The following is a 1,075,991-nucleotide window of genomic DNA, read 5'->3' as shown; positions in this document are numbered from 1 at the left end:
TAGGAGATGCCAATAAACAGGGGACGAATGAAGGAACACAATTCTTAGGTGAGATACCGCTCCAGGCACTGTGGTGACCGGGGACAGATGAACCAGTCTCAGCCTCCAGAAGTACACACGGGTAGTGTGCATGGTTGGTGGGGAGGGAGCAGACGGCAGACTATTCCACCTCTACAGATCTTAGCACAGGGCCTGGCACTGGCTAAACCCTCAAATGGTGGCTTTTTATCATTATGATTACCACCAGGCCCAGTAGTGTAAGATATCTGGGGGAGACGAGGCACCACTGAGATCAGCTGAGACCCGGAGAGTTCTGAAGCCAGGCAGGCCCAGGGGCCTCTCTTCCTGGTGCACCAAGTAGCCACTGTGGGCTGTGGCTCTGTGGTCACGTCCTGGTTCTCCTTTCTAGATGGCAAGTCACCACCTGCCAAGTGAAAAGGTAATCTGAGTTAGCCCTGCAGAGATGGGATGGGGATGGACTTCGTAGCTAACATTTATTGAGTGCTGATTGTGTCCTGGCCCTGTGCTTAATGCTTTACTCATAACAATCAATCCCCGCAACAGCCCTGGATAGGTGATACTTCAATGATCCTTATTCCATAGATGAGGAAGCTGAGGTTTAAAATGTGCCCAAGCTAGTGCATGACAGGTACCAACACCCATGCTCTTCACCACTCCATCACACTACCTGTCTGTGAACAAGAGGATTACACCCATTTCCCCACCCTTGAAAGCAAAATTGCACTGGAGATACGGAGCACTCATGCATGAAGGGGTTAATGTCAGCATGGGCAGTGAGGGCTCCAAAGGGAGCTCTGGCCTGGGGTCAGGAGCCTGGATTCCAGTCCAGTTCTGGCCCTAGCTGCAGAGTGAAGTTGGGCAAATCGTTGTGTGACTTTTTATTTCTTCATCTATAAAACGGACGTAATGATCCTGCTGTGGGTGGGTGGCTGGAGTGTCGATGAAATCACTTGGACGCCACAGTGCTCTGTCCACGGTAAAGTGCTGTACAGATGTGAGGGGTCAGCTCTGGGATTAATGCACACAGTCTTCAAAAAAGAAAGAAAAATCAGCATGGTCTGGAGAAGGCAGGAGAGGCTTCAGCCCCGTAATGAAGTTAACTCAGACTCTGGGGTCTATGGAGGGTTTGCAGGGGGCAGGGGGGGTGCAAATAGGAGGAAGGGGGAAAGCAGCCAAAGCAGCTCTAGAGCTAGGATGGCCCCACATGAAGCTAACACAAAAGGCAAAGTGCATTCTAACCAAACGGTCAGGCTTCTTTCTTATGCTGTTCATATTCTCTGTGAATATGAATTCTTCTCCCACTTGCAGCCATGCTGTGCTGGACATACCTTATTTTATTATGAATGACTAACCATAAGGAATTTATCTTATTAGTTCTATATCTTTTATTGCTTATTAAGTACCACATCAACTGGGAATGTAATTGATTTTCTTAGTACTATAGCAGATATGTATACGTATAGCTGATTCACTTTGTTATACAGCAGACACTAACACACAATTGTAAAGCAATTATACTCCAATAAAGATGTTAAAAAAAAGAACTATAATTCTATATTTCTTCGAAAGAGCCACATCAACTATGATTATATAATAGTTCTATTGTTCTATTTGACGCTTAAAACCACAGGTTGTGAACTGGTGGCCATGGGCTCAATTTGTCCCACAGATATGTTTTGTTCAGCCTGCCTGGTGCCAACCTCCAAATTAAATTAGTTAGCAATATATTTGATAATTAGTTGATTTTACATTAAAATCCAGAATTCTGGCTTCTTTTAAAATTTTTGGAAAACCTGACAACATGGGGCTTGCATTCCCTGTGCCAGTGATTGATTTGCATGAAAAGCGGGTGGCTGCCTTCAGTCAAGGCCATGTTCTCTAGTTTGCCATGATCCCTAGCATCCCTATTGTTCCCCAACACCAAGCCTAAGAATCATTTGCCATTTATCATCACATATGCACTCTGCCTTTTCTTTCTTTTTTAAAATTTATTTTATTTTATTTATTTAGTTAGTTAGTTAGTTTTGGCTGCATTGGGTCTTCATTGCTGCACACGGGCTTTCTCTAGTTGTGGCGAGCGGGGGTTACTCTTTGTTGCAGCGCGTGGGCTTCTCATTGCGGTGGCTTCTCTTGTTGTGGAGCATGGGCTCTAGGTGGGTGGGCTTCAGTAGCTGCGGCACATGGGCTCAGTAGTTGTGGCGCATGGGGTCAGTTGCTCCGCAGCATGTGGGATCCTCCTGGACCTGGGCTTAAACCCGTGTCCCCTGCATTGGCAGGTGGAATCCCAACCACTGCGCCACCAGGGAAGCCCTGCCTTTTCTTATAAGAAAGAGAAAAGTGGAATAGATTGAGCATTCATATCTCAGCTAAAAATTGGGGGAAAACATATATAGATAGAGAAGGGGAGCATGTTTCAAGAAAGATGTGGAAGAATATATTTCTACATGTTTAATATACAAATTAAGTATACCTACACTGAAAAAATGAAAACTAAAATGCCACGATGAAAAAACCTAGTCCCCCTCAGTTATGCATGTTACCTGATGGATGAAAGGATAGCTGTATTTTGATTGGTGGGCTTGATTGTGGTCCAATTTATCAGTCCAAGATACATATGCATAAAACAGCAGTTTCCTTTATTATTCTGGCAGGGAAGTCGTATGTGCACATTTCATATTTTGTTGGTTCCGTGTAAGTATCTGATAATATCGAATTCACTAGAATCTAAAGATGTTAAGTCCCCAAAGCACGTTTCTTTCCTAGAAATGACTGGAAATGATGCATGTTAATATTGTTAATTTTGTACATATTTCACCTGGGAAGCCAGACCATGTTCCTAGGCAATCAGGGCTCTCATTTTAAAATTGGGCCTGGAGGTGGGAACTGTGAACTCAGACTGATGGAGGACAGGGAGGGCATCCGGCCTGGGAGCTGAAGGGGGACCAAATGGTCCCAGCTGCCGGTGTGGGAGGGATGGGGCAGGATGCCAAGCAAGACATTTCGCCTCCTGCCAGACTGTGTTTTGAGGGTTTAAGCGATTTCCTTCTATTCAATATGAAGTTGTAGAAATAGCCAAGAGGAAGTTTTGTGTCATATTGGAGCTGGTCTAAATTGTTTACCACGGCTTCAGTACAATCTGCGAGATCGGGACGTGTGGAGATGGGGGGATCTATGTCCCAGCTCTTGAAGGACTCAGCTAAGTTAACGGGCTGTTCCATTTTCCTATAAACCACCCAAGTGTCCCAGTAAACTCAGTCTCCAAAAGCATTCTCCAGACTGTCTCAAGCAGCTGGAAGGGGCACAAAAATCAGTGAGAAGCATCCCAGGCTGTGGTTTAGGAAGAAGTTACGAAGAACATAGTGCATGTCTTTCTGAACCTGTTTCCTCGAGACGTGGGGATAACACCTCCGTTGAGGAGCTGCGGTGAGAAAGTTCACAGGAGACACTCAAAGCTTGCATCTTCATCTGGTTTCAGGAGCATAAAACGCAGAATAGAGCTATCTAGCTGACTTGGAAAATAATTAACTGGAATATCCAGAGAAAAGGGATGCCCTTTGGGTAAACAAGAGAAAACAATGACAGTGTAATCCCACTAGTGCCTTCCACGGAGGATGCTTTTGTTCTGATGAGCACCTTGATGTGTCTGGCTATGCCAAGGGAGACCATGGGCTGCTAAGAGTTGATTTGTTCTGCATGAGAGATGAATTTGAAAATCGGACAATCCTAGTGGGAAGAGGACAAGAAAAAAGAAGGAGGGACGGTGTGTCAAACACCTCTTAGCTGCCACTGCCAGTGCCCGTCCCTTCCTCCATCATTTACGGGCACCACAGGCAAGGTCATCCAGCTGCCAGCAACTGCTTCCCTTCACCTGAGCGCTTTCTCTGGCTGCTGGAGCCTGCTCTGCCCACAGCATAGCGGACTGGAAGTGCTAGGGAATCAGTGCTGACCCCCCAGCTGCTCTCAAAAACTTGGGCCCCCTTTCCCATTTGGTGGGAACTTCTAGACACCCAGAGTCCCCATCCCCGTCACAGCCCCTCGCCTCTTACCCACACTGAGCACCTCTCTCTTCCTGCCCAGGGCCTCCCTGCGGATGCTGACCTCTGACACTGTGCCTAATCCACTGAGCCCGAGCAACCTGGAAGTGCAGGAGAAATAACACCACACAAAGCAAATACTTAGCCAATGGAAGCCAGCAAATACATTTCTCTCCCTTCTTCAACCAGATGCACCGTCCTGAGAAAGTCATTTATAAGCCCTCTGAGAGATGCTCTCACAAGACTGAGTGATCAATCATCTAATGCCTCTCATTGGCTCTTCCTCCTTCCCTGCCTCACTTCCCTTTTCTTCACTTCTTCTCCCTAGGATTTTACTCCCTAATACCAAAGAGGCACCTAAGACTAACACCTGAGTGACCCAGGATAAGCTAGGTGGTGGAGTTTATCTCTCACACCCATGATCTTAACAGGGTTTCTAGAGTGCTTGTCACTTCCATCTCACCAGGTCCCATTAGCATGATGTTACCAAATAGGGGACCAGCATTATGATCTGTGTCATATTAGGATGACAAGGCCCCTATGGACTATAGTATAACAGAGAACAGGAGAGTTAACATAGCTCTGGAGCCAAAAAATGAACCTGGACTACTCTCCTTGCCATATGAAAGCAAATTGCTTTGGATTTCCCCCTGCATAGAGACTGTGACTGCATTTGCCAGATCATGGTGCATCCCAAGTGTCAAAGGTTGTATTGATATATTCCAGTAGCTACCATATCTGACTTGGCAGCCTCATTTGAGGCTACCATCTGGCCAAGTTTATAGCAATCCACTATTATCCACCACAATCCATTTGGTTTTTTCAAAGGCCATACAGCAGAATTCGTCGAAATACAATGGGACCCACTACCCCTGCACCATTTAACTGTTAATAGGAGCTCTAAACTCTGCAATACTTGCTGGGATGTGGTATTGTTTCTGATTTACTCTAGGAGGTAGAAAAAGGAAGGTAACTTCAAGGACTTCCACGAGACCTTTTCATAAGTCAGGTAGCTAATACAAAGGTTCTGCCAGAAGCTAAGTGTCATGTGATTACATAGAGGAATGGGCACAAAATGTGTTGGTCTTTGTATCTCACAATGCTCACCAGAGAGCACCCATCACAGAGGGGACATGCAACAACCAGACGGACAGAGTGACTCATCCTGTGGATGTTAGCTAGCGTCTTGCCCTGGCTACCCCAGGGCTGACATGGTGGAGCCTTAAGAAGAATGACAGTGATGGCCAGGGTAAATGTTAGGCAAAGGCTCAAGAACATGGGCCCCATCCTTCTGAAGCAGATCTACCTCCTGACATTGTAGAATGGCCAACCTGCCAGCTGCAGAGACTGACACAGAGCCCTCAAAATAGTACCATTCCTCAAAGAGATCACCCAGCCACTTGATGGCAAGTTGATTTCTTCAGACCCCTCCCTGGGCAATTCTTCCTTACCAGGATCGATACCTATCTGGATATGAGTTTGCCTTCCCTGACCAAGTACCTTTGCCAGCACCATCATTCAGTGGGTAGCAGAATGCTTTATATATCAGTGTGGTGCCCCATACGCCGTTGTCTCAAATGAAGGGGCTCATTTTATGGCAAAAGAGCTGTGAAAATTGGTGAATGACCAAGGAACCCACTGGTTGTAGCATTAACACATCACCCAGAAGCCACTAGCTTAATACAATGGTGGAATAGCCTGTTAAAGGCTCAGCTAAGGCATCAGCTTAGGGGCAATACACTGCAGGGTTGTGGCACTGTCTTCCAGAACATGGAACCCATGGTCACTGTATGGTCCTGTGTCCCCAGTAGCTAGAATACTTGCGTCTGGGAATCAAGGGATAGTACTAGGATTGAGCCCTTTCTCTCTCTCTTCCAGTGATCCACTGAAACCCTAGGCTCTTTTGGGGTAGAGGTCTGATTTGCAGGGGAAGAATTCTTCCAAGGGATATAGTAAGGCCACTAAACTTGAAGCTGAGAGTACCACCTGGTTACTTTGAGTTCTTCATGCCAAAGAGCCAGCAGACAAAGAAAACAGTGGCTGTATGAGTGGGGATAAGAACTCTGATTACCATGAGAAGTGTTAACAGTGACTACCTTAATTATGGGGTCAGAGAGGAACTCAGGTAATTTCTTGGGGATTTCTTGGTGGCCCCATATTCCATAATGATGGTAAATGAGCAAATGAAATAGTCAAGGCAGCTAAGAGAGCAGACCCTTAAAGATAAAAGTCTCAGTCACTCTGCCAATCAGCATTAGTCAGCCCCAGTCCAGACCAGCGTTTCCTAACCTGTGGCCAACGGGCATCAGAATAATTTCATGGGGAAAATGTTAAAAGCATAGCTTCCAAGTCTCTACTCAACACCTACCAAATCAGGATGTCTGCAGGCAGAATCAGGGAATTGGAATTTTAAGAAGCTCCTCTGGTCCATCTTATGTGCACTGAAGTTTCATTGCCACTGGCCTAAAGTTTCACATCTATATTTCTCACAGCACCTGGTTCTTGACCTCTATCTTGGCATTTCTTGCCTTAGGACACTTTCCTGTTCACATATAAGCCCCACAGTGATGCATTTGCAGTTTCTAGATCAGACAGGCTGCCAAGACCTCTCTTGGATGGATTTTCCTATTTACCATACCCTTGAAAGAGCAAGAGATCATGCATTCTGTTCAGTTAAAGCCTTTAGAATCCAAGATTTTGGAAACAAAGCAGCCCAGAAATGGAAGGGACCTTGCACATGATCCCAAATCCAATCTAATCCATCTCTGCTGTGCAAATTCAAAGAAATAAGACAACCAGGGGATCCCCTGCTTACCATTTGGCTAAAGAAGGGGGCCTGTTGGAGAGGATGTGGGCAAACCTCTCTCCTGGGAGCTGTCTGCCTTCCATCCTACCCCAAACCCCTCGTCAATACATCTGATAATAACTGTCCTTTCCCCAATATCTGTAAAGAAGGGTGTGGTAAATATGGGAGTATTCAAGTTAACTGCTATTTTTGTCTCAAGGAGGATGAGGGTTGATAAATGTGTCTTTGTGATAAGCCAGAGAGGGCAGGACGTGAAATCTGTCCAAAGTGATAGGAGCTTTATCACTGACAAAGGACCGATGTCCCCAGAGGGTAGGGCCACACTTTGCTTTTGAGCGTGGTCAGTAAGTGGTACCACTTCCAAAGAATACAGCCCCTCTCTCTCCCCCCTTATGTGCCTCACTGACTCCTGTTCTGACTCTGTTGGCCTTGACTGCAAATCTGCAGAAGAGGTCTTGGATCAGCAATAGATTGCATCTTCTTCTTTACTCAACCCTATAGGTTCAAGTGTTTGGTCAATGGCACCTGTAAAGGGTGTCCAGGTAAGGAAGTTTCTTTTGTCACAGTGAATGGGGATGCTACTGGCATTTGGCAGGCAGGGGCCAGGGATGCTGAATTCCACAATGCAAGGGGCAGTCTACACAATAAAGAAATAGCCCAGCAAAAGTACCAACTGTGCCCACACTGAGAAATACTAGCAGATTGTGACTTTCAAACTTTTTTTGACCAAGACGCTTGGTCTCACAATCTCATAAACACACACTACTGAAACAAAAGTTTTATGCAACAGTATTTGCCCTTATTACATGTAATAAGCTCAGGTATTTTCTACTCTGTTCTGTGCTATTCCACTGAATTAAAAAAAAAAAAGAAAAAAGGCTGGTTAAAACCTACTAAATAGATTTCATGACCTACAAATGGGCCAAAACCCATATTAGGATGTAATCATTTCAAAACTCTTAATCAGCACCAGCGGTGGGAATATAGAGGGACCCTTACTGTAAGAATCATTTGTCTGCTCTCACCCACACTACTTGACTTAGTAAATTTCAGGGTAAAGTGAAAGCCCCAGTGACTTCTGATGGGCTAAACTTGTCTTGCTCTGTCTCCCGAAGAGATGCCGAAAGAGAGACAAACAATTGTCCATCATTGAAGCGTGCGGTTTTCACAGGACCCTGCTCTGAGCCAGGCGGCCCATGTGTTTTGCATTTCCCCACAGTGGGAGCAGATGGATCCGACCATTCAAAGGCTTTTGCAGGGTAGGGCTGAGGACCCTGAACTCAGCTGAAAGGCTTTAAGAGAATACTTCTCACCTTCTCTGAACTACAGCATGACACCTATGGCAGAGGGCAGCCTGGCTCTCCAAATCAATCCCAAACCTCCCTGCAAGCAGACCAGGTTCTAATATGGAGGAAGAAATGCAAGAGTAGATGCCACCCGGGAGGCCGAGGGCAGGGCCAGGTTCAATGGGTGGGGCTGTGACACTGGATGGTGGGATACCCAGCCACCCTTTGACACCTCCTGACCACTAAGGTCAGTCACAAACTGATCCGTTCTTCCAGCTGCTTCCTCTAATATTTTTACCACACTCTTAACAACCATCATATCAATATATTACTTTTTTTTATTTTTTTCGGTATGCGGCCTCATTGTTGTGGCCTCTCCGTTGTGCAGCACAGGCTCCAGACGCGCAGGCTCAGCGGCCATGGCTCACGGGCCCAGCCGCTCCGCGGCATGTGGGATCTTCCCAAACCGGGGCACAAACCCGTGTCCCCTGCATCGGCAGGCAGATTCTCAACCACTGCGCCACTAGGGAAGCCCAACATATTACTTTAAATGGTCTAAATGCTACCACTTTCAGAAAAATGTGGCCCTCCTCCTGCCTCTCCAGGGACAGTCCCTCCCTATATAGTCCCTTCCTATATGGACAGGAAAAGCATATATATATCCTGGATTTTGCGACTTGTTTTTCTCACATGTAGAGCTCTTGAGAAAAGCATCTCACTCTCTCTCCAGCACCCCAGTGCCACTGAGGATTCAGACAACCCCTCGAACACTCCCCACACCTGCTCCATGCCCTGGGAATCCCAGCCCTGCCAGGCCTCTAATTCTTAATGACACATGAAACATCATACATTTTCCCACCAGAAAGCTGACAATATAAAATGTTGGCTTGCTCTGGCCTGAGCAGGTCTGTATTCTTACAATCTAAACAAGATCATGATGACTGCGTAGGTAGGGGCTTTTGTAGCTTCCCTACCACTTATCTCATGTCCTTATCACAACAACCCTGGAGGCGGCAGGGCACGTCTTATTATCCCTTTCAGAGATGAGAAAACTGAAACTTAGAAGGGTTAAGTAGCTGACTTTCTCAAGGCCAGTAGGTTAAAGAAGGGCAGAGCTGGAACTTCAACTTGGGTCTTCTGGCCGCCCATGCATATTCCACTCACAGTTCACTGTCTCCACCACCGCCTGGGTTAGGCACCCAGGCTTTATTCAGAATTCCATTCACCTACCTCGTTATCCAGGGGATACACGAAAAGACAACTGAGAGTTTTTCACCTTCACGTGGGAAGTTGGAGGAGTTTCACAGGACTTCAGTGGGAGATGCAAGTTTCCAACAGCAAGTCCAAGGAAATCCCAACATGCAATTTTCACCACCTCAACACTTGTGCTTCACAAATAATACTTGCCAAGAAGGATGATTGCTGATGTGGGTGCCTTGCTGTTTGGTGGGAGCTGGTCCTTCAGGCCCCCAATTCCAATAGCTGCCTGTGGCCTGTGAATAAAGAGGAAAGATCAGAGCTGGCATTGGTGTATTTGGCCAGACAAGTCTGTGTCTGAGAAGGCAGCAACTCACTACGGGTAGCCAGAGACTCAGTGCAGAGCCGTGAAACTAGAGACGGGTAGATCGCTAGAAGAGCTCCTGGTCTGTGGCTGTTTTGTGAAGGAGCGAGTAGCCTCTCCACCTGAGAAATTCCTAAAAGTCCTCGGGTATTCAGCCCAGGGAAATGGCTGATGGTTATACTGATCACATGAGTTATCAAGAAAAGGTTAAATTGTGCTCTGTGGGTTCTTTTTAGAAAAGTTCAGAAGTGTAAAACATCTTAGCAAAGACTCTCATCAAAAACAAATAGAATCAAAAGTAATTTTTTAAATTAAGAAGGGCAAGCTTTAAAAACTTAGAAAACTATTAGAACCTCTCTTTGCCCAAATTTTTACATAGGTGTGTTACACAGGATTTTTTTGAAGCCAAATTTCCTCTTTTATGTTTGTGAACCTCATGAAATGGAACACCTACCTTCTTCAAAAGATACTTTGAAGCCATAAAAATGTTCATACACTATGACTCCATAATCCCCTTCTGGGAAACTAGCCTAAGAAAATACCCTGAAATATGGAAAAACCATATGCAGAAAAATACTCATCAAAGACTTGCTTAGTGAAAAACTGGAAGCAGCCCAAATATTCAAAACGGGGAGGGAGGATGATAAAATAAATTAGGGTATAAGCCTTGAAGAAATATTCTATAACCATTAAAAATGATGGTATGAAGTTTATGAAGGATCAGAGAAAATACTTACGATAAAGTATTAAGTATAAAACAGTCTGGAAAAATATTTGCACACACATGATTTATAAAAACAAGCAGGGAACATAAAAATGTACTTGTCACTGTGTCAATGTGGTAGGAACGGATTTTTACCTTGTTTTCAAATTTCTCTAATAGTATTATATCTCTTCCTTTTTAAAAGAAGTTCAATCCCTAAAAAAAAAAAAAGGAAGGCAATAGATTCTATTAATGTTTTAAGTAGGAAGAAACACCATGAGTAGAGGTTGGGGGGTAAGTTAAGATGAGAAATTGCCCATCTTACTGCCCAAATATTGTGTCTTTAGAATGGTTTCATGTTTTATGAAATAAATATAAAATATATGCCAAAAGCATATATAAAAATATAGTTTTGTTTAAGGCACAGAAAAGTTCAAATTATATTACTGCAGAAACCATTCAGGGTTTAAAGCTTCTCTTATTTCTATGTTTTCAGGTTACTATGGATCTACTTACAAGGGGCCTCTTGTCAAGGAGCATTGAAATCATGCTTAGTGTCTGTTTACAGCTTTTATTTCATCTGCAGCACTCTATATGCCATGATCAAGTGGATATGGGTGTTGGGTTTAGAAAACAAATCTCATTTTCTCCCTCCACCATACAGGACACTTAGAATCATGGAAGAACTGGAAGGAAACTCCAGGTCATTCAGGTAGAAATCTCCTTAGCAGGATCACATGTCCCAATGAGGTTGGGGGGAGGGCAGACATGCAGCATCCCTGAATCACTATGTAAGTGTGACTCCAGAGTCAAAATTCTGCTCAGGGGCAAAACAAGGTCAATTTACAAAGGTGGAAAAAACCCACACGAATCCAAATCCAAATCCCTGGGAAAAAGCAAACTGTAAATGTAAATCAAAGGAACATAGTTCTTGACTCAAGAAAAATAAGGGGGAAGGCATAAAGACACCTACCTGTTGGTACCTATTACTGTATAACAAACTACCCTAAAATTTAGCAGCTTAAAACAAGAATCACTTTATTGTATTTCATGATTTTATGGGTCAGGAATTCAGGCAGGGCTCAGCAGAGAAATGCTTTTGCTTTTCATGGCATCTGAGGGCACTCAGTGGTACTTAGCTGGCAAATGAGTCTAGAGGATTCAAAGATTCCCTCATTTGTCCGAGGCCTGGGGAGGCTGGCAGCCTGGGCTGGGCTGGATCTGTTGACCACAGCTCCTACACTAGGTCTCTCTAGCACAGCAGTCCCCCTAGTATATTGGAGCTCTCACATGGTAGCTGCCATGGCCCAGAGCAAGCCTAGACTTGCTAGCCTAGACTGAAAAAGCCTAGCCTAGATTTTAGAGGCCTAGACTTCTTGCAAACTGGCTGGAAATTCCAGAACATCACTTCTGTCATATACTATTGGTCAAACAATCAGTAAGGCTAGCCCAGGTTCAAGGTGGGGAGGAGGCAGTGCAAAGTCGTAGAGGTGGAGTTCGTGTGTACATCGCTGGTGATGATGGAAATTGGTACAACGTTTTGAGAAGGCACCTTGTCAATATGTACAGAATACATAAAACCATTCATCCGTTTTGGACCCCTGTCTCAGTCCTGGGCATCCATCTACCCTAAAGAAATAATTATACTAGAGACATGAAAGATTTACTATTATCTATCAGAGTGACAAAAATAAACAAAACCTAAACGTTCAACAGTAGGAAAATGATTAAGGCTTAACACCACTCTGGAATAGTAAGTAGCTATTAAGAATGTTAATTATGTAAGTTTTACATAGAAACATGGAAAATATTTACAGTGTGGTGTTAAACAGAAAAAAACACCAAAGGTTATATGCATGTAAACAGGGATCAAAGGAGAACAGACAGGAATAAAAATAGTTTTATTAGGGTAATGACATTAGATCATTATTTTTCCTATTAGATTTTTTTCTTTAAAATACAAGGAACAGAGAATCATGTTAAACAACACCACGGGGGATGCAAACAGCAAAATCCAGTTAGTGTGGGACACTAACTCTACAGGATAAATGATCAGTTTTTTTCAACAAATAAATTACAAGGAAAAAAACAAAAGGAAGGGGACTTTAGAGGTTTAAAGAGACTTGTCAACCCATTGGAATAGTTGGGCATTATTTCAATCCTGATCCAAACAAATGAATTGCAGTGACAATATTTAAGAGACTTAGGGGAAATTTGAACTCTGGGCTTTTGTTTATCTTAAGGAATTATTGTTTATCTTGTTAAAGATTATAATGGTATTGTGGATACTTTTAAAAGTCCTTATCTTTTAGAGATAACTACAGAAATGTTTACAGATTAAATGATATGATATCTGGGATTTGCTCCCCAAAATATGGAGTGGTGGAAGCAGTGGATGGGGTGAAGATGAAAGGAGATAAGGAGTTGGTAGTTGGGGGGAAGGGTGGTATTATACTGTTCTCTTCTGCATTTCTTTGAAAGTTTCTGTAATAAAAAAAGGTGTTCGTTTTCAATGTCATTTAAGGTTGCTGAATGAAGGGACAAGCCAGGCTGTGCCTTGGAGGGATGCATCGGACATTGGTGTGGAAAGGATGCCACAGGAGCCTGGGGGTGAGGAAGGCCTGAACCTGAACAGTGAGGCACTTAGAAACCCAAACAGGTTCTTACAGACAGGAGACCTGGCCCTGGTCCCAGGTGGCTGCTTCAAGCCTTGTACCCAAAATCTCAGTTTCCTCAGCCATTAACCAAGGATAAAGATCTTACCTTGAGATGCACCAGTGAAGCTGTTTGATGCCTTAAAGATTCTGGTACCAGTTTCCAAAGGTGGATGTGTGTTGGGAGGGGTGGGTTCCCCCCACACCATCAAGCAATTCTCTGCACCTGGGTGTCCTAAAATTCAACTCAATTCTGACACTGCTAGTAGCAGATTCCACAGTGAAAGGTTTAGTCCTACAAGATGGCTCCCCTCCCACCACTTCAAACGCCGTTGCAAGTCGATGTTGTCACCCGTGCTTCTGACCAACTGGCTATAGAGTGAAGGTTCCAACGACCTCCTTCTTGGGTTCGGTTAATTTGCTAGAGCAGTTCACGTAACTCATGAAACATTTTACTAACTAGATCAGTGGTTTATTATAAAAGGATATAACTTAGGAACAGCCAGATGGAAGTGAGGCATAGCACAAGGTCAGGGGAAAGGGTATGGAGCTCAGAGCATCCAAGGCCTCTGGGAGTGCACCATTCTCCCCAGAGCTCCACGTGTCCACCAACCCTGAAGCTCTCTGAGCCCCATCCTTCTGGGTTTTTATGGAGGCTTCGATCATAGGCCATTGGCAATAGAACTCAACCTCCATCCCCTCTCCCCTCCCCAGGGGTCTGGAGGTGGGACTGAAAGTTCCAACTGGCAACCAGCCCCCATTCTTAGGTGCTGGTCTAAAAGTCACTTCATTAACACAACAAAAGACACCTTTAACCCTCTCAGCACAGGAAATTCCAAGGATTTTAGGAACTCTGTGACAGAAATGGGGATGTAGATCAAATATATATTTCATATTACAAATATCATAGCCCATTTTGGGCAGAAAAGCTGTTGGGTGCTGTGCATACATTAGGAGCAGCATAAGGGCACAAGCTCCAGCCATGCTTGGCCAGGTCACCCAGGGCCCTGGCCTGTCCTGGTCTGTGAGAGGACACACGGTGACCTCAGCTGCTGATTACTTGTCAGATTACAGGAAAGGAGGGGATACCAGAAGCCAGAGTCCCAGAGAGAAGCCAGCAGGGCCCCTGTCATCCACCACCTAACAGCAAATCCTGTGGGGGGCAGGGAAGGGAGAACAGTCCTGTCCTTGACCTTTAGCTACAGAGGCCTCAGAACTGGAGAAGATCATGAACTGTTTCCAAGCGGACACAGGGGTCCAGGTAGGAGGGACAAAGAGCAGCTGCCTTGAGCAGGCGGGAGCAAGCAGTGGCTGCCACGGGCACTCTCGCCTCCTTCCTCTTTCCCGAGGAGGAAGGATCAAAGCCTGGCTCTATATTCCAGCTGTGCCACCTTGGGCAAGTCACTCCACCTCCTTGACCGGCAGTGTGTCCTCTACAAAGTAGAGACAGTAATAATACCTGTCTCAGAGGGTTATTAAGTGGCATCAGAAGACCTTTAACAAATAGGAGTTCACTCCCCATTCATCACCCCTCCAATCAGAGCCCTGGGTAGTAGCTGTCTCCATATTCTAAGCAAGGGCCTCACTTCAAGGGAGATATTGAAGATTCAGAAGCCTCATTAGAGATCTGACGTGCTTTGTCTGGGATGTGGCGAGGAGCAAAGAGATTATTAGAAGCTCCCCAAGTGACTCCTGTGGGCCACAGGGCTGAGAACTCCTTGTGATACTCCTGATAAAAATCAAGTGAATGAATAAAATCAGCTGTTTTTCTTATTGCACTTTAGGGCCAAGTGCAGCTGAATGGGGGTCTCGGGGTCCAAAGATTTGGGAAATTAAAGAAAAATTTAACCCCTCAGAAACTAGGGTCAACTCTGGAACGTTGTCACGTGTTTGAAGCTTGGAGATTTGGCCAAGCCTCATTTAAGTTTGCTTTTCTTATAACATGATGAATAGTTCTGTGTTGGTTTTCCCCCGCCTCCCTGTTATTTTGTAACGGCCCTTATTCAAAGGCTTGAAAAATTTGATGAACGATGTCTCTCTGATACACATGTCTAAGAATAAATTAGAAAATATTTGAAATATATTTAGGAAAAAAATGCCATTTGGTACCACAAGAATTGAGGGTTTGTAGAAAGACGCTGTTCAGCATAAATGTCAGGCATTCTTTTTGGATGAATAAGCCGCTGCAGAGGTCCCATCACGACTGGTCAGTTCATCCCTCAGTTCAACTCCTAAGTGCTCATTGATTCTGTGGCAGGCGTTCTGGCAGGCGTTCTGGAATGGGGTTGGAACTCCAACACACGCACAGAAATGACATGGAAACTCTTGGTCCAGTCCTGGGAAATGGATGCTTTCTTTCCTTTCTCAAAGCCAGAGGGATCTGGCAGTGTTTTCTCAGACTTCTCTCTTTTACTCTTGGAATCTTCATGCCCCTGGAGACTTAATGAGTGGTTCTCAAAATGTGGTCCCTGGACCAGCAGCAGCATCACCTGGGAACTTGTCAGAAATGCAAATTCCCTGCCCACACAGCAGACCTACCGAATCAGAAATTCTGGGATGGGGCCCAGCCATCAGTGTTTTCACCAACCTTCCAGGAGATTCTGATCCACTGGAGTCGAGAACTACTGATTACGAGCGCAGACGGATCATGAACAGACTTTGCTTCAAAGTCAGCTCTGCCACTTATCACTCAGGTAAGTCACTTCACCTCTCTGATCCTCTGTTTCCTCTGCGAAAAATAAGAATAATAGCCTACCACTGTAGGCTCATTCGAGGATTAAGGGAAGGGATGCAAGTAGACTGTTTAGCACTGTTCTTTGCAGGGCTGGGATTAGGGTGAAGCGAATGAGGTGCCTACAGTCCTGTGGTTACCTCCTTAAATTCTGCATCCAGATATGGCTCACTTACCTCACCCTTGTCCCAGCCCTGGTTCTTGATATTCCAAAAGTGCTCTGTAGATGGCTGCTACTATTTTATATTACTGAGGGGTCATCCATCTTCAGGGCCTTGACCATGCAAAGTTCCGGAGTCAAAGTCTTTAGACAGTTTGGTGTAGAGGAAAGAGCACTGGTTCTGGAGTTCACAGGCCAGGATCTGACCTCTAGGAATGCCAGGCAAGGAGAGGGGTAACAGAGAAGAGGTGAGGCAAGCCCAGCTCCCCTAGACAGGCTCCTTTCACTGGGAAGGGCCCTTTCTTCCCTGTTTCCTTCATTCTGAGAGAAACAGAGGCCACTCTTGAGTTTGGACCGTCTCCCATCTGTGATCACTGTATTTTCTGTAGCAGTAGATACTGAAAAAGCATTTGATGAAATCCAACATCCATTCTTGATGAAAATTTCAGCAAATTAAGAATTGAAGGAGAGGGCTTCCCTGGTGGAGCAGTGGTTGAGAGTCCGCCTGCCGATGCAGGGGACACGGGTTCATGCCCCGGTCTGGGAAGATCTCACATGCCGCGGAGCGGCTGGGCCCATGAGCCATGGCCGCTGAGCATGTGCGTCCGGAGCCTGTGCTCCGCAACGGGAGAGGCCACAACAGTGAGAGGCCTGTGTACCGCAAAAAAAAAAAAAAGAATTGAAGGGGAATAGAAGAGGACTTCCTCCTTCTGTCAAAGGGCCCCCACAAACCCCACTGCTAACATCTTACTTACTATAAGATGCCCCTCTCCATCTAGGATTAGGAACAAGATAAGGATGTCCACTTTCACTGCTATTCTATGCCGCACCAGAGGCTCTAGTTAGTTAACTAAGGCAAGAAAAGAAACAAAAGGCATCCACATTGGAAAAGAAGAAGTAAAACTGCCTTTATGCACAGATGACCTGACTGTCTATGGGGAAAATCTGATGGAATCTACAATAAAGCTACTAGAACTAAGGAGTTAGTTTAGTGAGGCTGCAGGATACCAAATCAATGTACAAAAATCAACTTTATTTCTGCATACTACAATAAAAATTGGAATTTAAAATGTAAAAATAATGTCATTTATAATAGCATAAAATATGAAATACTTAGGTATAAATCTGCAAAAAATGTGAAAGACATGTGCTAAAAAATATAAAACATTGCTGAGTGAAATTAAATAAGATCTAAATAAATGGAGAGATAACCCATTACCTAATCCAAGGGCACAAAGATTGACCCCTATGTTTCTTCTCAGAGTCTTATAGTTTTGATTCATTTTGAGTTCATTTTTGTATATAGTGTGAGGCAGAAGTCCAACTTTGTTCTTTTGCATGTGGATACCTGGTTGTCCCAATACCATTTGGTGAAGACCCTATTTTTTCCCCATTAAACGGTCTTGGTACCATTACAGAAAATCAATTAATCATAAATATGAGGGTTTCTTTCTAGATTCTTAAATTCTGTTCCCCTATATATATGTCTATCTTTATCTGAATACCACACAGTCTTGATTGCTATAGATTTGTAGTAAATTTTGAAATCATGACGTTTGAGTCCTGCAACTTGATTCTTCTTTTTCAAGATTGTTTTGGCTATTCAATTTGGACAACTGATTTTTTTTAACATCTTTATTGTAGTATAATTGCTTTACAGTGTTGTGTTAGTTTTTGCTGTATAACAGAGTGAATCAGCTATATGCATACGTTTATCCCCATATCCCCTCCCTCTTGCATCTCCCTCCCACCCTCCTTATCCCACCCCTCTAGGTGGTCGGCAAAGTACCCAGCTGATCTCCCTGTGCCATGCAGCTGCTTCCTACTAGCTATCTATTTACATTTGGTAGTGTATATACGTCAATGCTACTCTATTCGTCCCAGCTTATCCTTCCCCCTCCTCGTGTCCTCAAGTCCATTCTCTATGTCTGTGTCTTTATTCCTGTCCTGCCCCTAGGTTCACCAGAGCCATTTTTTTTTAGATTCCATATATATGTGTTAGCATACAGTATTTGTTTTTCTCTTTCTGACTTACTTCACTCTGTATGACAGACTCTAGATCCATCCACCTTGTTACAAATAACTCAATTTCGTTTCTTTTTATGGCTGAGTAATATTCCATTTTTTATATATGCCACATCTTCTTTATCCATCTGTCAATGGACACTTAGGTTGTTTCCATGTCCTGGCTATTGTAAACAGTGCTGCAATGAACACTGTGGTACATGACTCTTTTTGAATTATGATTTTCTCAGGGTATATGCCCAGTAGTGGGATTGCTGGGTCATATGGTAGTTCTATTTTTAGTTAGTTGTGGTTTTTTTGTGGTATGCATGCCTCTCACTACTGTGGCCTCTCCCGTTTTGGAGCACAGGCTCCAGACACGCAGGCTCAGTGGCCATGGCTCACAGGTCTAACTGCTCCGCGGCATGTGGGATCTTCCTGGACCGGGGCATGAACCCGTGTCCCCTGCATCGGCAGGTGGACTCTCAACCACTGTGCCACCAGGGAAGCCCTATTTTTAGTTTTTTAAGGAACCTCCATACTGTTCTCCATAGTGGCTGTACCAATTTACATTCCCACCAACAGTGCAAGAGGCTTCCCTTTTCTCCACACCCTCTCCAGCATTTATTGCTTGTAGATTTTTTTATGATGGCCATTCTGACCAGTGTGAGGTGATATCTCATTGTAGTTTTGATTTGCATTTCTCTAATGATTGGTGATGTTGAGCATCCTTTCATGTGTTTGTTGGCCATCTGTATATCTTCTTTGGAGAAATGTCTATTTAGGTCTTCTGCCCATTTTTGGATTGGGTTGTTTGTTTTTTTTGATACTGAGCTGCATGAGCTGCTTGTATATTTTGGAGATTAATCCTTCATCAGTTGCTTCATTTGCAAATATTTTCTCCCATTCTGAGGGTTGGACAACTAACTTTTTTTTTTTTTGACAACTGATTTTTGACAAACCTGTAAAGGTTGTTTAGTGGAGAAAGCATGGCCTTCTCAACATATAGAATTCTGGAACAATTGGATATCCATATGTCTCGATTTTTTTACTCTCTTCTGCCCATGACCCCTGCTTTTGGCTCAACCCCTATTTTCTGAAATGCTTGTATTCTTCTAAAGTTCTTTTTCTTATTCCTTTTCAAAAACATAAATTTAATTAATCTTAATTAAATTTAAATCTTCTTGGTCTGTGCTTTCTCTTTTCGCAGGCTATGCCTTATCTCTCCACTCATAGATGATTTCTGAAATCTGGGAGTGTGACCAGCTTAAAGGGAAAAACTGATGGGAGCCAAGGAAGCAGCCTATGAATCTGTTCTCTGTGTCTCCCTCAGTCAGTGGCCTTCCTTCCCCCTGGTCAGCTCTGGGGAAGGACCTAAGTAGCCAGAGCTACAAGGATTCTGGCACCTGCAGGGCCATCAGGCACTGGGCAACTTCTCTAACTTGGTTTCTGAAGGAGTCAGGGCCTCCTCAGCCTCCACGTCTACTTTGTCCATGAGCATAACATATGTCTTGTGACATAAATCAAGTATCTAGTGCATGGATGTCCAGCTAACCTTGCAAACAGGCCTCAGAGGTCCTGATTTGGCCACTTATAGGGCAGGAAGTACCAGGAGAGCTCTGTGTGGCACAGGATTCTCACAGCGTGGCCCCCGATCCAGCAGCTTCCGCACCACCTGGGAACTTGTTAGAAATCAAATTCTCGCACCTATTGAATCTGAACATCTGGGGTGAGGCCTAGCAATTTGTGTTTTATCTAGGCCTCCAGGTGATTCTGAGGCACCTGGGCAGTTAAAATGCTTACCTGCTGGCACTAAATTACCAAGATTTACCTGCTTCTGCCACTTGCTACCTGTCACTTAAAATCTCTGCATCTCAGTCTCCTCATGTATACAGTGGAGATAATAAAGGTACTAGCCTCCTAAAAGCTCTTGTTCAAATTAATGGCATGATCCATGTAAATTACTCAGGAAGCATTTAATAATCATTAGCTTATAAATGTAAATTTCCTTTGCCTTCCCTGCTTATGAAAATTCATTGTCATGTGTAACAGTAGTATAAAAATTTCGTAAAGAAATTTGTATGTAATGGTCCTACTCGTTTTTATAAGAAGCAAGGTAAGTGTTATAATTACCTTCACTGTCCACTTGTAGAAACCAAGACCCAGACGATGAACCGTCTTTCCAGGGTGACAGACAGAAACCACTTCTGACTTGAACACCTGTGTATTTGCATCACGTAATGAGTTCTCAGAGTGCAGGACTGGAACCTTAGTTGATACAGGTTTAACTGTTTTAACTGAGGTACTTGTATTTGTGTACTACGGAAAGAAAGATATGGTTAATGGTGATGCTGTTAATTATATATAAAGTGCTTTGCAGGACCCAGCTTAGCACCTTACTCATCACTGCTCCCTGAGAGTCCTCATTTTTTAAAGTTGTGAGGCTGTTTGGGTGGACTCAGCTCCAACTTCTGGCTCCAAAATTTCTTAGCTGAGCATGTGACCTTGAACAAGGCACTTGCCTCTTAGAACTTCCTTTTCCTCTTCTATAATACGGGGCATTATCCCTGCCCTGCCCAGCTCCTAGAGCAGCTTTGAGTCTCAAATGAACTAATAGATGTGGAAGCACTTTGCGAACTGTAACGTATGTGCACAAGTAGGGAATTAGAAATCACAGAGGTGGTGAGGGAAGAGTTTGCTGAAGACGAATACCACCAGCCCCCACCAGCACTCAGCAGCCCTGTGGTCTGGCAAGGCCAAAGCTCTGTACGGCTGGTGGGAGGCAGGTGGGGACTGGTGGACAATTAGTCAGGATTTGTGGTCAGTCCCATGTCAGGGAGCAGCCTGCCAGGACAGGGGGAGCTCAGAGACTCTGCCCGGCAGAGCCACAGGCCGATGCCATCAAAGGTATGAGCCACTAGCTCAGAAAAAAACCCACTGCTGGCCTGCTTCCTGGCTAGCCAAGGTCGCTCTGGAGTTAGGCCCAAGGAATCCACTTGAAATAAAACAAGTTCTTGTCCCAGTTGCCAGTTCACAAGAAGACCTTGGGTGAGACCTTCACTGCACTGGGCCTTAGTTCTACAACACAAGCCAACACAAGGTGTCTGGTTTGCACTATCCCACTACCTCTGTTATTATTCCTCCTACGTCAAGTTCTTGCATCCAAAAATCTTCCCTGCCAGTACTTTTCCTGAGTAATGACGAATGTGTTTGCCCCTTTTGTAATATTCAGTGACACGTAACAGAGCTTCCAGGAGACTCTTCCTAGTGGTTGAGGTTGGAGCTGGGAACCAGCTTGTCTGGATTGGAATCCTGGCTGGCTGTGTGGCCTCTGGCAGGTTGCTTAGCCCCTTTGACCCTCGGTTTCTCCATCTGCAAAATAGGAATCATAAGCATACCCACCTTACCAGGTTGAAGGTCACTGAGATGATGTGTGAAGGGTTTCGTCCAGCTCCTGACAGAGGAGAAGCTCAATAAAACACTGTTATTATTTTCTCCAAACACGAGGGTACATAATGACCACCCTGAACTGACTTCAGAAACACGGAGACACCTGACACTATGAGGAGCCTATGAGCCCTCACACAGGAACTATAGACTCTTTCTTTTAGGATTTTGAAGGAACTGGAAATAGTCCGAGGAACCCAACACCCAGGGACCCCCATCCTGGAAACTACTGCCCTGGAGTCTTAACACTTCTTCCAGCTCTGACAATACCTCAGCTCTGCTGAAGGTCAGCCAAACCTCTTAAAAGAAACCCGTGTAGTCAGTGGCAGCTGGGCCACTGGCGAGTCCAATGCAGACCCCAGGAGGAGCGGCCACAGCCCAGAGTCCTGTCTCCCAGGAGCAGGGCCCCTGGACAAGTGGGGGCACATCAGAGGAAGGCTTGCAGCCTCCTGTTTAGTGTGTCTGGGAACTGAACCTCCACACTCCCTCCCACCTCTCTGATCTGAAAAGGTCAAGAGGGAAGGAAGTGGTTATTTCAAAGGCTGGGCGAGCCTGCTTTGCAGAGGGGCCTGAGTCCTGCGTCCCCCAAGGACTTGTTGAGACAGAGAACTTTGCCTGTTTCCTTTCCTTCATTTCCTCCTTCTGCTCCTTGCAGGCCTGTTCTAAATATACTTCTTAGAAGTCAAGATATGGGATGGCAAGAAGCAGAAACCTAGCTACCAAAGAGAGAAAACTTGGGTTCTGGGTGGGGTGGGAGTGGTTTGGGGGCTCAGCCATGTGGTGAAGTCTCCCATGGCAAACGTCACAGCTGGTAGGAAGAGCACACAACCCTCCCCTCCGTGGATGCCTCTCACCCATTCTCTCTGGCTCCTCACACCAACCGCCTGAGACATCCAAGGCAGGGGTTCTAAGTTCCATTATACAGAGGAAGAAACTGAGAGGCAGAAAGGAGGTGATAACACTTCAAATCATGGTTAATTATGTTGAGTACTTACTAATTTGCTAATAAGGTACTGAGAAGGATCCCCACAAAGACCCTACGAGGCAAGTACTATTATTACTATCCCCATTTTACAGATAAGAAAGTTAAGGCACAGAGGAGAAGCTTAGTTTATTTAAGCTTACTTGCACATCAAGTAACTATCAGACACCAGAGCCCACACTTGTAATCACTGGCTACACCAGCCCTGCCCAAGGGACCACACGAGTCCATGGCAGGGCCAGGAGCCAAGCCAGGTTCAATGGTCTTTCCCTGCTACCCCTCTGCTTCTGTGTGGTCCATATAAGGCTGGCTATTCTAACAATCAGATGTACACAAAAGAGGGGCCAGCTGTGTGGGAGGGAGTGAGCACCCCATCACTAAGGGGCATACCAACCAAAAGTACATGACCCCTTGGTGGGGTGTTACAGAGGTGATTGAGGTTGAACTTAAGGTTCCTTCTAGACACGAGCATCTACACAGGATGGAAGGGGACGATGAAACCCATTGTAGGTGAGAAACAAACCTCCAAAAAAGATTTCTAGGTCTCATCTTTTCTTTCTGTTCTCATATCACTCATTCATTTGTGTGTGTGTGTGTGTGTGTGTGTGGTACGCGGGCCTCTCACTGTTGTGGCCTCTCCCGTTGCGGAGCACAGGCTCCGGACGCGCAGGCTCAGCGGCCATGGCTCACGGGCCCAGCCGCTCCGCGGCATGTGGGATCTTCCCAGACCGGGGCACGAACCCGCGTCCCCTGCATCGGCAGGCGGACTCTCAACCGCTGAGCCACCAGGGAAGCCCTCACTCATTCATTCTTAAGCTACAGTTTACAATTTACTATGTGCCAGTTTGCAGTGTCATGTAACAAGGGACAAGACAGACACAGCCCCTGCCCTCCTGGAGCTTATATTACAGTGACCTACATAACCCAGGTTGCCTTCCTGCAACTTCTTCTACTAAGACAACGTTTCCCCCTCTGGACCTTGGCTCATCCTGTTTCCCTTCTGCCAACTCCTCCTGTGGAAATCAAACCCAACTCAAATGCCACCTCTTCTAGGACACCTTCACTGGCATTCCCAACAACAGTGTCATTCCTCCTGTTAGGCTTCTGTGACCAGTACAGGGTGTTTACATATCTCACGGGGAGTTGTGTTGAACTGCTTTGAATTTCAGATGTTGGGGGGGAGTGAAGAGCTCTTCTACAAGACCACAAGCTTGTGGACAGCAGGGCAATTGTGTCCTAGTCTGGCTTTCCAATGCCGGGTATCCTGCCACAGAGAAGATGCTCATTCACTCATTCAACAAATATGCCATGAGCACCTACGATGTGGCAGGCACTGTTCTGACTCTGGGTTTACAACTGTGAACAAAACAGACAAAAAGCCCTACCCTCGTTGCCATTCCAGTGGGAACAACTAAGTGGACAAATTGATAACTGAATGAATATGTGTTGAATCCTGAAAAGCCTTTTGAGACCCTACGCCTAGGAAAAGGTACATTTTAGGACTGTTTGTATATCCACAAGGCCAAATATTTATCTAAATTAAGTGAGCTCTTGAAGGAAGCCTACCTTCCTCTGTGGTGTGAGTGTTTAAAAATCACCAGAAAGAGATTGTGTTAGAATTAGTTGTTGCAAAATGACCCTGTTTGGGGATCCACAGCCATTGAGGTATTAGTCTGAGGCTTGGATAAAATAAAATAAAATAAGCTTTAGAGTCACAGAAAAGGGCTTCCCTGGTGGCGCAGTGGTTGAGAGTCCGCCTGCCGACACAGGGGACACGGGTTCGTGCCCCAGTCCGGGAAGATCCCACATGCCGCGGAGCGGCTGGGCCCGTGAGCCATGGCCGCTGAGCCTGCGCGTCCGGAGCCTTTGCTCCGCAACGGGAGAGGCCACAACAGTGAGAGGGCTGCGTACCGCAAAAAAAAAAAAAAAAAAAAATAGAGTCACAGAAAAGATTCTATTTGAGGAAACACCAGGCCCAGGGACAGTAATAACAAAAATAATCACAGCAAACACTTACACAGCACAGATTATGTGCCAGGCCCAGGAGAAGCCCCTGGTTCCTGACAGATGACTAAGCTGTGTCAGAAGGAAGGGGAAGCTACCAGAGGGGTGACCCTGACTGGAACTGTCCCTTAAGATCGGGCCATTGTTCACTTGGGCTCTGACTGTCCCATGAGCCACAGCGAGCTTGCAGCCTGATGCCTTTGAAATTCCCAGGAATCCAATGGCAGAAAAGACAAGTCTTCCCAAGTGGAAGGAAATTTGATTCCCTAAAATAGAAAAATCGTGCTCAGAGGAGCAAATTCCTTGTTATTATGGAGGCATCTTTACTCCCTGAAAAGAAGATTGGAAAGCACGTTTATTGAGAGCCTATTATATACCAGGCACTGTGCGAGGACCTGATGTGAACTATCATTTACTCACTGCTGGGCGCTATTCTAACATGAGGCCACAGCCAGGAATGAAATACATACATACTGTCAGTCGCCAGGGCTGACATGCAGCCAGGATATCCCTATATAACTGTCCTACGTGTTAAAGTATTTCCATGTTTCTGTTTTACAGAGCAGCTGCCCTGAGCCTCCGAGTGCCCCCTCCCTGCCCCAGCTGCCAGGCCCTCCTCCCATCCTTCCCCTCACTCCCCTAAGATCCAGCTACTCCAGAGTTGACTCCAGCATAGCTGGGAGCCCAAAGACCTGGCACCTGTTGGCTGGTACCTGTTAAATGTCCCATTTATCACCCTTGCCTGGTCCTCCTGGAGCTGCCAGGCCATGGGCATCTCACTTAATCCCCAGCAGCCCAGTGAGGGGGAAACATTGACCCTCTCAGACTCCTGCTACCAGCTCCTTAAATGCTGCTATACGCCAAGCTTCCTCCTTTCACCATTGCCCTCTCCTTCCTCACTGTGTCCTGCAGTGAGCTGATCCCAGCTGGTGGTTTCATACCTTTTCCACCCACTCATACCACCTGACTTTGCTTCCCCAACCTGGACCTCTTTCCTAAGCTGGCCATATGGCCGACTGCCTGCAGGACATCTCCCTGGGAAGTCCTACTGCCACCTCAGACCCGAGGTCTTCCCCAGTAACTGAGGTCAGCTTACCTCCCAGACCTTTCCTGCCTCCCCCACCTCCTCCTGGGTTCCCATTTCTCTCATTCCTGCATGCATGTATCCATGCCATTAACACCTGGAGAGCATCCATTACATGCCAGGCACCATGCCTGACACTGAGGATGAGGAAGGGAGCAAGATAAACCCTCAAGGGGCCTACAGTCCATCAGATGTCCAAGCTAGAAAGCTGAGTGTCACCGCCAACTCCTCCCTCCTTCAGCCCCAGTGGAAACATTAAACAAGTCCCGCGATTTGCCCCTTTCCTCCACCTCCACTGCCAAGGCCTGAGGCCAGATCCTCATCCTCTCTCACCGAGGCCTCCCTCCCCTTTGGCCTCTCTGCCACACAGCCAGAGGGACGTCTCCGGCACACATCTAAAGCTGCCCCTCCTCAGCCTAGAGCCCTCCATGGCTCCTCATTGCCCTCAGCAGAAGGTCCAAGCTCCCTGGCCCATCCTGACCTTGCTTGCTCCAGTGGGGTTGGCCTGGTGGGAGATGAGCTTTTGGGTGGTACAGCCGTTTGCTCCCAACCACCTGCTGATTCCTCTGCAGCGGGGGTACACATGCACACAGACCCACACGGGCACACAGACACACACAGGCACAGACACACGTGCTCAGGTGCACATGAGACATAAACGAGTAAGCCCATTTATACCGACACACATGCCTGTAGATGGAGTTGCCAGATTTAGCAAATAAAAACACAAGGTGCCAGTTAAATCTGAATTTCAGGTCAACAACAAAGTATTTTTTAGTATAAATGTCCCCAATATTGCATGGGACCGACTTACTATGCTAAAAAATAATCTGTTGTTCATCTGAAATTCGAATTTAACTGGATGTCCGTGTTTTATCTGGTGACCCTGCACATCAAGGAAGGCTTACACAATCCCCCCCTCACAGAACCCAGCTGATACACACACACATATCACACACTGACAGTTCAATCCATGTGTAAATGTGTACTTCACACGTCACACCTCAAAGACGAATGGGCATCTCACCATCTAGATCGAAATGTGGCAGGGCCATGTGATTGGCCAGCTGTGGAGAGCTCTTCAGGGAAATGTTTATTCTGTGAATAAATGCCTAATTGACAAGAATTCCTGGATGTCCAAGTTCCGGAACCTTGTGTGCCCAGAGTGGCCCTGTGGAATTTGAAGGCAGACAGAATTAAGCTCAAAAACCTGACCTCAACACATCTGCACTGTTTGTCTTTGTGCAAGTCACTCAGCTTCTCTGAGCTTCCATTAGCTCATCAGTAGAATGGAAATGTTCCATTAATAAACAAACTCTTTAGGGTTATGGTGAGAATCACTAAATGACATCATATATGTAGAAGACTTTTAGAGTTTTGGGTACAAATCAGTTCTTATAAACTCTTATTGTCAAGTACATACACAAAATCAAAAAAATATTAATTGCAATTGGATTCAGAGATGGAATGGCCCCTCAGAGCATAAGTAAAGCACAGAAGAGGAGAAAGCCATGAAACATTGGAACAATTAGACTTAGGCAGTTAAACAGGGTGGGGGGAAACTTTTGGAAGTGATTGGCATGTTTACGGCATAGAATGTGGTGATGGTTCCATGGATGTATACTTATCTCCAAACTCATCAGATTGTATACATTACGTTGTACAGCTCTTTGTACGTCAATCACACTTCAATAAACTGGTTTTTAAAAAACAATAAAGTCAGGCACTAGTATTAATTAAATACTACAGGGTGACATCCTCAATAGGTCAGGTTCTAAATTCAGTACAGACAGGGAAAACTGACTATGTTTAAAACACTTCGAAAACACTTTAGGATTGTATATACAATGTTATGCAATGTCAAATAATCATTCTTATGCACACTGGAAATTGAGAACCAAGGAAATAGAATGAAGGGAGGAACAAAAGGAACTTCTTTATGCAAATGTCTGGGCACATTCTACTTTTCAAATGACTAGCAAATGCCTAGTGGTAGATGGCAGGGGTGGAATTTCAATGTTTCTGCCTGCCTGCAGGGTTTCCTCTAATCTTCTTAAGACATTGAGCTTCCAAGTGGTTGACAGTAGTGTTGTTCATCAATTATCTCCCACCTTGAACACAATACGATTGGACATGCCTGTTCCCTTGAGGTTAAGTGAGACCATGTGATGTGCTCGGGCCAATGATGTGAAGTGATGTGTGCTAGGGCTGAGGCATTCCAGTTCTGCTAAGTGCTAAGCAACTCTTCATCGTCTCCCCCAGCTGCAGGGGCCAACAACATTCCAGATGATGAACGCTGAGTATCTAAGAGAGGTCAGTGTTGGGCAGAGACTCCACCAACCTACAATGGATTTATAGCTTGAGGGAAATGAACTTCTGTTTTAAGCCGTTCATATTTGGGAGGTGTGTGTTACTGCAGCAAAATCCAGCTGACCCTGACTAATATGTTTAATAATCTTAATACAAATTCATAGATTTGTTTGTTAAGATTTTTTTTTTAATGTCATTACCTCTTATAGGGGGAGGAAAGTTCTAAGTAAACTTGTAAGTTAAATAAGACTGATGTGACTTCATGTAATTATACACTGCCAGGATCATACCTGGAACTTTGCTAAAATCCAAGAATGAAATATTAGATTATGGATCAGTGAAAGCATTTAGGAGTGGGTAATAGAAGAAATTAGTACCAAAAGGCTCTGGACCAGAGGGCTAGGAGGGAGGAAACCAATGTTTACAGAGTGCCTTCTATGTGCCAGATACTGTGCTGCATGCATTGAAAATATAATTTCTTTATTATTCTCACTAAAACTCAATGATGTAGAAACTGAGGCTCAGAGAGGTCAAAGATGTCTAGTAGCAGAGAAAGGGTTCAAACCCACACTGGCCTTACTCTTACATCGATGCTCTTACTGGAGCCATAGGGAGGCTGAGTTTGGCAGGACACACTGGCCACCATTTGCTGCAGGGGTGGTTGCAATTTAATGTGGAAACAGGCTAGCATTCAGTTTTTCAATAGCTCAGACATGACAGTCTCTGGGCGAGGACTAGGGTGTCCAGAGGGCTTGCCCCACACAGAGTGGCCCTGCTTATGACTTCCTGCTCTGCACCCACAAGGGTCCCGGGCTTCTTGGGAGTGTCCTCGGAGGAGGAAGCAGCATTCCAGGTCCACATGCAGACAGCTGTGAACTAGGGTGACTCATGCTGGGACAAGAAAGCCACTTCTTTGCCTGGATTCCCTGTCCCCAAGTCCTAATCTGGGGAAAGCTTTCTTAAGCTCCCTGAACACAAGACTCTGTCTGGGTGGCTGGCGCATGAAAGGGGAGGGAAGCCAATGACGTCCAAAGAGAGCAGGGTCCAGAACAAAGAGGAAATTCAGGGTGGGAGATCATTTTTTCTCCCTGGCAAGGCTCCTGCAGCCATCTGGCTGAGGGGGCTGTTATTCAAACCTCTGGATCGTAGTCTGTTTGTTTTTGAGCAGTTTGCAGCTGATTATTTTCATCAAGTTCCCTGTGACCAACCGCGCTGGCTCTGATACCAGGCAAACCTGTGCAGCCAGCACGTCCTGTCAGCCAGGTTCACAGTTGGTTCCCCTCCCAGGGAGCCAGCAGCATTGTTCTCTTACCAAGAAGTAGCCCCTGGCCCAGGACAGGGCATTCACCTCTGGATGCCTGGGCCAGCCCTCCAACTGTTCCAGCTGACATCAACCAGACAGACTGGAGGGAAGGAGGGGCATCTGGGACATCAGAAAGCCCCCGATGGCCAGACCAGCTCCAAGGGCCTTTAGTGTTGTCAGCTCTGAAAAGGCAGCACCAACCTTTTCTGGGTGTCATCACTGCAGAAAGGCAGGATGGAGACATCTCAGAGAGGACTGAGTTCAACGTTCAGATGTGATCTCCATTACTTTTTTTTTTTTTTTTTACATCTTTACTGGAGTATAATTGCTTTACAATGGTGTGTTAGTTTCTACTTTATAACAAAGTGAATCAGCTATACATATACATATATCCCCATATCTCCTCCCTCTTGCGTCTCCCTCCCACCCCTCTAGGCGGACACAAAGCACAGAGCTGATCTCCCTGTGCTATGAGGCTGCTTCCCACTGGCTATCTATTTTACGTTTGGTAGTGTATATATGTCCATGCCACTCTCTCACTTTGTCACAGCTTACCCTTCCCCCTCCCCATATCCTCAAGTCCATGCTCTAGTAGGTCTGTGTTTTATTCCCGTCCTACCACTAATCTCTTCATGACATTTTTTTTTCTTAGATTCCATATATATGTGTTAGCATACGGTATTTGTTTTTCTCCTTCTGACTTACTTCACTCTGTATGACAGACTCCAGGTCTATCCACCTCATTACAGATAACTCAGTTTCATTTCTTTTTATGGCTGAGTAATATTCCATTGTATATATGTGCCACGTCTTCTTTATCCATTCATCTGTTGATGGACACTTAGGTTGTTTCCATGTCCTGGCTATTGTAAATAGACCTGCAATAAACATTTTGGTACATGACTCTTTTTGAATTATGGTTTTCTCAGGGTATATGCCCAGTAGTGGGATTGCTGTGTCGTATGGTAATTCTATTTTTAGTTTTCTAAGGAACCTCCATACTGTTCTCCATAGTGGCTGTATCAATTTACATTCCCACCAACAATGCAAGAGTGTTCCCTTTTCTCCACATGCTCTCCAGCATTTGTTTCTAGATTTTTTGATGATGGCCATTCTGACCAGTGTGAGATGATATCTCATTGTAATTTTGTGGGGGTTTTTTGCTGTACGTGAGCCTCTCACTGTTGCGGCCTCTCCCGTTGCAGAGCGCAGGCTCCAGACGCACAGGCTCAGCAGCCACGGCTCACGGGCCTAGCCGCTCCATGGCACGTGGGATCCTCCCGGACCAGGGCATGAACCCGTGTCCCCTGCATCAGCAGGCAGACTCTCAACCACTGCACCACCAGGGAAGCCCCTCATTGTAGTTTTGATTTGCATTTCTCTAATGATCAATGATGTTGAGCATTCTTTCATGTGTTTGTTGGCAATCTGTATATTTTCTTTGGAGAAATGTCTATTTAGGTCTTCTGCCCATTTTTGGATTGGGTTGTTTGTTTTTTTGTTATTGAGCTGCATGAGCTGCTTGTAAATCTTGGAGATCAATCCTTTGTCAGTTGCTTCATTTGCAAATATTTTCTCCCATTCTGAGGGTTGTCTTTTGGTCTTGTTTATGGTTTCCTTACTCTTGCCATCAGGCAACTGAGCCTCCTTTTCTTCCTCTGGGGATCAGGGATAGTAAAGCTTTCTGTCCCTGGGCTGTTGTATGCAAATGTATACACATATAATATCATAGGCAGACCTCGTTTTATTGCACTTTACTTTATTGCACTTCTCAGGTATGGTGGTGTTTTTTACAAATTGAAGGTCTGTGGTAACCTTCAATGTTGAGAAAGTCTGTTGGCACCATTTTCCAGCATTTACTCACTTTGTGTCTCTATGTTACATTTTTAATTTTTTAAATTTTTCGCTGCATTGGGTCTTCCTTGTTGTGTGCAGGCTTTCTCTAGTTGCAGTGAGCAGGGGCTACTCTTCGTTGGGGTGCACGGGCTTCTCACTGTGGTGGCTTCTCTTGTTGTGGAGCATGGGCTCTAGGCACACAGCTTCAGTAGTTGTGGTACGTGGGTTCAGTGGTTGTGGTTTGCAGGCCCTAGAGTGCAGACTCAGTAGTTGTGGCACACGGGCTTAGTTGCTCCACAGAATGTGGGATCTTCCCGGACCAGGGATCGAACCCATGCCCCTGCATTGGCAGGCGGATTCTTAACCACTGTGCCCTGGAGAAGTCCCTATGTCATATTTTTAGTAATTCTCACAATATATCAAACTTTTTCATTATTATTATATTTATTATAGTAATCAGTGATTTTTTTAAACATCTTTATTGGAGTATAATTGCTTTACAATGTTGTGTTAGTTTCTGCTGTATAACAAAATGAATCAGCTATACACATATATTTTTTTTTTAATTTAAGCTTCCTCCACGTCTTTTAAAAAAATAATTATAGTTGTTTATTGACCATTTATTCTATTTTTTTAACATCTTTATTGGAGTATAATTGCTTTACAATGGTGTGTTAGTTTCTGCTTTACAACAAAGTGAATCAGTTATACATATATTTATATCCCCAAATCCCCTCCCTCTTGCGTCTCCCTCCCACCCTCCCTATCCCACCCCTCTAGGTGGTCACAAAGCACCAAGCTGTGATCAGTGATCTTTGATGTTACTACTATAACTTGCTGTAAGTTCAGACGATGGTCAGCATTTTTTAGCATTAATGTATTTTTAATTAAAGTATGTACATTGTTTTGGACATAATGCAATTGCACACTTACTAGACTACAGTGTAGTGTAAACATAACTTCCATATGCACTGGGAAACCAAAAAATTTGTGTCATGTGCTTTATTTCAATATTCTGTTTATTGTGGTAGTCTGGAACTGAACCCGAGATAACTCCCAGGTGTGCTTGTATATGTAAAAGGCCTAAGACCACATGTGTACATAGCAAGTTCTTAACAAATATTATTAGTTTCCTCCTTCCATTTCTTCAAGCATGTGCTACGCTGGCCTCTCAGCTCTCCTGGCTTGAAGGATGGGTGAGGCCTGGTGTTCCTTGCTTTGGGGAATGGAATGCAGGGACTGGGGGCTTTCCTTCCAGAGGCAATAAGAATGGTCCATGTCTTCAAAGTAACTGTGGTGGCCACAGACTGATAACTTTTTACCCAGAAAGTAAAATCCAAACGGTTTGGTAAGATGTGAGCTCAGTTACTCAATCTGCCTTTCGGACATCAGCCTGTCCTTGGGGTCAAATGAGCTCTTAACAGGCCTGGCATTTTGTTATCTGCTTTCTCCTGCAACTGTTTTTCAGTAGAGAAATCCCACCTGTGCAACAGGAACACATACTCAAGGTCCTTCAGAATGAGCTTGTGTGTGTGCCAGATGGGCAAGTTCAATGGCAAGGTGTGTATGGCCGGGGGTGCCATTTTATTTTATTTTATTTTTTATTTTTTTTCCCGTTTGTTTGTTTTATTGACACCTGGATGCTCAGGCCTTGACCGCGTACTTCCGGAGTGGTACAGCCGCTCCTTCCGCTGCTGCTTCTTGGTCTTCAGGTTCTCTTCGTATTTGCTGAGCCGGCGGCGCATGGCACGCATTTTCTTGGGCCGCAGATCCAGGGGCTTGTACTTCTTGCCTTTATAGAATTTCCTGAGGTTCTCTTTCTGAGTCTAGTTACTGACGGTGAGTACACGGGCGATGGATTTGCGAACAACTCGGATCTTGGAGAGTTTGGAAGCCGCGCCGCCTGTTACTTTAGCCACGCGTAGCTGGGACAGCTCCACTTTCGGGTCCTCCAGCTGTTTCAGCAGCTCCTCCTTCTTCTTGCCGCAAAGGTCTCGAGCCTTAATCTTGGCCATGACTGTAGAGTCAGCCTCCGCTGCCTTCTCGGAGGGAAAGAGAATGGGGCGGGGCTGACCTCCACAACTACCGGGGGTGTCATTTTAAAAAGGAAAGAGGGAGGGGGCTCTGTCTGAGGGGAAGGGAAATGCTTGCACTTGCCCAATGCTGAAGGAACCTTGGGTAAAGTAGCAGGTGTATTCATGCCGCTGACCTGCTCCCAAGCTCTCCAAGAGAGGCCCAGGGAAGGAGAGCTCTGCAGGGGAAAACAGAGCTGGAAGTAGCTTTCAATTACTTTCAACGGCCCTCTGTGGGAAGATAGAAAGAGGGTGATCAAGGCAGGGGGCTCTTGGAGACTGAGGTGCTCAGAGCTGGCAGGAGCCTCTCTGACTTGAGGTGTGGGTGTGGACAACTGTGGAAGAACAGCCAACCACTGACCTTGCTGAAAGAGCCATGTCCTGAGCTTGGGCTGAACTGAGGGGAGGCAGCAGTGTCGGATCTGAGTTGGGGACGCCTTGTGTGCAGCCCTGGCCAAGTCATGTCCACCCTGCAGGCCTTGGTTTCCCTTGTGTGAAGCTGGAGGATTAGACTGTGCCATCTCTACGCGGTTTCCAGAACTGACTCGTGTAGTCTCTGATGCAGACGACAGGTGACGAAACCAAAGGAACGGAGGAGGGTGATTGGTCACTCGAGTCCACCACACCCCTTCTCTCTGTCCACTGGGTGTCCCATGTCGTCCACACTTATGTATCGAGTTGCTGACGAAAAAAGACTGCTCACCAACACTCACACAGTTTTACAGGTTTGTCCACCATATAATTCTGTTCATTCCTCCCAACAACCCTGTAAGAAGATAATACCTACAGTTGATTGAGTGATACTATGTGCTGAGCATTACCCTCATCCTTTTACATATCTCGTCTTACTTAAACCCCAGCATACTCACATGAGGCATGGGTATTATTGTCCCGGTTTTACTGATGTCCACTTGCCCTTGCAAACGTGAGTTCCTCTAGACACGCAATAACTGGATGGAGTCTCTGAACCTGACCCGTGTACTCTCCACTCAGGCCCTAGGCCCTGGGCCAGCTCCTGCCTGTTTGCATTAGGCTCCTATTTCCTCCCAGCTGTCCTTGGCCCTGGTCTCCCTCTTACCAGAGGGGACCTTGAGAAATCATTCTCCTGATGCAGCAGGAAGAGGCCACTCAGGTCAGGTGGGTGCTAAGGGAGATGCTGAGTCACTTTCCACAAGTCTGCTCCTCCCCAGAGAAGGGCTGGCCCACCCAAGTCTCCCAGGACAGTCTGAACAAGTATCTGATCTGGAAATTTGGCCCAACGTTCTTCCTTCCTTGCTGGCTCAGCGGATCCAGGGCCATATCTGCTGGGCCAAGTCCTCCACCTGCGTCCTAGATCCTGAGGCTTCCCTCTCCTGCTCAGCCTTCCCTCCCTGGCAGCCCTGTCCCTCCCTCTCTACTGGCTCCTTCCCACTGGTTGCTACTGAGGGTCAGTAGAAAGAGCCTGGACACAGAGTCAGAAGACTGGGAATCAAAGCTGCTCTGTCACTTACTAAATGCATGACTCTAGACAGGTCAGTCACCTGGCTGAGCCTCGGTTTCCTTTCCTGGAAATTGGGGTTATGAAGGTGATAGGGCCGCAATTCCTCTCCAGTCTGATTTCCAACTGCCCCCCATCTTGCCACCTCTGCTCCACCCAGACCTGTCTCCTGCCCATGGATTATTTAACAAATCCATTCAATAGGTAGACTGGCACAGAGCACACTCCATAAGAAGCTCCACACAGGCCCTGCTATCATGGAGTCCACTGTCTAGAGGGTCAGGGAAGTAACAGACAGGCAACTATCAGACAGTGCACTGCGAACTGCGATGCCAGAAGCCAATGGTGCTGGGGTCATGTGAGGAAAGACATCCATTCAGCCCTGGGATGCCTGCAAAGGCCTCCCAAAGGATGAACTATCAAGCTGAGATCTGGTAGGAATCAGCCCTCTGAAGAAGAGGAAGAGAATATTCTAGGCAGAGAGAATAGCTTGAACCAAGGCCCAAAGACAATAGAAGGTTAGGGGACATGAACAAACATGGTTTGGTATGACTGCACCACAGCACGTGCATGGGTGTGTGTGTGCGTGTGTGTGTGTGTGTGTGTGTGCACTCATGCATGTTGGAGCAGGAGAGAATGGAGAGGTGAGCCTGGAGAAGTGGCCATGGACTAGCTTATGCAGAGCAAGACTCTGGATGGTACACATAGAGAGCAGTGGGGGAGGATTGGAGGGATTAGAAGCAGGGAGGGGACATGGTCAGGCATGATTTTGAAGATGCCTCTGTCTGCCATGGCAAGAGGGGATCCGATTTTTTAAAAAATGCTTGCCACTACCAGGCATCTATGAGGATGCGGGGCCACTGCAACTCCCATACTCACATATAATGGGATGCATACCTGTAACCTGAACCACTGTTTTAAAGAACCATTAAGCAACACCTAGGAACGTTGAAGATCTGGATATATATATTTTTTAATCTGATCCTCTCAGACATGGGTATTCTTAACCCAGCAACTCCATTTCTTGGTTCCTACCCAAAGAGACAAGTGTGAGGCATGTCTATGTAAGGATATTCACTAAAGTACCATTTGTAATAGTAAAAAAGTTGAAATGACCTATCCAGGCATCTGTAGACGAACAACTCGGTAAAGTGCAATTTGCTTATCCGTTGGAATACTACTCAATGGTTAAATGAATGAACTGGGTCTCCATGTATCAAGGACAAATCTGAAAATATAATGAGCAGTGGGGGAAAAAAGGCAACTTGCAAAAGGATATGAACCTAATACTTTGTGGTTTGTGGATCATCAGTAGAAAAGATATAAAAATACATGTGGAAATTCATCACACCAAATTAGGATAATATTTACTCTGTGGACGGAGGGTTAAGGGGTAGGGTAGGAATTTAGCTGAAATTATAATCTTATATTTCTATACAAGACAGAATTGAAGAAAATATAGTGAAATATTAACACCTACTGAGTCAAAAGGGTGGGTATCTTGTGACTTTTGCATTGTTTGCTATACTTTTGATATGTTTGAAGTTTTTGGCAATTGAATTTTAAAACGGATTCGTGGACAACAAGGCAAGGCGGAGGCAGATCTGCTGGGGAGGCTTTTACTGTGTCCAGGTTGGGGAGGCTTTTGCTGTGTTGAGGCTGGGTAGGCTTTTCCTGTGTCCAGGCTAGGGAGGCTTTTGCTGTGTCCAGGTAAGGGAAGCTGGTGACTCGGACCAGGGGAGGGCACAGTGGGGAATGGAGAGAAGCGGATACAAGTGAGCAATACTCAGAGGCAGAATCAGCACAACTCTCTGCCTATTGGGATTCTTCCTTCTTTCTCTCTTTATCCGCAGGCATCTACTCAGAGTTCTGCCTCTATAGGAGGCTTCTTCACCCACCCTGGTCCTCAGAGATCTCTTTACTAGGACATCTTCTAGGTAGGCCTTGAAATATCAGTCGCTCCTGGAGTCATTTCATGCAATAATACCTGAACTTGTGGTGTCCACATGTTTCCTTTCTCCAGTAAAACCATGTGTTTGAGCAGGGCAGCAACCCTCTCTTACGCTCTTGACGGGTGTCCCTCTGGCATGTCTATGTGGCTAATTGCTGTATCCCATGCCGCCCTCATATCATGTCCGTGGTTAGTGCCAGAGAAGTTCTAGTTGAATGAACACATGAATAGATAAGCGAATGACTAAACAAGTTCCAGAAAGAATTGCTGAGTAAATGCAAGGAGTCAATTGGCAGCCCAGAATTCAAACCGCAATTTTGCCATTAACAAGTAGTAACTTTGGCAAAGTTGCTTCACCTCTCTGAACCGTTTCTCCAGCTATAAAATGGAGAAAATGCCCATATTTCATGGAACTTTCCTTGTTCCTAGCCCAGAAAGTGTGGCTTTTCATTCCAGTGGATGCAGCCCCTTCTGCAGACAAGTGATGGAGCCAGGAGGACCTCTGACCCAAGATGGGCCAATTACACTCTCTCCCAGGAATTTGGAACACAGAGACTTAGTCAAGTGACTTGCATTCATCAAACATTTGATGAGCAGCCTACTCTAATCATGCCTTGAGCTTGCACAGTCATATATTTTAGCCAACATGCTGCACTGCAAGATGAGAGCCTGAGGACTTCCCTGGTGGCCCAGTGGTTGAGAATCCGCCTGCCAATACAGGGGACACGGGTTCAATCCCTTGTCCAGGAAGATCCCACATGTTGTGGAGCAACTAAGCCCGTGTGCCACAACTACTAAGGCTGTGCTCTATAGCCTGCAAGCCACATCTACTGAGCCCGTGTGCCACAACTACTGAAGCCCGCGTGCCTAGAGCCTGTGCTCCACAGCAAGAGAAGCCACCGCAATAAGATGCCCACGTACCACAGTGAAGAGTAGCCCCTGCTTGCTGCAACTAGAGAGAAAGCCAGCATGCAGCAATGAAGACCCAATGCAGCCAAAAATAAATAAATAAATTTATAAAAAATGAGAGCCTGAGGATGTGGGGGAACACCCTCTCTCCTGCCCCTTATCACAGCCTGTTTTCTAGGGCCTTTGTAGACAAGCCTTCTCTGTCTTACAAGGCCAAGGTTGACTTCCTCCTGTCTTCCCCACAGCACAAAACCTAGCGCTGGGCACCGGGAAAGCACTCAAGTGACATTGTTTCAGGTGAATTGTGTTGGATATGAATGGAAATGGACCAGGACTCATGAGGGAAAGAGAAAGCGAGCTGGTGAGTGCAGACAAATTCAAAGCATAGGAGGGATGTTTTAAGCAATTGGAGATATTTAACTTGTTGCAGAAAAGGCTCATGGAGAGCAAACAGAAAAAGCGATCCAATGTTCTCTGTGGCTAAAAGTTACAGAGAAGCAGGTGTGGCTTCACACTAGGAACAATTTGCTGTTGGAACTGCTCACAGGTATGCTGATTGTCTTATAAGTTTCCCTGTTTGGGGACATGTGCAAGCAGAGACTGGGTACCACTTAGCAGCTATTCAGACACTATATGAGAGGGCTGGTATAGTGACCTGAAAAATTCCTTTCAATTGGGAGTGTCTAAGTCTATGCATTTATTTGTTGGTGCACCCTAGAGGAAATTGTTAGTCAAAGTTCTAGTTATTAGTGAGACCTCTCAGAAACTTTGGCCATGTGTTCTGAAATACATATCAGACAAAGAGCATCCATGGAATAACTGTTACGATTTATGATTTCAGTTTTTATTATACAGTTTTATTAATGTTGGATAAAGTTTTAAGAGAAGCTTTTTTGCCCTAAAAATGTTAATGGGTTGCCCGTCAGCTTCAAAAGAAGAAAAATAGCTAATAGAAAAATTATATAGTTACAGTGTTAACCCCAAATTGGAAAGAAGAAGCAAAGTTCCAGCAGAGTACAGGGCATGTGCTCAACACATGGGCTTTGTCGGGCTCTCTCTGTTTTTATAGTCTGCCCGAAGTTACCAAGAGGACAAAATCAGGATGAAGGTCAGGATTACAGAATCCAGTGGGACCTTGTTGTGTATGTGAAACCAGCTAACTGAAGACAGAAAAATTTCCAAAATTGTTATAGAATAAGAATTCCCCCTTCCCCGTAATGATACCTCCACTGGTCCCCTTCCAGTTTACCTCTCCCATCAGCATAACAATCCACTCCCTGAATAAGCAGGACCATTCTCAGAAGAGGCAGAAAGAGAAGAGCTGGGGGGGCTTTCAGGAAACTCTATCCTGATCCTATCTTCTTCTTGGGCCTTTTGGCATCCTGATGCTTGCCAATTAGCCATCCCCAGGTGGACCCGGCCAACAGGTAAGCATGTAAATCCATACACTTAGTGTCCATGATCTACGCATCAAAGTCAGAGAGAGAAATATACATGGCAAACAGGAATGACGAAGGATCCTATCACTAGACAAGTACCTATAATCAAGGTTTTTATCCTTGGTTGAGGGAGACTTTAAAAACCCAAAAACTTCCATTTGAAACCACTAAAATAAGGATCTCTGGGGTGGGACATAGATATCAGCATTTTTACTTTTTTAAAATGAGATATACTTTACATACCTCTGAAATTTATAGATCTTAACTACTTATCTTAATGTGTTTTGATAAATGTGTATACCCATGTGACCTACACCTCTATCAAGATATGGAACATTTCTATCACCTCAGAAAGTTCCCAGCTGCCCCTTCCTAATCATTCCCCAGAGCTCAAGATGCAAACATTGTTCTGATTTTTTTCTACCTAAGATTAGTTTTTCTTGTTCTGGAATTGCATATATTGAATACATAGAATGATACAGTACTCTTTTATGAACTGACTTCTTTCACTTGCATAATGCTTTTGATTTTCATTCATGTTTTGTATCTATCAGTAGCCCTTTCCTTTTTCATTACTTAGTTGTATTCCATTGTATGGATGTATACAATTTATTTCTCCATTCAGCAGTTGATAGACGTTTTGGTCACTTCTAGTTTGTGGTAATTCTGAATAAAGCCTCTATAAACAGTCACACACAAGTCTTTGTGAGGACATATGTTTTTATTTCTCTTGGTTAAATACCCAGGAGTGATATTGCTGAGTTATACCATAAGTAGAGGTTTAACTTTATAAGAAACTTCCAAACTGTTTTCCAAACTATGCAGTTTTTACATCCCTACCAGCAATGGATGAGAGTTCCAATTGTTCCATATCTTTGTCAGCACTTGTTATTGTCAGTTTAGTTTTTTCAATAAATTTTTATTTTAGAACAGTTTTAGATTTACAGAAAACATTGTAAAGGTAGTAAAGAGAGCTCTTACATATCCTGAACCCAGTTTCCCTTATTATTAACACTTACATAGTATGGTACATTTGCTACACTTAATAAACCATTATTTGTACCTTATTCTTAACTAAAGTCTATTCTTCATTGAGGTTTCTTTGGTTTTTATCCAATGTCCTTTTTCTGTTCCAGGATTATAAACATATACCACATTACATCTAGTCATCATGTCTTCTTAATCTCCTCTTGGCTGTGACTGTTTCTCAGACTTTCCTTCCTTTTGATGACCTTGATAATTTTGAGGAGTATTAGGTATTTTATAGGATGTCATCATTTGGGATTTACCTGGTGTTTTTTCTCACAATTAGTCTTGGGTTATAAATTCTAAGGAAGAAGACCACAGAGATAAAGTATCATTCTCATCACATCACATCAAGGGTACATACTATTAATGTGACTTCTCACAGTTGATGATGACCTCAATCACCTGGCTGAAGTACTGAGAAAAAAGTCTTTCAGTGTGTCCATATATTTACCTTTTCCATTGCTCTTTATTCATTCTTCAGTGTCCAATTTGCTATTATCCAATCTAGTGAATTTTTAAATTTCAGATCTTATATATATATATTTTAAAATTAATTAATTAATTAATTAATGGCCACATTGGGTCTTCGTTGCTGTGTGCAGGCTTTCTCTAGTTGCGCGAGCGGAGGCTACTCTTCATTGCAGTGTGCAGGCTTCTTATTGCGGTGGCTTCTCTTGTTGTGGAGCACAGGCTCTAGGCACACAGGCTTCAGTAGTTGTGGCACATGGGCTCAGAAGTTGTGGCTCATGGCCTCTAGAGCACAGGCTCAGTAGCTGTAGCACATGGGCTTAGTTGCTCTGCGGCATGTGGGATCTTCCCGGACCAGGGCTCGAATCCGTGTCCCCTGCGTTGGCAGGCGGATTCTTAACCACTGCACCACCAGGGAAGTCCCCAGATATTATATTTTTTAGTTCTAAAATTTATATTCCATGTTTTTGCTTGTTTGTTTCCATTTCTCTGTTAGAGATTACCCCATCTGTTCATTCATTATGTCCATCTCTTCCTTTACTGAACATATTGATAATAGCTATTTTAAAGCTCTTATCTATTAATTCCATCATCTTATCACCTCTGGACCTGTTTTTGCTAACTGTTCTTTCTTCTAGCTTGGTGCACATTTCCCAGCTTCTTCATGTTTCCAGTAATTTTTGTTTGTTTTCTGGACATTGTGGATATGATGTTGAGAGTCTAGATTATCTCATTTTAAAGATTCTCATTTTTTTTTTCCTGGCAGGCAGTTGCCTTTATTTTAAAGACAGAAAGGCACAGCCTTTCTGGGGTCTCAACTGAATGCCCAGAGTATTTGGTGATGTCTCTCGAATATGGCTAGTCAGAAATCCGGTATCTGTCAGTGCTGTGAGACGACCAAAATCTCTGTTGACCTTGTAGCCCTCCAGTAGCTGTTTCCTGCCAAGTCTCTCAGAGTCTCACTCTGTGCCTGTACAGCTTAGTACTCAACAAAAGACTTAAGGGAATTCCATGAAAATTTCACATCAGGATTTTTTAAAGCTCTCTAAGTGATTCTAATGTACAGCCAAGGTTGAGAACTATTGACTATTAATTCCCTAATTGTGAAGGAGTTGGAAAAAATGCCCTAGTACCAAAGAAAATGCCGAACCCCTCAAGGTGGACTGGTCCTAGACAGTCATGAAGGATGTTGATAAACAGAACTCTACACTAAAATGGCTCTAACCTAGGAGACATAAGGAACAGAATTCAAGATTAATCAAGTTTAGTGTACCTCCTGTCCTTTAAAAGGATCAGCTATTATAGCTCATTCTTGCTCAGTTTGAGTAGTCCTCCTTTAAGACTTTCCTGTCACCTAGACTGTAAAAACTAAAGTGATAGCTGGTCAAAAAGAATTCCCAGTGCACTAAAGCCAGCAGGTGGAGGAAAATGGATCAACCCTTAGTGAATCCCTGTCAGTTGTCAGGTTCCAAATTCAGAGGATATAAGAGGAAGAAGATGTCACTCCTGCTCCCAAAGTGGCTTCAAATCTAGTGGAAATTCCAGTATATATGGAGCTAAATCAAGTACATTTCAGACTGTGATAGGTCTGTGGTATGGCAGAGATTCATTCAAATTGCTTTTAGGAGAACAGGTATGTCGAACTTTGGGTTTGTAAAGGCTTCACAAAGGAGTAGCTTTTGAGCTGGGTCCCATTAAGGATAAGAATGGTGAATGTGGTGAAGTGAAGAAGGGAAGGGTATTCTAGGCAAAGAGAACATATGAAGAGAGAATAAATGGAACATAAGGGAAATTTGGTAAGTTCTTCAATGGAAAGATGAGGAATAGAAGCATAGTTTATAGAAGAGCAGAAATAAGATGACTTTACTCTTCCTATCAGTTGAGATGAATCAAATTTAGGAAGTAAAAAAATAACTTATAAACAGTTCCTGTTGATTTGTAATGAATGTCACCTTCTTTCGGACTGGAGTGGATCTTAAGCAGAAGTTTAACAAAGGTCTGCCATAAGTGGGGGAAATCTAAACAGTGTACAGAGAACCAGAGATGTGTGACCATGCGAATCTAATCTGAAGATTATAACCTCACTAAAGTTACACATTGCATTTCAACAATAAAACTGCAGAGAGTGAACTTTACACATGGACGGAGATTGTTCTCAGTGTTTCGTATAGGTACAGGCACTGCAGAGAAGCAGAAATCACTGAGTAGACGGGGAAGCTTAAGGATGAAAGACACTTGGCCATATGTGCTTTAGAGATCTCCCCTGCAGCCAGAAAACAGGAGTCTAAGGCCTGAGTTTGCCATTTACTGTATATTATGCCCTTAAGAAAGTTTTTAAATTCCTTGGACCCTTAGTTCCCTCTTTTATGAAACGGGCACATTAACTAACGCCTGCTCACCCTGCTGTCTAACCGGATTCTCAGGAAAGACTAAATGACCTACTTTGTGGGGAAAAGGCTTATAAGGTTAGAGCCCATTTATGATGCAAAGAGTTATTATTACTACTAATAAACAAGAAGAATGTGTGACAATGCCCAGAATTTCCTGTTGAGACAATAACTTCATGAAACCGTTAAGAAAACTAGGATGTTTGTTAATTCCACAATGAGAGTTATGTGCTGGTATTGTTTCAACCATCTCCAGGGAATAAAGGGTTTGACAGCAATAAAGAATGAGCCAATTTGTCCTAAAGATTCTTGTTCTCTTTAGAATCATTTCAATAGCTTTTTGTGCCTTACCAAGACTTTTCCTGCCAAACCTGCCGTGACTGATGAGAACTGCGTATTATTCAATTAATTTTTTCCTTAAAAAAATTAAGGGAACTCTTTCCACATGATAATACTCATATAATTCAGGTCTGTGAATACTCCACCTCCTCCAAGGCAGCTCTCAGGCACAATGCTGGGGTCCTGAAGAACATCAGTGACCGTAGAAATTTCTTCTACTCACCAAGAAAAGAGGGAAATTCATGCCTGACACCAAACCAGTCTCTTGGAACCCCTCCTTTCCCCTTCTATAAGCTCAGGACAAGAGGCTTTCATGTGGATACCACTTGGCATTTAGAAATTTGTCAAAGAACTGTGTGGGCAAAGCCCTCTAGGGGATACACACTGCCCTTCAGAAATGCAACACAAGGATCCTTTCTTGCTGGGTTAATGATGCCTGGTGGTGATTTTGATGACCTTTGGGATGTCATTTTCACTTCATGTCATCACACACAGTAGCTGACCGCCCTTCCCCACATCTTGCCACAAAAAGCCTGTGGATTCTGGTCCCAAATGGTGACCCAAAGCCTCACATTGAATTTCTCCTTTCAAATTTACACTAAAATCATCAAACTACTATAATAAATGGGGAAAGTCTGAAACTTGAAAAGAGCTATTCTACAGCACATCTCAAATTTTAGTGTGCACACAAATCACCTAGGAGTCTTGTTAAAATGCAGATTCTGATTCAGTAGGTCTGGGATGAGGCCCAAGAATTTGCATTTCTAAGAAATTCTCAGGTGATGCTGAAACTACTGGTCCCTGGACCACACTTTAAGAAGCAAGAAATCAGAAGGCAAACATGAACAATTCTTCCAGAACTCAAAGGAAATGGTTAAAGAAAAGTTGGAGAGCCAAGAGCTGCAATAGAGCTTTCTACATATAGAAGAAGAGAACAGAGGAGATAGAGGGAAAAAAATTGAAGTGGCATGTATGTTTCAACTTTAGAAAAATGTGTTAGTCTAATTCATCATATCAATATAGCAAAGCAGAAATACTACATAATTTTTTTGATAGGTGACAAAAATCACTTGAGAAAATTCAACATTCCATCATCATCATCATCATCATTGAGAGAGAAGAATATTTTCTTAAAGTGACAAATGTACTCTATGTAAAATCAAAGCCAGTGGGATGCTTAATGAGCCATTCCATTTACATAAGTAACCAGAAGGATATCCACTCCCATCAGTGTTATTAACACTGTTCTGCAAATCCTAAGCCAGACAACCAAATACAAAAATGAAATTAGGGGTGATATTAGTGAGGGTATGTTCAGTTTCATGTAATCATGGCTTAAACAAAATAGAAGTGTCTTCCACTCTCACCTAAGTTGGAGGGAGCAAACCAGGCTGGTGTAGCAGCAATTCTAGGACTTCAGAGATCCAGACCTTCTTGTTCTCTGCTCAGTCATCACCAAGGTGGCTCTCATATTGTAGCTCTGCTATAGCTGTCACACATATTTGATGTCTCAGACCTCATGAATATTTAGTGCTTCCTTGGTCCTTCTGTCCTTCCCATCTATGTTCAGCCCATACATGCTTTACTAACTTTATCTATAACATGTTACACAGCTGCTTGCTTCTATTGTTCTCTAAGGCAGAATTTAACATTTTTAATAACATAGCAATACACATTACACAAAATAAATATGTCATTTTAACAAATAAAGCTAAACTAGAATAATAAATGTATGATAATAACTAGGCATGCTTTAAAATGAGTGATAATATAAACTCATTCAAACAAATATTAAATTGTATCATAAAAGGGCAAGAAATTTAATAGTATGCTAGCAGCTGAAGAAAAGACAGATTAGTGCAGAAAAGAAAGCTCCTAAACAGTCCCAACTATATATAAAAAGTAGTAGATGCTAATGCTATTGTTTCCAAATCATTAGAAAATGATGTCTGGTGGTACAACTTGCTAACCATATGGGAAAACTTAAAATTAGGTGCCTACCTCACACCATTCACAAATTCCAGATGCACTAAAGTTATAAATGAAAAAATGAAACCATGAAACTATGACAAGAAAATACATATACATGTTTAAATAATCTTGGGTTGGGGGCTTCCCTGGTGGCGCAGTGGTTAAGAATCCGCCTGCCAGTGCAGGGGACACGGGTTTGAGCCCTGGTCCGGGAAAATCCCACATGCCGCGGGGCGACTCGGCCCGTGAGCCACAACTACTGAGCCTGCGCGTCTGGAGCCTGTGCTCCGCAACAAGAGAGGCCGCGATAGTGAAAGGCCCGTGCACTGCGATGAAGAGTGGCCCCCACTCGCCACAACTAGAGAAAGCCCACACACAGAAACGAAGACCCAACACAGCCAAAAATAAATGAATGAATAAATAAATAAAAATTTTAAAAATAAATAAATTAATTAAAAAAAATAATAATCTTGGGTTGGGAAAATACTTAAACCTGCCAGCAAATATGAAACAAAAATAGAAAATATCAACCAATTTGACTCAATTTTAAAGATCTATATACATAATTCTTTAAAAAGGCCAAAATGGAATTGGAATAATAAACTAAGGAGGACCTAGCTAGCCTGGTTCTTTATCTATGAAGATGGGCTGGTGGATCTCACCAAACTCTATTTCTGCCTCTATGCTAGCTGAAAGATGATATGCATATATAAATTTTACTTGTTCAAAAAGTATACAGTCAACATGGATGAACCTCAAAAACATTATGCTAGGGCTTCCCTGGTGGCGCAGTTGTTGAGAATCCGCCTGCCAATGCAGGGGACACGGGTTCGTGCCCCGGTCCGGGAAGATCCCACATGCCGTGGAGCCGCTGGGCCTGCGAGCCATGGCCGCTGAGGCTGTGCATCCAGAGCCTGCGCTCTGCAATGGGAGAGGCCACAACAGTGAGAGGCCCTCATACCACAAAAAAAAAACAACCCCCAAAAACATTATGCTAAAATGAAAGCAGTCAGACCTGATAGGTCACATGTCATAAAATTCCTTTTTTATGAAAAGTCCAGAATAAGCAAATCCATATAGACATAAAGCAGATTAGCGGTTGCTGAGGACTAAGGGGAGAGGGGAATGGGGTGTGACTGCTAACGTATATGGGGTTTCTTTTGGCTTGATGAAATATTCTGGAATTAGTGGTGATGGTTGCATAACTTTGTGAATATACTAAAAACCACTGAACTGTACACTTTAAAGAGGTAAATTTTATGGTATGTGAATTATATCTCAAGTTTTAAAAAAAGTGTATACTGCAATTCACACCCGAGGGTGGGTTCAGTTCTCAACTGACCCTGCTGTTACCTCTATAACATAGTGAGTTAAAAGAATTCCCTTAGGGTATCATTAATACCTGGTGCTTGAATAAGACTCACTATAGGGATGTTTACATCCTGATGGCCAGGGTGGGCTAGCCAGGGAGACGCCTCCTCACTTTACGGCACTGGCCCCAGAGAAGGCCTCCTGCATTAGGATGAGCCAACCCACACGCCCACTACCAGCTTATATCTAGCCATGCATACTCCCAACAACTCAAAAAATTCTGCTTTTAGTTTACAAATTTGAGCAAGTATGTACTGAACTTCCAGTGGGTGGATTTGGCCATCTGTGGTTTCAGAGTATTTCTGAGCTTTTGGTTCCTAAACCATGGCCATGAACTCATAAGGACTGGACACTCTCCCAGAACTCCATCCACATCACTTTCCAGCAACTCAGTGTCAGTGGGCTTTTGGTCAACGTGATAACATGTAAGTTACAGACATGGTTTGTCAGAGCTGGAAAGAACCTTAGAGAGTAATGTCTCACCACCCTAACTCTCGCCTCCTACAATCACTATTTAATAGATGAGGTCCAGAAAGGAGAAGGAGTCATCCCTAGATTACCCAACAAATAGAGGAAACTAGAATTAAATTAAATTTCTGTGTCCCAGTCCTGAAAGCACATGTGGTTGTACACCCAATTATTTCTGTTGCAATATTGGCCTTAGCAACTCCACTTCTAATTAAATAGTCTCCCACACAGTGAAAAGAGAATGGAACAGCACAAGACCAGCAACAGGACAAGGTCTTAACCCTTTCAGGATGCTCCTGACAATGTCAGAAATTTGAAAGCCACACTCAGGACAGCTTCCTCAGGCAGACACTGCTGAGGACATGGACCTTCTCCAAGTTTCCTATGACTAAGTAAACGTATCCTTGTCCATAGATGGAATTAATAGGAGGGACCCAACTATCTGCAGAGCAGATAGAATACTGTAGCAGAAAGGAAGCATCCTTCCTCCTTGTCTCCCCTGTCAATGCAGCAGTTTCTCCTATGATGTCAGGTGCCCTTTAATTCATTCATTCACTCATTCAACCAGCAAACACTTCTTAAACATCTACAGTGTGCTTGGCCCTGTGCTGACATTGAGACATGGAAATGGGTCAAGCATATGCTCGCCTTCAAGAGGCTCCCAGTCTATTGGGAGACGTTCCTATTTGACCAGCCCTGACAGAAGGGGAAGGCTAGAGTCAGAAAGTTTGTGCTGAGCACCATGGAGACAAAGGCAAGGTCATAATTTGGGTGTCAGGAAGGCTTCACAATGTTGATCCCATTTAAGGTGCATCTTGAAAGTCTTCAAATGGCAGAGGAGGGAGGGGAAGCTTTTCTGACAAAAGGAACAGGTGAGCAAAGGCACAAAGTATAAGGGTGCATTGTGTGTTTGGGAAAGGGAAGGAGACCAGGGTTTCTGGAATGTGGTTATGTTTCTGGAACATAACCCTGGAGCTGGGTTATGTTGGCCTGTTCCCACTGAGTCTCCATCACTAAAATATGGATTTCTTGGGGTCAAGCTGTGCATTATTCCCTTCTGAATTTCCAGCACCTACTCAGAACTCGGCAAACTTTTTCCAAGTGAATGAGTAAGAGAAAAGAATTAATGTGTATTAGGTACTAACTATGTGGGAGGCATTATACAGAGTGCTTTACTTATATGCAATGATGATGATGATAAGGCTCATATAAACCTTATGGATTTGGTATTATCATTATTGTTAATATTATTATTATTATCTCCCTTTAATAGAAAATGACTAAATACAGAGGCGTGAAATAACTTGCCCAAGATCACACAGCTAGTAAGGGGCGTAACTGGTCTTCAAACCCAGATCTCTATCAGATGAATGTACTCTCCTTCTTCATGTCTGTCTCCCCACTATCCTAGGGGCCAAATCTGTGTCAACTGCCTGTAGTTTGCTCTCTTAAATGCTGTTCTCTCACTGTAGTGAGAATGAATGGTAGGAGAAGGAGGGAGCGGCCAGGTGGTAAAGAGCCTTGACTACCAGGCTCTGAATCCTGGACTTGATCTTAGAGATGATGAAGGTTTAACATAAGCCAACAGGCGAATTCCCTAGCGGTCCAGCGGGTAGGACTTGGAAATTTCATTGCGAGGGCCTGGGTTCAATCCCTGGTCGGGAAACTACGATCCCACAATCTGTGCCATGTGGCCAATAATAATAATAATAATAATAAGCTAGCAGATGTGGTCTGAGTCCTTTCAATACTTAGCATGAGGTTTGCCATGGACTTAGAAGCCAGGAAAAATTTTTGGGGAAGGGGAAAATGGAAATCAAAACTCCTTTGCTCTGTGTCAAGATGGGCACAAGCAGATATCTGAGAAGTGGTGAGCGGGACAAAAGCCCTAAAGGGTTAAGGCTTCCTCCACGTGATAGTCTCAAACATCTGGCTCTTTTCTATTCTCTAAATTTGGAACAACTAGCTATCCACTTCCTCCTAATCAAGATAAGGTCAGGGTTGAGAATCCAGGCAATTGTGCTAGGTCATTTAATTGCCTTCCTCTTGAAAACCTTGAGCCAGCCATAGGGAAATTCTCTAGCCAAGGCAAAGAATAAAGGTCAACGAACGTGTAGCATCCTGATGCCTTTTACAGATCCCAGGAGCCACAGGAGAAATCAATTCCAGTCAAATGAGTTGCGAAATTCTTTTAAAAAGTGGAGCCAATAAAAAAAAAAAAAGTGGAGCCAATATTTTTAAGATTCTCCAAGTCATGGAAAAATATATACTAAGAACATGAAAACAATACCAAGTGTCTCCAACAGCACGAAATTTACTTCTCATTGTTGTCTAAGTAAAACCAGACTAATTCAGTCGGGGCTATGTTCCCTAACCCACCATAAAATGATCTGTTGTGAAGTATTAATGGGAAAAATAAGATTACCAGTCATTTCTACTTTTCCTGGATGCCCACAATTTTGTTATTAACCACGATCTCTTTTTCAAAGCTTTTTTTTTCTGACTATAAAAGTAATACGTATTCATTGTTGAAACTTTGGAAAATAAGGAGAAAAACAAAGAACTAAAACTCACTATAACCCACCATTAACAACTCAGTATTTTTTTTCTGTAACAAAAATTGAGGTCACACTGTATATAGAATTTTATATTATTTTTTCATTTAGCATTTGTCAGTAGCTTAATCCTATATACATAGTATTCTTCAAATACATCATTTTTATCATTTATATCAGATTGATCAGCGTGGATGTGCCATTATTAATTTAACTAGTCATCAGGCTGTGGACACTCAGGCTGTTTCCAGTCTCCTGATTTTATAAATGAATGTGTAAAATGTCTTGATACAAATATCTTTGTTCTACTCTCTAAGGGTCTCTTTTTGAAGTAAAATTACTAAACCAAGGGGTATGAAAAACGTAAGGTTCTTGATAGATATTGCCAAATTGCCTTCTATTTGTTCAACAAATATTAATTTGGTGCCCAGGGCCAAGCATGGTTCTGGCCACTGGAGAGACCACAGAGAATGAGACAAACTCTCTGCCCTAGGGAGCTATATTCTAACATGGTACCAACTTTTCTTCCCACTAGCCACGTGTGAGAATGCTTGGCTCCTCCTCCCCTCATCAGCATCATGCTCTTTTAAGAATCAACTTTGGGTAACACAGTAGTCAAAAAGTGTTCTTCGGGCTTCCCTGGTGGTGGTGCAGTGGCTGAGAATTCGCCTGCCGATGCAAGGGACACAGGTTCGTGACCCGGTCCGGGAAGATCCCACATGCCGCGGAGCGGCTGGTCCTGTGAGCCATGGCCGCTGAGCCTGCGCGTCCAGAGCCTATGCTCCGCAACGGGAGAGGCCACAACAGTGAGAGGCCTGCGTACCACCAAAAAAAAAAAAAAAAAAAGTGTTGTCCGATCATGCTCTTTTTTTGTATTAAGACATTTGCCTCTTCTTATTGGTAAAAGTTTTAATATATTCTAGATGTTAACTTGCTGCCTGCCGTATGTTATGAATATTTCTCATTGGCATTCTGGATATCTATGATGCTTTCTAACTTCATTTGGCAAATCTTGAGCACCTCCCAGGCATGGGGGATGGAGCTGTGGACAGAAACATACATGGTTCTTGGTGGAACTGGCAGCGCCACGGGGGAGACAGACCTGCTTTACGAGAGAATGAGGCACGGGAGTGAGGGACAGTGTGTGAGGACCTATCTGGTGGCTGAGGGGAGGCTGGTGTCTTGGGGAGGGCTCCTGAAGGGTGGAGGCTGACAGCGGGAAGTATCCAGGGAGTGCTGGATAGGAAAAACCTACAAGGAGTGAGGGAAGCAGAACAAGAGCAAGGAGGTGCTCTCCGGTAAAGTCTAACTGGTTCCTGATCCACAGCTGGCTTGGGAGCATAAACTGCACAGCAAAGTTTCTCTCCTCGAGGTGAGGGTAGGCGGCCTTTTGTGAACCCACCCAGATCATGGTTAGGAGATGCTTGTGGAAGGTGGGGGAATGTGACCTCCCTGGCAGGTGGCTCCCCAGAAGAGGCAGCTGTGGTGTCAGCAGTCAGTACTGTTGCTGCAGCTGGAGATGGATGCAGGAGACTGGAGAAGGGGTCTGCGTGGGGCACTGACGGTGTGTCCTACACACGTCAGAGAAGCAGAAAGGCCAGGGTCACAGGAGAGGTGTGGGAAGGGCAGGCAACACGATCAAGACTGCAGTTAGCTGACAACTCTTTGGCTTCAGTTGGGAGAATGGACGGCAGGAGTCCAGGAATGACCAAGAAAGTCTGGGGCTTGCAAAATGCTTGATCCCTCACCTTGAAGAGTCACTGTGACCATGATTATCATACCAAAGAGAAATCCTATAACATAGAAACCTGATTAACATTGTTCAAATCCACATTTCCCAAGAAATCGCAGAGGAACAGGTGAGCAGAAAGGACAGCATAACAATATAAAGGGCCAACTCCAGGTGAGAGCTAGAGGTCTAGACTATGGGGGTCCAGAAGTGCAGAGAAGTGGGTATACTGAAAACATATTTAGGAATTAAAAACCATGGTATTTAACTGAAGATTGTATATGGAGCAGGAGAGAGGGAAATATCAAGGACAACTCCTGGATTTCTAATTTGAGCATCTGGATGGTGATGCATCATTCTTGGAGAAGGATTGGGTCAAGTGGAAGGCTGGGGGTGGGGGTGGGGAAAGGACCATGCGTTTGCAAATAACAGTTATCCTTAGACATCTTTAGGTTAATAAATGCCAGCAAAATGTGGAGCCATGAGAAGAGACCTGGACTAAAGACTTGGGTTCTTGATCCAGTTCTACCAACAAATAGCGAAGGTCCCTCTACCCCACTGAGCCTCAGTTTCCCCACCTGAAAAATAGAGATAATAAGTCCTATTCTAACTACTTCACACTACTGCCATTTTGATCAAATAAATGGATGGAAATTTAAAAAATAGATAAACAGCAAGGACCTACTGTATAGCACAGGGAACTATATTCAGTATCTTGTAATAACAAACAATGGTAAAGAATCTGAAAAAGAATATATATATATAATACATATAAACATATATAACTGAATCACTTTGCTGTATACCTGAAACTAACACAACATTGTAAATCAACTATACTTTAATCAAAAAAATAAATTTTAAAAAATGTGTGCTAATTTATAGACTGCAACCAAACACAAAGGTATTATGGTGATTATCACTAGCAGTCATTAGAGGGCGCCTCAGCCATGACACCCCAAGGAATTAAGTCAGAGCAAGACATGAGGTCAACAGACCCAGAGACATAAATTTAGGTGGTGGCTATGTTATAAAAACAATTATACAGGTTCATTTATAATCATCCTAACAACATTTTTTTCCAGGCAGGAAAACTTTTTTCTCTGTCATTAATGTCTATCCCGCTTATTCACCTAGTGCTTTCAACCAGGGTCACCCTACTCCCATCAAAACCTGCTCTCAAGAAATCATCCACTGATTGGCATTAAAGCAAAAGTGCCAGTAACGCCTGAAGTGTTTTCTTCCCAGGGCGTGTGCCCCTCCTCAGCAGAGAATCAAATCCTCTGCCAGAGGTGAGGCTTTCTAATGGTGGAATTGGGGTCCAGGGAGCACATGCAGAGAGGGACTGAAAGTGAAGCAAGCCAGTCACAAAAGGACAAATACTGTAGGATTCCACTTCTGTGACAGATCTCAAGTGTCAAAGTCATGGAGACAGAAAGCAGAATGGGGGTTGCCAGGGACTGCAGATAATGGAGAGCTAGCATTTGATGGGTATAGAGTTTCAGTTTTGCAAGATGAGAAGAGTTTTGGAGATGAATAGTGGTGATGTCTGCACAAAAATGTGAATAATGCCATTAAACTGTACCCTTAAAAATGGTTAGGATGGTAAATTTTTTTGTGTATTTTACCATAATAATAATGAGGCATTGAGAAGGTGCAGGGTCACATCATTATACATTTGTCAAAACCCCTAGCACATACAACACCAAGAGTGAACCCTAATGTAAACTATGGACTCTGGGTGATAATGATGTGTCAGGGTACGTTCTTCCATTGCAACAAATATACAGTTGACCCTTAAACAACGGAGGGGTTAGGGGCGCTGACCCTGTGCGTATTTGAAAATCCGAGTATAACTTATAGTCAGCCCTCCATATCCAAGGTTCCTCTGTTATCTGTGGTTCCATATCTGGTGATCCTATAGTACTAGAGTATGTACTATTGAAAAAATCCACGCATAAGTAGACCCATTGTAGTTCAAACCCATGTTGTTCAAGGGCCAACTGCATAACTCTGGTGCTGGGTGCTGACAGTGAGGGAGGATGTGCATGTGTAGGGGCAGAGGGTATATGGGAAATATCTCTGTACCTTCTGCTCAATTATGCTGTGAATCTAAAACTGCTCTAAAAATATTTTTTAAATAATCATAATAATAAAGAGGTATTGAGGTTTGTGGTGCTCATCCTGATGCTCAGGCAATCACACCCCACAGATGGAGCCTGCTACTACACACCACACACACACACACACACACACACACACACACACACACACACACACACACACGCGGCCCTGCACAGCCTTCTGCAATCAGCTAGGCTAGGAGCTGGTCCCAGTCATTTGGGCCCATTTGGAGTTCACTCTGGAGCTTTTAATATTCAAAGGAATCTTTGTTCTCGCTGTGGAACCGTTTCTCATCCCATTTAGCTCTTACATAAGACATACTTTGGATCTGATATACGGGAAAAAAAATTACCCATTTTATTCATTTTGAATAAACTAAAAATAACTATCCTCCCCATTTCCTGGAGCCAATAAAGACTGTTTGGAAAGGACAGAGGAAAGACAGACATGAAATATGAAAAAGAACCTCAGGCTGGGCCGACAGAAGCCTGGGTTTAAAATCTGGCTCTGACCCTCAACTGCTGGGTGACTTTGGGCAAGTCCCTGCCCCTCTCTGGGTCTCAGGCGCCTCATCTACCAAATGAGAGGATTGTGTTGGAACATCCGGCCTTTGAGATCCCTTCAACTCTGACATCCTACTTTTCTGAGAGAAGTAAGACAAGGAGTTGAGGCATCATATTTTGCTAGCCATCCAGGAAATGAATCACTTTTATGATTCAGAAACTTTTCCAAATTGATTTTGATGTGATCCCGTGTGATAAGAAATAGCTAATGTCACCTCTCTTCCCATTCCTGTTCTAATGTCTAGAAATAATCATTAAGTCACAGTCTCTACTTCCTCACCTCCTGCTAACTCCCCGGCAGTCTAGTTTCTGACTCCTCAATCCTTTGAAACTGTTCTTGTCAAGGTCACCATAACCTGTGGAGGAATCAACAGACATGTCTCAGACTTTTGCTTCCTCCCTGCACCTCTCAGAAACATTTCAACACAGGGGACCTTCCTATCTTTCTCAAGACACTCTTCTCCCTGGAGCTGAGAGGAAAAATGACTTTGCACTCCCAGAGATCCGAGTGTCAAGGCCAGGACTGTACCCACAGTGTTGGTGCCAAAGCCTAGTGCCTCAATCCTGCAGGTACCACAGCATCACTTGCAACCATTTGCCTTCCCATTGTCATCATTTTGCCACCAAATTCTAGATTCTCTGGGCGATTCATTCATTCACTCATTCATCAATTATTTATTGAGAGTCAACTATTTACTGGCACTGTATAAGGCAACGGGAATACAGTTGACCACTGCACAGCATGGGTTTGAACTTCACAGGTCCACTTATATGCAGATATTTTTTCTATAAATACTAAACAACTACACAATCCATGGTGGGTTGAATCTGAGGATGTGGAACTCCAGAGCTGACTGTAAAGTTTTACTCTGATGTTCGACCCCAGAGGGAATGGGCTCCCTTAACTGCCCCCCATCTCATGTTCAAGGGTCAACTGTATGGCAAGACCTGCATGACCCCTGCCCTCCTGGAATTTATAATTCAGTGGAAGAGTCAGGCATGAAGCAGGTAAGTACAAGATACCTGTGTAATTACAAATGTGATGAGTTCCCTGAAGAAAAGGACCAGGTGCTGTGAGAGAGGAGAGTGAGGGGGGACTGGCAGGATGTACATGAATGCCACTTGGAGGGAGTGATGGGCGAAGCTAAGATCTGAAAGAGGGGGAGGAGTGCTCCAGGCAGAGAAAACGCTGTAGTTGGGGCCTGCTGGGGGGGCAGCATCTTGAAAGGGCAACCTGGGGAACGTGGCATGGTCCTGTATCAACAGTGCCCTGCTTTTACCTAGATCAAGGATTTTGGAGTGGCCTTGGAGGGGCAGAGGAAGACTCTGGTGGAGCTACCCCCACCCCTACCCCCAGTCACCCCTTGGCACCACTACTGGGGCCAGGGCCAAAGGAGGTTGCAGCTGGACCACTTAAGGGCCTGAAAGGGGCCAGAGAAAGTGAGAGGGCAGAGCAGTGTGGGAGATGTCTGAATAGCTGGATCCTATAAAACCTGGGAGGATGCCCCAAGAGTCATCTGATTCTTGCTTTAGAAAAATAGTGTTTTGATCTGCAGAGACTCATGGGTGGGGGCCAGAGGGCAGAAGGGTAACTCATGGAGGCCAGTTCTTTTGAGATGACCCTGCTTATCTTCACCAGGCACAGAATTAGAAATATTCTGCCATGAGGAGAGAATAAAATATTCTGCCATGAGGAGAGAATAAAACCCTTTCCCTCAGCTTCCTTATGAAAGGCAGACGCTCCCATCATTATGAAGCCCTCAGGACCCTTCGAGGTGACCTGGTCCTGCCTCCCCAATGCACAGATGAGGAAACCAAGGCTGGCGAGGTGCAAGGCCACCCAGGCGGGACCACGAGCACAGCCACGGGCACAGGTGGGATTCTGCTGGTCTCCAAAATTCACACCTTGGCCATGCATTGCCCTTGGATGCCACCTGGACCAACCCATTTTTTTTTTTATAGGTAAGGAGACTGAGACTCAGAGAGAGAAGGTGGCTTTTCAAGGGCTGTAACCTGATCCCTAGAAGCCCATCTCTGCTCCTTTCCCTGCTCAGAGCTGCTTCCTTGTGGGTAGCAGAAGAGAAAGTGTCCCCTAAATAAATGCCATTACCACTGGGCTGTGAACAAAACAATGTCCCCATGGCTGGGGGCAGCCTGGGGCCGTGTGAGGAAGTTGCTTCCTTGGAGCAACTGGTGTGGGAGCTGGAGCATTTGTTGGCCACCCCCTGTCCCAGGAACAGAAAACTCAGGAACCATGTTGGGCAGGAACCCGTGGGAACGAGGCCGGCACTCCCCTCTCCAGGGGGCCCCTCAGCCCCTGATTATGCTCCCAGTGAAAGTCTTGCCGAGCAGAACATCTGTATTGCGCAGGGAACTGGCGCCGGGGCGGCCCGGCTGCCACAGGGGCTTGGCGGGGGTCCACCAGTTCTGGGGCTGTCACCTCTGACCCCACAGAGACCGTGTCTCCCAGGGTCCACATTTCTGACCCTGGAAATCTGGAGCAAGTTAGGGGAAATTTAGACAGATGTTGCTTTTTCCAGTTTCCTGTGGAAATTAAGTGACACAGGGAGGCATATCATTCAGGGCAGGAGATGAAATATGTGAGGAGAACAGAGGAAATAATACATGAGGTGTTTGTTTGCAAAGCAGTTGTCTCTTCCTTGCTCAGGGCTTGTCAGAAGGAAGTTGACCTCTCACAAGGCAATAACAGCAAAGCAAGTCCTTCTTTTTCTAGAGAATCTCAACTCAACCCTCGTGGACCAACTCAGGTCCCCTGCTTCCCATCTGCCAAGGCAGAGTGGTGGCTGGGTTCACCCATCACCCTGTACACACCTTCACAGTGATCTTGTGACTTGGACTTGGAGGACAATTAGTCATTATATCTGTCTCCCTTGCTAGGCTTTGGCCAATACTGTGCCTTAATCATCTCATATCCACAGCGCCAAGTAGAGGGCCTGGTACAGAAGAATAACCCACTAAATGTTGGAGAACTGGATGGCGGGGGGGGAGAAATGGAAGAAAGGAAGGAAAAAAGTAGAAAGAAAGGGGGAAATATAGGTTTCTTCAGGGTATTTGCAAGTCCCTAACTCCTCCCTATTGATTTGAAGCCAACACCTGCCTCTTAGAATTAACACACCTCAAGAAAATTCATTCATCAGCCTGGAATAAGGCTGAGCTGAGCACCACAAATAATAGTGGCTTAAAGAAGACAGGAGTTCATTTCTCACTCCATAAAAGTCATCCCGAGTCTGAGGAGGAGGCTCTTGGAAGTCATCACAGGCCCAGAAACCTTCTGTCTGGTTGCTCTGCCATTCCAGGGGTGTTGTACTCATACTTGTGCTCCAAAATGGCACACCACCAGGTCCACAGCCAGGGGAGGGGCAGAGGGCAAGGAAAGGCACACTCTCCGTTGAAGAGCATGACTGCATTTTGAGTGCATCACTCCCCTCACCTCCCAGGGCCACACTTAACACAGGGCAGGCTGGGATTTATGGTCTTAAGCTGAGCATCTGTGTGCTAAGGTTCTATTCCTATGAAAGAAAGGGGAAATGGATTTTGGAAACAACCAGAAATCTCTTCCAAAATAACAAGTAACAGAAACTTTAAAAAACATTACTTCAGGGACTTCCCTGGTGGCACAGTGGTTAAGAATCTGCCTGCCAATGCAGGGGACACGGCTTTGAGCCCTGGTCCGGGAAGATCCCACGAGCCGCAGAGCAACTAAGCCCGTGCGCCGCAACTACTGAGCCTGCACTCTAGAGCCCGTGAGCCACAACTACTGAGCCCTTGTGCCACAGCCACTGAAGCCCGCGTGCCTAGAGCCCATGTTCCAAACAAGAGAAGCCACCGCAATGAGAAGCCCGTGCACCTCAACAGAGTAGCCCCTGCTCGCCCCAACTAGAGAAAGCCTGCGCGCAGCAACGAACACCCAATGCAGCCAAAAATAAATAAATAAAATATAAATTTATTTTTTAAAATCCCATATTTCAAAGCCCCAGTATTTTCACTATATATTTGGCCATCCCAACAAACCTGTGAGGAAACTGAGGCTGGCGGGGGGGTGTTGGGGGGTGGAAATGCCTTTGGGCAAGGGCACTGAGGGCAGTTAAGGAACAGGACAGAAACCTGAATGTGTGGTTTAACCTGGGATTTCAATTTAGACTCTCCCAAATGCTAGAAAGAGAGAAAGTGAGACAGGAGGGAAAGGGGCAGGGCATAACCATTAAAAGAATGACACAACCATTAAGAACAAGGATACCATAAAAACTGGTTAGAACCTACTTAGCTCCAAGTTGGTGGAAGATTAGACTCCCAGCAGACCTTGAGCCTCACTATGTGCTCATTGTAATACATTAGCATATGTAAATGACATGCCCACAGGCACCATGACAGTTCCGAAGCTGACCATAAAAGGTCAAAAAGTGGGCAGTGCCCCAACCCCTGGAAACCCCTGCCCCTTCTCCAAGATAGTTAGAATATTCCTCCCACTCATTAGCCTGTGAAATTACCCAGCCCATAAAAACTAACCACACTCACACCTCAGTGCCAGTCTCACCTTTTGAGACATACCGCATTCTGTATACGGAATGTGTATCTCTCAGGGCCGCTTTTGCCTTCTGAGATGACCCACACTCTGAGCATTCAGGGAGTGTGTATCTCCCTGAATAAATCTGCTTTCACTTTACTATGGCTCGCTCTTGAATTCTTTCCTGCTCGAAGCCAAGGACCCTCACTTGGTGGCCCACCCCAGGGACTCATTCAAGACCTGGCACGTGACCCTCCGCTCGTGCCCCATTTTTTCCTACAACAAAAGGAAGCTGAGATCATGCAGGTGTTTACAGGAGATCTGAGGGTCTGAGTTGAACCCCAGCTCAGTGTATCTGCTGTTGTATGTGTGTCCCCAGAGCTAGTGTTCAGAACAAATGGGTGAGTGGTCAGCTTTCCCCAGGCTGGTCAGGCTGCACCTGGAATGCTGTGTTCTGGGGACCAGCCCTTAATGGGAACACTGAGAAACAGAGGATGTCTGGGGCCAAGATGGGCTGGGAAGTGTCTGGATGTCCCATCCTATATGGAAAGAACCACAGCTGAACATTGTGGAGAAGGGCAAACTCTGGTAGATGTAATTCCTTATCTTCTCATCTCTGTCACAGGGAGGACTAAGTGACCTCATCTGTGTGACTCTGTGGAGCAGGACAAGGACCAGTGGAAAGAAGTCACTGGGAGGCATAACCAGCTCCAAGAAAAGGCAGTAACCAGAGTGGAAGGCAGCCGTGGCAGGTGGTGAGAGCCTGCAGGGCTCTCAACAAGGCTGGAGATGCTACAGAAAGGATTCTTCTAAGGCAGAAGTTTTTACCTGGAGGCTCCTGTGGGCGTGTGCAGTCAGCTGTGATTGTGTGCAGGGCAGCCACATGCACACACACATGCATATGCTCTCCTAAAGATGAGGGCCATAGCTTCCTTGAGATTCTCAAAGGTGTCTGTGATCCAAGCAAGATTCAGTGGGCTGGTCACTGGGAACCTCCAGGGTCCCTGCCCACTCTAAGATCCCACGGCCCCAGGGTAGATGCACAAACATCCCGACGGGTAAGGGATAAGGAAGCTGGATTTTTCCAGCTCTATGCCTCTGTCTATACCTCATTGCTGTTCCGTCCCAGTCCTGAGGCCAGGGAATGACCTGGAGGGAGCCTTAATGACTGTCCAGACCTCAGACTTCAGTATATTCTCTCTCCATCTCTTGTAACTCAGGTACCCTGTGCTGACTCTGGTCTTGACAGCTCCTCCTGCATTGCCACAAGATGGTCACCAGTCTCATAGTCACAAGGTGGCTGCCAGCCAGCACCTCTCGGAGCTATATCCTTCCAGGTTTAAATCCAACAGAAACAAATGAGAGCTTGTGTCCTAGCATTTGCATGAAAGTTCTGAGATTCAGCAGCTTAGGTCACATGCTCACCACTGAACCAATCGCTCCGGTTGTGTTAACTGACTTAGACCCATGAGTTTTGCTGGAGTCATACAGACCACAGAGACTAAGAGGGGAAGGGGTGGATCCCAAAGAAATACTGGGGCTCTTGCCAGAGTAAAGGGAAGTAGAGGTCAGGGAGACAAACCACATCTTTCCAGCTTTGTGGACAGCAGGGGAGAAAGAATAGCAGGTTGGGGAAAGAAAAGATGATGAGCCCAGGTGAGAATGTGTTGTTTTTTCAGGGTGGATGGGACAACCAGAGGGAAGTGCTCAGCGGGCAGCAGGTTGGGGGAGATCCAGGCTGGGGGGAGATCTGCGAGTTGCCAGTGTGTACATGGCAAGAGAGAGGCTTAAGAGGGCGAGTAATGCCGTCTGCTTTGGAAACCATTCTGGGCTCCCTGTCTCGGGAAAAGCACATCCAGTCTAGTGAACGTCTCTTCCTTCCTTTGCTCCTCAGGATTTGGTGGTGGGACAGCCCCTGCAGCCCTGAGGCAGGCAATGCCCCAGCTTCCATCTTACAGCTCTAGCTCTTTCTTCTTGTCTTAGATGCTTTGCACCTTCCTCTCCCTTAGCTGATATTAGGACCTGAATATATTTGACAGCTATCTGAGCTATGGATACAGCAAAGGCAAGAGATCGAAGCCAGGTCTTGGTGCCAGGCCACGATGTGACAGAGCCAGGACCCTTCAGGGCTGATATGCATGTGCTGGGAATGACACAGGCCAGCACTTCACTAGAGACAGAAGGACAAGCAACTCCAAATGGGGATGACGTCGATGACTTCTCCCACCTCTCCTGGTAATGTTCTCCCATGCCCTCGTGCAGTGGGACTTATGACAGCACCAAATAAGGGAGGTTTGTGAAATGTTGCAACAGGAGGAGGGGACTCGGTGGCCACATAAGTCTTGTGGTATGGCCTGTCTCTGTGTCCTGGTGGCTTCCCAAGGATAATAAATGTCACTAGTGTCACTGCCAGCCAGTGTGTTCTCTAACTTCATTATTTTTTACCTGGTAGTTCCTGGGACACAACTGTTGAAAAAAGTCCTGCCAAAGTGTGCCTACCAGATTTCCATTCTTCCCTCCTTCCTCACCATCAAAACCTTGAGTTTGTTTAGGATGGCAAAGTGCCAGCCAAAAAGCCCACACTTGTCGGCCTCCTGTTCAATGAAGGGGTGATAGGACACAGGACTGGACGGAGACTGTGTGAATGTGGATATTACTCCACAAACATGTGCTCTCCTCTGCCACTGGGGATGGAGGGTGAGTACTCACCCACTGATGTTGGACTTAGCTCCATGACTTCCTCTGGAGCGTTCGCAGAAGGAATAAAGCAGAAACCTTAAATTTGCTTGCGCAGTTTGGCTTGCTTGCTCTGATGACTCGCCATGAGAAGAATCCTCCCCAGCTCATCTCTGCTTGTTCAGCCTGGGTTCCAGAACTAGTGCACTTGGAACCAACCTAGACCAAGACCGGCTGGCCCAAGTTTGGAGTGCTGCCCAGCTGAGCCTGGCCAGCTGAGTTTGGGGGTGGTTGTTACAGAGCATTACTGTGGCAATAACTGACTAATACAGAAACAGGAAGGGTCTTCTGGGAAAGCTCTTTAATGGGGGACAGACTCAGTTAGCAGGTCTTTTGCTCTTTACCCTTCTCATTCTCCTTCAATGATGACAAACTAAATGCTTGGTGGGGGGTGGGGGAGCATATTACAAATATAGGGTGACAGGCACATGCTAAGCATGGCTGAATGGGAAGACAGAATGAGCACCATCCCTAATAGCACCACAAAGCCACCAAATCAGCCCTGAAATGCCTAACTCTGGATGTCCTCTTATGTAACAAAAATAAAGCCTTGAATTTGATTAAGCCACTGGTTTTCAGGTTTCTGATACTTGCAGCTGAATACAGTTCCTAACTGACAGACACAGGTAACCGTTGGCATTGAAGCCACATCTGTGTTTGCGATCTCTAGGGGTGAACATAAAGGGTCCCCTAGGATCCTGGGGAATGTGGCTCAAGGATGTTGGAAAGGAAGCCCACAGAAGTCTGGGCTGAGTGGAGAACTAAGAGATGTGGTAGTCAGGAGCCTACCTGGAGAGGAGGAGAAAATGCCAGGAGACAGGGGTGGACCAGGCCAAATGCAACGGTGAGGTGCAGGAACATGAGGAAGAAAACTTATCAATGGATTTAGCAAACAAGAGGTCCTGGACCTTGGCAGGGGTGGTTCAGTGCAGCGTTGTGGACAGAAGACAAACCACAGAATGTGATAGAATCTGCAGCTCTGGGGGATGGACACTCAAGGGAGGATGATGCAATGGGGGGAAGCTGCCCTTCGGCCAGCTGCAGTCTTGTCCTGACTGCAAAGACCATTTTTCCTCGCTGCCTACAGGATGACCTCTAAACTCCTCAGCTTGGCATCCAAGCCCCCCACAAGATGTGGACCCTGCCAGGACCTGGCCTCGCCTCCCAGCCTCTCTTCCTCACATTCCAGTAACACCACTGCCTGCCATTCCTGGCCAGGCTGCCCTCCCCTTGGACCGCCTTCCCCCTACCTATCCACAGGCTGCTCAGCCTTTCAAGATGGCACAGATGTCACCCCTCTCTGAGAAAGATGAGATCAGCCCTTTCTTCAGGCTCTTCCCATCTCTCTGTTTCCACCTTGAATCATAATCTCCTGGGTCCAGGTGGGAACAGGGTCTGTGTTGTCTGGCACTTGTACGGGACCAGTAGCCTTGGTGAGTGTCATCAGGGGCCGGTGACAGTCTGCCCTCCATGAAGTTCCCAGGTCAGGGAGACCATGCAGGCATCTTCAAGTCCACATCTGTCCCTTCTACTCCCACAGAGAGGGCTTTCGAGAGCTCAGGAAGGAAGCAGAACAATTAGCAGGGAAGCCTGAGGGCTTTCTTCCCTTCCTTCTCCTCTCTGAAGCCTTCTCAGAGGGCAGCTGCTTCCTCCCTCTCTTTTTAGAACAAGACGACATGATTGTGACCAAATTTAGAAAACATCCCAAAATTACAATAAAATACAACCCATATTTTAAAATCCATTTTGACAGCTCCGCCCGTTAAAAGGAATGTCTCTTCTGAGGGGTCAGCAGCCAGAGCGACAGCAAGGCAGGCTCTGCCATGTCATGGGTTGGGAGGCTGGCGGGGGGAAGGGGGCCCTTCTCACCAAAGACAGACCTACCATATCAACCAGCGGGTGGGGTGATGAGACCCCAGGGGAAGGGCAGGGCCAGGCATGGGGCAGAGGGGTCCAAATTCAAGGGAGCATCACCTTGGCTTCTTGTTTCTGCCAACAGCTGGAAAGGAAGGATGTTCTAGAAGCCATCTCAGAGACCAGCCACGGTGGTTGGACCCCTCCTTAGCATGATGCTACTTTTAGCACATTGTTCTGTTTTGTGGAGCACAGAGGGAAACCCAGGTAACCAAACAAACAGTGTCATCCACCTCATATAATAATAATAGCAACCAGGTACTGGGTGAGTACTATGTGCCAGGCACTGTGCTAGGAGGGTTTTCTTTTCCTTATTTTTTTAAATCATTGCTAGGAATTCTACATGAGTCATGTTGCATCAGAGAGATTATCACAAGAGAAAAAAAAAAAAAAAAAGATCTTTGTGGGCCAGAATCAAGGAGAGAAATTTGTCAGGAACAAATGTAAAGGTGTGATTTGCAAGTCTGGCATTCAAGAGGCAGTTTAGTAAGGCTGCATTAATAAAGATATAAAGGCCAGATTAAGGGAGGTCATAATCTCACTGAACTCAATTCCCATCAGTTCAATTGGGACCCATTCTCTCTGAGCCTCAGTTTCTTCCTCTATAAATTGAAGCTAGAAAATACCTCCTTTGTAAGACTGTTGTGAAGATTAAACAATGTATGAAAATATCAGTTCAGTGCCTTTTAAGTAGCACACTCTTAATAAATGGCAATGACCATAACTGTTAAAAACCTTGGCATTTAAAATGGAGTTGTGGTTTTCTCCCAGAGAAGGGAAGAATCTGGGGGGTGCATATTGTTGTCACACATCTACACCCCTGTTATAGGCAGAGGAAGGAGACTAATTCTGCATTTCCCCAAAGGAATGAACCCTGTTCATTTGGCAAAAGCTAATACTGAGCCAATTCCAGCCAAATAAAAGGAATTGTAATAATGAAAAAAGACTGGAAGGAAATGCTTCCAAATGGTGCTGTCATTGGGTTGTGAGAACTTAAGTGATTTCTTTATATTCTTGTATAGTTTCCAAATTTTCAGCTGAGCATATATATTTTTTAATAATCTGGAAAAAATAAAGTGTTTAAAAAAAAAAAAAAAGAAGATGGGACTTCCCTGGTGGCGCAGTGGTTGGGACTCTGCGCTCCCAATGCAGGGGTCCTGGGTTTGATCCCTGGCTGGGGAACTAGGTCCCACACGCATGCCGCAACTAAGAGTTTGCATGCCACAACTAAGGAGCCGGTGAGCTGCAACTAAGGAGCCCTCAAGCCACAACTAAGGGGCCTGCCTGCCGCAACTAAGACCCAGCACAACCAAATAAATAAATAAATAAATATTTAAAAATTTTTTTAAAAAAGAGAGAGAGACATGTCAGGAATGCTGTAGTAGAAGTGGGAGACCAGACTTGATTCGAGATTCTGCCAAATGTGAATCTCATTTCCAAGCTTCAGAAAACTGAAATCTGGGACTTCCCCGGCAGTCCAGTGGTTATGACTCCATGCTTCCAATGCAGGGGGCACAGGTTCGATCCCTGATCAGGGAACTAAGATCCCACGTGCCCTGAGGCATGGCCAAATAAAATAAATAAATAATAGCTGTAATATTAGAAAAAAAAAAAAAACTACATTAAAAAAACTGAAATTCATTCCCAATACAGGCAACGCAGTAGGAGGGCATCCTGCCCTCACCCTCAGAGGACAGGGAACAGGCACCTGACAAAGTACCACTTCCAGCTCCAGAAACACAGGGACCGACTGCTCCAACAGAAGGTGTCACCCAGGGTCTCAGCAGCCTGTGAAGTGAGGAGGGAGCTTTCCCCCCAGCATTAGGGTAAGCCTGGTCTCCTCACTGGGCCACTTACCATCAGAGTGTGGCAGAGTTAAGTCTTCCCTCAACTTTTGATTACGAAAACAACCTTGGGCTGGATTCTAAAAGGCAGGAGTGAGAGGCAGGGGTGGGTGATGAGACAGATATTGGTACCAGCAGCAGCAGATGTGGCTTCTGGGTCCAGCCGTGTCTCCCCTCCATGTGTGATGCTGGGTAAGCCCCTTCCCTCTGTGGGCCTTGGGGTCCCCATCTGTAGTTTCAAGAGGTTGGACAGAATGAGTTCTAAGCTGTTTTATAGCTCGGAATCAGCAGCTGGAAGCCACAGGCCCTTGGCCATCCTTTTTTGAAGTCTCCATGGCCCAATGGACCTCGGAAGTCTTTCAATCCCATTGTTCTACCCCTGCCCTTAATGAAGCCACATCTGGAGCATATCTCCTCTGATCCCTGTTTTGTACAGTTCCTCACAGCTGGATCCCCATAAATCAATTTGTTTTGCAGACAAGTTCCCAGAACTGTCCAGAATCCTACCCAGAAAAGGCAGTTTTATTTTGCCTCAGTTTCTGGTTCCAAAAGGAGTGAGCTGAGCCTAGTCTACCTCGGGACAAGCTCCCCGAGTCTTCCAAATCCCGTGGCCCACTAGGGTTTTGCAGAGAGGCTGAGGCTATTGCTCCTGTCCCCTAACCGCAGGCACAGAGGATGAACTGGTCTGGTGGCCCCCTTCTTGGCCCCTCTCGAGGAGCAGTGCCCCCACTTCATGGCAAAAATATTGGACTGAAGTGACCCCAACCCACTGCTGCTCTTGGGTTCAAAGTTTTCCCAGAGATGAACTAGTTATGAGAGGAGAAGGGTTAAAAAGTGAATTTCCTTGAGGATGGAGAGGGAAGGAGGACTAGGAACCACAAAGGACTCCTGCTTGTTTGTTCTGCCATAAGGCACTGAATCCAGGACTTCTATGAAGAGCAAACATTCTGCGGGTGGGAGGTGAGATACGTGTTTTTTCTGACAGCTGCTCTGGTCCTCGGGATATCTCTGGGATCGAGCAACAGAGAATCTGTGGTCAGGAAATGTTCCCTGAACCTCTATTCTGCTGAGTGCCCTGAGCCTGCCTCATCTCATTTAATCCTCACAACCTCCTAGAGTTAGGTCCTAGCACTGCCTCTATTTTACAGAGGAGGAAATGTGGCTCAGAGAGGTTAAGTAACTTGCCCGAAGTCACAAAGCTGTCAAGTTCACCAGACCAAATTTAAATCCAGGTCTGTCCTTCTAAATATTCCAACGTCTTTTAAATCTACCCTGCCAAATAAAGCCAAACCCAGGCCCCTAATTGTTTCCCTACTAACAAGACTTTGAGCCCAGACCCCATTTGGGAGAATTTTTAAAGATAATTTTCAACAAATATACTTAGCTTAAATACATGTACTTAGCTTAAAAAGCCTAATAGTACTCAAGGTTTATAATAACATCATCAGTCCTTTCCCACCCCTCCCCAACCCTACCCAGATCTGGCTCTCAAGAGAGCCCCTCCTCTCAACATTTTCAGCAATTTCTTCCAGTATTTGCCTCAGAACTTCAAATAACACATTAGCCCTGCTTTCTCACGATTTTTCAGTTTTAGACCATTATTACTGACTTCCTATTATGGAAAATGAAGTTTCTCTTATACCATTTCTCTCGCTCTTGCTGTCCCACCGTACAGCCCACTAATGTCGTTTCACTGCCCTCAGAGCATTTGGGGGATCCTGAGCTAGATGAGACTTCTCTGCAGGGCTGGGGAATGGAGTCTTGACCTTCAGTTAAACGCAGAAGATTTAATGCAAGCGTCTGTCTTTACTCCCTCACAGAACTCCAGTGAAAACCACATTCCATAATGATGTTTTGAAGAAGGGAGGGCTGACAGCCTGGAGGAGAGAAGATTGAGACACATACCCTCTCTCTTTGAATCTCTGAGGGGCAGAGAGAGCACACATGCTGGGTGGCCTCCAAGCGGGGGGTCCAGAGCAATAAGGAGGCTACAGAGAGACAGATTTCAGCCTCATAAGAAGTTGTCCAAGAACACAGCGGATGACCTGTGAAGGGGGGAGCATCCCCCCCACCAGCAGTGGGCAAGCTAGGGCTGGCTGGCCACTGCTGGGGACAAGGAGGGACTCCTGCTTAGGAGGGAGTTGAACACATGACTTGTACAGTCTCTGCAAATTCTATAACCCAGTAACTTGCTCCCTTTTATAACAGTTGGCAATCAGAATCCAGTGGTGCTGTGCAATCACTCTTGAGTTAATAACCAGAGCTGCCCAATAGACACACCCATCGGGCAATTTCTTTTTAGGACACTGAAATAACCATCTTAACAGTCTGATGAGCAATCAGTTCCACTGACCCTTGCCTTGTAAAAGAAGGTTCGAGATGATTCACAGAGCAATCATGACATGGCAGATGGGGCAGAACTCTCAGTCCCACAGGCTTTAAACCCTCCAAAGACAGCAAAGTGCTGGATGGGGCAACCGCAGGGGATCTGGCCACGGACTGTGGGCCTCCTTGGCTTTGCAGCAAGAATCTCAAAGGGGAAACTGAAGAAACACCCCTCACCCTCTTCTTGAATCCTGCCTTCCTACTCTTGCCTTGTTTTAAAGAGAAAGAGGGCAGAGTGTGGGTGTGGGCAAAACGGAGTCCACCAGGACAATGGCACCTGGAGGAGCAGGTCTGCGCCCCCAGCGGCTCTGGGCCTGGAGCTCTATGCCTGGCTCTGCTCCCTGACTTGGCACTTGCCCAGAGACGTGACTCTGCTGTGGCTCCTGTACTCTCCAAGCAGACAGACTCTCATTAATTCTCGTGCCATGACCAGCAGTGTGCTGTAACTGGACTAAGAGTGAGGGGAGGGCTGTGGCCAGGGTGTACAAGCTGCCTGACTTGGGCAAGTCGCCTCCCCCCCACTCCAGGAGGTACCAGGTCCCAGCAGTTACAACTGAGCTCTGGAGTAAGACCATCTGGGTTCAATTCTAGCACTGCCACTGATTAGCTGTGTGACCTGAGACAAGTTCTCTACACTCTCTGAGCCTCAGTGTCCTCACCTTTAAATTGTGGATGGGGGAAGCTGGGAGGAAGGGAGGGGAGGACCAACACCTACCTCACTGGGTGTTTTCAGCATTAAATTAGCTCATTTACATGAAGTGCTTCGAGCAGTGCCCAACTCGTGGTATTTTTATTATCAACAGATGCTGATAATAAAAAGGAGACAGCAATCCTCACTCAGTTGACTTTATAGGAGCAAACAAAATAAAACTCTTGAAAACGAAACTCTAAAGTTGTGTATAAGTGTGAGAAATTTGGTGTACAGTGCATTAAATCTCACAAACATTAGGAGACTGTAAGAGGTCAGCATTTCCAACCCCACTTGCTAAATAAACATTGTGGCTATGATACAACAAACCATGTGGCAAAGTCTTTAGAACTTCTTATCAAGATAGGAAACTAATTTTCCTTTATAATTTAATGTAATACAGCAAAGCCAATATTTGAAGATACATTTTTTTTAAAAAGAGTACCAATTTAACACTTTAAGAAAAACACACCCAGGCCAAATTTAGAACACTGATTACTACATAGACTGACAGGTATTGACAAAGAAAACGCTGTCCCTAACTTGTTGCGTGATCTCAGGCAACCCCCTTCCCTCATGGGCCTCATTCCCACCTCCAACCATCAGCCACACTGGGCAAAGGATGATCGCTGGGTGTCTTCCAGGTCTGCATCCCATGGACCTGAGATTTGGAGAATTTTTTTAGATCAACAGACATGCCCACAACTAAAGCATTGTGATGTTTCCTGAGCTGACAACACCATCTAGTGTGTGTGTGAGAATAGACACCAGTGACCAGGCAACCAGGACCTGCATTCTTATTCTCACTTGAATAATCTGCTCTTCAAAATTTGATCCACAGAGCAGCAGCACTGGCATCTTTGCGTGCTTGTGAGAAATGCAGAATCTCAAGGCCTATCCCAGACCTACTGAACCTGAATCTACCTTTTAACAAGATGTCAAGGGATTCCCATGCACATTAAATTGTGAAAAGTACTGCTTTTATAGGAGGAGAAAAGGGAAGTTAGTTAGCACAGGAAATTTCCCTTTAACACATATCTAGAATTGACCCATATAAATAAAACAAATCCTTCCCAACTCACATGTAAGGAGATTGTCATGCAATGAAGGTTCAGGTTCTTGGGAATTTTTACAAGTTTTCAAACAGGAATCTTCTGGAATGGTAAGTAGGCATCTGATGAGATGGGCATCCCTGAACCAGTTTCAAATGCACCTGCATTGTCTACATTGTTATTAATGTAATAATCATACTGATGAGTCTTTGTTTCCACAAATTCAACATGAACTTGACCACTGTGAGCTCCCAGAGGCCACCTCAGGTCCCAGCCACATGGCCCATCACAACATGGCAGCTGATTTCTTCAAAGCCAGCAGAATCTCTCAGCAAGCGACCTCTAGAGGCTGAGGTTTGCAGTCCCACAACCTCAAGGAACTAAATTCTGCCAACAAACAGTGGGCTTGGAAGAAGAGCCCAAGTCCCAGATGAGATAGCTGCCCTGGCCAACACTTTGATTTCAGCCAGTGAGATCCAGAGCAGAGAACCCAGCTAAGCCATGTCCAGACTTATGACCTACAGGAACCACTATATTTGCTACTATATTTGAGGCAATCTATTCTGCAGCAATAGAAAACTAATAAAGATTTTGGTACCTGGGAGTGAGATGACACTGTAACAAATACCTAAAATGTAGGAGCAGCTTTAGAATTGGGCAGTAGGAGGAAGCTGAAGGAATTCTGCAGCACATAATAGAGAAAGCTTAAATTTCCTTAAATAAACAGACTGTTAGTAGAAATATAAAGGTTGAGGATGCTGCTGGTGAAGGTTAAGAAGAAAGTGAGGAACATGTTATTAGAAAGTGGAAAAAGGAGATCCTTATTATATAGTGGCAGAAAGCTTAGCAAAATCGTCTCCAGCAGTTATGTAAAATTTTTAAGGGATGAACCTAGTTATATAGCTAAGGAGATTTCCAAGCTGTGCTGAAGATGCTGCCTGGTTTCTTCTTGCTGCTTATGGTAAAATGAAAGAGGAGAGAGATTATTCAGAGGGAAAACTGTTATACAAAAATTAAGTAGGACTGAATTATTTAGAAAATTTTCAGCCTCTCCATATGGCAAAAGAGGCTAAAAATCAGAATGGCTATTGAAAATGTGGCATAGAGAAAAGACTGAGTGTGTGACTATACAATCTTTTGTTAAAACCTCAGAAAGATCAAAAGCTCAGAATGTTCAGTCACACAAAGGGCCCTTTTAAGAGATAAAGAGTGTGTGCATGTCATGGATCTTCTTGACTACACCAGGGCCATCCAGGAAGCTTTAGGTCATTATCACTCAGCCTTCTCAACAGGAGGCCAAGAGAGAAAAGGGATTTGTTTGAAAAGATCTAGTGGATGTGGTTTCTGCCTAATGGAGTGAAAAGCAGTGAATCCATGAAAGACCACAAAGTTTTTGAGAATTATCTCAGCAGAAATCCTGCCAGCTTGGGGACTTCCCTGGTGGTCCAGTGGCTAAGACTCCATGATCCCAATGCAGGGGGCCCAGGTTTGATCCCTGGTCAGGGAACTAGATCCCTCATGCCACAACTAAGACTCTGCACAGCCAAATAAATATATAAATAAATAAATATTAAAACAACAAAAAAAGAAGAGAAATCCTGCCAGCTTGGACTAAATGGGACAGAGAGAGAGAACAAAATGAAAAGAGGAGGTTGGACACCCAAAATTCTACTGGTGGGAAGCAGGCTCACAAAACTACTCAGCTGCAAACGTGTGTTACTTTTCATAAAATAATAAGGATGACAAGAAGGTGGAACCACATGCCCAGAGGAAAGAGCCAAAAGCCCCTGATGATTATTCCCAGGTCTTGAAATTGAATCAAGAAGTCAAACATTTACCTGCTTTCAAAACAATTATGGACCCATGACTCCTTTTGACTTTCATTTCCCCCTGTTTGAGCCAGAATATCTATAAACATTATTCTATGCCTTCCTACCACTGTATGTTGGGAGTATTGGAGTGGATAAATGGCCTCTTCAGTGTAACAGATGGAGAGCAACGGTGTCCTAGCAGCTGCATACACTGAAATGATACCCAGGAGCTGCACCTGGACCTGATTTAGATTTTGGGCTTTTAGCTGATGAGATTTAGATTTAGATGATGAAAATTTAGACTTTGAACTCATGCTATAATGAGATGAGACTCTTGGGAACCTTGGGAGGGAGTGAATGTATTTTGTGTGTAAGGGATGTGAATTATTGGGGATCAAAGGTGGATAGTGATAGGCAGAATTCTAAGATGACCCCCCCAAGATTCCTGCCTCCTGGTACACATGCCAAATATAATCCCCTCCCCTTGAGTGTGTGTAGGGTCTGTGAATATGATGGCATATCACTCCAGAGAAGGAATTACCTGGATGTAATTAAGGTCCCTAATCAGTTGACTTCTGAGTTAACAGAAGGAAGATCATCCTGGGTCAACCTGACCAGATCAAGTGAGAACTTAAAAGAGATAAGAATCAGCAACAGACACTCTCCTACTGGCCTTGAAGAAGAAAACTGTCATGTTGTGTAAAAGGCCATATGGCAGGGAATGGAAAATGGCCTTTTAGAGCTGAGGTCCTCAGTTCTACAGCCTCAAGAAATTGAATTCAGCCAACAATCAGTGAGATCACAGATGAGATCACAGCCATGGTGGACACCTTGACTGAAGCCTTGGGAGACCCTGAGCAGAGAATCCAGTCAAGCTATGTGCAAGGGACCCTGGTGGCACAGTGGTTAAGAATCTGCCTGCCAATGCAGGGGACATGGGTTCAAGCCCTAGTTTGGGAAGATGCTGCGGAGCAACTAAACCTATGTGCCACAACAACTGAGCCTGCGCTCTACAGCCCACAAGCCACAACTACTGAAGCCCAAGCACCTAGAGCCCGTGCTCTGCAACAAGACAAGCCACTGCAACGAGAAGCCTGCGCACCACAATGAAGACTAGCCCCTGCTTGCCGCGACTAGAGAAAGCCCGCGTGCAGCAATGAAGACGCAATGCAGCCAAAAAAAAAAAAAAAAAGCCATGTGCAAACTTTTGACCTACAGGAACTGTAAGATAATATATTTAATGTTTTAAGCTACTAAGTTACAAAGCCTTCAAAGCAGCTATTAAAAATATATTCAGGGCTTCCCTGGTGGCGCAGTGGTTGAGAATCTGCCTGCCGATGCAGGGGACATGGGTTCGTGCCCCAGTCCGGGAAGATCCCACATGCCGCAGAGCAGCTGGGCCCGTGAGCCATGGCCGCTGAGCCTGCACGTCTGGAGCCTGTGCTCCGCAACAGGAGAGGCCACAACAGTGAGAGGCCTGCGTACCGCAATAATAATAATAATAATAATAAATACATATATATTCAAATAATTAAAGAAAACTATAATCAAAGTACTAAAGGAAAATATGCTAACAATGAGTCAATATATAGGAAATCTCAACAGAGAAACAGATAGTACCAAAAAGAACCAAATGGATATTCAGAGTTGAAAAAAAATGACTATGAAAAATGACTACTGGAATAAAATGACTACATAGCTCAATAGTTTGACATGACAGAAGAATCAGTGAATTTAAAGATAGATCATCAGAAATTATCCAATTTGAAGAACAGAGAAAGGGGCAGAAAAAATATTTGAAGAAATAATGGCTAAAACCTTCCCAAATTGATTTTTAAAACATTAAATTACATTCCAAGCTCAATGAACTCCAAGTACAATAAATACAAACCACATTTACACATATCTTAAATTGCTGAAAGACAAAGAGAACATCTTAAAGGCAGCAACAGAAAAATGATTCATCCCATACATGTAACAAAATGATTAATGGATGACCTCTCAGTCAAAACAATGGTGACACTATGGTAGTGTAATCCCAAATTCACAGTGCTGAAAGAAAAAAATCCTTGTCAATAGCATTCTATATCCAGCTAAACTATCTTTCCAAAAACTAAAAGCATAATAAAATCATTCCCAAATAAACAAAAACTGAGAGAATTTATTGCTAACATATCTATCCTAGATGAAATACCAAAGAAAGGCCTAATGCTGAAAGAAAATTACACCAGAGGGTTACTCAGATTCACAGGAAGTAATGAAGAGCATGGAAAATGGTACATAGATGGGTAAATATAAGAGACTGTGTGTATATTATATGTGCATATTTTTTCTTTTTCTCTTACTATTTAAAGCAAGACCTAAACCACTCTGTTACTGAGTTTATAACAAATAGATATGACATATATGTCCATAATAGCACAGAGGAGGAGACAGGAGCTATACTGATATAAATTTGCTAAATTTTACTGGAATTAACTCAATACTAAGACTGAAGAAGATTGTAATAACTCCAGGAAGCATAATATAATCCCTTAGGGCAACTGCTAGAAAAGTAACTAAAAAATATATCTGAGAACTTAACAGAGGACATTCTTATCCATATCATGCAGATGAGGAAATGAGTGCTAGCAGGTGAAGCAACCTCCCACAGCTGGGGCTGGCCCCCAGGATCCTGACTCCACACAACAGGACTGGAGGCCAATCCACACCTTCCAGTGGGGCAGGTGGAGACCTACCCAGGCTGAGACTCCTCATCCATTAGTGAAGGGAAGATTTCCTCAAAATATTGTAAATTGCCTTACAGACTGAAAATATCTTCCTGGACACCCTGAATATTTGTATTAGTTCTTCCATCCTAAAAATTACCACATAGAACCTGCCAGCCAGAGTTAAGAGGGATGACTTCTCAAGCAAAGCTAATTACCGGCAGTGCCCGGTGAACACACCCCAAAATGCCAGTGTAGACTCCCAGCACTCATTATGAATTTGATCAGCATTAATTTTCTGTCTGCCTGAATTGTCTTCCTATACCCTGGGAGGGGTGGACACCTCTTCAATGGAGCTCAGACTGACACTGCAGGAAGGGTGGGAGGAGGGGGCAGGGCAGGACTTCTTACCTCCATTATAGGCCGAGGGGGCATCTCACCTGCTTTATAAGTTACCACAATGGAGGAGGGAAGCTTTGGCCTCACAGCATATTGCATTTACAGGAGAACTGAGCTGTGCTGGAAGGAGTTCATATTGTATTCCTGCCTGCTGAGGAGCTATTTAATCCTGTAAAGATAAAATAACTAAATTATTGAATATTTATTTTTGAACAAACACCTACTGATGTTTACTGTGCTTCACATTTTATAAAGTGCATTTTTGAAAACAGAAATTTAATGAACCCATACTGTATGCCAGGCACTAAGCTAAGCCCTCACCTGCTCTCTTTTATTTAGTCCTCACAAGTGCCCCACATGCTTGGTTTCATTATTCTCATTGCACAGATGAAGAAACTGAAGTTCAGAGTGGTTAAGATGCATCAGATTGATCCAAGCCAGGTCAACTGGATTTGTTCCTGGCTAATTGTTAAACGCATCCCTCAAAGGGGAATGTGTAAAAAAGAGCCTGAGACAAAATTCGATGCTTTTTAATCAACTGAAGACATGTGTCATCTCTCACATCTGACTGACTGCAAAAACAAAGACTGGCAATGTTCTTGCTTTTTTAATAAAAATCACTCATATTGACTTCATCAAGTTGACAAGTTCTCAGAAGTAGATCTAGGATCGTTCACAAATCAGAATTATGAAGAGAAACTGCAGCAGCTGCTGTGGCACAAAAATCTAACATGGATTGAAATGACCAAATATTATTAATGAACAAATTTGAAAACTGAATTTCATATACAGCATAACATTTCTCCCTGACACTAATGTGTGATAAAAATTAAAAATGATATAAACATGTTTTAAAGTCATTGTGGTAATTACTAAAAGTAGCCAGCCATCCCATAGCTAGGCAAGTTTATATTAGCCCAGTACATCAAATTGTTCCCTTGAAGTTTCAGTTTTGGTGAGTCCTCTTTGAGTAACATAAAGTTTTGACTATGACAGCAACACATAACCAAGTAGCACTCTTTATTAAATAAATCTAGATTATCTCAATGACCTGAAGGAGTCAATATAATGTTCCAGTGTCCACCTATCTACAATGAGAAAAATCTAACCCAATGTTTGAGGTATTATCAATTTATGCAAAGTACACTGAGTCTAATTTCCATGCAAACATCTTCATACCTGGGAATCCTTTCAAATACCAAAATAAAATATTTACCTTTTTGCTAAGGGGAATAAAAAGACATAACAGTAGAATACACATCTTGATAGAAAAATAGTTAAAGCTTTTAATTCTCTGAATACCTAGAGATAACATTTTATGACTACCCTTTGAAAACAGGGTATTTGGGAACAATTTTAAAGTTTTCAAAATCAGTACAAAGCTTATTCACATTTTTATTAATGCCAACATCACTTTCACAAATCACAAAACGATTTCCTTATGAAAAGAAGAGCAGCCAAGTTTTTGGTGTGTCTGTCTCTGTGCTTAGCTAAGTCTGTTAAACATGGAGTCCAGGGGCTCCCCCCCATCTCCTCTAGATGGGCTCCGTAGTACAGTGACACTTCATACCATGTGTTCCTTGAAGAACCATTTCTGATGATCTGAGTTGGTACAGTCTCGTAACAGTGGTACAAAACTGTCGCTCAATTCCTTCCTCTCAGCCTGAACACATTTCTTGGACTGTACATGAAATAAAGAACCATCCTACAAAAGATAATAGACATTGGGAGTTCAAGATAATTATAAGCAATTCCTCAGAAAGTATCTTTTCCTTAAAATGTGTTGTTATGTGCTCAGGGTGATTTTTATTATTTCAGAAATATTTATTGAGTAGTGAGTATCTGCAGGTATGAAGGCAGTCCATGACTGTGCATAGAGAGGGCCAGGTGTGTAGAAACGTATGTCATGCTTGTCTCTCCCCAGAGATCTTCATGGGGTCCTTGACTCTACCGTCAGGGCCGATGGTGCCACCTGCTGGCCATCCTGGGATCGGTCAGACCCTATATCTCACCCTTACTGATGTTCTTTCCCTTCAGGGTAACCAGGACCAAAGATCCTTTATTAATCTCTTCCACTTCTCTTAGGTCAACTAATTCCATCTGTGGTAGTCTCTTTCTCCTATGTATTTAAGTGGAGAATCTGGAAACTTGGCTTTAGTCCCAGCTCAGCCACAGACCAGCTAGTGAGGGGACAGGTCACCAGAGAGGAAGCGGGTTTGGCAAACAATGCCAATTCCCAAACCCCGAAGGACAATGACCCTCTCTAATGCCTCTTCCATTTCTTCTTTCCCCAACTGTTGCTGAGTTAACTCGGCAAGTCTCTCCCCAAGTTCTGGAGTTTATTTTTTTCCCTCCATCTCTCTCTGGTGTAAGCTGTACAGCCCCAAGGAACTTCATCATGGTTGAGCAGCAAAACGGCAGAACAAGTGGCATACCTGTTCCAGGGAAACAGAACCCTTGGAAATAAAATTAGATGCAAAAGACTCTCAATAATATTAATCTAGAAAGCCCTTAAAGGTGGTCATAAGTTGCCTTTAGAATAATGTGAAAGTAAATAATTAAAATTTCCCTCCTCTCACCCTTCTAAAGAAACTTGCTTAAATGGTCACTGAAATTAAAGATTTTTAAGGTAAAATTTTAACGACATTTCAAACCAATTTCATGATTTCTATCTTGCATTACTCTTCTTTGAAGGCTTACAATGGCTTCCAGTTGGAAGAAAGAAGGGAAGGACAAAACTTTGGGGGTTTACAAAAATATTTTTCCCTATTATTTTTTATATCACATAGACAGCACTATGGTGCCTGGCTTTTCCAGGAAACCTGCAAATTTCGTTGCTAATCATAACACTTTCTACAGGAAAGCATATTCCAACTTCTAATTATACTTAGAATTAATCCATTTATAAGTAGTATAGATGAATCTTTCTATCCCTGGGGCCAGGCTGGGAATGAAAGCTTTCCATTGAGATAAAAGTGAACTAATTCTTTCTTTTGAATTATTTTCTTTGGATTTATTCCCTCAAGTGCTTTTTTAGTGAGTCTTTGGAGATGACTGATGTATGAGTCCCACCACAGGCTTACTGCAAACATGGTAGAGGTAGTGCCTTTCAGGCGTGAAATAACACCCAGTTCCAAATCAACAATGGCTCTTCTGATAGAGAACCAACTCCATCAGATAGGTTTTCTTGGTTATTATATGAGTAACAATTAATGTCTGTAGAGCTTTACAGCTTCCAAAGACTCTTTCTGGCCATACATCTACTCCTCACTAGAGGTAGACAAGGCTGTGATTATTGTCCCCACTTTAGATCTGGGAAAAATGAGACTTAGATAACAGGAGTGGCTTCTGCTTGGATCTAACCTCATGTCCTTACACTTGGCAATTTGTTTCACTCGTTTGAACCCCATATGATCTCTGAACTCATTGGCGACAGCGCCTCTCCCCATTCCAGGCAGTCGCAGCTCAAAGTATAAGGAGGACAGAAAGACTGAAAGGGAGTGGACAGTGAGGAAAGAAGGAGAGTGCTATCGGTGCTGGATGCCATGGGATCCCTTGGGGTCACTGTGAAGCTCCTGGTCACCTGTAGGGGCCACATCCCTGAGACTTGCTAGGGACTAGCTTTACTTCCAGACTCCCCTCTGCAGCCCATGGGACCAGGAGTGACAGCAAGGAAGGCGTGAGACAGCTCCCTTACCTCCTGCAAGATGAACTTCTGATCCTCTGGGGTGGCTCCCTCGCAAAGATGCATGATGAGGACATCCATTCCGGCCTCCACCGCCACACAGCCTTCTGGCTGGTGGGTGTTATAGCGTATTTCATTCTGGGACGTGTACTCGAAAAACTAGAAACAGGGTGGCCAACATGTGCCAGTTACCCTCTGATGTGCAAAGAGGGAAGTCTTTAGAAAGAGGGATGAGAACCTGGGGTCACCAGGGCATGGGTGCTGGGATCCAGCCTTCTCCCCTCACCCACCAACACCAGCCTGTGTCCCTGGAGCACCACGTACACCTCTGGAGGGGTGCTTAGCAAGCATGAATGGAGGGGCCCTTTCTCATGCCCTTCTCTTTTGCTAGATTGTGAGGGCGGGGCTGGTTCCTGGGTCACCCCACACCCGCTGTGCCTATCCCCGGGCTGTTGCAGAACAGCAGGAAAGAAGATGGCCCGGTCCCAGCACTCAGGGGCTCTCTGTGACCTCGACCAGCCACTTCCTCTCCTTTTCTTCATTCCTTTCCTCCTCCTTCCCATGAAATATAATGGAGGCAACCATGCCTTGGAGACTATAAAGTTCTGTGTACAAGCAGGCAACAGGACTAACAGGAGGACTTGTTCTTCAGAGCAATGGTTTTCCTACCCTAGTGTGCCTAGGAAAAATGCTGATTCCAGGCCCCACTCCCAAAGAGGGAATGAGGGTTCCTTCTGTCTGAGATGGGGCTTAGGAAGCTGAACTTTTACACTTCAAACAAGACACACAGCCACCCATCCACTCTGATCCATGCCCTTGCTTCCAGGAGATTCTGACACAGGTGACTGTTCTTAAGGCATATGCAGCACTGCCTCTCAAACAAATCTCCCTGAAAGCTGGTCAAGACAAGAGATGGGTTGGGGAGGAATGGGATGGGTCTGAGAATCTGCATTTCTAAGCTCTCAGGTGATGCTGATGGTACCAGGTGGGGACACCTTTGAGGAGTGCTATTCTAAAGGGGGTTGAAGAACCTGAAAATTTTAAGGTTGTAGGGGTCCGAATTATGAAAGCTTACTGTTGACCATAATGGGGCATAATATTCAAATGGAAGTGGGGTGATTCCAGGTTGGAGGAAAACTTGAATGCCCACCCCTTGTCTCCAGTGTGTGACACCTTACTTAGGACAGCAAGGCTTTGAAGGTCCAGACCAATGCTTCACTCTCTCCTGCATCCTCCGCTGGGCCCGCCCTGGCAGGTTTGCCTGCTTCCCGGGCCAGGGTCCTGTTATGGTCCTCAGAACTTCCAGGTCTTGCTCCCTTGCCCAGCTTGCAGTTCAGCACTTAATCTAGACAGATCTACCTGGGCCCTGACTGATGTAACTGCCCTAAAAACTGCTTTGTAATGTGGCACTACACATCAAATCCTATAATTTCATTTAAGGACTAATTCTGGAGAGACCTTCAAGATGGCGCAGGAGTAAGACGTGGAGATCACCTTCCTCCCCACAAATACATCAGAAATACATCTACACGTGGAACAACTCCTACAGAACACCTACTGAACGCTGGCAGAAGACCTCAGACCTCCCAAAAGGCAAAACTCCCCACGCACCTGGGTAGGGCAAAAGAAAAAAGAAAAAAACAGAGACAAAACAATAGGAATGGGACCTGCACTTCTGGGAGGGAGCTGTGAAGGAGAAGTTTCCATGCACTAGGAAGACCCTTAACTGGCGGAGACAGGGGTGGGGTGGGGGAGAAGCTTGGGAGCCACGGAGGAGAGCATAGCAACAGGAGTGTGGAGAGCAAAGTGGAGAGATTCTCGCACAGAGGATCGGCGCCGACCGGCACTCACCAGCCCGAGAGGCTTGTCTGCTCACCCACCAGGATGGGCAGGTGCTGGGAGCTGAGGCTCGGGCTTTGGAGGTCGGATCCCAGGGAGAGGACTGGGGTTGGTGGCATGAACACAGCCTGAAGGGGGCTAGTGTGCCACAGCTAGCCGGGAGGGAGTCCAGGAAAATATCTGGACCTGCCTAAGAGGCAAGAGGCCATTGTTTCGGGGTGCGCGAGGAGAGGGGATTCAGGGCACCGCCTAAACAAGCTCCAGAGACGGGCGTGAGCTGCAGCTATCAGCGCAGACACCAGAGACGGGCATGAGACACTAAGGCTGCTGCTGCAGCCACCAAAAAGCCTGTGTGCAAGCGCAGGTAACTATCCACACCTCCCCTCCCGGGAGCCTGTGCAGCCCGCCACTGCCAGGGTCCCGTGATCCAGGGACAAGTTCCCCAGGAGAACGCACGGTGCGCCTCAGGCTGCTGCAATGTCACGCCGGCCTCTGCCGCCACAGGCTCGCCCCGCACTCCGTACCCCTCTCTCCCCCTGGCCTGAGTGAGCCAGAACCCCCTAATCAGCTGCTCCTTTCACCCCATCCTGTCTGAGGGAAGAACAGACGCCCTCAGGAGACCTACACACAGAGGCGGGGCCACATCCAAAGCTGAACCCCAGGAGCTGTGCGAACAGAGAAGAGAAAGGGAAATTCCTCCCAGCAGCCTCAGGAGCATCTGATTAAATCTCCACAATCAACTTGATGTACGCTGCATCTCTGGAATACCTGAATACACAACGAATCATCCCAAAATTGAGGGGGTGGACTTTGGGAGCAACTGCAGATTTGGGGCTTGTTTTCTGCATCTAATTTGTTTCTGGTTTTATGCTTATCTTAGTTCAGTATTTAGAGTTTAGTATCATTGGTAGATTTGTTTATTGATTTGGTTGCTCTCTTCCTTTTTTTTTTAATATTTAGATTTTTTTTTCCTTTTTCTCTTTTTGTGAGTGTGTATGTGTATGCTTCTTTGTGTGATTTTGTCTATATAGCTTTGCTTTTACCATTTGTCCTAAGGTTCTGTCTGTCTGTTTTTTCTTTCTTTGTTTTTTTTTGTAGAGTTTCTAGCGCTTTATCATTGGTGGATTTGTTTTTTGGTTTGGTTGCTCTCTTCTTTCTTTCTTTTTTCAAATTACTCTTTAATTTTTTATTTTTAATAATTTTTTAATTTTAATAACTTTTTATTTTATCTTATTTTTTCTTTCTTTCTTTATTTCTCCCTTTTCTTCTGAGCTGTGTGGCTGACAGGGTCTTGGTGCTCCGGCTGGGTGTCAGGCCTGTGCCTCTGAGGTGGGAGAGCCGAGTTCAGGACACTGGTCCACAAGAGACCTCCCAGCTTCACATAATATCAAACGGCGAAAGCTCTCCCAGAGATCTCCATCTCAATGCTAAGACCCAGCTCCACTCAACGACCAGCAAGCTACAGTGCTGGACACCCCATGCCAAACAACTAGCAAGACAGGAACACAACCCCACCCATTAGCAGAGAGGCTGCCTAAAATCATAGTAAGGTCACAGATACCCCAAAACACACCACCGGATGTGGTCCTGCCCACCAGAAAGACAAGATCCAGCCGCATCCTCCAGAACACAGGCACCAGTCCCCTCCACCAGGAAGCCTACACAAGCCACTGAACCAGCCTTAGCCACTGGGGGCAGACACCAAAAACAACAGGAACTGCGGACCTGCAGCCTGCAAAAAGGAGATCCCAAACACAGTAAGTTAAACAAAATGAGAAGACAAAGAAACACACAGCAGATGAAGGAGCAAGGTAAGCACCCACCAGACCAAACAAATGAAGAGGCAACAGGCAGTCTACCTTCCTGAAAAAACTTTCAGGAAGAAAGTTTTTCTACCTGAAAAATAATTCAGAGTAATGATAGTAAAGATCCAAAATCGTGGAAACAGAATGAAGAAAATACAAGAAACAAATACTGTATGCTAACACACATATATATATTTTTTAAATGGTTCTGAAGAACCTAGGGGCAGGACAGGAATAAAGACACAGATGTAGAGAATGGATGTGAGGACATGGGGAGGAGGGAGGGTAAGCTGGGACGAAGTGAGAGAGTGGCATGGACATATATACACTACCAACTGTAAAACAGATAGCTAGTGGGAAGCAGCCACATAACACAGGGAGATCAGCTTGGTGCCTTGTGACCACCTAGAGGGGTGGGATAGAGAGGGTGGGAGGGAGACGCAAGAGGGAGGAGATATGGGGATATATGTATATGTATAGCTGATTTACTTTGTTGTAAAGCAGAAACTAACACACCATTGTAAAGCAATTATACTCCAACAAAGATGTAAAGAAAAAAAGAATTAATTGAATAAGTCATCTGAAATGCAGATCTGTTGGTGTTTTTTCCCTCTTTTTTTTTTTTTTTTCTGACTAAAGATGTCAGTGGCAGGGTTATTTATAGTCACAAAAACAGAGAGGGAGGGAATCAGTTACCTCAACAGTAATTAATATAGCCACACAAAGGAATATCAAGGGGCTGTTAGGAATGATATTCTCAAAGGGTGTCTAACAACACAAGTAAAGTATGATTAAGTAATGGAAATAAGAGACTGTAAAACATGTAGACATTATAACAACTAATTAAAATACATAATACCAAGATCGTGCATTAAAAGACATGGGGGGACTTCCCTGGTGTTATAGAGGTTAAGAATCCACCTGCCAATGCAGGGGACATGGGTTTGAGCCCTGGTCCAGGAAGATCCCACATGCCGCGGAGCAACTAAGCCCGTGTGCCACAACTACTGAGCCTGCGCTCTAGAGCCCGCGAGCCACAACTACTGAAGCCCGTGCGCCTAGAGCCCATGCTCCGAACAAAAGAAGCCACCGCAATAAGAAGCCCGCGCGCCGCAATGAAGAGTAGCTCCCGCTCACTGCAACTAGACAAAGCCCGTGCACAGCAAAGAAGACCCAGCGCAGCCAAAAATAAATAAATTAATTTTAAAAAAAAAAGACATGGGAAGTAAATATATCTTAATTATAATGGTGGTCGCTCTGGGTCCTGTCATTTACTACTTGCTTCTACTTTTTATATTTCCCAAATGTTCTGTGATGAGTATATATTACCTTTATAATAAAAAAGTCACATATTTAATGCTTTAAAAACACACAGATTTCCCCTCATCTCCCTCTTTAAAGGCCCACACCAATGATCCCTTGAGCACTGAGTGTCCCATTGTCCATTGTCCCAGAGCTTGAGAATTTCAATCTATTAAAGCAACACCTACCTGGTTCTGACCCATCCCATGACAGGGGTACAGAATGACCTGATGTCCTGTGATCTGGTGTTCACTGGGAGGGTTATAGTCAAGGCAGTAATCTTTTAGTCCTTTGTTCTGGAGCTAAAGAAAACATAAAGGTGTTTTAGTCCAGATTCCACCTAAGGCTGTGAGGGCGCGGGTAAATGGAGTAAGAGGAGTGGCTGCCTCAAGAACTGGACTCATTGCTAAGAGCCCCTGCCATTTCTAATTTTAAAAGTGTTTTCCCATCCTATACCACAGGCAGGAATCATAACCTCCATTTTAAGATGATACACCTGAGGAGCAGAGAGATGAACTCTTTATGGCCTGAGAGCTCATACCACTTCATGTCTCATTAGTGCAGCCTTGTTGCTGCACTAGGCCAAACACAGCTGGCTTGTCACCTTGCGTATGTACCAAGGATCTCCTGCTATTGCGCATCTGCAAAGGACACCCCAATTTAAAGACTCGGCATTCCACAGATCAGAAGTCCATCATTGCAGATTACAGAAACAGCATAATACAGAGCCAATGATTCACACACAAAGTCACACAACAGGTAAGCGGAGATACCTGAGTCTTGAATCCAGGACCTCAGACTCCAAGTCCAGTACTCTCCCCATCACTCAACATTGTCTAATCTAATGTCATCTCTAAGGTACTTTTGGATCTAAATCCCTTTAATCATTCTAAGAGCAAAAAACCATGGGAGGTTCCATGCTCCCTCCTACCTTCCAGGAGCCTCCAGAGAAAGACTCAAACATCTTGCAAATCCCTTTCTGGAGAGTTTAAAGAACCTCCTTCTGAACCCCACTCTTGCCCTGGCCCTTGTCCACCTTTGACTAGCCTGGTCCTGAGGATAAGACTCAGCCATATAGAAAGAAGAATCCACAATCCACTAGCTCATAAAACACAGAACAGCATGTTCTTGATGTCCCTTTGCTTGTGAAGGAACCTGGGAACAGGAGATGTGAATAATCAGAGCATCTTATATTTAGAAGAACTCAAACGTCATTAAGCCAAGTTGTCCCCACTCTTGACCACCAAAGAACCTCAACCTCAAATCAGCTCCCTATGTTCAAAAGATGTGGTCTACCAAAGAAACTACCAAAAATACTAAAAAAGAAGAAAAAAAAGGGAGAAACCCCTAAAGATTAAAACAGATTGATTAAGCTAACTATATCAAGTTGGTGATAGACATAGAGAATGATTTTGAATGACTTTGGAGCATAGTATGTTTGACTACACCTCCTTAGTGAAATATATTTTATAAATAAATAGAACTGCAAGAAATCTTAATCCTCATTCTGCATCACACTGTCAGTGGGAGGGTGGAGCAGAGAAGAGGGAAAGCAAGAGAGGCAAAATCTTGGTAATTGTAGAATCTCAGAGACAGGGTTCATTACACCACTCTCTCTGCATTTCTGTATGTTTGAACATTTTCATAATGCTAACTGAAATGAACACACCAATACCCTGCTTTGTATTTATCAAGACTTCCAGAATGGAACTCAGCTCTTCTGATGAACACAACACAGCAGAGGAGGCCTCCCTAAGTTGGCGGAGTTTCAAGCAAAAGCCAAAGGTGCTGGACATTTTAGTTGACCTCATCCCAACAACATTGCTTTTAGGTTTTTTGAAATAACACAAGTGACTCTCCTTCCGTCCTACTGCTTTTGTGGATCCCTGAGTTGGGAATTAGTAACTGGTCCAGTTATTGAGACTTGAAGTCATGTGATAGTAGTATAAAAAAATAGGACTTGGGAACACCAAGTTCCCAAGCCTCAGTTTCCAACTGTAAAATAGGAGGCTGTACTCACCAATTCTGAGATGCTTCCTGTGCTGACATTCTGGACCTGAGGCCCAGAGACTCAAGGGGAGAAGGAAGGACAGTGGATGAAAAAGGGGGAGGGGTGTGGGAGAGGCCAGCTGTCACCGTGAAGGGGTCTTTCTTTCACAGAGTTCGTCAATCAGACCCGGAGGCCAGGAGCACCCTGCCCAGCATGGGCCCACCTCGCTCACCATCCCGAAGAAGCCAGGCCTGTCCTCAGGCACGTGCAGTTCTGGGTACACAGTATTCAAGAACCACTTGAAGTCCTTACACTGGAGCCTTGCACGGAGCTGCCTCCTCTCTGTCACATCCCCAAAGGGTTCCTGAGAAAATGGCAAAACGGTGAGCCCCTGCAGGCCACAGCGCTTCCTATCAAAGCCCCTCTCTCACTCACTCAGTAAGCTTTTATTGAGCACCTATTGTGTGCGTAGCCTGCATGGGGCACAGAGGATAAGGAACGGCCTCAGACACAGTTGCAGCACCTTAGTAGGAGAGACTGCTGCACAAACAATGACACCCCCAGGTGCTTTCACTGCAGGGAGGTGTGGCCAGGTACAGGAAGGAAGAACACAAAGCACCTGCAGATGGGACAGGGAGCTGAATTCTGGGGCTGCACCAGCATCCCTGGCCCCATGTGTCATCCATGAGCATGTGATCACAGACCAGCAACAAGTCAGTAGCACACATATGCCATAATGTTCTGATTCACCACTGATACCTGAACACTCACTTCCAAACATAGGTAAGTATTCTAGAGGTAATTATGAATGAAAACCTTATATGCCCAATCTATTGAAGTCTAAATATATTCTTCAGATAGTAAGAGCAAAATGCTGCAATAATAAATACTTGTAGAAGTTTAGTTTTATGGACAAAACCAATGATTAAGAACTTCTGAATAATTAAATAAAGCAAGCATCTATTTAGCACAGCAAATGTGCAACCACAAGAGCAATGCTGAGTGCAAAGATATGACTGTCCCTGCGTTATGACATTAAACTATTAAAATTTGACAAGTTAAACATTTAACAACATGGTAATGATAAGGAAAAACATTTGAATAAAATTTCAAGTTTCTCCTTATTTCCCAGAAGTTCATTCTTTGATGAGAGTCACTATGCCCTCATCTTCAACCAAATATCCATTTCAACACATGGCCACTGGTCATTCAGACAAAAGGTGCATGCAGTGCCCCTCTTTCTAACATATTATTCTTTGGGAACCACCAGGAGGGATCTGTGGGTTTCAGACTGGGTGACAGGGAAAAGCAGATGTTTCTACCCTGCAGCCCTGGGCAAGAGAGGAAACAATGACCCTGGAGCCCAGAGGCAGACAGAGACCAAAGGGGAGGTCAGGGTGAGGGTCCCCAGGGTTCCGCAGAGCAGAAAGAGATCCACTGGGGTGGACCCAGTTCTACCTGCATCAGCTATGAGGCCTTGGGCAAGTTCCTTAAATCACTCTCTCTCTGAGCTTCAGTGTTCTCACCTATAAAATGAAAATTTCAGAGCTACCCTGAAGGGCTGCTATAAGGATTCACAAGAAGAGAGTTTCATCAAGTGGCCAGGAAAGAGGTCTTGGGGCAGACCTTCTTGTCTTGCCACATGGCCCCTTAGTTATGTGAACACAGGTAATTGGGAACCCTGTCCTGGGGTATGCAGAGGTGGCCTGTCAGAGGCAGTGGGGCTCTTTGCTAAAATGTATTGGTAACCCCCAAATCAATACTTGTGGTGTCTTCACGCTTTCAGTCATTCTCAAACATGATAGTCACCGAATGCGCACGTTCCCAGCTGAGGTCACGTCTCAGCTCTTGTCCTGAAAGCAAGTGTCCTGTTCATGGTCTATTTAGTGGCACGGTTTTCCGATTGATCTGCATTGTGTTGGTGATTTCACTGTTTTAAATGGCCCCCAAGCGTAGCGCTGAAGTGCTGTCCAGTGTTCCTAGTGCAAGAAGGCTATGATGTGCGGGAAGGAGAAAATAGGTGCATTGTATGAGCTTCACTTGGGCGTGAGTTCAATGTAACCAATCAACAGTATATATTAAATAAATTATTTAAACAGAAACACACATAAAACCAAGTTACGTATTGATCGATGGACAAAAATGTCCACCTGTGAGAGGTTTGCAGGAATCTACTAACCCTACACTTCCCCCACGAACAATGGCTCAATAGTTGGTTCCAAATTCAGTGATTGCAGTGACTGTATGGAGTATTAACTGCTGCGAATGGTGAGAATCAACTGTCTGTTGTTATTGTAAGTGAAGGAATAAAGTTTTCCCATACAAGTGTCATGAACACCCAATTTCCTCTCTATTTCTCGAACTAGACCTACTATGGTAGGAGGACAGAATTAGCTGCTATTGTTCGGATGCAGCCAGATGGAGTGTGGGTAGGCCAGGGAACTCACCAAGCGGGCCTGGGGGTTGCGATGGTAGTAGAGCTCTTTAAATTCATCCATCCACACTTCAGCTGCGCGGACACTGTTGGCCAGAGCCTTGTTGCGGGAGTAGGGAGCTTGCCTGGGGAAAACGTGGCCAACGTGCGAACACGGGTGTGTCTCCAGGGTCCCCCCGCACTGCCAGATCTGTACACAGAGCGGGGAGGAGGTGTGGGGTGGGGAGTGAGTGGGAAGTCAGCTGCAGGTCCACAATGCCCAGAGCAAGGAGGCTGGACACACGGAGGTCATGGTGAACACTGCCAAGGCCTCACCCTCCATGGGGCAGGGGGCAGCATACTCAGGACACAGGATGCAGTCAAAGAGCAAGAAAGCAGCCCCAAAGATAACTAAGCCATCAGACCCCAAAGTCCATGCACTAAGGTTCATGCACTTGACTCCTAGGAGCACCCACAGTGGACCTCGCTGGGAACTTACTTACTTACTTATTATGTAAAGCACAGGCTGATTACCTGGTCTCCTAGCCACAGAAGATAGGAAAGCAGCAAGTAAGAAGAGAGGTTTGGAAGGGGGACAGGAAGAGCTTCTAGAGGCAGACAGAGCAGCCTGACACCTGAGGGAGAGGTAGAAAGACCATTAAAAGCACACCCCAAAACTCAGCAGGTGGAGTCATCTGGAGCCTTTTCATGCTGGAGCAAACAGCTGAGAATACCCCACTGTCCCCTGGATGTACGACCAAGGATAGCATCTGGTGCTTATAATGGGGGCGGGTGAGTCCTCAGTGGAGAGTCAAAGCCTTGTTTATTAACTCTTTTAAAGCAGGAAACCATATAAAATATTTGTAAAGTTTAAAATTTTCCATTTAAAAGCACGAACAACGACATAAGGTTTTGATACTTAGAATGCAAGATTCAGTTAATTAGAAAATCCACCCAAATGCTTGGGCTTTCCCAAAGGGGCATCTGTGGATCACATACAGCAGAATCAACAGATGGGCTCACTACAAAAGGTAGATTCCCAGTCCCTACCGTAAATCTGTCAAATCTGACTTTCCAGAGACTGTGCCTGTTAATCTGCATTTTTAACAAGTTTCCCTAACAATTCTTCTATGTGTCAAAGTTTGAAAGTCACCGTGCCAAATAAAGAGGTTACTTTATCAAGCAGTTAAGCATATCAAGGCTCCAAAACATGGGATCAGGAGGCAGGAATCTGTGTTTTAGTTCAGTCTCTGCCATGCACTCTTTGAGTGACCTTCAGCCAGTCACTACCCGCCTCTGGCCTCTGTCCCTCCCCTTTGTGGAGTGAGAAGAAAGAACTAGGTGAGACTTGCAAGACCCTTTCCAGCCCCAAATCTATTAAAAGTGTATTTTTTTTTAAAGTTTACACAAGAAGACAGGCGTGATTACAGGATATGTGTGCCTCTGTCATCTTTGAGGATCGTTGGATAAACTGCCAATATGGAGGAAAAGTCCACCAGCCTCTCCTAGCAAATACATCCTTCCCAGAGAGAAAGAGAACAGGTTAAGAATGGGTCCAAACAGAAGACTGGAATACTTACTCTAAAGGAGAATTCGAGGTTTTCTCCGCCCCAAACTTCCATTCCTGTATCATAAGACCCCAGGTATTCAAAATATTTCTTACTCACGGAAAACAGCCCACCAGCCATGGTTGGAGACCTAGAAGCATGTGAATCATAATTCAAGGTAAGTAGCAGGAAACCATCACAGTTAGTTGAATCCCTTCTCACAAGCCTGGAGTCCATTCATCCATATAAGCATACCCTGAGTTCACACTCTGTGCATGGTGCTGAACTGGGCTGGAGGCACAGATGTGCCCCACAGCCCCTGGCCTGGGGAAAAGCTCTCAGACATCTCACCAGGCAAGCACAGAGCAAGGTGTGGGATGACTAAGGCCAAGCTAGGGCCCAGCGGGAACGCAGAAGCATCCATGAGATGCGAGGGGGACGGGTAGGGCTAAGTTTCTCAGAGGAGGCACGGTATGCAGCACAAAGGGGAGTTAGCCAAGAAGAGGAAAGGAAAGGTCTTCCGAGAAGACAGGAGCATGAGCAAAGGCCTAAGGGTGAGAGAAACCCTTGTACTTCTAGGAGCACAGACAACAAGGAGAGATGAGAAGAGAGAGACCAGGTTCCAAGAGGGTGGCAGGAGTAAGGGTGCAGTGGCCTTGCTCATGCAGTCACAGTGCAGCCCTCACAGATGTCCTTTAGGGGCCAGTAGAGGCCACTCTGGCATCTTAAAGCTCCCCAAGGGCTTGATCCTCTCCTGCTGGAATGGCCTCCCCTCCAGGACCCAGCTCTGGCCTGCTGCCTCAGCCAGCCCTGTTTTCTCCCTGCCAGGTTCATCTAGGAGACAGCACTGGCTTCAGAAATGGCCCAAGGCTTCCATCTTACCCCCTCAGAAAGCTACAGGGTCAACACACCACAGAGATGCAGAGGAATAAATTAAAAAGTGGGGAAATATATAACATGAAGAGCCTAACAGTTCAAAATTTTAAGATCTTCCAGTAGTGCTTCCGGGCCTTGACAAAGTATTGGCTTTTCCAAGCCCTGAGAAAATGAGAACAGGACATCAAGACTATGGAAGAGAAGGTTCTAGGCTACAAAGCATTTTCATGTGTGTTCATCCTAAAGGCTAGGAAATAGGTAGGGTGGATATGCTCATACCTATTTCACAAGTGAGAAAACTGAGGCCCAAGGATATTACAGTAGGGGAAGGATAGCTGGCCACAATGTCCCTGAGCATGTGCGTGCGTGCGTGCATGCGTGTGTGTGTGTGTATGGGGGGCGGTTCGTGTCAATATCACAGGCTGCATATGTGACCCTTGATATGATCCTTTCTACTTGGTGTCTCAGTTTCCAAACCTGTTAAATGAGGGGTTGGGCAGGATGCCGCCCCTCAGGGCTCCAACAGAAGCCTACATGTCATCCTTGAGTCCTCCTCCCCTCATTCCCATTCAATTCCTCCCAATTTTCCCACCACAAAGTCTCTGGAGTCCACCATGTCCCTCCATCTTCTCCTGCACCATCATCTCTGAGCTGAAGACTGCAACGCCTCCCAGTGCTGCCCGTCTGCAGCTCCATCCGCTCCAGGCCCCCATCCCTCATCATGTGGCATCCAGCACAGACTTTAAAGAATGCAGCAAGCTAAATAAGGTCACTTCCAGCTCAAATCCCTTCAGTGGCTTCTGAACACCCACAGTAAAGTCCAAACCCCTTTCCTTGGCCTTCAAGGCTGGATATGACTTGGCCCCATTCACCTCTCCAGCCCTGTCCCTCAACACCGTCTCCACAGTCATTTGTCTCCAGCCAGCACTGAGTCATCTCAAGGTCTGGACTCAGGTGGAAGGATTCAGAAGGCCAGCTGCCAAACATGGGTGCAGATCTACGACACCACTTCTGGGTCAATACCCCAGTGATAAAGCTGAAGTCTGACCTCCACCGGCCTGACTCCCACATTTGTCTCCCATTTGGTGCTGAACTTGGAAGGAGAGGAAGAAGCCAGACTATGACTTCAACACCTCAAGAATGAGGGCAACGCTGCACCGCTTGAGCCTTCTCTTCTCAGACCCAGGCTCACCCACTGGCCAAAGTTGGTCCCTGTATCCCCAGGTCTACTCATCCCCTGCAGCTCAGAAGGAGCCTGACAGTGTGTCCTCAAAATATTAGCCAGGGAATTACCATAGCAAGTCCAGTCCTAGGTATCTACCCCAGAGAACTGAAAACAGGAACTCACACAGATAATAGTGTACCGCTGTTCACAGCAGCATTATTTACAATAACCAAAAGTGGAAATAACCCAAGTGTCCATAAACAGACAGATGGATAAATAAAATGTGAATGCATACACAATGGAATATTATTCAGCCATTAAAAGGAATGAAGCTCTAGAAGGACTTTGGAAATACTTTGTTAAGGAAAAGAAGCCAGACACAAAAGGATAAATATTGTGTGATTCTACTTATATGATGTACATAAAATAGGGAAATCCACAGAGATGGAAAGTAGAGTAGAAGTTACCGGGGGCTGGAGGAGGGGAGGAAAGGGAATTATTGCTTAACAGGTATAGCGTTTCTATTTAGGCTGATGAAAAAGTTCTGGAAATATGTAGAGGTGATGGTTCTACAATATTGTGAATGTGCCTGATGCTAGTGAATTGTGCATTTAAAAAATGGTTAAAATGGTAAACTTTATGTTATACATATTTCACCACAATTTTTAAAATAAAATTAAAAAAATATATATATATATACACCAATATAAAATCTACATATATAGCAATGATTTTTAATAAAAGTAAACAAATACTCTGGGAAAAGAAAGGAGAGGCAACAGCTAACCATCCCTCCTGAGGGCCTTCACTGACAAGTTGGCCAGATGCATGCTCAGAGAAGGCACGCTCAGAGAAGTCAACCCCTGACCTGATGACATCGATGGGGGACCGCATGTGCATCCTCTCCCTCTCGGGAACCACGTGCCACGTGAACACCAGCCTCCAGTCGAAACCGCCAATCTGGGGCTCCCCAGCGTTCCCCAGGTACTCGAAGGTGTTCCAGTCGATCACATCGATCACAGGGCACACCACTGCCAACTCCTTTTCATGGATCCTGAAAACAGTCAGAACAGCCCGTTGCTCCACTGTGTACAGGCAGCAGGAGGACAACTAGGAAACCTGAGAATTAATTCTCCTTAGCCTTCCACTAGAAGGAGGAACACCTGTCTGAGAAAGGCCTGCTTCTCTTATTCCAGGGGTCTACAGCCAAGTCAGCCCTGGCAGGTGAGCAAAAGGGGGCTGCTGCTGGGCGGTGGGGGGAGGCAGGGAGCTAGGACTCTGTCCCTGATATGAAAAGTCCCACAGCTTTAATATTCTGATTCCATCTAGGGATATTCTGGTTAAATTTGAATCCTGCTATGAAAGTCATGATCTCAAAATTAAAGCTACATTTTAAAACGGAAAGCACATTTTCAGTTTCTCAAGACTGCAAGAGATTTCTTCATTTAATTAAAATGAAACATCTTCAAGTCAAGAAATAATTATCTCCCTATGAACAGAGATGCGCCCAGACCGAAGGGTCTGCTTTGGAGTTAGAAAATAAATTTTAATCCTGCCTCTTATTTGCTGTGTAACATTAGTGTTGTCACCTAACTGCTTAGAGCCTGTTGCCTCATGGGTTACACTGGAAAAATATACCTACTCATAGGTTAATGTGGACTCCCTACGGGAATGTTTGTAGGAGGCTGGCAGAGAACCCGGAACTACTGTTATATTTTTCTTTTAACCTTTTTTTATTATTAAATGTTACACGTTGTGGAAAATGTGATAATTTCCTTTTGCAAGCATCAGCCTGTGCGTCGACTTCAGCAGTTCTCTCCACAATCATTCTTACAAGCGCAGCCATCCCAGCAGGCTTCCAGACTGTGTATCTTTGCATTTGACAGCACACCAGGAAACATGAACTGCGACTGAACCATGTGTGAACACTAGGTTTCTCTGGGTTACATTTTGGGGGCAGTTCTCTAGAATTTGAGACCTATAAATCATAAACTTGTGACTTGCAGTCCAGCTGGTTGGAACCATGGGTAGTCTAATTTTTACAAGAAAGGGAAAAATGGGGGGAGCCTGCACTGGAGTAAAGAATTCTAAATCATGGTTAGAGAACGTGCAGGCCCAGTAGCAGTGGTTACTGGGTAGTGTTTCCTGGCATCTTATGAGCCAGGGACCAGGAATGCCAAACATCCTGCAGTGTGCAGTCCAGCCCTACACAGCAAAGAATGGTTCTGCCCCAGATGTCAACAGCAGCTTATAAAATGCCAGGAGCACCACCCAGTTGATGTGACAACCAAAAACATCTTCCACTTCCAAAAGCCCCTGGAGGAAAGGTGTTACTGTGCCTGGTTGGGACCACCTGAGGGACAGTCTACGCTCCAGTGTCTCAACTCTGGTGCACCCTCAAGTCTTCAGGGAGCTTCTGAAACATCCAGAAGGCCAGGATTCACCCCGGAGATTCAGATCCAAATAGTCCAGGAGTTTTTAAGGTTCCCCAGTTATTTCTAAAGGGTAACCAGGGGAGAATCCCTTTGTCTCCAGGTATGGAGCAAGGACGTGATTATGGGGAATGCTGCCTCGCTCTCTCCAAAGGGTGGGACGGAGTGAAGTGGAATTCTAGATGGCATTAATGAATCAGCTGAAGGGGAAAAGTGCCCCTACCATGACTTCAGACAGGCCTAGAGGCAGCCCTCTGTATGCACAGTGGGAGAAGGGGGGAAGGGTGAACTCACTAGTCCAGGTTCCAGAGTGAGCACCTAGCTGTCACTATGTTCTAAGTAATCTCAGAGTCCATCACTGGCCTGAGGAACCCTGAGTCCTTTCTGCGGGTGAAGCTCACCAGAGCTGAGGGGGAAAATGAGGCAGCAAAAGACCGGGACAGCAGGAAGTGGCAGAGCAGAGCTCGGTCTCATGCAGGAAGAGAGGCGAGGGGGTCCCTAGCTCTTCCAAACAGACCCTGACAACCAAGCATTGGATGCCAAGGGAAAGCAGTTTGCCAAATGCACAGACTCTGATCCTCCAGCCCTTCACCCACTCCACAGGGAGGGGACCAGAGACCCCCCCAGACTTTCCTCTCCCACCCGGAGGAGCTCTGGGCTTGCCAGCTCAGCTCCTGATGCAGAATCAGTAGGATGGAAAGGGAAAGAGAGAAGAGAACAAAAGTAGGCCCAGGGGCAGGTGGGACGGTGAGTGTAAGAGACTGTGAGACAGCAGGGGAAATATCCTTGAAGACACAGCCATATTTATACTTTCATGACTCTATAAAAAATATATTAAAACAATATTTTATGACTATATTGGTAAAAAGACAAACAATCCAGGCTAGATTCATTATTATGATATTAATTTTCCATTCTGATTTTAAAAGAAATTAACATAAATTTTTTTGGGGGGGGGGTCCCTTAAAGTTTCATGGGTGGGCCGTAGGTATTGTAGGTACTGCATGTAATGAATAAGTCAGCCCAGCTTGAAGGAAATACACCAAAATGTATACCCTCTAGGAGTGCAGTTCTGTGTGACTGACCGTATTTTTTTCTTGGTTTATCATACTAAGTTTTCTACAATAAACGTGTATAATAAGCAGTAATAAAAGCAAACGCTCATCTAGGACCTCCCACATGCTGGCATGTTCTAAGCACTGTCCGTGTATTAAGTCAATTAACGGCCTCCACAGCCCCAGGAGGTAGGGACTGTTACCACGCCCAGGGACACAGGCTTTGCCCAAGGAGCATCTGAGCCCAGCGCCCCTGCCTCTCATGCCGGTTTGGTCAGGGCCCCCGCCTCCCCCCCGCCCACCACCGACGGTTCACGCACCTCTGCAGCAGTGGTTCCAGCCACCCTTCGTGGCACTCGCAGTGGCAGTCCAGGAAGGTCAGCACGTCGCCCTTGGCCGCGGAAGCCCCCAGCAGCCGTGCCCGCACCAGGCCCTCCCTCTTGTTGGTGCGGATCAGGCGGACCTTGGGCAGCCTGGCCAGCTCGGAGGCCAGGCGCTCCTTCAGGTGCTCTGGGGAGGCAAGCAGGACACCGAGGGTCACCGCCACATATCCCCAGCCACGTCCTTGCAGGGCCTCCCTGTCCCCAAAAGAAGACTAAGTAGACACGAGCCTCCTTTGCTCTGCACCAGAGACGTCCTCACTGCACCCGGAACCCAGGCTGGAAGCCCCTGAAGGTCAGGGAGGCTGGGGTGGAGGATTCCAGAACCACCAAACGCTCCCGCTCAAAACACACGCACATTGAACTGTACTCCTGAAATGAGTGAATGTGTCATGTGGATGTATCTCAATAAAGCTATTACCTCCCAAAATTACCTTGACTCATAAACATTTAAATAAAAAGCACAAGAACAATCCAACCACGATTTTTCCAAAAAATCGTGTTAATATAAACTTTGTTCATTTATGTTAATTATGCAATACATCATAAAATTTTAATTTATATGGAATGATATTAACATAAATTTTATTTATAATACAATTACATTAACACAAATTTTTCTCAGAAGCACGTTTCAGTTGACACAGTAATAATTATAATAATGGCAGCCAACATGAGAAAGCCTACTGTGCTAATTACAGTCCAAGTGATTCATATAACTCACATGAGTCTTATAACAACCCTATGAGGTAAGTACTACTACTGTCCCCATTTTATGAATGAGAACACTGATGCCAGAGAGGCTAAGTGACGTGCCGAGGTCCCAGACAAGTAAGCTGAGGAGTCACAATGTGAACCCAGGGACTCTGGCTCGAGTCTGCAGGCTTAACGCTGCCTCCAGAGCTTTCTTCTACAGCTGCCCATCCTTGTTAAACAAATCCAAAACTTGTCAGGAGGACATGCTTATCCCATTTTGTAAGAGAGGAAATGAGTCCTTAAGAGCTGAAAGGACGTGCCCACAGCTAGAGCTGGCCCCAGGACTCCCAACTTCACACACAGGCTCTGGGACTAGAGGTCTCGATTCATGCCTCTCGATGGGTAGGTGGAGGCAGGTGAGATCCAGTCAGGTAAAATAAAAATGAGAGAATCTCCCCACATCAACATGGGCTTCATCTCAAAGTCCCCCTCAATCTTCAGTGAAGGGAAAACTTTGTAAAATGTTCTAAGTTGCTTTGTTGTCTGTGAAATGTTTCCCTAAGTACTCTTGATATCCAAGCAAGAAACAAAAAACATTCTTTGGTTGATTTTTTTTCAACCCTAAATATAACTGCATATAAGCTAATGGCAGGAATAAGGGCGGTGACTTCCCAAGAAAAGTTAATTAGTGGCAGTGCCCAGGGAACACACAGGAAAACTGTGTTGCAGCCTCCCAGCACTCATTATGGGTTTGGTCTGCATCAATTTTCTGTCTGCCTGAACTGTCTTCCCCCATCCTGGAAGGCGCTGACATCCCTCATCAGCTGAGACTGACCCTGCAGGAAGGGTGGGAGGAGGGGGTAGGGCAGGACTTCTTACCTCCAATACACGCTGAGAGGGGCATCCTGCTGGCTTTACAAATTACCACGATGGGGAGGGGAAGTCTTGGCCCCACAGAGCCTTACATTTATGGGAGCACTGAGCTGTACTGGAAGGGGTTCATACTGTACTCCTGTCTGCTGAGCAGCTGCTTGATCCCATAAAGAGAAAATAATCTGATATTTGCTTCTGAATGAATACATTTCTGAAACGCTTTTGGCACTTTGCAGTTTTTTAAATAGTTCATAAAAGCAGAAATTATCGTTGAACAAGTGCCAGCAATGGGCCAGGCCCTGATGTAGCAAGCTACCACCTTCATCTCATTTAATCCTCAACAATGACCCTGAAAGGTAAGAACTACGATTATGCCATTTTACAGGGCTGGAAGGCAAGGTTGAAACTGGTTAAGCTCCTTGCTCAAGGCTATACGGCTGCAAAGTGTTGGAGCTGGGATTCTAGGCTATGTGGTGTGACCCAGAACCAGCATCTACACAGACTTATTTAAAACAACCCTGGGAGGAAAGGAAATGGAGATGCATGCCTACTATAAGCTGGCTGCTACGTGGGGTTCTGTCCTACACATGATCTCATTTATTCCTCACTACAAGTCTCTGGTATTAATGTAGATAAACCCATTTACAGATTAGAAACTAAGGCTCAGAAGACAAGTGACTTGCCCAAGGTGCCATGACGGGTTATGGTAAAGCTCGCCTAAGACACCTGACCCCAGAATTCAGCACCTTGTAGGCTACACTAGGTCTCAACCCCCAGTCTGGCTTTCCTGCTGCCATGGGGAATGCCAGCTGTCCCCTAAGACTCACTCTCCCCATGCTTTTCAGCTGAGCACATGGCCACCCTCCATAGAGACGACGTTCTTAGCCTCCCTCACAGGTAGATGTGGCCAGGTGATCCTGTTCTACTCAATGGAACTGAGGGCAACTTGCAGGTGTAGCTCCCAGTCCCCTTGAAACCCTTCTGCTGACAGGAGTGAGCAGGAGGTGAAGACCCAGCCTGGGCTATGCAGACAGAGGCAGTGCACCATCCTCGAGAAGAAGGAGACTTAGGGCAGGAGGAGCTGGGCCCTAATAGCGTGGAGGGGCCACACCTGCCCTCGACTATTACCCCAGATTTGTGATGTGGGCGAGAAATCAATTTTTATCTCATGTAAATCACTGTTACTTTGAGTCTCTGTGAGAACAGCCCGGCACACCCACCAATTAGGACCTATACACCAGGCTCTGAAGTCAGACAGACCAGCCTCAGAGCCTGAAGCAGCAGATGCGCAACAAGCAGCGGCTCTACCCTGATGGGTGGTCCAGGGGTGGTGACTTGGTTTGAAATAGGCTCTAGCAACCAAGGCCACAGCTCTCCCTCTTGGCAGGGCCGTGACATTTCCCCTCACTTAAGCTTAGCTGCCCTCACGTCAGCTAGTGGCCAGAGATGTGCTGGCTGACTACTGCTCCATGGACACGGCTAACCCCAGCCAGGCAAGGCCACGGCAGCCCCTACACCCCTCCCCCTTCCATCCGTGTCCGCCCCCAACGTCAGCCTTGCTCCACAGCGCAGCAGAGAGTCCCCAAGACCTAGCGACGTTCCAGCTCTCCCGATAGCCCTCAGGCAGCTCCCAACAGGCTCCTATTTAAGCTAAACCCCTTAGATTGGCCTCCGAGGCCCCACCTGATCTGGCCCCGCCCACCCTGCAACCTCATCCCCCAGGTCACCCTCCACCAGCCGGTGGTCTGATCTGGAGAATGGCTGCTGTTTCAGCTTTTGCACCTGCTGCTTCCAGCCCGGCCCCTCTCCCCAGACCTTCACTGGGCTGCCCCCTTCTCCACTCTATAGCTTCTGGCTTAAAGGCTACCTCCCCAAAGAGGCCTCCCTGACCTCCACCAGCTAGAGTAGGCCTGGTGCCCAAGCCCTGCTGGCTCTCCTGCTCCCAGTATTCTTTCAGAGCACTTCCTACTCGTGCTATAGTATAGTATCACGTTCTATTATGGTATGCTATGTTATATTGTGTTGTACTATGTGATGCATATATTATGTTCTTTATATGTTTATTGACCATCTCCACCCACCTGTTTAGAATGTGGGTTTTATGAGAGCAGAGATTTGTCTTGTTTCCCACAGAATCCCCAGCACCTAGCACACATTCAAAAAATGTTCACTGAATAATAAAGGGCCAGCCTTGGACTGCATGTGAATTGCTGGATCCCAGGTCACTGGTTAGGTCTGTAGGGACAACCACCACCCTTTCAATGGAATGCCTCTCCCTGGCTTCAGTTCTTCTGTCTAGGCTGCCCCTTTTTGATCTCATCCCAAACTCAACATGTTCAAGGCCAAATGCCCCCCTTCCCCTGCCAGACCTGCCCCTCCTGCCCTAAATGGCTTTTCTAGCTCTGGGACCACATCATCATTCACCAGAAGACTCAAGCCAGAAGCCCGAGGGTCCTCCTCACACCTCAGTCAGTTTCTGGGCCTGTGGATGCCACCTCCTGGGTATCCCTCCTCCGCCGCGCCTGCCCTGCCCTGCCCTCCCCTCCCACCCGACTCCCAAGCCTCCATCTCCCACCTGGGCCACCTCCACAGCCCCCTGGCCTCCCTGCAGAGCTCCCTAGTACCCCATTCTCCACACTCCAGCCTGGAGGAATTCCCCAAAGGGCAAAACTGGTCTCCTGCTTGAAACTCTGCCTTGGTTCTCCCTGCCCTCAGGACAAAGCCCCAACTCCTCATCCTCCAGTCGAAGGCCTGAGCCCTCTCCCCCCACCCCACCGCCACTCGTCTCTTGCTACTCACTGCAGCAGCTGGCCCTCCGTCCTTCCTGAACTACTTGCAGATCCTACACAGTCCACACAGCACTGCACCTCTAAGTCTTTCCATATTCTGTGCCCTCCACTTGAAACGCCTCCCTCCACCTTTGCCGTCTGCAAACCCAGCCTTCAAGATTAAGGTCAACCATCCCCTCCTGAGCACCCAGGTGGGGTGAGTCCCGTAGCACCATGTGGTAGAGCCCTCTGCCATCATGTCTGCCTCCCCCAACCTGGCTCTGAACTCCCTGAGGGGAGAAGCCAGGCACAGAGGGGTGCAGGAAGCCTGTCCTTCCAGGCCTGTTCTATATGTCCCACGTCACACTCTCACCTCCCAGGCACAGCCACAGAAGGGCAGGCTCTTCCAAGAGCCCATGTCAGGGGCTCACCTCGATCGCTGTAGTCATCTACAAGGATAACTTCTTCTAGCAGGGTGTCTGGGGATGTCTCGAGGACACTGTAAACTGTCCGAAGGAGAGTGGACCAGGCTTCATTATAAAATGTTATGATGACAGATGTCGTGGGCAATTGATCATAATTGTATTTCTTCTCTTTGCACCTGCGAACACAACACAACTTCAGGAATCAAGACCATACTGTTGACTGTATGTACCAGGCCCAGGCTGGTGCTGGGGATGGAGTGATGAAGGGGACGTAGGTCTCGGTCCTGGGGCCTCCCCCTGGGGAATGGCAAATAGCCTGCTGGGATCTTCCAGAGTCCCCCGTGTTCCATTAGGAGACCCAGCAGATTCTTTAAAAAGGTTTTAAATACTTAACGAGCTTGAACTGCAGATGCTGTTTTTAAGCTTTAAAGCAATTTTCAGATTTGTGCAACATGCAAACTCAGCAGAATCAGAAGGGAGGGGAACTGTCACTTTTCCCCACCCAACAGCTCTCCCATCTGTCCACGCCTTTCCAATACCACTGAGGCCTTTGATCAGACTGAGCCCTTTCCTCCCTTTCCTGCTCGGCACACTCTCTGTCCTCTGTCAAGAAAAACTCACCCCGCCTTCTCTGGAAAAGCCTGGGGACACCTGTGTGGGGCAGGTGCTCACCCCTCCTTGCTCCTACAACACCTTGCTCACGTCTCCGTTTCAGCAGGTGTCACTTTCCGTGCTCCAGAACTCACCACCACTTGAGTCTCCCCCTACCTTCTCCCAGCATCTTTCCTACTCTGCATCCCAGCAGGGGCTATGCTTTCAAAGGTGATGCACTGAATGCATAAACTGGAACCATGGCTAGGATGCGTGAACATTCCAGGAAGGGCTCTGTAGAGAACACTGACTACCCCCCAGCCCCCATACCACTGCCACCACCCACCCAACCTCCCGTTCCATTCTGTGGCAGTCTCGTGGTGAGGTGGGTGCTGAGCCCACCCATCTCTCTGGGGTTAGGGCTTGGCTGGCAGTGATAAGAACCATTTAGCTCCCTCTTTCCTTGGTAGGTTTTTCTGTTGTTTTGCACAGAAGGTTCCAGGTTGACACAGAATTCTCTCCTCAGAGTAATGGATGACAAACTCCCAGTGTCATCCCAGGGAGTAGGCAGTGTCTGGAAATCAGGACATGGCTGACAGCAAGATAGGGGAGGAACAGAAACCCACAAGGGACACCAGAAGGACCAGGGTTTGAAGGCTGGCCTGGCTAAAGGCCAGACCAAGGGATGGGGTGGAAATGCGAGAAGAAGATAAATGTTGAAGACTGACCAGCCTCCGGGGGCAGAAAGGGAAGGTCTTACGGATAAGCTAAGTGCAAGATCAAAGAGATGGAGAACCAATCAGGGTGATGGGTGAAACCAACATCTATTGACTATCTACCATGTGCCAGGCACTGTAGCAGTGGGCCCTGTATCAGTTGGTCACTGATCATTTCCTGATCACCTACTATGTGCCAGATAGGAAAAGCCCCTGCTTCCCAGAGCTTACAATCAGGGGGACAATAATCAAATAAGCAAACATATCAAACATTTCAGAAAGTTAGGGTGCTATGAAGAAAAGGAGGGGGATGAAAGAGAGAGCAACTACAGAGGGGAGTAGGAAGGGGGAACGGAGGCAACCACAGAACAGGTAATCAGCGAGGGCCCCTCCAGGAGGTGACATTTAGGATGAGGCCTGAATAATGAGGGACCCAGTCCCACAAAAAGCAGAGGAAAAGCCTTTTGTGTACACAACTTATTTCTTTTTTTTCCTTTTATTTTATTATGAAAATTTTCAAACATGCAAAAAGTAGAGAGAGAACAGTATAAGGAAGTCCTGTGTACCTTTCACCTAACTTCAGTGGTCCTTAACACATGGTCTCGATTCATCTTTGTCTTCACCCACTCCCCCCATCCCAGACTATTTTTAAGCAAAACCCAGCATACCACAGCATCCATAAGTATTTCAATATATATATCTAAGAGATAAAGATTCTTTTCATAATGAACGCAATATCACTATAACACTTTAAAAGTGAGCAATTCCTTAGCGCTATCATATCTCCAGTCTATAAGCTTTCATCAAAATTAATGGTGTGTCTTCCAATGGTTGGAAGACACACCATTCTCTTATGAACCAATAAGAAAGACAAATGCTACCAATCACAACTGCAGGATGCTCTGATTTTAAGAGACATCCTAATTTCAGAAATGTTTAAATACTTTTTTTAAAGTGCCTTAGAGCAGCGGTCCCTAACCTTTTTGGCACCAGGGACCGGTTTCGTGGAAGACAATTCTTCCACAGATGGGGGTGGGGGGTGTGGAGATGGTCCAGGCAGTAATGCAGGCAATAGGGAGCAGCAGATGAAGCACCGCCCGCTGCCCTGCCGCTCACCTCCTGCTGTGCGGCCCGATTCCTAACAGGCCCGGGGTTTGGGGACCCCTGCCTCAGAGGGAATTCCCTGGCGGTCCAGTGGTTAGGACTCTGCACTTTCACTGCCGAGGGCCCAGGTTCAATCCCTGGTCAGGGAACTAAGATCCCACAAGCTGCACCACGTGGCCAAAAAAAAGGAAAAGACGTGCCTTAGAACCGATGAAATGTAGTACTTTATTTCACTCTCAAAACCTCTTCCTATGTGAGCATTTACTGTTCCTATTTTAAAGACAAGGCTGAGAGGCAGGGGAGCCTGGACAGTTCTCAGAGTGCCTGCAAGTGTGTATGTGCTTGGCTGAGCTCCTTGTGTCCCTGTGCCATCTTGTCACAGGGTTCTGGCTCATGCCTTTGACCCTGCGGGAGGCTCAGGTGGGCCCTCAGAATCTAAATAAAGATCCCTACATCCCCTCTCCTCAACCAGCCCTCCCTCCCATCAAGAAACAGGCAATTTCTCCTCTCATCCCTCTCAGGTTCTTCTAAGTAGCTCCATGTCCCTTTTCCTAAGTGCCAGGACAGTTTCTGTAGAGGGCTCCAAGGCTACCCAGGCAGCAGCCCAGGCTCTGCCGTCACTGGGGTGGCCTTGCCACATGAACAGGCTTATCTGAGAGTCTCTGAGAGGGGCTGGCTTTTCTCAGCCCCCTTTACATTCTCATGCCTGCTTCATCTGTAGGCTGGAGGCATGACCACGCTGTAAATAATGGTGCTATGAATATTTGGGGTGCATGTATCTTCAAATTAGTGTTTTTGTTTTTTTTCAGACATATACCCAGGAGTGTCCTGAAGCGATAAGGCATTCCCACCAGCCCTAGCCAGCGGGACCTGAATTCTTGGACACACTGGTCTTCTGAATCACGGAAGTGGTTACTTAGCGCTGTGCTCCACAGAGGGGAGTCCAGCCCATATTCAAGGGGAGGAGAATTAGGCTCCTTCTTTTAAAGGGAAGACTATCAAAGAATTTGTAGGTATATTTTAAAACCACCTCACATGAACAGAATGCAGGAGGAGTAACAGTATGTGGCTTCTAAGACCAGGTCATAAGACACCAAAGATTCCTCTTTGTTCCCTCCCATGGACCATCCATTCTGGGGAAAGCCAGCCACTATGTAGTGAGGACACTCAAGTGTCCCATGAAGAGATCTATGTGGAGAGAAACTGAGGCTTCTGACGGCCAGGACAGCCCAGACAGACTTTCCAGCATATGATGGGCCATCCTAAAAGCAGATCCTCCAGCCTCAACAGCCCCAATCAAACCTTGAGATGACAAAAACCCCAGGTAGCATTTTGACTACAGTCTCATGAGAGACTCCCAAGCCAGACCACTCAGATAACGCACTCACAAATCCCTGACCCACAGAAATTATGCAAAATAATAAACGTTCATTGCTGTTTTAAGTCATTAAGTTTTATGGTCACACATACGCTGAAATAAATCCCAAGGAAACTATCAGACAGGCCTGAATTGACATTTTATAAACCAACAGGCCTGTACTCTTTTAAAAAACGTGACTGTCCTAAAAGACAATGAGAGTCTGAGGAACCATTTCAGACTAAAGGAGACTAAAGAGGCAGGACAACTAAATGTCCTACTTGATTCTCAATTAGATACCGGGTAAGGAAGAAAAAAGTTGCTCTAAAAGTTGGGACAGTTGGAAACATCTGATATTGTATAAATTTCCTTAATTTGGTAACTGCCTTCATGGCATCATGAGAGAATGTTTTTTAAAAATACACACTGAAGTAACAAACGATAAAAGATTATCATCTCTGTAATTTATTCTCAAATGTGTCTAATATTATAGGACATAGAAAGAGAAAAATTAAGTAAATGTGGCAAAATGAGTGGGTCTAGGTGAAGGATATAGAGGATTTGGGCTATTCTAGCAAATTTTCTCTAGGTTTGAGTTTTTCAAAATTAAAAGTTTAATACAAAAAGAAGAAAAGAAAATTTTTAATGTTGCAAAGGGTGTACCCAAACACCAAGCCAATTCTGACCTACACGTATCTCAATCTTAGTGGCCCTGTCCAAGGCCCTCTCCCTTCTCATTCATTCCCACTTCTACCAAAACAGCGGCCCCTGAGGATGTGGAGAAAAAGGAACCCTTGTACACTGTTGGTGGGAATGTAAGTTGGTGCAGACTGTGGAAAACAGCATGGACATTCCTCGAAAAACTAAAAATAGAACTACCATATGACCCAGGAATTCAACTCCTGGGTATATGTCTGAAAAAAAACAAAAACACTAATTTGAAGATACATGCACCCCAAGTATTCATAGCACCATTATTTACAATTGCCAAGATATGGAAGCAAACCTAAGTGTCCATCAAAAGATGAATGGATAAGAAGATGTGGCAGATATATACAATGGAATACTACTCAGCCATAAAAAAGAACAAAATTTTGCTATTTGCAGCAATGTGGATGGACTTGGAGGGCATTACGCTAAGTGAAATAAGTCAGACAGAGAAAGACAAACACTATATGACACCACTTATATGTGGAGTCTAAAAAATACAACAAACTAGTGAATATAACAAAAAAGAAGCAGACTCACAGATACAGAGAACCAGGGGTTATCAGTGGTGGCGGGGTGCAAATTATTGGACGTAAGATAGGCTCAAGGATGTATTGTACAATATGGGAAATATAGCTACATTTTGTAATCAATCTAAATGTAAAGTAACCTTTAAAATTTGTATAAAAAATCTGAAAAATTTTTAAATTTTAAAAATAAAATAGAACAAAATAAAATTAAAAAGAATAAAAAATCAGAGACTACAATTTTTTTAATTAAAAAAATGTTGATGAAAACAAAAACAAAAAACAGTTGCCTTCCTCCAAACATATGTTAGAGCAAATGGAAAACACACACATATATGTATAAGAATATTAATAATTATGTCTGGATTTAATATTCTCTGAGTACTAGACAGGGTGCATAGAAAAGCCACCATAGCCCACTAGAAGCATCAGAAAGAATTGCTTATACTACCTGAAACAAAAATGTTTTTGTGAAACTAAAAATAAAGATTTTTTTATCTTTAAAAACAAGGTAAAGCTAAAATTTAGTTTCACATATGCACCAGTCCAAAGAGAAATGAGTAGAAATAAGGACAATGAGGTTTTCAAACATGAAATTTATTCAATTTAAAGAACTGTCCTTTAGTTTGAAATCACATCCTTACTGTTTTGGATTAAAATTTATTTCTTCTCATGATGGGAGTAAATAGGAGAGCAAGACAAGTTCTGTTTGACCAAATAGAGTTGGGACTGTATGTCAGCCCCTCCTCAGTGTTTTTGTTTATGTGTTTTCACTGCTGTGCAAAATCCAGAAGTTCAAGGGCACTGTTCTCAAATGTCCAGGTGGTCTATTTGTGTGCTCTTAGATTACAAGATACCAATTTAGCAATATACACTCAGAGCTTTCTTTTTTTAATTATTATTAAACTTTTTTTTTTTTTTTTGCGGTACGCGGGCCTTTCACTGTTGTGGCCTCTCCCGCTGCAGAGCACAGGCTCCGGACGCGCAGGCTCAGCGGCCACGGCTCACGGGCCCAGCTGCTCTGCGGCACGTGGGATCTTCCCCGAATGGGGCACGAACCCGTGTCCCCTGCATCGGCAGGCGGACTCTCAACCACTGCGCCACCGGGGAAGCCCTAAACTTTTTTTTTTTTGTCCATGCTGTGTTGCATATGGGATCTTAGTTCCCCGAACAGGGCCCTCAGCAGTGAGAGCTTGGAGTCCTAACCACTGGCCCGCCAGGGAATTCCCTACACTCAGAGTTTTAAAATGTTCCTCTTCTCATTCATCTTATATCAATATATCTAAGAATTTCTCACCCAAGTGAATAATAAGAGATAACCTGAAGGAGGCTTGTCGTAAAAATTTTTCTTTGTAACATTATTTATAATAGTGAAATTCTGTAAACAATTTAAATGTCGGAGGATAACCGTTCATGGTTGCATGAAGAAACACTACATGGCCATCCAAAGCCATGTTTTCAGAGACTATTTAGCAATAAAAAAAGGACAACCACACTCTGACGTTTAAGCAGAAAAGCAGGGTACAGATCTATAAACAGCATCATGTCAGTTCTTCGAACAACAAAGTGTGTGCCTGCACTTACACATAAACAGTAAACAATAGAAAGAAATATGCCAAGAATGTTAACAATGGTGATCTCTTGAGCAGTGGGATTATCACTGATTCTTATTTAATTCTTTATATTTTTCTGCATTCTAAAATTGTTCTATAGGGCTCCCTTGGTGGCACAGTGGTTAAGAATACGCCTGCCAATGCAGAGGACACGGGTTCGAGCCCTGGTGTGGGAAGATCCCACATGCCGCGGAGCAACTAAGCCCATGCGCCACAACTACTAAGCAAGCCTCAGGCTCTAGAGCCTGCAAGCCACAATTATTGAGCCGGCGTGCCACAACTACTGAAGCCCATGAGCCTAGAGCCATGTGCACCACAACTACTGAGCGAGCCTGTGCTCTAGAGCCTGCGAGCCACAATTACTGAGCCCGCATGCCACAACTACTGAAGCCCATGCACCTAGAGCCATGCTCTGCAACAAGAAAAGCCACTGCAACAAGAAGCCCATACACCACAACGAAGAGTAGCCCTGCTCGCCACAACTAGAGAAAGCCCGCGTGCAGCAACAAAGACCCAACTCAGCCAAAAATAAATAAAAATAAAAATATTTATTAAAAAATAATAAAATAAAACAGTTCTATAATGAACATGCATCATTTTTATAATCACAAGAAAGATTTTTAAAAAGCTGAATCATATTTCTTTAGCTTCCCATAGCAAATGTCTTCACTGAGTAATATTTAACATTCTGCCCTCTCCATTTTTTGTTGTTGGCGTGGTATAGTTTCTCCTTTGTTCTTTAAAATATTGCTTTACAATAGCCAAGACATGGAAGCAACCTAAATGTCCATCGACAGATGAATGGATAAAGAAGATGTGGTATATACACACATACACACACACACACACACACACATATATATAATGCAATACTAAACAGCATAAGATAATGACATTTGCAGCAACATGGGTGGACCTAGAGATTACCATACCAAGTGAAGTGAGTCAGAAAGAGAAAGACAAATACCATATAATATCACTTATATGTGGAATCTAAAATATAACACAAGTGAACTTATTTACAAAACAGAAACAGACTCACAGACATAGATAAAAAACTTACGGTTACTGAACGGGAAAACGGGTGAGGGAAGGATAAATTAGGAGTTTGGGATTAGCAAATATAAACTACTATAAATAAAATAGGTAAACAACAAAGTCCTACTGTATAGCACAGGGAACTATATTCAATATCCTGTAATAAACCAAAATGGAAAAGCATATATATATAGATAGATAGATAGATAGATAGATAGATACACATATATATAACTAAATCACTTTGATGTACACCAGAAAGTAACACAGCATTGTAAATCAACTATACTTCAATTGAAAAAAAAAGAAGATAAAACATCCTTTAAAAGCATTCTCCGTCATGAAGTTCAATATATCCTTCCTGAATATCTCTAAATTTGCTTCCAGGCAAAACACTTTCCCCTTTTCCTGGGTGATAAAAAGCTGTGCATCCTTCCATTAGGCAAGGGCAGCTATGCATCACTCAGGGTTCCACGTCTGCATAGGAGATAAAAGAGAGCTCAGAACAAAATTCACTGCTAAATCATAGTAAGCCATCCTTTCCTTAACTTTCTGGTATAATCCATGTGCTTTGTAAGGGCAGGGGCTGAATTGTGTTTTTCTCTGTATTTTCTGCATGCTTTGCACTGTACCTAGTAATAATAGTAACATTTATTGAGTGCCTACTACATGATAGGCAGTGTGCTAAGCATTCTACATGCATTATTCCCTTTAGCCTTAATAACAACCCTACTGGGTGCAGACTACCATAATCTCCACCAGTACAATATATGTCTATGTATTTTATGGATATGAATGAATGGGTGTGGCAAATACTTCCAGATCTTCTTTTATATTATATTTAGGTTATCACATAAACATCTTTTAAAAAATGAAAATTCAAGGCTTCCCTGGTGGCGAAGTGGTTGAGAGTCCGCCTGCCGATGCAGGGGACACAGGTTTGTGCCCTAGTCCAGGAGGATCCCACATGCCGCGAAGCGGCTGGGCCCGTGAACCACGGCCACTGAGCCTGTGCGTCTGGAGCCCGTGCTCCGCAATGGGAGAGGCCACAACAGTGAGAGGCCCGTGTACCGCAAAAAAAAAAAAAAAAAAAAAAAGAAAATTCATATCCTTTGGAGAACAGGACAGGGAAGTCATAATATACATAGGTGTGTTTTATTGATCCAGAATGCTTTTTCCTTTCTTCATCTTACTGTACTTTGCTCTTTCAGAAACCATGCCTCCTGGACTCTCAAGCTGTATGGTTTGTGCAGGGCTGGAGACACACACACATACACGCATACATACAATGTGTGTGCACACACTTGTGTATACATATGCACATATACACACCCCTCTAAGAAGGTCACATGCCCCAGGCCTGACCAATCAACATTTTCCTGATGAAATCAGTTGAGTCCCTGTATTCAGGGCCCAGAATAATCTGAACCCAGTTCTAATCCCAGACTTCTCTGTCTTAGAAAAGACTTTTCTTTTATATTTAAGTCAGTTTGCATTGAGTTTTCAGTCACTTTCAACCAAAGAACCCTAACTAATAGAGAAAATAAGTCTTTTTTTAAAGTGAATATAGGATGTCCACTCAAGGCAGTATGAAAGATTTAAAATATCTGGGAACGCCTCTTGGTAGAGGACCCCCAAAAAATTCTTGATAAAATACTTTATAAAAATCTTTTAAATGCATGGATCAGCTTACAAAAAAGTAAAAGAAGTCCTCGGAGTACAGAAACAACAAGGAAATCTATGAACCTGGATATTAGAGATATCGGAGCATAAAATAAGTATGCTGACTATGCTTAAATAAATAAAAGAGGACCTCAAATGAATGACAAAGAAACAAGAATGACGGCAAATTTAACTCAGTATAGACATCTCACAGCAATGAGCAAGCCAGGGGACAGTGGAACACTATCTTCAAATGCCAAACTATCAACCTGGAATTATATACCCAATACCCAACTAAACTATTTTTTGAGAACAAGAGCAAAATAAAAACATTTTCAGATAAATAAAACTGAATGTTTACAACAATAACCTTGTCTACAGCAAGAAATACATAATATATTTCAGGAAGAAGAAAAGAATCCCAGAAAGATGTCTGAGATCCAAAGATGACCATTCAGGAAAGAATGATGGGAAGAGAAAATGGTAAACGTGTGGATAAATGTAAACAAATACTGCATTTTAAAAAATGTCTAATGTGTTGGTTTAAAAAGACAGAATTAAAATAGTGGAGTAAAATGACACACAAATTGGGAAAGAAGGTGATCAATGTTAAAGCATTCTAGGATCCATAGTTATCGATTAACTTTAGACTTTTTTCAGTTAAATATATACTCTCAAATTTACCACTAAAGATTGAAAATAGATAACTGCCAAATTAACAGAGAGAGAAAAATGGAACCAGAAGGTTCTATCAATTTAAAAAGCAGTATGGAAAAAAGGGAAAAAACATAGAAAAAGCATAACAAATAGAATAATCTATTATTCTATTTGTTATGCATAATAACATATGGATAACATGTTATACATAATCAAACACTAAAGTATTAGTAAGCACAGTAAGTATAAATGGACATAACTATCTAGTTAAAGTCAAAGACTGTCAGTCCGGATTTTTTTTTTTAATGACAACACAAAATCCAGCAACATGCTAATTAGAGAAATGCCTAAAAGCTAAGGTCACAGAAGAAGTGAAAGTAAAAGGATGGGAGAAGGTATCATGAAAACTCTAATCAAAAGGAACATGTTCTGTAGACTTAAAGTACTGATTCAAAGAAAGGACACCACTCTGACAACAAGATGGGTCTAGTAAAAACTTATAAAATAGCCTCAGTTTACAACCTTGTTGGGGAAGCAAAGACACATCAGTCTAATCTCCACACCATGTGTGATGTTTCTCCAAAAGTAATGTCAAGAGAACAGACAAGCAGGCTACCTCTCTGCAAAAAGAGAAATCTTAACCAACTCCCTCCTGCCAACCCCAGCAAGACACAAACACTTTCTTTTGCTGAATTACCTATTTAGAGCTATTTTGAGACTCTGCCATCCTAGCACCCAAGTCCTAGTCCTTAAACTTGGATACACACTCTGCAACTATAGCACTAATATGGCTAAAACCAGAGCAAGCGTTCAGGAAATGCAAACACCTGTGTGTATTATTTACACACTTTTCTAACCAGCAGTTCACAACTCCTTGGCAGTGGCAGAGAATAGCTGATGTTCACATGCGTGGCATCCCCATACACGTGCGGTGGAAATGCACAGCCCCAAGGGTGCTGTCACTCCACCTTTCTCTCCTGCTAGAGAGGTCAGAATGCAAATGAGAATAACAGTATAGGATTATCTCAAGGCTTCCTTTATCTGTGAAAACTAAAACTTCCTGTAAGTATTGGTACATGATTAGCTACCATCCACTTGTGACTCACCTTGTAACTGACTGTGATGTCACCACTAGTTTCATCTGCACTTGACCTGTTATCAATCCCCACTTTGTCTAATTCTGGTATTCTCCCACGCCCTCAAAAGCACCCACCCTTAATCTTTGGAGTGAGAAATCCAAAGGCTCTAAGCCAGTAGCTTTCAACACTAGTTGCACATCAGCCTCAGCCTAGGCCCTACCCACCAAAACTCTATTTAATCATTCTGGGGAAGATCCCTCACATAATTTTTCAAAGTTCCCTAAGGCCATAAACCCAGCTATCTGGCTCCCCACTTTGGCCTGCTGCCATTTCACAGTGAAAGTTCCCTCCCCTTGCTAAGCTCAAATAAGACGGTATTTGTGAAAGAGTTTTGCAAACCCTATACTTACTATACTACCATGCAAGAATTCCTTGTCATCCTCCTCCTCCTTTTCCTCCTCGATTCAGTGCCATAACTAATAGAAAAAAAGCGATGCACTTATCTACTAGCATGTGAATTATTAGCCTCACAGAAGGGCCAGGGTCTACACCAAGTCTTGAGGAGTTAGAGCCCATACTTTGAAGTGTCTCTATTAGCTACCAAGGCTTGCAGATGAACCAGAAGAACCAAGCCAAACAGTCCCTTGCCTATGATAACACATTTATCCCCTGCTGTGCAAAGACTTTGGTTAAAAACGTGTGTGGGCCTTCGTACATACTCATGTCTGAATATGTTCTCACCCACTTACCCGTATCTTTTTCAGAATCTATTTCTATACCTGGAAAAGTCTAGAAGGATAGATACACAGCAAAATGTTAATAGTGGTTCTTCCCAGGATGGTAGGTTTATGGATGATTTTTCTTTTTTTTTTTTTTGGCTTCTCTGTATATGCAAACTTTTCTAGAGTGAAAATGTATTGTTCTTATAATTAAAATTAATAGATAAATAATTGCCTCCATCTCAAAAGGGAGGAGGGAATAAAAGATCTGGATTCTAGATCAGCTCTGCCCCAGATCTGTGTGTTACCTTGGCGGCATGGCTTTTCCTCTCTGGTTAGACTGGATGCTCCCTCAGGACCTTCCTCCAATGACATTCAAGGATCCTAACCTCACTGCTGCTTATTAATTAGTTCCAACCCTCCCCCTCACCCAGGACCCCGACTGTGAACTCATAATCTGCCATTCTGGTTTCTCAGACTAAATCTCAAGACCTTATTAGGTCCTCATGCCCGTATGAACTATAATAAAAGTGAGGCTTCGTGAAAGGCCTTGACACTACTGGCTACATCTAAGTTATACCTCAAGGCCTGGCTGGGCTGAGACCGACACAGATGGAGCTCACCTTTCTCTCTAGGCAAGAATGACCCAACAGGCCTTGCTGCAGGAATTAAAGACAGGAGGCATTCACACTCCTTATCATGCTGGGTTTGGATTAACTTCCTAGGGTCATTGCAATAGCAGGATCTATAAGCAAATCCTGATAGGACACAGGGCAGCTGTGTCACCATGGAGATGGGACACCATAAGCCCCACAGGTCATCACAATGTTTCAAAGAGACTTCACAACCTGGGACAACAGAGGAAGTTGGAACCCGGAAAAGAAAAACCTAATGACCAATCCCTGGATGACTTAAAAGCAACCTCCTGAGTGTATTGTTGGCAACAGGGGAGGCAGGAAAAACTAATAAGAACTGAGTACACAGTGTGTTCCCAGGTGTTAGGTGTTTTATTAACTCCTAGGTTGTGTTGTTTCTACTCATCCCCTATTTTGCCGATAGGGAAACTGAGGCTCAGAGAGGCTAGATAAATTGCCCAACATCACAAAGCTGATGAGCAGAAGAGCCATGATTTTATTTCACATGAGCTGGGTCTGAACCCTGAGTCTGACCTGAAAGCTTCCCCTAGACCTTGCCTCAGTGAGCACCCTTGGTGTTTCAAGGAGATAAACATATATTCAGCCATTTGGCTGAAGAGGAGGAACTACCACCAACCCCAACAAAGCTCGACTCAAAAAGATAAACAGTGAAAATGCCTAAGGTAAAAGCATAGGCTAGGCATGAGCAGATCCTGAAAAACAGCAGAGACGGTGAGGTGCAAATCCATTCAAACTTTGCCAGTGAGGGCAGAGGTGGGGCCTCCTCCTGCAGACATTCATGCTCTCTCTGACCAAGGATGCACAGAGCAGTTGCCTAAAATCCTGAAATCAGCACAGTACCATGGGAGCCAGGAGGGTCACAGTCCCCCAAGGCCAGTTCCACCACTTTCCAGCTGTGGGGCCTTGGGTGAGTCACCTGACCTCTCTGGGCCAATTTCCACACCTGTAAAGCAGGAAGGACAAGGAGCAGAGAGGAGTGGCTGATGCCTGGTACATACAGGATGCTGCCCACTTGGCTCCAGAACCCTCTCTCTGAGCCCTCTTTCCCTCAAAGTCTTTAAGGAGGGGGCTCCAGCAGGGACCTGGAAGATCCCTACCAAAAGAGGAAAGGAGATAGAAGGCCAGGAGGGCCATCCTCCACCTGCCAGCTTGTTCCCTTCTTTCCTAAGCAGTGGGTACAACCCCTCCAGACAGCAGCTCCAACAGGAATTAGGCCTCTGACCACACAGGTTCCAGGACTGTGTCTCCCACAGGAGTGAGCTCTGCTGGACCACAGCCAGAGGAGCCCTTCCCAGCACCGCTCCTTCCTGACTTCCTCCACTTAAAGGTCAGGAGTCCAACTCCCAGAGAGAGGGCAAGGAGGCTTGTGGCTTCTGACTTGCCCTTCCAGGCACCTTTCATCTCACCTGCCCGGCAGGCCCTCCCCTCCTGGTTGATTCATGGGCCCTGGTGCACACAGTTGCACACAGGTGAGTGAATGCAGCCTGTCTAGAACCCCACAGGTCCTTAGCTTTGCCAAAGCAGGATGTTACAGGCGTAACTGGACTGGGGGTGCCTTTGGACCCAGAAAGGGCACCCAAAGGGTCTCATCTAAAACCTGTCTGCAGATTTGTCAACTTCTGAGATTTTTCATGTTCATTTTTTAAAACTTTCTCTCCCACTCCGCAGTATGAACACTTTCATTGCCCCCTTCCGAGTGACTCAATAAGACGCGAGATCCCCAGGTCTTTCGTGACCCCGGTTCCACCTTGCCACTTCACAGCTGCAGAAACTGAGGCCCGGGGACTCCGAGGGCGGTGCTTCTCCCGCCACCTGGGGACTCACAGAGGGTTCCAGCGCTCGGGCAGGCGGCGGTGCAGCGAGATACGGTCGCTGAGGTAGATGTTGATCTGGTGTAGCCGCACGCTCTCCTCCTGCAGCCGCAGCTCTTCGCCCTGCAGCTGCAGCCGCACTGCCTCGCCTCGCGCGCCCAGAGCGTCCTCCCGCACCGGCGGCCGCGGCAGAACCGGGTCTCGCCGCCCAGAGCGCGGGGTGCGTGGGAGTCCCGGCTCGGCCATCCCGGACCCGCGCCGCGCCCGCAGCACCGGGCCCAGCCCGGCCAGCGCCAGCAACGCCAGCAGGGCCAGAAGCGCCTCCCGGCCGCGCCGCAGCCCTCGCGGGCAGCGCCTCCGCGCCGCGCGCCCCCACATGCGCCCGCCAGCTGCGGCCAGCGCCCGGCGCGCCCAGAGGCGGTGGCGCAGCCCGCGACCCGGATCCCGGAACCGGCGCGCCGCCCCGCCCCCGGCCCGCCCCACCTGCGCCCCGCCCCCTTCCCGCCCCGCCTGCCCAACGAAGGGGCGAACTTTTACAGGGTCCTCAGGAGGGCTCGCTGAGACAGGCACCTTCTTGGTGGGCTGTGTGCTTTATTAAAAAGGTAACGGCCGTTAAAAACCTCAGCTCAGCGCCTGGCAAGTCGTAAGTCCTCCGTAAATGTTGGCCGAATGCGCTGTGCAGGGCGCTATGAATTTCACTGCCAATATCTCATCTGACCCCTACACAGTCCAATAAGAGAGGTACGTTTTACAGATGAGAAGACTGGGGCACAGTAAGGCTAATTTACACCGGGCTATCTCATGGAGGCCTGCAGGCATACCGACCTAAGACATACTGCTCGGATCCCTTGAATAACAAACCCTCCTCTGGCTCCCTATTAGTCGGTAATGTTTCCTCACTTTACAGACGCCTCCAAGAAACTTATCAAAGAAACGAACCATCCTCTCAGAAAAACACACGCAAACACACCCATGATTGCACACACCCCAGGCCATCCCTTCACTTTAAGTAGCCCGGGTCTTGGCTAGAGGTTTCCTTTGGGAGGATTGGGAGAATGAGGAAACCACAGGGGTGCCGGAAATATTTAATAGGGTCCAGACTAGAGTGAGGCACGAGGCTCTCTCCAAGGCGGAAAATTGAAGTGTGAGCCAAATAAGCCTCCGTAATCAAAATAAACAATATTTTTCAAAATCAAAATGAATGCTAAAAATCCATGACAACAAAATACCAAAATTTTAAAGGCAGAATCTGACCCTGTGCTTGCACAGCTCACTTCACTCACCTCACCCTAATCCCAGCCCCGATTCTATATCTTGATTTTCGTGAGGATTACATGGATAAATACATATGTAAAAATTCATCAAGTTCTTCTTTAAAACCCATGCACTTGACTTATGAAAGTTATATCTCAATTTTTAAAAAGCAAAAAATAAAGAAATAAAAGAACAAAGAATAAAAAAAGGAGAACCCCTAGCCTCCAGGATAAGTGCTGAAGTCCTCAGCTTGACAGGAGAGACCCCCAGAATGTGACTCCAAATTCTGTAATGCCTATTCCCAGCCACTGGGGGATAGGGGAGGCACGGTTTCACTCCAGGCCTTTGCATAGGCTGTTCTCTCTGCTGGAAATGCCCTTCCCCACCTAGCAAACTCCTACCCATCCTTCACGACCTTGCCAAAGCCACCTCCTCCATGGCCTTCAGCAATTCCATGTTTTTTTAGGTAAACGTATTTAAAGATCACTTCATCCTTTTGTGTATTAGTCAGGGTTCCACAAGATAAATAAAAGCAGGAAGAGATATATTAAGAGATTTACTGCAAGAAATTGGCTTATACAATTGCAGAGACTGGTTAAGCAAGTCCAAAATCTATAGGGCAGGTCATCAGGAAGGACAGGCTGAAACTCTCTGACACAAGCAGAAGCTGCAATCCACAGGGAGAATTTCTTATTTTCTAGGGCAATCTCAGTTCTGCTCTTTACGACTTTAACTGATTAAATCAGGCCCACCTAAACGATCTCCTTCCTTAAAGTCAGCTGATTGTAAATGTTAACCATATCTACAAAATACCTTTATGGCAACATTTACATTAGTGTTTGATTGAATAACTGAGGATTAAAGCTTAGCCAAGCTGACATATCAAACTGACCATGTCTATTAGTTTCCAAGAATTGCCATAACAAAGAACCACAAACTAGGTGGCTAAAAAACAACAGAAATTTATTCTCTCACAGTTCTGGAGGCAATAAGTCTTATTAGCAGAGCCACATTCTCCCTGGAGGCTCCAGGGGAGAATATGTTCCATACTTTTCTCTTAGTTACTCGTGTTGCCAGCAATCCTTGACATTCCTTGACTTGTAGATGCATCACTCCAATCTCTGCTTCCATGGTCATATGACATTCTTCTAGTGCGTTTGTCTCTGTGTCCCTTCTACGCTTCTTCTAAGGGTGCTGGTCACTGGATTTGGGCTACTCTAATGATCTCATCTTAACTTGATTACATCAACAAAGACCCTATTCCCAAATAAGGTAACATTCATAGGTATCAAGGATTAGGACTTCAACAGATCTTTTGGGGGGACACAATTCAATCCATATCACCATCATACTTCTTTGTTACAGCCCTTGCTACATTAGGTTGTGTTTAATTCATACCCTGGCCTTGTAAAAAAAAACGAATGTAAAGGATTAAGAGTATGGGCTGTGGTCACTTTATGATCCCAGAAGTTGGTTCAGTGTCAGACACAGTAAGTGCTCAATTCATGGCTGGCTTTCTGTCTCACACTCACTTACGTAGGCACCTGTTTGAACTCAGTGGGGAAGTACCTGATGGAGGGCACAGCCTGGTTAAGTGCAGAGAAAAGTTACTCCCAAAAGGTAACAAACATGAATTCTTTAGGTCTTCTTGCTGGAAGGGCCTCAGCAACTCAGTCTGGACATTTTCAGAATCTGCTCCTAGAAATCCCAAGGGAAAACCATCCAGGAAAGTAAAAAGGAGGCTGACTGGACAGGGCTCCAGTTATTCTCCCTGAAACCAGAGCATTGACACATTTATTTGCTTAATCCTTTGAGCTTCCTTATTAGATTGTCACAGCCTCCTCTCTAATTACCAGAGGACTCGGTAACCATGCCAAAGGAAGTATGTTGTCCAGGCCCACAGCTGATCAGTAGCAGAACAGGAAATAGAAAAGAATAAAAAGGTATGGTACAAACTGCTAGATGTCTGCCAATATCCAATCTTTTCTTTTTCCTTCTCTAGAATCCTTTTTTTAAAAATGTTTTTGTTTCTCTAGACCCATTGTTTTCCAAAATAAAGACTATATTTCCCAGCCCTCCTTGCAACTAGGCATGGCCAAGTGACTAAGTGTGCCACCAATGGGCTATAAGTGGTGGTGTCAAATGGGGCTTCTGAGTAATGTCCTTAAAAGAAACTTCCTTACCTTTCCTTCTTGCTGGCTAGATTGTGGCTATGAAGACTGGAGCTCAAGCAACCACCTTAGGTAATGCACTGAGAATGGTGAAACACCATGGCAGAAGGAGTCCAGTTCCCTAACATGTGGACACTGAACCAGTCCTGCTGGCCTCCTTCCAGGCTTTGTTTATGTGAGAGAGAAATAAACTTCTATCTCATTGAAGCCACTGTTTCTATGGATTTTCTGTCTTAGGCAGCCAAGTCTAATCCTCACTGATACAGATGATTAATTGCACGAGAATTCTCCCCAGATCTGACTCTGATGGTACGGTGATTTTAAAACCAGGCTGCAAATTCTTTGATACTCCCCTCCCTTGAAACAAGGCAGACTTCTAACTCCTTCAACCAATAGAATATGGTAGAAGTGAAGTTCTGTGACTTCTAAGGCTAGGTATAAAAGGTATAAAAGGCCATGAAGCTTCCACCTTGTTCACGGGACCACTGTTCTCGGAGCCTTGAGCTGCCAGGAAAGAAATCTGACGATCCTGATGCCATCATGCCAGAGAAGCCACAGGCAGACATACAGTCAACAGGGTCAGCTGAGCCCAACCTTCAGCCACCCTAGACAGCGCAAGCATCAGACAGGTGAGTGAAGAAGCCATCTTGGAAGTGGCTCCTCCCCAGTCATTCAAGTCATCTCACCTATGGCCCCAGACGTCACAGAACAGAGAGGTGCTGTCTTCAAATCCCTGACTCCCAGAACCCATGAACATAATAAGATGATTGTTGTTTTACACCATGACGTTTTGGGATGGTTTGTAACACAGCAGTAGATAACTGGAACAAATGCATGATTTTAATCAACATATTTCAAGAGGAAATATTATTGAGCATCTAAACATGTGCCAGGTACTGTGCTATGGATTAGGCAAACTACAATGAGCAAGTGTCGATGATAAACAAAGCTGGACACTAGTTAAATGGGAAAGACAGATTTGAATCAGTAACATACCATTTCAATAGGGAAGGAGGTCCAGTATGAACTGATTCAACTTTGATTTGCATAGGGGTAACTGGGAATTTTAAGTAGAGTTGAGGAAATGAAAAATTACAAAGGATCGGTCAGCATAAATGCTGATTAGCCCAGACATGTCTGTTGGCTTGCAATCATTGAAGTCAGGATTCTATCCTCCCACTGAGACTGGCAGACAGAAGGCCCTATCCTTCCTGACGATCGCATTTTAAAGGAATGACTGGGACTTCCCTGGTGGTGCAGTGGTTAAGAATCCACCTACCAATGCAGGGGGGACACGGGTTCGAGCCCTGGTGCGGGAAGATCCTACATGCCGCAGAGCAGCTAAGCCTGTGCGCCACGACTACTGAGCCTGAGCTCCAGAGCCCATAAGCCACAACTACTGAAGCCCGTGCGCCTAGAGCCCATGCGCCACAACAAGAGAAGTCACCTCAATGAGAAGCCCACACACTGCAATGAAGAGTAGCCCCAGCTCCCTGCAACTAAAGAAAGCCCGCACACTGCAACGAAGAGTAGCCCCTGCTCGCCACAACTAGAGAAAGCCCGCATGCAGCAATGAAGACCCAACGCAGCCAAAAATAAATAAATAAAGGAATGACTTTCAGGTCCTTGAGAAAGATACTCCTGAATTGTAGGAGATACATACACATCTCAAAGGGACAGAGAAAGGATTCACAATTGTAAGCCCTTTTTAGTAAATGTTCTTAAAAAGGGTGGTCGGGGGGCTTCCCTGGTGGCGCAGTGGTTGAGAGTCCGCCTGCCGATGCAGGGCACACGGGTTCGTGCCCCGGTCCGGGAGGATCCCACATGCCGCGGGGCGTCTGGGCCCGTGAGCCATGGCCGCTGAGCCTGCGCATCCGGAGCCTGTGCTCCGCAACGGGAGAGGCCACAACAGTGAGAGGCCCGTGTACCACAAAAAAAAAAAAAAAAAAGGCAGTTGGTTAGGTGTTGGACAGAGCAAACAGCAAATTCTTTGGGTAGTCTTCAGCTTTCTCAGGCAGGCACTTAAGGGGTGCTAGCGTCACAGTCTTGGAAACTATGTTAGTGTTTAAGTCTTTTTTTTTTTTTTTTTTTTTACAGGTTTTTTTCTTTTTTTTTTTTCCGGTACGCGGGCCTCTCACTGTTGTGGCCTCTCCCATTGCAGAGCACAGGCTCCGGACGCGCAGGCTCAGCGGCCATGGCTCACGGGCCCAGCCGCTCCGCGGCACGTGGGATCTTCCCGGGCCGGGGCACGAACCCGTGTCCCCCGCATCGGCAAGCAGACTCTCAACCACTGCGCCACCAGGGAAGCCCAGTGTTTAAGTCTTTTAATGTGAGGAGAGGTGGGTGGATGAAATCATTTGTGTTGAGAGTCTGTAGTTTTTACAGGCCAAGGTTGAGCCCTAGTCAAGATGAAAGCTCAGAGGAACCTGTCTAGAGTTGGGTCAAGAAGAGAATCTTTGTCACAAGACAGATACTTCTGACATCATGGTGCTGAGAGTGTAATGGAATGGACAGATAATAAAAAGATACCTTATTAGAGTTGTGATAAGTCTTTTGAAGAAGCATTGCAGGGTGCTAAAAGGACTTATACTAGTAGAACCTGGTTTAGTTTAGGGGTTTAGGAAGGTTTCTCTGAAGAAGTTATGTTTACACGGATACCTGGATGTTAAAGTGAGATCAGTGATTTGAAATCATATTTTAGGTTAATCTGGAACTCCCTCTGCTGCTGCCCGGGTCAGGGAAATGAACAGTTTTGTATCTCCTGTAGAAAGATAATGTGTAGTAAACTGGGAAGCTAGTCCAAAGCTTTTTATCAAATATTCTCTATTTTCAAAGGGACCACAGCCCAAAAGTTAAGAAGCGTAAGTCTGGTCTGATTCTCTTATTTTACAGGTGGGGAGCCTGAGACACAGAGTGGGGAGGCGGTCTCGAACAAGTTGGTGGCTCAGGCAGAGTAGGATCTAACTTGCCATCTGCTTCAATTCACAGCCTCTGGTTACTGGCCTCTCTGGAGGATATGGCCCTTCCATGAGCAGCTCCCCCAGGGCTCCAGGAGGGGGATGGCGTTTAGGGTGAACCATGCAAAGCAGCTCCTACCCAGAACTGCTGCTGCTATCAGACTAGTGGGAGGTGACTCCATGCACAAAAGAGAGTCCACTGGTTGGTGCTGGAAGGCAGGTGTGCTAGGAAAGGCTTGGAGCTGTGTCTTTTGGCCTCTGTCCAAACACCCAACACATTTAAGATCTGTCAGATTAGAAAACAGACAAGGATTACAACTTGGATCGGCTTACCAAATTGGAATGCTTCCCAACAGAGGCTCAGTTGCAGAGAAAAGAGTGATGGAATTAGGCCTTATAAGACCTGGGTTCAAGTCCCAGGTAATGGATACAAGCTGTCACCTATTGACCACGTATATGTGCTGTAAACTGCTATCATCTCACTTTACCCCCTGACAATCTTGCAAGGTTTCTTCTCTGAGGAAACTTGGGCTCAGAGAAGTGAGGTGGTTTATCCAAGGTCACACAACATACAAGGGGCAGAACAAGGATCTGAGCCCTGGTCTCCTGACCCCTAGTTCAGGATTTCCCACCACACACCTCACAGGCTGCTGTGAGACCAAAGACCAAAGACAGCTTAGCCTTGTGGGTCAGAACACAGACTTGCAGCCCGCTTGCCTGGGCTCAAACCCCAGTCCCATCACAGATTGCTGTGCAGCCTTAGGCAAGTCACTTAACCTCTTTCAATGCAACGTGCTCATGTATAAAATGGTGGTGATAATAACAGTACCTGAGTAGGGTTTTGGGAAGGATTGAGTGATGTAGTCCACACAGACAGCCTCCCTGGACACAAAGCAGGGTGGAAAGAGCTTCTGCAAGGGCAAATGGAAGATGCCTAGTGCTTTGCTACTCAAAGTGTCGTTCTTAGACCAGCAGCATTGGTACCACCTGGGAGCTATTGGAACTACAACTGTTTGTTAACAGAGGTAAAGTAACAAGAGTTACTCTGCTTACCCAGAGTAAGTACTATGTAAATGTTATTAATGATGATAAGTTGGCATCCATAGAGGGCAAATCCAGCTGGGACATTAATTCTTTTCATACCTCTTCCCAAATTGACTAACTTGTCCTCTCCTTGGGTTTCTTGTTAGTTTGAGGAGATAATTTGTTCTTTGACCACACCATCTCATCTGCTGCTCAACCAACAAATAGATTTCTGTAGAAGGCACTTTTGATTTGTCATATTATCTCCCTTCACAGGGGATCATTACATCCCTTTTAGAGCTTAATAAGTTATATGGTAGTGGTACTTCAAACATTAGTGGGGAAAAGATGGCCGATTCAATTAATGATTGGGGCAACTTGATAAACATTTGGAAAAATAAAGTTAAATGCCAATCTCACACCTTACACCAAAATAAGTTCCAAATGATCTAGAAATGTCAAAGTAAAAAAAGAAAAATAAGAAAATCCAATGATGAAAGTACTGGATGAAAAAACCCAGAGACCATTATGGAAAAGATTTATAAATTTGACTACATAAAAATTTTTAAATTCTGTAAAGCCCCAAATAATATAAACTCAAAAGACAGAAGACAAATCAGAAAGACATATTTGCAGATGACATTTACCCAGTATGTGAATCAACAGGGAAATAAAAAGAACAAACAGAAATAAAAATGACCAAAGGATTTGAAGACAGCTCCCACAAAAGAGATATAAAATGGTCTATAAATGTATCGAAATATGCTCAACTTCTCTACTTAAAAAGTATGCAAACTAAACTTACTCCAAAATATGTTTTTCACCTATCAGATTGGCAAAGATTAAAAAGGTTATTAATTTCAGTGTTGTCAAGGATGTGAATAAACAGGCACTCTTATCCAGTCAGTAGGAATGCAAACTGGTACAACCTTTTGGAAAGCAATTAGGTAACATTTATTTGAAATGTTAATGTTCGTATCCTTTTGATTCTGCAATTTCACATCTAGGAATTTATCTAACAGAAATAGATTCATAAGTGCTCAAGAGATAAGCTTACAGGAAGCTTATAGCAGTATTGCAGGGGTCCACAGCCCTCCCCACCCCCCACCGCTGTGGACCGGTACCGGTCCTCAGCCTGTTAGGAACCAGGCCTCACAGCAGGAGGTGAGCGGCAGGCAGCGAGCAAAGTAAAGCAAACGAAGCTTCATCTGCCCACTGCTCTCCATCACTCGCATTACTGGCTGAACCATCCTCCTCGCACCCTCCCACCCCAGTCTGTGGAAAAACTGTCTTCCACAAAACCAGTCCCTGGTGCCAAAAAGGTCGGGGCCCGCTGCAGTATTGTATATAAAAGCAAAAAGTTGGAAACAACCCAGATATCCATTAATAGTAGACTATAAAACGAAGTACTGCACATCCATACACTAATATACCACTGCGTCATTAACAAGAATGACATTAATTCTAAGTGTTGAACATACAAATGTGTTTAAGGTGCATTGTTAAGTCAAGGAAATCAAGTTGTAGAGCTGTATGAATAGTATGATCCTATATGGGTAAAATACATTAATATATAGAAAGGAAAAACCCTAAAGAAATATTCACCAAACCATTAACCATATTATATTTATTTCTGATTAGTGAGATTCTTTGGCCCTTTCATTTTCATTCCATTTTTTTCCCAACGAATATTTATTGATTACCTATCACTTGGCAGGCAATGTACTAGATTCAAGGGGTATGATGGTAAACACCCAGAGCCATTGATCTCAAGAAGCTTACATTCTATATTTCTACAACATTGGAATTCTTTACAACACATATTATCATTTTATTAGGAAGATATTTTAAGGTAAATAAATACTCTTTAGAGATTATTTTACTTCCATACCCTCCTTTCTAATCCATTGCACCAGTCTCTGATCCCCCGTCCCTCCTTTCCAACCTGTTTCCTCTCTTTTCCTGCAACTACCCAACTCACACCCAGTTTTTCTGCCCAACTTGTGGTCAAGCTCTCCCATGAAGCTGTCAGTGACACCCTCAAACTGTGACACTTTCCTCTGAATTGATAACAAAAGCTCACAGACCACCCCGTTCCACAATCACGTGGGATTCCCTGGGGGCCAGGGGCTGTGTCCCTATCATCCAACACACATAATGTTTGGCACACAGGAGGCACTCAATTAATGTTGGTTGAACAGGGATTGTGTCGGTGATGGAGGTACACCACTCAGACGGCCCTTCAAGAGAACCTGCTGCAGGGAGAACAGTTGACTGAGAGCCTCTAGCTGCTATGCCTTTGGGTCCTCCGTGATATTCTTGCTGAGGCTACAGTTCCTCTGGTTTCTCCCAGTCAGTGACCAAGCATGGGACGGACACCAGAACCCAACCATTTCTGTTTGATGCAGGAAGACTTAGCAGACTCCCTTTGCCTGGGGACTCCCCATCAGCCTGGTCGAGTCATTCCCAGAACTGCAGGGCAGTCTGAAGCTCTTCCTACCCAAGCCTCCTCCCTTTCCACTCTCTTTTTTTTTTGTGGTACGCGGGCCTCTCACTGTTGTGGCCTCTCCCGTTGCAGAGCACAGGCTCCCGACGCGCAGGCTCAGAGGCCATGGCTCACGGGCCCAGCCGCTCCGCGGCACGTGGGATCCTCCCGGACCCGGGCACGAACCCGTGTCTCCTGCATCGGCAGGCGGATTCTCAACCACTGCGCCACCAGGGAAGCCCCCTTTCCACTCTCTTTTCTCAGTTGTCAGACCTGCATCGGGGTCTGAAGGCTCTCCTTCCCTTTTCTTCTTCCTTCCACCTTTATCCTATACAAGCATTTCTCCCAGGAAAAAAACATTATGGCATTTGATTCTTAGAGGACCCAAACCAACATAGGGATCAGTGAAAAGATACTGGAAGAGAGTTCATAAATAATAAGACTGTAGATACACTTGCAGAAGAGATTTATGTATAAAGATGTGCTGGATCCATTCTTCCAAACCTTTGTGCACACAAATCACCTGGGAATGGTGTTGAAATGGATTCTGTTTCAATAGGTCTGGGGTGGACCCAAGATGCTGTATTTCTAATAAGCTCCCAGGATGTACTGATGCTGTTGGTCCAGGGACCAGAGTTTGAGCAGCAAGGTGCTGGAATCTTTATTTGCCCCGCTCGGTCTCTCCTCCCTGGGAGGCTCACTGTAAGGACCACATCAGTAGGCTCTGAACCTCAGGGTAACAGTTATGTTTGGCCAATAAGGAGCACTGGCAAGAGATCAGAGGGCAGGAGGAGGATGAAGTCAGAGGCTTTTATTCCTCTGGGGATTGCTTCCTACTGGGTTGCCATAGGATGGCTGCATCCCTCTACCAAAGGCCAGACTCCTATCAGGTAGATCTCTCCAGTTTTCTCTCTTACAGAATTCCAGTAACTGCTCTCTCCCTTTCCCCCTTCAGGCCTGGGGTGGTGATGGCTCCCTACTGTTACCAGCCTCTGAGTACTGCATCACCTCGTTGGGGAACTAAGATCCCACATGCCGCAGGGCAACTAAGCCCACGTGCCACAACTACTGAGCACTCGGGCCACAACTAGAGCCCGTGTGCTACAACTAGAGAGAAGCCCGCGCCTGGCAGCAAGGAGCCTGCATGCCACAACTAAGATCCCTCTAACCACAACTAAGACCCGACACAGCCAAAATGAAAATAAATATATATATATATATTTTAAAAAAGGATGCAGTGGATCTACATTCACCTACGTGGAAGGATGCCCAAGCCATTTATTTAATGAAAAAAGGACGGGGGAATATTCAGAATAGCATGCGTAGTAGGAACCCACTTCTTTAAAAAGTAAAATAGTAAAATATGCATTTGTTAAGGCTTGGATTGCAAGTGACAACAACCCTGCTCAAAACAAACCTAACCAAAAAGAATGGGGGGGGGGTCTGATTCCATCTTTTTCTATCACTTGTCTCTGCTCTTCTGTGTGGTGGCTTCACTCTCAGTCAGGTTGTCTTCAAGTGGGGGCAGAGCGAGCCCCAGCCTGGCTTATGACGTCCTGACAGCTGACAACCTTTAACAAAAAATCCTGCACTGAAGGAATTGGAATGAGCTTGGACATATGCTTATCACTGAACCACGTGGACTGAGAGTGGGGGAAGGAGGCTCCCCAAAAGAAAGAGGGTGTCTCTTCCCCAAGTAGGAGAGGCAGGACAGGTATAAGCAATAGAGATCCACTCTAGAGGGAATATTTGTAGTAGACATTTGTTATCCTTTTTGGCTGCCCAGCATGGGAACCCCCTTCCTATCCTGGAGAGTCTCCTACCTTCTGGGGCACTCACAATGGAGCCTACCTCCTATTATACATGCTGAAAATGCTAGAAATGCACTTTCCCAACTCCCTTTCTGCCAGGCAAAACACATGACCTGGCCAGGCCATTCAGATGCTCCCATCTCTGCCTTGGACTCTGAAGGTGGTGACACCAAAAAGGGCCTGTGCAGACTCCATCCTGGTATAGGGTGCAGGCTGGTATGATTTGGGACATTGTTCTTGGTTGTGGGGCCTCCAAGGCTGGTTCTCTGGCCCCGTGGGATCTGTGAGCTATGAACAAAACCTCGTATTAAATCCCCTTTCTTCTTAAATTATCCAGAGGGTTAATTTCTGCTGCTTGCAATCAAGAACCTTGATTAATGCCTATAAGTAGGTGTGCATGTTTGAATATGTATGAAATATTTTTGGAAAAATAAAATAAATGTGAATATTGGTTACCTATGGGAAGTAGGACTGGGAAAGTGGGAAAGTAGAGGAGGAGGGAAAGGGGCTTTTGCTTTATGCCTGTTTGTATTGTTGGAATTTTTTTTTACCATGTATATTACTTTTACAGTGAAACAACTAGTTAGTAAAATATAAGAAAAGACACCTGAATAAATACAATAAGACAAGGAAGCAATTGCTCAGGATTTTCAAGGAACCAAGTCTTCATTAGACATTCAAAAGAAAGTCATCCTCAACTCTGTTGTGGTGAACAGAGCCAAATGTGGAAATGAGTGACAGTGTTTGTTTAATTAATTAACTATTTATTTATTTTGGTTGCACAACTTGCGGAATCTTAGTTCTCTGACCACGGGTTGAACCTGTGCCCCCTGCAGTGGAAGCTCATGGAGTCCTAATCACTGGACCACCAGGGAATTCCCCACACCTTGTTTTATTGTGCTTTCCTTTATCGTGCTTCCCAGATGTGGCATCTTATAGACTGAAGGTTTGTGGCAACCCTGCATGGAGCATGTCTACCAGCACCATTTTTCCAACAGCATTTACCCACTTTGTGTCACTGTCACATTTTGGTAATTCTTGCAATATTTCAAACTTTTTCATTATTATTATATCTGTTATGATGATCCATGATCAGTGATTTTTGATGTTACTATTGCAAAAAGCTTACGACTCGCTGAGGGCTTAGATGATGGTTAGCATTTCTGGCAATAAAGTATTTTTAAATTAAGGTATTTACCTTGTTTGTTTGTTTTCTTAAAGACTATTGCTCTCCATTACTCACAGAATAAATCTCTGGCAATGAAGCATTTTGCAGCCTGAGCCCTGTGTACTTTCGAGACTTTTCCTCATTTTATGCTTCGCCTAGAAGACCTTATCTTCCAGCCCTGCTGGCCCATATCCTAAGGGCATTACCATCTTTGATCTGCCAAAGCCATGACCCTTATTCCTTCCTCATGCCCTCATCAAGTTTTGTTCTGTATTATAATTCTATATACTAGACTTAGTCACTTAACATCAAGTTAAATGACCTAGCACCTACCATATATCTAGCTTTTTGCTAGGCTTTGGGACCATAGCTCACAGTCTGTGGAAAACAATTACCCCAGATCAGGATGTTAAAATCTGCTATCGCGATGAGAACATAGTGTAAAGCAATTGGCTGGCAGGGCTGCTCTCCTTAGAATCTTTCTCTTTCCCTCTGCCTGGATTGCACTCTCTCCAAATGTTAGCATAACTTGACTGCTCCATTCCTTCAGGTCTCTTTGCAAATGTCACATTCTCAGTGATATCTTTTCTACCCAAACTATTGTAAAATAACATCCCATCCTCTAACCCATTTACTAGGATTCTGTTATGTTCTATTTATTGTTTTAATAACACTCATCACCATCTGACGTACAAGTTACTTACTTGTTTGTGTATTTACAGACTCTTTCCACTGTCAGGTCCAGGACAGCAGGGATTTTATTTTGCAGCTTCTCCAGGGCATAAAAACAGTGCCGGGCACACAGTAGGCACTCAATAAATACTTGTTGAGAGTAGAAAGAGAATTGGACTAGATGTCAGAAGACCTGGATCCTAGTCACAGCTCTCCCAAACGACAGTCCTGTGGGCTTTAGCAAGACACATCCTCTTAAGCCTCAGGTGCCTCCTCTGTAAATTGGGGGTGATCATCTCGGCCCTTCCCCGCGGCTGACAGCACTGCTGTTAAGGATCAAACAGTGCGTCTCAAACTTTAACGTGTCTCAGAATCACCTGGAGGGCTTGCTAAGATACCGGTGGCTGGGCTCCATACTCGGTTTCCTATTCAGTACGTCTGGGTGGGATGAGAAAATGTGCATTTTTAAAATGTCCCAGATGCTGCTGCTTCAAGAACCACTGACGAAGAGAGATGAAGATACAGGAGGCGCTTGTAGGCCTAAGGCCCGTCCCAGACAAGTATTGCACTGATGGCCCGGCAGGACATTCTGCGAGGGCAGAGTGGACGCATTTGTTCCTTAATTCAGTCAACGACCATTTAGGAGGCGCCAGGTTAGTCCCGGGTGCTGGGAGGTCAGCGGCCCGTGCCACAGGCCAGGCCCGTGAACGCGTGGACTCAGATCCTGGCCCAGTGGTTGGGAGCTCGCAGTGTGAGGAGGGCTGGGGCGGCCGCTCGGACCTCCGCACGCGGCGGGAAGTACCCGGAGCAGCGGGGAGGGCCGCAAGCGGGCGCCGAAAACGCAAAGGCAAACTCGGGAACTCGGCGGCGGACGCAGCTCGAAACTTCCCGGAACCCGCTGTCCAGCCCCCGCCCCCGCCCCCGACGCTGGCTATTGAGGCGTGCCCTCGCCCTGGGCGCGCGCCCGGCACACAGTAGGCGCGCGGCCCGGCCCTCCGCACGCTGCTGACACACAGTAGGCGCGCGCGCGCGCGGGCGGGCGGAAGGGGGGCGCTGGCGTGCGGTATCCGGGGGCGGAGCCGGCAGAGCCGGCAGAGCCGGCTGGGCCAGCCGCGCAGACGGACGCGGGCCGCTGGCCGCGATGGGGGAGGGCGGGCTGCCCCCGGCCTTCCAGCTGCTGCTGCGCGCCTGCGATCAGGGCGACACGGAGACGGCGCGGCGGCTGCTGGAGCCGGGTGCTGCGGAACCGGCGGAGCGCGGCGCGGAGCCCGAGGCGGGCGCGGAGCCGGCGGGGCCCGAGGCGTCCGGGCCCGGGGCGGGGTCGGCGGCCGGAGCGCCGGTGCCCGTAGATTGCTCGGACGAGGCGGGCAACACGGCGCTGCAGTTCGCCGCGGCCGGGGGCCATGAGCCGCTGGTGCGCTTCCTGCTGCGACGCGGCGCCTCGGTCAACAGCCGCAACCACTACGGCTGGAGCGCGCTCATGCAGGCGGCCAGGTGAGGGGTCTGGGGCGCCAGGGCGTCCGGGGTGGTGTCCAGCGGCCCCCGGGGCGCGGGCGGGCTCAGGCGGCCGGACCTGCCCGGCGGCCCCCCGCAGATGCCCCGGGAGGTAAAGAGTGAAGGACTGGTTTGAGAGAATTGTAATGGTAAATTTTGAGTAGCTTGGGATACAACGAGAAGTGGACGCTCTTTCTAAGAAAGTAAAATCCGAATCTTAGAAACATTGGCCTTTCAAAACACAATCTGGAGACAGCAAATAGAATCTTAGAGACTTAGAACCTTAGTGATGTCCATTTATTACTTCTTGCAACAAGGGTTTTCTAAGAAACTACCTACAACCCTAGCTTGGCGTTCGGGATGCTGCGGTACCCAGATAAAGTTCCCACTGGAGCAGCTCACATGCCATTGGGTAGGCCAGGTAAAGGAACAGCTTTCATGGGGAAAATTGTGGGAGCTTTTGGAGAGCAGACTCAGTTTCAGGAAGCGGGGGAAGGTTTCTGGTAAGGATGATGTATGTATTCAAGTCGAGACCTAAGGATACCTAAGAATTGGCCTGGATGGAAGAAGTGGTAGGTGAGAAAGGGGTGATAGGAGGCCCGTGCAAAGGTTTGGAAGCCAAAGTGAAATAGGCATTGGTAGGACTGCTAGAACGATGTTGTGGCTGGGAGGGCCTGGGAGTAGTGGGAGATGCACCGTGGCAAGGCCACGAAAGGTGAGCTATCCTAAGGACACTGGGAAGTAATGGAAGTTTCTAGGCAGAGCAACTGACAGAATGAGATTTATGTTTGCAAAGATCACTTCCACTGCACTGTGAGGATGGATTGGAGGGGTGAGCTAGAATCAGAAAGGCTGGTTAGGAGGGGATTGCAGCAATCCAGGAAGAGGTGATGGTGTCCTGGACCAGAGCAGAGATGGCGGTGCGAGAGCAAAGCAATGAGTTTGAGATGTACTCAGGAAGTAGGATGAACCGGACTTGAAACTCTGGTATAAAGAAAGTCTGGTATACAGTGAAGTCTCTCACTCCTGTCAGCCAACTACTTAGGTCTCACCCAGTTTCTTGGAGAAATTCCCCAAGGAGGGAACAAGTCATTTGTAATTTTGATGGATATTGCCAAATTGCTCTCCATACAGGTTTATTAGTTTCCTGTGGCTGCTGTAACAACTTACTACAAAGCCAGCAGCAATCACATCACTCCAACCCCTGCTTCGTCATCACATCTTCTGCCTCCTTTGCCTCCCTCTTCCACATTTAAAGGACCCTTGTGATTCCACTGAGCCCACCTGGATAATCTCCCCTATCTCAAGGTCAGCTGATTAGCAGCCTTAATTCTATCTGCAACCTTAATTTCCCCTTTGCCATGAAACCTAACATATTTACAGGTTCTGGGGATTAGGATGTGGAGATCTTTAGGGAGCCCATTATTCTGTTGACCACAGTAGTATTAACCAGTTTACCCTCCTGGCAGCAGTGTATGTGAGTGCCTTTTTTTTCCTGCACCCGCTCCAACAGAGTATATTATCAAACTTTTGGATTTTTGTGTCTGATGAGTGAAAAATATCTCAGTGTGGCTGTGACTTGCATTTGTTAAATTGAGTGAAATGAAACATCTTTCCATATGTATGAGCCATTTGTTTTTCTAAAAGGCGTTGAAATCACAACATTCTTACCCATAATCTTCTCATTGTGACCCGATTATATTTTATTTCTGAGTTCATTTCCAAGTGTTACATGGTTGTTCTAGTTTAATTTGTATTTCTGGAAAATTTTTATTCTGCATTATTTTCATCGTTAAATATATCGTTTTCAACTGCTGTGTGATATTCCACCCATGTGCACTACTGTGGTTTGCTTAACCATTCCTTAGCCCTTGGGTATTTATTTCAGTCTGTAAACACACCTAGGTAATGCATCCCAGTTGTAACACTTGGGCTGCCCATTCACACGGGTAATGCAGTGTTTTGTGCACCTATCAGTGTGTTGTGACTCTGTCTTAAGACACTTGATCTCTTGCCTGGAGCAGTCTGGGGTGCCCATAAAACCTTTTGGGCTATGGACCTTACTTCTGAGGTTCCCTTTCTCTCTTAGTGGCCCCATCCACTCTTCCAGGCTTTAAAACTCCAGTAGGTCCTCAACCAAGTACCCGTCTGGGCCTTAGCATCTCTCCTTCCCCTCTGCGTTAGTCCAGGCCACACATTTATAAGTGGCCTCCCACTGCTCTCTCTTCTTCCAGGTGTGCCTTCTGTAATCCATCCTCTGCAGAGCTTCCAGATCTTTCTGAAATGAATGTTTGGTTGTGCCTCTCCTGTGATAGCTCCCCTAGTCAGAGCCCTTAGCATGGCATTTGAGGCTCTCACATTCAGACCTCTTCCCAAATCCTTCTCTTCTCCTTTCCCCCTGGCTTCCTAAATTCAGGCCAAGATTATATCATCCAGGCCTTCTCTTGTGTCTCCCTGCACGTTCTTTGTTTTTGTTTTTTAAAGTTAACGTTTATTGAGCATTTACTGTGTGCCAAGAATTTCATCTCCACTTTATGAATGAGAATTTGACATTACAAAATCTGCTCATGAGCATTCAGCTAGTCAGCAGATTTGGGGAGACAAGCCGCAGAGCCCTCACCATATAACCATGTATTGGAAACCTCTTCCTCCCCTTCTCCCCTCAGTGAGTGAAGCCCCCCGCTTCCTCCCAGCTTAGCTTCTTCTGGGAAGCCTGCCATGATATCCCCCCTGTTCTCTGGTCTCTCAGCCCTGGGCAGGCCTCTGCAGTAGTGCCCACCACTCCCACGTTATAGCTGGTCACCTTTGTCAGTGACACCCAAACCTGGCCGTACATCAGAATCATTGGGACGCTTTTCCAAATCAGATTCCTGAGTTCCCTTTCAGGGATTGTGATTCAGAAGACCCAGGGGAGGGACAGGGACTCTGTGTGACAAGAGGCTCCCCAACAACGATTCTCCCACATGGTAGGATTGGGAGCCACTGCTGCGCACCTAATCTCTGAACTCCCACCTGGAACGGAGGAGCCCTTAGTGAGCCCCGGGGGCCTTGCTGAGTGAGATTTATGTCTGCAGCACCTGGTTTGCTGCAGGGTGTCTCAAAGACCCTGATCACCAGTTTTTTGCTGTTAACCAAGTTCTGCAGGATGGTCAAAGTCATCTGATTAATTTCATCTAATGAAATTTGTTAACCTTGATGGGACAGGAGACTCAAGTTAAGCTGAACTCTGCTAACTAATAATTTAACCTTTTTAGAGGGTTTTTCTTCTTCTCTACAAGTTGGTGTTGTAAAAAGAGCTGGAATTTGTGGTCCAAGTGTCCTGACTTTGTCACTTGCAAATCGAAAGGCTCTGGACTAATTACGTTCCTCTTTTTTCCTCCATTTATCTTACAGGTGCTATTTTGGAAGCGTTAGCTATGACATACTCTCTAGTTTACTATGGTAGAATGGGATAGTCCTATGAGATGATGAGAATTGACTCAACCTTTAGCTGAGCCTAGACAGGGCCTGGGTACTTTAAAATTTATTGTACTTCAGTTTGTGATACTGACCATCTGGACTGTCTGTGCTGGGTTGTGCTCAAGCATTCGCTTGCCTAACCTGCATCGAGAGCTCAGTGTTGAGGAATAATATGTAGGGAGACTTCCTAAAGGATACACAGTTTGTCTGACCCTTGGGTCAGGACGGCCAAGCGCATGGCTGTGTGTCAACACGTTCCAGTCTTATGCTCTTTCTCCTTGAAAGTAGATAGGCCTCAGAGATGGCACTCCCGGCAGCCACCACTTTCAATGAAGTGAGCATCTATTTATCTCCCCAGCTCTCTGTGTTCCAAAGCTCGTCATTGCATCAGGACCATTAGAGGCCCTGTGCCTGGACTGCACTTTGGTCTCTTGTGAGTGTTTTAGCATCAGAGATGGTTTCATTCATGTTTTTTTTCCTATTCTTTTTTTTTTTTTTTTTTTGCAGTACGCAGGCCTCTCACTGTTGTGGCCTTTCCCGTTGCGGAGCACAGGCTCCGGACGCGCAGGCTCAGCGGCCATGGCTCACTGGCCCAGCCGCTCCGCGGTATGTGGGATCTTCCCAGACCGGGGCACAAACCCGTGTCCCCCGCATCGGCAGGCAGACTCTCAACCACTGCGCCACCAGGGAAGCCCTTTTTTTTCCTATTCTTAAAATGATAACCTTTGTTGAGCACTTAGTTTGTGTCAAGCACTGTGCTAAGTACTTCAAATGAATTAACTCATTTAGGCCACACAGAATCTGAGGAAGTAGGTACTGTTGCCTTCCCCATTTTACAGATAAAGAATTGAGGCTCAGAGAAGTTAGGTTACTTGCCCAAGGCCACTCAGCTAGTAAGAGACAGAGTCAGATTCACACCTAGGCAGGTGCTCCAGAGCCTATGCTCCCAGAGTCTGCTCTCAGCCATGAATCCTGTAACTCACCGTTTTCCTCTTGGTGTTGGCCACAAGGAAGCCACTTGCCAAATTTGCTAAACGCTAAAGGGACAGCTTATTTGGTGTTTACCTGGGCTCTAATTTCACCCTTGGCTTCCTTACTTTCCTTCTCCTGCCCTTCTCCGCCTGCTAGCATGGCAGAGCTGCCCTCTCAGCCCAGGGCTTTGAGTGGGAGTGTGTGCCAGGTCTTTCAATACAGGTGTTAATTGCTGAAATTAATTGGTAATCGTAGCAGCTGCTCAGAAAGCCCTGAGTGTCCCTATCTTCAGTAGTTACCTATTAGAAGCTTAGCATCCACAAAATTATCTCAGCCTTCATTGAATCCTTTTATATTTTCAGCCTAATTGAATGACCTCTTGGGCTACTCATGAGTTCAGAAAGCATTCCAAGTGTCAGCATTTCTGCTGAAATTCAGCGCTTTTCCTCCTTTGTGAGTTTGTTATACCAGAAAAAGTGGGGTTTGGGATTTTAGGGTCTAGGTTCAAGTTTTGACTCCATCACTTCCAAATTGAGAGATTCTGGATTATTGCTCTCCATTGTAATCTTCAGTTTCCTCATCTGTGAAATAGGCATTGTCAGTTTATCTCAGGGCTTACTAAGATCCAATAGACAAAAACAGGATTTTTATCTCTTATCTGCTGTCAGGGATTATGCTAGATTTTATCTCATGCTTGATGACTAAGTAGAGAAATCTTTTTTTTATTTTTTAATATTTTTGGCTGCATTGGGTCTTAGTCGTGGCGTGCGGGGTCTTTGTTTGCGGCTTGTGGGCTTCTGTCTAGTTGTGGCGTGCGAGTTTTTTCTCACTAGTTGTGGCGTGCGGGGTCCAGAGCGCATGGGCTCTGTAGTTTACGGCATTCTCTCGTTGAGGCGCGAGAGCTCAGTAGTTGTGGGGTGCGAGCTTAGTTGCCCCGCGGCATGTGGGACCTTAGTTCCCTGACCAGGAATCGAAGTTGCGTCCACTGCCTTAGAAGGCGGATTCTTTACCACTGGACCACCAGGGAAGTCCCTAAATAGTGTAATCTTTTAAAGTTATCTACTCCAATGGAGGATACACCAGTTCTTCAGCCATTTCTGTTGCCTGTCTGGGGACCAGCCTCTGTGTGGTTATGCCAACTGTTCATTCACTCACTCATTCATTTCACAAAATTTACTGAGCTCTGCTGTGGGTCTTGTCCTTGGAGAGTGCACAGTCTAACAGGAAGACACAATTATAGAAGGAGGGAGGGCCCAGGTACATCAGTAGGGGTGAGGACAGGGGATTGTGGGTGTTCAAGTGAGGGACACCTGAACTGATGTGGGGAGATGATCTGGAAGCTGCCCAGAGGAGGTGAGATCTGAGCTGAATCCTGCAGCAGGATAACGGGTGTGCTTAGACCCGTAGACAAGGACAGGAGGGTACTCTGGTCAGTAAGGGAGGGTGGCAGAGGCATGGGAGGAGTATAACTGCTGAGTGCAGGTGAGCATGGCAGTGCAGTGTGGGAGGGGGAGGAAGTAAGGTTGACAAAGTTGGCAGGCCTTTTCAGGCAGTGGGAAGTGGGGGAGTGGCCATGAGGTTTAGGTTTGGGGAATATCATTATGGAGGATGGGCAGGGAGACAGGCTGGGGTTGCAGCTCTCCACGTTTTTGCCAGATTCTGTCCACTCTTGGAGAAGAGGCCAGACAGGCCCAGTCCCCCTGCAGCTGGGGAAGCCAGTTCACCAAGCTCTCCCTCCGAGCTCCGCAGGCTGAGTGACCCGGTGCTGTTCAGGTTCACGTCTCAGAAGGTATTTGTAAGTTCAAAACAGAGTTCAACCTTGGCTCTGCCTCCACAGGGAGGAGGGAGGCCCTGGGTTTAGATGAAGCACAAAACCGCTTCCGTAAAGGAGGGAAACGCCACAAGAGATTCATTGGAGAAGCTACCTCGCAGATGGAGACCTCATGCCAGCATTACGGTCTTGTAAAACCTGGCACCGCTGGCCCCTCTCTTCTTGTTGTTCTTTCCTTTCAGTCCAAGGCTCCTTCCAGCTCTGAGCCCAGAAAGATTGCGCCAACCCCAAACGTTGCAAAACAGAACTCTTCTGCCCTCTGGCGGCAGACAATGGAAGAGATTTTGATGGGAAAAGGCATCTGTTTTCCTCTTCCTGGTATTAGAGTTGGTGGGTGCGTGTCTGTCTCCCCAGCGTCCCAGCCAGGCAGTCGCTCAAGCTTCCCTGGAGAGGGTCTGGTCCAGATTGGATTCTCAGCCGCCAGCAGGGGACATTCCAGCCAGAAGGTGGCAGCAGGCCTCTGGCGAGAGGTGCCCCCCGCCCGCCTCTGCTGACCACAGCTACGCCACACTTCTTGGCATGGGGTCCGCTGTCTCATCTCGAAGGACCTTCTGTGCATGTGTGTTTGGGGCTGGGAAGGGTAGATATGAGTCAGACATGGGTCCTGCCTGTAGGGAATGAGAACACAGAGAGGGAGCTTACCCAGCTCTGAAGCAGAATCACACGAACTCTCTGCGATGTGGGAAGCAGCGTGGTGTAGGGGAAAGCGGGAGGGCAGCAGGATTCAGACAGACCTGGGTTCTGACCCTGTGGCCACCTCTAACCAGCTGGGTGACCTTGGCCTGTTGTGTGATGTAAAATGTTTAAATGATTACGATTATAATAGCTAACATTTATGTGGTGCTTCCTGTGGCCAAGCACTGTTCTAGGTGCTTTATGTATATTTTATATTTATATATATTAATTCATTTAATCCTCCACAGCCCTTGAAGTAGATATAATCATATCCCCATTTTAGAGATGAGGAAATGAAGGCACGAAGAAGCTAAAATTCTTTCTCCAGGTAACGCAGCTAGTGGGTGGCAGAGCTGGATTGGAAATGAGACAGGGCAGTGCCTTGCCTTTGTGATGGTGTGTATGCAGGGCCAGCGCAGTGCTTGGCAGCAGAAGAAGACCTTTGATTATAAGCAGCTATTACAACTTTAATAGTTAACGATTCAATAATTAAATGATTACATGAGCTGTCTCCTCATCACTGCCCCATGTTTAGTGTCACTAATTGTCCATCTTCCTGGCAGATTTGGACATGTGAGCGTGGCACACCTCCTTTTGGATCATGGGGCTGATGTCAATGCCCAGAACCGGCTGGGGGCCAGTGTGCTCACCGTGGCCTCTCGGGGTGGCCACCTGGGCGTGGTGAAGCTGCTCCTGGAAGCCGGTGCCTTCGTGGACCATCACAAACCCTCAGGCGAGCAGGCGGGGGACAGCAGGGATGAACTCCTGGACGTCACGGCCCTGATGGCCGCCATCCAGCATGGACATGAGGCTGTGGTACGTCTGCTGATGGAGTGGGGTGCAGACCCCAACCACGCGGCCCGCACTGTGGGCTGGAGCCCGCTGATGCTGTCGGCACTCCTCGGGAGGCTTGGCACGGCCCAGCAGCTGGTGGAGAAGGGGGCCAACCCGGACCACCTCAGCGTGCTGGAGAAGACCGCCTTCGAGGTCGCACTTGACCGCAAGTACAGGGACCTTGCAGACTACCTGGACCCGCTGACCACTGTCAGACCCAAGACAGGTCAGGCTGCGCCACCGCTAAACTACCCGCTCGTCCCGCTGTGGCCTCACAGAGGACCCCAGATTGTGTTTAAATGGCAAACGCCGAGGGGTGGCCAAACAGAAGGGCATGTGGAAATCACAGTCCAGCCTGCGGGGTAGTGGGACTTAAGATGTGCCATGGGGGAGAATCAGGCAGGGGTGCCTGCCACGTGCAGGTTCCTGGCCCACCCTCCCTCCAGAGAGTGATTTGGTAGCTCTCAGAAGAGCCTGGAAACCTGCACAGCAAGGCCCCTCCTTCCTAACCAGATGATTCTGGTGCAGGAGGTTCTGGGATCCTTCTAGAATGGGTCAGCAAACTAATGTAAAGGACCAGATAATAAATATAGTATTTTAGGCTTTGTGGGCCACACAGTCTCTGTCGTAACCAATCAGTTCTGCTAGAATGAAAGCAGCCTACGTGATATGTCAAGGAGTGGGTGGGGCTGTGACTAGGAAAACCATCATTCTAAAAACAGGCACAGGGGTGGTTTTGGCAACCCCTGCTCTAGAACAGTGTGTCTAACCTCAGCTGCCAATGACCAGTCCCCAGAGACTAATTCACATAAAATTTAGCCTACTTTTCTGTTGTGTTTTTTCAACACCTATTAGTGTATACTGTTTCTTTTTTCTTTTTGCCATCTTTCTGGCACTTAAAGAGATGTCTAAACTTGCCATCTTTCTGGCACTTAAAGAGATGTCTAAACAATCCTTAGCAAATCTGCTACAGGACATATGTTTCAAAGCCTCTAGTTCATCATGTGCAGTAGAATCATGTAATGCAGAGTCACACAGCCTCAATACCCTCTGTCTGTGATGCTCTGATTTCAGTGGCAGGCCTGAGACAGCCTGGGCTGTAAGGCTGGGCTGCGGCATGAGAGCACGTAGGACTGAAAGGTAAAAATTGGAAGAAAAGGTCATCAGACAGATAGGCTAAAAAGACTTGAAAGTGTTGAAAGGTTTGAACCATCCAAAGAATATGCAGTAGTACTGTCAATCACTTTGTAAATCAACTACACTTCAATTAAAAAAAAATTCAAATGGCCAATTAAAAAAAGTTCCATCAATCAAAAGATGCTGCACATTTGGGAAATGCTTATTAGAAATACACTATCGGGTCAAAAAACTGAAATAAACATGTGGAAAAACCCTGTAACAACAGAGAGATGGTGAAAATGAAGAGAACGCAAAACAGAAAGGAAAAAGTAGTAGTTTAGGAAAACCAATCTGGAGCCAGGAGACCTCTTTACTTTGTGCAGATTGGGCAAGTGAGGTCCAGAGAGAATAGAGGCTGGTCAAAGGTCACATACCGGTTAGAAGCTGAGTGACACTCAGAAGGTGAGGGAATCCATGGGCAGAGCATGGGGATGTGACTCCGCCCAGTAGCAGCACTTGTAGGGCCTCTGGGAGCTGGGCATGCTTGTAACTCTCTGAGCCTTCCTTTGCCTCTTGTGTAAAATGGGGTTAATGACAACTACCAGGTGGTCATGAGCAGAAAATAAGCTGGCCTCTGGGGTGTGAGCCCTTGGGCTGGAATGTAATAGCAGTTCACTGTTAGGTCCTGGGGAAGAGTTGCAGTTGGAAGGTAGGGCTCCAGCCTCACACAGGGTATTTTCCTTGATGCAAGGCTGCTGCCCTCCTTTAAAGGCTTTGGTTCTGTTTGTCTCTGTAGCCAAGATCGGGAAGGGAGCTGTCTTCTCTCGTCCCTGCTCTGCCAATAGGCAGACTCTTGCCTCACCCCCCCACCCCGGGGAGGTTGGCTTCAGCCATGTTGCAGGTGAGGGAGATCAGACAGCCCCCTCAGGGCCTCCACCCTAGAAGTCGACAGTCTGGAACTTGCACCCTGCCTGTAGCCACTGAGCTGTGCCTCTTGTACTGCTTATTCTCCTCCTTCCTCAGATTTCCCCCAGCTGGCGTTCTGGGGTCTTAGCTCCCCACGTGCCTCCTTAGGGACTGCCCTGGCACCCTGGGAAGGCGATGCCCTCATCTCCTCAAGGTGCGGTGGGGCAGACACGGTGGTGGGCGTGCCCAAGGTCACCCTCTACCAGGATCCACCCAGCCTTGCCTGTGCTGGCCAAGGGACTTTGGACCAGCTGCCTGCGTTCTCTAAGCTTCTGTTTCGTCATCCATAAGTGGGGGACGGGAGTACCCCCTGCCTCACAGGACTGCTGTGAGGATGAAGTGAGGCCATCCCAGCCCAGAGGGAGCACGTGAGAGATGCTGGCAGCTGCCTCACCCGTTACTGTAGCCATTCTATTTGATGGGACCGGGTCATGGTTACGAGCTGACTTCCCCATCGTGTAGACCTGGGTTTGAGGCTCAGCTCTCCCACTTTGTGGCTGGGCGGCCTTGTGTTCATTGTCCCTCCAGGACTCCAGTGTCCTCTTTCATAAAACAGCCATAATAAATGCACTTACCTTGTGAGGTCCTATGAGCTGTGGTAAGATAATGCCTGTAAAATACATACTCCAGTGCCTGGCACATAAAGAGCAGTGAGTGGAAGCTACCAAAATGGATGTTTATTGACCATTCATTCATTCTGCTACTCTGCAAGTATTTGAGTGCCTACTATGTACCAGGCACTGTTCTAGGCACCAGCAAACAAATCAGACCTAATCCCTGCCCTTGAGGTTGTTGGCCTCTGTAGGCAAGACAGCCAAGAAACAGGAAATAAGCATATTAAATAAAATAAGTTACGTAGTACGGTAGGTGGAAGTACCATCGTGGGGAAGAAAACAAACGGGCGAGGTGGAGGGTGTGGGAGCAGTGGAGTTGGGGTGATATAGGCCACCGTATGAAATAGGGCTGTTGGGTGGCCCCCTTGAGGTGAGAGTTCAGCCTACTTGCAGGAGCTAAGGAAGTGCTCCATGCGGCCTCTCAGGGAAGAGCCTTCATGTAGGACAGCAGCAAAGGCAAAGGCTGTGTTACTCATAATGACAGATTATTAAATGAATAACATTAGGCCCCAGCTTTTTTTGTGAGATGCCAGGAAATCCACCCCCCACCGGGGCCTTGGAGATCCCCAGCTCTCTCCCTTGTATTAGCTGCAGGACAGGATATCTTTGAGGCTGTAACTGTCCTTGTGACACCTTCCCCACCCCAACTGTGGTTGTTCTTTGGGCTCTGGAAGGGTCCCTGGAGTTGCTCTGATACTGATGCAAAAACTGGAGCCTGGAGTGAGGAAAGGACCAGCCCAGGGTCATTGGGCATCAGGCACAGGTGCCCCAGCTTCCTGGGGTAAGACTAGACTGTCAGTGATCCATTGGCACCAGAAGGTTGCTTAGCCACCAACACTAGGGCCAGGTGACACACTCTTTTCTGTCAGAGGGTCTTGGCATGAGAAGGCCCTGGTCCACAGCAAATTAGACTCTGAAACACTTAAAGGAACGAGACATATTTTTTGAAACCAAAATACAGAATCATTTCTTAATAGTATTTCAAAAGCAAAATTAGACACTTGGTTCCATGGCCCTGTGTATACTTCCTTATAAGAGCCCTGAAGTTAACTAATACGTTTTCTGGGGTGGGTGCTGGTCACTGGGAAAGATAACAAAAATTGCTCTTCTTTTTAGAATAGAGCCTAAGAATTTCTGAAGCATTTTCCCATCTATATTATCCACCCCTGCAACAACCACATGGTCCCCATGTTAGTGTGTTGTCCGCAAAATAATGATGAGGAGACAGATCTCTCTGGAAACATGCATTCAGATTCGGGTACTCTGACTCCAGATTCCGTGCTCCTTGTGCCACGCTGCACCTTCCTCCCAGCTGCCGGAGGGGGCTGATCTGGACCAGGGATTTGGCCCAGAGTCACAGGTTTCCTCCTGCAGCTGCTCCATCCCCCCCGGAGTTAGTCAAAGGAAGTCCTACATTTGCACACCAGCAAAGAGCCTGGTCATGAGGAGGGATGCTTTCTGACAGGAAGGAGCAGGGTACCCGCTAGCTCAAGCTTCGAGGAAGATGACAGAGAGCAGATGAGGGAGGGGCTAGCCCTGGGTGGGCGCAGCAAGGCCCAGCACGAAGACATCAGTTGGGCAGTCGCCTGCTGGGAGCTGCATCTGCAAGTCTGGGGTAGGGGTGACTTCCAGAATCATTCAGATGGCTGCTTATTTGGGAAGGAAAGCAAATATTAGCATTGGCTCTTCTGGTGGCCACGACCATGACCTCCTCTGGGATTAGCTGCTCAGTGTCTCAGGGGTCCTCTGCTCTGGAATTACCTCATGGTTGTACATTTAGTTTTTATAATAAAAGAATCATTGTCTCTTTTTAAAATCTTCATAGGAATCCAGATTTTTCCAAGACTGTACTTTTCCGTTCTATCTGAGAAAGGCCATCCCAAAGTTTTGAATGCGTAAAAATGACTGCTTTATGAGTCGTGGGATCGGGAAATGGTCTGCTCATACATGTTTTCTTGGCCAGATGACTTCCCACGGTCTGTGTCGGAAGCATTTTCAGACACTCTGACAATAACCCTTCCAGAAGGTCTGCTGGAGTCATCTCAGGTCTCTGATTAGACTGCTTTTGAGAAGCAGATCATTTTTAAAGCTAGGCTGGGTTGTTACACCCTTGTGACTTTTCTGTTGTTTCAAACCTTTCCGTGGTTAACTTGTAAAATCTTTGTTTACCCAGATGAGGAGAAAAGGCGACCTGATATTTTCCATGCATTGAAAATGGGTAAGCGCTTTAGAAAATCTTTTTGGATATTTAAGAATACAGTGCTATTTTTTTCCAACCTAATTAATATTTACATAGTCCTTTTCAAGGCCACCCAGAGTATTTGAGAAAGAAACAGGCATTTGGTTGTTTCCTGACTCTAGTTTCACCCAGGGAGGTTCAGACCCTGGAGTCTGGTAGTCATGCTGTTTTACACACAGATTCCAGACTGCTCTCTCAGGCCCCCTCTACCTCTCCGGCTAAACCCTGTGGCTATGTCCTGGTTTTTACTTACCTCTGAAATGCCTGGCTGCCCACCTACCCACTCCACTCTCTTTGTACTGAAGGGCTGTTGAGCCTAATATTGCCTCTCCTGAAATAGACACCCCACCTCCAGGAAGCTCGCCCTTCTCCTCACCTCTCAGGGAGACCTGAGCTCTCCTTCCCCATGCACGTTGCCCTTCATCACCATTCTTTTAAGATATCAGTAACATTTCTCTCTTTTGGTAAAGCTGTTTGTGTGCTTGCCTCCGTCCCTCCTAGACGGGATTTGAGAGTGCAGGCTACCTCTGATTCATCTTTGTAGCCCCTGCGATGCCCAGTAGCCCAGTGCAGAGGCTGGCTTAGCACATCTGTTCTGTTACATGAAACCACTGGGTAAATAATCGTGCGGTGCCAGGCCCACGGATCACCGGGACTTCTGCTTCTGCTTCTGTTTGCAGGGAACTTCCAGCTGGTCAAAGAGATTGCCGATGAAGACCCCAACCACGTGAACCTGGTTAATGGGGATGGGGCGACCCCACTGATGCTGGCAGCAGTCATGGGGCAGCTGCCTCTGGTGCAGCTACTGGTTGAGAGGCATGCTGACGTGGACAAGCAGGACAGCGTGCATGGCTGGACGGCCCTCATGCAGGCCACCTACCACGGGTCAGTGCCAGCTCCACTCCCTCCGTGGGGAAGCTAAGATGTCCCGAACTGAAATAGCGTTCCTGATGGGCTTCTGGTACCGAGATGCTACAGATAAGCCCCCCAATTATGAAGATGTTGAAGCATTCAAAAAAGACTAAAAGCCACGCAGGCTCGGTCTATCCTGCAGTCCTACCCTTTGTGTCCAGATTTCCTGTTGCCTTGGCACACAATTTCACCTGTGGCCATGAGAAACCATGCAGAAGGAAGGTTTTATACTGAAAGATAAGTTGCTGTGGGTTGGTTTCAGTTGAGCAAACAGATTAGTTCTTTTGGAGTTTCACACTGATGTATATAGCAGCCCCCCTGTTGCCCCTGTTGGGAATGAACATCGGCCATTTGTCCCACTGGCTTCTCGTCTGATGGTGAGGCTTGTCCTAGCCCTCGTTTTGCATTGGCGTTGGCGTCGACTGGTGCTTCTGAATCCCTTCTCATCCAGTCATCCCTCTGGATGCCGCCTCCTTGGGGTGGGCTTGACCAAGAGGCAGGGATCTGCATACAGCCTTATACCTGCTCAGTGATCTGATTCCAAGTTAGGGGCTCCACCCTTGTCCTGCTTCAGGTGATCAGAGCAGTCTCCTGCATCCTTTTGAAGTGGTTTCTTTCCTCATTTGATAGGCCTCAGACTTCCACATCAAACACCCTGGCCTGCAGGAGGCCTCACGTTTCAGCTGCAGGAGTCCTGATTTGGGGCTAGAGGGGCAGGGCCTGCATGTGGTCCTGGGGACCAGTAGTTTTGGGGCAGAGCCCTTGGTGTTTGTTTTGTTTGTGGAAGGAGCACTCAGGCTTTGATTTCTGTCATGGCTGTCCACAGTGTAGGGAACAAGGGCTGGGAGACACAGCTTTCCAAGCCCTTTTACAGGTGCAGAGATGCTGCTGTAGTTAAAGCCACCACTCATGTTGCCCAGAAGCAAGGCCATGCTTTCCCTTTCAGTGGGTCTCACTCTGGCTTTTTCTTTCTTCCACAGGAACAAGGAGATTGTCAAATATCTGCTAAACCAAGGAGCTGATGTCACTCTCCGTGCAAAAAACGGGTACACGGCCTTTGACCTAGTGATGCTGCTGAGTGATCCTGGTGGGTTGTTTCTGGAAAAGAGTTTTAAGCCTGCCGGTTTCTCTGGCTGGGAATGGAGATAATCACCTGTGATTAAGCACTTGCTTATTCAAGGGGGAAGCCACTCTCAAACTCCCAGAGCTCCCCACACAGCCTCAGGCAAGTCTTCACTCCTCCCAAGGAGGGTGGAGCTGGGACCAGGTAGTCCCTAAGGCCTCTGTGGGCTCCAGCCTTCTGGGAGTCTCAGGAGGGAAGGCCTTGGCAGTCTGCACAAATCCTAGATTGTTATTTGTGCTCCCAGCCAGAAACTGATTTACTCAAGAGGAAACAGGCCCCTCTCACGAGCAGAATCAGACAAAGCAGTGACCCCCGTGGCTTAATTGTATAGGTGGAGGCTCAAGGTCAAGGGTCCTGTGCTGGAGGTGTCACCATTACTAAGCCCCCAGCTGGCACCTCAGGCCCTCCCCTTTGACAGGCCTTCCTCTGGGACCTGGGGCTTCCAATTAGCCAGCTCAGGGGGCAGGGTCTGTCTTACCTATTGTCTCTCTCGTGACCCCCGAGTTTCAGCCCAGAGCGGGAGAAGCTGGGAGGCCCTCCTGGCCCGCAGGCTCTGAGCCCTGAGCCGGATTCCAAGCAGCTGGCGGTGGAGGGGAGGACTTTGCCTCCTCGGTGTCTGGTGGAGGGACTCCTGCGGCCTCCCTTAGCTGTGGAGGGGGCAGGCCGAGCGCCCTTCCTCACTGCCAGCATCACCTCCCTCGCCACCCTCCCCTCCTGTGGGCCCCATGCACCACAGATACGTGCTGGTCCTGTGGTGTCCTTGAAGAGCAGCGAGGGCAGCAGAGCTTCTCGTCTGCTTGTAGAGGGGAGGAGCCTGGAGTCTGGGAAGACTTGAGCCCTGCGAGAGAGGTAGGGCCCTCCACGCAAGTGCAATGATCTCGCTCCTCACGTGCCGAGGGTTCACATCATTCAGAATCAGTCTCCCGGGGACCCCGGGCTCCTCCCACACACGCTTTCCTCTGACAGACTCGTTTCTTTCCCTGTGTCTCTTCCCGCCCCCCCGCTTCTCCCCCACTCCCTTTCCCAATAAAACAATCTACCCCAATGGATTTTTTTTTTCCTAGTGGGTTTTCAAATGAAGTTTTTGCCTGAAATTTTCAAAGAAACACATGTTTATTATTGAACACTTGGAGAGAAAAAAAGGAAACAGTCATCAAGAGCGAAGCATATTAATAGTTGGTAGTATTTTCTTCTCAGTCCTGTTTGTTGTTTTTTCAATAGCCTAGTTGAGTTAATAATAACTAATACTACTTAACCTTTCTTAAGCACTTACTGTATGTTAGGAATTACCTCAAATCCTCCAGATACCTTTATGTGGTGGTACTAATGTCACCTCTTAATCTACCTGCAGTTACGTGGCCAGGGAGGAACAGAGGCAGAATTCAAACCTTGGTCATCTAGCTGTAGAGCCTGTACTTTTTTTAAAAAAAAACAACAGCTGTTTTATTTTACTTATTATTTGTTTTTAATAAATTTATTTATTTTTGGCTGCGTTGGGTCTTTGTTGCTGTGCATGGGCTTTCTCTAGTTGCAGCAAGTGGTCTTTGTTGCGTTGCACGGGCTTCTCATTGCGGTGGCTTCTCTTGTTGCGCAGCACAGGCTCTAGGCACGTGGGCTTCAGTAGTTGTGGTGCACGGGCTTAGTTGCTGCGCGACATATAGGGTCTTCCCGGACCAGGGCTCGAACCCGTGTGCCCTGCATTGGCAGGCGGATTCTTAACCACCGCATCACCATGGAAGTCCCGAGCCTGTACTTTTTTAAACCCACCACCCCTCTGCCTTCCTGGTAGGACAGGACTTCTGGCTTTTATTTCTGGTTAAGTGGGCTAAGCCCTGCTCACCTGTTTGCCACCTTTTGAAGAGCCAGTGGAGAGGCAGGGACGCCTTGATCCTGGAGTAACACAGGCTCTGGAGCTGTGGGGCTGAATTCTCAGGCTGATGGGGGTCATCTTGGGCCCCTACCCCATGGCCCGACAGACATATTTGCAGGTAAAATGCTGCCTTTTGTGTCCATAGACACGGAACTTGTTCGACTGCTGGCATCTGTCTGCATGCAGGTGAATAAAGACAAAGGCCGGCCCAGCCACTCACCACCCCCGCCCCACTCGAAGGTCCGACAGCCCTGGAGTGTCCCAGTGCTGCCTGATGACAAAGGCGGACTTAAGGTTTGCCTTTTCTTGTCTTAAATGGAGTCAGAGAGCCAGGCCAGAATGGGTGAAGGGGGGAGATGCTTGCTGCTTCCTTGTTACCCAGGGCTGATGTAGGCTGGGATGAGGGGCCCAGTAGGGGCAGGAAGTAAGCTGGAGGTGAGCAATAGGGAACGGTGGGGACGAGGGAAAACTGGGGTGATCGTAACCACTTAGTGGCCTTAGTGGCTGCTTTGCAAGCATGTGGGTCCATGTTGCCACATGTTCCCATCTTTTTCAGGAGAAACTAGAAACCCAGATTTTGATGCAGAGACACAATTTGTAAATGTAGGGAATTTAAACATTTTTTTTTTGCATGATGTAGTACTGAGCTGGCCAACCTTGAACACCTCTTCTTCCAGGCCATCTGTCTGTTGCCTGTGCTTTAGTGTGGAAAGTATTTGCTGATTGCACCATTCTAGGATCTCCCTGCGGTCCACAGACCCCCGTCAGCTTCTTCTGGAAACGTCAAAACCAAGCTCCAGTTGCCTATTTCTAAACTGCAAGCTGAATGTTTCTCTTTGAATTTCTTATCCTCCCAGCCCTGCTCTGCTTGTTGGAAATCAAAATTATTTTTTTCCCTTGTCCTGGCTGGGGTTCTAGCACCTTCTCAGATCTGCAGACTTAGCATTCTTCTGATGTTCATCGCTCACTCAGGCCCCTGGATTCTTCCTCACAGTGTTGTTTGCATAGATCTCTTCATTCCTGCCTCACTGCCATCTCTGTGGGCCAGGCCCTCACAGCCTCCCTTTGGCGCCGTGCCGGTAACCTCTGAGCTATCATGGGGTTATGTAGACACCCTAGGGGTGGCACCTGTCCTCTCTTTAGGTGGGAAGGCATCAGCTCCAGGAGCAGATGGTCCAGGCCTTGGTGTGGACACCCTGACACCTCTCACATTGTTACTGGAATAGGGGGAAGGAGGTTATGCAGTAATAGACGTTAAGGTGTTTGGTATTGCCTCTGTGTCCATCTGTCTGTCCCTGTTTGACTGTCAGACATTGAGCAAGTTGACATCCCTGGGTCTGTGTTTCTCTATCTGTGCAATAAGGAGATTGATTAGAAGAGGGTAAGCAAATAGGGTTCACTGCCAACTCCAGCCTATTGGAAAGGCCCCCTAAGGGCTGGGTCAGGAAGGATTTAGAGAGAACCATGGCTTTTGGGAAAGGGTGCTATGGTTGATTGGTAACGCCCGCAGTGGGCCCAGGAGAGGGGAGGGGAAGCACGTGTGGAGTGTGGTCACTGTCCCTGGGCTAGGTGTTCTTGAGGCATGACCTCTGCTCTGCACTTCCTTGGCAGTCCTGGTGGAACCGAATGTCCAATCGGTTCCGGAAGCTCAAACTGATGCAGACACTGCCCCGTGGGCTGTCCAGCAACCAGCCATTGCCCTTCTGTGATGAGCCAGAGCCAGCACTGGACTCCACAATGAGGGCGCCCCCCCTAGACAAGACGAGCCGCTCTGGGCTCCCCGACGTGACCCCCACGACCAAAGACAATGGTAAGAAGAAGTTGCATGTGTGGTAGATTTCCAGAATGGTCAAACCCTGAACCTTTTTGCCCTCATCCTCTTCCCTTTGTCCCACCTCCTGGGCTGATGCCAGAGGTGAGATGCTGTTGGAATGTGACACTGGGGCAGAGTGGCTAGTCTGGCAAAGAAGGGACATAATTGCTGCCAGTGTGGTAGAATGGGGAAGCTGGTGGCACGAGTCCCAGGCTCCTGTCTCTCATGCCCTGTTGAGAGACCACTGGCCAGTCACTGCCTCTCTCTTGCCTTCGGTCAGTGATTTTCCCACCTGCCGAATGTGATTGTTCTTGCACTGACAGTGTTTTGAAATAGAGTGAATTACCAGGGTTGGGCTGGGGGTAGTGAGCTCCCCACCACTGGAGGTATTCAACAGATTGGATGACTTTGCCAGGGCACTGAAAGAGATTCCCACACTGATTGGGACATCAATTAGATCAGATCCCTTCTAACAGTCAGACTTCCCACACCCAGACTAGATCCTTTGGCACCACTGATTGAGACAGACTATTGAGCTGGAGGTACCGCTGTCTGACCCAGCATGACAGTGGTTTATGGAAAAGCTGAAAACACGCTCTAAGATACCTTTTAAGTGCTTTCCTTCTATTCAGATATAGAATACCAATTATTATTAAATATTTAATCACTCAGGAGAGTTGGTTTTCCAGGATGAAGGCTGACCTGGTCACTTGTCCTCATGCCATGAACTCTTTGCGGGGGGGTCATTTCAGGAAACTTCTATTTGTTTCTCAGGTCCTGGGAGCACAAGAGGAGAAAAGGAAGATGTGTTATTGACAACCATGGTGAGTGTGGGGCTTTTCTAAAAGCATTTCAGGTCTCTACCAATCGTTAGGGGATTGATTTCTAAGGAGGGATGTAGAAGTTTGTCGTTCTCTGTGGTAGTTACAGATGGGGTCGATATCAAAAGGTGTAACAGTGGGTATATTTTGTCACCGAGAAATCAGGACAGATGCCAGCCCTAAATTGCAGGTAAGGCTATGCTGGTGCTTAGCAGCCAGAGGTAATCCCCGATCATGTTCTCAGGGAGGCAGTACTGAGAACAGGGGCCTTGTAGGGATAGGAATTGATGGGTGACATTGAACTCACCATTTTGGTTATGGAAAGCCAAGGAGAGAGGAGTCAAAGAGGAGGGTATGTTTCCAGCCTGAGAGAGGCCTCAGTTTCGTCATCTATAAATTAGAGATGTATCAGGATTAGGTTCAGCTATGAGTAACAGAAAATCCCCAATAACTGGCATAACTATATGACAGCATCACATTTCTGTCAAGTAAGTGAAGTTCAAGACTAGTTCATTGTTCCGTGGAGTTTGGGACCTAGGTTCCTTTTACCTGTTGGTCTCCCAGCCATGGCTACTACTACCAAGGTCACCTTTTGGTCCAAGATGGCTGCCAGAGCTCTGTCCATTACTACCTCATTCCAGCTGACAGGAAAGATGCGGGGAGAAGAGGTGACCGTAGGCACCTGCCAGGTGTCTTTAAAGAAGTTTCCTGGAAACTCACACATCACTTTTGCTTACATTAAATGGGCCAGAATTTAGTCACATGGCCCATTCACACTGCACAGGAGGCTGGGAAATGAAGTCTTTGCTCTGAGTGGTCATGTGCCCATCTAAATATCAGGTGTATCTGCTGAGGAAGATATTGAGGATGGACATTAGGTGATAGCTAGCCTTCTCTAACTTAGGGGATGCTATCTCATGTTTGTGGTTTTTAAATGAGATCATCCCCAGGAAGTTCTTAACATAGTGGCTGGCCCAAAATGAGCTCTCATTTATCTACTGTGTGACCTTGGACATGTTACCTCACTTCTCTGGGCTTCATTTCTCTTCTCTGAAGTGAGAGTCTCCTGGTTGGAGTTGGGTTCAAGTCCCTTTAGCTCTGAGGCCCTAATCTGGAGGCTGGCCAGGAGAGGGCAGTATTGGAGAGAAGAAGGGAGCAGAGGAACCCCCAAAAGACTAAGCTGCCCCGGGACCTGCGGAGCCCTGACCAGGATCTGCCTGCTCTGCCCTGCTGTGTAATAGGTGTAAATTGGTGTCTGCACACTGACTGTGGGACTCGTACCGCCCGACATTTGATAATGTTATTAAATAGCAATAATTATTTTCAGTATGAAGACAGAAATGCTGTTATTGAAATTTTGGAAGATGCAGTAAAGTATAAAGAAAAATAAAATTGCCCTTGATCACACATCCAGATATAATCATGATTGACATTTTGTGGCATATATCTTTTGAGTGTTTTTCCTAATCATTTTTTCACATCTGTGAATATGATATCATGTTTTATATATAATAAACAAATACTTAACACAACACTAAGTATGTACCAGCCAAATGCTTATTAAGTATTTGCAGCACTTTACATATATTCACTCACTTAATATCCCCAACAACCATGCCAGGTCAGGCACTGTTATCTTCCCCATATTGTGCTGAACCTGGTGTATTAGCAATTTGTCATGACCGTCTTTTCTGTGTCAGAAACACTCTTTGGTCCCATCACATCCAATGGCTGCAGGATGAACATTCCATCATGGGACTGTGCCCTCATCTCTTTATCTAAGACTGACCTGCTGGGCTTTGGGGTTCCTAGTTTTTCATTGCTTTAACAGCTCTGATGAATACCCTTAGGCAGATGAGGTTGTCGAGGACCAGAGGGGACAGCCCTTATTCACGGACTCTCAGAAAAGCAGGACAGAGCCAGGGTGGGAACCCAGGCTGCCCAGCCTCCCATCGTGTTGCTCTCCTGTCCCACCTCCTCATGCCCTCTAGAGGGCACCAGTGTGCCTGCCTGCCCTGTGGCAGATGGAGGATGGCCACGGTGCTCTGCTGAGTGGGCGTTTGCAGCCATCCTTGCGGACATGCCCACCTGCCTGGCTCCCGAGACAGGTTTAGCTGTGGTATGCCCTTCCCTGCAAAGCACCATCTGGCACCAAGTTCACTGTCTTTTCTTAATTAAAGTTAGCTTGGACTGTGTGAAAGCTTTTCCTTGACAATCCACCAGTCATCATTTGTGTGGATTTTATACTGACCCCAAATCACATTTTCAAAACTTAAATTGCAGTTAAAAATGTCAGCAGTGGGAGGTGTGGCTGGAATAGGAAGGAGGTGGTGGGATGGGGGATGGGAGGGTTGGCTGGGTTCACAGAGAGCCAGCCTGGGCCTTCCAGTACCCTCATCCCCTCCTCCTGAAACCCCCAGCTCTGATCACAGCAGTGTCCTTGCAATTCTGCACGCTGGTCTTGCTCCTCTTGCCTCCAGGCCTTTCTACATTCTCTTCCCTCGGTCTGCAGTGCCCTTTCCCCCAACCTCTCTGTTGTCCTTTGGGCTCAGCTCAAGTGCCCCCCCACCCACAAGATGCCCTCTCTATCTGCAGGAAGAGGTGGCCCCTCCCCTGTGCTGCCCCATCACAGCACACGTATCACCTCTTGGGTACCCCACGACTCTCCATACTCCCCGCCCCTGTTGTGTGTTTCTGCTGTGGACAGACGCAAGAGAACCTAGGAGTTGGAGCAGAGCAGATGTGGGAATCGCTTGGTTGCTGGGAAGAGAGCTGAGGACATCATGTGGGTTTCTGGCTTGGGTGGAGGGGTAGGTAGTGCTGCCGTTCTCTGAGAAGCAGGGGAAACCTGGAGTCTTCCTCGCAGAGCCGGGAGCCCTCTTGGAGCTTGCCTAACCCACAGCCTGTCTTTTTCAGCTTCGGAATGGAGCCCCCTTCACCAGACTCCCAAGCGACAAGCTGAAGGCAGTCATCCCCCCTTTCTTACCCCCTTCCAGCTTTGAGCTGTGGAGCTCGGATCGGTCCCGGACATGTCACAACAGGAAGGCAGACCCCATGAAGACTGTGCGGCCCCAGAGAGCCAGCAGGGGGCAGCCTATGGGCGGCGGGAGCACAGACACCGTAAGTTGTCCAGCTGACATGCTTTACACGTCACCACTCACTGACATTGTGATGTGTTGCAGGCAGAAGGGACCTGGGACCCACTAATCCGGGGGGCTGAAGATTTTTTTTTTTTTTTTTTTTTTTTGCGGTACGCGGGCCTCTCACTGTTGTGGCCTCTCCCGTTGGGGAGCACAGGCTCCGGACGCACAGGCTCAGCGGCCATGGCCCACGGGCCCAGCCGCTCCGCGGCATGTGGGATCTTCCTGGACCGGGACACGATCCCGTGTCCCCCGCACCGGCAGGCGGACTCGCAACCACTGCGCCACCAGGGAAGCCCCTGAAGCTTTTTATTCTCTTTTAAATGAGTGATATTCTTTTGTCTAATGAAACCCTACCAAAGAACTTAATAATGTAAGCAGATTAAAATGTTAGAGTGAATGGAGTGAAAATGGTAGTCCCCCTCCCTGGAACACAGGTTGAAGACCTGATCTAATTCACCCTTCCCTTTAGTAGATGAGGAAAGAGCCCAGAGAAGGGAAGTCAGTTGCTGAAGGTCACCCAGCCAAGTTGGGGCGGGGATGCTGGGACCAGAAATCAAGTTCTTGGCCTCTAATCAAGTTCCATACTACATTGCACAGGTCCAGGACCAAGCTCAACACTGGGAGGCAACTATGTGTGCTAATAGTATTCTCTTGCAACCAGAAAGTGTGACTTGTCTCCTTTTGACCACAGTAGTTTCTGACTTTGTGGCCCTCAGTGTGTCTCTGTGATATACTGAGGTAGTCCCTCTCGTTGTGGGAGCTGATCTCCATATGTATAGACTGTAAACAATGTAGGTACAGTAAATGGGCAAACCGAGGACAGGGATTTAGGACCTGACCCTGCTGCTTTGTGTCAAGTGATTGGAGAACCTCAGGGCCCCCGTCTCTGTCTGACCCCCAATGCTTGCTGCTGCCTCCCTGGACTGTTGTAATACCAAATCACTAGTTGGAAACCAAGGGCCTGGTGGCTGGAGGTACTCAGAAATGGACAGAGTGGGTTTACATTAGTCCACCACATGGGAGCAGGTGGGTGACCTGTGGGAAACAACGTGACAGGTGCTCAGCCTGAGTTAATGGTCGGTCAAGTTGTCAGCTAGATAGATGTGAACTGCCGTCCCTTGGGGGACTCCTAGCAGGATGAGCACCGGTGGGCAAGGACATGCCAGTGGATGTAAGCACCGGCTGGCACGGGCCAGCTGAACTCCAGGTCCCTCACCACTGTGATCTATGCATCAGGAGGAATGAACAGCAAACCCTAACTGTGATATCCACCTTGTTCTTGCAGACTCCCGTCAGGCCAGTTAAATTTCCATCTCTCTCCAGAAGCCCAGCCTCTCCCGCCAATTCTGGAAACTTCAACCACTCACCTCATTCTTCTGGTGGCTCCAGTGGGGTAGGAGGCATGAGCAGGCACGGTGGGGAGCTGCACAACCGCTCAGGTGGGTACCTAGGCAGGCCACTCCGGGGAGGTGGGAAGATCCCTTGGGGTTGAGGGTGTGAACTGGGGACAGTCCTAGAGACTACTGCATACAACCTGTCTTTCTCATTGATGTGCCTAAAGGATTTTTCAGTGAATTCACAATTCATAGTTTCTTCTATGCATTTTCTTAGGGCAGGGGAGGGGAAGAAATAGTCTATAATGCTTTATTTTCCTGGAAAATTTTACAAGAGACTAAGAGAAATACATGGTGTTTTTGCGGTATTTAAAATCCTTGAAGATGAAACCTTAGATATCTTCTCATCCTGACCCTTCAATGAACGGATGAGGAAACTGAAGCTAAGAGTGGGTGTCAGATTTGCCCAGAGACACACAGCAGATTTCCCCAGAGACAATTAAGACTCAAAGCAAATTGCCCCACAGTTATTTTGGGCTTATTGGCATACTTTCTTTTTCTTTAATTTTAAATTTTTTCACATCATTACATTTGTTTACCATATTCTTCCAGCAAATATTGTTGACTACTTATTAGATGTGAGGCAACGTCTAGGCGATAGAGCATTTAGCAATAAAAAATTCAAAGTCAGTTCTGTAGGAAGTTGTATTCTGGTATAAACAGGTAATTTTTAAAAAATCTGATGATAGTAAATACTATAAAAAACAAAACAAAACACCAGAATATGGGAGTAGGTAATGAGGCTGGTTACAGGGTATTTTCTAGTCCTCCCCAAGGGCATCCAGGATTAACCAAAGCCAGCTTTGCAGGAAGGCACCCTGCTTTATGTCATTACATAAGGAATGCATGCTTCTTATGGAAAAGCTTGAAAACCAGATAAAGGAAAAAAAAAAAAAGAAGAAGTATAATCTCACCCACTAGGGATCATTGTTAACATTTTGGTGTATATCTTCGGAAAGTACTTTAATGCATATTTATGAAAGCATAATCATAATTTATTAAGCACTTACTCTGTGCCAGGCACAGTGCCCTTTAACTAGGTTATCTCCTTCAGTCCTCCAACAACCTGTGAGGTGTCCTTTCCACTTTACAGAGTAGGGAACTGGGACTCGGGGAAGTTAAATAACTCACCCAGGGTCACACAGCTGCGAAGTAGCAGAGCCAGGACCTGCACGCAGCAGGCTGACTTCCCAGTATAGTCTGCTCTGTAACTTTCTTCCTCTTTGTACCCATTACCGTGTTGTAAACACCTCTTTATGCCAATACACATGTAGCTACAGCATCTTTTAAATAACCAAACAGCCTTCCACTCATATGAGGTGTCAGTTTTAATTCACCAGTTCCCTCTTGTTGAAGACCAAGGCTGTTCTAGATTTTTGCTCTCGTAGATCCCACTCTAAGTAATGGCTCCATAGCTCTGCACTTGCCTGCTTGCTTAGTGATTTGCTTAATGTAAGTGCCGTTGAATCAGGGTGGCGGGGTCAGTGGGTTTGCCTATTTTTGAAGCTTTACACTTTGCCCTCCAGAATGGCTTTACAGCAGTGCCTGCCACCTAGTAAGTGCTCTATAAATGTTAATTATCAGTGTTCTCCCTCTAGTGCCCTCCCGCACTCTGGGTATCATCACTTTCACCTTTTCCTTCGTAATAATTCAAGGTTGCTGGTAGGTTTGGGGAAACAGAGAGGGAACTTGGCAGTCGGGATTCAGTCAGGGAAGCTGACCCCCTGAGTATTATGGAGTGAGAAACTTACTGACACAACTGTGGGAGTAGCTGGGGGTGTAGAGATCCAGAAGCGGGGGCTGGATGATGGCAGAGGAGCCCTGGCGTGGCAGCATGTGGAGCTGCTGGCAGGTGCTGCAGCGGGGCTGCTGGGTGAACCCAGGGCAATGCGTGCTGTCTGTGCCCGCTGGTGGCTGACTGAACCGGCCGTGGCTCGGGGGAAAGCGAGAACAAACTGGAGCCTTGACGGCCGTCCACCTGCCAGTTGTCATGCACAGTCCCCCCGTGGTTAGCCCTGACCCAGAGCCAGGGGCAGGGGTCTGGGAAACGGGGCTCTGGCTCAGCCAGGTCGGCACCTGATGTCCACCGCCCACACTGCAGTGCTCTGGACCCAGGCAGTCATTCCTATTCCTGTTTCCTCAGGTGGCAGCATAGACAGTGTTCTGTCCCAGATCGCTGCCCAGAGGAAAAAAGCAGCTGGATTATCTGAGCAGAAGCCCAGCCATCAGTCAAGTCCTGTTGGGCCAGCACCTGGCTCCAGCCCATCTGAGCTCCTGGTCTCCTCTGCAGGCGGCAGTGTTCCTGGTGGCAAGGTGCTTGTTCTGTTTCCGTCTGCTCCTCTGACGCTCACGGGTCCTGTTCTACCATGGTCCACGCCTGGGGAGCACAGGCGGTGCCCCCGTTGTGGGATAGGACTAAACCTCCCATCTGGCCACACCTGGGCTTTCTGAGAAGGGTGGTTGCCGAGATCATACCCTGTGCCCTTGGTCTCCTGCACACAGTGTTCACCTCTCGCCTGATCTCCAGGAGACCTCCAGGTGGGAGGGGTGCCAAGGTGTGATGCCAGGGTGAGCACTAAGTTCTCCAGCCCTGTACTGGTCATCCAGCCTCACACGGCACGTGTTTTTGTTCACTGATTTAGAGCAAACGGGTTCAGAGTGTGGGTTCAGGAGCAACTGCCTGGGTTCTAATTGCAGCCTCACACTTTAGCATTTAGAATAGGGCTGGTACCTGGTATGCCTGTGTAAGTGTCAGCTCTTCCTGTTGACAGTCGTAGCAGTAGTATTTGTACTCCTTCCTTATGCATCCACTGTCCACATCTTTGGAGCATCTGCTCTGTGCCTGGCACTTCCAGCAGTGAGGATCCAGCAGTGAACCAGGGGTTTGGTGACCGTTCTCAGGATGTCACTACAGACACAGCCGTCTCACACTGGTGTGGTAAGGTCTGTCGTGGAGAGGGGAGGATGCTGTGGGGGCATGGCTGGGTTTCTGCCGAGGCTTGAGGGTGTCAGTGACATCTAGACAGGGCTCTGAAGGATGAAGTGCCAGATGAAAGGGGCAAGGGTGGGGCAAGGGGGAGACTGTCCCAGGGTGAGGGGACGGCACGTGCAGAGTGCCAGAGATGAGATTGTGGTGTAGGAAAGGAGCCAAAGGAAGGTTGGTGGGCAGGACAGAGCCAGGGCCTCACCTCCCTACTCTGGCACCTTTCCTCCATTAGTGCAGCCCCAGAGCAGTCACCACGTTGGTAGCAAACTGTGGGATTTGCAATGCGTGGACAACCCCACATGCCTCTGGGAGGGGAGGTCTTCCAATGTCTTCAGAATCTGCCCCCTCCACCTCCTGAGTCCCTCCTCTGGGGCTGATTAATGGAGTGAGCCCCCAGAGTGTGGGTTCCTAGTCATGAGCGTGAACTGGCTCCTTTACCAGATGGCTCTCCAGGTGCCCCACAGTGGGGCAGTATAGCCCATTTCCTCCTCTGAGAGGACCCCAAGTCCAGGCACAACACCACTCTTCATCTTATTTTCTAGATGTCTTAAGCTTTCTCTCTGAGAAAAGTTAGATCGTCTGAAGGCCTCACCCTTGGACCTTTGCCCAGAAGTGCCTCCAGAGATTGATGTCTTAATGGATGTATGAGAAATAGTCTTTATTTTCTGCCCAACCACTGTTGGTTATACAACTCTTTTTGTTATTCAGAGTCCCTTACGCAGTTGGACCTGTGTAATTAGTTTCTGTACAATATAACTCCAGAAAAAATTTCTCTCTATACATTAGCATATTTTCTATTATGTTCAAAATTACTTGTGTAATAGGATTTATGTAATTAAGTTCCTTTTAGAATTCAGCCTCTATGGAAAAATGTCTCTACTGATACTTCAATACATTTTATTTCATCAGTAAGAATTCTATAATTAGCATATTTTACTTTTTGCCTTTGCTGCTAGGAAACTCAGCTACTCATTAAGGTAAATCTGCTACTCTAGAATTTTGATATAGTTTTCCTCTTCTCTGTTGTCTAAAATTTTCTGTTTCTATTTTGATGGTCTTATTAGATGTGTTATATATTGTTAGCTTCCTTTAATTGGTGTTGGAAATAGGGAGGCATCTAAGTTATAAATTATATTAACTATTACCTCACTTGGATGCACCTATCCTATTTAATCTATATACAAGTGTGTTCTGATGAAAGGAAATTGTGTCTAAAGATGCACTCAGGAAACAGAAGCCTGGGGAAACGATTCAGTTTAATGATCACCTGATATTCTTAACATAAGAATATGCTGTAATCCTGGGGAGCTATTTAAAAATTCAGATTACTGGGTTCCACACAGCATAACTGAATGAAACTCTTAGGGTAGGGTTAGGGGAATCTGTTTTTCTCCCCAGAGAGTGTTGCAGCCAGCCCAGCCCAAGTTCTTAGAAACCACTGCCCTAAACCAAAGGACACAGGAGTGGGCTTTCTGTCAAAGGCTCCAGCAGCAAAATGGAGACCTGAAGTGCTTTTCAAAGACTCCTTTAGGAAGAATTAGAAATTAGTATTCAAAATATGAGTCTCCTGAATCTGGGTTTTGTACTTTGCTTAAAACAAGCACCACTGCGATGGTGGGATATTTGTAAGGCATGGCTTCTCACGTGAAGTGTGCCTTTGGAGACACAGAATTGGGGGGAGTGGGATCAGAGTATGCTTCAACACTTCCCAGATCTCAGGAAGCCCAAAGGCCCACTGGGAATATCAGCTTTCTATTCCCATCCGAAAGCACAGTGGTTTAAAACAGAAAGCATTTCTTTTGCTTGCAAATCTGTGGCTGGGCAGTTTAGTCTTGACTTAGCTAGGCAGTTCTTCTGGTCTGAGGGGATCACTTAGATGTTTGGCTTTTGGCTGGGGTGACCAAAAAAACAGGGCCATGTATGTCCACAGCAAGCTTGGGTATGTTCTAATGGCACCAGTCAAAGGCATAAGTTGAAAACCAATCAAGTAACCAAGTCATCACACCCACTGCAGGAGACCACACAGAGTTACATAGCAAAGGGTATTGATCCAGGGAGGGGTGGAGATGATGCCATTACATGATCAATCTGCCACACTGGGGATGAGAGGAATAGTTCAAATATTTCAGAACATCCCAAATTTTACATTTATCTGCTCCCTCCCCAATAATGCTGCACACAAGGCCTAGAGTATTGTGTTTCTTTGCTCTTGGCTGGGATAGATCTGTTTCTTAGGGATATACCAGTTATCTCCTGATTAACCAGAAGCTTTATTATGGAATGTCTGTCTTTATAGAAAAAGCAGAAGGAAGAATTCATTAATAATATAGGCAGCTTATTGACAAAGTCTTTTAAAACGTAAGAAAGGGACTTCTTTTTCCACTCTGGGGTGTAGTTAGCTTGAAGGAGCATTAAAGGCCTAGCAGAAGGAAAGGTGTACCCATTTCCAGGCAGGAAAACTATTTGTCATGGTCTCTACTATTCTAAATGAGATGTCCAATTTTTAGCATAAAATATAAGACGTACAAAAAGGCAAGAAACACCACACTCCCAAGAGATAAGGCAGTCATCAGAATCTGATGTAGATGTGAAACAGGTTTTGGAATTATGTGATAGGAAATTTAAAAGAACTACAATTAATATGTTAAAGGCTCTAGTGGAAAATTTGAACAGCATGCAAGATCCTATGAGTAACAATTTCAGCAGAGAAATGGAAACTATAAGAAAGAATCAAATGGAAATGCTAGAAATAGAAAACATGTAACAGAGATGAGAAATGCTTCTGATGGGCTCCTCAGTAGACCTGACACAGCCAAGGAAAGAATCAGTGAACCTGAAGATTGGGCAATAGAGATTACCCAAACTGAAACACAAAGTAAAAAAAGAAGTTAAAGCAAAAGAAAAAAAGCAGAGTACTCAAAAGCTGTGAGATAATATCAAATACACTCACATACAAGTAATTGGAACCCCTGAAGAAAGAGAGAGAATGGTGGTGCAGGCGGAATATATATGTATTTTTTAATGACCAAGAATTTCTCCCCAAATTAATGACAGATGCCAAACCATAGGTCCAGGAAGTTCAGAGAACACTAAATGGGATAAATACCCAAAAAAGAACACTTTGTCAGAGTAATTCACCACATTAACAGACTAAAGAATAAAATGCAGAAAAAGTACTTGGTAAAATTCAAACTCCATTCATGATCACAACTTTTGGCAAATTGAGAATTGAAAAGAAATTCCTGGACCTCATATAAGATACCTGTACTTAGCATCATACTTAATGGTGAAAGACTGAGTGCTTTCGCCTAAGATCAGGAATAAGGATGTTGTCTCTCACATCCAAGTCTCTCAACTTTGTGCCAAAAACTACAGCTAGTATAATAAGGTAAGAAACAAATAAAAGGTACACAGATTGCAAAGGAAGAAAGAAAACTATCTCTATTTTTAGATGATATGATTGTCTGCTTAGAAAACTCAAAAAAATCTACACAAAAGCTCCAAGGACTAAGAAGTGAGTTCATCAGGGTCTCAGGATACGAGGTCAATATGCAAAAGTCCCAATTGTATTTTTACACACTAGCAATGAACAATTAGAACAGTTAGACTTTTAAAATATGAAACTTAAAATATCATTTACAATACATTTGAAATGTATTATATGAAAATAAAATTATGTGAAAATGTATTATGAGAATGAAATACTTAAGTATAAATCTAATAACGTATATGCAGAATCTATAGGTTAAAAACCACAAGACATTGGTAAATCAAATAAGCTTAAATAAATAGATATCAATTTTTTTGTAATTTGATCTATAGATTAAATGTAATCCCAATTAAAATCCCAGCTAGCTCTTTTTGTAGAGATCTAGAAAGTGATTCTGAAATTTATATTTAGATGCAAAGAAACTATAATTGGCAGAAGAATTATGAAAAAGAGAATCATACTACCTAGTTTCAAGACTTACTATAAAACTACAGTACGGTATTAGGGAAGGACAGACACATAGGTCAATGGAACAGAATAGAGAGGCCAAAGAATAGTCAACTGAATTTTTTTTTTTTTTTTTTTTTACAAAGGTGCAAAGGCAATTCAACAAAGAAAGGGTAGTCTTTTCAACAAATAGTGCTGGAACAATTAAATATGCAAGAAAATGAACCTTCACATATTTCTCACAGCTAATTCAAAGATTAACTCAAAATGGATCATAGACTGAAATACAAAATGAAAAACTATAAAATTTCTAGGGGACAGTCTGTGTGACTTTGGATTTGGCAAGGAAGTTTAAGATATAGTACCAAAAGCATGATCCATAAAAAAAAATGTTAAATTCGACTTTATGAAAATTCGTATATTTTGTCTATAAGAGACAGCATTAAGAGAATGAAAAGACAAGCCACAGACTAGACAAAATATTTGTGAATCATGTATCTGATAAAGGTCTTGTATCCAGAATAAAGAACTCTCAAAACTCAACAATGAGAAAACAACCAATAAATTTTAAAATGGGCAAAGTATCTGAATAGATAGTTCATGAAAGAAAATATGCAGATGGCACATAAACATGTGAAAAGATGTTCAACATCATTATTTAGGGAATGCTACTTAAAACCACAATCAGACAGCACTCTACACCTATTATTAGACTGCCTAAAATTTGAAAAAAAAATTAAGTTACAAGTGCTGTGAGAATGTGGAGCTACTGGAATTCTCATTCATTGCTGGTGGGAATCCAAAAATGATACAGCCACCTTGAAAAAGTTTGTCAGTTTCTTATAAAACTAAACATACATATAGCATGTGACCTGGCTCTCTCACTCCTAGATATTTACCCAAATGAATTTTTTAAAACTTCTGTTTATACAAAAATCAGCTTGTGAACGTTTACAGCAGTTTTTTCATAGACACCCCAAACTAGAAACATCTCATAACAGGTGAATGTGTAAACTAACTGTGGTAACATCCATGCAATGGAATACTACTCAGCAATGGAAAAGAACACACTACTGACACATGCAGTAACTTAAATGAATCTTAGAGGCGTCATGCTGCGTCAGACAAAAAAGTGTACATATAGTTTGATTCCATTTATATGACAGTGTACAAAAGGCAAAACTATAAGGATGGAAAACAGATCAGTTATTTCCATGGGTTGAGATGGGGGGAGGGGTTGACTAGAAAGGGACAGCACAAGGGAATCTGGGGGATGATGGAACTGTTCCATATGGTACTCTGTTGGTGGATACACAACTCTACGTATTTATCAATACCTGCACAATTGTACACAACAGTTATTTTTACTGTTATGCAAATTCTAAAAAAATCAACCAGGACCTAAGGATGTACACAGACTATGACAACAGATCTAGTTGTATTACAAGTGAATGACATAACTGCAGTGTAGGAGGTGGGAGAAAACATGTAAATGGATATTGTAAGAGTAAAGACAAAAAGAACGGTACAAAAGTATTCTAGTTGATTTTTTTTAAATTGGGGTATAGTTGTTTTACAATGTTGTGTTAGTTTCTACTGTACAGCAAAGTGAAGTAGAGTTCACTGTACTATACAGCAGGTTCTCATTAGTTATCTATTTTATACATAGTAGTGTATATATGTTAATCCCAATCTCCCAATTCATCCGAGGTGTTTTTTTTTTTCTTGCAGGCGTTATGCTCTAGCAGTTGTGAAGCTACTTTACATATATATACCTTTTGTGTACATATACACTTTATATATATACTAGGGTTGAACAAGTAAGTAAATATATTATAGATAATGAGCCCAGTTTTTAACTGTCAGAGATTGAGTCAAAGGGGAAATGCTGGAACTGATCCTGTGGGTATTGGATTGGAGTCAGAGGTATCAGTATGAATCAGTATGAATGTATGCATAAATATACATATATACACAGATTGATAGACATAGGAATATACTTATTGTAGAGCTATGTGTGTATGCATGGGTTAGTAGACTTCATATATTTCCTTGCTCTGTTCACTGAGAGGACCTAGAAGCAGTGATATCCCAGTAGCCGTGAGCAACCTACTATCCAGATTTTGGTTTCTAAATAGCACCCTCCAATAAAAGGGACCAGGGCATAACAGTAGTATTGGATTATAACCCAGGGAATACATATCCACAAGCCCGTGCTGATATGAATAAATAACTGAATAAATAAATCGGGGGAGAAGGAACAAGTCTTCTGTACAGAAGAATTCCAAGTAATAAACGTGGAAGGAATAAGGGAAATAGCAAAACACCATTAGAACATCACAGTAGTAATTGCTCCAGAGAAGATGCACCAAAGAATGTTAAAATTAGCAGGGAAAACTTTTAAGAAAAAACAAAATATTTAGCTCAAAATGTCTCCCCAAATATTTATTGGTTATAAAGGGAAAAATAGTAACTTCACAATGGAGAAACCTGACAGCCAACACCTTAACTAAGTCATCAAGGCTAGCATCAGTGATAAGGTACTGATACTTTGTATCTCCTGGTGCGATGCACTGAGAATGGCATATCACCTCAGTGGTCATCAACCTCAAAATCCATAAGTAACTCTAATTATGAAAAAATAAGACACACCCAAATTGATGGACAGTCTCCAAATACCTGACCCTGACTCTTCAAAAGCGTCGAGGTCATGAAAGACAAGGCAAGACCAAGGAGTTTTCACAGATTGGAGGAGACTAAGGAGACCTAACAAGTCAATGCAGCATGGATCCTGGACCAGAATAAGAATCAGTGTAACAACCAGTGATATTTGAGTACCGTATGTAGTTTAGCTGATACTGTCCCAGTGTTCATTTCTTAGTTTACATAATTGTAAGTCTAAGAGTACTCACAAACATAGAAAACAAATTTAAGATTACCAAAGGGGGCCAGGGAGGGACAAATTAGGAGTATGGGATTAACAGATACAAACTACTATACATATAATAGATAGGCAACAAGGATTTACTGTATAGTCCCAGGAATTATACCCAATATCTTGTAATAACCTATAATGGAATATAAACTGCAAAAAAACCCTACCTGGGCTTCCCTGGTGGCGCAGTGGTTGAGAATCCGCCTGCCGATGTAGGGGACGCGGGTTTGTGCCCCAGTCTGGGAAGATCCCACATGCCGCGGAGCGGCTTGGCCCGTGAGCCATGGCCGCTGAGCCTGCGCGTCCGGAGCCTGTGTTCCGCAACGGGAGAGGCCACAACAGTGAGAGGCCCGCGTACCACACACAAAAAACAACAACAACAACAACAAGAACAAAAACACCCTACCCAAATCACTATGTTGTACACCTGAAACTAGCACAACATTGTAAATCAACTGTACTTCAATAAAATAAAGTATTTCAAAATAAGAAGGACTTTTTGTGTGCAACACACACACAAAGGAAAAATAATACGTGTTCTGTGGTGAAACATTAGAAGTGACTGGTTTAGATGAAGAAACATGGAGAGCAGAACGGGCCTTCGTTTGTAATAAGCCACACTTCCATTTTAGAGCTGGTTAACTGAGAGGTTAGGGGACTCAGCCAAGGACACAATATTGCAGCTGTAGGGGCAGGACTAGGACCCGGGTTTTCTGGCTCCTATGTGCCACTTTTTCCATCCCATTCCCTGCCTCTCTGCTCCAGGGGAGGATTTTCCTGTAACTGTTTTGATAATACTGTTTCTGCTTTGCATGTTTTGTTAAGTAGATGTCATAGTCCTGGGTAGATATCTTGTTGAGTCAGATATCCCCCGTGTTCCCTGTTGTGGGTGTCTGTCTGAATCATGTCTACCCTCCAGGTGATGGCTTATGTATTTGTCTTATTTTTTTTTAACTTTATAATCAAATTTATTAATACCCTCTGGAAATAAGAAAATATTACACATTTACACCATGAAGGATAAAGGCCTTTCTAAACTACAGACACACAGAGACAGATAATGAGGGCTTATAGCTTGGATTCTAAGATTTCAGTCACAGGTCAAGAGTAAATGCAGAAACCCCAAATCTCACCAGTCCTGGTATGAAAGAGTTGTTTTCCCTCCCAATGGGCAAAGGACTCAGTTGATTTGGGCTCAAAATTGTATTTGTCTTATTCTTTTCAGCAGAAACTGGAGACGAGCAAAAGGCCTCCGTCTGGAACTTCCACTACCTCCAAAAGCACCTCCCCCACCCTCACGCCTTCACCTTCTCCCAAAGGGCAGGCAGCCGAGTCCTCCGTGTCCTCCTCCTCATCCCACCGGCAGTCCAAGAGCAGCGGGGGCTCCAGCAGCGGCACCATCACTGATGAGGGTGAGTCCCCCGGGTCCGGAAAGCCCACCCTTTCCTCTTCACCATGGTAACCTAGCAGGTGCCCTTCTTTGCTATAGCCGTCCTAGGTCAGGTGTTTTATCGTTTTTTCAGTCAAACAAAAACACCTGTTTTTCCCCTTCCCTGATTCTACCTTGTATTTTTGTCTTCGCTGAGCTTACATACCTAAAAGGTGTATAGTAGTTTTTGAACGTAGGTGAGTTTTGTTTATACATACAAACAAACACCTGTAGAACTGCTTCTCCAACCCCAGTTATGTACCTTTCCCTGAACCTTGTACAAATCAGAATTCTGTCAGTTGCAAGGGATGGAATCTCCACTCAAACTGATTTAAGCAAAAACAATACCAAAAACTGATAATTTGTTGGCTCATATAATGGAAATATCTAGGGTGTTCTTCAGGCGTGTCTGGATCCGGGTGCTTAGGGAGTGTTTCTCTCCATGTCTCAGGTAAGCCCTCTTCAAGTGATGGCAAGGATACCCGCAGCAGCTTCATGCTTACTTCTTCTTCCTACTAACTTAGCAACCCCGGCAGAAAGAGGGCTACTTTCTTAGTAGGTCCAGCAAAATCCCAGGGGTAAAGGTCATTGTCCTGTCTTGGCTATATTTATAACAACTTGGGTTGTTTGCCCATCCTTGACTATCTCTGTGTCCCCAAGGGTGGAGCATGTCTGCCTTTGGAGCCAGTGTTGGGGTCAGGTCTGTGTGGATTGGGAGCAGGAGAGAAGTAGCTCCTCAGAGGAAAATGGAAGTGGATGGAGGGCAAGCAAAAGCAGGAGATGTAACCAGGAGAACGTTGGAACTTGCATGAGTGGGGATGATGAGGAAAGGAAGATGGACCGGGCGGCTGGGCAGGAGTGGAGGCTGTGCAGTGAGGCCCCAGATAAAGATGTGAAGATATAAAAGATAAAGGAGAGAAGAAGCTCATCCTTTAAAACTGCCCTCTGGTGTCTCCTGGGAGCAGGGATGGGGGAGGAGGGAGCAGGGCTTTGATGAGAGACGGGGCCCAGGCAGGTGCAAATCAAGGAGTATAAATCAGAGAAGGAGGAAACTCTCATTGTGTGTGTGGTCCTCACAAGCGCATTTGCAGGCATCTTGCTGCAGCTACTGGGAGGGAGTGCAGAGCAGGTTCTGCCCAGCAAGTGATAAGTTGAAATCAACTGCACAGGCTATGGTCTGTACTGAGTTGATAAATGTACACTGCCATTGGCATCTGCTTTATTTGGGGCTGCTTTTATTGTTTTGTGATATCTAGTGCAATCATTTATAAAAGCTTCAGAGATTCACTAGCAACCCCATTCCTCCCTAACTGTGTTTTCTCTTTTTTATATAATGTTTTTTTTCTTTTTCTTTTCTTTCTTTTTTTCTTTTTTTTTTGGCCACACTTTGTGGCTTGTGGGATCTTAGTTCCCCAACCAGGGATTGAACCCAGGCCCTTGGCAGTAAGAGCGTCAGCTCCTAACCACTGGACCACCAAGGAATTCCCCCTAAACTGTGTTTTCTGTGTGGAATCTTAATTTCCCTACCCATGACCTCTCCCGCCTCAGAGGCTTTCAGGAATCTAAACTCCTACAGGTTCCGTTTGGGATTTGTACCCCACCTTTTTCCAAAAAAGAGTTGAGACAGTGGATATCAGAATGCACTGTCTATGCCCACTTTGCTTCCCTCTCATTCATTATTAAAAAAAGGTTTGCAAAGCCTAGTTGGGATAAAAACAGGAGGACCTGACAGCAAATTCTTTTTAGATTACCTTCTCTGGCTTAGAAAGCCTAGTTTTCCCTCCTGGGGTTCCTGGGTCCCGAGGCAGCCAGACGCTTGTCCTTCAGGCATTAGATTATCACAGACCAGAGCCTGCAATCTATCCCCAAATAGCCATTCTTTATGATATTTTTGTGGGAAATCTGTAGCCTCAGTCAAGGACTGCATGCAAGCCTTTGCCCTGCTCATCCTCCCACCTGTGTCCATCTGTTCTTTCCTCCTGGAGGAAGTGGTGGGGCGGTGACGACGTGGCCTTCTCAGCCTCACTTTCCTTCTATGAAGGTGACTGGGGCAGGCCCTGGGTGCTGTAATCTGTGCCAGTGTCAGCATAACTCATCATCAGGCTGGGGATTCAGATACATTCCACAGAATAACATTAAATGATTGTAACGCAAGGTGGGATCAAACGTGTGTTATCAGCAAGGCATGAAGCACCATGGTGGGCTTCACTGAAGAGTGGCCCTCGTGCCGGGCCAGGAGGACTGAGAAGAGTGGGGGGCTGGGGGCCGGGAATGGTGGCCCAGAGCCGATTGTTACATTTGTAGGAAACAGTTGAGCTGGCAATTAAACACAGCTGTTTAAAGTCAAATTACAACAACAAAAATATGTGTAAAAAAAGAAGACAGGGACTTCCCCAGCAGTCCAGTGGTTAAGACTCCACACTTCCAATGCAGGGGGTGCGGGTTCGATCCCTGATCGGGGAATTAAGATCCCACCTACTACATTGTGGGGCCAAAAAGTTTTAAAAAATAAAAATGAAAATGCTTAAAAAAAAAGAAGACAAAAAAAGTCAAACTGCATGAACTTATAATTAAGCTGATTATGTTACATGTAAAGGTATGTGGCATTTAAAACAAAATATATTATTTACTAATTTTTAGTGCATTTTACTAATACCTGTTCTCTTAAGGTTCTTTATGTCTCTTTTATCTACGTGGTGGGAATAGTGTGTATTGATGTGTTACTGCTGTGCATCTTTCCCAATTCCACTTCCAGGAACATGATGTTGGTAGGTTAAAATTGACCACAATGGGGCATTTACACCACGGAAATCAGCAAATACCCACTAGGGCTTGATTTAATGTTTTAAAGAGCATCTGGATGTCATCTAGACAGAGACAATGTTAACTATACAGGTTAAACTTTAACTGTTTAACCTGTTATATTGAGAATAACATTAAAAATTGAGAAAATATTCTTCAAGGTTTTGAAAACCATTATCTGATTCAGCAAAGTTGCTCACATGAAGTTCTAACGTATGTCTTCATTATTTCATTTCATCTCACATGTTCACGTAAACGTAAGCATTAGTGAGCCTTCGTGTAGGAGCTGCACTCATTGGCTATGTCTTCAAGAGTAAAGCAAAAATCAATGAAGGCATTCAGTGAGACACCTGAAATGCAGTGAAGGCATTGGCTATATGGAATTTATAATACAGAGTATTGTGTAATTTATTATTATATGTAAATTGTGCACACACATCCTTAAATCAGTAAAATCATGTACTTATATACGTGCGTACATTCCCCCTCCCAGAAATCCAGTTGTTAAACATTTACCAGCACACAGATGTGGAGAGAGACTCGTGAAGGGAATGACAGGAGCAAAGCATGATAGGCGTCATGAACCTATGATAGATTATGTATGGGTTGGGACTCGTTTCATCTTATACATCCTAGCTCATTAGCACCTCTTCTGTGAAGCCTGTCGGGTCCCTTGGGCTGGTCAGCTGTCCTCTCTGTCCCCAGATCCCCTTATTCGTGCCCTTCACCATATACTCATCACCAGTGGGAGAAGTGGCAGAGCAGTGTGTGGCAGAAGCCTGGTAGCTAAACCACTGTGTTTGAATCCCTGCTGTGCCATGGACTAGTGGTGTGACCTCACCCGAGATATGGTACCCAGCTTTCTGTGCCTTCCTCATCTGTAAATGGGGACAGTAAGAGGGTCTACCTCATGGGGTTGTTAAGAGCAGATGCATCATCCATATAGGATGCCTGACAGTGAGCACTGTGCATCAGCTGTCATCCTTGTCATTATATCTTCCCAGCTACACTGAGTTCCTTCACAGCATGGACGTTTCCATCCTTGCATTCCCAGCATGTAGTAGGCACAGTAGTAGCCACTGTTGAATGATGAATGAGTGAATAAAAGGACCTCTGACCTCCTAACCTCCAGTCCACTCTTTTGTAAGCTGCCCCCGCTGCCCCCAGGACCTTTGCACTTGCTGTTCTCACTGCCTGGATGCTGCCTGGTGCTCTTTGCCTTGGTATCTGCACAGCTCACTCCTTCATTTACTGCTCAAATATCTCCTTCTGAGAGGCCTTCCCTGACCACCCTATATAAAACAACATTCTCACATCCCCTGTCAACCTCCCCTACCCTGCTCTGTTCTTCCTCATTGCCTTGAGCCTGACAGCCTGCTTATGGTCTGCTTTGGTCCCTATTGAGTTCCCAGTGCCTAGTCTGATAAATCCTTATTGAATGTGTGAATGAATGTTTCTTAAAGCGCCCCCCAGATGCTGCTTTTGTCTCCTTCTTTATCTTCCCTTCTCTGATAACTTGATACTCAAAATCTTCTGTTTTCCCCTGGTCTGTGCCCATCTGACTCTTCTGTTCCATTCAGACACGCCCTTCCTTCGGGAAGCCCACAGCCTCCGAACACTTGAGGCAAACCTTGACTCTGGTCTGAAGCCCACCTACCTGTTCTCTCCAGTTCTTTCTCTGTCTAACTGAGGACTGCTGGCATTAGTGTTTACTGCAGCTGTAGCTAACAACAGTCAAGAAATCATAATTAAAAATTGTTCTGGGACAGGCAGGAGGGTTTTAGTCCCAGCAGCTAGAACTCCAAGAACTTGATGGTGCTGCCATTAGAGAGTCAGCCATTGGAGCCTGGCCATGAACTGCCCCCCTATCTTCTGTCTTCATAGCCCAATCTGGGGTTTTGGCAAATGCTGAGAGCCTGCCCTAAGGGAAGAGTATGGTCAACAGGTGGCTCGGGACCCACCTTCAACTTCATCCCCAGGAACACAGCTTAGATCTGCTTTCTGTGTTGGGGGTTCTGGTAGAATTTTGAAATAAGATTACCACTGTTTTATGAAAGTTTGAAGATCACTCTTGACACATTTTACCAAATGCTAAAATATCGTATTTTATATTCTTTCCCTCTTGAAGATGAACTGACTGGAATCCTTAAGAAATTATCACTTGAGAAATATCAGCCCATTTTTGAGGAGCAAGAGGTAAGGATGTTCTTTTTGAATGTCAATTTATATCTTACCCTGAAACAGTTGTCTAAATATGTAGGTTGTCATCCTGTAAGCCTAGATTGATCTTTTTCACTGAGGTAGCTGAGGAAATAGAATTCTTGTTCAGCACATTTGGTTCAGTTCATAACAGTGAAATCCTGGGGACCTTATGGCTCGTTTTATTATAATAGAATTTTATAATTTTGAGCTCTGCTGTCTCTAGTAAAGTTTGTTCCTTTCCTTTTAGTTGAAGGGGATTGCCTGGCAGGTTCTTAGGTTTAAAGCAGGTAAAAAAGCAAATCCTAATGAATCTGTGTTCAGTGTCTGGATATAAATAGTCTGTGTTAGTCTAAGAGAGTTCCTATTTGCTTTAAAGCATTCACAATCACATTTTTTAAAATTAGTGTTCTGCAGTTTGGCAGTTTCTCAAAATGTTTAGCAGAGTTACCTTATGACCCAGAAATCCCTCTCCCAGGTATATACCCAAGATAACTGAAAGCATGTGTTCACACAGAGTGTTCATAGCAGCACTATCCATAGTAGCCAAAAAGTGGAAACGACCCAAATGCCCATCAATTGATGAGTGAATAAATAAGACCTGTTATCTCTATACCATGGAATGTAGCTAGGCCATGAAAAAGAAGGAAATGCTGATACACACTACAACATGGATGAGCCTTGAAAACACTGTGCTAAGTGAAAGAAGTTAGTCACAAAAGGCCACATATGGTATGACTCCATTTATATACAGTGTCCAGAATAGGCAAATCTATAGAGACAGACAGAAGATTAGTGGTTGCCAGGGAATGTGGGGAGGATAGAATGGGAGTGATTGCTAATGAGTATGGGTTTTCTTTTTGGGGTGATGAAAATGTTCTAAAATTAAGTGTGGTGACGGTTGCATAACTCTATACTAAAAATCTTTGAATTGCACACTTTAAATGGGTGAATTGTATGGTAGGTGAATTACATCTCAATAAGATGTTAAAATTTTTACTGTTGGCCAAATAAAACTCCTCAGTGGACCCATTAGCCACCAGGGTGTAATCACTGGCTTAGAACATTCTGGTGCCCAGTTTAGTACGTGACAACTGTCATAGTTATTGTAGCAATCACGAGAGTCACTCACTGTCCCCAACAAGCTTGAGACGCAGTTGAGGAGTTTGGTTTTTTTGGGGGGTGGGCAATACACAGTATATTGGCATTCAAAGTAAATACAACAGATCATGTTTAAATTTAAAAGGGTCTGCCTCAGAATAAAAGCCAAAAGCCAATATAAAAAAAAGGCATGTGGTTGTGAAGAAAATCCAGTCTCTATAAAAATAATTCAAGCTAAATTATGGCAAGAGAAATGTTCCTCACTGGGCAGATGAACTCAACCTAGTCAGTTTGATTTAAATATTATTTACATTTTCTCTATTATTTGAGAAGGCAGAATTATTTGGTCATTTAGAATCTTATCTAATTCATAAATTCCAAAATCTGAGGAGTTTGTATTTTTGTTCAAGAAACAGTAAAGGGTGCTGTGGCTTTCTTCCTTGGTTTGCTTTTCTGCCCTATCCAGTCTGTCCTTCCTGCCTCCTTGATGTCTTAAAATTCAGTAGCGATTTTTCTCATCATCACAAAAATCTTTACTGTTTGCTGATGGCTGGCTGCCTGCTTTCATTTTATGCGTTCCGTGCTTTCTGAGGAGCTGGGTGTGCGGTCTCTGCCACAGGTCTGGGATGGTGGGGGAGGGGAGTATCCAGCAGGGCCAGGCGCAGGTGGTTTCCGTCAAAATCATGTCACCATTTCCTTCAGCCCGTTAGCACCTTGTGATCTGTAAAGTCCCCGAGGGATTCAGGGAGCTTATCATTATCAGAGGGGCCCTCTCTGCATCTCAGGGAGAGCTTGATGTTGGATAAGGGAGCAGACCCTTCCTCACTAACTCAAACCTGGTTCAAGATTTTTTTTTTAAATCCAGGAAAGTAAAGTGACTATTAAAAGGGATCAAGACGGAAGAAATTTCTCCTGGAGCTGAGGCCTAGGCAGGGATGACAGAAATGTTAGAATTTCTCTGGTAAAAACCAAGGATTGAACAGCTTTGAGATGCCCCTTTTTTTCTGGTAAAAACCAATGGCCCTTCTTTCCTTTATTGCTTCTGCTTGTTTATTTTCTCACTCTGTCTTTCCACAGCCTGCATCTCTCTTGTCCTTGGGGGCGGGGGGAACATGGTGAGTACTGCCATACACTCATATTTTCTGTGCAGTATCCAATACTGTGAAAAGTGCAGCAACATTGGAATTAACTTTCTAATAGCAAGACTTGGATCTTTTACCACTCTAGTCACCCAGATTACTGTCTCAGAGACTTCCCTTACTTGTTTCGTTTTCAGAGTCTTTCCAGAATGCACCTCTCCTAAAAATCCCAGGCCTAGAGCTGAGGAGAGTTTGTTTTTTTGTTTTGTTTTGTTTTGTTTTCGTTTGTTTGGTTTTTATTTATTTTAGGCTGCGTTGGGTCTCCGTTGCTGTGCGCGGGCTTTCTCTAGTTGCGGCAGGCGGGGGCTACTCTTCGTTGTGGTGCGTGGGCTTCTCATTGTGGTGGCTTTTCTTGTTGCAGAGCACGAGCTCTAGGCATGAGAGCTCAGTAGTTGTGGCGCAAGGGCCTAGTTGCTCGGCGGCACGTGGGATCTTCCCAGACCAGGGATCGAACCCGTGTCCCCTGCATTGGCAGGAGGATTCTTAACCACTGAGCCACTAGGGAAGTCCTGAGGGTTCGTTTTTAATGATGTTTTCAAATAAACTTTCAGCATAAAGCCAGGAATTGGAAGTAGTAAATCATAACTAATTCACTACTAATAAGCACTAATAGCTCATTATCATGATAGTCCTGTTGTGGTTGGGAAAAAGAGGTGTGGCACCGAGCAGATAGTAGCAAATCCCCCTTTCTCTTCCCAGGTGGATATGGAAGCATTTCTCACGCTCACCGATGGTGACTTGAAGGAGCTGGGTATTAAGACAGATGGATCCAGGCAGCAGATTTTGGCAGCGATTTCTGAACTGAACGCAGGCAAGGTATTGTTCTCAATCTTTTTTTTTTTTTCCCTGTTTCCAACAGCTGAGAGCTTCACTAGGATCCTCGGCCCCAGTGTTCCAGGGACCTTCATGGTCTGATTTCATCTCTCCCTCACACCTGGTGGAGGCCAACCCTGCTCAGTGTTGCGGCCTCGCCCGTTGCGGAGCACAGGCTCCGGACGCACAGGCTCACGGGCCATGGCTCACGGGCCCAGCCGCTCCGCGGCATGTGGGATCCTCCCGGACCGGGGCACGAACCCGTGTCCCCTGCATCGGCAGGCGAACTCTCAACCACTGCGCCACAGAGGAAGCCCGGGGTCACTACCTTTGAGTATGCCTGTTCCTTTTCGAGATCTCTCTTCCCACAGGGTGGTTTCTCCTTAGATTTGGCTAAAACATTCCCTTCGGCCATCTCACCCCACCGGGCTGGGTTTTGCCCTCCGGAGCACAGTGGAAGTTGACTAAGACAGGCCCCAGAGTCAGGCCGACCTGGGTTTGAATCCCAGCTCCTCCACTTACAGTGACCCTGGGCAAGTCACACCCTCCTCTGAGCCTCGCTTTCTTGTCTGTAGGGTGGGGGTGATGGGCTCGCTGCCGGGACTGAAATGCTCAGCAGAGCACCTGGCACACCGATCTGTCAGTCAGTGTTGTTGTTGTTGGCATCCTGCATTTTTGTCTCATGTTCAACTTCTGTTTCACCAGCTTTAGAGCTAAAGATTAGCAATGCCCCCACCCACCCATCCACCCACCCAAAGGCACATATGCAAGAAACAAACAAGCAAACAGAACACAGGAGAAGTGAGGCACCACTCACTCTGCAGACAGTTGTACAGTCGCTCTTGGGCTATTCACATTCCTTTGCCTTCTGCCTTTTTCCTAACGTGGGCTGGATTTTTTTTGGTCTCTTATTCAAGGAATAACATATAAATACTTGCATACCTGTTGCTCTTTCACACTTAGCCTAACAGCTCCCCACTTGTTGGACAATAGTGACAGGTAAAATCTGGGATTTGACCATCGTAAATAGTACCAGAATGGACATCTCTGCCTTTTTGCTTTTTCTTCTGTTGTTTTGTTCTTCAGGCTGTGTTCCACAATACAAGGTTATGTTAGCGATCATACCGTTTTATGGTTCTTTCTATATATTGCCAGGTAGGCACAGAAATATTGAACAGACCTGTAGTGACAATCTCAAGTAAATATCCACGTAACGTTTTATCATTCACAGATCACTGTGCATACCTTTCCTCAGTTAACCAGGGAGGCCGGTACCCTCACACTCTCCTTGTGCAGCCCAGGAGCAGAGTCGGGGGCGGGGAGGGGGTCCTCCTCACTGGTTCCTGCAGCATCACACTGTGCAGAAGCAGCTCCTCCAGCCCTGCAGCCTCGTCGGGTTGGGGGCTGGTTTTTCTGCCATCGTGGTCGTCACCATTTTGCCCGCGTGTAGGCTGTGAGGTCGTCCTTCAAAGTGATGTAGTCAGCATTGCTTCAGGTGTCTGCAAGCCTAAGCATTTTCCTGCAGGTCTTTGCTGTGTGTTCTTTCTCCTCTGCATGTGGCCTGTTCCTAAACACTGCTCACCTGTCCTGGGACCCTTGCTGCCTCACTTTACAGATAGGGAGGCAGAGGCTCCGAGAGGGGCAGTGAGCCCCAACTCGGAGACCAGCACCGTTTCTGCCCTGCCCTTAGACGTGAGCAGCAGAGGGTGGGCAGGTCTCGGCTGCTAGGAAGGGTTCTCCTAGGGAACGGAAGCCTCAGAGTGGGTTACCGCGGGTGGATCACCTGAAGCCAGCACTAAAGTCTTCAGAGCATTGATCTATTCGTGAGAAATCTCCCTTTAACTGTCTGCCATGTCCCAGGCACTGTGTGGGTGTTGGGCACTGAGTATCACTCAGTGCCCAGCATTGCTCTGAGCACATCACATCTAGTCATTCGTGTAACCCTCACGAAAGCCGCTGAGGTTGTTTCCAGTTTACAGATGAGGGAACTGAAGCACAGAGAGATCAGGGAACTTGCCTAAGATCACACAGTCAGTAAGTGGCAGAGGCAGGAGTAGAACCCAGTTTGTGTCCTGGCCTCTCTGCTATCCTGCCTCGGTATAATCCACAGGCACGGGACAGGCAGATTGTGTTGTGAGAGCTCCTGACTTAGATTGGGGACTGGTAAGGCAAGGGCCTGGAAGACATCCCCAAGGAAGGGCAGGAGGGCTACGATGTGAAGGAAGACAGGAACCACCTGGCAAATGGGGTAGAAGAAAAGTGCAGGCCAGGCAGAGGGCAGCACATGTGCAAAGGCCCTGCACTGAGAAGATGTGTGGTGCATTTAAAGAACTAAGGGAGCATGGAGAGAAAGATGCCTGGTGTGAGGGGAGGCCAGAGGGGACAGATTAAGGCCCCCGGGGTGGTTGAGGGTGACCCAGTCAAGTGTGCAAGGGCTTTGGGGTGGGGACTAGGTGAGTGATGGTCAGGAGGCTCTGGCTCAGAAGTTAGGACCCTTCCTCCTCCTGGCCTCCAAGGGCCAGATGTGTGAGCCAGGGGGAGGAAGGAGGTGAGGAAAGCCAGGCCTAGGCCAGTCGAGAAGGACAGAAAAGGTTGTAGATGTAGGGCCAGTGAGGACCTCAGAGGGCATGGAGAGACAGGAGCTGGGTGTCCCTGGAGCCTGGCCTGGGGCTTGGTAGATGGTAACCGCTAATGCTTCTGGAACCTCCCCTCTGCCCTCTGTGGTTATGGCCTCCTTGGTCCGGAATCATAAAAAGAAAACAGACTGAGTTGTTTTGCAAATCTTAGGAAACTGTCATCATCACAGTGGATGATGTGACATCTCAAGCCCACTCCAAAGAAGGACATTTGTCTTAAAGTCTGTACAGACTAGAACATTTTTTTCAAGTTTTCTCTCAAATTCATTGCCCCCCTTCTTGTTTCTGTAACAGCTTGTATCCCATACTAAACGGGGCCCCATCAAGAGGAGTAGAAGCAACAGCCGCTGGTGGTTGTCATAGTTCGGGCTGCATAACAAAATACCTTACACCAGGTGGCTTGTAAATGGAAATTTAATTCTCAAAGTCTGGAGGCTGGAAGTCTAAGATCAGGCTGCCAGTGTGGTTGAGTTTGGTGAGGGTCCTATTCCAAGTTGCACACTGCCACCCTCTCATGTGTCCCCATGTGACCCATAACAGAGAGAAGCAAATCTCTCTTATCTCTTCTTATAGGGGCACCGATGGTGTCATGGGAGCCTGACCCTCATGAGCTCACCTAATCCTAATCACCTCCCAAAGGCCCCACCCCCTAATACCATCACAGTGATGGCTTAGGGTTTCAACACAGGACACAAACATTCAGCCCAATACAGTGGTCTTCCTTGGGGGCCTCAGCTGATCATCTCCCAACTGAAAGATCCAGGTGCATCCAACATGCCACGCCACCCATGTCCTCCCCACAGGTAGCATCCACCCTGCAAAGTCAGGCGAACCCACGTGGAGATAGGTGCAAGGGGAAGGGGCCGAGCTGAACTAATCGCTGGAGAATGGCCCTATTATTCAAGGGTCGGTAGTGCCAAAGTCCTGTGGAAATGAGGACTGTGTGTCAAGTGCATCTTAGAGCAAAGGTATGATTGGGAGAGATTGAATATCACAAAAGCAAGTGTACCTTCCCTCGTCTAGGTTACCATTGCAAGTCTGTGCTGGTTCTTAGAAAGAGCAAAGAACTTCTCAGGCCGAGTGTGGCTTCCAATAGCTCTTTGGATGCCTGGGGCCTCGGCTCTTCTGGGCTGGACCCGCCTGACCCCAACTCCTGTCTCCTTGATTGCTCTAGGGCAGGAGCTTCTCCTAATGTTCATCCTTTTTCTTTCGAAACTCAACCTTGGCCAAAAGAGTTCCCATTGTGGCTCAAATGCTCTGTACACATTTGAAAACTCAGGACACTTGGGAGAGGAGATGCCCAGCTTTCCTTGTCCCCTCACCCCCATGTCTTTCTAGCTGTGGTCCACAGCATGCTGGAGGGTTGTAGAATCAATTTAGTAGTTCGTGAGTAGCATTTTAACAAGCAAAATAGAACAGAGTAGAAAATATCAACATTCTTTGCAGGTAAGAAGGCTAAAGCTTGTTTCAATGGTATGGATTTCCATGTAACAGGGTTGTGATATAAAATATATTTCATACACAATCAAAAAAGTTTGAACATTTTAGCCAAAAAAATTTTTTTAATAGATCTTTATTAGAGTATAATTGCTTCACAATACTGTGTTAGTTTCTGTTGTACAACAAAGCGAATCAGCCATATACATACACATGTCCCCATATCCCCTCCCTCTTGAGCCTCCCTCCCATCCTCCGTGTCCCACTCCTCTAGATCATCGCAAAGCACCAAGCCAATCTCCCTGTGCTATGCTGCTGCTTCCCACCTGCCAACTATTTTACATTAGTAGTGTATATATGTCGATGCTACTCTCACTTTGCCCCAGCTTCTCCCTCTCACCCCATGTCATCAAGTCCATTCTCTATGTCTGCCTCTTTATTCCTGCCTTGCAACTAGGTTCATCAGTACCATCTTCTTTTTTTTCTAGATTCCATATATATGCGTTAGCATACGGTATTTGTTTTTCTCTTTCTGACGTACTTCACTGTATGACAGACTCTAGGTCCATCCACCTCACTACAAATAACTCAATTTCGTTTCTTTTCATGGCTGAGTAATATTCTATTGTGTATATGTGCCACATCTTCTTTATCCATTCATCTGTTGTTGGACATTTAGGTTGGTTCCATGTCCTGGCTATTGTAAATAGTGCTGCAATGAACAATGTGTTGCATGTCTCTTTTGAATTATGGTTTTCTCAGGGTATATGCCCAGTAGTGGGATTGCTGGGTCATATGGTAGTTCTATTTTTATTTTTTTATGGAGCCGCCATACTGTTTTCCATAGTGCTTGTATCAATTTACATTCCCACCAACAGTGTAGGAGGGCTCCCTTTTCCCCACACCCTTTCCAGCATTTATTTCTAGCTTTTTTGATAATGGCCATTCTGACTGGTGTGAGGTGATACCTCATTGTAGTTTTGTTTTGCATTTCTCTAATGATTAGTGATGTTGAGCGTCGTTTCATGTGCCTCTTGGCCATCTGTATGTCTTCCTTGGTGAAATGTCTATTTGGGTCTTCTGCCCATTTTTTAACTGGGTTGTTTGTTTTTTTGATATTGAGCTCAATGAGCTGTTTGTATATTTTGGAGATTAATCCTTTGTTTGTTGTTACATTTGCAAATATTGTCTCCCATTCTGAGGGTTGTCTTTTTGTCTTGTGTATGGTTTCATTTGCTGTGCAAAAGCTTTTAAGTTTAATTAAGTCCTATTTGTTTATTTTTTTTTTATTTCTGTTACTCTATGAGCGGGTCAAAAAAGATCTTGCTTTTTTTTGCGGTACGCGGGCCTCTCACTGCCGTGGTCTCTCCCGTTGCAGAGCACAGGCTCTGGACGCACAGGCCCAGCAGCCACGGCCCATGGGCCCAGCCGCTGTGTGGCACGTGGGATCCTCCTGGACCGGGGCATGAACCCACACCCCCTGCATCGGCAGGCGGACTCTCAACCACTGCACCACCAGGGAAGCCCCTGTTGGAAGATTTTTAATTGCAGCTTCAATTTCATTACTTGTGATAGGTCTGTTTATATTTTCTAATTCTTCCTGGTTCAGTCTTGGAAAATTGTACCTTTCCAAGAATTTGTCCATTTCTTCATGGTTGTCCATTTTATTGGCAATATAGTTATTTGTAGTAGTCTCTTATAATCCTTTTATTTCTGCAGTGTCAGTTGTGATTTCTCCTTTTTCATTTCTAACTTTATTGATTTGTGTTCTCTCCCTTTTTTCTTGATGAGTCTGGCTAAGGGTTTATCAATTTTGTTTATCTTTTCAAAGAACCAGCTTTTAGTTTTATTGATCCTTACTATTGTTTTCTTCGTTTCTATTTCATTTATTTTTGCTCTGATCTTTATGATTTCTTTCCTTCTACTGACTGGGTTTTCTTTCTTCTTCTTTCTCTAGTTATTTTAAGTGTAGGGTTAGATTGTTTATTTGAGGTTTTTCTTGTTTATTGAGGTGAGATTGAATTGCTATAAACTTCCCTCTTAGAACTGCTTTAGCTGTGTCCCATAGGTTTTGGGTCATCGTGTTTTCATTGTCATTTGTGTCTATGTATTTTTTATTTCTTCTTTGATTTCTTCAGTGATCTCTTGGTTATTTAGTAGTGCATGGTTTAGCCTCCATGTATTTGTGTTTTTTACAGTTTTTGCCTGTAATTGATTTCCAATCTCACAGTGTTGTGGTCAGAAAAGATGCTTGATATGATTTCAGTTTTCTTGAATTTTCCAAGGCTTGATTTGTGGATCACACAGACCCAAGATGTGATCTATCCTGGAGAATGTTCCATGTGCACTTGAGAAGAAAGTGTATTCTGCCACTTTTGGGTGGAATGTTCTATGAATATCAATTAGATCTATCTGGTCCATTTTGTCATTTAAAGCTGTGTTTCCCTATTTATTTTCTGTTCGGGTGACCTGTCCATTGGTGTAAGTGGGGTGTTAAAGTCCCCTACTATTATTGTGTACTGTTGATTTCTCCTTTCATGGTTGTTAACATTTGCCTTATGTATTGAGGTTCTCCTGAGTTGGGTGCATAAACATTTATAGTTGTTATATCTTCTTCTTGGATTAATCCTTTAATTAATCCTTTTTATGCAGTTTCCTTTCTTATCTCTTGTAACAGTCTTTATTTTAAAGTCTACTTTATCTGATACGAGTATTGCTCTCCAGCTTTCTTTTGATTTCCATTTGCATGAAATATCTTTTTCCATCCCTTCACTTTCAGTCTGTATGTGTCCCTAGGTCTGAAGTGGGTCTCTTGTAGACAGCATATATATGGGTCTTGTTTTTGTATCCATTCAGCCAGTCTATGTCTTTTGGTTGGGGCATTTAATCCATTTACATTCAAGGTTATTATTATTATTTTTAACATCTTTATTGCAGTATAATTGCTTTACAATGGTGTGTTAGTTTCTGCTTTATAACAAAGTGAATCAGTTATACATATACATATGTTCCCATATCTCTTCCCTCTTGCGTCTCCCTCCCTCCCACCCTCCCTATCCCACCCCTCTAAATGGTCACAAACCACCAAGCTGATCTCCCTGTGCTATGTGGCTACTTCCCACTAGCTATCTATTTTACGTTTGGTAGTGTATATATGTCCATGCCACTCTCTCACTTTGTCACAGGTTACCCTTCCCCCTCCCCATATCCTCAAGTCCATGCTCTAGTAGGTCTGTGTTTTTATTCCCATCTTACCCCTAGGTTCTTCATGACCTTTTTTTTTTTCCTTAGATTCCATATATATGTGTTAGCATATGGTATTTGTTTTTCTCTTTTTGACTTACTTCACTCTGTATGACAGATAAGTCCATCCACCTCACTACAAATAACTCAATTTCGTTTCTTTTTATGGCTGAGTAATATTCCATTGTATATATGTGCCACATCTTCTTTATCCATTCATCTGTTGATGGACACTTAAGTTGTTTCCATGTCCTAGCTATTGTAAATAGAGCTGCAATGAACATTTTGGTACATGACTCTTTTTTTTTTTTTAACATCTTTATTGGAGTATAATTGCTTTACAATGGTGTGTTAGTTTCTGCTTTACAACAAAGTGAATCAGTTATACATATACATATGTTCCCATATATCTTCCCTCTTGCATCTCCCTCCCTCCCACCCTCCCTATGCCACCCCTCTAGGTGGTCACAAACCACCTAGCTGATCTCCCTGTGCCATGAGTCTGCTTCCCACTAGCTATCCACCCTATGTTTGGTAGTGTATATATGTCCATGCCACTCTCTCACATCGTCACAGCTTACTCTTCCCCCTCCCCATATCATCAAGTCCATGCTCTAGTAGGTCTGTGTTTCATTCCCGTCCTACCCCTAGGCTCTTCATGACATTTTTTTTCTTAGATTCCATATATATGTGTTAGCATACAGTATTTGTTTTTCTCCTTCTGACTTACTTCACTCTGTATGACAGACTCCAGGTCCATCCACCTCACTACAAATAACTCAATTTAGTTTCTTTTAATGGCTGAGTAATATTCCATTGTATATATGTGCCACATCTTTATCCATTCATCTGTTGATGGACACTTAGGTTGCTTCCATGTCCTGGCTATTGTAAATAGAGCTGCAATGAACATTTTGGTACATGACTCTTTTTGAATTATGGTTTTCTCAGGGTATATGCCCAGTAGTGGGATTGCTGGGTCATATGGTAGTTCTATTTATAGTTTTTTAAGGAACCTCCATACTGTTCTCCATAGTGACTGTATCAATTTACATTCCCACCAACAGTGCAAGAGTGTTCCCTTTTCTCCACACCCTCTCCAGCATTTATTGTATCTAGATTTTTTGATGATGGCCATTCTGACCGGCGTGAGATGGTATCTCATGGTAGTTTTGATTTGCATTTCTCTAATGATTAATGATGTTGAGCATTCTTTCATGTGTTTGTTGGCAATCTGTATATCTTCTTTGGAGAAATGTCTATTTAGATCTTCTGCCCATTTTTGAATTGGGTTGTTTGTTTTTTTGTTATTGAGCTGCATGAGCTGCTTTTAACTTCTCCATAGAATCTGAATGAGATCCTTGCTGGGTAGAGTAATCTTGGTTGTAAGTTTTTCTCTTTCATCACTTTAAGTATAGCCTGCCACTCTCTCTGGCCTGCAGAGTTTCCACTGAAAAATCAGCTGATAACCTTATGGGGATTGCTTTGTATGTTATTTTCTGTTTTTCCCTTGCTGCTTTTAATATTTTTTCTTTGAATTTAATTTTTGTTAGTTTGATTAATATGTGTCTTAGTGTGTTTTTCCTAGGGCTTATCCTGTATGTGACTCTCTGTGCTTCCTGGACTTGGGTGACTATTTCCTTTACCGTGTTAGGGAAGTTTTCAACTATAATCTCTTCAAATATTTTCTCAGACCCTTTCTTTTTCTCCTCTGGGACCCCTATGATTCGAATATTGGTGCATTTAGTGTTGTCCCAGAGGTCTCTGAGGTTGTCTTCAATTCTTTTCATTCCTCTTTCTTTATTCTGCTCCTTGGCAGTTATTTCCAGCATTTTGTCTTCCAGCTCACTTATTTGTTCTTTTGCCTCAGTTATTCTGTTATTGATTCCTTCTAGTGTATTTTTCATTTCAGTTATTGTGTTGTTCATCTCTGTTTGTTTTTCTTTAGTTCTTTTAGATCTTTGTTAAATATTTCTTGTATTTTCTCCATCCGTGCTTCCATTCTATTTCCGAGATTCTGGATCATCTTTACTGTCATTACTCTGAATTCTTTTTCAGGTAGATTGCCTATTTCCTCTTCATTTATTTGGTCTTGTAGGTTTTTACCTTGCTCCTTCATTTGTGACATATTTTTTTGCCATCTCCTTTTCTTTTTTTTTCTTCATGAGTGGGATTGTATTCCTGTTTTACTGGTTGTTTGGCCTGAGGCTTCGAACACTGGAGTTTGTAGGCTATTAGGTAGAGCTGGATCTTGGTGCTGAGATGGGGACCTCTGTGAGACCTCACTCCAGTGAATATTCCCTAGGGTCTGAGGTTCTCTGTTAGTCCAGTGGTTTGGACTCGGAGCTCCCATCGCAGGAGCTTCCGCCCGACCCCAGGCTTGCAAATCAAGATCCCACAAGCCATGTGGAGTGGCAAAAAAAAAGGGGCGAGATGTCAGGAGGCCTTGGCTGTAGAGGGCAGGGCCTAAGCAAGGACGAGGTTTGGGCGGTGGGTGGGGCCAGTACTCAGGACCCACAGGGCTGGAAAAGGCCCTGGGGGCTGTGGGGGGTGGGGCTTAGTCTCAAGGAACAGAAGGGACACAGGTATGCCCCCCACCCCTGGTCTCAGAGGGCAGCGGACCTCACCTGGGAGTCCAGCAGGCTTCCTGAGCTCAAGTGGGTAGGGCAAACTCCCTCCCACCTCTCCTGCTCCTCTGGTCTGGGAGGGCCCCTCCCGCCTGCCTCTCCTGATTTCCCCGGCCTCCCTCCTATGCTCCCAAGGACGTGTGTGGCCTGGACGGGGCCTTGGAGGGCAGGGGACCCACCTGGGAGCTCAGCAGGCTCCCCGGCCTGCGTGGGCCAGGCGATTGCCCTCTGCTCCTCTCATGCTCTTTCTGGAGAGTCCCTCCCACCTGCCTCTCCTGATCTCCCCAGCCTCAGGGGCACTGATCCTGTCTGGCCTCCACTTCTCCTCCCCCCTCAGTCCCCCTACATCCTACTGGTTCACTCTCGGGTTCCTCCTGCCTCCTTGAGCGTCAGAATCCCCCACCAGCGGCCGTCAGTCGCCCTAGTTGTGGGGAGACGCTAACTCCTCATCTTCCCACACTGCCATCTTGACTCCGCCTCCTCAAAATTTTTTTTTAATGAATATTCGCACAAAACCTGGCTCAGCCATAAAAATATCAGCAAAGCAGTGTGGACCCTCAGCCTGCAAACCATTTGACTTCCAGGTGAGCCCACCCCAGTATCCAAGTTGTGATATATACTCAAGTCAGCTTATTAGTCTGTTAGTTTCAGACAAGTGCTATATTGGAGAAGGTTAAACAGAAATGATGGCCTGAGTTTCACCTTTAGTTGGTCCCAAGCCATTGCTTCTTTCCGTTCCCATTTTTTTGTGATTATTCAAAGTTGTGCATATTTGTCTTACTAAATTTGCACAGTGCCAAAAAGGCGAAAAAAACTTTCAAAGGAGTCACGATCCAACCACCCAGAGGCCAGCACTGTTCGTATTTGGTAAGATCGCTCTGTAGCATTTTGTGCTGAATGTTTTTCTTTATGTGGCTGAGATAAATTTGGATCTATAATTTTACATTCTACTTTGTTTAACAGTAAATATATGCAGTTACCCATGTCATTAAGAACTCTTTTAATGTAATAAAATAAATTTGCAAGGATGTACTAAAATTCTTTTTTTTTAATCCCTACTTGTTGGATATGCAGATATCCGAACTTTCTATAAATAGTGCTACAGTGAGCAACTTCGTGTATAAGGCTTTCTAATTATCTCCTCAGAATAGACGTCTAAAAAAAGTGAAATTATGGAGTCAAGGAGTCTAAGTCAAGGTATATGGTACTTTGTCCTGAAATACCTTCCAGCAGGAGCCAGTGAACACCTCCACCAGCTGTGGTTATAAGTTCCAGTGTCACCTTTGCCAGCATTGGGTACTACCAATTTGCTTTTTAATTTTTATTAATTTGATAGGCCAAGAAGTATGCCTTGTGTTGGTTTGTATTTCTTTAACTACTAGATAGACTGAACATTTTTTCTACTTTTAATGGCCATTTGCTTTTTTTTCCTTTTGAGAATTATCAGGCAGGTCCTTTGAAACTTGGGGGTTTTTAAAGGGCAGTTATCATTATCATCTCCAGTCAGGTGTGGATGCACGAAGTGATTATGGTTGTCATCATCTATGGCTCCCTCCAGAGGTTAGGAAGCATAGTGTGCTGGAAGCCTGTCTCGCCCTGACCTCATTTCTCAGGCAATTAAGGCTAAGGTGGTGTCTAATAATGACATGGTTGTCATCCCCTCTATTTATTTTTTAGCCCTCTGCAGTTTGCACAGTGTCACCCCGTTCATTATCTCAGGTTGAGCCTCATCACAGCCCCAGAATGTGATACCATCCCCCTTTTACAGATACAGAAACTCAGCAGCATGGGGTCATGCCTGGGACAGAGTGAGTAGTGGATTAGGGATTCGGGGTCCTCTGACCCCACCTCCCCACCTCCAGTGCTCTGTCCTCTTCCCTCCTGCCTTTAGATGTGTGTTGATGGAAGCCTGATGGCACTTTCCCAGCTGTCTTGGAAGAATGACTTGGGAGGCTTGTGTGAAGGGAGGCTCTTCTGCCCTCCCAAGTGTCCAGGAGGCCTCGTCAGCACTAGAGGTCTCTGCTTGGGGATCTGGAAAGGGCAGTCCATGAAGTAAAAGAAGAGAAAGTTTAAAGTCTAGGCTCATTCGGTGGAGTTTTTTTTTTTTTTTTTTCCACTCTTGGCAGAAAACAGTCTGCCAGAGATTATTCATTTTTAATTTGCTTTACATTTTGACCACATTTATTTCTTAGTTTAAAAAATACATGTTTAATCTACACTGCTGCCCTCTGAGGTCGGGATATGCTGGCCTCCTGCTGCCCACCCACAGCCCAATGTCAGCAGCAACCATCTGAGGTACAATTATCATCCTCATTTTATAGATGAGGAAATTAAGGCCCAGAGAGATGAAGTATCTTGCTCAAGGTCACCCAGCTAGTAAATGAGAGGGTTGGGATTTGAACCCAGGCTGTATGATTCCAGTCTCTGTTCTTCACCTCTATATATCACTGCCTCTCGCCTACGTATTCAGTGAAGATGTTCTTTGGGCTTAAAAAAACATCCACATCCCCCCTCTTTTCCCATCTCAAAATATGTGTGTAAAGGGCAGCAACTAGGAGGTGGGGTCTGCAAGGATGGGGTGAGAAGTGAATCACTGTGAAGACGAATCTGTCATCTTTTGGACAAGGGGGGAGTAAAGGCAGTTCAGACTCTCACTCTGTATCATAAAGTTCGGCTCCCTCTGAAGTCCCTGGAGATATGAAGGCTGGAAAGATGCACAGGGCAGGGTAGGAGACGTCCCCTCCGGGCCGAGTGACCCAGGACAAGTCATTCTTTCTCCCTGAGTTCTGCTGCCCTTCCTTATCTGGAAATTGGACCCCGGCATCTTGGGGGCCTCTCCAGCCGTGGCATGCTGTGTTTGTGGGTGCGGGGGGAGATTCTGACTCAGGATGTTTTTATTAAACTCAGTACTCTTTCAATTAGGTAATTTGTTTTCCCCAAGATGCCCATGGGTTTTTCAAGTATGAGTTAAACGTTAACAGCACTGTGTCAATTGAATTAATGGTTAAAAGATTTAACAAGACTTTCTGTGTCTGTTTTCAATTTCCTCCACAGGGACGCGAGAGACAAATTTTACAGGAAACCATTCACAACTTCCACTCTTCCTTCGAGAGCAGCGCCAGCAACACCAGGGCCCCTGGAAACAATCCCTGTACGTGACCTTCCTTCCTGTGGTCACCAGTGTGAGCTTTCTGAATCTCAGTACCCCCTTCACATGGCCGGTGCTCCAGCCACCATCAGACCTTCCCCATTCCCTGAAACACACTATGTTTTTGTCACACCACTGTGCCTTAGTCCTTCTGCCTGGAACACCTGTCTTCCCTTCCCTGATGTAGTAGTTGGTGATGCTTGTTGCTGTAACAAACTCCAACACGGTAGAGACTTACTCTCCCATACAATCCAGTATGGCTGCATCCACTCGGCAGAAGCACACGGTGATTCAGGGAGCCAGCTCCTTTCATCTGTGGCTCTGCCATTCCTGGGGCTTCAGACGGTTTGTTTCTGGCTGGCAGAGGGGAAGGGGATGGTGAAGAAGGCACAGCCATTTCTTTACTGCTTTGCTCTTAACTGCTCACATTCCATTGGTTCCTCCTGCTCACGTTCCATCGGCCATTCATAGTCACGTGGCCCCACGTGTAGTCGTTGTCCAGGAAGTGTAGTCGTTGTTAAGGTAGTGGCTTCACAGCAACAGCTCCGTACTTAGATGGGGGAGCACATATTTTGGCAGAAGTTTAGCCACTCTTCCACATCTTCCCTTAGAACTTCTAACTTCTCCCTAATGGTCCAAGTCACCTAACAAATGAAGCCTTTCTCAACACCCTTACACAGAACTAACTCCTCCAGCCTCTGGGGCCCTTACTGCTCTGTGTGATAACTCTGCTCTTGCACTTCACTGCACCTGCTGCAGACAGCGTACAACAGCTGTTCAGGATGTATATGTTGAATGCGTACTTCTTTCTTGCAAAGGCAGCCTTTTATGTAAGGAAAAATGGCGAGGCTCAGGGTGTGATCTTGAGGGATCCCTTTTCCTTCCTGGCCTTCAGTTTCCTTGTCTGTCGTCAGGCAAGACAATGCTCTGATATTCCACGCTGCTCACCCCATATCACAGTAGGGCTTTTCCACTTTGAGTGGGAACAGAAGACCCTAATATGTTACACTGTAGAAGGACTTGGGTACTCACATTTTCTAGGCAAAGAAGTGAAGAATTTAGAATTTCTTCTAAGGCTACATTCCTCAGAAGGGAATCAGCCTATGTAGTTTTCTACTGTGTCATATTCTATGAAAGGGACTCTGACTTTTGAGTCCAGTAGGTTTCTGAAATGTCTTCAAGTGCGTAATTCATTCGACCAGCACCACTGGATGCTGCGGGTGCAGAGATGAGTCAGAGCCAGTCCCCACCCTTGAGGACCTGTACAGCAAGAGAAGAAAGGAATGGTGGTCCCAGCCTCGAGGGGCAGCACAGCAGAATGGAGAGAGCGTGTGCTCTGGACTCAGGCTTAGGGTTCTGGTTCAGCCCTGCAGCTAGCCAGCTGTGTGGCCAGGGATGGGTAAGTTGGCGCTTAGAGCCAGTGTGCATCAAGCACGTGGTCCGTGGCGCTTAGAGCCAGTGTGCATCAAGCACATGGTCCGTGGGACATGCGCAATGGATAGCAGCCTTTGCAGAACTCTCATCTTTACCATGAGCTCTGCCTAGTCGCATGCTGGTCTCCTTGGGAGATGTGGCCTCTCATCTCTCCCTCCCCCGGCCATGAGTGCCCATTCACCCTCTGCTGGCTTCTAGAGGGAGTCCTGACCATGTTGCCTGGAGCCTCATCGTGTTCTCCCTCTGTCCGTTAATCCAGCGGGTGCTGTTCCTCCTTCATCCTCCCATCTTCCCACCCATAAAAGCCAGCTTCCCACGTGACTGGAGAGAAGAGGTTTTGTTTTAGCCATCACTGACAGACACCTTTATAAATGTTCCTCACATCCCAACCTTCTTTAAGGAGACACAGTCATTGAGCACCTTCTGTGTGCAGCCGCTGGAACCCGGTGTCATCTGTCCTCACCAGAAGCCTGGAGGCTGGCATGGTTTGACCTCATCTTGCATGCTGGGGAAACAGACACGGAGGACTGGAGCTGCATGCCAGTTGCCCAGCCCGGAAGGAGTAGAGCTGACTGAGAACCGGATCTAGTGGGCTCTGAGGCCATGCTTTTGCCACCAATTCCTATAGACTCCTGGGGCTAGAGGCACCAGGGATTCTCGCTGTTTTAATGTACTCATATCTTCAGAGGCTATTGATAGGCCTAGGGTTGTTTGCCCCTGAAATACACATGGGCCCCTGAGTTAGGTGCTGTGAGGTTTTGTACCCACTCTTTGCTGTCCTCCTGGTCTTTTCATCACCCCTATATTTGTGCAGCTTTCACTTGGGTAACTTTGATCGAATCCCTATGATTGAATACCTGCGATACACAGGAGCTGTGCTGGGGGTCAGCATTCCACAAATGCACACCTCCACGATCTCATCTAATGACCCCAGACAGAGCAGGGCTTATTGTTCTCATTTTGCAGATGGGAAAACAGGCTCAGGACAGATGCCTTTTTTGTCTTTTTCACTGGATTCAGTGGTTCTAAGGTTTTTTTCCCAGGCAGTTTGTGTGCTGGTTGGTGAGAGATCCCCGACGCCCTTTCTGGACCATGATCACCTCCTTCCTGGTGATACTCCAGGAGGCTATTCTGGTCCACAGTGTTTTCCTTGCTTGAAGACCATCGGCATTTCCCAAAGTGTGTTCCTTGGAACCCTAGTTCCACAGGATGTTAATAGGTTTTTCATAAAGGAAAAAAAAGGGGGAGCAAATGTATACATGACAGTGGGGTGAGGCTCTGTGATCAATAGGTTTGGCAGACACTGGGTTAAAGCCCAGTTACATGACGCTTGCTGCAGGACACCTCAGAATCCTTATCATGCCACACATGGGGGCGTGTCTCTTCAAGGGGGCCATGTAGCTTGTAGCATTTCCCATATGTTTGATCACAGAATGCTGTTTCATGGCACTCTTGCAAGACTGAGGTTCATTGGACACCATTAGGGAAGCCCTGCTTTGACTCGGCAGTGGCAGTCGTGAGGCCTCACAGCACCTGGGAGTGGGCCCAAGGGGTCCTCAAGGCCTTCAGCTGGATCAGGGGTCTTTGGTAATTGCTTCTTTTCTTTCCAGCATCTCTCTGCTTGGCAGTGGGACATCACGGTGAGGGAGTCCCCTGACTGAGAGAACCAGGATCCTGCTCATAGAGCTCTGCATCCAGGGCGTCTCCTGCAGGGTCAGAGGCATCATTTCCCAGTGTTGGTGCGGTGTCCTGCCTGGCGAGTGCTGGGTGTCTAAGCCCTGTCCCCCAACGGCCAGGAGAAGGTTCCCACCTACTTGCTTCAGTGCCAGACCATTACATGGAGGCTGCAAGTTTTGCCAGGAAAACATTTACTTTTTCACTTACTACATATTTACTGAGCATTTACCCTGTGCCCACCCTGTGCTTGTGCTTTGGATCCAGAGATGAAAAACACTCATCTCTGCCCTCAAAGAATCCACAGTATCTTAGAGGAGACAAGCATGTAAGTCAGACGTTGTAGTGCCCGTAAGGAGTCTTATAGTAAAGGCGTGTGCTGGGCCCACGGCTCTGAGGACGTTGTGGGTGATGGCTCAGGTTCGGCCTGGATGGGCCGCATTGGAAAGACTGGGTCTGAAAGGGTAAGGCAGCACAGCTGGCAGGTGGGGAAGGGCAAGGGCTCCCCAGATGGGGGGACGGTGTGTGAGAAGGCAGGCGACATATAACATTTCTGGGTTAAATATTATCGGGGGGTAAGTTAGATACCTGTTATTCCAATTTTTGGTTCTTTGAAATGCATAGCAGCAGCCTGTTACCTGGAAGAGCACTGAATCTATAGTCAGTCCTAGCACTGGGTTTTGGCTCAGCCACCTCTTAATGGGTAACATATTTCTTCCATTCCTTGAACCTCAGTTTCCCTTTCAGTTACAAGGGGATAGTGCTCCCCAAGGCGCTGAGGATCAGATGAAGGTGAAAGCCCTTTTCACACCATGTGGAGCTCTGCAGATGTGAGAAATCTCCACGACGGTTGCCTGTTTGAAATCCTCTGTTTCTCCCCCGCCCCATCCCGCCTCCTGCTTGCCTTGATGTAGCCAGGGCTGGTGGGCTGGTGCCAGAAGCAGCAGCCTCCAGCCAGAGGTGGCAGCAGCTTAGGTGGCTCTGCTGGTATCGGAGCCCCGAGGAAGTGAGGGTTAGTGGTGAATCCCCACCCTCCAGCTGTGGCCGACTCTGGTGTTTGTGTCACTGGGATTCCCAGCAAGGTGGACAGAAAGAAGGGAGGCCTTCCAGCCTGATCACAGGGGCTGATCCAGGGGGCAGAGAGGAAGTAGGAAACCCCTCCAGTTTGCTCTTGCCTCAGAGCTGCCTAAGGACAGTGCCGTGCAGGCCAGACCCGGGCTAGACAGCTGTGAACATTTACGCTGACCTTCCAAGAAAGCACCTCTTGAGGGCTTGGGACCCTTCCTGGGAAGATTCTGCAGCCCAGACTGAAGGTGTTGTGAAGCACCATCTGTGCTTTGTTCAGGCAAGGTAATCATGTCTCATTAACCAACAGATCCTGTTCAGCATGTAAGGAGACCTGATGCTTTCCCTGACAAAGTCCATACCAAATTCTGAAGGACTGGCCAGCGACTGAATCTCCTCCCTGGGGGAGGTGGGTGGTGAGTCCCCTCTTCAGCTTCCTTCCTAAGGTGGGGACCACCCAGGGCCCCTCCTCAGGGCCCTCCCTACCCAGTGGGTTGAGCCAGCCCCCATGAGTCTTAGTTCCTGTTGGAGCTGCCTCCCTAGGGCTCATAGACACAGGCCATGGCCATCCTCTTCCGGGAGACCTTGTTCCCACTGTCCAGGTGGCTGGGGTAGGGTTTGGCCTCAGCAGCGCCACTGGATCCTTTGATAAGAGACCAAGGTGCTGTTTTGTTTCAGCTCTACTGTGTGTTTCCACGTTCCTTACCATCCAACACCTCTTTTTGTTACTATTTTATTGTTTTTCCTTACAGGGATTTGATTCTTTGAAGGATTTTTGTTTGCCAAATGTATATTAAATAATGGTGAGTTTGTCTTCTCACTTTGATTTTGCTCATCAAAGGTATAAAATGCTGCTCAGATTTCTTCCAGTGAGAACTGTTATGAAGCAAGTGCCTATGGTGTGCTGAGCGCTTCCGTCGCCTCACCTCCTTCACGATAATCTTGTGAGGCAGCCTTAAAATCCCCTTTCTACCAATTTGGTGAGTGTGGCACACAGATATTAACCTCACCAAGGTCACCTTGTAACAGGTGATGGTCGATTTGAATGTAGGCCTCACCTGTCAATTCTCTCCATGCTGTCATGCTGCCTTTCAGCACAGAGAGAAATGTTGAATTGGGATAAGCCCAGCCAACACAAAACAAATAAAACCTTGTTAGTCTGTATGGCTTGTTCACAATTTTTTTTTTTTTTTTTTTTTTGGTGGGGAGGTGTTTATGAAATACTATAATACTATACATATATGGCTTGGAGATTCTCTTTGTTTCTGCTGAGAGTCTTTACAAGTTGGGGGCTCCCTCATCTCCACCTCTTCTGCTTTCAGTGTCTCATGTTGGCTGTGCTCAGCCCTATAGAGCATTCAGGAAGCAGAAGGTAACATGGGTCCCAGGCCCAAAACAGGTGGAATGAGACCAAGGTCTGTGGGTCTTCAGAGTGGGGAGCAAAGATACTGGGGAGACCATGGGAATAGGACCAGCACTCCATGAGGAAAAACATTCCAGGGACCAGGGCTACCTAGAGGGGAGAGCATCCCCCAGATGAGCCCCAGAGGCTGGTCAAGCCCAGGGCAGCTGGAGAGGGGAACTCAGACTTTAGATGAAGATTGGACCAGGCAAGTGGTTCCCAAATGACCCAATGGTGGAGGTGATAGGAGAAAAACAAGTACAAGGTAATGAGTTTACCTGACACTAAATATACTCATTTTATGGGGTTGGCCTTGATCCTGACACAAGTCCCTATTTGAGGGGAGAGGGTGGTGGTAGTGGTGGTTTTAGTTTCATGGATATGTGAAACCCAAAAGTCTGAGAAACATTGCTCTAGGTCACTTTTGAGGTCCCTTCCAGCCTCCTGAGTCTGTGAAAATCTATAAAAAGAAGGGGGAATGGTTCCTCATTAAGTTAAACATCGAACTACCATATGACCCAGCAGCTCTACTCCTAGGTAGTATACCCAAAAGAATTGAAAATAGGTATTCAAATAAAAACTTGTATGCAGATATTCACAGCAGCACAATTCACAACAGCCACAAGGTGGTAATAATCCAGATGGCCATCAACAGATGAATGGATAAACAAAATTTGGGATTATCCACACAATGGAATATTGTTCAGCCATGGAAGTAGCGATCCACACTACAACATGGATGAAACTTGAAACTATTGTGCTAAGTGAAAGAAGCCAGACACAAAAGACTATATGTGATTCCATTTATATGAAATGTACAGAATAGGCCAATCCATAGGGATGGAAAGCTGAGATTTGGGGATTGAGGAAATGGGGAGCCACTGCTTAATGGTTAGGCGATTTCCTTTCGGGGTTATGAAAAAGTTCTGGAACTAGATAATGGTGATGGTGGTACAACATTGTGGATGTGCTTAATGCCAGGCCACACTTTAAAATGGGTAAAATGGTAAGTTTTATATATTTTTGGCTATAATTTTAAAAGAAGGAAGAAAAGGGGCGCTCAAGACCTGGCTGGTCTTCCACCCTTCTGTCAGTGTTCACCTTCTCCACCTTGTCCTTCAAGGTGAAGGATACATCACCATTGTAGGGTATTGCTCTCCCTCCCCCGGACACGTGTATGTACACACACCTTTCTGTCCCCTTCATCAGAAGGGTCTAGATGGGCTGCTGGTCTCAACCAGAGCCCCACACAGAAAATATTCAGGAATGTGGTGGGGCCACCCTTGTCCTGGCTCTGCGGGAGGCAAGCCCCTTAGGAAGGTGGGAACGCTCCCTGAGGCAACACGTGCTCCCGGCCCTCCAGCTACTCCTCTGGCTCTCATTTCCTGTCTCCACGGGGCTGGGGGCTTCTCCGCTTCACTTGCTCGCAGTTCTTTCAACAGAATAATTGTCTTCACTTTCCTCACGATAAGAAACACTCCCTTTGGGTCACAGACGAGGGTTTTCAGAAGCGCTTCCGCGTTGGCCTCAACACTCGCTCCACCGAGGGGCCCCAGCCCCATCGACGCCCACTTCCGCCCACTTCCACCACCGGAAGCGCCCCTGCGCTTCCGGTGAAACGGCCCCAGCCTCCCTCCGCCCAGTCCCGCTTTCCGTGCGGTGCCACAGGTGTCCACACAGAGTCTGCTCCTGGGGAACCCGGCCTGTGAGCCGGGGCTTCGTAAGTGTAAGGCTGTGCGTGTGTGGAGAGGAGCTTCAGCCATAAAGAAGGACCTAGAACTGGAGACTCCACACTAATGTTGCCGCAGGTTCTGTAGCTTGACCTCATCCGTGAGGGACCCTCAGGGCAAACTGATTTTACTAACCCCTCATGAGGGACAGTGGCCGAGAGCCTGAGTCAGACAGAATCCTCCGAGGGAATGTCCGTCAGGCCACCAGGAGCCGCAGGCTCGCGGGAAGGCCGTGTGCATGGTGACAGCTTTCTCAGGTAAGCGAACTCTGTTTCTCGCCGTCGGACGGAACGAGGGTTGACGCACTCATTCAGCAGACAGCCGCTGATGGGGCACTGGGGATGCCCAGAGGGCAAATCAAAGCCCCTGCCCTTGTGGAGCTTATGATCCACTGGGATGATAACAAAACCTTGCTCCCAGGGCAGGACAAGGGTTAACTGAGATAACGCGAGTCAAGTGCTCAGCACTGTGCCGGGGCCTCAGCTGGTTCTCTAATTGCTCATTCCCTCTCCCTGTTCCTTGAGGGTCAGGGCCACATGAGCTTTTCCTCACCAGTTGCAATGCAGGGGGACGCTGTGCTCTGCTGGGGCTGCAACTCATTAACGCGGCCGCGTTAATGAACCCTGAGCTGGTAGCAATCAGAGGAGCTAGGTTATGGACCTGTGACAGGGCCAGGGATGCACCCGCCAAATGAATTGAAAGAATGACGGAAAATATTTGTTTATTTCATAGCAATGAATTTAACAACCGTAACTCAGTTTACAACCCACAATTGTATAAGGAAGAATTTAGAGCAAAAAAAAAGCACAAGATGCAGACTGTGTTCTTTAGACCTGTGGAATAGCTGTCTCTACTTTGATCCACTTAGCATTCTCGGATCACATTTTTTTTTGGTTTTTTTACTTAAAAGTTTTATTTTTATCTTTAAACAATTGTACAAGTCATTATCAGTGAGTATAAGTTGATATACATAATGTAACACACTGACATTTTTATATCTATTGAGCTTCAAGATCAGATATAGCTTTCCCCAGAGTCCCATGGGGGTTCTAGGATGCACAGAGCCTGGGGCTGTGGCCCTAAGGAGCCCTTCCTTGCCTGGCAGAAATTTCCCACCCAGAAAAACCCTCCCTGCTGACATTTCCAGTGGGCTTTCCGAGTTTCTTGAACTTTCAACTAAGCTTATAACGGGAGGCCTATGGGCATTGCACTCTGCTTTATATGTTTGTTTGTTTGTTTATTTGAAGTATAGTTGATTTACAATATTGTGTTATTCTCTGTGTACAGCAAATTGATTCAGTTATTCTTTTTCATATTCATTTTCTGTTATAGTTTATTACAAGATATTGAATATAGTTCCCTGTGCTATACAGTAGGAGCTTGTTGTTTATCTATTTTATATATAGTAGTTTGTATCTGCTAATCCCAAACTCCTAATTTATCCCTCCTTCCCCCTTTCCTCTTTGGTAACCATAAGTTTCTATGTCTGTGAGTCTGTTCTGTAAATAAGTTCATTTGTATCATATTTTAGATTCCACATATAATGAGTATCATATGGTATTTGTCTTTGTCTAGTTTCCTTCACTTAGTATGATAATCTCTAGGCCCATCCATGTTGCTGGAAATGGCATTATTTCATTCTTTTTTAGGGCTGTGTAGTATTCCATTGTATATATATACCACATCTTCTTTATCCATTCATCTGTTGATGGACATTTAGTTTGCTTCCATGGCTTGGCTATTGTAAATAGTGCTGCTATGAGCATAGGGATGCATGTATCTTTTTGAATTAGAGTTTTCATCTTTTCTGGATATATGCCCAGGAATAGGATTGATGGATCATGTGGTAGCTCTATTTTTAGTTTTGTTTTTTGTTTTTTGTTTTTTTTTTTTTCAGTACATGGGTCTCCCACTGTTGTGGCCTCTCCCGTTGCGGAGCACAGGCTCCAGACACGCAGGCTCAGTGGCCATGGCTCACGGGCCCAGCCACTCCACGGCATGTGGGATCTTTCCGGACCAGGGCACAAACCCACGTCCCCTGCATCGGCAGGCGGACTCTCAACCACTGCGCCACCAGGGAAGCCCTATTTTTAGTTTTTTAAGGAACCTCCATATTGTTTTCCATAGTGGCTGCACCAATTTACATTACAGTGTCAGAGGGTTTCCTTTTCGCCACATTCTGTCCAGCATTTATTGTTTGTAGACTTTTTAATGATGGCCATTCTCACCAGTGTGAGATGATACCTCATTGTAGTTTTGATTTGCATTTCTCTAATGATTAGCAATGTTGAGCATCTTTTCATGTGCCTACCAGCCATCTATATGTCTTCTTTGGAGAAATGTCTATTTATATCTTCTGCTCATTTTTTGATTGGGTTTTTTTGTTTTTTTGTTATTCAGTTATATGAGCTGTTTGTATATTTTGGAAATTAAGCCCTTGTCAGTCATATCATTGGCAAATATTTTCTCCCAGTCTTTAGATTGTCTTTTTGTTTTGTTTATGGTTTCCTTTGCTGTGCAAAAGCTTAGATCCCATTTGTTTATTTTTGCTTTTATTTCTATTGCCTTGGGAGACTGACATAAGAAAACATTGCTACGATTTACGTCAGAGAGTGTTTTGCCAGTGTTCTCTTCTAGGATTTTTATGGGGTCATGTCTTATATTTAAGTCTAAGCCATTTTGAGTTTATTTTTGTGTATGGTGTGAGGGAGTATTCTAACTTCATTGATTTACATGCGGCTGTCCAGCTTTCCCCCACCAGTTGCTAAAGAGACTGTCTTTTCTCCATTGTATATTCTTGTCTCCTTTGTCAGAGTTTAATTGACTGTAGGTGTGTGGGTTTATTTCTGGGCTCTCTGTTCTATTCCATTGATCCATATGTCTGTTTTTGTGCCAATACCACACTGTTTTGATTACTGTAGCTTTGTAGTATTGTCTGAAGTCTGGGAGCATTATGCCTCCAACTTTGTTCTTTTTCCTCAAGATTGCTTTGGCAATTCTGGGTCTTTTATGGTTCCATATACATTTTAGGATTATTTGTTCTAGTTCTGTAAAAAATGTCATGGGTAATTTGATAGAGATCACATTAAATCTGTAGATTGCTTTGGATAGTAAGGCCATTTTAACAATATTAATTCTTCCAATCCAAGAGCATAACTTTCCATTTCTTTGAATCATTTTCATTATCCTTTATCAATGTTTTATAGTTCTCAGCATAAAGGTCTTTTACCTCCTTGGTCAGGTTTATTCCTAAGTATTTTTTAAATGCAATTTTAAAAGGGATTGTTTTTCTTTTTTACTTTCCCTTTCTGATATTTCATTGTTAGTGTAAAGAAATGCAACAGATTTCTGTATGTTAGTCTTGTTTCCTGCTACCTTACTGAATTCGTTTATCAGTTCTAATAGTTTTTGTGTGAAGTCTTTAGGATTTTCTAAATATAGTATCATGTCATCTGCATATAGTGACAATTTTACCTCTTCCCTACCAATTTGAATACCTTTTATTTCTTTTTCTTGTCTATTTGCTCTGGCTAGGACTTCCAATATGGTGTTGAATAGAAGAGGTAAGAGTGGGAATCCTTGTCTTCTTCCAGATTTTAGCAGGAACTCTTTCAGCTTTTCACCATTGAGTATTTTATTTTATTTTATTTAAAAAATTTCTTTTTAAATATTTTTTTTGATGTGGACCATTTTTAAAGTCTTTATTGAATTTGTTACAATATTGCTTCTGTTTTATGTTTTGGTTTTTTGGCTGCAAGGCACATGGGGTCTTAGCTCCCAGATCAGGGATTGAACCTACACCCCCTGCACTGGAAGGCAAAGTCTTAACCACCGGACTGCCAGGGAAGTCCCACCGTTGAATATTATATTGGCTGTGGGTTTGTCATAAATACCTTTTTTTTATGTTGAGATATGTTCCCTCTATACCCACTTTGGTAAGAGTGTTTGTCATGAGTGGATGTTGAATTTTATCAAATGCTTTTTCTGCATCTATTGAGAGGATCTTGTGGTTTTTGTCTTTTCTTTTGTTGATTCAGTGTATCACATTGATTGATCTGCATATGTTGAACCATCCTCATGACACTGGAATGAATCCAACTTGATCATGGTGTATGTTCCTTTTTATGTGTTGTTGGATTCAGTTTGCTAATATTTTGTTGAGAATTTTGCATCTGTATTCAACAAAGATATTGGCCTGTAATTTTCTTTTTTGGAAGTGTTTTTGTCTGGTTTGGGTATCAGGGTGATGGTGGCTTCATAGAATGAATTTGGGAGTGTTCCCTCCTCTTCAGTTTTTGGAAGAGTTTGAGATGGATCAGTGTAAGTTCTTTGGTATAAAAAGAAAACATATATCAAGGTACAGGAAGCACAGAGATGAAACAAGTGAACCCAAACAGACCTACACCAAGACATATTATAATTAAAATTACAAAAGTTAAAGATAAAGAGAGAATTCTAAAGGCAGCAAGAGAAAAACAAAGAGTTAATTACAAGGGAACCCCCATAAGGCTGTCAGCTGATTTCTCTACAGAAATGTTGCAGGCCAGAAGGGAGTGGCAATATATATTCAAAGTCCTAAAAGGGAAAAACCTGCAGCCTAGGATACTCTACCCAGCAAGATTATCACTTAGAATAGAAAGAGAGATAAAGAATTTCTCAGACAAGTAAAAACTAAAAGAATACAGCAATACTAAACCTATCCTGAAAGAAATCTTGAAAGGTCTTCTCCAAATAGAAAAAGAAGAAAGAATCTACCGGGAAGAGAAAATCACAATTGGAAAGTAAATCACTTAAATAAACCAGTATATAGATTAAAATTTTTTTTTTAATTTGTGAAAATTCTGATAACTACAATGGACAGCAAAAGGAAGAACATGAAGATGTAAAAGAGGACATCAAACTCATAAAATGTTGGGGAGGGGAGTATGAAAATGCAGATTTTTTTTTAAGAATGTGTTTGAGCCTATATGACTACCAATCTAAAACAAGTAGATATGGTAATGGGTTAACATACTTGAAAAACAGGGTAACCACAAATCAAAAACACAATAGACTCACAAAAACCAAAAAGAAGAGAACTCAAGCATAATACAAAAGAAAACCATCAATCCACAAAAGGAAAAACAAAAAGAAAAAGAACAGAGAAGAAATACAAAATCAAATGAAAAACAAGGTTTAAAATGGCAATAAATGTGTATCCATTGGGACTTCCCTGGTGGTCCAGTGGCTAAAACTCTGCACTCCCAATGCAGGGGGCCTGGGCTTGATCCCTGGTCAGGGAACTAGATCCCACATACTGCAACTAAGAGTTTGCATGCCACAACTAAAGATCCTACATGCTGCAACTATAAAAGATCCCACATGCCACAACTAAAGATCCCACATGCAGCAAGGAAGACCTCACATGCTGCAACTAAGACCCAGTGCAGCCAAATAAATAAATAAATACTTAAAAAAAAATAATTTAAAAAAATGTATCAATAATTACCTTAAATATCAATGGGCTAAATGCTCCAATCGAAAGACATAGGAATGGCAGATTGGGTAATAAAACAAGAGCCTACAATATGCTGCCTACAAGAGACCCACTTTAGGACAAAGGACACCAATAGGTTGAAAGTGAGAAGGTGGAAAAAGATATATCATGCAAATGGAAATGACAAGAAAGTGAGAGTAGCAATACTCACATCACACAAAATAGACTTTCATACAAAGGCTATAAAGAAAGATAAATAAGGATACTGTATAATGATAAAAGGATCAATATGAGAAGATGATTAACACTTATTAACATACATGTGCCCAATATAGGAGCACCTAAATACATAAAAAAAATACTAACAGACATAAAGAGAGGAATACAATAATAGTGAGAGACTTTAACACCCCACTGACATCAATGGACAGATCTTCCAGATAGAAAATCAATAAGGCAACAGAGATTCTAAACGACACAGTAGAACAGTTAGACTTAATTGATATTTTCAGGAAATTACATCCAAAAAAGAATACACATTCTTTTCAAGTACACATGGAACATTCTCTAAGATAAACCACATACTAGGACACAAAACAAGCCTCAACAAATTTAGGAGGATAGAAATTATTTCAAGCATCTTTTCTGACCACAACAGCATGAAACTATAAATGAACTACAGAAAGAGAAACGAGGGAAAAATGGTTACATGGAGACTAAACAACATGCTATTAAAAAACCAATGAGTCAACAATGAAATCAAAGAGGAAATTTTAAAATACCTTGAGACAAATGACAATGAAAGTACAATCTTACAGAATCTGTGGGATGCAGCAAAAGCAGTCCTAACAGGGAAGTTCATAGTGATGCAGGCCTTCCTCAAAAAACAAGAAAAATATCAAATAAACCTAACCTACCACTTAAAAGAATTGGAAAAAGAAGAACAAACAAATCCTAAAATCAGTAGAAGGAAAGAAATAATAAAGATCAGAAAGGAAATAAATAAAATAGAGATTAAAAATAATAGAAAAAAATTAATAAAACCCAGAGCTGGTTTTTTAGAAAGGGTAAACAAAATTGACAAACCTCTGGCCAGGCTCACCAAGAAAAAAAGAGAGGACCCAAATAAACAAAATAAATAAAAGAGGAGAAATAACAGCTGATACTGCAGAAATACAAAAAAACGTAAGAGAATACTATGAACAAGTATATGCCAACAAATTGGACAACCTAGAAGAAATGGACAAGTTTCTAAAAACATACAGCCCACCAAAACTTCATGAAGAAGAAATAGATAATATGAACAGACCAATCAGTAGAAGTGAATCTGTAAACAAAAGTCCAGGACTGGATGGCTTCACTGGGCACTCTGCATTTCTGATTGTTAATAACACTTGAATGGTGGTTTCCTTACTATAGCCTTGGTTCTCAAAGAGTGGTCCATGGACCAGGAGCTTTGACATCCCCTGGGCACTTCTAAGAAATGCCTTCCTGAGCCAAAATCTGCATCTTCACAAGGTCCCCAGCGGATGCATATGCACACTGCAGTGTGAGAGAGGGTCCCTCCAAGGCACCTTCTGTGCACTAGTCTCATCACACATGACATCCATATGAGCACCGTGATGTTGTCACCTCTCACACAGAGGGGGAAACAGGAACCAACAAGCAAAATGACCCACCCAAGGTCACAAGATGGTTTAAGTAGAACTGAGACTCACCCAGGCTTGTCAGCAAACATTTACTGTGGTATTACACACATGCTAATTCAATCCTCCCATCCATCTAGAGGCACCACTATTACTGCCCATTTTACAGATGAGGAAAGAAGCACAGAGAAGTTAAGCAACTTTCCTAAGGATGTCACACCTTGGTCTAGACCCATATATATGTATGGAATTGACCACTTAGGAATCCTACGTGAGTACGTGGTCTGCCAGGCAGGGCACAGTGGAACAGTGGGCCCCACATGAGGTCCAAAGTCATGAAACCTGGGTTTGAGTCATACTGACACCACTGAGGGCTGAGAGGGCAGGTTGCCTCATCTCTGAGGCTTTGGTTTTCCCATCTGTGAAATGGAGGAAATAGCAAATGCTACCTGGCAAGGCTGTGGTGAGGAGTAAATGAGGTACTAAATGCTGGGGTGTGTTGTAAACTGCAAAGTGCCATGCACATGCTAGTTAGTGGCTTTATTCTCCAGGGCCCCTGGCACAATGGTGGAAGAGGAAGAAGCTCAGAGAATGGGAAAGTTGCAGTAGGTGGAACTTTGGGGTTGTCATGGGAACCAAAGCTCTGAGGCTGATCAAGGCAGGAAATACCATCTGGTTTTAAACACCAAAAAGCCTCGACTCACACTGGACTTATTTCTGTAAGCAGCAGAATTAACATCATCCTATAGCAGCAACGTCAGCCCAGAGCAATCTGGAGATTGTCTTTCCCCTGATTTCCCTGGTCAGATCTGGACAAGGCACCTCAGGAACTCATTATGCATTAGCTGTCACTTCCCGAAAAATGTGGACAAGTCATTTAGTAAATCTGAGTTTAAATGGAAATATAACATAGCTGGGAGACACCCTCTCACCTCCTCCCAAGCTCTGCAAGCACAGAGGGAAAGCTGGAGGTAGTGTCCAGGGACCACAGGGGGAGGCTTGGGACCCCAGTCACAGCTGATGCTGGAAGGGCATTTAGAGAGCATCTTGTCTTTTTTCCTCCAAATTACTGGTGATGAAACAGGCCCAGAATGGGATGGTACCTGCCCAAAGTCACACAGCAAATCAATGACAAAACTGAAATTTGCACCTAAATCTCTCAATTCAAAGTCACTGTTTTTCCACTTCACCAATTGCATCTTCCTTTGATATTTGTTCCAGCATCATAGTGCCGCTCCCTGGGAAACATTAGGCTTGGGATTTCTCTGGTTCCCCACGTACTCTGTGAGATGACGAGCAGAATGTTTCTTGCGTCCTACACCTCCCAGGGATTCGACGCAGGAAGCCATCATTTCTTTGTTATTTTCTTGGGAGAAACAAGATTTCTGTAAACCACATGAGCCCAAATGAATCAAGACAAAATTTTTAAAAACAAGAGGGCTGAAGCTTTGAGTTTTCAAAATCTATAGGAATATCCCAGTTTCATTTCAGCCCCCAAATCCAGCAAAAGTCTCCTGCGAATGAGGGCTTTTTCATGGGGGCTGCTAGGAAACATTTGAGCAGAGAACAGTACTGGGAATGCAGGCCCAGGATAGCTGCTGCCAGCTGGCTTGCCCTCTCTGAGCCTGTTTTTCCTATGTGCACCGTAAAGCAGGTTTGATGTGACTTTCCAGCTCTGACATTCTGTGACTTGATAACCATTTTCTAAGACAGGAAAGAAGACCAGTGCTCTGTCACCCTGATGCCTTGTTCATCAGCTGCCAGGTACCTGAGTTGAAAGGCATCAGCACTGGCCCTTCAGCTCCTTTCTGGTTAGGTCCTGGGAATTTCCTGTGAATGAGGTTTTGTGGGAAACACTGTACAGTCTCAAAGGAAGGAGGCTGCTGTCCCCAGTCAAGGCTCCAGGACCTGTAGCCTAACCTGGCAGGTGACACCAAGGGTAGCAATGTCAGAGCACATGCCCATGGTTGTGTTTACCCCCAACTCACCCCTCCACACCCTCAGACACCCAGGCTCTGTCCTGAAATTTCTTGATCCTGTGTCACACCATGGGGTTATGGACAACTTCATCTCCTGGAAGTAGAGTGGGAGAAGCCTCACTCTTAGGGGATGCCCCTGGCCATTTCTGGGTCCTGTTGTGTTCGTTGGAAGCTGCATCTCCTGGGGTTCTCACTCACTTCTGCCCTTTGGGGTAGGTGAGTCTTCTCATCTTTTTTCCCACTTAACTGGAGCCATAAGAACCACTTCATAGCTATCTCAAGGGACCCCCAAGCCTCAGCAGCTGGGTTTGGGGATCCCTGGGGCTACCAGGCTGCAAGAGTGCCCAAGCTGGCGGAGGAAATACCTGGACTGCACCATCTGCAATTTGTTTCCAACCTGGTTCCCAGGGCAGGAGGATGGGGACTGTGGCTCTGTTACATTTCCCAGGAATTAGTGTTTCAGTCTGAAAGAACTGGAGAAATACCTAATGCTAGTCTCCACACCAAATAGCTCCACGTTTTCAGTCCACCTAAGGTCAGGGGCAGAGCAATCCTAGCTGTTTGACCCTTGGGAGGTGAATCTCTTTGAACCTCTGAATCTTTCAGTGTTCCCAGCTATAAAATGGAAATAATAAATATCCTGTGGTGGTTGTGAGAATTAAATTAAAAAGAGTAACCCCAGTGCCTAGGTGTTTAAAAAAATCTATAAAAGTTGCAAAGCACCTCCATTCTCTGATTGACAGTTCTTAGGAAAGGGATACACAGTAAGTCTCATTTTCCAGGTCAAGTGAAACCACTGCTCGAAGAAGTGTGGTGACTTGTGAAAAATCACAAATCAGCTGCATCTTAGACTGGGGTCTGTTAAACATCTAAGTCCAAAGCTCTTTTTGTCTCACCACGACCATGAAATATATCACTTTCTAAACCCTGTAAAGAAATTGTGGGAGTGAAAATGAACTTGGGACATGTATATTTCCTTGAGACATGACACCTGAGGAAAGTGAGAACTGAGAAATGCCAACTTTCAACTTTTTATTTATTTCCTTTTCTTGCCATTTCCTGAGAGGGACCTGGTTTGGAAACCAGTTTTATTACATGCAACTTTCCTTCATATTCTGCCTTGCTATTTCCAACTTTGGTGTTGTTTTTGAAGACAATGTCTAGTTATGTTCTCTGGGAAGTTAACACCCCAGAAAACAAAACCTTCTTTAGAGGTGAACACTCAGCCTGGGGAACAGAGCAGAGATTCTCCCTGAGGCAATAGCTCAAAACTGGGCCATTCAGGAAATCTGGAGAAAAGACCAAGTTTCTTCTTCTCTCTCTCTCCCTCTCTCTCTCTGCAGTTACAGGCTTATAGAATTGCAATGTAGAAAACCAAGGGGACATGACTTGTCCAGGGTCAAAGACCTGGTAAGTGGGAACAAACTAAGAAGATACAAAAAGCACAGAGCCCTGATTCGAAAAGATACATGCACCCCAATGTTCATAGCAGCATTACTTAGAATAGCCAAGACATGGAAGCAGTGTTAAGTGTTCCTCAGCAGATGAATGGATAAAGCAGATGTGGAATACACACACACACACACACACACACACACACACACTGAAATACTACTCAGCCATAAAAAGAATGAAATTTTGCCATTTGCAACAACATGGATGGATCTGGAGGGTGTTATGCTAAATGAAATAAGTCAGAGAGAGAAAGATAAATACCGTATGCTATCACATACATGTGGAAACTAAAAAAATAAAACAAACTAGTGAATGTAACAAAAAAGAAACAGACTCACAGATATAAAGAACAAACCAGTTGTTACCTGGGGAGAGAGAAGAGGGGTGGGGCAAGATAGGGTAGAGAATTAAGAGGTACAAACTACTTTGCATAAAATAAATAAGCTACAAGTATATAACAACACAGGGAATATAGCCAATATTTTATAATAACTATAAATGAAATATAGCCTTTAAAAATTGTGAATTACTATGTTATACACCTGAAACTTATATAATATTGTGCATCAACTATACCTCAATAAAAAAGGGGAATCAGAAATAATAATAATAGATTTGACTAAATGAAAGATTTCTTTTTAAATGAAGGTCACAACGTTAACAGATAGGGAGAAGATATTTGTAATATTTAAATCTGACAAAGGATTAATAACTGGCTTATACAAGAAATATTTGTAAACCAAGAAGAAACAGTTTCAGAGAGGCAGAATCATGGATGGTTGACAAGTACATGAAGAGATGCTCTGCCTCACCAGGAATTGAGAGAAATGCAAGTTACCATAGCAAGAGTCCATTTTATACCCATCAATTTAAAAAAATTAGAAAGTTGTATAATGCTTAGTGTTGGCAAGCATGTGGGCTGTGTTAAACTGTCACAGCCATCTAGAGAACATTCTGGCAGGTTTTAGGGATGCTAGTTATGTGGCTGCTAAGGTGCCAGCCCAGGACCTTTGTGCCCTGAGATCTGTTTCTTGTCCTTCTCCTGCTCTGCTCTGTATCATGGAGGTCTGGTTTCTGCAACTTGCGGTTCTGAGGCTCCTCATCAGCTGAATTCCACTGAGAGGCACTGGCAGGAAGCTGGAGGGTGGGAGGAAAGGAGAAGCCAGGGTATCTCTCTTCTCCTCTCTCAGTCTCAGGTCTCCCTGGGGTCAGAACAGGTCAGTGATGATTCCAGCTTTACCAGGTAACCCCTCCTCTTTCTGGCCCTCCAGCCAGGGAAGGTAGAAGTTTGCTGCTGTTGCTCATTCCTGATTGCCTCACTGTCCCCATGTAGCTTCTAGCTCTTTCATTCTCTCTGTAACCAATTCCGTGCATTCCAGTCCCCCTCTTTTAAATACCCAAGCAGTTCGTACTTCCTGGTTAGGCGATTCACATCCTCATAATGCAGTAGTCCCCACCCCAGGTATATACTTTAGAGTGAGTGTTCTGCAGGTGCCTAAGGAGGGATGTACAGGGACATTTACAGATGTACAGGTGGTATTTGGGAAAATGGAGAGGTGGAGGTAGCATGGGCACCCATTGCCAGGGGATCAGATGTTTTACAAGGATAGATAGCATATGATCTGTATCGGGCACATTGGAGGAGTGACCATGTTGGGGTTGGGGGAGGCATGGGGATTGGGGATGAAGGGAAAACAAAGCAGGAGAAGAACACTGCATGGAATCGATGATGAGTGTCTCAAGCCGAGGAGGTGGTCAACTCACCCTCTGCAAATGAGGTTTAAAAAATATACATTATGTCTTGAAAGGATGAGTGAGAAAAGAATATGATAGTCCAGGCAGAGAGAATAACATATGAAAAGGTGCAGAGGCCTAAAAACGGCCCATCTGGGGAACAGCCAGAAGTAGGGTGTGGCTGGGACATGGGTCTGTGGTCAGTACTGTGCCCGGTGGAATCACAGAATGTCAGCTACATGTGAAAGATCTTAAAGACCTGTCCAACCTCTCATGGTATAGATGGGGAAACTGAGGTCCAGAGAGGGGCAGGGACTGGCCCAAAGTCACACTGTGGTAAACCTGGTCCAGAGCCCAGGTTTCCAGACTCCTATTTGGGGAATTCCCTCTTCTTTCTTCTTCACTAAGTCCTTCACTCTGTGTCGGGCACTGTGCTGCTTCTGGGGACACAGCCTCTGCCCACTTATGGGTGGGGGACAGACACAGAGTCCTATAGCCCTGATGTGTGGTGTGGTGGTCTGTGACACTGGTGGCCCCAATGAACCATGTCTCCCAGTATCCATGCCATTTTTATGTCCTCCCCCCTTGAATCTGGGCTGGGTCTGTGACTTGCTTTCCAATAGAGTGTAATGGAGGTGACAATGTGCCAGTTCTGGGCCTAAAACTTAAAAGAGGGTCTGGGATTTTGCTTTTGCCCTCTGAGAATCCTGAGCTGCCATATAAAAAGTCTGGCTACCCTGCTGGAGACACCATGTGTAGAGGCCACATGCAAAGGAGTGGCTCCAAGACTAACTGGAGACATAGAGATTCCCAGATGCCCACCCTCCCTAGCTGAGCCCAAACTCCAGCCGACCTGCCAACTGGACGCAGCCACATGAGTTACCACCAGCAGTACCAGCAGAACTACCTAGCTGAGCCCAGCCCAGATGACAGTCATAAGCAAACAAAGTGGCTGCTTTTTTAAGCCACAGAATCTTGGAGTGGTTTGTCAAGCCAGCAATAGATTACCAAAACATGCGTCATCAAGTGAAGGGCGAAATAAAATTGAGAAGGTTAGGGTAGATGGAGGGCCAGAAGGAGAATGAATCTGACCCAGAGGAATTGGAGAGCTGAGCAGAGGAATAGGAGAAATGATGGAAAGTGAAGAAGATGAATCTTGGGCATCACCAGTGTGTTTTCAGCAGATGTCTTTCTGAGGACCACTGCATGCCAGACCCTGGGCAGGAACTGAAGAGGAGACAGAGAAGGACAGACACAGCCCAGTGGAGAGGCAGCCTTGAGCACCAGTAGTGATGGTGCCAGGTCAGACGTGCTCAGTGCCTGCAGGAGGTTAAGGGTGAAGGGCAAGTGTTCAGAAGACAGAGGAGTCATCTCCGTGGAGGGAAAAGCCAGGGAAGGCTTCACGGAGAAGATGGAATTTAATTTGGACCCAGAAAACTGGTGCAAAGTTGGAGGGAAAAACTTTCCAGGTGGGGGGTTTTGTGTGCACAAAGGCACAAAATTGGGCTGTTTGGGCTGTTAGGGAGATGGAAGTGGCCAGTATGAAAGCAGATCAGATGGTCACAATGAAGATGGTAGTCCTGCGTTCTGTCTTGGGTAAATTCCTCAAACACACGTCTGCAGAAATATTTTAAAATTGAAGCAAATCCGGGCTTCCCTGGTGGCGCAGTGGTTGAGAGTCTGCCTGCCAATGCAGGGGATGTAGGTTCGTGCCCCGGTCTGGGAAGATCCCACGTGCCACAGAGCAGCTGGGCCCGTGAGCCATGGCCGCTGAGCCTGTGCATCTGGAGCCTGTACTCTGCAACGGGAGAGGCCACAACAATGAGAGGCCCGTGTACTGCAAAAAAAAAAAAAAAAAAAAGAAAAAATTAAAACAAATCCCAGTAACACTCTAGTTATGTGAGTTAGGGAGAAAATGAAACCCAAATGAGTGGGGTTTCTCCCAGATTAGTTCACATTATCATCATGGATTGGGAGACAAATAAATGCCTAAGAATAGCCACAGAATGTTAATTTTTCATTGATCATACTATCATTTTCATGAACACTAAAAAGGTAGACATTTAGCAAGAAATCATTTTTGCAGAAAGAGAGAAAAGAGGTATTTGGAAGGGTGTGGCATCTCTTTTCATGTCCCTTTGATCTTCTGCCCATCGGTTAGGAACTGTGGTTCTGTTGCGTATCATAGTAGGGGGGTGGTAATGTTTAGGGTAGAAGGCCCTAGAGGCTCTCAGACCAAGATTAGAGTCCCAGCTTTGCCCATTTCTGATTACAAAGTGCTGAGCACAGGGTCAGGAATATGGTAAATGCCCAATATGTTTCTTGTTAAAATTGCTCACGATCATCATTCCCCACATTTTAAAAAGAGAAAGTTGAAGCCAAGGAGCTTTCCAAGTGCCAGCATATTGGGAACAGAATGCAGTTCTCATGTCTCTGTCTCTCCTTTGTGACTCCCATATCCCTTCCCTGCCTTACCTGCTGTTACATGTCAGCGGTGCTGAAGTGAGAAAGATCGAACTCTGTGACTTCCTTCTGGGTTGTTCCTTGAGGACCTCCAAAGTGACATAAAGTCACATGACCCCTTGGACACTCATACCCAGCATAAGGTGATGTCCAGAGAAGAACATGCAAGCCACAGGGGAGCTTGCCAAAAAGAAATGGCAAAGAAGACAATATGAGAAGCTGGAAAATCAACAGTCCACTTAACCTTGAAGCTGTGATACAGCAGGGAAGACCAATTGGTCCCTTAAGCCCAGAATGGCAGCCCACAGTTTGTCACTTTCCCTGTGCTACCTTGGGCAAATCATTCAAGCTCGCTAAGACTCCAATTTTCTCTTCTGTAAAATGGGCATAAGAATGCTTCACAGAATTGTTAATGAGATAATTAAATGAGGTAATATATGCAAAGGGCATTTACACTCTTGGTTATATTGAATAGATATTCAGGGGGTACACCCCTGAAGTTGTGTCTGTGCCTTTCCCTGCAGAGGGGATCTGTAGCTCCCCCACATTTCCTAGAGGATCCCTAACTCCCCCCAAATAAGTTTATTTTTGAGACATAAGGGTTTTATTTTGTTTCTATTATAAGATAAAATCTAATATTGGGGAAAATAATCAGAGCATAAATAAAAAGGAAATTGAAAAGGGAAGTCAATAGTAAACAAGAGAATCCAAAGGTAGTTTTTTAAAAAACATTTTGTTGTTTTGTTGTTGGATTTTTTAAATGAACTGAGTCATCTTCTGGCTGAATTTCTCAAAATTAAGATGTAACAGGGAGAAAAACAGAACCAAAAGCAATAACAAGACAAAGAGCAAAGTGATACAAGAAACTTTTTTTTTTAAATAAAAGGAATACTTGCCATGGTAAAAAAAAAGAAAATTCAAACAGTACAGAAGGATGTAAGGTGAGAAATAGGTCTCTTTCACCCCTCCATTACCTCTCACTCCTGGTCCTGTTAGCCAAAGGTCGCCACTCCTGACAGTAAGAAACTTTTTATTTGTTGTTTTCACATTACAAGTGATATATCCATCTTTGGAAGGAGCAGATGAAATTTAGAAAATTCCCAGAGGTATCTAATTTGCCAAAAGAGAATTAACTTTGTATAAAAGAATTAAGTGCTTTCCAAGATTCTGACAAAATAAAGATATCAATCAAACTCCCCAAAGGAAGTCCAGATGGCCATGCAGTTGAACTTTATCATGCTCATTGGCCTGGCAGTCTCCACGTCCTTGAAATACCCAGGAAAACCATCCAACAGAAAGCAGTATCTCATACATATAGTGAATTCTTTATTGTACTGACCTAAAACTGGAAAAAGTCCTGTAAAATTGTTACCTGGTTCAGAATCCCTGATGAACGTAGGAGCAAACTTCCTTCCAAACCAATCCGTTTAACATGGACAGGGATCCATCTGAAGTCAGGGGCTCTTAGGCTTACACAGTTGTGCAGGGTGGTGTGATATCAGAAAAGGACAGTATCATTAATCACATTAAGTGGATCATCCCAAAGCATTTGACAATGCATGATATATTTCCAAACTTTAGAAGCACTTGAAAAATAATAGAATATGCTGGATTTTACTAAAATCACCTATGAAATTTGAGTGGCTGGAATATTAAGAAATGGGCAAAGAGCAACTAGAGTATCACTTAAGTTAGATGCCATCTTTTCTCTGTCCTTTGTTATTGAATGTAATATAGAGCCGGGTTGGTGGGGCAGAGAGGGAATAACAGATTTCATTAGGAAAAAGCAAATGAAAAGACTCACTGTTATTATCACAGAAGAGGCTTGGAACAAGATGGCAGGATAGGATGTACTGCTTCTGGTCATAGGGTGCTCCTGAAAACTGGGCTATAAATCACATCCTTGAAAAGCAAATCATATTTACCCAATAGGAAGGATGTTATCATTGAAGCTTGCTTTGCTGATCAAGGATTCAGCACTAAATGAATCCTTTGTGACTTTTCCAACCCCAAGCTATGCCACCCACAGGGAAGCAGGACCTCTGTGACTGACTCCAGCCCTCCCAACCATCACCTGGCCCTCAGCACCCCTGCAGGAAAGGGTAATCCTCTCCTCCTTGTGAGGAACCTCATGAAAAGCCACACTGAGAGGGCTTCCCCATGCCACCTCCTCTCCCCGATATAAAAATATGTGCAGAAGTCATCCAGGTAATGGTGAATAATGCACACCTATTCATTCAGCAAACATAGATGTGTGCTTTGTGTGTGCTTATGGTCTCACACACGGAGAGGGACCCAGAGATGTAGAAAACTAACTATACATTGTAATGTGATACCACAGAGTCTTTCTAGAATATGCTGAGATAAAAAATGAAATACTGTATTTCATCTAATCCAAGACAACAGTATTTTGTGTTATCACCAAGGAAGAAAAGAAATACTGCCAATTATAAAATGCCATCAGTGGCAAGGTGCATCTTTATTCCAGAGATGAATAAAAATGTGTCTTACAATGGGTGAAATGTGGTAATTAACTTTTAAAGAAGTGATAAGTGATATCTCTCAGCATGAGCCAAGCCTTGCTATGGAAGCTGAGAGAAGGTAGCAATTATTTCTGCTGGAGTGACTGGAGGAGGTATCACAGGGAGGTGACATTTGATCTGGGTCTTGAAGGATTTTGCCAGTGGGAGAAAGAGTAAGAAGAATATTCTAGGTTGAAGGAATAGCATGAGCAAAGGTATCGAGGCAGAAAAGGGCAGGCATGTTTATGGGCCATCTAATTTCTTCTAGCGTTAGAACACAGAAGGTGTGGGGAGGGAGACCTGGTTACTGAAGGAGGAAACATTGAAGCCAGATTGTAAATAGCCCTAATCCTCGTCTTGGGAGTTTGTACACACAGAGAACAGAGAACCATAGACTGTTTTGAGCTGGGAGAGACTTGATTAGAGCAAGCTCTGGAAAGGTTAGTCTGGCAGGGTAGAGGAGGGTTAGGTTGGAGAAGAGTAAGATTCGAGGCAGGGATACAAGTTAGACTATTGCAGCCAGCCAGGCTGGGGGTGGGTGGAGAGAAAACCGAGGGGCTGTACACAGATCCATGAGAGGAAGTCAGATTGTAAAAGGCAGCAGCCATACGACCATGAGAATAAAAGATCTACAACCACACGCAGCATTGAGGACGAATCTCACAAACACAACGTTGAGTGAAAGAAGCCAGACACAAAGGAGGATAGACGGTGATTCCATTTATATCACGATGAAGAAAAGGCAAAAACCAATCTGTAATGTTAGCTGTTGGGATGGTGGCTACCCCAAGGGAGGGTAGTGACTGGCAGGGGACGCTAACAGGGGCTTCTGGGTGCTGGTAGTGTTCTGGTTCTTGCTGCTGTTTATATGGGTGTGTTCACTTTATGAAAATTAATTGAGCTGTGCACTTAAGATTCTGTATTTTTCTGTATATATGTTGTAGTTCAATACAATTAACCCCCTCCCCGCCACACACAGAAATTAGGGCCATGGAGAAAAACATGAAAGTAGGGGTCTGGAATGGAGGAACCTGCTGGAACACGCAGGCACTCAATCTCAAAATGAGCTGAGGCTTTGGAAGAACATCACAGACCTCCCTAGAGGCTTTGTAGGGTACACTTGGAGCAAGCAAGAGAGAATGATGAAGGGAATGCAGAACTGTCTCACCTCAAGGCTTGTGACAGAGACACACTAGACGTTTTGGTGGAGAATGACCAGCAAACAGAAATAGCAGAACGAGGATGGTTAAGAGGGGAATGAGAGATGAGAAGACTCTTAGAGGCCATGTAGATACTTTCAATGAGCCCATGTCTCCAGGTCCAGATGAAGTACCTGTGAGGGCTGGGCATGAAACTGTGGGTGGGAATCAGAGAGAGCATCTAAGGATCTCTGGGGGATGAAAGAAAGGAAGGGTTAGGCGATGGGGGATGCAGCAGAGTTTTGATATTCTGAGAGACTAAAAGGGTGACCTCAGCAAAAGGGGATTTGGGTGTTGATCTTCAGCAGAGTTTAAGAAGGACCGATTATACAAATGATGTGTGATCACACAGAGAAGAGGCAGTGGTCCCTAGGAGTGGACGTGGGTTCACCAAAAACCAGCCCAGACATAATCACCGGTAGTTGTAGAGTTACTAATCTGGCAGGTCAGATAAATAAGGAGACAGTATGCATCAGGGTTTCAGAAAAAACTTTAGCAAGGTTCTCATATTTTGGAGTGCAAATGGAGAGACATGGAGACATGGAGAGAATTTGGAAGTTGGGAGAATTTTCAGTGGGTTTGGTCACAGGGCCAGATGGGGCAGAGGCCCCCAGTGTGGATAGTCACAAAGCTCTATCTTCATCATTCTCCTTTTTAACATTTTGATCAATGCTTCAGGTTAAGGAAGAAAATCAGATTGTCCAGCAATGATGGCAGTAACTGACAGATGGTGACTATGAAAGAGAACAGTGCTAAGATGCAGGATGCCCTCAACAGGCTGGAATATCTGGACATAATTATGAATGGAATGTTTCAAGCCTGTTCATAGGTCGCTGAATTAAACTGCTGATAAACAGGATCAAAGAAATCTGGCTTGCTGTTCCTTTGAAACAGCACAGCAACTCTACAGAAATCAAACCTAGGGCTCTTGGAGAATCACAAGCTTCCTATGATCCAAAGGGGTGATATGGCTGTTAGCAAAGTGCAGGTAACTCTGGACTGCGAGGACAGTGGGACAGCAGTCCAGAGTCCTGAGCATAAAGGGATGGCCCTGCTATTCTGTGTGCTTCCTGGCTTACGTGGAGGGTTTGTGGTCACTTCTAGGTATGGTATCATCTTTGAAGATAGCCAAGACAGACTTTAGATTGGTGGCCAGGGAAGACTGAGGAATTTGGGGATATTTCTCCTGGAAGACTTGATTTGGATGGGAGTGAGGAGGTACCTGTGAACTGTCTTTGGTCAGGGGCCACCATGGGTGAGGGGGAGTATCATGGACTCCAGCAGCAAATTGGGATCCACAATGAATGCTATAGAAAGGCTATAGGTGGAGCCTAAGAAATAATGTATAAAAACCCCATCATTCAAATAATGGAGTGGGAGCCTCAGGAGGCACTGCTCTTGCATCTGTGGTGGTATTATTATTATTATTATTACTATTAATATTGTTATTAGTTGTTTACCTAATAAGTGCCTAGTACTATCCATCATCTTACTTAATAAGGGAGTTAATTATATGTGAAGTTCTTGGAAGGGTCCCCAGCATATGTGAGCGCTCAATACATATTAGCTGTTGTTACTGTTTAATCCTTACAACAACCTTGTTGTTGTGAAAGAGGAATCATTTATTCCCACTTTAGAGATGAGGAAACTGAAGTTCAGGAGAGTGAGTGACTTCCCAGAATTGTACCACTAATAATTGGTAAGCCAGAATTTGAACCCATGACTGCCTGACTCCAAACTCACCATTACCCCTAAGGTTTAGTGAGTGGTTGGACCAGACACTTGGTAGGATGCTTCCCTGTCTAAGGCTCTGTTCCTAAACTGTGCCTCTTATCCATCTATGATCCCCTTTGTAAAGGATCTTAATGTTTTTGAAACCTCTAAATGGGAGGTGGTATCCTTCTGGAGACCTCTCAGTTATGAGCTAAATTTCCCACCTATGTATGCTTAGGACCTGTCCAGCCGACATGGAGCAAGGTGATTCCGCCATCTTCCACTGTTCTCAGACTGTACAAAGAACAGGGGTGGGAGGAGAGGCTCCAGGCTCTGCTGGTCCACCTCAGGCTTGGCACTGACTCCTGAAAGGTTTAGTCAGACTGTCTCCAGGCCAGATGCTCTCCCCTGATAAAGGAGAGCGAGCTTCATCTCTACTTCAGTGGGGGATCCTGGCCAAGTCATCTTACCTCTTTCTTGTGTTGACCCTCAGCAGCATTCTTTACTTTTTAAAGACTATTTCCTCCTCAGTTATATAAGGGCATCTTCAAGGAGAGGCAATTGCAGGAGTTTGCGGTGGGACAGATTGGGTTTGGGCCCCGTTGCTGCCTCTGCTGAGTATCATTAGGCATGTCATTTAATCCATCTGGACCCTCAGTTTAACCCTCAGTCACATAATTTGCAAAACTGGTATCCTAACACCTATTTTTCAGGCAGTCATGAAGATTAAGATGATGCATACCAAGGTGTCTGGCACAGATTGGCAGGTGTTTAATAAATGGTAGCTTTATTATTACTCGAACTGTGTCACCAGACCACATTTGATGCCTGAAACCTAACTTTACGGTTTAAAAAACATGCCTTGTGAAAAAAGAAGAGCAACTTAGATTCATTTAGCTAATCTTTTTTGGATCCATCATTCGTAACTTATCCATTAAAAAAATGGAAATGAAAACAAACAATGTACTTTAAAAAAAAAAACAGCCGAGCTACTTGGTTGAAAGAAACATTTCAATGTAAACATGAATAAGAAATACATGGGAGATGTTTGCAAAGATGGCTTTTTTTTTTTTTTTTAAGAAAAACTTAAAAGAAGACCTTCCAGTTGTTGGGAGTTAGAATAGAGGCAGGCATAGATGACAGGTTAGACTGGGAACAGGGTGTTGGAAACTGGACCCAGTTCCTGGGAGGAGGCAGCTGCAGGGACGCAGATCTGAGCAGCTGGCACCAGAGTGGCAAGGGTTGTCCAGCCTGATATAGAAGGAGGACAGACAGCAGGCGGAGGCCTGGTTAGCCTCCCATTGTCGGGATCCTGCTTAAAGGGATGCGGTGTCCTGCTGACAGGCAGCCAGTGGACCATGCACACTCCCCCCAGATCCCCAGAAGGGGAACAAGCATCATCTTTCCACACACACAGCCCCAACCTCTAAACTAGGGTTTGGAGACTAACTACTGGTTCTTGTGTGTAGGGAAAGGGCATGGGAGAAGGATTGCTAAGGAGGCTGGATTTGGGGAGGAAGATGAGAATTTAAGCCATACAGACCTGGACTGACGTTCATGTTTTATCATTTTCTAGAGGTGCGATCCTGAGCATATTCCTTTCTAAAGTCTCTACTATGTTCCTTGTAAGTTGCTTACCACAGTCCTGGGACTTGGCATCTGCCAATGCATTTTATTCCCATTGATAATAGGAAGAACAATTATTAACCTAGCCATTTCTCCCCACCTCCTCTGCTTGTAGTCTGGTTCTTGTTACCATATGTGGCTCATTGTATCAGCCTCCTCACTGGTCTCTCCGCTTCCTGCCAATGACTCTTTACTTGACAGGCAGATCAGATCACATCACTGACCCACTCAGTTCCCTCCAGTCATTCCCCACTTCGTCATGTGCAAGCCAAAGTCCTCACAATGCCCAGGTCCTACCAGATCTCACCTGCCTTTGACCTTGGGTACTACCGCTTTTCCCCTTTGGCTCACTCCGACTCCAGCTACACTGGCTTCCTGACAGTTCCTTGAACATGCCAGGCACACTTCTGTCTCAGAGCCTCTGCCCTTGCTGTTCTTCCACCTGGAACACTATTTGCATGTTTTGCTTACTTACCTCCTTTAGGTCTCTGGTGAAAAGTCATCTCATTGAGGTCTTTGGTGAAAAGTCATCTCAGTATGTCCTTCCGTGACCTCCTGGTTTCAAATTGCAGCCCCACCCAGTCAGTCTCAATCCTCTTTCCTGCTTTATTGTTCTCCATAGTACTTTTCATAAACTGACATACTAAAATTTCTTCTTCTTCTTTCTGTTTATGTCTCTCTATCTCCACTAGAATGTCAATTTTATGAGGGCAGGGATTTTAGTTTGGCTTGTTTATTTCTGTATCCTCCGCTCCTAGGACACTGCCCAGCACACAGTAGACACTGCAAAACATTGATTGAAGGAATGAATGATTATTATAAAGCAAGAGGCTGAACTCCAGCTTTAGAAGAACATGGAGTGGAGACTGGTAACCAAGACAGTAACTCAGACCCAAGGGAGAATGCCGGGGATCCAGTTACCCAAACTGGAACACAGGCCAGAATAGGATCTGGGAACCAGAGGGATGCCCAGACATCAGAAATGGGGCATGAGATCACAGCTTGGCCTGGAGCCAGACTGTTGGAGAGTGAGATTGGAGCTCCTTGTGTCAGGGCTGGTCCCAGGTCAGGTGTCTAGGGGCCAGGTCACCCCATAGGTGGAGACAGAGAGGCTGAAAGGTAGTTGCCAGGCAGGGCCTTCAACCACTTAGTAAATGTCAAGCAAAGTTATTCCAGCTTTCAACTTATTCCCAGATACAGGTGTCAGCGGATACTCCATATTGGCATGGCTTACAAGGAAAACACAAACGACTAAGGGAAAAAAAAAAAGGAAAAAAGTGAAAATGCTCATTCAGAAACCTGAGCTGAGGAGTTGAGGAATGGTAGATGCTGGAAGCCTATGACTAGGGGCTATCTGTGATATCAAGATACCAGCTGAGGGAGCATCTGGGGATTACATTGTCCTCTGGACCACTTTTTTTTTTTTTTTTTTTTAGTGGAGATGCACAAGTGAGCTATGCCCTTGCAAACCCTCCAGCTTGGAAAGGTTAAGTGGAGCCTGGGAGGTGGTGTCTGCAGAAGCCTAGAAAGAGGAGTTGGACAGGGAGAATTTGGCTTGGTTTCCCCAGAACTGTCCAAGTTACTCTCCAGGAGTTGGGCTTGGCCTCTCCTCTCCATCTTCATGCTTCCTGACAATAACCTAGCATATGATTCAGGGCTGCCCCTGCCTCACTCCAGAAGAGCGAGTCTGTGGACAACATGTGGTCCAACTCCTTCACTACATGCCCAAGGGAACCAAGGTCCAGGACAATTCAGAGTCAGGGCAGTTAGTTTCCTTCCCACAGGGGAACCTGTTCCCCATCCTGACTTCCACTGCACTGTGTACAGAGCTCTTGCTGGCTCTGGGTTTCAGTCCTCTCTCAGTAGTTCTGTATTCTTCAGTAAGCTATGGGACTTCTCTGTGTATTGGTCTGTAAAGTGAGGATGATGAACACAGTGTTGGTTCCTAGGGCTATTGTGTGGGTTCCATAATAAGGCAGGTAGCAAGTGTTCAGTGAAGGTTAAATTACCAACCTTGTTAACAAGGTCATCCATATTGCCCACAATGGTTGGTTCAGGCTCAAGGAGGTTTTCTGATTTGATGTCCTATTGTGTCCCCCTTATTAATCACCTCTTGGGATTTTGTATTTCCATGCCCACCGTTCCTATTCTTCAAGCTTGGAGAGGTACATGGGGCCTGAGGCTCTAGGTCAGATTACAGGACTGCTTTGCTTAATTAAGGCTAGTCAGTGCAGCCAGTGTGACCTGTCATAGAGAGGGCGAAGTCGAGGGGAACATGGATCCTCTCTGGCCTGAGGACTGTACTCCGACCTGGGGAGGCAGGGGTGGGTGGGTGGGAGATTTCTAGGGCGGAGCCCCCTTCAGGAATGGGGACGTGGGGAGGTCAAACGCCTGGAGGGGGCAGTAGCACACGCAAGGTGAAGACCATCATCTCTTGGGGTTGGCAAAGGGCGGCTCAGTCTGGTGGGGAAGGAGGGGGCTTTCGGCCAAGCCCAAAGGGCTGGACACCTCAGAACCAAGGGGAATTCGAACGCTGTTGGCATCTTTGGCCGCCCCTTCTGGCTCAGTCAGGGTCTCCTAGACACCCGCGCAGAGCAGGGGAGTGTAGGCTGCAGGTGCCTCTAGGACGCCTCCGTGGCGCGCTCGCAAACCAGACGTTCCCAGCCAAACCTCCAAAAAGCAGTCCCAAATCACCTTGCAGGTGCTACAGGAGGCGCTTGGAGAAGCGGCGGCGGCCACTGCGTGTGCCAGCACGCCGTCCTCGTTCCCTCAGCCGCTGTACCCGGACCCTCAGGTCCTGGGAGGTCGCGGGCAGCCCGCGCGGCGGAGGGCCGGGGGCGCGTGTGTGCGGGTGCTGGGAAGGCGGCCCTCCCCGTGGCCGCCGCAGCGCCAGTGCCTCCCCTCCCCCGGCGCGCACGGCCTGTCCCTACCCCGGAGGCGGCCCGAGCTGCCGCGGAGCAGGCTCGCCTTCGCCTCCCGCGTTTCCTACCTCCCGCCCTCCCCCAACCGGGCTCCAGGGGCTGCCGCCGAGCGGCTCCCGGCGGGAGAGCGACTCAGAGCGTGCACGGGGGCGGGCGGAGGCGGCCTGGTTCGGGGCGGCCGCGCTGGAGAGAGGCGCGCGCGGAGACGCCAGCCCCCCTCTCCGCGTTCGCTCGCTCGCTCCCCGCCTCCCGCTCTCCGCTCGTTCCCACCCCTTCCCGGCGTGATTGATCCGTCACGGGCGCCGCCGCTGCCGCCGCCGCCGCGGCCGTTCTGAGCCGAGCCGGAGCCCGAGCCGGAGCCCGAGCCGGAGCCGGAGCCGGAGCCGGGGCCGGCGCCATTGCGCGGGCGCCGCGGGGAGAGCTTGGCGCGGGGCGGCGGGCCGGGCCAGGCCATGCGGGCCGAGTGAGCCGGCGCCCGCAGCCCGCGGCGCGGCATGGCTTCCCCGCCGAGCTCCGGGCAGCCCGGGCCGCCGCCGCCGCCGCCACCGCCGCCCGCGCGCCTGCTGCTGCTCCTGCTGCTGCCGCTGCTGCTGCCGCTGGCGCCCGGGGCCTGGGGCTGGGCGCGGGGTGTCCCCCGGCCGCCGCCCAGCAGCCCGCCGCTCTCCATCATGGGCCTCATGCCGCTTACCAAGGAGGTGGCCAAGGGCAGCATCGGGCGCGGCGTGCTCCCCGCCGTGGAACTGGCTATCGAGCAGATCCGCAACGAGTCGCTCCTGCGCCCCTACTTCCTCGACCTGCGGCTCTACGACACCGAGGTGAGTGCCGGCCGCCCGTGCCGTCGGGGCTGTGGGGGCGATGGCGGAGGGCGTGTTGGACAGAAGCAAGCTTCGGCCCATGGACAGAGCCCTGATTGAGCCTGCCGAGGGCACCGCGCGGGCTGGGGCTCAGTGCTTACCCTCTGGGTCCCGCCGGGCTTGACTGGCACAGCCGGTACCAAGATTTGCTGAACGTCTTCCTCCTCTGGGATTGTATGTGTGTGTATGCTTGTGGGGTGTGGGATAGAAGACTAGGGTCTCCTTTGCTCAGAGAAGGAGTGGAGAAGGTGGTAACTGAACCTCCCCAAAAGCCTGCAGTGGTCGCCCCTGCCCAGGTCCCGCTGGTGGGGCTGTGGAGTGCTAGGTGGGAAGAACAGGCGCATTGACTCTAAACTGGGCCATCAGGGGCTAGAGAGGCCACGGGCCTGCTCTCGGCCCCAGGAAAGCCGAGCTGTTCTTAGAGGTCCGGAGGACTCGGGGATCCGAGGGGCTGGAGGGCGCAGCAGGGCTGGACGAGCTCGGAGCCAGTACCACTCAGGCCGGCGTGGGGCCGCCGGCTCTGCAGGGCTGCTGCCAGCATGTACCCGGCGCTGCCTATGGCACGAGCAGTTTTCTGAGGAGACCCCCTCGGGCTGGTTGGTCAGACAGTGCCCTGATCAGGGCTCGCCCGGGCGCGCGAGGGTGTTCAGCCGCGTCGCTGCTGGTGGCTGGGCGGCTGCAGGCGCAGTTTCTCCGGTCGCAGACTTGAAGCACGGACTTGGAGCGCAGCACCCGGCTTGCCCTCCCTGCCCCCTTCTCTGAGGGGAGCCGAAGAGCCGAGAGCTTTCCATCCCAAGCCCCCTCCTCACACCCTCAGCTTGCATTCCGGCTGCAGCAACAGTGCACACCTTCACCGCCTGCCCGAGGGCTGGGGTGCGCCGAGGGGCCTCAGAGGAGCGATCGAGGGCCGCACCAGGTTGGGTTTGCGAGTTTTTCGGGACTGAGGGAGCCCTTACGCTCCGGCCGCAGCATCTGAGACGCGGCCTGAAGGGGGCAGTGATTTCCTGTGCAGTACGCTCTGTTGGCGCCTCTTCCACCGCGCCAAAGCCCGGCCGAGGCGCTGGGCTTGATTGACCCGGCTTCCTGGGGTTCCCTGGGCGCTTCTGCTCGAGTCCTGGTGCAAACCCCTTTCTGAGAGGAGGGTCGCGCTGCCACGTTGATCGTGCAGCCTAGGCTACACTTCCTTCTCTGTGTACTCCCGCTTTTTTTGGTCCCCGGAGAAAGAACAGAAATCTGGATTGCATCTTATTCCCCATCTCTCCCCTTCACTGATGAACCAGCCTGCTAGCACTGCGCTGTAAATAAAAGGTGAAGAAACGGGTGGCAGTTGGTGGCGGTGTACGCAGGCTGCTGCAAGCAGAGAAGCTTCCTCTGCCCCGGGAGGATGTAAGCTGGGGAGCTGTGCAGAGCCAACCCATGTGGAATCATTTCCGAATGACATTCCTGTCTTCTCCAGAACATTTCAAGTTCTCTGGGGTAGTTGCCCGGCACACATAAACGGAGAGGGCAATGCAATTATACCGAACCATGTCTTCTGGATACTGTTTCTCTGTTGCTCCATCTGTATCTATCTATCTATCTATCTTTTTTTGGGGGGGGGGAAGGACACAGAGAGCCGGTTCTTTGGAGACAAAACCATTTATGGACAGGGCAGCCCTGCTTGCATCATCACCAAATATTGTCAGCTGCATAATGTTTTCACCATCATTTTATCACCTTCAGAAAGCTTCCCTGAAAGAGATTTCATATTAGCTTGTTAGTGGCAGCAAAGGGAAGGGTGCTCAATTTCAGGGTGTGGGTTGATGCTTTTATATTTTATTTTTCAAGTGTGTCTTGATGACTTTCTGAGTGAGAGGGGGCCTAAAGTCAAGAGGATGAGGCAGTCAGAAGGCACTTCAGCTCAGGGGAAGGAGGGCAGAGGGTATAATCTCAGCATCACGCAAGCAGGGAAGCCTATCTCGCCATTTGAAGGGGCACCGAGCATGGGCTTTGGGGTGGCTTTAACCTGGCTTCTGGTCAGAAACCTAGTATCTTCCCTGTGGGTGACCTTGAACAAGATATTGATCTCTCTAAGCCTAGATTTCCACTTCTGAAAAACGGGGACTATTATATGTACTCCCCAGGGTGGTATTGTGATGCTTAAGGGAGATAACAGGCTGGAGTAGAAAATGCCTTGAGCTGGCAGGTGCAGCGGCCGGTGCTCTGTCTGGCATGCTGTAAGCACTAAATAAATGTTTCCTGCCTTCCTTCCTTCATTTTCCTCTGGTGTGGATTCATAAGTAGGACATTGTGACTTCAGATGTGATAAAATGGTCACAACTAAAATATTAAGACTGCTTGTTTGTTTTGCTCACTTCTGAAATCTCATGAAGGCTCAGTGAAGTTACCACCAGAAAAAAAAGAATCTTGGCTTACAATCAAACAAATATGTTATCTCTTGCCATTAAGTGTCACGGTTGGGAGAACACCCAGGTGATATAATACTTAATTTTTTCAAGTGGTCCGTCTTTAGAGTACAGGTACTTTCTCTCTAAGCCGAAGTAATGGATCAGTCTGGGTAATTGCAGCAAAATCCACAGTGATCTAAAGGGTGTTTGGGGCTTGTGTTAGAGTGTGTGGACCCTGTTTTATTCAGATAGGATGTCTTTATGGATTGTGTGTACCCCGTAGTCACTTGCTGGGTGTGTCACTTGTTGTCTGTAGACTTGAATGCAGGATGGATGTGGTGAACACATTTTGGCTGGCTTTGCTAACATTTGTTGTCAGTCAGTGGCCAGAGACAGTGGGCAGCTAGGGTGGACCTCTGTCCACACAGTCTTCAAAAAGATGGAGATTTAGCAAGACATGGGTTGATCTGATCATTGGGACTAGTCTGTCTCAATAAAGGAGCCTTCCGCACACACTTATTCAGTTGCCCCTCTCCTGTAATTAGGATAGCAATAAAGCATTCAAAGCCCCACTCAGTGCCAAGTGTTTGTAAAAATGAAACATCCCAGCAGAGCATCTGCTAGGCAGGACCTCTCTTCTCTGGTGTACTTCAGATCACATCAGCAAATACTTCTTTATGTATTCCAAGGAAGATTTGAGTATATAAAAACACAAGCAAGACAATTCAAAAAACAGATAAAAGGAAGCATCAGAAACCACATAGAAGCATGCAAGTTACTAAACCCAGAACCTGGGCTAAGATGGTTACTGCATTTTTGTAAATTAAATTTTAGCTCTGAGCCTCCTGGCAGTCAAGGTTAAAAGGTAAACATGGTAGATTACATTACTTACGTGTTTGTTTAAAAGACTCTGAGGGACAGTGTCTTTTTTTTTTCATAAGTTTTGCAGGTTCAGAAATGTTCTTCATGTGATTGTTTCTCATTCATTGGTAGCCACATTAATAAAAGTGAATAATAACAAAGGGATGAGTTAAAAAGTAATGTCGGCTTTTCTGATTTGATTAAAGTAATTTTCATTTTGGAAAAATAGAAAATTGTAGAGAAGCATTGAAAAAAAATTGTCTAGGGCTTCCCTGGTGGCGTAGTGGTTGAGAATCCGCCTGCCCATGCAGGAGACACGGGTTCGTGCCCTGGTCCGGGAAGATCCCACATGCCGCGGAGCAACTAAGCCCGTGAGCCATGGCCGCTAGGCCTGCGCGTCCGGAGCCTGTGCTCCTCAACAGGAGAGGCCACAACAGTGAGAGGCCCGCATACCGCAAAAAAAAAAAAAAAAATGTCTATAATCCACCTACACAAAGGTAATTGCATCTAATAATTAGTATTATTCCCTTCCAGTTCCTGGTGTTTACTATTTTGTGTGCTCGAAATCTCTATGCACCCTTTTATATTTTGTTTCATTCAGTTAATGTTATAGCATGGTTATTTTCCCATGTCCTTAAATCTTCTTTGTAAAGATGAATTTTAGTGGCTATTTACTATTCTATCCTATGGGTGCCCCATAAGTATTAAATCATTCCCCTACTGTTGGATTTATATGTTTTCCCCTTGTTACTATTTTAAATTATTCTGTAATAAACTTGGGAAAAGTTCACGGAGCCAAAGGAGCACATTCCAGGTGTGCACCTCTCAGAAGGTCTACCCTGTTGTAGGGATCCAGCTTGGAAAACCCAGAGAAAACCTAGTGATTGGTGAGCACATCCTTTTCTTGAGTGGTTTTGCAAATATCTGTTCTCTCATTCATTGTGCTTTAGAGAGGACCTAAGCGACTGTTGGATGGAGGCCGAGCTTTTCAGGAGGTCTGAGTACAGCTTAGTAGCCATTGGGCACCTACTGCAGTTGCTGGTACTGCAGAAAGGAGTAAACCCAGCACTGGGCTTAGGAGAGGAGCTGGTGCACCGGGGAGAACAGAGCAAGCACATGCTTGTCATTTTCAATGCAAGGTAGAAAGTAATCTGTCTTGATGGTTGCACATTTCTGTGACTATACTAAAAACCATAGGACTGTAGACTTTATAAAAGAATGAATGTTATGGTACGTGAATTGTATCTCAATATAGCCGTTCTTTGAAATAAAGAGATAGAAAATGAGCTCTTTTAGAATCAGGCTCACATCTTTGTGGTTATACCTCATTGCCTTGCATGGTACCTCGCCCTTAGTAGTTGTATTGCTTAGGAACCTTGTTGCAGGTGACAGAAACCTAATTTTAACTGGTTCATGTGGCTGAAAAATTCTGGAGTGGGCTGTATTCAGGTATGGCTGAATCCAGTCCCTCTTTGTCTCTTGGCTCTGATTTCCTCTGTGTTTGGCTTCACCCTCAGTCAGGCTCTCCCCACTTGGCTGTACAGATGGCCCCTAGCAGCTGCAAGTTTACACACTCCCAGTTTAGAAACTCCAATAAGAAGAGTGTTTCTTTCCTGACGTTTTCAGCAAAAATTCCAAGCTCAGCTCTCATTGGCTTCAGTTGGGTCATGTGTCTATCCCTGAACCAATAACATGATGCTGACGGGCCTGGGATATCCGCCGGCCTTTCATGGAGGAAGAGGGAGGTGAGGCCAGCCCCATCCAACCACATGAATACAGAGTGGGGAAGAGGTGATTCCTCGAAGTACATCAGAGGCTGTTAAAGGGGGGTGGATGCCAGGTGGGTCTGATCACAGATATCCACTTGGGGAATGCTAAATTCAAGAAAGAAGCAATAGATGCCAGGGACATTAAGAGAAAGGGAAGCTCACATCTAGGTCTCCTGGAGGAGAAGAAGTCAAGATGAGTCTGGAAGGGTGAATATAATGTTGACACAGAGAGGTGTGGGCTCAGGGAGATGGAGGTTGGATCCTAGGAAGGATCCCCAGGATCAAAGGATAAAGGCCACAGAGTGTGAAGTGTGTCTGGGGAGCGCTGACTTGTTATGTTTTCACCTGAGTGCAGGGTTTGTAGAGGGAAGGGCAGCCTGGTGGTGGGTATGAAAGGCCTTGAATGCCGTGTCAAGAAGTTTGGACTTTATTCTGGAGTGGTGAGGAGCTGTGGGAGGTTTTCAAACATGCGTGTGACAAGATTAAGGCTGGTAGGAATGTAGAGGCTGAATGGTAGACAGGAGAGGGTGGAGATAGAAAAGCCAGGAAGCTATCGTAGCAGTTGAAGGGGGAGATACTGGGGCCTGAGCAGAGATGGAGAGCCAGTGTGAGGGGATGGAGGCACTCTGAGGCCTGACTGGGCAGGAGGGGCAGCAGAGGGGGAGCAATGAGAGTGGGGGCATCTGGCAGGCAGGATAGTAACTGAAGTCAATTGCACTGCAGGGGAATGAGGAGAGAGAGTCCCTGTGGGGATGAGGCTGGGCACAAAACCAGACCCTTCAGCTCCCCTAGCTCCAAGCACCTGTTAGATGAGCTTCTTAGCATGTCACGGGGCCTGGGTTTGTATCCCCATTGGGTACCACGTACCTGCCTGGTGACCTTAGGCAAGCCACTTTGCCTCTGTTTCTTAATCTGTAAAATGGGGCTAATATACTAACTGCCTGATAGGGTGTGGGGAACAAATGAGACCATCCGGGTAAAGTAATTCAGTGCTTGGTACACCATGAATGCTCAGTAAATATTCACTGCTGTTTTGTCACTATTCTCATTATTCCTGTACCGTGTGGTGATGATTATGTTTACCTCACAGATCTGTAGTAGGGATAAATGTGATGGATGTGGAACCTCAAAACATGATGTAAATGTAAGGCCGTGTTATCTTGCTTTCTAATGCCACATTGCTGAGAGAGGTGTCGGAGAGAGAGGATGCGAGTTCGAGATCTTTATTCATGTGTATCTCCCAGCACATCTTACATTTTGCTGTGTGTCATAGCCATCTTTGTCTGTTTCTCCCCCACTGGACTGTAGGTGTAGCTCTGTGAGGGCAGGGCTGGTCCGATTCCCTAGTGGTTTTACATGCAGTGGGCATCAGTGAATGTTTGCTGAACTGAACTATAATTGAATAAATTAGAATCTGCCTTCTGAATTAACTTCCCATAGGATGAATGGTTTCTCTGGATCACTTCCCCAGGGTCTTTGCTCCACCTCCCCATCACCATAGGACTTAGGGGACCCCATATATCAGGATCAAGCTGAGCTGTCTTCCGCATGTTCCCACCAGCAACAACCCCTGAACTTCCCTGGTATGAGGGAAAAATACCCTTGGCCATGCCGTGCCTGCCCCCGACCAATTCCTCAGACCTAGCCAGGCACCCAGTATAAGGTGGGTGGAATAACACACTAGGGCCTGTTTAGAACTAGGTATTGGGCTAAGCGTGTTAGCTCGCCACCTTTATCTTTAAAGAGCTCTTGTTCATGTGTTTGGCCTCCCCTCCTGTGGGATAATCAACTTCTTCATGAAGAGATGTGAGATTTCAATAGGGAAATGAACAAGCTGGAAGTGTAAGATAGGGGTGAAAATAGAGGTGCTAAATAAATATAGAGAGAGGATACATAGCTTTTGTTAGTCAGGGTAGACTAGGCTATGCTGTGAGCAAACGAATCTTGAAATCTCTGTTGCTTGACACAGTCAAATTTATATATTGTTCACCCAAATCCAGTGAGGGTCAGAGCCTCCTGGGAGGCTCTCCTCCAAGTGAGAACACAGGGCCCCAGGCTGCTCTTGTGTTGTCACTCTCCCATCTTTTGGCTTCAAGAAGATGGGGAGTAGGAAGGAATCCACAGGGAGGGCACACTAGATTTTGACCATCTTTACTTGGAAGTGACATGTATTATTTCTATTCATATTTCATTGACCAGAAGTAGTCATTGACCAACTTAACTTGAAAGGAGGCTGGGATGTGTAAAGGAGCATGTGGATGTCTTGGACACTTGTCATTTGGGGTCCTTCAAGAAGTACATGCCAAGATGGATTTACAAGTGCCAGAGTTCTTGGGGGTAATACCAGTGAAAGATAAAAGAGGAGGTAGGGAAACCCTCAGACCACAATGCTGTTCTGACACCTGTGAAAGGAGAGGGAAAGGAGGGAGAGTTGGGAGGAAGAGTCTCAGAAGGTCTTGGCCAGCCCATTGGGGTGCTCCAGAGCAAAGATTGCCCATTAGAGGAGTCACATATTAGAGACCAAAAGAGCCAGGCTCTAGAATCCCTGTGCAACTTAGTCACTGGCTGCAGGCTCCCTGGGAAGAATGTGTCCTTGGCTTAATTAAACACTGTGACAGATGTTGAAGCTACAGCTGAAGGCTTAGCTGATGGCACTTGTCCTGTAGGTTCTCTTTTTAAAGGAGACGTGAGTGGCCCACCTAGATGGCTGCCACAGCTCCACCTATTTCTGCCTCAGTGTCCTAATTCTACACGCGCTGATGGAGAAAATTTTCTGCCAGGCCCTTTTCTAGGCTCTGGGATACAGAGTTGGATGTGACATGGACCCTGCCCTTGAGGATCTCACGGCCTAACTGCTGGTCACCTAACCGTGGTAGGTAGGGGCCAGGGGAAGATGCTGGAGAAGGCATACCCCTTCTGGAGGCACCTGTTTGGTCATTCCCCATGTTGTTTGGGAATGAAATGTAAGTGGCTTCTTACTGCTGACTTTTTTGGTTATTTATTTTGGTTCTAGGAAGGTGAGAAAATTAAATGGCATAAGTTGCCCAGTGAGCATCTGTATTCATCTCCTTTATTTTATTCTTATTCTCTCTGTTTATATAATGATGTGCAGTGAGGCTGGTGAGATGTCTTCCTCTCTGTACCTTACTAGGAACCAGCAGGTGTGCCAGGCTGAAACCATGGAAGTGTGAGCTTCAGATGGGGTCAGCAGTCTGGGTTCTGGTGCTAGGTTAGTTGCTAAGACCTCAGCAGTCTAGGTGCTGGTGCTAGGTTAGTTGCTAAGTCTTTGCTCCTCTATGAATTGCAGCACTGATTGAGGATCTTTGCTCAGTTGTAAGCACTGCAAGAGCAGACCTGGGGTGTGTCTGGGTCCCTTGTGCACACCTCTGCCCCTCCAGGCAGTATCTCAGGGCCAGGCACAGAGCAGGAGCTCGGTAAACATTTATTGAACAAATAGATCTAAAAGCCTGAAGCTCAGCTCTCTGATTCTAAGAGGCTTAATGGGTGTAGTTGTAACAAATTGAGGAAGTGCTTTGTATGCCAAGCCATGTGGGTTGAGCTTTCTGCTTGCTCTTTATTTGTACTTTGGTGCTTTGGGGTCCCAGTAGTTGTGGAGTGCAGAGGGAAAAGGGTACTTGTTGGATGTTCCAATGGAAGATTTTGTGCAAAGCTAATGTTAGTCTCTTCTCCCCTGACAAACATACACAGCATCCTCCAAGGTCCTCCAACATCAAAACCTGGGAAAGAAATACTTTCCAGCATCTGACAAGCATTATGGTTTTAGGAGATTAGTTTATTGGAGCAATGTTCGAACTGGCAGTTGGTGGGTGTAGGAATCAGGTTCTGATACCCCACTCCCACCCCCAGGGACCGTGAGAGCCACAGAGATGGGAGTGGGCTCTCGTCCTAGTAGACACTGTAGGAATGAAGCCAAGTCATCAGCATTGGTGAGCCAGGTGATCTAGTGGCAGGTCTGAGTATAGTGAATAAAGAGGTGTCCTGGGATCCCCTGAACAACAAGACATATTCCAGGTGCCCTGCTCCTGGGCTGGAAGCTATTGCTCTTTGTCCTTCCGTGGTCAGGACTGATTCAGGAACTGGGTAACCTCAGTCTGGAGTGACTATTTCTCTGACCTGGTTTTGGTCTGGAGCCCAAATCAGATAACCAAGTTTATTAGAATCATGTGCAAAATAAGAGTAAATTGGTTATGAGCTGATGTTTGAAGGTCTGGGAATTCTTGCTTGAGTAAAGGGCATGAACATTGTGACACCTTTGGGGGCTGATTGGAGTGTTCTTTTTTTGCCAACTTTCTCAGTCTTTTTTGAACAGTCTACATTGCTGGAAGGATGAAGTGTCATTGTCATGTAGAAAATTCGTGGTAGATCCAAAGTACTGAGTAAATGGATTCATCTGTCTTCATCAGTGCCCATGTCCCACGGCTGCTGGCTGAAGCAGACCCCTTTCTTCTGCCATTTGGCAAGGACATCCTCAGTCACCGTTCAGATAAAATCTAGCCATAGAAGGACTGTGGAGTGATGCGTTATTGCTGCTCTCGGGGCGTAGGGTCAGGAGGTGGCAGAGAGAAAATGATATTTTCACACGCTGCTCATGGTCCACTTGACTTTGTTCAGAGGGAACTGATTTTGAAAGCAACAGCCATCCTTACAATAATCACTATATTGTCCAAATTGCTTTGGTTCTGGAACTGCCCATTCACTGAAGCTTTTCTGAGAATGCCCAGAATTGTTTCAGGGATTTAACTGGCAGACAGGGACCTAGAAGCCCACTCCAGGGCGTATGATCAGAGCCCATGCAAATGCTCCCACCCAGCCCGTCTCAGAGCCCCTTGCCTTTGATAGAAGAAGAATTGGCTAGCCTGTCACTCCATAGAATGTCCTCTCAGGGCCACACTGACCCTTCTGACCTCCTTGCTGGACTCTGAATTCTAGAAACCTTGGGAAGCCTTTGGAGAGCTTCTAATCTTGTCATTTAAAAAAGGAGAAGGTAAAGGAAACATTATGTGCAAGTGTGTAGGTGAAAGAAAAGAGACTACAACAACCGTAACTCACCTTTATCCTGCGCTTAGCACACGTGTCAGTCCTATGTCAAATACTTATTTAATTCTCATGCCAATTTGATGCGGTAGGTGCTATTATTGTCTGCATTTTACGTATGAGGCTTAGAGAGGTTAAGTGACTTATTTAACATCACAACCGACCAAGTGGTGCTCTGGGATTTCAATTGGATGGTCTGACTTTGATCTCTGCTGCTTAAATACTAAAGTGAAACAGCATCTTCATATGGGAGTTATCTTCCTCCCATGAAAGCAAGTGGCACGTTTTGTCAGTAGCTGCCGCTTCTCTTTTTTTGGATGAATTTCACCCAGCTGCTTGCCTCTCCCTCTAATTCAGCCTCATCTTCACCCATTTCCCTGTCCGCCCACTCAGACACACAGCGGCGCTGAACTCTCTACTCACTTTAAGTGTGTCTGTCTACACATCTAGCTCACACGGATCCGCTCTCTGCTTCCCTTGCTCCGGCAGAGCTTGTCACCTCCTGTAGTGTTTACTCGGAGTGTCAGTGTTTGTCTCTGTATGTGTGTCTCCTGTTAGACTTAGAGAGCAGCAGTAGTGCTTCCTTTATAGATGTAGCTCATACTTGCTAAGCATCTACTTGGTACCAGGCCCAGGGCTGGTTATAGGGCATGTGGAGGTGAGTCTGAAACAGCAGTGCTTTCAAAGAGAGGCCACCAGGGATCGTTACTATGCAGCATAAGGAGCGTGATGGTGCAGCCTGGGGCTATCACCCAGATGCAGAGGACCTTTAGGACCACTGACCCAGCATGCTGGTCAGGTGGCCTCCCTTTTTTATACCCTGACTCATAATTGTTCTGGGAATGGGAACAAGACTTCTCCCTGTGCCCTTGAAGGCCCTGTAGTCTGTCCTGTTCACTCCCAGCTTCATAGCTCAGTACTCTCCCCTTTCCCTCTGGGCCTAGACATGTGGTCCTTTCAAGTTTCTCTGATGATTGTGCTCAGAGTGTGCACAGGACCTTTGCACAAGCTGTTTCCAACATCTGGAATGCTTTTGCCATCTTTCTTCATCTTTTAGATACCAGCTCAAGTGTGCTTTCTCCATTCTCCCTGATTGGGAAAAATCCCCTATTACAATTTCTCTAAGACCTATGAACCTTTGTAGTGCTTATCACAGTTGCAATTTTAAATTGTTGGATTATTTGATCAATGTTGGTCTTCCCCTATTCTGCCAGGGCACTGTGAACTTAGTCTGTTTTGGATTACAATAGTGCCTCGCACAGTTTCTAGCACATGGTAGGTGCTCAATAAATATTTGCAGAATGAATGGATGAGTGGTGAAGGATTGTTTATAATGGCTTCTATGTGTTTTTCGATGCCCGGACAGTGTGGGGAAGACACCTGGACACTGTGGAAAGACCATCGCATATGGAATCAGAAACCTGTGTGTGTGTGTGCTGTTGCTGCTCACTCCTTAAGCCTCAGTGTCCTCATCTGTGAAATGGGGATGATCCTTTCTCCGAGGCTTATTTTGAAGGGTGACATAGAACATGCATGTAAAACATTAAGTACAGGGGGCTACGTTGAGTAGGCACCCACTAAATTTTATCGTTGTTATTTTATTATAATGCATATGAAAACATAAAATGCTGTGTAGTCACATAAAAACTTGTTCTTATTTCAGTGGGAGATTGTGTGTTTGAGGCCAGCCAAGAAGTATGATATCTGTGTCTGAGATTCACTGAATGGGATTCTAAGTGAAGTGGTTGTTTCTAAATCCCTGTCCATTTCCAGAAGGATCTGAGGTGCACTGAGAGCTCAGTGGTGAATCTCCTCTGGGCCTGGGGCTGGGCTGTTGACCCCAGTGGACTCCTTATAGCTGAGTGTTGTCACTGCTGGCTATTGTCCACCGCCAAGCCTGGCTGTGAGCTGGGCCAGTGCATGGGGACAGGCACGTCATCTGTTCTGCACCTGCCATCTCCCTGAGCCCAGGACACAGTCTGCAGGCCCTTGGCGATGTCTGTGAGTGGATGAGTGCCTCTGTGTCCGAGCACCTAGCACGGCCCCTGGCACATTGTAAGTGCTTAGCAAATGCTTTTTGCATGAGTGTCGCTAAACACCATGTACAACATAACCATTTTGGATAAAATCACAATGGAGCCTCTAAATGGAGCAGAGGGAGAAGACACGATCAGACATCTGTGAGGAACGGATGGCTCCACCTGCATACCGGATTTGAAGGCAAGAGAGAAATGTTTTGGTGTTTCCCTTGTCAGGAGAACATGTTTCCCTTTAGGCTCCAGAGACAAATCTTTTAGCTTAAGGGCCAGGTGGTTCAGTGGAAAGGGCTCTGTGCTCTTGCCATGGGTGACCTGTCTCTGGTGCTCATTAGGGGATGACCTTGAAGTAGTTGTTTAACTTCTGTAAACCTTGGTTTTGTTGTCTATAAAATGGGAATAATAATAATGCCTGCCCTGCTTGTCCATGGAATTATTGTGGAGATCATTGAGGAGGGAGGGAGGGAGGGAGAGAGAAAGAGAAATAGATTAATGTGAAACTGCTTTAAAAAGTCGTAAAGAGTTGCAGTATCAGATGTGTCTGAAACTAAACAGAAAGAGTAATTAATTCTGGGTTGTCCTCTCAGGGCCTTTGGATATTTCCAATAACATCTTTATCAAAGACACAGAGATGCTGTTCACACAGGTGATTCATTCAACTTTCTATTAAAGAAGGTGGGCACAGTATTGGATAACAACACTGTGGAAGCAGTTAGCCAGGGAGCTGAGGTCTTCTGACCCAGCAGGCTGTGTTACAGAAGCATCTAGAACAAGAAGTGATTAACATGTCTTCCTCTCATCTGTCAGATGTCTTCAGAGTCCAGCCATTCGTCTTTGGCAGGTGTCAGATCCAAGACCATCCACAAGCAGGAGTTAGGGCAGGAGTTTGGTGGTGTGGGAGTTAGGGCTGTCTGCTGCAAGCAGCGATTTGGGATCCAAGCCAGCAAATCATGGAGGTTGCTAGGTTTGGGGGCTGGGGCAAAGACTGGCACGTCCGATTGAAATATGAAATGCCCAGACTGGGCCAGGAGTGGGAGGCTGGGATGCCCATGTGCTGAGCTAATAGTATTTATTTTCTCCAGAAAGAGCTTTGGTTCTTGCCAAAAGATGTACAAGTATTTCATTGAGATCTCAGAGTTCTGGGCCAGGCAGTGTGGAGATGACGGGTTTGGTTTGAGAGATTTGGGGACCCCAGTAGTCCCTCCAGCTATGACATCCTCAGAAGAGCACCTAATGGGCTCCTGTGGATGCTGGTCTTGAGACCATCTGATTGGCTTTGTTTTGGCCACTCTAGATCCTCGGCAGGCTGTGGCCCTAATTCCAGCCTGGTGGCTCCACGGTGGACAAAATGACAGGTCCTTACTGAGCCCCTACTATGTGCCAGGCACTACACTGGGTGCACGCACACGCGTATCGGAGAAGGCAAGGCTCAGTAGAAAGAGCTTGGACTTCCGAGCCCGAGAGGCCCAGGTCCGGCTCTCGGCCCTGCTGGGTGACCTTGGTGAGGTCGCTTCGCTTGGGGCCTCGCTTCCCAGATGTATAACATGGAGGTTTGATAGCAGATGACCAGCATTGTTTTGAGAACTAAATAAGATAAAAGCATTTGGATCTGGTGCCCAGTGGGTGTTTAGCAGATGCCACAGAGCACAGTACCCATTGGGGATGTGACACACTTCTGTTCTGGCATGAGGCGGGGGCAGAAAGTTGCAGAACTGTTCTCTGAGAATTGCTGTGAGTTCTGGCTTCCTAGGCTGAGGACTTCTGCTGAGTTTTAGTTTGAGTCACCTGGATGGCTCTTTCACTGCACACGTATAAAAAGCCAGGTGCTTCTAGTTTGGAGAGCCAGGGAGGTGGGTGTAACTGGAAGAAGGTCCTGCTCTGGTCTGGCTCTGTATTCAGATGATTCTAGAAGCCGCTCTCTTACTGTTAGGAAGCTTCAAGGTTGCTGGGGTCAGTGGCCCCTGGGAGGGAGAGGAATGAGACTCTGATCCCTCCCTCTGGGGTTTGAAATTGTTAGGACATGTCTGAGGGGTGACATAGCTTTGAGCAGGGTCTGCTGCAGGAAAGGGCAAAAAGAGCTCCAAGGGGAGCTTTGCTTGGAGTGGGGGCCCAGGTCATGGGGTGTCGAGGGCAGGCTGGTTTGAAGATGGGAACTGATGCTGGAATGTCCCCTCCTCCTCTGTGACACCCTGGGGAGGCTCTGGGGATGGTGACTATGTATATAATATAAACTGAAGGTGCTCAGTGTTGAGAAGTTTAACCCTCAGTTTCCATCTTGGTTCTGACACTCCCTTGGCCCAGGGTTGACCCCCTCAGGGGGCAAGGCCCTGCCCTGGTTTCAGTGCAGACCCCAAGCAACTGTGGCCAACACGGCAGCTGAAGGGAACCAAAGCCGGCACCTGGGCCTGGCTCAGAGTTTGATCTCAGGGTCACCTCGAGGGGTGCTGGTGAGGTAGACTCGCCAACCTGTCAGCCTAGACCACCTGGAGGGCCGGGGCGCACTGTGGTAGGTGCTCCCAGGAGAATGCCTGAGCTGCCCTATCCCTCTTGTCTTTGAACATTCAGATAAATATGACCTTATTTGTACCCCAGTCTGGTACAGTGTGAAGTGCAGTTGGTTTCTCATTTAGTTCTGATAATAACTTTATTTAGTAGATATTATTTCAACAACAAAACAACAAGAATTACAGATTTTGTGTAGTGCTAGAGTTTATTATTTATTCCAAATGCATCACCCAGTAATAACCTGGTAAGAGAGGAATTCTTCCATTAGCCCCGTTTATAGATGGGAAAACTGAGGCTCAAAATGATGAGCCCTGGGTGAGACTGTAAGCGGAGACTTACTAAGTCTAAGTCTGCCAGACTCTAAGCCCAGTGCCCTTTGCACTGCCCACAGCTGCCGGGCACACTCTGGCCTAGGCACATGGGTTTTGTGGTTCTGCTCTCTGCTCTGGGTTCATGGGGATCCAGCCAGAAGCCGGGAAGCCATCCATCATGGCTGTTCCCGAAGGTCCTTCAAGAGAGGTGTGTGTACAGATGCAGTTGGCTTCATGGATGATAAAGTGCTTCCGACTTTATCCTCCTAAGCACCTCAGGAAGGACTGCCAGAGGTGGGCATCCGCAGCAGGTAGATAGATGCTCAGAGTGGCTACAAGGTTGGACCAGTATCCACATGCAGGCCAGTGTCAGCTGGCCACATGGGAGAGGTGGACATTGGGCTCCATTCAGGAACGAGAATGATGCACCTGCCTCATGCCAGGCTGTGAGCATCTGAATGTGATTCGGATATGACATGACAGTGTGGGTAACTCATATGTGAGCAAGTGACCCTGGTTGAGTGCCTGACTCTTGAGCAGGACTGCCTTGCCATCATTTACCAGCTATGTTAATTTTTGGCAAGCCACTTCATCTCCCGTGCCTCAGTGTTCTCATCTATACAATGGGGTGATAATAATAGTACCTATTTCATAGGATAGTTATAAAAACTAAATCAATTAAAATTTGCTGATGTCTTCGACCAGTGTGCAAAACATAGTAAGTGCCATAAAAGTCTTGTCCAGTAAAATAAAAGATAAGAGGCTGATGTGAATAGACTCTTAGGAAGGCACAAGTAAGGGCTCTAGGAGCATGAAGGGAGGGCTGATGCATTCTCACTGGGTGCAACCTGGGAGGGCTTCTCAGAGCAGGTGACTTTTGAGCTGGGCTTGAGGGAGAGAGGTGGAGATGTGGGAAGAACCCTGTGGGAGGAGGGAACTGCACTAGCAAAGATAGAGAGGTGGGACTTTGCGGGGATAATGCTGAGCCATTCAGGTGAGGCAGGCGCATAGGTGACTGACAGCAAAAGACATTGTGGAGAGAGAGCAAAGATCTGGAAAAACAACCATCTTTGGGCCTGCAGTATCTGAAAACATAGTTTTAAATCAATCAGTGTTCACTGAGGGCCTCCTTCAAGGTCCTGGCTTCTGGTACTTGCTTTCAGCGCAGAGGCTTCTTGTTGGCTAAAGCTGGAGGATACACCCCCATGTCACCTGGGAGCTGGACAAGGTCATCTGCAGAGACATCACAAAGATTAGGGCTCAGGGGAGAGAAGGTAGATCAGGCAGATTTAGTTAAATCTTGGCTTTGTTACTTCCTGAGACTTCTTTTGGCAAGCCCCTCCCTATCCCACTGAGCCTGTTTTTCCTTCTATACAATTTGGATGTGGGTTCCTGCCTGACAGGGTGTCCAGAAGGCAAGGATGAGAGGAAGTATCCTCTGAGAACGTTGAATGGGAGTAGGACCCAGCCATGTTTGATTAGATTCAGGAGAGAGCCTGCCATGATACCATTCTAATTTTAACAATCGAAAAGTGACTCAGGGTCTGAAGAGGGCCCGAGAGTGATTTCAAAGCTTACTCCAAGTTGGGTCTGTAGGTGGACGTAATAGGTGCAATCAGCTTTACGTTTCTCTTAACGGCTTTCTTGATAAAGGGAAGCAGAGAGCAGCAGGGATCCGTGCTGGAATAACTGTTGGGAAACCTCGGCAGCCAAAAGCCAGGTTGGCAGACCCGGTCCTGCGGTCTGAGGGCAGAAGGCTGGTGCTGACGTCCCCAGGGTTTTCTGTCAGGCTGATGGGCAGCGGGTCTGGCTACAGAGGTTTCCCTTTTTGACATGGGGTGAGCCATAGACTGCACTGGTCCTTGGGGGCCTGTCTCTGTTTGAGTGTAGCCGGATATCAGGCAAGGATTAGTACCACCCCCTGCCCGCACATTCCCCAGCAGGACAGGCTCTGGGTTTAGAGACAGAAAGGCTCCTGGGGGCGGCTGTTGTTTTGGAGTCTAGTGATTGAGCAGAGTATCTTAAGAGGATGGAGTTCTTAGGGCCCAGCTGGGATATAGAATGGCTTTCCTTTTGAGACCTGCCAGGTTCCAGCCCTTTTCCCATCTGCTGCAGATCACTTCTTCTCTGAGCAGTGACAGGCCATTCCTAAAACCCATTTGGATGGAAGAGATTCTGAACAGAGCTGTAGAGTGGTTTTCTCACAACCGCTGATAAAGAAGTTGATGTATAAAGACTCAACTGGATTTTTACCAAAACGACTCCCTTCTGGGTGTTTAGAGAAAGAGAGTTGTAATGCCTTAGGGGGAACTGAAGGGAATGGAAGGGATGTGTTCAGAATATAGGTGTGGATCTTGGAAGGCTTGACCTCGGGGTCTTTCCATTGGAGCTGGGCTCTCTGAGCCTCAGTTTCTTTATCTGTAAAGCGGGGAGGGTACCCTCTCCAGCTACCCTCCCAGGGTGATTTTTTGCTTAAATTGGATAATGACACTGGAGAGCCCTTGAGAAAAGTCAAGATGGGACTATCTGGGATTGTTAAGTATTTCTGTGAGAGAGCCTTACAGTGGTATTTGTCCAGATACATAAAGAAGGAACTCATGAAAGCTACAGAAAAAGCAGTATTGTGAAAATAATAGGAACTAAAGTAGGTCTCATTTAGGTTTTAGGAAGAAATAGGGCAGTGGATGTAAAGATTGAGGTATCTATTCTTGTTTTTAAGTCAGAATTGACTTTTTAGGGCAGAAAATGGGCAGTTGGATTCTTTCATCCTGTATGAGTTAGAAGTTAGAATGTCAGAGGAGATAAAGGGCCCACCAGAACAAACAAATAAATATATCCTGAAAAGATTTTCTTATGTGGTTTGGATGTGTATAAGAAGCCAGTTTAAAAGTTTTCAGTTCTTTGAATGGTATAAATAATGATAACTGAACTAATAGTGTTAGGAAGAGCATGATAGACTCCTTTGGAGAAAAGCCAGGTTAGGAGACATCTGCAGTGCAGAATATTTTAGAGGATGACACTGACCTCTGCGCTAGCTGCAACTGTTTGCTTTCTCCAGTCTAGCTCTTCTTCTCTGGAGCTGTACAAGATCCTCCAGAAACTGGGGATGTGGGAATTCTGGTTATAGTCTGGGTCCTCTGGGAGCAGGCATGAAATTGCCCAAGTGAAACCATAGCATATCTCATCATCAGCACCACCAGCATCCTCAGAGTGAACACATTCCATAGGCTTAGCCTCTGTTCTTTACAGTAGTAAATCGTCGTTTTCATCAAGGTCCTAGGAGATAGGCATTCTCATTGCTCCCGTTTTTCAGATGAGAAAGCTGAGGCACAGAGAAGTTTAATAATCTGCCTAAATTTACATGGGTAGTAATTGACTAATTTAATCCCAAGCAGTGTGGTTCTAGGGCCCACATCCATAAACATTAAGCACCTCTGTCTTTGTTTCTGGCTTTCAAAGGGACCTCAAAAGATCAAGTGGTCCAGTTGTCTGCTTTCCCACACATAATCTTATCATTATCCCTATTTTACAGATGAGAAAGCTGAGGCCCGGTGTTATAGACTGAATGTCTGTGTCATCCCCCTGCCCCCCCACCACAATTAATATGTTAAATCCTGACTGCCAGTGTGATGGTATTTGGAGGTGGAGCCCTTGGGAGGTGATTAGGATTAGTGTCCTTTTTAAAAAGGAGACCTCAGAGAACTCACTTGCCTTTTCCATCATGTGAGGTTATAGCAAAAGATGGTCGTCTGTGAACCGGGAAGCGATTTCTCACCAGACACCGAATCTGCTGGTGCCTTGATCTTAGACTTCTCAGCCTCCAGAACTGTGAGAAATAAGTTTCTGTTGTTTATAAGCCACCCAGTCCATGGTACCTGTTCTAGCAGCTCGAATGGACTAAGACACCAAGAGAAGAAGGGACCTGACTTGCTAAAGCCACACAGTGAGATTGCAAGCAAGCTGGACCCAGGTCTTCATTATAGGAATGACCTCCTCCAGAAGTTTCTGCTCTGCCTTTTGGGTGTCTTTCCTCTTTCTGAGAGAGTGAGAGCCACGTCAACATGTGGCCCAGATTAGGCTCTTCCTTCTTACCCCTGGCATGCTTTCCACTCTCCTCGAACCAGCAGGTCATCCTCTTGTTGCTGGGCTCACTCTGGCTGCCAGGACCCTTCCCCGGCGTGCCCCTCCCCACTGTCCACAGAATCTGCCCAAGGGTTACAGGTAGGTTGGCAGGAACCTTCACCAGCTGTGATTCCAAGGTGGGTGCTCAGAGCATGCTCAGAGGGTGGTCTGAACAATTAGAAAAAGAAGAGGGGATCACTCTGAGTTCTCCAACAACATGATGGGCTGCACTGACCTCACTTACTTTGTTGAGAAAGTTACAAACTCACGAGGTTAGGGGAGCTGGGAACCTAGCAAATGTGAACTCCATGAAGGTATTTGACAAAATCTCTTGTTAACTTTTCAACCAGGTAGAGAAGATGGTCCATGTAGAGGCATCTGTTAATTGTTTGAATCTCAAACCCAAAAGATGTTAATCTGGGAGTAGTCTGGGATGGTTGTCTGCAGGACTCTGTTCTTTGCCTGGGCCTTTGAATTATAGATGGTCTCCAACTTATGGTGGTTCGACTTATGGTGTTTTTACTTTATAATGTGCAAAAGCAATATGCATTCTGAGAAAGCGTACTTTTTAAATTTTGAATTTTGATCTTTTTGTGGGCTAGTGCCGTACAGTACTCGTGATGCTGGGCAGCGGCCCTGAGCGGCATCTCCTGGTCAGCCACACAATCACGAGGGTGAAAACTGATATACTTAAAACCATCCTGTACCCAGCCATTCTGTTTTTCACTTTCAGTACAGTATTCAATAAATTACTTGACATATTCAATACTTTATTAAGAAATAGGCTTTGTGTTAGATGACTTTGTCCAAATCTGTAGGATAACAGAAGTGTTCTGAACATGTTTAGGGTAGGTTAGCCTAAGCTATCATGTTCAGTAAGTTACATGTATCAAATGTATTTTTTTTTTTGCGGTACGCGGGCCTCTCACTGTTGTGGTCTCTCCCGTTGCGGAGCACAGGCTCCGGACGTGCAGGCTCAGCGGCCACGGCTCACAGGCCCAGCCGCTCCACGGCACGCGGGATCCTCCCGGACCGGGACACGAACCCGTGCCCCATGCATCGACAGGTGGACTCCCAACCACTGCGTCACCAGGGAAGCCCTCAAATGTATTTTTGACTTAATATTTTCAATTTATGGTGGGTTTATCAGGACTTAACCCCACCGTAAGTTGAGGAAGATCTATCTATCTATCTTTCTATCTATCTACCTATCTATTTTCTATGTATCTGTATTTATTTATTTATTTATTTATTTATTTATTTTCGGTATGTGGACCTCTCACTGTTGTGGCCTCTCTCGTTGTGGAGCACAGGCTCCGGACACGCAGGCTCAGCGGCCATGGCTCACGGGCCCAGCCACTCTGCGGCATGTGGGATCTTCCCGGACCGGGGCACGAACCCGTGTCCCCTGCATCGGCAGGCGGACTCTCAACCACTGCACCACCAGGGAAGCCCTATCTGTTTTTAAAAGAAGATATATATTCTTTCTTTAATCAGTGACTTGAATAAGGTCATAGAAGTCATACTAGTCAAATTTTGCTGATGATATCAAGCTGAGAGGATTAACAAATATTTCAGATGACAGAGCCAGAAAACAAATTTCCTCTTACATTCACACCATTGCTCCAGGATTCCAAGAGTTCTCTTTCAGGGTTCACTACCTCAGCTGGCTCGTGGGTTCTGAAAACCAGCTGCTTAAGGACAGGATGAAGTTGATGAGGCTTAAAGGGAGTAGATGTGAAAAGACACTGAGGCTCTAGTTGACCATGACTCATTTTGCTCTCTGGAGGGAGGGAGCAGCTGGGGTCTGCTGCTCAGCGCCTGTGCTGACGTAAATGCAGGCCACTGGTAGTCCCTGAGTCTGCTGAGAATGGGGCCTCTTGAAAGGCAATGCCCGCAAGACCACTGAAGATGTCTACAGACTAGAGAAAAGCTCCTGTTGGTGACCTTGGCTTTGACCTTGGCTTCATCTCTTGTTACCTTCCCTCCTCCCCTCTCTCCTCCCTTCTGCAGATGCTTATTAAGTAAGACCTCGGGGTGCCAGGCACCGCAGTGGGCAGTGGTGGGCAGTACCAAACAGGTCCCTGACCTCATGGAGCTTATGAACCAGTGTCTTTCTACAACATGTATGTAGGTGGTGCCAGAGGTCTATGGGATGGTGCCATCAGACTGGTCCTGGGGGAAATCCAGGCATCCTGAGGTAGGCAGCCATGCGGTCAAGAGCTGAGGAACACACAGGTGAGGCCAAACAGGGGACCCTGGAGTGGAATGGCCTTCTGTTCTGGGAAATAGTTCATCCTGCCTTGGGCTAGGTAGTTGGGGAGGGGGTGGTGGGGCAGCAGCTGGCCTGGAGGAAAACAGAGAATTGCATCCTTAGGTCAGGGAATTCAGGCAGAGGCCATCACACGGACAAAATACAGATCTCTATGGACAGAAGCTTTGGTCTGGGGTGACGTTTATCTCTACCACAGATATTGTTTTTACTCTCTGTTTTTGAAAAATGTTATTGTAGAGTGTAGCAAAAGGTATTTGGTTTTGATCTTTTGGGATAGGGACATTATCTTGGAATCACAGGCCCCCTTTCCAGGATGAGGACAAATGTACCAAGGAATCAATAGATATCATTGAGTAGCACGAGCAATTTCTGTTTGAGGACTTTAGTCAATATCATGCCAGTGGACTCCATCTCCACTGTTGGACCTTTCCCAGCTGGGAAGAGAACGGCATACTTTCAAGATCATTTGCATCTTTTGAAAAGCCATCCTAATGACTGACTTTAGTACTTGAAGAGTTTGCATTAAGATTTAAAAAAAAAAAAAACCTTGTAGTGTCTTTATCTTATTATAAAAGTAATTTATGTTTATTGAAGACAATTCAGAAAGTGCAAATTAAAAGAAGAAAATTAAAATCACTCATAACCCCACTATCTAATATAATCACTTTTGATATCCTGGTATATATTCCCATACTTTTTAAAAACAAAATTCAGATTATTTGCTGTTTGTTACCTGCTCTTATTTTCTTTAAAACTCTATATCATGAAGAACTTTCTGGGCCATTTCAGAACCTCTACTCCATATTTTTAAGTGGCTTACCAATATTCCAGTAGGCCATATTTTGATAATATTCTCTTGTTGAAATGTGGGTTGTGTGCATTTTTTGTGTGATTCTTAACAATGCTGCAGCATACAGCCTCGAAACAAAGTGTGTGTGCTTCTCTATGATTAGTTTCTTAGACTGTAGCATTGCCTGAGCCAAAGGGTATGCAAAATTTAAATATTTTAAAACTTAGCTATCTCTGCCATTTCTGGAAAGCATACCATGGACTAGAGTCAAGTGCTTTTATATGCATCATCTTGCTTAGTTTTTATAACGTAAGTAGGCACTATTATTATTCTTCTTTTGAGATAAAACATCAGAGTCTTAGAGAGTTTTAGTAGCTTACACAAGACCTCAGAGCTAAGACGTGGAGGGAATCAGGCCCATTTACCTGCCTACAGGACCGACAGTGGAATCCTGTACTACTTACTGCTAAGCTGTCTATCCTCAGACAGCAATGGATGAGGTGGGCGAGGCCTTGTTCTGGAGCACGTAACTGGGAGATATTGCTAAATAAAAAACAAAAACAAAAGCTCTGCCAATTGGGTAGTTGATAAGCTTTTATTTTGCACTTCTTTGTTTATCAGAAAGGTTGAATGTATTTCACTGTTTAATGAGCTCTGTTTTAGTGAATTGACTTGTCATATCTGTCGACTATTTTCATGAATATGCATAGCTCTTTCCTATTGATTTGTGAAACGGCTTTTTATGTATTACAGTTATTTACCCCCCACCCTCAATGTGTGTAGTAAATATTTTTCCAGTTTTTTTCTCTTGCCTTTTAATTTTATGTTATTTTTCAACATGGGTTTTTAAAAAAAATCTCATGTAGCTAGATTGATAATCTTTATGGTTTCTGCTTTTGATGTTGTGCTTAGAACATCCTGCAAATAATCCATGGTTTTATAAATAGCCCACTTAGATTTTCTTTTGGTTACACTAATGATTTAAGTTTTTAAATATTTAACACTTTAGTACATTTAGTATTTATTTTTTAATAATGTGAATGAACCTCTGATGATATATATTTTTCCAAACGGTTAATCCAACGTTCCAATACCATTTGTTGAATAACTTATTTCTCCATTTACTTGAAACGACACCTTATATACAGTTGGTCTGTTTCTGAATTTCTAGGTTTCTAGGTTTTATAGGTATGTCTAGGTCAGTGCACTACTATTTAAATCACCTAAGCGTTATATTACACTTTAATATCTGATAAGGTGAGTCCTCTCCATAATAGTACTTCTCTTTTCAAGGATTTTCTTAACTATACTCACCCATTTATCCTCATGCTAGAAGCTTAGAATTATTTTGTTGAGTTCTAAAAATAATAATCATAAAGTTGATATTTTGGTTGGAACTTGGCAAACTCAGAGATTGATTTGGGGAGAATTGAAATCTTTGCATTATTGGGTCATCATATTCAAGGAACAAGCTGCATCTTTTCTTTCATTCTTACCTTTTTATATCCCTCTTGAAGATTTGGTAATTATTAATTCATTCCACAAATATTTCTTGAGCAGTTCTAGACATTGTAGCCCTTTTCATATGAACCTTACTCGTTTGACTAAGTTAATTACTCAGTGTTTTATATCTTTGTTACTGTTGTGAGCGATATCTTTTTACTTTATAGCGGCTCCCCTTCGTCACTGTATTTTCTGATTATTGCTGGTGTGTAGAAAGCTTTGATTTGTGAATATTTCATAAACAGCCACCTAATTGAGCATTCTCACTGGTCTGAATAGTTTTGCGTGGGCCTTCCAGGTAGTCAGTCATCCTTTTTTGCAAGTGACAATACTTATACCTCTTCCTTTTCAATTTTTACCTGGCTTCTTTGTCAGTGGATTGAATTATCATCAACTGTGAGAGCAGAACTGGGTAGATGCTGTGAGCACAGGCATTCTTGTTTGATGGTGTGACTCCTGTTCACTGTTGCTGGGCATGCTGGCTGTTGTTTGTGACAGGCTTTGGTGTGTCCTGCAGGTACTTTCTTTCTCATTTACGAAGAGGGGTTGGTTTTATTGTTTTAAATCAGAAATGAGTAAATTTTATTAAATGCTTTTTCAACATCTCCTGTATGAACTGTTTGCATTTCAAAAAGTTATTTTAGCAGGCCCAGTGGGAGACTTCGTATCTGCAGCTAGACTGTAAACACTTGTGTGAGTGGGGTCTGTTCTCAGAATCATCTAAAGTCATTCCTCCCCAGCTGTATTGAGACCCTATGGAGAAACAACGAGCTAAAACCATCCAATCCCCCACTCTCCCCCCGCAGTAGGTACTCAGACAATGTGTGTGAGAGTCAGTGGATGCACATTCGGTCACTGGCATGAATTCTAGAAGGATATTAAAGAGAAGCACTCAAAATTTAGAGGTGGGAAGGCTGGGGAGCCTCACCTTTCCTTGTGCACTAATTAGGAGGCCATCAATGTAAGGAGGCATTTCATCCAGTTTTCCAGATGAGGTTAGTATCATGTTTGCCTCATCGAGGAACTGAATTACAATGCCATAGACTTAAATTGCGGGCCATAAAGTGTTTGTCAAATACTAATTGTAGCCTTCCTGAGGTATTACCAGCCTCATGATTATGTCAGTTGTCGGGATGGCAGGCAGCCTTCCCAGCAAAGCACCTTGCAGTAAAGGTGCGGCTGTAATGGGGTGAATTTTGTCTGGGGAATTAGACCTGCTTTCTGAATTAATAAGGGATTCAGGTGCCAGGTGAGGAGCCGAACTGTGGTTGGAAGTGCCCCCAGGATGGTGCCAGTTGATTTGGCTGAAAACAAGTTCTTCTAAAACAATTTGGTTGAAAACAATATGATCAAGGTGAAAATTAGTTCCAAAATGATGAGTTGGCAACAAATGAATCATTCCCTCTTTGCTGGATTTTCACATATGGGTAGTTTTGGTGCACTATTCATTTATTCAACAAATATTAACCATCTACTGTGTGCCAGGTACTGTTGTCAATAGTCTGGTTTCAGCAGTGGACACAACAAAGACCCTGTCCACAGAGAGCTTGCATGCTGATGAAGGAGACAGAGAAATGATGCATAAATTAGCATACATCTTAGCTAGAGGGCCATGAACCATGTCAGGTAGTGATAGAGCTAGAAAAGACAAATAAAACACAGTAAGGGGATGAGTGATAAACATTTAGAGGCTGGATGAGTTCTATTTGAAATTGGTATCTAGAGAAGGCCTCTGTGAGGTAACATTTGAGCAGAGATTGAATAGAGGGAGACAGACAGCCTTTGGTGTCATGTGATGTCCAGGCCAGTGGAAGAGCAGAGGGCAGGGGCCCTGAGGCAGTTTCCTTGGGGAATTCAAGACCAGCAAAGAGGCCCTTGTGGCTGGAGCGGAGTGATGAAGTGCTACAGGATCAAGCTGGTGAGGGGGAAGGGCTAGATCCCATAGGACTTGATAGCCATGGGATGTTCGAGGATTTTGCACAGAGAAATGATGTGATTTGACTCGTGTTTTAGGGCCATTTTCCAAACTCTGTCTTTAGGCATTTTGGGTTCATTTCTGAAATTTTTTTGGCAGAGCAGGCATAATTGGCTGAAAATGAAAGAGATACAGAAAAAGTAGCTAACCACCACCACAAAAACCAGAAAAAAATTCTGAAAAATTGGCACCAATGCTTGAATACTTATAAGATGTTGTAAACCTGTCTCAGATGCCCTCAGGTTATTAATATGGGAAAAGTCAAGGAGTAGGACTCTTCTGTTTTGAACAGATTATTGTCTGGATCAAGCCTTCATCTGTCTGGTCAGTGTGGAGTTTGCCAGACCCCTTCCTTTGGTCAGGAGCTTGGGTCTGGAGGCATACAAGTGGCTCAGACTCATCTTCGTGAGCTGAAAATAACCACCACAGATGGCAGGACTTGGGCAATGAATGGTAGTACAGTTGGGCTTAAAGTAGTGCAAAGAGCCCTCTTGGCCGTGTGAAATGATTGTTTCATCTTTAGTGCTACCCTTATTGTTTTATTAGGCCTGTAAGGCAGGAGAGGTTGGACTGAGGGCTTACGTTGAGTGAATGACCATCTGAGGTCCTGGATCCACCATAGAGGCCTCCTGTGCTCCTGAGCACCGTGGCCACCTCTGTACCATGGCATCTTCTTGTAATAGTATAAAGATCTGTTTCTGTTTTTGTTTGTCCAAATAAATTGGGACCTTCTTTAGGCAGTGTGTTTGGGTGATAGGTAAACTGCTGTAACAAAGAGACCCCAAAATATAGTGCCTTAAATCAGTTAAAATTTTATTTCCCCATCAACTTACAATCTGACTGGTCCAGGCTGGTAGGGCATCTCTGCTCTACAAATAATTCAGGGATCCAAGTTCCTTAACTCCTGCTGTCCCACCATGCTGATAGGATTTGCCCTAATTGGTGTGATTGGAACAGGGTCACTACCACATCTGTGTTCCACTGGGGGCAAGGGGAAGAGAAAGTACAAAAATCCAGAGCAAGCAGCCTGTCTTAAAGCTGAAGGTGGTCCAGAAGTTGTACATATCACTTCTGTTCAATCTGTTAGAAATTAGTCACATAGTCATGCCCAGCTGCAAGAAAGGATGGTTACATTTGATCTCTAGCTTGATGGTAAATGCGGAACTTAAATTTAATGATGTGGTATTTTAGTTTCCTATGTCTGCTATAACACATTACCACAAACTTAGTGGCTTGAAACAACACAAATTTATTCTCTTACAGTTCTGGAGGTTAGGAATACAAAGTGAGTCTTGCTAAAGTCAAGGTGTTGGCGGGGCTGGTTCCTTTGGAGACTCTGCCAGAAGAATCCATTTCCTTGCCTTTTTCAGCTTCTAGAGGCTGCCTACATTTCTTGGCTCATGGCCCCTTCCTTCCTTGCATCAGTCAAACTTCTTGAGTCTATTGTCACATCTTGTTACTCATTCTAGTCTCCTGCTTCCATCTTTAAGGACTTCTGTGATTACATCAGGACGATCCAGGATAATCTCTCCATCTCAAGATTCTTACTTAATCACATCTGCAGAGTCTCTTCTGTCATGTAAGGCAACATGGTCACAAGTGTCTGGGATTAGGACCTGGATATCTTTTGCTGGGGGAGGGTATTATTCTGTCTATCACAGGTGGGAAGTGGTTTTACTACTAAAAGAAGGAAAGGGAGAAAGGATATCAGGGGACAGGTGCTTACTGCCTGACACACAGTAGATGCTCAGTTAATGCTTAATGAAGGAAGATGTGGCTGGGTATTGAGTGCCATTCCTCCATACCATCCTGAAATTCACTGGTTTAACCAGTACCTCTTTATAGAAGAGCATAGGGTGCCAGGTATCCTGTGCTGATCCTTAAGGATATACTCTAAGTTTGGACAGGAGAAGTTAGGAGGAAGCCCATGGGGCAGATCAGTTGTCCATACCTGTTATTGCCAAGTTCTGTACCCTTGATGGACTCCATCACTTGTCCCCACCTTCAGAATGATGGACATTTGGACCGAGTGCCTTACACAGACACATAGTTCTACAGAGCCAAAACTGAGCCCACCACCTGGGCCCACCAGTGTGGCTCCTTCTCGTGGTTTCCCTGTAGTGTTCTCCTCCTGGTCACACAGGTTGAGGGCCTTGGCTTCCTCTCTGGCCACTCCCTTTCCTTTACCACCCCCCTCCCCATCAGCCTCCACATTTTCAGATCTCGTAGTATTCACTCCTCGTCTGTCTTTGTAGCGTTGCTGCTCATAGAACTGGCCCAGGCCCTCATGCCTGCGGTTGGCACACTCGCCACACTTCTCCTGGGCCCTTTTTATCTAGTCCTTCCTCCGTCAGGCCTCTCTGTCCATGGAGGCTCCTGCTTTGGTTTCACTGACCAGAGAGCCTTGCCCTCCCGCTGTGCTCAGAAATCTCCACTGGGATCCCAGTTCCTTTCAGGTGAAAACTCACCTGCTCTCAATCCCCATGTGTTTGACCAAGGTGGGAACATGAAAAGGGCCCTGGAGTCAGAGCCTCCAGCTCAGGGTCTCATCCTCGGCCATGGATCTGCTGTGAGGCTGGGGTAAGACGTGTCTCTCCTCTGAACCTCAGTTTCCTTCTTCACAATATGGGAGAGTCTGGCCAGCTGAACTCTCCTTCTAAGATGTGGTGATTCCTTTGCAACATGGTGACCAGGACTCCTGCCAGCCAGAGCCTAGGGAGCCAGAAAGACAAGAGAGTCTGGAGGGAGCTGAGGCCGGTTTCACCACTGCCCCCTGCAGAGCATGCCCACAGGTGGCTCCTGGTTGCCTCCCTGGCCTGGGAACCCTCCGGTTCAGGAGACCTCCCCTGGTCTCCTGTGCGCTCCTGAAGGCAGGCTGGGCTGCTGACTCTGTGTCTGAGACCCTGCTCGGAGCTGGCACCCCAGGGCCCCACCAGCCCTGGGGTGCCTGCAGGGCTGGTGTTTGGCAGTTTGAGGGTTTGGCAGTCCGGCTCTCCCAGGTTGCACCACTGCCCCGTCACCTCTCTTCTTGTCTCGCCTGTCATCGGCTCTCCAGTGGAGGTGTCTCATCTCCTTCATCCAACTTGAGCAATGAGCCTGTACTTGGGTGAGTTACATGCCAGGGCCTGTTTCCGCTGCTAGGCTGGCTTCCCTGGTGTAGGATCTGGTTCATTTCTGCTTCCTGCCAGGCCCCCAATCCCATCCTACCCCATCCCACTGGCCCTCAGGACCCCTGAACCAGGAACAAGCAGGAGGGTGCAGGGTCATGTGATCCCCCAGACGTTAATGTGGCTTCTATGGCTTTCACAGGTGAGCATGCTCTTTCCCCTCAGAAGATTGTTGAGGAAATACCTGTGCTTTCTGGGCTGTGTTGATGGGTTTATCCAGCTTGTCAGAACAGGTGAGGTCACTGAATCTGGACCCGGGAATCCAGGGGAGGACTGGTTCTACATTCCATTCAGCAGCAAATCTTTTTGTTTTCTGGGCACTGTCCTGGGCACCAGAGGGAACTGCTAAGCAGAGTTTATAAAGCCTTTCTGTCCCCTCCCTAGAGGATGATAGAGACCAAAATGACCAACTGTCGTGAGCCACGCAAGGCTGCAGGCTGGGCCCGTGGTGCCTGAAGGATGGAGGGCCTGACTGTTAAGCGAAGTTTATAAACCTTTGCTCCTTCCCAAGAAGATTGATGTTGGGTGTGTGGATGGCATTGGCAGTGACTTGTGGGCCCCAAACAGGCTTCCTTGCTACAGAAACCATTACCATTTATCTCCTCCACAGGCTGCCTTGTGACCTTCAGAGAGAGTGGCTGAAGAATTAGCACTGAGTGTAGGTCAGACAGGGGCTTGTTTGTTGAGCAGTGCTTTACAGCAAAACCAAAGTGGTGCTGGCAATAACGCAAGGTTCCCATGTTCAGTTATGCCTCATTTATTCAGGATCTTCAGGACATGAATTGAACCAAGGCACTTATTTTCGCGGAACTAAGGTTTCCATATTTAAACACCAGAAACTGTTTTCTTTGAAAATATTGGACATTTTGTATTTCTTTCTAAAATACATATTTTTTTAATTTAAAAAATCTTAAATTTTAAAATTATAGTTGATTTACAATATTGTTCTAAATTTTTTTTTGTTTTTTTTAAAACATATACAATTTTTTCATGTGTATGTTTATTGTAGCAAAAACCAAGAAAATACTTTTAAGGAAAAACAACTTTTCCTTAATCTGCTCCTCTCAGTAAGTACTATTAACGTCCCACCTTCTAAGAAGTGGTACTGTTAATTTAATCTTTTATTTATGATTCAGTATCTTCATCTCAATCTCCAGTTGTCTTCTAGTTTTACTCTGGGGAGTTACATGACAGATGTAGGGTTTTATGGATTTTTTGCCTCTGCACTATGATTCTTGAGTATAAAGAGTGCTGTGTGTGGTTGTACCTATTTTGTTGTTTTCTCATTCTCTTGGTGCCTGCTGGCACTTTCTGCTGCTGTATGTAAACCTTCCTTGTATTCCTTTTCTTTCTCTCCATGCACCATACCTTCTTGATTCTAAGATGCACTTCTTCCCTTAACATTTTCATGTTGCTGAAACTGGGACGTGTCTTGCCAGCAGGCCAAGGAGTAAGTTCTAATGAAGGTTCTCATTGTCTGTGTCTAGACGGGCTTTCATCTATTTCCATCTCAGTTGCTGTGGTCACTTATTTTGCTGGAGATCTTACACTCACTTGAATTTTAACTTTCATTTGAATTCCTAAATGATTGCTCATTATGTGTTCTAAAAGATTACACCATAATGAAGTAATAAAATTATTGTGAATGCAGAAGATTGTCTGTCACATGCCAGGCAAAATGATTAAAGGCAGCAGAAACTGCCAAATCTCTCAGAATAGATCTTAGGATTTTCAGAGTTAAGGGAGGTAAATGTGGCCAAATTTGTGTGATGGAGGAATATCAAGTGCCCCAAATTATTAAAAGCTTGGGACTGTTTTCAAGAGAAACTATCTAGTTTCCACCAATAGATAATTTGATTAAGGAAAAATGGACCTGCAAATAACCAACTAGAAAAGTCAGATCAAAGCCTCCTATCCTTTGGATTGCCTGAGAATTATTCTTGCTATTGAAAGATGCCTAAGGGGTCAAGATCATGAAGGTTAGGTCATGAACAGCAGGGTGTCAGCACAATGCTATGCACGTCTGGCCAAGGCAAGCACTGACTTGGAAGAACCTTGAGAATCTGAATCTAAAGAAGGCTTAGATTAAAACTTAGTGTATTTTGAATAAGAAAGTAGTTTGGATAAAACTGTACTTTTTTTGGTCAGTAAAAATATACTTTTGTGTTTTCACTTAAAAAAGGAAGGTAACCTGACATGTACTACAACATGGATGGATCTTGAGGACATTGTGTTAAGTGAAATAAGCCAGTCACAAAAAGACAAATACTGTGTCATTCCACTTATATGAGGTATCTAGAGTATCAAATTCACAGAGGCAGAAAGTAGAATGGTGGTTGCCGTTGAATGGAGAGTTATTGTTTAATGGGTATAGAGTTTCAGTTTTGCAAGACGAAAACGTTTTGGAGATTGATTGCACAACAATATGAATATAGTTAACATTACTGAACTACACACTTTAAAATGGTTAAGATAGTAAATTTTATGTTATGTGTATTTTATCACAATTTATAAAATATTTCTGTGTTCTCTTGGTGGGAGTACCATCATCCACCCAGTTCTATAAACTGGAAACCTTTGACCCCCTCTCTTGTGCCCCATCCAGTGATCTCTAGACCTTGTAGATTTTATATCCTATTTCTCCAACTGTCCCCTATTTACCATCTCTTCCATCACAATCCAAGCTACCATCATCTTCCCCAGACCGCTGCAATGACCTCTTCACCATCATCTCATGGCCTACTTTCTGTCCTCAGATCATTTCTCTGGAGTGAACTGTTCAAAAATCTGATTGTATCAGGCCCTCTGTTAAAAGCCTGTAGTGATTAGGAAAATGAAAATGAAAACCACAGTGAGATGCCACTTTACATCCACTAGGATGACTATAATCATAAAGTCAGATAATAACAAGTGTTAGTGAGGATGTACAGAAATTGGAACTCTCATACATTGATGATGGGAATGTAAAATGGTGCAGCCACTTTGGAAAATGGTCTAGCAGTTCCTTAAATTATTAAGTGTAGAGTTACCACATGAGCCAGCAATTCCACTCCTAGATATACACCCAAGAGAAATGAAAGCATATGTCTACACAAAAACTTGTACATGAATGTTCATAGCAGCATTATTTATCATAGCCAATAAGGTGGAAACAACCCAAATGTCCATCAACTGATAAATGGATAAACAAAATGTGGTATATCCACAAAATAGAATATTATTTGTCCATCAGAAGATCAGATGAACAAATAGCTCCTAGACACAGGTGGTTATTTAATTTGAATTTAATTAAATAAAGTAAAAAATGTAGTACTTCAGTAGCACCAGCCACATGTCAAGTATCCAATAGTTATTTGTTGCTGGTGGCTGCCATGTTAGACTACACAGATATAGAACATTTCCATCATTGTAAAAACTCTATAGATAGTGCTGCAGTAAGATCTTGTCATGACAGTAACTCAGTTTCAAGCAGTATGCTTCCAGACTATATAACCATCTTACATAGTTTCAGCTCACTTCTTAAAAAAAAGAAAAAAAGAAAAGGAAAAAAAATGATGTCATGATACATGTTACAACATGGATGAACCTTGAAAATATTATGAGTGAAATAAGAAGCTAGTCATAAAAGACCACATAATATGTGATTCTGTTCATATGAAATGTCCAGGATAGGCAGAGCTATAGAAAGTAGATTAGTGGTTGCTTAAAGCTGGAGAAGTTGGAGGTGGGTGGTTTCCAAAGGGTACAGTGTTTCTTTTTGAGATGATTAAAGTGTTTTAAAATTGACTACGAAGATGATTGCACATGTGTGTGAATATACTAAAAACCATTGAATTGTACACTTTGAATGGATGACCTATATAGTGTGTGAATTATATCTCCAAAAGGCTGTTTTTTTAAAAAAGGCTTAGGTGATCTCCTACTGCTCTTGGGGGAAAAGTCCAGAATCCTTCAGTTGGCCCTTGGGATCTTGCCTGCCTGGCCCTCCTTTCCTAGTCCCATTTTAGCTAGAGACTACACATGCAGCATGCTGCCCTTTGCCTGCAGTGCCTCCCCTCCCACCTCCATGCAGTCACCTGCTTAGTTCTTCTAGATGAGTTCTGCTTCTACCTAGTTGAGATCCCTGCTCAAACATCACCTCTTCAAGGATGCCTTTCCTGACTCCTTGTAAGAGGTTCCCCATGATATGCACGTCTGTGCATAATTGTGTGTGCCAGCCCCCTGTCCCCAGTCTGTTTTATATGTCTTGTATTCTCAGGTCCTAGCAATAATGCTCCATACGTATTTGTGAAATGGTGAATCAGTTACATTGTTGGTATTAAGATTTATGGTATTAATATTCTGCCTTCTTCCTAAAATGATTCAATGCAGCTTAAAACAGAATGAAATAGCAGCTAATAGTATGACTTACCAAGCTATATTGATTAGAAAGGTATGTTCTATAACCAAAAAGAGATGGACTGATCAGAGGAACAGAACAGAAACTCCAGGAACATGCCCAAATAAATACAATCATTTCATATATAAAAAAAGTAAAATAATTGAGAAAAGCTGAGTTATTCCACAAAAGGTATTGAGGATGACTGGTTAATCACATTTAAAAAGTTAAAATATTAAAACAACCCAATTCAAAAATGGGCAACCATTTTTGGGAAAGACTGATAGATTTGGATACAAAATTTTAAAATGTCTGAAAATCAAAACCACTGTATGTTGAGTTGGGCTCCCAGGACAGGGACTCTTAGATGTGCATGCGAAAGTTTTACTTGGGAGAGTAGAGAGTTAAGACAGAGGATGGCAGGAGGGGCCCAGGAAGAAGCCTACCAGCATAGTGATTCGAGGGATGCCTCAGTTGACCCCCTGGGGTCCCTGGAGCTGTGGTGGCCCTTTAGGGATGTCCCAAATTGAGGCAGTGGGCCTGGGTCTTTGTTTCCCTGAATTATCTAGTCACTGGTTGTGGGCTTCCCACTGGGATGAGGCAGTAGTTCCCTGAGCTGAGGGCAGATTCCAGTAAGGGACTCAGTTGTGAGCCATCGGCAGTAGATAGTCCCAGAAGCTGGGGGATGGGCTTTGGACCCAACCAAGGGGACCTGGGTGGAGCCCCACAGGATCCACTACAGCCATAAACAACAGCCAGGGTAAATATTTACCCTGCATGCAGAGATCTGCACGCAGGAGGTTTACACCACACGGGTATTCTTTGGAACAGCACCTGTAAGGGAGAGAGGGAGGCAGGATGGGGCTGGTGGAGAGGTTGAACTTCCAGACAGCTGCATCAGAGGCCTCAGCTGATGCTACAGGGAACTCTGAAGCTAGGACAGCCCTCCCAGATTTGTCCTGAATCAAGGCAAGGTGCCTTTATAGCTTGCATGGAACAATTACTGGGTAAGGTTTATCCCTGGGGAGGGGTCGTACACGTGAGTGAGGCGGCTCACTTTGGCCAAGGGCTGCCCTGGAGAGGGTTCATGTGAGGTCAGCAACCAACACTTCCCGCGGCTGGGGGGATGGGTGTCTGGGTCCTAAAGGGGAAGGTCTGGGAGGTGCATCCGGCATCCACCCCTTCCAGTGCTTCTGCCATCTGCATTCACTTTCTTTGACTATAAGTTCAACCATCTGGAGTGTCTTTTCCAAAATTCTGTGGTCTCTTTTCCTCAGAGACTTATAAGAGGAAGTTAGTGGGACAGACTGCAGCCTCCACCACTACAGCTGGTCTTGGCAGACACCTGATACTCATCATCTCTCTCCTTTGCTGTCTCTTCTGGATACCCCAGCATCTCTCCTGATGTAGCTGGCTTACTAGGTGGGGTGATCCTGAGGGCTCTGGACCCCTGGTCACCATGTTCTTTGGGAGCCATGAGTGCTACACTGTCCACTGTCCATTTATTGTCAAAATTAGGCAAAGGGCTACTAAGAGATATCTCAGTGAATCATCTGGGGACATAACCACTGAGTGGGTCTGTGGATCTAGTGGTCTCATTATGACCTGGACCTGGGCCAGAACTCCATTTATTGGCTTTCCCCCATATAATTCCATTCTAACAGGGGCACCATGACGATCCTTTGGGTCCCCAGATATTTGTATCAACTCAGACCCTGTGTTTAATGATCTTCAAAATGCCTGGGTCTTTCTCTTTCCTAAGTTTATGATTATAGGGAATAAATTCTGTAGGTCCCTCTGGGGAAAGACTGGGGGAATCATTATTATATATCCTTGTTGTGGTGTTACAGGTTCCTTCCTCATGAGAATCCCTAGCCTCTCCTTCAGACAGGTTTTCAGGTCTGAAAAAATATCTCAGGTGCATAAACTGGGGAAGGGATTATGATTTGTTTAGTTAGATAGCTGCCTTCTGCCTCCTGATCATCCATTCTAGATATTTTTTTTTTGGTTGTATAAATTAAGCAGTATTCTTGTTGGCTGCCCATCTGTCTTTCCCCCTAGGAACACTGTGTTCTGTTAACCATCTCCCTAGATCTCTGGGGAGCAGGCCCCTGTGACTGCCACTCTGACCCCACTGCTCATTATGATAATTGCACCCACCTTGCTTCTAACAGTTAAGTGCTGCTGTACAGCCTCTTATCATTTGGGACCCTGTTTTCCCCATTGCTGTCAGGCAGTCCAGTCTGTAGCAGCATTTCCCGCCGTCAGCTCTGGCCCACAGAGAAGAACCACTGCTGAGCATCTCCACCACGCTGGTCCCCTCCACCAGGGTCCATCCCCCCAGCAGAACATGGTCTGCTGGTGGGCTTCCCAGCCTTTGTAGTATATTCAATCTAGTACGCTCACTTTTCTAAGCTTTTTGATCCCTTCTTCCACTGTCTTCATGAGAGTTATGGCATTTCTGCTTCACTTAGTATAGACCAGGCTTCTAAGAGCCATTGTGTTAATACCTCTTAGGATACTTGCCAGGGTCTTATATCCTGTATCATGGGAGGGGCTTCCCATATTGATAAATTTGCCTTTAACTAGCTTCATGTTCCATCCCCCTTGACTTACCACCCTCAGAATCCAGGTCCATACATAACCTTCTTGTTCCTGTGGCACATGTTGGCTGGTCCTCTAGGTCATGCTTAGCAGGCCCAGAACATCCCTATATGGGCTGTGTTGTGATTTGACTCTAGTTTTTGGTCTGGTGGTCAGGAAAGGAGGTGGGGGTATGAGTCTTGAGGAGTGAGCATATGTCATATTGTCTCTGCATCATCTTCAAGCAAGGGGACAGCACTAGCCCATGACTACAGGCCTAGAGGGCTCAGGAGAATGTGAGGATTCAAGTTTTTGACTGCAGTGACCAGGTGTCTCCCTTCCAAGTCTGATGGTCCCATTCCCCAGAGTCCTGGGTCTGACCCTCAGCCTTTTGTGTGCTTCACTTACAGGAGATGCGTCTCTTTGTATAATACCAAGGAGGATGTCTGATTTTCACACTTCACTTAAATTGGTGATTAATCATTCTCGGCCTCTCTTCCCCAAGCACAATGATTGTACCCAGCAACAGTCATCTGATTCCAAGTTCCTTATAATTACTACTCCCTTCGTACCTCTCAAATGCCTGTGATATTGCCCCTACCAATGCCTCATTCCCATTCACCATGGTGGAAGTTTAACAGTTTCACTGCTTCAGCATGCCATGGACTGTGAGTGTTCCACCTGTCACCAACCATGGGGTTCTCAGTGCCAGCTCCAAAATCTCATATTACCTTCTGCTTGGTAGAACTACTTCTGAAGTCAGCTCCTTAGATTGGTTCCCTGGGAAACTAAGACTTTGAAATTTGCATCCAAGAATTTTTTTTGGCAAGTGCTCCCAGGAACACTGCCTGTAAGAGAGTGAAGGAGGCAGGGCTGGGCAGAGGGGGAAGTGGAATTGCAATGCAGTTGCAGAGAAGCCTCCATCAGTTCCCCAGGGAGCTCTGGAGCTATCCTGAATCAAGGCAAGGGTCAGGCTTTGGTACTGCCATGCTGGATGCAGGCTGCTCCTGGGGAGGGGGCACAACCTAGGGCAGAATAGTAACTTCCAGCCCAGGGCAATTTCTGGAGAGAGACATCTGTGAGTCAGCAGGAGTCAGCCCTCCTAGCAGCTGGGCAAATGAGTGTTTTGGTCCTGAAGGGGAGATCTGGGCAACGCACCATAACATCCATCATGATAGTCAAAATATCTTAATGTGCAAAAGGAAAAATAGGAAAGAGATGAACACTCCAAGCAACAATAGTCAAAAGACCCACCATGTAGCCTTAATAATGGCCCCTGAAAGGTGTCGACATCCTAATTCCTGGGACCTGTGAATGTTACCATATATGGCAAAAGGAACTTTGAAGATGTAATTAGTTAAGAATCTTGAGATGGGGAGATTATCCTGGATTATCCTGGTGGGCCTGATGTAATCACAAAAATCCTTGTAAGAAAAAGGCAGGAGACCAGAGTGAGTAATAGGAGATGTGACAATGGAATCAAGAAGTTTGAGTGCTGCAAGGAAGGGGCAATGAACCAAGGAATGCAGGCAGCCTCTAGAAGCTGAAAAAGGCAAGGAAACTGATTCTCTCCTCGGAACCTCCAGAAGGAACCAGCCGTACGGACATCTTGACTTTAGTCCCGTAAGATTTTGCACGTCTGTCTCCAGAACTACAGAGAATAAATTTGTGTTGCTTTTGGCCACTAAGTTTGTGGTGATTTGTTATGGCAGCAATAAGAAACGAATTCAGACCTGAACAGGAAATTCACCAAAGAACAAATACAATACAAATGCAGTTAAAAATACATACCGTAGTTACATTTATATCTACTAGCTATCAGTGAAGTTCAAATTAAAGCAATAAGATACCACTTTTACATATCATATTGGCAAAAATAAAAATGGTCATTCTCATTGTTAGGGAGGATTAAGGAAATATTTATTCTCATAGTGCTGGTGGGAGTGTTCTATAAATTGGTATAACTTTTCTAGGGTTATATGAGAATATTTATCAAATGACTTTAAAATATGTATCTTCCTTGATCTAGAAATTCCATTTCTAGGACTTTATCCTGAGGTAATGATTGGAGTATAATCTAAAATAGTGAAAAATGGGAAACTCCTCAATAATCAAAAAGTGAGGATTGGTTGAATAAATGTTGACCTATCTATACAATACCTTCTGTATCCAGTTTTGACATAGAAAAATATTGACTTATTTTTAAATGAAAAAGGCGGGTCACAAAATAGTATGTATAATATAATCCAGATTTTATTAAAACATGCATATAAAAATATCTTAAAGGATATGTACCGTAATTTAAATAGTGGTAATTTCTGGTAAGTTATAGTTTTTATATTTTAATATAGTTTTAATCTATATCAGAAGTCAGCAAAGTATTGAACCTGTTTTTTTTTAAGCCTGTAAGCTAAGAATGGTTTTTACATTTTTAAAGCATTGTTAAAAAAAAAAAAAAGAATATGTGACAGAGACCATATGGTCTGCAAATACTAAAATATTTACTATCTGGAACTTTACAGAAGGAGTTGGCTGATCCCTGATCTGTATAAGTTCTAGTTCTCTGCAGTAAATAAAACAATGTTAAAAGTGTAAAACAAACAAAAAGAATTTGTAAAAATTTCTGTAGTGTAGTCATTTAAAGTAGATAGATCAATTGGAGAATTCAAAAAATACTAAAGGGGATCATAAAATGAAGAGAGGAGTAAAGTGAGTACAGAGACATGTGTGCAAAAAATCTTGCACAGTTGCTAAAACTGAATCAGAAATTTGGCCCTGTGCTTCCTAGTGGCCAAAACAAGTATATATACATGATCCATAATATCTAAAACACCCCAGATGCTGAAGAGAAGATTAATAATTTTTCTCAGCTAAGATAATACCACCTCTGAGACTCTATAATGTGCATTTTTTTTTTTTTCAGTACATGGGCCTCTCACTGTTGTGGCCTCTCCCATTGCAGAGCACAGGCTCCGGACACGCAGGCTCGATGGCCATGGCTCACGGGCCCAGCTGCTCCGCAGCATGTGGGATCTTCCCGGACCGGGGCACGAACCCGTGTCTCTGCATCGGCAGGCGGACTCGCAACCACTGCACCACCAGGGAAGCCCCTATAATGTGCATTTTTGATGTGATCAGATTGAGAGTATTTTGTCCAGAGGGAGAATAAATTGGCTTTGGATCCATGGAAGGACAATTCTCATAAAGGAAAGTCTTCAATTTCAGGGCATGACATCACTTTTGCTGCCTCAGACCTCTTATCCTTCCTTTCTGTTTCTTGTTGCTTTCAGGTACGGGTCTTCTGGGTGAGTTGGGGTCAGACAGCTTGTATGTGTGTGTCTTGTGATCACTATCAGCCACACTGTTACTGTGTGGCATTCATGAGATCACGTGTTACCTTCCTCCATCCCCAAGCCAGGGCTTTTTCCTTTCTGCATTACTTGAGCAAAGTGCTCTGCACACATAGCCCTGTAGGACACCGTCACTGGTTCTTTGGAAGAGACATTTTTTAGGATGCCATGTTGAAGGAAGAATGGCTCTGCAATAGTTGCTGACTCTGCCTTTGGAGGGTTGACAGAGTGATGGACTGGAACAAGCATTTGTCTGTCCGTGGAGGGGCTGCTGTGAGGCAGGTCCAGGTGACATCATCTAATGGAAAAGTTAGCCCATTTTATTTGTGTTGGCCAGTTCACTTCAGCATTCATTCATTCAACATTGAGGCATAAGGCAGTGGTTCTCCACTGAGGCTGTACATACAGAGCACCTGGGGAGATTTGTAAATAAGTAGTGATGCCCAGACTCCACCCAGACTTGGTGAGTCAGAATCTTCTGGAGGCGGAGCTGCAGGCATATGTATTTCTACACACATCTCCCTTGGTGATTCTGTTTTTTTAAAATTTAATTTAATTTATTTTTTTATACAGCAGGTTCTTATTAGTTATCCATTTTATACATATTAGTGTATATATGTCAATCCCAATCTCCCAATCCCTTGGTGATTCTGATATGCATCTCCAGTGAAAAAACCACTGGTGGTGGACCTTGGGTTTGGAGTTTGAATATTGATTTCCTTGCTTATTAGTCACATGACTGTGGGTGAATGAGTTAACCTTTCTGAGTCTTAGATTTCTCATCTGTGAAATGGGTTAAAAGGAATATATGTAAAGTATCTAGCATGCTTAGCACACAAAATGGGCTTAGTAAAAGCTGTTGTGACTGTCATGGTCAGAATCATCATTATCATTGAGTTGGCGGAGTTGATCTTTTTCCTGGAGCCTGTTTCTAATAACTGAATGTTAGTCTTTTTGTGTGTCTTTTTCATATCCCTTTCTCCTTAAACTGGGACCCTTCTTTGTATCTGAATCCCAGGCCTGGGGCCTCAGTGCCTTGAGAAGTTGCAAATTCAAGATCATACAGGGCTCAATAGGGGTAGGAAGGTAATAAATGAGTGAAGAGAACAGGGGTAAGAGTAATTGATGCAGACACACTTCATGTATTACCTTTGTCAGAATAGTTTTTAATTCCATTAAGAAATACACTCTCTCCATTTTTCTTGGAAATGTACCGTTCCGTGGTTTGTTTTGTTTTCTCACTTTTAATCAAGACATAGGTACAGAAAAATATTTCTTCACCATAAGAAAAACAACATTGCAAGTGCAATGATAAATGTCAGCTGACACTTACTGTTGGGTAAAGATTGGGGTGCTGTGGGGACACGGTGGATGGGAGAGCCCTGCCCACCCGAAGGGGCAGTGGCTACTCAGATTCAGCTGATCATTACCACATGGGAATGTGGCCAAATTGGACAAATCTACTGATTTTTCAAGGGAAGCAGAAATGTAGGTTTTTTTAAAGTGTTGGCTTAGTTTTTAAAAATAGCACTATGTGGAGCAAACAAAACATATTTTAAGGTTGAATATGGCCCAAGAACTACCAGTTTGCAACCTCTGATCCCGGATCAAAGACCTGGTTACTCTTGCCAGTACTCCCCACCCACCTACCTATTAACAGAACTCCCAACTGTTGATTGATTCTTTTCTGGATCTCCCCCTATTTCATGTTTCTATAATCATTTCCCAGTGCTCTGCCCTCTTGCCGGGACACCCTCATTCCTAAATATTCTTGGGAAGTGCGTCTGTCCTCTGATAGGTTTTCTTAAAATAGATGAAATGAGTTAAGGCATAACTGGTAATTGGCTCACTGTTCTCTGGCAATGGAAAAATATTCCTTGCCAATAATTTCTCTCAACACTTTTTCAAGCAAAGAAACATATGGGGTAATTATTTTTAGATCAGAAATAATTTGGGTGTTATAATGTCAGTGTACGTAAACCTGGTAAGATTATAGGAAGGTTTTAAAATGAGTTTTGAAACTAGTGACATATTAATTAAATGTTGAAGTACTTGCCCACTTATTACTCAAAATATTAGCTCGACTGTTTTTTTCTCCTCTTCGTCATAAGACAGCAACGCAGGCTGGGCTTAGCCTAGTGATGGAGCCTGTCGGATGTGAATGCAGCATCTTGGCCTCTGCTCCTTGGTCCTGCATTTCCTTCAGAGTTCTCCCTCCCAGTATATGACCCCACCATCCATAGATTTCCACAAGCTGGAGGCTAGGGGACATCCTCTACAGCCCTTCTGCCTCTCCACCATGTCCATCCTAAATATCTGCCTAGATCCATTTATTTCTCCTCATCTCTGCAGCTGTCCTGCTCCAGGCCACCATCATCTGGCTCTTCGGCAGCTGCACTGGCCTTCTAACTGTCTCCCTGTATCCACTGTCACCCCCTCTTAGTTCATTCCTAACACTGCAGCCAGGTAGGATTTTCAGAACTGAAATCTTATATATCACCCCGTTGCTTGGGACCCGCCCAGTGGCTTGAATTGCCCTTTGGATAAAGAGTAAAATCCTTAACATCATTTTAAGGTCCTGTATGGACCAACCCCACCTATATCTCTACTGTTGTCTCTCGCTTTCTGGCTCCAGCCTCTGCACCTGTTTCATGTCTTCGCAAGTGTGCTGTGTAGTGTGTTCTCTCTTCTCGGACCACCCCCCACATCCCACTGCCCCTCACCCCATCCCTCCGAGCTCAGCTCTGACCCCACTTCCTCAGGGGGTCTCCCTTGAGCCCTCAGATCAGGTCCTTCTCTTTCTGCTCCGTATTCTCTAACATTCTGTGTTTTTCCACAGCACTTCTCAGCTTGTGATTATACACGTATTTCTGTAACTCTTAGACCAATACTCATTTTCACCACTGGTATGTGAGCTCCATGTCAGCACCCTGTTGAGTCCCCACTGTCTGGCACATAGAAAGAACTCAACAAAGATTTGTTGAGTGAATAAATGGTGGTAAAGAGAATACTTCTTCTTTCCCATCATGGGCCCTCAAAGGAACCTACACATGAGACAGATATTTAAGCAGACAGTTATACTGGGGGTGAGATGGGCTGTGATGTAGCTGTGTACCAGATGCAGAGGGACCCAGAATGAGGCTTAGCTCTGTTTCCATGGTGCCCAGTGAAGAGTGGGCACTAAGAATTGCTTGTGATAGTCATGAGTACCCCTACCAGGGCTGCACAGGTGACTGCAGTTCTGTGTCTGTGCACATTTTGTGTGGGCGTGTGAGAGGGATGGTTGTGGCTGTAAGATGGAAAGACCATTGAATTTAGAGTCTAAAAACCAGAATATAGGTCCCAAGACAGTCACTGATGAACTTTGTGACCTTGAGCCAGTAACTTAATCTCTCTGAGCCTTAGTTTCCTCGTGAGTGAAGTGGGACCACGGGGGACACCTAAAGTGCTCAGCGAGTACCTGGCACACCACATGCTTTCCATAATGTTAGAACTAGTTTCTCTGTGAACTAAAGGATCCACTGTGTGTGGATCCCCCTCCCTCTGATTAGAAAAAAAAGATTCTTTTAAGTATTTATGATGCCAAAGACCAGTGTTTTCCATGGCCTCACCCCAGTGATTGAGACAAATGGAGATTTGAGTGTGTGTGTGTGTGTGTGTGTGTGTGTGTGTGTGTGTGTGAACACATGCCTCTACACTGAAAAACCTCTGCGGAGGCCCTTTAGGCATGGAAGAGAGAGGTTGTGCTAACAGCCAACAGGAACAGAGAGATGTTATCATATCCTGATGGCTTTTGAATTCATATCCAGGAGAAGTTAGACGTTTCTCCTTTTAAAGCTGGCATATACAAAGAGGAGACGGTTGAAGATACTTAATTCTTCCTAGGAAGCTCAGAGGTTTCATTTCTTGAAATCTTGCTCCAATTTAATTGATCTTTTCAACCAGTTTGCAACTGTGCATTCTATTTTTTTTGTCAACGTTTATACCAATATTAGTTTTTTTCAGCCACTTATTTTTTTTAAAAATAGTCCCATTTTGTAGGTCAAGAAGGCTAACTGGTTAAAGAAAAGGATCCTCTTGTCTCTGAGCCTGTGTCAGAAACCCTGGCTGCACTTTGGAACAGCTGAGGAGTTTAAAAAAACATGATGCCTGGGGCCACCCACACCAATTAGGTCAATATCTCTGGAGGTGGGGACCTGGCATTGGTGTTTTTAATGTGCAACCAGAGTTGAGAGCCACCACTCCTGGGAACCGGGCCTGGAAAGCCTGGCTGTTCAGACCTCAGAGCCACCTGGTGGCCACCTGGTAAGGTCACCTTGTGGCAGCTCTTCTAACCTGCATTGCCTGGGAGAGGACCAGCAACCTCAAAATTTACACCTGGGGCTTCCCTGGTGGCGCAGTGGTTGAGAGTCCACCTGCCGATGCAGGGCACACGGGTTCGTGCCCCAGTTCGTGAAGATGCCACGTGCCGCGGAGCAGCTGGGCCCGTGAGCCATGGCCGCTGAGCCTGTGCGTCCGGAGCCTGTGCTCTGCAACGGGAGGGGCCACAACAGTGAGAGGCCCGCGTATCGCCAAAAAAAAAAATGTATACCTGGAAAAGGAGAGTGAGAATTCCCACTCACCTGGGAAACACTGGGCAGAGGCTTTAGCTTGACTGAGGAAGACTGATAGAAAGTGGGCCCCAGACTCTGTCTGAAGGAGAGCAAGGAAGAGGTGGGTATGTGAAAAGGAGGGAGAAAAGAGGCTGCTGGGAGAGGGGAGAAGAGGACAGGTCTGTGACCACGAATCCAGGTTTATGTCCTGATTCTGCAGCTTGTTGGTAAGAGCAAGTCACCAAACTCTCGGGTACTCAGGTCCTCATCTCTCAAATGAGGTTAATTCTGCTGAAAAGAGCTCTACAACTCTGAGGATGTTCACTCCTTTAATACCTTAGATGGATGAACAGTAGGAAGAGTCCATGTCAGAGCTGAGTGTGCAGGGATGAGGTCAGAGGGACGATCCACGGCTTTCCATATTCTTTAGGTCTTGGGACTGAAATGACCTGGAATTCACCAGACAAAACTGAAAAGTAGTGATAGACCAGCTGTGGTGTGCCAGGAATCATTCTAGACCATGGAGAATAGAGATAAACACATAATGTAACAGCCCTTTCACTAATGATAATAAACTGTTTGACCTTATTTGATGATAGAAACTTACATACCTACAGTAGACAGAATAGTGTAAGGAACCCCCCCATGTGCTCATCACCCAGCTTCAACGGTTATTAACTCATGGCCAGTCTTGTTTTATGATTATCCCCATTCACTGCTTCCCCTCCCTTATTATTTTGAAGCTAACCTCACATATTCAAGCGTGTCATTTGTAAATGTTTTCATTTGTATCTCTAAAAGATAAGGACTCAAAATTATGATCACACCTTTAAAAAATCAGCATAATAATTCTTTCATGTCACAAAATATCCAGTCAGTGTTCAAATTTCCAGTTGTCTCATAAATGTCATACATTTTTTAGTTTATTTTGAATCAGGTCCACATATTGTTATTGGTTGATATATCTCTTAAGCATCTTTTTAAAAAGGATATGGTAAAATATACATAATGTTAAATTTACCATTTTAAACATTTTTAAGTATATGGTTCAGGGGCATTAAGTACATTCACATTGTTGTGTAACCATCACTGCCATCCATCTCTAGAACTTTTTCACCATCCCAAACTGAAACTTTATACCCATTAAACAGTCACTCCTCATTCCTCCTTCCCTCCAGCCTCTGGGAACCACCATTCTACTTTCTGTGTTTATTAATTTGACTACTCCAGTTACCTCATGTGAGTGGAGTCATACACTATTTGTCTTTTTGCGATTGGCTTATTTCACTTAGCATAATGTCTTTAAGGTTTATCCATGTTGTAGCATGTGTCAGAATTTAATTTCTTTTTAAGACTGAATAATATTATATTGTATGTATATACCACATCTTATTTATCCATTCATCTATTGATGGACACTTCAGTTGCCCACACCTTTTGGCTATTGTGAATAACACTGCTATGAACATGGGTGTAAAATATCTCTTAAGCATCTTCTTTTTTTTTTTTTTGCTGTATGCGGGCCTCTCACTGCTGTGGCCTCTCCCATTGCGGAGCACAGGATCCGGACGCGCAGGCTCAGCGGCCATGGCTCACGGGCCCAGCCGCTCCGCGGCATGTGGGATCTTCCCAGACCGGGGCACGAACCCGCGTCCCCTGCATCGGCAGGCGGACTCTCAATCACTGCGCCACCAGGGAAGCCCTCTTAAGCATCTTCTAATCTGCAGGTTCCCCCTTCATCTCCCTCCTTCTTTTCTCTCTCTCTCTCTCTCTTTTCTCCTCGCAATTTATTTGTTGATAAAACTAGGTCATTTGTCCTGTAGTGTTCCCCACTATCTGGGATTTTGTTAATAAACTTTTGGGCTGGTGAAGTATTTTACATTTTGTCATTTATACTGTACTTATTCTATGCCAGGCACAATTCTAAGTACTTAAAAATATATAAACTGAGTTAACCTTATGAGGGAAGTACTATTCTTTGAACCTCCATTTTAAAGATAGGGACACAGGTTAAACAGAGATTAAATGACTCACCCTCGATTACACAGTTATCAAGTGCAGAGGAAGATTCTGTCTCAGCCCATCTAGTTGGATTATGCTATACTACTCTTCAAGCTAGGGGGTTAGTCAGTTAAAAAGAGGTCATAATTTTGATTCCTGGGGAGACAGGACCTAAACATGTGCAAAAAAATTTAAAACACACATGATGAAAAATAGAGATGGAAATTCAAGTTAACAGAGGGAATGTTACCAGACCACACCTAATTATCTTCCAAATGAATAAGGTATACTATGAATGTCAGTGGCAAGGAATGGAGGAGATATCTCTTCATAGCTCTCAGAAGTCAGTGTTAACATATGAACTACCTCAGGGTATTTTTTTAACATAGCTGTGAACGCTTATTGTTGGGAACAAATCCAAAATAGACAGTCAAAGTATTTAGCAGAAATAAAGCAAGGTAAATGGCTACCTGTCTTCCTGAGAGCCCTTGGATACCCCCTTTTCAAAGAGGTTCATATGTTTTTGTGATTGTAAAGTTTATACTTATTTTTGAAACAACACAACACCTTTCTGGAAAATGGAGAAAATCATTAATCCCACCACTCCATCAGATCTGTTTTTCTCAGTCTATTTTTTTCTGGTAGGCATAAATATATACATATTTTTTTAGTTGTTGCAGTGCTTTAGAAGTGTCTGAAACCTTAGTCTCTGGGCTTGTGAATTGAGAGGAAAGTATTTTCTTTCTTTTGCTGCTGTTTGTATCCCACTTTTCCAGTTAGCTTTGGTTAAAAGGAAGACCTAGGCATCGTTGCGGGTTCCTTTGTAGCCATTGGATTCCTGGGAAGGACTGTGAAGTAAGTTGGAGGCAGGGGCTGTGGTGGAAAACACACTGCCCAAGGGTCTGGAGCACCGTCCTCCTCCCACCCCGCCACAAGTTCTCAGTGGGACCTCGGAAGGTCACTACCTCTTTGGGGCCTTACCGGGTCAAACTGGTTGACCGCTGGGCCTTTCCAGCTTTGAAAGGATGCTTGGATGCTAAGAAAATCACAATTTTTTTAACAAAAAAGCTACATTTGTCTCTGAGCTGTAAGGGAGGCTTTAAGGTTATATTTCTGAAAAAAAGAACACATCTTTTGTAGGAGAAAAATCGGTCAAATTGAGTCCTCCTGAATGGAGAGTTAAATCAGTTAGATTTAAATCAAATCCACCCAGCCTTGCCCTGTCCTCACTGAGAAATGAATCAGGAGAAATCTACCTTTGAAACTGACCTGGATTCTGAGACATCCATCACTTTTTAATGGACCTTTTAGGATGTGGGCATTCTTTGGGCTCTGTGTTTTCTGTGGATGCCTGTGAATGAAGAAAAAGTATAGCCAGCACGACCCATTTAAAAAGAGTCAATTTAGGAAAATGGAAAATAACTCAGACGCCTAGAGGAATGATTAAGATTATTACCAGGTATTAGTTCTCTGGGGTCATCCAGAAGTTAGAATATTAGCCTTGGTAGGAAAGTAGAGATCGTCTAGTCCGGCTGGTCTGTGGCTGGATGCCAGAGTGGCTGCATCTGAGTGCCCTGGGAGGTGGGTGGTGGGTGGGAAATCTTGCTGAAAATTCAGATTCCTAGGCCCCACTCTCAAGAGGTTCATTCTGTGGATAGAGGTGAGGTCTGGGAATCTGGATATTTAAAAGCTCCTCCATTGATTATGATGCTAACTAAGCTGGGTTTGGTAACCACTGATCTAGTCCAAACTCATCCTTTTACAGAGAAGGAAATGGAGACACAGAGAGGGGACAGGGGAGGTGTCACCTGGTGGCAGAACTGGGTCTGGAGAGGTGCTCTCAGATACTTACCATTTCATACCCTGCTAAAGTAGCAAATATGAAGGTGATGTTAAAACATGGAGGTGATTTTTAAAAATGCTCTTAAATGGTAGAAGTATATCCTGCATGGTTATGAACATGTGCATAAGGATAGAATGGGGAAGGGGACTTGGAGAAATAATTCTCTATTTGGGTACCATGACTGTTGGCTATCTTTTTTCCTATTGTTGTGAACTTGCTTAGAAAAAAAACCAAGCAAACATTTAAATGAACATTTAAAAAATAATTAGAATTTCAAATTAATATCATTCTTACATAGGGAAGTTGTATTTGAATAACTGGGATCTCCTTCCCAATGACTAGCCCCCATACTATGGCCAGCACTCAAGGTAATGAGGTGGAATATTTTAACATCATTTGGGTAAGAACTTTTACATTTATTTAACTTGTGAACAAAAGGTGGGATTAGAGACCTTATTACCCTCTTGTATTTCTTCTCAATGTAATTAACCTAATTCTTCCTACTGTTGATAGAGTGAAGAAGAGAAAGTAGGTGGCCTATTCATAAAACTGGCACATCCAGCACTCCGGGCATCAAGGGGGTTAGGGCACAATTTTATTACCCTCCTGCCGGGAAACAGGCACGGGGCCAGGTGCAGATTTCATGCCATCTCCCGGGCCCCTGTTATGCCCAGCTGAGGAAGCAGAGAGTCAGAGGGCTTACAGCACTTGCCAGAATCCCAGAATTAGCGTGGGCTAGAGCTGAGAGCAAACTTGGGGCCCTCTGTTTCCAAAGCCCACTACATCTTCTGTGCTGGTGGCCTGTACATTTCCTGGATTGGGTTTTCTCTGGAGGAGAATGGTTGAGCAGAGAGGAAGAGTTGGAGAAAGAGTATAGCAGGCCTGAGAGATGCTTGTCTGGCATTATCAGGCAAAGTAACATAAAAATTATTTTGATAACATGAATTGCCGAATCCCAGTGTCAGGTGCTAGAAGGCAGGGATTCCAAACAGGCAGCCTCCTGGCCTCTATTTGAGCATTTCTAGCAACGAGGAGCTCAGTCCCTTAAATAAAGCCTTCCCTAGATGCAAGCTCCTTAGGGCTTGTGTCTGACAGGGCCTGTGTCTGAGTCTTCTAGTCTCCCCAGCACATTACCTATGTTTGCTCAATGTATTGGGGGGCATCCCTTATTACAGGAAGGATATGATTCCTTAAACTGCAACAAAATGTTCTCCCTGCTCCTTCTAATCATTGGGCCTGGGATAGATCATGAGTGATCCCTGGATGGAAAGTCAAGAGACAGAGGTTCTTGTCCTCAAGAACATCACACAGCCATTCAGAGCCTCAGTTTCCCCATAGGTTAAACAACATTGCTGGTATTACTGATGGCTGAGGACTTATCTCTGATGCCCCATGAAGCCAGGATGGGTGTGGGAGGCCCCTCTTGGAGATAGTACTCTGAGATCCCTGCCAGCCTTGGGACCCTGTGCCAGCCCAGTGCTGGACAACCCACTTTAAGACAACTTGTAATACCAGAGAGATAGTCTTATGTAACATATAAGTAGATACCTGAGAAAAATGTCACCCACAAGCAGCTGAGCCAAAACTTTCTATGATGTTCTTACAGATTAGCTTTAGGGATTTTGAGGATATATCAGTTCTCCAAGACTATCTCTAGGTTCAGTGATTAACTAGGAGGACTCACAGGACTCAAAGAGAGTCATACTCACAGATACGATTTATTACAATGAAAGAATATAAAGCAAAATCAGCAAAGGAAAAAGGCTCGGGGCAAAGGCCAGGGAAACCAGGTGCAAGCTTCCCAGAGCCTCTCCCAGTGGAGTCACATAGATGCACTTAATTCTCCAGCAATGAATTGTGACAACACGTGTGACATGCCATCTACCATGGAAGCTCACTAGACACTCAGTGCCCAGAGATTTTACTGGCAGCCAGTTGCCTCAGCACCCTCTGCTGAGCACATACCAAAATTTCTAGACCCTCTGAAGAAAAGTAGGTGTTTAGCATAAACCATATTTGCACAAACAATTTAGGCACAGTGAGCTACTCTTACCAGGGAATGGTGGGAACCTTCCCCATATCTAAGCTCCCAGATGCCAGCCAAGGGCCACCGTCACGAGCAGGCCTTTCTAAGGATACAGTCTCAGGCCTGCTCCACTAATCCTTTACTGCACAGAGGAAGTATTGCCCAGTGGTCCTCACTGGGGACCCTGGAGCCAGGCTGCCTGGGTTCCCATCCTGGCCTGCCACCTGCTATGTAGGTAATCTTGGGCAAGTTATTTAACCTTTCTGTGCCTCTATTTCCTCATCTGTAAAATGAGAATAATAGTACCCACCTCATAGAATTGGTTGAGGATCCAATGAGTTAGTCTATGTAAAGCACTTCAACAGTGCCTGGCACGTAGAAAGCACTAAGTAACATCTACTAGCTTAACTGCTACTATTATTACTATTGTGGATGTAATTTGAGGTTCTATGGTGCTAAATATACATGCTTGGTTACAGTAAAGAAGCTTTCCGAGGAACCATACTAGAAATGTCCTACCCAGGCCGTGTCTGATTTGAGGCAGGTCTGGGAATCAGGGCTTTTATGCACCCAGGGGCATTTAGAGCCTTAGGGTGAGGTGAGGACTCCGTTACTGCTGGTCTCCTGAGCATGGGGGATCCACACTGGAGAAGATTCTCAGGAGGAGCTTGATGGCGGTGGGAAAGGCTGAAGGCACAGGGTAGCCCTCCAGCAGTCCGACAACAGTGACGGGGTGAACAAGACGCCTTCGTCCCGCTTCTCCCTATGAGGTGGGAAGAGACCAGCCCAGCTTCTAGTTCTAGTAATGTCACCAGCTTGCTCAGAGACCTTGGGCCAGCCCCTGCCACTCCTCGGGGCTGGACAAGGTGTTCCTAAGTGCCCCAGCTCTGACAAACTGTGCTTCTAGGGGCCTTCCTGGAGCTGAATCTCGATTAATATGCCGGCAAGTTCTGAGGTCTCCGTGTTAGAACCCTAACTGACACAGGCAACGCAGACATGCTTCAATTCCTGGCCTCCTTTTCCTTATTCACTGTCTTGTCCTTTCTGCTCTTTGCTACCCACATCTGTGTCTGTAACTGTCCACTACATCTTTTTTGGAGGTCATGGTTACGACTGGGTCAATGACCATGTGTCTTTGTCTGCCAGCAGCCAGGAACTGCAGTGCAAAAGGAAATGTGTTCTGTTTGTAGTTTTTTTTTTTTTTTTAACATCTTTATTTGAGTATAACTGTTTTACAATAGTGGGTTAGTTTCTCCTTTACAACAAAGTGAATCAGTTATACATATACATATGTTCCCATATCTCTTCCCTCTTGTGTCACCCTCCCTCCCACCCTCCCTACTCCACCCCTCTAGGTGGTCACAAAGCACAGAGGTGAACTCCCTGTGCTATGCTGCAGCTTCCCACTAGCTATCTAATTTACATTTGGTAGTGTGTATATGTCCCTGCCACTCTCTCACATTGTCACAGCTTACCCTTCCCCCTCCCCATATCCTCAAGTCCATGCTCTAGTAGGTCTGTGTTTTATTCCCATCCTACCACTAATCTCTTCATGACATTTTTTTTTTTTTAGATTCCATATATATGTGTTAGCATACAGTATTTGTTTTTATCCTTCTGACTTACTTCACTCTGTATGACAGACTCCAGGTCTATCCACCTCATTACAAATAACTCAGTTTCATTTCTTTTTATGGCTGAGTAATATTCCATTGTATATATGTGCCACATCTTCCTTATCCATTCATCTGTTGATGGACACTTAGGTTGCTTCCATGTCCTGGCTATCGTAAATAGAGCTGCAATAAACATTTTGGTACATGACTCTTTTTGAATTATGGTTTTCTCAGGGTATATGCCCAGTAGTGGGATTGCTGGGTCATATGGTAGTTCTATTTGTAGTTTTTTAAGGAACCTCCATACTGTTCTCCATAGTGGCTGTATCAATTTACATTCCCACCAGCAGTGCAAGAGTGTCCCCTTTTCTCCACACCCTCTCCAGCATTTATTGTTTCTAGATTTTTTGATGATGGCCATTCTGACCAGTGTGAGATGATATCTCATTGTAGTTTTGATTTGCATTTCTCTAATGATTAATGATGTTGAGCATTCTTTTATGTGTTTGTTGGCAATCTGTATATCTTCTTTGGAGACATGTCTATTTAGGTTAGGTCTTCTGCCCAATTTTGGATTGGGTTGTTTGTTTTTTTGTTATTGAGCTGCATGAGCTGCTTGTATATTTTGGAGATTAATCCTTTCTCAGTTGCTTCATTTGCAAATATTTTCTCCCATTCTGAGGGTTGTCTTTTGGTCTTGTTTATGGTTTCATTTGCTGTGCAAAAGCTTTTCCCACTACTGGGCATATACCCTGAGAAAACCATAATTCAAAAAGAGTCATGTACCAAAATGTTCATTGCATCTCTATTTACAATAGCCAGGAGATGGAAGCAACCTAAGTGTCTATCATTGGATGAATGGATAAAGAAGATGTGGCACATATATACGATGGAATATTACTCAGCCATAAAAAGAAACGAGGGGCTTCCCTGGTGGCGCAGTGGTTGAGAGTCCGCCTGCCGATGCAGGGGACGCGTGTTCGTGCCCCGGTCCGGGAAGATCCCACGTGCCGCGGAGCGGCTGGGCCCGTGAGCCACGGCCGCTGAGCCTGCGCGTCCGGAGCCTGTGCTCCACAACGGGAGAGGCCACAACAGTGAGAGGCCCGCGTACCACCAAAAAAAAAAAAAAAAAAAAAAAAAAAAAAAAAAGAAACGAAATTGAGTTATTTGTAGTGAGGTGGATGGACCTAGAGTCTGTCATACAGAGTGAAGTAAGTCAGAAAGAGAAAAACAAATACCATATGCTAACACATATATATAGAATCTAAGAAAAAAAAAGGTCATGAAGAACCTAGGGGTAAGATGGGAATAAAGACACAGACCTACTAGAGAATGGACTTGAGGATGTGGGGACGGGGAAGGGTAAGCTGGGACAAAGCGAGAGAGTGGCATGGACATATATACACTACCAAATGTAGAATAGATAGCTAGTGGGAAGCAGCCACATAGCACAGGGAGATCAGCTCGGTGGTTTGTGACCACCTAGAGGGGTGGGATAGGGAGGGTGGGAGGGAGGGAGATGTAAGAGGGAAGAGATATGGGGACATATGTATATGTATAACTGATTCTCTTTGTTATAAAGCAGAAACTAACACACCATTGTAAAGCAATTATACTCCAATAAAGATGTTAATAAATAAATAAATAAATAAAATAACTTTCTGCATCAACAACAAAAAGGAAATGTGTTTGGGTGGCATCCCACCCCTGCTCTCTCTCTAGATCCCTGCTTGTTCTGACTGAGTGCCACATGCAGAGAGGTCCAGACCAGTCAGGTGCTCTATTCTCCAGGTGATAGCGCAGGTGAGACTGCATTGGATGAGATTTGGGGTCACAAGTGACATAAACTCAGTTCACGCTGACTTCAGGGGAAAGAAGGAATCGACTGGGTGGGAACGGAATCATTCCACGAACGGAATCACACCAGGACTTGGTTCCTCTCTCCCCTCCCTTTTTGATTCTGTGTTGGCTGCATTCTCTTGTAGCTTTTGTCCTCTTTTCTTGGTGGGAAGATGGCAGCCAGCAGCTCTCAGCAACACCAGGAAAAAAGTGATTCTTTTTGCTAACAGAGCAAACAGAAGTCCCCAGATTGAGCCTCAGTGGATTTGTTGGGGTCAGTGTCTATCTCTTGCCTCTGTCACTGTCACCACAGGGATACAGTTGGCTCACATGGACTGAGAGCAGAGGAAGGCTGTTCCCCAAGGAAAATATGGGCTCTGTTTCTAGGAAGAAGAGGGCGTGGGTATAGAGCTAATTCTTTCCCTCTCCTTAAGGAGCTCAGAGTCTTGTTGGGGGAAGCAGACACAGAAACAGACATAGAGACATGAAGAGGGGCCCCAACTAAAATAAAGGCAGAATAGCATTTTTACTCTATTAAAATCTTCGTATCAGTGAATTTTAGGAACAGAGATAGAGAGAGGAAAGTCCACTACACAAGTGGAACTATGATGCCTGTGTGTGTGTGTGTGTGTGTGTGTGTGTGTGTGTGTGTGTGTGTGTGTGTGTGTGTGTGTGTGTGTGTAGGATCGGCAGAGCCTAAGGGTGGATTTCCCTTAGGAAATGAACTATTTATCAGTACATGAAACTTTCATTAATGTTTTTCTGGTCTGCGAGTCTGGAAGTGTCATAAAGAACTTGTTGACTGGTCAAGCAGATTGTACTTAATGCGCCCAGGAAGCAGAACTGTTCCCAGAGCTGTCGTAAGCGGGAAGTAGCGGTGCTGGAGCAGCCTTGCTTCTTGATGGATTTCATTCTTATGACTCCTCATAGTGCCCCTCTTTTCCCCTTGCATGAGGCCCTCCAGTTCCCCGCAGCCCATCGACCTACTTACTGCAGGATTCATATGGAGCCAGGCTGGAGGGCAGTGGGGGTGGTGCTGCATTCTTGCCTTTCATTCACAGAACACTTACCTGGCCAGGGACCCACTGGATGTTGAGAAGGCTAATTTGGTCCCTCGCCTTAAGGGGCTCATGGTCTTGTTGGGGGACCAGACAGAAAAACACATAGGAACATAGGAAAGTGGCTCCAACTGAAGTGAAGGCAGAATGGAGTGTCTGCCTTATTAAAACTGGTGCAAAGATCTTCAGGAACAAAGATAGAGGAAGGAAGGGAAACTAACTTTTTGAGCACCAGTGATGTGCAAGTAAGTGCATACTAGTTTCTTCATTTACATTGGATGATTTGTCTTACAATAACTCGCTGTTTTATGGATCTGTGGACACCCCTCCTATTAAAATTACCTGTATGTGTAGGAGTATGGTATGTGCACATGGTGTGTGGTGTGTGTGGGTAGTGTGTGTGTGTGTGTGTGTGTGTGTGTGTGTGTGTAAGTGTGGTATCTGTGGTATATGTGTGTGTAGTATGTGTGTATGTATGTTACAGCACAGATCTTTGGGTCTCATCCAGACCTACTGATTCATATTCTCTAAGTGTTTGTATGGAGGTGGAGGGGAGAGGTGGGAAGCCCAGGAATCTGCATTTTAATAAAGCCTCCAGGCTATTCTATGTGTACTAAGGTATGAAAATCTCAGTGGAGGTAGACCTTATTTATCCCATTTTACACATGAGGAAACTGAGGCTCCAAAAGTTTTAGGAACTCAGCCAAGCTCAATCTGTTAATGTCTTACTCCAAATCCCATGTATGAGACTTACTGATCTGCTAGTGGTTCCCTCAGGCACCCTGCCCCATCTCAGAGCCTCTAAGCTACCCATCTGCATAGCCTGCATGTCACTTACTCTGCTTAAATGGACCCTCCTTCAGGAAGTCTTCCAGGATGCCCTCCTGCTCTCCCTCTTCTCCAGAGGGTTAGACTTCTCCCTTCTCTGGGCTCCCAAAGCACCATTTGCCCAAAGTCTAGGCTGATCCTTGTCTGTTTGTGGCCCCCACCCCCACCAAACATCTCTCACACTTCCTGTATCTGGACCATATCTGGAACATGGTAGGACTGGTGTCTGTGGTCCCTCAGCATCGCTCAAGGAGTGACAGATTCTGACTGGCTGCAAAGAGGGCATCAGGGTGATTTCATGGAGGTGGGGGAGGTATTTGAGCTGAGCCTTGCACGATGAGGAGAAAACTAGGGCAACCTGCCCCTTCATGCTGTGGGCAGATTTACTGAGTGTTAGCAGCTAAGCGTAGGCAGCAGGGCAAGCTGCGGAGTGTCCATGACTAGGCTCAGATCAGTTTAGGGGGTTAAATTCAGCTCAGCACTCATTATTTGGGCACCCCCTGGGTGCTGGAAGTGCAGCAGACTCAAAGGTGATTTAGGTCCTGGTTCTGCTCTTAGCAAGAGACTTCTGGCTGCTTGGAGGAAATTACTATCAAGTTGTTTAAATGTTTTGTATGTCTTTGGTTGTATTTTCAAAGGTTCAAAACTTTAAAAATTATTCAAGTAAAATGGAAGTCTTAAATGTTGAAACTGGTAGAATTTAACCAAGACTCCCTTTTTAATGCATGTGATCACGAGGAAAAGAGGTAAGAATTGAGAGAGCCTCAGAGCTAATTCCAGGTGATAGAAGAGGCCTGTCCTGGCTGCCACCACAGTGTTGCTTTTTCTGGCTAGGAGAGAGGACCTGCGTGGCCAGAAGCACGTGGTTTGTCCCCAGGCCGGGTGGGGGTGGGGAGTCCCACATCAGCAGGGTGCCTCCTGTTACAGGGAGGCTGTTAATAAAGGAACCACTGGAACCTTCAGAGGGAGAAGCTAGCAGTGGAGAGGCTGGCACTGAAAGTGGGCAGCTGGACCTCCAGAAGGGGCTCCTGGGTCTGGGGAGAGGGCAAGTGGGCGGCTCGCCCTGAAGCAGAGTGTGGGAAACTAGTATTTTCTTGACCCATCATAAATGGGTCTTGTATTTGAAACTTTTTTCTCTGCATGTGCCTGTGTGAGAGGGATGGTTGATGACTAGATATGAGGCTGAAATTTATGCCAGGTTAATTAAGTTGTGTTTGTAGGAAAATTGTGTCACCGCAAGGCATGCTGTTTCTTTTCTCCCGGGGGGTGGGGTGGAGGGTTGGGGGTGGCACTGGGTCCCATCCATCCCAAGGCAATGCCAGTCTCCTGGCAGCTGCCATTTTCATGGGTGTGGTGGTCCAGGTCACCCCTAAGGTGCAAGGCAGTGACAGGTATCCACACACACAGTGGATACTTTGGGTGAATACGGCCTGTTTCTGTCATGATTGCTGGATGTCTAGGAGCAAAAGCCCCTGCCGGGGAGGACACTGTCTTGAGACATCTTAGGCATAGGGCTCCCAGCAGTCTCCATCATACTCATCTTAGCTGCCCATGGGCCATCACAGAGTCTTCTGAAAGGAAGAAAGGAAGTATAGGGCGACGGGAGAGGAGGAACCAGCCCTGGATGGGGAATGGGGCCCTGGTTCCAACCACATCCCTGACAGCTTCTCTGTTCTCCTGGACAAGTCACCTTCCTCTCTAGGTCTCCTTCTCCAAGTTTAACCTAGAGGGTTTGAACTAGATAATCTCCAAGTGCGTGCATAGCTTGGACATTTTGCGTCTGTGATTAGAATTGGACTGTAAGCATTTCTCATTAATCTAGAACACACTTTGGGTAACTGTAGAGTTATTACGTATTTTATTCTGGGTCTCTTTCCAGGTCTTTTCATCTCTTTGTTCCCATTTTGTACCCTTATTTTTAGCTCCTCTTTTTTCCTCACTTTCTTCAAAAAGGATTTGGGAGACAGACCTGGGTTTGAATCCAGGCTGCACCACTTCCGTCTGTGTGAGCTGTGGCAGATTATTTATAGCTTATCTAAGCCTCAGTTTACTCATATGTCAAACAGGGATAATAATAAAATCTATCCTTTGGTTGTTAATTATTAAATGAGATACTCAGGTATACCATCTAATATTATCTAGCATATAATAAGTATATTAGATTTCTGTTGTTGCTGTCACAAATTACCACAAATTTAGTGGCTTATTACAACACAGATTTACTATCTCACAGGTTAGAGGTCCAACATGGGTCTCAGTGGGATAAAGTCAAGATGTTGTCAGCATGGCTGCATTCAGGAGGATAAAGGGGAGAATCTTGTGGAGGCTGCCAGCATTCCTTGGCTCGTGGTCCCCTTTGATCTCCTAAGGCAGTGATGGGCACTTGAGTCTCACACTGCATCATTCTGGCATTTACTTCTCTGCCTTCCTCTCCCACTTTTAAGGACCCTTGTAATTACAGTGGGGCCACCCAGGTAATCCAGGATAATCTCCCTAGTTCAAGGTCAGCTGATTAGCAACCTGAATTTCATCTGTGGCCTGGTTCTCCTTTGTCACGTAACCTAACATATTCACAGATTCTGGATATTACGATGAGGACACACTTGAGGGACCATTATTTCTGCTGACCACAGTAAGCCTACAATAAATAGTCATGTTCATGAATGTCATTACTTTCACCTTTACCTTGGGAAATAGGAGTGAGGGGACACCAGAAATATAGGGGGTGGGGTGTAAAGGTTCTCAAAGCAGCCAGATGCACCTCCTCTTTCCACAGTCATTGTGTGCAGAGCCACCAGGTCATTCCCGTGTGTGGATTTCATCTTTCTACCAGGCTGCCTGCAGCGGAGGGATTGGACTTACTCTGAGTCAGTGCAGAGACCTGAGCTTAGAGGACTTGGCACTGGAGGAAATTTTCAGTTCAGTAATGTCTGATGGAAGTTTTTAATGGTCACAGCTCTTCAAAGTTGGGATGGGTCACCCTTGAAGGGAAGGAGCTCCCTGTCCATGGAGGTGTGTAAGCAGAAGCCAGACTAGCTAGATCAGTGTTTCCAAATGTCCCGTACCACCAGATTCCTGGTCCTCACCCCAGACCCACTGGACCAGAGCCTCCAGTGGAGGTCCTAGGACTCTGACTCGAAGGAGATGCTTCTACCCCTGAGATGCCTTGCTCCTGAAATTCCTTTTTGCTTTTCAAAAATGAAATGAGGGACTTCCCTGGTGGCGCGGTGGATAAGACTCCACGCTACCAGTACGGGGGACCTGGGCTCGATCCCTGGTCAGGGAACTAGATCCCACATGCATGCCATAAGTAAGAGTTCGCATGTCACAACTAAGGAGCCCACGTGCCACAACTAAGGAGCTGGCAAGCCACAACTAAGACCAGGCGCACCAAATAAATAATTAATTAATTTTCAAAAAAAGAAATGAAATGTCTGTTTAAATCCCTGTCTCTCCTTTGTGAGGGACTGACTTCTCTCCAAGGGTGTGCTTCCGTTTTCTGAGAGATCTTGAGGCTGAACCCTGTGCTTACCCTGAAACAACCTGAGGGCCTCCCTTTGCAAGTTACAGGAGACTCTGAGGGTTCGGGAGAGAGCTGGGCAGCCCCACAATTCATTGCTCTGCCCACAGAGGTAATTTCTGTTAAATTCTTGGCCTTTCGTTTTTGCCCAGTATCTTGATGGAGAATTGAAATTGGTTTTCTTTCCCCAGTGCATCTTTTCACATGAACTTAAATTGCCAGTATTTCTGGCATAACCTAATATGTTGTCATGCCACCCAAGTCATTTTTCATAATGAAAAAAGGTGGGGAGCACAGGACTGCTTCCTTGACGAGGTTTGCCATCTTCTGCCTTGGAATCATTGCTGGAGCATATTTATGTTGCAGAAACCCAGGCTCTGCAACACATGGAATCAGAATGGGGGGAACGTTGAGATGTGTAAGGGAGTTGGGGTGCTAGGGGCATGGTGCGGCGAGGCTGTGGTCTGCATGTTAAGCACACTGCGCAGGTGATTTCTAATGCACACTGAAGTTTAAGAACCACCACAGATGCTCAGTTTCATGGGAAAAAAACAGCTAAAGAGAGGAAACCTTTACCCAGTCTATGAAGACCATCTTTTACTTCATCTTCTACTTTCATGTCTTCATCTTGCAAATACACGTGTACCCACTCTGCTCCGGTCACACTAGGTTTGTCTGCATTCCCCGAACATGGCCTGAAGGTCCACATCGCCTTGCCTTTGCTTGGGCAATTCCTGGTGCCTGGTCTGTCCCTTTTATTTTGATTGTCACATCTAACCTAAAGGCTCAAACTACAGATGCCTCCTTCTGGAAGCCTGCCCTGATTCCACCTCAGGAGGTAGTCATACCTCTTGCCTTTCTGTGTGCCTTTCCCTTTGTTTGAGCTAGAGTATGACAGTTAATTGAGTTGTGTTGAGAGTTCCAGGTAGTATCTCTGGCTCTGTCTCCCACACCATTGTTCTGGGAGTTAACTGGAGGGCAGTTACTCCCGTTCTCTCCCTCTACAGCCTCTCTGCCCTTACCTTGGCCTCCTTATCTCTCCCAACCCCAGGCTTTGGCACCTAAGGTCACTCTCTAGATGTGTGTGGAATGCAGGGACCATTCTGCCGTTTCTTACCTCCTAAACTTTGCCTGGTGTGCCCTCCCAGCTTCAGTGGCTGTCCCAAAATGCCCTGTGGTTGCTAGAAGCTCTGAATGTGCCAGTTCTGTGAATCCCTGATGAAAATAGAGACAGAGCAGTATGCTAATCAGGGAAAGATTGTCTTTATAGAGTACAGCTGATAAGGAAATTTGCATATTCTGGTTCATTGTTGTATTTCCAGTAAGTTACATTATTCCTTAAAGGAACTGGGGTCCTTAAAGGAACTGGGGCCTGGTAACTTACAGGAAGATTTAGCAGGAGATGCACCGTCAAAAGCAGGCTGGTCCCAGAGAACGAAGTTAGGCTGAAAGCTGGGGGATCACAGGGATGCAGATATTTTAGGTCAGTAATAGGAAGGGCTTTGACTGTCAAAGCTGCCAGAAATGAAGAGGCTTCCTCTTGAGGTGGTAAGTTCCTCATCATTGGGGGTGTTCAAGCAGACGCTGAATGAGCTCTTGCCCAGAGGTTTGATAGAGGGTGAGAGACATGGCTGTCATGCATTCCAGTGTCAAGAGTCGCTGATTCTGTGGCACAACCAGATTCTCTGAAGTAGTGGGAATGATGTTACTATCCAAGGCCAACATTCAGGGGAACCCAGCTGGGAGGTGAGATGAGGCTTTTTGCCCATCCCCTGAGCAACCCTGAGGTCATCTGTAATCTCCTGCATGCTGATGAGGTTCCCCCTAAAGGCCCCGCTGACCTTCTCTGGGTCCCTGTCTCTAGGCCACTCGGCTCCATATGGCAGCTATGAAAATGCACCTCTGCCATCCCCACGAGTGGCAAGCGTAATTGACCACAGCTCCAGCTGCTGCCTTCTGAAATCTGTCACCACTCTTGTGCTGAGGCCAGGCTTCCCATGGACTGCCCCCAGCCAGCACTGAGCTGAGCGGGGACACTAGAACAAGCCCAGTCATGGGAGACATGTGTCTCCCCTGATGACACCTTGGGTTCAAGGACCCCTCCATCAACCTTGCTGAGCACCCCTAAAATGGCACTGCAGTCCAAAACTTGTCCATCTCCTCCCCTCAGGGGAGATGTGTCTAAGTTTTGGTGCCATGTTTTTAAATGGCCACACTGACATTTATTGAGCACCTACTATGTGCCAGATGCTGTATATACATCATCTCTATTTCTTCACAACTGCCTTGAAGGTATTGTTACTATTTCCATTTTGCAGATAAAGAAACAGGTTCAGAGAGGTAAAAGAGCTTGCCTAAAGTCACACAGCCGTAAATCATTGTGACCCTTCTGCTAGAACTTACTTAGTTCATTTGTGGAGTACGCTGTGACTTTCGTCAGGCTGGGGGTGACAAGGATAAATAAGACCCAGCCTTGCTTCAGAGAACACAAAACAAACTCAGTCTGGCATATACACATCTCCGGAGCATCTTAGCATCCAGCCAACAACTGTGGTTGGGTATGAGCACTCGCTTCACTGTACCTAAAAGTCAGTCAAGGCCACGTGTAAAGAAAGTGCTGAGTAATTGCTCTTGTCCAGGCTAATTCAGCTTCATAACCTCAAGTCTGAAGTCAGTAGTGTGGAGTACTTTAAATTAGCGGTAAAATTTCAATCCAATTGCTAAACTGCCTAAATTATCAAGTTTGCTCATTGCTAGTTGAATGCATGCATAATTAATTTTTTCTAAAGTCTGGACTAAAAGCTGCTGAAATCAGATCTTTTTCTTGAATTAGATTCAGATGTCACAGGGAAGTCTTTGGTTTTATGATGTAACCCAAAGCAGCGCACAAGTTTAAAGAATTTTTAGTTGAGATCTGTATTGGGGAGGGAGATAAGTTAGAGGGCCCAATATTTTTAAAATTGAAATTACATTCTTACTGATAGAGAGATGAGTCTCCATGAATGACAAATACGAATCAGAATATTGCCATCACTTTTATTATGAGGATTGATAGCTCACATTTGCTAAAATCTTTTAGAATGTCAGTTCCATGGGGCAAGGATATCTGTCTTCCTTTACCTATTTATCCCCAGTGTGTAGGATAAATAGTTACCAGCACATAGTAGACACTTAATAAATATTTGTTGAATTAATATATTAGCTAATGTGATCATAGCAGTACCCCTGTAAGATAGAAACTATTATTATTCTCATTTTACAAATGAGGAGGCTAAGGCTTAGAAAGGTAAGTTGTCTTTTCCAGGGTCACACAGCCAGGAAGTGAGAGTTAAGGCTTGAATCCAAATTTTTGGACTCCTTGCCCTGTATTTCTCTTTTCTTATGTATGTAAACACCACAGAAGTTCGTGAGGTATTTGTGAATTGTGAATCCACTCACTTATGATTTTATGGCTATAAAATATTAACATAGTATTTAACAATGGTTTATGTACTCCATAGCAGTGCTGTACAATAGAACTTTTTGTGATGATGGAACTGTTGTGTATCTGCAGTATCTAAAATGGTAGCCACTAACCATATATGGCTAGTGAGTACTTGAAAAAGAAGTGAGTACTTCCTCTTTTTTTTACAAAAAGAGACTTGAGGCCCAAGAGAAAAAAGGACTTCCTGGGGGCTTGCTGTGAATTAAGACTAGACGTGGGCCAGGACCCCAAGGTCCTACTTCCTTTACTGGCTCTTTCCCTTTAGTGTTTGGTTCTTGCTGACTTGAAAATTTAGTTTCCCAATTCCCAGTAGTCTCCTAACTTCCCAAACAAATTCCCTTTGCTTTTCTTTTATCCTTCTACTGTCTCTGTTTTGATCATTTCTCTGACCCTGTTGCTGCTGAGTTAAAGAAATAAAACACGAAAGGAAGTGGAAATTGAGTCAATCCTACCCTGGCCAGTCACCGAGCCTCTCCTGAAACTCCTGCAAGCCCCAGTGCTGTGCCTGTTACCTGTTGCCCGATTTCCACAGCTAAGCCTCGGTCATGATGAAAGCAGGTTTCTTGTATTAAGCACCACTGTGCTGTGAACATCACCTCCACGGCCCCACATATTTCACTGAGTGATTTTGTCTGTTAGGTGGGGATGTCCCCATTTTACAGGTGCAAAAATTGAGACCCAGAAAGATTAGTGTTATGGGGATTTAAGCCAATGTGTGATTTCAGATTTGGGCTCATGTGCCTCATTTTGGTGCTTCTCATCTGGCCATCCTTCATGTCCATTGTTCCAGGATGTCTGGATGCTCTTGGCTGTCAGTAATAGGAAAACCACTCAGAGTGGCATAAACCATAAGGAAGTCCATAGGCTCACAGTGAGAAGTCCAGAGTAGGGGGGGAATTTGGGGTCAACTCAGTCCTGTAGCAGAGCCATCTTATCTGTAAGATACAGTAGGCACAAAGTCTAGATAGAGCCCATGGTACTTTTAAAAAGCCACAAAAATGCTTTAATTTTTTTTTTTTTAATAAGAAGAAAGAACTTTGAAGTTGGAGAAATGCGTTGATATGTGATATTAATAATTCATCTTGGGACTTCCCTGGCGGTCCAGTTGTAAAGAATCCACCTTCCAATGCAGGGGACGCAGATGCCATCCCTGGTCAGCGAACTAAGATCCCACATGCTGCCGGGTGACTAAGCCCGTGAGCCACAACTACTGAGCCCGTGTTCCTCAACTAGAGAGCCCGTGTGCCGCAAACTACAGAGTCCACACAATCTGGAGCCCATGCACCACAACGAAGAGCCCGCGTGCCGCGACAAAAGATCCCACATGCTGCAACTTAGACCCGACACAGCCAAAATAAATAAATAGATTAAAAGTTACCTGGGACTTTCCTAGTGGTCCAGTGGTAAAGAATCCGCCTTCCAATGCAGGGGACGAGGGGTCCATCTCTGGTCAGGGAACTAAGATCCCACATGCCGCGGGGCAACGAAGCTCTCGCACTTCAACGAGAGAGCCCACATGCCGCAAACTATAGAGCCCACGCGCCCTGGAGCCTGCACGCCACAACTAGAGAGAGAAAACCCTCATGCCACAACTAGAGAGAAGCCCAAGCACCTCAATGAAGAGACTACGCGCTGTAACGAAAGATCCCACATGCCTCAATGAAGATCCTGTGTGCCACAGCTAAGAGCTGATGCAGCCAAAAAAATAAGGAAAATAAATTTTAAAAAACATTACCTGAAAAAAAAATTCATCTTTATACTAGTGTAGTGGTAAAATGTAATTTTTAGTACACACACATTCACATTTATTTGTTTGTTTATGGAGGAAGGGTCCTAGAAAAGCAAAAATACCTAGGCCCACCCAAGTCATAATGGGGTTTTGTCCTGTAACTACAGGGAACTTTTCATCATAGTTCACTGGCCCAAATTTTCCAAGCACATTCCTTCAGGGAATTGTGTGTTCTAATTGGCTTACAGCTGCATCAATTGTGATCAAGGAAAAGGGGCTGAACCACAATTTGTTTAGAAGCATGGGCCAGGATCCTGCACAGATCATGGCTGTTATATGGGGTGGTGGGGGGAAGCCCAAATGAAAATCAGTGTCTGTCAGGGAAAGAAAGATGAATGCTATGTAGGAAACCACCAGTGTCTACTATATCCACTTAAAAAATTGGTGGGCACAATGTTCACTGCAGCACTATTTACAATAGGCAGGACATGGAAGCAACCTAAGTGTCCATCGATAGATGAATGGATAAAGAAGACGTGGCACATACATACAATGGACTATTACTCAGCCATGAAAAGAAACGAAATGGAGTTATTTGTAGTGAGGTGGATGGACCTAGAGTCTGTTATACAGAGTAAAGTAAGTCAGAAAAAGAAAAACAAATACTGTATGCTAACATATATATATGGAATCTAAAAAAAAAAAATGGATATGAAGAACCCAGGGGCAGGACAGAAATAAAGATGCAGACATAGAGAATGGACTTGAGGACACGGGGAGGGAGAAGGGTAAGCTGGGACAAAGTGAGAGAGTGGCATGGACATATATACACTACCAAACGTAAAATAGCTAGCCAGTGGGAAGCAACCACATAGCACAGGGAGATCAGCTCGGTGCTTTGGGACCACCTAGGGGGGTGGGATAGGAAGGGTGGGAGGGAGGGAGACGATGATATGGGGATGTATGTGTATGTATAGCTGATTCACTTTGTTATATAGCAGCAACTAACACAACATTGTAAAGCAATTATACTCCAATAAAGAGGTTAAAAAAAAATTGGTGGGTAGAGGATGTTGAAGCTGTTAGGGGTATGAGGAAAATAATGGCCACTGCTTTCAGGTTTGGTTTATATGATCTAGTCTTGAGGAGAAGAAAATTGCCTGTGATTTAAGGAGCTCCTCTCAGTAAATGTGCTTGCTCAGCTTAATGATTAGAATCCGCTTGGGTATGAATAAGAACAAGCAGAAATTCTAGGCTCATCATGTGATCACTTCTAGTCTTTTCTGTGAAAATTACGGCTCTTTATTAAATAATAGCATAAACCTGAATACTCTCTGTTTTCTCTTTATGAGTAAAAGCACACATCATTTTGGAGTACATCTGAAAAAGTGTAAATTCAAGAACAAATGAATTGCCTCAGTCATCAACCTCAATGCAGTCCCTGCTTAGATGAACTCTAGTGTTTGGTACCAGGCGTGTATAGGAATGATCCCTTTCCTTACCCAGAATTGGGGACTTACTCTTGGTTTTGACTTCATTTCAAATTTGGCAACCAGTTTAACTGTTCTCGGAGGGGAGAGGGGCTCAGCCCCACTCTTACAAGGTGTGTGTGTTCTCCTAAGCTGCACGGGAGGAAGACAGGAGAGCTGCAGGTGAGAGAAGCTGGCTGGTGGGGAGCTCACACTCTGTCACACGGCAAACCCTTGCCCTTTCCTTTCAGGGAAAATGTCATAAGGAGTAGTTGGCAGGAGGTGTTGGAGGCAGGGCCGTGTGCGAAGGCAAGTTCCACTTTCAGGGTGGTTTGGGTCACGCAGAGCAGAGAGGGAGGTGGGACTGCACAGAGAAAAAGTCAAGTACAATGGTGTAGCTAATAGAAAAGCTTTGAAATTGTATGTACTTTTTATATAAAGGAGAAAGAAGAAAACGTGTTACCACTTAAAGTGGGCAGTTTCACAGCAAGCTCAAGTGTTTTGCAGCCAAGAGGTGCCCTGGAGCTGGTCAAACCCCAACAAATGCCCGGAGAGGGCTCTGGCCTCAGCAAGTGGCAATTCCGGGGGAGTCATAGCCAGTAGGCAGCCCAGATAATTAGCTCCCTTTCCTTTGAAAATTTGTGTATCTCTTTATAACATGTGGCTTTAGGACACCTGGGTGGTAGCAAAAGTCCTAGGTTTGAAGTTAGCCTAGGCTTCTGGTTCTTTCTTCTCTCAAGCTTTCCTGGTCTTCAACCACCTCATCTGTAAAGTCAGGCTAAAATTAAAAGTTTATTCTTGGATTCAAGTGGGCTCCTTTTAAACACATGTAAGTCATTATTCTTGTATCTCACATCTTGTAACTTTTCAAAGTGTCTCTTCTGATTGCTGTTTGTTAATGGTGCTAAGGGAAAGGTACATTTTTCTAAAATTCTCTTTGTTTGAGAAACATCCTTATCTGATTAAAAGCCATTTAGCTATGATTCATGGAAACAAAAAGTCTTGAAACAGTTTTTCAGCAGAAAAGTCAGGCTGCCAATGCCCAACGAACGTCAGGCCCAACTGAACAGGCCAATTTAAGACTTCAGGCTCTGCCTGAAGAGCTGTGTGACCTTGGGCAAGTGAACTTCACATCTGTAAAATCAGTTTTTTCCTTGGTAAAATAGAGGGGCTGAGCCAGATGGTCTCTGAGGTCCCTTCCAGCTTATTCGGTTTGTGATTTTTGTGGTTGACTGAGCTTCAGGTTGTGGTACTGCTGAGAGTCTCAGAGACCAAGGAGAAGGACCTTGGGGATTCACAGATGGTCAGCAGGCATCTTTATCCCCTTCAAAACACCCGTGATGGGTGCTCACCTGTCATCTGCCCCGTGTGGATGCTTCCCTGTGACAGGGAGGACACTACTTCATGAAACAGCTTTCCCCTATTCAGCTGCTCCAGTTGTTAATCAGGTATTCATAATGAGACTAACAGACCTGCAGATGGACACAGCTTACAGAGGCCTCTGGAATGCAGTATTCCACATGACTGTTCTAGATGATTCCTGCATTAGCCAGAACAGTGGACAAGAGATTGGGGAATAACTTATCCCAACTCTATCGCATTCACAACACCTAAACCCTTGACATGGCGGCCTGTTTCTTGGGTGCTTTGTGACTGTTCTTCCAAGTCTCCCTATCTGGGCCCCAGAGGCTGGCTTCAAATGGTCCAGGCATCCCTCCTGGGGAGGGGGTGAGGCTGCCAAGGGAGATGATGCAGCCGATCACAGCTTGTTGGCTGCTTGGCCTCCAATCTCCAATAGCTTATTCAAAGAGGAAGCCCAGGAATCGACGTGGGCTCAGAGCATCATGGGGACATCTGAAGTCGGGGCCACTCTGACAAGCTGGCCTATCAGGGGCTGAGGCTAACCTACCTGAAGCCAGAGTCCACATCCTTTTGGCTCAGCTGCCTCATCTCATTCAAGAAAGGGGATTTCAAACTGAGGAGTGTTCGTGTACCAGGTCCTCCTTATTCCCAAGGCAAGATGATCTCAGTGGTATCTTAAAAGTCACTTCCTTGTAACTTCTCTACTGGCTCAGCTGTCCAGGGGAATCCAGAAAAGTTCCAGCCAAGGCAAAAATGAATGTTTGTTGACTAAATGCTTCTCTTCCTCCAAAGAGAAAACATTTTAGGTCACTTCATGATGGATGGAACAGAGTAGTCAACTTTATACAACCAACATACAAATTGGACTAAAGCCCCTCATGCTTGGTGTTTCTTCAGGTAACAAAAATAGCAACAATTGTCTAGAAATTATAATGAGTGAGACCTTTTTAAGTACAGGTATTTACATTATTTAAACTCAAACCTCATAATCCTAAGAGGTAAGTATTTTTGCCTCTGTTATACAGCTAGGGAAACGGAGACACAGAGAGGTTATGTAACTTGTCCAAGATCACTCAGGTAGCAAGTAGAGCAGGATTTGAACCCAGGCTCTTAACTACCTCACTAAGATTTCACCTTGAGCTAAACCAGAGGTCAGACTCATTTCCATATCCTTTTTAAAAATAATAGCTTTATTGAGATATAATTCACACACCATGTAATTCACCCATTTAAAGCATATAATTCAGTGATTAGTGGCATATTCACAGGGTTGAGCAACCATTACTATAATCAATTTAAGAACATTTTCATCATCTTAAAAAGAAACCCTGTACCCATTAGTAGTCACTCCCTATTTACCCCCTACCCCCAACCCCCCTAGCCTCGGTCAACCACTAGTCTGCTTTTCGTCTGTATGGATTTGCCTATTCTGGACATTTCCTATAAATGGAGTTACCCTATATGTGGTGCATTGTAACTGGCTCTTTTACTTAGGATTACATGTTCCGGGTTCATTTCCAGAACTTGGCTGGAAATGGCCTGCCTGCAGTGGCCCTGCCCTGGTTGGCAGGGATGGTCCCTCTGCTGTCCTCCCTGAGCCCTGGCTTCGCTGGTTATACATACCCCTGCTCAGGCATGGGAGGGAGGTGCACTCGGTGTAAATGCCAAGCACTACACATCGTGTGCTCCTTGACAAGCCACTGAAACCTCTCTGAGCGCAGTTTCTTCATCTATGAACTGGGCATAAACCAGTCTCTGCTTCTTGAGGTTGCTGTGAGGATCAAAGGAGATAGTTGCGTACATGCATTCCTCCAGACTGTGATAGGCCTTGAGGCCAGTAGTATATAGATTCGATTGGTCTTGGGCCTGTCTTAGAAATTCAGAGGCTCTGAGCCCATAACTATGTGTGTCGGTGAAGAGGAGTGATCCTAACCATCACTGCCTCTGTGCAAAGCCTTCCAGCGTGTGGGACAGTCACCCTGTTTTCTCAATGGACTTTGTCAGCAGCCTGGTGAGGGGGTCATCATGGCCACCTGCAGAGAAGGGCACAAGATCTTCCCCAAGACCCCGGGAGGAAGTGGCAGAGGTGACTCCTTGCCGAGCCTGCCTTCTCTCTGCCTCATGGTCTCCCAGCACGGTTCCTTGGGGCCTGGACCACATGGGGTCTGAGCACAGGAAGCCATTGGCAGGAGGAGGAGGAACCGCAGGTGGTGGTGTGGGCATTGGGGGGAGCATCTCCCCAACAATCTGGAGCCCTGAACTGGGCGTTGACAGTCTGGGGTTCCTTTACCTGAGTAGGTGAGTGGAGATGAATGTGGAGGTGGGTGTGGGGAGAGGTGGTGCTTGGAGAGAGCACAGGCATCCTTTGGCAACTGGGGTACAGGCTAGATTTCAGCCCCCTCTGCAGGGACCTCAGCTGGGGCCTTTGCATGTAGCCCAGCAGTGTGTGCTGGCCCAGATACAGGTTCCCAACTGTGTCCTGTTTCTACCAAGGGTGGTGCTTCCTGGGTGGGGAGACAGCCAGCAAAGCCCCAGGGGCTGGGAGGAGGGCTTCTGGGGCTACACCAGCCAGACAACAAGGGAGAGGTTGGGTGTTGCAGAAAACCTGGCAGAATATCAGGCTGATCCCTCCTCTCTCATAACCCCCAGTACACATGGGGAAACTGAGGCCCAGAGGGAGAACCACCCTTGTCAAGGTCCTACCATAAATCAGCACAAGCTACCTTCCTGTCTACCCTTGACGTGGGTGTCTAGTGTGCCTGGCTGTTCACCTCTGTGCGTTTGCTAGGGCCCACCTGTCCCCAGCCTAGGCATTCCTGCCATCCACTGCCATCCTGCGCTGCCCAGCAGCTCCTCACTGCCTCCTCTCCCCTCCGCCTGCCCCCAGCGGCTCTCTCACTCCCCACCCTGCCTCCGGCCCCAACTCTCTCTGTTTTTGTTGCAAGCACCCACCCACATTTTGTTTAATATCTCATTTCTTTTCTCCTAGAAGGCAGTATTTGAACAATTAGGATAATTTAAGTTTTTCTCTTTCACAATTCTGACCAAAACATATCAAGCTTTCATGGAACTGGGGCAGGACACCAGTGTCTCAGTGGGGGTAAAGTTCAAGTTCCCTCTGGACTACCACAGGCTGAGACAGTCAAGGTCAAGGTGTCTTTTACTTCCCTTATTCTGTCTGCATCCTTGTGGTGAGCGCATGTCTGCTGAGACCTGTAGGCACTCACCTTGCTGCTGCCAGCCTGTCCTTCACACACACCTGTGCTGTTTGCAGGTGAGGCCACACCCTACTGGGGCTCCCCATTGCCCTTGGGAGAAAGTCTAGCTCCTTCTCAGTTCACAGGGCTTCTGCCATATCACTTGCCCTGCTGTGCCTGCTTTAGCTCTTGCTGTTTCCCCATCAGCCTTGGCTCTCCAGCCACGTGGAATTACTTACAGATCTGTGCACCAGCTGAGCTATCTCACTGAGTGGAGGGAGGGCATGGCCTCTGCAATCAGACTGTGTCTTTGAATCCTGGCTCAGCCACCTTTCCCATGAGGCCTGGGAAGTTCCAGAACCAGTCAGAGCCTCAGGGTTCCCATCTGGAATCTGCATAAGAAGAAGACTGTGGGGGCTTCCCTGGTGGAGCAGTGGTTAAGAATCCGCCTGCCAATGCAGGGGACACGGGTTCAAGCCCTGGTCCAGGAAGATCCCACACGCTGTAGACCAACTAAGCCCACGAGCCACAACTACTGAGCCTGTGCACCTAGAGCCCGCAAGCCACAACTACTGAGCCTGTGTGCCACAACTACTGAAGCCCGTGTACCTAGAGCCCACGCTTCGCAACAAGAGAAGCCATCGCAATGAAGAGTAGCCCCCACTTGCCGCAACTAGAGAAAGCCCACACGCAGCAATGAAGATCCAACACAGCCAAAAATAAATAAATAAATTAATTTTTTAAAAAAGAGGACTGTGGTAGGCAGAGTCATGGCCCCTCAAGATGTCCACGTCCTAATCTCAGACCTGCGAATATATCACCTTACATGGCGAAAGGGACTTGGCAGATGTGAGTAAATTGATGATCTGGAGGTGAGGACATTATCTTGGATTATTTGGGTGGGTTCAACATCATCACAAGGGTCCTTATAAGGGAGAAAGGAGAATTCAAGTAGAGAAGGAGATGTGACAACAGAAGTGGGAGAGTCAGAGAGAGATTTGAAGACGCTGCACTACTGACTTTGAAGATGGAGGAAGGGGCTGTGATCAGGCAGCATGTAGAAGAGGAAAAGGCAAGGGAATAGATTCCCCCTTTAGAGAGCCTCCAGAAGGAAAGCAGCCCTGCCAACACCTTGATTTTAGGCCAGTGAGACTCATTTTGGACTTCTGACCTCCAGAACAGCAAGATAATCATTGTGTTGTTTTAAGCCACTAAATTTGTGGTAATTTGTTACAGCAGCAATAGGAAACTAATTCAAGCACCTGCCTAATAGGCTGTGAAGTTTCAGTGAGTCAAGACAGGTGCTTAGAGGAGTGCCTGGCACATAAGTGCTCAGGAAACATCAGTAGTTGTTATTATTATTGTTGGTGGCATTGTCAGATCTCTTTTAGAATGCTGCTGTCCCACCTGGAATAGCCCCGTCTGCTCTCCCCATCCCACCCAGCCCTCACACTTGACTATTCTGTCCGCCCTTCCTGACGCTGCTTGGATGTTGCCATTTCCAGGAAGCCACCTCTGACCCTTTCCTTGGCACGTTGGAGCCAGACCAGTGCCTCCTCCTTATCCCCTCAGCCGCCTGTGCTATGCCCTGCAGCCCCTCTTACCTTGTGTTGTAGTTTTAAGTTCTTGTGTCCATCTTCCCCTATACTGAACGATTCATTCGTTCAACAAGTGTTTATTAAGTGCTTATTATATGCCAGGAGCTGTTCTCAGTATGGGGGATATACATTTCACAAAACTCATAAAAATTGCTGCCCTCATCTACTTTAGTGAGGAGAGACAGACAAGCAGATCAGTAAATTACACAGTCAGATAGAAGGTAAGTAACATGTAAGAAAAGAAAGCAGGTAAATGGGATGGAGAGTGTTGGGGTGGTGGAGGTGTTGCAGCTTTGCATAGTGTGATCAGGAAGGTCTCACTGAGAAGGCTATATTTCAGTGAAGACTTGGAGGAGACGAAGGAGTGAACCCTGTGGCCACCTGGGGGAAGAGCCTTCAACACAGAGAGAATAGCAAGTGCAAAGGCCCTGGGGCTTGGTATGTGTTGTGGGTTGAATTATGTCCCCCCAAAAGATATGTTGAAGTCCTCATCCCCAGTATCTGTGAATGTGACCTTATTTGGAAGTAGGGTTGTTGCAGATGTAATTAGTTAAGATGGCATCATACTAGAGTAGGGTGTGCCCTTAATCCAGTATGACTGGTGTCCTTATAAGAAGAGAAAATAAGACACAGAGAGACAGAGACATACGGAGGGAGAGGGGACACCGTGTGATGACAGAGGCAGAGATTGAAATGATGCATCTACAGGCCAAGGCATGCCAAGGATTGCCAGCTGTCACCAGAAGCTAAGAGAATGGCATTGAACAGATTTTCCCTGGAGCCTTCTGAAAGAACATGGCCCTGATGATAGCTTGATTTTGGACTTCTATCTTCTAGAACTGTGAGAGAATCAATTTCTCATCTTAACCTCCTTAACCCCCTCAATTGTGGGTAATCGTTACAGCAGCCCTGGGAAGTGTGTTAGGAGCAGTGAAGAGGCCAGCATGGCTGAAGAGTAAAGGAGGTGACATTAGGGCGTACCTAGCTAGAAGCAGGGTCACAGGAGGTGGTGGGCAGCACAGGGGCTTTGACTCCAAGTGAGATGCGGTGCCACGGGAAGATTTTGGGCCGAAGAGTGCCGTGGTCTGACGTGTGACCTGACTCTGAGTATCCTTTTTTCTCTAGCAACTTGCACAGACTGTGGCATGTAGCCGGCACCTAACAAACTTTATTCCTTCCTTCCTGTCAAAGCCAGGGGATCTGGCTTGGTGGTTATAAAATATATGTGCTGTAGATGGGGTGAAGGAAGAGTGACTAGGTTCTTGGAATATGGAGGGTGCTCTGATAATTATTATTTAGGTTGATAAAAGGATACATTTTTTTTACTTGGGATGCTTGCAGGCATTTTCTTAGTGGCAAGACAGTTTTTGTCTTAAAATCTTAGAGTCAGTTGTTTTGTATTTTGATTAAAAGTTGTGTATTTTTAATGTAAGCCCATAAGGTATTGATTTTCAGAGTCTTGTTTTGGCTGATGTATCCTATAGATAAGCTTCCATTCCTTCTCCATGCGGTTTTCTGCACCAGATCTTTTGTAGGCATGTTATTATGGGGAGGCATTGATATTTGCCTAGTACAATATGCCTTCTCTTTGAGGAAATGAAAAAATCATGACAAATGGAAAGCCATTTTTTAAAGTGACTTTGTTTCTTGTAGTTTATGATTCAAAAATAAGGCCTGAGAGAAGGGACCCTAATTTTCTGTGCTAATTATTTGGCTCCACATGTAAAGGAGTGCATTTCTAAGGAAGGAGCCCTTAGTAGGCCCACAGAGTCTGATGATAACGATGGTCACTTTCGTTCTCTAAAATGCTCTGCAGTTCACAGCGTGATTCCCTGCTTTGCATTTCAGACTACTAGCAACCCGCTGGGGCAGCGAGTTCACATCCATCCCACAGATGGGGGGACAGAGGCTCAGAGAAGCAGAGTCACTTTCCTGTGGTCACACAGTAGGATGCAAATTGTGTCCAGATTTGACTGGACATTCAAAGGACTGAAATTAAACAAGATGAGTGTTCTGAAGGCAGAAATGGATGGAGAGCCACATGATGCTGATGCCATGGTAACAGAACAAGAGCTCAGAACTAGAGGGCAGGATGGGGGTGGGGCTCTTCTGAGTCCTGGTTCCCTCTGTAACCAGCTGGGTAACCTCAGCCAACCCATTCAACCTCTCTGAGCCTCCAAGTTTCCTCTCTGAAGTGGGGAAAATTGTCCCCATGCTGCCATTTCCCCACACTGCATTCCAGGAGATAATAGAGAAAGCACTTTATAAATTGTGAAGGGCTCTTCATAAGCCAAAGGTAATTGCTGTGCAGATAAGAGCTTTGATTGTAGAGTCCATAATTTCTGAACATTAATAACTGTAATAGCTCTTTTTTCTTTTACTGAGCCATTACTGTGTGCCTGCCACTGTGCCTAATGCTTCACATGCATTATGATCTTTAATTCTACTTATGGTACTATGGAGTGGGCACTAATGTTAGCATACCTGTTTTGCAGATGAGGAAACTGAGGCTCAGAGACATAAGATAATTTGAGGCTAATGCTGAGGGTCACACTGCTAGTGAAGTAGAATTTAAACTGAGCTGTGAACGACTTCAAAAGCTTGTGAGCCTCAGCTCCCTCTTTTAGCGGGAAAATGGGTCCTGAGAGGAACTAGTGCAAGCCCTCGATTACAGATGACGAAAACATCTGTAAGAAGGAAGCCTCAGGCTCAAGGTCACCCAGAGCCAGTGGCTCAGACAGAATTTGAACTCAATTCTTGCCTCTTCTGCCATTAAATTATCATCTGCTCTTTTGCCCCTGCTTGACCTGAAGAATATTTCTTTTCTCATACCATTTAAAAATAAAGGGGCAGACTGGCGAAGAGAAATCAACAACCAAGTGTAATGTGTGATTTTTAAAAAGTTTAATTTAATTTTATATTGGAGTACAGTTGATTAACAATGTTGTGTTAGTTTCAGATGTACAGCAGAGTGATTCAGTTATACATATACTTGTATCTATTCTTTTTCAAATTCTTTCCACATTTAGGTTATTATAGAATATTGAGCAGAATTTGGGATTAAAGAAAATCATAAAAGACATTTTGAGGACAATTAGGAAGTTTGGAATACAAATTTTATTTTAAATAGCATAGGTATATAGTAGGAATGCTGTTATGTGGGAGAGGGTCCTCATTTTTCTGAGATACATCCCAAAGTATTAGGGGTAAAGTGGTTTTATGTTTGCAACCTACACTCACATAATTCAGGGGGAAAAGAACAGAGAAAGAGAGAAGCAAATGTGGGAAAATATTAACGATTGGTGAATAGATGAAAAATATATTAATGTATTAATTGTATTATTCTTTCAACTTTTCTGTAAATTTGAAAAATTTTAAATAAAATGTAGCAGTGGAGAGAAGATAATTCAAGGCGTTGAGGCAGGATCGTCATTTGCTGAATGCCTTTTGTGGGCCAGGCACTGGCATGAGCTATCTCATTTGTTTCTCACAGCCTCTCTGTAAAGTAGATGTTGTTATCCGCATTTTGCAAACAACCCAGCAAAAGCTCAGAGAGGTTAAGTGACCTTCCGAAGGTCACACAGCAGGTGAATAGTGAGCTTCAGGTCTGCGTGAAGCCTTGGAAGCATTTAGCTAGACTCCAAATGAACTCTCTACCTTCTCCCACTCTTTGACTCTTCCTCTTCTGGCTTTTTCATGATGGGTGTACATACAGAAATTACTTTTCATATTCCAAGAGGAACCTAGGGCTCAGTAAAACACCCTACAGTATTAAGCAGGGTCCTCAATCAGAAGAAAAATAGGAACTCCAAGTATCAAAAGCTTCATTCACTGACCAGAGTACCCACAGGAAAGAGAGTTCCGGAAAAATAAATGTTGACATTTGACACCACAGGAGCACCAATTTAAAAAGACACTTTAAACCAAAATTGACTTCACAAAAATCAATATTGAAAAATCAGACTTGGATTCCGATGAAATATCAGTCTCTTGATGTTTATTGACTTGGGTAAATGTTGGCATTTTACAGCCCAGAATTAAAATACTGGAATTTTAGAGCTAGACAAGAGCTCTGAGATCATCCTGTTATCTGCTAATATCTCTTTGTGGACTCTGCTTAGCTGGACAATGTTTTTATTATGTTTAATTATCCCATCTTAAACTGTGTTTAATTTTATAAATCTCTCCCAAGTCTTGGCCCCATGGGCACAAGCTCTAATAAATATTTTATTTTCCAGAAGAAGAGCCAGGGTAGGCTTAAACTGAAGATGTCACTACATAGAGTAGGAATCTGGCCTGGGAGTGACTGGCATGTGTTCAAAGCTGGGACTAGAGCTGGGTTAGAAGGCCGGGCACTCACCACTACACCACACTTCCTCCTCCTTTCCTTTCTCTTCTGGATTCCATCAGTCAGGTCACAGGTAAAGGAGCGAGGAGTGGTTAGCAATGGCTTATTCACCAGAACATAGTGGGGAGGTGAGAACCAAGTTAACTGGATTTCTACTGGGGAAAGGGGAGGAGGCAGAAAAAGAGAGGGAAAGGGCGAGAGAGAAAGAGAGAGAGAGGAATAGGGAGAAAAGAGGTTCTTTTTCTTTGAATGGAAGCATCTTTTTTCATGGTTTTAGGATAAGATGCAGAACAGGACATTAAATTAGAGATACTATTGTTTCATTCTAACATGCTTTCATCTGCCTAATTAAATACTGCATACAAACCCCAACTATTGTGATCAAACAATCCCCACAAAGTCAAGATTATAAAGAGGGCACAAGAACAGTAATTATGTTGAGTCTGGCTCCCCTTCGGAGGGCCCCTATTATTAAGCCGTTTAGAGGGATCTTGTGGAGTAAGGGTGGATGCCTTTCTCAAGGTCTGAGGCCAGAAAACTGGGGTCGCAGGATCAGTTCACCCCAAGGCCTGACTGCAGTGGGGACACAGTTCTCTGACATGGGTAAAAGACACATTTCTGAATGATGGCAAGAACTTTGGGGGAGCACTTTCTGTGTTCCAGACACTGGGCTAATTAAGCTTTTTATGTACCTTTAAGTCCTCGTAGACAACCCAATGGGATAGATATCGTCCCATTTTATAGCTGAGGAAACCAAGGCTTAAACCACTCAAGGTCATACAGTCTGTAGGTAGTGGAGCCAAACTCAACACATGTCTCTCTGTCTGTAAGTCCAGGTCTCACAGGGAGATCCAGGCTTCAGGGAGATGGTCCCAGCACCTCACAGCCTCGCCCCCTTCCATTCCTGCCTTTGGCCTGAGGGCTCACTGTTTGACAAGTGTGTGTAGCCCCTTAATGCCTTCCTGCCCTCCAGAGGCTGGTCCCTCAGCCTGGACTCCTAACCAACCCCTCACCCAGCAGCCCACTCAAGGATGCCCATGAATGACACTGCTCTCCTGTTGAGCCTATCCCCATTGCAAGTTGGGGCTCAGTTTCGTGAAACTTCTTTGGGTAACAGATGATCTGCGTCTCCCATATTCACCAGAGGAGAGGCAAGGATTTCGGAGTGATCTAGTCAGAGAATGGAGGCCAAAGAAATCCATTTAGGAGCCCGGGTTATCTGATCGTGCATATAAGCCAGAAAATCCCATCTCCCTTGTCACTCCTCCTGCTGAGTGTTGGTATTTTGTGTGAACCACAGCAGGGTGTCTAATGTACATGCTTTCATCACGAGTTCAACAAACACAAGGATGTAACTACGAAATCAGAGATCTTAGAGGCCCTTGGGGCCACAAAGCAAGCTGTGTCCCCAGCTCTCCCCAAGCTGCATTTGCACCCCCTCCTCCAGGCATCCTTGGCTCCTTCTTGACTCTCATAGAACTTCTCACACTGTCTTTTACTTCCCTGTGCCCTGCTTCACCTCGCCCTCTGGACCCTCACCTCCTTCAGAGTGCAGCCTGGGTCTCATTTACTTTGGTTCCCCCAGGGCCCAGCCCAGAGCCATGGCCCCGCACGTGCTTGGTTTTCAGCATAATTTAGTATTCACACACACACACACACACACACACACACACACACACACACACACACACACGCCTGACAGAAACTTGCAGTCAGCCGTCATAAAGGGGGTTTACAGTGCTGAGCTGGGAAGTTGTTTAAATGCCACACGGCACCTCCTGATGATTCCAGGTCTCAGTGGTACCTGGGGGAGCCCGAAATGCCAGTGTGTGAAGTGAAACACCCTGGCAGAGGGACTGTGATGGGCGGCTCTGCCGTGTGAGAGCGGGGAAATTTAAAAGTGCCTAAATCAGAAACTTTAGTTCAAAAATATGGGAACATATTCATACATCCATACCTCACTTATCCAGAGGGCATGGGCCCAGCACCTCAGCTATCCAGAACCTAGCCTGGAACCTGCAGGTCTCTGAACAGCTGGAAAAGAAGACTTTTATTAGACTCACTCAGTTTATGAATGGGAGCTCTTCTTAGGGCTTCACTCTGTGCCTACTTATACTTGTTTTGTGCACTGTTCTCACCAGCAAGTTATATTTGGTTTCCAGTCTACCGCAAGTCACTCTTTTGGGAGTGGATGTCAGGTTGATGGAGGTGGAGAGCCTGCAGCAAGGAGTGACAGCTTACCACCTGACTCAGAGGGTGAGAGAGGGGAAGACATATCAGAGAAGGACCTATGGACTAAAAAAACATTGGGGGAAATGAAGTCATAGGGCAGAGTTACAATCCACCTCCTGTGCTTTCTTGGGGGGAGGCTAGGATGCTTCATGCGCCCCTGGCAGGTCCACACTTGATTTCATAATCTCTGTTGGATTTTGTAAGTCATCTAACCTTTCTGAGCCTTGGTTTCCTTATCTGTAAAATGGAAATAGTCACTTATTGGGTTCCTATGTGTTCTTCACTCTTTTTTGTTTTGTTTTGTTTGTTTGTTTTTTTAACATCTTTGAGTATAACTGTTTTACAATAGTGGGTTAGTTTCTCCTTTACAACAAAGTGAATCAGTTATACATAAACATATGTTCCCATATCTCTTCCCTCTTGTGTCACCCCCCCTCCCACCCTCCCTATCCCACCCCTCTAGGTGGTCACAAAGCACAGAGGTGAACTCCCTGTGCTATGCTGCAGCTTCCCACTAGCTATCTAATTTACATTTGGTAGTGTGTATATGTCCCTGCCACTCTCTCACCTCGTCACAGCTTACCCTTCCCCCTCTCCATATCCTCAAGTCCATGCTCTAGTAGGTCTGTGTTTTATTCCCATCCTACCACTAATCTCTTCATGACATTTTTTTTTTTTAGATTCCATATATATGTGTGTGTTCTTCACTCTTTACCTGTGTCAGTTTATTCAATTCTCACATCTGATTACGAAGTGTGCACTATTTATTAGCATTAAGAAATGGATTACTCAGCCATAAAAAGAAATGAAACTGAGTTATTTGTAATGAGGTGGATAGACCTGGAGTCTGTCATACAGAGTGAAATAAGTCAGAAGGATAAAAACAAATACTGTATGCTAACACATATATATGGAATCTAAGAAAAAAAAAATGTCATGAAGAGATTAGTGGTAGGATGGGAATAAAACACAGACCTACTAGAGCATGGACTTGAGGATATGGGGAGGGGGAAGGATAAGCTGTGACGATGTGAGAGAGTGGCAGGGACATATACACACTATCAAATGTAAATTAGATAGCTAGTGGGAAGCTGCAGCATAGCACAGGGAGTTCACCTCTGTGCTTTGTGACCACCTAGAGGGGTGGGGTAGGGAGGGTGGGAGGGAGGGTGACACAAGAGGGAAGAGATATGGGAACATATGTATATGTATAACTGATTCACTTTGTTGTAAAGGAGAAACTAACCCACTATTGTAAAACAGTTATACTCAAATAAAGATGTTAAAAAAAAAAAAAAAAAAGAAATGGAAACATAGAACAGATGTAAGGCTGCCCAAGCCCACAGGGCTTGTAAATGGCAGAGCCGGATTCCAAGCCAGGCAGCCAGGCTCTGGTGTCACATTCGTGCCCAGGCTGTTATTCTGGGAGCAATAATTCTCCCTCCCTCACAGAGCTGTTTAGAGGGTTAACTTAAACCTGTGTGAAGAAGGTGCCTAGTGTTTCGGGCACACGCTGAGTGGTGTGAATGAAGGGACTCAGGCTGTGTACCACACCACTTGTTTAGGAGAGCAGGGGGTCAACAGTGATTATTCCTGGAGGGTGAGGGGGGAGAGAAGGGGAGCGGGCAGGAGCGCACATTTCCTACTTGATACATTCCTGTATTGTTGGAACTTTCTAGAAGCATGTGTTACCTTAGCAATTTAAAACATGTTCATGGGGGGAAAGAGAATGAGTTGTGAGCAGTAAGAACATGTGTAAAACCTGCAGGTGAGTCTAAATTTGTATACATTTTAAAAATGAATCTATCAAAAAATACTTGCAAGTTTGGAAATTTAAAGATACATACTCGAATTATCTAGAAATTCACTCCCGTGGAAGAATCAGTGCTGCTTCATGGTCCCACTGTGGACATTGCCTATTGCTGCACCGTGGGCTTGTAGTCGCTCCTTGTTTCTCAGAATTCTCACGCCCAGAGCAGCTCTCTGTGCCTCTGAGGGCTGTCGCTGTCACCCTGTTCATCTGCAGGGACAGGAGTGATGTACTCTGCTGTGTCTGTGCCTGCTGGGAGCTGGTGACCCAGAGGTGAATGGAACAACATCTCGGCCTCAGGAGCCCATCAAGTGAGGGCGACAGAGGTGGACCAGCCAGGTTCAGGCTGAACTGAGGGACAAGCCTGGGGGTATGATTCCTTCTGTGGAGGGATCAGGAAAAAGGTGTCTGTTGAGCCCAGAAGGAGAGGATTTTGACAGAAAAGACTGCAGGGCAGAGAAGCTGTTCAGGGCTAAGAGAACAACAGAGGCTGAGAAGCAGGTTTATTTACCCTGAAAGTCTATTTCTTGGTGATAAAATAACTGAGAGCTGTGTTTAAAAAGAGCCAGCCCCTGGATGAATTGAGTTTACAGCCTCAATTTCTGGTCAGGTTCTAAGGCTGATCTTCCTTCCTTCCTTACTCCCTGTCTCCCTCCCTCCCTCCCTCCTTTTCTTTTTTCCTTCCTTCCTTTTCTTGTTTTTAGGGTACTGGGGATTTGTTTTAACCAGATATAATCAGACATGCAGACATGGAAATGACTGTCGTGAAGTTAATACTTGCAACCCCCAAGAAACAGGAAGCACAGCACTTCCTACATAGGGAAGCACCATGGTTGGTCAGGAGGCAAAGGGAGCGGGGAGGGGGGGAAAACATGGGCAAGAGCCTTTACTGTGGTTTCCACAGGAAGGAATAGGCCAGGCAGGGTAAGCAGGTTAGGACTGGCTAGTTTGAACAACTGCAGTGGGCTCTGGGGCTTAGGGCTGTCCCTAGATGTCTAATACCTGTTCCTGGGGTGATTAGGGCAGGGGGACAGTGCCCAGAGCCCAGGAAAGTGGTTGGGTGTATGGGCTCTGGATTAGTTTGTATGCTAAAGGCTCACAGGCTAGTTGTTGACTATCTCTAGGAATTGGCACACCCTGGAAGGGGCAGTCCCTCCAGGGTCAACAAGGCCCCAGATGTCAAAACATCAGAGTATAGAACATAAAAGAGATTAGTTAATCCTCCTTCTTTTCCTCTCTCCCTTCTTTTCTTCCTTAGTTCTTTCCTCCTTCCAACTTTAAAACATATCACAAAATATTTGAAACATACGGAAAAATATATATATAGCTACAGTATAGCTTATACCTACAATTCAAATTTGAAAATGTGAATATTTTCCCTCCAGATCTCATTTTCAAGAACTAAAGCACTGCAAACACAGCCAAAGCCACCTCTTTACCCTCCTGCATTCCCACTTTCCTCCCTTCTTCCTTCCACAGAAATAATAACTGTCTGGAAGTTGGTTGTATTTTTCCCATCTCTATTTTTATATTTTACTACAGTTATGTTCATAAACAATATATAGTATTTTTAAAGCTTTATATAAACATCATACTGTAAATAACATTTTGTATCCCATTTTGTTATACTCATTTTAGTTTGTCTTTTAATAGGTGGTTTTAATTGGTTTATATTTATTGTGATTGCTGCCATATTTCTACCATCTTATTTTGGGTGTTTCTTCTGCCATCCCCTTCTTTCCCTCTGCTGACGTGGTTATACTCTTAACATTTTAGCATACATTCTGAATTATATTTCTTTTTTCTCCTAAAATCTAAAGTTAGTATCTTTCTCCTCCACTGAATTGGACAAGAATTGTAACAATGTCTAACAAACCCACTGATACCTGCTCTATATTTCTTATTGTTTCCTAGAATGTTGGTTCCACTAATTAAAAAAAATTTTTTTAGTTATTATTTTTGTTTTTTAGTTAACAATTTAATTTGCCTACACATTTTACCAATGTCTTTGCTCACCATTGTTTTTGTTTTTGTTTTGCATCCCATTCCCTTTCCTGGGTTCACTTTACTTCTTGCTGAGTTCATTCTTAAGTTGTAGTCAGGACACGTGATGGGGGTCAAGGGTGGTCGACTTTCTTAACACTTGGATGTCTTAAAATGTCTCTGTTTCCTGTCACTCTTGAGTAATAGTTTAGCAGGATATAGAATACTAGGCAAACCAGTAGTCACCTTTAGAACTTTGTCATTTGGATCTCTTATTGTTAATGAGAAGTCTGCTGTTCATCTGGTTATTGATTATAAATGGTCTTTTCCTGGTAGCTCTTGAGGCCTATGCCTAGAACCAGCTTACTGTCACTTCCATTGTATTCTGTTGGCCAAATCAAGACACAAAGCCAGCCCAAATTCAGGAGGAGGAAAAGTAATTTCCATCTTTTGATGGGAGGAACTGCAAAGTCATTTTATGAAGGCCATGGGTACAGGAATGACTGAATAATTATGGCCATTTTTGCATTCCGTCCATCACTTGTTTCTGCTTTTTTGTCTTGCCACCCCAACCATCCAAATTCATGTAGCCTGCAGTGCCAGGCAGTAGTAGAACTTTGTTTCAGCTTTTCTCATGAATAGAGGAGGCTGTCTCCTACCTGCTTTGCTTCAAATAGTGAGCTTGACTCTGGTCCCCCTTTGCACTGACTGTGGCTCTGCATCTGCCTATTCTGGGGATGCTGTGAGTCTCTGTTTTCCTGGAGAATTCACACTGCCAGTTACCTTTGGCTGTTTCACACTCAAGAGCCCATCAAGCTTACAGCTTCATCTCCACCTACCACGTTGTGGTCTTTTTTTTTTTTTTCTGCTTGAGAATTTTATCTTATCTTTGAGTAATGTCACATCTGTAAATTTTCTGTTTTTGTATTTCAGCTATCATTTCTCTGTGCTTGGTATGGTGGGGAGGAGGGAACCTCAAAACATGAATTTAATTTGTGATACACCTTGGCTGGGATTCCTCTGTTTACTTTCTTCATAAAACTGTGCTTGTCACTTTCTCCAGGAAACAGATGAGGATGTGACAGCCATATTAGAATGTACATAAGTATGAAAATGAGAACAAAAGCTCAGACTTTCAAGGTTATAAGCAACGTTCTAGTGCTTTAATCCCTCTAATGCCTGTGCTGCAAGTGGCCATCTAGTGCCTGGACGCTTCCAGGGAAGACTGGTCTGCCACCGCTTCGTCCTATCTCTGAATAGCCTTGGTTTTAAAAAAGTTATTCTTTTTCAGCTGATATTTGCCTCCTTATAGCATGTCTGCCCCTGCCCGCCCCCCATTCCAGTTCTGTTTTTCCCCTCTGAAATCAAATAGACCACATTTGTGTGCTGTGCTTTTGAGAACCCATCAGCCTGTGGAGTCTATGACTGGGCCCCTTCTTCTCCAGGCTGAACAGCTCCACGTTCTGCAGCCTGAACTCATGGGATATGATGGCTCATCCTCTCCCCACGTGGCTGCCACCATGGACACTCCATACATTTCCCCCTCTCTCTTATAGGCAGAGTCTGGATAGAGCCTCAAAGGTGTGTTTAGATGGATCAGCCAGGAACCAAGCAAATCTGTTCCCCCACCTCCATGATCTGGGACCTTTTCTCCTGTATGTGCATCCATGAGCTACCTAATGAGATGGACTCCCATGGCTCCTTGGTCAACCATTATCCATTCATTCATTCATTCCTTGGGTGCACCAGAGATGCAGTGGTGAACAAGACTGCCATGAAACTTGTGTTCTGGTGTGGGAGACAGATGTAGTGTGATCATGGCCACAAGGGTTAGGTACATGGTGATACAGGACTTAATCAGGTTTGGGGAGGTTTTCCATAAGGAAGCGATGTCCTCATTTTCTTAACATTTCCAAATTCAGATTCTCAAGAGAGCTCATTGCTCCATGACCTCCAAGGTTAAAGGTCGGTGGCTAGTTTATGGGTTGGGATTGCATACCTTGTCCAATCAGCTATGCCTGGGATGTTCAGAATCTTTGCAGATCATTCGTTCATTCATTTATTCTCTACCCATCCATTGATCCATTCCTTGAGTACACTCAGGATGTGACAAAGGAATTCATGGCAATCTGCATTGCTTGGGAAGCCCAAATAGGAATTATATAGGTTAGGGATGGGGTAAAAGGTAACAGGAGATGTGGTGGCCTTGTGGCTGGAGGGAACATGGCACATAAGAGGGTCTGTGGCTGGAGCCTTGGGCATGAGGGCAAGCATGTGGCAAGGTAGCAGAGGTGACAGCAGTGGCCAGACCGTGCAGGATCTTGTAGGCTGTGGGCAGGATTTTGATCTTGATTGTAATCTTTTTTAAAAAAAATTAATTTATTAATTTATTTACTTATTTTTGGCTGCAATGGGTCTTCGTTGCTGCACACGAGCTTTTTCTAGTTGCCGTGAGCTAGGACTACTCTTCGTTGTGGTGCGCTGGCTTCTCATTGCGGTGGCTTCTCTTGTTGCAGAGCACGGGCTCTAGGCGCGTGGGCTTCAATAGTTGTGGCATGCAGGCTCAGTAGTTGTGGCTCGCGGGCTCTAGAGCGCAGTCTCAGTAGTTGTGGTGCACACGGGTTTAGTTGCTCCGCGGCATGTGGGATATTCCTGGACCAGGAATTGAACCTGTGTCCCCTGCATTGGCAGGTGAATTCTTAACCACTGCGCCACCAGGGAAGTCCCTTGTTTGTAGTCTTTAACCTGGATTAGTGTGGGAGAGACATGAGAAAGATCAGTGTGGCCACTGGTTAGAAAGTAGATGGGGATGGGAATAGCCTCATAGGGAGCAGGTGGGACTGTGTTGATGTTGAAGAAGATGGAGAGGAATGGCTGGATTTCAGGGAGACTGGAGAAAGGAGGGGAAGGTGTGAGAGAGGTTTATGTCAAGGATGCACCTGCATTAGTTTCCTGGGGCTGTTGTACAAATCAGTGGCTTACGACAACAGAATCTATTCTTTCACAGTTTTAGAGGCCAGAAGACCAAAATCGAGGTGTCAGTGGGACCATGCTGTCTGCAAATTCTAGGGGAGAGTCAATTCTTCCTTTCCTCTTCCAGCTCCTGGGGACTGTTGGTGTTCCTTGACCCACATCTGCATCGCTCCAATCTCTGCCTATGAGATCACATTGTCTCCTTTTTGTCTCATCTCCCTCTGCCTCATTCATGAGATGTAGGGCCCACCTGGATATTCCAGGATAAGCATCTCTTCTCAAAATCCTTAACTTTATCACATCTCTCGCCTAATAAGGTAATATTCACTCCTTTACCATGTAAGGTAACATTCACAGGTTCCAGGACTTAGGACATCTTTTTGTGGGCTGCCATGCACCCCACTATAGTGCTTAAAGATAATGCCTATTTAAGCTAGCACTTACGTAGTGCTGACTGTGGGCCAGGTGCTGTGGCCTAATTGCTTCAGATGTACCCGCTCATTTAGGCCACACAGCAGCCCAATAATAAGTACTGTTGTCATCCTCTCTTTATGGATAAGGAAACTGAGGCTCAGAGAGGTCAGACTTGCCCGCTGTCACATCACCATGAAGCTTTGGAGCTGGGATTTGAACCCATGCAGTCTGGTTCAGAGCCCTTGCTCCTAACCAGTAAGCTGTACTGCCTCCCTATTCTGGATGGATGGTGGAAGGATAGGGCTTCCCAATGAGATGACACACCAAAGAGAGTCTTGGGATGGAGGAGAGGACAGAGTTTGGTTTGGAACATGAAGAGCCATAGCCCCTGATGTCTGCACCCCTCTGTCTCCTCCTGGCATGGCCAGCCTTCTTCAGAGCCACCAGCCCCACTGTCCAGGTGCCTAACCCTGAGGACTGGCTCCAAGGCCCTTGGTGCCCATGCAGACAGCAGGCAGCTGGGAGGACATCACATGATGTTGAGGACTGAAGGGCCCTGCTAGCGGTACCCATGGAGACTGGAGCCCAGCGGTGTCCCAGGCTACTCTCAGTAGCCCAACCCTCCTGAGGGGGTGGATCCAGGAGGCTTCCGCCCACCTGCCCTCAGCACCTTGCCCCAGACCACGCTCTCCTCACTGCCAAACACCTGCCTTGGAGCCTTGTCCTTCAACCCTGGTCTTGCTCCCTCCCTGTTTAGGGCTTAGGGCTCAGCCCATTCGGTTGAATTATGGCTGGGAGCAGGTATGTGCTCTGCTTTTTGGGGAAATCACCCCACTAAAAGTTGGGAGACCTCTCACCCCACTTTCACTTGAAACATGGGCAGGCTTCAGATTACATGGATGGAAGGGAATGGGCATTCCAGGTGCAAGAAATTGGGTGCAAGCTGGGGATCAAAGACACAGAGGTGGGAACAGCTGGGTTATGTTTGGGAAATGACAGTTGCAAGATGACTGTGATGTAGGGTGCCTGGAACGGGTGGCAGAGGGGATGGAGGGGGTCAAATTCCAGGGTGTCCGGGATGTGTGAAGGGACAGAACAGTGGTTTTATAAGAAATGATTCTATTTCAGTCACAGAGATTCTCTACTGGTGCATATTTTTTTGCACTTTTTTTTTTAATGGAACATAATAATAAAAGAAAAATAAGGGTAGCAGGCACGGTGCTTAGGCAGTTTATATGTATTTACTCATTTGATCCTCACACCAACTCTAGGAGGATAATTCCCTTTATCCCCATCTACAGATGAGGAAATGTGTGCTGTGAGGTTAACTGATGTGCCCGGGGCTCAGGGCTAGTTAACTGTCACATGGTTTGAAGCCCAAGTTAAAGGAAGATTTGAAAGCGGGTTTCCTTGAGACGCCCCTCACCTGAGCCCCAGATGGCCATCTCTAGACCCCTGGAAGATCAATTAAGAAAAGCAGAAGACTTTTGGCCCTCTAAGGCATCATGGTGATTACTGACCCTCAGGCTGGGCTTGTGAGTTTCCTGATCATGTTCGTGCGGGCATCCCAACATCTCTGTAAGGTAGGTAACTACAACCCTGGCAGGTGAGGCAGGGGCCCAAAGCCCTGAAGAGAGAAGGCTCAGCACGGCGACTGGGGTGCTGCAGATCTGTGGTGAGGCCCTGGAGAAGTTCAGCTTGCACTGGGCCCCTTTGCCCTCCCTTTCTGGACAGTGTCCCTGTTCATGCCAAGAGCTGTACTTCCCCTGGCCTCCCTGTTCTGGGGCTCACAGCACCTGAGGCTGGCAGGTGGTGCATTTAGATGCAACTCAGGAACTGGGCCATCCCCAGCACCAGTGTGATTAATGGCATGTAGTGGGTGTTCAGTATTACTTGTTGGATCAGGAAAGAATGATTGACTCCTGGGAGTCAGGAGGTCTGGACTGAGCACCATTCCTGTAACCAACTAGCTGTAGGTCCTCAGGAAAGTCACTTAACCTCTCTGAGCCTCCGTTTTCCATTTGTAAAGTGGGTATGATCATGTTTGTCTTGGAAGTGGTGCAGGTGACTGTAAGAGTCAAAGGGAAAGTGTGACACATCTTTTGTAAGGTGGAAAGGGCTTTGCATCAGGAATAGTATCACTAGCATCTTTATTACTATTGTTATTGTTAGTACTAGTATTCAGTTAGCATTCAATTAAGTGCATAGTCAAGGAATGGCCTTCCAGTGCAGGGTTCCAACCCATGAAGGTGTTTCCAAGTGGTGGGCAGTCAACAAGCAATTTCTCAGGACCTGTCCCATGCATAGCCTTCTGCACATTGCAGTTGGAAGAATGAAGCTTTGAAAACACAGTTGTCTGTAACAAAAAGAAACAGTAGGAGCCTAAGGTGGACCGGTGGCCATTGCAGCAAGGGTAAGGAGAACATTGGACTGTGGACCAAAACCCTGAGAACTTTGGAGAGTCTGTCATCTTCAGATCCCACAGAACCCCAGATGTCCTGTGCAGAAATAGTTACTCAGTAAAATCTGAAGAATAAATGTGTATGGGGTGGGGAGGAGCTGGGGGGTGGGGTGGGAAAGGGACGGTGGGCAGAAAAATGAGTTGGCATCTCAGATGTTAGTGTGCATCCAGATCATCAGGGATGCTAATTAAAAACAGACCAGCCCTAGAGATTTCTGTTTGATGGTCTGGAATAGAACTTGGGAAGTGGCATTTTAATGCGGCCCCCAGCTGGTTCTAATGCAGTTGTCCACTGCCCTGTGCCTGGAGCGGGCCTCCGTTCCTCGGCTTCCAGTTGTCAAAACCCAGCCAAACAGAGCTCCTTAAAAATGCACAGAACACAGTGGGAGAGAACAAATCTGAATGCGAGGTGATATTTTCAAACAGAACGGGACGTTATTTTGGTATGTGTTGGTGGGAAGGTTCTTGGGGTTTAGTGAACTTGAGTTGATTCTGTGGCTCCATGCTGCTCTAATTATGGTCCTTGAAGCTCTCAGTGGAAAATAAAAACCAGAATATTATTTCTGAAGATCTTGTGTGCTACCCTGGAAGGTCTGTTTTGCAAAATTAATCAGCTTTGGGCCAGTTTCTTAACCTGAACCATTTGGGATTTCTGAGCTGCAGTTAGAGAAAGCATGGGTAGGGGAAATAATTTCTTCTTCTGGTCTTTGTTCCCAGTGCATTGGCATAGCTCCACTGGTGTGCCGAGGACAGGGCTGAGATCCAAAACTCACAGACGTGATCTTTCCCCTTGAGGGAGGACCAAAAAAAACAAACACACAGCTGGAATGTGAAGAGGAAAAGAAGTATAGTTGGAAGGCTTAGTAAGGGTCTTGAGAGAATAATACCAACCAAGGGGAAACCGGATGAAAAATCAATTATGAAATTTCTAGGAGTAAACTACTCCCTAAAAAGTAATTAGAAATATTAAATTCCTCCTCTCTCCTGCATGAATGAATGTTGGCTATAGAGGAAACACAGTGGAAAAGTTGTTCCAGACCAAAGTCTTTGCTTGAGAAGGTTCACTCGGGTCTTGGTTGCAGCAGGCAAGGAGGAAGTTGCTATAAGAATTATTTATAACCTTCAGGGATCTTGTTTATCTCCCTTAAACAGGGAATGCCTTGGCAAGTGAAATGAGGTGCGTTGTCTGAGAAAGGCCAGAGAGAGCAGGCTATTTATTTACATGCGACTCACTTCTTTCTTAGTCTACACTTGTTAGCAGTCTTATTAGCAGCAACAATAACAATAATTCTGGCAGCAATCCCATACATTTGCTGAGTCCTGGAGTTTCCACAGCCTGTTGTCCAGTGTTTCGGCTGTCCCTCCCTACAGCTTTCTACAGCAGGTAGAGAAGGAATCACTGCACTTTATAGGTGATGATGCTGAGTCCCAGAGAGGCCTCCCAGCTGTACCCAGGACTGTGCCTGCTCTGACTGTGGAGCCCTGGGCTCTCCACTACAGATTGTGGCCCCCCTACTTTGTGGAATCCAGTGGCTCTTTGGGCGTGTTTAAGGAAGGTAGAAACTGAGGCAGGTACAAGGTAGTTTGCTAAAAAAGGAAAGAAACCATGCCTCTGTATGAGCGATTCAGTTCCCTTTCCTCCATGTTTTCCCTCTCCCACTGAATTAATTAACAATTGAGAATTGTTCCCAAGTGCCTGGGTGGGTTTTTTGCATTTTATTATTATTGCAAGGAGTGTTTCCTGAGTGATACTAGAAAGGGCAGTTGATTAGTAAAACCTTTCTAAAACCAACTCGGCAGCCCAGCCAGGGGCCCTCTCTGTCGCTGAATGGGTCTGTGATGGTGCGCTACTGGAGATCCCATTCCCGAGCTGCAGGGGAGCGGGGAGACCCTAACGCCCACTGCCCTGGGCAGCCACGCCTGTGTGTTTGTCCATCCGTGAACACACTGAGCATCTCCTGGCTCAGCCTCACCCTCGGGGGCTCACGGTCCCCAAGGGAGATGTGAACACCCAGGAAATGCTCACAATGACCAGCCCCTGGCCCATACTGGCCTTGACGGAGCTTTTGCAGACATGGCAACAGAGAAAAATAAGGATGAACTAATGTTATTTTAAAGACCATTCTTTACTTTGAGACGGTGCTCTTCCTTTTCTCCTCCTCCTTCCTTGTTATCATGTCCTTTAAAAAATTAAATCATGGTGATAGATGTTAGGATTTGTTTGCTCATTTTGTTTTGTTCTTTAATGTCCTTACTTGAGAAAATAAAATTTGACCACCTACACTGGCATTGTGACTTTGAGGGGCAGAGAGGGATTTTGTGTTTTATGATAAACTAGGAGTCTGGGCGCTGCCAGCATGGAAGTATGGGAGGTCCATGGGGCACAGGAAGGATTGGGGGCAGAAATGGACATCGGAGCTGCGCCTTAGAAGGCAAGGTGAGAGGGTACTCACCCAGGAAGGTGTATCCCAGGAGGAGGGGCTGGTGAGCAAAGGCAGGCGGAGCTGAGGCCAGCTGGGCATCTGGGGGTGCCGATCTGGAAGGCCACGTGTGGCAGGTGAAGGAGCTTGAACTAAGTGCCTTTGGCCATGGAGGGCCGTGAAATCCTTTGAGCAGAGAGTGAAATGAGGAGCTTGTCATTTAGTGAGAACACTCTGGAGGGAAGGTGAACAGCAGAGGGGAGGGAGCAGGCCTGAGAGCAGAGGGGCCTGCCTACAGTCCAGGGGAAAGATGATGAGGCTGGACAGGAGCACATGGCAGTGGAGGCAGAGAGGCTGGCACAGCGCTGCAGGTGCTCAGCCAGTAACCCTTCAGGACTTGAGGCTGGCCGGACCTGCAGAGGGGAGAATTAATGCTAATTCTGACAGAAATATCAACAACAGTAATAGTTACTGAGCTCTGCCGTGCACTGAGCACCTGCTGAGTGCCGTCCCTACGCCGAAGACTTCCAGAGAGAAAGCAGTTTTCTCAGGGTCTGAATCTATAGCCTGTCTCTTACCTGTCACATCTGCATTCTGCCTTCTGGGACATTGGCTGGGTTTGAGGGGAAGGTGGTGAGTGCAGGTTTGGGTCTGTTGGTCACCCAGGTGGAGACCAGGTCAGTCAGGGGCTGAGGGTGGACAACAAAAATGGAGGTCGGGGTTTAGGGTCATCACCTGCAGGAGGTGGCTGATGCAGTAGGAGGGGTAAAATCGCTTGGCAGAGAGAAGTAGGGGCCATCCTGCCTTTCCAGCCCTCCATGCCTCTCTTCCTAGCTGTGATTTGGGCATTTGGTTGTGTATTTCCTGCAGGAGTCCCTGGGATCATTGAAGTGAGGAAAGGGGAGATTTCAGGTTCTGCCTGACCCTTTCTTTTCCTTTTGTTTTTTTCTTCAGCTTTTTATTTTTTTTTATTATTATTATTTTTTTTATTTTATTTATTTTTTATTTTTTTTATTTTTATTTATTTTTTTTTTTTGTGGTATGCGGGCCTCTCACTGTTGTGGCCTCTCCCGTTGCGGAGCACAGGCTCCGGACGCGCAGGCTCAGCGGCCATGGCTCACGGGCCCAGCCGCTCCGCGGCATGTGGGATCTTCCCGGACCGGGGCACGAACCCGTATCCCCTGCATCGGCAGGCGGATTCTCAACCACTGCGCCACCAGGGAAGCCCTCTTCAGCTTTTTAAAATCATGGATGAGTTCACAAATATAGCTGTAGAAAGAGTAGGATAAACAGCCTCTGTGATGCCGTCACCCAGCTTCAGCAATTAGCAAGCATGTACCTGCTCCTTTCCCAGTCATTCTCCTAGAGTTCATGCCCCAGCATTCAAGCGTTCTCCACTTTGGGCCCTTGTCTCTGTCCATCTCTCTTACGGTCTGCTTTAGCCAGACTGAGCTGTCGGATCCTCACCACGCCTCTGCCCACTCCCATCTCTCCCTTACTCTCCTGCCTCTTCTAATCCAGAACACTCTCCTGTCCCCCTTCTTCCTCCCTTCGGAAAATCTTCCTGGTGCTGACCTGGGGTGGAGTCACAAGGATTGGTGTGTGTCCTGCACTTACATCTGAGCCTCCTTGGGCCAATCACAGCAAGTCTGTGTAGCCTGCACGGAGCCCATCAGCACCCACTATATACTGTGTGTAAGGGGTCTGTGGCCACATGCTCCATAGGACAGAGGCAGTGCCCATCATCCTGGCATTCAAGGTGCTATGGACTGAATATTTGTGTCCCCTCCAAGATTCATATGTTGAAACCTAATCCCCAATGTGATGGTATTTGGGGGTGGACCTTTAGGCGGTGCTGATGTCATGAGGATGGAGCCCTCATGATGGAATTAGTGCCCTTATGAAAGAGACTCTATAGCTTCCTCTCCCCTTTGGCCATGGGAGGACACAGTGAGATGGCCACTGTCTATGAACCAGGAAGCAGGCTTTCACCAGATACCGAAACTGCTGGTACCTTGATCTTGGACTTTCTAGCCTCCAGAACTGTGAGAAATAAATAGAACTAAATATGTGTTGTTTAAGCCACCCAGTCAGTGGTATTTGTTATCGCAGCCAGAACGGACTATGACACAGGCCATTTGTTATTCAACCCCAGTCAGGTTGAGAGAAAACCCCAGCCCCCTCACTCAGTGTTGAAACTCCAATATTGCACTTGTTTCATGGGAGGTTTTGTTGTGTTTTATTTTTTCTATTGTCCATTTGGCCAGAGTGTCTGGATCTCTTTTAAGGCATAGCTTTCTCTGTCACAGGGGCCTAGAGCACCATTTGCAGGTGCTCCTGGGTGTAGGACCCAGGTTGAGGGGCAGAGGCTCTAGTTACCTGCCTTCCACTGTTGCTGAGCTACAGAACCCTGTGTTCAAACAACATTTTCTAGATGCCCAATGTATAAAAATCTATCAGCAGAAAGGAACTCTCCTGGTTAAATGGCGGTGGGAACCCAGAGCCTGCCCAGTGGGGTCATACCAAGTCAGTGCTTTGAGGGGCCTTCTGAGGAACTGAGTTTGAAATCCCTAGGTTAGAGTCCTTACCCTCAAGGCCACCAAAGACCCCACCTAGGAGTGAGACCCTCCACATCTCTCACCACTGATCCAACAACTGAGGGTGCCCATCCTATGTCATGCTCAGTTTGGCAGCATGGCACAGAGCTCTAGTTCAGTACCAGCCCCAAGAGACATGGTTCTAGCCTTTGGGTATACCCACTCCCAGGGGCAGCAGAGCCAGCTTATGGCAACAACAGGCTTTTAAATAAAAGACAGAGTGAAATCTACAGAGGACACGGCGAGTGTGCTGTGACTGAACAGAAAATCCTGTCCATCCCACATGGCCTGTGGGTGGGCTCTGAGGCTGAGGAGGTGTGTGTGCATCCATGAGCACTGGATGAGTTTTAGGTCCATGCCTTTCCAGCCATGGAATAACATGCAAGGCACTTGGTGAGCATCAGCTGTGTCCACGCCCCTGGCTGGGCCCTGCCATGACAGCTGAGCTGCAGAACCCTATGTTCAAACAACATTTCATCTACAGTCCACCTCACCTACACCACGGTACACCTCACCTACACCACGGTAGATCCATTACACATAGACTCATGATGCACAGGTTTGGAGATTTTTTTTTTTCCCTTGCACATATGAAGTTTTATTTTTTCAGCAAACAGTAATTAGGGCTTCCCTGGTGGTGCAGTGGTTGAGAATCTGCCTGCTAATGCAGGGGACATGGGATCGAGCCCTGGTTTGGGAAGATCCCACATGCCGCAGAGCAACTGGGCCTGTGCGCTACAACTACTGAGCCTGCGCGTTGAGCCTGTGCTCCGCAACAAGAGAGGCCGCGACAGTAAGAGGCCTGCGCACCGCGATGAAGAGTGGCCCCCGCTTGCCACAACTAGAGAAAACCCTCGCACGGAAACGAAGACCCAACACAGCAAAAATAAATTAATTAATTAATAAACTCCTACCCCCAACATCTTCTAAAAAAAACAGTAGTTAAAACTAATGTAGGGCTTCCCTGGTGGCACAGTGATTGAGAGTCTGCCTGCTGATGCAGGGGACACGGGTTTGTGCCCTGGTCCGGAAAGATCCCACATGCCGCGGAGCGGCTGGGCCCGTGAGCCGTGGCTGCTGAGCCTGCGTGTCCGTATCCTGTGCTCTGCAACAGGAGAGGCCACAACAGTGAGAGGCCTGGGTACCGCAAAAAAAAACCACAAAAAACCAAAACTAATATACACAAGGGAGACAACAATGCCACGTTTTAACTTATTTATTTCAGCTGACTGCAACAGCCAGCCTCCTAGTCAAATTCCTTTGTTGTTTTCTGTTATGCACTGTGTTAACAATACATCTCCCTGTGGAATTTTACATTCATCCTGTTTCTAGAGAATGTGGAGAGTTTAGTGTGAGTGTGGTGTCGGGGTGGAATACCGCGTACTTTGTACTGCAAAGTAGGTGATGCGTTCCTGAACTGTGGAAAATTCAGACAGGCCTGTCTTCCTTCCAGTTCGAAAGCCTTCTCCTCCAAGAAGCTTCTTCTGGTCTCTTTAGTCCTGATCACTGACCACCACCACCTCCCATCCCCACCTGAGAAACCCTTAAGCAAGGTGGACAGATGGTATAATCAAAGTGCCTAGTTCAGTGCATGGCTCTTGGAACTATTTATAAATGTATACTCCTTCCTACTCTCCCCCAGCCATGCGCCCTTCCCCTCTTCCCCTTGCCCGATTCATTCTTCTTCACTTCTCTGAGCATTTTGCTGGAAGTTTCCTTGTCTGTGCCGTCACCACAGGTGTCTCAGAGTTGCTTGCTGCCACTTCTCCCTTGGTGCCCCCTCACCCCCAACCCCGACCTCATGACGTCATGGGTAACTGCAGAGACAGGCTGGCCCCAGGCCAAGCTCCTCTTCTGCTTTGTGTCCTTGAGTTGGTTATTTAAACTCTCTGAGCTTCTGTTTCCAAATCTGTAAAACGGGCATGCTGTGAACATTCAGTTACTTGAGATGATGTTTATGAAGAGTTTAGGATTTTATCTGGCATGTAGTGAGCCTCAGGAGTTGAGAGCTATTATTATTATTTCTTTCGTTGTTATTGCCACCCTGTGAGGCACTCAGTCCATGTGTCTTGTCCTTGGTGTGTTGTTTATGGTGGCAAAGTTCCCCATTTAAAATTAAAATTCAGTATGCTCTGTTGTTATGCAGGAGAATCTAGCACATTCATTTGTGTATTTTAGAGCAATGTGAACAGAATCTTGGTGGGGTTCAGGGAATCTTGGGCCAGCGGGGGTGGGTGGGGGTCTTTGTCATCTCTGACAAGCCCTACACCTTGGATTCCCCAACAGTAGAATGCAGAGCTCAGCTCAGAGGACCTCCTGGCACTCTTCCTGACCTGACATTTCCTAAAGTATGAGTATCTGGAGACTGAGCACTGCATGGGATGGGTCCCCATCAGCTCCTGGTTGAGGAAGGTGGGTCAGTCCTGGGGTTTCCTGGAAAGCTTCAAAATGGGGGCCACCCCTCACTCTGTGCCTCCTTAAGCCCCACTTTTGGGCTTTAGGGAGCAGAGCTGCCAGTTCCATGCCCATCACGAGCAGGAATGCCTGGCGTGACGTCCCAAATCTGCTGCTGTTTGGGAGAAAGGTCTTGACAGAATCTGTGAAAACGTCCCTCCAACCAGCAAAGCCACTGGTGGATGTGCCTGGCAGAACACAAGAATGGAGACTGGGCGTCAGGGTCAGGAAGCCTGGTTGTCATGTCAACAGATTGGCCCAAAATAGAGAGGGGCAAGTCCATATGGTGCCCGTCATGACCACACCACTTGCTCCTTCAATGGCAGGGCTGGGGCTGGACCAGGCTTGTAGAGGAGTAAAAGTGGGGGGACTTGTGAGGGACCAGATGGGGTGGGCACTCTTCCAATGGCTTTGAATTAACCAATTTAACCCTCACAACAACTGTATGCAGTAGACACTGTTGTTATCCTTGTTTACGGGGAAGGAAACGGATGCACAGAAAGACTAAAGAATTGGTCCAAGGTCAGTAGGCTGTTAAATGGGGGATTTGAACCCGGGCACGTGGTTCCAGAGGTGGACCCTTGACCATTATGCTGCAAAGGTACAGGAGATAGCCCCCACTTAGAAAGCCACGCTTCAGGAGCTGCCCTGGGCCTTTCCACCCCAGAGGGTGCTGGGTTAGCCCATAGAAAGGGCATCTCACCCAGTGAAGGCTTCCAGGAGGAAGCAAGATGCTCTGGGCTTGGCCAGGCACAGGAAGTGTGGACATGGCTATTGTGGCAGAAGCCACATGCAGTCTGAGGAGTTGGGCCTGTTGCTGGGTGAGGGGAGCATGGGGTCTGGGCAGGAGGATCTGCCCCAGCTCGCTCAGCAGCTTGCTGTGGGCCCTGGGCAGCTTCCCTCGCTCTGTTCCGCTTCCCTCACAAATAGAAGGCAGAGGGAAGCTGGGCATGGAAGCCTCCAGGCTCCTGAGAGCACACGAGTCTGCCCTCCAGACATGAGGCCATTTTGTACTTCTTTGCATTCATTATTTAGTTTCATTTTGACTTCTCTTTAGTTTCTTTGTAAAGTGTCATTTTAAAAAGGCATGGCTTCTTCCACTTTACTGAGGTTCAGAGAGTAGGAAGGTGTGGATTTCTCTTCCATTTTACAGATTAGGAAACTGAGGCCCAGGGATGCCATGAGACCTGTCCTGGGGAAGGTATATTTACCTTCCTGCTTGTTTTTTTTTTTTTACCAACAAATTATGGTAAAAATATACATAACATCAAATTTACCATTTTAGGTGTTTTTCAGGTGTCCAGTTCAGTGGCATTAAGTACATTCACATTGTTGTGCTACCATCACCACCATCTGCCTCCACCTCCAGAACTTTTCCATCTTCCCAAACTGAAACTCCATATTCATTTAACAATAACTCCCTGTTCCTCCCTCCCGTAGCCCCAGAAAACCATGATTCTACTTTCTCTTGCTATGAATTTTACTACTCTAGGTACCTCATCTAAGTGGATCATGTAATATTTGTCCTTTTTTGTCTGCCTCATTTCTCTTCCTGCTTATTTTTTTTAAATTTTGAGAAAAACTACATTCAAATGATTTTTCAAGGCTCAGGAAGGATCTGTTAAACCTAAAAAGAAAACAAAGTACCAATTTCACAGCAAGGTTGCTACTCTGGGAAAAATAATCAGAATTTTTTCTGCATGAAAATGAATTAACCCTGAAAAATCCTCCTATTCTGTTTGCAGAATTTATGAAGGTAATTTTTCTTTGCCCTCTACCTGGGAAAGGGCCCAGGCGGCTCTGACAGGCGTGTATGGAGCAGAGTCCTGAGGAGGGGTGGTGTGGAGGCCACAGGAAGCCTTACTTTACCCTGTATCTAGGTGGGGTCCCGTCATGGTTAGAACTGGGCCCAGTTTTGGGGGCTGGTTCTGGCAGGGCTCACTCCAGAGGCACCAAACTCATGTAGGAAACCTCACAGAACCTTGGAGCTCAGAGAGCCCAGAGGCTGTCCTGGGACGAGGATCTTGAAGCCAAGAGACAGGAGGAACCCAGCCCAAGGTCACCCAGCAAATGACAAACAAATGAGGGCCCAGTCTTCAGTCTGGGGCAGACTCTGCCCTCGGGTCTGGGCGTGAGTAGCAACGAGGGCCCTTCAACGTGCATGTACTTCCAGGACCCACAAATGCTGTCAAGCCTAATCTGGCCTCTGCCACGTGAGGGCGGGAGGCTCGCTAGACCTGTTTTGTAAGAAGCGCAGGAGGGTCAACACCTGCCCAGGGATCCTCGCCTAAGAGTTGGAGGGTGGGGGTGGGCCATGACTCCTGGTCCAGCCAGAGGCACTGCTTTCAGTACCCTGGGTCGTCCAGCTCAGCACTTCTCCCACCTGTGTCCCATCACCTCTGTGCTATTCTGCACCTGGCAGGTCACACCAGTCTGGGGTGAGGCCATCTAGGGGCTTCTCAACCCCTCACATTCTCAGATTCTGAGTGGCTGTTTTCATTGGCAAGTCTTGGATGCCTCTGAAGTTTGGAGAGGAGTTTTTCCCAAATCATTACAGTTCTTAGTTGCTTTGACCTTCGGTAGTACATTAGGGGCGATAGCCAATGGCGGTGGTTTAATGATAATCATGATTTCTATTACTGATTCCCCATGATGCTCTCCAGGGTCGCCTCTCCACTGTCTCCTCCCTGACAACTGCCCTCCCAGGTGTCCCTCACACTCCTGTGCAGCCTCTCTATTCTCTGCCTCCCGTGCCCTGTGCTGGGTGTCCATCATTGCCGAAAGCTCCTAGTTCACTACCTTCCCACCACCACCCCACACAGCCTTTCCCCCACTTCAGTTTTCCTTTTAGCACTCATCACATACAACACATTTTACTCATCACTTTACTTTCTAACGTTTACTAACATTTTACTTACCCTACTCATTTCTTCTCTCCTTCCCACACTGGAATGGAAGCTCTCCATGGGTGGGGCTTTTGCTCACTGCTGTGTCCCTGCCACCTATCACCATGCCTGACACATAGTAGGTACTCAAATAATTTCTGTAGAATGAATGAATGAATGAATGAATGCTCTTCTCACTGTAGGCCACTCTCTACCCTCTCCATCTAGCTAATTTCTCCTTATGTATAGAGGCTCAGCATAAGTGCCTCCTCCCGTACAAAGCCTACTGCTGGTGCTGGCTTCAGTGGCCTTTTCTGGGGCCCACCCTGTCTGCTGCCCCTTTCCTGGTATGCTTCCCCAGCCCATGCTCATTGGCTCCTCTCTCATCCCCACTAGCCAGTGAGCTCATTGAGGATGTGCTCTAACTGGTTTCCTCTGTTTGCCCACTGCCTGGCACAAAGCTTGGCTCGTGGGAGGTGCTCAGCAAATGCCTGCTGCATCGAACGGAATCAGTGCAGCATTAATAGCAGGGCTCTCAGGCATTTGCCCCACTTAGCATGGTAAGGGCCCTAGGGTTAGGCCTTCCCAGCATTGCTTCCCTGTTTCACAGAGAAGGGAGGTGCAGGGTTGTGAGGGTGGGGACGGGCTTCCCTCTGAGGGTCTGCACCTCCTCTTGGCCTTCCAGAGGCTGCTGCTCTTAGAGTTTTGCCAGCCCTCTGGGCAAGGGGTCCTGTGAAGGGGCTTCCTTGGATTGGATCATACTCCTAAGTGCACTGCTCTCAGCTGTCCCAAGAGCCACGGGAGCCTCCTCACCTAAGCAGCCTCCTCCTGGAGCCTCCCTGCTCCCCTCTCAGCACTCAGTGGCATCTGTTCTTGGGTCTGTCTCTCTAGCTAGACTTCAAGTGAAAGCCCTCTGCCCTTTTCTAGGCAGGTGGCGCTTCCCATCCCTTGGGATCCGGGGCATTCCTGTGCAGTGCCGTTTGGGTGGGCAGTGCCGCATTGGGCTTAGGGACCACTGAGCAGGAGCTCCACCATGGGGTGGGTGCAGGCAAGCATTGGGTTCTGGGGATAGAGACCTGGGAAGTTTCCATAGGGCTTCAGACTCGGAGGAGCTGGTTGTGAGAACAGGGTGTTGGGATGGGCACACAGCTAGGACCAAGGTTGCCTGTGCAACGGGGCCACTGGAAGTTAACTTCCAAGTGAGGTCAGCCTGGGTCTGGGATCAGGTGGCAGTGGGGATGGGAGCTGGGGAAGCAGTCCTGAGTGTTGGGGTGTTGGGAAAATCACCTCTCAAAAAGGCCTCTGAAGACAGGTGCCCACAGCAGCCCATGCGGTGGAGGGGTGGAAGGATCTGTGACAGGACTAAGGAATTGGAAGTTCCCTTGAGGAGAATCCCCTGGTTGTGGTGATGTGTGACAGAGACCCAGCCCTCATCCATCAGACGGGGGAGTGACCACCGTGTCCCCAGCTGGAGGACAAGGGAGGCACGTAGTTAACTCCAGCGGAGCTGCAGCTCATGCGGGCGGGCCACCTTGAGTAATGAGTGTGACTGCCGGTGAGGGGGGCGATGATCCCACCCCACCTGCAATCACCCTTCATCTCCAAGCAGGCACCCAGTGAGTGTTTGAGCGCAGGCAGGATCTGTGTTGGGCTGCAGACCTCTGAGGAGCTAGGAGGACAGCTCTGGCCTGTGTCCCAGGAAGGACTGTTAAGTTTGGGGATGTGCCTCCCCAGGGAAAGTTGGTGGAGCAGGCGGCCGGCCAGTGCCTCACCTGTGTCCAGTCCAGCGACTCTGGCGTCTTCAGGGCCCCAGGTCCCCTCCTGGCTCCTCCATCTCAGTTTTTGGTGGCCCAGGACTCACAGGGCCCCTGGAGGAAGCTAGGACTCCCCTCTCCCTCTGTGGTTTCCCTTCCTCTAGTTCCACATCTGACCACCTTCCTCTGCCAGTCTTGCTGCCCTGTCTTTGGCTCCTGCCGTCTCCTGCCTGGATCCCTGCACTGGTCTCATTACCCATCCCCTTGTCCAGCCTCTCTTCCCTCTAAAGACGTCCTTCAAGTGGCAGCCAGGGTTGCCCATCTCAGCCTGAGGGTTTCATCACCATCTCAGCTCTGAAGATGTCATTATCAGGTTTAAGCCCTTTTAAGAACTTCCCTGTGTTTAATAAGTACAGTTTTTCTGTTTGGGATGATGAAAAAGTTCAGGAAATAGATAATGGTTATGGTTATACAGCATAGTGAGTGCACCTTATGCCACTGAATTGTACACTTGAAAATGGTTAAAATGATTAAAAATAATAACCAAACCAAACAAAGACTCCCCAGGGCCCCCGGAATAGGGTATGACCCCTTATACTGGTGCCCAAGGCCCACCAAGTCTACCCCAATCTCCCTTTCCAGTTCCACCTCTCATTTCTTCATTCATCTACGGAGTGCTCCAACTCAGAATGCCATTTGCTGTTCCCAAGACTTACCCCTACTTTTCCTGTTTCCTTGCCTCTCCTCATGGAAATTCAGGATTAGAGTCTATTCCTTTACTTGGTGAAATAATCCTTTCTACAACAGTCCCCTGCACACTTCTGCCAGAATGCACGTAGTGACAGGCAGCCCACTGCTTTACAAGACATTTTTACTCCATCTCTGGACAGCTCTGATTATAAGAGACAAGAGTTAGGGTTTGGAGTGTGATGCTCTGGATTTGAGTCCTGGTTTCATGATTTACTAGTACTGTGACCTTGAGCTTGTCAGTTAAAATCCCTGAACCTCTATTTTCTCCTCTGTTAATTGAAGGATAATGCAGGCAAACCCTGGAGATATTGCAGTTTTGGTTCAAGGCCACCACAGTAAAGTGAATGTCACAATAAGGCAAGTCACATGAATTTTTTGTTTCCGAATGTGTACAAAAGTCATGTTTACACTATACTGGAGTCCATTAAGTGTGCAATAGCATTATGTCTAAAACAACAATGTACATACCTTAATTTAAATATACTTTATTGCTAAAAAGTGCTAACCATCATCTGAACTTTCAGTGAGTCAAATCTTTCTGCTTGTAGAGGGTTTGAAATATCATAAAAATTATCAAAATATGACACAGATACATGAAGTGAGCAAATGCTGTTGGAAAAATGGCGCTGATAGACTTTCTCAACCCAGGGCTGCCACCAACCTTCAATTTGTAAAGACGTAACATCTGCGAAGCATAATAAATCAAAGCTCAATAAAACAAGGTATGTCTGTAATGGTATCCATCTCATAGAGGCATTGTGAATATTAAATGAGATACATTATGAATAGTAAGTGAGATAATGCATGTAAAGAATCTAGCATAGTGCCTGACAAACACATAGGTCAATATTAAAGAAATGTTAGCTTGATACGTTGAACCAAAATCTGGCACACAAACCAAAATGCAGACAGTTAGGGCAGGAAGGGTTCTGAGAGATCAACTGTGGCACACATTTGTAGTTCCCTGACACCTAGTTCCCCTCTTCTGCTGGCCCAGTTGTGCCTTGTGTCCCTGGTACTTGGATGGTGCCAGTTCCGGCCAGTGAGTTCCATTTAATTGCTGGTTGACCCTCTGCAGAGTTTCTTTTTCCTTCTCTCTTGGCAAAGCGGCAGCATTCAAGATGGCGGTTTTTCCATCAGCTTGGGCCCCTGAGTAACTAGGATGTGTCAGGACCCCCCCTTGCTGAGAGAGAAATCAACTTTTTCTGGGGTGCTCCATTGAGATTTGGGGGTGTTTGTTGCTACAGCAGAGCCTAGCCTCTCATGACTGATGAACCCACTAACTCAACCTTCTTGTTTTATAAGTGAAGCCCAAGTGAAGAGGAGATCACAGGGGCCTGGGGCCCTCATCCAGGCCCATATGCTGTACCTGACATAGCTGGCTTTATTCTCTCTGTGATATCTTTCCTCACTGGTCTTCCCCATCACTGAGCCTCCCATTAAGGAGGCTGTTGAGGTGACCCATCTGACTGAGTCCCATTGACGTCATGTGCTGGTCAAACCCAAGCCTCCGAGTCCCTTAGTTAATGGGCCTCTGAGAGGTGAGTTCCACTGTGCACATACCTCCTTCCTGGAGTACTGGGCCAGGTTGCCCAGCAAGCCTTTTACACCTGAACCATTGCTCCCACTTCCCAGCTGGTAGCCTGCTTCCCCGTCAGGGCTTCCTCCTCTACACCAGCTGCCAGCGGCATCTGCATACAGCACAGCCTCCATCCTGGCACTCCCCTGATTCAAGTTCTGCAGTGACTCCTGCTGCCTAGAGAAAAGAAACGGCACCCTGCCTGATGGCCACGGTTCCCCAGGGACCAGCCAGTCTGACCCCACCCATCCGTCTCCTGCCACCTCCCTTCCCCACCCTGTGCTCCTGCCCCAGAAGCAGATACTCCACTTCTCCTGTATGCACTTTACCCCTCTGAGGCTTTGCTTATCCTGGCATCTCCATCTGGGGTGCCCTCCTACCACCTCACTCTCCTCTTCATCTTCCAAAGCTCAGCTCGAATGCCACCTCCTCCAAGAAGTCTTGGCAGAATATCTCCGTGAGATCTGACCATTCCTTTCTTTTGGCATGACTTGTGTCTCCACCAGAGTTCCCACTTTTATCTTGCCTTGTGTTATGGCTCTGTTTCAATCTTCTCTCCCCACTGAAGTGAGAGCTCCCTCATGGCCAAGACTGTATGTAACCTTTCCTGTGTCCCCAGCACCTCCCACAGGATCTGGCTCTAAGTTATCATCCCATGAGTATTAATGGAACGAACAAGTGTTCTAAACCTCCATTAACTTCATAGTACATTTTACGAAATTATTTCTGAACCTACTCTACATTATAAGTCCCCTGAGAGCAGGGTCCGTGTCTTACCCTGTATCTAGCCCAGGCCCTCAGCAAATGTTGGACCAATGCACCCCTCGGAAGAGCACGCTGCAGAGACATATGTGGGGTGGAAAGGAATGGAGATGGCTTGGTGGAACATAGCTGGAGTGAGGTCCCTCCTCAGCGGGTGACCTGGCCCCCGTCCCTAGGGGAAGGGCTGACAACTTGTGATATTTGTGCAAACCTGCAGAAGGGAGCACCCCAACCCTCCTGACAAGCAGCCCGCATATGTTTTGTGTTCGTGACCCTGACTTTTAAAAATGTCACACCTGCATATGAGGAGGAACTTACTGACAGGTAATTAGGAAACAGAGTTTGTATCTACCAGTCTTTGAAAAACATTTTGTAAATTGGGTAATTGGCTTTCCCAGTGCAGAGGAGAGATGTGTGCTACGGCTCCTTCATCCTCAAATAACATAGTCTGCAGCCGGCCAAGAATTCAGAGTGACAGCTTCAGGGAGAATACAGAAATGCCAGTTTTTCTCAGCATCCAAGATGGACAGTCTGGCTCTCTGGAGACTTACGGAAGCAGATGGTCTGTCCATCAGCCTGGGGAAGGAGTGTGAAAAACTCAAGATGGCTGGAGTTAATAAGCTCTTTGGGACAGAGCTACAGCTGCGGTTACTTTTATTTCAGGCTGTATCCACCAGCAGGGATTGTATGCAGCAGTAATTTCGTCCAGCCAATATGTACTGAACACCTGTTTGGAGCCAGGCCCTTTGTGGGCACAGGGGAACAGAGGGGATAAAGACCACCCAGTGCAGCAAATCTGAGTTATATCTGGTCACGTCCCTTGAATTTTGGTTTGACGTCAGTGTCCTGAATGATAGGGGAACAAATTTTAAATGTACAACATAATTTCTTTCTACCTTTTCCCCTAATCTTTTTTTGTCTCTCTTCAAACTCTTTTCACCTTTCTGTAATAGTTTCCCAGGTGTGTTGATTTTCTTGTATTTCAGGCTTCTTATAGCAGGTGGTTAAGAATGTTACTGGTCAATGCAGTCTAATTACGGTAACAAACACCCTTATATTCCAGTGGTTCAAAGTACTAAGATGATTGCTTGCTTATGTCATAGTCCAATGCAGGTCAGAGGGTGTGTTGGTTGGGTTCTCTGGGAAGCAGATGCCCAGAGTTAGATGTGCGTTGGGAGCAATGCTCACAAGAGGAAGAGGGGAGAGAGCAGAGAAAGGCAGGGCAAGTCTTCAGAGTGTGGGCAGGTCTGCCACCTGTGAAAGGAGAGGGGGAAGGAAGGAGAGGTGAGTAGGAAGAGACTCGGGCAGTGGTGCAGCTCTGATGAAGTCTCAGCCAGACCAAAGGGGCTCAAGATTGTCCATAGCTGAGTCTTGTGCTGACCGGAAATGGTAAGCATCCGTTTGGCTGCTGTGCCCAGGCAAGGGTTGGGATTGCCTGCAAAGAGCGAGACATTATACTGAAGGCATTGCTCCCGGAGTCTGTCACCTTGGGAGGCTGTCCTCCTTGTGACAGTTTCTCTGGCAGTCACGGTGCCCTGAGGGGCACAAGGATTTGGGGTTGGGGGAGGTTCCAGGTCCTTGGAGTCTTCCCCACTGACACTGTGGATGGGAAGAGAGCATGGAGAACCCATGGGAAGGCTTTAGAGGCCAGTCCTGGGCATGGGGCCCATCACCCTTGCATTGCCCAAAGCTCAGCGGTCACACCTAGTTGCAAGGAAGGCTGGGGAGTTAGAGTGTCACTGTGTGCCCAGGGAGAACAGAATCCCAGGTCTTCCTGTTACTCACTGTGTAAAGCTTTGGACAAATTACTCACCTCTCTGATTCTCAGCTGCTTCATCTATTAAAATATGGGTAATAATAGGACATGCTTCATAGTGTTGTTGTGAGGATTGAGTTAATAAATACTGAAAAATTATAGTAGTGCCTGGCATAAATAAATGTTATATAGGGATTGCTGTGCTGTTATTACCATTCTTATTTCCAAATTAAATATGTCAGTAAACATCTCTTCAGTAACTACTCTGTTGAAGGAATTATATGTCACAGGGACTTAACTTGTTTCTCTCAGCACTTAGTGGATGCTCAGAAAATGTTTGAATGAATTAATTTCAATGAAAAAACAATATAGTTTGTTGAATTCAGTTGGCCATGGTGCTGGGCTAATTTTTAACATGATTTAGCAATAATAAATGTGAAGTCCTGTGCTTTTGGCTCAGAAAGTCAATCACAGAAGAACAGAAAGAGATGAACTTAAATGAGTGAGAAAGCATCTTGAGTGTGAAAAGCCTACCAGTTTAAAAATGAGTTTCTGTCTTTATAAAAGTAATATGTGCTTTAGGAAATTCAAGTAAAACAAATAAGTACAGAGAAGAGAGTTTTTAAAAATTCACTCAAAATCTCTTGATCTTTAACATGAGATGACTCCCATTCCAGACATCTCTCCGTGCAGATGTTATAAGTAGAGAGGTGGATAGAAATAATTTTCTAAAAAGGTCATTATTACATGCAATTTAAAATTAATGTTAAATTTTATTTATCTGAATGTAACAAGAAAATAAGGAAGAGTAAAGCAGAAGGAATTGCTTAACATTAAACAATTTTGCCTTCGCTACAGACAATATTTGGTTTTTAAATATCTAAGAGTAATAAAAGATTACAAAGAGCATTGAGGTTAGAGTCCCGGCTTTTAAACTCCAGTTTTCTACTTTAGATGGTATCCATTAAAGTCCTTATATTGAAGGAGAGGAAATTAGCAGTCTCACAACTCCTTTTTCCTCCTCCGCCTTCTGAATTTTATGTTACATTATTATCTTTAAATTGCTGATTGTTTCATGTTAAATGGGTCCAGCTCTTGCAATCATTCCTTTTTATCACAAGCCCTCCTTTCCTGAGATCTGTACTTTGATTCATCTGTGGTTGTCTGGATTTTATCATCAAGTCGTCTCTCTTCCTCCCTCCCTTCCTCCCTTCCTTCCTTTCTTCCTTCCTTCCTTTCTTTCTTCCTTTTTTCTTTCCAAGAAAGGTTCATAAGGTGTTTTGTTACCAAGGTTACACATGCTGATTTTTGCTGACAGCAAACTCTGCATGAAGTAGGGACCAAATAGAAGGACTGTCATCTGAGGCTGCATTAATGGAAGTCTATGCTCAGAATGCGAGAGGTGATCATTTCATTCATTTTAGCATTGTGGCTAGGGATGGTCTGAACAAATCAATAAGAGACAAACGATCCAACAGAAAAGTAGGCAAAGTCACCAGTCCAAAAGAGGAAGTAGAAACACATACAAACATGTGAAAAAGTGGCTTATCCTCTTTAATAATCAGGAACATACAAATTAAAATGACATATTCAATACCCACAAGATTGGCAAAAAATAAAGTTGATGAGGATGTGGAGTAATGAGATATCTCAAACACTGCTGGTGGGAGTGTAAATGGATAAAACCACTTTGACAAAATGTGGAAAATCCTGTGATTCAGTGATTCCATTTCTAGGTTTATACCCTAGAGAAGCTCTACATATGTGTGCCAGGAGACATGTATAGAAACATTCAACTGTCTTGCTTACAGCAGCAACTAAACGAAACACTGGAAACAACCCAAGTGTCCATCAGGGAATTAACAAATAAACCATGGCCTGTTCACACAACGGAATACTACACAGCTATCAAAACGAGTGAGCTGTAGCTTTGTTCAGCAACAAAAATCTCACAAACATAATGTGAAGCCATAAAAGCAAGTTTCAGGCATGATTCCACTTATATATACATTCAAAACAAGTAAAATTAAATGATACAGTGTTTAGGAAACATACATACAATAAACAATAAAGAAAAGCAAGGAAGGATAAACACAAAATTCAGACTAGGAGTTCTTCCTGGTGAAGGAGGGATATGGGCAGGGTGGGCACACAGGCGCTTCAGCATAAACTGGGTGTTGGGTATACTGTATGTTCACATTACTATTTTTCATACTTTATATAAGTTATATGTTTATATATTCTATTCCATAAGTGAAATATTTTATAATAAAAACTTCTTGTTTAAAATAAAACAGTGCTCTGAAGTGACACTGCCTGAGATGGAATCCTTACCATTTATGTGACTTGGGGCAAGTTTTTTAACTTCTCTGAACCTCAGTTTCCCTTTCTGTGAGATGGAAATAATAACAGTACCTACCTTACATAACACTGTGAGGAATGAAGAGAATAATTTATATGAAGTTCTTATTACCATCCTTGACACATAGTGAGTGTACAACACACGTTAGCTTGTGTTACTTTTCTATGCAGGGCAGATGGAGGTATTTGGGGTGCATCCAGGAAATATCTGTCCTCTGAAGCCACTCCCAAGGATGCCCACGTACGAGAAGGGTGGGAAACTATATCATACAGGGATGATTAGAAGAGCTAAGGGTCGTTTGGCCTGAAAGCATCTTGTGGAGGCAGGCTGGCTGAGCTTAGGTATCTGAAGGGCTCTCGTGGGGATGGAGGACAGTACGTGTTCTGTGAGGTTCTAGAGCAAGGGTGGGCGAACTACAGCCAGTGGTCCAAATCCAACTACTGCCTGTTTTGTAAATAAAATTTTATGGGATTGCAGCCATGTTCATTCATTTATGTATTGTCTGTGGCTGCTTTTGTGCTCCAAAGGGTTGAGAAGTTGCAACAGAGACAGTGTGGCCCACAGAGCTTAAAATATTTATTGCCTGGCCCTTTATGGAAAAAGTTTGCTGACCTTTGCTCTAGAATGAGAAGTTGGAACAGGGGATGCAAAAGCAGGGTGATTTCACGACCAACATAAGAACTTTCTAAGAAGCACCAATGGCAAAGTAGCTCCCAGGTGAGGGACCGAGACCCCTGCCACTAGAGGGATGTAAGCAGATGCTGACCACTCCTGGAACAGGATGCACAGAGGAGGACTCTGTATCCGGGGCATGAGTTGGACATGTTAGCTTTTACATTCTCCTTCAATTCTGAAATTCTGTGCAGAGTAATTCCCAGTTTCAAATTGGTCATTATTAACTCTGACATTTTCTAGGCATTTTTACATTTTAACTCTCAGCAACATTTTCTTTGAAATTTTTCAGTCAAAAAAGTATTTTTATTCTTTAAAAATGAGATTTAAATGAAAATGAATTTTATTCTAGAGTTCTACTTTTTCATTTAAAAAAAATTGATTTTCGTGGCTTTTGGCTCTGTTCCCATTTATAGGTGCTGAATTTTAAGAGCCTGTATGTGTCCATTATGATTTCTTTGTGACAATCCATCTTGGCAGGGAAGGAGAAGAACCTTTGGAAGTGAAACAGGGGAAGGGAGTTTGGAGGAAGTGACCATGAGCTACTGGAGATGTGAGGTCAATGAAAGGCAAGGGGGAAAAATCCTGGAGAGAAGAAGGAGGGGGAGGGCGAGAGTTAGTGAAGCCCTACTGTGTGCCAGCCCATGTCCGGGTGGCAGGACTGCAGATCAGAGGCTGTAGCTTGTCATTTAACCTTGAACTATTGCAGGAGAATGTGAACCACGATGGAATTAGCTCCCTGTCTGCTGTTCAGGTGTGTCTGTACCCTCCAGAAGGGAGTGGGGGGAGTTCCTAGTGGGGGAGGTGGGGAAAGTAGGGGAACATGATAAAGCCTGTAGCTTTCTTCCAGGACAGAAGAACCCCCTTATCCGGGCTCTGAGAGCAATTCATCAAAAAGCCAAATCGCTCAAAGACAACATGTCATAAATAATTTCTCAGAATGATGGTTTTGCCCAGTGACCAGCTCACTAAAAGCCATCTGACAGACACCTTAAATGGGGAATAGAAAAGCTTCAACATTTCCCTGGCTCATGAGGGGCAGGTCCGGAGCCCACAAGAAGAGGAAAGTAATAAACAAGCATTAGGGGAAGATCTCCAAGCACAGCATTTAGGAAGGACTGAAATGTGAAATACAGTTGCAATTGACTTTCACTTGAGCCGCAAGGACAAATCCTTGTGAAATAGCCATGCGAAGTGTCTGCAAGGAACCCCTTGGGAAACTCAAACTTAGAGAAATTCCCCAGTGGTTTGTTGAGTTGATCATCAGGCAAACTGACGTGCAGTGGATGAACTTTAGGCGAGCAGCTTGTAGTGTGCGCTCACGTGACCGGCTCATCCAGCCTAGCCTGCGGGACACCCACCTGCACTTCCCTAGGCCAGAGACAAAAGTCATACACAGGCAAGGACCTCTGGGGTCATCTCCTTTGTGGTTTTTCAAACCTTTTTTTGTGACTATCCATGAAATCCTCTTTTCAAATTAAGTATTTTGTGGCCCCTTTACCTGTATATAGAACAGGTAAAGGAGAACTGCAGGTGGAAATGAAGGTGAGGAACCCAGAGCTCCTCTCACTGGAGGCCAAACATCTTTGCTGGGTCATAGGGCCCTGCTGGACTGAGTGTAAAAACCTCCATTCTGGTCTAGCCACAAAAATTAAGCTTAGGTCAGCTGGAGAGCCTATCTATTGGGGGCACTAACCATGTCAGCTAAGAAGAGACAGTATTAGAAATGAGGATGAGGGACAATAGCATCTCAAATGGGACAGGTACATCCATGTGATTTTTACTTTGTTATTCACTGCAAACGTGCTCTCTTGGGGAGCTGGGGAAGCACCCTTCTTCTGTCCTTCTGACTTGCTTCCCATCTTTCTCCCCTTTTCTCTTTTTCTTTCTTACTTGGTGCCCCGTAGGTTGTTTCTCCTGCCTCAGGTCAAGAGTGCTGATCAGGAAGAAGCCTGGGCTTGCAGCACTACCCTGGGGGAGAATGGTCCTTTCTAGAATGCTGCTGACTTTTCCCTTCCCTTCGCCCGTTGAGCTGAGTTCTCTAGACTGTTGAGAAACCTCTGAACTGGGGATCCCGAAATCCCTCCCCTAATCCTGAAAGGACAGTGGATAAGTCCCTTCACTTCTCTAGTCATCATTGTCTGCATCTGAAAATGAGGGTACCAGGCTGGCTGGGTTAGCAATGCTCACACATTTGGCTCTTACACACCAGTAAAGGCTAAAGAGACGGGGCTCCAGGGGGCATGGAACAGAAATGTACATAGGGTAGAAAACATTTTATTTCGCTGCGTTAGGGTATTAAAAACAAAATCCTGCTACTATCTGCAATTTTATAACAAAAACGTTTCAACACTGTACAAACCACGAAGGATCTTATCTTTATGTTAAGGATTGTTCTCTAAATGGAATACATTTAACGTTAAGGAAAATCTTACTGTATTATTCTAATTTTTCTCATTTTACTTCACCACATTAGTTTTCTATTGATGCTGTAACAAATGACCACAAATTTAGTGGCTTAAACCACAACCGTGCATTGTCTCACCATTCATGGGCCAGAAGTCCAGACCTGCATGACTCTGCTGGGCCCTCTGCTCAGGGCTTTTGAAGGCCAAAATCAAGGAGTCAGCTGGGCTGGGTTCTTATCTGGAGGCCCAACTATTCAGGTTGTTGGCAGAATTCAGTTTTTTGCGATTGTAGGACTGAGGTCCCCCTTCAACTTCAAACCAACAATGGCACATCAAATACATCTCGTGCTTTGAATCTCTGATTTCCCTGCTGCTCTCAGCCAAAAAAACTTTCCTGCTTTTCAGGGCTTGTGTGAATACATTGGGCCACCTGGATAAAACTTTAAGGTCAGCTGATCGTTAACCTTAACTACATCTGCAAAGTCCCATTTGCCATGTAATATAACATATGCATGAGAGTAAGACGAAGGGGGTCATGGGAGCCAGAATTCTGCCTTCCACACGGTTTGGTGAAAACTGAGTCAGATAAACTTTTGCAGCTCAAATACCAGTGGTCAAATATGCTCAGATTTTTGAGTTGACTTATTCAGAAGGTATATATTTGTGAGAAGCCAGGGCATCATTATTATTGAAGAGTCTTACAGGGACTAGGTACTGGAGAAATGTTTTCTGAGCAAACAGGTATTAATAAGTTCATTGTTGCTAATATTATTTCAGTGCAACTTTGATTATAAATCTTGTGGTACTGTATCATCACTGTCATTAGTACAGATTACCAAAGCAAGCTAAAATCATTATAGGAATGTATTAAAATGGAAAATGATTCAGTAAATCATGTTAGAAACAATTAAAACATGAACTACTGTGTTATATCCACTTGTGCTCCACCGAGGGTGGGAAGTGTTGCTTTCAATCAAGAAACAGGAACAGTTAATAGAGGGCCCCAAGAAGCAATAAGAATTTCATCTTTCTTCCCCCCGACCTCCCTCCTTCCTTCTTTCTTCCTTCCTTTCCATCTTTCTCTCCTTCTGTCTTTCTTGGCAAGAAAATTAACTTGGCCAATTTTTAAATTAAATTAAAATTTTAAAATTAAATCATTTCCTGAATCTCTCCAAGGTACTATCCAAACTCTGTAGGCTGGCGTTCAGAGCGCTCCTTAGCCTTAGCCCGGGCCACTTTGCCCTCATCCTCAGTCTTACACACCCCTGCCCCCAGAGCCCTCCCTGGTGCTTCCCCATGGTGCCTCTGCCCCAGCACTGAGCCCTGTTCATCACATGCTGGGGCCACCCGTGCCCCTGTCTCACTGGGCAGTGAGCTCTCTGAGGCCAGGAACTGAATCAGACTCACGTTTCTATTCCTCTTGACGCCCACCGTGGATCTCAGTCCAGAGTCTCTCAAATAGACAAGGAGAGAGCAACAAATGTTAACCCACTCTGTTCCCACATTATGGTCACTGAGGGGAAGGGGCAGGGAGACAGAGTAAGACAAAAATAAGGAGAGACACATGGAAGTAGAAAGAGAGGGGAGAAACAGATGCAGGGAGGTCAGAGGGCCCCCTCAGGCATCCAGCAGATCCTTACTAAGGCGCCTGTATAAACTCTGGGGAGACAGCAGTAGAAGCAATGACCAAAAAGCCTTGTCCTCAGAGGGCTTAGATTTTAATTAAAGGACAGTCAATATGCAGACAAACAAAAATAGACAAGATGATTTCAGATAATTTTGGGAGCTATATTAACTAGAATGGCATCTTAGAGAGTGACTGGGGGTGAGGACCATTTTGGGTAGGGCAACAGTGATGAATTCCCTAAGGAGGTAATGGCTAAGCTGAGACTTGAATGATGAGTGAGCCATGCTGAGAACCGAGTGAATATTATTCCCAGCAAAGAAAACAGCAAGTGCAAAGGCCCAGAGGCAGGACGGAAATTGCTTTTCCTTTCAAGGATTAAAAAGGAGGCTGGTAAGGCTGTACTTGGTGAGCAAGGAAGAGAGTGGAGGGAAATCAGATCAGAGTGGGAGGCAGGGCCGGATCTTGTGGCTTCCTGCATGCATTATGATAAGGATGGTGAAGAATATCATACCAAACTTGTAAATAATATAAAACAGTTATTATATAACCAGTTAGCCTAACACTTAGAGCATTTTCTAACAGCCCTTCCTTAGGGTCATCTGACTGGGGGAATTTAAGGCATCTTACAATTCTCTAATATTGATAAGATGTGCTGGTTTTCAATGATTTCTTTTTCTGTCCCCAAAGATGATAGTTTTATTGCCCTATAGGACACCAACCAGTTTTGTATCTAACTTAGCAATCGTATTTCTTATTTTGCATTCACTGTAAAAATCCCTGTTTCCCAAATTTTCTTTTGAATCGACTTTGTCATCCTGCAGATGCCCTTTATTAGTTAGATAAAAGGTTGACATGTACCCACTATTGATTTTCATGAGAATTATGTTTTTAACCTTTTGAGAATTATATTCTGATAGGAGTTTGGGTTTTAAGTGCACAGAAAGCAGCAGAGTAAAAAGGGGACTAATTTATGTTTTACAAAGGGGCCTCAGACTGCTAGGTGATGAATGGGCTTAACTGGGTCTCAGGAGGAGCAAGACGCCCAGTTCGCAGCCAATGGCTCTGTCCAGGGGAGAGCCGGCCACACGGCTTGATGAGAGTGATGGAAGTGGAGAAGAGGGAGGTGAGCCGTAACTGATGCCCGACATCTGCGGACATTTGTCCTTGTTCACTTCCATAGCGGGTCGCCAGGATCTGTTTTCCTCTCTCATGTGCGAGCTGCTTGGCAGGGCTGTGTCCAATTTCTCTGTTTCCTCAGCATCCAGCCCTGGGCTGAACACAGAGTGGTGCTTGGCAAGTGTCTGCTGAACAGATTCTTTCCTTTAGATTCACCTCATTCTCCTTCTCCTCCTCCTCCTTTTTTATTGTGATAAAATGTATATAACATAAAATGTGCCACTTTATTTTTAGGTGTACAGTTCAGTGACATTAAGTACATTCACACTGTTGTGCAACCATCACCTCCATCCATTTCCGGAATGTTACCCTCACTGAAACTGTACCCATTAAACACTAACTCCCTGTTTCCTCCTCCTCTAGTCCCTGGTAACCACTATCCTACTTTCTGTCTTTATGAATTTGACTATTCTAGGTACCTCATCTAAGTGGAATCATACAACATTTGTCCTTTTGTGTCTGGCTTATCTCACTTAGCATAGTGTCTTCAGGTTTCATCCGTGTTATAGCATGTGTCAGAATTCCCTTCCTTTTTAAGGCAGAAAAATACTCCATTGTATGTATAAACCACAGTTTGTTCAACCATTCATCTCTTGATGGATATTTGGGTTGTTTACACTTTTTGGCTACTGTGAATAATGCTGCTGTGAACATGGGTGTACAGATATCTCTTTGAATCCCTGCTTTCAGTTCTTGGGGGTATATACCCAGAAGCAGAATTCTGGATCATATAATAATTCTGTTTAATTCTGTTTTGAGGAACTGTAGTACTGTTTTCTGTTGCAGCTGCACCACTTTATATCCCTAGCAGCAATGCACAAAGATTCCACTTTCTCCACACCCTTGCCAATACTAGTTGTTTTCTGCTTTTTTGATAATAGCCATCCTAATGGGTGTGGATTTATCTTCTTTTAAAATATAGATGACCATGATGGGAGAGGCCCAGGGTGAGGAATTTGGGGGCCCATTCCTCAGTGTGCTCTGAAGGGAGATAGCTGGGGAGCCTAAAGTCCTAGATTTGGAGGGCACTCAGAGGGAGGAGAGCTGGGAAGAGGGGTACCAAGACCACACCTCACTGAGCTCACAGCATGGGCTCAGGACTGGCTTAAAGAGAGGCCTCACAGTGAGAGAACTGAAACCCAGGTTTCCCATGAGGAAGTTTTGTTTGTGTGACTCCACTGTTGGGCTCTTGTCCCTGGGGAAAGCTGTTTCTAATTTGGGCTTCTCTTTCTTTGTGTTGCTCCTAGTGTGATAATGCAAAGGGGTTGAAAGCCTTCTACGACGCAATAAAATATGGGCCGAACCACTTGATGGTGTTTGGAGGAGTCTGTCCATCTGTTACGTCCATCATCGCAGAGTCCCTCCAAGGCTGGAATCTGGTACAGGTAAGGTCCGGGCTACCTTTGGTTGAGGAACTGTCTTTGGCCACCGGTCTTTCTCAGAAATGGTTCCTTGCCCAACATGGTTCCTAAGTTGCTCGGTTCAGACCTCCCATACTCTTTCCTGAATGATTACACAGCCTCCCGCTGCCCCTACCTCCTGGCTTGATCCTCTGGTCTGTCCTGGCTGACACAGTGGGGCTCTAAAGGGTAGCCCTGACACCATCACTGTGTGTTTGAAATATTGCAGTGACTCCCTAGCCCGACTTTCAGGGCTGTCAACATCCATCCAGTCTTCCTGTCCAGCCTCATTTCCTATCCCTGCCACTCACTCCATGCCTCAGCCCCTCTAAACAACCCACCTTTCCCCAAGTACACCCTAGACCTTCAGGCCTCAGAGACCTGCTCTCACTATTTCTTTAACTAGATGATCCAAACCTCCCTCCCTCACTGAAATTATTTTGTCCACTAAGACTGCCTTTCTCCTTGGTTAAGCCTTTACTGGGGCTCTTGGCTGTTATTCACTCTTTACACTGGCAAATGTTATATGCTTTTGAATGTTCCACCAGTGAATGTATGGTCTGATGTAGGTGAAACTCACCAGTGTTAGCTGTTATTTAGAATGTGAGAGAGAAGTGTAGAAAGATGAGACCCCACGATGAGTTGTGGCCCAGGAACATGTTTTACTTCTTTGCTTCATCCATCCATCCGTCACCCATTCATCATCCATCATCCATTCATGCATCCAATAAATATAATGCAACTTACTGTGTGTCTGGAATTTGGATAGACACTGGGGATATAGTGCTGAACAGGACAGACATGGTCCCTACCTGTTCAGAGCTTACATTCTAGGAGGGAGGCAGGCAACAAGCAAATAAACAATTAAGTAATAACACTAAGAGCAATACTTGTATAGTATGTATGTCGGGCTTATAACATACCAGACACTGTTCTGAGCACGTATTGTCATTAACTCATGTACTCCTTACAACTGTTGGTATTATGCTGTTGGTATTATCATCATCCCATTTTATAGATAAGGAGACCAAGGCACACAGAGGCTAAGTAACTTGCCCAAGGACCCTCAGCTCATAGGTAATAGAGCCAGGATTTAAACTCAGGCAGTTTGGCCCTTGAGATAAGATTGCGGTAAGGAAATGGCTAGGGTAGAAGTAAACAGGGTGATGGGATAAATAATGGCCGCCTCGAGGCAGTCAGGAAAGGCCTCTTAGAGGAGGTGACAATTGAACTCAGACCTGAAGGGTGAGAGGAGTTGGTTGGATGAAGAGTATTCCACGTCAGGATGGAATAGCAAATGCAGACAGCCTGTGATGGGAACAAACTTGGCTTGTTCAGGGAACGGAAAAGAGGGCAGTGGGGCTAGAGCATGGTGGGTGGGGAGTCAGGGTGGTGAGAATGAGAATGAAGGGGTGGGCAGGTGCCAGACCACGGGGGGATCTGGTTTCGTTCTGCTCACATTGACTGACGTACTTTCTGAGTCCAGCCTGTGTATGTGGGGCGCTGGGGGTAGAGCCCCAAGCTCGTGTCCCAGAGGGGAGGTGGGAGGCGGCCATAGCAGAGCTGTGATAAGGGAAGAGTGGGGTCCCAGGGGAGAGCCACCCACCCACTCAGCCCTGGGTTCAGGAAGCCTTCTCAGGGGAGGTGATAGGGAGCTGGCTGCGAAGGAGGAGAGGGCGTTGGACAGCTGGAGACGTGGAGGAGAGCGCTGCTGACAGAGGAAACTGGGCATGCAAAAGCAGGGGGTGGGAAGGAGTGTGGGCTTGGAGAGCAGTGAGTCATTCTCTGTGGCCGGAGCAGGCCATGCTGAGGGTGGGCGGATGCAACAGTGGATGAGGCCAGAAAAGCAGCTCAGCGTGCTTTGGTGCAAACCTAACCACGTAGCTGGTAACCAGCATGGCTCAGTGTGCCGGGGGAGCCTGGCTTCCAACCCTGCGGTGCCCACCGACAGCCGTGAGACCTTGGTGGAGTCATGCACCTTCTCTGCCCTTGAGCTTTCTCTCCTGAGTACTGAGGAGCACGCCAGACTCCTGCTGGTCAGGGCCAGGCGCTGCCTCTCTGAGCCTCAGCCTCCCATCTGTAAAAGCAAGGGACTGACCTCATAGGGCTGCTGTGTGGGCTAAATTTATTAAATAGGGATTAGAACTGTGCCCTGGCATGTCCTAAGCACTAAGTGTTTCTTGTTTTATTGTTGTTGACACCCCTGCCCCATCTCCTGCTATTCCCTTAGTTGAATACCCCAACTACTTAGCATTCCTTGTCTTTCCTGAAACACTGTTCCCACCACTTGAAACATCCCCTTCTCCCCATGACCTGTATGCCAAGTCCTACCCGTTCTCAGAGACCCAGCTTAAATGCTGCCTCTTCCAGGAAGCCTTTTCTTATTGCACTATCTAAAGTAGCCCTCTAGAAATTCTTTCTCTCACTTCCTCCTGTTTACTTCTAGCAGAGCATGTACATAGCCCACCACCCCCAAGCCTGTCTACCTTTCCCCCTCTTAGGGCTTGGCATATGTGGGGATGTATTTCATTGAGCTATGGATTCCTTGAGAACGGAAATGAGGCCTGAGTTACTCCTGTTTTTCCTGGTGCCTGACACTTCACAGACCTTATTAGATGTTGAATGGTCAGAGGGAGGGAGGGAGGGAGGAAGGGAGGGAGGGAGGGAAGGGTCTGCAGATGGATATTTTGCCCAGACGTGAGAGACCAAGCTTCCTGTAAAATCCCCACCCAGGGGAATCCAGGGAGCTTCCTGACCTTCTCTGAGCCTCACTTAAAACTGTCTGCCCCTCAGAATTCTCTAGGAGCTGCAGGAGCAAGCACAGTGTTGCAAACTCTTGGCTTGGCAGCTAGAGCTTCCCAGCCTCAGCATGCAAAAGAGGGCCTCCAGCCTAGAGGAGCTGATAAGGCAGAAACTTGGGTTATGAGATGTGGGGTGTATTATTTATTGCTGTGTAACAATCATCTTAAAACCTAGCGGCTTAAAACAACAATAATCATTTATTATTCCATTACTTCTGTGGGTCAGGAATTCAAACCCACAGAATGGCTTGCGCCTGCTCCAAGATGTTTGAGGTCCAGCTGGCAGACTTGGAGGCTGGGGGCCGGCATCATCTGAAGGCTTGCTTGGGACTGGAGGGTCTGCTCCCAGCATGGTCCCCTTACATGGCTGGCAAATTGGGGCTTCCCCATGGGGGCCTCTCCATAATGCTGCTAGAGGGTCCTCATGGCATGGCAGCTGGCCTCCCCCAAAACGAGTCATCTAGGAGACTAAAGTAGAGACTGCAGAGGTTTTTTGTATCTAGCTTCAGAGTTTGCATATCATTATTTCTGCCGTATTCTATTGATCACAAATTTAACTCTTATTTATGAGGGAGAGGACTATACAAGCTATAGCAGGAGGCGAAGATCACTAGGGACCATCTTGGAGGCTGGCTTCCACAGGAAGGAGGAATTCTGGGAGGAAAGCAGGAGCTCAGGTTGCCCAGCAAGGGAGGCTAGCTAGATGCTGAGTCCCTTCTCTGTTTTGCTGAACTCCTGCTCATCCTTCAAAACCCTGGATAGGTGCTGCTTCCTCTGTGATGCCTTTCCTGATCTCTTTCCTTCTGTGCCTCCCATCCCTAAGTGAATTAATTGTTCCCTCCTAAACAATGCCTTCTCAGTTGGGGGTCATCTCCCTCAAGCGGGTGAAAATTCATTCTTGTGGGAAGAGGGCAAAAAGTCTCACTCTTTTTATGTATAATGCACAGGTACACTTATGGTGCATAAATGGATATACAGTATATCTGTGATATTACAATTTCATGAGTGGGGTGGGATTAGGAAAAAATGCTTAAAGGTTTCTTAGGAGAGTGATAGTGAAAAGAAGATCGAGGAACGTGCATGGTTCTACATCACTTCTATATTGCATACGGTGTTCCATTATTAAATGAATTACATTCTGTGGAGAATAGTTTATTCTATATCTGGGTGTTCCCTACTAGACCGTAAGCTTCTTGGGGGCAGGGACTCTTGTTTTCTTCGCCTCTTAGTTGCCAGCGCCTTGCACAGGGCCTAGTACCCCAGTAGGTCCTCACTGAGTGCTAAACTGAACTAAGTTCAGGGGATAGACTGGGAGCCTGAAACCCTCCATGGTGGAGTTTCTCACAATGTGGACTTGACCATGGGGAGGCCGAGGACTTGGGAGAAAAATGCAGATCCTCAACCTCCACCTCAGCAGAATCCCTATGTGTTGTCGACAGGCTCTTGTGGGTAATTCTCGTGCTCAGTCCACCAGGTGTCTGGTGCTACTAGACACCTGGGCAGATCCAGGGCTCCAGCTATGCACAGATGAGGGACACTGAGGGGCTAAACTGGACGGTGCCCGGCAGTTTGGAGAGTTCTGGGGACCTGAATCACAGGGTGAGCCAAGGAGAACAGACTTCTCCCAGCCTGAGAAGTCAAGCAGGGGGATGTAGGAACAAGGATGTGGGTCCTGATGGAGAGTAGCCCTGGAAGATTTCTTCCTCCCCCCACGCTGGGGGAACACAGCCCCATCTGCTAACACAGGACCAGATTCTGGGGACCTCCCGCCCGCTCCCCACCTCCTGGAGGTTGAGCTTGTTTGAAGAGATGGTAGAGGACTGGGGTGAGTGGGTCTGATGTCACCCAAGGGATTTGATCAATCCCTTAACTTATTCAAAACTGGGCTCCGAAACAGAGTTTCACAAATGGGAAAATGCATGTAATTTGTGTAATTGAAAAGGAGCACTGACTGCCTTTTGGGGGAACAATGCTTTCTGGACCGAGACAGCCTGGAATGCATAATCAGTTGTTTCTGTTTCCTGGTACTACAAAAATAGGGATTTGCGCCACAAAGGGGTGAAAATTTACCCTGGTGCTAAAATCAGTTAAATTTAACTTTTGCTTTTTGCTGGGCTTCTTGATTCATGGTTGCTGTGTCGAGAGGCTAACATTGTTTAAGACGTGATGTGAGTCACTGGGAGCGTCAGCTCCTCCAACTAGACGCGAGGACCTTCATGGAGTCCAGGGCATGCAGTGCAGGCTTGTCCCTGTCCTCCTGGTCAGACCCCACCCAGGGTCGGGGCTCAGATCTGGGCCTCACACTGGGAGAGACTCACCAGGGCATAACCTGGGAGGCATCTGGAGAGGGTCAGGTTCTGGCTGTTGGAGAGCTGAGCATGTTCAGACTGGAGAACATGCAGGGCCCTGGGAAGGAGGGAGAAATCTTAGCCTCCAGACCTGCAGCTCTTTGAGAGATTTTGCTGGGTCTCTGAGATGTAGGTGGGGAGATGCAGGAGCAAGGCTGAAGTTAGAGGGGAGCAGGGTCCTCCACTCCCTGCAAGCAAGCCTTTGCTGCTGGAGGCATCTGGTGTGGAGCAGGCTGCCTGGCTATGAAGTAGTGAGGTCCCGTTGCCGGAGGTTCCCCGAACATTCTAGTCTCATCCAGTCCCACTGTTGCTGAGATTTAATCCATAGAGTAGGCATACACCAGGTTGCTGGCTCTCACACTATATGGTGAGAGTCATTTATGGGGGCCAAGGATGTGCTTGTGTTAATGCAGATTCCCAAGCTCCATTCTGAGCAGGTCCAGATTAAGGGATTCATCAAATCCTTAAAGGACTGTGGACCCCACATCTCACCCCCACTGCCATTTCAGTACCAGCAGTTCAGGTGACGTGGATGCAGTTTGTTCCTGGGAACTTGCTTAGGCCAGGTGATCTCTAAGTCCGGCTCATCTCCCAGACATCAGGACTCTGACAAGTGCTCCTGGTCCACAGAATTTCAATTTACACAGCCGCTGTTAGAAAGAGGACATGGAGGAGATAGCAGGGGATGCAAACATCCCCAGGACAAAGCCCACAGCCTGTGGTGTGGCAAAAGGTGCTCCTTCATCTTGCTCCTCTCTTTGCCACCCACCTGCTCCTTCAAGCCCCCATCCACTTACAGGCTGTTCTCTCTGCCGTGGTCTCTCCACCTGGCAGGGTGCAGTTTGGCTGCCCCTTCCTCTGTGGAGCTTCCTTTTCCTTCCCCTGTGCTCCTTTACCTGCAGAGCCCTTGCATGGTGTTTGCTGCCCTGTGCCTGCGCCCGCCCGGCCTCAAGCTGCCCTAGGTCAGGGCCTGGTGCAGTCCTGACTTAGGTGCTGAGGGGTACCTGGGCATGTTTGCCGACAGAGGGCTGGATGCCTGCCTTCTAGGCCTCAGGCTCATCCCTAATGATGAGGGCAGATCATCAGAGCCTGCCAGACCTAGAGGAACCCAAGGGCTTTTCAACTGCAGCCCCTTGGTAAAAGGACATAAAGGGCACCTGAAATGATCTATGGCACGGCCTCAGCTCACATCTCCCATCTCTGGCCCTGATGCTTTTGAACTAATATGCTTCCTTTGGAAATGTTTTCAGACTCCCTCAGAATCCTTTCCTCAGAGATCTGAAGGTGGCTTGCTTCTGACCCTGCCTTGCACATTTTTGGAGAAGTTCTACAAAGCTCCCACCAACATAGTCTGTCCTTCTGAAAGCACAGAGCCTGGGAAGCAGGAGGATTTAGCGCTGGGTGGGGAAGATGGAGGCAGGGTAGCTTGAACAAGAGATGGAGGCAAAGCCAGCAAAGGTACACGAGATGTGGCCAGCGGGAGTTCACACCCTAAGACCAGGACAAAACTCCTTCCTTCTTGGGAGTGAGATGATAGTTGCCTCAGCTTGCAAAGAGAAATAGTCTTGCTGATGAAAGTAAAGTCAGATTCCTGAAGGGATAAAGGGCTGCTCGCAGGAAGTTGCAAACACTATTTCATCAAGAACCGTATCCCGCAGAGCCTGTCCTTTAAAAAGGCAGCTGCGGCAGATTATTAAATTGTAGATGCATTTCTCCTGGCACCATCCCAAGACTCCCCTCGGCAGCCCACCCTGCTTCCTGGCCTGCCTTGGCACTCCCTTGAGGACCTTCCCGGGCAGGAACATTTCAGTTTGTGTGATGGGGTTGTCTCCTTGGCCAAGCTCATGTGAGGGAGTGGAAGTGAGGAGGGCATGTAGACAGGAGAACCTTGACTCTGTGTAACTGTTGGCACATTTAGGACTTGATTTTTGAAAAAACTAAGTGTGTAACTGTTGGCACATTTAGGACTTGATTTCTGAAAAAACTAAGTCATGCTTGGTTTTGACATTTAAAAAACCAAATCTGTGAAAACCCTCAAATCAAGCCCTTTGCTATTTACTGAGTTCCAACATAGCTCTAAACTATCGGTCGATGCCATTTCCTTTATAGGAACAGAAATTTTGTCATCTGACTTGATTTTCTCATGTGATTATCTTATTAAAGCTGTAGGTTGCCTGAGAAATCAAAAGATTGTTTCTTACTTAGCTGTGGTTTGTGGAATTTGAGGTAGATTCATAGAAAGACATAAGGTCTTAGCAGTCATTGGGTCCAGTCTCCCTGTTGCACAGACTGGGAAGCAGAGGCCCAAAGTGAGTAGGATCTTACCAAGTTCTCACAGTAACAGCAAAGCTGGGTCCCATGGCTCACTCTCCAGTGCTTTGTAATTACACTATGGTTTTATTTTATCTTTCTCAGCCTCACTTTTCTCTTATGTAAAATGGGAATAGCAAATTAGCCTAATATGTTTTGTGCAGTTGTGAGAATCAGTGAAGGCTTTTCCTCTTTTAGGTGAAAGCACCTTTATAGACTACAAAACAGTAGCTGCTGGTACAATGTTATGATGTGATAATGTTACAATGACAAGGACTCCTCCCCAGGAGCAGACCTCCTCCGATTATAGCCCCTGTTTTGCATCAACAGCAAAGGTTACTTACTCTGGCACTGCAGACCCTGAAACTTAAGGCATCAGAGGCAGGATAGGGGTTCTTCAGCAAGACACTCAAGGTGCACATAACGTCTGCTTCTCAGCCCCCAAGAGTCAAAATCCAGCAGGCCACAACTCCACCATTGCCCAGCCCTTGTGGCTGCCACACCCTTGCCGTGGAGTGACAGAGACTGTGGACCTGATCAGAAACCACTCAGGAGCCACAGTGTGATTAGCCACAGTTGGAAACTTCACTGCCGCTGCTGCTGCTGTGCTGCTCTCTAAGAAAGAGAATGGAGGCCAATAATCCAGGATGGGTTGGAGCCATTTCTTGGCGCTGGTCTCTTGAGGGGCCATTTAGCACATTAATAATCTATGAGGTGCTTCCACCTTCTGGATTCATTAAAAAAAAAAAAAGTAGGGGAGGAAAAAGAAGAAATATTAAAGGCATGCATTATGGGCCAAGTAAAGCGGGAGGGAGAGACCCTGAGGACTGGAGACTATGGATAGACCTTCCTGGCCGTGACATTGGATGCCAGTAAAGTAAGGTTCTGGGAGCAGGTGGAGTGTCATACATGAGGGGAGGGAAGGTTGCTAGCTATTGGTTTGCATACAAATGGGTGGGAGGAAGCATGAGCCCTCAACAGGGCTCTAGCAGGACCCATTGATCTTCTGTGGGGAAAGGGAAGTGTTCCGTTCTCATTCATTCATGCTCATATTTATTTATTCATTCCTTTATTCAACAAGTGTAGTGCCTGCTGTGTACTCTCCCAGACCAGTGCAAATTCCACTGCCCAGCGCTGCCACCCCAGGACAGGTGGATATGGCAGAAGAGCAGTTGGGCATAGTAGCCAGAACTGAGGCCTAAAATCTAGAAGCTCTGGGTAATTGTCCCTCCTATGTCTGTCACTGACAGCAGCCTTGGGCAAATCGGCAAGCCTCCTGGAGCCTCACTGAACTCATCTCTGAAATGGGCTAACTAAATCTGCCCTTCTTCTGGGGCCATTGAGAGCATCAGATAGGACAGGGAAGGTGGAGCAGGTGGTGGCCCTTTTCACACTGATGCTCCTTACAGATTAAGGATCATATTACCATTACTGGTGCTTTTGGCATCTGAGATGCCAGGCAGGCCCTGGGCAGGGAACTCCGTGAAAAATTATGTCTCCATTTGTCTCTAGATTCATAGTTTTGTGGATGAAATGAACTATCACAGACCGCGAAGGTGACTCAGAACAGTAAAATTAAAACAGAGAACCTGCAGGAGAGGCCAAATAAGCCCAAGGCATCTGTGAGAGGTGCGCATGCTCTTTTCTGGTTGAGTTTTCACAGAAGCAGAGGAAAAAAGGGCACGATGCTACCAAGTGCATGGCGGTTCCCAGTCTATTCCTGCCAAGGACCCAACCTGTATCTTTCCTGTCCATCTGGTAAAAGATTCAATTCAAGGTTCTGTCCCCCATTTTTAATTCAAGACCATGGTATCTAAAGTAATATCAGTTCCCAGTGTGCAACTCCAATGGACCTATTGTTGATGCGTCTTTCACCGCCTGGAAGTATGCTGGGTATAAATAATTCATTCTAAATAAATAAATTACTCGCACTGCTTACGGTACGGCTGATGCTGCTAGGAAGCAGCACAACCACAGATTATGTTGAGTCGAGTCTCGAATTACAAGTTGAATCTGGAAAGAACTAGAAAGGGAATCAGAAAAGTAAGTCTCTCTAGGAGGACAAATGTGTATAATGGGTATAATACCAACCTAATGGGGTAGTAATAATAAATGTGGAGCAGGAAACGTGGACAGGAAAGGCTCATGCAAATGGGGACGAGCTGGTCACCTTCACCAGGCCCTGTCCTATTTCTAGCAGCCTGGTCTCTGAGTGCTTTTCTAGTGCTCCAGGTGATTCTGATTCACAGCAGTGGGTGAGAACCCCTGCCTTAGGGTGACGGGCCACCCTCAGGTGGAGACTGGATGGCTCCTGGTGGGGATGCTCAGCGGGGATTCAGGCACCAGATGAGGGGGTTGGACTAGGCAATGTTTCTCAAGTGTATCTGATGGTAGGACTCATCAGGCGAGGCAGAGTAGGGGCAGGGTACTGGTTTACTGGTGAAAAGTCAGATTTCCAGCTTCCCTGATCAGCATCTCCAGGGAAGAAGCCTGGGAAGCTGATTTTAAACAAATGCCTTGGCTAGTTCTTATCATCAAGGAAATACTGGTCTAGAGATTCTCTGAAGCAGTGTGGTCCACTGTCCAGCAGCAGCACCTGGGAGCATGTTAGAAATGCAGACTCCCAGGCCCCACCCCAGACCTACCCACCCTGACTCTGAATTTTAACAAGATCCTAGGTGTTCCTTGCCAATCAAAGGTACCTGTCACCCAGGATTACCTGGAGTTTCTGAAGGACAGCCAGGTGTGTCAGCTGAGTGGGAAAGGGTTTTGAGGCTAAGTGTTCAGACGGCAGTTGGCTTAGGGGAGAGAACTACTGATTCAGTCCCAGGATCTGCTTTTGGAATGTCAGAGTGAAAGTGCAGGTGCAGTCAGTGTTCTCAACACCTCTGGACGTCCCTGCAGTCAGCCTCATGGACCACAGGGGCTCTTGTCAAACTGTGGTGCTTGAGCCTCAGTGTGACAGGCTGACCCGGGAGTCTCTTTCAGCCAGAAAGGCCCCCGATCCCATAGTGGCCAGAAGTGCAGAGGGAACCTGTGGCTCCAAATAAGGAACAAAGGAAAGGGCACTGGGTCAACATGAGAATACCTGGCTTCCCATCCCGGCCCTGCCATCTCCAGCTGGGTAGCCTTCCACAAACCACTCCCCCTTACTGGAGCCTGAGCATCATCATATCCATAACTGCCTGCTTTCCTCCCAGGACTGCGGTAACACTGGCATGAGACAGGGCCCCGGGTGCTTGGTGGCTTCTGGGCAGCTGCTCTGGGACAAAAGTACAGGGTTTGTGTCGTGGTATGACATTGCCCGCCCCATCCTCGTCCTGTTTGATAAAGTGGTCTTGTGCCTATTTGTACAGACGAGGAAACAGAGGCCAAGAGGGGCTAACGTGCTTGGTCAGCTTGTAATACTGATAATACCGCTGTTTTTCTTGGGCTTGTGGTCATATGGGCTGGGGTTCCCATACAGGCTCTGGCACTTGTCAGCTGAGGCCTTGGGCAGATTATGCTCCCACTCTCAGCCTTTCATTTGTGATGTGGCAGTGGCACTGTACTGACCCTAGCTGGTTGTGAGATGGCCTGAGATGATGCCCACAGTTCCCCGCCCCACTCTCACACTCCTTCAAGGACCAGAGCACCCATGTGGCCTCCTGATCTGCCTCCCGGGATCTGGGGCCAGCTCCCTAAGGCTAGCTGTCTGTGTAGCCTCTGTACATCCCTTCCTGGGTCTCCCATTGTAAAGGGAGAGGGTTGGGCCAGTTGATGGGCCAGATAACCTTTATAACGTCAAGTCCCAATTCCCTGTATCCCCTGTGGCTCAAAGCCATCAGCACCTGCCTTCACCCTGTTAGCTTCCCTCTTGGGTCCTGCATGCGATTCCCTCCCCTAGCGGCTCACGGGTTGGGGCCTGGTTCCCCTTCCATTCCTAAGCCACTTACCACTTAGGCGTGCAGTCTCCCCAAGAGCTCTCCAGGCAGAGAACCCTCCATTCTAAGGTGAAGGAAGTGACCCCAGACAGGCGACGCATCCTGCATAAGGTCATTCCGTGAGTGGCGGCAGAAATGTGACCCCAGCATTCTGTTCAGTCCCCCTCTAGTCCATTCCCCGCGTGCTAAGGGATAGAACCTGCTCTCTGCAGCTCTGGGGCCTTTGCCTGTGCTGTGTCCACTGCCCAATGCCCTCTCTGTTACCCCTCTGCACCTGGTGGAGTCCTCTGCATTTCTGATATTTAGTTCAAGTGCCACCTCTTTGAAGACTCCCTAATCTTCCACAGCCCTGCTCCCCAGCTGCAGGAGGTCCCTGCCCCCTCCCTTTGCCTTTTCTTCACTTATTTCATCTCTGCCCTTTCTTCAGTATATTGCAGTTTTTTGATGAGGTTTCAGTGTTACCCACCACACTGTGAACTCCTTCAGGACAGTCTTTGCCAGTCTGAGCCTTGGCTGTACCCCAAGGGCCTTGCACAGAACCTGGCACTGAGTAGGTGCTCAAAAAGCATGAATGAACACATCTGGGTGGCACGTTACAAAACCAGTTTGTAGTACTACTGGCCGGCATTTCAGTGGCCTTGGCCGTGGGGCAGGCATGGTTCTAAACACTGTGCCCAAATGAACTCATTTCCTCTACACACCAATCCTATGAGCTGGACACTACTCTTCTCATTTCACAGATGAAGAAACGGAAGCACAGAAAGGTTGGGTGTCTCTCAGGGGCTTGCCAGGATGAAGTGGTTCTGGGGTCCATGCTGGCATCCACTAAGCACACCGACACTCACAGCCTCATCTAGTCCTTGGAGCAGCACTGTGGGGAAGGAAGAACAGGTATCATCCTAGTGAGGCAGAATGAGGGAAGTGAGATGCAAAGAGCAAGACTTGCCTTGCCTCCTGCTGTGAGCAGACCTCAGGGTGCAGAAGTGGGGGCCACGGAGGCTCCCTCCAAGTCTCTGGGGCCCCTCCCCAGCCCACCTTGCCTGTCCGCAGGTGATGCTGGCATGAGCCTGTCTGTGCAGACCTGTGTTTTCCCTGTAAATCATTTATGACACACACACACACACACACACACACACACACACACACACACACACTTTTTAACTTATTACTCATCCAGTAACTTGTTGTATGTAAAAAATGAATGCTTTTTTTCAACTCAGAAAATAGATGGACTGGTTGTCATGAAAATCAATAACATACTAAATATTTCAAGCATATGGTACTTAGAGTTCTACTCTAGGTGGTTTTGTAATGAATGGCTTGATTCTTTTTTAATAGAGCATTGCCTACTTTCATTTTGAATTATACAGAAGGCTTTTGCTTTGAATCTGTTTACTAAGAAGATTAAATAATTGATTATTTCCATGATGCCAAGATTGAGCGTTATACAGTAGGAAGCGCTCAACTTGAGGAAAACAATCTGAGGTCAGATGACTATTTAGACGTTATGCCCGAATGCGGATGGATATAAGCATAATTTTCTCAAAGTTCCCCCAAGTTCCCACACAAGCTGTTACATGGCACTGTCCTGGTTACTTCTAAGATGGCATGTTGGCTTTGCGTGACCAGAAAATGGCTCCCTTCTAGTCCTGGGTGTCTTCTGAAACTCCAGGCCCCTTGCTAGAGTCATGGTTATGTAGACGCTCAGCACAGCAAAGCAGCTGTGCTGGATCAACCCAGCACCCATACTAGCAAAAAGGGATCTTTGCTCAGTTCTCAGTTTCAACACCACTTCTCTGGGAAGCCTTTCCAGCCAGATCACTGCCTCTGCTAGAGACATCCGTGGCACCTGTCTCTCCCTGCCCTGCAGCATCCTTGCAGGTTCAGTTCCCAGTTCAGTGTCCAGCTTGCCTGAGAGTTGTCAGCTCCCACCATGAGGGTGAGACCACATCTCCTTTGCTGGCAGCTAGAATCCCAGAGCCAGGCATGTGGCCTGGAATATAGGAGAACCTCCAGGAATTCTTGTTTTGTTTTTGTTTTGGGGTTCCTTCTTTCTCAATCTCTCACTTTTAGGTAAGTAACATTGTGAATTCATGGATAAAGTATATTAAATGGATTGTATTCCAATCAGTTGCAGACATTTTTTTAAATGCAGACATTAAAGCAGTTTTTGCTGCTCTACTTATGTTTCTGCCTTTCCTCCAAATTTTCTTCCAGTTTTTTATTTTGAAAAATTTCAAACCCACCAAAAAAGGTAAAAGTACAATGAGCATCATACACCCTTTACCTAGATTCACCAGTTGTTTGCTTTTTGCCATGTGTGCATTTCCCTCTCCCTCTCTCTCCCCTACCTGACCCCGCCAGAACACGCACTTAATTTTTGTTAAAGCACTTGACAATACTTTGCAGATTCAATGACATTTCATCCCTAAATATGTCAGCATGAATCTCCTAAGAATAATTAAATTCTCTTACATAACCGTAGTATAATTATCACATCTAAAAAACTAACAGTGGTACAATAATATTACCTAATATATGGTCCATATTCAAATTTCCCCAGTTGTCCCCAGAATGTCCCTTTTGTCATTTATTTGTAGGGGTGGGTAGAAGGGGATCAAGGGTCCAACCGGGAGCATGAATTATATTTGTCGTCATGTGCTTAGTCTTCTTTAACCTAGAATATCCCTCCTACTTTTTTTTTGGGGGGGGTGCTTTCAGAATATTGACCTTCTTAAAAATCTCAAGCTAGTTGTTGTATAAAATGTCCCCAAAATCCAGAATCTGGATTTGTTTGATTGTTTCTTCACAATTAGATTCAGGTTAAACAGTTTTGGCAAGATTAAGCTACATTTTTTACATCATCTTCTCAGTGCATTGCATCAGGAGGCCCACGTTTGAACTATTGTCAATGATGCTAAATTTGATCACTTGGTTACAGTGGTATCTGCTAGATTTATTGTGAAGATACCTTTTTCCCTTAATAATTATTATGTAATCTGTGATGTAAGACTTTGAGACCATGTGAATATCCTGTCCTCCACGATCTTTCCCCTGATGGTTTTAGCATCTATTGATGGTCCTTGCCTGAATCACTGTAAATTACATTGGAGTTTCAAAATGGTCATTTTCTAATTCTCTTCCTCCTTCCACATTTAAGCTGATATTCTTCTCTACAAAAGAGTGTTCCCTTTTGACCCTTTCTTTCCTCCTCCTGCCCCATTCTCTCCCTTCCTCCTTTCTCTGCTGTCATTTTGGGTACTTAATATTTTACCTGCCTTAGACTTGGAGTCAGCCATTTCTCCAAGGATCCCTGATTCTTTCTGGTGGGGAATCATATTTAGAAACCACAGTCTGCGTGCTAGGTATGCTCATTGCTACTGGGGTTCACTGCTTCTAGATTTTTGCAGTGAACTAAGGTCGAAAATATAATATTTAATGTTTTAAACAAAATAATGTTTAAATTTGAATCTGAGCATCAGAAGATAATCACACAAATGTAGGACATCCTGCAAGTCACCTGGCCTGGTGACTTAATAAGGTTGCAGAAAACAAGAACAACAGCAGAAGGGCAGAGGACTGTTCTAGATGAAAAGAGACTTTAAAAATATAACAATCAAATGCAAGCCTCGTGTGTTGATTGGATCCTGAATTCTTAAAATGTAAAGGGCATATTAGGAAAATCAAAGAAATCTGAATGTGGACTATACATTAGATGATACTGAATTACTACTCATTTTTGTAAGTGTGATAATGATGCTGTAATGATACTGGAGAATGTCATTATTAGGAGATGCATTCTGAAATATTTAGGAGTAAAGTGTCAAAATGTTTACAAGTTAATTTCAAATGTTGAAAACAAAAACGTGTGCATGTGTGTGCATGTACATATGTGTGTATCTCTCTGTGTATGTATATTATATATGTGTATATTTATAGAGAGAGGAAAGAAGATGTGGGAAATGGCAAATGGTGAAAGGTATATGGTGTTCATTGTACTGTTCTTTCAACTTTTTTGTAGGTTTGAATATTCTCACAATAAAAAGCTATGAATGTGTGTGGGGTTGGGGGTGGGGAAGGGACTATATCCCTCCTTATTTGGACAATAAAGATGTGTCCAGAAGTCCCCTTATAGATTTTTCTCCATGTGATTACATTAGCAATTTGATATAGTCTTTTTTTTTAAATTATTTTTTAATATACTCTTAAGTGCCTTTGTTTGCAGTTTTCAGGGATTGATTTTTTGTTGTTGTTAATTAAATTAATTTTTAAAACATATAACTTTTTAAATTAAATTTTAAGAAAATTTAATTTAAATTTTAATTAAATTAATTTCCTTCTGATTGACGCTTTCCCACTAGCTGCACTCCAAACTAGCCTATCTAGAGTTACTGTTTCCCAGATCCTCTCTTACTAGGCTAAATGATTGCAAAACGTGGTTTAAGGCATTTTAAAATATTTGTTTCTCTTCTTTATCTAAGTAATTATACTGTTTCAGCTTATTCTGCAATGGCTTTGTACATATCCAGTTGGATGAGTTCGATTATGATTTATTGAATTACTTCAAAGCAGGTAGATCTGTGTTTAAGGGTCTTATTTTTGGTGTTATATTTTTAACTGATTGTATGACCTCTGGGGAAGCATTCAAAGAGAATTCTTGTCTCCAATCCAACTTGCCTCTCTCTGTTCTATGCCACCTCTGTAGATAACCATTTTTATTAGTTTTAAATGTATTCTTCCAGTGTTTCTTGTTGCAAATTTGCACAAATGTGTGTGTGTTTATTTTTTTTCTCCTTATGCAAAAGCTAGCATACTATATGTGCTATTTGGCATGTTGCTTTTTTTACTTTATTTTCCTGGAGCTTACTGTTTTATCACTATGTAAAGACATTCTTTATTCTTTTTACAACTGCATAGCACTTCTTTGTGTGGATATACTATAATTTGTACAGCCAGTCCGCTATCAATAGACATTTGGGTTGTTTCCAATCTGTTGGAATAACCTTGGCCATATGTCATATTTGTGCCAGTGTAAGTTGGGGGTGAATTCCTAGAAGTGGGATTTCTGGGTCAAAGGGAAAATGCATCTATAATTTTTCTAGAAAATACAGCTTTACTGAATGAAAGAGAATACTAATGAATGAACTTGATTAAGAAGAACAGAAAGTAAAAGGCTGATATCTAAATGGAGACATAAAACAATTAGACTAAATAATTCTTTTTGTGAGAGAGGCTGGTTTAAAACCCTTCTGGCAATGTTGTCTCTAATCCAGCGATTTTCATTTTCTCGCCTAAAGAGAGAATTTGCCTTGGTTTGTAAATTAAACATAGAATTACAAAATCATGAAATTTTAGAGCTGAAATAAAAATCCACCTGGTGCAGTCTCCTTATTTTAGCAGTAAGGAACCTCAGGCCCAGAAAGAGAAGGGAAGAACAGAAGGATAAAGAAGAAATCACAAATTTAGTTCATTCCATCCAGTTCAATGAATGGTAGGTAAAATATCTGCCTTGTAATAAAGCAAGAGTCAAATGTAAAATTATACTACTGAACACCCTCAAGATATTACATGAAGAGCACAGCAGTTCAGACCCTTGAGTGCTTTCTGTTGCAACGATCTCTCCTTCAACAGAACTCTCTTGGTGTAAATGGATTTTGTTTCACATCTTTTATGTTATTCTAAGGCATTCAAATGTAGTCATGATGATAAGTTGGATCAGGTGAAGGGATTGACTGGCCGTGTGCATTCTGGCCGATGACGTGGGTCGTCATGCTTGCTGAGGGTAGTCTGAAATTACATAATCACGGCGTTGGTAGCATTCTGTTTTGATTCCAAGTAGGCAGCATGGAGCAGCAAATGAGTTTAGCTCAGCCCAGCTGTGGACTTGTGCTGTGAGCCTGGGCAAGTCCCTTGTCTTCTCTTCCGTGGTCCTCATTGTGTAAAATGAGGAGTTGGACAAGCCCAGGATGGCAGATAAATGAATGCGTTGGTGCCATTACTTTCCCCCTCCTGTGCTAATTGTAGACATAACATAATTGGTCACCACACTCTCTTCACTGACTTAACCCACTTCTCTTGGCAGCCACTGTCAGCCTGTTGATGATATAACATAGACTCAAGCCTGTTTACCACCTCCGGCTTGGATGGTTACTTAGGGTTACCAGATAGAATACAGGATGCCTAGTTAAATTTGAATTTCAGATAAATAAAGAATAAGTTTTTAGTACAATTATGTCCCCAATATTTCTAAATATGGCAACCCTCTTAGGCCATTTCTACTTCTACAGTTATTTCTCTTTTTTTTCTATGTAATTAATTTCTTTCATTTGAGAGAGCCACCCTCTTTTTGGTTCTTCTGATAGTGCCTATTCTCCCTTGCCTAGCTAAGAGTCTAGCTCATTCTACATCATTTAAATTTATACTATGGTTTAATTTAGTGGAAAGTGATGGAAATTTGAGTAGATTTTTATTTCTGAGGGTCATATATTCTTTAAGACTCCTTAACGCACCTGCAGTCCCATGTTTCCCAGACATCATTTGCATATCACTTTCTTGATTTTATCAGATCTGTATAACACTTGTATTATTAATTTATTTAGTATTTTCCTTTAAATCAACTCATCCTTTTATTTAAATACCATGAATGGAAAATCAGCATCATTTACTAAGAAGTGTAAGAGTAAATAAAGAGAAAACATACCTATTAAGAAATAAAATATTAGACTGGGGCTCACCTGAAATCACTGGGTATGCCACCAGCAGTGCACATAAAACACAAAGCTGACAAATCCAAACTCCTTGCCAGTTTTGGAATCCCTTTCATGACCCTGGTGGACAACCCTTGAGCATCTCCTTGAATACCTTCAGTGATGGGGAACTCAGTGCTTTGCAAGGTTTTGATTCATTCTTGAATACCTTATTATTAAATATTTCTGCTTTTATTGGTTCATATTAGCCTCCCTGAAATAGTTGTACATTGATCTGAGTTTTCCTATTTATTTGATAAATATTTGAGTGCTTCTTAGGTGACAGCTTGAGTGCTTGTTATCTTACAGTCTTATGGAGGGAAGTAAGGATGCAATTACAATACAGTGCAATAGATTTGATGGGGCTGGGGTGGGGAGGTGCACTTGGCCTAGACTGGAGGTGTGGGGAGGTGTTCAGGAAGGCTTCTTCATGGGGGAATGAGAGAGAGCCTGGTATGCTTTGGGAGGTAGAAGGCTGGAGTGAGAGGGTGAGAAAGGAGGCTGGAGCAGTAGAAAAGGTGAGGGATGAGCTGACCAGGTGGGTGTTGTAACCCTCACCTTCTGTTAGCATAGGACTTAACTTCTTATAGAACATTTTCACAACCAAGTTCTCATTTGGAAAAAAAAAAAAAAGAAAAAAAAGAACCCTGGAGAGTTAGGACAGGACTTATTCTCTCCATTTCATGGGTGGGGAGACTGAGGCCTAATGGATTGCTAGTGGAAGTGCAGCTGATACATGGAGGAGTTGGGTCTTGATGTTCCATAACCACATACCCATGCTCCTTTCCTTGTGCCCCCAGCCCCAGCCTCACTGGTCCAGGATGACCTTCTCTGTCCCACTGAAGAAGATTTCACATTCTTGGAAAGCGCCTTTGAATCTTTTATCTTGATCTAACTTAACTTCCCCAGGACTGATCATGAAGCAAATCTCAGAGGTCAGGAGTCAGCATTCTGCTCTCCTTTCCTTGGTTATGGGAGGTGTTGGCTCACAGGGGTAAATGGAACCTACAATGACCCCTTCTTTTAAAGCCCAGTTGTCTGGGCTGTGAGATGCTTGGCGACCTCCACCCTTCTGACCTTTCTGTGTGCTCTCTCTGTGTGTGTCAGTGGGCAGGTGGCTCACAACCCCCCTCAGGAGTCTTGGCCTGTCCTGGTTGAGTGACTCCTGGGTAGAATACTGCTACCCAGAGCTTTGTCCGGACTCCCTTTAGATGCTCCAAGGTGACAGGCTCAGCTGAAACCCTGTCTTTCTCAGCCACACAAACCACTGCTTGCCTTCCTCTCCAGCCCCATTCTATATGAAAACCATGGTGAGCTCTTGTCTGGAAGGCAAGCACGGGGGCGTTTTGTGCCCCAACTGCCTCCCTTGCCCCTCCTCTTCTCTCTCTTCTCCCATGGCTACAGAGAGGATTGGAGATAGCCCACAAAATGCTCACAGACCAGTCAGTGAAATGCGCCTGGCTATCAATTACTTCTCAGCACTCCACAGCAAGGGCAGGAAACAGTGCTGGAAGAACTGAGGGATGGCAGGAAAGGCTACATGGAGGAGGTGGCTGTGAGCAGGCCTGGACAGATGAATAGGAGCTGGCCCTGAAGAGAAGGGAGAATCCACCAGATGGAAATGCTGCATCCTCTCCTACTGCAAGCATCACGCCGGGCCCCAGCACACCTTTCCCCTCCATAGATGTGATGTCAACCTATTGACTCATTAGATGTGCTAAATTGACATGAGGAGACATGATTTTTGCAGTGTAGTAATTAAAAAGCAGTTGGCTTCACAGCTGTGATCACATGAGAGTGCTTCTTACCCCTGAAGACATCAGCTGAAAGCAAAGTGCAAAGGAGCTGATGTGACTTGTTAATTTCCTGTATTTGTCACCTACACAGCTATAAGGGAGAAATGAATGAAGCATCTTATCAGAAGTTTAAGAGAAAATTAAAGACATATGTCCTAATTGTACACAATTAAACAAGCAATATAATCATTATTATATTTAATTAACAAGACATTTAAAAATTGCCAGGTTAGTATTTAGAAGGCCCAATTTAGAATTATTTCTCAGCCTGGTAGTAGCCACGTCACTGTGAGCAAACCCTTCCATTCTCTGAGGTCTCTCATCTGTAAAATGGGTAAACTCTTCTCCACTCTGCCCTCCGCAGGGTTGAGGTGTTATTGAAGGAAAGGGCTTTGTAAGTTAAAAGGCTTTTCATAATTGTAAGAAATACCGTCCAATTCTCATAACTTCTAAGTCTAGAAGCTGTGATCTAACATTAACAGTCATTAGTTGGGCGCCTGTGTTATTCTGATCCTCAGAATAGCTCTAAGATTTGGGGGGAGGCTTGTCACCCTGGTTTATAGAGGGGGACGGATCCCAAAAGGTGAAGTAATGTTCCTGAAGTTGCATAGTGAGTGGTGGAGCTGGCATTCAGACTCAGCCTGTCCAAGCTGAAACTCCAAATTCTGACCCCTATGGACCATACCGCTTTTTCAGCACCGGCTTACTTTTGCTCTTTCTCTATTTTACTCCTATTTTTTACTTATAAAGGGGAAAAGAAGGATTTGAGGGATTTATTTTACAACCTTCTTTACATAAAACAATGATAGAAATGTTGCAGAGGGGAGTGAAGAAGGAAATAAAAATCACAGAATGCCACATGGAAAAAATTGTATCTTAAAGAGCAAAAAATTAAGTTACTTTGCAATTTAATATTTACACATAAATAAAAGCTATCTCTCTTAGACTGGTGATGGACAGTTGGGTATTGATTTTATTATTACTCTTTGAACTGAACATACATATTTTACACACATATATGTAGTTTATATTTCCTAATAAAAGTATAAAAGAGAAAAATGTGAAGAATTTTATCTTCAGTAAAAAATCAAATATACATATGAGTTTTGTTTCATGTAATTGAATTGGAACATCTCAGGTAATCGAAGCATAATAAGCCATGGATTCAGTATTGTTTTTTCTTTTAAGCAAATCTTCTTTTTTTTCTTCTCTCTTCTTTTAAATGGCCCCAGTTGCTTTCTCATCTTGTACCTGGGTGTCTCCCTAAGAAGCAGCCTTGTCATTGGAGAGATGAACCACATAGTGTCTACCTCATAAGGTGGTTTTGCACATTCAATGACAAAGTGAACCTTTCACACCAAGCCCTGCACACAATGCCTGCCCCACGGCAGGTGCTCGCTAAGCAATACCTTGAAGGAGTCAAAATATCTGAGTTCAAATCCCACTTTGCCCCTTGCTGGCCATGGGGGCCTTGGGCACGGCACTGTGCCTTTCTGAGCCTCAGTTTCTCCAAGAGGAACAAAGACAATTATGCCTTCCCAACCTCCCTCACGAATTGTTGCAAGTCCCCAGTAAGGATACGGTGATGGACATGGGTGGTAAAAACGGAACTGCTGTGCATCTCTGAGTGATTAAAACTAAAATTCATCAGCAGAAAGGAGAGGTGATTGTCCCCAGGAGGTTCCAGAAGAGGTTTCAAGCCTCAGAGCAAGCCTACGCATGCTGCCCAGCAGGCCTTGGTTGGAGTGGGGCCCCAAGAACTCGCCCAAATGCCAGACTTTCATTTTCCCTCCTTAACTCGGGAAATGTTTTGCAGCCACCCCACATCACGTTAATCTCACGGGCATCTGTGTTGAGGCACTTTGTGTCCAAACAGTTTTTTGCCAGGGCTTGGGTGCAGCGGTGACCTGGCGCAGATCTGAAGTGGAGCCCAGTTCCCAACGCACACAGCCCGGTGCCTTTGTATATGTCCTGGCACTGGCCACAAACAGGGTTTTGTCAGAAGCTTCCTGAGAAAGTTGCGTTCCATTCATCTTGGTTGAAAGGAACCCTAGATGACAAATACCTCCCTCATTTAATTACAAAAACAGTCAGCAAACCCGTGGAAGAAGATTAAACCGAGTGGAGAAAAGAGCAGGCCTCAATCATCTTCTCCCCCCGGCATCTGGCCTGCACTTCCCACCTAGGATTTAGCAACTAGGGACGCTCTTGGTTATACTTTCCACCTGAAAAATGGTTTATTTCTGCAGAAAAGTTAAACTGTGAGGCCCCAAACCAGGTAAAGAAGGAATTGCATTTAGAGAAGAATTCATCAGTGGCTGAGAATTTAATAAAGATCCTGAAATTGGGAGGTGTATTCACATTTTTCATCTAGACTTGAATCTGCAAAGAAAAGTGAAATACAATGTCAGATCAAATGAAACACACACCCCCACAAAACTAACAAACTCCTTAATCATTTTCCTCTGTTGCTGGAGAGAGAGGTATAGAGTTGTGTGGTTGCAAAGAACCTTTGAAAACTTTGCTTCAACCCATCGTTTTTAGAGATGAGAAAAACAGACACCCACAGAGGGGAAATACTCTGCCTTGTTCTCAGAGCCATAGAGACAGGGATAAGCCCGGTTTCCCAGCTCCCTGGAGTGCCACTGTAGTTGTCTTCACTCTCCTATTCTCTCTGCCTGTGGGCCCTTAATGTGAAGGAGACTCACAGTTCAATAGGCAGACCCTAAACTTTCACAGAATATTCCATGGCAAGCCAGAGCTCAGAGAGAGACTCTGATGGCTGTCTTCCCATCCCACTTTGCTGGTTAAGGGTGTGTCCCCCCAGAATCTCCCAGGACCAACCATGTCCGCCATGGACACTTGCTATGTTTGAGAGACTCTGGAAGCCTTGAAATAAGCTGTCTCTTCACTGTGCTAGCAGGTCTCAGTAGAAAGACCAAGCCCTGGATCATTGCCCCATCTCACCTGGGACTGATGGGTCAGAGCTGGTTGAAGAAAGAGAACCAAATATGAAGTCAAAAGACCAATTCCATATTTCCTGTACTGACCTTGCATGGCTTACGTCACCTTTCTGGGCCACAGTTTCTTTAGTTGTGAAATGGGTAGTAAATCCTACTTCAAAGAACTAAGGGACTCTAAGACTCACTGACAGCCTAGATGTTTGGAAACTTCACTATTATAAAGTAAATGGGACAGTATTGAGAAAATCCTACCAAATTTTGCCTCTTGGCACTTGGAACCTTGCCTCATAAAATTAAAACTGCCCTGAAAAATAATAGACATACTTTTCCCTCTCTCCTCCACAGTCTGTTAGGGACCCAGGGCTTCTACCAATCAGAAAATTGGACCCCTATGCCTCTAGTCACAGTTGCTGTTCTTTGAGGCAACCAAGATGCTTTTTTCTAAGTTCAAACAGAGCTATATATTCCTAGAAAAAGCTAGATAAGGAGCGGACAGGAGGGCACAGGAAACCTCTCAAGTAAAGCTTTATAGAAAAGAAAATCTATATAAAAGAAAATCCCTGGCAGCAATGCATGACAGGAATTTAATGTATTGTGCTGATCCACAATATCAGAAAATTAGCTGCTCATTAGTGCAGAACTGTGTAAGGTGGGAGCATACTAGACACCAAAATCTTGAATATTTCTTCTTCAGTTTTCTGAGAAAAAAATACTCAATTATAATATAAACAGACAGAAAACAGGGCCAAGGGCAATCCATACATTGTCTTTTGATAGGCCACCTCTGAAAATACCTGCCTTGCTTTTGAGGATGAGTACACTGAAAACAGCTAACATTCAGCATTTGAAAAAGTACCACAAAAATAAGAAAAGGTGCACAATACCCAGAAGTAGAGGAAGAGTCCAGCTCTGAAATGAGCTGTTCTAGGATAAAGAAAAAAACTTTAGAAAGACTTTTGGCATCCTCAACCATATGCAGAAAAGACATGGTCTCCATGAAACATGAGATAAGAGGATGGGACAAAAAGGGTTATGATCATAAAAAATTACTAGGAAATGGAAGAAGTCAATAACAATAAAAGTATGTCAAGGACAGAAACACTAGGACTGAGACTGTTGAAAAGCAAATCAGCAAACCCACCAAACAAAGAACTTAAATGGCTAACGTGTCTGTACAGCTACTCAACCACATCACAGTCAAAGGGCTGCAAAATCAATTAATAATGAAGTGCTACCTTATCCCTGAAAGTTGAGCAAAAATGTAGAAAGTCAGATAATACCAAATACTGGTCAATATGTGAAGAAATGAGAACCCTGGTGTTCTGCCGCTATGACTGTGGATGATACAGCCATTTTACCAGAAATTAATGAAACTGAATATGCACATAACCTGTAATAGAAGAGATAGAATAAAATAAGATGGTCTTCCAGAATGCAGAGGACAAGGACCAAGAGATGAAATCACAGAAAAAATATGACAGATATGGATTTGGGAAATGAAAGAAAACAGATAATCAGGTATTCCACTGGAGAGGCAAGAATATATATGAATATTAATGTAATATAAATATAATAAATGCCTAGTATTATATTTTATATATAAATGCTATATTTATATAGTATATTTATACTTATGTGTATATATGTGTGTGTGTGTATATATATATATATATATATATATTTTTTTTTTTTTTAGTTAGAAGACTTGAGGTTATAGATTGAAGGGCTCCCTATGTTCCAGATAAAATCAAGAGTACCACACCCACATCTATTTAGGCAAATTTTTTGAATTCTAAGAATAAAGAAAAAATATCCTTCAGGCATCCAAAGAAAATCAGATACCTGCAAATGAACAAGAATCAAAATATCCCTGGATTTCTCCTCTGCATCACTTTGTAGTTTCAAAGGGAAAAAATGGTAGCCCAAGAATTTTATATCCAGATAAATTCTACCATGTGTCAAAGCAACAGAGGGTCATCCTAAGCAAATTTTCAACCCTTTACCCTTCTTCACAATATGAAAAGATGTTCTAGCAGGTCAAGACAAGAAGCAAGATTAATGTATTCAGAATGGAGAAGTCTGAATACCAAAGGGAACAAAAGGAAACATTAAAAAAAAAAGAATAAGACTGCCAACAAGATGATGAAAGCAAGACCAAGTATTTATTGCAGCAATAAGCATATATTTTAAAATCCATTCATGTACTCATTTCAAGAAATATACTTAAAAACAATCTTAATGGAATACAGATAAAAGGAGAATCAGAGCTATGGCAGGAAAATGCAAGCAAAAAATAAAGGTTTCAATATTAATATCAAGCGAGATACTAATTCAATATTAATATTGAGCAAGATATTATATGAAACAAACAGCAATAAAATGACAAACAGGGTTATTTTACCTTGATAAATCTTTTAATTCTCAGTTCATTCAATGATTATCTATTAAGTACCTGCTGTTTGCACTAGGGAAGTGTATACATTGCTGAAAAATAAAGATGTAATGAACACTTATCCTCAAAACAACATAAAATCAAAGCATTATAAAGCAAAAAATTTGAATAACATGGAGAAATTGTCAGAGACAGTAGAGAAAAACTTGACATACCTCTCAGTCTTTGATAGGTCAAGTAAGCAAAAATACAAAGCATGTGTTAATAATGTAATTGGTTAGCTGGATTATATCTTTTATACATCAGAAGTCTGATAAAGAATTTTATAGCTTACAACTAGAGACTACATCTGTTTTTCTGGCCAACATGGGACTTGCACAAAAATTGATTGTATAATAGGCCACCAAAAAAAAACCTCAATAAATTCCAAAAGCAGACACTGTACACACCAAATTCTCAAAACAACGCAATAAAACTAGAAATGATAACAAAATTGTAAAATAAAAAGTACTCTCTGAAATAAATAATCCTTGGTTAGGGATTAACTTGAAGCCTCAATTACAGTCTGTTTAGAAATGAACTTGGTTATGTGAAATAAGGCAGGAGAGCCCAGAAAGATTGGGTCTTCGACTTAGGGCGCTGATGCTAACAAGGCTGTTGTTGCAGATGCTGGGTGACTGTGCTGGGGGAGGAAGGCCTGGCAAGCTCATAGGATGCAGGGGACAGCTATCAGAGGGAGAGAGAGCACTCGTCTTAGAGTCCTTTAGGCCTGGATTCGAATTCTGCTTTTACCTCTTACTAACTTTGGTGGGTATCTCAATAGCTTTCCATTTCTGGGCCTTGGTCTGCATATTCAAAACTAGGGCTGGGGTTTCCCTGGTGGTGCAGTGGTTGAGAATCTGCCTGCTAATGCAGGGAACACGGGTTCGAGCCCTGGTCTGGGAGGATCCCACATGTCGTGGAGCAACTGGGCCCGTGAGCCACAACTACTGAGCCTGCGTGTCTGGAGCCTGTGCTCCGCAACAAGAGAGGCCACGATAGTGAGAGGCCCGTGCACCACGATGAAGAGTGGCCCCCGCTTGCCACAACTAGAGAAAGCCCTCGCACAGAAACAAAGACCCAACACAGCAAAAATAAATAAATTAATTAATAAACTCCTACCCCTAACATCTTTAAAAAAAAAAGAAAAAAACTAGGGCTGTTGAGCTGTATCAGTGGTTCTCAACCTTCACTGGGCATTGTAATCACCTTGGGAAGTTTTTAAATTATACTGATGCCTGGGCTCTATGCCCAGAGATTCTGATGCACTTGGTTTGGAGTGGGACCAAGTCATCAATAATTTAAAAAATATCCCCATCTGATTGCAACGTGTAGCCAGAGTAGAGAACTCCAGAGCTAGATGATTTCTCAGGTTTCTCCAGTTCTAGAGTTCAGCAGTGCTACCTGGCACCTGCAGTCTTTGCCCAGTGGAAGAAAAGTTTAGGAGGCTAAAGCTAGAGGAACAGTGATGCAAAGCAATCTAATCAAAGTGTGCATTATCTCAAATGGTGCAGAAAATGTCAGTGCCAGTTAATATTTTGCACCCAACATGATTTAGACCCGGGGCATATATTGTACTCCAAGCCCATTGTAAACACAATGGGCCATTTATTCACTGAACAGTAGCCACCCTAATTACCTATAGGGCAAACATATGAGGTTGTTCAAGCAACAATTAATTGTGGACCTGGAACTAATGGGACAATAACAGCAAAGTATCAACCAGAGTGTGATTCAGAAATCACATCAGAAAACCATAATTTTCCAAATTGTATCAGATAAGCATTTTGGGGGATGCAATTGCACATATACCAATTCCAGGTCCTGAAATAGTTGCTGCCTGATTTTTCTAATAGCTCCTTCTTACACTGACCATAGGAAGCTGGGAGTGTTATTTTCATTTTGAGAGAAGAATAAGACACTAGGTTTGAGCAGACTGTAGAAAGCTTCTATTTCTTACTTCCCTGGATGTTAAAGTTGGACTCTGAGATGTATTGGATCTAGAGCTGCTGAGACAGCAAGGGTGGGGAAGGAAGGCCGGTGGCAGCAAAGAGTGATCTTGCTCAGCCGTGCCCTCTCTGGATCAAAGATTTAAATGAAACAAGAGAAGGAAGGAAACACTTTTTTTTTTTGCGATACTCAGGCCTCTCACTGTTGTGGCCTCTCCCGTTGCGGAGCACAGGCTCCGGACGCGCAGGCTCAGCGGCCATGGCTCACGGGCCCAGCCGCTCCGCGGCCTGTGGGATCTTCCCGGACCGGGGCACGAACCCGTGTCCCCTGCATCAGCAGGCGGACTCTCAACCACTGTGCCACGAGGGAAGCCCGGAAATACTATTTTTTAAAAATAGCATTGGGAATTCCTTGGCGGTCCAGTGGTAAGGACTCCGAGCTTTCACTACTGAGGGCACGGGTTCAATCCCTGGTCAGGGAACTAAGATCCTGCAAGCTGTGCAGTGCGGCCAAAAATAAAATAAAATAAAATTGTATTTATGTATTTTGAGCACAAAGTTTGGTAAATGAAGCATACTGAATAAGGGTAGATAAAGTAGCATTAACTAGTGATGCACTGACATAACCACAACAGTGGTCACAAAATTCTGGAGCTATCAGTACCCAACAACAAAAAAATTATTATACAAGAGTTTATTAAATACTTGCTAGACACATGAAAAACAAAACAATTTGTCAGGGACCACAGGATCTTATAAAGCCTAACGGCCAACCAAGTCAGCCTGTTCTTGAACCTGTGCTAGAAGGCGCTCATCACATGCAGGTACTGGGTCTCCTCTGTCCTCTCACATCAGGCGACAAACCCGTAAGGACAGACAGGGGAGGATGATAGACAGACTAGAAGGAACCATGGAGGAATTCTTTTATAATCTCAGAGTGGGAAAGGCCTTTCTAAATATGGCATAAAACCCGAAGACAGAAAAAAAATTAATAAATTCAGCCACATTAAAAAAAATACTTCTATATGGCAAAAGACACCATGAGAAACAGCAAAAGAAAAAGTACAAACTGGGGGAGAATTAGCAACTTATATCACAAAGGGTTAATCTCCCTACTTTAAAAGATGACTAATCAATAAGAAAAAGACTCAGAGTACAATTGGAGAACAAGCAAAGGATGTGAACACTTTCCAGAAAGAAACTGCAAATTGCTCTTAAACATAAGAGAGGTACTCAACCTCACTCATAATAAGGTAAATGCAAATCAGAACTACAAGAAGATACCATTTTTCTACCATCACACTGCAAAGATCAAAAAATTTGATAACCGCCTTCTGTGGATGAGGCTGAGGGAAAGAGAAATCAGAGATCAGAGGAAATGTTATAGAAGAGGTGACATTTAAGCTGTGCCCTGTAGGACAGATAATTAAAATCCAATTTAGCAACTCACTGGCACTTAAAAAAAGAAGGACTAATAAAGGGAAAGATGGACAGATTTGACTACAGAGTGTAAACTAAAATATACACACACAAAATGTAGAAGCAAACAAACTGGGATATTTGCAGCAACTGTAATAGCCTGAGTTTGAATGCTGTACATATAATAGTCTTCATTAAATTCAATAAGAAAAGCATTAGAATACCACTCAAAAAATAAACAAGAGACATAAAAAAGCAATTCCTAAAATAGGACATACAACTAGTTATCAGCCACATGGAAAAATGTTCAACCTTACGTATAACCAATGAATGCAATGATTCCAGTTTTTCAGTGATAAATCATTAATAAATTGGATAGATGTTTTATTTCCGTCCATTGATAAGAGTGTGGTGAGATTGGCCCTCTAATTATAACTGTCTAGTGGGTGTGTAAATTGATGCAATCATTTTTGGAAATAAATATCAAGTCTTTAAAAGCTCACATCCTTTATCTGGGAAATTTCACATCCTAGACTCTATCCTACAGAAATAGCCTGAAATATAGGGGAAAAGTGCCAAGCACAAAGACGCTTGTAGAATAATATGACAATAATGACAAATTAGAAACAGTCTAAATGTCCCCAAATTAAACATGATTCAGTAAATTATGCTATGTTCATATGCTAGAATATTATGCTGCTATTAAAAAGTTTACATGTTAAAATGTTTACAAGAAGTTTTAACAGGACAGTTAAATGCTTGTAGGATAGTGTTAAGTGAGAGAATAAACAGTTCAAATGTGTATGTAGAATGATCTCAAGAATCTTTTTTTAAAACATTGCCGTGCATGGAAAAAGGATCAGAAGGAGCTAGACCACATTAAGGATGGTTCTTTCTCCTTATTTTGCATTTTAAAAAAATCTCCCCTTCAATTATAACTTGTTACTTTTGCACTAAGAAGGTTTAAAAATATTTTGCCCGTGTGTTTGCACCTTGAGTGAGAACTAAAGACCTCTGTTCCCTTAGGAAAGATACTGGGCCCACAGCTCTGAGGTCCCCCCAGTAAAAGTGCTGTCTCTTTTGTGTTTTCAGCTCTCTTTTGCTGCCACCACGCCTGTTCTAGCAGATAAGAAAAAATACCCCTACTTCTTTCGGACGGTCCCATCAGATAACGCAGTGAATCCAGCCATCCTGAAGTTGCTGAAGCACTACCAGTGGAAGCGAGTGGGCACACTGACCCAGGACGTGCAGCGCTTCTCCGAGGTACGCTCTTCCGAGGGGCACTGACACAGGGCCTTTAAGCTGTTGAGGAATTCGATTGTGCGTGGGACAGGTGAAGGCCTCCAACCTGCACAGCTCAGGAGTGGAACCTTCTTTTCCATTGTGCCTTTTGGCTAAATCGCGTGGTCTGTTCCCTCACTGCCCCTGTAGTGTGTTGTCCTTGCTGCTGACCTATGGTGGCCGTCTAAAATCACGAGGTGCCGCCAAGAGCCTTTCTGCTGTGCGGAGGGTTTGGGGAGGAGCTGGCTTGGAATGAAGTTTCCAAAGTCACTGTGGATTGGGTGGTTTTTCTGGTTTTCTTTGTTTGTTTTAATGACTTACACATATACATCAGTACTTGGTGTTCTGGGGTTTATTGTTGCAACCATAACAGCAACAAAAAAGCCAAATTATATATAGTAAAAAAAGAAAAGTGCTGCTTTACTCAATCCCTCTAAATCCACTTTCTCTTCCAAGTGAAGTCCTGCTTTCCATGTAGTGTTCATCTACCTAGACCTTTTTCAATATATTTAAACCCAAATGTCCTCATACTCGTTAGTTTGCAGTTTTCACTTTACAACAGATCTTAGAGATCTTGATTGACTTCGTTCTTATTAATGGGCCACGGTGTTGTGTCCCATGGATAGATGGTAATTTATTGAACGTTTACAGCTTTTTGATATCACAGCCAACACCTTCCCACCTAGGTGTGCATCTTCATAATGGATTTCTAGAAGTGGAATTATTGGGTCCTTTAAAATGTTGAGACAAACTGACCTCCAGAAAGGCTGTTCCAATTTCTAGTCCCTCCAATGACATTTGAAAAGTCCCATTTCCACATATCTTTACTATTAGCAAATCTTTAAGACGTTTTCTCCACTCACCTGAGTGCAGAATGGTTTCTTGTTTTTCTTCCTAGTCTCTTTATAATTCTTACTTTCCTATCTTCTCCCATGTGTGCTCTTGATACATGGAGCCTCCCAACAAGGTAAGACATTCCAGGTGTGCTTAGCAGCCCAAGAGAAAAAAAAACAACTGTGAGCCGATTTGGGGGGAAATGTATGAGGAGGGTGTCCAGGCAGACCTCAGTGAGAGGAGTCAGGGAGAACACGCCCCTTCTGCCAGTGTGGGGCGGGGTGATGGGCGGGGAGAGCAAAGCAGGGCTGGGAGTCACAGACCTGGTTTCCACTCCACCTCTGCACTTACCTTTCTGAAGCTCTGCCCCGTTTCTCCTTTGGGAAGGAGAGGCCACTCCATGCTCTGGCTGTGCTACCTTGCAGAAGTCACCTCACTTCTCTGAGCTGTGGTTTCCTCCCCTATAAGATGGGGACAGTAACCCTTCCCATGGCTATTCCTGCAGAGTTGTTGCCAAAATCAGATGAGTCATGAATTTTAAAGAGCTTTGTAAACTATAAAATTTATGCACAGAGAGGGATTTTTCAGAGGCGCTTGAAAAGCAGATGTGTTTGGCCCCACCATCTGCGGTCATCCAAACAAGGCCGGCTTTTCCCTGACAAGATGGTCCTGATCTTCCCACCTCTGTTTCCCAGTCCCTAGGGAGAGGCACAAGGGGAACTTCACCTCCAGTGGGAGTGACTCACTGCCCAACACTGAAGAGGCTTTTGCTGGAAGCCTGCCCTTTATACAGCAGCCACAAATGTTCTGAAATGAGTGTGAAACAGTTCAACGGGGAGGGGAGGGTGGGGAGGGCCAGTCCTGTGGTCCCATTAACATGAGACTCTGCTGAGATTTGGAGGGACCTGCATTTTTTCCTGGAGAGTCTTTGTCTGACAGAGCCTGAGGGGCCCTTAGAGACAGCTCCCCCAACCTCCTCATTGTATAGAAGGGGAGACTGAGGCCCAGGGAGGAGAAGGAACAAAGTTCAGGGTTTCAAAGCACCTCCGAAGCCATGAAAGATCGTTGGCAGAGAAGTTAGGACTGAATCCTGGAGTCTGGATGCCTGGTCCAGACCTCCCATTGCTCCTTCTTTCCATCTATAACTTCCTGCAGTCATATGGGAACTACCTGTGTGTAGCCTTGGAGGATTGAAAAACCCCAAATCTTTGGTGTAAAGAGGATAAATGATCAGCCCCAATTTGGTTGAGTGCTTTATAGATTTCCAAACGCTCTCACAGCTGGTTGCCCTGTAGGGAGGGGTTATGGTTCCCATTTTACAGATGAGGAAACTGAGGTCGTGGAGGGTGGGTGCCTTCTTGCCCCAGGGCAGTTGCTGGTAAAGAGCCCAGCCCAGGCTGGAAGCCTGACAGACTATTGGTCAGTGTTTTCTCCATTACTTTGTCCTCACTGGGGTCAGGTGTTGGCAGTTTGGTACCACACCTCTGTCCCTGCACAGCTATGTTAGAGCCCTCAGCTGGGTATCAGGGCATCTCAGCGGGAAACCTCTTTTCTAAGGACAGGATGTTGCTTGGTGGTATTGCTGGCAAGAACCCCTCTCAATTTAAATCTCTCGGCCCAGCTGACTCCTCTCTGTGCCCAAGGGCTTTGGCATCCCTCTCCCGATGTCTGGGCTGCATCGCTGGAGTGCAGGCCCTGGAAGCTCGCCAGGGGCTAATAGCTTTTTGTGAGTGCAGAGGAAACTGGATTCCTTTTTTGAAACTGGTCGATCAGCAGCATCAAGCACTTCTGTTCTGGACTGGTGCACTGGAAGGAATGTCAAATGAAAGCAATCCTGAAGTTGGAGGGGACAGGGGAGAGTGAGGAGCCAGGGTGCTGTGGCATCCACATGGGCAGTGCAGGCACAGGATGGAGGCAAGGATGAGGTAGCGATGAAGGCCGTGAGTAGGGGTGCCTGGGAGGACCAGCAGAGACAGCAAGAGGGCTATTTGAGCCTCTTCTCCCAGCTCCAGGTTCTGTGCTCTACTAAACCATCTTTACTGCGTTATTCTTTGGGTTCCTGATTCCGTGATGCAACTAACCAGCTAAGTACTGTTGGACAAATCACTCAGTCTCTCTAGGCCTAAGTTTCCCCTTCTGTAAGATAAGGGAGTTGGGTCAGTTGACCTCTAAGATCTCTCCTAGCTCAAGGAATCTGTGGTGAGGGTTTAGGGAGATCTGGTCATTGACCCTGATCCTGCCACTTCCAGAGGTGTGACCATGAGAACTACTGAGCTTCTTTGTACCTCAGTTTCTTCCTCTTAAAAATGGGGATAATAATGGTTAACTCTAAGGGTGGTTGTGAGGATTACATATGTTCAGAAAGTTAAAGTGCTAAGAGGAGTGCCTGACTCATAATAAGCACCATGCAAGGGGTGGCTGTTGTTTTTATTGTCATCTAGAGTCTGGTTCCTTAACCCATGGCTGGCTGCCATTCAGGAGCCCGGCTGTGTGGCGGGGGATGGTGCCTGCCACGAGCACGGCTCCCCTTTCCTCCCCTCCTTCCAAGCCGGCTCAGAGACTCCCTGCCCAGTCACTGGTCCTCAGTGATCTCTGAGGGCGCTTCTGGGGCTGACTTTTCCACACCAGAGTCTCCCTCAAGAGTTGGGACCCACCGAAGCCTTTGATCTATACAAGACCAAAAGGGCACCATCTGCAGAGCTTCCTCTTCAAAGCGCCTGCCCCTTCGGCCCTCTGCAGTTCTTTGAAGCCTTCTCTGCTTGCCAGGTTGCCATCTGCCCCACCAAAGGGGTTTCTGGTCACCTCCTCTCAAATTGCCACTTATACAGGTTGGGGGACATGCCCAGAGATGAGGGCAGCAGACCCTGTGCTTGCTTCTAATCAAGGAGTCAAACTTAGTAGAATCGTCAGCCCTTCCCTGCTGCTCTGAGCAGGGATGAGCTCCTTGGGGTGGCCGCAGAGACCCTTCACATCCCCTGAGGCCTCCTTCTCTGGCACTTCCCCCTTTGGTGCAGCCTCTTCTCCGTGCTGGCTCCTCTCTGTGAGCGTCCTCCCCCACACCTGGCTCCACCTTCCTCCCCAGGCTGGGACAGGTGTGCCGCCTCTGTGCTTCTCTCCCCTCGGGCTTCACTCTGTACCAGCTCCTTGCACAGGGCAGAGAAATACCCCATCTGCTTCCTCATCGGTCACCTGCTGCCACTGGACTGGAAAGCCCCAGTGGACAAGAGCCTTTCTGTCCCCTCACCCTGCATGCTGCTTGGCGCGTGTGGGTTCACTAAGGATTTCAGTAAATCAATCTCTATCCATTCGGCCAGATTCTTAGGGGTGAATACAGTGATTTCCTTTCTGTGGCCCATAGTCTGACTGCAGCTAGGATGGTAAGATGGGGGTGAGAGGGGTGCAGAGAAGTCTCAGTCCCTGTCATGAGTCGCTGGGGCCATGGGGAAGAAGGGGGGCCCTGGCAAAGTTGGGAAGTCACATTCCCACAGAACTCAGTTCAGGTCATTCTGTCATCTATTAACTGAGTCTTGTTTTGGATGTGACATTGTTGTTGGAGGATTCTTCTAGAGATCTCAGTGGAACGTTCTGGGCTGGCCACTGGAACCAGCAGTGACTGGGTCCTGCCATGTGGTTCTTCTGGGTGGCGTCAGTGTTGGGCATTGGAAATGAGTGCACTGTAGTTTGTGTCTGAGTTATGTTTTTTTGCTCCCTGGGATGTTCATTCTGAGTTGTCGTCACTTCAGAATCCTCTCTTACCAGGATCGGGTAATCCCATCCTCTAAAGCAGTTCCTGCAGGGTGGTCCTGGACCAGCAGCATCAGCAATATCAACACCTGGGAACTTGTTCGCAGCAAATTTGAGGGCTCCACTCCAGGCCCCATGAATCAGACCCTCTGGGGTTTGAGAATCCCTGTATTGGAGGAATGGGAAGCCTTCAGCTGAGGCCACTGTGCTCCTAGGCCCACTTTATCAGAGAAAAGGGCCAGGCACACTGAGCCACCTCTGACCTCTGTCCTTGGCTTTCCTCTAGGCTGCAGGATCACCTGGGCCACCCACATACCTGCAGATCTTCTATCATTAGGAAGCAGGAGGGGACTCCTGACAGATCAGATTCTAATCCTGATGGTCCTAGTGCCTCACCCTGTGCCCCAGCTTCTATTTGAAAAGCTTGCTGATGCTTTTAGGTGATTGGCCATCTGCCCCCAAGTGAGAAACATCCTCTCCTTCTTGATGCTTTTACCGCCTGCTCTGTGAGAGACCTGTGGGCCAGCCAGCAGGCACTGCTCCATATTCATCTTGCCCTCTCCCAGGTAGCTATTTGTGCAGCCTTTCTGGCACTGAGGGGAGGGCTCCATTATTTCCCAGGGTGGTATGTATATGGGATATGATTTTTGTACAATTTTAATAGTTGCGTATTTATGTTATTATATACCGGGGGAAAAATTACTAGCCCATCAAAACTGAACTTCATTTATGTTCTTATTTAGAATGAAATCTTCATTTAAAAAATGAGTCTGTTTAGAGGAAAATACTAAGCTAGCAAACACATAGGTGGTGCATGTACACAGTGAAATTGCCTCTAAGAGGGTACAGGAGGGACTGAAGTGTGAGGACCACTGAGATGGATGAAGCCATTTGGCTGCCTGTTCATTTAACAGATGGGGCTGGATGAGGGGTAGGGGGTAGTACTGGCAATAGACTTTTCCTTGAAGCCCTGATCCAGTGCAGATAGTCAATGGGAAAAACTCCAGGTCAAGGTCAAGAATTGGCCCTGCAGACCTTCAGGCTTCTGAGGCTGAGATTCCATGGGACAGACTCTGAGGTTCAAGCAACACTTGTTCCTTCATGTGCATGTCCCCAGGTGGAAGTGCAGGCAACTAGCAGGTGCTCTGCCCGCCCATCCCTGCAGAGTGGGAAGACCCCACCTTGGTGAGAACCACCCTCTGTCAGGGCCTGCAGTTTCCAGTCCTTCTGCCATCCTGGTGGCAGCCTGTACACATTTGGGGTCACATCCAGGGTTTCTTGTCCAGGGGTGGCTGCAGTGGCTGAGCTTTCTGAGGAAAAGGCAGGCTAAATGCCTTGGTCTGGCTCAGAGCTCTGCCCTTGGAGAGATGGCCCATTACCCTCCGCCCTCCACTTTAGAACAGGGAGGAGATGGCAGACGCATCCTCTCTAACACTCCACAGCAGGTCTTCAGAGCCAAGCACCCACCCACCTCACACACCCCAACTCTTAAAAGAAAGAAGCTGCCCTGGACCCTGCTCAGAGAGGATGGGGTGCTTGGCTGGGGTCTATAGTGCTAGCCCCGGGGCTCATGCAGGGCCTGGGTGAGTGCCACACTCACTGCTCACCAGGGCTGTGACATAAGATTATATCTCCACCCAGGCTGCATGGACCCCAGAACACAGGGGTGAGTGAGGGCCCAGAAGGAGATCCTGGAGGTCTCAGGGGTGTGTGTGTGTGTCCTGGCCATCCACCTCAAAAGCCTCACCAGGGACACTTCCTGGGGCCTCCTGCACAGTCCCTGGGCCAGGTTCCCAGAGCACAAGGTGATCCCCATGAAGCAGCTGTTGCACCAGGCCTGCTGGGTAGGAAAATGTAATTATGACATCATCTACTGCCATTTATGGGGCACCTACTGTGTGCAGGCAATGACATTCAGTCGCCCAGCATGGTCCGTCTCCATTTGGAAGAACAGACCCACTTAGGAAGGATTAAGTCACTTTGCTAATGCTTCACCAAGCGGTGGCAGGTATAGGTGTGAACCCAGGTTTGTACCTCCCATTGTGGAGAGAAGGAGGCCGTGCGCCTGGGCCAGTATCCCCCATTCATCCTGCCCAGCACTCACCACAGGAGCAAGGAGGTAGGTATCTGGTACAAGCAGCCCATGTCTCAAGCAGAGCTCCTCACAGTCCCCTGGAAGTTTTGCTGTGGGATTCTGCATTTAAGTCTTATGATCTTCCCAGATCGCAAATCTCAGAGCCCAGCACTGTCCCTCCACACCTGCTCCTACCAAGGTGTCCCAGGGGACTTTGTTTCAGCCTTGGCTGAGCTTGGCTAACAAGGCAGCGCATCTTGTCATGTGTGGGTCCCCAGAGCTATTCTGGTAATTCTGGCTGCAGTTTCTCCCCAAGGTCCATCTGCCAGGCTTGGGTAATGCCAGGGCTATGTGAGCAAAGGAGTAGAGTTGGAAGGTATGTGGGACCTTCAGGAAATTGTAAGTGGTCAGGGCTGGACAGTTTGGTGTGTAGGGCGAGAAGGGGAGAATGGGTTGGGGGAAGGAATGGTGAAGGCCCCACATGCCTCCATGTTTGGACTTCATCTGTCAGCAGTAGGAAGCAGGGAGCCACAGAAGGTTTCAAATCAGCGGTGAGAGATGGTAGCAATTCTTGAAGGCTAATTGGGACGAGAAGACTAGTCTGGGAAAACAGCCAGAAGGTTACTGCAGGAATTCAAAAGAAAAATAATAAGATTGTAGTTCATTTCTTACATAAAAAGCTTAAGTTCTCTTTGTTATTATTTTTTGCTTCTTTGTTTTAAAATACTCATTATTGTTTTCTAACCATAATATTGATATATACTCAATGCAGAAAACTTGGAAGACACAGAAGAACAAAAAGGAAAATTAAAAATTGGCCATAACTACCCAGTGAAAGGTCAATGTTAACATCTATAGGCATATATCTTTACAGTTTTTTCAATACATATGAGTGAACTTGCATAAATGAATACATGCTCTTACTATAGAAACGGCTCCTTTAATTTAGCAACCCAGTGGGAATGTTTTCCCCAGCCAGCATATATTCTCCACCACCGTGACTCATAATGAATGGCCTCTCGACTGTGGGCCTGGTGACCCCATGAACTGTCCCTGCCTTTGCCACAGCCTGATGTGTCTGGGGCTGCTTTTCTCCAGTCTTCTTTATCCCTGTGATCTGTTCCCTTCCTTTCTGTCTTCCAGTATAGTTCTGCAGATAGTCTGTCCATTGATGGTCTTCTTAATCATTTTCCAGAACTGTTAGAGATTTTTTTTTGTTTTTAATCTTTGACATTTTGAGGGATCTGGGATGGTACAGGAGGTATTCTCTGTTGCTGTTTTTTTCCAATAGCTGTTGAAAACTAAATATGGAGATAGTTGCATATTTTTCCTGATTACAAACAGCAATGCAGTAAATCCATACTTGTATTTTTGTGTGAACATCTCTGATTATATTTCGAGGATAAATTCCTAGAAACAATGTGTGCACATTTTGGAACCTTTTGTACATGTTGCCAAAATGTCCTGCAGAAAGATCATACCAATTTAGAGTTTCTTAGCAGTATATGAGGGTACTCATTGCCAACACTGTATATTATTCTTTTTTGATCCTTGGCAATTGCTATTTTAATTTGCATTTCTTTGATTACTACTAAGATTGAATTTCTTTTTACTAGGAATCGTTCTCATTTCTGTTTCTTCTTTCGTAAATTGGCTGTTCATGTTATTGGCACATGTTCCTGGTGGAGTTTTTCTTACTGATTTATAAGAGCTCTTTATAAAGTAAGGATATCCGTTCTTTGTCACAGTTATTACAAGTATCTCCCCATGTTTCATGTGACATTCAATTTTTTAATGTTATTTGATAATATTGAAAATTTTAATATTTAATATAGTCAAGTTTAAGAAGACCATTTTTTTTTCACTTTTAAGTTTAGCTTGGCATTCTCTTCCCATCCCAAGAATTTCTGTAAATTCACCTACATTTTCTTCTAGTACTTTTATTACTTCATTTTTTAATTTAACCAGAATTTCAGCATGTGGCCTGAGATATCACACCTTTCTTTCTTCTGTCCTCATAATCATTCAGTAATTCTTCTGGCATTTAATGAATGCATCTTTTCCTGACCCGTTTAAAATGCCTATGCTAAATTTTATCCTTAGAAAATAACATACTGCTTTTTTTAATATATACTTTCCAGTTCTGTGTAATAGAAATATAATATAAGCCGCAAATGTGATTTTAAATTTTCTAATAGCCACATTTTAAAAAGAAAAAAGAGATAGGGAAAATTAATTTTAATACATTTTATATAATGCAATATACCCAAAACATTATCATTTCAACATCATTTCAAATGCAGAGGAACCACATGTGGCTAATGGCTGTTATATTAGACTGTTTCTGTGTTTTTAAAGTTTTATTCCATCTATCTATCTATTCTCTGAAATTGGCATCCCAGTGTTTTGAATATTCTTTCTTTCTAATATGATTTTATGTGCAGTCCTGCCTTCTTTTTTCACAATTGTCTCTATGTTCACCCATTAATTTTTGTAAGGTTCCAAAAATGCCACTGGTGTTTTTATTTGAATTTCAGTAACTCCAGAATTAATTTAGGGGACATTTGACATCTTTATAATACTGAGTCTATCCATTCATGAACAAACATCTCTCCATTCAGACTATCTTGGGTCCTTAGTAAAGCTTTGTCATTTTCTTCATGTCGATCCTTTCCATTTTATGTTAGGTTTATTTTCAAGTATTCTACATTTATTATTACTTTTGGGAATGGGATCTGATTTCCTTGACATTTTTTAAGTGGTTATTGTAGAATATAGGAAAACTATTGATCAGTGTATTTACATTTTTTGACTGGCCATGTTGAATTTTTATTACTTCTGGTAGTTTTTCCTCTCTTAATTCCCTCGAGTTTTCTAGATAGACAACAATACCATCTGGAGCAAGAACAATTTGCTTTCTGTTTTCCACAGTTACACCGTCTTTATCTTTATAATTTTTCATTGAGGGGGTACTGCATAGTGGTTAGAACAGAAAAACTTCCTGGATTCCAGTTCTAACTCAGCTACTTACCAGCTAGGCGACCTTGGGTAAATCATTTAATTTTGCCATGTCCCTGATAATGAGAACGTACTCACATTACCTCAGATGTTGTGAGTATTAAAATAAATTAATACATATAAAGCACTTAGGTCTTAGAACAATGCCCAAAAGAGCACCCGATATATTAGCTATTATTACTGTTATTATTATTGCCTCATTTACTAAACATCCTAGAGTTATATATATATATAAAATATAAAATTTATTTATTTTTGGCTGCTTTGGGTCTTTGTTGCTGTGCGTGGGCTTTCTCTAGTTGCGGCGAGCAGGGGCTTCTCTTCATTGTGGTGCACGGGCTGTGCGCAGGCTTCTTGTTGCAGTGGCTTCTCTTGTTGTGGAGCATGGGGTCTAGGCGTGTGGGTTTCACTAGTTGTGTGGAGGCTCAGTAGTTGTGGCTCGCAGGCTCTAGAGCACAGTCTCTTTAGTTGTGGTGCATGGGCTTAGTTGCTCCACAGCATGGGGGATCTTCCCAGACCAGGGCTCGAACCCTTGTCCCCTGCATTGGCAGGCAGATTCTTAACCACTGTGCCACCAGGGAAGTCCCATAGAGCTATATTTAAAATAGTGATAATAGTGAATATTCTTATGTTCTTGCTTTAATGAGAATGCTGTTTGTAAGGTATGATGTCTGTTAGAAGAACAGATATTCCTCATCATGTTAAGGGACGTTCTATTTTTATTTATTAGGTGTTTGAAGCAGATATGCTCAATGAAAAATCAGATGCCTTTTTAGAATCTATATCAAAAGTTACATGGTTTTTTCTTTGCTCTATTAGTGTGACAGTTTCCTCGTGTTCATTCTATAATGCATCATTCATTTAACACCTCTTCATTGAGTACCTAGCACACATCAGGCACTGTTTTAGGCACTGTGAACACATCGGTGAATGAAACAAAGTCCCTTCGCTCAAAGAGCTTGCATTCTAGAGGGGGAGACACATGATTAAAAAAAAACAATTAAGCAAATAAATGTATAATATATCAGATAATGATAAGTGCTAGGGAGAAAAGTGAAGTAGGGTAAGGGGAGTAGAATATGCCATGGGGGGTGGGGCGAGGTCAAGGACAGCTTCAAAGATAAGGTGATATTTGAGTATATGCGTGCAGGCAGTGAGGGGCAGGTCATAGGATATCTGGTTGAACAGGGTTCCAGACAAAGAGAACAGCATGTGCAAAGGTCCTGATATGGGAATGAGTCTGGTGGTGCTGGAATCACATCAGGGAGGCTATTACGGCTGGAACAGAGTGGGTGAGGGGGAAGTGGAGCAGTTTTTTGTGGGGTTTGGGGGGATTTCAGGCCCTTACAAGACATTAGTGAGGACTTTGGCTTATACTTTGAGTCAGCTGAGAAGCTACTGGAGAGTATTTTGGGTTTTGTTTTTATTGAGAAGCAATTCACATAACATAAAATCAACCATTTTATCCATTTTATATTTTACAAGTAAATAGTCTTGGTATGTACACAATGATGTGCAACCATAACTACTATCTAATTCCAGGACATTTTCGTCACTCCAAAAAGAAATCTTATTTCCATTAGCAGTCACTAATTTCCCCCTCCCTCCAGCCCCTGACAACCACAGATCTACTTTCTATATCTATGGATTTGCCTATAATAGACTTTTCATATAAATGGCACTATAGGGATAGGTGGTAGGGGAAATGGGTGAAAGTGGTCAAAAGGTATAAACTTCCAGTTATAAAATAAATGAGTTCTGGGGATGTAATATACAGCATGGTGGCTGTAGTAAACAATACTGTTTTGTATATTTGAAAGTTACTAAGGAGAGTAGATCTTAAAAGTTCTCATCACAAGAAAAAAAAATTAACTGTGTGACATGATGGATATTAACTAAACTTACTGTGGTAATCATCTTGCAATATATACATATATCAAATTATTATATTTTATACCTTAAATTTATACCATATGATATGTCAATTATATCTCAAAACTAGGGGAAAAAAACTAGGAAAAGAAGGACCATAAAATATGTGGTATTTGTGTCTGGCATATTTGTATATCTTCTTTGGAGAAATGCCTATTCAAATCCTTTGTCCAGTTTTTAATTGGGTTATTTGTCTTTTAGCTATTCAGTGTTGAGTTCTTTGTATATTATGGATACTAGACCTTTATCAGATATATGGTTTGCAAATATTTTCTCCCATTCTGTAGGTTGTCTTTGTACTTTCTTAATGGTGTCTTTGCACAAAAGCCTTTAATTTGGTGAAGTCCATTTTATCGGTTTCGTTTTTTTGGTTGTTGTTGTTTGTGCTTTTGGTGTTGTATTTAAGAAATCATTGTCTAATCCAAGGTCGTGAAGACTTAAACCTGTGTTTCCTCATAAGAGCTTTATAGTTTAAGCTCTTACATTTAGGTCTTTTTGCATTTTCAGTTGATTTTTGTATGCGGTGTGAGGTAAGTGTCTTTTGTATGAAAAGCTATCCAGTTGTCCTAGCACAGTTTGTTGAAAAGACTGTTATTTCTCCATTAAATGGTCTTGGCATCCTTGTTGAAAATCAATTGGCCATAATGGTATGGATTTATTCCTGGACTACTTGAGAGCTTTTTTAAAAGAAGGGTATGATCTGACTTACATTTTAAAAGGATCACCCTAGCTGCTGAGTGGAAGGTGGTAACTTGGACTAGATAATGAAAACCAGCTGGATTCTGGATATTTGTTTACAGTAGAGCTGACAAAGTAGATTTCTTTCTTTTTTTTTTTTTTTTTTTTTTTTGCGGTACGCGGGCCTCTCACTGTTGTGGCCTCTCCCGTTGCGGAGCACAGGCTCCGGACGCGCAGGCTCAGTGGCCATGGCTCACAGGCCCAGCCGCTCCACAGCATGTGGGATCTTCCCAGACCGGGGCACAAACCCGTGTCCCCTGCATCGGCAGGCGGACTCGCAACCACTGTGCCACCAGGGAAGCCCCCAAAGTAGATTTCTTGATGGAATGTATGTGCAATGTGAAAAAGAATGAGTCATCAAGGATGGGGCCAAAGTTTTTGATCTGAGCAACTGGAAGGAATAAGTTACTACTTATTAACTTGAGAAAGGAGCAACTTTTAGAGAAGGAAATCAACAGTTTAGATATGCTTATTGGATATCCAGATGGAGAGGTTGACTAGGCAGTTGGATAAATGGATCTGGAATTCACATTTACATTAAACCATATGAGCATTCCTAAAATAGACCTTTGTTATGCTGCATTATTCTTTAATCAGTTTAATTATCTAGTATTTTTCTATAAACACATGTGCTAATAGTTATATTTTTCTCTGATTATACCATCTTCAGTCAGGTTTAGTTGTCAGAATTATTCTAGTTTTACAGTATGAATCAGAAAGCTGTCCGTCTTTTTAGGCACTCTGGAACAGTTTATAGAATATACAGATGAGCTGCTCTTTGAATATCAAACAATGAGTCTATGAAACCATCCAGGATTTTGCGTCCCCCATCCCACCCTTGATACAAGTTATCTTTTTGGCTTCTTCCATGCTTCTTGATCACTTTAGATTTATATTTCTTATTGGGGATTTTAGAACTTGTGTTTTCCAGAGAATAGTAAACTTGCTTAAGATTTGCAAATTTATTAGTATATATTTCAGTACAATTTTAAAAATACTTTTGTCTTTTGTTATATGCTCTCTCATTACAGATGTTTCCCCACTTTTTTCCTTGATTAAGCCAGCTAGTTTGCTTCTTTACGGATGCAACTAGTATCAACATCTTAAATTCAGTATGCAAAAAATGGTCATATTTGTTATTTTTTCAAATTAAATTAAACCTGGATTAAGCACTCCACTTGCCAGATTTACTGGGCTCAGGATCTCTCTCGAAGCATCACCCTCTTCCAAAATAGCCAACAACCTCTCACCCAACTGGGGGAGCCTGCATTCTGCAGCCTCTTAGGGATGCTGTTGACACTGGTTGGACTGGTTACCTCCACTGATTGAGGTCCCTAGACACACTTCCAGGCATCCTCAAGCTCCTCACTAAGTTCCTTTTGGAGCCACTCCCAGGATGCAGGAACATTTTGTCAGAAGTGATTTAGTCATTTTCCTCCCATGGATCCAGAACCTCTGTTGGCTTTTTCTTCTCTGATATCCATATCCCCCAAGAATCAGAGAGGGTTTCTTTTAGAAACCTACCCCTAAATGGTCCTATTCCATTTTGCTGCTCATATGCTTTAAAGCAGACACCTTTGTTGCTTCTGGGGGTCTACTTGCTTCCCCTTTAAAGATTATCCCCCTCCCAGAGATAAACAAGTTTTCCAGACATTTCCTTTACTGAAGAACATATAGCAAAAACACAAGTTAAATTTTCTGTGAAACATCCCATTATCTTTTTTTTAAACTCAAAGAACCAGCACTTGGGTTTTTATTGGCTTTGCTTCTATTTGCCTACTTTCTAATTTATTTTCTTCTGCTTTTATCTTTATTAATACCACCCTTCTTCATTTATGTTTGTTTTGCCATTCTTTTTCTAACTACTTGATTTGCATATATATTTTTTACTCTTTTTTAGTTGCTATCAAATGTATTTAAGCCAATAAATTTGCCTTTGATTACAGCTTTAGCCAAATCCTATACTTTCAGCTAAATAATATAGCATCCTCATTATAATATGACTATTCTATAATTGCATTTTCAGTTTAAAATGTTAGGCATCTACTTCTCTAAGTACCAATATAAAATTGCAATATCTATTGTTAGCTACAGAAATTAGCACGTTTATTTACTGTCCATCCCTCACTGCCTCTAATTTTGTTATAATTTGAGTTTTTATTTGACTTTATTCTTTTTTTATTGAAGTATAGTTGATTTACAGTGTTGTGATAGTTTCTGCTGTACAGCAAAGTGATTCAGTTATATATATATATATATATATACATATTTTCTTTTTCATATTTTTTCCAGTATGGTTTATTACAGGATATTAATATAGTTCCCTGTGCTATACAATAGGACCTTGTTGTTTATCCATTCTATATGTGGTAGTTTGCATCTGCTGTTTCCAAACTCCCGATCCAACCCTCCCTCACCCCCTCCGCCTTAGCAGCTACAAGTCTGTTCTCTATCTTGACCTTGTTCTTTACATTGTGGATATTCTTTTTCAATTGTTATTTGAAATACTGGTTATTTGAAAACTATATTTTAATAACTATGATTTTAAGATTCAGATCCATATTTATATGGCTTCAATTTCTATTGACATATCTTACATGAGTTGTGTCTTTTGATTTATCTCTCTGTGGCACGCATACATCTTTCGGTAATATTTTTCAGGAATGGTATATGGTTTTTCTATCTACCATGCTGTTACATAGACTGCAGTCTCTCTCTGTTGCTTCTCCTATGAAGTATAAATTTCTATGATCATAATATTCTTCCTCAAACCTCTTTAGACATTATATCAATGTTGCAATGAAGTCTGATACAATCTGATTTGATCTCTTTGTAGATGTCTTTTTTTTTCCTCTGCTGGATGCTTGTGGGTTTCTTTCTTAATCTTTGGAATTAAAAAAGAAAATATGGCTCATGTCAGATGTTTGTCTGTTTTGTTTAAAATATGATTACTGTTTTTTATTTGAAGAATCAGTGTTTAGATTGCAGAAGTTTTCTTGTAATATATCTTTAATTATATTAGACTCTTTTGTTCTGGTATTTTTTTTAGAAGTATCAGTAATTTATGAGTGTGTCTCTGTCATTTATTCTCCATGTTATTATTTTCTCTCTGGTCATTTTTATCTTAATCCTTGTTCTGTATGTTCTGAGAAAACATCTCACCATTGTATTCCACAACATCCATTGGTTTTCTACAATTAAATTCTGTCCTTTACTGCTTCTAATGCCTCTCAAAATTCTCATAATATTATTCATTTCCTGTCACTATCATCTTAGCTCTACCGGCTTTCTTTTAGTTTCAGTCTCTTCTATTGCATATTCCATTTCTTACATCTTAGAGGCCAGGTTTTCTTTTCCTTTCTTGAAGTACAAAACAGACAATACATTTTACTTCTGGTTCCTATAGTGAATCTTTTTAGAGGTGATGTTCTTCCTCTGTGTGCATTCCTTGTTTGTCTCCTTTATGTTTCAGAAGATTTAGGTTACATGTGCATTTTAGGTCTTCCCTGACCTGGTATTTGCTTACTTCTCCTGGAGCCCCTCATTGCTTTATCTGGATGCTATGAGATTTTTCACCTCGAATATTAATCTGGAAGACTGGGTGATGAAAGTTCACATTACCAGCCAGGGACAAGCAGCCTGGGGGGTTGGGAGTCATTTTGTGCTGTGGGCATTTCTTCTCTACTTTGTGCACATCTGTTCCCAATATGTCCTATTGCTCCTGGTCTCTTCCTTGTTCTCCTGCCCTCTGTGTCTGGGAGACATCCAGGCCTATCATGGGAGAACCAGGCTTGGGTAAGCTTTGTTTGTCCTTGGATCTAATGGCCCAGCCACTCTTGAAGACTCTTGGGCTGCACCGTGAGAGGTGGGCTCCCCATGGTGGGCTCTGTACTTGTCCTGTGGCTCCAGCACTCATTCACTCACCAGCAAAGGCTGTGAGATGGGTCCTGTGGGCACATCCACCCTCCTTGCAGCACCATGCTGCTTTCCCAGGAAGGAGAGCTGTGAGTCAGCCTTCAATCTGGTTCCACTGGCAGTGTACCCAGCAGAAATTCCTCAAAGTTGGTGGCATATTGATGGCACTCTTTCCTATTTTCCAATGCTGAAGCAGATCTCACCTATTTTTATACTCCCTTGGTCCTTTCTGTCACTTTCAGAAGGAGGTAGCTTAGGTGGGAGTTGGACATCTGTGCTCAGCTTTACCATCTTTCCCAAAAGTTTCATAGTTAACACTGTTACCCATACTTTATACTTTGGAATACAGATACATGACAGTTCCTGAGCATTTCCTTTTCTGTGGCCCCCTTTTAAAATTCCTTATATATTCTGGCCCTCATCATATCTGATTTTATATTTTTCCTGGACACTTTTCCTCTCCCTCTCAAATTTCAGTTTAGCATCCTCTTGATTAGATGGATAAATTCTCCCAGCAAACATGGTGTTGCCAGTCTTGGAGCAGTGAGCGCCATCCCTTTCCAGGGGCTCATCATCTGGCATCATAAGCCATAGCCTGGACTCCAGCAATATTGATGGATTTTCCCCACATCCTACTTTCTGTGCCAAAGTTATGACCTTCAAAAAGAAACAGAGAAGGAACTGTTCTCCTGCCCCCAAGTCCTCAGTCTTCTTCCAAAGCCTTGTGTTGCACTAGAGCCATTTTGGATTCCTTCTGGCACACCCAGGCCCTCCCGCATGAATCAGCAGACGTGGGCAGCAGGCAATGGGGGAGGGGGTGACAGAGGCCCCCATCACTGCTTGGCTGGCCGCCCCAGGAAGACAGCATATCACACAATTTGCCATATCAAGTCTAGGAACAGCTGCCTGCCTACCCTTGTCGGGGAGTCACCAAGCACTACACATCTGCTCCTTCCGGGGACAGTACAAAGATTCCTCCCACCATGGGTGCCTGTGAATTCCCTTTGGGATTTCGTGGGGTGCAGAATAACATTCTCCTGCAGAAAGTCCAAAGTAACCAACCTTTGTGAGAAGATGCACCCATCAGGGTTTAGTTCCAGTGGCACCAGCAGCCCTTCCCTCCCTTCTCCCAACCTCAGTATCACCTTGATACTAAACACTGCCATTGACTGAACCTCAGCCATGGGGTTGACATAGACACAGCATGTATCAGCTTATTTTAATCTTTTTAACAACCTTTAGTGTTCCCTTGCTGTCCCGAGGTGGCCCAGTGTGGGGCAGAGCCAGCATTCTAGTCTGCAACTGCCTGATTTCAGTATGTACTCTTTCCTCTCTCCCACTGCCTTCCTAGAGGAGAGAAAAGAACCACAGGCTCTCTGTTGTGGGTTCAGAGCTGGGGTCTGCCACTGTGGGCCAGTGGGCCAAATGCAGCCCCCTGCTTTGTAAATAAAGGTTTATTGGAACACAGTCATGACCATTCATTTGCTCATGCAATGTTAAAGCAGAGTTGAGTAGTTATGACAGAGATTGTATGGCCTGCAAAGCCTAAAATATGTATTATCTGGCCCTTTCCAGAAAATATTTGCTGACCATAGTTTACAACAGGGCTGTGGAAAGAGATAGACTGCAGTTAAATCAGAGGCTTATTACTTCCCAGCTGTGTGACCTTGGGCAACTGACTGAACATCTCCGAGTCTCATTTTACTTACCCATAAACTGATCATAATTTTACCTTTTGGGCTTATTCCAGTGGTCAAGAGGAGTGAGATGACATGTATGAGGGACTCTGTGTGTGATGGGCACTCAGTAAACATGAGCTGTCATTGTTACCTTTCTCACTTATCACAGATGTGCAGCCTTTTCCACTTTTGCTCTGTGGCTTTCTTTCTAGAGCATTCTGATATTTCTGCCTAAGAACCCTTCAACTTCTCTAGTACCCTACAGCACAAATGAAGCACAGATGCTTCCTGAGCCTTCTTCTCAGAACACTGGGCAGCAGGCGTAAGTAATGCTCACCACAGGCAGATGAATGGAGCGTCCTATTGGCCTCATTCATTCATTCAGCCAGTGGTGACTGAGCCAGACCATTATGCTGGAATCTATCAGGGACTCAGACAGAGCCTCACACCGCATAGGAGCTCTCAGCCCAGGGGCAGCTGGACAGGTTAATAGCCATGACAATAACCATAACCACAGTGCATCCGGATTCTGGTCCCCTTTGGAAAATTCCCCTCTGCAGAGTGGATACCTGTTCCCCGGAATCTGGATACTGCCCTAGGAAGGTACATTATAAAAACTGCTTAGCTAAGCACAGCTTCAAGCCCCACTCCTGGGCTGTTGGCCTGCTCAGCACTTTGATGCAGTGTCCACCTCCGGACATGGTCGGCTCACCTGACCCGCCAGCTCCTTCCCAGGACACATACTCAGCACCTCTCCAGGCTGGGGCTGGCTCCTCGGGCTCCAGGCCAGGGCAAGGGCAGGCTGTCTTTCCTGACCTTGGAGGAGCTGTTGACAGCTTAGCTCCTCTCCATCAGTCCCTGAGACCGTGGCGTTCTCCCCTAGCTGCCTCACTAAGGCCAAGGACACATCGTGCTATGTGCTCTTGTGGGGGTGTGGATGACCTGAGGAACTTCCCAGTTCCTCCAGAACGGGGCCAAGAAAGTGTGGGCCTTGGAGGGAGGAGCAGAGAATGCAGGCGTTCAGAGGGGTGAGCACAGCTCATTGGAAAATCCAGAAGGACTTCATGCGGGAGAGGCTATTTGCAGTGGGGCTTAAGTAGTGAGGAAGTACTTTGGCCAGGACCAGGGGAGTCAACCATGGCAAATGCACACTGGGGACTAGCAACAGTGGGAGTCAGGACCACCCATGTGCCCTGGAGGACACGGGGAGGGAGCAGTGTTACTGGAGCTGGGAGGAGGGGCTGCTTGGCAAGGGCTGTAACTAAGCCAGGGAGCAGGTGGGGAGAAATACCCTGAGCTCCCTCTCTTCCTACCCTCTGACCCTTGCCAGAGCCTCCCATTGGCCTTCTGAACCCTGCCAGGACCTCCCATTAGCCCTCTGACTCCTGCCAGGGCCTCCTATTGGCCAGGCCTACCTGGAAGTCACAGGACAAGAGAGCTCAAGTGATGCCATACATAAAAGTCAAATTCCAGAAGTACAGTAGCAGAGGGAAGCCTGGAGGATGTGGGTGATGGCAGCCGACACAAGAAATTATACTAGTTGGGTTAGTGTATTGGGAATATGGGTAATTGTATCACTTTCCCCCTTTTCTCAGACTTACAGTGAAGTTTAGAAATTACTTGGACAAGTTTAAAGTCTTTGATTCAAAAGTATGCAACTTGTCTGAGCTGATACGAGGTCCTACACAGAAGAACCCCAAAGCAAGCAGCTGTCCGTGAGATCTCAGCATAGGAGGTGTCTTCATCTAAGGACAGAGAGGCAAACCACTGGTTTGGGTTGAGCCAAGGTACACATGAGTGAGCCTGGCCTAGGTCAGGTTCCCCAGAAAGGCGGGAGGTTTATTGGGGAATGCTCACAGCAGGGAGTGAGGTGGAAGAAGAAGTTCAGAGGCCTCAGCCAAGGCTGTGGGGAGCTCTGGAGCTGGGCTGGCCCTTCAGAGATGTCTCAAATCAAGGCAAGAGGCTGGGCTGGTGGTTGGGCGCAGGCTGCTCTGGGGAGGGGGTGTGACCTTGGACAAGGCTGCCTCCTTTTGTCAAGGGCAAATCCCAGGGAGACACACAGCTGTGAGTTGTCAGTAGCCACCACTTCCGGCAGCTGGGAGAATGGAAGTTTCCAGGCTTGTACCTTAGTATCCATCACAGGGCCCTTGGGAATAAGGGAGTTTAGACTAAAGGGCCGGTCAGACCAGGGCAGCTAAAAGGGCATCATTGGTCCCCAATCTGGCTGTGTAACCAAGACCTCAGGGTGCTCTATACAAACACAGATTCCTGGCCTCCCTCCCCCTCCTCTCACACCAGAGTCAGAATCGCTGTCTTGGGTGCAACCCAGGAATCTGTATTTCTGCAAAGCTCCCAGGGAGATGCCATGCACAGCAGGCTTGGGAGCCACTGCTCTTAAAACCTCTGCCCCCAAGGGTGGTTGATGTGCAGGGTCTGCGAAGCAGCTGCTCTGTGCCAGGCCCTGTGCTGCATGCTGGACACCAAGGAACGGGGCTGGGCAGTGCCCTCAAGCAGCTCCTCTCTTGTAGGGATTTGGGAAAGGCTCCTGGAGGGCTGCAGCTGGTGGCTTTTTCAGGGTTACTGTTCTGTTGCTGCTGTTAAAGACATGGCTGTGGGCAACATTTGGGAGGCAGGAAACTGTGTTTGAATCCAGCTCTGCCCCTAGACAGCTGTGTGATTTGGGCAAGTCCCTACCCCTCCCAGGACCTCAGTTTCCCCCACTGTCCAATGAGGGCTGGTGGGTTGGTGTAGCAGCTGGGCCCGTTCTAAGCTCGACCCCTCTCTCAGAGGGGTGGGGAGTGGGCCTGAGGGTGGCAGTGCCAACTCTGCCCACCGGACGCAAGGCTCCCTTTGCAGTGACCTTGGGGCCGGAGCTGAAGTGCATCTTGGGCATCTGCCCATCTCATCATTTTCACCTTCTGATCTTGACATACCGCTCCCTGGATGTGCCCAGCTCTGCCCTCTTCTCTCTCCCGAATATTCTGGTTGCTTGATTTATGTCCCACATGGGCACATGAAGAGGCCCCAACATAGTTTCAACCCTCCAGGTCTCCCAGTCTTGGGGTAGACACTCAGTAACCAAGCCCTTCTTGGGTCCTGTCACTGTGGGTCCCAGCACTGTGGGGTCAGTGCTGCCCCCCAGCCCCTCCTCTCTTCTCCCTCCACCCAACCCTCCTGGATTCTGGAGGCAGAGAAACACAAGTTTGAATCTCAGCCCTCTGGCTTACTAATTGTAAGGCCTTCGGTAAGTCACTTAACCTTTCAGGACTCTCATCTGTTTGTGTTTTTTTTACATTCTTTTTTTAATATTCTTTTCTATTATAGTTTATCACAGGATATTGAATATAGTTCCCTGTGCTATACATTAGGACCTTGTTTATACATTCTAAATGTAATAGTGAGAGGATGAAATTCACTCCAGAGTGATCCTGCCATGCCCCCTACAGCCTGCTTGCTCCCTGAAGGTTTTGAGTGAGAGGTGGGAGGAAGGGCCGAGGAAGAGTGGAGGGAAGAGAGGCAGGCTCTGGGGAGCTGTTTGCACCTATGTCTTCACTTCCTCCCCCCACCTACCCCCCAAATCTGCAGTCCTGGAGGAAGAAGGGAGTTCGGGTAGGCAAAGAAGGAGGGCTTCAAATGCTAGGCTGCAGGTGGGATGTCCAGGCAGAACACTGGAGTGGAGGACAAAGAGCCTACTTTGGAATATAGAACTACAGAGAAAGCTGCGCATAAAAAAAGGCAGTAACACCCCAGGGTCTCTGAGAGGAGTCCTTTAAGCTCTACCATGAAGTGAGAGGTGGACGCTTGGATCCAGTTGCTTATCCAGCTTATGGAGCTGCCTGAAATGGTCCTGTTCCTGCAGGGGTGAACATGTGCCTCCTGGGCTGCCCTCAGCAAATGTCCCTCCTAACTGGGGTACAGGCTTGAGAATCCCAGACCTCCCTCGGGGATCTAGCAGTCTCTTCTGCCCCTCCCTCTGATGCCTGAATCCCTTCCATAGCAACCCCACCTCTGCTTGCACACCTGCAGTGGCGCAGAGCTCACTCCAGTGTGGGGGAGGCCCTTGCATCCTTGGCTTGCTCTCTTGTTAGAAAGTTCAGCCTCTGAGGGAGCTGCAATCTATTTCCTGGTGGCTTCCCCCTCTGTTCCTGACCCTTCCCCAGAGGCCCAGATGCCTCGCTGTTCCCCTAGACTCAGTGACAGCTCCTTGGGATGTGCAGGTGGGGTGTCACACAGACCTGGACTTCCTGTCCACCTGGTTCCCTCCCGTCCCCCCATACCTTGAGGGACAGGGAGCAGGGATGGGGCTCAGGAAACGGAAGGATTCTGTGTTCTGCATTCTTTAGTGCTCACAGGTGTGAGTTCTCTAATATCCCTCGTCTATTTTGGTGTCAGAGGCACACTTTGCATCTCGTTGATTTCCTATAGAGGTTTCTGTTCATCATCTTAACTGGATAATATTCCTGTTTTATTAATATCCAAATCTTTCTGTAAATATTGGTTTGGTCTCAGGAGTCTGCTGCAATTAAAGCCATAGGCACTTTGTCACAGGAAAGCAACAAGGTTCTGAAGGCTAATTTCATTCCCCAACAACTCAGTGTGGCCTGACTTCACTGACCACCCACAGAGTGGTGAGCTCCTTGGAACTGCCAGCAGAGGGAAGACTGCTGGCTGGGGAGTCCAAAGTGGGGTGTTGTGCATTATCCAAGCAGAGGGCCTGGGCCTGGTCCCCTTTCCTCAGGCAGCCCTGTGCTGGGCTCCGGGGTCTCAGATGGAGGGTATGTAGACTCTCAGGACAGTCTCTGTTTTAGCCAGGGAGCGTGGCCTTGAGCACAGGACTGTGGAATTTAGGGGGGGGGGGGTCACCACTAGCTTGGGAAGGAGGGAAAGTTTTCTGTGTGAGGGGGTGTTTGAGGATGTGCAGGATCTCAAGGCCAAAGCTTATTATGTGAGTTTTCTATTCTGTTGGAACAAATCGTCACAAACTTTGTGGCTTAAAATAGCACATTTGTTATCTTATGGTACTAGAGCTCAGAAGTTTAGAATCTGTCTCTCTGAGCCAAAATCAAGGTGTCAGCAGGACTGGTTCCTTCTGAAGACTATGGGAGAATCTGTTTCCTTGCCTTTTCCAGCTTCTAGAAACCGCCTGCTTTTCTTGGCTCTTGGCCCTGTCCTCCATCTTCAAAGCCAGCAGTGTGGTTTCTTCAAACAAATCTCTGTCATCATTCTTTCTTGGGCTCTGACTCTCCTACCTCCCTCTTTCCCTTATAAAAGCGCCTCTGGTCACCTTGGGCCCTCCTAGATAATCCAGGATGGCTTCCTTATCTCAAGATCCTTCACTTAAACTCATCTGCAAAGTCCCCTTTGCCAGGTAAGGTAGTGCATTCCAGGGATAAGGAGGTGGACATCTTGTAGGGTGGCGGTGGGGGGTGGGGTGTAGATCATTCTGTTCATCACACTTAAGATTCTTCAGAATTTCTAAAATTGTGAAAGGCTGGCTGATGGGAACACGGATTTGAGAGCCAGAGAACCCTAGTTCCACTGAGTCATCTGTCCCACCCCATGCAATTGGATCCAGGGTGTATACCTGCCCCATAGCATGTAGCTCTGGAAGATGGGCCCCTGAGCAGCAAATGGTGGGCAAGGGAGGAGGGGACAGTGGCTCATGGGATCCCCCCCCCCTCTTTGAAGGACTGCCATATAGGGTGATGGCGGTGAGGGCTGCAAAGGAGGAGGCAGCTGTCTTGGGTGGGTCCTGGGTGTGGGGGCCTGTTACTCAGGCCAGCTCTGCCTGTTGGGATCTCTGTTTCCAGCCACCGTGGCTCATCATACACCTACCAGCAGGTGGGAGCTGTTGTAAGGGCTTGATGTGAGTATCTGCGCAGAGCTCAGATCACAGGTCCCCACAGCCCTGTGCCTAAGTAATGGCGGGACAGAAACGGTCCCAGGGAATGCTATCTGCCCTCAGGTCCCACAGGTCCCCCCAGGAGAGCACCACAGCACCATGCCCAGAGCTGGTCCCCACGTCAGCCGGCTGTGTCTTCAGGCAGAGGCGTGTGGTCCAGCCCCTGTGCATTTGCCTCATCCCTGCAAGACCGTCTCAAGACATAGCATAAACTCCCAGGCTCAGAATATCTACATGATAGCCTAGATGGATGCAGTGTGCATTTGCTCTTTCTCTCATTCATCTCATAGCTTTGAGCACCTACTGCATGCCAGGCACGATGCTGGACCCTGGAACTAAATCAAAGCCCTCCCCTTTGCAGGACTGCCACTTTATTTAGGGAGGGGATGTGACAGCCCTGGTGCTTGTGGTCAGCTCTACGAACCAGCACAAAGTCAGTGAACTGGACTCCTGAGCCCTCCACTGAGGCTCATGAGGCTGCCGGCCCCCCACGGGGCCATGTCTCATGACACTACCACTCATGGTCCCCTACTTGTTTTTTTACATTTATTTTTATTTATTTATTTTTGGCTGCATTGGGTCTTCTTTGCTGCACACGGGCTTTCTCTAGTTGCGGCGAGTGGGGGCTACTCCACTGCAGTGTGTGGGCTTCTCATTGCGGTGGCTTCTCTTGTTCCAGAGCAGGGGCTCTAGGTGTGCAGGCTTCAGTAGTTGTGGCACATGGGCTCAGTAGTTGTGGCTCACGGGCTTAGTTGCTCCACGGCATGTGGGATCTTCCCGGACCAGGGCTCGAACCCGTGTCCCCTGCATTGGCAGGCGGATTCTTAACCACTGCCCAACAGGGAACCCCCCCTCCCCCAACCCCCCCCACCACACAAACACACACACACACACACACACACACACACACACACACTTGTTTTTCTGCTCTTGGTAACTCTGGGGAAGTGAGAAAAACCATTTTTCTTTGGGACAGACAAGTGGCCATTGAGTAGAGGAAAACTGGATTCCCTTCGGGAAAACTCAGCCTGTGATGTGAGGGTGTAAACAGGACAGTAAGCCTAGGCTTAACCATGGAAATGTGGTTTGAACCAACAAGTTGCCGGGTCTCAGGAGGCCCCAGATGTGTTAGTTTCCTGGGGCTGCCGTAACACAAACTGTGGCTGAAAGCAACAGAAATTCATTCTCTTACAGTTCTGGAGGCCAGAGTTCTGAAATCAAGGTATCAGCGAGGCCATGCTCTCTCTGAAAAGCTCTAAGGAGAGAATCCTTCCTTACCTCTTCCAGCTTCTGGTGGGTCCAGGTGTTCCTTGGCTTGTAACCACATCACTCCTGTCTCTGCCTGTCTTCACGTTGCCTTCTCCCTTGTGCCTCTGTGTCCCAAATATCCCTCTGCCTTTCTCTTATAAGGACATTTATCATTGGATTTAGGGCCCATCCAGGTAATCCACGATGATCCTTAAATTAATTACATCTACAAAGACCCTTTTTCTAAATAAGGTCACATCCGTAGGTTCTGATGGTTAGGACTTGGACATACCTTTTTGGCAGTCACCATCTAACCCACTGGCTCTGCAGTGTGAACAAGCAGATGTCATGGTGCCTGTGCAAGTATCACATATGAGCAGTAGATCTAATACATGTTCACTTATGTATTTACCCTTGTTTTAAAAGTTTCAGTTATACCCAACTCCAACTATAGGTTAAAACTATTTGTAGAAATCTGAAAATTAGATAGCTCCATTTTTCAAAAGGAACAATTTATTCAACAAGTTCTCATCAGGTTTAGAAAGGTAGAAATGTAACCACATGGATACGTTTCTCTGGGACTCAAACTGCATGCCCCATATCTTTGAAAAACTTCAGAGCTGCAGAGGACTGCTTTAGCAACTCTAAAATTCAAAAAGGCAAAGAGTGGGGGCAAGCGGGATTTTGAAACTTACTCTCCTAGAACCACAAACACTGGCAATGGAAGAAAAATCCCCTCTCCAGAATCCCAACCAGCTTCTGCTTGCACACCTCTGATGACAGGGAGCTCACTACCAAATTTGCCTACCCCATCATTAGAAAGTTCATTTTGGCTTTAAGCCAAAATCTGCTTTCCTGACCCATCTACCTATTGGCCCCACCTCCAACACAGCGGTGCCCAGAACCAGGTGCCCTCTGTTCCACATGACAGCCCTTCAGTGTTTGAAGTCGACCATCACTTCCTGCCTTGGTCTACTCTTCTCCAGGCTAATTTTTTAATTAGCTTAAATTAATGGTGGTTCCTGGGGAGCTCCAACCCCAGTAAAAGTGACCTGAATTATTCAAAGATTTGAGTGTTTTAAATGCCTGTTTATCCTAATTAGCATCTTAACTACAGCAGTGCCCTCTGCCTCTAATGAGCCACATTTTAACATGTTCCATATTTTAATGGATTTTCCTTGAATGAACCGTTTAATCAAGTGAAGACACATTTCATGAATGAATAGAAGTAAATCTATAATTATACGCTTTAGTCAGGTAAGAGGAGTGACATTTCAGCACAGTCTAGGGCTATATATAGCAAGTGTATTTGAATGACAAAGTAGGTTACCTCAGCTTCCATAGGAGAGCTGGGAATTCTCTTTGCTCTCAAGTTCATTCCGTAACCTAATTAGAATTTTCAAAGAGTTGTAAAGTGCATGTGGTGTAGACCTGGGTCTCCCCATCTTTACCTGGATCTCCACCTTTCTGGATGATTCCACAGCTGGCGCAGTGGCCTCCTTAGGGAAGGTGTCTGGGGAACTACTGGCCACAGAAGCCAAGTGTCCTGGGGTCTCTGATAGTCCCCTCGGCCTCGCCTCCACTTTGCATTTTACTTGCTCCATCAGAGCCTTCCCCGCCTGGGACATGTGGTCCGAATGTGAGAACTTACAGCTGTAATACTCCTCTGCTCCTCCTTTTCTTACTGTCTGTCTCTCCATCATTCCCTTCTCCTTGCTTTTCTTCTCACCATTCTCCCTTCTGACATGGTCAGGGTCTGCTCGTGGTGCTGGGGGCCAGGAGTAGCAGGATCTGGGGATTAAAGATGATACATACCTGTTGATTGGCGTAGGAGAAAAGTCCCAGATGTAAAGGAAGATGGTGCCCAGAACCTGGAGAAGGTAGGAGTAGGTGACCTGGGGGGCTTTTAGGAGGCTGGCAACCTAGCTATGAGCCTGGCAGTTCTGTGGCTTTTACCCCTTCATTTGTGGTTCTCAGCTTTAGCTACATGTTGGAATCACCTGGAGACCTTAAAAAGCGCTGATGCCTGGGTCCTATCTCAGGGACTGTAATTGGTTTAGGGTGCAGCCAGGGCATCAGTAGTTTTTAAAGACTCCCAGGTGACTCTAACATGCAGCCGCAGTCAACATCTTGAAAATACCTCATGAAAGACCCTAGCCATAGCACCCAGCTAAGTCACTTCCACAGTCCTGGTCCATGGAAACTGTGTGAGATAATAACCGTTTCTTGTTTTAAGCCACTAAGTTGTGGGATAATTTGTTACACAGCAATAGATGACTAATACAGATTATTAGTTGCCCCCAATATATCCCCAAGTGGGTCAGTTCATGTCACCTCCACCACCATCTCCTCATCCAGCCTCCAGAATCTCTCATGTGGATGGTCTGTAGCTGCCCAATGGCCTTCCTGTTCCCTCATGCACCTGCCCTCATTGGTCCCATAGCAGCCTGAGTCTTGGTTTTAAAACACAGTTCTAATCATTCCACCCTCTCCCTGGAACCTTGTGAAGGCTTCCCACTGTTCTTAGGCTCAAGACCAGAATCTTTCCTGTGAATTATGAGGCTCTCATGGTCTTCTCCTGTCCACCTCTTCTTTCTCATTTCATTCCGACAGCTTTCCCCCTGCCCCTGCCCATGCTGTGCTTCAGAGCAGCACAGCTCTTCTAGTTTTCCTACCAGCTCTCTCCTGCTGTAGGACCTTTGCAGTGTGTTGCTCCTCAGCCCGGAATCCTTCTCTCTGCCCTACCTTCTAGCCTAGATCTGACTTCTCTATGTTAGCCTCTTCTGGAAGCATGCCCCTGAACTTGAGCACCTTGTCTTGTAGGTACCAGGGTAATTATCTGATTAATGCCTCTCATCCCCTCTAGATAGAGACCCAAGAATGGATTTGCTCTCCATCAGAACCCTAGTATTATTTCACATGGTGCCTGGAACAGAAGAGATGTCAATATTATGAATGAATGAATTAATTAATTAATGAGAGAGACTGGGAAGAACAAACAGGGCCCCATTCTGGAATGACCAGGCACTAGGTAGCTGTTCAAAAAGGGACTCAAGCCCAGAGGCCAAGGAATGACTGGACAAGAGACAGAATTCCAGCCCCAGGAATGAAGCAGTAGCCCTGATTGAAAGCCTGAGGTGTCTAAGAAGGCCCCTTGCCAGGCTGGCAGGGGGCTGAAACCCCTGGCCTCCTGACCTCAGGCTCCTTACATTACCTTGCTGGAGAAAGGGGAGTTCCAAGGCTGAGGTGGGGCATCTCACCTCAGGGAGAGAGTTAATTGGCTGTAGGGGCAGGGAGTTGATTGGCCGTACCTGTGGGCATGCAGATGTGGTCCTGGGACCCTGAAGCAGGGACAGCATGGGTGGAAAGAACAGCCTGATCCACATGGCAGTTATTCAGGGTGGGACACATAATGCTGTTATTTCATAAAGCCCAATCACTGGGTGATTTCCAGAGAGGGACAATCATCTGGGCAGCTGGGGTGTGTGAGTGGAGAGGTGCAGCCTTCAGAGCAGGGAGGAGGCCTGCAGGTGGAGTGGCACTGTGACCTGCTCAGAGGTGGTGACAAGCCTCCCTGGTAGAACAGGGTGGACCCACATTATGCTTAAAATGGGTCACATGGACTCAGTTATGCTAAGACAGAAAATTCTCCCCAATTGTCTGTTCACCTATACTCTTTTCCTAATTCCATTAGCTTCGTGTCTTTTCCTCTGATCCCCTTTTCCTTCTCCAGCCTGTCCGCTTCTCCCCCTACATCTCGCAGGACCTGCTGTGTATCCCCAATGCCGAGCCTGTGGATGGGGGCTATGCGCTCAGTTGAAGGAGCAAGGCCGTTGTGATGCCTTCATTGGAATGTCATGTCCCTGTCACCCCTTCTCCTATAGCCCGTGAACCAGCTGGGAGGGAAGGTCGTGTATAGACCCACTGGGCCCGCAGTTTAGACAGCTGATCTGACCTGACAGCATTTTCTGCCAGTCGGCCTGAGCAGGACAGTCCTCCCAGCTCTGAGCTTTCCCCCAAAGCCACGGATTCTGCCTGGCTTTTGACTTCTTTCAAGACGTTGGACTTCCCTAGAGCTTGGAGTCTTAAGTGTTAAAATTCTTGGATTTGGATCTTTGATTCCCAAGGCTGCACTGGGAATTGGTGTCACCAATTGGTGTCACTCCTCACCACTCCTGAGGAGTCATTGGTGTCACCCCTTGTGACCTTTATACTCCCAACGCCCCCGCCACCATGTCCATGGCCTTCTAAAGGGTTCTTGGTCCCTGTCATAGGCACACCTCTCTCCTCTGAGCCTGAGCCACTTTGTCACAATCCCTGATAAATGCGCCCAGAACTGAGCCCAGCACTCCAGGTGTGCTCTGAGGTGGGCAAACCAGAGGGTGATTGTCCCCTCCACGTTCTAGATGTGATACCTTTTTAAATGTGAATACCAGGGCTTCCATGGTGGCGCAGTGGTTGAGAGTCCACCTGCCGATGCAGGGGATATGGGTTCGTGCCCCGGTCTGGGAAGATCCCACATGCCGCGGAGCGGCTGGGCCCGTGAGCCATGGCCGCTGAGCCTGCACGTCTGGAGCCTGTGCTCTGCAATGGGAGAGGCCACAACAGTGAGAGGCCCGCGTACCGCCAAAAAAAAAAAAAAAAAAAAAAAATGTGAATCCCAGTCCTGCTTACCCTTTTGGTAATTGCCTTACTCAGGTCAACACATTGTGGTCTCCTAATCAAGCGGAAAATATCCACGCCATAGAAGGCATTTTTTCATACCATTATCAATAGTTTGCTTAAAACTTGTCCTGTCTTCTTTAGGACAGTGGTCCTCAAACTTGAACATACATCAGAATCACCTGGAGGGCTGATTGCTGGACCCCACCCCAGAGTGTCTGACCCAGTAGGTCTGAGGTGGGCCTGAGAATTTGCATTTCTAACAAGTTCCATCAGGTGATGCTGGTGTTACTGGTCCAGGGGCCACACTTTGAGAACCACTGCTTTAGGGACACGCTTTTCTGGTGTGACTTCGCATCCACAGTCCATACCAGTTCTTGGGGGAAAAAATCAACAGCTGTTGCCTCCAAGCCTATTTTCGATTATTTATTCCTAGAGCGCTGACCCGCTGGTTCTCCCTGGTGCCGAGTGAGTTGTGCTCCTTTCAGATTTGCTCCAATGGCCAGGGCTGGGATTCATTGCTCCAGAATCAGGGAGAGTTCTTCCCTTAGGCAATCTCAGCCTTGTGAGCTGGCCCTGAGGACCCAGCTTTTAAGGACTCAACCCTTCCTAATCTCCCTTCTAGCAGCACTCAGGGCCCCACTCATGGTCTTCCTCACTCCCCTGGCAGCCCTGACCCTCTCTTCTAGGTGACGGGGCAACCTCCTTCTCTGTCCCTTCCCTGCCCATCAGCACCCATCTCTCCCCCTTCCTCCTAGGATGGGCAGGGCCTTTTGGCAAATCACACTCCTGATGGCTGCCTCCCTGGGCCCCATATGCAGATTAGGCCCCCAGTGGGACTCTGGCTATACTTGAGTGTGTGTGTATATGTGAATGTGTTTTATTTTCTTGAGAATTAAGTGTCACTCCTTTCCAGGAAGAACATATTTCTGCTTTTATAGTAGAGGTGAATAAAAAATAGGATTCAGTTTGCTGAAATGTGGTTTTTAGCAAGCTGGTAAAAGATATTGGCCCTGTAAAACAAGAGATACCTGCAGTGCCAGAATGAAAAAAAAAAGGTGTTTTTTTTCTAACTTACTTAATAATCTTTAACCAGTACAATGAATGATCCTTCTAGCCACACGTGAGAGTGTGGATTTTTTTCCTTGTGAGGTAGATCAATTGCATATTTCTTTAACATGCTTTGGTTATTTAAAAATATCATTTATTACTGCTTTTTTCCATTTGCTTTCCCTAAAAAAGTCCATTAGAATAAATGCTCAAGCTGAGCAGACTTCTTTGTGCTGAAATTATGGTCAGTGAGTGCCTAATGTCACCAACCATCAGTTCTGACCTGTTCTGGCTCATAAGCCTTAGGAACTGTCCACATCTGGCAGGATCCAGAAGAGCCCGCCTGGGACCATTCAGAGAGCACTGGCCTGGGAGTCACACCTCACTTTCCTCATTTGTGAAATTAGGGGCAGAATGAGGTGACCTCTAGGGTGTTTTGGTTTTGTTTGTTTCGAGTTCTGACCGCCTATAAAATATTTTTTCTGCCATTAATTATATACAGCTCTCATGCACACACTTACTCATAGATAGATACTCCACAGCCTTGATGCTGTGTCTTATGCCTGGAAATGATCATTCCAGCTTTTAAGCAGCGTGAAGAACTTTAGAATTTCCAAAGCCATTCCGCATCCTCAGTGTTTTTCCTGGGCCCTGTAAGTTACATGCTGTATTGCCCCCATTTTATAGGTGAAAATACTGAGACTCAAGAGAGTTCGAGTAGTTTCCCTAGCTTTGGGTGGCATGGACATGGAGAGCCGCGGCTCGACTGTGCATGCCTTGGTAGTCTGTGCATTGGCTGTGTTGCCTTCCAGCAGGGCCGAGTTTGCACATTTTCTGTGTTTTAACAATTGTTGCTCCACAGCACCCTCATGACACACAAAACTAATAATGGAACCCCACCTGCATCCAAAAAGGATTTGAGGGACTTCCCTGGTGGCGCAGTGGTTGGGAACCCGCCTGCCAATGCAGGGGACACGGGTTCGAGCCCTGGTCCAGGAATATCTCACATGCCGTGGAGCAACTAAGCCCGTGTGCCACAGCTGCTGAGCCAGTGCTCTAGAGCCCATGAGCCACAACTACTGAGCCTGTGCACCACAACTACTGAAGCCTGCACGCCTAGAGCCCGTGCTCTGCAACAAGAGAAGCCACCGCCGTGAGAGGCCCACGCACTGCAATGAAGAGTAGCCCCTGCTCACTGCAACTAGAGAAAACCCGCATGCAGCAATGAAGACCCAGTGCAACCAAAAATAAATAAACAAATAAATAAAATTTATCTTTTTTAAAAAAAAGCGAAAAGGATTTGACGCAGCAGAAATGAACTGTAATGGCAAAGTCAACTTTTTTTTCAAGCAACTAGCTCCCAATCTTCCATCATAATAGAGGTAAAAACTAAGGATGGACAAGGTTCACCCTGACTGCGGCAGTGTCATTCTTTTTACAAAGCATTTATTGCAAAGTATTTCGAGCATTCAGAAAAGCACAGAACACCAAACACCCATGGACTAGCCACCCAGAATTAATGTGTTCACATTTTGCTCTATTTGCATCATATTTCTTTTAAAGAAATGAAATGCAGCAGTTCCCACTGAAACCCCCTTTGTTCCCCTTTTATGGTGGTGGCTTCCCAGTGACCATTCTGTGACATTCAGGGCCAAATTATTCAAAACATTTTGATACATACATTTGGAGGATCCACCACTTGTTGAAACAAGAAGTGCTTTTTTTTTATCATGGTAAAATGTACATAACATCAAATTTACCATTTTAACCATTTTAAAATTTACAGTGCAGAGGCATTAAGTACCTTCATATTGTTGTGCAAGAGGCACCACCAGCCATCTCCAGAACTTTCCATTATCCCAAACAGAAACTCTGTACCCATAACTCTTCATTCCCCCAGCCCCCAGCCCCTAGGAGCTACTGTTCTCCTTTATGTCTCTATGAATTTGACTACTCTAGGTACCTCATATAGGTGGAATCTTACAATATTTGTCCTTTCGCATCTGACTTATTTCACTTAGCATAATGTCTTCAAGGTTCATCCATGTTGTAGCATGTATCAAAATTTCATTCCTTTTTAAGGTGGAATAATATTCCATTGTATGTATAAACCACAACTTGTTTATCCATTCATCTGTTGATGGACATTTGGGTTGCTTCCACCTTTTGCTCTTGTGAATAATGCTGCTACACACATGAGTGTCCAAATATCTATTTGAGTCCCTACTTTCAATTCTTTTGGGTATATACCCAGAAGTAGAATTGCTGGATCCTATTACCATATGATGGGTAATTTTAACAGTGCACAAAGGTTCCAATTTATCCCCATCCTCATCAACACTTGCTGGGTTTTGGTTTTTGATAATAGCCATCTTAATGGGTATGAACAAGAAGTGCTCTTAAAGATCATCTTCTCTTGAAGAGGAGGAGACTGAAGCCCTAAGAGGGAAAGGGTCACACAGAGAGGCTGAAGTCACAAGCAACTCAGTGCCTGAGCAAGACCTGGAACTTGGGTCCCAAAACTCCCACCTGGTTCTTTCTACTAAAACACACAGTCTCGTTTCCATGGCTTTATGTCAGAGGGTATATAGTCATGGACATGGGCCAGATACAGATTTCAGATATATTTGTTTTGGTCCTAACTTTATTTTTTTTTTAAGTTGAAAATAATATCAACATTTTAAAATGTGGGAGATCCTGTATTTTAAACATCTAGGGACTTCCCTGGCCGTCCAGTGGTTAAGATTCCGTGCTTCCATTGCAGGGGGCATAGGTTCGAGCCATGGATGGAGAACTAAGATCCCGCATACTGTGCAGCATGGCCAAAAAATAAATAAAAATAAAAATCTGGATTTATGATTTCACCCCCCCAAAATCAGAAGGTCTGGTGACTCTGGACCAACATTCTGGCATAGCATGTTTGGAGCTGAGCAGCAAGTGCCATCTTTAGGTGAGACATATAGTCACCAGTTTGCCACAGTCCCCACCACTCCCTAGTATCCTTCCACACAGGCTGCTTCACACATTGGCTAGTCGGTGTGAACACTGGAGTTTGCAGCTCTCTGCTTTCCAAGCACATAGGTGTTAGTCATTCCGTGTGTCAGCAGACACATAGTTATGTTTAACATCTCAGGCTGATTCCATACCCCCTTACTCTCTCCTCTGTTTTACTTTGTCTATATGAATATCTCAGCTATTTCTTCACCCTAGAAATGAAGTAATATTGCAAATAAATAATGTAAAATATAAATAAAGAAGTATTTGAATAGTCTGATTTGGAGACAGCGTGATGTACTTAACTAATCTGATTTGGAGATAGTATGAAATACCAGCATGAAAGTCCAGAGACTTGGATGCTTGTCTTAATTCTTCCAGGAAATTCCTGGGCAACTTTAGTAAGTCTGTTCCCTCTCTGGCCTCCTTATGCCTATGTGTCAAGTGTGGAGTGGGACTGGGAGATCTCCAAGGCCCCAGGGGGCACTCTAGTTTTTAATGAAGATAAAACCCACTCCTTTTGTGCGTCAATGTAGAAAATCACCTTGCCCATTTGAGCCACTTCCCAGGACGACCTCTCTGAACTGGCCCCTCCTGTGGCCACCAGCACACCCACCCTCTGCTTTCTCTTTGCTGGCAGGTGAGGAACGACCTGACCGGGGTTCTGTATGGTGAGGACATCGAGATTTCAGACACTGAGAGCTTCTCCAACGATCCCTGCACCAGTGTCAAAAAGCTTAAGGTAGGTGCAGCTGGCCACAGCCCAGAGGACAGACTGACCGCATGCTCCTGGGGTTCCCCAAATCCCCTGACTTTGGAGTCTCGAATTCAGGCTGTTTCATTTCATCCTTGGCATCTGACATATGAGGAGAAGCTCTCAGAAGCTGGCTTCCCTTGGCTGTCCCCAGTGCTGGTTGTTCAGCACTGGCCAGAGGTCTGATTGCCAGGTATACAGCTATGTGGAGCTTGCTGGGTGATTCTGTATCTCTCAACCCAGCCTGAGAGGCAACCAGGGAGCAATTATTATCATGTCTGTTGCGAAGAGGCTCAGAGAGAGTAACTCTCTTGCCCAAACCCACAGCAAGGAAGTATTGTTGTTGGGACTGAAAGCTCAGGCTCCTGACCCCCTCCAGTGACACTCACTCCAGGAACAGAAGGGTCAACTAGATGTTCGCCCAGTTGTAACTAGTTCCTAACTGTCATCTGTCCATTCATTCCCCAAACTCTCTCAAACACCATGTTTGTGCCAGACACTCTCCCGGGCTCACAGGCACCGTCAGGCCTGTCAATGTCTTCAGGTCACTCAGAACTGGTAAGGAAGGCAGATACCTCTCAGGGGAACCAGGAACCGAGGGGCTGGGGAACAAAGGGAGGAAGTGACTCATCCCTCCCAGGGGAGGGTTCAGACAAGGCTCCACCACAGAGGATGGGCAGGAATGAGACCTGCAGGGTGAATATCAAAGGGCAGGACAGCCATGCTCACTGTGCACTTGGGATCAGCAGGAATTCCAGGAGGCTGGAGTATCGGGGTGGGGCCATGGGAAAGATGCTGAGGCCGAAAACAGAATTCGGAGCCAGTTTCCATGAGCCTTGGATGTTGAGCTAAGAAGTTTGGTCTTTTATCCTGAGGGCAGTGGGGAGCTGCTGGGGGATTATAAGCAGGTACAGACATAGTTAGAGCTGTCACCTTACTCTTCCATTCGTCATGCCCACATTGAAAGTCTCCTGAGGCCCCAGATGCCAACTGCTGAGATGTCCCTTCTCTCTTGGGCTGGTCCCAGGTTATACCAATCATAGCAGGTGGCAGTTTAGAGCTCATGAAGCCCTCAGTTCACATATGGGGAGACTGAGACCCAGAGATGGGGAGCAAGGGAGCAGAGCACCAGTTGTTTATCACCTGCTCAGGAGCAGATACCACATCTGCATTGACATTTCAGCCCTGGGAGCCTCTGCAGATGAGGAAACCGTAGCTAGGGAGGGCCTGCTAGCAGCCTAGGTGTCTGGGGCTGCATCTGCCCAGCTTTTCCCCCACAGACGATGTGGTCTGAGAGTGGAGTCAGGCTGTGCAGAGGCCCGGAGGATCCAGAGGAGTGGAGTGCCTGCTCTGCAGGGACCACTTGGCGTGGGGCTGGGGTGGACGGGGCTCTGGTGCTGCACTGACATTCTCCTACCACACGCAGTGTCTCCCCAGGGTGGTCACTGGAAATAGCTTCCTGCACCTCAGAGGCCCGGCGGAATTCTCTGGGCTTTAAAATTTAAAGAACCTTTATGTGTGGAGCAGACGCATTAGTTGAAAGTCTATGAGAAACTGGGGATGGGTGGAACTGGGTGCTCTGCTCATCAGCCAACCAATTCCAACAGAAGCAGGAGTGATATGAACGCTGATGAAAACAGCAGCCGGCCTTTCTAGCGCATTGAGCAAGGGCCAGGCCCCCCTGCAGAGCCCTTGACCTTCACTTGCCCATTCAGCCCTCCCCAGAGCCCTGGGACAGAGAGAATTTTTGTATCCCTGTTTCACAGATGGGGAGCTTAAGTCTCAACGAGGTTAAGAAACTCACCCCTAGTCACCCAGCTGGAAAGTGGTGCGTTGGAATTCAGACGCAGATCTGGGCAAGGCCATGGTCCAGCTTCTCCACCGCCCCACACAGCTGTGGTTCTGAGAAAGGATTCCAGCATCACATAAGCCCGGGAGAGCAGAGCCAAGGACAGCATGCTCAGGCTGTTGGCAAAGGATCCCCTTTGTGTGGAGTGCTCTTCCCCCAGAACCTGCATGGCTCCTTTTTGCATCTTCTTCTAGTCTTTCCTCAGTTGTCCCCTTTTCCCAGAGGCTTTATTTAAAATTTAAATCCCTGCCCCTCACACTCCCACACCCCTTTCTCCTAATTTTCTCCATTTCACTGATGGACATTTGTATCAATTTCCTGGGGCTGCCATAACAAAGCACCACAAACTACTTGGCTTAAACAACAGAAGTTTATTCTCTCACACCTTGAGGCCGGAAGTCCAAGGTCAGGATGTCGGCAAGGCTATGCTCTCTAGCAGCCTTGGGGACTCTTCCATACCTTTCTCTAAGCTTCCAGTATCACTGGCAATCCTTGATGTTCCTTGGCTTGCGGCCGTATAACTCCAGTCTTTGCCTTCACTGACATTTCACCCTTTTCTCTTCACATCATCTTATTAGGACACTAGTCAAGTGGGATTAAGAGCCTACCCTACTCCAATATGACCTTATCTTAACTAATTTCATCTACAACGACCCTGTTTTCAAATGAGGTCACATTCTGAGGTATTGGGAGTTAGGATTTCTGCATATCTTTGGGAGATACAGATCAACCCACGATAATATCTGACCTCCTATTCATTTTACCCAGTTGTTTTGTCATCTGTCTCCTCCCACTAGGATGTAAGCTCTAGGAGGCAGCAGTTTCTGTCTGTCTTGGTCACTGTTTTATTCCCCAGCACCTGGAACCAAACCTTATTTGCTCAACACATTTACTGAGTATGTGTAAACAAAATACCAAGTCTGGACAGACAAAGCTAACAGAGAACACAAGGATAAAATACTCAGGAACAAAGAAAAGTAACTTCTGGAAAGCTTAGAGAAAAAGCAGATCTCTGGTTTGCTGTGGGAAGATAGAGAAGGAAGTACAGAGGACAAGGAAGAAAACTAAATAGCAACTGGCAGAATTAAAATCTGCGTTGGAGGTAGTAGAGAGCAGAGCTGATGCCAAGGAAACTAAAAATCAGTAATATGGAGGACAAACTTGAATTGCTGTGCCAGAATTCAGAGGAAATGGTCAAAGAGATCAGTCTAATGAGAGGAAAGATAAGTTACGGACACTGGAGAAGGGAGATCCTAAGGGAAAACTGGGACAAATGAAACAGAACCAAAATCAAAAACAAAACAGGAATCTCAGAATCAACAAGCACAACTACCACCCAGATCTTGGTTTCTAATACCATTCTCCATGAAAAGGAACCAGGGCTCCTTGGAGAAATGCCTGACTCTAGGACTGGGACAGGAAACATACAAGATGATCCTGGAGCATCTTGTAGTGCCAGAAAGTTAAGGACGTGCTCAAACCACATCAACAACACACACTGATGGAGGTGTGTCAGAAGAGTACAGCAGCCAACTGAAAGAGCCACTGAAAGAGCTCTCAATGGCCAAAGCTGGGACATTGGAGCAATAAAATAAAAGTGGTATTGGATTATAACCCAAAGTATAAAACAGATAGCCATGATTGAGTAAGTAAATGGGAGAGAATAGACAAATCTCCTATGCCAAAGAATTCCAAATAATTTATGTAGATATTTCAGGCCCAAGGAGGTAGAGCAGAACTACCCACTTGTTAAGTGACTTCCTTCCAAAGAGCACAGGATGAAAAGGGGAGAAAAGAAGAGTAACTTTAGAGTGGAAGAATCTGACAACTACCTCAACCAAGTGACCAAGGTCAGCATCAACAGTGATAAGTCATGTTGATAGTATGTACATTTGATATGATGTGGTGAGAAGGGCACTTTACCTCTGTGTTCTTCCTCTCCAAAACCTATAACTCCAGTCTAACCATGAGAAAAACATTAGGTAAATTCTAGTTGCAGGCCATCCTGCAAAATACCTGACCAATGCTCCTCAAAACTGTCTAGGTCTTCAAAACTAAGGAATGTCTAAGCCAAAAGTAGCCTACAGAGACATGACAATGATATATAATGTGGTATCCTGAATTGGACCCAGGAATAGAAAAAGGACACTAGAGAAAAGAACTAAGGGTATCTGAATAAAGTATGAGCTTTAGTTAATAATGAATTGATATTGATTCATTATTTATAACAAATGTACTATTTTTTTTTTTTTTTTTTTTTTTTTTGCATACACGGGCCTCTCACTGTTGCGGCCTCTCCCGTTGCGGAGCACAGGCTCCGGACGCGCAGGCTCAGCGTGCACGGCTCACGGGCCCAGCCGCTCCGCAGCACGTGGGATCTTCCCGGACCGGGACACGAACCCACGTCCCCTGCATCGGTAGGCGGACTCTCAATCGCTGCGCCACCAGGGAAGCCCCAAATGTACTATATTAACGTAAGATGTTAATAATAGGGGAAACTGGGTGAGGACATATGGGAACTCTATATACTCTCTTTGTGATTTTTCCATAAATCTAAAACTATTCTCAAATAAGAAGTTTACTGAAAAAAAAAAAATAGGTGACAAACTTAAGTGGGCTCAAGAGAGATCTACTAGATTGGACCATACACAATTGCCGATATTCAACCATTTTGAAATTACAAAGTCAACAGTTTCATAAGGAAATGCGCAGATTATATGTGCAGTCTAGCTGGCCTTTCTGCATTCTAGCAGAATTGGTGAATAGAGAGTAATACCCAGACACATTTTGTCAGAAGTTTTGAAATACAAACAGAAAGGGGAAAATCTACAAGTATCTAGCCCAGAAAAAAACAAATTTCCCACAAAGGTGCAAAACCAGGCCACCTCAACTCCCTTGCAACATTCAATCCCAGAGATGATGGAGCAGCTGGGAGACATTCTCCGATGTGTGAGACTCACATGATGTACTACTAGCCAGTGCCCTTCTTGAAGTTAATCCTTGAAGTCCTTTATCAGCCTGCTGAGAACGGCTAGAATCAGCAAACTTTATAGCTGAGGTCATGACAGAAGCAGGTGAGCAGGGATCACAAAAGCCCATGGAGAGAGAGCTAAGTAGTCGTTATAAAAAGTTGTTATAAAAGTGTATGCAGGGCTTCCCTGGTGGCGCAGTGGTTGAGAATCCGCCTGCCGATGCAGGAGACACGGGTTCGTGCCCTGGTCCGGGAAGATCCCACATGCCGCGGAGCAACTAAGCCCGTGAGCCATGGCCGCTGAGCCTGTGCGTCCGGAGCCTGTGCTCCGCAACGGGAGAGGCCACAGCAGTGAGAGGCCCGCATACAGCAAAAAAAAAAAAAAAAGTGTATGCAGATGCAGAAATTCATTTTGAAAGCAAACGTGCATATACATGCAATGCAAATAGATACTGTAATAACAGTAATTGAGATATAAAAACCCAAATTCCATTAACAGAGCCAAAGAAGTGAGTAAAGAAAAAATCGGGTGCTAAACTCCTGGTCTTAAGTAGGAAAGGGACTCAAAAGAGACTATTTTGCTTATGAGTTTCATAATTAGAAAAATATAAGTTAAAAAAGGCTTTGAATGACTTAACGGTAAATATGCTATAATACAAACAGAACCTGAAGCTCCTGAAACATGGAAGGTAAAAGCAAAGAAAATCTAGTCCACATATCAAAAAACAGAAAGCAAATGTTGAAAGCAGAAAGTATAAACTAAAACTGCAGACCAGATATAGCCATTCTGACCATAAATTCAAATAGGTCAAACTCCCTATGAAGAGGCAAAGACTTTCAGATTGTGTTTTGAAGAACTATAGTTATATTTACAACACAGTGACACAGAAAGGTCAAAGGTAAAAAGTCAGGCAAAAGTATATCAAGCAAACCAAACTGTAGCAAGGATCCAGTGTTCACATTAGAATAAAGAGAATCAAGGTACGGGTGTTAAACAAGATTAAGGAAGTCGTTTTCTATAGATAAGGGTACAATTCACCTTGAGAATAGCACACTCATGGAACATTATCGCTATAAATTCCATCTCACTGAAATATATAAAGAAAATCCTGTTAAAATACAAAGGAGAATTGACACAAACACAATAGTATTGGGAGCCACAGCATCTCTCTCGCAGTCTTGGACAGATCAGCCAGGCAAAAATAAGCAAGAACATATAGGAACTGAATAATGGAATTAATCAGGCTGATTTAGCAGATATGTATCAAAGTTTGTCTAAAAGAAAGTCAGGAATAAAACCATCTCTGTGTGATGAAGACCCCAGGCCTTTAAGCTCACTCTGGGCCTGTTTCAGTCAGGGGCCTTTAATGTTAACTGTTGCCAGTCTGGGCTGGGAGGCCATCCCTCGAAGAGCCCTGAGTATTCCCATGATGCCCACACTGAAGCAGCAGGCTTTATGGGGGTGAGCGCCAGGCTCCAGATGTGCGCCTCTGTTCATTTTGAAACCACAGAATGCATTCCAGGCCTCAGTAGAGCATAGGTTCTTCTGTCTAGGCATAGAAAGAATTCAACAAGAGGCAGAATGACAGGTAAGGAAAGAGTTTATTAGTACAGAGCTCTGTGAGAGATACAAGCAGGAAGGCAAGGGAGTGCCATGACGAGAACTTAGTGGCCAAGGTTTTATAATCAAAGAAAAAGTGGGGAGGTGAGGAAGGCCCCCATCTTCCTCGTTCTTGAGTAGATGTCAGGCTTCCATCATCACTTCCTCCTCCACGTCAGGTAAGGGAGTTTTCTTCTCCTACATGGTCAAACTGGGACTGTCGTGGTGCTATGAAAATGAGCAAAAAGGCGGTAAAATATACTAAACTATGGTAGATTATCTCAGGTTTCAGTATAATGTCATCTTTTTCATATATATATATATTTAACATTTTTATTGGAGTGTAATTGCTTTACAATGGTGTGTTAGTTTCTGCTTTATAACAAAGTGAATCAGCTATACATATACATACATCCCCATATCTCCTCCCTCTTGCGTCTCCCTCCCACCCTCCCAGTCCCACCCCTCAAGGTGGTCACAAAGCACCGAGCTGATCTCCCTGTGCTATGTGGCTGCATCCCATTAGCTATCAATTTTACATTTGGTAGTGTGTATATGTCCTTGCCACTCTCTCACTTCGTCCCAGCTCCCTATGTCCTCAAGTCCATTTTCTACCTCTGCATCTTTATTCCTGTCCTGCCCCTAGGTTCTTCAGAACGATTTTTTTTTTTTTTTAGATTCCATATATATGTGTTACCGTACGGTATTCGTTTTTCTCTTTCTGACTTACTTCACTCTGTATGACAGACTCCAGGTCCATCCACCTCACTACAAATAACTCAATTTCGTTTCTTTTTATGGCTGAGTAATATTCCATTGATATGTGCCACATCTTCTTTATCCATTCATTTCTCGATGGACACTTAGGTTGCTTCCATGTCCTGGCTATTGTAAATAGTGCTGCAGTGAACACTGTGGTACATGTCTCTTTTTGAATTATGGTTTCCTCAGGATATATGCCCAGTAGTGGGATTGCTGGGTCATATGGTACTTCTATTTTTATTTTTTTAAGAAACCTCGATACTGTTCTCCATAGTGCCTGTATCAATTTACATTCCTACCAACAGTGCAAGAGGGTTCCCTTTTCTCCACACCCTCTCCAGCATTTATTGTTTCTAGATTTTTTGATGATGGCCATTCTGACCAGTGTGAGGTGATACCTCATTGTAGTTTGGATTTGCATTTCTCTAATGATTAGTGATGTTGGGCATCCTTTCATGTGTTTGTTGGGAATCTGTTTATCTTCTTTGGAGAAATGTCTATTTAGGTCTTCTGCCCATTTTTGGATTGGGTTGTTTTTTTTGATATTGAGCTGCATGAGCTGCTTGTAAATTTTAGAGATTAATCCTTTGTCAATTGCTTCATTTGCAAATATTTTCTCCCATTCTGAGGGTTGTCTTTTCATCTTGTTTATGCTTTATGTTTATATTTCTCTAGAAGGTAGGTCAAAAAGGATCTTGCTGTGATTTATGTCATAGACTGTTCTGCCTATGTTTTCCTGCAAGAGTTTTATAGTGTCTGGCCTTACATTTAGGTCTTTAATCCATTCTGAGTTTATTTTTCTGTATGGTGTTAGGGAGTGTTCTAATTTCATTCTTTTACTTGTAGCTGTCCAGTTTTCCCAGCACCACTTATTGAAGAGGCTGTCTTTCCTCCATTGTATATTCTTGCCTCCTTTATCAAAAATAAGGTGACCATATGTGCATGGGTTTATCTCTGGGCTTTCTATCCTGTTCCATAGATCTATATATCTGTTTTTGTGCCAGTACTGTACTGTCTTGACTACTGTAGCTTTGTAGTATAGTCTGAAGTCAGGGAGCCTGATTCCTCCAGCTCCGTTTTTCTTTCTCAATATTGCTTTGGCTATTCAGGGTCTTTTGTGTTTCCATACAGATTGTGAAATTTTTTATTCTAGTTCTGAGAAAAATGCCAGTGGTAGTTTCATAGGGATTGCATTGAAGCTGTAGATTGCTTTGGGTAGTAGAGTCATTTTCACAATGTTGAATCCTCCAATCCAAGAACATGGTATATCTCTCCATCTGTTTGTATCATCTTTTTTTTTTTTTTTTTTTTTTTTTTTTTTTTTTTTTTTTTTATTTTTTTTTTAACATCTTTATTGGAGTATAATTGTTTTACAATAGTGTGTTAGTTTTCCCTCTACAACAAACTAAATCAGTTATACATACACACATGCTCCCACATCTCCTCCCTCTTGCATCACCCTCTCTCCCACCCTCCCTATCCCACCCCCCCAGGCGGTCACACAGCACAGAGGTGATCTCCCTGTGCTATGCAGCAGCTTCCCACCAGCTATCTAATTTACATTTGATAGTGTATATATGTCCCTGCCACTCCCCCACTTCGTCACAGCCCACCCCTCCCCCTCCCCATATCCTCAAGTCCATGCTCGAGTGAGTCTGTGTTTTATTCCCGTCCTACCACTAACCTCTTCATGACATTTTTTTCCCTTAGAGTCCATATATATGTGTTAGCATACGGTATTTGTTTTTCTCCTTCTGACTTACTTCACTCTGTATGACAGACTCCAGGTCCATCCACCTCATTATAAATAACTCAGTTTCATTTCTTTTTATGGCTGAGTAGTATTCCATTGTATATATGTGCCACATCTTCTTTATCCATTCATCTGTTGATGGACACTTAGGTTGCTTCCATGTCCTGGCTATTGTAAATAGAGCTGCAATGAACATTTTGGTACATGAGTCTTTCTGAATTATAGTTTTCTCAGGGTATATTCCCAGTAGTGGGATTGCTGGGTCGTATGGTAGTTCTATTTGTAGTTTTTTAAGGAACCTCCATACTGTTCTCCATAGCGGCTGTATCAATTTACATTCCCACCAGCAGTGCAAGAGGGTTCCCTTTTCTCCACACCCTCTCCAGCATTTATTGTTTCTAGAGTTTTTGATGATGGCCAATCTGACCGGTGTGAGATGATATCTCATTGTAGTTTTGATTTGCATTTCTCTAATGATTAATGAGGTTGAGCATTCTTTCATGTGTTTGTTAGCAATCTGTATATCTTCTTTGGAGAAATGTCTATTTAGTTCTTCTGCCCATTTTTGGATTGGGTTGTTTGTTTTTTTGTTATTGAGCTGCATGAGTTGCTTATAAATTTTGGAAATTAATCCTTTGTCAGTTGCTTCATTTGCAAATATTTTCTCCCATTCTGAGGGTTGTCTTTTGGTCTTGTTTATGGTATCCTTTGCTGTGCAAAAGCTTTTAAGTTTCATTAGGTCCCATTTGTTTATTTGTGTTTTTATTTCCATTTCTCTAGGAGATGGGTCAAAAAGGATCTTGCTGTGATTTATGTCGTATAGTGTTCTGCCTATGTTTTCCTCTAAGAGTTTGATAGTGTCTGGCCTTACATTTAGGTCTTTAACCCATTTTGAGTTTATTTTTGTGTGTGGTGTTAGGGATTGTTCTAATTTCATACTTTTACATGTAGCTGTCCAGTTTTCCCAGCACCACTTATTGAAGAGGCTGTCTTTTCTCCACTGTATATCCTTCCCTCCTTTATCAAAGATAAGGTGACCATATGTGTGTGGGTTTATCTCTGGGCTCTCTATCCTGTTCCATTGATCTATATTTCTGTTTTTGTGCCAGTACCATATTGTCTTGATTACTGTAGCCTTGTAGTAGAGTCTGAAGTCAGGGAGCCTAATTCCTCCAGCTCCATTTCTCGTTCTCAAGATTGCTTTGGCTATTCGGGGTCTTTTGTGTTTCCATACAAATTGTGAAATTTTTTGTTCTAGTTCTGTAAAAAATGCCAGTGGTAATTTGATAGGGATTGCATTGAATCGGTAGATTGCTTTGGGTAGTATAGTCATTTTCACAATGTTGATTCTTCCAATCCAAGAACATGGTATATTTCTCCACCTATTTGTATCATCTTTAATTGCTTTCATCAGTGTCTTACAGTTTTCTGCATACAAGTCTTTTGTCTCCTTAAATAGGTTTATTCCTAGATATTTTATTCTTTTTATTGCAGTGGTAAATGACAGTGTTTCCTTAATTTCTCATTCAGATTTTTCATCATTAGTGTATAGGAATGCAAGAGATTTCTGTGCATTAATTTTGTATCCTGCTACTTTGCCAAATTCATTGATTAGCTCTAGTAGTTTTCTGGTAGCATCTTTAGGATTCTCTATGTATAGTATCATGTCATCTGCAAACAGTGACAGCTTTACTTCTTCTTTTCCAATTTGGATTCCTTTTATTTCTTTTTCTTCTCTGATTGCTGTGCCTAAAAGTTCCAAAACTATGTTGAATAATAGTGGTGAGAGTGGACAACCTTGTCTTGTTCCTGATCTTAGAGGAAATGGTTTCAGTTTTTCACCATTGAGAACGATGTTGGCTCTGGGTTTGTCATATATGGCTTTTACTATGTTGAGGTAAGTTCCCTCTATGGCTACTTTCTGGAGGGTTTTTATCATAGATGGGTGTTGAATTTTGTTGAAAGCTTTTTCTGCATCTATTGAGATGATAATATGATTTTTCTCCTTTAATTTGTTAATATGGTGTATCACATTGATTGATTTACATATATTGAAGAATCCTTGCATTCCTGGGATAAACCCCACTTAGTCATGGTGTATGATCCTTTTAATGTGCTGTTGGATTCTGTGTGCTAGTAATTTGTTGAGGATTTTTACATCTATGTTCATCAGTGATATTGGCCTATAGTTTTCTTTCTTTGTGATCTTTGTATGGTTTTGGTATCAGGGTGATGGTGGCCTCATAGAATGAGTTTGGGAGTGTTCCTCCCTCTGCTATATTTTGGAAGAGTTTGAGAAGGATAGGTGCTAGCTCTTCTCTAAATGTTTGATAGAATTTGCCTGTGAAGCCATCTAGTCCTGGGCTTTTGTTTGTTGGAAGATTTTTAATCACAGTTTCAATTTCAGTGCTTGTGATTGGTCTGTTTGTATTTTCTATTTCTTCCTGGTTCAGTCTCAGAAGGTTGTGCTTTTCTAAGAATTTGTCCGTTTCTTCCAGGTTATCTATGTTATTGACATATAGTTACTTGTAGTAGTCTCTCACAATCCTTTGTATTTCTGCAGTGTCAGTTGTTACTTCTCCTTTTTCATTTCTAATTCTATAGATTTGAGTCTTCTCCCTTTTTTTCTTGATGAGTCTGCCTAGTGGTTCATCAATTTTGTTTATCTTCTCAAAGAACCGGCTTTTAGTTTTACTGATCTTAGCTATTGTTTCCTTCATTTATTTTTCATTTATTTATTTCTGATCTGATCTTTATGCTTTCTTTCCTTCTGCTACGTTTGGGGGTTTTTTGTTCTTCTTTCTCTAATTATTTTAGGTGTAAGGTTAGGTTGTTTATTTGAGATATTTCTTGTTTCTTGAGGTAGGATTATATTGCTATAAACTTCCCTCTTAGAACTGCTTTTGCTGCATCCCATAGGTTTTGGATTGTCATGTTTTCATTGTCATTTGTGTCTAGGTATTTTTTGATTTCCTCTTTGATTTCTTCAGTGGTCTCTTGGTTATTTAGTTGTGTATTATTTAGCCTCCATGTGTTTGTATTTTTTACAGATTATTTCCTGTAATTGATATCTAGCCTATAGGATTGTGGTTGGAAAAGATATGTAATATGATTTCAATTTTCTTAAATTTACCAAGGCTTGATTTGTGACCCAAGATATGGTCTATCCTGGAGAATATTCCATGAGCACTTAAGAAGGCGTATTCTGTTGGTTTTGGATGGAATGTCCTATAAATATCAATTAAGTCCATCTTGTTTAATGTGTCATTTAAAGCTTGTGTTTCCTTATTTATTTTCATTTTGGATGATCTGCCCATTGGTGAAAGTGGGGTGTTGAAGTCCCCTACTATAATTGTGTTACTGTCGATTTCCTCTTTTATGGCTGTTAGCATTTGCCTTATGTATTGAGGTGCTCCTGTGTTGGGTGCATAAATATTTACAATTGTTATATCTTCTTCTTGGATTGATCCCTTGATCATTATGTAGTGTCCTTCTTTGTCTCTTGTAATCGTCTTTATTTTAAAGCCTATTTTGTCTGCTATGAGAATTGCTACTCCAGTGTTGTTTTGATTTCCATTTGCATGGAATATCTTTTTCCATCCCCTCACTTTCAGTCTGTATGTGTCCCTAGGTCTGAAGTGGGTCTCTTATAGGCAGCATAAATACGGGTCTTGTTTTTGTATCCATTCCACCAGTCTATGTCTTTTGGTTGGAGCATTTAATCCATTTACATTTAAGCTAGTTATTGATATATATGTTCCTATTACCGTATTCTTAATTGTTTTGGGTTTGTTATTGTAGGCCTTTTCCTTCTGCTGTGTTTCCTGCCTAGAGAAGTTCCTTTAGCATTTGTAAAGCTGGCTTGGTGGTGCTGAATTCTCTTAGCTTTTGCTTGTCTGTAAAGGTTTTAATTTATCCGTCGAATCTGAATGAGATCCTTGCTGGGTAGAGTAATCTTGGTTGTAGGTTTTTCCCCTTTATCACTTTAAATATGTCCTGCCACTCCCTTCTGGCTTGCAGAGTTTCTGCTGAAAGATCAGCTGTTCACCTTATGGGGATTCCCTTGTATGTTATTTGTTGATTTTCCCTTGCTACTTTTAATATGTTTTCTTTGTATTTAACGTTTGCTAGTTTGATTAATATGTGTCTTGGCGTGTTTCTCCTTGTTTTATCCTGTATGGGACTCTCTGTGCTTCCTCGGCTTGACTATTTTCTTTCCCATATTAGGGAAGTTTTCAAGTATAATGTCTTCAAATACTTTCTCAGTCCCTTTCTTTTTCTCTTCTCCTTCTGGGACCCCTATAATTCTAATATTGGTGTGTTTAATGTTGTCCCAGTCGCCTCTGAAACTGTCCTCAAATCTTTTCATTCTTTTTTCTTTATTCTGCTCTGCGGTAGTTATTTCCACTATTTTATCTTCCAGGTTCTTCTGCCTCTGTTATTCTACTATTGATTCTAATTTCATTTATTGTGTTGTTCATCATTGTTTGTTTGCTCTTTAGTTCTTCTAGGTCCTTGTTAAACGTTTCTTGTATTTTCTCCTTTCTATTTCCACAATTTTGGATCATCTTTACTATCATTATTCTGAATTCTTTTTCAGGTAGACTGCATATTTCCTCTTCATTTGTTTGGTCTTGTGGGTTTTTGCCTTGCTCCTTCATCTGCTGTGTGTTTCTCTGTCTTCTCATTTTGCTTAACTTATTGTGTTTGGGGTCTCCTTTTTGCTGGCTGCAGGTTCGTAGTTCCCTTTGTTTTTGGTGTCTGCCCCCAGTGGCTAAGGTTGGTTCAGTGGGTTGTGTAGGCTTCCTGGTGTAGGGGACTGGTGCCTGTGTTCTGGTGGATGAGGCTGGATCTTGTCTTTCTGGTGGGCAGGACCGTGTCCGGTGGTGTGTTTTGGGGTGTCTGTGACCTTATTATGATTTTCGGCAGCCTCTCTGCTAATGGGTGGGGTTGTGTTCCTGTCTTGCTAGTTGTTTGGCATAGGGTTTCCAGCACTGTAGCTTGCTGGTCGTTGAGTAGAGCTGGATATTAACATTGAGATGGAGATCTCTGGGAGAGCTTTCGCCATTTGATATTATGTGGAGCCGGGAGGTCTCTGGTGGACCAGTGTCCTGAACTCGACTCTCCCACCTTAGAGGCACAGGCCTGACACCCGTTTGGAGCACCAAGACCCTGTTAGCCAGATGGTTGTGCCACGCCAGACTCTGGTTCAACGTTGCCTATATTTTTGTTTTTAGTGTGCACAGAGGAGCATGTCCTAGGAGTCATTAACTTACTGACCTCCCTGGGCAGGATGTGGCTCTCATTCCACCATTTTTTTATTGTTTTGGGGCATGTCTCATGGTTCTATTGCATGGTTTTGTTGCTAGGCAATCCTGCTTTCTTGAGTGATTATTCACTTACAAGGGTCTCCCATACTTTTTTCTTTTACTTATGATTCTTAGTGGGATTAACTATTTAATCATTTGCTTTGTCCCTTTACTCTGTGCCTATCAATTTCAGTTGCTTTATTGGCCTTCCGTGGAGCAGCCCCCAACCCATCATTCAGGATTCAGAATCCAAGAAAATCTCCCTATTTTATAAATCAGCTGATTAGCAACCTTAATTCCATCTGCAATGTTAATTCCCCCTTGCCATGTCACACAGCATATTCACAGGTTCCAGGGATTAGAACATGGAGATCTTTGGGGAGCCATTATTCTATCACAGGAAGACCACAAAGATAGGTCTTGGGGGGCACTGTTCCCCACTTTGCTTCATGGGAAAGTCCTAGTGGGAATTACCCACCCCCCATGGGCTAGGAATCCAGCCTGACTGCATGAACCTGAGGTTCATAACAGCACCCTGAGGGGATGCAAAGCTACAGAATAAATGTAGTGCATCTTCCCAGCAGACCAGTTTTGCTCAGTGACATGGGAAGAAAAAGCATTATTTTTATCTTAAGATAAACATAGATATGTTATTGGAAGGCTAAATATACATGAATTTTCAAGATAAAATAATAAACTTTAAAGAAATGCCATGCTTTGCCAGTGGGCTGCTATGGACTGTACCCTTTTTCACTCCCGTCCTTAAGAGTATATGTCTCCTTCTTCTCTGCTTTTAGGGACACTTCTGGAGAAGAAAAAAAAAAAAAGCCTAAGAAAGACTAATTTTAGCTAAATAAAAGAGAATACTCATTCTGGGTGTGGAAGCAGTCTGTCAGAGCCAAGAGGGACTTTAGAAAACATCTATGCTAACCCTCTCAGGCTTACCCCAGGTCTCACGACCAAAGTGGGGGAGTAGGAGAAGGGCTGGGCTTCTCACCACTTCACCAGTGCCCATTGCTCCAGGTCAGGGGCCTCCCAGCCTGCATCATGGCCGGCCTCTAATAGCTCAGCCACCTTTGGGCTCATTGCACCTTACCCCTTCTACAACATTGAACATGGTTTCATTTGATTTTTCAGCAGCCCAGTGGGGGAGTGGGGTATTGTGCATCTGTAGGAAACCAGGAAGCTATTACACGTAGGCTGAGACAGATGCAGAGATGGCAGGAGGTCAGTGTCAGGGTAAACCTTGATCTTCTAGCAGGACCCCACACTGCTGTCACAGGGAAGCAAGATGGGTTGCCTTCTGCTTTCCTGCTCTTTTAAATGCACATCAGCTATCTTAATGTCTCAGGGTTACATTTGCTGCTCAGGTCCTTTGACTTCAAAATCCATAGGACTTTTCTCCATGAGTCATTGCTGCAGACTGGGTACTGAGCCCCAGCAGCCCAGGCCTGGTGGGGTAGGCCTTCTCAGCGTGGGAGGTAATATATAGAAGTGAGTGGTCAAATGCTTGGGCTCTGGGGCCAGACCCTCATTGGGTTGAGGCCAAAGTCACCACTTCTTATCCCTGTGACCTGGTGTCTTAGGTTGAACTCCCTAGAAACAGAGCCTGGGATTCTTGTGAAAGAGATTTATTGAGAGTGGGCTCAGGAGAAGGGGAGAGAAGCAGGATAAGGCAAGAGGGGAGCTAGGCCAGAATGCATTTTGGCTGGAGTTAACCTGGCCTCAGTGGATCTCTGGAGCACAGTCTGCACCACAGAGCTGGTCCCACCTTTCAGCAAGGGGGCTGGAGTTTTCTACCCATGTGAATTAGTCACTGGCTGCTATGGGATGTGGGGCACAACATGGCCTTCTAGGGCCAGGAAGCTCCCCTTGGCTGAGGGAAGTTCTCCAGAGAAGGGAGGGAGCTGGTGGCAGCCCACCATTGCTGCAGCTGGGTTGGGTGCACTAGCCCCAAGGAGGGGATCCAGCAGGACCAACAGCATCTGCTGTGCCTAGGAAAGTTGCTTAAGTCTTTGGGCCTCAGTTTGCTCATGAAACTATCCAGAGTGGGCATAATTATAGCAACTACCTCCTAGGGCAGTGGCTAGAAAGAGCTCGGGAGCTGTCAATTATTTTGACTCTTGTAGTAGCCCCTGTAAAGTGGGGTAACGTTATATACTAGTGCTTTGAATTGAGTCATCCTTCTTAAGTGTCATTTTTTGTATGTGAGATTTTAGCTCCCTTTAAGGGCCCCAGAGACAAAGAGGTCCTAGACAACAGATGAGAGGGGCCAGGAAAGAGGAAGGGAAACCCACCCAGGGTTTGGACTGAGCACCCCTCCCAAAGCCTCCCGCCCCATGGCTGTTCCCTTCCATGTTTGCCCCCCATGGGTGTGGCCTGTTGAGGGTGTGAACATGGGTCTCTGCTACCATCCATTACCTTAGATCTAGCCCTCTAAGAAGAAGCTGTCATTTTTGTGATCTTGGGACATCTACTTTCACTCCAGGTGGCCCCCTGCAGAGCCAAGAGTCCATGGCAGGGATTTTTGAGACCCTGCCCTCTGCCACGTTCCAGCTCTTAACATCACAGTACCATTCTGCACCGTCATCCTCAGAGATGGTCATGGCTGTCCTCCCCTACCCCTGGCACTCCTTCAACTGCCCCCAAGCTATAGAGGAGAGTGCACTGATATCCCTGGTAGGGAGGTGGGCGGGCTTGGCCAGAAGCAGGGTCCACTGCCAACACAAAATCTCTTTCCTCTCTCTGGATTTTAAGGGAAACATACAAGTTATGCAACATTGAAAAGTGTGATTCTGGAACTTTTGTGAGAGTGTGGGTGTGTTAAAAACTTTTAAGATTCCCCTGATCCAAAATCTTTCCCTTCACCCCTGAATCTTCCAATAAATTGCTACTCCAGAAAGAAGAACCAGGTATAGCCACACTTTTCATACTCTCAGGAGAACTCCTCTGCCCTGGGAGTACACATATCCCATTTTGAGAAACACCTTAAACTCTTTATGCTGCTCTCAAGGGCCCCCTAAGGATCCCAGTCCAGTCATATTTCCCGTTATCCTCTTCCTACCCTGGGATCCAGGCTGCACCTGCACTGAGTGCTGGCTCGTCCTCTTTTCTCCCAGGCTTTGCAGCATCTTGCCCCTCTTACTCACTGTCTAGAGTCAGAGTGGGTGTGAATAGCTTCCTGCATCAGGCACAACCTGGCCCTGGATAGACTCTTTCTCCAGGACCCTCTGATGGTCAGGGGACACCAAGGCAAGATTGCTGGTTTTGGGGTGCTGTGCTGGATTTGGGAAAAATTTTTGCCTCTCTGGGAAGGGGTTAACTAGATCAGCGATCCCTTGGGCCCCATCCAGTCCTAACAGTTTGGGAGCATAGAACCAAGCAGTCAGTGCAACTTGGTTGTCATGGCATCAGAGACACTAAATGGTGCACAAGTGGCAGAGCTGTTTATTTATGTTAGCAGGTGGTCAGGTGGTCAACCATGAAGATGCGGGTCCCTCGGTCCATTCAAGAAATGAACATAGTGAACCCAACCAGTACCTAGGCCCTAGGCTAGCAGGATATTAGTGCAGTTGATGATAATAACCAGCATATATTGAATAACCAATGTGGGCCAGGCATTGTGCTTTTGCTTCACACAGCATTCATTCACTTAATCACACATTTAATACCTATTTATTGATACATGTGTCATGCCTTGTTCTGGGAGCTGGCGACCCAGAGATGAATCAAGTTATCCTCAGTCCAATGGGGAAAACAAACAAGTAGACTCAGGCCATGATAGAGGGAAGCACAGAGTGCTCTGGGCCCACAGAGGAGCAAATGACCACCAAGCCTAATGGGACAGAGATGGTTTCTCAGAGTAGGAGTGCCTGAGCTAAGGCAGGAAGGGGGAGTAGCAGCTCTCCGGGCAGAGCGTGTAGGGTGGGAGGGAATGACATTCTGGATGAATGAACTTGTAGAAAGAAAGAAAGGGGACAGAGTGAGAAAGTGAATGAATGAATGAGTGAATTAATGAAGGAGTGACTAGCAGACCATTTAAGAGAACTGCAGGTAGTTCATTCTCCCTGCTGTGGAGGAGTAGCAAAAAATGTGATTAGAGAAATGAGCAGGAGTGAGTTGGTAAAGAATTTGGAATGTTCTAAGGAGCTCAGAGTTTGATCTGTAAAGCTCCAGGAGCCATGGAAAGATTTTACATCATCAGATATGAATCTTTTTTTTTTCTTTTTTCTTTTTTTTTTTTTTTTTTTTTTTTTGCTGTACGCGGACCTCTCACCATTGTGGCCTCTCCTGTTGCGGAGCACAGGCTCCAGACGCGCAGGCTCAGCGGCCATGGCTCACGGGCCCAGCCGCTCCACGGCATGTGGGATCTTCCCGGACCGGACACGAACCCGCGTCCCCTGCATCGGCAGGCAGACTCTCAACCGCTGTGCCACCAGGGAAGCCCAGATTTGAATCTTGGAATGATCCCCTTGTGTGCTTTCTGGAGACTGGGTGGATGGAGCAGGACTAAAGGCAGGGATCCAGCTGGGAGGCTGTAGAGGTTCACCACGTAGGGAGTGATGGTGGCTAAACCCAGGGCAATGGAGCTGGAGGCATGGGGGCGATTCAGGAAGCTAGTGAGCAGACAGAACCAACAGGCCATGGTTATGGCTAAGATAAGGAGAGGAGTGAATCTAGAATGGCTCCCAAGTTTATGATCTTAGGGAGTAGGAGGTTGACAACACCATTCTAGAGATGGACAGTACAGGAGGAGGAAGTAGGCATGTTGGGAATGATGATGAGTTCAACTTGGGGCATGTTGAGAGAATCCAAGCGGAGGTGTCCAGAGGGCAACTGGAGAAAAGTCTGGGCTGGGGAGAGAGACTTGGGAGTCCGCAATGCTCAGAGGGGAGTTGTGGCTGGGCCATGAATGAGATTGCCCAGGGAGAGTGATGAGGGCAGAACTGTATGGAACACCAGCATTAGGGATATGGACAGAAAGATGAGGAGCTGATTGAGAGTCTGAGCAGGAATGACCAGGAGGCAGGAGGGAGCCAGGAGAGAGCACCGTGGAAACCAGTGGGTGGGTTTCATTATCATGAATCCTACAACCACCAGGTCAGGTAGGGAATATTATCCCCATTTCAGAGATGAGGAAATTGAGGTTCCAGGACATTAAGACCCAGGGTCATGTAGCTGGTCAGCGCTGGAGCTGGGATGTGAACCAAGGTCTCTGACTCCAAAATCCAATAAGCTGTTTCTACTATACCATGTTTAGCAACACAGGGCTTGGCACAAAGTAGATGCTCCATAAATGTTTGCTGGATGGATGGATGGATATGGATATGGATATAGATATGGGTAGGTGAATACTGTTGGCAGCAAGAAATGCTATAAAAAATTCAACAAACAAGCAGAAAGACCCTGGAGTGGGCCCAGGAGTATGGCCACAGAACAGAAGCAGCTTATAACTTTCTATAGCATTGCAGCCATGGTGATGACAAAGGCTTGCCTTCCTCCAACTTCTCTGTTAATGACCTTTTAAAGTCCTTTCAGAGGAAAATTTTTTTTCTTCTTTCCATTCTTGCTTGCAAACGAAGGGTGATTTTAGAATCCAAGTCTTTTTTATTTTGCTAAAGTACATGATGAGTAAAATGGCCTCCCAGTCAGCACTTTCCAATTTTGAAAGATGCTAAAAACTGATCTTTAAAGGGATGTTTCTCTTCTTTATGCATCAAAGAGCCTTGAGCCTTGCTGGAAAGGATGGGGTAAATGGCAGGAAGGTAGCACCACCTGCAGGGCTGAGTGTCAGTGCGGAGGGCAGGGCTGGGATGGGGAGCAAGCGTGTGGGCTGGGGCCTGGCTGGTCTCCTGGAGGCCACCTGTACATCCTCCTCTGCCTGTTCTGTATGGGGGCAGGGCAGAGTCCCTTCCCCTAGAAAGCAACCAAGAACCCCTTACCCTGACCCAGGAGGGAGCCTCAGGCAGACACTCAGTAAATGTTTGTTGAATGAATAAATGAGTCGTAGGACCCATGGTGCAATATATACCTATTAACCATATTGAGATATTAAGATAATAAATAACCACTTACAGAGTTTTTAAATATAGATTTTCCTTTGAAATAAAGGGAGAAGAATAGGTTGGGAGAAGGTTATAAAACACTAATTCTAGCTGGGTGTTTACTCTGTGTCAGGAACTATGTTAAGCACTCTATGAGGATTATCTCATTTAGTCCTCTCAGCAGCCCTCTAAGTACTGCCATTATCTGCATTTTGCAGATGAGGAAATTGAGGCTAAGATGGGAAAAGGAGCCTCTTGAGGCCACCCAAATGGAGCTGAGATTTGAACAAAGCTGAGAACTCAAAGAGACTCTGAATCTTCTTAATTGGGAAGCTCTGTGGACTCCAGAAAGGTGGAAAAGTCTAGAATACTAGAGGGGGGGGGGTGTTGGCTGGGAACTTGTTTCTGCTGCCAACTCCCCTGGGGACCTTAGAAGTTCCTTTCTCTCCTCTGGCCTCAGTTTCCCTATGTGTAGAGTGAGGACAGAGAGTAGATGCTGTCTCAGTGCCCCAGAGCGTTTGCCTGCCGTTGTTGGAGGAGAGCAGTGGAGACAATGAGGCCCCTCAGAGCCTTTAGCCTCCAGCCCATTCAGACTTGCCCCAGGGTTTACCCACGAGACCAGGCAGGGCCAGCAGCAGTAGCTGAAGGAAAGCTGGGCCCAGAGAGAGCCGGAGATCCAGGCTGGGCTGGGCTGGGGGGTGAGGTTTTGCCCTGCGCACCCCCTCAGGCAGAGCTCTTGCTGGGGAGCCTGGGGCATGTGAATGATCCCTGCCCACTGCCTCAAGCCCTCTGGGCTTTGCCGATCACATGCTCACCTTCACATCCGTGTCCTTCTGTCCACAGGGCAACGACGTGCGGATCATCCTTGGCCAGTTTGACCAGAATATGGCAGCAAAAGTGTTCTGTTGTGTAAGTAACACTTTGGTTGTGTCATGGATGTCTTTGGGGAGGTTCACGAAGCATTTTCTTGCATTCAGTGTCACTGATGGTCCTTGAGTGGACCGGAGTCTGGGGTGTTGGAAGCAGAAGTGTTTTTCTCACTGCTCTTTTCGTCTTTCCGGGGAGCTAAAACCCCAGGACTCAGAACAGTGCAGTTGTAGGAGGAACCAGGAATCTCAGTTTACCAAACCTACTGTCTTACCATTGCCTCAGCGCTGCCAGCTAGTTTTAAGTCTCCTCCACCCAGCCTTGCTTAATGGAGCAGTGCTGTGTGCACCACACAGAGGGAGACACCAGATTCCAGGGTGAGACCGGGAGGCTTCAGACCCCTTCCTGCCCTGTAAGCAAGGCTCAGAGTCTCAGGTTTAGCACAGACCATCAACTGTTCAGTATCTACCACTGAATCCTTTTAATTGTCTGGTGTGTGATAGGTGACAAAGTACATTCTTAAACCTTATCTCACTTAATCTTTCCAATAACCGTGTGAAGCTACTATTGTTACCCTTGCTTTACAGATGAGGAGCTAGAAGCCCAGAGAGGTGGAGAAGCTTGTCCAAGGGATGTTTTATGGCAGAACCAGGGCTCCATCCTCATTCATCTGATTCCCAATCAAATCCTCTTTTCTCCACATGATATTCTAACCTGAGCATATGTAAGAGGTCTAACACAGGGACTATGTCTTTCCATTTTTTATTTTATTTTATTTTATTATTATTATTTTTTTGCGGTACATGGGCCTCTCACTGTTGTGGCCTCTCCCATTGCGGAGCACAGGCTCCGGACATGCAGGCTCAACAGCCGTGGCTCACGGGCCCAGCCGCTCTGCGGCATGCGGGATCTTCCCAGACCAGGGCACGAACCCGTGTCCCCTGCATCGGCAGGCGGACTCTCAACCACTGCGCCACCAGGGAAGCCCTGTCTTTCCATTTTGATGCCCTGGCTCACCCTCCTCCACCTCAGGGTCAGGAGAGAAATCAACAGAATGAGAGCCTAGTTACATGAATTGTCTACCCAATAGCTCCTCCTCTTAGACTGAGGTTCTTCTAGGTGCAGTCTATAGTGATGGGCCACAGGCCTCTGTTTTCTTTGACGTTTTTTCAGTAACTTGGATGAGATTATAAAAATAGGCTTATAGGAATTTTAGAAGTTGTGAAATATGTTGGAAGATAGCCAGGGTGCAAAGAACCTTAACAAGCTGGAATGTTTGATTAAATCAGGAAGACTAAATCTAATAGTCCTAATATAAGGTTATATTAGAACAAATTGGGCTGCCTGTGTCCAAGATGATAGAGGCATAGCTGAGGAGTACTGTGCATTTAGAACAAAAGAGACTTTGGAGTCTCAGTTGACTTCAAGGTTACCGTGAGTAACCAGCGTGAGCACAGCTTCCAGGGAGCTGAGGTGACCTCTGGCTGCATGTCCACAACTAGGGAGGGTCGTCCCTCTGCTCTCTGCTGGAGAGACCCCACCTGGGGTACCCTGCTCAGCTCCTGGTGCCCCTTTTCAGGAGAGATGCAGAAACTGAAAAGAGGCCAGGAGTAAGGAGATAGCAGCGACCAGAAACCATAGTCACCCAGGGATATTTCCTTATGAAGGCTCAGGAGCAAAGTGGGAACTGCCTGATCACCTTTCAAAATAGCAGGGAGGAAGGAGAAGCTATAGGCTGACATTTCAGGGGACGCTGAGTGAAGCTTAGTGCTCAGGAGTCAGTCTGCTTGGGCTTGAACTACTGGTCTGCAGCTTAGTATCTGAATTTGGGCTTGTTGACACTTTCTGAACCTCAGTTTTCTCATCTGTAAAGTGAGGATAATAATAACACCTGTCTCATAGGATTGTTGTGGAGCTTAAATGAACAAAAACACCTTGCATAGTCCCTGACGTACAGTGAACCCTCAGCAAATGTCAGCAACCATTTTTATTTGTTTATGTAAGGTCTCTGAGGATGGAATGGACCACCATTGGGCTGATGAATTTACTAACTGATGGACTTTCCTAGATTGTGTTAAGCATCCTGTGTCTCAGTTAAGGGTAATTAAGGAGTATTTCCGTATGAAAATCTAAGGAGGAACATGAGAAAAATTGGAAAAAATGGAGCAAATTGATTTAATACATTTTATTTCAAAACTCATAATACTTTGCATGTTACCATCTAAGGTCCAGAAATGGCCCATTTAAAAAAGGAAAATAATGCTCCAATTAGAAGACATAACTTTTTAGAGAAGAAGCTGTTTTTTACCCCTACATATCCCCAAGGCCTTGCAAACAGCTGGCACACATGGTGGGTGATTATCGATCAACTAAGGAAAAGTAAATTAATAAAAATGATCTGTGAAGTTGCCACACTGAGTATTGGCCATCTCCTGTTTGTACAAAATGCAGACAGACCTCCTATTTTTTCCATTTGTTTTTAGTATTTATTTATTTATTTATTTATCTTGGCTTCACTGGGTCTTAGTTTTAGCACACAGGATCTTTTAGTTGCAGCAGGAGGGATCTTCTTTTAGTTGCAGCATGCAGGCTCTTGGTTGTGGCATGTGGACTTCTTAGGTGCGGCATGCATGCGGGATCTAGTTCCCCGACCAGTGATTGAACCTGGGCCCCCTGCATTGGGAGCACAGAGTCTTACCCACTGGACCACCAGGGAGGTCCCCTCCTGTTCTGATTTGAGCCAAACCCTAAGCCGAGGCATGGCTGTGATTTCCCTCCATGCTGTGCACTGCGGTTATTTTCTGAGTGGCATTTCCAGCAGCGTGGTTTCCATTTCAGAACAGACGGCATGACTGTCTTCCTGTTGACCCAAAGCCCCAGGCTGCTTGCCTTTCACACAGCACGGGACATCATCCCACCATCTCATCCACTTTCTTCTTCCTCTTGGACTTTGGGTATCTTCAGATGGACTTTTTCTTAGAGTCTTTGCTGGCTGCTTTATTCACTTGAGTGGTTTCTCAGAAGTTTTTGGCTGGGGGTTTATTCCGTGTGTCAGACCGTCAGATAGATTGCCTGTCAGGACTGTCAGTCTTATCTGGTTAGGAAGGAGTTTTTCTGGCAGGCCTGGAAGGTCCTGAGGAGAGTCTTCTCAGTGTCCTCACACTGAATCAAAACTCTGGCGTGTGACAGAGGGAGCAGAGACCCAGGGAGCAAACCTCTCCTCCCATGTCAGGGTCAGAGCACAATGGGATGGAGACAGCCGCGTCTTTGCCATCCAAATGCTGCAGTGCAAACTTTGCAGCATGTTACTGCATGTTCTTGAGATTGGACCTGCCACCCAAGGGGAGAGTAGTCTCCAGCAAATGCAAGGACTATTTATAGCCCTGTGGCAAAACGTTCATTTGGGTTCCAGCAAAGGACGAGCATGGCCTGTCGCTTTTGTCTTCTCCTCCTTCTTTGGTGGTCTATTCTAAATTCTCAAGCACTCTGACCTGGGTTCTGGTTTTAGTTCTGCCAGCTGTGTGACCTCAAGCAGGCCACTTTACAACTCCAGCCCCCAGCTGCCTCACCTCTAAAATGGAAGCAATGACCCCTGTCTTATTTGCCTCATAGGATTGTCGAGAGGCTTAAACAAGGCCACCGAAGGGTGACTGTCATCCCAGCTGTTAACTGCTTTATTGATGTGAGGATTTATTACTATTATGGTTATGAAATGCCTATAAAAGGGAAATATCCTTATTGCCTGAGGAAGTGAGGAGGCAAAAGGAAACAATAAAAAGAGGAAATTGGATTTTTAAATTACATCATGGCTACCTGTCTGCAGCTAATGAGAACAGAGTCGTTCATGGGACTGAAGAACATGAGCTCAAGACTGCCCATCATCACCTGGTAGGGCCCATTTGGTGGCCACAGGTCCTGAGACCACATTCCTACTAGAGACGAAAACAATGAGGGGCTTCCCTGGTGGCGCAGTGGTTGAGAATCTGCCTGCCGATGCAGGGGACTCGGGTTCGTGCCCCGGTCCGGGAAGATCCCACATGCCGCGGAGCGGCTGGGCCCGTGAGCCATGGCCGCTGAGCCTGTGCGTCCGGAGCCTGTGCTCCGCAATGGGAGAGGCCACAACAGTGAGAGGCCCGCGTATCGCAAAAAAAAAAAAACAATGAAAACCAAGGTGACCAAGTAAATTGAAAATGTGTTCAGTCAGTCACTCTACAACCATTTATTGGGTGCCCTCTGTACACCGGGCACTGTGCTAAGCACTGGGGATCCTGGAAAGAGCAGACACCACCCTCCAGGAACTCCCTATTTGGCAAAGGAGACAGACAAAGATACCAGCAGCTTCTTAAAGCTCACATGTCCAACAATCTCAGCCCTTCTGAATGTGGGAATACCAGAATGGAGGCCCAGAGGCCTATCTGAAGTTGCTTTAGACACTGTATGCTATATTTAAGCCCAGTCTCCCTCCCTTGTAGGAGAGCCTTTTAGACCCTCACTCAAAGCCTGTGCTCTGTACTTTTTTCTGCACATACATTTAACACTCCCTGCTTTCCATAGCAGTTTAAAAGCAGCAAATTCAGAGTGAGGAGAGGGATTTAATGACAGTGAAAGTGACAGCCTAGACCTGACAGCTAGAAAGGAGACAAAGCCATCAAAAGTAGATTAGAAACTCCAAGAACAATAGTCTGTGGCCATTTGGTGTTTCGGCCAGTCTGGGGCCATTTGGTGTTTGGGCCATGCCCAAAAGTATCACTGTGCATGGCCCATAGGAGTGGCTAATTTTCAGAGTAAAGCCATGAATTATGGAACAGAGAATGGCATGAAAAGGAGCAGCCAAAATGTTCCCGCACATAGTGTTGGCCACAGGCATGGTATACATATTACCTCGTTTATTATTTCTTTTTTATTGAAGTAGAGTTGATTTACAATGTTGTGTTACTTTCTGGTGTACAGCAAAGTGATTCAGATGTATACTCCTTTTCATATTCTTTTCCATTTTGGTTTATTATAGGATATTGAATATAGTTCCCTGTGCTATACAGTAGGATCTTGTTGTTTATCTATTTTATATATAGTAATTGATATCTGCTAATCCCAAACTCCCAATTTATCCCTCCCCCCCTTTCCCCTTTGGTAACCATAAGTTTATTTTCTATGTCTGTGAGTCTGTTTCTGTTTTGTAAATAAGTTCATTTGTATCATGTTTCAGATTCCACATATAAATGATATCATAGTATTTGTCTTTGTCTGACTTATTTCACTTAGTATGATAATCTCTAGGTCCATCCATGTTGCTGCAAATGGCATTATTTCATTCTTTTTTATGGCTGAGAAGTATTCCACTGTATATATATGTATCACATCTTCTTTATCCATTCATCTGTCGATGGACACTTAGGTTGCTTCCATGTCTTGGCTATTGTAAATAGTGCTGCTGTGAACATTGGGATGCATGTATCTTTTCAAATTAGAGTTTTTGCCATTTCCAGATATATGCCCAGAAGTGGGATTGCAGGATCATATGGCAACTCTATTTTTAGTTTCTTAAGGAACCTCCATATTGTTTTCCATAGTGGCTGCACCAATTTACATTCCCACCAACAGTGTAGGAGGGTTCCATTTTCTCCACACCCTCTCCAGCATGTATTATTTCTAGACTTTTTAATGATGGCCATTCTAACCAGTGTGAGGTGATATCTCACTGTAATTTTGATTTTCATTTCTCTAATAATTAGCGATGTTGAGCGTCTTTTCATGTGTCTATTGGCCATCTGTATGTCGTCTTTGCAGAAATGTCTATTTAGATCTTCTGCCCATTTTTTGATTAGGTTGCTTTTTGTTCATATATTACCTCATTTAATTCCTACACCAACCCAGTGAGATGGGCTTTGCTTTCCACAGGCTATAGATGAGAAAAGCAAGGTCCAAGGAGTTGTGTGCCAGCGTTACCCAGCTGGTATGTGGCAGAGAATCTAGTGCTACTTGACTATAGTCTTTTTTCTTTTTTCAAAAGATCAGTAGAAAAAATTTTATCTTCATCAAAATTGACTAATATTCTGGTTTTCCATGGTAACTCCATTGTCTCAGTAGCCAGAACTCCGGCGGCGGGCGGGAAAGGTAGAGCTAGGTGAGCGTCTCTCGTCCGCAAGGCAACCCAGCAGCGCCTTGAACGAGGTCCGAAGAGGCCAGTACACTGAAGCCGCCGGCGGAAGCCGAGCTGCCAGGCTGAGGGAGCCGGGAAGCCTGGTTCTGGGCCGTGGCTCCTCTGCCCTCCGCCAGGAAGAAGATGTGAGCCAGCCCAATCCGCATCCCGACTGCCAGCAATGACACCAACTGGGATTTCTGCTTCTGTCTGAGAGAGACGGCTTAAAGATGGCGGAAGAGTAAGACGCGTAGATCTCCTTCCTCCTCACAGAGACATCAGAAATACATCTACACGTGGAACTACTCCTATAGAACACCCACAGAACGCTGGCAGAAGACCTCAGACCTCCAAAAAGGCAAGAAACTCCCCACATATCTGGGTAGGGCAAAAGAAAAAAGAATAAACAGGGACAAAAGAATAGGGACGGGACCTACGCCAGTGGGAGGGAGCCGTGAAGGAGGAAAGACTCCCACACACTAGAGGTCCCTTCGCGGGCGGAGACTGCGGGCGCCGGAGGGGGAAGCTCCGGAGCCGCGGAGGACAGCTCAGCCACAGGGGTGCGGAGGGCAAAGCGGAGAGATTCCCGCAGAGGATCGGTGCCGACCGGCACTCACCAGCCCGAGAGGCTTGTCTGCTCGCCCGCCGGGGCGGGCGGGGCCGGGAGCTGAGGCTCGGGCTTCAGTCGGATCCCAGGGAAAGGTCTGGAGTTGGCAGAGTGAAGACAGCTTGAAGGGGGCTAGTGCGCCACGGCTGGCCGGGAGGGAGTTCGGGAGAAGTCTGGAGCTGCCGAAGAGGCAAGAGACCTTTTCCTCCCTCTTTGCTGCCTGGGCGCGAGGAGAGGGGATTAAGTGCGCCGCTTAAAGGAGCCCCAGAAGCGGGCGCGGAGCTGCCGAAGAGACAAGAGACTTTTTCTTGCCTCTTTGCTTCCTCGGGTGTGAGGTGAGGGGATTAAGAGCACCGCGTAGAGGAACTCCAGAAACGGGCGCGAGCCGCGGCTGTCGGCACGGACAGTAGAGACGGGTGTGGGACGCTAAGGTTGCTGCTGCCACCACCAAGAGGCCTGTGTGTGAGCACAGGTCACTCTCCACACCGGCCCTCCCGGGAGCCCGTGCAGTCCGCCACTGCCGGGGTCCCGGGATCCAGGGACAGCTTCCCCGGGAGAACGCACGGCGCGCCTTGGGCCTGTGCAGCGTCACGTCGGCCTCTGCCGCCGCGGACTCGCCCCGCCCCCGTGCCACTCCCTTCCCCCAGCCTGAGTGAGCTGGAGCCCCCGAATCAACTGCTCCTTTAACATCGTCCTGTCTGAGCGAAGGGCAGCCGCCCTCGGACAACCTACACGCAGAGGCGGGACCAAGTCCAAAGCTGAACCCCAGGAGCTGTGCGAACAGAGAGGAGAGGGGGAGGTCTCTCCGAGCAGCCTCAGAAGCGGCGGATTAAAGCTCCACAATCAACTTTAAGTGCCCTGCATCTGTTGAAAACCTGAATAGACAACGAATCATCCCAAGTTGAGGAGGTGGACTTTGGGAGCAAGATATACTATTATTTCCCCCTTTTTTTTCTTTTTGTGAGTGTGTATGTGTGTGCTGCTGTGTGAGATTTTGTCTGTATAGCTTTGCTTTCACCATTTGTCCTAGGGTTAGACCGACCCATTTTTCTGTTTTGTTTTTTTTTTAAAGGAAATTTTTCTTCTTAATAATTATTTTTTATTTTAATAACTATACTTTATACTACTCTGTCTTCTCCCTTTCTTTCTTCCTTTATTCCTTCCTTTCTTCCCTCCTTTCCTCCTTTCTTCCTTCCTTCCCCCCTTCTTTCCTCCCTTCCTCTCTTCCTTCCTCCCTTTCTTCCTCTGCACCTTCCTTCCTTCCTTTCTTGCTTCCTTCCTTCATTTCTTCCTTCCTTTCTTCCTTCCTTCCCTCCCTCCCTCCTTCCTTCCTTTTCTTTCCTTTCTATTTATTCTACCTTTTATTTTAAGCCGTGTGGATTAAAGGTTCTTGGCGCCCCAGCCAGGCACCAGGGCGGTGTCCCTGAGGTGGGAGAACCAACCTCAAGACACTAGTCCACAAGAGACCTCCCAGCTCCACGTAATATCAGACGGCGAAAATCTCCCAGAGATCTCCATCTCAACACCAAGACCCAGCTTCGCTCAAGGACCAGCAAAGAACAGTGCTGGACACCCTATCCCCAACAAAGAGCAAGACAGGTCTACAGCCCCATCCATTAGCAGAGAGGCTGCCTAAAATCATAATAAGGTTACCAACATCCCCAAACACACCACCAGACGAGGACCTGCCCACCAGAAAGACAAGATCCAGCCTCATCCACCAGAACAGAGGCACTAGTCCCCCCAACCAGGGAATCTGCTCAACCCACTGAACCAACCTTAGCCACTGGGGACAGCCACCAAAAACAACAGGAACTACGAACCTGCAGCGTGCAAAAAGGAGACCCCAAACACAGTAAGATAAGCGAAATGAGAAGACAGAAAAACACACAACAGATGAAGGAGCAAGATAAAAACACACCAGACCTAACAGATGAAGAGGTAATAGCCAATCTACCTGAAAGAGAATTTAGAATAATGATGGTGAAGATGATGCAAAATCTTGGAAATAGAATAGACAATTTGCAAGAAACAGTTAACAGGGACCTAGAAGAAATAAAGAGGAAGCAAGAAACGATGAGCAACACAATAAATGAAATAAAAAATACTCTAGATGGGATCAATAGCAGAATAACTGAGGCAGAAGGACGGATAAGTGACCTGGAAGATAAAATAGTGGAAATAACTAATGCAGAGCAGAAGAAAGAAAAAAGAATGAAAAGAACTGAGGACAGTCTCAGAGACCTCTGGGACAACATTAAACGCACCAACATTCGAATTATAGGGGTCCCAGAAGAAGAAGAGAAAAAGAAAGGGACTGAGAAAATATTTGAAGAGATTATAGTTGAAAACTTCCCTAATATAGGAAAGGAAATAGTCAATCAAGTCCAGGAAGCACAGAGAGTTCCATACAGGATAAACCCAAAGAGAAACACGCCAAGACACATAGTAATCAAACTGTCAAAAATTAAATACAAAGAAAACATATTAAAAGCAGCAAGGGAAAAACAACAAATAACACACAAGGGAATCCCCATAAGATTAACATCTGATCTTTCAGCAGAAACTCTACAAGCCAGAAGGGAGTGGCAGGACATATTTAAAGTGATGAAGGAAAAAAACCTACAACCAAGACTACTCTACCCAGCAAGGATCTCATTCAGATTTGATGGAGAAATTAAAACCTTTACAGACAAGCAAAAGCTGAGAGAGTTCAGCACCACCAAACCAGCTCTACAACAAATCCTAAAGGAACTTCTCTAGGCAAGAAACACAAGAGAAGGAAAAGACCTACAAGAACAACCCGAAACAATTAAGTAAATGGTAATAGGAACATACATATCGATAATTACCTTAAATGTAAATGGATTAAATGCTCCCACCAAAAGACACAGACTGGCTGAATGGATACAAAAACAAGACCCATATATATGCTGTCTACAAGAGACCCACTTCAGACCTAGGGACACATACAGACTGAAAGTAAGGGGATGGAAAAAGATATTCCATGCAAATGGAAATCAGAAGAAAGCTGGAGTAGCAATTCTCATATCAGACAAAATAGACTTTAAAATAAAGACTGTTACAAGAGACAAAGAAGGACACTACATAATGATCAAGGGATCGATCCATGAAGAAGATATAACAATTGTAAATATTTATGCACCCAACATAGGAGCACCTCAATACATAAGGCAAATACTAACAGCCTTAAAAGGGGAAATCGACAGTAACACAATTATAATGGGGGACTTTAACACCCCACTTTCACCAATGGACAGATCATCCAAAATGAAAATAAATAAGGAAACACAAGCTTTAAATGATACATTACACATGATGGACTTAATTGATATTTATAGGACATTCCATCCAAAAACAACAGAATACACATTTTTCTCAAGTGCTCATGGAACATTCTCCAGGATTGATCATATATTGGGTCAAAAATCTAGCCTTGGCAAATTTAAGAAAATTGAAATCGTATCAAGTATCTTTTCCAACCACAACGCTATGAGACTAGATATCAATTACAGGAAAAGAGCTGTAAAAAATACAAACACATGGAGGCTAAACAATACACTACTCAATAACGAAGTGATCACTGAAGAAATCCAAAAGGAAATCAAAAAATACTTAGAAACAAATGACAATGGAGACACAACGACCCAAAACCTATGGGATACAGCAAAAGCAGTTCTAAGAGGCAAGTTTATAGCAATACAATCATACCTTAAGAAACAGGAAACATCTCGAATAAACAAAATTGACTAATATTCTAAACAAAATGTGTATTCATTCAAATGGACTGAGCTTCTGTTTTCTGGAAAATTCACTCACAAGGAACACCTAACAGAACAATGGCAGGTCAGACAGCTATCACAGCAGATCCCTGGGAGGCTCCTGACTTCCTGCTCCATGCTGCCTCTAAATTATCACACAGTCTTTGGTCTCAGAGAATAATGCAAATCTGCCTCTGCATCTGATCAGAAGACCTCCTCATGTCCTCACTCTGTATCTGTTGATGCTTACTTACCATACATTCTTAATAAGTGGCGCTATCTTACCTCAACCTTTTAAGACTGAGAAAGCTTCCAGAAAGTTTTACTTTGTTTGTTTTGCTAAGAAAAGAGGGAAACTTAAAAAAACAGACTTTGAATCTTGTCCCCTTGACTTAGCTGAATGTGTTTGGGCAAATTCCTCAATCTCTGAGCCTCAATGTCTTCATCTATAAGATAGAGATAATAGCACATACCTCATAGGGTTGTTGTGAGAATAAAATAAGATAATGAATATAAATGGCCTAGCACATAATAGGGGCTCAATATATGTGAGTTCCTCCCTGCCAGTGAAAGATGAGAGTTGTGAAGTCTCACAGGTTCTGCCATTGATTAAATGACCTGGGGTCATTGGGATGACCCTTTTGTTCAAAGGTCTAGCCCCAACCAGGGTCTAGGATTATCTTTCCTTAAAAAAATAAATAAAAAATTTCTATGGGCTAAACCCCATTTATTAGAGGGAAGCCCAGAAAACTGCCTTCTTTTGTTGAACTGGGGTTTTGTTATATAATTGTAATATTAGGGCTCTCTGTGTTTTTTCTACAACAGTTTTGATTGGGGCAATATTACAATGTAGTTGCTGGAAAAAATGACTATGATCTGAGGCTGCATTATGAGAAATACAGTGTCTAGAATGAGGGAGGTGAAAGTCCCATATCATTAGAGGAGTCTAGAGAAGTGGCGATGTGATCATTACCTTGAGATAGTTGAAGGGCTCTCTTATGAAACTATTTCAGTTTAATCTCTGGAGGCTTCACTGAATCAATGGACAGAGGCCATAGAGATGAAATCTGAGCTTAAGCTAAGGAACAAATATTCTAATTCACACTTACCCCAGTGTGATGCTCCACACTGCAGGCTGGGCTTTTTCATGTGTTGAGAGAGTTTTAGAAGAGTTGCCTCCTCAGATGTAGGAATGAAGGGAACACATCTCCAACTCATAGACTCAACAGTAACTATTCTCTAATATACACAAATATAAAGGGCTCTGGCCCACCCTTTCTGGGCAGACCGTCGATTAGCATGCTGGAGCCTAAGTGGAGGGCAGCCAAAATCTCCCTGGCATCCAGAGCAATATTGCAGGCTTCTCTCTCCACACCCTCCTGGCCTCTATGCTGTCTCTGTTCTAAGCCAAGGAACATAAAGGGGTGTGACATGAATTGTTTCCCAACATGTCCTCCTAACATAGGTGGCTCCCTAGGAACAAATTGCTGGATCGTTTTAAGGTTCACATTGTTTAATGTATACAGTTCATCACAGTGCGCAGAGAGCATTTACATACACCACTGCTCTCTGTAGTCACTTCTGGGTGTTTTGATTACTGATAGGAATGTGAGCTCTACTCCATTCTGGACCCAACTTTGATGGAATGTGACATTCCTACAAATTGGGATTTTCTGGGTGCATCTAAGCTATCAAAAAGCATGCTTTCCCAGATAAAAAAATAATCACAGTAAGAATTAAGGCCAAATGGGGGTATATTAGAACAGTCTGACAACTTTTTGTTTAAATAGGAGGCAGGCAGCAGACCTAGGTTCCAGACTGTGGACCTTGGAAAAGTGACTTTCCCTCTCTGGTTTCCAGTTTCCTTATCTCTAAAATGAGGATAATAAACTCTGCCTAGACCATCTCAAAGGGTGAACATGAATGACAAATAAGATGTGTGTAAAGTATATAAATATAAGGGACTTTTTTTTTAGGATCTGAATTTATGTACACCATGCTTTGGGTAAAGATTTAGAGAGATGTTCAGTTTGCCAAGTGGCATCTTATATAAGTTGCATGCTTACATTAAATTTTCTTGGCCCCTTGCAAAATTGCTCCACCCTGGGTTATATTTTAAGGTTATGATCTCAGCTTTTAGTAAAGATCTATACAAAAATAGCCTTATGAAATCTGTTTGTTGTAGGGATGGTGTTGATACCATGCTAGCTAATTTGACAGTGACCTCCATATGAGGCATTTTGTTTAGGGATTAAAGCCTAGAAAACATTTTGTGTCCCTGAAGAACTGGTATGTTTTCTCCTTACTGAAAATAAGAGCTATGCAATTAATATTGTTGCCCTTTTCTCTTGGGCTGCCAGGAAGTTCATGGTGAAATATGTAGCTTATATCTATAGTGTTGGAACCTTTGGTGGACTTGTCTATGTTCTGTTCCCTTTACCTCCAATAAGCATATTATAATCCATATTTTCCCAGGCACTTATATTTTTATTTTATTCAGTGTTTTATTATTTTAATATACATGTTTCCTATAAACTACCTTGTATCCCTTGAGAGATAATGAGGAGGAGACCAAGCAAGTAATAGAAAAATTAACAAATCCTCTGGTATGAGGAACCCTGAGTCCCCTCCACCTTTCCCACAGGGTACAAAGCTTTGAACAAATGTTTGTCTCTTGGTGCCTTCATGGTCAACCCATCTGTTGCAGGCATATGAGGAGAATATGTACGGTAGCAAATACCAGTGGATCATCCCGGGCTGGTATGAGCCTTCCTGGTGGGAGCAGGTGCACACAGAAGCCAACTCATCCCGTTGTCTCCGGAAGAATCTGCTTGCTGCCATGGAGGGCTACATCGGCGTGGACTTCGAGCCCCTGAGCTCCAAGCAGATCAAGACCATCTCAGGAAAGGTCGGTGCCTTGGCCAGCTCATTTCAGCCCCCAAGCCCATCTCCCTTAATCGTGTTGTCCAATGATGTTGGCAAAAAGCACCTAGATCTTGTTCTGGCCTTTGCTGTGTGATTTTGAGCAAAGCATGTGACCTCTCTGAGCCTCGCTTATCTGTTAAATGAGGATATCCAGCTCTCTACTGCATGGCCTTCTAGGGAATTGTGGGAATCAAATGAGGTAAGGGTGCTTTGTAAGCACATAACATAGTGTATACGTAAGAGGTGGAGCCATGACTAGTATATCACCAACTGCAGGCATTGACTTTCAGACGTGGCCACCATTTCATCCTGTGCCCCTCTGACCTGGAATGTCATTTCTCAGTCTCAGTGATGCTCCTCTCAGCCTGGAGGAGATGAACAACCCCGCAAGTAGACTTGGGGAAACATGTACTAAAGACCAGAAAGATTGGTCCAAACCCCAGTTTTGCCAGTTACCAGCTGTGTGACCTTGAGCTTGAGTTCTCTGAGCTGCTGTTTCTTCATCTGTAGAGTGGTGGTGAAAATATCCTCCTCTGGGGTCAAAAGGTGGACTGAATGGCAGATTGTGCAACGTGGCTGGCATGGCACCTGGCATCTTGTGCTGTCATAACTAGGAGGAGGACCTTGGCAGGGTGCTTAAGTCCTCAGGCCTCCACTAGGGATGTTCCCACTAGGGATGACTAACCCCTGGCCTGCTTATCTCACAGGGCTGTGAAAGAACAGGTAGCATGGTGCATGTAAAAGTATTTCCAAAGTACACTATTCTCTATCATTGAAAGCATTATCAAGAATGAAGGTGGTGACAGTCCCAGTGAAGATGGCAACATTCACCTCTCAATTCTAACCACCAGCCAAAGTTCAGTACAGCAGGGCACATGATTCTTTTCTGTCTCCTCTGATCTCAGATTTTTAAATTCTCTACCAACCTTCAATTTCATTTAAAGAATCAACTTCATAGTAAAGTAAAAAAAATATATATTATTTTAATCCATTATTTAATCTCAGTCAGAGCCAACACTACAAGAATGACTTATTGATCTGTCCAAAAAGGGCAAATCATTAGGACACATTTTATAAGCAGCTCTACAGATCACATGGCACCTGAGAGATCTGGAAAAACACTTTGGGTAGAAAATATTGAAAGAAATATTTTCATACGAAAATCAATGACAATATGAAGTTTTTGGAGATGCTGAATAATGAGAGGAAACAACTCATTTTTATTTCAGTAGGTGTTATTTTTAAAGTTGTTGAAGTTTACAGTTTATTAAAAGATACCTGGGTCCAGGGATACCCTATACTTTAAAAATAGTATAAAATTTGAGGAAAATACAAAAACTAAAATTCCATACAGGCAGACAGTATAATTAAAATGAGAGACTTAGGAAGACCAAAGATGTAAGTGATTACACATGAGATCTGTGAAGCTAAGTGGGGGTAAGGGCCATGAGATGCCCCAAGGGCCTCAAATGTCGTTCCAAGGAGCGTGAATGTTCCCCAGGGTGGGCGAGCCATGCACAGATGTGAGCAAGTGCACAGGAATGCATTTTAGGAAGATCATTTTTTGCAGTGCTTTTTCAGAGTAAATGTTTTGACTTGATAACATCTCCCAGGTCACTGACTTTCCTTTTTAATTTTAAATTTTTAAATTTGGGCCTGGTGAGGAGGCTGACCTCACCCCCATATCACTGTGCCCATGAATGGACACCTTGGGGCTATTCCTGGGGCTGTTCATTTCATCTCACAGTGTGGGCCACCCATTCCTGGGCCTTCCAGGATGGAGCAGTGCCATCAGAGCAGAGCCAGGCAGACTCCCAGCTTGGGGCAGCTTCTGAAATTCCAGGCGACCTAGTCCCTGTCTCACAATCTTTGAGACAAGAGGCAGCATTTCTTACATTATCTCGAGGTCAAAAGATAATTGAAGTTACACGGGGAAATCTGAAGACTCTTTGCCTCTTGGACTCAGAGGGTTTAGGGCTCTCCTAGAGGTCACGTAGACCAGCCTCTCTCATCAGACTCTCAGATCCTTCCAGTAGCACAGGAATCACTACTTGTCCCCTAATTTTCCCCACTGGTCCCCATCCCTTGTCCCTATAGGGCCCATCCCTCCAGTTGTAACTTAACAGCTCCAGGGCCAGGACTAAGGGCAAAATTTAAGGGAGTGTAAAAGACCTCAATGGAAAAATCCATGATGGACAAAATATCAAAATTTTAAATAAAGACAAGATCCACAAAGCAAGATTAGGGTGAACTGATTTGAGTCACATAATTACAAGAACACATCTTGTCATTATTTAAAATTTTGATCATCGTGGATTCTTTTTTTTTTTTTTGCGTTAGTTTTGATTTTTTTAATCTTGATTACTGAGGGGTTTGGCTCCTTCTTCCATTTTGCCCCCTAAGGGAGAGCCTCACTCACCTCCCCCTGGTCCTTGCCCTGCACAGGTTGTGTTCATCAAGCCCCTTCCCATGCTCAGCCCATGCTCTGCACTTGCTCTTGTTGAATGCTTTCTCCCTAGGGTGTAGGGCCCAGAGTTGATAAGGCATTCGTATTTGTGGTCTGACCACAAGCCAACTTCCTCAACCAATCTTCAAGAATATATGGCTAAGGGCTTCCCTGGTGGCGCAGTGGTTGGGAATCCACCTGCCGATGCAGAGGACACGGGTTTGTGCCCCGGTCCGGGAAGATCCCACATGCCGCGGAGCGGCTGGGCCCGTGAGCCATGGCCGCTGAGCCTGCGCGTCCGGAGCCTGTGCTCCGCAATGGGAGAGGCCACAACAGTGAGAGGCCCGCGAACCGGAAAAAAAAAAAAAAAAGAATATATGGCTGAAGGAAGTTCTAGAAAGTCATGAAATAGTTCTTGAATTTGATTTTGCGGTGTATGTGACTGCTGGGGACCGTGATCTGCATGGCACAGGCTGCTGGGTCGATGCCTGTATTCTGGGGTCCATCAGTATCCATGAAGACAAGCAAACACGTATAGAAGCAAGTCAGTGGACTCTTGCTATCTTCACTATTTACACATAGGAAAGCTGAGGAGCAGAAAGTGGAAGGGCATACCCAGGATTCTTGTACTGGGTTGAAAAGTGGCTCCTAAAAAGATATGTCCAGGTCCTAACACTTAGAACCTGTGAATGTGACCTTATTTAGAAACAGGGTCTTTGTGGATGTAATTAATTTAAGAATCTTGAGATGAGATTATCCTGGACTACCTGGGTAAACCCTAAATACAGTGACAAGTGTCCTTATAAGAAAAAGGCAGAGGGTGTCTTGCCACTTGGAGAAGATCATGTGAAGATGGAGGCAGAGATTGGAGTGATGTGTCTACAAGACAAGGCACGCCAAGGATTGCTGGCAGCCACCAGAAGCTAGAAGAAAGGCACGGAACAGATTCCCCTTGGAGCTTACAGAGGGAACCAACCCTGCCAGCACCTTAGTTTTGGTCTTCTGGCCTCCAGAACTGGGAGCAAATAAATTTCTGTTGTTTTAAACCACCCAGTTTATGGAAATTTGTTATGGCCACCCCAGGAAACTGATACAGTCACCCAGCAGGTCAGGGACAGATCCAGGAGTGGAAGCCAGGACTGCTAAGTCCCCACTCACTGCCCCTTCCCCTCTACCATGCTCTCCCTCTAGACTTGTGACATGCTTAGGAGCAGAGCACATCCAAATCAGCCCTTTCTGTGATTTCTTAGCAGGCCTGTTAGTAAGTGGCAGAACAGGACAGTATGGGTCTGGTAATCAGGAGATCTAGTACAAATCTTGGCATTGTCACCAATTAATCTGCCACCTCAGCTAGACACTCGCCATTCCTGGGCCTCAGTTTCCTCAACTGAAAATGAGAGATTTGGACCATGTAACTCTTGGCGTCCTTTCACAGCAAAATTCTCTGTAAGTATGTTATTGAGTTATTAACAGCAAGCTGTGTGATATGGTTATAGTGTTAAACCCTGGAACCCCCAGGATAAAGGGGGTTTTTTTAATCAGGAGTTCCTGATAAAGTCAGAATCAGGTGGAACAGTGGCCCTTCTTGAAATACATTCTCCGTGGTTGCTTCTTCCATATGCCTGTCTCTGGTATCAAGCTGTCCCCAGCTTGCTCGTTGGCACCCAGGAGATTTCTGGTAGGAGGAATAACAAGGTCATGGTCTCCCTCCCGAGCATGTTCATCAGTCCCTTCCCGTTGGAATTTCCAGCGGTGGGACAAGTGCAGACCTTTGGGCTTCCCCCCAAGTACATTCAGAGCTCAGTCTTTCAGAACCTCAGGTAAACAGCCTCTGGATACTTGCTTTGGCCCTAAAGGCTCTTTCTCCTTGTTAAAGTTTCCCATCACCACTCTATTTCCCCAAAGTGACTCTGTTGACATTGGTGATTTCCAGTGTCAGCTTTCACTTTTCAGCGTCCCACTGGGTTTGTTTCCACTGTGAGCATTTACAATTGTGGTGTAAAATTCCAGTGATGGCTCAGCCTCTCTAATAAGGACATTCTTCCCTGTTACCATTCCCCTGCTGAGACACACAGAGTTGGGCCAAGGCACCAGATGGAAAAGTTCACAGAACCTTGGAATCAGTGGGAATCTCAGAAGTGGGCCCCAACCCTCCATCAAAGGCACAGGCTCATTCTTTGGAAGAGTTCTGTAATGTTTTCCGGCAAGAAGCTTCTGTGACCACCCACAACTGTTTATCCAACACAGCAGAACAAGAGGAAACAGAAATCTAGTGAGTCCTCAACTTAGAGCAATGACCTGGGAAAAGCTGCACCCATCTCATTATCACTGCCATCGGAGCACCATAACAAAGAACGTGGGGCTTTTAGGGAAGCTCTGGGCTCTAGAGAGGAGGAAGAGAAGATGCCATGGAAAAGTAGAGGTGCCCCCCAGGTAGTCAAGCTTTACAGTGCTGCTGCCTCTGCCCTCACCTTCCCCACAAAGCTCCTGTTCCCTTGTGCTTCCCTAAGTATCCACATCCCTGGGAGACAGGTGGTGTGGCAAAGGAATATGGGCTCTGGAGGAAGGGTGTGGTGGCCTTTTGGCACTGGTTAGATATGAATCTTGGCCCCACCATTTCCCAACTGAGTGACTCTGGAAGACAGATAGTTGTTCATGCAACATCCAGCCCCTCTTCCCCCTCAGTAACATACTCTTGTTTTTAACTGGGTATGTTGCCACCCATCTGAAAATGTACATTTCCCAGCCTCCCATGTAGCTAGATACAGCCAGGATTCTAAGTCTAGCCAATGAGATTTAAGTAGAAGTATTATACAAGACTTCTAAAATCTCCTTTAAGGGGAGAGCTTGCCTTTCTTTTTCCTTCTCCTTTGTGTTGGCTGGAATATGGATGGGATGGCTGGAGTTATAGCAACTATTTTGGATCAAGAGGTGACCTTGAGAAGGAAACTTTATTCTAAGATAGCAGAGCATAAATATAAGAGCCTGGGTCCCTGGTTACACTGTGGAGTTGCCATAGCAACCCTGCACCACCTACCCATGAACATCTTTTACGTGAGAAAGAAATAAACTATCTCATTTAAGTCAGTGATAATTTTTTTTCTGTTATATACAACTGGACCTAATCAATAGTGATGCAGTGACATTGGGCTAGTCATTTGGCCTTCCTGAAATTGTTTCTCATTATACTGGAGTAATAATATCTCTTTTACAGATTTAGAAGGATTAAATGAGGTAATACAGAGGAAAATATCTTGCCAAGTGCCAAGCACACAATAGATGCTCAACAAATTGTCGTTCTCTTCCTCCATCAGCACAGCAGCCTTAAAGGCAGGAGAAAGGAGTAGTGAGTCAGTTTATACACTCCAGTTTGTTGTTGGGATTTTACTGAACCTATAGACTGATTTAGGAAAAACTGACGTCTTTGTAATAGAGAGTCTCCCCATCCATTCAATTTCTCTCAGAAATATTTTGTAATTTTTTTGTGTGGAACTCTCAAATGTATTTTATTTGATTTATTTATAGGTATTTGATATATTTCAGTGAATATATGCACACATTACTATTGGGTGCATGCTTGGGGTGGAATTTCTGAGTCATAGGGAATACATATGTTCAGCTTTAGTAGACACCACCAAACAGATTTCCAAAGTGGTTATACCAATTTACACACCCACCAGCAGTGATTGAGAGTTCCAGTTGGTTCACATGCTCACCAACATTTGGCATTGTTAGCTTTTTAATTTGAGCCAATACAGTGGGCGAGTAGTGGTATCTCATTTTTGTTTTAATTTACATTTCCTTGATGACTAATCAAGTTGTCGATCTTTTCATATCATTATTAACCATTTTGATATCCTCTTCTATAAACTGCCTATTCAGGTCTTTTGCCCATTTTTCCACTTGGATTCTCTGCCTATTTCTCATTGATTTATAGAAGTTCTTTTCGTATTCTGGGTATGAATTCTTAGACAGTTATATATATTGCTTATATCATTTGTGTACTGTTTAAGCATCTTTGCCCACCCAAGCTCATGAAGATATTTTTCTATCTTGTCTTTTAGAAGTTTGTTTTACCTTCACTTTTAAATATAGAATTCACGTGAAACTGATTGTATGTAAGCTCTAGGTAAGATCAAGATTAATTTTTTTCCGGATGGATAACCAATTGATTCAGAACCATTTATTGAAAATCCTCCCTACCCCCCCCCATGCTATAGAATCATCTTTATCATAAATTAAATGAGTATATATAATGTGGATCTGTTTCTGGACTTTCTGTTCTCTTCAATTGTTCTATTTGCCTATCCTTTAACCAATACCACACTGCCTTAATAATTGAAGTTTTTATAAGACCTGATGGGTGGTAGTGTTAAGTCCCTCTTCTTCTATGAGATTTTCTTGGGTGTCCTTGAACCTGATGTCATGTTCCATTTTAGATCTACTCACATATTTACACTTCCCATTACTTTTCATTCCTCCCTTCATTTCTGTTCTGTTTATGATCACTTTCCTTCTGCCTGAAGAACTCCTCTTGGTCTTTCTTTTACTGTGGGTTTGCTGGAGACATATTCTCTCAGTTTCTGATTGTCTAAAATTTTCTTTCATCTTTAAGATTGAGAGATATATTAACTAGGTGTAGCATTCTAGATGGTTTGTTATTTTCTTTTAGCACTTTCAGATGTCATTTCATTGTCTTCTGGCATCCATTGTTTTGGTTAAATCAGCTATCAGACTTATTGTTGTTATTTTGAAGATAATGCATCCTTTTTTTTTTTTCTCTAACTGCTTTTAAGATTTTTGTCTTTGCTTGAGTCTTCAGCAGTTTTACTAAGCTGTGCTGAAGTGAGGTTTTCGTTGGGTTTATCTTGATTGGAGTTTAAGCTTTATGGAACTTCATGAATCAGTGGATTGATATGTATTGGGGGAAATTCTAGGAAAATATCTCTTAAATATTGCTTCTACCTATCCTCTCTTTCCTCACATTTTAGGACACCAGTTATACATGTGATATACTTTTTCAACACATTCCATAAAATCTCTTATGTTCATTTCCTATTTTCTGTCCTTTTTTCCTCCCTGTGCCTCAGTCTGAATATTTACTACTAACCTTTCTTCCAGTTCACTAACCTGCTTTCTGCTGTGTCTAATATGCTGCTTCATCCATCTATTGAGTTCTTAGTTTCATTTGTTGTTGTATTTTTAAATTTTTTTAGGATTTTCATTTTATTCTTTTTTTCTTTCATTGCTTCCAGTTTTCTGGTGATATTCTATATCTTTTATCTATTTTCTTGAACATATAAACCTGCTACGTTAAAGTCCATGTCTAATAACTTCAAGATATGGATCACCTGTGGGTCTGCTTCTATTGCCTATTTTTCTTCTTTTCTTCCTTTCTTTCTTTCTTCCTTCTTTCCTTCTTTTTTTCTTGTTTTTTTTTAAAATTTGATCCTATCACCTGGCCTACCTAGTAAGTTTAATTCATTAAATTGGTTATGAAAAATTTAAAAAGCTACAGATGGCATTACTTTCTCCAGAGAAGATTTATTTCTCTTCAAGCAAGCAGTTAGAATAGGGGCAGATCACTTTATCCAATAAAGAATTGAGATGATTCCAAGCTTGGTTTTAGTTTTCACAAGGCCTGGTCTATTCTGGTTTGCCCTTACTCCTATCTGTCCTTCAGCATTCTAAAATCCTGGGGTGTTTACTGGATTGGCCCTGGATTCCAATTTTTGTCTTCCTAATGCCATGAAACTCCAAACACATCTGCTTATTTTCTTAACCCCTTAGCCACCACTTTTTGCTTGGCTTCTCAGCCTCTTGCTTTATACAGCTTAGTTATCACCAAATATTTCAAGTGCAAATGTCAGTCTGCATACTGGTATTCTGTAGTTCCTCTTCCTCTAAGACCTTGGCCTATAAGCCTTGCTACTCTGATAACCCTGAACTATAGTTTTTTGTCTTCCCATCTCTGAGGGACTGCTGAAAACTCTGATCCAGTGTTTTCTTTTCCTACAACTAACCTTCCCACTTACAAATCGGCAAATGCTTCCAGAGGAAGCAGCAAAGAATGTTGGACTCTTCTCAAAACACTTCTCTTCTCCCCAGAATCTTGCTTCCTCAAGTCCTAGATGTCCCGGTTGCTTTCTGATACCTTTGGATAGCTATTTTTATATTTTATGCTGCTTTCCTTAATGTTCTTCATGAGAGCTTTTGTCTGACATAATCTATTTCATCATAGTCAGAGTAGAAGTCTGAACCGAGACTCTTTTGCTTAAAAGGTGAAGAATAGCATATTAGGGACAGGGTAAGCATGTCACTGACTTCAGCAATTTGAGGTGCTGTTCTGGATAAGAGGGAGCAGACATGTTCATTGTGGCTCCACAGGAAGACATAGCAAGTTACAGGGAGATAGGTGTGAACTCTGTATCCGGAAGACTAGTCTCATAGATGTCAGGCATCCCTTAAGTGGAAGACTCTCCCTGGAGACATAGTGACCTTCCCAACACTGGAGGAGTCTCAGAAAAGGCTCAACAAATACCTGGAAGTTGCTATTGAGAAAATCCAAGAATCAGATTGTAAGTGGGACTTAATCAGTGGTAACCAATTTATGTATTTTGAAATCTTAAAGGATTTTTTAAAATACAGATGCCCAAGTTATCCTACAGACACAATAAACAAAATGTAGGGCCCTGGCATCTGCATTTTTAACAAGCTCCCTGGGTGACCTACAAACTGGAGTAAAAGAATCACTAGACTGTCCCCAAGTGTACCTTCCAAATGAGACTGTGGTTCCAGCATCCCACAAGGGATGCTAGAGAGACTCTGCCAGTTTTGCCACTCTGGGGGGTGGCAATTGGAGATGTGGAAGGAGATGTTTCCCCTTTCTCCTCTCTTCTGTCCATGAGCCTCACCTCTCCTAGAAAGCAGGACTTGACTTGGTTCTGTTGGAATGACAGACCCATAAAGTTTAGTCATACTGTGGGGTAGCAAGCTTATGTGGGCTAGCCTGGGAACCTAACCACTATTTATAACATAGTTTCTGTATGAAACTATGTTCCAAGTTCCAACAACTGTCTTTCAAAAATATGTGGAACACGTGTCAGTAATTGGGACTCTCTATATAAAGTTATTTTCTCAGAAACTTTTAGCCTCTCGTGATAAACCTGACCTCAGAGAATGAGTAATCAATCAGTTTTCAGTGTCTGCTTTACAGTGGAAGAAACTCTTCTGCCCTGAATAATTGGAGACCTGCTTTAAGAACAACTATTACTTTTGCTCCGACAATTGTAAGTGTGTTTCTTCCTGCTGTCATTGTTTTGCCTGAGGGAGATCGGTGCTGGCTTCACCTGGGAACAGTGATGAATGGTCTGGGATATAGTGTGGTAGCAATGACTTCAACGGGGTGCTTGCAAAGACAGTGAGAATGAGGTCTCCTTTCAGAGCTAAGCTACACTGCTGTCCCACTCCAAGGACTCTACCCACAGAAGTGAGGTAAAGAGCCACATTGCCAGGGTCCTCCACCCCCCTTTCCCCTGGATGAAGAACAGTTTTATGAGATAGAAAAGATAGGGATTTACAAGCGGTACATATTTAAAAATATATAGGGGCTTGTGTTGGCCCCAATGTCAAACTGAATAAAGTCTAATCTTGATCCCCTCTACTGTCTACACACGAAAAACATCACCAATAAACTATATCAAAGAAGTTAAAAAACCACACTCATTTACCTCCTGATGAGACCATACTGTGTCTGTTCCCCTCAGGTGTGACTCCCCCCTCCAACTTTAAGAGGGTCACAGAAACCTTTAAGGATGCCCCAGTGGCATGTCCTGGATAGGGAAGAAGTCTGGAAATGTCATCTGAATGTAATCATCAGGTTGAACAAACAGGACTCAAAGAGACACCACCAGCCCTTGGATGCCTTTGCCTGCATCAGAGAAAGACTCATAGCAGCAAAATATGGGAGAGAAGAGGTCAAAGGGGCCTCATTCCTTTTATGCTTAAACAATTAATTAGATAAATAGACATTCAAGTAAATTTTTAATACTTTAAAAATAGCCAATAGCTGAATTAATAGCCTGAAATAGACCTAAACTGCCTTTTAAAATAAAGAAAAATATAGCCAAATAGTGAAAGATGGAAAAATAACAAGGATGCATTGAAACAAAGCATCCTTAAAAGCTGTGACTCACCATAACAAGAAGAGGAAACGCACCTTGGAAGTGAAAGTTGCCCATCAGTATGTGAATGGAGCTCACTCTTCATCTTTAATCAGAGAAATGCAAATTAAAATGAGATGTACTTTTTTTTCTTAACCTAAGAAACTGACAATGGTTTTAAAAATTGAAATACCTATTGTGGTCCAGGATGCAAGGAAATGGGTACTTTCATAGAGTAGAATTTTAGCTTTTCATATTTGGGGAGGATAATTTGGCCCTTTATATGTGTGAATAGTACTTAAGGTTTTTGTACCTTTTGCCTCAGCAATTACACAGCTGGGAATTTCTTCTGAAAAAATAATTACCAGTGTGTGTTCAGAAAATTTAGATACAAGGATGCTTTTTGCAGTTCTGTAATTTGGAACAATTAGAAAAAGCCTAAATGTCCAATAATTGGAAATTAGCTAAGGAAGTAAAGGTAGGACATCCATGCACTGGAGGGCTATTAACCCCTATCAGCACAGGCATAGTCTTGGGCCTTCAGGGTGTCCTGGGTGAGCACCTGTGCCAGGTGGCCAGGTGAACAACTACCTGTACTATTAATAGTAGTGGCTGGCATTTGTGGAGCACCTACCATGTCCTGGACACAGGACTGACGCTCTGCACACTTCATCTCATGGAACCCTCACGGCCACGCAGCAAGGGAGGATGCATAGACCTGGAGGAGATAGGATCCCACCCCAGGTCACAATTAGTAAGCCACAGAGCTGGGGCTAGAGGACAGGTCAACCTGCTTCCAAATCCTGTGTTCTTACCACTGTGCCCGGCTCCTGCCTCGATACCTAAGAGGAAGCTTCTAGGTCACCTAGTCCAACCTCCTTGCTTTTCAGATGGAGTAACTGATTCTTAGAAAGGGTCTCTGAAGGTATTGTTTTGGGTTCTGTGATCAAAACAGTTACCATCCCTGACCCCATGGAGCTTAATTCTGTAGGTAGGTAAATTGCAGGAAGTGAAAAGTACAATGAAGAAGATAAAACCCGTGGATAGAGAATGCCTGGAGGGGAGGAGGTTTTGGAAAGGGTTGGTCAGGGAAGCCATCCCTGAGAAATGACACATGTTGACATTTGTGTGCCGAGAATATCAAGTGAGAGCTGAGGAAGAAGCTTTCTGGAAGAGGAAGCATCTAGTGCAACAGCCCCAAGCTGCAAACAGACTTGGTGTGATCCAAGGGTGCAAAAGGTTTAGGGAAGAGAGAGTTTCATAATGGACTGTTTCATGCTCCCTGCTGAGGAGTGAGATGGTAAAGGATGATGGGTGGAGGGGTGCAGGTTTTTGTGAGGAGGGGCTCAAGAAGCTGGGCTGGGCTAGAGACAGTGCTGTCTCCTTGAAGAACCCTTGGAGTTGAAGAGCTTCTGCCAGGTATTTTGAGTGATGAACAGAATAGTGATGGCTAGATGTGGTACATTTCCAAAGGAAATTATAAATGGATAAAACCTGAGCCATCCAATAGGAGCCAAATGATTTTTTTTTTTTTTAAAAAGGCAGTGGATTTGTTGATGGGACACCAATCACATTTGGTCAGGCAGATTCCTGATTTGGTTGCCTGCAGGTTCCACATTGGGAGGGGTTTGGCTGTACCCAGGCTCTGCTAAACCTTGAGCCAAGGGCAAGGGACTCGAGCTCCAGCCACAGAACAATCCAGCCTTTAACGGCTCAACTTCACCACCCCACCACCCTCCTTGGACACTAGACCTGGCCCCAAACAACCTGGGGTGGAACGCAGTTATGACCTCAAAAGTCAAACATGAGAGAAGCAGCAAAACTGGAATGGGACCAGTCTAGCCACACACACACACACACACACACACACACACACACACACACACACACACACACACACTGTGTGACCTTGGGGACCAGTCTAGCCACACACACACACACACACACACACACACACACACTGTGTGACCTTGGGGACCAGTCTAGCCACACACACACACACACACACACACACACACACACACACACACACACTGTGTGACCTTGGCCAAATCTCTAGACCTCTCTGTGTCTCCAGCTGCAGGTTGAGGGGGCGTGTGTGACCATCGCCAAGGGCCTTTTCTGGTATAGACTGACAATGAGTTGATGGTTTCTATGTGTGATTTGTGCCCAAGGAGGGTTTTTCCAAAGTCTAAGCCATGGGCTCTGATGACATTTCTGGCAGGGAAATTTAGAAGTGATTTGAGAAAAAGCCCACAGAAGGGCTGAGGGTAATGGATTCCCCTGGAGCGGCATTCGTTTGGATCTATAAGCCTCAGGGACTAGAGTAAAAAGGCAGTTTCATTACTTTGTGGCCTCAATCAGAATGTTAATATTACCAATGAAATTCTTTTATGAAATTCAGCTCAATGGGAGAAAAAAATTCTTTTTTAAAAATGCTGAGTTATTCACAGACCCTACTATATTATGGAAGATGAAAGGGAAGGGTACAATGTAGAGGTCAGAACAGACCTTACACCTGGGCAACTAGGACCTGCCCTGGGCCCTATGCTCTAAGCAGACCTCACTCAGGCCCCATGGGGTTCAGAATTCACAAGGCCATGGGGCCCTGCCCACCTGGAGCCTGTACCATCTCCCCCCTCCTAAGGCCATGCCCTGAATTCCGTGCCCAAATGCCTGGAGCGACATCTAGGGTCCAAAGAGCCTCTTTAGGGAGGACTGAGCTTCTTGGGTGGTCAAGGGGCTACTGATGCTAGAAGGGGGAGGAAGTGTGGACTGAGCTTGGCTGGCCTGTTGGGTGGAGCCAGGTGGGAAGAGAAGAGTGTGGGTGGACCACAGAGCAAGGTCAGCCCCCCTGTGCTGCTGTGTCCAGACTGAAGCTCTGAGGGGCCCCAGATTTCTGACTTGAAACTTGGCCTTCCAGATCCTAAGGAAGGTATATTTACCTTCCTTTAACCCGTTATGATGGAAAGATAGAAAATATTTTACTGAACAATTGGTTTGCTTGCCTGTAACTTAATATTTAGACATATGGTATGTGGGCCTTCACTGATGCTGTAGCTCCAGGCCCTGCAAATGTCAGGGGGTGGGCTGGTTAGAGTGCATTTTTCCTTCAGCCTAGTCTTGGCAGACAGCCAGGGTTCAGATGCCAGCCCTGGCACTCACTTGGGCCTAGGCAAGTTGACTTCCCTGAGTCAATTTTCTCATCTGTAAGTAAATGGAGATAAGAATAGTACCACCGTACAGGGTTGTTGTGGGGTTTAGATGAGATAATGCACATTTAAGAGCCTAGCACCGTGCCTGGCTCACAGTAAGCTTTGGAGAGTGTCAGCTTTCAGCACCGTGTGCCTGATGTCCCTGCTGGCTATAACCTGGTGTCCCCTGCTCTCCTTGTTTTCCAGACGCCACAGCAGTATGAGAGAGAGTACAACAACAAGCGGTCAGGCGTGGGGCCCAGCAAGTTCCATGGGTACGCCTACGATGGCATCTGGGTCATCGCCAAGACGCTGCAGAGGGCCATGGAGACGCTGCACGCCAGCAGCCGGCACCAGCGGATCCAGGACTTCAACTACACGGACCACACACTGGGCAGGATCATCCTCAACGCCATGAACGAGACCAACTTCTTCGGGGTCACGGTCAGTCCCAGGCCCCCGGGCTCTGCTTTCCTTAGTGCCCCTTAGAGACATACAAGGCAAGAGGGGCTGTGTCACAGGCCCTCTGATATACAGTCTATTTCCTCAATTGTTGAAATAACTTCCTGTGGGCTTTACGATCACAGGGCTGCTGAAACGGGCACATGCGGTAATGCTCTCTGACATGTTGAGAAACTGCTTCTGTATAACTCATGGATTAGAAAGGCCATAGTGAGTTGACCGCACACAGAGCAGGTGGAATCCACCAGGTGGAGGGATGGGGTGGGCCAGCAGAAGCTCTAGACCCAAAGTCAGGTTCAAATCCTGAGCCTTCACTTTCAAGTTTCCATCTTCAGACCACAGAGTTTTCATCCCCAAAATGGGAATAATACCTACCTGGCAAAGTAGTCATAAAGTTTAGCTGTTACAAATTAAAAACTGCTAGTGTTTGTTGAGCAAGCTATTTGCTCTGAGCTTCAAGATTCTCATCTGGGAAATAGGGATAATAATATCTGTCTTGCACGGAAATCAGGAAAATTAGCAGTGATAAGAATCACTATTATTTCTTGAATGCTTATTATGTGCTAGATATGTGCTAAGCCCCCTCCATGTCCCTCTCCACAGCCCCTGAGACCCCTCCCTCAAAAAAGGCTCCACAGAGCACCAAATACCCCAGAACTCCTTTTTGTCCATGGTGGAAATTCACAGACTGAGCCTTAGAGTGGGATGAGATTTGCCAGGGGTCCCACCAGTAGCATTGTGGCAAAGCTGTCTCAAAACGTGGGTACACTTTATGTAGATTAGCTCGATGATGTATGCCTAATGCTAGGCCCGTGTAAGCACTCAGTAAATGCTAGTGGTGGTTGTAGTTAATAATGGTCTCACTGCATCAGTATGCCATCTGTAGGAAGTAGGTGCTATTATCATCCCATAAATGTGAGGAGCCTGAAGCTCAGAGCATTTAAGTACCACAGCTAATCAGAGGTAGAGCTGGGATTTGAACCTGAGTCTGGCTCTTAATTGCTGCATCACTCTACCTTCTGGTAATGGCCATAAATGGTAGTTATTCATGTCTCATGACGATGTATTTGTCACTGACTCTGCTCCCAGAAAATAAGGAAAATTTGCTTAAAGACTAGGTTAAAATGGACTTTAAAGTGCTGTCCTTTGTTCTAATTTGAAGAGTCATTTAGAGAATCAGTCTTTCTTGGGAGTAAATAAGATGAGCTGATTTGTGTATTTCTTACATGTTTGTGTTCTTTTGTGGGTACGCTCAGGCTTGCTTTGTTCGTCTGACAGGCCAGGGCTTGTGCAGGTGCTGAGTGTAGACTGTGGTGTAGACACCAAGGTAGTAAAATGGGCTCCTTGTCCTGGAGCCTGTGGTCCAGATACAGGGTTGAGACCTGGATTCAAATGACAGGAAGAGGTTAAAAGTGCTCAGCACCATAGGAGAGACTGTGTGAGCCCAGAGGGATTTCTGTGACCTTTGATAAAATAGTCATGGAAGGCTTTTTGGAAGTGGCAGCATTTGAGCTGTGCCTTAGACATGCAGAGAGAGGGGCTGGTGGTCCGGCCAGATGGAGCATGGTGAGCACGGGAAAGATGCATGCGTGCAGCAGGGACAATTACTTTGTCGGGAATATTGGACGGGAGGATGATGAGGCTGGGAAGGTAAGTTGGGGCCCAGTTCTGTAGGGAAAAGCTAAGGAGGCTGGCTTTTATCTTAAAGGCCAATGAGATTCTCCAAGTGCGCCTTGACCAGTAGTACCAACATCTCCTGGGAGCTGGTTAGAAATGCAAATTCCTGAGCCTAACCCCAGACTCACTAGATCAGAATCTCCAGGGTTGGGGCCCAGCCATCTGTGGTTTAACAGATCCTCCAGGTGATTCTAATACACACTAGAGTTTGAGAACCACTGCTCTGGGCGTTGGGGAGCATTGAGGTTTGCTATAAGAAGGATATTTCCACATTCCTGAATAGAGCCACTCTTGACCTGAGACCTGGGCATCTGCTTCACAGTTTAGAAGTAAAGGCTCTAATTAGTCATCGGCAAAAGACATGTCTAGACTAGACTCAGACTGGAAGCTTTAACAACTTTCCTTAGCCCAGTGGTTTCAAAAATTCTTTTTTTATCCTCAGAACCTTTTGTTATAAAATGTTACCTAGTGCCTGGTGTATAAGATAAATTAAAGAGGAGATTGTCAGGTGAATGGAAGAAGAGCCCAAAGCCCTGCCTGATCAGCCCTCTCCATGTCCCACCCCACAGCCCCTGAGACCCCTCCCTCAGAAAGGCTCTGCAGAGCACCAAATACCTCGGAAGTCCTTTCTGTCCATGGCACAAATTCACAGACTGAGCCTTAGAGAGGGGTGGGATTTGCCAGGGGTCCCACCGGTAGCATTGTGGTAAAGCTGTCTCAAAATGTGGATACACTTTTTCAGGTCATCGTCACACTTTGTTTCTTATTTTATAGAATGAATTCATAGTATCCCAAGTTGAAATGGCCAGATAGAGAGCTACAGAATCTAGGAAGCCTCTCATAATCCTAGAACTCGGCATATTGTCTAGATGCCTGATGTACCTTAGGTGGAAATCATTTATAACAACTCCTAAGTGCTGTCAAATACTACATAACCCCTACTTGATGAGCAATTAGATGAGGCTGCCCAAAATGCTTTACCCAGCTTGAAGATGAGTTTCTTTTTAATGGGAAATTCCTTGACATATTTTTGCCGGCTCTGGTTTGTGACTCATAATTCAGCGAATGTCAGAACTGAAAACGATCTTCAAGATCCTCAGATTTAGCCCCTTTGGGTTGTGGATGAGTATCTGAGGTACAGAGGGGGAGTTTCAAAGTCACACGGAAAGGTTTGATTCAGGCAGGACAGTGGTTCAGATGGGCTTGCCCCGACCATACTCCGTGCCCTCTCCTCCTCTTTGCACAAGTCCTCTGTTAGTTGAGAAAGAGATTGCGATAGTGAAAAATTTCTTCAGGTTTTTTTTCCCTTCCTTCTTCTCCCCTTTCTTACATATTAATATGTGCTTGTCACTGGGCTGTAGACAGGTTTCATTAAAATTGTCTTCTGATCAGAGAAAAAAGGCCATCTTCTGACAAAATAAAAAGCGTCCCTGTGATCCAAGGAGACCACGGAAGGCCAAGTTCAGCCATAAATAAAGAGTTAGGAAAGGAACAGGAAGTAGAGATAAATTGAAGCATTTTCTATTTGCTGAAGGGTTTTCATTAAACAGCACACACGGTATCCATTTTTCCACTCTCAGGCAGACACTTTTTTCTGGGTCACCCTCATTCAGCATGTTTCCTATATGGAAAATCATTTAAACGCATTAAATTAATTATATCCATGACTCAATTTCAATTGATTCAGTATGCACTCTCGCCTGGGAGCTGGGCCTGTGGCTGCCGGTTGGCGTGTTGAAGAAGAGGTTTCTTCCAGGCATCCCAGATCAGTAATCTGGCTTAGCTTGGAGCCCAGATCTCTTTTATTTTCTAAGGAGCTCTCCCCCCAGCTACCCTCCTCAGAGAACACTGGAGAACGAGATCTTTGTCCCCAACTACACACTGATGGCCTAGGGGTCCTGCCACCTCTGATTCCCTGAGTACACAGTTCTGAGTTCTGGCCCTGTCATTACCTCTCTCTGGTCTGCAAATTTCAGAATGCTTTCTCACCTGGAAACCCTTCTTCTGCCAAACATGTGACAGAAACTCAGGCTCGAATTGGCTGTTAGCTCTCAAAAGCCCAGAGCATTCTGAGAATCCCAGCTCAGCAGCGTTCATCTAGGGCAAGGGTTCCTAAACTTCTATATATATGAGAATCTCCCAGGGAGCTTCGTTAAAAATTCAGGTTGCCTAGCCCTGCCTCAGAACTTCTGATCTAGTGGCTTTGCGGGGTAGCGCCAGAACATTCCCCATTATTAACAAGCAGTCCCGGTGAGTCTCAAGTAACAACCTTGAGAATTGCTTGGAGCTCTGTTGGATGTTCACGTGCACACACACACACACACACACTCACACACACACACACACACACACGCACGCACTTTTTGATTTTAAACCTGTCAGAGATGTATTTGTTCCTCCATTCATTCGCTCCTTAGCAGACCCTGTGGTGGGAGCTGGGAGCATAGAGAGGAATAACATGGTCTGTCCTTCAAGGGCTCCCTGCCCAGTCAGGGAGAGACAGTAAATGAACAATTGGTGGGCATTGTTCAAGGTCAACCCAAGACCCTTGGAGGGAGGGCTTCATTCTGCTTATGGGAGTAAAGACCAAGGAGCTGTCCTCGATTTTCACAGTTCAGTGAGCAAAAATCCATGTGTGGGTAACTGCAAGATGCCCATGCTATAGGTTCTCCCTGTGCCATGTGCTGGGGAGCAAGGGTACAGTGCCAGGTTCCCCCCTCCCCAGCACTCAGGGCCATATACTGTGACTTAATAGACTCCTCCAAGTAGGCTTTTCTACCAAAGAGGCACTAAATTCAACACAAGCTTATATCCATAACCCTTCAAAGCTGGCTTTGGAACATGTGCTAAATTTCCAGGTGAAAAAATCAAAGCTTAAATTTTCTTTGGGTAATCATTTTTTAACTCCTCCCAGTTTCCAGTCTCTTTTAAAAAAGGTGATGTACCAGATCTCAAAATGGACACATCCTTTGAGTATGTCAGACCAAGATACAATGGCTCTAACCAGCAGTATTCCCCCTTTAGTAAATGTTTCTTCTGGTTTGTCTTTTAAAACGACACCACAGGGGCTTCCCTGGTGGCGCAGTGGTTGAGAATCCGCCTGCCGATGCAGGAAACACGGGTTCGTGCCCTGGTCCGGGAAGATCCCACATGCCGTGGAGTAACTAAGCCCGTGAGCCATGGCCGCTAGGCCTGCGCGTCCGGAGCCTGTGCTCCGCAACGGGAGAGGCCACAACAGTGAGAGGCCCGCGTACCGCAAAAAAAAAAAAAAAAAAAAGACACCATATTTTCTTTGTGGCGCCTATGACAGAGGCTAAATTAATAGAATCTCATTATATCCTATTGTGAAGGTGTAATGTGTGTAATAGTTTCTCTGGGAAGTCACTGAGAGGTTTGGCTGGGGGCTGTGAGGCTTCCAAGAGCACCTGGCCATAGAGAAATTGAAAGGGCTGCTGGTAATATCTTTGATTGTGAGAAGAGGGCCCATTCTTGCTAAACTATTTCCTGTGATCACCTCCTCACTCCCTATGGGTGGACCTCATATAGAAGCAATCACAGCTGCAAAGAGGGTGACCCATGAGTTCCTCCAAATAATAGGCCCTATCTTCATCTTCTGCCCAGACTCTCTCAACCAGCTGTGAGCCTGGACATCTCAATTTAACATCTGTCAGGAGAGGCCAGCAGCCTTAGGTTCAGGCAGTCACCTCTGAAAGCTGTTATCGCTAATTGATCTCACCAAGAAGGTGATGAAGACAGCAGGTGACAATTTCTAGAGATTATTGATCTATTTGTGTTTGTTGCTGAAGAGTGGGAATCCAGCCTTTGCCAGTGTGTCCCTTAAACTTCAAGTTTTTATGCAAGATTTTTAAAAAATTATCTCTACTAAGACTCAAATACTGCCCCCCTCCTCCCCCGCCAACATTTTACCTGAAAAGAGGACATCCTAGAGTAAGCTCAGTTTAGTTGGGTTTGCAATCACTAAGTTCTTGGAACCAGGTGGTTAGAGGAAGCCAACCAGCTCCTCATCCCAGGGAGATCGTGTGTTGGCTGAAGCCCCATTTTTTTCACAACCACTGTTGCCTGGCCCTACTGTGACCCTGAAGTTGTGCAGTTGATTTTTTATCAAATAGAAAGCTACACTACCCACACGCGTGCGCGCACGCACACACACACACACACACACACGAGTGAGTTAAACATCATCTTGTTCAAGTCGGCCCATGTCTCCTGCCTCTCTGATCTTTTGGGGTCCTGGTTGTATTCTCCAATACAGAAGCTTCCCACCAGCCACCCATTTGTGCTTTATATTTGATATCATCGTTTAGCCTATAGATTTTTTTTTTTTTTAGGTTGAATTTGAGTGAGTCAAGAAACAGCACTAGGAGCTCCATCCAGAGGTAGAGAAAACCCTACCAATTTAGGATTTGACCCCTTTGGGGGCTGGTCATTCAACCAGTCATGACTCCGTCCCCTGGACTTTCATGATTCCACCTGTTTCTATTTTATCCTTGACACAATCACCAGAGAGCTTGTCAGAAGCTCTGCCGTGGTCCGAGTGTGATGTGCCAACTGCATGTCCTAGAAAATGGGGCTTGTCCCAGTGACCTCATGCTAGCTCCCAATGCTACTTAGGGTTTTATGTTATAAGAGACCCTCTTTCATGAGCCTTTCTTGGCTGTTGCCCAAGATCAACAGCAAACCCTTCCAGAACTTCCTCTGCACCCCACTTATCTCCACCCCATCCCAGACCCAGGGAGCTCCACTGGAATTGCATTATACGCAAAGTTAACATAGGAGCTGGTTTGGAAACCTAATCTCTCACCCTTTATTCCCTGGCTAAGCAGCCCACCCGCAAACTCAGATAAAATGCACATTTCCCAGGGCATGGCCAGTGAAAACTGTAACAGGAAATGCAGATTTGAAAAGTCAGGCAAAAGGAGGCCACAGTCTAGTCCAGCACTTTCCCTGTGTGACCTCAGGGAAATTGTTTACCTTTCTGTGCCTCAGGTTCCTCATCTATGCAGGAACCTACTTCATAGGATTGATATGAGAAATAACTACTGTGTTTAGCACCCTATAACTGCATCATCATCATTACTATTATTATTATTACTACCACTGCTATTACAATAGTGATTTTTCAAAGCACAGTTTATGTGGGTCTTAATCAAGGAATGTTCGTAATCAAGTCCAACAATCATTCTATACCTCCTAAGTGCCAGTCTGTTTCACATACATTATCTCATTTAATTCTCTCAACAATAAACAAATCTATGAACTTGTATTAAGTTTGCAGGAACACTTTCAAGTTCTCTACCTGCTGCTGCCCTACACTCTGGGGATTTGATAGTCACCTTAAATGTGGAGACTTCCCTCTGTTCTTCCTTTTAGTCTAGCTCCATGCCACTCAAAGTCCCGTGACCCTAAGAATTATCACTCAGCATCATACACAAAAACTAACGGCAGCAGATGCTGTTGGTGCCCAGCCAGGCCTTCTGGGATCCCTTTTAGGGGTTTGGTGAGGTTTGCCCATCCCCCAACTGTGTAGGTACCCCTGCTAATATCCCACACCTTGGGTGATTGGAGCCTCCTGGCCTGGAGGTGCCTGGGATTCACACCCCACCCCCCAGCAGCCTGCAGCAATGACTGGCTGGTGTGGTGGTATGACACCAGCGCGAATCGCCTCCAGGGCTCCCTGGACGATTAAGCTGAGGTTTGCCTCGCCTGAAAACACATCGGAGCTTGGCCTCTTCCCTTCTCCTCTCTCCCTTACAGTTTTCTCCTGAGAACATGTCTTTAATCAATCGCTTACACACGATTTGCTGTCCTAGGCTCTACTTCTAGGGGACCCAATCTAAGACACCTATGTGTCTTTATAGAAATTTTTCAAGAGGGAATTTTTTACTGTAAGCAAATTGTCTGCGTTACGTTTAGCACCAATCCCCCCATCACCTCCCCCACACCAGGTAGAGGGTTCCAGACTCTTCTCCCTTATACTCCATTGCACTCTGCTCCTACCCCTGCCTCTTGCAGTCAGCCTGTGGGAGAGCCATATTCATATCCTCCAATGGATTAGCAGCTCCCAGATGTGTAGCGACCACAGTTTTTCACCCCTCTGGTCCCCACAGTACTTCGTCTACTGCTTTACACCTGGAAGATGCTCAGTAAATACTGGTAACCTTGAGTTAACTTTGTGGGGTTGAATCTGCACATGATTGAGAAATTCAGTCACACTCTCCTACTCTGCTGCCTTCCAGGATTCTATAAACTAAAAAGACTTTTTCTACCCAATAAATTATCAGAACTGACAATAGAAGTATTAACAGGGTCTATAGTTCTCGAATCTGCTGATAGCAATGCCCAGATTATTGCTGTGATAATTTAAGCTGGTGTTACTGTTTCACGCAGGTTGTGAAAATCTCCCCGACGTGTGTGTGTGTGTTGGGGTAGGGATGGGGGGCTCTTGCTGGGATGGGATGAGAAACCCATCCTTTACCCCCTCCCCAGTCTCTCCCATCAGCATCTCCCTAGGGCTCAAGTCCCAGAGCCTGAGGAGGAGAGGGAGTTGCTCATGGGCCCTCTGTGACTTCAAACTGTCAGGAGCATTTCCTAGAGGTAATTAATTGCTAGTAATAAACAACAACTGTAATAATAATCCTCCATGTGACTGCCCTGTGTTCTGTCTCCTTCGTTTCTCAATGCAATACACTTATTAACATCATGCGAGCTCCTACTATATCCCAGGCTGCATCCTGAGCGCTGTACACGTTCTTGAATGTGAGGCTCAGAACAGCCACCCAGCAAGGGATGTGTAATTTTGAGTGCCAGGAGCGCTCCTCCCAATGAGCTGCATCTGGTTCTTTAACCGATGTCACATCTTTGTCCACATGTCACTTTCGCAGTGGCCTCCCTGGCACCCTATTTAAAATTGCAGTCTCACCCCTTTCGTTCTTCTTCACAATAGTTACCCCACTTGACATGTGCCCTATTTTACTTATGCACTGTCTGTTTTGTTTTCTGCTGCATCTCTAAGACTTAGAACTGAGTGCCTGGGATATAGTAGGTGCCTAATAAATATTTGTAAATGAGTTGAAGATTTAGATAATTAGCGACCATATCATTATTTTAAAAACAAACAAAAACAGGTTGAGCAGATAAATGATTTACCCAGCATCCTATAGGTAGCCAGTGACAGAGTTTATTCAAAGCTGCCCAATCTGGCTGACTCAAAAGCCCATGTTCTTAACCATTTAGGTGTCAGGTCTGTTAATTCAGCTAGCATTCCCAGCACTCCCTATCTGCCAGGCCTGGGCCAGGCAGGAGGAGTAAAACTGTCCAAACAACCATAGGAGATGCAGGGGAGGGAGAGCAGGAACCACTCTCCCCATGTTAATAGTGGAGGATATTATGGTCCCCTCTCTGCACTGGGTTATATGTGTGTCCATTTGCCCTTTCCCACTGGACAGTGAGTCTTTGAGCCCCTTGCCTGGGACTGGGGCCTGTAATCCTCTGTGTACCCCTGGTGCCTTATATCATACTGGCTCTTAGTCTGTGAAACACATGTATGTTGACTGAATGAATTAGGAAATTGTAGTTCAGCAAGGCAAAGTAGCTATGCTTGGGTCCCACGGTGCATAGCTGGTGAGCCTTGTTCAGATCTGCATCCTAGGTCTTCTGATTCTAAATGCAAGTGTCTCCAAATCTTGTGTTCTTGGGTGCTGCTTGGCTGCTCTCCCCCCGTTTATTTAAACACAATTACAAATGACTGCAGATAATGTACAGCACGGGGAAGAAACCTACTCCTTCTGCTGTTAGATAAATTTGAAAGATCAAAATAATGTGGTTTAGCAATTTGTTTGAATTGATGCCTAGCCTTCCAAAGCTTGCAAGTTTGATTTCCTCAAGTCAGGGAAAAAAATAGCTGTTTCCTTATGAGAAGCAGTGTGGGGGAGTATATCATCTTATGAGAGCTTCAGCAGAGCCCTATGTACAGATTCTGTCCGGGTCCCTGAGAGAAACAGACAAAGCGAGGGTTCAGTGACATGGTAGTTGTAGTAACATTACCGCAATGACAAATGTCATGATAATAGGAATAGCTAACAGTGTTGAGTGCTCACTATGTGGTGGGTACTCTGCTAGGTATTTAATGTATTAAATGCTAGGCATTTAATACATTTAAGATGTATTATCTCATTTAGTTCTCATAATAACCCCTGTTATGAGTTGAATTGTGTCCCCCCAGAATCCATATGTTGAACTCCTAATGTGAAGTATCTCAGAATGTGACCTTATTTGGAAATAGGGTCATTATAGATGTAATTAGTCAAGATGAGACCATACCGGAGTAGGATAATCCAATACAACTAGTGCCCTTATAAAAAGGGGAAATTTGGAGACAGACATGGACACAGGGAGAACCCTATGCAAAGATGAAGGCAGAGATGGAACAACGCCTCTGTAAGCCAACGAATGCTGACGATTGCCAGCAAACTACCAATAGCTGGGGAACAGATTCTCCCTCACAGCCCCCAGAAGGAACCAACCCTGCTGACACCTGGATCTTGGACCTCTAGCTCCTGGAACTGTGAGACAAGAAATTTCTTTTTAAGTCACCCAGTCTGTGGTATTTCGTTATGGCAGCCCTGCTAAACTAATATAACCCCACGCAGTGGAGACTGTTATTATCACCATTTTGCAGGCAAGAAAACAGAGAGGTTAAATAGTTTACCCAGCGTCACAGAGCTCATGAGAGAAGAGCTGGGATTTGGACACAGGTGTTCTAACTTAGACCCTCACTTGTAACTGTCATCCTGCACCTATACAAGCTCTCCTCAATTAGGGGGCAAAAGAATCAGCCAGAGGTGAGCAGAGCTGAAATGAAACAATGAGACCATCACCCCCACCACCTCACCTTCCAGGTGGGGAGATCGCGGCCCTTGAGGACCTGCTGAATAATAATAAGGCCGAAGCCAGGACCCTGGCCCCTCATTTCTAGGCGGGGACCCTCCTTGATGCCCAGCTGCTGCCATTTGGAGGAATGTTCTACACATCTCAGTTTGGCCAGATCATCCTGGAAGCAGTAAGCAGTACGTTACATTTTTCTCACTTCTTCCCTGACTGGGGAGAGGGAGGGTATTTACTACCCTCTTATTCATGTGTGTGTATATATATACACACACATATTTCTTTTTCTGATTACTAAAATAATACACGTTCATTATAGAAAGTGTAAAAAGCACAAGACAAGCACCAAAAAGAAAATCAAGTCACCCGTAACTTCATCATTCAGACAGGCCTGTGGGGTACTGTAGGCACTTATACTTCACACTCAGATGTGCTCTTTAAAAAAAAAAATTTCCTTTCCAACCATTTGTTTTGATCCCTCACATTATAAAGCTTCTTCTGTGGCAATGGCTCTCACTCTTTTAACCCCATCTCTCCTTTTTTAAAAATTATGATCAAATGTACATAACATAAAACTTACCATTTTAACCGTTTGTAAGTATACAATTCAGTGACATTGAACATATTCACAGTGTTGTGAAACCATCAAGACATCCATCTCCAGAATGTTTTCCTCTTCGCAAACAGAAATTCTGTCCTCATTGAACAATAACTCCCCATTAGGTGTGATCATTTTAAAGCTATTATTTATTATGAGAATATCTATTAATTATTTTCAGAAGTGTTTGTAAAGATATCATAAGTAATTTGCTAACTAATTTTATGGGGAAATTGTAGTATTTGCAAGCTATCTCTAACCAAATAGTTATTTTTATTAGCCCAGCAAAAGTTTGGTTGCCTTTTCATACAGAAACCTAAGGATGTACATTTTTAAATGTTGAGAGTATAAATAGTGAGCAAACATTTTAAAGTAAGTAATATAGTTAAACATTAGTGATATTCCCACTATTGAGGAAAATCCTTAGATAAAGATATACCCAGATCCTGTATGGAAAACACCTGAAGAGGTCCATAATACATCCTATGCATTTCTCTCTGCTTTAGGCCGGAATACCCCCTCAGTGTGTGTCAAGGTATGTTAGCCTGTGAGCTTGCTAAAAGCAGGAGGGAAGTTTTCTATGATCAGGGGAGGACAGCTGACATAAATTTCAGCTGACAAGTTGCACAGTTTTGAACACTGATGGATGCCAGCTCTGCCTGTGTGTGCTCGAGCAGAAGTTACTCAGAGACACTTGGATGTGACCCTCTGCACCTGCCTGGCTAATGGCCAGCCCTGAGCAAGGCAGGTGGAAGAAGCTGAAAAAATCCATATTCTCATGGAATTGCAACACCCCCTCACCCCCTTTCTTCTTTCTCAATGGAATTCAATCTTCCTAGAATTCTTGCTTAAACCAGTATTTGGTAACGTTAAACTAAAACAAAGCAGCCAGTTATTTTACCAGCAAAATGGGTTTATACAGGAGCAGCAAAGAATTGCAATTCAGGACATGCAACTAAGGCAAACCACTTACAAGTGCAGTTTAGCAAGGGATAGGAAACTCTTTTATAGAGGAGAAGGGGAAGTTGGGAGGGGCTGGTATAAACAGAAATCCATTGGAGGAAACAGAGTTTGAAGTATAGTGACTTTTTATTGGCTGAGTTGTGACAGTCTCTCATTGACTGAGCTGTTGCCAGGCAAGGAGAAACCTTCTTTGCTCCTGCTGGTGGTATTAAAGTAGGGTCACTTCCTGCTAGAGATGCAAGGCATGTCTCTTCCTGTTGGGATGTATATTGACAGAGTGAATATGAGTGAGTGATTTGTGTGTGAGAGCTCCCCCTTCTGGCCTCCCGATGACAATTTAGTGAAATTTTATTAATTTTCACAGCGAGTAGAGACCTGGAGTCTAGAGAGAGCATTGTAAATTCTGGAGGGGGAGCTGGGTGTGGGGGTAAGGGGGGGAAAGGACTGGGAGGGAGAGGTGCCCACTTTTGTCTTCCTAAGAGACAATAGCATGAAATCCTTAGGAGCACAGTCTCTGGAGACAGACTTCCTAGGTTCACATCTATAAAATGGGATAACGCCTTAGATTGGGCTCCCTGTAAACAGACTCAGGGACAGAGTCTTACATGCAGAAGGTTTGTGGGAGAATGAGCTTAGTAAATATACTGTAAGGAAGTGAGGGTGGCAGGATTGGGCAGAGCAAGAAGTTGATCTGAAGTTTGCAACTGAGGCCGCAGCTGATCCTAGAGGAGTTCTGGAGCTGGGATGGACCTCAGAGTTGTCCAAAAGCGAGGCACGGGGCCTGAGCCTTTGGATATTCTCACCAGCCAGACACTGGCCATGGATGGGCCCAGGAGGGGTATATCCTTGGGCAAGGCAGCTCCCCATGGTAGAGGGATAGCTGGGGCCCTCAGTATCCAATATTCCCAGGAGTTGGGGGATGGTGCTTCAGCCAGAAAGAGGGAATCTGAGCAGAGTCCCCCAGTATCCCTGACAGATAACAACAGGGTGTACCTTAAAGGGTTGTGGGGATTAAAGAGGTTTAGGCATGCAGAGTGCCTGGGACATCCTTGCTAAATTAGTGCGAGGATGATGGGGAAGGATGTATTTGGATACCAGTTGCACACAGTCCTCGAGACCCCCAAACACCTATAATTAATTTTCCAGGAGATATTGGGGTTGGTGGATCCCCATATCACTGCTTCAGTCGCATTCTTGCAGCTCTTGCCGTCTTTGGTAATTCACATTCTCACATTCATAGGCACAGTAGCAAACATGCTCACATGCGCGCACACGTGCACACACACACACTCCTAAATGTGTGATTTATAGGTATTCATGTTCATTGTGTGTATAGAAATTTATCAAGCTATTCCACTGGTTTTCAAACTTGTTTTTCAAAAGAGATTTTATGGTCTTTACATGTAAGCCCAATATCATTGTCCCTCATTTAATATTTACATTAGAATTACATTTAATATTACTTTTTGTTTTTAATTTGCTCCTTGGAAGACTTTGTTAACCCTCCCTTTTAATTTAAAAATCAGCAAGCAAATTTCTGCAGGAAAAAAGATGAAGCAAAGGCTTAATGGGGAACCTGGCCCGAACCATCATTTCTGCTCACCCTGGTCAGGCCTCTGAGAAGGGCCTGAGGATGGCGGCCATGGTGGCAGGTCCCCTGACAGTGCCTCAGAGGCAGGATGATCTTAGCTGGCACCCAGACCTACATTCTTTTTTTAAAAAAGTAAAGTATAGGGCTTCCCTGGTGGCGCAGTGGTTGAGAATCCGCCTGCCGATGCAGGAGACACGGGTTCGTGCCCTGGTCCGGGAAGATCCCACATGCCGCGGAGCAACTAAGCCCGTGAGCCATGGCCACTAGGCCTGTGCGTCCGGAGCCTGTGCTCCGCAACGGGAGAGGCCACAACAGTGAGAGGCCCGCGTACCGAAAAAAAAAAAAAAAAAAAAAAAAAAAAAAAAAAAAAAAGTAAAGTATAGTTGATTTACAGTATTATATTAGTTTCAGGTGTACAATATAGTGATTCAATATTTTTATAGGTTATACTCCATTTAAAGTTATTATAAAATAATGGCTATATTTCCCTGTATTGTACAATATATCCCTGTTGCTTTTTTATTTTATACATAGTAGTTTCTACCTCTTAATCCCCTACCCCTATCATGCCCCTCCCCACTTCCCTCTCCCCACTGGTAACCACTTGTTGGTTCTCTATGTCTGTGAGTCTGTTTCTGTTTGGTTATATTCATTCATTTGTTTTATTTTCTAGATTCCACATATAAGTAATAACATCAGTATTTGTCTTTCTTTGTCTGACTTATTTCACTAAGCATAATACCCTCTAGATCCCTCCATGTTGTTGCAAATGGTGGGATTTCTTTTTTTTAATGGATGAGTAACAATATTCCATTGTATGTGTATGTGTGTGTATGTATATATATACACATATATGTTTGTATATATATATGTATATATCACACTTTCTTTATCCATTCATCTGTTGATGGATACTTAGGTTGCTTCCATATCTTGCCTATTGTAAATAATGCTGCTATGAACATTGGAGTGCATGTATCTTTTTTGTGTGTGTTACATCTAAGTTTTATTTATTTTTTTAACATCTTTATTGGAGTACAGTTGCTTTACAACGGTGTGTTGGTTTGTGCTTTATAACAAAGTGAATCAGCTATACATATACATATATCCCCATATCTCTTCCCTCTTGCGTGTTCCTCGCACCCTCCCTATCCCACCCCTTTAGGTGGTCACAAAGCACAGGGCTGATCTCCCTGTGCTATGCGACTGCTTCCCACTAGCTATCTATTTTATGTTTGGTAGTGTATATATATCCATGCCACTCTCTCACTTCGTCCCAGTTTACCCTTCCCCCTCTCCATGTCCTCAAGTCCGTTCTCTACATCTGCGTCTTTATCCCTGTCCTGCCCCTAGGTTCTTCAGAACCTTTTTTTTCTTTTTTTTTTAGCTTCCATATATATGTGTTAGCATATGGTATTTGTTTTTCTCTTTCTGACTTACTTCACTCTGTATGACAGACTCTAGGTCCATCCACCTCACTACAAATAACTCAGTTTTGTTCCTTTTTATGGCTGAGTAATATTCCATTGTATATATGTGCCACATCTTCTTTACCCATTCATCTGTTGATGGACACTTAGGTTGCTTCCATGTCCTGGCTATTGTAAATAGAGCTGCAGTGAACATCGTGATACATGACTCTTTTTGAATTATGGTTTTCTCAAGGTATATGCCCAGTAGTGGGATTGCTGGGTCATATGGTAGTTCTATTTTTAGTTTTTTAAGGAACCTCCAAACTGTTCTCCGTAGTGGCTGTATCAATTTACATTCTCACCAACAGTGCAGGAGTGTTCCCTTTTCTCCACATCCTCTCCAGAATTTATTGTTTGTAGATTTTTTGATGATGGCCATTCTGACCAGTGTGAGATGATACCTCATTGTAGTTTGGATTTGCATTTCTCTAATGATTAGTGATGTTGAGCATCCTTTCATGTGTTTGTTGGCAATCTGTATATCTTCTTTGGAGAAATATCTATTTAGCTCTCCTGCCCTTTTTTGGACTGGGTTGTTTGTTTTTTTGAAATTGAGCTGCATGAGCTGCTTGTATATTTTGGAGATTAATCCTGTGTCAGTTGCTTCATTTGCAAATATTTTCTCCCATTCTGAGGGTTGTCTTTTCATCTGGTTTATGGTTTCCTTTGTTATGCAAAAGCTTTTAAGTTTCATTAGGTCCCATTTGTTTATTTTTGTTTTATTTCCATTTCTCTAGGAGGTGGGTCAAAAAGGATCTTGCTGTGATTTATGTCATAGAGTGTTCTGCCTATGTTTTCCTCTAAGAGTTTTATAGCGTCTAGCCTTACATTTAGGTCTTTAATCCATTCTGAGTTTATTTTTGTGTATGGTATTAGGGAGTGTTCTAATTTCATTCTTTTACTTGTAGCTGTCCAGTTTTCCCAGCACGACTTATTGAAGAGGCTGTCTTTTCTCCATTGTATATTCTTGCCTCCTTTATCAAAAATAAGGTGACCATATGTGCATGAGTTTATCTCTGGGCTTTCTATCCTGGTCCATTGATCTATATTTCTGTTTTTGTGCCAGTACCATACTGTCTTGATTACTGTGGCCTTGTAGTATAGTCTGAAGTCAGGGAGCCTGATTCCTCCAGCTCCATTTTTCGTTCTCAAGACTGCTTTGGCTATTTGGGGTCTTTTGTGTTTCCATACAAATTGTGAAATTTTTTGTTCTAGTTCTGTAAAAAATGCCAGTGGTAATTTGATAGGGATCGCATTGAATCTGTAGATTGCTTTGGGTAGTAGAGTCATTTTCACAATGTTGATTCTTCCAATCCAAGAACATGGTATATTTCTCCACCTATTTGTATCATCTTTAATTTCTTTCATCAGTGTCTTATAGTTTTCTGTATACAAGTCTTTTGTCTCCTTAGGTAGGTTTATTCCTAGATATTTTATTCTTTTTGTTGCAATGGTAAATGGGAGTGTTTTCTTAATTTCATTCTCAGATTTTTCATCATTAGTGTATAAGAATGCAAGAGATTTCTGTGCATTAATTTTGCATCCTGCTACTTTACCAAATTCATTGATTAGCTCTAGTAGTTTTCTGGTAGCATCTTTAGGATCCTCTATGTCTAGAATCATGTCATCTGCAAACAGTGACAGCTTCACTTCTTTTCCGATTTGGATTCCTTTTATGTCTTTCTCTTCTCTGATTGCTGTGGCTAAAACTTCCAAAACTATGTTGAATAATAGTGATGAGAGTGGACAACCTTGTCTTGTTCCTGATCTTAGAGGAAATGGTTTCAGTTTTTCACCATTGAGAACAATGTTGGCTCTGGGTTTGTCATATATGGCCTTTACTATGTTGAGGTAAGTTCCCTCTATGCCTACTTTCTGGAGGGTTTTTATCATAAATGGGTATTGAATTTTGTTGAAAGCTTTTTCTGCATCTATTGAGATGATAATATGGTTTTTCCCTTTCAATTTGTTAATGTGGTTTATCACATTGATTTGCATATATTGAAGTATCCTTGCATACCTGGGATAAACCCCACTTAGTCATGGTGTATGATCCTTTTAATGTGCTATTGGATTCTGTGTGCTAGTAATTTGTTGAGGATCTTTGCATCTATGTTCATCAGTGATATTGTCCTGTGGTTTTCTTTCTTTGTGATCTTTGTCTGGTTTTGGTATCAGAGTGATGGTGGCCTCGTACAATGAGTTTGGGAGTGTTCCTCACTCTGCTATATTTTGGAAGAGTTTGAGGATAGGTGCTAGCTCTTCTCAAATGTTTGATAGAATTCTCCTGTGAAGCCGTCTGGTCCTGCGCTTTTGTTTGTTGAAAGATTTTTAATCACAGTCTCAATTTCATTGCTTGTGATTGGTCTGTTTATATTTTCTATTTCTTCCTGGTTCAGTCTCAGAAGGTTGTGCTTTTCTAAGAATTTGTCCATTTCTTCCAGGTTGTCCATTTTATTGGCATATAGTTGGTTGTAGTAGTCTCTCACGATCCTTTGTATTTCTGCAGTATCAGTTGTTACTTCTCCTTTTTCATTTCTAATTTTATTGATTTGAGTCTTCTCCTTTTTTTCATGATGAGTCTGCCCAATGGTTTATCAAGAACCAGCTTTTAGTTTTATTGATCTTTGCTATTGTTTCCTTCATTTCTTTTTCATTTATTTCGGATCTGAACTTTATGATTTCTTTCCTTCTGCTAACTTTGGGGTTTTTTTGTTCTTCTTTCTGTAATTGCTTTAGGTGTAAGGTTAGGTTGTTTATTTGAGTTGTTTCTTGAGGTAGGATTGTATTGCTATAAACTTCCCTCTTAGAACTGCTTTTGCTGCATCCCATAGGTTTTGGGTCATCGTGTTTTCATTGTCATTTGTTTCTAGGTATTTTTTGGTTTCCTCTTTGATTTCTTCAGTGATCTCTTGGTTATTTAGTAGCGTATTGTTTAGCCTCCATGTGTTTTTATTTTTTACAGAGTTTTTCCTGTAAATGATATCTAGTCAGAGCATTGTGGTTGGAAAAGATACTTGATACGATTTCAATTTTCTTAAATTTACCAAGGCTTGATTTGTTACCCAAGATATGACCTATCCTGGAAAATGTCCCATGAGCACTTGAGAAGAAAGTGTATTCTGTTGTTTTTTGATAGAATGTCCTATAAATATTAAGTCCATCTTGTTTAATGTGTCATTTAAAGCTTGTGTTTCCTTATTTATTTTCATTTTGGTTTATCTGTCCATTGGTGAAAGTGGAGTGTTAACATCCCCTACTATGATTGTGTTACTGTTGATTTCCTCTTTTATGGCCTTTAGCATTTTTCTTATGTATTGAGGTGCTCCTGTGTTGGGTGCATAAATATTTACAATTGTTATATCTTCTTCTTGGATTGATCCCTTGATCATTATGTAGTGTCTTCATCTCTTGTAATAGTCTTTATTTTAAAGTCTCTTTTGTCTGATATGAGAATTGCTACTCCAGCTTTGTTTCGGTTTCCATTTGCATGGAATATCTTTTTCCATCCCCTCACTTTCAGTCTGTATGTGTCCCTGAGTCTGAAGTGGGTCTCTTGTAGACAGCATATATATGGATCTTGTTTTTGTATCCATTCTGCCAGTCTATGTCTTTTGGTTGCAGCATTTAATCCATTTACATTTAAGGTAGTTATTGATATGTATGTTCCTATTACCATTTTCTTATTGTTTTGGGTTTGTTATTGTAGGTCTTTTCCTTCCTTCGTGTTTCCTGCCTAGAGAAGTTCCTTTAGCATTTGTTGTAAAGCTGGTTTGGTGGTGCTGAATTCTCTTAGCTTTTGCTTGTCTGTAAAGGTTTTAATTTCTCCATTGAATCTGAATGAGATCCTTGCTGAGTAGAGTAATCTTGGTTGTAGGTTTTTCCCCTTCATCACTTTAAATATGGCCTGCCACTCCCTTCTGGCTTGCAGAGTTTCTGCTGAAAGATCAGCTGTTCACCTTATGGGGATTCCCTTGTATGTTATTTGTTGTTTTTCCCTTGCTGCTTTTTTTTTTTTTTTTTGCGGTATGCGGTATGCGGGCCTCTCACTGCTGTGGCCTCTCCCGTTGCGGGGCACAGGCTCCGGACGCGCAGGCCTAGCGGCCATGGCTCACGGGCTTAGTTGCTCCGCGGCACGCGGGATCTTCCCGGACCGGGGCACGAACCCGTGTCCCCTGCATCGGCAGGCGGACTCTCAACCACTGCGCCACCAGGGAAGCCCTCCCTTGCTGCTTTTAATATTTATTCTTTCTGTTTAATTTTTGATAGTTTGATTAATATGTGTCTTGGCATGTTTCTCCTTGGATTTATCCTGTATGGGACTCTCTGTGCTGCCTGGACTTGATTGACTATTTTCTTTCCCATATTAGGGAAGTTTTCAACTATAATGTCTTCAAATATTTCTCAGTCCCTTTCTTTTTCTCTTCGCCTTCTGGCACCCCTATGTTTCTAATGTTGGTGCATTTCATATTGTCCCAGAGGTCTCTGAGAGTGTCCTCAATTCTTTTCATCTTTATTCTGCTCTGTGGTAGTTATTTCCAGTATTTTATCTTCCAGGTCACTTATCCATTCTTCTGCCTCTGTTATTCTGCTATTGATTCCTTCTAGAGAATTTTAAATTTCATTTATTGTGTTGTTCATCATTGTTTGTTTGCTCTTTAGTTCTTCTAGGTCCTTGTTAAACGTTTCTTATGTTTTCTCCATTCTATTTCCACAGTTTTGGATCATCTTTACTATCATTACTCTGAATTCTTTTTCAGGTAGGCTGACTATTGCATCTTCATTTGTTTGGTCTTGTGCATTTTTTCCTTGCTCTTTCATCTACTGTGTATTTCTCTGTCTTCTCATTTTGCTTAACTTACTGTGTTTGGGGTCTCCTTTTCGCTGGCTGCAGGTTCGTAGTTCCCTTTGTTTTTGGTGTCTGCCCCCAGTGGCTAAGGTTGGTTCAGTGGGTTGTGTAGGCTTCCTGGTGTAGGGGACTGGTGCCTGTGTTCTGGTGGATGAGGCTGGATCTTGTCTTTCTGGTGGGCAGGACCGTGTCCGGTGGTGTGTTTTGGGGTGTCTGTGACCTTATTATGATTTTCGGCAGCCTCTCTGCTAATGGGTGGGGTTGTGTTCCTGTCTTGCTAGTTGTTTGGCATAGGGTGTCCAGCACTGTAGCTTGCTGGTCATTGAGTAGAGCTGGATATTAACATTGAGATGGAGATCTCTGGGAGAGCTTTCGGCATTTGATATTATGTGGAGCCAGGAAGCCTTTGGTGGACCAGTGTCCTGAACTCGGCTCTCTCACCTCAGAGGCACAGGCCTGACACCCGTTTGGAGCACCAAGACCCTGTCAGCCCTATGGCTCAGAAGAAAAGGGAGAAAACAAAGAAAGAAAGAAAGAGAGAGAGAGAGAGAGAGAGAGAGAAAGCAGGGAAGGAAGGAAGAAGAAAATAAAATAAAGTTATTTTAAAATATATTAAACATAGAAGAAAATTTTAAAGTAATAAAAAACAAAGAAAGAAAAAAGAAGAGAGCAACCAAACCAAAAATCAAATCCACCAATGATAACAAGCAGTAAATACTATACTAAAGGGGCTTCCTTGGTGGCGCAGTGGTTGAGAGTCCGCCTGCCGATGCAGGGGACACAGGTTCGTGCTGCGGCCTGGGAAGATTTCACATGCTGCGGAGCGGCTGGGCCTGTGAGCCATGGCCGCTGAGCCTGCACGTCCAGAGCCTGTGCTCCGCAACGGGAGAGGCCGCAGCGGTGAGAGGCCCACATACCGCAAAAAAAAAAAAAAAAAAAAAAAAAAAAAAAAAAAAAAAAAAAAAGATACTAAAACAAATGGACAGACAGAACCCTAGGACAAATGGTAAAAGAAAAGCTATACAGACAACATCACACAAAGAAGCATACACACTCACAAAAAGAGAAAAAGGAAAAACTACATATATATATCTATATATAAGAAAAAAAGGAAGAGAGCAACCAAATCAATAAACAAATCTACCAATGATAATAAACGCTAAATACTAAACTAAGATTAACATAAAACCAGAAACAAATTAGATGCAGAAAGTAAACCCCAAGTCTACAGTTGCTCCCAAAGTCCACCGCCTCAATTTTGGGAGGATTCGTTGTCTATTCAGGTATTCCACAGATGCAGCACACATCACGTTGATTGTGGAGATTTAATCCGCTGCTCCTGAGGCTGCTGGGAGGAATTTCCCTTTCTCTTCTTTGCTTGCAGAGCCCCTGGGGTTCAGCTTTGGATTTGGCCCCGCCTCTGCGTGTAGGTCACCTGAGGGCGTCTGTTCTTTGCTCAGACAGGACGGGGTTAAAGGAGCAGCTGATTAGGGGGCTCTGGCTCACTCAGGCCTGGGGCAGGGAGTGATACGGAATGTGGGATGAGCCTGCGGCCGCAGAGGCCACTATAACATTGCAACAGCCTGTGGTGCGCTGTGTGTTCTCCCAGGGAAGTTGTCCCTGGATCTCGGGACCACAGGCTCCCAGGAGGGGAGTTGTGGATAGTGACGTGTGCTTGCACACAGGCTTCCTGGTGTCTGTAGCAGCAGCCTTAGCATTTCATGCCCATCTCTGGGGTTCGCGCTGATAGCCGCGGCTTGTGCCCATCTCTGGAGCTCATTTAGGTGGTGCTCTGAATCCCCTCTCCTCGCTAGGTGCATGTATCTTTTCAGATTACTTTTTCTATTTTCTTCTGGTATATACCCAGCTGTGGAATTGCTCAATCATATGGTAATTCTCTTTTTAGTTTTTTGAGGACCTACACTCTTTATTTTAATAGCTGTGTTTGATTTTAATATGTACTATAAAAGTATAACTAGCGTTTAAAGTAGCGAGATATTTTCTTTTTTAGTTTTTTTTTTAAGAGGCAGATATTTAATAAAAGCACAGATGGCTACAAAAATTGTGAAGGTGGCACACGTATTATGGAGGTTTCAGAAACAGTGACCTCCTTATTACTTTATATTTACATTATCTTGAAAAGCACTATGGCTTTCCTCTAAAAAGGTTAAGAAATGAATCATTAAAGAGTGGGAAAGAGAATGAGAGAGAGACAACACATGAGCGATTGACCAACAGCAGAACTTTGTTTTCCTTGCCCAGCTTGTATAGTTACCAAAGCAGCAAACAGTACTGTACTTTGACACATGAGTTATTGATGATAGGGTTAATAGCCTTTTTGTTTAATGCCCTTTCACCACATTCATGTGGTGTTAGTAATAAAATGTGTTTGGCCAGGCGGTGAGCGTCCATTAAACAAGACAAGAGCCAAGCTGCTTTGGGTGAAGCCGCCTGTGGTGGCCACTGAAACATCGTCCTTGAACCCAAGTCGCATGACGTGGAGATCCTTGCATTAGTCCCTACTGTGCCATCATTTTTATTCCCAAGTAGTGGGCTAGCTTTACAACAGAGGCTTCTAGTACCCACTCCTTGAGAGCGGTGTCTATCTGAGATTCATCTCTCTGTTCTCAGGTCCTAGCTCACAGTCTGGCCTCAATTCGAGTTCCAGCTGATAGTAAAGGAGCAAATACGTCAGAAATATTTTTATGACCACCCCTGTCTCCAACCTCTTCAACATCTCTTCGGGGCTTTATGCATAGCAGATATACAGGAAAGATTTACTAGCCAGTTGAATGGGTGAGAGGATGAGTGGAGGGCTGGCAGATGAGTAGATAGTTGGACGGCTGAGTGGATGAGTGAATGGATAGATGGATATGTGGGTAGGTGAATGGGTGTAGATGAATGGATGATGGAGAGAGGGAGATGAGTAGATGGATTAATGAATGAGTGTATAGGTGAATGGATGGATAGACGTGTGGGTAGGTGGACGGATGGATTGATAAATGGGTATTGATAGGTAGGTAGATGAGCAGGTGGGTAGATAGACAAAGGTGAACGTGTGGATAAGTTGGTAGGTGGATAAGAGGGTGAGAAGGAGTGAGTGAGTGAACAGCAGGCTTAGAAGAGGTGATTTCAATTCATATGTGTCTGCTTCATTCTAATCAAAGCACATTTATTTTCCTGGACAGTCTTCAGAGGTGATGGCCCTGATGGCTTGACTCCTTTTCTGTACGAGTCCTGACCTCTAGAAAGTGTTTGCCACGTTTTCTGATGTGAGCCCCCATCTTGTCATCGGACTCACAGAAATACATGCTGCATCTCATGCCATTGTTCTTCCTTCACACTTCACCCTTTCAGGGATTGGGCCTCACTAAAATCTGTCCTCGACCTGGTTATTCTCTGAGAAAGTTCCTTGTTAGGGCATTTCTGATGTGAAATGTATCACACCAAACCCATGTGAGTGCCAATCTGAATGCTAAAGACTGTTATTAGCAGATTTAGCCTAGAGATGTTTCAGAGTTGTCAGTTCTGATGTTCATAGGATTATATTTTCAAACATCATCACACATCCTCTATGACAGACTTGATTACTGTGATGAACTAGTTTTCTTCCTTTGAGAGATGTTTCAGTTACAAAAATGATTCTGAAAGCATTTGAGAAAAATGCCAGGCAAAACTGAAGTGACACTCTTTCATTTGGGTGCTTGTTTAGCTTGCTGGGAGAGGAAGCTCGGTCTGGCAGAACAAGCGCTGGACATGGAGTGCACAGAGCTGGGTTTGCACACTATCCCCTCCACCTTAGCAGTGGTGACCTCGGGGAAGTCTCTAATCTTTGCATTCTCTTCTGCAAAGTGAGACCAATGAACAAGGGCCCCTCGCCAGGTTGCTCTGGAGATGAATTAAGGAAAGTGCATTACAAACTGTAAAGTACTCCATATGATTGAGGGGTGCCTGGTAGAAGAAGAAAGAAAGCCATATCTCATATGTATCACATTATTTCTTTTTTTCTTTCTTTTTGGCGAACTTAACAGGAGAAATCAAATATTTCAGTGAAAAATAATTAACCATATGTCCAAGAACCAATAAAACACCTTTTTGGACCATGGAATTTTTATTATCAGTGATGGGACCATAGTGTTAAAAAACCTGGCACAACTGCAGAGAAGTAGCTAATTCCCTTTTCTCATTTCTTCTACAAATATTTACTAGCACCTACAGTATGGGAAGCAGGGGAGGGGGCTGCTATGGATACAGCATTGAGCAAGACAAATGTGGTCCTTGTACCCAGGAGGAAGCAGACAATAAACAGATAATCACCTGAATAACTATTAAGTATAAATTGTGGAAAGTGCTCTGAAAGACAGTTATGGGGTGTGTGTGGAGAGTGTATAACGTGGAGGCCTGGCCATGGCTGGGTATCACAAAAGACTTGCCTGAGGAGGTGACTTTGAGTTGAGATTGGAGAATGAATAGGAACTAATAGGAGCTAATACCCTTCCTTTAGGATGGAAGGGAATCCCTGGAAAAGGGAAGAGCAAATGCAAAGGCCCTGGGGTGAGGGCAGCTCTGAGAAAGCCCATATGGCTGGAGCTAAGGGTGGGATGGGATGAGCCTGGGTGTGAGGGACACCGGTTGGTGGAGGCCAGATCATGTCATGCCTGTTATCCCAAGACCAGTGGACCCTGACTGCAGTGCTTAAGAAGCTTCCCCTGGCTGCAGTGGGAGAGAATAGATGAGAAGGAAGCAAGAGCAACTGCAGGGATGAGGTACCAACCATGGCAGTGAGTGGACAGAGAGGCAGGTGGATTCAAGGCACATGTCAGGAGAAAAATCACAGGGCTTGGTTATTGACCAGTTATGGCAGAAAAGAGGGGATGATCAAGTACGTACTCCTAATGCAATTACTTCCTATTTTGAACTAAAGAGTTCTTGAATTATATACACTGTGAACATTACTACAGTAAATTAAAGAGATTCATCTATAGACTCTATGGTATTCTGTACAATTTAACACTGGATAATTTGGAAATTTGCATGGTGGCCCAGGGAAAACTGGATGGTGCAGTCACCCCTCCTAATCCTGCAGAATAACACTCTGTCCATGAGAAGCAAGGATCAGGTCCAGAAAGATGTTTGGCAAACGCTCATTAAAAACAGAGAATACAAGTGTGCAAGACAAATCTGATCTGAGCCTTTAGGCATTCACACCTGTGGGGAGGCAGACATGATATAAAACCCACTCTAGCCTGTCTACAAAGGAGGTTACATCAACATTAAGGAGACCTCCCTGGTGTGGTGCCCCTACCTGCAGAATAGCGTGACCTCAAGTCCCACTCCACCTTCCACAGTTCCCCCAACCGTCCCTCTGTGTCCCTGGATCTCAGTGTCCTCACACGTGGTTCTCACTTGGCCCAGTGCCCCAGCCTCCTGGTGACATCCAGTGCCCACAAGCCACTGGTGAAAGCCTCTCACCACCCTATCGCCAGATCTTCGTCCCCCAGTCCCCCCAGATGATGGGCCCCTGCAGGGCTCTACCAGCCTCAGTCATCACTGGGGAAGAAGGCCACTCTGCCCCTTGCTTGTCACACTTGCTCACCTGGGCCCAGTGCTGTCCTGGGGCTGACTTGTATCAGCTCATTAGAGCCGACTGTCCGCAAGTCTTCCTAACTCCCTGTTGTATGATGTCACCATCTCAGTCGTGTGAAATTGGCCATGGTAGGAGTATTTACACCACAGTAATCAGTAAACACTAACAAATCAGAGCTCTCTCCTTATCCACCTCAGAGAGCTGGTTGTTAAACACTCCCAGCACCCTACTGTGCCTGGACCCAAAGCCCGGCTCCTCTGCCCTGAGCCCCAAGGTTCCCTGTGGACACAGCCCCTTTCGCTTCCATCTGCCCCTGTCTCCACAGGGTTCAGACCTGGTGCCTGTGCACGTTGACCTGCCAGCCCCCGCCCCCACACAGACTCACCCAGGCACTGACACGTTAAAACATCTCAGTGTCTGGGAGCTGCGGCCCCAAGGATCATCAGGCCAGGGTGAGCTCTGCGTCCTGGTTTAGGTGCATCCAGGCCCCCTGGTGTTACACAGCTGTGTGTTGGATAGGACTGGATCCCTCCATGAGGGACATTAAGAAGAAACATTTCAGGGTTCTAGGGAGTCAGAGTAGAGAGAATCACTTCCTGCTGGAGCTAGGAGGAGACTGTCTGAAAGAGGGGCTTTTGTTCTCTCAGTGGTTCACTCACTCATGCCAGGCCCTGTGTTCATAAGAATATAGGAAGGGGCTTCCCTGGTGGCGCAGTGGTTGAGTCTGCCTGATGATGCAGGGGACACGGGTTCGTGCCCTGGTCCTAGAAGATCCCACATGACGCGGAGCGGCTAGGCCCGTGAGCCAAGGCCGCTGAGCCTGCACATCCAGAGCCTGTGCTTCACAACCGGAGAGGCCACAGCAGTGAGAGGCCCGCATACCGAAAAAAAAAATAAATAAATAGATAAAAAATATATATATATATAGGAGGGAAAAAGACACGTTCTGCATCTGCACGGCTCAGCGTGGTCACCTATAGACCCATTCAAGAGCACTTAAAATGGGGCTGGTCCATCCGTGTGAAGTACACACTGGATTTCAGAGACTTAGCACCAAAAAATATAAAATATCTCATTAATAATTTTTATATTGATAACAATTGAAATATTACTCTAGATATATTGGGTTAGATAAAATTTATTATTAACATTTATTTCACCTGTTTTTCTTAACTTTTAAAATACGGTTACTAGATTATTGTAAATGATATACGTGGCTCATATCCTATTGGTTTAAACTTTGAAGGAGTCCCTGGGCCAGTGGCATAGACTTTCAGTCTAGACAATTGGGCTTGACTGCAAAGGACAGGTAGGGTTTGGAAAATCAGAGATAATTGGAGCAGGGAGGACAATGTTTTCTAGAAATAAGCACCCAGACTTTCCCACACCCCATGTGAGGAGTATTATATCCCCTGAGACCTAAAAAACTACTTATAGGATGTTTTCCTCAGGAAGCAACTGTGATACAGGCAAAGACAGGGCCAATTAGAGTGTTCATGACAACATGGTTTGTCACAGTGAGGGCAGAGGAAACACTGGAAATAACCTAAATGCCCAGTGGTCAGGCTTAGCTAAATAAATTTTGATGCATCTTTACAGTGGAATTGTTGGCAGCCACTAAAACTAGTTGTTACGGAAAAATATCTAATGACATAGAAGATTGTTTATAATATATTGCTTGGGGGATTTTTTGGCGGTCCAGTGGTTAGGACTCAGAGCCTTCACTGCTGTGGCCCAGGTTCAGTCCCTGGTCAGGGAGCTAAAATCCTGTGAAGATGTGTGGCATGGCAAAAAAAAAAAAAAAAAAAAAAAAAAGTTTGGTGAAAAAAAAAAAAAGGCAGGTTACAAAAATTTGTGTGATAAATCCCCACTTTTGATAAAAAATTACAAATACATAAAGGCTAGTAGAATGCGTTCCAAGATGCTAAAAGTGGTTGTCTCTGGATGGAAGTCTTTCTCTTTGCTTATTTCTTCCTTTCCAAATTTTCTGCAGTGAATACACATTACTTTAGGTCTCAGTTTTTTTTTTTTTTTTAAACGGAAGACTTTAAAAAAAAATCTTAATTTCAGAAGTCCTGGACTTTAGTCTTGGCCCTTACTAGCCAAAGGACTTTAGCTATTAAGCCCTTTGCCCCAGTTTTCCCATCTGTACAACAGGATATATTAATACCTGCTTCACAGAGTTGTTATGACACATTCCTATCTGGCATTCCTGGCACATGTGGACTGTCAGCCAATATTAATTTTTTTCCCCTTTCTGTCCCATTCTGCCTTAAGTGAACACTATTTCTCATTTCTAAAAGAATAGGGAAGGAAGGGGAGAAAAGGTGGAAGTAGATGCCAGAGAGGGCTTCAGTGTGTCCTGTCCTCATGTGAGCCTCAGTTGTCTGGGCCTGGAGGAACTGACTCCATCTTCTTTCTCCTCAGTACCAAACTCTACTGAGTCAGATCCCCACTGACTGGAGTCCAGTTAACTGAGAGCATGTTATGCAATTTAATCTTGAATATGTAGAATAAAAATTACATATGGTGTTGCCTAACACAGGGTATAGGACAGCTTGAAAAAGCTTTTTGGAGAGCTAATGAGGTTTGGAGGGCTTAGGGTGTATACAGTTAATTACTATCATGATTGATCAGCTCTGGTAGACTCTTGTAAATGGATGAAGAGTGCAGGACTTTGTATATGTGTATGTATGTATTAGAGACATGCATGTACACATACATATGTATTTTTACAGGCCCACAGTATGTGATAAAACAGTGACCTAGATTCTCTCTTCAGCACACAGGATCTTTAGTAAGCCATATGTAGTAATAACTAATCCCCATAACCACTGTCAATTTCCTTTCAGTAATTTGTCAGGGTCCCTGCCGTGTGTGCAGGCTCCACAGTGCTTTCTGAAATGTACCCCAAAATTCCCTGTTTGTCTTCCAATCTAGTAATTCTATCAACTAGCTTATGAAGAGTTGCCTCAGTAATCCATGTTTAATGGCCTTAGCCACTAGACAGCTGTCTTGGGAATTAAAGTCTCTTGTGAACAGAGTATCCTGGGATTCTAAACCCCAGTGTAATGGAAGTGAGTCCTCTTTCCCCCACCCACCCCCACAGAAGTGGGATTTGGAGCAGATGTCCAGCGTGGCATCTACTCCTTGGGCTCTCGCTTCCTATCCCAACTTTTATGAGTAGCAGCAACCATAGCAGGCAGAGTGGGATTTACCAGCCATCTCCTCCGATAGACAGTCAGTGGGCCTCAGCTAGGGTTGAGTTCTGTGCCTCAGTTCACCTGTGAGGTGGGGGCATGTTGCCTGGCATGGTCAGAGAAGGGGCTCTCAGATCTCTCAGGCCTCTTGTAACTCTGAAATAGTGAAAGAGAAAAGGTTTTCAAGTTGGAAACCAACATTTACTAAGCCCCGAGGTACTGAATTTCCAGGGAGCAAGCCCTGCCTGTGAGGAAGATGTGATTAGTACTGTTTTATAGAAGAGGAAACCAAAGCTCAAGAGCCTGCTTAGCCTGCCCAAGTTCACACAGTGGGAAGGGTGATCTGTGCCCAGATTCACAAGGTGGGAAGTGTGGGTCCAGGTTTCAGGCCGGATGTCAGCCACCTCTATTGCCCAGGTTCTTTTTACACCCCTGCCCACCTCCCTCAGTGGAATCCTTTGGAACCTGAGTTTGCACTATTATACCAGCCATGTTTCTACAGCGAAATCTATACAGGTATCAACTCCACTTCTCCCTCCACTTGCCAAGCTCTGCTGACTCTGAAATCCCAAGTACCGCCTCTCTTCTCTCTCCCATTTGCCACTCACTTATTCTGGCTCTCACTTTTACACTCACCACATTATTCTTCCTAAAAAACCTATGACCCTGTTAATCCTTATGAAAAGCCTCCATGGCTCCCCACTGCCTACAGGATACAGCCTGGCATTTTAGGAGTTCTACCCCCTAGGCTCTAACCTGCATTTCCAGCTGTTTCTCCTCATGCTGCTCTTCACACGGAAGGGATACTAGCTACTCTCCCACACATGCATCATAATTTCCAAGCTTCATAACTGTGTTCATGGGTTTTTTTTTTCTATCAGCTTTTCAATCATTTATTCATTCAGTGAATAATTTTTGAGAACTTACAATGGGCCAACTACTGTATTGGGAGCTAGGGATACAGCAGTGAACCAAGCAAACAGAAATCCTTCAGAATTTTAATCTAGTGCAAGGAGGCAGTCAATAATCAACATACTAAATAGGTAAATTATATAGTATGTTAGAAGGCATAGTTGCTATTCAGAAAGAAAAAATAAATGTGCTGGAGGAAGGAGGGTTGGAAACACCACCAGTGGAGGGGGAGCAGGGATTTAAACAGGATGGCCAGAGGAGGCCTCATTGGGAAGGTAACGTATGAGAAAAGACTTGAAGAAGGTGAGAGAGCGAGCCATGTGATGACTGGGGTAAGAGTGATCCAGGCAGTGGGCAGCCAGTGCAGAAGTCTAGGGTGAGAGTGTCTGGAGCACTTGGGTGGGGGGGGCTTCTACTTCTGGCCAAGATGGAGGAGTAATATCCAGGGATTGGATATACCCTCCTGCCTTAAGCACCTAAAAAATAAACAGTCAAATTATGTGAAACAACAGTTTTCTGACATTGGACTATAGACAACAGAGGAGAGTGACCCCTGAGAGAAGGAACACAAAGGACATGAGCATTATGATTGTCCAGCCTACTGCCTGGAGAGTTTCCAGGCCTCAGCACAGGAAGGGGGAGCCCAAACAGAGCCTGGCAGTCTCACCAAGTTGAGGAGACAGAGTTGAAAATTTGAATTTAGAGAGACCAAGGAGGCTAGAATTTGCAGGCAGAGCAGTGGAGAGGAGAGAGCCGCACAGAGAGGGGAGAGCAGTGGAGATCTACATGCTTTGTTTGCTTGTTTGATTAAAATTAATAATTGAGTGCCACCTACTTAAAGAGAGTTTGAAGCAACTTTCAGTAACAGGCATACATACATAAAGGCCACTGAAAAAGAAGTCAAAAATCTAAAACCTTACAATGTAAGGACAAAATATACACCAAAGACCTAGGCTAGTGTAGTGAAGTTAATAATGAATTTAAATGAACTGGTTGCCAAGTGATGAAGAGAACTGAATCTCAGTTTCTTCATCTATAAAATGGAATTAATGATATCTGCCCAGCCTACCCCAGAGAGCTGCCATGAGGATCATCAAAGCTGTGGGTTAGAATGTTTCATTCAGGACTCTTCTGGTGCAAGTAATTGAAAACCGTACTTAACCAGAGATAACCATGAGATCCAGGATGAGGCTTCTCCATCTCTCCATCCCTGGCTCTGCTTTCTCCTATGCCAGCTCCATCCTCAGCCTCTGCACAGTTGCTTCTCCTTCCCATAATCACAACACCAAGTCTAGCGGGGGGGGGGGGAAAGGAGCCCATTTCCCCAAAAGCACCAACAAAAATCCCTGGAGATCCCTCTTAGCCTCGATTGGCTAACTTGGATCATGTGCCCATCCCTGAACCAATCACTGTAGCTAGAGGATAGGCTGCACTGATTGGCTTAGTGTAAGTCATGTGATCCAGCCTTACATAAAGTCAGCTACGCAGAACTTCAAGGCTGAGAGTGGAGCCTAGAAGATGCCTCTGTTGGTTTTTCTCTCTTTTTCTTTTCTCCCACAGACCTATTTTCTGCCATTCTCTGTGCCCTTAGAGGTTGATCCGTAGATGACATCACCCAGGATCCCTTGTCATTGGGCTTCTGGTTGAGTTTGGCCAGTGGAAAACGTAGGCAGGAGATTGGAGGGCATGGGAGAGAGAGGTCAGAGTGCAGCCCCCTCCACCACTTTGGTGCTGCATCTCCTGAAATAGCTGTTCCCCTACCTTCGTGGCTAAGTCTTCGCCACTGTGTCTCCCACTCTTATGAAGCTCCAGGGACACTCTAACTTCCTTTGCCCCCAAGTAACAGCTCCTGCCATCACTAATCTATGGGCACATCACCTTCCCTATTCTGCTCCCTTAATCTGCGCTCCCCCACCCCCACTCTGTAAGTAGTCCTTAATGAAGTCTCTTCTTTTGAACCATCCAGGGTGAATTGTTTCCTTCTGTGACCCTATATTTATTATCTATTACTTCATAACAGATTATCCCAAAATGTAGTTGCCTGAAGCAACAATGAACTTTTATTATCTCACATAGTTTCTGTGAGTCAGGAATTCAGGATTGACTTAGTTAACAGGTCCTGGCTTGGGTCTTTTCTGCCTCCTTTTTTTTTTTTTTTTTTTTTTTTGCCATACACGGGCCTCTCACTGCTGTGGCCTCTCCTGCCACAGAGCACAGGCTCCGGATGCGCAGGCCCAGCGGCCATGGCTCACGGGCCCAGCTGCTCCACGGCATGTGGGATCCTCCCAGACCGGGACATGAACCCATGTCCCCTGCATCAGCAGGTGGACTCTCAACCACTGTGCCACCAGAGAAGCCCCTGCCTCCTTCTTGAAGCCTTCTCAGCCCTTCTTGAGTGAGTAAGCAAAGACAGCTGAGGCCAGGATTATAGCCTACCCCTGGTAGAACTGCTGTGCTGCTTCCTCCTCCTCTGCTGGGGCTGGAAGGAAAGCAAGGGGCTTCAGTTCTGCAGAACTGAGCTCAGAGCCCAGCTCTGCCTTTCACAGCTGTGACCCAGGGCATGTGACTCACCTGTCTGAGCCCTGTTTGCCTCGACCAAGAAATGGGAAGGTGGTAACATCCCTAGGCCTGTGGACCACCTGGTTGGATCCCAAGCTTGGATCCATTTAACACCAGAGCAGACCCATTAGGTACTTAGCCTTACAGTGAGACCAGAGCCCAAGAATATCTATTTGTTCACCACGTTGTCCCTAGAGCCCAGCACAGTGCCTGGCCCAAAGGAGAAAGATCCCCAAAATGTGATGAATGAATGAGTGCATAAATGACTGAACAACATACAAATGAACACAGCATAGACCCCCTTGACTCCAGTTGGTTTCCACTGCCCTTAAGGTAAAGTCTAAGTTCTGTTTTATTTTGTTTAACTTCACTCAGGTACAGAGAACTGAGTTTATTTTTGTCATTAAGGCCCAGCTCTGTTTCATTCATTTATTCACTTATTCATTCCTTTGTATTCCTGTTCCCCACTTCCATCCCCCTTCCTCCACAATAGGTATCCTAATGAGTCTAATTGTACCTTTTTTTGTATGTAGTTTTGCAAAATATGTATTGTTGTGTGTATGTATTTTTAGTTTATGTAAATAGTATTGTGTTATAGGTCATCTTTTTTTCTTACTTTCTCATTAAGCCATATGCATCCATTCATTTTGCTCCTTGTATATCTAATCTGCTACTTATGATTCTCCCCAGGTCATCTCCATCTCTCTCACACACAGACACATACACACACACTGTAATGTGTATAATTAGCGCCCTTCCAGGTCCCCTTATGAGAATTTCTTAAGGCTGTATCCCAGGAGTGGAATTCTGGGTCCGAGGATATATGGACACTTAATTGGACTGAGTAGTGCCAGATGCTGCCCAGAATAGCTGCTCCTATGACATCCCACCAGTGATGCACTAGGTCACTGTGTCTCTAAGTCCTCACCAACACCTGCACTATCTGTATTTCAAATTTCTGCCATTTTAATTCATATAAAGTGATATCACTTTAATTTTCTCTGATTTCTAATGATATCGAGCATCCTTTCATGTGCCTATTTGCTCTGAGTTTCCTCTTTTGTAAATTGCTTCTTTATGCTTTGCCAATTTTTCTGATGGATTTGCTGCCTACATATTGCTAATTTTCAGGAGTGCTGTGTCTAATCTGGATGTTAATACCATGTTGATTGTAGACCTTAAAAATCTTCCATTCTGTCATCTGCCTGTTGACTTTGTTCAGGGGTCCTTTGTCTAACAGAAATGCTCAGTTTTGATGTAATCAGATTAATCCATGTTTTTTGCCTTATGGTTTGTCCTTTTGAAGTTTTGTTTGAGGAGTTTTTCCTTACCCTTAGGTTTTGAAGGTATTCTCCTAAATTTTCTTCTGATCAAGATTCTTTCCTACATCAAGCTCGTTCCCTCTGTAAGGGGAATTCTTGGCCCAGCCTTCAGATAATGTAAGCTTTGTCTCCTTACCGAATAGGACAGGTCACAAGTGGATGTCACGGAGGATCCCGGGCTAGAACCCTGGCAGCCCGCCTCCCAGCACAGCACCCCTTCTGCCTGGCCACCTCCTGCAGCCTGAGCGCCCTGGCCTCCTGCCTGGACTGCTGCCATACCAGCTGCCTCTTTTGAGCCCTCCCTCCAGCCCCCAGGCCAATCTGCAGCCCAGGCAGCTTAAAGTGAAGCTTGCAACAGATTGCAAATTGCATGTCTCAGATTTTCAGGCTGACTGGTCAGCAGTTTGGTTTTCCTTGTGGAGACTAATCTATTTAACAAAACTAGAACATACAGTAAAGCAAAATTAAATATTTCTAATCGTGGGGACGCTTGCATCTGCAGATGACCAGGAAAGAAGGGAGGTTTGGGGTGGGGGCAGAAATCCTAGAGAAGGTTGCGTGATTCATAGCTTTAGAGCTACAAAGCTCCCGTGGCTCAGCCACTCACCCAGGAACCCAGGCAAAGACGCCACTCACTGGCCCCGCCAGCTCCCCTGTGCTGGCTGTGCAGGCAAGCAGTGGCACCACCAAATCGGAAAGCCTTTCTTCACTTCTCCACTTTCCTCACCCCTCACATCCCGGCCACCTCTAGGCCCCTAGGACTCCACCTCCTTTCCATCTTTGAATCATGGACTCTTCTCCATCTATGTCACCCTCATCTCTCACTTGGATTCCACAACAGCTTCTAACTGTCTTCCTTGCCTCCAGTCTTGCCCTCGTGACCAGCCATTTTCCATACAGCAGCCAGAGTAGTTTTTTGTTTGTTTGTTTGTTTTGCTTTATGGAGATATAGGAATTGTATATATTTAAGGGATACAATTTGATGATTTGATATATGTATACATTGTGAAATAATCACCACAATCAAGGTAATTAACATACCCATCACATCGCAAAGTTACCTTTTTCTTTTCTTTCTTTTTTTTTTTTTTTGTGGTGAGAACACTTAAGATCTACCCCCTTAGCGAGTGTTAAGTATACAGTACAGTATTGTTAACTGCAGTCTCCAGGCTGTACATTAGACCTCCAAATTTATTCATCCTGCATAACTAGGAATTTGTTGCCTTTGACTAACATCTCCCTATTTCTCCTAACCCCAGCCCCTGGCAACCACCATTCTATTCTCTGCTTCTGTGAACTTGACTATTGTAGATTCTACATATAAGTGATGCCATGAAGTATGTATCTTTCTGTGTCTAGCTTATTTCATTTAGCATAATGTCCTCCAGGTCCATCGTGTTGTCACAAATGCCAGGATTTCCTTCCTTTTGAAGAGCATCTGGGAATTGTTACTTCCTAGTTTACAGCCCTTCTGGGGCCCCCTTTGGATCATGAGGTCCAAAGTCCTGCCTGATGTGGCTCCTGCCTCCCTGCCTCCACTCCCCCACCTCCTGCACACCCCCCACCAGCCACCTTGTCCTTCCTTCTGGTCCTCCAGAGACTTAAGCTCTCTTCGGCCTCCAGGCCTTTGCATATGCTGTTCCCTCGGCCCAGAACATTCCCTTTCCCATCCTTTCTGCCTGGCTAACTCACACTCGTTCTCCCCTGCCCCCTGCCAAGCCACCCCCTCACAGGAGAGGTGCCCTTCCTCTGTGCTCCCACAAGCCTCTGCACCCACCTCTCCTAGCAGTTATCACGCTGTCTTGTAACTTTATTTTTTTTTTAACCTGTCACCTCCATTAGACTGGGAGGTCTAATGGACTTTGACTTCGTACACCTCCACTGGGTCAGGCATAAGCATGCCAAGTCCCAAACACAGTATGTTGCAATTGCTTCCTCATTTTATCTGTGGAAATTTGAGGCCCAGAGAGAGGAAGGAACATAATTATGGTCACACAGGGAGTTGGTGACAAAACTGGGACTAGAACCCTGAACTTCCCACTCTAAGCCAGTGTGCTTTCTGGTTTAATTGTAAAGAAACAGTCTCCGCAAACACCATTTTGCCCAGACCTCCAATACCAATAGCCCACAGGGACATCTTGGTCTCCCAGCCTGTGATAACCTCCGAGCTTCTGGGATAACCAGCTCCTCTGACTTGGGTCACTTGTCTCTTTCGGTCCCTCTCACACCATGGAGCTAACTGAGCATCTACCCTTGGCCAGTGTCCTTTCTCTCTCCCTCTCCTTCTCCTCCATGGCCCTTCCTGAGGGATCCTGCTTCAGTGCCCCCTAAACAGAGAACCCAGTTCATTCAACTCAAGGAGAATTAACAAATAGTCCTGTACTCCTATCCTTCCCAGGCCTGGAGGAGGAAAGAGCACTTTTCTGCCCCGGGGCAGGGTGCTTCATCTCAGCAGGAGGCAATTACAATAGGCAGTTCAGGGTGGTAGAAGAAGCCTGGGACACACCCTGAGGTAGAGGCGGGGCAGGCAGCATCAGCATCACCTGCCAGTGTACCATCGAGGACATGAGTGGAGAAGGCCACTTTAATTGGGGCCTGACAAATAGGGCTTATGCTGGAGGACTGAGTCCTGCCAGAGACCACATGGTAGACAGGATGAGGTCCTAGCAGAAAAACAGAAACCAAAGTAGGCACTTCAAACAGAGGAGATTTAATACAGGGAGTTGTTTAATAGGTTTCGGAAGGACAAAGGAGTATAAAAGGAACACTGACGCAGTTCAGAGGCACCAACTGCTGAAAGAAACAGTTATCACCTCTAGGCTAGAAGAATGAAAGGAAGAGGTAAAGCTACCAGAAACTGGGAGCTCAGAAAATGTCCACAGAGCTAGTATTCAGACATCTGAGGAGGGGCACTGCCCAGCTGCTGCTGGCACAGCACGGGGGGTGTAGCAGGACTGGCACTAGCCACAGAACCCTGACAGAGGCCTGGGGAAATGGGGATTTCTGAGTCCCGATTTCCACCCTCCCTCAGGGTCCGCTCTTGGCAGAGCTTATGAGGAGGCTGGGGAGGAGGCTGGGAGACGTGGCCCACAGAGTCCCAGGCCCAGCATTGCAGAGCCCAGTGGAGAAGGGCGTAGTAACAGCACAAGCCCCTTCTCCAGCTCTTCCCACTCTGATTTGAAGCCCCTCCCCCACTTCTAAGAAGAGATTCTCTCACCCACCCCTTGAGTGGTTAAAAACTAGGCATTTTGCATTTCTCTTCAGTGTCACATTCCTGAGAGACTGGCTTGGCCACTGGTGTGCTGGAACCAGCTCCTGCAGGCTGCCTAGAGCCAGTTGTTAATAGCTTGAAATCTGCCTTGGTGGGAATATTTACACCGTGGAAATTAGCAAACACATGGAAATTAGCAAACAAGACAAGTCAGGACTCTTCCCTGCCCCCCCACCCCCCAAGAGCCATTTAAACACTTACCAACACATCCCTGACTCCCTCCTCTTCCACCTACCTCCTGTTCTACCCCTGCTCCTTCCCCCTAACCCAAGGCTGCTTGGGACTCACTCTTACCCCTGCAAAGAGCTCATCTTCTGATCAGTGACTGGTTTTTGCAAAGGAAGACAGGATAGTATGTGGTTAGAAGCATGAGCTTGAAGTCAGACCATGTCTGAGGTGAGTCCCAGTTCTACAACCTACTAGATGTGACCCTAGGTAACTTTCTTAACTTCTCAGCCCCTCAGTTTTCTCATCTGTAAAATGGAGATAATAATACATAGTTCATCCCATTTAGGTTGTTGTTGAGAATTTATTAATAAAGGAGAACCCCAGAAAAATAATCTTAGATAATATACACAAATGTTTCAGCAGAGCTAAAAATAACTTAAAGGATGTTATTGCTGCATGTTCTGCAGAGAGAAACCTGAGAACAGAGATGAAGAGGGACTTGCCCCAGTTCCCTTCCTAGAAAATGGCAGAGCACAGCCCAGATCTACCTCTTCAGACCCCTCGTTCATTGCTCTTTCCATTATTCTAAGTTGAGGGGGAAATGTGCTTATGCTTGCACAGATCTTTGGCTCTTATTCAGGAAAACTCTAAGCTGTCAGTAAAAATTAATCTATTCCAAGAGGGAGTATTATTTTGTTGGTGATGATGTTGCTATTTTTAGCTGTAAAAAATGTGCCTCCTTGTAACAGCCTTTAAAAAAAAAGTTGTTAATAAAGTTTTCCTGTTACTAAAATAACGCATCCTCATTAGAGGATATTGGAAAATATTGAAAAGTAAAAAGACGAAAAAGCCATAATCCCACAACCCAGCACCAACTACTGTTGGTTGGGAGTAATTTTTTACTTGGTGGGAATAAGTTTTACATTTATGAACATACTGTATATTCAATTTTTATCCTTTTTTACTTACATATCGTATTAGTTAAAGTAAATAACAGTAGCTGCTGTAAGAAAGATATCTCAGAATCTCAGTGAATTAACATAGTAAAAATGTATCTTTCTCTTATGCAAAGTCCAAAGTGGATGTTTCTGATTGGCAGACAGCCTTTCTGCATGATTATTCACGGACCCAGGCTCCTTTGTCTCATGTCCCCACTGTTCCTTGGGCCTCGGAGTTCACTGATAGATCCTGTGAATCTTGTTGGCAGATGGGGGAAGTGAGGGAGCATAAAGGGTCTTGTGGGAGGTTTTCATGGGCCAGACCTGGAATGATATGTGTCACTTCTGCTCACATTCCATTGGCTAGAAATGTCACATGGCCTCACCTAGGTATAAGGGAGGTAAGAAAATGCAGTCTAACCATGTGCCCAGGAGGAAAAGGAAATGGATTTGGTGAACAACTAGCCAGTGTCTGGCACAATCAGAATATCACTTTTTCCATTATTTTATAACTTTTATAATATAATGTTCAAGTCTGCATAACCTAGATCAAGTCAGCCCCTTCAGTGGCTCCCCTTGCATTCAGAATTAAGCCTGGCATCCTTGATAAACCTATAAGGTTCTGCATGACATTGCACCTGTCCACCCTGCCCATTCCACTCCATGGTCACCTTCCCCTCAATCACCACTTTTAGTTCCACTGCCGTTGTTTCAGCTCCTCCCGCTTCCCAATCTCTTTCCTGCCTTGGGACCTTTGTACTTGCAATTCCTCTTCCCAGGAAGCTCTCCCCTCACTCTTAGCCTAAGTCCTTCGGGTCTCAATGCAAATGCCACCTCCGCAGAAAAGCCCTCCTTGACCCCCAGTCTAATTCAGGTCTTGTAGTTCTTTCTTGCAGCACCCTGTTCTTTCCTTTATATCACTTATTGTAGTTTGCAATTATATATTTATCAGTGTATTTATTGTTTAATGTCTATACCTCCCACCAGACTGCAGGCTCCATGCACTCTAGGACCATGTGGACTTTGCTCACTCTATCCCGTGCCTGCCTAGCATGTGCCTGACACATGTTAGGTGCTCAACAGTGCTGACTGATTGAATGCATGTATCATAATATTTCATCATGTGTCTATCACAGTTTACTTTGCTATTGGCCTATTTCTTGGATATCTCATTCATTTCTGATATTTTGCTATTCTTTTTTTAATTAATTTTTTTTTTTTTTTTTTTTTGCGGTACGTGGGCCTGTCACTGCTGTGGCCTCTCCCGTTGCGGAGCTCAGGCTCCAGACGCACAGGCTTAGCGGCCATGGCTCACAGGCCCAGCTGCTCCACGGCATGTGGCATCTTCCCGGACCAGGGCACGAACCCGTGTCCCCTGCATCGGCAGGCAGACTCTCAACCACTGCGCCACCAGGGAAGCCCTTAATTAATTTTTATTGGAGTATAGTTGTTTTACAATGTTGTGTTAGTTTCTACTGTACTATTTTGTTTGCTATTTTAAACAAGCTTGACTCTTGTATCATAACTGGAAGAAAAGAGGGAGTTGGTCCTGCCTCTCTTGGGCCATCCATCTAGCCATCTCCTCTTGGTCCCCACTCCTCTCCACTTCACCAAGCCCTGCCTTAGACCTCCACTTGCTTTGTGGCTGGCCACCACTTGAACCCTATGGGTCATCTGATCATGGTCCCTCAGAAGGATACCCCTCCACTTAATGCCCACCAGCAGAAGGATGGCAGTGGGCAGGCCACACTTCCCTTGCTGCCCCTCCTTTTAACTCCCTGAAAAACAGCTGCTGAAGACCCAATGGATACATCAAACTTTCCTCAAGACTTAGGTCCATCAAAAGCATCTTTATGTAGGAAATATTTTAAGTAATATGCAAAATATAACTTGTCTTATAGCCCAAGGGACATGCAGAAAAACAAACAGTATTTTTCACCTTTGCAGAACATGTGGGTAGATGTACCCAATTGCTTGGTATTTCTCTTTTATGTCCTGTCATCTCTTGGGAAACAGGAAGCACCTTCTTCTTCAGGCTTACATGAAGAGGATCTGTAGTCTTTATGGAAAAATCTGACCAGCAGTGTAACCCCCAAATTTTCTAAAAATCCTCATTATTCATTTGAGACCAACGTTGTCCTGGGAGAAGGACTGGCAGCAGAACAGTCTAAGGTGGGCTTGGATCATCCATACAGATAGTGATGGGCCGGCCAGGGTCCCCCATCACCCTTCAGCTTCCATCTCCTTAGAGATTTCACTGCCTGTGTAACAACATGTCAGGGCAGATCTTGTTTCCCCACAGCATAACTCAAACACTCAGCTGAGCATACTTGCTCATAGCTCCCAAAAACAAATATGACTGCCCAGAGACAAGAGTGCAGTTAGAGCCATAGTAAGGTCGGAATGCCTTCCCTAAATGCACCGTGATCAGCAGAGACTGTGTCCCTCAGTGGGCCCTGGGCTCCACAAGATTAGACTGAGCCAAGCGAGTCTTCCCTCTCTGTAGCCTCCAGCTCCAGCCTGACATCAGATCATTTTCCAGGGCAGGGAGTCCCTTCCCTCTGAAAGAGAAAAAAATTTTTTTTCTAATGTAGGGCTTGACCTGTACAATTCATGAACTGTTGTTGGAATAAGTTTCACTCATGCTTAGTAGCAAAACGTTAAAGATAAACAATGAAAACAGAATTAATTTTTCTAAGAGGAGGCCACTGAATCCTACTGACTGCTGGAATCCTTAGTGTACATTTTACTCCACTGATTTTTCTGGGGACATCAGGTGGAATTTCGCAAACTTGGATTACCTGGAGCATTATAAGAGTTAACCTTTGTGTGCGCCAACCCTGGGTTATGCCTTTTACATAATTGTCTTCTTTAATTCTCACAAACAATCCTGAGAAGTAGGTGTTTTTCTTCCTATTTTTCAAGTAGGAGAATTGATGCTCAGAAACTCTCAATGACTGTCCAAGGTCACACTGATGGCCAATGTACTCTTGTCTGGCGAATGCAGAAACAAGTTTTTTTTCCATATGTTGTCCTACGTGTTCTGAAGATTCTTCTAAAAAAGAAAATTCAAATTTATCCCTCCCAATTCAACCTGAACTGTTAGTTAGGATCAGCTTTTATGAAACAGATTGCTCTCCTTGACATCAGCAACATCTCTTTCAGGAAAAAGAAAAATCCTTATAAATTATCCACTTGGGGTTTTACCTCCATTATTTTATTTGCATTCCAAATCTGCTCATTTCAGAGGGAGATTTAATACAGGGAACCGGCTACAAGTTTGTTGGAAGGGATGGAGGAGCAAATCAGGTAGGCGCTGTCACCAGAGAGAAGTATTTACAGAAAATGGCCAAACCCTTGGTCTGCAGGAGCAATAAGAGGAATGGTGTTGCCATTGCCTCTGACGTGCCTGAAGTGCTTTCTGTTTTCTTGACTGCATGCTGATTGGTAATGGATTCTAACTTCCGAGGAGTTTATAAGTGACCACAGAGCAGATTTGGAATGCAAATAAAATAATGGAGACGCAAGCACGCTGGCCTCTGAGGCTCCTGCCACTGCTGTTTCTGCCACTGTAGGGACCCCAGCCCTGGCTACTGAGCAGTTATCCCGAGCCCACACACTGACAGTGCAGGGCTGCCGGGGCCCGTGGACACCTGCAGTCACTCAGCTCCCGCTGCTGCAACCAAAGCAGAAAAAAAAAAAAAAAAAAAGCTTTTCCCTTCCGCACACTTTTAATCCCCTGTGAATGCTTCTCATTAGCAGAACCTAAATGGAAACCAGCTGGCAGGGGATTCTGGGAAGTATGGTTTCCAGGCTGTGGGCCCCTGCAACACAGAGGAGGACACAGAAGAGTGAGTGTGGACTGTGAGCCAAAAGACAGATATCAGCCACCACCCCAGCCAGAGTTTGCTTTGGAGTGTAATGCATCACATGGATTGGTCTCAAGCGGATGTAATCATCCTCGGTTACAGCCCTGGATCGCACACAGCAAAAGCTTAAGGAGAAAAAAAAAAAAAAAAAAAAAAAAGCTTAAAGAGAGTCACAGCATTTATATATACATAAAGAATATGTGTGTGGGAGAAAAGCAAAAGTAATCCCTGCTCAAGCTGGGGTTTTAGGAACCGAAGTCAGCCCAGCTCCCCTGGCTGAGATGCCAGGCCACAGCGAAACCAAAGAGTATAATTGCAGCGTGGGCCTCACTGGGAATCCATTGCCTCTGTTCCCACCGCCTTATCCCTCAGGCTCCTTCGGGTTGTGAAAAAGAGATATTTCCAATGACCTTTGATGGCAGGTGTCTTAGGCCGGTTTACCCATGAAACAGACTCTGAGACAAAGATTCACATACAGGAAGTTTATCAGGGAGGCTCTTAGGAGCAAAACACGAAGGGAGGAAGCGAAGCACGCTCATGCAGAGGGATGAGCTGAATTGGGCACAGCTGCGGTCACGGCCTCAGCCACCCCATGGGGACCTCTGGAGCCCGCGGTCCTTCACAGCTGTCCTGAATTGAGGCAAGGGGGCTCAAACTACTGTGTCCCTTCACACTGACCACTGGATGTAGGCTGCCCCCAAGGAGGGACATAACCTTAACTGGCACCCTTTGGGCAACCCAGCAGCAGCCAAGATGCTGGGGAAGTAAGTGTCTCCATCCTGAAGGGGGCATCTGGTCACCTACTGTGGTGCCCACACCCCTAGGATGGTAGTAGTAGAAGGGAAGCGTCTGATGCTCAGGCTACAGTGCTCAGCCACCTTGGCGATGAACTCTGAGCTGGCTAGAGAGAGGATGTGACCACCACCCTAGCCTAAGCCTCTGTCACCTCACACCTGGATTACTAGCTGCCTAAGCCTCCCGGACCTCTGTTCCCATTTTCGGACAGCCAGAGCAATCTTCTCAGATCTTAAATCAGATCATATTGCTGCCTTGTTTAGCCCCCCACCCTCATGGCTCTTCCTGCACTTAGCATCCCCTCCAGAGCCCTGTCAGGGCCCCCAGGCCCCAGCTACCTGCCCGCTCCCTCACTGCTCTCCTCCTGCTGGCCCTTTCTGTTCTTTCCCACCTGAGGGCTTTTGTCCTGGCCTTTCCCTTTGCCTGGAGTAGCTGCTTCTTGCTGTGCAGGGCTCAGCTCTTGTGTCACCTCTGCAGTGAGGTCTTTCCTGACCACACAGTAAATTCACTCCGCTTGTCCATGTACTCCCTTTCGATTTTCTTCACAGCACTCTTCACTAAATGAAATCATCATGTTCATTTTTTGGTGAACATGTTTTGCCTGTCTCTCGTAATCAAATACAAAGCTTTCTGAGAGCAGGAATCAGCACCTAAAAGAGGACCGGCCCAGGGCAGGTAAATATTTATGGAATGTCATGAGTTGTCCATCTGCTAACATGGAGGCCATCCATCAGGCAGAATTTCATGAAAATCACCTGATTGGCTTATGACCTTCCTCGCTGGTGTCTAGTCCTATCGAGGTCAGCTTGGCTGGGGTGGTAGTCCCCATCCTGTCAGCCGTGCTCAAGGTTGCAGAGTTGGCATCATCTATCCAACCCAAGAGATGCCGTGGTTGCAACCTCAGAAAAGAATCGCGTGTCAAATCTTCCTCAGAAGGGGGCTCCACAGAGCTTCTCCGCTCTTCTCTGGTGCAGAGCCTCGATATAGCCAGTTACCTATCTGCTTGTCCGTGTCACTCTCAGTTACCACAGTCACAGGCCTCTCATCTTTCTCCCTTTGGCTGAACACACAGCGGCCTGTGTGGTTTGGGAGCTCAGTCACTTGGGGGCTGATGTTTCTGAGCGCTGAAGCCACCTTGGATTAGGGCCCAACAGTTTACCCCTTTGCCAGCTGAAATCATGTGATGTTGAAAATCTCTTCTCAAAGGTTGGAAAGCTTCCTGGTGCTTGATATCTTTTTAATTTCAGCTCTCTGCTATTAAATGTGTTTAAATAAAAATTACTGGTGCCATTTACTGAGTGCCCGTTGAAGACCAGGAGCTGTGCTAGGTCCCTAACTCAGGTGTTCAGGAACTTGCCCGAGGGGGCCCTGAACCCAGCTTTGTGATACTCAGACGCTGGCCTCCTCCCACTGCAGTACATGAAAAATTAAGGAGATAGGAGGAGCTACTGTGAGTAAAAATAGCTACTGTGAGAAAAGTAAAATATGACAGGTCTTTCTTCAGAGATGAACGAATGAGTTTTATCTAAAAAGTAAAGGAGAAAGGAAAAAAACCCCAAAAAGTAAAGGGAGATTCTTTCTCACCCCCACCCTGTATTCCACTCGTATTATTCCATCCACTCTTTGAATACCATTCATAATATTTTTAAAATTTAACTAATAAAGATTCTGCAGAATGTGTCCACATTTTATGTTTGGAAGTCTTTGGAGTTCTTCAAAGCTTGGCAGGAGATGGGTGAATTAGTTAGATCTCCACTTTTGTCAAACAAAGAAATGTCCTGTGGACAATATCTGCATCTTTTCTGCCTACGCACAGTGGTCCATTCGCATAAAAGTGATCCTTTGGAAGATGTTCTGTGTTTTTTAATCATCCCTAGAAATAAAATCACAGCTCCTGTCTCACCTTCCATTGAAGTGTTTTCACACTCCAGGGAATTGCTTACCGTCAACTGAATATAGAATTCGGTGGGCGTTAGTTTCAAACTGATACTACTCACAGCTGTCTTCAGGATCTCAAAAAGGTGTCAAAGTGGCCTTAGAAGGTGTTTCTCATTCCGAGAACAGGTTGAGTGATTCTCTTTGTTCCAAAAGCCTCGGGGCCTCAGACTGTGGATTTCCATCAAGGGAAGATATGTACTTTCGGGCACTTTCTCTTGAGAATTGAATGGAATTTGTGGTATTGTCTTTGCTATGACCTGATGGTGCAAGAGCGTAACTGCGCTCATAAAGCAGTGTACCTTTAAGACAATTTATTCTCCTAGTTTCACATTAATGGAAAGAAAGGAAGAAATTTTTTTTCTGGATCAGAAACAACGTGCTGTAGTGAAATTGCATGGGCATTAAAATCAAACTCGGATTTGAATCCAGCAGCCTCACTTACAATGACCTTGGCATAACCTCCCTCAATCTCAGTTTCTTCATCTGTAAAATCAGGATCATCCTCCTTTCCACTCAAGCTTGTCATAAAGATTCATTTATATAACCTGTGTCAATTTCCTTACATGGTTGCAGAATTTCAGGTGGACCGTAAATAGGCAAGGAGAGACCACATCCCCTCTTTATGTTCCTGGTTTATTTAGCCCAGCATATGGAAGCTGGGTATCAGCCAGCAAGGCAGATGCAGCAGATGATGCTGTCTTTAGCCCCCGGGGTCCCTAATGATGGATGCTCAGCTGCCTGTGACACTAGTCAGGTCTCACAGGCTCAAGAAGCTTAATTTTGTGCTGCCCCATAGCCCAGTTATATTTGGGACTGACATCAACCCTCAGGAAGAACTTACAAAAACATTCTCTGTCCTTAATAAGGAATACTAACGGACCTCTAGCCCCCTTCTGGTCCTGCAGCCAAACAACCTTGGCAAAGCCCCACATCTTTATGGGTGGGGCACGGGAGCAGAGGCAGAGCCAGGCTCCAAGGGCTTCTTCATCTCTTCCTCTGTCTCTCCAACACCCTGGAAGCCCTTGTCCTGGGATAACACAGGGCACATGGGTGTTTAATAAATAGTCATGATGATAATGATGATGCATATCTGGGCTTTAATTTACATGTGTTGGTTCCATTATTGATTTTATGCTCCTCAAATTATCCAGATAAAGTCACAATCAGTTTAAAAACAATTAGTTTAATTTTGCATCCGAGGTCCAGCGGGAGTCTATTCTTTCTCCAATAATAATCACATTGTACAATTAATGAATTTCAGTTGAGATCAGTAGTGTTTGGGCTAATATGGCATTTTTTCTTTGTTCTTCTTTGTTTTGTTTTCTATTTAGGGTCAAGTTGTGTTCCGGAACGGGGAGAGAATGGGGACCATTAAATTTACTCAATTTCAAGGTAGGCTTTTTGATGCTTATTCTTTCTAATTGATGAATTCTATATTCAAGGATGTTCTTTTTATGCAATAAAATACATGAAAAGAAAGTACAGTGTTCCAGATAAGAGAAGGAGTCAATAGAAAGCACTTCTCTATGAAAACATTAGCTTCAACTTATTTAGAATATTTTTTCTCAACTGCATTATTTCTCAGGCCTATTCAGTCTTCCCACATGACTCAGGCTTATTGAAAGTATGGGGCGTGGCAGTTAAGTCAATGCCAGTATTCTGAGGAATCTTGCATTGTTTTAGTTTTAGTTTATAGAAATTTTCAAATATACTCTAAAGTCGAGAGAATTGCATAATGAACCCCATGTTCCCATTACCCAGCTTCAACTGTTTTCACCATTTTACCAATCTTGCTTTATCTTGACTCACTCCATCCCCCACCCCCTTTTTTTTGCTGTAATGTTTTAAAGCAGCTCCCAGACATTATCTCATTTCAATCTATAAATACTGCAGTATGCATTTCTACTAGATAAGGACTTTTTAAAAACATAACGACAATACTATTATTGCACCTTCAACATTTAAGAAGTTTTAATATGCTTTATTCTGAGTCTATGTTGATCATCTGATTATCTCGAAAATGACTCTATAGTTGGTTTGTTGGGGAGCCCACACAAGGTCCACTCATTGCATCTGGTTGATGAGTCTCTTTAGTACCTTTTAATTTACAATTGTCCCCCACACACTATTTACAGACCATTTGGTTTTTTAAGAAACCAGATCATTTGTCAGACTTTTCTCCTGTCAGATTTGGAAGGGACCTCAGCAACCATTCAGACCACATTCCTCATGTGATGAGGAGGAAACAGAGGTCCAGAGAGGGACAGTGGCTTGTCAGAGCCCACAAGGTGTCTTTGAGGAGCAGGGCTGGGTGTTCTGCCTGGAGGAACTTTGGTTCGGCCCGGTATGGTCATTAGCACGGTTGTTAGCCAGAACCATGAGACGGACCTTTCATTAATGCAGTGTTTTTCAGTATCTGGATGTTTCTAGAAAATCCAGACACAAGAGCAGAGCCTTCTGTGTCCACTCACTTGGAGCAGATCCCAGAGTCATCAAGGGGAAGGCAAGAAATGAGATCGAGTTATTCAGTTTCATTCAGACAAATCCCAACCAAATGCAGATCAGTCAGGAGAGGTGTTCTCCAGTAACTATGGCTCCATAATGCAATCTTGTAGATTTACCCATTTGTCTTCCTGTGGCAGGTAATTGAAATGCATGTCAGCTCTCTGGTGTGCACAAAAGATGTAATTTTAGGCAAACGTAATTATTTTCCCATTTGTTAAGTCTTACTTCTTCATTGGCTGAACAAAGTAAGCATCTTGGCAAAGATACTTTTTTTTGAGTGATTGCAACTAAATTCTCTTGTCACATTTCCAGTTCTCCAATTATATCATTCTGGGAGAATATTTTGTAAATTATTGATTGGCCAATCACAGCTACAAATGCGTGCCAATTTTATTGCCTTTTTTTTTCTGAATGTTAGGATTAGACACCAACTCCAGTGACTGGTTTTAGGCATTTATAAGGAAAGCAGTGTAGCAAACAGTAGTTCAGAGGTGGGTTTGAAACCACCTGAGCTCAAGTCACTGTAGAACATTAGGCAAGTGACTCACCTCTCTGAGCCTCAATGTCCTCATCTATAAAATAGGGATATGATCCTACCTACCTTCTCGGGATGTGGGAAGAACTAGATGAGATAACACAGAGAAACGTGCATGTATTTCTTGCTCAGCAAGTAGTAGCAATTATGATTAGCATTTAGTCAAAAATTATGATACTTTTCTGGGGCAAATCCACGTTTTCTTGGTGTGTTGAAACCCCCAGGTGCCTTTTTGTCTGCCTACTCTTATAGCTGCTCCCAACACTTAATGACATGTAGGGTGTCACATGGGGCAGTGCCTTAGAGATGATTTCATCCCACTGCTTCATGGTATAAGTGGAGAAACTGAGGCCCAGGGAAGGGAGGTGTTCCTCCCAAGGACACCCATTTGGCTGGTGGCAGAGAAGTGACTAGACCTCGACTTTCCCCAAGTGCCAGCCTCTGCGTGTTCACATGTACACCTGTGCCTGAGTGTCCTCCCTTTGCCACTTCTGTGTCCAGCCTTTATTGACTATCAGAGCTGGGCCTTGCAGATACTCCTATTTACATGTTTTTAAAACAGACATTGATCCTGTTGGCAGAGGAATGCTGTGCTGAGGGCATATTCTTATCAGCACAACAGTTAGTTTTCCAAATTTAGAGGCTCTCAGAGGTACCTTGCTGCCAAGATGGAGGGGCATTGATTTATTGAGTGGCTGTCCAGGCTGGAAGGACTCCTGGTTGTCATCTTATTTCAGAGGGGAAACTGAGGCTCAGACACAGAAAGGGACTTGCTGTGGGACAGCAAGTTCATTCCTTTCCTTCTCTGGGCTCATGGTTCACCTCCAAGAGAGGCTGGTCTTCTGTCTTCTGGGACCTTCCCGATATCTACCCAGAGGATGGGCCTGCCCCCAACCTTGGGGTTACTAGATCCTAAATTGCCTCATGCCACTGACTTCAAAAAAGGCTTCTAAATGGGGTCACCATGCTGTTTTCTGCTGTGCCCTTCAAGCCCTCTCTCTCTCCCCCTCACGCTCTGCCCTCTTCTAAGAGGGGACGGTGGAACAGCAGAGTTGACTCATAAACAGCCAGCCCCAGCAGTGGGGCTCCCTTTGCAGGGTCTCTCCTGGACTTACACCCAGGCTGTCTCAGTGCTTGCTGGCAGCATCTTGGAAGTTGGCCCATCCCACCATCCCTCTGAAGACCATGAAAGATGCTTTTTTGGCTTCTTGTTTGTAAAGTTCCTGGTGCCTTCTAAACCCTTTTATCTGTAGTAGAGGAAACATTTTGTAGGAGGCTCTGTTACCTTCTTTGTAAAACTAAAACACAAATTAGTTGGAAATGGGAGGCAGTTTGGAGAAGAAGACTAAAAGGGGAGCCAGGAATCCATGGTCCTGTTCTACTTTTTTTTTTTTTTGGCTGCTTTGGGTCTTCGTTGCTGCGCACGGGCTTTCTGTAGTTGCGGCGAGCAGGGGCTACTCTTCGTTGCAGTGTGTGGGCTTCTCATTGTTGTGGCTTCTCTTGCTGTGGAGCACAGGCTCTAGACATGCAGGCTCAATAGTCGTGGCTCGCGGGCTCTAGAGTGCAGGCTCAGTAGTTGTGGCGCACGGGTTTAGCTGCTCTGCAGCATGTGGGATCTTCCCGGACCAGGGCTCAAACCCGTGTCCCCTGAATTGGCAGGCAGATTCTTAACCACTGCACCACCAGGGAAACCCCTTGTTCTACTTTTTGATTCCAGAGTTGTAGCATTGGTATCACAAGAGCCTGGCACTCAGTAGACCCCTGGTACAAGTTTATTAAATTAATTTGGAGGCAAAAGACCTGGATTCAAGCCCTTGCTCTGAAGTTTACCAGCAGTGTGACCCTGGGCAAGTCACTGTATCTCCCTAAGCCTCAATTTCCTCCTCTGAAAAATGGGATGACACTAATGCCAACCCTGCCTGTCCCCTGGGGCTGGGCCAAGTGAAATTTTGCTCTATAAACTCTGGGTGCTAGGAAGCTAGTCACATTACTAGCATGCTACCTGGTTCCTGGCTGGCTCTTGGTAAATGTTTACTGATCTGGTGAGTGATCCTGCTCTTGGAAATTTGAGAGCATGCTCATTTACTCCTGGTTTCCAGTGGCTTGAGTCAAGGCAGAATGTCTGACAAACAGCAGTTAGTCTTGACAACAGAAGTGTGAACTGGATGATGGTGGCCATTGTTGTTTCAGGCTGGAGAAATGACTTTTTTTTGCAAACTGAGGAATGCTGGATAGACAGAACTACTCTAAAATAATGTGTCAGGGCTAGCCCCACGGTCCCTCTTGAGGCTGAGGCATTTTGTATCCAGAGAGAGTTTCAGAGCCCTAAACATGACCTTCCTCACTCTCAGCTTCCCTCCATTTACTCTGTTTTCAAGGCTTCCCAGAGCCCCCAGTCCTAGGGGGTAGGTGTGGCAGATGCCATCAGTGTCCCACCTGTAGTCCCTGAGCATCCATGGTTCCAAACAAGCACCTTATTAAGAGCACCTACACCTCTCACCCTGTGCAAGGAACAGGACAGATATTCAGGGATTTATTGCTTCCAGGGCAGCCCTGAGCCAGGGCTGGATGAGAAGTGGAGGATAAATCCCCCAGCGTCCTTCACACTTGGGTGGAAACTCCCAAGAACTCCAAGTTATGTTCTGCTCTGTCTCCAGAGGTCCCCATGGGATTGAGCCTCACTTGTCCTCTCAGAAACCTGCTCATTAATGCACCTTGCCCTGGCTCCCTTGCCTTCTCTGTCTCACCTCCCCACACCCCTATCAATGTGTTGGAGGATCACCTCCCAAATAAATTACATGCATTCTTAACTCTTGGCTCAGGCACCATTCTGAGGGACCCACCCATGGCAGTAGGTAAGGTAGGTATTAGCATCTCCTCGGACACATACCTTGGGTGCAGTGGACCTAACCCCCTTTCAACTCCAAGTTCAGCACCCCTCCCCCATGCCATCACTGACTTGCACCAAACCACATGTAGATGAGGATGAATACTAGGGAATTGGGGTTTTTTTTTCCCCTTGAGAGAAAAAAGAATCCATGTTGCTAATGAAGTCTAAACATGGCTCAGAATTTGCAGCAGGAAAGGAAGTTGAGTGAAGCCATGATTAGAGCTTGTTTATGCTGTTCTTGGTGAAATCTCAGCATCTGCCGCTCTAACTCACCATCCCTGCCTTCATTAAGCCTGTTTGTAAGAATCGCGGTGAATGATAATCTGCTTGAATTTGGACTGCTTCTGTGCAGCATAAAGGACTCAGACTTTGGAATTTTATACTTCGCCACCTGATTTGAAGGGATGGGGTCTTCCACCGCTCTAACAACGTAATTGTCATTCAGAAGGTACCTAGTGAAGTGTAGGTGTGTCCTCCCCATTTGCACACATTAATTACCGTTTGGTCTTCCAGCGTAACAGATACGGTTCTATGCAGTGCGCATTTCCTGAGCATCTGCCAGGCGCCTTACTAAGTCCTCTGGGGAAGCCAAGTTGAATAAACCTCTACCCCCCGCCACTCCCCGCAGGGGCTTCATAATTTCTCTGGCCAAGTGCCAGTGCCTATAAAAGCAGGAAGATAATTTCCCAGAACCTACTAGAAAATTTTGGGAGCTAGTTTGACTCTAGTTTGAGACTCTTAAGGCTGATTTTTAATATCCTCTTCCTTCTGTTAAGGCATATATTATAGCTCTCTTCACTAAGCCATGGGTCTGGAAAGGCCAGTTTTTTGGACTGCCACTCGACTTGATTTTAAGAGTGGAAACATAGTCCACTAAACTGCAAGTTACACCAGAAGGGTTGTGGGTCAGCAGGAATGGAAGGGCACACGTAAATATGGGCTCTTTCAGGCTGGAAGTCTGACCCTGACTGTGATACCTCCCAGCCCCCATGATCCAGGGCTTACCTTTCAGGGAGCTCAAGGAAGATGGCTTGAAAGACAGAATTATTTAGCAGACCTTGTCTTTCATTGAGCCATAGATTCTCCATGTTGAAGGCAACCCTGACTTTCCTTTATAGCATTGTCTCTACTTGAATGCCTCCAGTGATGGGGAACTCACCTCCTCTCATGTGGAAAGTATGTGAGCTTCGAAGCAGACATGCCTAATCATTGCTAGCCAGGCACTGTGGCTTAATCACTCTGAGACATCATTTCAGAACTTTTTAATTTTATTTTTATTTTTTTGAAAGTAAGTTTAAAGACACTTTACATTAGCTTATTTTATTTATTTATTTATTTATTTATTTATTTATTTATTTTGGTCACGCCACACAGCATGTGGGATCTTAGTTCCCCAACCAGGGATGGAACTCCTGCCCCCTGCATTGGAAGTGCGGAGTCCTAGCCACTGGATCACCAGGGAAGTCCCTCGACATTTATTTTAAAATAGTGAAATGGGACTTCCCTGGTGGTCCGGTGGTTAAGACTCCGCACTTCCATTGCAGGGGACATAGGTTCGATCCCTGGTTGGGGTACTAAGATCCCACATGCCGTGCAGTGTGGCCAAAAAATTAAAAATAAAATAAATAAAACAGTGAAGTAAAAGGCGGCGATTGTTTTCCTTGCTTGAGAGTGATGGTGAGACTCTAGTGACATGAGGCTATGAATGAGCCTGGCTCAGTGACTAGCACAGAGAAGAGCTGTGACAGCTGTTGGCTTCCTGCTCCTCTCCTGGGCACTCTTCACAATGATACCAGATGTACCCCCTCCAGAATTTCTTGAGCAAAGTGCCATCTTACTTCCTCAGGACACACTTCACACTCCTCATTTCATGGAACGTTGTTATCACTGGTCCATGAAAGCCCCTCTTATTTGTTTGTTTATACCTTTATTTCCCTCATATTCTCATATGCCACTCCTGCCTCTCCCCAAGAAAGGCAAACATTCTAAGTGTTTAATGCAGATATTGTGTTTGTATGTGTCTTTGCAAAATGTGTATTGCTGTTTTGTGTGCATATTTTGAATTTGCATCAACATAACTGGATTACATACTTTCTCTGCTTTTTTTTCAAGCAAAAGTTTGGGCTTTTGAAGCTTCACAACGGTCATTTCCTGGCATCTGCACGCCAGTACTTTGTTTTTAAGATACCTCCATGTTGCTATGTCTACATCTAGGCTGTGGCTCTCACTGCTCGTTCCACGGGATGTACGCCCCCACTCTCCCAGTGATAGCCACTCAGGTCACCTTCTACTCCCTTGTAATGAGTGTCCTTGTACATGTCCCCTTATGAACCCAGCTGGGTATTTCTTTAGGACAAATCCCCACAAGCTGAATTGTTGGGTTGGAAGGTGTGTAAACACCCAACATGCCTAAAGTTTGCCAGACGGCTCTTGGGAATGGGCATACCCATCTCCACTCCCACCAGCATGAGGAGTCCTGTGTCCCTACCTCCCACCCACAGTTGGTGTTTCCCAGCTCTCTCACTTTTTGCCAATCTAAAGATATAAAGTAATATTATACTGTGGTTTTGAAGGTCATTTCTCTGGTTACTGATGAGTTTGGACGTTTCTTCCTGTGCTTGTCCGCCACTTGTTAATTGTCAGTTCTGATCCTTTGACCACTTTTATTTTGAGGGTATTGTCTTTTTCTTGGTGATTTCCAACCTTACATAATCTAGGTTTCAGTCCCTTGTTGGCTTTAGGCTTTGCAAACATCTTCTCCCCTTCGGTTACTTGTCTCTAAACTTAAAGTCCCTGGTGAACAGAAGTTCTTAATTTTGATGTGCTATTTTTTTTTCTTTCTTTTTTTGATCCTATGGTTTGACCTGCCCTCCAGGTCCTAGCTGGGCACGGGGGTTACTGAGATGGGTAAGACACAGCCCCTCCCCTCAGGGAGCCCCCTGGTTCAGTCAGGAGCAGACACAGGACCCCGACTGAGTGTGATACGTCATTCAGAAGAGAGGTGCTCAGCTCCACCTGGCAGATTCTAGGAAGGCTACCTGGGAGAGGTGGCATCCAAGATGAACTCTAAAGAACCAGTGAGAATTACCCAAGAAGAAGAGAGAGAAGGTGTTCTAGGTGCAAATAGCCTATTGTATCTGTATGTGTTCTGTGTCCCCTCGGGTATTCGGCTTTTGCCCTGAGCCAGTTTGCCTGTAAGTCACTGGACAGATCTACCCTTGGCAGGATTATTATACTTCTGGGGCATTTGGCCAGTGTCCACCTAGTCTGTTAAAAATCTCAAAACAAAGGTCAGTGAAGTTAACTTATTGAAAATGCGACAGTGGCATACTGTTTGTGGATAGAGACGAGTGTGAGAGAGAATCCAGGCCAAGGGAGCACCGTCGCTCTCTGCTTGGTGATGCTGAGAGGTGCTGCTCAGACCTGTTTCCACCCAGTGGGAGGAGAGTGACCATCTAGGGCCTGTCCACAGGGGCAGGGTGTGTGAGGGGAGTGAAAAATCACTTCCTGGGGAATGGCTGGCCAGCCTGGAGAAAAGCAGAATCAAGGGCCGAAATCAAAATCACAGTGTTCCCATCTCTGAAGCACGGCCAGGAGCACGAGTTGCTGTGTTGTGTGGCCCCCAGGCGGAGCTAGGACTGTGAGGGCAAGTCTCAAGAGAGCAGACTTTAGCTTGGAGTGAGGAAGACCCTTCAAAGCAGTTGCAGAATCATGGAACGAGAGCTGGAGGGCACAGAGATTTCCCCGTCTAGCCCACTTGTTTTATCAAGACCCAGGCAGAGGATGGCACTTCCCTGGGGCTCCTTACTGAGGAGACGGCAAAACCAAGACCCATTCCAGGGACCCTGTCCTCCAGCCAGAGCTCTTTCCTTTCCCTGAGTCTGGGATTTTGTTAGGGAGTCCTAGAATGGAGTAATTTGATAAAATCTTTGATGTTCATTGAACCAAGGTTGTCTTTTGTTTTACACCTCAGAGTTTTACATTTCTGTATGTTTGCAACAACAATTAAACTGTAAAAGACACTCATACTTCACGCAATGCAGACCTAGAGTCAGTTGAGGCAGAATGAGCATTTGGGGGTGAGGGGAGTAGAGCCCAGGAAGCAGGGTGTGGGAACCAGCTGCAGCAGGAGGTTGGTGACCCTACACCCAGCTCTCCCACCCAGGGGCTGTGATACGGGAGGGAGGCAGGACCGCTCTGTGATTGAAGCAGTTCCCCAGCCCTGTCTCAAGGATGCTCTCAGACCCACAGCCAGGGAGTATTTTCAGACTGGACTTTTTTGGCAACCTAATTTTCACCAATAGGACTTATTTTCTTTATGTATCATCCAAATCCAAAGTAGGAAATAAAGAAAAAGAAAGAATGCACTTTTTTAAGAGAATCCTTTTTTTTTGCACCACAACAAGGAACCAGTATTATTCTGCAGGAAAAGGGGCTCTTTGTTTTATAGTATTTTGAGCCTCTGAGAACAGAAAGTGTCAGCATTGCAGGGTCCTTGGTCTAATCCAGTGGTTTTCAACTCTAGTTATGCGTTAGTCAACTTAGGGAACTTTTGAAAACATGGCCACCCAGGGTTCACTCCTCAACCCCCCAGAGGTTTTGGGGGTTTTGTTGTTTTGGTTTTTTTTTTTTGGTGAGAGCAACAGAAACTCTGATTTAACCCCCAGAGGTTGTAATATAATGGATCCATTTTGGGACCCAGGCATCTGAATTTTCTAGAAATTCCACAGGTGACTTTAGTGCCTGGCCAGGACTGAGAACTATTCAAACCCCTGCAGTGCGCTTTGTAGATGGAGAAACTGAGGCCCAGAGAAAGGGAATCATCTGTCCAGGGTCACACGATAAGTCAGTGGCAACCTACAGCAGGGCTAGCGGGGCAGGGAAGGTGGCCAGTGACAGACTCATCGCCACAGCCCCTCTCGCTCTGCTCTGTTCAATCTGCTGCCCCCATGAATCCTCTTTCTAGTCTTTCCGCAAATCCCGTTCCACAGTCTTCACATCTGTATCCAAATAAGTGGTCGATGTTCTTTGCACAACAGAGTTACCAAGGAACGCAAGAATTAAAAGTTGGAAGTGCCCACCTATCATGGTCACCACCTGGCTGGGCCATGGGTGAAAGGAAGAACACAGGGGAAACCATCCTTCCCCTGCAGAGCCAGGAGGGGCCCTGGGCAAAGTGCAGGGGATGCGACCCTATGCTTCCTGGGACCTCAGAAACGAGATTTCAGGTTCCACTCAGGAACTGACCAGCTGGCAGGAATCATAAGGCTTGGGCACACCTAGGGCATGGCTACAACACAGCTTCTCACATATCACCCATGCCTTGAGCCCACAGCAACTAGGGAGGAACAGTACTCAGGGAAGCCTTCCTGGAAGAGGTAGATAGGGTTTGGACATGTTGGTTTGGTAGAGGAAGGGGAAAGCTACCTTCCAAGCAGAGGGACCATTGTGGGAAACAGTGGTAGTAAGAAAACACAGGGAATGTTTTGGGACCTCACAAATAGCTCACAGTTACTTTTGTCGTGACTCAAATAACTACAATTTATTGAACACTTACTCTGAGGCCCCAAGCCAGAAACTGCCTATAGTCTCCTCTTTAGTCCTCATAGGCACACTGAAAGTTGAAATTTTACCGTTACAGCCATCCACTCACAGGTCACAGGCTAGAAGGGAACTATTACTGGCATATGGGAATAATTTTACCCACTCAGTAGTGCTGGGTGATGCTGCAGTCACTAAACTGCAAGGTCAGAGATTATGAATTATTTCTTAATCTTTGTAACTCCAGCCTTTAGCACAGAGCCTAGAACGTAACAGGCACCCAATGTTTATTGAATGAATGAATGAAGTGATTAAACTAAGGGATTTAGTGTAAACATCCTTCATCGTCCAGATGTCCAAGGTCAGCTCGGTCAAGGATGAGGACATAAGCTAAGCTTCCTCCACCTACGCTGCTGCTTTTGAGGGATTCTTTATTATGAAATACCTGGGCCTGGCATGCAGTAGGCTCTCAGTAAGTATGGGCTGAAGGACCAGCAGCCCTGCTCAGTATGGGTAGGGAAAAATGCTCGGAATTTAGAACTAGGGGAGTCAAGTTCAGGCACCCACTTGGTCGCTGCCCAGCACTTGGCTCTGAGTATTCACTTAACTGACATGAAGCTCCTCCCTCACCTGTAAACTGGGGCGAATTATGCCTGATTCAAGGTTTGCTATGGAACCCTGAATGCAGGAATGTGTGAAACCCCCCACCCCACCCAGCCTCCCAGCACTGCCCCCGGGGAGAGATTATGGCAGTTATGGTCATTGCAGGAAGCCGTGCCACGGGATGGATGGTACAGCATTGCCAGCCACACCACCGCCTGGCTCCTGGTGATTTATTCCAGTCAGCCTGCATATTTCATGAGCTGCCTCCCCACACCAAATAAATAAATCAGGGCCTCCTCCTCTGAGTAGTAGGAGCTGATTATGGCTGAGACTTCAGAAGGCCAGAGCAGGGATGCTGGAGCTCCCAGCAGAGTCTGCTGATGTGACATTTAGGAGCTGGGTGACCCCCGCAAGTGACAGCCGCCTACACAGCATGAGGCCTCCCAAATGGCAGGGAGACCTTTGCAGGGAGAAGGAAGTGACTTTTACAGCCCTGTTTTCCACGCCACAGTTAAAGGAATGCAGGCAGAAATGTAGCCTATAGGATTCCCTGTTCCGTTTCCTGAATCCTTATAAGGAACCAGCAGCGCACCTGCATCTCTGCAGAGACATTCACTTAGAGCCAGAGGCCCAGCCCGCAGCTCCTCTGGCCATGTGCTTGGAATTCCTGCTGTTGTGTCGCTTTATAACCCCTGGGCATTTTGAGAACCAGGGTCTGCAGCTCTGGGTACCTGCCTGCCCTGCCGGTGGGCAGGGCGGCACTCCTCTCTGTAGTTATTACACTCAGGAGGCACAGGTGGCCTGTGGAACTCAGCCCAGAACTGTCACCTCTCAGGGATCCCATTAAGGCAGGTGCATGTCGGAAGAGCACAGCTGTGGGAACAGTCCTGGGTTTGAACCTGGACTCTGCTCTTAGTATTAGTGGGGCTTTGGGCAAAGCCACAACCTGCCTGAGCCTCGGTTTCCTCCTCTGTAAAGTGGGACTGAAACCACTTAACTGCACACAACTGTGAGAACTAAACAAGAAAAGACATCTAAAGGTGAATCCCCTTGGCCCCTCCCTGCCCACTCGCCACCATGTCCAAGACTGTGCTCCCCTGGGGGCCCCACTCTCTACTCCTTGCCTTTGGCTCTTTGCCTCTAAGCCCACCTTTCCCTGAATCAGCTTCATCTGTCATCAGTATTCCCTCACAAGCCTTGAATGGACCCTCTGTTCAAAGGGCTTCTTGTGCCTGTCTTGGTGGCATGTGGCATTGCTGGCCAGCTCCCTTGTGAAATTGTCCCTTTCCTTGGCTCCCAGGATGCCCACTCTTGTCCTGGCGTCCTCGCCCCTCTTTCCCAGTCTCTTGTAGCGTCTTTGCTCTGCCCATCCCCAGGGCCTGGATGGGGTGGGAAATAGAAATGATGTTCAGATAGTGGGAGGCTTACTGCCAGAGGGATGATGTGTTTTTGTCTTCCAGTCTCTAGGCCTCCCCTGGCGTAGGGGGAGCAGAGTGGTCCCTGCAGTCCTAGAGGGCAGAGCCAGATGACAGGGAAAAGTTACAGAGAGACCATTCAGCTAACGACCCTGGAAGGACTTGCTAACAGGCAGAGAGTCCAGTTACGGGGGGAGTAGGCTCCCCATCTATACATGTACAGCAAAGGATGGGTGACCAGTTGATGAGACGACGTGAGAGGGTATTTGTTCCAGCCCAGATCAAGGTGGAGGTTTTGTGATTCTACCTGGGAAAGGCACTGGGGAAAGGAAAAGCCTGCAAGAATAGAGCCAGAGCCTGTAGGGGAGCAAGAGCTGGGACAGGAGCACCCAGACAAACACAGGACTTGGATCTAACCCGCCACTGTCTCTTGCTCCTTGCAGACAGCAGGGAGGTGAAGGTGGGAGAATACAATGCCGTGGCTGACACGCTGGAGATCATCAACGACACCATTAGGTTCCAAGGTAAGGCAGGTGGCTTCTCAGAGGAGGGGGCCTGCTCAGGTGCTCCCAGGCCTGCATGTTGTCTGAGGGTTGTGGATAAGCTCAGAGTCCTTGGCTCTGTGGGAAAGAGGAGAGGAACATCCTCTCCTCTCAATCCATGCACTCGCTCACTGAGGACAGGGTACCATCACCACGTGGGAGCTGGGTTCCAGCCCCTGGGAAGGGTCACTGGAATTTGCATGGAGTGCTGGCTCTCACCAAAGCATCTGTGTTTAAACTGTTGAATGGCCAGAAGTAATTCTTTTTATGTGCAGCCCAACTAAATTTTGCTGTGTCACCTCCTCAAAAAGACATGGATGGGCTGGTAATAAGGCCTCTCCACTTGCTGCTCTTCCTGGAAAACCATTCCCTCTCTTCTGCTGGAGAACTTCTCCTCAACATCGAGACCCAGATCAAATGACACCTCCTCTGTTCAGCCTTCCCTGATGCCCCCCAACTGAGTTAACGGCTCTCTTCTCTTTGCTTCCACAGTCTTTTGTCTCTGCTTTTCTCATGGCCACTGTCACTTGGCATTGAAATTAGTAGGTTATTGGACCATGAGCTCCCTGACTGGATCCTATTTGAGTTTAAATTCCTGGCACCAGCCAGGGTCTGGCACATGTTGGGGTCTCAGTGACATGTGGTGAAAAAATAATACATGATTGATCAAGTAAATGAATGAGTGGGTGGGTGAAAAAATGAATGAAAGGGTAAGCATATGAGTCAGTGAGGAACTGGGTGGATGGATGGATGCATGTGTGGATGGGTGGATGGGTGGGTGGCTGGATGGATAGATGGACAGCCTTGTCACGGGGTGGCTGTGGAAGAAGCTGCCATACCCATAGCATCCAGATGCTGTTACTTTGATTCCACTGGGAATGCAAAGAACAGACAGCTGGCTTTCTGCACCTGGAGTTCCTTCTTACATCCAAGGCCACCAAAGAAGACTCTCCCATGAACCATTTGGTTAGATTTTGGACCTATGGGATTCCACAAAGCTCCAGGTGGCCTCAAAGAGGAGGTGTGGTCTTCACAGTCCCACCTGAGGGAGCTGTCACCAAGCCCATAGGCACTTATTACCTCATGGAGCCACAGAAAAATTCTGAAAGTGGGTGGATAAGTCCTGTCATCCCTGTTGTACAGATGAGAAAAGGGATCAGAAAACTCCAAACTCACACAGCCTGTGAGAGGCAAAGCCAGTTCTAAGCACGAGAGTCTGATCCCCAAGATAGGGCTGTTTGCTCCTGGACGCAGGAGATCTGGGTTTGCTGAATAAGAATTCTGGGTTTACAAATTGAAAGAAAAATTCAAACAGAAAATAAATAAGAGACACAAAACAGAACTGAGAGGAAAAACATAAATAAAAAAAACAAAAAACCCAGCCAGGACAATAGCTATAGTTAGGAAGCGCGAGGCCAGGATAACACCGAGGCAGCAGCTGTTCCAGGCTTGCCTCCTGCTTCTCAGAGCTTTCCTGCACCACCCGGAGGGTGGATAACCAGTCTCTGAACCCAGAGCCGAGCCAGGACACCTGGGCAGAACCCAGCTCTCCTGTCTACCCCCCGCCTGGGTTCAACTCTCACCCAGACCCCTACACCAGCCTACACCAGATGGGTTTTACCCACCCATCACCAGTCTAACTCCCTCAAATCCATTCTGCCCTCAGCTGTCATGTCACACTGAAGAGGCCTACACAGTCCCCATTGCTCACAGCGAGGGGCCTCTCCCTGGGGTGGTTCTAAGACCTCCAGGAGGGGACCCCGCCCCACTTCTCTGCCTGTTCTTTCAGGTCTCCCCAGCCAAACTGCTGACATTTCTGCAAATGTGCCGAGACCCTACCATGCCTTCACCTCTGCTGGGCCAACCGCCCAGAATGCCCTTTCTTCCATGTCTTCCTAGTAAACAGCCAACTACTTATCTTCCTGTCAAGACCCAGCTCCCACATCATCTCCATTCTGTAGCCTTTCCTGACCCCATCTGGTGGAACTGCACTCAGCCCCCTGCTTCCTGCTCAGGCCTCCAAGGGCCTGATGTTCTCACACCACCTGGACCCCATCACTAGAGTCAGTTTGCATTGGATTAAGGCACAGGCTTCAGGGCTAGGCAGATCTGAGTTCAAATCCGGCCAGCTTTGCTACTTAATAGCTATAAAAGCCACTTAACACCTAAAAAAATGTTCCCTCACCCCGTAAAATGGGAGTAATCTTCTCTACCCATGAGACTTAGATCAAGTGAGAAAATCTCTATTAAAAGTGCTCAGCTCATGTTAAGCATTCAAATAAATGTGCCTGCTACTCCCTTTTTTTAAAAAAAAAACATGGCTAGTGTGTAAGTTCCCTGAGGACAGGAACTGTGTCTTGCTTATCTTTGAATCACTGGTGCCCCACGCCAGGCCTGACAGTTGGAAGGTGATTATCAGTGATGATGCCCATCATTGATGAGGACGAATGAAGGAAGGATGGTGATGAATGGATGAAGAATGAATGAATGGATTAGGTGGGGAGCGAGAAACGGGACTGCTGCTGTTACTAACACTCCTGATAAGCTGTTACCATTTGGCTTCCATAATGACTTAGCTAAGATGCACGGTGAGAAGGTGCCATTGTGGGGGAAGACAAGGTGGAATAAGAGGAGATGTTGATTTTCTGAAGTTGTTTCTACACAAACTAGTGGTTATAGTAGTCACATACCCTTTGATCCAAATCTAGCCCCCTTGCTTCGTGCCCAAAGAGGAGCTTATTTCCACCAAGAACTCATGGGCACTCAGAGCTCTTGTGTTCGGGATCCAGAAGGTGCCTAATGCAGCCCAGACTATGTGCGGGGTGGGGGGAGGAAAAATTTCCAGGTGTTGCGCTTTTACTTCTGGAAGCAAGAGATGGTGTTACCTGTATCACCTTGAGTCTGCTTTTGCCCTGACTTTCGGCCCTTGAGGCCACTCTTATAAGTGTTATTTTGCATGTAAGTGCTTAATGCTTTACATTAACCAAGCCAGCAGGTTTCTAGCTGGTTTTGAACCTGACAGTTCCCTCTACTGCTTAGATGATTCAGACTCTTTTTATCCACTGAATGTTTCCAAACACATTTGAACTTGCCAGCAGAGTTTTTTAAACAGATGTGCCGGCGAGTTCTCAATCCCTGCCACCACATGTGCCCATCCTCTGCCTGTCTCCTGGGAACGGAGGCATAACCTAGGTTGGCACCCATGGCACAGCTGTGGTGGGGTCATCGTGACCCCTGGTGGGTCTCCCAGGTTTGGCCACTCTTGAACATCTGACCGATTCCACACTGGAGGGAAAAACTCCAAAGTGTCACAGTTCCACAGCAGAAACCTGACCTGAAATAGCAGCTGAGAAAAAAGGGATCTGCAAGAAACGAGAGGTGAGCAGGTGAGGAAAGGGTGTCCCTGCATCTTTCCTCCCAAACCAGCCTGTACCTGGTAAATCAGGACAATTTTGCCACCATCCATAAAGATGAGTTTGCTCTGAGGCCCTCAGGTCTCCCCCAGGTGCCTGGTGCCCTTGAAGTATGAGCAGGGACATCTCTACAGTCACACAGCGGGATGGAATCCCACAGTTTCTGTCCAGTCCTGGCACAGCAGGGAGGGGAAGCCATGCCAGTAGCTTCTGCCTCCCACAGTAAGTCTTATGAAAATGGAAAACCAGAAGGAGCTTTTATAGCATAATGACCTTGAGGCAGAAAATCCATAGCCAGAACACATACATGTCTCCACAGAATTGACAGGCAAGTTTTCCACCCTGTTGAGGGGTGGCCTTTATCATGTGTTGGAGCAGAGTCCATGAGAGCCCAAACCAAGTTCCTCACCCCAAAGGCAACCAATGGTACCTACTCACAGCACCCAGCCCTGCACCTTCTAAGCCACTGGTACCTTTGGGGAATAAATGGTGGATTTTCAACATGGTAATTAGACCAAATTCTAGTCTTGTAATGGCGATTAAATGCATCACAAATCTCTTATTGATTCTGTTTAGAGAAAGAACTAAGTCCTGGCTTAGGCTCCCTACTGGCCAACCGCTGGAGCCCGCTCACCCAGTGATGTGTCCTGCACAGTTTGTGCACAGGTGGCAGATGTCAAGGGCATCCAGGCAAGGATGTTCTTGGGGACTGACTATGCACTGAACTCAGCTGATGCCTTTTCCTTGATCTTCTAGGATCCGAACCACCAAAAGACAAGACCATCGTCCTGGAACAGCTTCGTAAGATCTCCCTACCTCTCTACAGCATCCTCTCCGCCCTTACCATCCTGGGAATGATCATGGCCAGCGCTTTTCTCTTCTTCAACATCAAGAATCGGAATCAGAAGTAAGTCACTCATGCCCTCCTCTTGGATACCTTTCTGGATAGACAAGCCTCATAGACAAAGTGTAGGAGCATCACATAACACGTTCTCCAGGGGCACAGAAGAAGTTACTAGGGCAGTTTTCCAAAGCGTGCCGCTTAGTCACTGGGATGTCATTAGATGTTTCATGTGAGTGTGTGTGTGTGAGAGAGAGAGAGAGCGCACACACACACACACACACACACACACAGAGGCAGGAGTGCTGCTTGCACAGGAAGTCTGGCTTAAACAAAACTGAAGGGTCCAAGTCCACAGATCTTCTTGGAATTTTGGCCATGCATGTGCACTGTGTGGTGGTCCAGGAGGAGAAATATAGAAGCAAAATTCCCCAGACATCTTTGCCCCACCCACCAGCATCTTCAGGAAGCACTGCCAGAGGGAGATCACTGAGTTCAGTAAGGACACTTCCCATCCATACAGCATATCACAGCCCAGGAAGCGCCTCCTTCATCATCTCGGTTGACCCTCGAATAACGACCGCAATTGCACATGAGAGCTCCGGCTCGATGTCGGAGGGTTGGAAGGCCCTGTCCGAGGCCACACTGCTGCGTGTAGCAGAGCCTATCCCCTGGGTTTCTGGCCTTGATCCCTTTTCCCCCACGCGTGCCCTTCCCTCTCTGGAGGAGAGCAACTCGCTTTACGAGTTATTCTGGCCAGCCACGGGTAGTACTAGTACGGGCCACCGCCCCAGGCGGTGGTATTTGCTGAGCACAGCCAGCTTGTTTGGTTTCCGTAGCAAACCCGCCTTGTTGTGGGAGTGGCTGAGCAGGGCTCAGAGTGTGGGCCTTGGCCAGGGGAACAGCCTGGCAACCTCCTGGGCTGCAGGGACAAGCGCAATCCCAAGAGAAGAGGTTTTTCTCTTTCCCTGCTTGCCAAGGAGGGACTTGGCAGCTCTAGAGCTTTTGTTGCCATTTGGGGGTTTGTTTTCTTTTTCTTTTTGTTTTTGGTAGCAGCTGCTTAGGTCAAACCTGTTTGCTGAAGAACAAAAAGTTGTTTTCACCTGTTGTTTTATTTATCACCGATAACACATACATTGCCTCAAAAAAACAACTGAAGCAACTCTGATCTACTCCGTACAAACCTTAAATGATGACCATGCATGTTAGCACTCGGCACAAGGCCCTGGGCCCGTGGTCAGCTCTTAATGTTAGATTCCCTTCCTGCAAAGCTGCGGTAGTTTTTGTCATAACAGCAAGTTGTCCCTGTCGTTAAGACTATACTCCTTTAATTCCTAACTACCCCCTCTTGGCCTCCTGGGGGGGAATTACCATTACTCTTTCCAATAGGCTGGCTTCCGTGTGAATTTTTTTTCCAATAAATTTATTTATTTATGTATTTATTTATTTTTGGCTGTGTTGGGTCTTCGTTGCTGTGCGTGGGCTTTCTCTAGTTGCAGTGAGCGGGGGCCGCTCCTTGCTGCGGTGCGTGGACTTCTCACTGCAGTGGCCTCCCTTTGTTGCGGAACACAGGCTCCAGGCACGCGGGCCTCGGTAGCTGAAGATGCAGGCTCAGTAGTTGTGGCTCACAGGCTCCAGAGCACAGGCTCAGCAGCTGTGGCGCACGGGCCTACATGGGATCTTCCTGGACCAGGGCTCGAACCCTTGTCCCCTGCATTGGCAGGCGGATTCTTAACCACTGCGCCACCAGGGAAGTCCCTGTGTGAATTTTTTGACTGGCTTTTCAGATTAAAAAATCTACAAAGAGATAGGAAATAAATGTCACTGTGGTTTCAAATCCCCCTCTCTTCTATCTTCATTGATGCTACTCATCCTTTAAGGTCTACCCCATCCAGGAAGCCTGCCTCAATTCCTGGCCTCTCCCCTCCTTGCTTCCTATGGTAGTAAGAATGAAGGGGCCTTAGCGGTTCATGGTTTGTGAAAGGATCTTCAGGGACCCAATCCCCTCTCAGCTTCACATGTGTCCTAGGCAGTGGTATATGTGCTTTTATAGGGGAGGAAACTCAGTCGGCTAACTGACTTGCCAAGGGTGCACCTCATGAGGTCGCAGGGGCACTTGCTGGACTCAGGGCTTCCAATTCAAAAGGCCATGAGGGGTCCACAATTTACAGCCGGCTTTTTATCTCTCTACTACTTTGACACTGAATTTTTAAATGTGGAAGGATTAATAGAACTGCAGAATGCAAAAGAAAATGCTCAGGGAACAACTGACCATAATCACAGTCTGCAAAAGGGCACCTGGACCATGGGGGCACCTGAAAACCCAAGACATTCTGAACAGATTGTGCTGGGGGAGCCAGACACATCTGAGAGTAAATTCCAGCTGGCTGATGGTTTAACACAGCCTGGTGAAAACAGGGGAAGGATGGGAGTGGGGACTCCATCGTCCATCTCCATCACTTGGTACCAGGAGGTACCATGCGTGTGGCCCTCTTTGTGCTCAGGACAGTGTGAGCTTCAGGCAGCCAAAGTGGACGCTCGCTTACCACCTAAGGACCACAACTGCGAGCAGCCCTGGATTCTCACCGGTACGGTCTCTCCTAGACCACTCAGCATGAGAAGGTGTGGTGTGGCCATCTCTCCCATCACGGTGGAAGGTTGCTGAACTTAGACTAGAATTCTCTAGATTTGGCTGTCTTCCCAGCCCCAGCCAAAAAAAAAAAAAAAACTGTTGACTTAACATCTTTGTGTAAACTGAAAATTAATGGTTGAAGAAGCCAGCAATACAAGCTGTCCCCAGAGAAGTGATAGGTGAACTTGACTGAGAAGACAGGAAAATCAACAACTAGAAATCGATAGCATCACGGTCCTATAGTGCAGGGGAAACAGCCTGTCAGAGGCAGCACAGTCTTGGGGAGGGGGCAGTGAAGGAAACCAGGGTTTCCATTTTTCTCTCCTTCTCTAGCCTTGGTGACAAGATACACATTCAGAAAATATTTGCTGCAGGAGTAGCTAAATTAACAGTTCTGCTAACTATAGTATCTCTTTCTTTTGTCAGGCTGATAAAGATGTCAAGTCCGTATATGAACAACCTTATCATCCTCGGAGGAATGCTTTCCTACGCATCCATCTTTCTCTTTGGCCTCGATGGGTCCTTTGTCTCTGAAAAGACCTTCGAAACCCTTTGCACCGTAAGTCATTCTGCACATTCCAGTGGTTTGTGATATAAGGTTTTCCTGGTGACCACAATCACCAAAAACACAGATACAAACCCAGAACTGCGTGAGAATACATGAACAGGCAGCAGACAACTTGTTCAGCCATTCACACAGTTCAACAGGGCAGCGTGGTATAGCTTTCAGACCAGAATGGACTTAAGTATTGCCTGTAAAGTTAAGATCATGGATTTAACAGGCTGTTGCTAGAAGACAACCCACTGAGAATGATTGAATAACATAGAAAAGCGAGGGAGAAAAATGCCCACCCAGGCACTGTGCCTGGGGTCAGAGTCAGGGCTGTGTAAGAAGGAACAAGTCTGCCCATCAACCTTGACAGCCATCACAGAATATAAGGAGAGGTGTTTGTAATGGATGACTTTGAGTTGTACAGAAAAGATCATTCTCCTTATTCTCTATTTAACAGCAGTGTTTCTCAACCCTTTTTTAGCTAATTGCCCCCATAAGGAGCCTTTTTAGGCTATTTTTTTCTAATTATGCCTTCTTGAAATTTCAATACCAAAGATATACTGTATTTCTGTTTATGTACTATATAATATACCTGTAGTTTCTATATAAAAGAGTAATATTTTTTCACATTCAAGAACCAGTGTTGTCCCCCTTGGGAACTATATCACCCCCATTGAGAATGCATATATTTAAGGAAGCCCAAAAGAGTGTAATTTATTTACTATATTTTAGCAATGTTATTTTGAAAATTAATTAATATGTTTAAAAATGTCATTGCCTAGTTATTGTTGTTATTAGTTGTTTTTCTTTTTAAGGAGTTTGTACGTTAGCAGTTAGCAATTGTGTAGAACTCAGTTGAAAGTATCATTGGCTTACTTTTTAGGATGAGGATGGCCAGTTGGGATTTATTTCTGGACTTTACTGTGATCTCTCAAAACTGGGTTAGACATGCAGTAATTCATCCAATTCCGTGCCTGGAGGACCAGAGCTAGAAGGGATGGTCAAAGGATCAGTGTTGACCAGACTAATCCAAAAGCAACTCTTCTGTTGTTGCTGTTTTCTATTAAGGTGTTAAGAGCAACGTAGGCCCTTTTTTGGAAAGCAGTCTCTTTTACATTATATTTGCCGCTCTATAGTCTCAGTGTCTCCCACTACTGGATGATCATAAAGTAAAGGTTGGCAGAGAGGATTAAACAAGTGGAGGACCCCTTAAATGTGCTGCAGGTCACCACCCACACCTTGGACTTTCAGGACTGCATCAGGTCTGTCAACTTAAAAAAATTGCACAACGTGAGAATCGTGAGTTAAGTTTTATTTGGGACAAAATGAGGACTGTAGCCCAGGAGACAGCATCTCAGATAGCTCTGAGAAACTGCTCCAAAGAGGCAGCGGGGAAGGTCAGTATATATGTGATTTTGGTGAAGGGGGGAGTATATGCCATCAAGCACAGATTTTTTTGCAGAAGGTTACTGCTAGTCATGAGGAGCAGACGTCACCATGAAGGATTTTAGTGCTTTTCTAGATATGAAGAGATACAAGAATTGGACTCATAAAATTGGCTCCTAAAAATATCTACCTATCTGAAGACCTGTTCTGCCAGTTTTTCCCAGAGCACAGAGTCCCTCATTCCTGTTCTCCACCCTGAACTCCTTTCAGGGGGTATTGAAAGTCAGCAGCTGCAGCAGCACATGATTTAATCCTTGTAGAGATAGATGGCAAGTGCCAATTTGTTTTTGTTTTTGTTTTGTTGCGGTACGCAGACCTCTCACTGCCGCGGCCTCTCCCGTTGTGGAGCACAGGCTTGGACGCGCAGGCTCAGCAGCCATGGCTCACAGGCCCTGCCGCTCCGCGGCATGTGGGATCCTCCTGGACCGGGGCATGAACCTGTGTCCCCTGCATCAGCAGGCGGACTCTGAACCACTGCGCCACCAGGGAAGCCTGCAAGTGCCAATTTGTAGTTGACAGATCCCCAGACTTTGGGACAGCCCGTGGACTGGAGGGAAGTTCCTGGAGCACATAGTGATGCTCCCCTGATTCCTGCAGATGATGACCTCGAACTGACTCTTGTTAACAACCAGCTTCAGCATGAATTGTCAAGCAAATGAGATGTCCCCAGAACACGTACTTTGTTTGAAAGGTTCCACTTGAGAAGTGCGTGGTCAAGTCCCCAATACCCCAGGGGGTCCTTGGGGTGCTCAGGCATCCTTCCTCTCTGGGGTGGACCTGGAGGGCAGTCAGGCCCCACGTGCTCCAGAGCTCACCTGGTTCAAGCTTCCTACTCAGAGTTTTTTATTCCGCCCCGTTTCACTCTGCCCTTCTCGGGGTTAAGGAGGTGAAGTCGAGTCACAAGTCCCCCACGTGCCTGGCATCAGAGTGCTGGAGTCAGCTTCTGAAGAAGCTGAGCCGCTCAAGAGTCCCTGTGGGTGTGGATTAGCAGTTTATGCCCTCAAAAGTGTGACTCTCTGGCACAAGGATGGTGACTGCAGCTTGTGTCTTGCTCACTAGAGATGGTGTGAAGCGTATGAGGTCCCCTTCAGTTCTGCATCAGCATGACTTCTGTGCCCTGTGGGGCCTTGTGAGCTCATGGGTGCCATGTGTGTCTGTGGTCAGCTTTCCTGGGCAGTAGTGTGGCCCGAGGGAGGGGCTGCTCCCAAGGCACCCTGAAGAAGCTAAGCGAGGGGTTTCCTTCTTCCCTATGTCCCTGGGGACACCCTCCCCAAGTTTGAGGAGACTGTGACAACAGCAATAATGAAAATGGTTCCAGGGGCCAATGTGTTGACTTCTCATTTACATGGCGCTCCGATCTCTTAGTGGCTCCCCGAGAGCTGAGGGACCCACCTTGATCTCCTGGCTGAGAATCACGGGGGCAGAGCTCCACTCGGGTCCCCCCCCGGCTCCTTGTCGCTGGCTCCTGCCACCTAGGAATGCATCCACTGGCCCGAGGTCCAGTCTTGGGTGCAGAGACATGAGGCCCAGCCCTTGGAGAGTCTCTCCCTCCCAGAAGGGCGTTCCTGCCATCTCACCCTGGTCACGAGCCAAAGGCCGTCAGAGCACAGGTGCTTCCTGGAGTTTGCCCCAAATCCTACAGACACTGGGTGACGCAGGCTAGGGAGTCCAAACGAGGACATCCCCACACCCGGGTGTTTTCTCTTAATGAAGCCTGACATTCTGTTCTGGGAGTCGTGCTCATTTGCGTGAGGGGAAGGTTGTCCTGGGAAGCCTGGCAAGGCGGTATGAATAAATCATAAAGCGCATTACAAATCAGCATTAGCTGGAACATGAGGGCTCTGAAGATATTAGGGCCTGGTTCTCCCCACCCTGAGGATTCATTTATTTGCAGTCGGGGCTGTTTCAGAGGCTCTGCAAGGGGAATCCCACATTCGTGACTGTGGGGAAAAGGCATGGCTTAAGTAGTGTGGATTGAATTGGGTCAGCACAAATGTGTGCGTGGCTAAGACCGGGGTCACTTATTTAATCATCCCCAATATGGCTCAGGAAGGGGAACCAAAAGCTCTTAAATTTAGAGCCTAAGTGCCAGCCCCAATGGGTGCAATTTGGGTTGTCCTCCACCTGCTATTCCAGAGGGGTTGGCTCCTTTGTTTCACTTGGTGCCTTGGATTGTGTTCTTTCTGGGCCTAGGAGGCCCCCATTGCGGTGAGCACAGGTCTTCAACAGCCTGGGTTTGACTCTCGCCCCCTACACATACTGCCTCCAGAGTGTGGGAGTGACTTAGCCTCTCCGGGCCTCAGTTTTGTCGTCTGTGAAATGAGTACAACAAATCCCTATGCAGGACTGTGGTGTGGGCTTAATGAGACAATTCAGAGGAGCAGCCTGGAGCGTAAGGCAAGTAGCGGGGGAGTGAGCAACTTTCTCCCTGTCACGGTATAATCTCCTGGTGTCCCACACTGTTTCTATAGGAAATCTTACAGGACAAGGGACAAGGTGGATCATGAAGCCAGCTTCAGATGTGGAGCAAGAGAAGTCACAGTTCAGTCTGTTCTGCTGCCATATGATTGCCACTTTTTTCCCTTTTAGTTTTCAATATAGAAACTAAACACAATGATAAACAGTAAACACCACCTCAGGAAGAAACCTGTGATGATCACGGATTATGCCTCTCTAGGGGCTGTGCCTCTGCTCAGAAGGGCCGTTATAACTCGGACAGCAGGGTGGGTACATGTGTGAGCATATGTACACACACACACACACACACACACACACACACAGAGCTAGGGAAGCAGTCACACTCAGTTCCCATCCCCTGCCCCCTCTGACCCTGTCTGGCATCTTCCCAGCCTAGTTCCAGCGAGTCTTGCAAACAGCTCGCAGCTACACCGTGCTGTCTCCCTGGACACTGAGTGGGTAGTGGAATCACCATAGCAACATGGCCCCTGTGGGCACGAAGCTGCCCGTGAGGACAGTGCTGGGCGTGGGCCGGAGCCCCAGTGCCAGGGGGATGGGAGGGCCCTCACACTCGCTTACGCTTACGCAGCTCAGGAATCCCAGCCCCTGGCAGCCCAGAGAGGGAGCGAGGTGGGTGGGGAAGAGAAAAGGTGCTTGCCTTCCTTGTGGAATCCTAGGCAGAAAACCCCCCGCACGAGCGTGGAGGGGTAAAAAGGGACTCTGCAGTGAGGACGAGAAGACCCAGGTGGGCCTTTGATCCAGTGCAGGTCTCAACAGCTCCAGGGGCGTTCAGGGCATTCCTGGGCGTGGAGGTGGTCAGCAGTGCCGTGTGAGCTGGGGAGCCTGTGCCCTCGTAAAATTCAGCGTTCTCTGCTGTGATTTACCTTGGGCTAGCTGCCAGGTGCAGCATTTCCTTCAAATCCCCATAACCACCTGACAAGGCAGGGTTCACTGTCCCCGCTTCACAGGAGAGAAAACTGAAACTCTGTCATACATGGCTAGGTGGCAGGACCAAAGTATGGAACTAGCTCTGTCGGACTACAAAGATATCTGAGACATTTCATTCATTTTTTAAAGAAATATTTTGATTTTTTGTTAGCTGGTTTATACCAGGAAAAACAGGTCAACTAAATTCTTAGGAATGTGGGCAATATTTATCTCAACCAAAATTTTTGTCTGTTCAGATTTTTTTTAATTGGAATGTACAGTCATCCCTTGGAATCCACAGGGGATTGGTTCCAGGAAACCCCGCAGATACCAAAATCTGAGGATGTCCAAGTCCTTTATATAAAATGATGTAATATTTGCATAGGTTATAAGCAGTCCTCCCATATACTTTAAATCATCTCTAGATTACTCATAATACCTAATACAATGCAAATGCTATGTAAATAGTTGTAAATCCGATGTAAATGCTATGTAAATAGTTGCTGCTGTGGCAAATTCAAGTTTTGGTTTTTGAAACTTTCTAGAATTTTTTTAAAAATATTTTCAATTTGCTCCCCGTTGGTTGAATCTGTAGATGTGGAACCCACAGAAATGGAGAACTACTGTTATTCACATACCATAAAATTCACCCTGTTAAGGTATATGCTTCAGTCGTTTTAGTATATTTATTCATTCAGTTTTGACATATCCCCAAAGTATATCATAGTGCCTGGCATATAAGAGAATTTCAGTCAGAATGTTTGCATTCAAATCCTTCGCTACACTACTTCCCTGCTGTGTGACTTGAAGTTGCTTAACATCTCTGAGCTTTAGTTTACTCCTCTGTAAAATGGGCATACTCATAGGATTGTGAGGGTTAAATGAGATAGTGCATGTAAAGCACTTAGTGCCTGCCACATAACAAGATTCAGTAAATGCTAGCCATTATCATTATGAATGAATGAATGAGTGAATGATGGGGCTATGTCTGAATAACTGTGTTCACCTCTGGACACAGCTAAGAGAGATACTAATAAAGCAGAGCAAACTTGGCATGAAGAAGAGGCTGGAAAACTGGGGTCGATGCTGGTTGATTGCGTGTAGGTATGTCCATGGCAACTTCCAGCTTTACATGTCCTTGCTCTGCTAGATCTGGGTCGGGGACAGACTCAGGGCCTAAGTCAAAGCCAAGCTGCTGTACCTCAGCCACCTTGAGTGCTGAAAGGGGCCTCAGGGCAGGCTGCGAGGGAGGTAAGAATGACGCAGGTGGGATCTCTTGGATATGAGTCCCCAGTCACTGGAATCTGATGTGAGAACTAGGAGAAGCCAGTTCAGCCCAGGGCTGCTCTGATGGCAGCACCGAGGAGCATGGCTCAACTTTATCTCCCAGCTGCCTCCACTTGCTGAGATTCCTGACTCCTTTATTTATTTTTTTACCTTTTATTAGAGTACATATACACATACACATTTCATAAGTGTGTAGCTCAATGAATTTTCGTAAACTGGATTCAGCTGTGAATACAGATCAAGAAACAGGCCATTACCAGCATATCTGCACCCCCCTCCCAAGAGTAACTACCGCCCTGACTTCTGCCCACACAGACAGTGCTGCTCAAAGGGCACGTGAATCACCTGGAGATCTTGGTGAATGCAGATGTCGGCTCAGTAGGTCTGGGGTGGCCGGAGGTGCCGCAGCTCTAACAAGCTCCGAAGTGATGCTGAGGCTGCATCCATAGACCACACTTAGAGTAGTGAGGTCAAGATTAGAACCCATGCTTATTTTTGAGTTTGTCTCTTGGAGACTGATGATATAAGGAAATGGAAGCACCAGAAACCCTGTCCCGTGAGAATCAGCAAGGCCTGTTTGGGCCAGTTAGGAAGGGCGATCCTAGCCCTCCACCCTGGAATCTCAGGAAGCAGGGCCATCCCATCACAGGATGGAGTGCTGGGTTCTGGATCCTGAAGCATGCTCTCAGCCATCCACCCTGCTCACAAGAGGTATATGAATGAGCTCTGGATAGGCAGCAGCTGGGAAGGGATGGAATAGTGGGGGTCCGGATACTGGATTTGGAAGCACGACGTCCCCTTCCAGCCCTCCCAGAGATGCTAGGATCTTATAACTCTGACTCAAAAGGCAAAGGCTACCTGGGAACACCCAACTGGCCTCCCAGCAAGTTCAAGAGTGGTAGGAATTAGTGATGTTTTCAAGTAAAAGGCAATAAATGTCTGTAATATTTTTTTGCTTGGCGAATTTTTTTTTTTTTTTTTTGAGACAGTTGAGAGATAATCTGATGTAACAATGTGGTTTGGGGGCTATTTCAGCCTGTGATCCCATGTTGTTGTGGCTGGCCATATGGTAAAGTGCTTTGTGATTTCAGAAGGTAGCTGGAAAGCTGGGCCAGGGGATGCCCACAGGGTTTGATGGTGACCTTTCCTGGCATATTTAGGTCAACTTAGGGATGTGGCTGAAGGAACTGGTGCTGGCAAGGCCTGTTTGGGCCAGTTAGGGTTCTGGACAGGCCGCAGCCTCCCCAACCCCATCTCCTTTGTTCTTAGACATCCAGGGTCTTCAGTTGTGAAGGGCTCCCTAGACCTCTGGCTTGCAGAGGAGGGGGCTGAGGAGGGTGCCAGGGGCGCCCCAGCCCCTCCAGCAAATGTACAGATGATGTCCCCCCATCCCACACACCCTCATGTGGATTACTGCAAGCCCCAGCCCTTGTCTTATAATTCATTCATGTGGTAACATTTCCCAGGTACCTACTATGTGTGAGGCTCTGCAGGCACAGAGCTGGGCACAGATCACTGCCCTCGGGGAGTTAGCATAGATGGGAAGATGGGAAGATGTAGTTAAACAAATAACTCCCATTCGGTGTGTTGTATGCTCTGATGGAGACAGGCCTAGGGGAGGCAGTGGAGGGACCAATTAGGGAAGGCTTAGAATATAGGCGACCCCTCAGAAGGAGCTGCAGTTATTAATGGAAGTCCTGAAAGATGCCTCCTATTTGCTCACAAAGTTCCTAGCAGCTGCAGTCTCAGTGGCACATCCATCTCTCCTTCTGATTCCATTGGTGGAATGGCTGGAAGAAGGACCTCAGTCCTTGTCTTCTTTGAAGAAAGAATTCAGCAGAGAGACCAAGATTGTGAAATAGAGACAGTGTTTATTAGAAGCAAAGTACGTGTGAAAGAGCACACAGGCGAACTTGGAGTGTGTTGTACACAGTAGGGGCGGCTTAGGTTGCTTATATGGGGGCAATTTTCCAGTTGTCTCTGGCCGATCATCTCACTTGTGCCCATATTTGATCTGACACTGGGTCATTCCTGGTGTGCCCACACATCTCTCAGCCAAGATGGATTCCAGCACGAAGGTTTCTGGGAGGTTGGCAGGACATATTACGGGCTGGCACTTCCTCCTTTCGTCCCTCCGCTAGACTGAGGACCCCTTCTGTGCATGTGTCAGACTGGGAAATCCTATTGACCACAAGAATGAAGACAATGTGGTCACTTTGCCTTTCACCTAATCCGGGCCCAGTGCTCCAGCTGGTCTCTTATCTTGAAGTATCAGCAGGAGACCAGTTGCAGCTGCTCAGCCTGCGGCCTATACACCTCCTACCTCACTTCCTCTCCTGCCTCCACACCCACTCATCCACACCTTCAGTCCACAGAGCTGCATGGAGGTGCACATCAGCCCCCTCCCCAGCACACACCCACACCCCCTGCTACCACTGCCCATCTCGAGAATGCTGTGCTTCAGAAAGCTCCCTAACCTCCAGTCACTGAGATACCTGTGAGGGTTGTGTGGGGAAGGGGAAGAAGGGCCTCCTCCCTGTTCCATTGCCTGAGCCAAGGCCACCAAGTACGGTTATGCATTTCGTGCACTGCACAAGAGTGTTGGTGTCAGGAGTGGGTGGGAACTGAATACAGCCTTCGATCTGCTCTCTGAGTCGAGTTCTTCAGCTGATAGGGTCTTAAGGAGGTGGGGGCCTTTCAAAAAGGGCCTCGAGGGGGTGCCTGTTGGAAACTCCTCCTCGTAGAGTGGGTGGCTTCCTCTGATTTGCCCCAGATCTCCTAAGATGCCCCATTGGCCCTAACTTGGGTCCCAAAGTACCCGTGTTTGTGCCCAGAATCTCCTGTGGGCCCTTGAATTGTTCCCCCAGAAAGTCTTTGCTGTACTCTAAACTCTAGGAGGCATTTTCTATGCAGATCTTACTTAAAGGACCCTGGGTAAGACAGAGTCTTCTGGAGCTGTTTCTAGAGCACGCTCTTCAGAGGTATATTGCCTTGGGAAACACTCCGAATATCTTCACCACCTCTCCCTCCAGAAAGACAGGCAGGCCCTGGAGATCCCAGGCTGAAGTCTCGCCTTTCAGCTCCAGACTGTAACGCCTCAGGGTAACGGAGATCTGGGGCTTACTTTTAGATAATCTGGGTCTCCCTTGCCTGCCTTCTCACTATTGATCATCTGGGGTGAACAGTCAGAATGAAACAAAAGGCCCTTTTTCGAACCTTTCTGGACAGCAGGAAAATGGCTCACCCCCCAACATCCAGCCAGCCAACAAGGCTTCCTCCAACTCAGTCATCATCAGAACAGACCCGCAAGAGAAACTGTGTGTTCCTCTTCCTGCTGGTCCCCAAAAGAGCCGTGAAAGCCCTTCACTCTGGCAAGCAGGCCTTCCCAAAATCAATTGAATGAGGAGCTAAGCAGAATTGTTCCGGGTGTAGTTGTTTTTTTTTTTTTGGCCGTGTTACGTCTTCCTTGCTGCGTGCGGGCTTTCTCTGGTTGCGGTGAGCAGGGGCTACACTTCACTGTGGTGCATGGGCTTCTTATTGCTGTGGCTTCTCTTGTTGCGGAGCATAAGCTCTAGGTGCACGGGCTTCTGTAGTTGTGGCCCTCGGGCTCTAGAGCGCAGACTCAGTAGTTGTGGCGCACGGGCTTAGTTGCTCCACAGCATGTAGGATCTTCCCGGACCAGGGCTCGAACCCCTGTTCCCTGCCTTGGCAGGCGGATTCTTAACCTTAACCACTGCGCCACCAGGGAAGCCCCTGGGTGTAGATTTTTCTTCCATCTGGAGATGTACTCTAATTGCTTTTTCCTTTTTCATAGTTGAGACTGAGATGGACATCGCCTGCCTAAAATTCCTCTTCCCCATGGTTGCATGTCAGGTTGTATGCAGAGGGGGCCGGGGGCTTTATGGCTAAGGGGAAAAAAGGAAATACATTAACATTAAAATAAATGTGTTTAAGACTTTGGGCAAGAGAGTGAAGTAGCTGTTTATCTTATGTTGATGAATCAGTAGAGACTTGTATTAAAGGTGATGTAATCATTAGAGAAAACAGAATCATTTGAGCCCTGCAGAACCTAGTTTATTTGGCATCATAGAGCCACCCAGAAGGGAGATACTTGGGACATCTCAAATGAAACTTCCCCCAGCGCAGGAAGTGCCCCTATAGCACCCTGATATGGGGTCCTCCAAGCTCTGCTTGAATCCATGGAGTGATGGGGAGCTCACTACCTCATGGACAGCATACTCCGTTGTGAGGAAGGGACCACTGAGGCCATAAGCTCAGCCTCTTTTGCTGTCCAGTTCTCCAGTTCTGTCTGCAGTCTTCCTTTCATGTGCTTGCTCAAGCTCAGCTTGCACATTTTTGGTGACAAAGATCTCATTACCATATAAGCGGGCCCACCCAGCCCAATCACCCCCTCAGTGCTGGATCCAGAGATTTAAAGGTGGGCAGTGTAGGCCCTGCACCATCTCATGGGAGAGGCAGGCAGGTAATCAAGTGGACATCATCTCAGAAACATGCATGACCAGCACAGCAGAAACATGCATGAGGACAGAAGTCTCAGGGAGGAGGCAGCTGTGACCTCCTTGCAAACTCTGGGAGGGGCTTCTCAGAGGAGGTGGCCCACGAATCTGGATTTTGGAGAACAAATGAGAATCTGTGAAGAGCTTAGAGAGAGGATGGCATTATGAGTGGAGGAAATAGCCAGTGCCAGGCCTGCAGCATGAGCCAGTGTGATGTGTGGGGATGTTTAAGCAGCGTGGAATTGCTTGGGTGTGAAATGCTATGTGGGCAGTAGCTGGAGAGGTGTGGGTGGTGGGTGCCACACCCTGCCAAGAATCTGGAGTTTAACCTGCGAGCTCAATGGGGCAGTAAAGAGTTTAAGCTCAAGGAGACTTGCTTAGATTTGCACTGAAGAACAGTCCCTCTTGGAGGTGTTTGATGGATGAGCAGCAGGTGAGGGGAGGGGCGGGAGACCAGCTGGAGGCTCCTTCAGTGGTCCAGTAAGCAGTGATAAGGAACTCGTAGACAAAAATCAGATTGATTAAGAACCACAGCCCTTTACATACCTTCTTTCATCTCATCCACACAACCACTCCACAAAGTCAGAGGCATTAGTTACCCCCATTTCACAGATGAGGAAACTGAGGCTCAAGGAGGTTATGCGACCTGCCCAGGTTCACGTAGATAGTGACAAAGCCAGGACTTGAACTCCTGTCAGTCTCGCTCCAGAGTCCCTGCTCATAATGACTAATCTGGATGACACCACAGGAACAGAGAGGAGGGATGTACTAACAAGAGAGGTGGGAGTAAGATGGTCATCAGGCATAGCTCTGGCAGCAAACAGAGCCCACCCCAGTGCTTCACATGGAGAGACTCCAGTGAAGGGACCACCTACAGAGGTATAGGTGGGGTTAAGGAAGAAAATATAGGTGTTGAGGCAATCGCAGGAAGCCCTCACCACTCCTAGGCCTCTTCCTGAGCCCAGAGAGGGCCAGAGCCACGTGAGGAGCCCAGCTACAGCCAGAGACAGCACAGAAGCAGTGGCTGCAGGGAGCACATACCCCATCTTCTCTCTCCTGACCCCTCCGATCTCCTGATGGTGCCCTCCATCCAGCCAGAAGCCAGAGGGCAAGGGAACCTAGGAGGTGCAGGCATGGGGCCCCACCTCTCGGCGTGGGAAGGGCAGAGAACGAGTCTGGGAGTGGTTCAGCAGAAGGAGATGGGCCTGGGGACTGAATAGGAGAGTGAGGGTAGAGGAGGATTCCTGGGGCACTTCCAGGTCCCTAACTTGGGTGACAGGTGGATAGTGGCACCATCCCTGAGTCGGGAGGAAATGGAGCTACTCAGCGGAAGGGCTGATGGGCTCAGCTCTGGCTCTGGAGTGTGAAGGTTTTATGGGACACCTGAGTGTCACCTAGGTCTCCAGTGACAGTGGCATATGCAGGTCTGGAGCTCAGAAGAGAAATAGGAACAGGGAAAGATAAAGGAATTGTCAGCACAAGGAAAATGGTTGAAGCCTGAGAGTGGGAGTGATAACCCAAGGAGAGCCCTTTTAGGACAACGAGGATCCAGGACTGAACCCCAGGGTCCATTTCCATCTTAAAACAATGGTGGGACTTCCCTGGTGGAGCAGTGGTTAAGAATCCGCCTGCCAATGCAGGGGACACGGGTTCGAGCTCTGGTCCGGGAAGATCCCACATGCCGCGGAGCAACTAAGCCCACGCGCCTCAACTGCTGAGCCTGCGCTCTAGAGCCCGTGAGCCACAACTACTGAAGCCGGCGTGCCGCGACTACTGAAGCCTGTGTGCCTAGAGCCTGTGCTCTGCAACAACAGAAGCTGCCGCAGTGAGAAGCCTGTGCACCTCAACAAAGAGTAGCCCCCGCTCATCGCAATTAGAGAAAGCCCGCATGCAGCAACGAAGACCCAGTGCAGCCAAAAATAAAATAAATAAATTCAAAAAAGCAAACAAACAAAAAAATAACGATGGTGGAGGAGTGGAGAGAGAAATAACACCTTCTTTTGCACAGGGATGTCCCTGAGCAGAGGCAGCAGGGGGTAGGTGGCTCTGCTGGTAGGGGTCCCACTGTCCTGCTTTCCAGAGTATTTCTTCTAGTGTTGTTTCATCCTTGTCTGAAGAGCTGTTTCCAAATGGGATGTGAACCCACCGGGATCATCTTGTGGAAGAATATATTACAGCCTTTGTTTACTTTTTTATGTAAAAAAAAAAAATGAAAGAAATTAAGCTTTACTAAGATTTAATACTCAGACTGACCCCAGGTCCCTGACCCAGTGGGTGTGTCTGGTGGTCTCATGCAGGAACTCTCCTGAGAACGGAATGGTTGGTCTGTCTGTGACACCAGCCAGCTACAGGGCATTGTGTCCAGGATCCCCAGGACAACCCCCCGTTCAGTGATTCTCTAGGAGGACTCAGTATAGAATTGTACTCATAGCAATGATTAATTACAGAGAAAGAACATAAAGCAAAATCAGCAAAGTGAAAAGGCACATGGGGTGAAGTCACAGGGAATCAGGTACAAGCTTCCCAGAGCCTCTCCCAGTGGAGTCACACAGGGTGCACTTAATACCCCAGCAACGACTTATGACAACACATGAAATGTGTACCAGGGAAGCTCACTGGACACTCAGCCCCCAGGGTTTTTATTGGGGTCCGGTCACCTGGGAACCCTCTACTGAGCTCATACCAAAATTCCAGGCTCTCAGAAGAGAAGCAGGTGTATGGCATAAACCACGCTGTTTGCATAAACCCTTCAGGCACAGAGTCACTCTTATCATTGAGGGAATGGTGGGAAACCCTCCCCAAATCCAAGTTCTCAGACACCAACCAGCTTAAGCAAACCTTGCCAGGAGGTCTTGGGCCTACTAGGTTACCTCTTTTCTGGCCAGGCATCCTCACCCATTCTTTGCTTTCAGTTTATGGCAACATATTGCCGTTTCCAGTTGCCAGGTTAAATTTACATCGTCGAGTTTTTACTAAGCTCACTTGTATTATTGGGTCTTAATGAATTTGGCCCTACAAAATAGACAAGTGGCCTGAAAATGATTATGTAAGAGAAAATATAAGTCAAAGCAAATATAATAATGCCAAGCATATTGGAGTAATACTTTAACCCAAAATAAAAGATCTTTGTCTGCCACATTATGAGGTAAAAATAATGATATTATTTCATCTCTTACCGTCCTTGTAAAAATTTCCTTGTTCTGTATATGTTCGTGTTTAAAATTGTTTTTCTGTTAGGGGGACATGATCAGAAGGGCTTGGAGACCATTGGTCTTCACAGTCGTGTCAACCATTAGCTCTAAAATTGTGTTGAAATCAGCCAGTTCTCAGGCTGGCCAGCTACTCCCCCAGTGTGCTGTCCCTTTGACAGCTGCCTCCCGGGCGGGGATGGACCTGATTGGGGTAAGGAGACTCTCTGAGGAGTAGGCAGCATGATGTCGGGGAGAGAGGGCTGGACTGGGTCAAGGCCTTGACTTCCGGGCTCAGCTCTGGAGCTGGGTGGTGTGGTTGAGAGAAATATCTTAATGCCCCAAGTCTCAGTTTCTTCATCTACAAAGGGGTTTTCTCAACTCAGTTGATGACTCCAAAAAATCACCCTGGTTTTTTTGGTTGTTGTTGTTGTTTTATTTGTTTGTTTTTTATCATTATATACTTCGTTTCTGGCCCAGTAATCCTTATTGAATGAACAGGTGAACAAGTGAATGAATTAATGAAATGATCTGTAAGGTCCTGTGCAACTCTGACAGGATAGGAATGTGTGATCTGGTCATTGAATAAGCTCAGGTCTAAATTCCGAATAATTGGCTCTTTCCCTGTCTCTATTCTGTTACTTTTCTTCCATCCTTGTTTTATAATACGGGTAATGACATGGCCATCCTACACCTACTCTAAAGTACTGTGATTCGTTCTTGCCTGTCTGAAATTTTTGAAATTAAAAAAAAGAAGGTTAAGTCCTCACCCTTACCATTGTCAGCATTCACACCTCACCCATCTGTGTTTCTGAACAATCGAGGTAATGCTGTTGTCCTTCCTTAGGGGGTTGGTCTTGCCATCTACCCAACCAGTTCCTGTTTTTACAGATAAAATGGAAAGGGGAAAAGCCCTGTCTTTGAAAAGCTGGAGAACCAAGTTGCTAGAAAGGCAGTGTGAAGGGACTCCCTGAAGGGAGCATGTCTGGGAACCTCCTACATGACTGCCTGCAGCCCTGGGCTGGATGGAAGCGCTGAGGCGGACAAACCTGCTGGGCTCTGGACACAGAGGGCCCAGACTGTCCACTCCAGCCCGGCTGTCTCTCTCTCTCCTAACATGTCCACCTTCCTGCTATGTTCAGCTGAGGCAGGTGGGGACCTTTCAGAGGGAACTTAGTTCAACAGAGCTGAGGAAGAGCTGAGGAAAGACCATAGTCTAGAACCAGAGCTCACGGAGCACGCAGCCTTTTTGTCCCAGTTAGTGGGAGGCCCCAGAACCCAGTGGCATACAGCCCAGGACTGGGCCATGATGTGGGGACCAACCTGGAGCTAGGTGAGTCTCCTGGGTCTTGGAGGGTATCCAGACCAGCCGGTGAGGGTGGACTCGGGAGAGGCTGGGGTCTGGCCACGATGGCAGTGCAGGTGGGGAGTGGGCACCCAGGAGGCCCCCAAGACCTAACAGGTGGTGACCAGCCATCCCAGCCTGCAGGAATCAGGCTGTTGGCTCCTATCAGGACTGGCAGTTTCTGGCAGCCACCAGCCCAGGGCTGGGGATCAGGGCACACTTTGGTGCTGTGGAACAGGTGAAACCTAGATAAGGCCTTAGTCCTGAGCAGGGACCCAGGCAGCATCGCTCCTCTCTTTCTCCAAAGGCCTGAGGAGATGGGCCCCTGGTGGGAGTGGAAGGGTCACAGCCCCTCTCCTCTGACCTTCCCCCCCCCCCATCCTGACGATGGCCAGGAGCTGGGCTGGTACAGCTGCCAGTCAGGCATCCCCGGGGCCAGTTCTGGCTGAGTTCTGTCCTGCTTTACCAGAGTGGCTGGGTCCCTAGCACTGGAGAAGGGTCATGCAGGCCTGTTTTCCTGCCCACTCTCAGCCCCTGCAGCTCAGTGCTCTCCCCTCCCCGCTGCCCACAACCCAGGAGCTGGGAGTCCTGTGGAAGAGGTTCCTGGGGCTGCCTCATCTTCTAGAGACTTGGGTGAGGAGGCAGAGAAATCAGCAATTAGGAGCACCTCTGCAGGCCTGTCTCCCCACATAGAAGGCTGTCAGAGAAGGAAAGGAGAGAGGGAAGACCAGAGGGCTGGTCTGAAACCCCTTAGTGGCGCCTCAGTGGTCCTGGGGGCTCTCTGTGCCTCTGTCTATGACTGGCTCCCTCTGGGCTGTGGGCCCATGAAAGGCAGGATTTGAATGTCATATGCCTCTGCGCCCAGGGCCCTGGTCTGGCGAGTGGCCAATAGAAGAACTAAGCGTCTATCAGATTGAAATGTGATTGAAGGACTATTGATGCTAGTAAAACTCTACAGTATGTAAAGTAGAGCATCTGTCCCCATCTAAGTCCCCCTGTTGGGACACTCTCCTAAATGATGAAGTCCATTCCCCGTGAGATGTTAATGCCTCTGTTTTCTCATGGCCTCTAGGTCAGGACCTGGATTCTCACCGTGGGCTACACGACCGCCTTTGGGGCAATGTTCGCAAAGACATGGAGGGTCCACGCCATCTTCAAAAATGTGAAAATGAAGAAGAAGGTAATGCCTCCTTCTGTTGCAGGGCGTTTGCAATGTTCATTTAGTATTTATTTTTAAAAGATTTATTAGGCACCTACTGTATGCCAGGCACTAGGCTATTTGCTGGGGATTCAAGCTAAACACAACCCTCGGCCCCTCCCCACCCCAGCCCCCAACACCTTCAGCCTCCTGGGAACATCAGACAGCTAACAAGGCATTTACAATGCAAGGTGATAAGGGCTGGTTGGGTGCATATGGGGGATACTGGGGTATAGCACCCAGGGAGGGCTTGGTGTATGAAGTGACACCTGTGCTAAAACCTGGAGGGTGAGTGGGAAGCAGAGGCTGAGGAGTTCTCCCTCTCCCAGAGGGAACTGTGCACAGAGGCCTGGGGAAGGGAGGGGTGTGTTCACATTGCTCAGGGGTTCATGGGGAAAGGGTACAAGAGGAAGCCACAGGGGAAGGCAGGAGCCACGGTAAGGAACCTGAACTTTAACTTGTGGCTAGTGGGGAGCCCTTGAAAGAGGAGAGTGAAACAGGGCAGGGGCCTGATTTAATGCTTCCATTTTCAAAGAGGCCCTTAGAGGACAGGAGCCCTTCCTTCATGTGGGAGGAAAGCAGTTGCCACCTCTGTGGTTGGCTGTAGCCATCATGTTGATGAAGCTTGACTCTTGGGATGTAGTCATGGAGAAACTTTCCCCGCACTGTCCTTTTTAACTCTTCCGATGGCTGGCACTCTTCTTCCCTTGCTCCTAGATAAAAATTCAGGCAAGTCTCATGACTTTGAAGGTCCTCTGGCCAACAGCTAATATGTGGAGTCCATCATAATATTCAGAACCTCAAACTGCCTTCAAAGGCATCACCTCTTCCTTCCCCAGCTTGGCCTGAAGCAGCCAGTCAACTGCCCTGGGAGAAGGGGTGCGGATGGGCTGCTTCTCTCTTTTGCCAGACTGAGTTTTTTCCCCATCCCACTCCCAAGGTTTTTGAACCCTCCTGAGTTGGAGCTTCGAGTGGTGGAAGGGGCAGGGAAGACCTCACTTGCCAGGAGCTGCATCCATCTTGCTGGGCCTGGCATTGGTTAAGCACACCCTTTAGGCTCTCATGGAGTCCTTTTGTGGAATTTTCAAAGCCCCCATTACTGGGATTTACTCTCCCGCAGTGCCCCTGACATGGGTGAAATACTCCCCCGCGTTGGCCATTTGTGGCTCCTTCCACAGACATGTGGCAGCCCCCCACGCCTGGGCCCGCCCCTCCAGCTGGCCTTGGGCAGAGGCCACACAGCTCTATCTGGCCCAGGGCCCACACCTGGTGCTCAGGAAGCACACATCCTTCACTCCTACAAACTCAAGGATTGTGGCTGATCCCACTGTAGCCACTTCCCCTCTTCTGCTCCATCCATGGAGCAACTGGCCCATCATCCTCCCGTGGGTTTCTCAGGCAGGAGTGAGGCGTCAGCTCACCAGGTCCCCCAGGCTGCAGGGAGCCCTAGCAATCAAGCCATCTGAGTGCTCTCCTTAAGCCTCCCTCTTGATTTGAGGTCAAGGAGGAAGCATACCCACCCCCCCCGTCCTCTCACCTGGGGATGAGGTGAGATAGCATCATGACACGTCTTTCCAAAAATCCTCTTCTTGATTCAACTCTACCCACACCCCCACACACACTTTTTAAACCCCTGATGGATGTATAACCCATTTACAGACATCTCTGAAAATCCTGCACTGTGATCTCATCCCACTCTGGAATGTGGTGCCTATTGTTCCAGTTCTTCATCCTCAACTTGCATTTGCCATCCAATTACCTGGGTCATAAGCCATCACGCCTGTGGCAGATAGCAGGTGAGCCCGAGGTGGTAGGGCCAGCAGACACAGCAGGAGAGCAGGCTTCTACTCCCTGCTTCACTGCTGACCCGCCATGGGTCTTTCAGCAAACCTCTTCATCTTTCAGGGCCTCTGTTTTCTTATCTGTAAAATGGGGAAGTATTGAAATGGCATTGTCTCCCGAGCTGTGATTCTGCCTGGTGCCCAGTGGCACCTCTCACTCGTCAGCCTCACCACCCGCCCCTTCACTGCCAGGGAGCTGCTCTCCAGATGGGGGGGGGGTGTATCCTCTCTTCTCCACCCTCTGGCCCACACCGGACCACCTTGGGACAACTATGGGCTGCATTTAGAGGGAGGAAAGAGCTCAGTTCTGCTACCCATTGCCTGTGCTCACCTGGAAGGCCCTCCTCTCACTGGGCCTCAGGAGCATTTGTGACAACTCCCTTCTGTCTGTAAGATGAGGAGCCTGGCCACCTGGTCCTTCTCAGACCTGGCTGCACATCACAATCAAACGGGAGCTTTTGAAAACTACAAGAAGCAACCCAGGCCAGCCCACACCTCCCGGGCTGGAGCTGAGCATTGGGAGTTACTAGACCCCTCCAGGTGATACTAATATACAACCCGAGTGGGAAGCCTCTGGTCTAGATCAGGGCTACTCAGTGCACGCTGTACCAGCAGCATTGTTGGCATCACCTGGGAGCTTGTTAGAAATTCAGTTTCTCAGCTCCCCCAGCCCTAAGAATCAGGTTCCTGGAGCCCAGGAACGTGTGTTTCCGCCAGCCCTCCTGGCAAAGCGGATGCAAGCCAAAGTTTGACAGGCACCACGTAACTTCTTGGGCCCTTCCTGCTCTGTGGCTCTGCCATTTATGACGAGTCCATCCTGGTTTTGAAGAATCACAGTGTTCGTTTCTTTGTGTCAATATGTAATTCATGCATATGATTATTGGCAATGGAGAACTGGCCTTTATTTTGTATTACTCATGTGATCACTAAGCAAGAACACTCAGATTGTCTGGCAACAATTGACAAAACATGCCAGGGAAGACTTCAGGAGTTCAGTTGTCTGAAAGGGCCATGGGGGTTGGGGCTGTGATGTGGCCACAGCCTGCTGGGCTGCCTGGGACAAGGGCACTCTCCCCACCCCGGGGGTCTGGGCAAAGTGAGAGCCCAGGCAGGTGGTGGGCCCAGGCGTCCAGGGAGGGGCCTGTCTGAAAAACTGCCAAAGGCTTTGAATACAAGATTTGGTCACCAATTTAGTCTGTTGTGAAAATGATTTAGGCCAGATGAATACACCTTTCCAATGTGAGACAGTTTTTGCTCTAGGCTTTCCGGTTATTCCAGGAAAAGCCTTGTGGCACTACAGGTGAGTATCATTTATCAGCCAAATTAGAAGAGGTTAAGTGTATAGAAGAGAAATTTATACCTTTCACAGTTCAAAAACTCAAGCTGGGAACCAGATTGTTTTTAAAGGGCTGTGGCAGTCGCAGGTCAAAACTGGGATTGAATTCTCCATGACTCCAACATTTTACATAGCCAAGGTTGGTTTTTATTGTCATTGTTTTGTTTTATTGGTTTTTTTTTAAGTTTAAATTTTTTTTAAAGTGAGCCTCTTATTTTTCTTTTAATGTTTTTTCTTATGCACTTTTAAAATTTTATTTATTTTATTTATTTATTTTTGACTGCATTGGGTCTTTGTTACTGTGCACGGGTTTTCTCTAGTTGCAGTGAATGGGGGGGGGGCTACTCTTACTTGCGGTGCGCGGGCTTCTCATTGCAGTGGCTTCTCTTGTTGTGGAGCATGGGCTGTAGGCGCACCGGCTTCAATAGTTGTGGCACATGGGCTCAGTAGTTGTGCCTCGCAGGCTCTAGAGTGCAGGCTCAGTAGTTGTGGCCCACGGGCTTAGTTGCTCTGCAGCATGTGGGATCTTCCCAGACCAGGGCTCGAACCAGTGTCCCCTGCACTGGCAGGCGGATTCTTAGCCACTGCACCACCAGGGAAGCCCTTAATATTTTTTTTTACTGACACATATACAAGATTTACCTAAATCTGAAAATGCAATCTCACACGTCTTTTCCAGTCTTTTTACCCTTTTCTTCCTTCCCTGTCTCCCACCTCATCCTCCCTCCACCCACCATGTCACACACTCCCCAAACACACATACACAAGCTTCACCCCATATGGCTACATTTTGAAAGACGTTAAAGAAAAAGAAGCCTATTAAAGGAAGTATTGACATGTGGTGACTTAATGCTTCTAAATTCAGTATTTTTATAGTATCAATCATAAAATCTTGAATTAAGAAGCCCCACTACCACAGTCTTTTTTTTTAAATTTATTTATTTTTGACTGCATTGGGTCTTCGTTGCTGCGTGCAGGATTTCTCTAGTTGCGGTGTGAGGGCTTCTCATTGCAGTGGCTTCTCTTGTTGCAGAGCACAGGCTCTAGGGGCACTGGCTTCAGTAATTGTGGCTCTAGAGCACAGGCTTGGCAGTTGTGTCTCACGGGCTTAGCTGCTCTGAGGCATGTGGGATGTTCCCAGACCAGGGCTTGAACCCGTGTCCCCTGCATTGGCAGGCAGATTCTTAACCACTGCACCACCAGGGAAGCCCACTACCACAGTCTTTATTCTGCCTCTTACTCTTACTAGGACCAAATGGAACTTTGAGACTAGAGCAGTAACTCAGAGATGAGATCTGTTGTGGGGGCAGATGTTTTTTGAGGACAAAGAAACTTCACTACATATGTGACTTGATACGGTTGCAAATAATAACATAGGGCCATCCTCTAAGACCTTCACCCAGGCTCAGCTTCAGGAAAATGCCAAGAGAGTGTCCGTCATCTGAGTGATGGCAGGAAGGCAGGGCCGCTGGTTGTACAACTCCAGGGGGCACCATTCACACTGTATTCCCTCTGGAATGGCGTCCCTGGAAGCAGGCAATAAGCTAGTCTTAGTAGAAGGCCAGTCTGAATCAGTCAAAATATCTGAAGTTTTTTGAAGAAATAAAGAAACACCATTTTCCCAAAAGAAGATGTTAGCCAACTTTTCCTGTAAAGAGTCAGATAGTAACTATGTTAGGCTTTGCAGGCCATACAGTCTCTGTCACAGCCACTCAACTCTGCTATTGTAGAATGAAAGTAGCCAGAGGCAAACACATAAACAAATGGATATGACTGTGTTCCAATAAAACTTTATTTACAAAGACAAACAGTGTGTGTGTGGGGGGGGGTAGACAAACAGTGGGCCAAATTCGTAGTTTGCTGATCTCTGCTCTAAACAACCATGGGAAGTGATGTTTAATAGTAATAGCTAACATCTGTTGAACAGTAGTTGTAAGCCAGGCTCTGGTAATCGAGTGGTTTGTGTGGTCATCGTCCCCCATTGTGTAGATGAGGAAACTGGCTCAGACAGCTTAGGAAACTTACCAAGGTCTCCCAGCTAGTTAGTAAGATTCAAACTCAGATCTGATGCCAGAACTGGGTGCTTAATCGTTCCTGGGTGCCTTCACTCTCATCTCTCACTCAGTGAGAATGGAGCACGAGTAACCTCCTAGCCTCAGAGAGAGAACTGAGTTTCATGGCATCAATGTGCACTGACATAACCGAGGAAAGTTTGTGCAGCTTTTGAAGAGAAAGCTGAAAATTAATAAAGGAAGTCAGGGAAGCTGAGGTGAGACTAGAGACATGGCCTTGCCTAATTCTAGTATTCTATGGTGCTCAGACTTTGTATGGTTAGGTCAGTGCTATTTTTTAAATTTAAATTTTTAGATCTTTTTTAAAAGATTATTTTGTCACCTCTCTTTACCATTGTATTGTGTATACGTATGGGGTATTTGTATAATTATTCATTATTAGTTTACCCTTATCATGCATGCTCTATGAATGTAGGATATTTATGTTTTTCTCGCTGCTGCAGCCCTAGTGCCTAGAAAAGAACCTGATTCAGAGTAGGCACTCAATAAATGTTCCTGTGATTAATTAATCAAATGTGATCCATAACTACTTAGACTAAATCCATTTAGTCACAAACAAGGGTCAAGTGCCAGGCTTTGGAAATGGTACCAAAAGGAAATTAGACATGTCCTCTCCTGTTACTCTCAGGATCTTCCCACCTTGGGCCCATCTGTGTGATGATTAGCCCGGAGTCTAGCAGAGCTGAGGTGCAGTATCACACTTTGCCCCTAGATGTCACTGTCCTCCACATAAACACAGAACCGTGCATTCTCAAAACCCAAGAAATAGTAGCCACACAGCCCATTTGTTGAGCATCTTCTCTGAGCCAGATGTTGTGCGAGGTGCTTTCCATACATCATCTCATTTCATTCTTATACCAACTCTGCAGCTTAGAGCTCAATGGCCTTACTTTTAGAGGAGGAAATAAGTCTAACAGAGTCATACAGCTTGATCAAGATGACATTTCACAAGAGCTGGGATTAGAATGAGGTCTTCTAGATCCAAAACTGTGTTCTTTTTTTGTACCGTACTTAGAGATATGACATGAGCCTCTCCACTCCTTGCCATTTTACAAATCAGAGATGCAGAATGAGAGAGGAAGTGATTTGTTAGGGTCACACCCAGGTCACAAGGGATGGAGCCAGGACTCCAGTCCAGGTCCACATAATCCCAGGTCCTGTCTTTTCACTGCCACTCTGCTACTTCACACTTCATACTTGAGCCTTAAAATTGGGAGGACTTGACTCTCATATTTACCAGAGAGAGATTCTCATGCTCATCTTCTGTGCCGCATGCGTGCCTTCCCTATTCAGGCAGCAGAAGGAGAGGTGCGGCATCCGCTCAGAAGGGAGGTCTCTCCCCTGTAGGGGCTCACTGAGCGTGGCCCCAACCCACGTTTCTCTGCCCTGACCTTCAATGTACTACTTTTTGTCCAGTGTAGACCATGCAGTCCCAACAGACCTGAGGTGTGGTGTAATGGAGTGTAAGGTGGTCCGTACTCCTGTATGCATGAGCTCTCAGGAAGAGGCCAGGAGAAAGTGGTACTGCTGAGCAAGTTCAAGTTCACTGCCTCCTGGGAGCTAAACTGTGGGGAGAGTAGTACCCCTTATGTCTTGTGGGAAAGACTTGGCAGAGAAGGAGGGACCTGGAGGTGCCGGCACTTGCTGGTTGGGGAAGTTTGGGGAGGGGGAGAGGACTGAGAGGCTGAGGTCCGCAACTCTGCCTGCCCGGTGTTTGTGGCATCTGCATCCTCCTGTCCATCTGGTGGTCACTGCTCTGGATCAGGCCTCCTCCTTCCTCATCAGGACAATGGCCCCAGCTCCTAACTGGCCTCCTACTGCAGGATCCCATCTCAGGTTCACCCCTTAATGCTGCAGAGAGCTCCCCATCACGCTGATGCTTAAAGATGCTTAAACCTCCAGTGGCCCGCATGAGGCGCCATCGCATGTCATGCAGGGTCTCTCCCTCCAGCTAGCCCTGTTTCCAGCCACCCGCAACCGGCCCCGTGCACACCCAGCCACAGAGAGCCTCTCACAGAAGGAACAGGGTGTTTCAGACGAAAGAACCAGCACCTACAAATGCCTGGGAAAGGATAGGAACCTGCGGCAGGTGGTGCCTTTAGGAAGTAGAACCTGAGCCCTAGGCAGGAGACAGTGACCTTGAACTTGCTCAACAGCACCACTTTCCCCTGGCCTTTTCCTGAGAGCTCATTCATTCATTCTCCACACGTTCCTCAAGAAAGTTTGAGAGCCAGCCCCTGCACAAAGCACCAGGGCACAGAGGGGAGACTGGATGGTCACTGCCTCGGTTCTGATAGGAACACAGCTACAGCATGGGCCCCATGCAGGGCACACCTGGATTCACAGAGGAGCAGCTGCTCAGGCTCAATCTTGAAATCAGGGTAGGAGGGCACCAGCAGAAGGGTGGAGGAAAGAAATTCCAGGGGTCAGGTGCAGTGTGTGCAAATGCCTGGGGCTCAAACAGCCCTGGGTGAGCATCAAGCAGGGAGGCCCCTTCCAGCCTGTCCTCCAAGTCCTAAACTCCTCAGGCATTTCTTCCCTTTGGCCCAATTTCTCAAGGCTAACATGGAGCTGCCTGGTTCCCCTGAGGGCAGGGCTTAAACCAAGTTTCTACAAGCTATCAGCGGTGCACTGAATGCTTCTGAAAAATCTCAGAGGGTGCTTTGCCAGTGCCCTACCCCCAGGTAAAGTGGTCTTGGTGGATTTGATCTCTTTGGCAGTAACTCAGCAGTACTTTCTTGTTTTTTTCACAGTTTGGCCACAGAGAAGTCTCTTGAGATTCTATTTCTCCTTTAAGGATGGCTTTAATCATTAAAAGTCAGACCTGGAGATATTTCTTAAGCTTCTGCTTCAGTTTTGTTTATTTTTCTACAGTCTTTTCTAGAACTACCTCATCACATTAGCTTTTGTTTGGCATTGGGGCGGGGGATGAGGACACATAAACATGCAGTGAGTGAAATACAGGTTAGCTTTGCCCCTGACAGCATTTGTTCCCAGGTCAATCCCCATCAAACGGACATAAAGTGGGGTGGGAACTTCACAGTATAATAAAGATACCCCAGGCTGCAAAGTGGGATGGGAATTATATTTCTTCTTTATATATTCCTTCATCTCAATTCAACCAGTCAAACTTCTAAGTATCAACTGCATGCCAGGCCCTGCTAGGTGCTGAGGGCAAACAAATAAATAAAACAGGCTTCCCTTTTGTAAGGGTTTCCCCAGTTTACTGAGGAGGGCAGAAGTGTATACAACTTAATATAGCATCTGGTTACTGTAGAGCCTGGTAGGTGCTGTAAATGTTTGAGGGTGTGCACTCTGGAGAGAGGAGGATCTTGGTTCGAATCGAGGCTTCACCTCTTAGTATCTGTATTCCACTGAGCAAGTTACTTGGCCCCCAGCACTAGCCTCAGTTTCTTCATCTGAAAATTGGGAATAATAATAGTATCTGCCTTTGTATGAGATGCTGTATGTAAAACAGTCAACCTACAGGTAGGCACAGTGTAAGTGTTCACTAAATGTTAGCATTTGTATTTATTCTCCTTCTTGTAGTTACTACTATTACTATTCATAGTTATAAGTATTGAACTTATTAAGTATGATTAAGTATGGGAACAGAATGCTATGAGAGTAGTTAGTTCTGCTGTGGGAGTTAAGGAGGCTTCATGGAGGAGGCAAAATGAATCTGGGTCTCTAAAGATTATTTGCCACATAGAAAGAAGAGAGTGTTCCAGGCAAAAGAGCCAACACCCACAAAGGCCTGGGGTGAAAATCACAGCACGGCCAGAACCTGGGAGTCCTCAAATTTAACTAAGTATATGTGTGTGTTTGGGGCATGGACAAGCCAAGCTCATGAAAGGCCTTGAATGCCAAGCAAAGGAGCTTGGCTGGATTTATCCTGTGGGCGATGGGTAGTCTGAGGAAATTTTCAAACTGGGGGTGACACCATTCAGTCACCCACCTGACCTGGCCCCTCGGCTGCTGTTTGGGAAGCTCTCTCACATCCCTTCTGCCCCTGCCCTCTCTGCAGATCATCAAGGACCAGAAACTGCTTGTGATCGTTGGGGGCATGCTGCTGATTGACCTGTGCATCCTGATTTGCTGGCAGGCTGTGGACCCCCTGAGAAGGACGGTGGAAAGGTACAGCATGGAGGTAAGCACCTGGCACCAGCAGGAAGGAGGCCTATGCTGCTCCCGGCGCCCCCCGCACCAGGGCGGACAGCAAGGCAGCACATCTTCTTTACTGCCCCAGGTACACTTCTTGAGAAGAAGTTGAGGTGGTTACGGGAAAATCATCATACGTCCACGTGGGTCCACGTTCCCTATCAGGAATGTCTCATTATTTCCGTTTCCTTCCATTTGAGACATATTATTTCAGGAGGGCCAAATACAAGGTCTTCACTCCTGGAAAAAATGGTGAAAGAATTTGTCTAGGTGTATTAATATATGCAGAATTAAGGGGAAATGTTGGGTCGTTTAAACCAGTATATTCTCTACACATTGTAGAAACCCCCATTTATATGATCCATCAGGCTAGAAATTACATTGCATTTTTAATCTCTCCTTTAAAGTGAGTTCCCTAAGGAGTGCTAGTAGGGGAATAAACACTCTGAAAGCTCCTTCCAGTTACTAGAGGATCTTCAAAGTGATGTGTTGCCAAAAAGAAGAACCTTACATAAAAGTACCGTTAAATATATATTTTAGTAGTCTTGCGTTGGGCCTTGCTCTTAACTCACACTGGTCTTCCTAGGATGCTCCAGTTAGAGAAGTTCAAGATTAGGGAAGTTGTAGTTTTGTTGATTTTCTCCTAGAAGTGTTAAACATGCCTTTGTCGGAAAGAGCCAGCTGAACGGCAGTGGCTGTACAGTATGATTTCCCTACAGTGTAGCAGATTCTATTGAGAAAACTGGAGTTTTCTCCAGTTCTCTTACTGCACTATTAGGGAAATCTTTTTGTGGGATTTAGTGTGAATTTTATCAATAAAACTAAACTGGAAACAGTCATTTTATGCATTGAGGACAGAGGTTTTTATCCTCTGAACAATAAGGGTTTTCTAGCAAATAAGATGCCGGGCCTTGTTTGTCTGGAGACAGGCAGAGGGTTCACTCAGCCCAGTAAGAAGTTATGCGGTCGGAGCAGTGGCAGAGAACGCTGTTTCCTGACAGCGCAGATTTAGGGGAAGGATTTAAGGCTGTGCGCCTCCATCTCACTGCCTTACGTGTGCATCCGGGGAGGAAGCAGGACTCCAGACAGGCACAGTCAGACCTGGCAGAGGACAGACCTGCGCTGGCTGTGCCCATAGGCCAAGGGGGCAGGAGCTCAGCTGAGGTCACTCGCACAGACGGGCTGTGCCTAGAGGGGAGGTGACATCTGGTCATCACTCACCTGCACAGTTGGCGAAGGACCAGACCTGCCTCCAGCTCCATCCCAGGGGAATTCACCACCCACCACCAGGATTTGGAAATCCAGACAGGCTGTCAACAGGAGGAAGGGTTGTTACTGGCTAACTGGGCCCCCTGGCTACGGAGAGCCTGGGGTGATGATAATCACAAGCAATAGTGCTAATAACAGTAATAACAATGGTGATGCTGGTAGCTAGATGTGTGTGTTAATTCACTGAATCCTCACAATAACTCTGTGGAATAGGTGCTATCCTGAACTCCATGTTAATGATGAGGAAACAGAAACCCAGAGAGATTATATAAGGCACCCAGGGTCACCTAGCAGGTTAGTGGCAACACCACCAACTATCGTCTCCCCCACTCCACCACCTGCCTTTCAATACAGGACACCACTTCGTAGTTTTCAAGTGTATTCACAGACCCTTGGTCTCTGGCCTGTGAAGTGGGCTGGGCAAAGAAGTGTTTTCACATTTTGCAGACGAAGCCTAAAAATAGGTAACAGGCAGACTGAGCGCCCAGGATATCAGGGAAGGAGAAAAGGCGAGTCAGGCGGAGCCCATGGAAGGACCTGGAGCTGGGGCAGATGGGCAGAGAGCAGACCCCGCTGGGTTGATGCTGAGCCCTTTGGCAACCGGTGAGGCAGGGCACCGTCACCTCCGCTCAAGGTTAAGGTCGGGGCGGAGCGTGCACAGGATCCCTTGGGATCTGGCTGTGGTGGGAAAGGCTGCAGGGCTAGAGTCGGCCGACTCTGGAAATAAATCGAGGAAGCCTGTCCCCCTGGACCGTTTACAGGAGGTAGACCTTGTGCAGACCATAAGTAAGAAAGTACCTTTCTTCCTTGCTCTCTGTAGTAAGTACTGCTGCTCTCCATGGCTCCGCACAAAGAACGCGAGCCCATTCCAGACCTTCCAGGGAATGGTTCTCAAACTGAGGAGCAGCCGGGTGCCACGGAAGTGCTTCTCTGTGTAGATGAGGAAACTGAGCCTGGGAAGGAATGGGGTTCTGCCCGCGGCATCTAGACTTTTGAAGGGGGGTGGCTGGAGGAGAGCCACATCCCTGGCTCGAGTTTCCCTCGAAGTATCTCTGTTTCCCTCCAAGTATCTGCGGAGATTTCTCTCTCAACCTTTCCTGGCCTGATCCTCATTTCTCCTCTAATTTGAGGGTTGCCCTGTCATTCTGTTGCCATGGTAGCAGAACCTTTGATTTGTCGACCCACAGCCCTGTCGTTTTATTGTCATTTTTCCACCAAACATCGCTAAACTATCAGTTGATTTCCCTCAGACCCTCCTCTGTCAGACTCAGCATGACGGTTGAACAGTGTGCCCAGGGACTAAGGGGTCCTAAGTTCTCAAGGGGCTGTTTGCTCCAGAACCCCCAGTGAGAGAGAAAGTTTATGCTTGGGGGAGAGGTGATCAAAGATCTCTGTGGTCTGTTCTCTCCTCCCCTCAGACCACACCTACCTCGGATGCCTTTGGTCACTCTGGACACTCTAAACACCTCAGGATTCCAGCCACAGGCCTTGCTCTGTGTTGCACTTTCAAGCCTTTGCCCGTGCTGTCCCCCCTTCCAGAACCTTCTCTGACAAGTAAATGAACTTCAGTTCCAGGCCCCTGTATTAGGCAGTGTGTTCCTGAGCTCCACCAGATTTAAGCGCCTGCTCTTCCCCATTCCGGTCTACAGCATCCAGGCATCCCCTGTCAGGACACTTAGCATGCTGTTCACCCCTGCTGAGTGCATTTCTGCCCCACCCACCCCTCCTGGGCCACATAGATCACTCTCCCGCACCACCCAGCCCAGCACCGCCCGCATGCTGGGAGACCTCACCTCGCTGGGGAGACAGAGGTGAGCACAACAGCATGACCTTGAGCTCACAGGGCCCACCAGCTAGTGGGGGGCAGACAGTAAACACGCAAATAAGCACAGTCACTTGAGATTGCACAGATTCTGATAGCAGCTGGAAGTAAATAAACAAGATGAAGGGTTTGAGAATAACAGAAGAGTTCCAGAATACCTCGTGGAAGAGATTCTCTCAGTGCAGTCCAGGGAATGAAACTCTGATTCTGGAGTCCGACTGGAGGCATCCCGGCTCCACATTTATTCATTTGTACATAATAATATGTATATAGCACTAGTCATGTGCTAGATACTGTTCTAAATACATGATGTTTATCATTTTAAAAGAGTTTTTATGCTTAATTAATAGACTTTATTTCTTAGACCAGTTTTAGTTTTAAAGAAAAATTTAATAGAAAGTATAGAGAGTTCCCATATATGTCCCACGCCACACCCCATAGTTTCCCCCATTATAACATCTTGCATTATGTGCTATGTTTGTTATAATTGATGAACCAATACAGACACATTGTTATTCACTAGAATCCATAGTTTACATAGAATTCACTCTTTGTGTTGTACATTCTATAAGTTTTACCAAATGCATAAAATTATGTATCTACCATTACAGTGTGATACAGAACAGTTTCACTGTCTGAAATATCCTCTATGCTTACCAACCCCTGGCAACCACTGACCTTTTACTGTCTGCATAGCTTTGCCTTTTCCAGAATGTCATATAGTTGGAATCATACACAATGTAGCCTTTTAGACTGGCTTCTTTGCCTTAACAATATGCATTTAAGATTCCTCCATGTCTTTTCATGACTTGATAGCTCATTTCTTCTTATCAATGAATAATATTCTATTGCATGGATGCACCACAGCTTATTTGCCCACTGAAGGACATCTTGGTTGCTTCCAAGTTTGGGTAATTATTAATAAAGCTGCTATAAGCATTTTTGTGTAGGGTTTTATGTGGACATAAGTTTTCAACTAATTTGGGTAAATACCTAGAATCAGGATTGCTGGATCATATTCTACGAGTATGTTTAGTTTTGCCAAACTGTCTTGCAAACTGGCTGTACCATTTTGCATTCCCATGAGCAATGAATGGGAGTGTCTGTTGCTCCATCCTTGTCAGCATTTGATGTTGTCAGTATTTTGGATTTTAGCCATTCTAATAAGTGTGTGGTAGTACCACATTGTTGTTTTAATGTATAATTTCCTAATGACATATGATGTGGAACATCCTTTCATATACTTATAGTATTTGCCCCACATATTTCTTCTTTGGTGAGGTATATGTTCAGATCTTTTGCCCACTTTTTAATTAGATTGTCTTCTTATTGTTGAGTTTTAAGAATTCTGTCTGTTTTGTTTGTGGTTGTTGTTTTTGGCTGCACCGCACAGCTTGTGGGATCTTAGTTCCCCAACCAGGGATTGAACCCAGGGCCATGGCAGTGAGAGCAACAAGTCCTAACCACTGGACCTCCAGGGAATACCCTCTTGGTATATTTTGGTTACAAGAACTTTATCATATATATATTTTGCAAATAATTTCTCTGAGTCTGTATCTTGTCTTTTCATTCTCTTAACATTGTCTTTAGCAGAGCAGAAATTTTTTACTTTAATGTAGCCCAAGTTAACAATTTTTTATTTCATGGACCATGTTTTTGGTGTTATGATCTAAAAACTCATTGACAAACCCATGGTCACCTAGATTTTCTCCTGTTATCTTCTAGAAGTTTTATAGCTTTGTGTTTTACATTTAGGTCTATGATCAAGTTTGAGTTAATTTTTGTAAAAGCTGCAAGGCCACTGTCTAGATTCATTTTTATGCATGTAAATGTCTAGTTGTTCCAGCACCACTTGTTGAAAATTCTATCCTTTCCCCACTGGATTGCGTTTGTGTCTTTGTCATAGATGAGTTGACTGTAATCAGTGTGGGTCTATTTCTGGACTTTGATTCTGTTTCACTGATCTATTTGTCTGTTCTTTCACTAATCCCACACTGTCTTGATTCATAGTTTTATGGTAAGCCTTGCAGTCAAATAATTTGAATAATATCAGTTCTCTGACTTTTATTCTTCAATATAGTGTTGGCTATTCCGGGTCTTTTATAAAAAGTCTCCATATAAACTTTAGAATCAGTTTGTTAATATCCACAAAGTAACTTGCTGGGATTTTGATTGGGATTGCATTGATTCTGTAGATCAAGTTGGAGAAAATTGACATCTTAACAATATTGTGTCTTTCTATTCATGAACATGGAATCTACTTTGATTCAATCTACTTTTGTTTTTTTTTTTAACATCTTGATTGGAGTATAATTGCTTTACATTGTTGTGTGGTTCAGTCTACTTTGATTTCTTCATCAGAGCTTTGTAGATTTCCTCATATAGATTTTATATATATTTTGTTAGATTTACACCTAAGTATTTTATTTTGTTTTCGGTGCTAATATAAATGGTGTTGTGTTTTTGGTTTTGTGTTTGTTTTTACAAAAGTCTTGAATCCTACAACCTTTTTATAATTGCTTGCTAGTTCCAGGAGGGTTTTTGTTGATTCTTTGGGACTTTCTACATAGACAGTCATGTCATTGACAAAAGGACAATTCTGTTTTCTCCTTCTCAATCCATATGCATTTTATGTCCTTTCTTGTCTTATTTTTGTATTAGCTAGCACTCCCAGTACAATGTTGAATAGGAGTGGTGAGAGAGAACAACCTTGCCTAGTTTCTGATCTCAGAGGGAAAGCATCTAGCTTCTCAACATTAAACATGTTAGTATATCATTTTTTTCCTAAATAGTTTAAAAATATATACAAAGTGGTTCTGCTGTCCAAAGCTGAGGGTGCCTTTGGGGGGAGGTGACAGGAACGACAAATGATGACACAGGCAGAGCCCGGGTCATTAGGGACCTTGTGTGCTAAGCAGAAGAGTTTAAAATTCAAAATGAAAGACATTTAATCAGGGAGTGACATGATCAGATTCGACCTGGCTACAGGGTGAGAACAGATGAAGGGGTGAGGCTGAAGGCCCAGCAGTGGCTCAGAGATGGTTTCTGCAGTAATCCAGGCAGGAGCCGATGGCGACCTAAAGCAGGGCAGTTGCAGCGGGAACAGAGAGAAGTGGGTGGATTGGAGAGATAATAAGGAAGCAGACGTGACAAGGCTTGGTGACGGATTGACTCTAAGCGGGAAGGAGGACAGGGAGGCAGCAAGGGCAATGCCCGGATTTCTGAGTGGGTGGTGGATGGCGGACCTCATCACCAAGGTCAGGTGCAGAATGAGGAGTGGGTTTTGGAGGCATGTGAGGGGTTCATTTCTGGGCAGGAAGAAGATTGGGTGCAGGGTCCTAGAGCACAAGGGAGCAGTTTGTCCAGTAGATAGAGATTTGGGGGAGGGGCGGTTAATACATTGAAGATGGGAGCTGTGGGTACGAGTGTGGTCATCCAGAGAGTGGGTACAGTCAGAGTGAAGGTGTCCTGACTGGAGCCCGAGGAGTAACTAAGCAGTGATGGGAACAAGAGGAGAAGCCAGGGCAGGGGACTCTGATGTGGCGGTCAGTAACAAAGGGGGTAGCCAGGAGAGAGGGCTGCCCACAGATAAGAGCAAGGGAGAGAAAGCTGTCCTTGCACAGGAGGCATTTGAAGAAGGAAGGAGGTGTCTCCAGAGATGAATGCTCCAGACCAAGGCAAGGACTGACAGGCTCCCTCACCCTCCACCCCAGTGACTTGGCCCCGTCCTCAGTACTCCTGCATTGCACCTTGCTTCCTCTGCTTTACGGAGTCTGATGGGAAGATTGGCTGTTTCTGCATTTCACAGGTAGCAGGGGTGGATAAATCTGCCAAGTATGTTAAAAAGGTTTTAAAAATACAATTTATATTCTTGGGAAAAAGGGGAAAACTCTCCTTTTTTGTATACCTACAATACTAGTGGCGATGGTGAATAGGTATTGGACATACGGGTGTGGGGTTCAGGGAGAGGTGTGGGCTGGAGATGGAAACTTGGATGCAGTCAACATATAGATGACACAAAGCCTTGGGTGAGAGCACTGGGGGGCATTTAGATGGAGACAAGAAAGGGACCAAGGACAGACCCTCAATTATTCTCATGTTTGGAGACCCGGGAGGTAGAAGGGAAACAGCAAAGGAGACCTAGAAGGAGAAACCATAGAGACAGAAAGAAAACCAGATGAGTCTGGTGTCTAGGAAACCAGATGAAGAAAATGTCTCAAGGAAGAAGTTTTGATGAAGCGTGTCAAACGCTACTTTTAGATCAAGTAAGATGAAAACCAAGAATTGACACTGTGTATGTGTGTGCATATACACACACACCCATATGGGTTTTTGGGTTTTGTTTGTTTGTGGTTTTTTTTGCTTTTAAGGAAAATAATTAGAGATAATTTCCCCTGAAGTGAAAGCAGTGCATACTGATGGTGTGAAGACAGCCTGTGAATATAGGTGGAAGGGTTCTTTGCTCTTTCCCAAGCCTTTCTTCTCTACCAGGCCACCACCTACGCCTCCACTTGACCATTCTGAAATGGTTTTGAAATGGAGAGGAGATGGCGGACAGCACTAAAGGCCACCAATGTTGAACCCCCGGAGAGCCCCAGGCAGCCACTGAGGCAGCATCCTGAGCCTGCCTGCATCAGCTTCCCAGACAGGTGGCAGCAGAGACAGAATCACGTGCAGTCAGTCACCCACGGGAGCTACGTGTGTGACGTTCACTTACAGAAATGGCAGCAGGCTGTCCACACCGGCTGCCTGACAGCCTGCCTCAAGAACTGCCTGCACTCTGGGTTCTGTGCCTTTCTGGCCATTTGGGCAGTGACCAAGTAAAGAGCAGTGTGAGACAGAGGAGTATTTCAGACTTTCCTCCATGTTGCATGCTTTGACCATGCTTTTTGAAGCAAGTGGGGGATTTGGAAGTCAGGGACTGCCCTTGGCTCTGAAACTGGCATCTTATTTCAGTTATGTTTCTATGGAAATGGATATTGGAAGAGGCAAATACATAGAGTTTTAAATAATTTTAACTCTTATCTTCTGCCTCCCTCTACAGTTGCTCTGAAAAAAATCCAATCTTAAAGCAGACGCTTTCAGAAACGTCTGGTGTCTTCATAAAGCTTGTCCAAGCTCCATCTCACACTATTTATTTTGAAAAAAGAGACATCAGAATGTCCAGGGTGAGGGGGCTAAGGGTCAAGGTGCACCCTGCTCTCTGGGCTGCACATGGGCAGCCTGGTGGCCTAAGGCTTTGATGCCAAGGTCACATTCCAAGTGATGGGTCATCGCCACCAGCCCTGAACCGTAGGACAGGTCTCTCATCCATTGTCATCCATGGGGTTCTGGATGGCCGTCCTCAGGCCCCACCCGGATGCAGACCACGCCCCAGGCAGGATAGTGGGACTCTGCAAGGACTTCGGGTGGGTTCATTAGCTGAGAGCCACCCCAGTGAGCCTGACTAACTCCTCCCAGGAGAGGACTACACCATCTGATGTTCTGACCATGCCGTTCTGCTGTTTAAAATTCTCCCCATCAGCTAGAGGATGAAGCCCTCACTCCTTAGAAGTTCAAGGGGACCTCGATGACCCGGGGACTTGGCCTCATTTGCCTCCCCTGCCTCATCTCTCGGCCCCTCCCTCGCTCCCTGTGCTTAGCTCCCCTTTTTTTAAAAAAAAATTTATTTATTTTATTTATTTTTTATTTTTGGCTGCATTGGGTCTTTGTTGCTGTGCACAGGTTTTCTCTAGTTGCAGCAGATGGGGACTACTCTTAGTTGCGGTGCACGGGCTTCTCATTACGGTGGCTTCTCTTGTTGCAGAGCGTGGGCTCCAGGCACGCGGGCTTCAGTAGTTGCAGCACACAGGCTCAGTAGTTGTGGCTCACGGGCTCTAGAGCACAGGCTCAGTAGTTGTGGCACGAGGGCTCAGTAATTGTGGCTCATGGGCTCTAGAGCACAGGCTCAGTAGTTGTGGCACATGGGCTCTAGAGCACAGGCTCAGTAGTTGTGGCACGAGGGCTCAGTAATTGTGGCTCGTGGGCTCTAGACCACAGGCTCAGTAGTTGTGGTGCACAGGCTTAGTTGCTCTGTGGCACATGAGATCTTCCCGGACCAGGGCTCGAACCCGTGTCCCCTGCATTGGCAGGTGGATTCTTAACCACTGCACCACCAGGGAAGCCCCTCAGCTCCCCTTATTAATGGCACTTCTCTAAAATGTCACACAGTCTCCCCCCACACCTTTGCATTTGCTGTCCTCCTCTACCCAGAACACCCTCCTTCCCACCCCAATACCCCGTCTTCATGTAAAAAATTCCTACTTGACCTTCAAGAGGCAGTCAGAATTGTCTTCTCCAGGAGCATTTGGAACAGCGGGCTGCCTTGGATGCCTTTGTCCAGGCCCCCGCCTCACCCTATTGGCCCCCTCATCTGATCACAACAGTGGTATTTGTCTGTGCACCTGGCCCCTCCTAGTCTGTGACCTCCTCAGAGGCCAAGGCCATCTGTGTGTCTTCAGCACCCACTGGCAGGGTCTGGCTCACAGTAAGTGCTCGGTAAATATTTATTGAATAAATTGTTCCTTCCACCTAGAACTCTCTCCCCATGCCTCCATATGTCCAAATTCAACCCATCTGTCTGGGCCCATTAAGCCAGCTTCTCCAAGAAATGTCTTTGCCGAGCTGCAATTTAATTTAATATTACACCCTCACCTTTTATCAAGGGCCCAATTATGGGGCTAAAGCTGCCAACTGAAGAATGATTCAGCATCTTCTATAAAAGGCTATTGTTCAGTTTTCAGTTTGTGACTTAATGCCCCTGAGATAAAGATCCACAGGATAGATCCTCACAGACTTTAGTGCCAGGAAACGGGCTGTGCTTCCCCACCACCACCCGCCATGAACTTGTATCTACTTCCTTCAATCAAGCAATCATAACTGAATAAGCCACTCTGTTTTCTTTTCAACCTTGGCTGCCAGAAAGTTGGAGCCCAATTCAACACTCAGCCGCAATACCATCTTTTCTCAGGTTCCTGGAGGATTATCTCGCCTTCTGATCGTTTGTCTTTATTTTTAATTGTCCTGTTGTGTTTGGGCTTTTATTTTGTGCTGCCTCAGCCCCTTTGGGAGAGGAGACAAGGTGTAGGTTCCAGATTAAGTTATTAAAATGAGAATGCTAAATGAGATTTAATTGGAATGATATGCCAGAGAGACATTTTAAGGATGCCTGCAGACAACCTCCTTCTGGCAGGGGTCTCAGCTGCAGTCGGCATTGTGGATCCCATGTATGGATGGACAGCTCTGCCGGCCACAGCCACGTTTCTGGAACATCTTGCCTCAGAAGGCATCTCAGGTCCATGGGAGACTGCAGTTTATTTCAGCGTCCCTATTGGCTTCCCTAGTGTCTTCAGGAGGTACTTGGGATCCAGAGGCCCCTCAGGACACAAAGCAAAAGATGCAGAGCCACTGCACCAGGGGACAGCCCTGAGGCAAGAAACTCTCTGGTGTCTACCTGTCCAGGTGCTCTGCAGGGGGTGGGATGTTTACTGGGAATTTTCAAGTGCCATGGAGCAGAACAGCTGGAAAATTATCTGCAATACTGGCCTCTTCTGACCACTTGTGTCTTGGTAAAGCCATTCCAGTTCTTGAGCAAAGACTACCTTTAAATTTTGATGATTTTCCCCCATTTCCATGTTGGCAGAAACACAGGCTGTGGCACCCACGGAAACATTCCGTCTTTTTTGTGGGGGAATTCCAAGCAACCCACCTCTTTGGGAATGGTGTGTCATCCCGGCGCTCCTTCAGCATTTCCAGGGGGCCTGTGGTGGGCTGTGCTCAGGCTCCCTCGAGGACTGCAGTCTGATGGGCAAAATTAAATGCACACAGGGTGGGCCATCGTCTTCTCCATGACACATGTCTCCAGACTCTTGGTTTTACATTTTCCTTACTGGGCTTACTTTTCTAAAATATGAGCCAGGATCGTGTTTGGATGTAATGTCCCTCAGAGGGTGAAAAGTGAGAGAGAACAGGGTGTGCTAGGTTTTGCTGTGGTAACAACAACAGCAACAAAACTCAGTGGATTAAAACAACAGAGACTTCACTCATCATAGCACTCGTTCATAGAGGATCAATTGTAGCCTCCGCCCATAGCATCCTCACTCCAGGACGCAGCTGGTGGGGCACCTTCTGGGACAGTTTTTGTGGCAACGGGAAAGAGTGTATGGCAAGTGACTTTTAAAGCTTCCACTCCAAACTGCCACATGTCACTTCCACTCATATTTCATTGGCCCTATCATGTTAATTCTCCATGCCTGGGTTCAGTGGGGCAGGAAAGAGCAGTCCTACTGTGTGCCCAGGAGAGAGAACCAGGTATCGATGTTCAGCCGTAATGACTACTGTAGTGCCTCCCGTCCACTTCCTAACCACTGTCACAGCTGCTGCCCCCCATTCGAATGTAAGCTCCATGAGAATAGGGAGGGGGCAGAGTTGTAGATTATTCTCTGCTGTATCCCCAGCACCTGCAAATGTGTCTGGCACATAGTACACACTCAGTAAATAATATCAGTTGAACAATTGAATGAAGCCATTCTTAGGGCAATTTTATTATGAGATCAGTGAAATATTCTCTGAGAAGTTCTGTGCTAGTCCTGCATACTCTACTGTCGAATCCTGTCCTAACCCATCACTTCTGTCCATCTTCACTACTACCACCAAGGACCAAAGTACCATCATCTCCCACCATCTCGCATCCCAGAGGGGCCACTATGAGGCAGAACTACAGCTGACACACGATGGACAACAGGGATGATGAGTAAAGACCCTTTATTGTGTGTAGGCCACTAAGTTGTTGTTTATTGTTGTTACCACAACTTTCTAAGCATGTTCCCTGCTTCCACTCATAGCCCCTTCCAAGCCATTCTCCATGGCAGACATATATCTTTTTTTTTTTTTTCTTGGCTGCATTGGGTCTTCATTGCTGTGCGTGGCCTTTCTCTAGTTGTGGCCAGCAGGGGCTACTCATCGTTGCAGTGCGCGGGCTCCTCATTGCGGGGGCTTCTCTTGTTGAGGAGCGCAAGCTCTAGGCACGCGGGCTTCAGTAGTGTGGCTCGCGGGCTCTAGAGTCCAGGCTCAGTAGTTGTGGCACGTGGGCTTAGTTGTTCCATGGCATGTGGGATCTTCCCGGACCAGGGCTCGAACCCGTGTCCCCTGCATTGGCAGGCAGATTCTTAACCACTGCACCACCAGGGAAGCCCTATCTTTTTTTTTTTTAAGATATAATTCACATACCATAAAGTTCAGTTTTAAAATGTATACTGCAGTGTTTTTTAATATTGTATATTCGCAAGGCTGTACAACCAATCCTCACTATCTAATTCCAGAAAATTTTCATCACCCCCAAAAGAAACCTGTTCCCTTTACACATCACCCTCTATTTCCCCTTCCCTCCAGCCCCTGCCAACCAATAATCTACTTCATGGCTCTGTGGATTTGGCTACTCTGTAGATTTCATATCAATGGAATCATACAATATGTAGCTTTTTGTGTCTGGCTTCTTTGACTTAGCATGATGTTTTTAAGGTTCTTCCAAGTTGTAGTATATGTATTGGTACGTCATTCCTTTCTATGGCTCAATAATATTCCCTATATGGATAGGCCACATTTCATTTGTCCATTCATCAATTGATGGACATCTGGGTTGTTTCCACTTTTTGACTATTATGAGCAATGCTGCCATGAGCATTTATGTACAAGTTTTTATGTGAACATGTTTTCAGTTCTCTTGGGTATGTGTGTGTGTGTATATATATATATATATATATGTATATATATACATATATATATATATATATATATAGAGAGAGAGAGAGAGAGAGAGGGAGAGAGAGAGGGGGAGGGAGAGAGAGAGAGAGAGAGAGAGAGAGAGAGAGAGGGAGGGAGAGAGAGAGGGAGAGAGATGGGTAGAATTGCTATGTCATATGGTAACTCTGTTTAACATTTTTAGGAATTGCTAGACCATGCCACAGTGGCTGCACCATTTTACCTTCCCACCAGCAATGCATGAGGGGTCCAGTGTCTCCACATTGTCACCAACACTTGTTATTTATCTGCCTGGTTGATTATAATCATCCTGGTTGATTATAGGTGTGAAATGGTATCTCACTGTGGTTTTGATGAGAATGACTAATGATGTTAAGCAACTTTTCATGTACTTATTGGCCATTTGTATATCTTCTTTGGAGAAATATCTACTTAAGTCCTTTGCCCATTTCTAATTGAATTCTTTATCCTTTTGTTGTTGAGTTGTAAGAGTTCTTTACATAAAGATAGGCTAGGGCTTCCCTGGTGGCGCAGTGGTTGAGAGTCCACCTGCCGATGCAGGGGACACGGGTTCGTACCCCGGTCCGGGAAGATCCCAAGTGCCACAGAGCGGCTGGGCCCGTGAGCCATGGCCGCTGAGCCTGTGCGTCCGGAGCCTGTGCTCTGCAACGGGAGAGGCCACAACAGTGAGAGGCCCGCGTACCACAAAAAAAAAAAAAAAAAAGAGTAAAGATAGGTTTGTGGTTTTCAATCCTGGCCACATCACCCCAGAAAAGATCTTTTTCAAAATACTGGTACTCATGTCACACCCCCCAGAAATTCTGATTTAATTGGTTTAGAAAGAAACCTGGACATTGGGATTTTTTAGATATTGCCATGGGTTCTGGTGTGCAGCCAGGGTTGAAACTTTCTGAACCAGAGCCTCACCAACCTATAGGAAGGGCCCAGGACTGTGCTTTGGATACCAGAGTTAGAAACCGACCCAGGACAATACATTTAAGGCTAAAAAATGAGGGAAGAAAAACCTGAATCCAAGAGACCTGAAGTCCACATGGCCCCTACCAACCCTTACCCCAATTCCCAACTAGAGACTGTGATGGTAACAAAGGAAGTGCAGACTGGGGGGTGGGGCCTGGGAAGGTTCACATCTGTGGATCCCACAGAGCTGAATGAGCCCCTCCAGTCTCATGTTTTCCTGAAAGTCCTTGAATCATCATTTGAACAGTTGTTTCCCCAGTGGAAGTCAGAGAGCAAGGAATAGGAAAAAGGAAAAACTACGAGATTTCTATTTCTGAAGCATTTTTCATTGCAGTTGAGAGGCAGAGGGTGAGCAAATTGCAGACCAGAACTTTAGGTGGGTTAAAAAACAGTGCAGGAAGCCACCAACCACAGAAACCAGCAGAGAAGCAAGGGACAAGGGAACCACAGTGTCAGGGCACCTCGACACCCACAGTGGCTCTGCAATAGAACCATTGGCCACTTGGTGGGATGTTCATTATTTTCTGCCACTGTTTGGCTTGGAGTGTCTCCCTAAAGTAACAGTGAATTAAACTGCAAATACTGAGTCACTTTGACCTTGACATAGGGTGGAATACTTCACATGCCCCACAGATGCTCAGTTCAGTTCAGAAGACACTGACACAACCTGTGGACCCCTCCTAAGAGCTCAGGGGACAGCAACATCATCATCCCAATTCTCCGTGCCCAGCCCACCCACTCCCCTGCCCTTCTCTGGACTGGGTCCCTAACCCCAAGTCTGTCCCACTTGGGTACAGGTGCTCAATCAACAGTTGGCAAACACATACTATAATAATAAGAGTGCCTCACATTTCCACAGTATGCACAGTTTACAAAGCACCTTGACAGCCCCATTTTAGAGATGAGGAAACTGAGGCTGGAGAGGTGAACTGACCAGCCTGAGAGGACCTACATATTAGAAAAATACCCAGCCCAGGCCATGTGGTATTAGATGACTTGGAATCAATTCTGCTGGGATTGGTCTGTTGGTTTATTCATACTTCCTGCTTCTTTTTGCATCAGTCCCTTGTTGTACTTGGGTTTTTGGTTTGTTTGTTTTTTTTTGGCTGTGTTGGGTCTTTGTTGCTGAGCGCAGGCTTTCTCTAGTTGTAGCGAGTGGGGGCTCTTTGTTGCAGTGCGTGGGCTTCTCATTGCAGTGGCTTCTCTTGTTGCAGAGCATGGACTGTAGGCACGAGGGCTTTCTCTAGTTGCAGTGAGCTGGGGCTATTCTTCGTTGTGGTGAGCGGGCTTCTCATTGTGGTGGCTTCTCTTGTTGCAGAGCTTAGGCTCTAGGCGTACGGGCTTCAGTAGTTGTGGCTCACGGGCTCTAGAGCACAGGCTCAGTAGTTGTGGTGCACGGGCTTAGTTGCTCCGTGGCATGTGGGATCTTCCCAGATCAGGGCTTGAACCCATGTCCCCCTGCATTGGCAGGCAGATTCTTAACCACTGCGCCAACAGGGAAGTCCCTTGGTTTTGTTCTAAAGAAACATTTTCTTCATTGATGTTTTCAAAATTATTAGCATCCATTGTGCATAGTGTTCTCTTATAGATATTTAAATCTCTCTCACATCTGTGATTATCTGGTTGATATTTCATTAAGAGTGAAGCACTTGTGAGCAGATGTTCAAAACCAGCAAATTCAGATCTGAGAGCACTGCTTCCAGGTCCAGCCTCATCCCCAGTAGCTGGTCTGCTCAGCCTTCATGCATGATGCCAACAAAGCTGCATTATCTTGGTAGTAACAATAGCAAAAATAATAATAACAGAGGTTTTGTTGAGTTCATACTATGTGCTAGACATTGTTCCAAGGGCTTTCCTTTATCAACTCATTTAATCCTCACAACAACCTCATGCAGTAGTTACCATTATTATCTCTGGTGTACAGGTGAGGAAACTGAGGCACAGAGGCATTGAATAGCATGGCCACAGTCACACAGCAAGGAAGTATGTAGCATTTAGCTCATAGTGGTCAAGCAAATGGACGCTGGAGTTAGGCTTAACTTCTGATCCTAGCTCAGCCACTTACTGTGTGAAGTTAGGTAAGTGTCATGGGTTGAACTGTGACCCCACAAAAGATATGTCAACATTCTTACCCCTAGAATCTGTGAATGCAACCTTATTTAGAAGAAGGTTCTCTGCAGATGTAATTAAATTAAAAATCTTAAAATGAAATCATCCTGGATTACCCAGATTGGCCATAAATCCAACAAGAAGTGTCATTAAAAGAAGCAGATGAGGAGAAGAGGACACAGACACCAAGGAGAAGGTCACTTGAAGATGGAAGCAGAGATCGGAGTGATGCAGCCAGAAGCCAAGGAAAGCCTGGAGCCACCAGAAGTTAGGAGAGGCACAGCATCCTCCCCTAGAGCCCCCAGAGTGAGCGCAGCTTTGCCAACACCTTGATTTTAGGCTTCTTGCTTTCAGAACTATTCAAGAATAAATTTCTATTTGTTTTAGGCCACCCAGTTTATGGAAATTTGTTTGGCAACCCTATGAAGCTAGTACAATAAGTGACAACTTCTGAGGACCACAGTTTCTTCATCCATAATACAGGTCTAGATACTAATAATGCCCCCCTCATAGGACTTTCGGGAGGATTAGGATGGACAGTGTGCCTATAATGGACACACCCTGTGCCCAGCATACAGAGAGCATTCAATGAAGGTTAGCAGTTATAAGAGCATTGTTTATTACCTGTTCCTCAGCAGCCCTGCCCTGAACCCTCTTAAAGCTAGTCCCTCCTCTTGCCATTTCCCCATGTCTGACTCCTTGTCACTGGGCCCCTTGAGACCAGCCCAGCACGTTCCTGGCTTAGGAATCTCAGAGGAATCAAATCTGACTCCCAGATGCAAAGCCCGCTCCTCTGAGCCATTATCGCCAGAGCTGCCAGAGTGGGACTATGAACATCCATGCATGGCATTTTACTATTTCACCCAGGAAGTCATTTTCTTACATGATTCAGACACAGAAGTCACGGAGAATTAAATCAAGAAAGGTAACTCCGGGCTGGAGTGATTTCTGCCAGCCGGTGTAGAGGATTTTCCTACGTCCACTCAGCTCTTTCTTTCTTATCTGCGTCTTACAGCACACAGGAAGCCAGCTGATGAGAGACTGCATGTTCATACCAATTATTAAATATATATGGCAGCCTTCTGGAAATGCATTCACATACCAAAGAAATGGAATGCATTCACCAACGCAGGCTCTTGGACTGTGGGCTTTGGAGAAATAATGAAGTAGCTGTAAACACTGTGATCCAAGGTTTGCTCCATATTCTGCCACCTCCTAGCTGTGTGACCTTGGGTGAGTGAATCACCCTCTCTGAGCTTCAGTGCCCATAAGGAAATATCCACTGCTCCCTTACAGGTTTACCACGAGCACTGACTGGGGTCACATATTCAAGTGCCTAGCACTAAGCCTGACACACAGATGACCCATCATTGTGACTTTTGTTCCCACTCCCTGACTCAGAACTTTCTGACTACACAGGGGAGGCAACATAACTTCTCTGCCTGCTTCCCAGGGAGGTCTTGAGGAGCAATGCTGCTGCCTGTGGATAGATTTACACCTTTTAATGCATTTCCACTGAAACGCCACTCACTTAATCCTCACGATCACCCTAAGCAGAGAAAGTTCTCTTCCCATTTTGCAGTTGGGCACGTGGAGGTGCGCGGAACCAAGTGATGGGCTGTTGGCCACACAGGTAGCAAGTGGGGCTCAGAGGCTCTAAGCCAGGCCAGCTGCTCCCCAAAGCCATGCTCCTTCCACGGCCCATGCTGGCTCTCAAATGAGATAATGGATGGGAAATTACCTCATAAGGAGCAGAGCTCTACCCCAGCTTGAGGCCTGTTATCTGTGATTATCTCAAGCACCTGCCTGTGATCAGGCATCCTAACTACTTTTTTGTCCACATCTATTGTCCTCACGTCCCCCTTCTAAGGTAAGCCAGTTGGATCAGTCTCATTCAGCTCATTCCACGGTGGTCTCTGAACTCAAGCAAGTGTTGTTGAACCGCATGCATCCACGTAAGCACATTCCCACTCCCCCTCCACATGCCGCCTTATGCATCCATACCCCCTGCTCCACCCACACGCTCTCACACCCCCACATCCAGGAGGCTGTCAGCACAGCCCACCCTCTGTTATGAAGAAGCCCTCGTGAAGCTAAGCTGTACCATGAGGGCACTAGAGAGACGTGCTGTTCATTCATTCACCAAAACCACATTTGCTGAGCATTCACCATGTGCCAGATGCTGGGGCTGCAGCGATGGATAAGGCACAGCCTGTGCTCTTAGGACACTCCCAGTCCAGGAGGGACAGATGTGTAAACTGACAATGTCAGCACGGGTGGTAAGTGCTGGGATAGCTTAGCCTCCAACCGTGGGGGATCACAGAGGAAGTGGCTAGTCATCCTACATTGAGGAATGTGTCATAAAAAGGAGGAGCGGGGCTTCCCTGGTGGCGCAATGGTTGAGAGTCCGCCTGCCGATGCAGGGGACACGGGTTCGTGCCCCGGTCCGGGAAGATCCCACATGCCGCGGAGCAGCTGGGCCCGTGAGCCATGGCCGCTGAGCCTGCGCGTCCGGAGCCTGTGCTCCGCAATGGGAGAGGCCACAACAGTGAGAGGCCCGCGTACCGCGCAAAAAAAAAAAAAAAAAAAAAAAAAGGAGGAGCATACTCTTCCCTTCAGTTCTTGAAAGAACAAGTAGGATTTAGATAGTTCAAGAAAACAGGAGCTGCATGAAACAGTCTGGCAGTTCCTCAAAAAATTAAAGTTACCACGTGACCCAGCAATTCCATTCCTAGGTGTATATGTAGAAGAAGAGAAAGTGTGTATACAAATACTTAGAGCAGCATAATTCAAAACAGCCTGAAAAGTGGAAACAATCTGAATGTCCGTCAACTGATGAATGGATAAACAAAATGTGGTATATACAGACAACAGAATATTATTCAGCCATAAAGAGGAATGCATGCTACAATATGGATGAACCTTGAAAACGTTATGTTCAATGAAAGAAGCCAGACACTAAAAGGCCAAATCTTGTATGATTCCATCTATATAAAATGTACAGAATAGGCAGATCCATACAGAAAGTAGATTAGGGGGCTGGGGAACATGGAATGGGGAATGCCTGCTAACAGGTATGAGGTTTCTTTTTGAAGTGGTGAGAATTATCTGGAATTAGATAGTAGTGAGGGTTAAACAACATTTTAAACACACTAAAAACCACTGATTGTACACTTTACAATTAAAGTGGTTAAATAGTGAATTTTTCTGAGTTTTATCTCAGTTTTTGTTTTTTTTTTAAGATAGAACAAGGTATATGAGGGCATTCCAAAGCAAGGGTAAGAGGAGGGGGAAATGGTCTTGGGGGACAGCAAGTGTCCAATGTAACTGGTGTATAATGCTTTGGATTTTTCTACTATTGCTTCATAGCTTTAGAAGGCTAAAGGATTGTCAGCTCTAATCCCTACAGTATTCATTAGGGTGTTTTTGGCTGCAAGTAACTCAAACTGGAGTACACAGTAGAGGGAACATATTGGCATCCCGGAAAATTCCAGAGGTAATGTGGAGTTCAGGCACAGTCTGATCAGGGATTAATTACATTTCTCTGTAAGACTTTTCTCTCTGCCTTCCTCCGTGTATGAAATATGTCATCATACTAGCTTCCCACGTGTTATGGAGATATGAAAAGAAAGATACATTTCAACTAGGAAGACCTTAGAAGATTCCTTGGACAACATGGAATTTTAGCTAAGCTTTAAATAATGGGCAAAAGCTCAAGGAGAAAATATTGGAGGCAGTGGCATTCCAGGAGGATGAAAATCCATGAGCAGGAAGGTGGAGGGTATGTCGGGGGAGAAGTTCAAGAATCAGCTGGATCTGGCTGCCTATGGATAGAAAGTAAGTGCAGAGCTGAAGGGAGCTTGTACTGTGACCTGGAGGTAATGGGGAGCCGTTAAAGGAATTTCAGCAGCAGAGCAGCGTGAGGAACCCTTAATAAAAGTTCACTCTGGCTCTCAGATAACATTATGGAGTTGTTACTTTTCTTAGGTATGATAAAATTGTGGTTATGTGCATGGAGTCTGAAATTTACCTTCAGATAGTTTAGTGGGGGAAAGTGTGTGGAGAGAGAGAGAGCAGATATGGCAAAATGTTAGCAATTTTTGATTCCTGGAGGAGAGTACACAAGTATTCCTTGTACGACTTAGCTTTTCATAAAAATCTGAGAAAAGGAGAAAAGGGGTGGGAGAGGCAGACCTCTGAGGGAGGGACAGGCTGGGGAAGTGACGTAGTGAGGCCCTGAAAGCCTAAACCCCAAGGGCTGGGGCTGAGGTGTCCTGACGCTGAGATGGGCAGAGAGCTCGGGGCAGGTGGACGTGTTGATGAGGGAGGTGTACTAGCCCGATGGCTCTGCAGCTCCTAGCCTGAGGGCCCAGGAGGACCCCGGTGCCAGGAACAGAGCTGGAAGACAGCCAAGGAGGAGCAGGAGAAGGAGCCTCCAAGGAAGGTCTTTTTTTTTTTCTTTTTTTTGGTTTGTTTGTTTGTTTTTTGCGGTACGAGGGCCTCTCACTGTTGTGGCCTCTCCCATTGCGGAGCACAGGCTCCGGACGCGCAGGCTCAGCGGCCATGGCTCACGGGCCCAGCCGCTCCGCGGCATGTGGGATCTTCCTGGACCGGGGCACGAACCCGCGTCCCCTGCATCGGCAGGTGGACTCTCAACCACTGCGCCACCAGGGAAGCTCTGGAGGGTCGTTTTTTGCCCTCTTGGTAATCAATGCTTGCTTGTGTGACTAATGTTGACTCGTAGAATTTCACAGCTTGAAATGACTTAAGAAATCACCTACATAGACCCCTCATTTCCCTGATGGAGAAATCGAGGGTAGATTTACCCCAAGTCCCAAAGCCAGAGAAGTGACTGGGATAACCTACCAGTTTAAACCAGTCCTCATGTGTCTGCTTCCACCTTCCTGCCCTTCTCCTGAATGTTCTGGGAACCAGACAGAGGAGAAATGAGAGGAAGGGGACATGAGTTTTCTTAACGAATCCTTTCAAACATCTTCTGAATCTATGTTAACTTGGAACCTTTCCTTGGGTGGATGGCTACAGGGTGGTAGCTGGGGGGTGATAATAGTAACAGCTGACCCTGTCTGAGCCATTCACTGGGGCCAGGCACTGGTCAAGGGGCTTTACTCATATCAGTATATTTAATCCTCACTCCTATGAGGAGGTACTGTGTTTAGACCCATTTTACAGATGGTAACAGTGAGGCTAAACAGCTGCAGCCAGGTTTCAGCATTTCTAAGTGGCAGAATTAGGACTAGAGCTCAGGCAGTCTGGCCTCTGGTCTGACATCTTTAACCACCTTGCCCTCAACTATATCACTGGATGCAGGTCACCCCATATTCTCAGTGACTGGCTGACTGAGTGATTGATTGATTGGTTTATTTTGCCAGGGAGAGGGTCAACAGCAAATTCTGTCCCCAGCCTCGTGGGTATTTTTGCAGTAAATCAAGGCCTATTTATTACTCATAGAGTATTTTGGGGGTCCGTGATAAAAAAGAAATGCAAAACTTAATTTCACTTCCCTGCGACACTGCTCATTCTTTTTTAATAACCCTCTCTTATCAGCCTCCTGGCAGCTTTTGCATTCCTGTACATGTTAATTACTTTATTAATTACATTAATATTTTTGGTTCTGCCCAGCATATCTTGGTGCTTTTTGTTTCCAGCGTGCACCCATTTTGCCTTGTTCGTTGGCATATGTGGGCCCAGTTCCCACTTCTAAAAGGGATTCTTTGAGCCTCAGTAAACACATGGCTTTCAATTAGTTGCACAATCATCATTCCCATTTTCATCTCAGCCACGTCACTAATCAAGTGTTTTTAACATTCTCCCAAACAGAGTCTGTGTTGTGTTAAGTTTCTGACTTTGTTCCTCAACCCTTGTTTCCTCTCCAGGTCACAGCTCAGAGATCCCCACAAGCCAGCACTGAGTGATAAATAGTAAGATGTGCAGGAGGAGGAGCGAGAGGAGTTGAACCCTGGGGTAGAGGGAGGCAGGGGTTTGTGAGATGAGACTGGAAGGTGACCTGGGAACAGATCCTGGGAGGCCTTGAATGTTAGCTGAAAAGTCCAGACTTTATCCTAAAAGTGAACATCTTCCCCAAGTATATGGCATGGAATACTAATCCCATTAGGTATCCCAAAATAAAAGGGAATCGGGAGATTTCATGGTCCAAAAGTTTAAGAAATGCCAGAAACAATGAATCTGCCTCTTGGAAACGTACAGTGGGCTTTAGCATATTAAAATCTCTGCAGTCCTACAGTTTACAATTTTTAACTAAAAATTTTTCATTTTAACTTTTAATACTAAATATTTTTAATAAGCATTTATAATACTTCTTTGCCTATGAAACTCTTTTTTCATTTGTAGGATGTAGCATATTTACATTACATATAGGAGGAATATAATTTAGGAAGTGCTGATGGAGGGGATGAGGAGCCCTTTTGTGGGTTTTGAGCTAGAGGGAACATGCTTAGACCTTTGGTTTTACAAAGGTGACTCTGGCAGGCAATCAGAATGGTGGGGAGACTGGAGGAAGGAGGGGAAAATGAGGCAGGCCCTGAACAGTTCAAGCGAGACGTAATAAGGATCTAAAGAAAAGTTTTCAAATGTTTTCTTTCCATTTTATTTCAAGCTGCATTGTTGTCTTAAAATTGGAAAATCAGAGTTGCTATAATCAATCACAGCACAAGGGTTTTACTCAGGCATAAAATCTGAATGAGAAAAGCAATCTGTGCAATCTTCCACCTTCAAAGAAAGCATTTAGCCCAACAGGGTGTAGGGATACAATAGCCATCTGTTTCTGCAAACCACCAGAGTTCATCGAGGTTTAATTCAGGTTCTAAGCCCACACCTTAGTGGCTCTGTGATGCTGGGCAAGTGATTTTGCTTCTCTGTGTCTCTGTTCTCCCATACAGTAAAGAGGAAGAATAATCCTTTTCTCACAAGACAGTTTCAAGGACTGCCGAGGGGATATGTGCAAAGTCCTTAGCACAGTGTCTGACACATGATAACATAAAAACAAATAACTTCCCTTTTATATATATCAGGATAGGCTGGGCAAGGCTGCGGTAATAAAGAACCCCTAAACCTTAGCAGCTGAATGCAGCAAAGCTCTACTTCTCACTCATACGAGGTACACCTGTGAGTCCAGGTGGTCTCCAGGGCAACCGTCTCCCACGAGGCATCTCCATGATCTGGACCCCAACACGGGCCTTGCAGACAGGTCTTTGTGCTTCAGCCCACTACCTTACATTGGAGAGTTAGAGGGGCACATGTGATTATATATGTGAAAAACACTAAGTTAAAGTTAGAAGCGATTATTGCTTACTTTATGCTGTGCCAAAGCCACATCACACTCTTTGTTTCATTGGAAAAATGTAGAACTTCGACCCTCCTTACATCTATTGATACATTTCCCCAAGCCCATCTCACCTCTGGGTTGCCCACTCCTCCTTTCATTTGGGTCTTTTAAATTATTTTTCAGTGAGATCAGTAAAGTAACTCACAAGCAGCCTTTGGTGGCCTATTTTTGGAATCGCACACTGGGCAGCACATCCTGCATGGAAAAGGTGACCCTAAAGTGCCATGAGGGATGACAAGGCGGCCACCAGTGCATTTCTTCTGGACAGCTGAGAAAACTCTCGGGGGTCCCGCTTCGCATGATCTATGGTTCCACAGATCCCTAAGGAACACTAGATGTGTGTGTGGTGGGGGAGGGCTGTTCCCTCCCCCCCACCAGTTGTTCCCTAAATGTGGACATTGACAATACGGACTGCCGAGCTTCATGGTGTAGTTTGGCTGAAACATAACCAATGCTAGCTCAGAGGACAGCCCTAGGCAAGTAGGGCCCTAGGTGTGGGGAGGGGACAACAGTCTCACCCTCTCAGATCCTCTTGGAGACCTGTGTTCTCATCTAGGCCATAGCCCTTATGGAGATAGTGACAAGATGAAGGGTGGCCAGGACGGGCAAAGAATAAAAAACTGTGCCATACAGGAAGGGTTTATATCAACCCGGCAAAGAGAAGCCTCAGAGGGACACTGTCACTGTACTTCAGAGGGGCTGTCCTGGATCCAAGAGAGGAGTCACGACCTGCAGGGCCCCAGAAGGCAGAGCCAAGACCAGTGAGGGCAGTTCTGGGGATACAGATTTCAGCACAGGAAGAGGAAGAACATTCACCTTTCAGTCTGACCTAAGCAAAAATTCACTGGGCTTCCATAGAGGGTAGTGAGTGTCTCATCACCAGAGGTGTGCAAAGAAAGGCTGGACAAGCTTTTGGCAGGGACTGCACACTAAGGAAGGGAAGTGAAAGAAGATGCTTGAGTCTCCTCAAACCCAAAAATTGTATGATTCTACAAACTAGAATAATGTGGCCTAAAAAGACTTCTGTTTGTTGCTAACGGGTGTGTGTGAGATGAGTTGAGAACAGCTTTATAGTTATGATGAATTGGAGCATCACGTTCACCTTGGAAACTCCATCATTGGTGCAGAGGAGAAAGCACTAACAGGGAGGAGGAAACTCACCCAGAAAAGGAGCCCCTGTAGAGTAAAGAAGGGTCACGCACGCTCTCCCAGCCCGTTGCAGCCCAGGGATTCCAACGCACGGGCAGCAGTGGCAGCAGCACCAATTACAACACCCTATTTTGGAACAGTCTTCGCAACACTGCGCTTTTGGGGTTCCCAATACACTTGTCTCCTTGAATAGCAACAGGCGAGTGAAATGGATGCATTGTCCTCGCATGCGTTACCAGGGGCGCGCGTGTCTGGCTTACCGAGCTCTTGCTCGATGCTCAGAACAACCCACAAAGCAGGTGACTCTGGCGCTTCTCAGAAGAGAACCTGGGGCTCAGAGTGAACATGTGACAGACCTGGGCCAGACCCTCACCCAGAGGCGAGGAAGGTGGCTGTCCATTACACCAGGGCACTGTGGGGTCGCCCTGCTTGCTGCCTTTAGCTACCGGCAAACCGTGAAATCTGAGATGCAGGAGGGAACATGAGAGGGAACACTGGAGGCTCATCCAGGCAGCCCCCTTCCTTTCTGTGGTGAGATGGGACTCCCAGCATTAGCCAGAGTTCCAGGGAGGAGTACAAACAACGGAGGACCCCGGGCCAGGAGTCATGATCCCTGGGCTCAAGTGCCAGCTCCTCGGATTTCTTGCTGTGTGGCCCTGGGTGAGTTACGGTCTATTCCTGGGCTCAGGGTTCTATGCAAAATGGCAGTGAGGCTAAACTTCTAGCATTAGGCAGATCTAATGACACTGGAAAGCACAAACTTGAGTGTCGTGCACAGCAGCGGTGTGGAGTATAGTAGCTCTCTCCAGGTTCCCAATGCTCCAGCTTCCTGACTTAGAGCATCTTTGCACCCTAGTTCTGTTACCTCCCGTTCACACCAAGCTGGCCTTGGACTTGACAGCAGGGAGTCTCCGTGAACCACCAGCAAGGTTGTGCCCTGAGTTAGCAGCAGACCCCCATGAAAGGGTGATAAGAGACAGGTATGGGCATGGCCGGGCCAGGGCTGAGCAGGGCCAGCTCAGCTGCCTGAGGTCCAGAGTCTGGGCAGGAGAGAGGCCAGCCTGGCCACGACTGAGCTGGGCAGCTTGGGCAGGGCCCTGGGAGCTCCACTCACTTCTGGAGGCCACAGATCTCACTCCAGGCCAGGGAGAATTACCCACACAAGGAGGCCCTTTGGCCTGGGGGTTGCTGCAGGATGTTGGGGGGCGGGCTTCAGCAGGCATTCCCAGGCCAGGCAGAAAGTATGGGGTAAGCGAGCTGCCTTGGGCCAGCTCAGGGCCAGGACCAAGTCTAGCTTAAGGCCGGGCTTCCCACCCTTTTCCACATCGTGGCGCACATAGGAAGCAATATTCTCATAGGACCAGGGTGACCACAGAGGCTGCTTGTGGCTGGAGGTGACTGGCCCCACCTCTGTGCCCCGAGACAGAGGAGAGCACCGTCTTGGGGCTTTGTAATCCATTAGTGGCACACCAGTGACCAGGCACCCTTTTGGGTAGCTCTGGATTTGTGTCTAAAGCAAAGGTTTGGGAAGTTAGGCAGACCTGGGTTCAAGTCACTGAATGCCTGTGTAACCTTGAGCCGTGATTCGGCCTCTCCGAGCCTCATCCAGCATCCCTTAAAATGGGGGTTGTACTAGGGCTCACTCCTGTGGCGACAGTTTAGAGGAAGTGGGACAGTGTTTATGACACGCTTAGCCCAGAATCTGGCACACAGTGAGTGAGCAGTCAGCGCATGTCAGGGGACAGAGGAAGTACAAGTGTCCGAGTGGATGGCGCGGCAGGTAGAGGAGAGGAAGAAGTCCAACACAGTTATCTCTACTTCGAGGCCACACCCCTCCCCAAAGAGAGAGGCAGGAATCACAGGGGGCCTTGGAGGGGCAGACTTGGGGTGAGAGGACTTCGAAAGATTTCAAAGATGGAGGAATGGAGTGGAGGAAGGGCATCCCAGGACAAGGAAAGGGCTCAGAAAAGGACCAGGAGGGAGATTATGGGACTGGGCTATGGATGAGGTGTCAGGAGTCAGGGCTGGACAAATATGCCAGAGCTGATCGCAGAGGGTCACGATGCAGGGTTCATGGGTCCAGGTGACTTTCCTGCGATTTGAGGAGCTGCTGAAGCTCTCTGAACGTGGAACTGGCTTTGTGTGGAAGATCACTCTGGAGGAGGTGCTGGGTGAGGGCAAAGGGCACAGCAGAGGTAAGGACGTCCTGGGAGGTGGCCCAGGGTCCGGTGTGACCTGGGTGGATGTGGGGCAGCTCTCTGAACTAGCAAACCCGGGGGGAGCGGAAGGTTTAAGGGAGAAAGTGACGAGTTCAGACTGGGAAAGGTGAAGGAGGAGGGGCCGGGGCCCCGATCAGCAGGCAGAGGCCGTGAGTGCAGGGAGTTGAGAGGGCACAGCGGAGGAGGGCAAAGACCCAAAGGACAGGGAGAAGACAGGGCCCGGAAGTGATTCAGGTGTCCTCGGGGAGCAGGGGACTAAACAGGGCCCTGTGCCTGCGGCTCTAGGAGGTCTCAGAGCCCACGGGGAGCACTGCAGTGGTTTGGAGGTGAGTGGTGGGAGGTAGAGAATGTAGATGGGGGTACAGGCACCCTCTTCAGAGAACTCCACTGAAGGGCCAGAGAAAGGGGCCAAATGGCTTGAGAAGCAGAAAGTGGGAGGGAGCTTTGGACCAGGCTGGGGCAGGGCCGGGGGTGGGGGTGTGTGGGGTAACTCGCAGCGGAGGAGCGATCAGGAAGTGCTGGGGGGCTTCTGCCCTCATCATTTATCAGTTAGTGCGAGGGACAAACCGAGTGACTGTTGCCTCATTAAGCTCTTGTTTTTGTTTGCTCTCGGGGCTTAGTTTACGGCATCTCAGTCTTACTGTACCGTGTTGGCATCTGAGGAACACAGGACGTGTCCCAATGTCCTTCTCTTCTGTTCTCGTCTGTCTGCTCTCCTTTCATTGTTCTACTCACCCCTGCCCCCCGTCCCCCACCGCTGGCCGAGGCCCAGACACCCAGCTATGGGGGGTCAGGCAGGTCCCAAGACCACAAGAAGAAAGCGTTTCTGCTCTCAGGGTGGAGGCCGTGCGGGCACAAGTGGCTCTCCCGCGCACCCCGGGAGACGTAGCCGGCCCCGCCAGGCGGAGCATGAGGGCTCCAGGCGTCCTGGTCCTGCCAAGCGCAGGTGCAAGCCAGACTCCAGGCAGCTGAGCCAGGGCGTGTGCTTCCCGTCTGCGGTTGCCACCGCAAAGTCGCCAGATGTTGGCACTCAGAGGGAAGGGGCTTGCCTGCCCGTGGTTGGCCCGCAGACCTTTCTACTCAGTAACGCTGCTTCTACAAAAATCAGGTGATCACGGGAATAGTTAACCCACATTTCTACATATTCCAGTGTTGTCTGGGCCCTCGTGGGCCTTGAGATTCGGGAAGAACTGCCTCAACCCCCAAGGTGGGGAGGTCTGAGGACATCACGAGCCTGCTAGAGATTTCGGTCCTTTCCCAGCGTTTCTGGTAGGCACAGTCCAGCTCCTGGTTCACAGATGCCATCTCTCTTCTACCCCACAGCACCCCAGGGCAAGTCTCAGGCCCTCTGCCAGGTTCACCAAGGTTTCCCTCTCACCCATCAAACATGTCCTGAATTTTAGTAGAACTTCCTGAAGGTGGGGAAGGAACATGTGGCCCAGCCAGCTTCCCTCCTTCTTACTCCCCTCTCAGAAGCAACCAAATCTCTCTTGGCTCCCGGGGTGGATTTGGCCTCCTCTGAACACTTGGTGCCCATGGCACTCACCTTCCCAGAGCTGGCACTTTCCACCAAACTCACGGCTCCCCCTGAAGGAAATTCTGATCAGCTGCTAAGACAGCAGTGATTTCTCCATCACTGAAGTACAGCTGTCCTCACCCACATCAACTGCTTTCAATCACCTCTGTCTCTCCAATTCTTTTACCAACTGAAGAAAGAACACTTGTCACACTGACTTCAAAAATGTCATTAGAATTAAAACGCCTTCCAAGCATTCGCTTGACTCTGGAACAAGGACTGGAGCTGTGCTGGCCAGGCGGCCCAGATGAGGGAGGTTGGCAGACACGCCCAACTCACGAGCAGTGACGCACACAGACAGGCCCTGTGCTGCCGAGTGTCTCATTTCCAAAAGAAGCCAGAAATCTGGGTGTTCATGTGGAATCACGTGAGGTTTAACTACTGCCTGTGAAGTCTAAAAACGTTAAACACCGTATAGGTGAAGTAGCACACTGCCCGAGGGGCACGGGTTTCCCTCTGCTCTAGAGCCGAGGGAAGACTCCCCACCCTGGTGCCCAGCCGTTCCCTGGTGACTGTTGAGGAGTGCGGAGCCGCCTCCCTGTCCCCAGCCGCCGGGCCATCGTTTCATTGGGGAACTGCCTGTTCAGGCCCTGGCCGTCTCTCATTGCTCAGCGCGGTCAGGCTCGCTGAGCAGTGCATGATGCCCCCCTCGTGCCAGGCAGGCGCTGCAGACCACACAGCTGACGCCTGGGAGGCAGCAGTGCCGTCACCCATCACAGTGTGCCTTGTGGAAGCCTCCCCATGAGTAAGCACCCCCTGGCTTTGGGTTCAGCAGCAATACCTAGGAGCTCTTCTTGCTCCAGTCTTGCCCCCAGAAGCCTCAGACATAGGCCCACAGAGAGCAGGGGCACCCCTGAAGGCCCACCTCCACAGGGAGGGGAACAGAGCCAAGCCACAGAAGCTGAGATGCCCCCACCTGCTTTGCAGGAAAGAGGTCTGGCTTGGCTTTGCCTCTGACTTGCTGTGTCAACTTAAGCAAATCTCTTGTCCTCTCTGAGCCTCAGTTTCCTCACCTGTAACATGGGTATAAAATTCCTGGCTTCTAAGGTCAAAATCAAAGAGAGATCCTAGTATGAATGCATTTATGAGCTGCAAAGGGCCAGAAATGTTAGGGCCTATTATTGCACTTGTCAGTCCTTAACTTCCCCAAGACAATCCTCACCCTAGCTATGACCCTTACACAGCCACAGAATTTCCTGCCAGATTCCAAAGTCAAACTCAGGATGTCTCTCTGAACAGGACCAGGCAGGGGTGCTGGCCCACTGGCATCCTAATGCTGAGCCCGGGCTCCTTTCCCTCCTCAGCCAGGTCCCAGCCGCCTCCCCTACCTCATCTCCCCTCCCCCAAGCAGGATTCCGTGAGGGATGTGGCCAGTGTGGACAGGGTGAGCGGCTCTGGGCCCCACGCCTGCTGTTCTAGAAGCTGCCCCAGTACACCTGAGCAAGGGTGCATAGTACCAGCAGATTGAATAAGTCCAAAAGCCAGAGGTTGGCCCTCAGGCCAGCTCCAGGGGGCTGACTTGGCCATGTCTGGCACCTGGGAAGGGTAAGTCCCAATAAAGTTTGGCTGGCTCCCCCTGTGACAACCTGCAGCATGGTCCAGCGCACAGGGCATGGGACCAAGGTCAGGACACCTGCGTCTGTGTCTCTAATCAGTCACTCACTTGCTGTGAGTCCTTTTCTGGGCCTCAGTTTCTCTGTCTGTAAAAAGAGGAAGTGGACTAGAGCATGATCCCCTTAGTGTTTAGAAGGGGGGAGCCAGGGGAGAGGGATTTTGGCTGACACGGTGACTAGAGGGCATTCCTGGCATTTAGTGCCCAGGGGCCAGGGGTTCTGAGTGCCCTGCACTGAACAGGACAGTCCCTCACAACAGAGAATCACATGCCCTCCAAAGAAAATAGCTGCCGGAAGTTCCCCCGTAGAGAAACCCTTGTGGGTGATCTCACAGTCCCGATTTGGGATTCTGCAAAAAATTCACCCAAACTCGTAATCAGTCTAAACAAGAAAATCTTACCCTGAAGTGACAGCTTAGAGCTTGGCTGCCTGGAGATGTGGAGCTGCTGCTGTGGAGATAAGCAGCCAGCCCGGAGGGATCCGGAAGGCCCTCCCAGCTCCAGGGCTCTGTGACTCCCTGCGCTGGGAGATAACAATGATGGTTCACATATAAGGAGTGGGCCTTCCCGTCCCAGGAGCCTGCTAAACTCACTAGTCACCTCTTCTGATCATCTTGCCAAACCTGGGAGGTTGCAGGTGAGGAAATCATGGCTCCGAAAGGCTTAGAGATCTGTTCAAAGTCACACAGCTGGCCAGTGATGGACTTGGGATCTGAACCCAGGGGCCTTTCTCTCCCTGCCAGGCTTCCTTGATGGGACCGCCGCCCATCTTCCCCCAAAAAAGAGGCAGTGTTGACTCACATGCCTTCCCAGGAAAAGAGAAGCATCTCAAGACTCTGAAATGCAGCCCAGAAAGGTCAGACATCCTCCCTCCTCTCCCTACCACACACACTCAAACTCACATTTATATACACACATATACTCACCCCCAGTAGAAAAATCTACTAATTCTACCAGATATTTCAAAAATCAGCTTTGAAATTTAAAAAAAAAAGAGGCAGAAAGCCAACTTTTGGGAGCTGGTCAGAAGGTGGAAGGCACCCCCTTCTTCAAAGAAGCACTAGCCAGGTGGTGCTTGGGAACCCACGCTAACCACAGCAGTTAAAAGGGCAGCCTAAAAGGTCCGAGGGACCAGAGCCAAGAGCCCTGTGATCACAGGGGAAGCTCGTGGCACCCTTCATGCCCACCACCGGACTCCTCACCCTCCCTACTCAGGGTCTGAACACACAAGACACGCAGTATCAAGTCCGTCCTTGTGCTTAGCTGTCACTCTGTGTCAGAGGCAAGTGAATGACAAAAGGAGTCTACATTCTGTCTGTTTTATTTATTGAAGTATAGTTGATTTACAGTATTGTGTTAATTACTGCTCTACAGCAAAGTGAGTCAGTTATACATATATATACATTTTTAAAAAATATCCTTTTCCATTATGGTTTATCATAGGATATTGAATATAATTCTCTGTGCTACACAGTAGGACCTTGTAGTTTATCCATCCTATACATAAAAGCTCACATCTGCTGACCCCAACCTCCCACTCCATCCCTCCCCCAACCCCTCCCTCTAGGCAACCACCAGTCTGTTCTCTATGTCTGAGTCTGTTTTTGTTTTATAGATAGGTTCATTTCTGCCATATTTTAGATTCTACATCAAAGTGATATCATATGGTATCTGTCTTTCTCTTTCTGACTTACTTCATTTGGTATGATGATCTCTACTTGCATCCATGTTGCTGCAAATGGCATTATTTCATTCTTTTTTATAGCTGAGTAATATTCCATTGTATATATGTACCACATCTTCTTTACCCATTCATTTGTTGGTGGACATTTAGGTTGTTTCCATGTTTTGGCTACTTGAATAGTGCTGCTGTGAACATAGGGATACATGTTTCTTTTTGAATTATAGTTTTATCCAGGTATATATATGCCCAGGAGTGGGATTGCTGGATCATATAGTAATTCTATTTTTAGTTTTCTGAGGAACCTCCATACTGTTTTCCACAGTAGCTGCACCAACTTACATTCCCACCAACAGTGTAGGAGGGTTCCCTTTTCAAGGAGTCTGCATTCTTAACCAGAGATCTGCTAAGCTGAGGACCAAATGCCATCCTATTGCTTAAGATCCTTTAAGGCCTTGCTGTCCAAAGGGCAGTCCGTGGACCAGCAGCATCAAGCATCCCCTAGGAGCTGCTTAGAAATATGCAGCACCCGGGGCCCACCCAGACCTACTGACCCATCTGCATTTTAACAAGCTCCCTAGGTGGTTTGTGTGCATATTATGGAGTGAGGAGCAGCGCTGGCCCCCTCACTTATTGCACTCCAGCCACACTGGCCTCCTTTTGGTTCCTAAAATATGCCGAAGTCTTTGCCATTTCTGGTCCTGCCTGCTTGCTGTTCCCTCTCCTAGGAATGCTCTCCCCTGAGGTTTTCTCATGGCTCGTCCTCCCACCGTTCAGGTCCCAGACTAAACGTCGCCACTTTAGAAGCGCCTTCCCAGACTACCTGATCTGAAGTAGGTCCTCTGGCTAGTAGCCCTCAGAGTGCCTTGTTGTTCTCTTTAGGAATACTTATCACCCCTCTACTCGTAGCTGTGCCGTGTGGTTTGTCAACCTCCTGTGCCCTCCACTGGAATGCACGCTCCAAGAAGACAAGCATCCTATGGGTCTTAAACACCCGGACCCCAGCATCAAGCACAGTGCACGGCACACAGCAGGCACATGAGAAATAATGATCAGGTCGATTCTGAATGAATGAATGTAGGACAAATACCGTCGTGAAATGTAAGACAAATATAGTCATCCCTCAGCTATTCAGGCTTACATTAACTATACTGTAAATTAACTCATAGGCTTATTTGCAGATGGGAAACTGAAGTCAAGAAAAGGGCGAGGACTTGCCCAAGGTCACCCAGTAAGTCTATAACAGGACCCAGCCCTTTGACCTTTCAGGCCTCAATGTTTCAAGCCATGCCCTGACCCTTGCTGGTCCATTTGTGCAGCCTGACAAAGCCGGATGTTTGTAGGGGCCACTGACCTACACTGTGAATAGTTGCACCATGCAGAGGGACTCTCAGGCCAGCTGCTCCCCTTTCACTGCACAGATCGGGGAGGCTTTCCCCAGCAGCGTCTGCCTGCCTCCCGCTGAGCAGCAGCTAGATCAGGAGTCAGGTGTGATTACTTGCAGCCTCTGGCCATTGCAGACAGCTTGATTTCATGCAGCACCAAAGCATAGCCTTTGCAGAGCTCCAGGGGCTTCAGGGAGGCCTCTATTGACTATTTAGCAATTAAGTCATTCCTCCCATGAGCAGCACCTCACAGTTTACACAGCAGGTACTATAACCACTGTCTCCTTGGAATATGAAGCAGGGCAGGTTGGGGGATGCATGTGGTGAGGAAGGAATGAACATTGGTTTAGGAATCAAACGAATCTCAGCTCTGACACTAGCTGGAGATTTAGGGCAAGTTACTTAACTTCTCTGTGCCTCAGTTTCCTCATCTGTAAAATGAGCATAACACCTTGATTCTTTTTTTTTCTCATTTTTGGCTGCATTGGGTCTTTGTTGCTGCACACAGGCTTTCTCTAGTTGCGGCGAGCGGGGGCTACTCTTCGTTGCGGTGCGCGGCCTTCCCATTGTGGTGGCTTCTCTTGTTGTGAAGCACGGGCTCTAGGCGCGCAGGCTTCAGTAGTTGCAACACGTGGGCTCAGTAGTTGTGGCACACAGGCTGCAGAGCGCAGGCTCGGTAGTTGTGGTGCACGAACTTAGTTGCTCCGCGGCATGTGGGATCTTCCCGGACCAGGGCTTGAACCCGTGTCACCTGCACTGGCAGGCGGATTCTTAACCACTGCGCCACCAGGGAAGTCCAACCTTATTAGATTCTTATGAGGCTTCAACAAGATAACGTGTGTAGAGCTCACAGCTTCGCAACTAGCACATTATTGTCACTCATGACAAGGCAGCTCTTGGTGTTCTTAGGGTGGCTGTTATTTGCTGAGGCCAGCCCATTCCCCCTCTGAGGTCATCTCTCATGGAGCCGTCCTGATCTTACTAGGATGGAAGACCCACGAGGACAGTGCTCTTGTCAGCCCTGGTTATTGTTGCCTCCCCATTCCCAGTACAGTACCTGGCAAATGGTAGTGCTTGATAGTTATGGAGTAAATGAATGAATGAATGATTACTTAGGTAATTGCCCAAGTGAGCAACAAATAAGGAAGGAAAATAAAGAAGAGAAAAAAGCAAGCTGAAAGTTCTTGTAAGCCAGTTATCCAGGGCAAGGGAAACATTCTTAGGCCAGTGGAAACGCTGTAGTCCACAACTGCACAGAGAACTGGGCCTAAAATCCTGGCTCAGGCCCTGACGTCAGATCCCGGCGTGGCATCTGCAGGGGTCGGTGCCCTGTGCTCACTGGCACCGGGCTGCGTGGCCAGCCCACACTAGGAACAGGGGGAGTGCCATGGCCAGGTACAGCCTGGGCCCTCTGGCCCCTCCTTCCCCAGTAGTTCCCCACGCCTCCCCCCTACTCTGCTTCACCCGCTGCCCTGGGAGGCGGGGGCGGGGTGGTGGTCCTCCAAGGTGCCTGAAGTCTGGCCTCATTTAAGGCCAGTGAGTGCCTTCTAGAGTAGCACAGGATGCCGCTGACGGCTTTGACACTTGCAGCCCCACCGAGCCACAGAAGCAGCTCTGTGTCCCCAGCAGAGGGTGCTCCACAGCTGCCCGGTGGACCCCCCACACGGTTCTTTGGTGCCCTCTAGTGGTGCTCTGATGCACGACAACGACACCAAGTAAGGGCTCAGGTTCCCCGCCCTCTCCCGTTGCCTGGTCACATCTCTCCCCATGTGTGACTGCTCAGAGCACTCTGAGCTCCAGCCCCAGGCACAATGGATCATACAAGAAAAGGCATGGCTCTTACAGTTTGCTTTGAGATTCAGTGCAGGGCTAATTTGACTTTATTCAGACTCCTCATCCCCCAGCCTCATGAGTACATAAACTTCATCACTCATAAAACCACCCAGATCACTGCCACTCTGATCTGTGTCCAGTGTTCACAGCCCTGGGGCTGTGTGAAAGTGACGTTGATAACTGGGAGGTTTTTATGGCTTATTTCCGGATCAGTGCCTGTGTACTGGGAGATGGAGTAGAAGTTATCTCTGCTCACCCTTGGGATCATGACTTCTCTGAACTCTGGGCAGGCCCTTGTTTTTTTGCTGCCCTTCCACCTCTGCAGGCGAGGCTGTGCTTAAGCTTAATGAGATAAATGGGGTACTGAAAAACCAGATGTAAGAACTGGGATTTCAGGACTCGAAGAGGTCAGAGCAGACCAGGATGGAGGGCATGAGGAGGAGAGGGCTACGAACGAGGTAAAAGGTAGCCAGGCTGGAATGTCAGCCGCAGAAGCGAGAAAACAGCTAGCAGCAGTTCCACGAAAACTACCTGTGGGGTCTTAATCAACCGTAAGGAACATATGAATCACCAATGAAAGGTAGTTATTTAGAAAGGCAAGGAGATCTGTAGCAGGGGTGCTTAGTACCACCTGAAGTGTTGAGCTCAGTTCTAGGTTTTTAGATCAATAGCAAACTCGAGCAGTTCAGGAGGACCACGTCGACTTGTGGGGGGAGGTGATATGTACCTTCACTGCAGATCTTCCCCTCATGAGGAAGGGTGTGCAGACTTAAGGAGAGAATTTGATACCATTCTGAGGAGCCCCAGAGGAAAGACGAGGATCAATGGTGGAGGTATAAGAGGAGAAGGTTCTGGTTCAATAAAAGAAAAACTGTGCAACCATCTCACCAAGAGTGGGAGGGAGGGGACTCTGTCACTGGAGGTATATAAGCCAGGCAATCGTTGTTAACTTCCCATGAATAGAGTTTTCATTACATTGAACAATGGGGTATGACAGAATCAGTCCTCTCTACAAAGAGAATCTAAGAGTTCATCATAAATGACTGCCTTTCATGGTAGAACAACAGACACTATCATCACTAATGGGTTTGCTGTTCGCGCATGGCCATAATGGGCCTGTGCCACTGCACGGCGTTCTGAGGTCTGCTTAGTTGTCAGACATTGGAGAAAACCAAGTTATGCCACTAAGTCACTGTTGACCTTGGGACCGAGTCCTTTCTCAGTCTCCTCAATTACACAACGAAAGGACATCAGGAAACCCCCACCACTCTTAGAATCCAGCTCAGCTCCTGGGTCAGTGGCAGTGGAGGGGAAATCTCTAGTCCTGGAAACTCTATGGTTCCTGGGGATCACCTTTTCCTGGGGTGTCTCTCACAAGTACCCACTGCCACCACTGCAGAGGGCCCTGTAGCACTCTAGCCTGTGTGTGTCCTCAGCGATCACGGAACCCAAGAGGCTAACCTAAGGCTTTCTGTGGCTTGGGACAAAGAAAGGGAAATCAAGCCTGAGAGAGCATGCAACTGGATGATCTAGTTATAAAATGGCCTGAGCCCTCCAGCTCCACCCCTCCCAGCTCCTCCTGTATCCATATGGGAGCACCATCTTTCCCCAACTCACAGGTACCCAGCCAATGGTAGGCCTAGTGAGCAGGGCTAAGAGAAATAGGGTTTCCACCCCCCATGTGCTTAAGGCCTGCCTTTCACATCCCTGGATCCCACCAATGTGCCCCTTCTTCCTAGTGACTGACCCTGGGCATGCCTACCCCTCACCCTCAGGAGTGTGGCTTTACCCTGGGCCTTAAGAGGCAACATCCAGAACACAGTTCTTTGATGAGATATCCTCAGTGGGATCTGTGCTAAAGATAGATTTGCAAGGACATCTTCAACTTAGTAAATTTGCTGTTGGTAGTGTATGGATGTAGCAATTTTGAAACTATTTTGTGTCTAATAGAGAAAATGAGTGAATACCTTGATGTTGTTAGAAACCAGGGATCTCACTGTGAGAATAAAGATGCAAATGCAGAATGGGGGCGGGCAAGCAAGAACAATGTGGTGTTGGATTTTATTTATATCTATAGATAGATGATAAAGAGATAGAATGATGGTAGATGGATGGGTAGATAGATAGATAGATAGGTCAAGGGGCCTAGAAGTAATGATACCCTAGGAAGAGTGAGCATATCAGTGCCCAGATCTCGGTTTCTAAATACTATTCTCTGCTACAAAGAACTAGGACTCCTCAGAGGAATGGCTGATTCCAAGACTAGGGCAAGGAAAATACAAGGAGAGCCTGGAACCTCTTGTTCCAAGAAGTAGGAAAGTGCTCAAAAAAATTATGGGGACATGAAAAAACACAGGAGACAGCATGAAGGGGTTTCCTACTAGCCAAATCTGGAAAATTTTGAATAAAATGAATAATAGTAGTAATGGATTATAAGACACTGAATGTAAAAGGATCCCATAAGCCTATACTGATGTACATAAATGAGTGGGAGGAAAGATCTTGTCTACAATATATTACCAAGTATTTAAATGGAATGTTAGAGTTAGAAAATCACCATTTTGCAGCCACTGAAGTAATATGACTCAGACAGGAATCATCTTTGGAAGCTGCAACCACTGAGTTAATGTTTGTGGGGGAACAGGATACCCACACAGTCTCAAAGTATCTCCCACAGATTATTTATTAATTACAAGAGGGAAATGGTACCTTTGAAGTGGAGAGATCTGGCTGACATCACAACCAGATGATCAAAAACATCACCAATAATGGGACAAAGTGCCATCAAATGCCCCTGATGGGAAACACTGAGGAGGTGAGAACATCACTTACATAGAATTCCTGCCAAGAATACATAACCTGAATTCAATCATGAAAACACATTCAGACAAACCCAAACTGAGGGACAATTCTACAAAATAAATGACCTGAAATATCAATGACATAACAGACTGAAGTAGGCTGAGGTCTTTTTTTTAAAAATTGAAGTGTAGTTGATTTATCATGTTATACCTATCTCTGCTGTGCAGCAAAGTGACTCAGTTATACACACATACACATGCATTCTTTTTTATATTCTTTTCCATTGTGTTTTATCCCAGGAGATTGGATATAGTTCCCTGTGGTATACAGTAGGACCTTGTTGTTATCCATTCTAAATGTAATAGTTTGCATCTACCAACCCCAAACTCCTAGTCCATCTCTCTCCCTCCCTCCCTTCCCCTTGGCAACCCCAAGTCTGATCTCTATGTCTGTGTGTCTGTTTCTGTTTCATAGATAAGTTCATTTGTGTCATATTTTAGATCCCACATATAAGTGATATCATATGGTATTTGTCTTTCCCTTTCTGACTTCCTTCACTTAGTATGATAATCTCTAGTTGCATCCATGTTGCTGCAAATGGCATTATTTCATTCTTTTTATGGCTGAATAATATTCCATTGTATACATGTACCACATTTTCTTTATCCATTCATCTGTCGATGGACATTTAGGATGTTTCCATGTTTTGCCTATTGTAAATGGTGCTGCTGTGAACATAGGGGTGCGTGTATCTTTTTGAATTATAGTTTTGTCCAGGTATATGCCCAAGAGTGGGACTGCTGGATCGTATAGTAGTTCTATTTTTAGTTTTCTAAGGAACCTCCATACTCTTTTCCATAGTGGCTGCACCAACTGACATTGCCACAAGCAGTGTAGGAGGGTTCCCTTTTCTCCACACCCTCTCCAGCATGTTATTTGTAGACTTTTTTTTTTTTTTTAATCTTTGGCTGTGTTGGGTCTTCGTTGCTGCACGCAGGCTTTCTCTAGTTGCAGTGAGTGGGGGCTATGCTTCGTTGCGGTGCGCGGGCTTCTCGTTGCAGTGGCTTCTCTTGTTGCAGAGCACGGGCTCTAGGTGCACGGGCTTAGTTGCTCTGTGGCATGTGGGATCTTCCCGGACCAGGGCTCAAACCCGTGTCCCCTGCATTGGCAGGCGGATTCTTAACCACTGCGCCACCAGGGAAGCCCCAGACACTTTAGTGATGGCCATTCTGATCGGTGTGAGGTGGTACCTCATTGTAGTTTTGATTTGCATTTCTCTAATAATTAATGATGTTGAGCATCTTTTCACGTGCCTATTGGCCATCTGTATGTCTTCTTTGGTAAATGTCTGTTTAGGTCTTCTGCCCATTTTGGGATAGGGTTTTCTTTGTTGTTGAGTTGTATGAGCTGTTTGTATATTTTGGAGATTAAGCCCTTGTCTGTCACATCATTTGCAAATACCTTCTCCCAGGCCACAGGTTGTCTTTTTGGTCCCCCCATCCCCACCCAGCAGCATGCAGGATCTTGGTTCGCTGACCAGGGATTGAACCCCCGCCCCCTGTAGTGGAAGCACGCAGTCTTAACCACTGGACCACCACATAAGTCCCTATCTTTTCGGGGTTTTGTTTGTTTGTTTAATTAATTAATTTGTTTATTTTTGGCTGCATTGGGTCTCCGTTGCTGCGCACAGGCTTTCTCTAGTTGCAGCTAGCAGGGGTACTCTTGTTGCGGCACGCGGGTCTCTCATTGCAGTGGCTTCTCTGGTTGCAGAGCACGGGCTCTAGGCACGCGGGCTTCAGTAGTTGTGGCTCACCAGCCCTAGAGTGCAGGCTCAGTAGTTGTGGCGCACGGGCTTAGTTGCTCCACGGCATGTGGGATCTTCCCAGACCAGGGCTCAAACCCATGTCCCCTGCATTGGCAGGTGGATTCTTAACCACTGCACCACCAGGGATATCCCTCTTTTCGTTTTTTGTTTGTTTGTTTTGGTGGTGGTGGTGGTGTTTGTGGTATGCGGGCCTCTCTGCTGTGGCCTCTCCCATTGCGGAGTACAGGCTCCGGACGCACAGGCCCAGCGGCCATGGCTCACAGGCCCAGCCGCTCCGCAGCATGTGGGATCTTCCCAGACCGGGGCACGAACCTGAGTCCCCTGCATCGGCAGGCGGACTCTCAACCACTGCGCCACCAGGGAAGCCCCCTCTTTTCATTTTTTTAATGGTTTCCTTTGCTATGCAAAAGCTTTTAAGTTTAATTAGGTCCCATTTGTTTATTTTTATTTCTACTGCCTTGGGAGACTGACCTACAAAAACAGTTATGATTTATGTCAGAGAATGTTTTGTCTATGTTCTCTTCTAAGTTTATGGTGTCATGTCTAACGTTTAAATCTTAAGCCATTTTGAGTTTTTTGTGTGTGCATGGTGTGAGGGTGTGTTCTAACTTTATTGATTTACATGCGGCTGTCCAACTTTCACAGCACCACTTGCTAAAGAGACTTTTTCCCATTTTATATTCTTATCTCCTTTGTCAAAGATTAATTGACTGTAGGTGTGTGGGTTTATTTCTGGGCTTGCTGAGGTCTTGAGATTGAAGGAGGAAGGGCTGATTCCAAGGCTGACTACAGATATGATAAGTAAATGCAACACATGGTCCTGGATTGGGTCCTTAAAGGACGTTTTTGGGCCAATTAGCAAAATGAAAAGATAGGTAGTGTATTAGATAATATACTGTATCAATGTTAAATTTCCTGAATTTGGTAGGTATATGTGGTTATATAAGAGAATCTCCTGTTCTTAGGAAAAACATGCTAGATATTTAGGGGTGAAGAAGGGCCAGGATGCCTGCAACTTACTCTCAAATAGTTCATTAAAAAAATATACCTATAGTATATATTTTTTCACTCCCTTGTCTTTTTCTCCTCTTGCCACCATCTGGCTGATTCTCTCCTGGAGTTTCTCATTCCTGAGAGAGAGAGAACGTTGCTTGGGTTGGATCCTCTCCACCACCCCTCTTTGGGCAGAGCACTTTGCACTAGGAAACCTCATAGGTCCCTGACAAGCCTCAGATTGGCTACCTAAGGTCAGGTGCCCACCCCTTGTCCAATCAATCAACTCTGGCCCAGAGTGCATCATGTGGTACATAACACAGCTGCCACCACTGTTCCCTTCATGGAGGTAGTGGGCAAGAAGATCTCCTTCCTTAAAGGGGTTTGACAGGTCCCGTGCTTGGTCTAGCCAGTAGATACTATCTCCCAACTACCTGAGTTAATTCCAGAGACACCTGAAGGCCTCCACACCTAACTTTGTGCTTCATTCTCACCCTTACTCTTTTAACAAATGTTATAGAAAGATGCCTGCTCTGGGCCAGGTCTTGTGCTAGGTACTAGGGGCACAGAAGTGACCCAGCCCCTACTCCTGAGCTCTGACTCAAGCTAGAAATGCATGAAGCACTCAGATAACTGAAGGTCAGAGCTGAATCACGACCAACAAACAGAAGGCAGTCAACGCTGGTTGAGGCCTGAGTCCCATGGAACACAGAGGTGGGGTCCAAAAGGCCTCCTGGATGGTAGCACTGGCTGTGGCTCACGGGAGGGAAAAGGGCTATGAAACAGGGACCTGGCTGCTGGGAGGGTGCCCAGTGCCATCCCTGGGTTTCTGTTTTCTCTTCGCACAGCCGGACCCGGCAGGACGGGACATCTCCATCCGCCCTCTCCTAGAGCACTGTGAGAACACCCACATGACCATCTGGCTTGGCATCGTCTATGCCTATAAGGGGCTTCTCATGGTAGGTGCAGAGCGGGAGAAATGCTTCTGTCAGAGCTCTCTCCTAAGCGCCTCCGTCAACATAAAAATAAACAGAGCCCCCAGGACTAAGCACTTGCTCTTTGCTGTCTTGGTGCCTGGCCCGTGTCATTTCAGTCCCACAACAATCACATGAGGTAGGTACAAATAATGTCCCCATTTCAGTGTGAGTGTGCCTCCCAGCTGCCACCGTCCTGCTCCTTGACAGCAGTCTGTTGGTACCCTGCGCACATTCACATCCTGTGGGAGATGAGTGGAATCACCTCCATTTGGAGATGGGGGAAATCAGGCTCAGACAAGTTAAATGATTTGCCAAAGTCCTCCTGGTAACCTCCAATTTCCAAACCCAATACTCTTTCCACTCCATTCATCTGTTATACAGAGATCACATACCAAGCCCACCTCACACGACTGCGGAATTTCAAAGTTAGGAAGGACTTGAAAGGGCAGTCCCACCCGACCTTATTCTGGGTTGACCCTTGAATCTTCTCTCCACATCCTGTGCAAACCATGCCTGCAACTGCACCCTCCTCAGATCCTTCCACAGTGAATTGAAGCCGCGATCGGCCTCTATGGCAGAGAGGAGGCACACAGAGCCCCCGTGAAGAGAGCAGGCATCTGTAGCACCCATCCAGCCCTGACGCACATCACCAAGGGACCCTAGGCAGGCCATTTGGCCTTGCCTAGCCTCTGCTTCTTCCCCGCCCCCAGGATGTGGAAAGCCACGCCCAGCTGTAGGATTGAAGGCACCGCACACGAAAGAACCAGCACGAAGCAAGCTTTCAACAGCGTGGTTTCCATCCCTCACTCAGTATCTGCTTCCTGGGCTTCTGGTTCCTATTTTAATTGGAATTAAAAATAATAATAAATCAGTCTGTGAGATAACACACTTAAAGGAGAGGAAAACAACTATGTTTGTAAAAAATACCAATTACAAAATCATTATTAACTTACTCTTATAATGGATATAACAGTTTACAAAATGCTTTCACATCCATCCTCTCATTTCATCTGGACAGAAGCCCTGTGAGATAGTGTAGGCCCTTGGGATGATGTTACATGGTTCGTGCAGGTGTTGGATGCCCCACGCTTCAGAGATAAGGCCAGAGGGAAAGGAAGCCTTTGTAAGACAGCCTCCTGGAGGGGCTGGACCACAGCCGAAGCCCCTGCAGCAGTCAGCAGCTGTGGTCAGCTCTCCCTCCTGCCCACACCACCATTCTACCCAGCATTCCATCTGCACTTTCTCTGCAGCCTGCCCTCCCCTCAGACAACACATGATAGCTAAAACCCTCAACACCCTACTTTACATCACATTTGACTTCTACCCTATTCATTTCTGTTGGAAATGTGTTGGTTAGGAATAGAGCTGCAAGTGACAGAAAACCCACAATAATAGTATTTTTTTAAAAAGATAATTTCTTTCTCAGGTAAGCAAAAGGGCTGGTGTGGAGGCTACTAGAATCTGAGCTCCTTGCATCTTGTCTTCCTCATCTTCCTCTTCCACATCATGGTCTAAGATGACTTTATGGTCTAAGATGGCTGCTCAAGCTCCAGCCATCACATTCCACCCCATCTGCTAGGAAGGTGGAAGTGGAACAGCCTTTTCCTCCCAGAACTTGTACACACCACTTCCACCTACATGGCATTGTCTAGAACCCAGTCGTATGCCACACCTAGCTTCAAGGACGGCTAGGAAATGTAGTCTCTGTACTCTGGGTGGCTATGTGCATTGGGGGTCCCAGACACAGGGGCTCTGCCTGGTTTAACAGAAAAAAGACTAGCCTTAACTTCTAGAGACACAGTCCACTGTTGCCACCATATTGCTCTGTGGCCTTGTGCAAGCCCCTTCCTCTCTTCTGGGCCTTCAGGTTCTCTGTAGAGGGAGGGGATGTGGTTGAGACTGTGTCTGAAGTTTTTTCCCACTGCGGCCTCCTGTGGGTCTGTGTGTGAACCAGTGGTGGAGGTGAAGGAGGACCAGACAGTGTAACACCCCAGTCTGCATTTCCTTGGCAGGACTCAACCCAGGGCCACAAGTGGAGACAGATTATCCAGAAGACCTGGCCAGCAGCAAACCCCCAGCCTCCCTCCCCACCAAGCCCCCACTTCAGAGTAGGGGGGAGTAACAGAATAACCTTCAATTCAGTAGCTTCTCAGAGCAGGAGTGTATGCCGCCACCTGGTAACGACCGTCTCCCTTTTCTGTTCACCGTTCCAGTTGTTCGGTTGTTTCTTAGCTTGGGAGACCCGAAACGTCAGCATCCCTGCACTCAATGACAGCAAGTACATTGGGATGAGCGTCTACAACGTGGGCATCATGTGCATCATCGGGGCTGCCGTCTCCTTCCTGACCCGGGACCAGCCTAACGTGCAGTTCTGCATTGTGGCCCTGGTCATCATCTTCTGCAGCACCATCACCCTCTGCCTGGTGTTTGTGCCAAAGGTACAGGGCAGGTGCCAGCAATCCCCCCCTTCACCACCCTGGCGTCTCTGGCCTCTGACTCCATCATGCTGTGTTTCTCCCACTTTCTACAAGTTTTATACACTCTTTTTTTTTTTAAATTCCTATCACAGAAAGTTTGGAAAATGCAGAAAAGCAAAAAACCAGATTTTTCAGAAATCTCACATAGTCCTGTCACCCAAAAATAATCACTGTTAATGTTTTGGTTTGTTTTTTTACTGTTAATATTTTTGATGTGTTTCCTTCCAGCCTCTTTTTTAATGGTTTAGGGCAGTGATGCTTTTTCAGATATAGCTGTAATTATAGCACACTTTGCAATTTGCCTTTTTAACTTAACTTTTGCCCTTTGTATCTTCTCACATTCATAACCATTGTTGAGGGGAAGTTCCATAATTTACTCAACCACTTGATCCTTTATTGGTGAGCATTACAGTTGCTTCCAGATTTTTTATATTATAAATGAACTATTTTTTCTACATAATACATTTTCCTTGTTTCCGATTATTCCCTTCACAGAAGTAGTATGAGTGGGTCAAAAGGAATAACCATTTTTAACAACCACTTATGTTTTTCATTCGTCTGAAGGGCTGACCTGAGAGATATTTTCCAAACATTATCCTACCCAGCAGTGGGCAGGTGAATCAGAGGCCTTGACCCCTGCAGTAGGCTGATCTGTGTAGAGGAAAACCTGACGTTGGTGGGTCTCAAGAGTAAAAGCAGCAGCAGGAAACAGAGGTAGTTGAGAAGTCATTGACCCAAGTTAGGGAGTGTCTGCCTTAGAGAAAGGGGAGAGGAGAGATCGCTGGGGGTCCCATGGCTCCTCCAGCCTCCTGGGCGCCCTGTCAGTCCCTAAGCAGTGTCAGCTCTGCTCTAGAACACCTCTGGCATACACTCCCTCCTTTAGTTGTCAACACTTTCCCAGGCTCCAGGCTCACACCACAGCTTCTCTGCCTGCATTCTGACTTCCTCTCCACCCTGTAAAAGAAGCCAGGTGATTCTAAGCCCAGCTCTGAGGGAGTCACTCTGCTTTGTCACCCTTGATAGCTCCTCATTGCCTTTCTGGCTCCAGGATCATCAAGTCCCCAACACTGGGCTGGCTTTCAGGACCATTGGATCTCCTTGTCTCCCCCAGAGAACTCTGTCCACCATCCAAATGCCCTTCTCTATAAGTGCCCTGAGCCCTAGGCCTCCCTGCATTTGCAAATGCCATTTCTTCCCCCTGGACTTCCTTTACCCTCACCATCCTTCCAGACCCTCCACAGACCCCAGCCCAGGCCCAGAGCACCGTGGTGAGCACTCTGCCCTGGATGCCTCTGGCCTGGTGAAGATCCTTCCTCCATCCCTGCCCCTCGCCTCTGAGCCATAGGTCCTGGTGGACAGAGGCCGTGGCCATGGTTCTAACAAGCACAGGCCTTCACTTTCCTCCCATTGTCTTCACAGCTGTCACCTACAGCTGTCTATTTTCTACGTGGAGCTAGGCCTAAGGCAGAGTGAGGCTCAGCTGGAGCTAGGCCTAAGGGGCCCTGGGTGGCCTCTGCAGGATAGCTGGGGTGCGGGTGGAATCAGGATCAGGAGACCAGACATCTAGTGGCAAGGAAGAAAACTGAGACTCTGCAAGGGGAAGGGGGCTGCCCAAGGGCACACACAAACAAGAGACAGAAACAAGTCTGAGCCCAGGGCTCCAGACTCCCAGCCTGTGTCGTTCCTGAGGCCCCATGTTGCCTCCAGCGCAGGACCCTCTGGAAACAGCTGGATGGGCATGGGAGGAAGGGCCCCAGGGTCCTCTTTTCAGCCCCACCTTTGTCCTTTCAGCTCATCACTCTGAGAACAAACCCAGATGCAGCAACTCAGAACAGACGATTCCAGTTCACTCAGAATCAGAAGAAAGAAGATTCTAAAACCTCCACCTCAGTCACCAGCGTGAACCAAGCAAGCACGTCCCGCCTAGAAGGCCTGCAGTCAGAAAACCATCGCCTGCGAATGAAGATCACAGAGGTACCTCCCCCAGCACTGGTCGCCAGGGCCCCATCCTCCCATTGGAGTCCCTCTGCCCGTGCAGGGACTTCCGGGCTGCCGCTCCCCACCACGTCCCCTCTAGAGCATCCCCACATCATGGCTGTGCAGTCCCATCTACCGTTGTTATGGCTGCAAGAACCGGGAGGAACATGAACTAGACAGAGACGGTTTGTCAGAATCTGACAGGAGTTTATTACCCACCTGGCCCAGGCTCTGGGGTCCAGCAATGCCCGATTCAAGACATCCTCAGAAAGAAAGGAGTTCTTAAAGATTTGTGATTATACTAGTGAGTTGGGAAAACTCAGTTTTCCACCTGGAGCCAGGGCAGGGGCTGGGCCGGGGGCTCTGACTCAGCTGGAGCCTTTGTTTTCTAGCTGGACAAAGACTTGGAAGAGGTCACCATGCAGCTGCAGGACACACCAGAAAAAACCACCTACATTAAACAGAACCACTACCAAGAACTCAACGACATCCTCAACCTGGGGAACTTCACTGAGAGCACAGGTAGGAGGGGGTGGGACCCCTGGGTATGAGACACCAGCCATCCATTTTACAGATGAAGAAACTGAGCCTCAGAGAGAGGGGTGGGGCAGGTCTGAAGTCACACAAGCCAAGCTGGAGTATCTGGAACCCACGCCTTCTGAGCACAGTTCAGTGTTTGTTTGGAGCCCCACCTGGGGATCCACCTATGCACGGGGCTTCCTTTTCTCACTGGGCTCCAGTTCCATGTGTACCCCACATGGCCAGCATTCCCAGCATTCTGACTGGGGGCACATTGTTCTTAGTGAATAATGTACTCATACTTCTTCCAACATTTCACAGTTTCAAACACACCTCATCAACATACAGGAAAGGAATGGTCAGTAAGATGACATGACATTCGATCCCACCAACCACTTGGGAAATAACACAGTCCATTTTTTGCCTACATTTAGGCAAAATTTTAAAAAGATTACCAGTGTTGATAAGAGCGTATGGAAATGGACACCCTCCTTCCAATGTTTTGGAAGTCAGTCTGGCACTCTCCAAATGTCTGATGTTAAGCCCCTTGACTAGCAATTCCCCTAGCGGGAGGCTTCCCCTTGGAAATAATCCCACAGGGTCAAAGGTGTAGACACATAGTGCTTATCGTAACACTACTTGCAGGCGAGAAAAGCTGGAATTAATTTACATGTTCGTCATTTGGAGTGGTTTCATGAATTATAATACAGCAAAACAAGGCATATAATACAGTTATTAAAAAGTGAGGTGCATCTCTTTGTACAGATATGGAAAGATCTCTAAATGAGAAAAGCAGTATGGGGCTTCCCTGGTGGCACAATGGTTGAGAGTCCGCCTGCCGATGCAGGGGACACGGGTTCGTGCCCCGGTGGAAGATCCCACATGCCACGGAGTGGCTGGGTCCGTGAGCCACGACCGCTGAGCCTGTGCGTCCGGAGCCTGTGCTCCGCAACGGGAGAGGCCACAACAGTGAGAGGCCCGCGTACCGAAAAAAAAAAAAAAAAAAAAGCAGTATGAAGACCAGCATTATGATACACACAATATGCACGCACATGTATATGTATATGTGTGTTTAAGTGCACTTTTTAAAAGGTCTGGTAGAACAAACACCAGATTGTTAACAGTATCCACCTGTGGGAAAGGGACAATATGTGTGGAGAGTGGGTGAGAAGGGATTCTTTTTTTTTTTTTTTGCGGTATGCGGGCCTCTCACTGTTGTGGCCTCTCCCGTTGCGGAGCGCAGGCTCAGCGGCCATGGGTCACGGGCCCAGCTGCTCCGCAGCATGTGGGATCTTCCCGGACCGGGGCACGAACCCGTGTCCCCTGCATCGGCAGGCGGACTCTCAACCACTGCGCCACCAGGGAAGCCTGAGAAGGGATTCTTTTATGTTTCATTTTATATACTTCTCTACTGTTTGCATCTTGTCATTAGCATATATTCATTAATTTTATAAAATTTGTTTAAATCAATGAAAAATCTTTAGTTTCTTTTATTCTTATTACAAAAGTATTTTATTATAAAAGCAATATTAGATATTAGCAATATTAGATAGTAGCAATAAAATTCTTATTATATTAGATGTTGATTGTTTAAAAATGTCTAGATTCAGATAAGTAACAAGGAAACTGAAAGAATAAAAATTATTCCTGATTATTTTAGTATCTAGTAAAGGTGGGCATTTCAAATTAGTGGAGAAAAATGAATTATTCAATAAATTTCATTGGGATAAATGGGTAGCCATCTGGAAAAGAATAAAGTTAGATCCTTACCTCACAACTTACACAGAAATAAATTCCAGATGGATAAAAGATTTAAATATAAAAAGTGAAAACCATGAATGTACTAGAAGAAACCATAGGTGAATTTCTTTTGTAATCTCAGCAGGAGGGAAACCTTTTCAGTTTGATGCAAAACAGAGAAACCATTAAAAAAAAGTTGATGAATTTAAATACAAAAGAAATTTTGTTAACAATGTGAAAGCCATCATAAGTACAGTCAAAAAATCAAACAACAAACTAAGCCAAAAAAATATTATCTCAGGTAATAAGCTTATTCCCTTATATAAAAAGAAATTATATGTAATTATATAGAAAGTATATATAACTATATACAAACTAATAAGAAAAAGACCAACAAACCAAAAGAAAAATGGGCAAAAGAGCGTTCTCATTAAAGGAAATACAAGTGGTTCTTATGTTTATGAAAAGATGCTCAGTCTCCCTACTCATGAAAGGAATGCATATTAATTTGCAGTGAAATACCGTTTTTACCTATAAGACTAACAAAGATCAGAGATCAAAAAGTTGCTGAGGAGACGCAAGAGGGAAGAGATATGGGAACATATGTATATGTATAACTGATTCACTTTGTTGTAAAGCAGAAACTAACACACCATTGTAAAGCAATTATACTCCAATAAAGATGTTAAAAAAAAAAAAAGTTGCTGAGACTGGGAGGCAACAGGTGGCGAAACACTGCTGCCTGAAATAGAAATTGTTCTGACCCAGCAACTCCAATTTGGAAATTTATCCTAAGGATATACAGTCAACTCTCATTACTCACAGTAATCGTGTTCCACAGAGTCCCTGTGAACCGTGAATTTCTAGGGGAGACACAGGGTTAGGTTCCTGCAAGCCTCTCCTCCCAGGTGGACATTTTCATCAACTGATCAATACATAATTTTGTTTTATGTGTGTTTCTACTGGAAGACACCTTGTTTAATATACATTGTTGATTAACACTGAACTCATAGCCAACAGCACTGTAACTCATATCTGAACAACACATCTAACACACATTTTCTCCATCTGGCACATCACGGCTTAGGAGAACAATGGATAGCACTTCAGCACTAGGCTTGGGAGCCATTTTAAACAGCAAAAGCACCAACACAACACACAAAAATGTGAGAAATGTGGTACTTCATAGACCACAATAAGGATACTTATTTATAATATGAGAGGTAAAACAAGAAGGCAGACCCTTGTTCAACCTCAGCTGGGAGAGCGACTCAGATTTTTGATGCTCTGTGTGTGTTATCGAATGACAGTGAAAGCACCATGAGTATTGACTCTGGGGTTACAAATAAATTCTAGCAAGTAGGCGAGTTCACAAACACAGAATCTATGAATAAAGAGGACTGACTGTATTCACATGGATGCAAAATGACACACATACAAGGTTGCCCTAACCCTAACCCTGCAGCAGAAAAAGAAAACACCCATACTTTTTTTTTTAAATATAAATTTATTTATTTTGGGCTGCGTTGTGTCTTAGTTGCTGCGCACAGGCTTTCTCTAGTTGCAGCGAGCGGGGGTACTCTTCATTGTGGTGCACAGGCTTCTCGTTGCAGTGGCTTCTCTTGTTGCGGAGCATGGGCTCTAGGCACGCGGGCTTCGGTAGTAGTGGCTCGAGGGCTATAGAGAGCAGGCTCGGTAGTTGTGGTGCACGGGCTTAGCTGCTCTGCGGCATGTGGGATTCCTGGACCAGGGCTCGAACCCATGTCCCCTGCACTGGCAGGAGGATTCTTAACCACTGTGCCACCAGGGAAGCCCAACACCCATACTCTTTTCCAAACCAAATGAATCCAGATCTCTTAGGTGGGGGCCATGTTTTTATATTTCGTATTTCTTTAGTTCTCTCCAGGTGGTTCTGAAGCACAAAGATGGTTGAGAGCATCATGTTTTGTGGCTACACAGTATTTCTGTGAATGGAGGCCCCATATGTACATATTAGTATGTAACTAATCCATTATTACCCGACAAATTCGGGTTAGTTTCTACTTTCTGATATTGTAAACAATGTGGATTTGAACATCTTGTATATATTTTCACAAACATCCTTAATTATTTCTTTGGGATAGTTCCTGAAAGTGGAAATTCTGGGTAAAAGACATACTTTTTATAGTGATTGATGTTTACTGACAGTACCTGCCAGAAAGATTATGCCGGTTTATACTCCCACTAGCAGTTTACTATTATTATTCTTTGCAGACTTAGCAATCTTATGGAAAATATACTTTGGAGTTCTTTTTTTTCTTTGTCATTATATTCCTAATGTACCCGTGAAAAGGACCATCATATTAGAACCTCTCATTTCTAAGTTATGTTGCCTACATTGGTCGACTCGATTCCCTTTTTTTCTTGGAGAAAGGGAGGTCCCAGGGCACACCATCCACATCCCCAGCACACCACTTCCATCCCTGGACAGGGGCTTCTCCGCTCCCTGCCTTGGTCTCAGGAGAGCGGCTCAGGGACCATGGCTTAGAGAACACAAAGGGAAGATGGGCTCTTTTGCATTCTCTCTCCCTGGGCAGTATCCTAAAAATGACTGCATTGTTGATTTTTTAAAATTAAGTTAACAGAATTATTGCAGTATTGTTGTTTTGCATTCAGATGGGGGAAAGGCCATTTTAAAAAACCACCTGGATCAAAATCCCCAGCTACAGTGGAACACGACAGAGCCCTCTCGAACATGCAAAGATCCTATAGAAGATATAAACTCCCCAGAACAGTAAGTACCTTCTCCTTCAGAATTACTGCCCAAGACCACATTCCTCCTACACAACAGTTTACATTTGGCACCATGTTTTCACATGCATTATTTTATTTGAACTCTACAGTAATCTCATGATGCAGGTCAAATTACACGGCTTATTTTACACATAAGACAACTAATATTCAAAGAGGGGAGGTGACCTGCCAAAGCTTACCAGTTGCTAAATGCAGGAGATGATAGGATTTGAAATTGGGTTTCTCCAACATCAACTCCCATGTTCTCTGCCTTTGTTACATATAAAATGAATACATTTACTTAACACCAATCTACTGAGACCTACTATGTATCAAACACAGCACTGAAGAAAACAGAAAAAAATCCTTCCCTTCCCTTCATGGAGTTTACATTCTATCTGGGAAGACAATAACTTAACAAAAAAGCAAAACCTAGTATGTTAAATGATAGGTGCTCTGGAGAAAAACTAAGCAGGGAAGGAGGAGTTAGGGAGTATAATTTTTTACACAGGGAGGTCAGAGCAAACTTGGTGAGGTGACATCTAAGCAAAGACCTGGACATCTCCAGTAGCTTTGTCCCCACTGGCAATTTTTAGTTCTTCCCAGTTTACAGTGGATTAGAAACAGCAATTAGAAATGTCAGCTCTGAAACTTGTTCCCTGGGAAGTGACAAGGGGACAGGAACCAGCAAAGGGAGCCCAATCACCAACTGCAGTGTCATTTGGGGCCATTTAGTCTTAGAGCTAATAGCCTCTCAACCAAGTTAGCTCCAGGGCCTCGCAGCTGACAGTCCAGTATAATTACTGATGGTTACATGGCATTCATCAGTGGTCTACCTATTAGTTCCCTGCACTACAGTGCAAGCACCTTGAGGGTAAGGTTTAAGTCCTTCCTATGTCCCTTGGACTGAACACAGCTTCCAGCACTGAGTAGGTTTTTGGCAATGAATTAATGAAAAGGCAAACAGGATCCCAGCAGACAGCAGAATGTGTGGCTCTGACAACCGCACACAGATGCCCACCCTGACCGGGATGCTCAGACAGAACACCCTTTCCCAGGTCAAGTTCATTCTTCAGCTCCCCATTTTCCTGGACTCTGCCAACGCCAATGACATTACACAAGCTCAACTTTAATTTCCAAATGAAGTCTCCAACGCACTAATCTCTCATGAGCACCTGGGAAGGGTCTCTTGCGAGAAGCCCTTCTGGCCAGCAGGTCCTTAGGCATTGGGGGCAGCACTGCATCTGTCCCCATCCATCTCAGAACCCCACCATTGCATACACTCCAGGGTGCACCCTGGTGGGCTGAGGCAGCCTCTGTGAGTTGATCTGCCACCCCACAAAGCACTGTGGTTCAACAGAAGAACCAAGAGTCACACCTTCCCCAGTTCTGGTTGTTTCTGTGAGCAAGTTACACAAACTCTGTACCCTTCTCTCATCTTTATAATGGGAACAGCAGTGCTTCTTTTGCCTGTTGGGTTTTGTGAAGGTCTGGGGTTTTTCCCACCTGAGTGGCCAGGCCTGGGGACACAAGGAGGCCTAAGAGTTCAGGGAATGCAACTTCCCAGATGCAGTGGGAAACTGCACAAAACACAGCCGAGCAGGGGAGCAGCGGCCTGGGCACATTCGCCAAAGCAGCCTTCACAACAAATAAGGTGATTTACTCTCCTGCCTGCTGGTCGTGAGGACTGATGAGAAGGCAAGCGGAAGGGTGTGGCGGTGAGCAGGTAATCAGAAGGCTGCTCCCTTTTCACTCCACTCCTCCATCAGTCAATCCTGTTTACCCAGCCCCTGCCTCAGCCCGGCCTCAGATTTCTTTTTTCTGGCTGCCTTTCTGGGAACTTACCAGAAATTCCATGTTCTGGGGGCATAGAGAAGGAAGGAGCTCACTCTCTGAGGGGGTTAGCACAAAAATGATGACATTTAAATTGGATCTTAAAAGGAAAGCAGTCATCAGATGGGAAAGCAGAGGAAGAGCTATCTAGGCCGGGGAAACAGCATGTGCAGAGGCATGGAAGATTGCCCATAAGCAGGGTTTTAGAGGAAACTAGCCACCAGAGGGTAAGGTTTTTGGGGAGACGGGGTAGAAGGTTCACCTGGAGAATTTGACAAGAGGCAGATCTTGGGGAGCCCTGAATGCCCCATCCCAGTGCTGGAGAGAAAACACTAGTCACCAAAGAAGCCCAAAGACCAGGAAGGAACCTTTTGGAATTGGCCCAGCAAGAGGGACTGAGGTCCTGGACAAGAGACAGTGGCAGAGAAACCAATGAGGAAGGACAGAGCAGCTGAGAAGCCTTTCAGGGATGGAACCCAAAGCCAAGGCCATTCAGGGACTAGCAAGAGCAGCGAATGAGAGCTGTCTGTGTTTGCAGCGAAGCCCTGTTCGAAGGGCAAGGCCTGATTCTTAAAAATCACTGGAAGCTCGAGAAGCCTGCCTCCTCCTTGCTGCCGTTGCTCTGGTTATTCCTGGAGCAGCAGCTGGCACAGGCAGGCCTGCATTAAACACCTGCCAGATGGATGAGTGGTTAGATGACAGGATGGACAGATCTTGGATTCAGAGAGAAGTTAGCTTCTTAGCACCGCCATCAGCTTCTTAGCCAAAGCGAATCCAAGGGCCTTCCTGGTGAGCAGCCCACTAGCCTTCACTAACACCCCCCTTCCTTCTCTCCCTGCCACAGCATCCAGCGCCGGCTGTCCCTCCAGCTCCCCATCCTCCACCACGCCTACCTCCCGTCCATTGGAGGCGTGGACGCCAGCTGTGTCAGCCCCTGCGTCAGCCCCACCGCCAGCCCCCGCCACAGACACGTGCCACCCTCCTTCCGAGTTATGGTCTCGGGCCTGTGATGGCGGGAGGCCTGGGGCCGGGGCCTCCCCCGCGACGGAACCACACGGAGCAGAGGCATCTGCTACAGGAACCCTGTCAGCTCTGGCCGCGGAGAAGCTGGCGCCATGGCTGGCCTTGCGGGACTGCTCGGATGGCACAGAGTGCACAGGATGAGGGGCACTTGGCACCTGACCTCGCGCCTTATTTGTGAAGTTTTCATTCTTTCACAAAGAAGAGGAATGAAAATGACTTCTTCCTTAATGTCTGCAAAGGAGGAGGAGCTAGGATATTTGAAACTTGGCAAAAAAAAAAAAAAAAAAAAAAATCCTAGACAAGGAGAAAGTCACTAGAACTCCAGCTAGAAGTCACTGAGTGGCCCTGAGCAGCCTTGAGAAGCAGCGAGGGGCTTCTGGAGAAACCGCCTCTGCCTCTGCACACATGCCACCGGCTGTGGCCCCCCAGGCCAGCCCTTCTCCCCTCTGGGGAAGGAGGTGGGCAGGGCAGCCAGGCTCCCAGCTGCCAGTCCAGCCAACCCCAGCCTTCCTGGAACAGGGAGTCTGCAGAGAGGGCAGTCGGGCACAGCTCTGCGGGGCGAGGGCTGGGGTACCGGAGCAGGCTGACTCGCATGCCTCCCCGGTGGGACCTTACTCTCTGATAAATGCCACAGATTAATACAATAACACCCGTTCCGGGACCGTGGGGATTTAGGGCACGTCACTGCAGACACGCTCTGCAGCATTCACCCACAGTCGGCCATGCACCCACCACATCAGCCATGTCCTTGTGTTCGTATCAGGTGTTCCCCGTAATAAGGGGGGCACCCAAGCTAATCGTAGAATGTCTGTTCCCAGCAAACACGATAAAGAAAGATTGTGCACTTTAACCTCTCTCATCAGGGCCCACAGGGCTGGCTGGGGTTTTGTTTTGTTTTTCTCCACTGACTTTGTTTCTGACCAAAGTGAATCAGGGGCATCTGCTAGAAGACATCCCTGTAGTCATGGGGAGAGAGTTGCTAGCTGAGGGCTTCCCTTAACTTCCAGAAGGCAGCCTTCATTGGGACAAGCCAGCAAGCTCTGCCCTTGGGGGTCCCAGGGGTGATCAATCAGCACACTGATTCTCATTCATAAGATCACTCTTCCCTTTTAAACGAACCCCAAAGAGCACTGGCCTGGGAGTCACAAAGACCTGGGTTCAAGCCCTTGCTCCACTGCTAACTCCCTCCATGACCTTGGGCAAGTCACTTGTGTCTCTCTGAGCCTCAGTTTCCCATCTCTAACAAATTGGGGTTGAAATAACACCTGTCCTGCCCTACCTCACAGGATCACTCTGAAGATCAAAACTTGATCTCATCCTGGAAAGCTTCATACCAAACAGTGAAGCGGCCCTGACCCATGAGGTATTCAGGATGACCATGACCTTCAGCCCTCAGGACAGACGGGGCTGTGGCCCAGAGAAGCTCCCAGCACAGCCCTCTACCAGGATCCACCTGGATGGAGAGAGGTGGATCCCGATGATTTCTGTGACATTCCTGGGACAGGTTCATTTGCTAAAGAAAGGCCTGAATGACAATGTCCCGGATGTCTGCACAACTGAGCAGTTGCTCAACTCCCTAAAGAAACCTAATGGCAGCTTCAACAGGCAGGCAATAATCTCTTCCCAGACCACTGGAGTCAGGAATACAGTGTTGTCACCACCAGGGTTTGACAAAAGGGCCCACGGGAATCTTACCATCGCCAACATTTCAAAACACCCTATTTCACGTAGCATAGAGTTCCCCTCCCCTCCCCCAAAGAGAGGTTATGGAGGTACTGTAGCTTTTAGGGGAAAAAAAATGTTAACACATCACAGGTCAAGTTGAAGTCACTGTCTGTTTAGGCACTAAAAATCGGTGTTGTCACTCACTGTGTATTACAGTATTTACTTGCTTTCTTGATTTCACCAAACCAGATTTAATTTAAAGGACCACATTAATTTTTCAAAGGGAAAGAAACAATTCATTGTACATAATGTATACACACACACAAAAACAATACCTGTAGAAATATTAATCCAGCATAGCAGGGAAGAAGAAAAGAAACAAAAGTACTGGACAGTCGGAGGTGAGTGTGTGCATCTGTGACCCACTGTGACTCCTGAGCGTGCACAGTCTTCTAGGTTAACCCACACAGTACATTCTCTGTCTTAATGATACTGTAGGTTCACCTGTTTTTTTTAAATTTCCCCACAAATAACAAGACCCACAGAAGTGACTCTAGCTATTTAACGGTTCTGTCCTTTTATATGCAGCAAACACACCATACACTTCCGAAGAGGCTTCAGCCTGAAGGTGTTTTCCAATGATGTTAGTGCACAAACGCTTTAAATTAGACTGGAACTGCCAGAATCAAATGTAAATGAGGAATTTCTCTTACCCCTATTGCATGGTATCAATTTTTAATAAATTGTTGCAAATTTGTTTTTATGAATAAAAGGAAGAAAACTGTTGTCTTTAATGCCTACTCTTCCCAAAATGCAGGTCAAATCAGGCCATATTCTCCTGCTAAGAAACTCAGGGAAAGGCTCTGGCGGGGGGGGCAGTGCCTGCTCAGCAAAGTCCCTTCCTTCAGAAGCTGCCTTCCCCTGGCTTCTGCAGGCAGTAACAGAGAAGCCTGTTACCATGTGGTGATAGATCCAGGGGTGAAAACCTGACCTGAGCTGGGCCAGTAAGTCCCTTCCCCATGCAGATTAATTAGCCACGAAAGAGAAAAATGAAGCCAACACAGAGAAACAGGATCAAGAGATTGGTCCTGATGGTGTCCAAGCACCGCGTCAGCTGTTCCTGAAAGCCAAGAGCACCCCCCTCGTCTTTCCCGTGCTGGGATGTTCAGACCTTCCTCAGATTCTCAGTTCTCCCAATAAATCACCCTTTTTGCCTAGGTTAGTTCAAGTTCAGTTCCCATCAGTTGCAACCAAAGGGTTCCTGACCAGTCTAGAATGCTCCCTGCCTCCCCAGCCCCGAGTCCAGGCCATGACAGCCTCTGGAGACTTGGTCTCATGCTCCTTCCAGACTCATCACCCTCCTCCCCCGGACCCTATAGACTGTTTGCACTTCCTCCACTGCACTGGGCCTTCAGCCTGCAGCTCCATCTCAGGTCCACCCCATCCTTCAATGTCCCATCCAAAACCTCTTAGTTCCCCCAACTTGAAATCCTCTCTTCCACTGTCCCTCTCTCACCACACCGGGTAAAGGCTCACACTGGCCCTTCCTCTCCACCCCAGACAATGAGCTCCCCAAGGATGGGAGTCACATCTACTTCCTCAATGTCCCACCCCACATCAGGCCCTCCCACTGGCTCAGAACAGTCCTTGATGAGGCTTTTGCCAAGTTGAACATTTTGGCTGAGGCATGTCCATATTGGTTTCCGGGTCTGGAAGACAGAGCAAGGCCAGAGTGGCCAAAGTAGGGCAGGGAGGCCTGAAGCCATGTGACTAGGTGTGAGCCCCAGATATGGGGGGCTGGACCCACAGACTTCACTAGAAGGCTGGACCCAGTCTGGAGTTTCCTAGTACACAGGGTCCTCAGTGGTGAGCCTGCTGAGGAGAAGGGCTCCTGAATACTGACCACCTTTTAGACAGCCCTCCTATGGGATATAGGATGTTCAAGGGTGGGGAAGAGGTCCAACAAGGTAAGGAACTTACCCAAGGTCACCTAGTGAGTCATGGCAAGGGCAGGAACAGAACCAGAATCCTGATTGGTCTTCCTTCTCGACCTGACCTAGACTCACAGAAATTAAGAGCTAAGAAGGAACTTTGGGGTCATCTTGTCCAACCCCTCACTTTACAGGTGGGGCAAGTGAGGCCCAGTGACAGGAGCCAAGGGCGACCTGAAGGTCCTGAGAGGGCAGGCATGGAACCTGGATTTCCTGGCTTTAAGATCCAGCTCCTTCCTCACGCTTGACCCAGAACCACAGGTAGAACAACCACATCAGGGAGACATTTCTCCACCACCTCAGGTTCTTGAGAAATCTTCCTGTTTTCCCACTAAATACGGAATCAATTGATAAAAAAAATTTGGTCTTTCCTCTGAACACATCTGAAAAACAGCAATGCCCACAGGGCTGAAGAAAATGCTCATCACCATCATCAGTAGAGTTCTTCATGCCTTGCTTGGCCTTGGGGAACAGGTTTGTGGTAACAAGTCTAAAGGAAAGGACCCAAGAGCAGCGGGCACTTAATTCTTTCATATAGGGTTCTCGTTGTCTTCCTTTGGTTATGATTGGCTTATTTCTGAGGTAAAACTAAAATAAAGACTATTTCCCAGCCTCAGAGAGAGGCAATATGGAGTTGAATCCCTTTGAGAAAGTGCTGCTTGGTGGTCTCCTCACCCTGTGCTGTGCACACAACCCTGGGATCTGCTCTGAAGGAAGATGGGAAGAGGTTTCTAGAAACACGGAAGCTGGGGCACCAGCCAGAGCCCTGACTTCCCAGGCAGTTCCCCACGCTCAGCAGTCTCCTCTCTATAAGAATCCTCCTGGGACCTGACTCTAGAGGCTTAGAAGCCAGTGACACAGAGAGGAAGTGGTGCTGGGTTAAAAAAAACAAAACAAAACAAAAAACCACCTGTGGTCACTGGCTGCTCTGCCAGTCCATCCCGTTCCTGCCCCTCCCCTGGCGGCACAGCCCTGCTTGTTACAGAGGGAGAGGGACCTATGGGAGGGAATCTGGAGGGACCATCCTTGCTCCCATCCCTACACACAGGGATTGGCTCAAAGATGTGCTCATTACCTCAGCCCAGCCAATCAGAGCCCTTCCAGGGTTTTGGCCAGAGTTTCCAGGAGGTCTCAAACCTTGCCCTCCAACCAGAGAGAAATGAAAAGAGAGAAACTGAGCTCTGGTGACATCATTTGGGCTCAAGAATCAGCAATCCCTAAAGATACATCTGCCCTTGAGCTTCTCAGTTTTCAGCTAATATTATACATCTCTTTTTCTGCTTACAGAGTAGAGTTTCCATCGCTTAGAACCAAAAGAAATCTGTGGGAATCAGGGGGTTCCACATGAGGGCTCTTTGTTGTCTGAAACCTTTGAGAATTCTGCCCTCTTCCCTTCCCCTAGCTTTGAGGAGACATTAGAGAAATAGTTCCCTGTTCCCACACATACCACTGAAGCATGGAGGGTAGGTAAGGGGCATGGGGGCCTTAGAAGCCTCAGGAGGCTAAAGAAGGGTCAGTGGACCAGGCTGTGTAGCCCCAGGAAGGGCTCTGTGTCTGTTCCATGCTCTCTGCCCTTGTCCCCTGCCTGTGCCCCACCTCCCTGGCTGGTCACACCTTACTTGGCCTTGAGGAGCAGGGTTTGTGAGGTCCTGGGCAGTAAACGATTAACATATTCTCTTGAAGAGAAAATGAGTCCCCACCTCACCTCTACCCCATGCCCAAAACCCCTGCCAAGTCCCATAGGCTCAGTCATGCCTGGTCTGAACTTGTGTGGTCCTGGGTGGGTACTGCCTGGACATTACTATTCACCGCCTGGTTCCTCCAGTTCCCACTTTCAGGAGCCCCAAGCCCCCAGTGGGGCATCCACCGAGCCCCTGCTCTTCGTCAGGGCCTGTGCTGGGCACCAGGAAACAACAGTGAACAGGACACAGGTCTCTCGAAGCTCACAGAGTAACAGGGAAACAGGCGCATAAGGAAGAAACAATGACAGCTTATGATAAGTACCGAGCTCAAAATGTGGAGACAGAGGATGCTTCCTAGCGGGGGCAGAGGGGGTAACCTTCATACAGGGCTGGCTTTGTGGGCATATGACCAGTATAGTTGCTTCCAAGAGTCCCATACTTAGCTTAATGTTCTCCTGTCATTTTAAAATTCTTGATAACTTTTGAACAAGAGGCCCAGCATTTTCATTTTGTACTGTGCCCCACACACATTATGTAGCCAGTTCTATACCTAGACCTGAAGATGAGAAGGAGCTATCCAGCAAAAGACAGAAGGAAGAGGAAGGCATGGGGTGGGAACTGGCAGTCCAACTCCTGGAGAATGCACACACCTGCTGGGGCTGCCCCCTGTCCCCCCATTCCCACCCCCAGGCCAACTGGGTTGTCCCATGTTAATCATTTACACTGGAATCCATGTGGCCTCAGATCCCTGAAGGTTCAGACAGCATTAATCCTGTGTATGATGACATGGGTCACAGATCAAAATCTTCAGATCTGGGTACGGATTTCTACTCCTCCACTTATCTGGCTATGTGGCTTCAGATGATTCACTTAACCTCTCTGAGCTTCTGCTTCCACATCTGTAAAATGGGCATGATATTTCACCCAGGGGCTCATGTAGGTGAAAGTACTTTGTAAGCACTGAGCTGATATTTGTTCTATTCCCAGACAAGAGGAATGTAAAGTGAAGAGCCTCGATAGGTGCAGGGGGCAGCCCAAAGTCATCTAACTCCCTAATAACAGAATGCATTTTGGGAAGGAAATTGTTAGGGAGACTATCTTGACAAGCTGTGGGGGAGAAAAGGTGAGATTCTGAAGACAAGGCTTAAAAAGAGGGGAACAGTTCTGTTTGAAAGGACTAGAAATTTGGGAGTGGAAGGAGAGAGAAAGGTGAGAGAGGAAGGGGGGCAGAGTGGCTGAAAGACTTGGAAGAACAGAAACATCAAACATCTGATGTCAAGTCATTTGTGTTGCTATAAAATAAACCCTCTTCTTCCCTTCACTTCACTCCCTCCTGCAAAATATCCGTAAACCTTCAGTAATGTTTACTATACAAGCAAAAGTCTCGTGGGTTTTAGAAGAAATGAAAGAAAAGGACAAATTCTATGTTTGGATGGAAGCCAAAGTGGGGATAAAAGAAGATGCAGAGGGGAACATATGCTCCCTACACAAGTAAGAACAGGGAGCCAGAGGTGAGCACAAGTACAAGGTCCATGGAAATCCACAGAAGCACCAGAAAGGTGCTGGCCTTTTCCAGAGCCAGGTATGGGAGGAATAGGAAGTGTGGATTAATCCCCTCTAGATCTCGCCAGGCAGCATGATCCTTGCTGACATCTAGGTTACGTAAGTAACAGGAAACATTTTATCCCTTAGAGCCATAAGTCTCAAAGATCCTAACTGCAAAGGTAGAAATACTATATAAAGCAAGAGCAGTAACACCATGGTCAACTGGATCACAAAATAAAGTCCATAAACAAACCTCTGGGAGGGTGTAAAATTGGAGAAGCTGCCATCCTGGAGACTGGCAGAGTTGAAGAGCTGTCAGCTCAGCCGGCTTTGCACTTGAGGTCATGGCTACTCTCTCTGCTCTGGTCCACCACGCCCACAGGAGAGGTAGAGCCCTGTGCCAAGAGGAAAAACATTCGCTTTCCCTCCACCTGAATTCCAATGCCAAAGACCTAGGGCAGTGCTTGAAACCACAGGGTTACCTTTTAAGATGCAGTGCTGACTTAAATTGTTTTTATTAAGCAAGTTACCTAAATACGTTCAAACTAGACGTAAACTCATGCTTAGATCCTTCACAGAAAAGCCAAACACATTTATAACTTGAATGCAAAGAAAATGACAAAACCAATACAAACATCTTAACAACACTGATTTAAAGGGATAGATGACGTTTTGCTGAAAAATAAGTTGCAGCTCATAACGCAAGCAGAGCACCAACTGCTCCCAGGCACGCACATCCCTTTGAGTTCAGCCTGCCTGGTGTGATGACTCAATTATCACACTGCTTCTCTTTATTTAAACTACTGTGAAATTTTCATTTATTCAACACACTGTGATATCATTTGGCCTTCACTCAGCTCTAACACATCACTTCTCTATTAAATCCACTTTTTTTTTTTTTTTCTCATGAGCCATTGACAATCATGGGGTCATCCAGATAATACACACAAATCGAATGGTGATTGAGCACTGATGCTCATTAAGCACTAGGCAAAGGGCTTTGCAGGCATAATCTCTCTTAGATCTCACAGGGACCCCAGAGTAGGAACGATTACTGCTGCCCTTTTACAGCTAAAGGCACTCAGGCATAGTGCGTGAGTGCTGTCCCGGGTCACACAGCTGGGATGGAGAGTGGAAATCTGAACACAGCAGTCCGATGCTGGAACACACACCCTCTTTATACTTTCTTAAAAAGCCTCATAAGAATTAGCTTGATTCAGATGACCCAAAATATGCCTATTCAATTTGTTTTAGATGATCTTGAAATGAAAACACAATCTTTCAAAATTTTATAGATTTGCACACCTCTGAGATTCATCCAAGGCCATCACCTGAAGCTCTAAACCCTGGTCTGAGCATCTCTGGCCCCGGGCAGTGCGAGCAGAGGGAAACCCTCACTGCACTGAGGCCCAGGCAAGCCAACAGCATGGAAAAGCTATACAGAGACAAAACTCTACCCAAGCTGCCCACTGCTCAGATCCCCCCACTCCCACCCTTGACCACTGAATCCGGAGCACTCAGGCCTCCAAGATCTGGCAGAAGGACTCTGTCAGCATCCCAAGGCACGGGAAGCAAGATGGAAGATGCTCACCCTACTGGGGTGAAATGGCAGCCCTGGATAGATATTCACTGCTTAGAGTGACCAGGCTGGCAAAAACTGGAAATTACCCAAAAGCTATCAACAGTAGAAGAGAAAAAAATTTTGATGTAGTATATTCACAGAGTGGAATATCATATACCAGTGAGAATGGGAAGAAGTACAACTACATGTAACAAAAATGAATCTAAAACACGTGAAGGGAAAGAAGCCAGACATAAAAGACAATATACTCTAAGATTCCATTAATATAAAGTTCAAAAACAAGTAAAACTAACCTATTAAACATCAGAATAGTGGTTACCCTTTGCAGGAACAGGCAGTGGGGAAGATGGTATGAGGAGGGCTCCTGAGTGCTTCATGTGTTCTGATTTTTTACCTGAGCACTGGGTTATATTCTCTTCATGAAAATTCTTTAAACTGTACACTTATGTGTGATTATATATGTATATACACACACATATACATAAAACCACACATGTGTGTATATGTATACAAGACACACACACACACCATATATATATAATCACACATCGTAAGTACATACCTCAATAAAATATGCCTTTTCCTGGGCAGGAAAAAAATGTAGTCTATGAAGATTCTACAGCATAAAGACAAACATTATACAATCAGACTGAACATACTTTGGGAAAAGATTTCCCTCAGGAAATAGAAGTAAATGTCAAATCTCATCTGCTCTGTAGTTTCAAGAAAAACTAGTAAAACCTGGTTTCTATGAGACATGAGTACAGATAAATTGATGAAACAATGGGCTGAGAAGAAAAGAAGAAAAGGTAGGAAGAGAAGGAAGGAGGAGGGAGGGAGGGATCAAGGAAGTGTCAGAAGCCCATGCATTCTGGGAGGTATTCAAGATGACAGCGTAAAAGGACATGAAACTCACCTCCTCCCACAAATACATCAAAAATACATCTACAGGGGGAATTCCCTGGAGGTACAATGGTTAGGACTCCGCACTCTCACTGCTGAGGGCACGGATTCAATCCCTGATTGGGGAACTAAGATCCCACAAGCCATGCAGTACGGCCAAAATTAATTAAATTAAATTAAATTTTTTAAAAATTAAAACAGGGACTTCCCTGGTGGCGCAGTGGTTGGGAGTCCACCTGCCAATGCAGGGGACACAGGTTCGAGTCCTGGCCCGGGAAGATCCCATGTGCCTCGGAGCAGCTAGGCCCATGCACCACAGCTGCTGAGCCTGTGCTCTGGAGCCTGCAAGCCACAACTACTGAGCCCATGTGCCACAACTGGTGAAGCCCATGTGCCTAGAGCCCGTGTCCGCAACAGAAGTCACAACGAGAAGCCCACGCACCACAACGAGGAATAGCCCCTGCTCGCCACAACTAGAGAAAGCCCACACAAAGCAATGAAGACCCAACGCAGCCAAAAATCAATAAATAAATAAATAAAAATTAAAACAAAAAAAATTAAAACAAAAAAATATATCTACAGGGATTGGAGATAAGATGGCGGAGTAGATGGACTTGAGCTCACCTCCTCTGATGAAAACACACCAAAATCACAACTAATTGCTCAACAACCATTGACCAAAAGAAAGACTGGAGCCTACCAAAAAAGATACTCTACATCCAAAGACAAAGAAGAAGACACAACGAGACAGTAAGAGGGGTGCTTTTGTGACATAATCAAAACCCATACTGCTGGTGGGCGATCCACAAACTGGAAAATAATTATATTGCAGAGGTTCTCCCACAGGAGTGAAAGTTCTGAGCCTGTCAGGCTCCTCACCCTGGGGGTCTGGCATCAGGAGGAGGAGCCCCCAGGGCATTTGGCTTTGAAGGCCAGCAGAGCTTGAGTGCAGGAGCTCCACAGGACTGGGGGAAACAGAGACTCCACCCTTAGAGGGCACACATGAGGTTTCACAAACACTGGGACACAGGGCAAAGCAGTAACTCCATAGGAGCCTGGGCCAGACCTACCTGCAGGTCTTGGAGGGTCTCCTGGGGAGGTGGGGGTTGGCTGTGGCCCACTGTGGGGGCAAGGACACGTGTGGCAGAAGTCCCTAGGGAATATTCCCTAGCACGAGCTCCTAGAGGTTGGAGGTTGCCATTTTGGCACCAAGACCTGGCCCCATCCAGTAGCCTGCAGGCTCCAGTGCAGGGATGTCTCAGGCCAAACAACCAACAGGGTGGGAACACAGCCCTATGTATCAACAGATAGGCTGCCTAAAGACTTCCTGAGCCCACAACCATACCTAGCCACTCCCCTTGACATAGCCCTGCCCACCAGAGGGACAAGATCCAGGTCTACCCACCAATGGGCAGACACCAGTCCGTCCCACCAGGAAGCGTGCACAAGCCCGTGGCCCAACCTCACTCACCGGGGGCAGATACCAGAGGCAAGAAAAACTACAATCCTGCAGCCTGTGGAACAAAGCCCACAAACACAAAAAGTTCAACAAAATGAGATGACAGAGAAATATGCTCCAGACGAAGGAACAAGATAAAACCCCAGAAGAACAACTAAGTGGAGATAGGCAATCTGCCTGAAAAAGAATTCAGAATAATGTTAGTAATAATAAAATAAATTTAAAAAAATAAGTAATAATAAAGATGATCCAAGATCTCAGAAAAAGAATGGAGGCACAGACGAAGAAGATACAAGAAATGTTTAGCAAAGAGCTAGAAGATTTAAAGAACAAACAGACATAAACAATATAATAACTGAAATAAAAAATACACTAGAAGGAATCAATCACAGAATATATGAAGCAGAAGAACAAAAAAGTGAGCTGGAAGACAGACTGGTGGAAATCACTAACATGAAACAGAATAAAGAACAAAAGAAGGTCAAGAAATGAGGACGTGGGACTTCCCTGGTGGCACAGTGGTTAAGAATCTGCCTGCCGATGCAGGGGACATGGGTTTGAGCCCTGGTCTGGGAAGATCCCACACGCCATGGAACAACTAAACCTGTGCGCCACAACTACTGAGCCTGTGCTCAAGAGCCCGCAAGCCACAACTACTGAAGACCACATGCCACAACTACTGAAGCCCGTGCGCCTAGAGCCGGTGCTCCGCAACAAAAGAAGCCACCACAATGAGAAGCCCATGCACCACAACAAAGAGTAGCCCCTGCTCTCCACAACTACAGAAAGCCTGCGTGCAGCAACAAAGACCCAATGCAGCCAAAAATAAAAGTAATTAATTAATTTTAAAAAAAAAAGAAATGAGGACAGTCTAAGAGACCTCTGCACCAACAATAAATGCACCAATATTTGCATTATAGGAGTCCCAGAAGGAGAAGAGAAAAAAAAAAAGGGGACCTAAGAAAATATCTGAAGAGATGACAGCTGAAAAATTCCCTAACATGCAAAAGGAAACAGTCACCCAAGTCCAGGAAGCACAGAGAGTCCCAGGCACGATCAACCCATAAAGGAACACACCAAGACACATAGTAATCAACTTGACAAAAATTAAAGACAAAGAAAAATATTAAAAGCAACAAAGGAAAAGCAACAAATAACATACAAGGGAATTCCCATAAGGTTATCAGCTGATTTCTCAGCAGAAATCCTGCAGGCCAGAAGGGAGTAGCATGATATATTTAAAGTGATGAAAGAGAAGAACCTATAACCAAGAAGACTACCCAGCAAGGCTCTCATTCAGATTCGACAGAGAAATCAAAAGCATTACAAACAAGCAAAAGCTAAGAGAATTTAGCACTACCAGACCAGCTTTGCAACAAATGCTAAAGGAACTTCTCTAAGCAGAAAAGAAAAGGCCAAACTAGAAACAAGAAAATGACAAATGGGAAAGCGCACCAGTAAAGGCAAACATACATAAAGGTAGGAAATCATCCACATACAAATATGATATCAAAACCACAAATCGTGAGGATAGTACAAATGCAGAATATTGGAAATGCATTCAAAATTAAGAGACCAGCAACTTAAAGCAATCTTGTACATACATAGACTGCTACATCAAAAACTCATGGTAGCCACAAGCCAAAAAACTACAGTAGATACACACACGAAAAAGAAAAGACAATGCAAACACAACACTAAGGATAGTCATCAGGGAGTTCTCTGGCTGTCCAGTGGTTAGGACTTGGCACTTTCACTGCTGGGGCCTGGGTTCAATCCCTGGTTGAGGAACTAAGCTCCTGCAAGCCACAAGGGCACAGCCACAAAAAAAAAAAAAAAAAGATAGTCATCAAATCACAAGAGAAGAGAACAAAAGAGGAAGGGAAGAAAAAAACACCTATAAAAACAAATCCAAAACAATTAACAAAATGACAATAAGAACATACATATCGATAATTACCTTAAATGTAAATGGATTAAATCCTCCAACCAAAAAACACAGACTGGCTGAATGGATACAAAAATAAGACCTGTACATATGCTGTCTACAAGGGACTCAGTTCAGATCTAGGGTCACATACAGACTGAAAGTGAGAGGATGGAAAAAGGTATTCCATGCAGATGGAAATGAAAAGAAAGCCGGAGTAGCAATACTCATATCAGACAAAATAGACTTAAAATAGACTGTTACAAGAGACAAAGGATACTACATAATGATCAAAGGATCAATCCAAGAAGATATAATAATTGTAAATATATATGCACCCAGCATAGGAGCACCTCAATATATAAGGCAAATGCTAACAGCTATAAATGGAGAAATCAACAGTAACACAATAATAGTGGTCTGTCCACTGATGTAAGTAACACTTACATCAGTGGACAGATCATCTGAAGAGAAAATCAATAAGGAAACAGAGGCCTTAAATGACACGTTTGACCAGCTGGACTTAACTGATATCTATAGAGCATTCCATCCAAAAGCAGCAGAATACACATTCTACTCAAGTGCACATGGAATATTCTCCAGTAAAGATCAAAGCAAGCCTCAGTAAATTTAAGAAAACTGAAATCATATCAAGCATCTTTTCTGACCACAACAGTTTGAGACTAAAAATCAACTACAAGAAATAAAAACTGTAAAAAACACGTGGAGGCTAAACAACATGTTACTCAACAACCAATGGATCAGTGAAGAAATCAAAGAGGAAATTGAAAAATACCTAGAGACAAATGAAAACAAAAAACGATGATCCAAAATCTATGGGATGGGGCTTCCCTGGTGGCGCAGTGGTTGAGAATCCGCCTGCCGACGCAGGGGACATGGGTTCGTGCCCCGGTCCAGGAAGATCCCACATGCCGTGGAGTGGCTGGGCCCGTGAGCCATGGCCGCTGGAGCCTGCGCGTCCGGAGCCTGTGCTCCGCAATGGGAGAGGCCACAACAGTGAGAGGCCCGCGTACCGCAAAAAAAAAAAAAAAAAAAAAAAAAAAAATCTATGGGATGCAGCAAAAGCAGTTCTAAGAGGGAAGTTTAGAGCAATACAATCTTACCTCGGGAAACAAGAAAAATCTCAAACAATCTAACCTTACAATTAAACCAACTAGAGAAAGAAGAACAAAACTCAAAGTTAGTAGAAGAAAAGAAATCAGAAAGATCAGAGCAGAAATAAATGAAATAGAGGCAAAGAAAACAATAGAAAAGATCAATGAAACTAAAAGCTGGTTCTTTAAAAAGATAAACAAAATTGATAAACCTTTAGCAAGACATCAAGAAAAAAAGGGAGAGGGTTCAAATCAATAAAATTAGAAATGAAAAAGGAAAAATTACAACTGACACTGCAGAAATACAAAGGAACATAAGAGACTACTACAAGCAACTGTATGCCAATAAAATGAACAACCTGGAAGAAATTGAAAAATTCTTAGAAAGGTACAATCTTCCAAGACTGAACCAGGAAGAAATAGAAAATATGAACAAACCAATCACAAGTACTGAAATTGAAACTGTAATTAAAAACTTCCAACAAACAAAAGTCCAGGACCAGATGGCTTCACAGAAGAATTCTATCAAACATTTAGAGAAGAGTTAACATCTATCTGTCTGAAACTATTCCAGAAAAATTGCAGAGGGAGGAACGCTTCCGAACTCATTCAATGAGGAAATAAATAAAAGAGATTAAAAAACAATAGGAAAAAACCCCAATAAAACCAAGAGCTAGTTCTTTAAAGGGTAAACAAAATTGACAAACCTCTGGACAGGTTCATCAAGAAGAAAAGAGGGCTTCCCTGGTGGCGCAGTGGTTGAGAGTCCGCCTGCCGATGCAGGGGACACGGGTTCGTGCCCCGGTCCGGGGGGATCCCGCATGCCGCGGAGCAGCTGGGCCTGTGAGCCATGGCCACGGAGCCTGTGCGTCTGGAGCCTGTGCTCTGCAACGGGAGAGGCCACAGCAGTGAGAGACCCACGTACCACAAAAAAAAAAAAGAAGAAGAAAAGAGAGAAGACCCAAATAAACAAAAGAAATGGAAGAGGAGAAATCACAACTGACACCATGGAAATACAAAAAATCATGAGAGAATACTATGAACAATTACATGCCAACAAATTCAACAACCAGAAGAAATGGACAACTTTCTAAAAACATACAGCCCACCAAAGCTGAATCAAGAAGGAACAGATAACTCGAACATACCCATCTCTAGAAGTGAAATAGAATCTGTAATTTTAAAAACTCCCCACAAACAAAAGTCCAGGGCCAGATGGCTTTACAGGCAAATTCTACCAAACATAAAAGGAAGAACTTATACCAATCCTCCTCAAACTCTTCCAAAAGACTGAAAAAGAAAGAACACTCCCAAAGACATTCTATAAAGCCACCATCACCCTGCTACCAAAACCAGACAAAGACACTACCAAAAAAGAAAATGACAGGCCGGTATCTTTGACGAATTCAGATGTAAAAATTCTCAACAAAATATCAGCAAATTGAATCCAACAACACATAAAATAGATCATACATCACAACCACACTGGATTCATCCCAGGGTCACAAGGATGGTTCAACATATGCAAATTAATGTGATACACCACATCAACAAAAGAAAAGGCAAAAACCACATGATCATCTCAGTAGATACAGGAAAAGCATTTGACAAAATTCATCATCCATTAATGATAAAAATTCTTACCGAAGTGTGTATAGAGGGAACATATCTCAACATAATAAAAGCTATTTATGACAAACCAACAGCCAACATAATACTCAACAGTGAAAACCTGAACTCCTTCCCACTAAAACCTGGAACAAGACAAGGATGCCCACTCTTACCACTTCTCTTCAACATTGGAAATTAAACATTTGGAAGTCCTAGCTACAGCAATCAGACAAGAAAAATAAATAAAAGGTATTCTAAATGGTAGGGAAGAGGTAAAACTGTCATTATATGCAGATGACATATATAGAAAACCCTGAACACTCCACACAAAAACTACTACAACTGATAAACAAATTCAGCAAGGTAACAGGATACAAGGTTAATATATAGAAATCGGTTGCAGGGCTTCCCTGGTGGCACAGTGGTTAAGAATCCGCCTGCCAATGAAGGGGACACGGGTTCGAGCCCTGATCTGGGAAGATCTCACATGCCGCGGAGCAACTAACTCATGTGCCACAACTACTTAGCCTGTGTTCTAGAGCCCATGAGCCACAACTACTGAACCTATGAACCACAACTATTGAAGCCCACGCGCCTAGAGACCGTGATCCGCAACGAGAGGCCACCGCAATGAGAAGCCCACACATCGCAACAAAGAGCAGATGCTGATCGCTGCAACTAGAGAAAGCCTGCGAGCAGCAACAAAGACCCAATGTAGCCAAAAATAAATAAACAAGTAAATAAATAAATAAATAATCTATTTTTTTTTTAAAAAGAAAGAAATCGGTTGCATTTCTTTACACTAACAATGAACTATCAGAAAGGGAATGCAAACAATTCCTTTTTAAATTGCAGCAAAAAAAAAAAAAAAATGAATACTTGGGAATAAACCTCACCAAGGTTGTGAAAGACTTATAAGCTGAGAATTACAAAACATTGATAAAGGAAACTGAAGATGATTCAAAGAGATATCCCATGCTCTTGGATTGGAAGAATTAACATTATTAAAATGGTCATACTACCCAAAGCAATCTACAGATTTAAAGCAATCCCTATCAAATTATCCATGACATTTTTCACAGAACTAGAACAAATAATCCTAAAATTTATATGGAACCATAAAAGGCCCAGAAATGCCAAAGTTATCCTGTGGAAGAAAAAAGAAAAAGCAAGAAGCATAACTCTCCCAGACTTCAGACAATACTACAAAGCTACAGTAATCAAAACAGTGTGGTATTGGCACAAAAACAGACATACGGATCAACAGAACAGAATAGAGAGCCCAGAAATAAACGTGCACACCTATGGGCAATTAATCTCAACAAAGGAGGCAAGAATATCCAATGGGGAAAAGACAGTCTCTTCAGCAAGTGGTATTGGAAAAGTTGGACAGCTCCATGTAAATCAATGAAGTTAGAGCACACCCTTACACCATACACAAAAATAAACTCAAAATGGCTTAAAGACTTAAATATAAGACATGACACCATAAAACTCCCAGAAGAGAACACAGGCAAAACATTCTCTGACATAAATCTGACCAATGTTTTCTTAGTTCAGTCTCCCAAGGCAATAGAAATAAAAGCAAAAAGAAACAAATGGGACTTAATCAAACTTACAAAGTTTCTGTACAGCAAAGGAAACCATAAACAAACTGAAAATACAACCAATGGACTGGGAGAAAATATTTGCAAATGATGCAACCAACACGGGCTTAATTTCCAAAATATACAAACAGCTCATACAACTCAATAACAAAAAAGCAAACAACCCAATCAAAAAATGGGCATAAGATCTAAGTAGACATTTCTCCAAATAAGACATACAGATGGCCAAAAATCACATGAAAAGATGCTCATCATCACAAATTATTAGAGGAAATGCAAATCAAAACTACACTGAGGTACCACCTCACACCAGTCAGAATGGCCATCATTTAAAAGTCTATAAATAATAAATGTTGGAGAGGGTGTGGAGAAAAAGGGACCCTCCTACAGTGTTGGTGGGAATGTAAATTGGTTGCAGCCATTATGAAAAACAGTATGGAGATTCCTCAAAACTAAAAATAGAGTTGCCATATGATTCAGCAATCCCACTTCTGGGCATATACCTGGACAAAACTATAATTCTATTACAACTACATGCAAAAGAATTAAATTGGACTACTTTCCCACACCATGAACAAAAATAAATTCAAAATGGATTAAAGACTTAAATTTAAGACCTGAAACCTTAAAACTTCTAAAAGAAAATATAGGCAGTATGCTCTTTGACATCAGTCTTGGTAATATTTTTTTTGGATGTCTCCTTAGGCAAGGGAAACAAAAGCAAAGAAATAAACAAATGGGACTACATCCAAAAAGCCACTGCACAGTGAAGGAAACTATCAACAAAACGAAAAGGCTGCCTACTGAATGAGAGAAAAGAGAAGGGGTTAATATCCAAACTACACAAAGAACTCATATGACTCAACGTCAAAAAAACAACCCAATTAAAAAATGGGCAGAGGATGTAAACAGACATTTTTCCAAAGACATACAGATGGCCAACAAGTATATGAAAAGATACTCAATATCACTAATCATCAGGGAAATGCAAATCAAAACCACAATGAGATATCACCTCACAGCCATCAGAATGGCTATTATCAAAAAGATAACAAATAACAAGTGTTGGTGAGGATGTGGAGAAGAGAACCCTCATGCACTGTTGGTGGGAATGTAAACTGGTACAGCCACTATGGAAAACAGTATGGAGATTCCTCAGAAAATCAAAAATAGAACTACCATACAATACAGCAAACACTAATTTGAAAAGATACGTGCACCCCTATGTTCATAGAAGCATTATTTACAATAGCCAAGATATGAAAGCAGCCTAAGTGCTCATCAACAGATTAATGGAAAAAGAAGATGTGGCATATATACACGATGGAATATTACTTGGCCATAAAAAAGAATGAAATCTTGCCATATGTGACAACACGGATGGACCTAGAGGGCATTATGCTAAGTGAAAAAAAATTAGACAGAGAAAGGCAAATAGTGTATAATTTCACTTATATGTGGAATCTATAAAAACAAAATAGGGACTTCCCTGGCGGTCCAGTGGTTAAGACTCCATGCTTCCACTGCAGGAGGCATGGGTTCGATCCCTGTCAGGGAACTAAGATCCCACATGCCACGCAGTGCAGCCAAAAAAATAAAAAATAAAATAAACAAATGAACAAACATAACAAAACAGAAACAGGGTCAGAGGTACAGAGAACAAACAGGTGGTTGCCAGAGAGGAGGGGGTTGGGGGGAGGAGAGAAACAGGTGAGGGAGATTAAGAGGTACAAACTTCCAGCTGCAAAATAAATGAGTCACCGGTATGAAATGTACAGTATGAGAGATACAGTCAATAATTATTTAATATCTTTGTATGGTAACAGAGTGTAAATAGATTTATTGCAGTGATCATTTTGCAATGTATAAAAATATCGAATCACTATGCTGTGCACCAGGAACTAACAGAGTGTTGTAGGTCAATTATACTTCAAAAATAAACCATCACACAAACTCATAAAAAAAAGAGATTAGATTTGTGGTTGCCAGAGGTGGGGTGTAGGGGGGGATTAGATAAAGGCAAAAGGTACAAAATTCCAGTTATAAGATAAATAAGTACTGGGGATAAAATGTACATGATAAAGATAATTAACACTGGTGTATGTTATATATGAAAGTTGAAAGAGTAAATCCTAAGAGTCCTCATCACAAGGAAAAAATATTTTTCTATTAAATTTTCTATTTAATTTTGTATCTACATGAGGTAATAGATGTTCATTAAAATTACTGTGATAATCATTTCATGATATATCTAATTCAAATCATTATGCTGTACACCTTAAACTTACACAGTGCTGTATGTAGATTATATCTCAATAAAGCTGGGAGAACAAAATTAAAAAATAAAATAATGTATTTGAAGATAAAATGTGTCAAATAAATGGCCTTCCCTGGTGGTGCAGTGGTTGAATCTGCCTGCTAATGCAGGGGACATGGGTTCGAGCCCTGGTCTGGGAGGATCCCACATGCCACGGGGCAACTAGGCCCGTGAGCCACAACTACTGAGCCTGCGCTTCTGGAGCCTGTGCTCCACAACAAGAGAGGCCGCAATAGTGAGAGGCCCGTGAACCGTGATGAAGAGTGGCCCCCGCTTGCCACAACTAGAGAAAGCCCTCTCACAGAAACGAAGACCCAACACAGCAAAAATAAATAATTAATAAATTGGAGTGGAGTGTGCCCGGATAAACACCCCAAAGCTTATAATAAATAAATAAATAAATAAACATTAATTCTTTGGGCTGACTATCAATTGAAAATGTTATTACTCAAAAATAAATGTTAGAAATTATGTTTTCCTGACCAGAAAACCTAAAATTTTTAAAACATATTTTAAGTAAGACTGTACTCCTTCCTTAATAAGAGAAAACTGAAATTGTTCCATAGTAAGAGAAGTAAAAAACTCAACAATGAAGGTAACTCCAAATAACTTAAGGCATAATGTTCATTACTGCATGTAACAGACCTTTATATTGAACACAAGAAATACATGATTTTGTTGATAGAAAATCCGTTTCTCTTGCCTTCACTAAATAAATGGGTTAAAGGATAATGTAAAATATATTGGTTTTAAAGATGTCAAATTATTAACCTGCCTGTTTGGGATATATTGTCGGGGGAAGGGGGTATTACTTGGTACCTCTTTTAAGCCCTTTAGCAAAAGAGCCTGGGGAATGCCCAGTATACGCAAGGACAGTACACCAAAAAGGCCACAAGGTGTCGCTTTCTGACAACCTCTAGCTTTGCAGCTGACACTATCCTCCAAGTGGAAGGAGGGGAAGGTTGAGGGATGTTGACTATACTTTGATGTAATAACCAGAAGTATGTCCATTAGAGTATACAACAATTAATGCATCTAGATTAACAGAAGTTTCCCTGTAATGTCCCTAAACCTAAAACTTAGATCTTTTTTCCCCTCTTCATCTTCTTTTCCCCTGGAGCAATTCTGAGGGTTTTTTTGTTTTTTGTTTTTTTGCAGCTTGTGGAATCCTAGTTCCCCAAGCAGGGATAAAATTCGTGCCCCCTTCAGTGGAAGCGCGGAGTCCCAACCACTGGACCACCATGGAATTCCCACTCTGAGCACGTTAATATTACTGCAGATTAGGGATACCAACCCCAATATTTTTCATCATTACCTTTCAGTCTTCACATTCAGTGGGATGCCCTGGGGAGGAATTATGGTCCCTATTTTACAGATGAGAAAACCAAAGCCCAGAAAGGTTGCAATAGGCCAATGAAAATTCCAGTGGCCAGGTTTCCTAATACCCACCAGCCCAGCTGGGGCCTGTACACCCTGTCTCTCCCCCATCCCTCAGCCTGGAGGTGGCTGGGAGTAGGGTTTGACTATTTTGCTTTCTGGAAATTAACATTAAATATTTTGTATAAACTGATATGAATTTGTAGCTATTTATGTTTATAAAATAAAGCTTCAGAGAGTTTTCATGGGTGCTCTAAGCCATTATGGGCTGTGCCTGGGATGGGTTTCCAAGGAAGCTCACTCTGTTAGGGGAGTGTATTAGTTTGCTAGGGTTGCCCTAACAAACCACAGCGCTTTAACAGAAATCAATTTTCTCACAATTCTGGAGGTTAGAAATCCAAGATCAAGGTGTCAACAGGGCTGGTTTCTTTTGAGGCCACTCTCCTTGGTTTGTAGATGGCTGTCTTCCCTGTGTCTTCACATGGTCTTCCCTCCATGTGTGTGTGTGTCCTAATCTCTTCTTATAAAGACACAAGTCAAATTGGAGTAGGGCCCACCTTATGACCTTATTTCACCTTTTTCTTTAACATCTTTATTGGATTATAAAAAAATATGGAACGCTTCACTAATTTGCATGTCATCCTTGCACAGGGGCCATGCTAATCTTCTCTGTATCATTCCAATTTTAGTATATGTGCTGCTGAAGCGAGCACTCATTTCACCTTAATTACCTCTTTAAAGGCCCTATCTCCAAATACAGTCACGTTCTGAGATACTGGGGGTTGGGACTTCAACATATGAATTTAGGGGAGATACAATTCAACCTGTAACAGGGTGAAAAAGTTGAAAAACCTGCAATACCCCTTCCAACTCTTTACCCACAAGAATGACAGTGTTCTAGTCTGTGTCCCAAGGTCACAGTTAATCACTGGTGCTAGAATTCTAATACTGGAGTCCATATGACACCAGTGACTAAGCACTCAGGCTGAATTTTGATATGTACAGCTTTTATTGTCTTCCAGCCTTCTGCACCAAATAGTTTATAATGGCAGCTTCTATTTCCGCTTTTATCCAATAGTTATTTAGAAAATTTACTGTTTTTATTTCTAAGGGATTAGATTGTTTGGTTGTTAACTTTTTTATTATTTTCAAATATTAATGACAAGGTACTTCTGGCACAAAATCTTTTTGGAAACCAAAAACATCTTTTTGACATGGAACATTATATAAAAAGAATTAGTAGTCCCTATTTAATTGACCCTACCTTATCATAGCATTCTGATCTCTGTATCTGTTTTCTGTGGCTGTTTTCTAGCAAATCTCACAAAGGCTAAAAGTGGTGTTAAAATCTCCAATTGCAATTATAGTATTTCCGAGTTTTCAATGGTATGAATTCTACTATATAATCTTCCATCCTCTTTGTGGTTTACTGCCTTCTGCCTCAAGATCTACTTTATAGTTTTAATTATAGTTAATGTTTACTGAGCATTTACTGTGCCCCACACTCTGTGCTTACAGCTTCACACAAATTGATTTATTTAATTACCAAAATAACTCTAGGGATATTGATAGAAATGTTTTATGGAGATTGGAATTTTTGCGGTACGCGGGCCTCTCACTGTTGTGGCCTCTCCCATTGAGGAGTACAGGCTCTGGATGCGCAGGCTCAGTGGCCATGGCTCACGGGCCCAGCCGCTCCATGGCATGTGGGATCTTCCCGGACCGGGGCACGAACCCGTGTCCCCTGCATTGGCAGGCGGACTCTCAACCACTGCGCCACCAGGGAAGCCCCTGGAGATTGGAATTTATATAGTATTGAAGGCTTCCTTAGAAAAAAACACAATTATGAACACAAAGTTAGACACGAAAATGGATGCTTATTCAGAACAAGAAAATAAATATAACAAATTGAGCAGCCCCTGCAGGTGAGCTTAAGCTTCATTAACTTCACCTAAATCTGCCTCCAAAGACAGATGTTCTCCTTAGTTCCATGTTTATAGATGAGAAGACTGAGACCCTGGTTGAGTAAATCACTCAAGATTGCAGTACTGGAAATGGACTGCAGAGCCCTCGCCTTTATCCACTGCCTCGCAATGTTATCACTGAGAGTGCACCAGTATCATGTAGCAACTTGTTATGATTTCAAATCCATGTTTGGAAAGCTTGTTTTATACAAGTTGGTTGTGGTTTGAACTTGCTGTGAATAACTTCTTTTTGATGAAATTGTTTTGAAGTTGGATATTAGGACTTTCTGACACAGCTTTTCCACCTGGAGTGGACAGGAGCATTACATCATTGATACCAAGGTAATGGCAGTGGTACCCATCACATGATGGACTTTTAAATGATAAAAACCAAAAGGTTTGATCAGCAAGTCTAGGGTGTTCCATCTGGGCAAGGCTACTCTTTGCTGATCCAAATAGTTCTGTGAAGCTCTTGAGACACCTGTTCCTAACCCTAGCCAGGCTACTCTTGGTCAGCAGTGGTGCTAAACTGTGCTGCAGTCTCAGGAAGAGAAGAGATATCCGTTCCTGCCATGGCAATATTAGTCCTCACAGGCAGTGGCGCAAGCCATGTGAGGGTCCCTGGAGTAAAAACCTCTGGAGCAACCTTTGCCAACACTGGTACTGGGACCTAAGCCAGCAGCTGATACCCAACTTTTAGTTGGAAGGAATGAATCTACCGGGAACCAACTCATAGAAGGGTATACCTGAACTAAATTTGGACTTTACTGCTTTCATTCCCCCCTTTGCCTGGAACAACAGTATAAATTAATATATCATTGATTTTGTTATCAAAAACTCAGTCCTTTTCCCCAATGTCGAATAAAAATAACAAGGGCAAGGTTTTGAGGATAAAGAAAAGAGAAATTTATTGATATACCAGCAAATGAGGAGGGTAGCAGACTAACACCTTGAAAACTGCTGTCCTGCCTTCTGGGGAGAAAGCAGGCATATTTAAAGGAAAATCTTGGGGCTGGGGTTAAGAGGAACAAACAAAAACAGCAAGAATGCCTGTCCACATTAATCAGTAACAAAGACTGCACGATAACAAAGACTAAGTTTTAGTTCCCAGCAACGGAGAGAGAAGACAGGAAAAACAGTTTCACCTAGAAATCATGCATCAGGGACTTCCCTGGTGGCGCAGTGATTGGGAATCTGCCTGCCAATGCAGAGGACACAAGTTCGAGCCCGGGTCCGGGTGGATCCCACATGCCACGGAGCAACTAGGCCCATGCGCCACAACTACTGAGCCTGTGCTCTAGAGCCCGCGAGCCACAACCACAACTACTGAAACCCGCATGCCTAGAGTCCCTGCTTGTCGCAACTAGAGAAAGCCCACGTGCAGCAACAAAGACCCAATGCAGCCAAAAATAAAATAAAAATAAAATAAATTTTAAAAAAAGAAATCATGCATCAAACAGTTTTAGCCTTGTAGCCCTGTCATTTATAACCTTCCATATCTATGGGAGTGAGGGCAACGAAGTCTTCTGGCTACTTCTGCTGAACAGGGGCAATGTTAAAATTCAGGATTAGAGGAGAGAAAGTTCTGGACTTTCACTTTAAAGAATTATCTTGTCCCAAAAGATGCTCTAGAATCCTGCAAGATATGCAAAGAGGCTTTTTCTTTTTTCTTTCTGGCTTGACATCACCTCTTCTTATAATAGCACCTTGAGGCCATAAGGTTGCAGTTGGCAATCAGGTTCTCAGTAGTACAGAAATGTGTCTGAAACCACGTTCAGAATGGCCATCCAGCTCTATTTTGGATGCCTGAACCAGTTACTCTACTTTGATTTTTAAATGTATTCTTTTTCTTACTGGTTAAAGCAGATGTACAATGCATGTCTCTGACAGGTCACAAACAGGTTGTTCTAGTCTAAGTTAAATCATGTAAAAGCCAGAATAACTTCGCCATACCTCAATATGTGAAAATTTCTTCTATAATTTCCCCTTTTTGTTTGCAAATCTTTCGATAGAAAGCACTGATGATCAAAATATTTGTCACTTGATGTCAGGGTGGTTGCTGCCGGCCCTAGGTCCACCATGCCCCTCAGTGCTAGGCCTACTGTGTGTGTGTGTGTGCGTGCACGTGCCTAGTTATCCACATTGGAGGAAAACTAATCAAACATAGTGAACAAGCTCAGACGTATGCCAACGAAGAAACACTTTATAGGCTCTAACTTTATTGGTTATACCAGATTGTCATTCAAACATTGTATATGTGCTTTTCGCAGTATACTCAAAGCAAGCAGTGATACATGTCATGAATAGTTGTACTCTTGACAACAACTTCACTAAAGAATTTTCTTTTCATCCTGAACACTGGAGTTAAAAGTATGGTTAGAAGTAAAACAATAACTTTCCATTTTGATAGGAAGACAAACATTTGGTAAACAGTTCAATTAAATTAGTTGGATGGAGACTTCCCTGGTGGTCCAGTGGTTAAGAATCCTCCTTCCAATGCAGGGGATGAGGGTTCAATTCCTGGTTGGGGAACTAAGATCCCACCTGCTGTGGAGCACCTAAGCCCATGGGCTGCAACTACTGAACCTGCGCACCACACCTAGAGAGAAACCTGCACGCCACAACCAAAGAGAAGCCCGCGTGCTGCAATGAAGAGCTCACACACAACAAAAAGATCCCGCGTGCCACACTAAGACCCAATGCAGCCATAAATAAATAAATATTTTAAAAATAACAATAAATAAATTAGTTGGATGGTTCTTACAGGCCTGGTCCAGATTTTGGGGTCAGCTGCCTACCACTACTGTTAACTTCTTCTCATCCTGGTACGGGTGTCATTTGTGGTCAGCAGTCTTTTCTATAGACAGTCCAATGCAGAGGCCCTTCTTAAGCGGAAAACATGAAGAGTCAATTTCCTTCAGGGACTTCCCTGGTGGTCCAGTGGCTAAGACTCCGTGCTACCAATGCAGGGGGCCCGGGTTTGATCCCTGGTCAGGGAAGTAGATCCCACATGCTGCAACTTAGAGTTCACATGCCACAACTAAAGATCCTGCATGCCACAATTAAAAGATCCCGCATGCCACAACTAAAGATTCTGCATGCTGCAACTAAAAGATCCTGCATGTCGCAATTGCAGATCCCCCATGCCGCAACTAAAAGATCCCACATGCCGCAACTAAAAGATCCCGCATGCCACCACTAAAGATTCCGCATGCCACAACTAAAGATCCTGCATGCTGTAACGAAGATCCCACATGCCACAACCAAGACCCAGTGCAGCCAAATAAATAAATAAATAAAAGAGTCAATTTCTTTCCATTTTGCTGCACATATGCTAGTTAAAGAGTACCTGATAAGGGTCCTTTTGTCTAATTTGGAGACAGTCCTTTAAATGATGTCTTTTCCAGGGTACATAATCTCCTAGTTGCAAGTCACAGGGCATCTGATCTTCATCCAAAGATAGATTACTGTGACTGGCTTTAGAAACAAGCTTAGAATATTATTTTAATAATTCAATTAAACTTTACAATAATGTAACAGTAACAAGGAGCCATCTTGGACGTAGAGAATAAATACAAAACCTCAGTAAAAACAAAACTTCAATATCCAAAGATATACTATTGAAACATAATTTTTCTCTCTAAATTACCCTCATTTCTACTAAATCTAGCCAAATAAACACATTACTGACCAGGGGATTTTTGCAGAAACTAACCCCCATGGCTGGCAATTTGCTATGTAAGTGAATATTAAAACACCCGCATCTGAGTAAATATCAGCAACTTTTTTTGCACTTAATGTATTTATTTGAAACTTTGTATACGTCTTACTAAAGCATTCTAATATTTCATTAGAGTGTGACAGGCAGTATAGCAGGCACCTCTGTGCAGGGGAACAGAATATCTATTACAAATATACCGTGTTTCATTGCGCTTTCCCCTGGAAGAGCAGACTCTACACTTCCCGGCAGCATTTTTTTTTTTTTTTAGTCCTGTGGGTATTATTTCCTCTAGAATATGTTCTTTTATTTTACCTGATAGTCGACAAGGTGGATCTGTGCAGGGGGCTTGAAGGACCAGGTGTGGGACTACTACTACATTCACCAGAATGGTCAGTTACCCATTCTCTAACTACTGCTAACAAAAATTGCTTGTAAGTCATTTTATTCTGTGCAATAAGGCTACAATAAATATTAAACGCATTGAATAAACCGCAATTACTCAAATAGAAACCCATTTTCTTAAACCATTTTCAAGTTTTCCAGAGGATACTGACGTTTGCCAGATACTGATTGGATCGATCAATTCCTTTCATATATTTATTATACTCTTATATACAAGTGGGCTTAGTTATCTGATGGCCAGTCCCCCTGCATTCCTTTCCTGTAGATGCTATGGAGGTGTCTTGAATAGCTGTCACCATGCAGACTAGCCTCTTGTCTTTCCATATAAGAAGAATCACTTCTCCCTTCCGTAAGAATGTCATTTCTCCTCTCTGTAGATTTTTAGATTTCTCCTTTAATTGGTTTAGTAGACCATGATTCTCTCTTATTTCAGATGTGAACACCCTGTTGTAATAACTGTCTTGGTAAATATGGTGCCATGAACCAAGATAAGGTTGTAGGACCAACAATATTGTTTCTTGCAGTTTCTTTCCTTCACCCATGTAAATCTCAAGGCTGCATATACATCCAGTTTCACTTTTGCTAACCATCCTGACCAAAATTCCATATTTTCTAAGTTTTCCAGGATTACAGGTTTTGAATCTGAGTTGTCCTCTCCACCTTAATCATTGCCTCATCAAGTGATAGCTCTTGTTTGGGTATATAGATCAATTGAAATTTTGGCAGAAAATAATCCAAAAGAGGTTTAACTTTTGAAATTCTGTCTGCAGGAAGTGGAATTTCTGAGTTATCGTTAAAGTGAAGAAATGTCATTATTTGTTCAAACCTTCTTCTCGTCATAATCTTCGGAAAGATAGGTGTTTCAAGTAAGAGATCAGTCGACCAATGTTCTTCCCAGTGTGACTTTTCTTTTTTTTTTTCAGAATTTTATTTCACTTTGATAGAAACCATGAAAAAGATTTACATTTTCCCACGTTACAGCACAACATTTCAATGGAATATTTCTTGCCATAAATTAGATCTTGCTGATTTGTGTAAGTGAAACAACAGTTTATATTCTTCAAGATAAAAGCAAAATGACTTAGTAAATGATTGTTTAAAACTGTAAATCCAGACATAAACATATGGCTTCATTATTAACATCCTATACTGTCCATACGAAATCATTTCCATCATCAAGTAGCCCCCATTTATAAACATGCATTCCTAATGGTGTTCTAGTCAGTTGGAATACAGCAGAAAAATTAACAGTTCAGAAATATCAGGTGTACATTTTTGCTACATATTAAACTGGGTGGTAACTACACCATATGTATTGAGTTCTGATTAACTTTTATTACCCATAAACTTGCTTTCAAATAATGTTAACCAATAATCTGAAAAATCTATTTAAAATCAAATAATGGCTACTTTTATGTTTGCACAGAAACTCTCTGACTACAGTGAAAATTTCAAATAAGTCCATTGGCAGAAAAAAGTAAAGCAAATATTTTGAATGTACTGTTCATTTCCTACAGCAGTCGGTTTCAAACATATGTGCAAAATAAGTAAACTAAAACTATGCTATGAGGAGAATCATCTTAGAGCTAATCATCTTAGAAATTACAATTTGTAAGATCAGTAAATATTTCAGAACATACTAGAATATGACCTAATTATTCTTTCAGTTAATTACAGAAAAATACAACCACAGAATTATTCTCGTTACCTGGACTGAAGATTCAAGTAACTCTGCCGGCCTAAACGGCAGACAAAGGTCCAGTTTAAGAAGTAGTGTAGAAACTTTGAAGGGATGTCTGGTTTCTTTCTACAAGTATAAATATGTTTTCAATGCCGTCATGTCTGTGATTCAGAATGTCAAATTACAGCACGTATTGACAGCAGATGTCTATGACAAGTAGGCAATATTTGGTCCGTTATGAAGAATAAAAAAGAAGAAAGAACACATTTCTTTTCTAGAGAGGAAAAAAGAATATTAAATAGAAATTATATTCAGGAAAGAAAAACCTGGTCCCCAAAATAAAAGGGCCATTAATTGAAGACACCAATATTACTCTTTATTGACACTTAGAAGCATTATCCCTATTATTAGTAATAATGTAATAACACCTTACTCTTGTTATGTATTAAAATCATTACGTACGTATGAACACATATATAAAAATACATGGACTTCCCTGGTGGCACAGCGGTTAAGAATCCACCTACCAATGCAGGGGACATGGGTTCAAGCCCTGGTCTGGGAAGATCCCACATGCCATGGAGCAACTAAGCCCGTGCACCACAACTACTGAGCCTACACTCTATAGAGCCTGCGAGTCACAACTACTGAGCCCTCACACCACAGCTACTGAAATTCACATGCCTAGAGCCCAAGGCCCGCAACAAGAGAAGCCACCTCAATGAGAAGCCCGCACGCCACAACAAAGAGTAGCTCCCGCTCACCGCAACTAGAGAAAGCCCGCATGCAACAACGAAGACCCAATGCAGCTAAAATTAAATAAATAAATTAATTAAAAATATATATATATACAGATACTGCATGGTGACTAAGTAATTTGGGAATAAGTCCAGAGTCTAAGTCACAGCATGCATAAACTGTTTATATCTTAACTGCTCATTTATACCTGAACAAGTTTTCATTAAGCATACTAATAATTTTTAAGGGATATAATAAGAAATCTGGTTGCAGTATTTTATTATTTTGCTGAATTACATTTGGGAGAAAGAAGCTAGCTGCTTCACCTATTTTAATACTAATATATTCTGGATCATGTTACACAAATACATACATAGAAACTTAAAAGATCTTAAATTTTCCATGAGATTTATTTAGCCTGTGTCATTGGTGTGTATTTGCAAAACATTTTAACACTGCAAACATTAGAGGTTTCAAGATCGGACAAAGGAAAGTTTATACTCTACAATGATGATGCTGGTGTGTACTTCTCCACAAAGCCTCTTAGTGACATCAATCAATAGGAGTTAGGAGTTTATCAATGAACTGCTTGATATCCATCATTTCCTGTTGACATGAACTGTGTATCATGCTTCCATAGGTTTTGAAGGTTACATTGGCTGGATTTACCAAAGTTTTTAGCCTTTCAGCAGTAAGAGAACCAAACATTAGGGGAACTAAAGGCTCCAAATCTCCATGGCACTGAAGAATAGAAATGTCTCTATTCAAGCCACTGATAGGACCCCATGGAAAGGAAGCCCGCAGAGGCAGCCAGCAGATGAAAGCTGTGACGCCGGCCAGCTTCTGCTGTGTGGTCAGTGCTGTGCACAGAGATAAAGCTCCTCGCTGAGAAAATCCTCCCAAAATAATTCTGTTAGAAGGAATGCCATTCTTCACCTCTTGCCCTATCAAAGCTTTTATACTTTCTGCTGCCTGTTTAATTCCAGTTTCATCTTCCTGTGAATCTGGTGAACGACCAATAATGTCAAACCAAGAAGGCATGGCCATGTTCATATTTAATGTTACAGGCATAACTGGTGCGTGTGGGCAGGTGTATTTGATGTGGGTGCTTCTGATACCTGCCAAGTCTTCTGCCCACCCATGCCCTGTGTCTCCCAATCCATGAAGGAAAATCACTGCGGCGGTGGCCTTCCGGATGGCAGCCACAATGGCGGGCAGCAGGGCCGACATGTTATTGTGGCACATACACTGGCTCGACCAACCACAGATCGGAAGTGGAAGGTGGAGCAGGCGCCGGGCTGCAGCCAAGGGAGTGCGAGCACCAAGTCCAGCCCGAGGGGCGCCCAGTGTGACTTTCTTATTTGTACCATCAAAATTATTAATCCAAGAAACTTCATGTTACTACTGGTTACATCACTCCATTTTAAAGCCTTATCATAATTTTTATATGATTTTTCATTCTATTGATGATACAAGTTTGTTTGAGAAGCGATCAACTCGAAAAAGTCGTTACCAAAAATTAATGCTGTTATTTCGCTAACACTTTGCGGGTTATTACATTCAATAGTTACACAGGACACACCTGTAAAGTCTTCTAATTTCTGTCAAATGCTGTCTTCAATCCACTCTTCTGTAGAAGCAAAGGAGCATTCTCCACCACTGTGAGTTTCATTTTCACTTTCTGTATCAGAATCAATCACTAAGGTTTTTTGTCTTTTTGTTGGTCTAACATTCACATCATCTGAATCAGATCCCAGACACTAGTATATATGTCGCCCAGACAATCAGAGAAAATATCTGCATAAAATTCATCAAAAAATTCTTCTTCACCCAAAATCTCGTGATGCATCATTTTTGAAAATTTTACAGTAATAAGATTGCATTTATCATATACACAAGGTTGGAACAAAAACCTAATGGAGCAAAATGTGAACGATAACAACAATCAAAAGTTGTATAATGAACCCTTGATCAATTTTATTTTTATTTTTTTTAATTTATTTTTTTATTTATTTAGCTGTGTTGGGTCTTCGTTGCTGCACATGGGCTTTCTCTAGTTGCAGCAAGTGGGAGCTACTCTTCATTGCAGTGCATAGGCTTCTCACTGTGGTAGCTTCTCCTGTTGTGGAGCACAGGCTCTAGGCGCACGGTCTTCAGTATTTGTGGCACACGGGCTCAGGAGCTGTGGCACGTGGGCTCAGTAATTGTGGCTCGCAGGCTCTAGAGCACAGGCTCAGTAGTTGTGGCACAAAGGCTTAGCTGTTCCGCAGCATGTGGGATCTTCCTGGACCAGGGCTCAAACCTGTGTCCCCTGCATTGGCAAGCAGAGTCTTAGCCACTGCACCACCAGGGAAGTCCCAACCCTTGATCAATTTTAAGCTTTAACAACTTCACATGGTGATGTTAATTGTATCACTCCCTAAAAACATATTGGTTAAGTCTCCATGCTCCCAATGCAGGGGGCCCAGGGTCAATCCCTGGTCAGGGAACTAGATCCGCATGCTGCAACTAAGAGTCCACATGCTGCAACTAAAAAGATCTCGTGTGCCGCAACTAAAAAAATCCCACGTGCGTCAACTAAAGATCGCACATGCAGCAACGAAGATCCTGCGTGCCGCAACTAAGACCCAGCACAGAGCCAAATAAATAAATATATATATATATTTAAGTATCTTATAAAAAAAAATAATGTGTTAAGATTAACTTGTTCAAAATAAGTCTGGTTTCCATAAACTTGGCCTGATTATTTGCATAAGTGTAATTGCTCATATAGGCTCTCTTAAACTGGCTGCACTGGAACTTTTCATTAGGAATCCCAGATCAAACTTTTTTTTTTTTTTTTTTTTTTTTTTTTGCTGTATGCGGGCCTCTCACTGCTGTGGCCTCTCCCGTTGCGGAGCACAGGCTCCGGACGCACAGGCTCAGCGGCCATGGCTCACGGGCTTAGTTGCTCCGCGGCATGTGGGATCTTCCCGGACCAGGGCACGAACCCGTGTCTCCTGCATCGGCAGGCGGATTCTCAACCACTGCGCCACCAGGGAAGCCCCCAGATCAAACTTTTAAAAGGCCCCTCAAGGCTAGGAAAGCCATGCTAATAGCTTGCCTTCAGATTCTGCCTGTGATATCTATGGATTTGGGTAAATTCCTCTCTTCTCCAGGTCTCCAGAATATCTTGAGATTCCTGCACCTGACAAGAGGTGACCTTCCTCATTCATCTGACAAGACTTCTGGGAGCCCAAGAGTTTCCAATCTCTGGAGGGATCGGATAGAAAGAAAAGATAAATGCTTTGAGCTTCCCTGGTGGCGCAGTGGTTGAGAGTCCGCCTGCCGATGCAGGGGACACGGGTTCGTGCCCTGGTCCGGGAAGATCCCACATGCCGCGGTGCGGCTGGGCCCGTGAGCCATGGCCACTGAGCCTGCGCGTCCGGAGCCTGTGCTCCGCAACGGGAGAGCCCACAACAGTGAGAGGCATGCGTACCGCAAAAAAAAAAAAAAGATAAATGCTTCAATTCTACTTACAAGGGTATAATTTACCAAGTTGTTATAAATCATAATTAGCTTAAGGGGAAAGGTTTCTTTACATCTGAAAAACACAGATTAAAAGCCAGTAATACTTCAGATAAAAACCAAAAAATTACAACCATATTCATCAGTTCACTCAGCCTATGTAACTAATCCTTTTGCTAACAGTTTATGAAACCATCAGAGTTTCCATTAGAATTGTTTAATTTCTACCCAATTCAGCAGTATGATCTGAAAGTTATCAGAAAGCTGTACTTGTCAAAAAGTCCTTTCTATGATTCGTCGTAAAGATGAAGCAGTTTTACAAAGCATCAGAATGAAATAATAACTGTCTATGAATGACAAAAGACATAAAGGTGACAGTTAAAGATCTGATTACAACGCAGTTGACAAAGAAGCTTAACTGAGTGCTATGACGTACGACATTTTAAGATAATAACTAGAATTATGACTGATAACAATACCAGGACACATCCAAATTTTAGGAACTTCATCTAATTTCTAGAACATTTTAATAAGATTTACCCATACAATATAACGTAAAAAGGTTTATCACCACTCACCTGACAATGTTTCCAATGTAATTTAACATAAGAAATAATTCAAATTAATTTAAAATTTCTCTCTGAGATACCTCAGGGGTTCATTGAAACATCCCAAAGTTAGTTAGAGGTTAAAAGAACTTTATTTAGAACTTGATCCTTGGGAAGTTTGTCAAAAATATCAAAAAGTTTTAAAACACCTAGTCAAATAGGATCATAACTCACTATGAAACAATACTTATTATTTTAACAAAAGTAACAATAAAAGATTTCAGAGTCAAATACAGAACGTTACAATAGATCACTAAAGATCACTTAAAAAGTGAAGAACTTACAGTTTGTTATCAAAAGCAGCTCAATATTCCAGGAAAAACTATTCTCTTGACAGAGAGAGAGTAAACCAAAATCCAGCCTTGTACCAGCTCACTTTTAATAACAAATTCATCTACTTAATTAAATTCAATCTAATCTTGGCCAGTTTTGACCATGCATAAAACTCTCTTCTCAAGGTTCCTTTCCCACAACCGTTCCATCACTTCCTATATCCTTATAAGTTTGTCCTCCTCTCCCCTCATTTAGAAATAACTAGCTTCAGGACAAAATTACTCTTTCCCCTTAACAAAAGTATCTCCATTCTTCTCACCCTTCTCTTATCGACAACATGTATCCTACTTTATTTACATACTGAAATGTTTCCCTTATTATTTCTAGTAGTTTTTAATTGCACATATATTACAATTTTTAATCCTTAAAATGAAAACCAAGAAGCAAGAATTATGAACTGTTTGTCATACCACTATTTCCTGACTGGCAAACTTAAGAACATATTCCATAACCTCTAAAAATATACATTTTTTTTTCACAGCATAATTTTTCTTCGATGTGGTAAAAGATGTGTATCTAATAAACCCAAACATCTTTAGTTTTTCTCTCACAGGAAGACAAAAGTAGGCAAACTCAGGCTTGTCTAGCAGTCTGTGTCCAGTGTTTTATCTTATTAAAAAATGATCTAGACCTTCAATGAATTCTCATCATTTAACTTTCTCTTTCTAGGAGCATACTAAAAATCCCCCAGTTGTGTAAAATACATCCTAGGAACAACTACAAGAAGGAATAGAGCTCTCATTTCCCATTTTCCTTTTAGACAAAAAAGGCTTATAGCTATAAGTTGGCCATTCGGCCAAAATTCTTCCCAAGGGACTTTCAGATGGAATTAAAGGCACCTCCCATGTTTAAAAGCAGACAAATGACTAAAGAACAACAACAAAGGAACCAACCCAAAATATATTAAAACGAAGGCCAAGTAGACAAACAGGAACCTTTCAAAACTCAGAAGAAAACAAAAGGGAACGACTTCGCTGGGTTCCCTGGTCCCACTCAACCATGACTTTAACACCAACGGCGCTACAAATGCCTCCTAACAGGCTGGAAGATTCACAACCTTTCCCAAAAGTGTGGAATCAAGGGGCGCGGGGGGGGGCACTTCCCCAAGTGGCCAAGGTGTGGCAACTCTTCCTCAAAGAAGGTTCAAGCTACAGGAGACCACATCCTTTTCAAGGAGAGAGACGGGAGTAAGATAGGGCTCCAGCCGCTGGGACAGCCAGCCCCTCACTCTCTCCCCAGGAGGCACCACTCCCACAGGCAAGGGCTCCAAACCCAACCCAGGGCACCCCTCCCTGCTTCGACAGCGTTAGGTTGGAGGTCCAGAGCGGGATGCACGCCACAGGGGCGCCGACGTGCCTCCTGGCTGGCTCAGCCAATTTTGTTACCAAAAATTCGGTCCTAGTCCTCATGCCAAATGAGAATAACAAGGACAAGGTTTTGAGGATAAAGGAATGAGAAATTTATTGATTGCCAGCAGGTGAGAAGGGTAGCAGACTAATGTCCTGAAAACTACCGTCCTGCCTTCTGGGGAGAAAGCAGGTATATTTAAAGGAAAGTCTTGGGGCTAGGGTTAAGAGAAACAAGCAAAAACGACAAGAAGGCCCGACAACGTTAATCAGGAGCAAGGAATGCAGAGTAACAAGAATGTAAGTTTTAGTTCCCAGGAACAGAGGGAGAAGACAGGAAACATTTCGCTTAGAAACCATCCATAAGTTTTAGCCTTGTGGCCCTGTTACAGTTTGATGTTATTTATTAGCTTATTAAAAGACATTACTATCCTATATGCTACTGACTTGTGAAATACTATTATAAATGATAATTCCTGCAGTTAACCGGTGTTAAATAAATTACTGGCAAAGACAATCTCAGTCTCTGAGCATAATTTTCCCCCAACAATGAGAATTTTAAGGACTGCAGAATGGGAGAAGCTAAAGGGAGAGGAGATAAGAAAGGGCTAGAGGAGAACCGTGATGGCCCTAAAGAGGTGGAAGGAAATAGGCTCCACAGCCCAAGTGGAGGGATGCGCCTAAGACAAGACGGAAGGGGAGAAACTTAAGGACAAGAGGTAGAATGAGACATGAAGTTGACCGAGCTTGTCAGGGCCTAGATACATATTTATTTACCCAATTTACTGAGCCCAACTCCGTCCAGGCACTGGATTCCAGAAGGGCAGCAGCCGGGCCCGGGCACCCAATGTAACGCGAGCAGCCAGGGAAGGAGGCGAGTGGGAGCTGGGACCGAGGGAGGAGAAGCCGCCGCGGTCAGAGCTGAGTCACTGGGGTGCTAAATTAGCCCCGGGGATAATAAGCCCCTAGCAGCGCCCACAATCCACGCGCGCTTTGAGCGGCGCCGGAAATGGCGTCACCGAGCCGGGCGTCCCTTTCAACTAATGGCCGCGCGATCCGCCGTCGGGCGGTGACCCGAGCGGCACCTGGGGAAAAAAGGCGGGAGGCCCATAAGGCGCGAGAAGAGACGACCCATCCACGTCATTACGCGAGTTACCAGAGCAGCGCAGTCGGGGACCGGCGTCTCTTGCAGCTTCCCTTTTGCCGGTTAACCTAGCTCAGGGTCACCACGCCTTCAACCCGAGGACCGCCTCACGCCCGAAGCTGCCCCCAGTAAAGATGGCGGATAGGCACGGAGGAGAAGCCGGAAGAGGCGGGGTGGGAGGAGCCGGCAGGGGGCGTGTACCTGGCTGCAGAGAGGTTCGGATGGGCGTAGCCAGCAGCCCCTACTGGGCGTTCCATCAAGGAGGAGCACACACCGCAGCCAGCCGCGTCCCTCCGTCGTCTCTTGGGGGCGGGTCACCACTGGCTCCGCCCCTGTCCAGAAAGCTCCTTCTTGGAAGGTGTCACCTGAGTTTCCGAGATTTGACCAGAGTTGGGCCGCCGACCTCCAGTCCCTCGGCGATGGAGAGCACCCAGGAGAAACCCGCGGAGCCTACTTTCCCCGTCCCCGGGTCCGAAGAGCCTGTCGGCTTGGCCAGGAACCCCGACGTGTTGCCTCCCAAGGAGTCGGAAGGCTGCGCCCGGCCCCTGGAGACGGCCCCCAAGAAACTCTGTGGATATTTGAGTAAGTTTGGCGGCAAAGGGCCCATCCGGGGCTGGAAATCCCGCTGGTTCTTCTACGACGAGAGGAAATGCCACCTGTATTATTCACGGACCGCGCAGGATGCAAATCCCTTGGACAGTATCGACCTCTCCAGTGCAGTCTTTGACTGCAAGGCGGACGCCGAGGAGGGTACTTTCGAAATCAAGACTCCCAGCCGGATTATTACCTTGAAGGTAAATGGAGCAGTTTTTTCCTTTTCAGCCGGGATGAGATCCCAGAGCACAGCAGGGCGCAGGTGGGTGGTCACAATAAACTTACGATAATCACCGACCCTGATCAGGCCAGTGAACCCTGGGTGCCCAGGGTTTTGTACTTTCCAAAGCACATTCACACCCAGTTCTTCATTGGGTTCCCACAACAAAGGCCCGGATGATGGACCCATATTACGGATCAAGAAACTGAGTCACAAAGAGATGAAGTGACTGGTCCGAGGTCACACAACAAAAAAGTGGTGTAGCCCACACTCGGAATCCCATAGCTTTTCTACCTCTCAGTACTGTGTCAAAACTTTTACTTTTAGGTGTGGCTAACAATGCTGTTACCTTAACTTTCTTACTTGGGGCTGAAGTATAGTCAAGATATGAGCTTTGCCATCCTCTCTCAAGGCCCGGATCCTGAATTACTTTTCTTGATGTTGTGGCCACGGGGAGTGAATGCTGAGAAAACGTTGGCAGAGATTGGGAGATAAATACTTAGGTTTCACTGATTAACCTAGATTGTTCATTGATGCACGTCTAAACCTGTTTTCTCATCAGTAGGTTTTGTTTTATTATCATATTTAACTGAGAAAGCCTGAAGCAGTGCAAAGGCCATGTGCTTTGAAATCAGACAGACTTGGATTCAAATTCTACATCAGCTACTTACTAGCTGTGTAACTCTGGGCAAGTTAACCTCTTAGTACCTAGATAGTTTGTGAGATTTATAACAGGGTGTGTAAGCACCTGGCATATCACAGGCACCTACAAGTTGCTGAATTAATCTCAGTGCCTAGAATACAGCCTGGCACCTAGTGGGTCCTCAATAAATATTTGTTGAATGAACACACATAGTGATAGAACCAAGGTCAGAAAGTTCATGTCATGTCAAGAGGAAGTGCCCTAGAACTTAACTGGAAAGACAGATGTGGGCTAAGAGTTCTGGAATTCACACTCAGCAGAGGAGAGTGTGCCAGAAGACTGCCTCCTCCCTGACCCCCACTCTGTCTTCCCACACCTCCATCCCTACTTGCAGCCAATTGGGCATCTCTTGAGCCCCCTGGATATAGCCCACAGCCTTAGTTCCACTTTACTGTCTGGGCCAGGCTAGTGACCAGGCTGGGGAGTGGGGGGGATCAGCAAAAATAATGCAAATTAGGAATTCCAGGCCAGGAGGGCAGGCATTTTAGGGTCACTGTGGCTTATGGGTCATATGTCTGCTCCCACACATTGAATGCTGTCTATAGGGTCGCTAACACGTGCCTTTTACTATTCCATTGATCCGTGTGTGTGCCTGGCACTGTGCTAGGAACTGGGGTGTGGCACAATATCAGACCTGCCCCCTGGGGCTCAAACCACTTAAAGTCTTGTGAGAGACGGACAGGGAGACTGGCATGCGCAGTAAAATGTTCTGTAGGGACAGTATGATAAGTCTATACCAGAAAGGTACCGTGACAGGAAGGGTCTGTTCCACTGAGTAGGTAGAGCTATCCAGAGAGGGCCTCATGGACCAGAGTGGGGGTGGAGTGGGAAGGGGCAACCACACCTTGACACTTGAAAGAGAAAATCGGTTTTCTACAAGCAGACAAGAGGGAGAAGGATATTCCAGGCCAAGAGAGCCCCATGAGTAAACATAGGAAAACATGGTACAGCCTGGAATGTCCAGGCAAATCCCAGGAGGCTGGGGTATAGAGGGGCCCACAAGATGGAGTGGAAGGGCTTCCCTGGTGGCACAGTGGTTGAGAGTCCGCCTGCCGATGCAGGCGACACGGGTTCGTAACCTGGTCCGGGAAGATCCCACATGCCGCGGAGCGGCTGGGCCCGTGAGCCATGGCCGCTGAGCCTGCGTGTCCGGAGCCTGTGGTCTGCAACGGGAGAGGCCACAACAGCGAGAGGCCTACGTACCGGGGGGAGGGATGGAGTGGAAGAGCAAAGGCCCGAGGGCAGGGCATTTGTCAGGCCAGGGAGCTTGGACTTTGTCTTACGGGCTGTGGGAAATTGTCAGAGCCTTAAGCAAGGAAGCACTGTGAGACGAGAATGTCGAGAAAGGTCAATCTGGCTTTTGGATAGAGAACAAGTTAGGAGAAGGCAAGGATGTGGTTTGGGAGTCCATCAGGAAGTGGTCAGGAGAGAATGACGGCCGAGCTAGAGCTGTAGCAGTGGGGAGGGAGACAAATGGGGGCGGCTAAGGATGTGAGGGAGGGGTCGGGGTGGCTTGTGTAACTGGCTGACTGCCTGGTTGGGGCAGTCACTGACAGCAGGGAACCCAGGATGAGGAAACCACAGGATATACAGTTATATGTCCCCCTCAGTAGACTCTTAAGTTCCAAGAGGATAGGGCTGTGTGTGTGGGCTCACCAGTGCCTTCCACAGTCCCTGACACGTATAGTAGATGCTCAATATACACCTGTCCAATGAATTAATAAAATGGGTTGTTCGGGTATGGGCAGGAGCTTGTCAGCACAAGGTCATGGTGAAGCCCTGGGAGGGGCTGAGGTCTCTCAGGGAAAGTATATAGAAAGAGAAGAATGGTGGGGGTTCCCTGGTGGCGCAGTGGTTGAGAGTCCGCCTGCCGATGCAGGGAACGTGGGTTCGTGCCCTGATCCGGGAAGATTGCACATGCCGCGGAGCGGCTGGGCCCGTGAGCCGTGACCGCTGAGCCTGCGCGTCCGGAGCCTGTGCTCCACAACGGGAGAGGCCACAACAGTGAGAGGCCCACGTACCGGAAAAAAAAAAAAAAAAGAATGGTGGGCATCATTTTATCTGATTTGATACCTCCATGACAGGCCGAGGGCCTCTTTCAGGGAGCCCCCAGCCTTGTGCACACCTCACTGTGGTCCTCTTGAGAAGGGGGCTTGCCCTGGTTTCCTGCTGATGTTCTCACATGGCCTTGATTGTGGGCAGCTCTGTGAGGCTCACCATCCACTCCCAGCGAGCTGCCCAGCTTCTGCAGCCCAACCGATCCTAGGCTTTCTCTATGTAAGTCACAATCTCCCAGCCATAAATTACAACAAATCTCTGATCTACAAGTGGGAGACACGGGTTCTGGGACCAGCTCTGCCACCACCTACCTGGGCGACCTCAAAGCCTTAGTTTCTCCATCTATGGAAGGGGCCGATCACTCCCGCCCTGGCTCCGCAGTGGAGGATCCGGCAACATAATGGGTGTGAGAGTAGGTATGTGGACCATCCAGTGCTGGGAGACTAATGACCAGCATCAGCCATACCTCCTGTGGGCTGCCTGGAGGGTGCCACAATGTTGTGTGCATATGGCTTTCCAGTCCCCAATCACATCATCCCCCAAACAGAAGAGATTCTCCCCATTCCACAAAGTCAGCTAGGACACTGAGATGTCACACAGGGAGGTAATGATGCTACTAGGGCCCCAGCCAGGTCAGAATTTCAAAGCTCTCTCCCTCTCTCTTAACACCTCCAAATTCTTTTATCCAGTGAGCGCATTTTGAGCACCTACTGCATGTCAGGAACTATGCTGGATACTTTACTTTCCTTACTTCATTTCACCCTCATAACCACCCTATGAAATGAGCGTTATCATCACCATAGGACAGATGAGAAAACTGAGGCCCAGAAAGGTTAAAGAACCTCTGAGTGGGAGATCAGAGCCCGATTATCTTCTGTTGCCAAGAAGCATGTGGTGTTTCAGAGGTGTCACCCGCAGTGACATTTTTTTTTTTTTCTGGGAAGGAGAGAGTTGCCAAGCCTCCCATGACCTTCCCGCATCCCACACCCAGTGCCACCATGTGGGCACAGGGCCTTGCCAACTAACCCTTGTGCTTCTCAGGCCGCCACCAAGCAAGCGATGCTATACTGGCTGCAGCAGCTGCAGATGAAACGCTGGGAGTTCTACAACAGCCCGCCTGCACCTCCCGCCGTCCCTGACGCTGCCCTGGCTGGGAATGGGCCCGCCCTGCGCCTCAAGCTAGGTACCCAACGGGCTTGCCTCCTGCCCACACACCCAGGGCTCTTGGTGACCAAGCCTTTACCCTCCTTTTGGGAGTGAGTGGGAGGACCCCTCTGCTAAAGAAGCAGAGAGCCAGCGATGTGACCCAGGATGAGCTAGGGCAACAGTATAGGATCAAGGGCAAGAATATGGGCTCTGAGGCCAGGCTGGCTGGGCTCAGATCCTAACCCTGTGCAGTCTTAAGCAAGTTGCTTAACTTTTCTGAGCTTCAGTTTCTTTCCCTGTAAAATGAGGTTAATAAAGAATACCTACTCCTGGGCTTCCCTGGTGACGCAGTGGTTGAGGGTCCGTCTGCCGATGCAGGGGACACAGGTTCGTGCCCTGGTCCGGGAAGATCCCACGTGCCGCGGAGCGGCTGGGCCCGTGAGCCATGGCCACTGAGCCTGCGCGTCCAGAGCCTGTGCTCCGCAACAGGAGAGGCCACAGCAGTGAGAAAGGCCCATGTACCGCAAAGAAAAAAAGATACCTACTCCTTAGGGTTATTATGAGGATTAAATGAATCCTTATACCTTAAAGTGTTGGAACAATGCCTGCACATTTTCAGAGCTCAGTAGAGTCAGTTACTCTTATGATGATGACAATTACAGGAAGATCTCAAGAAATGAAACTTTCACAGAGTTGCTGTGAGGAAGGTTAATGAGAAAATGCAGTTATTATTGTTGCTTCTTACATAAATGCTTTTGTGCTGTGAGTTGAGTAGATCCGTGATCTTATCCCCAGTGTTGCCGTGGGCAGAAGCTTCACCCCCGCCAGGTGGCCCATGGGATCCCAAATCCTAAAACATCTCAGCATGGAGGAGTCCGGGAGCTCATACCCTCCTTACCCCCATGCTGCAGCCAGCACTGTGACCAGCAGTTTTCACAGTTGAGACAAACCACCCACCGAGCTGCAGTGTGTCTAACATGCCTCACCCTCAGTTGACAGGGAAGCCCAATGGGCAAGGGCAGGACCTGTGGCCGGACACCTCCTAGATGCTGGTACCTGGATGCTTTACAGACTGAGCTCATCTGTCCTTACCCTTCTCCCCACTTTTCCTTCCCTCAGTAAATGGGCTTCATTTACCTAGTTGCCCCTTCCTGGACCTCAGATAGCCAGTCCAGTCACCTGGGCTGGCCATGTCTACCCTCTGGCCTACACGTCAGATGTAGGCCCTCACTGCTATTGCCTTGGGTCAGGCCTCAACTCTTAGCTAGAAAAATCACAGCAGTCTCCTCTCCAGTCTCCCCATGTCCCAGCCTGCCACCTCAGACCCAACCTCTTCACTGCAGCCCGAGCGAGCTTTCTCAAATGAGCGCCTGAGCCCCACCCCGCTTCCGTGGCCGCCCTCCATGTCCCAGGCCCAGTCCCAAATTTTTAGCACCAGACTCAGGCCTCATCCTTCCTCGTCTCACCTCTGCTTGCTCCCCCAGTGCCCGCCTCATGCTGTGCACTTCAGCAGCACCAGAGGCGTCCCTGCCCCCTCTTCTCTGCCTGGCGAATTCCTGCTTGCTCTCTATGGCCAAGCTCCACTGCCACCTCCTCCTTTTGCCAGCCTCCTCTTGGAAGCCTTCTGCGACTTTGCCTGCTGGACTCTCTGTGAGCCCTCAACACTTTTTGCAGATGGTTACATTGTGTTCTAATCACAGCATCCTTGTCAGTCTCTGCTCCCTAGCCCTCAAGGGTGGGGGCCATGTCTTTGTCACCTGTGTCCCAAGTATCTGGTACCCTGCCAGGCACATTGGATGTTTGTTGAGTGAATGTGTGAGCGAATACATTGAATTTTATCATTAATGAGGAAAGGAATGTAAAGCCCTGAGCAAAATGCCGGGTACATAGTGTTAAGTGTTTGAGAACTGTCCTAATAATATGGTTATTATATGTGTACCTGCACACTGTTACTGTCATAGCAAATGCTCCTTTTTATGGTTTATGATACTCATCTGTAATTTTCCCAGAGAACCTTCTGGGTGTTTTATGCTTGTAAGGACTTTCTTTGGGGAAGGGTTTGTTTGCTTTTGCTTCTGCACTTCTACTCACCCTCCGCTCCCATCTGCGGGAGAGCCAACAGCCCTGGCTCTGCGGGAAACTGCAGCCTGAGTTGACACAGTTGCCGGATCCGCCTCAGTCCAGAAGCAACAAGAAACCCTCCCGAAGACAGAATTCCTGAGTGTCTGGAAATCAGAAGAACCAGGTTATCAGAAGAATGGCTTTGGTTCAGCACACTCAGCAGGCCTCTTCTGGGCCAGCCCCTGCTGTGGGCATGGTTGCCACAGTGACCAGGCGCCAGTCTCCTGAGGACGCTGCGGGGAGACACAGGAAGCCGTGGTGTAGGCTTCTCCTCTGAAGCCCTTCTCATCCCGCAGCAAGCCTTCACCCTCCTGGACGCAGGGCCCCTGCGAAACCTTCCCCAGAAAGACATTCCTGGAGCCCTGAGCAAGCTGGCGGGCCCTGGATTAGCTGTCTGGAGACGGCTGCCCCACCTCTCCAGTCTCCACCCTGTCTAGTCTTTCTAAGTGCAGTGACCTGACCCCAGCCCCAGCGTGGATGATTTTCCTCTTCTTTGTTCCCCAGAGCAAGAGGAGGCAGAGCTGGAGGAGTTCCTGTGTCCCGTGAAAACGCCCACTGGGCTTGTGGGCATGGCAGCTGCCTTGCAGCCGGTCCGTGCTATGCCCTTGGCCCTTCAGAATATCTCCCTCAAGCACCTGGGAACTGAAATACAGTAAGTGCTGTGGAGCTGAGGGGCCTGCCAAGCTGTAGGCAGCACCTTCTTTGGAGCTTACAATGATCTGGTGTGACTCCCCTGCAGGGAGGTGGACTTGGGTTGGGGATTAGGGGCTTTATTTTCAATTCATTACATCATTACTTTAAAATACTACATTTGTTCTGATTTTTAAAGTACACATTCTTCAAAGGAAGTTAGAAACATCTAGAAAGGTATAAATTTAAAATTACCCATAGTCCTTTCACCCAGACAAATGTTCTTAGCATCACTTTCCTCACATTTTCTATATACATATATGCATAATTGAGATCACATTCAATGTAATGGAGTGGTGCCTTCACAAATATGTCAAATACACCAAATTATTCACTTTTCACATGTGTAATTTACTGTACATCGATTACATCTTAGCTTCTTTTTCATCTAATAATGTGTGATATATACAATTTATATTTCCCACTGGCAGACTTTGTTTTAAATAGTTCATAAGAAGATAGCACTATGGCCTGAGCTTTGGGGCCAAACTACCTGCATTTGTATCCTGGCTCCACCAGTCATGGGCTGTTCTGCCCTTGGCAAGTTGTTGGATTTCTCTGTGCTTCACTTAAATTATTCAAGTACATGTAAATACAACAGTATTTGCCTTACAAGATTAGTGTGTGTGTGTTTGGGGTGGGGCAGGGGGCTTATAAATGAGTTAATACATGTAAACTGCTGTAGAACTGTGCTTGGGGATCAGTGAGCACTTAAATATTATTCTGCTTCTATTATTGTTGCTCTAATTGAAGGGATGGAAGCTTTGGGGAATTCAGACTGTTCCTAACACTGATCCTGTTTGGGTGTTTATTTTCTGTGTGGACTTCAGACAAACTGGGACCTCTTAGAAAGCAGAATAGATTGTTCCCTGAGCTTAGATTAGAGACCCCGCCTCGTGTGACTCAAGCGTAGCATTTCTCTCTGTCAGCTTCGGTGTTTGAATTTGCTGGGTAACTAGCAGGGGGGTGATGCCGTTCTTAGGAGAGAAGCAGGTTTTAGGGAAAATATGATGAGTGTCCTTTAGGGTCTACTGGCTAGAGATGGAACTACCCCACAGACATTTGGATGGAAAGGCCTAGAACTCAGGAGAGAGATCTGTGCCAGAGAGAGAGACTTGGGGGGTATGGGACCTGGTTGAGCCCCCCAGGGTGAGAGGACAAGGACGGCGCCCTGCAGGGGATCTTCCCTTGGGAGGATCTGGAGGGGACTGGGTACATGGGGAGCCTGCTGTGGGGACAGGGGACCTGAGAAGCCCAGCCACCCAGCCAGTGTGTGTCCAGGGTGGTCTCACCAAGATTAAGCCAGGTTCGTGCCTAATGATGGCCACCCAACAACAGAAGCAGAACCGAGAACCTGCAGAGACCAAAAAAGGAAGGAAGTTTCCAAGGATCAGTCAGTTACGTGTCATAACCCACAGAAAATGTGAGACGGTTTTGCAAGTGCCCTGGCTGCTGACAGCCCTGGAAAGACCAGGGTTGCCCTTGTCTCCTGCACCCCCTTTCCCTGGCGGGTCTTGGGGCTTGCTCTTGGGTCTGCCATGACCCCAGGTCATACTCAAGGAAGGACACTGTGCTAGGTGCTTTACACTCTCAACAAGATGTCTGGACATGGGGCTTCCCTGGTGGCGCAGTGGTTGAGAATCCGCCTGCCAATGCAGGGGACACGGGTTCTTGCCCTGGTCCGGGAGGATCCCACATGCCGCGGAGCAACTAAGCCCGTGAGCCATGGCCGCTAGGCCTGTGCGTCCGGAGCCTGTGCTCCGCAACGGGAGAGGCCACAACAGTGAGAGGCCCGCATACCGCAAAAAAAAAAAAAAAAAAAAAAAAAAGATGTCTGGACAAACCTGTGAAGTGGTATCTAATGGTTCAGTTCTCAGACCATGGATTAGACATCCAAGTCTCTTGCTCAGCCCCACCATTTACTCGTTCTGTGGCTTTGGTTACCTATCCTTTCCAAATCAAAGTTCTCACTGTGCAGTGGAGGTTATAATAGTGCTTACTTTATTGGGCTGTTGTGAGGAGTAAAAGAGTTAAATGCATGTGGGTGAAGATTAGATGAGTTGAATTCCTAGGGTTTATCTTAGACCTGGCCCATGCAAGGACCCACTCATTATTTGTTGTGGATATGTTCCTCATCCCATTGCAGATGGGAAAATCCAGGCTCAGAGAGGATAAATGTCCTGACCAAGGTTATCTGTCCTTCCAGAACAAGTCCTCATGACCACTACTCCCATGCTTACCAGGCCTTTCAGACCTAGAGCTAAACCTACACAGAAAATGATCCATGAATTGCTCCAAGCAAAAAGTCAATATATTTATGAAATGGAGATGCCTCTTCCAAGCACAGTAGTTTGGCTGGGTAATGGCCACCTGGGCTGTGACAGTAGTTAGTGAGCTGCCCATCCTCAGAGGAGACGTGTGCTAGGGCTTAGAGTGACCTTTGCTGCCCTGAAGTTGGGGTTTCTATGCCTTCCCACACCCCAGGGGTGACTGCTTGTGAGGCCCTGGACATATTGGGGAGGCTGCAGCCCCCGGACAAGGGGAAGTATGGGCAGCAATGATGGTCACCCCACCCAGCCAATGCCCCTGGCCGTAGGGATGTACTCCAGGGTCCTTGCCAAATAATGTGGCCTATGGTGTGTGAGATCCATGTAATAGGGCTCAGCACAAGACCCAGCGCAGAGTGGTACTCAGTAAATAGTGCCTCTCATGGTCATCATTAATATTAATACGACCACCACCCTTTTATTTTTAGATGGGTAAAGTAAGAACTAAGAAGAGGAAATGACTAGCCCAAGGAGTCAAGGCTCCTTATTCAAGGTCAGGTGTTAGAGGAGTGCTGAGTTCTAATTTCTTCTCTGTTCTAAATTTAATTGATTAATTTTACCTTCCATCAGTCATCTGTACTCTCCATTGGAGTACGATCTCACTCTTTTCCTATTCGGGACCCAACTATACCAAAAAACTGCATTTTGTTTTAAAAACAAGCTTAAGATCAAATGATAGTTCTTTGAAAAGATTAACAAAGTTGACAAACATTTATATAGAAAGACCAGGAAAAGAAAGCAGACTTAAATTACTAAAGTCAGGAACAAGAGAAGGGACATTACTACCAACCTTACAGAAATAAAAAGGTTTATAAGAGAATACCATGAACAATTCTACGCTAATAAATTAGATAACTTAAACGAAATGGGCAGATTCCTAGAAAGACAAATTACTGAAACTGACTCAAGAAGAAATAGAAAATCTAAATAGACCCGTAGCAAGTAAAGAGATTGAATTAGTTATCAAAAAATTACACCCCACCCCACCTACACACACACATGCACACACACAAAAACCTAGGACCAGATAACTTCACTGGTGAAGTCTACCAAACATTAAAGAATTAATCCCAATTCTTCACAAACTGTACTACCACCCCTGCAAAAAAAAAGAGGAAAGAGCATTTTCCAATTCATTCTATAAGGCCAATATTATCCTGATAACCAAAACCACACAAAGGTAATGTTTTGAACACCCAGAGCCTTCACCTAGACTCTCCTTATATTAATTTTGCCAGCAGGCTTCTTTTTCTAACTTCACAGAGGGCATGGACCTTCATGAATCTCAGCTTTTTGTAAGAATTTCAGTTTTAACTTCATACTTTGCATGGGTCCAAAACCTTGTTTACTTTCCTCCTTTGCAACCAAGGCTCTAGGTTTCTGGTATCAACAGTTTATTTCTGATCACAAGAAAAAAATAAATGTTACTATGTGTGGTGATAGGTGTTAGCTAGACTTACTGTGGTGATCCTTTTACAATAAGTATATTTATTAAATCAATATGTTATATACTTGAAACTAATATAATGTTACATGTCAATTATATCTCAATTTTTAAAAAGCAGTTGATCCCTGGACAAACTCATGTCCAAGCCAACTTTCACAATAATAATGCTGCAAACAAACACTTCAAAATTCAGTATCATATAATAATAAACATTCATTTCCTGCACATCCAGGTTCACGTGATACAGGCTAGGTTCACCTGGTCTTGGCTCCAAGCCGTTGAGAAGATCTAGGTTTCCTCCACATATTTCTCACGTTCCATGGACCAGCAGCTATGAGGCATGTTCTTCAAGAGGGCAAGCCCTACATGCAAGCACATTTTAAGCCTATATTTACATTATATCTGCCAACATCGCTTTGGCCAAAGCAACTCACGTGGCTGGGCCCAAAATCAAAAGGAGGAGGGGGACGTACTCTGCTCCTGTGGAGGTGGAGGGGAAGGGGTAAATATTTGCTGAAAAATAATTTAATCTATATATGCATCTTCCTCTTTACTTCCCACTTGAGTTTCAACTCCTTTTTTGTGTTTAGTCCCTAGGGATTTTCCCTTCCTTTTCTGAGAATTCAGCTGAATTTTTTTTTTTTTGCTGTACGCGGGCCTCTCACTGTTGTGGCCTCTCCGTTGCGGAGCACAGACTCCGGACGCGCAGGCTCAGGGGCCATGGCTCACGGGCCCAGCCGCTCCGTGGCATGTGGGATCTTCCCAGACCAGGGCACGAACCCGTATCCCCTGCATCGGCAGGCGGACTCTCAACCACTGCGCCACCAGGGAAGCCCTCAGCTGAATATTTTTGAAATATATTTTGCATTTATCTAGCATCTAGGTGTTTGTGGAACAAGGGTTTTTCAGAGTATTTTGTCCACCATATTGCTAGACGTATACATCGCATGGAGGGATGATAGAGCAAAGCCAGGACTCCATCACAAGTCTACAGACTTTTTCATCCTTTTGTTTTCTGGCCATGCTATTGCTGCCCTTTAGGTAATTGACCTCCTCCTGCAGTGTTTTTCAAACTGTTGACCAGTAAGAAATACATCTTATTATATGGCTCAATACACATATATGTAATTCACAAAATTTTAGTCCTTTCTAAGTGGGGCGCATTCTGATATTTTCCATTCCATTTTTTTAAAATGCTGGTCGTGATACTAAACTGATTTTACAGTCTACCAATGGCTCACATCCTGCAGTTTGAAAAACACTGACCTAGTGAACTCTTTAGTCATTTTTTCTTCCTTGTTATTAGTTTTGGAATATGTCTACTTTCATACCTTTGCAAAGGGAAAATAAACTCAAATGAACTGCCTTTTCAACCAACTCATGAACTTCTCTGTGGTCTGTGGTGCCAGGCCAGCCTTTGGTGCTACCTAGTTCCTTCCTGCAAAACCAACATCTATTGAGTCTGTACTCTGGGCACATGTGACCCAGTGCCAGGTGCCAGTAGGCATGCAGGTAGGTTAGTGCCCAGTTCTTGAAGAAAAGATACCACTACTCAGTCTAGACAAGTACTTGGTCAAAGAGTGACCCATGTATGAAGTGCAATAAGCTCCTTGGAGGCTGTGAGGTGATCAGTGAAGGCTACAGAGAGAACAGGTCTGATCAGGGAAAGAAAGCAAGGGGAGCAAGGGGCCAAGAGGTGTTTGGAACTTTTCTCAGCAGAAGTAGGGAGCCACTGGTGATTTTTAAGCCAGATAGTTATAAGACCGCGTGAAGGTTTCAGGAAAGTTAGTTTGGCAAATCCATTTCAATGAATAAAAGCAGACAAATGCCCCTGCCCTCATGGAGCTTATATTCCAGCAGTGGGGTTAGAAGCAGAGGAGTCAAGCTTGTATTGTTTACAAGGAATACTGCATATCGAAGGTGATACGCATGATGAAAAATGGAAAGGAGAAGGGTAAGGGTGATGGGAGAGGCTCAGATGGGTTGCCTCCTGCAGGGTGCCTGCAGTCAGGCAGACTGATCAAGTCATGACCGGGGTGGAGATGCAGCCTGAGCGCCAGCAGTGTCAGCGGGAAGGGTAGTGGGCAAGATAGCAGGGCTGTCAGCCCCGTGATCCTCTATTTTCCTTTCAGAAACACAATGTACAACATCCGGGGCAACAAGCAGACCCAAGGAACAGGCCACAGACCCCCAGGAGAAGATTCTCCACTGAGCCAGGAGCCTCAGAGGGAGGAGCAGCCCTCGCCTCCTGACCTCAGCGCCCCAGGTGAGCCTCTGCCTGGGTCTGAGCTGCCTTCAGAGACTAAGTGGGTGCCCTCTCTCCTCCCCATAAACAAACATCCGTGCTTTTGTGTGTCAAAGATGGAACTCTCCAGGTCACTCCTCCTGGACTTCCATGGGTCTGGTAGTAATGATTCATTCTTTCTTTCTCTCTTTCTTTCTCTCTTTCTTTCTTTCCTTCCCCCCTCCCTCCCTCCCTCCTTTGTTTCTTTCTTTCCTTTCCTTTTTTTTTTTAACTTGTGGTAAAAATACATAACAAAATTTACCACTTTAACCAATTTTAAGTGTATAATTCAGTGGCATTATGTACATTCACGTTCTTGTGTAACCATCGCTACCATCCATTTCCAGAACGCTTTTCATCTTCCCAAACTGAAACACCAGGCGATGATTCTTGGAGTAATAAGGGAAAATATCTGTTACTTTTTCTTTCTTCCTTTTTTTTTTAAATTTATAAGGAAAGGATATAAAAATGCCTTTCTGGGATGATTAAAATCAGATCTACCCGAAGAAGCAGAACAAATGACCTCAAGGTATTCATCCCCTCTGTGACATGGCACTTTATTTCTTTTACAAAATATTAGGACCCATACCATCAGGGGGGGTTGGCATCTTTGAAATTACCATAAATGCCCTTAAAACATGTTTTAACTATGTAGAAACATTTGGGAGAAAACTGGCTAAGGCAGCACTGAGGGGTCTTATGGTAGAGAGGACCCCTGGGCTGTGTAGAAATTACGCTAGAAAAAGCACCACTTTGGAGCAGTGGCTGATGAGGTCCCACAGATCATGATGAATAGCCCAAGAGAAGATCAGTACTGTATCTAATGAATAATAATAATAGAACTAGCACTTACATGTAGCATGTAAGTGCTACATGAAACTGGTAACAGTTTCATTCTGATATAATTCACATACCATACAATTCACTCCTTTGAAACATATAATTCAGTGGCTTTCAGTATCTTCACAGAGTTGTGTAACCATCACCATAATCAAATTTAAAACATTTTTATTACCCCCAGAAGAAACCCCGTACCCCTCAGCCATCAGTCCCAGTCTCCACCTCCCTCCAGCTCTAGGCAACCACTAATCTACTTTCTGCCTCTATAGATTTGCCTGTTCTGGACATTGCATATAAATGGAATCTAGAATATGTAGTCCTCTGTGACTGGTGTCTTTTACTCAGCAGAATCTTTTCAAGTTTCATCCACACGCACGAAGCGCTTTACGTGCATTAACCTGTTTAGTCTTTACAACAACCCGAGCGGTAAATACTGTTCTCATTTAATAACTGAGGGAACTGGGAACGCATGTGAGGAGTGACTCGCTCACAGCTTCACAGTGAGTAACAGAGTAAGATTCAGACCAAACAGTCTGGCCCCATATCCCTTCCTGAAGCCTCTTTTCTGAGTCAGTGACTTTGCAAACTACCCCTTTGTTGCCATGAAACCTTGTCCCCATAAACAAAATCTGATACACAAAGCAAATAAAAGCAGAGTTGAGGCAGGGTTGGGAGTCCAGGCTCCCCCTCAGCCCCTCCTGCCCCACCCTCTTCCCTTCCCAGCCAGCCCTTGAGGCAATCCCACGAAATCCTAGGGCGCTGATTGAAAACCACTGTCTTAGGCCTCTGTTTTTGCCAACTATAAGATGGGCACAGTGAGCCTACCCTGCCTGCTCTCAGGGTTGGTGGACAGTAGCCTGCAGGGCTCCAGGGAGCCTCCCTGCTCTCTTAGATCCCGTGGCAGGAAAGAGAAAGAAGCATTGCATTCCTCTGAGCTCTGCAGGCTGCTTCGTACCTGGCTCGACCAGATTTCTTTTAAGCCTGGAACAAGACCGTTCTGTTCTTGTACTCAACCAGGCCAAGGAGTTTCTGGTTCCTGTCACCTACTAGAGTAGTTTTTTATCTGCTCAAGACTATTTGGTTGGCCCTTGGCCTGGTCCCCAGAAGAAAGTTGCTAAGTCATTCAGCTTGTCCTGCAAGCCCTGCCTGTCCCCTCCCCTGGGATCTCATACCACATCCTTATTTTTAACATCATGGTCCCAAAAGAACTGGGTATGAGTTACTACAGTGTATATCAGGGGGAAGATAAATGAGTAATTTGAGTTAGGAAATTTAGATAGGCTCAAGAAAAAATCCTGCAGTGTACCAAAGGTGGGCAGCAAATGTGGCTCTGAGCTTCTCAGCAGCCAAGGCAAAGAGGGAAATGCAAGTGGTTAGGTTATTTCCAGTGTCCATAAGACTATAAACACATATTTTCTTTTTTTCTTTCTTTTTTTTTTTTTTTTTTTTTTTTTTTTGCGGTACGCTTGCCTCTCACTGTTGTGGCCTCTCTGGTTGAGGAGCACAGGCTCCGGACGCGCAGGCCCAGTGGCCATGGCTCACGGGCCCAGCCGCTCCGCGGCATGTGGGATCTTCCCGGACCGGGGCACGAACCCGTGTCCCCTGCATCGGCAGGCGGACTCCCAACCACTGCGCCACCAGGGAAGCCCCACATATTTTCTTGAAAGAAGCAAAGCTGGCCCTGAGAGCTGAGAAGAATTTATGTTGGGGCCTCATAACGAACATAATGTGTATGTGCCCTGTGATCAAAATTCTCAGTCTCTTGACCATATAATCAGGCCATTACATGTCCCTTGATGCAGGCTGATGGCAGAGCCCTAAAGCACAGGCTGAGGGTAGGGCAGGACAAGGCGGTCTGGGTGAGTGATTCTCTAACATTGGATTTAAGAATAAAATTTAGGCACTTCCCGGGTGGCACAGTGGTTAAGAATCCGCCTACCAATGCAGGGGACACGGCTTCGAGCCCTGGTCCGGGAAGATCCCACATGCCGTGGAGCAACTAAGCCCGTGCACCACAACTACTGAGCCTGCATGCCACAACTACTGAAGCCTGCGTGCCTAGAGCCTGTGCTCCACAACAAGAGAAGCCACCACAATGAGAAGCCCGTGCACCACAACAAAGAGTAGCCACTGCTCGCCACGACTAGAGGAAGCCCATGCGCAGCAACGAAGACCCAACGCAGCCAAAAATAAATAAATAAATTTATTTTTTTTAAAAAGAGAGAAAATTTAGCACTGGTCAGCAAACGTTTTCTGTAAAGGGCCAGATAGTAAATATTTGAGGCATTGTGGGCCATACAGTCTCTGTTGCAAGTACTCAACTCTGCTTTTGTGGAGTGAAAGCAGTACAGACAATGCACAAATAAGTGGGCATGGCTGTATTCCAATAAAACTTTATTTACAAAAGCAGGCCGCCCGATTTGGCCTGTGGGCCATTGGTTGCTGACCCAGGCTCTACTGGAAATAAAAGGATACAGCCTTGAGACATTCAGCTGTGGGAGATATGTCTCCTAATTTAGCTTGTAATTAGAATCAAATGAGAGTTTACAGTACTCACTGGGGCAAGAATGCAGAGTACAGATATTTTGTGCTCCTATCAATGGACAGATCTGTGTGCATTGAAAATCACCTAGAGCCTGGAGGTGAGATCCCAAAATAAGAAAAAATACATCCTGCCTGGGCCCGTGCCTGAGGAGATGGCCACCTAGCAAACACTAGCAGGGTAGTAGGAGGTAACCCATGCAGGTTGAGATTGGAGAGTAGGGAACAGAGAGAATAGGGAACAGAGAGTAGAGGATGGTCTGGATGACCCAGCACTGTAAACAGTATTTATATAGTCCAGTGGTTCTCAGAGTATGATCCCTGCACAAGCTGTATCGTCATCACCTAGGAACATTTAAAAATACAAATTCTCAAGCTGCGCCCCAGGCCTGTTGAATGGAAAGTTCTGGGAGTAGGGTCCCCAAACTGCATTTTTTAAAAATATTTTTTAAAATAAATTTATGTATTTATTTATTTCATTTTTGGCCGCATTGGGTCTTCATTGCTGCACGCAGGCTTTCTCTAGTTGCTGTGAACAGGGGCTACTCTTCATTGCAGTGCAAGGGCTTCTTCTCATTGTGGTGGCTTCCCTTGTTGCGGAGCATGGGCTCTAGGTGTGTGCGCTTCGGTAGTTGTGGCACACAGGCTCAGTAGTTGTGGCACACGGGTTTAGTTGCTCCGTGGCATGTGGGATCTTCCTGGACCAGGGCTCGAACCCGTGTCCCCTGCATTGGCAGGTGGAGTCTTAACCACTGCGCCACCAGGGAAGTCCCCCCAGTCTGTATTTTACCAAACCTTCCAAGTGCTTCTGCAGCAAGCCCAAGTTTGAGAACTGCTGAAGCCGCTGATCACAACCTCTGTGTTTCTCCTCTTGAGCAGGGAAAGATCCAGCGGATTCTCCAAAGCCTACACCCAAGTCCTCTCTGACCGCCAGTCTCATTCAGAAAGCCAAGCACCAGAGCAACACCTTCCCGCTCTTCACCGAAGGACTCACACGGAACCGAACCACCCAGGAGAAAGTGCTGGCCTTGGAGCAGCAGGTTCTGATGCTCACCAAGGAGCTGAAGGCTCAGAAGGTGAGCTCTGGCCCCAGAGAGGCCCCAGGCTCCAGTGGACCCCTCTGGGCCTGGAGCCCCTGGACAAACTAGATGTGATGCATTAGCCAGCCTGTGGTCCTTAACTGCCAAACTGCAGCTGGCTGGAAATGCTGTGCTGTTGATCAGTCAGTGACATACTGTCACTTGAGCTAGGTGACAGAAGGCCACCAAGGGCAGGTCTCTCGGTTCTCTCCTGGGAGACTGTGCATGATCTGACCCCACACCTGAAGACAGACAGTGTTTGGAGGAGGGTAATCTGCATGCAGGGTCCTGGGAGGGGCCACCGAAGGAACTGGGACCTTTTAAGTGTAATACCTCAGCTGGGGAAGCAGTCCCCTGGACTTCCTGGGCCCATGTCTACAAGATGCCCTCCTGTGTCTCTTCATTGGGAGGGTGCCACCTTTTTGCCTCAGGCTGCAAGAGGACATGGGAACTGGGGGTCTCATCCTGGCTCAGCCAGCCAGGCAGACACTGCCAATAGCTTTAGTGATTTTTAAGAATTTGTATCTCAAACTCTGTTGGATGCTGTGGAGGGCACTGAGGTACACTGGGCCAGATCCCTGCCCTTGGGGACATCACCATCCAGTGGGTGAGGAGAAGCTGTGAGCACAAGTAACTGCTGGTATGATGTGTGGCCCCAGTGCTGTGCTGGCTGGTGCCCTCCACATACTGTCTCTCCTCTTTACAGCAGTTATCCTCTCCTTTTCCTGACAGACTGAAGTTCTGAGAGGTTCTGCATGCCCATGACCTCCTGGGTGCTAAGTCAGGGTTCAGGCTCTGGTCTGTCTGCCTCCAGAGCTTCTGCCCTCTTCACTGCACCACATTCAAGGGGCTCAGAGAAGGTAGCTGACTTGTCCAAGGTCACACAGCTGGAAGAGCCAGGACATGGGCACTGGTCTCCTTCCCCAGGTCCAGGACTCCTCACAGCCTGGCCGTCTCCTCCATGCTCTCGCCATGTAGCCCAGTATCAGATACAAGCACCATGACTGCTCCTCTGAAAAAATGAATGCACTCCCTGTGATTCCAATACTCATTAAGCCATTATCCATCCCAGTCCCCTGCAGCGCTGGCCCCCCAAGAGATATGGACTCTGAGAGATGGCACCAGATGGCAGCTTGGCCTGGTGACTCAGGCTTTCAGAGTCGGCAGCATTGCACCCAACCTGAAGGCTGTCTGCTCCGACAGATAGAGGGCTGTTGTTTGTGGGGATGTTGGCTGCCAGGAATGGTGAACCCGTCCCTCGGGCCCTGCCAGGGGCCAGCTTAGCTCACTCAGGATTACTTGCTGAAGGCATATAATTCACTGAGGAAACTTGATCAGAGCAAGATGCAGCCTCTCCCTTCCCTAGAACCCCAGCCGGAGACTTCAGGGTACAGGCCCTGGGGAGGGGTACAGGCCTTGGAGGGAGGGGGGTGAGAGGGCCCCTGTGCTTGGGGAGGCACACTTGTCACAATTTCTCTCTCACCCTTTCAGTGGCTCTTGGTGGAGTAGGACCGTCATCTCCATTTTACATACGAGAAAGCTGAGGTTCAGTTTTCTGAAACACCCGCATTAGTGGATCTGGAATGGGAACCGAGGCCTCTGTAACTCCGAAGCCAGTGCTCCTTCACCTGTTCCCAGCTGGCACCGAGCCCCTTAGGGGTCAGAGGCCGTCATGTCCAGGGCACTCCCAGTCCAGTGCTCTTTCCACAAGCACTGTTGGACCCACCCACCTTGATTCTAGTGAGCAATGAAGGTATCCACACTTTAATAAGATAAATGATTTATTGGCTTTTAAAATGTTTACTAAAATGACAACTTATTACCAGTTGTCAAAATCTAAGATCGACCAAACAATAATTCAATTAAGAAGTATTAAAAGTATCACTTGATCAGCTCTTCTACTTCAAGACTTGGTCCTAAGGCATTGCTTATGATTGTGGGAATTGGAAACAACCCAGATGTCCATCCTAGGAGGTGGGGTGAAGGGAATTGTGCGTTCCATACAAGGAATACTCTTGAACTGTTGCAAATGATGGTGTTGCTTGATAATGACTGACCTGGAGAGGCGTCATCAAATTGTAAGGACAAAAGCAGCTTCAAAATGGAATATTCAAGCTTTCCTTTTTGTTTTCATTATTTCTGTTTGATGTATATGTGCATTTTTGTGACTGGCTTAATTCACCTAGCATAAGGTCCTCAATGTTCATCCATGTTTTAACATGTGATGGGATTTCTTTCCTTTTTAAGACTGAATAATATTCCATTGTATGCCACATTTTGTTCATCCATTCACCGTCGACAGACACTTGGGTTGTTTCCACCTCTTGGGTCTTGTGAATAATGCTGCTATGAACATGGGTTATTCCCATTTTTAAAGAAATTGAAAGAAGCATTTCGATGCAAAATCCGTTTACACATCATGAAAGAAGTGAAGGGTCTTAGGGTTGGAGTTGGGAGCCTTCTGTTCTAGCTGCAGTTTTCCCACGCATGGGGGTCCACCAGGTCCCTTTAGTCCTCTCTTCTCCTTTCTTGAGCTTCAGTCTCCCACGTGACAGTGGGGTGACTGGACCAGGTGGTCTCCCAGGGCCATCCAGCCTCCAGGTTTTCCGAATCCATGATCCATTCCCACTCCTCACTTTACACTTCCTGCTCTGGCTCCACCCCTCTCCCGGGTTCCTTTCTTCCTGTCTTATTCTGGTGCAGGGGTCCTGGGGTGGGAGGACAGCCTCCCGGGCTGGTGTCTTGGTCTTGGATTTGGAGAGCCAGATGTGGGAAGGGAGAGACAGCTGACGTAGTGAAATGGGCTTCAGAGTTGACTCTCCCAACGTTGGCAGACAGATATACCCCCCTGATTCTGAGGCTAGGGCAAGTCTGAGCAGTGGCATGTACTGGTTATTTCACCAGGCAGTTACCCCAGGTAATCTCCAAATCTCAGGTGACTCAGAAAATGGTCTAGGCTTCTCAGTTATCCTGCAGCCACAGGAATGTTGATCTCGGTCAGTACCGCCCTGGGAAGCTGACTTCTAAATCCCTGACGTGCCAGTTCGTGCCAGTTCGGTTTGCAGCCACCCGCCCCTCCCCACCTTCCTGCCACACCCAGGACCCACAGCTCCGTACCTATTCTTTCATTCCATTGAGGCTTTGCTCAGGCTGTTGGCTCAGCCTCGTCTGGAAAGCCCTCCCAACCCTCAGCTCCCACTTTATGCCCTTGTCTCCCACCTGCTGCTTGACTGTCACTGGCCCTCCTCATTCTTCAGAATCAGTTTAAACTGCTCCGCCTTTCGCCTTTCGGTAGAATGTACTGGCCTTCCCCCGCCCCCGCCCCAGGTAGAAGTCATCGCCTGCTGCCCCGAGTCCCCACAAACACCCTTGCTTCCCCCTCTCACGGTAAATCATTCCGTGACAGTGGTTCACCTTTGCTCCCACCAGCGTTCGTGGTCCTTGAGTGTGGGAACGGTGACTGGCCCCTCTCTGGGTCCCAGGGACTGGCACTGAGTGAGTGCTTGATAAAGGTTAGATGAATGGATAGAAGAAAGAGAACCAGAGAAGGGACAGTTGCTAGTACCAAGGTTTTGGAAGGTGTATGCTAATTTGGTCTTGTCATTAGCTTCTGAAATGAAGTCATGATTTGGGGCAGTTCTACAAAATGCAATTGTTCTTAGCCTATCCAGCTAATCATTTATTTAAATACTTTGGCATGCATACAGTTAATGTGTCTCCAGGAAACCACGCTTTTCCAGGTGAGACTGGCATGGAGCACAGCAGTGTGAGCTAAAGGCCCTAACTGCCAGGTCTGCAGTTCACATGGGACCAGCTGCTGGGCTGCCTGGCTTCTGATACTCTGATCCTGGTCCTGAATGAATTCACATCCCTGCTTTGGGGTCGGACAGGTCCCTGAGTGCTGGGGAGGTTGGAAGCTTGAAGGCACAGGGAGCCAAACCTTGAATTTCCACATGAATCGGCTGCCCCTGCCAAGGAATAAATCGAAGCCGTTGCTTCTGAACTCCCAGGCGCTTCTTTGCACCAGCCTTGCAGGCATCGTTGGATGGGCTGAGGCATGACACAGACGGACTGAATGAAGCCCTGGGTGTGTGGCGAAGCGTGAGGATTGCCAGTTTGTTTTCTCTCTAATGCCGCCTCAGCTCGATTGGTAGTGACTGCTCGAATGCCATGTTCAGAAGGATTCTGAGGCCTCAGCTAGGCTTTAGAGGGAAAGAGTACTGAGGTTGATGAGTGATGTCTGCCTCAGGGGTGAGAAGGAAGAGCCATGCCCACGTGCCATGCCGCTACCACCCCTGCTTTCGTTACTGACCGAGCACAGGATGCTCAGTGTCTGGATGATTTGGAGTTAAATTCCACTCTGCTGGGGCTCAGTTTGTTCATTTCTGAAACAGACATATATAAGTTGGGGAATGGGCAGAAGCCTCAAAGTACTGTGGCCTAAAACAAATTGGAAATTTATTTCTGTCTGACATTGAAGAATCCAGAGTGAAGTGTGCAGCTCCGAGCTGGTGGGGGCAACTGTGCCATCCTCAACATGCAACTTCTGCTTGTGAGCCCAGCCTGGCTGCTCCGGTTCCTGCCATTTCCCAGCCAGGAGGAAAGGGAACTGGGCCAGGGGAGCATGTGCTCAGTGGTTTGGAAGGCATGACCCAGAAGCTGCCCACAGCATTTCTCATATCCCATTTGGGCACAGTAGTCACTTGGCCACAAGTGACTAGCTTGTGACAAGCTCATAGCTAGTGACAAGCTCACTAGCTATGAGCTTGGCTGGGAAATATAGTCCTTTGCTGGGGAACCAGGTGTCCAACTAAAACTCTTCTGAGTAGAAAAAGAGAATGTGGGTGCTGGTCAGTGATGCCCTAGGGGATGTTGCCTGCCACCTCTCAGGGCTGTTAGGAGAACTGATGACAGCCTCTGCCTCACCTCTGGCACGTAACAGGCCTTCCCCGAGCTCACCGAGCTCTTCCCTTTCCCCGTGCAGGAGCTGGTGAAGATCCTGCACAAGGCGCTGGAGGCTGCCCAGCAGGAGAAGAGGGTGTCCAGTGCGTACCTGGCAGCAGCCGAGGACAAGGACCGGCTGGAGCTGGTGCGGCACAAAGTGCGGCAGATCGCGGAGCTGGGCAGGCGGGTGGAGGCCCTGGAACAGGAGCGGGAGAGCCTGGTGCAGACGGCAAGCCTGTGGGAACAGCAGGTGCAGGAGCTGCGGCAGCACGTGCAGCTGCTCATGGACAAGAACCAGGCTAAGCAGCAGGTCATCTGTAAACTCTCTGAGAAGGTCACCCAGGACTTCATGCATCCCCCCAACCAGCCCCCTGCACCCCCAGTTGCAGCTGACAGGGGCCTCCTGAGCCAACAGGAAAAGATGGAGCACCTGAAGGTAGGGGCCCCTCCCTCCAGGCCCTGGGGCCTTGGGGGAAGGCACTACTCTTGACCCCAAGGGTTTTCTGGACAGAGCTGGGATGACCCTTAATACTGGAGTATTCACATCTGCAACAGACATTGATAGAAATGTTGCTACACGCTTCCTCACTTCCTTAACCAGCAGGCCCAATGCAATTTGACCTTTTCATGATATCCTAGGCTGAAAGGTGAAGGTATCTCTAAATTATCAAAGTAGAGATGAAAGAGCCCAAGAAGGAGCCAGAACTCCTAAGCGCTTTGGGGCCTGGCCTGCTCAGCCTCCTTTAGCGCCACACTGATGCTCTCAGGAGGCCCCGAGGTGCCCGGCAGCCCTCCCCAGTGGTCCTGCACACGAGTAGTGACCTGTGGCTGGCTGTAACTTGTTCCTGATAATGACAATAATCGCTACTCCTACTTACAGATTGTTTACCGTGTGGTAGGCACTGTCCTAAGTGCTTTACTTTCATCACTTCATTCAGTCCTCGCACCAGCCTGGTGAGGTAGCTGCTTATGTGCTCCCCACTTTACAGATGAGAGTGCCAGGGCTGAGAAAGGTGAAGTAACTTGCCCAGGACCATGTGCAGAGGTAGTGGGGGGACTGGAACTGGGTTGCAGCTCACCTCTCTGACTAGTCTTGTCTGCTCTGCTGCCTTCCAGCCTCTGTGGCCCTTCCAGCCACCAACATCATCCTGGCCTCACCCTTGCCCAGGGTGTGGCTCTCACCTGGGAAAGGCCACCCCATCCCGCAGGGACCAGTTGCAACACGGGGGGCAGGAACTTTATTTTAAGTGTGATACCTGCCGCGGGCTGTAGCCTCCTCTCTGAAGGGTGGTGACAGGAGCTGGGGACAGGTGCGGCTCGTACCCACCGTCCCTACAGGCAGCCACATAGCCCCAGTCAGTCCTTCCCCAGCCCTTGCACTCACAGCCACAAGAGTATACATCGGATTACCACGGAAATCCTGTGCTGCTGTATCAAAGAACTGCTGTCGGACAGGGTAAGAGCGGGAAAGGAAGAAAGAGAGAAATCCGGGAGCTTTTGAGAGACCAGTGGGCAGTGTGGTATAGTGGCCACTCCCCAAGTTCTGAAGTCAGGCAGACTGCCTCTTGCTAGCTGTATGACCTTGGGCAAGTTATCTCACCTTTATATAACATGGCCTAACCAGTCCTACAGAGTTGTTAGAAGGGGAAAGGAAGATGACGTGAAACCCAGATTCCCTTCCCTTTCTTTCAGCATGAAGAAGCATATAACCAGTCTCTGAACCTTTTCCCTTATTTCGTCTAAAATCAGAGATTCTTTTGAGTGCAAAATAAAAACAAAACCTTTCAAATGCAGATGAAGCTAGGTTGTTAGAAAGCTGTGAGTCCCTCACAAAGCAGTGAAAATTGCTTCCATGAGATTGCTTTCCTACCCTGCTCTGCCCTGCTAAGTGTCTTCTTTCTGTGCCCATCCTGCTGGAATCCACTGTTGAAGACCCAGTAGAGCAGCATGGAGGTCAAAGAGATAGACTCGCTGGGTGCCTCCAGACCGTCTCAGAGAGTTGCCCGGAAGTATGAACTCACCTAAATGACTGAGCGTGCCCCTGAGTTTGCATGTTCAGGATTTTAATTTATCAGTGAGCCCAGATATGAAGAGATTCTGGGTACAATTCACATCAACCATGCTTACATTTATGGCTGCTCCTCAGAGGTTGTTAGAAAGCTATCAGTCCTGCAGCTGACACCTTGGAGGTGTTTTCTGCTAGAAGGAGTTGCATGTACTAGACTCCCTTATTTTTTAGCCTTTAGGTCTCTGATCTAGAAAAAAATAGAAGACCCATCAAAACTCCACTGTCTTTAAGTTTTGGGACAGAGTGTGTTCACATTTTCCTGCTTGCCCTTGTGGTTAAGGACACTCAACTTTAAGGAAATGCCCCCTTGTTGTTGAAACTGTCAGTGTGAGGACAGAATCACTGACTTCTTGAATATCAGAGCCAGAAAGACTCAGAGATCTAGTCTGCCCCCTCGTTTTCTGGCACGGTCGGCCGAGTCCTGGGGAGGGGAAAGGACTGGCCCAGGGTCGCACAGTATAAGCAGCAGGGGTACAACCTGACCCCAGGTGTCCCCACGTCCAATCCACTGCCTTCCCCACTAGCACAAGGGCTAGTCCACACGGCATTTCCCGAAGACGATTCCCGGGTCCCGGGTCCCTGTGAAAGCAGGAGGGCAAACTCTCTTCTTCCCTGTCCCCTTTCTCCAGTTGTGTTTTCCTCCTTTGCCTCACTGGTGACAGTCACGTGGCTTTTCTCTTCTCGGAGCTCTCTCTTTTTCCTCCCTACAGTTTTGAGCTAAGAAGAACACTCAAGGTAGAGCAATGAGCGAACGGGAAGGCACTGCCCAGATGCCACCCCACCCAGGCCCACGGCTGCTCTGAGGGGCACTTGTACCTGCCTTCCTTGTCCGGGCTGCAAACAGGGTGCCCTGTGCGACACATCCAAAGCCTTGGAGGGCCCCTGGACATGAATTGGAGATGAGCTAGGAGGGATCTTGGCCAGAATGAAGAGGGTCAGCACGGCCTATGAGCTGTACACAAGTGACCCATCCGTGATGTTGAAGTGCCATGGGCAAGGTGTGCTATTCTTAATTTCCTGATAAATCAGGGCCTATCCGAAGTCGTACCTGCAGTAGTCTCTCATACCCATCTACAGGCCAGTACATTTTCTTGAGTGAGAGAGAAAGGGATTGAGTTTCCGTTAGTAAATGCCCTGGAATTGCTAGGTATCGCTGTGAGCATGTGTGGTCCACTGTTCCCACAGTGTCCATCCAATCAGAATAAAGATTGAGAGCCATGGCTGCAGCTGTGGCTACTCCTTTCAGGCTCCTGCTTGACCCTCCCCAGTGCATGGCCAGCTTCTCCTTGCATGCCCCAGCAGGAAGATCATACTCCCTCCCCTGGACAGCTTGCCAAAGGAAAACTCTAGGCTCAGATATAAACATTACAACTTTATTCATAATAGAAACAAACCAGGGACTTCCATGGTGGTCCAGTGGTTAAGACTCCACGCTTCCACTGCAGGGAGCATGGGTTCAATCAGGGAACTAAGAGCCCGCAACAGGAGAAGGATTATATCTAAGTTATGGTAAATTCACCTAATAGAATAGTGATCAGACATTTAAAATTATCATTGGGAAGCTTCTGTAGCAACATAGAAAAGTATTTATAAAGTGACACTAAGTAAAAAATTTTCACCCAAAATTGTTCAGTATGATCACCAATATATGACAAAATATTTTTACTTAAAAAACAAACACTACTTGAATGTTTGCTCTGATTTGGTCCTTGTATTTAGTGTGCATGTTACCTCACTTAGTCAGCAGCTGCCAAGTGGGGTAGTGGTATTTGCTCCTTTTACAGATGAGGAAGGAGAGGGTCAGACTGATTCAGTGAGGCCTCCCAGCCAGGACTTGAAGAGCCAGGACTTGAAGTCCACGCTTAATGCTCTCTCCACCATGTCATGCTGGCATCAAGATTAGAGAAGGGGGCTATCACTATTATTTTTTTTCTTTCAGACTTCCTTTTCTGTTGCCATTATTGGAAATTTCTAAAGGAAGAAAGTGTTGGCAGCTCATTTGAGAGTGAGGACCAGGGAGATGTTTCTGGTGCAGTTCATTAAATGCTTTCCTCTCTCCTCCAGGATGACATGGAAGCATACCGGACCCAGAACCGCTTTCTCAACTCCGAGATCCACCAGGTCACAAAGATCTGGAGAAAGGTGGCTGAGAAGGAGAAGGCCCTCCTGATGAAGGTGAGGTGCAGGAGCCCTGTTCTGGCCCTCTCTGTCCCCAGCCACCTTTCCAGTCCTCTCACCACCTCACCACTGTCTCACTCTCTCCTCATGACCTGACTGCTCTCCCTCTGGACCGTGCCCTTCATGAGCTGTCTTCCACATATCAGGGTTCTGTGCTCTGCTGACTGCCGCTTCTGATCACAGAGGTGAGGGGAAGGGGCAGGCAGCCACTGCTGTCCCACCTCCCCACGTTGCTGCAAGCCCCCACCCCCTAAAGTAACTGCCAGGGGATTTAAAGGGCCTTTCCCCTCTTTGTATTTCCCTTTTTCCCCTTTTGGGAGCCAGGTATTAACTCTGCATTCCAAAACCACCACAAATATGGGGGAAATTAGGAAGTGACCACGCATGCCCAGGGAAAGGCTCAGAAAAGACCTAAGAGGAGCTTAAGTTTATACCTCAGGCTGATCCTGGGCACAGAGACAGCCTACAACAGTCAAAACCAAAAACCAAAACAGCAAACCCTAGGTAAGAAGGAGTATCTGATTTCCAGAGTTAACACTGGCATTTTTAATAATATAATAGCTAGTTATTTTACCAGCAAAAGCGGGTTTATTCGGGACTAACCAGAGGAATTACAATTTGGGATACTTGAACTATGGTGAACCACAGGCAGATTCAGGGAACAAGGAAGGAGAACTTGCGTTTTATAGGGAAAAGGAAGGGGTTGGGAGGGGCTGTGATAATAAGTCCATTGGAGGAAACTAGGAGTCCCAAGTATGGAGGCTTCTCATTGGCTGGATTGCTACAGTCCCTGATTGGCTGAGCTGTCTTGGCATGGAGAGAAGTTTTCCTGTTCCTGCTCGATAGTAAAGGCAGCTTCATGTCAGAGGTGTAGGTGAACATCCCTTCCTGTTTGGAGAAATTAATGATGCCTGTGGCAGGGCCTGAGAGGTCCCCATACAGGCCTGACCAGACTTCTTTTTTAGCTGAGCTTTCTTTAATTAATTCCACCCCACCTTATTAGGTTCAGATGTCTAGTTTTCAACAAAATATCACAAAGCATACAAAGAAACAGGAAGATACGGGTAGGCAGGTAGGGAATGTGCAATGTGTGTTCCACGAGGCGGGAGAGAGGTGGTGTGTTGGAGAAATGGAAAAAGCCCACGTGGTGGCAGAAGGCACAAGGGCAGTGTCCAGAGCTCCATGTCCATCCATCCCCTGGGCACTGCTCAGGTGTACCCCCTACAGAGAGCTTGCTCTGGGCCAAGTGCCCTGGAAGGGCTTTGTACACATTGGCTCATCTAGAGTCACATATAAGAATTCTAGGGCTTCCCTGGTGGCGCAGTGGTTGAGAGTCTGCCTGCCAATGCAGGTGGACACGGGTTCGTGCCCCGGTCCGGGAAGATCCCACGTGCCGTGCAGCGGCTGGGCCCGTGAGCCATGGCCGCTGAGCCTGCACGTCCGGAGCCTGTGCTCCACAACAGGAGAGGCCACAGCAGTGAGAGGCCCGTGTACCGCAAAAAAAAAGAAAAGAAAAAAAAAAAGAAAAAAGAATTCTGAGGCAGACTCTGTATTATCCCCATTGTTCAGATGAAGAAGTTAAAGCACAGAGAGGTTAAGTAACTTGCCGTAGATCACCCAGCCTGCAGTAACTGATCTAGGATGGGAGTGCAGGCAATGCAAGAGCCTATGCTGCTGCCCACCTCTCCCCTCATTTTTGTGAGTCCAGCCCCTGCCCTGGGCCTGGTTCTCTTGCCTGGAGCCCTGTCTGCCTTGCTGTAAACTCTTGGATTTAGGACTCCTCTCCTTTCCTTTATATGAATGGCTGGGGTTGGGGGGATGGGAGATGAGAGCTGGAAGTAGGGCTGGACTTCCTAAAGCTGTTCAGGCCTCAGGCCTCTGGCCCAAGCCCAACCAGGTGGCCTGACCAGCCCACCCCTCCCTCCCACAGTGTGCCTACCTCCAAGCCAAGAACTGCCAGGTGGAAAGCAAGTACCTGGCGGGGCTACGGAGGCTGCAGGAGGCCGTGGGGGTCGAGGCAGGCGAGTGTTCGGAGCTACTGAGGCAGCTCATCCAGGAGGCGCTGCAGTGGGAAGCCAGCGAGGCCTCAGCTGACAGCGTTGTGCTGAGCCCCATCAGGTGAGCCCAGAGCAGGGCTGGGTCTTCATGACCTGGGGGCCGCCAGCCACCCTGCTACCAGTTGCTGCTGACTGTGTGTGAGCCCTGCACATGCTTACCTCCTTGTACCTCCAGATTAGTGATCATGTGGTTGAAGTGAGCCCCATTTTACAGCTGAGAGGCACTGTGGGCTCAGAGGAGGCAGCCCCTTGCCCAAGGCCACACAACATATTAGTGCATTTGGTGTGGGCCTGCCTCCAGAGTTCTGTTTTTTCAACTTCCCCAGGCTGCCTCCCAGGGGTGTTTGTCAGAGAGGGGAGGAAGGGAGACAAGCCAGCTGCCTCCTTTGAGCCAAGCCTTTGCTGAGCACAGTGGACCTGAGCAGATAAATATACAGAAGGGGCTGTGGCTGGGGTCAAAGTTCCCTAGAGGCTGGATGGTCAGTCCAGTGGCCAGAGCCCAGGCTTTGGAGCCAGACTTGGCTTTCTCACTGTGTAACTTTGGACAAGTCACTTCACCTTTCTGAGCCTCATACGCAGCCTCCATAAGATGTGGGCTAAGATCCCTGCTTTGCAGGATCATGAGGATTAAATGAGATAGCACAGGCAGAGCACGTAATAGGAGCCAATAAATGTTGACTCTATGAAAGGCCATCTTTCTGCTTGTTGTTGGTGCTTCCTGTTCCCCATCTGTCCTTGGGCTTACTGGCTGTGGAAGTGGGCTTCTGTCATGGCAGTAGAGGATTTCTTGGGCCTAAGGCTTCATGGAATAATAAGAGGGTCCTTTATATTTACACAGAATGAATGAGCAGATATCTTTTCAGCACTTGCCATGTACCAGACACTGTCTCTAGCCCCCTAGCAATTTACATCAGAGGAGCTCATTGGGTCTTCATGAGGCAGAGCAAGGAGTTCCTATACCCATTGTACAGAGCAAAGTGAGGTTCAGAGCGCTGAAGTGACCTGCCCAGAGTTACATGGCCAACCTGCAGTGAAGTGCAGGCAGGCTTCCTGCCCAGGGTCCACCCTCTCCCTGCTGCCCCTTATCTGGGGAAGGGCCTTGCAAGGTGTCGCTGACACAGGCTTTTGCTGGCAGCGAGTATGACGAGTACGGCTTCCCGACAGTACCCAACTATGAGGTGGAAGACCTGAGGCTGCTGGCCAAGATCCAGGCGCTGGAAGTGCACTCCCACCACCTGCTGGCCCACGAGGCGGTGGAGCAGCCTCTGCGGGAGCGCTGGGCTGCCCTGGGTGAGCTGGCCCCCTCGGCGGAGATCAAGCAGCTGCTGCGGGCGGGCGTGCCCCGCGAGCACCGCCCGCGCGTCTGGAAATGGCTGGTCCGCCTCCGTGTCAAGCACCTGCAGGGCCCCGGCCGCTACCAGGAGCTACTGAGCCAGGGCCAGGCCTGCAAGCACCCCGCCGCACGCCAGATCGAGCTGGACCTGAACCGGACCTTCCCCAGCAACAAGCATTTCACCTGTCCCGCCTCCAGCTTCCCTGACAGGCTCCGCCGGGTACTGCTGGCTTTCTCCTGGCAGAACCCCACCATCGGCTACTGCCAGGGCCTAAACAGGTAAGCCACACTGCCCCCGTGAGGGCACAGCCTCTGCCTTCCAGGGCACCTCTCTGTCTCTCTGGAGCCTCCCAAGAAGCCAGAGACGTCAACCCAGGAGGCTTGGTCCCCACCATATGGATGGGGACAAGCAGGTGAAAGGGAGCGTTCAAGACAGATTCGGGCCAGAGCCCCAGGCTCCTCGTCCCGTACCCTCTCCTGTGATTTGTCCTCAGGGTGGTGCCACTCCCATAGAGAGCACGCGAGCAGGCCCGCTGGGGTTGTATAGCCCACAGCAAGCTCAAGTATTGCATGACTGCCTGGGTCAGGGATCATTGCTTTCAGCAAAATCCACTCAGAGGAGCCCAAGGAAAAGAGAATTTGTAAATGTTACAGAGGAAACTCCCAGAAGCCAGAAAAAGGAAATAGAGCTAGGAGCCAGATAGATGGTCTTCGGAAGCCAAGGCAACCGCTTCGTCTAGCAGGGCCATAGCACAGCACAACGCCAGGGGGAGCCATTCATGCCGTATTCCAGAGGGACGCTGTCCCCTGAGATTGTGCCTCCCTCTGTGGGCTGCGTGGTCTCTGGCCTTTCCCATAATACATGGCTGCTTCCTTCTCTCTCAGCAGACCAGCCTCACTGTCTGTCATTCCTTGGACATTTAGGGCCCATCAGGGCTGTCAGAACAGAGTCCTCAGCCCCTAAGTCAAGCCTTTCAGCAATCCACTTGTCAATACCCTCATGTCTCAGGCCTAAATTCCCAAAGGAAGGAATCTGGCCCAGCCTGGATTAATTTCTACTTCTGGTTCAACAGCCGGAGACACGGGATGGGAGCTGGGGGTGGGGTGGGGTGACTTGGTAGGGCTGCCCCCGCCATTACTTTGGAGAACTCTCGTGGCTGCCCCCAGTTATCTCGATAGAGGTGGTATAATCTCAACTATTTCCCAAAGCAAGTTTCGGTTCAACTTTATTTTATTTATTTATTTTTAAATATATTTTATTATTATTTTTAACATCTTTATTGGAGTATAATTGCTTTACAATGGTGTGTTAGTTTCTGCTGTACAACAAAGTGAATCAGCTATGCGTATACATAGATCCCCATATCCCCTCCCTCTCGCGTCTCCCTCCCATGCTCCCTATCCCACGCCTCAACTTAAACACATATATACTCAAGCAAATTTTACATAAGTCATTCTGCTCTTTTTTTCAGGCAGTGTGTGACATTTACTTAACACAGAATAAATATTTAGTGTCCCTACTCAACGTTGAATGGTTCCCAAGAATAGATATATTTGATACTTTTTTCCAGCTTAAGTTGGGTGAAATTGAGCATATACATGTACCATTACTGGGAATTCAGAGTTAAGCCCGAACAGTAATGCCTCTCAGTCTAAGCCTCCTTGGAAAACATGTTCAGATTTCATGCTGCTCTAAACGTCTGCTACAAGAGATGTCCATAGAAATTCATTCATTCATTCATTCATTTAAACAGCTGAGCAGAAGCCTGCACACTTCTCATCTGTTTGAACATGTTAAAACCCAGAAGGCACAAAACTTTTGAATCCTCTTTTTAGGATTAGATTTGAAGGGAGCTAGAAGCTCTGAGACTGTATGAATAATTTGTACACTTCATGCAAAGGTCAGGTAGGCGCTAAGACATAATGAGGGCCTCCTGCATGCCAGGTACTTACATACCTGATGTCATCTAATCCTCAGGAAAACCCTGGGAGGTGGGCGTTGGTGCCCGCCATTGCCAGGTGAGATAAGAGAGGCTCTGAGAAGCTAAGGAATCTGCCTGGGCCTCACCATGCATGGGCTGCTAACCCTGGTCTCCGGACCCCAGACCTGGTTCTTCCTACCGTCTGCCCTCACTCGGAATGGGAGCTGTAGCAGAGAGTGTGCTGAGGGCACTCAGAAACCTTTTTTCCTGATCAGATATAACCTTTTTTGAGAGCAGGAATGGGCTTAGCCACATATGGGCTTTGGAGTCTAATCTATACTGAAGGAGCAGGGGAAGATCCCAAAGTAGGAGGGGATCTTAAGGTAAGCCATGTAGAAAGGAAAGAAGCCTCTCCCTGTGTGGAAAGAGGCAGCGCCAAAAGTTGCTGAGGGGTATGTAGGAACAGCTGAGACCAAAACCAGAGGTATTTCTTTACTTCTTTCTTTGAATGCTATAGTTATAGGCAGGTATTCATACTATTGCTTTAAATAGAAGATTATTTGTAATAGAGGCTGTTTAAATGTGGAGAGTGCATTGTATTCTTTCAAGGCCCTTCTGCAGCCCCTTTCACTTGTCTGGGTGCTGCCATCTAGTGGCGTCTATTAGAACTGCATGTGTGGTTTCTCGAGGACAGAACCTGCTTTTATGCGAAAAACCCAGCCTGTTTAGAGGGAGACAGATATCATAGTAATGATTTAATGCTAATTCAGAGCAAAATTTTAAAATCCATTTCTCTCTAAAATATAAGTGGAGCGATTTAAAGTAGTTTTTCCTTTCCCACATCACCCTCCTTTGCAGACCTACTTGGGCCTGAATGTCTTCAGCTGGAGTCTGGCTGTAGCCCTGAGCAGTTGCTAGGACCCTAGTGAGTGCCAGCAGCCTCTCATCACTGACCTGTTCTTTTTTTCCACGGGTTTTAAGTGTACAACTCAATGATCTGGAGTAAATTCACAGAGTTGCACAGCCATCACCACAATCCAATTTTAGAACATTTCCATCACCCCTAAAAGACACCTCATGCCAATTTGCAGTCACTCTCGATTCCCACCCCCAGCCCTGAACAACCACATATCTACTTTCTGTCTCTGTGAGTGTGCTTGTTGTGGACATTTCATATACCAATCATACAATATGTGGTCATTTGCATCAAGCTTCTTCCACTTAGCCTGTTCTTGAGGTTCATCCAGGTTGTATCATGTGTTTTGTTCTTTTTTTACCAAGCAGCATTCCATTGCATGGATGTGCCATACTTGGATTATCCACTAACCAGTTGATGGACATTTGGATTGTTTCTACGTTTTGGCTATTATGAATAATGCCATGAACATTCCTGGGCAAGTCTTTGTGTGGATGTATATTTTCCTTTCTCTTGGGTGCATCCTTTTTAACAGAGATTCAGTTTCCACTGTCTATATACACCATACACCATGCACCATAAAGTATGTAAATCTTCTTCTTCTTCTTTTTTTTTTTTTTTTTTTTGGTTATAAGAATGCTGCCACAGACATTCTTGTGTTTGTGCTATTATTTCTGTAGCATTAAAACACACCGGGCTTCCCTGGTGGCGCAGTGGTTGAGAATCCGCCTGCCGATGCAGGAGACACGGGTTCGTGCCCTGGTCCGGGAAGATCCCACATGCCGCGGAGCGGCTGGGCCCGTGAGCCGTGGCCGCTGGGCCTGCACGTCCGGAGCCTGTGCTCCGTAATGGGAGAGGCCACAACAGTGAGAGGCCCACATACCGGAAAAAAAAAAAAAAAAAAAAAAAAACACCCAAAAAGTGAGTCATGAGGAATACACATCTAAAATTTTCACTAGCCCTAACAAATTTCCAAACAGCAACAAGTAAGGCCCATAGAGAGAAAGGGGGAACTGCCAAGGAGTCAGGAAAGGGGTGACTGGTACATGTCAAGGATGGAAAACAGAGGCTGGCTGAGGGTAAGGCAGCTTCCCAGATCTGTCCTTCAGGAGTTAAGCCCGAAGACTGAGGCACAGGCCAAGGAACCTCCTTGTGACTGTAAATGAGAACCTATGGCCTGGGCATCCTCAGGGAGATCAGTCTTTGAGAGGCTAAGAGCAATATGATTTGGAAACAAGGCTCATGGAAGTAAAAACAAGGTCCTTTGGCTTCCTCCACCAGAGGGGTCCTGAGTATCCCACCAAGCATATTGAGAGCATTCCTGGATTCAGAGCTCGTGTCATACCCTTGCCCCCAGTGGCATTATTGGGACTCTCAAAAATAGTGGTGTCCATTCCCAAAGGCGCTGGGCCTTGCTTAGGGCCTTCCATGGGTGGAATCTTAGCAGGATTAAACCTCCTTTTCTGACACAAAGGCTTTATCCTACTGGTTCAGGATTGTGTGCAAAAATTAAAAATAGTATAAATCACTGAACATTATCAACAGGCTCACACATCAAATCACTGACCTTTTAATGTGAGCAGAAATCGAAGCTAATTCTGATACCCACTCCTGGACTGAGAACAGTGGAATGAGGTAGGATAGAGAGAACAAGCTGGACTTTGGGAGTCCTCTGCCACCAACTGATTGTGTGACCTTGAACAAGTCACTGTTGCCCTCTCGGCCTTGATTTTCCTGTCTCTGCAATGACCAGGGATGACCAGCAGAAAGTAGCTGCCTGGAGCCTTATCTTGTGAGTTTCTGAGGCAGCCTCCAGACTCAGTGGGAAAGAGTACCATGATCAATTAGTTATGTCTGCCCTGGGCATAGACAAAGAGAGTGGTGGCTGGTGTATCCCATTGGCTCTCTCTGAGCTAAATAATCTCTGTAGGCCTTCCCACTTTCCCATCTCTGAGAGGCCAAAGCCTACTATTTCCAGGAGACCCGTAACTGTTCTCTCCATCCACTCAGCTAAACTCAGGAGGGTCTGTACAAATACTTTAGCCAGAGTGGAGAGAAATACCTTCCCAATCGACTAGGGAGAGAAAAAGGATTTCTTTTTTTCTTTTCAGAAACCGTTTATTTTTTTAAAAAAGTGTAAACCTCAGAAGATGTTGGAGGTCACGAATCCAACCTAGTAAGAGCCCAGAGAAGCATGAATATCTAGACAATGAAATGTGCTCTTTAAGTCCATTGAGAGTGTGAGGCTGCCCCACGCTGAAAGCGGCATCTCCCTAAGGGTGTTCAGCAGGTGCACTGTGCACAGCCCCACTAGGCAGCCCTGTATTAGTCGCGTGGGGCTTTGTTAACGTGAGATTTCTAAGAGGCTTTGTTAAGATATGTATATCATAAACCTCTAAAAGGGGGTTAGAGTATGCAGTATTCCCCAACACCTTTGAATATGGGACCATATGCTCACCTAGCATCTTAGACCAGTACGTTTTGGGAAATGTATTCTTGGCTTCACCCTGGACAAGACTTTCCAGGGAAGGTGGGGGAAGGAGAGAAAACAGTGCTTCTTCCAGGCACACATCCCTGCTCAGCACTGTGGGTTGTCTTCTTTCTTACCCATGGTCTCATTAGAGCCTCATGATAACTCTAGGGGAGAGGGGAAGCAAAGGAGAAAACGAATTCCGAGTATTGAGCACCTGGTACATGCCAGACAGTGAGCAAGATGCTGTATGTCTGTCTTCTCAATGCCTCACAGCCCTGGGAGGTGGATACTGTTAACCCCACTTGACAGGTAATACAAGTGAGGCACAGAGAGGTTAGCACACTTGCCAAGGTCTCAAAGCCCATGAATATTAAGATGAGGATAGCTACCCTTTATAAAGCGCTGTCACTACGTGTTAGGCACTGTGCTGGGCAGTTAACATGTATTTACTTTGTTCATCCTTACAACCACCCTGTGATTATTATGAGGCTGAAGCTCAGAGAAGTTAAGTAACTTGCCCACAGTCACCCAGCAAGGAAGCAACAAGACTCCAGAGGCCCTGCTCTAAGATGACCCCAGTTGCTCTGGAAATCCCCTAGGTAGTCCTCTTCAAAAGCATGTTCATCTCACCCCAGTTTCCAGGAACACCAGCCTGGTTAGAGAGTGGGGTTGGCAGGACATCCCCCAGGGAGTCACCCCTGCCATGGGCTGCCTGATTGTGACTTCTGTGGGTCACTCCAGGCCTCCTTCCCTCCCACTGCAGGCTGGCGGCCATTGCTCTGCTGGTCCTGGATGAGGAGGAGAGTGCCTTCTGGTGTCTGGTGGCCATTGTGGAGACCATCATGCCAGCTGATTACTACAGCAAGACGCTCTTGGCATCCCAGGTGAGCAGGGCAGGGAGGGGACTTGGGGGCCATGCAGGTTGGTGCCCCTGAATTGTTCATACAAGTCAGTGAATCTTGGAAAAGTCAGGAATCTCTCAGGCCTCCATTTCTCCCTCTGTACACTGTGCCAATAACCCTTCTCTGGGACTGCTGTGACGTTCCAGCCAGCTGATGGCCTTGAGAATTGTTGGGGCCCTGCCCACACGATAGACTGTTGTTATTCCATTGGGGACATTACATCATTAGAAACAGTGGATATCCTATGGAGGGGAGGAGGAGAAAATCTAGTGTCACTAGATTTTGACTGGTGTTTGCCAGTCAAGAATTTCAAAACAGAGGTCAGGTAGGGTGGAAGTTGGGACTGGGAGGATGGGAGGTGACACTGATGCTTCACACACACGCATCATCACCTACTGATGAAATACAGCTACCTCCATCATCTCATGACCCCCTCCACTGCCCTCTGAGCACAGACCAGCCCTGGAGTCAGGTGGAGCTGGGTTCAGAGCCAACCCTTCAGAAACCGGCCGTGTGGCCTTGGCAAGTGGCATCACTTCTCTGAACCTCGGGCTTGCCTGCTTTTGAATGGAAGTAACACTACTTCCTGGGCTTGTTGAGAGGTGTAAATGCAAGACCATTTCAGACCTCCCACCTCCACCCTCCAGCCTCTCCCTCCTCGCCCCTTGTCCCATTCTTGCTGTATCAGTGCGTCTGCTTTATGGAGAGACGCTACCCAGGGGGAACCGTCTGACTCCCCCTCAAAACCTACCAAGCCATTCCCTGCCCAGCCATCCTGTCCTCCTTTCCTACTGTGAGCGCCCAACACTGTTTCCAGGAAACATTGTTTCCTCCTTCTGGGATGCCCACCTGGGTGGAGGGGTAAAGAGAGAGATCAGGGATGAAGATCAAGACTTAGGAGTCATCAGGAAATAGGTGGTGAATCAGGTAAGGATTGTGTTTTACTGTGTGGCAGGGAGGCCCAACCTAATAGTGGCTTAAATGGGGGGTTATTTTTCTCAGATAGTGAGAAAGCTGAAGGCTCCCTCCAGCTAGCTGCTCTGCCATGTGACTTTCATCCTCCTGCTCATCACCTCGTGGTCACAAGATAGCTGCACCATCTCTGGCACTGTGGCCATGGTCTAGGCTGAAAGAAGCCGAGGGTGAAAGGCACCGGCTCCCTTTCAGACAGCTTTCCCGACCCAGCAACTTCTGCTTACATCTTACTGGTCAGAATTATGTCACATGGCACCTCTAGTTGCAAGGCAGGCTGGGAAATACACAAATATTTCACTTTACAAATATTTTATTTTCACTTTTTAACATCTCTGGAATTGAGGTGTGTTGTATAACCAATATACTATGGTGTTTTTGTTTTGTTTTGAGTACAGAAAATTTCAAATGTACAAAAATATAGAGAAAGTGTAATGAACCTCCATGTATCCATTACCTAGTTTCAATAATTATCAACACAGGGTGGCCAGTACTGTTTTCACCTATACTCACACCCACTCCTCCTACTTTGATGATCTTGAAGTAAATCTCAGACATCGTATCAGTCATCCGTACATGCTTCAGTAGGTTCAGTGGCATCTTAGATTCAGTGAGTTACCCTAGGTTTTGAGCTGGACTCTTGGCCTGCACAGCAGAGCTGGAGTTCAGGGTAGGGAAGGAAGGGAGAGGGTGTTTGTCACAGCAAGAGCTAAGTCTGGAAGAAAACTTAAATGGAGGGAGAGGGCTGAGAAACCCCCAGTTCCAAGAAAGAAAGAGCAAGAGGAGCCTAAAACGGGCTTGTCACAGAAGTGGGGGGCAACCACAGAACCACCGTGTCCTGGGGCAGGGAAGGAGCCAGTGCGGGGAGTGACCAACCGGGTCCAGTGAAACAAGGACAGAGGCATGATGTGACCACACGAAGAGGTCATTAGCAGCTATCACCCAGCAGCATCGCCCCCTGATGTCAGGTGTGGCTCCCACAACACTGGCCCCCAGGACCTTGCCCTGAGCATCTTGTGCGTCAGGCCCAAAACAGGTGTAGGGAAGCGGCCGTGGTGTCAGCCGATACAAGCCTGGGGGACAAAGGAGCCAAAACTCCACTGGCCAAGAACTTACAGTCCACAGAGACCTCTGCCTCAAAGCTCCAACCTGGAAGGCTGCTTGCCAGTGGAGCGACCTGTCTCCCGGCCAGGCTGGGCTCTAGCTCCTCCAGGCGCTCTGTGCCCCCAGGTGGGGCAGGACCCACTGGGAGCAGCCCGGGGCTGTGTGTGGACCAGCCAGGTGTGCAGGAATGGACCGGAGGGAGGCAGCCCCCTCCGCAGGGCAGCAGCTGACAGGCCCTCTCTCGGCTTGCAGGTGGACCAGCGAGTGCTGCAGGACCTCCTCTCGGAGAAGCTGCCCAAACTGATGGCCCACCTGGGGCAGCACCATGTGGACCTGTCCTTCATCACCTTCAACTGGCTCCTCGTCATCTTCGCAGACAGTCTCATCAGCAACATCCTCCTCCAGGTCTGGGACGCCTTCCTGTACGAGGGCACCAAGGTAGGGCACTGCGGGGGTGGGGGTGGGGGTGAGCAGGAGGGTCCCGGGCAAGTCCCTGCATCCTCTGGGTCTCGATTCTGCCTCTGGACAATGGGAGGACAGAGCCCATCTGTCAGGGCCATGGAGGACCTCTCCTGGGAGCGTGGCTTTGTAAACTCAAGTACTTTGCACCCCTGAGGGGAAGTGGTGCTTCTGCCTCTGAAGATGCGTCCTAAAGTTGGGGGGATTCCCTTTCCCTGGAGAGGAGACACAAGCATGACCAGGAGGTGCATCGCTGTTCTGTCCGTTGCCCCTCAATCACCTGCCGTCTCTTCCTCCTGTTCGGACTGAGCCCCAGATTGGGAGGCTGGCACTTGGATCTGGTCCCAGCTCTGCCCCTTACCTTGCAAGGAGACCCTGGACAGGGCCTCCCCTGACCTCCGCCCAGTTTCCCCATGGTGGTTGACCTCACAGTTCACCAAGCGCCCTCGGATCTGTCTCTCCATTCGATTCCTACTGGAGCCCCACGTAAAGACAGCGTTACCCACCATTAGGTCCAACAGGGGCCATGCCTGGCCCAGGGTCCCAGCACAGTCCCAATCCCCAGATTCCAAGCTGTGCTCCCCCGTGGGGTTTCCAGTCCACCCCCCCTTGGCATTGCCCCGCACGTTTCCTCCAGGCCTTCAACGTCTGCAGCCCGTCCAGGGCCTTCCACAGCGCCTGGGGCTGTGGGTTCTGCTCCTTCTGGGGACTCCCTGCCCTGGCTCCCTGTGCCCCCACTGAGCCCCCACTTTACCGCCCAGGTGGTGTTCCGCTATGCCTTGGCCATCTTCAAGTACAACGAGGAGGAGATCCTGAGGCTGCAGGATGGCCTGGAGATCTACCAGTACCTGCGCTTCTTCACCAAGACCGTTTGCGACAGCCGGTGAGAACGCACTCCTGGGCCACCCAGCCCCTCCACAGTGCCCACCCCACATGCATCCCCCCGGGACACAGAGCAGAGAGGGGGCTGGTGTTTCCAAAGGTAGGTTCATTAGCGATTCTGATCCTCCGTTGCAGCTTAGAAATCTTCAGGGACGTTCCACTGCCTCGGTGTCGGTCTGCCCCCTTAACACAGCATTCAGGGCCTCCATGCTGTTTCGTTTCTTGCCCACCTTCTCCTGCCCGCAACACCCATGCCCTATGATCCTGCCAAACAGAATTATTTGAGTTCCTAGGACAACCTCCAGCTCTGGGCTTCTGGCCTTGCAGGTCCTTGTACTTAGAATGCCTCCTTGCCACTTCCACCGCCACCATCTGTGCCTGGCCTGCCTGTACTCATGCTTCAAAACTCAGCTCACTGTCCCTTCCTCCACGAAGCCTTTCCTGACCAACTTTCCCTTTCTGGCTTAGAGCTCCCACAGTGCTAAGCTTCCTCTTGCCCCAGTACCTGTCACTTTGGGTGGAAATTGCCTTCTTATTTACTGTTTCCTCCCTGGAAGGGGCCTCAGCTGCATGAGCAGAATAAATGCAGAGGTGCCTGGGACACCGGTGACTGTGACTGTGCTCTCCCCCCAGGAAGCTGATGCACATCGCCTTCAACGACATGAACCCCTTTCCTATGAAACAGCTACACCAGCTGCGGATGGCCCACCGGGAGCGGCTGGAGGCTGAGCTGCACGAGCTGGAGCAGCTCAAGGCCCAGTACTTGGAGACCCGGGCAGCCCAGGGCCCTGCAGTGCCCGAGGGTTGCACCAGCGAGGATGAGGGAGAGGCGGAGCCCTGACTTGGCTACCTGCCCTCCCCAAAGCCCTTTCTCTCCCTTGGGTGGCAGACCCATAGGGGGACAGCCATGGAGCAGTGGTTTAGGCCCCACTGAGCCCCATCACCATGTGACCCTGGGCGAGTCCCTTCCCCTTTCTGGGACTCAGTCTCCCCATTGGAACATTGGCTCCTGAAACCATTGGTCGGGTTATCTCCTTATGAACACACACCCAGGATACACCCCTTCTCACTTCCTCTGCAGAGCATTTTAGCACCCAGACAAGCAAGAGTGCTGTCTTCACAGGGTAATCTTGAGCATTCTCTAAGTTTTATCTGTGTATGACAGTGTATATATTGGAAATAGTTCACAAGCTTTGGAACCTAAACGATTCTCAGTAACCAGTTGTTCCTGGGTGGGCCCAGGGCTCCAGAGTGTCCCACCACTAGGGCCTTCCCAGCCAGGGACGTCCCTGGCTGCTGTTTCTCTTGGCATCTCTGCAGGGCCGGTCCTGGTTCCTGGAGAAGCTGGGACCGTGTGCAGTTAGGGCTTCCGTCTTTCCGGACAACAGCGCCTCTCCAGTCCTGCTTGGGCCTTTGTTCCAGTCGTGACTCCCACCTTCCAAGGCCTGTATCCTGAGCCTTGCACTTGCCCTGTCTTTCTCCTCACAGCCCATCAGGGGGACGGTGGGTGGGGAGGGTGTTCCCAGGGAAACCCCTGTCCACTACCAAGAGGAACTTGGTGTAGGGGCTGAAAGCCCGGGGTTAGGTGCCCAACTTCTGATCTCCCACCACCAAATTCAGAGTCTGGGGCAAGAAAAGTTACCTCTTTGAAAACTGGGTGGTTGGGAGGGAGAGGAACAGGCGGTGAGACAGACAGAGCCTGCAGCCTGTTGCCAAGTCAGGGCTGGCTTGTGCAGAACTCAGCTCCAGTTTTCTGGGCTCTTCCAGGCCCTTCCTCAGCAGACAGGCTTCCCCCATTCCCCTCAAGGCAGGGGGTTGAGGCTGCACAAGTGATTTTGGCAGCTCATTTCTCAGCAAAGCCTGTGCCTGTGCCGGGATAGCCTTGAGCTCAGCAATCTGTGATATGAAGGGCTGGGGTGGGGATTCTCACAGGGAGGCCTGCTCTGATCTGAGGCTCTTGTCAGGGCTTGGGCGGCCACACCCATTGCTGGGGACCAGTGACAGGCCCTTCTGTCACCCACTGGTGTGAACTTGAGGGAGGGGTTGGCACACCAGACACCTGGTTCCCTCCCACCACTCCCCCTCAGCCCTGGGGTGGGGACCCTCAGTGTTCCTTTCCTCCCACATTTACGAGGGCTGCTGGGCAGCCCAGTTTCCTGTGAACACCTTACACCAGGGTTTGATGGCCTTTCTCATTTTTGCTAAACTTTTTTCATCTGCTGAGGTCCTTTCACCACCAAATAGTAACTGTGAAGCATGATGGTGGTCTGAGGGCAGCCTGGGGGGCGTCCTGGCGACACCCCCAAAAGGCTGTAACCCTCAGGGCCATCATCAAGGAGACAAGGGGTCCGACCTCCTGGAACTCCAGGAGGATGAAAGGAGATGACGCTGGTGCTGAGCCTGGTGCCTGGCACAGAGTCAAGTACAGCCTTGGGCAGTGAGTACCCTTTCCATGAAGAAAATATCACCAGGAGGGCCTTGAGGTCTAGAAAAGGCCCAAGGCTCCAGGAGAGACTAGGTCCAGCTGGTCCCTCTGACTCTAGCCTTAAAAATCAAATTCCCTCCTCAGCAAAAATACAGCAAGCAATCCCAGCTCAGACCGGGGCTGCTGGATAGAGGGCACCCTCCTCTCCCCTCCTGCCTGCCACCCCCCTTCTCTCCCCTTCCTCTGCCCACCCCCAACCTCTCCCCTCTCCTCCTTCCCTCATCTCTCCCCTCCTCCACTTATCTTCCCCCTCTTCCATCTTTCCCACTCACACACCCAGGCAGAGGAGAAGCTCTGCCCAAAGCTGGGTATCTACCCCCTTCCTCCTCCCTCACAGAGAGGGGTGGTACTCTGTAGCTGACCCAGCACTGGGGCACCTCTGGTTCCTACTTGGCTGCACCACAGAATCACCTGAGCGCTGGGTCCCACACTCGGCCTGTAGTAGGGCGTGGGTATTGTGCTACACCAACAGGGTTGGGGACCACAGGCAATCAGGACTGACTAGGGGGCCTCCAGCCCTGTAGCCAGGAGCTGGAGCCAGAGCAAGAATGTGAACTGCCTGTCCTACAACACCTGCTCACTCCAGGCCAAGCTCAGTTTACAGATGAGGAGACAAGGCTCAGAGAGGTTAACTAACTTGCCCAGAGTCACACAGCCACTGAGTGTTTAAGCCATGTTCAAGCCTTAGAGGCTGCTAACTGCAAAACCAGGGAGGGCTCCTCCAAGCTCACAGTGCCTTCTCTGGATCCTAGAACACCTCCCCTAGAGGAAAGGACAATTCTAGCCTATGGCCTCCTGAGTGGAGTAAGTCCTATGGGGATAGCTCCAGGAAAATGAGAGGAAGAAACATTTACCTGACAGGGAGGCTGTAGCAGGAACTGGTGGGGGAGGGGCCGAACCCCAAGAATGTCTGGGGTGCACCTGCTCCTAGGGAGCCTGCCCACCCTCCCTCAGCTCTTCCTGAAAGGCGTTTGGGGCCCACCCCTGGTGTCAGGTTCCTGGCCCTGCACCACAGCTGTCGCCCCCATCCCCAGGGGCTGCTGCTTTCCCAGGCTGGAGGATCTGATCCCTCACAGCTCCACCTCCCTACCCCAGGTGGTGGGCCCTCTAGCTCAAAGCATCCCTCTCCCAACTAGGCCCTCAGCAAGCTCAGGCCCATGGTCCACTCTCTAGGGGAAAGGGATTCCCCAGGGAAACTTCCTGGGGCAATATCCCCAAGAATAAAGGGGTTCCTCAAAACAGGAGGGAGGGCACGATGGAAGACCCCCACCCTAAAGTGGGAGATGCACATTCACTTTTACAGAATGCCTGTGTTTAGGGTCCTCTCCCGCATGTTCAGAACCTCACCTCCCAGGTGCTGCTGTCCCCTCATTCTTTCTCAGCTCAATCTGCCATGGGCATAGGACCATATAGTACAGAAAGCTCCATGTTGGGCAGGTAGAGGAGAACTTGCCACCCTCTCTCATGCACACACAGACACACACACACACACACATGTTCTGGTCACCCACAAGAAATTTACCCACACACGGCAGATTAAACGAAGGCCATGCTGACACAGGAAGGTGTTGGTTTTCTGGCCCATCTCAATCAGCAATAAGGTCCAACAGAAGGTGCTAGCAGATGGGCCCAACTTTGGAACCAGACATATTGTGTGTTTCCTAGCTAGTGGCCCCTGGATAGGTTATCCTCTCTCTGGCCTCAGTTTCCCCATGTGTGCAATTAAGATGGTCAGTGGGTAGCCTTCATCAAATGGACCAGGGTTAGGGGGATGGAAGGGACAGGAGAATAAAGAACACACATATACACACAGCATTTCTAGAAAGAGTGCCAGGTTGTGTCTATTGCAGAGGCCTCTAATGGCCTCCCCTCTAGCCCACTGGTCCATATGTCCATGGCCCCCAGAAAGGTCCCTGTCAAACCAGCCTTTCCCCAAACACAGCCCCAGCCACCTACCGTCATGGCACAGAGTGGTAAGATGCAGATACAAGGCTGGGAGGGCACATCCACAGGGATCTGGGACGACTTGCTGGGGAGGTACATTGGTACCGACCCTGAAAAGAAGGATGAGTCTGTTTAAAAGACAGTAGGAGGGACTTCCCTGGTGGTCCAGTGGTAAAGGACCTGCCTTATAATGCAGGGGATGCAGGTTCGATCCCTGCTCAGGGAACTAAGATCCCACATGCCATGGGGCAACTAAGCACGCGCACTACAACCACTGAGCTCGCGTGCCTTAACTAGAGCCCTCATGCTGCAAACTACAGAGCCCATGTGCTCTGGAACCCGCGCGCCACAACCAGAGTCACAGAACCCCAGAGCGCATGCGCCCTGGAGGCTGCGCGCCAGAACTAGAGAAAACGCACGCGCCACAACGAAGAGCCCGCCCGCATTGAGAGATCCAGCATGCCTCAACGAAGATCCCACATACCGGAACTAATACCCGATGCAGCCAAAAATAAATAAATAATAAATTTAAAAAAAAAAAAAAAGACAGGAGATGAGGAGGTAAAAGAAATCCTGGCAGAAAGGACGGTGTGAACAAAGGCATAGATGTGTGAGAGTGCAAGGGCGTGGGGACTGCACCAGAGTTACTTGTCCAAGCACTAGGTGAATTAAGACATTCAGGTGAATTAACACTGAGCCACGCACTGTTCTAGGCCCTAGAGATACACCACTGAACAAAGAGCTCTTCACAAGAGAGGTGGTGTGGTAGAGTGTTTATAAGCTTGGGTTTGGGAGCCACGCTGCCTAGGGGTGAATTACTACCTGTGTGATCTTAAGTGAGATAACCCCTCTGCGCCTCAGCTTCCTTATGTGTAAGATAGGTAATAGATAACCTCATAGGCTTGTGTGACGGTAAAGTACGCTGATTCAATTAAGGTGCCTAGAACTGTGCCGGGTTCATTAATTGTTAGGTGGTGGTATTACTAAACGTCTGGACCTCCCCATCTCCGCCCCATTGCCTAGCATGCTGGGCCCCAAAGCCGGCGAGACTGGGCAGCAGCGCCCCCTCCTGGCTACCGAGAGAAAGAAGGGCGTCCTCCCGATACTCAGCGGCCCTCCCTGCCCTCTTCGTACCGGCGGACTGGGAAGCCTCAGGAATTACTCTACCAGCCCAGGTTCACTGAGCGCTCCTCCCGTGGCGGGCCCTGCGCGCGCACTTTGCCATGCGGGGTAAATTAGATCGTCTCATCTAATTTTCAAACAGCTCTCTGAGGCAGACACGGTTACTGTTTCCATTTCACCAAGGGAGAAACTTGAGGCTCCGGGAGGTCGAGTCCCTTGTTCCAAGCCACTCAGCGAGGGAGTGGCGGGACTTGAAGGCAGGAGAGTCTGACTGTCCCCTGCTTCTGTTTGGTCGCGCGGGGCAGCCCGCCCCAGTCACTGCGGCGAGTGCGCGCCAGTGTGCGCGCCCGTTCTGTGCGCGTGTGCGCTCCCCGAGACCAGCCCCAGGGGGCCCGGAGCGCGGCGAAGGGCGTGAGGAAGCAGTGGTTGCCCCGCGGGCTCGCGGAGAACGAGGGCGGGACTTGTGCCGGGCCCTTGCCCCGCCCACCGACCCCGCCTGCAGTGCTTAGGGAGGGAGGAGGCGGCTCTGGGAGCCGAGACTCGGCGGGCGGCGAGGAGCGCGGAGCCGCAGCCGGAGCCGGACGCCGCCGCCGCAGCCACCTGCGCGTCAGTCATCAAGGTAGGGCGACCCCGGGCCACCGGCCATACCTCCCCTGTCTGTGCGATGTGTGCGTGCTGCGCCTCCGGGCTGCAGCGCCCGGGGAGGGATGCTGGGGCTCGGCGCACCGCAGGGGACCCGGCGGGGCTCGGGGGACCTGGCTTCCAGCCCCTCTGCGTAACCTTGCACAAAGCACGGCTCCTCTCCAGGCCTCAGTTTCCCCATCGGGACAGCGGGCCCAGTGGTGGCCCCTTCCTTGCTGGGCTCTTGGGAGGGGCCGCCTCAAGCTCCAGCCTCCCGACGGCGAGGGGCCCGGATGGGTACTGTCTGCACAGCCCACCTGCAGTGAGGGCCTCTCATGCTGGCTGTGGCGAGTCGGTCCGACAGTCCCCCCATTAGTGGCCTGGGTGCCTCGCGGGACCTGTGTCGGGACCTCTTCCCTCTCCTGGCTGAGTAACCTGCTGGGCCTCAGCTTCCCTGTACAGGAAACAGGAAGGCGGGGGACACCCCCAAGTCCCTATTGAGCCGGCCTGGGCATGCAGGGTGGGGCGGTCAGAGTCTGCCTGCCAAGTCTGCCTCCCGGTCTGGGGCTGGGGGAGCCCTGGGTTGGAGGTGGTGGGGCCCTCGGCCACAGACTTGCCTAGACCAGACCCATGCAGGCACCTGTATTTAGGGAATGGTGTGGAATATGCCCTTCCCCATCCCTTCCCCACCAGTGCTGACGCCCAGCTCTACGTCCCAGCCTGGTGTGATAGGGATGACTTGTCCACACACGGACCCCAGAGGGGCTACAGTGCCAAGAGAGCCATGTCTGAGTGGGGTTCAGTCTGGGACAGAGCAGATGTCTGAGGGACTGTGGCTCCAAGCTCTCTGGGTGAAGAAGACCTCTGGCATCTGGCCCAGCCCCTTGGTCAGATCCCCTTTGGAAGGTCCTGCTGTCCCATTGCACACCCCTTGTTATGGGAATCTCACTAGCTGTAAACAGAGCTAGAATCTGCTAGTCCTGCTCTGAGCACACAGACAACATCTGACCCCTCCATCCCCCACCCCGAGGCAATCATCTGGTCCCTTAAATCAGTTTACCTCAGGGCTAAACAGCCCCAGATCCAGCATTGTTTCTCCTGTCAGAGCCTTAGGGAGCAAAGGCAAGACGAGGGAGCTGAGGTGTCTGCCCCAGAGCAGGCAGTAGTCAGCCTGCGGCTTATTCAGAACCCACTGTCATCAGGACTGGAATGTGTCCCCTGTACCCCTGGGTTAGCAGCTACCTTGCAGGTCTGGAGTGAGAGAAGGAGCCAGAGGAGCCCCTCCCCAGGCCTTGCAGCCCATGTGTGTTCTTCCCTGTCTTCTGTTGCCTGCCCTGATTGAGGGAGTAGTTTCTGAGAATCAGGTCTGGGCCTTCTGGTCTCTCTTGTCCCCCATCGTGACCTGCCCCTCACCCAGGAGCTTTCTTACAGCCAAAGGAAGGGAGGCGCTGCCAAGGCAGGTAGTGAGCACTGTGTCCTCAGAGGTTGTGAGCAGAGGCTGGATGAGCACTTGCTGGGGGTGAGCTGCCTTTGACTGCAAGTCTGGGACTCTAGGGCCGAAGTAGAGTGACCATGACCTTACCTTCTGGCCATGGTGGAGCTGCACAGAACTTGAAGCTAGACCACAAACGAGTGTTAGTATCCCATCGTAAAAGCAGACTAAGTATATGTGCTGTCACTTGAGCATAGCTCCAATGCACAGGCTTAAGTGCTACCTATGTCTGCTGTCATCTCTACCTGCGTATAATCTGGGCTCTGTTTTCCTGCTCTACTAGTCCAAGCTATTTAGGCCTTGATTTAGAGGTATAGCAGATTCTGGTTATTAAAAAGTCATCCTATGCCAATAATTTTAAAATGCACCATGGAATTATGGAATATCTAAACTGAAAGGGATCTTAAGAAATCATCTCATTCAACCCCCTCATTTGACAGATAGGTATCCCCTATCCCTGGAGGGGATGTGACTTGTCAAAGGTCACACAGCAGATGAGCAACCAAGCCCAGCGATCTTGATTCCAGGACCAGAGTGTGTGTGTGTGTGTGTGTGTGTGTGTGTGTGTGTGTGCTTGGAAACACATACCACATAGTAAATGAAAGCAATCTGTATTTATTCCTATAAAATTAGCAGAAATAAATATAAAAGGATAAACATCTATGCTGGCAAAGCTATAGGGATTCTCCGGTAGCATTTAATTTTGCAGAGCAACCTGGCAGTTTGTTACAAAAGTCCATGAAAATGATCCTAACTTCCCTTTGTCCCTAGAATTCTAATTTGAGGACTTTACCCTAAGGAAGTAATTATATAGAGAGATGAGTATAGTGCTGTTATTTACAAGAAGTTATCTTATGGTGAAGAAGCTCTTGGTGTTTTATCTGAGGCTTAATAAACATTTCATTTAAAAAGTACACCTTTAATAATAGTGATACTAAAGCTTCCATGTCCAGAGTCTGGCCAGCACAGGAGCAGTGTGGTCCAGAGGAAAAGCCATGAGACTCCTGTCAGCCTAGATTCCAGGATGAGCTCTTCCTCTACCCCACCATGTGACCTTAGGTCAATCCCTGCCCATTTCTGTACCTCACTTCCCCTATATGTGAAATGGGGTAGATTCAGTGGTTGCTGAATTTCTTTGAACTCTGACAACCCACATTCTATACTTAGCAAATCTCTGTAGAGGAAGCCTTTATTAGAAGGAGCAGTGAACACAGGGATAACCAAAGATTGTTGCAGCCTCCCTCCCCCATCATTAAATGAATCCCCTTAGAGGCAAGCAGCTAGCTAGGGGAAGGGGCTTCCCTCAGCCTTAGACCTTTGTTATCTCCAAATGGCCAGAACCTGGATTTTTTTTTTTTTTTTTTTTTTTTTTTTTTGCCGTGCCCCTTGGCATGGAGGAGCTTAGTTCCTCGACCAAGGATCGAACCCATGTCCCCTGCCCTGGAAGCATGGAGTCTCAACCACTGGACTGCCAGGGAAGTTCCAGAACCTGGATTATTTTAGAGACTACTGTATTTTTGTTTTTATCCTCTTTACCAAATATCAGGGGACAGAGATTTTTCAGGGGGATTGGAAAATAATTCAGCCAGATCCTCCATTTATTATGTTACGTCTATAGGCCGTGCCTTGCCTTCTTCAGAACAGATTGGAGGTGTTTAGCAATCACACCTATTATGAAGGGCCAGGAGTTGGTGAACAAACATTTACTGGGCACCGACTGTGAATTAGGCCTTGAGGTACCTCCCAAGGGCCTGCAGGCTGCCACGCGAAACATATTAGGTTATATGTGAAATGGCCAATATCTGGCTGTTTTGACTTACAAGAAATGGCCATTTTATTTGGTTCAGCCTAAATGGAAAAAGATATAATTGAAAAGCGCTGTGCTCCTTACCATAATTGAGAGATTGGCAGGGTGCGGTGGGGACTAGGACAGTGTGATTACTGTATAAGCTTGGAGAAGTCAAGTAGGAAGGACATGGGAGCCTCACCTCGAAGAATTAATAACAACAACAACAACAATAATAATACGCTAGCATTTATTGAGTACTTACCACCTGCCTGATTGTCCTAAGTGCTTCACAGTCATGCATGTAATCATTCAACCTTTCATTTATTAAACACCTGCATTGCGCTAGGTATCTTCTAGGTGTTGGGGGGAAGGGGGTTCTTGACAGTAAACAAAATAGACCAAAAAGAAAAAACATCTGTCTTGAAAGAGCTTACAATCTAATAGGAAGGAAAGACAGACAATAAACACTAAGTACAATAGGTGGTGATAAATGAGATAGAGTGAATAAAACATAGGAGGATATTTTGAGTGTGTGAGGGGGAATGGAAGGAGGGGTTGTGGTTTCAAGTAGAGTGTGTGTGAGGGGAATCACTGAGAATCACTTCTGGGCAAAGGCTTGAAGGAGGTGAGGGAGTGAGCTGGCTGATTCCTGGGGAAGAGCCGTCCAGGGAGAGGGAACAGCCAGTGCAAGAAAAAAGCCCTGAGGTAGGACCATACCTGACACGTTGAAGGAAGAGCAGATGAGAAGAGTGCCACGAGGGAAGAGGAGACAGGTGAGAGAGGCCGCAGGTCCGATTGTGTACCCTGTCTCGTACAACATGATGGACTCCTGTAAGTTTGAGGGAGGTACTACTTGTATATCTCTTCTTCAGTTAAGGGGACAAAGGTACAGAGAGTTTAAATGACAAGGGTACAGAGAGTTTAAGTAACTTGCTGAAACAGGGTCTCATAGAGGAGCTAGGGCTTTTGGTCAAGGACAGTGGGAGCCGTGGAAGGCTTTTGAACGAGTTATGGGCATGGCCACATTTGAGTGTTTTTTGGTTTTTTTAAATTTATTTTTATTTTTGGCTGCATTGGGTCTTTGTTGCTGCATGTGGGCTTTCTCTAGTTGCGGTGAGCGGGGACTGCTCTTCGTTGCGGGGTGCGGGCTTCTCATTGCGGTGGCTTCTCTTTGTTGTGGAGCACAGGCTCTAAGCGCGTGGGCTTCAGTACTTGTGGCACTCGGGCTTCGTAGTTGTGGCTTGTGGACTCCAGAGCGCAGGCTCAGTAGTTGTGGCGCACGGGCTTAGTTGCTCTGCAGCACGTGGGATCCTCCCGGACCAGGGCTCGAACCCGTGCCCCCTGCATTGGCAGGAGGATTCTTAACCACTGTACCACCAGGGAAGTCCCCACATTTGAGTGTTAGTGCGATTCCTCTTGGGTACAGAGAGAGGGCTGTGGAAATAGTCCAGGCCTGGGATGATAAGGCTGGACCCAGGCAGCGTAAACCATTGAACGAGGCGGGGAGGATCAGCCAAGCTTGGTGCTGGGGGTGAGGTAGGGGTCCAGGCCAGGTGAGTAGGAAGAGGAGGAAGCCAGGCTGGTCTTGGGCTTATTTATTTAACAAATACTTAATAGCACTTCTTATTCTCCAGGCACCATCTAAGATTTTACATACACTGGCCCATTGAATCCTCAAAGCAATCTATAGAATAGATACTATTACTTATTATTTTTAATGGGTGTATTATATTGTATGTAAATTATATCTCAATGAAGTTAATTTACCAAGAAAGTATATTTGTTTTTTCTATTGTAAGTAATTGATGATAATAGAGAATGTAGAAAAAAAAGAGGAAAACAGAAAATAAATCACATCTCTTTTTATCTTAGATAATCAATATAAATATTTTACTATATTTACTTGGGTTTCTTTTTCTACTGTTATCCCCGTTTTGCAGATGAGGAGACTGTGGCCCAGAGAAGTTGGGCAGCTCGCCCAGGGTCATATATTTGGACCCATGTCATCTGGCTCCAGTGTTCAGGGTCTTAATCACCGTGCTGTGTTGCCTGTAGGCAAACCTGGAATGTCAGTTGGTGGGTTCCATTGAGACACCCCCCCACCCCACACTCACCCCACCGCCAGCATCCTTTCACAGATAGGGAAGGTAAGGCCCAGTGAAAGGTGGCACCTTGCTCGGCATCTCTCAACCAGTTGGGAGCAGATATGTGAGGTCTTATTCTAAGAAGAAAGAGGGAGCTGAGAATTTGTAGGGTTGATGTGACAGCTGCTTCCAGCCTGGCCTTGAGCCCAGAGCTAGCAGGGGGCTGGCAAGTGCCATGACCCTGCCCATACAGAGTGCTGGGCACTTCCAGGGCAGGCCTGTGTTCTCTGGGTCCAAGAGTCTCTGCCCTCCAGCAGGCCCTGGGTGGGAGGCAGCCAGGGGTGGGGAGGGAGAGTTCGGGACCTTGCCAAGCCTGAAGGCCCCCTGGGACTTGTCTCTTGTACTCTGACTGTGCATTTATTTCTGGCTCTGGTGCCAGCAAAGTCCTGGGGTCGCCTGCTGCCAGGGATGCAGCCCTGGCTTTGGATCCCAGCACAGCCACTGGGTGAGCCGTGGCCGGGGTCTTTCCCTCCCCACCTGCAAAGTGGCATCATAATGGTGCCAGCTTCAGCTTAAAGGGAGATGTAGATGGAAAGTTCTGGCACAGGGCGTGGCACAGTAGTGGAGAGCCAACTGCTGTTACTGCTGCTGGGGCCACCCCAGGGTGTTGGCCCAGGCTGGGGGACTGAGCCTTCCCAGCCAGAGCCCTCTCTACGACACGCCCCTTCATAACCTGGCTCGACCAGGGAGGCCCAGCCAGTGCAAGAGGAGATGGAAATGAACCTCAGGCAGTGGCTTGGAGCCCAAGATTACAAACAAGGGACACAGTGGAACAAAAGAGCCCACACCTCTGAGGAGGGAGACCTGACCTGGCCACTGACATGCTCTGTAGGCTAGTCCTGTCCCTTCTTTATGCCCCGTGTCCTCTTCCATAAAGTGGGCAGGGCATTTCCTGCCTTAATAATCGTAACAATCTTCATTCCAGCAGCCATCTGTTGAGGTTTTACTATGCCTGGGGAGTAAGGATGGAGATAAGCCAGACTCATCACTGCCTTCAAGGGCGCACAGCCTGGTCGGGGGCTCAGTTCTGATAGGGAAGCCGTGGAGCTGTGGGCTCTTAAGGAGGGGCACCTAATGCAGCCTGGGGTCGGGTGGGAGTTAAGGAGGCTCCCTGGAGGACGTGATGCCTGGGCCAGGTTGTTAGTGGGATGTGGATTTGGCCAGACTCTGAAGGGGAAGAAAGCAAGAAAGGTCATTGGGTAAATTGCCCTACTTCTCTGAGCCTCAGTCGTATAAAATTGAGATAATAAATACGTGCTTTGCCTAATGTATACAGTGGCTGTGAGTCTTAAAATTGGATAGAAAGCATGGAAGCACTTTATGAACTATAAAATGCCAGGTACCTGTTCATTGTTGTTTACTGTGATATCTGGAGTCCCCAGGGGTTAGGGAAATACCAGGGCAGCATCTGGGTCCAGGAGAACATCTGGTCTGTTTTGAAAGATCTGCAGTCAAATCCAGCAGAGACAGACAGCCTCCATTCACCTCACACCCCTTGATTTAAGGGTTCAAGACTATTTCTGTGCTGGGGAATGGCTTTGCTTTGAGGAGGCCTTGAGAGCAATTACGATCCAGTCACAGCTCTGTCCCAAGGAAGGGGGGACAAGTGTCCATAGGAACCCATCAGGCCAAAAGCACTGCATCCTGGTAGAGGCTGGGCGCCCTGATCAGGCCTCAGGGACCTGACCAAGAGGCACTGTAGAGAGCTGCCGGGTGAAGGGATGGAGGATAGGGGAGCACCGTGAGGTCTTTGGGAAGAAACCAGTCTATGTAGAGGGAGGTCTGCAAATTTGTATTGCCTGGAAAAGCAAGGAAAAGAGCAGTGTGTGGTATGAGCCCATTTTGCTTTGAATATGAGGAAAGAATAGATCTACACATGTCAATACAGAAAAATATTCAGAAAGACACACATCAAGCTGGTTGGTTATCACTAGATGGCAAAATTTTGTTTTCTTTTTTCTGTATTTTGAAATTTCATATGTGATAGACATTTTATTTCCGTAAAGATGTGGCTGTATGTAATATATGTTACAGTGGAATGTAGATAGTATGATAATCTGGCCAGCCTGCTGTCACCAGGCTGGAGGGTTTAAGGAGGCACCTGCAGCATGAGGACTTGGGTGAGGCCTGGAGGACGTATCCTCAGTGCTGGTCTTCCAGAACAGTTGAGACAGGGTCCAGGGATGGCTTGATGTAGGAGTCACATGGGAGGAGAGGTCTCTGGGGGTCTCTGGAGTTGTTCCCAGGACTCTTTTCTTGGGACAAAGACTAGGGGTTTAGATGGCTGCAAGCACAGTCAGCATTATGACCGACTGCCTGAAGCCAGGAACCCCAGGCCACATCAGCAGAAGCACAGAATCAGATCCAGAAAAATGAAGGTCTTGCTGGAGTTTGGGCTACCTCCTGAGTGGGACTGGGACAGCTGGGACAGATCCAGAGGCCGCCAGGCTTGGGAAGAGCCTGTGCTTTCAGATTCTGTGATGCTTCTGGCTTCCACCTCAGCGTGCCAGACCCCAGAAGACCCTTTGCCCTCAGTGATGTGTGTTCTCAGTCTTTGGTCCCTGGGACTCTCACAGACCTTCTCATCTCTTTGCAAAGAGTAAAGAAACCAAGCTACTGTCCTATTTCATGGAATGCAGGGCACAGCCAAGTTGTGAGATAATATACTATTATTTTATAATCCACTAAGAAAGAAAAAGGTCAGCCAATTAAACTATAAGTTGCATCCCAGTTTCAGAGATGTTAAAATGTTAAAAACTCTTGTGTCTTAGAATCAATTAAATATGATGTGTGGCAGGCCCCACCCTAGATTCTTTTTTTTAAACTAACTTTATTTTTTATTTTTATTTTTAAATATATTTGTTTATTTATTTTTGGCCGCACTGGGTCTTTGTTGCTGCACGCGGGCCTTCTCTAGTTGCCTCAAGCGGTGGTTTCTCTTGTTGCGAAGCATGGGCTCTAGCCACACGGGCTTCAGTAGTTCTGGCACGCAGGCTCAGTAGTTGTGGCTCGCAGACTCTAGAGCGCAGGCTTAGTAGTTGTGACTCACAGGCTTAGTTGCTCTGCAGCATGTGAGATCTTCCTGGACCAGGGCTCGAACCAGTGTCCCCTGTATTGGCAGGTGGATTCTTAACCACTGCACCACCAGGGAAGCCCCCCACCCTAGGTTCTTAATGTATATTCACTTATTTAATCCATACAGCAAACTTGTGGCTAGGTATTCTTGTCCTCTTTTTACAGATGAGGAAACGGGCCCAGAGAAGTTAAGTTACTTGCAAAGTCGCACAGTCAGCGAGAGGTAAAGCTAGGATTTGAACCCTGTTCTAACTGGATTCCACCACATTTTCCTAATCCAACTCCACAAAGACAAGGCTCCTGAGCTCTGGCCCTTGGGAAGAAGAGAATGTTCAGCAAAGTAAACGTATGTCAGTGCAGAAATGCCTGGTGGACAGGCCATTAAACACTGGGCGCTCTGAGTAATGAGGGACCTAGAGGAGGGCTGGGGAGCTTATGGACAGGAAGGAACTTTGGGAGCTTGCTGGCTGGGTCATTGGTCTCATCCTTGTTATGACCATTTCCAAGAGTAGGTTGGCCTATGGCCTGCCCTGGAGAGAGACTGCCTATCCCACACAGATATCCCAGAACCTCACTCAGACTTATCCACTCATTCATTCCCTAAATAGTAATTTTTCAATTTAATTTTTTGAAGGAGACCTTTGTTCGTGGATTGATCACTTTCTGCATGTGAAACAGAGCTCAGTGCTAGGGATACAGAGCAGAGCAAAACAGATAAAGGGGCTGCCCTGGTGAGCTCACAGGCCAGAGAAGAGCTGGGCAGTAACTGGAGAGTCCCACAAAACCCGGAGAAGAGGGCCATGAGGTGCATGCAGAGTAGAGAAATGTGCCTAGTCCAGGATCACTGCAGAAGGCTGTTCTAAGGGAAGGACTTTTGAGCTGAGATCTGAAAGATGAGTAGGAAGTAAACAGGTGAGGGTGGGGAGGGGAACATGCTAGACCAGAGAAACAGCCTGTGCAAAGGCCCTGAGGCTGGAGGAAATGGACTTTTGAGGAATTAAAGGCACTGAGTGTCTGTAGCTCGGATCCCTGGGCAAGGTGAATGTGGAAAGGTAGAGTGGGCCAGAGCCTTCAGGCCCTGCAGCAATGGCCATGGAGTGGCATGCTTAGATTTCCATCTTTTGAAAAGATCAGGGGCAAGTTATCCAAGAGTAAGTGACCCAAGTGAGAACAGGTGGTCGCTATGGGAATGGACCTATGTGGATGGTTTAAGAGATGTTTAGGAGGTGGAGGAGTGTGGGATGAATGATGGATTGGTTGTGGGTACAAGGAGAAGGAGGCCACATGGGCGACCCCTGGGATCTGGCTTGTCTGCAGTGCCCTTTACAAGGCCTGGTCGCAGAGGGAGGGGTTCTGGGGGGGACACAAGCAGTAGTGGGAAAGGACTTCACTCTGTGTGTGCCTCCTGCCCTTATCTGGTTTTTGTCTCTTTTTTTCCCCAGCAGTGCTTAGATATCCTGGTTCATCCAGCATCAGGGTTTTGCCGGACAATATGGGAAGAGTCAGCAAGATGAAGGATTTTATGGTGTTGATAAGAGTGAGGTGATGGATCGTGGAACTGGGGGGAGGAAATAGAGTGAAGAGAGAAGGAGGCAGATGGGGGAGAAAAGGTTGAGGAGGCCAGTGATGGAAGCTCTCATGGGTGGAGGTCTTCAGTGGGAGGAGGCCTGGCCTGATGTCCCAGGTTCCTGGTACAAGAAATGGGCATCATGGTGTGTGGATGTCACATGGCCCAGACACCATCCTACAAGCTGGCCTTTCAGAAAAACTGGAGCCAAGCGTGACAGATTATGTTGTCCTAGAGAGCGGTCTCTGGTCCAAGGCTCTCTCCTTGGGCCTGAACCCATTTTTATTGACCCATCGGGGGTGCTGACAAAGGGCTGGTCATATCTGGACGTGCCAGGAAGCCGGAGGCGGGGAGGGTGTGATCGGCAAGGGGGTGCTTGAACTAGTGACTTTGGAAGCAAGTGGAACTGTTTAAGTCATGGGGCTCATCTGAGGTCACACAGCTAGGAAGTGGCTCCCTGGTTTGGTTTTCTGTGCTGTGGATTCCAGATTTCAGAGGGTAGTTCCTTTCTTGTATCTTGCTCTGGACCTGAGAACGTGACACTGTTGAGTCTGCAGCCTGGGAGGGGAGTTGTAGCCAGCTAGGGGATGGCCGGGACTGCATGCAGGAAGACTTCCTGGAAGAGGGAGCGTCTAAGCTGAGCCTTGTAGCAGCTGGACAGAGTGATGGGGAGGGAGGTATTGGCAAAGGAACAACAGAAGCCAAGGATTGGTGATGGGAAGCACACTGAGCCTTTTTGGGGTGCATTGAACATACAGTCTGAGTCTGGTCTGGCTCAATCTAAAGGGAATAGTATCAGATACTGACCAGATACCAAGGGCAGGGAGGTGGAAACAACCCACCCTGGCAGGGAGGAGGGTTGTATCACTGACATTGTTTAGAATTATAGGCACATAATGATAATAAAGTCAGGCTTTTTGTTGCTCTTATTATTGTTTTTAAGTTCTCTATAGCAAATACACCCCGTTATTGTCTGCACCCAGGCTGACTGCTCACCTCCCTGCTACCTTTGTCCCCCCACTTCCCCTTCCCAGCAGGGGGGAAGAGAGCCATAGAGATAGGAGCAAGATTTCAGCCTGTGCCTCAGAAGGCCCAGGACCCATGTCTACAGCTGCCCACACCTTACCAGGCCTGGGCTGGCATACCCTGGGGACCACTGGGTTGCAGGGCTCCAAATCCTGTGGTGTCCAGGGCTGCAGTTGGTGGTCAGAGGCAGAATTCTTGGGCTCTGGGGGAACCCCAGATCTCACCCTCCTAAACAGAACCTTCCAGAGTAATAAGGACAGTAGTAATACCCTTCAGGGGTTACTTCCCAGCCCACAGATGTTGCCCTCATGGGCACACAGACAACAGCTGGACCCAAATAGTCCCGTTTCACCGATGAGGCTTCAGAGTGAGTCAGAACCGTGGCCAGCTGATGACCCCATGTCTCCCATCCTGATGGCACTTGTAACCTTTGCTGATATCTCCCTGCCACCCACGGCCACCCTCAGAGCCAGTGGGTGATCTTACATCACAAGGGAGGCAGCCCAGAGGGTGAGAGGTCAGGCACCTGCCTACGGCCGAGTGAGAGAGCCAGGAAGGGGCCCACTGTGGCCAGGAGGTGTTAGCATCAAGAACTAGAGATTTGTGTTCTCTCTGGGATCTACCACTGACCAACCAGGTGACCTTGGACCAGTTACATCCCTTCTTGGGTCCTTGTTTCCTCACCTGCAAAGTGAGGGGTTAAACTAGGCGATCCCTACCATCCCTTGAAGCCTGAAAATCTTCTCTGAGAGTCTCCCTGTCTTCTATTCTGGCGGCCTCCAAGGTGAGGTATGCAAGATGCTCCTTGGGGTGCAGGAAAAAATATCATCTAAACAAGAAAATCATTCACTTTTGCTCACATTTGGCAGGTGTAGACACACTTACACACTCTGCAGTCAGGGGTCAGGCAGTTTCATGTCTCATGTCTCCAGAAGTCTCTGAGAGAGGGGTGACAAGGACATCCTACTCTTTGGTTTGTTTTAGGCAGGTTATCCCAACTAATTAAACTGGTCAATTAATCCAGGTTAATCTAGACTAATTAATCCAGATTGGATTTGTGGATTATGTTAACCAGTTTTAACAAACTAACCCTCACAAAATGGACAAGTGGTTTTGAAAGATTTCTATGAGGACACTGGATTGTTAGTAATTCTGATAATGCTAGAGCATGGGGACAAGACAATGTGAGAATTAACACTTGGCTTTCCAGCACTATCACTTCAGCCAGCCACAAGGCAAGGAAAAAAAAAAACATGAGACAAGAAGTCAGCACAAGATTTGCGGGGGGGGCAGTATTTGAAATAGAGATTTACTGTCACTCTGGTTAATGATGAATCTCGCCTCTTGTGTATATTGTACCTTATGTCTACAGGTGATTGTTACTTGTATATAATATAATATATTGGGGTGCGTGAGCTCGATGTTTTTCCCTTTGGAAGGAGTAAATGATCAAAACAGTTTGGGGGGCTTCCCTGGTGGCGCAGTGGTTGAGAGTCCGTCTGCTGATGCAGGGGACACGGGTTCGTGCCCCGGTCCGGGAAGATCCCACATACCGTGGAGCGGCTGGGCCCGTGAGCCATGGCCGCTGAGCCTGCGCGTCCGGAGCCTGTGCTCCGCAACGGGAGAGGCCACAACTGTGAGAGGCCCGCGTACCGCAAAAAAAAAAAAAAAAGGAAAACAGCTTGGGGCCCACTGCTGTAACTTCCTGGTCTTTTCTATGCTGCTGACACACACCTCCTTTTTGATCATACTTTGTTCGAGTGAGATGCGATTTCTCCATTTTTCTACCCCGTTCCCAGGGCAAAGATTCCATGGCTACCTCTGGGCCCACAGAGCCCAGCATGGGGGTCTGTCTCCAACTGGGGACTTGGAAAATATGGATTGAGCTGATGTGCTTCAGTTTACCCTTCATGCTCTACTGGCCTTTCTAGCAGCAAAGACTTGGGGTCTGTCTCTTCTCCTGACCCCAAGGAGCCCCATCTTTCCCAGCCTGAACCACACTCTGGAGAAAAGCAGCCCACCTTTCAAAGGTCTGAGCCTCAGGAGGGCCCAGCTAGGGTGAATGACCCTCAGCCTCACAGTTAGAAGACCTTCTTCCCCAGCCATCCTTGGAATTTGTTCCTCTGAGAACAGCAGCACAGATAAGAAGCAAAATATTTGACACCGTATCCAGGCACAGGATCAAAGGAGACTTTGTTCCGTGTCTTAGAGGACTCTCCTGGGCTGGGAGTGCTGGAGACCTGGATCCCATTCCTGGTTCTGCCCTGTGTGTGTGGCCCTGGGCATGCTGACTCAGTTTCCCCTTTCATACCTCGTGATCTCTGGGGGTCTGGCCAGTGCTGCTTTTCTGAGATGTGAAGTCTGGGATCTTTTTGGAGACCTGCTCTACTGAGTGGTTCTTTGCCCCTATCTGGAGGGTTTGCGTATGCTCTGGTCTTCAAACTGGGTGAAAGATGGGGACAGCTTGGAGCATTACCGTGAGGCAACCAACATGGGGCAAAGATGGGAAACTGAGTCGCACAAGAAACTCCCCAACCTGGAGCAGAGCCATCCCAGGGTTAGGTGTCAGGGGCCTCAGATCTCTGGAAGGGCTGTTGTGGGGCAGAGAAATGGATGTGGTTGGTGGGGCTCCAGGGATGGAGACAGGGCAGTGGGGGAAATTGTAGATTTCCGCCCAGTAGAAGGAGGAAGTGTAACGGTTAAGCTCTCCTGCCTCCCGGAAGGGGTGAGCTTCCCTTCAGCACAAGCCAAGACATGCAGACTTTTCAGATGGACTGGTGTGGAAAGGAGAGCAGAGAGCTGGGCTGCATGCCTCCCTGGGTACCTGACCCTGGGCAGTCCTGGGTTATTGTGTCTGTTTCTTGCCCCCAGACGTAATAAGATCATTTGAGAGAGGGGGTTAGTGGGTCTGGCTGAGAATTAGATTAGACGAGAATTAGAGCTTTAGGCTCTAAACCGGCACTGAGGGCTGGGGGAGGGGCATAAGGCTTCCTCTGTTTTCATCCAGTTAAGGGGATTTTCATGCCTCCCAGCAGAGATGACCCCTGAATCACTCCTGAATCTTTAGATTTTTAGGTGTTGCCTCTCTGAAGGAAAAGGAACATGGGCACTTTGTGCTTCTGGTTTAATCTGTAAGCCCTGTTCAAAGTCCTAAATATTCATTTCAATCCATTAATACAGGTAAATAGTTTAAAACCGTGCCTCCTTATAGTGAGCAGTCAATAGAAGTTACCATTATTACTTAATTTAAAAAAAAATTTTTATTGAAGTATAGTTGGTTTACAATATTTTATTAGTTTCAGGTGTACAACATAGTGATTCAATATTTTTATAGCTAGATTATGCTCCATTTAAAGTTATTACAAAATAATGTCTATATTTCCCTGTGCTGTACAATGTATCCTTGATGCTTATTTATTTTATACATAGTAGTTAGTATCTCTTAACCCCATATCACCCCCTCCCTCCTTCCCTCTCCCCATTGGTAACCACTAGTTTGCTCTCTATGTCTGTAAGGCCATTTCTATTTTGTTGTATACATTCGTTTGTTTTATTTTATTGCCTTCCACATATAAGTGATAACATAGAGTATTTGCCTTTCTCAGTCTGACTTATTTCACTAAGCATAATACTCTCTAGGTCTATCCCGTGTTGCTGCTGTTATTACTTATTTTGAATTTACCTTGCGTTTACCATGTGCCAGGCAGTGTTGTCAATGCTTGTCAGGTATGAACTCATTTACTATTACCACCCCATTTTATAGATGGAAAACCTGAGGTCTAGAGAGGCTGACTAACCTGTCCAGGGTCTTCTGGCTGGTATGAGGTGGGGCTGATGTTTGAGCCCAGCAGGTGGGCTCCCGACTATGTCTGTAACCACTGCTATGCCACCTCTCGATGTTGTCATATTGATCTCGAGTGTCCTCTGTGTAATAAAGAAAGAAAGCGCCTTTGCCTCCATTCTCCCTTCAGAGCCTCCCAAAGCCTCAGGAGGGTTTTAGGCAGGGATGCACATTCCCATTTTATGGATGGAGCCCAGAGGCACAGAGAAGGACAATGACTTGAGCAGGGTCACACAGCCGACGAGGGCAGAGCAGAATGGAGCCGGGCCCCTGATCTCAGAATATCTGTGCACCATCCCTCTACAGAGCAGGGCTCCCAGCTGAAGCCCGGTGGGAGTACGTGCTGGTGATTGAGGGCACTGCTCCCTTAAGGGGCCCCTTCCTTCATCACAAGGAGCAGAGCCAGCTCTTTAGAGAGGACAAGCAAGCCAAAGGGGAGACGATGGGAAAAGCCACCCTCGGCCAGGGAGAAGGTCGAGGTGGTCCTGAAGGTACCTGAAGGTGGGGTGAGGATCATCACCCTGCAGGACCCCTTCTGCACGAGGCCCAAGCAGAGAAGGCCCTGACTAGCCACGAGTAAAAGGATGAAGGGGCAACCAACCTGCCCCCCCTCCTGAAGTCACCTCAGGGACTGACTGTAAGGCCAGGGGTCAGGGAGGGTTAAAAGAAGCAGGTGCTGCCTGGGGAAACAATCATGGAAGCAGAGGTGGAGCCAGTGAAGGAGTGCAGGAGAGCTGGGTGCTGATCTAGCTTGGTGCTGCTGTTTTTCTTTTTTTTTTTTTAATTAATTTTTTATTTTATTTATTTTTGGCTGCATTGGATCTTCATTGCTGCAGGCAGGCTTTCTCTTGTTGCAGAGAGCGGGGGCTACTCTTTGTTGTGGTGTGTGGGCTTCTCATTGCAGTGGCTTCTCGTGTTGCAGAGCACAGACTCCAGGCACGCGGGTTTCAATAGTTGTGGCTCGCAAGCTCTAGAGCACAGGCTCAGTAGTTGTGGCACATGGGCTTAGTTGAGGCATGTGGGATCTTCCCGGACCAGGGCTAGAACCCATGTCCCCTGAGTTGGCAGGTGGATTCTTAACCACTGCACCACCAGGGAAGTCCTCAGTGCTGCTGTTTCTTTTTTCTTTTTTTTTTTTTAATTGTGGTAAAATATACAAAACATAAAATTTATCATTTTAACCATTTTTAAGTATACCATTCTGTGGCATGAAGCACATTTACACTGTTGTGCAGTCATCCCGCCATGATTTTTTTCTTTTTTTTTTTGTGGTACGCGGGCCTCTCACCGTTGTGGCCTCTCCCATTGCGGAGCACAGGCTCCAGATGCGCAGGCCCGGCGGCCATGGCTCACGGGCACAGCTGCTCCACAGCATGTGGGATCTTCCCAGACTGGGACACGAACCCGTGTCCCCTGCATCGGCAGGCAGACTCTCAAGCACTGCGCCACCAGGGAAGCCCCCGCCATGATTTTTTAATTTTGACTTCACCATAGCCTACTCTATTCTTTAATGGTTTGCTTACGTGTATGGATGAAAAATGTGCATTCAGTGCTAAAATATCATGTTTAGCAAAGGAACCGTACGTAGGACACTAATACACAACTTGCCCCATGCCAGGCACTGCTCTAAGGCAATGTAAATGGATAACCGTATGGAATTATTATGATTCCCCTATAAGGTAGGTTCTGTTATTTATTGACCCTAGTCTACAGATAAGGAGACCAAAGCACAGAGAGGTTTGGTATCTTTCCCACTCCCCCCATCCCGGCTCTTGTCTGGGGCCACTGGTTTGTTGAGGCCTCATTGTGTGCCAAGGCTAGAGGCTCTGTTCCACTACTTGCCTCATCTCACAGCAGCCCGGCCAGAGGTAGGTGCCGTGTGGTGCCAGGACTTAGGGAAACTGAGCTGGGTTGGTAGCTGGGTCTCTAACTCTGAAGCCTGTGTCTTGACTACCTGCCCTCCATGCCTGCTGTTCAGGTGGTGAAGCTGTCGTGGGAACACCTGCACGATTCTTGAGTGCTGGCCTGAATCCGCGTTTGTGTATTTTTTTTTTTTAATTTTTTTTTTTTTTTTTTGCGGTACGCGGGCCTCTCACTGTTGTGGCCTCTCCCATTGCAGAGCACAGGCTCTGGACGCGCAGGCCCAGCGGCCATGGCTCACGGGCCCAGCCGCTCCGCAGCACGTGGGATCTTCCCGGACCGGGGCACGAACCTACGACCCCTGCATCGGCAGGCGGACTCTCAACCACTGCGCCACCAGGGAAGCCCCGCGTTTGTGTATTTAAAAGAATATTGGAGAGAGAAATCCCAGGATCACAGCCCCAAGTGGCCCCGAGTTAGGAACTGGCTGTGTGCTCACAGAGCCTTTGGAGGTCAGGCTCCCACTAGTTGTGTAACCTCAGGAAAGTGCCTCCGTCACTCTGAGCTGAGTGCAGCTCGCTGCATCCAGGAAGTGGGGATAGTTCTCCCCACCCCAAGGCAGCTGTGAGGAGTGAATGGACTAGTGAACGGGAAGGACTTTGTAAATCATACAGCAGGGCTGTAGAGCAGTGGTTCTGAGTGGTCCCTGGACCAGCTGCATCAGTGCCACCTGGCAACTTGCTAGAAATGCAGAATTCTCAGGATCCACCCCAGACTTGCTGAATCAGAAACTCTAGGATAGGCCCAGCAGTCTGGGTATCAATCAGCCTTCCAGGGGCCCCTGATGTGCTCTCAAGTTTGAGACCCACTGTTGGGAGAGATTCTTGCAAAGTGTAAGTGAGATAACTGTCACCAGTCCTGGCAGAGTCAGTCTCGGGGCAGAAGTGCCTCTTCAGCCCAGGGTGCTGACATCTTTCCTGTACTCTTCTTCCTCCAGTGAACCTCCCACCCTCCTGCCCTCCCTGGCCTGCAGGCCCAGCCTGAACAGATGTGGGCAGAGCCCAGAGAGGCTGGAAATGGGGAGAAGTCCTCACCATCCTCTCCTGGCGTCTGTTGCAGACACTGCCTGGGGAATTGATTAAGGCTGCACAGTGGCATTTATCTCCAGGTTGATATGCAGGTTGGGGAGAAGCAGTTGGGAATTTCCCATCACCCCCCTGTGTGGCTGGTCCAGGAAATGGAGGGTTGGGCTGCCCAGGCTCAGGCAAGAGCAGGCAGCCCTCAGTCATACCTGGGGTCTCTTCCCACAGGGAAATGGGTTGAATGATGAAAGGAAGCTATTTTCTGATCTAAAACCCTAGCTGCTGAGAAGTGGCCCAGGAATGGGCCTCGAGGCCAGGCTTCCCAGCTCCATGTTTCTCTTAAAGAGCTGAGATCTGTGGAGGGAGATCAGGCCTTGACTCCTGGTCAGCCATCCGCCAACTCTTCCCTGATCAGTCAGGCTCCTCTCCTCCTGAGTCCAGACAAGAAAGGCCTCAGAATCCTCCTCCCCCTCCTCCTCTCACCATATTCCACAGCCCCTCCAGCAGATTGGATCTGGGCATGAAATGAACCCACTTATTTCTTCCTTAGACACAGCCCACAGTTGAGGAAAGAAAATACTTGCCTTCCCTAATGGCAGGGGCTAAATCCACCTCAGCCCTGACAGGTCACACCCTGGTTATAGACTTTGACACCTCCCTCTGCGGTCTCAGGTGCCAGCTCAGCTAGCGTTCAGAGCCTTTTGCCCCGGCACCTTTCCAGTCACGGCCCTCATTGCTCCTCTGCATTTGCTCAGGCCCCAGCTGAACTGGACCCTTGGGTTCCTTGGATATGCCTTTGCCTGCCCACCCCTCACCGCGTGGCTCAGGGCAGAGCCTTCCACCTGCGGTGCCGTCCCTACTCTGTCCTGGGCTCGCTGTGCTCGGCCTTGAAGGCTTAGCTGAAACACAGCCTCCTGGCAGCCCTTACCCACTTGCCAGGTTTCAATCTCCCTGCTACCCTGACTTGAGTTTGCTGGCCTTTCCCATCAGTCTGGGCTCCTGGCGGGTAAGGATCATTCCTGCCTCTGCCCCACAGTACCCAGCACAGGCTGGACTCAGAGAAGGTCCCAGTGATGCTGCCTGGACTCACCCTGGGCCCCAGATCCCCGCAGCAGGGCAGGGTGAGAGCTGATTTGTAGGTCCACTGATGACAGAATTCAGGCCCCCTGGCCAGGTGCCCATCCCAGAACAGAGCTTCAGGGCTTCAGCCCTACTCCAGGATCACTGTGGGTGGGGCTCTAAACAAGGCACCTTCCCTCTTTGTTTCTCAGTGTCCCTCTCGGTCCAAAGACAGATCCAGAAGTGCTGCCAGAGAATGGACAGTAAGCAGGAAGTGGAGCTGCCAGATTTTCAACCTCTGGGAGGCATCTTTAAAAGGTCTCCGTGACCCTTGTCTCTCGAAACTCACAGATAAGGAAATTGTGGGGCAATAAATCTTCGTGGAGTTTTGGTCAGGGCCTGATCAGGGGGGATAAACAGGAAGAAGCCCTGCTCTGTGTCTCCAGAGGGTCAAGGCAGGAACAGCTCTGAGGACTCGGGCAGCTGCCAGGCAGGCAGTCCTACTGCCTTCACGGGTCCCCCAGGTCTGGCACATGTGAGAGGCAGAGCCCTCAGCGAATTGTCCTAACAGGTGGGTAGGACAGAGGCGTTACCATTTTATGGGTGGACAAACAAAACCCAAGAAGGGGACAAGATTTGCCCAAGGTCATGTAGCAAATTGGCATCAGAATTAGGACTCTCCAACCTGACCAGCAAGCCTGCTATGGAGGAGACAGGCCCAGTCCCTGGCTCCTAGTTCCCAGAAGGGGTGTTCAGAAAAGGCCAGTGGAGTGAGTGAACGCTTAATCCAGGAGCCAAGTCAGTCTCCCCCTGGGTGCCTGCCTGTGTGGTTTGGCCTGTGGGTGGGCAAAGCTGAAGGGAGAGGACCATTTGGCATTGACAGTCCAATAGATGGTTGGATGGATAGATGGAGGAAAGATGGGAGGAACACGGGGAGCAGGACAGCAGGAAGGGAAGGGAGCATCCATCAGCTGACCTTCTACTTAGTACTGAAACCGAGCGGGACCCTGTGGGGCTCCTGAGCACAAAAGCCTTTCCGGGTCCCCCGTTTCTTACTTGCAGGGTAAAGGCTTCAGCCTCCTAGACCTTCCCAGAGTTCCAAAGGGCAGATTCAAAAAGCCACTAACCAGGGAAATAGGGAATGCTGAAACAAAGGGGGAACAGTCAAGAAACGATACTACAGTGATTAAAGCAGAATCCTGGTTCCTCCTCAAGGGATATACCTAACAATATCTTTGGGCTCTTCTGCAGGAACTAAGAGCCCCACCCAGGTAGAGGGTGGCAACTTCCGGCCAAGCACAAGATTTCAGGAACACAGCTCTGTTACCTCACCACCAGCCAATCAGAAGAAAGTCACACACCCTGCAGCCCTCGCCCCAAATTTGGCCTATAAAAACTTCTGCCCCAAAACCATCGGGGAGTTTGGGGGTTTTGAGCACAAGCCACCTTGCTTGGCCCTGCAATAAACCTTTCTCTGCTGCAAACTCCGACGTTTTGGTTGCTTTGGCCTCGCTGTGTGTCAGGCACAAGAACTTTTGTTCAGTAACAGTACCAGACACATGCAAAGCATTTTACATCTGTTACCTCATCTAATCTTGGACAAGGCCCCATGAGGTAGATCCGAGGGTACTCTTTTACAGATGAGGATGCTGGGGCCCAGAGACAAATAAGGGTCTGCGATTTGAACCAGTTGCCTCCTCTTTCCCCTCCCTGTGTATCAGGATGGGGGACCTCATAGGCTAGAGAGATCGCTCACGCCTTGGAACTTGGGAAGCCCCCTGGAGGCAGTTCTATTTGAGCAGGGCCCAGGAAGGTGGAGTGAGAGGAGAGGGCATCCTAGGAACCCAGCTAAGTGCCAACCTTGGACTTAGCTGGGCTGACTTACCAGCTCAGACTGTTCTGGGCTGACTTACCAGCTCAAACTGAGAGAAGGGGTGTGAGCAAAGATGGGGTGTCTGGAAAAGCCAACGCTTTGAGGGGAGAGCAGATAAACCAGTGTGGCTCAAAGGGCAGGTGTGTGGAGATGAGGGGAAGGCCGTCAGGGAGTGTACAGGGGCCTCAAAACCCAAGTCCAGCCGAAGGCTTTATCCTGAGGACAGAGGGGACCTGGGTCTGGGGGGAGTCTTAAGGGAAATGACAGAGTCAGGGTGGGGGCAGGGTAGGAGGCCTGGGCTGGGGTGGAGGAGAAACGGAGTCACGGAGAGAAAAGGCTGGCCAGGCCTCACACAGCTTGAGGAAAGGGTCAAGAGCAAGGGTGCCGGGGGGCAGGGGAGGCCAGGTCATCTCAGGAGATGCCCTGCTCCTCCTCCGAGCCCAGGCACCTGGCTCTGGGTAGTGTCAGATGTCAGGAGGGGAGGTGCTCCCTCGGGCCTAATCTCATCAGGAGGAAAGAGGCATTTTCTTGGCTCTCTCTCTGACTCAGCCTGTATTTCCTGTGGGCCTGCGGGGAGGCATCTGTGCTGGACCAGAAGGACCGCAGAGCTGGAGGAGGGGTGATAAAGGCAGAGGTGGGAGGGTGCTCGAGGCAGAGAGAACCTGGAAAGAGGACTGTTATTCCATGTTGGCTGTAGGGTGCCTCAGCCTCCACTGCTGATGGGCCCCGGGTGGTTGAGGCCTGGCGGGGGTGGGGTGGGGGTCCCCAGGCAACATGGTTCTGCTTTCCTGCCTGAGAAAGCCGTGCCCGTGGAGAGAACCAAAGGGCTTTCTCTTCCCTTCCGCCCTTCTCCCCGCACTCCCACCAAGACCCTCAGGCCCCACAGCACAGGGCTGAGCGAGGCTGCTGGCCTCTGCTGCCAAACCCAAGTCCGTGTGCCCCGTGCACAGTGAGGCCAAACAAACTGAAATGTCGGAGTTTGGAGCAGAGGAAGGTTCATGGCAGGGCTGAGCAAGGAGAACGGGGGGCTCGTGCTCAGAAGACCCAAACTCCCCCGTGGTGTTCAGGGAAGAGTTTTATAGGCAAAATCCGGGGTGAGGGCTGCAGGGTGTGTGGCTTTCTTCTGATTGGTTGGTGGTGAGGTAACAGGGTGGTGTTCCAGGAATCTCCTGTTCAACCTGAGGTTACCATCCTTCATCTAGGTGAGGGCCTTAGTTCCCGTAGAAGAAGTCAAAGATATATTGTTATATGTATCCCGGATATCCCTTGAGGACGAAGCAGAACTCTGCTTTACAGCTGGACTTCTGTTTGACTGCTTTTCCTTTGTTCCTGCATTCTCTCATCTCCCTGGTTAGTAACTGTTTGAATCTGCTCTTTGGAGCTAAGGAAAGGAAGGTCTAGGAGGCTGCGGGCTTTTGTACCCTGAAGAGCCCCGCCAGAGACATGCACAAATAAATGCCTTTCCTCTCCAGGTTCTTCTGAATCCACAGGGATTGTTAGTTAGTTTCTCACGTGCCTCATCAATGTGGTGAGCACTGAGGGTCAGAACTCTGCACCTAGCGGGCTGCTTTGCACTTTCTGGTTTGGGATATTTACTCAGATCCCCAAAATGTTGGGCCCTCAGCACGTACCTGTCATGTACTAAATCAAATCTTAATGTCCTGTAAACATTGGGACCACAACGGTCTTCACAGCAAACATCTGTTGAGGACTAAGTATGCACCGGCATTGCTCCATGTACTGGGCGGATTATCTCATCTAATTTTCAGGGCAGCCCTGTGGGAGAGTGTGAACCCAGGACTAAACAGCTCTGTTCTGGATTCCAGTTCAGCCGCCTACTTGCTGTGTGATTTGGGGCACGTTACTTAACCTATCTGTGCCCCAGTTTTCACACGTGTAAAAATGCGGTGATAACAATGTTGCAGGAAGAGGGGGACCCCTTCCAGGGCCCAAGAGTGGGCTCTTGTCTAACACTCAGAAATGAATTGTCCAAGAAGATACATGGGCTGAGAAAGCAAAAGACTTGATTGGAAAGAGGCGCCTGGGTGGAGAGCAGTGGGGTAAGGGAACCCAGGAGAATTGCTGTGCCGTGTGCATCGCAGTCTCAGGTTTTATGATAACGAGGTTAGTTTCCAGGTTGTCTCTGGCCAATCATCTTGCTTTTGTTGACTCTTGGTCTGACTCAGGGTCCTTCCTGGGGGCGTGCATCTCTCAGCCAAGATTGATTCCAGCGCGAAAGTTTCTGGGAGGTTGGTAGGATATATTATAGGCTGGCATCTGCTCCCTCCTTTTGGCCCCTCCTGAATTCTTCTGTCTGGCAGTAGCTTGTTAGTTCCATGTTCCTTATTGGGACCTCCTGTTGTGAGATAACTCTTGCAAGCTGTCATTATCGTGCCTGGCCAGGGCGGGCGGTTTCAGTCAATGGTTCTTTAACACCTGTACTTAACCAGATTGCTGTCAGGGTCAAGTTAATACCTGGAACATACTTCACATATAGTAAGCAACGTGTTAGCTATTATTTGTTATTATGCCTGATTTTACTGGTGAGGAAATAGACACATTAAGTAACTGGCCCAAGGTCACATGGGCACAGTGGACATGTCCTATAATTACACTGTTTAGTTGGGTACCTGGCAGCCACGTGTGGCTCTTGAACACGTGAAATGGTAGTGCAACTGAGGAGCCAAATTTTACATTTCAATTCATTTTAATTGATTTTAACTTTAATTTAGAAGTCATGTGTGACTAGAGACTCCATGTTGGACAGAGCTGCTGCCTGGGTCCCATACCCAGTGACCTGATTCAAGTGATTCTAATGAGCATTCAAAGTTACAAACCACTGTGCCCTGTGCTTTAGCAGCCAGTTAAGATCGTGGCATCTCATCCTTTCCTGCTCTCAGCCATTTCCCTGAGAAGTGTACACATGTGGAGAACAGTGACTGAATTGCTCCTTTACCCTGCACAGAATAAGCACTTTACAGGCCTTGGATTTTTCTGCTTTGAGGTGTTCTGTTCTTTGGTTCAGGATGTTGGGCTCTTTAAGAAGTTCGTTCTAGAGCCTTCTGTCTCACAGGCAAGTTGTCAGAGTCAAGGCTACTAGTGACTTACTGTAGAATCGTTGCATGTAAATAGGGTAAAAGTTTTCTGGAGGCCTCTATGATAGGTGGCAGTGAAAGAGGAGGGAAGGGGACAGGGCACAACCTTTAAAAGAATGGTATAGCCATAGAACATGACAAAAACTGGTTAGAACCAACTAGGTCCAAGATGGCAGAAGCTTCAACTTCCCATAGACCTTGAGCCTCATATGCTCATTGTAATTCATTAGCTAAGTGACACACCCACCAACGCCATGACAGTTCTGAGGCCGACCGTCAAAGTTCAAAAAGCAGATGGTGGCCCAATTCCTGGAAATCTCCACCGCTTCCCCAAAATAGAATAATCCTCCTGCTCATTAGTCTATGAAATTACCCAGCCCATAAAAACTAACCACCCCGGGCTTCCCTGGTGGCGCAGTGGTTGAGAGTCCGCCTGCCGATGCAGGGGACACGGGTTCGTTCCCCGGTCCGGGTAGATCCCACATGCAGCCGAGCGGCTGGGCCCGTGAGCCGTGGCCGCCGAGCCTGCGCGTCCGGAGCCTCTGCTCCACGACGGGAGAGGCCGCAACAGTGAGAGGCCCGCGTACCACAAAAAAATAAATAAATAAAATAACAACTAACCACCCCATATTTCAGGGCCTCTCACCTGAGATGGCCCACACTTCATCTGTGGAGTGTGTTTCTCTCTAAATAAACCTACTTCTTACCTATCACTTTGTCTGTCACTGAATTCATTCTGTGACAAGACATCAAGAACCTGAGCTTCATTAAGTCCGGAGACCAGGTGTGTGATCTCAATTAAAAGACCATGGGTTCAAGGACTTCCCTGGTGGTGCAGTGGTTAAGAATCTGCCTGCTAATGCAGGAGAACATGGGTTCCAGCGCTGGTCCAGGAAGATCCCACATGCCACAGAGCAACTATAAGCTCGTGCGCCACAACTGCTGAGCCTGCGCTCTAGAGCCCGCAGGCCACAACTACTGAAGCCCAAGCGCCCAGAGCCCATGCTACGCAACAAGAGAAGCCACCACAATGACAAGCCCGCGCACTGCAACGAAGGGTAGCCCCGGCTCACTGCAACTAGAGAAAGCCTGTGCGCAGCAACAAAGACCCAATGCAGCCATAAATAAATAAATAAATAAATAAATTTTTTTAAAAAAACAAAGGCCATGGGTTCAAGTCCCAATTTGAGTTACACGGTTTCAGCAGGGTGACCAACTTTTCCCTTTTTGCTTCAGACTTTCCTGATTTTAGCATTGAAAGTCCTGCATCCCAGGAATACCCACCCTACACGCATGCTGGACAGACCAGAACAGTTGGTCACCTCCTCTGTGAAGAGCGACAAGCTCTCTTCTTGCTTCCATGGTTAGGCAGAGACCTGCATTGACAGCAGGGCGGCCTGGACCTCAACTGGGCCTTGGCATCCTGAGCCAGATATCTCACCCCCTCCTGTGGGTGGATCAGAGGCCCTGATAAGGACTTAAGGTGAATTTAAAAGGTGCTTTCCTGTCAAGTTTGGGGTCAAGGCCAGGATCTAGATAAACTCTATGATGGATAATTGTCAACCCAGGATTAGAGTCAAGATGTAGGACCCCCCGATAATTAGGCGTGTATTGTGTTAATTCTTGGTCTTTGTAGATCACCTTCAAATACAGAGTCCTTTACCCTTAATGGTAATCTTTTTTCGTTTTGTAAAGCTAGGAAACTTGTGATTGTAATCTCCCTCTTTTAACTGTGGCTGAGGTAAGTGTGGTGGTTCAGACCCTCCCAGGAGGCGTGTTTGGGGGCAGCTCGATGACCACAAGGTCAGGTTTTAAGGGAAAAAATAAAATACAATTCCAAATATTAAATGTGGAAACAGAAACTTACTAAAGGGACAATGGTAGCCAGGAATGCCAGACTCCTCCCCACCCCTGACGTTCAAAGACCAAATCAGGTAATTTCATTCTCCCTGAGGCCAGGAACAGCGCAATTAATGAATAATCTATTATGCTGCTTTGTACCACACCCAGTTTGGGTTCGGTTTCGGCCACCCTGCAGCTAACCCTTGTCCTGCAATGATTCAGGGCTGGGCTGGGAAGATAGGCCTCTGGAACCAGGCAGGAAAATCTCTGTGTCTCTGTCTCCATCTCTCTCATACTCATCAGAGGGTAGCACGAGGTGGGAAGAGGGGCATCTGGACCACGTCTTGGCTTCTGCTTGCCATCTCCACTCCTCCTACTAATTGATCTTGGTCAAGTCACTTCCTCTGCACCAAATGGGGACAACAGGCCTCAGGAGAGTTGTAAGGGACAGGACAGGCAGCAAGCCATTCTACTGTCAGGCACTGAGAAATCAACTCAGTGGGGACTTCCCTGGTGGTCCAGTGGTTAAAACTTCTCGCTTCCACAGAAGGGGGCATGGGTCCAATCCCTAGTCTGGAACTAAGATTCCCCATATGCTGCACAGCACGGCCAAAAAATAAAAATAAATAGATAAAAAATAAACTCAGTGGGGTGTTAAACCCAGCGAAGACTAAATCTTTTTGCAGGGCAGGGAATTCACAGCACAAAGAGCCTAATCCCATGGCATCAGACCAGCTAAGCACCCTTGGGATAGCAGCAGCAGAATGGGTGCCACCCACTGCTTTGTGCCCTAATGGGCTGGCCCGCTACGCCTAAGAAGACCTGCTATGGCTTTGACGTGGGCCCAGCTGGATGGCACCGGGCAGGATAGGACAAGTGGCGTGGGGTAAACCTGGCCTGGATCGGTGTTCTAGCCCATCCTGTGGGCGAGGGCCTCACAGTGCTGAAGGCCCGCTATGGTCCTCATTTTCAGGCAAGTGCCTGCTTGTGGGGAAAGTAAAGCTCCTGCTCTCTGAATTGCTGAGTCCTTAAACTCATTCAGGCACTGATAAACACAGGCACGCATGTGCAGTACATGCATAGACGCAAACACCCAAACAGATGCACAGGTGCACACCCACCTACAGGGGTACAGGAGCACATAGGAACACCCTGATCAGTGCAGTGTTCACACACAGACTTGCACACACAGTGCACACACATTCGCACAAACTTCACCCACATATATGCATGCACAGTCCTATAGCTGGGGCAAAGGGAGAGATGGCCCACCTGGCTTGGTGCCACCCACCCACTTTTGTAAGTTTCCCTCATGGCTACAAGTCTGGAAGAACCTTGGCAGTGGAGGTAAGGTGTTGGAGCCAGGTGGGGTGGGATGGGGGAAAGGAGTTCGGCACAGGGGTCGGGAGGCGTGATGTTTATGCTGCTCTGAGGCTGGCCGGCCGCATCATTGGAGGCCAATAGCCCCTTCCCCAGAGGACGCCCACTTGGTTTACTGAGCCTCGTTTTCCTTTTCTGTGAAGTAGGGGCGATAATGGTCATGACACTTCCCCTTGGGGGCTGAGGTAGGATCCAGGGTGTAATGAGTGTGAAAGAGCTTTCATCATCATTATCTGGAGCTGAGGGCTCCAGAGACAGAGCCGCACCACCTCCTAGCTGTGTGACGCCAGGAAGGTTGCTTCACTTTTCTGCCTCAACCCCTGCATCTGTAACAGGGAGCAAGGTAGCACCTAAGTTCATACAGGGGAAGCACTTGGAACGGAGACTGGCACATAGCAAGCACCCGAAACTAAGAGTTGTTATTGCCACGGAGGTGACTGTGAGCTCCAGGAGAGCATTGCCCAGGCCTCTTATGGCCCCTGACCCTGAACCTGGAACCAGAGCCGTCCCCCAGGTGTGAAGGGAGAGTGCTGGGAGTGGCCAGAGGGGCCAGGACTGTTGATGCTGGCCAGGTCATGTTGATTTCAGCAGGCATGACCGGCCCCCTCACCCCACAGCCCACCGTGGGCACAGCACCAAGGCTGCTTTACCCCCCTCCCATGTTTTTCACTAACTCGTCCCATCCTCTCCATCCCCTCTGCCCTGCTTCAGCCCAGGCGACTGTCGTGATTACCTCAGCAATCAGAGGAATCCACCTAAAAGTGAAAACTGGTCCTCCCCATCCCCTGCTGTAACCCCTGCAGCAGCTCCCATTTGCCCTCAGAGTCCAAGTCCTTTCACACGGCTCCTGAGGGGATCTGGATCCTGCCTGCTTGCCCACCTCTTCCCTGCAGGCTCCTGTGCCCTGGCCACGCCAAGCACAGGCAGCCATTGCCTGTTTATCATTGGTTGGGCCTGCCTGGGGCGATGTGTCAGTCAGGACGGGTAGGCTATGCTCTGTGACAAGTATCCCCACTATTTCTCTGTGGTTCACTCTACAAGTTTAATTCTCTGTCATGCTATATGAGTCAATTTGGGCAAGGTGCCCTATTCACACAGTCCCTTGGGGACCCAGGAAGATGGAAGCTGCACCATCTGGAACATTAGGCCTCCTCATCCCTCCAGCCAAAGACGAGAGTTCTGGAGGGTCACCGGCAGGTCTTACATACTTCAGCCTGGAAGTGGCACGTATCACTTCCACCCAAGATCCACTAGCTAGGACTAATAGTGGCTGCCTAACTGCAAGGAGGCTGGGATGTGAGGGGCGCAGTGGAGTGTCTGGTGAGCATCACCGTGGGCCACAGACAGTCGCCCCCCACCCCCACCCCCAACTGCTGCTCAAGGCGAGGCAGGGGTGGGGGCCCAGGAGCTGAGCCTGCTGACTTGCCCCCTACTTTCCCACCCGCAGCCCAGGTCCCAGGCAACTCCTCAGCTGCCACTAATTGCCAAGACCCCAGGGAGATCATTATCCTTGCTCTTCTTTCCTTAGATGATCCTTAGGACCTGTTTCTCTCAGGGCTCAGTGCAGAGAAAAGCTGTGCTACTCCTTAGCAGGTGGAGGCATTTATCTTACAGACACTGAGTAAATCCCTTTCTGATTCTGTTTCCCTTGTCGAATTGACCACTAGGAAGCTCTGACGCAAAACCTCCCCTGTGTGCTGGTCCTGGCAGCACACAATCGTAGCTTGACTCCCCCTACATTTCAGGTGATCTCTTTCTGTTCCTGCATTTTCCCTCTGTCCCCATTTCCTCACCATGGCTTTTTAAATTTCCTTCTATCTGTGTTTTTTCTATTTCTGTAAGGCTTCTTACATCCTCTCTGGGATTGGATGGGCATTGTTAGGCAGTCCCTGCGTTCTGTGCTACTTCCTGTAGCTCTGGCAAATGCAGCCAGGGTTTTGGGCAAAGCTCCCTAAAGGAAGGTTGAAATGTCTGAGCTTCACAGGACAGACCTGCCACCACAAGGCGGATGGGTACCTGGTGCTGTGTAAAGGGAGGGCACCTGGGAGCTGGGGGAAGGAAGGGTTTGGACTCATAGTGATGGGTACAGACAACAGTGGGCTCTGGGAAGAGCAAGCCAAGCAGAGGGAAAGGCAAGGGTGAAGGCCCAGAGGACTGGAAATGCAGGAGCAGGTACCAGGGAAGCTGCGTGGTGTTCTTTGTCTGGAAGGAGTCGTTTAGAAGATGAGCAAGAAAAAGCGAAATCTTGGGATATAGGGTGGGACCCAAGCTGAGGTTGGCCTTGATCCTGTAGGGCAGCAGGAGCATCGAAGGGGGAGCTAAGGTGGGGGCCAGGGAGGGAGGAATACAGCCAGGCTTGGTGCCCAGAACAATCCCCCTGGCTGCATGAGGAGCGTAGAGGGCCCAGTGGGTCAGCGAGACTGAGGGGAGGGGGTTTGAACTGAGCAGCAGCAGGGCCAAGAGGAGGCCACATGGTATATATTTGGCCACTAATGAGCCCTAGACCCTCTTACAAGCCATTCATGATCTAGCCCTCCTCACCTCTCCAGCTTGTGTTCTCCTCATTCACATCATCCAGTTTACATGTATGTGTGTGTGTGTGTGAACATATATTTTTCTTTTTAGCATCTCCTTACTAATCTTACCAAACCACATGTAGTTTCCCAAACATTCCACATTCACTTCTATCTCAGGGCCCTTGCTCAGGCTGTTCCATCTGCCTGGGACACCTTCTCCCCCAGCTCACCCTTGTCCAGCCTACATGGCCAACTCCTTCTCATCCTTCAAATCACAGTTCACATGTCACCTCCTCTGGTAGGCCCTCCCTGACTGCCATGTACAAACATCCATTATTACCTATAGTACACGGGTCCCAGTGGCCCAGACTCCACTAATGTCCTCACTCATAGGACTCTTCACTCCTGTAAGGCTGGGCTCAGGCTTGCTCCCTCCAAACCCCCAGTGCCTGGCACAGGTGGTACTCAGTAAATATTGAGTGAACAAATACAAGGCCGGATGAGGAACGAGGGAAGGTCAAGATGGCTGGATGATAATAGTGGTAGTAATTATTACTGTTGAGCAAGGGATCTTAGTGTATCATCTCATTTCATCCTCATGACAAGGCTGTGAGACAGATACTTTCTTTATCCTCATTTTACAGATGAGGAAACTGAGACTTCAGAAGTTAAGTCATTTGCCCACCCAGCTGGCAAGCACAGAGCTGGAATTGGAGCCTGGGCAGGCTGGCTCCAGAGGACACAATATTTCCCACTTAGCTGGGTGGGGAGGCTGACCTGTCTGGTGAGGTGCTGGATAGGGGAGGGAATGGTGTGAGTTCTCTCTACGGTTTTTCTGCCTTTTTGTTTTCACACATGAAGGGATGAAAAGCAAACAGGTCAGCAGTAGTTATACGCCATCTTACCAGGTCCCTGGAAGTAGCCACTCTTATAGCCTGTTCACCTGGGTGCCCTTCATAGCACGTCACTGTCCTCATAGAACTGACTGCTGTCCTGGTCCTGCCCTCTTATGTCCTCTCCAGGTGAGACCCCGTGTGTCCTGCTGTCAGGTTGCAAGCCTCACAGCCCTTCTGTCCCATTTGTCTCCTGCAGATGTCATGGCACCCCCAGTACCGGAGCTCCAAGTTCCGCCATGTCTTTGGCAAACCAGCCAGCAAGGAGAACTGCTACGACTCCGTGCCCATCACCCGCAGCGTCCACGACAATCATTTCTGCGCTGTGAACCCCCACTTCATTGCAGTCGTGACTGAGTGTGCTGGTGGGGGGGCCTTCCTCGTCATCCCCTTGCACCAGGTAAGGATACCTGCTAAGCTCAGGCCCAAATAGCTCTCTGGAGGCAGCACAGGACAGAGGGAGAGTAGAAAGAGCCTCAGTTTTGGTTCCATATGTGGGTTCAAGTCCTAGCCCTGCCTGTTACCAGCCATGTGACCATGAATAAGTCATTTCACCCCTTTGAGTCTTGGTTTTCTCATTGAAAAAGTATACCTCTCCTGGGATTTCAGCTTCTAGCAGTTGTTTAGGACTCCTAGGACCTCCCCTCCACCCCACTGCAAAGTAATTCATTCATGAATAACATTTAATTCTTAATGCATTGCCGGGCTCACAAGACATTGGGGAAATCTCCAAAGCCTCCTCCTCTCTCCAAGAAAGGAAAAAAACCTTGAGCCGAAATTTAAGTAGGAGAGGTAAGCAGCAAGTGAACAGGAAGAACAGGCTTGTCCTGCGGCAAAGGTTGATGGTATAAGTTGGGCCATATGCAATTGCTGATTATTTAACAGTTTTTGACCCCCAAAATGGTGGTTTCATATAGACTAACTTAATAGCAGATCTTTTCAGAATCCTGAGTTTCTGCCTTGAGGTAGAATCTCTGAAGGGGCTAGAGGGATCCGGGCTTGGTAGTGCCTCTGGTTTGCAGCAGAAGCAGATAGAAGGTTCTCCAGAGGAAGGCATTTCCAATGTGAACAGGATTCCCACAGATTAAGATCAGGGAGATTCATAAACTGAGAACACCAAGCATGTAAGCCCCCATGAGTAAGCCTCCACTGAAAAAACAAACAACAGACTTCAAACCCCTTTTAGAAGTTAAAATCACAAATATAAATTGGAATCTCATAGATCAGGTTTTCTGATCCCAATGCAATTAAGTTAGAAGTCAATAACAAAAGATAAATTTTAAATGCCCATTCATTTAGAAATTTTTAAATACTTGGAAATGAATGAGAATGAAATACATTACAAAACTTATGGGATGCAGGGAAAGTGGTGCTTCAAGGGAAATTTATAGCACTAATGCTTATATTAGGCGTAAAATTAACAACTAAACATTCACCCTAAGAAGTTAGAAAAAGCACAACAGAGTAAACCCAAAGAAAGTTTGAGGAAGGGGGTAATAAAGATCAGAAATCAGTAAAAGAGAATCAAAGATCGATTAAAGAGGATCAAAAGAGCCAAAAGTTGGTTCCTAGAAAAGACTGATAGACAAACCTCTAGAGAGATGGTCAAGAATAAAAGAGAGAAGGTGCAAATAACGCCAAGAACAAACAAACAAACAAAATGCAATATCAGTAGAGCTTCAAAATATAAGACACTAGGGCTTCCCTGGTGGCGCAGTGGTTGAGAATCCGCCTGCCAATGCAGGGGACGCGGGTTCGTACCCCGGTCCGGGAAGATCCCACATGCCGCGGAGTGGCTGGGCCCTTGAGACATGGCCGCTGAGCCTGCGCGTCCAGAGCCTGTGCTCCGCAGCGGGAGAGGCCACAACAGTGAGAGGCCTGCGTACCACAAAAAAAAAAAAAAAAAAAAAAAAGATAAAAAACAAAATTTAAGACACTAATCTGAGCAGTTTTATGACAATATATTTGAAAATGTTGGCAATATGGACAAATTCCTACAAAAAAATATAACTTGTCAGGACTGATTCAAGTAGAAATAGAAAGCCTGAACGGTCCTTTAACTATTTTAAAAATTGCATAATAAGAACCTCTCTTAAAGAAAACAGAAGAAGGAAAAGGCAGCCATAGAGTGAGAAAAGATATTGGCACAGTAATCATGACAAAGAGCTCATTTCCTGAATGTATAAAATGGACTAGGGGAAAAAAAAATGAACAGATATCTCATAGCAGAGAAAATCCAAACAGTTACTAAACATTTGAAAAAGTGCTCAACCTCGTTAATAAACCACAATGAGATACCACTGCAACCCACCAGACTGGCAAAAATATAAAATCTAATAATAGTGAGTGATGTTGAGGACACGGAGCCCTCTGAACTCTCAGGCACTTCTGGTGGCAGGGTAAACTGGCACACGTGTGTTGGAACAAAGTGTGACAGTTTCTATTAAAGAGGAAAATGCACAGACTTGGAGATTCCACTCCTAGGTATTTACCATGCAGAACTGTGTGCTTATGTCACCAGAACACAAACACAAGAATATGCATGGGAGCATTGTTCATGTTATCAAAAAACTGCAAAAACCCAAATGTCCAAGAATTGAATAAATAAATTATGGTATATCCATGGTGTGGAATATACACAATTATGAAAAGGATCAAAATATAAACACATACTACCACATGGATGAATCATAAAGACAGTGTCAAGGGAAGAAACCAAAGAAATTACAATGTCACTACCTAAAGTTAAAAGCAGACTAAATTAAACTATACTTTAAGGGATGCATAAGTAGGTACAAAAATCTTAAAGAAAAGCAAGCAAGGGAGGATAGCCAGGATAATAGTTACCCCGGGGGAGGGAGGGAGTTATGATTGGAAAGTATTCCATAGCAGGGAGTCTCCTTTGTGCTAGTAATAGTTCATGGCAGTTATATGTTTAAATTTATTTTCCAACAATTCATTAAGCTGAACATTTACAGTTTATGCACTTTTAAAATATTATATTTTACACAAACACACATGTAAGGGTGACACTAGGTCCATGTGGTTTTACAGGCAATTTCTATGTAACTTTCAAGGAACTGATTATTCCAATCTTTTACAAACATTTCCAGAAAATAGGAAAAGAGGGACTGCTCCCCTTTTGTTCTGAGGCCAATGTAACCTTGATTCCAAGACCAGACAGGAACAGATCAAGAAAGAAAAATATCACTCAAGAAGGTGAATGCAGAATTGTTAGCCAGTATCACTCAGGAAGATGAATGTAAAATTGTTAGCTAATCAAATCTAGCATTGAATTAAAAAAAGATACATTCTGAGCAAGTTGGATTTATTCCAGAAACTAAGGGTGGCTTAATATTAGTTAACCTATAAATGTAGATCATTATGTTGCAAATGAAGTGAGAAAAAACATATAGTCATCTCCATAAATGCAGAGAAAGCATTTGATAGAGTGCAATACCCATTCATGATAAAAATTCTTTGCAAACTAGGAAAAGGAAATTTCACTAACATATAGGAAACAGAATTGTTTAAACTTTTTGTTTTGAAAGAATCTCAACCCTATAGAAAAGTTGCAAAAATACTTGAATAAATGATTATCCTTGACTTAGATTCACCAATAGTTAACATTCTGCCAAATTTACTTTCTTTTTTTTCAAATTTACTTTTTATCTTTTTTTATATCTTTCTCTCCATATGTGTGTATATAGAATCTAACTCAGGATCATGCATTATGTTGAGTTGTCATATCTCTTAGTCTACTTTATTTCATTATATTGACATTTTAAAGCAGTGAAGGCCCACTGTTTTGTAGGACATTTTTTTGTTTGTTTGTTTTGTTTTTTGTCTTTTCTTTTTTGGTTTTTAAAAATTTTTATTTATTTATTTTTATACAGCAGGTTCTTATTAGTTATCTGTTTTATACATATTGGTGTATATATATCAATCCCAATCTCCCAGTTCATCCCACCACCACCACCACCGCCACACCCCACCCCACCTCCTGCTCTCCCCCCTTGGTGTCCGTACTGTAGGACATTTCTAAAATTGGATTTGTCCCATTGTTTCCTTGTGATTAGATTCATGTTATACATTTTTGGCAAGAGTATTAAACAAGTGATGTATCCTCAGTTCATTACATCATGTAACGCATGGTATCACTTTGTCCCATTATTGGTGATATTGGTGATATTTGATATCTTTATTAATATGGTGCAAACATCATCATAAAGAAGGAATCTGAGAAACATCCCTTTAGGGAAATCCCTGGTGGCCCAGTGGTTAGGACTCTGCGCTTCATTGCTGTGGACTGGGTCCAATCCCTGATCAGGGAGCTAAGATCCCAGGGTGTGGCCAAAAAAAACCAAAACACAAAACTTGGCAAGAAGGTGCTGGCCTGCACAGTAAGAAAAATAACTTAAAGGTATAAGGATTGAAAAGAAAGAGGTAAAACCGCATTATTTACTGATGTGATTGTCTACATAGAAAACCAAAAGAAAGTAGAGTGAAATAATAAGAAAAATGAGTGTTTGGAACTCCCAAACTATTCTATGAGGCCACCATCACCCTGATACCAAAACCAGGCAAAGATACTACATAAAAAGAAAATTACAGACCAATATCACTGATGAATATAGATGCAAAAATCCTCAACAAAATACTAGCAAACAGAATCCAACAACACATTAAAAGGATCATACGCCATGATCAAGTGGGATTTATCCCAGGAATGCAAGGATTCTTCAATATATGCAAATCAGTCAGTGTGATACACCATATTAACAAATTGAAGAATAAAAACCATATGATCATCTCAATAGATGCAGAAAAAGCTTTTGACAAAATTCAACACCCATTTATATTAAAAACTCTCCAGAAAGTGGGCATAGAAGCAACCTACCTCAACATAATAAAGGCCATATATGACAAACCCACAGCAAACATCATTCTCAATGGTGAAAAACTGAAAGCATTTCCTCTAAGATGAGGAACAAGACAAGGATGTCCACTCTCGCCACTATTATTCAACATAGTTTTGGAAGTCCTAGCCATGGCAATCAGAGAAGAAAAAGAAATAAAATGGATACAAATTGGAAAAGAAGAAGTAAAACTGTCACTGTCTGCAGATGACATGATACTATACATAGAGAATCCTAAAGATGCCACCAGAAAACTATTAGAGCTAATCAATGAATTTGGTAAAGTTGCAGGATACAAAGTTAATGCACAGAAATCTCTTGCATTCCTATACACTAACAACGAAAGATCAGAAAGAGAAATAAAGGAAACAATTCCATTCACCACTGCAACACAAAGAATAAAATATCTAGGTATAAACCTACCTAAGGAGACAAAAGACCTGTATGCAGAAAACTATAAGACACAGATGAAAGAAATTAAAGATGATACAAACAGATGGAGAGATATACCGTGTTCTTGGATTGGAAGAGTCAACATTGTGAAAATGACTATACTACCCAAAGCAATCTACAGATTCAATGCAATCCCTATCAAATTACCAGTGGCATTTTTTTTACAGAACTAGAACAAAAAATCTTAAAATTTGTATTGAGACACAAAAGACCCCAAATAGACAAAGCAGTCTTGAGGGAAAAAAATGGAGCTGGAGGAATCAGACTCCCTGACTTCAGACAATACTACAAAGCTACAGTAATCCAGACAATATGGTACTGGCACAAAAACAGAAATATAAATCAATGGAACAGGATAGAAAGCCCAGAGATAAACCCACACACCTATGGTCAACTAATCTATGACAAAGGAGGCAAGGATATACAATGGAGAAAAGACAGTCTCTTCAATAAGTGGTGCTGGGAAAACTGGACAGCTACATGTAAAAGAATGAAATTAGAACACTCCCTAACACCATGCACAAAAATAAACTCAAAATAGATTCGAGACCTAAATGTAAGACCAGACACTATAAAACTCTTAGAGGAAAACATAGGAAGAACACTCTTTGACATAAATCACAGCAAGATCTTTTTTGATCCACCTTCCAGAGTAATGGAAATAAAAACAAAAATAAACAAATGGGACCTAGTGAAACGTAAAACCTTTTGCAAAGCAAAGGAAACTACAAACAAGACAAAAAGACAACTCTCAGAATGGGAGAAAATATTTGCAAATGAATCAATGGACAAAGGATTAATTTCCAAAATATATAAACAGCTCATGCAGCTCAATATTTTAAAAAAACCACCCAATCCAAAAATGGGCAGAAGACCTAAATAGACATTTCTCCAAAGAAGACAAACAGATGGTCAAGAAGCACATGAAAAGCTGCTCAATGTCACTAATTATTAGAGAAATGCAAATCAAAACTACCATGAGGTATCACCTTACATCAGTTAGAATGGGCATCATCAGAAAATCTACAAACAACAAATGCTGGAGAGGGTGTGGAAAAAAGGGAACCCTCTTTCTCTGTTGGTGAGAATGTAAATTGATACAGCCACTATGGAGAACAGATGGAGATTCCTTAAAAAACTAAAAATAGAATTACCATATGACCCAGCAATCCCACTACTGGGCATATACCCAGAGAAAACCATAAATCAAAAAGACACATGCACCCCAATGTTCATTGCAGCTCTATTTACAATAGCCAGGTCATGGAAGCAACCTAAATGCCCATCAACAGATGAATGGATAAAGAAGTTGTGGTACACATATACAATGGAATATTACTCGGCCATAAAAAGGAAGGAGATTGAGTCATTTGTTGAGATGTGGATGGATCTAGAGACTGTCATACAGAGTGAAGTAAGTCAGAAAGAGACAAACAAATATCGTATATTAACGCATATATGTGGAACCTAGAAAAATGGTACAGATGAACTGGTTTGCAGGGCAGAAATAGAGACACAGTTGTAGAGAACAAACGTATGGACACCAAGGGGGGAAAGTGGCAGGCAAGGTGGTGGTGGGATGAATTGGGAGATTGGGATTGACATATATACACAAATATGTATAAAATGGATAACTAATAAGAACCTGATGTATAAAAAAATAAATAAAATAAAATTCAAAAAAATATGAACAACTAGTGACACCTACAACAGCAAGGATGAATCTCAAATGCATCATGCTAAGTGAAAGAAGCTAGACTTAAAAGGACAAATATGTATGCATCTATTTATATGACATTCTGGAAAAGGCAAAACTATGGGGATGGAAAACAGACCACTGGTTGCCAGTGGCTGGAGTTGAGGAAGGGTTGGCTACAGAGGGGCAGCAGGAGATATTTTGGTGGGTGATAGAACTGTGCCATATCTTGATTGTCAAAATTGTATGCAAAAAAAAAAAAAAAGAAAAATGAGTGTTTGGAAGGTGGCTGGATAAAAAATCAGAATACAAAAATGAATTGCATTTTTACATACCAAGAGTGCTTAGAAAATGTAAATATTTTCAGTAGAATAAGAGAAGAGTGAATACCTAGGAATAAATGAGCAAGACTTACTAGGAGAGGGCTTCCCTGGTGTCACAGTGGTTAAGAATCCGCCTGCCAATGCAGGGGACACAGGTTCGAGCCCTGGTCCGGGAAGATCCCACATGCTGTGGAGCAACTAAGCCCGTGCGCCACAGCTACTGAGCCTGTGCTCTAGAGTCCGTGAGCCACAACTGCTGAGCCCACGTGCCACAAACACTGAAGCCCGCGTGCCTAGAGCCCATGCTCTGCACCAAGAGAAGCCACCACAATGAGAAGCCCACTCACTGCAACGAAGAGTACCCCCACTCGCCCTAACTAGAGAAGGCCCGTGTGCAGCAACATAGACCCAACACAGCCAAAAATAAATAAATAAAATTAATTAATTAAAAAAAAAAATACTAGGAGAAAATTACAGAGGATCATTGAAAGACTAATATTGAAGATGCCCTAAGTAAATGGAGATATGTACCATGTCCATGAATAGCCACTTTTTATCCCTCCCCCAAATGTCCACAGCATTCTCCTTTTTATGACATATTCTACAACACATTCCTTTCTTAGGATATCATGCCCTGAGTACTTTGAATTAGAGTCATTTGTGTTTTTCTGGTAGCACCTCCTAATGTACTTGTAATGGGGGGCGGCGGGGGAAGAACCAGTACTTTACGCATATATCACCTTTTGGGCACACACAGTTGGCACTTATAAATTTTCATCAATTGAACAAATCTGTTCTCCATTTCTATACTTTTGCCATTTTAAGAATGTCATACAAATGGAACCATACAGTTCATAGCCTTTTGCACTTGACTTCTTTTACTCAGTACAATTCTCTGGAGATTCATCAAAGTTGTTGTGTGTATCAACTGCTCATTCTTTTTTATTGCTGAGTAGTATTCTGTGGTGTGGTTGCACACAGTTTGTTGAACCATTCGCTGTTGAAGGCCATCTGGACTGTTTCCAGTTTGGAGCTGTTAGGAATGAAGCTGCTATAAACATTTGTGTACAGATTTCTTTTTTAAAAAAATATTATTTGATTTTATTGTATCATGAATATCACTAACAAAACATCAGAGGGGAGAAGGAAGAGAATTTATACCTAAAAGGAATCAATTCAAGAAGTAGAATAAACATAACAATATAAAAATATTAATTAGAAAACATACTTCAATATACAGGAATGGTCTGTTGTGGAACTGACGTTTCATTTGTGTGTACAGGTTTCTGTGTGAACATAAGTAAGTTCATTTTTCTGGGATAAATGCCTAGGAGTGCAATCCCTGGATCATAAAGTAGTTACATGTTCAGTTTTATAAGAAACTGTCAAGATATTTTCACAAATAATTTTATAGCATAAGCAAAATATTACATGGAACATACTTCTCCTAAAAAGTTCTTTGCTGTTTATCTGAAATTCAAATTTTACTAGGTATCCTCTATTTTTATTTGCTAAATCTGGCATCTCTATTCCCAGGTGATGCCAATGCTGCTGGTTTACAAACTACATTTTCAGCAGCTAGGCTCTATTTTAGTTCTTTTTTATCATTAGGAAAAACTTTCAAACCCAAAGGTAGGTTAAAAACAATATAATGAACTCTTCATACTCAGATTCGAGAATCTTGAAGACTTTGCCACTCTTGCTTCATCCATCCCCTTTTTTTCCCCTGAAGTTTTGTCTGTTTGTTAAGATTTTTTTTTTTTGATGTGGACCATTTTTAAAGTCCTTATTGAATTTGTTACAATAGTGCTTCTGTTTTATGTTTTGGGTTTTTTGGCCGCAAGGCATGTGGGATCTCAGCTCCCCGACCAGGGATCAGACCTGCACCCCCTGCATTGAAAGGCGAAGTCTTAACCACTGGACCATCAGGGAAGTCCCCTCTGAAGTTTTTTTTTAAAGCAAACCCTGGACAGTTTGTCATTTTACCCCCACAAAGTTCAGTTTGCAATTCTAAAATTTTCTGACATATCCACAATGCTAGGATCACAGCGTCAACAATATCTCCTGTGCCAACCGATTGCCTGTTATGTAAAAATGCCTTTGATTGCCTCATAAATGCCTCTGTGCACCTGGTTTGTTTGAATCGGGATCAAGAAAGGTCCACGCATTGCATTTGGTTGGCATTTTCTTAAGTAACCACATCCAGTGTGACGGTACAGAGGGAAGAGGCTGAGAGAGGGAAAGGACACACATGCCGGTCCCATCGTGCAGTGCTCACCTGGGCAGATAGGCCTGCGGGCCCTTTTTCATGTAGTCAGCGGGGACAGGGCTTATGCTGTGCCTTTATTAGCTCATTTTCTAGGAAGTACTGACCCATCGTACAGATGAGAATGCTGAGGCTCAGGGAGCTGACTGCCTGAAGGACCCTGAGCGAGAAGGGTGAGGACCCAGACTTGGGCATGGTGTTAGGCCCCACTCACATTCAGCTGACTGCACTCCTGAGGTTTGCGTTTACATTGGCTCCTTGTCAGTTACCAGGGATTAAGTCCCATCCGGTCACAGAGAGTGTTAGTAAAGGAAGGAAGGAAGAGACAAGCTAGCTAATTCTTTATTGGAACGTAGGATTGGAAGGTGCCTGGCCTCACCACCATGTCCCATAAGTTATTCTCAGAAGGGCCAGGATGTCCCAGGTGGTGTCAGGTGTCCCAAGGCAAGTGACTCCACAGTCTCTTCCTCTTGCACGCTGAGACCCAGGGTAAGCCCGTTGCAGGGTGGCTCTTGCAGCCTAGGCAACCAAGGGCTGTGCTCTGGGAACAAAGGCACGGTGGGAAGGTCTGGGGACAGGCCCACCCTGAGCCTGGGGACATGCCAGGTTAGGCTCTGGACCCTGGTGCCGGGCCTACGGCAGACCCACCCCATCAGAGTGGGAGGTGGACTTTGCTGTGAGGTGTAGAGGTTGGGAGGAATGCCAGCAAGAACAGGCAGAGCCCTGGGGGTGGGCCCTGCAGCATCACTGGGAGTGGACCAGGCCAGAGTTGGACATGGGCCTGATGGGCCAGACGGACACATGGCAAACAGGTGCCTGGGAGCAGGGTCAGGGGAAGCACTTCACTGCTCTGCTCTTAGAGGCCAGCTGGACCCTTCTTAAGCCTATGTCAGACCGTGTCACTCCCTTGCCTAAACACTTCCCAGGACCCCCCATTGCCTGCACACAAAGTCCTGACTTTCTCATCAGAATCCTTCATCCCCATCCCAGCTGACGTTTTGAACCTTAGAGCCTTCCAAAGCATACACCTGTCCCCTCCACACTCAGGTTTCCCTTCTAGAAATGCAAGGTGTAGTCTAGTCTATTTTACTTTTTTATTTGGGGGGAAAGTCTCTTCCAGTTCTAGGGGGTCTATTAAGCCTGGAAAAGAACATGTTCAAGGAATGGGTCCTCTGCCTTCAAATATCAAGGAGCTAGCCTGGGACTGGGGGAGTGGGATGGGAGTTGGAGGTATCTATGGGGTCCCAAAAGACAGAGCTAGAACCAGAAATGGAGAGTGAGGGGATCAGGGAGGGCCACAGGGAGGCTACACCAGGCTCCAAGTAAGAAGTGCTTTCTCACAGTTCAGCAAGGTCTAAAAGTGGAATAAACCAGCTAGGGAGGAAGTGAGCTCCCCATCTCTGGAGGTAACCAAGCAGGGTTACCAGATAGCCTCTGCAGTTTACCACTTCCAGCCCTGGGTGTGGGGTTCTATGGTGAATATTCCCCATGCTCATCTGTGTATGTGAGGGGAAGGCTGATGAATGATGCTCTGCCCTAAACCTTCCTGGGAACGTGATTTGCATTTTAGCAGCATGTGTGTTCGCAGGATTAGGAAACACTCCTGTCATCTTTCCCCTGCTCAACTCTCTCTTCTGGGGAGCCCTCTGGCTAAGTCTCACACCCTCTAGTTAGGACATGACTCATCTGTCCACTTGTCCATATCTCCATGGGCATCTCTCTCTGTGCAGGGTGACTGTCTCCATGCCCACAGCCTCTCTCCTCTTCTCTGACCTCCTCTACTGTCCTAACCATCAATCTACCTTCCCTGCTGTCTGCTTTAGGATCCTCTCTGCTTAAAACCTACCTAAGGCCCAGCCTTTCTGACTTGAAATGCCTCCCCTTCACCATAGCCTGATCAAAGTCTCCCTTTCTTTAAGGCCCAATTGAAAGGCCTCCTCCTCCAGGAAGCATTCTTTGATTAATCCCCCCAGGGCCTTTCTTCTGCCTCTGCTTCTCTCTGTGAGCCCTGAGTATGCTACATCCTGTCACCTGTCACCTCCACAGATTGGAGGCTCCTGCAGGGCATGGACCATGAGTAATTCATCTTTTGCCACCACTTGCACGCAGCATAGGACCTGGCACATAGTAGGTCCTCAGTGAAAGGCCTGCATGATGCTGATGATAACTATGACGTGAGGATAGCAAGAGGCAGACCAAGAGTGAGAGGAAGCTTTCCCAGTTCTCATGGTTCTGCCATGGATGGAGTGGCTCTGATTGTCAACCCTTCCGATCCCCAGCTTCTGCATTATCAATCAGGGATTTTTGCACTACTTCCTGGGGTGGTTGGAGGTAAATCAAATAATATTAGCAGAGCCCCTAGCACAGGGCCTGGCACATAAATGACTCCTAGCACAGGGCCTGGCACATAAATGACTCCCTAAATTATGATTCCTGAAGAAAATACTTGCAAACCTGTTCCTTATAGATGTGATAATGTGCTTGAGTCCATCAGTGGGAATACCATCAAGACATCAGTTTATTCACTGAGGGCCCCCCTGGAGCCATTGCCCATCAGTTGTGTAGGAAGTGATAGAAGTCCCCCATGGAAGCTTGGCCTCATACTAAGTATACCCCTGGGCCCCTCTGAAACATACTGAGCAACAATAAAACTGTGTAATTGTGATTAATTATTTTCACAATTAATAAATGTGTGAGTTCTGGTGAACTTAAACTGGTGAATTTCCTGAGAGCTTACCATGTACCAGGCAGAGTCTTTTTCTTTTGTTTTCTTTTTTTCATTTGGCCGTGCTGCACGGCTTGCGGATCTTAGTTCCCCGACCAGGGATCGAACCCAGGCCCCAGCAGTGAAAGCGCTGAGTCCTAACCACTGGACCGCCAGGTCATTCCCCCTATTCTGGATTTTTCATATCATTATTCAGGGTTCTGAATTCCAGGTACCAGGGGATGTGTTCATTTGCTCAAGCAGTGAAACTACGTCCGGTACATCATCTAATGGAATGTGGAATCATGAAGTATGTGGCTTTTTATGTCTGGCTTCTTCCACTTAGCATGATGTTTTCAAGGTTCACCCACGTCAAAGCATTGTAGTTCATTCTCTTTTTTGGCTGAATAATATTTCATCGTGTGAATATACTACATTTCAGATATCCATTTATCCATTGATGGACATCTGGATTGTTTCCACCTTTTGGCTATTATGAATAATGCTGCTGTGAACATTGGTGTACAAGTCTTTTTGTAGACCTATGTTTTTATTTCTCTTGAGGCTATACCTAGGAGTAGAATTACGGGGTCATATACTAACTCTGTGTAACCTTTTGAGGAGCTGCCAGACTGTTTTCCACAGTGGTTGCACCATTTTTGCATTCCCGCCAGCAGTATATGAAGGGAAACATCCTTTTACTGAACACCTACCATGTGCTAGGCACTGTGCTAGACCCTTCCCACACCTCGTCTCCTATGATCCTCACATGAATGCTCTGAAATACCTATCATCACCTCTATTTTACTGAGGAGGACGCTGAGACTCAGAGAAGTGCCGTGACTCCCACAGGATCACACAGGGGTTAGTGGTAAGTCCTAGATTCACTCCCAGTTCGGCCCCGTACGTTTTCTTGTCTACTCGGTGATTGCTGGCTGCCCGAGAGACCCTCCAGGTGCTAAAGTGGAATTAGCCCCCTCCCTCCCCAACCTTCCTGGGTACTGTTTTACAGACGGGAAAGTTGGACCCCCACTACCCAAAGGTCTGCGGGCACAGAGGGAATGTCTTAGACGTCAAATGGAACCCTTTCAATGATTTTGAGATCGCCTCCTGTTCTGAAGATGCCACGGTGAGTGTCAGTGCGTGAGGCGTTTCCCTTTCCCGAGAGGAGTGGGACTGGGGCAGAGGGAGACGGCATGGTGTCTGGACTCAGCTCTGATTTTCCTAACTCCTTCATCCTTCATGAGGTGAGGTCACTGTGTGCAGAGGGGGTAAGTTAGATTGAGGAGGAGAAGCTCTGGGCTCCGTGGGACTTGGGGTACCACCCCTCCTCTCTATGGGCCTCAGTTCCCCCATCTATAAAATGAGCATAATAGCTCCCAACCGTCTAATGAAAATCCAGTGGGATTCATTTCCCAGTGGGGAAGCCCATCTTTGGGGGGAACTATAAAATGCTGTGAAGGGCATTTTTACTGTGGCCCAAAAATATTGTGCCACATAATCTCATAGACAGTGAGGAGGGAAGATTTTAAAGGATAAGAGTGGGAACCTTAAACGAATGTGAACACCAAAACCATCCCCAAACCTTCAGTCCCACCAGCTTTTTGAGCCCCTGTTCTGTACCAGGATCATAGTCCCTGACTCCACAATGTTTGGTGTTATTTATAACGTATTCTCTGCCTACTTCTAAAACTCAGCGGGTGTGGCTTAAAACAAAAGACACAGATATGATCAGATGATTGAAATAAGGATGAAAGTCATAGTTACCCTTTATTGTGAGCCCGTTGTGTTCCTGACTCTCATTACACATATCATTTCACTCGGTCTTCCCAGCAACCCCACAAGGTAGGATGTTTTTCTGATGCAGAAGCTGAGGATCTGAGAAGTGTGGCAATTTGCCCAAGGTCACACAGTTTGTGGAGGCAGAGCCAGGGTTCCGACTAAGGCCTGATTCCAGACCCCAATCTTCTTCCACTGAGCTGTTCCACTTCCCTAAAGAGCAGCAGCCACAGATGGAGGAATTTAACTATGGAGGTTTGCAGCTGTTGAATTCCAGGCTTAGCTTGGAGCTGCCTGGCAGCCAAGGCAAAAAAAAAAAAAAAAAAGGAAATAGCCTCACTGTCTGATCAAAGGAAACAGACCCATTCATAGAGAGAAGCAGGTAGAAAATTCTAAGAGGACTTGTGTCATTTTCCATATGAGGGTTGCTGAGGAACATAAAGGACAGTGTCTGGAGATGTGGCTTCACCAAAGGGACAGCCGGGCCCTGTGAGAACTGACCTTGTCTCAAATGAGTGTAGGGCTTCTGACAGGATATCAAGTATCTGACTCTGTGTTCACTCCTGGAATACCTGCCCTTTCAGGCCTTCTTTGAAGGCTCCCTTCAAGGTCTTTATTAAATTCCTAGCTAGCCTCATCACCCGTCCCTTCCCAGCTGCCCCGGGGGCAGGAGGAGTGTTCACAGCTCTTGGGAGTGGCAGGGGTGACCCTCTAGCTCTGAGGGATGGTGTCTGTTTTTACCAAACAGGCCTGCCCAGAGTCTGTCCTCCAGCCAGGTCCAGTTCTGTGTGGTAACAGCCCTGACCAGACTCCCATCTCTCTGGAGCCTGGCACTATTGTGAGGTTGGCTTTCTGGTTTTAAATCCAAGATGACCAGGAAATAAATGCTGAATTAAAAGCAAAGTCTACCTGAAAGCCCATAGATCCTAAGAGATAGAGGACATACAACCACATAGGGGCCTGAGAGCCCTGCAGGACAATAAGGGACGTTAAGTCAACACCAGCCTGGGCTCTGTCACCCTCTGTAGCATACTCTGTTCCTCCGTTTGTATGTCCTGTGATGGGGAGATGACCTTCTACCATGTAAGCCCCTTCCATCCTCAACAACGCTGCTCTGGAAGGAAGCCCCAGGCCCCTCCTCCCAGGCCCTCACTGTGGAATACAGGCCTGTGACCCCATCCATCCCTACCTTCTGGCCTTTAGTCTTCCTCTTCTGGGCCATCCAAGGGGGTCCCTATAATGGAAGTGGTTGGGGGTTATCCCTGCCCTGTCCTGCTCCAGAGACTGTGCTGGCTCCCTAGCTCCCTGAGGAGGTAGCATAAACACTTTCTCCTGGCATTTGAAACTCTACCTTGAGCCTTTGGGACCAGGAGGGGGTAGAGCACTGTACTTTGAGGGGTATTCTAGGCTGAGAGGCAGGTTTGCTCTGACATCCAGCCTGGGAATCAGGCCTGTGGCCCATCCACTCACCCACTGCCTCAGGTCGCTAAGAATGGCAAAGATTACCAGAGGCCTGGGCTCATCTCCAGCCCCTGCTTGGGCTGGAGGACCTTGGCAAAGCGCCTGTCTCTCTGAGGGGCCCCAGCTGCCTCTCCACTGAGTGAGAGATAGATACAGAGAGAGCTCCCCCGGACTGTCTGCTGAGCACTGCCAGTTCTGTGGCTCAGGGTCGTGGACGGCCAAGGCGACCCCGGCTAACCCTTCCCTTGGGCCATGTCTTCCCTGACAGATTAAAATCTGGGACATCCCCAAGCAGCTGCTGGCAAAGAACCTCACAGCCTGCAAGAAGGAGCTGGTGGGCCATGCCCGCAGGGTGGGCCTGGTGGAGTGGCACCCCACAGCCGCCAGTATCCTCTTCAGCTCCGGCTATGACTACAAGGTGGGTCTGTGTATTAGTTTCCCAGGGCTACCCTGACATATGAACAGACTTGGGGGGTTAAGACAACAGAAATGTATTCTCACATAGTTCTGGAGGCCAGAAATCCAAAATCAAGGTGTTAGGAGAGAGAGCCATGCTTTCTCCGAAGTCTCTAGGGAAAAGCCCTTCTGTGCCTCTTCTAGGTTCTAGTGGCTCCAAGCATTCCTTGGTTTGTAGCTGCATCACTCCAGTCTGCCTCTGTCTTCTGCCCTCTTCTCTGTGTATCTATACATCCCCTCCTCTTCGTACAAGGCCAACGGTCATTGCATGTAGGGCCCACCCAAATCCAGTATGACCTCATTGTAACGCATTACACCTGCAAAGACCCTGTTTCCAAATAAGGTCACATTCTGAAGTTCCAGGTAGATATGAGTTTGGGGGTGGGTGGGTGGAGACACTGTTCAATCCATTAGTCTTTCTGGAGGGGATGGGCTGGACCCTGCCCAGAGATGCCTCCCCCTGCTCCATTGATTTCAAAGCTAGCGAGCTGTGGGCCCTGTGGATTGGGAAAATTCACAGTAGAGGAGACCTAGATTCTATTCCCACTCTGTCCCTGACTTGCAGTATGACCTGGGAAAGTCCCTTGTCTTCTCTGGGCCTCAGTTTCTCAGTCTGCACACAAATGGGGTTGATGTGCGATGAGAGTGGTTGAGAGGTCCTTTATCCCGTTCTGATCAGAAGTGCTCTATTATCTGTTTATGTAGGGTGTGCTAGCAACTGCTTATGGTTGTACAGTTTATCTGTACACAACTCCAGGGGGCGCTATTCACATTATAGACTACGGGAATGGGTTGCCCTGAAGCTGTGCAGTGCACAGCCTATGTAGCTAAACATGGCAGCCCTTGTTATCTGTGTGGTAGAAACTGTTGCTAATGACTGCTTGAAACCCCCTGGATTATCTGGTCCCCTGGGGTCCTCCCAGCATGGATGTTTCATGGCTCCAAGCAGATGGTGTTTTCTTTTCACTGCCAGATAGCCTGACTCCCCACTTCCCCCTCCTGCCTCGTGGCAGCTTCAGCCAGCAGACCCATCCTCCCACCCGAGGCCTCTTGGCCAAACTGCCATCTGTGGCTTCCCTCCCGGGGATACCGTGTTTCACTGCAGCCTGGCTGGCGCGTGACTGTGGAGGCCAGGGCGGGGCTCGGGGGGATGCACTGTGCTCAGAGCCAGCTCTCTGCCATGCAGGTGATGGTCTGGAATCTGGATACAAAGGACGCTGTAATCATGACCCCCGTGAAGACAATTAACTGTCACCAAGACGTGATCCTCTCCATGTCCTTCAACACCAACGGCAGCCTGCTGGCCACTGCCTGTAAAGACCGCAAGATTCGGGTTCTCGACCCCCGAGCAGGGGCCGTCCTCCAGGTCAGTGCTGGGCTGGGGTCTGGCTTGGGGTCAGAGGAGCGAGGAGTAGAGTGGGCATGGCAGGGTGGGGGAGGTCTGAGAACAGGGCAGTAATGATGTTAATGTTCTGGCCAAGCCTTCAGGCGTGTTTATCCCCGTCTCTTGGGGGGGGGGTGTAGAATATGTCATACCCATTTTTCAGATGAGAAAACTGAGGCTGAAGAGAGGCTAAGGGACTTGCTCACATTGAAAGCTGGGACTGGAACCTGGTCTAACTCCAAAGTTTGTCATTGTGCCTCACCTCTGTCAGGAGGCATGACATGGGGTCAAGAAACCTCAGGGCACCACTGTTATCCACTGTGTGACCTTAGACAGGCACTTTCTGCTCTCTGAGCATCTATTTTCTCATCTGCAACAATGGGCCATTAGTCCTTCCTCTGGGAGGGTTAAATGAGATATCCCAGGTGACAGTGGCCACCCAGCCCCATGCCTTGCATATAGTGGATGCTCAATAATAATCTTTTAGGAAAAACATGGAGCTGGGCCGAAGTTTACCTCTGTCCTAGCTCAGAAAAAGAACTCTCAACAAAAATAGTGGGAGAGACTTTATGTGGATGGGAGAGACCCAGGAAGGCTTCCTGGAGGTGGTGCCTCTGGAAGGATTTTCCAGGCAGAGCTGGGGTGAGAAAAGAAGGCATTCCAGGTGGAGCAGCAGCGTAAGCAAAGACAGGGTGTCCCTGACCACACATGTCCCTCCAGGAAGCCAGCTATAAGGGGCACCGGGCCAACAAAGTGCTATTTCTGGGGAACCTGAAGAAGCTGCTGTCCACGGGCACATCCCGATGGAACAACCGGCAGATGGCCCTGTGGGACCAGGTGAGTCTCCCGAGCAGCCCCACCAGCGCCCCCTCACCAGTGTCACACCTTGTGCAGCTTGTTGTTCAAGGAAGGGGAGGGGTCAGGACCCAGGAGAAGCCTCGGCGTGGGGGAGGGGAGGTGGCTGAGTTTGGGATCAGGACTTGGGGGTGGGGGGAGGGCAGGAGAAAGAAAGGGCCTTCTAGGCGGAGGGAACAGCTGGAGCAAGCCCTTAAAGTGAAATAGGGAGGTGTGTGGGCAAGAGGAGCTGCCCGTTCAAGGTGGGTGGGGGTGGGGATGGGAATGAAGACGAGGCCAAGTAGTATTAATTTCAAGGAGCACTTGGCCAGAGTTCGACAGATCGCTTCCTCTCGTCTGAATCTCCTTGCATTATAGTAGATATAAAACAGGAGGAGGAGGGCTGGAGTGACATCATGTGTATGAGAAATGATTCTTTAAAGGTAAAATGCTAGCAAGGGAAAAGGAGGTGGTCTCTCTCTCACACACACACACATACACACATGCACACACACACACACAGCCCTGTGACAGGAATTCTTATCTTAGCACCACCAAGGGGCACTCCATGAGAGACCCTTAGGCCCTCCTGGTCTCCCTTCCCTTGCAGGATGACCTCTCTGTGCCTCTCGCAGAGGAGGACCTCGATGGCTCCTCAGGCGTGCTGTTTCCGTTCTATGACTCGGACACCAACATGCTCTACGTGGTGGGGAAGGTCAGTCTGACATGGGAGGGAGGTGGCGGCCTGGTGCCACTGGTGGCCAGACCGCAGCCTGGGGCCCTTGGGGTACGGGGCAGGGTCAGGGACAGGCAGGAGTGGCTAGATACTCTCCCCCTGTGGTGAGCCCCGCCCCTCTCCCACCTTCCTGGCTCCACAAGAACACCTGGGGCCAGGGCTTTGCCGGACACCCTGAGCTAGTCCCTCCTCAGTTCTAGGTCCAGATAAGGAGGGACCAGTCAGTGTTTCTTGGCAGGGGCACCTTCAAATTTGAGGCAGAGCAGGTCTTCATTGGGTAAGACTATCTTGCACTTGGCATCCCTGGCCCCTACCCACCAATGCCAGGAGCAGCACCCACCTCCCCGCCCAGTCGTTACGACTGACAACCAGAAATGCCCCTGGGGTAAGACCCACTGGATGGTCTCAGGAACCCCACTTCTGACCTTTGTGTGCAGCTCTCAGATGGGAGTGGGGTTCAGGCCTATGCTCCCAGAGCCTCTGCCTTGGAGGCATCTGTGTGGGCTTTGGTTGGGGGGACTAAGTGTTAAAATGAGGTGTCTTGGTGCCCTGCTGCCTTGGTGACAGTCCTCAGGTCTGCCCTTGTGAGAGGTGGCTCTGCCAGCTCTTCACTCACAGTCCTCTCCAGGTTTCTGCTGTGTGGCAATGGGTACCAGGTGGGGGTCTGATGGTGCCCGGCTCTGAGCGGTGCCCTCCCTTCCACAGGGAGACGGGAACATCCGCTACTATGAGGTCAGCACTGACAAACCTCACCTAAACTACCTGACCGAGTACCGCTCCTATAACCCACAGAAGGGGATCGGTGAGTGTGGGACACTGAGGCCACTTGGGGCCTGGGGAGACAGGGATGAGTCAGGCCTCACCCTAGAGGGCCCCTCACTGGGGAGGGGAGACAGCAGGTCAACGCTCTGAGTCGTGGGAGCTCTAGTTGAGGTATGTGGGAGGTTCTCTGGGAGCACACAGGAAGAAGTCTGGGAGGGCTTACTGGAGGAGGCAAGGCTTGAGGAGCCAAAAGGGAAGCAGAGCACAGCATGGGGAGAGGATGAAGGTGTTCTAGCTGAAAGTTAAGCAGTTACAGCAGTAGCAAGGAGATGGGGGCATTGACCTAAGAGAGGCACTACTTTTTAAGTGTGTTTAGGGATTCAAAACAAAACAAAACAAATCAGGACGCAACTATATGCCCTCTACAGGAAACCCACTTATATATAAAGACACAGCTAGATTAAAAGTAAAGATGGAGGTACTTCCCTGGCGGTCCAGTGGTTAAGACTCCGTGCTTCCACCGCAGGGGACACGGGTTCAATCTCTGGTCGGGAAACTAAGATCCCACAGGCCACGCTGCACGACCCAAAAAAAAAAAAGTGAAGATGGAGAAAGATAGCATGCTAACACTAATCAAAGGAAAGCTGGCATCACTCTATTAAGAGCATCTGGGTGGGGAGGTATGGGGAGGGTGATGGAGGGCCTTGAGCAGAGCACACTTCCTGTAAAAGTTTAGCTAAAATCCTTGAAGGTAGGGGACAAAGTCTGAGGATTTCAACCCCATTTCCCCAGCTCGGGGCCTGGTCCAATGTAGGACTGTTTGTTAAGGGAAGGATAATGGAAAGAGGCTGGTCTCTGTTCACATCCAGGTGTTCAGCCTGGCTTTGCCACTCACCCTGGGGCCCTGGGGCCCCAGCCCACCCTGAGGAATCTCTTGGCCCTCCTTGGTCATCTCCCGACAGGTGTTATGCCAAAGAGAGGTCTCGACGTGTCCTCCTGTGAGATCTTCCGCTTCTACAAGCTGATTACAACCAAAAGCCTCATCGAGCCCATATCCATGATTGTACCCCGGCGGGTAAGGGTGGTGTGAGCCGTCTCTGAGGGAGGTGGGGAACCCCTCCTGGAGAAGAAGGACCCCGGGACCTGGAGCCTGAAGCCCACACCCCTGGGGGAGCAACAGAGAGGCTGATGGCCCCTCCTCAAGGGGAAGCCTTTCTCGTGGTCAGCGTGCTGTCCCTCCCCCCTCTGCTCTTGAGCTGCTCTGTGACCTTGGGCACATCCCTTTGCTCTCTGGGCCTCAGTTTCCTCAACTCACAGGGGTTGAGGTAAGTCTGCACCCCTGGATCTCTAAGCGCCCCCCCCCCACCATCCCTGCTCTGACTGTCCTGACTTCTGCAGTCGGAATCCTACCAAGAGGACATCTACCCGCCCACGGCAGGTGCCCAGCCCTCTCTGACGGCCCAGGAGTGGCTCAGTGGGATGAATAAAGGTGAGGAAGGCAGAGAAAAGGCCTCGGCTGAATGTGGGGGACAGCGGAGCGTCCAGTTGCCCCAAGTCGCTGAGAGGGGTTTGGCTGGTATTTGTGTCCTCCCGTAACCCATAACCCCGGAGGACTGGTCCTTGACAGTCGGTTGCCAGTGGTTAGGATGGTCGCATATGGGTCCAGGGAGGGAGGGGCTCGTCCCAAGTGGCTCAGGAAACTCCCTCTGAATCAAGGGATTTTGCTCCAAGGAAAACATCTTTAAAATCTGGGCTGTGTGGGCTTCCCTGGTGGCGCAGTGGTTGAGAGTCCGCCTGCCGATGCAGGGGACACGGGTTCGTGCCCCGGTCCGGGAAGATCCCACATGCCGCGGAGCGGCTGGGCCCGTGAGCCATGGCCGCTGGGCCTACACGTCTGGAGCCTGTGCTCCACAACGGGGGAGGCCACAACAGTGAGAGGCCCGCGTACCGGAAACAAAAAAAAAATCTGGGCTGTGCACAGTGACTGGAGAGTCTCAGCTGGACGCCCCCTGCCCATCCTCCCGCCAGCTCTGCAATTACTCTTTGACCCCAGAAACCCTCTAGGCAGCAGCCCCAGCCCGGGCCCTTCTGCCCCACTTTGCCTGCCCTGACTCTCCCTCCCTGGCCTGTCAGCGTAAGGGCCTGCGCAGGGGCAGGCAGTGTGTGCTCCCGCCCCTGCTGCGGCCCCTGGAGCTGCCTGCTGCCCCCTCCCTTTGATATGTAACCCTTAGACAGTCTCGCTCCTCTCTGGGCTCAGTTTCCTCGTTGTAGCCTGCCTCCCCTGCTTCTTGGGGTGTTGGGAGAATTCATGAACTGGTAGACGGCAGAGCGCAGCGCAGGCACGAGGAGCCCGCGGTATTCTGGGGCAGCCCCTACAAACGAAGCCTCGCTTAGATAATCACACGAGTGTGTATTTGCGCTCTGCTTGCCCTGGTCTGTGGGTTTGTGCCTGTCTGCATGTAGCCATATCGCCCACACGTGTCACGTGTATCTCTGTGTCTCCGTGTGGCTCTGTGTGTGTCTGCGTGTGTCAGTGCCCCCCGTGCCCACCTGCTTGGGGGCACTCAGTCCTCACCCAGCCCTTTGCTTCCCTCCCAGGGCCAGTCCTGATGTCCCTTAGGCCTGGCTCCGAGCTGCTGAGGCCCCAGCCTCTGCCCCCAGAGAGACCCCTCTCCAAGCCCAGGCCCCACACCTCGCCTCGTCTCTTCAACCAGACAGAAAAGCTGGCTGCAGAAGATGGCCGGAGACCCCTCTCCCTGCTGGAGGAGAGGGCTCCACGTTGGGCAGCAGAACACAGACTGGAGGAGAAGAAAACTTGGTTCACAAATGGCTTTGACATCTTCGAATGCCCCCCACCAAAGACAGAGAACGAGGTGCGAACGAGCGTGGGGTAGGCCTGCCAAGGGAGGGGAGCAGCTGTGAGCAGCTGCGGGGGGCGGGGGGGCAGAAAGTGAGGGGCAAGGAAAATAACCAGCTGTGTGGCCTGGCCTAGCCCCTTAACTCACTTTGTTGATTCACTCACAAATACGTCATGAGCACCATCTGTGTGTCAAGATGGTGGGTTTACTTACAGGTGGTAGGGAACCATCTGTAAAATGCCGAGGGTTTGACTTGGTAGGTGGTAAAGTCCCTTCCACTTCTGATGCTGTAGGACTTTCTGTGCGCTCAGTCAACATTTGTTAAGTGCCTCCTGTGTGCCAGGCCCTGGGTAGGTAGGCACTTCGATATATCTCCTGACTGTATTTTCTCAACAGCCCTGGGAGCGTGTAGCGGCTAAGAACACAAGGGCTGGTGTCTCACAGAGGGATTCTGATCTTGGCTCTACTGAGTGCTACTTCTAGGACCTTGGACCCGGGGGCTGAATCTCTCTTTTTTAAAATAAATTTATTTATTTATTTATGGCTGCGTTGGGTCTTCGTTGCCGCGCGCGGGCTTTCTCTAGTTGTGGCGAGCAGGGGCGAGTTGCGGCGCGTGGGCTTCTCATTGCTGTGGCTTCTCTTGCGAAGCACGGGCTCTAGGCACGGGGGCTTCAGTAATTGTGGTGCGTGGGCTCAGTAGTTGTGGCTCACGGGCTCCAGAGCACAGGCTCAGTAGCTGTGGCGCATGGGCTTATTTGCTCCGCGGCATGGCTGAATCTCTCAGCTTCGGTTTCCACAGTGGTGAAGTGGGGGTACTAATACTACCACCCTCATAAGGGTGTTGTTAGCATCCAGTGGAAAATCGAAATCCTTAAGGGGAACACCCAACATCTAGTACCACTGTATACAGTGGCAACAATTATAATAATGCTGAGGTTAGTTTTCTGACCCCCAGTTTCCAGAGGAGGAAATTGAAGTTCAGAGAGGGTAAGTAACCTGCCTGAGGTCACGTAGTTTAGCGGTGGTAAAAACTCCAATCTCCAAGACTTCAGGGCCAAGTATCCTTTGCTCCACCCATGGGGGAATCTAAGGAGGCAAAAAATGTCTGAAACGTCAAGACTTTTTGATTTTCATTTATTGGGTGAAGAAAACTAGGTTTTTGTAAAAGATCTATGCCATGGCTGTCCCCTCAGGCCTCAGCCATGTAAATGTAATCACCCACCTTTCTGAGTCAAAAAGGGGCAATGTTTAATGCTTTCTGCGGGTGTCCTGACCCATTGCATCCCAGGACACCCAGGTGACCTTCCCCTCTGCTCTGTGCTTTCCCAGCTGCTGCAGATGTTCTATCGGCAACAAGATGAGATCCGAAGGCTCCGGGAGTTGGTGACCCAGCGTGAGGTCCAGGCCAAACAATTGGAACTGGAGATCAAAAACTTGCGGATGGGCTCAGAGAGGCTCTGAGCGGGGTCCTCTGCCCTCCTCGCCCTCAGGGACACCACTCGGCTCATGGGGAGGTCCGGAACCAAACCACAGGTCCCCCGAGAACAGCCACTATTTCTGTATTTTTTACCAGAGATGAAACTCTTGGTCGCTGAAAGATTCCAGTGGGACCTGGTGCCGATTTTCTATTTGCCTTCTTGAAACAGTGTCTGAATTGACTCTTTTTAGATGATACCTTGCCTTCTGTTTAATTGTTTTGAAGGGTCCACGGTAACTTCTCAAGGGGAAGAACATTGTAGAAAGTTAGAGCTGGAAGGTCCTAGGAGGTGAACCTTCCTGTGTTTTTCAAACTGTGGTCCATAGCAAGGGGGGAAGGCTAAGTCAGGAGGGCTGTGCCCCCCCCGCCTCCATTCCTACCAGTCAGCTCCCCTTCTTTCTGTTTTATACATTAGCTTCTATGGAATACATAATTCTGCTACTAAAAAAATATTAGAAGTTTGAAAACCAGTGACGTGGCCCAACTTCCTTATTTTACAGGTGGAGAAACTGAGGCCCAGAGAGAGGCAAGTAATCAACCAAGGTCCCCAGAGAGTTCATGGCCAGGCTGGGCTGAGCTTCTGGTCTCCTGGGTCTGCCTTTCTGCGGTTTATGATGCAGCAGATGTGCAGTTCTCAGCCCACAAGGCAGGAATCCGTTGGTTCTGGCCTCAGCTGTGCCCCTGACTTGCTCAGTGACCTCTTGCAAGTCATTACCTCTCTGGTCTCACTTTCTCCATCTGAACAAGGGGGACCCTGGAATGCGCTGCCCTCTATAGGATCTGCCACCTGAGATAAGAAACCTTGGCCTTGACCTAAGGAAAACTACTTGTAGGGTGATGATCTGGGTTTGCTGCAGGAACTCCAAAGACATTGACAAAGAGGCAGAGGAAGTTTAACTTCAGGGAAGTAAAGTCAGGGTTCAGCCTAATTGTAGAACACAGACAGGAGGCCATCCTCTCTCTCTTCAACCAGAATCAGCCGAATATGGGTAGACACTATCCCTTATGTGGGGATGCAGACAGCAGAGTGGTGCCCATGGCTACTGACTGCCACCACCAAAGCCCTGAGGTCGCAGAGTCTGCCTCCTCCAGGATGATGTAGGCATAGAAGAGGTCCCCAGGAGGTAGGGAACCCCAGCCTGGAAGTGTGCCTGCAGAGCCCCATGGCTGCCCAGCCATGAGGGTTTCTGGAGAAGGATGGCTATACTAGGCAAGGAAGTGGGACCAGATGGCCCTGACTTCCCTTCTGGCCTGAGAGTTTTTCTGTGTCCCTCCTTTGTGAATCTGTATTCTGAGCCCTTTCTCTAAGGTTCTCTCCTTCTCAGTGGTCAGTACAGCAACCCAGCTAGAGACGGGGAATGTTGGAAGTTAAATGTGCCCCTCTTTACCAAGACTATGGCAGACGATGAGTTTGCCCATTGCACAGGGCGATCCTGGAGCTAAGATGGGAACTGCAGGAGGCCACCTAGCCTGGTAGGTTTCAACCCAGGCTGTACCTTAGAATCCCCTTGGGAGCCTTCAGGAAATACAGATACCCAGGCCCAACCTCAGACCAGCTGGAGCCGAATCTCCAGAGTAGGTCCTGACCTTGTGTATGTTTTTATAAGTTCCCAGGTAATTCTGCAATACAGAGAGGACAGAGAGACCCACTGGGCTGGTCTTTCTGTACCTATTTTCAGTAAAGGTGAGGACAGTGAGCGCCAGACAGGATCTGGGACTTCAACCCTATCTTCTGAGTCCATGCTGGAAGCTCCTAAAAAAAAGTCAAGAAGCATTGTCCTGGGTGTCTCTGGGACCCTGACTGCAGCGCAGTGAGGGCTCTGTGCTCCCGACTGCCCCCTCCCCGAGGCATGGCTGCGTCCCCTTGTTTGCCCACACACACCAGGTGCCCACGTTCCTTGTCGGGTTTACTCAGTCACTGGGGCCTGCCAAGCTTGCCAAAGGCCAAATCCCAGGCATTGTTAGGGGAGCAGAGCTCCACTGGATGGGGTTACCTTTCCCCCCTCATTTGCGGCCAGCATGTCACAGTTTACAAAGCACTCCCACCCTCAATCACTGACACATTCTATTCTAATACGGGTCAGCTAGGTGTTATTATCCCCAACTTCAGAAGAGAATACCTAACCTCAGAGAATGAAGAATCATCAAGCCCAAAAGGCACTGGCTGCAAGGCATGGAGGTGGGGCCAGTCTGCAAGGCATGGAGGTGGGGCCAGTCTGGAGAGCTTCCCGCATGCCTCCTCGACACAGAGACATCCCTTCCTTCTCAAGCTCTCCTCACCCCTGAGGGACCCAGACCTTGTACTTAAAAACAATACGAAGGCATCCATGAACAGACTCCTTTTTCCTTCTTCTTCTTTTTTTTTTTTACATCTACAATAAATTATTTAAATTATTTCACAGCAAGGGAGAGGGATAGGTAATTTTTATCAGATATTTTTTTAAGACATTTTTTAAAATTACATTTTTGTTCTTGACTGATGAAGTGGAACTCGCCCAGCATTTGCAGGGCCCTCAAGCTCAGGGCAAGCAGAATGTGTACTCGTCTCCTTACTCCATACCCTAGGAACCCCCTGACTGTTGACTCAGGAACTTTCTGAGAATGAAGACAGCACTGGGAGATGAGCTTTGGGGTGTATCCACCTCAGCTCTACAGTCATTGAGATTGTATCATAGAGGGAAGCAGGAAGTCAGAAATCAATCTATGCTTTTAATATGAAACCGTGCCTGAAACAGTTTGATTGTTTTAATATTGTTTCTGAAATTCCTTGTACCTTTGTAAAAAAAAAAAAAAAAAGTGAAAATAAATAGATGTGGAATAGTGCAATGGAAAGAATGTAACAAAATAATAAACAACATCTTCCTAGACATTTTAATACATGGAGCTTTCCTTGACTTGTTTCACAAATACCAATGACAGTTTTCCCTCGCTATCTGAAAGTAGAGGGTTCTTATGAAACGTTTTGTAAGCCAAAATGGCTAAAGTGAAGAAGCAATTACCTTAACTCAACTAGCTAACAGACACACAAAATAAGTCCAGATAAAGCACAAATGCTCACAGGCACAGTTCAAGGCTAAGACGGCCTAATGTTTAGATGCTGAGTGTAGTTCCTGGGGGAGGAGCTTGGTGGTGCCACTCCCACTGCTTGGGGTGCTAGGGGGTGCACCAATGCCTCTATCATAGCTTGCTGTAAAACAAACGCTGAACATATTTTCACTTTTTGTCTTTTCTCATAAAAGCTAAAATCCTCTTCAGATTTCTTTCCGTTAGTGAAAGCAAGTACTAATGTAGGTCTTTCGTGAAAGCAAGGTGGCATAAAGTGAACTTTTGGAAATACCCACTTGTTTGGGCCAGAAACCAAGCTGGGAAACAGGCAAGAAAGACTTGGTTCCTACCCTCCAAAGAGTTTTTAGTCGTGGTTGGAAGGAAGGGGACATTCAGGCTGCTCTTGGAGGAGAAGCAAGGAAGGCTTCTTGGAGGAAATGATATTTAGGCAGAAACCTGAAGGATAAATAGGAGTAAACAAGGCAAAGAGCATTTGGGGAAAAGAGTTCCAAGCAGAGAAAACCAGCTGTTCCATAGTCTGGAAACAAGCAAAGTGTGGAGCATAGACAGGGCAGAGATCATGAGTATTAAGAGCCAAGGGCAGACTTCCCTGGTTGTCCAGGGGTTAAAACTCCATGCTTCTACTGCAGGGAGCGTGGGTTCGATCCCTGCTAGGGGAAGTTCCACATGCGAGCGTTGTGGCCAAAAAAAAAAAAAAAGGAAAGAGCCAAGGGCTTTGTAGGTGGGAGCTGAGACTTTTTTTCCCTAGCTTTATTGAGGTATGATTGACAAAAATTGTATATATTTATGTTGTTTGTGATTTCTTGAGGTGTATGTGATGATTACAATATGAATACATTGTAAAATGATCACCACAATCAAGTTGATTAACACATCCATTACCTCATGTCGTTACCATTTTTTGTGTGTGGTTGAGAACATTTGAGATCCAATCTCAACAAATCTCAAGTGTACAATACAGTATTATTAACTATAGTCACCATGCTGTACATTAGATCCCCAGAACTTATGGGTTCTGTAACTTAAAGTTTGTACCCTTTCCCCCCCTACCCTTTTCTGTCAGCCCCTGGCAACCACCTTTCTACTCTATCAGTTTGACTTTTTTTTTTTTTTTTTTTTTTAGATTCCACATATTTAAGAATCATACAGTATTTGTCTTTCTCCATCTGGTTTATTTCACTTAGCATAATGTCTTCCTGGCTCATTCATTTAGAAAATGGCAGGATTTCCTCTTTTAAGTCTGAATAACATTTATATACGTGCATATACCACATCTTCTTTATCCATTCATCCACTGATGGACACTTGGGTTGTTTCCATATTTTGGCTCTTGTAAATAATGCTGCAATGAACATGGGAGTGAAGATAGCTCTGATATACTGACTTCATATTCTTTGGATATACACCCAGAAGTAAGATTGCTGGATCATACGGTAGTTCTATTTTTAATTTTTTGAGGAACCTCCATACTGTTTTCCATAATGTCTGTACCGTGGACGCTGAGACTTTAGCGTGGGGGCAAGTGGAGTTTCCAGAATGTTTCTCACAATTGCGGGAATCGTTATTTTTCTTGGGGATAGGGCAAGAGAGAATTAAGGGAAAATGAAAAGTCTAGGTAATGCACAGCATCCCGGAAGGCCACAGCCAATTTTGGTCCCATCCACAGGGCTGCAGTTTTCTGATCATGACTGGACGAGCGTCACTCAGCGGGGAAGCCCAGCTCCTTGCAGTTAGTTAGCCCATTCGAAGTGAGCCCCCATTTGTGCTGCGGCCGCCTCTGGGCTAGACACAGAGCCCGGAGACCAGGTCTAAGCATTCACTGCCCGGGCAGATGGGCGGGAGAGCACCGTGCTGTCCGCAGGGTGATGATGCTGCGGCTGTGCCCTGGCCTGCAGGCGGCGCCCTGCCATATATCTGTCTTTCCCTGCCGGAACTGGGACGGCCCGGAGTGCCCCGCCCCAGCGCCCAGGTTTCGATTTCCCCGCCGGCCCCTCTCTGCTCAGCGGCCTGGCGAGCGCGGCGGCGCCAAGTGGGACTCCTGGGGGGCTGGGCCCAGCGGAGCCCGAAGACGCGCGCGGCTGGCGCTGCCCGGAGCACGGCGACCGCGTGGCTGAGCTCTTCTGTCGCCGCTGCCGCCACTGCGTGTGCGCGCTTTGCCCGGTGCAGGACTCGCACCGCGGCCACCCGGTTGGTCTGGCGCTGGAGGAGGCGGCGCGCGTGCAGGTGGGGACGCGGGGGCGGAAGACCGGGAGCAACGGGCGGGGAGGGGCGTACCGGGTCCCACTGACAGTTCCCGGTTGGGACCAGGACCCCTAAGGCGGCCCAGGGACCATCTAGGAGGCCGACCTGTTGTTGTTCAGAAAAAGAAACTGAAGCCCAAGGAAAGGCAAGGCCATCATTTAAGCATACGAAGAGGTAGGTTTGGGAGTGAGAACTTGGGCGCCCCGGACGGCACCGGATATCCCAGACCTCATCCACCAAGGCGGGTCCACCACACTGCCTTTGGGCCGGAAGAAATTCTCCCTTTTAACAAAGATGAAAAAATCCCTCCCGCTTCGAAAACATCTGTGTTTCCGGAAAGCCACACAAACACCTCCTCTGGTTTTACCTCCTGGAAATCAGAGAGGGACTGCGGACCGCCTGATCTCCCTGGGAGCGGACACAAAGGCCCTCTGCCTACGCCGTTCTGCCCCTCCCCCTCCATACCCGCTCCATTCCACGCTCGTAACAGCCTGGTAACAGCTCATAACAGCCGCTTCGTGGACAAGAAGAGGAGGGTTCTGGAGGTCGAGGCGGGCCTTGAACCAGGACTGCCTCCCACGGGCCCATTCACCCATGCTTATTCCTAATAGTGGAAGGGGACTCTGGACTCTTGTTCCAAGCTTGTGGCCAACTTGTCCAGTGATTCTAGTCAGACCCCTCCATCCTCTCTGGGCTAGTCAGGCCCTCCTGTCACAGATGTTGATTATACCACTTCCACCTTCAAGAAGTCGTCTGTGGTTAATCCAGCCCCATAATGACCTATCCCCTGCACAGCATGACTTGACACCATCATGGTGACAACCTTGGAGCTCCACTGTGAGAATGGGCCAATCTAGCAGGTGGAGTCCAGGATTCAAGGCTTGCCTCTGCCTCCAAGATCTTCTTCTTCTTATCTATAAAATGGTTATAATAATAATTTAGTTCCTCAAAATGCTGTTTTCAGAGTTAACAAGGCTGCTTTCAGAGATATAGCTTCTAATAGGCAGGTCCACCCGCCTACCCCTTTTGCATCCGCACACCCACCCACTCACCTGTCTGTTCATGCATCATCCATCTGCCCATTCATTCATTCATTAGACATACGTTCAACTCATACCTGGTGCCATGAGTCAAGGAATAGACCAATTCTTCCCTGACCTGGAAGAGTTCCTTGGCTAGTGGGGGAAGAACAAACAGTGACAACACAGTATGATAAGTACACAGTATGATAAGTATTGTAATTGGGGAGTCTGAGGCAGGGGTCAGTGGGAGCCAAAGAGAGGACAATGTGAACTTGGGACAGGAAGCCTAGCAAGACTTCCTGGAGGAGGAGCCATTGGAACTGGCTGTGAAGAATAAGTGGGGTTTCACCAGGTACCTAGACGGGAGAATCTCCCTGTGACTGCAGGTTTCATGCACCAGGAAGCTGGGTTATCCTTGGCTGATAGGCAGGAGCTGGACTTGAAGGCTTAGAAATCACAGTGGGGTATGGATTTGCTCCTGGAAGTTGAGGCTATGGCTTATACTTGGGTTACTATTGTGTTCCCAGCCCCACCACTCACTCCCAGCCCCCCAGCTAGAATAAAACTGTGTACACCATAGCAAATGCTTGTTGGATATTAAAATAACAATACAAGCTATGTCTTTTGAGCACTTACTGTGTGCCAAGCACTATACCGAGCACTTTGTGTACTTCTTATTCTTTACAGCAACTCTGTAGGGGTGTCCCCTTTTTTGTAGCTTAGGAAACCGAGGTTCAGAAAGGTGAGGTCACTTGCCCAGGTCACGTGGAGGGAGAGCTGGGACTCAGACCTAGGAGGTCCCATCTGACTCTTAGGCTCATACCTTGCTCCAGCTCTCCACTTGAATTTGGCAGCCCCTGGTAATTCTGTTCAATTCAGCAAACACTTCTGGGTCACCCCCTGGTCCCTGTAGGGGAGCAGGAGCCAAGAATGGAGCAGACCTGCCCTCAGGAAGCTCCCAGTTAGTCCAAAAGCTGAGTGTAAGGTGAGCCATAAGAAGGTAAGATGGAGGTAAGGTCTTTGGAGAAATGGCAGTTGCAAAAAGCAAAGATAAGGAAGGGAGCCATCTTAGGTGGGAGAGGGGACCTCTTACACATGCAGGTCCTCTGAACCCCAGTCCAGGCCAGAGGACCACTGGCCAAGCCTGGATGCAAGTTCCATGAGGGCAGCTCCAAGAACAGGCCCCAGCACATTATAGGTACTCAGTATTCACTCTAGAAGTGAAGGCTCTTCCGCTGACCCCAAGCTGCTTCCCTAAAGTCCTATTTGAGGGCCTGGAAAAGCAGGTCACAAGCAGGACTATCCTAGAAAAAAAGGGGGGCCTCTGAGGATCAGAGTGGCCCTAGTCCCAGCTCATCTTCCAACTTGCCTCATGACTTTGGGCAAGTCAGCTCACCTTTTGAGTCTCAGCTCAGTTGAAAAAAAACACAGGAGTGAGAGGACATGACCCCTGGGGTGACTTGTTATCTCAAAAGTGACAACATTAAGACTTCTCTCCTAACACTTTCACATACAGAAACTCACCCAAGAATGTTTAAAGAATTTGACAACCAAGAAGCAGCAGCAAGTTGGCAACATAACCCAGACAAGATGCTGCTGAGACGCTCAAGGCAAGTGGGGGATTCTTCCTTATTCTAGATGAGATGTCCACCTTTGCCCTTGGACACACAGTTCTCCCCAATATGGAGCCAAGGGAAAATGAAAAACAGCCTCAAAGGGGCAGGTCAGGTTTGGTGAGGCCTGGGGCTTCTGTAATTTAGGGGGCCCTTTTGGAGAAAAAGAACACAAAATTAGTTGCAAGACCATGAAGGGGCCATGCCAGGGAGGGACCTGGGGTTCCTGTTTCATTAGCTTTGTGGTGAATCTGCCTCTGCCCAGAGCCCTAGCCTTGTCCCATAATGCCTGACAAAATGCAGGAATGGCCTTTTCTCCCGCCATGGCCAAAGCCATTCTCTTGGACAGACTAGTCCTCCATCCCCCGCACCCCAAACTGCCTTAAGCAAAGCAAAATACAAGGTAAGGAACACACAAATCGCTCTTTAGGTTTTACTGTTGAAAGAAAGTAAATAGGTATAAATGTATTCCATAAATATGTACTTTCTTCAGGCTTCTCCTCGCGTAACACTGTTTATTTAAGTGGATTCTTCTGTGGGTTTTAAGTGGGAAATTGGGGCTGACATTATCCTCGCCGCTGTTTTGACTGTGAGAATGGTGTTGCTCTTTAGGAGCAGTTTAGGTGAACTTGGCCGATCCCTTCCCTTCTCAGCCTCAGCTGCCACCGCCTCAAAGTGAGGGCCGGAGTGGGTTGCCCTCCCAAGGCCTGTCTCACTGAGACAACCCCAGATTGGCCACCCCAAGTCAGGCAGGGAGGTTGGCTCTGACGACCACAGGAGTAGCTGGCATCCAGACCAGGCCACAGAGTTGGTCCCCTGTTTGCCCAACATCCATTATCTTTCGGGTGACAGCATGCCCCAGTTTACTGGGGACACTTGTGGTTTACACCTGTGGCCCTGGGTTAATTATTAATCTTGCCATGTCTTCAAGAGCAGGACTCTGGGTATAGGCAACTACCTCAGTTCAAAAGGATTTGGGAACTGAAATTTGGCACACCTGAAGGGATGGCGGAGGTGCTTTGGGCTGTTCAGCCAGAAGAACAGAGTCAGGGCACAGTCTCACTGTCTGTAAATCTCTGGGCAGATATGGTTTGGGGGTCCCCGAGGAAAGAGTTAGGATCCGTGTGGAAAGTCTAAGGGGGCAGGTTTCAGCTTAATCTAAGGAATGGTTTTCTTTCTTTGAAGCTTTTCCCCAACTTTTAAACTTTATTTTGAAGTAATTACAGATTTATAGGAAGTTGCAAAAGTAGTGCATGACCCTGGATGGATGACAAGATTCCTTGCCCTTCCCCCAGGCCCGTGGGTGGGCTTTTAATGGTGCCTAGTTCGTGGATGGAGTGGCTCTCTGTGAATCTGGTTTGATGCGGGTCAGGTGGCCCCCTTCCCGCTCCCAGGATGCCAGGTGCCCAGGCGCCTTTCTAGATGACTCGGCCCCTGCATGGTGTGGCTCTCATACACACCTCCACCCCACCGGGGTCCCCCACTCAGCTCCTGCCTAGGATTCTGACGCCAAGTTCCCTCTTTGTTTTTGGCACCCAAGGATTTCCCTTTTTTTGTTGTTGTTTGTTTGATTGTGGGTTGGTGTTTTGGGTTTTGTTTTGTTTTTTTCAGTTTGATCGCATAATTTTAAAATTTGCTCTTTTTTTTTTTTTTTTTTAAACTATTTTATTTTTATTGCGGTACGCGGGCCTCTCACTGTTGTGGCCTCTCCCATTGCGGAGCACAGGCTCCGGACGCGCAGGCTCATCGGCCATGGCTCCCGGGCCCAGCCGCTCCGCGGCATGTGGGATCTTCCCGGACCGGGGCACGAACCCGCGTCTCCTGCATCGACAGGCGGACTCTCAACCACTGCGCCACCAGGGAAGCCCTTAAATTTGCTCATTTTATCAGCATTTCCATGTGTTTGAAGTAGGAAGGGGGATTTCCATGTCAGCTCCTTCTCCCTTTTTGACCAAAACTATATGTCATTTTACATATGGGGTGTTTTGTGGTTGTTCGTTTAAGACCCTAACCCTTCCCTATGTCATTAAAAGTTCTTTGTCAATGTCAGTATTAGAGGCTGTATATTCCATTATATGGATCAACCATGATTCATGAAGCCATTTTCCTAATGTTGAACATTTAGATCACTTCCAGGCTTTCACTCATGTAAAACAACGCTGCAGTGATATTTGGCACCTTGATTTATTTTCTTTGGGACACGTTCCTAGAAGTGAGCCACCTGGCTCAATAGGCACAGACGTTTGTAGGGAGTTTGGTGCGTTCTGCTGAACTGTGGCAGGCGTAGTTGTGACAGAGAGGTCTGGGGCAACCATGCCTCTCCGTCCTTGCTTACTCAGAGGCAGTACTAGGGAAAAGGCCATTTGCCTGAAAATTAATCCATAAAACAGCTTGGTAAACAAATTAAAATCAGTAAAGTTCATAATTGTCCATCATCTACTGTTCAGAAGCCAACAACCAGGCCTACCCATCCACGCCTTTCCAGAGAGCAATCAGGAAGGACTTGATCATGAATTCCCCAACCAATACCTATTAAATGATTTTTCTCTGACATCCTTGTTAATAGGCTGTTTGCTTCCCCATCATGGCTCTTCAGCGGGCTCATACATGCCAGGTGTAGGGAAAATCAACACTTGCCTGCTGCCCTAACTTTTTACTCAAACTGGGATGAGTTGACAATATAGCAAAGTGGTTATAGTCTTCTTTTAAATCTTCCAAATTTTCCATAGTGAGCTTTTGATACTTTTGTGAACAACAACAAGAGTATATAAATACATGATATATATATAGATATATAATATATTAGTTCACTTTGAACCAATGTGGCCCAAACCAGACAGTGTACTTCCTTGTTTCATTTCCAAAATTCTCTCTGTCTTTTTTTTTCCATATTGCATAATCAGCCTCATCTTGCCTATACTTAAGTTTTCTACGCTGAGATTTATAACAATGTGTAGTGTCATTAAGCTTATTTTGTATATTCTTCTTTAAAAAGTGGATCTGTAGAAACTGCTTGGAGCCCAGTTGGTTGGGAGAAGATATTTGCTCTCGGTTTCTGTAGAAAGGTCCTCTGTGTACATATGTTGCCTCCAAAATGTGTGGATAAATCAAGCGTTTAGAACATATTTTCTTTCCTTCGTTTAGTCATTCAACAAAGATATATTTCTGTCCAGGCTCACTGACTCATAGAAACCATGTTGTAAGTGTGGGCTAATTCCAAGCTAGCCCAAAGCCAATTTAATCAATATGAGGCTCTAAACTCAGAGCCTCACCACTGCCTAGAACATAGCACGGGAAACACAGACTTCGGGAGCCCATCCCATAGATCCTGCCAAACCACACATTCCTGCCCCACTAAGGAGAGAACATGGCACACAGGGGAGCCTGCCCACCCCCATGCCTGCCTGGGTACACCAAGGATCTTTCTGCTGTGTGGGCTGTACAGACATTTGGGCTGAGGAAAGAAGCCGGCCTGATTTTTTTGTTGTTATGATTTTATTTTTTAATTGTACTAGTAATACATGAATGCATCTCAGTTTTTAAAATTTAAATAGTTCATTAGAATACAGTGTACAGCTATGGAAAGTACAGAGTGAGAGTCCCTCTTGGCTATCTCCCCAATCCCACACCTTTTCCCAAACATGACCAAACTAACAGACATTTTATTTTTTTAAATTTTTGATTAATTAATTTATTTTGGCTGCGTTGGGTCTTCTTGCTCCGTGCAGGCTTTCTCTAGTTGCGGCGAGCGGGGGCTGCTCTTCGTTGTGGTGCGCGGGCTTCTCATTGCGGTGGCTTCTCTTGTTGCGGAGCACGGGCTCTAGGCACGTGGGCTTCAGTAATTGTGGCACGCGGGCTCAGTAGTTGTGGCTCGTGGCTTCTAGAGCACAGGCTCAGTAGTTGTGGCACACGGGCTTAGTTGCTCCACGGCTTGTGGAATCTTCCCGGACCAGGGCTCGAACCCATGTCGCCTGAACTAACAGGCGGATTCTTATCCACTGCGCCACCAGGGAAGTCCCCAGACATTTTAAATGCACTTGCAAACATGCAGATGCATATATACATGTACACTTTTAATTTTGTTATCTTCTACGTAAATGGGATCATCCTATATATATCTGCAACTTGCCCTTTTTCACATGGTGTCTTGAAGAGCTTTCCACCACAGGACATATAGGTCCACTGCATTTTGTGTGTGTGTGTGGGGGGGGGGGGGCAAAATACACATAACATAAAAGTTACCATTTTAATCATTTTTAAGCGTATAATTCAGTGGCATTAATTACATTCACAGTGTTGTACAACCATCAGCACTCTTTCCAAAAGTTTTTCATTACCCTAAATATAAACTCTGTAATCATTAAGCAATTACTTCCCATTCCCCTCCCACCAGCTCCTGGTAACCTCTAATCTACTTCCTGTGTCTATGAATTTGTCTACTCTAGATATTTCATGTAAGTGGAATCATACAATATTTGTCCTTCTCTGGCTTATTTAATTTAGCATCATGTCTTCAAGGTTCATCCGTATTACAGCATGTGTCAGAACACTGCATTCATTTTAATCACTGAATATTATTATTTCACTGTATGAATGCAGCATAATTTGTACAATGAACATATATGTACACTTCCCATGTTGAAACTTTTGTCCAGCTTTTCTCTATCTCCAACAATGCTATAATGAGCTTCTTGGTACTGAAATCTTTGTGCACATGTGAAAACATTTTCTAGGATCAATTCCTGCAAGAGGAGCTGCTGCATCGAAGGATTTAAGCATTTAAAATTTTGATATTATCATATCACCCTCAAAAAATGCAATACTGATGGGCACTACCACCTGCAGTGTTTGTAAGTGCCTATTCCACACACCCTTATGGACTCTTGGTATTATCCATCAGTTAGCATTCTTCCAGTCTGATGACATATATATATATAATTATTTTTTTCTGATTATGCTGCTCATTTCCTTGATTGTTTGGGACACTGAGGCACCTCTTCATACGTCTATTGGCATTTGTATATCTCTGGTCCATTTTTAAATTGAATGATTTCTTTTTTCACTATATGTTATGGATAGTAAGCCTGCGTAGTTTGTTACTTGTCATGTGGCTTTGTTTACGGTGCCTTACCTCTTGGGAAGAGTTTCTTTTTTTATGTAGTGCAACCTGTCATGACTCCCGTTTTGCTATCTGAGTTTTGGGTTCCTCTTACAGAGGTCTTCCCTTCTCAAATTTTTATTATTTATTTATTTTTTGTGTGGTACGCGGGCCTCTCGCTGTTGTGGCCTCTCCCTTTGCGGAGCACAGGCTCCGGACGCGCAGGCTCAGCGGCCATGGCTCACGGGCCCAGCCGCTCTGCGGCATGTGGGATCCTCCCGGACCGGGGCACGAACCCGTGTCCCCTGTATCGGCAGGCGGACTCTCAACCACTGCGCCACCAGGGAAGCCCTCAAATGTTTAAAAATAAAATTGTTTTGTATTTTATTCTAGTAGGTTTATTATTTTTTTAAGGTATAGTGCTTTGACCTATTTAGAATTGTTTGTTTGTTTAGCTTTTATCGTGGAAAACTTCAAGCATACATATGTGTTTTGAAGCAAATCGCAGACATACAATTTCATTTGTAAAACTCTGAGCATATTACCTCTATAAGTACTCATTTTTTTAAATATATAACCATAGTATCATCATCACATATATGAAAATTAACAATGGTTCCTTAATATTATCAAATATCCAACCAGTAGTCACATTCCCAATTGTCTTATAAATGTCACATCTTATTTATTTCAATTAGGAGTGAAAGTTTTCAAAATGCTATTGGTTGATGTATTTTTTAAGTTGATGGTTAACATGCTCCTCTGTCCTCTATGTGTCTTCTAAATTGTATCTTTAAGTTAGATCTAGAGGCTTAATCAGATTCAGATTCACATTTTTCACAGGAGTACTTCATAGGTGGGGTTCTGTCTGAGTTTGTTTTTGTATACAGAATAAGATAAGAATCTAACTTAGTTTTTTTTTAAAAAAAATACATGATTAATTGCATGCTGTACCATTTGTTGAATTATATATATAATTATATTAATTATATATGTGTATACATACTTTTCTAAGCTATTCTTTGCTCTTGATCTTTTTGTCAATGCCTAAGCCACATAGTTTTAAACCCTGTACCTTTACAGTTTGTTTTGATATCTAATAAGGCAGCTCATGCTTCATTGATTTTTTTTTTTTTTGGCCATGCCACACAGCTTGCAGGATCTTAGTTCTCTGACAGGATCTTAGTTCTCGAAACAGTGCCCTCAGCAGTGAAAGCCTGGCATCCTAACCACTGGACCGCCAGGGAATTCCCCTTCATTGATCCTTAAAAATAAATTTTTGGCTTTTCCTGTGCTTATTCTCCCCCATGGTAATTTAACATTTGGTTAATCTGTATGTTAAGACTTTGATTGGGATTGCATCCAATTTATAGACTAATTTGGAGACAAATGGCATCTTTATAGTATTCAATCTTCCCAGCCAGGGGTATGGTTTTTCTTCCATGCATTCAGATTATTTTATGTCTTTCAGTACAATTTTATGCTTTTCTTTATCTAGGCCCTTACAGTTTTTGTTAGGTCTAGTTTTAAATCTTTTGCTCTTTTTTTTTCTACTGTTTTAAGGATGATCTTTATTTCTCCATGCATTTTCCAGTTGGTTATAGCTGGTACTTAGGAAAGCTTTTTATAAGTGCTGAACTGACTTTTTAGAAGTTATAATAATTTTTTTCATGTTGATAATTTTAGATTTCCTGGTTGGCAATCATATCATCCGCATCTGGTTTGGTATTGTTCGGGTTTTTCTTTAGGCTCATGCAGAGTCAAGTAAAACCTGGCTGACAAGGAAATTTACTGAACTCAGATTACTACTTGATGAATATGAAGCTCCGACCAAGAAATTCATTGAGAAAAACATGCAGCTTGCCCTGCAGGCGTACAGGGAGCAAATCAAGTCTTGTGGGGAGCAAATCGATGTCATGAACAATGTCTCCAACAGGGTCTGGAATATCAGTCAGGAACCCAGTCCTGTATAGCTGCTGCAGGTAATGCTGGGTTTCTGCCCTCACAGCGGCCACCGGCTGCCACATTTCATCTTGGTTAATGTGGCACTGAACACAGTATTCACGCACTGAGTAAATACACAGAACTGCCTTGTCAGCAGGTAGACTGATTACATTGTTAGGAAGATAATATACATCTTGGACTAATTAAATGACATGAACAACCACCATTTTTGAGGGCCTCTGTGTTCCAAGCACCTCAGGTATCTTAGCTCTAATATTTACTAGAACTCTGCAAATTGGATATTCTCACCCCATTTTACTAATGAGAAATGGAGGCTCAAGGAGATGAAGGGACTCATCCAAGGTTATACAGCTGGTAGGTGGCAGATCTGGGATCAGGTCTGTCTGACTCTAAAGCCACAAGGCATCACTGCCCAGTCCTCTGACAGTACAGTTTTAATGGAAACACCACTCCTGGAAAGGCAGGCACCCTTGCAAAAGCTACTAAGCAGACTTCAAGAGTGGAGTCACAGTTTGCTCAAAGGGGAGAGAAGAAGGGACTCCTTGGCCAGTGGGCTCTGTTGGAGGCTATTATCTTATACTGAAGGAGAATCTAAAAACTAGCCCCTATAATATTCACTGCTACACTTAGTGAAAGCATGTTGTTGAGGTTCGCGTTCCCGTCTTCAGGGAGCCATGGGAGAAACTCCTCTCTCATGTCAGTACTCCTGTGCAGTCACCTGTGCACTTGGATTGCTTTTCTACTCATCTAACTCTTCCTCTTTCTTTCTTTGCCATAGCTTCTGGGAAGCTCAGAGCCAAATATGTTTCAAATAGCTGGGATGAGACTTTGTGGCATACAGTTTATGCCTCATCTCACTCTGGCTTCCAGCTTATAGTCTTATCCTGGTTTTCTCTTGGCTTCATTTTTCTCACTGTAAAGGAAAATCTTGCAGCATTAGATAACTTTTGTAAGGTGCTTTAAAGGTTTGTGGGATGAAGCAAGGTACAACTAAGTAAAGATGGCACTGAGTTGAACCACAGATTAGCATGGGCTCTGGCTGCAAAATAAGACAGACAAATAAATCAGTAAAAACTATAGTCAAGCCAGTCCCTGGAGGCTATTTCCACTCTTGTGCCTTTATGTGGCCTTGGTCAATTCAGCCTGTGTCTCATTGTTAAATAACAACCACAACAAAAAAAACCTAACAAAATATTCTGGGTGAGGTGCTCTCCTAGGCACTTTAGACGTTGTACTTTAAGAGAGGCAAGATGCACAGAGGGGCACATTTTTTTTTCTTTTAAAGTAATGGTACATTTTAGGAATATCTAATGCAAAGGGATGCTTCCATGGAGAAGAATGCTATTCTTCCATCATAGATACAGTTTCAGGGCTTTCTCATCTCTCTCTTTTTTTTTTTTAATTCTCTGGTGCCCAAGCTACTGATTTTCATCATTCATCATTCCTTCCATTTGTTCACTCATTTTTTCATCAAATATACACTGAGCAACCTGATTGTAACAGGCCCCCATTAGGAGCTCATGGGTGGGGAGACATGCTCAGAAAGTTATTCACAGCACAGCTAAGTGAGCTAGCAAAAGTGTGTCCAAGAAAAGTCCAACTCTGTATGGGGAATCAGGGAAGGCTCCCAGGAGGAGGTGACAGTGGAGCTGGTATGGGAGAATAAGGAGGAGCTCAGTGGGTATATACAGAGGGAAGAAGCAGAGAGGACATCAGAGGCAGAAAGGAAGCATGTGCATGTGAGAGCTTGGCAGGCTGGAGAACTGCCAGGGTTCAGCCTGACTGGAGGCGGGGGCAAGGGTACAAGGGAGGGGGGCGTGTTGGGAGATGTAGGGATGCCAGGGTTACTTGATGAAGGGTCTTATATGCCTGGTCATGAAGTTTAGACTTTGTCCTGTAAAGAGAACAGGGGCCAGGGGAGTGTTTTGCAACGAGGAATGACACGGTCAGATTAATGCTTTAGAAAGGTCACTTTAGTGACAGACTGGAGGATGGACTGGACAGGCAGGAATGGAGCCTGGAAGGAAAGTTGGGAGGAGACCACAGTATCCAGGAGAGAGATGATGGTGGGCTGGACCAGTGAAGGAGCAGTGGGGATGGGGAGAAGCAGGCGAGTTTGATAGATGTGACAGGATTGGTGATTGGGGGAATCCAAGATGACAGCTCATTTCTGGCTTGAGAGATGGGTGGTTATGTGGCTGTTCCCTGAGTCTGCAAAGGCAAGAAGTAGATGTGCTCAGTTTCATTCATTCATTCATGTATTGCATCGTGAACATTTATCGAGAACCTCCTATGTGTCAGGCCCTGTGCTAGACGCTGGAGTTTGGGGTTACCAGGTGGTCGCATTTGTCCCTCATCCCCTTCCCCAGTCCCACCTCACCCATCTGCCCTCTGGGCCACCCCGGAGCTGCTCCCTGCCCTCCCTGCTAGTGCTCTGACTCCCTGGCCAGCCCTCTGAGTGTGATCTTAGCCCTCTTTCTCCACAAATTACCTTCTTCCCACCCAAATGAGGATGGGCTCTAGACCTGCAGCTTCCTAGGTAGACAGGGCTCGGAGACTTGTCCCTCAGCCCCTCCCAAGGCCCAGCATCCTTCCTGCCAAGCGCTGGGCCACCTTCCCTCCCTCCTGAGGCATCCACCCACCCCTCCCATCTTGGGCAGCACCACCCACCAGCCAGGGCCTGCTCTCCTAAGGCAATCTGCTGTCTTCTAAATCCTTGCCCAGGACAACCCTCCAGAAAGTGCAGACAGGGATCTTAGGTGCAAACAAGAGAATCCACTGTAACTGTTTTAAGCAAGAAAGGAGTTTATGAAAGAGTGTTAGGCAGCACATCTGATCTCTAGGAAGGCCAGAAAGTCGTGATGAAGACCAGGCCACAGGAGTGAAGTCAAGGCCATGGCACAGACTTGTTCCAGTGTAGCCCCACCCTTCTCCGCCGGGCAAGATGTCACAGCTCACACCACTGACCCAGAGCACGCCCCCTGGAACCTCCACCACTGCTGTCCCTGACAGCTACACGCCACTGTCACCAGCCCACCCTCACTTCCACATCCACGTCTTGGAGTGGAGATTCCTTGTCACATGCCTACACCATGGGTGCAGAGGGGGATGGGACAGTTTTCTTGCTTCTACTTAGCAAAGCCACACTTAACACAGGAAGGGTATTTAAAAGGTGCTGTCCAGGCAGAAAACAGGACAGGCCCCCACTGTGGTGGGCACACCCCCTTGGTCAGCATTCCAGCTGAGCTTCCAGAGTCTTTGGCTTCCCCTTTGGGATTTGGTTTCCTGTTCCCCCCCTTTGGACATGCCCCAGGAGCGCCTTCCCCAGGAAAACTGGCCCCTCGCTCTTTTCGTCCCCTGTACCTCAGGCCGACCTCTGTCACAGTGTCCGTAAAGCTTCGGGGTCCCTTTCGAGGTGGTGAGCCACTTCAGGGCAGAGGCAGTCAGCTTGCCTCCTTCCTCGAGGCGGGGTGGTGGGGGGTTGCCATGGCTGCGGTCCTCAGGGGGGCTCTGCTTCCAGGGGCAGGGCCTGGGCTGGCAGCAGGTGCCATGGCCAGGTGGGGCCAGTGCTTGCTGGCTGGGTTTGTTCCTGGGCTCAGTGGTGGAGGCTGGGACGCGGCTCCAAGCCACCCTGAGCCCCACGTGCCCTCGCGCGTACACGGCCGCTGAGCAGCAGATGCAGCAGCAGATGAGCCTGGGGGAGTCGTGCCACCCCGTGCCCCACTCCTTTGAGCCCCTCAAGAGCTTCTTTAAGGGCCTCGTGGAAGCCACGCAGAGCCTGCTACAGATGCCACTGGATGTCCGCCTTAAGGCGAGTAAGTCACCGTGTGACCAACCTTGGGTCCTTTACTCTCCTAGTGCCCTGTGATTAGAGACAACTGTGAAGATCGCCACGCTAAATCCTGTCTCTCCTGCACAGAGGCCCTAGGCTGGGTGGTCAAGGTCTCCTGGGCCTGAGCCCAACCCTGCCTTCCAACCTCACCTCCTACCCATTCGGAGACCAGGTCCTGCTTCTCACAGCTGCACTGCTCTGCTCCCGCCCCTCAGTTGCTCCCGAGGTTCTGCCACACCTCAGCTTTGCCTGCGCTGGGCTCCCAGCTGGAAGGGCCAGCTCCCCCTCCTCTTCCTCTGCCTGGTCAGGACCCAAAGCTGTGCTCACCTGGGAAGCCTTTCCAAGAAACCTGAGGCTCACTCGTTCTCCCGGCCGTCCCCCGCCTCTGCCCTGGGCCTGCTCCATCTTCTGCCTGGGGGTGTTTGTCAGCTGGAGACATGGACCCCTCCCTTCCTCTCTTAAATGCCTGGAAGGCAAGAACCACTTTGGGTCCAGCTCTGAGGTCACTGCAGGGCCTGACACAAAGCAGGTGCTCAGAAATATCCATTCATTCATCTCTGCTATTAGGATTCATTCAGACCATTTACTGAGCCCCTGTTATGTGCTGGGCACAGTGGGGTACAAAACAAAGCTCCTGCCTTTGTGGTGCTCAGTCTTTTAAGGGGAAGATGGACAACAAATGAATATATGTCAGCAATAAGAAGTGCTTTGAGGGACTTCCTGGTGGCACAGTGGTTAAGAATCCGCCTGCCAATGCAGGGGACACGGGTTCGAGCCCTGGTCCGGGAAGATCCTACATGCCGCGGAGCAACTAAGCCCATGCACCACAACTACTGAGCCTGCACTCGAGCCCACGAGCCACAACTCCTGAGACTGCGTGCCACAACTACTGAAGCCCACGTGCCTACAGCCCGTGCTCCACAACAAGAGAAGCCACCACACTGAGAAACCCATGCACCGCAACGACACTCGCCACAACTAGAGAAAAGCCCTCACGCAGCAACGAAGACCCAACGCAGCCAAATAAATAAATGTATTAAAAAAAGAAAATTGAAGCGCTTTGGAAAAAGAAAATAAAGCTGAGTAGGGAGAATGGAGGGTGACCAGGAGGAAGAGCTATTTTCTATGGTAAGTGGGAAAGGCCTCTTTGAGAAGGAGATGTGCGAACTGACCTGAAGGATGGGCTGGAGATCATTGTTGTCACATTCATGGACTCTGGAGCCAGACTGCCCGGCTTCCTATCCCAGGCCCACCACTTCCTAACCCTGCCATCTTGAGCAGGGCACCTAACTTTTCTATGCCTCTGTTTCCATATCCATAATATGGAGATGATAATATATCTCTGTCTCATAGAGTTGTTGTAAGGATTAAATGAGTTCTTACATGTAAAGTGCTCAGAATGGCACTCAGGCATAATAAGCACCATGTGAGCGTTAGCTGTTATTGTTGCTGCTGCTGTTATATCTGGGGGAAATGTCTTCTAGGCAGAGGGAAAAGCAAGTGCAAAGGTCCCTAGGCACAAGGTAAGAGTAAGTTTGGCATGTTGAAGGAACAGCAAAGGGCAGGTGAAGGGAGTCAACAGGAGTAGATGTGGGCACAGGAAGGGAAGAAGAGAGAAAGAGATACCAAGGAGACTCCACAGATTTTGACCGGAACAACTAGAAGGAAGTTGTCATATTCTGAGATGGAAAAGAGCATTTAGACTTGGAGAGAATGGCCCTTTTGGCTCTCTGAGCAGCACCACGGTGGTTTGCAAGAGCAAATGCCTGACGAAAGGCAGTTAAAAGGGAGCCAAGAAGAAAATGGTTGATCTGTTTTCTAAGGAAGGTTGGTATGATGTGAAAGCACCAGCTATGTTCCATATAAGAAATATTGGAAAAACCCTAGTCATGAGAACTCTAGGAACCAAAATTGCATTTGATCGCCTCAAGGGTTAACTTTTGGAAGTGAGCCTTGCTGACCTGCAGAATGATGAAGCTGCATTTAGAGAATTAAAGCTAATTCCTGAAGATATTCAGGGCAAGAACTGCCTAACTTTCGTGGCATGGATCTTATCCATGACAAAATGTGCTCCATGGTCAAAAAATGGCAGACCATGATTGAAGCTCATGTTGATGTCAAGATTACCAATGGTTATTTGCTTCATGTGTTCTGTGTTGGTTTTGCTAAAATATGCAACAATCAGCATTACCCCGTGTGGTGAACATCTTCATTATCCCCCATTTTACGGATGAGGAAGCCGAGGGTCAGAGAGGTTAACTGACCTGCCCTAGGTCACACAGCTGGTAGGGGTAGAGGCGGAATTCAAACAGACTCTGGTCCCAAGGTCTGTGTTCTGATCCCCTGGAGTCTGCTTCCTTCCAGGCTATCAACACTCATGCACCACCAGATAAGGCCATCATTCTTACTATCACAGATAATTCTGAGAGGTACTGACTCCCAGGAAGGCCACAGGGAGATGGGGGTCTTGCAGCACCACTGCCCTTCCAGTGTCCCACCTCACCTCCCTACCTGTGAGTTCCACAGATATTGCTGGCTCAACAGGCTGAAATGGAATCTGGCATCTTCCATGCCTCAGCCCCCAATCCTCTGCTTCTTGACTCCAATCTACTCTTCATTCTCCACTCCCATTAGAGTTAAACCTTGGTACTTGTACCACTGCAGTATATCCTGAACCCAGCCCCTTTTCCATCCCTGCTGCCCCAGGTCAGGCCTGAGCCTACCAACAGGGCCTCTGCCTCCACACTCACCCTGCCCCATCCACTCCCCACCAGAGAGAGCTCTGGAGATTCTTCTGCTCATGTCTACGCTCCTTCAAACACCTTCCATGGCTCCTCACTTTTTACATGATGCTCCTAGCACCTGTCCTTAATGTCTTTGTTCCTGCTGTATCCTTGGGAAAGCCTCCCATCCTTCTTCTGGGTGTTCAAATCTTCCCCATCCTTTAAGGGCCAGCTGAGGTGCTTCCTCCTCCATGAAGCCTTCGCTGACCCCTCCAGGCCCTGGAGCCCTTTCACATCTCCTCTTCGATCTAGAGCACTCTCTACCTTGAGCGGCATAGCTCAAGCAAGCCCATTTCTCACCTCATTTACCTGACTGAGCTGTTGGAGACAGGGACCATGACTTGGGTTTCCCCTGAACTCTTACCTGGATGAGACCTGAACATGACCCTTCTAAGGGTTCAGCTTTGATTTCTTGTTTTCTATCTTGATCCTAAAATTTGCATGTCTGCCATGAAATTGTCCCCTTCCTTGACTGCTGAATACATGGTTGACTCTCAGGATGGTCCTGGAGCCTGCTGTCTCCTCCCCATGTCCAGGCCTCACTCACACTGGTCTGTCGTTGCTCAGTTTGCTTCGGATCCTGGAAAGTGTGTTTCTGTATAGATCTGAGCCTTGTCCTGAAGTTTTCCCGTTACTGTGAATTTGCATTTCCTACTTAAATTTGCATGCAATTCTTGGGGAGAGATTATGCGAATCTCCAGTTCTGTAATATTTTTAGTATGTTTTGTAATTTGTGCTGCTTGCATGAACACCAGGCACTCATTTCTCACAATTCATTACAGATGTGAACTGCCAGCTCCGGGCTCCTCCAGCGTCCAGCCGGGTTTCCTGTTGAAAACAAGCCCCTCACCAGAGTGTTCACTCTTCTTAAAATGTAAGACCCCTGCAGCGGGGAGAGAGTGAAGAGGGCGCGGGGTGTACTGGTGGGAGGGAGGGTCACTGAAGTAGAGGCCCCCCTTTTTCCCTAAGAAACCCAACTTGAGTTTTCTTAACCCTTATTATCAGTTTTTTTAAAACCACAGAAATAATACACGTTCACTGTAGAAAAATTAGAAAACAAAAGTTTTTTAAAAGAAAATCACTCATAAATCACTGAAGAGCTTCGGAAATTTTCCTGCTCACATACCCAAGCAGACACGTAGTAGTAGATAACTACTATTATTTTCCCTTTTAACTTTCTTTGGCATATCTATATACATACTGTGATAAATATTTAATATGTATATTTTTTACAAACATGGTGTCATACTCTACATCCTGTTTTGTAATCTGTGTTTTCATTTACTGATATATTATGAACATCTTTGTTCCCTTAAAAAATTATACAGGTAATGCATGCTTCTTGTAGAAAATTAGAAATTACATATACTGAAAGAAAACAATTGCCTGCCCCAGAGTTAAATGATGTTAATTTTTGTCATATATTCTTTCAGACATTTAAAAAGTATATATGTCTACAGATTTTTTTAAATGGGATCATGGCTTCCCTGGTGGCGCAGTGGTTGAGAGTCCGCCTGCCGATGCAGGGGACACGGGTTCGTGCCCCGGTCCGGGAAGATCCCACATGCCACGGAGCAGCTGGGCCCGTGAGCCATGGCCGCTGGGCCTGCGCGTCTGGAGCCTGTGCTCCGCAACGGGAGAGGCCCCAGCAGTGAGAGGCCCGCGTACCGCAAAAAAAAAAAAAAAAAAAACAAAAAAAAAAACACGTTATTTTCAGTAACACTTTTAAAAAGCTAGGAATAAATCTAACAAAAGACGTACAAAGCCTCTTACAGAAAACTCCAAAATATTACCGAGAAAACTATCCGGCAGTATCTACTAAAGCTAAACATCCACATGCCCTAAGACCTAGACTTTTCTCTAACTTCATGTCTACAGATGTGTATAGTGCAACAATAACTGTTATTGGGAGTTTAAATCACCACCACCTTTCTGGAGGACAGTTTGGCAATATTTACCAAAGGCCTTAAAATCACAGTCATCCCCGTTGACCGAGCAATTCTTCTTCTAAGAATATATCGTAAATAAATAATCAGATACATAAAGATGTATTCATATTAGTGTTTCCAAAACCTTTTTAAAAAGCGTATTTTTTAAGGCAGGGGGAGGGGATAGGTTAAATTATAATTCATCGATACATCAAAATCTTAAGGTTGCCATTAAAATGCTCTTATAAGAATATTTTTTGATGTGGTAAAATGTTCATAAATACATCAATAAATTTAAAAAGCAGATTACCCAAGAGCCTGTATAGTATGACACCAACGTTAAGAAAAAAACTAGAAAGGGGCAAGTAAAAAAAAAAAATTGGAAGCATATACACCCAAGTGTTAACAGTGATAGGATTATTTTTTATTAAATTTTTAGAAATTGGCCACAAATTTCACGGTACAAAATTCAAGCCGTACAACGGGTGTGCACTAAAATGTTCTCTCCTGCCCGTGTTCCCCACCCACCGCCCCACTCGTGATTTCCGTGTTTCCCTGTATTCTACCCTGAACACTTGCGGGACAGCGGGTACCAGTGGGGTCGGTTTCTCGGGGCGGGGCGGGGCAGGGGCACTGGCCCCGCCCATCGGCCGTGGCCCGGTGTCCCCGCCCTCCGCAGGCGCGCGCACGCCCACGCTGGAGCCAGACACGCTGCACGCGCGCCTGCGCCTCTCGGCAGACAGCCTGAAGGTGCGCTGGGGACACCGCGGCAGCCTGGGGCTCAAGCCCGCGCTACATTTCGACGCGCTGTGGCAGGTGCTGGGCCGCGACTGCATCGACGCCGGCCGCCACTACTGAGAAGTGGGCGTGCAGGAGACGGACGTCGGCTGGTGGGTGGGCGCGGCCTACAGCTCACTGCGGCGCCTTTGCCGCCGCCCGCTTGGGCTGCAACCGCCAGTCTTGGTGCCTCGAACTGTATGACCTCGAGTACTGGGCCTTCCATGATGGCCAGCGCAGCCGTCTGCGGCCCCGCGACGACCCCGACCGGCCCCGCGTCTTCCTGGACTACGAGTTCGGCGTCTTCACCTTTTACGACGTGACGGGCGGCATGACCCACCTGCACACCTTCCGTGCCGCCTTACAGGAGCTGCTCTACCCGGCCCTGCGGCTTTGGGAAGGGGCCATCAGCATCTCCCGACTGCCCTAGGGGCCGACACCTGAGTGGCTGCCCTAGGTTCTCCGCGGCTCTGGTCTCACCCGATCCAGACGTGGCTGGTCTCCTGCCGCCTCTGTAAGCATTCCCATCCTCTCCCCTACCAGTCATGCCCTGTGCTTTGAACAGTTCCTCTCCTAGGTAGGCTAGTTTCAGACGGGCCCTAAACACAGGTCCTCTGCTGCTGCTTTCTCATCCCAACTCCCCACCGCCACCAGGGCCCTTATACTACACTGCTTTTAATCCAGGTTCCTGAAAGGACACACCCACAGGTGAGCCCTAAGCATCCTCACTGTGTCAGAATACATGATCCTCAGCCTCAGAACATTCTCCCTCATAGAGCACTCAGAACCGCCTGGCACATGGTAGGCGCACAGTAAATATGTGAATGAATAAGAGTCGCTAAGACTCCTCTGTCACTTAATGTCCCTTGGATCTGCTTCCTCCTCTACACTGTCCTTCAGCTTGTCCATGCCACTCCCTTAAGAGCAGCTGCAAGAGCTTCTTAACACCTCCTGGCCTGAACCCTTTCCCGTGCTCATCCTCCACCCTACAGCTAGAGTGATCTGCGTGAAACCTCACTTAACCTCTTAGAACTATCAGAAGGTTCCCAAGGACTATGGGGTGGGGGGGAAGCACTTTACCTTAGCAGTCAAGGCTTTCCTAGTCTGCCCCAAACTACATATCCTCATCTAGTTCCTACTGCTCTTTTCAGAGACCCTCCAATCAGAACTGTGTGTCGCATAGTTCCACCTCTATACCCTTGCCCTTGCCATTTCCCTTATAAACACATTTATACAGGAAAGCCCCTTCTTCTTTTTGCCCGTTTTCCCCAGGCTTAACTGCCCCCAGGAACTCTCCCCAAGCTACAAGAATCTCTCTGTATCAGATCCACAGTCTGGGACCTGTCTTTCCAATTAGATTGGAAGATTCCTAAGGGCAGCCATGTCCTGCATCCTACACTTTACCCACCCTGAAAAGTTCAGAAAGTCCCTTCCCCCCAAGGCAGCGAGTGAATGACCACTAGCTGGCTGCTATTGAATCAGAACAGCTGAGCTGGGAGGGTCTCACAAATCACTCAGCCTGACCCCATTGTATGTTTGGGGAGAATAAGGTCCTGAAAGAAAGTTGCCTAAAGTCACCCACGGTGATTAAGGGCTCGGCCACCTCCCAGCCCTCAGGCATGTGTCTCACTTGCCCCCTGGCCCAGCCCTACAGGCCCAGCTTTCAACCTGGAAGATTTTACTGCTTATTCATTTCTTAGGGGATGTTGGGAAGAAATCAGCAGGTGACTGTTGCTAAGCAGCCACAGGCAGTTTTCCCAACTGTCTTGGAATCAAAAGGAGAGGGACTAACTATGAGTGGGGTTTGGGCAGCTCAGGCATCCCTATGCTCCTCAGATCCAAAATGTTGCCAGAGAAACCCAGAGAGCCCCTGCTTTCCAGAAGGTAATGACAGAAATAGAGAAGGCCAAATCAGCAGGGCCTCCTAGGGATATCAGCCCCTCTAGTAGGGAGGAAAAGGCCTCTTTCCAGGGTCTGTGACTCAGTTCTGAAGGTTCAGCATCCTGTATGTCAAATTCCTTATATGGTTTTGAAGTGGTACTATCTAAAAGTATCTTCTTAGGTGCTTGGCAGGAGGGCAGTGGTAGGGTGAGGAAAATGCAAAGCTGAATCTCCCTCGGGGTTTAAACAGACTCTCAGTGCATTAATTGGTTTGAACCATATAAAACTGCCAATTTCCAATAGTTTTTTTAAACCTAAAAACGGTACTTTCATATGGGGCAATGTAATGTAAGTAGAATACAAGGCAGAAGGAACCTCAAAAGTGGCTTTAGTCCTAACCAAATCATTTAAAACTCTACCTTGGATAGATGTCTTCAGCACTATGCTCCAGGAATGCTGAGAAGAGGGAAATTAATTCTACTGGGGATGGCCCAGAGCTGAATTCTGACAGGCAGAGGGCATTCCTGACAGAGGAAGATGCATGAACTTGACCCCATATCTCTGTTCACCCCTGCAAACCAAGATTTATTCCCAGACCCACGGCCGCAGGGTCCAAGTAAAAATACTTGCTATTTTGTCAGGCACTGTTCTGGTGCTTTACAGCTATTAACTCATTTGATCCTTACATCACCCCTAGGAAGTAGAAAGTTATCCCAATTGTACACATGGCAAAATTGAGACACAGAATGAGTAACTTGCCCAACGTCACACAGCTAATGGTGGAACTGGGGTCTGTACTCATTCACCATGTTCAGGTGAATGCAGCCGGTCTCTAGCCAGTGCCTACTCACTCTGGCCCCTCTCTCGCTCTCTCTCTTTTTTTTAACATCTTTATTGGAGCATAATTGCTTTACAATGGTGTGTTAGTTTCTGCTTTATAACAAAGTGAATCAGTTATACATATACATATGTTCCCATATCGCCTCCCTCTTGCATCTCCCTCCCTCCCAGCCTCCCTATCCCACCCCTCTAGGTGGTCACAAAGCACCAAGCTGATCTCCCTGTGCTATGCAGCTGCTTCCCACTAGCTAACTATTTTATGTTTGGTAGTGTATATATGTCCATGCCACTCTCTCACTTTGTCCCAGCTTACCCTTCCCCCTCCCCATATCCTCAAGTCCATGTTCTAGTAGGTCTGTGTCTTTATTCCCGTCTTACCCCTAGGTTCTTCATGACCTTTTTTTTTTCTTAGATTCCATATATATGTGTTAGCATGCGGTATTTGTTTTTCTCTTTCTGACTTACTTCACTCTGTATGACAGACTCTGGGTCCTTCCACCTCACTACAAATAACTCCATTTCTTTTTATGGCTGAGTAATATTCCATTGTATATATGTGCCACATCTTCTTTATCCATTCATCTGTTGATGGACACTTAGGTTGCTTCCATGTCCTGGCTACTGTAAATAGAGCTGCAATGAACATTGTGGTACATGACTCTTTTTGAATTATGGTTTTCTCAGGGTATATGCCCAGTAGTGGGATTGCTGGGTCGTATGGTAGTTCTATTTGTAGTTTTTTAAGGAACCTCCATACTGTTCTCCATAGTGGCTGTATCAGTTTGCATTCCCACCAACAGTGCAAGAGTGTTCCCTTTTCTGCACACCCTCTCCAGCATTTATTGTTTCTAGATTTTTTTGATGATGGCCATTCTGACTGGTGTGAGGTGATATGTCATTGTACTTTTGATTTGCATTTCTCTAACGATTAATGATGTTGAACATCCTTTCATGTGTTTGTTGGCAATCTGTATATCTTCTTTGGAGATGGCCCCTCTCTTATTAGGCCTGTGATGCTTTGCTTTTGCCCAGTTACTCTGTGGGACTTAAGTCTACCTTTGGATTACCTTCCATGGGCTCTGAGATGAGGTCTTACACCCAGAGGGAGATTTGGGAGTTTGGGATTCATGTAGCAGAGTCAGAGCTGGACTATAAAGGACGAAAACTGCAGTTTTGGTCCACAATCAATTGTGACCTCAAGCTAGTCACTGTACTCCTTGGGGCATCATCTGTAAAATGGGGTTAATGACCCTACCTGCAGGTGCTATGAGGCTCAAATGAGCCCAGAGGATATGAACTTGCCTTAAAAACTGTACAGTACTGTACCATGCCAGGATCTATCAGCACCCCCAGTGGATTTCCTGTTGTGCCTGACACGGTGCTGAGACAGCCGATACTCCTAGCTGCCATCTGGCAGTAGCAGGAGCCTCCGTGAATATTCAGCACGGGACTGAGCTTCTTTGGAGTCCATGTCTGTAACGGTACTGATCACTTATTCTTTTTCAGACTTGAATTTATAGAAATTTCCTTATTGATAAGAGCAAATTGCTTGCAGATGTGGTTTTAATAAAATATGAATACTGTCCCTCTTAACCGTGCTCTTCATTGGGAGTTTGTGTTGCTTCAAGTATACGGCACCCAAGCCTGGACGGGGCCTCGCTCATTTCCCACCCCCTCCGCTACTTTCTTGCTCTAGTCAGCTGGTCCTTAATGGAATAACTCTAGTAATGGGGGGAGTTCACTATTTCTGAAGGTAATTCATGTTAGAACTTCTTGCTTATATGGCAACAAATCCTGCCTCCCAGCTGTTCCTATCCAAGATAATATTATGTAACTTTGGGTAACTTTTGATCAATATTGAAGCCATTTGTGGTCACTTACTAATTTTTAGAGATTTCAGGGACCCTTCCTTGTCTACTGCATGATATCTTCTGTTTCTGCAGTTCCTCTTTGCCAGGGAGAAGGGGACAGTGATGATAGCCTGGTGGAGACACAGCCTAGCAGAGGGCACACAGAGGTGGCCCAGCGCAGCCAGGGCATGGTGGGCAGGAGTCCATACCGTGAGGAGGGGACAGGCTGCCCAAGAAGCCAAGCTGCCTACGAGGTGGGACGGTAAGCATAAGAGGGGGAGGGGCCAAGGTTGAGTCCGCCGTGTCCTGCTCTGAAGCCTTCCATGGCTTCCCATTGCCTGTTGAACACAGTCCAAAGTCAGCAGGCTTTTAAGCCCCTGCTTCCTTCCTGACAACCTTCCAAATCCCTTCCTTCCTCTCCATGTGGCCATTCCCTGCCCAACTTTCACCTGGACATACAGGGTACTTCCCATGTCCCAGATCCCACAATTCCTCCCTCAGTCACTTCTCAACATGCACGGTTGAATTAAGTGCCACCTCCTCCAGGAGAGCTTCCCTGGCCAACACGTCCTCTCCCATCCCCACTCCCATAGCTCTCATGACTCTTGGAAAACATTTCAGCAATTCACACATGAAGGGCGCTATGTGTGGAGGTACCTGCACCCGATAGGCTGTGAATTCTCCGACAGGGACCGTCTGCTGCCTCACTGTGGGCCCAGCACCGCATCTCCTTCCTGGCAGGTGCTCAGGGATGTACGAATAGGCCAGAGCTGTGCCCAGAGATCCATCCTCCTGCCCTCAGGGCCTGGCACAGCATGAGGTGGCCAGCTGCTCCTGGCTGCAGGCAGCCCCATACTTGACTTACACACGTCATTCACAGGCTATGATTCTCTCTGTGTGTCCTGATGGGAAGCGGGTTCTAGACGATGGCCCTTCTTCACAGTTCTCTCCAACACATTACAGAATCCTCTACCCAAAAGGCAGAGTTAGGCCCTGTGCCCTCAGTGGCTCTTCCAAGTGTGAGCCTCACTGGCTTCTGCCCTCTGAGGGGAATCCAGCTGAGGTCTACAGAGCAGCCTGGGCCCTTCTCACATTCCAGTCTGACAGGACCTGGAAGCAACTGACGGGTTCCCTGCTAGAAACCGCCTGCCGTACATTCTCAGCCAGAGCCCCAGCTAGGCTCTACCCTCCTTTCCTTTCAGACCCACCTCCTCTTCCCAGGCCCTGGAACACATCCATCTACTACCATACTAAGTCTCTTCTTGTTAGGAAGTCTCAGATATTTAATGTCATCTCTGCTCTTGTAGAAAAAAAAAAAAGGCTATGGAATCAGAAATTTTGATTGTCGGCTCATGACTGTTTATAGGGAGAAGTGAAAGGGAGTTAACAGCAGCCAGAAATGGATGTGTCACACTCCAGCTCCTAGCACGTCAATTTCATGGATTCTCGTGAGTACGACCCCGGATTCCCACCCCACCCCACCCACACATACAAACGCGAGTCTCCTTCCAGAAACTTTTGGGATCCACAGGAGAGGGAGGCCCTATCCTCACAAGTAAAGAAACTTCAAAGGGCAATTTATGCATTCGAAAAGAGACTCCAAGGTACACTTTGAATCAAGAGGAATTAAAGTAACCAGGTCAAATAAATATGAACATAGATTAAGAATTTGAAAGTACATTTGAAAATAATCATTAATCTCAGTATTGGTTCAAAAGAACAAAGAGGAATATGATATGGAATCTCTGTGAAAGGTTCATGCTGCAGTTCACGGAAGTCCAACAGTGAGGATCTTTTGTTAGCTGGGTTTGTAATTTCACGACAGATCATGGAAGGGCTGATTTCAGCATTGCCAGCATACTTTCAAGTCACGACAAGCTGCAAATACACCAAGCCCCACACTCCCCGGCTCCCTCACACGCCCCACTGCACGTGTCACCTTCTGACGTACTGTGGTTTACTTTACTGCGCTCCTGGCTTATGGAGCATCTGTCCCTATCTGAACGGAAGTCCCATAAGGACCGCTGTATCCTCAGGCCCCAAAGCAGGGCCTGGCACATAGTAGGCCCTCCATATTTGTTTAAAGAAGGAATAAATGCCATTCCCCTCTCTTTGCTCAGAGCTATGAGTGCTTTGGCATCCTCTGCCTGCAGAACACTTTGGCCAACCCCTTCTCTAATGCCTAGTGATGGCTATACAGCTAACTAGACTCAACCCCAGGGCGGGCAGGGGATAAGGAGAGAGAGCTGGAAGGAAGAGATATTTGGGGTCATTAGGGTTGGTTTTGCAGGCAGGAAGAAGGAAGGCTGAAAGGAGAGGGCCCATACAGCTAGCACTCACTCCTCTGCACCCTCACTGCCACTGGGCAGTGATGAGATGCTTCTGAGCCCACCGCCCCTTCTGGGACAGCCAACCTGAGGCGGAGGCCGCCCATATTTGCTCTCTGTATCCCTCCAATGGGCTTGACCCAGGGCCTGGCCCCTAAATGTCTGCTGTCTGGGTGGGGAGTGGATGAAAGTCAAATCCCCGGAGACCACCACTCCTGCCCCACCTTACCCAGATGCACCTGACGGCACTAGCAAGGCAATCCAGAATTCAGAGAATGGTGCTTTATTTTAAGACTTGATTTTTTTGCCCTGATTTTCTACCGATTCTTCCATGATAGTGTCATCTTCTTCCACAGTGACCAGGACCTTCTTGCCCACCAGACTGAAGATGTCTTCAGGAGGGTAGCCTTTGGGCTCACCCACCTTTATAGTGAGCATGTCCAGTGTTAGAATGGTGCCTTCCAGAATTTTCACTTTGGCCACCACAGACTTGCCCAGCTGTGGATAAAATTAAAACTCAGTGCCAGCCTCACAGAAATAATTAGCAAATAATTAGCGCACATTGCTTTATCCCCAAGGTCCCTGATCAGTTTTCTCGCACAAGGTTACCTGGATAGCAGGGACTCTGTTTTCCCCCTTCAGTGCCTAGAATAGTATCTCACACACAGCAGGGACTTGGCCAGTGTGGGGTGGACTCAGAGACTCAGAGGAGGGGCCTTTATAATAAAGGACTCAGGTTATGTAGCCAAAGAGAGCCAGATCCGAATCCCAGGCAGCTGGGTACAAGCTGTGGCTGAGTTTCTCTGTAAAATGGGAAATAACAGTGTCTCTACCCTGTCAGATGACTACAAGGATTCGTGATAATAATGTGTGTAACCTACCTGGAACATAGACTGCTCCTGGTAAATAAAAATTATGATTGCTTTTGTCATCGTCCAGTTCAGCATCACATTTTAAACATGGGGAAATGGAGGTCCACGGAGGGCAGGTAAGCTGGCCAAGGTTGCGAGGAGCCAAGATGAGAACCTGGGGTTCCTGACTCCTGGCCCACTGCTCGAGGGACACAAACCTTGTGTCCTCCTTGCTCAGTACAATAGCAGTACAGGGGGCACACAGACGCTGAGTATGGAAGGGGGCCTCTTAGGAAGAGGCAGATAGGCTGGGCAGGTGAGGGGAACGAAGGAGACCTGAAGCTCATGACCAGTGTTTCTAGGTCTTGTCCATAGATGCTTTTCAACCAAGTATCTAGTCTAATACTCTGCATCTTCCAGGTAAGGGCCAAGGAATCAGTTCTGGAATTTATGCCAGGACAAAAGGTCTGTCGGCGGATGTTTATCAGATTCTGCATCCTCTGGTACCTCACTGTTTGCCCAGGGAACCAGGAGGCTCAGAACCAAATTAAGTGCTCAACTGCTATAACTCTCATTCCAGTTTCTGGGCCAATTCGCTCCCCTTTTCTTGTATAAGGTAGTTTGTTTCTTTTTACTGTTAGTTTAATTTCCTGGTGTATATGCATCTTTAATTTGAGGGCAGCAAGTAGGCCCCACTGGGATAAAGGACAGCACTCCTCTAGCAGGCCTGGTGTTAGGTCTTTGTTTCGGCTCAGACAGCCCACAGCGTTTGAGGAGTGTCTGCTTCCCTGGCAGCCCTGGGACACCTGGCTCTAGAATCAGAGGCTGAGCCAGGTATAGGCCATGGCTTCCGGGAAGCCCAGATAGTCAGTGTGCCAGGCAGGGTTGGCAGGGTGCGCAGGCCTCCCCGTCCAGTCTGTCTGAAGGTTAACGTTGCACAGCTCAAATGCTCCTGAGGGAACGTTTGCATTGTCCCCCACCAACCCGGTGACAAGCCCCACCCCCATCCGTCCAGTGCCTTCCACGCTTAGGGACGCCTTGACATATCACAGGCCCTCCTCCCACTGCCTCATGGGGCCCCTCTGCCTGGATGTCCCTCAAGGATTACCTACTCCACGGGACCCCAGACTTGACCTACCCGCGTGCCTCATGAGGCCCCAGATACCACCCCCCTTTACCCGGGGTCTAGAGCGCTGGGGCCAGAGGCTTCAGAGACTTAATGGAAAACTGTAATATGATGCCAGGGAACCAGAGAAACAGCTGAAGTTCCTTAAATAACCAGTTCCTCCCACTGCTAATATGAACCCCAAAAAACTCATAGGCTCTTAGCGACATCCCTGCATCATTCCACTGCTCTGGGCTCAGGTAGGGCTGGTACCAACTACCTCTCGGGTAAACACATGCAGCCCCTTTCAACAGTGGCACCCGGCAGGACAGAAAAACCCACCTTCTCATTGCAGGCCATCTCACAGGGCAGCAGCTGCTTGGTCGGCGAGCCCAGGGCCCTCTCCACGAGGCGCACGGACCGCACTAGCTCGGCCAGCTCCCCGGGCTCCAGCGAGGCTGAGTGGTCACTCCCCTTCCAGGTCTTGTCCAAAGTTACGTGACGCTCCAAGACCTTGGCCCCCAGAGCCACTGCGGCCACAGATATCACTATACCTGTTTCATGCCCAGAATACCCTATGGGAATGTCAGGAAAGAGCTTCTGATATTCCTTTAAAATAGAAAAAGGGAGGAAAAAAAAGTTAAATAGTGTGGTACTTTCCGCATACATTCCAGAGTCAGGCAGATCTGAGTTTGAGGCCCAGTAAGCTCCAGGAAGCCTCCGAGGCTCTCTGAGTCTCTCCTTCCCAGGGATAGCAGTACCTGGTGGGAGCTGCTATGAACTTGTGGAGGGCACTCAGCACACTGTAAATGCTCAAAAATGATGGCTGCTGTTATCAGGAACACATCTGAAGAATGTTCCACACTGCGCAAACCACAAAGAATAATAACAGAACTATAACCGAATGCCTAAATCCATTCAAAAAGCATCTGCCACATTTAATTAGCCTGAGCTACTGAAAGCAGGTATGCTATATGCACAAATATCACCATCAATAATACATACAGCCCAATCTCAAAACAGTCCTTTGGTGGGAATGCTAAATAATTAATTAATTGGTTATCTATAATTCACTGGATGTGATGAAAGACATTCTAAGTGGAGTGAGCCTGGTCAGTGAGGGTGACCAGAAAGCTTAAGGTCTGGGTCTTTCTAGACCCAGATGGGAATTAATAGAAGATAAGGATGGCTGAGTGGCAAAGGCCTTGAAAACCAGGCTTAAGGGTATGTGATGGACAAAGAAGTACAGGTTGCTAGGTCAGAGGACTCACCTCGCTGTGACAGGGGTGGGCTGGGCCTGGGGGGCAGGCTGGCAATTTAACTCTGATGGTGCCCTGCTCTAAAGAGAGAGGATGTGAGCATACCTCAGGTGGGGATGGAAGGGATATGAGGACCACACTTCACAAAGGAAGAAAACTGAGGAACATATTTGGCGTCAGACACACTAAATTGTTAATTATGGTAATCTCTGTGGGATGGGATTACAGAGGATGTTCACTTTGTACGTTACATATTTCAGGGCTGAGTTTTCTTTTTAAACCATGTTTAAATTTAAAAAATAACATGATTTAGAGATGAGCTAGAAATGGAGAAAAGACTACAGAACTGGGAGGGACAGAAACTTTAGTTAAAAAGAGAGTATTGTCATTTCAAAAAAGTTTAATTAATTAATTAATTAATTATTTTTTGGTACGCGGGCCTCTCACTGTTGTGGCCTCTCCCGTTGCGGAGCACAGGCTCCGGACGCTCAGGCTCGGCGGCCATGGCTCACGGGCCCAGCCGCTCCGCGGCACGTGGGATCTTCCCGGACCGGGGCACGAACCCGTGTTCCCTGCATCGGCAGGCGGACTCTCAACCACTGCGCCACCAGGGAAGCCCTTTTTTTTTTAAATTTCTTTTTTTAATTTATATATGAAGACTCTTTAGAAAAATGTATAAGAGCTTATATAATCATGGGGGGGGAAAAGCCCCAGAATGTCATATACGGTAATGAAATAAAAATATAAAGGGAAAACTGGTTAATTGCAGTATCAGGATTGTGTGTGTGTATATATTTAGAATTCTACTACTCTTACTATGCTTTCTGTACGATAATTACACACCTATATATTTCCAATTAATTATTTTTCGGGAGCTACCAGGAGGAATTGATAGAGATGGCCCAAGACAATAAGAGACAAAGAATTCTACTCCAGCTTTGCTACCAGGCTGCTGTGAGATCTCAGGCAAGTAAGTACTGGACCTTGTCACCTGTAAACCGACTGAAGTGGAACAGACAAAATGCTGGGAGAGAGAAAGCTCTCAAGGCTGTCACTGTAACAACTCTGACCCTCAAGGATACTCAGAATCAGAGAGCTGGTAAATAACAAAGAACAGGAAAAGCTAGAAATTTCAAGAACGTCTCCTACAACTCAATATGAAGAAAAATGGATTTCTGTACACCAGTGTTCATATCTCCATTATTCACAATAGCCAAAAGGTGGAACCATCCCCAAATGGTTTTGTTGTGCCACCATCACCACCATCCATCTCCAGGACTTTTTCATCATCTCAGAGTCAAACTCTACACTCATTAACACTAACTTCCCAATTCCCCCTCCCCAATTGACAAACAAAATGGGTATTTTGTTTGTCAATATGGAGAAAAACGGTGTATTTGTACACCAATGTTCATATCAGCATTATTCACAATAGCCAAAATGTAGAACCATGCCAAATGTCCATCAATGGATGACTGGATAAACAAAATGTGGTACATACATACAACTGAATATTATTCAGCCTTAAAAAGGAATGAAATGCTAACACATGCTGCAAGATGGATGAACCCTGAAGACATTATGCTAAGTGAAAGCAGACACACAGAAGGACAAGTACTGTATGATTCCATTTATTTGAGATACCTAGAGTAGTCAAATTCATAGAGACAAAATAGAATGATGGCTGCCAGGGGCTCGGGGAGGGGGAAATGGGCAGTTACTGTTTAATGAGTATAGAGTTTGAGATGATGAAAAAGTCCTGGAGATGGATGGTGGCGATGGTAGCACAACAATGTGAAAGTACCTAATGCCACTGAACTGGACACCAAAAAATGGTTAAGATGGTAAATCATATGTATATTTTACAAAAACAAATCCACAACTCACTAAGAAAACCAGTGACTCACAGAAGAGGGGCCGCTGATGGCCAATACACACAAGGTAAAGAAAATGTGTATGGACAATTATGAAGACTCCCTCTTAAATTTTATAATGAGAGAAGTTAAGGTTGGTTTTAAGAAAACATAATTTGTAATCTTTAGAATGTATCTGACTCCTTAACTGCATAGTTGATTCTAATTTGATTCTGCAACAGCAGGATCATCAAAGGATGTTCGAATTACAAAGCATGTCAAGACTGGTTAGAATTTGGGCTGCATCTTCCCCACAGCAAACGGCCCAATCAGACAAGGGCCCTCTCTTGGGCTTACCGAGATGACGCACAGGTTGACATCCTCGGGGTGGAGCGGGTACGCACTGGTGCACTGGAGGAAGCAGAAGTTGGGGTTGAGGGGCTTCACAATTTGATAGACTTGCTTCATGGTGTCCATGGACTGCATCCCGCTGGAGATGACCATTGGGCGGCCTGAGGGACCCAACACCAACACCATCATCACTTTCTTTTTAGGGGTTCTGGCTCTCCCGTAAGCACACCCCTGCTGTTGGTTTCATCATTCTACTGAACCCCACAAACATCTCTTAAGCACCGTGCCAGCCACAGTGGGGGAACAGAGGTGAGCCTGGTGGGTTCCTGTCCTCAACCACAGGAAACGTCGACTCCCCTCAGCCCCATAACATTATTGTTCAGCAAAGTGAACCCAATTAAGAGGAATTTCACACTTTAGAGAAAGATGAGCATCTCATTGGATTAAGAGGTTGCACAGTGTGGTAGGGTGAGCACTGCCCCAGACTCAAGAGTGTGAGGCCCGGGGCGGCCAATGTCCTAGCTGTGTGGTCTCAGATGCCTCGTCGGTGAAGTAAGTAGAAAGCATCATCATCATATGACCTGCTTCAGTCCCAGGATTGTCATGAGGATCAAATGAGATCACTCATGTTGTAAAACCACTTTACAAACTGTGACGAGTGGAGGTTGGATATTATACCTACAGAATACTTCTCAAAGTCAGAGCTTCCTCTAAGAAGTTTTACACATACTGACATATCCTTAATTTTATATAAATATTTTCTTAGAAATTAAAAATAATTTTAATTTAAAAATTCTTTAAACTGTCTTATTTTTCATTTCTTTCCTTTCAAGTCAGCACATGAAAAAGTGGGAGTATAGGCTGACTGGAAAATCTGTCTTCAGGAGACTCCTGTAGTGGGTCATTACTGGTGGGGTAAAAACATGAAGGTCTGGACTCAGATTGACAAAAATTAAACACTCACCTTTTTTGGCTGTCTTTTCCAGATAAGGGAAGTTGTTAGTGTCCCCAGATCCAACTTTGAAAAATGGAACATTCAGTTCATGCAGAAATTCAACTGCCATCTACAAAAATCCAAGAGAGAGCTCCTTTTCACGATTGTTCAAAATCACTGTCCTCAAGACAGGTGAGGAGCCACATATGAAGAGAAAAACCCCTCTTACCCAGCAAGAGGGACTCTCTCAACAACTTGAAAGCAGACACAGATTTGTTATCAGTTATGTCATTCAAATTCAAACATTCCGTCATTCATATCCACCCATCCATTTGTCCAACAAGCATTGCATGCTGTCACACACTGGCTACGAGAAACTGGAAAAGAATAGGAACCCTGGCCAGACCTCCCTTCCCCAGGGGCCTGGAGCCCCAGTAAACAAACGAAAAAGGGTCATGACCTAATCTTGACCCAGAAAAGCAGGCACTGAGCAAATGAAAGTCCCTCAAAGGCCTTATCGTTTCCTCAGGACCAAACAGCTGGGAAAAGAGGCCATTTCAATCCTTGCCAAAAATAGAAAAAAATGGAGCGTTTGATTGCCTAGCCCTGACACACTGATCCACAGCTGGCAGGGCCCATCAAACCCAAGCCCTTTCAGACCTCAAACTATGCTGCCCACAGAAAAAACGAACCTCAGTCACTTTTTTGGACACAACATCACTGTTTGAGGTTACCTCTCTAGGGCCCTTCACCATCCTTATCTGGGATTCATCAGTAACACTCAGGAAATTGGCAAATGTCAGCAAATGCTTGCTGAAGGAATCAGTGGACCACAAGTTTTAAGAGTAAAATCTCAATTTGCTGTAAAATTACAATTTTACATTACTATTACTGTTTTTTAAAAATTGAAGTTGAAAATCAGAAGTAGGACGAATCAATGTCTTGGAACGTTTCCCAGTATCTAAGTTCCATCTATCTTAAAATGCTGGCTGAGTCTCAGAAGTAAGTTTGGAAGACTTGATTAGCTAGGTCAGTGATTCTCACGCTTTATTACAGGCACACGAACCTGCCATGGATCTTGCCCAAATGAAATGCAAATTCTGATTCTGTTGGTCTAGAGTGGGGCCTGAGAATCTGCATTTCTTGTAAGTTCCTGGGTAACACTGCTGTTACTGCTCCGTGAATCATACTGAGTAGCAAGTAGCAAGGTTACCAGCATGAAAATCCAAAGGGCTCGGGGGTGGTAAGGAACAATATGAGAAGGTAATTCTGCTAGCAGTTTTTTTTTTTTTTCTTTTCCCCACGCCCCGCACCGTCGCCCCCGCACCGCCCAGTCGGCGCCCCGCGATTCCCGGGGCGCAACGAGGCCCCGCCGCCGCCCGCCACCCCCGCCAGCGCAGACCCCCGCCCTCGGGGCCTCGAGCACGCCGGGCACGCCGGAGAGCGCTGGCGGCCGCGCGGGTCCGGAGAGGCGGCGGCTCCGGAGAGCGGGCCGCCTGACGTACCTGCGGCGGCCTCAGGCTTGGGTCCGTCCGGCCCCAGATAACGGCGCCTCCGCGGCGAACACGCCTCGGATCTCCATGCGGGGTGTTTACTCCCAACGCTCGCGATACTCTAGCAGTTTCTTTAAATCAACCCACTACTGCCTGAGCTTCCTTCCATCTTCCCAGCAGGTGATGAGCTACTCCAATCATTGGTCTCACTCAGAGAATCACTTTCCTCATATGTTAATCCTCTAATAATGTAGGGGTTAGAGCTGCTGGTGATTCATACAGAGTGACCAACCAGCCAGTGAACAGTTCAAAGGCAGAAGGCAACCCCCTCGGTCTAAGAGACATCTCTCAGGATGGCCCAGGCGCCACTCCCCTCCAAGGTGCTAAGCCACCACTGCCTTTCCTCCTCTGCTTTATGTCTTCCTCGTATCTCTTTTCCCTTCCACAGTTTCCTATGTCACTCTCTCCTGTGTACGTATCTCTCATACTGTTAACCAGCCCTAAGATGGAAGTGAAAACCATTTGTTTTTAATATATTTCTTGAACAAAGTCTAATGTTCCCACCCTTCTCACTCTATCTGGCAGATGAAGAGTGTTTTCTATTTTAAGAGGGAAAACCCTATGCTAAGTTTTCGTCTGTAAAATGCTCTATTTGTGAGAGCATAGCTCATGATGAAAAAGTCCCCAAGGGCATAAAGAGATGGATGAGCCCACTCAGGAGAGGTGCAGAGCGCGCAGGGGCAAGGAGGGGCCAAATGCAGAAAACACACCTTGCAAAAGCTTACCTACACTACTGTATAGCCCAGGGAACTCTACTCAGTGCTCTATGGTGACCTAAATGAGAAGGAAATCCAAAAAAGAGGCGATATGTGTGTATATGTACAGCTGATTCACTTTGCTGTACAGTATAAACTAACGCAATATTGTAAAGCAACTACACTCCAATAAATTTTTTTTTTAAAGCTTACCTACACTGATTGTAAAATCTGCATGGAGCTCTACAATTTTCAAGTGAGGAAAAGGGGAAATTCCTGCCGGAGGAGAAAGGTGCATCTCGTTTTGCAGCCCTCCTGGGGAGCCAGCCCCATCTAGTGGCCATTTAGAAAACTGCCATTTTGTCAATCCTTGGTCCAGGAAGATTCCCCCATGCCACAGAGCAACTAAGCCCAGGCGCCACAACTACTGATCCTGCGCTCTAGAGCCCGCGAGCCACAACTACTGAGCTCGCATGCCACAACTGCTGTAGCCCACGCACCTAGAGCCCCTGCTCCGCAACAAGAGAAACCACCACAATGAGAAGCCCGCGCACCTCAGCAAAGAGTAGCCCCTGCTCGCTGCAACTAGAGAAAGCTCGTGCACAGCAACAAAGCCACAACGCAGCCAAAAATTAATAAAATTTTAAAAATAAATAAAGTAGAGAAAGCATTCTTTAAACATTAAAAAAAAGAAAAAAACTGCCATTTTGGATTAATCTCTGCAAACGGTGCCAACTTCAGTAGTAATCTGGAAGATGCTAGCCTTCCATCCTGAGGCAATATTACTGTGCCCAGGGCCCCTCAGGCTAGGTCAGCGCCAGTGGCTGCCTTCTCTCTGTGGACTCGCTGGCTTCCTCTAGCCCTGCCCACGCTGCTGTCTGTCCTCCTTCCATCTAGGGGTACAATGCAGCCAGGCCGTGTCACAACTTCTCCTCCCTCCCACCCCACACATCCCAAAGGCTTTCTGAGTCTGTCTGAAAGGAACTCAACTGAGTATGACCCTCCCTGGGCATCCAACTGGGTTAAACACACAAAAAATGGTCCCACCAGCAAACTGCTTTGGGTAAAATGCTGCATTGCCAGAGTCTCCCTTAGAGGGTCCCAGTAAATACAATTGTCTAGCTATTTTACAGTGTTTCCCACACTTATTCTACCCTTATTTATTTGGGGAAGGGGCTTTGATTCTAAATTAATGAGGAACCCCCTTCCCACAATGTGTGCCCACAGAACCCCCTTTCCACATCATGTCCCATGAGAAATTTGGGGGCCCGCTGATCTGAGGGGTAACAGAAAAGACAGGAGTGGAGCTGGGATTTTTCTAGAGCTGCTTCCACTCCCCTTAGTTTCTGGATCCATGGTGATGAGCTGGGGAGAACAGGGGTGCTGGAAAGCTGCCCAGGGTGAGGAAATGATGAGGGGGGAAGCATGGAGCCATAAAGGCTGGGCCTGCCCTCAGCCCAGTGGCCCTGTCAGAATGCACCAAGACGTAGGCAGGGGGTGCCCTGTGGCAGGGGTGGTGGAGGAGAGAGGGCACCGTGGAGGCAGGCGCTGGGAGGGAAGGGCAGCTCCGCCAGAATGGGTCTCCAGGGGCCCCCTCTATGTCACGGCACCCATTTGCTTTCTCCGCAGAACCCTCCATTTTGACCAAAGACACTCTGCTCATTTCAGTCGAGTTCCACATGCCTCCGTGCAGTTATGACCGTGTGCCCTGGCAGTTTCCTTGATCTTCACAAACTTTGTTCCACCATGCCTTAACCTTTCGTCAGCACGCAAGGAATGCCCTAGGACAGCACACAGAGTGGAGAAAATTGGCACTCAATAGATGCCTAGTGTCCATGAAGAAGTTTGGGTGGGTAAATACTCAGAGATACTTGCCAGGTAAACACAGAACAAGGAACCAACTCACCTCCAACAGCCAGGTAGACAGGACTTGCTGGTTCAGCAGAGGGACCTGGCCGGCAAAGCAAATTAACTCTTGCAAAGACTCTTAAGAATGCATTTCTCCTTACTGCCTATGCCCAGGTCAGTCAGGAGACCAGTGGGGAACAAACGGCATTCTTAGCAGAGAGGAACCTCCCTGCCCCATTAGTGTGAAGCAGAGAAAAGGGTTCTAAGCAACAGAACAGCTGTCATTCAGTGGGTGCAGATCTTGCACCTCCTAGACTCACCTCACTGGGTCCTCACCGCAGCCTCTGGGGTGGGCATCTTGATTACCCCTCTTTTACAGATTGGACACATGTGGCTCAAAGAGGCTACATGACCAGCCCAAGCCCATCGAGCAAGTGCTAGTACCAGGACCTGAACTCAGAGGGTGGCCGCAGAGCACGCATTTATACACCAAAGAGAAGTGCTTCCTGGGAAACCAAGAGGGTACCTGCGGAGAGTCAGCCCCAGCTACCAACACCCAGACAGGTTCCTCTCCTCCCACCTGCTCTTGATTCCCACCTCAAAGCCACCGGGGAGTGAAAGACCTAAAGAAGTGACTTCCTAAGCAGATGCAAGGAGATGCACCCCCTACAGAGTCCACATCCGGGAGCTCTGGTGCCTGGAAACGTGGACTGAACAGGAAAGTTCTCATCCCAGATCCAAGTCACCTTAGTGACACTAACTCTGATTCTATGCTGGCTCAGGACAACAGAACAGGGAGAGCCTTTGGAGAGCAGCTTGTTCACACACAAAAGGAAATGGAGGCTCAGAGCAAGGAAGGGACTCTTCCAAGCTCACACTGAGATGAACTCAGAGCAGAGCAGGGCAAGGACCTGGATGTCCTGATCCTCAGCCCAGGCTGTTTCCTGAACTGTAACTAACATCGCTATGCGCTGGCTGTGTGCTGCGCTTTACATGGGTGATCACATTTAATCCTCACAACAACCCTACGAGATGGGTTCAGCTGAAGAAACAGAAGCACAAAGAAGGTAAATAACCTCCACCTGGACTCACCAGGAATGACAGGCAAAACCATATTCAAACTCAAAATGTGACCCCGGAGTCTGTACACTTAACCACGGGCCCATCCAGCCAGAGTCTGCTCTAGAGAGCACTCTTAGTACTGAGGACTCTACTGAGTTTCTGTTTATGCAGGTTCTACCTATTCATATTTACTGAATTAAAATATTTTAAGGGACTTTCCCGGTGGCGCAGTGGTTAAGAACCCACCTGCCAACGCAGGGGACACGCATTGGAACCCTGGTCCGGGAAGATCCCACACACTGCAAAGCAACTAAGCCTGTGTGCCACAACTATGGAGCCTGCACTCTAGACCTGCGAGCCACAACTACTGGAGCCTGTGCACCTAGAGCCCGTGCTCTGCAACAAGAGAAGCCACCGCAATGAGAAGCCCACGTGCAGCAACGAAGACCCAACGCAACCAAAAAAAAAAAATTTTTTTTTTTAAACTGAGGATTTTTTTTTTAGATTTTAAACTTTTTGAGATAATTATAGCTTCACATGCAGCTGTAAGAAATAATACAGAAAGAACCTATGTACACTTAACACAGTTCCCCCCAATGGTAACATCTTGCAAAACTACAGTGTAATATCACAACTGGGGGGTCAAGGTTGATAGAGCCCACCAATCTCATTCAGATTTCACCATTTTCACATGTACCCATCTGAGTGTGCTCGTATCTGATTCTCTGCAATTTTACCACGTGCCCAGACTCACACGGACCACCACTACAGTCCGATACGGAGTTATGCCACCACTACAAGGCTCTCTTCATGTTACCCCTCTATAGCCACATCAACCTCCAACCCCTCCCCTCCCTAACTCCTGACAACCAGTAATCTGCTCTCCAGCTCTATAATTCTGTTATTCCAAGAATGTTAAATAAGCAGAGCCGTACGGTATGCAGCCTTCTGAAGGAAGCTTTTTCACTCAGCACAATATCCCTGAGATCCATCCAAGCTGTGGCAGCTATCAGTTTTCACTCCTTTTTATTGCTGAGTAGTATTCCGTGGTGTGGATACACTACAGTTTATTTAATGATTCACCCCCTAAAGAAAGTTTGGGTTCTAGTTTGGGGCTACCACGAATAAAATTGCTATGTATAAAATACAGATTTTTGGGTGAACATAGGTTTTCATTTCTTTGGGGATAAATTACCAAATGACAATTGGTGGGTCACATGATGAGCACATGTCTAGTTTTATAAGAAACTACCAGTACACTTCAAGTGGATGAATTGTACAGTATGTGAATTATATCTTGATAAAGTTGTTTTTAAAAAAAGAAAGAATTTTCTAGAATGTACCATTCTACATTCCCACCAGCAATGCATGAGAGGTCCATTTTCTCTGCATCCTTGCCACAATTTGGTGTTATCATCACTTTTTTTTTTAAGATTTAATTTTATTTATTTTTGGCTACGTTGGGTCTTCGTTGCTGCGCGTGGGCTTTCTCTAATTGTGGTGAGCGGGGGCTACTCTTGGTTGCAGTGCTCTGGCTTCTCCTTGCGGTGGCTTCTCTTGCTGTAGAGCACCGGCTCTAGGCGCACGTGGGCTTCAGTAGTTGTGGCGTGCGGGCTTAGTTGTTCCACGGCATGTGAGATCTTCCCGGACCAGAGATCGAACCCGTGTCGCCTGCATTAGCAGGCGGACTCCTGTCCATTGCGCCACCAGGGAAGTCCCATCACTTTTTATTTTAGCCTTTAGCCATACTGATAGTTGTGCAGTGATATCACATTTTGGTTTAAAATTGAGAAATGTTTAAATTACAAGAATAGACAAGCATAAAAGAAAAAACTAAAAAATTGGACATCATCAAAATTAAAGATGTTCGTGCTTCAAAGGACACCATCAAGAAGTGAAAAGATACCCCACAGAATGGGAAAATTTTTTGCAAATCATGTTTCTGATTAGGGACTTGTATCAGGAATATGTAAAGATAAATAACCCAATTTAAAAACTGGCAAAGGATCTGAATAGATATTCCTCCAAAGAAGACACACAAATGACCAATATGCATATGAAAAGATGCTCAACATCATTAGCCATCAGATAAATGCAAGTCAAAACCACAATAAGATATCACTTCACACTCACTAGGATGTCTAGAATCAGAAAGACATGTAATAACAAATGTTGGTGAGGATGTAGAGAAGTTGGAACCCTCATACATTGCTGGTGGGAATGTAAAATGGTGCAGCCACTTTGAAAAACAGTCTGGCAGTTTCTCGAAAATAATTAAACATGAGTTACCGTATAAACACCCAAGAGAAATGAAAATATGTTCATATAAAACCTGTACATGGATGTTTGTGACAGCATTGCTCATACTATTCATACTAGCCAAAAAGTGGAAACAATCCAAATGTCCATCAACTGAGAGAGATGTGGATAAATAAAATGTAGTCTATCCATAAAATTGAATGGTATTCAGCAACAAAAAGGAATGAAATACTGACACATGCTACCACATATATGAACCTTGAAAAAATGTTACCATGTGAAAGAAGCCAGACACAAAGGACCACATATTGTCTGATTCTATTTACATGCAATGTCCAAAATAGGCAAAACTATAGAAATAGACAGGAGATTAGAGGTTGCCTAGGGTTGGGAGAATTGAGGGAATTGAGCAATGACTGCTAATGGGTATAGTTCTTCCTCTTGGGGTGATAAAAATGTTCTGAAATTGATTGTGGTGACGGTTGCACAACTCTGTGAATATACTAAAAACCACTGAATTGTGCAATTTAATTGAGTGAACTGTATAGTATGTCAATAAAGCTGTTAATTAAGCACTGAGAAACCAAAAAATTCATTTGACTTGCTCTGTTGATACATTCACTTTATTGAGGTGGTCTGGAATTGAACCCACAATATCTTCGAGGTATGCCTGAATGCTTATTCCAAAGACAGTACTAGGGATCCAAAATACTTCTGTACACTTCCTTGTAAATTCTCTCCAGAGCCTGTTTATGGGCCCTGTAAAAACTAATCTGCCTCAAAATGAACCTCCAGGGACATCCCTGGTTGTCCAGTGGTTAAGACTCTGTGCTTCCACTTCAGGGGGCACGGGTTTGATCCCTGGTTGGGGAACTAAGATCCCGCATGCCGAGAGGTGTGGCCAAAAATTAAAAACAAAAAAACGAATCTGCCTCATTACTGACCTGTTACCAAGTCGGTCAGATGTTTCACCCAGGGGACGGCTTAAAGATGGCGGAAGAGTAAGACGCGGAGATCTCCTTCCTCCTCACAGAGACATCAGAAATACATCTACACGTGGAACTTCTATAGAACACCCACCGAACGCTGGCAGAAGACCTCAGACCTCCCAAAAGGCAAGAAACTCCCCACATACCTGGGTAGGGCAAAATAAAAAAGAATAAACAGAGACAAAGAATAGGGACGGGACCTACACCAGTGGGAGGGAGCCGTGAAGGAGGAAAGACTCCCCCACACTAGAAGCCCCTTCGCGGGCGGAGACTGCGGGTGGCGGAGGGGGAAGCTCCAGAGCCACGGAGGACAGCTCGGCCACAGGGTGCGGAGGGCAAAGCGGAGAGATTCCCGCAGAGGATCGGTGCCGACCGGCACGCACCAGCCCGAGAGGCTTGTCTGCTCACCCGCCGGGGCGGGCAGGGCCGGGAGCTGAGGCTCGGGCTTCAGTCGGATCCCAGGGAAAGGTCAGGAGTTGGCAGAGTGAAAACAGCCTGAAGGTGTAGTGCGCCACGGCTGGCCGGGAGGGAGTCCGGTTGAAGTCCGGAGCTGCCGAAGAGGCAAGAGACCTTTTCTTCCCTCTTTGCTTCCTGGGCGCGAGGAGAGGGGATTAAGAGCACCGCGTAAAGGAGCTCCAGAAACGGGCGCGAGCCGCGGCTGTCGGCACAGACAGTAGAGACGGGTGTGGGACGCTAGGGTTGCTGCTGCCACCACCAAGAGGCCTGTGTGTGAGCACAGGTCACTCTCCACACCGGCCCTCCCAGGAGCCCGTGCAGCCCGCCACTGCCGGGGTCCCAGGAGTCAGGGACAGCTTCCCCGGGAGAACGCGCGGCGCGCCTTGGGCCTGTGCAGCGTCACGTCAGCCTCTGCCGCCGCGGACTCGCCCCGCACCCATGCCACTCCCTCCCCCTAGCCTGAGTGAGCCGGAGACCCCAAGTCAACTGCTCCTTTAACATCGTCCTGTCTGGGCGAAGGACAGACGCCCTCGGACGACCTACACGCAGAGGCGGGACCAGGTCCAGGGCTGAGCCCCAGGAGCTGTGCGAACGGAGAGGAGAGGGGGAGGTCTCTCCCAGCAGCCTCAGAAGCGGCGGATTAAAGCTCCACAATCAACTTGAAGTGCCCTGCATCTGTGGAAAACCTGAATAGACAACTAATCATCCCAAGTTGAGGAGGTGGACTTTGGGAGCAAGATATACTATTATTTTCCCCTTTTTTTCTTTTTGTGAGTGTGTATGTGTGTGCTGCTGTGTGAGATTTTGTCTGTATAGCTTTGCTTTCACCATTTGTCCTAGGGTTAGACCGACCCGTTTTTCTGTTTTTATTTAATAGAAATTTTTCTTCTTAATAATTATTTTTTATTTTAATAACTATACTTTATTCTACTTTGTCTTCTCCCTTTCTTTCTTCCTTTCTTCCTTCCTTTCTTCCCTCTTTCCCTCCCTTCTTCCTTCCTTCCCCCTTCTTTCCTCCCTTCCTTCCTCCCTTCCTCTCTCCCTTCCTCCCTTTCTTCCTCTCCACCTTCCTTCCTTCCTTTCTTGCTTTCTTCCTTCCCTCCTTCCTTCCTTCCTTCCTTCCTTTTCTTTCCTTTCTATTTTTTCTCCCTTTTATTTTGAGCCGTGTGGATTAAAGGCTCGTGGCGCCCCAGCCAGGCACCAGGGCTGTGTCTCTGAGGTGGGAGAACCAACCTCAAGATACTAGTCCACAAGAGACCTCCCAGCTCCACGTAATATCAGATGGCGAAAATCTCCCAGAGATCTCCATCTCAACACCAAGACCCAGCTTCACTCAAGGACCAGAAACGAACAGTGCTGGACACCCTATCCCCAACAAAGAGCAAGACATGTCTACAGCCCCATCCATTAGCAGAGAGGCTGCCTAAAATCATAATAAGGCTACCAACATCCCCAAACACACCACCAGACGTGGACCTGCCCACCAGAAAGACAAGATCCAGCCTCATCCACCAGAACACAGGCACTAGTCCCCCCAACCAGGAAACCTACTCAACCCACTGAACCAACCTTAGCCACTGGGGACAGCCACCAAAAACAACGGGAACTACGAACCTGCAGCGTGCAAAAAGGAGACCCCAAACACAGTAAGATAAGCGAAATGAGAAGACAGAAAAACACACAACAGATGAAGGAGCAAGATGAAAACACACCAGACCTAACAAATGAAGAGGAAATAGGCAGTCTACCTGAAAAAGAATTCAGAATAATGATAGTAAAGATGATTCAAAATCTTGGAAATAGAATAGAAAAATTGCAAGAAACAGTTAACAAGGACCTAGAAGAAATAAAGAGGAAGCAAGCAACGATGAGCAACACAATAAATGAAATGAAAAATACTCTAGATGGGATCAATAGCAGAATAACTGAGGCAGAAGGACGGATAAGTGACCTGGAAGATAAAATAGTGGAAATAACTAATGCAGAGCAGAAGAAAGAAAAAAGAATGAAAAGAACTGAGGACAGTCTCAGAGACCTCTGGGACAACATTAAACGCACCAACATTCGAATCATAGGGGTCCCAGAAGAAGAAGAGAAAAAGAAAGGGACTGAGAAAATATTTGAAGAGATTATAGTTGAAAACTTCCCTAATATAGGAAAGGAAATAGTCAATCAAGTCCAGGAAGCACAGAGAGTCCCATATAGGATAAACCCAAAGAGAAACACGCCAAGACACATAATAATCAAACTGTCAAAAATTAAATACAAAGAAAACATATTAAAAGCAGCAAGGGAAAAACAACAAATAACACACAAGGGAATCCCCATAAGGTTAACAGCTGATCTTTCAGCAGAAACTCTACAAGCCAGAAGGGAGTGGCAGGACATATTTAAAGTGATGAAGGAAAAAAACCTACAACCAAGATTACTCTACCCAGCAAGGATCTCATTCAGATTTGATGGAGAAATTAAAACCTTTACAGACAAGCAAAAGCTGAGAGAGTTCAGCACCACCAAACCAGCTCTACAACAGATCCTAAAGGAACTTCTCTAGGCAAGAAACACAAGAGAAGGAAAAGACCTACAAGAACAACCCGAAACAATTAAGTAAATGGTAATAGGAACATACATATCGATAATTACCTTAAATGTAAATGGATTAAATGCTCCCACCAAAAGACACAGACTGGCTGAATGGATACAAAAACAAGACCCATATATATACTGTCTACAAGAGACCCACTTCAAACCTAGGGACACATACAGACTGAAAGTAAGGGGATGGAAAAAGATATTCCATGCAAATGGAAATCAGAAGAAAGCTGGAGTAGCAATTCTCATATCAGACAAAATAGACTTTAAAATAAAGTCTATTACAAGAGACAAAGAAGGACACTACATAATGATCAAGGGATCGATCCATGAAGAAAATATAACAATTGTAAATATTTATGCACCCAACATAGGAGCACCTCAATACATAAGGCAAATACTAACAGCCTTAAAAGGGGAAATCGACAGTAAAACAATTATAGTAGGGGACTTTAACACCCCACTTTCACCAATGGACAGATCATCCAAAATGAAAATAAATAAGGAAACACAAGCTTTAAATGATACATTACACAAGATGGACTTAATTGATATTTATAGGACATTCCATCCAAAAACAACAGAATACACATTTTTCTCAAGTGCTCATGGAACATTCTCCAGGATCGATCATATATTGGGTCACAAATCTAGCCTTGGCAAATTTAAGAAAATTGAAATCGTATCAAGTATCTTTTCTGACCACAATGCTATGAGACTAGATATCAATTACAGGAAAAGATCTGTAAAAAATACAAATACATGGAGGCTAAACAATACACTACTTAATAACGAAGTGATCACTGAAGAAATCAAAGAGGAAATAAAAAAATACTTAGAAACAAATGACAATGGAGACATGACGACCCAAAACCTATGGGATACAGCAAAAGCAGTTCTAAGAGGGAAGTTTATAGCAATACAATCATACCTTAAGAAACAGGAAACATCTCGAATAAACAACCTAACTTTGCACTTAAAGCAATTAGAGAAAGAAGAACAAAAAACCCCCAAATTTAGCAGAAGGAAAGAAATCATAAAGATCAGATCAGAAATAAATGAAAAAGAAATGAAGGAAACAATAGCAAAGATCAACAGAACTAAAAGCTGGTTCTTTGAGAAGATAAATAAAATTGATAAACCATTAGCCAGACTCATCAAGAATAAAAGGGAGAAGACTCAAATCAATAGAATTAGAAATGAAAAAGGAGACGTAACAACAGACATGCAGAAATACAAAAGATTATTAGAGATTACTACAAGCAACTGTATGCCAATAAAATGGACAACCTGGAAGAAATGGACAAATTCTTAGAAATGCACAACCTGCCGAGACTGAACCAGGAAGAAATAGAAAATATGAGCAGACCAATCACAAGCACTGAAATTGAAACTGTGATTAAAAATCTTCCAACAAACAAAAGCCCAGGACCAGATGGCTTCACAGGAGAATTCTAATAAACATTTAGAGAAGAGCTAACACCTATCCTTCTCAAACTCTTCCAAAAGATAGCAGAGGGAGGAACACTCCCAAACTCATTCTATGAGGCCACCATCACCCTGATACCAAAACCAGACAAAGACGTCACAAAGAAAGAAAACTATAGGCCAATATCACTGATGAACATAGATGCAAAAAACCTCAACAAAATATTAGCAAACAGAATCCAACAGCACATTAAAAGGATCATACACCATGATCAAGTGGGGTTTATCCCAGGAATGCAAGGATTCTTCAATATATGCAAATCAACGTGATACACCATATCAACAAACTGAAAGAGAAAAACCATATGATCATCTCAATAGATGCAGAGAAAGCTTTTGACAAAATTCAACACTCATTTATGATAAAAACCCTGCAGAAAGTAGGCATAGAGGGAACTTTCCTCAACATAATAAAGGCCATATATGACAAACCCAAAGCTAGCATCGTTCTCAATGGTGAAAAACTGAAACCATTTCCACTAAGATCAGGAACAAGACAAGGTTGCCCACTCTCACCACTCTTATTCAACATAGTTTTGGAAGTTCTAGCCACAGCAATCAGAGAAGAAAAAGAAAGAAAAGGAATCCAAATAGGAAAAGAAGAAGTAAAGCTGTCACTGTTTGCAAATGACATGATACTATACATAGAGAATCCTAAGGATGCTACCAGAAAACTACTAGAGCTAATCAATGAATTTGGTAAAGTTGCAGGATACAAAATTAATGCACAGAAATCTCTGGCATTCTTATACACTAATGATGAAAAATTTGAGAGTGAAATTAAGAAAACACTCCCATTTACCATTGCAACAAAAAGAATAAAATATCTAGGAATAAACCTACCTAAGGAGACAAAAGACTTGTATGCAGAAAACTATAAGACACTGATGAAAGAAATTAAAGATGATACAAATAGGTGGAGAAATATACCATGTTCTTGGATTGGAAGAATCAACATTGTGAAAATGACTCTACTACCCAAAGCAATCTACAGATTCAATGCAATCCCTATCAAATTACCACTGGCATTTTTTACAGAACTAGAACAAATATTTCATAATTTGTATGGAAACACAAAAGACCCCGAATTGCCAAAGCAATCTTGAGAACGATAAATGGAGCTGGAGGAATTAGGCTCCCTGACTTCAGACTCTACTACAAGGCTACAGTAATCAAGACAGTATGGTATTGGCACAAAAACAGAAATATAGATCAATGGAACAGGATAGAAAGCCCAGAGATAAACCCACACACATATGGTCACCTTATCTTTGATAAAGGAGGGAAGGATATACAGTGGAGAAAAGACAGACTCTTCAATAACTGGTGCTGGGAAAACTGGACAGCTACATGTAAAAGTATGAAATTAGAACAATCCCTAACACCACACACAAAAATAAACTCAAAATGGGTTAAAGACCTAAATGTAAGGCCAGACACTATCAAACTCTTAGAGGAAAACATAGGCAGAACACTCTACGACATAAATCACAGCAAGATCCTTTTTGACCCATCTCCTAGAGAAATGGAAATCAAAACAAAAATAAACAAATGGGACCTAATAAAACTTAAAAGCTTTTGCACAGCAAAAGATACTATAAACAAGACCAAAAGACAACCCTCAGAATGGGAGAAAATATTTGCAAATGAAGCAACTGACAAAGGATTAATCTCCAAAATTTATAAGCAACTCATGCAGCTCAATAACAAAAAAACAAACAACCCAATCCAAAAATGGGCAGAAGAACTAAATAGACATCTCTCCAAAGAAGATATACAGATTGCTAACAAACACATGAAAGGATGCTCAACATCACTAATCATTAGAGAAATGCAAATCAAAACTACAATGAGATATCACCTCACACCGGTCAGAGTGGCCATCATCAAAAACTTTAGAAACAATAAATGCTGGAGAGGGTGTGGAGAAAAGGGAACCCTCTTGCACTGTTGGTGGGAATGTAAATTGATACAGCCACTATGGAGAACAGTATGGAGGTTCCTTAAAAAACTACATATAGAACCACCATACGACCCAGCAATCCCACTACTGGGCATATACCCTGAGAAAACCATAATTCAAAAAGACTCATGTACCAAAATGTTCATTGCACCTCTATTTACAATAGCCAGGACATGGAAGCAACCTAAGTGTCCCTCAACAGATGAATGGATAAAGAAGATGTGGCACATATATACAATGGAATATTACTCAGCCATAAAAAGAAATGAAACTGAGTTATTTATAATGAGGTGGATGGACCTGGAGTCTGTCATACAGAGTGAAGTAAGTCAGAAGGAGAAAAACAAATACCGTATGCTAACACATATATATGGACTCTAAGGGAAAAAAATGTCATGAAGAGATTAGTGGTAGGACAGGAATAAAACACAGACTTACTAGAGCATGGACTTGAGGATATGGGGAGGGGGAAGGGTAAGCTGTGATGAAGTGAGAGAGTGGCAGGGACATATATACACTACCAAATGTAAATTAGATAGCTAGTGGGAAGCTGCCACATAGCACAGGGAGATCACCTCTGTGCTTTGTGACCACCTAGAGGGGTGGGATAGGGAGGGTGGGAGAGAGGGTGATGCAAGAGGGAAGAGATATGGGAACATATGTATATGTATAACTGATTCACTTCGTTGTAAAGGAAAAACTAACACACTATTGTAAAACAGTTATACTCCAATAAAGATGCTTTAAAAAAAAGTTGCAAAAATAAAAATAGTACAAAGAACAGTCATATACCTTTTACAAAGAAAAAAAAAAAAAGTTTCACCCAGGAATTTTAAGTCTATTCACATTTGATCCAAGAACAATCAGTAGTTTCTTGAACCCAAACCAGCCCTCTCCAAGGACTAGGATTTAGCTGTCCCTGAGTGGATGAGTCCTACAGGCAGTTACCAAAGAGCAATCCCCAAAGGTTCTGAACCCACAGTACACGAAACAAGCACGGAATGAAAACTGTCATTTCTTGGGCATGACCTTCTTCCTATCAAGCTATTTCCTAAGCGTGGACTATGGGTCAACACTGTGCCAGGACCTGGGTTCATGGCGGTGTCCATGCTCCTCAGGTCAAGCCTGCCTCCTGGGTATTTTTACTTTTATTTATTTATTTTTTAAATAAATTTATTTATTTATTTTTGGCTGCATTGGGTCTTCGTTGGTGCATGTGGTTTTTCTCTAGTTGTGGCGAACAGGGGCTATGCTTTGTTGCAGTGTGCGGGCTTCTCATTGCGGTGGCTTCTCGTTGCGGAGCACTGGCTCTAGGCACTTGGGCTTCAGTAGTTGTGGCATGCAGGCTCGTTAGTTGTGGCTCACGGGCTCTAGAGCACAGGATTAGTAGTTGTGGCGCATGGGCTTAGTTGCTCCGCGGCATGTGGGATCTTCCCGGACCAAGGCTCAAACCCGTATCCCCTGCATTGGCAGGTGGATTCTTAACCACTGAGCCACCAGGGAAGTCCACTTCTGGGTATTTTTAATCCACCCCCTTGCCCTTTACCTATGAGGAAACAGGCCCGAGAGATGCAAGAAGAGTATGGTCAGGAGGGCAGGCTCTGGAGTCGCCGAGGTTGGAATCAGCCTCTGCTGATCAACAGCTACTGACAGGTAACCCGCTCCGTGCTCTAGCGTCCTCATCTGTAAAGTGGGAATAATAACTGTCCTATCTGAAGGGGTTGTTAAGAGGAGTAAATGAGCTGATACATTTAAAATACCTAGCACAGAACCTGGCAGATCATAAACACTCAAGAAACGTTGAAGATCCTTACTTTTAATCACTCAGCTAGTTAATAGCAAGACCAGAAAAAACACCCAAGACTTTCAGATCCCAAAGCCCACAATCTTCTTCGCCTAACATTTTTGATTTACAGATCCTTTAAGGATCTGATAAAAGCCATCAACCCTCTCTTTTGTTTGGCTCGCTTATTTACTTATTCACTCAACAAACATCTCCCAAGCACCTACGACATGCCAGGCACTGGGGATGCTGTGGGGTTAACAGCCTGGTGGAAAGGAGCAATAGTTAGCAGTAATTACGGAAGTAAAGAAAACCGGGAGACAGGACTTCCCTGGTGGTGCAGTGGTTGGGAGTCTGTCAGCCAATGCAGGGGACATGGGTTCGAGCCCTGGTCCGGGAAGATCCCACATGCCGCGGAGCAACTAAGCCCATGAGCCACAACTACTGAGCCTGTACTCTGGGGCCTGCAAGCCACAACTACTGAAGCCCATACCCCTAGAGCCCGTGCTCTGCAACAAGAGAAGCCACTGCAATGAGAACAAAGAGTAGCCCCTGCTCACAGCAACTAGAGAAAGCCTGCACACAGCAATGAAGACCCAATGCAGCCAAAAATAAATAAATTAGTAAGTTTTTAAAAAAGAAAACCAGGAGAACACAACAGAAGGAGGGGACTGAACCAAGCAGGGGCACAGGAAGAATTTCCTGAGGAGGTACTATTTAAGATGGGATCAGAAAAATGCCCAGTAACCAATTCAGATAGGTTTTCTTAAAAATATGCCCCCTTTTCCCCAGGGCATCTCTTGGGCCCAAAGACTCTTCAACCACCAACATCGAGAGTGGTGAAGAGCAGAGGGGAAGCCCAAGGACTCTCCTGAGCTTTGGGAAGCCACACACACCCGGATGGATGGCCAGGTGGCAGCTGAGGGACCGCAGAAAGCACACTGCACTAGGCGTCAGATCTGCCCTCAAGACCCATTTCCCAGCTGTGTGACACTGAACAAACTTCCTGGCCCCTCTGAGTCTCCATTTCTTCATCTGCAAAATGGGGCATAGTAGGGATAAGATATATTACTGTAAGCGGGCTACGGAACTGAAGCCTGGACTTGTCAAGTTTCACACACACCTAGGTTCTCTGCTTCCCCCCTTTTTTAAACTACCAATGGTTTAGGCTAGAGTTATGATTCTTTTGACTCAATTTACAGACATATCTTAGGGTTGGAATAGTGACACAAAAGGTCAGAGGCCTAGAGAAGGAACTGGGCTCCCTTCAAATATTCTAGTTGACTAAAAGAATCCTAACTGTTTCAAGAGCCTTTAAAATGTTGCTTCATCTAATGATCCATTTTTGCAAAGCTATCCTAAGGAAACAATTCAAAACACAGAAAGAAGATGGTCATTTCAGCATTATTTTTAAGCAAAAAAAACTGAAAGTAAAAACATAAACTCATGTTCAAACATAAATAAATGGTTACATACATTATAAATCCTCAAAAGAAATACTACACTGCCATTAATAACTTTCAGCACAAGATATGGAGAGTTACATGTCAATTATATCTCAATAAAGCTGAGAAAAAAAAAACAAGATATGGGTAAAAGTTGTGGATAATGTTAACTGGGAAAAGCATGCACGGGACTAAACATTCACAAATATAACAACTAGGCAATAAAATAGCATATAAAACAACTTCAGGAGGAAATATATAAAGAGAGCTGCCAGGGGCTTCCCTGGTGGTGCAGTGGTTAAGAAACTGCCTGCCAATGCAGGGGACACGGGTTCCAGCCCTGGTCCGGGAAGATCCCACATGCCACGGATCAACTAAGCTCGTGCTCCACAACTACTGAGCCTGCGCTCTAGAGCCCGTGAGCTACAACTACTGAGCCCATGTGCCACAACTACTGAAGCTCGCGTGCCTAGAGCCAGTGCTCCGCAACAAGAGAAGCCACTGCAATGTGAAGCCTGTGCACTGCAATGAAGAGTAGCCACTGCTCACCACAACTAGAGAAAGCCCGTGCACGGCAACAAAGACCCAACGCAGCCAAAAATAAATGCATTAATTAATTGATTTTTAAAAAAAGAGCTGCCATATAGAGATTATGGGTCAGTTTTTCTCCCTTTTTTCTGTTTTCTAAACTTTCTGTGACATTGTATAATTTTTATAATTAAAAAAAAATTGGGGGCTTCCCTGGTGGCGCAGTGGTTGCAAGTCTGCCTGCTGATGCAGGGGATGTGGGTTTGTGCCCTGGTCCGGGAAGATCCCACATGCCGCAGAGCGGCTGGGCCCATGAGCCATGGCCGCTGGGCATGCACGTCTGGAGCCTGTGCTCCACGAAGGGAGAGGCCACAACAGTGAGAGGCCCGTGTACCGCAAAAAAAAAAAAAAAAAAAAAAAAAATTATATTTGAAAAAAGAGCACGTAAAGGAGTCTTGAGGCAGGTCACAGAGCAGATAGGACCCAAGACCTGGCACCAGCTGGACTTTTCCAGTATGTCAGCATGGCCATCCTGTGTACCACTGCCTTCTGAATGATGCAATGCCACCTCACCCAGATAAGCCATGGCCACTCAGCGAGGGGAGGACTCCTGTCAGAACTGAAGTTTCCTGAGTCCAGGCCACTTTCCACTGGGAAAAAACTGGCCCAGTGGGGCATCTCCCACAGGCTTGAGGGACTCTGGGGTTCCAGGGTGGCTGCCCCCTACTCCCAGAGACAGCCTGCTTTGAAAACTATGGTTCCCTGTGTCACTGGGCCTCGGATCCCCCTGGCCTCCTGTTTAGTTGGGCATTTATCTTGTTAACGCTATGGGGAACTCTAGGTCCAGAAAGCACAAAAAAGGCTAAAGTGAGCAAGGGCTGGAGCTGGCTCTAAGCCAAAGCCACAGGGCTACCTGATGTCCCCGAGGCCTGCTAAAATGGCAAATAACAGCGTGGCAGAGGGCTCACCTCATCCATGCCGGAGGCAGTGAAGAAGATGCCAACCTCCTCAGCATATTTCTGCAGCTCCTTGTACTGGGCGTGGCTGAATTCCAGGTGGCGTTTGTGCTCCCCGTACGTCTTCCCCCAGGAATGCTTCGAAGTATACGGCCTCTCCAAGGCTTTCCGATTAAACTTATACTCCAGCTCACTTTTCTGGAACTTGGCACAGTCAGCGCCACACTCCTGCAACACACATTAGGGCTCCTTTAATGACCCGGCATGGATTCTGAGAGATAAGAGAAGTGTTGGGGCAACTGCTATGAAATTATTATCTTTAAAAATAACATAAGGGGGCCTTCCCTGGTGGCGCAGTGGTTGAGAGTCCACGTGCCAATGCAGGGGACAAGGGTTCGTGACCCGGTCTGGGAAGATCCCACATGCCGCGGAGCGACTGGGCCCGTGAGCCATGGCCGCTAAGCCTGCGCGTCCGGAGGCTGTGCTCCGCAATGGGAGAGGCCACAGCAGTGAGAGGCGCGCGTACCGCAAAATAATAATAATAATAATAATAATAATAATAATATCAATTGACAGATGCATTAAGAACTCCCAAAGAAGAGAAACAGGAAAAGCAAGGAAGTCTCAAAGGAATAAAAGGGTGGGGATGGAGGTTCTGCTCTATTTTCCCCTCTTAAAATGTAAAAAAAAAAGGGGGGGCTACTTTGTTTTGCATTATAATATTAAAAATAATTAATCAAACAGTCAAAGATTTTAAGTTGTGTAACTCGGCAGATGATATGAGAACTAGGCCAGAATTTAGGGGAAAAAGTCAGAATCTGACTTAACTCTGACTCTCTTGGATAAGTCACGTCCTATCTCTGGACTCAGTTTCTCCATCTATACAAATGGCCATTTGGACTAGCTCTAGGACCTGTAACTTGCTGAGGTGCCCCTGATGGGGGTGGGAAACAAAGGAACAACTGTGTTTTTAGCTGTTCTGCACATGTGCTTTTCTGCATGGCATCTTGTTTGAACAAGAGGTTCTGGGGCAAAAGCAAGCAAACTTACAAATGCCCCAGCTTTACTCAGAAGCTATAACATAAAAGCTGGATTGTCTGACTATAAAAGCTATAATTTTATTGCCAGTCAGCCTCCAATCTTTCAAAATTGTTTTTTAAAACCACTCAACAGATAGATTAAGGAAAGCTCTCTAAAGTCTCAGCTCGCTGACATTTCTGTAGACACAGAGGTCTTCATGCTGCTGGAAACCTCAGCTCCAGAAATGCCTGTGCTGAGAGTGCTGCTTCCACTCCTGGAAAAATCAAAAGATAGCACAGTCAGGACTTGATGCTGGACAGAAGTTCAGAGAACATTAGACCTGAAAGTGACCTTGGCCAACAGAGTCCTCATTGTCTAGATGAAGATCCCAAGGCCTAGAGTGACCTGACCAAAGCTGCACAGTGAGTCTCTGGCAGAGCTGGCCAGACGGCTTTCCTGAAGGCCGCAGAACATGATCTTTACAGAGCACTGCTTCCTTCCCTTTGCTTCTCACCTCTGTATGAAGAAGTAGACTTACCCTCAAGAAGTTAAAAAGCTTGTCTCCACCTAGACAAGTAGTAAAGTGAAGTGAAGTAAAACAGCAGAAAGTACTAATGATAAGAGATAAGATAAAGTTCTACCACATTCCACATGACAGCAGTTGTACGGGGAGTACAGCAGGTTCCTCCTCTTCTTTTCTCAGCTTCTCTCCTAAATATGAAAAATTTCTTTATCTGTTTAATGCTATGGTCAACTCTTGGTTCAGAAAACACAACCACTGTCACTATTTTACCATAATGCTGATGGTTTCTTTGCTCAAGCTTTTATTGCTTCTCTACTGGCAAAAAGCAAGCTACAGAATGAGCTAAGGTGTGATGTGCCCTCTGCATCAAAATTTGAGAGTTAAAAGTATATTCAGGGCTTCCCTGGTGGCGCAGTGGTTGCGAGTCCGCCTGCCAATACAGGGGACATGGGTTCCTGCCCCGGTCTGGGAGGATCCCACATGCCACGGAGCAGCTGGGCCCGTAAGCCATGGCCACGGAGCCTGTGTGTCCGGAGCCTCTGCTCCACAACAGAAGAGGCCACAACAGTGAGAGGCCCGTGTACCACAAAAAGAAAAAAAAAAAATGTATATTTAATCAGCAAATTTCTAATTGTAACACAGTTATATTTTTATACATATTATATAATTATAATAACATTTTGTTGTAATAAAATAAAAATAATTGGGTGAACAAAGAAAAGAACAAAGGGTGTCACTCATCATCCAATTATACAAAGGCTTAAGTTGCAACTCACTGTAGTCACCCACAGAGAGTGAGTCCTTAGAGGAACTCAGGATAGAAAAAACAGGATAAGGGATTCTGAGCTTTGGATAAAAAGTACCCAGAGGAGCTTCTGGGTTGGTGAACATGTGGAGGTGCTGGGAGAGTGGTGCGCCTGGAGAAGTCATGAGAAGTCTGCTCCCATTCCCCATGCCTTGCCCTATGCATCCCTTGCATCTGGCTGTTCCTGAGTTATATCATTTTATGATCCATTGCGGATCTACCGTGTGGCTAACAGTGTCTTGGTGCTCCAGCTGGGTGTCAGGCCTGTGCCTCTGAGGTGGGAGAGCCGAGTTCAGGACATTGGTCCAACAGAGACCTCCTGGCCCCATATAATATCAAACAGTGAAAGCTCTCTCAGAGATCTCCATATCAACACTAAGACCCAGCTCCACTCAATGACCAACAGGCTCCAGTGCTGGACACCCTATGCCAAACAACTAGCAAGACAGTAACACAACCCCACCCATTAGCAGAGAGGCTGCCTAAAGTCATACTAAGTTCACAGATACCCCAAAACACACCACCAGATGTGGTCCTGACCACCAGAAATACAAGATCCAGCCTCACCCACCAGAACACAGGCACCAGTCCCCTCCACCAGGAAGCCTACACAATCCACTGAACCAACCTTACCCACTGGGGGCAAACACCAAAAACAATGGGAATTGCAGACCAGCAGCCTGCGAAAAGAACACCCCAAACACAGTAAGTTAAGCAAAATGAGAAGACAGAGAATTACACAGCAGATGAAGGAGCAAGGTAAAAACCCACCAGACCTAACAAATGAAGAAGAAATAGGCAGTCTACCTGAAAAAGAAATCAGGGTGATGATAGTAAAGATGATCCAAAATCTTGGAAATAGAATGGAGAAAATATAAGAAACGTTTAACAAGGACCTAGAAGAACTAAAGAGCAAACAATGATGAACAACACAATAAATGAAATTTAAAATTCTCCAGAAGGAATCAATAACAGAATAACTGAGGCAGAAGAATGGATAAGTGACCTGGAAGATAAAACAGTGGAAATAACTACCGCAGAACAGAATAAAGAAAAAAAAAAATTAAAGAATTGAGGACAGTCCCAGAGACCTCTGGGAGAACATTAAGCACACCAACATTCGAATTATAGGGGTCCCAGAAGAAGAAGAGAAAAAAAAAGGGGGGACTGAGAAAATATTTGAAGAGATTATAGTTGAAAACTTCCCTAATATGGGAAAGGAAATAGTCAATCAAGTCCAGGAAGCACAGAGAGTCCCATACAGGATAAATCCAAGGAGAAACATGCCAAGGCACATATTAATCAAACTATCAAAAATTAAATACAGGGCTTCCCTGGTGGCGCAGTGGTTGAGAGTCCGCCTGCCGATGCAGGAGACGCGGGTTCGTGCCCTGGTCCGGGAGGATCCCACATGCCGCGGAGCAACTGGGCCCGTGAGCCATGGCCGCTGGGCCTGCGCGTCCGGAGCCTGTGCTCCGCAACGGGAGAGGCCACAGCAGTGAGAGGCCCGCATACCGCAAAAAAAAAAAAAAAAAAAAAAAAAAAAAAAATTAAATACAAAGAAAAAATATTAAAAGCAGCAAGGGAAAGCAACAAATAACATACAAGAGAATCTCCATAAGGTTAACAGCTGATCTTTCAGCAGAAACTCTGCAAACCAGAAGGGAGTGGCAGGACATATTTAAAGAGATGAAAGAGAAAAACCTACAACCAAGATTACTCAACCCAGCAAGAAACTCATTCAGATTCGACAGAGAAATTAAAACCTTTACAGACAAGCAAAGGCTAAGGGAATCAGCACCACCAAGCCAGCTTTACAACAAATACTAAAGGAAGTTCTCTAGGCAAGAAACACAAGAGAAGGAAAGGACCTACAATAACAAACCCAAAACAGTCAAGAAAATGGTAATAGGAACACACATATTGATAACTACCTTAAATGTAAATGGATTAAATGCTCCAACCAAAAGACATAGACTGGCTGAATGGATACAAAAACAAGACCTGTATATGTGCTGTCTACAAGGGACCCACTTCAGACCTAGGGACACATACAGACTGAAAGTGAGGGGATGGAAAAAGATATTCCATTCATATTGAGATCAAAAGAAAACTGCAGTAGCAATTCTCATATCAGGCAAAATAGACTTTAAAATAAAAACTATTATAAGAGACAAAGAAGGACACTACATAATGATCAAGGGATCAATCCAAGAAGAAGATATAACAATTGTAAATATTTATGCACCCAACATAGGGGCACCTCAATACATAAGGCAAATGCTAACAGCCATAAAAAATACCTAGAAACAAATGACAGTGAAAACACGATGACCCAAAACCTATGAGATGCATCAAAAGCAGTTCTAAGAGGGAAGTTTATAGCAATACAATCCTACCTTAAGAAACAGGAAACATCTCGAATAAACAACCTAAGTTTGCACTTAAAGCAATTAGAGAAAGAAGAACAAAAAAACCCCAAATTTAGCAGAAGGAAAGAAATCATAAAGATCAGATCAGAAATAAATGAAAAAGAAATGAAGGAAACAATAGCAAAGATCAACAGAACTAAAAGCTGGTTCTTTGAGAAGATAAATAAAATTGATAAACCATTAGCCAGACTCATCAAGAAAAAAAAGAAGAAGACTCAAATCAATAGAATTAGAAATGAAAAAGGAGACGTAACAACAGACATGCAGAAATACAAAAGATTATTAGAGATTACTACAAGCAACTGTATGCCAATAAAATGGACAACCTGGAAGAAATGGACAAATTCTTAGAAATGCACAACCTGCCGAGACTGAACCAGGAAGAAATAGAAAATATGAGCAGACCAATCACAAGCACTGAAATTGAAACTGTGATTAAAAATCTTCCAACAAACAAAAGCCCAGGACCAGATGGCTTCACAGGTGAATTCTATCAAACATTTAGAGAAGAGCTAACACCTATCCTTCTCAAACTCTTCCAAAAGATAGCAGAGGGAGGAACACTCCCAAACTCATTCTATGAGGCCAACATCACCCTGATACCAAAACCAGACAAAGATATCACAAAGAAAGAAAACTACAGGTCAATATCACTGATGAACATAGATGCAAAAAACCTCAACAAATATTAGCAAACAGAATCCAAAAGCACATTAAAAGGATCATACATCATGATCAAGTGGGGTTTATCCCAGGAATGCAAGGATTCTTCAATATACGCAAATCAATCAACGTGATACACCATATCAACAAACTGAAGGAGAAAAACCATATGATCATCTCAATAGATGCAGAGAAAGCTTTTGACAAAATTCAACACCCATTTATGATAAAAACCCCGAAGAAAGTAGGCATAGAGGGAACTTTCCTCAACATAATAAAGGCCATATATGACAAACCCACAGCCAGCATCACTCTCAATGGTGAAAAACTTAAACCATTTCCACTAAGATCAGGAACAAGACAAGGTTGCCCACTCTCACCACTCTTATTCAACAGAGTTTTGGAAGTTTTAGCCACAGCAATCAGAGAAGAAAAAAAATAAAAGGAATCCAAATTGGAAAAGAAGAAGTAAAACTGTCACTGTTTGCAGATGACATGATACTATACATAGAGGATCCCAAAGATGCTACCAGAAAAATACTACAGCTAATCAATAAATTTGGTAAGGTAGCAGGATACAAAATTAATGCACAGAAATTTCTTGCATTCCTATACACTAATGACAAAAAATCTGAAAGAGAAATTAAGGAAACACTTCAATTTACCATTGCAACAAAAAGAATTAAATACCTAGGAATAAACCTTCCTAAGGAGACAAAAGACCTGTACACAGTAAACTATAAGATGATAGTTAAAGATGATACTAAAGATGATACAAACAGATGGAGAGATATACCATGTTCTTGGATTGGAAGAGTCAACATTATGAAAATGACTATACTACCCAAAGTAATCTACAGATTCAATGCAATCTCTATCAAACTATCAATGGCATTTTTCACAGAACTAGAACAAAAAATTTCACAATTTGTATGGAAACACAAAAGACCCTGAATAGGCAAAGCAATCTTGAGAAAGAAAAATGGAGCTGGAGGAATCAGGCTCCCTGACTTCAGACTATACTACAAAGCTACAGTAATCAAGAGAGTATGGTCTGGTACAAAAACAGAAGTATAGATCAATGGAACAGGATAGAAAGCCCAGAGATAAACCCACACACATATGGTCACCTTGTCTTTGATATAGCAGGCAAGAATATACAATGGAGAAAAGACAGCCTCTTCAATAAGTGATGCTGGGAAAACTGGACAGCTAATGTAAAAGAATGAAATTAGAACACTCCCTAATTCCATACACAAAAATAAACTCAAAATGGATTAAAGACCTAAATGTAAGGCCAGACACTATAAAACTCTTAGAGGAAAACATAAGCAGAACACTCTATTACATACATCACAGCAAGATCCTTTTTGACCCACCTCCTAGAGAAATGAAAATAAAAACAAAAATAAACAAATAGGACCTAATGAAACTTAAAAGCTTTTGCACAGCAAAGAAAACCATAAACAAGATGAAAAGAAAACCCTCAGAATGGGAGAAAATACCTGCAAATGAAGCAACTGACAAAGGATTAATCTCCAAAATTTACAAGCAGCTCATGCAGTTCAATATCAAAAAAACAAACAACCCAATCCAAAAACGGGCAGAAGACCTAAATAGACATTTCTCCAAAGAAGATATACAGATTGCCAACAAACACATGAAAGGATGCTCAACATCATTAATCATTAGAGAAATGCAAATCAAAACTACAATGAGATATCATCTCACACTGGTCAGAACGGCCATCATCAAAAAATCTAGAAACAATAAATGCTGGAGAGGGTGTGCAGAAAAGGGAGCACTCTTGCTCTGCTGGTGGGAATGCAAATTGATACAGCCACTATGGAGAACAGGATGGAGGTTCCTTAAAAAACTACAAATAGAATTACCATACGACCCAGCAATCCCACTACTGGGCATATACCCTAAGAAAACCATAATTCAAAAAGAGTCATGTACCAAAATGTTCATTGCAGCTCTATTTACAATAGCCAAGAGATGGAAGCACCCTAAGTGTCCATCATTGGATGAATGGATAAAGAAGATATGGCACATATATACAATGGAATATTACTCAGCCATAAAAAGAAACGAAATTGAGTTATTTGTAGTGAGGTGGATGGACCCAGAGACTCCCAAACAGAGTGAAGTAAGTCAGAAAGAGAAAAACAAATACCGTATGCTAACACATATACGGAATATATAAAAATAAATTGGTTCTTAACAAGCTAGGGGCAGGATGGGAATAAAGACGCAGATGTAGAGAATGGACTTGAGTACATGGGGAGGGGGAAGGGTAAACTGGGACGAAGTGAGAGAGTGCTGTGGACATATATACACTACCAAATGTAAATAGATAGCTAGTGGGAAGCAGCCATATAGCACAGGGAGATCAGCTCGGTGCTTTGTGTCCACCTAAAGGGGTGGGATAGGGAGGATGGGAGGGAGACGCAAGAGGGAGGAGATATAGGGATATAGGTTTATGTATAGCTGATTCACTTTGTTATACAGCAGAAACTAACACACGATTGTAAAGCAATTATACTCCAATAAAGATGCTAAAAGAAAAAAAAGCCCCCAGATAGTTAAGTTGCATGTCTCAGGAAAAATTTTAATGACCCCAGATTCTTGAATTTTCCCATATATAGAAAAGCACTAAAATCATTAACTTGAGATATCTGTTCTTTGTGATTAGCAGTACATTTTTACCAAGATTCATGCCTGATTACATATATTTTCTAGCCAAAAAAATCCATATATATATATACTGGCTTCTCCCCTACCTCTCTGGAGCAGTTTCTCAGATCTACTGAGAGACTGTATCCTGGGCTATAGTCCTCATTATAAACTTACCTCACAACTCTTGTGTTGCGCATTTTTATTTTGATCAACAATTGAATGAACTGCCAATTAAAGAAGGTCACTTGCCACCTAGTTCTACAAGAATTAAGTCACTAGCCACTGCAGTTGCTGACCTTCAATATATCCTGAAAGTAATTCAGGGTAGAGATCAGGAATGAGGCTCTCTGTGCTCCAGGAAAACTGGCAGAACAGGCCTTTAGACAGTTAATTATTTGTAGGAGAAATTTTTTATGAACCTGGATTCTTGAATCTTCCCATACTTAGAAAAGCACTAAAACCATTAACTAAGATATCTGTTCCTCGTGACTAGCAGCAACCTTCCACAGAGATGTGTGCCTGATTACAGGTTCCCTTCGCCAAAATCACATATATACTTACCTCCCTCCTCACCTCTTCAGAACGGTTTCTCAGAGACTGTCTCCCTGGTTATAGTCCTCAGTATGACACTGAATAAACTCAACTCACAGCTCTTATACTGTGCGTTTTTTTTCCAAGTTGACAGAACTCAACTTTTAATATTGTAAACAGATTTGGTACATGAACAAGCCAGCTTGTACATAATATACTCTGGATAACTAAACTTGGAAATGTGACTCCATTTGGCAAGAAAAAAACATCCTAAAATATAAGGATTTCAAAAGATTCCATTGCTTTAAGTTTAAAAATAAAGATACATACATATTATAAAACAAGTGAAACTGAAGCCTAGAGAGGAAAAGACCAAGATTATCCAACTGCCCAAGATTATTCAGCTAGTAAATGGTATCATGACCCTAGTTCAGCACTCCTTCCACTATAACACAACCTCAAACTCTTCATTTTCCTCCCCTGGGGAAAACTATCCTTCACAACTAAAACAGGAAGAAGAAAAAAAACCACTATAACTTAGTTTCTATGGCTTCACTATTTCTAGGTATTTTTACAACTTCAGCATTCAGAGTTGACACCTCCAAAATAAGGTGGTTTCCTAAATTAAGAGCCGAAGTTTCCCCCTAGAAAACAATGTTACAGTACAAAGGCTGGAGCCCTGTGTCTAAGAGCAAAGCTCTGAAATACATGAATTACTAGCTGTGGGCCCTCAGACAAGTCACTGATCTTCTCTGAGCCTTTAAAATGAAACCAACAGCATCTATTCCACTGTGTAATTGTAGGAATTAAATGAGATGGTGCATTTAAAGCACTTGGCCCAGTAAGCACTCAAAAATATTAGCAATTGTTACTCTTTAAAGGTATTTTATTTTTTAGATTCCATAAGTGATAACATAGAGTATTTGTTTTTCTCTGACTTGTTTCACTAAGCGTAATATCCTCCAGGTCCACCCACATTGTTGTAAATGGCAGAATTTCATTCTTTTTTATGCTTGAATAATATTCCATTGTGTATATCAACCACATCTTCTTTATCCATTTGTCTGTTGATGGATACTTAGGTTGCAAATAGACTCACGGATCTAGAGAACAACCTAATAGTTACCAGTGGGGAGAAGTAAGGGGGAGAGGTAAGATAGGAGTGGGGGATTAAGAAGCACCATCTACTATGTATAAAATAAATAAGCAACAAGGATGTATTGTACAGCACAGGGAAATATAGCCATTATTTTGCAGTAACTTTAAATGGAGTATAATCTATAAAAATATTGAATCACTATGTTGTACACCTGAAACCAATGTTATTGCAAATCAATTATACTTCAATGAAAAAGTAAGTAAAATTTTTAAAGTATTTTTATGATTCAGTAGGCTTCCATAAAAGCAGTTAGTCCTGAAGGAGTAACAGAAAACCTAATCATGAATGACTGAGTGAACAGCACTGACTGAAGGGAAGTGAAAGGAAAAAAGATGGAGTGAGCTATCGCTAAACCAAGGAATCACAGCACAGACTTATGGTGAGGCCCGGGGTCACAATGAAGAACATGACAGGCCTCCCCTTCAGAGGGCTCACAGTCTAACAGAGAGAGAAGTTTAAACAGACAGTGACAATACAATTCGATGGGAACAATTACAGGAGCCCAGCTTTGCAGGGAGGGATTGGAGAAAGTATCCAAAGAGGGAGCATAAATGTTCATTAACATCATATCACTAATAACCAACATGTATTGAGTCTTATTTGCCAAGTACTGTACTAAGAGCTTTACACGAGTTTATCTCATTTGATCCTCACAACTCTGAGGTAAGTACAAGGAATGGCAGGTGAGAGAGACAACAGCAAATTTCAGGAACTTCCTGGAAGTAATTCACTGTCGCTGGAAGATGTCAGAGATTAAAAAAAAAAAAAAAGATAAGAAGGGGCCAGCCAGGTCATTAAGGTCTTGAAGGCTTTATTAAAGGGTTTCGACTCTACCCGCGGACAGAGGGAAGCCACTGAAGGTGCCAGGCGGCTGATCAAATCTGTGTTTCAGAAAGATCATTCTGCCACCAGAAGGGAGCGAGAGAGGTGGGAGTAAGGGGGGGTGGGAAGATGCAGTAATGCAAACAAATCAGGATGGTGGCGGAGGGATGAAGAGGATTCGAAACGTTTGGAAATGAATCCGGCGAGCTGGACGGCAGGCCGAACGCAGGGCACCGAGAGGCAGAGGAAGGATGGCCCCAGCTCTGCGCAGCCCTGCCCCACCCCTGCCCAGGCCGGTCTTCCCCAGGCCCCGCCCCCCGCTCGGCGCCCGGGTACTCTAGACAGTCCCCTCACCTTGGCCATGCGGATCATGCGCTTGGCCACGTCCAGGTCGCCCTGGTGGTTCTGGCCGATCTCGGCAATGATGAAGCATGGGTGCTGCCCGCCCACCCAGCGCCCGGGACACAGCTCCAGCTCCAGCGGCATGGCAGCGGCTCGCGCTTCCGCGCCACACCACCCGTCACGGTCCCGCCGCCGCCTTGGTCGTTTCGGTCAGCAGCCCAGCTGGGCCCACGCACCAGCCCCGCCACGTCAGCCCGCGGCCACCGCGCAGCCAATCCTCGAGTGCCGCCTCGCTCCAGACAGCCAATCAGGTCAGGGGGCGGAGCCACCCTCTAGGGGAGAGGTGCGGCGGGAAGAGGAAGCCTCGCGCACTTCTCGGGAGCTGCGCTTGTGGCTCACAGCCGGAGGCGTGGCCTCTGGCGGCCGTCGGGTCACTGCGTTCACCCTGAGCAGACATTCCCCGAAGGAGGCTGACGGCTGGGTGCCTTCGGAGTGGAGAGAGTGCGCGCCCTACAGTGTAATGGAAAAAACGGATTCTGGAGTTAGAATAACAGAGCTGGTTCGAGCCCAGCCCATGCCACTAACCAGCTCTTGATCCTGAATACCTTAGTCTTTCTGAGTTTTATTTTCCTTTTTCTCTGAAATGGGAAAATTATAAAGACCCCACCTCTTAAGGTTCGTGAGATGATGTATATCGAACACCCTAATCACAGTACTTGGCCTGTAGTAGGCTTTCAATAAGTGGTTGCCAGTCCTATTATACGAGAGGCAACAAGTTCAAAAAGTTCACTGACTTGTCCAAAGCCAGCCAGAAAGCCGTGGTGGAGCTGGGATTAGGACCCTGGACTGCCTCCTAGCCTAGGGCTCTTGCAATACACTATACTGGGTTACAGACAAAGCTGAGAAATAAGAACCAGTTTGAAGGAAGAAATAACACTTGATTCCCAGCTTGACTTTCAGAACTAATGAGCAAAGTAACAATAACAGAAATGAGAGGAGGAGGCACTTCTGGGTGGAAGGGAGAAGGGTAGGTTTGGGACACATTGGTGTAAATATGCAGGTGAAACTGCCCACCAGTCAGGAGGAGAGGCACCTAGGTCTGAAGCTCAGAGCGGAGGTCTGGGCTGGAGAGAGAGATCTGGGAGCCATTTTGAGGAAAGCCTGAGGATGGGTTTGACTCCTGAAGGAGAGTGTGCAGAGGGATGAGCAGTGGAGAGGTGAGCCTTGTGCAGCCGTCCTGGAAGGACATAGAACCAGGGTGTGTCCTGAGGAGGAGAGATCCACAGATTCGAAGACCCAGAGCAGTGCAGGAGAATGAGGAGCAAGAACTTGGGGGGAACATGGGGGCAGGGGGACCACTGGAGACAGCAGATTTGGTGGTGAAATGGGTTTGGTGGCCAAAGGAAGATGAAGAAACACCAGAAGAGGAAATAGACCTTTTCTTGGAGAAGTTCAGTTGTTAAAAACAGACGGAAAATGGACCATGGGCTAGAGGAGGGTCCCAAAGTTGAGAGGTTCTAAAGAAGTGCAAGTTTGGAGGCCAGAAGGAAGCAACCAACGGACAAGGAGATTGCAGCAGTGTTCATTCATCTGCGATATATCTAGACTAGATGCCATGTGCTTTATGTCTCTCAAGTTTAAATGGCTTTTCACACCTGGGTAAGGCTGAGCAACAGGACCTGATTACAGAGAAAATTAAACCCAGCACTAAAGTAACTCAGTCACTTGGGGCTAAAGAAAACCATCATGGTTTTGCATAGTTCATAAATAAGTGGAAATTAAGTTTAAAGGAAAAAAAGAAATCACATTTAAAAATATGATCATCCCACAAAAGCAATTTAGGCTGTTGTTATTTGTGGTTAAATAAGGACTTTCAATAAATTAAAGTAGGTACTTATTTAGTACCTACCACAAATAAGGAGGAAAATATACAATTTTTCTTCTACTCTTGTTCTTGTTTTTAAAGCCAGTTTCCAGTGCTTTCTGTTGCTTTTTCTGCTTGGATAATGAATCAGTGTTCAATCTGTTGAAATGGATGAGAACATGTGGGAAGCTCTTTAAAAACAAAAAACCAATGAGGGATCTTTTATTTTTTTATTTTTATTTTTTATTTCTTGGCAGGAGAGGGCAAGTAAGAACTTAATTTTGGAGGAACTAGGGTACCCAGAGTGCTGGGTCATGAGGGTCAAGGTCAAGGATTGGACCCAGTTCCTAGAGCTCAGACCCTGGGACCTGGGACCCCAGTGGCTAGTTTGATTGTGCTCAGCCCCTCCTGTAGTTGATTCCCGCAAAGCCTCCTCCAGCCTAGGACTCCTGCCTAATTTTTTGCCACTCTGTGCTCTAGTTACATTGAACTATTTTTGAGTTCCCCTAAAGGATCATGTTCTCTCTCCTCCAGGCCTTGGCACAGGCAGTTTCCTAAGCCTGCACACTTCCTCCTCCCCGACACCCACCACACTGAGCCCTGCCTTCTGCAGGTCCTTCAGGGTAGAAGTCACCTCCTCTCAGGACCTTCTCTGATCTCCCCAACGACCTTCTCTGGGCTCCCACAGGACCCTCTTTTGGCCCACTTACTATGCTTCATGGTGACTCCCTCTTTTCTTGTCTGTCATTCTCTCTAGACTGTGAGCTCCTCTGGGTTGGAACCATCTGGAGCACCTACTCAGCACTAAACCCGGGGCAAAGCCCTAGGGACACCATGGTGAACAAACAAGAAGTCCAGGGGCTTCCCTGGTGGCGCAGTGGTTGAGAGTCTGCCTGCTGATGCAGGGGACACGGGTTCGTGCCCCGGTCCGGGAGGATCCCACGTGCCATGGAGTGGCTGGGCCCGTGAGCCGTGGCCACTGAGCCTGCGCGTCCAGAGCCTGTGCTCCGCAACGGGAGAGGCCACGGCAGTGAGAGGCCCGCGTACCCTAAAAAACAAACAAAAAAAACCAAACAAATAAAGAAGTCCAGGCCTCTGCCCTTACGTAGCTTAGAGCCTTGTAATATAACTGTGTCCTCCAGGACAAAGAGCTCCTTGAGAGCAGGGCCTGAACTGTTTCCTACTATATCCATAGCACCAAGCACAGAACTTAACACTTCGTAGGTGCCATTAAACATTTTCTGAATGGCCAAGTGCAGAAAAGGAAAGATGACAGCGAGGACTGAGGCATAACTGACTTCATACATTTACTCCTCAGGCCACACTCAGCCTCTTAGGTGAACATGACTTCCATGAAGTCAGCTTTTCGGAAAGTTCCTCTGAGGAAGAAGTGAAGTACTAATGCACCCAAGCTCCGTGACGCCAGTTGCCGAGGACCTGCCCTGGTGTCAAGTGCCCCAGGTTCTCAGTTATTCCATTTATAGACACCCTTGATGGTCACACCCTGACCTACACCCACTTCCTGCTTCCTCAACCTTGGTCCTCATTCCTGGAACATAAGCATCATTTTTTTTTCCCCCGGTACGCGGGCCTCTCACTGTTGTGGCCTCTCCCGCTGCGGAGCACAGGCTCCAGACGCGCAGGCTCAGCGGCCATGGCTCACGGGCCCAGCTGCTCCGCGGCACGTGGGATCTTCCCGGACCGGGGCACGAACCCGTGTCCCCTGCATCGGCAGGCGGACTCTCAACCACTGTGCCACCAGGGAAGCCCCATAAGCATCATTTTTATACTGTCCCTGAGCAAACAAGCCCACCATCACACCTGGGGCAGTTTGGGAGGTGAAAGTCACCTCATACTGTCTCTGTGGAAGGATTTTTGACCTGGGATACACAACTTACCTGCCTCCATTTTCTAAATGCTACCTCACTCACCCATCCAGCAAATAATTCCTGCATGCTAGGCACCCCGCCAAGCACCAGGAATAGGAAGGGGAATGAAGAGTGTGGTCCTCTTTCTGTAAACTGTATTTTACAGTAAATGTAGTTTACGACAAACATAAACTATGTTCCCGCACTACTATAAAATCATGGACTATAATAACGAGGGCAACGAAGGAAACGAATTGAGTGCAGTGTGTGACTAACAAGGGGACCTTCTTTACACGGGTGATCAGGAAGTGTCTTTCTGAAGAGTCGACACTGAAGCTGAGACCCCTATCCCAAATTCCTTCCAAATGATAATAATCTATTCCCACACTGGGCCCCTACAGGAGGTTGAAACAGTATAGTGTCCTGAAAAAAATCACAGGGTTTGGAATAAGTCAGGCCTGGGTTCCACTCCCAGCTGTGTTCCTTCCTGCTAAGGAACTTCTCAACTTCCAGCCAATGGAAACAAACACCACCAGAGGCCGTAGTGAGGACCATAGGAGACGAGGGGTGTGAGACCTCTAACAGCCTGGACCTGCGGCCCAAGGTTCTGGCCCCAGATGCTTAGGGAGAAAGAAGTCTCATCCTGAGCTCCTTCTCCCTGGCCTGCTTCCACTGCCTGTGGCCTGGAGGACCTTCCCTATCCTCATACCTCGTCTTGACAGTCTCTGCCTGTCACCAGCCTCATCTCCTCCTCATCCCCCACCACAACCCCCTGTCTGGCAGGTCCTGTCCCCCTCACCACCCCCCAGTTAAGACAGTGGGTCTAGGGAATTCCCTGGCGGTCCAGTGGTTAGGGCTTGGTGCTCTCACTGTGCTGGCCTGGGTTCAACCCCTGGTCGGGGAGCTAAGATCCCTCAAGCTGTGTGGCATGGCCAAAATAAAGACAGTGAGTCTACGTTGTCTCCACCTCCTCCTATCACTCTTAACTTCCAAGAGTCTCCAAAGCTTTAACAACTTTCACTCTTCTCCCTTACGCTGTCCTTGGGAATATCGTCCATTCACAGAGCTTCAAGATGTATGTTTTCATGGGTGACTCCCAGATATTCATCACCAGCCCCAGTCTGACTGCTCTCCTGGTTGCCTGCTCAGCTCACAACCATCTCTAGAAACAGCCCCAGTACACCAGAACACCCCATTGCAACCTGGTCTCAAACATGTGATACTGCCAAACCGAGGCCAACCAGATTGATGCAGACGTGTATTAAAAGGTAATATTACAACCGATAAGCACATGAAAAGATGCTCAACATCATTAACCATCAGGAAAATTCAAATCAAAGCTACAATGAGATTCCACCTCACACTCAGTAGGATATCTAGAATTAGAAAGACAGATAATAACAAGGATGTGGAGAGACTGGAAACCTCATACACTGCTGATGGGATATAAAATGGTGCAGCCTCTTTGGGAAACAATCTGGCAGTTCTTCAGAAGGTTAAACATGGCATTACCATATGACTCGGCAATTCCACTCCTAGATGTATCCCCAAGAGAAATAAAAACACGTGTCCACACAAAAACTTGTATACAAATATTCATAGCAATATTATTCATAAAAGCCAAAAAGTAGAAGCAACCCAAATGTCGATCAACTAATCAACAGGTAAAGTATAATATAGCCGTTCAGTGGACTATTACTTGGCAATAAAAAGGAATGAAGCACTGATGCATGCTACAACATGGAAGAACCCGACATTGGAACCTTGTCACATGAGTATTCAATAGGTGAAACTTTCAAGACTATTCATCTGCGATAAATTGTGGAGAAGAGAGTCTGGGGGTTAGGGGAGCCATGATGGACATTGTCAAATATTTGCAAGACTCCATTTAAAAAGCCAAATTGGATTTTTCCCCTCTGCAACTCCATGGGGCAAAATTAGAGCCAAGAGTGTTATAGGAACTTAGATAAATAAGAGCTTTTGAAGTAGACTGCTTATCAAGTTAACAACACCCATGATAATAAAAAATAAAGTTAAAGCTGCCTTACTATTGTGGAGATAAAGAACTTTCTGTTTTTCTAAGATGGTAAATACATTGCTTTATAAAGAGTGAGATCCCCATCACCAAGGTATCCAACAAAAGTCAGGTAGGCATGTTGCTGAGGGGTTTCCAACATCAGTAGAGGAATTTGACTAGATAAGATCTGGTTTCTTCCTGCCTGGGGATCCTGGATTTCATTGCATTTTAGAAGTTTCCATGGGTGTCTGGAGATACAACTTTGTTAGCTCCAGATTGGTGGGTTTTGACTTTGGGGACTCTAGACTCCCTTCTGTAAACTTGTATCATCCACTGCCATTTTAGCCTTCTGCTCCTCAAAATAAAATAATTTTTCCCAGTTTCAAGTTCAAAGGGGGTGGGGATAATTAATGTGAATTAGTGTAGTTTGAAAGAGCAGTAAAGTTTGGGATAACTGACTTACACAAGATCACAAAACTGGTAGGAAGAGGCAAATCGGGATTTGACTCTCCTCTCCAAATCTGTATCCCTGGGTTCGACTTTTAATCACATTTCTTGTATGTCCAAACACCCAACTGTGGGGCCTTTTAAGCACCTGACTGCCATTCTCTGCCCAGAGGTTTTCACAATTCACGTGTTTGGTGTTGAGTTGAATTGTGTCCCCGCAAAATGCATATGTTGAAGTCCTAATGCCCAGTCCCTCAGAATGTGACCGAACTTGGAAACAGTGTTGTTGCAGATGAATTAGTTGAGTTCATTAGGGTGGGCCCTAATCCAAGATGATTAGGTGTCTTTATAGAAAAGGGAAATTTGTGCACAAACGCATACACAAGAACCCCACATGAAAGACACAGGGAGAAGATGGCCATATACAAGCCAGGGAGAGAGGCCTGGAACACATCCTTCTCTCGCAGCCCTCAGGAGGAAACAACCCTGCCAACACCTTGACCTTGGACTTCTAGCCTCCAGAACTGTAAAGTGATAAACTTCTGTTGTTTATGTTACCCAGTCTATGGTACTTTGTTACGGCAGCCCCAGGAAGTTAATGCACGTGAGGAAATGTCATTGAGGAAATATGCACTGATGGCTGGTGGGTGAGGCACAGCAAAGGGACTCAGGCCCATGGCCCCGAGCACTCACTCTCTGGCAGGGGAGACAAGACAGGGAGCAGAGCAGCCAGTGCTAGGGCCATGAGAACAAGTCATCAGAGTCACTGAATGAGGAACCCAGGGAGGGAAGTTTCCTGTCTGCTGGTCTGCTGGGGAGGCTAATGCCTTTGCACTGGTTCTTTTTTTTTTTTTTTTTTTGTGATATCTGGGCCTCTCACTGTTGTGGCCTCTCCCGTTGTGGAGCACAGGCTCCGGACGCGCAGGCTCAGCGGCCATGGCTCACGGGCCCAGCCGCTCCGCGGCATGTGGGATCTTCCCGGACCGGGGCACGAACCCGTGTCCCCTGCATCGGCAGGCGGATTCTCAACCACTGTGCCACCAGGGAAGCCCGGCACTGGTTCTTGAAGACTGGGATGGTTGGCTTATGCAGATGGAGGAAGAGTGCAGACAGAGGAGGCAGCACGAGCAAGGTGAAACACACAGGAATGTTTGGATGGCCAGGTAGGGCATATGGAGACTGGGCGCAGGAAGTAGGCTGATAGGGTGATTTGGGATGTTGTCTGTGTGTGCACTTGGCGGGGGCGGTGTGGCACTGGAAAGTCACTGAAAGTTCCTAAGCTGCATCAGGAGAACCAGGCTGTGGGGAGATCCCTTGAGCAACATAGGGAGGACAGGTCCTGGGTGAAACACTGAGGGGCCTCAAGTGGCCTTTGATGTGGGAACTTGGATTTCCTCAGCTTCATTTCTTCCATTTTCCTCTTCCTCCTGCCGAAGCACCCGCACTGCGGAGTGCTCTGGGTATCAGAAGTTCCCATCCACAGAGGGATCCTCTGAGATGAGCTTCTCCCAAGTCCAGTGGAATAGTCTACTGTTACTGGCTCATCCCTGGCCTTTACCCCGGGATTAGCACAAGGCAGGGAGAGAAGTCGAGCTTGCTCTGCCCTCTGGGGCCTTGCAACAGTCATCCTGAGCCTCAATTCCCTCATTTGAAAGATGGTGTCAGAATCCTCACACTGCCTCCCTTGAACAAGATAATGGATGTGAGCTATGCGAAGTGTAGCATGGTATGGACACATTGGGGGCCATCATTCTTTTGTCAGAAGTGGGGCTCAGGACGGGTCAGACTGGAGCTGGTCAGGCCTGAGCTTGGCAGAGTGGTTGCAGGTAGGATTTGGACAGGTAGCTGTGGGGAGAACCAGGTGGCTACAGAAACAGGGAAGCAATGGGCTGATGTCCCAGCAGGAGTGAAACCTAATGGCAGATCAGGGACAAGGTAGGGCCCTGACCCAGCACTGGTATGGACAAAGCCAAGGGCCTGACAGGAATTCCTATCCCCAGGGGCTGGCTGGGATCCTGCGGACTACTCGCTTCCCCAGAGTCCATGTCAGCCACTCCCAGACTCCCCCAGTGCCAGGTCACCCACTCTGCTCAGATGCCCACCTCTCACCCACCTGCTGCTGCTGCAGCAGCTACCAGGTGCTCAGCAGTGCAGAACCCCGGCTGCACGCATGCTAGCCTAGTCGGCCACTGAGAAAAGCCCAAGGTGTAGGCTGTTCCCAGCAGTTCTCCACATCACCCCTCACAGTGTCCAGCACTCTCACACTCATTAGCTTACCACAGCGTGCTCAGGGCACCCCCAATTTATAAATGAAAAACTGAGTCCCAAGAAGCAAAGGGTCTTTTGCAAGTTCACTAAGATGGTATATGGCAGGGCTGCCTCTCACAATGTGAAATTATGATTAAGAGTGGTAGTTGTATTTATAGAGTGCCCACTGTTTGCTTGAATCCTTAAAGCATTTCATGGTTCTAATTCTAAAAACTAGCTCTGTTCTCACTCTGTCTTCACTCTGTCCTGAGCCTCAGGGTCTTGTTAGCCAACATCTACTTTGCTCCGGAGAAGAAAGAAATAGGTCCACTAACTTTCTCATTAGAACAGAGCCAGGAGCCAGACAGCCCTAAGGAGGAGCATTTGGCAAACAGCAGAAACTGAATTCGGGCAGAGCTGGGTTGGAACAGGCTGGCTATTCACTGGCTACGTGACTTTAGAAGCACTTCACCTCTAAATCCTTCAGTTTTCACGTCCGTGAAATGAGGATTACAGTTTAGCTCCCTCCCTCTGATTCAGAGCATTAGTGCCCCCCTAGGGGCAGGTATACATCCTGCTCATGCTGAGTCTGTAATTCTGTCTTCCAGACTGATTAGTCTGACTAGTATAACAGATTTACTAGTATTCCTGTTGTAGTTTTTGGATGACACCTCATTCACCGTCAGTCTTGGGGGTGCAGCCCTCATCCAGCCTTGTCCAGGTAACTGTAACAGCCTCCTCAATGATCTCTTGCTACAGGTCTACCCCTTTCTACTCCACCAGCCTAAGGCACAGCTCTGACATTTTCCACTAGCCCAAACCCTTACCTAACTCCTCAGGAGGCTGGGGTAAGTGGGAGTAACGGCATGTAACTAACTACTAGCATGTCTACTGCTGGTTAGAACTTGGAATATACCCCCATTCCGATTTGTACAGCTGGATCAGAGCTGCAAGCTTACTTAAGCTTGGGCTCCATATTTTCAGTGGAGGAACTGAAGGTTCACAGAAGGGAGGTGACTCAGGAGGGCCAAATACCAGCTAGTGGCCAGGCTGGGGCTAGAACAGGTCTCTGGGTTCTCTCTGAGGCCTCCCTCACCACACCTCCACTCCTCTTCCCCAGGGTTGGGGTGGGGTGACATTGTAACGAACACACACACTGACCTGGGTCAAGACCCCTTAATCAGACAGAGTAACTCTAAGGGTCATTCTCTTTTCTCTATATGTCCTTCTGACACCTCTGCGACAAGTTATAAAATATTTGGTCAGAGATTACGAAGCTGACCTAATTGGCTCTAGGAAGAACCTCAACACTTGCTTCAATCTTGGTGGCTTTCCTCTAGAGCAACTGTTTGGCAGCTGAAGCTTAAGTCAGCTGGTAACTTGACTCTCTTTCAAACTGTCAACACAGTGGTATCACCATTCTCATTAAAATTGATGTCAGCACAACTTGACAGGGCTGGAGAAAAGGGAAGGTCATAGCCTAGGGACAGAACCACCTCTGTGGTTCTGTCTCACCCTTCTCTGATGGGAGGGTGGTGCAGCCCAAATAGGAATGCCAGAAATGGAAACCATTGACTCTGCTGTAACTCTGCTCACATGTGTCCTAGTTAGGAGTCCTGGTAGTGGTGATGAGGAGTGAGGGCTAGCATCTTACACAAGGTGCTCTGCATTTCCATCAGAAGTGTCAGTCACCCTTCAGGGCCTGGATGCCTAAAGCAAGAGTAAACTAAAGGTAAGAGCAAAGTTGAAAGCAGGGCCAGGTTCTTTCACTACTTCACCAGGAAACCTTGGGCCAGTCCTTGACTCTTTCCTGTGCCTCAGTTTCCCCATATCTACAATGAGCAATAGTTCTAGCCCTTTTATTTTTAAAAGACGAATGCTTCAAATGCATGCCAACATATCACACAGGAACAGGGACATTGCTCTGGCTGGAGGGTAGGTGTGTGTGGAAGAGATCCCTCTCCCCACCCTGCAGGAAGGAGCAAGTAGGGACCAGTTATTCAGCCCATCACAGCTCCCACCCAGCTCAGACTTTTATAACTTAAACATTCACTGCAAAAGCTGGGGGCAAATCCACTTAATGAACGTCTCCTTCAGATGGGAATTAACTCCAGAAATATGGTCTGCTCTGTGACCTTATCACCAAAAATCCTGCTCCTCAAGAAGTTTAAAAGTCTTTAGTCAAGAGCAGCTAAGCCAGGGACTTCCCTAGTAGCGCAGTGGTTAAGAATCCACCTGCCAATGCAGGGGACATGGGTTCAAGTCCTGGTTTGGGAAGATCCCACATGCCACGGAGCAACTAAGCCATGTGCGCCGCAACTATCAAGCCTGTGCCCTAGAGCCCATGAGCCACAACTACTGAAGCCCGCGCGCCTAGAGCCCATGCTCCACAACGAGAAGCCACCGCAATGAGAAGCCTGCGCACCGCAACAAAGAGTAGCCCCTGCTTGCCATAACTAGAGAAAGCGCACGCGCAGCAACGAAGACCCAACACAGCCATAAATTAAGTAAATAAATAAATATTAAGAGCAGCTAAGCCTCAAGGCCCTCCCAGAGGTCTGAATGTCACAAACTTCTGGAAAACGTAACTTTAAAACAAGAAAAAGCATGATAGAAATGAAAAGCTGGTTTGATAGTTCCCTAGAATCCTCACTGGCCGCAGGTAGCAGGTCAAACTGACATTTTGCAAAGTGAATGCAAAAGAAAGGTCTGCCGTTCAAGCCCCCTTGGAATAAGGTCCCAAATCACTGCTCCAGCCTCATGTGCCATTCCTCTTCTTCCTCCTCATTCTCTAGTCAAACTTGCCTATTTGAAGCCAAGCGTACACAACTCCCTACCTCTGAGCTCTGTCCATCATGTTCCTCCCTCCTTCCTCCATTTCTATTTCTAAAACTCTACTCACATCCACATGTGCGTCTCAAATACTTTCCTTTCTAGGAAACTCCCCTAATCCTCCCAGTTGAAAGCTACCTTTCCTAGCTCTAAATTATTCTAACACTTACTGGACCACTTGTTCTAGGTCTTGGTAAATATCATTCCCATGTGTCTTCTCTTCCCTACGAGTTCCTATGAGCACCCAAGGGCTGGTTTGTCTTTTTTGCTGTTTGCAAAAAGCAAACTCCACTCTAAAGCCTAGAGGGGACTTTAACGTAAAGTACATGATTTGGGGGCTCCATTGACAGTAAAATGACATAAATGCAGATTAGTTTCCAATCTTTAACACTGCTTTTACATGTGTAAAAACACTCACTCCAGTAGCTTATAGCTAAGAGTTATCAAAACAATTCTCAAGTCTTCCACTACAAAAATTGACAATGTAGTCGCACGTCTTAAATTGTTGAGCCACTGCATAAAGACTGCAGTCTTACCCCTCCCCCAAATCCCTTTAAGATCTGTAAGAACAGAGCAAATTTCCATCTTCCTCAAAAAAAAGCTGAGCTGACCCTCAGGCAGTATGTACCCACGCCCCTCCCCCCCCCCCCCAGCCAAGCTTTTCACATGTCATTCCTCCTTAGCTCACCTGTCTTGATAACAAACTATACCTTGTTCACCTGTCAGTGGAAACCTACATGTTTCAGCCTTTGTGCAAAGCCCATTTTTTTCTTCAGACCTTCCTGTCAGAAGCCATTTGGTCACACCCCCTCAACTGTATAGACTGGGAGGTAGTCCAGAGGGCAACACAAGGTCACACAGGAAATCAGTGGCAGAGCTGGAACTTGAATTCAGATCTCCTGGGACTCAGAATAAGGTCTTCTCCTTTATACTACCCTCATTTACTTAATTCATCTATTATTTGAATCTAACATTATTTTTACTGGTTTTCAGGGGCTCCAGAGCATTGAATTTCAAACATTATTTTTCAAAAGTCTACCTCATTACTCTCAGTCATCAAGAATGAGGATTAGTTAACTGCTCAAAGATCCTACATACTTGTGTATTTCCCCTCAACCACTAATATAAAAACACCAAAGAAACCAGTTCTTTAGCGTGTTTCAACACAGGCTTACAATCAAAGTCTTAAATTACAAATGTAAGCATACAACTAGGCTTTACCAAAGAGGAATGTGTTTATTTCACTTAATTTCTTAAAAATACTTTTTTGGCAGTTGTCACATAAAATGTCCTAATGTAAAAAAAAATTCATTAAAAAGAAAAGAAAAGCATGAAAAAACAGACCCAAAATGTTAAGATTTTATTTACAAAGCTTCTTTGTTGTACAGAAAGTAAAAATGCTGTTACAATCTCAGTGTAACTGGCAGCCACAGACCGTTGACTCACCAATCACAGCTATCCACGCTACAGCAAGAGTCTTACACGAAAACCTAACAATGCTTACAATTTTGTTGGGGTGAAGTCCCCAAGCTTGGTGGTGGATTTCCAAGAGGGACTAAATGGAGGAAGGTGGAATGTCACAGGAACTATTCTTTGGCTCTTTGGGTGGGTGGGTGTCCTGGGGTTTGTATCACAGCTACTTTTTTTTTTTTTTTAAACAGCTACCAAATCCGTATGAGCAGTCCAACCAATACTGAACAGTTCTTTTTTTGCAGGTTATTTGGGGTCTTAATCATCTTCTCCTTCATCATCTGTTTCTCTCTTCCTCTTTTCACCTTTCCCGCTTTCTTCCTCTTCTGTACAATAATAAAAATTCATTTTGAGACAACTGGAAAGGCATTTACTTTGCCTAATTATTGCTAACAGAGGTAACAACAATGAATTTTTTAATGGTCGGGAGATAAATAATGATGTAATAAGCTTGATCAAATCGACAGGTTGTTAATTAAGAAGTTTTAATTCTAAGAAGCATAAATAGTAGCCACGGAACCAAGAAGGGTAAAATGCACAGCAGCACCTCAAATCACAGCAAAGTTAACTCAGTTTTCTCAAGTTGACGTCTAACCAAATGTTTATTTTTCTTACACTTGTTGGTCCCCAAAATCAGACATCAGCAGTTATTAAAATAAATAGCAAGGACTATGGAACTCCTTAAGCCTATTTCCTCATTTGTAAAATGGGGACAATGGCACTGACTCCATAGGGTTATTCTGAGGATTAAATGAAATAGCATGAAGTATTTAGCCTAGAACATGGCAAGACTCAAACTGTTGCAAGTTTATATTAACTAAAAAGAGATTTCTCAGACTCCTTAAGTATTTGAGACACAGAGACCTACACATCGTTCTGTTTTTTCAACTAGTAAAAACTCACTGCTACTTTAATGAAATTAGCTAAATCTGCACTAAATTGTGTTCCAAAAAGCTCCCTGAAGGCAGAGACCAGGTCCTAATCATTGCTGTATCCAAAGTAATTTTAGTCCTGTGACTTGCACAGAGAGAAGATGCTGCTGAGAAAGTATGAACCAACATAAAGCACAGCAAACAACCCAGTACTCTGAAACTTACACAAGCGTTAGAATCTACTTTCGAATAAATAAACAGACGTTTCACTGGTTTTGGTTGTGGTGGGGAAAGGAATAACACCAATAAAAGTAGAAAGGTGCTATTTATCTACTCTGCAAAGATTACAATACAATTAAGATTTTTTTTTTTAATGAAAAAATTCCAAACACAGAAATCTCAAGCCTCACAGTAACACAAACAATGGGGTCTAAAAACCCAACATGTGGGGACTGAGGCCAGCGCCCCCTATCCTCATACAGGCACTACTAACTGCTGTAGAGCAGGTGGGTGAGCCAGTACACACACACTAATGGGGTTTTACAAGTGCTTCTGAAGACCACCAGGGCCAAAGGAATTTTATTTTCTTCTCACTGATTTCAAATTCTAAATTAATGGACATTTCCCTTGATCTTTAACCGAGAGGGACCAAACTGCATGCATTAACCCACCTTCATCCTCATCCTCATCTTCATCCTCATCATCTTCATCTTCATCAACTTCTCCATCATGCCCAAATTCTTCTTCCTAAAGAATGGTAAATAGCATATCATTATTAGATTAATTCTGCCAAGTTAAGAAGTACAAAGAAAAACAAGAATTGTCAATTAAATTTAACAGTTCATTCAAAGAGAAAACTGTAACGTTACTTTATCTACTTTAATATACTGAGAACTGCTGGTTTTTCTTAAATTAATGAGCTTAATTAAAAATTTTCTTTAGGGCTTCCCTGGTGGTGCAGTGGCTGGGAGTCCGCCTGCCGATGCAGGGGACATGGGTTCATGCCCTGGTCCGGGAGGATCCCACATGCCACAGAGCGGCTGGGCCCATGAGCCATGGCCGCTGAGCCTGCGCATCCGGAGCCTGTGCTCCGCAACGGGAGAGGCCACAGCAGTGAGAGGCCCGCATACCACAAAAAAAAAAAAAAAAAAAAAAAAAAAATCTTTAAAAATTGCTTTTCAGAAGTAAGCATTAAAGACATCTTTAGTATACAACTTACAATGGATAACTCCAGAAATAATTTTTAAAACTTCAAAGCAGGTTTGGACATAGACTTCCATATTCCCTTTCTTATAAAAAGCTTCTTTCAGAAACTTAAATTTCATTAGACACCTATGAGATTATACAAATGCTCAGCCTTATGTTTGTTCTACAAAAGAACATTTTTTTTTTTTTTTTGATGATGTCTAATTTTCTTGGCCTGTATTCACAAGTCCCCTTTAGGGTCAAAGTCACTCCTTTCTCCTATCCTTCTATGGTATTCAGCTCCTCAGAGATAACTGTTATTACTGCCTGTCCCATAAATTAGACTACCTGCCTCTTTCAGAGCAGGGCCACATTTTTCTTCAACTTTTTATCCTCAACTCTTTAACACAGCAGGTATATAATGCATTACTGCATTAAGCTGGATATACAAGAAGTTCAGACTTGGTAAACATACCCTTCACTTCAATACAACAAAGGGGAGGACATCCCATCAGTTCTCAATGTTTCCAGTTTTCTCACTGTACTGAATGAATACTCAATTTGTTGCTACCTCCCAAAGTTAAAGGGTCAAAACTTACTCTGCAGAGCCAAGCACTGTCTAGTTAGCATTCAGTAAGTATTTACTAAAAGGGGGACAAGAGCTAAATTAATCAGATTGCTATTAGTCTATTTACAAGTATACTAATTTCTTCAGAAGACTTTTCTTTTTTAAAACAATCCACACTTTTATTTTAATTACAAATGGGAAGCAGGGAGCAAGAGGTGCACTGACCTCCCCACTGACTTCATCTTCATCCTCCTCCCCTTCTACATCTTCGTCTTCATCTTCATCCTCTTCATCATCAAACTCTTCTTCCTCACCATCCTCCTCCTCCTCCTTGTCCTCATCTTCTCCTTCTGAAAACAGTCCAAAAGGAATACATCAAATACCCTGTGTGTCTCACAAGGTACACCTACTCAGGTGGTGGGGAGCTTTGGGTTGGTCCACAGGACAAATGCTGGGCCACACCAATGTCAGGGAAAACCACGAATCAAGTCACCTCCTTTCTTGCAAGTTGCTGAGGCTCAGTCCCTTTGACCTGAACCCCATAAATCCAGAGGCCAGGAGTCCTGGCGGACCAAGTGTACACTACAATACTTACTGATGAAATGATATAATGCCTAGGATTTGCTTCAAAATAAGGAAGGGGAGAAGTGGGTAGGAGTGTGTGTGTACGTAAAATAATATCAGACGTGAACATATCACGGCTGAAACTCAGTAATGGAAACATGAAAATTAAAGTTAGTTTTACTGTTATTTCTACCTTTGTCTATGTCTGAAATTCTCCATAGTAAAAAGTCACATACCAAAAAAAAAAAAAAAAAAAAAAAAAAAAAAAAGACCCACCAACCTCCTTCTCTGGGTAAGGGTACCACCACAAACCAGCTATGCAAATCAGGAACCTGAGAAACACCCATAATAACCCCATGATGGGGATGGGGGGGGCAGTGGTGGTAGCCAGGCAGGCTGAAAGGCACCTGTGTCCTGTGTCTCTACTCCATTTGGTGCAGGCCTCTCATCAACTATTTCTTACCTCTCCAGGTCCTGGAGCTCGCTGTGCTCTCTCCTGCCTCCGGACCCCACATGCTCTTCCCTTTCTTTTCTGTGTGGCTAACACTGGCTCAACCTTTGAGTCTCAGTTAAACATCACTTCCTCAGGACAACTTGCCAGACCCCCAGTCTCAGCTCCTATGCTCTCACACACCTGGTGCTTCTCCATTACCACACACTTTGCTCACTTGTGATTATTTATTCAGTTATGATTACTTAACATTTCTCTTCTTAGTAGACAGTAAGCTCCAAGGGACAGGAACCATGTTTGTTTTTTCTTAAAACTATTTTTAGATAGTTTTAAAAGCCTGGCACATAGGAAATTCTCAAATACTTGTTGCCTGACTGATCTTGCTCCCAAGAACTGCCTTCCACTCTCCAAGGAATTTTCTTTACAGGCTCCTGCACATGGGTGGCTGCTCAACCCATTTAAGGTGGACTTAAATATGGACAACCAGACTGGTTTTTAAGAAAAACTGAGAACCAGCAATGAAGGGACTAAGTGATGTAAACATTTGGAACAAGATGAAACATCCTATTCAGTGTCCACTTTATCATCTAACATCCCATCTCTTTTTGCCTTGTCTCAAACCTGTTGCAAAACAAAACTGTAAAATGCTTCCAGAGTACTACCCCACTAATTGCAACCGAGGTGCCTGATGATGTTCTCCACTTTTCTTAATCACTTCTGTCTTATAAACGTTCATCTTTAAAGAGATAGTGAAAATAATGCTTCAAATACAGTAATGCTGCAAATTCCAGCAACGTGAGGAATTCTAGGAGAATAAGTTTTCTTCATGCTGATTGATGTGATCACTAATAGCTCTGCTTCCTCTAAGCCACTCAGGTGAGAAACCTTTTATCCTAAGAGTGACTCAGAGTAAACAAGTCACTGTGCAAGGAAAGCAAAAGCTAATCAGGAAGGATAGTTTGGGTAGAAAATAAACAAAGATTCTTAAAGATAACAGGATGTAAAAAACCTTGATCAAATGTCAAAAATAAAAAGTATATTCTAATTCCATGTTATAGCTAGAAATTATTTCCTTTATTAATGAAAAATGGAATCTACCACATAGTGCTTTCAAATCATTACCTTTTAAAACTCTATAGTCATACATCGTAGCAGGAAAGATATTTATATTTGAATGTAAAAAACATGTACCAAGTACCTACCAAGTGCTAGCCCCTGTGAATAAAGAGATAAGATAATCATAGGGACTTCCCTGGTGGTCCAGTGGTTAAGAACCCACCTTCCAATGTAGGAAACGAGGGTTCGATCCCTGGTAGGGAAACTAAGATCTCACGTGCCGCGGGACAACTAAGCCACAGCTAGAGAGCCAGCATGCCACAATGAAAGATTCTGCGTGCCACAACTAAGACCCAACACGGCCAAATAAATTATTTAAAAAAAAAAAAAGAAGGTAATCATAGCAAAGTTAGAAGGGACAAGAATAGCAGAGTGGCCGGCTTCCCTGGTGGCGCAGTGGTTGAGAATCCGCCTGCCGATGCAGGGGACACGGGTTCGTGCCCCGGTCCGGGAAGATCCCACGTGCCGCGGAGCGGCTGGGCCCGTGAGCCATGGCCGCTGAGCCTGCGCGTCCGGAGCCTGTGCCCCGCAACGGGAGAGGCCACAACAGTGAGAGGCCCGTCTACCACACACACACAAAAAAAAGAATAGCAGAGTGGCAAGTGCTACGAAAGAGGTAAGTGAGGGGATGCTCTGGCACATACAAGGACCTAGGTCTCCAGCATCATAAAATGCTTCCCAGAAGTGTTGACAAAGCTGAGTTGGTAAGGATAAGTAGGCAGTAGCCAAGAAAGGGAAACAGCTAGGAGAAAGGCAGGAGACCTGAGGCAATGGTCCTTTTAGTAAACCATAAACATCAAGTACTTCAAAAAAATGGATTGAAGCAGTCTATGATCTCTAGGCTCCAAATTCAAGACTAATTAGCTAACAAACCATCTTCTATTATGATCATTTGAAGATTTCAATGCCCTAAGAGTTCCAAATTTAACAGAACGCCTACATGCATGGATATAAATTATTTTTCTCAATAGCAAAAGCATTCAGTGGCCTAATCAGGACCTTTGGAAAGCAGAAATTAAGTTCACTGCCCATTGCTTTGTGCCCACTCACCTTCATCATCCTCTTCTTCATCCACACCATCCACCTCGGCATCTGAGTCAGGGGCTTCACGATCCTCTCGGTCATAGCCATCCAGGTAGGTCAGCTGGGGAAGGAGCTTGAAGACACTCTCTCGGTAGTCATTCAGGTTAGTAACCTCACAGTTAAACAGATCCAGGCTTTTCAGACATTCCAACTTTTTCTGAGGAAAAGGATCAAGAAACATACCTACTAAACCAAAGGAACATAAGCAACAAAACCCATCTCCTTAAGAGGTAAAATTCTAGGCTCTGAATTCAATTAGCTGCTACCTACTCAGCCTTGTACATAGGAAAACATTTCAAGTCCTTTGCAACCTTTATATTAGGTCACTAGATTTTTAATTAGTCCTTCCCTTCTACCTCTATCCTCTCAGAGAACTGTTTTCTTTTGGCAGTATGAATAGTCTTAAGAAATATGAATTTGAAATATTTATTAAAACTGGATCTTTTTACAATATGAGACAAAACAGAGACTTTAATAAATTTGGTTCAAAACTAGGTTTTAATGTTTGAGTAATCAAATGACCAATAAGAACTTGCTGGGTTATCAAGCAGTCAGTCTTCAGTGCTCTGGGGTGGTAGAATAGGAAGGGGAAAAAAATTTTCAATCAAATCAATCAACATCAAGATCCTTGACATTTCTACTTGGGGACATAGATGGGCAATACTCGAGAACAGAACCTAATAAAGCACAAAGTGTGGTGATGCAGATATTTTCTGGGAAGACAGGAGTCAGTGCAAGCTGGGGGAAAAGAAGGGAGACTCAGAGTTGAAACTTCAAAAGTAGAGAAACTTTACACTCTTTTCTTCTTTTTAATTTTTTGGGAAAAGATTGACACTATTACCAGAACTTTCTGATGTAAAATTCTTCTGATTTTACCATACCTTGAAGTTTTGCTGTAATACCTCTTTGTTTGAAACCTCAGTTTCATCTACCTAAAACAGTTAAGATCTAAAAACTTGGCCCAAGAAGTTTTCTGAGCAGCCAAAGCGAATAGGAAAATGTCCACGTATTCTACTCAGATCTTCATTTGTTATTACATCAGTGTACTAGTATTTCAATACCAAGTCTATTAAGTTTTGATTAAGGGTGAATTAAGAGATTGGGAGGGCAGAGTTAGTATTACAGGCAAGTAAGGAGACAGCAACAGAAAGTGACAATAGACCCTCATAGGGAGCAGAAGAGGGGGCAGACCGATAAAAGAATAAATACAAAATGTGAAGTACTGTGAGGCCTGGTGCCTTTTAAAATAGGGGATTGGGCGGCATATGGATATACGGCTTCATAAATTTAACTTTCAATGGTTCTGAGTCAAGAGAAAAGTTTTCCATTCTCTAAAAAATTACTGAGAGGATCTCTGTATGAAGCAAGTTGCAATAAAATAAATGTTGATATTTAAAGACTTCGATGCTTTATTGGGAAATCTATTTCAACATTCACAAGGACCTGGGAAGAAACAAAGATGAAACAAAACCTTGTCTGCAGGACTTGAGGTGTATGTGTAGTTCTTGGGAGTTACAAAATCATTTGAAAATCTGTGCTCTAAAGCAGGCCTTGGCAAATGACAGCCGGTTGGTCCACTCCGGCCTGCCTCCCGTAGTTGTAAACCAAGTTTTACTGGAACACAGCCACACTCACTTGTTTATGTATTATGTATGGCTTCTTTTATGTTACAATGGCAAGGTGGAGTAGTTGTGACAGAGACTGCATGGCCTACAAAGCCTAGATCATCTATTATCTGGTCCTTTAGAGGAAGCGGTTGAGGATGCCTGCACTCACAAATCTTCATCTTCCTGATCAAAGAGGTTCCCACACTGGTTTTAGTCTCACTGAACAGCCCTTGGGAACATGGAGCCAAGCATGGAACACAGAACAGTGTTACAGCAACAGGCAAATGTACTCCTCAAAACACCAATGTACAGTGATCCAAGAGTTCTGTGGATCCAATAATGTGCTTATGTAAGTCAGTACACTGAGGTCTTAAGAAAGCTGTCCCCAGCCCTTCTGATCATAGGGAGAACTGCTTTTCTGTCATGTAGCTTTCAGATTATGTTCCCTACTGGACAGCCCCTGATGCCCAGAAGCCCAGGTATGACTTCTTGACAAAGAGGAAAAAAGATGATGAAATACCACCCCAGACAACTGTAGAACTCTTTTCTCTTCACAGAAGGGTTGACTCTATACCAGCTAAGATAGAACCACGAGTACATTTAGGCAGTTTTCCCAGAGGCTCAGTATAAATTCTTCACTCAAAGGAATGAGCCATTTACTGTTCAACATTATTTCCTAGGAATGGATGTGCAAAAATACATACAACTCCAGATCTTTAATGCTCAACAGTGCCCCAAGCCCGTTTTCTAATTCTATCAACTAGCCTAGTACACAGGGCCTCCAAGGCTTTCTGCAACTCTGAAATCTGTGACATTTTTTGCTACTTCTTTCAGAAAGGACCCATTATGAATAATTCGGACATGCCAAACAGTATGCTAGAAAACGAAGTGAAAGCAAATAAACAACAAAACCCCCAATAACTGTAGGACTCTAGAATTGTTTAAAGCAGTAAAATTGTGCTTTAAGGCCCAAAATACACTACACACAGATTATTCAGGATCCCAATGTAATGTGTAAATACTGCTTAAAAACAACAACAAAAAACCCACAACTCTACCATTTCAGAAATTTGGCCTAAAACTAATAGGCTAGCCATAATAAACATTAAACATTTTATTAACAATAATTTTGCTTGCCTTCTTAGAATTTAGAAGGGCTTTGGGGGATGGTTTGGATGGCCCAGGTCTCTTAAAAAAGGTGTCCAAGGAAGTTTGAATTGATGCCTTCTTTGTCTCTCGATTAATGTCCCTGTAGTAAGCAGAGGCATTCACAATCATTGCATTGACTGTAAGAACTGGGCTCAACGTAGACGGTGTTCAAAATGTATGTGGTTGATGAGGATGAGGATGGTGTTTTCCCCACTGAAGAATACTTTCAGAAGTCAAAATGGACCCAACATTTCCCCCCTTCACCTTCTCCTACAGTTTTATTTATCCTGAAGTTATAACGTCAGGAGACCCACCTAGCACCCCCAGGAATCTGAACAGAAAGTTCAGGAGAATGGCAGGAGCTCAGCCTTTCCCAGACAGCCCTGGGTGTGTGGCACTGTGGCTCTGTCACTTCCTAGCCAAGTGTGTGACTCTGGACAAGGGATTCAGCCTCTCCTAAGCCTCAGCTTCCTCATGTGTAAAATGAGGGCCATGCTATTTCTATCCATTTTATAGAAATGTTGAGGATTACTAATGCGATAACATACATAAAGCATCCACTACAGTGTACGGTACATAGCAGATCTTCCAAAAATGGTAAATATTATAATGATTATTTTTCTCATACTTCATCGCCCCAGGGGATTGAGACTTTCATAGCCACCAAAGGCTCCTAATAAATCACTGACCAGGTCAGGAACAACTCCCACACAATGTTTGCTTCTGCTCTACCTCTGAATGCTAGGACACTGACAAAAGCTTCTGATGAAACATCAAAGAAGACTAAGGCTGCCAGGAGAATTAGGCAATGGCCAGTGATTTAGCATGGAAAGGTACTGCCTGGTGCTCTGTTCTAGAGAGAAGGGGTTCCTGTGCTTACAATGACCCTAAATTGATAGCCTGTCATTAACACAAACAATAAAGGCTTAGAGTACCACATGGGATTGGGAGACCATCAGCACTTAATTTAGTGCTCCTGTTGGAACTCCCAGCTTAGGTCAATTTGGGTATGGAATAAATTTATAGGTTAAAAAGAGAAGAACAGGTCCCAAGGGCAGTGGAAAGAATGATGGACTTGGAGTTGAATCCCTACTCGCCATTTATTCTGCAGCTGCTGAGTAATTAAACTCGATTTCCTCATTTCTAAAAGGAGGACATTCTCTCTTCTCTGAATTACATGAGGATACAATGGTCAAATGTTAACATCCGTGAATAAAGCAAACTGCAATAAATGTTTGCTTAAACATTGGAAATGGGGATTGATTTGGAGGAAAACAGAACTAGTGAAAAAGGAGGGAGCCCAAGTATCTGAGTGAACTGGTAACAGAAAAAAGGGGACAAAATTCATGGGGCAAAGGTAACAACAGGCTCGCAACATTTATGAGAAATGAGCTAAATGTGGTCTACCTTAATGAAACAAAAACAAAGGGACACGGTAAACAGTGACTAAATCTACATTGGAGCAGAGCCTCAATTACTATTAGGAGGGAAAAGACCCTATAGTTTTAGCAGGAAATCCCCTTTATTAAAAGTCATAATTTAACTCTATCTTCTCTTGAAATATCAACAGCACATTCTGTACAAATGATATGAAGTGCAAATATTTTAATATACTGTGATATCAGAAAAGACAGAGATAGCAGAAGGATGCCTTATCCTCTTGGGTTCTGCTCTGCTGGATCCTGAAAGACAGCTCCTATCTGCTGTATAGCCCCTCTTCCAATTAATGTTTGCAAGTTAAGTCAGATGGAAATACTGACTTTAGGTATAACAGAAAAAAAAAAAAAAAAAAAAAAACAACCCAGAAAGCTGCCACAAACTTCTCTGGGTGATATGAAACAAGTTTGAGTTTCATTAGCCTTATTAAAATAGAATTCTACTTCTATGAATAGAATGTCATATTTAGGGGAAAAAGTCATTTAACAATCTTGAAATCATAGGAACTTCCAGGTGGCAGCCAAAGAGAACTGGCTGTGGGGCTACCCCCTACCCTGCATTAACCCCTGCCTCCAGAAGCTCTTTTCTGGTCACTACAAGTTCCACTAGACGGGACCCCCATTAACAAAGCTTCCCAACTTACAAAGCAAAGTAAGTGCATTACCTTATTTTATTCTCAGAACTCCTAAGTGAGGTAAGTTAGGCAGGGATTATTATCCTTCTTGCTCCATAAGTGAGGAAACTGAGGCCCAGAGAGAAGAAGCAATTTGCCCAAGGTCACACAGCAAGTCTATAACCCAACTGGCATTTAACTTTCCATAGCTTATCCCAGTATGTAAGACAGGAGAATTGGGGGGTTTCCATGCAAAACTTTAGGCAACAGTGATCCAGCTACAGCACAAGATCATGAATTAGAAGACCTAAAACTCATTGGAGCTGCCCTTGGCCTGTTCCATCTACAGATCAGATGTCACCCAATATACACAGCCTTTTCTGTAAAAGTATAATATAGAACAGTCTGGCCAGTCTGGGGAAACAATTTTAAGATAAATGTTTAAGGCTATAGTTAATATATGACATCTAAAAAGGACAAAAAAGAAAAGAATTCCCCTTTGAAGGAAGCTACCACAATAATAAGGGAGGGAGAGCAAAGTCACAGGAACACGTATAACTAAAGAGGCCCTGATTCTTTAAAACTGGACTCTTTCTATAAGAAGTACTATAAAAAACCATTTTCTCAGTCAATTATTTCCAATTATTTCCCTCACAATAAAGAAATATGAAAATGAAAATGACCAATAAGTCCTGGTTTTCAAATTCTTGATTACTTACCAAAGGTTCCAGGGTGCTGATATCTTTCAGTTTATTTCCACTTAAGTTTAGATGTGTAAGATTTGGAAGTTTTTCTGCTAACATATCCAGACCTCCAAAGATTCTATTGTCACTGAGCTCAAGCTGTTAAGAGAAAATGCACACAGCACACAAATACACACAGAGAAACACATATCATTAAAGTGTTATAAATAACGAATACAGTTCTCAAACACCAAGATCAAATGATCTTTATTTTTTATTAGGGCAGGTGTGTTCATTTTGTTTCATTAAACCCAAATAAGTAGTTTACAGATGATCCCAGGAACACTTCTGGGAAGGAGAGACATGTTAGGATTAGAAGAGTTGTATTTTCTTAACCAGCTGCTAATTATAACAGTTTGCTGACCCCTAACATCAGCAAATACATTTTCTAACCTAAAAAGTGGGCCAAAGCAAATGAGAATTCTTTGAGAAGTTGTAATACTCTATACCTGCCAGGAAGGGTAAATGGTCTCTGCATTCTAAGCAGCTATTCTGTGTGCCAAGCAGAGCTCACAATGCCCACTTGAAACCTAATCTGGTTCTGTTCAGTGCTGGCTCGCCATGGGGTTCTACATCTGGAAGCCACCAGGGAATGGTGCACTGAAGGCTACAGGAATGGTACAAGCCCTTAAAGAAGCTCCATGACTTTGGAAAAAGGGACTGGGGCAACAGCTTCAGGGCTGACGAAACCAACTCCCCAGAGCACACTTCTTGCACAAACCTGGCACTAGCCTTTGTAAGAAACCACTCTAATTTCTTAGCTGCAGGTCAAGTAGCAAAGCAAGTGGTATGCCAATGAAGGAATGAGCCTTCACCAAGGAATACTGGACTCTTAGAGTGAAAGAAATTGGAGCCTGGAAAAATAAGATGGTTGAGAGCATCTAATTCAAACTCTTCATTTTGCAGATGAAGAAAACTAAGGCCAGACAGCTAGTTTCAATTCTCTTTTAACTGCCAACAACAACAATGGTAACTGTACCTAACCCTTACATAGTACTTCAGGCACTGTTCAAAGCACTAGAAATCCAAGAACTCACTTGATCTCACAATCACCCTATGGGGTAGGTAGAATTATTACCCCCATTTACAGATGACAAAAATGAACTATGAAGAGACTATATAAGTGCCCACAGATCACACAGCTGTTACATCGGTGAACCTATGATTTGAAGCCAGGCAGGCTAGCTTCAATGTGCTCCCCCCCATGCTATGTACCTAGAACAGCATGACAACTTATGTAATTTAGTCTGGCATGCAATGAAATGAAGTACATAATGCAGAATAGAGGAACTTTTAAAAATTTAAATATTTGTTGAAAGAATGAGTTTAAAAAACAGTAAGTCTGCTGCTTTGGTGTTATTAAGCATTTCGGAAGAGAAAAATGCAACATTTTAATACATTTTTTTCCTTCTGATGGGACAGTCCAGTAAAATATCTAAAATTTCTCTTGGTTGGTTAGAATATCGACATATGTTGTATTCACATCCTTTCAACGTGAGTATCTTAGGGAGTAGAGATAAAAAGGCAATCTGCCAAAGCATTTAGTGGCATATTTATTTTGAAATGAAATCAATGTGTAAATTTAGGAAACCTGCGACATTTATACACCAAAATTTCTTTCAGAACCTGTTTCTTGTTTAAAAAAAAAAAACAATCTGTGCTCTAGGGTAGGAAGAAAATCAGCTGTGAGAACACCCAATCTGCCTTTAAGTTTGGTTTACAGATACCTCTATTCCTCCCTCTCTGACTCTACAAGGTAAGTGATTAACAAGACTTCAGAAGGATTTGATACACTGATACACTGTTCCCTCATACACTGACTTTCTGAATAAGTGTGATAGTACACAGACCATAGTAATTCAGGAAAATGTACCAGGATGCTAGGAAAGCAGAACAGAACACAAAACACATAGTAGGGACCTGCTAGCATCAAGTTTACGTAGATACAGGCTAAAAAGCCATCCGTTTTTTAGGGGCTTATCAGAGCTTCCAATGTCACAATAACCTATGCAAACATAAAAGGATTACACTTGAACCTCTAAAGGAAATGCCTGTCAGAAAAAAGAAAAAAAATTTACAAATTTAAACATAACAGAATTCTTTCTGATAGGAGGGTCGCCCTGAAACTCATGAGGACTTCCTGAGCATTTATTACCTAAAAAAGGCAAATAAGTAAAAGCACTTCTGGATTTTAATTCATGTACTTAACCAAAAAACAAGTCCCTCTCAGAACTCAAGCAAGCAAGCTACAGGAACAGCCTACCTGTCCTTTGCCTCAATTTGATTTCACTTTTCTATGTGTATCTTTTATATATGAAGGTTCAACTTAAACTGCCTAATAAAGAGATTAGGTAAACAGTGGAGAATTCTGCAACACTGCCATGACCACAAACATTTTCGTATGTAATGGCAAAGACACTGGGTTAGCAAATAGGAAGATATGAGTTCTAGCTTTGGTTCCAGTACTAACCACTTCTGTGGGTGGCTTTAGGCAAATTACTGTACCTTTCTGGGTCTATTGCTGTGCCTGTAAAACAGGGCTAGAAGATCTAAGTTTCTTCCAGTTCTGACATTTTGGGGCTTTGTGACAGGGCAACGTGGAAGGACAGGAAAAAAACATTTTTCTTGAGGTTTTTTTGTTTGTTGTTTTTTTTTGTGGGGGTTGTTAGAGGGGACAGCGATTGGTTTATAATTAGACCAATAAAGCCCTAACAATGGGCCATCAACTAGGATAGGGAAGTACAGCAGTTTTGTTAAAATGAACTCTTGCAGTCAATCATAACACATTTTAAACTTCCTAGTCATTAAGAATTACATAATGGGTTTGAAATAACATAGACTACAAATTTGAAAGGTCTATACTTCAATTCTCCCTTAATCAACATAAAACACGAAGAATGGGAGGCACCTGTGGTTCCTAAACCAGAGCATACTAAGAACAATACAAGTTAACATCATAGTAACAGATTCATAACAAGTAATAAATTATTCACAAAATAATTATTCTTCATAACTACTATTTATTCAACACCCAACATGTATTATTTCCAAACATCATAGCAATTCTGCAAGGTCAGGTGGCATTACAAGTTTACAGATGAGGAAACTGAGTCTTAGAGAGATTAAGTAACCTGAGGAAGATTTACCCATCAGGGAAATGTTAGAGCTGGAATTCAATCCCAGATCTGCCCAGTTCCAAAGGCCATATGCTTTCTGCTACACTAAATGCTTCCTTACAGATAGAATCATATATTTTTCCCTTCCGCAGGATGGTTCTCTCTTCTACTGTTAAGAAAAAGCACTTACCTTTTTCAATTTAGGTAGTTTGGGGAGATTTGAAACTGAAATCAAGCCTACATTTATTAAACTGAGGAACTCTAAGTTCACAAATTCAGCTGTTAGGCCCTCAATTTTCCCATCATTTGATTTACAATTGTCCAGGACAAGTTCTCGAACCTGTGGGTGACAAAGCGGGGAAGAAAAGCTTTAAAAAACATGCAGCAAACAAAAAACAATTCAAAAACTCCAACCATAAATACCCACCAAACCACCCACATATAGTGGCAGCCTCAACTTAGACCTAGGTCACAGTTATAAATAAATGAAAAATGATTAAGCCTTTAGTAACAATATTCTAATAGATATCAAGGGTGGAATGTCACACCATGGTACAAATAAAGATTTAAACTCTTTACTTTCCAGAAACAGAAACTACAGTTCTTACGAGATAAGTGAAGAAATGATATCCCCCTTATTCCTTTTCCCAAGTCTGTTCCGCAAGGGGCAGCTTTAACTACAAATGCAGAGTGAAGATACCCCCCTAACCCCTGCAACCCCTTTGGGCCGAGTCTTACTGAAGACCCAGGAGACTGACACAAGGAAAAGAGGAAAGCTTCACTTTTCCCATCAAGGTCACTAAGAGGTTGTGGCTACAGGTTTCTGGACTATACATTTCTACTTTTGGTGTTATTAATCTTTACTAAGATTATTTTGACACTAGGAAAAGATCAAGATGTAAGAGGCCTTAATTCAAAACAAAGATCATTTTGTGTTACATGTAAGAAAGTATTTCTAGGGGAGAGAACTGTTAGACATTAGGTTCCTTTTTCAGGCCACAAAATCTCCTTATATTTGGAGGTCCTGATTCAGAATTCAAATCCATCCAAAGGTATCACATCTGTAGACTGTGAATACTGATTATTTAATAAAGTCTACTGTGTGAATATCTACCATGATAATCCCTACTGCCATTCTTGCTCTGTGGTTGACTCTGAAACTTGCAAGTTTTAAACACGTTTTGATAAATTTACACTGATGCAAATTAGTTTTAACTGCCAAAGCCATTCTTGCAGTGAATCCAACACGTTTAATAGCATTAATCAAGCATGTATGAGGAGATGCTGATAGTTCTAAAATGAAAATAGGGGCTAGTAGTATCTTCATTCTCTCATACAAAATCCAAAGATACTACTCTAGCAATTGCTAACATTTATGGAGAATTTACTCATTTTTCTTTCTACCACCATACCCTCCCCTCAGTTACAGAGAGTCAGTGACACCCACAACACCACAACTTCTTGCTTGCTTCTTCACTACTTCTCACTACTCTACTTCCTCTTCAGAAGCCTTGCTTTCAGGATGCATACAGGCCCATTATATATCTTTTGCTTCTTTCTTCCCTTCCTTCCACTTTTCTCTAGCTACCTCAGACATTCTTTCCTCTTCTGATGAAAATTAGCACATCTGAAAACTTAAGGTAGACTGAGGAGAGCTGGGCTCCAGAGACAGATGCTTAGGGTTGAATTCTGGCTTTGCCACTCACAACCTGTGTGACCTTAGGCAAGTCACAACCTATCTGTGCCTCAGTTTCCTCATCTGTGAAGTAGAACTGTTATAGAAAGTAGTGCTTGGGGCACAGTGAATACTGAGAAAGTAACCTCTGGAAAAGGGTGTAGGAGAATGACAAAGACCTTTGCTATTTACTTTATTCCTAGGTGTACTAAGTTTTCTACAAGCATGTATTTCTTTTGTATTAAAAAAAAGAGTAGGACTTCCCTTGGTGGCACAGTGGTTGGGAATCCGCCTGCCGATGCAGGGGACACGGGTTTGACCCCTGGTCCGGGAAGATCCCACATGCCACGGAGCAACTAAGCCATGCGCCACCAACTACCGAGCCTGTGGTCTAAAGCCCGTGAGCCACAACTACTGAGCCTGCGTGCCACAACTACTGAAGCCTGTGTGCCTACAGCCTGTGCCCCGCAACCGAAGAAGCCACCGCAATGGGAAGCCCGCACACTGCAACGAAGAGTAGCCCCCCTTGCCACAACTAGAGAAAGCCCACACGCAGCAACAAAGACCCAAACGCAGCCAAAAATAAATAAATTAAAAAATAAATACATTTATTTAAAAGAGTAAAACCAGCAAATCATTTTTTTAAAAAAAGGTCAACTGTAATCACCCACCAACCTAAGTAGTATACTGCAATACAACTAAATGTTTCTATTTGATTTGGGGGGTTTTCTATGATGATATCTGACAGAGAATCCAAAAACATTATACAGAATGACACCAATATGCCAAAAGCCAAGTAATGAGGAATTTAGATAGCCATTTTGCCTTCCAGCCCATGGGTGTACCTTTTGGACATTTCTCTCAATTGGTAAAATTCCGCTTTAACTAGAGTCATCAAAGAGTTAGAACAAGTCTGCTGAACCAAATAGCCGAATAGGAATCAAGGAGAAATTGGGAGGGAAAAAAAGATGTTAAAGTGGTCCAAATCTGCAAATCTAACTGCTGAGTATGAAAGATGATGGAGAGGAATTGAGGTTCTGGTTTAAAGAAATGGGAACTATGTAGCTGGATGGAAATAGGAAGGAACAGCTTTGGGGATGGGGTGGGGGGGAGAGCAGGTATATAATGAATACCATGAAGAAAACCAAATTTAAAGTTCTCATGAGAAGTCCAGGTGAAAGTATCCCCAGGCAGCTGAACATGAGGCTCTAGAGTTCACGGGAGTTCTAGTTTTAAGTTCTGTATTTGGAAGTCATCAGGGCAGAGACAGTAGTGAAAAGATGGAATTCCTAGGAAGAGAACCAAGGATGGAACCCAGGGGATCCTGCAAAGGTGACTTGAGAAGAATCAGTAGTACCCAAAGGTGAAGCATTAGTTTCAAACACCTAGAAAGGTTTATGAAATAAGACATAAGAAGTTACTGGGGGGGGGGGATTGAAAAAAAATTAGATAACAATGTAAATGTCCATCAACAAAGGACTCATTTCCAGGATACAGTGTATGATGAAAAAGGTACAAAATGTATAAAATGTTTTCATTTATGTCATATATCACACATTCACTTTCTTATATTCTTCTCAGGGAGAGAAAGTGACTGGCTGGGGGACTTTCCCATAACCTTATTTAACATTTCTATGATGAAATTAATCTATTAAAAAAAAAATAAAGGTTAAAAAAAGGTCACTGCTAGGGACTTCCCTGGTGGTCCAGTGACTAAGGCTCCACACTCCCAATGCAGGGAGCCCAGGTTCCATCCCTGGTCAGGGAACTAGATGCCCCATGACACAACTAAGACCTAGCGAGGCCAAATAAAGAAATAAATATTAAAAATAAAATAATTTTTTAAAAAGGTCACTGCTAGCCTTGAAATTTCATCAAGCTTCATGATGGCAGGGTCATGTCTATTTTAGTTACCACCATACCCCAGTATGAGAAGGAGCCTTCACAACTGTCAAATGCAGAAAAAATGGCATTGGGGTTTGTGTCAGGATTGTAGGGGAATGAGCAGATGATGAAACAGAGGAAACCTGGGTATGAAGAGAAACTACTTTCTGATCTTAAGCATAATCACATTAATGCAAAGCATATTGCTGTTTGTCACTTAATACTTTGGGGTTTTTTTTCAGTCTTTGTATATTTTAAATACAGCAAGATAAAACAATATTACTTAGCATATTTTAACAATTATAAATATTTTTTAATGGCTAAAGAAATTAAAGTGTATGGATGTACCATAAATTACAATCCTCCCTATTGAACATGTCTCCAAGTTTATTATATATAATGCCACACTATCTTTTTATGTGAAATTTCTTTTGTAATAAGGATTGTTTCCTCACAATCCACTGCTAGGTGAAAAAAAATATAAATGTTAGTCTCTGAGTTTTGAGTTCTTTATTTAAAATGGCAACCAATCCCTCTCAACACTCTTTTGTGACCTTTCTTGACATATGGAAATTCTAGGTATTTGCATACAGTTATCTTTTTCTTGAGGATACTGTTTTTACCCTAAGTGAGGAAAAAACCAAACACCCCAAAAGAAATACTGACAAAAAAGCAGACAAGCCATAAAAATATAAATCATCAGTAAACAAAAAAATCATTCAACGACAACAAATTATAAAAGACACATATTAAAAATGAGATGTTATTCTACTCTTATTGAGGATGGGGCAGCTCTTTCATGGAGAAGAGATGGCTAGGATGGGTATAGGTGCAGGTAAGTTTGTAAGTGGGAGAGTGAGAAGCCAGGGAATGCACACCTTTAATTTTCTCCATGAGTAGGAGGCAACAGAATGTATTGTGGTGAGTACAGGGAAGGGCTGGGCTATGTGGCTCAGCAGTGAAATCATGTCCCTAGACTTTTCCAGGAAGGCTAAGCACATAGTAAAGAAATGGGCTAATCCCAGAACAAAGTTCCAGAGGCACAGTAAGAAGATGAGCCACAAACAAGCACAGAGCAGAGTGGGAAATTACTGCAGAAAGCAGTAAGGAGGGTCCATTTAGGGCTGTGCCCAAGGATGACAGGTCTGGAAAGCCTGCCATAAGCAGCCTTCTAGCCAGTCTAAAGTTCTAAACAGGACCCTGGTGAAAAGGTGTCTGCTCTCAGGCATTGTGTCAGCAGCATTTGAGATAACTAAGCCTCCCCTCTCCCCCAATTCCTTCTTGAGGGTGAAGGGATCCAGACTGCCTTACGAGGGAAGGTACATGGGGTGGGGGACATACAATGCCATGGCATCCCAATCTAGACCCAGAATAAATGGGAGGTTCTAATCAAGAAAAAGCGGCCTTAGTTTTTCCTCCTTATGTCCCAAATCCTCCCAGGAGGGAAGGTTGGGCAGGCACTTGTACGTTTGTGGGCACAACTTAGGGAGCTATTTGATCCAAGGCAGTTACCAGGCTTTCTGATTGAAGAAAGATGACTTAACTTTGGGAGCCAAATTCACTCTTCTTCATCCCTCATCTTCCAACTAAACTAGTTTTTTCCCAAACATTAATTTAAGGTAAACACTTAAGAGCTAAAGACAAAAATCCAACTGTTTCCTTTCAACTTTTGCTTTTGATAGTTATCAGCAAAGCTGATACTCTAGTTTTTCAATGCAAAATTTGAAATATATTGCAACCAAGTCATAGGGATTGGGGCTAGGAGTCCCACAGGAGATCAAGGAATTTTCCTTTCATCCTCTCCAACTTGCTCTCATTTCCTACTTCCCTAGCTACTCTTTTTTTAAAAAAATTTATTAAATTTATTTATTTTTGGCTGCTCTGGGTCTTTGCTGCTGCACGTGGGCTTTCTCTAGTTGCGCTGAGTGGGGGCTACTCTTTGTCACGGAGCAGGGCTCTAGGCATGCGGGCTTCAGCAGTTGTGGCACGTGGGCTCTAGAGCTTAGGCTCGATAGTTGTGGCGCATGGGCTTAGTTGCTCTGTGGCGTGTGGGATCTTCCTGGACCAGGGCTCAAACCCGTGTCCCCTGCATTGGCAGGCGGATTCTTAACCACTGCGCCACCAGGGAAGCCCCCCTAGCTACTCTTTAAAAAAAAGAAAATCAATTTTCCGTAACTGGAAATCATCAACTATAATTTTTATAAGAGGGGAAAAGAAGATACAGAGGATTAAAAATCATTATCAATATTTAATTTTTTTATCAATTTTTTTAGTTAGAAAATACATGATTATTATAGTAAGCGAAATATGTGGAAATATGTCCAAAAATGTGGAAAGTAACTCCTGCCACCCCTGATAATTTCCATCTTTCTGAGTTAACCAGTCTTCAAACCTTCCACCCTACTATTATTTTAAAATAATGTTTGCAAAATGACAGTAGAATAGAACATTAGCAGTTCTCAAATGTGTTTGGATGGCAGAACTGTTGGTACGAAGGAAGGAAACACTCATACCCTACTGGTGGGGAGTACCATTCTAGAAAGCAATTTGACAGATTCACATTACAAAATGTTCATTTCAATACTACTTAAAACAGTAAAAAACCTTCTAACCACCTAATGGGGATGGTTAAATTATGACCTATGCAGACGTTAACAACGTGGCTATAAAATAATAAATTGTGCCAGAGAAAGATAAAGATGTTTACTATATTTTAACAAGATATTATGTGCATTAATAGCATGATCTGAGTTTAGAAAAAAACATTCTCATGGACTATACACCAGAATGTCTAGATGGTAGGATGGGTGTGTATGAGATTTCTGGGTTTAAAAATTTTTCCTTATCTATATCCACTATTTTTTTTAGCTTATCTGTATCAAATTTTTCTTCAATGAAGACTGTATTCCTTATACAAGGAAAAGAACCCAATTAGCTGCTATGCAACCAATTAGAATATCCCATGGAGCTCAAAATCACATCACAACAGACAACAATAAATGCCAAAAGTCGGGGGAAAGGTTCTTCTCACGTTATGTTGTCATTTTTTTCTTTTTTATAAGGCCGCACCATGTGGCATGTGGGATCTTAGTTCCCCAGTCAGGGATCAAACCCGTGCCCCATGCATTGGGAGCGCGAAGTGTTAACCACTGGAACGCCAGGGAAGTCCCCTCACGTTATTTATTTTAAAAATTAATTTTTTTTTAGTAAATTGGGACTAAGGAAAAACTACCCTTATTTGTGGGATATGAAATGTCACAGTCTAGCATATAGCCCACCAGTGTTCCACAGGAGCATTGACTGTAAACCACAGGAACTGCATGACTTTCTAACTTTGAATACAAGATTGGAACAGAGCTAACATCAAGGCTAGATACCCCTAGATTCATAGTTAATGAGGTGCTCGTATCAGTGGCATGTTTGGTGTAAGAGAAAGATTAGGGCCTCACATAAAGAACAGGTATTTTCTCCAATTCTGGAATATATCTAAATTACAAATTTAGATATAGATAATATCTATATCTCACTACTGCATGTCTCATCTCACATTTGACAACACTGCCGATTTCTGTGGTATACGTGATATGTTCTAGTACTATACAATTTGTTCTCAGTGAAATAACTGACAATACCAATAATATTTTGCATAAAATATTTCCTATCCTTGCCTATATTTAAAAACAGTGATCACTGTTCTTTTTGAAGATTATTTTAAAATGCCATCTTAAGCCATTTTTTCCACTATGAGAACAAACCTCTGATATAAAGAGGTGTTTTGGACTTAGGAAAAACTGAATTATTATACTTCTTTATGAGTCACCCCCTTAGGGAAATGAGCATACGGGTTTATAACAGGTGAAATGGAATCTATTATCTTGGTCTGTCTCATGTACTTTGGCTAAAGAACACAAGAAGTGTTACCAGGGTCTTCTTCAAACCCCAAAATAAAATAAAAACAAAAAAGCCACACTCACAATAAAAGCCCATCTGGGGATTTCCCTGGTGGCTCAGTGGTTAAGAATCCACCTGCCAATGCAGGGGACACGGGCTCGAGCCCTGGTCCAGGAAGATCCCACATGCCGCGGAGCAACGAAGCCCGTGCGCCACAACTACTGAAGCCCGTGTGCCTAGAGCCCGTGCTCCACAACAAGAGAAGCCACCGCAATGAGAAGCCCGCGCACTGCAACAAAGAATAGCCCTCACTCGTTGCAACTAGAGAAAGCCCTCCTGCAGCATCGAAAACCCAACACAGCCAAAAATAAATATATTTATTTTAAAATATATTCCATTGAAGAAAAAAAAAAGCCCATCTGGTCTTAAAACAAAAACACTCACGATCAAGCCTCCACTAACCCTCCTCAAACAGTCTTAGATCTCACATGATGACATCAAGATCAACCAAGGAATACACTGTGTTGTGCATTTAAGAGCCTCCGGTCATTATACCAATACATTCAATAGAGACAGGGTTCCTTCTTCTTTCCCAAATGACAAGAGTGCGGGATCCCAGAGGTCAAGGCTACTCTTTAACAGCTGGCTCCACAACAAACGTATGGAGCCATGTGACTAGCTGACTTAGAATCATCTTGGAACTTCTCACTTACCTTAAAGATGATGGTTTTGTGCAAAACATTTTAAAACTTATTTTAAAATTTCCTACAGCTCCCCCCACCCCCAACGCCTTCAGTTTAAGGTCAAAGCTTTCCTCTCTTAAGAACCTAACTCCTACTCAGTCTCCCTGTAAGAGTCCCTAGGGGAACCATTCTTTTGCGGGCCTCTCACTGTTGTGGCCTCTCCCGTTGCGGAGCACAGGCTCCGGACGCACAGGCCCAGCGGCCATGGCTCACGGGCCCAGCCGCTCCGCAGCATGTGGGACCTTCCCGGACCGAGGCACTAACCCGTGTCCCCTGCAACGGCAGGTGGATTCTCAACCACTGCGCCACCAGAGAAGCCCGGGAGCCATTCTTTACGCCACAATCCTGGCTGGCTCCCACGACACTCTCCCACGGCCCCCTTACTTGCACAGTGCAACAAGCACCACTGGGTTCTGAGGCTTCAGGAGGGAAGGGACTGCTCTCTGCCTTGTTCACACTGCTTTTCCAGGCACTGCCATACGGTTGGTACTCAAATATTTATTTAATAAAACCAGTGGATTACGGACTTCTCTGGTGGCAGAGTGATCAGGAATCTGCCTGCCAATGCAGGGGACACAGGTGCGAGCCCTGGTCTGGGAAGATCCCACATGCTGCGGAGCAACTAAGCCCGTGCGCCACAACTACTGAGCCCACGAGGCACAACTGCTGAAGCCCGCGTGCCTAGAGCCTGTGCTCCACAACGGGAGAGGCCACCACAACCAGAGGCCCGCACACCACAACAAAGAGTAGCACTCCCCTCCCCCAGCAAGTAGAGAAAACCCGCGTGCAGCAAGGAAGACCCAACACAGCCAAAAATAAAAATTAATTTTAAAAAAATCAAGGGCTTCCCTGGTGGCGCAGTGGTTAAGAATCCGCCTGCCAATGCAGGGGACACGGGTTCGAGCCCTGGTCTGGGAAGATCCCACATGCCGCGGAGAAACTAGGCCCGTGAGCCACAACTACTGAGCCTGCGCGTCTGGGGCCTGTGCTCCGCAACGAGAGGCCACGACAGTGAGGCCCTCGAACCGTGATGAAGAGTGGCCCCCGCTTGCCTCAACTAGAGAAAGCCCTCGCACAGAAACGAAGACCCAACAGAGCCAAAACTAAATTTAAAAAAAAATTTAAGTCAAGATATTTTATTTAAAAGGTCATATATTAAAAAACAAAAAACAGTGAATTACAGTAGGAGAGTGCAGTCCAATACAGTAACCACTAGTCACCTGTGGCTTTTGAGTTCCTGATATGTGAATAATGCAACTGACAAACTGACCTTTCAGTATAAGTTAAATAGCCACACGACTCTAGCCTGTTTTGGGCAAAAGCGCAAGGCTTAAGCTGATTTCTTGAAAAATTATGCTTGCACATATATATGTTTTTAAAAAGCAATATATCAGTTATTTCATACACGAACAAATTCCACATACAACTAGCCCAGCTGTATTTCCCAGAGGGAGCAACAGTGCTCTTAGCTAAGTATTTTAAGAGTACTTTATGCACCCTCAAAGAATTCAAATTCCAGATTTTAAGGCACTTTGAAGACCCATGTGTACTTTTCTTTTGGAAAATTTGGCTAAATCTAATTCCTCCACATTCTCCTCATTTGGAACTACGCAGTAATAATTCAAATGTCTTAAATTAACAACTCAAAATGAGATCACAAATCTACAAGTTTTACAGTATGAAGAAGCTTAACGGTTCAATATACTAGCACGTGGCCGACACAAAATGTCTGACTGATGGACGGAAGGGACCACTGAGGTCAAACCTCAACCTTAAAAACCCAGAGCACCGAGTCGAGACGCCCACCCCCCGAGGTCCTCCAGGGACAAGCGGGGAGGCCACGAGCTGCAGCGACCCGGTAGCTCATTTGTGGAGACCTCAGGGATTCAAAACCTCATGCACACAAGGGAAAGCCGGTTGACGAATTCCCACAAGTCGGCAACTTGTTACCCATAGCTCCCTGACTGCACGAAACGCGCCCGTCGCCAGCCTCGGCTGCCCCAGGGCCGAAAGACGCCACTCACCCGAAGAAGGGGTCTGGCAGAGGCACGGCCTCCCCTCGCGGGGGCCAGCCCGGCCGCGGGAAGGCGCTCTAGTTCGCGGGGAGGGCCAGGGGAGAAAAGAAAGACGATTCTTAAACGTCCACCCGCCGCTCACGCAGCCGCGGCGGGCGAGCGCCGGCCTGGGTCGGCGGCCCTGGAGCACGTGCGAGGACAGAGGCCGCCCGGCCCGCGAGCCCAGCCGAGGCCCGCCCGTAACCCCGACGCTCAACCGGGGCGGAGGCGGCCGCCTGGCGTTGCCCTTTTAAGAAGGGGGGAGGGAGACGGCAGCGCGCCCAAGAGATGAGTCGGCGGCGGCCGGAGCGCGCGGCTCCAGCCAGAGCGAGCCAAGCCCTGGCGAGGCGGGCACCATACAAGCCGCAGGCTCGGCCCAGGGAGCGGCGGCCCACAGCCACCTCTGGTGCGGACGGGCAGGGCCCGGCTGGCCGAGCGGGCAGGGCCCGGCTGGCCGAGCCAGCAGGCCGGCTCACGCGGCGGAGGGAGACGAGCGCTCGCCAACATGGCGCTGTGTCGGCCTGTGGCGCGCCCCGGCTGACGCGAGGAGCCGCCGCCGCCCGCCCACACCGAGGGGCCAGCCTCTCGGGCAGGGGCCCTCGGGCTCCGCCGCGGCGGCACGGGGGAAGGGAGAAGCCGCCTACGCCACACCGGCGGCCCCGGGCGGAGCAAGGCCCGCCCTGGGAGGCCGGGACTGGGGAAGGCCCGGGGGGCAAAAAGAGAGCTAGAGAAATGCGGGAGAAAGTTTTATTTTTAGGCTTGAAAAATGGCGGGAACCGCATCCTTTTTTCAAACTTGGCCTGGGGAGGGGCGGCGGTTGCGCCACCGACGCCGCCCGAGCTCGCCCCTCCCCCGCCCCGCGCGCGCCAGGCCATGCCCGCCCAAGCCCCCCAGCGCCCGAGGGGACTTCCCGTCCCCCTCAGAGGCAAAGAGCCTCCTACTCGCCCCTCGGCCCCTGCCCAAGGCTGGCCGGCGCCAACCGCGAGGCCTGGCCGGAGGAGCCCCCTCCCCGAGCCCCGCCCGAGCCCCTGTCCCTGCCGGCCCGGGGCGCGCGGAGCCCGGCCTGGCGTGCAACGGGCCGAGCCCCGGCTGGCCGCGCGGCTCCTCGGCAGGCCGGGCCTCCACCCGGCCCCGCATCCCGGGAGGCTGCAAACATGGCTCCCAGCGTTACACAACCCCCTCCTCCCTCCCTTGCCGCCGGCCACACGCATAAGCGCTCCTCCGGGAAAGGACCCCGGCGGGTGAGGAGCTCAAAGTTTGCTTTCGCCACCCCACTGCCTTCCCCGGACGGCCGCGGGGGCCCGTGGGCGCCAAAGAGTTAATCCCCGCGCGCTCGCTCCCCCCTCCGCGCTCGCCCGCCTTCCCCGTCCGAGCCCGCGAGCTGCGCTCTTCCCCGCGCCGGGCAACCGAACCCGCGGTCGGGGCCCCGCAGGTGGCCACCATTACATGCAAGTCATCGGGGGAGAGGGCGCCCGAAGGGGGCTCTGCTTACAGCTGCCGGGGTCCGGTTCCTCAGCTCCAGGTGGATCCTCCTCTTCATGTCCATGTTTCTCTCTTCCCCCCTCTCCAAACTTAACTTTCCGCGGCGGGGGCGGAGGGGGGAGAGGCGTCCCAGCCTGCGCAGCGAGGGCCGTCAGAAGGGGTCTGCTAGCAGCAGAAGCCGGCGGCGCGGTCCCGGGCGGTGGGCGGCGTGCGGGCAGGCGAGCGGAGCCCCCGGAGCCAAGTTACTCACGGGAGCGGAGAGAAACCATGGAGGGAAAAGGGGGCTGGAGCGCAGCGCTGGTCTCACTACCGCCGCCCCCGGCCGCGGCCCCGCACTGCGCTTAAACCGGCGACGCGTCGCGGGTGGCTGTTCGGCTCGACTCGGCCCCGCGCGGCGCCGCTCGGCTCGGCGGCCGCGGTGCACCAAGGACGGGGCGGGGAGAGGCGCGGCGGGAGGGGCGGAGGCTGGGGGGGAAAAAGCGCAGCCGGGTGGACTGGAGTGACTTACTCCCGCCCTCAGATCGCACGTGGGGGTGGCTGATGTAAGACCCGCCTCGGGAGCTTCCCCGCCCGCAGCTAAGCTGAGACCCCGGGGTCCCTCCTCGTCGCGCCCGGAGGCGGGTCTCCAGCCCGCGCTTGGACGTTTGCCGGGAGAGCTGAAGGGGGACTTTACAGCCCGGCTTCGGGGGTCCCTAAGGCCAAGTCCTTCCGCGGAGGCTCGGCCAGGCCAGCCCGACACCCGCGAAGGCGGAAGACTTGTAGAGAACGCGGGACGAAGGCTTTCGGGTTCACTTCCCACTCCTCCGCACCGTGTGGGGCCAACAGCCCGAGCCCCGCGTCTCCTTGACCGGGTGGGGCTGGAAGTGCTGCGAGGATCCTCGTTGGGGGTAGAATCGCGGTGGGCCCACGTTCTACCGCGTGGCACCGGGCGGAGTCGGCCTTCGTGGCCGGCGGGGACACGGCAGCCCCGGCCGCTTGCCCAAGCCACAGGGGAGCCGAGCGTCCCCAAGTCTGGGAGAATCTCCCTGGGTTTTCTAACATTTAAGTATAGGCTAGCGAAGGCAGCAATTAGCATCTCTAATGGGGCCTTGGAGTTTACAGAGTTTTTTCGAAGACTTTTATCTCGTTTATTTTTAAGGGCACCCCTGTGAGGTGTGTGAATTCTCGATGGTCTCCATTTCAGGGATTGGCAGGTAGCCTTTGTAATGGGCTGGCTCAGAGAGCTCCCTGAGAGACAGGGTTAGAGCACTAAGTCGGCTTTGCAGACCTCAGGGAAATAATGTAACTTTGTTACATTCAGCTTAAAATAAGTAAATACGTCATGTGTCAAATCAGATACCATGTTAATTCTAGCATGGACAAGAGGCTCCAAGATTGAGAACAATTTATGAAGAGAGAAAAACTTACAATTCGATGCATTAACCTAAGGTTTTCTTCAAGTTAGGAAAGACTGCACTCTTCCATTTCACCTAAGTTCATTTAGTGGCAAACAAAACTACCTATATCAATGTTTAAAATATCAAAGCAAAAAAGTTTTAGAAGGATTATGGAAAGGCAAAAAAAACCTTTCTAGTATGTTGTTTCCTGAGTCTTGTATTTAAAATGTTAGTCTCAGCAGTCATCTCTGTGACGGGAAAAATGATGAGGGAAGTGCTCTTCAGGATGTCACACTAGGTCTGTAACTGTAAGGTTATGAGAACCACAGGGCCATGAGATGAAGGCTTTTACAAAAAAACTAGTAAATTAGTTCCATGAGCTAACAAGCAATGATTGAGCATCCACTTTTAGGGCTTAATATGTTCTTTCTAATTTAATGCTCAGACGACCCTGTGAAGTAGATTGTATTTTAGTCGTTTTACAGATGAGGAACTGAAGCTGTGTGGCCAACAAGAGGTGGAGCTAGGGTTTAAACCCAGATGGGTCTGACTCCAAGGCCTGTGTCTTTTCTGCTACACTATCAGTCTGTGTGGAATGAAGTCGTAGCATGGGGTTCTGCTTTGGAACAGTAGATTGGGAACAACTGTAGAGAGGCTTTAATACCAAACAGAGGCTGCAGGCGCCATCTTGTAGGTAAATGGGAGATGCTGAAGGAGACTGGGACGTGGTAGCTCTGTGCTAGAGAGAGTGGGAACCCGGTGGCTTGTGGGGGAGGTGATATCAATCCTTAGGGAGAAAGAGGGCAGAATCTTGGGATCCTGTCCTCTCTTTAGGACCAACTCAACGGTATGAGGAATCACAAGATAAATGTGTGTTTTATAAGATTAAGCAACAAAGTAATTAATAAACATAGCCACAATGTGCAGCAAATAAAAAGAAAGCAAAAGAGCCAGAAGAGAGACTACAGACCCGGCACTGTCCCTTCTGACACAGCCGGTGCTGGCATGCACCTCTGTGAACAAAGAGCATGTGTTCCAGTGACATGCTTCTTTGTCAGGGGCTTCACTGCCAAAGGCATAAATAACACAGGCAGAACAGGGTGTGTCTCACTGCCCTGCCAACATCTTCCACTGGACTGTCAGTCCACAGGCCTGAAGGGACTGTTGTCACACTGCCCTGGTTGTGAATATTGCTGTACTTAACATCATTCTGTGTATGCATCTGGGTGTGAGAAAGAAGTAGAATATTGGACTGTATCTAAGCTGCAATCATTATTATGATTTTGGATTTATGGATTTGAAGGACTGGAAGGGAATAAGGAAAAGCAAAAACATCTTAGTTTGTGAGGGAGTCTGAACTATGGGTAAATCTCTTTTACTTCCATTGATGTTAATGTTTACCTAATAAGTAATACAGATATCAAACAATGCCTGGTTTTGGCACTCCTTTGACTCTTAAAACTGCTTGTTAATCAGAATGTGTGTATTCCAATAAGTTCCAAAATGTCTGAGGAGAACACTTGGAGCTAGTTTGTAACTCCTTGGATCTGCTCTCCACCCCACTGCCTCAGCAACGTCATCAGATGATCAGAGCCTTCCACAAACTTTGTGTCTGTGAACAGACTTCATCAAATCTGAAGATGAAACAGGCCCACTCAGGCATTGGCTTAACTGGCCTTGAAACCAGTTTAGCAGAATGGGCACCTTTTCTCTTTAGGAAAGACAGTATATGAAGGTGATGCATAAGATGGGGTGAAGAAATCATTACTCTTTAAATATGAAACACTTCCATTCTTTTCCTCCTCTCCCATACACGTTTGCATACACTGGTAAATCTGTCCTCTGAATCTCCACAGTATGGTCTGTGTGCCTGTTATAGCAGCTAGGCAACACGTGGGAGTTGTTGAAGGATCTAAATTCTCAGTGAGACTGTGAGCTCATACAAATATTTCTGGATGATATGAATGGAGAGCAGGAGCCTGGGGCAGTCTTTAGAACATAGGTGCCCTGCAAATGTGTTATGTTGAAATAATGTCACGTGTACTCAAAAATATTACCTAGAAACAGCTGAGACACTGAGACAAAGGGATAGAGGAAGGCAAATAGTTGGGTGAAAATGGGTTAAGGAATAAGATCCTGTTAGTCACCAGATGGTAAAAAAAAAAAAAAGAGGAGGGGAAAGTGTCAGGTGTGCAGGCAGCTGCAGGTCCAGTAAGGGGCCCCTGCCAAGACAGCCAGATTCCGTTTTGCTCTCTGAAACAGCTGTAGGTGCGTGGCCTTCCTGGGGCAGCAAAGAAGAGCTATGACCACCAAGAGTCGGGTTTAACATTTATTAAACACTATCCTTATGCCAAGTACTGTGCTTGGGACTTTTGTGTACATTGCATCTCAGTTAATCCTGGCACCAGCTCACTGGGACAAGACTATAATTCCCTTTTATTGTTTAGGAAACAGGCTTAGCAAAGCCAAGTGGAACTCACATAGCCAGTAAGAACCTGGATTTCTCTGTCATTAAAATCTCACTGTAATTCATTCTCATTACTTTGATCCACTAGTCTTCACAACTGCTTCTGAAAACTTTGATCCACTAGTCCTCACAACTGCTTCTGAAAAGCCTTTTTGTTTTCTCTGCTTTAAGAAGATTTACATGCTCAAGGAGGGGGTGGAGAGGAAGTTTAAAAGAAATCCTAAAGAAAATATTAAATTTTAAAATTAGATTCCTACTATTGAGACATATCCACCATTAAGGTGGATATCCTTGCAGCTTTTTTTTCTATATTATACATATTTTTAAAGAAAACAATACTGGGGGGACTTTGGCGGTCCGGGGGTTAAGACTATGCGCTTCCACCGCAGGGGGCGCGGGTTCCATCCCTGGTTGGGGAACTAAGACCCGCATGCCACGTGACGCAGCCACAAAATTTAAAGAGAAAATTATGTTTCACGATTTAAAAAAAGAACAATATTGGGATCAGATTGAAGGTTTTTGCTTGAAACTTGTTTTTCCAGCTAACACTATGGTAAGTAATGAGTTAATACTCATGACAAATATGAGTGTTAACTTTGCTCAGTGTTTTCCCTTTTGAGAGATGGGCTCTAGTAATGTGGGAATCCACTCCATCCCTTACAGGCTGTGTGCTTTGGGACAAACCACATAACCTCTAGGAGCCTCAGGCTGCTTATCTCGGGACTGTTGTGAGGATTAGACATGATCCTGTGGGTGAAGCTCCTATCTGGCGCCGTGCCTGCACTCTCTCTGTGCCCCAGTCACAGTCGCTGCAAGGCAGAGTCCCTCCCTTCTCAGCAGAGGCCCAGAGCTTGCTAGCCTCCTCAGGGGTTATCGAAGTTCTGCTGTGGCCATTAGTCTTCCACTTCTGCTCCATGCCCTTCATCTCCTGTAGTTACCTTGCCCTTTTGTCTGAGGGACGGGCTCACCTCAAATCAATGTAAGTTGTTTATTTATTTATTTTTTATTTATTTATTTATTGGCTGCACCGAGTGGCTGGTGGGATCTTAGTTCCCTGACCAGGGATTGAACCCGGGCCACCACAGTGAAAGTGCTGAGTCCTAACCACTGGACCGCCAGGGAATTCTCTAATCAATGTAAGTTTTGACTTTCAAAAAGGGCGGACTTATTTTCTGTTTCATGCAGGCCTTGGTCTCTTGTGTAACTGAGGACATACTCCTGGAAAATATCTGTGTGGCCCCGCGGTGTTGGACATCCCTCTCCTCCGTAATTAGCCAGCATCCCCGCCATCTGGACTCGCTCATACCTCACAGGGATTTCCTTGTCCACACAGAACTAAGATTGATCCAAGAGCCCTGCTCCTGCTGACCGAACTCTACCATCTGTTCTCAAGCTTGCTTTGCCAGCTCCTGCCCAGCCAGGGGCCCCTCAGTGGGCATGCAAGGTGGTTTGTGTGCACCCTAATTTGCTAGTCTCCTATTTTGGTAAAGGCCCAAAGTCCCAAATACCCTCACACTCTGCTTCTTCCTTGAAAAGCAGGGCAGCCGGCTTCCTGATTTCTTTATGTTTATTTATGCACGTACTACAGAAAACTTGGAAACTATACTTAACCAGAAAAAAAAAAGAAAAATAAAAAGAAGAAGAAAGAAAAGGAAAAGAAAAATCTCAATTCAGAACTAAACACTGCTCACGTTTTGGTGTCTATTCTTCCAGTCTTTTCGCTACACACATATGGCACTTTCTCAAGTCTCAGATTGCCAGAAGCATCATCTCATTAATAACAGCTTTGCAGGCAGGGAGGGGGGAACCACTACATTAAATATTCATATTGATTGTAAGAGACATTTTTATTTCAGAAATAGTAAGTGGTGGAAAAAAAGTATCATAGTACCTAGGAAATACGGTGTATATTACAATAAAAAAATTTTAAGTGGGATCCTATAACTGCTTTTTTCAGATAACATATTATGAACATATTTCCATACCACTGAATAGTCTTTTACAATATATATTCCTTGAGGACATTCTTCTACAAAATGAAAATAGCTTTTCTTTTTCTGAATATAAAGACAATATATATTCATGTAGCAGATGCATAAAATGCACCAAAAGTATAAAGAAGAAAATACAAGCCAGCTAAAATCCCATTACCTAACAGCAACCACTGTTAACATTTTTGTTAACAGTGAGCTATTTCTATGAATGTAGGTGCATAAGTAAAATATATAAGTGGAATACTACTATAAAGAGCACTTTGTAACATGCTTTTATTTTTCACTTAGCAGTAGGTCACAGGAATTGCTCCAAGTCAATAAATCATTTCATCATTTTTAAAGTCTGCATCATATTTCATTGTACAGATGAAATTGTAGCACAATTTATTCACCTAGTCTTCTACCGATATACATTTAGGTTACTTCCAGTTGTTCACCATTATACATAACATATTTGTACAGTTATCTCCTTGAAATAAATGCCTAGAAGTACAACTCCTGAATCAGAGTACATATTTTTCAAATCGGATATACATGGCAAATTGCCCTTCAGACGCTGTTCCTCTTTTATGCTTCCATTAGCAGTGTGCAAGACTTCCCCTCAGTCTTGCCTAAACTGGGTATTATCTTTTAAAAATCTTTGTCAATCATTCTTCAACTAATGTCGAGGCTGAAAACCTAAGGGTGCCAAGACAATGCAATGTGAACGAATAGTCTTTTAAACAAAATGTGCTTGGACTCATATAGTGATATGCAAAACAAAGAAGTTGAACCTCTGCCTCACACCATATATAAAAATTAACTCAAGATGGACCATAGACTTAAATACAAGAGCTGTAGCTATAAGACTCAGGAAACCTAGGAGTAAATCTTCATGACCTTGTATTAGGCAAAGCTTTCTTAGATATGACACCAAAAGCACAACAAGCCAAAGAAGAAAGAGATAAATTGGACTTGATCAAAATTTAAAACTTTCGTGCTTCAAATGATATCATCAAGAAAGTGAAAAGACAATGCATGGAATGAAAGAAAATATATGTGAATCATATATCTAATAAGGGACTTGTATCCAGAATAGATAAAGAACTATTAGAGCTCAACAACAAAAAAGACAAATAACCCAATTAAAAATGGGCAGAGAATTTGAATAGACATTTCTCCAAAGAAGATATACAAATGGCCAATAAGCACAAAAAGAAACTTAATGTTATTAGGCATTCGGGAAATGAAAATCAAAACCACAATGAGATAACACTTCACACTTACTAGAATGGCTATAATTAAAATGATGGACAGCAAGTGTTGGTGAGGATGTGGAAAAATTGGAACCCTTGTGCATTGCTTGTGAGAATGTAAAATGGTGCAGCTGCTGTGGAAAACAGCTTGGCAGTTCCTCAAAAAGTTAAACATAGAGCCAGCAGTTTCACTGTTAGTTATATACCCAAGAGAATAAAAATATATGTCCATACGAAATTTGTACGTGAATGTTTACAGCAGCATTATTTATAATTGTCATAAATTGGAAACAACTGAAATGTCCATAAACTGGACGTTTTGGTTGTTTATCCATAACAGAATAGATAAACAAAATGTAGTATATACATACAGTGGAATTTTTTTCAGACATGAGAAGGAACGAAGTACTGATATGTGCTTCAACATGGATGAACCTTAAAAATATGTTAGCTGAAAGAAGTCAAGCAAGATGACCACATAGTGTATGACTCCATTTATATGGAATGTCTAAAAAAAGCAAACCCATAGAGACAGAAAATAGATTAGTGGTCGCCAAAGGCTGGGAGTAATAGGGAGTGACTTCTAATGAGTATGGGGTTTCTTTTTGGGATAACAGGAATGCTCTGGAATTTGATAGTAGTGATGGTTGCACAACTCTCTGAACATACTAAAAACTACTGAATTGTCCACTTTAGAAGTGAACTTTATGGTAACTGAGTTACATCTCAATAAAATTGTAAAAATTTTTTATCAATTAGGTAAGTTGACAATGATATCTCAGTTTTACTTTAATTTGTACTTGTTTATATAACTAATGGGGCTGAATATTTTTTTTCAGGTATTTATAAGGAGTTTGTTTTCCTTTATAAGTTACCTGTTTATGTCCTGTTGGTATTTTAAAATTATTTATTAATAAGTGCTCTGTATATATTAAGAATATTAACCCTTAGTCTGACATTAATGTTCAAACTATTTTCCCCACTTGTTGTTTGCTTTTAAACTTTTACATATGTATGTATTTATACGAACACAAACACATACTGGGGAGGGTGATGAAGAAAAATTTCAAATTTTGTTTAGGATAAAATTGATCTTTATGGTTATTGCTGTCATGTCATGAGAGCCTTTCCCACCTTAAGACTATATCAATATTCACCTATATTTTCATCTGATACTTCTGGTTTCATTTTTATGTGAAATCTATAATCTATATAGATTAATATTTTAATGTATGCCTTGAAGTAAAGGTCTAATTTTCTTTATTTTTAACGGTTAGCTACTTGTCCCAATACCATGTGTTAAATAATCATCTTTCCCCCAATGAACATGAAATGTGACCCTTAACACATACTAAGTTCTTACATATTCTTTTTTTTCCTTACATATTCTTAAGTCTATTTCTGGACCTCCTTCTCTGTTCACTTATTTTTCTATCTCACCAGTACCCCTCTGGGACAGTTTAGCAAATGGAAAGTCAGTGGACAAATGACAGAAGACCAGAAGTTTATTCTCTGGAGACATGGGCTCAGAGCGGCACTGGACTCGGGGACACCAGGCCTAGGTGAGAGTGCATCTGCATTAACCATGTAGAAGTGGAGAACATACCTTTCAGAATGCACAGCGCCACCACTAGTCCTATGCTACCCTCCATATTATATTATTTCCCTCCCTATTATCATTCTTCCCTGGAAGAATACACAGTTGACCCTTTTTTTTTTTTTTTTTTTTTGCCTCACTATGCAGCGTGTGGGATCTTAGTTCCCTGACCAGGGATTGAACCTGTGCCCTGTGCAGTAGAAGTGTGGAATCTTAACCACTGGACAAGCAGGGAAATCCCCACACTTGACCCTTGAACAATGCAGGTTCGTACTGTGGGGGACCACTTATACGTGAATTTTTTTTCAATAAATACAAATTACAGTCCTATACAATATAAAGTTCATTGAATCCGTGGATGCAGATTGGATGTGGAGGGCCGACTGTAAAGTTATACATGGATTTTCAACTTCAGGGTGTATCGGCAACCCTAACCCTCGTGTTGTTCAAGAGTCAGCTGTACCATCAGTCAAGATGTAAAATGATATCAGAAGGATTTCTGGTTAGTCATGATGGATTTAACTCACATGCTTATCTCCACATCCTCCCAAATCCTTAAAAGGATTTAAAGATAAAGTTGAGGAAATTTTCCCAGAAAGTAGAACAAAAAGGTAATGAAATATACTAAAGGACAAATAAAGTCAAAGGTTCAGTCCAGGAGGTCCAATATCCGACTAATCAGAGTTCAAGAAAGAGAGAAAAAATAAAATGGAGGGAATTAAGTGGAAGTCTACATCCCAAATGGTGACATACCCCTCCAACTCCCCTTTCCCCACTTAGTTCCAGAATGCTAATAGCTAATCTCCAAAGGCAGGAGATTGGAGGATTCTTTTCTGAGGAAAGTGACTGGTTTATTTTTTATTTTTTTTAAAAAATTATTTATTTATTTATTTTTGGCTGCGTTGGGTCTTCGTTGCTGTGCGTGGGCTTTCTCTAGTTGCGGTGAGCGGGGGCTACTTTTCGCTGACGTGCACGGGCTTCTAATTGCGGTGGCTTCTCTTGTTGCAGAGCACGGGCTCTAGGCGCGCGGGCTTCAGTAGTTGTGGCTCGCAGGCTCTAGAGCGCAGGCTTAGTAGTCGTGGTGCATGAGCTTAGTTGCTCCGTGGCATGTGGGATCTTCCCGGCCCAGAGATTGAACCCATGTCCGCTGCATTGGCAGGCGGATTCTTTTTTTTTTTTTTAATTTTATTTATTTATGTATTTATTTTGCGGTATGCGGGCCTCTCACTGTTGTGGCCTCTCCCGTTGCGGAGCACAGGCTCCGGACGCGCAGGCTCAGCGGCCACGGCTTACGGGCCCAGCTGCTCCGCGGCACGTGGGATCTTCCCGGACCGGGGCACGAACCCGTGTCCCCTGCATCGGCAGGCGGACTCTCAACCACTGCGCCACCTGGGAAGCCCTGGCAGGCGGATTCTTAACCACTGCGCCACGAGGGAAGTCCAAAGCGACTGGTTTAAGAGTGAGCATCTAAGATAACCAAATTTCTTTTGTTTTAGCTATAATTTCCAAGGGCACGTTTTTGTCTTTATAATTATTCATTTTTCATAGCATCCTGTTTTTATTTCATTGATGTAACATCTCTTCTCTTTGAGAAGATAAAGTTTTATTCTGATATCTGAATTGTCTCCATTTTCTCCAAGTTCCTTTTTACTAACTCAGATTTCTGGCTCTAGTCTGTTAACTCAAAACAATAAAACAGCCGGTTATTTTACCAGCAAAACGAGTTTATTTGGGAGCAGCAAAGAATTGCAACTCAGGACACACAACTATGGTGAACCACATGCAAGTCCAGTTAAGAAAAAGAAAGGAGACTCTTTTATAGACAAGAAGGGGAAATTGGGAGGGGCTGTTAAAAACAAAAAGTCCATTACAGGAAACTGGGACTTTGAAGTATAGTGGCCTTCCACTGGCTGAGCTGTTGCCAGGCAAGGAGAAATCTTTCTTCCTCCCAAGGTGGTATAGTGGTGTCACTTCTTGCTAGAGATGCAAGGTAGGTCTCTACTTGTCAGGATCTCTATGGATGTTGCATGGTATGTACATGAGAGCTCCCCCTCTGGCCTCCCAGCTCCATTTTAGTGAGGTTTCCTTTTGTTAATTTTCACAAGTCTTTCCTGAGTACCTGACCATCCTTGAATGTCTGTTCATATTTATGAGAGAGGGGCTAAACAGATGACTGGAAACTCTGATGTACTGATAGGTCTTAGAGACTTGTGGGTATCACTCCACGGTGATCAGGAAGCAAGCAGGCATTTCCATTGAGAGACCTCCGAATGCCAGTATTTTCAGTACCTACGGCTGTAAAGGATGAAATTATCAAGCAATAATACAACACAATTCCTTTGGATTTCCAGGTTGAAATGGCCCATCAAGGCATATTATAATGAAAATCAGAAAACCAGAGATCCTGAAAGTGTCCTAAGAGAGAAAAAAGTCATAATGAAAGAATCAAAAATCAAAATGGTGTGAGACTTAATAGACCACGGGGAAGTAGAAGACAATGGAGGAATTGATGCCTTCTGAGGAAATCCTGAGGAAAAGTATCCTCCTCTTAGAACGTAACACACAGCCAAACTGTCATTCAAGAGTGAGAGTAGAATAAAAATATTTTCACACATTCAAGATCTCAAAATATTAACCCTCCACGCACCCTTTCTCAGGAAGCTACTGGAGAATACCCTCCCTTAAGGGCAGCTGTAGTGGGCCTCGAGGACAACCCAATACAGATGGAAACAGAGGACGGGGGCTCCAGGAGGTATGCTGGAAAATAAACATGAAGATTACCTCCTGTGCAGCCACATTGAGAGATGACTTTGCAGCTTTGACAGAGAAATGAAAACAATAAAAAGAGGTCATTCTTAACTCCAGGAAAAATAAAAAGTTGTACAAGAAATATAATTACAATATGTTATATGGCTCATCTGTAAACATTATGTAGTCACATAACATAAATAACCAACACTGAAAGGAGGTGGGAAGTCAAAGCTGTGTGGGAGTGAGGACCTGAGCGCTAAATCCTTATTTTTCATAGTAGGAAGTCAATAGTTAATGTTCAAAAAACATTGGATGTAATATAACCACATTATTTATATAAAAGAAGGCGAACACCAGAGACAAGAGCTAAAAGAATTGAAGTTGCTGTCTCTGGAGAAGAGGGAGGAAAGTGGGAGGGGCCAGGCAGGAGAATGCTGTTTTGGTAACAAGCTCCGTAGTAGTCTTTTTTTGCGTTTAAAACTCTCTCCTTTATTACTCGGAAACAAATGACATTTAAATCAAAAAGCTTGCGAGCTGTTAGAGGTGGCCCCTGACAGTGGGTGTGGATGCTGGGAAAAGGTGTTCTGCCTGCCTGAGATCTATTCCGAAAGGGCTGGAGGTTCCCAGAGCCCAGAGGACAGACGGTGTGGGAGGGGCCAAGGGCCTTCCTGCCTCTTCTGGGGCACTCTGCTCCTGGGATGGAGGTGGGCGTGATAGGGGCTCAAAATTGGGTTGTATTTTCTTCATACAGCTGCAACGTGCACTTTATAAGGGTAGAGATGTTGCCAATATTCTGGCATTACATTTCTGTCAGATTTTGTACAGTGTTGGGAGATTCCTAATTTCCCGCTTTCTTCAAATGTGTTTTATTTTTAATTTTTTTAACATTTTATTGGAGTATGATTGCTTTACAATGGTGTGTTAGCTTCTGCTTTATAACAAAGTGAATCAGCTATACATATACATATATCCCTATATCTCTTCCCTTTTGCGTCTCCCTTCCTCCCACCGTCCCTATCCCACCCCTCTGATGTGTTTTAGAGAGAAGTTGAGAGAGTGCAGGGGGCCACTCAGAAGCCACTGTGTTTGGACATCTGGGTTCTTCTTTCTGCAACAGGCTGAGCAGGTCGGCCTCCCTCTCACTCTCTTTTTCTCCTCTCTCTTTCTCTCTCTCTTAAATTGAGGAATAATTACAGTAAAATGCACAGGTGTTAAGCATATAGTTGGTGAGTCTTAACAAAGGTGTTCACCTGTGTAACCAACACCCCGATCAAGATAGAAAGCACTGCTATCGCATCCCCCTGTATCCCTTCCAGTGCCCCATCAGAGGCAACACTTGTTCTAAATTATATCCCCAAGAGACGATTTTGCATGTTCTTGGACTTCATATGAATGAAATCATATACCTGTACTCTCGTGTGTCTGACTTCTTTCCCTCAGCATATTTTTGAGATTCATCTGGGTTAATGAATGCATCAGTAGCTCGCTTCTTTTTCTTGATGAGTATGATTCCAGTGTATGAATAACATTGCTATTTATTTATTCATTTTCTTAACAAGTCTCTTCTTTCTCAAGACCAGCCTTGTTTCTGAGCTAGAGCAAGTCTTCTTTACATGACCCTTTTTACTAACACGCTAATGAGGTTGTTTCCGCTGAGTGGACTTGAAAGATTAAGATTTAGGCTTTATGAAGGACCAGCATCATTTACACACGTGTTATAAATGGAAATTGGATGTAATACATGCTCATTTAGGTTGAAGCTATTTGTGCACCAGGAGACCAATTAAAAGCCTGTGACAATAACCCAATGTGAGGTAACTGAAGTTTGCACCAGAGTTTTTGCTGTGAAAAGAGAAAAGGAGGAACAGATGGGATAAATATTTCACAGGAAAACTTGACAGGGCTTTGTGACAGATTAGGTGTATGGGATGAAGGGGCAGGATGAAACAAATGTTATTTCCGGGTAGACATCTGCCTGGTGGGCAGATGTCCACCAGGCAGATGTCTCTTTCACCTTGGGCCAGTCGCTCCCTCTGCAAGCTCTGTCCTGTTGGGAAGTTTAAGGAGCTCTGATTAGTGGCTCAGCTGCCTTCCATGCCCACTTGTACCTTTTATACACACCTTGGAGCTATTGAAAGGCATAGCGAAATTGCGGAAAGAACACTGAGTTTGGACTTGCTTAGTTTTTCATTCTTTCACTTGCTTAGGCTCCCTAAGTCTCGGTTTCCTCATAGGTGAAATGAAGGTGAGTAAATATCCCCACCCTACCAGATCGTTTTGAGAATCAGGGGAAGTGACTTCAAATTTCTTATAATGGTTCACAAGAAACTAATAAGAGAAATCACCTGTAGGAGGGGGTAAGAGGGATGGGGGAAGAAATGGCAGTGAAACTTTTAGTGAACACCTTTTTTTTTTTAACCATGTGAGCATATTACCTTTTAAAAAGAAAATCCTAAACAGAATCAAATAAGCTATCTCTACAAATGATTAGGCATTCTAGACTGCTGAAAAGGACAGAGCCTGGCTACCTTCTGTCTGTGAGAATCTTGAGGTCCATTAGCCCAGAAGTCCTATCACTCCAGGATAGCTGACAATAGCAAATTATTTCACCTTAATGACAAAAAATGGGTTTTGGGTTGCAGTGAGAGAACTCTGCTCTGAGAGTAAAGAGATCTGGATCCTGGTCCTGGCTTTTCTGTGTCATTCAGGTGGGTTCCTTCTCTTCTCTGTGTCTTCTATTGAATGAAAGAGTAAGACTGCATGATCTTTGAGATGCTTCAAGCTCTGACATGCTAGAATATAATGCTAACTTCTAAGCAACAGAGGGTCTCATAACGTGATATCTGTAAAGGATTTGCTGGCGACATTTTTGTATCTAAGACAGGAGCAGGGCAAAGAATCACGTGCTTCTCTTTTCACCTTTTATTTCCTTTGATACTGAAGTATCCAGAAGCAATGAGTCAAGTGGAGTGTGTTTTCCAGAAAAGAAAATTGAGCTGTGTTTCAGTAGAACCATTGGTGCAATCCCATTGCTGTTTGCTGCTGACATTAGCCAAAGGGTGTATCAGTGGTATTTTATGTATACACGGCACTTTATATGGACAAAGTTATATCCACTTTATATGGATAAAGTGGATCCACTTTATATGGATATCTACTTTATATGGATAAAGTTGCTATTCAATGAATAGGAACTCAAAGATCATATAGTTCAAATTCTAACAAGACTCAAACAATGGCCTTTGAGGCTTCCCTGGTGGCTCAGTGGTTGAGAATCCACCTGCCAATGCAGAGGACACGGGTTCGAGCCCTGGTCTGGGGAGATCCCACATGCCGCGGAGCAACTAGGCCCGTGAGCCACAACTACTGAGCCTGTGCGTCTGGAGCTTGTGCTCCGCAACAAGAGAGGCCGCTACAGTGAGAGGCCCGTGCACAGCGATGAAGAGTGGTCCCCGCTTGCCGCAACTGGAGAAAGCCCTCGCACAGAAACGAAGACCCAGCACAGCCAAAAATAATTAATAAATTAATTTTAAAAAAACCCCAAAAACCAATGGCCTTTGGTGCCAAGGAGCTCATCTCCTCCCGAGGTGCTTCATTCCGTTTTCATCTTACTCAAATCATTAGGAAACTGTTCCTTAGGTTGAGCTGAAGTCTTGACTTCATGATCACTGTTAGTGCCAGCTTAGCTCTCTGGGGCTACAAACTACACCTATGTTCTCTCTGGCCAAGGTTGCAAACTGCTGAAATGCAGGCCAGTATTAGACCATGTCTTGTTGGCTCTTAATAGTGTTTAAAAATATATCAATTCGTTTTCGACATTAAAACATCATGAGTTTTTTTTTTTTTTTTTTTTTTTTTTTTTTTGCGGTATGCGGGCCTCTCACTGTTGTGGCCTCTCCCGTTGCAGAGCACAGGCTCCGGACGCGCAGGCCTAGCGGCCATGGCTCACGGGCTTAGTTGCTCCGCGGCATGTGGGATCTTCCCGCACCAGGGCACGAACCCGTGTCTCCTGCATCGGCAGGCGGATTCTCAACCACTGCGCCACCAGGGAAGCCCATCATGAGTTTTTTGTTTGTTTGTTTACATAAACTGTTTCTGACCTTTCTGGAAAGATCAAAAGGTCTTTGCAGCTGCCTCCCCAATATGATTCTTCCCTTTTTAGCAAACAATTCAAAGCTTTGTTCCAGTCCCTATCCTCTCTGGCTCAGCCTATGTGCTGTTGGGAGAGGCTGATCTCACCCCTGGTTCTAGAACAGGGCATGCAAATTAGTCCTAATCCATCAGCATAGCCCTACCTTTTGTCACCTTTGTTGACTCAGAAACAAGCACGGTTTCAAGACTGGGTTCCTTGGAAACAGAATCCGAGATGGGGAGCTGCATGCAGAAGGCTTACTGAGGAGTGTCCTTAGGACACACACCTATGGGGACCTGAAGAAGACAAGGGTGGGGGTGGAGAGAAGCCGACCAGCAAAGTAGGGGCAATGTAGTTACAACCAAAGCCTCAGCTGATCCCAGGAACTCAGGAATGGGGATGGCCCTTCAGAGTTGTCCCAAACTAAAGTAAGGGGGCCAGACATTTGTTTTCCCACATCAGCCAGTCACAGGCCTCAGGCTGCACCCTGGAAGAGGGTGTAAAACCTTGGGGTAAGTGTTTACCTAAGGCTGAGAGCAAGACTATTCCCAGCAGCTGAGGGATGGATGTGTTCCCCCTGAAGAGGGGACCTGGGCTGAGCCCCATAGTATCTCCTACAGGCATAAGACTCAATCCAGATTAATAGAGAGTTGCTAGGACTCCTGAGAAGGAGGCTTTCAGAAGTGACCTGTATCTCTCTGGATATGGACAAGGAGCTCTGGGACTTGTCCTTCACCATCTCATATCAAGGTCAGCTTTGATAACACTGGTGCTCTGCTGAATCAAACCAACCCTGAAGCTTAAATTACCTGGACTTTTAGTGTGAGCTTCATCTTAAGTCAGTTTTCTGGTTGTGTTTTAATTACTTACAAATGAACATACTTTGACACATTCTGCATTGCAGAGCTACATTCCCTGGCAATTACCCGCTGAATAGCAGCTGCCTCCCTTTAAGATGGGTCACTCGGTTTCCAGTTTACTAGTGCCCACTTGGCTTTTAGAGGTGGTAGCAGAGAGCTAAATCCTAATCTTCTAATAATATGAAGTCAATAGATAATGTCTAAAGTGGAAAAACCGAGACATAGAACAGAGCATGTGTCTATAAACATGAGGTAAACATCAGAAGAAATAGCTACAAATGTTGGCAGTAGTTGCCTCTGGGGGCTCTGTCAGGGTGGGATGGGACAAGACACTGCAACTGGTTTTTGTGGGAAGCTTTGAAGTGCTCTTTGATTTGAAACTCTGTGTATCCCCGGTTGATAATGCATGCACTGGGGCATCTTGCCCTGCTCTGGGACTCTCCCATCTCCTAGTTCTCTTGCCTTCCTCTGGCCTTTCTTCTGGGTAGGGGGTTTCCTAAATGCTGGTTGATAATCATCTTCAGCTACCCTTTCTGTCTTTATTATCTTATGCATTCTATCTGCTCCTGGGAGACTGTTCTCTACTCCTGGTCTCTCCTCTTTAGCTCCTGATGCATATTTCTTCCACAGGATTACCTTGGAATTCCCCTGCCCTATTTCCAACTTGCATAAGGAGGTAACTGAGGTCTCTCCTAGCTCTAACATGCTATGAGGTCTGAAAAATTATATGGAAACATATAACAAGTCATAAGAATGGATCTCTTTCATTTACTTACTATTATTAGCCATTTTTTTCTTTTGTCATGTTGACTGAAAAAAATGCACAACATAAAAGTTGATAATTATGTTTTATTTGGCTAATAAAACTGAGGGCAAAAGCACAGGACGAAACCTCTCAGCTCTGAGAAACTGCTCTGAGGAGGTAAAGGAGGAGCCAGGGTATATAGGAGTATTTGCAGTGAAGAGCAGGTAGTCAGAACTCTAAAAGATTAGTTTTTCTTTTTAATGCTTTATTTATTTATTTATTTTTGGACTTTTTTACTGTGGTAAAATTTATATAACATAAAGTTCACCATTTTAACCATTTAAAAATATACAATTCAGTAGCATTTAGTTATGAAACCACCACCACTACTTAGTTCCAGAACATTTTCATCACCCCGAGGGAAACCCCATACCCATTAAGCAGTCACTCCACCTTCTGGCCTCCCGTTACCCTGGGCAACTCCTTATCTGCTTTCTGTCTCTATAGATTTGCCTATTTTGGACATTTCATATAAGTTGAGTCATATAATTTGAAGTATTTCAATACTGTGAAAAAGCCAAGTAACATCTTAATATTATTACGAAAATAATTTTGATCTTATGGACCTCCTGGAAGAGTATCAGGATCCCCCAGAGGTCTGCAGAAGCAGGCTTTGAGAACTGCTGGTCTAGGTCATCCAAGGTGTGGGGCACCAGCCAGCTCCCCATTACAGCTTCTCTCCCAGCACAAGGTGATTGTCATGTCCCCACGTCCAACCTGAGGCCTCCACACCTCAGCTTCTCATTTCCCGTGAAAACTTGGTCGGCCACTTCCTGCAAAGTTGAGATTACAATGGATTCACATTCAAACTGCCCAGAGGAACCAAACAACCAAATGGGGACACATTTTTATAAGTTATAAATCTGAATGTGGTAAGAAACTATACCACAAACTGGTTTCCAGTAAAATTCTGATCACTTCCTGCCATTGTCATTACATTCTATAATCACAGTAATTATCTTTTACCTGTGATGAGAGCTGTCATGTACTTTGGAATATCAAGCAGCAGCCATGCCATAAATTGCTAGCCCTTTTCTCCTCTAATGATCACAGCTTATTTTATTCTTCAAGTATTCTTCTCAGAGTAATCAGCACGCTTATTATACAGCATATTCAAATGTTAATGCGTACACTGAACTCACGCTACTGTGAGACCCATTTGCTCAGGAGCTAAAATTATGTTGCCATTCTGCTTGGTGCTAGAGGTTCTGTGCTCAAACCGGTTTTCCACTTACAAGGAGCCCAGGTTATTTAACGAGAATGTGAGCTAGAATGAGGAGTTAACACTTAGTACAGAACCTGGAAGCTAAATGGGGTCAGCATGTATGGGGCCTACACATTTTGAATTAGCTATCCATCACTGTGGAGACAGTCAATATTTGAGCAGACTGGCTTTGGGGTATGTTTAACATCGTTTCTCCAGGGTCTCTACCAAACTCTCCCTCTGCAGGTTAAACTGCCCAAATCACAGCTCTGACAACTGGAAACATTTTCTTCATACTGAGCCGTTTGTTTTTGCTCTGCCCTCTGGAGCCACGTAAAGCATGTCTGCTTTCCGTTCTGTGACTGCCCTTTAGAGATTTAGGACAGTGACCTTGTCCCCATGGTCTGCTCTTGTAAGGCTCAATTGTCCCAGGTCCTTATAGGACAGGTTACCAGTCCCTTTGCCACTGTGGTCATTCAGCTTGTCAATGTTCACCTTTTAAAAAAAGAGTGAGGTGCTCAGAATCTGAAACAGTGATCAACGTGTGGTCTGGTCAGGGTGGAATTGAGCAGGTCTCTGTTGGACGTGAATTCTCTTGTTGGATATGATTCTATTAGTGCTTTCCAAGAGGATATTCCTTTCTTGTTATCCGTTACTGATTCCTAATTAGCTAAAACTACCAAGTCTTCTAAGCCATATATTGGTACTTAGGCAATTAACCATTTAGACCCCAAAGCAGGATCTGAGATTTGTCACCATTACATTGCATCCTGTTAAATTTGGCCCAATGCTTTGGCCTATCAAGACCCTTTTTATTTTATTTTTTTTGTGGAACGCGGGCCTCTCACTGTTGTGGCCTCTCCCGTTGCGGAGCACAGGCTCCGGACGCGCAGGCTCAGTGGCCATGGCTCACGGGCCCAGCCGCTCTGCGGCATGTGGGATCTTCCCGGACCGGGGCACGAACCCGTGTCCCCTGCATCGGCAAGCGGATTCTCAACCACTGCGCCACCAGGGAAGCCCCAAGACCCTTTTTTGTATCCTGAATCTATCCTTTCCATCCACAGGTGTAATCAATCTATCAATATTGCTGTCTGTATATAAATCAAAGTTTAAAAAGCCTGACAGAAAAGGCCTCAGGATGGAGCCCTTCACCTATTTCCAGAGACCTCAAATCAAAGTGTTTGTTCAACCAGTTATAAGCCTCCCTCCCCAGCCCCAATATACACACCTCCATCCTCCAACTGTTCCATCCTCTAACTCAAGCTGTCAGGGAGGGAAAACACCAAAGAATATTCCAGGTTACTAACTAGCTGGTTAAAGTGGCCTAGAAAAGAAACTGAGGAAAAGAAGGAAGGGAGAGGATAAGGCCTGGTGGAGAGCCCAACGTGGCAGGACAGGTTCTCTGAAGTAACTTCCTCTAGGCCCACACTCCAGCACAAGTTGGAAGGTATTAAGGTATGAGTCAAATGGAAGATAGTCCAGGGTTCTGCTGTGATGAGAGAGAGAGGAAATCAATAACCAGGAAACAGGACCAAGGTTGGAAGCTAGAAGGTAGTCAATTAGTATATCAACCTGGAGGGACTAGGCAGAAGAGAACAGAGACAGGCATGGAGAATGAAGCAAAGAATAAGCGTGGGAGGGCTTCCCTGGTGGCACAGTGGTTGAGAGTCTGCCTGCTGATGCAGGGGACACAGGTTCGTGCCCCGGTCTGGGAGGATCCCACATGCCACGGAGCGGCTGGGCCCGGGAGCCATGGCTGCTGAGCCTGCGCGTGCAGAGCCTGTGCTCCGCAACGGGAGAGGCCACAACAGTGAGAGGCCCGCGTACTGGAAAAAAAAAAAAAAAAAAAAAAAAAGAATAAGCGTGGGAAACAGAATCTAGGCTTGCTAAGTGGGCTTCAGAGCTGTGCTATTCAACATGGTGGCCACTAGCTACAGGTGGCTATTTTAATTTAAATTCATAAAAATTAAATTAAAAACTCAGTTCCTGGGACTTCCCTGGTGGCGCAGTGGTCAAGAATCCGCCTGCCAATGCAGGGGACATGGGCTCGAGCCTTGGTCTGGGAAGATCCCACATGCCACGGAGCAATTAAGCCTGTGCACCACAACTACTGAAGCCCGCACGCCTAGAGCCCATGCTCTGCAACAAGAGAAGCCACTGCAATGAGAAGCCCGCACACCTCAACGAAGAGTAGCCACCGTTTGCCGAAACTAGAGAAAGCCTGCACAGAGCAACAAAGACCAAGGCAGCCAAAAATAAATAAATGGATAAATAAATAAATAAATTTTAAAATAATATTTAAAAAAATCAGTTCCTCCGTCACATCAGCCACATTTACAGTGTTCCATAGTCACATGTGACTAGTGGCTACCATATTGGATCACACAGAAGAACATTCCCATCATTGTGGAAAGTTCTATTGGACAGCTCTGCTCTAGAACATTCTAGGTGTACTTCTAAAAAAGGGGCCAAACCAGGTAGGATGTCATTTTAATGTGCTTATTTTTCCTTTGCTTTCTTCAAGACCCAGCTCATATATCAATTCTTCTGGGAATTCGCCACATGTGTGGTCTGTGATGGTATGCTATAGGCAGCCAAGCATTCTGAGTTATGCAGTTCTTTGTGGTAATGCGTGGATCTGGATAGGACTTAGTATGGAGATCCTGGCATAGCTATTTGTCAATCCTTAAGCAAAATGTGGCCTTTCTCTATCTGGGGAAGGCATCCTCCTTGACAAAGCAATTAGCTTTGGGGCAGGAGGGAAAGGAGGGAAACACTGGCCTAGCCAGCCAGATCTGCTGAATCTACCTCTGTAGCTGTAAAAATAATTTGTAATGAAAGCTTTGACCTCCTGTCCATAAATATTACATAGGCCATCTTGGCCAGGCCATCAAGAAATGGAAGTCAGGGGCTTCCCTGATGGCGCAGTGGTTGAGAATCTGCCTGCTAATGCAGAGGACACAGGTTCGAGCCCTGGTCTGGGAGTATCCCACATGCCGCAGAGCAACTAGGCTTGTGAGCTACAACTACTGAGCCTGCACGTGTGGAGCCTGTGCTCCGCAACAAGAGAGGCCGCGATAGAGAGAGACCCGCTCACCGCGATGAAGAGTGGCCCCCGCTTGCCACAACTAGAGAAAGCCCTCACACAGAAACGAAGACCCAACACAGCAAAAATAAATTAATTAATTAATAAAAACTCCTACCCCCAACATTTAAAAAAAAAGAGAAAGAAATGGAAGTCAGGGTGTGATTTGCTTGATACAAGATATCTTGTCATCTTACCTGTGGACCCTCACTAAATTTTCAGTCGGCTGTCTTTCTCTTTCGATTTTCTGTGCTGAATTTCTCACAATAAGATCTGTCATTTCTACCTTCTAAATCTCTCTAGAATCTGTCCTTTCCTTTAATACCCTCAGTGAATTTGTCTTCTCTCTCCTTTCCCACCCACCCCCCTTATTGTCACCTAAATGCTCTAAGAACATTACCTGATTATGGCATTCTCCTCCCTAAAACCCCTCAGTGGCTCCCCATGACATCATAAAAGCCTCTCCTTGGGCCCCCAGCTACCTCTCTGGCTTCAGGTCTTTCCATTCCCTGGTGTGTAGTACACATTCCAGCTTCTCTGTTACTGTGCCCAGAACCAAGATGCCTTTTCACATCTCTGTGCCTTTGTATATTGCACCTCCCTCTGTCTGAAATGCACCCCCCACCACCTTTAATCCCCCTGGAGAATTTCAACACCTTTGTTAACGTAACATTTAAATCTTATCTCTTCTGAGAAGCCCAGCCTGAGCCCTCAGACAGACTTAAGTGATCCATCACCTGTTCCCAAATGCTGTGTGGGCTTTGGTCATAACCCAGTCTGTATATGACACTCATGAGTCTGTTTCTCCCACTAAACTGTGAGGTCTCAAGGGCAGGCAGCATATCTGACTCATCTCTTACCCACTGTGGCAAGCACAGGACCTGACTCACAACAAACACTTACTAAATGCCTGTTAGAATGAACAATAATCTGTGCCATTATGAGGTTCTGCTATGAGGGTCCTCTGTGTGGAGCTGCCGTGCTCCTTGGGGTTCACCCTTGCTGATAGAGGCCTAGGGCCAAGTGGCACTGGTAGCTGAGGATGAGCAGAAAAGCAAAAGGCCTGCAGCTGCTCCCACTGAAAGCCTCCCTGTATGCGTGCAGCTCGTTCCCTCTCAGACTTTGCGACTCGCACAAGCCCATTCTTTGTCTTTCATGAAAAAAACACAGGACCTCTTGGAGAATATTCCTGTAGGGACCCATCTGTGGGTAATTCTGTGGGGGAGAATTATGGGCAAGGGGGAGAAACATCTTAATAGAATGGAGAGGGATGAAACATTGCTACTCTTGCTTAGCATTGGGATGTTGCTGGAGGGGGAATGTAGGAGCTGGTAGCAACACTTCTTATGTTTTAGAAAGTACAGCATACCCTGTGGTTACCAGAACCTTCCACTTTTATCATCTTCTTGAGCCTGTTATCCACCCTGAGGGGCAGGCAAGACAGAGCTGGGGTTATTTGTAGATAAGGAAACTAATATCCAGAGAGGTGAAGTGACTTGCCCAAGGTCATGTTTTGAGCAAAGGCCTGCTAAAATGAAGTGACTTTCCCAGGGTTGTGAAGTAATAATCAGGACTATAACATATGGGGTTACTTGTAAAAATTTCTGCAGTTTTAAACTATTTATTTATTTATTTATTTATTTATTTTTGGCTGCGTTGGGTCTTCGTTGCTGCGCATAGGCTTTCTCTAGTTGAGGCAAGCGGGGGCTACTCTTCGTTACGGTGCACGGGCTTCTCATTGCAGTGGCTTCTCTTGCTGCAGAGCACGGGCTCTAGGAGCATGGGCTTCAGTAGTTGTGGCACGCAGGCTCAGTAGTTGTGGCTCACGGGCTTAGTTGCTCCGCAGCATGTGGGATCTTCCTGGACCAGGAAGAACCGGTGTTCCCCTGCATCAGCAGGCAGATTCTTAACCACTGCGCCACCAGGGAAGTCCCTCTGTGGGGTTTTCTTTAATAAAATTTTTGAAATCAGAAACATTTTCTAGTAAATTGAGTCCACACAGGGCTTTCAGACAGCTCTTGGGAAATTTGACTAGATGACATTGAAGATTTCTTCCAGCGAAGAAAATTTCATAGAATTTCAATTCTATGAAATTTAGTGTTTCCTGTGTCCCAGGTTCACGTAACTCCATAAAGTACAATTACCAGTTTGCAAGTAACTTACAAAACAAATAGCTCTCCTGCCCAGTCAAGCATCCCTGTCTGACTTACTAGAAAGTCTCAAGCCCATTACTTACATATTGTATCACCTACTCATCAATCTTATCTTTCCACTCCTACTCCCTACACTGTAGCAACTCTATTACTTGATCAATTGTTCACTTCCTCTGTCAGAGATAACTAGGATTTAGAGCTAAAGGCATCATTTCTATATAAGACTAGAAAGCAGAACTGTTGTGTCTTATTGAGATCTTAATTTAATTCCCAGTAAAGGGGAATTGAATTGACTGGATTAGTGATGTTTCATTCTACTCATTCCTCCTCAGAGAGATGACTGAATCCATGTGGGTGCCACATTTGTTAGTGGGATATGGGAATGGAATTTCCCATAGATCAGGGTAGGAGTAGGATTTTCTAGAAAGGAAGATCTGTCTTGGTTGGATGGACCAAATTATTTAAATTCTGCCTGATAATTCTGTCCAGTCTCTTTGCATGAGCACAAAGTATTGTACACCCATCTGAACTGGGTAAAAACAGAAGTTAATAGCAGCTCTGTGGAAATAGATACCCTACTTATCTTCTGATCCAAGAGTCCAGGCTCTATCTGCTGCACCACACACTCTTCAGGGTGATAATTGCTCTTATTAGTTAGTGTTTCCTGAGAAGTGAAGCATAGTATCCAATTTTAATAATGAAGGCTATGGCAGGAATAACATGTAACATCCTATTTTATTTTCATCAAGAAGACCAAGCCCATCAGATAGAAGGATTATGGGTAATTCTGGGTATTGCTGGCAGTGTCTGAAGATGGCAATTCTGTCTGGGTTTCTTTTAATTTCTCTCTTGATTAACAAGAACATTCTGACACTTAAGAATAGATGTGCTTGTTGCTGACGGGGAGGGGAGGGCTCATTCCAAAGCGCTGGGGCAGACCTGCACCCTCTTTTCTTCCAGTGGAACATCAGACTTTGCTACATGACTCCCACACAGGTGTCTGAGCAACTCTGGCTTCCCTAAAATGAGATGAGAGTGCTAACAATAAAGGGTGACAATACAAAACATAAAGAAACACAAAGGAAGTCTTCATCCTCACATTGAACTTGCCCAGGATATACGCTGATGAAATCAGATCTGATCACATCCTGAGCTCCATCTGTTAAAGGTGCTCACAGCCACTTAGGAGAATGCCAGGGAAGAAAGACCTGACAATACATTTTCTGCCTGCTAAAGTAACTCCTTCTCTTCTCTCTGGCTAAAAATACAACCAAAGTGTCACTAAAACACACACACACACACACACACACACACACACACACACACACACACACACACACACCATGCACAAACCCAAAATACAAGAAAGCCTAACATTTGTTGAACAGATTGTGACAGAATATCAATTAGCTAAGCGTTTGGTATGCAAACATGCCCGATGCGAACTCACCCAGAGGAGGACTTGCAGGGAGGGGGAACGGAGAGTGTCAGAGAATTAGGGAGCAAGGCAGGCTGCCTCCAAGGGAGTGTGCTGGAACCAAAGCTCAAGACCTAGTTGACAGGTGAGAATGGTGCAATTGCCTTTTATGTCCACCTAGTGGCAGAGTTCTAGCCAGAGTCATCTCTACCTCAACTGGTTCAGGTGACGACCATTTACTTGAACGTATAATATAACATTCAGCACTGGCGCTGAACCATTTGGAAGGCTGCAATTCTTCAGCAGTGTTCACTTTTGGGCAGAGACTCATCTAGGTTATGCAAACTCTAAACTTCAAGCCCAGGGGATAGAATCTGCTGGAAGCAGGGAGTTGAAGTTTCCAAATTAATAAGACTAAAGCATCATGTTAGGTTCTAGTACATATTCTATGCCTGAGTAGATAAAACTCCAAGGAGTGAATAAAGAGCAAAAATAGGAAAGTTTAGTGTTCAAATAGAGACCCTGTGGAGAGTAGCTGATATGGATAACAGTGGGTCAGTGGCAGGCCAGGGAATGAATCCAGTCTTTTGCTCAGTCCCTTTTGAATTATAAAACAGTTCCTGCAAAGGGCAGTTTGGTTTTAGGATAATTTGGACATGATCTAGAAATTCTGTGAAATGAAAAGAATTCACTGATTAATTACATAGGCCAGCATTTCCCAAGAGGTGATATGCATTCATTCCACTTGGGGCAGCGCAGATAATTTCAGATGAAACATCTTTCACTTTAATAGTTCAGTATTTATTTTAATGTACCTTAGAAGAATTATAATTTGTTATACCACAAACCTGTGATTTCACAGGTGATATTGTTGGTTTTCCATTGGTGATATAAAGTTTCCATTTTAAATACTTTTAGGAAAAATAAGTTGATTTGAAGGAAAACATTAAGTAAATAATAATACAGAAGATGTTATTACAAGAATATGGCAAAAATCATGAAGAGAGAATGTAACAATTGGAAAGTTTGGGAAATACTTCATCAAACCAGGGGATAAGGTAGATTGACTTGTAGACAGAAGAGTTCGGAATAGCAGGCAGGTAAAGGGAAAATGACAGAACTCTCAGAGGATCTGGATTATGGTTCTAGCTGCCACTAGGCCTGTGTGACATCGGCCCCCTCTGGACCTCCTTATCTATAAAATAACTCTCATGCCTTGCTTAGCTTTATTATTTAGCAGTTCTATTTCACTTATTGTTATTGAGATTATGAACAATCATAATGACAGCCAGAGCAGTAAGGTCTGCTATGTGCCAGATTCTTTCCAATCGTCATCATTCTTAATTCTCATAATAGTCATGAAAGGTAGGTGTCATAATACCCATTCCATATATGAGGGAAATGAGGGTGGAAGATTCTGGCCACACAGAACCTGATTTGAATGAACTTAGTTCTGACTCTGGAGCCTGTGTTTGTTCCTCTGAGCCTGATTGTATCATAGTAGTTAATTCCTATTCACCCTCAAAACTAAGCTCAAGATCACCTATTCCAGTAAGACTGCTTTGACCTTATCTTTTCATCTTGGTTAGATGTCCCTCCTCTGTGTTCCCTTAATTTTCTATGTATGCTGTTTTTCCTATTTGCCTTTATATTCCCAGCACCCTACACACTTTGGGACACAGATCAGATAGTCAACAAATTGCAGAAAGAGGGAGAGGATGAGGGAGAGGGAAGTGGGAAAGAAAGGAGGGAGAGAGGATCAAAAAAGAATATATATTGCTGCCTTATTTTATTAAATATGAAAGAAATAGAATTGAGAGGCAGGAGAGCAAGGTGGTTAAGCATATGGCCTCTTAGATCCAAACCACCCAGCTTTGCCACTTACTAGATGTTTGACTTAGGGCACAGGTTCAATACCTGTGCTTCAGTTTCTTCATCTACAAAATAGGGATATTAGTAATACCTACCTTAAAAGCTGTTGTAAAGACTAAATGAACTATCATATATAAAGTACTTAGAAGACCACCTGGTATATGATAAGCAGGTACTCAATAAATATTAGCTATTATTATTATTTCTGTGAAATTAATAAAAGGGGAAAAGGTTAACACTATTGTAAAGTGAAAAGAACACATCATACTGTTACACACATAGAGCCTCATCATTTTTCCAATTCTACTTGTTGACCAATGCAGAGTCATTTTAAGGCAGTTATGAATAAAGAGGATTATAGCTAGAGGATACACAGTATAATATCTTTATCTTTCTACTTCTACGACAGCAGAATTAAGCACTCCACCTCTACTCTTAGAACATTTGGAAATATTGATGTTAAAATGATCATACTGTATTATAGTCTAAATTCAGATTTACTTATTGTCTATCACCCTCAATTAGACTGAGTTCCTTGGAGGAAAGGACTCCTGTTTGACTCTTCTCTATGTCTCCAATTCTTAGTAAAGGGGCTGGCAAGAAATAAATGTTTGCTGAATGAACATTATAGAAAAGATGTGTACATGTGAACAATAAAATAAATATTATGTGATATTTATCATACAAGAGGCTCAGATCAAGTGACACTACAGCTCAAAAAGGAGAGATCACCTCTGTGTAGGCAAAGGTAGTAGAAAAGAATGGTTAAATCTGTGAACTTTAGAGTCAGACTGCTTTGGTTTTGAGCCCTAACTACAGCACCTGTGAGCTTATGTGACCTTGGGATATAACCTAACTTCTTTAAACCTTAATTTCCTTATCAATGAAATGGGGATAACATTAGTTAGAAGAACCAAATGAGATAATGTTTGTAACATGTCAGGTACCCATTATGTGTTTGTAGAGTAGCTAATATATCATCGTCATCACCAAAGGCTTTGTGATGGGGGCACTCACCATCTGGATGAGCAGACACAAGTGAAGAGCACTGAACGGCAAGGAGGTGTGAATAAAGGTACTGTGGGTGTTAGAAAGAATCAAAGCCAAACAGGGAGGGCAAGTGGCACTATTTAATTGGAACATCGGGTATTTTCAGGCAAGTAATGGGAGACAAGATTGGGAAGTTGGCTTTAAATGCCAGACTGACAAATTTAGTCTTAATACTACACATAATACTGAGACTTTATGGGATTCTAAACGGGGTAGAGACCAGTTCTGAGCCAGCTTTATGGGGAGTGTTCTGGCTATTTGTGCAGGACAATCTGGGGAAGGTGAGGGGAGATAGAAGCAAATAAACCACTTAGGAAGCTTCTCCAATACTTCCAATGAGAAGTTGAGGTCCCCCTCTGGGATGGTGGTATGGGAAAGGAAAAGAGGGAGTAAGCATGTAGGACATTGGGAAGAATAAACTCAGAACTGTGTCCAACTGGATGTGAGAAGCAAAGTGAGGAGGTGGAGGCAGAGGCAAAGACAATTCTGAACTGGATTGCCAATTAGAACTGGATGTCCAGGAACAAGGTGCTGCTCTTCTATAGTAGAATAGTTAACAACGGCAGAAATAAAGCATAGGAGAGACTGGTTTTAGGGGGAAGATATATTTGCCTTTTGCTATGCTAAGTTTAAGGTGCAGTGGGATATTCAGGTAAACAATGATATTCAAGAGACACTTGCAAATGTGATCTTACAACTCAGACTGGTAATTATTTAGAAGATATCTGCATAAAGGTAATAGCTAAAGGTATACAGTTGGATTGACTGTCTAAGAGTGAGAGAGAAAAGACTCAGAGGAGTCATCCTTGGGAAGTACTTCTCATAGCTAGAGGAGTAAAAGAGAAGTGTGTGGAGGAGGAGGAGGGGGAGGAAGGAGGGATGAAGAACACATTACCATAGAAGCCAAGAAGAGTGTGACAGAAGTGCTCGGAGGAATCGTGAGCTACAGTGAAGTCACAGAGAGAGAGAAGTGAGAAGGGACCACTGGACTTGGCCATTAGGAATCATTGCTGACTTACGAGAGAACAATATATGGAAGAGAAAACTAGATTGTGGATGCAAAAGAAAGAAGAAGTTATGTGGGGAAAAGAAGCAGTTGACTTGAGAGTACACTGTTAGTTCTGGAAGTTCAGGAATGTGAGGACAGAGATGTGATGGGAGCTCAAGGTGGGAGCAGACTTGTTCTTCCCCAGATAAATGACCACACATCAATGTTTATTCAGAAATGCTTATTGTCTCTTCATTAAGAAATAGAAAGCAATACTGGTGGAGGAGGCTGGAGGAGGGACTTTGGAACAAACTAAATTGAAAGTTGGGTTACAGCCATTCTAAAGTCATAGACCGTGTTATCTGTATGTGTACAGTAGCATCTGTTTCAGCAGAGACAGAACTTATTTATCATGCATCAACAGGCTGTGAGAGAGAGGGAAACCAGAAACTCTCCTTCTCCACTAAGGAAAACAAAGCATGATCAACTCCTTGAAAATAATTTAAAAGGTTTGAAAAAGTATTTTAGCAAGGAAAGAACACTAAGAAAAAAGTGTATGATAGCTTCCCTTTCTTGACTTTTCCACCCAAATGCACTCCAGGACAATGGAGTGCATTAGAACACTTCTAATAATACTATTAACACTGCCTGAGTTTATGGCATGTCTATCTGCACAGTGCTTTTCATTTTATAGAAAGCTGTCATGATCTCTTTTATCCTCCCAGAATCCCTAGAATCCCTGGGAGGTATTACTTTTTCTCTGTTTTATAAGGGAAGAAACTGAGAATCAGAAAGAATTGAGAGATTTTCCCCCAAATTACACAGCCAGGAAATGGTAGAGTCCCAAATACCTTGCTCTTTTAAAATTTTATTTATTTATTTATTTTGCGGTACTCGGGCCTCTCACTGTTGTGGCCTCTCCCGTTGCGGAGCACAGGCTCCAGACGCGCAGGCTCAGCGGCCATGGCTCACGGGCCTAGCCGCTCCGCGGCATGTGGGATCCTCCTGGACCGGGGCACGAACCCGTGTCCCCTGCATCGGCAGGCGGACTCTCAACCACTGCACCACCAGGGAAGGCCCCTTGCTCTTTTTTTCTACACATTTTCAAATTCCATTCACATGGTCTTCACAGCATAACACTCGGTGTATGGGATGACAAACCAAAGTGTAGCAAAGTGATCGTCCTCTTTTCTATAATTCTATCAATATGGCCTAAAACTACATCAGTTTGGGGGCACTTTTATTAGGTCAAGTTTCTCACTGAATAGTATCCAGTGCTCCCTTTTCACCCCCATCATAAAGAGCCCCAGGGCAGAAGTTCTTAGCAATGTTTTTCCCTCCCTCCCACATCTGCCCAGTTCAACCAGGCCTCTGAAATGCATGAACAAGGCCTCAATACTTACTTAAATGTGCTCCAGATGGGTCAGGAGGAAGGAAAACAATTCTCTCCCTCAATATCTAGTTTGGTCTCGTAGGAAGAAGGCCAGACTTGGAGGCTGCAGACTCAGGTTTCATGCTCAAAACTACCAGTCTAGCTCTGTGACCCTAGTAAAATCACTTTACACTCTGAGCACCAGTGCCTTGATCTGAAAAACGAGGATACTAATAGCTATTTTATAAGTTTGTCACAAAGATTCAGGGAAGCACTTGTGAAAGTGGCCCTGTGATAGGTTTGACATTCTGATATTCTGCTGTAGCTGTCTTGAAATTCTTTTTTTTTAAACATCTTTATTGGAGTATAATTGCTTTACAATGGTGTGTTAGCTTCTGCTTTACAACAAAGTGAATCAGTTATACATATGCACATGTTCCCATAACTCTTCCCTCTTTCGTCTCCCTCCCTCCCACCCTCCCTATCCCACCCCTCTAGGTGGTCACAAAGCACCAAGCTGATCTCCCTGTGCTATGCGGCTGCTTCCCACTAGCTATCCACCCTACGTTTGGTAGTGTATATATGTCCATGCCACTCTCTCACTTCGTCACAGCTTGGGACTGGGCCCTGCAAGTTATGTTGGTGGTCCTGCCTGTACGTCCTTGGCTAAGTCACTTAACCTTTCTGGGCTCCAATCCATAATTAATTAAATTCTTAGGAAAGAAATTGTTAGGGAAATTCTCAGTCCTCCTTCTATCTACCTATTAGCAAAATTTGACAGGTTGATCACTCCCTCCTCCTTAAAACATTTTTTCCACTTCACTTCCAGAACACTACACTTTCCTGGTTATTCTCTGCCTCACTGGCTGCTCCTTTGCTGTTTTTTCCCTAATCTATTAGCATGTCCAAAACTAAACTCCTGATCATCTCCTGCAAGCCTGCTCCCCCCAGTCTTCTTTGTCTGTTAATGGTATCTCCACCTTTCCAGTTGCTCAGACCGAAACCCTTGTCATAGTCTTTGATTCTTTATCACTCACTGCATATCCAGTTTGTAAGCTACTCCAGAGTCTGACCACTTCTTCATCACTCCCATCACTGTCCAAGCCTTAATCATCTGGATTCTGCAGGATCCTTCTAACTGGTCTCCCTGCTTCCACCTCCTCCCCTGTCCCCACGGTCTGTTCTTTACATAGAATCATCCTTGAAAAATATGCCAGGGACTTCCTTGGAGGTCCAGTGGTTAAGACTTCATGCTTCCCACTGCAGCAGGCGCAGGTTTGATCCCTGGTTGGGGAACTAAGATCCCTCATGCCAAGCAGCGTTGCCAAAAATTTTTTTTAAAAAGTCAGATGGCATCAATCCTCTGTTCAAAACCATCCCATGACTATCCATCTCAGTCAGAGTAGACATCCCTACAAGGGGCAATAAGCTACCTCTCTGAACCCACTTCCTACCACTCCCTCACCTCAGGCCATTTGCCTGTGCCTCTCTGCCTACAGTGCCCTCCCAGATGGCAGCCTGGCTGGCCCCTCACTTCCTTCAGTCCCGAACAACTGTCACCCTGTTTAAAATAGCAACCACCATCAACTTTCTCCCCTTGTTCCTTATCCTATCATTCCATGCTCACTTTTCTTTCTTCTTTTCAAAAAATTAATTAATTAATTAATTTTTGGCTGCATTGGGTCTTCATTGCTGCGCGGTCTTTCTCTAATTGCGGTGAGCGGGGGCTGTTCTTTGTCGTGGTGCGTGGGCTTCTCATTGCGGTGGCTTCTCTTGTTGTGGAGCACGGGCTGTAGGCACGTGGGCTTCAGTAGTTGTGGCGCGTGGGCTCAGTAGTTGTGACTCGTGGGCTCTAGAGTGCAGGCTCAGTAGTTGTGGTGCACGGGCTTAGTTGCTCCGCAGCACGTGGGATCTTCCCGGACCGGGGCTCGAACCCGTGTTCCCTGCATTGGCAGGAGGATTCTTAACCACTGTGCCACCAGGGAAATCCTAACTGCTATATCTTCAGCACAGAGGTCAGTGCCAGTGAATGACAGTAGAAAGAGCTCTGGAACAGATGATGGTATTACTGAGTAACAGCAGCATCAGCCCCTCTGAGTGTATAAAGTACTTTCACAGGCTTCACACCCATGAGGCTGGCCCTGCATACAGGAGTGAGGGTGTTTATGGGGACTGCTCTGGGTTAAGCCTCCTACTAGATTCTACTGTGGGGATAGAATGGTGAATCAGGAGTGGTAACCACCCTCAAAAGGTTTGTGGCCTAGAGAGAGGTATTATGTATATATGCAAATAACTCTAGAACAAGGCAGCTTTTGCTAAAAATATCTGGCCTTTAATGCCTAACATCTCACATACTGCTAACAACTCTAGACTTCACTACAGAGGGAAAGGACAATGAACTATGGCTTGTGAATTTACTGACTGGCTATTTTCGTCCCAGACAAGTTCCTGCTGTGGCCTGCTTATCACACCAGAGACACCTTGCCTGACTTCCAATCTAGTTTGCTCCAAACTCCCTCCACCTGCCCCCTCCACCCAATATTGCTCCCTAATTACTGTTAACTTGAGACCCCACCCTCATAGAGTCCCTCCACATTCTGCTCCTAGATATCAGAACATGGGGTGGAATCAACTTAGGCAGGCTGCTGCAGGGTGTAAAGGGTCTAAATATTATTTCCCTCCAATAAAGATGGGCATATCTCTATGGACCTACAGTACACAGAACTCAGGGACTAACATCTGTCCACCTTCATCCACCTTTGTAGTCTGACAGCCTTGCTCAGTACATGGCACAGAGGAGGCATTCAGTAAGGTTTGCTGAATCGTTGAACTGGGTCTTATAAGCTTTAAGGATAATTGTATTTAAGAAGTAATTCTGCATCTTCTGTAAGGCGTCCTAGAAGTATTCTAAAAGGTTATCTTATTTCATTATCATAAGAAATAACCTAATCAGTAAGAATTAAAACTTATCAAATAAAGCGACTAATTTAAAATGCCAGTTTAAATTATAAAACACTCCTGTTTTATAATTTTCAAAGCTACTTTAGTTTGTATTTGAGTTTTTAAAACCCTGTATCTGAAAATCCAAAAATTATCATGAGATAAATTGCAAGTTACACTTTCCATTCCCTATAGGACTTCTTGGAATAGGGACTCCCTGGAGTTATCTGAATTTTTAGGTAGAGATTAACTTACAAGAAAGACTGGGGAACCGAGAAACTTAAAGCTAGAGCTTAGGATCTCGTAATTAAATATCACATTAAGTTTTGGTGGTAAGCCCTTGAGTGCTTGTTATATAATTCTCAATATTTTTCAATGTGTTTGAAAAACCTGCTTCTCTCATATGTTCACATCACACATACATTTTCACACCCAGGTAAGATCAAGCATAACAAGATGACCCATCTTATAATCAGTAAGATGTGGTGCCACCAGTAAGTAAGAAAATTTGGGGCAGGTAAATCTTTCCCCTCCTTGGTTCTCAATTTCTCTGTGTATAAAATAGGGGGAGGGACTAGATGGTTTAGGAGGAGATGCTAATGCCTTAAGAGTCTATGGAAGTAGAGAGCGTCTATTCACATTATAAAGGTTTTCTCTTTATAAAGGATTCCCTTTAGGTTTTCTCTGAGTTCTTTAGTGCATTTTTTTTTTTTTTTTTTTTTTTTTTTTGCGGTACGCGGGCCTCTCACTGTTGTGGCCTCTCCCGTTGCGGAGCACAGGCTCCGGACGCGCAGGCCTAGCGGCCATGGCTCACGGGCTTAGTTGCTCCGCGGCATGTGGGATCTTCCCGGACCGGGGCACGAACCCGCGTCTCCTGCATCGGCAGGCGGACTCTCAACCACTGCGCCACCAGGGAAGCCCCTTTAGTGCATTTAAACTGTGACTTGACTTACCAAAATCTTGTCACTATATTTTTATTACTAACAACAGCAGCTAACACTTACTAAGCAGGCTGAATATTCTAGGCACCATGTATTCAATATGAACGGCACGTATGAAATGCATTATTTGATTCAGTCATCCCAATAACCTCATGAAGTACATACCAATATTGTCCCATATTGTAGGTAGGTAAACTGGCTCCAAGACTAAGTGGCCTAAGGTGACTGAATTAGGGAATGTGGCAACACTGGAATTCAAACTCTCTTCACTTCAGTATCTGACTCCAGATACGGTGTTAACCCTGCATCTCACAGACTGTTTGCCTGGTATAGGAGGTGGTCAGTGTTCCTTTCCTTGGTGAACAATCCTGATCCTCTGTGCCTCTTTGCCTCCACAAATCGGGTGACCGATTGAAGATGGGTGATTCCTTTGGTTTCAACTTAATTTCTGTGACATAAGGTGCTGATATTTTCACTAAGAAATGCTTTTTGACCTTCCCTGGATGGGTCACAGTGGATTTCACTAGTTATCTTGAGTCACTTGTGAATGATCAGGTGAGCAGAAGAGGGTTCAAATTTGCTTTGAATTCCTAATTTAGTTCTTTATGTCTATTATCTAAGTCTAACAGCAAGACTTTCCATTACTTTGCATCAGGTTAAGATGAAAAAATGCCACATGCAGGAAAACAATATAAGATTAATTTCACATCTTCATAATTTTCACATTCATAATATTCACTTTCACAAGAACTGTGTGAGGTGGGCAAGTCAGGAATTATTCACCCACTTTGCAAATGAGGAAGGATAGTCACGAACAGGGGAAGTGATTTGTTCAAGGACATCGAGCTGGTTAGGTGCTAGACTTGGTGTTCTTCCTATACTATGCCACCTCTGTATGTAAAAAGGAACACCGGACTCAGGCACTTCCTAGCAGAGCCAAATGACTGCCATATCGGAGGCTGTGACGTACCAGCCTGTGGCTGCAGGGCTGCCTGTATAACTAGCCACTATGGTGGAGGAGGACATAGCACCAGCTGTGCCCCCTGCTCACACCTGTGCAGTATGATAAAGAAAGTAGAAGTAGCCAGCAGCTGTGGTCCAACTAGATAAAACTTTTAGGCAGAAAGTCAAGTGACAAGTGAACTCGGGTATGTGTGTGTTGTTAACTGTTAGTTACTTTTGACATTTTAAAAGGGTTCTTGTGGAAGTCAGACCAAACAGCAGGAAGGTATTGCAGCAAGATGGATTTGGGAAAGGACCAGTCTCGCTGGATGCTCCATCAGACGCCTGATCCTCATCAAGAGGAGACCCATGTTCCAGGTAATGAAAGGGACCTTGAGAGGTAGTGGCTGTTGGGAAGGATTGGACTATGATTATTTTCCTCTTTTTATGGCTCTGGCAAAAAAGGGGCATAATTGGATACGTTCATATATTAGAATGGAAGAATTGGGGCTATATAACTTTCTGAGGTGCCTTCTAGCACTAAGATTCTAATAAGCCAGAGAAACACAAGGAAATAATAAATAATATATATAAATGAAAGATAACGAAAATACCCAATACCAGATAGTTGTGGTAAAACAAGTACAACCATATACTTCTTTGGTAGCGTAAATATAGTGAAACTTTTGGAAAGGGATCTGGCAATAAGTAGCAAGAACTATAATAGTGTTTATTCTTTTGACTCACTAATCTTAGTCTTTGGATCTATCCTAAAGTAGCATTTTTGCTGCTTTTGCCGAACCCTAGGCCTTGAGGCAGTGATTTAAAACTTTTTAACGCCATGGATCCCTTTGGCATTCTGATGAACGTCTAGACCCCTTCTTAGACTAAGAAGTCTAAATACATAAAATTAAAATACATAAAATTAAATAGGATTATAAAGGAAGCAATTATATTAAGATAAGTTATCAAAATAAAAAACTATGATATAATAATACATGTGCTTATTTATATATGCATTAAATAATAAGATCCAGTGGTGGATCTAATTACCACTGTATCAAATCAAATATATCATCTCAAATAAATGATATTTTAAGGTATCTGCAATAACTGTAATGTTATATGAAGAAAATCTGTAATTTCTTTTTGTGACAAAATCACACACTGCTGTGCTTCCCTGGTGGCGCCGTGGTTGAGAGTCCGCCTGCCGATGCAGGGGACGCGGGTTCGTGCCCCGGTCCGGGAAGATCCCACATGCCGCGGAGCGGCTGGGCCCGTGAGCCACGACCGCTGTGCCTGTGCGTCCGGAGCCAGAGCTCTGCAACGGGAGAGGCCACAACAGTGAGAGGCCCGCGTACTGCCAAAAAAAAAAAAAAAAAAAAAAAATCACACACTGCTAAAACTACCGTGGTTTGTTACCTATATTCATAATTGAAGGAAATGGTCATTTAAATTAAAGATTGGTAAGAATAAAAGTATAATTTTCCCCCATCCAAGTTTACCATTAAGGACTTCTGTTCTAAAAACAATAGATGCCATGGTCCAAGGGGCATTTTCTCTTTTGGGGGTCCTAGTGCAAATTTGAAATCACTCTATAGTCTCTAAGAAGTTCTACATCAAAGGCCCAACGGTAACTTTTCACAAACTTGAATGGCAACAGAACCTTTCTTGATAATAACTTTAATATTCCAAAGAACTTGGAGAAACATCATCCAATGGAAAAATGTACAAAAGAAAAAAGCTGTGTACATGAAATATTTATTATAATTTGATCTACAATGGCAAAAAAAATAACTGGCAACAACCTAAATGTTCAATATGAGTGGAATGAGTGGATAAATGAGAATACATCAACTCGATTAGGTATCATGTAGCTGCTAAAGTTATAATTATGAGGATGAGATGATGGAATATATTTTTGATGTATCAGGTTAATAAATGATAAAACTGTGGTATGCCATCATTACAACTTTGTTTAATATAGGGACTAGATGAATATGAGGAATAAAATGAAAACATGTTATAGGATGGCAGAACATGGCTGATTTTTTTCTTTTATGTTTGTACAATATGTACACTATTTTGAAAAAATTAATAGGTTGGTAGCGCACTTATGTACAAATACTGACCTTTTCATTTAAAAAATGTTGACCACATGTTTGCTCCCAGGCATTCTTCAGAGGCACAAGAATAAATAAGATATAGTTCTTGTCCTCAAAAGGCTAGGAGAAAAACTTACATACCCAGTAAAGGGATTCTACCTTTTTTCTATAGGACTCTTTTCCTGTTAATGCCACAATTCATCACTATCTCCCATAATTTTCATTTTGATCCTACAGAAGTCATTGGAACTTGGAGTTTAAGAAACAGAGAGCAACTCAGAAAAAGAAAAGCTGAAGCACAAGAAAAGCAAACTTCACAATGGCAATTTGGGTATGGTATTGCTGCAAGGGGAGAGGAACTGATATTTATCTGGCATATGCTACTTGTCAAGTGGTGCTGAGCACTTTTACACACTATATTTCATCTTTCAAAAAATCCCATAAATTGGGAGCTGTTATCCTTATTTTACAAAAAAGAAAAAAGAAACCAGGTCTCTGAATGTTAACTCTCTTGCCTAAAGTCACCCATCTAGTAAAGTGATGGGAACAGAATCTTATTTATTATGGTCTCTTTTAATTACAGTACCAGGTGATCAAATTATGTATATTGTAGAGAGGCCTGGGGTTCAACCACCCTAGTAACATAACCACAGAAGTATCTGTTGGGAGCGGGAGACACCATTGAGAAGACCCCCAAGTTTGTTCTCCAAGCTTTCTATTAGTGAAATTCTTCTTGAATGAGTGTGGTTAACTCTCCATGGAGTACACCAAAGCACTGTCTGTAAATGAGTGATGGGAGAGTTTGAGAGTTCCTAAGTGTCCAAAGTCAGCTGTATGTAATCTCAGGAAGGGAGTGCATGAACATGACTATAAATTAGGCAGCATCTAACTGCACCATTTAGAATATAACTGTGAAAACAGAGGTATTGCCTGCTTGGAAATAGAAAAGGGGAGCCCAAGGAGCCAAAGTACAGCATCCATCTGAGCCAGGGTTTCTCAACACTGGTGTTATTAATGCTGTGGGTAGGAGACTTCTTTGTGTGGGAGGCTGTCCTGTGCATTGAAGATGCTTAGCAGCACCACTGGCCTCTAGAAACCCACAGGACTCTCCCCTCCCCATCGTGACAACCAAAAATGTCTCCAGACCTTGTTAAATGTCTCCTGGGGTCAGGGGAGAGGAAGTAAAAAGCTCCCAGTTGAGAACCACTGATCTAAGCACTCTTCTTTAAAATGTTTTTGATTAAGATTTAGATGTGTATTTCCTCTTTACTGTAGAAATGTTTCCTTCAATGGCAAAAATGACATAGGTATACATTTTTCACAGGGCCGGGCTCTGCTTTGTGAAAAAAAAAAAACCCCAAAATAGGTATACATTTTTCTAGGCATCATTTTTTTAAAAAACATACAGTGCAGATGTTTTAAGTATCTATTCCCACTGTGGACTGAGTATCGTCAGTTCTGCAACAACACATGTTCTACAATACCAGTTAGCTCACATATGATTGGTAAATAGGAGAATGATGTCAGTATAATGTGGAAGTTGTGTTAGTTCATAATTTTTCCTACTTAAAAGAAGCCAGAATAGTGGGAATAGAGTTAAAACCTTCACAGGAAAGGAAAAAGCCTTCAGCTTGGCTGCTGTATAGACAGGATCCTTTTCAGCCTGCATCCGGGGCTTCTTCCCCAGAGAAAGACATTGGTAGCCTTGCAAAAATCTCCACATATAGCAGGTTGCACTTCCTCCTGTGCTCAACTTACCGGCAGCCCTGCTGGCTCAGAGCACCCCTATTTGCATGATCTCAGCACTGAAAGCCTGCATTTACACTGTTGCTTTTGTGCATTTTTACCATCCCCGAGGCAGCCTCCAGCCATAGTAAGCTGCTTGTCTGGACTATCCAAGTTATCTCTCCCCTGTCCCAATTACAGTTTATGCTAGTGTTAAAAAGTTGCATAGGATTTGAGTCATTTGCCCCAACTTTATTTTTTCCCCATAAGCACTGTCACTTTTAGTGCATGATTTTGCAGAAAGTGAGGTTTTCAGGAATTCATACATGTTATAGCAGAAACTTCTGTACTCAAGTCCTCTGGCAGGTGACTCTGTTGAAGAACACACAATTAGTTCCCCTAATTCCTTACTCACCAAGCAACCTTCTGATCATTACTTGCCTTCCCAAGTACTTGCTACAGAGAGAGTATATTCGTTTGTTAGCCCAAGCATTGTGACTTTGCATTTCTCACTGTTCATTTAAAAATTGGTCTTTAAGTTTACATATCAATCTCTTTGAGCTGGTCGATGAGCTCTGACCCTAGAAATGGAGCTGGTTTCAGTATATTCATAGAATTGGGCTTCTGTGCTCATTGGTTTGGGTGGGGGGTGGGCAAGGCTGAAGAAGTCACTGGAGTAGGTGGAACCTTGGTGAGCCTCTTGGCAGCTGGCCGGCCTTGCTGTTGTGACACATATCTATACTACTGAGGGCTGTCCTCACTACAACATTCTACACAGTGAAACCTTAGTTCCAGAGAGAGAAGCGGTAGAGTAATAGTTAAGAGCCTGGCTGCTAAAGCCAGATGGCTAAATGACTAGATTTGAAGAGTGGCTCCCTTACTTTTTAGCCATTTCACCTTGGACAAGTTATTCAACTTCTCTGTGCTTCAGTTTTTTCATCTGCAAAATGGAGATAATAATAGTATCTACCTCATAAGTTGATGTGAAGACTATATGAGATAACAGAATAAGTGAATTACTTAAAACAGTGCCTGGCACATAGGAAGCACCATATATATGTATGTATATTTCTGATATTTATATAAGAGTACTAGTTTCTATCTGGATGATTCATTCATATAAGTTATTACATGCAATTCTTAGAACAACCACACGAGGTTGGTCAGATACTATTTACTCCATTTTACCTGTTAAGAAATCAAGGCATAGGGCTTCCCTGGTGGCGCAGTGGTTGAGGGCCTGCCTGCCGATGCAGGGGACACGGGTTCGTGCCCCGGTCCGGGAAGATCCCACATGCCGTGGAGCCTGTGCTCCACAACGGGAGAGGCCACAACAGTGAGAGGCCTGCGTAACGCAAAAAAAAAAAAAAAAAGAAATCAAGGCATAGAGAGTTTAAGTGACTTGCCCATGATCACATAGCTGATAAGTGACAGAGTACAGATTAAATTTTAGGCCACACAGATATATTTGTATCTTTTGAGAAACTACCAGGAAGAACATGGAACATTACTCAGATTTCCCTCATATAGAGATCTACATAACAAATTATTTAGGATTTAATTTCTAGGATAATAATGTTGCCTGAAGAATTCACATACATCATCTTTTTAAAATCTGACAATAAGGACTTTATAATATATCTTGTTACCTTGGTTACTTGGAATTAAACTTCCAAATGCTGAGGTACCATATCATTTTTACCTTCTATATTATTTTTAATATTTATTTTAAACTGTACTATTACAATATGTACCTTTTTTATATTGACTTCAAACTGGTTTTGATGAGACAACCTTTAAAAAAATTTAATTATGGAAATTTTCAAACACACAAAAGTAGAATAGGGTATACATTTTTTAAGTGTACAAGGAACTGCGAGCACTGCATAGGTTAAAAAAAACACTGGTTTTATCTCCAAAGACTGTTTTGTTTACTAAAAGAAATAGGGTTTCTCCAGAAATAACTACAGGATGAGGCAGCCTATGTTCTTTACCTTAAGCATAATCCTCATAATAAATCCTATAGGAGTGGTAAGCAGGGAGAGCATTTCAGCCCTGTGGTCTGTTGGGGAAGGCTCCACAGGGCAGGTAGCATGAAACAGAATTTCAATAAGTTTAGAAAAATGATGAAATGCTTATTTACAGTACCCTTTTCTTCCCCCAAATCCATCTATATTAGCCATCTGTATTTGGTTACATTTGCAGTACCTAACAATTTGTCATTGGTTGCCATACCCATGCATATCCTTTCATCTTCTAGATCTTTAGCTATTGGTTCAGAGTAGGTATAATATGACCACTCATGCCTTTCCACCAAGCTGCTTTACCTCAAGGAAGTGTTTTTGCAGCTTTGGAGCTTTGGACCCAGCTTTGGCCACTTAGCCTGCTTTACAGAAGACACCGCATTAGATAAGCAAGCCATATACATCATTCACCTGCAGGCTGCACAGGTGAGGAGCAGGCCTGCATTGCAGATCTAGGAACACAATCATATCAGTTTACCTAGGGTATAGAGAAATGAATTCACATAGACTAAACCCAAAGAGACTAGTATATAAACAAGAATGCCAGTCTATTAATTTATAACATCAACGATACATTTTCCATAACCAAACTTTAAGTTTATGCTCTCAAATGCACACACACACACACACACACACACACACACACACACACACACACACGCTACACTCACCAAGAAGGTTCCTGTTGAGAAAGCCATCAAAGACAAGAAGTCCTGAGGGTCATTTCCTCTCCTGACAATTGAGAGCATCTAGAACTGCTTCTTCATTTTACAAACAAGGAGACTGAGGCCCAGAGAGAGATTAAGTGACTTGTTCAAGGTCGTGCAACAAGGCAGTGGGAGTCCTGGGACTGTTATTACCAAATGTTTATTTGAATTCTGGAGCTCTGTTGCTGACACTAATTCCGATTTCTCTATAGAGAGAAAAAACACAAGCGGCAGAGAACAGGAAAAAGAAGTGAAAGAGGCAGAAAGAGACAACATAATACAGAAACGAAGGTGGAGCCTCTGTCACAGTTAGAAAAGGAAATGATGGAGAAAGCACCAGCACCTACAGAGAAAGAAACTGAACCACCCAGGAGTGTGACTGAAGCTCTCCTTCCGGTAGCCTCCACGCAAAGAGTTGTGCCCAAGAAACATTTTTCTGAAATAGGTCAAGAAAGCATTATCCATCAGGAAAACTCTTCTGAATACCAAGAAACAGCAGTACAAAACCACCCTTCTGAAATATGCCAAGATATGGCTGAATCTGAAGACCTCTCTCCTAAAATGTGCCAAGAAATAGCTGTATTTCAAGACCGTCCTTCCAAAATGCGCCATGATGTGGCTCAACCTGAAGACCTCTCTCTTAAAATGTGCCAAGAAACTGCTGCAGCCAAAGCCCTTTCTTCTAAAACATCTGAAGATATAGCTGACCTGGAAGGATGCCCACTTGAAGCATACCCCAAACCAGATGTGCCTAAAGGCTACACTCTTGAAACACACGAAAAAAGAGCTGAACCTGAGGAACACAATTCTGAACTAGGTCAAGGAATAGCTGAGACTGAAAATTTTGTTCCTAAAACACAAGAAATAGCTGTGCCTAAAGAGCTTTCTATAAAAACATACCAAGAGACAGTTGAACCTGACCACTTTTCTCATAAAACATATAAAGAAATTGCTGTGTCTAAGGCCCCCTCTCATAAAACAATCCAAGAAACACCTGCTCCTGAAAAATATTCACCTGAAATATACCAAGAAACACCTGGGTCTGAAGAATATTCACCTGAAATATACCAAGAAACACCTGGGTCTGAAGAATATTCACCTGAAATATACCAAGAAACAGCTGGGCCTGAAGACCTCTCTACTAAGACATATAAAGATAAGGTTGTGCCTGAAGAATGCTTTCTAGAACTGTACCAAGAAAGAGGTGGGCCCCAAGACCAGGATCCTAAAGCACACCAGGAAGATGCTAAGGATGTTTATGTTTTTCCTTGAGGTAGGGTTTTTTTATTGGGGTCAAGCTAGTGACATGCCACTTATTTGTGTTCCCTGTTCATAATCAGAGTACCAGATAGGTTTATCTTCCTTGGAGCAGTGATTTATTGCCTTCTTTGACAATCCTGGGTTATCCCAGTTATCTCAATGGGTATCATCAATGTCTTTGTCTAGTTTTGTTTTTTTGTGTGTGTGTGTGGTATGCGGGCCTCACTGTTGTGGCCTCTCCCGTCGCGGAGCACAGGCTCCGGACGCGCAGGCTCAGCGGCCATGGCTCACGGGCCCAGCCGCTCCGCGGCATGTGGGATCCTCCCAGACCGGGGCACGAACCCGTGTCCCCTGCATCGGCAGGCGGATTCTCAACCACTGCACCACCAGGGAAGCCCCTTTGTCTAGTTTTAAGTGAAAAATGTTTTTCATTCAACCAATATCTGTTTGGCATATTACCATATAATTAAAAGAAAATCATTGAAACTATAAGTGTGTATAGTGGGTACTTGTACGTACTATCCATTTGGGGAAGCTTTAGCCAGTGAAGAAAAATGAACCCCATATAGAGTGAATTATGTGCAAAATATTTTGAAGGACAATTACATTTAGATTAACAAGAAAACTTGGTGAATAAAGTATTTTCTAGAAAATTAAAATTTCCTGGCAAACTAAAGGTAAGTAAATTCATGGTGCAAGCTACTGAGGGAGATACAAAGACATAAAATATGATCCTGGGAATAGGGAACTCGTTCTTTTAGGACTTACCAGGCTTACCCCAGTCCCTTTCTATTTAAATATTTGCTCCTGAAAAGCTTTCTCCTCTGCATAGCATTTAAGAAATAATGTGACCTTTCTTCAGTTTGACTTGTCTCGGGGACATAACTGAGAGCCTTGATTCTCTTTGTGCACTACTGTACCCAGTATAAGAAATGGACTGTCTAGCAGACCACAGCTATCCCCAGGGAATGTGTTCTAAAGAAATCCCTTTGGTAGCTTATCTTATCTTTCTCCTAAAATATGAGTGCAACAAAAACCCGGGGTTATTGTATTCCAAGCAATACAGGTTTTGAGGAAATATCTTTAAAAAAATTACAGTAAAAGCAGACATATGAAGCACTACTGGTACTGACAGGAGTCCCCTGATGGAGAAGCAGCTCTAATCAACACAGTGCCCGAATCTAAGAGTTTCATTTTAAACCCAGCAAGGTTAAGATGGGCAATTGATTAATGCTTATTTTGTTTTGGGCTTTGTCTTACCAAACGAGTGGAAATATCTACCTTTTTGGTGATTGTAAAAATGGTCATAATAATCAATTATAATGTTTATTATAATAAAGCAATATATAAGTGACTGTAGAGTAAAATATAGTTAATGGTAATAACTATAATACCTATATATAGTTAGTATATATAGGTATATATAATATATATATACCTATATATATAGGTATATATAATATATATATACCTATATATATAGGTATATATATATTATATATACCTATATATAGTTAATGGTAATAACTATAATACCATCTCCTATCTCTGATCCCCAAGGTTAAGTTTTTGTTTTGTTTTAACAAATGAGATGGTATCAATACAATACATTCCATTTTATAACCTGCTTTTTTTTCACATACAATATATATTGTGGCCATCTTAATGACATCTTTTGTAACAATTGTACAGTATTATACATACAATAATTTATTCAACCAATCCCTATAATGATGAACACTTAGATTACTGCCAAGTTTTACTATTACAGCAATGTTCAGTGAACATCATTGGAAGTAACATTTATTTAAATAACATTTATTTGGCACTTTCTATCTGCCAGACACTGTATTAAAACATTTCATGTGAATCACTTTATTCAGTGTTAAAAACCCTAGTGGATGAATAATATTATCCTTATTTTATAGATAAGGAAACTAAGGCACTGGAAGCTTAAGTTGGTCTGATTACTTCCTTTGGACAAATCCCTAGAAGTTGAATTGCTGGGCCAAAGTGTACCAGCATTTAAAGTCTGGATACATTCTGTCAGACTAGCCTCCAAAAATGTTGTAGCAATACACAGAAACCAAGAATTTATGTAAGTGCCTGTTGCCCATACCCTTGACAACACTGCACATGATTGTTTTAAAAATCTATGCCTATTATGCTAGGTAAAAAAAATAATTGTTTTAATTCCCACTTTTTTTTTTTTTTTTTTTTTTTTTTTTTTTTTTGTGGTACGCGGGCCTCTCACTGTTGTGGCCTCTCCCATTGCGGAGCACAGGCTCCGGACGCGCAGGCTCAGCGGCCATGGCTCACGGGCCCAGCCGCTCTGCAGCACGTGGGATCTTCCCGGACCGGGGCACGAACCCGTGTCCCCTGCATCGGCAGGCGGACTCTCAACCACTGCGCCACCAGGGAAGCCCTAATTCCCACTTTTTTATGACTAATGCTGCTAGGCATATTTCTATGATTATTATGAATTCAGTTTTTTTCTTTTGAGAATTGCCTGTTTGAATCCTTGTTCCATTTTATATTTGGGATATCTACCTTTTTGATTGATTTAAAAAATCTCTTTAAATAATAGTTATTAAATCTTTACCTACATATAAGTTGTAAATATTTTTCTAGTTGTTGTTTGTGGTTTAACTTTGTTTATAGTAGTTTGGCATTCTATATGACAAAATTTTTTTTTTTTTTTTTTTTTTTTTTTTTTTTTTTTTTTTTTTTGTGGTATGCGGGCCTCTCACTGTTGTGGCCTCTCCCGTTGCGGGGCACAGGCTCCGGATGCGCAGGCCCAGCGGCCATGGCTCACGGGCCCAGCCGCTCCGCGGCATGTGGGATCCTCCCGGACCGGGGCACGAACCCGTATCCCCTGCATCGGCAGGCGGACTCCCAACCACTGCGCCACCAGGGAAGCCCTATATGACAAAATTTTAATGTTAGTTTTTAGTGATTCAAACCTGTCACGATTTTAATTCTTAATGATTCAAACCTGTCAGTGTTTTCCCTTATGGCTTCTGGTCTGTGGTCTGCTTAGAAAGGCCTTTATAATCTTAAGATTAAAGGAATATTCTATTGTTTCTACAACACTTACTGTATCTGAATATTTAAATCTTTAATTCATCTGAGATTTGTTTTTGTGCAAAGTGCGAGGTAGAGTTTTTTTTCTCCAAGTGGATAGCCAATCATCCCAATACCATTTATTAAATGTATTTTCGTATTTTATTTTATTTTACAGAAATGAAGGAAAAACCCAAAGCAGAAGAACCAGATACCAGCAATTCCAAAGTTCCTCAAGAGATTCACTCAGAAAATGAACTTTATAGTTGTTTTGTTTTAACAATGTTCAACCATCATAGTTGTCCAACAAAATTCACATTTTAGTGCATTATATGTGTGGGTTTTCTCAAAATATGGTATGTCTCTACAATATTCGTTAATATTTTAACAGTGGTTTTTCCCCCATATATAGACCATATCTGAAAGAGAGAACTAATGTGATTTTTCAGGCTCTACCACATAGACAACATCCTGCTAGTGTGTGTGTGTGTCTGTGTGCACGCCCATGCGTGTGCACGCGTGTGTATGTGTAGGTATATTAGGGAGAGGATAGTGGTGGGAACAGGCTTAACAATTTTCCTGCCCTTAAGAATTAGTCAACTAAGGGCTTTCCTGGTGGCGCAGTGGTTGAGAGTCTGCCTGGCGATGCAGGGGACACGGGTTCGTGCCCGGGTCCGAGAAGATGCCGCGCAGCGGTTGAGCCCGTGAGCCATGGCCGCTGAGCCTGCGCGTCCGGAGCCTGTGCTCCGCAACGGGAGAGACCACAGCAGTGAGAGGCCCGCATACCGCAAGAATTACTCAAATAAATGTTTGTTTTCAGGGGAAAATTACTGAGCCCTCCCTTTTCCCATTTTTAAGTCTGAACAATTAAAATTTGAGAAAGTATATAGTTTTCTTATAAACTTTGTTCAATTACTAATGTAACAATACCATCAAAATCTTATTCAGGCTTCACATGGCTTTTAACAATTTAACAATTTTAACAATTCTTATTCTGGGACTCCTTCAAAGATATTTTGGAGTGATGAATGTAGTTGTGTATTTGAATTTTGATTTTCTATTTTTACTTTTTATACATTGTAATTGTGCAAAATGTACATTAAATCATTATCGTGTTTGTGTGGACAGCATCATGGTAAGCACTGTGAGGGTTAGAAGACCTATAACACATTGTCCTTGCCCACTAGTTTAATCTAGTCTCGTGGGGGAATAAAACAGAAAACAAATAATTACAAAAGAAAATAGTAATGCTAGTGCCATTTGAATTAGAAGATACAACAGAGGGAAAGCTCACTTTTTTGCTGGAGTGACCTGAAAAAATTACACGAGTGGAGCCTTGAAAGATGGAGAGGATTTGTAATATAGGTGAGGATAGCAGCATTATTGTATGTGACACAGAGAAGGGGGAATTAAAGACATGTTCAAGAGAACTGCATGCAATCTACAGTTAATGCAGGGTCCATGTGGAATAGCAGGCTAGCAGGCTGAAAATTATTGTATTATTGGAGTATATTGAATTTTGCTTGCCTAACTAAGAAGTATATTATTTACTTAGGTAATGGGGAACTAGTAAGACTTTTGAACAAAGCCATGGCAGTTTTAGTATTTCAGGAATATTTATCTGGTGATAATGGTCAGGATTAACTGAAAATGATGAGAGACTGGGGGCAGGAGTAGAAACTATTCTGGGTAGGAAGATGTCTGAAAATCTACCCCGGTAAGATGTTACGGAAAAACCCTAACGAACTTTTTGGCCAATCCAATATTTTTGAGGGGAAGAGGTTTGTTTTCAGTTTTCATTCTGTTATTACAGAGGACTCAAAATAAAGGAGACTTCTGCAAATGGTTCAGCAAGGGCACAACTATGCAAGCTCTCCATATAGGCACTGTGCTAGGTACGAGGCTAGAGTGAAGAACAAGAGAGGATCCCAGTCTCTCAAGCATTCATGGTGTAGAACAGTGGTTCTCAACCCTCACCATATATTAGAACCACTGGGGAAGATTTCAAAATCTCAGTTGCCCAGGCACCTCCCCAGGGATTCTGATTCACCTATCTAGGGTGACATCAAGACATATTTATTTTTTACATTGTTTTTTGCTCTAAATAATTTTTGAGGAATAATTTTAGAATTATATAAAAGTTGTAAAGATAGTACAAAAGTTCCTATATAGCTCTCACCCAGTTTACTCTAATGTTAATATCTCATATAACCATGGTCCATTTATCAAAACTTAAGAAACTAAGATTGTTACATTACCATTAACTAAACTACAGATATTATTTGGATTTCACTAGTTCTTCTGCTAATGTCTTTTTTTCTGCTTCTGGATCCAATCTAGGCTACAACATTGCATTTAGAGCAGTGGTCCCCAAACTTTTTGGCACCAGGGATGGGTTTCATGGAAGACAATTTTTCCATGGAGGGCGGGGGATGTTTCAGGAGGTAATAGGAGCGACAGGGAGCTGCAGATGAAGCTTCGCTGGCTCGCCTGCCCACAGCTCACCTCCTGCTGTGCGGCCTGGTTCCCAACAGGCTGAGGACCAGTACCGGACCATGGCCTGGGGGTTGGGGACCCCTGATTTATAGTATTTTAATGGCTCTCCAGATGATTCTAATGTGCAGCTAGGGTTGAGGACCACTGGTGTGGTGGGAGGTTACAATGTTATTTCCCTCCTATTTGCCACACCCTCTCCCACAATAAAATTTCCCCCCTCAGCATATATTAATTGAACAATGATTACTCATATCCCATTGAATTACTCAAGTAACAGGAAATATTGAGGACAGCACACCATATGATAGTCCCTTACATCTGGATGGCACTTCAGAACTTGTACTTTCAAATACACTTTTAAAAATTTGATCTGCACAAGAATCTTTGAAATAGGCTGGGCAGTGATTATCATTCCCATTTTACAGATGAGGGAATAACTGCAGAGAGGATGCGTACTCACCCAAAGTCTCATCTAACTTCCTCAGTGTTCTTTGTGATGGTTTTCAATCTTTGGAAATCTCGTCTCAATTTTACCTGCCAGGGTGGGTCAAGATTAGAGAAAAAAAGAGTAAACTGAAACCTCAAGTTCTAAAAGTGTTTCATTAAGATGAATCTTATGAGATTTGCATATGTACAATGTACAGGGGCACAAAGGTGAAAGAGATAAGGAAGTAGATGATTTGAAGAAATATAGTACATTAGAGGAAGAGGGGTCTTCTCTTTCTACCTTTTAGGACCCTTTCTGCTTGCCTTCTTATCCCACTCCCTATATAGACATACAAACTCTGCTCTCTCACTATTGTCATTCAAACACCAGTGTGTATCTAAAAATGTTCCAGTTCTCTTCTTGGCTTAGAGCCTTGATGTCATAGAATTAAAGTTTTGCAAGAATCCATCTAGCCCTACTTTGTGCTACCCTCCACTCGTGGGTAGAATGGTTGTTCTTTAAAATCCATGAATCTTATGATATTAAATCTAATATGATGTGTGAGAAGATCCAAATCTTTAATTGATATTCAAAGGTATCCTTCACTCAAATGAAAGATTAAGAATCATTACACTGAGTAGTGTTTCTCAAAGTGTAGACAGATGACCACCTGCTTTGAATCATTCGGGGTTTTTTAGGGCAGATTCCTAGGTCCTAGCTCCAGAGAAAGGGTTGTCTCATAAACTACAAATAATCGTATATAATTGTTATTTATATAATCATATATCCTCTAGACAGGATAATAGAAACTTCAAATCATATAATGAAAGGGCTACATATTTAAGTTCCTGTTTTCCATAAAGAGAAATTTTTCCTTTAAATGAAGTAGCAATCAACTTCATCAGTGTCTCCAATTCTGCTTTGCATTTCAGAGCTTGTCATACTTGGTAATATATTTTTGGCATGATTCTCATTATATATGTTATCTAAAGCTAGGAGGGAAAATACCTCATTTTCTACAGGAGTCTGTCCACAAATTAAGCAAGACTATCACTTTTAGCAACACCCCCATCTAGTGGCAATTTTCAGCTATTACGGCCTCAGTTTTACAATGTGTATAGTAGCTCAGTGGTTCTCAAACTTGTTCTTGTTTCATCAGCTGCCCAGAATTGTTCCCTCCTCGAAAAAGAATAATGGTATTCTTTTCCAAATTTTCACGTGGAAAAAAACTATCAGAGAACACGTAGGTGTATGAATTTCATCAATTTTTTAAGTTTTTGTTTTAAAACCCACAATCTTCTCTATTTTTGTCATGATTTTAAATGCACTGACACACTACTGTTGGTTAAATTTAAACATGTTTTACCTGCAGAAATTCTCTCACAAATAACCTGCAATAACTTGAAATTCATACCCTTTTGAACACTTCCTTTTCTCATGTATAAATTAAAATGTTTGCTGAATTTCGCAAAATGTCAAAACAAAAACCAAAAACCCATAATCTTCTCTTTAAATCTTTGGCTCCTTCTGATGGTTACTTTCTGCTAGTGGTCTATTAGTTCATGACAAATGAACAGATTTAGGAACAGCTTTTCAGGGTTGTTGAAGCTTTTCAATCTGTGGAGTTTTACGGTTTTGAATAATTTATTTTGCAGGCAGAATGTCCCCCCTCCCCCCATGAAGCAACAGGATAAAATGCTCAGAAGTAGAATTATATATACAGAGAAACTTGATAAATACACAGGTGAGAGATGACGTTACAAGTAAGTGGGTAAAAGCCCAGGCTAGCAGTGCAGGAATAACTGGTCCTCGCATGGGATGAAAACTGACTCTTGTTGGCCCTCAATTTTTTAGAGCTACCCAGAAACGACTACAATCCCCTCAATGTGTATGGCATGTTGACTCAGTTTCATTCTCGTTTCATTTCTCGTGAAGTATGGAGCACAGGAACAGTCCCCACTTCTTACCCGTTAATTTGGTGTGGGGCTACCCATCCATCAGATTTGAAATAAGGTTTACTTGGGGTTCCTTTCTGACAAAACATCGTTTTTCTTGTGGAAAAATGGGAGCATACAGAGAAGTATAAATGACCATCTGTGTATTCCCACCATTCAAGAAGAATTAACGTTTAATAACATCTGATCATCTTGCTATGTGATAATTGTATATACATATTCTTTTTATTTAAAAATTAGCGTCATGCACTGGATATGTAGGTTGCTTATTATTTCGAGAGAGACATCTTTATGCATAAATCTTCATCGACGTGCCCCCCTTGGAAAGGGTGGTAACTTGGACCTTCTGACTGCCCTGAAAGGGCGGGCAACTGCAAGGGGTCCGCGCGAGGCAGCAGACACACGTTCAGAAGCGGAAAGAGGGATCCAGGCCCTAACCGCCACCTAGCGGTAGCCTCCGGCACCGCCCGCCGCGCGCCGCACTTCTCCCGCACTACGCAGGCGCCATGCATGGAGACCGGAAGCGGAAGGCTTGAACGCGTTGGGTGGGCACCTGTGAGACCACTAGCCATGCGCGACGTGGAGGAACCCGGCCCTCGACCCACAGCGACCTCGTGCGGGTGCGTGAAGCCAGCTCTGGAGACAGGTAACTTCTAAGAGGCTGAAGGTTCCGCACTCCGAAGAGCCCTAAGTGCGGGGAGCCGACTTCACTGCAGGGAGGGACGGCAAATGCGAGACCTAGAATGGACGTGGGTCGTTTTTCCTGATTATTGGAAGGCACGGGTCATGTGTTTAGGACACCACGTGATGTGTCTTAGGCGAGCGGGATGACATCATCTCTCCTGTTCTGTTCTTGGTAGCTAAGGTGGCCTGGTCTTGGGGGAACAGCCACGTGCAGTGTAGCGGTCTCTATCTTGGGGAGTTCTCACCCATAAATGAGAGATAGGATATTATATACAGCAGGTGTTATGCCAATTCGGGATTAATGCCACAAGAGAGAAGCAACCTGTGCTACAGGAAGTGTAGGAAATAGTTTTAAACTGGGAATTGAAAGATGGCATGAGTTTGTTTCTCTTTATTTTCACCCCTATTTTTAGGGCAGAATACATTAACTTTAGAAATCCGAGGAAGCAAATTGAAAAAAAGATGAAAGTAGTCGGCCATTACCCAGAGAAAACCACTGTTAATATCTTGGTGTCTACTTTCCATAATAGTTTCAGTGCCTACACACTAGAAACATGAGGTGATATGCGACACCATTGTTTTATAATTTCAAAAAAATACTTAAGGACTTCCCTGGTGGCGCAGTGGTTAAGAATCCACCTGCCAGTGCAGGGGACACGGGTTCGAGCCCTGGTCCTGGAAGATACCTACATGTTGCAGAGCATCTAAGCCCGTGCACCACAACTGAGCCTGCACTCTAGAGCCTGCGAGCCACAACTATTGAAGCCCTCGCACCTAGAGCCCGTGCTCCGCAGCAAGAGAAGCCACCGCAATGAAAAGCCTGTGCACTGCAATGAAGAGTTGCCCCCGCTCGCAGCAGCGAAGACCCAACGCAGCCAAAAGTAAATAAATAAATTTTTAAAAATAAAACAAAACTTTGATTTGAATCCCAGCTCTACATTTATTTAAAACAAAACAAAACTTAAGGTTCATGAAAATCTTTCCATGGCAATTAATAATGTTAATTTTGAGAAGTTGCACAATATTTTGTTTTATAGATGTGCTCTTATTTAACCAGTTCCCTATTGTTGGGCATTTAGGTTATTGCTGGTTTTCATTGTTCTAAATGAAAGTTTTGAAACTAAAATCTTTGTGTATGTTCTAAATGTTTAACTTGAATTTCTAAAAGGTATTGTTATGTGGTCAGTGGTTGTGCCTGTTAAAAAAAATTGTTGCATGCTACCAGATTATAGGTCTGATAGGTTTTTAAAAATTAATTAATTATTTATTTTTTTGGCTGCTTTGGGTCTTCGTTGTTGCACGTGGGCTTTCTCTAGTTGTGGCGAGTGGGCTACTCTTTGTTGCGGTGCGTGGACTTCTCATTGCGATGTCTTCTCTTGTTGCAGAGCACAGGCTCTAGTCACGCAGGCTTCAGTAGTTGTGTCACGCAGGCTCAGTAGTTGTGGCACATGGGCTTAGTTGCTCTGTGGCATGTGGGATCTTCCTGGACCAGGGCTGGAGCCTGTGCCCCTGCATTGGCAGGCAGATTCTTAATCACAGAGCCACCACAGAAGCCCCAGTTCTGATATTTTGACAGGCAGGGAAGAGCAGGGCTCAGAGGTCTACAGAGCATGGGGTCCGGGATCTGTAAGTCAGAAGTGTTGGATGGGGCACTTACCTGGTGGTCCATTGGTTAAGACCCTGTGGTCCCAGTGCAGGGGGCCAGGGTCCGATCCCTGGCCAGGGAACTAGATCCCACATTCATGCCGCGACTAAGATCCTGCACGTGGCAACAAAGATCTCACATGCCACACTAAGACCCGGCACAGCCAAATAATAAATAAATAAACAAACGCAAGGAAGAGTAGCCCCCGCTTGCCGCAACTAGAGAAAAAGCCTGTGCGCAGCAACGAAGACCCAACCCAGCCAACAATAAATACATTTAAATTTTTTTAAAAAAGAAATATGACATCTGTTAATAGTGGGAAACAAAAAGAGAGTCTTGAGACATAAGGAACTCAGAGTCCGTAGGACTGGGGTAGTGTGTTTTGAGGAGGGGAGGGACTGGCAGAGGGAAGACAGATTATAACGAGGGTAATTTAATAGTCCGGGCAAGAGGTGAAAAGGACCGGGACGTTTCTGTCTGCACAAGACTTGTTGATAAGACTTGTGTACAGAAAGCCTCTGCGTTAATAACTTGTTGGTTTTTAAAAATTATATGGTTAGTAGTTGTAATATTGTTAAATTGAGGGAAAAGCCTGTGTAAGGTCTTTAAAAATCTCTCCTTGTGGGCTTCCCTGGTGGCGCAGTGGTTGAGAGTCCGCCTGCCGTTGCAGGGGACGCGGGTTCGTGCCCCAGTCCGGGAGGATCCCACATGCCGCGGAGCGGCTGGGCCCGTGAGCCATGGCCGCTGAGCCTGCATGTCCGGAGCCTGTGCTTTGCAGCGGGAGAGGCCACAACAGTGAGAGGCCCGCGGTAATTTCTCCTTGCTGAGCACCTTCTGTTGTACTAGGTACTTTACATATTTTAGTCATCTTTCCAAGATAGGATGATTATTCTTGTTTTATAGATGAGAAAACTGGATTTAGAGAGGTAAGCAGTTTTGCCCAAGGTCACACAGCCTGTGGTGTTTCTGTCCTTTTTCTCTTTTCATACCAGCCATAGGCCCCAGGGAAACTTCTCCCTCTTTCCATGTGGTTCTCATGCCAGTACTACTCTGGCATACCTGTGCTCTCCCTATTCTGCATGTATATAAGGCAGTTTGATTTAATTGTTGATTTACTTGTCCACTCTGTCAATGTACTGCACACCTTGATGGTGAGAACTGGTTCTTGTTTATGCCTGTTCCCAGGCACTCAGCACAGTGCTTACCAAATGGTAGGTGCTTAATGTCTTCTTTTTGTTTGTTTTTTGAGGCAAGAGGAAGAAGATCAGAATTCCCTTGGGTGGACGTTCTCAGGCCTCCACTTCAAGGAGAGCATTCAAGCAGAATTTATATTTGGAAATTATTGAGCATTTATATTTCATAGCATTTAATATCCCAAGAACCGGGGCATAGAGAATAAATAAGTTCCAGATGTATTAGAATATGGTTAAGTTCCGACATTTATTTGATGGATATTTGGTATGTTGAGAGTGGTCCCAAACATTTGAGAGTGACATAGCTGAGGGACTCCTTCCAATGTAGCTCGTTCAGTTCATTGCTTACCCAGTATTATCTTGCTTATGTTCTTTTTATTTATTTAATTAATTTATTTATTTTTGGCTGTTTTGGGTCTTCGTTTCTGTGCGAGGGCTTTCTCTAGTTGCGGCAAGCGGGGGCCACTCTTCATCGCTTTGCTCGGGCTTCTCTCTATCGCGGCCTCTCTTTGTTGCGGAGCACAGGCTCCAGATGCGCAGGCTCAGTAGTTGTGGCTCACGGGCCTAGTTGCTCCGCGGCATGTGGGATCCTCGCAGACCAGGGCTCGAACCCGTGTCCCCTGCATTAGCAGGCGGATTCTTAACCACTGCGCCACCAAGGAAGCCCTTGCTTATGTTCTTATAGAGGTGAACAAACAGGGTTGGAATAAATCTAATTGGTTACAACTTATATTTATCATAGCATATGTATAACCTGTGGCAAACAGGTATAGACTGATTCAATGAAGCGATAGCTCAAGTTAGTTATAAATTTGTAGACCCCCAATCAGATAGTCAAAGGCAAAAGTCTTTGATCATTACTACAATTTCCCATGATATTGAAGCATATTGTGAGTTTCTCTCAATCAACTGTTAACTCCACTGTGATAAGAGTTCTTGTTTTGTATTTTTTCCCCAAACTTAGCACAATGTCTGGCAATTGTAGACACTTGGAAAGTGTTTGTTAAATAAAACAGAACATAACTGACTAGGGTAGGAGCCCTTTTTGGCCATTTTTCTTCATGATATTTTTATGAACACCAGAGAATTGTTTGACTTCAGTTCCTTCATCTTTAAGATGTTTACTATATCAGTTCCACAGAGCATAGGTGAAGGTTTAAAAAAAAGAGTGCCTGTAAACGTAGTTGGAAAAAAATTTAAAGTCATCAAAAACGTACGCAGTGTCAATGGATCTTAGAATCATAATATTGAGAGAGAGAAAGCAAGTCTGAGAAGATACCAGTTTTTATAAAACTCAAAGGCAAAATACAGAAAACATTGTTTAAGCATGCATATGTGATAAAATCATATTTAAGAAAATAAATGAATGATAAAGACCACATTCAGGCTCTTGTTTATCTCAGGGGAGAGGTAGGGAGAGAGGCAACATAAAAAAATGCAAGTTGTTGGTAAAGCACTAGTTTTGGGGCTGGGTGGTGGTACACAGGATTTCATTTTAACATTATACTTTATTATATATATGTTATATATCATATTTTATATGTATCACGTAATTTAGTTTTTATAAGTGAAAAGTCATGAAAGGTGCTATGAAGGACAGGCCTATAGTCTCACTGCCCACCTGTGCTGATAGGATAGATTTAATGGAAACTGGAAATAAAATGAGGTTCTAGAATATCTCTATATCATCTCTTAAAAGAAGCTAATACAGCCTTCATGAAATGTAAAAAAAAAGTTATCTATAAATTCAAAATGCTAGTTGTGGATACCTTCTACTTTAAAACTATATTGATGTTGCCTGGCCAGTTTTTTCTTCTTTTGAGTTACTGGTTTAAAACATTTTAAAAATGATTTGTGATTATTGTAAAATTTTCAAATATTATAGAAATTACAGAGTTAAATATAAAAATAATCCAACAATCCCTCCACCAGTTTTTTTTAAACTCACAGTTCCATCTTTATTACTTCTAACAAAAGATACTAGAATGATACTTTTGTCTCTTCCTTGGTATTTGTCTACTATATTAACTTCGACCATCCCAATAGAAGAACGTGCCAATAAATTATTGATGACTTTTTACTGTTGCCTGTATGGTGCAATGATACCAATATCAGAGGAATTATAACCAGCCTAAACAGAAAATAACACAATTTAAAGTCTCCACCAGTTTTAACCAGTGTTAAAATTTTGGTGAATATCCTTCTAGATAGCTTTCTAGACATATATATGTACATGTTTAGTTAGGTAAATACATAAAATTTTCGTAAATAGGATTATGTTACACATTCTTCTTTCACTTTTTCACTTTCCATTTTAATCAGTTTAGACTTACATAGTCCTTTTCTCCATGTAGCATGAATTTTTAAAGTACCTATCCTCTTGTAGGCAAGTACTAGACAATGAGAATGTAGCAGTCAGTAAGACAGAAAAACTCCTGCCCACATGAAGTTTACATGCTAGTGGGGCAGAGAGCTGCTGGAGCAAGCCTAACCTGAAATTTATACTGCCTCTAGATATTTTAGTACTGTGATCCCATATACTTCCTTTATTGCTTAATTAAACTAGTTTGTTTCGTGTGTTCTGTTGTTTTCAATTGAAAGCGTTTTTACCTATATACAGCCTCTGTCTCCTTATCTTTCATTATTCTTTGCCTTGTATTTTCACACTCCAGCCAATCAAAATGGCTTGTTCCCTGCTTATGCTATAAAATTTCTCATTTAACTTTGTGCAGCTTATTCCCTCTGTTTGAAATACCCTCTTAGCCCTAACCAAGGTCACGTAACATAGTAATGGTAGCATAGAATTTGAATTATAGTCATAGTAGGTCTTCTAAAAATAAATTTTTCCTTTCATTCTTTCTTTCTTAGACCAATACTCTTTCCAGTTTATTATCTAAAGGGATGTATTGATAACAATGATATCTGTAATGATAAGGATATTTATATGTATTTTTGAATGCTATAAGAATCTTATTTTATAGTTGCATAACATCTAATAGATTTTAAAACTGTGAAATCGATGCATTAAAGAAAACATGTCTTCCTACGTCTTTGCTTGACCTTTTCATTAATGATTTCTTATCTAATTTTCTTCTGTAGGGAATCTTTTAACTGAGCCAATTGGTTACTTGGAATCCTGTTTCTCGGCCAAGAATGGTACTCCAAGGCAGCCATCCATTTGTAGCCATTCACGGGCTTGTTTGAGGATTAGAAAAAGCATCTTTAATAATCCTGAACATTCCTTGATGGGCTTAGAACAGTTTTCTCATGTTTGGTAAGTTGTTTTATAGTTAGAAATGGTACTTTGGAACATAACTTGCCCTTGAGTAAAAGTACTCCAGTTGGAGGCAACCCTGGAGACTGCCATCCAGACCACCCTTGTCTATTGCATGGGATTTTTGTACTATATTCATGCATGTGATTGTCTGCATAACTTGGACACCCTCGAGGAAGCTTGGGATCCACTGAGGGGCACATTCCATCTGCAGTTGGTTCCAGTTTTGTTGAATGACTTCTGTTGAGCTGAAATCTGTAGACCTTCTCGATTCTGTCCATGGGTCATTATTCTGTCCTCTAGACCACGGGTCAGCAAGCTATGGCCTGTGGACCAAACCCATCGCATCTTCTGTTTTTGTAAGTAAGCTTATGGGAACATAACCACGTGCATTCATTTATGTGTTGGCCGTGGATGCTTTTGTGTTACAACAGCAGAGTTGAATTATTTATAGCAGAGACTTGTTGACCTGCAAACCCTAAAATATTTACCGCTTGGTCCTTTACAGAGAAAGTTTGTGGACCCTGCTCTAGACCCATGAAGTATTGTTTATTCAGGTACTTGACAAAAGCCTGTTAAGGTCCTAGCATGTGCCAGTCATTGTGTTATGGGCAGTGGATATAGAGATAAGACTGTCTTCTTTCAAAAAATGGAAATGATATTACTCTCTTTTCCCCCACTGATTACATTTTAGTACCATTAGAAGCATTCTTTCTGTTTTAATTTGTGGGGATTAAAGTGTTTTTTCTCCCTCAAATCATTATGATAGATTAACTGTGTTCTTTTCTTACTCAGTGGTTTGGTTTATTTTCAATAGGATTTTGTTTGTTTTTCACAAAAATGGTCATTTGAGCTGTAAGGCAAAAGTGCAGCCTCCTAGGCTGAATGGTGTGAAGACTGGTGTTTTCTCTACAAGGAGCCCACATCGTCCCAATGCAATAGGACTGACCCTAGCCAAACTGGAAAAGGTAGAAGGTAATTTGTACTTTTACCATTTTTTCCTTAACCTAAAGAAGTCTTATAAAATCAACATAGTATTCAGCACTGGCTGTTATTGAGACAAGTACCAATGGTGTTAGCCCCTGTGAACCACCAGACATTGAAGAAAATGAAACAATTAAAAGAATGTCAGCATTGAAACACTTTGGAATAAGCTCTCATAGGATGCTCAGAGTTAGTTTATGTCATTATATTTATCAGAAGTTATTAAATTACTTAAAAGTAACTCTTAAGATTTTATAATCATTAAATGAGTAACCAAATTTTTTCTGACTTGGAATGCAGTAAGTATAAAATGATCTAAAAATAATTGGAGGGCTTCCCTGGTGGCGCAGTGGTTGAGGGTCCGCCTGCTGATGCAGGGGACGCGGGTTCGTGCCCTGGTCCGGGAAGATCCCACATGCCACAGAGCGGCTGGGCCTGTGAGCCATGGCCGCTGAGGCTGCCCGTCCGGAGCCTGTGCTCCGCAACGGGAGAGGCCACAACAGTGAGAGGCCCGCGTACCGCAAAAATAAATAAATAAATAAAAATAAAATAAAAATAATTGGACACTCAAAATTTAACGCACAGTAACAGGTTGCACATGCATATATGGTCAGCACATCTGACCACAGGGTGGTGGATCATTTCTTCCTTGCAGCCCCAAGGAAATGAACGTGCATCGTGGCTGCAGTGCCGCTGTCCACTGTGATGTGAGGCAGAGGGTCTGGGATGAATACACCATAGGTTGAACATCTGTCAGATTGTGGGAGAACCTGTGTAGAATACCAGATTAGATTTAACTACGTGTTCATATATAAACACGTTACTGAACTGTTCATTTTTGAAAGCCTCCCATTCTTGAATCCCTTGGACCTGATCTGATCAGCACATTTGGGTGTGCTGGGTAACACACAACTTGGGTAACAGTACTGGAACGTTTTATGATCGTTCGTGCAACCCACACGTATTTTCTGAGCGCTGAATATGTGTCAACCATTGTTCTAGGTGCTGGGGATATAGAGGCAAGCAGATTAGATAAAAATCCCAGCCCTACAGAGGATTTTAGCATTCTAATGGGGAAGATCAAATCAGAAAGGTGAAAGGCAAACACAGTGGCACTGCAGACACTCTTAAAAATAAGCGTTATGAGGATGACTAGTGTTTGTGTGGTGCTTTGCAGTTTATAAAGAGTGTTCATGTATGGTATCTCACAGCGGCTCATGGGTTTGATAAGGTAGCAGTCTCCATGTTATGGATGAGGGCACTGAGGCTCTTTGATGTTTGATAATTTACCCAATAGCATCCAGCCAGGGGGTTGTCTGACTTGAAATCCCACGAACTCTCACCTGTGCCCCAGTGCTTTTCTTTCTTTTGCAGACATTATTAGGTATAATCTATCACTTAGAAAGTCTAAAATCTTCTTTCCAAAGTTACAGGTTCATTCACAATAAGTATGTTTTAGAAATCAGAGTCCTTTGTTAGTCATGTTTTTCTCAAATGGAGATCGGATCAAATGTGATCACATGCAGTTTTTGGTTCTCACTGGGCCAGTTTTCCAAGGATCAAGTTAGTAGACTTTGCCCCAGTAGAAGGAACTGAACAGCAGCTGTATAAGTGGGACAACAGGGGACCTTTCCTTAATATTTGGTAATGGTGACTTATGTTCTGTTTAATTTTTTTTTTTTTTTTTGGCTGCGTTGGGTCTTTGTTGCTGTGTGCAGGCTTTCTGTAGTTGCGACGAGCAGAGTTTCTCATTGCCTCTCGTGTTGTGGAGCATGGGCTCTAGGCACGCAGGCTTCAGTAGTTGGGGCACGCAGGTTCTGTAGTTGCAGCACGTGGGCTCTAGAGCGTGTGGGCTTCAGTAGTTGTGGCGTGTGGGCTCAGTAGTTGTGGCTCGTGGGTTTTAGAGCGTAGGCTCAGTAGTTGTGGCACACAGACTTAGTTGCTCAGCAGCATGTGGGGTCTTCCTGGACCAGGGATCAAACTCGTGTCCCCTGCATTGGCAGGCGGGTTCTTAACCACTGCGCCACAGGGAAGTGCCTGTTTAATTATTCAGTGGAGTATTAGATTTCTATTGATGTGTAACAAATTACCATGCACTATCAGTTTAAACAGCACACGTTTATTATGTGTTTAAAACATTACAGTGTTTCTATAGGTTAGGAGTATGGGCACAGCTTAGCTGGGTCCTCACTTAAGAGTCTCACCAAGCTGCAGTGAAGTGGAATGAGTTCTTTTCTGGAGGTTTGACTGTAGAAGAATCCATTTCCAAGCCCACTCTGGTCATAGGCAGAATTCACTTCCTTGCAGTTGTGGTTCTGAGGGTCCTGGCCTCTTGCTGGTTGTTGGCTGGTGGCTGCCTCTAGCTCCTAGAGGAGGCCCCCAGTGCCTAGAGACCTCTCGCAGTGCCTTGCCACACGGGGTTTCCCAGCAAGGCTGCTTGCTTCTTCAAGCCCACAGGGAGAGTCTCTCAAGTGAATCTGCCAGCAAACACAGGAGTCTTAGATTACATAATGTCACTGAAGTGGTATCAAGTCATACTCAAGAAGAGGGGATTATACACCAGGAGGTGACATCATGGGGCCACCTTAGACTCTGTTTGACACACTGGAAATCATCATCAGTCCCACAGAGATATATTGAGGACTCTGATGTGTCTGAAACAGAGTTAGAAGCCCCCAGTGATGCAAAGGTGAGATGGCCCCACCTAGTGCTCTAGGACCTACTTACTGTCTAGGGGGAGAGACTCTAAGCAGGTCATTGCTAGACCATGTTACGAGGGCTCCAGGAGAGGTTTGGGCACAGGTACCTCTGTGGAACCCAGAGGAAAGAATGCTTATGTTTGGAAGAGCCAGAAAGGCTCTGTAAAGGAGGTGTTACGTGAGAGCCTTGAAGAGCAAGTAGGAGTTTGACAGATAAAGAAGAGAATGGGTTTCTAGGTAGAAAGAAAACTGTATGTTGGCACCAGGTATAAGAGGGCCTGGTGCGTAAGAGAATTGTGAGTAAGCTTGGTGGGGTTTAAGCAAACGGTGTTGATTCTCCAATTGTTTGCACTGTTCTTCATTGTTAATATTTCTAAGAGGATGTTTTTCACATTATAGGTGGAGCCATATACCTTTCTGGAATTGACATGATTCATGGCACACCTGTACTAGACATAAAGCCTTACATAGCTGATTATGACTCACCACAAAATTTGATTGAGCCTTTAGGGGACTTTAATTTACAGAATAACCAATGTAAACCAAAAACCGTGTCCCAGTGTGATGGCAAGACTGATAGCTGTGACCAGCAACAGCTCTCAGGGTACGAGGAACCACAGCTCTACAGTTGCACTAAGGAGAAACCTAAATGTCCTGAAGACAGAACTTCGGGAGAAAACAATGCAAAACATGACAACTCAGCAAAAATCCAGCAAAGCTCACTTGAGCCCAGGGAGAGAGCAGCAGATTTGGGTGAAGAATCAGGAAGTGGTCCGAGTCCTAGGGTAGCAGAAGAGCAAAGTGGCTCACGTTGCCTGGAGAAGAGGTTTTCAGAGGAACAAGCAGACAGCAGGCTGAGGAGAGGGGAAGCAGCAGTGGTCGCACAAGGACACAGCATGGAGATGCCGCCCGAGGCTCTTCCCTGCCCTTTCAGGGTGGCTGGTGCAGCTCACCGCAGTGCGGTCCCTGCCTGGGTGAAAGAGGCTCCTGTGGCCACCTTGGGAGTCCGGTTTACTCCTCACGCAGAGATGGACCTTGAGCACCTCACCTCAGGTGAACCAGGTACTTTTCATTTCTTGTTTCTGAATGAGAGATGAGCTAGTACTTGGAGATTTAGGCAAACTTCCTATTTCCGAGGGCAGTTTTATATAGAGTATTTGTGATTATGACTTGTAAAGAAATGTAGAAATATAAAATCATACTTGGGCAACATCATCATCTGATGGCTTTCAATCAGCAACTGTTTGTTCAGCACAGTGAGTGCCGGGCACTCAGTCAAGTGTTCACTGAGAACGGCTGCTGCCCAGGAATTGGGCCTCTTGTTTGCGTGTGACAGTAGCTCTTGCAGTTCTCAAACAGCATTCGGAAGCTAAATTGTGCTTGCTCTGTACCTATGTAGATTGAGTTTTTTCATCTGTTTCACTATCTGAGTAGAGAAATGTCTCATCTTGTTTTACCTATTGGGTGATGGATAGCTCGACCTCTGTCACAGAGGCCAGGAGTAAGAAGGAAAGTGTCTTAGCACAGAAATTGTCCCCATAAAGTCCCAGCACTAGAGGCATGCACTTCACTGCAGAAGAGAGAAGCCACAGGGCTTTTAACTTGGAGCCTGTTTACTCTAATACATGGTTGTTAACAAACATTGTTATCTGGTTTTTCCAGCCCACAAGCAGATTCCAAGCAGCTGTTCAGAGTGAAGGAGAGGCCCATTAAAAAGTGGGTGCGGTGATAAGAAGTAGCCAGTTAGTTGCCAAGGAGATGTCAGATGTCAAATTTCACCTGCCCCTGGGTGACTGTGCTCATTCTTTCCTAAGGCTTTATGTTTAAACAGAACATTTGATTTTTAAATCAATCTCTTTAAAGTTTTGTTTATGAAAGTTGTTTAATCACTGTGTACAGTTCATGGGTAGAGGAAGGTCAAGTTTTTTTTTTTTGTGGGGAGTGGGGTGCGTCCCACACGGCTTGTGGGATCTTAGTTCACCGACCAGGGATTGAACCCTTGCCCTCAGCAGTGAAAGCGTGGAGTCATCACCACTGGACCTCCAGGGGAATCCCCAAGTTGTGTTCTTCTTATTGCAGGTATTGGTCAGGCTTCATTTAAATATTTTCAGTCAGCGGAGGAAGCAAGGTGTGCCATCAAGGCTGTGCTGTCAGCTGACCCTCGGTCTGTATATCGACGGAAACTCTGCCAGGATCGCCTTTTCTACTTTACAGTAGACATAGCACATGTCACGTGCTGGTTTGGTGATGGCTTTGCAGAGGTCTTAAGGATCAAGCCGGCTTCTGAGCCTGTTCAGATGAGTGACCCTGCGGAGTCCTTGGTGTCTCTGGGATCGTGAGTAGCCTCCATCGAGTCTCTAAGACAGCCTGATTGACTTCGGTATGGCTGTTGCATTTTCTGTACAAGCTAATGATGTGCCTTCTTTGCAGAAAGAAGCAACACTTTGTGATCTTACTGCTTCGATTGATTTGGGTTGTTCAGAATATTTATTTGAAAAACATGTATTTTAATAAACTAAGAGATACAGAATTTGGAGAAATCGCCATATCATGATCGTTTTTGATCAGTTAATATTGAAGAATCCAAAGGTGATGCTTTATTGGTGTTTTCTGAAAGAAGTCAATTTTTCTTGGCACTTGATAAAACTGGGTAGAAGCTGGGGGGATGTGTTGAACAATTCATGTTGGCTTTTTTGTCTGAAAAAGCCTCACCTCTCTGTTTTATTCTAAATCAAACTGAGTTATGATATCTTAAGAAACTAACAAATCAAAACCAAGTAGTTATAAAGATCTTTAGAGATTGAACCCCTGTGTTTCAGAGACTTTGCCACACACACACACGTATGTGTAATATTTAATCCTGATTTCAAAATTAGAGACTCTAAGATTTCTTTGGATGCCTTTGTATCAGAAAAGAAAGTCACTGAGAAGTCCAAGAAAATAAGTTAACTCCTGGTTTATTTCTTATTTATTCAATGACTGTTTACTGAGAACTATTGTGAGTTAGGTTTTGGTGATAGAATGAGATGAACAGGATGCAATTCTCGTTGCAGGTCATAGTTGTGGAGTAAGAAGACACAAACACATTGTTGTACTACAGTTAGAGTAATTAAGTCCATACATGATTCCTGTGTAAGCACCACACAGGAAGCAGTTGTAAGAATGTATTGCCTATAGGTGACTTTAAAGATGTGATGATGCCAGATAACTGAAGATTTATGATCAGTGTAACCAAATTAGGCACCTGTCAACATGAGGTAGGCTTTCCTAATAGCAACTGTAAATCTTAATAGGTGCTTGATCATGGTTTTGAAATGAGCCCTGTTGCTTGTGGATACTTGCACAGAGTCATTTGTGGCTGATGACACTGCACTCCTGAAACAATCTGGGTTTTATTTGAGGTTACTTAGAACCTCTTGGGGAAGTAAATTTAATTAGACTTTTAAAAGCTTTTTATTTCTAGATAATTACCGATTCATAGGAAGTTGCAAAAAATAGGGCAAAGGTCCCGTGTACCCTTTACCTAGCTTCTTCCCATGGTAACATCTTACATAATTATGGTATGATGTTAAAACTAGGAAGTTGACATTGGTACAATCCACCCTTTATTTTGATTTTGAATTCTTTTCTCTTAAAATTACTTTGAGACTGAGTCAGGTCTTGAAGCACAAAATGCTGGTATTTAATATGGAAAAAATAACTCTTAGGACCATACCAACTGGCCTTCTAGCAAGAGGACTGTTCTGTTGTTTGGGGTTTTAATATACATTCTCAGGATTTTAAAACTAAAATCCTAAATATAATCTAGCTTAGTTCTCTACCAGCTCACCAGTCTTTTCATTATACCCAGTGTTTGGCCCTCTCCCCCTGCTTAAACCCCTCGGTGATGACACTTCACGCCTGCCCTGTGTAGCTCATTATTAAAGTGTTCTTCCTTTGTATGAGATCAGATCTGTTCTCTGATAGCTCCACCCTCTGGCCAGGTCACATAGGGTAAAGCTGATCAGGCTCCCATGTTTTCTTCAGCTCTTTCTCATATAATATGTTCTTGAGCCTCACCCCACCCTCAGTCCTTGAGTCCCCCATGTGAGCTTTTGTCTCTAGGCAAGTAAGTGTCGTATTGTGAGGAAATTTGTATCTCTGGGTTATGAACTTCCGTCCCTCAGCAAGAGAAATCGTTTGAAGTAAATCTACCATTCCTTTTCATCTTGGAAACTTTTTCAAAAGAAAGGGACACAAATGACATCCACCTTAGAGTTTAGCCTTTGCTTTTTGGTGCCTGTTTGGGGAGCCCTGATAGCTGATTATTTTCTCTAGCTTGGAGATAAACTCCAGGAGTTCAAGCTGTTTAGGTAATTCTGGCTTTCGGCCCACCTGCCCCAGCTTTCCAGAACAGTAACTTTCACAAGCAACACTGATACTTGTCAGCCACATACAGGAAGAGATTAGAAGGATGAGTGCCATTTATTACATTTTAAAATTGTAGCCTGGCTTAAGGAGGGGGATGGATTATTCCAGCATGCGGAGGCTGTGCACAACCAGGTAGAGTCATTAGCTAAACCCATGAGCCATGTGTTTGTCAAGCTCTTGTTGGTAGTTTTCTTTTCATTATACAGTCCCAAAGGAGGCAGATGAGGACTCAGCAATAATGAAATGTGCATCAGTTACTGAACTTTTAGCACATCCTGGGCACTGGGCTACATGCTCTCCCTGCATTGACCAGAGGTTAAGAGACGTGTTCAGGCTCACACAGCTGGTCAGCCAAGCATCGAGGATTTCAGCCCACCCGCCTGGTCCCAGAGTTGGCTCCCTTCTTAGCTTGGCACTCCTGCCTCCCCCAGTGCAGGTGCAGATGCTCAGCCAACCATGCTGCTTTATTTGAAGCAGCTCCATATGCTTCATAAGCACAGGATGCTTCACTTAGAGTGATGCTGATGGAAATCTAATCACTAAATGAAGAATAGGGAGAGGAATAAGGGCAGAGATGTCCGTTCCCACTAGATCTGCTTGGAACTTCCTGGGAAGCAGCATGGGAGATGTGGAGAGGCCACACTGAGGTTGGCCTCAGAAAGTTCAAGCACTCTTTCTGCTCTGCCCTGTGCTTGCTGTGTGCCCGTGGGCGAGTCACTGAGCCCATCTCCACCTCCCTGACCTTACAGAGTTGTTGGTACAAGGATAATGCTTGGGAAAGTATTTTCTAAACTCTTCCATGGTCTGTAACTTAGGTCATTTTTTTTTAATTGTGCCTGTCATCATCAACACCCTTTCTCTGTCACTCTGCTCTGGCTTAACCTGGCTGGACAAGCAGACTCAGGAGAATCAAGGGGTCCCTACAATCCAATGTATGGAAGGTCTTGTTTTATTATCATTACAGAATGTTTTTTAAAAAAATAACTTCTTTTAGCAAGTTATAGGACGTTTTGCTAAGAGAGCTGTCACAAAGTGCCCCACCTTAAGGACCCAGTTGACATTTTGTCACCTTCCCCCCGCAGCTTTCCCTCCTGAGGTTGCACATGTACCAGGAACCGCCTTCACTGCCCATGCACACAGTCCCCAGCTCAGTCCCTTTCTCACGCATGATCCTCTTTAGTACCCTTGCTCTCTCACCTTCTTTCCTGATTCCAGCCCAGATATTTCAGGGTAGTCTGCATTTCTTTTTATTTATTTATTTATTTAGCTTTTTTTTTTTTTTTTTTTTGCATTTCTTTTATAAGAAAATAAAATTAATCATGATGTGAAATTATTAAGGTAAGTTCTACCTCTGTGACAGAGAAGAGGCAAGTTGTAAGGATTAAAAAAGCTCAATGAAATATAATAGAGATTTTTGGTCATTGTTAAAAATAAGGTTTGTCATCTGGGTAGCCACCAAACGACTCTCCAGCATCCTCTCTGATATGCTCTCTGCCCCCTCTCTGCCTCTGTGGGTTCCAGGAAGTGGGACTCACAGAGGACTCAAGGTTTAGGTCAGTGCATGTGACTGTGAGTGACAAGCACAAGAAAAGCCTTTCCAGTACCCACAGTGATGGCAGGGGGTGGGGGGCAAAAACTCAGCGGTACCCTCTCTGTTTTCTGATGGAGGGGGCTACTTGGGCTATGAACTCAAGCCACACAGACCATTCAGCCTTGAGTCAGTGTATGTTTATGTTGTGCTGACAAAAACGGGTTGGATGTAATACAGGGTTTCCTACTTTTTCTACCTTGTAGATAACTTGAGAAGTCTATTCAGATTCTTCACTAATTCTTCATGCAGTTCAAGATGTGTAAAACTTTTTTATTCAGTGTTAACTAATTTTATTTTTAAAAATCACCATATGCTAAACACTGAAGAAGTCTAATAATTCTTCACAGTGGTATACACGTTATAGTTTACAAAGCCATTTAAAATATGTTGACTCATTTGGTATCTTAGCAGCATTTTGAGTGGATTTTGCTTCTGTGCACTAAGCTGGGAACCGAACCGCTATTTAGAACAGGGCTCAGCAGACTGTAGTCTGAAGGCCAAGTTTGGCCCACAGCCTGTTTTTGTATCACCTAGGAGCTAAGATTGGTCTTTATATTTTTAAAAGATTGTAAACAAAAGCAAACAGCCCCCAAAGCTGAACCAGTGACAGAATATGGCATGCAAAGCTGAAGATTTTACCATCTGGCCTTTTACAGAAGTTTATGGACCCTGATTTAGAAAATTATTTCTCTGAAAAGGTGTTGTGAGTTCCAGAAAGCTTATTTACAAAATAGGTTTTTGGGTTATTGCATGCTTTTAAGTCATGAACTCTCTAAATTCTTTTGAAAGGATTTAGTCATGTAGCCATGTGAGAAAACTCACCAATACGACATAAGTAGTAAAGTATGTGTTAATAATGTTCTAGTCATACATGTCAAATGAGGTTATACAAATCCATGTTTATACATATGTAGAAAACTTCTAGAAGGATAAATACAAGTATGCTAACAATGGTTGCTTGGGGGTGGGGGCATGTTCTCTGGGGGCTTATTGGGGAAGAGAACTTTTCACTTTTTTCTCTTCAGTATGCTGTGGATTTTTTTCTAATCATGAGCACATGTTATTTTTATAGGTGGAACATAAGGAGAGTTAAATGTCCTAACTTAAATAAGTTCGATTTTTATAAATATGTAACTTTGTCCTCGCGTCCCCCCCGCCCAAATCTGGTAAATATAGTTAGAGACGTTTTTTCCTGGAGCATCACATGTGGATCACAGAAACGGAAATCACCCAGGTCACACTTCAGCTGTGGAGCTGAGCCAGTTTGGAGCAGGTAAACTGGCTGGGCCTGGGCAGCTTGTCCCCGAGGAAGCACCGACTTTTTCTGTTCTTCCCAGACAGGGTTTTGGATAAGGCATTGGGCCTCCAGGCAGAAGACAGGCTCCTGTGCAGGATGGTGTTGCTGGTAGAGGGCTGAGCTGCTGAGAGCACCTTAGCTCCATACTCGCCAAATCTGTACAGTTCGTCCAGGCCAGACAAAGGGATGGGTCTCTGCTTGCAGGATCATTTCACTCGTCAGCTTCTCCCACTGGTTCTCTATCTGCTTGCATTTAGTGAGCTCACAGGCCATTTGACTGCTGGGGATTGCTCTCCCTGGATCGCCAGGGCTGGCCCTTACCCACTGTCACAATGGGAACTCTGAGCTTAGTCAGCAGGAAAGGAGAGGCTTGGAGCTGGGGATTGGCTATTCCCACTGGGTCAGGGGACTGTGCTGAGATGGAGGTGGGGCAGACTAGGAAGAAGGGCAGGCTGGCACGGTCGCAGGTGGCAGAGCTGAGCCTGTGTTGGTGGTGGAGTAGGGCTGTCAACAGATTGGAGGCTCAGGCTCTGCCTGGGTTGGGGAGGAGTCGAGATCAGAGAACTGGCAGAGCCAAGGCAGGACCGAGTCCCAGAGGGGTTAGGCTGGTTATCCAGGGACCTCAGGGACTTCAAGTCAGCGACCCCCTCATATCGGAGCTAGAGATTTCTCTTCCTTAGTTCTTTGCCCAATATCCTACCTTTGCCAAGATAAAAGGTCATATTCAAAGATACCTTCAATCTAGGAGGACAACATGAGTAAGAAGTGCTTGCAAACGACGAGGCAAGGAGAAATCAAGTGACATAAAATGGATTGATTAGTGAAGCCATGCACAGAATATCTGCTGGGTCCTCAGGTGGGAGGAGCTTGGTCATCAGAGCTTGTCCTCTCTTCCTCTTGGGAATCCTACTACCACACAAACAAGGCTGAGTTAGCCTACTTAAGATCATGGCTGAGTCTCAGCTGACACTGAACCAGTCACCAGACATATAAGTGAAGCCATCCTGCATCATCCAGCTGTATCTGAGTTGGCCTAGATGGCCAGCCAACACAAAGAATCATGAGGGGAACAAATGTTTATTTTAAGCCACTAATTTTGGGATGATTTGCTATAAAACAAAAGCTAGCTTATACATTTAGCTACCACACTCTTGAGCTTTGGAAAGTGAGTTTATTTAACAGGAGGGGTTAACATGACAAAATCCTTAAATGATAAAGGGGTTTTTAGGGCAGGATGGATTTTTATGATGAAAGTCATGAAAAAATAGTAATAAATAATAGCTAACATTTATTAAGCACTTCAGGTTAGGTATGGAGCTAAGAGTTTTAATTAACATGGATTATCTCATTATGAGGAAAGATACTGTTATTTCCATTATACAGTTGAGAAGCTGAGGATCAAGGACATTAAATTACTCTACAAGGTCTCGTGGTTAGAAAGGGGGAAGACTTAGGATGTAAATCCTGAGTCTGTCAAACTGCAGAACCAACATTTTTTTTATATTGATTTTGAAACTTAAAAAAAAATTATTGGTTGCTCGGGGTCTTTGTTGCTGCAGGCGGGCTCCTTAGTTGCAGCTCGCAGCCTCCTTTGTTGTGGCATGCGAACTGTTAGTTGTGGCATGCATGTGGGATCTAGTTCCCTGATGGGGATTGAACCTGGGCCCCCTGCATTGGGAGCACGGAGTCTTATCCACTGTGCCACCAAGGAAGTCCCAGAACCAACATTCTTAAACACTAATAACTCTAGGGTTTCCAGCCTAGGAGAATCTACAAATGGCTATTCCATAAATTCAAATGGCAGAGCTATGAAGTGGAACTAAAACTGAGTTGACCAGGGAACTGAGGGGGAACTGAGTTCCCCTCAAATCACATCTCTGATTTCTGGATAAACATGGAGTAGTGAACCCATGCATTTGTTTCTGTTGCTTGCTAAAATCCCAATAAATTGCAGCAAAAAGAGCAAATTAAACCCAAAGCAGGAATCAATGAAACAGAACATTTTAAATAAATTAATAAAACCAAAAGCTGGTTATTTCAGATTAACTTGATAAACTTCTGGCCAGACTGATTAGAAAAAAAAGAAAAAACCAATTAACAGTATCAGGGAAGAGAGGTGACACCTCTATTAATTATACTGATATTTAAAAGGAATATTATGAACAACTTTGTGTCAATAAATTTTAAAAACTTAGATGAAATTAATAAAAAATATGAATATACAAATTACCAGAAGTCACTAAAGAAGAAATAAATAACTTGAAGAACCTTTATTAAAGAAATTGGAATTGTAGTTAAAAACCTCTCACAGTGGGCTTCCCTGGTGGCGCAGTGGTTGAGAGTCTGCCCGCCGATGCAGGGGACACGGGTTTGTGCCCTGGCCCGAGAAGATCCCACATGCCGCAGAGCGGCTGGGCCCTTGAGCCATGGCCGTGGAGCCTGCGTGTCTGGAGCCTGTGCTCCGCAACGGGAGAGGCCACAACAGTGAGAGGCCCACGTACCAAAAAAAAAAAAAAAAAAAAAAAAACCTCTCACAGTAAACTTCAGGTGCAGATGACTTCCCTGGTGAATTCTATCAAACAAGGAAGAAAAAAGAATTATAAATAAACTCTTAAAATATTGAAAAGGGAATACTTTCCAGTTCATTTTATGAACGCAACATTACCATGATACCAAAACCAGAAAAAAATATTACAAGAAAGAAAACTACAGACCAATATCTCTTATTTGCAAAAATTCTAAAGAAAATTTTAGGAAGTTTAATCCAACAACATATTAAAGGATAATATATCGTGACCAAGTATGATTTATCCCAGGAATGTGGAGTTGGTTTCATATTAAATAAATCAACATAATTCATCATATTTACAAACTGAAAAAAATGCTATGTTCATTTCAATAGATGCTGAGAAAGCATTTGACCAAATATAATATCCATTCCTGGTTAAAAAAAAAAAAAAACAACTCAGAAAACCAGGAATAGAAGGAAGGGAAATTCCTCAATCTGATAAAGGCCATCTACAAAAAAACCTACAGCCAGCATCATATTTAGTGGTGAAAGACTGAATACTTTTCAACCTAAGATCAAGAACAAGACAAAGATCTCTACATGTACCATTTCTATTCAATATTGTACTGGAGGTACTATCTAATGCAGTAAGGTAAGAAAAAGAAAAAGCACATGGACTGGAAAGGGTGACATATAATTTTCCTTATTTACAGATGATATGTCTATGTAGAAAATCCTAAAGAGTCAACAGAAAAAGCCACTCGAACCAGTAAGTTTAACAAAGTTATGGAATATAGGGTCAAAAAACAAAAATTAATTTTATCTCTATATATTAGCAATGAACAATTGGAAACTTAAAAATAGCATTCATGTAAAAATATGAAATAGGGATAAAATTTATCAAGATATGTGTAATAGCTGTACAAGGAAGATTAAAGAACATTGCCAAGGGAAATTGAAGAAGGTCTAAGTACATGGAGAGATCTACAGTGTTGTGAATTGAAGGGCATGGTGTTATTTAAGATGTCAACTCTCCTCAAATTGATTTATAGATTTAAGGAAATGGAGTAGGTGGACTCTCTGAGGCAAGGAGCACGTCAGTGGGAAAATCCTGAGGCTGGCTCTGCATCTCTACCTCCAGTATGAGCCTCAGTCCATGAGCGAGCTGCTCTTTTAAGGCTTGGCCATTGCAGATGTTGGGCAACCAACATTCTTCAGGCGGGGTGGGGGGGAGATTCCTTGGTCACTGGACCCCTTGACCGCCCAGACAGCCATTTAGTTTCTGTGCATCTTCCAGCTCACAGGCTCTCAGAACATCTTCCAGTTGTGGCTCAGGAGCTGCAGTCATCTTGAACTTCTTCCCTGGACTTTTTGGCCTTTGAAGGAATCCCTAAATTAATCTCCAACATCCTTTTCCTAAAGTGGAAAGAAGATGCTCGCCTCCAGACCCTCTCCCCCCTGTTCTCTACCTCTGGGGTACTGCTCCTGTGTGACTGGAGTCTGTTGGGACATGACTCCACTCTCATCCCTTGGGTCATGTCCTGCCATTGTTTGACTTGGAGTGACTCTGGACTGCCTCTTTTGTCCCCCATACATTCCCACTCAGCCACGGTTTATCCATGATGATGGGTGTGAGGAGCTAAAAAGTTTGTCCTTCTCCTCAGACTGAAGGTCCTGTGTGAACGATAACCAACATCTCAGGGCTGTCTGGCCTTCCTTGTTTACAACTGAGGAACCGGGAGAGGACTACCCAAGATGGGGACTGAACTTTTGTGATCAGCTTCTCTCCTGACCTGCCTAAGGGTTTCTTTCAAAGAGCTAAGCAACCTCGGCTTAGCCATCCCTGAAACATGGGTGGCTGAGAGAGGAAAGTGGACTGAGGAAGGGGCCATGATTGAGTCTCTATCAGCTAAATGGTTTTATGGATTCAAGGAGCTTGAGAGGTAAGCTCTACCTTTGCTGTACCCCAAACCATATAATCTGGGCTTCTAGTGCTTGTCTAATGCCTAGATCAAGGAAGGAAAGCTTCCAAGAGGTATTCAGGCAGTGTTCCTGATTCACTGAAGGTGCTGAATTTCCAGTTTCCAAGTGGCCATAAGACTCCCCAGGAGGGCAGTGTCTAGGTGGCAACAAGCCATGAACTACACACACCTACAGGGCTCCTGCTGGAGACATCTACCCAAGTTCTTGTCCAAATGAATCTTTAGGGTGTTTTCCAGTTGCTTCTGGTCTAGGTTCTCTGTTGAGCCCCCTGAGTGACATACCAGGTCACTTTCTGTCTCCTCAGTGTCAGACCCTAGACTCCTCACAGGATAGCTTTCTAAATACCTGGGTTATTTGGGGCTCTTCCTCAGGCTATGCACCAGACTCTTTGTGGGTCACTTTGCCTGTCCCTTCACATGGAAATTTCCTGATTGCCTCAACGTCATGTGGCCTAGGTTCTTCCTTGCTGCTTTGGCCCCTACCACAGAGGGCTGTGAAGGTTCATGTTTGCCCTTTGGCCAAGAATTCCCTGCTAGTTTGCCCTGAGGCTGTATCTGTGCCAGGTAGGCCCAGAGTTGGATGAAGCTCTTTCAAAGGTGGTGCTCCAGCTGCCGCCAGATCTCATTGATAATAGGAAATTCTCTAGCAAGGATGGAGCCTGGTACTTGGGACAGAGAGGCCATGTTGCACTGAGGAACGTTGGGAGCTAGAGGATGAAAGGTTTCCTGAGCTCTTTGGACCGGAAAGAGTTCCAGCTGCTTCTGGAATAAGTGCCAGTCTCGGGGTTGAATTTCTTTTGGGATGAGAGACTGTACTTCATCCTAGGGTTCAGAGAAGGACACTCCACAGGCCCTATCTGGGGTGACAGAATGGGAGAGCGATTGAAGGTGGGCCTGAGTTAGGGACTGGGATTGGGGCAGGGTTCAAGATCAGAGGGGGATGGGGCTGGGGCTGCAATGGGGACATTTTAGCCTGAATATGGACTGGGCCCATTAGGGAATCCACTGAATAAGGCAAAGGGAGACACTAGTGGGGGTCAGCCACCCAAGACCAGGACAGTAGCCCCAGGGACTCACTATGCAGAGAGGGGACACCCTGGAAGAGCTGGCTCCACTTCTTCTGCAAAGAGTCCCCTCAAGTTTTGGGGTTTGGGAACTGACGAGGACTGCAGCTGCTCTGGTTTGTCTATGATGCTCTCCAAGGCTTGGGAGCCTGCGGTGTCCTGTGTGTCTGCAAGAGACTAAAGTAGTCCCAGCCCTGATGTGATTCCATCCTTCGCGGCTGTTCTCCGGAACAGTAGTCATTTATCTCCGTCCGCTTTCTCTCCCACCTAAGTGCACGCCACCAACCCATGGAAGATTCAATGGACATGGACGTGAGCCCCCTGAGGCCCCAGAACTATCTTTTCGGTTGTGAACTAAAGGCCGACAAAGATTATCACTTTAAGGTGGATAATGATGAAAATGAGCACCAGTTATCTTTAAGAACGCTCAGTTTAGGGGCTGGCGCAAAGGATGAATTGCACATGGTTGGAGCAGAGGCAATGAATTGTGAAGGCAGTCCAATTTAAGTAACACTGGCAACTTCAAAGATGTCTGTACAGCCAATGGTTTCCCTTGGGGGTTTTGAAATAACACCACCTGTGGTCTGACGGTTGAAGTGTGGTTCAGGGCCTGTGCATTATTAGTGGACAGCACTTAGTAGCTGTGGAGGAAGATGCAGAGTCAGAAGATGAAGAGGAGGAGGATGTGACACTCCTAAGTATATCTGGAAAGTGTTCTGCCCCTGGAAGTGGTAGCAAGTTTCCACGGAAAAAAGTAAAACTTGCTGCTGATGAAGATGCCGATGATGATGCAGATGACGATGATGATGACTTTGATGATGAGGAAGCTGAAGAAAAAGCTCCAGTAAAGAAATCTGTACAAGATACTCCAGCCAAAAATGCACAAAAATCAAACCAGAATGGAAAAGACTCAAAACCATCAACACCAAGATCAAAAGGTCAAGAATCCTTCAAAAAACAGGAAAAGACTGCTGAAACACAGAAGGGACCTAGGTCTGTAGAAGACATTAAAGCAAAAATGCAAGCAAGTATAGAAAAAGGTGGTCCCCTTCCCAAAGTGGAAGCCAAGTTCATCAATTATGTGAAGAATTGTGTCTGGATGGCTATTCAAGATCTCTGGCAGTGGAGGAAGTCTCTTTAAGAAAATAGTTTAGGGACTTCCCTGGTGGTACAGTGGTTAAGAGTCCGCCTGCAATGCAGGGGACACGGGATCAAGCCCTGGTCCAGGAAGATCCCACATGCAGCAGAGCAACTAAGTCCATGCACCACAACTATTGAGCTTGTGCTCTAGAGCCCGTGAGCCACAACTACTGAGGCTGCGTGCCACAACTACTGAAGCCCATGCGCCTAGAGCCCATGCTCTGCAACAAGAGAAGCCACCACAATGAGAAACCCACGCTCCGCAATGAAGAGTAGCCCATGCTCACAACAACTAGAGAAAGCCCGCACACAGCAACAGACCCAACACAGCCAAAAATAGATAGATAGATAGATAGATAGAAAGAAAGAAAATAGTTGATATCTGGCTGCCCTTTTTATAGTGAAGGGTGAGAACTTTCCCTACCGTGTCTGATAAATATTGTCCAGGTTCCATTGCCTGGAACAACAACAATGTGTTGTCCAAAATGCATGTTTAGTTTTTAAAGATGGAACTCCACCCTTTGCTTGGTTTTAAGTATGTCTAGAATGTTATGATAGGACATAGCAGTAGTGGTGATCAGACAAATGGAAATGGTGGGGAGACAAAAATATACATGTGAAATAAACTCAGTATTTTAATAAAGTAAAAAACAAAGTTCTAGAAGATTTCATTGGTAGTCTGCCTCAGTTGTATAGGAAGGGTCCCTTCTCCTTTTCTCTCTGCTCCATAATTTGGAAATGCACTCTTTTTGTGGCTTGTATCTCCTGGAGCTCCTGCAGATCAGGGCTGAGGAAGAGAAGCTACCTCCTCAGTGTACCTGCTTGCCAAGTCCCGCAGAGACAGGCCTCTGAGGGAGGGGAGGGCTCAGGCAGAGGAGCTGTGGAAGCAAAGGGACACAGAGGAAGCAGCAGCTTCCTCAACATCCCCAGACATCAGAAGATCAGCTTCTACTACAGTCACTCTATTATGATCCTCCTAGCAGGGATCTTGCTGCAAACTGTCCTCATCAAGAAGCTTGCCCAGATGGCTGCAAAAGACAGGATGTACAAGCTGCAGCTGGGAGCAGAATGAGGATAGGAGGGCCCAGCAAGTCTGGCAGGAGTCACGTTCCCTACGTCACTGACTTCAAGATGCTTCTTTTTTTCTTCAAGGAGGGTGCTTCTTTCAAATTCCCTTCCCTATAGGATTACCATCTCATGTCAACCTCGGCTGCACGGGGTCCCTGCAGTCACAGAGGCCGTGCTAGGAAGAGGGGGAAGGAAAGAAGGAGAAGATCTTCATCAATACCTGCTTTTCGAAAGAGCAAACAGGTCCCATGTCACGTGCGCTCCTTTCTGGGAAACTCTCCAAGCTGGGAAAGCAGGGGACTTGGTCACATGTGGTGAAGGTAGGAGCAAAGGATCTTATAGGAGGCTGAGCAAAACTGTCCTCTGGGGGAGGCTCTTGGGAGACTAGATTCCAAGAGCCCCAAGCATTAGTACACAAGGTCAAACAGTCAGTGACAACAACAGACAGGCTCAAAGATGGAATAACATTTTATACTTTATCCCATCTGATCCTCATAACCACACTGTGAGGGATGAAGGTTAAGTGAATCTCAAGGAGGAATCTGAGCCTTAGGAAAATTAAACAATTTGCCCCAAAACAGGGCCCAAAAGGTCCGCCTCCAGATATCCTTTCCACTGTGTCTCACACTGCCACCTAGTGGGCAAGACCCACAGGCCCGCTCCACCATTCTTCCATTCCTGTGGATGGACCTAGCAGGGAACTGGAGAAGTGTTCTTGGTTCTGACTCCTTCCTATGACTCTCTCTGCTGAGAGCTTTGTTTTCTAAGAGGGATGAGCTCTAGCAGCTGACATCCTTAGAGACTATGGATGTGGACCTGGGTCTTATGGAAAGGAGAGATTAAGGTAAACCCTTGAGAGCTCTGGACTGAATAGGCAGAACCTTACCTACCCTCTTTGCTCCTCTTCTTCCCTGCATTGATGCTGCAAAACAAGAAAGGAATGAGGGCCTTGGCCTCAATTCTTCTCCTCCTCTCTAGGCAGATCATAATTCATGAATAAATCTTTCTACTTTGCATTAACAGAGTTCTAATTTACTTTTATTCATTTATAAAGTGGATAAAAATATTATTTTCTTGAAAACCTTACAGAAAGGTTTCCTGTGTGGGATCCACAATTGATGTTCTTCAGTTAGTAGATTGACCTCTCCTGAGGAAGGGGACAAAATCTCAGATAGGATTTCCTCCAGAAGGTGAGGTTCTGCTCCATGAGGACAGCACTGGGGCTCCAGCATCTGATTAGAAGATTTCAGAGGCTCAACATTGCTGTTCAGCCCTAACACAGAGGAAAAGCTTGGCCAAGACACCTGGATGGGGGGTGGGGCTGGGGAGTGACTGATGAACCAGCGTTGAGGACTCCGTTCTTCTTCAGTTTTTCTGAACTCTTTTAATAATCCAAGTCCATGGCCCCTGAATTGCGTGATTGGGTTTTTTTTTTCCCAGACCTTGCTACGACACCAAACAGATGGTCTGTGGCTATTGGATAAAGACCCTAGACGTTATACTCTAGCCCCTCCCTGCCCACAAAGATGATATTCTCTTCTTTCCTCAGAGTTCCCATCTCAGTTGTCTCTCGGGGCCAACATAATTTAGAAAACTGGGAAGAGGGACAGGAAAAAAATAAAACTCAGTTACTGCTGGGGGCTCATCTTCAGTTTCTCTAGGGTGGTGGTGGTGGGCTGGGGGGACAAAGAGTGTAGGTGGACTATAGCCTCTCAGCCGAGCAGGTGCCTCACCGCTTTCTAAGTCCCTCTACCCTCTTCTCTGGGCCTTTTAAATTCTCTACTCCATCTTTTCATCATATCACATATATATCTTATGCTATTTCCTGTTTCTTCTGCCTAAAACCTAGATATTAACTGGGTCCTTCTTTACCGCTGGGAGATCTCAACTTGAATCTCACCAGTTCCACAGCTTTTGAAACGCTGAAGTTCTCCTGTAATTTTTTGTTCATTTCCAGGGATTTACGCTGAAGTCTTTAACTCCAGCTTCTCCGCATAATCTGTTTTTGCCTTTTGCATCAGCACAGACATACAACTCATCCCTGTCCCCTTCAACATTTCCAGAAAAGTCCATTTTCATATAAAAGAATTAGTGAGCAATGCAGCCTTTTAAAAAGAGAGTGTGGGGTTTCCCTGCTGGCGCAGTGGTTGAGAGTCTGCCTGCCGATGCAGGGGACGCGGGTTCGTGCCCCGGTCCGGGAAGATCCCACATGCCGCAGAGCGGCTGGGCCCGTGAGCCATGGCAGCTGAGCCTGCACGTCCGGAGCCTGTGCTCCGCAACGGGAGAGGCCACAACAGTGAGAGGCCCGCGTACCGCCAAAAAAAAAAAAAAAAAAAGTGTGGGAGTGACCCGAGGGAGAGAGGCCCATGGCATACACCTTGGTAAACAACTTAAAAATACTCTCTGATTAATTCCTTTTCTCCGAAGTCCCTTTTGTGTTGCTGTGCCCCTAAGGGCTCTCAACTCTCCCTAATTCACCCCTGCAGTGCCCCACCCTGCTGGTCCTGGTTCCTTTCTCCTGTCTCCCAGGCTCCTCCCCTTTCCCCAGCATTGTAATGCTTCTCCTTTATTACACAGAGCAATTCCCCTCTCCTAAAGCCCTGCCCCAACCTGCACATTCAAACCCATCCTGGTTTGAAGAGTAGGAGAGGACTTCTCTTTAAGCTATTCCAACTTTTAAAGAGAGCAGTTGGCATTATATATGAAAATATACTTTATTAATTTTGAATCATGCCTATGGTTACTTCTTCTATGAAGGATTTCTTGATTTTTCTATCTACTTTTTATATTTCTACCAAATTCTCTATTGAAATCTCAGTATTTTTTTTTTCCATTTGAGATCAGGCATTTCATGTAACTTTTCAAATTTCTATTTTTTTTACAGCTTTACTGAGGTACAGTTGTTTAAAATGTACAATTTGATGAGTTTTGACGTATAAATATACCAGTGAAACCACCACAAGAATCAAGAAGTTGAGAAAATCAACCAATTTTCTATAAAACAAGTAAGTTCCAGTCAAGAAGTCCAACTGATAAACCATAGTATATATTCCCATACTGGTAGATTCATATGAGATTGAGCAGGTGTGACCCTGCAGAGGCCAGAGGTGCAGAGATGGGAAGCACAAAGTTATACAGTGGACATTGGGACTGATGGTTAGTGGGGCCACTGCTGCTTCCACCCCTTGGTTCCCAGGCCATCTGTCCTTCCTGCTGGGGCACACACACCTATAGGGGGTCTCTGATTTAACAAATGCACTGCATCCTGAAGAAAGGCACTCTATTCTTACAGAGTGCCTGGTACATTGGTTGTGCCTTTATTTATTATTATTATTATTATTTTTTTTGTGGTACACGGGCCTCTCACTGTTGTGGCCTCTCCCGTTGCGGAGCACAGGCTCTGGACGCGCAGGCTCAGAGGCCATGGCTCACGGGCCCAGTCGCTCCGCGGCATGTGGGATCTTCCCGGACCGGGGCACGAACCCGCGTCCCCTGCATTGGCAGGCGGACTCTCAACCACTGCGCCACCAGGGAAGTCCTGGTTGTGCCTTTAGAAGGGCATTTCAGCATTCTGGGAGGCTGGCCGCCTCCAGGTGCATTATGTGATATCAAGCTGTGCATCCCACAACCATGGGCTATTCCCATACCTTGTTTACTGGTCATATGCTGTGCTTGGTTGGATTCCATGCCTATGGATTGGGCAAGTATCATGACCATAGGGGATCAAAAGTAATAGGATGAAGGTAATGGGAATCGTCTTGAGAAAATAGAGGATGTTAGTGTACAATAATAGGCAAGATGAGTGGTAAAGCAAAGGGAAAGAAAAAGGATTCTGTAGAACCAGAAAGTTAATTTTGTTCTGTCATCTTGGATAGAAGCTAACTGCTTCCAAAGTCTGCAAATTTTGGAAAATTCCTAAGAACTCTCAGTCTGAGGTCTAATGGAATGGATGGCTTGTAGTCCAGAGAACATGATGTATGTCTTTTCAGTTGGCAAACACGTATCCAAGGATTAACACTTTGGAGTTTCATGCTATGTCAGTTGTTAATAGTGACTGATGAGACCCTTTCTCTTGAGGCTCAAGGGCAGTTTTCCTCTGACGCCTTTCCCAGATATCAAACCTCCATATTTCAGATCATGCAGAGGCTACGTAGGTGGGTGTTTTGGAAATTGCTAAAAACAAAGACACACACAAAAAAGTCTCAGCTACTACCTTTCCATCTTGTCTGCCCGTTTCTTTCACAAATCTCCCCAAGGCGGGGAGTGGGGGCGAGCCATTTCTTAATCATATCTGTCTTCCTTCTTCTTCTCCAGAGATCCACAAAGGGCGGGTGCAGGTAAATATTTAGAAAAAGACATTGAATTGCATGGCATCGTGCCCACCTTACTAGCAGTGGGCTCGCTCTCAGCCAGCCGCTGCTCGTTCTTTCCACATGTCCAGCCTGGTGGATCTGTGCCGTGGCATGCACTGCCTCAGTCCTGAGAGCCTGGCCACATTCCAGGGCAGGACTCACTGCTTGATGAAGCCAGAGGAATGCCTGCAGCAGATGAGCACGTCCCCAGCCAGGGTGCGAACGGTAGTGAAATCACTGCCGCTTCCTGTGAGGGGTCAAGTGCCATGACCCCAACAGGAAGATGACCGTGGCTACGTTAGTAGAAACAGATTTTCCAGAATGCAGAGCCTTTGCATCTTACTCTATCCGGGGTCATCACCATTGGAGGGTCGCTTTTTTCTCTTCCTTTGACTTCCAACATCGTGAGACTGCATTTGTAAGGAAAGGTTTTCTTGTAGCCTCACTTGCTCAACAGTGGAATGGGCCGCCATGGGGAGTTTGAGTTCCCTGCCTGGGGTGCTGGATACCATCTTGGCAGAGATGTGTGGAGGTGGGGAAGAGGACTTCCAGCCCCCAAGATGCTATGAGTCTCTGGTGCCCATTGTCCCTAGGATGCTGCCAGAGGTACGCAGTCTGATGCAGATTTTGCAATGCAAGCTTTGAGGTTAGTGATGCAAGTTCATTGAGTAGAAAACGTGGCTGGTGAGATGGACCCCAGGCTGCTGCTTGGGCTCCAAGGGCCTGACTCATGCCTCACAGCCCCTGCCAGCGTTTTAGAGGGAAGCAATGTTGTCTCTCGTTCCTCTTCCTCCACTCATCCCGTCAAGGTGGGTGGCTGGTCTTCAGCCCTCCTCTCCTTGATTCCACACAACACCCCTGGGAAACCTCAGCCACATCCCTGGCTTCAACCCCTGCCTCTGTGATGATAAATCCTAGTGCTGTGTCTCCAGCCTTGACCTCATCCCTTAGCGAACAGACCCACGTAACCAGCAATTTATTGGACATCTTCATATCGTCTGTCCTACATCTCAAACTCGATGTGTCCCAAACTAAGATGTTTTCTCCTGCCTTCAAACCTGACAACCCTCACCGAGCCAGCCACCTCATACAGGAACCTTCCTCCACCTCCCTCTCAAGTCCACTTCTCCCTTGTGTCCACAGCCTATGTGTTCCACCCTACAGTGCCTCTTTTTATCAGCCTTTTTTATTCCAGTTCTGTTGCCACTGATTTCATTATCTCTTTCCTGGGCTTTATTGCGTGGCCTCGTGGCTGGGGTCTTTGTCCCAGCTCCCTCTTTTCTAAGCACCACACTATATGTTAGGTGGGTCTGTAAATGGACAAAACAACTTTAGAAAACTAGCACTGTTTATTCAAGTAGATATATGCATACTCTATGACCCAACAATTCCACTCCTAGATATGTACACAACAGATGGATAAAAGCACCAGAAGTCATGTGCAAGAAGGTTTATAGCCCAAAACTGGAAACTAAGTGATGCCCATTAATAATTGTGATACCTTCATACAATGGGATATTAACATAAAGATAACTAACAAACTACTTTTATGTAGAGCAACATGGATGAGTCTTGAAAACATTGCTTTGAGTGAAAGAAGCCAAATGCAAGAAAATAGGGGAAAATAATTTATGGTGTTAAAATCAGGATAGTGCTTTCTCGTGATTGGGTAGTTCCTGAAATGGGGCCAAAAGGGATTTCTGGAGTTTTTAGTAATGATTTCTTTGTTTAGCTGGGTGCTATTTACATAAGTGTGGTCAGTTTGTGAAAATGTTTGCACTTTTCTATATGTATGCCATCCTTCAATAAAAAGTTTACTAACACCCTCCCACCCACCTACACACCAAAACAAAATTCCTTCCATGTTCCTCATAACCAGCAGAAACACTTCCAAACCCTGGCAGCACATTCAGTGTTCTCTGTGGTATGACCCAGGGCATCTCCTTCCCGTCTATGGCATGTGTGCCATCTACACTAGGTCACGCCCCGTTCTCCTTGCACATCTCTGTGCCCTTGCTTTTGTAGTTCCTTCAGCCTGGAATTCCTCTCTCTATCTGTCCATATGCTGCAAGTGCCATCTCTTCGAGGCCTCCCTTGATTTCTCAGGCCAAACAGATCTCTCCTGGGCTAGCATTCCCATGGCATGCTGCTTTTCCCTCTCTCAGGGCCCTTAGCTCTCTCTGCTTACATGTGTTTCCTTGACTGGTGGTAAACCTCCAAGGGAGTAGGAACAGTGTCTCCTTCACCTTTGTAAAATTTCTTGGAGTCAGTGCTGTGCTTGCTACAGTGCTTGAGCTAACGAATATTGAATGCGTGCTCTGAGTTAAGCCTCGCTGCCAGAAAGCCAAGACATCCAGCTTGCTTGCAAAAAGCTTTTGCCAAGAGCCAAGTCCCTTTGCAAGTAAGCACATCTTGCCGTCCTTTATTGGCTGCTGACAGCCGAGCAGATGTAAATGTGTTGTGCAGCATTGTGGGCGTGTCCAATTAGACTCAGTGAGACTGAGCAGCCCCACTAACATGAATGAGCCATGCAAATATGTAGTTAATGACCATGTCGCTCCGTGTCAATTCTTAATCTCAGATAATTAGTAGATAGATAATTGGTGGAAGAATGGGAGGTGCTGATGGATGTCCCATCACTTGGGTGAAGCTAATGATCCTCTATGGATTAAGACCCACCCTCTGTAAGTGTTGATGGCTCCTATTTGAAATGCTCCTTTTGAAAGGGCCTAGATCCAAAAGAGGTGTCAGGAACTCCAGAGTGGGGCATTAGCATCAGTACTAATTACCTGGGTTGCTTCCATGGAAGGTGGGTGGATGGGCCCCATTGCCACCAGCCTAGTGCGGGCAGCTCAGAGTCCTGTACTGGCCCTGACCTGGTGGGTAATCTTGAGTAGGTCCTTTCTCCTTTCTTGGTTTTGCTATTTGTCTAATGGCAAAGGGTGGAAGGAATGGGGTGGACATGCTGACTCGAGAACGCATTGTAGACGAGAGTCTCCCTGCTCTGCTCCTTCTCGGCTATGTCAGAGGCATGGTTAGTTGACCTGGATGTCAGGGTTCTGTGAAGGGGACGTTCTAGGGGTGAAAGCAGACATCTAAGATGTATGCTGACAGTATCTTACTGTGTGCATGGTGACCCTGGAGTTGTATATCCTGACAGGCCTGGGTTCAACAACTTTTACGTGTAACATTTAACAAACCATTCATGCTCAAGAGAATGGAACTTAAAGGAAGCTTTGCCATGGAACTGGGTGTAGAGGAATGAACACTCAACTAGAAGTCAGGAGGCTAGTTTTTTTTTTTTTTTTTTTTTTTTTTTCGGTACGCGGGCCTCCCACTGCTGCGGCCTCTCCGGTTGCAGAGCACAGGCTCTGGACACGCAGGCTCAGCGGCCATGGCTCACGGGCCTAGCTGCTCCACGGCATGTGGGATTTTCCTGGACCGGGGCACGAACCCGCATGCCCTGCATCGGCAGGCAGACTCTCAACCACTGCACCACCAGGGAAGCCCTGAAAATGTTATTATTAAAAAGTGACCCACATTATCTCTAGTGAGGTTTGGTTGGTTTGTTTATTTGGGGCCATAAAAGATTTTGTCTGATATTATCACAGCTCCACAGGGTTTATATTATTAACCTGATGTGTTTTTTTGTCTCTCACTGTGGCTTATGGGATCTTAGTTCCCCAACCAGGGACTGAACCTGGGGCCACGGCAGTGAAAGCGTGGAGTCCTAACCACTGGACCACCAGGGAACTCCCTAACCTGATTTATTTTTATGTCAAAACTTAATACTTATAAATAATTGTAGATTCACTTTTAAGAAATACAGAATTCCCTGGTTGGGGAACTAAGATCCCACAAGGCAAGCGGCAGAGCCAAAAAAAAAAAAAAAAGACAAAGAAATAAGAGAGAATCCTATGTACCGTTTACTCAATTTCCCCCAATAGTAACATCTTATAAAACAATAGTATAATAACACAACTAGGATAGCAACGTTCATATACTCAAGATACAGAACATGCCAGTCACCACAAGGATCTCTCCTGTTTCCTTTTATATTCACACCCACTTCACTCCCAACTGCACTCTCTCCTTAACCCTTGGCAATCTCTGAGCTGTTGTTCTCCATTACTATAATTTTCTCATTTCAAGAATGTTACATAAATGGAATCATACAGCATGTTTCCTATTGGAATTGGCTTTTTTCACTCAGCATAATTCCCTGGAGGTTATTCCAAGTTGTTGTGTGTATTGGTAACGTATTCCTTTTTATTGCTAAGTATTATTCCACGATACAGGTGTACCAAAGTTTAACTATTTACCCATTGAAAGACATCTGGTTTTTTTTCAGAAGTTTCACTATTACGAATAAGCTTCTATAAACATTCATGTACAGGTTTTAGTGTGAACATAATCTTTATTTCTCTGGGATAAATGCCCAGGAGTGCAATTGCTGAGTCACATGGTTGTTACATGTTTAGCTTTATACGAAACTGCCAAACTGTTTTCTAGAGTGGCAGTACTATTTTACATTCCTGTCAGCATTTTATGAATGATCCAGTTTCTTTGACTCCTTGCCAGCATTTGGTGTTGTCGCTGTTTTTTTTTTTATTATAGTCGTTGTGATAGGTATGCAGTGATATTTCATTGTGTTTTTTTTTTTTTTTTTTTTTTGCGGTATCTGGGCCTCTCACTGTTGTGGCCTCTCCCATTGCAGAGCACAGGCTCCGGACGCGCAGGCCCAGCGGCCACGGCTCACGGGCCCAGCCGCTCCGCGGCATGTGGGATCTTCCCGGACCAGGGCACGAACCCGTGTCTCCTGCATCGGCAGGCAGACTCTCAACCACTGCGCCACCAGGGAAGCCCTTCATTGTGGTTTTAATTTGCATTTCCCTAATGGCTAGTGATGTTGAACATCTTTTCATGTGTTTATTTGCCATCTGTGTATACTCTTTGGTGCAATATCTCTTTTGTCCATTTTCTAGTTGGATTGTTTGTTTTCTTACTGTTGGGTTTGAGAGTTGTCTATATATTCTACATATGAATCTTCTGTCAAATATGTGATTTGAAAATATTTTCTTCTGGTTTGTGGCTTGTCTTTTCTTCCTTCTAACAGGATCTTTCCTAGACAAATGTTTTTAACTTTAACGAAGTCGTATTTAGCAATTTTTTTTCTCTTATGCATTGTGCTTTGATGTCAAGTCTCAGAACTTTTTGCTTGCCTAGTCCTATATCCCAAAGATTTTCTCCCATGTTTTTTTCTAAAAGTTCTGTAGTTTTACATTTTATGTTTAAGTCCATTATCCATTTAAAGTTAATTTTTGCATAAAGTATGAGATTTAGGTTGAGGGTTTTTTTGTGTTTGGGGTTTTTTTGTTTGTTTGTTTTTTGACTGTGGATATCCAGTTGCTCCAGCACCATTTGTTGAAAAGGGTATCTTTCCTCTGTTGGACTGCTTTTACACCTTTGTCAAAAATCAGTTGGTTATTTATGTGTGGGTCTATTTTGGGGTTCTCTGTTCTTTCTTATGGATCTGTGTGTCTGTCCCTCTACCAATACCATACAGTCTTGATTACTATAGTATATAAGAAGTCTCGAAATTGTGTAAATGATTCTCCTCACTGCAATGGACTAAATGTTTGTGTCCCTTCAAAATTCAGATGTTGAAATCCTAATTCCCAATGTGAGAGTATTAGGAGATAGAGCCTTTGGGAGGTGATTAGGTCATGAGGGTAGAGCCCTCATGAATGAAATTAGTGTCCTTATAAAAGGACCCCAGGGAACTCTCTTTCCTCTTTCCACCATGTGAGAATAGAAAAGTCAGAAGTCTGCATCTGGAAGAGGGCTCTCACCAGAACTTGGCCACGCTGGCACCCTGATCTCAGATTTCTAGTTTCTAGAATTGTGAGAAATAAATTTTTATTGTTTATAAGCCCCCAAGTCTATGATACTTTGTTATAGCAGCCCAAACTGACTAAAATATACTTTATTCTTTTTTCAAAATTGTTTTAACTACTCTAGTTCCATTGCCTTTACATAAGTTTTAGAGTAATCTTGTCTGTATCAACAAAAACTCTTGCTGGGATTTTGATAGGAATTACATTAAACCTGTATGTCACTTTGGGGAGAATTGACATCTTCATATGTTGAGCTTACCAACCATGAATATGGTCTGTTTCTCTGTTTATTTAGACTTTCTTGGATTTCTATCACCAGTATTTTATACTTTTCAGCATACAAGTTCTGTACATGTTTTGTTAGATTTACCACCTAAGTTTTTTTTGAGTGACTGTAAATGGTATTGTATTTTTAATTTTGATGTACACAATTTCATTGTTAGTACATAGAAGTATAATTTTGTGGTATGTTTGTCTTGTAGCCTGTAGACCTTGCTGGACTCACTTATTAGTTCTAGGAGTTTTGTTGTTGTTGTTGTTTTTTCTGTAGAGTCTTTGGGATTTTCAATGTAGATAATCATGTCATCTGAAAATAGGGACAGTTTTATTTCTTCTTTTCCATTCTGTATGCCTCTTATTTCGCCTTTTTTTTTTTTTTGTACTGGCTAGAACTTCCAGTACTATGTTGAATAAGAGTGACGAGAGTGGACATCCTTGCCTTGAGCTTATCTTTGGGAAAAATATTCAGTCTTAAGTATAATGTTAGCTGTAGATTTTTGGTAGATATTCCTTGTCTAGTTGAGGAAGATCCCCTCTGTTTCTATATTTTTAAGAGTTTTTGTCATGAATAGATGTTAATTTTATCAAATTCTCTGTTATGCATTGATTGATATGATTATGTGATTTTTTTTCTTCTTTAACCTGTCAATATGGTGGATTACAATGATTAATTTTTGACTATTGAACTAGCCTCACATCTCTGAAATAAACTCTGGTGGTCATGTTGTATAATTATTTTCCAATATTGCTGAATTCTATTCACTAATATTTTATTAAAGACTTTTCTGTCTGTACTTATGAGGAATACTAGTTTATGGTTGTTGTTGTTTCATGTGACCTTTATCTGATTTTGTCATCAGAGTAATACTAGCTTCATAAAATGAATTAAACATATTCCTTCCTCTTCTATTTTTTGTAAGAGATTGTGTCATTGGTTTTAATTCTTTAAAATATTGGTAGTATTTTCCAGGGAAATCATCTGGGCCTGGACATTTCATTTTGGGAATTTTAAAAAATTATGAATTCGATTTCCTTCATACTTATAAGGCTATTCAAATTATCTACTTCATAATGGGTAAGTTGTGGTATTTTTTGTTTTTTGAGGAACTGGTCTATTCTATCTAAGTTGTCAGATTTATGTGTTTTTAGCTGTTTATAAAATTCCCTTATTATCCTTTGGTGTCTGTAGGGTAAATAGTGATATCTTCTGTTTCATCCCTGATATTGGTGGTTTGTGTCTTCTCTCTTTTTCCCTTGATCAGTTTTGCTAGAAGTTTGTTCATTTTATTCATCCTTTCAAAGAACCAGCTCTTTATTTCCTTGATTTCCTCTATTGTTTTTCTGTTTTCAGTTTCAGTGATTTCAGTTCTTTATTATTCCCTCCCTCCCTGCCTGCCTTCCTTCGTTCCTTCCTTACACTCTGATTGACCTGCAACAGTATGTTAGTTCCAGGTGTATAGCATAGTGATTCGATATTTCTATATATTACAAAATGATGACCATGATAAGACTAGTTACCATCTGTCACCATCCAGAGTTATAATATTATTGACGATATTATCTTTTTTCTGTTTTCTTGAGGTGGAAGCTTAGGTCATTGATTTGAGATTTTTCCTTTTTTCTAATGTATGCCTTTAGTGATATAAAGTTCCCTCTTAGCAGTTCTTTTGCTATTTCCCACAAGTTTTGACATGTTGTATTTTCATTTTCATTCACTTCCGTTGTTAAATTTTTTTTTTCCCTGAGACTTTCTCTTTTACCCATGGACTATTTAGAAATGTTCTGTGTAGTTTCCAAGTATTTGGAGATCTTCTTGTTATCTCTCTCAGAGAACTTTGGAGAGCTAACTCTGTATGATATCAATTCTCTTAAATTTATTTAGATTTGTTTTTATGGCCCAGGAGATGGTCTGTTCTGGCACATCTTCCATAGGCATTTGAAAAGCATGTGTATTCTGCTGTTATTGGCTGGAAAGTTCTACAAATGTTGACTACATCCTCTTGTATGATGGTATCACTGAGTTGTTCTATATCTTTGCCAATTTTCTGTCTACTTGTTCTATCAATTATTGAGAGAGGGTTGTTGAAGTCTCCAATTATAATTGTGAATTTGCCTCTTTCTCATTTCTGTTCTATCAGTTTTGCTTCACATATTTTGTAGCTCGGTTGTTTTGTGCATAACATTTAGGATTGCTAAGTGTTGTTGGTGGGTTTACCCTTTTGTCATTAGGTAAAGTCCTCTGTTCCTAGGAATTTTCTTTGTTCTGAAGTCTACTTTATCTGATATTAATATAGCCCTCCTGTTTTGTTTGATTAATGTTGTTATGATATACATTTTTGATTTTTTTACTTTCAACTTGCCTATATTGCTATATTAGAAGTAAGTTTCTGATAGATAGCTATATTAACTTCCTATAGCTGTTAAACCAAATTACCACAAACTTGGTGACCTAAAACACCACATATTTATTCTCTCACAGTTCTGGAGGTCAGAAGTTCAAAATCAGTTTCACTGGGCTAAAATCAAGGTGTTGGCAAGGCTAGCACCTTCTTGAGGTTCCAGGAGAGAATCTGTTCTTTGTCTCTTCCAACTTCTAGAGGCTGCTAATATTCCTTGGCTCATGGCCACATCATTCCGATCTCATGCTCTCGTTGTCACATCTCCTTTTTCTGTGTTAAATCTCCCTCTCCCCCTCTCTTATAAGGACATTGGTGATTACATTTAGAACCTACCTGGACAATCCAGGATAATCTCCCCATTTCAAGATTCTTAACTTAATCACATTAAAGACCCTTTTGCCATAAGGTAATATTCACAGGTTCCAGGGATTAGGACCTGGGTGTCTTTGCGGACCGTCATTTAATTTACCACAACAGCATGTAACTGGGTCCGTGCTCCCCACTTGGCTGTTGTTGGTGTAGGTGTGGGTGGGTCACAGTTTTTCTGTGGTGTTTGACTGGAGTAGTTTTCTGTCTTGCTGGGCTGCCCTTTTCCTGCTTCTTTGGCTGAGGAGAGCAGGCTTTGGGGAGGCATTTTTGTCTGTACCCTTTGGTGTTTTCAGGTTGCCAGTTTCTTCAGCTTCAAGTCTGGGATATAAGGCAAAAAGAAAATGCACTTTTTAAAAAAGAAAAAAACAAAAAGAAATGAAAAACAAACAAAAAAGAAATAGAAAACGCATTTTATTCACCTTTATCCTGAGTATATATACCTTTGGAAATCCCAACTTTTGTATAGTCTCCTTGTACATTCTCAACCTAAAACAGGCCCTAGATTTTTCTTTTCTTTGGCTGCGGTGGGTCTTCACTGCTGCGCCTGGGCTTTCTGTAGTTGCAGCGGGCGGGGGCTACTCTTTGTTGCGGTGTGTGGGCTTCTCATTGCGGTGGCTTCTCTTGCTGCGGAACATGGGCTCTAGGCGCGCAGCCTCAGTAGTTGTGGCTCGTGGGCTCAGTAGTTGTGGTGCACGGGTTTAGTTCCTCCATGGCACGTGGGATCTTCCCAGACCAGGGCTCGAACCGGAGTCCCCTGCATTGGCAGGTAGATCCTTAACCACTGTGCAACCAGGGAAGCCCCAGCAATGCATTTTGAAAGACATTTCATCCAGATATTTTAGTTGTTTCCATTGGAAAGTTCTTTAAGGGTGTTTGGTCCTAGTTGCTGATAAAAACAGAAGTTCCAGTGCTTTTTCCACCAAGATGTCTATACCCACAAAGTGTCAGTGTTACCCAGGACCTTGATCTTGATACAGTTTGTGGGCCTTTTATAGGGTCAGGGAAATCATTACTCTCATTGTAATGGAAAAAAATTGGAGGAAAGGATTTTAATTTTATTTCATTTTCCCCCCAGCTTCATTGAGATATAATTAACATATAATTGGAGGAACAGATTTTAGAGTCCCCTTGACAAGTCCTGTCGACTTATCCTGGCAAAAGCAAGACACAAATCCCTTTATTATGGTAGCACAGCATCCCTTTCTTCTGATAACATCTTCCTGATTTTACTGTGTGGAAGTCCCCACCCCCCTTCAATGGGTATGGTCATGATTGGACTATCTGTTGGTCAATGTACCCTGTTTTCTGCTAGCCAAGAGGGGTGTGTGATACCAGAGGGATCAGTCAGGCAGTCTCCCTGGAGTTTGAGTGTGAGTTCAAATTACTGACAACCTGATTCATCCTGATAGTGACACTCAGAAAAGCTCATCTATTAGCTGCTGCCCTGAATTCTGTCCTTTTTAAAAATATATATATATTTATTTATTTATTTATTTTTAGCTGTGTTGGGTCTTTGTTTCTGTGCGAGGGCTTTCTCTAGTTGCGGCGAGCGGTGGCCACTCTTCATCGCGGTGTGCGGGCCTCTCGTTGCGGAGCACAGGCTCAGTAGTTGTGGCTCACGGGCCCAGTTGCTCCGCGGCATGTGGGATCTTCCCAGACCAGGGCTTGAACCCGTGTCCCCTGCATTGGTAGGCAGATTCTCAACCACTGCACCACCAGGGAAGCCCCAATTCTGTCCTTTTTAAGACCTGATTCCTCAGCTTTCCCTTCTGTTCTGTGAACATCCCCATCTGTTTTTTAACTCTGTTTGGATATCCCTCCAGAATGGGGAGTTTTTTATTGCTGGAGCCAGCCAGTATCACCCTTGTCTACCTCTGACTCTTTGAAGCTTCTTCATTTTATTGACTGAAGTCTGTTGCTACATGGCATTGAAGCTATCAGTGTGCCCTTCTTCCAGCATCTCTGTCCTGGAAACTACTCAGGGACTTGACGGAAGGACATTGTGCTTCAGTCTGACTTTGTTCAGGCTACACAAGCCTAATTCTTCCAAGTGTTCCTCCCAGGACACAGGCTGCAGCCCCTTCCCCATCCTGATTGTCTTCTCATGATACATTCCAGTTGATCAGTATCTCTCAAACAATGTGAAGCTCAGGGCCAAACCAGACACCCTGAACAGGGCAAAGTCAGGCAGGGCCATCACCTCCTTGCTCTGAGCACTCTACTTCTTTTAATACAGTCTCCAAGTTCATTATTATGGCAGCTTCATGACACTCCTGACTCATAGTGAGCATAGTATTGGCTAAGCTGTCTTCACACATGCTGCTACCCATCCTGGATTTCCTGGCTGACCCGTGTGCTGTTGGTTTGTTTTTAACTCACAGCCCTACTTAAAAACATGGCCGATCTTGCCTAAGTTTTCCATGGCACAGTCCGAAAGATCTTGCCATGGCAACATGTAGTTTCTGGATTCCCCTTGGAATCTAAATAATTCAGAAGAAGGGAGTGTTAGGAAACACTGCCTTTCTCTCAAACAGCACCCAAACCCAGCGTGGAATGGAAGTCATGGATGTAATTCTGAGAAAAGCTCAGCCCAGATTGGGGTTGGCTGAGGTCTCCAAAGGTAAGCCTCTCTCTTAAGGTTGTAATATGTGTTACTCATTTCCTTTTGGGAGCAATTAATTCTAATCTTAATGTCAGACTTAAAGGCCAAAAGAAAGTAGGTTGAATCTGCATTTATTGACACTGTACATATTCATTTCTCCAAAAGCTGCAAGGTGGACTCGGATATTGTGAAACTTGGCTGGGCTACCCAGTGTCACTTGGGTGGGCAACCAGGGGTCCTAAGGATAGGCCTAGGCTCCTTGGGGGAGCTCTCCTGGCCCTCCTTCCCTTTGTCATCTCAAGGGGGCTCCCCAGTCTCTTTGCTCCCTCTGAATGTCAGGAGTGCACAAGAAAAAAAAAAAGGACTTCCCTGGCAGTCCAGTGATTAAGACTCCGTGCTCCCAGTGCAGGGGAGCATGAGTTTAATCCCTGGTTGGGGAACTAAAATCCCACATGCCGCATGTTGAAGCTGAAAAAAAAAACCAAAAAAAAAAACCAGGAGTGCACAAGGCTGGGGGATTCCCCAGGCTTCAGAGTCCCCTCAAGCAGTCTAGGCTGACCTAGCAGAAGTATTCAAATCTTCCACCCCAAGGGGAAGAGGCATTCATATATGTGTGTGTGTGTGTGTGTCTTCTGGTTGAGGTGGGGCAGCCTGGCTGGAGACTATAGTGGAAGTGAGAGTGCTTCCCATGTACCAGTTATCTGCTGCATAACAAATTATCCCAAAGCTTAGGGGCTTAAAATCATAACATTTCTGATCTCAGTTTCTCTGGTCCTCTGCTTCAGGGTATCTCACAAGCCTGCAGTCATCTCAAAATGTGATTGGGAAGGATTCGCTTCCTAGCTCATTCACGTAGTTTCTGGCAGGTTTAGTTCTTGTAGGCTGTTGGACTAAGGTCTCAGTTCCTCATAAGTCCCTTGGTTCCTTACTATCTTAGTCTCTCCATCCTGCATCTTACAACATGGCAGCCTGCTTCATGAGAGCACATAAGAAAGTGAGTGCTAGCAAGACGGAAGTCACAGTGTCTTGTAACCTAATCATGGAAGGGACATCTTATAACTTTTCCCATATCCTGTTTATTAGAAGCAAGTCACTAGACTCAATGGGAGGGGATTACACAGGCTGTGAACACCAGGAGGGATTATCACTGGGAGCCATAGTGTGTGACCCTGTGGGGCAGGTGGGAGGGACAGTTGGGATATGAGGCACACCAGGCCTGGGATAACCATCAGCTATCTAGAAGGTGAACATAATAGGTTGTGGACGGAGGGCAGGGGCTTGGGGACCCAGGCTATGTCTGAGAACTCTGGGTCTGAGCAGCCTGTAAGATTGGGCCCAGATCTGGGTGTGTACTAATCCTAAGCCCCCTGGACCCAGGCTGAGTAACCAAGGTGGGGGTTGGCTCTCATACTTCGTACTACCAAGCCACTTTCCTAGGTCTGCATGCTGTGAGCACCCACCGCAGGCAAGGCACAATGCCAGGCCCAGCATTAAAGTGCTGTGGGTATCCATTCATTTGTAATAATTCACACAGTGTAACTGCAAGAGCACTGGGTCAGAGCCTGGTGTCCCAAGTCTAGTGTGGGCTCCATCGAAATTGCTGGTGACCCCTCTTTGGGCTTTAGCTCCCCATGGTATAAACACTATTGCAGTAAAACTTCCCCCATTTCACTTCACCCCCAATCACTTTGAGGTTGTTTTGAGAGCGTCATGAGATAAAGACATGGAAGGGCTTGGAAATAAACGATCACACTACAGTTTACAGAAACTTTCATATTATGCTATTCCATTCTCACGTTTGTGTTCAGGGGAGGGGGACGCAGATTCACCAAAGGTTATGCTAAGGGGACACCGGAGTCCATCTGATAACCCCCAGGCACACACATCTACTCAGTGTATAGATGAGACTGCCAAAGGCAAGGGACTCATTCAAGGTCACACACAAAGTCGGTGGCCGTGGAGGGGTGAGGCCCTGAATCTTCTTTTTTTTTTTTTAATTTTAAATATTTTATTATCTAAACTTATACCCCAAATTGTGCTTCATTTTTTCATATACTACACTCTACACTTTAACTCGAGGACATTTTTTAAAGCAATACATTTCAGAAATCCCGGAAAAAATTCCACTAGCTATAAGTTATTTAAATATTGCTTATAGAAAGTATTAAAGTACCATGTAAACAGCATACACCTAAAGAGATGAATGCTTAACATAACAGAGTACAGTGTTTTTCATTCACTGATAAGCTAAGGGTCAATTTCTAGATGTTTCTTTGTCTTGTATGCTTCATTTGCTTTATCAGCAAGCAAAGGCCTATAAGGGATGGCTTCACTGCTCCTCAGACTCAGATCCATCTTCATCTTGACTAATCTGGAAGTAACAAAGTTCGTAAGTCTCCTCATCAGATGCAACCCTCAAAGCTGATCACCAAGATGGTTCTTTTTAAGGTATTTCTTGGTAAGATATTTCAAATACCTTTTAGAGAATTGTTCCTCAGAAACAATCATGATTTTATGCTTGAAGGCTTTAATGTGAACAACATTCCCAAGATTTCCAGTTTTTCCTGGAAAAACTTTAACTTTCTCACGTAGAAACTTCAGAATTTCCAGAATCAAAAATTCCATCTTCTCCTGGATGAGTAAGAGCCAAACTAAACTTCCAGGTTGACTTCTTAGGCTTCTTGTCTTTCTCCGGCACCATCTTGAAGGCTGGCTGTGCAATCAGAGAGCAGCCCTGAGTCTTTTGACATCTAGCCCAGTGCTTCTCTGAACCAGGAGCCTCATGATGCAAAGTGTTATCACCTAGAAGCTCTGATGCCCAACTGCCTGGTTTCAAACTGCTCCTACCATTTCTTATAGTTCATGGTCACTATCTCCCAGGGGATTTTGTGGAGACTGAGAAGCACTAGGTAGTGCCTACCCTGCCAGCTCACTGAATATTAGCCATTGTGACTGGTATCAGAGAGGGAAGGCACTGTTGCACCCATGTTATTGCTGGGGAAGTTTAGGCTGAGACTTGCCCTGGTACCAGAGCCCGGACTTGAACCAGTGTTTTTCTGACGAAGGCAGGCAGCCTCTCAGAAAATAGGTAAGTACCAATGTTCAGATTTGACCATTACTAACAGTATATCAGGCTCCAGGTTCATTTCGTGCATTTGTGTGTAGCCTACAGGGGGTAGTGGGGTCACAGCCCAGGTTTCCTGAGGATGGATTCAGGAGGAAATCTTTAAAATGAGACCTGAAAGCCCCTTGCTGAGAAATGAGGTATCTGCCAGGGCACGTAACTCACCGGCCAGCCAACCTTGAAGTAGCGTTTCGGGAAAGTCGTTTATGTTCATTATAGTTTGGGATTTGGGTGGAGAGCCTGTTTCAGTTCTGGGGTTTTGCTCTCCTATCAGGCCGGCTGCAGGCCCAGACGGGCCCCTGCTGGAAGGAAGTCAGCCCTCCTCCCGCCAAGGAGGAAGGGCCCTCCCGCCTGTGGTCGGTGCATTGTACTTGCTGGATTCCAGGCTGTCAGTCTCACGGAGAGCTCCCGGGATGCTTAGCCTGCAGATTGTTTTGTTAGGTTTCTCCTACAACTAATTTGGAAATTACCCAGCTACCCACAGCCTCTCCCAGGTGTTCTGTAAACTATGGGCCTGCTCCTGCAGCTTTCGCCTTGGTAGGACCAACGCTGGCTGAAGCTGGGAGGGTCAGGGTGGGGTGATAGGAGGGTGAAAAGAGGCCCACAATGGTAGAGCTCGTTTTAAGCAACAGCCAGTCCCCTTCAGCTTTGGCATTAACCATCCTACTTTGTAGGATCTGACGCAAGCAGATCCACACACTTTGCAGACATTATCTTTAAGCCTCACACGCCCTGTGGAGGTAAGTCAGGGGTGTGTGGAGGATCCACCCTACTTAGAGGCCCAAAGAGAGAGGATTTCCCCAGAGCTGCAGTCAAAACCAACAGGCAAGTCTCCTGATTCCCATATCCAGGAAGGAAAAATCCTCACGTTTGATTCATTTTGCTGTGAACTTTGTTACACCTGGGTTGAATCCCTCTCAGGCAAAGGTCTGTGACCTTAAGCTTGTCCTCTTTTCTTGGACCTCATTTTCTCATCTGAAAAAAAAAATACACCTGAAACCTGCTACTTCCCAGGGCAGTTGTGAAGATCCAAAGGATAACATATGTGGAAGCGCTTGGTACACCCTGAACACAGCCTCTCTTGGGTAATGTCAGGGTTACCTTAGTCAGCTGTGCCACAGCTGAGCCACTTGAAGCTGGGGAAGAGCAATGATGTGGTGAGAGCCCTGGACAAGGGCCTAAGATGTTAGCTCATTGTACAACCGTGGAACGTTACCTTCTCTGGTCCTTGGTTTTTCCTTCTATAAAACAAGGGTGGGACTAGATAACCTTTCAGCTGTATTTTTTTTTTTACATAAGAATGGCAAAGGAAATCTCAAAGGGAAAACCAAGAATCAATTTTTTCCTGCCCCATAAGGGTCGCCTTCTTTATTAGTTAGGATGCATTTGGCTGCAAGTAACACAGAGCCCAAAGAAAAGAGGCTTAAACTCAGAGGACGTTCGTTATTGCCCACAGGTATAAAGAATTGTTCCAGGGTTGGTTCTTTCAGCAGCTCAGTGATATCATCAGGCCCCCAGGTTATTCCCCCCTTTTGGCTCTGCCATCCTCAGCAGCTTGGCTTGTTCTCTTAGGCTGGTACCCTCCGAGCCCAACATGTCTGTCACACTCTAACAACATTAAGAGGAAGAAAATGGCCATTTCTCTCCCCTTGTCTCTTTAAGAACAAAGAAATATTTCCCAGAAGCCCTGAGCAGACTTTTCTGGACATCTCATTGGCCTGGAAAGTATCCTGTGCCTGTTTCTCAATAATCACTGGCAAGAGTGATGGAATCATCACCACGTTTACCTTAGACAAGTCCAGATTGAGCCGGTGGATACTCCAAGGGGTAAGACTTCCCCTAAAACACATGACCAACTGCAACCTGAACAAAATCAGCATCTTGTGAGCAGAGAAGAAGGGGGGAAAATGGCTGGGTAGACAGCTAGCAGTCTGGCACAACTTCTTCTTGAATATGCCAGAGAGTGTATTGTTTTACTTCTGTCCAGAGTTGGCCGTATATGGTGGACCTCAAGATGCTCCATCTCAGCTCTACCATCAAGACCCCTGTGCCCAATCCCCATGATAAGACATTTTTCTTTCTTTTGAGCACGGGTGCAGGAAAAATGTGGGTGCACCCCACTTCACACAAGGTTAATTATGAGGTTTTGATGAAATTTAGGATAAAAGGAAAGTGTTACATGGGAGGGGGAAATTTTGAAAGTGCTCATATTAAGTGTAATTTTCTCATAGTGTAAGAAACCCTTCACGGGGCTGCTCACGAACATGCCATGCTCCTAATCTCACTCCCTTGTCCTGAGGTCTGGACCTCTGCGAGAGAGTGACATGATTTGTTGCTGTTTGAGCTGAATCACATATTGGCTGCTGTGGGGAATGACTGAGGAGAGCAGTGGAGGGAGCAGGGGTCCCTGTGATCCAGGAGAGAGATGATGGAGCCTCCTACTGGGTTGGTGGCCTTAGACGTGCAAGATGGGGTTAGGGGGTTCCTAGAGAGGTAATGGTCAGAGCAAATTCATGGTGACAGGAACACACAGGGGTGTCTGGGAACAGCAAGTGGGGTGTTGGCTGGAGCCTAGATGTGTAGGAAGGGCAACTATGGGAGATGAGGCTGGGAAGAGAGTTGGTATAAGGATAATGGAGGGTCCCAAGTGCCGGGTGAGGAGATTGGGCTTTCTGTTGCAGACAGCAGGGATCCTGCTCCCATAGGACTGGAGCTCAGCTTCAGGAAGTGAGGCTGGCAGTGGGGGCAGAATGGAGGGAGGAGGCAGGAGCATCCAAGGGGAGGGCTAGGCCACCTGCTGGGGGTTGAGAGCAGAGGCAAGAGTTAGGCTCTATGAGGCTGTGCTTCTCACACGTTATCTCTGGTTGTTGAGTGCCTCCGTGCCTGAAAAATCATAGCTGGGACTCTGCTCTGCCCACACTCCTGGGAGTAGCCGCTCCAGGTTCTCAGATAGTGAGATAAGCTGGTGCTCTGCACCAGGGCTGAGATCCACCCTGATTCCGCCTCTCAATCCCTTCCTCACCCTGGGAGGGGCTGACAGTTGATCCCCAGGGCCTCTCTGACTACATGCTTCTGCACCAGGTTAACCCTTCTGGGCTGAGCTGGAAATTTGAGCCTCAGCTCGCAGAAGAGGGGTTGTGAGGCTGGTAGAGGGACATGGGGAGCTCTGTAGGGAGCAGTCATCCTTTCCACCCCGGGAGCTCTGCAAAGGCTGGCTTTGGCCTCAGCCAGCCCAGAAAGAAGACGCTGGAAGGAGGGTAGGGATAGGCACCAAACTTGTTAAAGACCTCCTATCCTCACTGCACCCAACCTGTTTGGCCCTGCTTTTCCTTTAGTTCACTGCTCAGTTTGGGCTGAAAAGCACTAGTCACACTGCTTTCCCTTTGGGTGGTTCTAAGCTATTTATTTAACTGATCCCAGGCTCAGTTTACCCATCCGTACAATGGAGGGCCCTCCTGCAGCTGCACTCCTTCACCATCCCTCAAGCCCCACCTTCACCACCCCCCATCTGATTACTTCCATTTGCACACTGCCTTTTATGAGGGTGATAATCAAATGCAGTCTCCCTTGAGGGAGGCATAAGTTCTAGCCAGGCTTGGACACTATGAGATGTTGGGTAAGTCCTGTGCCCCTTTAGCTCTATAGAAACTCTATACGCACGCATGGTATTCCTATTATTGAAAACTCATGTGAGCACTGAGATGAGAGTCCTGGTTCTTCCACTGAGTTGCTATGTGATCCTGGGAAGAGAGCCCAGCCTGGTACATGCTCCTTATCATCAGGGACTTTTTCCCCCCAGTTGTCCTGTCATGCCAACCCCCACCCAGGAGTCAGCACTTCTCAGGAGCAGGATGAGCACAGAGACCAAATTCTCCAGAAAGGTGTGGGTGTTTGGGGTGGGGGGGAATTCATTAGGATGCCCAGGATCGTAGGCTGTCCAAGGGGTACTTAGATGCTCTACTGGAGGATCCTTCAGCCCAGATGGACTCAGAGGTGGGGGCCTCTTCCTGCTGAGAAGAGAGCTTTATTTTTCTCCTAAACCCCAACAAGCCCAGACTTGGGGTTGAAGTTGCCAAGTTTCATCCATACTTGGGCAAATGACTGCTGCTTACAGAGGGTACAGAGACCAGAACCCAAGGTCCCCAAAGTGGCTCAGCAGGGAGTCAGGAGTTTGGGTTCCTGCTCTGGCTCTAACTGACAGTCCAGCTTTCGAGATGATTTCAGATACACTCTCAGTGAATGTCATTGTCATGGTCATCTATCAGGGAACATCAGGTGAGATGCATTCCAAGGGTTAGGATTCCAAGACTGTAAAGCACACCCAAGGGAGGAGGTGAAGGGCTCCACCCTAGCCATCTCTTCTCTCTGCAGTCATCTCTGGTTGGGGTTCTTGCTGAGAAACAGGAGCCTTCTGGAAGTTATTCTGGGGTCTCTGATTTCAACATAACACATCCCCCACCCCCACCCCCCTTCTCTAAAGCTCTGCCTTTCTGCCCAGGGCATATGAATCGCTTGAGGTCTTGTTGAATTGCAGGTTCTGGTTCAGTAGATCTGGGTAGAGCCTGAGAGTCTGCATTTCTAGCAAGCTCTCAGGGGATGCCCATGCAGCTAGTCTGTGGCCCACACTTAGAGCTTCAAGGCCTCAGGGCCTTAATGTCTGCAAAACAGCAGGGAGGGCAAGCCTCCTGCTCTCAGCTTCTCTACTGGCGCTTGGAGAAGTGCATCCTGGATTCAAATGACCAAAAAAACGGGAGTTTGTGAGGGTGAAAGGGGACCTGCCACCCAGCTTTGTAGATGGTGAAACAGGCCTACGCAGTGCAGGAAGAAGCTTGTTCAAGATCTCACGGCATTTTAGTGACAGAGTTGAGACTCAGGCCTCTTGCAAAGGAAAAACAAAAACGAAAACTAGAAAAGATACTCACTGAGGTGTTTGCTGTGATTCTCTGGGCGAACTATGGGTTCCTTTGATTCTTCTCTCTAAGTTGTATTTTTTGTTTTTACAATGAACGTGTACCAATTTTGTAATAAGAAAAAAATAATTTTAATGAAAAAATTCTCACAGAGTTCTTAGTAAATGAGATTATGTTTATGAACGTGCTGGATGAACTGTAACTACGTACAGCAGCTTCAAGTCAAGGGTGTGTAATTCAGCCCAAACCCTCCTGAATTCCTTTCAGCGCGGTTACCTTCACTCTTTCTGGCGCACGAATCACCGAGATGAGGAGGAAGGCCAATGCCGTCACCAACCGCCGCAAGCAGCTTCCTACTCCCACTTGGCCTCAGCTGTGGGAACTCTTTCCCCAAAGCTCTGGCCGCAGGAATCTTTCCCCTTAAACTGGGGAAGAAATTTCTCTAATCCGTTTTCGTAGTAAACGACCTCGGGCCAAGTCTGCTTCTGTTGCTGGCTTCCTAAGCTTAATTGCGAACAAAGTTAATTTGAAAGAAAATGTTACAGCTCTAGGGCGAATTCTAACGAGCCTTGGGCAATTAGGGAAGAACGCATCTAATTACTCACAGACCTGGGGCGGCGGGGTGGGGGGGCGCCTGCATACGACGCCGGGGGGGTGCAGGGCTTAGAGAGGGGCAAAAGAGTTCTCTGGATTCAGGACAGGAAGAAGAAAAGGAGAAACGCACCTCCGGTCTCTGAGCCCCTAGACGGGGAGCCGGGGAGGTTCTATTTCACGGTTTGGGGATTCGGAGAGTTGGATTGTCCCAAGACGCGGCAGTGAATGTTCTCAATGTCCTAGAGCCACGCGGGCTGGAGGGCCCGCCCGGCCCGGCTGTGGATGAAGGGCGGCGCTCCCTCGCCTGCGCAGCGTCCTTTCTGGCCCGGCCGGGTGGCGCACTAGCTTTGGGTGTCGACGGCCGGCAGGAGGCCGAGAAAGGCTGATTCTCTCCCTTCAACACCTCGAGGGCACCGCTGTCTCTCCTGGCTCCCGCTGTATACCCAGTTCCTCCCCTCTCAGGGCACAGACCCTGGTCGATCTCACCTGTCGTCCCAGTTGACAAGGAGAGTTGGGGGCAAAGACGCGTGCGCTTTCCCTCCCTGTCTTTCTTGTTCCCCCGGCTTTACCGCGAAGCTCCAGGAGACTTCCGGATAAGGCAGCGCTTAAATGTTAAAACCTTCTTCCCTCCTGTGCCCAACGCTTTACAGTTTACAAAGCGTTTCTATCCCTCTTGACTCATTTAACTTCAGGTGGACTCTGAGGGAGGGGTCACAAATTCCCATTCACAAATGACACTAGGGAGAGGACTGGATTAATGTTAAAGGCGCTGTCAAAGCATTGGACTTGGTAATTAAAACACGGAGAAAGGCTCAACCGCTGCATTAACCTGGCGCATAGACTGCCCTTTTCCAGCCGCAATCCCCCTGCCGGGCTTTAGGAAGACAACAAAACCCCTGGGTGGAGGGCTTTCAATTTCTGGCCAGTGCCAATGAGGCAAGGCATCCTGATTTCTGCCTGGGAGAGCCATACTGTCTAGCTGCACACGGAGAACCTTTGAATTTCAACCTGCAAGGATCCATACAGACATAAGGGAGGCCTAACACCTAGATTTTTCCAAGGTCACAGGGCTGGGTCTGAAATCTGGACGCACTGGCAATAGGGTCAGTGCTGCAGCTGCCCCCTCCTCCAGGTGGTCATTTACCACCATCAAAGTCAGGAAGGACCAACATCTAGACCTGTACCATCTAATACAGTATCCATCAGCCACACATTGCTACTGTGCACTTGGCCATGGCTAGTACAAACAGATGACCTGTAAGTGTAAAATACACTCCAGATTTTAAAGACTTAGTATGAAAAAAGTAAAATATCTCAACAATTTTTATATTGATTATATGTTGAAATGATAGTTTGGACATTAAATTGGGTTAAATACAATATATTATTAGTTAATCTCACCTTTTTAAAAAAATTAATGCAGCTACCAGAAAAATTTTAATTACACAGGCAGCTTACATTATATCTCTGTTGGACAGCACTTATTTAGACAAATACCCGTCTGGACTAAATCACATTCACATGTCTTTGTGAACTGGATAGTGCAATCCCTAGAATTAAAAATAAAAATTACCAGTGGTTTTCAGTCTTTTCTCACCCACCCCAACTCTTCCCTAGCAAATTAACTCTGCAGAAAGAGGCTGCATTTCTCTTGTCAGAATTCACTTGCTCAAAGATCTTTATTAAAACAGTTCATCTGAACACTCAGGTTATCTGAAAGCTGCACACGGAGCCTCTGAAATATTTAATGCTAGAAACTTTTGCTACAGAATCGAAACTTACAAGATTTCTCAAGAGAAAGGTGGGGAAATGTTTGGATTTTTTTTTCTTTCTGATTTTGGTCAGCTTATTGCTTGAAACAAATAAAGGATACAAAGCAAAGTTAAACACCTGTTTCTTTCTAAAGCTTACTTAACTGATGGCCCCAATTAATTTTTCTCTTTCCTTTTTGCATGAAGAGGCTGCCAAGGTATGGCAGAGGGTACCAGGGATGGAAGAGCCAGCCCAACAAAATGAAAACTGTCATCAACAGGCTCCCTTGAGTCCTGTCATCTCTTTGAATTTTAGTTCACCCATTGGGTCCCAGGCTGCTTGATGAAAAAAAAGCGTGGGCAATGGACAAACGTATTTCTACCTGCCTCAATGGAAAACTGCACTTAGGAGCCAGCAGTAATAGCTGCCAAATGATCAGCACATCATGCTCAAAAGATTCAAGAAATTATGATAAAACCGGTGCCTGGAGCTAATCCAGAGATGCTTGCCATGAGCTCTGTTTCCATTCCTTGGAATAGGGTTAGGCCCTGGGTGGCCCACCCATGCTGCCAGATATGCAACAACCATGATGGGCCCTTAAAGATCAGATGGGGGACGGTTGAATTCTGCAGCCCTCTTGTATTATAGATGGGGAAACTGGGGGTGTGAGTGATGGAACTGGGTTACACTGTGGCGCTGGGGCACCGTCCAGACTCAGAGCCAGGTCTGCAGTTCTCAGAGGCAGGGAAAAGCAGCCCCTGGTCAAGCGAAGCAGAGATCTTTCCCATTAAAAAAAATGTTACTTATTTTGCAAATTTGTCCTCCTCAACTAGGAAGACACTATCGGACGGAGCCTTTTATTGTAATAACGTAGTCAAAGGCACAAGAGATGGAACTGTGTAAAAAGACCCGAGTTTTGGTAAGTACGGGGAAGAATGAAGTCATGTAATTCTCCACAATTCCCTGAGACTCTGGTGTAGACACTACGTTGTGCCTCCTTTAGAGCCAAGGACCCTCCCCGGTAGAATGTCAGAAAGGCACGACCTTTGGAGCTTCGCCTCAGTGAGGGTCCATTGTCTCTGTCCGTGGACCGAGGATGCCTCTCCCCACCTCCTCACATTTTCAAAGCGAACCGGTGTCTACACGGTGCACCGGGAGGCTGCGCCTGAACCTCCGGCTCGGTCCCTCCCATGTGGCTTTCAACTCGATCCTCTCTCCAGTCCTGTCCTCAGGTTTCATGAATACTTAGTTCGTAAAGACAGTCGAGGTATCTATGAATTTTCGCCTGTATGCTCAGCTCACATGGCGGACACAAACCGATCCGCTCCGCCTGGATAGGCAGCCGCATGGCGAGCGTGGTAGGCGCCTCCATTGCCCCCTCCGAGCTGCCCACCAGGATTGTAGCAGGGGCCCAGTGCTCCGAACTGACCGGGCGATGTGCGCCCGTAGAAGTCCACTGCAGTCTCGACGCCGCCACTGCTGCCACCCGCGGGGGGCGAAGCGGGCCCGGCCAACCGGCCAGCCGCTGCGAAGAGGGCGCTGCCGGCCCCTTGCGAGTACGCGCCGTCTGCGCCCGCGTAGGCGGCCGCATAGGCGGAAGTGTTGGCAGGTCTGGCGACGGCGCAGCCGGAGGACTGGTAAGCGGTGGTAGTGGCAGAAGCGCCGGCCGAGGCAAAGGCGCAGGAACCGGAGGGCCCTGACGGCGCGGGGCCCAGTTCTGGGCTGAGCGGCCTCTCAGGCACCAGGCCGAAGACGCGGCACGGGCCTGGGGACGCAGCCGGGTAGTAGACCGGGGGCGGCGCGGCGAGCGACGTTGGGGCATAACCTGCATAGACAGCGCCCGGGTAAGGCGGGCGCGCAGCGGGCACCCCGCCCGGGAAGATGGCGGCAGCGGCGGCGGCGGCGGCAGCAGCAGCAGCGGCGGCCGCGTCGTGCATGTAAGCCGGGTAAGTGGAGAGGTCAGAGCGCTTGAAGCGCTTGCGGCGGCGCAGGAAGCTGCCGCTCTCGAACATGTCCTCGGCGTTGGGGTCGAGTGCCCAGTAGTTGCCCTTGCCCGGGCGGCCGGCCTCGCGCGGGATCTTGAGGAAGCAGTCGTTGAGTGTGAGGTTGTGGCGGATGCTGTTCTGCCACTTTTTGGGGTTGTCGCGGTAGAAGGGGAAACGCTCGGTGATGAACTTGTAGATGCCGCCCAGCGTGAGGCGGCGCTCCGGTGCGTGCGCGATGGCCATGGCAATGAGCGCAATATAGCTGTAGGGCGGCTTCCCACGCTGCAGGGGGCGCTTCCGCCGCCGCCCGCCAGCGCCGCGACCCGCGGCCTCTGCCGGGACCCCGGCCCCCGCCTCACCGCGCTCCTCCTTCACGGCCGCCAGCGCCTCCGGCTGCGGTGGCGGCGGCGGTGGCGGCCCGCTCTCCGCCGTCATGGCGCAGCCGTCCCGCGTCCCTGGGGCGTCCCCGCTGCCCGCTGCTGTCGAGGGTGTGGGAGCTGCGGGGCCCGGGACGCAGGGTAACGGGAACCGACGCTGGGGCCCTCTGCAGAGAGCTCAGGGTGTCCTCGCAGCTGGCACCGGGAGCACAGCTTTCCTGGCAGGGGCGCGCAGGAGCTTTGGCGCCCGTAGTTTCCGGGCTGGCTCAGTGCGGACAGAGGCTCAAGAGTGTCCCGCCCACCGACGGCTCTGCTCGTGTTCTGGAGCTCGAAGCCAGGCGCCAGCAGCGACGTTGGGACCCGGACGAGGCTCCTGTCTTGGGCTGAAGGGTCCTTTGCGCGCTGGTGCCAGGAGGTCACGGGGTCTGGAATTGGTCCTGGGCTGGAGCGCCTGCATCAGTTCTGGGCTTCCTGCTGATCTGAGGATAACCGTCGAGGTCCTGAGCGCAGAGGAGGCTGCGGGCCCCAAGGTCTGAAACGAGAGCAGTTAGTGCAGGCGTGGGGCACTCTGGTGGGGGCCGCCTTGGCGGCGCTCCTGCGGCCGGGGCTGCCGAAGGCGCGGAGGGCAAGGAGGCGAGGCGAGGCGAGGCAAGGCGAGGGCGGCGAGGTTGCGGCGCGGGCCAGGAGGGGTGGCCGGCGACTGTTCCTCTCCTTAGGGTTGGCCTCAAGCCGCCAAGACCGCTGGCGAGGCGCTTCCCTGCACACACCCGGACCGGCTCCTCCCTCCGCGGGTTTCTCCTCCTTAAAGGCGCCAGGGAGCTTGGGGCGGTGCCCTTTCCCCGCCCGCCCCCCGACTGCCCGCCTCCTGGGCCTCGGCGCACCTCCCCAGGTAGGAGATGCTGTGGCGGCGCGGCGGGTACACCACATGGTCTGAGCATAGAGGTCCCTTGGAGGTCTCCTGGGCCGGTCCTCTCTGCGCGCCGACGGCGAAACTGAGGTCGGGAGAGGCCAGGAACTGTCTCTGGAGACCTCGGCGCCCGAACTCAGCGCTTCGGGACTTTACCAGCCTCTATAGAAGGCTGGGACCCGCAGGTGAAAGGAAGGGCTCGCCTCACCTTTTTTGGCTGGAGAGGGTGAGAACTGGCTGAGGGGCGCTTGGTTCTTGAGGGTGGGGGACGAGGAAGGGAGAAGACGCTCCAGGTGACTGGCTTCCAAGGTCTTTCAAGGATGATTTATTTTCAAACCCCAACTCGGGGCTGCCCTGGCCATTCCCCATCCAGTCCCTCATCCTTCAGGCAGGATTCCTAGGTCCGATAGAGGAGGTGACTTGCGACGGTTCCACCGCGACTTCGCAGCTTAGCTGAACCTTACACCTGCCTGCGTCTCTGGTAGGAGTGCGTTTCCTCGACATGTGCCAGAGGTAGCCACTTTCCCTCGGTGGGTTCCAGGTTCCTCCACTGTACCGAGGTTTTGTATCTCAATTGCTGATATTTAGGGAAAGGCCGCAACACGCCCCCCCCTCCGCCCTCCAATCTTTTATCTTTGGTGGCTCGGGACCCCTCTCTATATGATGTGGAGTGACTCACAGCTTAAAGGGGATGGAGGCTAGGCTTCTGCCCTCTCGCGGCAACCTTCTCCTCCAGTTCGCCCAAACAGGAAGGCTCCAAATGGCTCCCAAGACCTCCGGGGGCAGCCGAGCAGCCCCTTCCCGCAGCGGGACGGAGGGCTGCGAGAGGTGGGGGCCGGGGTTGGGGGCGCTCTGGGTGGGCGAGTCTCCCGGGGAAGGGGCCGGCAGACGGGACCCGTCCGCTTCGCGGGTGTCCGGTTTCGGAGTTCGTTTCTCCCCAGCTCCCTAAGGCCTGATTTGGCCTCGCTCAAGACCGCCTGCGGCGGCGGCCCCACAGGTCTGGGTTCGCAGGGACACCTTGGGCCTGTCCCTTCCCGCTCACAAGCCCTCAATTTTCTCCTCTGAGAACTGGGGGCGGGAAAGCATGTGCGGATCTCAGGGGTGGGGCGTTCTACCCTTAGATTTCAGGCTCCGGCCGAGACGCAGCTTTCCGCGGGGCTGCGGGTGCAGGGCTAGGCGGAGAGAGCCGCGAGAGTGCGGGCGGCGGCCTTCAGGGGCTTTAGTCGCGTTCTTCGTGGAGATGAGCTCCGGGCAGCCCGCCAAGCATTGGGCAACTGCCTTCGGAAGAAAGGCAAAGAGTTCAGATCCTCGCTCCGGCGACCCGGGTGTGGAAGCAAATTGAACGGTTTGCATGAAGACCTTCCTCAGAGGATTCATGCTCGAGAGACGGGAGAGGCTTTTCACTCGCTCAAAAACCTCCCAGCTTCCTTCTTCCAAAGTAACGAAGCTGCGAAAATCCAGGTTGCATCCTGTTACGTTTTTTCAAAGGAAAAAAAAATGTTTAACATTTTAACCAGATACACTATAGCAATCTTTTAATACTGGATTTTGTGGTTCTCTGTATTTCCAAGATTCAGATTTCCAAATGTTAAATTTTGGACCACTATCCTAACGTGAATCCATAAATCAAATAACGTGATTCTGTAGTTCTAAGATTCCATGACCAGAAGTCTAAATTATTTGACTGTGATTATATTCCTATGACTTTAAGCTTCTGGTCAGAGTGTATAAGCGTATTCCTCATATTTTAAGATGCTGGGAGTAAGATTTTGTGCCTGAAAATATGATGCCACTACTGGGAGTTGTAGCTTCTCTAGGTTTTAGATATTTTTGCAGCTCTAAGGTACATATAACTTAATTTGAATTCCTGTCTAGGAATGTCTGATTGGAAGATTTGGGTCCTATAAATCCACATCTCTCTTCTTATTTAATTCTAAAATATTAGTTCTAGATCCACTATTTTTTAACTCAAATAATCTAATAATTCTTATAATATTTGTGACCATATGCTTTAATGACTTTATGATAGGGACTTTTTTTTTTTTTTTGGTACGCGGGCCTCTCACTGTTGTGGCCTCTCCCGTTGTGGGGCACAGGCTCCGGACGCGCAGGCTCAGCGGCCATGGCTCACAGGTCCAGCCGCTCTGCGGCATGTGGGATCTTCCCGGACCGGGGCACGAACCCGTGTCCCCTGCATCGGCAGGCAGACTCTTAACCACTGCGCCACCAGGGAAGGGAAGCCCCTAGGATAGAGACTTTTAAGCTCCAATTACTATGGTTAGAAACCTCCATGTCTCACGATATTTTGATCCTCATTGTTTTGTGACTGTGGACCCATTCTAGAAAACTAATTCCTTTTTCTCAAACTTTGAGGCTACTGAGCTACACCTGTGCAACAAACCAAGCCTTGGCATCCTGAGATTAGATTTATTAAGATTATGATTCTAAGATTTTCATGAACAAAGGATCCTAAAAATTATATTCCATAAATGTTTTATTCTAATAACACATTTCAAAATTCTGTACTTTGAAGATTCTATGAATCCATGATGTAAAATTTGAATTAAACGATTTGAGTGAACTGGGACAATTCACCCGTTTGGATCAAAACTATACATAAAGATCCCCTCGGTGCCAGGCCATTTCCTCTATTTCCTCTCATCCAGTCTTCCCCTCTTCTCTGGTGCAGTGCTCCTTAACGTGTTTAGGGATAACAGACCCCATTGAGAACCATTTGAAAGCTGTGGAGTGGGTCCCAGTCCCTTGGAAATCATTCTTCTAGTCCAGCAGGTGTGGGTTGGTGTTGATGTAGGCGGGTGCTGGGTGATTTCCATACTCTTTGTAGCCACCTTCAGCCCTGCATGTATCCCCAGCACCTTTTGGAAAAACCTGTCCCCTCACAGGCTATTTTATGTTAAATGTTGGGGGGAGGGGAGGAGTGCTGGTGATCTGTAGAAGATACTGGTAGCTCTTCCCCTAACTGCTTTACTGAGTTTTGAAGTGCCCTCAGAGGGTTTCGTAAATATAAAGGAGGGGATCCAAGGAGCCATGGAAAATTCCTCCATATCTCTTGACCCAGATGGCCCTTCATGCAGATGCAGAGGTAGCCTGCTCTTCTCCTTAAGGAAATCTTGGAAATTCAAGCTGGAAGGAAACTAGGCCCAGATTGCCGAAGGGGCTTGCTTAAAGTCTTGCAGAGGAGGTTCTACACTGAAAGGGAAACTCTGGTTATTCAGGCTCCTTACCTCCTGGCCCTGAAGCCTCTCTGTCTTTTCCTGAGTTCTCAGAGCCTCACTTGTGCTTAAAGTCCTCCTTACAGTGAGACAATGGAAACTCCAGGCCCAGATGCTTACGAATCAGATCTAAGAATCTCGGCACAGCCAGAACGCAGTGACCTCTGTTTGGATTACTCTGGGGCAGTCAGTCAGGGTCAGTGGGCTGTATGGCCTCAGAGTGCCAAAAAGGAGGTCGGTCCTGTGTCACACACAGCCCAGCCGCTAGTCACAGCAGTGACACGGAGTGAGAGCTCAGATTACAGCTAGCTCATTTACTGGCCCAGTGGCTTTGAGCTATCTGCTGCCCTTCTTAGGCCTCGGTTTCCCCATCTGTGAAGTGGGGGACTCCTTTCCTGTCGCCCCCACTGCTGGGGAAAATTCAAGTCGTTCCCGCTCATGTGCGGAAATGAGAAGCACCCCTCAAAGAAGTAGTGGTTAATTAAAGTAAAATGCTTTCTGCCCGCCTAGAAGGGAGAATGCGTGTGGTCAGGGTATTCCAGTCTTCGAATCTGCGTGGATGTGGCTTTTTTCTGCTCCCAGCGACGCACAGGGACCCCCGGAGCTTGGTCAGGGCAACACAACTTCTAGTGCTTTCTCGCCATTGGTTCACTTCAATACTGTGAACAGAGAATTATCGTCACCCCAGGACCAGGCGGAGAAACTGGGGTCCAGAGAGGGGATCTTTCTGCTTCCCATCACTCCGCTTAGCTCGCACACCCTGCCACCAGACTCCCGGCTCACCTCAAGGAAACTCCCAATCCCTGCCTCAGAGCCCTGTCCCAACACTGTTATCTCGCCCCAGAATGGGTAGCTCAGGAACCTGCTGGGACATCCAGGAGCTCCGCGGCTGCGGCGAAAAGGGCAAGCCAACTCCGAGAGGATGCAGACTTGTCCCGCCTTGCACAGAGGCGAGCCCGGGTCCCAGCGGGCCCTGAGCCCGGGCCTTACCCCCGCCCCCAGGTTAGCTTCTCGGCGCTTTCTCAGGCGCTCAGTGAGCGTTCCTGAGCCAAGGACTGAGGAACGCAAGGTAAGATCCTAGTCCGCTCACACCGAGCGGGAGAGAGCCGGGCTGTGGCAGTGGACTCTTCTGGGAAAGCCGTGGTCCCTAGCGGAGTTGGTGAGAGCAGGACCCCGGGAATTCTCAGCGAGGCCAGCAGGCGCAAGTCGGTTAGATTCTAGGACCTGGGGGGCAGGAGCGGTCCTCTAGAATCATTGGGCATCCTGGTTTCTTGGGTATTCCGAGTGCTATGCATAGCCTTAGGACTCTGAGAAGCAGCGAAGATGGTGAATGTTCATTTCGGGCTGCAGAGTTCATGGTTTGCAAGACAATCTCAAAAGGGCCTCTGATTACTCCCTTTTCCCTCTCAAAGGGAAAATGCACTAGACTGGATTCTAGTACCGCCTGAGGTACAGGAAGAGACAGTGACTCGTCTCCCCTCCCCAGGCCGGAGACCCAGGCCTCTGATTCCAGTCCTTGACCCGTACTCCTGATCGGCACTGTAACCATCAGGGCACCTCGCCCCAAGCTCGGTCCAGGTTCCCTGTGTTGGGGCAGAGGTGCGGACAGGGGTGGTTAGAGCTTGGTACAGTGCCTCAGGCAGGTACCCAGCCCAGCTGGCTGGTTGCTCAGTGCCCACAGTGCCAGGTGGGCAATAGCATGGGAGACCGAAGACTCTGGTCTCTTTCCTTCGGGCTTTTTTGGCTTTCTTTCTCTATTTTAGCCTGAGAGTGTGTATCTTTCTTAATCTCACCGTCTGCCCTTTTGCCTCCTTGGCCTGCATGTATCCTCCCTTTCTGGGCATGTATCCCCAGAGTCACTCGAAAAGAGAGCCTACACACTTCAGCCAGGGTTGGGCTGCCCATATCAGCCTCTTCTCTCTTGGAGGATGGTGCAGACAGTGGCAGGGCTGGGACAGACGCAGGTTCACCCAGGAGGACCCTGGAGAGTGGGAGTCCTGATCCTCAGCCTCTCTGCCCAAGCACCTATGAAGCGCTCAGCTCCCTCAGCTCTGCTGAGCCTGGCTGGGGAAGAGGGGAACAAGGTTACACAGGCCAGCCTTCTGGACAAATCTAAGGCTCCAAATAGTCCTCTCCAGCAGGGCACTCCCGCTGTTTGTCTCTGCACAAACTGGGCCACTCGGCTGCTCAAAGGCTCTCAATGCCTCTGCTTCCTCCAGGGCAAGATCAAGTACACTTTGCCTGGCCTGGCAGTTCAGGGCACTTTGGACACAGTGTAGCCCCTTCCCACCCCTGCTCTCTTCCTTGGTCTTCCCTGCTGCCAGCTTCAGAGGACTGCCCCACCCCCTCAAGTCTTCTCCTTCTCTTGCATAAGTTCTTGCCCTCAGCCTGGAAAAGCTGGAAAAGCTGGCCCACCTCAGCTCAAATGTCTCCTCTTCTGGGAAGTCCTCCTTGATCTGCCTGAGTAAGTCAAACACACCCTCTTTGGGCCTGCCCCAGCATGTTTGGATTTTGGCACTTATCACACATTTTTGTGGTGTAGTAATTTGGTTATGTGACTGTCTCTGTTCTTCTCTGGGAGCTCCTTGCTGGCTTCAGAAAGTATGGCTTCCTGCAACTTGGACACACAGGTCCCCAGCACAGAGCCTGGCTCAAGGAACAATGTGGCTCTGCTATGAGAGCCAGTTACTTAGAGTCAGTCCTGGGTCAGTCCCTGTCTCTACCTCTTCCCAGCTGTGTTACCTTTGGCCACTTATACACTCCGAACCTCAGTTTTTCGATCTATAAAATGGGGATAATATTAATGTCATAAGAGTGTTGTGATGGTTGCTTTTGTTAACTGCAAACACATGCAAAACTCTTCTATGTGCAGACACTGTTTTAAGCACTTTATGAACATTAAATATACTAACATATCAGGAGACCTGGGGGCAAGTCTCAGGCCTGTCACTAACTGGGTATTGGGGGTACATCCAGGAGAACAGGCAGAGTGCTGCATCTGGAAGGCATAATGACTTGATATGCCATCGAGGCAGGTGGGCAGCTGCAAAAGAGCCCAGAAGCAGGGATCTCACAGATGATAGGGCTTAAGGGAAGGTTCAGACTCAGAACAGCATCTTCTACCCTAGGTTCAGGTATGGAGGCCTCTGGGATGAACCTGGGGCCATCTGAGAGACACAGTTGGGCCAGCTTGGCCCTACTGGGCTGAAGTCTGAGTGTCTCGCAGGGCAGCCTCTCTCCCTGGTGTCCTGGAAACTTAGGGCCTTGGATCTGTATGCAGCCCTGGTTTCTATCTAGGCAGATCTGGTCCAACCTTTTGGCAGGAGGGTTGGGGAAAGCTTCAACATTGAGCTGGGCATATTCAGAGGCATATTCTTTAGTCCTGAAGCCATCCACTTACTTGTCACCCAGTAGGGTAGGAGTCCAGGGGCCATGGGGAGGATGAGGGGATCTGGGCTTACCCTCCTGATATGGATTTGGACATACTCCAGGAGAAGGGAAGAGGTGAGAGTCCCTTTAGGGGGCCTCACCCTTGGTAGGTGTTGCACATGGCTTTTTGTCTTCTTTGAGCCCTGGACAGGCCAAACTGGCCCCAGGTCCTGGGACCAAATGGACTACTGGAACTTAGTTCTGGGTCAGTGGAATAATACAGTAGCTTCTATCTATAGGCTTCTATTACTTTTTTTTCTAAGTTCTAACTTTCTCATAGACAGCCTACTATTTCCTATGTGTAATTTGTGGAGCTGTCGCTGATTGTGGGGGCATTTGTTGGCCAGAGATGATTGACATTGGTTTTGCCCAGTGAGTGAGTCATGCAGTCCAAGCTCAGGTAAGCAGCTCCACCTTCTTCTCCAGGTTCACTTTGCTTACCACCTTCTAGTACGCCTCCCTTGGGAACTGACTTTCTGTTATTTATGGAATTGAAATAACCTAAGCAGACTAAGAGTGATGGAATAAAAGAGTGTGTCCTTCACACCACACCATAGCTCTGTTCAGCATTTTATCAATGATATACAAGAAGGCATAGAAAGCAAGCTGATTGGGCTTGTGGCTGACCACACTGAGGTGCTGATGCTGGTAGCTGACAGATGCAAGACTCGGAATAATCACCAGGTTGGGAGACTGAGCCAAAACCAACAAGAAAACATTTTAAAAACTGTTATGGAAACATCATAACATTACAGGAGACAAAGCCAGAAGAAAAAATTCACGCACATGCCAATTACCTATCATTAATCTACTAGGTTTTTCTATGTTCTGTTTTTTTTTCTCCTTTGTGTTCTTATGCACACATATATGTTTATATAGGTGTAACCATAGTGTATGTACAATTCTGTAGTCTTTATATACAATGCATTTACATTATTTTGTAAACATATCTACATGTTGCCCCTTACTTCCCATTTTTCATTTGTAGCTGGAAATGAAATGGTCTAGTGTTGATTTAACCCTTTTATGGAAGCTAGGCAATTAGATAATTTCCAGTATCTTTGATATAGGTGATGCTGCTATGTGTTTGTATAAAGAGCTTAGTATTTCTTTCGAATTATCCTTAAGACAAATTCCTAAGAGTGAGATTTATGGAATGAGGAACATTTTTGTGTTTCTTAATATAGTGCCACCAAGTTGTCTCTAAGGACATTTTGCAACTCACCACAATCAAGATAATTAACATATCCATCACCCCTAAAAGTTCCCTCATGCCCTTTGTGATTGGTGATTGATTCATCCCCCCCCCATATCTGTAGGCAATCACTGATCTACTTATGTCACTATAGAATAGTTTGCATTTTATTGAACTTTATATAAATGGAATAACACAGTGTATTTACTTTGTCTGTTTTCACTCAGCATAACTATTTTGATACTCATCTATGTTGTGATATCCATAGTCAATTACTTTTTTTTTGCTAAGTAGTATTCCATTACATGGACCATACCATGGTTTGTTAATCCATTCACCTGTTGATGGACATTTGGGTTGTTTCCATTTTTGACTCTTATAAACAAGCTGCTATGAATAGTTGTGTACAGGTCTTTGTGTGGCTATGTTCTCATTTCTCTTCGGTAAATACCTAGGAGAGAAATATCGGGGTCAGATGGTAGGTGTATGTTAAGAAATTGCCAAACTTTTCACAAAGTGGCTGTATTTCTTTTATTTCTTCTAGCAGTAGATGAGAGTTTTAATTGCTCCATCTCCTTACCAAAACTTGATTAGTACAGTCTTTTAAATTTTACCCGTTTTAGTATATAGTGGTACCTCATTGTAGCTTTAATTTGCATTTCCCTCATGACTAATCATATGTTTATTGTCTATTGCTGTGTAACAAATTACCCCCAAATTAGTGGCATAAAACAACAAACATTTATTGTCTCACAGTTTCTATGGATCAGGAATCTGGATGTGGCTTAGCTGGGTGTGGTTAGCAGAACTGACCCATCTGAGCTTAAAGCTGCTTTGGAGTAGTGCTGGATATGGGAAAATTGGAGAGAAGAAGAAATGAAAGAGCAAAGGGTTGGAAAAGTAGACAGAATTGTCAGGCTGAAAACAAAAATCGCCAGGCTGTAGCTTTCCTGCTAGATGGAGGAGTTTGAATTTCCAGATGATTCTAGGAAATGGAACATTTGTTGAACAATGTACGTGTATCAGGCTTTGATGTTAGTTCATTTAATCGATCCTCAGAACAGTCCCATTTTAAAGATTTAGAAATTGAAACCTGAAAAGTTAAGTAAAACTTGGCCAAGCCCATATACTTGAGTTGGATTTGAACCCCCCTCTGTCTGCTGTCAAAGCAAACATACATGTTTGCTTTGTGAGCAAACACTGCCTCACAGTGTCATTGCCTCTAGAGTCCATAAGACCTCTTTGAGTAAGTTCTAGTGGACAGTAAGACGTGCAGATCTTCTGACCACTCAGGTTTCAGCTGATAGCCTGGGTTCTCCTTAGAGACTGAGTCATGCTGCAAAACCTCCCCGCATCCCCTACCCTAACAGGCTTGAGTGGCCTCTGTAAGGTCCACCTCAGTTAGTGAAAAGACAGTAGGCCTTTGCTCTGGCTACCTCCCTGAATGATATCTGCCTTATAAGGGAAGAGTCACTGGTGGCCCGACTTGAGATGTCTTCTGCCCAGTCAGCACCCTCTAATCCAACACCCCTAGACACAGTAAATCTTAGATGTGAAGCTACTTCAAATTTTAGCTCCAAGTAGTGAGTATGTGTATGATCAGGCCACACAGATGGCTGTTCTCTTGCTCTCTGTACCTCCTTCTGCTCCAGCAGTCCCTGCCTCACCTATACCCTACTCACCTGACTGACCCTCCCTCTTGATCATAGAGCCTAATCAGTAGATGCCTAGGTATGTTCCTCTGGCCCCAGCTAGTGATTGTTCTAATCTTTAGATCAGAACGTCTCCACTAGGACAGTTTATCAAAGGGTAGTGAGGGGCACACACCTCTGATGGTTTCCCTGGTAACCGATGAGCCAACCTGATGTCAGTTCCCTCTATAACTGGTAACCTCCCTCTCCCCGCGGTAGTGAACGTGGCTGCCTGCCATCCACGTCCACGGTGGGGTGTCACTCCAGGACCCTTTTGTGAGATCCTCTGTCCCATAAACCATTGTGTGTCTCTGTCACTGTCTTCGGGCTCTTTCTTCAGTCTTGAGGCTGAGCAAGTATAGGGCTTGCAGGCCTGCAGGCTGCAGCCCAACACTGGGTTTCAGAAGGTCCAATCTCCTCTCTAGGTTCAGTTTCTTCAGCCATTGAATGGAGGGGGAAGATTTGCTTGCCTAGGTTAGCAGTGGTCCTTACCCCATGGAAGAGAAGACTGCAAAGTATGCTCCAGTCCACAAGAGCACTAGGCATTGTCTATTGATTAAGTCATTCATAGATCTTGTATATATGTATGATTACTTTTCAAGAGTGTGTAAAGTTGTGTCATAAATAAAATGCAAATCCATTTCAAGATGTTACCGAAGTTTTGGTCATTTTGGGGCCTGAAACTTATCAATCAACGTTTACTAAAAAGTATGTCTACCTTACATATATGTGTGCATGTTGTGAGAACTGTGGAATTTATAGCTGTTAAAAAACGATTCTCACACTCAAAGCAGTTGAAAAGCACTAAGAGACTCCCCACAGTCTCTCTAGCCGGCTGACGTAATAGTAAACATATTTAACAAACAGTATGTTGTTCAACGAGTATAAAGTTACAGTTATACAAGATGAATCAGTTGTAGAGATCTCCGGTAGGACATGGTGCCTATAGTTAACAATAAGGTGTTGTGTGCTTAAAAATTTGTTGAGGGTAGATCTCATGCTGAATGTTCTTATCACACACACACATACAAATGAAGGGACATAATGAATTTTTCTGAGGTAATAGGTATGTCTGTCACCTTGATTGTGGTGATAGTATCACAGGTATATGCATATGTCCAAACTCATCAAAATAATGCATTCAATATGTACAGGTTTTTTATATCTATTATACCTCAATGAAGCTGTTAAAAAACCAAACCAGTAAGTCGAGGGGTGCTGACCAATCAGAGTGTATGTGCTGGACCAGGAGCAATCAGAATGGAAGCCTGCTAGGACAGTGGGCCCCCGCCATCCCCCACTTCTGGCTGTTTCAGGCTTTAACCCTTTAGTTGCAGAATCTTGGGGCATTCCAGGGAATCCCAGGGGAGGCACTGAGACAGCCAGGACAGCTGGGGGCATGGGGAGGGGTGGGAATGGGGGCTTGGCAGTGGCTGTTTATCTATGGGGCATCACAGTAGTTCAGTATCTCAGTGTTTAGAGATTGCATGCAGGTCATCCTCCAGCGGCTGCGTGGAGATGGCATACAATGCCTGGATATGGGCTTGGACTCTTCCTTCCTGGACAGCTGACTCTCCATGGCCACAAGCCCACCTGGTATCAGTGCACTGCACCCTTCTGCCCCAAATTTGTCCTTAAAATGCTTCATTGTGCTGGACAGTTTTCCACCCACATGGTAAACTTGTGACCCTCCAAATCTGGTTTTGGTTGAATGAGTTCATTTCCTTCTCACTATCTGTGTACAAGTGAGCTGTGTAAAGGGAAAGAAGCAGAATTTGAGGTCAGGAATTGGTTCTGGTTTCACATCCCAGCTCTACTACTTTTCCTCCATATGCTCCTGGGGGCAAGTCAATAAATGGGGTGGTGACCTATGTCCTGTCCCCCTCATAAGTCTGTGCTGAGGTTTGAATGAGAGAAAGGAGGGGAAGTGCTTTGCGAAGTGTAAAGTACTGTGCACACATGAGCGAGTCTCTGTTCCATAGGATCTGATTGTTAAGAATGTTGCTTGTCTGCTTCTGATTGAATCAGGGGTTACAGATCTGCCATTTATTTAGAATGTTTCCTGACTATCCTCAAATGTGACTATGATATAGCTTTACCTTTTAGTGGACAGGGGAAGATCACTGCAGAAAGTGTGATCTTTCTTTCCCCTTAACCCTAGAAAATCAGAGTTGACATGGGCTGCTAGAGAGTACCTAATTCATTTTATAAATGGGGTCACTGAGGTTCAGAGAGGGTCAGTGAATGGCCCAAAGCCACATAGTGAGTTAGCGGCAAAGCCAGAACCACATGTTCTGTTGCCCAGCTCTTTTCATCACAATACGTGACATGTCTCATGGCAAGCCATTCATACATGTTTTCGATCATTCAACAGCATTTATTGAGTCACTAGTAAATGCTGGGCTCTGTGCAGACTATTTTGTGGGTAGACAAGTTGGGTACCATTCTGCTCTCAAGTTGCTCATGACACTGGGCAGAGAATGTTCTTTCAGAATCCTGAGGGGACCAGAGAAAGTGTTATTTATATAGGTCTGGCAATCCCTCTTGGGAGTGGGGCTGGTTTTTGAGAACAGTCACAAAGAGTGATGAAGCTCAACAATGCTGACCCAACACCAGTGAACAACCAAGCATCCTCATCTGCCTGCCTCCATTCAGTGTTCACAAGCACCTCATACTACAGATGGGGACGCTGACAGCCCTAAGAGGGGAAGGGATACGACCGGGGTCACAGGGCTAGAAAGTGCCACAGCCACTTTGATTGAAAACAAGGTGTGATTCTAGGGTCTGTGGGTCTTATGAACTGGCTCAATTTAGGTAGAAAGAGCATGGGTTTGGGTGCTGAGGAGATCTGGGTTCAAATCCCAGGTGTACCATTTCCCAGCTGTGTGACTTTGGGCAAGTTCCTCTTTTGGAGATTGGTTTCTCGTGTGCAAAGTAGAGATAACAGGGTACTGACCTTGTAGGGCTCCTGTGAGGGTGAAATCAGTGCCTGAGGGTGGAGCCCCTAGATAGTGGCTGGCATGTGGTGGGCACTCAATATCTGTTCCTTTGCTGCCTCCACTAGCTCCTGATGTGGGTGCCTTGGCCGGTAACCGAGGCACCAAGTACTCTTGGCTCTTTGCACCCAAGTCCTGTGTTCCACGACAAAGGCCTGGAAGGTTTTCCTCAGTTGAACAATAATGAAGGCAGTGGTAAAGGTGAGGTTTGCTGAAGACTCAGGCCTGAAAGTTGGGGCTTCTCTCTCAAAGCTCTCTCTCTCTCTCTCTCCCTCCCTCCCTCCCTCATGGGTGGGACCTAGTCAAAGCTCCTGAAGGCCCAGTTTGGATGCCGGAGACACCTGCCATGCCTGACTTCACGGGGTGTCAGTTCTGCCTTGTCCCTGCTGCATTCCGGCTTCGTATGTCAGCACCTCATGAAAAATCTTCCAGGTCCTGGCTTTGAATAGCTCCTTGGCTGCCTGGGAGTGAAGAGGCTGGCTCTGTTTTGCCTGTCAAATCATCCGCTTTGTCTGTCTACGAGCAGGTAAGCTGAGTCTCTTTACATAATACCGACGGGGCCATCACTGTCAGGACTGATTCTGCCCAGCTCAGGCTGAACAAACAGCCATTCAGCCCCACCAGCCGAGGCCGAGGCCATGCAGTGGCAGGAGCTGCTATTCCTGAGAGCAGTTCGATGACAGGCTCTGAGCAGATGCCTGGCACTTCAGTGGGAAAGGAGCTGAGCTCTGACTTGCCTCTCCTGGCCGAGGCAAGTCCTCCTTTCTCAGCTGAGTCAAACCTTCCAAATGACTCCCACTTTCACTTCTGCACTCGCTGGGTGTGTGATACAGCGAATGGGCAAAATGAAGCAAGAGGTAGCCCCTCAATATATACAGAGAACCCGATAACCTGCCACATTTCTTCTTTTGTCTTAACTGCTAGGAGACTTAGAACATATTTAGTACTGGAGGCAATAGTTAACTCATCCCAGTTGCCTGGTAACATCCTCTGCTCCTTATAATTGGTCCTCGTCTTAGTCTTTTTTTAAAAAAAATAAATTTATTTATTTTACTTATTTATTTTTGGCTGCATTGAGTCTTTGTTGCTGTGCGTGGGCTTTCTCTAGTTGTGGAGAGCAGGGGCTACTCTTCGTTGAGGTGTGCATGCTTCTCATTACTGTGGCTTCTCTTGTTGCAGAGCTCAGGCTCTAGACATGCAGGCTTCAGTAGTTGTGGCACGTGGGCTCAGTAGCTGTGGCGCATGGGCTTAGTTGCTCCACGGCATGTGAGATCTTCCTGGACCAGGGCTCGAACCCGTGTCCCCTGCATTGGCAGGCGGATTCTTAACCACTGCGCCACCAGGGAAGTCCCTCATCTTAATTTTTAATCAATCTTTCTTTAATGTATTTTTTTATTGTGATAAAATACACACAACAGAAAATTTACCATTAGTGACATTTAGTACATTCACTATGCTGTACAACCATTGCCACTATCCAGTTACAGAACATTTTCATCACCCCAAAAGGAAACTACTTACTCATTAAGCTGTCATTCCCCATTCTTTAACTTTTAAGATATCACAGGTATCCTTGTAAAGTGAGTAGAGGGTATGGATTCTAAATAAATATAATAAATAAAAGAATAGACAACTCAAATTTCATTGTATTAGCTAGACACATTCACTTTTTATTTTATTATAATTTTTCATGTTCATTTTTGTTTCATTCTCTTCTTCATTCAATTAGGTATTGAGTTGTGGCTCGTTTCTGATCTGGCTGTGTCACTCCAAATTCCCTCCTTTCTTCTCCCTCCCCTTTCACTCCTCCATCTTCCCTTCCTTCAGACTTTCAGATCTACTATCTAACCTACCTATTATCTATCTATCTACCAATCATCTATCTCTTGATAAAAAAATCTTTCTATGAATTTACCTATCTATCTATCTATCTATCTATCTATCTATCTATCTATCTATCTATCCTTCATCTATCTTCGTACTCTCCATTCATCCGTACTTCTCTTTGCAAATCTGGATCATTGATTCTCAGCTGTGCATATTAGAATCTCCTGGTAAGGTTTTAAAATCTACCAATGCCTGGTCCCATCTTGGACCAGTTGAAATGGAAACTTTTGGTGTAGGACCTTGGCATCTGCACATTTTTAAGGTTCTCCTAGGTGATTCTAATGCATAGTGAAGATTAAGAATTACTTATGTAAATTAACCTCTCTTGATACTCAGCCTTCTGCAGAAACTACTTATCTCAGTTCTGGTCCTCAGCTAGTCTATTTTTTTACATAAATGACATTTACTACACATAGTGCTGTATAATCAGCCTTTTGACAACATGTATAAACAACTTTCAATGTACTTTAATTTTTTTCAAGAGCATCATTTTAAAGGCTGCCGAGTGTTTTATAAACATATATATGTTACATTTATTTAATCAGTCTCCTGGAATTTTGGTTAGGATTGTACTGAATCTATAAAGGAATTGGAGAAATTTTGTGTATATTTGATATATATTTAATCTAATTTAAAAATTAAAATTTTTGACCATATGCAAAAACAAATAATATGACGTACTCTCAGGTACTCATCATAGACACTGATGCTCCCACAGCCATCAGTCCCATTCACTTCTGTCCCATCTATATCCCCATCTTCCCCTACTATCATATTATTTTGAAACAAATCCCAGACATCTGTAATTCAGTATATATCTCTAAAAAATAAAACCCCAATATCATTGTCAAAACAAAAAATAAATAAATAAACACCCAAAAGAGAAAAACCACAATAATTCCTTAATATCATCAAGGGCAATTTGATGGCTTGTTAAAAGTGAAGTTTCAGATTTCCAGTTGTCCCATAAATGTAATTATTTACTTTTACATCTTGTTTGGGATTTAAACATTTTTTTTGTTGTGGTAAGAACGCTTGGGATTGGTTTTGACTGTTCTTAAGTCTCATTTAATATATAAATTCCACTCCATCTTTAATTTTTTTCCTTGGACTTTATTTGTTGAAGAAACTGGATTGTTGGTTTTATAGAGTTTTCCATGTTTTGGATTGTATTTTTATGGTGTAATTCAACATGTTTCTCTATCTTTTTTTTGTTTGTTTGTTTCTCTATCTTTTGTGTATCCCATATGCTGGTGACTAGGGCTAAAAGTTTATATGATATTAAGCCTTCCAATTTATGAACATGTTTTACTTATCATTTTAATTTGTTTTCCTTAATGTCCATCAATAATGTTCTCTATTTTTCTTCATAAAGGTCTTACATATTTATTAAAATTATTTCTAATACCTGGTCTTTTTTTGTACATGTCACTTTTTTTTTTTTGGCTATGCCGTGAGGCTTGTGGGATCTTAGTTCCCAGACCAAGGATTGAACCCATGCCCTGGGCAGTGCAAGCATGAAGTCCTAACCACTGGACCACCTGGGAATTCCCTCTTTTTTTGGATAAAATTGGATATCTTAGCTGTTTTTCCCCTCACCCCCAGCTTTTTTGAGATATAATTGACATATAACATAGTATAAGTTTAAGGTGTACAATGTGGTGATTTGATACAGGTGGGTATTGCAAAATATTGATCACAAGAAAGTTAGTAAACACATCCTTCACCCCACATAATTACCATTTTTTGTTGTGGTAGTGGTGAGAACATTTAAGATCTACTCTTTTAGCATCTGTTAAGAATACAACACAGTACTATTAACTATAGTCACCATGCTATAATTAGATCCCCAGAACTTACTCTTCTTATAACTGGAAGTTTTTACCCTTTGACCAGCATCTTCTCATTTCCCCCTCTCCCCAGCCCCTGGCAACCACCAGTCTACTTTGTGTTTCTGAATTTAGCTTTTCTAGATTCCACATATAAGTGAGATCATACAGTATTTGTCTTTCTCTGTCTGACTTAAGAAATGTTAGGGACTTCCCTCGTGGCGCAGTGGTTAAGAATATGCCTGAGTGCAGGGGACACGGGTTCGATCCCTGGTCTGGGAAGATGCCACAGAGAACTAAGCCTGTGCTCCACAACTACTGAGCCCGCGTACCTAGAGCCCGTGCTCTGCAGCAAGAGAAGCCACCGCAATGAGAAGCCCGTGCACCACAAGGAAGAGTAGCCCTCGCTTGTGGCAACTATAGAAAGCCCATGCCCAGCAACAGAGACCCAACGCAGCCAAAAATAAATAAAATAAATTAATGAAAAAAAAAAAAAGAAAGAAATGTTAGCTGTTCTTAAACTGCATTTATCTACTTGTTCGTTGCTGATGGATATAATTACAACTGATTTTTTTTAAGATTGTTTTTCTATCCAGTAACTGTCGATTCTCTTAAAAATCTAATAATTTATTCTAAACGTCTTTGGGTTTTCAATTGTAGATAATCATATAATCTGTGAGTAATGACACTTTTCATATATATATATATATATATATATATATATACACACATAAGTAACTTTTTCCTTTTTTTTTGCCTTATCGCTTTCAATACAATGATGAGTGGAAGTGATGATACATGACATCCTTGTTTTGATCTCTATCCTAAAAGAATATTTTAATTTTCACAATTAAATATTATATTTTCTTGTAATTTTTTAGGGGTACACTTATCAGGTTAAGAAGTTTCCCTCTATACCTAGATTTTAGGAAATTTTGTCATAAGTTGGATGTTGATTTTTCTTTTCTTTTTAATAGGATCAGTATTTTATTTTTTATTTTTAAATTTTTATTTTATTTATTTAATTTTGGGCAGCGTTGGGTCTTTGTTGCTGCGTGCGGGCTTTCTGTAGTTGAGGCGAGCAGGGGCTACTCTTTGTTGTGGTGCATGGACTTCTCATTGTGGTGGCTTCTGTTGTAGCGGAGCATGGGCTCTAGGCACGCAGGCTTTAGTAGTTGTGGCTCACAGGCTCAGTAGTTGTGGCGCACGGGCTTAGTTGCTCCGCGGCATGTGGGATCTTCCTGGACCCGGGCACGAACCCGCGTCCCCTGCATCAGCAGGCGGACTCTCAACCACTGTGCCACCAGGGAAGCCCAACCTGATTTTTAATCAAGCAAGAAATTGGAAAAATATTTGCAATAATAATGTAGACAACTGATTAATATTTTTAATATAAAATTGGCCATCTTAATAAGAAAACCATAAAACCAAAATGGAAGAATGAATAAAAAGCCCATTTCTAGAAGAAATACAAATGTCTAATAAAATTGAAAATCTGATTATTCCTGAGTAATCAAATAAATGCAAGTTAAAATAAGGAAATGCTATTTGTTGCCTACAAAACTGTGTTAATTATGAAGGTAAACATTCAGTGCTGCTCACAGTATGTAAAACAGGTGTCCTCAAACACTGTCACAAAATATAAATTGTTATAATCGCTACAGAAAGAAATTTAGCACAAAGGTGTAAATGGGGTCTTAAATGCAAACATAGCAATGTTTCTTAAAATAGTTTTTAAAAAGTGAAAAGAAGATGTTCAATAAAACAGAAGTGAACCAAAAAAATCAGATTTTTACAAATGTTAAACAACCTTGCCTTTGAGGGGTAAGGCTTAACTGGAACATAATGTATTATCATTTTTATATATTTCTGAATTTGCTTTGCTAATATTTTGATTGAAAGTTTTACATCTAGCTCATATATAAGGTTGGTCTGAGTTATCCTTTCTTTTAATGTTATTTTCAAGTTTTCATATCCATTATGGTATACTTACTAAAAAATTGGGGAATAGGTCCTTATTTTCTATAGAATCATTTTTTTCTTAAATGTTTGATAGAATTTGCTATTCAAATCTTCTGCATTTGTTTTCTTTATAAAAATATTTTCAACACTTAATTCAGTATATTAGATCATAGGACTACTTGGTTTTATGTGTCTTCTTAAGTCATTTTTAATAAAATCAATAGATTTTATTTTTTGGAGCCATTTTAGTTTCACAGAAAATGGAATGGAAAATATGGAGAGTTCCTACCTATTCTCTGCAACTCCCCCCAACCTCCCCCACCATCTACATCCCTAGCCAGAGGTATATTTGTTACAACTGATGAACCAATATTGACATATCAACCAAGTCCATAGTATACATGAGGGATCACACTTTGTGTTTACATTCTATGGGTTTTGACAAATGTATAAGGACAAGTATTCATCCCTATAGTACAGAATAATCTCATTACCCTAAAAATCCCCTGTGCTCCTCCTGTTCATACCTCCTTCCCACAAACCCCTGGCAACTATCTTTTTACTAGCACTATCTTTTTTACTGACTCCATGGTTTTGCCTTTTCCAGAAATGTCGTATAGTTGGAATCAAACAGTATGGAGTCTTTTCAGATTAGTTTCCTTCACTTAGTAATATAAATTTAAAGTTCCTCCATGTCTTTTCATGGCCTTATGGCTCATTTCTTTTTAGCACTGAATAATATTTCATTGTGCAGAGATACCACAGTTATTTATCCATTCACCTAGTAAAGGACATCTTGGTTGCTTCCAAGTTTTGGCAACTATGAATAAAGTTGCTGTATATATTTGTATACAGGTCTTAATGTGGACAGAAGTTTTCAACTCATTTAGGTAAATATGAAGGACCATGATTGCTGGATCGTGTGTTAGGAATAAGTTTAGTTTTCTAAGAAACTACGAAACTATCTTCCAAGGTGGCTCTACCATTTCACATTCCCACTAGCGCTGAGAGTTCCTGTTGCTCTACAGCCTTGCAAGTATTTGGTATTGTCAGTGTTTTGGATTTTCAGTGTTCTAATAGGTGTGTAGTGGTATCTCATGTTTTAATTTGCAACTCCCTAATGATATATGATGTCACTTGCCATCTGTATATCTTTTCTTGGTGAGGTGTCTGTTCAGATCTTTGCCCATTTAAAAAATTGGGTTGTTTTCTTATTGTTGAGTTTTTAAAGTTCTTTGTTAATTTTGGGTAAGAGAATGCTATCAGATATGTCTTTTGCAAATATTTTCTCCTAACCTGTGGCTTGTCTTCCCATTCTCTTTGCAGTGTCTGTCCCAGAGTAGAGGTTTCTAATTTTAATGAAGTCTGTCCAGTTTATCATTTGTGTCTTTCATGGATCATGCCTTTGATGTTTTATCTAAAAAGTCATTGTTAAGCCCAAGGTCATCTAGATTTTCTCCTGTGTTATTTTCTAGGAGTTTTATAGTTTGGCATTTCATATTTTGGTCTATGATCCATTTTGAGACAAGTTTTGTGAAGGGTGTAACGTCTGTGTCTAGATTGTTTTCTCTCTCTCTCTGTCTCTCTTGCGTGTCGATGTCCAGTTGTTTCCGCATCATTTATTTGTTGAAAAAAGTATTCTTTCTCCGTCGAATTGCATTTGCTCCTTTGTTAAAGATCATTTGACTCTTTGTACCGGTCTGTTTCTCGGCTTTGTATTCTATTCCATTGATCTGTTTTTTATTGTTTTTGTTTTTGTTTTGTTTTGTTTGCCAATACCACATTGTCTTGATTACTGTAGCTTTATAGTCAGTCTTGAAGTTGAATAGTGTCAGTTCTCTGACTTTGTTCTCTTTCAATATTGTGTCGGCAATTCTGGGTCTTTTGTCTCTCCATATAAACTTTATTTTTTTTTTTTTTGCGGTACGCGGGCCTCCCACTGCTGCGGCCTCTCCCATTGCGGAGCACAGGCTCCGGACGCGCAGGCCCAGCGGCCATGGCTCACAGGCCCAGCCGCTCCGCGGCATGTGGGATCTTCCCGGACCGGGGCACGAACCCGCGTCCCCTGCGTTGGCAGGCGGACCCTCAACCACTGCGCCACCAGGGAAGCCCCCATATAAACTTTAGAATCAGTTTTTCGATATCCACAAAAGAAATTGCTTGGATTTTGATGGGGATTGTGTTGAATCTATAGATCAAGTTGGCAAGAACTGTTATCTTAACAATCTTGAGTCTTCTTAACCATGAACATAGACAATTTCTCCATTTGTTTAGTTCTTTGATTTTTTTGGTCAGAGTTTCATAATTTTTCTTATTTAGATCTTGTACATATTTTGTTAGATTTATACCTAAGTATTTTTTCCTCTTCCTTCCTCCCTCCCTCCCTTCTTCCTCTCTTTCTGGTGCTAATATAAATAGTACTGTATTTTAATTTCAAATTCCAATTGTTCATTGCTGGTGTGTAAGAAAGGAATTGATTTTTGTATATTAACCTTGTATCCTGCAACCTTGCTATATATAATTGGTATTGGTTCCAGGAGTTTTTTGTGGTTGTTGATTCTTTGAGATTTTCTACATAGGCAATCCTGTCATCTCTGAACTAAGATAGTTTTGTTTCCTCCTTCCCAAGCTGTATACCTTTATTTACTTTTCTTGTCATGTTGCATTTACTGGGACTTCCTGTTATTGATTTCTAGTTTAATTCTGTTGTGGTTTGAGAGCATACATTGTATGATTTCTATTTTTTTAAATTTGTTAAGATGTGTTTTATGGCCCAGAATATGGTTTATCTTAGTAATTGTTCCATATGAGCTTGAGAAGAATATGTATTCTGCTATTGTTGGGTAAAATATTTTATAAAAACTTAGTTATCTTTAAAGCCTGTGCTCATATTTTCAAGACTCTTTTATTTCTTGATACATAATTATTCTTATAACTCTAATAACTTAAGTCTGCAGTTTTTGTGGTTCTGATATGTCATCTTGTGTGTGTGTTACATTTCTGACTGTGAGCTATTAGTTTTTATAAGAACTTTATCTTTGGAAACTCCTTGGGTGCTATATCATTTCCCTCTTTCTTTTAACAAGTGGAACTACTCTCCCAAGTTTCTCCATTCCCTTCCTATGTGAAAGTCAGCTGGGTCTTATGTAAAGTTATTAGTTCACAACATTTTTAACTTTCAAAACTCTGTATATGTTACTTTATTACCTTCCACACTACTTTTGAGATGAAGTTTGATGCCAGTTTGAGTTTTGTTCTTCTGTGTTAACTTTTTTCTGTTGGTGGAGATTTTTCCCTTTTTATTGCTTATGATTCTGCTTTCCAGAATACATTTAAATGGAGGTTTTTTTTCATTGATTTTGCACAGGAAGTGCTAAAGCCTTTCAATTCTCATTAGGTCATTTTTCATGTCTGGAAAATTCTCTTTTATAGCTTTTATTATAGCTTGTTTCATTTATTCTAATCTCTTAAGGAACACCAATTACGTGTTTATTGACTTATGCTTGTTTTTCCTCTATGTCTTTCATTTTGTCTTTCACTAGTTAGTCTTCTTTTTCTTTTCTATTGCATTCTGAGAAAGAAGTTTCAATTTTCTTCAGCATTAAAAAGCAATTTTTTATTGGCCTCTGATAATCCATCATTCACCTGTTGTTGGAAATTGTCAGTGTCCTCCCTGTATCACCTTGGCACTTACCTCTGCACATTGGAGGCTGCTTACTATGAATACCTACGATTCTCCTCTTAGTCCACATCTGCCGCAAAATGGACATTTTAGGAAATTAATGCTCCCAGAAGCCACATCAAACAATGACAGATGGGGAGTTGGTGGGTAAATGCCCAAGCTTCCTCATTCACCAGGTGGTATAGCTCTGAGGTGTGGTCTACATTGTTTCCCAATGTTTCCCAATGGGATTGAGTTCCACTCATCCATGGTGGAAGCCTGCTTAATAACTCACCCTTTAGAGGCTTTCTTTACTTCCCTGACCCGTTTCCTTACTCCTCTACTCGTGCTTCCTGGAATCACTTCTAAAATAAACTACTTGCATTCACAACCTTGCCTCAGGGTCTGCTTCTGGGGAAACCCAGTCTAAAACAGACATTTAAGTTGTTTCCAAATTTTGTTATTATAAACAATGTGTTGATGAATATATTTGTACATGAGTCTTTGTCTGCATCTTTCACTATTTTTTTCTAGAATAGATTCCCAGAAGTAGAATTACTAGGTCATAGGGCATAGATATATTATTTTATCTTTTTTTTTTTAGGATACAAATATTTCAAATCTGTAATAGATATTGCCAAATTTCAGGTAGGTTTTAGGTAGGAATTGGATAGAAACCAGTTCATAGCTGAATCCTCTGAGACCAGGGATTGATAACTGCTTCTTTTTTCCTGCTTGTCTATATCCTTATAATCTTAAAGGATGTGGGCAAGGTACTCCTTTTTTGGAGTGAGAAGAGTGAATGCTGTCTGTATTTTATTTTGTTCAGTTAGCCTTACACACCAATCTATTCAATCTTATCCTTATTTTGAATTTATAAACACTTAGGTTCTATGCCATCCTGCCACAGACACTATCCCTGCCACAGACACTAGCCACAGCCCTACTCATGTGCACACTATTTATTTTATTTATGTAATTCATCCAAGATCCTTTCAGTGATATTCAATTTTATAAGCACTCTTCCCCCCAGAATCAGATATGAACTGACCAGTTTGAACCTGGAGTTGGGGTTCAAGTTTTGTAATCTTGAATTCATCTCCTCTCCTCTCTTAGCCTCAGAGTTGATAACAATGAAGCTTAGACATAAAAAAGAATGAAATAATGCTATTTGCAGCAACATGGATGGACCTAGAGATTATCATACTAAGTGAAGTAGGTCAGACAGAGAAAGACAAATATGGTATCACTTATATGTGGAACCTAAAAAAAAAATGATACGAGTGAACTTATTTACAAAACAGAGATGGACTCACAGACATAGAAAACAATCTTATGGTTATCAAGGCAGGATGGGGAGGGAGGAATAAATTAGGAGTTTGGGATTAACAGTTATATACTACTACTACTACTAATGGATAAACAACAATGACCTACTGTATAGTACAGGGGACTATATTTAATATCATGCAATAACCTATAATGGAAAAGAATCTGAAAAAAAATATATGTATATGTATGTGTATATATATATATATAAATCACTGTGTTGTATACCTGAAACTAACATGACATTGTAAATGAACTATACTTCAATTTAAAAAATGAGGCTTACGCGGAGCAACTAAGCCCGTGAGCCATGGCCGCTAGGCCTGTGCGTCCGGAGCCTGTGCTCCGCAACGGGAGAGGCCGCAGCAGTGAGAGGCCCGCATACCGCAAAAAAAAAAAATAAATAAAAAATAAAAATAAAAAATGAGGCTTAGAGAGACAATGGTGGTTTGCCAAAATCAAACAAGAGGTTAATATAGAGCTGGGTTCAGAGTCTAGTCCCTTTGAAACTCTAGGACTAAAAACAAAGCAAACAAAAACCCTCCTGGGTGGCCATGATGAATCTTCCCCAGTCCCTGTCCTTGTCCACTTTTTCTAGCTCAAGTAGATGTTTAATCTGGTACAAAGTCCCAGCGCCATCCTTTAAGATCAGGGCTCTTCCCATCTCACCAGGCTCCTCCTCCACCATATCTCCTTACTTGCCCTTTTTTTCCAAACAACTCTCTGGCTTTTCTCTTACCTTGTCCTGACCTGCCCTCACCTCTCTCTCCCAACCATTCACTAGGTGGCTCCTCATGTGCCACCTCTTCAGGGAAGCTGTCCCTTTCCTGTACCAGGTGATTGATTTGTTTGTTTTCTGGACTAGACTAGAAGTTCCTTGGTGCCAGGAATGGGTCTGGGTTTGTCACTGTGTTCACCAGCACTTACTGCAGGGCCTGGTCAAAAGCAGCTCCTGGGTAAATGTGTGCTAAATAGACAGATAGTTGGATGAATGAAAGGGAATGGAGGGTACTTGCTGATCACCTTGAATGAGGATTTGTTTGCAAATCAGCAGTCAAATTATTTAAAAACTCATCCCCACAGAGAGCCAGGGAAATGAAACAAGAATGACAGGCAAAATGTCTTCTAAGAATACCAGAGCCTCAGGGTCTTATTTTCACACCAGGCTTGGTTTATTTTGTTTACTCAGAATTTTCTTATTTCCATGTAAATCACATTCCCTGATATCATATGGCTTTGACACTATGTCTTCCTGTCTTTTGTTTAAAAAAATAAATACTATGGTTAGTGAGCTCCTGGATTTAACATGCTGCTATTATTAAGAGTTACTTTTTTTTTTTGCGGTACGTGGGCCTCTCACTGTCGTGGCCTCTCCCGCTGCAGAGCACAGGCTCCGGATGCGCAGGCTCAGCGGCCATGGCTCACGGGTCCAGCCGCTCCTCGGCATGTGGGATCTTCCCGGACCGGGGCACGAACCCGCGTCCCCTGCATCGGCAGGCGGACTCCCAACCACTGCACCACCAGGGAAGCCCAAGGGCTACTATTTACTAGAGCTTTCTGTGTCAGGGAGTGTGTGGAGTGCCTGACATCTGATATCTAATTAAATCCTCTCTGGTCAGTGCTATTTCCCTCATTTTGCAGGTGAGGAAGTAAGTCCAGAGAGGTTAACTATTCGTGGTCACCCAAGAAATGATCAATGAAGCTGGGATTTGAGCCCATGGCAGACCTTTTTGTTCTCTAATTCTTGTCTCCCCAGTTTACAAAGTGGTTCCATATTCATCATCTCAATGGCTCCTTGAAGCCGCTCATGAATGAAGGAAACAGGGTTCCCTAATTAGGTTCCCTAATCGCCTGTGGAAGGTGAGGGAGTTAATGACATACTTAGGACTTCAACCTAGTCCAGCAGACCCTGTGCTCAGCTTTTGCCAGAGATGTGACTGTGGACAATATGTTTTCCCTCTCCAAGTCACAGGGTCCTCATCTGTAAAATGGGAATGAGGGTTTTTTTTTCCTTCCCCTGATACCAGATATGTGGTGTGTTTTCCAACACCCCTTGTCCAGCTCTCTGACACCAACTAGGTGTCCTGCAATTCAGTTCAGTTCTAACATCGATACCCGGAGCTACTGTCAGACTTCACAGATTAAAGGCTCAGTGCCACAAGATTGCCCTCATTTCACAAGTAGTGGGTCCCCAGGTTATGTGCCAGACTTGGCTACACAGTCAGGGTTTCCCACAACCCCCCTCCTCAGGTTCAATAATTTGCGAGAACAATTCACAGAACTCCAGAGAATGCTATACTTACTATTGCAGTTTATTATGAAGGATATAAATGAACAGCCAGATGAGGAGGTACATAGCATGAGATCCCAGAGTCCCGAGTAGAGGAGATTCTGTTCCCATGGAGTGGGAGTGCACCATGACCCAAGCACCTTGATGTGTTCCTCAACCCAGAAGCTCTCTGAACTCATCTTTTAGGGTTTTTTGGGTTTTTTTTTTAATATTATGGAGGCTTCATTACATATGATTGATTGTATACAATCATACAAATCATTGGCCAGTGGTGACTGAACTCAATCTCCATCCTATCTCCCCACCCCCGCCCTCCCCCATTCCCTCCCAGGTCAGGGGTGGGAAGGTAGGGCTGAAAGTTTCAACCCTCTAATCAAGTTTTGATCTTTTGGGTAACCAGCCCTCATCCTGAAGCTATTGGGAGGTCTCATGAGTGACCTCATTAGCATACACTGGGTATGGTTGAAAGAAACTTAAAGGGAGTAACAAAAGACACTCCTGTCACCCCTATCACTCAGGAAATTCCAAAGGTTTGAGGAGCTCTGTGCTCCTCAAACTAGAGGCAAAGACCAAATATATATTTATGATTATACTTCAGGGAATAATCATGGAACCTACCTGCAGGGTTGCTGGAGGAATGGAATGAGATAATGGAGATAAAGCAGCGAGCACACACAGTTTGTCTGCAGGAAGCCCAAACCTTTCAGGCAAAGGTAGAGCAGACTGAAGCTGAGGCTGGAATGGGTGGAACTGAGGTGGAGCCAGAGCGGGTGGGAGTAGGGCAGCCAGGATGGATGGCTGAACCTCCACAGGCTTCTTGGTGATCTCAGGTTGAGATCCATACCGTTAGCTGAGAGAGGTTAGAGCTGAGAGAATGACTAAATCCAACCTGCTTGGATCCCAGCCTCTCAAAGGCTCCTGCCTCTTCCTCCTGCTTTCCCAGTCCCACCTACACATGTACGTGCGTGCACACAGCCCCCCCCCCACACATACACACATTCCCGGGACTCATACACTCTGTCCCAGGAACCAGCCCATTACTTCTTCCAACCGTTAGCACCAGTAGCCTCCTAAGCAGCTCTCAGGGTCACTCACCCATTCATTCACTCATTCCTTCCTGGCCTCACTGAACTGAACAAATCATGCTTCCCTTCCCAGTAAAGGAGCTCCCCCATCAATCTAGCCAGCTCTCAGGTGCTTTTTCAGGGGCATACCCTGTCTCCAGCTATCCTTCCCCCTTGCTGCCCTCATGAAATTCTATCATTGGCATCCTGTTTCTTATCCCTAAAATATTTTAAAATTACTATTCAAATGATGTTGAATAATATTATTAATATGATACTCATCACCTATTGCCTGAAGTTTCAGCTTTCATTTCTCTGAGAATACTACTATACTTATAGAGTTGGTTTTGCTGGAAGACAGTGTAACAAAGTGGTTAAGGGCTTGGACTTTGGGGCTGGCATAGACCGTCTGGGTCTGGGTCATGCCTATATGTCTCATCAATTGTGAGACCTGAAGCCTGGTACTTAACCTCTACGAACCTCCATTTTCTTATCTGGAAAAGGGGGATTATAATACCTAATCCAAAGAGTAGTAAGAAGTAAGTAGGAAAATGTTTATAAAGTGCTTAGCATTTAACGTATGTTGATAATTATAGTGATAGATTGTGTACACGTCTCCATGACCTACTTTCTCTGCTTTACTTCATTTCATAAAACTTTTCTATCTTGTTACTCATTGTTCATACTTATTATTTTGAATGGCTACAGAATGTTTCATCAAGCTTCATTATAATTAACTTAGTCATTTTCTTATTGCTGGATATTTAGGTTATTTTCAGTTTTTTCCTAATATAAATAATGCTGTGGTTAATATTTTGGAACATAAAATCTTTTTTAAAAATAGTAAAACAGGGCTTCCCTGGTGGCTCAGTGGTTGAGAGTCCGCCTGCCAATGCAGGGGACACGGGTTCGTGACCCGGTCCGGGAAGATCCCACATGCTGTGGAGCGACTAGGCCCGTGAGCCATGGCCACTAAGCCTGCGCATCCGGAGCCTGTGCTCCGCAACGGGAGAGGCCACAGCAGTGAGAGGCCCGCATACCACACACAAAAATAAAATAAAATAAAATAGTAAAACAAATTTAGTTCGACATATTTTCGTCTCAACCCTGAGCAAAATTTTGTGAGAAATACCCTGGATACAAAGATGGCTCAGCCCTGATCCCTTCCTTCAGGGAGCTCATGATCTTGAGTGGAGAGAAGCTGTGGGCATACCTCCTGTCAGTTATATAAGGCAGGGAGTGCTGAGTGCTTTCAGAGAGAGGAATAGAATGCAAATGCGTGAAGTGAAAGGGATCCATTACTGTGCAGGAAGTATTTGTGGACCTGGAAGCTCCATGAAAGTTCAACTCATCCATTCAGTTGTGCATCCAACAGGCTAAGCACCTCTGCTTGCAGGATTGCATCCTGCCCTCACACACTGTTGGACTGTAAAACCAGGATGCTAATCTTAGGTAGAAAGGCCCCAGAGAGATTGTCAGCTATTCTCAGAAGCAGGAGAACTGGAGGCAGCCTGCCAGGAGGTGGAGGAAGGCTTGTGAGGTCAGGGCTTTGGCCTAAGCTCTGAAGGAAGGAAGATGGAGTCTTGGAGGAGTTACAGCTAGCAGAAGCCTCAGATGGGAGCCCTCTGGAATGGAGCATGTTGGGAGTGACGACAACTTGCTTCACTGCTGGGCTGCAATTATTACGTTAGAGTTCAAGTCCTGGTAGAGAAGGAAGAACTTCTATATGAGGACATTTTGCCTCCAGGGAACCTAAAGCAGCTACTAAGGGTGAGTGTCTGCGGTCACTTTCGCTCATCAAACCATGGCAAAACTGGATAGTAAGTGACTGCAGCTCTCCCTGAGTGCCAGGAATACATAAAATACCCCACATAACATAAATTTACCACCTTAAGTGTACAGTAGTGTTAAGTACAATATATTCACATTATTGTGCAGAACGCTTTTTCATCTTGCAGCACTGAAACTCTGAACCCATTAAAGAACAACTCATCACTCCCCTCTCCTCCCAGACCCTGGCAACCACCATTCTGCTTTCTGTTTCTATGAAGCTGACTTCTCTAGGCATCCCATAAAAGTGGAATCATACAGTATTTGTCTTTTTGTGACTGGCTTATTTCGGTTAGCATAATGTCCTCGAGGTTCATCTGTGTTGTAGCCTGTGTCAGAATTTCCTTCCTTTTTTACCAGGCAACTTTGAGGCAAGTTATGCACAATACTTTATGCCTGTGAAACCATGTAATCGTCACAACGACCTTGTGAGGGAGGTACTAGTCTCACCTTTGCCGCATTGAAGATGAGGATGTTGGAGGACAGTGAGATTCAGTTAACTGTCTCAAGGACTCTCAGCCAGTGGTGGAGCCAGGACTTAAACCCAGGCAGCCTGGCTCTAGGATCCACGCTCGTAACTACTCCTCCACATTTCCTCTCTCACTGTCACAAGGAGCACAGAGGTGATCAGAGATCGGTGCATCTAAACAAACAAGATGCCTATGTCATCAATTTCCAATGTTAAAGGGAAAAGAGCCTTAGGTTGGAATCAGAAGCCTGGGGTGTGCATCTGGTTTCTGCTCTTGATGTTCTGTGACTATGAGTGATTTCTTCCCCAGCCCTGTAGGGTGTCGTTTTTCCCATCAGTAAAATGAGGCGGTTGGGCAAGATCATTTGTAAAGTGTCCCATGGGCAATTGAATCTGAGAAATCTGCTAAGGTTAAATATGTTTCCCTTTAAGAGAAGCAAGCGTGGTTTTGGCAATGGTAAATACATAATTATTGCAGTTTTCTTTGAGAAAATCTTCCGGAGCGGGGGGAGAAGAGAAAAGGGATTAATTAAAGCAATTTTAGAGGAGCAGGAAGACAAAGACCACACTCTTCTTCATTCTGTGAAAGAGCGTCTTGAGGGTTGGGTGCATGGGCAATTCACCTCTGAATCTTCAATAGTCTTGCAGCTTCCTCCGTGTAGCTGGTACCCAGGCAATATTTGAATGTGCCTGAGCGACTGTGGCCAGCTAAACTGAATGCGTCCCTAATTTACACACCTTTGTCTCTAGGTGGGGCCGTTGTAATGGACCCCTGTCAAGAGTATTCACAGGAAGGTGGAACTTGGAGGGAGGGTAACTCCGGCGTATTGAGGAACTTCTATGAGCTGGGTGCAGTGCTACACATTTACTTTTTAAATAACAGCTTTATTGAGATATAATTCATACACCATACCATTCACCCACTTAAGGCACACTTCAGTGTTTTTTAGTATATTCACAGAGGTGTGCAAGCATCATTGCATTCAACATTAGAGCATTTTTATCACTTTCCTTAAACCCCGTACCTATTTGTAGTCTCTCCCCATTCCTCCTCAACTGCATCCTCTTCTTCCACATCCCCACGCCTAAGCTTAGGCAACCACTAGTCTAACTAACAGATTTTTCTATTCTGGACATTTCATATAAATGAAATCATACAATATATGGCCCTTTGTGGATGGCTTCTTTCACTGAGCATACTGGAATGTTTTCAAGATTCATCCGTGCTGTAGCATGAGTCGGCACTTAATTTCTTTTTATTGCTGAACAATATCCTATTGTATGGATATACCACGTTTTATTGATCCATTCATCAGTTGATGGACATTTGGATTCTTTCTACTTTTTGGCTAATATGAATAATGCTGCTATGGACGTTCATGTACAGGTTTTTGTGTAGACACTCTTTCATTTCTCTGGGGTATATACCTAGGAGTGAAATAATTGGATCACATGGTAACTCTAGGTTACCATTTTTGAGAAAGTGCCAGACAGTTTCCAAAGTAGCTGTACCATTTTACATTCACATCAGCAGTATATGAGGGTCCTAATTTTTCCACATTCTTGCCAACAGGTGTGTAGTGGATTGAAAGGGAGCCCCCAAAAGATATGTCCATGTCCTAACCCCTGGAACTTGTGAATGTGACCTTATATGGAAAAAGAGTCTTTGCAGATTTAATTAACTCCAAGATTTTGAGATCTGCCCTCAATCCAATGACAAATGCCCTTATGAAAGACACACAGAGGAGAGACACAAAGAGAAGAGGAGAAGCCCATGTGAAGAAGGAGGCAGAGACTGGAGTGAGTAGCCACAAGCCAAGGAATACCAACAGCCAGCAGAAGAGGCAACAAATGGATTCAGATTTCCCTAAAGCCTCTGGAGGGAGCATGACCTTGCCAACACCTTGATTTTGGACTTCTAACTTCCAGAATTGTAACCATCTTCTTACAGGCCTCCTACCTCCAGCCTCTGCCCCCTCCAGCCCGCCCCCGACACCAGCAGCCAGAGGAACTTTCTTAAAGCCCAGCTCTGATTATGATACGTCCCACCTCAACAACATGCAATGACAACTTACTGCCCACGTGACAAAGTTTAAACTGTAAGCCTGGCATTCAAAGCCATCCCTGATCTGGCTCCTTTATCTCTCTCCAAGCTCATTTCCTCCTTCTACCCTTCATACATCTTTTGCTCCAAACAAACAGAACTACTCACTCTTCACTCTTCCACAGATGTACACCTTGTCTTTGCTCTTTTTGGGCCGTGCTCTGCAGCCTTGTGGGATCTCGGTTCTCCGACCAGGGATCGAACCCATGCCCCCTGCAGTGGAAGCATGGAGTCCTAACCACTGGACCACCAGGGAATTCCCTGCCTTTGCTCTTATTATCCCTTCTGCCTGGATTGCCCTTCTCACAGCATCTTTGTGGACTTGAAGTCTTTCTGCTCTTCATGACTTGGCTCAGATGTCATCCCTCCATAAACTCATCTCTTTTCTCCCAATTGGAAGTGATCTTTATTGCATTGTGTGTCTATCCTTGATTTCCTCACCTGCAGGGCCAGGGCTGCAGCACTACACATCTCTGGGGATGGGGGCATTCACTTCATAGTCTATGAGATTGGTTTTCCTTAGAGTTGTACAGTAAAAACCACCTGTGCAGCCTTACATGGTCACTCTGGGTAGGTTTATGTTATCCATGGGAGTCTAGAGGGATGGTCTTATGAGCTTTTCAAGCACTTTTGCGAAATTTATTAGCTCCCAAACATGAAAAGAAAACTACAAATCTGAAATTAATTATAAGTTCTAAAGAAAAATTACTTACTTTACAGTAAAACATTTTTACACTAAAATGTAAAACGTTTACGCTAAAAATTGTTTTTACAGTACAAAATTTTAAAATTTAACTGGTGGGATACAGCTTCCAAAGAAAAAGTAATTAAAGTCGGTGATGATGATTGATGACAGGTAACATTTATTGAGTGCTTACATGTACTAGACACTATTCTAAATGCTTTACACATTTTAAACGAATTCACCGTTTACAGCATTTTTGTGAAGTTGTGCTATTATCACCATTTCAAAGATATGGAAACTTAGGTAAAGCCTATGAATGTCTTAAAATGGCCCTGCTTGCCTGCATCATCCTCTAAGTTCTAGAGCACAGGGGCCATGAATGCCTCAGTGCTGTGTTCATGTCAGGCCGTGGCATAGAATAGGTGCTCAGGGGCTGTAAAATGAAGGTACGAATGAATCACTGAGTTGAAGGTCTTCCACAGCATCTTAGATGTGTGATGTACATCTTTATGGGATGCATTGCCTTACCTTATAGTTTATTTTTGTTGTTCTTATCTGTATTACTAGGGTCCATGGAGACCTGGAGCATCATTCTGGATACAGGTCTATCAGTTGTCCTGCAGAAGCAGGCATCTGCTGTTTTTAACATAGATATTCTATGCAAATAATGAGCAAAAGAGAACAGGAGTGACTACATTATTATTGGACAAAATAGATTAAATTATAATTATACATGTGGAATAATTATCCCAATCAAACTAACATATCCATCACCTCCCATAGTTACCATTTTGTGTGGGCGGTGAGAACACTTGGGATTTACTTTCTTAGCAAAATTCAAGTATATAATATGTTATTATTAACTACAGACACCATACTGTACATTAGGTCTCCATAGCTTATTCATCTTATAACTGAAAGTTTGTACCCTTTGATGGATATCTCTCCACCATTCTACTCTCTGTTGCTATGAGTTCTACTTGTTTTTGTTTGTTTGTTTTTCAGATTCCACATTTAAGTAAGATCATGTGACGTTTGTCTTTCTGTGTCTGGCTTATTTTACTCAGCATAATGTTCTTCAGGTTTATCCATCTTATTGCAAGTGGCAGGATTTTCTTTCTTTTTTTTTCAAGGCTGAATAATATGCCATAGTATGTATGTACCACATTTCTTTACCAATTTATCTGTTGATGGACTCAGGTTGTTTCCATACCTTGGCTATTGTGAATAATGCTTCAATGAACACCAGAGTGCATATATCTCTATGAGGTAGTGATGCTATTCGCTTCAGATATGTATCCAGAAGTGGGATTGCTGGGTCATATGATAGTTCTATTTTTAATTTTTTGAGGAACCTTCACACTGTTCTCCATAGTGGCTGCACCAATTTGCATTCCCACCAACAGGGCACAAGAGTTCGGTTTCCTCCACATCTTCACCAACACTTGTTATCTCTTGACTTTTAGATAATAGCCATCCTACAGGTGTGGTTTTGATTTGCATTTCCCTGATGGTTAGTGATGTTGAGCATCTTTCCATGTACCTGTTGGCCATCTGTATGTGTTTTGGAGAAATGTCTATTGAGGTCCTTTGCTCATTTAAAAAACCGGGTTATTTGCTCTTTTGCTGTTGAGTTGTATGAATTCTTTTTTTTTTAAACTTTTAAAATCATGTTTATTTAGCTTATTTTAAAAATATATAAATTCTAAAAATATATCATACACGATATATTATCGGATATATCATATTATATATATAATATGATATATCCGATAATATATCGGATATATATATAATTATATAATATATATATATTTATATATATTATATTATATATATATATCATATATATTATATCACATTATCGGATATATCATATCCGATAAGGACTTTTTATACCTTCCAGTTCTGCCTACATTCTCAAAACACATCCCTGACAACAATGATATCACTGGGCATAGGGGTAGGGGGTTGGGGGCAGCCTCTGAGACAGTCACTGAGGAGGGGCCACACCTCAATGTAAGTCAAGTTACAGTTAGAACTTAGTCATAGAATAATATGTCTAACACAGACATCTTTCCTTACATTTAAATTATTCTGTGGCTTCCCTGATGGTGCAGTGGTTGAGAGTCCGCCTGCCGATGCAGGGGACACGGGTTTGTGCCCTGGTCCGGGAAGATCCCACATGCTGCGGAATGGCTGGGCCCGTGAGCCATGGCCGCTGGGCCTGCGCGTCCGGAGCCTGTGCTCCGCGACGGAAGAGGCCACAACAGTGAGAGGCCCCCGTACCGAAAAAAAAAAAAAAAAAAAAAAATTCTTCTTCCGTTTTTTCCCTAAAGCCTTTCTTTCCTCTATAAGCCCTCATCCTAAGCACTAATTTATTTTGCATTTTTTTTCTCTCTTTTGTTCCACTGGTGTAACATAAAACATTATGTTCAGTAAACTATCTTCTGGAGAAGAAAAATCAAAACATGATCAAAGATAAGAATTTACCAAGTTTAAATTTTAGGACTCTAAAAACCTAAGTGGTTTAATCATCAGTTGCCCAAAAGCATTCTTTGTTTCTTTTCCAAGATGATGATGATTCTTCATACAGTTCCTTTTTCCATATGGGTACCTTGGCTTTTTTTTTTTTTTTTTTGCGGTATGCGGGCCTCTCACTGTTGTGGCCTCTCCCGCTGCGGAGCACAGGCTCCGGACGCGCAGGCCCAGCGGCCATGGCTCACGGGCTTAGTTGCTCCGCGGCATGTGGGATCCTCCCGGACCGGGGCACGAACCCGTGTCTCCTGCATCGGCAGGCGGACTCTCAACCACTGCGCCACCAGGGAAGCCCGATACCTTGGCTTTTAAAGTATCAATGGCATAGCTCACAGCTTCGAGGGATGCAGCCCTATGGGCTGAGGACACAGCATAATGATTGCTTCTGACTCTGGAACTAAGCCAAGTCGTTGGAACACTGCTATGTGTTTGGCCATTTCTGCCTAATGTCACTACAAATTTTTCTGACTTCATTTTCTGCCATTGGTAGATATGCTTCATATTTTAAGCTAATGACTTTTTTCCCTTCGAAGTTATTCCTTGTAGTTTCGACAAATAGGGATATTGCACAACAGAGTGGAGAAATCACCAGCTGTGAGACTTCATCTACTGAAAGTTTCTCAGATGTGAATTTTATTATACCTTTAGATTTCTCTTCAACTTCATTTATATCTTTCCCAGGTGGTTCAAAAGCACTATCCTCCACTAATGGGGGGGGGGTGGATATGGCAATTTCGTCTCCTGATTGAAGCAGGAGGAGCTGATCTGCAAGCTCGACATATTCTTGAGGAACAGCAAATATCACCTGATTTCTGACATCAGTCAATCCAGAATGGCGCGTTTCTATCTCATTCCACAGCTGCAATGCTTTTATTTCTTGTGGCACAGAAATGGTCTCTGAGCAAATTCCTGTTATTTCAGCACTTTTTGCAAAATACAACGCTTCCACCTGGCACCATGGCACCATCCCGCCAGGGAACCCTAGCCTGGTATCCCCGAATTCTTTATATATTTGGGGTATTAACTCTTTATCAGATATATGGTTTGCAAATATTTTCTCCCATTCCATAGGTTGCCTTTTCATTTTGTTGATTGTTTTCTTTGCTATGCAGAAACTTATTAGTTTGATGTAGTCTCATTTGTTATTTTTGTTTTTGTTGCCTGTGCTTTTGGAGATAAAATAGATTTGAAGCAAAAAGTTTACAAGAGACAAAGAAGGACAATATATGTTGATAAAAATTTAATCCAGGGGCTTCCCTGGTGGCGCAGTGGTTGAGAATCCGCCTGCCGATGCAGGAGACACGGGTTCGTGCCCTGGTCCGGGAAGATCCCACATGCCGCGGAGCAACTAAGCCCGTGAGCCATGGCCGCTGAGCCTGTGCGTCCGGAGCCTGTGCTCCGCAACGGGAGAGGACACAGCAGTGAGAGGCCCGCATACCGCAAAAAAAAAAAAAAAAAAAAAAAAATTTAATCCATCAATAAGTATTAAATTAGGTAACAACTATAAACATATATACACCTGAAAATAGAGTCCCCAAATATATGAAGCAAAAATGGATAGACTTGAGGGGAGAAAGAGACAATTCTACAGTAACAGTTGGAGACTAGTTGTATTTGGAATATCATTCTTCTCCAACTAGTTCAGGCAATTCAAATTTGAAGAAAGAGAGTTAATTGCACAGCAATGAGTCACCATGGTTTTCAGAGACAGGATGAGTGGGGAATAAAGGCAAATTCAGAATAAGTGGATGGATGTAGCAGCACACCTCTGAAGTTGAGAGCATGACAGTTCAACAGGTGTACAATCACGAGTCTGAAAACAAATTGCTATATTCACATCGCTGGTAGCAGGCATGGGGAGTAGCATCTCAGCCATAGCAGCTTGGGGACTGACTGGAATTTCTTTGGCTGGTAGCTGCTCTCATTTTGGAAGGGCCTCTGGTCCTTGTGTGAGATTCCTCAGCCCCTTCCTGAATACCTACTCTGTGCCGGGCACTGGTAGGGCATCGGGGATATGAAATGATGAGATAAGGAATGAAGTACTGACACATGCCCCAACATGGATGAATGTCAAAAGCACTATGCTAAGGGAAAGAAGCCAGACACAAAAGACCACATATCATCTGACTCCATTTACTTGAAAGGTCCAGGAAAAGCAAATCCATAGAAACAGAAGGCAGATTAGTGGTTGCCTGGGGCTGGGGCTGGGAATGGGGAGTGATGGGCATGAGGGAAATTAGGGGGATGATGGAAATGTTCTCAAACTGGACTATGGTAGAGGTTGTGCAGCTCTGTAAATTTATGGTATAAATCATTGAATTGTACACTTAAAATAGTGAATTTAATGGTGTATAAATTATACTTCAATTAAGTTTTAAATAAATCAGGAGGTCCCTGTCTCTTCTTCTGGAATGTGGACCTTCCTCAGGAAGAGGAACTTGCAGGACACACATTGGACACATTGGGGTGGAGCCAGCATGTATGGAACACAGTGCTAGGCACTTGAGAGGAGGAGGGGGAAGGGCCTGGAGATGTGTGCTTGACCCATTTTCACTTTGGGAAACACATGCTGCACACGGTGTACATTTTATTCCTCCCCCAAGAGCAAAAGATTCATGCCTAGCCCAGGAGAGGACCACCAGGACCCTGCCAGTGTCTGCAGTGACTGGTCTGTGCTATCCTGGTGTTTTTTTGATAGTCAGCCACGGGTGGGAATTTAAGCCCACCCCAGCCAGTCTCAGAACATGGAGGCCTAGAAGGGGAAAGGGCTGTGATCCTGGTTCAGATAGCAACTGGGTGGATTTAAACCCACGTCTCCAACACCCCATGCTCCTGCTTCTTCCCAACAGGTCTCTCTGGGCTCCTGCATAGGAGGCTCTTTAGGACAAGGCTGGGAGGACCTGGGCTGACTCAGAGGCATGGTCTTTCTCTTCTGAGATGGTGGAAATCTGGGCTTGAGTTCAAGCTCTGACATTGGGGGAAAGAAATCATGTTCTTTCTCTTGGGGATCGAGGGTCTGTGTTGGCACAATGGGGGCGTGAGACGAGGTGAGCTCTCCTGAGCACTGATCTCTTCTGAATAAAGGTCTTACTCTAGGGAGCTTGGTAGTTCCAACCTGCCCAGGAGCCTGGAACATCCCAACCTCTGGGCCAACCCTTGGAGGTGAGTCACAGGGAAGAAGATAATTCCATTATGGAAGGGGGCCACCCACTGGGGCTTTATTATCCAACATAATAGTAAAGTAATTGCCTCCATTTATCCAGTGCCTAGTATGAACCAGACACTGTGGTAGGTGCTTCCCTGGCTTTATCCCACTTAATCCTCAAAGTAGCGGGCAAAAGGTTAGTGGTATTATTTGTATTTTACGAAAAAGGAAACTGAGGCTTAGAGAGGTGAGGCAACCTAGTATGCATTCCCTGCCCACATCTGCCTCTCGAAATCTTACTCATGGCTCGAGACCCAACCCTGGCACCATAGCTCTGCTTGGAGCCACCTCAATGCCTCTGCTGTATCTGTCTCCCATGGCACTTAGGCTGGTGGACTGTGGTTCTCTGAATTTGTGTCAGTTGCCCCATGAAGCTGGGAGCTCCTAGAGGGCAGGAAGCTGGCCCAACTAGCCTCTGCCGCCTCAGTCTGGCCAGGCCTTCTGGGAATGTGGGTTGGATTGCCTCCCAATAGGCAAATTGCATCAAGACTCACAGATAACAATAAGAAGGTAGATGACAGGGTCAGCAATGGTGAAAGGAAGTTGTAATCCTCATATCCACCCTATGAAGTAGGAATAATGATTCCCATTAAATAACAATGAGGAAATCATCCCAGAGAGCCTGAGTTAGTTTATGAGGTCACACTGCCAGCAAGTGGAGGAACTAGATTCTAGCCCTGGCCTGACTCCAAAGCCCATGTTTTAGGACTTCCCTGGTGGTCCAGTGGGCAAGACTCCACGCTCCCAATGCAGGGGGCCTGGGATCGATCCCTGGTCGGGGAACTAGATCCCACATGCATGCTGCAACTGAGTCCACATGCTGCAACTAAGAGTCCACGTGCTGCAACTAAAGATCCCACATGCTGCAAGGAAGATCCCGTGTGCCGCAACTAAGACCTGGCGCAGCCAAAATGAAGGAGGGAAGGAGGGAAGGAGGGAAGGAGGGAAGGAAGGAAGGAAGGGAGGAAGGAAAAAATTGTGGCTTCAAAGCCCATGTTCTTTTCATTGTTCTAGGGAAGTTGCTGGATTTTCTATCTTTCAGGATAGCAGTTTGTCATGATTAATTTCTTCTATTGGAATTCAAGCTCCCTGAGGGCAGCGACTGGGGTGGATTCACCTTCCTCTCTACAGAGTTGGGCACATACAAATAACAAAGAATTGTGGAAATGATTAAATTGAGTGCACTAAAATTTTCAGAAACAGCTGTGGTGAAGGAGAAGCCAGTAAATAGTGGTACCCCAATTAACCACCTTTTTGAGGGTGAAGAGAGGGTGACCAGCTGTCTCCCAGGGCTCACTGCTGCTTTGCCCTGTGCCACTGCCTCACGCCTGCAGGTTGAGGAGGTGAGAGCCAAGGGGGAAATTGGCTTTCTTCTCACTAATGCCTTTGACTCACTGACTTATTAAGCAAATGTTTATTGACTATCTTTACACATTAGTAATATCTTCAGCTGAGACAGTCACAGCTGTAGGAGTCTCTTTTTGGTGCCATGTGGAAAGACCTTCGGGTCATACCTTTATGTGCTGTGGACAAATTGCCAGTCAATGAGGTGGGCTAGAAAGAGGCTCAGGATAGCCGGGCTCAAGTCCTAATTTTGCTGCTCCCTTGGACAAGTCACATCCACTCTCAGAGTGTCCACACTAATCTATGTTATTGCATTTACCACATTATTACATTGTAATTATATATGGTTTCTGCAATCTCTTTCCATACCACGAGTTCCCTGAGGACAGTGGCTATGTCATCTTTGTTTTCCCACTCACTGTCTTGTGTATCATACCTGGTGCATCATAGACTCTTAGTAGTAGTAATAATAGTATAGTACTCATGATGGTAAAAGTTCTCCACTTATGGAGAGCTAACCGTGTGCCAAGCACTGTTTTATGTGCTTTTGTGTTGTAACTCATTTAATCCTTGTAACAAGTCTATTAATTAAACAGTATTATTATCTCTGCAGATGAGAAATCTGAGGCACAGAGAGGTTAAGTAACTTGCCCAAAGTCACACAGTAAGTGGCAGAGGCAGGGTTTATGTTCAGTTCCTCTGTCCACAGTTCATGGTATAAACCACTCGTACAACATGGTCTGTTTGAAGAACGGAACAAGTTGTGAAATGAGGCCCTCCAAGATCTCTTTAGCTCTGATTTCCTGTGAGTCTCAAAAATGCCTCTCAGCAGACTGTGGAAAAGGACATGTGCTCTGGCATGGCTGTGTAGAACAGGGAAACAGGTCCACACTGGTAAACAGTGGGGTCTGCTGAGAGTAGGAGTTTGAAAGCTGACTGTGGCACTTATGGCTGTGACCTTGAGAAAGTTATTTAACCTCCTTGAACTTCAGTTTCCTCACAGGGCAAAGGACAGTAATAGCTACATTGTAGCACTGTTGGAAGAATAAAATAAAAATACAAAAAACCAAAAAGAGAATATCTTATGGAAAGTGCTTAACACAGAAGTAGCTCTCTACAGAAAACTGTGGAGTTTGGAATGTAATTGTTAGAGTTGGAGATGCTTTATTTTTAAAAAATTTATTTATTTATTTATTTTTGGCTGTGTTGGATCTTCATTGCTGCGCATGGGCCCTTTCTAGTTGCGGCGAGGGGGGGCTACTCTTTGTTGCGGTGCGCGGGCCTCTCATTGCAGTGGTCTCTCTTGTTGCAGAGCATGGGCTCTGGGCACGCAGGCTTCAGTAGTTGTGGCACGCAGTCTCAGTAGTTGTGGCTCAGGGGCTGTAGAGCGCAGGCTCAGCAGTTGTGGCACCCGGGCTTAGTTGCTCCGTGGCATGTGGGATCTTCCTGGACCAGGGCTCAAACCCATGTCCCCTGCATTGGCAGGCGGATTCTTAACCACTGCCCCACCAGGGAAGTCCCTGGAGATGCTTTAGAACAGAGCTTGGTGGGGGATTCAGGTGGGTCAACTTCTCAAAGATTAGTATGAGAGATCATAAAAAATTAAGTGAATCCAAGGGTGGTCTGCTTTCTGGATGTATGGACTTTGGATGGAAATCTAGCAGGTTGCCTTTGTGTGGTTAGTGTGTGTGTGTCTACGTAGGGAGACTTGGGGTCAGTTGCTGGGGATGGGGTGGGACGAGCAGAGACCAGGGAGTGAGGAAACATATTCAAATTCCAGCTCTGCCACTACCTTCCTGTGTGATGGAACAGGTTTGGCAAGTCACCAATCATCTTTGGGTTTCCAGTTCCCCAGTTCCAAGTTTAGGGGGTTGAATCTAAAGAGCTCCAAAATCTCAGTGAATACTACCAGTTTAGAAATTCCTAAGCTAAATTCCTCGATGAATGAAAATTTCTCTAGTATCCATTTCTACTGAAAGAGCAACTGGTTTTTCTTCCCGCTGGCATTGTTATGTATTTGAATCAGATACAGGTGAGAGGCATTTTGTTCTGGCATTTAGGCCCCTCCCCTCTCAAGTTAGTGAAGAGCTCCAAGAGGCCCAACTATCCCAGCCAGGTTGACTCAGTCCTCTGGATAAAAATATCCAATCAGTCAACCAGCGTTTACTTTATTTAAAAAAAAAAAAAAACCACGAGAATTCCCTGGTGGTCCAGTGGTTAGGACTCTGAGCTTTCACTGCTGAGGGCATGGGTTTGATCCCTGGTGGGGGAACTAAGATTCTGCAAGCCTCGAGGCGTGGCCAAAAATCACATAATTAGAGAGCAAATACAGGATTATGGGAGAAAACACGGATAAGCAAAATGAACTAAATTAAAATCTTCCATAATCCCATGAGATGATCATTAGTAACATTTTGGCATATATATATTTCCTGATGCTTTTTTCTGTGTAAAATTTATTTTAAAAATTAGATCCTTACAGTGCATACCTAGCATTTTGCAACCTGCTTTTCCCCACCTAACGTTATATTGTGAACGATTTTCCCCTATATTACATATACTCCTATGTTTTTTAATGGCTCAAAAGTATTCTATTGTATGGATGTAATATTTATTTAACCAATCCCTTATTGGACCTTTTGGTTGTTTCCATTTTTCACTCTGATGAATATGTGTCTTTAAATATTTGGGTACATCTTTCAGGTTTTCTTAAATTTCTCAAAAAAGGAATTGCTGGGTTGAACAATATGGACATTTTAAAGGCTTTTGATACATGTTTCCTTTTGCTTTCTAGAAAGTTTGTATCAAAACGAATTCACCATGAGATAAGAGTTCATGTATTCCTACTTTAAGAGCAAATAGGAGGGGTCCCTAAGGTAGTTAGGGATTGGGGGTCAGGGGAAGCTATGCAAAAGAATTGTCCAGGGGAAGATCCATAGAACAAGTAGGACTGAGCCAAACAAAGAGGGAATGTATTGATAAGTGTTCTCGACAGAGGGAACAGCATGTGAGAAGGCCCAGGGGCATGGCACTCTGAGAACAGAAATAAATTCCATGTGGTTAGAGTCTGGAGAGCAGGCAAGTAACATGTGGCATGACATGATAAGATTTGTATTTAGTAAGGGCACTTTGGCTTCAGTGTACAGGACTGATTGGGGGCAAGACTGGAGATGGAGTGACAAGTTAGGAGGCTGCTGCAGTCCTCCAAGTGAGCAATGTAGCAGTGACCAAGACTGGGGTAGTGACAGTGGGAATGGAAGATAGACTGAAAGGACATTAAAGAGGTGGGAAGGACAGGACATAGTGATTGCTTGGACAGTAGGAGGATGAGAGAGAGGGAAGCCTTAAGGATGGTTCTCAGGTTTCTCCCTGACCTGGGAAGAATGGAGAGCCTAGACATCGCCCTTTGACTTTGGGTTAGGAAGAGGATGTGTTCAGCTTGGAACATATTGAATGTGAGGTTCCTGTGGCACCCATCGGAGTGGAGGTGTCCTGTAAATATCTGGATCCATAGAAGAGAGGTCTGGACTGCATGTAGCTGCTGGGACCTGAAGTCTTGGAGAGGATTCAGTCACCAAGTCATCCCTCACCAAGGAACAGAGGGATGCCTAAGAGAGAACCCCAAGGCACACCAACTCCAAAGGGATGAGTAAGGGAGGAGGAATCTGCAACGAGACTGGGAAGGAGTAGCCAGAGAAGTGGGAAGAAAACCTGAAGTGCCTGTTGTCATGGAAGCCAAGGGAAAAGAATTTTTCAAGGACAGTGGCTGGCAGGATCTGATAATAGGTATGACCCTCACACCTTTTCAAGGGCCACCTCATTTAATCCTCCCAACAGAATGTCGAAGTGGGGACCTTCATCACGCCATTTCGAAAGAAGAAACTGAAGACCAGAGAGGGTGGGCAAATTTCCCAAGGTCATTCAGCAAGTCAGTGGCAGACAAAACTTGAACCCAGGTCTTGATAGGCTGTGTGTTGGCCAGGTGGGAGAGGGTAGCATATAGAATTTTAGCGTGAGCTCCTGGAGTAGGTGATAAGAGAAATAATTAATGGCCACCACTCACCGTGTACCCAGTGTGTGCTTGGCACTGCTCCAGACCTCACCTGCACTATTTCTGAGCCTCAAAACCACAAGGAGAGGTAGTGATTTTACTCCTTGTGCACAGAGGAGCCTGGGGACCGGAAGCGAAGTGACATCCGAGATCACACACCATGGCAGGTGGTAGGACCGGGTTGGGAACCCAGGTCTTCCCCATTCCCAGCAACGATCGCGGCGGCCCTTTCCCGAGGAGCGGCGCGGTGTCTCCAGCGGGAACAACCGGAGGCGCCCCCTGAGACCCCCGCCCGCCCCTCGCCCCCGCGCGCATGCCTGGCCGCTGAGGCGTGAGAGCAGCCGCCCGGAGCCCTCCCTCCCGAGCTCCTTGCATAACCGGCCCGGATAAGTGCTGCGTCTCTGGGCAATTATCGCCCTCCCGCCGCCGCCGCAGGGGATAGCCGGCAGAAGGCCAAAGGCCAAGGGACTCCCAGCCACCCAAGAAGAGCGGTACCCACCGGCGGGACCAGCCACCAGCTCTATGCGCGACTGCACAACGCCAGGCCGCGGGGAGCTGAAGGCGGGGAGGCGGCGCGGGCGATGACGTCACGCGCAGCGGCCCGGAACCCAGGGCTTCTGCCCGGCCGGCCACCCCCGGCCGCGGACCTCCGGGAGAAAGCCGTGCGTGGCCGTACGTGCGCTGCCAGGTAGTCTCCTGAAAAGCATTCTTTTCCTTCTTTTCATCTCCATTTCTTCCCTTTATTAACTTCTTCCTTTCTTCGTTTCCTCTTCATCCCTGTGATTCCTCCCTCTTTCTCCCATTACTTCCTCCTCCCTTCATCCTCTCTCTCTTTCCTTCTCTTCCTTCCTCTATCTCTTCCTCCCTCCTTCCCTACTCCCTTCTTCCTTCCTCCCTGTCTCCTTTCCTTCCTCTCCTCCCTCCTTTCTTTCTCCCTGCCTCTCCTTCCTTTTTCATTTCTTCACTTTTGAAAATAATTTTTAATTTCTAACTATGATAAAAAGCACATAATATAAAATTTACCAGCTTAACCACGTTTAAGTGTACAGTCAGTAGTGTTAAGTACATTCACGTTGTGGTGCAACCAGTCTCCAGAACTATTTCATCTTGCAAAACTGAAACTATATACCCACCCCTTGAATAACAACGCCCCATTTCCCCCTCCCCCCAGCCCGTGGTAATCACATTCTCCTTTCTTTTCCTTCATTTCTTCCCTTTGCTTTTTTGTGCCCTTCGTTCTTTCCCTTTACCTCTCTTTTTTCTTCCCCTCCCTCTTTCCATCTTTCTCTCTTTCTTTTCTTAAAAACCTGTTGGCCCCACTGCATTCTTGCCAGCCCTCTACAGCCTCTGCCAGGGGCTGGACCAAGAGGCCTGTAAGCGAGGCTGTTAGAGGGCTGGTGAATCATCATTCCTCTCCCTTGTTTTTAGGGCCAGTGGGCGGCCCCTGGAAGCCTCACCTGGCGATTGGATGGTAGGCAGACATGTCCAGCAAGGAACTTTTGCCAGGAAGAGTTAATTAGAGAGAGGCCCTGACTCCACGGTCAGGCTGGGAGCCCCTGTGTCCTCTGGGCCTTCCCCAATCCTGGGGCTCCCCTTCCAGACAGTGCAAGACAGCGTGATGATGGTGATGGTGGTGATAAGTTGGACTGACACAAAACTTTATAGTTTACAAAGCAATTCCATAGACATGATCTCATTCTTGTTCTCACAACAATCCTGGGAGGTAAGCCTTACTCTTCCCTTTTTACAGGTGAGGAAACCGAGCCTCGGAAAGGTGAAGGGATTTGTGTATGGCTGTGGAGCAGCATTGGCAAGGTGGGGACCCAGATTTGTATCACAAAAGCAGGAAAAAAAGGGGCTAGGTCAGTGTTTAAAACATCTTTTAAAAAGTCATTGCTCGGGGCTTCCCTGGTGGCGCAGTGGTTGGGAGTCCGCCTGCCGATGCAGGAGACGCGGGTTCGTGCCCTGGTCTGGGAAGATCCCACGTGCCGCAGAGCGGCTGGGCCCGTGAGCCATGGCCGCTGGGCCTGTGCGTCCGGAGCCTGTGCTCCGCAACGGGAGAGGCCACAGCAGTGAGAGGCCCGCATACCGCAAAAAAAAAAAAAAAAAAAAAAAAAGTCATTGCTCTTTCTTCAGTGTTCCCATAGCACCTTGTTTAGACCTCTGGAGTGTAGGCCCCACCTGATGGGTTTCTTCAACACCTGGGCGTAATGGGCAGATACTGAATGAGTGAGGGGTGGAGGTATTTGATGGTATGCATAGCAAGTGTAAAAAAGTTGAAATGTAGGCCACTTAGAGACCTTTAAAAGTCAAGTAGAGTTGCCACCCAGCTGTCCCTGGGTTATCTGGAATTGTGGCTCTCCATTCAGGGAACATATTGAGAAAATAGAGGACTTCTAAGTGTGGATGGAGTTCCAGTTTTCCCACCTTTTCTGGGTGGAATCTCTGGCTCCCAGACAGTTCACATTCTTTGAGTATGTTCTGTTTCAATCCTTTTGTCATTTGTTGGTGCAGAAATAATTTTATGCATGGGTAATTGTGGTAGATTATTAATGTTCACCAATATCCACTTCTTCCCTACATCATGCAATCTCCAGTCCCCTTGAAGTAAAGCATGGTCACATGACTATTTTTTGCCGAATAAATATGATTACAAGTGGTGTTTGTTACCTGTGGACTGGAACTTTGAGTTGCAGGTGCTTGACTCTTTAGTTCTCTCTTCTCAGGCTGCATTGACTAAGGAGGCCACATTGCAGGATGTTGGAGCTTTATTGGCCTGAGTCTCAGGGAGACTACCATGAACATGACCCCCATCAACTGTTATGGATGTGCAGGGTGAGTGAGAAATAAACCTCGGTGGTATTAAGCTGCTCAGATTTGGGCTGTTTGTTACTGTAGTTTATTCTAGCCTATTCTGTCCAATACAGTCATCGATAGAGCAATAAGTATAACACATTGAGTAATTAGTCAATTTTAAAAATTTATTTACTTTTATTTTTGGCTGTGTTGGGTCTTCATCGCTGCGCATGGGCTTTCTCCAGCTGCGACAAGAGGGGGCCACTCTTCGTTGCGGTGTGTGGGCTTCTCATTGCAGTGGCTTCTCTTGTTGTAGAGCATGGGCTCTAGGGTGCACGGGCCCCAGTAGTTGTGGTGCATGGGCCCAGCAGTTGTGGCTCGCGGGTTCCAGAGCACAGACTCAGTAGTTGTTGAACACGGCCCTAGTTGCTCCGTGGCATGTGGGATCTTCCCGGACCAGGGATCAAACCCGTGTACCCTGCACTGGCAGGCGATTCTTAACCAATGTGCCACCAGGGAAGTCCCTGGAACAAGATTTAAATTTTTTAAAGACAAATTTATAACTGCACAATCTAGTAGAAAATAAAAGCATGATTTAGATTTTCTTCCTTAAACATTCCTTATCACATATACTTTAAAAAATGTTTTTAAGAGCATCATTGAGATATAATTGAAATATGATAAACTCCACATATTTAAAGTGTATAATTTGATAAGTATTGACATATGTATGTACCTGTGAAACTATTACTCCAATCATGATAGTGAATATGTCCCTTACCTGCAAAAGGTTTCTTGTGTCCTTTTGAAACCCCTCTGTCGTATCCCTAGTCACTAGGCAACCACAGATCTGCTTTTGTCACTATAGCTTAATTTGCATTTCCTATAATTTTATATAAAGGGTATCATTCAGTACGTGCTCATTTTTGCCTGTCTTCTTATACCTTAGTATAATTCTTTTGGGATTCTTCCAGATTGCTGAATATGTCAATAACCCATTCTTTTTAAATTGCTGAATACTATTCCATTGTAAGAATAGACCACAATTTGTTTATCATCCTCTGTTGATGGACTTTGGTTATTTCCAGTTTTGGGCTATTAGAGTAAAATTGTTATGAACATTTGTGTACAAGTCTTGGTGTGGACATGTGCTTCCATTTCTCTTGGGATACCTAGGAAAGGAATGGCTGGATCATATGGTAGTTGGTATATGCTGAACTTTCTAAGAAAGGTTAGTCCTTTAGTCTTTTTAACCTTAATCATTTTAATAGGTGTACAGTGTATCTCATTGTGGTTTTTAAAATTGTAATAAAATACAGAAAAACATAAAATTCACCATTTTAAGCATTTTAAAGTGTGCAGTCCAGTGGCATTTAGTATATTCACAATACTGTGAACCATCGCCACTGTGGTTGCAGAATATTTTCGTCACCCCCAAAGGAAACTCCATATTCATTAAGAAGTCACTCCCTATTCCCCACTCCCCCAGTCCCAGGCAACTACTCACCTGTTTATTGTCTTTATGGATTTGTCTATTCTGGATATTTCATAATGGAATGTGAAATAAATGGAATAATGCAACATGTATTCCTTTATGACTAGCTTCTTCCACTTAGCTTGTTTTTGTGGTTCACGTTTGTAGCACGTATCAGTACTTCATTCCCTTTTGCGTCTGGATAATATTCCATTGTATGTGTATACAGCATTTTATTTACCCATTCGTCAGTTCATGGACATTTGGGGTTTTTTCTACTTTTTGGGTATTATGAATAGTGCTGCTATGAACATTTAAAAATTTTTAAATTTTATTGTGGTAAGAACACTTAACATGAGATTTACCTTTTTAACAAATTTTAAGTGTATAATACATTTTTGTTGACTCTAGGTACTGTGTATAGGTGTTTGAGCATCTGTTTTCAGTTGTTTTAGGTATATATGTGGGAGCGGAACTACTAGATCACATGGTAATTTTATGTTAAATTTTTTGAGGAACCACCAAACACTTTCCCACAGTGGCTGTATCATTTTCCATTCCCACCAGTGAGGCATCAGGGTTCTAATTTCCTTGCAAACATTTATTTTCCATTTTTGGGGGATAATAGCCATCCTGATGGGTGTGAAGTGGCATCTCATTGTGTTTCCTTTGTTTTTGAAAAATAATTTCACTGCATGTAGAATCTGGGTTGCCAGTATTTTCTTTCAGATGTTAAAGATTTTACGGTACTCTTTTCTAGCTTTCATTGCTTTCAACAACAAATCTGCCATCATCTTTGTCTTCCACTGTATGTAATGTGTCTCTTTCACAGAGTACTTTTAAGATTTTCTCTATGTCATTTGTCTTGAGCAAGTTGATTATGATATGCCTTTGTGTAGTTTTCTTCATGTTTCTTCTGTTTGGAATTCACTTGGCCTCATGGATCTGTATATTTAGAGTTTTCAATATAATTGGAAAATTTTTGGCCATTATTTTTTAAACAGATTTATTGAAATACAGTTTGTATAACATTATAATTAAGCTATTTAAAGCATACGATTAAATGTATATTATTATCTATGTGGATGACGCACATTCATCACCACAGTCAGTTTTAGAGCGTTTTCATTATCCCAAAGAGAAACTCTGTTCCTTTTAGCTGTCACCTTCCAACCTCCCCCCACCCCACCCCCACTACTAATCTATTTTTTGTCTCTATGGATTTGCTTATTTTAGACATTTCATATAAATGGAATCATACAGTATGTGGTCCTTGGCTGTTATTTCTTTAAATATTTATTTTTCTGTCCCTTCCTCTTTCTCTCTCCTTCAAGTACTCCCATTTGTTTTAAAATTGTTTTGAAAATTGTATTTCAGTATAATTAGTTTCCGTTGTAATCCTTTATATTTTATGCACTTAAATACATCATTCTAAGATGTCCATAGGCTCTGCTAGACTGCTAGAGAGGTCCTTGGCCCAAAAATGTTGAATAAATATTCTTATTCTAGATAGTGTTATAGATGAGTGGTTTTCAAAGGAAGCTGTTCCTCAGGATATTAATAGTTGCTGTGGTAGAGGTATTCTTTGCACAGATAAGCTTGGGAAACACAGAGTGAAACAACATTTGATACCTTTTTCTGTTGGATTTCTCAGAGCCTTTTATTTACTAAAATGCTTTGTGTATGTCAGAGAGGAGATACGATGTACATTTTCCAAATCCAGTGTAGCATATAGTACACACTTTTAAAATTTGTTATTAAAAACAATCCTCTAGTATTATCTAGTTTAATGAATTTTACAAATGAAATGCTCCAGAACATAAATCCCCTAAAAAAGGGCCTGAAATACATTTAAATTATATATAAATATTTCTTAAATTAAGGATAATAGTCTAATGGACCCATTTAAAAGGACAAAAATCTCATGGATTCCCCAGCATTGACTTAATTGTATTTTAGTTTAATGTAATTTTAATAGGTACAGATATAAAGCTAGGTATAACCTCCCTATAAATAATAAAACCAAAACAAATCTACAAATTAAATATAATACTACAAAACCCATCAAATCCAGACTGATGGCATTTAATGTGTTGGATTTTTTTTTTTTTTTTCTTGCTGACACTAAACAGTTATTAGCAACGCTACTCTGGGGCTGACCTTTTAAGGGGAAGGTTCTTTTGAATCCATCATGAGAAGACTTAGTTCTCCCACAACCTTTCTCCTTTTGAACCTCTGTAAGCTTGATTCTTACAGGCCTGTAGTTCATCTTCAGTTAACACCTTGAGATTAGGGCCGCCTCGCTTTTCTCATTAACTATTATAATTAAAATATTACTGCCTGATTCCAATTCCATCATAAAAGTGCGAACATGGGCACCGTGATGGTTAATTTTATGTGTCAACCTGACTGGGCTAGGGGGGGCCCAGATATTTGGTTAAACATTATTCTGGTGTTTCTATGAGGGTGTTTTTTATTGAGATTAACACTTAAATTGATTGAGTAGAGGAGATCGCCATTCCTAACGTGGGTGGACCTCATCCAGTCACTTAAAGGCTTGCCTAGAGTAAAAAGGCTGACCCTTTCCTGAGCAAGAGAGAATTCTTCCTGTCTGACTGTCTTTGAACTGGAACATTGGCTTTTTTTCTGGATCTCTAGCCTGTCAGCCTTTGAACCAGAACTATACCACCAACACTCTTGGTTCTTAGGCCTTGGGACTAAACTGTACTGGAACTAAAACCATTTGGCTCTCCTTCGTCTCCAGCTTGCTGACTCACCCTATAGATCTCTGGAGAACCCTGCCTAGTACAAGCACTGACATAATGTGGCAGTCGTCAGGGCTAGAGTATAATTTTTTAGTATTAAATATGTCCCGTGCAATATCTGGGACATATTTATACTAAAAAAGTATTCATCGTTTATCTGAAATTCAAATTTAACTGTGAGTCCTGGATTTTATCTGGTAACCCTACCTCTAGATGAAACTGTCCACCACAGTGCTGCACTACCCAGGAGCAAAGTGACAGACTGTGGACCTTGTGCTCCAGATCTCCATAGCACTGTACCACCAGAGAGAAAAGTTGGCCCTAAGGATCCAGCTTCAGGGCAGATGGCCCCTCCCCAGAAGCCTTCACAGAGAATGCCAGCACCAGCCACTTAAGAGAACAATCCCCCAGGGACTCACTTTGTGGTTTCTGCCCCAGGGTGCTGGCATAGAAGAGAATTGTTGCCCACCAGCCATGTTCTTTCTGTATCAAATCTGCCTTTCCATAGGAGACCCTCAAGATTAATCCCAAGATGCCTCGAACAGACCCTAATCCCCATGGTACTCTGAACAGTCTCTAATCTGACTCAATTTCCTACCTCTTCTGGCACTCCCAGACTCTTCCTCTGGGGGTTTGGGAACTCCTGGCCATCAGTTACACTCTCCCCAATATCCTCAACCTCTTCTTTGAGTGTTCACTTCCGTTTCCGTACCAAATGAAAGCTGGATGTGTGCCGATGACACTCTTTCTTCTGCAGCCCTTTCACGTGGAGGACGTTTTTCCTCTTAACCACTGGGTACCTGAGGGTCTGGAGGGGAAGTAGGTGGGACAGGTGAGGTAAGTGTGGTGGATTCGGTAGAGTCTCCTTGCTTTCTGTTGTTAATTCTAAATCCAGTTCTCTCTTTTCCTTCAAAACTCCACTCCCTTGAAGTTCACATGAACCCATTCTTTACCCTCATTCACTAGTGTCTTTAGCACTGACACACTGTCTTCCTGTCTGTCCTTTTTCCTGACACCGTTCCTGGTGACTTCAGCATCCATATGGATGAGACATCTAACATGTTGGCCTCTCAGTTCCATGCCTTTCTTTGATCTTCTCCTCTCTGATCTCCTCCCTTGATCTATCCCACCCCAGCCACCCATTCCTTTGTCACACCCATGACCATATCATCGCCCAAAACCTAGGCATCCCACTCTGACCACCACCTCCTCTCATTCCAGCTCCCAGAGGGTAATGTTTCTACGCTGTCTCATCAAGACTTCTAATACACTGCTCCTCCCACTTTTTTATCATCTGTCATTTCCCTCCTGTGCTCACTTTCTTCCTTAACCAGCACTTATTTCTGTGGCTCATTGTCATAACTAGTCTTTTCAAACACTCCTAATTCCCTTATTCCACTCTTCTTCCTTCATATTTGCCCTCTGCTTAAAGCCTACATATCTTCCTACCGCATACCTGAACTCAAGCATAGGAGAAAACATAAAGCGAGACCAACTGGTCTCGCTTTAAATTCATGACAACAGATCCCAAATGAGCACCCAATCCTGTTCAGCAATCCTACGATTCTTCTCTAGGTGTTTACTTCCTATTCCCAAAGACAGTTATTTCACATCTTTACCTCCTTCCTTCCCCCACTCGTTGGGAGGGCCTCTCAGGAGGGGCCATCCATTCCCCACCACACACACACACCCCGTCTTCATCTGATGACCTCATCTCCTATTTCATTGATAAAATAGGAAGCAGTTACAAAGGAACACCCTTATCTTCCCACCACACCTCTTAATCCATCTGAATTTGTGTTTCTCTTCCTGCCTGCCTTCGTATTGTTATGGATGAAGTGTCCCTACTTTTACCAAAAGATACTCCAGGCTTCCCTGGTGGCGCTAGTGGTTGAGAATCTGCCTGCCGATGCAGGGGACATGGGTTCGTGCCCCGGTTCGGGAAGATCCCACATGCCGCGGAGCGGCTGGGCCCGTGAGCCAAGCCCGCTGGGCCTGTGCGTCTGGAGCCTGTGCTCTGCAACGGGAGAGGCCACAACAGTGAGAGGCCTACGTACCAAAAGATACTCCAGAGCTGAATCCTCTGGTCTCTTGTTTTTCCAATTCTCCCCATCTCTGCTGCATCCCCAGTTTCTTTCTTTTAACTCAGGTCATTCCCAACAAAATGCATACCTATTCCATCATCTCCACCATCTGCAGAGCCTTTCCTTTACCCCATGTCTTCCTTCAGCTGATAGCCTGTCTCCCTGCTGTCCTTCAAAGCAGCCTTTCTCACGGACTTGTCTCCTGTCTCTTCTTCCTCACCTCCTATTTCTGCTCAGCCCTCTGTGATTGGGCTTCTTTTCTCTCCAGTCCACTGAGACTGTTTTTGATGAGGTCACCAATAACCTCCAGCGGTCACTTCTCTGTCCTTACTTGATCTCTCAGCAGCACTTCACTCAGTAGACCACTCCCTTCTTGAACTGCTTTCTTCACTTGGTTACTGGAATATCACATGCTTTTGGCTGCTCCTTTGTGGTCTGTCTAGCTGATGGCCTCATTTACTGCTTGACTTCCACATGTCAGAGTGCTCAAAGTTTTGGCCATAGTCCTCTTCTCGAGCTACTTCTTCTCCGTTGGTGATCTCCTCTGGTCCAAAACTTTGAATACTCTCTGTGTAGCCATGTCTCCCCAGACTCTATCTCCAGCTCTGTCTGCCTCTTGGAACTTGACTTGGAAACATCCAGCCTTATATTGAGTACCTTCACTTGGATGTCTAATAAGTGTGTCAGACTTGTCCCAAATCAGACTTTTGGTTCCTCCCAACTTCAAGCCTGTTCTTTCCTCAGCATTTCCTATTCCAGTAAATAATATTTGTTCATACAGGTTATCAGGCCTGAAACCTTAGATATATATATATATATATATATATATATATATTTTAATTAATTAATTAATTAATTTGGCTGTGTTGGGTCTTAGTTGTGGCATGCGGGATCTTTTGTTGCGGCACACAGGCTCTCTAGTTGCGGTGTGCGGGCTCCAGAGCACGCGAGCTCAGTAGTTGTGGTGCACGGTCTTTGTTGTACCGAGGCATGTGGCATCTTAGTTCCCTGACCAGGGATCAAACCAATGTCCCTTGCACTGGAAGGCAGATTCTTAACCACTGGACCACCAGGGAAGTCCCTTAGATATATTTTTGATTTCTTGATTTTGTCACCCCTTATACACAAGTCCTGTTGCATGTTCCTCTGGAACTAATCAAGAATTTGAAACTTTTCCTCATCATCACTATTACCACCTTCATCCCAGCCAACATCAACTATCACATGCATTACTACAGTGGCCTCTTAAGTGGTGTCCCTGCCTCTGTCCTGTACCCCTGCTCTCTACTTTCCACTCAGCAGCCAGTGTTTCTTTAAAAATATAAATCAGATTATGCCAACTCTTCTGCTTAAAATCCTTAAATGGTTTTTCAAAACACCAAGAATAAAGTCTAAACTCCTTATCCTGGCCTACAAAACTCCATGTGATCTTAGCTCCTGTTTACTTCTCCAGTGTCTTTTTGAACCAGGCTCTTCCTCATTAGTTACATTGCCTTCTTTCCGTCCTTTGAACACAAATAATTTCCTGACTTAGGGCTTTTGCACTAGCTGTTCTCTCTGCCTAGAACTCTCTTACTCCATATCGTTCTACAGCTTTCCCTGATGCCCAGTCATAAGGAGTCATCCAGATAATCTGAATCACATCATCCTGCTTTAATTATCTGCATAGCTCTTACATCTGCCTAACAGTTTCTTATTTGTTACACATCCTGCTAGGATGAGAGCCCTGTGAGAGCAGGAATCTTGTTTGTCTTATTCACAGCTGTATTCTTGGTGCTTAGGTCAATATTTGGTACAAAATAGACAATCAATAAATATCTCTAAATAAACAAAAGAATAAATGAATAAACATGCTAACGTAAAACATTCACGTGCTCCATAACCAGTGTTAAGACTTCAAAGAATTTTATTGTGGTCTAGTATGAGACTCGTAGTCTAATGAGGCCTTTTCACATGTGAAGTTCTCCTATAACTGGTGTTACTTCCCCACCTCATGCCTGTCCCAGGGGCAGACATGACCAGTCCATCATCAGCTTTTTCCTGATGAGCCTGCTGGAGGTTCTACAGTCCTTTGTAACTTCAGGTGGCCATCATTAATCCACCTGAGCTGGCAGAGAGGATGAAATCCATCTGTTGTTCCAGTTGATCTGTGGTCTAATTTGCTTTACAGTAGTAGAGTGTCTGAAGCTTGGCTTTGGGAGGTTGGACCCTGTTGGCGAAGATAAGATGATGATATGAGTTTAGATCTGTTTGTTCTGTTCCCTGATCTCAAGTATTGACATTAGTTCTTTGGTAGGATCCCTGAGCTGGTGGCTGGGCTATATCAGGAGGAATCTTCAGTGCTGGGTGTTGGTCAGTTGGAGTGCCCTGTATCGAGTCATGGTGTGACTGTGCAGGCTGGTGGGGGAGCCTAGAAGTAACGTTATAAACATTTCTTTTGAACCTTCAAGTGGGCAGGGCCAGGCATAGCCCCAGAAAATCATGACTCCTGACATCAAAGGGAAGCATTTGGAGATGGTATTTTTAGAAGCAAGCAAGGAAGTAGACATTGAAAAGGTAACCTGACATCCTCATGTGCACTGTGGAGATCCACTCTCCTGTTGGAGCAGGTTTGGGGGTGAAGATGGTATGGATTTGGATATGTTGAGATTGAGATATCTGTTGAGTATATGTTGGTCTAAAGCCTAGGGAAAGGTTTGGACTGGCGTCAGAGATTTGAAGGTCATCAGCATCTACGTAGTAGTAGAAACTGTGATGGAAGATGAGATCACTCAGTAGGTGTTGCCGTGATGGAGTCATGATCCTTGATCACAGCTTGGAGCTCTGAGCTTTGTGAAACTCTGACACGTATCTGTATGACCAAACTAAGTCATTGAGTACTGGCTTCAGTGGGAACCAACAGTCATTGATGTGCTCCAACATGGGTGAATGAATGAATGAAATAATGAACACACATAGCAACAAGTTCAAGGTCTTCAGTCTCAGCCAGGCTCTTAGTGCCACTTGTTAATCTTTTTACCCATTCTTCCACTTTCTTCAACCTTTATTCACACCCCATTTTTTAGTTTCCCACACCCTCTATGTGTGTCCTACTTCATGGATAAATTAAGACCATCAAGTGTGACCATCCCTGTCTTCCCACCTACCTACCCTGAAATCCAGCATCACTCCCTCTCTCTCATTCTCAGAGTGTCCTTCATTCTTTTCAAGGCCAATATGTCCACCTCTGCTCTGGACCTCATCTGTTCCCTCCAGCTGCCTTCAGGGCCTTGTTGCAACAATTATCTCCTTTCTTTCCTATATTTGCCTTTCAACTTGTTGACCAATCTTACCAAATTTCTTCAAAGAGTGGCCTAAAATCACCATTTCTACTTCATCACTGCCTATTCACTCCTTGACCCACTGTACTCTGCCTCCTCCCCCACCCTAGATTTCCCTAAGTATACCAAGAACCCCTAATAGCCAAACCCCATTAGAAACTTTTCAGTCCTTATTTGACTCAACCTCTTTGCTGCATTGGACGGTTGAGGTGTCTTTCCTTTTGGTACTACTACTTTGGTACACACAACAATGAATTTTCCTGTTTCTGTTCTTACTTGTCTCCTTTGTGAGCACCTCTTCTTCTGTCCTTTCCTTAAATGTTATGTTCTTCAGGATCCATTCTTGTCTTACAGGTCTTGTCACTCTACAGACTTTCTTTGGGCAATCTCATCCACTCCTGTGGTTTTAGCTACTGTCTGTATGCTGAGGAGGCACTGAAGTACTATGGCAAGAACACTCAGTGGCCTCAGATTGAATTAGGAGAGCAATTCTGAACTCTGTGCTTAATTGGCGAGGGATCTGGATTGAAAGCAACTCTGGTTAATGTTTCATCCCCATTGCTTTCTGGATTAGATACTCTTGTGACTTTTTGTCATCTGTGTTTTCATATCTATTAAAGATGTCCACCTAGTGAAGACCTGTAATCCCTTACAGTCTTGAGATACATTTCCTCTTTATTCTTAGTTGATATATAGGATTTTTTGAGAATTTCCTGGCGGTCCAGTGGTTAGGGTTCTGCGCTTGCACTGCAGGGGGGCCCTGGTTGGGGAACTAAGATCCCGCAAGCTGTGTGGCACAGCAAAAAAAAAAAAAAGGATTTTTGTAATTTAAAAGTATTTATCTGTTCTATTCACGATGGACATAGGATAGGACACCAAGGCACCAAGCTGATTGTCACATACTGAGAGCTCACACACTGAAGATAGGAGATTGCCCAGGACTAATGTCTCTGAATTAGGGCCTCACAATCTCTTATTCCAGTGGCTGCTACAGTCACCAACTTTGTGTGGATGCTTATTTCATATAGGCTCATCCTGGTAGTATCTCACTCAGGCCGATGTTACATGTCTTTCTCCTCCCTCCCTGAGGTTTCCCCATTGACCTTCCTGTCAATTTGATGCTCATACGTGCACAACCCAGAAATATGGGGGAAATTAACACTCCGTAGGAGAAAATTCAACCACTGAAGACAGTCCTGAGAGTAGGGTGACCAACTCATCCTGGTTTGCCTGGAACTGTTGCAGTTTTAGCACTGAAAGTCCCATGTCCTGGGAAATCCCTCAGACCTGTGAAAACCAGGACAGTTGTTCACTCTACCTGAGATGCAGATTGCATGGGGACATTTCCATGAAATTGAATAATGAGGTGCACCTAGCGGTAGCCTTCTCCATGGCACATGCTTGTGTTGGCCCTCCCTCCTTCCTGCTTCACTCCCCTTGTCCCTCACTCCTGATCTCTAATAAAAGAGTAGCTCGTAAGCCCCTGACTCATGCTCTGCTTTCTAGGAACCCAGGCTAACTCAAAGGAGTAGCCTGACTCTTGCTGTGATGATTGCCCCAGGTGTCATGGGTGTGGGAAGAAGATTGTGAATTATTTCAAGGAGGAAGAAGTTTCTCTGGATTTCACATAAGTGTTATTATTTATGCCTATTCAAGGCCTCGTCTTCCAGCCATGTGAGCTGTGTCTCTATTAGCCCTTTTTTCTCAGCCCCCTAGCTGTACTTTATCGCTCAGCAACACTGTGCCATGCGTAGTTCCCTATTCATGCCACACTGCTTCAGACCCTGGGCTCTCTTCATGCCTGGAATGCCCTTTGTACCTTCTTGTGAGCAACTCCCCCTCATCCTTCATGATTTAGCTCGGACAACACCTCCCCCAGCACCTGCCAACCTTCCTGGCCAAGCCTGGGTAGAGCTCTGTCCTCTCTACCTTGCCTGTCTCTACACATTTGTTTCCATATTGTTTTCTGTCCTCTTTGTTCAGTTGTTAAATGTGAATTGCTTGAAGGCAGGGATTTTATCCTGTTCGCTCCATATCCCAGCACTTGTCACACTTCCTGTTCAATACAGGTTTGTTGAATGAATGAGCGCATTTTCCCAGTAACCCTGTGAGGCCAGTTGTGGCAGCATCATTTCCATGTAAAAGATGATACAATTGAGGCTTAGAGAAGGGAAGAAGGAATGTCGGAGGATGGAGGGCAGAGCCACGTCACGGGTTCTTTCCACCATAGCAGTTGTCTCTCTAGAGAGAACATTTCTGGCTTTTCCAAGCATTGTAAGCAGAGGGCAGCCAGGGTCTTAGAAGCACACACAGAGTGAGACTCCCAAGGGCCCTTCTAGTGCAATTCTTACCAATCTTCCCACATGCTTGGAAGGCAAGCCCCTAGTTCCACTGCTACCCTGACAGCTCCTCTGTAAGACTGCAGCCCTCTTCCTGCTCTGGTTTTCAGCTCTCCCTTTGTTTTTTTTTTTTTTTTTTTTTTTCTTTGTGGTAAGCGGGCCTCTCACTGTTGTGGCCTCTCCCGTTGCGGAGCACAGGCTCTGGACGCGCAGGCTCAGCGGCTATGGCTGCATTGGGTCTTTGTTGCAGAGTGCGGGCTTCTCATTGCAGTGCCTTCTCCTGTTGCGGAGCACGGGCTCTAGAGTGCAGGCTCAGTATTAGTGGCGCACGGGCTTAGTTGCTCCATGGCATGTGGGATCTTCTCAGACCAGGTTCGAACCCTGTGTCCTCTGCATTGGCAGGCGGACTCCCAACCACTGCACCACCAGGGAAGTCCCTCTCCCTTTGTTTTGATCTTGGAAATACCCTTACTTTCCCGTGACATTTCCAGTATATTTCTTTTTTTTTTTTTATCTTTATTGGAGTATAATTGTTTTACAATAGTGTGTTAGTTTTTCCTTTACAACAAACTGAATCAGTTATACATATACATATGTTCCCATATCTCTTCCCTCTTGCATCACCCTCTCTCCCACCCTCCCTATCCCACCCCTCTAGGTGGTCACAAAGCACAGAGGTGATCTCCCTGTGCTATGCGGCAGCTTCCCACTAGCTATCTAATTTACATTTGGTAGTGTATATATGTCCCTGCCACTCTCTCACTTCGTCACAGCCCACCCTTCCCCCTCCCCATATCCTCAAGTCCATGCTCTAGTAAGTCTGTATTTTATTCCTGTCCTACCACTAATCTCTTCATGACATTTTTTTTCCCTTAGAGTCCATATATATGTGTTAGCATACGGTATTTGTTTTTCTCCTTCTGACTTACTTCACTCTGTATGACAGACTCCAGGTCCATCCACCTCATTATAAATAACTCAGTTTCATTTCTTTTTATGGCTGAGTAATATTCCATTGTATATATGTGCCACATCTTCTTTATCCATTCATCTGTTGATGGACACTTAGGTTGCTTCCATGTCCTGGCTATTGTAAATAGAGCTGCAATGAACATTTTGGTACATGACTCTTTCTGAATTATGGTTTTCTCAGGGTGTATGCCCAGTAGTGGGATTGCTGGGTCGTATGGTAGTTCTATTTGTAGTTTTTTAAGGAACCTCCATACTGTTCTCCATAGCGGCTGTATCAATTTACATTCCCACCAGCAGTGCAAGAGGGTTCCCTTTTCTCCACACCCTCTCCAGTATATTTCAAATGACTAAAACAAATATTACCCAGCATTTCTAGGTGTTTTGTAGCAGGGAGCTTTCAGGTTATTTAGTCTGCCACTTTGTCGGTAGCCCTTCTTCTTAGGTTTAGCCTTCGTCTCCTCCACCACTCCCACCCCATCTTGGTGTGGTTTCTCCATAATGAAGGGCAGTTGTATAGAGAAACCTAAAGGGTTGCCTCTCTTGACCCTAAAGTTGCTGCTGAAGCCACTATGGAAAGGCTTGATCTTGGGGCAGAAGGGTTTGTAGTTGGGGCTTTCCGAACCTGGGAGGGTGCTGTGCCCTGTCCTATGAGAGGGTGTGGGCAGGTATTGGGAGGAGAGTTTCACTTCAGGTGGGTCCTCTCACTAAGCCTAGCTCCAGGCCTTTGGCTCTTTACTGCCTACACAACCAAGCCCACTCCACTTGGCCTGGCCTTACGGCCTTTGCCACCTGGCCCCGTTGACTCTCCAGCCTCGCCTTCCTCTTCAACCAAACATATGGTCTACATGCTGTTACTCAGACACAGCCCATCAACCCTGCCTCCAACTTTGCCTCTTGCTGTCTTCTCATCCCAGGGCACCCTTTCCCCAGTGTTTTGCCCCCGGGTCTTCTCTGTTCTCCAAGGGTCAGGTTCAGTATCACCACCCAGGAGGGTGACGTTACTCTTTCTGTCCCCTAGGTCCCCATAGCCCATCTCTGGGCCTTCCTGTGGCCTTATTGACCCTGCTTTACTCTGGCTGGGGTCTGCATCTGTACGGTCCTGGGGGAGCCACCTTCGGCTTACTCCACTCCTGCCAATGCTCAGCACACCTTGCTCATGGAAGGTGCTTGATACATTTCAGTGGAACAGCATGCTCCTGGTCAACTGGGCAATGACCATCTCATGGCGATGCTGAGCTTGATGGAAGGTGACCCCTGAGGCTGCCCTCCATTTTCTCATCCAGCACTGGGGCTGAAGGCTCAAAAGCAAAGGGGGGAACACAGCTTTGCTCTGAATGGAGGAAAGTTTAAGGCTTTCATGTTCTGGGGCCTGGGAGGAGACAAGATGCCATGTCCTGAAAGATCCCTCAGCCACCAGCACTCCATGTTGCTCCTCCCACCAGCAGCACCTCTGACAGCACCTCTGAATGGGGGAGCAAATGCTTGAGAGGTCAGTTGATGGTGGAAGAGTTTTCAAGAATAATTTTGAGTATGCAGGGCTTTTGCCTTATATGCTGACTTCAGCCTCCAACTCCCATGTCAGGTGTCTCCACCTTATAGCACCAGCACCTGGTGTAGGGCTTGGCAATAAGTGCTTGTTGCATAAATGAATGAATCCTCAAACACTGGAATTAGGAGGAAGCTTAAGGATCTTTCGATCCAATCCACATTTTATGGAGAAATAAATAATAGTAATATCATTTTATTGAGAGCTGACTCAGTACTAGGATCCATGCTGAGCACTTCACATACATTACCTGATTTTATCCTTTCAACAACAATGTGAGCTGGAAGTTATCATCCCTACTTTTTTTTTTTTTGTTTTTTAAGATTAAGACTTTTTTTCTTTGTACTGTTTTTCTTTGTTTTGTCAGGTAGATGTCTTATATAATCCATTCAGGGAAGATCACTTAGTCCAACTTGATGAAGCCTGTATCCTTCATGGACTGATGGAAACACTAGTGGCACGTATTTAGGTTGTATTTCCTGATCAGATGGTGCCAGTTTGAGCAGATGCAGTAAGAGTTAGAATGCTGGCTGAATTTTTGTGGATGGCTCCAGTAGAGCTACTGGTGACGTATCTTGCTTTCAGGGATGCAATGAGGTGAATGTTACACAGCTGGTGACTTGCAGAACCAACTGTGTCCAGAGGCTGGCTGACTCTATGCTGTACTACATCTCATTGAATGTGCAAGAAGTAGAGACCCCCAGAAAGACAGAAACTTGACCTGGTCCCCCAGCCCCTCAGAGGCAGGAAGGCCACTTTATCTGAGGCACCTTCATTCCTGAGCTTTCCAAGACCCCTGGCTGCAAGGACACCATGAAGAGGAAAAGAGAATTTCAAGTGCATTCTAAGAATCCCCTCTATTCTCTTGCTGTGGAGGGCAGGAGCATGCACTCAAAGACTCAGCCAGGAAGAAAGATTTGATCTCCTTGGCAGGATCCACTTCCCATGGTGACGCCTTCTTGAGTCGAAGCTCTGGTATGAAGTAAGACTTGTTTAAAGCAGTTAAAAGCAGGTCCCCATTGTGTCGAGTGGTGACAGTGTAATCCTCCTTAATGATTTCATTCCCTCTCCAAACTCCCTTCCATTATGCTTCCTTAAAATGTGACTTCAGATGCCTCTTTAGGCTTCTAGTTCTGTAAGTGCAGGGGGATTTGGCGAGAGGGAGGAGGTAAAGACTTGTCTCTCTTGCTCTCAAACCACTCAGAGATGCATCACTGGAAACACTTCTTTTTGGCTAGAGCTACTTGTTTTAAAGTTTTTTAAAATGAAAAGTTAAATTATATATAAAACTAAAGATATTAGTATATTAAACCTCCATATCCCCATCACCTAACTTTAAAATATCAATATATGGCCAGTCTTGCTTCATTTATACCCTATTCACTCCTACCCCCTTACCACTGGATTCTTTTGAAGAAAAATTCCATATGCATTGGAATACATGGATCTTTTATCTCTAAAAGATAAAGGCTTTTAAAAAAATTATCTATAGTAACCTATCACACCAAAAATTTAAAAATGATTTCTTAATATCATCTAATATCCAGTCAGTTATCATATATATATATATACAGTAATATATATATTCCAAATGTAATAAGTGTTCAAATATATATATATGTATATGTATATATATATATATATATATATCAGAATCCAGAGATAGTCTACACACTTGGATTTGGTTGATGTATCTCCTAAGTTTCTTTTAATCAATAGGATCCCCTTCTTCCTCTATTTTAAAAAATATATATTTTTGAAGAAACTTGGTTGTTTGTCCCGTAGAGTTTTCCATGTTTTTGACTTTGTGGATTACACCCCCAGGGGATCACGTAACATGTTCCTCTGGCCCTTGGGATGAAATCTAGAAGTGTTATCAGGCTCCGATTTGATTTGGGGACAAGAAAGCTTCAGAGTTGGCACCATATACTTCTTGTTGCCTCATATCAGGGGGCACGAAAAATCTGGTTTTCTCTCTTCATGGCTTAGTAAGAAGATATTGATCGTTGGGTTGAGGTGTTTTCAGCCTAATCTGTTATACCGTTCCTCGCTGGGGTTTTGCCTAACGATTTTTGCAGTCATTGATTATCGTTATTATTTCATCGGGGATTTCAAATGGTGATATTCTAATTCTGATTTCCCTCATCATTTATTAGCTATAATTATTTATAAAGAAGAGCTTGATCTCATCAACTATTTGGTTCCTCTGAAGTACAGTTCAGAAAGGGAAGGCAAGATAAATACTTGATTCTTTATCGTTACCTATTTCTGGAATTATGAGTTTATTCTCAAGCGTCCTCCAAAGGTGATGTGCTGCTTATGTACTCTAGTGTATTAATTACTCTAGAACTTAGTGGCTTAAATAACAACCATTTAATTATGTCCCATAATTTCATGGGTCAGGAATTTGGTCCAAGATTAACTGATCGATTCGTCTGTTCCATGAAATACCGACTGAAGTCACCTGTGGGGGATTCAGCTCATGGATGGACTGGTCTGGAGGACGTGTGGTGCCTTAGTGGGAATGGCTGAGAGGCTGAGCTTTGCTGGTATTGTCAACCAGAGTGCCTAAAAGTGGCTTCTCTAGGATGGCAGTCACGAGGCCAATGGCTTTCAGAGAGTGTTCCAGACAAAAGCTTGAAAGCTTTTCCTGACCTAGCTTCAGAAGGCATGCAGCTTCACTTCTGCTGTGTTCTCTAGTTACAGTTGAGTACCAGGACCAGTCCAGGTTCAAGAAGAGGGTACTACACAAGCACATGAATACCATGAGGCACAGTTCGTGGAACCCTCTTACAATTACAGGGAGCCCAAAGTCAGAGCCCCCGCTGCCTTTTTGAATGCACTTGACTCCTTCTCCCCAGGGAGTCTGGCCATCCTCTTTTTGTTTTTTTTGGCTGCATCTGGTCTTCGTTGCTGCGCCCAGGCTTTCTCTAGTTGCAGCGAGCGGGGGCTACTCTTCATTGCAGTGTGCGGGCTTCTTATTGCGGTGGTTTGTCTTGTTGCAGAGCACGGGCTCTAGGCATGTGGACTTCAGTAGTTGCAGCACGTGGGCTCGGTAGTTGCGGCACGTGCGCCCTAGAGCGTGCAGGCTTTAGTAGTCATGGTGCGTGGGCTCAGTAGTTGCAGTGTACGAGCTTCAGTAGTTGTGGCTCGCAGGCTGTAGAGTGCATGCTCAGTAGTTGTGGTGCGTAGGCTTAGTTGCTCCATGGCATGTGGGATCTTCCTGGACCAGGGATCGAACCCATGTCCCCTGCATTGGCAGGTGGATTCTTAACCACTGTGCCACCAGGAAAGTCCCTGGCCATCCTCTTAATTTTGATTAGGAGCTGGCTGCAGGAGACACAACCTTGTGCCAGGTGTCCATAGTCTCCTTCAAGGGCAGCAGAATGTGAACAGCCTCATTGTGAGCAGAGTCAACAGTAAGTTACCAAGCTACTGAAATGTTAGTGTGCCCATTGCCACCTCCTGCAAATCCACTGCCACGATATTGTAGGCTATGGCTTAAGCTGAACACTTTCATTGGGAACGTCTTGGAGAACTTGTCCGTGAGTGCTTGACGACTTGAGCAAGGAACTGTTCTGAGAGTTTAGCCCTCCCCTGATCATGAAGAAACCATCCAACAGGACTCACAGGAGTTTTGTGGGCAGGACTAAGAGCACCCTGGCCATGCATCCATATTGATTGCTTTTAATTGTATAAAATACTTCATCCCATGGGTGCAGCATGCTTAACCAAACCATTTCTCCATTGTCATAGTTACTGGCACTTTTTGATTATTTATGAGTAATCTATATGTTTTAGTGTATAAAACTTTTTTATTCTGTTAAATTCTTCCCTTAAGATAGCTTTCTAAGAGTAGAATTATTTTTTGGCTCTCGATATATTTTATCAATTTGCTTTTCAGAGAAGTGAACAATTTACATTCCAACAGCAGTGTATGTGCATTGAGACTTATCATTTAAAAATGTTTTTTGTGGGACTTCCCTGGTGGTGCAGTGGTTAAGAATCCACCTGCCAATGCAGGGGACATGGGTTTGAGCCCTGGTCTGGGAAGATCCTACATGCTGCGGAGCAACTAAGCCCTTGCACCACAACTACTGTGCCTGCACTCTAGAGCCCACGAGCCACAACTACTGAGTCCGCGAGCCACAACTACTGAAGCCCACGCGCCTAGAGCCCATGCTCTGCAGCAAGAGAAGCAATGAGAAGCCCGTGCACCACAGCGAAGAGTAGCCCCCTCTCACCGCAACTAGAGAAAGCCCGTGCACAGCAACGAAGACCCAACACAGACAAAAATAAATAAATTAAATAAATAAATAAATTAAGATCAACCAAATGAGAAGAGCAAAGACTATTTTTTAAAAGTTTTTTGCTAATTTAATAAGTGTAAAACTGAAGTTAAGTTTGCTTTGTATATTTCCTTTTCCTATTCTGTTCTAAATTGTCAGTTCTTTCCCTTTATATCAATACTTATAAAGAGTTAATTTAATTTGTATCAATTTGGTATTAGTTGCTGAAGTGAAATTTAGATTATTTCCAATAGTGCCTCCAGTACAATTTATATCAAAAATATTCTTTTAAACATTAAAAAAAATCAAAACACTTCTAATCTTTTCAGAGATGAGTAGCAGCAACATAGTTCTTGGATTCTGCACCTACAGGAAGTTCGCAAGTAGGAGCAATACCTAATTATATTTAAAATAATCAGAGAAAATATAAAAACCAAAACCAAAACCAAACACAACGCAAAACATTTAGAAGTAACTCCTTACATGTGTAAAACAACCCAGAGGTTATAAACAGCTTTCACATTTATTATCTCATATGCTTTTTGCATTCAACCCTGGAGGTAGACTGGGGGGAATTATTATGGCCATTTCACAGATGAGAACATTGAGGCTCAGTGAATTTAAGTGCATAGTGACCCAACTAGTTAATTGCAGATCTGAGTGGAATCCAGGCTTTCTGACTCCAAATGAGTTTGTTCTTGCATTTACTTAAAAAGTCATTAGTGGTAACTTATCACATCTCAGGAAATAGGCTAGAAGCTGGGTATGCAGTCATAAACAAGAACCCACCCTCTTGGAGTGTATAGTCTACTAGGAGAGAAGAATTACCATATAAACTAGGAAGCACGGGAGACCTAAACTACCCAGAGAACAGACACTCAGCCCAGCCTGGAGGGACAAGAATTAAGGTAGGCTTCCTAGAGGAGGTCAAGATTAAAGTAAACCCTGAATAACAAGCTACCCAGGCTATGAGGGAGGGATAGGGCAAGTTTGATCTAGGCCAAGGGAAGTAACTGATTCATCCAGAGGTGAGGGTACATAAGGAGGTAGGTAAACATGATGAACCTTGGTTGGATGTGGGAGGTTAGAGAAAGGGATTCATTGAGGGTGATGCCCAGGTTCCTAGCCTGAACAACTGGGAGGATGGGGGTGTCACTCACTGAAAAGGGGAATAGAGGAGGAAGAGCAGGTCTGAGGCACATGCATGTGCACGCGTGTGTGTGTGGATTGTCAAGCCCCAAAAGTCCTCAGGTAAATAAGAACCTTTCCTTTCCCTAGAGAACTCTGTATTCCAGTGAGAGAAGCACAGACATAAAAAATAATTCTGACATAAAATGAGAGGTGTTAAGTGATAGACATGTGTATGAGGTTTGGGGGGCACAGAGTAGGGCAGGACTAAATCTGTGGGGTAGGAAGAAAGAACCATACAAGGAGGTTTCCCAAAGGCAGTGATGCTAATGTGGAAAAGGCCAGAGGGTTCCAAGTAGAAGAGGTGTGCGGGAACTGGTGAGGTTTTTTTTTTTTGGCTTTGCTGGGTCTTCATTGCTGAGCATGGGCTTTCTCTTGTTATGGCAAGTGGGGGCTACTCTTTTTAAAATATTTTTTTAATTAATTAATTTTTATTTTTGGCTGCGTTGGGTCTTTGTTGCTGTGCATGAGCTTTCTCTAGTTGCGGCAAGTGGGGGCTACTCTTCATTGCAGTGTGCGAGTTTCTCTTTGCGGTGGCTTTTCTCGTTGGAGCACGGGCTCTAGGCACACAGGCTTCAGTAGTTGTGGCTCGCGGGCTCTAGAGCATAGGCTTAGTAGTTGTGGCACATGGGCTTAGTTGCTCCGCGGTATGTGGGATCTTCCTGGACTAGGGGTTGAACCCGTGTCCCCTGCATTGGCAGGTGGATTCTTAACTGCTGTGCCACGAGGGAAGTCCTGGAACTGGTGAATTTCGAAGGTAGCAACCTGGAAGTTCTGTTTGGTGAGGTGTAGGATGTGAGTGGAAGTTCTCTTGGAGCTGGAGGGGTTGGCAAGGGGCTGAGAGGTATGGATTTCATCTCGTTGATGATGAGCTAGAATTCAAAAAATCCTTCTCCAATTACTAAAATGTAGCTGCATCCATTAGAATGTAAGTTACACAGGGGCAAATCATTGAATAGTGTCCGGAACATAGTAGGTACTCAGAAACTATTTGTTGAATGAATGAGTGGTTGGAGATATTGAAATCTTTGCCTTATCTTCCATATTTTTGGAGATTTCCCAACACCATCTATTTCTTTTGACTACATGCATTTCAAAATAAGGATTAACATAAAATTCATATACCAAGTTGAAAGTAGATGTTATTCATATATTTAATCTTTCTTAATCACTAGAAGTTCTTTTAAAAGAAAAAACAATGTGTAAGTGGTTCTTGTGGGTCTATACATTTTTCCTATAAGGGTTGAATATTATGAAAGAATTGAGAAGTACACGGACCATTTTGAAAATATGAATAGGTGCTAAAGTATTTTAGTTGATGCTGTTTTCATAATCATTAAGAAGTTGGAAAAGACCAGATAACTAAACTAAATTTGAAAAAAAATTAGATATTTCTAGACTATATTATATCCTGGAACCAGCAATCTAAAAGCTAGGTGGGTTTAGCAAGTATTTTCAAATGTCAACATTGTTGGGAACATAAATAATACTTAACCAATGAAAAGTTATCAAATGTTAGAGGTGGGAGATATCTTTGACTTCTGGTCCATTTTTTCATTGTACAGGTAAGAAACTGGGGCCCAGAGAGGGAAAGGGACTTGTCCAAGATCACACAGAAAGAGACAAGCCAAGAATAGCATCCAGATGTTTGACTCGTAGTCCAGCACCCTCTTTATTATTCCATGCTGTAGTGGCTATTGTTTTTCTCTATCTAGAACCTACTTCCTCCACTTCAGGAAACAGATTTCATCCCTCTGGCCACAGGGGTAGGCATTGGCCCAGGCTAGGTCAATCATTGTATATAGTACTTCACCCTCTCTGGCCTTAGTCATTGGTTCAAGTGATGAGGATGTGACCCAAGCTTGACCAATCGGAAGCCTTCCCTGGGATTTGTGACAGTGGATCTAGGAAAGAAAAGGACCTTTTCCTTTCTGGTTGTGAGGCTGCAAGGATATGAGCTCAAAACTAGGGTGGCTAGGCCTGTGTTACATGGAAAGAATGAGAACAGAAGGAAGACAGACAGGAGAGGTAGTCCAGATGGGAGCTGAATTACACTAATCTCCAAGGTGTATCCATCCTGAAGGTTTTTTTTAGCTCTTTTCTTTTTTTAAAAGCAATGATAATATTCTTCCAATAACCACCCTGTTTTTGTTTTTGTTTTTTTCCTTTTTCTTCTTTTACTAAAGCAAGTTGGACTTGGGTTCCTGTCCCTTTCAGCCAAAGAGTCTAATCAGGGTTTCTCAACAGCAGCAGTACTGATACTTTGGACCAGATCCTTGTGTTGGGAGGGGCTGCTCTATGCAGTATAGGATGTTTAGCAGCAGCCCTGGATCTACCTCACTAGATGCCAGTATCACTCCACCCCAGTTGTGGCAACGAAAAATGTCTCCAGACATTACAAGATGTCCACTAGGGGTTGGGACAAAATTGTCCCTGGTTGAGAACCACTAGTCTTGTCTAATACCCATGGTGACTATTACTAAAAACAAACAAACAAACAAAACACAACCAACCAAACAAACAAACAGCTAGGGAAAACTGAAATTCAGTGAGATGTGGGACTTTTTTCAAAGTGGCAAAGACAGGACTACTAAATTGAGCAAAAAGGATCCAGGAAGTGATACTGCAAGATGTTGGTACATGCAAATGTTGGCTCTCATAGCTGTTGGAATAATAACAAACTCCACAAAATGATATGGAATTTTACCCATGACACAGGCGGTAACTCTCTACCTAAGAATTCTCATGCATGTCACAAGATGGTGAGACAAAGCAATGTCAGTTAGTTTTATTTCTGTTGTTTTAGATCTCTCTGGTGAATGACTTGGAGGTTCGGGTTCAGTGAACTTTTACTGGGTGTCTCCAGAAAGCTCACTGCATGCCTTTCTGAAACAGATATCCAGGAAGTCAAACCTTGCTATAATTAAAATAATAATAAGATTCATTGCACAATGATGATGTGTCTACATGAATGAGATTAGTAAAATACCATGAAGAATCAACTTCATTTTTGTTAGAACTGTTTTTGAAGAAGTCCTCTTCAGAAGCAGGATTATGAGGAAAAGATTACTAGCACAGGAATCAAGAGGTCTAGATGTAAGCCTGACTGCCACTAATGCTGTGTGACATTGTGCAAGTGTCTCCCTCTCTCTGGGCCTCAGTTTCCTTCTCTGTATAATGAGGGGTTGGATCAGACAAATGCTGAGGAGCTTTCCAGGACTGACTTTCAGTGATTCTTGTCGGCAGGCACTATGTCATATCTATCTTGGTTCCCCTATCCTCAACCCATGACCTGGTGCAGCACCAGAAACAAAATAGGTACTAAGCAAGTGATTATTAAATGCACAGATAAATGAGTTAGTTATGAGGTAAATGACAAGAACATCCCAGCTTCCACAGATGCATAGAATTAGAAGAGATCTTAGAATTGAAAGTCATCCCTAAGCTTACTTAGCAAAGCCCAGCCAAAGCTAGAACTCTCTACCTTGTTTCTGACAGATGGACATATAGTTTCTGTTTAAAAACTTATGATGACAGGGAATTTATTATCTGCAGAGGTTCCAGTTTTGGATAGCTCTAGATATTAGGAAGTTCTTCCTTATCTGGAACAAAATTAGCCTCCTTGTAGCTGTCACTTTCCTCTATTTTTATTTTTTTTATTAATTTTAATTTTAACCTAAGAATATATGCATATAACTTGAAAAGTAAAATAATACTAAAGTCTTATTATAATGAAAAATAACTCTCTTCCTCATCCTTTCTCATTCCCCAGGGCTCCCCCCAACCACTTTACACTCCATTAGCTGTTTCTTCTGCTACTTATATCTGCATTTCCAATTGATATGCTTATACTGTTATTTCTTGATTTATCAATTTTAGACATTATCTATTGATTTCCTATTTTAAAGGAGAGGGTGTAGCCCTCTTAACTAACCTTCTCTAAATTTCCCTGTTTTTTCCTCTCACTATACTATCACAATGTTTGGTTCAGTCAGTATTCAGTGTTTTCACAAGTATTGATATAACTATGTAAATGTTGTTTAATGCTAAGCCAAGTAAAATACTGTGTTTCTCTTCTTTGTAATTATTTTTGTTTTTCCTGGAGTTAATAATTGCTTTGATTAGTTTTCTATGTACTTTTCTCTAATGATTCCCAAATATTTCAACTAAACTGTAAAACAGCTATCAACACGTCATTTTAAAAAGTTTTTATCAAAGTTATACATGTCACTGTTTGCAGATGACATGATACTATACATAGAGAATCCTAAGGATGCTACCAGAAAACTACTAGAACTAATCAATGAATTTGGTAAAGTAGCAGGATACAAAATTAATGCACAGAAATCTCTTGCATTCTTATACACTAACGATGAAAAATCCGAGAGGGAAATTAAGAAAACACTCCCATTTACCACTGCAACAAAAAGAATAAAATATCTAGGAATAAACCTACCTAAGGAGACAAAAGACTTGTATGCAGAAAACTATAAGACACTGATGAAAGAAATTAAAGATGATACAAATAGGTGGAGAAATATACCATGTTCTTGGATTGGAAGAATCAACATTGTGAAAATGACTCTACTACCCAAAGCAATCTACAGATTCAATGCGATCCCTATCAAATTACCACTGGCATTTTTTACAGAACTAGAACAAAAAATTTCACAATTTGTATGGAAACACAAAAGACCCCGAATAGCCAAAGCAATCTTGAGAACAAAAAATGGAGCTGGAGGAATCAGGCTCCCTGACTTCAGACTATACTACAAGGCCACAGTAATCAAGACAGTATGGTACTGGCACAAAAACAGAAATATAGATCAATGGAACAGGATAGAAAGCCCAGAGATAAACCCACAAACATATGGTCACCTTATCTTTGATAAAGGAGGGAAGGATATACAGTGGAGAAAAGACAGCCTCTTCAATAAGTGGTGCTGGGAAAACTGGACAGCTACCTGTAGAAGTATGAAATTAGAACACTCCCTAACACCACACACAAAAATAAACTCAAAATGGGTTAAAGACCTAAATGTAAGGCCAGACACTATCAAACTCTTAGAGGAAAACATAGGCAGAACACTCTATGACATAAACCACAGCAAGATCCTTTTTGACCATCTCCTAGAGAAATGGAAATAAAAACAAAAATAAACAAATGGGATCTAATGAAACTTAAAAGCTTTTGCACAGCAAAGGATACCATAAACAAGACCAAAAGACAACCCTCAGAATGGGAGAAAATATTTGCAAACGAAGCAACTGACAAAGGATTAATATCCAAAATTTATAAGCAGCTCATGCAGCTCAATAACAAAAAAACAAACAACCCAATCCAAAAATGGGCAGAAGAACTAAATAGACATTTCTCCAAAGAAGATATACAGATTGCCAACAAACACATGAAAGAATGCTCAACATCATTAATCATTAGAGAAATGCAAATCAAAACTACCATGAGATATCACCTCACACCGGTCAGATTGGCCATCATCAAAAACTCTAGAAACAATAAATGCTGGAGAGGGTGTGGAGAAAAGGGAACTCTCTTGCACTGCTGGTGGGAATGTAAATTGATACAGCCACTATGGAGAACAGTATGGAGGTTCCTTAAAAAACTACAAATAGAACTACCATATGACCCCACAATCCCACTACTAGGCATATACCCTGAGAAAACTGTAATTCAAAAAGAGTCATGTACCAAAATGTTTATTGCAGCTCTATTTACGATAGCCAGGACATGGAAGCAACCTAAGTGTCCATCAACAGATGAATGGATAAAGAAGATGTGGCACATATATACAATGGAATATTACTCAGCCATAAAAAGAAATGAAACTGAGTTATTTGTAATGAGGTGGATAGGCCTGGAGTCTGTCATACAGAGTGAAGTAAGTCAGAAGGAAAAAAACAAATACCGTATGCTAACACATATATATGGAATCTAAGAAAAAAAATGTCATGAAGAGATTAGTGGTAGGACTGGAATAAAACATAGACCTACTAGACCATGGACTTGAGGATATGGGGAGGGGGAAGGGTAAGCTGTGACGATGTGAGAGAGTGGCAGGAACATATACACACTACCAAATGTAAATTAGCTAGCTAGTGGGAAGCTGCCGCATAGCACAAGGAGTTCACCTCTGTGCTTTGTGACCACCTAGAGGGGTGGGATAGGGAGGGTGGGAGGGAGGGTGACGCAAGAGGTAAGAGATATGGGAACATATGTATATGTATAACTGATTCACTTTGTTGTAAAGGAGAAACTAACACACTATTGTAAAACAGTTATACTCAAATAAAGATGTTTAAAAAATTTTTTTTAAAGTTAGACATGAAGAGTCAAATAACTATTATGAGATTTCACAATGATAAATGTCAAATTTATGCCACAGTATACATTTCAGAAAGCTCTTTCACCTAACCATGAACAACAGATGTGGCTGGAGGTTGTTATGTTTTGGAAACAGGTTAAGAAATGGAAGCTCAGAGGGAAAATGACCTGCCTAAGGTTACACAGAAGCACCTAGAGGAGCAGAGCCTTTAACGCAGCCCAGCACTTTCCCAACTACATTTGTGTCTGGAAACATTACTTTGACTCCAGACTGAGCAATGGCAGAATGTGTCCCAAAGATAAGGGGTTTCTGGGATGTGACTCATTTTTAACAGACTGGAATAAGTCACTTCTGTGCAAAGCAGGGCTCAGCAACTGGCAGGACTGAGTGCGGTTGGTAGCAGTCTGAAGCCTCAGTGTAAAAGGTGAGAATGTCTCCACACCCTGTAATCCCACAAACAGGGTCTCTACTTTTTAAGATTCCTAACAGTGTTACACAAACCCTCCAGGGGCTTAAACTTGACACACAGACAGGTAAATCGGGAAGGTAGGTAATCTCCTCGCGCCACCTCCCTACCTGCTAGAGAACAATATCACCTTAATCCGCATGAGGCAGATCTCTTCTTGTTCCTGTTGGGAACCAGGGGGGAAAGAGTGAGAAATGGCCCCAGGCCTGGAGTCAAACCTTTCCCATTTTGCAGAAGTGAGTTCTAGAATGTGGAAAGGAAGCTGTGTTCAGAATCAACTAGAACAATCCCTGCACAATTAGGACTGTGGAGAGGGTCCCTTTGGCCCTTGCTGAGGGAGTCGATTGAGACCGACTTCTGAGTCCCTGGAGGTAGGAGCGTCTTTAGCTATTTTACCAGAAACAAGGCAAGGAGGATTTTTTTTTTTTTTTTTCGGTACGTGGGCCTCTCACTGTTGTGGCCACTCCCGCTGCGGAGCACAGGCTCCAGATGCGCAGGCTCAGCGACCATGGCTCACGGGCCCAGCTGCTCCGCGGCATGTGGGGTCCTCCCGGACCGGAGCACGAACCCGTGTCCCCTGCTTCGGCAGGCGGATTCTCAACCACTGCGCCATCAGGGAAGCCCAGGCAGGGAGGATTTGACTCCCTAGACCCTTAGGGCAGCACTGCCAGGGCAGGGGGACATGATGCTCTCCCAGCTAGCCCCCAAATCTTCCTGACCCTCTTCCTCAGCTCTAATCTCCAAGTTCTCCCCAGCTTTTCAAAGCCTATGGTCTCCTGATTGGCCATCACATGCAAACTGTTGGAACAGCACAGAATTGACTCAACACCAGCTCTGGGAAGGGCCAGACTGCCTGCTGAGGGGACTCACACCCAGAACATCCTGGAGCAGGTGTGTGGAGCTGGGGACAGGGCAAGCAGCCTGGCCTAGAAGGTGACAGAGGCTCCCAGCCCACTTCACTACCTCTGGAGTCTACAGTTTCATTTGGGTTGGAAAGGCTGGTGGTAGAGACCACAGAGCCCTGGAGTGAGAAGAAATCTTTGTGACAGCTCATTTGAGAGAGAGGAGTATGGAGGCTGAGAGTGAGGGCCCTGCCTCGGGCCATCCAGCAGGTGGGTGCAAGAGTTGCTAATAGCAATAGCAGTAATTAGGTGCTTACTGTATGCTAAGCACAGAGCAAAACGCTTTACATCCATTAACTCATTTAATCATCCTGACAACTCTGTGAGGGAGGTACTGTTGTTTCTCCTGTTTTCCAGAGCAAACTGAGGCTCAGAGTGGTGAAGTAATTTGCCAAAGCCATGGGGCTAAAAAAATGTGGAAGCAGGACTTGAATCCAGGCTTCTCTGCCCTTGAAGCCTGTGCTGTGGACTCTCATGGGATATCACGTAGGGCAACACTTTGGATAGAAATTAGAAAATTGCATTTCCCTCTGTTCCAGTGTTCATTTGTCACTCAGCACTAATTAAAGGAAGAATTTGGGAGGCCATGATGGCGCTGGGAGTCAGGAGGTCTTGGGTCCCAACTTCCTGCCTGACTTGCTGTGTGCCACGGGACACTATCTTCCTTCCTCTCTCTGACCCTCAGTTTCCTCATCTTGGGGGCAATGTCATAAAAGCACATTCTATGCAACAAACAGGGGCAGTCATGTGTTGTGGACATACTTCTGTCTAGCCCTCAGTGGCAAAGGGGTAAAAGCCCACCAGAGGAGATTCTGGGCAGTGGCACAAGGCCTGGCCCTCCGAGAGTCTAGGCTGCTTCTAGCCCACCAGCCAGGCCAACACAAAACCTCAGCTTTTGTTTGACTTGGCTTCTTGCACCTTGTTTAGTCTGCAGAGCAAGCTGCTTATCCTACTGTCTTTGTTACCTGCCATTAGTACGGACATAATCCCCGGGGTCTTACTGCTTTCTCTAGGAATTCAAGGAAGGCCACAGAGGGAGCCCAGCTCTTAAGAGCCATCCCCTACTCCCCAGCCCCCATCAGAGCAGCCTCAGCTGAGAAGCTGTGGCATTGTGTGCTCCTGGTCTGTGATTCTGGCTGTGTGACCTTGGACCAGTCTCTCTCCCTCTCTGGGCCTCCATCTGACCATCTGTGCACAGAGAGAACTGTCTCAGATGCCGTCAAAGGGACTTCAACTCCCTGAGGTTCAGAAATACATTCCTATGTGGTTTCTCCCCCTTGAGGCCTCCCTCATCCCTCTACTGAGCTCTCCCCCATTTCTGAAGCAATCTGTAGCATTTGCACTGATCCCATCCCTGCCCCGAGCCTGGTGCCAATCCCTCTCTCATTCAACCTCGTGCTTGTAAACTGGGGATAATAATACCTGATTACAAAATCTACAAACAATAAATGCTGGCGAGGGTGTGGAGAAAAGGGAACCCTTTTGCACTGTTGGTGGGAATGTAAACTGATAGAGCCACTATGGAGAACAGTATGGAGGTTCCTTAAAAAACTAAAAACAGAACTACCATATGACCCAGCAATCCCACTACTGGGCATATACCCTGAGAAAACCATAATTCAAAAAGAGTCATGTACCACAATGTTCATTGCAACTCTATTTACAATAGCCAGGACATGGAAGCAACCTAAGTGTCCATCAACAGATGAATGGATAAAGAAGATGTGGCACATATATACAATGGAATATTACTCAGCCATAAAAAGAAATGAAACTGAGTTATTTGTAGTGAGGTGAATGGACCTAGAGTCTGTCATACAGAGTGAAGTAAGTCGGAAAGAGAAAAACAAATACCGTATGCTAACACATATATATGGAATCTAAAAAAAAAAAAAAGGTTCTGAAGAACCTAGGGGCAGGACAGGAGGAATAAAGATGCAGACGTAGAGAATGGACTTGAGGACACAGGGAGGGGGAAGGGTTAGCTGGGACGAAGTGAGAGAGTGGCATGGACATATATACACTACCAAATGTAAAATCGATAGCTAGTGGGAAGCAGCCGCATAGCACAGGGAGGTCAGCTCGGTGCTTTGTGACCACCTAGAGGGGTGGGATAGGGAGGGTGGGAGGGAGATGCAAGAGGGAGGAGATATGGGGATATATGTATAGCTGATTTACTTTGTTATAAAGCAGAAACTAACACACCATTGTAAAGTAATTATACTCCAATAAAGATGTTAAAAAAACAACACCCTGATCACTCACCCTGCTGCTGTGGGGATTAACTAATTAGTGGTTATTAAGGGATGGAGGAACACAGTACCCTGTTTCCACTTAGGGCAGCTTTCCTCCTTCCTGCCACTGTCTGCACAATCTCAGAGAGTTAGTTGGAAAACCCTGAGAGTCTGACTTCCGGCACCCAGGTGGAGAAACTGAGGCTGAGGGCAAGGAGCAAGTCCATGCATTTGTTTTTGCAGCGCAGAGGGGACCAGAACTCAGGGCTCTGGACGTTTGTCCAGTGCTCCTTCATCACGCACAGTGGTTGTAGTCCAGGTCTGTGGTGGTGGTCCCTCTACTGGGCTGGAAGATCAACCAAAAGGCTTCCACACCTTGGGCCTGGTTCACAGGGGTTCCACAGCCTGGTATCAAGGAGCAAAATTTGGCTTCAGCCAGTTCTGGGTGCCAGTCCCGGCATCTTGGCTTACTAACTGAGTGACCTGGAGCGTGTCACCCCTGTTCACTGCTGAACTGTCCGTTTCATCAGTAAATGGGGATAATGACACCTTCCTCAAAGGTTGCTGTGAGTATTGGCCCAGAGCAGGAGTTTGGGAAATCGGTATTATTATTATTATGTTGTTGTTTTTGTCGACTGCGATGATGGCCAAAGCTCACCATGAGAGCTGCTCAGCGATGCTTCAGGAGCAGACCCTCACCAAGTGCTCCTGTGGGCTACCCCCTGCCTAGGGGCTTCCATGTACAGGACCTCCTTCATCCTGACCCCAAGGCAGCAAGGGTGGTGTTATTACCCCCATCTGATAGAGTTGTACATGGAGACTCAGAGAGGAAGGTAACTTGTTCAAAGTTGTGTTTGCTTTACAAGTGAGGTGACCTCAATTTTAGTCTCTTTTCTTGCCATCTCTTAGTTCCCTTAGCCTTTATTTCCTGTGCGTTCCCCTCTGTCTTTTCTGTAGAGAAGTACGGGTACTGCTTGGCTCACCACAAGAGCAGCTCAGGCCCCTCACACCTCCTCACACTGCAGCCGCATTAGCACATTTGAACTCATCTCAGATACCAGCCGTTTTCTGGGAGCCATGAGGGGGTACAAAAATCCACTGGGTCTGACCAGGCTCAGTTTGGGATGGTAATACTGTAAATACATTTGCCTTGGCCCTGGGTATGGTCTCTCTGTAATAATATTGATGAAAATATTGGTATTATCTCCCACTGCTGAGAACTTGCTAGGTGCCATGCACAGTGCTAAGCGTTCATTGTTTCTTCTTTGCAATCCTTGGGCTCCGTGCCCTGTACTCCTAACTCCCCTTTACACATGAAGAAATGGAGGTTCAGAGAGGTGACGTGACCTTGCTCAAGGTCACACGGCTGGTAAGCAGCTATGATTTAAACCCAGATCTTTTGACCCTACAGCCTGTGCACATAACCTCTGTACTCCTCCACCCTCCTTGGGGCCTGGGGCCCTGGGACTGACCCAGACCCAAACCTGGGTCATCCCAGGTTCCATCCGTCCTTTAGGTTCCTGCAATTGTCCTCTCACCTGGGGTGACAGACATGTATACAGGCAGTCACTTCATCTGTGAAATGGGAATAATAATGAGCACATTGCAGGGTTTTGGAGATGAAATACAGGCAGAGCACTTTTCAAGTTGCCTGGCATGGTGAACACATAATAAATGGCAGTAGTTATTATTATTGACACGACCTTGGCTTCCCATGGGGTCCATGGAATAAGGGGGTTCATGTGCTAATGGGGAAGGGAAGCCAGAAGAGGTCATGTGCTAATAGAGCATCCTTTCTCTGATGATTTGTTTAGTCTGCAGTCAGGACAAAAGCAAAGTAGGGGGCATGGTCATTGTCTCTGAGGGGCTGCCCTGGGTAGAGAGAGAGCAGATGTAGTCTTGGGAGACCCAGAGGACAAAGCCAGTGGGGAGGAGTTGCAGGATTGAGGCTGGTTTTTAAATGGCCAAAGAAGGAAGGGGCTTCCTTGAGTGGTGTTGAGCTCTCCCAAACGAAGTGTGTGAGCAGAGGCTGCAAGCTAACTGGCAGTGGTGTTGCAGAAGGCATTTTAGTGGCTGTATCACATGATTTCTGAGGTCTCAGGACAGAAAAGTTACAAGGTTGATTTTGACTCAGCATAAGCAGGAGTTTTCTAGCAGAGCTATCTAAACACAGCTTCAGGAAAACAATAGTGAGGTTCACATCATAGGGAGCACTTAAGCAGAAGCTGGATAAACACTTGAGAGGAATGTTGTTGAATGGATAAGTGCATCAGACAGCAGGCCGGATTAGACGACTCCTTAGTGAGAGATGATATGACACTGGTGGAAAAGAAGGGGCCAGAATCTACTCTGAGGTCTGATCCAGACACCAGCATTCACCAGCTGGGTGACCTTGGGCCAGAGTCTTCACCTCTCAGAGCTTTGGCTTCCTTGCTTGTAAAATGAAAATTATAGTCTCTATCCTGCTTACCTTCCAGGACTGTAGTGAAGCGTCAGAGATAACACAAACTGTAAGAAGGCTCTGAGAACTCTGAAACCACTGTGAATTATTCTTCTGGCCCTGTGGGGAGACAGGAAGATGGGGTGGAGGAAGATAGGTGGAGAGGAAGGAGAGAGAGGAGAAAGGAGGAGGTATCTGGCTTTGTGCTGAGTGCTGGATTGGAGGAGAAAGGAGTCTGTAGCAGATGATACGCTCCTTTTAGAGCTGCAGCAATAGTTTGAATCTCTTAGATCAGTGCTGTCCACTAGAACTTTTTGTATTTATGGAAATGTTCTATATTTGCACTGTCCAATCAATAGCCACTAGCTACAAGTGGCTCTTGAGCCCTCGAGAAGCAGCGAGTATAACTGAGGAACTAAATTTTAAATTTTACTTGGCTACCATATTGGACAACTCATCTCTAAAGAAGGCAACAGGAACCTCCTTCCTTCCCATCGTCCCTATTCTTGCATCCTGCGTAGGTGTTGTGACCCCACGCTGCCTGGGCACTGCAGAAGTCACCAAGATGAACACGACAGGGGCCTGCCCCAGAAGAGCTCACAGCTTATTCTGGGAGATGGACGGATTGGCATGTAGATAGAAATTACAATCCAAGGTGAGGCATACAGACTACAGCTGTGTGAGAGTAAAAAGAGGGAGCCCCTCACTCAGGTGGGGCTTTACAGACTGTACGTGAAGGATAAAGTGGGGCATCCTGGGCAGGAAAAAGCCTTCCTGTTGAGGGGACGGCATAGGCAAAGGCTCGAAAGCAAGAAAGAGCACACAAGGTTTGGAGGGTGAAGGTTGGCGTGTGGATGGAGGAGGGCCAGCGACAGGAATCGAATCCCAGATTCCCTGTTCCAGCCCCCCAAGGAATGCCCACTGAGCTGCTGGGTAGAGGCCAGCAGAGGCAGGCCTGGTGAGGGGCCTGTCTGTCCAAACTGCCTGGCCCCATTCAGGACAAGTCGAGGTGGTGGCTTTGGAGGGGGTGTCCTCCCTCTGCCTCTTACTCACGGGGTCTTGTCTCCTTGCCTGGCCTTCACGGAAGAGCTCAGGGTCCTGCCATCCACCTTTGGCAGAATCCCCGAGGGTCCGTCTCTGAGAGCACACCCTTCTTGTCCTCAGTCTTCCCACCAAAAACTTGCCCATGACTCAGACTTTGGCATTGCTGGGCTGGCCTGTTTCCTCATCTCACAGGTCCTGGTCTGATAGCCTGACTGACTTCCTAACTGGCACTCTTGCCTCCAGCCCCACCTCACTCCAGTCCAACTTCTTGCAGAAACTAGTAGGAGAAAATGTCCTGCCTAAGGATTTGCTGTGGCCCAGGTTTAAGGAAAGCTTCAGTGAGGGTAGCCATTGGATGTAGCTCAGCGCACATTAGTGGCTGCCTGCCCGTTGCCCTGCCTCCTCTTGCTCCCTCTTTTTTTAATTTTTATTGGAGAATAGTTGATTTACAATGTTGTGTTAGTTTCTGCTGTACAGTAAAGTGAATCAGTTATACATATACGTATATACACTCTTTTTTAGATTCTTTTCCCATATAGGTCATTACAGAGTATTGAGGAGACGTCCCTGTGCTATACAGTAGGTCCTTATTAGTTATCTGTTTTTCCTCTTGCTCCCTCTTAACAGAATCCCCATCGTACACACACAGCAACAGCCATCTGCCTCTGGGGGACTCTGACCTACTCCTAACTTCAGAGATGAACCCAGTTGGTCTCAGGAGAATTCTATTTCACTTGCTGTTGTCCCTGTCCCAACTTGTTGGTTGAGGAAAGGCATGAGATCCAGGATTGGCCAACGAAGCACAGGAGATACCTACTGGAGAAAGTTTCCTTGTCTTACCCCTGAGAAAGAGATGTAGTAAAAGCTGGTCCCTCTACTTCCTTGTGTTGATGTCATGTGGATGTGATATCTGAAATCAGATAGGGTCATCTCGTTTCTAAGAAGAATGGGAAGTTTGAAAGAACCTGAAGACACGTTGAACCCTTGAATGAACCCTCCCTGAAGACCATCCTATCTCTACACTTTTTGTTTTGTAAGATAACATTTCTGTTATTTGCAGCTAAAAGCTTCTTAACAATACAGAGAGGTGAGGTACATTGGTCAGGACTCTTTCAGTGTCGAGTGATAGGAACTCAGTTCCAAGTGGTTTGAGCCAAAGAGGGGACATGATACTGCTTTGTATAATAATATAAGATGTATCTCCATGTGGGCAGAGAAATCCAGGTAGATTATGTGGATTTAGAAAAATGATTTTCTTCTAGTAGTCTAGAGCCTATATTGGTTTTGAGAATTATGGTTTAGCTTTGGGAAATGGTATGTGTGTGTGTGTGTGTGTGTGTCTGTGTGTGTGTGTGTGTGTGTGTGTGTGTGTTCTCCAAGCATTACCATTTGGAAGACTATGGGAAGAATGAGTAGGAATTTTTATCTCATACTGGTGGAAACACATGGATGAGGACCATCCTTTGAGGGCCCGAGCCCACCCTATCTTCTGCTGGGACCCTGCATGGTTATTCTAGATTCAGACTTTGGGAGAGATACTGCCAGACGGTTACTGTGTACTGTGAATCTCCTTGACTTTGGGTTAGTGCCATCCCTGTGATCAGGGTTGAGCTTTTCCTAATTGGCAGAGGTTCCCCTGGTGAAGGACTGACAAAAGGGTTCCTTTCTCAGAGAAGGGAAAAGGAAGTGGTCTTCAAGGCAAGAAACAAGAGACTTCCTGCGGAGGGTTGATATTTCTTTATTTTGGACTCTTGGAAGGGTTCTATTTGGAGTCCAGTTTTATGGATGCAATTCCATTGTTCTTCCTGACCTTCAGAAGAGGCTGGTAGACGTATAGCCTTGTGGGTGGGTTGTGGGGTATTGAGGATGGGCTGGGGGTGGCTGGGTGGCTTTTTTAGCAGTTCCCATATGGTGAAGCCCTGCAGTGGTAGTTACGTCATATGGCAGGTGACCAGAGCAAAGCAAATGGAAGCCCAAAACAATGAGCTGAGAGTGGTGGACAACTGAGACCCTTTGAGATCCATTCCTCGCCCCTAATAAGATCTCCAAATATTTCCCCTTTAGGCCTCAGTGTCAGAGTTAAGGTGGGGCTTGAGGGTAGACACAAGATCTAAGAAGACACACCTCCCCACCCATAGCTCCTCTGCCCTCTTGGGTCCTTCCAAAGCCAAGGAAGTGGAGCCCCACTTTCCCCTTGGGGTCTGAGCTGAGACCCAAGGTGCCTATAAACTGGGATATCTGTCCTCCACAAGGAGAAGTGATGCCTGTTACTTCCTCCCTTTTGCTGAGAGGCTTAGGGACTTAGTGTAGCTGTTGAGAAACAAAGCTGGTTAAGTGATGAGCATTATATTTAGATCCACAAGCCTGTCTGTTTCCAAAATTCCCTTGTAGACACCATCAAGCAAAATCTGGCAGGTTTTTTTTTTTTTTTTCCTCCAAAAGCTGTTAAAATTGCTTGGTTAGATATGATACAAGGAACCATTTTCTTTCATGTTGTTTTGGGTTCCTCTCTAACCCTCTCCACTGAGGCCACCAGTTTGGAAGCTTTCTGGGTGCAAGAGGAGGGGACTGCTCCTTGATCCTCCTTAGCCTGGCATTCAAGGCTCTTTTTCATGAACTGGCTTTCTCAGACTTAGTTCCAGCTTCTCCCCAGCATGTACTCTCTTTTGTTTTTTTTAAAAAAAGCAAAGACGTCTCTATTTTTATCAATAAATCCAGAGACCCATAATTACCCTCCCTGCTTTGCATTCTTTTCATCCTGCCTAAAATACCTTTTTTTCTTTAAATACCTTTTTCTCCCTTCTCCATCCCAGCCTTCCCTTTACAGGTCCAAAGTCTACCTAGCTTTTAAAGCCCAGGGAAAATGCCACCTGTACTAAAAGCCCTGCCAGTGCAGGGACTGAAGTCATCAGAGAGACCTATGTTCAAATCTTAGCTCCACCACTATTAACCATGTGACTACAGACAAGTAGCTTTCTCTCCCTGAACCTCATTTTCCTTGTCTGAAAAGTGAAGATAATTACCCCCACAATCTAATATCCACCCAGCAGCCAAAGGGATCCCATGGAAATATAAGTCAAATAATGTCACCTCTCGGCTCAAAATTCCCCAGTGGCTCCTCATTCACCCAAAGTAAAAGCCAAGTCCTTGCAATGGCCCTCTATGCTCTGACTCCCATCTCTGAATCAACCATTCCTGCTCTCCCACCCCAGATTCCTCACAGAGGCTCCAACAGGCCTGGCATTTTCCTGCCTCAGGAGCTTTGCATCTGCTGTTCCTTCTGCCTGAAACACTCCTCCCTATGGATGCCCCCAACCCTTCCTTCACCTCCTTCGTGTTTGCCCAGATGTCACTTTCGGGGTAAAGCCTTTTCTGATCAGCCTATTTAAAATTATAACCACTCCCCTTCTTGATTTCTCTCCTGATTCCCCTTCCTTGCTTTATTCTTCCCATACACGTCACCTTCTAATACAGTGCATGATTGTCTTATTTGTTATGTTTATTTTCTGTTTCCTTCTACTAGAAAATAATCTTAAAGAGGACAGAGAGTTTTTGTCTGTTTAGTTTTCTGACGTGTCCTCCAGTGCCCGGAACAGTGCCCTCAGAGTAGGGGCAATCAATAAATATTTGTAGAATGAATGAACGAATGAAAGAGTGAACGATTTCTGATGGCCTTTGAGCCCCAAGAGCCGCTGAGAGCTGTCCCTGGTGCTGCCCTGGCCTGGCCTCTCCCTGCCCTTCCTGCAGTTCCGTGCTGACCTTAGCTTGTTTGGTCACTCTCAGCTCTTCTGGCCCCATCTCTACTCACTCCTCAGCCGCTGGTTCAGCCAGTCAGATGGCAGAAGAGGAAAACACCAGACATAAAATGAGGGGTTTTTGGCCCTATGAACTCAGCTCCTAAGTGCCCTCAGGATCAAGTCCAAACTTCTTGGCATGTGCTCCGAGGCACCTGCCTCCCTCTTCAGCCCATCTTGTACCGCTTTCTCCTACTGCCTGTGCACTTGGTCTCTTTGTGTTCCTTGAACTATGTGTTCTGTTACGTTTCTCGACCATCTGTGGCTCAGGATTCCATGCTGTTCCCACCCCCTGTGACTTCTTGTCTGCCCAACTCAGTCAGCCTTCAGATTTTATCTCAAAGATCACTTTCTGGGCTTCCCTGGTGGCGCAGTGGTTGGGAGTCCACCTGCCGATGCAGGGGATACGGGTTCGTGCCCTGGTCCGGGAAGATCCCACATGCCACAGAGCGGCTGGGCCCGTGAGCCATGGCCGCTGAGCCTGCGCGTCCGGAGCCTGTGCTCCACAGCAGGAGAGGCCACAACAGTGAGAGGCCCGCATACCGCAAAAAAAAAAAAAAAAAAAAAAAAAAAAAATCACTTTCTCCTGAAGGCCTTGCTTGATTCCCAGATAAGGTTTACACTCTCATGGGGGTCTGATCCCCCCTTTTGGCAACAGTTATTATGCTTGTAATTATTCTTCACTACTTTCCTCCCTACTAGACTGTGAGGTTGTTAGGGAAGGCTCCAGGTCTGTTTTGCTCCACTCATATCTTCGGAGCTTAGCACAATGCCTGGCACATAGAAAGGGTTCAGTAAGCCGTTGCTGAATGAAAGACTGAAGGGGAAGAAGGAAGCCACAGGGGGCAGTCCAGAAAGAACATAGGCTCTGGAATCCAAATGACCTGGGTTCCAATCCCAGCTCTGTCACTTACAGTCTGTGTGACCATGGGTAACTCACCAGCCCTCTCTGAGCCTCCATTTCCCATCTCTAAAATATAGATAATAATGACAGTGTCAGTAGGGTTGTAGGAATAATTTCATGTGATGCTGAACAGATACTTGGTACTTAGAAGGTGCTGAATAAATGGTATTTACATTAATGATGAAACTATGAAATGCTAGTAATCATCTTCAGCTTCTGTCTGCAAAGTACTTCCAAGCCAATTGTTTCATTTCACTTTAAAATAGCTCTTGGAAGAAGGAAACCAAGATTAAGGGGTTAAGCAACTTGCTCAGGGTCACCCAGCATCATAGGGCTAGGTGGAGATTGGACCAGGCAGCATGACTCTGGAGTTCCTCTTCTAGGACCTGCCAGTCTCTGTTTTGTATTTTGGCTACTTGGGTACAAATCCAAGATATAAAGAGCAAACATCATGCCAGTTCACTGCAGAATCCCTAGTTTCTGTGCAGAGTCTGACAGAGAGCAGGTAGTTGGTGAATGCTTGTTGAATAAGTAAATACATGAGTTTATCCACGACTCTCTGCTCACCCAGATTCTTCTGGCTGCTTCGTTCAGAGCAGGACCCTCTCATTACCTCCCACTAGCTTCTTTGGCAGGGACAAAGGCAGTGTGGCCTCAGAGGAAGTATCTATGGGTGTCACTGGAGCATGTCCCTGGCTTCACCGAGAGGCAAGTCAAGTGTCCCTGGAGCCCTGGCCACCTCTTTCCCAGCAGCTGCTTGAATATCCACTCACCTATGACAACTGAGTCAGGAGCAGTGCTGGAGAGGGCATTGAGTGCAGCCAAGTGCCCTGGGGTCCCCATGCTTGGCTCTACCCGGGAGCTCTGAGGTTGAATGCCATCTCTGAGCCTCTTGGACAGCAGCTGGGCAGCCAGGCCAGCCTCCTGGGAGACATCCCAGCCTTGGGTCCTTTGGGCTGGTAGAACACTGGGCCTGGAGACTAGTCTCCAATCACTCTCAGGGGAAACTTGATTCATTGGGGGCCTGAGGAGCTGAAGTAGTCATCTCATTTTGTTACTCCCTGCCTAATATCTATTTCCTGTTGAATCTAAGGCACATAGAAGAATGAGAAGAACTCAAAGGAAAGAGTTGGAGAACCCAAATTTTGTCCCAACTTGGTTTCCACTGTGGTGTGCCCTGGGCAAGGTGCTTTCCCTCACTGGAACTTAGCTTCTGAGGTTGAGAGAAGCATTACCTGGAGGCAAGCTCAAGGATACCCTTCCTTTCCAATAACAGATAAAAAGGCAGCCCATGAGAATATAATGACCCCTGGATTCTGAATCAGGAGACTTGCCTAACCTCACTCAGACTTGGTTTTCCCATCCATGAAGTGGGGATAACACATACTTTCTGTATCACCTCATAGGTTGTTGGGGACTCTAGAGATTTCATAAATGTCAACTTGTGCTTACTAAGAGTAGGAGGGAGGTGGTGATGATCCAGGCCTCAGCCATCTAAATTTAACGTATCCATCTACGTTAAATCAATTCTCAAGCACTTACCACATTCAAAGCACTGCACTGAATGCTGAGACATACAGATATATGTCCAAGGATTTAGAACTTCATGTTTCTGGGCATTTTGCTTTCTAAAAATCTAAAATATATTGATTTTTAAGTATTATTGCTATGATCACCCAGAATAAGTTTCTGGAAGGCTGAGAGAAATCAAAGAACCTGTTGAGAGGATGTGAAACAAGGCAGAGGGCTAGAATTAGCCATCACTGAGGGCCACTGTGTTCTGGGTACTTCAAACCTCAAGATAGCTCCCAAAAGACAGGTGGCAGTAGCTCAGTCTACAGATGAGGAAACCGAGGCTCAGAGAAGGAAGCATGATGGTCCAGACCCTGATACTTTGGTGGATAAATTTACTCTTTCATCCTTCCTTTCCTTTATTCCACAAATACTTGTGGGCTGACATCTGGGTGGAGGGATCTCATTTTTTTTTGTCTGAGCCTCATTTTTTGCCTTCTCCTCACTGGGGCTCTCAAGCTGACAAGTTCGTTCCCTTCTCACGAGACGCATCAGAGGAGATCACCCTGTGTGCAAGCTCCGTGAGCCTGGTCAGCAGCAGGAAGTGAGAGAGTGGGGCTGTTTGCTGGAGCCCAACGAGGAAAGAGGGTGGTCGAGGGCACACTTTAACCCCACCCTCAATCATATCACTTTACATTTCTCAAGATCCTAACTAACGTAACCAGGGGTCTTATAAGGCCGAGTGAGGCTTCTGTTTAGAAGTGGGAAGAATTTTGTGGTGAGGAAAACTCCGGGTGTTGGTGTGGCAGAGTCCGTCCTCTTCCACGGAGGGGAAGAGTGTGTAATGGGAAGTGCACTAGACTTGGAGCCTGGACACCTGAGTGTAGTCTCAGTTCACAAACTTGTTGACTGTGTGACCTTGGGCAAGTCAGTTTGTCTCTCAGAACCTCATTTGTCTCATCTGTAGAGGCACTGATGTGCAGTGGTTACATAATTCCACATATGAAGACTTGGATTATTTGCATAGAGAGAGGACTCCGTAAATGTTAGCTGTTATCTGTAAGTGGGACAAGAGTTCCACATGGCCACTGTCATGTGAGAAAAGATTTGATATCAAAGCTGGCTATAAAGGGCCCAGTCCCCTTGCTTATGAATGGCAAGAGATAATTACAGTTTAAACTACCCAAGCTTCTACTCTACTTTGGGATCAAAAGATTAAGGTGGGGCTTCCCTGGTGGCGCAGTGGTTGAGAGTCCGCCTGCCGATGCAGGGGTCGCGGGTTCGTGCCCCGGTCCGGGAAGATCCCACATGCCGCGGAGCAGCTGGGCCCGTGAGCCATGGCCACTGAGCCTGCGCGTCCGGAGCCTGTGCTCCTCAACGGGAGAGGCCACAACAGTGAGAGGCCCGCGTACTGCAAAAAAAAAAAAAAAAAAAAGAAAAAGATTAAGGTGATCTTTGGAGATTTATTGGCAGCAACTTTTGTGTGGTGAATCACCCATTCATTTCTATCCATGCTGTAAAGGCCTATAGAAATGATGTAGCCCCAGAGTGATAAATTCTAATGATGATGATGATAATAATATCAATGAACATTAACAGAGCACTTATCTATGCCGGGGACTATGCTAGGTAGCATATATGCATTTTCTCATTTTGAAGTGGGCATTAAGATGATTCCCATTTTCAGGTGAGGAAGCTGAGGCACAGAGAACATAAGCAACTTGCTGTATCAGAGTCTCAACAGGAAATGGAATAAACTGGATGGTTCAAATAGAGAGACTTCAACGAAAGGGCTATTTACAGGGCGCTAACAGGGTTAAGGGAATAAACAAGAGTGTTGAGAGACCTGGAGGCTAGCCACAGTGGGAAGGGACAAGGGAGGACATGGAGTTAACTGTGCCCAGAAAGGGTTGGGACGGTAGGGGAGGGTTGCTCAGCGGGAACAATGGCTTGGAGAGCTGCAGCTACTGCTGGACAGTAGGAACCCAAGCAGTGAGGGGAGCACGATGGGAGTGGGTAGTGGACCCTCTCTCCTTTCAACCTCTGATCTCACACCAATGCCTCCTACAGCCAAACCCACAGATGCAGTCTGTGCAGGGTCAGCGTCTTAGGACACAGAACAGGACAAAAAAGGGCAGAAATGGGATTAAGGGATAGGAAATGGTGCAGATGGAAAACAATCAGCACATTTGCCTGAAGTCACTCTGCTAATAATATGTAAAATTCAGTCTAAATGCTTACCAGGAACCGGCAGGTCACATAAGGAAGGCAGGAGGTGACTGTAGTGGGCAGGTCACCCATGCCTTATCCAAAGAGGCCTGATACTATACAATTTTAGCCAAGTTTTGCCATCTGGGAAGGTAGACCCAGTGTTACAGATCTTCCCATTTTTAAGAGAAGCTGAAAATATGGATTTCAGTATAATGCCTTCCATTCTTAACTATTGGCAAATAATTCCAGCTTAAAATTATACTGGAGAATGGATAAAGAAACTGTGGTACCTCCATACAATGGAATATTATTCAGCAATAAAAAGACATGATTGATCAAGCCATGAAAAGACATGGGGGAACCTTAAATGCATATTGCTAGGTGAAAGAAGCCAGTCTGAAAAGGCTACATACTGTATGATTCTAGAAAAGACAAAATTATAGAGACAGTGAAAAGATCAGTGGTTTCCAGGAGTTTAGGGGGAAGGGAAAAGTATGAATAGGTGAAACAGGGGATTTTTAGGGCAGTGAAACTATTCTTATGCTGCTGTAATGGTGAATGTATGACATTATATCTGTCACAATTCATAGAACTGTACAACACAAGTACTGAACCCTAATATAAGTGATGGGCTTTAATTAATAATAATGTATTATGTTGGTTTATCAGTTGCAACAAATGTACCATATTGATGCAAGATGTTAACAATAAAGAAACTGTTGGTGGGGAGGTGGATGTAGGAAGAGGGGCATATGGGAGCTCAACTTTCCACTAATTTTCTGTAAACCTAAAACTGCTCTAAAAATAAGGGCTATTAATTTTTTAAAAAATACTGAAAGTGCCCTGTGGGCCAAATACAACACATGCCTGCTGGATCCAGCTACCAGTTTGGACTGCTGACCTAATCTAACACCCTCAATTTACAGATGGGAAAACTGAAGACCAGAGGAGGGAAGGGGCCCTGCTAGTCTGAAAAATAAAGTAAGAGCAAAGTTTCCCATTTCAGGATGCTGGGGTTTTTCCCAACAAAGAGGGAGAGGCCCCCCAGAAAGGTCTGCTGCTTGCAGAAGAAAAGGCAGCTGAGGACAAAGGCCAGTGAAGAGCTTTGGCTCTGGTCAGGGCGGTTGGGCTGAAATGCTCCAGCAGCTAGTGAGAGCCTCCCAGAGCCTAGACACTTCTAGTGTCTGTGTTTATTTAGCCAGAGACCAGGCTCTCTCCCAGCTTGGCCTGGATCAGACTCACTGAGTTGGATGCAGAAAGGAGTGGACACTTGTAACCCTTGTATGTGCCTTAGAGCAGGATAAGACTCAGAGGACAGGACCTGCCATCTGCAGGGCCCAACCCTGGAGCTCAGGGACTGTGATGTTATGATTACATCAAGCATTTGAGGAGTGCTAGGTGATTTTCCTGAGCCCCTTTGTATATTTTTTCTCCTCTAATTCTTCCCTCTCCATCAGGGCTATGAAGAAGGTAGCCTATTATTCTGGTTTTATAGATGAGTAAACTGAGATGAAAGAGATGTTAAGTGTGTTCCTCACACTGACACAGCCAACGAGTGGCAGAGATGGGGTTTGAATCCAGACATTCTTTAAATATTAAAAATTGTATTTGGCTAAAGACGAAAAGAACTGTTTATAAACCCTGTACTCTAGTTGTTAAATGTATTCTTCATAGGAATAGAGGTTAGCATTCTGAAGCTACATGTATATGAGGGTTAAACAAATAAGTAAATAAATTGTAGATAACGGGGGCCAGGTTTCTCCTGTCAGAGAAGGAAGTCACACGTGAGCACGGGGGAAAAATGAGAATGAACTCTGTGGGGATACAGTAGGGTTAGAAGTGTCAGTATGAATTCATGTCTATTTTAATATATATATATATATATATATATATATATACAGATAGATACAGAAACAAATATAGATATGTGTGTATACATGAGTCAGCATACTTCTACATTTCCTTGCTCTGTCTGCTGAGAGGGCCTAGGAGCAGTGACACCCCAGTAGCAATGGGCACTCTCAGAGTCCAGACCTTGGTTCCTAAATGTCATTCTCCAGTGGAAGGAGTCAGTGCTCTTTGGAGAAATGGCCAGTTATAGGACTAAGTCAGGGTGAATACAAGATGATTCTAATGCCTAAAGTAGTGCCAGAAAGTAAGGAAGTATTAAAAAAAAAAAAGGTGGAGCATGAAAAAAGGACATGAGTCAACCTGAAAGAAATTGCAGTGGGTAACGTCAATAAATATAATATTGGGTTATAACCCAAAGTATATTTTAAAAAGATCCATGAGTCCATATTGATATGAATAGATAGATAAATAAACAAATAAGGAAGAAGTGCCAAATCTTCATTATAGAAGAATTCCAAATAATGAATATATTAATAGAAGGAATAAGGGAAATAGAAAATCACCATTAGAACACCACAGTAATAATTGCGAGATCCCCTGAGTATGGTAAAATTGGTAGGCAAAACTCTAAGGAGGAACAGGATGTTTGTATTGCCTCTAGGGACCTCCCACCAAGTATGGTGGTTTTAACATATGTCCACAGATTTTTTGATATTCCTTTTCCAGGGGGTGGGAGAACTTGGTGTGTAGCATAGGCGGAACTCAGTCTTTCTCATCTCTGAGTAGGATATGGAAAGGGAAAAATTGTAACATTATAGTGGAGAAACCTGGAAGACACCACCTTTACCAAGTGCTCAAGTTTAACATCACCAGTAATAACTTTATGTATATCATACCCCTGATATGATGCAGTGAGAGGAGAACTTCATCTCGGTGATATTCTTCCTAAAAACTCATTAGCTCTGTTGTTTCCTGAGGAAACATCAGACACACCTGAGTTGATGACATTCTATAAAGTAAATGAGCAGTACTCTTCAAAAAATGTCAAGGTCATGGAAAAAAAAAAAAAAAGGAAACTGTCACAGATTGAGGAGAGTAAGGAGACATGACGACTAAATGTGATATGTTACCCTGTATTGGATTTTGGAACAAAAAAGGGACATGAGTGGAAAAATCGGTGAAATCTCAATGAAGTCCGTAGTTAACAGTTTTGTACCAATGATAATTTCTTAGTTTTGATACTTTTACAATAGTTATGTAAGATGTTAATATCAGGGAAAGTTGGGGCGAATGATGAATGGGAACTCTCTATTCTGTTTTTTGGAACTGTTACGTGAATTGAAAAGTTTTCCACAATAAAAAGTTATAAAATAAAATAAATTATGTTGGTTGCACGAAGAAGTTAATAGCCACCACCAAGGAAACTCAAAAACAATGAGAACATGGCACTACTTTATAGGCCCAACTCATCCATTGTCAAAATTAAGCCTTCAGTTCTCAGATCCAGTTTATATTATTCCATGTTGATCTTTCTAACAGCCAGGAGAGTGAAGTCAGATATTTACTGCAATGCGCATTGCACTGATGAGGAAACTGAGACACAGAAAATAGTTCCCACCTTCTCATTGAACAGATGAGGGCACTCTAGCCCAGGGAAAGGGAAGGATTTGCCCTGGCCACATAGCACGTTAGGGAGCCAATCCAGGAGTAGAACTTCTGGCTCCACATTTTAATTTAAAAATTTTTTTTTATTTTTAAAATTTTTATTTATTTATTTTTTTGCGGTATGCGGGCCTCTCACTGTTGTGGCCTCCCCAGTTGCGGAGCACAGGCTCTGGACGCGCAGGCTCAGCGGCCATGGCTCAAAGGCCTAGCCGCTCCACGGCATATGGGATCTTCCCGGACCAGGGCACGAACCCGTGTGCCCTGCATTGGCAGGCGGACTCTCAACCACTGCGCCACCAGGGAAGCCCTGGCTCCACATTTTTAAAACCTATCTTTGCTGCTGTTTCAGAGCATACTAAGCTTAAATGTGGACTATTTGGGAAAGCAAAGGAGAGTAATTCTCATCTTGCCCCCACCCCCTTCTCACCTTTGAGTTAAGCAATAAAGCTGAAAAGATCCTTCAACAAACAAATCCCTCCTCATTATAGAATCCACAGGCACATCAGCTCTTAGGAAACCTGCAAGGCAAGCTCCTTAGGAGGGAGAGCTGTTCGAACACGTCTGTCCAGGTGTCCTCTTCCCTGTTCACTCTCAAGAAGACAGATTGTCTGCTTCAGGAGCAGCTCAGTGGACATCCGGGTTCCCAAACCCCTGTGGTGGGACTGGCTGGGGGTGGTGGGAGCAGTAGGCTTCCAAGAGCAGGTTTCCAGGAATGCACATTGGCCAAGGCACAATCTTCACTTTTCTATTCCAAAGTTGGATTCTTTCTCAATGTTGGAAAATGTTCCGAAGTGTCTGTCATTGATGGAAAAGGGCATTTGTGAAGTCAGACCCACTGGGTGATCAGATGAAGATCATCCCCAGGCCAGAGGTTGAGTCCAAAGAAGATGAGCTTTTTTTCTTCAAATGCAAAGTGAAGCCTCATTATCCCTTTTAAACTCTGAGAAAACTGGATTAGTAGGAAATGGTGTTGCTCCTGAAATTGGGGCCAGGAACTCTGGGCAACGTTTGGCTGCACCAAGAGGTGGTGTTGCCTTAGAGAAGAACAATGTTTGTTTGCTTAAGTTGTAGAATGGCAGAGAAAAGACCCCACGTGGGCATCTTATTTGAGAGTTGGAGAATGGTTACTCCATTTGCATAAACAAAATATTAAAGCTTTTTGTTCAAGAAGCCTATGTCTCAGGGGAAAGGAATGCAATCATTCCAGTAATTAACAATTCCCCCAAGAAGTGTGGTTTGCATCATACATGATCTCCTCATTTTGATCCTTTTGGTTTCTGGAAAATGCAGTGTTTCTTCTCCCGGGGCCCCGCATGGAGGAGAGATGGGATTGACAAGAAGACTTTGCATACCTATGATGTCAGAGTCCAAAGTTTCAACTCTTGGCTGATAAGCTTTTAAGATTAGAAAATACAGTATGTTTCAGGAAAGGATTCTGGGTGTTGCTGTCACACCACCCTAGGTTTGAATCCTGGTCCTACTTGGTAGCTGTGTGACTGACCTTCAAAGAATTGGCTAACCTCTGTGCCTTCAGTTTCTCTTTAAATTGGGATAAAAGCTCCTATTTAACAGTATCATTGGGAAAGCCCACCAGAAGGTTTCATTGTGTAGTAGGTGCTCAGGAGACATTCTCGTTGAGTATGTCTTGACTATCTCTAACTTACTCTTAAGTAGTCTTATTGTCTAGGAATATGCTTTAATCAATGATTTTATTTCCCTCAGATAAATAAGAAGGAAATTTAAATCAAATAAGAGGGAAATCCTGCTCTTTTTTTTTTTTTTTTGTGGTACGCGGGCCTCTCACTGCCGTGGCCTCTCCCGTTGCGGAGCACAGGCTCCGGACGAACAGGCTCAGCGGCCATGGCTCACGGGCCCAGCCGCTCCACGGCACGTGGGATCCTCCCGGACCGGGGCACGAACCTGCGTCCCCTGCATTGGCAGGTGGACTCGCAACCACTGCACCACCAGGGAAGCCCCCTGCTCTTTTTTAAAACAACTGACATATGGAGCTATGGAAAAGTTAATTTTAATTATAGCTTTCAAAACGTTCAGCAGATTAACCAGAACTTTCTACAGCTAATCACACCGTAGCTCTCTCTACCTCTCCTTTGCAGCAATTACCAATGAATTGTTACATGATACTCTGTCTTACCAGACTGTAAGGTTTGTGAAGGCAGGGTTAGTAGAGACAATATCTGTCATGTTTATTAACATATCCCTCAGATCACGTGCACGTGCATGTGTGTGTATAATCCAATAAATATTTGCATGAACAAATGAATTAATGAATAACTAAACCTTGGAACAAAACTAACCAACAAAAGGAAGATATTTCACATGATATTATGGAAGATGATAATACATTAGCTTTTACTTAAGTTTTGGCTGAATTGTGTATGGCAATTTAGCCATAAACCATAAAAGATGACTATGGACATATCACTAGAATTGATAGCTTCAAATCCCAATTCTGTCACTTCCTAACTGTGTGACTTTAGACAAGTAAGTCTTTTTATACCTCTGAGCCTCCATTGTTCCAGCTGCAAAATAGAAAATAACATTTATTTCTGGGCTTTCCTCTGAGGATTACAGGTAATGTTAAGCAATGCCTTAACAAAGCATCTGGCACATTTTACATGTTTGATAGACAGGACCTTCGAGGGGCAGTGGTTAGGAGCATAGCTTTTTGTGTTAGAGTGCCTGGGTTCAAATCCTGATTCTGTTATTCATTTGGTGTGTGACTTTGTACAAGTTACTTAACAACTTTTTGCCACACTTTTTCTCATCTACAAAATGGGAATGATAATTATAATAATACCTACCTTTTATGGTCACTGTGATATTTAAATATAATTAATATAGGTAAAATGCTTAGAGTGGTGTTCTATGTATGTGTGAGGATGTAGATGTGTGTGTATACACACACATATATATTAGGCATAATAGAAGTATTGCTGTTATTCTTTGGTAGCATATGTTTATCGTTTGTGGGTATACTCATTTTCAGAAGCAGCCAAAAGTTAATCTCAGCCATGTGAATGATCAAGCTGAGAAATAGAGTTTTGGGTAAAAATCAAGGGTTTTATTTATTCATTCACTTAATCAGTATTTCTTTAATCCTAAGTGTCAGGAGCCAGGAAGTCAGGCATGAATTGGACACTGTTTTGACTCTCGAGGGGCCTCTGGCCAGGCTGAGGAGACATACGCACATATCAGCATTTGCAGGAAATGCCAGTCTGCAAATGCCAGCATTTGCAGGAAATGGAGTAGGAGGCAGGAAACTTAAATTCTAGTTCCAGCTGTGCTTTGAACTTGCTGTGTGGCCTTGGACAAGTGCCTTTCCCTCTCTGGGCCTTTGTGTTGGAGAAGTTAAATTTGGTGTGATCTGTGGAGGCATCCTCCTTTGTGGTCTTCGGAACTTAGGATTTTTATTCAATAAGATGGTGCTTCTTCCAGCAGTTTCCATCTCCTGAAGCCTGCGCGGCCTCTGCAGGAAGGTATGTGAATTCCACCCACTGAGAGCTTTCCAAACTGCCAGCCTCATCTGCCTACCTTGAGTAAATGCCTCTCTTGGTCCTGAGAAGGAGTCATAGACCTGCTCCTTCCCCTCGTTGGCCGCGACGATGAGGGAGAGCACTGGCCACTGTCTGAGCCTCAGAACACATGTGTACAATAAGGAAGCTCTGCCCAGAGGTCTCTAGGTTTCCCTCCTCCACCCTGTGCTCTCAGATTGTTAGGACAGTAAGAGCTGATATCTTCCAGTGCAACATTTCACAAACTGAGTTCAGTGAAACATTATATTCTGTGGGATGTGTATAGGATTCAGTAAAACAAAAAGTGGTGAGGAGGGGCTTGTTCCAGCCTCAAATAAGTGTGGGAAATATTTAGTTAAATTCAGATATGAATCCTCAGGATAGTAATTACATCTGTAATTTCCTCAAGGAACAATGCAGGAGGAAGAGAAAGGTAGTCTCACAAAATAACTAAGAGCACAGGCTGGATTTTGAATCCTGGTTCTCCTACTTTCCAGCTGTGTGACCATGGGGAAGTTTACTAGCCTCTCTGAGCTGCAGTTTCCTCGTTTGTAGTTCAGAGAAAAAGAATGAAGCCTTCCTTTCGGTATTCTTGTGAGGATGAAATGCAGCATTGCATGCAAAATGCTCTGCACAGGGCCTGAAATATGAGCACTCAATACATGCCAGGCATGACTGTTATGTTGCCCAGGGGGCTCTTTTGTGGAGACATAGTTATAAGCATCTCTCAGGATGCTAGTGTTCCACGAGCACAGTGTGTCAAATGCTGATTGATCCGCTTGTTTTGTGCTACGCTGCTTTGTCACCCTGACATTGGAAGACTCCTGTCAACATCTGCCCTACCTCTCCATCCAGTTGCACTGATCATGGGGACATGTGAAAGGGAGCTGTAGAGGATGAAGCTGCAGAGGTGGGCCTGGGGAAGGTTGTGGGAAGCCCTGAAGCTGTGATGAGGAATCTGGACTTTGCCCTTGGCAGCGGGGAATTGTGCTGAGGTGTTTGAGCACAGCTGCTAGCTCCAGTGTGCCAGGAGTTCTGGCTTCTGCTCCACATTGTCACGGCTCCTCTGCCCTGGGCATCCGGGGTCTGTCTGGGAGGACAGCAGCAGGAGCAGCACGCTGCACCAGGGGTCAGGAGACGTGCGTAAGAGCAGCGGCCCCCACTCAGCGCTGGGTGTCTGGGACGCGTCACTTTGCCTCTCTGTGTCTCAACCTTCACTTCTATGAAATGGGAGGAACCATCATTCCTCAGCAGCCTAACCCACAGGGCTGCAGCGAGGGTTCAGTGAGATAAAGTATTTCAACCATCCCATTAAGTGGAGACGATACTACGTGCCAGGCCCTGTGTTCAGGCCTAGGGAAGATTAGATGCACAGCATTGATCCCTGCCCTTGGGGGGGGCCTCACAATGTGCTGGGTACCATGCAGTGAGATACAGCTATGGTCAAGTTAAACCCAAGAAAGGGCCCTTTGCCCACTGTGGGGGTGGGAAGACTGTGAGAGGAGGAGGCGTTCAGAAAGATTCCTCAGAGGAGGTAGCACCCCTAGTAGCTAGTGGATGAAGAAGGAAGAAATGAAGTTCCAGGCAGAGGAAACTGCATGAGCAAAGGTATGGAGATATGAAATGCCACAGTTTATATGGGTAAACAATTAGCAAGTGGTAATATTAGGACATTAAATTTGAGGGATGGAAGGAGATTTAATGGACACTGATGACAGGAACAATGCTTGCATTTAAACAGAGATGCATAGTCTAAAGATAAAGAAGTGAAACTCTAATAGGATAATTTCAGGAATTAGCTAGTATAAAGCTTTTTTTGCCTGCCTTGAAATTGTACCATGTCCCATTGGTCTCTATGATAGGTTATATCAGTGTGTTGGGCAGACTGCAGCTCTTGAATGCCAGGCTGAGGGGTTTGCTCTGTAGTCTGCAGACTAATGGAAGAATTAGCCACAAAAGCCAGGGGATTTAGAATGGAATCCATGGCATTCTCTGCATGTGCATGGCTGGCTAAGCAAGGAGGTTCCCAGAAGAAAAACAAAGAGACCTTTGCCCTCCTCCTGCACTTAGGCAAAAAGTAGAATTAAGATAAGTTTGGCTGAGTGATCTGGCTATTGTGCCTGCCCTTTGGGTGTCAGCGTCCAATCTGCCATAGTGCAGGGGGCTTAAGGCACGCTGCTCAGGAGTTGGGGTGATAAGCCCCAGTCACTGTCCGGGCTTTGGGGAGCTACTGCATGCAAATAAGCCTGAGCCAAGGAATTGGTCCTGTTGTTACCTGGAGGAAAGAGCTTGGATGTACCTCCCTAGCTGGGGATGCATACTATCCAGCCTGCTACCACTGGGGTAGAGTCTCTCAGCCTGTTCCTCAAGGTTCCCTTGAAGCCTCTGAGCTTGACAGTTGAAATCTCCCATCGCGAGGCCCCTGGGGTGGAGAGAAGCAAGGGCTAGGAGACACGGGGCCTGGGCCAGGGTCTGGCTCTGCCCCAGCCCATTGTGTGACCTTGGACAAGTCTCTTTACCTCTCTGAGCCTCACTTTCCTCATTTCCAGACGGAGGAACATCCTCCAAGGGCAAATATGAGCATTAAATAAGTTAATGTGTTTGGAAGGGCTTTGCAGTGGAAGAGGTATCATTATCTTTATTAAAAGAGGCAGAAGGGGAGAGCAGAAAAGCATGACAATAATTGGAAATGTGAATACCCCCTTACTATTTGATAATCTTAAATTAATGCAGAGTTTTAAGGAAAAGTAAGTATATTTTAGTTATGTTTTTAAATTAACTATATCCCTTAAAGGCCCACACTTAAATATTTATGGACAAAAATATATAATATCTGGGATATGCCTCAAAATAAGGAAAGGGAAGACCCTGAATTGCCAAAGCAATCTTGAGACAAAAAAGACAAAGCCAGAGGAATCATGGTCCCTGACTTTAGACTGTACCACAAAGTTACAGTAATCAAAACAGCATGGTACTGGTACAAAAACATACACATAGATTATGGAATAGGATAGAGAGCCTGGAAATAAACTGTGTACCTATGGTCAATCTATGACAAAGCAGGCAAGCATACACAATGGGGAAAAGATAGTCTCTTAAAACAAGTGGTGCTGGATAACTACATGTCAAAGAATGAGATTAGAACATTTCTTCACACCATATACAAAAATAAACTCAAAATGGTTTAAAGATCTAAATGAAAGACCTGAAACCACAAAACTCCTAGAAGGGAACATAGGCAGAATACTCTTTGATGTATATGGTAGCGATATATATATATATTTTATCAGTCTCCTAAGGCAAAAGAAATAAAAACAAAAATAAACAGATGGGACCTAATTAAAAATTTTTTAAATTTTGTTAAAATTTTTTCTTTTCCATTATGGTTTATTACAGGATATTGAATATAGTTCCCTGTGCTATACAATAGGGCCTTGTTGTTTATCCATTCTATATATAATAGTTTGCATCTGCTAGTCCCAAACTCCCAATCCATGCCTCCCCTGCCCCCCGCCCTGGCAGCCACATATCTGTTCTCTATGTCTGTGAGTCTATTTCTGTTTCATAGATAAGTTCATTTGTGTCATATTTTAGATTCCACATATGAGTGATATTGTATGGTATTTGTCTTTCTCTTTCTGACTTACTTAGTTTAGTATGATAATCTCTAGGTGCATCCATATAGCTGCAAATGGCATTATTTCATTCTTTTTATGGCTGAGTAATATTCCATTGTATATATATACTACATCTTTATCCATTCATTTGTCAATGGACATTTAGGTTGTTTCCATGTCTTGCCTATTGTAAATAGTGCTGCTATGAACATAGGAGTGCATGTATCTTTTCAAATTACAGTTTTGTCCAGATATATGGCCAGGAGTGGAATTGCTGGATCATATGGCAACAAAATTTTTGGTTTTTTAAGGAACCTCCATACTGTTTTCCATAGTGGCTGCACCAATTTGCATTCCCACAACAGTGTATGAGGGTTCCCTTTTCGCCACACCCTCTCCAACATTTATTATTTGTAGACTTTTTAATGATGGCCATTCTGACTGGTGTGAGGTAGTACTCATTATAGAGGACCTAATTAAACTTAAAAGCTTTAGCACAGCAAAGGAAACCACTGACAAAATAAAAAGACAACCTACTGAATGGGAGAAAATATTTGCAAATGTTATGACTGATAAGGAGTTAATATCCAAAATCTATAAACAGCTCATACAACTCAATATATAATGACCCAGTTAAAAATGAGCAGAGGTCCTGAATAGACATTTTTCCCAAAAGGATATACAGATGGCCAACAGGCACATGAAAAACTGCTCAACACTGCTAATCATCAGAGAAGTGCAAATCAAAATCACAATGAGATATCACCTTACACCTCTCAAAATGGATGTCATCAAAAAGTCTACAAATAGGACTTCCCTGGTGGCACAGTGGTTAAGAATCCGCCTGCCAATGCAGGGACACAGGTTTGAGTCCTGGTCTGGGAAGATCCCACGTGCCGTGGAGCAGCTAAGCCCATGCACCACAGCTACTGAGCCTGCGTGCGCCTAGGGCCTGTGCTCCCCAACAAGAGAAGCCATCTCAATGAGAAACCCTCACACTGCAATGAAGAGTAACCCCCGCTCACCGCAATTAGAGAAAGCTCGCACACAGCAATGAAGACCCAATGCAGCCAAAAATAAATAAATAAATAAATTTATTTTTTAAAAAGTCTACAAATAACAAATATTGGCAAGGATGCAGAAAAAAGGGAACCGTGGTACACTGTTGGTGGGATTGTAAATTGGTACAGCCACTGTGTAAAACAGTATGAGGTTGTTAAAAAAAATAAAAAATAGAACTACCATATCATCCAGCAGTTCTGCTACTGGCTATATATCCAAAGAAAATGAAAACACTAATTCGAAAAGGTATATGCACCCCAATGTTCATAGAAGCACTATTTACAATAGCAAGATATGGAAACAACCTAAGTACCCATCAACAGATGAATGGTTAAAGAATATGTGGTATAGATACATAATGGAATATTACTCAGCCATTAAAAAGAATGAAATTCTGCAACTTGCAACAATGTGGTTGGACCAAGAGAGTATTATACTTAGTGAAATAAGTAAAACAGAGAAATATGAATACTCTATATTATCACTTATATGTGAAATCTAAAAAAATAAAACAAGAGAATGTGTAAAATAAAACAGAGACAGACTCACAGATACAGAGAACATACAAGTGGTTATCAGTGAGGAGAGGGAAGGGGGGAGGGGTGAAATAGGGGTATGGGTTTAAGAGACAAACTACTAAGTATAAAATAAATAAGCAACAAGGATATATTATACAGCACAGGCAACTATAGCCATTTTATTTTGTAATATCTTTAAAAGGAGTATAGTCTATAAAAAATTTGAATCACTGTGTTGTACACCCAAAATTAATATAATATTGTAAATCAACGGTACTTCAATAAAAAAAAATAAAGACGGAGGAGGGAAGAAACAGAGAGAGAGGACAGGGATGAGGGAAGTGGAAAGAAAGTGACTCCAGAGGAAAGACAAGGAGGCTGGAATGAGGTGAAAGCAGAGGAAGAGGATGAATCAGGGAAAAAGAGGCACCAGAGGGCATGGGTGGGGAGAAGAGCAGAAGTAGTCAGCCCTTCCTTCTCTTTCTCTTCCTGGTCCATAAGGGGACAAAATGTCTCCAACCCCTCAGCTGCTGGTCGTGGAGGGTTGGGAGATGGGAAGGCCAAATGTGTCTCCCTTGGGTGGGGGGGTCCCATCTTTTCCCAGCAACCAGGGGCAGGTCAGCACTGCGGGGTGGACAGTGCCCTGGCCGGGCTGGGCATTGTGCTCCCTCCTAGATCCCTCTGTGAGGTATTGGGTTTGAACCCCACAATCCCATCCTCAATTCCTGTCCTTTAGACAGCTGTTCTCAGCTGGCTTGGGAAGTGACTAAAAGAGCAGGCCAGGGTGGGGTGGGGCATGGTCGCTCCTGGGGCAGGGCCTGACGCATGGTGGGATATCTTTCAGGACCAGCCCTGGGCAGGTAGCAGGGACTTCCCAAGAAGTATGAGAGGAGGACCCTTCCTCCAAAGGCTCAGTGTGCTTGGAGAGATACGACAGACGAGCATGAAATCCTCGGAGAAGAGTAGGAGGCATCGGGACTAAGTAGAGCCAGCATGCCTGGAGATCTGTTCTTGGAGTCTTACTGAAACCCAGCCCTTCCAGTCACCAACTTTGTGACCTTGGGACACTCTCTTCACTTCTCTGGGCCTTGGTTTATACATTTGAAAATGCAGATTATACTGTCTGCCCTGCCTGGCTCTCAGGAACTGTTTGAGCACATATAGGAGGATGGGTATAAAAGCACTTTGTGAACTCTGGCACCCTGTATCCAGGTGAGCTCTCATTCCTGGATTCCAGCCTATGTGGCCAGGATGTTGAACTGTGTTTCTCTTTCGGGCTGTAGTGTTCTTTTTTTGTGGTACGCGGGCCTCTCACTCTTGTGGCTTCTCCCGTTGCGGAGCACAGGCTCCGGACGCGCAGGCTCAGCGGCCATGGCTCACGGGCCCAGCCGCTCCGCGGCACGTGGGATCTTCCCAGACCGGGTCACGAACCCGTGTCCCCTGCATCGGCAGGCGGACTCTCAACCACTGCGCCACCAGGGAAGCCCTGGGCTGTAGTTTTTATCCAAGGATGACACAAGTAACCTCCACCTGAGGACAGTCCCTCTATCTTCTTAAGTTACTGTGGACATTTTATCTCTTGTTTTGTCCAGTGTATGAAGATACACTTGCTCAGTTATTCTTAGAGTATAATATGAGGGAAAGATGTGTGTTTCTCGAAGAACAGATGTGATTCCTTTTTATCAGAAAATGAAAATTATATAACCCATCCTGATTTTCTTTTAGCCTCAGCTACCAGGAAGATCAGAGTAAAATTTAAATTCAATAATAATATAGGTAGTTTTAATACAATTTTCTTCCTCTTTTTTTACCCGGTTTTAATTTTTCTTCTGCTGTTTCAGGATGAGTTGATGCCAAGTTGATCCAAAGATGAGAACCACGCTAGCAAGCCTGCGACACCCCATTCCAGTCCTCGAGAGCAACACCGGTGAACAGGGAGGTAGAACACATTTTGCCGTCTATGTTAGCTTCCTGTGGCCGCTGTAACACAGTACCACAAACTTGGTGGCTTAAAACTGTAGAAATTTATTCTCTCACAGTTCTGGAGGCCAGAAGTTTCAAATCAAAGTGTCAGCATGGCTACACTTCCTCTGGAGGCCCTAGCGGAGAATTCATTCCTTGCCTCTTCCAGCTTCTGGTTGCTGCTGGCATTCCTTTGCTTGGGGCTGCATCACCCCAGTCCCTGCCTCTGCTTCACCTCACCCTTCCTGTGTGTTTTCTCCTCTTCTGTGTCAAAACTCCTTCCGACTGTCATGAAGATACATATGATCGCACGTAGGGTCTACATAGATAATCCGGGATTAAGCTCCTCCTGTCAAGATCCTTAACTTAATCACATCTTTTGCCATGAAAGGTAATATTCATGGGTTCCGGAAATTAGGAAATGGACATATCTTTGGTGCCACCCTTTGGCCCACCACTCCAGTTGAGAACCTAGACTCATAAAATCATCCACCATCTCACATTTGTTATATAACTTAGCGGTTAGGAGCAAAAGCTCTGGAGTCTTAACTCCTGGGTTCCTGTCCTAGCTCTGTCATTGGCTCTGGGACCTTGTGCAAATTCCTTAGTCTCTCAGCACCTCAGTTTTCTTGCCTGAAAAACTGAGGATAACATGTCCCTTGTAGGATTGTAATAAGGATTAAACAAAATGCTCTGTAAAAACACACGGTGTAGCACCTGGCACATAGTAACCACTCAGTAAATGTTGGCTACTATTAGAGATGATGGTTTTAGGATATGTCTACAACTTCTTTAATATTCCTTCCTTCAAGAGGTGAGGCTTAATTCTCCTCCTCTTGAGTATTGACTGGATCTAATGAATAGAATAAAGCAGAAGTAACCACGTGTGACTTCAAGGACTAGGTCATAAAAGACAATGCAGCTTGGTCCTTGCTCTCTCTTTTTAGTCACTTGCTTTGGGGAAGCCAGCTTTCATGTCATAAGGACTCTGTGGCAAGGAACTGAGGTGTCCAGACATCAGCCAGCAGTAAGTGAATTTGGAAGAGGCTCCTCCAGTCCCAGTCAAGCCTTCAGATGACTGCAGCTCTGGTCAGTGCCTTGATTGCAATCTCATGAGAGACTCTGAGTCAGACCACTCAGCTCAGCTACTCTTGGCTCTCTGACCCATAGAAACTCTGAGATAACAAATGTGGTTTTAAGCCACTAAGCTTTAGGGTAATTTGTCATACAGCAACAGCTAACTAATAAACTAGCTATTATTATTTAATCTTTAGACATTAACTATCTATTGCATGCCAAGCAAGGGAGATTATAGGGGTGGCAGAGTATCTGCCTTCAGAGAGCATTCAGTTTTGTGGGGATTGGAGGGGGTTGTGGAATATAAAACAATGTTTACAGTGGAGTGTGAGACAGTGCCTGTGTGGTCTGTAGCACAGACAAGGTAGAAAAATGCTTTACTAAGACAGCATTCTGCAAAGGGGGCTGCTGATCTGGTTGGGCCAGTCTAGAACACCAGAATATGGCTGAAGTTCAGGTAGACTCCATCTCAGTCTGGGAGCCTGCATATAACAGTACCTGGAGGGACTTTATGAAGGGAAAAAAACCTCAGTAATTTATTAAAATCCCATACTAGATCTAAATATACACCTATCCTATGATCCAGAATTTCCACTCTTGAATATAAACCAAAGAGAAATGTAGTTCACCAAAAGACAAGATGATTCATAGCAGTGTTATTCATAGTATCCCTAAACTGGAGGTGTCCTAGTGTCTATAAACAAATTACAATATATTCACACAATGGAATACTTCTCAGCAACGACAAAGAACAAACAACTGATATATGCAACAACGTGAATGAATCTCAAAAACATTATGCTGAACAAAAGAAGCCAGGAATCTATGAGCATATATAGGAATATATAAACTTATACCAAGATCAAGATATAGGACATTTCCGGGCTTGCCTGGTGGCGCAGTGGTTGAGAGTCCGCCTGCCGATGCAGGGGACACGGCTTCGTGCCCCGGTCCGGGAAGATCCCACATGATGCAGAGCGGCTAGGCCCGTGAGCCATGGCCGCTGAGCCTGCGCGTCCGGAGCCTGTGCTCCGCAACGGGAGAGGCCACAACAGTGAGAGGCCCGCATACCACCAAAAAAAAAAAAAAAAAAAAAAAAAAAAAAAGATATAGGACATTTCCAGTATGCAGTTAATACTTTTTTTAAAAAATAAATTTTATTTATTTATTTTAGGCTGTGATGGGTCTTCGTTGCTGCACATGGGCTTTCTGTAGTTGCGGCAAGCGGGGGCTACTCTTCTTTGCGGTGCGCGGGCTTCTCATTGCGGTGACTTCTCTTATTGCAGAGCACGGGCTCTAGGTGTGCAGGCTTCAGTAGATGTGGCTCAATGGCTTCAGTAGTTGTGGCTCGTGGGCTCTAGAGCGCAGGCTCAGTAGTTGTGGCGCACGGGCTTGGTTGCTCCATGGCATGCGGGATCTTCCCGGACCAGGGCTCAAACCTGTGTCCCCTGCATGGCAGGTGGATTCTTAACCCCTGTGCTATCAGGGAAGCCCGTAGTTAATCCCTTACTTAAAAAATTTTTTAAGATAAATGGACTACTAAAAAAGATTGAAACATATTATTAAGCAAGAATTACATATATTTTAATATACTTATTTATGCATGAGAGTATGTACAGTATACTGCAAATCCATGAGCTCTGACATAAACATCCAGCTCCTTGTCAGAGGGTCTCATTGGCTTAGCTGTACAGCTAAGGCAGCAATTCCTAACCAGTGTACACTGGAGTACCACAAAGGTATAAGCTCAATTTCAGTTACAGTAATTCCGGATGTGGTTGGAAGATTGAGCTGGAGAGATTATGGGATTGAGGGTCGCTGGAGTACACCTCACTGGGAGCGAGAAATAAGATTACACACAAGAGCTTTCCTTTGTGGGTATGTAAGGGCATACAGCCCTATCAAACAATGTCACGATGCCGAGAGACCAGCAAGTAAATGCTGTACACCTGGAGGTGCAGTATAATCCCTCAGGCATGCCTCTAGAAATCCTAGTATTTGAGAGTGTGTCTCGGTCTCCAAAGATCAACTTAACTAAAGAAGGTCCTCCTTTCAGGTCCGTTATGGGTCTGTCTTGTTCCAAGTTCACAGATCTTCTTCTGGACTCCTGTGCCACCTGCAAGAGGGTGATATTTTCTTGTCTCATGGCCTTTATTAGTATTTAAAGAACATCTTTAGGCTAGTCTTATGACATTACTCAGAGCTTGTGACAAGTGCAAGCCTTTGTTAGTTTATTCCTAGAGAAGATGTCTCTTTCCTCTGTTCACTCTTCAAGATTCCAGCACCCTGCCTCTGCCCCCATCTGGGGATGGCTTCCCTTCTCCTAATATGAGCAGCCTGCTCCAAATCTCCCTGTTTTCTGCAGGGATGTGACAATTCTGAGAGTTATAACCTGTTTCCTTTGGTTGGAAGAATAATTTCCTGGTTGGAATCCAAGCTGAAAAATAATTCTCCTTTGAACAGAAACATTGAGAAGGTGATATCTTTTGTGCAGTGCTGTTGATCTTCCTGGCTGCTGAGTTCTACATTTGGCTGCTTTACCGTTTCTTGACTGATGTCATGTAGCCAACACTTGATGATTGAGGTGAACCCCAGGTATAACAGTGGAACAAAGGACGAGGTATGGTCACTTCTGCCTGGGACCAGGAAAGGTGAGGTGGTCAGGACTCTGGGTGCATGTGATAGATATTCTAATCAACTTAGGCAAGTAGGGGGCATTAATTGGTTCCTGTGAGCAAACCCTGGGATGGTTAGGATATGGTTTCATGTAGGTTTGGCAGCTTCATGATTGCTGGTAGTTCTGGGCGTGTCTTCCCAGCTTCCTCAACCGAGAGGAGAGGGTTCTTTACTTCCAGCTCCAATTAAAAAATCCTAGGGAAGAATACTGAATGGCTTTTGTTGGGTCATACGCCTGACCTTTGGGCCAACCACCATAGCCCAGGAGATGAGGTACTGTGGTTGAGGCAGGGATTTTGATTGAAGTGAGGAGCGACTAGTTCTTCAAGAGAAAGGAGGGTGATGTTTCCAGAATAAGGGGAAAACATGTACCAGGAAGACAAGAGTTTTTCACTGTAGAAAATTTCAGAAAATGTGGTGTTTTATAAAAGAGCTATAATTACCTCCAATGCTAATATGCACTCCTTTTACAATATGACATTGCTGCTCTTCCACCTCTACCCCTTGAATCTGGTGACTTCCTCTGGCCAGTGAACATCTGCAAATGTGATGTAAACAGAGGTTTCACAAGCACTTGCACACTGGGGCTTGCCCTTTCTCTTGTTGCTGGGAACCTGAGTCCACCAAGTAAACAAGTCCAAGCTAGCCTCCTGGAGGGTGAGATCATGTCCAGAGAGACTCTAGCCATCCTTGCTATCCAGACATCCCAGCCAAGGCCCCTGACATGTGAGTGAGGCCACTCCAGACCATCTGGCCCTAGCTGAGTCAGCCTAAACTAGAAGAACCATCCACCCAATCCACAGACTTATGAGAAATAATCAGTGTTTTTTGTTTTAAACCACTATGTTTTGGTTTGTTATGCAGCAGAAACTAACTGATACAGAGAGGATGATGCAATTTAGTAAGATCCTAAATTGGCTAGACATCTGAGGAAGAGGTGGCAGTCAGGGAAGGGGGAACATTCCTGGCAGAAGAGACAGAATCAGCAAAAGCACAGAGGCATGAAACAGTGTGGCACACATGGACACCTCAGTGTTCTGGTTTCACTGAAACACAGGGATAGAGTTGGGAAGTGATGGAAAACACAGCCAAAGGACTACGTAGGGGCTAGATCAGAAAGAGCCTTCGATACCGGGTTACAGAGTTTCCATTTATCCTGAGGTCTATGGGGAAACCATGGAAAGTTTTAAGCAGTAAAGAGACATGATTAGGTTTTTATTCTTAAAAAATATCATAGCTGTCATTAGTGGAGTGTTTCCCATGTTCCAGGTACTTTAATATGCATGGCCAAAAGAGTACTCTGGCTGCAGGGTGGAGAGGGATTAGAGGCAGTCAGGAGGTACAGGCGGACCAGCCCGGAGCTACTGCAGGCATTTGGGTGAGAGTGGGTGAAAGCCTGAACCAAGGCAGTGGCCCTGGGGATGGGGGAGGTATTCAGGAGGCAGGACTGCCTAGTGACTGCATTGGGGGAGTCTGGAAGGACTCTTGAGGGTCTGGCTTAGGTGACTGTGGAGAATTTTGGAATCAGTGGCACTGAGGATTCTCAGTATCCTATAATCCCAGCTCCCAAAAGTTGAAGGGGGCTTAGAGACTATCCAATCTCATTCTCTCTATGTCACTTACCACTGATAATTCCCAAGCTGATTTTAGGTAGTCTAAGGACATACCTTTTTTTTTTATGGTTGGGAAATTATTTTTATTGTATTAGGAACTACTAGCATGTAAGACCCATGATTTCATAGATATTATTGCTTAGCAAAAGGCTAAAGAAGTTACTTCAATTTAAAAAACAAGTTGATAAAAAGAAAAACATTATCAGTAATAGCGTGGGTGTACACAGATATGGCTGAAATTAGGCACGAGTGAAGTTCAAGGCACCCAGCATCACCTGGAGCACAAATCACAGGATCCCAGACGGTGAATGCCCATGTTTTCAAGTGGCCAGGTGGGACCCACCTGCACGAAGCCTGGCTGTCCAGTCACATCTGGCCCATTGGCCCTTGGGAACTGACAGGGACATGTCTGTGTTCGAGTCACCTTCAAAGCCAGATCCAGGTTAAGGATTAGATGGTGGCTGTAAGAAGGTAGAGGAAATGAACAAGCCTGTTCCCAGAGGCCTTCAGGAGCCTCTGGCTCAGAGAGGTGAACTTGTCCTCACCCGCCTGCCTGTCTGCCTGCCCTTTGTGCAGGCTCTCTGCATTGTGCTCAGAAAAGACTCCTGCGCGCAGGCTGAAACTTCACGTGTGGACGCAGGGACTTTGTCTTGGGAGGCACTGTAATGGATGGCACCCATCGTACCCCTGGGAGCCCCAAACCACTCACTGTGCAGGTAAAGGGCAGCTCTGGGCACCGTGAGGGTGCAGCCTGTGGCTTGATGGAGGGGAGGATTAGTGCTGCAGCCCAGCAGCCCGCCCCAGCCATTGGGCGGTGCATACCCGCCTGGACATGGCCTTTCCTGATGGGCAGGGCCTCCCTTTGTGTGATTCCCCAGCACAATGCTTGTAATCCTGCCGACCTGCCCAGCAGAGACGGGCGGGCAAGAGCGCGCTTGGCTTCCTGTCTTGTTGAATGGCTTGAATGGGCGCTGGGCCCACTCTTAATCCCCCAGCGGCTGACTGTCCCGGCAGCAGGGCAGAGGAGGAAGGAGGGGAAGACAGCAGCTCTCCTGTCTTCTCTCGAGGCAGGAGGCTGGTTGCACCCTGCCCAGCACAGTTCCACTTACATTTAAAGGGCAGATTTGAGACCAGCCATGGGGCTGCTTGCCGGTGCCCTCTTGGAACCCTCTGCCCCTCTCCCAGCACTGTCCTTGGCCAGAGTTGGGTGAACTAGTGTTACAAGCAGGGAGCTAATGGTAGAGGAGAAGAGCTTCAAGATCCCAGCACATCAGAACTGGAAGCAGCCTTAGGGATTCCACTTCCCCCTCTCTTTTTACAGATGGGGAAACTGAGGCCCATACAGGTCAGGAACATGTTTAAGGTCATATGAATAAGTGACAGTAACTGCCTTCAGTCAGGTGGCCTTTCCATTGGACAGCAACTATTTCCCAAACTGCTTCCTGGAGCATTCCCAACTAGTGGGAGACATTTAATGCTCCTGACAAAGAGTTATATGGTCAGATGTGCTGGGAGATGCTGCATGTGAACAAAGCACATCGAGGAGCAGAGGCCATGACAGGTCCTGCAGCCTGTGAACTTGGTCGACGTTAATGCCACCCTTTCCAAATGTACTTGGCAGTGTCGTTCTTTTTTCACGTGGCACCTTTTCTCACACAGCAGTAGCACTTAACTCTAAAGGACACCATCTGGAAATTCTGCACTAGACTGTGCTATAGACTTTCTAGAAGTGATGATGAAGATGGTGAGGACACTTCTATGTAAACTCTCTGTGGAGTTTAACCCACATGGGGGCCTGTACAAGGGAGGGATCTCCTTTTAGACTCAGAGTCACCTGGTGTTTATTGAGCATCTCTTATTACCAGGTGCCTTCCACCTCGGTTATCTCTGCTGAGCCTCCCAATAGCACTGTTGGAAAGGTAACAGAACCTTGACTTTACAATCGTGGAAACTGAGGCACGTGAAACTGAGTAACTCGCTTAAGGTCACACAGCCAACAGTCGGCGAAAGCAGGTTTTAAGCCAAGGTCTGCTTGCCTTCAATACAGCGCTGCTGCTCTTCTGCCCTGCTCCCCTCCCCTCTTTCCCTACAGTTTGATAATGAAAAGCACATACATCAAACTGGAAATAAAAGGAAAAAAGCCTGGGTTCATATGCTGTTCCACTCCTGATGCATCGTGTGACCTTGGACAGACCTTGTGCCCCCAGGTCTCAGCTCCTCCCCCTACCATGGGTGGGTTAGACGCAGAGCCCTAACAGTCCCTGTGACTGTCTCCTGCTCCGGCATTCCGTGACCCACCCCATGACTCTAGTTCTCAGACCCAGGCATAGGTCATCCTAGGGAGAGGGCAGTCCTGGAACGGGGTGACATGAGGCTGGCTTCACGTGTGGCATCAAGACAGAACAGCCGCCTGCCTGAGAAGGCAGAGCGTGTGCCGACTCACTCCTGACACCTTGTCAGAGCCGTGGGAAACTGTCACCCAGGGCTCAGGGACGGAGTCAGCCCTGCATGGTGCTGCTTCTCAGTAGCATGACCTGTGATACCCTCACACTTAATAACCTCCTTCATGGGTGGTGGAGAAACTTGCAGGACTGGTGAGGGTGGAGCCGGGAAAGGGGCAGGCAGGCATTGTGGCGTTCTAGACCTGACTTGAATTTACTTTTTATAGGCTGTATCTGTCATTATTTAGCCAATGGGTCCACCCTCTTTTTTTCAAAAGAAGGTGATTTTCTTAGTTTGGGTGACTTTAAAAGGAGACTCTAAGACAAAGATTCAAATGCAAGTAGTTTAATTGGGAGGGGGTCCCAGGAAACGCTGCCAGGGAGGCTGGAAGTAAAGCAGGGAAGGGGAGGAGCACAGTGAATGGCACATTATCAAGCAAGTGGCCCCTGTTAGTAACTGGAGCTTGATTATGCTGGGGGCTCTGGGAACCGGTGTGTACAGCCTTGGCATTGACCCACCTGAGGGGCCAGACAGCTGGAGTATGTATCCCCCAACTCATGCCAGCCACCAGTGGAAAACTGCTGCCAGGGAGGGGACTTTTAATTCCCTAGCATGTCTGGCCTGTGCTGGGAATGACCAGCAGGTAGAGCCCCCAGGCAGAGCGGCAGGGGCTGAGGGCATGTGGGTGAGCCACCAAAGTGTCTGCTACAGAGGGCTGGTGAGCCAGAAGCTGAAACTCCAAAACTTGAGAAGGGGGTCTAAGTGCCTCCACAATTTGCTGGAAGGGAAGGAAGGCTGAGTAAGTCACTTGCCCTCTTGGAGCTTCAGTCTTCTCATCCAGCAGACGGGAATGGAACCCCTGTCCTGCCTGTCACACACAGGACCAAATCATAAATTGTAAAAAGTTGATGAGTATATTCATCTTGCTCCCATCTGTTCCTCGCCATCTGCCTGTCCCTAATACCACACACCACTTCTCAGTCACTTCAGCTAGGATTGTGAATATTCTGGTCATTCCTACCCTTCCTGGCCAAGGACACATCCCCCTTAGAATGGGAAAGGACTTTAGATCTAGAATTAAGATTTTTAAGTTCAAGAGGAAGCAGAATGATATGGGCTTGGGAATCAGGAGGCCAGGAATATTCCTTTATTGAGGACCTACCATATCCACGGGCTGAGGGTGCTTGATGATGACACAGTTCCCAAAGGAGCTCTGTGTCCTTGGGTAGGCAGGCCCCTTGTCCTCTTGTGCCTTCAGTCTCCCCACCTGTGAAATGGGCCAGTCTCCCCACCTGTGAAATGGGGTCCCTTCCAGTGCTATCATTTTTTACTTTAAGTACAGAACTCCCAGTCTCCTTGAGATCTGCAGCCCAGGGTCAGTAGCGGAACCAGAGGCAAGGGTCCCACTGTCTGGAGATGGTGGGTAGAGGCAGGGAAAGATTCACTCTGCCCTCCAGGGAGACCGCCATCGTGCCTGGGCTCCATCTGCTGTGAGCACTGCATGAGCTCTGCAAACAGCAGCTGAAGATGGTGGATTTGGGCAGCATTAAGCTGTAATAAGTTGAGCTGTTTCTACAAAGAGTACATTTTAGGATAAACATGGCACCAGAGACACGCTAAGAGGATGTAGCACTTGTAAGAAGTAGCTTCATGCCATCCCCAGCAGCTGGTGCAGAGAACTGTTTGCCAACTCCACCCACATGTTGGTGTCTCTAAGGAGAAAATCGCACAGCACCCCCTTCCTCTGTTTATTGTAGGAAGAAATACCCCTTGAGGCCTTAGGCACATGACCCAGGCTGAGCCAATCAGAGGGCTCCAACCTCCTGGCTACTGTGATTGGTCCAAGGATGATCATGTGACCCAAACCAGGCCAATTGGAGTCCTTTCTTGGGGTTTCTTTTAGCTAGTGGGAAAGAATCCTCTCCTGATGTGATGGAGTGCTTGTGGAAGCCAAATCCACACCCATGGAGAAGCCGGTCTGTGGCAGGATGAAATGAAGCCAACAGTTAGAGATGAGAAGCTGAGAAGAAAGTGTCTTGGTGTCTGAGTCCCTGGTACCAGATCTCCCTGAGGTCAGCTCCACCCTTGCCCTTCTTGGTTACTTAAAACAATAAACTGCGTTCTTTGCTTAAGCTTTCTTTGTTAAGAAATAAAACTACTTGAGTTTTATTTCTCTCACACCAAGGCAAGAGAATCTGAAATGAGACCAACATCTTCCATTTATTGAGCTTACTATGTGCTGGGAGCTTTCCACTGCCTCACCTTATATAATCCTGTACACAGCCATGTGGGCCATGATTATCATGCCCATTTTACAGATGAGGAAGCTGAGATGCAGAGGGTTGAGGGACTGATCTAAGGTCAATCGGCTGTTAGTAAGTGGCCAAGCAGGGATTCAAGCCCAGGTTTGGCTAACACCAAAAGCCACGTGCTTAGCCCTTTTACCACAGTGCTCACTCACAACCTGAAGCCTCACCAATTTTCACCCTCTGTGCAGCTGCCTTCAGAACAGACAGCTTCCATGGCTTGATCTTTTGTGTCTTGGCTTCTCGTGTTGTGACTGAATTGCAAATAAAATTACCGTCATAAGTAATTTTTCAATAATGAGGTCTTATGATGGTTCTTGGCAGCTTAGCAGGTTAGAGTCAGTCTCCATGTTTGATTTCTCCTCACACTTTCACCAAGCTGAGCAAATACTTTTTGTCAACATCCTTGGGAGTGTGACATTTCTGATCCTATCAAATCCTAGCCTTAAGAACTGCAACCAATGTTGTTCTCTCCAAAGGCTTAGAGAGATGAAGTGACTTGCCTAGGTCATCCAGCTTGTCAGGGCAGAGCAGAAATTGGAGCCCAACTCTTCATTTAGTTTATTCCTTTTCCAATAAATTTCGGAGTCCTTACAGCCCTCAGGGTTTCAAACCCTCTGCCACAAGACATTGGTGTCCAGGCACAGGTGATGGTGATATTGATGCTATCACTAGAGAGTAGAGCAGAAAGCCCCACCTTTTTGCCTTTAACCAGTGAGAGTTTGAGCTTCCCTCATTAAAACCTTCCATGGGACCTTAGACAAAGCTGTGGGCAGGAAATTGGGGCAGAGTACCTGCCTTCCCTCCAAAAACAGAGGGTTCTCTCAAAGCCAGTGCAGAATGGAGGGGACACAGGAGAGCTCTGGGCTAGCCTTGGCACTGGCAATGAATCTGAGTGACCTTGAATATGTCCATCCAAAATAGCCACTCTTATGGAACAGTTTTGAATGTGCAGATACTCATAGCTATCCAGTGAAATCCCATCTGACAGATGGGGAATCTGAGGCACAAGGCAGTTAATAACGCATCCAAGGCAACGCGACGCAATTAGCAAGTGGCAGAACTGGGATTAGAAGCCAGGCAGTCTGATTCCAGAGTATATTCTGTTAACCACTTCACTGTATCATCTTCCTTTTGAATTGTGAGTCAGGGTATTCTCTGCAATCAAACCATTCCAGATTTGGCAGGAGGAGGGCACGCTGGATAGTGTGATTCTGAGGTTGAAATTGACAATTTTGTATTAAGATAAAACTAGAGTAAATTTATCTAGTCTCCTTTAAAGGCAGCTCACATGGCTTCTTTTATTATTTGAGAAAAAGGAAAAAAGGCCCATTCTCTGCCATTCATGTGGATGAGCGTTCTCTCAGCAGGATCTTTCCCATTTCTTTACAGTTTGCAAGTTAACTGCAATGTCTCTGAGCTCAAAGGATCCTCTGGCAAGGCAAAGCGAGTTGTCTCCCATTTTACTGATGAGAAAACTGGGACCAGAGTGGGGAAAAAAATTTGCCACGTGTGTGTGCATGTGTGCATGTTTGTGTGTGTGTGTGTGTGTGTGTGTATGTGCGTGTATGCGTTTGTTTCTGAGTGCAGATCCATGGATGCTCCCGCAGGCCTGGATCCCAGCTGTGAGAGGAACTCACAGTTGTGATGCTTGGAGGGGAGCGTTCCAGCTCACTGCCCATGTATGGAGTCACTCAGACTTAGCTAAGTACACAGCAGTCAGGAGCCTGAGCTGCAGCAGCTGAAATCAGTGGGCAGCACAAAAATGTAGGTGTAGCTACCTCCCCACTCCTTCCTTCTCCCCCACCTCCCACAGGGTGGAACTGCCTGGAACAGGCCCGGCCCAGCCTATGGGTCTGCACATGCAGCATCCAGGAACAACTGCAGGGCAGCTCTGGAGCACATGTGGAAACACGCACCCTGATATCCATGGATGTGAACACACATGGATTTCTAGAAGGAATACTCAAGAAAGGTCTAGGGTTCTGGGTTCTGGTCTGGCTCAGCCTCTGACTCTCTGGTGACCTCGGAGGCTTGACTATCCATCTGTATAATGGGCATGCTGATGTCTGCCTCCTAGGGTTAATACAAGTATCCAGAAAAAGATGGCAGGATCCCAGAACTCTGGATCAGCAGGAGCCCTGGGAGGCAATTAGCCTAATGTTCACATTTCACAGACAGAGCTGCTGAGGCCCAGAGAGGGACATAGAGCAAGTCAAGCACAGATTGGCTAGACCACAGGCCTCTGGACTCCCAGGACTCACACACCAAGAGTGGCCCTGAAAAGAGCAAAATGCTGTTTAAGGCGAGTTCTTGCTCTTGCATCTGAACATCCACGTGGAGGTGATTTTGAGACCAAAATGCTTTGTAAACAGTATTTATTAACACAAATTCACTTGTGCCGAGGTTGGGGGGAAGGGATGCCCTCTTTCTTTCTAAAATATTAGCTCAGATAAGCATACAAAAGACTTTGTGAATCTGTTTGTTCAACATATTTGATTAGCTTTCTGCCTACAAGTTCATACTAAGCTCTTGCATATCTGCTGGGCTCTTTATTGACAGTGTATCAATTCAGCTTTCCCTAAAAGATAAACTCCAAAATAGAAGGAGAGGCAAGGCAGCCTGGTTTTAGGGCCACTAGGAGTGTTTGCCCAAGTTCCTGACCCTGCGATTACCCATCTGTAGACTGCCAGGCTTGCATTCATCTTAGCCCCTGCCTGCCTTGGGCCCTGGGGCCCGCCCCAAACTCCACTTCCTCCCCTGGACTCTCACTTTGCCCTCTTACTGCAGCTCTCCATACACACGCCTGCCTGTCTGTCAGCTTGGGTGCTCCTCCGGGCAGGAACTGAAACCCCAGTGCCCCTCACAGGACCCAGCCCACAGTCGCTGCTCAGGAAATGGGACAGCTCCCAGGTGAACTTGGAGTTCAGGCATGCAGGTCACAAGAGGAAAGAAGAACCTAAAGACAGTAGATGAAGCATTGGGAAAGCCAGCATTCCTTTCTCCCTCGACTCCTGCCACCCAAACTGTAACATTCCAGACAGTGTGACAGGACTTCCTGGTTGACACAGAGTCTCCTACTAATCATCACATCTGTTTATTTTGCACATACCATGTGCCAGGCACTTCATATATGTTAGTTCTAATCCTAATCAGCTCTAATCCCATTTTCAAGATTGGGACCCAGGGCTTCCCTGGTGGCGCAGTGGTTGAGAATCCGCCTGCTGATGCAGGGGACACGGGTTCGTGCCCCCGTCTGGGAAGATCCAACATGCCGCGGAGCAACTAAGCCCGTGGGCCATGGCCGCTAGTCCTGCGTGTCCGGAGCCTGTGCTCCGCAAAGATTGGGACCCGAAGCTCAGAAACCTCCATTTATTTGCTTCAAGGAGAAGATTTAGAATCTGACCTCAGGTCTGTCTGATTCCCAAGGCCATGCTTATTTTATGACAACATAGCCCCCTTCCTGAACTCTGATACTCCCAGGAGACTTGGGACTAAGGGATTTCCTTCTGCAGGGCTTTTTTCTTATTGTAGAGGTAGGGAGGACAGGCTCTTCCTGGACCCTGCCTCCTTCATCCTCTGACCTCAGTTTTCCTACGGGTACAGTGAGGAAAGAGACCAGATCCACCCAAACTTACTGGTAGTTCTGACAGATCATCCACATTCTTTGCTTGGGCTTTTAGGAGCAAAGACGAGGAGACAGTGGGGCAAGGGGAGGACCCAGTTGTAACTGCTGTTCTCGGAAGGGGACAGGGAAGGACCCAGGCTGCCTAGGATGGTGATAATTCATCTCATTGGTCCATAGTCCATGGAAACAGGGAATCCAGGAAGGTTTTCACATCTAGTGAGCAGTAGAATCACCTGGGGATACTTGCTAAAATGCAGATTCCTGGGTCCAGCTCCTGGAGGACCAGGGTGATAGGTTTGGGGCAGGGACAGGATTGTGCATTTTTTTTCCTGATCATTTCTGTTTCTTTCTTTTTTTTAAATTTTATTGAAGTATAGTTATTTACAATGTTGCATTAATTTTTGCTGTACAGCAAAGTGACTCAGTTATACATATATATATATATTCTTTTACATATTCCTTTCCATTTTGGTTTATCACAGGATATTGAATATAGTTCCCTATGCTACACAGTAGGACCTTGTTTATCCATCCTATATATACTAGTTTGCATCTGCTGATCCCAAACTCCCAATCCTTCCCTCCCCCATCCCCTGCCCCCTTGGCAACCACAAGTCTGATTCTCTATGTCTGTGAGTCTGTTTCTGTTTCATAGATATGTTCCTTTGTGTCGTATTTTAGATTCCACATATAAGTGATATCATATGGCATTTGTCTTTCTCTTTCTGACTCACTTTGCTTAGTATGATAATCTCTAAGTGCATCCATATAGCTGCAAATGACATTATTTCATTCTTTTTATGGCTGAATAATATTCCATTGTATATATATATATATATATATATATATATATATATATATATCTCACATCTTTATCCATTCATCTGTTGATGGATATTTAGGTTGTTTCCATGTCTTGGCTATAATAAATAGTGCTGCTATGAACATAGGCATGCATGTATCTTTTCAAATTACAGTTTTGTCCAGATATATGGCCAGGATTGAAATTGCTGGATCATATGGCAACTCTATTTTTAGTTTTTTGAGAAACTTCCGTACTGTTTTCCATAATGGCTGCACCAATTTACATTCCCACCAACAGTGGAGGAAGGTTCCCTTTTCGCCACACCCTCTCCAATATTTATTATTTGTAGACTTTTTAATGATGGCCATTCTGACTGGTGTGAGGTGGTATCTCATTATAGTTTTGATTTGCATTTGTCTAATAATTAGCAATGTTGAGCATTTTTTCATGTACCTATTGGCCCTCTGTATGTCTTCTTTGGAAAAATGTCTGTTTAGGTCTTCTGCCCATCTTTCAATTGGGTTGTTTGTTTTTTTGTTATTTACTTGTATGAGCTGTTTGTATATTTTGGAAATTAAGCCCTTGTCAGTTGCGTCATTTGCAAATATTTTCTCCCAGTTCGTAGGTTGTCTTTTTGTTTTGTTTATGGTTTCTTTCGTCTACAGAAGCTTGTAAGTTTGATTAGGTCCCCTTTGACTATTTTTGCTTTTCCTTCTATTGCCTTGGAGACTCACCTAAGAAAACATTCATATAAAAAAAAAAGAAAACATTGGTATGATTTATGTCAGAATGTTTTGCCTATGTTCTCTTCTAGGAGTTTTATGGTGTCATGTCTTATATTTAAGTCTTTAAGCCATTTTGAGTTTATTTTTATGTATGGTGTGAGGGTATGTTCTAATAACTTCATTGATTTACATGTGGCTGTCCAGCTTATCCAACACTACTTGCTGAAGAGACTGTCTTTTCCCCATTGTATATTCTTGCCTCCTTTGTTGAAGATTAATTGTCCATTATTTTTGGGCTCTTTATTTTGTTCCATTGGTCCGTATGTCTGTTTTGTGCCAATATCTTCCTGTTTTGATTACTGTAGCTTTGTGGTATTGTCTGAAGTCTGGGAGGGTTATGCCTCCTGCTTTGTTTGTTTTCCACAGGATTGCTTTGACAATTCTGGGTCTTTTATGGTTCCATATAACTTTTAGGATTATTTGTTCTAGTTCTGTGAAAAATGTCATGGGTAATTTGATAGGGATTGCATTAAATCTGTAGATTGCTTTGGGTAATATGGCCATTTTAACAATATTAATTCTTCCAATCCAAGAGCATGGGATACAGGATTGTGCATTTCTGACAAGCACTCCAGATGATGTTCATAGCAGCACTATTTTTAATAACCAGACATTGGCCAACCTAAGTGTCTTTCAATAGGAGAGTGGATAAATTGTAATGTATTTGTGCAATGGACTGCTATGCCTCAGTGAAAATGAAATAAACCATTGCTACACTCAAAAACATGATGACTCTTACAGACATAATGTAGAGTGAAAGAATCTAGACACAAAAGAATACGTATTGTATGATTCCATTCATAAGGATTTTTAAAACTTAGAAACGACAAAACTAATCAGGATAATATCTCTCAGGGGTAGTGTGTGTGTGTGTGTGTGTGTGTGTGTGTGTGTGTGTGTGTATCTGGCTTTTTAAAAACTGAGGTATAGTTGATTTACAATATTAGTTTCAGGTGTACAACATAGTGATTCAAATTTTTTATAGACTCTACTCCTTTTAAAGTAATTATAAAATATTGGCTATATTCCCTGTGCTGTACAATGTTTCCTTGTAGCTTATTTGTTTTATACATAGTAGTTTGTATCTCTTAATCCCCTACCCTTATTTTACCCCACCCCTTCCCTCTCCCCATTGGCAAACACTAGTTCTCTATGTCTGTGAGTCTGTTTCTGTTTTGCTATATTCATTCCTTTTATTTTTAGATCCTACATATAATTGATAACATACATTATTTTTCTTTCTTTGTCTGACTTATTTCACTAAACATAATACTCTCCAGGTCCATCAATGTTGTTGCAAATGGCAAAATTTCATTTTTTTTTTATGGCCGAGTAGTAATCCATTATATATACATATATATGTATATGTATTTCAATAGGAGATTGATATATATGTGTGTATATATATATATATATATATATATATATTTACCCCAAGTATGATTAATTTTGTTTGTATCTAACCTAAAAACAAGATTCTGTGAGCTGATCCTGAAGCAGCCAGGTAAATCAGGAATTTTAGAACAGCTCTTTAAGAGAGGATAAAGTCAAATGAAAGAAAACACCTCAATCCTAGATATCTAAATACAAAAGAGAAAATATCAAGAAGCAAAAAGAATCATATATATTTATATATATATTACATCTTCTTTATCCATTCATTGTTGATGTGCACTTAGGTTGCTTCCATGTTGTGGCTATTGTAAATAATGCTGCTGCTGCTGCTGCTGCTGTGAACAATGGGGTGCATGTATCTTTTCAAATTAGTGTTTTCACTTTCTTTGGATATATACCCAGGAGTAGAATTGCTGGATCATATGGTAGTTCTATTTTTAGTTTTTTGAGGAACTCTGAGGGGTATTGTCTTGGAGGGTGCACGAAGTCGTCTGTGGTCTAGGTAATTTTCTTTATGTTAATCCACATGACATACACATAGATATATATGTCTGTGAAAATTCATCTATGCACTTTACTGAGTGTGTATTTTACGTCAAATTTTTTTTTGATAAATTTATTTATTTATTTACTTCTGGCTGCGTTGGGTCTTCGTTGCTGCATGCGGGCTTTCTCTAGTTGCAGTGAGTGGGGGCTACTCTTAGTTGCGACGCTCAGGCTTCTCATTGTGGTGGCTTCTCTTCTTGCGGATCACGGGCTCTAGGCACGCGGGCTTCAGTAGTTATGGCACGTGGGCTCAGTAGTTGTGGCGCACGGGCTTAGTTGCTCTGCGGCATGTGGGATCTTCCTGGACGAGGGATCGAACCTGTGTCCCCTGCATTGGCAGGTGGATTCTTAACCACTGTGCCACCAGGGAAGTCCCTACAGCAATTTTTCTAACGTTAAGAAAAAATAGTAGGTATTGGAAATCTCAATGAACTCCAAAATGCTGCCATCAAGCAAACTATATTCCCTGATCAGAATGCAAAGCTAGAATTAAATTATTGAAAGATAGCTCCCCCTTGCAATTCCATACACCTGGAAATGAAAAACCCTTGTAAGTAACTCTTGGGTTAAAGAGAAATCCAAATGGAAATTACACTATTTAGAACTGTATGATGGGAGCACCATTTCTTAGTTCTTAGTACATAGTAGGTACTTAACAAATAGTTGTTGAATGATTGGATATCAGATCTGTGAGATGTTGCCAAAGCAATACTCAGAGGGAAATGTATAACTTTAACTGTCCTCACTATCAAAAGAGAAAACTTTAAAAATAAGGAGTGGGATCACTAAACTTTCAATCCAAAAGGCTAGAAAACAATAAAATAAACCAGAGAAGTGTAAGGAAGAAACAGATATAGTTAAAATGAGAAATTATTGAAATAGAAACAACCAAATCAAGGGAAAAAACCCAATACAAATGATCAACAAAACGAAAAGCCAGTTCTTTGAAAAGCTGATAAAATAGCCTGGTCTTAGGAATAATTAAGGGAAAAAAGAGACACAAACAACATCAAGAACAAAAATAAGGGCAGGGGTTAAAAGAGGAATCTGACTACAGACACAGAGACTTAAAACTATAGAAGAAAAGTAAGTAGTGAGGAAAGTAAGGGCAGGCATACACAGTGAAGGGCAGAGAGCTTCCTGGAGTTGCCTGTCTCACTAAGATTCAGAGCAATGGCAGAAATGGGGTGGGAGGTTGGGTGAAATAGGTGAAGGGGATTAAGAGGAAAATTCCCATTTATAAAATAAATGAGTCATGGGAATGTAATGTACAACATGATTACTAGACTTATTGTGGCAATCAATTTGTTTTGTATATAAATGTCCAGCCACTATGTTGTATGTCTGAAACGAATATAATTTTGTATGTCACCTATACTTCAGTTATAAAAAACGAAACACAAGCTTTGGTTTGCATTAGATGAAGTTTCATTTATCCACCCCCAATACAAAAACAAAAACAGAACAAAGCAATGGCAGAATCAGGCAAAACCCAATGCCGTCAAGGGTTGCAGTGTGTGTCCTTGAAGGGCAGGAGCACAGGTCCCAGATTGGGTGTGCAGAGTCCCCTGGAGACAGCTCAGCCAGTCTAGACCTCCCATCTCTGCCCCAACTTCCCCTACTTGCACTTGTTTCCTCTTTGACCTCAAGTGGGCTGGCACTATGTGAGGAGATCTCTGGGCCCTCCCACTTCTGGCTGCTTCACCTCTAGGATGCTTTGTGCAGGGCCCCTCTCTCCAACCACCCCAAGGTATTTCCTCCTGGGGTGGTCGGGCTCAGCATACCTCCAGCCAGGCTCACTCACTGGGAGGTCGGGAGCCACCCCAGGCAGGGCCTCCTCCTCCTTCCTGAATGCTGTCTGGGCCAGGGACCTGGGCCAGGGGAATCTAGGGCAGTGAGGACGCTGGTCCCCTGTTGAGAGATAGCAGCCACATCATCTCCTACAGTGTCACTCTGCTACAGAACCCATTTTACCATCCCTACTGTACCCCCTTCTACCCACGCCCGCCCTGTCTTTTCCTGAGTCCTACCAGTAGTGTGTTGGTAAATGTTTAACAAAGCCTCTCTTAAAAATATATGTATGCGTATATATCTGTATGTAAGTTTGCTATACATTTTCCTGATACAAAGAATGTGTGGCACACGATTTAAAAATAATAATATGAAATACTCTTTATTGTAAATTCCACACACCTTTAACTTCAGTTCTGCTATTCCTTGTGAAATCCACTATTGGTTTTTATAATTCTATCAACAACAATAGCATTACTAAATCAAACTACGAACAAATGCTTGGTTATCATATGATTCAGCCAAGAAGTCACTCCTGTCACTGAGTGAAGTTCTTTCATAAATGTTGGCTGATATATTCATTTACACTAAAGCGTTAAGACAAAAGTGAAATAATGAAGACATATAATGGAACTTCACTCAGTCATTAATGACAAAGATAACTTTTTTGCTGAATCAGATAATAGTTTTCAAGTATTAGAAGTATTTCCTGGGCTTCCCTGGTGGCGCAGCGGTTGAGAGTCCGCCTGCCGATTCAGGGGACACGGGTTCGTGCCCCGGTCCGGGAGGATCCCACGTGCCGCGGAGCGGCTGGGCCCGTGAACCATGGCCGCTGAGCCTGCGCGTCCGGAGCCTGTGCTCCGCAACGGGAGAGGCCACAACAGCAACAACAACAACAAAAAGCCATGTAGAAGTATTTCCTCATATTTTGGTGCTATTCATAATACTAAAAAAAACCATAGACATGACAGACTTTTAAATTTAATCTGCATTATTAACATTTTCTCCATCACTTTTTTTTTTAAGAAGATGTTGGGCGTAGGAGTTTATTTATTTGTTTATTTATTTTTGCTGTGTTGGGTCTTCGTTTCTGTGCGAGGGCTTTCTCTAGTTGTGGCAAGCGTGGGCCACTCTTCATCACGGTGCGCGGGCCTCTCACTATCGCAGCCTCTCTTGTTGCGGAGCACAGGCTCCGGACGCGCAGGCTCAGTAGTTGTGGCGCACGGGCCCAGTTGCTCCACGGCATGTGGGATCCTCCCAGACCAGGGCTCGAACCCGTGTCCCCTGCATTAGCGGCAGATTCTCAACCACTGCGCCATCAGGGAAGTCCCATATAATTTATTTTTATTAATGGCTATGTCTAAGCACTGACATGCGAGATTCCTGAAAATTTAGCAATCATCTCTCATGAGCTGGCACACTGTCTCCAGCATGCCATGTGTTCTCCCTGCTTAATCCAGGCAGAGGCCTCTCTCTCTCTCCCAGGTGCTTTATGAGGGCTGGCACCAGGTCTGATCTGCCTCTGTCCCTGACGGCCGTGTCACTGAGGAAGCGTGTGCCAAAGCCATGTGTTGAAACAGCCTCTCCACCCCAGCCCCAGATGCCTTCCATGACCTGACCCTCCTGGTGCACGGTCACCACTCCTCCACTCTGCCCCTTCAGGTATCCCTGCAGGCCCCATGGAAGCTGTAGGAACAGGTTCTCAACAGCAGGGCAGCCACTCGGCCTCAATCTCCCTATCTGTAACGTGATAAGGAAGGAGGTGATGGAAAGAAGGAAAGCACAGTAATATTCCTTCCAGCCTTTTTTTCCTTAGGTCTGTAGTTGTGGGCTGTTCTATTCAGCTTGGACATGCTATTTAGTATCTTGTGGTTTCTCATGTAATATCATAAGCAATTTTCCATATTCCTGTATAGTTTTCAAATTTTCACTATTAGTGAATGCATAATGTCATATTTTGTTTAATTAAAATTCATTCGAACTTTCCTTTGAGACATTTATATAGTTTTTGGTTTTCTGGAACCAGTTTTACCTCATCATCACCAGCATTGAGTGTTTTCATTTCAGAAAATATATGCTAATGTAAACATCATAGACTTTATTATTGTTTTAATGTGCTTTTGTTTTAATTCCCAGTGCTATTGGACATTTTTCTGTCAACTTTTCTACTAGTTGTCCCTGCACTCTTTTTTTCTTTGTCTTTTTCATTTTTATAGATTACAGTCCATTTATGGTTATCACAAATCACACAAATCACAAAGCAACTTGATTCTTAGTGTCTTGAGTCATTACCAACACCAGGAGCTCTGGCATGTGTAGACTTTCAATCCAGACTATGATTCTGAGTGAATACAGCTGTCATTTATACTCTTTGGGACATTTCTCCTGTCAGGCTGTTAATTATTGCTTTTTGCTAGGGTCAGCAGGCCAACTTCTTGAGTCTTTGTTTGCTTCTACTCTAAAAAACCAGACACAATAAGGAAGCTTGTTAGAACTGCCTGGAAGAGAAACACTGGGTATTGGAGCCCAGTTGCTTCATTGTGAAGAAGGTGCCTGTCACGTGTTACAGCCACCCAGAGGCCTTAACAGCTTTATATCCTAACTCTTGGCTGACTTCTGGATGTCTGAGGATGTTGGATCAGCGATCCCCAGAAAGGGGAGTGACTGCCTTTGGTTTTGTAAAAATCATGCTGGTAGGACAAATGTAGGTGGCAGTATCTATACATGTGCATTGAACTTGACACTGTATGAAGCCCTCTAGATATGTCATAGAGCCTCATGATACCTTTATGGAGTAGATGGTGGCTTTAACCACTTTATGAACAAGGATGCTCAGACCTGACAAGATTCTATGTCTTACCCAAGATCCCTCAACTAGTGTGTGGTGGGGCTGACCATGGACCTGGGGCTCCAGACCATGGCGCCCCAGCTACATGCAAGGTCACCGTGACATGAGCTCCTGTGTGTCTGCTCCTTCACATGTTCAGTCATGTTCAGAAGGCAGGATGTGGGGAAATTGCCCTTAAGTACAACAAGGGAGAACCAAGTGGGTGTGCTCACAAGGTCTTTTGTTTGGGATGGTACCTGTTTATCTAACTGGCTCTTTCCCCAAATCACTAATAATGTCTTTGCAGCCAGGAGATGGGCCACCTGTATTTGAGACATGGGCGTCTCTTTTTGGAATTCATAAAGTCATGATTAAATCCATCCTGGTGCCTTGTGTTAGACAAATTCAAGAAGAGAGGGGTGACTATGAGGAAAGAGCCACTAATGCCATCATGGTGACATCACAGATTCTCACAGAATCTGTGAGATTCGGTGGAACATGAAGGATTCCCTATGGGTAGCCCTCCATAGAAAAGATATTAGTCCCAGTGTAGTGAGAACACAGCATAGAAGAAGGTGCCTGGGCTGTGGACCGACCACAGGGACTTCTGCCAGACAGCTCAAGGCTGGAATCTTACCTGCTACCTGTGTGATCCTGGGCAAGTCACTCAACCTCTCTGCTTTTCCTGCACCCAGGAGACCTGGAAGTGCCGGGAGATTGCCCCCTCCCCCACCTTTTCCCGTAACCATGGTACAGAGGTGTAAATACTCCAGCTCCCTTGCCCCTAAACAGGATGGCTCTGAGGTGTGACTTTCACCAGAGTTTCCTTGAGGGGTGAGCCGAAGGTATCTTCTGAATGACTTGTTTGATAATGCACCTTTGCTGGGCCCTCTTTCCTTTCTGGTCCTACTTCCCCACTTCCTTACCAGTTTGCTTGGAAGCACTTGCATATGACTCCTACCAAGGTTGCTTCTGGGGAACCTGATTTAAGAGGCAGCCATAGAGATGCTGCTGCCTTGGCTGTAAGATGGAACTCAAGCAGGCTCACAGGAACTGCTAGACGGCTTTTCTGCTACTCACTTAGAAAAGGAATCTGCTAGGGGATTGTAGGGGAGGAGGAACTGGATAAAGGCAGTCAGAAGGTACAAACTTTCAGTTATAGGATAAATAAGTACTAGGGATGTAATGTACAACATGATTAATATAATTAGCACTGCTGTATATTATATATTTAAATTGTTAAGAGAGTACATCCTAAGAGTTCTCATCGCAAGGACAAATTTTTTTTCTTTTATTTTGTATCTACACCAATGCTGCATATTCACTAAACTTATTGTGGTAATCATTTCATTACATATGTAAGTCAAATCATTATGCTGTATACCTTAAATTTATGTAGTGTTGTAGGTCAATTATATCTCAATAAAACTGGAAGAAAAAAATACCAAAAAGAAGGGAAACCACTAAAAATGTAACCTTTCAATAAAGCATTAAGCAAACTTTTTTAAAGCTCTTAAACAAAAACAAACCATTTACCTTTGTAGCACTTTAAAGGAGTTTTCATACTCATGGTTTCATTTGAGCCTCATTACATTGCTGATATAGGAAGAAATAGGTATCTCCTTTTTTCAGATGAGGAAATTGAGGCCCAAATTGATGAAATGATTTTGCCTCAAGTTACCCAGACATATTATATACATGGCAGAACCAGGTGTAGCAGCCCAAGTTTTCTATGTCCTAGTTCAGTACCAGTGTGTGCCACAGGGCTTTGTTTTGATAGTGTAGTTGATGAAGTGTTTTCAGTGATTTTTAACAGTGTTTGTTAACATACTTATAAATCCTTATGTAATGTTCTCAGAGCCGGCCCACTCCATTCGTCTATATTTTTGGGGGGGGCGGGGCTGGGCCGCAGGGCATGTGGGAACTTAGTTCCCCAGCCAGGGATCAGACCTACACCCCCTACATTGGAAGTGCAGAGTCTTAATCACTGGACCGCCAGGGAAGTCCCCTACTCCATTATTCTTAAGAAAAAAACCTTTTACATAAAATTTCCCATTATAAATATAATTTATTCTCACCACATAAAATCTGGGATATACAGAAAAAAAGAGCAATATGAAAAAATTCTCATAATTCCAACAGAGTTTCTTCTAGTTTTCTAGCATTTTCTTCTAGTCCTTTCTTTTTTCTATGCATAATTATTTCTTTGTGTGTTAAATACTTAGAATAATTATTCTTGGTTAATACCCATACTTTGATAATGCGCAGTCATATTTATTTATTTATTTTATTTATTTTTTTTTTATTTTTATTTATTTTTTTTTTGAGGTACGTGGGCCTCTCACTGTTGTGGCCTCTCCCATTGCGGAGCGCAGGCTCCGGACGCGCAGGCTCAGCGGCCATGGCTCACGGGCCCAGCCGCTCCGCGGCACGTGGGATCTTCCCGGACCGGGGCACGAACCCGTGTCCCCTGCATCGGCAGGCGGATTCTCAACCACTGCGCCACCAGGGAAGCCCCGCAGTCATATTTATTGATATGCAAATGCCACTTTCTTTTTTTCTAATCTCCATGCTTTTCTTTCACAAGATGAGCTTGGTCCTTCTTGTGCTGGAAAGTAAGGTAGTGCTCCAAAAAAAAAAAAAAAATGGTGGGGGTAAGTCAGAATGACACAGGAATCATCTTGAGGAGGAGCCCACCAGCCAAATCTGGGATAATTTGAACAGCAAAATAATTACGAAAATAAGGAATAATAAACCATTGAAAAAATAGGAATCTCTGAATCTGTACTGATAATAAATGGGTGACTACATAGGGAAGAGGCAAGGGCTCTTGCTTACAGTAAAATGCCAACCAATAAATGTGAAGGGAGTTTTAGGGTTGGAAGATTATCATTCTGCAACCGTCATGGTAGAGCTTGGTTGTAATAAGAATCATCATGCTGACAGAGCTCTTCAAGCTGAAATGAAAGGATGCTACTTAGTAACATGAAAAACAAATGAAAGTTTAAGACACACTGGTAGTTCCCAGGAGACTTCTCTGTGTTCATTCCAGATCATCTAATTTGTTATAAGTGAAAACTGATTGATTCTTTTAAATTCTACTGAGTTTGTTTGCTTATTTCGGGTGTCTCTAGATATGAGAGAAGGGAAACATAGTGTTGGATGTCTCTAGTTGTTGTAGGGTGAGGTCACCAATCACTTTTCTGCCCATACCTGCTAATGCAAATAGCAGTTTCCCACACACACAATGTAAACAGCCTTGTTTCTCCAGATAGTATAGTCTGTTGTTTTATTTTTAATGATAGGTAAAAAGAAAGAAGACATTTCATATTGGATGGTGGTAAACATTTATTAGAAACCTCCCAACTTGTCTTCCAGTTTCATACAATTTGGAAAGAATGAAGTCCGAGTCAGGGAGACAAATATTTGAGAGTTATGTGTGGGTTTAAAGAATGTTTACCCAGTCCAGGTAAGAATCATTTGCCACTAAAAGGTTCCCCGTGCCCTGTCCCCATCACCATGTCCCCCTGCAGAAGGTCAAGTGGCCTTATGCACAGGCTCATTCCCTGCATTCCTGATCAAGGGGCACACAGGGGTGGGTTCAGTAGCAGCCGGTGGGGATTAGGACCAGAGGCCCATAGTTGTAGGGGCAATTCAGATACCCTATACCCTTCCTTCAAAGGCTGAAAAGCAGAGGCTTGGGACTTGCGTCCATTTTGGATAGAACTTTAGAAAAAGAAATAGGTAGACCAAGGTGTAGCCATCATTAAGACCAGTGACAAATGACATTTATGTAGTATATGCTGGTTCATCACATATGTCTTCATCAGCCTGCTAAAGAGAAAAGGGGCATTTCTTGAAGGCTGAGTTCCAGCCCCAGCTCAGCTACTGACTCCTTGGGTAATCTTGGGCAGGCAACTTGTCTTTTCTGGATCCCGATTTCCTCATTTGTAAAATAAGCGATAGAGTAACTAATGTCTAAGCCAGTCCCTGGCTCCTCCTTTGTAACCCACATGACAGCTCTGAGATAGGTAGATTAAAATGACTGAGGCTCACCGAGTGGAAGCGTGTTGGCCAAAGTTGCAGCGTAAGTGGGTTTGAATTGCCTAACTCCTGTGTTCTTTTTATTACCTTGAAGACCCCAATGCAGGGTTGCCATTAGAATTTTTGTACTCCAAAAGGCATTGCAGGTGAAGGAACAGTGTGGGTGAAGGCCCAGAATCCTGTCTTTGTAACCCAGGCACATCTGCTTTCCTCTCATGCTCCTTACTTTCTCTTTATGGGTTTTAAGAATTGGCTTATTGATGTTATATAACCTTTGTTTTCCATCAACACCGAAAGAAGAGCCCACAGACAGACAGAAATAACACCGGAATGACAAGAATGCGGCCATCTCTTTTAGGCTTGTCAGCAAAAGATGTGCTGGCTGATTGCAAGTGGAGAAGTGTTGAGCTGAGAAGCTCCCCCAACAGGCCACATAAGCAGCAGCGACAGTAGTTCACAAGATGGGAACTTTCTATGCAGCCACATACCAGTCTCTGCTGTGAGCTTCACCCATGTCATCTCATTTAATCCTCACCGCAGTCCTAGAGGTGGGAAACATCATCATCCCCCCTTTACAGGGGGGAAGACCAAGGCCCTCTGAGGTTAGGGAGTTTGTCCAGAGAGTCTCCATATATGCGCTGGGTCTTCGTTGCTGCACGCGGGCTTTCTCTAGTCGCGGCGAGCAGGGGCTCCTCTTCATTGTGGTGCACAGGCTTCTCATTGTGGTGGCTTCTCTTGTTGCAGAGCACGGGCTGTAGGAGCGCAGGCTTCAGTAGTTGCAGCACGCAGGCTCAGTAGTTGTGGTGCACAGGCTTAGTTGCTCCGCGGCATGTGGGATCTTCCTGGACCAGGGCTCGAACCCATGTCCCCTGCATTGGCAGGCGGATTCTTAACCACTGAGCCACCAGGGAAGCCCAGATAAAGTCTGTTTTTGCTACCGCATGACCACGTGCTACCTTCCAGATTATTTTGGGAAAATGTGCAAATCTGTAGTTGCGCACATGCACACAGACACAGACACACACACACACAAGATTCAATGGGAGGAAATGGTGGCTGGTGGGTGTGGAAAGGAGGAAGATTTCATTTTCAGTATATATTCTTTTTTTTTTTTTTTTTTTTCTGTGGTACGCGGGCCTCTCACTGTTGTGGCCTCTCCCGTTGCGGAGCACAGGCTCAGCGGCCATGGCTCACGGGCCCAGCTGCTCCGCGGCATGTGGGATCTTCCCGGACCGGGGCACGAACCCGTGCTCCCTGCATTGGCAGGTGGACTCTCAACCACTGCTCCACCAGGGAAGCCCTCAGTATATATTCTTTACCCTTTCAAAATGTTGACCCATATGCATGCATTACCATTTGAAATGAATTAATTAAATTTAACAAGAAGTGGCTTTGTATGTTAGTTTCCTGTGGCTGCTGTAACACAGTACCACAAACTTGGTGGCTTAAAACAGCAGACATCTCTTCTCTCACAATTCTGGAGGCCAGATGTCTGTAATCAAGGTGTCGCAAGGTCAACCTCTTCTCCGAGGTTCTCAGAATCCATGCCTTGCCTCTTCCAGCTTCTGGTGGCCTCAGGCTTTCCTTAACTTGTGGCCACATCACTCCAGTCTGTGGTCACATTGCTTCTTCCTCTTCTCTGTGTGTCTCTCTTATAAGGATACATGTGATTGCAAGTAACGCTGTCTGAATAATCCAGAATAAATTCCTCCTCTCAAGATCCTTAATTTATTCACGTGTCTTGCTCTACAAGGTAATATTCAGTCTTTTGCTATGCAAGGTAATATTCACAGGTCCAGGGATTAGGATGTGGACATGTCTTTTAGGGGTCAGCTTTCAATACCTAGGAATTAGCAAGTAAATCTTCACGCCTTCCTGTCAGATGTTATTTTCCCCCAGTGTATCCCTCCGGATAGGACGCTGGTGTCTAAACAGTCTAAGTGGTTGTCAATTTGAAGCTCATCTAGAGTGTTTCTGTGGCCTTGTTGGAGAGTTATATGCCCAAGCTTGGGAGTCAGCCTGGGTGGGTTCTAATTTCAACTCCTCCATTTGCCACCTGGGAGGCCTTTAGGAAAACCAATAGGCCCATTTTGCCAGATTAATATTTCTAAAGTACAATTCTATGACATTATATCTCTTCCTTCAGGCCTTCAGTGGCTCCCCAGTACCCACCAAATGAACTGCCCACGCCTTGCCTTAGCATTCAAGGCCAGATTCTCTACTTCTATCATTCTTTTGGCCCACTGCATCTTATGCACCACACACACACACACACGTACAGACACACACACACACACACACACACACACGTACAGACACCAGGCTTGGCTTTGTATTACAAGCCTCTCCACTAGTCTCATCCCCGCCTAGCGAACAGTGGCTCTTTGTGGGCAGGAAACGAGCATCTTATGCACTGTCAGAGCCAGGAACAAGAAATGCCATAGGATAAGTGTTTAATGGTGTTTGTTAAGTTGAATTTATGTAAAAATAATAGAAACTATACTAGAAGGACCCTAAATGGAGCCAGCCAGGATTGTGGCGTAAAGAATGGCTCCCGGGATTCCCTGGTGGCGCAGTGGTTGAGAGTCCACCTGCCGATGCAGGGGACACGGGTTCGTGCCCCGGTCCGGGAAGATCCCACATGCCGCGGAGCGGCTGGGCCCGTGAGCCATGGCCGCTGAGCCTGCGCGTCCGGAGCCTGTGCTCCGCAACGGGAGAGGCCACAACAGTGAGGGGCCCGCGTACCGCACCCCCCCCACAAAAAAAGAAAAAAAACAAAATCCTTCATTTTACAGACGGGGAAGTAAGACCCAGACTGGGAAATTACATCTTCTGGCCCAGTCTTTCAGGAAAACTTGAAGGATTAGAATAAGAAATTGAAAGGTTCCATTTGGGGCCCTATATTTGGGAAACTGTATTTATTTGTAATGATGTCAAATGGCAAGGAGCATGCATTTCATGGTGAAGTTTATCTGTTTTAAGGAAACAAATACAGTTTTGTTCCTTTCTTACTATTCTCTGGCTATCACCAGCAAATTCCAACCCTAGTCTTGCACATGGCCTGGTTAGAATGCTCTTTAAACTTCACTTTAATTTTTTTCTAACCTTTTCTTACTCAGTTTTGAGCCTGAACTGCCCTCCAGATTCAAAGTTTTGGAGATGTTTTTGAGTGTCCTCCTTTCCCAGGGAAAACACAGGCAGGCAAACGAAAGCTGCCCCCCAAAACAAATCCTCCTATAGCTGTGTAAAACCTCAGAGAGGTAGGTCAGTCTTTGCCATCATCTTTGTCATCTGACCACACCTGTGGCCATTATGAGAACCAAAGCCACCTCCTAGCCCCGCATGCTTTTTATTCTGAATGTGCAGTGTCTGTCAGCCATAGATGAATACCCAGCAACGGAGGGCCCAGAACTGTGGCTCAGACAAACTGACTGAGGAATTAGAAGGATTTTGTAATAAGCCCATTCATTCTGTCAGATTGAAATACCTTCCAATTCCCTACAGCCAAGGACAGCTGTACTTTGGTTTGACATTTTATATGGCATTTTATGCCTGCCTGAAAGCAGGGGTGCAGGTCTGCATAGTCTTTGCCAGAGACAGGGACTCCAGAGACCGGGGCTGGGGTTCTGGAGCTATTACTTACCTGCTGAAAGGGCTCTTGGCCAAATCACTTAAGCCCCCTGAGTCTCAACTACCTCATCTGTAAAAGGCTCTCACCAGGACTTCATTAGAATACGTATTTTATCAGGATTTTAAACTATAAGGTAATGTGCAATTGTTCATATTACAGCCAATGTGGGAGAAAGGGAAAAGCAAAATTTGGTGGTTGAGGGAAGGTTGTTTATCTCGATTTTCTCTATAATGTAAAGTGTGAATTCACCTGTCTCTCCTGACCGTGGTTCTTTGACTTAAGTCTGAGTGAGGGAGGGGATGGTCCTAGGACCTGGGGTTGGAGGAACTTCCAGGGGGACCCAAGAGAACTTAGCTATAGGGAGGGGGCACTGCTGGGGGCCAAGATGCTACTTCACTGACACTAAGCAGCCCTGCACTTCTCTGCATCCTGTGAGGAACCTCTTCATTACTCCTGGGCTCCACATAATTGAAACCAGCAATGTCTCTTGGAAGGCAGAATCTCATCTTAAATTGTTTTCTTTGTTTATACATTCGTCAAATATAGAAATAAATGCTAATGCTCTTGGTATAATGTTAAGTCAATAAGTAAGAGACAGCATTGCAAAGTGGGATCTCCACTACGTAAAAACTATATCGGGCTTCCCTGGTGGCGCAGTGGTTGAGAATCCGCCTGCCGATGCAGGGGACGAGGGTTCGTGCCCCGGTCCGGGAAGATCCCACGTGCCGCGGAGCGGCTGGGCCCGTGAGCCATGGCCGCTGAGCCTGCGCGTCCGGAGCCTGTGCTCCGCAACGGGAGAGGCCACAGCAGTGAGAGGCCCGCGTACCGCAAAAAAAAAAACTATATATGCAGAGGTGAAATTGCTAATAGTGGTTGTATTTGAGAGAATAGATAACGGTCTTTTTTCTGCTTTTCTGTATTTTGTAAAAACTTAAAAGGGCTCATCAGTTATTCCTGTGATAACAAAGATTCTATTCAGATATACTTTAATGCCCCAAAGAGAAAATCCACTTAAATATTTTCATGAAAATTACATATACAGCTTCAATAAAAACTGATGATGATATAATATGGACAATTTTGAAAATAAGATATTTTATGAATACTAGCTAGAGATATCAAGTTCAACCACTCAACAAGTACAATACAGATGAAAGTATATTATAATAAATTTCTCACACAATAAAAATATCTGCATGATCAAAAATGCATTCAGTTTCTGAAAATCGTGCACTTATAACAAGGAATATTTGATACATTTAGAAGCACAGCACAAATGTAAAAGAATTGGGGCAGGCTCTTGGGGTTTGTTGTAATGGAATTTAACCTATATTTAGGCTCAAAAAACAGTCAGCTTGTTCAAAGTCATAGATTGGAATTAATGGAGGAATGTATTAATATTTACACAGATATAGTAGAAACGTATGTTCTATAGCAGCGTTATGCAAACTTAGGTTCTGTGGAACCATTATTGGGCAAGAAGTCTTGGATGTCACCTGAGGAAAGACTTCAGTGGTTAGAGATGCTAGGTAAACCCCAGGGTACAGAATTCAATACGCCTCATCATTGCTTGACTTCTTGGAGCCTCAAATATATTGATTTTCACTGTGAATCTCCAAGAGAGGTGTGCAATATGTGGCATTTGCTCAAAGCATTTGACCAGAAAATCTCCCCCTTCCCCCAAAGGACACTTCACATTGGGATATGCAGTGTCACAGGCATGCAAAGACTTTATCTTTTCAACTCTTATTTTTGAACCTACGAAGCAGAGTTTGTCTCTCTCTATTGTCACAAAAGGGGTGTTTTATGAATTTGAAGCACAGGTACAGATCACAGTAAACCATTTAATGAGTCATGTCACATGGAACCGAAGCCTAGTTTCCACTCATTCCGTCATTCTCTTGCAGAGCTGGGCTCTGATGAGACACCAGAAGGCCAGAAGGGACTTGTGAATTTCATGACACGTTCCATGCTTTGATGTCCTTTATAAAATGGCTTAGGAGTGACATGCAATTCTGAGACTCACCCCTCCCATCCCCCAACATACATACGCACACCCTTTGCTGGCATGCGAAGCGTGCTTAGAAAGGGGAAGAAAAACTCAAACCACAAAACCCCACATTCCTTTTGAGGGCTGTATGTGTACACACCCTGGACCTTTGACCCTCTTTCCCTGATGAACAGGGGTTTTTGAGGCTTTAAGTCAGGAGTCCTAGACTGTTAAGATGCCACTTTACCAGGCCCCAGCCTTATGGTTTCAGCGTTTCCCTTCTTGGGGGCTCTGTTTCTTCATCTGTAAAATGGGGCTAATGAGCCCTGGTCCCGTCTAACCTCCTAGGATTGTAGTAAGGATAAAACAGAATAAAAATGATAGGAAAAGTTGGAAATGTGAGGCTTTGTTACACTATTACAAGTGGAAACAGTCCACTTTCTGTTTGTGAGGTGGTGGGTAGAGAAAAAACAGAGGACAGGCTGGAAAACCTAGTGAATGTTCCCCAAAGACTCCCAAACTTCTCTCAGCCCCGCTAGTCCCTTCACTATTTATTCAGCCAATCTTTGTCTTCTTATCAAACACAGGGCTTCCATTCACTCTAAAGACAATGAAAGCAGGGAAACACAGGACACATGAAATAAAGTGTATCTAGAACACCATCCATAGTCTTTTTTTTAAAAAAAAAATTATTTATTTTTGGCTGCATTGGGTCTTCGTTGCTGCGCACGGTCTTTCTCTAGTTGCAGTGAGCCGGGGGCTATTCTTCGTAGTGGTGCACGGGCTTCTCATTGCGGTGGCTTCTCTTGTTGCGGAGCACGGGCTCTAGGCGTGTGGGCTTCAGTAGTTGTGACTCTCGGGCTCTAGAGCACAGGCTCAGAAGTTGTGGCACATGGGCTTAGTTGTTCCGCGGCAAGTGGGATCTTCCCGGACCATGGCTCAAACCCATGTCCCCTGCATTGGCAGGCGGATTGTTAACCACTGCACCACCAGGGAAGTCCCATAGCCTTTTTTCCCCCCAATTCTGATAAAATGTTTATACCACTGAAAAATACATTCAGATGAGCACTTTATTTAAAAATCATATGCCAAAAAGAAAAAAGGCATATGGTTAGAAGTATCTGAAACAGCCATAAAAACTGAAGAAACAAGAAAAGAGTTCAATAGCAATTCACCACACCTCTGAATCTGGGGGAAATTGCCATTAATTACAAGGCAGACAGAAATGGATTCAGAAGTCCGTCAAAATGGCAGAGAGAGTAGGAAGACCTGGCATTGCATAATGTAGATTCCAAGTGGTTGTTTAAAGTTTCTAATTACAAAAATGAAAAGCATAGAAGTACATAGTGTGTGTGTATAAATATATATATATGGCTATTTCTATAATTTTGGAATGGTGAAAGCCTTTCTAAGAATGACTCAAAGACAGAAACCATAAAGAAAAACATTGATTTGACTTATTTTTCTATGTAAAATTAAAAATTTTTATGTATTAAAAAACCATAAACATCTCATACATGGCTGGTGGAATTTTTAAATGATGCAGCAACTTTGGAAAATAGTCTGGCAGTTCCTCAAAATGTTAAACATAGAGTTATCATATGACCCAGAAATTCCACTCCTAGGTATATACCCAAGATAAATGAAAATATATGTCTGCACAAAAACTTGTTACATACAAACTTGTACTTTATAATAGCTATAAAGTAGAAACAACCCACTTGGCTATCAACTGATAAATGAAAACTTGGTCTACCATACCATACAATGGAGTATTATTCCGCCATAAAAGGGAATGAAGTACTGACACCTGCTACAAAATGGATAAGCCCT

At 45.5% G+C, this 1,075,991-nt stretch overlaps 12 protein-coding genes, 1 long non-coding RNA gene, 1 other non-coding gene and 5 pseudogenes across 27 annotated transcripts; 8 read left to right on the top strand and 11 right to left on the bottom strand.

Moving 5' to 3' along the window:
• Positions 1–32,570: 32,570 nt before the first annotated feature.
• LOC131760906 (large ribosomal subunit protein uL29 pseudogene) lies at positions 32,571–32,997 on the bottom strand (annotated as a pseudogene).
• A 42,222-nt stretch (positions 32,998–75,219) lies between these two features.
• Positions 75,220–113,707, bottom strand: GALNT12 (polypeptide N-acetylgalactosaminyltransferase 12). Its single transcript, XM_059070999.2, has 10 exons — positions 113,343–113,707; positions 99,098–99,267; positions 94,270–94,459; positions 91,331–91,516; positions 88,455–88,572; positions 86,909–87,085; positions 84,694–84,825; positions 82,660–82,773; positions 77,538–77,684; positions 75,220–75,545 (listed from the first exon to the last, which is right to left on the bottom strand). Exons 1-10 carry the CDS (start codon positions 113,705–113,707, stop codon positions 75,405–75,407), a joined length of 1,740 nt encoding a protein of 579 aa, XP_058926982.1. The 3' UTR covers positions 75,220–75,404.
• A 14,218-nt stretch (positions 113,708–127,925) lies between these two features.
• ANKS6 (ankyrin repeat and sterile alpha motif domain containing 6) lies at positions 127,926–189,918 on the top strand. 3 transcript variants are annotated; one of them, XM_067039758.1, is made up of 16 exons: positions 127,926–128,364; positions 135,865–136,361; positions 141,008–141,052; positions 141,754–141,958; positions 142,966–143,072; positions 145,124–145,272; positions 146,590–146,788; positions 147,566–147,615; positions 150,529–150,732; positions 152,041–152,194; positions 154,293–154,462; positions 163,236–163,419; positions 168,367–168,434; positions 171,377–171,493; positions 184,488–184,584; positions 186,275–189,918. In XM_067039758.1, exons 1-16 carry the CDS (start codon positions 128,012–128,014, stop codon positions 186,334–186,336), a joined length of 2,661 nt encoding a protein of 886 aa, XP_066895859.1. In that variant the 5' UTR covers positions 127,926–128,011; the 3' UTR covers positions 186,337–189,918. The 3 variants fall into 3 exon arrangements, with proteins under 3 accessions (XP_066895859.1, XP_058926962.2, XP_058926961.1); XM_059070979.2 differs by having other exon boundaries at positions 127,927–128,364; positions 186,416–186,466; XM_059070978.2 differs by lacking the exon at positions 186,275–189,918 and having other exon boundaries at positions 127,927–128,364; positions 163,233–163,419; positions 184,488–184,676.
• A 27,196-nt stretch (positions 189,919–217,114) lies between these two features.
• GABBR2 (gamma-aminobutyric acid type B receptor subunit 2) lies at positions 217,115–592,958 on the top strand. The gene is made up of 19 exons (XM_059070981.2): positions 217,115–217,435; positions 331,374–331,511; positions 361,305–361,475; positions 395,924–396,025; positions 417,169–417,234; positions 430,428–430,628; positions 444,655–444,891; positions 490,854–490,914; positions 503,455–503,535; positions 507,723–507,873; positions 510,866–510,998; positions 527,232–527,339; positions 536,634–536,756; positions 578,030–578,140; positions 580,372–580,596; positions 582,427–582,609; positions 583,005–583,134; positions 587,527–587,644; positions 590,321–592,958. Exons 1-19 carry the CDS (start codon positions 217,115–217,117, stop codon positions 590,484–590,486), a joined length of 2,826 nt encoding a protein of 941 aa, XP_058926964.1. The 3' UTR covers positions 590,487–592,958.
• An 18,928-nt stretch (positions 592,959–611,886) lies between these two features.
• Positions 611,887–611,993, bottom strand: LOC131762082 (U6 spliceosomal RNA). The gene has a single exon (XR_009337160.1). It is a non-coding gene; the product is annotated as a U6 spliceosomal RNA (small nuclear RNA).
• A 3,964-nt stretch (positions 611,994–615,957) lies between these two features.
• Positions 615,958–626,838, bottom strand: LOC136794613 (uncharacterized). 2 transcript variants are annotated; one of them, XR_010841622.1, is made up of 4 exons: positions 626,358–626,838; positions 621,369–621,467; positions 619,076–619,322; positions 615,958–616,721 (listed from the first exon to the last, which is right to left on the bottom strand). It is a non-coding gene; the product is annotated as an uncharacterized lncRNA (long non-coding RNA). The 2 variants fall into 2 exon arrangements; XR_010841621.1 differs by lacking the exon at positions 615,958–616,721 and having other exon boundaries at positions 618,779–619,322.
• Positions 620,250–621,102, bottom strand: LOC131760903 (acyl-protein thioesterase 1 pseudogene; annotated as a pseudogene).
• On the top strand, positions 626,601–672,361 carry TBC1D2 (TBC1 domain family member 2). 3 transcript variants are annotated; one of them, XR_010841620.1, is made up of 13 exons: positions 626,616–627,518; positions 631,341–631,482; positions 634,071–634,218; positions 640,163–640,296; positions 644,575–644,771; positions 649,759–650,154; positions 653,851–653,961; positions 655,895–656,082; positions 657,157–657,633; positions 663,429–663,549; positions 665,896–666,081; positions 666,864–667,084; positions 667,618–668,001. XR_010841620.1 is itself a non-coding variant. In XM_059070970.2 (13 exons), exons 1-13 carry the CDS (start codon positions 626,859–626,861, stop codon positions 667,823–667,825), a joined length of 3,090 nt encoding a protein of 1,029 aa, XP_058926953.1. In that variant the 5' UTR covers positions 626,616–626,858; the 3' UTR covers positions 667,826–672,361. The 3 variants fall into 3 exon arrangements, 2 of the variants coding, with proteins under 2 accessions (XP_058926957.1, XP_058926953.1); XM_059070970.2 differs by having other exon boundaries at positions 666,864–666,985; positions 667,618–672,361; XM_059070974.2 differs by lacking the exon at positions 631,341–631,482 and having other exon boundaries at positions 626,601–627,518; positions 666,864–666,985; positions 667,618–672,361.
• Positions 672,362–672,920: 559 nt separating this feature from the next.
• CORO2A (coronin 2A) lies at positions 672,921–730,665 on the top strand. 4 transcript variants are annotated; one of them, XM_059071008.2, is made up of 12 exons: positions 672,921–673,154; positions 703,890–704,090; positions 717,064–717,180; positions 719,560–719,709; positions 720,934–721,113; positions 721,852–721,968; positions 722,576–722,680; positions 723,407–723,503; positions 724,426–724,538; positions 724,862–724,952; positions 726,062–726,336; positions 727,651–730,665. In XM_059071008.2, the coding sequence occupies exons 2-12, from the start codon at positions 703,890–703,892 to the stop codon at positions 727,780–727,782; spliced, it is 1,578 nt and encodes a 525-aa protein (XP_058926991.1). In that variant the 5' UTR covers positions 672,921–673,154; the 3' UTR covers positions 727,783–730,665. The 4 variants fall into 4 exon arrangements, with proteins under 4 accessions (XP_058926991.1, XP_066895858.1, XP_058926993.1 ...); XM_059071010.2 differs by lacking the exon at positions 727,651–730,665 and adding an exon at positions 726,718–726,814 and having other exon boundaries at positions 673,074–673,154; XM_067039757.1 differs by lacking the exons at positions 717,064–717,180; positions 727,651–730,665 and adding an exon at positions 726,718–726,861 and having other exon boundaries at positions 673,049–673,154.
• TRIM14 (tripartite motif containing 14) lies at positions 728,784–762,849 on the top strand. Its single transcript, XM_059070937.2, is given in 11 exon segments — positions 728,784–728,896; positions 732,868–733,087; positions 735,644–735,711; positions 735,713–735,737; positions 742,587–742,820; positions 746,456–746,622; positions 750,201–750,292; positions 752,026–752,263; positions 752,265–752,637; positions 756,788–756,956; positions 758,061–762,849. Coding segments are annotated over 9 exon segments (1,446 nt in total). The 3' UTR covers positions 752,554–752,637; positions 756,788–756,956; positions 758,061–762,849.
• NANS (N-acetylneuraminate synthase) lies at positions 759,289–796,271 on the bottom strand. Of its 2 annotated transcripts, XM_067039755.1 has the most exons (7): positions 795,983–796,174; positions 786,653–786,722; positions 785,004–785,219; positions 765,405–765,504; positions 764,447–764,601; positions 761,320–761,586; positions 759,289–759,519 (listed from the first exon to the last, which is right to left on the bottom strand). In XM_067039755.1, exons 2-7 carry the CDS (start codon positions 786,662–786,664, stop codon positions 759,310–759,312), a joined length of 960 nt encoding a protein of 319 aa, XP_066895856.1. In that variant the 5' UTR covers positions 786,665–786,722; positions 795,983–796,174; the 3' UTR covers positions 759,289–759,309. The 2 variants fall into 2 exon arrangements, with proteins under 2 accessions (XP_066895856.1, XP_058929254.1); XM_059073271.2 differs by lacking the exon at positions 786,653–786,722 and having other exon boundaries at positions 795,983–796,271.
• A 12,319-nt stretch (positions 796,272–808,590) lies between these two features.
• On the bottom strand, positions 808,591–835,395 carry ANP32B (acidic nuclear phosphoprotein 32 family member B). Its single transcript, XM_059073282.2, has 7 exons — positions 834,959–835,395; positions 823,410–823,559; positions 820,080–820,202; positions 814,522–814,711; positions 811,566–811,690; positions 810,259–810,334; positions 808,591–809,041 (listed from the first exon to the last, which is right to left on the bottom strand). Exons 1-7 carry the CDS (start codon positions 835,010–835,012, stop codon positions 808,974–808,976), a joined length of 786 nt encoding a protein of 261 aa, XP_058929265.1. The 5' UTR covers positions 835,013–835,395; the 3' UTR covers positions 808,591–808,973.
• Positions 835,396–843,506: 8,111 nt separating this feature from the next.
• On the top strand, positions 843,507–881,314 carry HEMGN (hemogen). The gene is made up of 5 exons (XM_059073264.2): positions 843,507–843,582; positions 870,382–870,507; positions 872,472–872,565; positions 876,903–877,963; positions 881,192–881,314. Exons 1-4 carry the CDS (start codon positions 843,507–843,509, stop codon positions 877,960–877,962), a joined length of 1,356 nt encoding a protein of 451 aa, XP_058929247.1. The 3' UTR covers position 877,963; positions 881,192–881,314.
• A 5,069-nt stretch (positions 881,315–886,383) lies between these two features.
• On the top strand, positions 886,384–899,304 carry TRMO (tRNA methyltransferase O). Of its 5 annotated transcripts, none has more exons than XM_067040172.1 (6): positions 886,384–886,537; positions 886,989–887,456; positions 892,513–892,687; positions 893,505–893,662; positions 896,770–897,432; positions 898,450–899,304. In XM_067040172.1, the coding sequence occupies exons 2-6, from the start codon at positions 887,387–887,389 to the stop codon at positions 898,707–898,709; spliced, it is 1,326 nt and encodes a 441-aa protein (XP_066896273.1). In that variant the 5' UTR covers positions 886,384–886,537; positions 886,989–887,386; the 3' UTR covers positions 898,710–899,304. The 5 variants fall into 5 exon arrangements, with proteins under 5 accessions (XP_066896273.1, XP_058929244.1, XP_066896276.1 ...); XM_067040175.1 differs by having other exon boundaries at positions 886,391–886,537; positions 887,275–887,456; positions 898,450–898,913; XM_067040174.1 differs by having other exon boundaries at positions 886,408–886,537; positions 887,200–887,456; positions 898,450–898,914.
• Positions 899,305–909,372: 10,068 nt separating this feature from the next.
• Positions 909,373–910,372, top strand: LOC131761941 (nucleophosmin pseudogene; annotated as a pseudogene).
• Positions 910,373–929,658: 19,286 nt separating this feature from the next.
• On the bottom strand, positions 929,659–930,051 carry LOC131760848 (ribosomal protein eL22-like 1 pseudogene; annotated as a pseudogene).
• An 8,506-nt stretch (positions 930,052–938,557) lies between these two features.
• FOXE1 (forkhead box E1) lies at positions 938,558–940,129 on the bottom strand. Its single transcript, XM_059073267.2, has one exon. It carries the CDS (start codon positions 940,127–940,129, stop codon positions 939,008–939,010), a length of 1,122 nt encoding a protein of 373 aa, XP_058929250.1. The 3' UTR covers positions 938,558–939,007.
• A 35,736-nt stretch (positions 940,130–975,865) lies between these two features.
• On the bottom strand, positions 975,866–976,137 carry LOC131761946 (molybdopterin synthase sulfur carrier subunit-like). The gene is given in 2 exon segments (XM_059073285.2): positions 975,866–975,889; positions 975,892–976,137. Coding segments are annotated over 2 exon segments (270 nt in total).
• A 25,332-nt stretch (positions 976,138–1,001,469) lies between these two features.
• On the bottom strand, positions 1,001,470–1,003,148 carry LOC131760847 (small ribosomal subunit protein uS14-like; annotated as a pseudogene).
• Between the last annotated feature and the right edge of the window lie 72,843 nt (positions 1,003,149–1,075,991).

The sequence above is a fragment of the Kogia breviceps genome, chromosome 8 (assembly GCF_026419965.1).
Source record: "Kogia breviceps isolate mKogBre1 chromosome 8, mKogBre1 haplotype 1, whole genome shotgun sequence".
Taxonomy (NCBI): Eukaryota; Metazoa; Chordata; class Mammalia; order Artiodactyla; family Physeteridae; genus Kogia; species Kogia breviceps.
Note: the sequence above shows the minus strand (reverse complement) of the source record. Positions and strands in the feature narration are given on the sequence as shown.

What these genes read in the sequence shown, in the direction of transcription:
- GALNT12 (XM_059070999.2), bottom strand. Translation starts at nt 113,707, where the DNA reads ATGTGGGGGCGCGCGGCGCGGAGGCGCTGCCCGCGAGGGCTGCGGCGC. An exon ending in CCCGAGCGCTGGAACCCTCT is followed by an intron (nt 99,268 to 113,342) that starts GTGAGTCCCCAG and finishes TTGTGTTCGCAG; the next exon opens with GTGCAAAGAGAAGAAATACA. An exon ending in ATGGGATGGGTCAGAACCAG is followed by an intron (nt 77,685 to 82,659) that starts GTAGGTGTTGCT and finishes CCCTGTTTCTAG; the next exon opens with TTTTTCGAGTACACGTCCCA.
- ANKS6 (XM_067039758.1), top strand. Translation starts at nt 128,012, where the DNA reads ATGGGGGAGGGCGGGCTGCCCCCGGCCTTCCAGCTGCTGCTGCGCGCC. An exon ending in CGGCACCATCACTGATGAGG is followed by an intron (nt 163,420 to 168,366) that starts GTGAGTCCCCCG and finishes TCCCTCTTGAAG; the next exon opens with ATGAACTGACTGGAATCCTT. An exon ending in CTGAACTGAACGCAGGCAAG is followed by an intron (nt 171,494 to 184,487) that starts GTATTGTTCTCA and finishes TTTCCTCCACAG; the next exon opens with GGACGCGAGAGACAAATTTT.
- GABBR2 (XM_059070981.2), top strand. Translation starts at nt 217,115, where the DNA reads ATGGCTTCCCCGCCGAGCTCCGGGCAGCCCGGGCCGCCGCCGCCGCCG. An exon ending in ATCAAGAATCGGAATCAGAA is followed by an intron (nt 507,874 to 510,865) that starts GTAAGTCACTCA and finishes TTCTTTTGTCAG; the next exon opens with GCTGATAAAGATGTCAAGTC. An exon ending in GCCTGGTGTTTGTGCCAAAG is followed by an intron (nt 580,597 to 582,426) that starts GTACAGGGCAGG and finishes TTGTCCTTTCAG; the next exon opens with CTCATCACTCTGAGAACAAA.
- TBC1D2 (XM_059070970.2), top strand. Translation starts at nt 626,859, where the DNA reads ATGGCGGATAGGCACGGAGGAGAAGCCGGAAGAGGCGGGGTGGGAGGA. An exon ending in CACCTGGGAACTGAAATACA is followed by an intron (nt 634,219 to 640,162) that starts GTAAGTGCTGTG and finishes TTTTCCTTTCAG; the next exon opens with AAACACAATGTACAACATCC. An exon ending in AAAAGATGGAGCACCTGAAG is followed by an intron (nt 650,155 to 653,850) that starts GTAGGGGCCCCT and finishes TCTCTCCTCCAG; the next exon opens with GATGACATGGAAGCATACCG.
- CORO2A (XM_059071008.2), top strand. Translation starts at nt 703,890, where the DNA reads ATGTCATGGCACCCCCAGTACCGGAGCTCCAAGTTCCGCCATGTCTTT. An exon ending in CCTGTTCTGAAGATGCCACG is followed by an intron (nt 717,181 to 719,559) that starts GTGAGTGTCAGT and finishes CTTCCCTGACAG; the next exon opens with ATTAAAATCTGGGACATCCC. An exon ending in CACCAAAGACAGAGAACGAG is followed by an intron (nt 726,337 to 727,650) that starts GTGCGAACGAGC and finishes GTGCTTTCCCAG; the next exon opens with CTGCTGCAGATGTTCTATCG.
- NANS (XM_059073271.2), bottom strand. Translation starts at nt 796,114, where the DNA reads ATGCCGCTGGAGCTGGAGCTGTGTCCCGGGCGCTGGGTGGGCGGGCAG. An exon ending in GCATGATCCGCATGGCCAAG is followed by an intron (nt 785,220 to 795,982) that starts GTGAGGGGACTG and finishes TGTGTGTTGCAG; the next exon opens with GAGTGTGGCGCTGACTGTGC. An exon ending in CTGCCTCCGGCATGGATGAG is followed by an intron (nt 765,505 to 785,003) that starts GTGAGCCCTCTG and finishes GGATTTTTGTAG; the next exon opens with ATGGCAGTTGAATTTCTGCA.
- ANP32B (XM_059073282.2), bottom strand. Translation starts at nt 835,012, where the DNA reads ATGGACATGAAGAGGAGGATCCACCTGGAGCTGAGGAACCGGACCCCG. An exon ending in AACTACCTAAATTGAAAAAG is followed by an intron (nt 820,203 to 823,409) that starts GTAAGTGCTTTT and finishes TTCTCTTAACAG; the next exon opens with CTTGAGCTCAGTGACAATAG. An exon ending in AAGATGAAGTCAGTGGGGAG is followed by an intron (nt 810,335 to 811,565) that starts GTCAGTGCACCT and finishes ACCATTCTTTAG; the next exon opens with GAAGAAGAATTTGGGCATGA.
- HEMGN (XM_059073264.2), top strand. Translation starts at nt 843,507, where the DNA reads ATGACAGAAGACCAGAAGTTTATTCTCTGGAGACATGGGCTCAGAGCG. An exon ending in AGAGGAGACCCATGTTCCAG is followed by an intron (nt 870,508 to 872,471) that starts GTAATGAAAGGG and finishes TTGATCCTACAG; the next exon opens with AAGTCATTGGAACTTGGAGT. An exon ending in ACTTCACAATGGCAATTTGG is followed by an intron (nt 872,566 to 876,902) that starts GTATGGTATTGC and finishes ATTTCTCTATAG; the next exon opens with AGAGAAAAAACACAAGCGGC.
- TRMO (XM_059073261.2), top strand. Translation starts at nt 886,402, where the DNA reads ATGGAGACCGGAAGCGGAAGGCTTGAACGCGTTGGGTGGGCACCTGTG. An exon ending in GAAGCCAGCTCTGGAGACAG is followed by an intron (nt 886,538 to 892,512) that starts GTAACTTCTAAG and finishes TTTCTTCTGTAG; the next exon opens with GGAATCTTTTAACTGAGCCA. An exon ending in CCTCACCTCAGGTGAACCAG is followed by an intron (nt 897,433 to 898,449) that starts GTACTTTTCATT and finishes TTCTTATTGCAG; the next exon opens with GTATTGGTCAGGCTTCATTT.
- FOXE1 (XM_059073267.2), bottom strand. Translation starts at nt 940,129, where the DNA reads ATGACGGCGGAGAGCGGGCCGCCACCGCCGCCGCCACCGCAGCCGGAG.